Here is a 1131882-nt window from a genome sequence, read left to right as displayed (position 1 = left end):
TCATGCACTATGCAGCATTAAATATCAGTTTGGGGAGTTAAGCAAGTCTGTTGTGAAGTACATGCAGACCGTATCTTCTGTGTCACGAGACTTTTATCACTGATCCAGGTGTTATATCCTAAATCGTCCACAAAAGCAAGGATGAGAGAAACTGAAAATAATCCATCCCATTTCAAATCTGCTTGCTTTTTGTCCTCCACACCTGGAGATGTTTTTATATTCTTGTCTTCCCTAACATACTGAAAATTTCACATAGAGTTAGTCACAGTTATGCTACTCTTACAGGTAAGTACTGAGTACCCCACATGCCATCGGTGTGGGCTGCATTGCAGCAGGTACGACATGAGAACAGAACAAACAGACAGTGTCTGCCCCAAAGATCATACATCTGTTATCTCAGACATCTCTAGTCGGCAACATCCCAACATTTGAGGTATCAGGCCATTGAGAGAGAGAGAGACTCTTGGGGGGGGGGGGGGTGTCCCGAGACACATTGAACAGTCAGAGAGAGCCTGTGGCACTGCGCAGCACCTGGAGAATGTGGTTTGAGGTGACGGGTTGTCCCGTGCAGCACTGCTGCCCTCCTACAGCTCTTGCCAGGGGGAACAGAAAAAACTGACCCTTCCGATGCCTTAAAGACCTTAATTATGACTCCTGCTAATCTGTCTCAAGGAACATGCACTTAAAAGTTGGTGTTAGACTTTATAAACTAGGTATTAATTACAAATCATACTCTCATTTACCTTACTTCATCCCGTCACACCATGTTAACATAAATTATAAACGCTACTTCACACTGATCGGCCAATCTGTTCCTGCAGTATGCTTGGGAACTATTCCATCTTTCCAGAAATTATGAAGTTGGAAGGTATTCAAGTAATTGTGTAAATCACAACTAATCAATCATCCCACAGGGCTCTCCTCCCACTGGAATTAATTTGATATTGCACTACAATGCAGTACGCAAAGCATGCCATTTCAGGTTTAATTAATTTATGTAGTAGCTATGCCAACAGCATGAAATACCACATTTCTGTCACCATTTTACTGACTAATTTTCTATGAGTTTCATAAATGTCTACATCTTTTCATCACATTTATTTTATTTGTATATTTATGGATAATCTTTGGTTACATTTTATAACCTCAGTTCTTAACTGGTATTCCTATCACCTCTTCTATTATGTGTACTCAAGGTAGTTTTGCAAAAAAACCAAAAAAGTCATCTAACCCTATATTTTTCCCAATGAATACCAATAGTCCATCCTCTATTTCTATGGCCAAATCATTGTAGAATCTACCACTGATTAGTGTGTCCCTAAAATCTCAAAAAAATACATCCAGTTTTTATTTTAGAGAAGTGAAATTAGGAGAGATGCAACTCACTTAAGGAAACAAGTAACAAAACAGCAACAACTGAACTCCACACTCCTTAACTCCCTTTTCAATACCTGCATAGAATCATAGAATAGTTTGGGTTGGAAGGGACCTTTAAAGGTCATCTAGTCCACCCCCCCTGCAATGAGCAGGGACATCTTCAACTAGATCAGGAATCTTCAGCTTCCTCTATGATTTTACTCCAAAGCATATTTCATCATGCCATGCATGGTACTTCAATTCTTGGGGGTGTATATTGACATGTAGTTTAAGTGGAAACAAGAAAAACAAAGTTTTCATCTTCAGGGTAATGGCATCAAAAGTTGGCCCTAGACTTTCTGTTGTCTTATTAAACAGTACCAATCTACATTACAGAAATATAAGTGAATAACCTTACTGAAATTGTGAACAGCTGCTCTCATGAAATAACTCCAGAGACCAATATATTGTAGCAAACAGGAAAAACACAAAGGTAACACAGAGTGGTTTCCGTATTAGTTATTGCATCCCTTATACTACATTTTAATCACTAGAAATGGTGCTACCTCTTTATGTTTCCTCATGCTAAAAAATAGGCTTGAGAATACTTCTTTAACTATTAAAATTGCATGAAGACTTGATCACCCTGTTTATGTTGGGTTGTCCCTGATCTTTTCAGGATTATTAAAAGAAGCTGCCAGGAGGCTAAGGAGGACATTGCCTGTTGAAACAAGACACTTCCTCTAATTGTCTCTCTCTGGCATTGCTTTTCATCATCCTGTTTGTCTGCCCTTCTGCAGCTGCATGTTTGTCTGACCATTTTTCGCTACAACAGCTTGTTTTAGGAAAAACAACACATTTTAATATTAAGCCCGAGTCATACCTTCCAGTACAACTATTATTCCATCACAGTTGGGGACCTACCTATGAAAGAACAGACCACTGCCAAAGGGACTAACTTTAACACGCAAGCACACTGAAATGTAACTCGTTTGACTATTCACTGATAACTGATAGCAAACACCAGATTTAGGCAAGAAGGGCTCTTCCCACCCGCCTCACTAAATTCCTGTCTGATCTCTTTCATCTCAAGTCCACTAAGTGTTACAAAGCTTATTTCCCCTTGCTGAACCGTAACATTAAAAGATCCTCTTTGTTTCGTGTTTTGCTGAAGTTAGCATTCTTCACTATTTACAGCTGGCATGACAAATTTGAAATCACACAAAATAGTGCTCTCTTGGCTACATTAGTCTCTATTGGTTCCTATTTCATCCAGTGATGGAGGTACAGTCACTTAAAAAGAAATGTAATGTAATACAATCTGTACTGCAAAGTTCACAAAGAAATATCAATTGAGCCCCTAGATGTAAAATCTATCCAGTTTGAAGTGTGAACTCATAGTGGCAACCTTTTAATTAGCAAACTTACCCAAATCATTATATTAATTTTAGCAGGATTAGCAGCATGCATGGATATTAGTTGTGTTGTCATGTTCACACTATGGTTACACAAAACTTCCACAGAAACAGGTTTAGCCATATGTTTCCTTTTGATTAGCATGTTATCTCTCCACAGTAACTGCATATAGAGCTAGCTAAAGAGTTAAAGCGTTTTCTCATGGAGTTCTGTCATCTTTTCCTCTGCTTGGTTGGAACCCAGATAGCTTTACTTCCCCCAGGTATTAAAAAAACACCACCCCAGCTCCATAGTCTAGTTCAGAAAGGAAAAACAGAAAACATGAAAAGAAAAATATACTGCCATCCATCTGTTCGGAAATGCTGTCGCCTTGTTGTCTGCAGGAAAACGCTGAGTCAAAACATCCAGCTGTTACACCACTTAAACAGTTCGTAAGCTATTTACCCAGCTCACTAAATAATAGCTACGTTTACTTACAATTATCAAATGTTAATAATAGATGTTACCAAGCTTGTTATTCCCCAGCACAAGCAATAACACGGTACACACCTGACAGAGCTTCCTCCTAAGTTTAGCAGCTCCTGAGAGCCACTGTTACTCACTTGAGAACATTTTCGGCCATGGACCAGAAACCCCAACATGCTTCTACCAAGGAAACGATTTGGGCTCATACTTAAATCCCAGCAGGCAAGAAGGTTGTGATAGGATTCCCTGTTCTGTCTTAGCCATGACATGGACCATAGGCCTCCATGTATTAGAGAAAGAGAAACCTTCTAAAACAGTTTCATCAGCTCAGAATAAAAATTATAATTAGCACTTACCACTTAGAAAATTAATCATGTCCTTCCTTTACTTTCTGGATCACCAGGATTTATTTTCTGTGCCACAGGGATAGCAACCTCCCCTAATTAGGCACAAACTTTTGAGCTGTGCATAGCATGGAAAGCATTTACTTTGCCATGACCCCAAACCAAAAACATTCAGAGAGCTTATATTCACAAACTCCAGTATAAGGAATGAGCTTTCTCTACTGGTTGTTTTTTCTTTTTAAATATTGAAAATGAAATTTACTTTCTTGTATCTTCTCTTATCTACTGGGATTAACCAACCACCTGGTAGACAAGGCTTCTAAAACATCTGACAAAGCCTTAAGAACTTAGGTAACACATGTTGATATGGAAGCAACAATACTGTTCTACAAACCTCCAAATATTAAAAGGGGGAAAAAAAATTGTCTACATACAATTCAATTTATACTTAAACTCCCATAGAACACCTACTTTAAAAAAAAAAAAAATTTTTTTTACCCTCCTCAGTCTAAAAACCCACCTTTTATAGCATTGCAGGTGATTTAAAGGAAAACAGGTACTTCCTTTTATAATCAGGTTAATTGATTTTTCATTAAAGGTTGAGTTTTTGCAGCTGCTTGAAGTTTGCAGGTAGAAATGAGTTTATTCTTAAGGAATGATTTGTAACCTTACAGATAGCCAGGAAATACTTAAGTAATGATATATTGATTTAAGATTCTTTGTTTTGTTGTTTGAATGAATTTGGTATCTCTTTTCCTTCTGAAAAATCTTTTGTTTTCCTTGTTAGACATTCAGAAAAGGGCACTAATCAAGGCTTTTTCCTGAGTGAGATTTCTGTCACAGTTTTCCTGCTAGCTTTTAAAACAGAGAAAACTATGTCAGTACATCTGAAACTGTTTATTATGAGGACTGGAGTAGAAAGCCATGGCTCCATGATTTTAAGAAAGAAGGGGGAGGAGCAGCAGCAGTTAATATTTAGCTCTGCTTCAATTCCTTCTCCCTTCTAAGGATTTGCATAAATGTATACTATCTGAGATACATTCTTATATTTCTATATACGTATTCACACTCTTTTTTTTACTAGGGCGCTAAAGCACTTCTGGGATGGATAAAAAGACTTTCAACAGAAAAGCACTTACAATCCGTATCTCTACACTGAAACAATTTGCAGTACTGAAATTTTACCCATCTGCTTGGTGATTCTTCTTAGTGCTAGAAAATGCAGGGCGAGGGAACTTTATTTATGGGAGCTTGAATATACATGGAATACAGATATCTCCTGAGCTAGTTTTGGTACTGAGGAAGTAAATTTTGACTTACTTAGGCATCCAAAGTGGAGGAAAGATACTTCAATATGGATTCAGTAGAAACGAAGGCTCACTTTTGCCTCTGCTGATGCTCTGTGGAAGAACATGCCTGAAGGAATACCTGGAGGACCCAAAATGATAGATAGCCACCAGGCTAGAAATGATCGTAGAACTGCAATTTATCATCCTATAATCTCTGTGCCGTTCACGAGGTGCAACACAGTTTAGTGTCAGTGCAACAGAACAAATGTTGGTGGCAGGCATGCCACCTGAGGGTTTTCCCTTTGATCAAGGTAGCCCCAAATACTATCTTCTTATAGTTTGGGATTAACATCTCCAGCCACCAAAATGTCTACAGTATAGAAAATCCTATATTGATAATTTTTACTTTAACAAATAACTGTAAAAGTCTGCATCCTTGTAAAACTAGCAAAGTAATCGGGATTTTTCCAAATTACTGCTGCCCTCTAGTTGAGACCTGAAGAAGTGTTCACGTGTGCAAAATGGTGTCCATTTTTTTGCAGCTTTATCTGCAGATCGAAGTTACAACTTCTAGTAACATCTTTCCTCTTATATATATCTTTTTAGACCACTTGGCCACAGACACCACAGCTAAATATACAAAAAGGTAGTAATAAACATAACAAGCGCAACACTTTCTGCTTCTTAAGTATCTAGCCTTGGCATGCTTGGTGCAGTATTTCTTAGAATAAAGTCTTTAAAAGGTATAGTGCAATCAACAGTCTTGAGAAATATGAGGAAAGATTTTCTATTTAATAGAGAAGATCTGAGGCACAGTGGAGCTTTTGTCAATATGGATCTGAAAATTGTCAAAACTCTAGATGCTTCCAATTTAAATTTTGGCCTTTGAGCCATCTTACAATGCCATTTACAGACTTTTGATTAAGTGAAATATACTTTCCCTTGCCATCACTGACAATAATGATGTTAAGGTGTGAATGTGTAGGAGCATGCTGTAAAAAGATTCTCAATACATTTAAGAGTACGCAACTAAAAAGAAAAATTATAATAAGCATTAATACATTCTTGGCTCACTCCACTAAATGTCATATCCATTCATTATATTCAGTAGTATTTTTTCCACTTTTTCCCATGTTTGGAAGAAAAATATTATGTTTCCATTCCTCCTTATTTTCTAGTTGACATCTGTGCATATGTTACCCACAAATATCACCTAAAAACTTTAAGTTATCTTTTAAGTAGGCTTGGCCCAGGACATTACATACAGACTGAGATCTTCACCTTGTATCGTTAAGCCTGGAAAGCAATACTTTGATAGTACAAGGCAGCTTTGATGCAGCTGAGGACATACGCAGAAGTATTCGGTCACAGCTGCATTTTTCTAGGGACTGATGTCTGCGAGCCCAGGTATGTTCCCTGGCAGGGTGTTCCAAAAGCTTCTGTAAACTGTCATGTATCTTACCAGGCAAAGCCTCACTTACAGATGATGCTACGTGAGAATTTTATCACCCAGGAAGAGTCTAAATTCTGCTAGCACGATGCTGTATTTTTTTTTTTACATAAGAACAGTGTTAGAGATGCAATGTAGGATAAGCAACAGGAAATCGGCATACATCAGCCTGTACTGCAAAACAGAGTTAAATTGACTCGGGGCCAAAGGATTGTACTATCTTCTACTTCAAGTGAGAAGCTGTAGCTTCACATAAAGAGTAGTTTTCCAAGGAGTCACATTTGCAAGAGATCACAATATGCTTAATAAGCATTAACCTCTCTGCAACAGGCACAAAAGGGACAGTATTATACTTCTCGCTTGTTTACTAGAGAAAGCACAACATTATTTACATGTTTCCAGTTAGGAGTACTGATATCACTGGTAACACAGGCTGCGTAACATTGCACTGAAATCCTTGCAAGCTTCATCTGCCATTCTCAAATTAAAATTAAATTTTTGGCAGTGTTTTTGCAAGTGTAGTGACTTTCCTATTATTCATGCTTTGTCTTGGGTCTTCCCCAAACCAGCCTTTGCATTTGTATTTCTGCACATTTCATTGCTGTAACCTGGGTGCTTGTCATTCTTGTGTATAAATTATATATTGATGCTAATCATTACCTGCTAGTCTTCCTGTCATATGCAGCAGCCTGCGATATTAAAATTTATTTGTTCTGACCAACTTTCCAAAAGCTGACTGCTGACATGAGAGAACAGTCCTTGATTGTCTCACTGTAACAAAGATTTCTTTCATGCTCAGCCATTGTTCCCTTTGATGTTATTTCATTCTTTCTGTTTTCAAAGTTTGCCTGGGAGTTTTATTTGACCTACTGATCATAATGCATTTAGGTTTGTAATGGGTAATTGATGTCTAAGTTATAACTGCTGATGCAATATTTATAGTCTGCCCACGGTGTGAGAGGAGCTTTGCATAGAAGTTGCTACAGACATCTTGATAGTGCGATGCAGACATCTCAATATAGTGCTACGTTATTATTTCATTACAGCTGCTTCACGCTAATTCATTATTTATAAACATGTGTACTTCTGGCTCAGTGAATAGCTGGGAATTTATTTCCATACCAAGAATCTCATTTTAAGATCCCAGCCTGTTATTCTTCTGAAACTTTAGACCTGACTTATATTTTATTTACTATCAATGTTGTATTAATACAACAAACACAGTAAGATGGTAGAGAGGTAACTACTGTCACAGGCACAAACAAGTTACAAACACAAGCATGGCTTATTTTGGCAACTGTCCCAGAAGCAGTAATTCCCTGATATAGTAGCTTTAATTTCAAAAAAGTCGTAACTTACTTAGGTTTGGGATTAGACATGAAATTAGACAAGTTCAGGTCTAGTTACAGGACTATAACCCAGCCAAAGTAGCAGAGTCCTGAATTCCTGAGAGATGCATGACTCAAAAAAAAAAAAAAAAAAGAGTTTTTAACACAGCTGTTTAGGAAGGTTTCTTCACACAAAAGAGAATCAGTAAAAAGCAAAAGCGGGGTCATGACAGCATGTCATGCCAGGTTCTTAGTCTTCTGTGATACAAAATAATTGCTAGTTTTTGAAGTAATAGGAAGATGACACATTTCTGGAAATTTATAGAACACATTTGAGGGTTAATTTGTCATTTAAAGCATAAGCACTTCAAAATAAATTACTGTAAATTGTAAGATTACTTTTTGTCTTCCAGAAGATATAATAGTTGTCAAAAGACAGCAGCTTGGAGTGAATATAAGCCTAATAATTAGGTTTCGGGTTAAAAAGTAAAGAAATACCAAAGTTTCTTAGGAGCTTAAGCTCAGTTTTCAGGGCTACCTAATAGGATTTAAAGGCATGAAATACAGAGATGCACAGTAGGATTTACAAAAGGGTATCTAATTTATGTGAGTTTTTTCTGATTTTTTTTTCCCATGAGATATCCATTCAGGAAATTTTTAGAAGAATTTTTAGAATAGTATAGCTGGCATAAACTGACTAATTGTTCTTTTAAGTTTCAGTCCAAGTTGCTATTTGACCTGAATATCTTGTGATACTATGTCAGCTTTGAACATGAAGCCAAGGGCCAACTTCATCAAGTTAAACAGCTACTTGAATTCGTGGTCTATATTCTGGATTAGCATGTAAATCACTTCTGGCAACTGGATGGATGATGGTTTTTTCATAAGTATTTTTTTTTGCTGAAGAGACAAAGGTTCTGCTTCATTCCCAGTTCAGAAGTTCTAGTTCCTCTCCCTCTTGCTGGAGCCTCTGTCACTGAGACACTTTTAAAATGTGACCCCTTCCAAACTCAATTGGCAATGACCTAAAAAGCTTTGCAGACAAACAATCAAATAAAAGTAATAATTTTATTGTGCTGGAAACCCATGGCCTAGCCATTGTTGGAAAGTTCAGAAATATTAGAAACAATCCTTTTTGCTTGCTTCAGCTGAACTTTTTCAAGAAAAGCACTAAATAAAAATATTGTATGACAACTTTGCTGTGCAACTGAATTTTAAAATACCAGTATTATTAATTGAATATTACTCCAGTTGGATTCCCTGAATTTTGAAGGTAATAAAAGGAAAAAAAAAAAAAGAAAGGGAAATACTTTTTGATGTGGTTAACTTCACTTAAATACACAGGGGGAAAAAATAAACAACTTTCTGGCTGCTTGAGCCACACCAACTTCTGCAAGAATGTATTTTTTGTCAGTCCATAAATCTGCAGTATACTTAACATACAGAAGCACACAGTCAAGTGTAATGCTAATATCTATTAATGAATATACACTATATTGATCTGTTTTCGTTTACATTTAAAGTGCTTACTCTTTTTTCCCTTACATGAAGCTATATTCCCTTACTTGTCGAGGAAAGGTACATGAAGATATATTCCCTTACTTCATAAGGATGCATTTCTGATAACTGGGATGGTTAGGTATTCAATAGTTAGTGAAGATTTTTTTTTTCCAATACAGCTAATGTAATAGAGCAAGATATGTGAATGTACTTAAGAAACACATACAGTTTAAATACACAGGGACAGTAAAATGCAATATAAGTTTTCCATAACACTGTCCAAGTAACATTAGTGGAGAAATATTAGAAAATATTTGTGTACTAAAAAGTAAACTTTTTTGCCTCGCATGGGGTTTTCTAAGCTCTTCCAAAAAACAATGATGCTCTTAAAAGAATTCAGGATGACATTGAGGATGTGGAGGAAGAAGCAGGATCATCAGGATTGCCAAGTGCCAATTCAGTGCCAATGATGGAAGGGGTGCAAAGTGCTGACAGTTTAGAGGCTGACTTTTCAGCCTTCTTTTCAGTGGCTGGAGAAGCTGATTGCTTTTAAAAATGAAAATCAAGAGAGGACTGCCTACTAGCCTGAGATTTGGATTGGTAACAAGAGACTGAATCCTACAGTGCCCAGATGAGTGTGTCTGCCCATTCTCAGGACGGATCATTGTCCTGACAGATCTCAGCTGTTCCACCTGCGAGACTGGATGCTCGGTTTAAGTCGTTCAGTGTAAACCTTCTTGCCAACTCTTTCTGGATAGTTTCACTTTGCCTGTGAAGCCAACAATTCCACCACACTTTTGCAATCAACCCTTTCAAAGGCAACTTCCTTAGCAATAGAGACGCTGTCTTTCTGGAGAGCAAGGATAGCATCAAATCCAGCAGAATTCAGAATAAACTCTGGCAGCAATTTTTGCCATAGACCACTCATACACTGAAATGTGACCTCTTCCCAAGTAATGCTAGTGTCATCTATGCCATCCATGATATTAAACTATCTCCAAAAGTCATTCAGGCAGGGCTTATCCTTGCCTGTTGTCTCTTGGATAAGCTTGGAGAAGATCTATTTTAGACAGTAGGCCTTGAAAGTGGTGATTACTCCCCGGTTCATTGGTTGGAGTAATGGGGTCTTACCAGTGGCAGAACATGACTTTTCTGTTGGGTCATGGGGTCTCCTAATTAAGCTTGTGGCAGATGGCATTCTCCTAAATGAGGAGAATTTTGAAGTCCATGACCTGTTTCTCACAGTGTTCCCTAAAGTCTGGCACCATGTAGGCACTTTGAGTCTTTGTGTAGTAACCTGGGCCTTTCAGTTGTTTCTACGACTGGTAGAGAGAACTTACAAAATCCTCTTGTGGCCCTGGGGTTCTCACTGCAATGAATAAGCAAAGGCTTTAGTGTGCAGCCTCCTTCTGCACTGCTGCCCAGCAGAAGGGTCAAACTATTTTTTCGCAGCCTTAAAGCCCAAGGCAGTTTCCTCTTCATTACATCCAATATGGATTGCACACCCACTGCCTTCAATAAAATAAGTTATGTCTTATTTAGCTTTTAAAGCAACACTTCTGCATAGCCACAGGCGTACTAGCATCATTCAAAGATTGCCTTGAACTCATGATGGTTATTATACACAAAGATAGTTCATGATTAAAAATACAAATTGGGCTGATGCTGGAGGCCAGATCTCATTGGCATGAATGCAGAACAGACAAGATGGATGCTGCTGCATAGCCACAACTGAGATGCTCTACGCATTTCTACTAGTGCGATACATAACATACACACATGGATACTCATGCATCATCTGCATCTCAGTGAAGTTCTGCAAGGCCAGCTGCAACTCAGCTGGCATGCTTCAGTACAGATGGGCAGCTCAGGAGAGCTTTCAATGGAAAATGGGTGGTAGAAAATTGCAGGATGGAAAACAGGTAATAAAACCACTTAGCAAAATGTGGTGTTAAACAATCAATGATGCAACTCCAAACCAAATGACAGAAAGAGACAGATAGCAGTGTGGTACTGAAGTTACAAGTCGACAGTTTTAAGGAATGACTAAGTAGAGTAGGAGTGAAGAGTGGAATCTGATAGAGCTGTATAAATTCATTAGTGACACAGAGAAGGTGAATAGGGAATGATACGTTTGCTATCTCTTCTACTACAAGAACAAGCGGGCATCAAATAAAGACAGCAAATAGCAAGTTCAAAACAAAAGCAGGTGTTTCTTTGCATCACACGTAGTTCAGCCGTGAAATTCCTTGCACGGGATGCTGTAGTTGCTTGAAGTGTGCATGGGTTCAAACAACAACCGGACAAGATAATGGAAGAAAATCCATGGAAGGTTCTTCAACACAAAGAACACACATCTGGCTCAGGAAATCCCCTCAGCAGATATCCACTGCTGGTGACTGTCAGAAACGGGGAACTGGATTGGATTGTTTGATCCCGTATGGCTGCTCTGACTGTGGGTCCACATTCTTCCCAATGGCAGTGATTATCTCCAGGGGCTCTCAATTCGTATCAGTCGAACGACATGGGAGCCAAACCGTGCTGCTATACTTAACACAGAGCCGAGGATCCCAACTCCCTATCAAATCATGACACGTAGGCACTGCTACAGAGCTCATCTCGCTTCAGTTACGGGTGTAGGATGGGAAAGTTGTGCAGGTTTTAATGGTTACAACTGTTAACTAAACTTTAACTTTTAGATAACCGCTGGTGGAAAAGACCACAATAAGCATGCTGATATAAATGCAAGTCTTGTCTTCACACCCCTATTTCCTCCTGCTGTTACTGTAACTCCAAGCTGCCCAGAACCCAGCCTGAAGTCAGCATCAGAGGAGCTGTGCAATACAGCACGCTTATGTAACTACAGCTGGCTCCTTCTGGGTTTGTTAAAACAGATGTTTTGGGTTTTCTTAAAACATTATTTCTTCCAGAACGATAGTAGGTTTTCAGATTGATGAAATACTGCATAAGCTGGCTTTAACAAAACACTGCGTGTCCTTGTACTTTCAAATATGAAGCATCAGTGAGAGTTCACCTGCTCCCGAAAGCACTGCCTTCCCCTCCTGAACAACTGGACTTGCTGCCAAACATCTGTGCGGCGCAGCGCTGCCGGGAGTCTAGGCAGAGCCGAGGAACAATGCAAACATCCTCATCGTCATTCCCTGGGCGTTTTGGGGACACGCTAAAGCACCTGTGCACCCATTTGCTTTGCTCGGGCATCACAGAAACCGAGCACCAGTAGGGCAGGAAAATGCAGACCTCACCCACGGAGCACAGGGGGGCTGGATGGAGAGCCAAGGGTGAGAACAAGGGCTCTGGCAGAAACGGCGGGGAAGTTTCTGCTAGTGGAGGGCGGTCGGCGGGGGGGGGGGGGGGGGGGGTTGCAGCAGCTCTGCCCGCAGAAGCGGCGGGGCCGGAGCCTTCCCCCCGGCCGCAGCAAGGCACGGAGGGGGATGTAGTCCGCGGGCGGCGGCGCGGGGCGGCGGGGAGCTGCCTACACTTCCCAAGGTGCCCGCCGCACCGCGCCGGGGCTGTGGGAGCGCGGCACCTGCCGGGGACGGGGACTGGGGACGGGGGGGGGGGGGGCGGAGCGCGGCGCCGCCTGCCCCGCTGCGGGCTGCGCGGCGGCGGCGGCGGCGGCGGGCGGGGATGGTGCCGCCCGCGGGGGCGCGGTGACGGGCGGCGGGGAGCGGCGGCGGCGGGGAGCGGCGGCGGCGGGCGCGGCCCCAGCCCCAGCCCCAGCCCCTCCTGCGCGCCATGAGCACCGGCACAGGTAGGCGAGCGCGGGGGGCAGCCGAGCCCCCTCCTTTGTATTTTGAAACGGGGGGGCGGGGGGGGATTGTGGCTGCCCCGCGGGGGTCCGTCGCGTCGCGGTGCGGCCGCTCGCCGGGGTGCGGGCAGGGGGAGCCGGCTGAAAATTACTAACGTAAAAAAAAAAAAAAAACCAACAAAAAAACCCCCGCAGAAAATAACGCGTGTGTGTATCGCGGAGGGGAGCTGCCGCAGCCGCGGGCGCTGGCGGGCGGGAGGAGCTGCGGCTGCTGCCGGGGCGGCGGGACCCTGCGCGGGGGCTCCGGCGGTGCCGCCCCCGCCCCGGGCGTCGGCCGCAGCCCCGGCGGGGAGCCCCGCGGGACGGGCTTGGCCGGCCGCCGCGGGAGACGCCCCGGGTCTGTGTACCCCCGCCGCCGGTACCCCGCGGCACGGATCGGATCGGATCGGATCGGATCGGATCGGATCGGGGCGGGGGCGGTGGTGGGGGTTTGTCTCGCCCCGGCTCCGCAGCCGAGGTGTGGGTGAGGGCGGCTGGCAGGCTGCTGCCCCCCCTCCCCGCCCGGCATCCCAGGGGGTGGGAGCACGCGGCTCCTCAGACGGCGATATTTAGGTTAAAAGCTCGGCCTGTTCTGCTGGCCGAGGTACCTTGGGGATAGAGAAGGTGGGAATCACGGAGGTTTCATGGAGCCCTGGCTAGGATTGCCAGCCGGAGGGGTCCGGTTGCCCAGGGCCATACAAAAGTAATTTATCCTGCAGTACATGCTGAATTTGAGAACTGACTTGGAATTGTGTTTTCCAGCGATTCAGCGTTCATCTGCGTCGTGCGGCAGCGGGGGGTGGTTACTTCAGAGCGCAGCTCATCACAAAATATTACAGGCTTTAAGGCAAATACGGGGTTGTGCATAGGGCGAAGGGGGAGGCTTTGAGAGTTGATTGTGTATTTCATTTCTGAGGGTAACTGTAGTTGCTAAATATACCCTCTGCCACAACAACAGGGAGACGTTGAATAGCTACAATTACGTGGTGACTCTGTATGTCAACATGCTTAATCATACCACATCCTCACAGCGAGCCAAATGAGAGCCTAGTGCAAACAAAGAGGAAAATGAACTCCCTGTTAGAACACTGTGTGACCTGAGGTCAGGCACCTGCCAGAGACTTCGGCTAAAAACCCAGTTTGGCATTTCCTCCTGTCTGTTGAAGGTGTAGACATTTCCATGTGTGCTGATCATCCGTGTTCCCGCGTGGTCTGTGGATGAAACATGCACTGCCAGCGTGCTGGTCCTCTCTGGGGAAGTGTCCAGGCCAAGGCAGGTGTCCAGGAGTGCAGGTGAGAGCAGAGGTTCAGGGTGAATTGAATCGTGCGCTAGAAATCCCGAGTCTGTTCTCTGTCTCTAAAGGGAATTGAGATGGTTAATGCAGATAGTGACATCTGCTCTGGAGATGATTAAACTCCGGCACAGAATCCTATCCTCAGTTACTCCTCTGTAATTTTGAACTGAAGAACATGAAATACTGTGAAACATATAAATTCTGTAGTGGTAGAACTGGGGCTGGTAGAGGGAATATTAAAGTCCAAAGTTGTATCTCTATAATGCTTAAAACACCAATTAAATAGATTGTAAAGTTATAAACCCAGTAGAAAAGTTAATGTGTAACAGTTAAGTGCAGAGGAGTCTTAACATGATTCTATCTCGGTAATTGCACCAAACATGGTGTAAATGAAATAGCAAAAATGAACGGTGCCAAGATAAAAATAACATCCTGGGAAAAAAGAGAGTGGAAAAAACCCCTGACAGTTCTTAGCTCTCATTTGAAAGTTTAACTGGCAGTTTTAGGAGTATTGGTTTTAAGTATAGGTTTAGCTTTGATGTTTCCAGATTTTGATTGTGCATGTCTACGCGGACTATGTAAACAACTTACAATCAATTTTCTTGGTAAATGTGAGAAGCCCACATCTACTCTGCAAAATCAATGGAAATTTTCCATTAACATAATGGGGCAAGTATTGTACAGCAAATTTAATGCCACAATTTGACTAAAATCAGTTTCCGAAAGATTTCCACCAAAATTACTATGCAAAGGCTATAATTCAAAGTTTGGTGTTTACTGTAACAGAAGGATGTTTCTGGTTCTGCAAAGAAAATAAGGGTGCAATGTGGTATTAAAATCAGCCCCACATAAGTTTCAAGGAATTGCTGCACTGTTTGGTAATTCAGGAGAAATCCCCGCTCCTCCTGTTACTCTTGAGATGGAGTAAACTGTGGATCTGTGCTTGTTACTCCAGAAACCTTTGCTCAGTCTGCGTCCCCCCTTGTGCCGATGCAACACATCATTAGCTATCTGTATCAAGAGGGTTTCAAGTAACCCTGTGACCCTGCCTTGCCATTTTAACCATAAGATTTGGCATTAGATATAGAAATGTTTATATTTGGTAAACTTGATTTAGTTCATAATAAGTACAGGTACAGGTAATATGATTTCAAGTGGCTCAATAATACATACTTGGAGCCATCATTCTCCATTAATGGACTGCAGACTCATGCTATAATTTTAAATCTAGAAAGCATATGATCGTGTGGCATAGTAAAACACAGCTCATGCATTATTACACACGTTGTAATTAGATATTTCCACATGTGATTTTTCTCAGCTGCCTTCCATATTATTTACCATTGGTCTTGGCTGAAATTATTGCTAAGGAAGAGCCCATTCACTGCTTTTTATACCTAGGAGATTAACATGGCATGGCTGTGCTTTTAGGACTCTAAATGTACTTTTAAGAGTTTATAATATCGTTATCAGTCTAATATCTCAGTTCTTTGCCATCTTGAAATCATAGCAAGAAGAACAGAGTAGGTTAAAAATTTGAGATTGCGAAAATTAGGTTCCCATCAATTCCCAGAAATAGGGTAACATGGTGTCTATTATTTAAGTGCAAAAAAAGGAATCACAGAGCTAATTACATACTAGGTGAATTATCTTAGATTAGATTAAATTAAATGTCATGACACAAATTCACCCAGCTATTTAATCTTTAAACTATTATATTGGAGGGAAAATTAGATTGCGTGGATCAGAGAACAGCTAATGGAGTGTCACTAGCCAAATGGAGCAGGAACATGGTGATTCTGGTTACAAAAGAGGTTACGCAGGCTGGTCATGCAGGGTCCTGCTCTGCTTGGGACATGCTTAATTCCTTTTCAAAGTTCACATGCAAATAGGCCGATAGGAATCCTCTCTAGAGACAATAGTCTGACTGTTTCAGACTGTGGTATATTTTATAGGTAGATACAGTGCTTTACTTTCAGCCCTTCATTTTGAACACTAGTAGAAGAGAGCATTGAATTACTAGATTGGAGCAGCAAGAGGTCAACTTGCTTTGGAGTTCTCCAACTAATGAATGTGTGCAGATTATAACGTGCAATCCTCCAAGTTTTGTAATTAAACAGAAGTAGAACTACGTCATTTCATTGCCATTGCAGCCATGTTTCTCTGAAAAAATAAGCAATGACACTTATTTCCTGATGGTATTTTCTTCCTCTGAAGTTGAGTTGCATAGAGTATATATGATTTCTTAGATTATAAAAAATAGGAAGCCATATCTTAGGATTCTTTAAGGATTTTGGTTGAAGATTCTTCTTTACAGCTCTTTAGAAAAGGATTTCGGCTCAGTGTATGGCATCTGTTAAATGGCATCATGTTCTTGGATTGTAAGAACGTACAGCACAGCTACGGGAGGATGAAGTGGGTCAGAAGAGGTTATCAGGTGATGGTACATCAGCTGGTAACTCCTGGCTGCCATGGGCCTTCACGTGCTGCCCCAGCGCTGCAGCAGGTCTCTGGAAAGGTGGCTAGTTATGCTTTAAAAATCCCAGATGTTTGGCTTTGTGAGCAAGATCTATTTCTTGCCAATTTGCCTGTTTGCAGTGCAGCATCTGTACAGTAATGAGCATTCTCCACGGCTGGTATCTGTACGCATCTTACTGACATTTCAGTGTGACGTTAAAGACAGTATACTTTCAGTTTTGCTTCTCAGGACATTAATAGCTTATGTACTTAACGCCCAATAGTCAACTTTGTCATAAAAACATAGAGGGCTAAGAAATGTGAAGAAAATTGAAAAATTAATTAAAGCATGGCTGCTGAGGGAACATTTTCCCTCTCTTACCTTCTTCTATGCAGTGGACTGGCTAACATTCAAGGAGAAGTGAGGAAACCCTGATTTTAGTTCTGCCTAATTTGGCAAATCATTCCCCCTCTACACTACAGAAATTCAGGCTTTTAGCAGTGGAAACGCATCTCTCCTGACTATTGTTAACTTCAAGCTCACCGCTGCATTTTCTGGTCCTGCTAGGGGATTACTGGGGCCATTAACTCACCTTCGGACCTTGGGTTCTCAAACCAAGCACCCAGCACTCACAATAATGAATTAAAACATTTTTGTGTGGAAGTGGGCTGTGCTGCTTGGGGCTTTTTGAAGCAGAGCTCAGTAAGTGCCCGGATGAGGGGGGGCACAGCTGGCAGAGCTGTGTCTCTGCACAAGCCCGGCGTCAGATGCAGGGCAGCGGATGGGCCTTTGGGATTATTGGACAATTTGCTGGCTCGCTGTCTGCATCCTTAAATATAACCTTAAGGCAAATATTTCTGAATTTAGATTATTCCCTGTGTCAAGATCCATTAGCAGTGTGTCAAGGTCCTTAACTGTTACCATCTGAAATGTTGGAATGTTTTTTTCACAGCTTATTAGTTGATGTTCGTGCACTGAAATCTAGATGGAGTATTGTTTTGCACAAAGCACGGTTATTTATTTTTCCATTTCAGAAGAGGAATGTGAGAGGAATATAAACTCCATTCAGTGAATATTTCTGTCTGCCTTAGGAGCCCTTTTTCACCCTTTCTTTGTAAAAGCAAATCATTCTTCTACTGGCATTAGTCAAACTGATCAATAACTCTATTTTGGAGATTCTCCTGATCCTACACGACAAGCTGTTTGACCTGTAGTTGAAGGAAAGCAAAGTCTAAATGCACTTGGCCGTGAAAAATAAACATTCCTGAATTGTAAGATATCACTAGTGATATTTTAAAAAGACTTCAATGTTCTTGTAATATGGATTTTTTTTGCTATTTAGAAACTGTTATTTTTAGATCTGAGTAATACTGTCATTGTACAACAGTAGCAGACCACAATTGCTCCTCAGTGTGGATATGAGGAACAAGTGTGGTATCTCGGTTGTTACTCTGTAGTAGCTGCTTACAAATACAGCATCCAGTTCCTTGGAAGTTTTCAAGTACCTCTTCTGTCATTTCATTTTTAGTGTGGGGCACACTCTGATACTTCAGAAGAGGATGCAATGTGATTGTCCCACGTTCTTCCTCTTCCTTCTTGCCAAGCTCATTTGAGCTTCAGGGGGAAAAAAAATTAAATTCCTCACCCGTACTGGTTTATGGAGTGAAATAACTGGACGTAGTATAAATGTGGAGCACTGAGCATACAGTAGTTGTGTTCCTGCAAGTCTGTTTCAGAGGATGACAAAGTAAAATCGAATCCCTGTGACATTGTTCGTATGTTGAAATCCTTGGTGAAGTAGAAGGAGTTAAAAGTTTGATACATATCATACAAAGAAGCCACAGAACCTGTCATGCAAGAGCTTTTGTCACTTTAGAAAATAGGTCATATACCTCCTTCCCCTCACAGGTACGTGAGTTGAGGATTCATGGACTGCAGGGCATTTCAGAAGTAATACATAAGGCAGTTTACTACTTGATGTGTAAATATATGCTGGGATCTTCTCTGCTGAGCAATGCTAAGTGGGACTAAATGAATAGGCAGCCTTATATGCAGTGATTAGTTTGGAGAGTTCTTGATCACAGACCACTTCAGTTTTGCTTGACTTATTTTTACCGCTGTGAAGAGAGTTTATTGAGGTACATTTATAAGTCTCAGATTGCTGCAAACATTGCTGTTTAAAAGGATGCGAATGCTCTAGAAGTCATGAAAAATATTTTTACAGTTTCATCTTTATTTTCATCTCAGTTAGTTTCATTTGCTTTGCTCTGTTTACAAATTCTCTACCTCTCTTTTCCTGTTGATGTTCTCAGTATTGCAGACTTAGCTGGGATCTGCCAGTCAAACAGGTATTTCTGCTCTTTACCTCGTAACAGACTGGTGAGGATTTTTGATAGAGTTCAGCCGACAAGTTTGGATTTACAGAGTCTTGTAGGGTTTGCCTTGCTCCGGTGTTTCTTTTGGCTTTGCAATACCAGCAGCATTAAAACAATCACTCGGTTACAATTGTAGATGCAACACAGATCCAGAGGATCTGATCTTTAAGGTTGCATATATAATTGTCTAGGGCACAGGGACCAAAGGAAACCATAGAAACGGGCCGTGTTGCCGCTCTTACCCTTGATGACAGGAAGATGGGAATGGAAAAGAGGTTGCAGCCAGATCCCATAGTGGTGATACAAGGCAATCAGGAACAGCTGGGACTGCGTATGTCTGCACCGTGAGTTGCAGTGAGTGTCTGGCAGTGACTCCAACACCTCACCCCTGTGACTCGCACATATGCTCTCCGTTCTGCTATCTGTGAACCTGGCTGTAAGTCAGGCTCAAAGAGTGCCAATTGCAGGGTTTCTGCTTGCGGTCTGATCCTCGGTGTGCTCGGCTGCCCCTGCCCTGCTCAGACTAAATAAAACCTGCGCCCTGCTGCTGGCTTTGGAGCAGCGACAGAAGTATGCCTTAGCACAGGCGGTAGGTAAATACTGGTGATCAGAGAGCAGCGTTGGTTTGCGTGCAATCTTGAACCTCTCCTTGACTAATAGTGTATACGTAGGTAGAGCGTTCCCACCTGCTTGGTCAACAGAGCCCAGCCCCACGTCCTACCGGGGTTCCTGCAGCGAGTGTGAGGAGGGGAGCTGCTGTGTGCATCCCGTGAGTGTGTGGTGTGCAAGGAGAGGTGGAGAGGTCTGCTTTTGTTCCACCTGGGGAAGAGAAGGCCAAGGGGAATTGAATTGCGGTCTTCAGTGCCCTAATGGGTGCGTAGAGGGAAGATGGAGCCAAGCGCCTCTCACAGGTGCATGGAAAAAGGGCAAGAGGCAACAGTCAGGGGGTGTAGCAAGGGAAATTGCCGCTGGTTGTAAGGAAAAGAAAAATCACAATGAGAGTGCCTGAACCCTGGAGTAGGGTGCCCAGAGACGCTGTGAAGTCTCCAGCCTCAGAGATTTTCAAAATTTGATTGGCAAATGCCTGAGCAACCTGACCTAACTTTGAAGGTTGCCCTGCTGTGAGCTGGACCTCTGGGCATCTGGTCCAAAATTTTCTGTGGGTATCTGAAGCCATCCTTAAGCGTGACTGCAGAGCTCCCATTGAGCTGCTACAGAGATCTACCGGTGGATTAATCTCAAATGTTTTGCATGGCCATTTACCAACCAGTCTTCCTGGCTGTGTGTTGATGGCTCATTCCTGCCTTGGAAAATTGGAGAAAAACTAGTGTCAGCCTCATGTGTGAACATTTGTGAGCTCTCCTGCACCAGGCCCCGTGGAGAAACAGGGTTTATGTACCACAAATCTGTTGAACAGTTGCCTAAATATGCAGACCTGTCCCATGGGTTATGTATGTGCAGCTGCGGAGCCCCTCCTCAACTGGATGGAGAGTTTGGTGTGAACATCTGGCTGCTTCATCATTGCTGGGACTTTGAGAAGTGCTACGCATCCATCACCCATGGGTGAAATTGCTGTGAACTGCAGAGTGTTTTGTTACTCTGAAACCAGGGCATTTATTTATGTGCCTTAGTACAGAATTAGACGTGAACATTTTAACATCCTTATTCTAATAGCCACAGCTTTTCATGGTACAAAACTAAGATAACAAGCATCTCAGAGACTGTCTTAATGGGTTGTTGGCTGTGAGAACAACCAGAGCTTCACTAGCATCTTCTTTAAGGCTTCTGTCCTTACGAACTGTAAGACCTTTAGTAGTAAGCATTTGTGCTTCAATTTGCTGTATGCCACTTTTATTGTCATTATTTAAGATCATCACTGTCTGTAACAGCTCAGATTAAATGTCTGTTTGGCCCAGTAGCCTGTGTCCAGCTGTGCCCCTCGTCCTGACCTGGGAAGTAATGGTAACAGTGGCTAATTGTGTCTGTCTTGGTCTTGAATGTTTTTCAAGATGATACTAAGTGATGCATCATCTTGAATGCTGAATTTTAGCTTGGTTTTGGTGGCGTGGCCTAAATTTCATTGTCTGCAGAAAGCCAGCCTAACAACAAACTTCTATTCATATATTAATAGAGCTTAATATCTTAATTGAGCTATCCAGTTACATTGCTGTAGCTTTGATTGTGTCTATTTTATTAATTGGATTTGACCTAAGACTGAAACCTAGGTTGTGCTGAGGACCCTTAAATCCCGTTATTTCTAAACTTTGAGGTTAAATAATGTTTCTGGACTGAAGTGATATGCTACATTTTCAGGAGAACTACTGAAGCGATAGACACCCATTTCATATTTCTTTCCATAGATCTATAATTTTAACTTGTGATATGCCTAAGGTTTTTCCAAGGTCAAGGCTGATTTTCCGTGGGAACAACACAGTCTGTGTCCTGCAAAGAATATGAGACTGACGTTAGGGTGATTCTGCCAGCTCTGAAGAAACGCTCAGCTGGGTTTTCTGCATCTTGTCTCTGAAGCACACAAGGTCTACATAGATCTAGAAGTGTGCCATAGTCATGCCTATTTTAGAAGGCAGCAAACAGCACAAGCTGCAAATTTAAGTTGGCAGAAGAAGCCTGGCTGTTAATCTAAAGCTGTCAGAAACTGCCATAACGTTGGTTAGATACTTGCTTGATTTACCCATCCTGTTATGAATTAGAAAAAGGCAGCTTCTTAGAGCCTTTCTAAATGCAAAGATACTTAATATTTTTGGAAATATATAGAAATGCTATACATTGGAGGCAGTCCCAGCTTCAATCCTGGTAATTTTGTTCTCATACATGTGTTTCCTAAGGTCAGTAATGAGGTATTTAATAGAGTGATGGATGCTTTCAGTATAGCTGTTTGCACTGTGGACATCAAAAAGCTCACCGATTTCAGTTCTGAAATTCATCTTTAATTCTAGTGATTTGCTTAAACTATTTTTATGACGTTGTCTAGGTTATAGGTCAAATTCAGTTGCTAAACTGTCTAATCTTCTACTAGTACTCTGTACAACTGGTTGTTTTCTGTCACGTATCCCAATACTGAGTTTTTGGCAAAAGCAGAGCTGTCTTCCTTCAAGACGATAAAGGGTAATGAACCTATTGCTTCTCCTGATTCTGTACTAATCACTCTGCTTGCTTAGAAAATGCTGTACTGGTTTATAATTTTTTAAATAAAAAAATAATTTTCCATTTTCTCTAATTAAAAGTCTTCTCCCTAAGTGAACCTGTGAATGTATTTTAAGGAGTTGTGCATGCAGTTTTGCTTACAGAGAGCTTAACAGTGGGTACATAGCAAACCTTGATGTGTTAAAGCAAGCTTCCTACTCAGCCTGCCCTGTGGCTCCGTACTGTGGATCTGGGAGGCCCGTGATAACGCTTGTGCTGGAAGGCAAAGGACTGAAGTTTAACAGGTAGCCGCTATGAATTTTCTAGCGAAATTATGGTAATTATGCTATGGAAAAAAAATTATGATATGGAGAGTATTTCCACTGCATTGATATTGTGGTACTATGAAGAACTAACAGTTACCAAAGCACCTATACTCGTCACAGGCTATTTGGCATTTCAACTTGACAGCTCTGTACAGCACTTGAGCAGTAGGGAGGGAGGACTTTGGATGGACAGTAAGAGCTACGCATTCAGGAGAGCTGTTGTACTGACCCGTAAACAAGTCACCCTATGTGTTTCACTCTCTTTTGTCTCTAGGCTGCAATCTCTTCTGCTGCTTCTGAGATGACCGTTGCATCTTGCTGTCAGTGTTAAAGTCTTTTTTTATCAATTTATTTAGACTTTTTTTGTACTTTGTGTACTATATAAATGGCCGTACTGTTTTTAGTCCCAAGCTGAAAGACAACCTCTCTTTAGGAAAATTCTGCCATATTTGCAGGAACTCCTTCCTTTTTTGGTAGGATGTATCACTCTTTAAATTTATGTTCTCTGATTTCTTTTAGATAGAATTTCGTTATGGAACTGTTGGTGCTGCATATTTTTATAAATATATTTAGCTTTTTAATAGTATTTTTGGTCAATTGACTGCAAAGCTCTCACAAGAGAAGGGAATTTGCTTGTACACACTGGACAACTGAGAAGAGATTTGTGACTTGTATTTGGTAGGATTAGTCAAGAGGAAAAGAATCTGAAATACCGAAGTCTGAATTGAATGTTGCATCCATTAGGTCGCTCTGACTTCACATTATCAGGCTTAATACATTTGGGGTTATTTTTGGCGTTGGCATGAGTGGCTGACATTTGTCTACAGAAGTAAGAAGGAATACGAAAGCTTAATTTGTTTGCCATCTTCTCCTGAGTTTTGAAAAATAATATCTGGTCCGCAGCATGTCCAACGGCTCAAGGAAGGAAGGAGGGAGGGAAGAGTTGGGCTTGTAAAAACCAACTGCAACAAAGCCAGTTCCTGCTGCTAGCTCCATGCCCCAGGCAGCTTAAATATTCCCCCCCTTACTTTTTGTTTCTCTCTGGATCATATCCATGAGGAGATTTCATTCCAAAAAGAAATCAAGATTGCAACTGATGTCACCCATCAGATAAGACTGTACATGTAAAGTACTTAAAAAAAAAAATCCCAGAAGAACCTATCCCTGGAAAGTGTTTTTTTTTAATTTATTTTTACATGGTAGGAAAAGGCTGCACGCGCTGGCACCCGAGCTGCAAGCGTGCAGCCCCACCAAGGAATCTGTGCAGCCCACAGTGACGCCTGTCCCAGCAGACCCCTGCCAGCAGCTGCCACTGTCACTTGCCAGTTGCTTAAAGCTCTTTAACGTGGCAAAGAGATAACATGCAGCTCTTTCCTCTAGAGGCAGGCTTAAGTTAATATTTCCCCAAAGGCCAATCATATAGATAGAGGCAGAAAAGTGGAAAAGCCCCTGCTTTTCTCTCTCCTCGCCCATCTCCCTTTCCCAGCCGGGTAAAGAATCTGGGGATGGAGGCAACGTTCCAATTTTTCAATTTCTGCAGCTTTCATCAGTCACAATACATGAATACAATAGGTAATTTGGAAAATATTTATGATCCATTCCAGATCAGATCGATAATGCATGTCAACTTTTGTGTCCCCTGGTGACCTGAAAGCTCAGTTATTAGTGTGAAGATTATTTCAGTCCTGAGGCCTTGTACTGAGTCAGGCTTGTTTTCTGGGTACATTTGTCAGGATAAAGTGGACCTACTCCAAGCCACGCATAGCATTTCTGTTCAAAAGACATCAAAAACCCCAAGTTCATCTTAAGAAGAATCCGACCAAAGTGCACCACACTGGTTGTTCCCCAATGCTCTCTGTGTGGCAGCATCAAGTTCCTATCTTCTTGTGTTCGTCATCAGGTTTTGATCATTTCATCGCTCCAGAAGAGTGTTACCACTGGTTTAATTTAATACTGGGGGAAAGAGCACCTGCATAACGAGAACCGTTCAAATGAGACGTGGAGGAGACAGGTCACACCAGGGGATGTCCACTGGGGACCAGCGCAGCACCAGCACAGGCTGGTTATGAAAAACTGCATTGCTGAACAAACTCATTTCAGCTTTTGTGTTGTTTGAAGCCTTTTTTCCGACGGTTGGCCTTCGTTCCAGAGGTGGCTCACAGTGGGTTGTGCCTACACCTGTGGTGCACGTGGGTCGTTGCAGTCTTGTTGGTGAGGAGTGGGCGTTTGACCACCATCGAGTTGAATGGGCCTGGTGAAAACAAAATGCAGACAGGTATTTCTTTGCAGGAAATCCTCAATATTGTACAATAATGGGCTTTAACTGGGCTTCAAACCACAGAAACATATGTTTCAGAAGCTATATTTTGAAAAGTGTGCTCCAAAACTTGTTCAAATTTATAGTTTAAGAAATTCATGAGGGTTATTTTCAGAGCTGTCGACGTGAAGCCACTGATGAAACGGCAGCCAGCCCTGAAGTCTACGGCCCCCATAGGGAATGCCTGTCAAAATGCGCCGTGGCAGAGCATCAGGGTAAGGCGCTGGCAAGTTAAATTTGTCTTACGTGTGCCCAGAGAGTCTCAAGAAACCAGAAGTGCTAATGCTAGGGACGCTGACTTATCAAAGGAGTGCAGCTACATGCAAGAGGATTAATTTTACTAATACAGGCTTATAGTTTGGCAAGCTAACAAGGCTCGGTAACATCTGATGCAAATCCACAAAAGAGTTAAATTTAGTAGGCATTATTTTGTGCCTTTAGTTTGAAATGGACGTTATTCATGTTTACGGCTTGGAATTCCTCATTTGTAGTGCTCATCATAACGTTTTAGAAGTTATTCTAAAATTGATTCCTTAAATGTTTTTGAGATGAGTAATTTTCAAATTCAAGACCACATACGCTCTTTGTCATGTATAGTCCCATTGAAGCATAAGGAACTATGTATTAATATAAGAAATAAAACTTCATGCTGCAGCTATTAAAGGCTGCCCCTTACCTAAGAAGAATCTTTTTTTGAAAAAGTTTGATTCAAATAAGAATATTTTAGATTTCAGAGATTTTTATTGATAATATTACTCAGAGGCCAATTCCAGATATAGCTTTAGTCAGCTTTCTCGTGCAGATATAGATACTAAAATGTTATTCCTTAAAGTTGTACCCCCAGAGCCCCCTCATCTATGAGCTATTGTGCTGCAAATTATTAATGGAATACATTATTCTGGAAATTCACATCTGTTTTATGTCATTTAATGCAAACGAACTGTAGATAAAATATGCTAGGACATTAAATGTTTATTTGAGATAATAGTTCTGTTTATTCAGCTTGAGGAAACTAAAGGTGAAGTTAAGAGTACACTTAAAAAATGTAGGTAGGAAGCAAGAAAACAGGTTTTAATTAAGATTTAAAATAAAATCAATAAGCAAATAGGCCTAGAATAAAATTGTAAAAGATTGCTGTGGGTTGCTGCAGTGGTACATTAACATACTAAACTATTTGGAGTGTGACACATTTTCCACATTAGAATTAAACAAATAGCTGCTTAATGCGTTAAGTCATTTCAGTGACATCTGCTCTGTCAGTTGACTATGGGCTGGAAAATTAAGCATTATGGCAAAAGATATGCGGATGGATCCAGCAGCTCAGGATTTGCTCCAAGTGGTGGATGGCTGGGGGACAGTTTTGGGTCCCTTGATACTAGTCACATTGGGGAGATGCTTTTGGCCCCTGCCTTGGTTTGGTAGGAGATGATCAGCTGCGGGCATTGTCGCCGCCATCCTATTTCCCCCACCACAGCAGTAAAATTGGTGAGTGGAATGAAGGGCCTGTTTCTGGTGTTTCCAAGAGGAATATCACTTGCTGTGGGAGTATTTTTTTTCTTTTTTTCCTCTAATATTTTTCCCTGTCACTGGGGCTACGCTGGTGAGTGGGTCTACCCTGCTTGCTTCGGCCGCTTCTCCCAACACGCTGGGAAGGCAACTTCACGACAAAACTTGTGTGATTGGTTTTCTTGCTCCAAAGCAAGATATTGTAGTATATCTCTAGGACTTTCAATCTTATAATTTTTTTTTAATTACTGTAGTATCATTATTTTACTAGATAGTATACAAGCAGAAGCAAAAACCTTATGCATATCCCTGAGATCTATCAATTAGGCCATGTACACACACAAGACACTTAAGGGAGAAATAATGAACAGTAGCATCTGTATTTATAAACCACAATACAGTTTGGAGCCTCTTTTTTACTGTTTGGATTTTGTTTATGTTGTTCACACAGGAAAGGGATGAGGAGACTTTCAAAAATGTTCAAAACCTTTAACCTTTTTTTGCAACTATGACAGCTAGAACCAAATTAAAATAATAAAAAAATAAAGAACAGATTGCTGCATAATCACTTATGTCCCAGTGATGGTACTTAATTTAAAACGTCAAGTATTTAAAGGCTGTGATAAAATGGTGAGACTTCACAGTACTTCTTATATTGGAGTCAAAACTCGCGGAACTCCCATGTCGAAGACTCAGCTAAAATTCAAAAAGCAGCCATATTAGCAGTGTTAATCACATTGCCTGTTCTTTAAATTGCAAGGAACCTGTGCAGGGTGTAGAGGCTGGAAACTGGATACCTGTGCAATAATGCCTGTGACCTATAGGTTATGTGGTTAGGTGGGGTTGGTATTTACTGTCACAACAAAATCCCAGCTTTGCAAATTGCCACTTCAGATGTGTGACTTTGTAAATCAGGTTGGTTTCTTTGTATGTTTGGTGTATGCATAGATTTAAAAAGACAGCTTGGCTTCTTTGCTTCACTGTGACTTTTTGGTGGTGGGATCACCAAGGTCATTGTATGTCTAATATTTGGTTTGTAGGATTATAATGAATTCCCCCTGAATTCTCAGGGTCAGTCCTCGGGCCAGGCTACTACAAATCTGAAGGCAGGCAGTGTAAATGGAAATAGATATATTCGTTGTGATTGATAGCACTATGGGACAAGAAATTTATTCTGACATTTATATCTGGGGGAAAAAAAAAAAAAGTCATTCATTTAGCCATTTATAGATGAGTGTGCCTAAAATTAGCTTCTATTCTGTTAGAATCGAATGGTCTAAAGCTACATGTTCAGATCAGAAATGTTGACCCCCCAGGACATCCCAAGTTCCCTGTGGCAGATCCGGAGAGAAAAGTTTTGCTTGATTACTTATGGTATGTACTATGATACTATGATGGAAGGTGGCCTTGTAAAAAAACCTGGTTGGGCAAAGATGCTGCAAGTTAAAGGTGTTCAGCAGCACTGAACGCCAGTTCACTTTTCGATAGATGCTAAGTATGAGTTTGGAAGGCTAATTTTAATCACCCTGCTTTAAAACGTGTGTCCTCACTCGCTTGTGATGATGTTTGTGTGAGAGAGGGATTTTAGACAGGTCTGTTTTGCCATCATGCCAGGGTCCTGCCACTGGGATGAAGTGGAGCAGGTCCATGGACAGGCTGGCTGCCTGGATGGTCAGAGGCTGGGCGTACGAGGAGGGGCTGCGGGAGCCAGGCTTCTTCAGGAGGCTGAGGGAGAAAATCACTGTCATCTTGTCCCTCCTGGGGGCTGTAGAGAAGATGGACCCAGACTCTTCTCAGAGGTGCAAGAGTCAACAAGGTGCAAGAGTCTCAAAGGACAAGAGTCAACACTGTGACAGCTTGCGACACGGCAAGTTCTGATTAGATAGAAGGGGAAACAGAACTCCCAAGAAGGTGGTAAAGCCCTGGAGCAGGTTGTCCAGGGAAGTGGTGGCCTTCCATCCTTGGGGTTTTTCAGGTCGGGATGGGACAAGGCCCTGAGCAACCTGATCTGGTGGCATCTGTGCTGAGCAGGAGGCTGGACTGGATGACCTCCAGAGGTGCCTTCCAACCTAAATTATTCTGTGGTTCTAAATATAGCGTGTGGGAGTGCTAAATTTGACTTTGGCATGATTAAAATTACATTTGAAGCTAGAGCAGGACAGACAAGCAATGCTTCTGGGACTCTAATGCAGCACTTCCAAAAAATACAGACACACCTACATTTTCAGTGGAAACTTGGCTATTCTGTAGCATTATGATATATACCACAGTTACAGGACTGTTTCAAAATCATAGCTATGTCTCAGGGTGTGCGTGATGCTTAGATGTACTTTGTAAGGGGTCAGATTTAATTCTCCAGGTCATATACTGAACAGCTGAATGGATTCAAGGCTTCTATTTCCCATTCTGTGACAGATAATTAAAAGATCTAGTCTCTTTTACAGCTGACCTGAGAATAAAGACAATACATTTCCAATATTCTGTAGGTTTTCTGCATAGTAGAGTAGCCAGCTTCTCATTTTTAATTTAATGTCATTATTACAACTAGGCCAGTTTTAAGATAGTGTCTTGATTTAAAGTTGAATCTTGGGACCGTTATTTTCTTGTAGACTGAATGTAAAATATATAGTGAATTCCTAGTTAGGAGAGGTAGAATCTCATTAGTATAAAACTGTCTCTAAAATGACTGTAGAAGATATTGAAGAAAATGAACTTTTTTAAAGATTAGAGCAATCTGAAGTTTAAAAAAGCAAAATTTATTTTATTACATTTTCTAGTTATGTCCATACCTCATCATACAACTAATAAATGGATTGATACATACCAGAGTTTAGGATTAGCATATAAGCACTAAAGCCTTTCAGTAGGTCTAAGTGTGTTTGAAAGGTTTTTGAGCAGTGCTTTAAGTAAAATAATTAAATCTTACTGTGTGAGTAGAAGAATACACTTTAAAGTGATTGTTGTAATTCCACCTTTGTACAAATGTAATCTCACTGGTTGAAAAGGGAACTTACAGAATGAATGAAAAACTCTTGTCTCAGTAGCTTTCAGATTGATTATAATTAGTTTATGTTCTGCCTTTTCCCAGTTTCTGATAACTGTTAACAGACCAAATATGGAAGTGGAAAATCTGACAGTCTGCTGGAGGATCCTTGGGGACTGCTCTTACAGTCCTACAGCATTGGGCACGTAGGCTGCCTATCTGGAGGACAAAGAGATGATGTACAGCAATTTTTCTTTACCATTCTCTGCTGCTAAGTGGAACTCACAATTGGAATTGGCTTAATCAGTTTGTAAATAATTGTTGATTACATCTATATAGGTATAACCATGCTAGCAGACTGTCAGTAATTGGTCTGATGACGTGAATTACATGATGGATTTGACCTGCAGTTAGAAAGAAAGTTAAATGGAGGCTTAAAAGAAGCAAATTATAAAGCACAGCAGAAAATGTTCTTGAACTAGCGGTGCAGGGATTCTGCTGCTTTGTCAAGTGCCATACTGAATGGCACTGTATTAGTGGTGTATTTATTAATCGAGATAATAACATTACTATGTGTACAGAAAACCTCCATGACACCATCTTGACCAAAGAATATTTTATCAAAAAATCTTAGATTTTTAGATAATAGATAGTAATCATAGAATGACACAGTATTGCTCCTTTTTTTGCAAATGGTTAGCTAGCATTTTGGGCACTTTTTATTATTTTGGTTAAGAGGAAGAACGACAATAAATGTAGGTATTCCTTCCAAAATTACACTTTCTTAAGAAAAAGAACATGAAGATGGGCCATTTTTGTTGTGAATAGCAGGCCCAAAGAACAGGAGGCAATCTCCTGATTCAGAAACACCCCTTTCAGCTGTTTCTCCACTCCAGAGAACCTCTTGCTCTTCTCTTCCCTTCCCATTGGGATCAGTAATCAGTGGGGTTTGCCTTTCCCCAGTCCTTTGCTCTCCTCAGGACAGTACCTGTGTTTGCCAGCAGTTCCCAGGTGTTTATATGCAGAGGTTTTCTATTGTTTTACAAACCTTCCTCTAAAAGAGGCAGCTTTCTGTTTCTTTCTTTCTTTTTTATTTAATCTGTAAAGTTTTTATATGAGTCTACATGCATGTATATTTAATATTTGGTTATATCCTGAACTTGCGTAATCAGCATCTGGAAATAAGAGTTTGTAACATTGTGGGAATACTTGTTCAGAAAGAGACTTTCTTCTTCCATTGCCTAATTTTAAAGCTTAGAGATAAAAGATGTTTCATTTTTATTATACAATGCCACATATTGTTAATTCTTGCCCAAGAGCAGTGCTTAAACCCTTATATATAATAGCTTTGCTTGAATAAAATATATTAGCACATTGTTTCATACACAATGTTCTCGCTAAGTGATTTTGTTTGGAAATTACTAACACTCTTCTGATTAAACTTGCATTGCTATTGGCAGTAGCATTTCAGCAAACAAAAGCTGGCATCCTGTAGACATACAAAGTAATTATGATCCTTCCTCCAAAAAGTTTACAGTGTCACCTGCCAAAGACATCAAGATAAATATCTATGAAGGTCTTTGACTCTATACATAGGAGTATTTCAGTTGACTTCAATACAGCTAATATTTTTCAGTCTTTGTTGATGTTCATATTAGTATACACTCTACTAGTATGAGCATCCAAAATATGAAAGACTGTTAATGGATTCATGTGTGCAGAGGAAAATCAAAGAAAGAGGCTAGAAAAAAGACTAAATAGCCAATAATTGGGATAATTCACAATTAAAAGTTCAGAATTATGTAGAAGTACTTGAAGGGGGGAAGTAGCACAAAAATGAAGAAAATGGCACAGTGCATTGCTGAAGTAAGGGATTGATACTTGATACTGAAGTGTTACTAGCCTCCCCAAATTTTTAGAAAATCTAACTTCCAAAACCCATTATATTTGTTTAAAATTATTATACACAATTCTCAAGTAATTTGGGGGGGGGGGTAGAAAGCTATATTTTTCTTTTCCTAATGAAGGATAAGATTTTCACACGTTTAGAGGGCTCCCACACTGGAGTCACAAGAAGCTTTAATGAGAAGGATCAGGATAGCTGGCAGCTAAGTGACAGTGAGATCCAGGAGATTCAGACATGGTTTGCATACGAAATAATGAAACTCACAATCCCAACAAGAATTTTAAACAAGCACAGAAAACAGGGAGCAGTTATGCACTTAGGTTTGGATTTCTTTCATCTGCCTTTAGATCTGTCAACGTTAGGTGTCTGGCCTGAGCTAGTCCAACATGGAGTGGAAAGGAGGCACTTCCAGAGGACATTCTGTGTCCAGCCATTCTGTGGTGGTGGTAGACTTCATGGTGGGAAGTTTCTCTCTCTTTTATGACGGTGGGAACCTACTTTAACTACGTTCCTAATTTCTGGATGCCTGGAGTTAGGTGAGATGTCTCCCACCCTAGCAAACAAGGGAAGGCCGAAGTTTTACCCGATCTCTGTATTTGTATAAAGCTCATGTCTGAAGAACTGAAATCTTGTTCCTTTGGTGATTACAATTGCCGTTGGAAAAGATGCCTTGGTAGTCTTCCTCACAGTGCTTTGGAAATATAAAGCTGTCTAAAAGCATTGTCGTTATGAAATCAGTGATACAATGCATGGTGTTAAAGCCTGTCTGCCTTGAGTTGTCAGCGTGGTGTCAGACAGTGAAACTGTGACATGATGAGGGTCATCAAGCTGTATGGTTTGGGGCATAAGTGCGTGTCATTCCCATCTTCCAGACTGAAATTCAGACCAGACTTTTCAACTCTGTTTCAGCTCAGTGTTAGAAGAGGGACTAAAATTGAGATAGTGGTGGAATTTCTAATGTTTAGTGATACAGGAAAGTATTACTAGTAGAATAGCTTAAAGAGATGGGACTGATTTGTGATTGACAGTATGAAAAATGTTGTTAGAATGACTGAGTCTGCAATCTAGGTCAAATTAAGGGTTTCTGCAAGTCACGGTGGCTAATTTAGAGATTTATGCTTTTGACACCTAACGTCTCACTGGCTTGTGTAAGCAAGTTGGTTAATCAGCAGAGAGAAGCACTTCTAGAAGATGTCTCATTTTGCACAGCCCCAATGACAGTTGTAGCTAAAATTATTACAAATGTAAGGATTGGATTGCATTAAGGAATTGCTCCTAGTTCTCTTCTTATTTAATGTGTTAGCCCTTACTGTGTCCTTTTTCTAGTTCTTATGTAAGAAACTGTATTGCTGAGATAATTCAATTGCATCCTATCATTTTTCATACCCTGAGGACCTCATCAGTCTTTTCACAGAGTTGGATATCATGCTTTGAATATGAAATTGATACTCACTTCTTCCAGCTTGATCAGATTAACTTTAGTAGACTATGTTTTTCTTAGCTAGCTTGCTCGGTGCTACGTTCATGTCCATGTTTTAAGAGAGTACCCAGAAAAGCAAAATAACTTTTTGAAATTCAGGCCTGTTCCTACAGAAACACTATTAAAAACAAAAGGTTTTGAAGTACAGATACTGATAGTGCTTAGCAGTGCAGAAAAATGAGTCCTGCTAGAGCGAACGTTGATTTCATTCATTACAAAGCAGAATTGTCCTTTTTTAATTCAGTGAGAGCAGGGCTGTCACTCTAAATGATAGAGAGAAATGGGATGCCATAGAAAGGGTATTTACCATCTGAGTCAGCATTTACTTTATGAGTATTTTGGCTGGGAGGAGAATTATCTTTGCTTATATTCTGTTTTAGGAATAAACACTGGAAATGTGCTGGTGTAGCATGGATCTTTCTGTGTGTCGCATTGAACTGAAGTTGGGCTTTTCTCTCATTAAAACCAGTATTTTTGTGTGATACTTTGGGAGTAGAGCAGAGCCAGATTGTGCCCTGGTGCTCCTTTGGTATATGGTCTGCAGTGGGGAAGAGGAAAAAGAGGTCCCACGTTCTGCAGCCCTGCAAAACAGTAAGGGAGACTTGCTGCCTCCTGCTCCACGGGGAGCCCCAGGGCTGGTGGAAGGAAAGCGTGAAGAGGCTGTGCGCCCAGGAGAAGGGAGATGTCCAGGAGGAGGATCGAAAGGGAAGGGGAAAGGAGTCATCAAGGTGGGTCAGGGAGGAGCATTTGTGGGAGAATGGAGAGAAATTAGGGATAAACAGGGCTGGTTGCAAGTAAGTTGGCTGCCAGGCAGTGTCCTTCTCTGGCTGAGCCCAGCACCCGATGGCCACAGTCTGTCCTGTCCTCTTCTTAAACGGTGTGTGGGTTTGGTAGGGGTGTGTGTGCTTATTGGGGACTGGCAACCAGCCTCCCCGCTGGCTGCATGTGGGAGGCGTCCCCGCATCCTGTGGTGCCCCGGATTTGGCTATACTTAATTTATCTTGCTTCTACATAATGCCAACTGGTCAAACAGCGGTCATCAATGCATAGATATAAGTGGTCATCCCTTGTGGGGAAGCAGAAGGGAGCTTGAAGTGGTTAAGGAGGAACGACTGTGAATACAAACAGCCCGAGAGCCACGTGTACAGCAAGAAGGGGATGCGGTAAAACATGTAGTGTCACGAGCTCAGTCCATGAACCAGGACGGCTGTGTCACTGATGGCCCAACAGACCGAGTCTTGCTTCAGCGGCATATAGGTCATGGAATAGGATCCTACGTAATTGTCGTCTTAGTAGGTTGTTACTAAAGACTTGAATCAGTAGGATTACGGGCAATTGGAGCAGCTTGCAGCCAGATGAAACTCCCCGTTTCCTTCCCCTTGTGTGGAGGAGGAGTGACCTACATCTGCCTGGTGGGGCGTGCAGTGGGGCTGCCAACCTCCACGTCACAGCAACTCACTAGGCTTTTTTGTGTTAGGGAAGAGATAAAGGCCTCTCTTGAGACAGAGGAAAATAAAGATTTCTCTAATGCTCTTGCAAAGGTAGCTGGTGTTCACCTGGCCTTGGCTACAATTTTGGATTAATTGTATTTTTTGCATGGAATGTGAGGACTTACCAGGTTCAGTCCTGGTGAAGCTAAAAGCCAATTTAGATTAAGTAAGCACATCAAAATGGTTTCTTCTGCTTTCTCTTGTTTTGACTTGAAAAGCATTCTTTGGTGCTTTCCTTCAACCGTATTTTACAGTTTCCCCCCTTGGTGAACAGAAACGAATTTCTGAATCACACTTTTCATCATGCAGGGCTGCATTTATTCACAGAATCATACAACAACTCGGGTTGGAAGGGACCTCGAAAGATCACCTGGTCCAACCTTTTGTGGGAAAGGGAGCCTAGATGAGATCATCTAGCGCCCTTTCCAATCACATCTTGAACACCTCCAGCAATGGAGACTCCAGCACAACCCTGGGGAGGTTGTTCCAGGGCATGATTGTTCTCACTGTGAGACATTTCTTTCTTATGTCAAGATGAAGCCTCTCCCAGTGCAATTTGTACCCATTGTCCCTTGTCTTCTTCATGCGGCTCCTTGTGAAGAGAGAGTCTCCATCCTCTTTGTAGCAGCTCTTTAAATACTGTAGTACTGTGATGAGGTCCCCCCGAGCCTGTTCTTTGTCCTTCTTTTCCAGTGAGTTGTACTAAGTAAATACAGGCAATGTGAAGACTGTGGCAACTCCTGTTTGTGCTCACCACAGCCTCACCCTGACACAAGACTGGGACCAGACCTTAGCCACCAGTTTCCCTCACCTCCTCTAAACTAAGGTCACCATGCAACAGCAACCTGGGTGCAGAGGCTGGATGGGGACTAGCGGGCTCCAGCATGCCCTGTCCCCAGACCGCAAATATCCCACTATTGTTCTCTCGGCACAATGAACATACTTCGTCTGTGTTTCAACCCTGTTGAAATCAGGGGAGTGAGGCTAACGTGGGATTTGGCATTGCATTGTCATCCGTCCTTTACTGTACTGCATTTCTGTACATCTGGGAAAAATGGTGTGTGATATCTTTCTTTTATAAGTACGACACAATTTTATCAGATGATGTTGCTTCTTCCCCTTCTGTCTGCAAAAGGCAAATATAAAGCTTCAGTCCAAAATACTCAATTTGACATAAAACTCATTTGCTGTCTGAATAAGGTGTCAGGTTGCAAATCAAGCAACCCAAAACTCAGTCAAAAAGCATGTTGTATAGATAGCTCAAAAATGTATCCGTCGACAGTAGAACTGTTAGTTGCAGAACTGTGCAAGAAGTAGCACAGTGGCTGTAGGCTCCGGGCTTGAGTTTGTGTGAATGTAACACATTTCTCCTATGAATGCAGTGTTGAAAGATAATTAATTGCAGAAATTACATAGCCTGAATGTGAAAAGGGAGGCAACGTGCTGATGTATCTGATGGGGAGGAAGCACAATTAGGTTTGTATGTGTGTAATCGGATCGAAGAAGAAATTTTCACGCTGTGAGAACTTCACCAAAGTTAACTAATTTGCACCTGTGTAAGGTAGTGTGACTTTAGCGCCAGCACTTCAATAATGTCAATACCTATATATATTTGAAATAACTGTATGATTGCAATAAACCAGCAGCTAATCCCTTCTTAGTGCCAAATTAAGCAGAGCAAATGAAACCAGGAGATCAGTTTTATATTGCAGAGTAATTATTTAAGACGTTTTTATATGCTGTAGAATACAACATGGAAAGAACCTTTTAAAACGTCATTAAATTATTGTTTGTAATCCTTTTAGGAACACCATTTCATATAGCATTAGTGGAAAGTTAATAAATTAAAATTTAATTAATGATTGGGGGTGATTCATTGTGGCTTGGCTAGCAAAATGAACTATTGTTTTCTACGTTATTTTATCTTGCTTTTGCTTTTTAGTGTTGCTATAACAAGCAGACATTGTTATTATTATTCTGTTTGTACCGGGGAATGGAAAGAGAAATGAGCCATGGAAATTCCTTCTAAACTGTTTTTCCCCAGTTCCAAACATTTGCTCATTTCCGAGCCAGGGAGTGTGCTTGTTCCCCTCCTCCATTTGATGACACGGAGCAAATATCAGTGTGAAGAGTGATGCCGAGCAGGGGTGCTGCCTGGTCGGTGCTACAGCCCTGGGGGGAGGAAGTAACACTGAAACGCAAAATTCTGATCGAGTGTCATGGCCCTCTATAGCTTAATGCCCTAAAGATGGGGGGACTGGCAGGAGTATGGCTTGAGTAACTGGTGGAGGTGCTAGAAGTGATTATCAGGCAGCCAGGGAGCTGCAGAGCAGTAATAAGACATAGAGTCCAGTGATTTTTTAATTGATTCTTAAAATTTCAGAGCTACTTATGCTGGAACTGAGCAATAAAGCATATAAATTAATTTAGACATACTCCAAGAAAAAAAAATCCTTCTGCGTTGTTTCTCGGTATTAAAGTGAGCTCGGAGACATAATTTCATTTCAGATGTTACTGAAGAGAAATTGTAACCTTAGGCAAACAGAGGAAAGGCTGAACTTCTGGTAGTGATGAGTAAATTGCTAAGATCAAAACTTGGTGGAATTCAGATCAGAAATTAATGCTGTTACAAGTCTTCCACCCAAATCAATAATAGTTTTACTGGTGGGCTTCACTGGGAACAGGGTGAAGTCCAACAGCATCACATTTCCAATGATGACTTCTTTTTTATCTTTTTTGCTTTCAAAACAGCACTCCACGTTGTTGACAAATTCCTCAGTGATCACCAACCAAAATGAATGTATTTAAGTAGGCTTTGGATCTGACCTGCTGCTTTGCAGCTACATCCCTTTATAGAGAATGGGATTTGGAAAGCAGGCAGAAAAATGTTTTCTGGCATGGTCACCGTGGGCTAAATGCAAGGATTAAAGCGCTGGGCGTCAGGCGCGTGCGCACAGGACGCGGAGAGCTGAAGATGAGGACGTGTCTGAAATCCCCTCTGCCCACTGGGGCAGGTTTCTTGTTCAGGGCTTTACACTTGGGATTCCCAGTCCGGATCCTGAACGTAATTTCCTATCCTCGCCTTTGTAAACCCGAGCAGAGCTGTCTGCGCAAAAGCTGGGGTCAGACTCGCAGCCACTTGAGCCCCTGAGTAAGTGGAATTTGCGGCTGTGGTTCCCTGTTGGATCTGTTGGGGTTGAACTCTCCACTTTTTCAGATTGCCCTAATTTGGAGACTATAGCCAGCTTTTTGCAAAGCGTGGTTTCTGCATGTGTGTTTGGTCACGCATGCCCGTCGTGGCAGTGCCACGCATCGGAGACGGACTGAGCTGCACAGCCTTGCGGCAAGGCAGCCCGCGCTCGGGGGGGCAGTTTCTCTCCAGGTTTCCTCCAACAAATGTGCCAAGGATCCAGAAAGGTCTCATTAGTCATATTTTCTTGGAAAACAAGGAAGGTAGCTCTTCAAATGGAAGATTCTCAGATCTGCTGGGTGACACCGAGTAAAGCTCTCGGTACCCCACACTCGCACAAAGGATATAAGCTACAAACAAGCACATACAGCTGCTTTACCATCCTCTACATATGGAAAAGGGGGGGAAGCTGAAGGCACTTTCTTGGAGTCCTCCACGGACAGCTGGGAAATGGGAAGTGAAAAATCAGATCGCTCTGCCTTTGGATGCACCGAGGAGCAGGTGTGAGAAGGGGGTTTTCAGCCTTGCAGCTTTGGACTTAACGTGTGTGGCATTTCAGGCACATGAGTCTTTCCTTAGACCTAGTCCCAGGCCTCTTAACTCTCAAAATCTTCCATTTTTTCGGGGGGTTTGTGTGCATTCATTTCTTTTTCTTTATAAGACACCTCCAAAGTTAAATTTCTGGATTCTAATTAAAACACAGGAGAGGTTGAATCTTTTTTCTAAACAGCACCCAACCCACATTATCATTTAATGTATGATAGCTAGCTGGTGATTGCAGAATTATGGCAATGTCTGTGTACCTTTTCAGAGGAGTGCAAAGCAGTGAAGATTCTTAAAGTCTATCCAATTACTTAGCTAATACTTCAGTTTATTCTCTATTTTAAGCACTCAAAATTTCCATTGATTAGAACTCCATACAATTTAAATGGTAATTTTGTTTGTAAAATAATGATAAATTAACATTTAGTGATCTCTTTCTCTCTTTGTGTGCATGTAGCATCAACCCACACAGAAAAATCCATCCTTAAAAACCTGCTCCATGCATTAATTTACTCCCAGAAGAAATACCCAAAAACGATCTTGGCGTCTTTGCAATGCCTGTCATCTTTCTTGCACCATTCACAATCCCCTAAATGTCAAATTCGTATTGTAGTTTAATTCCTCCTGTATTAAAGGATATAAATGAGCTTTTCTAACTTTCATGCCTACTACGTGCAATTTTTGGCCGCACCAACTGACATTTATTGCCTCGTTCTGCTTCTTCGATTTCCCTCCCATAAAATGCCGGGCTAGGATTCTAGGTTTTATTTCGGCAGTTCTTGTTACAGTACCATTTCTGTTGCAGCTGGGATGCCTTCCCTTAATACAATACATCCCATTATCCTGTTCACTTTCACAGCTTACCACTAGGTATTCAGCAGACAGTTTAAGTTTCCCTCTTGCACTCTGAAGTCCTTTCTCCAGTTAGTCCCCTTGTAGTGCCTGACCTTTTAGAAATTAATACCTTTTGTTAATTGCTTGCCTTATCCTTATTACATGGCAGTTTTTTCTGCACTAAATGGTCGCCTATGACCTCTACTTAAGCAGATCTTTTCTTATCTGATATCTACTCCATTTATTACTGGCTATCCCTATCAGTTTCATAAGGTCAGCAGATTCCCTGTGCGGCAGGTTCATTTCTGAAGGCGTGTGACTTGCAGTACCATCGCTGTGGCTCTCATCACCCCTTCGCTGCTAACGAGACCGTATCCCTTTACCCTCTGACCTGTGTCACATTGCTTTCTGGATGTGCCAGTACTCTGTCACCTCATTATGAGACAGGGGTGGGTTTTTTTTCAGTCCTCTAAGGATTTTCTTGCACCCTATTTATGGGTTTGATATACTACTTTTTCCCATTATAAAATCTCTGCTAAAGGCTTTGCAGGCTTTACGTTTGATTTCTGCTCACTATTTCATGTGTACAGTTTTCTGAAGAATACTAGATGGAGCTTTTATTCTAGCTGAGGGAGTAAAAGGGGATAACGCACCCTTCGGTCTGGGTCTAGGTCTGCTGTAGAGAGGTCCCCCCTGGGAGAAAGGAGCTGGAAGTGGGAGAAGTTCTGGTTTCATTCATCCAACTTGCTGGACAGCAGACAAGGGCTGTCATCACGAATTTCAGGGCTGAAGGAAGCTCTTTATTCTCAAGAGATAGCAGGGAGCAAAGAAAGACTCATGACCCAGTTACCTCTGGAGCAAGCACAGCTGCCTGCTCTCCGTTATGCAGAGCTCAGAGTGGATTCTCAGCCTGATCTCACCTTTTAAGTTTTCCTGCTTCATAAATATGCAGCGTTGTCAGCGTGTTATACTTCAGCGCCTTGTACTACAAGAGCCCACAAATTGTTGTTTTTCTCTGGCTTGCTTGTGCGTGTGTTTCAATTAAAGATGCCCGTGTATACAGCTCAGTGCTGTGCAGGCAATGAGAAATGTTTTCTCAAGCGTTGACTTGAGGGTGGAGGTGTTTGAGAGCCAGAAGTTTAAATTCAGGCTGTTTCTGAGCGGGACAGGTTTTGGTAGGGTGCAACTGGTCACCGAGGGCATGGTTGGGTGACTTGCAAGTCCATTCCCAGCAGGAATGGGATTGATGCAAGAGAGGCTGGGCAGGAAGTTGGAAGACATGGGTTTAGTTGTAGAGACACCATTTATCCAACTCCATCTAGTTAAACCTTTACCCTTTTACTGTTCATTTTCACTTCTACCATGGGTTTGTCCTCTTTATTTGGATCATAAGTGCTTGAGGGCAAGGACCATTCAGCAGTAGAGCCAACTTTGAACACAACCACTAAGGAATATATCAGTTCAATTAATAAATTATGACAGTTAAAAGGAAACAACTGTTTCTTAATTTTATTTTTGTCCTAGTGATAAAGCATTGCCAAAATCTGTATCATTGCATACAGAGGCATACTTAATTTTACTGCATTTTTGTTTGTTTGGGATCATATTGTCCCTGATAGAGAATTCAAATAACCAGTAGCCTGGATCGAAACCACTGTAAGGCAAAAAGAACATGAAGCAGCACTACAGCCAGTTTTTGCAACCTAGAAGGAAAGATACCTTAAAGCATACTGAGAAAAAAACTGTGAAATATGATGATTTCTTGTATTTTCCAGCATTTTCAAAGTAAAATTCATTAATTATAGATTGTTTATGAAAAGTAGATTTCTCAGCCTGTATTGAGACTGGACTCTGTAGTTAAACAGACTTGCTGTTAAACAAGTCATATATGCGATTGGTTAGAAACTTAGTGAACGACTTAAAGTCCAGGGACATAGATTCATAAAATCATAGAAGAGCCTGAGATGGAAAGGGCTCATGAGGATCATTGAGTCCCAACTCCTGACTCCACATAGGGCAACCTAAAATTTAAACCAATATGCAGATCCCAAGCAGCATAAGAATTGCTGTATCTAAACAGGTACATACACGTAGTATATTACGAACGCTCTAAATCTCAGGTGTTGTTTTAGCTCTGAATTTTAAAAAATTCTTGATTAGAAAGTACTTCATATTTTACAGTGAAGAAAAACATCTACAGTCTTCCATATTTAACAAAATTAGTAATTCTTTCTAAACATTTTCAAAGACGGGCTATGGAGGAAGCCCAAAATGGGTCTAGTGAGGTGCTGTGAGCATGGAAGAACAGGAACAGGGTTAGACTACATACTGTCACCTTCAGTTACTATTGACATTCACTTTTACTGAGAAGAGGGAAGCGAGTACAGTAAAAAAAACGAGTTAATTAGGAACAGATCTGAAATCTTTTAAAAATGCCCTTTCCAACCAATGGTACCATAAGCTATAAAGAGTTTGCAGCCAACTAATCCATTTCAGAGTGGCCTAAATTCGTTGCTAAGCTGTCTGGCTGCTGTTTGCAAAGACATCAGTGAAGGCATTGACCTCGGTAATGTAACCTTGGTGAAAGGAAACCTGAAACAGAGGTTGGGCGAGGGCATTGCTGTGGCTACCAGGACTTCACTTGGAAGTTGTAAGAGGAGCCAAGTGCCTCATCCATTTCTATAGCAAGGGCAGTATACTGTTACTACCTTTAAAACAGAGGAGTTACAGGTGTTTGGCTTTGTGTTGATTTGAGAAATCGGGTTAAAACCATGCTGCTTTCTGGATCATTTGCAGCGGGAGTGTCAGCAGGCGGTGGTCTGAGCTGTCTTGCCTGCGCTGCTGGCACTGCCATCCCTTGTCACGCTCCCTCAAATCAGCTCATCGCGCTAATGAAGTGCAACGGTCTTGCGCTTTGTGCCCGTGAAGCCCATGAGTGGTGCTGGAGTTTCACAGAAACACCATCAAAACCCTCTGAGCTCTTTGAGTGTGATTTCTCCTTTGCTGTAGCCAAGCGGTGAGACCACAGGGGAGGCTCAAGGATTACACCTAGAATTGTAAATACAAATTAGTATGCTATGTGACTGCATTATGAGCATGTAAGGTCAAAATATGAGTTTTATAGCATGTAGCCCTGAAAAGGAGAAAGCCTGGTGAGCAGAGGGAAAGACTGTGTGAGAGTGAAAGCGCTTTCACTTTTCCTGCCTATTAATTTACGTTCCTTCAGAGCGTTGCTATTTAGCAAAGTGCCTTCTGTGCTTCTGCCAAGCTGAAGTAGCCGCTGGGAAAAACTAAGTAGGCCAAATCCTGCAAATATCTGGAGAGCTCAGCCAGGGTGGCTGATGATCCAAAAGAGTGCAGGGACAGATTTGGCCTCACACAGACAGCACAACAGTATTGAACAAAATAAAATATTGCCATAAGGTTTTAATACCAAAAATCAGTTGCTGCAAGATAGTGCATATATAAGGAAATTTAAAAAATGGAATAATTCATAGTTTTGATTCAATGTGCGGAACCTGGGTTCATCAGGTCTGCTCTTTGGGTCTCAGGCCATGTCAGTTGGGGGCCGTTTAAAGTTACGGACTATGTCTGGCATGGCCCAGGACAGTGGTGTACTGACCATACAGATTTCTGAAGTCAGAGCTCCTCAACTGTTGCCATAGAAATGCTCGTTCTGTTCCCAGTAGTCAATACTGGACAAACAAGGTTTTGTTTCATATCCATTACAAAATGTAAAGACGTTTTCTGTAAGTAAAAAACCAAAGGGAAACATTCTGAAACTCGGGGGAGTTCTTGATTTCTGCTTTAGGTGGTGGGCATTTCTGTAAGATCTACAAACTATCAGCTGTTTCTGGCTTCTCATCACGAAATACTTTCAAACTTGATCATAATTGCATGTAGATGCTTTTGAAGCATAGATGCTTTTTGTTTTCAAAAAAAATGAATAAAGAGCCTCCACCCCCTCTTTATATAGTTTTTATAACCATTCATCCATAGTGAGCTGATAAGAGTGTAAAAAAATTAATAACATCACTAAGCCATAAAACTTGCACTTTATTCTACACAAATAAGGCCTTTTTTTCCCTTTTTTTTTTTTTCAAATAAGGAAAACCAGTATTTCAAGTTTTAAACAACAGTTTGTCTTTTGATGGAGATTGGAAGGTATTGAACTTTCTGTGAAATGATTTGGCATCGACTGTTGAGGTCGATGGAGACTCACCCTTCAACACATGCAGATTGGATCGGTTCAATAGATTTTAAAATGATTCAGTGCAAACTATTCTTCAACCTGCATAGCAGAGTGAACTTACTGTGCTTTTTGTGCACAGTGCTGCACAAGCTGTGTTGCTTTCACAGCCCTCCATCAGCAGCACCGGAAGCAGCAGAGACCTGTTTTCACATTTACACCCCTGACTAGCTTCTGTTTGCTGAAGGAGAGGAAAAGCTGTTTCTTTGCTGCTTTGCAACCAAGTAGGTAATGACTGGATAAAGGATGGTGAGCAATGGAGGGTCAAGAGTGTTTTGGATTCTGTGAAGCCTGCAGGGAAAAAAATGATCTGCATTGTGGAAAAGGAAGGTGCAATCCTGTTCCTATCCCAGCACTTTACTCCAGGTTTAGCCAGTTTGTTCTCCAAGCCATCACTCTCCTTTCCAATGCATAAGTCACGTTACTGCCTTCATACAAATTTAGTCCAAAGCAACTAAGAGCTACAGATTTTAATCCTCGTGGAGTATTCACATGATAGCTGGGCAAGCACATATTGCTTTAAATAGCTCAACACATCGCTGTCATTCCAGTGATATGCAGTCCAACTCTGTATGAGCAGTCAAGGGAGAGATTTTTGCCTGCCAGGTATCTCGCTGACCACCTGTGTGAGAGAGACGAGCTTACAGCATCTTCTCCCATCCGTGCTGTGCCCTCCTGCACCGGGGGGACAGGACTGCTTGGACTGGGCGGATGGCTAGAGGGGTTTCCCAGCAACCTCACCCCGTATTTTTAATTTGCGGCCAGGCAGGTTGCAGGTTTTCCTTCTTTAAGCCTTTTTCCCCAGGTGCCCAGCACCACCCTTCCAGTGGCTATGGAAGGTGGCATCACCTGATGCAGACAGCCATCCCCGGCACGTCCTGCCTGCGGTCCCTCCGCGACCCTGCCAGCGGTGGCCTGCCCCGCGGACGTGACAATATTTAGGCTTCTGCAGGACGCTATTTTTACGCGGCGGTGGTGGCGAGGGGTTGGCTTGCCTCCAGCCTGTGCGTGGGTGCCGCAGGAGTTATCTGACCCCTGGGCGCGTTGGTGTCGGAGCGGCTGCCGTGAGGGCACAGCTCCCGCTCCCCCGCCACGCCGGCGGTGCTTGGCCACGCAGCAGCCCTGCTTCTAGAAGGGAATTAACGCGGGAATGCCGGAAGATACAGGTACCGTGTGATGACTCCGCTTTTTGGAGAGCCTAGACCTGAAATGACTTGGTTTTCATCCAGAGCCGCGGTAACAAAATCACCGATACTGTCGTGAGAATAATTATTCTGTGTTTATGTGGCAACACAGCAGAGTGGAGGAAGATGGTTAAACACTGATTTTAAATTATGCTTCATATTCTTTTAATTATATGAATGATGATTTGGAAATTATAATGATACTGGCACTTAGCTGACAGCTCAATTTGAAAACTTTCTTCATTTTATTTATTTAAAATTGATTTTAGAGTTTATATGAGATTGTAATGAGAAAAATACCTATTGCTTTATCTAGATATATTGGAGTGCTGTTCCTATATCCCTTCTCATTGTAATCTTGCTAAACCCCTATAAAAATAGCCTTTACGTTGCTGCAGTAAAGGTTCCTAAAATTCAGCAGAGATTTTTACTCACTGCCTTTGGATTTGGTAAATATTTTATTATAATAATGAGGGCAGGAGGTTAGCTCATGCTAGGCTTGTTTATGCGATGTGAATGTTGCACTGAGCATATGGTGAGATTTGGAGCTCCCGTGTGCTGAGTACTTGTGCTGTGTTGCATCTCTTATGCATGATTATATTCACATTCTGCTGGGTAACACCTCTCATTCACCTCTGATCCCATAAACTCTGTAATTAGCAGTAAAAGCAGAGGTTGCTTCAGTTGTGCTGTCTGCCTGCTGTCCCGTATCAGCTGTAGGTTTCTGTTTTGATTATGATCCATAGGAAGTGCTGGAAAAGGCATGCAATCCTTTCCTCAGTGCCAGTGGAAAAGCACTGTAAAAGCTGTTTATAAGTAGTAGAAGCAGGTATACATTTCAAAAAGGAACATGATTCTTGAACCGTGTTGTTCTGTATTTTTGGACTATGTGAATGCATGCAATTAAATGGAGACACACTGACATAAAGATTTATTGAATTTGCTGACTTGCCTGTCTTATGGTATAGGAACTACAGAGGGAAGCAGTAATAGTGCTTTGCTGTAGGAGCCACAGCAGAGGTCTTGGAAAGAGCAGCGAGCATTTCTGGGGGAGCGGCTGGAGCCACTCGGTGCAGAAAATCCCCGTTGGGGAAGTGAGCGAGCTCATGTGCGCTGGCGTGGGGACGGTTCAGCCCTCAGTATGGCCAGCTGGAGGGCTCAAGGGACAATTCCACAATTGCTCTTTTTCTCATCCTTTCTGTGGAAAGGACCATCGAGTTCTCAGGGCCCCACAAGGCTCCGTAATGAATCACCAGTTCTTAGGAAAAAAACCCAACCCTTATCTAAAGTAAATTTATAGCTCACACCCATGTAGTTCTCTGAACACCGCACATATTACCGCATTACTTATTACTGTGTTAGATTACCCTTACCCCCACGCCAGCACTGGAAGAACTCCTAGTCATTGTATTTTAAACACAGACACAAGACAGGGAGGGAACAGGGGCCAGGTTCAGGCACTTAAAACCAGGAATAATGCTTCACGGGATATTTAGTGGCACTTAAATGCTTGTTTCCTTTGCTTTCATCTGGGTGTTTTTTAAACCCAACCCTGAGTGTTTTGACTGCGGTGACACAAGAAGGGTTTGGCAGAAAAACAACTTGAACTCCAATCTCTAATTCCAGTCGGGTGCTGCTGCGCTCATCTGCTTCTCCTTTAATCCTGCTCAGAGAAGACTGCAAATTTAATTCCCCTCCAGGCTGCTGTGAACCACACCCTCCCCAAATTGCTTGATACAGCATTTCAGCAATCAATACCTCTGTCCTGTTTCTCAAATACTTAGTGAGTAAATGGCATTTGGGTCTCATATTTGGTTTTTTTTGATTTTCAGCAACCACCTCTAGCTATAGAGATGAAAGGTTTCAGTGTCAACACAGAGATAATTTTCTGCTAATTCCTTCATGCAGAATAATATCCATTATCAGAGCTGTGCATTTTTGGTTCAAAGTTGGAATGTGGCCTTTGCCTTTGTTGAAACCGATAATTTTAGATATTAATGTCTTGCTAAATATTTTTTTTCCTCAAACAAAATGTTTTAATCTCATGAAGTGAATGTAATGGGTTGTGAAGAAGTGATGTTCCTTGTGAATTAATAGAGGAGTCGGTACTGCTGATAGTTGCTAAAGAAAATTGATGCAGCTCTTCTGCTGATGGAGGGTTGCTCTTGAAGGCATATGATACTGTTTGTATGAGCCTGAAATGAAAGGCTTGCACTTTTTTAACCCAAGCAACCTCCAGAACAGGATAAAAAACAAAACAAAAAAAACCCCAACGCACAAAAAGAACGAGGGATGTTAGGACCCCTCCTAACCCTTTTGGTTTTTTTTTTACTGTTGCCTTCAGGCTCTGGTTCTGCACCATCAATCCAGGAACATTGGTGAGGAATTGGCACTTTCCCTGCATTGGGAGGTAATTGTTGGGATTACAACAACTTGTTCTTTAGGAATAAAATATTTAATCACATAAATGTTGTCTCTCCATTCAAATTATATCTTGTTTTAGTTCACAGTACTCTTTAAAATGTCCATGTGAAATATCGCAGAAGGCCAGGTTGGATGGGGCTTTGGGCAACCTGGTCTAGTGGAAGGAGTCCCTGCCCATGGCAGGGGGCTTGGAGCTAGATGATCTTTAAGGTCCCTTCCAACCCAAACCATTCTAGGATTCTGTAATTCTAATCTTAAATTGTGTCGTTTGGCCCTTTGTCATTTCAGCCTTCTGTGATCACCAAGAGCAGTAAATCTAATACACTGGTGTTTCAGAACAGGGTGAAATAATGTGGAGTACATGGAATATGTGGCCTTATTTGTGTCCGTATATCGAACAAAGCAGGTGAAAGTCTTTAATAATAAACTTCATATTTGAGGTTTGATCCAAGATTGAATGTATATTCTTAAGCATGACAGTTCTTAACTTTTCAGTACTTGATTTCTAAGCTCAGCTATGGGTTCTATGCTGAGTTAAAACAAAATGCACCAAATGGGAAAAAGCATTAAGACTGTGTCAAATCCTGCAGTTTCTGGACATATGTTTCTTCATCATGTCTGTAATGTACCATGAAGATTCCTCTCATTTGGCTGTCATAGAGCCTGATAGCAAAGGGGTTTGTCATCCTCTGCGTGGATCGGTCCTAGACAGGATCTTTTGCAGGGTTTGATTTCCCTCAGCGGTTTGCTCACGGCAGAGAGAAGGTGACATTTTCCATCCCAGACTCCAGAGTGGAGCATGACCAGGGACTTGGCAAATCTTCTTCCTTCTGCCACTGCCATCAGCTTGTCTTGTGCTGCTTCCAAAACACTCCTGTCTCAGCCAGATCTTGTCCTCATCTCTGGCACTTCATCCTGGTCCCCACTGTTGTTAAATCCTACTTAGTCTAGCAATGCCGAAAGAGCTATGCTTATTCAAAGAAGGGGGGGGGGCTTGACCACATATTGTGCATTTTCATGGATCCAGTGTACCTGTCCCAAAGTCCATCTCTGTCAGGCTTCAGCCTTTACTCCAAGTACATCCAAAACCAAGGTGCTATGCTTTCTTTTTAACATTGAAAAACAATATATTGTATCCTGTCCTTTTTTTCACCTTTATAAAAAGCTTAAACAGTTTGTCTGAAATCTTCCCTGAAGAAATGAGCTGAAGAACACCAAATGTGAATAATGTCTATGTAGACAGTTGAAGTTTGGCAAAGTTATAAGCACACTGAAAACGTCACTTTAACAGTTGCCATAAGGTGTGTAATGCAGCTTTAATAACGAGTGATACCACTGTCCCATCTTCCCCGTGGTACTTGCAGCAAGTGTGTGTCTCGAGCAAGCAGTATAGAAGCAAATCCGAGGAATGTATCTTATTTGACAATTTTTTAACAAACCACTGCTAATTCAATAAGCCCAACTTTATCCAGAGCTGCAGAATTAGGTACTGCATAGCCTGTCGGAGGGAGGCTGAGTCTCGACATCAGAAATATGTGAGCACTGGACATCTGGCAAGATTATTGGCAGTGATGTCCCCAGCAGACAGGTCTTGCACACCAAAGAAGTGCTGTGGAAAGTGCTTGCTTGTTCATTTCTTGCCAGTTTTTGTCCTTGTTGAAAAGTAAGTGTAGTCAGATCTTTTTAGGGTTTAAGGACTGGTGGAGATACCTCTGCTAGAGCAGAATGCAGTGTGGGAGAAAGGGAAATTTGGAGAGTCAGGCATTCATTTGTATTTCCATTTAGAAAAAGTCATTTAAAGTTAAGAAGGAAATTTCTAGTTTCATTAAATTCTATGAATCAGGGTATAATGTAAGCATTTAATTTTTAATGAGCTCTTTAGTTAGTTATGATCTGATGAGTAGTCTCAGATCATTACATTCCATCAGTAATTCACTGTTTCACTCATTAAATATGTTGATTGTATCTTCTGCTGCTTCAAAGAGTGATTTCGATACATAAAGGCATAAAAGTAGAATGCTGAAAATTACCGTGTAAACATATTTCCTTAAATATGATTTGAAACATAAGTTAAAATGTTAAGTTCACTAATACAGTTAGTTTCTCAAAATTGTCAGCAGTTGCAATTTCAACATGAAGCACAATAAATTTTAAAATATAGAAATTTAAACTAATATATCATTAATTATGTCATTTTGTTGCGCTAGATGAAAGAATAAGTATTTAAAACTGTCTTCAGAAGCACAGTTTTATAATGAGCCGAAAGGCGCTGTATTCCCACTGGGGTTTTGTGTGAAATACTGAGTAGCTTAGTTCTGAACTGAGAGAAAAGCAAAATAATTATTCATCTGTCTACCACGCATATTTTAAATATGATTTGTGTTACTTCAAGATTAATGGAAGAATTCCAACAGAAATGCTACATCTTCTCCTTTTAAATTTATTTTTAATGTTTTTTTTGCATGCTAAACCTTGATCCAGAGACCTGAAGAGAAGCAAATGTGTGAAGTCATGCTGCCCTGTAGCTCTGGACACTGAACACCACATGCATCGTGGAAAGCAAAACTTTCTGTTTTCTGCCACTTTGCAACTATTTTCAGTTTGCAACAATTTTCACAATTCAAAAAACAAATCTACAACAATTTTTGATTTTCTGCTGCTTTGCAATAAGCACAGCATTGAACTCCCAGGTGCAAGAAAACAAACAGAAAAATGAAGTTTTCTCTGGAAATGTTCCAGAGAAATGTGAATATTTTCACTTCAGGGAAAGAGAGTATGTTTGGCGTGGAGGGCTGCCCTTGGGGCTCTCCGGCGGTGCATCCGGGTCCCTCCAGCACATGCTCTGTGCTGCGGCTGGGACTCCTCGGCCAGGTTACTGCCCTGCCCATGGGACACACCACGGCACGAGATCGCAGCTCTCTGCGTGCCTCCGCACCGACCAGGTGCTGGTGCCTCTGGAAAGGTGCTGTTCAGAAAGCCTTAGCTATGGGAAGAGTCAAGTGTGAAAAAAAGCCAAATGTTTAATAGTTGCAATCAGAATTTTATATTTCAAATGTAACTTTTTAGGCCAAAACGTTCTGTGTGTGGTGAGCTCTGTTTAAGTCAAGTCTTCCATGAATTAAATGCTACAAATTTGATGCTTGTTAGTAATTCTGGAGGGTGCAAACCTTCTTTATCTGTAGTTATAAACTTTTAACTCTAACAAGTAACTCAGAAAAATACTCTGTTTTGGTTTCTTACAGGGTTGATTATTCTTCAGGGTGGGTAGTTTGTTTTGGGCAGGTTACAGTAAAGAGAAATTCTCATGTCAAAAGTTAAGTATTGCAAAGTTCAGAGTTTCCTCCCTTTTCATTTGAGGAGTAAGTCAGACCCTCTTATTAACTTGAACCATGTGCGCTATTTCCTGTGTGTAAATTTGGGCATCTGCCTTTCTGTAATCTTCTAATTGCCTGTCGTGCTGTGTTGTTTTTACTGGAGATGTACTTAATTATAACCAGGGCTTCAGTAATAGCTCCAAAGTTCACATTGCCTTGAGCAGGACTTTTATGACAATCCCAGAATGCAGCAGACAAGGCAGAATGCTAATGGGTGGTGAATAATGCTACGGGCAGCTCAATCCCATGTATCTCCTTGGGAAAAAAAACCCTTTACTTACAGGAGTAGAAGGTGCCGGTTTGGGCAAAACTTGCAGGAACTCCCCTGGAAGACTGGGTGGGAGGCTCAGCATCTCACTGAAATACTGACTCCTTAAAGTCAGTGGATGTGGAAAGGCCTTTTACGTATCACCACAAGGTGCCAGCGGAATGAGGTGAGAATAGAGGAGGAAGAGCAGCAGGGCCAGATATTAGAGAACAAGAGCTGAATGACTCTCACTTACTGATGTTGGTATCGTCTGTTATCATATACGTTCATAGTGACAGTACCATCGCTACCTCTCTATATTGTCCCTACCTATGGTGAAGGTATAGACATTACTGTTGTTCTGTTGTTGTTGGTTTTTTAATTAAAATAAATTTTGTGGGGTTTTTTCCCCTCTTTTTTTTTTTTTTTTCTTTCAGAAGCCTTTTTTCTGAAGTAGCAACTCTGATATTACAATAGGAATAGAAACTAAAGATCTTGGCCAGTCTGAGTTTAACCCAGCCTCTTACAAATTTATTAATCGTTTTGCAGCAGTCTCATACAAAAAGTTACTTCCTGATTTTTTTTTGTTGTTTTTTTTTAATATTGATGAAAGAAAAGTAGTGGCACACAGCAGTGTCATTATCCCTCAACTAAACCCTGAAGGGAAACACATCTGATTCCCATTCATATGTAGTGTATTGGCCTGAGAGGTTGCTCCATCCTGACTGGTTGGTTGGTAAGTTTATTTTGAAGCTAAAATTTAAAAAAATTCCATCACTTGGAAATAAGTAATCCAACCTTAGAATAAGCATGCCACATTACAGAAGAAGAATGTCATTAAATATGTAATTTACTTAAAACACTTAATATATTTTCCTGTTATTAGTTCTTCTTCACAAAGGAAAAAAGCCAAGTCTACTGAGTTATAGTACAGCCCCTTTATAATTAACTGCCTTGGTATTTGCTCTCTAGACTCCTGAGTACACTGTGATAAAAAAATTGATGCAAGTACTGCAGCAGAATTGCAAGAATAAGGTCATATCTCACCTGTTCTACATAACACATTGGGATGCCAATTTATATTGTTATTATCAACAGCCCAATAAATGCAATTTCTAATTTACATCACAAGATGGCAGCAAATTTTTAATTCACTTAATTGTTTACTAACCTAGATAAGCCTAATCTCTTGAAATCATGGTTTTCTTACAGAATGACGGCAATCTTTGTTTAATGATCAGATGTACGTGGTATTTACAGAGATGTCAATGCTTCAGAAGTATGAACTCAAAACATCTACAGAAGTGTATTTCTATCTTAAAATCAGCTAAAAAGGCATTTACCCTGAATTTAAAGATCAGCAGCTCACAGTGTAACAGTTAAATCCAATTAAAGGTATTTTGGATAAAAACAACAGCTTTTATCTGTAGTCTTTGACTTCTTGAAGAGAAAATGCGAAAAAGCATTTTTTGAATTTCAGGCGGAGGTTCTCAAGACTTGACCATCTGTATTCTTTCCTCTATAAGCAATTCTGATTTATGTTTGAAATGTTACCTAGTTTTGAAAGTTATGAAATGGGAAGCTTGGCTCAGCTGCTTTAGCAGATCTCTTCTCCTTTGCTGGCCAATACTAGAAGTTAAAACTTTTATCTGCTTGACTGGTTTTGTCCCAGCTGTTAATTGTCATTATTTGTAGGTCTTATAGAAGATGCATCTGATGGCCTTTAAAATGCTCTACGTTTTGTTTTCCCTTGCAGTTTCACAACCGCAGGCTGTACATAGCCAACTGGAGAAGCCATCAACTACTGCAATTCTCTGCAATAACTGTGGAAACCCATGCAAAGGAGAAGTTTTGAGAGTTCAGAACAAATACTTCCATATTAAGTGCTTTGTTTGTAAAGGTAAGTGTTTGTGACAGCTCTTCCTATGAGTAGGGCCATTAGCACTGGGTGTGTGACTTCACAGTCCTGGAAACTTCACAAACATATTTTACAATCCAATCCATGCCTGAAAGGATTTGCTGTAAACTCAGTGACTGCTTACTGTAAGGTTATAAACATCCTAAATCCTAAAAGTGGAGTATGTTTGGAGTGGATATAAACCCATGGAATTTACTATAGAGTTGGGACCTGCAGAAGAACAGTTTGGGAGGGCTGGTAGTGAAACACGGTGCAGGGTTAGGAGAGAATTAGCATTTACAAAGAAACTCGGAGGTTGTCCCTCTCCCAGCTTTCTAATGCATGCCATGGGGTAGGCTATCGCCATGTCTGTTCAGACTCTCTTGTGTTGGAGTGTGATGTTTGAATCCCAGTGTGACCCTCTGTGCTTTTCCATTTTTGGGGGGGGAACTACTTGGTTTGCTCCAGGTTGGTGCCTGGCTGTGATCTAATATTGGCACATTGTGAATGGCAGAAGGATGGTCAAAGAAACAGGGAATTAACTGATACAACACCCCTTCTGTAGACACTTGGTTGTTTGAAAGATTATCTGGAAGTTGAAAAGATCTCATTTGTTTTGAATTTACAAATGAGGAAATGTTAACTGAAGTTTACTGGACAACCTGTTTACTTCATTAAGCAGTACTTCAAATGACATTTATTAATCCTTGTAGGACAGCCTAGAAACGTGAGCATGGCTCTGGTCCCAGCTGGGTTAGAGTGACTATTTCCATTTCTGTTTAGAGGAAACTATCAGAAAGAAAACTGTCATCATCTGTCAGCTACACTGATATTTTTATACATCCCATGGGATTAAGTATATAGTATTCAATAACTCAATAATTGTGTTCTTTGCAAAATTGCAGAAAAATAAGCATAATGCGCTACCCTAAATAGCAAAAATATTTTGCTCACCTATTCAGAACCAGAGTGGTATTCAGAACAGAACACAGCCCCAACATACATCTGTCAAACTCTTTTAAAGCCACCTGTTCTTATGGCAAATTTTATTATCAAATTAGTTTTTCAGACCTAACTCAGGAAGAGAACAGCTAATTTGTTATTCAGGAGTCTTGTCTCCTACATGAAGTCTCAGTAACATACTGGTATGTGCTCCATTTAATTATCTTGTTGAAATCCAAGCCCCCTTTATACAGATCTGCTCTGAGAAAACATTGACAAGTCCTACGGAAGGAACAAGACACAATTATACATCCATGTTTTCATTTCGTAGGACATCTCCTTTTAGAGGTTGCCAGCTCACCCGCAAATGCAGCAAGCGGATTCTGAAACTATTCACTGATGCCAAATTTAGGCAGTGTGGAGGCTTTTTTCCCCACCCCCATGCAGAAGAAGACGATGAATATACTGTAGAAGCTGCATTGCCCCTACCTGTCTGTAAGAGATAAGAAGGAGTTTGTTCGCTTCAGGCAGATCTTGGATAAAATGAGGAAAAAATCACTATGTTAAAAAGGAAGAAGCAGGGTAGCATCTGTCAGCCACCCATCAGACTCTCAGCTGGCACAGGAGATAGTGTCAGAGATACATGGTTAAACTGCTTCTTGGTGTCAGGGCTCTTGGAATACTTATATTCCTCCTTACTAATCATTTTGCTAAGTGCTAAGTTTGCACACATGGCTGGTGTTTTTTTCCCCTCATTATTTAAATGCCTTAATTCTTTTTATCACTTTCATGGGTTTCCATCAATTTGCTGGCATCCTTCTGGTATCTGTTTTTGTTTTGTTTCCGAGTTTTATTTGTTACTTGCGAAGCATAAGTTGCTTTCTAGTGTGGATTTACCATGTTGTTACGTGAGAAGAGCTTAGGAACAGAACAGAGCACTGAACATACATTTCACTGGCTAACATAAAGGGGAAAAAGAAATCAGGTTAGGCAAATGTGATTTGGGTTTTTAATCATGTGCTCAAATCAAAGGATGAAAAACTATAGTTAATGTGTTAGGATTTAGCAAAAAAATGGTACTCGGTTCTCCTGGTCAGTTGACCACTTACCTCCTTTCAGCCTTGGAGGAGAGGTTTGTGCCATGGCCCCTTTTCTGAACCCCTTTTCTTGTCATGCTTCTGGACTGTTGTGCATGGGCAGGGTGATGATCCTGGGAATATATTTCCTTTACAGTTGACTCCTCCCTGCGGTGCATTTATTTTGATGGTACTCAGCGATGCAATTTGCCCCCTCTCACCTCATCCGCCAAAGATAGCACCTTGAAGGAGGCTGTGTGTCCAGCATCCAGTGAGCTGCAGGACAGTCCCAGGACAGATAATCCCACGTGTGGGCTAGCTGCATTGCCCCACTAAGCTGCCTGCAGGCTTAAGTTGACTGCTTCTGTATTAAATCATCTCATAGCCTTCATCAGAAAACCTTAGATATTTGTAAAACTGCAGAAGATTTTGTTCTTTCTCACAGTATTTACAGATGTACGATGATGGAGACCACAAACTGACAAAGAGTCCGTGAAGAATGACAAATGCCCATGTCTTGAGAGGGTGTCTAGAGGTATTTGAGGTCTGTTTGAATGTCTTGATCAGTGACAGATGATACTACACTGGAAGAAGTCACACTTACCTTTTTGAATATGTGTGAAATGTGAAAACATTTCTTTGATAGTGTTGGATAAATTATGAGGTTTTGGGGGGTGGCAGAGGCATTTAATTGTTTCATTTTTTTAGGGTAGAAAGGTAGTTTTGCATACTGCCATCCTGCAATCTGATTACTCCTATGGGGACTGTGAGTTTCAGAATGCTAACAGCAAGTATGGAGGTGCCTTTTGTATTTAAATTAAATTATATAATGAAGGAAGGTTAGTATAATGTCACTCCTTCCCATCCAGTTCTTCTTAGATTCTCCAGACAATGATTCTAAACAATTCAAAGAAAAGTTTTAAAAATTGAACAATTCTTCTTATTATTCAAGATTGAGATACACATCCAGATTAAAAATTTTAGTAGCAATACTGTGAACATCTGGTAGTTTTGCTCAGTATCAAAGTTTAATAGGACTTATGGAGGTAAATAGGCCTTATAAGTAAGGTTTATACTCATATCTATTTGTATATATTATTTCTTGTTAAGATGCACATCTAATCTTCTAGTAAAAGGCTGTAGGGAACATGCCATCTAACCTCAGTTCAAATTTTTACTCAATATTTACTTTAAAATATCTACCATTTTAATTGGGTTTAATAAAAATGCAGTTACAAAAGAAGCAGCTGCCTTTGAAATAATAAGGCAAACATTTTATTCGTTAGACTTCAAGGGCTTTGGTTCCCATGTTTGCAAATTCTTACTGTCTCTTACCGCTGTAATGAAAGCACCAAGGAAAATGACAAAAGGTGATAAAATATTGATGACTCAGACTATCAAGGTAAAACAAATTGTGTTGTCTCGTTCATTCTGACGGTGTCTGTCAGGTCAGGACTGCTTCTCAAACAGGCAAATACTCACTTGGAGCTCGATTACAACAACGTAATTTAGTGAGCCAGTGAAGACACACTAATGTAGAATTGTAGATAGGAGAGATGTAGATGCTGCGATCATGTTATCCTGGGCAGCCTCTTTGATCTTTCACAAAGATAGAAATTACCTTGGTTTAGGAGTGTTTGTCAAGTATTTCTTTTTCTGTGATGTGATAGCATCCTGGCATTTCCAAAGCAGCAGTAACCTATGTCAAATACAGTATCTAGGAAATATTGGAAGTGTGAATCAAAGCCCCATGTTTCTAGGGGGTCTGAATAATCTAATTACTATAGCTTTATATAAAAGCAGAAAGTACACTTTGCAATATTTTATGTAGTCACTCTAACAGACTAAATAATGTACAATCCATAGTGCATTTGCAAATCTCTTTGCATGCAGAAATCCTGCAGCCTCCACCCTAGTTAAATTGGAAAATCCATGCAATCCTGCAAAAAGCCATTCTTTGTACAAGATTGCTTGTATGTGAGAAGAATCATAACTCGCGTCTTTGTCCTTTACTGGTTTGGTCTTGATGAAATGAAGCAGGCTTGCAGTCCGGGCCACAGATGTAAAAACATGACCATTGTGCTATATCAGTTTCGCTATGTATATGTCTGTCTTGTTTTATCCCTAATCAAAATTCCCTGGATTGCTGTCTTGCTATGGATGCAGCACATGCTGTCTTCCATGCTGGCACGGCTAGCAGTTTCAAGTATACTTTTTTTTCCCATGAATTTTCATCTATTTGTTTAATTAACCTGTTAGAACATATCACATCTTCAGCTTAGAGTTGGGAATGTGGTTCTGTGGGTCAGCGTTTCTGATTCTTGTGGCATTACAGTTTCCTGGGAATTGTGAAAAAGCCCTGGGCTGGATATACCACTTCTATACCATTTTTTCAGTGGAACGTACAGCACAACCCAGAGTTACATCGTTTATTGTGAAGCAATATTAATGGGAATGGCTAAGATGGAATATTCAGTGAAAAGGTTAAAAACATCGAGTAACTTGGTAATAGGAGTGATTTGTTTGTTAGATCGAATGCATCTGCTAGGATATAAATATGTTAAAAGCTACACTGAGTAATCAGAGGGACTTGCGTTTGAACATAGCTACAGGGTTTCATATTTCAGAATGGGAGTCATTTATGGGAAGCTCACTAGTTAGATTTCTGTGTCCCAACTTTTGGCCAAGCAGTACTGGCTGATGGCATGTGTGGTATCTTAGGCACTGGGGATGAGCGTAGGGGTCTCTTGTTCATCAAGCACTCTCAGCAGCGTGCCCATCGCTTCCCAAGTACTTTAGGAGTTTGCAGTCCCGGATCATATTAACTCAGTATAATAGGAAAAACTATGCTTCCGACGCAACGCTTACAGAGTCTAGCTTGGACAGTATGGTAGCTTTGCGGCTGACTTACCAAGGTCACGTTAGCTTAATATTTTATTTCACTAAAATAATGATGATAATAATAATAATCACATTTGCCTGTGCAAAAGTAATTTAATGCAGTGGCCAATGGTTCTGTGTTATGGTTTTGAGATTTTTAAACTTAAACTTTAAAAATAACTAATCACTAACTTTCTAAAAGCAACTCAATAATTAAAGCATGAAAAAAAATTTTGGTCAGTTAGTGAACTCTCACAATCACAAAGTAATTGTTAATTTTTCTTCTGTTTTAATCACATTCTTGTTGCAACCTTTCTTTGTGTTCATAAAGAACTTTCTGCAGCCCCTCATGTCTTGGTCATATACCAATCACATCAGCATTTTAGTGAAAGCTTTATTTCATGGCATATATTTCATCCAGAGTCTGATGAATTTTTTTAAGAGTATCTTTCATTAATTCACATAATATTAGTGAAGTGTGGTGAAAGGGACAGGGGAGGAATCACGGTTATGAGTACTGGTAAAGGAATATCTTCCTAACATTTCAATAAAGGTTAGCTAACTATCCACCATGGGAAGCCAAGCTTCTGTTACTTCTGGTTTCCAACTTGATTTATTTCATTTAAAGACACAAAGTTTCTGGGGTTTAGATTTTTAGATCATGGTAAAGCTATACATGCTTACTCTTGTCTTTATATCCAGGATGTTACATAATACCCCTACTTTATTTTCTTACTAATTATATTTTTCTTTACTCTTTTCATTGCCTTGCTTTTCTCCCTATTTACATTCTTCTAGTCCAAAGATGAGAAGTTGCACTGGAAAGTTAAGTGCTCATTAAAAAGATGGATAGGATTTTAAAAGAAGTAATTACTGAAATTTCTTCGGGACGATCCAAACTGCAGATACAGCCATGTGCAGAAGACGTTTGCATTGCAGAGGGCTGGTTCCTAACTGGGAAGAGAGAGGCACCTAGGAGAGGTGCTTAACTGTGCTGGAAAGCTGAGGTAGATTTAGACAAAGACACCAAACACATGGAGAGTAGTAAAACTCATCCTGGTTGAAATCAAAGTAGAACCGGGGCAAAACTGAATGCATTTAAAAATTATGCCTGATGTTCATTAAATAAAGTTTTGGGTGGTAACATAAGCTTTGCAAGCAGTAAAGATACTATTCACATAAAGAAGTTTTGAGCATATATAATGTCAGCCCACATTAGATAATGTCACGCCTGTGAAGAGCCTGTAATTCTTTTGAATTACTCAAGTTCTCTTCTTAGGGTAAAATTTGTCCCCATGCAAAAAATGTCAGTGCAAGGATGCCTTTATGCAGGGGGACTTTCTATCTGTATCATGCTCTTTCACATGGGGATACAGCAGGGATACAGCCAGCACGCTGAAGTAGTTAGTGGTGTTCCAATGCACTAAGGTGATGTGAAGCCTGCATGGAGAGCCAGAGAGAGTTGTGGCATAAAATTCATCACTGCCACAGTGGTGTTACTCCACCTCCCGCTTTCTGCGACTAATTAACACGAGACCATCTGCCATATCTGTGCATAGTCAGAGCAAGCACTTAATTTGCAAACCTGTAACTGGCACCCAAAGCATCATTATGAAAAATCAGAAAATATTTAATGTTGTTGCTTTACATATTTAAAAAAAAAAACAACAAAGCTCAAACTGTTTTAATTAGTGTGGCAAATGACAGCAGTATTTTATCATAAACACTTAAGATGCTATTAGGTTGAAAATGGATTAAAGTGCATTATTTCTTAAATCTCTTCAGCATGCTTGTAAATTTTAAATAACCATATTGATTCCTTAAAATAATAAATCAATATAAACCAGACAACTTTTCCAGTTTTCCTGGGGGTTGTTTTGGTAGCTTGGAACAGCCACGTACACAGTGCTGTGAGGATCTCTCTCACCCTTAACGCTATAGGAGACCTTTTAAAGGGCAGTAACATTGTCTTTAAGCTACTGGGAAATTCTACTTTCCAGAAGGGAAATGGAAAATGGAAATGCACTTTCTAATGCGAAAATTACTAGATGTGTAGTTCCCATAAATTATTGGAGTCAAGTTACATAGTGCACAGGAAACTCCCCAAACTCTCCTTCAATTTAATTAGTACACCTGAGTCATTAATGTTTTGTCATCTCATAAGAACATTCTGAATCTCTAAGGGTTTTCCTGCACTGAAGTATGTACTCCACAAATTAATTTGTGGGTATCATGGCCAGTCTAGCCTGAGAGCTTGTGTAGATGTGCTATACGCTGTATCCTTTATAGCTTTGTCAATGCTACACATGCATGGTGAAGTGTTATAAGATGGGTAAGATATAGCCCACAGTTCTCTGTATCTTACCCACTCCAGAAAGCTAGTCTGGTTTTCCTCTGGCAGAACTGTCTACCTTCCTGCAGTTCCTGGTTGTGAGATGGGGAAGGGGCCAACAGCTCTGCCCCAGACTTTCCTGGTGCTGCATACTTCTATTTTTGTTTACCCCGGACTGTAACAAAATGAGGTGAGATTCCAGTCCTTGAAATTATAGCTGGTTATTTCAGATATTATAGCTAAAACGCTGCCAGTGACTGACAGGCTTGAGTATCCTTGATTTCACAGACATCTGCTTGGAAAGACTTAGATATAATCACTCCTGCCTATGAAGAGTGATTGGATTATATGGATTATATACCATTGCAAGTTTCCTTCTGTCTTGCTTGCCTCACCTATAGACAGAAGTTTCAGGTGTGAATTGTCCAAGATGGTGAGTGAGATGATATTCCCATGCAGACTGTGAGTGGTCAGCAAACTTCCAGCTGGGGAAGACTTCCCCAAAACCTTTGTGGAAAAGCTTACCGGGACTCATCTGCACCTGAGCACACAACAGAAAGAGTATCACAGTGACAGTTATCTTCTGGAAACGGGCTTAGACTGCTTCAAATTAATTGCAGGTCAGTTTGAAGTTAACTCAAAGCTATAGCGGTGGAAGACTGCCAGGTGGTTGCTATTGCTTCTCACAGGCATAATGGCCAGGAGGAATGTTCCAGGTATAATCATGGGCTTTTGGAGAATGGGCTCCCAGACTGCATCAATGGTGTACGAAGACATGCAGTTTAGCTGCCAAAAGAGAATTATGTCAACAACATACTACATGTCATTCTTGGGATCTTAGTCAGCCACTAATGTCCATCTCGGAGATGGAGGAAAATACTAGAAATGGACATAAAGCTGCAGTGCTGAGGAAGAAAACTTTCATTTAGCTCTGAACAAGCAGAGATCTTTTTCTTGTTTTCTCTGTAATGACATTATGAATGGGTCTTTGTTCCTTCTTTAATTTTCTGGGTCATTGCGTCTTTCTCTCTCTCCTGTGTTGGATTCACGCCTGGTTGCTTACATCAGGCAACAAATGGGAGGAAAAAAAATAGACTTCATACATGCAGTTGCAGGTTGATAAGCAAAATGCTTGATTGTCTGGCAGGCTGAAAGCAAAATGGCACTGTCCGCATGACAAGAAGACCAGTACATTTTACTGTTACAACCTGCTGTAGTGTACAGCGGCACAGTGAGCATAGCATCCTCCGAGCCTTTCAGTACACAGCTGATTTTAAGGTCCAGCACACAGCCAAAAAATTAATGTACTTTCAGTAGGCTCATTTGCCAGCAAGGAAAATAGAGATGCATTTTATATTCGTACAGTGCAAGTGGAATACTGATGACATACAACAGTGGGCTAGCAACGTGCTTAAAGTGCATTCATTAATTGCTATTGCTGCTATTTATTTTTATAGGCTGTAGGCAGTAAAGAATTATGGAGTTAGATTGACTGTGAAATCACACAGCATAAATGACAGTGCTCCAGGTGCTGTTACAGACCGTAGCCTGTTTCTAAGCAAGTAGAGGAAATCCTCAGATCTATATGAGGTATTTTGGCATCAGATAACTGCAAACCATCTTAATGAGTGGAATTACTGAGTTGTCAGAGAAGCCATCCTGAGGTAGCCTCCTCAGAAATGGTGTGGATATCTTCCACCTCAAGTCCCACAGCCTGTCGAGGTACTGGCTTGCTGCCAAATACCGTAAGAGGAGACAAACACATATTTATTCACTACTTAAAAATTACTCCTACAGCTTGTAACTGTTCAGGATAGGGCATTGCCTTTGTATGCGGGGTAATACCAAGAGAAGCAGCTGAGTTACTCAGTATTAGTCTCTTCATTATCATAAGCGCTATGTTTGCAGCGCTTTTCTTGTTTCACTAAGATGAACGTCGGTAGTGGTTGGAAACTGTTTCTAGGTTTTAAATAACCCTAACTTCAGATACTCATTTTGGATGACAGGCATTGGGTAGGAACGGATCTGTGACACAATGCTGATTTCCTATCCTAGGAGAGTGAGATCTGGTAGTTGCCTTCAAACATGCTCCCTAGCATTCCTCCAGCTTTCCTTTCCCTGATTTCTTGTCTCTGCAGGTGTGCAGGATCATCTCAGCTGGGCAGTGTCTCTGTCCGCCTAAGTAGCAGGCAAGGGGCACAGCATCTTGCCCGAGGGATGGCTAAGGGGTCTGTTTTCAGAGCTACTCTTCTCAGCTTTAAATTGGGACTATTTTAATATCCAAGCCAGTATTTAACTGGAATGCCTGTGTTCTCCTCTGGTCAGCTGGGCGTCGAGTTAAATCCTATCAGATGGTTCAAAGAGTGCAGGAGCGCGCGAGGGTTCGTGACTCGAGCTGCGGCTGGTGGAGCATAGCTGGTGGTGGAGGGATGTGTGAAGAGCAGGGGAGGAGTATTTGGCTTGTGGAAAAGCTGTGACTTCCCCCATCCTACAGAGTCAGTGGGTAAGAGGGAGAGTATAACCATGAAAACTCCCTCCTGTGCTCCAGATTCCCTTATGAGCTAGATTTTTCTTCATTCATGGATAAATATAAAGACTTCGCAGAGGCTAGCACCTCTGGGAACTGTAACGGACGTCGTCTCTGTTACGGGCATGTGCCAAAACAAGATGGAAAGAAAGGGCCAAAAGCCCACCCTGCTCAGTTTTCTGTGCCAAAAAGTACATTAATGGACTCTCTCTCTTAGGAGTTTTGCTTGTAGCTAATCAGTTTGGAGGGAACTCTAAAAGAACTGCTGACCATTGACAAGAATTGAGATTAAGGGGCCGAATGTGGCATCGAGGTTTGATACAAATGATTTTCAAAACCTCTTGGAATGCTAAAACACTGAAAACCTGTATGAAAAGCAGTATCACTGATACAGGTAAAAACTTGCGTGATGGCTATGCCTGTTTGAAATCTTTTCATCCCAGCTTTTTCCTCTGAAGAAATATTTTACAGTGTACCTGTTTTCATTTAAAAGCTGTGATGGAAAAAATATTTTTCTTTAATATGGCATATGTAAGATTGCTTCAGCTGAAATCTTCAGAAGTTACGTTTTAGTGACATAAAAGTGGCTGGCTTTATAAAAGAAATATTCAAGAAAATTATAGTCCTCTGCCAGAAAAAAGTTCTTGCACTAAACTGAATCAGTAATCTCCTGATGTACATCAGGAGATTTAATAGCCTTGCTGAGCAGAAGAGGTTATCAAATCTCTGAAGAAGAATAAGCACATTGGCCACTAGTCTCAATTCAATTTGTTATGAATCTAATTGGTTCCAAATAAATTTATACTATAACCTATTTATATGTCAGTTTATTTTTACTACTGTATTATACAGAAAGTAGTACTGTCAGTGGAAAAGAAAGGCCTTCTTTCCATATTTCCCATGCATTTCGTTCTGTAACCAGAGAATTCAAGGACTTGAAATTTGGTGCAGTATCAAGAAACAGCTGAATAAAACTGTTTAGGTATTTGTTATATTGTAATTTTTGCTGAGTACTGATTTTATGGAGAATGACAGATGCATCTGCTTAATTAAGCAGAAGTATTAAACAGAACTTTGTTTTTGAATGTTGATATTTATATTTTATGGATGGTATTGGGTTTAAGGTACCCAAACCCTAAGAAATTTAAAAAGACAACAAGGTTTTTTTTCTAATTTCATCCAAGCTTGTCTCACATTTGATGCTTTTTATGGTTCTAGGATCTCTCTCTCATTATCCTTTAAAAGATAGTCTCTTCAGGCTAATATTTTAACCATATCTCATAATGCCTTTTTAATATTGCTCAGGCTTCATTCCAGAGCTGTAGAGCTCTGAGGTCTTTTTTTTTGTATCTTTTTCATTCTTACTGGGATGCTGTTCCACAGCCTCTTTCCTGTGATGGTTAGAAACATTTCTATTAATTTGCAGCCTCCATTTATTCATGGCCAGGGTTTTCTCAGTTGTTCTTGTGACAACATTCTCATTGTATTTAAATAGCTCTTCATCTTTTCTTTAACTCGCTCTGTTTAAGCTTCAGATGTATGTTGAGATATTAGTTGTTTCCTAAGGTTGGGGTTTTTTTAGGCTAAAAGCCAAGTTCTGCTTGTCTCTTGAAATAAGCTTTCATTCTATAGGTCATCCTGATAGCCTTGCTCTGCTGTGAATCAGTCTTCTGTGGAAATAACTGAGCAAGTTATACCCTGTGCACTAGATGAGGGCTCACAGGGTTTGACATCTTTAGTACTAGCTAGCTCTGTGGGACCTGCTTGGCCCAGTGCATCCTTCCTTGTTACTTCAAAACATTAATGACTTGTAGTTGTCCTGTGATTGCCAATATTTGCAAGTCTTTCTTTCCTTCTGCCACTCAGAAGGGAATTTTTTCATTGCTCCTGTTTGAACGGAAGACGTTTCACCTTGTGCATTTTAAGTAAATCCCTTCTCCATGTCTCAAGGTATCCAGCTCCCCTTCTATCCAGATCCCCCTCTGCACTGATAGTGCCTATGGGCTTTGGGTCATTAGCGCACTTCATTGCCATGGGTCTGCTTTTTTGTGGCAAGAACATTATTGCTATTGGTGTTTCCCTTTGTCATTAATCAGCTGTAGTAATAGCCTTCCTTGGGGCTGTGCTTCTCCCTTCTTCACAAACCACTGTCATCTCCCCCTTGGCCAATTACCTAATTACAATCCTATCCTGTTATTTTTTTCTATTGTATTTATTGCTCTAGAGCTACAGGTAGGTGAGATTTACAGCACTTTCTTTATCTAGAAAGTCATGTATCTTGAAATAGCTCTTTGCAGGAATGAAATCATTGTATTGTGGAGCAAGTATGTTGGTAAGTTGTTTTTCCTTCTTACCGTCCACTTAATTTCTTGCATTTCTTGTATGAATGCCACCGTAGTGTGGTGTGTAGCAAAAGCCACTTGAAGAACCTGTTATCTCCACATGCGGTTCACTTGCAGCGTACCTGTTACAGCTGTCAGGTTGTTGACATTAATTGGAAAGTACAGTAACTTGGGTAGAAAACAATTCATAATCTTCATTCTGCTGTTCAAATGAACATGGAGCAATTTGTGTTCCTCCTTACTGAATTCTGCCGCTCTTTGCATAGAGGGAGGCTGAAGTGATAGCAATGCAGAAAGGGGCCCGATTAGAGATGCCAAGCTCAGCTTTTACTTACTTTGAAGTCCAAATTCCTCGTTTTTCTGTCTCTCTTGGGGTGAACAGTTTCACTGCAGGGTTTCCTCAGAAGCCGGGATTAAGTGCATTAGCGCACACTGCTTTGGAGTAATACACAGCAAGCCGTAGTAGTTGTGACCTCGGTGAGAGCAGAGAGAAAGGCAGATACCTTCAGGGTGAGACAGTGCCATCAGACGCCAGGGTCGGGGCTGTCCCCGCGCCCACCTGCCCTGAACCTCGCGCTGGGGCCCTGTTCGCAGCAGGGAGACAGGGCCGGCCGGGCCGCCCGTAAGGGCCCACGTCAGCAGTAACAACACAGAGATTTCCTTGTCTTACCGCTCATTTAGCAGCGGAGTAGTGGCAGGCGTGCACGACGGAGCAGTGGCAGATAATTTGTGGGTACACTATCGACTCCTCATCCTCCCCTTGTTGTGGAAGCCCAGCTCCAGGTCCCTCGTGGATGGCACAGACCAAAATGTGTAGGTCAGTGCCTGCCCTATAGCTCGAAGCAGTTCTTGGTGGCTTTGTTCAGCTGCACTGCAGTCAGATGTGCCACGACTGGCATAAAGAAATATTCTATAGGGATGTAACCCCTCCTGCTCACTTCAGAAACCCAATAACGTCCTTTAACTTTTTTCTCTGTGATCCACTCTGGAGGTTTAAACACTGTATGATACAATTTAGAACTGCTCTAGTGCATCATTAGTATCAGCTCAGCATGCTGTTCAGCATCGTCTTAAATCCGTAGCTGATTTGTGCTTCTGTCACACCAGTACGTACCTAGGTGAAATATATAGACTGAAAGAAACTCGTAATATTCAGCAAGTCATGCCATATTTTTGAAAAGTGTTCAAAAATCATGTCCTTCGTAAAAATTAGAGCAAGGATGAGAAAGAAGAATGTTAAAGCGAATGTGTTAAGCCTGTGAAATAAAGCACGTAAACAATGTATTGCAAGATAAATCATCTAATCCAGCGTTGTTGTCTGTGACAAATGCAATATAATTGGAATTATTTTGACTTATGAGAAAGGTTAATTAACCCATGGTTCTTCAGTTCTTGATCACATACTAATAGAGTTTCACCATGATTGTTGTTTTCTGTCACTTTGTGGTTGGGGCCATCTCCAGGCAGAAAGATCAGGGTTTGAAGGCCCACTCGGGGTTTAAAGAGGGCCTTGAGCCCAGGCCTCCTGTGCTGCGGTCTCTAACTACTAAGAAAGATGATAAAAAAAGGGCAGGTGATTGGGTGTGTTTTTGAATGAATGTTCAAAATGCTTGCTTGGGGTTTCTGTGCTGTGAGTATGTGTTATTTTGTGCCTTGAGCATGCCTGCTGGACTCATTTTGCATAGGTTAGATGCAGTATGACTGATTCTGGCATTGCAGACAGGCTTTGGTGTGAGCTGGGAGGCTTTACTTTACTTTTTAGTTTTTACTTTAAAAACTGAAGTGCCTGTGGACTCTCAGGTACCTAAACAGAAATCTCAGGTTTGAACTTTAAATGTTTAGGTACCTCTGCTATTTTGGGACCAAGGCTCTGAGCAGCTCTGCAGCGTTTTGTACATGCAACCCAAATTTGATAAGCAACATTCCCACTCGTCTTCTGTGTGCTGTATGTGAGTAGTGACACTGCTGTGGTTGTCTGTTCAGCCTTGTTTGACTAAGCACTGTTTGCTGCTGGAAGCGCTTCCCTAAAAGCACGTCCCCAGGAGCAGAAGTACGTAGTAACAAGTGTGCTGCTGTGACTTAGAGTAAAGTAGTAGTCAGCACAGCAACAGAATCACCATTTTGAATTCCAGTTCTCCTTAGAAATCAATTCAAGCCTGTTTTCAAAGATCCTGGTCAATATGGATGAGGATCATCTTCTACATCTCTGTCTACTTCTCTATGACTTCAGCCAGACTGTTGTACATCTCCTTTCCCATCTTGTATGTTCTCAAAATGCCAGCCTAGCTTCATCCCTGGTGCAATGGAGAAAGCCCCTGAAAAGTCTCACAAGCCTTTGGTCAATCAACTTTAACTCTTTCCTACAGATTTTGCTTAAAAAATAGAAATTGACAGATAGGATTAAAAACTCTACTTTTGCCAGGAGCAGGTGGTTCTGGAGATCCCTCCAATTCATGCTTTGTGAGTGATGTTTATCAGGTAAATGTAAGATCTGATTTAAAAAAATTATCTTGTAAACTTGTGGAAGTTTACAGCTGTTGCCATGCTCATCAGACCCTGTGTTTAGAGGGAGCAGTATTTTAACCACTTGTGTGTCCAGGAGGAATATCAGACATTGTAATCTGTCAGAGATGTTTCTTTGTAACTTTGGTGCTTTAGATTTTGAAGGTTTGTATCCTTTATGGATTTCCTTTAACCTATTAAATGTGATGGGTGTTGTATATGCTAGCCCTGAACTCAACTCCTAAAGACTTAACTCCGTACTAGCAGCCTCTGCACTGAGGTTAATATTTTTTCATGGAATAAATCCAAACTGTTAGTGTACAAAATACATCACTGATGTAATTTGCTATAAAAGTAGTGTTTTTCAGATGCACAACTGTTCTGTGATCATAAGCCCATATATTGAAGTGCCTAAATACTCCACTAGGAACTGTACTGATCATAGGTGAAAAATCAGCATCATCTCAGAGAGCAAGCTTTGCTTTTCCAGCCTTCTGAGTCTGCCTTTTCTCTTCCTGCAGCTTGTGGATGTGACCTGGCTCAAGGAGGATTTTTTGTGAGACAGGGAGACTACATCTGTACTTTGGACTACCAGAGACTCTATGGCACACGGTGCTTCAGTTGTGATGAATTCATTGAGGGAGAAGTGGTCTCAGCACTGGGCAAAACCTATCACCCAGACTGTTTTGTGTGTGCTGTCTGCAGGTATGTTTTCTACATGAAGTTGTGTCTCATTTAAAAACTAAATTTTGAAAGACCAATGCCAGGCATTCAAACTTACAGCCTATAGCTGGAAAAAAAAAAATAGTTCTGTTTTCTATTATCCACTTCTTAAAGAGTAACAGAATTTAAAAAAAAATGCAAATTCATAGTGCCTCTTTTCTTCCCAAATGCTTTTTCTGTTTTATGGTATCTCATGTGTGAGGTTTTCAAAGTGCTTTAGAAACTGCCAGTGCCTCTACTGTCAGGCCTTTTGCCCCAAATGTTGCTTTATTTCCCTGGTGTCTGCTAATTTGTCTTTTGTTGGCTGAAGTTACAAAGGATTCCAATGCCAGTGGCTGAGTCTTCGGTGAGCCAAGTGGATACTGTATTAATAGATCTAAATGGAAGTTTCAAAGTGCTGCTTCCAAGAAACTCCAATATTAATTTAAAATAGGACAGAAGGGTCGTGGACTCACAAACACTTACGTACATGTTGGATGTCACCGAGGATCTCCAGCAGCCATGGAGGTGACAAGTGACACAGCACACAAGATTGTCCCCCGCTACAGCCCAGTGTAGTTCAGTGAGATCATTTCCCATGTGGGTACGTGCAATGTTGCGACCCAGTGTTGGTGGGGATGTTTGCAGACTCTGCAGTAAAACAGATTGATGTCTGTTTGACCTCCATCTTAATCCTCTTCTGTGGAAATAACACAAACAAATCTGTTGAAGACTTCAGGAAGAAACTTTAAGTCCACCAAACCTTCAGGAAATGCACTGTTACAGCAGTTTGGAGCAAATGGAAATGCTGTAATAATTTCTCTGGCTAAACCTGAGCCTGTAGCAGTACAAGAAAAGTAACCCCACGTTCAAAGGGAAAGCACAACGGGGCACTGATGCACCACATTGTAGATGCTGTATGTGCTGGTGCCTCTGGCCGTCTGCCAGCCCAATCTGCCCAGCTTGTAGGGCTGCTGAGCTCAGATGTCCTCCTGTGCTGATGCAGAAGAAGGACTTCAAATTCCAGAACAGCCATGGTTCATGGCAGGATCTCGATTTAATATATCAATTGCAGGAGTAATTAAATAGCCATGTTAAGGGGAAGACTCTGAGACTGACAAGTCTTTATTATATTAAATTCTGTCTGTTCAAGTTTTGCTATATTTAATAGGAGATTTTTTCCTTTTGGATACTATAAACAAACATGAAGAGTAAAGGTAACAAAAAAGCCTAAAATATTTTTTTTTTTTTAATAGGAGGAAAAATTATTTAATTGGGTAATTATGGATTTCATGAGTGAACTGCTGGCTGTACATGCTCTTGGCCTGTAGCCTGTCAGCATTACAGCTCTTCTGCAGATAAGCACAGCTAATTCTTGGTATCTTTCTTCTTAGCACTAGTACCATCTATAAAGTGAGGTACTTCTTCAAGAGAAAAAGAAAAACTGGTTGATTCAGTTTTCCTGCTAAATGTGTTTGTATCCTCAGCCACACCATTAGGGTTTATCATTCAGGCATAAATTATTTACCTGTGTGTTACTGTACTTAGTAGCTTGGTACCTAACCTAGGTTGCAGTCAGGCTGTTGGATATACTAACATCCTGCTGTATTTACTAAGTCCTTCCGCTGATAGTTTGGAGCTTGGCAGTACAATTTGTCTCGTCTCCCTGGAAATTCAGAATAATTTTCTGTATGACTAAACTACTTATTCTTAAGTATCTAACTATTCAGGTGAGCTGAATTGCAATACAGGGAAATACTACCTGGAACGTGATACAAATATGTGTATTGAAGACATGCTGAGGCTTTTAAAAATTAAGTTCCTGATACAACAGTGTTTCATATAAAAAAAAAAAAATCAGAGATGTTCCCTAACTTTCTTTATAACTAAATAGTTGGATTAAAAGGTATTTCACTGATGAAGTTTCTAATTGCTGCTGTCTAAAACTTCAGTAGGACGGCCTGGATCTGCTTCTGTTGCTTTCCTTAGAAGGACACGCAAATTCATGTTGTCTTCATCAGAGCCAATTAATGCCCTGCTGACTAGCAGGATTCAATTAGTGTCTCCCAGGGGGGTTGTAACACTGACTTGTGGTGCAGAGCAACAGAAGAATCCTGTAATCTGTTTATAGGAAAAAAAAAACTGGACCAGGTTCTCAACTGCTTTAAATCAGCATTGCTTCAATTACCCTACTCTCTGGAAGCCAGGCATGATTTATGTTTTTTCTATGGGAAAGTGTCTTAACTAAACATCATCAGCATTTATTTTTTTGAGTGATATCCTCAGTAAAAGTAAGATGGGTAGACTGCAAATACATGTGGTTTAAGCAGAAAAAAACCCTTTCTTTTGTTTTGTTTAAAAAAAAATAAAGGGCAAAAAAATAGAGCCATTTGATTTGACGTACAGGATTATAAAGCACTCCACCTTGGCACTTTCTTTGGTGGTAGGAGTCAAGAGTACCATTTGTGTTTTCATTTCTTACAGATGGGCAGAAACCTTAAATAACAGGCCAAAAGCATGCTGTCTGAGGTAGTTGGCTGATCACACAAACTGCATCTGATGTTGCCTTTTACAGCTGGACTTTAGTGTGGGTGCTCTATTAGAAATCTGATTTCCAGAATGGTGTGAACTTGAGAGGTGATGACAGCCTGACAGTGGGGCTGATCCTGCTCTAATGGAAACCAAGCAAGGCTCTTACCAACTTCAGCAGGAAAACATTGGCAGCAGAAGGTGCTTTGCACTCATGACACAGGTCTCCAGAGTGGTGCGGGATCATTAAGTGCTTCAAATGAGCACTTTTATAACCTGTATTTCTGTAGCTTTGAAGTAACACTTTTAAACTGTTCCTGCGTTGAATAGTAAACCAGTCACAGTAGCAATTCCCTTTTTTTCTTATTTTCAGAGAAGATAAGATGAGAATAGAAACTGGTGGGAAGTGTATATTGCTTCAGATGGTAAAATCAGTGAGAAAATCTAATGTGCATACAGCTAGCTGGGGCAGTGGGAAAAAGCTAGTAATGCAAGCCCATTCGTTTTCTGGAGCTCGTGGTATTACTACTTTTGAATGCCACGTGGCCCAGTGGCACAGAAAAGAGCTGTGTTGCCTGGTGCCCTCTGCACTGTGTTCATAAGCTTCTGCCCTCTTCCGTGAAAAAGCTTGTGTGTCAGAAACCCAACTCATCCCTGGGCGTGCATCCCTTGGGACTCAGATGCTATTGCCCAGGGCTGCCACAGGTCACCGTGTGAGAAAAATGAATTAGTATTCAGAGAAAAACTACTTAAAGTACAGTATAATGTATCGTCCCGTGTGATTGTTTCTCTGTATCTTGCATTGACCAGTTGGCTCCTAAACAAATTCAAGTTTTAACTGCATGTTTGCTCTGATGGCATAAAGATTGAGGGTTTGGCCCCCTCTTCTTCAAGCACTGTTTATAGTCTGGTGAAATGGTTTTCTGCCGTTGTGTTTCATGATGATAATGCCTAAAACTAGGAATGAGTAGAATAACAACATAGATTGGAAAATGTTGCGGATTAACTGTTTACTCTGAATTCCCAGGAAGTGGGTGAGCAGTCCTACAGCTTCATTAATTGGAAGGGGCTGTGTCCTCCAGAGGGCTGCCAAAGACATTTTCTCCAAAAGGTTCACATGTTTGTAAAAGTGAAATAGAAAGAGGGAGAAAAGTAAGGCTATCTGTATCAACAGAAGCTGAGTTTTATTAAAATCGTGCATGCAGCTCTTACATGGGTGTCAGAGGCAGGACTGTATGGCTCCCAGGAATATCTTACGCAGGATGGGAAGGGGCAGGAAATGGAGTCTTTCAAAAAGCAATGGGTAATCATACCTGTAATAATACATCTGAAAATGGAATTTTTGGGAGAAGTCTTAGTGTGATAATAAGTTAGATAAATGTATTAATACATCTATGCAGAGCATCCATACATAAGATGTATGGTCTGCATAAGGCTGTACTATACGTAGACTCTGTATTTGATTTCAGTGTTACTGATGTGCTGTGTGTGCATAGGATATCAAAAAATCTGGGTTTTGGTTTTAAGCGTTAATGTAATTGGTAAAATTGGGGATGTTGTTTATTCACCCAGTTGGAGGAATGTATATAATAGTTATCCCTTTAATTTCAGTATTCTTTTAATTAAAGGTTGGAAAAATACAGCTTTTTGTGCCATGTAAATGATGAAGAGAGGACAGTTTAACTCTTACTTAGCTGGGGGGATAAATTAGCATATATGTGCCAGGTTAATAACCAAACAGGTACATGTTTGCTTTACAGAGTTTGGATATCTAAGTTCAGTATTTTGTCTGAATTTAGGAAGCTTTGCCTTGAAACAGCATATTGACAGAAGGTATGAGCCATGCAGAGATGAATAATGTGTGGAGGGTCAAAAGGCAATTACATATTCTTCAAGGGGTTTTGTGCCAGATCCAGATCTAAAACTTCTCTCAATCCATTTGTATTTCTGTTATCTTCAATAAGGTAATTCACTGTGGCCAGGCAGTTGAATATAAAAATTCAGAAAACTAAAAATTTTTTTTTTTTTAACAGAGAGTTTTATACTCCTACATACAATACTGCTGTTTCTAGAAAGAAGCTGAGGGCTTTTGTGTATGTAGTCTTAAGAAATTAAGACAATACTGAAAATTAGAAGTTAAAATTCAGTTTGTTCTGGAACGTAGAAATTACGTCAGACTTTTTGAATATGCTAAACCTTTTTAATTGCTCACTTTTTTTAGTGCTGCTGAATTTTGAAAGAGTTTGGTTCCCACTCAAGCAGTACTGGGTACTTCTTAAAGCATCTCATGATGCAGGCTTCTTCATCTGGATGTTGAGGCCAAAGTTTTGAAATCAAACTGAGTGTTGTTCTTGGCATTTTGATTCTAAACCAAATACATTTATCAATGTATGGTGCTTCCTGAACAAAGGAGTCTTGCTGTGCTGCTCTTCAGGTTTACGCATGGAGCATACCTGTTGCCCTAGAGTCATGTAAGATGGAAGGGATCTGTGGAGGTCCAGTGGTCCAGCCCCTGGCTCAGGGCAAGTCCAGTTCGAGCAGGCTGCTGAGGTCATTGTCCCATCACATTTTAAATATCTCCAAGGATGGAGATCCCACAGACTTTCTGGACAGCCTGTTCCAGCATTTGAGCATGGTCATGGTAGGGTTTTCTTTCCTCTTCATAGTGAGTTGGCATTTCCCATGTTCCAGTGGATGTCTGCTGCCTCTAGTTCTTTCACTCTGTACCTCTGGCCAGAGCCTGGCTCCAACTTCATATACACGTCATCAGGTAGTTTTAGACAGCAATAAGATCTCCCCTGAGCATTTTAAGGCTGAACCAGTCCATCTCCTTCAGCCCCTGATCATGCGTTCTGTGCTGCAGCTCTGGACCTAGCCACCTCCACTGGTCTCCCTCCAGTAAAAGGTGTCCTGAGGAGCCCAAAGTGGTACACACTGCTCCAGATGCAGTCTCTCAAATGATGAACAGAGGGAAAGATCATTTCCCTGGACCTGCTGACTACACTAATGCAGCCCAGTGTGCTGTTGGCTGCCTTTGCCGCAGGGACACTCTGCTGACTCATGTTCAACTTGGTGTCCACCAGGACCCCACGGCTTGTTATGCTCTCCAGCTGATTGACCCCTGAGTTGTACTGGTGCATGGGGTTATTCTTCCCTGGGTGCAGGACTTAGCATTTGCCCTTGTTGATACTTGTGAAGGCAGTAGATAGCAAGTAATGTCCACTTTGTCTCATCAGGTTTAATGCTCTGGGTCAAATTCGTCTCTATGGAGCAACCCTGAGGGATGTGATTGTACCAGGTACAAATTAGAGCAGAATTTGATCCTCTAGGTCCTTAAGTTACAGTCTGACATTACACTTGACCCAGTGTAACTGCAGTCTGCTACTGAAATGAATAGCTTTGCTCTCCCCACAACCCTGACCATATGCTTCTGTTAATTTCCTTACATCAGATTTAGTTGACTGTTTAGCCACAGAGTCAGATCAGACCTTTCTGTGTCAGCACACAGTTACCCTGGATTAGGCTGATGGTGGTATGATGTTTTACAATATAATTTTGTTGGTGAGCTCCAGTCGTTTCTGGGTTTACAAATATTGTAGGCAGGTGTATAAAACAAAATTCATGGGGAAATGAATCATAGAAGATATCTTAAAATCCTACAAGTCATTTCAGAGAGCTGCTTTAAAGATGCTCTTAATTCTCATTTTAAAAATAGATTATCCAACTGTGAAAATCACACTGAATATTTTTAAAAGGATAAGTAGCTAATTAAAACCCATACCTAGCAATGTTCAGTGGGTTACTGGTGGTAAGATGTCATTGTATTTGAAGGCAGATATGCTGCTCTTAACCTACAATGCTATATATAGTCCTGCTCACAAGTTAAAGAGCTCAGAAACTGAAACCTTGTTAATTGAGTGTTACCACCTTCTGTTGCGCCTTCACTCGTACCGGCGCCTTGAGCAGGGCTGCTCGTGAAAGGGAGAGGTCAGATGTTACAGAAATACTGGCAAATGTGTTGTGTACGAAGTCTGGATTCCCAATGAACAAGATAGTGAAGCAAACTCTTGAGACTTAATTACGGGTTTAGAAGACCGATGAGGGAAGGCAATGTCTGCCTGTACCTTTGGGCGGATAACTTCCAGGGAGGATTTATCTGGTTTTTTTAGAACAAGGTGTCTTACAGATGTGGAGAACTTAATAGAGAAGTGAAATTGTTGCCCTGTCCCGTCCAAATGGAAGGGCACTGTGATTAGTTACTAAACTCTTAGAAAATAAACCAAGATATGTTATGGGCTAGGAAAGCCCCCACATGCCCTCCCCTCTAAGGAGGCTCTGTGGCATGCTGTGGTGCCTGTGAGCTTTGGCATGTTTTGTGGGATGTCACCTACCTGGCTCTGTCTTTGTGCCATAGGACGTCAATTTTCCTATTCTTCTCTTCTAGTTTTAACTTACTTTCTTTCAAATTGTCTAATTGCCTAACGTAGATGAGCCAACTCAAAGTGATCAGTTCCTGCTTCTAGTTTACTTGATGCTTGGTGCATCTGTTTGAGACGGGCTTCTGTGTTCAGCTGGAAATTCAGCTGAATTTTTGTTAGGTAAATCACTGAGTCAAAAAACCATATTAACCTTCCCTCTGGCTACTGCTCCTAATATACTAGATACAAGAATGCTGAGTAGTCACGGTCATTCTTCAGAGTAGTGAATCATTCATGGCTTCCAGTACATCACCATCTCCAGGATTATTAATGGTGCAAAGCCTGCCACTTTACTGAGGCATCTCATGGGAGTTCAGTTGCGTCATTAGCTGAGTCCCAGTCTTGGTCCCCATAAAGACTATGGCAAAACATGCTTGATGGTAATATCCTGCTCAGGGCATGCAACTGTGCATATGAATGAAGGATGTTGGGGTGGTTGTATGGAAGTGCAGTTTTGTGATTGTATCTGTGGAGCAGGTTGCCATCTTTGTAGGGGTTTAATTAGAAGCAGATTACCAGTGGTCATAATAAGTCTATGCATAGCTGTAAATCAAGATGAGTTGTCTTCCTAAAAACATGTAGGAGGTTGATTATAAATTCTTGACTCAGTTCTGGAACAGTTGAAATTCCTTGGCTTGTGCCTTTCCAGGGCAATCAATAGTGCTAAGTTCTAGACTTGATTTTGTAATATTTTGTTAAAATGAAAACATGATTAAATGGTTTCTTTCACATTGTCAGTAGAGTACTAGGACAGCATTTGAATTATATCACTCCATTTTTGAGACAGTTTTTGGTAATTAGTCATTAATTTTTATTATCTACATAGAAGTGTATCAGATTTACTAATTTTTATTCAAATGTATGTATGTTCATTTCAGTAAACTTCTAGGTTGGACCAGATGACCTCCAGAGGTCTTTTCCAACCTCAACTGTTCTGTGATATTCATGAAACCCTTTTATTATTCCATATATTAGAAGGCTCTGTGACTTTAAGCAGTATAAAAATCTGTTGCAAATAAGAGTTAATGACCTAACCCCCCCCCCCTTTTTTTTTTATTATACGTAACACGGGAGCTTGGTGCTGCTGGATTGCTGCAAGACAGGACAGACTTGCTGCTCGCCGGAGCAGTGTGGCTCCATCACATCCTGCTGTTGTACTAGAGAGAGTGTTGGCTTCTTCTGATCAGGTTATTGAGTGAAATTGATGGTAGAAAATCCACTCTTGAACGGGTGGAAATTTAAGACTCCTGGATCGGTACTAACATGGTGTTGGGCCTGTTTGTACCGGAATCACACATGGAGCATTTAGTTGTGTCAAAGAGCAAGACAATTTTAAAGGCTATTTCCATAAAATATTTTTCCTTATCTTAACTTCAGGTAAATAAGAAGGTAGCAAGTATTTGGCGTATAAAGTCATTAGTAAAGGAAAAAACAAAAAATGAAAATCAGAATTCATTATCAGGTATCCAAAGATATAACAATATTTAAACTCTGTGTGTCCTCACGATTTTTGAAGTATTGCCTATGGTCCAAAATGGATGACAGTGTTGAACACTTATTTAGCTGGTTTAAAGTAGATGTTAGTAACATTATTTAGAAACAAAGGACAGCATTGCTTTTGTTCTTTTTTTAAGTAATAAAAATTTTCTTTTAAATGCAACACAAATGTAGAATAAGCCACTCGGGTGCTTTAGGGAGCAAAATAATGTTTATGCTTAGCAAAAGTATCTGTGTAGCTTTTGTAGTGAAGACAACCTCTCAATTGGTATGAATTTGATAGCGTTTGTGCGGTAATGTAATGCAGAATTTTAATGAAATGTTAATGAAATAATCTGATCAGATGGACTTCACCATGAGGCAGAAGGCCTGTGTTGTTTGTGCCCCACTTAAACCATATTTTGATAGCTCTCTTGCGATTTAGTTGGACATGAGCTTTGGGTGGAGTGAAATGTGTTTCTAAATCCTCACCATCCTTTGCTGCATTATGAAGTGATTTGTCCATCTGGTCATCTTAGAGAAAAAACCTCAGCAGTTTCTGTGCCCAGAAAAAGCTCATGGTGGAAAGCTTTTTGTTTTAAGGGCATTGATAAAAAGGAAGGATTTAATTAAATGTAAGGAGAGCTGTTGTTGAGTAAAGCAAACAAGTAATGTAGACACTTTGGGTTTTATAACTGGGATAGATTTTCTCCTATGAGAATTCACCAACATTTGCTTTCTAAACATACAGATTAAGAGAAGGACCTTGATATGATCAAAGTTGGGAGGACAAGTGCTGTTTTTTTAATGTATAGAAGTCATCACTCTCATGCAGCATTTTAACATAAAAGCAGCTTCCTTTGCCTGTACTTACTCCCTGTAATGCCAATTTTATTTTCATTCTGTAACTGATCCTGTTAGTGATCAACCCTTGCTGATACTACATTTCTTAGATACACAAGGATTTGGACTTGAGCACTCAGTGTGGTTTTGTATCTTTAGCTATTATTTTTTTTCTAAGTAGCTGTAACATCTGCATTTGCAATTGTCTGTTTGATATGTCCCTTTGATACTTTAGCCTCCAAGTGGCTGAAAAATCATGAATGAGAACTGGGCAAGCAGAGAAAAAGAAACAGAGTAATAATCAGTTCCTTTATGGAAAGATATTTCATTTCGATAAAGGCGTGAGACTGTAACCTGTTTGCTTTTGTTTCCTCTGTTGTAGGCTGCCTTTCCCCGCGGGTGACCGGGTAACTTTTAACGGGAAGGAGTGCATCTGCCAGAAATGTTCCCTGCCCCCTTCCAGCAGCACCGGCTCTTTCCCTGTACAGAACCTGCGAAGTAAGTAGGGGTTTCTGCTCTTTTCTGTTGGTACTTCTTAGTCTGAGCAGGTTTAAAGACCAAAATTTTACACCAATATGTGTAACTGGAACTTCTACCACTATGCTGGATAAAAGGTGTCAAGAATACAGTGTAGTCATGTGAAAAAGTATTTGGTAGTTTTTTGAGAAAGTCTGATAGTAAAAAGAAACACAAATGGTGCCATTATAGGGTTAACAATACACAGAACCTCTCAAAACATTTGATTAAAACTGGGGTAAATCAAATTACTTGGAGAAAGGTGAAATATAGATGTTAATATTTTTGAGGATTTAGTCCAACTCCAGCTAAAATAAAATCCAATGTGAGATTTAATAATTTGTGAGAGTTCCAGTATTGCTTCAGAAAATTATCAGTGACAGGTCTGCATGGCTAAATACTATACAGGAAGGGTTGATGTATGCAATGTGACCAGAGGGACATTTGCCTTGACCTCAGTACTATCAGAAGATACAAACACTGCAGAGAAGAAACGTGGTCTTTTCATACCACCTTTTTTGCAGCAGATCATAGAATGGCACTGTTGCTCTGAACTCTGTTCCTCTGCTGATTTGTTCAGGAGAAGCTGCCACGCTTTTAAGAGCAACCACTGCTTTTATGTAATTAAACCGCAACAGCAATTCATTTAAACAGCAAAGACAAAAATATTTTTAATGACTATCACATCGCAGCGAGCTGGATTCGGCGTGGTTGAGGAAAGACCCCATAGATTGGTCTCCTTTGTATATAAGGAATCCAGCCCACTTCACGGAGGGATTTATCCTTTTTTTTCTTTTTTCTTTGTTTTTCCCCGCATCTGTCTTTTTACAGAAGTTTTCACCATCTTCTTTCTCCAGTTTGTCAGCAAAGGCTGCTTTGTGAATGCAGTGAGATATGCAATGTTGATTCCTCTCTTGCTAATGCCGTTCTCTTTTGGGGAGGGGATGGCCCTCTCTCTTAAGTGCTTTCTCTTGTCACTTGTTCCAGAGACGGATCATCCTCAGCCATCTTGGCTGGCTGCATTTGCAGATCCATACTTTAATGGCCTATCATCTGTTTGGCTCCTTTTCATATGGGAAAAGTGGCTTTGACTTTAATGGAAATTTTTTGCCTGGTTGAGTACTGACAGAACAAGTTCATTTGATTATCTGTGATACAGAATCCTTTAATATGCTTACATTGCCTTTCTCTGTACACACACGCACCCCATGGAGAGTTTTTCTTGCATTGCATTTCCCCAGCTCTCTCAGGTTGCTGCACCGAGTTTCCCCAGTGCGCAGGTACCTGCAAACCTCAACAAACTGCTTGCCTCAAAGGGAGACAGCACTGGAAGCATATCCTTGTGGCAAAACCTGACCTTGGAAAACAAAAGTTTAGCTTTTCTCCAAATAAAATCTCAAACATACGTATTTAAACCTCAAATACAGGTCTGCTTTAAATCTCATTAGAAATGGATGAAGTCTTTCCATAAGTTTCAGTGGAATTGGTTAAGAGTCTTGGTTCAAACTTGGATGATATCTGCCACACTGTAGACTGGACTTCTAAAGGAATTTGATCTCATCTTCACCTGAGACTAACCAGCTCTGCTTTTCAAACGATGTACTGATGGGGGTGAGCTGATAGATACAATGACTTCTCAAAGGGCAAACTGAAGTCCATATCTGGCCTGCAAGTAAATTGTGCCATGATGTTGCCAGGATCCCAGACAAATATCATCCTTACCTGTGTAGGCTATATCCTTTCTTAACCCCTCCTTACTTCATTTCCTCAGTTTCTTGCAGTGCAGGTGCAGGCCAGCATCTTCTGATTTCGTGATGATGTGCAGCACCCAGCTGAACCAGGAGCTGTGGAGCTCATGGGACTCAAGAAATTGGATTGCAATGGTATAATCCCTCCTTGGTGTGGGGAATAGAGCTTTGATGGGTCAATGGGAAGCACTGCAGCCACAAATACATGGAGGTGCATGCATGTATGTGTTGCAGGATATGTAAGAGCCTGACAATACACAGAAAATTAACAAAATACCTAAAAAGATAATAAGGAATTTGGGAAACATTCAGATTAATATGTGATATGTGAAAGAGCAATATGTAATACCAGCTGTTTTCCAAGCACCTAATCCTTAGGCTAGACCCAGTGTTTCAGGAATAAACAAGCAGCATCAGAGACATCTTGGTTGGACTGGAAAACTGAAATTCCAGAGTGGCTGTCTGTAGCTATGCTACATATTACACAAAGCAATAAATGGCATGTCTCCTTGTTTTAACAACAGTCTTCTTGGAAAAGACCTTACTGTTTTAAATGAACAATTCATTTATAAAAGAACAGTAGTGCACAAAAACATGTGACTTCAAGCAGGCTGAGTCAAGGACCAAGTAATATGTTGACGCACTGTTACGTTGGTTTTGCTCCTGGCCCAGAACTGCCTGATATGTACTATGTATGTTATTTGTCAGCCTATTTATCTCTGACTTGAGCTCAAGAATGTTTTCAGGAGATGTCTTGGGACTCACTGAGCTCCCAACATCACTGTCCCTTCTGACCAGTCTTTCTATTTTCATCCTCCCACTTTGGTTTTGACCTCCTTTATGCGTTACATTTGGAAGAAATGAAGAATGTCAAATATTTGCTTTTTGCCAGAGTCCTTGATTTTTTTATTATTGTATTAATACCTACCTACCTGTTCTGTTTCATTTATAAAACACTAGCTGTGAAAACCTCTTGTGGCAGTATTGATGTTGAAACAGTACTCAGGGAAGAATATGAACATGTAGCAGCAAACTGATGTTTTCTGCAGAGTTATTGGTTGAAATTAGGTGAGTCACCAAAGGATGCTGCATCCAAGACAGGAAGACAAGGATGTCACATCAGTAGGCACTGTTGTCATAGCAACCACAATATTTGTTTTTAATTATCCAGAACTTAACAGAGAAGACAGCAGTTGGGAATAAAAAAGTAGCTCACAAAATGCTGCGTTTCTGCCCACCCAAGCTTAAACCAGATGAAAGGTGAATGACATCTGAGCACACAGTGTTGTATTAAGTTTGTGAAATAAACCCTCAACCAGTGAGATTAAGTTAGATTACCAGATGAACCCAGGGGAGATCACAAACAAATCTCTGATTGCAGTTAAAGAATAGATACTGCAGAATACTGCAGTATTTATTCTCTTGTGGGACTAAATCCAGGCACACACCCAAATGTTCTCTTTTATTAGCAAAACTCAAATGTTCTGATCTGCGGTGCACACGTTTTTGTGCTGGGCTTGCTTCCACATATTGGTGCTCTACAGGGTGACATTAGAGAGAAATATTATTACTCCCTTAATCCCTTCCAAATCCACTGAAGGAAAGTAAGAACTATCCTTTATTGTTGTTGCGCTCAGAAATGAAACATTTACAATTGCACTAACAGAGTGTCTCATTAGGGTCACGTAACCAAATAAATAGAATCTTAAATCAGAAAGTTTTTAAGAGGACTGTTTAAATCTTTTAATGAGAACCTATGATTGGAGTACTTTCTTAATAACTAGATAAATCTTTTTTAATGCTTTTGTCTATCTTTCTCTTCTGTGCAAGACATTGTTGTGGTTTTTTTCCTCTTCTGGCATCTCTAAATGCCTCTTCAAGTGTCTTTCAGGGTTTGTCTTTTCTCTAGCAAATTGTTGGTATACATGAAGAATTCCTAAAAAAAAAAAAGTATATATGGTTTCACATAAGATGGAAGATATAATAATACAGAGAATTAGAAGTGTTACTGAGATACTGGCACTAGAATCTGTTTATTACTAATATTTATCCCTATTTTTCCACATATTCTAACATTTTGTAAGAAAATTATACATAGATAGGATCTACAGAGTGAAGAGTGAATGAGAGCTGGACCCTGTAGGGTATTAGAGGATTCATTTAGGATATAGAGAACCAGATTGACATCCCATGTCTATGTAGCATCTCGAAACAGGGCACTCACTGGTGGACTGTTGGTGTGAAAACTGAGAGTAGATTTGGCTTTTACTAGCACAATCAAAAGCATGCATTGTTTAAAAAAAAAAAAGCAACCAAACCCCCCAAAAAGTCTTGTCCTCACTTACTTTTTCTAGGGAGTGTAACTAGTTCATGTATAGTCTGTTTAACCAACATAGCCTAGCCTATGTTATCCAGTTATGACATGTTCTGCATTTAATTTTCATTACCGCTTTTTGGAGCTTTATATAAGTGAATTACTATAAATAATAAATATATAGCCAGCCATCACTTTCATACATTGCAATGCCACTTGCGATGCCTCTTAAGTGTTGGTGTTTTTTCCTGGTTACAGAATTTCACATCAGAACTTCAGCTTAGGTTTTTTCCATGGTTGCAAAAAGAATTTTGAAATAATAAATAAAGCTTTCAGACCCAGAAGCAAAGTCTAATATGAAGAATCAATTATTTGTTTTAATCTCATCAGTTTTAGGTCCTTTTTATTAATTTTATTGGCCTGATTTGCAATGTTGAAAATTTAATCAGCAAAACTTTGTATCTTTTAAACACAGTATAAATAAAATAAAACCTAAGTCACTAGAAAACCTAAGAAGTCAGTATTTTTTTTCTTTGAATGATTCATGTCTTCTAGCAATATTAGGGCAGCACCACTTGACATCCCTCAGTGAGCAGCCAGCAGCAAGCTTTGGAGCCTGCACAAGCTGTTACTAGGACACTGATGGATGCTCGTACTGCAGTAACCAGTATTGTTGCGTGACCATCTAAAGAGTGTGATTCACTCATATTGGATTTTTCTCTTGCAGATTGTGGGGGCTGTGGTTCAGAAATAAAAAATGGGCAGTCATTGGTTGCCTTGGACAAACACTGGCATTTGGGCTGTTTTAAGTGCAATACATGCGGCAAGCTACTGAATGCAGAGTACATCAGCAAGTAAGTTAAGTAGAGGAGCATTTTCACTCGTTTTCAGCATTCTTTTAATACCTAATAATTAATTTAGCATTGCATATCCTTTAGGTTTTGTTCATGTATCTTTGGAGATATATAAACGATGAGAGATTATTATCTAAATTATTATCTAAATTGTATTAAAAGCAGAAAAAATTCAGTGAAGAAAAGTAGAAGTCAAATTTGTCCATTTACCTGGAATGGGGCTTCACAGAGCAGCTATGTTATAGAAAGGCAATGGGTGGAGTATGCTTCAAAGCCCCATAAATACGCCTTTAGTTATCTGTGTTTGACTTTGCTCTGTGTGATGCTGTAATGTGAACAAGCAGATAATATCCTTTCCATGTGTTTCACATAAGCAAAAATATTCTCAAAAAGTTCATTAAGGAGGTACATATTATGCTTTTGCACTGGTCCAGACCATCATGCTGTCACATTTGGACTGAATGTGATGACGGCTATGAGAGGCAGCACAAAGCACACATGCAGACCGAGTCCCATGTCAACACTCTCATCAGTCCAGTGAGATACAGGGCTTTCACTGGCCAAAGCACTTGGGATTAATTTCTGCTTCAGAGAAGTGTGTTGATATGATGAAATTTTCCTAAACAGCTAAGTAACTCTTTCACCAGTGCCCAGAGATGATGGAGTTTCAGAGCCAGTATCGCACTGACTTTCAACAATTCTTTGGATTTAGATTAATAACAAGTATAACATTTAATTTCACAGCTTGCTCTGGAGAAACAATATTTAATAAAAGGGTGTTCTTAAATAAGGTTTTGCACTATCTCAAGTTGCTGTATTTTGGTACAGTGCTTTTTTTGCTTGTTATTTAATAATAAAAATCCCCATAAATTTTAAAGATATAGTTATTGTGAAATCCTCTTTTTAAAAAAGATAAATGCCAAGCAAAATAACTCAAGAGAAGAAAGATCCTCGCTTCAATTAATTCAATTAATTATTGTGATAACTTATAGGTTAGTCTCTAAGCAATCCAACTTGTATGCTATAAAATTAATTTTTATGTTTCTCCAGGGAAATGTCCAATAAAATCATGCCTCTGCTAATAAATCTGTCTGATCATGGGCTGTTTTAGCATAACACACTAAACATAGTTAACTATGTTTAACTTGCACTTTGAAACAGGAGAAGAGTCTCCAGTTTATTCTAGAGCAATTTGTTTTCATTCATCAGTTTAATGGTCTAAGTGTAGAACTTGGTAAAATTGTGATCCAAATGTAAAATTAACAAATAGGTTCATTTCAGAGCAATAGCCAAGTGTTCTGGTTCTGACTTTTTAGAATAAAAGCTAAGACTCATGTTTTTATTCTTCATGTTTTTAAATTGTACATTATCGTAAATCGCTTGTGGTGGTGAAATAACTGTTCACATCATGCATGAACGTACTGCAAGATCTCTTCTGCTGCTCAGGTTGAATTCTCATAGTCATTACTGGCTTCCATGGAACAGGTTCCCAAGATGGTTAATTCATGACTGTCTTTAAGCAAGTCAAGTCAAGAATGTCAGTAGACTGAAATGTTAATCAAAACTTGGTTTATAGTCAAGATACTCAGTTTAGAAATTACTCTGTCCAGTCTAAGCTAAAAGATTAGATGATATATATATATTAGATGATAAGTAAAGAGGGAAAGAATAATACGTAGAAGTAACTATTTTTTCCAAAGAGGGGGAAACACGTGGAAGAAGTTAATGCGTAACACTATCAAAACAAGTGGCGTGAGGGTCTCAGAGACTGAGTGTTGTGACAAGGGGAGAGGCGATGGCTGAATTCAGCGACGAAGCGGAAAGTGGGATCACAGTAGACTTGAAAGGCCAGAATAGTTCATTAACTATTCAATTCTTTACAAAATGAATAAATACAAGTATTTGGGAGGTGGGAAATCCATAAACACCATATGATGTGTTGAAACATTAACAAATTTTAGCTTTATAATCTCCCAGTAAGCCTGTAAACCTACGTAAAGCAGTCTCTGTATGGCCTGTTGTTCTTCCGTAGAGATGGTGTTCCATACTGCGAAATGGACTATCATGCAAAGTTTGGTATCAGATGTGACAATTGTGAGAAGTATATCACAGGAAGAGTGCTCGAGGTAAGGAGAACCTGTCATTCAAACACATCTCAAAGTGTACAAAGAGACTTGCTCTTTTGGGTGTAGTCATACACTCACAACTGAGTGTTAATGCAACAGTTTAATGTTACTTATATGAAATACTAGGAACTTTTTCTGTAATTCTTGTTTCTTCTGTTAATGATTTGATAATACACACACTCCCTAAATGGGTATTTGTAGTACTGGAGAATGTTCAAGTAGCAGAAATAATAAGTGAATGGGTTATTGGGCACATTTTAATACTTACACTAAATTACTTTGTAATTTCAACCTTTTGATTCTGTTTTATGTTCCTCAGAGTTAGGATGAAGCTGTTGAAAAACTAAAATCAATAATTTGAAATGTATTTTTGCACCCAGAAAGGAGCTGTGTTGCAGGGATTTTTTTGAGTTTGTTGTTCTAAAAAGCAAGGAGGTTGTTTAGTGTAGGTGCATGTTTATGCTTTACGCAAAGAGATTTCCACATAGCTGACCCAGGGTCAGAAATGAATATATTCCTTTGACGTGAATAGAATTTATCATTGCATCTAAGTGTATTGTTATCCTATCAATGTCATCAATTATCGACTTTTTCCTTCTGCCCTTTCCCTGTATCTTGTGAAGCCTTAGCAGTACTGGAGTTAAGAAGAGGTCCCCCAGGTTGCTCAGTTCACTCCTTTCTCTTCATCACTTACGAAAGCCTGGAGAAGTCCCAAAGGACTTCCACCAGAGAAAGATCTGCTCAGTCATACAAAGACTTAACTACCCCAATGGTGGACAATTATAGCTAGGTAAGAACTGAGAAGCAAGTGGAAGGAAACTTAAGTCCCTACTAGGTGGTGTGATATGGTGTTAGGGTTAGGCATGGGAGGCTTTTTCATTGTCAAATGTTTTTACAGACATCTCAGACAACAGACTTCTAACAAGGGATTTGAAAGAGTATAAAGACAGCTTACTCCCTTTTTACAGACAGCTTTCTCAAGTGGGAGAAACAAAGCAGAAGAAAACATTAAAAAACCTTCAGAAATATAAGAGGTGACCAGTGGAAGCTGGTACATGTTTTCAGAGATGTCAGCCTTTGACACTGAATGAAAGGTAGTAAGAGGGGGTGGGCTTTGAAGATGAAGCTAATTAACTTACATTTGATGTGATAAAGGAGAGGTGAATGTAGAGACAAGAGTGTCATGGTCAAAGCTATAGCAAATTTGGGGTGCACTTACTCATAGCAGGTTACAGGGAGTGATTAATACTAAGATGGGAGAAGAGCAGAAGCTTCAGTTTCTGTACTGACTCCTGGCTTCACAATGTTGTCTTTTTCTGTCCTGGTTCTTGCCTTAAAATATCTGTACAAAAATACTCTTTTTATTTGGTGATATTTTACCTGCAGTATGGTTAAACAATAGCATGTGGTGTGATGTGATTAAGAACTGGGTCCTTACTGTCTCTGTGGATGAGGAAAAGGAAAAAAAAGTTAAAAAAATTTGCGTAGTAACAGTACTGAATTGGATTTGTGGGACCTGGGGGCATGTGTGGCTGTATCTGTTTCTTCTAACTGCTTGGTGAGAGCATACTGAACAGGAGGAGAGTTCCTCGTTTTTATTATAGAGGGACCAATAACAAACTTGAGAAAAGTTAATTCTTTAAAGCTGTTGTAGGAATTTTACCATGACTGATTATGTATGTCATTGTAGTTCTAGGTGTGATGTTTTCGGTTAGTGCATGTGTGCCCCGCATCTCTCCCCTTCTCCGATGTTGCTCTGATGGCAGTGCTGTAACACTGATTCTCTTCTTACTTTGGTACTGGTGCAGGCTGGGAGTGACTTCTATTGAAGTCTGTGGCATTTAACTGTGGAATAAAATACTGATGCAAGATTCTGAAACTTTTTTTAAAAAAAGACGAGGAGAAAGGACTTTCACAATCTGTAAAAGCACAGCGGTGTCAGATAGTGTCACTGTCAAATAGGAAAGATAGGATGAAGTTAGTATGAAGCAGGCAATACATTTGAACATGTACAATGATATTTAATGCCTGGAGGCTTGTTACAACAACCTGAAAACTTTATGGTCTATAACCTTCTTTCCATAAGATTATATAAAACAATTTGTTGGTTTGTGTGCAACAAAACTAGTGAAGCTTCAATATGGGTGCATGTCCTATATCCTAGCATTCTGCTGTCACAATAGGTCCTGTTCATCATGACGTCTCCCAAAATACCTGCTCCCATCCCCTCTGTTTCCCCATGAAATATCTCGAGAGCTTTCTTTACATTTCCACTGCCTGTTTACTTGGTCAAGAGGTGACACACAGTGTGAGGCTCCTTCCATGATGATCAGCCTGTGATTTCCATGAGCCTTTGGGCCTCTGTAAGGGATCACTTTAAGTGGCTGTTGAGTTTCAGTGTTGACTGTGGAGAGCAGTCAGATGAGGAGGTAGCATGCACACCTCGTTTCATTAGGAAGCTAGACTAAAAGTCACGACCTAAGCAAACAGATCTGAAAGAACGCAGAGACCGTATTTGTAGGTAACGCGGTTAAATCATTTGTTGTTCGTCTGCAGCAGATGGACTTGTCCGAAAGGCTTGGAATTGGGGCTGATCTCTTCCGTCTGTCTGGTATCGAACTCAGTGTGTGTTTGTTACCAGCCAGCTTGTTGATATGTTTGTATATCTCCTGATCAGGAGAACAGAAAAAAAAAAAAAGTAGCCATGGCTGGGTTTTGTTGTAGGCTGTATTTTTTGTGGAATTGTCTGGAGTCCTGAAACATTTTTCAAAACTTCAGTATTTCTTTTTCCCATCTCGAATATAATCTGGAGATAAACAGAAATAATAGGGCAAATTGCTACTAAAGTGGGGGAAAATCTTGACAGCAATACTTATTAGGCAGAGGAATAGTCTCCCAAGGGAGGTGCTGGAAGCTATCACTTAGATAGTATTAAAACAAGATTGGACAAGGCACTGGAAAATCTGTTAGGGAACAGTCCTGCAATGACAAAGGGAGGGACTGTATGACCTAATAGGATTTTTTCCATCTCTGATTTCTGTGATAATGTCAGGAGGACAGCTGCTTCCACAATTATTCTGTGCCCAGATTTTATAATATTGTCTCCCTTTCCAGCACTTGTTCGTTTTAAATGTTTATTCAGCAGAGGAGGAAGGGAGAGTCAACTAGTGTGAGTTACTGATAACTTATAAAAATACGTCTGTTTTTGTAGGTTGCCAGCCAAAACCAATGATGATTTAGTTACTTAAATTCTTCCTTCAGCCCATTTTCTGAGGACCAGATTCATTCCATGTAGTAAATGGGCTTAAACACAGGATAGCTGTGTTTATAATTCCTTTCTTCTCCAATCCCCTTGGCTTGCCCCCAGTCTTCCAGGGAACTTGTACTGGAAAAGCTACAAAAGGGGCTGAGCAGCTAATTTACGGAGACCGTAAATTCTTCTATTGCTTTTAAAGGCAACAGTTTTGCTGTTCTTTTTACAAAACCCCTGCCCACCAGTGCTTTTATGAGCAAGGTTTGCTTTGCTAGTGAAGCATACAGAGCACTGTTTAATGCAACATCAGTTGTCTCCTAGAGATTGCTATGTTTTAACCCTGACCATATGTATTGATAAACCTACCATCTTAAATGGGGAGCAAGAGGTGGCTGGAGTTTACTTTATAGTTTGACTTAAAATGCAGTGCAACTGAAAACCTTTAGAGAGAAAAAAGGCTTTATTTTAGTGCCTATGCTATAGCTTTGTTGCTAATCCAGCAATAGCTGAAATCATGTAACAACGCAGAAAATAAACACATTTTAAAATAACAAGCTGTTGATTTTTATAACCAGCCATTTCCCTTTGGTCGTGTTGCAATCTATTTCTCTGCATTTGGCACTAAAAATATCTCTTTCTCTCTTTTTCTATCACAAGCAGTTATTTATTAATTAAAATCTCAACTTGTGCTAATGAGCATACCATAAAAATAGACAAAATAAGTGTAATTGCCTTTTCTCTAAAAATATACTATATTTTGCATGATAATCCAGAGCCTGATACAAACCCCTTTCAATCAAGAAAACACTTTCTATTTGCTTCATGATTTTTTAATCAGTCTTCTAGCTGTGTTTTGCTCGGAGGAAGCGGAGGTGGGTTGCCTGCCTCCAGTCCTTCCCACACGACAGGCCATGCAGAGGCTTGGAAGGCTGTTGAGGTGCTTGGAGGAGCTGTGTGACCGCCAGTGACTCTTCCTCGTCCCCTCCTGGGGAACATGCCTGGGTTTCCTTAACACCTGATACTTAGAAACTTTATCTCAATTCCAGCACCTCTCTATTTTAAAGTGGTCTGTGTACAGTTACTAATTCTTTGGATACAGATTGATTTTTAGCCTTTTTTATCTTCTCCCCTTTAATTGATGAACTCGACGGAGAATTTATAGAGAACATTCTTACTTCCTCTCAACTTTTATTTTGCAAAACTGAATTAACTGAATTCTCCTCTGCTCTTAAGGTCAGCTCCAGGCTCTTCTGGTGATGCTGGTGGACCTTCTCACTGTCTATTCCTAGCTGGAACCACCTTCTCTCACATGGATGGGCATTGTATGCCAGATGATGCCTCACCACTACCTTGTGCAGTGATAGTAACCCCTTCCACTGTATTCTAAAGAAAGTACTTCCCCTGGTATATCTCGCACTGAGTGTGTTGGTTTTTTCTGTGGCTTTGTTAACATTGACAACCATAGTGAGATACGACTTGGGGGGTTTCTCTTCATCTGCTGTTTCAGCTAATGGTTTCCTACATTGTTAGAGGAAGTCTTCATACCCAAAGATAACCTCCTGGGGCTGTTTTGATGGCAAACGCAGTATAGGCTGCGAGGAGGTCAGGTGTGATTGCTTGGATAGGTAACTGTAGCCCAGTGATGGCCAGGCTGAGCTGCCTCGTAGCAGGCCTCCACCACCAACTGTACTGGTAGCTGATGGACAAGCTGGATCTCCACCGCTACTAGCTGATGTTTTGAATTTCGTGTGAATAAAAGTTGACAGTGTAGCACATTGGATATTATGCTTTTGGAAAGGTCTCTTGGGGCTGATTTACATGCAACCCAACTGCTTCTGTAAGCACCGAGGGGTATTTTCAGCATTTGACTAGACTTCTGTCTACAACGGGCCCGTGATTTACAGCTGTATGGCTGTGGTGTAAATGTGTCCTTCAAGTGCTGCTGAAAATGGCTGTATCACTAACCAAACTTAAAGATGGGTCCAGCTGCTGTATATGACATCCTAACATGGCAGTGTGGCACTCAGTATATGTGGGGGAAGAAAGGGTTAACATTTTTCTGGTTTACATGTATGTGTAAATGTCTAGAAAAGCATAATCAATATATTTTTTTTAAATCTATTAATCGCAACCATATGTTACTTTAAAATAAGGGAACAAATGCAGTAGGCACTACACTAGGCAGAAATGAGACTAGAAATGTCAATAATTTATATGTCAGTTAAATGCCACTTATACCTCAGTGACTTATTAATTAAAACATGAATCTTATTTTTTGTAGTTTGTTTTTTGCCCTGCCCTAGGGCTGAGCTGCTTTTGTTTGCAGCCACATCTACTTTGTAAATCAATTGCCTTTCCCTTTGCAAAAGTCTCGGTATAGCAGAGAGACGAGACTAATTCTTTACAGCAGGGTGTACAAATTTCTGCCTGCAGTGTGGAAAATGGTTCATTCTGAAATGTCTGTTGCCCTGCTGTTTCACTAACAAGGAAACCTAGTGATGTGTGAAAGGTACTTGAGCAGCTTATAATATAGGCATTAATACTGAAACGTGCAATAAAAGTGGATCCGTCTATACGAATGAAGGGTTTCCTGTAGCATGGGCAGCTTTGCAAAGGCTGTCAGAGCAGCAAAAAGATCCAAGTGTCAGTACTAATCTTCGATTAGAAACTGCTCTCTACGCCAGTTTTCTCCCATCACGAGAGAAGAAGGAAAACTGTTGGAAAAGATACATCTAAATAAATCAGCATTAGCTCTTGCAAAAGGAAACCATCTAAGGTAGGAAACATTAACTAGCACTTTCAATGCATAGCGTTTGCTGAGATGCAAGGCATTTTGCAGCTTGAGAACAGTCTCTGTTTTGGTGCCACTTGCGTTTGTCTGGGGCTGCTGGTCTGCAAAGGCAGGTTAATCATCAGTGTATAGTATCTGCACTTGGCTGGGTAAGTGTTAATTGACAGTTGACTTAGGCTTTCTGCTTTAAAACAGGCATTTTAAAAAATATTATCAACAAGCATATAAATAGTAATGCAAATGTTCTTGACCTTAGCTTTTAGCCTTTTCTGTAGCCCAGTTGTATTGTTTTAGATACATTCGCCTTCTCTTTCTCCCACCCTCATCCTTTCATTTTTTCAACCACCTCTTCTCTCCAGAAAGAGATACAGAGCTACACCTATCCATATTTATTATCTGAACTTTTAAAAACTCACAATTGTTGACATGTCAGGAAAAAGCAGTACATATTAAAAGGAACTGTTTGCATAGTTTTTACCCTGTAAATCAGGTTTTAGGTTTATTGAGGAAGAGTACTGAGTAGCATTTGGTGATAGCTTAAGCCTGTTACATTTTAACCAAAGTAAGGGGTTCTGCAAACTATTTCTGAATAACACAAAAGAGAAGTTCAGAAATTGAGGTAAACTGGTTGATAGAGAAGAAAGAATGACTATTGCAGGTTTTGTGGTTTTTTTCAGTTGCTTGCTTGCTTTTCTGTTGAGGATTTCTCTCGTATGTATGGAAGAAGTCCCCGGTAGTGCTGCTGTGCATTTGTGTTTGTGTGGGTTTGTATGTGTTAGAGTTTTAGTGCATAGTTTGACTCTTGAGCCTGGCAGGTAGGTGAATGGTGTCCACTGCCTTTTCCCATTACGCAAAAATGTAGTACCAGTTAGATATCCTAAACTGCCTTAATTGATTAATTAAAGCATCACAGCAGTGATTCCAGTAGTCACCTTGATACCTTTTAAGCCTCAGACACAAACGGCATGCAGTATGCCAGTTACAATGCCTTTCTAAGCGGTGTTGCTGTGGTGATGCATTATTATCTGGTACTATCTGCCAGCATTTTAATATTTTGTCTGTGAAACGTTGCACTTTTTGCATGTCTTCAGTTCCTCATCCTATTACTTTGCACAATTCTTTCATTTCTGGTGGTCTTCTGACTCATGCTTGGGGCACGCTGCGGTCGGCCAGACCACTGCTTTGCAGTGCCCTGTACCTACTCATGATCCAGCCAACAGCACAAGCACCTCCCTCCAGCTCTCTCCCGTAACCATGACAGTGGTGCAGCAGTAAGTGCACTTAGTGACAATTGGCTTTGTTGATGAAGTATCTCCAGGATGCTCTGGCCCATGTGACAACGGTTCAGTGTATCTGCTAATAGCAGGAAAGCAGCCTATGTGACTCATTTCTTGTATCTTTAAGATTTTTCATCCTCCCAACCTTCAGCATTTTTTCTGCTTCTTCAGATTTCTTTTTTCCCCTCAAAGTAAGAACTTCTGAATGGTACCTTGAACTGGAAATGTGTGGATGGGTGTGAAAGTAGCAACTTCCTGCTTCCAGGAGGGACTATTCATGTCAGTTCTGCACATGACAGCAGCATTTCCAGTCCCAGCTAAATTTGGGCATCCAAAATACCGGTCCTTATTCAGGCACAGAATGAGAGACACCTTCTGTCCTCAGATGTTTGCAGCCTGGATCACCGCGACCAGCGTGAAAAGAGCTGTGCTGGCTTCATCTGATAAAACACGCTGCCTCTCCAGGGCTGTTCGATGCTGGTTGCAGCTTCATTCTTCCCATATGAAATGGGTGGGTAAATGCACAGCTGCAAAGTCGAAAAGGAAGGGGGGAATATGTCTGCAAGTCATCTTTCTCCTTCTTCGCTCCCTCTCCCCTGTCAAGGGATGGCAGAAGTGAGAGCCAGCTGCAGCTTGTCTTGGCCCATAAGTGGGTTTTAATGAGTGGGAGAGGAAAGTGGAAAAGAAATGAAGGAGGCTGTTGAGCAAACGGAAAACAGAAGCCTCTTCCAGTCTCAGTGGGTGGCAAGAAAAATTTGCAAAGCTGAGAAGAAAAAGGCAAAAGGGGCAGATCACTCATTGCATAACAAAAGCAACTGAGTGCAAAACCAGTGATTTTAGGCATGACAGACCATTTTGGTTTACAAGATCATGTACCAAATTCTGTAGAAAAAATGCATCATTGGCCTTTTCCAGCTTTTGCCTGACTGCACAGGGCTGAATTTGGTCCTGAGTCAGAACTTGTTTGCAGATGTCACAGAATGAGATTACAGTTACAATAGTGCTGATTTTTCTTTCTATTCTTTCTTTTTCTTAATTATTCTCTTTAGGCATTTTTAATTTTTTTATTATTATTACTATTTTTTATTTCTCCCACAAGCATTACAAACTTCTTATTCTGAGAGTCCAGTATATAGCAAGTAACTATCATTCTGAGATAAATGTCCCTGTTGGTACATTTGATCTGCACTTTATACCTGGAAGAATAAAGAGTGTGTGGGAGGCAGTAAAAATGACTCAAATGTGGGTGGGAAGTCTCAAGGCTCTGCGAAGTACAGCGGGATGATCCAGAACCAAGACAATATGAAATAACTGTACATGTGAGACAGCTAAAGCTGTAAGTAATGCTGCAGGTGCATGTATTGAACGTTTCACATGACTGTTTCTTGGCATCTAGTGGGATGATAAATGAATCCAGTAAGGAGAAGATGAGGAGAAGGTTTGATTCAAAACATTACACTACATTTACACTGGTGTAAACCCCATTGAAAATGGTTCATTTGCCCTGGCACGTTGCTGAAGTGACTCAGTGGTGAGTCAGGTCCACTGTGACTAACAGAATTAGTAAGAGTTTTCCTCCACATAATTCTCTTTGTCTCCTGGCTCTCTCACTTTTCTCTCCTCAGCACTGTTGTATAACATAAGCAATAGATATTTTGCGAAATACCTCTGCCTTGATAATGTTGCTGTCCCTTCACACCCAGTAGATGACATGACAGCTGTTTACTAACTTAACCATTACTGTATACAACTATTACTGAGTAATCCTCCAAGTTCTTCTGTAGGATGTGCAAAACTCTGACTTTGCTAGAAGTGTGAATGGAGATTTTATGTGGTTATACTTAAAGCTGGTAACTGAGCACAGTATTCTACTCCAAGCAGCAAAGGTTATCTGATTTTCTGAATATCATCGCTCTAATTTGAAAATATCCCATAGAATCCAGTTTATGGAGCCAGTGTAGTCCACATAATATGCCACTATGTTGATGCAATGGCAGAGTTACGAGTGTGTGGCCGTTGAACACGCTTGATGGTGTGGTGCTGTGCACCTTCTCTATGGTACTCTTGAGATAAAGACAGAAGGACAAACACCTGAGCCCTAGATTTTACATGGCCTTTAGGATTAAACCCACATTGCACAATCCCATGTTGAAGTGCTGGCCAAGAACAAGAGGGTTGTATTACCAGGTGGGAATAAGCAAGAACAATCCCTGATTTCAGCCTAGTAGATGGAATAACTTGATAGGAAGATTTTCTGGGCCAGTTCTGTGCTGTTAGGTCAGAGAGCTATTAAATAATAACTAATTTATTTCTGGGAGCAGGTACTAAAACCTTAGCTCAGCCAAAGTCAGGGAACTGCATTTACTTACAGAAGTTGTGAATTTGCCTCCATAAATCAATGCAGTGACTAGTTAGGCCATTTAATGTCAAAATGCTGTATCTTGTTGAAAAACTTTGTTAAATTTCATAAAGATAAATGACTGGAGTTTCTTTTTATACCTGTATTTCATTATCAGTTTCCTGTACATTTCTGGCACCTAAGAAAAAGAACAGTTCATTCACATAATAGTTTACTATCCCAGTAAAACCAGTCATTTGGGGAATGAATGAGGAAGGATGAATTAAATATCCACTAAAGGGGTTCAGTGGTTTTCCACCTTTTTTGATTTGCACACTCTGAAAAAAATATCCCAGTGAAGGTACATACTCCTCAATGTTGAATTTAAAATGATAATGAACTTTCCTTACCCAGTGTTTAGATGTTTTTCTCCCCAGATCTACTCATATGAATCCATGTACATAAGCTGAAAGCGGTAGAAGATTCATTTATCAAGGAGTTATATCTTGATTCTATGTTCTGTTTCAGTATGACGTATGTACATCAAGCACATCTTGATTTATTTTGATACCTTACGCACAATTGTGAGTGCTTGGAAATGCATATGGGATATGGTGGACAGTCGGCTAAACCTGAGAGCAGTGTGCCCTGGCAGTGATGAAGGCCACCAGCCTAGAGGGCAATTTCAACAGGAGCACAACCAGTAGATTGAAGATATCCCTCTTTTATTCAGCATTCACTAGACCACGTGTAGGATACCGTGTCCATCTTTGTGCCGTCCCATACCAAAAGAAGCTGATTAACTGAAGTGAGTTTGGTGGAGGACCACCATGGTAGTTGAGGGGCTGGAGTACATATCCTGTGAGGAGATGCTCAGGGAGCTGGAATTGTTCAGCTTGGGGAAGGGATGGCTTTAGGGGGACCTAGTAGCAGTGTTCCTGTACCTATGAGGAGGCCCTCAAGGACGTGGAGACGAGCTCCTTACTGAGGTGCATGGTGGGAGAGCAGGAGACAACTGTCACAAATTGAAAGAGGGGAAGTTCTGACTTGATAAACAAACAAAAAATCATTGTAAGGATAACTAAGCATTGGGGCAGGCTCCTCAGAGGTTTTGTAGTCTCCGTCCTTGGATGTTTTCAATATCTGATGGGACAAATTCCTGAGCAGACTGATCTGAGTTGAGCATCAACCCTGCTTTGAGCAGAAGGTGGAATTAGATGACCTCCTGAGGGCCTTCCCAGCCTGAATTATTCTATCATTCTGTGGTGCACTCGCATACTTCCTGACTTTAAACTGAATTATATTTCTACTATTAGCTGTATTACAAAGTGCACTTGAAGAAATCTCAGTGCCCTTCAATGAATGAATGTGAATGTCCGTGTGAATGAAAATTATTCAGGAAATGGAGGCAGAGTATAGAAAAGAGAATAATTTATTGTCTAATTGAAGTTTTAAACTTCTACCCCTTACTACAGTTCCTAAGTATTTTTCCCCTTCCCATTCCAAACAAATAGTAATTCCGTTCCACTTACACAGCAGCAGTCAGGTCATATGTCTTTCATAAGAGCTTTAGTCCTTCATTTCAGGGTGAGAAGCTGCCTGATGGAAAGGCTTATTTATTGTCAGTGGGTTTGCGCTTTATTCTGTTTCCCGTCGCTTGAACAGGTGGTTGTCTGGTGATGACCCAACTCTCAACAAATTTGTTCCATGTGAAAAGCTTTTAACTAAGAATGCTTTATAACCAGTCTTCTGTGGGTTTTGTTTCTGGATCATGCAACTGCACCATGCCTTGGCACACTAGCAGGCTCAGCGTTTTGCAGGCTGACTTCCATTATCTGTGTTCAGGATAGGATACAGTTAGGACTTCATCTGGAGATTTTAGAGCAGGAGGATGGCAGGCTTTGGACCTACCTCAATAGATAACACTTGCTGGTAATAATGCACTATTACAGCAACCTATATTGTATTATACATTTAAAATGGAAAATATACTTTGATGTGATTGAGTCATTGTGGCAGTCTAACCTTTTCTCACTTCTACAAACTCTTTACTCCCAGCAGTAAAAGATGTCAGTTACCACTGTGCATTTTGATAACAGGATAGATTTTTTAAATTATTATTATTTTTTATTTTTACAGGAAAAAGTTTACTGAAAACTTTTCATTCTCAGGAAAGGAACCAAATAGTTATGAGTTTATTTAACACATTAAATGATTTTGTCTACTTTCTTTCTTCCCTTTACTAGCTGCTTTACCGAGTAGTGCAATCAGATAGGATGTGCTTAGACTATACTGGTGAGAGAGTCATCAGAAATCTTGAGTCGTCTTTCCAGGAGTCAGCCTGCACTTTGAGCTTTAGGCTGCTCTGGTTCAATCCCTCGTGTCAATCCATAAGTAGTTGTCGCTCATCAACTGCAGTGAAAAATTACATCAATCGCACTCCTGGCAATGGCATGAGAGGCCAGATGAGCAATGTCATTGTGATAGAGTTACATTTATTATACATATTATCTTTTATATATTCTACCGCTTCATCAGTTATTGCAGTCATAGCCAGAGAATGAGCAGAGGTTTTTGCTGAGCTGTCTGCTATAATGTAGTATCTTTTTCCTGAGTGATGACAGCTAATTTAAAATCCAACCTTAAGTAGTTAAGGTTATTCTTTCTGGTATGAATTACTCCAGTTTTGCTGGCGTTGCATGTTTCCCAGGCCTGGTGTTCATACTGCTCTGCAGACTTTAGGATAAAACCCCTTACTGTCTTCAAATTGTACTTTAAATGATGTGATTCATATTTGTTGCATCAGGTTCGTTCTTTTGTCTGGTTCAAGAAGTTATGAGAAATGAGAAAAGGCAGTTCTATGTACTCTGTTGCAGAGCTTTCTGGTCCTGTTTTAAGTGAAGCATGGGTTTACTTGTCGATGTGCTGTGGGATGGGTAGCAACACTGCGGTGCCCCCCATGCTTAGGGCAGGGAGTGCGGGGAGGTCCTCGGCTCCCGTGGGAGAACATTCCCCACGCTGACCCAGCCCAGAAGGCTCTGTCTGCTGTGCAGAGGAGATTTACCATTCAAAGCAGCCCCTCATATCTAAGGGGAATGAAGTAATTCGTAATACTTTGTCTCGGAGTGTTAAGGACTGTTTTGACTCCACCTTAAATTACACACCAACACTTTGACTCGGTGATTGTGGAAAGCTGGTGTAGTCAACTGAAGAGAAATTAAACTGTTGGTAGCGTACTGTCTTGCTAAGGACATGCTTTGCTATTCAGGTTTGAGGAAATCTCAGTTGAGAATTAATCTTTAAATTGATCTTCATAATAATACTATCTTCACATCTGGATGCATGGGCACAAAGACCTGGTGCAGTCTTGAAGCAAATGTAGGATATTGAGAAGGTTTCGTGCAATCTACCACTTGAACCATGAGAGAGATCTGAGAGATGAATGTTGCTTCTTCTGTGTGATGTGTGTGTTGATATTTTATTAAACACTGAGACAACAATCTGTCAAACTAAGCTTTCAAACTGTGCAAAGAAGTAACCATATGGTTAGGAATTTGTTTGCTGCATTGAACTCCCTCACATCAATATAACCAAGAAAAGAAAAAATAACGAGGCCATCATTACAACTAAACTGAAAACATGAAACAGTTGCTGCCCTAAGCTTACAAAATTTCTGGGTTCTGCTGGGGCCGATTGTTCATCTATGAGATGAAGCCACTGAAATAGTCTGAAGAGAAAGGAGAAAGGGGCACTGATGAAAGCCTCTTTGGCATGTACCCAGGTGAGGTTATGATTTACATTCAGACCCAACACAACCAGGTCCTGGGTTTGAATATAATTTATGTTATCTAATCAGGCTAACTGTATAAACATATCAGGGAACATTATTAGTTAATTCCTGCATCAAGTCACTAGCCTCAGATTCAGCTATTGCCTCTCATTTAGAAAGATGATGTGATCTGTTTTAAATACTTAAATTGATGAAGAGTCTGCCATATCTTGTCTTCTGTGCTTTGGTTAGAAGAGGGACAAAATAAAAAATTTTTAAACAGGGGAAACAAAAACCACTGTTGGCACTTAAAGTTATATGGAAAGTTCGAGTATGTCCCATTTTAATTCAGAGGTAGTTATGCAGAATCCATTGGAGTTATCCTGGTGTCAGCATCAGCAAAAGTTTCATTATACCTTTCTCCCCTGATTTCTCTGTTATAATTGTATCTAAGTTATAAAAGAGGTCTCTCTGTGCAATTCTACAGCTAGTTGATATTACTTACTACATGGAGTGAATTAAAATTATGTATTTGGTTGTACTGTTAAATTTGGGGAAATAGATTTTATTCTGCGATGCGTCCAGGAGATTTTATTCTGCGATGCATCCAGGTTATCTGAGAATGTGTTCTGACAGTGTATTTTAGCAGAGGAGTAATTGAATTCCCCTAGAGGGTGTTAGCCTGGGAATTGTATCAGCTGTGCTAAATCAATTGAATTATTGAGACTATGCATTGCATTAGCAATGCTTGTGCAGTACAAATCTTCCAAGGGAAATGATACTTCTTTTCAGCTTGATATTCCAAACCTAAGTTTATCTGGTGATAGTTGAATACCCTTCTGTGCTTAAACACTTGCAATCCGGCAAGCAATTTTAAACCTGAGGTTTAAGCCCAATACTGATACTTTATGGTCTGATACCTGAAGGTGTCAACACAGTAGTGACCATCTTCCATGTCTCAAGTTGCAAAAATCGCTCAGTGGTCTGCACAGATGACACCATAAAAAGGAGAGTGAACTGGAACAAAGCTTTTTTCAAAATGGCAGTTTTGATGTGATGCGTTGCTCTTCCTCATTGCTGATTTAAAATGCAGCAACAGCTTCTCAGGGGTGGATCAAGTTAACACTGATGAAGTAAAATCAGAGATTCTTTAACCTAGATTACCACACTCGTATGTTTGATATTGTGAATGGCAAAATAGCCCCCAGACACAGATAATGTTCTTTAGTATAAATACCTCTGAAAGCTTTGTCATTCAGTCAATGAAAAAGAGTAAGACAAGTCATTCCTGTAGTAACAGTGTTGAATTTCTAGAATTTCTATATTAATAGAAGGGGGTTTTACAGTGCAATGCTGTGAGAGCATATTTACATGCTGAAGACAGTGGGGCAATATTTGATAGTAATTTTTTAAAGGCACACACAATCATAGTAGCACTTTCAACCTTTTTCAGATAAGCAGGGTATGAGACATTCTACATGGACCAAAATTTGCTTATTTTTAACTGCAGGAGAATTCCTACTGAAGTCAGACTTAGCTTTAAGTTAAACGTAGTTTAATTTAGCTCTAAGCTTTAGAATTACTTGGTCCCCTGGCTTTCGTTCATAATGGAAGTGGCATTGACCTTAAGCCACTTAAACCATGGGCCATTCTGTCTAGCACAGAAGAGTATGAGGTCAAAGAGGAGGAAGGAGATGCCAAGATGTGGCTTTCAGCTCTGTAGGGGTTTGAAAGAATGAGGAGTGTTGGGAGCATGCACAAGTGCTGGCTTTGGGTTGTTGAACTCTTTTGTGAGTATCATCTGAAAGACGGGGTAAGGGTGCAGTTTGGAGGGACTGGCCTGTGTTGTTCACTCAGAAGAACACAACTCCCTGAATGCTATTTTTGTCCCTGGCTCAAACCAACATTGCCTTGTGGTGCTGCTGTCCTTGCCTGTGGGAACCAGAGTGAACAAGTTCGCCCACAGTCAGCCATAGAACTGAATTTTGGCCAAGCTACCAAAATTGAGTCCTGCATAAATCCCTTGATCCAAGATTCTTGGCTTTTTTTTCTGATAGTCATTTGAGGTTAACTTCACCCTTGCCTGTGTTACACATTGATGTTCTGACATAGACAAGCCCTTGCTCCTTTATAGCAGGTAGATGTCTTCTCTTGAAAAACCCACTGAGGTCAATGGTGAAACAGTTTAAATTAATGGGGTTATAAGGTATTTGGAAATCTAAATTTATGAAAATTTATGAGTTACTAAGCTGTTCTGAGCAAATTTAGGGTTCAGTACTATTCTTATTCCCATCAATGAAAATGGTGGCATTAAATTATGTGGATTAATCTCAGAACAATTGGCAAAGCTCCTGGCTTGTCTGAGTGAGAGAGTTAGTGCACAGTACCCAAAAGCATCAGCTCTGAACTCAAGAGACCTATAGGCATGCCACACACATTCTTCATGGAAACCCTTTAGTACCCATTACCTGCAAGACAGTTTCAAAGCAGATACAAACATTCCTTGCACAAGATGGTTCTTACTGTGCATTAAGATTATATATTCAGTGGGATCATGACAAACATACAGTTAAGTTGCAAATCCATGCTCAAGGTTATGACCTCCCAACTTCCTTGTGCAGGTAAGTCCTAAGCTACCTTGCACTTGGTGCACGGTATGGTTGTTTACAGGGAAAATGTGTTCACTATACAAAATTGTTTCCATTCTGTAAATTCAGAGATTTAACTATTGAACATTAACTTTTTTGCGTAGGCGAGACCATAATTACATTTTAAATCATGAGTTGTCTATAATCAAAAATTGGCATTATGGTTGTAGGAGGTTATTGAACTTATAGGCATTAACTAATTTTACTCTAATTAGTCATTTTCTAGAGGATGAAAGAAAAACTCCACATAGCGAAGCTGCTGAATTGATCAGTGTACTTAATCATCTGTACCTTTTTTCCCAAACAGGCAGGAGAAAAACATTATCACCCAACGTGCGCACGATGTGTCAGGTGCAGTCAGATGTTTGCAGAAGGAGAAGAAATGTATCTTCAAGGTAAAAACAAAAGCAAACAACCAAAAAACAAAACCCCAAACAGTTACACTTGGCAACATGCCCCTCTTGCCCATACCTGCTAGCATGGGTGAGGTGTTTTGCACATATTCTCACTTTGTAACTACCAAAGAAAACGAAGAATGCAATGTGTAGGCTAACAAAGAGCAAAAAAACCCTCCTTGTTGCTTCTTACTCACCTATTACTTCTCTCTCAGTTCAAATCCAATAGCAAGTGTGAATCACAGAAAGGATGAGCGGTAGCAGTTACTTCCTGCAGATGGAAGTACTTGACAGTAAAGATTATAAAATTTTCCATTTATTAAAAAATGTGATTTTTCTGCAATGATAAATGGTCCAGATGAAAGTTAACATGCATGCGGGGCAGCAGGTTCCCCAAAGCTGCTGTTGCAGTCCTAAGACCAGTTCTGTACCCATTGCCCATTTGGGTATGAGGAGAAAATCTGCAGGTCCGTACCTGAATTCCCCTCATTCAGACCTAAGTGCCCTCAGAGGGTGAAGAAGAGGATGCCTTGGAGCTGAAGCCCTTACCACAGAATATGCCTATACCTTACGCAGCCATAAGCTTGCACAAGAGAAATTCAGTGTTTCTTGTCAGGGAATTTCAGTGGTAATAGAGAAGGACTTGCACAATAATTTATTCAATGAAAAAAAAAAAGTTATTTAACATAGATATGAGCTAAAATCTGTATTTCATATGTACCAACTTTTAGCTGTACTACACTGATCGAAGAAAACAATGTCTACACAGTTAAATACAGGGTCAGACACCAGAGAAAATGAAGGCTTTTGCCTATGTCTTTGACTGACTGTATCTTTTCAAAGGAAGACAGAAAAGAGAAACTCAGTGAGATGTGGGAACTGCAAGGCTGGTGTATTATCCTAAAATCACATGCTTGCCCACATCTGTATTATAACTTTGCAATTGTCCACAGTTTTCTAGAAGCGTACTTTGAAATCATTCATTAAGCTGGAAAAGTTAGACTTTATTTAAAACACAACAGTGGTCTCAGTAAGATCTAATTATAATTTAGTACGTTATTTAAAATGACAATTTTATTGTCACTTTGGTTTCCAACAAGAACTAGCTCATTAAAGGACATAATGATCCTTTTCTGTTCTCATGGATTCTCCCTCAGGAGCCAGAAAATGCTGTGTTTCTTCCAATTGCAAAGTAGTGTAGCGGTACTAAAATCCCCTGGGAAATCAATAGTTTAAAAAAAAGGTATCAAACCACAAATTTGTTTCTAGATTTCAAACCTTCTGAAACTGGGTTGCAAGTGAATCTTCTTTTTAAGTTCAGTTTGTTATAAGGGTGGATATTTGTTAGGTTTTGAGCTAATTTTTAGTTCAAATAATCACAAAGTATGCTTGGGTCCTGTTATTTTGGACCCATCTTACTCACTTTATTTTCTGATGCACGAAACATTCGTACCAGCTTACTGTCGTACGCTTTTTGTCTTCACATGAAAAGCAGTTTCCATTAGAAACTGATGTTAACTTCATGAAAGATCTGTGGTTAGGTATTTGGACTATCTCACCTGATGTGGTAGATAATAAAAAATGTCAGAGCCCAGGATTTTATAACTTGTTCTTCATCCTCTTAATAAACTATTGTAAAGTTCCTTTAGGTGTTGCGTGTTCCTTAGCAGAAATTGAGTCATCAGCATGCACTTTGGGTGGACTTTTGGGTGAAAGGATTCTTTCTTCTGTGTCAAAAAGTTTCCCAGCCAGTTTTGCTTGACCACAGATAAAAAAAAGTTGATCTAAATACTTCTTAAAACCATTGGGAAGATTTACATCAACTTACGCAGCTGTTGGGACAAACGCTTTCAGTGGGCAAGCTCAGACCCACTTGTCATTGGAAGATAAGTTAGTATTGAATTTAAAGGTGCTATAAAGATGTTGCTTAGTGGTTCAGTCCCAAGAAACTTCAGTAACTTGGTAAATATAATTTATCCAGTCTGTACTTATAGATAGTCTTTTACTGCTTGAGTCTGGGTTCATCGGGGTTATTTTTGTGAAATAAATTATAATGATCTCCATCTGTCTTCTGGGAAATAGACTTTCTGTTTCTATCTTGTTTCCAAAATCCACTGGTTAGAAAACTATCAAACTGCTGTGAAAACAAAGCATTTCCAATAACTCTTCTTGGTGCTCTCCACCCAGTATAAACATTAAATATTTATAACACAAAGGATCTCAACTTCCCATTTAGTCAGGCAGAAGTTGCAGTGCACTCACATTATTTAACTCTGCGGAGCTTTAGTTTGTGGCTTGTCCGAGCTCAGACTGGCATAAACAAAGGTTCCTTTTTACTATTAAAATTTACAAATAATTATTTTATTTTATATAGTTACACACATTCCACTTCCATTGAACACCGAGTATTGAACATTGTGTTCAACCATTTAAAAGATTTTTTTTTTTTTTTTAACTTTGTGACTAATGCAAAACTATTAAGTTTCTTTCTCACTCTTGATGTTTACTTATATCTCTGGAGTTCATAATCCTCTCTTCAATACTTACATGCAGTAGAGAACTGGTTCATTCTCTATTTCCCGCTTCCTCCAGGATGGATTTTCTCTTGAATTTATGCAGTTCCTTAGTATTTGGCTTATTAGAGACAAATATACAGGAAGTGCAAGATCAGTACAGTGAATAATTCTGAAAGAAAGACTGAATTTTCAGGTAGTGTTAAATGCCACAATGCTATTCCATCCCATCTCAGTGTGCTACTTAGTATGACCTGGGCCAGGCTATTACAAGAATACATATAATAAGAGTACAGGAAATACTAACTACATATAAGGAAAAAAAAAAATTTACCATGAGAATGGAACAGGTTGCCCAGAGATCCTGTGGGATCTCCATCCTTGGAGATATTCAGAACCCAACTGGGCACAGCCCTGAGCTGCCTACTGTAATGGGACCTGCTCTGAGCAGGAGGTTGGGCTGGAGGAGCTCCAGAGATCCCATATCACACTTCGTAGGACTCAGGTTTTGGTGTTGATCTCACATATTGAAGTACACGTAGCTTTCTGAAGTGTACCTAGTCTTTAAAATGTATGTGATCAGGCTTACTGATACTGAGAAGTTGCCAGTTTTAGCTTTGAAAGTATCCATGAAATAGTGACTGCAGTGGAATCAGTCAGAATGCTGTGTCTTATAAAACCTTATAGGAAGGTTTAATAAGGTTCTTATTTTAAACCTTTTAAGGTTCTTATTGGGGAACTGAATTAAGCAGAACTTTAAATTTACTTTACAGGTACATCCATCTGGCATCCAGTTTGTAGACAGGCTGCAAAGGCTGAAGAAAAAAACAAGGTAAAAAGACCATATTTTTACCCAGTGTTATTCTATTGTCATATTATTCTCTATCCCTTTCTTTACAGTGGGCTTGGAGGGAAGGATTTGGAATTTTTTCAATACTGTAATTTTAAATTTTAAATTACAGAAATCTAGTAGGTTAATGTAATGTAATAATGTAATATAAATATTCTGCTTTTACTTAGTGATTAAAGCTACAGCTTCAGGAGAATGCTGACCTAAGAGTTACATGTATAAGCTGAATAAAGAAAAATGTGAAAATACGAATGAGAAAAAAAAATAAATTTTTAAGTTCTGTCTGATTTTGATGTGATCAGTGCATGACCTCTTCTCTTTTTATGTGGCTCTGCACTTAAAAGATCAGAGGACTTTCGCTTTATTTGTTTTTACAAAAAAAATCTCTCCTTGGAATTTCTTTTTTATTATTTGTTTATAAAATGTTGGCAAGCCAGCCCCAACTTAATTTAATCTCTGGCTTTAAGTACCTCCTTAAGTTGGATCATTTGTGCATCTGTCTGTGTGCAAGGGGAAAAGGGGGAGTTCTGGCAACTTTAATAATTACAAGGTTAGCAGATGAATAAGCTGCCCCTAGGAAATGAAGAATTAATCTGTGGCTGGGGAAATGATCCCTCTGAAGTGGTGGGACTGAGATACAACTATCTCATTAAGGCACAGGCCAAATATGGGGTTTTTCAGTTCTGATGTTTCCTGATGCTCCAAGTAGTACTCTTGGTATCCTTGTTCGAAGAAGCTTTGCTTTGATTCATCAAGGCTTGGACGGAAGGCACATCGGACAAGTCAGAACAGCAGGCAGCAGCTATAAAAAGAGTGTTTACAAATCTGGTGTGTTAGCAAGTGCAACTTTGACTAAATTACAGTTTTGAAAAAAATTGGTTTGGGCTTTACCCTGAAGGATCGTGGCTGTATTTTTTGTACCCATGTGTTTGGGAAGCGATTGCTCTGGTATTCTTCATGGCGAGATCTGAATATCAAATAAGTAGCATTTCAGTATAAAATGTATTGTTTAATACATGTATATTTAAAATTGTCAAAATACTTTAATAAGTGCTGCTGATTCAGCCTAATACTAATAAGCAGTATTTCAGGCTTCCTAAGGATTTTATTCTGGCTGAGTAACTGAAATTGCAAGGCTAAAACCCCATGTAATTTATTGAAAATGTAGTAGAGTTTTGGGTTTTTTCCCCTCCTTCAAAGACAGACAGCGAACTTGGTTGTACTGTGTTCCTACTTGGCTGCCTTTTCCTCACAAAGGCAAAGAAAGTGTACTTGCAAGATATTGCGTAAAGGCTGATTCATTTATAACACATCTCTTCTGAGCACTGGGAGTTTGCCCCTTCCCCAGCAGAGAGGAAGACATCTGTATCTGAAAGACAGTGGGAGTTTTGCATGAGTAGGGAAAAAACCCAGGATGGAGCTCAAAGGATTTTCCCAAGTCTAGTTATTTTTCCTTTTCTTCGGGTTTTTCCTCTTTTTTTGGTCCTTACACTCATTTTTGAAAAAATAAATCAAGAAGAAAGGATGCCGTTTCAAAGAGGGTAGTAATGGACTTTTCAAGGTAACTTGTGAAGTTGGGAATGGGATATACTGGTTGAGAAATTTTCTCGTCAACCTTTGCAGTTTGTTGTTTTTAAAAGTTATCTTTCTGTATATTTATAGAGATATATGCACAGCATGTAAAGTAGGTGACAAAGGCAGAAGGAGTAAGTGGCAGCACACTCCAAAACTTTGGAGATGGAGTGGAAGGGAAAAAGAAGTTGTGAAAGAGAGTGACAGCAAAAAGAAAAATGATGGGAGAGTGAGATTGTAAGCAGAAGGGATGAAGCAGGAAAAGACAGAAGAAATCAAAGTAGCAAGAGAAAAAATAAGGATTATCAAAAGGCAAAAAGGAAGAAGAGGTAGGTGGAGGAAGAATAAAAATGTGTAGTACGGTGAAAAGAACTGAACAGAGGCAATGGAGCCAACTGAGATGTAAGTTTTTACTGCAAACGCTAGGAGGTTATGTGCAGCAGGCATGGACTGGGGATGCTAAAAGGTGTAATGGATCATGCAGAGAATAAAAAGCATGAGTGAGATGTGGAATGACTGGGTTTTAATCACCAGGAGGAGAAATGGGAAAATTTGTGGGAGTAACTGAATAGCGTAAGGAAGCACAGAAGTCTGCAGAAGTACCTTATAAAGATGAGACTCTACACTTTGATTGCAAAAATTAGAAATTCTAACAAATTGTAGTTCTTCTTAAAAACAAGGTGGCACCTCTGAATTGAGGAACGCCCATGAAAAAACTCCAGGAATTTATTAAGAGTTATTAAATGTATTCAGCCAGGTATGTTATGCGCTTTAAGGTCATGCTACAGTGGGTGATCTTAAAGCACACTCCACTGATGCACATGACACAGAAAGAAGCTCTGAAGCTCTATCTAGAGAATCCTGAGCTTAATCCAAAACTGTCATTTGACTTTAACAGGGTTCAAAATGTTGGAATAGTGCAGTTTTCTTCAGTTTTTTTTTCTCTACCACATTGGGCCTCCTGTAGGGACATGATGAAAGAGAAGTATGGTTTGCACATGACATCAGTGCATTGATGACACTTTCATGTCATTTACACAAGTTCTGGAAAACTACAGCGTGCTTTAACTACGTAGAAGAACAGTGCAATTACACTGTCCGTGTTAAATGATCATCTCAATGGCAGCCACAAGTATCTCTCAGATAATACTCTATTTCTGTGCTTGTCCCCTTGGACCTTCTGAGTGTTTACAGAGCCTCAGTGTGAGACAACTGAAAATGAGAGGGAGAAAATTCCAAAATCCCAGTCAGACATGCCAAAACAATTAAACTGAATCTTTTTTGTATGGATAAGTATCTCCACATATAGTCTCAGAGAAGCCACAGGACTATTTGGACTAAAGAAGGTCACCGGAAGGATAGTTGTGATCATTTAGTTTGTTTGCTCTGCTGACACAGTACAGTACAGTACAGATATATTCACATATTGCTTCTAAAAGCTAGTAAATACTTCAAGTAAAGACTGGAGTAGTAGGGAGGATGCTGCCTTGACCTGACAGCTTAATAGTGCTAAAATCCTTTTAAGGGTTTGAACAGTTGTAACCTCCAGGTGAGAAGTGTCAGCCTTTCGTGAGACAGTAAATGATGGTAATTCTGAGCGCATGGAAAAATACATACTTTTTGCAATCAGGGACAGGTTTCTCCATAGATGGGAAAGAATATTTACCCAGAATTAACATATCTGGGTTAAAGAGGGTATAAACCCATTGATTTCATAGCAAGATTTGTTTAAACTTCAATTATGAATGTGAGGTCTGTTCACTTATGGTTAATATCATTGTGTCTCACAACCCTTTGTTATTTAAAAGTAATTATATTTTTCATGATAAAGGAATCTACCAAACAGGAAGCAATAAAAGTCTGTCACTGAATGCCAGAGTGATTGAAAACAGGGCAAAACCAGTTGAGTATTAAAATTAATCTGGTAGCCTTACGGTCAGAGAGGGGGAAGCTAACTTGTTGGGTGTCTGATTCAGGATGCTCTGCAGGATGTCGTGCTGTTTGCTATGAGTGAATGGCACAGTAGCATGACACGTTCCAGAAGCAATGCAGATTGGTTTGATGGTATAACCTCAGAGTAAAAATGCTGCCACTGTTTCATGTTGTAACTTGACCTGTCCCTGATAGTGCCCAAAGGCTGTCCTGACAGCCCAGAAGTGCTCCAGGCCATTTCATTCTGAAGGGAAGGGAAAAGAAAGTCATATGTAAAGTAATTTTTGCATTTTCAAAAGGTTAATTTGACTGACTGAAAGTGTTCTTTTATTTTTAACCCTTCGGTATGCCTGTATGTTCTGAGCTCGCTGTAATATGCCACTTTGGAGTGGTAAAGGTTAAATTAAATGAAATGTCTCGCACACTCTTTTTGAAGTAACCGTTACATTTTCTCTCCATCTCCTCTATTTCTTATCTGTTTCACTTCTCTTCTCCTGCCATAGGAAACGAGGACTTCCTCTGAGAGTATTATTTCTGTACCTGCTTCAAGTACATCAGGTTCCCCAAGCCGTGTGATCTATGTGAGTATTTCACAGCGAAGGTCATTCTGTGGGATGGGGAAAACCCCGTGCTTCCTCCTACAGTTTAGTGCGTTGTGTGGAAAGTTAGTGTCTCCAAACCACTGCAGTTAGTGATTCCTCTAAAATGGAATTTACTTTCTCATGGTTAAAATGGTTGAGTACTGCATTTGCCATAATACAATTCTGGCAGTTTCCTCTTATTTTTTGTGGTGGATTTATAGCATTTGCATTATGACTAGAGCTGGCTTATACCAAAGCATGCAAAATACTGCAGTGCTTTCTAAAAAGAAAAGTTTAAGTAAACAGTACAGCCCACAGGTAGATTACAAGCATAGATTTGAACGCAACTTGTCTAAATCGAGCTCTTGAGCCCGCATCTGATGGCTTATGAAAACACTCGTGCATGAGATTGCAGGACTCGGGCCTTGACAAATGCCAGTCCCTAACCTCAGAAGACCTTTGATGTGTTTATCATTTAAGAAGTGCTAGCTCTGGAAAGCTCATAGAGAGAATTTAAAATAACAAGTATAATAAAAGCTTATGCTGAGTATTTTTTCAGTACTGGGTGTACCTTGCTTGTCATAATTGCTGTAGCTGATGTTCATGGCCAAATTCTCAAGGCTACCACCAATAGCTAAAAAATATCTACAAATGTGGCATGATCCATACAAACATCTCTTGCAGAGCTTCAGTATTCCCAGGGCTATTCTTTGTCCTGTCCAGGTATCCCTCACGTAGGCAGGTTGTTCTCATCGGATAGGACCACATGCAGAGGAGATTGCTGGAGATGTGATTGACTGCTGGAGAGATTATTATACAAAGATTAAGGGCTTTTATCTACTACACTGAGACAAGCAAAAGAGTGCCTTGGAATCAAAACTGTCTTTTTTCTTCAAGTAAAAATTATCTTGAATGCAGTATACCCTTTATCTGAGTAAGACAAGTAGAAGTGGAAGAACTGCCCCTTACCTAAATGCGCATCGGTGTTTCTGAGTTCTTCTTACAGTAGAGCTCCATGCTGGTGGATACCAGTGGTATATTCCCAGTAAAAAAAAAGTTGTTGCCTCAACTCCTGTGAAGACAATTATTGTGCTAGGAGCCTGTTACCATGTAAGAACTTTCTTTGGCCCAGATGGTCTCAATCTCTCCAGCCATGCACCACTTCATTGTTTTTATAAGCATGAGCATTCTTCTAAGATTTATATGCTTTTAGTGACATTTATCTAACTGTTGGATGGTACTGTTTTTCTTGATGCTTGTGATTACAGCTTTAAATATGCTTCACAGGCTGTTGAAAGTCAAGGACAAACTTCCATTCTCTTTTTCTGTTTTTTTTCCAAAGGATATTGTTTAAATCAGCACACAACTGTAATGTTCGTTACTGTAATATACTTTAGAGGCAGCTGGGACTGTGAAAAAATAAAGTTGTCTAGCAAATATGAGTCAATTAGGAAAAAAGATTCCCCAGAGGTGTGCAAGTTCTTGCTATATCTGTCTCATCTCTGACTGCTTAATTGTCAAAGCTGTGAGATTGATTAAATCCTATTTTGGCTTTCACGAACAGGAAAGTAAAAAGAATTAAAAACATGTTACTGGACTTCTATATTATCAAAATGATTCTTTGTCTCTCTTTTGCATCTGTTTTCTATTACAGGAGTGTTATGACATACAGACATGCTCAAGATTTGTCTTGGGTGCTTTTGTGATTGGTTTTACCAAACCTAAATTCACGCTGCCACTGAAAGGAAGGTCCCACCCGCATGTAGCCCTGTCCCTCTCTGGCCACATCTTCCCGTATCCTCTTTGGTGCTAGTACTAGTGGGTACACAGAGGTATGATCGGTCAGCTTTGAGACCAGATTCAGCTAAAAAATAACCCAGGAAAAACCTCCAGCTAACCAAAGAGGCAAAAAAAGACCCAGCTGTCTACATGTCTTCTAAGGCTAACGTAGAAGGCAGAGCAGAGTGGGAAGGCGCACACAGTACAGCCGCTTTTGGCAGCAGCATGGATTCAGATCGTTAAAAACAGTAGTAAAACTGTGCCTTAACAACTGGTGAGCTCTATGAAGTATCATGTTGGACAAGAGAATTTAGAGAAAATGGTTAAAGCTTAGGAACCGTGAATTTGTGGTGTTCATACTTCCGAAGGCATCGAATCAGAGCAATGCAATCATTCTGAACAATGTGGCATCTCATGGGAGACGTGTTTCTGGGTCATGGGTGAACGGTCAGCTGGGGAAAGGTGAAGAAAGTGTGTTTTGACTAAACCTGAATGTGGTTCATACATTTGGTTTATTAAGCCATACCACTTTTTCTTCATCTGTTGATACCAGACTTTGATGTCTTCTTGCATTGAGAGAGGGCACAGGCCAATGCCCTTTGAAGTTAATGGGCATCTTTTCATGATCTTTAGTGATGACTTCATTATATCCAGACTGAAATTTACCTTAGTGCTGATGTCCCCTCAGAGTCCCTGAATTCCACTTAAAAATCAGTTGATTTCTAAATTATGTCATTAAATAAGGCTTAAATAAAAGTCCTTTATACTTAGCTAAATTTTAAGAAGAGAGAATTAGGTGCTCTGACCTAATATATCCAGCTGGAAGGTTTAGGTTAGGTTACACAGCTGTGTTGTATGTTCTCATACTAGGAATAGAAATCACATTGTATTTTTATACAGATCATATTTGCAATTATACAATTGTAAAATTACATATTCCAAGTGAAATGGATACTCTAAACTTAGAGTACGGTTTTAACAGAACCCAAAATACCAGATTATTGAAGAAATGGCCTAAAGCCTTTTAGCTGTAATTTGAGCCTTCCCTAACATATTTGAATTCTGCTCACGTATTTGATAGTAGGTGAAACAAATAAAATAAAAACCAATGTAGGCTGAATGTTTGTAGAATTAAGTGTTTAGAAAGCAGCTGTATCTCTAAGGTGTTTTTTCATCCAAACTTGCCTATATTTTGATATTTAAACTGAAAGGAATTATGTAACTAGGTAAGTTTGACTCCTGACAGTTCTGAAGTCTAGTGGGAGGATCTCAAGTTGCACATCTATGTGAAAAGATAGGGGCTAAAATTACTGTCATTCACATTTAACTATTCCCGATTCTGAACTTCTTTGGGTTCACTAGAATAATATCCACAACCTGGATACCTTAAAAAAGAAATTATCACAGCCTCCTTGGCCTTCCTTGTAGGTACAATGCTGCCCAAAGTCTTCCTGGAACAGACCTGATGGACAGACTCCTCCTTACCTTTCCATGACCTGTGTCTGCATCAGAGCTTGCCACTTGCGTCTCAGTAGGGAGGGATTTATTTTCATTAAGGGGCTATTTCATTGCTCTTTAGCTTCTTCAAGTAGCTGCAAGGAAGGTGAGATCTGTAGATTGCTGAAGAATCACATATTTGATTAAAACACATTTCTTAGGTAAGAGGAATCTTCCTCCTTTCCCTGTTGCTTACACCTGCACAAATTCATACATTGTTTTAGAAAAAGGGATAACTGGAAGTTGTCACACTAAATTTTTCCTGTATGATTAACTAATAGAAAACTTCCTTGGAAAATCTATTGAGCTTTTGTTAGCTCATGCTAAGAAAAAATAATTACTGCACACATAAATCCTGGATACTTTCATATTTTTGCATGTGGAAAACATTATTACAGTTTTATAGCTGATCATACTGAGATTTTCGGAGAACAGCAAGATTCGCTCATCATTTTGTTGCCAACAAAGAGCTTATAATTCTGCAAAGCCTGAACTGGGAATGAGACAATTAGGCTGCCCGTTTCTCCACTCTCAATGTGGCCAACTTGTCATATCTACGAGACAGTACGTGCTGGATACATCTTTGGTGCAAGTTACCATTATCCTAAAGATAATCTGTGCAAATGTGGCATTCTGGTAATTATACTTTTGGAATAAGCATAGTAAGAGGAGAATGGGGAGCGACACAGCCCAGCCCTTTCCTTCTGTTGGCTGTGTGAGTCTCATGAGAGGATTTGAACTTTACTTAAGTGGCATCTATGATCTTCCAACTAATCCACCATGGTGCAGATCTATCATCTGCTGGTTTGTGACCCATAATTAAGGGCTACTCAGACATAATCAGGAAAGGAGGTGTAGCTGTGGGACACAGCTGAATGGGAAAATTTAAAGACCTGAGTAATGTTTTTCAGTATCTGGAGAGTATATGTTGGAAATACATATTTGATTATTCACTACTGCTTATAGTAGGGGAACCCTGCACACCAAAACCCCTTTAAAATGAAGGGTGTTTTGCCTGAAGAGACTACAATATCTGTCCCCCATGTCTCTGCACAGCTAGCAGTAAGTGGGATATAACCAGGGGAACTGGAATGATGCCATGCTACTCCTAATAACCAAATGTAAGTGACAAAGAAAAGTAGAAAGCACCATAAGAAGAAAACAGCAGTAATATTTAGCATTGTGTAGTAAATATGAGAGGTTTAAATGTGCACAAACAGAAAAAGTTGTTTATTGTTATGATGATGACTTTTCTACTTACATCTGCCTGTCCTTTTCGTTTGCATCCTGATCATATTCTTTCTTATTCTCACTGCTTTCTTTCCTCCTTTTCTTAGGCAAAGCTTGGAGATGAAATTCTTGACTACAGGGATTTGGCTGCTCTTCCTAAAAATAAAGCCATCTATAACATTGACCGCCCAGATATGATCTCCTATTCTCCATATATCAGTTACTCTTCAGATGACAGGCATAGTTACGGGGAGGTACTGAAACATGGGTATTTTTTTACTATGAATTTGAGATTTTATGTGCATCATTAAACATGTTGCTGAACATTCTTAAATATGTGCATAATTTAAAAAAAAACCCAAACCTAACTTGTGTAACTTCAGTTGAGTCATGTCCTCCATTCATTCACAAGGCCTTCCAAAAAGCAAGGAAGATGTTAATTTCACTTTTTAGTTTGTGAAAATTAAATAATTGCTTTCTGTGATCATTTTTTAAACAGATGACATGTAATTAAAATACGTTTTTCTATGAGAGGAGTTCTACATGCATGCAGTGGGAAACAGGAGCCATTGCTAATTATAATGCAAAAATCAGAAGCAAAGCCAAATGTCTTTCATGATTTTTTTATTTTTTTTTTAAAGTGTACCATGTTATTTTGGTGACACAACAATGGTATCACTTTCCTATGTACAAGTTTCTTTCAACTGTCCCTTACTAAAGTTCATCCTCATGTCATGCATGCATTTCAACCTATTCATACGCAGAGCTAATATTACGCAGTTTGTGCTACTGAAATCTAATTTAACATAATCTTACTAATACCAATTCTGGGGTTTGTGAAGCATATTTGTATATAACTCCTGTCATGCAAGTTAGCTTTTCATTCCTAACCATATCTATCTTTCGTTTGAATTTCTGATTTCTTTTATAATTTTAGGTAAGTTTTTACAAAGCAAACCTCTTAGATATACTAGATATGTTAGCAAGATATACGTGGTCTAGAATGAAGTCTGCTTTGTTCTCTGTAGGTGTAAGTGAATGGGTAGAATTAAATGCTATAAATAATAGCCCTAGTCCTACTATCACTTACACCTTTTACACTTAATCAGTACCACTAAGGTCTCAGTACTACTCTCAGGGAAAGTGCAGCACATATGTTAGGTTTTGCAAACTCTTTCAAACCCTCCCTGTACAACGTTGAACGACAGTAGCTCCATTATAATGCATTCTAAAAGAATTGAGATTGTATCTAGTAGAGGGTTTAAATGGTATTTAGGTTTCTGATTTCACAAAACTGAAAGCTGCTGCCTAGCCCTGAACCTATGGAGTATAAACACTTCCCTTCTGTGTCAAAACTCGTGGGTGCCGAAAATGTTTGTGGCCCTCCTCAACTGCCTGTTTACATCTAGACTTGGCAGAGGTGCATAGTCTAAACAACCTTCTGCCCAGCTCCTGTGAGGACTCAGTCATTGCACCTGCTCCAAGGTGATTTTGGGCTGTGCTCGCAATCCAACATGCACATTTTCATGGTGCTCCACATATTTATATCCTTGATATTGCCAGGGGAAAAAAAAAAATCCTGCCTTCCAGATTTCAGCATCCTGGCTACTACCTGCATCCACAGTAGTTTCAGTAGATTTGCTCAACTAACCAAACGTAGCGTTTAATTTTGAAAGGAAAGTGAGTGAACAGCAAATGGTCGAATTACATGATGTTTAATTAAAAATTAAATAGTACAGGTATTTTGCTTTCCCTTAAACCAGCCAGCTCTGAACAACAGAGTTCTAGTCCAGATTTTGGAGGTGCTTCAATGCAGATTTAACTAGGGCTTGTGTGTAGTTTCAGGCAGTTGCTTTAAATGGGAGTTTGCCTGCTAGCAGCATCTCTGTGGCACAGGACTGGCCTCACCAGACCCCAGGACTTTGTAGCAGAGAAATCAACAAAAGCTTCATGTGAAATTATTCATATCTTATTCCTTATTTAAAAACAAATAAAAAGAAAAATTGCCCTAACTTAATTGACAGGTGTTTTTCCTAACTGTATCGTGTTATACATGGATATGGATATTGATATTTTAAGAGTAGTTCTTCTCACAAGTAACATAATGCATGAATCTGTATCACTAATTTGTTGTGTGTTGCTGTTTGCAGTCACCTCAGTTGCTCTCTCCAGCACCTACTGAGGTAATCCCCAATGCCTTTGTTCTCCTGTTCTGACCCATTTTGTGATGCATAAACCTGGTCATATTGATAACCAGCAGTGTCTGAAATGTGGGGTTTGCCTCCTGCCTCTACAGTGCATGGGGTTTTATAATTTATGTTTTTCACGGTGTTACTTGTGTTGAATATGTGCTCTGCTTCTGGATTGTCATCTGTATGCATCTACCTCCACTGTCATCCACATTTCTGCTTTCCAAAATAAAGGTTGTATGGTGGTCACTTCTTCGAGATCTACTAAATAAATTACATTGGGAAATGTGTTTTATGTTTACATTTAAAGCTACCAGCGTGAGTTGACTTGAATTAATGCTTGGCATAGCTGTCTCTTCTTCTTTTCTTTTTATTTTTTTATTCCACAAATAGTTAAACTACTTCTACCATTTGTGCATACGTACTGTTAAATCATTTGTACATACCTGAACTTCTAGGTCTGTGTATTTTGGTGTGCATTAATGATCAAAGCCAGTCATTGTTTCAAGAAACATCACTTTGGAAGCAGTGATAGCATTTCACATAGTTTCCCAGATAGTAACTCAATTACATACCACAGGCCTGGCTAATTTCTCCGTTATCCCAATTTATGTATTGCAAAATTTGGTAATAGTGGAGAATTACGAATTTCCATTAAGGATTGTAAATCAGAAACTGTCACTATAAGCACTGGTTAAACAGAGAAGTTAACCAACAGAGATGTAATTTAACTGATAGTTTAAAAATAAAAACATACTTTATTTAATACCAGATTTCATGAACTTGATTGACTGTTCCTTACAGAGACACAAAGTACACAAAAGGTAAGGTTTGAAACAATCAATATGAAATCTTGGTGTTTTGGAAGATTATAATAATTTCCTTTAGATTAGCTACCAGTTATCAACCCGTCAATACTATTAAATTCCGAAAGTGACAATGGTATGGAGGTTGGTGCTGCCGTGATTTGTGTTACGGGAATACTCCCATGTTATCCAGCTTTGCTGTGCTTGCTGTCTTTCTCTAAAGAGTCTATGATCAGGTGCTCAGGCGCTCAGGCATTATCATCTGCAAACTTGTCACCAGGTTTTTTTGCAGGGATTTTTATTAGAGAAAAATTCCACTTTATCATACAATTGGACACGTCATAGACAATTAGCTAACACTCATGATATTTAAATATCATCACAAGACTTTCTAGAGACATTGCTATATTGCTTGTAACTCTTCGCAAGGGTTAGAGTGGGTGTTAAATAATGTAGCTACTTCAGGAGGGAAGCATCTCAAACTGGGCATAGAGGTGTTGGTGGCAGAATGCCTACAGAGCGCTGCATGCTTGGGAAGGCATCAGTTTTTCTTCCTTTTTTGTATAATTTCTTCTGAAATGGATATTAAAGCAATAATGCTACTTACCACTATACAAAACTGATTTTCCATTTTTGAAAATGCAGTTAGTGAGTCTGGGGTGAGGTGGAAGGGATGGAGCACACCTGAACCAGAGGAGAAAAACTGATGATGGGAGAATGTTGTAAATGTCTGTGGAGTCAAGGATAATCCCAGAGAAGCCGAATAGGAAACTGCATTAGTCTGAAGATGGATGGATCCTGATAGGAATCTGGGAGATGGTGATGGGGCTAAGTGGGATCTCCTGTGTGTTTAAATGATGAATGATCCAGTGGGAGTTACACAGATGCCTAAAGATGTCCCAGTATTCATGACAAGTGACTGACACCTGCTATGGTATAGTCTATCTTAATTCACTCCTACTAGAATAGGAGAGGGAAGCATTTTTTGGAGTATGACTTTCCATAAGGGAGCATCTGCAGATTAGATTGATCTGTTGTAATCTGAAGTTAACTCAAGCCAATTCTTGCTTGTCTTAAACAAGAAATTTGAATTTGCTTTTATAGCTAGTTTACAAAAAGTCATTTCCACATCAAATTCACTCAGTAATGCTTTTACTGTTAAGAAGACACTACATGCAAATCGTAATTTAACTAGCTATAGTGGGTGAGGGGTTTGGAATGGGTGTATGTGATTTTAAGTGGTTGAAGCCAAGGGTTTAGTGGGAAGTGGGTTGTATGAATTGCTTTGCGCAATGCTGCAGTATTAATGCTAATTCTATATATGAGCGTTTATATCTGTTACTTAGCTAGTAATGACGGTGTTGTAATACGGTATGCCGGGCAATTTATACAGCACACACAGTTGTTTCTGTGATGTAATGAAGCCAACAAATGCTGATTTTTGTGTTGCCTGTAACCATTAAGCATCCGTTCGTATGGGTACAAAGTGACCGTGGTACTATCACGCTAACCTCATGTCATCTTCCACCACCTGTGTATGTTCAGTGAATTATATTGTCCTGAAACAACACTTCTACAGTGTTATGTTCTTTTCAAATTATATTGTCATTTTAAATTCATGTATGTGCTTACTTTCCTGGGAACATAACCATTCTCTGATACTTGGCAGAGCTCTTTTGGTCACACTGCCGTGGAGGTGCTTACAGCTGAAAGCCACCTCATTTCATTGGGATTGCATGGAGCGTTACGACAGCATCGACTTCCATCTGCGTGGCACAGACATGCAGAATGGCACATTCTTCCTGTTTTGGAAGTTATTTCTCTTCCCTAATGACGTATATTTCCTCTCTTCCTCTCAGGGTGACCAAGATGACAGATCTTTCAAGCAGTACAGGACGTCAAGTCCTAGCTCTGCTGGCTCACTGGGCTATGGTCGCTACACTCCAACCTCCCATTCTCCTCAGCATTACAGCAGACCAGGTAATTGAAAAGCAGCCTTATTTGTTCTCTAGATTTTTCCACTACTTTGTCTTATGTTGTAAGTAGGGTAGACTCCAGTAGGCAGGGTTTTAAGGTGGAGTAGCAGTTCATTGCAGTGATTTATTTACTGTGGACAGAGTCCCATGGGAAGGAAGGAAACAAGCGCTTCAGGAATGAGCATCTAAGAAAACAAAAACAGGCATCTAGAAGGATTGATTTTATGTATCTGTAAACAGAAGATAGAACAGTTTAAAGGACTTAATCCTGGTCCCATCCTGCCTGAAGCTACACATTCAATCCACAGCTCTTTCAAGGTGCGGCATGGTAGCAGTGAATGCACACAATGCCAAGAGGGTGATCGAGTGACTTCGTATCCCTTCTTGTACCACAGGGTTATGGTCCATGTCTCTTCTCCACAGTGCGAGAGCTGGAGGAGTGACTAGTGTTGTAATGGCTGGATTTTGAAGGCCATGTTGCTTTAGTTGAGAAGCTTACAGCAATGTTTATTGCAGCTTTGGGCTGTAGTAACAGCTGTGTTGGTGCTTCTGTCACACAGAGAGGGGATCGCCTCCTTTTGATCTTTGTGTGGAAGTCCCTGACAAAAGTCCATTCATATTTGGGCACTGTACAGAGCTTTATACTTGGAAATAGTCAACTAAATTACTCAAAATTCATTCTGATTTTTCTCCAGTTCATCATTTGGGTGGGGAACACAGAGCATTTATATTATTTTCTTGGGGTCTTTTAATTTAATTGGGGATACATTATAATTATTAACTAGTTTGGAAAATTGGGAGTTCTTAATCTTTTCAGTGGAAATGAAAATTTCATGGGTAACAGAAAGAGTTTTTACAGGAATTGAATATTTGTACTACATAAACTCTTTGACGAGTGGAAATGAGATTGAGTATCAAAGATCTATTAAAGAGATGAAAGATTAGTCTCTGCTGAAGGTCTGGCAGCTGTGTCATGCTTAAGCTTAGCTGCACACTGTTAAAGCAAGGAGGAAAGACAAAAGAAATTCCAAATTAATTCTGATGTTTTACAGCTTCATTGAAAATTTAGAAGATAGTCATCATAATTGCCACTTCTAATAATTGCCATTAGTCCTCTGAAATATGTTATCAGGACATTATTACAATAAAGCAAACAAAGATGACATTTGAGAACGTTTTTCAAAGTACTTAATCACATGTCTAACTTTCAGAGCTCAAATAACTTCAGGATGTTTCTTCAAATGCTTAAATTAGCCATGCACTTGAGTGCCCTGGTGCGTTGTGAACTAAATCCTACCAGTGTGCACCGACGGCAGTGAGAACTGGACCCACTCGTAGCACAGTTCTCAGCAGAGAAAAGACTCTCCCCATTTCATTTCATTAGATCCATTATGAGCATATATCATCCCCTCCTGCAGCTTTTGAATATGCAGATTTTTCCCTGAGTGCAGCTCTGCTTTTTGTGGTGCCTTTTTTGGAATATTTTCTGATGCGTTACATTATCAGCATTTTATATGATACTCTTCCTGTCTGCAGAAAGCCTGTGTCCCTTGGCCAACTGCATAGTATGGCCACTGTGATGTTTTTAGCAATAACCAGAGAAGGGTGAAGTCTTAAATATAAACTATATGTTTTCTAAGCATCAGGAGGAAAATGTTCCTGAAAAAAAGGATGGCGTTGTAATTTGTGGCTTTCAGTAAGTGAACTAAATAGTTTATTTTCACTTACTCTCTGTTGCCCCCAGCTGGTACTCAGAGTCTTGGTACCAGTAGCTGCATCTCCCTGCCCCAACACCCAAGCCCTACATCTACATTCAGACATCATTACATCCCTTTCTTCAAAGGTAAGGTCCAGGAATGCAAAACCGTGCTGTGATACTGTAGACTTATTCAGATGTGTTTCACTTTTATGTCTGTGCAAGCATGGCTTCCACTTGGATAAAATTTGTCTTAATTTTGTGCAAGTGCTTTATTGATGTACTGTGTAAGTTTTAAGAACTGAGTGGGTATGGGTTGTTTTATTTTTGCTTTTTTTCAGTGAGTGTTAAGTGTCTTTCAAAGGGTGGAGGGAAGGAATTAGCTTTTATAATGAAAATGAGGGAGGGAATAATTTAAAAGTCTGTTTATTCTAAATTACGGTGTTTACTTTTACCCTATTTTGGTGATGCTAAATAAATATACATTGGATCCAACACGGGATGATCAGTTATCTAACCTTCTAACCTACATTTAGATATTCTTCCTATTATTTGTATCATTACCAAAACTTATGCCAGATAAGCTGGTTAAATCAATATAGCTGCACTGATTAGCAAATAATCTGTGCTATGTATTATAAAACAGAGTAACTGAATATATTCTCCTTGCCTTTAATTTTTTTTGCAGTGGATATTAAAGTTTAATGACCTCCATGTTGCAGATGTGAGACAGTACCGAGAAATGCCAAGAACCTTTGAGGCAAAGGCTATTTTTTATTAGCTGGTTAGTTAAATGTCAGAAAAAGAAGACATTCAGCTACCACATCTGTCTTACCCTGAGTCTGTCCTCCCTAGTAACAATATGAACAGGGAGGAGACATGAATGGCAAACATTTTCAATGCCTGTTCCTTGACTCACATGTAGTGTTTGGTTTAATGAAACAAAACTGTTCTTGCCATCATAACCATTACAGAAAAGGAAGTGACCCTCTGCAGGAGCCAGACTCGCAAACTCAAGTGAATAGCAGGCACTCACTGCCTTTGGAAAAATAACTAATGCATCTTCATTGGGCCCTTCCAGAAACAGTTCTGTCCAAAGACAGCTAAATTTCACTGGTATAAACAGGAACAGAATCAGGCTTGAGTCTTCTAAATACGATGCCCAAGAGAAAACTTTGGAGGGAAAAGCTGATGAGATTAAACTGGGTTTTGCCATTTTAAAGTCTGCCTGCAAAGCCCCTTCCCGCAACCACAAGCAGGCACCCCCCGCCCGCCACGTTTCTTGGAAGGCTGGCACACACCCTCGTATTCTCTGAGGCACTGCCTGAACAGTTTTTTGATCTGTCCTCTAAATTTGGATGATATTATCCAACCTGATATACTGAGTAAGGAAAACCTCTTTCGTGTGCTGCAGTGCATGATTTCACTGTATGGAAAGCTCTTGTTTGAAAGCCCGCCTGCAGTTGCTTAGCAGCACTCCTGTTAAAATGAGTTTGTGTTCAGTGTTACCTGCTGTTGCTCAGAGCAGCAGCAATTACTTAGTGCTGCTGTTTGGAGGAAGAAATCCTCAAGTGGCAGCTCCTTATGCCCAAACAGTTATTAGTAGTGTGATCAAAATTATAATACTTTGCAATTCTGCAGCACTTTTTATCAAGGAGCTAAAATATTTTGCAAGCAGTAGCTTACAGTGCCTCACAGTGCTCCTGTGAGGCAGGCAAGTCTGTTTATAATTTTCCTATATAGGTAATCTTGAGCCCTGCAGAGGTTGTATAGATTATCCACTGTTTTACACTGAGTTAACGTCTCAGTCCAAAAGGAGTCAGATTTGTGTGATCCTCTTCAAGGTCTCTGAATTCTTTTCTCTGAGTTGCAGACTGTATTTTTTTCCTTATCTGGAGAAGCCTTTTGAGGGTGTCAATGTGCTATTTTTTTGTCTTCAAAGTGGTTAGTGTGGGAAGAGTAGGATTGTACCAACAGCTGCTTTGTATCCAGACCGAGGTTAATGTTGCCACTTCAGTTTTAGCAAGGTGAAATCAAACTAATTTAAAAAATTTTGATTAAATCCAAAAGTAATACACTGCTTAATAATACTAGAATTAATCTTTGTAAAACCAGCACTGCACAATCGTCATAAAAAATATTTCTTTAAGCTTCCAGGAGACAGAAATGTTACTACCCTAGGGAAATTAAAACAGAATCTTCCTTTTGACTTCACTGAGTTAGCATCACATTCTTCCTGAGAATGACATGGTTCATCATTTTTCCAGCAAAAAATATAATTACTGAGTTCCTGTCCTTTCTTCAGTATATTGCAGTCTAGCTCCCATGAAGTGCAAGAGGATGAGCTGTTCTTTATCATGCAGACAAATGATTTGGTTGTGCTCTTTTAAGGATTTTTGTCTTCAGAATAAATTCTGTGACAGCCTCACTTCAAGAAAGCTTCACAGTTCATGTCCTTGCGAATCATAGGGTGTGATATTCCAAGTACCTACGCTTGGTGTAACTCTCCCTCTTGAGGTGATGGGGTCAGTGAGCATACCGGCCGTGCTGAGTCCTGCTCAAAAATGCTTACTTAAAACGTGGTGGAAAGTATCTTGCCTTTTTAGTGCAGGAGCACAGCTTACAAAGCCCATTTATTTGGCTTTGAAAGCTTGAAAAGAATTAGTCATCAAACTTCAAAAAACTTTGCCTAGCTTAATGCACCATGTGCAGAGATATTAAAGGATCCAGTTTCGGGAGTAGGCTCTGACATCTCTCTCATGCGGCCAGTGGCATCTCTTTGTTGTTCGCTCCTGAACTTAGACAGCTCTTACTGTAACTTGTTATCAAATTTCCCATCCTCCTAGATAAGATAAAAGTTGACTAGGAAGGAGGTATAAACAGTATTTTACTTTTCCTGCCAATACCTTGGAAAGGGAGCATGGTCTGAGCTCTGGTCAGTTGGCTTTACACAAACAAGGTTAAAAGAGCAGCCTACCCTGTCAGCAGCCAAAAGACACAAGGAAGTTTTTGTGGTTGACACTCAAGTTCAAAGTAAACCTTTCCAGATTCTTTCCAAGTTAAACAAAATCCAGGGAAGAGTTCATGATTCTGGTTTTTTGGTTTGCACTGACCAGTAGAGCAGACCACAGCTTGCAGCTGCCTATGGCAGAAGACAAAACCAAAAGTTTGAGAAATCGTTTTCTCTGGTAGCTGTATTTTCTCTTGAGACCTTATTTGAAGTTCCTCTTCAGTGTATACCAGGCAAAACTTGAAAGAGACAAATTCCTGGCAAAGTCTCATTTTAGAGATTTTAATTATAGGCTAGATTAAATGACTGTCTGTAGTTCCTACACATGAACTTTCTGCATGGGTCTTCAGGTTGCTTTATTATTAAATATTTATTTTTGTATGCAAAATATGAAATATACTTACTCTTGTGTTTGTCCAAATCAGTGGCAGAATTAAAGTTTGAGTGTGCATCAGCTTGTACAAATGGGCTGCAAGAAGAACCTTTTCCCTCATTTCATCCTTAATTCTTCCCTTTTAAGCAAGTTAGTGGTGATGGCTTTGCAAACTGATCCACACAGATGATCCTTGCATCGAGCAGTTTGCAGATTTGCTGTCCCCTGGTACTTGTGCTTGCATCCTGTTTTCTTACATGTTATTCCTCTTAATCAATGCTTCCTCCTGATTCGACTGACACTCTACTCTATCCCTGAAGAATGACTCTCTATGTGTGTACAATATCAGCACCCTGGGGTCACTGCTCAGTGAAATTATTATTCTTGCAGGTCATATATGAATGTATGTTTTTAATAATTTTTAAGTAAATGAGGAGTTAATACACTGTGAAAATCACTTGAAAACTTTCCTTTTCATTTTAAATTAAAAAATTCCAATATTAACATCACATTTGAATGAATGACATTACAAGATTATTAAGGTTTTTGGACTTGTAAGGGACCTTACTTAAATAAGTATCTACCACTACTCTTTGCATTCAAACTGGGAGTGACATTGAGGATTCTTCCATTTAGTAGGGATGGCCAAGCATCTGGGCAGCAAGCAGTAAAGAAAGAGGGAATTAATAAATGTGCAGTGAAAACCTGTCACCGCTTCTTCCCTTCCAAGAGCAAAGCGGGAATCAAGAAACTGCATAACCATCTGGTTCCTTGTTTGAGGACAACTTGAGGGCAAGCTGGTGGTGATGCACCAGAATTTTAGTAATTCCATAATTCTTCCCTTACTTTTTGGAAGGACCATAGGCTATTAGCACATGAGGTTGTGAATTCAATTTCTCAACTGCTCAGATTACATTTTTTCAACGAGAAATCACTGTTATTGAGTGCACAGTGGTAAGAGCTAAATAGTTCTTGAGTTTTAATGTTTCACCAACTGTGAAAATAACAGACAAAAAATTTAGAACGGATTAGTTAGTGTATCGTCATGAGATACACAGCACGCTCTGCTGACTTCGTCTGGCCTGTTTCTGCTCTTGTTGAACTCAGTGGCACTACCCAGTTGACTTCAGTGGTGCATTGTCAAGGCTGACTTTGGTGACAGACCGATGACTATGCATCCGCTGCTTGTCAACGGAGGCAGAGACCACCTCCGTGGGCAAGGCCTAGACAGCTACGGTAATCCAGTAGTTTTATGGTTATAAAACTTCCCCTACCTGAAGGCAGAACTCTGTTACAGATCTAGTGCTCTGAGCTCCTGCACTTTCCTTACCCCCAAAAAACTTGCTGTAATTTCATTGTTACTAGCCATTAAATATGTGCTCCATCCACACTAAAACAATAACAGCGAATTAACAACCATTTTATGTCAGGATAAATGTCATGTTTGGCTTCCAGTTGCTTAACAGTGCTGTAAATTAATAGGATTTTACAAGTCCCAAAAAAGTAGAGCTTTACTTTTTTGTTTGCCAAGCAGCCCTATAATGCCATAGAGTGTGCTTCAGGGAAATAAGCTAAGAGGAAATGAATGGTACCTAATGATCATTTGACAAAACAAGTGGAAAAATGAATACGGATCAATCCTATGTATATCTTGAAATTGGTGAAGTGACTATGGCATTATAGATCCATGACTTGATAATCCAACCTTGTTTGCATAAATAAAAAATGCTGTGGCATGTTACCTGTGGGAAAAGTTTGCAATTAAGAACCAAATTTCCACATCTGGTTTTGTCACTGATATATACAGGAATATTTGACTTAACCATAACATCTGTTTTTTGGTCTAGTCCTGCTTTGAGATAATTGAAACACTACTGAACAATTTCATTACTGGTTTCAGGGGCAGGCCATCAGCCATAGCATTAAACTTTTAAAAAACTTGATTGATAGATTATTCAGTTAAGGCTATGCAAAACACATTACAAGATTGTGGATGTTCTTATCCTTGCATTTTCTTGATTAAAGTATTGTTAAAACAGAAGCTTTCGTTTCAAAGTGGGGCAGTTTAATCTGATATTATCTATCAGATATTCATTATTGATGAGGTGTTTGGAGACTAAGCCAATACACTGTGCTGAAAAATAATGGGTTTTACAAGAACCATATATTTAAACTGTTGGATTAACAAGTCATTCTGAACAAGCTTTTATGCTTGAAATACTCTACTTTGCTTTCCATTTTTTCTTTTATCTGCTTTCTTTGCTCTTCCCCTTGGAGGCAGTGAAAGTGGTCGGAGCACTCCAAGCTTATCCATGTACTCAGACAGCAAATCTTCACCTTCTGTCTATCAGCAGGCTCCTAGGCATTTCCATATTCCAGGTAGGCATTCACTGCTTAGCTTTTGATCTTCAATTGCTGGCACCTGTTTGTACTCTTCTGAATGTATTTTTTTTTTTTGCATTGATTTGTGAATTTTGAACTGCAAGAGAAGAAAATGATAAGTGAAAATCTGTTACCTGTTAAACTTTGTCTCAGAAATAAAGGAGTTGTTAGAGCGCTGTGTGCTTATGTATAATTAGAGGAGGCACACGGTGACAAGTGTTATTAAGCCTACAAAGATACAATTATGTATAGTGCCGTGGCTGCATAGGTCTGTTCAATTTGTGTGCAGGAGGGAAGGCTGAAGGGGTTTTTGGTTTTGGTTTTTTCCTTATCCATCTACTCTCTGAATTAAAGAGTCATATTAACATAGACTTTAAAAATACCTGGAAGACTTTAGAACTCTGGGAAGCTCACTGTGGCTGTGTCTTTGCATATGTACTATCCTGTTTTCAAGTTCACATTCAGTCAACAAGTGCATTAAATTTATGTCCACCCTGTTTAGCTTTTTGACTGCTAAGCACATCTACCTGCTCAGTGGAATAGTTTGTTTATTTATGTTTAGCTTCTGGGGTTAATGTTTCTGTAAACACACTGTAATTAGGAATTGTATCTGCTCAGGTCTGCAGTACTAAGTAAATCTGATGTCTGTACAACATGATATGGGAACCCTGGACTGTGGCTCTGGGGGCTTTCAAAAAATGCCTGGAAGGCCAAGCTAGCTATACAATTGTCGTGGTTTAACCCCAGCCAGCAACTAAGCACCACGCAGCCGCTGACTCACTTCCCCCCACCCAGTGGGATGGGGGAGAGAATTGGAAGGAAGAAGGTAAAACTCGTGGGTTGAGATAAGAACAGTTTAATAGAACAGAAAGGAAGAAACTAATAATGATAGTAACAATAATAACATGACAATAATAATGAAAGGATTGGAATATACAAAACAAGTGATGCACAATGCAATTGCTCACCACTCGCTGACTGATGCCCAGTTAGTTCCCGAGCAGCGATCCCCCCAGGCCAAGTCCCCCCAGTTTATATACTGGGCATGACATCACATGGTATGGAATACCCCTTTGGCCAGTTTGGGTCAGCTGTCCTGGCTGTGTCCCCTCCCAACTTCTTGTGCCCCTCCAGCCTTCTTGCTGGCTGGGCATGAGAAGCTGAAAAATCCTTGACTTAGTCTAAACACTACTTAGCAACCACTGGAAACATCAGTGTGTTATCAACATTCTTCTCATACTGAATCCAAGACATAACACTGTACCAGCTACTAGAAAGAAAATTAACTCTATCCCAGCCAAAACCAGGATAACAATTCAAAATATAGAGAAACTATAGGATTTCCTATAAGAATATTGGGCATTTCCAGTATAAACATCTATATCTGAACATGTACACTTTCTTCATAATTAATAGAGAAAGTCCCTTTTCAAGTGTGACTATTACAGTAGTCTGTTGTACATGTATACGAATTTTATTTTAAGTAGTAACAAGTGTAGCCAGTTTCTCTTTGTTGTCTATGAAGTATACATTGGTAGTGCAGATGTAACCACCTACTTTTCAGCAAATGGATGCCATTCAAGGTGTTTTAAAGTGTTTTGAGGAACTTAGAGGGGATTATGCTGCATCCATAGGTATAGCCAATGTTTTAAATATATAAATATGATGGATAAAGCTTCATTCTCTTGTAATAACCAGTGAATGACAAACCACTGAATGAATGCATTGTCTTTGCTGATGTGTTTGCATTTTTAGTGTTGTTGAGAGGAGACAAGAGCAGCATGGTCTGAACTGCTTGCTTACTCTTTTATTCTTTCCTTTCTCTTTCCTCTTCCTCAGACACTGGCGTAAAAGATAACATCTATAGGAAACCTCCTATCTACAAACAGCATGGTACAGTCTGCTTTTCTCTGTTGCAGTTTTCTCTACCTGTCTTTGTAAAGAAATGCATATTGACTGCCAAAGTAGTTTGCTGTAGTCTTTGCATTTCATTATGTCTCTATAATCTCAAATAGAAAAGGAAAAACAGTAACGTGAAAATTAAATAGCATTTTGTATAACATGCTGTCCAAGGATTCAGTAACTTCTTTAAAACTGGGATAATGATATTTTGATTTACCTTGGTAAGTCAGAGCTGATACTAACTTCAAAGCAGTTTTCTTATTTGTGGAATGATATAAAACATGTAAATGTTGAAGGTTGCTCTCCTGTGTTCAGACCATGCCTTGGGATATCTAGTTTTTGTAAACAGTTCTGACTTCTACATTGCTGGGGAAAAAATTATACATTGATAAGTGGTGTATATGAAATATCTACTTTTCATCTGCAAGTTCTTCAAGCTGTAAAATATCAAGAACAAGTGTAGTCACACCATGGCAGTGACGAACAAATTCAGTAGCTGATAATATCGGCAAGATGTGATTGGAAAACCTTTGGTAGACCCAGAAACAAGATTGCTGTCTGAGTTTCTAAACAACAGAAAGAAACATGTGATGTTTTATGCCACTGAGAATTGGACTTAAGACCCTAGTAAATATGAAAAATAGAAATACAAAGTCTGCATTCTTCTATTATTATTTTTGCTCTATATTTCACTAATTAATATCAGTGCAATTTCCATGTTGGTGTCAGTGCCTACTGTGTTCTCAGTGATGTTTGACAATGATCTTTGTTCACGATACAGGATTAGTAATAGGGAATTCATTTTTCTAAACTGAATTCCGCTATTAATCTTTGGAAACAAATATGTGGGGATTCTACTGCAATAAAGGTGCCTAAAAAATGCAGAAGTACATTTCTGATTAAGAGAGTCATGACTGGGGTACTCCTGTGTTCAGAAGCGAAGGGCGAAAATAAAATACGTGCTATAAATCTGCCCCACACCAAAAACTTTACTTTAATCATGATTGCACCCCTCCTTGGGAACGAATGAGTGAATAAAATAAACCTGAGAGGTGTTCATCACGTTGTGAGCTAAGGCACTTTGGGGATGAAAGCATGCATCTTCGGAGGTACGGGTGGGAGAACGAAGCTACACCACTCTTGGTGGCCAGGGAAGGTCCAGGCTGTGCCTGTGAGCAGTGTCTCTGTTGGAGCAGCTCCTCGCGTCCTGTTGCCTTCTGCAGCACTGTCCACACAGAGACAGCTTCCCAGGTTGTATGTGAGAGTGAGAAAGGTCTGTGTGTCTGTTCTCCCATATGTTGGCTTTAGCTGATAGCTGATAACTTTCCCTGAATGAAAGGTTAGGGAATTGCAGATACATCACTGCCTTCGTGGTCAGAACAAGGAAAATGCATTTTACATTTTTTTCTTTTGTGGTAACAGGGGGCTTTAATTGATTTTAAAATACCCAGTTAACATTTTAAAAATGATGCTTTTATGTAGTTATCATTTTTATACTACCTCTCATGGAAAACGACAGTTATTTCTGTTTTGGATGAAGTTCTAGTTTGGATCTGATACAGTAATAGGAGAAAGAAAATTGTCAACTGATGTCTCCTAACTGAGTGAGTCAGCCTGGTACTTCATGCTAAAGTAACTGCACATTCAGATCATCCAGAATTTAGATAACCTCTGTGGGTTTTCTGGGTATGGTTTTGAGCAAAGTCATACTTGCTGATGTTTCAGTGCACTTTAGGTGTTGGTCTTTGGTAGACATTTTCTGCTCACAATATCCTAATCTTGGACAAACTAATGTTACCTCTCAGGCAAAAAGATAGTATCTGTTTGGTTTAGTGCTTGATTTAATGTAATCTGCCAACTTTATAGTCTGCCCAAGCTCTCTAATTCCTTCTTGTCCTTAGATATACAAATCATTTGAGGCAACTACTCAGGCTGACCGAAAAAAGCCACTGACAAAGGAAAATGTTGAATATTGTAGTGGTATTTGGAAAGATCATGAGCAAATGCAAAGTTACAATCATCTGGTGTAAATCAGCATAGCTTCACTGATTTACACAAGCTGATGATATGGCTCCAATGTCGTGTATGCTGGCTGTGTCATTTAATTGTATAGATATTCTTGGTTTGCAATAGAGGATTCTAAGCAGCAGCTTTTTTTCTTCCAGGCCAGGCATTTTTATATCAGTTTGCCATCTGTCAGATATGCAGTCGAAGTCTGGATTATGTCAATTTTGCAATGCTGTATGGAGTTGTTCCTTGTAATCACTGGAGTGAGCGGAGAATTAAATTACCAAGTCAGCAATCTCTATAGGTTAACAAAGATATATGTTTTAAACTTTCTTTTATAGATTATAGATGTTCTGAAAGGTTGTGTTGAAAATACATGCTCGTTGTTTTTCTGCTGAAGAGCAAAACATAATTTACTCTAACTCAAAAAAAACAACGCACTTTCTTTCCAATTAAAAAAAATAAAATAAATAAAATTTACCTTTTGTTCTGGAAGAACTCCCGGCTAAAGCGTGAACACATGAGCAGCTGATGATTCAGCTCCTCAAGCTAACAGGACACTGAACTAATGCATGCTGAAAAGGAGCCAGAGAACATTCCTTCGTTGAAGAGACCAAGTTTGAACAAACAAGTACAAAAATGTTCTTTAAAACAAAAAGTGCAAGAAGCTCTTCCAAAACATTTGGCTTTAAAAGGTTTCAGTTACAGCAGTGCCCAACAGATTTGCTGTAGCTACAGCTTCTGTGTTTCTATTATAAACACCCAACTTCAGAATGAAAAAAAGGTGGTGGAAAAATGGGACATACAAGAGATTAGGCTGAGAGCTGGGGTCGGAAAGTGAAGAGTGCGGGAGCCTGCATGGTCATTCTTTTGTGTGTGTTCATGTTTCAGAAATACTTGAACATCATTCAAAGTTTCAAAAAAAAATTTTTTTAAGAGGTTTGCTCTTCAGCAATATCAGCGCTGATCTGTGTGAAACATGCAGTTCACATTGGGGTTCACAGCAGAACCGAGTATCCCTTGTAGTGGTGAAGCTAACACTCAGTACTGATAAAATTCAGGCCACTTGGATTTATTTGCCAAAGATGTGTTGTATAAAGCCTTCTCAGGAACTTGGGAGGGGCAGGCCTTCATGGCCCTATTGATTTTAGTTGTACTCCTCTGCATCTCTTTGAAGTCGGATGCTTTCAAGATCCCACGGAACGTTTGAAATCTCTGAATAATGCTTTGGATTAAACCTGTATTTTTCCTTTGAAAACATCAACATCTTGAAACAAAAACAATTTCCAAAAATGCATCAGATTCTCTATATGGATTTCTAGTTTAGTGAGAGCAAGATCCATACATATAACCTGGAACAACTTGTTGACTGGTGATTTAGGGTATGCTCCCAAAATATCAGTGAACCAGGTTTAAGTCCTTCTTGCGATGTAGGGGTTTTATTCTTCATCTGTCATATATGGATATTTCTTTCTATTTATTTCTCGGAGAAGCAGCTTGCCATCTTGGGAAAATGCCCTCATTGGCATGCTATTAGCTAACTGTGAAAACTTTGAGTTTTTTCATTTTATGACCCAGCTTTGTTTTGCCACATGAAATTGAGGGAAAAAACCTCTACAGTGACAGATTTTCACCTCTAAACCAAAGATTTTTTCCTTACTGCAATTTGTCCATTTTTTAAGTATCACCTTCTCAACAAAACTAGTTAAGGGCTGGATGTGAGCTGTGTGATGGCACCAGAAAGTGAGACAGAATAGCACTGGAATGCTAATGGTGGTGGCCTTTTGCCCGTGTTGTTTAGATGCTGGGCAGATCTTCTGCAAACATGCTGGCTGGGGTAACTGAGAGGGCAGAGTTGTTCCCAACTTTCTGGGAGAGTTGCAGCACTTCTAACGGTGCAACTTAATCTCCTCTCCACCTCTGTCTCTGAGAATCTAATCCGAGCCTTAACTTTTGTATTGTCATACTATTTTTATTATTAATATATGTTTTCTAGCTATATCGCGTTGCATGGGGTTCTTGTGTTGCCCTTTTACTCAGGCATTGCAGACAACCCCCTTGTTATGATGACTTCTCATGCGCTTAAATTACGCTAGATCATTGCATTACTTTAGTTTTGTACCATTAAAACTCTCCCCAAAACAACATAGAGTGTTACAGAGGCAAGTAGGACTCAAATTTTGGGAATTTATCCAAAACGATGTGAAATTTGGCACAGAATCTTTCTGTAAGATTCTGAGGTGTAACTCAGTGTCTGGAACAATACTCGGGGACATAAAAGACAAGGAAAAACACATTTGATGGTTAGGAACTACCTAATGAATAGCTTTTAGGTTTTCAGATGTAATCTGTTCTAATTTTTAAAATCAACTTAATCTTCCAGCAGCAAGAAGATCAGAAGGGGAGGATGGAAGCTTGGATCAGGACAGTAAGAAGGTAATGATCAGAAAGAACAAAAGGGAGTAATTTACTGATCTTTCTTGAAGCAGCTGTTTTTTAAAACATGTTCATACATAAAGGTATTCTTTCATATAAGTGGAATAATCATTACTACTTTTAGGTCTTTCCAAGAAGATACAGAAAAGCTTTAATCTCTCACCCAGACGGTTTAGAATCTACATTCTACAGTAAAAGAAGAAGTAGGGATATTGAGATTAAGAGTAATAAGCTTACAGATTTTCGCTCAGTCTCAATATATACATTGGTGATACAGCTAAGCCTGCAGACTTTTACTTAGGGTGCATGTTAACAGACAAGAAAAATGTTAACAGCAGATTAATTACTAGAAAATGACATAGTGCATCTTCTAAAGTGGAGCACAGTGGGCAGCTTAATTAACAGAGAAACTATCCTTAGCCCAGCTGAAAGTTAGAAGGTTTTGGTAGCTGTGATGTCTAAGTCATGATATAGTGAACTTTTATAATTTGATAAAGGCTGGTACAAGTTGCAATGAGCATAAACATACCATCAGTTCACAAGACTTCCTAGACAGGTGAAGTAGGAGAACTGCATTCGGATGTTAAATCCCGAGTCTTGTAACAGGCTTTTACTCTCTCCAGCTAAAGACCAGTTGGCTTATTCTGAAAGGGGATATGGACACCAGAACTAATTCTCCGGATTCGGACACGCGATCCCTGTCTCTTACTGCCGGAACCGACAGAGAAAACTTCCCAAGGGCGCAGGAGGGCACGACTGCCGGCTACTCCCGTGAGTACTGCATCCCCTGGCCCGCCGGCCCTGTTGAGTAGGAATGTGGCAAGGGAAGGTGGCCCTGCTGCAGCCTCGTCCACATAGCTCTCTAGTTGGCTTTATGCTTCATTTCTCTATCGCGATTATACCTGTTTGTCGGTTTGGTTTGCTATGGCTTGTAAGCATTCAGTGCCTTCAGACTTCGATAGTGAAACTATTTATAGTTTCATATTAGTGAAAGAAGAAGCATTGCTTGTATAAAGAAACTATGTTGTCTCTTTGGAGAGCAGAGGTTCCTTGCCACAAAACCTGCCCCTCATTAATACATAAAAGTGCCTGTTTATTATATACTATCTATTTTCAATAGACAAGATGGTAGTATCAGGCAGATTGTTGACTTGTGGTAATTACTCCTTGATACAAATGATGTATTTTGAATATTGGTAGAGCCATTTCTTCGGTATTGTGATAATGAGCATAAAGAACACTTTGCTCCAAAGATTAACTTCCAATAGGCATTTTTTGTTACCGCTCACAGTTGTACCTGTAGGTTCACAGAAATGTTCCAGGTGGAATAATGGGGTAATTTTTTTTATTGGTCTGAAGACTATATGCCCATGCTAGCTGTCAGTACCAAAAGTGTGTTCTACACATTTCTTACTCCACGTTTCAGCAAGTCAGGAGGTGAAGGAAATGGTCATCAGAATCAGGTCTGAATTTTACTTTTAGATTACATAAATGACAAAAAATAGGTTAAATGAATTTTAACAGATAACTGGGCCATTCTTCCCCCTGGCTCTTCTGCTTTACACCGTACTGCAGTAGCAGGTCATCTGGGGTAAACAAGCTGGGGAAGCAGTTTTCCAAAAGAATGCATCCAATGCGAGGCATGTCTGGCAGCAGGGCTAGGATGTCAGTCTTGTGGGCATTTTGGTAAAGTGATAGCTGGTTCCATCAACTTATATTAAGGAAATTATGGCTTAGCTATGCAAGGAAGAGGAAAAACATGCTACAAAGTCTGTCACAAGGCTGTAACAAGATAAAGAAGAAAAGTTATTTTGGATCATTAGTCTCACTGGTCTAACTTGAAGAGACTCGATTCCTTAGTCCTTACCAGACATCGCATACATGTGCACAAGGTGTATTGTAGGATTCCCTGTGCAGGGGAAACCAAGTCTGACCACCTCACACACCTAACTTCAATAAGTCATTGCCCAGAAATGAACACCTAAACCTTTCATGGTAATACACATGGTGGGTATGTTCGGAAGCTTTCTGGAGTTTTCTATGTAGGTATTGAGAGAATAGTCCTTGCTTGCAAATTTTAAGTAGGGAGAAGTATGTAGCACACCCAGAACTGCGTTATACAGGAACAACATACGGTGTCATTTTTTTTTCATGAGAATATTGCTATACCTGTCACTCTTCTGTACCAGCATTTCTTTTATGGTTTGGTTTTTTTTTTTATTATCTTGGGAATGTGGAGCTATTAAAACTAGAAATGCAAAATATGGTTCACAGCTCTGTCAGGGTCAATATCACCTCTGTACCAATGCAGTATAGGTTATGTAGTTCATTTTCCATTGCTTTTTGTCAGCGTTTCTCTGTCCCTCGTGAAAGTTGGCCCTGCTACCCAATTAGCAGCTACACAGAATTGACATTGAGGAAGTTTTATTTTCCTGACATTGACACTTCTTTCTTCCTTTCTTTATGATTTTATTCAGCCACCTGACGGTTTTAATACCCATGGACATCCTAAGCAATTCCTTCTCTACTCAGTGTTTCCCTGTTTAGTTCTGAATATTTGTAGTCTGTCACATGCCCCATTGGCCATGGAAGAGTAGCTTCTCTGCCTCTTGCACTTACGGTTAAGAACTCTGACATTCAGCCCCATCTCTGTGGCATAGTCAGTGAGTATCAGAGAAAATAAACTTTTCGGGTATAGGTTTGGTGCCAAGTGGTTACATGCAGAGTGGAGGGGGTTAGCAGGCATCAGACTGTGAATCTCTGGTGATGTGTCCAAACATACTGTGCAAAGAGCCCTGCCTTCATCTGTCCAGCCTCTGAGCAAACCAGAGAAGGGTTATTCCGCTCTAGAAGATATTTAGCCATGTTACGTTGGCTATATGCCCAGAAGAATACATCTAACAACAAAGCACATCAGTATGAGGCTTGTGTAATTAGCGGACATCTAGAGTGGAGCTTGCATCTCCTTACATCCATGTGTGTAAATGTGTCTTGTTTCTGTATATGTTGATGTTTAATCATTTACCATAATTCATTATTTTAAGTGTCACATATTTAGGAAAGCACACATCTAGCGAGCTGTGTAACCCTTGCCGTTCATGTGTCCCTGATGTGCTGAGAAGCAACCTCAGAATATCCAGGTTAGAGTGAATGTCGTACTGGAAAAAGCAGGAGACGTATCCATGCAGAGAGTAGCTAATGTTCAGATAGTGCCTAATTAGAGAGAAAGATTGCTTTATCTTGGCCAGTTACTCCAGAAAATTTTCTGTAGCGGTACAACTGCAGTTGGATGTGATAATGGGCAGTATGTGTTTCTTGGCTTTTAATGGTATATTTTTCCTTTATATTAAAAAGAAAGAAGCAAAATAAAAAGCGTTTAACGTTGTAACTAAGCCCATGGGAAACAGAAGCTAAGTGAAATAGAGTTCCCACTGGAGTCAGTGGGTGTTGCTAGCTTGTTTGGGGCTATTTTGGCTTTATACGCCTCTTGGATTTTTTCCAGCTGGCCACACGATGTCGCTTGTGCCCGCGGATGTGGCTCAGTCCTGGCAGCCTGGGCGGCAGCTCCTCAACTGCTGCCTGCTCACGTGAATTGTGTGTGTTTTCAAACTGGTCTTTACCTTAGTGCATTTTTCTTTGGTAACTGAGTCGTAGTATTTGGCGATAGAACAAAACTGTCTCACCCATCTTCTCTGTAGCCAAGAAGCCAAGAAACTGATGTTCAACACCAGCATCTTTTTCCAGGCAGGAGCAGAGACAATAGTTTTGTTGCAGATACATTCATTCTATCTCACAGGTATGATACTCTTCGCCCTCTGGTGTTGCTACCTTTCAGATAACAGACGATGATAAGTTTCTAGTTTCCAAACTGGAATAGCTAAGTGATCCACCTAATTCAGTATTCATCACTACGTCCCTGTATCAGATGTGGAAACCCCCTGCGGGGCTGAAAACAAAAGTTCTGCTCGTAGTTTATACCACTTCTCAGATGGTGGTTGATTATGTTTCTAAAACATCTCTTGCTTTTATAGATCATCTTCATTTTACTAGCGTAAATAAGTCAAATTTATCAAGCCTTCTTTCCTGCGATGAGCTTTCATTGCCCCAGTTATCCTGTAGGCTACTGGTCTGGTGGAGTTAATTTAACCCACTTGAACACTGATGAACAAGAACAGCACAAATGATTCATCCAGGATCTCCTGTCACTGCCTGAAAATACTATTATTTCCATATCTTCTGTGTATCAGGACAGTCATTTCCAACTTCTGCTTTCTTTTACACTTACATTAGTAACTCAAGGTCATCCTGTGATTGAGCTGTATATCTAAGACTGTCTCCTTCCCCATCATTTCCGAATTATGAGCTCTCAGCTTAAACAGTAGAAGTTTGGGGTATTTAGTCCCCAAGTGCATGACTTTTCCCATGAATTATTAAATTTTATCGCATTTCTATTTCTCTAATGTTCAAGGTTATCCCAGTTCTTTATAATATCCCAATCCTCCTCTGTATTGGCAGTGCTTTATAACTTTGTGTAGACAGCAAAGTTTATTAGCCCATTACTATTTTTGGTGTCCAGATTATTAGTGAAAACATGAGGCAATTTCAGCTCAACACTGGCCCATGCTGACAGTTTTCTCTATCAGTCAGCTCTGCTCAGTTCTCACTACCCATTTCTTACATTTCATTATTTCCTTACTGACTCTGTAATTCCTCTGATAAACTCCATCTTCTCTACATTTGCATTTAATTCCATGTGCAGCCAAATACCAAACACTGTAATGATATCACATTAGAAGAGATCCAACAAAACTGATGTTGTGCAGAAGTCATTTCTCTTAGCAAAGAAAGCTACCAAGCAAGTCTGGCACCGTGTCTTTAATTTATGTCAAACCAATTAAAATCTATATGAATATAATTGATTTTCTGTTTATTTTGATGTTTTTGTTCAGTCTTTCCTTAAAGTTTTCTGTTGGAAGCAAACTGGTAGCTCCTCGTTATCTTTTTCCCCTCTTAAATATAAAAACTATAGTTGCTGTTCTCCAATGGTAAGAGGTATTGGACTTCCAATTCGATGTGAGCTTATCGCTCCCTAAGTACATTAAGTGCTTTGAATTATGTTTCCGTCATGACTGTGATTCATTGGTGTACCCTTATTCTGTTAGCTTTCCCTCCTTGCTCAGTGTTCCACCTTTTGTTCTTAAAAACAGAGGTGAAATACTCCTTCAGCATTGGAGCCCTACCTAGGCTACCTTTCACCTCTGCTGTGTACTGATACAGCATAACTCCCAGTGATCCCATTTCTTCTTGCCTTGTTCTCTTTTTATTTGGATAGCTGGAGAACCTTTTGCTATTTGTTTTAATATAATTTTCAGTGTTTAACTCAGCTTGACTTCTGGCAGTTCTCACTTTATCTGAGCACATCGTGAGCTCTTTGCTGATCCATCTTTTGTTTTTTCTTTCTGTATGCTTATTCCTAATCATCTCCTTGGGGTATTTATTAATCCAGTGGGTCTGGATTCCCATCCTGCATTCCCCTTTGGACACAGATTGCTAATATTTTTGACAGAAGTGTTACACATTCAGTTCTTTGAGCTAACTGACTTACAGAAGTCTTTGCATCAATTTATCAAAGTTTCCTGTACTGGAATCAGTAATGTTTATTACACACATGTTTGTTAATCTTCTGTTTAATTTAAACTAATTCAGCTTGTCACTTCTATACAGCATTATTTTTACTAACCAAAAACTAATCTGAAACACATTTTTTTCCTTTCACTGACAAACTTCCAAACTTTCTTATTAGACTGTCAACATTAAAAGTAAGGCTCTTCAGTTGTTTCATAGTGACTGCATACAGTTTCATCACCATATTACATCCAGTTTGTTCGTGGCAACACCACTTTGCCAATTTTGTCTATCTTAAAACTTTTTTTCTCTTGAGTGTTTATACTCACTGGTTTACTTTAACCATTACCATATCTTCATTTATGCTTTTTTCCATTTGAAGCAGTAGAAGAAGTTTTAAAGAAAGCAAAAGAAAATTTCGTGGTTTTTTTTAAGTGGTAGGATACCAACCCTTTTTTAAGAAACAAAACCAAAACCAGACTACATAAAACATGATCAGAAGTGATGTAACTCTAAAATGATGGTACCTTTAATCCCATTTTCAAGTCATGGCGGGCAGAGATTTCACAAGCTCTCAAATCTGCTTTGCATCATGTAGCTGCATAAGGCTTCCATAACATGTGTCCCACAACTCTCTTCATGTCAGGCCCGGTAGGTAAGTGCATCCTGCCATGCTGTTATTTATAGACATAGTTACACATGTTCATGTACATGAAATATGGAGAAAAGGTGAGCATTGCTCAGTTATATTTCATCCCATTAATAGAATGTACATATTGATCTTGTAATTGCTGCTTTTGGATGTTTTCTGGAATTCTGTGTTTTAGCAGGCTGTAAAGGATTTACAAAAAATATAGCTGTATGTTACGTCTTTTACAGGATTTCCATATTCTAAATCTGCTTCTCTACCTGGCTATGGAAAGAATGGTTTACATCAGGTAGGTATACATTTAAATGCATTCTCCAGGCAATAGTGTATCATAAATAAGCAGCTTAGTAACTAGTTGAAAATCTACAAAGTAATAACACTTCAAAGGTGTTTTGGCTGCCAGCCCTGTCTGACAGATTTATACCCTATGTGGGTTACAGTTTGTCTGTCTGCAAGAGTAAGACAGACTGAGGCTTCTGCTTTTAATTGTGTGCATCGTGAGCATTAGGAATCTTGATTTTCCTCCCAGAACAAATGAAGGTCCAAAATGTACAGGCTGCATATATTAATAGATCACAGTATAGCTTGAATTAATGATAGAGGGGTTAGGCCTATAATTAGGCAAGTAATGATTTTAGAGCAAAGGTGGAGCAGCCCACATCCATTGCATTTCTTGAGCCATCTGTTCTGGTTTTTTCCAGTATGCATGTGTGTGTATATATATGTTGTCGTGGTTTAACCCCAGCCAGCAGCTAAGTACCATGCAGCCGTTCACTCACTTCCCCCCACCCAGTGGGATGGGGGGCGAGAATCAGGAAAAAAGATAAAACTCATGGGTTGAGATAAGAACAGTTTAATAGAACAGAAAGGAAGAAACTAATAATGATAGTAACAATAATAACATGACAATAATAATGAAAGGATTGGAATATACAAAACAAGTGATGCACAATGCAATTGCTCACCACTCGCTGACTGATGCCCAGTTAGTTCCCGAGCAGCGATCCCCCCAGGCCAAGTCCCCCCAGTTTATATACTGGGCATGATGTCACATGGTGCTGAATATTCCTTTAGCCAGTTTGGGTCAGCTGTCCTGGCTGTGTCCCCTCCCAACTTCTTGTGCCCCTCCAGCCTTCTTGCTGGCTGGGCATGAGAAGCTGAAAAATCCTTGACTTAGTCTAAACACTGCTTTGCAACAACTGAAAACATCAGTGTGTTATCAACATTCTTCTCATGCTGAATCCAAAACATAGCACTGTACCAGCTACTAGAAAGAAAATTAACTCTATCCCAGCCCAAACCAGGACATATGTGTATACACACACAGTCATCGTACTTTTAAGGTGGGGAGGGAGCAATACAGAGAGAATGGAAGGCAGCAATCTAGAAAAAAAATGCATAACAAAATTATGATCAGGTTTTCTAATCCTTTTTTATAATTTTTATAAGTCTTTAGGAAAAAGGCATCTTTGACACTGTGGTCTCTTTCTCTCAGGCATCTAGCATTATGGGTTCTCAGTTCACAGCTTACATCTTTAGGTACAAACCCATTATGGTTAATAGTGATAAGCTGGCAATAGATAGGTGCATGTGCACTTAACATTTTGAAGATTGATTTGTGTCTAAATTACATGGACAAGACCTCATGCAAATTCCCTCCTTTTTCCAAAGGAAGATGTGAAAGCTACTGAAGTATATGAGCAGGATTAAACTTCCCCAGTGATAAGGTCATTGGAAGGAGCTACAAGAAATCAACTGTCGGAGAGTAGCTAAATAAATTTTTCAGTAGCTACTGAAATGTTCATCCCTTTGAGTTAATATTACGAGACTAATTGTGCCTGCATTGCTTCAGTGCCTGACTGCTTGAATTCCTCTCTCAAGAAACCAGTGGCACTGCAACTTGATCGAAGGAGATTTAGGAATTTTAAAGGGTCTAGATAAACCCGTCCCCACCTATGAGTCAACAGCTTTTTTCTGACTTTTCAGAATAACTGTTACCAGTAACCTGAAGCGAGCAAGGGACCGACTTGCGCCCAACCGCTGTGCTGGTGAGGCACCAAAGCCATCAGAAGGCTTCACACAGAGGAGGCCAAAGCAAACTCCATCAGCCGTGGAGTTGGCAGCTCTTGTAGGCTGAAGCCATGCAATGTGATAGGAAGGCAGCAGATGGCAGCATTTGTCCCACCTAAAGGGTCCAACCTCCCAGCTGAAAACTGTAGGAAAGTTGAAAAGGTTGCTCATGGTCAAATCCTTGAGGCCAAAATTCTTCCCAGAATGCTTGTCCTCTGTTTGGATTGCAGGTTCATACCAGCTTTTGTGGTTTGTTATTTTTAATCAGCCGTCCCAATGCTGCGTAACAAAATAAACCAAACAAAACAATAAGGAGCCTTGCAGGTTATTGTGAGCATAGCTGTGCACACTGATGGTACCCTAACAGGCAAAAATGAGACTCGGGGGAAAAAAAAAAATCAGATAATAGTGCTTTTCTGATCTCCTGTAATGTTTTTCATCATAGCATTTGCCAGCAAAGGAAAAAGACAGTGGGTCAAACAAAGCTATGGCACATGCGCACGGTTCTCCCTGGTCTTAGTGGCATCAGCAGTGTGAAGCAGAAAGCAGAATGAGACAAGTTTCAGTGCAGCATAAGTGATTTGTGCCGACGGCAGTAGGACGTCTGCATCACAGGGAAAGGCATGTGACAATTTCAGTCTTACCTTACTGCCAGCTCTTCAAATTGTGGTGGCTGGTGGCTTTCTGACACCTTTCTGCCTTATTGAAAGCTGCAAGGAATCAGAGCTCGAAAACGTCCAAAGAGCTTAGGGGTGAGGTGGGTTGACAGGACACTGCAGTTGCCTCTCTGAGTGACATCCAAGCGCCAGCTTTCGCTGGTCTGTGGGAGTTCACAGCGTAGGCAGCAAACGGCACCTGCAGTGCCTCTGAGGACCCAGGCACTCACTTGACACTCCATCCTCTTCTACGGGCAGAGCTCCATCTCTATGGTTGTAGATCGATGGGTGTTGTGAGAGCTCGGGATGCCTGCTTTGAACCGTTAGGTCAAGTTCGAATGAGATTTTATTCTCATTCTTTCTCTCAAGGATCTGTATTTTGATTGCGTGGTACCAGCTGGTTTTCTTTTGTCTCTTGATAATGTGCAGAGTGGTTTTCTGGCGTATTTTGCTGCTACATTGCTTCCTTCTTTCTCTTTCAGCCTGAAAATATGGGCCAATACGAAACGGACCAGGAGGCGAGCTGGGGGATGAAAGGTACGTTGCAATATCATTTCCACTCCGCTTCATGTTTTCTTCCTTTGAGGATGCTGGTTAACATATTGCCATAAAGGTTACTGTTCTGAGATCTTCTCATAGTTCATGGAATAAAGACTAGGCAGAGACCCAGCTCAGTATCACGTTTGTCACAGAGAATCTTCTTTTTATCTAACTGAAGAGAAAGGCCTGACTGAAGTCCTGCATCATAAAGTGGTGCAACCAGGCTAAGTCAATCCCAACATCCTCAGTATGCGGCAACAGCCTCTGTGGTGGTGGTGCTCATATCAAAGAGAGGAGAAAATTTAAGATACTCACTCCTTCAAGACATATCTAATTTAAAAAAAAAATGTCCATTGTGCTTCTTGTTTGTGCTACAGTGTGGTTAAAACGTACAGAATTCAAAAAGCAGAATTTATTTGCATTCATTTTTTTTATTACAGTTTTAGTGGACCCTGAACTTAATATGGAACTTGGGTTGGAATTTTCAAAAGAGCTGAGCAATTTAGGAACGTGCATCTACTCATGGGGAAGAGTAGGATTTTGTTTCCAAGACACACAATCTTGTTTTAAAAATCTTACTCTAATGCTTCACTTCATGCCTCTGTGTTGATACAAATCTTTGTCTCTATGTTTGAATAGTTTAAAGAACAGATTTTGAAAAGTAGACTTATCTCTGATTTCATTTCAGACCATAAAAAGGTCTATGAAAACATACTGGCCATCCTGGTTGCATTTAATCATTGTTGTGAATAGGTGACCTTGTGGTAGTCATATCATATATAGTCATATACTGACTTAACTAGAATACTCTTGTGTTAGTTTAGATCCAGGAGTCGTTCTCCCCACACTCCCAAATCATCTTTTCTTCACTATTGTTATTCCCACTGCAGTCAGCCAAAGTGCAGGGCGTTGGCATCTTAGAATACTGTATTAAATCAATGGTTTTCATATATGTTCCCAAACTGACATGCCTGTAATAATCCATATATTTTAACTATTTTCAGTAAAGAACAATAAGGGCAGGACTTTTGGATGACAGACTGACTTAACTCTGCACAAAAGCCTCCTGTAAAAAGAAATTCCCTATTTTGCCAGACATACTCACTGTGTAACCCAATGGCATCGGGAGATGGATTTTCTGTAATAAGCCTTTGATTTCAAGGACTATTGCTTCGGTAATAGGCAGCGTTATAGGCATTCAGAGCATGGGGGTCAAATGATTACTACGCATGCAGTTGCTCAACAACTATTGAGAAGAGAGAAATGTAGTAGCATAACAAATTGCTGATGTACCTAAATGTTCATTGCAGTGACTCCAAAAGCCTATAAATTCTAAACTATGAACCTGTTCTCATTCTCTTGCAGAATACAAGGTAAGAAGGGCTTTTCCAACACTGGAAGAACAATCAGATTCAGCACTTCCTAGCAAGGTTACATGTGTTCCTTTTTTATTTTATTTTGTTAATTTTTGTCCCAGTGAAATATTTGTCAAATCAGGATGCAAGTATGTACCATTTAAATTAGTAAGTTCCCCACACTGTCATTTCCACACATCAGAATCAGATTTGGCTGGAGTTCATTTGCTCTTGTCTTTTTAACAGATTTATCCTTATGAAACACTTATTGTAACAAACCGAGTTCGTGTGAAATTGCCTAAGGATGTGGACAGGACCAGGCTGGAGGTAGGAATGATACTTGCTTGATGGCTTTGCAAGTCTTTGTCCTGTTTGTTTACCACCTTAGATATTCGTGTGCCTAAGTAATGGCAATGAAAGAAGAGAGAAGAGAGGAATAACATTATATATTACATTTTATTTCAGAACACTAGTATGTAGGCAATTTAACTAAAAAAGAATAGCCAAAAACCTGGCAAATGTCTGACCAAATGGTGTTTTACAAAGATACTGATGAAAGCCATTAGTTTTGGATGATTATACAGGATACTGAAAGTTGGAACAGGGCGGGTGGAAACTTGGTTTCTTATTGCCTATAAAAACCACCCTCCTAGAATAACCTGAGTATTCTAAAAAAGCTCCATTTATCCTGCAAATACATGGACCTATGTTTCTGGTCCATCGTCTTACTTAGCCTCTCCTTTGGCTGTGTGATCCATGATCACTGTGCTACAGATTTGCTGTAGCATCCACCTCTCTCAAAGAGTAGTAATATAAGCTGGAGAAATGCAGATATAATTTATCATAAAGGAAAGCTTAGTTTCCAAAGGCCAAATCTTGAAGTTGATGTTCAGGCAAAATTCATGAGGTTGATTTTTTTGACTGAGTAATGACAGGACTGAATAAAGACTCACCTGAATTATTAAACTGATGTATTTTTGTGTGAATTACTATTAAGAAGAAGAGATAGATCAATAAAAATTATGGGATAACAATTCTGGAATTTTGGGAAGATTTATATTTAAATAAATTTAGTGTATTTTTAACTTGATAATGTGACAAGAAAAGAAGAAACTTTAATCTTAAAGCACAAAAAAGAAGAAAAACTTCATAAAGTAGCAGAAAGTTCCTCATTAAAGATCAATTTTTTAAAAAAAATTAATTTACCACATTCTTATACATGTAGTATATTTTGGAAATGATGTTATGTTGTTAAATACTTCAGTGTGCTTGTTGCTGGATTACCCAGCAAGTGGTATGGATTTGACTATAAGGAAAAAAGAGCCTCAAACGTGTGCTGTTTTAAGCCTGGGGTATAGCAAGGCATGACAGCAATAATAAAAAGCATAGTAAGTCCAGAAAAAGGAGCAGGGAGTTGGAGGGATGCTCATCTGGATACATCCTATAAGGGATTCTTTTATATATATACATATATATATGTGTGTGTGTGTGTATATTAAAGAATAGAGTCTTTGTTTAAACACGTCAGACTGGTCTGAATAGCAAATGCAGCTCCAAATTGCTTTTTTAAGACAACGTACAGTTTGCTTTGGATGGATCATGCCTGTCCTGGCTGCCATTATCTGTAACTCATACACTGTCCTCAGCTGGGATCGCTGTTTGTTTAACATTGGAGTTGCTCAGTCTGCCTCGCACCAGGTGCAGCCCAGTGCCTGATGGCTCAAGGAGCCCAACCACTTCAAAGATCTCACAGAGGTTTGCAAAAAAGAACAATAAACAAGTTCTTCTTCAAACCTGCACCAGAAAAGCGATAAGGGGACCAGGCTGATCCTGCTGATTGCTACACTATGTTAAACATGTGTGTCTGCAGGAAGGACTCCTTTGTAGACCATCTTACATTTATTAGGGATTGGTAGTTTTTTAAACAATTAAATTAGCAGCGTTTTAATAGGATTATAGCTACTGGAAGAACAGAGGCAGCAGCTCATCTACACATTCAAACCATATGCAGAGCTGAGTGACAGGCACAAACTGCTGCTTGCCCTGCCAGCCTCTTCCCCTCCTCCCCGTCCCTTCCTTCTGCAGTACAGGATTGCTGGAAATAAGTAGCTTTGCATTAAAAAGTAGTTTATCATTATTTCCTCTTGTGGCAGAAGAAGAAGTAGTTTGTAACTTAGTCACTGACTTGGGCATTCAGCAGATTTCAAGCTTGGGCAAGACCCAGGACTCAGGACACCCAAGACTACGTGGGTTTATAGGTTTGCACAGGAGCAGCCCAGGATTAGACACACAGACACACACATACACCCCCCATCTGTTAGTAGAGGACCCACTTAGCATACCTTGGTATCTTCAAGCTTTTGGGGGCAACACTAGGGAGACTGGAAGCAAGTACTAAGGTTAGATTTCACCTTTTCTTGAGCTCCATTTCACATTCGCTAGATGGTGTGATTCGATGCTCACAGATATCTAGGAGGCAAATACTCTCTCCGAGCAGAATTGGTTGCCAGGTGATCTTCTGTTTTCATCCTGTGTAGCCAATGTCACTTGTGAAAGGGCTGGATTGTGCCTACAGAAATGGTGAAGGTGATAGCACTGCTAAGCCCATGTATTATCCAAACTGTAGAGTGATTTATCTAGGAAAATCTTTTAAGAAAACATCCATGTTCTAATACTCTAGTTTTATTCTGATCAGTGTTGCGGGCTGAAGCCTCACCATGCTCTCGCTGCTGCAAATCAGAACAAGCTCCTGGGTGTGATGGCTGTGGACAGGGTACAGGTGGTGTCAGTGAAAGGAGACCTAGAACTGTTGCATTTTATATCAACTATCAAACCTGGAAATGGTCTTACCATGTCCAGTATGATTAGAATATCTCACACGTGATGTTTCTGATTTCCTGGTCTACTTAGGAGCAATAAGGTGACTAAATCTGCATGAGCTAGATTTATTTAACAGCCCTCCTGCAAGTTGACTTGAAGCGGGCTTCTGTTTGTACAACAGAGTTATTGTGAACTTTGAATGATCCGGCATAGATGTCATGGAAAAGGCACTGTTGTTTGTCTCTGATTCCCTCTTCCAAGGGAAGTCTCCTATATTGAGTGTTCCTGTCATGAAAAGTGAACTCAAGTAAATCGTATTAGCTCCTTGGGTCAAATTAAGGGAGGCTGCAATGAAGGCCCCAGCTAATGGTCAAGGACCGCAAGAGGGTGTGGTTTTAATGGGTGGTAGTGTTTTCCTAACTTTGCTCCCATTGTGAGTATTTTTTAGATTACACTGTTGTGTAAGAAATTTATTTTAAGGATTATAAAAAATATTTTCTCGTAAAAATGCATATTTTTCTAAGCCCAAGAGGTATCTAGAGATCAGGAAGGCTCAACAAGGCTCAACTGGTAATAAATGTATTCAAATAATAGGAATTCTTTCTTCAAAAGCACATATATCTAAGTGTAGAAACACTCGGCATGTTTTTGTTTGCTTGTTCTAACTGAGCAGTGAGGCAGAACTACCCAGTTCCTTGTGCTCCTCCAGGAGATGTTTATGCCAACAGTGAACTAATACATGCAGCATTGAGAACTAGTTAAAATAAACGACCTGCTGATTTTTAAGTACATTACTGGCACTCTGGCTTTTGAATGAATAGCCTGGATCTTCATTTATTATAAGCTGACTAGAAGAGCGAGGAGCTTACACAAGATAAGGATTTGGCCCAGGAATTTTTTTTAGAAGTTTCTTTCTACCACACTGCTGTTTATTCTAATGTTAGATGAATAGAGCAGCATTCCCGTGAGCGATTCTAACAGGAAATGGTGAAGAACAAGTTAGTTCAGATAATGTTGCAGAACAAAGCAGTAGCACAGGGTTGGATTATACAATTGAAGGGTGAAGAAGAGGAATTGCACTGTCGCTGCATCTGCGCTGTCATCTGCAGATGACACAGACTTGAGGGAACAGCAGTGAGGGAACTCAGGTGAGCAGAGCCTCCGTTCAGAGGGACCTGGCCAGGCTAGAGAAATGGGTCAACAGGGTCTTCATGAAGTTCGGTGAAGGTGAATCCGGATTCCTGCACTTGTGACAGAATAACGCCATTCATCAGCACAAGAAGGGGGTAACAGCTCTGCAGAAAAGTACCTAATGGAAAACAAGCTGAACATGAGTCAGCAGCTCACCTTTGCAGTAAAGGGGTTATAGAGGAAAATATACCCTTCTCAGAAGTAGACACTGGAAGGCCGAGAGGCAACAGTCACAAGTTGCAGGAAGGGAAATTACAGTTACATGTAAAGGAAAAGTTCCTCACTGGGAGAGTAGTTCACTGGAACGGGTTGCCCAAGAGCCTATGGAGTCTCCATCCCTTGAGGCATGCAAAACTCAGCTGGACAAGGCCTTGAGGAACGTGGTCTAATTTTAAAGTTGGCCCTACTTTGAAGACCTCCATAAGTCCCTAATTTGCTTAGATTGGTATATTCTGTGAAGACAAAGCCTTGACATAATGGTGCTCTTGCTGCAATAGCACTTGAAAAAATATATAATTTGGTCTGTCTTGGAACATCTTATCCAAAAGATCATTTTATTATGCAGGGGCTTAAATATTACTGTCCTGCAGCAAAATTCCCTATTTTGGACAACTTAAGTCCCGAGTTTCCAAGGGCTATGACATCACCTTTGGATGGTACACATTAGCGCATTCCTTACCTGCTGGTTTCCTAGTGGTGTTCCACGTGGCCTGTTTGGTTTTTTTCCAAAGGAAGTTGGGAAGATTTTGAAAATGTTGATACCTCTTTTAAGTACTTTAATACCTTTTATGATTTACGCCTTGGGCTCCTAAAAGCATGCACTTGATACTTTTATCTTAGAGTGGATATTGTTTGCCCGTTGTTCAGTCACAGCAATGTGGTTCAGTGCTTGTACATCCAGATTGATGGTTCATGCCCAGCTGCATAGATTTATTTTCTTTTGTTCCTCCTGAAGTTGCGTTTATCACAGAGTATAAGATTTCTTTTGTGGTCACAGGCTGGTAGTTTTGAAAGCCAACATAGTTAGTCTTCCATTTGGAAACCATCTTTTAGTGTTTTCTTTTGATTTTCTTATCTTAATGTATCTTAGTTTCTTTAGCCTTTTCTTTTGAATGTCAGAGAGTTAAAAGCATTATTCATTCATGCCTATCAAATACAGTAGAAAGTAAATTTTTCCACTTTCGTTTGAGCCTGTTCATTCTTTGTTTAACAAGGATACACTGAAACACTTGCTAAGGAAAAAAATATTCTGGAATGTCAAGTAGCAAACCTTCATCTGCCACCTTGTTCTCTTGTAAACAGAAATGAGAGATTAAACATGGGTGCGGTCTTGTTTGAACAGAGCACTCACATTAATTCAAACATGCTTTTCCTCCTGAAACTGCTTGTCTGGATTTGTTTTAGGGATGACATTTTTTCCACTAGTTTTTATTCAACAATCACCCTGGGTTCTAGCCATTTGGGCTGCAACCATTTTAAGACTGGTTTCCAGTAATTGAGCCTGAATTTATAACAGGCCCAGCTCCTAGATGTCATTCATACAAGTAATGTTGTCTGTCTCACCTCCTCTGGAGCTCAGATAGGGAAAATCAGAGCAAAACTGAAATGCTGTGTGTTTTAACATAGAGAAGTGCAGTTTGTAGTTTGGGGCTGGATTTGAGGTTACAGGCTCACTTTGTGATGAAGCTTATAACCTGGAGTGAGAAAGTGCAGGTCACTGAATTCAGTGGAACTTCACACTGTTTAACATGAAAAACGTTTGTGTGGTGTTTCTTATTCTAGGCATATGGTCGTGTTGTGATCAGTGCTGGATGTCTATATCGGTTTTCAAAGCCCTTAGGAAAGGAGCCCTTATAAAATGAAAATATGCATTAGAAATTATGTGGTATGTATGAAAGCTAATTCCTATCAGAGTGGAAACTCTGTGGGAGTGAACAGAGATTAGATGTGGAGCATTCATATTACAGATGCACTAAAGCCCAAACTAAGGGAAACCGGAAAAACTGCTTTAAGAATAAAGTATTTTGTACCTAAATCAAATGAAGTTTTTTAAACTCAAAATATACTATATGTTTTCATAATTCATTATGGACTCATAGTTTTAGTTTTATTTATGAATTAATTTCTTAATTATATAGTATTTTTTATCAGTCTGCTGAAGGCAATTACTTATGTCAATGTCAGTATGAAAAAGCTCATTTGGTTGAATGACAGAATGATGGCACGAGTTATCCTCAGAGATGTTCTATGTGTACCGCTGTGTAGGTGGTATACTGATATCCCTGGGAGAAATACTTGTATCTGTTCAGCTTCTTGCATATTTATGCATGACTCAGCTGGGGAGAATATTGGATGTACAATGCTACTGCAGAATACTTTGTGTGTGCCTTGTGATATTTCACAAGAGGTTAGACTGTGAGTACCCCACAGTAGTAGTGCTGAGTGGAATGCAGCTTCTCTGTGAAGTTTCATGATACCGTGAGATAATAAACGAGATATATCCACAGATCTAGGAGCCTTGAATAGATGCTTGAGGTGTCATCGGCACAGGCAAGGGTTTCAGACTTTTTTCCTCGTTGCTTCTGTTACATTGCTGTTCCTGGGCGCCTTTTTGGGGACCCACACTGCTGTATGGAAGCAGAGGAGAGAGGGGGACCTACACCTCCTGCCAAGGCTCAGTTGCACAAGTGCTCCCACTCTTCAGTGTTGTGACTAAGTGCCCTCATCTAGCGTAACCGCATTATAGCACCTACTCCCTCATCCCTTCATCAGTGGAGCTGCCGTAGTTATCTTTTGATACCTTTTGAAGTTCATTAGGTAGCAACTTATGCCATTTCTTGACTTTCCCTCCCTTATCGCATAATTACTTAATAGTTTGAAATATTTATTGAGCGTGAAGCTTAATTACTCCGTAGATGAGCATAACATTCAATACTCTCTTGGGAACGTGGCACATGGCTAATTACAGCTTTGTAATTAGCCATGCAGTAGGCTTAGAAGAAACCTCTGAAAAGCCTGCTGAGCCCCATCAGTGCAACAGAAAGAAGGGTGAAGAGTGCAAACCTTGTGAAAGCAAAACGAGGATTTGAAATTCAATAGATAAAAAAGAAGTTTTTCCAGAAAATTATGCTTGGGCATCTGAAAGTAATATTTGGGCTAACTTTGAGAGGCATAGGAGATGGGAATGGAAGGGGAGGGGAGAGAAGAAAAACTGGAGAAGGGAGGAGGCTATTATTGTTCCAAATCTTGAGATACCTCTAACTTCCTAAATCTTAATACAGGAAAAGACTTAGGTCCCACCAGCAAAGCCTCTGCCCTACCCTAAAGAGCTAAGATTTGGTTATTTACATGAATGCTGGCTTACCTGTGAATAAACCTTTCCCAGTAAATGCCTGTTTAGTTTGAGTATTTTGCATTTTGAAAACTCTGGAAAAGATCTTGTAGCTTTTACTTCTGGATTTTGTGGATCAGAGGTTGGAACTGTTACAAGGACTCTGAACAAAAATGAATTGAAGTGGACAACTATTTAAAATTACACTCTATAAAATAGAGTGCACAGTAGTGCTTCAGAGAGAGACTAGCTGAAATATTCACTATGGATTCAAGCAAAGGCAATGTAATGCTCAGCTGTCACTTCCTATGAACATAACAAAAAGCAAAAGAGAAACAAACCTGAGGTTTTAAATGACCTCTAGGAATTAGGTCTTTGATTTTTCTAGTCTTCAACTCATCACCTCCTGCCATCCACTGTGTTGGTTCATTGGTTCAGTATTGACTCAAGAGGAAGTATGATATTCTCTGAATTTCCTACATCAGCAGGTTTTCACATGAGGACTCCCATCCAATTACTGACACAGAATAAACATGCTTGTGCAGCATGACCTGGTCGCAGCTTACTGCAGTATGGCTGAAGCTTAATTGCAATTTTCCCTTCCTGTGACTTATTCACACTAATGGCATGTTCCCAAGTATTATTTTTGAAGAACTCCGAATTTCATTAAAAGCACAATTATTCTCAGGGAAAAGAAATCTCATTGAATTAAATAAACATTATAACTCTACTCAGAATGATTAGTGGCTTTTTAGCAGGCCACAGAAAAATAGAGACAAGCCTCATTAATTTACAGCGAAAAGCATCACTTCTTTCTGAGATAGTACCGTGGAACAAGGATTTGAATGTGCAGTTAATTATTTTTGTTCTGAGAGACTCAAAAATGAGCGCGTATCTGTACTGCTCGTTTTGATGATCAAGTTTCGTAGAGCACGAGGATTTTCCATTAGAGTGGTTGGATTGCAGTAGAGAGGTTTAGCTCAGCCCTTGCTTAGTTCTGTGTATCTTAATAAGAAACATTTGCATTTTAATTCTTCTGTCGTGCATTTGCATGTTTTAGGGAGAGCTAGCTACATAATTACAGCAGGGTGTGGTGACCCTTCGTACACAGTGCTGTGCCCTTTAAGTGACATCCAGGTGAGGAATTACAGCAGCAACATTCAGTTCCCAAGCTGCAGGCCTCCTTCAGGCTTCCCAAAGTGGCATCCTAAGGTTGTGATCCCATATCTCTAATCCAAAATGCTGTCAGTGCAGGTGAGAGATTGTGCTTCTGGCGACGTGACTCTCCTCTTCCATACAAAGCCACTGCTGTGGCCCATGGACACATGTGGTGGATCCTCAGCGCTTTACTGAACTTGAGTCTCACTGTCTTTTTCTGATTTCCCATGCAAGCTGACACAAAATGCTATCCAGAACAAAAGATTGAGCACTATTGACTTTACAAGCCTCAGATTAATAATTTTATCAAAACAATATGAGGCAGTAGTCCTTTCTAGTGTGGCAGTTTTACACTTAAATATATCCAAAATGCTGATGTTCTCATGCTGCAAGCTCCAGTATAGCAGCCTTTTTAGTGAAGAACCATCTTTAAACTGTTTACCTTATCTTTTAGCAAGGTTTTCAGGTAGTATCACGTTAACATCACTATGCAGGTTCCAAACTGAGCTCACTTAAATATGGTCAGTTCAGCGTGTGGGCAGAACGGGATCGTAATCTGGTCCTCTGTACTCTCTTCGGTGTCTGCAGCATGCCCAGCTTTGCTGTTGATGCAGAGCAGAGAAGTAGATTGTGTTAAGCTGCCTGAATATGGCCAAATTGTCACAAAGGGAATTAAGAATCGGTTACTAGCACACTGTAAAACACCCAGACTTCCTATGTAAACAAGGCCAACCCTAGTAAAAAAAAGGAATCAATGTTACTTTTACTAATAAGTTTGGCCATTCCTTTAATGGCCCAATGATGAACTATTAACATAGCTGGATATTTTAAGCTGATCCAATCCTAAAAAAAAAAAAAAGAAACCATGTTCTTGGCCTTGTAAAGCATAGCTTTACATACACATCTTCTCTCATACCTCAAAATGAATATCCTCCCTATTCCCTATGCATAATTTTCAATTTCCTTTCTTTGTTTGACTAATGAGACAAGGTAACGCTTCATTTAAGACAAACTAATATTCAGATAGCTGAGAAGAAAGATAAATCAATCTAAGACTTCTTAGTGGTGCATTTTCTCTGCCTTTGGGAAGAGCCCTAGGTCTTAAAGCTATAAGGTTTAGGAAAGTCCCAGCAATAGTGCAGACAAAATTTAACATCGCACATACAAAGTATGATCATAAACTTCCCACACTGGTCTATTCCCATGGTGTTTAGACCCTTCAAATACTTGGAGACATTTACCATATTTTCCCTTAGTCATCATTTGGCTAAGCTTATACATACTTAGGCCTTTTAGTCTTTCCTCATAAATCAAACTCTGCAACCCATGATTACTTTTGTTACTTTTATCTGAAGCTTTGCCAGTTTGATGACATCTTTCTGGGATCAAAGTTTATTCCAAAATTTGCAGACAGAACTTTAATCACTGCTGCTTCTAGGGCCAGTCCCAAAGCTAGAGCCCTTGATGCCTAAGAAAGGGATGGTGAAAGTTTCTGAGATGCAGGGAAAACACTGGGAATTATGCTACACTGGGCACAGACTGGTGTCCTCAGAGAGGGTTCAGACCAAAGGGGAAGTGTTCCCTTCTACTAGAATTAATTTTGCTTGTGGATAATGCATTGATGGAGTAAGAAGCTTTACTAATATTGCAGTCTGGTTGTTAGTCCTTGAGATGAGGGACAGTATGTGGAGGAGAATTAAAAGCAAAGAAACTGCCTAGTGGAATGAGAGGTGGAAATAAGTGAGCTCGTCCTTTCCCCATCTCAATCTCTGCTACTGCATCCCTGGGCTGGAAACTCTCAGCTGTTTTTGGACCAGGCAGCACCAACTGAGAACTTCTGCGAGGAAAAAAAATGGTGCTGGTGTAAAACAAAACTTCAGTATAATTAGAAAATGCGTGCATGCGAGGAATGAAGGTGATGTCATCTGGATACAAGCAGAGGAGCAGAGCGCACATGCAGTTCATACAGGCTTGGATAGATGCATGTGGACTGAAAGCTCGCTAAGCCTGAAGGCAAAGCAAAATGATAAACGGCAAAGTACAGCCTTGGAGAGGAAAGGGGAAATTGCAGAGCTTTTACTGAGATTGGTGGCAAGCTTCGTTGGAAGGTGAACATGTAGCGAGTATTTGGCACCCTGCAGAAAAGGCCTGCGGCCTGACGTAGGGCTTGCTGAGTCTCCCTCCATTGACCTTCAGTACTGAAACAGATTTGATGAGACCACAGCAATTTCTAGGAAGACATGGTGTAATTTACCTCAAGAAAAAAAATGGTGAAAACATTCCTTTTAAAGTTTTACATTTCCTATGGTTTTGGATGATTGGCAAAGTGGATTTACCTGCAGGGTATGGGCTTTCTGATTTTCTCTTTGAGTATGAACTACAGTTTGTCACTGCTTTCTCCTGAGTGAGGGGATATCTCCAGTCTCATCCACAATCTAGAAAGTAAGATAAAACAAAATATGATACACTTTGCTCATCCATACTTCTTTTCAATCCCACAACTTATAGACATGTTCCTTGCTGTGAGAAATTGCTGAAGTTAAGCTTGCTCACATTTGTCTGCTGGATTACCAGGAAAATATTAAAAAAAATCAATGCAGTGAGAAGTTACTTTTTCTTTCCAAACCCAGTAGAATTAAATTCTGTCAGTGAGAGATTGTTTCTAAAATATATTGTCAGATGTTGCTCATTTCCATGCAAAACAGGATCTCCTTTGCCAAATATGCATGCCGTGTTTGTTCCATGCTATGCGTAGTGCTTATGGTGGGTTCCTATCATTGGTCAAATGAAAAATGAAGGCTCAGTTCCAAACTCTTAGTCACTGTTCTGAATATGTGGAATCTCAAGGGAAAAAAAAAACAAGGCTGTCCTTTTTTAAGAAACCACAAGGGCCCATGATGACCATTCAAGGTAATTAAATGTAGTGATTTCTTACAAACAATTTCATTAGTTTTCCTTGAGTAATTTACATTACAAAAATAAACTCATTGTTAATAAGTGGGAAAAAAATTTTGCTTTCAAATTTGTCTAAAAAAATAGCTTTGTGAGGTAGGGCTGCGTCCATCCTGGTCAGGTAAACCATCGTGGGATTACCAGGGCATGTTAGCATGCTCTGTGCCACAATTTTGGCTAATAGAAGCAAGCGCTCTTCCAGACGATGCTGGGAGCTGATTCAAGTGATAGACAACCCTGGGCTATTTGAATGACCGGTAAAAACATAGTCGAAAGGACCCAGTGGCTCCCCTTCCCCTGGGCAGTGCTGTGTCCCCCCTGCCTTCAGCATCTTGCACTCAGTGTTTGCTGGTAGCGTTATACACATTGGTGAGGACTGCATCTCCTTTAAAATTGCTCTCCTGGCTGGCTTGCCAGCATGCGTCTTGAGAGTGAGTAATGTAGACTAGATGGTGGTTTTGAGCCTCCTCCAAACGATGAGGACATCGAACTCAGATTTCTCACCTCCTGGGAAGTCCTGCAACCAGGAGGCAGTGAGATGAAAGGAAAGGGCCGATATCCTCCCCTTGAAATAACACAGTTGTCTAATGTGTGATGAGCCTGATTCTGCTGCGTGAGGCACGTCCGAGCGTTTCTTGTGCTTAGCAGCTTTGGGGGACCTAATTTTTGGATGCGGGTGGTGCTTCAGCAGGTGCCGAGGTGCTCAGGCTGGGGCTGCCCAGGTGTGCCTGGAAGGAGAGCTGCGTCTGCGGAGCTTCAAGTCAAAAGCTCGGTTGGGGAAGAGAAGGTTAGATTGCAGTGCTGGTCCCAGGTTTCAGGGAAGTCTATGTGGAAGAGGAGAGTCCATGTTTAAAAATTGCAATTTGTAATTCTCATGGCACTGAATCTGTCCCTTTTAGACGGTGTGTGCTTAACAGATCAGAAACAGAGAGCCGTAACTGATACCACTGAAATGCTTGAGCAAGAGTTAGTCCAAAATTATCAGAAGAATTTTATATGATATTCTTTTCTAATTCACACATTTATCTTTTCTGCCTTTTTCTGTGTGTATACTAATAATTGTTAGGCAATTGTTATCCTACCTCCTTCCAATTCTTTATGTTGGTATTCTCCCCTTTTTCTCTCTCTCTTTTTTTTTTTTAATATTGAATCATGAAAACATCAAATAGAAGCGTAGTTCTTGGCATTTAAAAAAAAAACCACTTTATCCAACTTGGACTTCTGATAGGAGTTTATCCCCATGGATAAGCACATTTTGGATTTAAGAATTTAGCAATGTGCTCTCTCCTTTGTTACAAGGCTGCTATTAGTGGACCAGTGTGGTGTCCACTGCTCTCATTAAAGATAAAGGCAAAACAAATCCAACTCTGAAATTACATTGTTATCAATCTCTTTAAAGTTTTGGAATAGCTTAAATTAGTCTCAGCGTGCTCTGTCATCAAGCACCATGTATAAACACTTCTTTTTCCCAAAACCCATAACTTCTGCTCAGTTGGAACTATATTGAAAAGATTACTTTTTTTTTCAAAAGTCACTACTGCCATCAATAATTTCATTTCCCAGCTACTCTGAGCTCCTTTGGTTTTGATGCAGTCTTTTCCAGAACCAGTTTGGGAATTTAAATGCAAATCCTAATGCATTATTTTGCGGTGTGTTTTAAAACTTAGGAAGGGCAGAAATCTTCCTGTATGCACAGACGAGCTTAACGGTACTTTTTGTGTTTTCATTTTCAAGAGGCATTTGTCCCCTGAAGAGTTCCAGGAAGTCTTCAAAATGAGCATTGAGGAATTTGATCGTCTGGCACTTTGGAAGCGGAATGACCTGAAGAAAAAGGCCCTGCTTTTCTAGCCCCTCCCGGATAAAATATGTGCTTAATCAAAACAAAAATAGTCTTGCCAGAACTATCACATGCACTTGCTGTTGAACCATTGTCCAGCTTCATTGTGTTAGTATGTGTCAGGGGAAACAGGACAGATTAGATGGCAATGCGTTGGAATACAGAGAATTTGCTAATCTTGCATGACCAGCTGGTTTTGTCAGTAACTCCTGGTCCTACCCAGTTTACAACGTGCAAAAAATCTAGCTTTAAATTTATTGTTGCTTGCAGTTATTGCTTGATGCAAACGGAAGTTCTGAAGGGAAGAGAAAAAAGTGTAGCTGTGACAAAGGAAATGCATCCAACATTTTGTTCTATTAAGTTTTACAACACAACTTTTACAAATTCAAGTAATGAATATAAAATTCTCCAAGGGGGGATCACATGCTATTAAAAAATACGGTAAAAGCCAAAGAAAAGCATGTTCACAAGCAATTATTGCAATTGTTTATGTGTGGTACTTTTTAAAAATGAAAGCAAAAATATGGAAGCACCTTAATTCTACTTCTTATATTTAGACACAGCCTACTCTCTGAAAGGTCATATTTGTCTAGAAGGTAACTAGCTATCTTTAATTACAACACAAGAGTTTTTATTTTATTAAGAATATATTGTGACATAAAACAGTTATAATGACTAAAATGTATACAGACCTACTTAAAAATTTAGTCCCATTCATCAGGAAAACTGAAGCCTTATACAAAACTGGTTTAAGAGTGTATTGTGCCAGTTAACTGTGTTTTCCTACTAGTTTGGGGTGTTTGGAGAACTTTTTTTTTACATTTCATGCTGAAAAAAATACCATGTAATCTTAATTATATGTAGATAGATATATCTATCTATAAAAGAATTATTTTCATTAATATGTGTCCTAAGTAAAGACATTCTTACTTTTTCCACTTTCTGGCTTTACATATAAGCCATGAGAACGGTGATGGCAATTGGTAGGTGTGGAAATGGAACAGTTCAGCATAAAATGTAACAAAAAAAGCTTGGTGTGCTCTATCAATAATACATCCAATTATAATCAAATATATAAAACCCTCATGCATTACTATTTGCATGTTTCTGTACAAATCAATTCAAAAAAAACAAACCTATGTGATACTGGTGCAGTACCTTGAAACTATCTTAAATAACAAGCAAAGCTAACAAAATCTAAGTGTTTGATATGAGCGTTAGACCTTAATATCTCTTCCAGCTGAAAGACTGTATTAAATTTAATAATTTCATATGGTCAGAAGTATGGTTGCTGACAAAGAATGTTCTAAAGTGAGTTGCTAGTTTTTTGTGATACTAAAAGAGCGTTACAAAAAGTACATTTTTCAGCCATGTGTCAGTATTCTCCATTTTTACTGCCTTGAATGTTTGTACTCACTTCCTACTTCACTATGTATTTTTGCATTTCCTTAAAGTAACTGGTTAATATATGCACTACAACACACTATTTCAACTGACCCAGCATTGGAAAAATCATAGCATTGAACATGCCTTCTTCCAACTAACTTTCAAAGTCCATGCTGTTGGAAATAAATATTTTCTCATGACCTAAATGTTTTGTCTGATGATACAAATGTTTAAAAAATTCATTAAAACGAAGACATAACTGAATGACTTTGCTAATGTGTGTATAATTTTTAGATTGTACTGCTGCTCTGGATAGGGTCTTCCCATGATATTAGTGTAAATAGTATGTAATTTGCATTAGATTTGCTCACCGAGATCAAGTGTACCTCTGAATGTCAAGTTACTGTAAAGTTGGTCATGATTTAAACAATCCATCTAGCAACTGTCACATCTCACCAAGCAAAAGTTGCTTCACTGGTGATGTTCAGTGTACAGACCATTAGCCAGTCTTAACTGAGAGCTCCTGATCACCTGTAGGCTGCATCCATAATGCTCTTCAACCTCAGAATAGCTTACATCTTGCCTACATGTGAAAACTGGCAGCGCACTGAAATGGGCCATTCCGAAACATGATCAGCAACATCCATTGGTACTATGAAAATCTAAATCCAGGAGAACAATTGGCTGGAGAATGATGATGAATAAGTTTGACGTTGGTGAAGACCACTCTTCTCATCTATACCTTCCTGGGACATCAGATTGATTACAGGCATCTTCTCAGTGAGTCAAAAAATTGCAGGTCAATCAAAGAAATCTGTATACCGGTGCAGATCAGGTTCAGTGTGGATCTCCATAAATAATTTGAAAATTGCTTAACCACAGCAGCTATTGTACTGGTGTAGGATTCGACCTATGCTATAAGGAACATGTGCATTACTAAGCAACGCATGTGATCAACAGCTCCATGCTGCTGTACTGTATTATGTTCCGTTTTATGGTCAGTGAAGAGAAAAAATCACATCCTAATGTTCAAAACTAGTTATATGAATTGCACCTCTCATATTTCTGTCCACTGAATATAAAGAAAGCCAGTCCAACTGCGGAAGTATACATTGTAAGCTATCTAATCTTAGATGAAATTAATTCTATGCCTGCAGTCTGTCAGTGAAAATAGTAAGCCAGATTTTACCAAGTTGGTGGAATACCAGTCTTAGGACCATAGGCAGTTCCTAGACCATGTTACCAAATCACTTCCAAGCCATTAGGGTGGTACTTTGAATTGCACAGATCTCACAAAATGCCTTAAGACAGTAATTCTTTGTGTTCATTATACTATTCACCAAAAAAGGCACATATTCGATGCCAAACACGCAAAAATGTTTTAGAAGACAGTCAGTTTATCAACTTACGTTCCTACTACCAGCCAAAACCAAAAAGGAATTTTGGCTTCCATACACAAAACCTTTGCTGACGTTAGATGAACAAGTACTCTTGTGTGTCCTTCTTACTTCATTTTCCTGAAAGTTTGAAATGGTCTGTAGATGTCTGTTCTGTGCCAAGGTAGCATAACTCAATAAGCTGTTCTGTTTTTCAGATGATACATGTCGGTGTATCACTCTATATTTAAAGCATCTACTGTCATATAGTGTAGTGACCTATTTAGTTATGCTTTCTAGCCTAACTAAATTCTCATTTACAGTATGATATTGTATGCTGGGTTTGGCACCAGCCAAATATATCAGTGTAAAAGGGCCATGAAGTGAGTAGTGTTGTAATTCACTTCGCTGCTAAGTTTTCTGTACACCACCTAAACTCTGTAAACCAGAACATGGCATACCAGAGAATACAACATTTCTGTTTCTAAAAGTTATCATATTTTGCCCATTTAAAAACTGCAAATTGGAATTTTAGTCATGTAGTCTTCTTTCAGGAACTTAGTGTGTCTTATTAAATGTGAATAGACTAACATGTGCATAATCAATATTCTGGTTTATGTCTAGAGTTCCGTATGCTAATCTTAAATAGCATTATGAAATGGAAAATACATTTCAGAGTAATGAGATAAATCTTTGCCAGAATATTCCATCTGATAGTGCGGTCCAGCCTTGGCACTAATAAACGGAGAGTCTCGACAAATCATCGACTGTTTTTTAGATAATGTTCTTTAGAGTTATTAAGATACCGTTCCGTAGTCTTGTTTTCAAGGAAATGCTGTCTTTCAGCATTTTGCTAAGCATGGATATGGCTATGCAGCTCAAAAGGGTCAGTATAGCTCTTGATGGAACCTATTTTGATACGTATACAAGAAGCAAGGGAATTCTGTCAAGAGATTTCATTTTCAGACTTGGGTCTGAAGTGTATGTCTCAGCTGTTCATGACAACCCTGATGTATGACCTAATTCTCACCTCATGTATTTTAAAGAAGGCATGTCTTAAACACAGCAATGAAAGAGCCAACTTCTTTCATCATCATAGTCTTTGAGACAAAGAAACACATGGATTTTTGTGGTTGCTGAGGAATATCTGACCAACAATTCCAGATAGGAAACCAGGCATGCCAGATTACCATTATAGCTGTCTGAGAAGGCTGGACATTTTTGTCTGACCTTCTCCTATTTCTTTTCCTTGTGGTTCAGGGGAGAGCTCTGAAAACTGGAATTGCAGAAACAAGAAAATACATAGTTGTGAGAATCTACCTGGAATGTCATAACCCTCTGAGACAAGGCTAGTTTTACATGAACAAAAGAGATATAGTTCAGACCAAGAGAGATGCCTTGTCTTACATTGCTCATTTTGATGAGGAACCATCTATTTGCCATTTCCCAAGCATGACCAAGCCAGACCATTAATTTTTTTAGGCTCTTCACAGATCTGCAGGAAAATGCTGTTCTGCTATTTGCAGGTAAGCTACGTGACATCCCAGGCACTGTCATCTGTATGGCACGTGGGCTTCAGAGTGTCCTTATATTCTCCTGGCCCTTTGACTTGTGTGTGAGGAAAAGTGTCATGTTCTTCCAAGCTTCCTAAGGTCTAGACTGACCCTTGACCAATGTGATTACTTGATTGGTCACAGGCGTGGCTCCCATTTTTCAGGTATCTTGAGTATCTGAAAAAAAAAGATGACTGGTTTTAATATCACAATGATGGACTGCAACCCTCTTGTACATGTAAAATTATACTGGAAGCTTCCATTTCTTCTTCATATCCAGGCCGCCTCTGAGGTATGGCCAAATCCTCACAGGCTCTTGGGAGGTGCTGGCTCAGGCTTTTTGAGTCTTTCTATCCCTTCTCACTTTTTCTATTTTGTGAAAAGCCATGTTAGAAAAGGTGGTACTCAGTAAGAATGCATGCCTTTGAAACATTTGATCTCAGTAGTTTACTTCTCTGGTAATGAAGCACACTTGTTGGGTTACTGCAGCTGGTTATTATTCCCTCCTCACAACCACTGTCACTGTGAGTTACAGCTAAGAGAAGTAAGTAGTTCTGTGTTTTTCTAAGTGCTCTTACTTTCATGATTCAGCATATTTTCTTCCCACCACTTGGTGTTTGATGTCTTGACTACTATGCATGCAGGTATTTGTAAATAGGTATGTTCCACTTTTTTTTTAAGTGGTTGAACAAATCTGTGCAGCACTCAAGCAGTTGGGACCGGCCAGTAGTCCTTCTGTGCCAGACTGCCCAACAGCAGCAGCTCCAGGGTGATCGGTAGGAAACCAAAACCAGACAAAAGCAGTGTGTCCCACATATCCAAATGTATAACGATTCAAGGCTTTAAGGAAGATTTTTACTGTCTCAGCTATGATGTGTTTACCATTTGTTAGAAGAAGCCTGGATATCCTTGATTTCTGTTTCTGCATCTTGTTACACTGGTGTCCTTAATGATTTGCTGTTGACCTGTTTTCTCCACTTGCTATGATGCACTCCTTTATTACATCCTCTAACTCATCTCTCCATTAAAAATTACAATGTTTTCAATTTCTTTGGAGATTAAAACCTTTCTTTGCCCTTGATAATTCTTCTACAAGCTCCTCTCAGCCCGTTGTACCTTGTATTCAGGAGGTGGTCTGACAGAATAAAGGCGTTAAGGTATTTGCTTTATATTAACGACGTTATGTCAAATGTTATAACATCTTTTTTTACAGGGGAAGAAGAAAGGTAAGAATGACTTTGACTTTTTTTACTACAAATATACATTACGCTGAAGCCTTGCTTAAGCTAGTCTCACTATTGCCAGTTGTTGGGTTTTTTCCCACCCTCAGCGGACATGCTTCTGAACTCTGACATAAGAGTCATCATAATTTTTTACACTACTATCTATAATTTTTTTCTATTAACTGATAATTAAATAGGTACCATGATTGACAGCAGATTAAACAATTGAGGTTGTTAATGGTCTGTCTGAATTTTCTTACAGTTCTCTGGCCTGGAATAATTCAGTTGGGGATCCAGGTTAATACTCTTCATGTCACTTGACAATTTTGCTAGTCAGGCTTTAAAAAAAATCTCTCAAGTTAAGGATGTGGAGTATAGACACTTGGGGCTTCCCAGTTTTTGCCAGTTTTATACTAGGCATTTTTCATCTCCCAGCCAGTTTTTGATAGATGGAAGTGCCTGCAGGAATTTATGAGTCACCATATAAGCATCAAATTGTTCAAATTGCATTTTTTTCCTTAATCCTTTTTTCAGTGTAATAACTGGTTATTTTTATAGTGCAATAAAAATAACATAATCATCAAAAGCTACTGAAATACTTTATTCAATTTTAAATGGCACAGAAGAGAATATAAATACAGAATAGAAGCTGAAATGTATCTTTTTGGGTTTGGGTTTTTTTTTGAGTAGGGGCTAAAATTAAAGGGTTCTACAGAAGAATGTTCTCCTGTTGTCATCAGTGGGAGGACTCTGCTGCTGTAGGTTTTTATGAGGTGCTGAATTTCAAGGCAGACACCTTCCTCCAGGATGTATAAATGTTTTTGAAAATATTCTATAAAAATATAAATATCATTATGTGCTTTCACATTTCCTTTGCCTTTGTACCTCTGAAATAGGCTTACATATAAATTAGCATACTTTGGGCCTTCTACACTCATGAGATGGCTAAAATTAGGATTTCTATACTAATATCAGTTTGGCAACACTGCTATTATTCTGAAATTAGAAATATTTATGAAAATTTTCTTGAACCCTATCTTGCTTACTAAAAAATGGTGAAACATCTACTGTAAGAAATTCAGTAAGAAATAAAGAGGCCTAATACTTGCAAAACAAATCTTACAAAGATCCTTACTCTACATCATCAGACCTTCATTTCCAAACACTGTACAGAAGGTAAGCATTAAAGTAGCAGGTGCTCAACCATAAATAAGGTCTTTTTCTTTCAAAATCCTTCTAATGCATCGGCTTAAATGGAAAAATTGGAAAGGGGTTTTGGAGCAGAAGAAGTATGGCTGTGTTACTTGTGAAAGTATCATTAAAAGCAAACCTGGCCAAGCTTCTTGAAGGAATAAGAAAATTACTCATGTAAAAAAGAGGCATTGTATCACAGTGAGTCAACTCAAGAGTAAATAAGGTGTAAATAAGGAGTAACTTAAATTAGCTTTTCCAGTGCTTACAAAAGTGTTCTTCTTTAGGAAAAAAGTGTGAAATAATGGTATCGTAAAACAACACAGTGGGTTTATCTGAATAGTTGAGATTTTCAACAGAATTACACAGGCATTATTTTGACAGATGATAAGTTTGAGAACTGGCTGTTCCCTGATCTTGATGATAAAGGAGAAGGAAGGTATAGAGTTTCATACCTTGTTGAACAATGCAGGGGGGACAGAGGCAGGGAAGGGCCGAGATTCCATTTTTGGCCCAATCTTGCTTGAATTCAAAGAAAGCAGGGGCAAGGAGGCGAGATTTAGAGGAAATCCCCCAGTGTGTTCAAGCTTAATATAAAAATAAAAATAACGAGACTTGGATTTTAATTTTTTTTTAAAAAGTTTGTACTACCCAAAGGTAGAGCTACTTCTCAGTGATGCTGAGGGTTTAATATGAAACTAATAAAAGGATGTTAACATAGCATTTTGAAAATGTCAGGTGCTAAATGCTAAGCCCACTGAAATCACTGGCAATCTTACCTGCACAAGACCGTAAAGGTCAGGTTATATAGAATTTCTTCTAAAATGGAAATCAGAAGGAGGGATTGTTTGTTTGTATTTAGCTCAAACAGAACAATATGAATGGGAAGTAATCATTTTTAGCTACATTAAGATTCTATAAAGTATATATTATTCTTTTCTATGTATTCCCTCCTTCACCCTGATTCAAAATCAATTTGTAGTAGAATGAAGAAGCTAATTTAAGTTATTGTACATCTCTGTGAAGAGAAGATAGTTGTAAATAGTTTTGTTATACAGGAGAAGGCCTATCTGTGTAGAAAGTAAGGAGAGACACATGCATTATATAAAAGCTGCATAATCCCTCTTCTTGAAGTTTCTATGATGCACACTTTTTCAAATTTGCTTTCTGCAGAAAGGTGAATGGCATTTCTATAAAAGTAAGTTTTACCTGTAGAAGCAGCCCTTTTGGGACACATGTATATTCAGCACTGTGAGATTCCTGAAACAAATTTTAAAAGTATATGCAAAATATAATATTTGTTTTCCACAGTGAATGTGGAAAGTACACGGGACCCAGGAAAAAATGACTTGTTAAAGAGATCCTTCAAAAAGATACTATTTAAAAAAAATCAGAAAGATGCTGAGAGAGTATTAATAACAATAGATTCTGCCGTAACAGGATCACAGTATATGATAAAAAAGGAAAAAAAAACCCCTTTATCAAGAGCTTTCTGCTGTGGGTAAAAGACATTTATTCCTAGTTTGTAAATGCCTCAAGCATCTGAGACAGCTGTAGAAACACTGATGTTTTCTTTACAGAAGAATCACAGTTTCAAGGTAACAGAAGATTTTTGTTCTAAAGAGCCGTAACTTGCCTTCTGGTTTTGAAATCCTGCCATCATTATGTTTTACTGAAGAGAGTGGCAATTACTGTAATGTCACTCCATCTCTTGACAGCCCAGATTGCGCAGTATTTTTGCCGGCTTTTCACTGTTCCCCGAGACCATCCGTTCTCCCGTGCCAACTGGATGTGAGGGCAGGAGGTCGGAGGCGGCGGGAGGCAGCCGCAGCACGGCTCGCTCCGGGGAGCCCTCATCTCCCAGCCCGACACGCCAGTGTCTTCTGCATGAGGCAGCGGCTGGTCTCTACGTGAAGTCAATGTTTTACCAATTATAGGTTTTTTATGTCTGCTCAAACAACAAAAATCCCTCAACCAACCCCCCCCTCCCAAAAAAACCCTACCCCAAAGAGGCAGATTGTTTTGACAGCCTTTCTGGTACCAAATGACAAGAACATACAGGCTCTTTCCTACAGCTATGATTTCACTATAAGACACTGAAAAAAACCCTCATATTCTTGTAGAGACGCCTTGAAAGGTCTTACTGAAAGTACTGTGCAGACTTTCAGGGATACCAGTCGTCACTTACATCATCCAATAGCTTTTCTTGTTTTCTCACCAGGATGTTGCTGAGGTTTTGGGGCCTCTTAAACTAGTGAGTTGTCCGCTTATGGACTCAGTCCAAGGCAGATTTGAAGTGGAATGGAGTGTATCTTTAAAAACTGACCCATACTTCTAAATGCTTCAAGTACTGTTTTCCTGCCTTTTTACATTATTTAAGTGAGCCAAATCCAAATTGCTTGGAGTTCCGTACAAGACATAAATCACAACAAATGGTTGGAGGTTTTTTTCTCATGCCTGTGTTTCTCAGATTTCATTCAATGTTGATTTTCCAAGGGAAAAAAAATAATATCTTAAAACATGCATAATAACTCTTCTAAGCACATCCTAAAGATAATAAATATGGCCTGTCATTGTCATGACTTTTCTCCTTCAACACACTAGGGATTATCTGATGGTTAAAGTCCCAATCTTGTAAACAACTATATTTGGATACCTTACTGCTGGGACTACTTGACTATTTTCCTTTTCTCTGCTCTATTTTCTTTTATGTGATAACCAGTGCTGAGAAGATTACAGGAAGATAAGGGCATCCCTATGACTAAGCTTCACCACGTCATGCCTAAAGCTTGTGAAAACTATTTCTGCAGTAATGAAGTTACCCTCCATAGAGTGGAAGTGTATTGTGAATTATTGAGAACAAAGAGTATTTGGAACATTGCATGGATGTTTGGTCTTAAAGCTAGAAGGTGCTTTTTCAGGCATGGAGAATGTGTGTTTCACATAAGGAGATTTATACGAATTTGCCTTCTACTACTTTGTGTTAGAAGATGTGTAGTTTAAGAAGTTTATTGGGTGCAAAGTATGACGTACAGTTACTGTGAACCACAGATTTCCTATTAATGACATGACTTCAGTTTCCATGCAAGAAACTCCATAGTAATCAATTGATTTATTTTGATGATACTGCGTTTGAGGTGAGTTATATGCTGTTCCTTTTAATTCTGTAAAATAGAATTTGTATTTAAATAGTGTCATTAGACACTCATGGGAAAGAAATTCACTGAATCACTAAGGTCTATTCTGCAGCTGAATTAGCTTATGGAATGCATATGGCCAAACTCATAATTGTGAGCGGGGGGGAATGCCATTTAAAAATGCATCATTGTGGAAACTAAGAATTCAAATAAGAAAAAAGCTCTTTTGACCCCTTCAGCTTTAGAGAGAGTTTGTCTTCGAGAGGAACTGTTTGTGCTGTCTGATATTTGTCTCTGTGATAGATGTCCCATTCTTTAATCCCTATGGAGTTACCACCAGCAGACAAGAAGTCCTTACCTATCTCTCCAAGAGCCTAAGGATAAACCCCTTGTTATCTCACTTTCTCATCTGGCATAGGGCATAAAGTGCTTATTTTCTTGTCGGTCTTGTGATGACTATTTCTCATCTTTGTTTCTTTGCTGATCAGCTTCCTAACATCTTCAGGACATTTCTGTAGAAGAAATACTCTGCAGTGTTGCCAGAGCCAGGCACCCTGCTTACAGACTGCAGAGGTGCCACACAATGTCTTAGGGCAAGTGGAGGCTATACACTGAAGTGTTACTTAATGTAATGTGTGCATTAAAATTTATCAAACAGTGGCAGTAAAGCCACGAAATCCTGGAAGTGCTCACTGCAAGCATACAAATCAGTGGTACTATGCACGGATTACACTGCACGCGCCAGAGCAGCCAAGGGCTGTGCTTTTACAGCAAGCTTTTGGATTGGTCTCTCTAGCGATCCTGTTTTACAGGTCATGATACAAATCAAGTAGCTCTAAGACAGCAATAGCTGAAAGCAACTGAACTGTGGAGAAGTGGAGCTACGGTTTAATTTTTCAAGGCCGACTAAGCCCTTTAATATTGCCAGAAAAATCCCTACTTCGAAGTACTCCAAACCCCGCTCCTGCCAGCTCTCAACAAGCGGAATGAAAAAAGGCAGGTAGGAGCAGGCTGCTGCTGTCTGAAGAGCTCATCCAGTAGGCAAGTCCTTCCCTGCCCATACCCAAAGGCATACAAGAAAGAGAACAGCTGAAAGTGAGATTTTAGCCTAAACAATTTTTTCTGACAAGGTTGGGGTGTGAATTCAGCACTCCTGGTTTAGGCTACAGAGATCCCATGCATATCCTAGCTGGCCATGCAGTGTAAATGCTGAATAAATAGAATTTTCCCTGGTTGAACCTGTTACTTTGGGTATCACCATATTGGAATGACCGAGGATGATGAAACGGGACAGAAGATCCCATTAAACTTGGCCAGATCAAACCAAATTTTATTGACCAAAATTAAAGATGCTTAATGAGTTGTATACTCTTAAAATGCACAACAGAAGCTACAAGCTTGTACAGAATGATGAACTTGCATGTAGAATGCTCCACAAGCGCTTCTCACAAGAGATCATTTGTGCATCCGGCTGTTAGAGTTGAAGTAAACGAAAAGATGCTCTAACACCCAGCTGGACTAAAGATGAAGAAAAATTGTTGCCTTAACTAATGTTCTTCCTTTAGTAACATTCCTCTGTGACCTCAGTTTTACAATTTCTTTCTGGACAGAGAAGAAAATAAATACGTGAACTTGTCAAAGTTGGAACATGTTTACCCACCTTGTCCATATGCAAGTTTGCACTGGTTCGCCCTGTGATTTTGTTAAAAACTGAAGCCTGCTTTAAGCTCTTGGAGGGAATTTTTAATCAATACAAACTTTAATAAACATCGACTGTCTCACCTTGCACTCTTGATCTGCATCTGGCTTGTATCAAGCTAAGCGAAGATGACAGAGCCCAGTTTTAAATCCCGGTTGGGTCTGTGCATGGCTTTACACCATTTTAACAAACGGGCTTAAATTGTGACTTCAGATAAACGGCACCATGCTGGGTGGGCTCCAGTTCCAGGCTTTGGGTTATTCCCCCCACCCCCCCCGAACGCCAGACTGACAGCGTCTCCTGGCCATAAATACGGGAAGGGGGTGGACTGCGCTGAAGCTCCACTTCACGATTTCGCACTATTTCTGCATTTACTGGGCGGAAAAAAAAGCCTCCATCCACCAAGGACGCCTCTGCCCGGGGGCGGGAAGCCCCCGTCGGAACTGCCAGCATCTGCCTCGCAAGGTGTCGGAGGAGGGGGGGGCACTTCGGCTCACCTGCCCCTGCCCGGGGGGAAGCTGCCCCCCCCAACCCCTGCCCGTGGGCTGCCGCACCCCACCCCCCCATCCCTCCCCCCCCGCCTTTGTTCCGCTGGCTCCGCCTCCCCCCTGTCCCCTCCCCGCGGGGCGGGGGCCGGGCGGGCCGGGGGCGGTGGGAGCGGGCGGGCGGGCCGGCGCCCCGTCCTCCCCGCCCCGTCCCCGCCCCTGGCGCGGCGCGGTGCGGCGCGGTGCTGGGCTGCGCCGAGCTCCGCGGCCGGAGCTGCGCCCGCCCCCGCTGCTGCGCGGAGCCCGCTTTGTGCCGGCAGCCGCGGCAGGACGGCCGGAAAGGTAGGAGGGCTGCCGCGGTCCCCGCTCGCTCCCGGCAGCATCGCTCTCCCGAGCTCGGCGGGCGGGGAGGGAGGGAGGGAGGAAGAGGAGGAAAAAAGAGGGAGGGGAAGGGCTGGATTCGGAAAGGGGCTTTTTTCTGCCGAGGCTCCGCTGCCGCCCCGGGCAGCCCCGTGCGAGGAAGGCCGTGGGCTGGCTGGAGAAAAGCCTGAAAAATAAAAAAGTCCCGCTCGTTTTCTTGGCCGGGAGAAGCACATGGAAAAAGCGGCGAGGGAGCCCGAGCATCAGGCGGCGGCTGCCGCCCCCCTCGGCTCCCCGCCGGGCCCCGGCATCGCTGCGGGACGCGGCCCGCGCCCGGACTTCGGACGAGCCCAAAATCCGGCCGAGATCCCGCGGAATGAAAGCCTCCGTTTGCCATCCCCGAGCTCGCATCCCTTCCCAGGGAGAGGCACCAAGCCTGGCAGCCGCGCCGCTGCTTTGTACGGCTGAGAGTTTCGTGATTTTCTGCCTTTCAGGGTGGGAAGAGGTGGTCTCTCTCCAGACCTTGCCATTTGAACCCGTTTCATCATAGCCGAGAGATTGCATCATGTTACAGTCCTGGATTCAGTAAGGGCAAAGGCGAAAAGAACCATCCTTCCAGATCTATCCCATTGGCTTCCCCATTCGACCCCCTCCTTTTTATTTCCTGTTTAACAGAGAGGTTAAAACTAAAAAGCAGCCTGCGATTGGTAGGCGGCGGTTCAGTTCACAGCGACGTATTTTGATTTCTTCCACTGAGGGTTTTTTGGAAACTCAGTTTTAACTTTGTCGGCTCTAGGCGCGTATGTGTCTTGTGTGGGGAGGGTAGGGGAAACTTGCCAAAGATTTAGCCGGTAGGAAAATAATAGGCGGCAAAAGAGCAAGAGAAACAGCCAAAAGCAGACGTCGCTTTATAAACTCCGAGCTCTGGAGTCGCAGGAGGTGAATGGATTCAGGCAGGCATCCCTCGGAAACCGAGGTGTTCACCTGCCCCAAAAGGCAGTGCAGTTGAATGGATGCACGCTTCTGAAAGGCAAGACGAGACAGATGTCGGGAACAGAGAAGTATTGAGCTAATCTCCCCTCTGGATCCTATAGGACCAGTTTGATGCCAACACTTGGTGTGTCCTTGCCTGTTGTGTTTATCGTACCTTTGCCGTGACTGAGCTTTTCAGCTGAGATCTGACTATAAAATAATACATCTCGAAGCCAGAGAGATCTAATTAAATATTGTACTGCAGTCCAGGGCTTCCTAAGCCGACGGATTCTGCTGTTCTTTGTGCGGTTCTTTGTTTTGTTCCACGGGGAAAAAATGTCATAGCACGGCTTGGGTTGGCTCTCGGAGTATGTTCCGTAACTAGTATCTCGTGCTCGCAGGTGCTCTGTCACTGTTTGCTCCGAGTGTTACAGGGCCACTTTGTTCTTTCAGGAAAATAGCAGTATTATGAAATTCTTTCTCTCTGCTTCTCCGGGAAGGGTCAGTGCAGGGGGACAAGGGAACAGCTTGGCAGCCGGATGGATCCATCCATCAGCGCTCTCCTATATGGGCACATGGTGCCCTTCAGTCATCCCTTATGCCTCCTGGTGGTTTCTATAGGAAGAGCTGCACAATTACTTTCTCCTTTTGAACAATCCGTTTTTCCATTTGGAACTGGGGTGGAAGAGGAGCAAGTCCTGCATTAAAGCCCGAGGGAGAGCAGTCCTGTCCTTCTGGGGCTATAGGGCATCAGATGGGTTTAAGAAGAATTTGAAATGGCTTCTGAAAAGAAGCATCCACAGTTTTCTTTGTGTGTCTGGATACCCAGTGATCACAGTGACAAGCCTGCGCGCAGAACAATGAGCAGATATTCACTGCCTTGGGGATATGTGGCACTGTTTGGTGTTTCCCAGGAAGTATGTCAGCAAAATTCAAAGTGTTATGTGGTGTTCCTGGGTCTCAGGTAGATTTTTAGATGAAGAGATTTGGAAGATCTGTGGGGTTGAAACTGCAGTGTTTCTTGAAGCGGTGGCAACAAAGAGGGGTAAAATGCAAAGACACATTAATAGGTCAGCCACTCACACTATTTTAAAAATCTTACAATCTTAGTGGAAAGGTTTTTCATTTTCATCTCCTGAACCTCCCAAAATTGAAGGGATATTGTCAGAGACATAAAAAAAAAAAAAATTGAAATCTCAGTGGGGGCAGGCTGTATTTGGTACACATATGACTAATTGTCCTATTCGTTTCAGTGGTGCAAAGAGAACCTGCTGTAAGGTCAGATCAGGAATTGTCTTGCCCTGCTGCTCGCTGCAGACTTCCTTGAGACATTGCCCCAGGACAAAGAGCCAGCGGTTCAGGGCTGGTTTATGCAATCTGGAGTCAACCGATTTAATTTCCGTCCATTTTCACAAGTTTCGTATCTGATACATCAGTCAATGGGAGTGTGGTGTCCAGGAGCTTGCCTGGTTAACTGCATTGTTCAAAGCTGTGCTCTTTGTTTTGCGAGGAGGGGGCGAGGGGGAGGAATGGATGTGCTTTATATTCATTTGCAAGAGATCTCTTGCTGAAGTGGGAGGGTGGAATGCAAGGACTTACGCTTGCAAACTCCTGTACAGTTTAGTTCACTCTATGTTATTATGGTTTTAGTCACACTAAACCCTACTGTGTCAACTTTTCAAAAAATTTATGCATCCCTTCCAGTTACGCAATTCAGCTTGTTTTAGATGTGAATCACACCTAGCTACTGGTATGACCCTGAATTTCCTCTGATTCATCAGTTTATTGACAAATACAGTGTTTCATCTAGCACAGGAACTGTCTGTCTGGGCTGAGCAGGTGAGTGTGTTACACTCTCAGTAGATACTATTCCAGGTTAATATACCCTAATATAAAATGTTCCGAGGCTCCCAGTTGACCTCTAATAGTAAACCCCAACAAAAGTAATAGAAAAATGGAAGTCAACCAAAGGAATACAGGGCTACTGTGAACTCTGGACCAGGACTGAAAAAGCTAAGTTTTGAATGTACTCCTTTTCTACATCTATTAAGGTTATCTGTTGAAATTTAGGAGCAGTTAGCTTTTCTACTATGAAGCATCCTAAGCTGGACTTACAGCAAATTTAAGTTTTTGATATCATACCAGATGTCTTTTGGGGGAGTGTCTGTATAAAGCAATACTGAGAATAGTCTGTCAACACTATGAGCAGGTAGGAAAACATGTAGCTGCAATTGCACGGAGGTGACTGAGTGCAGTGTGCAGGGGTTACACCGGCGTGACTGTCGGACGGCACCTACCCATCTACGTATATGTGAAGGTCTTGTATTTGTATTGCATATGCAACAGCACTGTAAAATACTATGTATAGATTAAATTGCTCTCACTCCCTGATTAAAAGTTAACTCTTGACTCTCCAGGTCATGAAACACGTGCTGATGCTAGTAATGCTAATGAATAGAATCTCAGGAACATAATTGGGGTTTGTGGGAAGGGGGATATCTCATAGCGGATAACAAATGAACCTGTTGGGACATAAGCCCTATTTTCCAGAGATACAGTAAGAAATGAAAAGCTGAATAGCAGAAAAATAGAGTTGTCTGCCTTCCATTACCCCTCTGCCACCTTAACAGAAAGTTGGTCATGACGTAAGGTTTGACTGCTCAAGGTGCTGAGCACCCTTAACACACAGCAATGTCCACATGAGCTGGTGGTGATCACTTCTCTTAAGAGTAGCCCTGGGGAGAATACACTAGGCTGTGAAAAGGTTGAATCGATATCTGTTGTATATTTTACCAGTGTCCATCAAGACGTCTAAGAAAGAAACTCTTAAAAGAAGAAGTTTTTTTTATAGGTTTGATTTTGTATAGATACTGCTCTTTACATGTAGTGTCTCTTAAAAGTTGATGATGTATGTTTGGCAGTAAAATAAGCAAAACTGCATAGGACTGTCTTCTTTAAATCTCTTTCCTAAACTGAAAAAGAAATAAACATTTTAAAAAATCAGTTCATTATTCCTTTCATGGTGACATAGTGGTGGGATTTTTTTGACTGTCTGGGGGATTTCTGCTGCCAGCATCTCTCTGCCATCATGTATTTTTAAGCTGAGTGATAAAGGCTGTCTTTCTCTAGGACAGATGTTGGTAATGGCCTTATTGTGCCAAAATCCTTATGAGTACAAAATGCTGAATAAAAATATTTCCATCCATTAATAATAAGTGCCAGAAAAGAGTACACAAGTGGTTTCAAATTTGATCTGTAATGTAGCTGATGTCTCAAAGATAACAGCGTTTTACCCCCAAGAAATATAGCACTTTGTGTATGTGAGCTAATTGGTATGAGTTGCACTAAATATATATTATTCATTAGGGGACTGTGATTATATCATGTTTGTGAATTCCCCAAAGTCTCTTATCACTGTCCTAATCACATCTAAACATTTATGGAAAACAAGATTTTGGTGTCCAACTTGACTGACTGATGTTCTGGCTTGCTGAGTTTATCCTGAGCTGGTAGCCACTTTTAATGAGCATGCTTGCTTGGTTTATTTAAAATGAATGGTCTTTGGGAAAGGAGCTTTATTCATGTATTCACATTATCAGAGATAGCACTCCTTCACAGAGAATACACAGTGGTATGTTATCTCAGTTTTGCAGAGAAGCAAATAGTAAAAACTCTTTAATATGCCACTTTCATGCTGAACTCCTATGCACTGTCTTCAAATGTATAAAAGCTCAATATTTGGCCAGTTGCTGTGGATGGATATTTTTTTGTCCATTAAAGTATGTTTAAGTGTCTCTTTGAAACTTATCTGCTCTCTCATCGGTTACACATGCTTATGGCATTCCTGTTGTTCAAAAGTGGAAGAGAAGAGAAGAGAAGGCAAGGTAAGGAGGGAATTTCCCTGTTATTAGCAATTAGCGGATCCAGATTTTTTTTTGCTGTATCGTTTCTTACCAGGAGCAGCTGCAAAGAGAGAATTACCGTGTGACCTTCACAGCATTTCCTAGCGCCGTCATCAATCAGATCTGACAGGAGCTTTATCGCATCTATCAGTGTGGCTCATAAGCCACATGCTGTCTAGTCTAGGGGGAAAAACAAACAAACAATGGGGGCTACTGTAGGTTTTGTTGAAAATAAAACAACCAAGACTGAGCTTTTCCCATATGTGGCGGCTTTGTAGGCAGATTTCAATTTTTACCGTGTGCTGTTGGGCTGATTAGTAAAAGATGATGATTGCAAAGCAGTGGAAGAGACTTCCGCTACATCTCAATGGCATTGGCAAATCATTCATAAGCTGTTGCAGCTTCAGCCTTTCGCAGTCGATGCTCTCCAGTCTCATTCTAATGCTCAGCATTATTTTTACTGAGGAATTGATGCAGTTAGATTAATCCAGGTGTTTTCTGCACACGTAAATATTAGGGAATAAAGAAGTGTTTTCCGACTTCTCTGATTCTTACATGAAATAACATAGCTTTCTCAGATTAAGAGGTTTACTGTTTTTTGTGGGAACGTGCGTGCCGTCGCAGGCTATTCTAGGGCTCTTTCAGAGACAAGTTTACAATGTAGTGGCCAAGGTCAGCCGATCAGCTGCAACATCCCACTTGTAAGCATGGAAAACTTTATTAGCACCCTGTAAGTGGTTGGTTTGTTTGTTTGTTTGTTTGTTTGATTTTCCCTACTGACCTTGGTCTGCTTTGGAATTTTACTGAAATTTACAACATTTTGTGTTCTTAGATTTGTTTCGCTGTTACACCAAGTTCACTGCTGTTTTCAAATTCCTTTGCTCTCCTTTTCTTGCCAGCTGCTCTAAGTACAACTTTCTTGCCTTCCTTTCCAGGGCTCACTACAGTGACAGGTTGTCACTTCATGCCTGGCTTCCTTGCAGGCAAAGTCCTAGCTAACAGGTAGACAGGAAAGCAAGAAGCAATGGGGACAGGCAGAATTGCTAGTGTGTAATTCTAACTTCCTTCATGGGCAAATATTTCTGTGTATATGTGATATATACAGATACATATGTGGATGTATACAGGCAGGTACATACATAGAGAGTGTGTATATGTATAGGTGATAAATATTAGAGCTGCCTTTGTCACACAGGTTTTCCGAGAAAAATGGCTGATTGCTAATAAATATATATATATTTACTGTTACACCATCAAGTAAAAGGTTAAGGCCCTGACCTTCAGAGTGGTAATGTTGATGGCCAACAGCAGGGTATGATCTATAGTTTTATGTGGTTTTTAACCAGCCAATTCTTGGTAGAAGCTACCTTGGTACCAGATTTGGGCAAGGAAGCTTGAAATGCCGTAAGAAATGTGCAATAGCAGGTGCAATGAAAATGCTCATAAAACGTGAAATACGTTCAGCAAAATGGTTATCTACTCTGTCAGGAAAAAAATCACGAGTTGGCTAGCTGGCTATGGAAAGAATGACTTTTGTGGTTTTCCTCTGTGTGTGCTGTGTCAGTTTGACAGGTTTTATGGCCCCAGCTGCTGAACGGGCACTAGGCAGGGCAGCGGCTGCAGCTCTCAGCTTCAGGCCCAGAGACCAGCAAACCTGAGTTTAAAAGGAACCTGCCCAAAACGATGCTGTGCGTCGTCCGTCTTCAAACGCTGGGGCCATCCCTGAGGATTTTGGCAGCTGAGGGGAAGGGTTTGACAAACAGATGCCCTTGGGTGGTTTCAGACGGTGCTGTCAGCCGCTGCGTGCTGGCAGTGCTCGTCCTCACTGTTGAGCCGGCATCAGCCCCAGCATCTCTGCCCGAGCAAGGGATGGGGCCGGGAGAGGCTGGAACTCTGGACTACGAGGTCCAGCAGCCAGGCACTGCGGCTGCACAACCACTTGGTAGAGAGGTTTTAAGAGACCAGAGCCGTAAGAGGTCCGGTTCCAGCAGGAGGATGAGGAGGAGAGCAGAAGCTGCCAGCAGGAATCGGCCTTGGGAGCGAGTCCTGTGTCATCGTCCGGGGGCTCCTGCTTCATGAGCATGCAGCGAACCAGCCAGCTGCCTGCTGCTGGCGTAGACCGTATGAAAAGACATCCTTTCAGCCCTGCAAGCACGGTGGGCCGCAATGAGGAAATGATAAAATGGCAGGAGTTGAAAATAAGATAGATAATGTAAAAGGCAAAAGCATTAGATAAGAAGCAGGGCTGCCAAGTGTCACCAGGGCAGTGGTGGCCGGGAGCCGAGCTGCAGAGGGGCCACTCTCTGATGCTGTTCTACTGCTGGGGGTTAGCATAGATCAAACCGAAAGAAAATGCCCTTGTGGAGAGTGGGATTTATTCTTGTAAGCCAAGACCGTGCTAGGGAATAGACTGCAATACTTAACTGGATGTTGTCACTGGCTGTAGGAGATACAGACGGAAGAAAATACATACCTGAAAATGTTAGGAGCTAGCTGATTTTCAACTCTGTTAACACACAGCATTATCAAAGAATACCCTTTGGAAGATGAAAAGATTTGTTTCTTGGAGGGGGGGGGAAATATTCAGGCTGAGGAGCTTCTGTGAATATACAGAGCTCTTCTCCTTGCCTGATCCCTCTATCTGCACCATGTGTTTGCCATTAGGACCATGAAAAGCCATGAGTCTCCTTGGACAGGGGATGATGGGTGCACGGTGGTCCTTGAGGAAGAACCAGGAGAGCTGAAAGGAGAGAGAGGCTAGGTCAGGCCACGGCATTTTGTTTTGAGCTTAACAGGAATGAGATCCACCCTGAAGAGTCTTGGGGAGAATTCTGGATGAGGGCCAGTGTGAATAATGCTGAGTGCAGATGGGTGGGACCCCACCTGGATACAAAAACAATCCTATTTCCAAGGTTGGTTAGTTCTGCTGGAAAAAGGGATATTTAACAAGTAAGGTCTCATTTAAAAGGAAAAAAAAACAGTTGGAGACCTTAAAAAAAAAAAAAGCAAAGCTAAAAACCCTAGTCTCTCACTTCAGAAATTAATGAAAACAAGCCCCCAAACATGCAGACAGCTGAAAGCACACACCAAAACCCTCAGCTAAACAAAACAAGTGTTCTCTGGGGAAAGGAAGAGCTGTTCTCTCTCTGGGAAAGTTTGTCTGTTCCTGTGACTTGTGAACTTTTCATCTTCTCTGGGACTTTCTGCTGTCCTTGCTTCACTTTTTGCAGCTTCTTGGTCTCCTGCACTTCTTTCCCTGGAGCTCAGAGAAGTGTTTATGCAAGTGCTCAGCTTTAAATAAATGAATCATCTTATTTGATGTCGGTGAGATTACTGCTTGGGTTTGCATGCGTGTTTACGCTGGTCTGCTGAACGGGAGCCCTGCGGAGAGGAGTCAGCTCGGGAGGTGTGTAAGGTGTGCCAACCCCACATCCACCTTTCTGTCCCCAAAAGGAGCCTTCCCACCGACCTCCACTGCTGTGGCTTGGAGCCACCAAGACACCTTTCCCCTTGTGACAACCACATCCTGAGCCTGATCCCAAAGCCGATCTGGATCAAACTGTATCCAACAAGCCAAAAAGACACAACAGTTAATTTTAACCTGACTCAAGTCCCAATTAGTCTCTTGGTGACTGCTCTTCCCGTCTGTCTGTCTGCAATGACTGAGCCTCACAGCCTCTCAACGCTGCAATTTCCTTCAGGTCGCTTTGGATCTTCTTTATTATTGTTTACAAAACGCCGAGTCTAGATTTTGCATATGTGGAAAATCTTGCTGGTAGCTGTCACCCCTTGAACCTCATCTTCTCCAGATCTCTCATTCTTCTGTCCTCTTGCTTATAGTCCAATTATGTAACTTTTGAAAGTAATCTGAGCTTAAAAAATAAGCTATACTGAAGGCTTCCCTGTAAACAGTCGCTCTCTCTACATCCTAAGGGCAATTACAGGTATGTGTAGAAGGCCCACGTGACTGTCTCCCCCAAAGAAAGAACTGAAATACTGATTAAATTACAAGGAAAGCAAAAGCTGTCTTGAAGAGCTATGATGTTTGGGGATTTTTAGACTTCTTCAACCCTTTACAACTTCTTTTTCTTACCACAGTAATATCTTTTTAAGCATTATGGGACTAGCTCTGCTGTACTTGCACTTGGGGATTCCTTTCTGGTTTATGGTCAGCTCATCTACAGGCTCCAAGATCTAAGTGCAAACTCACATTGCCCTGAAGTTTATTGTACTTTGTGAGAGCAAAGGGTGAAATCCGTCTTTGAGACTTGGGGTCATTTGGGCTAGGTTTCCTGACATACCAGCCCTTACAAAAAAACAGCTGTTCTGGAGTTGTCACTCTGCTAGCTTTAAAGAAAAACAACCAAATAAATTAAAAATATTCGGCCAAATAGGGATCAAACCTTAGCTTGGTTTGAGTGTGCTTTAAGTAGTCTCAGTCTTTGCATTTGCACTAGTTAAGTTCTTCTTTGCCTTCAGGGAGGTGCCTTGGAAGCAGTATTTATGAAAGAGTCCAGCCCTTTCCCTGTACATCACCATAGGGAAGGGCTGCTTCCTACTGAGGTTGAAGTGCTTTCCTCTGTGAGTCAGAATCTGGACAACCCAGAGCAACATCTAAATGTAAATATCCGAAAGTAAAGATACATGAAATGAAGGTACGCAGCTTGCCTAGGTGTGACTGCAAAGCTGTTCTTGGCCAGGAGGCATCACGTGGATGGTCCTGTCACCCAGCAGAGCCAGGACCAAAGTGGCCCAGAGACAACATAGCTGGAATGTGCCCTTGCTCAAGCTATAGCTTGAGCTACATATATAGCCAAAGGAGTGTGTGCCCTTCTAGGAAGTTGTCATCAGGGATTTACAGACCACATGGTACCCTAGGGCAGCTCTTTACATGTTAATAACTCATAAAAAACTAATGGCTTCATGAGATGGGACAGGGAGTAGGAAGTGAAAATGGCAGGTGCTCAGGGTGCAGAGGGAAGGAGAGAACTGGCTTAGCCTGCCTGAATGCTTGAAAGGAATGCATAATAAAGTTGTAAGGATTTTGGTACACTGGTCATCTCTCTCATCAGCCCTGCTAGTGCCTCAGCACTCCCAAGATTTCAGTACAAAACCGTAATCTTCACTTTAATGAAGTGCATAGGAGAGAGAGAAGTGTGTAAGAATCCTGTAGCATCTTTTCCCTTTTTTGCTATAGTCATCCCGGTTTATAAGCTTTGATCTTAACTCCTGCAATTCAGGTAAGTTTAGGAACACTCCTTAAATCTGGGATAAGCAAGCATTTATCTACTTTACCTGGGAAACTTAATTTTTAGAATAATGCTAGGTGTTATATCCGTAAGACCATTTGCCACACCACTTTTTAACTGCAGTTTGTAGGGGTTAGCTCACCTGCCCCTTCTGTCAAGCAGTCTATCGAGCAAACATCTCACCTGCGGTTTTACCGCCCTGTACTCCTTATGTGAGCAGTGTCATGTAATGCTATTTGCTATTAAAATTACAGACTGCGCTCTTCTCCCAGCGAGCCAGTGGAGAAGAGCCGTGCAAGTTACCTCACTGATGTGAGGCGTGCTGGGACTTTGCAGACATAGGTGCACTTTTCTTTGATTGCATTCACTAGGGCCAGCTATAGGGGGTCGTGACCATCCCAGATCAGTTCACTTCATTACAGCAGTCTGCCAAAATAATCCTTCCCCTATTCATTTCAGCTGCACCCAGTGCAATGAAGCAACTAGAAGTATGTGTATAATTCTAGAAGGCTCTTATCAGCTCTGGGAGGGGTGGAATGAAGCACAGCTCTATGTGTACCGTAGCACTTCACAGGGTAGTTTTGCTGCAGTCAATAATAAAGAGCATTTTTTGCATGGTTCAGAAAGGCACAAAGTAATATTAGGCAACTGTACCTTCTGATAATAGAGTCAGTCAGGGTGTCACTACATGAAAGCTGACGAAGGACATGACAAGGTTTTTCCTTGGATTGGAGAAATCATTACTAGTGGCATAATTCTCCCAAATTGTAATTATTGGACATTTTCTGGTAAGCCTACCTAGGAAAATGTTAAATCCCTTTTGTCATTGTTTCTTTTATTAAAGTGAGAATTTCTTCCCAATTCTTGTAAGGAGGAAACAGATACTCCACATTCTCCAGTGGAAGTTGTCCAAAGCAGAAGGGAAAAATGCCATTTCAAACAGTTAAGAACAGAATGATAAAAGCCACCTGGAAAAATAAATGTTCAGTGGTTGCTGATTTCACATGTAAAGTGCATTTTCCTATGGAATTATTATTTTTACTGTAGTAAACCTAATACAGCATTTAATAATTTTATTCATTTTTTTTAATTTGGCATTACAATCAGAGTGATGTCTCCTTCTTCCTGTTCTTAAGAAATAGCATCCGTGCCTACAATGACTCCTCCTCTGCCTGTAGGCAAGTGAATTTTTGTCATTGACTAATAAGAGAAGGATCAGGGACTTGGGACCCTAATAATAGGACTGCTGGGAAATCACTGAACGCCAGCAGAGAGCCCTTTGAGTGAGAATTTTCATTGTCTGCTGCCATTATCTTGTTTTACATTCAGCTTGTCTGCCGGCTTGCGCCTAGTAGCGAAGATTACTAGAATCTGGGCTTTTGAGGATACCATTATTTGCCTTTCTTTATCTGATCGCACCATGGAATTATGTCACTGAATTAAAATTGTGATGGTGGTAGACTGTGTGTCCTGGATGATTAAAAACTTCATCAGCATAAAGTTGCATGTTCTTTAATTTAACGATCAGAGGGCTGCATCCCATCTGTTCCAAGTGTGAGGGCTAAGAAATGGCATTATTAAGCTAGCTAAACAATGTAAAATGTATATTAAGACTAGCAAAGGGAATGATTTGGGTAGTTTTGTATTGCCCTAGCTTCTTTATCTTCCCAGAGGTTTTTTCCTACCTTCTTCATATGTGTAACCATTTTCAGAATCTTTCAAGGCAAAAACTGTGTATTCTGTAAGATAAGTAAATAGTGTGTCACCACTCTTTCGGTGTATTGGTATTGTACGATTTTTACTAAGATACTTGTTAGGCCAGATTGCTATCAGTTTCCAGATTAAAAATAGTAACTTCTGAAGGGAAAATTTAAAGTGGTGTATTGATCGTGACTGATAGCTTCTTTTCCAAACACATTTCCAAATGATCATCTATCAGCATCTACTCATACAGGGCACTTGGCAATGTAGGATGAGCTCAATCTAACTACGTCATCCAAAGATGACAATATTTCTGCTGGACTTGGTAAACATTCAACTGGTTTGTCTCCACAGTGAAATCATTTCACTTGTAAATATTGTACCCCAAAATATTAATATTAATTATTATTTATGTTTATGCTTGTTCTTAAGCAAAAGCCTACCCCATACTGGAGATTTTTTGGACTTGGCATACATTCGTGACTGAAGGTACCCTATCCTCTATACGATTTCTGCCATCCTTTTTCTTTGCCTTGCCTTCCTCTGTATTTGATTGAGTACCTGCATCTGTTGTGAATTTTCATGTGAGAGGAGATTATGATAGAGTCAGTATCCTGACAAATTGCTTTAGAAGACAAATGGTGAGAAAGTCCCCCCTTGTAAGAAATGACACCAAGGTGCTCCAGCATGGTGATTTGCAGTCCCACAGTACAGAGTCGTGGCAATGGGAATTTTTTGGGTCTGCTTTTTTATCGGAAGACCATGGGTAGAAATTATGTAGGGGATTCATTTCAGATTATTTTCAATCACTGTCCTTCAAGGACAGAATGCAACTTGACATGTGCAACGAAAGGCAAAGTGAAGCAGAGGGCAACCAACTTGGACATTGATGGAAGAGGAGAATGATTTCAAATAGTAACAGTAATAGTAATAGCAAAGATTTGTGACATAAATGCATCAATGCTTATCTACATCAGATGTAGATGAGTAGTAATGGGATGTAGAAGAGTAGTGATGGGATATATAACTGCATTATTCAGTGTACTGCGGGGGCTGGTGCTAAATCGACACGGCTGAACTGGTGTTGGTAGGTTAGGAAAAGCAAAGGTACTGAATGCAGTGCAAACCCTTACCCTGCTTGTCAGTGGGATTTGAGGGAATAGGCATGCTGTTTGCTAAAACAATTTTCATTATGTTTGCAGTGACTTGTCACATTGGCTGTTCTTGATACAAGGATGACAGCTACGAGCCAGAAGTGGTCTTTCCCTCCTCCCTTCTCTTGGGACAGTGGGATGAAATCTTTCATTCGTATGTCAAATCTGTTATGGTTTTCACACGAGAGTTTTGAGGCTGGGAGAAAAAGACCCATGATGAGGCTGTGACAGGAGGAAGCCAAAGTTAGAGTGAAATGAGAATGCATTTTTATGAAGTAATGTTGCATTTACTAATCTTGAAGATTAGCATTTGGAAATGTGCTTTCTAGCTGAGGAGAAACAGTATGTTTTAATCTATTCACTTCTAAATTAGGACTCAACTATTGGTACTTGCAAGGCACTAAGAAAAGCAGTCACTCGGACCATCTGTATTGAAAAAATGGGAATATGAAGCTAAGCGTCATCGTATGTTCACAAGTCCTGCCTGTCCCTGGTGCTTTTAACAGCAGCCTCCTGTGCATGCTGAGAGAGTCAGAAACTGAGGAGACTATGTGAGCTCCACTGTGGCTCCCAATGGTGCCAGTTAATAGGTATCTGAGAAAATGTAAGTCTAGATATTTCTCTTACTTCTGTTCTCAGTAAAACCAGTTAAGCACAGGAAAAAGATGACATAAAAATGGTAAGTAACAATAGCACTATTAAATATGTGTGTGAATATAACATACGCCTTTTTGAACAGCTTTCTAACTATATTTAAATAGCTTTACTGTAATGAGAAGGGTCTTCTTCACTTTCATTTTATTAAAGGTAGGATCAGATTTTCACATTAAAGGCGTGTGAAAGCTGATAAGCACTTAGAGTGGGATACATCCTGCTAGACTCGAGCCACACACGGGAGAGCAGGTCTGCAGCTGAGCTCCTTCCTTGTAGACTTCCTTTACAATCAGGGGGTAGAAATCTGCTTCTCTAGGATGTAATTAATCTGATCTGTTCTAGATGTCTATTTTAGGAAGCCTAAATTTCTCCATTGTCTGTGCATTGAGCCTAGGGCAGCTAGCCGAGATACAGATGACTACATTGTAAGCATTGGCATTTAGTCAGAGGAACGTCACCTCTAAAGCTCAAATGGTCTGCCTCCCTGCTTTCAACCCTGTAAAATGAGTAATTCTGCAGTAAAAGAATTGCTTGAGGAGGCTTAAAACAAGATGATCATTCTTTGGATTTGCATAGATAGGTGGGTTAGTTGTACTCTTAATTTGGGTTTTCTCACTGCTTACAAAAAACGTCTGTCAGGACATCTTTGCATGGCTACTTCAATGCTTTGAAGGCTCATGGGACTCAGTGAAAACATCCTCGAAAAGAGATTGAAAATGCAGGAATGATGACTGAGATTCTTGGAAAATGAGTTTTATGAGGCAAAATCCTTAGTGGTGTATTTCTGAGCATTGCTGTATAATTTTAGTTCTCTGCTTAATGAGTAATTTGCCGTATTGGTCTCATGTAAGATCATTCGTATACCAAATGTCAGTTCATTCAGCTGTGAGATTTTTATTTAGACTGCTGTGCTCAGTGCTTTACTAATTAAGGTGTCTTGCATTTGGGTGACTAAGGTTCTTAATCTTAAATAAACCAAAATTATCAGTTTTATTACCACTGTTTAAAAAAGAAAAAAAAGTGCTGTCAAATCACAGAAAAACATGTTCTGAAGACATAAGAAAGTGAAAAAGAAACTGATTGTGTAGTCATTGGGAGTCATCACATGGGAAACTACAGCTAGAATTTGGGAAAATTTTGCTGCTTGTGTCCTTGGAAAAGGTGCACATTAGAGGCCAATAATTTACTAATCCATTTAAAAACGAATCCTACGTCTGAGTAATATCAGGGATTTGGGATTTTGAAAGGAAGTCCAGGGAGAACCAGTGACTTGAATTTATTACCAAACCCTGATTTTTTTGTAAGTATACTTAAGATTTGGACAGGAAGTATAGATATAGATAATTGAGAAATACAGCTTTCTTCAGCAGAAATCCATCTATAAACCATTGTATTGCAAGCTGATCTCCTTAAAGGCTGTTTTTTAACCAAACTTTTATTTGGTTTTGTTTTTATTATATACTCTATTATATATATTACATATTAAATACATTATATATTATATATTTATCCTTCTCAGGTAGTTTAGTAGAGCAATAATTTCCATAGCATTTAGTGAAGAGATTTACATAGAGATGGCTGGAAACTGTAAACATGCAACAGCACTGAAATGACTCCAGTAGGAAATGAGCACCCATAAAAATAGGGTTTTGCCCACAAGACCCAATCAAGCAAAGTTCTTTATACGTGTGTGTGTTTGCATTGAAGCCAATGGGAATATTCAGAGATTTAAATATGTCTATTAATGCACCAGAAGGTCAAATAAAACTGCAGACCTAGAAGATGCAGAGCACCTTGTGAAGCTCCTTCGTCCCAGGGTTAACATGACCCCTAAGGCAGACAGTGTACATAACCCATGTTCTGTATTTCTTTTCCTGTTGACATTTGTTTACTGGTATCAGCCTTTGTCTGACTTTTTGTTGCTGTTTAAGTCCTAAAAATAGTTCAAAGGCTTAAAAATATTTTAAGCTATTTTTATAAAGAATATAGTTGTTATCACTGCTTCAGGCTGAATAATTGCTGTCTGGCTACATCTTGCTTATATTACCTATTGTAGGTGACTTCCCAGAAAGGTTCATTATTGTTTGAAACGTGATGATTATTGCTGTATTGTTTTACCTAAATAATTTTTGTTGAATGAAAGAGGTAAGTTAAATATTATTAAGAGCTGGAGAGGTATAGCATTTATTAGAAACTGCTATTGATAAACACATCACATTCATTCAAGTGTAGACCACCACATGGTTGCTGTTCAGTTTAGGCAAGCGTGCATTTACATGTTCTTTACAAGGGCTTGTGATATGCTGAGCAGCTGGAGTTTACGTTAACATTCTGTATTAACCAGAAAGGCAAGACAGAGCTAAATGAGGGCATCAAGCCTTGGTAGATATTTCTGCGCTTTCCCCAAAACTATCCGGATCCCTAGCAAAACACCACAACTTGTTACAGATGTTGGTGGGAAGAGATCTGTTGTAGATATTCACACAACGCTCCTTACCTTACTGTCCAGAGAACTGCTGATATCTCTTACAGATAAAGACCTTAGATACAATAAAATTTAAAGGACTGGGCAGGGATTAGGAATTTAAATGCAAGGAACAACCTTCTGGAGATGCCTCCTTTTCGCTATTGACATTGATTTGGAAGAAACCGGTTTGTACCTGCAACCATATAGTAAGTACATAGGTGCTTATACTCTTCACTTCATAAGGATATTAATAAATACTACCTTCCCTAGGATTTCTTGACTTAAAAGTAATTTGCAACTAGTCTTCTCCCTGGGAAATAGTGAGGTCTGACCTAGTAATCTAGTAAAGTGTATTACAGGTGCAGTTCTGGAATAAAACCATATGCTGTTCAGCAAGCCTACAGCAAGAAAGCACAGGCTCTCAGTTTCAAAAGGGTGGAAACATCTAAATTTTTTTCTTCAGGCAGCCTCATTTGCTGACCGTAAATATATTTGGGGACAATTGGCCCCAACTTCTTAATAGATGACTAGCTGGTACCCATCACTCCTCCCCTTTCTGATGCTATTCTACTACCAATGTCCTACAGATGATGTGTATATATGTATATGTGTGTGTATATATATAAAAAAAATATACATACTCCAGGTGCTCTTCTTGGGTCAGTGGAGGATGGCTGAGAGAAGCCATGCTGTGAAATGACACTCAAATCTATGTCTACCCTTGCACTGCACTGCCTCGTCCCTGGCAGAGATTCCCGAGTAACATATAGCTCCTGGGTCTTTGCAGTGGACCCGATTCTTTTCCTCTTAATTTAGGCAAGCTTGCCCACTTTTCATGAGTCCGTGATGGAGCTGTGGGATTTTGCTGCAGAAACAGGAGCGCAAAGTAAAGCTAGATAGTGCTTCTAGCTGATGAATTGGTTTATCTGTGGGATAGCTGTGGGATAGGAAAGACACAGTGGCTTAAACTGTGTTATGAACAGCTGGTCTTGTATATGAATGCGTGTGTGTAGGCTCTTGCATTAACACTTCTGCATGCATTTACACTGTGTAACAGACATCCATAGATAAGCAACTAGAAATAAGATATTTCCCCTGCCATTGCAGGGGAATTCTGAAAGTCTTCAGGAGAGATTTCTTCCTATCATTTCAGATACATTTCCATTTCCTCTCATACTGGAAGCACCAAAGCTTTCCACTTTTCCATACTACATCCTTAAAGGCTATGGGTTCATTTTCCTTGTTTGGGTGTTGGGTTTCCCTTCCCTTCCCTTCCCTTCCCTTCCCTTCCCTTCCCTTCCCTTCCCTTCCCTTCCCTTCCCTTCCCTTCCCTTCCCTTCCCTTTCCTCTTTTTTTTTTTTATTTACTGCATTCATTTGCCATGGTGCTTGTGGATTCCAAAAACTTGCCAGGAGGTACTTTAAAAATTACTGACTTCTCTTGGTTGTTACATGTCAGCACAAATCAAAATACTTGTCAACTATTTTTCCAATAAATAGTTTTATTAAATTCATCTTACAGTGTAAGAATATGTATGTACTTTCTATTATTACTACTGCTTCTGTAAGGGTTGAATAATATGGTTGAACCATACTTCTAGGAAAAAAGAGTGTGGAAGGAACTGTATTGTACTCAATTTCACCTGGAGAACAATGTCCTGAGAGTTAAAATACATCAAAAAATTAAATAAGTCCCCTTGAAATGTAAGATGTGAATAACTGTGTGCATTCCTCCACTATAACATTTGCTTATCCAGTTTCAGTCTGTTCTGTTTAATTATCAGGTAGAAGCACAAAGTAAAAAGGGTAAAAAGTAAAGGGTAGGTGTAGTAGCCCACTGGTTCATTATTTTTGTTAAAAAAAAAATAAATCTCTACTGATGTTGTATTTATTGACCTTAAGCCAAATTTCAGAAGGGAAAATAAATAATGTCCCTAATGTAAAACATGAAATACTACTGGACTGTTTAATTCTCACAGAAATATTCAGAATGAACTTTACTACTCTTTGCGTGGTTACTTTGTAGTCTTTAAAAGCACAGAGCTGCATTGTTATCAGAGCAGCTAATGCTTTCCACAGAGATGCAGGATAACACCCCTGCTAGGAATGCTCTGCCCCAGGGAGGAGAAAGCTAAATGTGAGCCTACTTGCAGCTATTGCTTTCATTTGAAAATAATTATAACATTTAGGCTATTGGTGACATTGCCTCCGGTAATTTCAGCAGTTTAGAGTGCCTGCGTGTATTTCACATAAAATACTCAGAAGAATTTTGCATATGTGTTTAATATACACCATTTTTTACCTTCAGGTGTTTTGTTACAGTATGGTCTACGCAGCCCAGAATTTCTATGTCCGAGTCACGCGTGCTCCAAGAAACTGAGTATACTGCATAATAAAAACATCCTTATTTTTGCTTCCACATAGCTACTGAGTCCGACACATAAACAAATGAAACCCCACAGGAATAGGGACTCTTCTCTGAGGAGCTCAGGATGAGCTGCAGCCTTCCTGCTGTACCTCAAGTGCCTGACCCAGCAGACAGAGATGTTTTCTCCCACCACTCGCCTCCTGAAAGCTGTCATGCTTCCACCCACAGCAACATAAGGAAAGTCTCGTATGTACATGTATATTTGTGTGTGCGTATGTATATATACTCACACATATGTATGCACATATATAGGACTTGACCATGTGCAGAGGTCCCTTCCAACATTAACCGTCGTGTGACATCTACACCAGAGACTATTGTTGCACAATAGCTTTATATCTAAATATAGGCTGCTACTAAAAGAGACGATCCAACTCATCCTCCCTTCCTTGCTCTTGCCCTGCCTGGGCACCAGCAGAAGCTCCTGCAGGCACACAGTGGGCTGGGTCTGTGCCCTCCTCTGGCTCACCCGGTGGCCCAGAAATGCTAGTGTTGGCCCAAAGGCAGGCATGAAAATGAGGGATCAGAGGTGAGATCAGCCCCTCTCAGCAGCTGCCCAGACATAGGTTAACTTAAAGTTGTTGTAAAACTACAGCTTGCAGGAAAGACAGGGAGAAAAAAAAGCAGAAATAACCATCTAATTTGAAGTACAAACATATTTACACATTTGCACATGCTTCCTTCACTTCTACAGACTGTGCTGAATGTCATCTCGGTATCTCAGAAAGTGACTCTCCAGTTACTGTTTTCTCAGAGCACTGGTAACTCATTTTAACGAGAACATCCAGCCTGGCCTAAGCATCGCTAAATTCTCTAATTAGGAAATAGTTAAGCTGAAAGCACCCCTTGAGCATCTTGGAAGGGAAGAAGGGAAGTGGAGAGAGCATTAACAGGAGTTTTTTTATTTATGTTCAATTGTACATGTCATCCTCTCGCAGAGTATATTATTTATATGATGCCAGTCTGAAGAGAAGTAGACTAATACCTTTTGAATTTAAACTCTTAGCAATGTCAAGGTTATCTTTTTCTGACTTTTCCTGGTATATTATTTGAATGCTATGTTACAGCTAATGTCTAAATAACTGCTACTTCTTGACAAGCATCAGACAGATTCCTTAAGAACTTGATTTCTTCCTACTTAAACAGCACTCAGCATGATTATATCTAAATCATTAATGAGAACCACTTATTTCCTGTGAAAATTATATCATGTCATAAACTAACAAGAAAGAAGAGGAGGGTGTTAGGAAAAGATCAGTTACTTGAAGCTCTGTGCAGGCTTCTTTACTGGCAAGCCTTTCAAACCCTACTTGGTTAAGAGCTCTGGCATAGCCTTCATGGCCAACTGAAGTTAATACTACGCGTGCATGGCTGAACTACTTGCGATTCAGCTGCTGAACTGCTGTGGCATTTAAATACTAACTAGAAATGGGGATCTTTTGCATTAACGTGACTTTTCAGCCACAGTGGCTCATCAGCTGAAATAAGACCTGTGCAGCTTCCACGCATGGGGAAGAGGGAGAGCAATATCCTTGGCAACTGTGCCAAGGTACCTCCAAGCCCTACGAGATCCATGTCATTCTTTTGAGATGAGCTTATTTTGAAAGGCTTGTATAGTGCCTCATCCTGTAAATATTCTGCCTCTTTTTCTTCCTGCTGGTACTTTTGTAACAATTCAGGACAGACAGAAAGGAGCCTATACCCTATTATCTGCACTCCGTAATTAGGCTTTGTCATGTGTCCGCTTCTTTACAACCTACCAATTTGTCATATTAGCAAAGCAACGTTTCCTCATCATAACCTTTTTTATCATGAAAGGATAAGGTCAGCTGGGCTATGTATATATTGTCACTGTTAATACTTCAGACAGACACAGGCTGTTTCTCTGGTTAAAATGATGTGCAGTAATATCAGGAGGTGACAGATTATGTCACGTTCTTTCCCCCAGTGCTGACACTGTTACTCAAACATTGCTTAAGCAGGAAAGTAGCAAGTCCAGGCTGAAGGCTGTGCCTGGACTCCTGAGCACCTCATTAGTGTCATCCATTTGCAATCCTTCCTCTTCCCATCATTCTGGTTCTCATAAAACTGACTTTTATAACATGGAGGAGGAGTTAGCAGGTCTTCTCCAAAATCTTGGCATGTGGGAAGGGGTCTCTCAACCTGGAGCAAAGCGGTTTCTTCAGACAGCTACCAGCTGGGATGTTTGCAGCTCTTTTATCATCTTGTCTCATGCCCAGATAACAAAAAGATTTAATGTTCTAGACAATTAGGGTGAGTTTCCCCCACTCATTTTTCATCTTTGGTATGATAAATTTGGTGATGAAACCCTGAAGACTTTTTCATGTTGCTTGTGCAGAGGCTGAAGGCCAGTATCATTATAAGATGTCATCCCTGCCCCTCCCCTCCCTGTGTTTAAGTAATAGAAACAATTTAAGGTAAAAGTAAGTGGTATCTTTCATTTTGTTGCATTATCTATAGCAAGAATAAAACAACTGTATGCACTGCAAGATGTGCAGATGTGACAGCCACATCTTGGCCAAGTCTGAAGGACTGATGTCATGCCTTTGCCAGAAAAACAGACAAACATTTTACTGGGAGTGTTGTCTGGAAGAGATGTGAAATAATCCCCCAGGCCCAAATAACCTTAGGAAGGCCTCAGCTGGAGTGTGTCATGTGGGGTGCTGTATGTGAGGGGTAATACGGACTGTTGGAGAGATTTCAGAAGAAAGTAACAGGAATAATCAGAAGGCTGGAAGATGCAACCTGTGAGAGATTGGTGATGGGATTTCAGTTGTTTAGCAAAAAGAAAACTAAGGAGAGGCATGATAATTGTCTTCAAATATGTTAAGGCTGCTACAAAGAGAAAGGGAATGTGTTCCCCATGTCTTCTGTGGACAGAACCAGAAAAAATGGGCTTAAAACTCAGCAAAGGAGATTGATAGTGCACATTAGAAACACTCTTTCTTATGTTAACAATGACTGAAGGTTGGATTTGATTGCCAGCGGAGGTCAAAGGTTGGACTGACTTCCATGAGGAATGAGATAGGTATAGCTGAACTTGCCTTGGATGAGAATGATGAACATCACCACTTCCTCAATGTTCTTTCAGCCATATTCTTTGATTGAACAAGAACTATTTATGTTGTGTGCATTCTCACATTTTTCTAATCCTCTCCCACCCAAAAGATTGATTTTTCCTCTGTCTTTTGGTAATGGCTTTCCTCAGGCTAATGCTTAATGATGTCTTAACAAAGTAAACTTAAACATAGTAAAGAACATTTTTCACGAGGGCAGCTTGGATTTCCTGGCTGCTCTCTTCAGACAATGACCTGTCAGCTTCTGTTTCTCCATCTTAAATAGAGTATGATGGCCACACAGTAACTAACTAATGCAAAATGGTTTTGAAATCTTGGAGGAAGCTTTAGCTGCTAAATACCATTGGTTCACTTTCATATCCTTAGTTCTGTCTTCTCAGATCACAGTTTCATGTTGACCCAAAGCTTTTCCATATAACTTTATATTTGGAATTATTCTGTCCTTTTTTTCTCTTCTTTTATTGTGTTGAAATTGAGTTCTGCAATTCTTAGCAAAACGGACATGGACTCTTCACCTTTGATAGCAGCTGCAGGATTAGTTGCTTTGTCACCTTTTCTTGACAGCAATACCTTCCCTTTCTCTCCCTCCCATTTGCCTCTGAAATAGGCAGAAGAAAACCATCTGATGAAGCTGCAGTCAGGCTGGGACACGCTTGCTGTCCCCTTCTTTCAGTTTTTAGTGGCTGGCACTTCTTACTCCCTGATGAGAGTACATCATTGTACTGAGTCAGCCCACCACTCATCCTTAGAAGATGCAGCCTTTGAGAGATACGACTTGCAAAAGACAGTCCGCTCAAAGTAACATAGAAGTCTGTGATTACTAAAGCCTAACTTTTTAGGAAGAAAATATCCAACTGAGCATTTAATGAACGAACGTTGGGAGAGGCTCCGACTAAGGGGACATCTCATTCCGGTGTTGCGGTCTGTCCTTCCTCCCCCCGCCTCTGTTGTCTCATCCTGCTTCCTTTGATTGCTGCCACTTTAGAAGTGGCTTTAGTACTAAAAAGGTTTTCTTTGAAGTATTGTAGAAATACCATTTCTAAGAAAACATGACCAGCAAATGTCCAACTTTCTTTTTCAGCTGTCTTGTTAGAATACAGCACCGATATCTGTTTCTCCCCCTCTGGTGTAACATGAAAACTTTCAGTGACTGTTACGGTTCAATTACTTTTGGCAGACTTTGGTTCTCCATGTTAGACCCATGCACTTGTATAAACAACTGGCTTCAAGCTGTGTTAAATATAATCACTTAGCTACAAAAACAAAAAAACCCCAGAGATAATGACTAAGATTCCACTTTTTAGAAACATTTTTGGGCTGAAAGCAATGGTTTGGAGTGGCAATCACACCCTGCTTGCTAGTGTTTTTCCCCTTTTTGGTTCTTTAGCTCTTGCATCTTTCCCGATTGTCGTACTCTTTGTCTTTGCTAAAAGTGCATTTTTCCTACTCTGAACCCCACAGAAATAGATTCTGCCTAAATTGTATCTTAAAAAAACCATGGAGACACAAGACAACGGGAAATATAAAGCAAAAGCTGAAATACGACACCATGACTCCTTAGGGAGAGGAATACTGAATATTAAGTGAAGTCCTGAAGTTCCTTGTGCTGCTGCCTAAAACCAGCTTGATACGGGTGGCGAGCACTGAAAAACAAAATAAGTTGTGGAACGGACACAATCAGCAAAACAATTCAAATAATACATTTGCTTTATGTTGATGTTTGAGAGGAAATATTTGTTCTACAGTAGAGTCAAATAAGAAAAAAAGAAACCAAAAAATAATTTAAAGAAATTCAGTGTGCAGGCAAAATACCCCTTAAGTGATGGGACAGAAGAGATTGCAGGTTTCATTTCTCAAGAGGCTCTTGGGATGTTTGTTAAAAACACCTCCCTTCCACAGAGTCCTCCAAAGCAATGGATCACTTTAGTCTTTATTTGAAAGTTAAAAAAAATACCCAAAAGAAAAAAAGCCTCTGCTTTTTTGAAAACTGACACTAAGAGCATGGAAATATTCTTGCTTACAAATGAGGTCAAACCAGCCTCATCACTCCCCTGGCACTGCCCAGACTTGAACTCTTAGTCTAAAAGACACTTCCTGAAATTCAGAAAACCCAGTTGCACATTACACAAACATCACAACCCGTAATAAGAATTTAACTTGCTTTATATCTGTCTTTGTAATTCCAGCCTTTAATTTACACAAAAAAACCCCTGTGCCAAACAGTAATATTAAGTCTTGTGTTACCTCCCATTAAGCTGCAGCTCTGGGACTGCTCAGACTCCAGGAAGGACTGATGGAGATGAATTAGCTGCTGCTTCTTCTGCAGACTTCACTCCTACACTTGCCCAGGTGTGAAGCTGTCTAGTTCACTTCCCAAACACACTTTAAAACCTCTGAACGGAGCTTGGTGCTGCTTTCAGTATAGGCGAGCAGGTCGACATGAGCAGATCAGCTAATAGCTGAGTGGGTCGTTGATGCAGGCTGCTATTCTTGCCGCTTCCCAGTGAGGATGGGCCCAAGCTACAGAGGAGTTGTTACTCTTCCTGTGTGTTCCCAGATTTCCTATATGTGCCTGGAAGGACGTGCTGAACCTATGGAGATATGCTCCCAGAAGCTCTTGCAAAACCCATCTGGAAAGGCAAGAGGTATCTTAAGTATACTTGATAGACCTCCCACACCTGAACCGGGTTAGTCCATTGAGCAGTAAAGCAGATGTTCTTGCAGCAAAAGACATGTTTTAGCATTTAAGGATGAGTTTCATGATGATTGGTTAGTTGATTATATGGAAAGTATTAACTACTGAACAGCCTCTAAAGGTTTGTTTAAACTGTAAAACTCATAGAGATCTTCACGGAAACATTCTGAAGAAGAATTAAAAAAAAAAAAAAATACCTAAGGGTCCTTTCTAGCTGTTTGTACAACCTGGGTATAAATTCAGTTGTAAGTTACGTTATTGTCTTCTCAAAAGATAAAAATACTCCAAATTTCATAGTAATATAGCTGAATTTTTGAGAAGTCCAAAGGGTCATTTTCTCTGTGGTCTAATTTGCCCTGTTGACGAAGAGGAAAGCGTGTGGTTAATATTACTAGAGAAAGTACACACTTTTATTGATGGCACTGCTTTAGCTTACTTGGTTTTGGAAGACATGGATTTACTTAGGGAAAATCCAGATGCAGATGATTAGATGAAAGGGAAAGCTACCAAAAACAATAGGATAAGACTAAATCTGTGGAGCCACCATAATATATCTGCGTATCTGGATCGCTGTTTTCTCATAATTAGTAACAGGACCCGGAAACCCTTTAACATATGTTACTTTCACAGTGAATCAATCCACGGTTTTACTCATATCCTTTTTATACTTTTATAAAACGAAATTTGGATCTGCTTCTAGCAATTTAGAAATGTTTTATGGCAACTGAGTCAAAGAATTTGGCAGGTTTCGCAGTTTGGAAGGCCACTGGAATGTTTTGCAAAAGCCGTGCTAATGTCTTAGTAATAATGAGGTAAGAGTAGTAAATTTTTCTGCATTGCAAAAAGCAGGATTCTTTCTAATTTTTATTTGAATATTTACAGACTATTCACTCTCTAGGAGATTGCTGTAGTTTTTCCCTTTCAAATGATAGATGCTCTGTAAGGGTAATGCTGGAGGAGTCCGTGGGGACCCTTCTTACTTTTTCTTATATTTACATGGAGATGGATAGTTTGATTTGATTTGGCAGAGATGGACTGCACTGTTTTGTTAATATCTTTGTTTAGAAAAGTTTGTTTAGCAAGTATCGCAAAAATTTTTGGTCTCTTTACTTACAAAATTAGAAAAAATAATAAGTATGTACTGGTTTTCTAATCCCAAACTTAGTTTTTCAGGGAAGTAACTGAGAGACAGTGCAAGATAGACTTTGTATGTTTAATACAAGGGTCAAGAAGGTATGTAATGCTCGCTGGAACTTGTGAGACAGTAATAACATCAAAAAAATTTCACTATTCTTCCTTAAATATTTAAATGTCAATGTGAACCACCATATCCAAATGTTTAATGTGGTCTACATGATTTTGGCATAAATAACATGATGTTTTTTCTATTAAATTTGCTCCCTAGCTTTTTTCGTTGTGTGTGTTTTTTGGCAGTAAGTATTAACAATTCCCGACAAGCAGAATCTGTCACTGATGCTGCACTTTTCCAGAAGCGCTGAGATGAGGAATGAAAGAACACACAAATGCAAAGGGACAAGGAACTGGTTTCTTACTGCCACTGTATTGTGCTAAGGATTTTAGGAATATAGCAGGATCTTCTCATAGATGGGAGTAAAGCACGGAGTAAATGCATCAATGTTAACAAAGTATTATGTGTTTAAAATCTGTGTGTTAAAAGAGTTCGTTCATTTACTCCATGATATCAGCTAATGTGGCGTGAGGGCCTATTTGTACAGGAGCTGCTGGATAATTTCGTATCTGAGAAGTTATGTTATCAGTAGGTTGGCTCCGGTGTCCTTTCTGAGAAGCAGACTGTGTTAAATGTTTGATGTGATGGTTCAAAGGTGCATGTAGGCAATCTGACCACTACTGTCGCTTTAATCAGAGGACTTCAACTTATTGCAGCACTTGTGAAAGGAAGGTAGCAATGTGTTAGTGTTTTCAGAGACCTTAAATAATGTCAGGGTAGGCTGTACTGGAAGACTGTGAAGAACCTGAGACTAAAATGTTGCAATCTAAATTTCCAGCCTCCCCTATCTGATCATTGAAACTGCTGGTTCCTGATTCATAGAGGAATGAATCTTGAAAACCACCAGGAACACAGCAGTGTTATTCCATCCTTAGATCAGCTTAAGGAGAGCTGGGGTTACACGGGATTCTTGTCTTTCACCCACCCCGAGGGTCACTCCTTACCCTAAGACTCAACAAAACCCTTGAGGTTTTCATTTCCTTGTTATCCGGTATCTGTCTGATATGTATGCCACTGGGACACGTACACGATGTCTTTGGGGTTTACTGTACCTTCCTGAATACTACTGTGATTAAAATACACTTGTGGCATTCTGGTGCGCAGAGCAGGCATCCTGTCTGCCGGGGACAACGAAGGTGGGCAACAGGGACTTGCGTTTCATAAGCAGCAAATGTGCATGAACACAACTATGTAATAAGGAGGAGTGGTTTCTCCTTTGTGTTTCTTCAGAACTTTAGGGAAAACCAATGTTTACTCAGCATATTCATATTTTGTCATAAATTGTTAACTCCTTTAGTCCAGTTATGATGATAAGTGATTAATTTGTCACTTTTTTGTATTCTTCTGTATCTTCACAGGTTGTGTTTATTTGCAGGATAGGAAGCACATTCTCACTGGAGCATTAAGAAGGGAATAGTTCCGGTAATAGCAACAGACTTTCATAAATTTGAAACAAAGAAGTTAGGGAAAACAGAAGAGCAAGCAGTCTTAGACTAATGTTTAGTGTTTAGAGAAAGCTGTATTTACTTCAAAACCTATAATTTAAAATATATAATAGTAGATCATCATCTCTTTGTTTTTGTTGTATTTTTAGTTTGATTACTCTGTTTCTGGTGCCATATAATCTGCAGTTATTTTAACTAGCACTCACATCATAAACAATCTCTACAGGTTTTTCATTCTTGCAATTCATATTTACCAAATACTGCTTTTTCTGTTAAAGCAGAAATTTTGCTCATAAATTATTTACTTGTATCAAAACAGAATGTGAAATAGTCTGTGTACTTTTTCAGTAGATGCTCAAGAATGAGAAAGGAAAGTTGGACCACACAGCCACCACTGGGAACTGTTATGATTATTATCCTGTCTTACAACTTGCTTTTACTGAGTATCTTTTTGATTGGCCACCAAGTCTTTCCTGGACTTTAAAGATTTGAAAATTGAGTGAGGCATGTCATTTGAAAGATTATAGTCAAAATTTGGAATAAGATTACAACTTTATGTCTGTTTGACTTCATGGCAATTCTAATTTTTAGACTATTCTTTAAACTGATATATCTACTACTTAGTTCAGAAAGTTGCCAAATAAATGGTTTCTGCCAGCCTGGCTAAGAATTTTTTCCTTTCTTCTCTCTGAATACAAAGATGAGTATCCAGTTAGTGTCCATTTGAGGGGACTCAGTTTAGTAATTGGATACGTAGGATTGTTCATCTTTAGGTTATTAGTTGAAATCCAGCCAACCTCAAAGTCATTAACATGGCTGAGACTGTTTCTAGCTAATGTGAAATGAAGTGGAAGTCTCATCCAGTTATTGATAGGCAGCTATAGTAAAATGCTTTTGCTGCAACTGGTGCAGAACATGTATTTCTAGTGGGTGTAATTAAATACATAAATAACAAAATAATGCAACTTCCTAGGATGTGAAAAGTCTTTTACCTAGAAAAACTTTTCTCCATATCATGTTTGAGGTCTGTTAGTGGAGCATCCTCTGGAGTTTTCCATTATGTTATCATGCTATACCTGCTGGGCTTTTAGAAAGAAGCCGTCAGTTTTCATGACTGAGGTATATTTCAGACACAGTAGAATAGCCCTCACTGTAATTACTGTGTCTGTGTCTGAATGGAACCTTGAGATGAATGTAACCTTAATCGAGAATGGAAAGGATATAAGAACTGACCGTCTCCTAACACTAAAATAAATACTAGTGGCAGATGAGATTATATGTGGAAAAACCAACCTGAGCATCCAGTCCTGCGAGTAGTGGTACTGTCATCTTAGCTGTAATAAAACCTCAGTTAATTTCACCCTATTTTGCAATCTTCTGGGTATTAGCATCATGAAATACGCTAATAAAAGTATTGTCAATATGCTGTAGCTGTCAGTGAACGTTACTGAGGCCTGTGGCTCTTCATCAAAAGGCTTGTTCTGAGGACATGAACCTTCTGCAGAAAGATCTCTGTGTGTAATTCACAGCCCATCACTACCATTCAGTTAAATGAACTTAAAAAGATTAAACTGAAAAAAAAACCCCAGGCATTTGCCATTGTTGTTGCAAAAATGTAGAATTAAATGTCTTTTGAAGTTTAGACCAATTAACAGGATGGGCTTTTTTACAGCCATAGATGGTAGAGGGAAAATTGATTTACGAATTGGATGTGTCTTTCATTCAACTTACAGAGAAATTTTTACATATAGATGTAGTCTAATAGCAGTGATGTAGAGAGAGTGTATTAAGCCTGAGGACAGTCTGTGGCATGGGAGGGGAGGACTGAACCATGTGAAAGAGTCTTGCAGCAGTTTTCAACCACCAAGACTAGAGTAGATGGAAAAACCTGTAGCATCAAGCACTGCCTCCTTCCTTGACTGAGCAGGAGCAGTGCTGGGACAGCGGAGAAAGGCTTCAGCTCCCCACCTTCACCATTTTCCTGAAGTGTGAGTGAGGGGGAGTCCATGTGCTGGTCTCTTCTGTCAAGTAACTAGTGATAGGATGAGAGGAAATGGCCTCAAGTTGTGCCAGGGGAGGTTTAGGTTGGATATTAGGAAGAAATTCTTTACTGAAAGGGTTGCCAGGCATTGGAGCAGGCTGCCCAGGGAAGTGGTGGAGTCACCATCCCTGGAGGTCTTCAAAAACCACATAGACGTGGCACTTCAGGACATGGTTTAGCAGGCATGGTGGTGGTGGGTTGACAGTTGGACTCCATGATCTTAAAAGTCTTTTCCAACCTAAACAATTCTATGATTCTATGTAGCCCAGTGCGGTTTAGTCCTGGGCTGGGGAGGGGAGGATGGGGAGTTTTACCCGGCTCCAACTCCGGGCAGCATCTGATGGCCTCAGGCTCGCTGGGCTAGCATTTCCCTCTTCTGGGGGGAGAGGTGCAGATGTGACGGATTTGCTTAAGATATGTGTTCTATGCCAATTAGCTGTCCTGCGGAGGGGACGGTGTGATTACAGAAAAGAATGGGAACAAATGAATCTCTTGTCAGTGTGTGTCCTGCTGCACTTGAATGAAAGGATGCCTTCCTGCCAGAGTACGTGCCATCCCTCTGAGGACCCAAGAGAAGGGTTTAATCTCTGAGTAACTGAGTCCAGAAGGAGCATGTGTGGAAACAAGTAACTGGTCCCATGAATTCAGATAATTATGCATGTGTCTGGTGCATTTTGTTTCATATATTGCAGGAGCAAACCTTAACAGAGAGTAAAGATGGAGGTTCCCCAGCTGCCATCCACCCTCTAGCAGTTCTCCCCAAAACATCTGAGGTCTAATGCTAGTTCTAATTTGAAACTATGTCTTTAACTTTTAGAAACCTTTTTTTTTTCCCCTTTTTCCTTAACTACTTCAGCACTAGGAAAAAAGCAAGCCCTGGCCCTGCAGCATGAAGGGTGGTTTCAAGGCATGGCTTTGTCTCCGGCCGCATGTGCTCGGAGGGGTCTGTAGGAGAGAGGCTCAGACCCTGGCAGAGCTGTTTGTGCCTCAGGCTATGCAACCTGTACCAGGATCAGGCGTGTAGTTTCCAACAGACAGTGGCCTAATATAAAACCGCTAGCAGGAAATATTTAGTAAAAAATTAGAAATCGTTTCCATGAAGACAGCTCCTAATTTTCTGTATCTCCGTGTTAGCAAAACATTCTCTTAAAATAAGAGTGACCTGCTGAACTGCTTCTGGGACAAAATTTAAATGCCCTCTGTCTTAAATTATCTAACGAAATTCAGGGCAGTACAACCGAGCAAATATTGGAGGAATGCACTTTTTAAATATAAATGGGTTTTGTGATTAAACTTGGCTATCAAAAGATTGCATTCTTGACTTCAGAGTAAGACATTAGCAGGCAGAACAAAAAGCAGTTGGAAATTGAGTAGCTGCAGAGTCATTGTAAAATTAAAGTCAGAAGCCCTGAAGATCACGGCACCTGACTGGATTGCTTTACCAGTGACTTGGTTGGATTCGTGATGGATGCACCAGATCTAACAGTTGTGCAGCTGTAGGGTGAGATGGTTCTTACTCAAAGAAAAGGAATCCTTCCTTTTGCACTGAACTGAGGCACTCTGCAACTGCTCAGGCTAGTCCTCGATGCAGGGAAAAGCCACAAACCCGCAGCAGAAAGTGGGGGGCAGAGCAGCTCTGTCCTTTCCCAGCAGCCCACAATCACCCTGGAGTAGGAGAAACAAGGAATTGTGTTTCTAGCTAGATGTGCCATAGGAAGATGATTCAAGTTAACTTTTGGGTTTGCTGTAGGTTCTGCAGATCTGTTCAGAGCGACATTTCCCACATGCCTGAAAGAAAGAGAAGGCTTTTTACCACTATATCTTTTATTCTAATTGTCTCTTTGATGTAATGGGGATTTTTTTTTCACATTAAACCATATTAAATTAGTACATTATGGTATTGGCACTAATACTATGTCCAAATCAATGTTTTTATTTTATTTAGAAAATGTTCCAAGCCAAAGGCAAAATGCCCAAATTAGCTTAAAAAAAAAATACAACCCAAACCAAAAATTGTCCCCTGGATAAAGCCCAGCTCTGGGAACAGAGAGAATTAGATTATCTTCCTAACTGGCACCAGCTCCTGCACAGCACTTAGCTCAGACTTTAGCTGTAGTGTTCATGATTAAGTGTAGAGGCTCTGGTTTCCAAACAGGTTAAAATATAACGATGTTTTAACTGATATTAGGGCCCAGTTCTTAAAAGTGCTGAAAACTTTGAACTTTTGGGGAATTTCAAAATGAATCAGTGAGATTCGTTTTTAAAAAGATATATAAACTAGTGATGTAAAGACACAGACTTCAGTATCTTTCTATTTACAAAATTACCTAAAGGTATTGTAATGCCAAAAATTAATAGGCATTTGAAAAGAATGAAATGCATTGCTGTTAAAAAGGCACAAATCAGCCAAAAATAATACCCGAATGTTCATTTTTTACCCTCCAAAAATAAATAACTTCTGTTCATTGTAAACACTACAATTAGGGAGGTGGTGCAAGTTAAAAAATCTTTTATTTACTTTGTTTTGAAGTACAATTGAAATTGATTTCTGCTTCAGAACAAAAGTTTAGAGGAGAAAAAAAGAATCTTCTTATGACAGACTATTTTAATTTACTTCTAATGAATCTGACTTGTGGCACACTCATTCTTCTGAGCTCTTATTGGAAACTGCCTGAGCAGAAAGTTCATTTTTCCTGAAAAGTCACACTTCCTTCTGGATGTGAGTAATAACAAGTGTATGTTTATTTAGTAAAAAATTCTTTTTTTTTTTTTTTAAACTAAATAAAAGACCTCTCCAAATACACAAGGCTGCCAAGTGGATATTTGCTGGTAACCTACATGGTAAGTTTCCAGAGCATCTTTTTCTAACATTTAATACTGTATTATTCTGAGGTGAATAAAATGTTCTAGTGCCTTGAAGGCATGAAGAATTCTGGAGCACTGGCTATAAATAAGGTGACCTTCTGACTCTATCTCAGCACCTCAGGTTGGTGGGGCCTTGTATTTTGTCCTGATAAAAAACTTCTCAACATGTCTTTGGTTCTTGGAGGAGGCCTCTCGCCACCCCGCGTGATCTTGCCTTTTATGCTTGGCATGTTGCAAATCTCTCCTCTTGGTGTGGCAACTTCTCATGCTCTTGAGGAGAAAAGAGAAGGATGGTCGAGGAAGTGCAAAAGATCACCTGCTCCTTGCCACAGCATGCAGTTCCCACTGAGAAGATGGTCACGTAACCCTTCACAACCTCCTCCTTCTAGTACACCAAGACATACCTCCATCAGAGTGGGATGTGAGGCTGAATTCAAGTGATTCTGAAGCTCCTAAAGACCCTTGGCAGTGATGTAACATGTATGTGCTTATATACAACTGTCTTTTGCTGGAGGGTCTCACAACTGCTCCGTTAACAGGAACGTGATGTTACAAACTGGGAAACTTTGTATTTCTGGGATGGGGCTCCTTTTCTTCCATCCCTCTTGCTGCCACAGTGAAGCTGGTAGCTATCGCCTGCAGTTCAGCACTTCTTTTTGTGCTGAGCATAGCTGAACAGCTGCACTCCCACCAGGCTACTGCATAAAAGTTCATCAAAATTATACTTTACCTGCTTTAATATACCTAAATCTTACTGTAGAGGAGACTTCTGTTTTCAAGAACACAGCATATTCTTTTACGATGCCAAAATAAATAGGGGCTAGGAGACAGGGATGAAACAGAGCTAACGAGGATTTTCTGCTGAGTGAGTGTTTGGATTGTAAACTCTGTGGGGGTTTGGACTGTGTCCACACTTGTGTTCTGAAGAGGCTGATCTCACTACCAGTGTCCAACAATAAATGAGGTTTTGCAAAGAGAATAAATAAAGTTTTGCAAAGAGAGATAAGGCTGCAGCCTGTCCAAAGCCAAAAGGCAGCCAGGAGGCTCTTTAAGAGGTGCAGAATCTATAAGAAAACACAAAGAGGCAATGCCCTTGGAAAAAATGTGCAAATTAGAAAAAAATTTCATAGAATTGAGTGAAACACAAAATAATACACAAATAAACTATGACCCAGACTATTCCTTGCACTCAGCTTCCCCCTTGTCTTCTCTGCTGATTCACTGGCGCCAGGGCATGCTCCAAGCATAGGGGCAGAAACAGGGACAATTAGTGATGATGGAATCAAATATTGCTAAGATGCTCCCAAAGCAAATGCAACATTTTCCTCCTATCTGCCCTTGTCTGAGTGCACTATTGCCAGAGATCTACCTCATCTAACAAATGCACAGAAAGAGGATACCTCGCCCCATCTGTTTGGTGATCTTGGCATAACCTGCCCTTCTGGGAAGTTTCTTCTTACCCCCTGAGAAATAGATAACCCTGTTTTGTCTTTGTGCTACCCAGTGGTCCAGAACAATGAGCAAAAAATACATTCTTTGCATCCCTGCTGATATTTTATATTCATACTTTTCACATGACAATTTTGTATAATTTCATCTGTTTGTTGTCTTTCAGTTTTGCTATCTTCTTGCTGTTTAATTATTAAGATGAGTAAATAGAAACCCGGTGCCCTGTTTTACATCGTTATTTTTACACTTTTTCCTTTCCTAAGGCGAATGGGTTATGTTTTGGGTTTTTTTCTCTAAAGCAAGTCCACCTGACCTTTCAGGCATTTTAATCATCTATACATGGGTTTTGTGAGCAGCATGTAGCATTATAACAATTACTGTGTTTCTGTCCCCCCACTGTTTATATACGTTCCCTGTTCTGTTGCTGGTTGTGGTACATGAAGTAGATGTGTTCACTCCATTTTCTTTTTTTTCACATGGGATGGAGTGTGGAATCAAGATGGCAGGGACAGACAGAGACTGGGGAGGTGCCGTAGGGCACATCGGGAGTTGCTGGGGTGTCATTAAGAAGTGACATGATGCTCTCTTCTCCATGTGGGCCATGCTGGGGAAGAGCAGGAGGGAATGGCGGGGGAGCCCGCAGCCCGGCAGAGCTGGTGGGAATGGGCATTTCTTGGTTTCTTTGTCAGCTCGTGGGTGAATGATGGCAGTGACCTTTCCCAGCAGCATCAGGCAAGCCCACAGTTAAGGCACCCTGTATGAAAATGCGGTGTAGAGAGCAGCTTTTCTAAGCTCTTCCCTAAACTTTCTTCCCAATTTTCCCCTTCCCAGACTTTGCATTTTTCAGGTTTCAACCGTCTGTATTGCCTCAGTCTTTTTCTTTGGTTTGTTTTTACTCTGCTTAAAGTTCTTATGTTACTTAGCTTCATATTGTTTACTTCTAAGTGGGAAAGGCTTGGAGATATATATTTATTTGTTCATTTGGAAAAACTTCACCATTACATAGACCACCTAGAAGATTAAACCCTGCCAGGGTACCAATGACCCTGTGTCCTTTACTCAAAGGAATATCCTGTAAATGAGGGTAAATAGCAACTGCTTCTAATGCAGGGAAGGTTAGAAATGGCTGAACAAGTAAGAAAGGTTTGGTTGCTTGCTGGCAGACCTTTGGGATCACACTGTGGTTACAGTTGCAGCACTTTTTCTTCTTGTCACGCTTTCAGATTTGTATAGTTACAAAACCATTAAACTGTTAGATGGCATACGCATGAATTCTTGTTTTGCTTTCATACGTGTGTTTTAAAAAGCATGATATAATGATATCTAACTCTAATGTAGTGTCTTTCTTTAGTGGGTATCAAGGCTCAAAACAAAAAGGATTAAAACTATTATCTTTATTTGCAATGATGGGGAACCTGGAGGATAGAGAAGAGGTATCAGTTGCTTCAGTGCATCTCTCGGGTCCATGAAGAACCAGAAGTAGGTCTACTGAGTCCTCTAGTATCTTCCTTTTAGTCCTCTGGTTTTTTTGGAAGGAAAGCTGTTGGGGCACAGCATATCATTTGACTACTTCCTAGGCTTTCCACACAGACTTTGCAGCCAGGATTGTTTCTTTTCTAAATAGTTTTTTGAGATGTTATTGAAGCTTCTTGAAGCAAAACTGTTTGCCCCAGCGTTCGTCTGAAAGATGCGGATGCGGATTCTCTAACTTACACTTAAATAGGTGCCCATCTCTAACTTACACTCGGGGAGGTGTTTGCCGTGGTAGTTCTCAACTGCAAATCAGAATATATGGGGCTTACAAGAAACTCCCTGACAAAATGTTATTTTTCCAAACCTGAGATATTTTCTGAAAAATGCCATCTGACTCTGATAATTGCCAAAGAAAGAGCAGTGTTTCTCAGGCACTGTTGCTGAACCTAAAACTTATGTCAAGAGCTCAGTGAACCCTTTTCTTTTAGCTTTTAATTTGAAGCTCTGCTGACAGCACTGCTCCACTGATCAGCTGCATGGATCATTGAACTGTGGCCTTACAGAGCAGGCTTTGGGAAACTGCTACCAGAGCTCCAAAGAGTGATATTATTAGCTCATGATTTGCTACACTTAAGTAGTGTTCCCAAAGGGCCAGGGTACTGGACTGAGTTTTCAGAGCTCTGAATTCATCTCTGGCTTTGCCATTTATTTTTGTAGTGGTCTTAGGCAATTGCGTTTCTCCACAGTCACTTGTTGCTCTTTTTACCTTAAAGATAATTGGTAAAAGAGTTGATGAGGCTATGGAGAAACTACAATCCTCAAGTTCCACTTAGCTGTCTGAAGCTGGGCTTTTACGCCTTGTTTTTTCTTCCATAAAGGGAAGATATCAACACTCCAATCTGAAACCTCCTAAGCTGGAAGGCTTAAGGAATGTTCATGCAGTGCTCTGAAGAATAAGTGCATAAGAATTTTCCAAATAATAATCACACCTGCTGACTTTTATTCCAAGCCCCCTTCCACCCGTGCTCTTTCATTATTTCAAAATATAGTCTCTCTGTGCCGCAGAACTGAGACCATTGCTTGGAATTTTATAATGAACATTTCAGAGTTGTGCATGTGGTTTGCTTGAATATGATGAGAATTTTCACCTCTTGCTTTACTTGTCCGTGTTCTTCTTGTTTCAGACTTGTAGGCCAAGCTGATACAGTGGGATACAGTTTCACCATAGCCTGTGAAATATTTTTGTCAGTATCATTGTGTCAGAGAATTCCACTAGCCACATATGGTGAGGCTGCACCCTGGAGCGAGCAGCAATCACTTGGTGGTGTTGCTGGGGGAGATGTGTTGGCGTGGTTGAGCATTTTTATTCTGAAGCATTTATTCTTTCTCAGTATGGGAGCGTAAAAAGTGAAATCAGAGTAGTTTTAATTGATCCATGCTGCAAATAACCTCTGTTTTGACTTGAAATCCAGTCTTCTTCCTCACTACTCCTGGATTTAGGTAGACCATTTGCCTGTAGATTAATGCAAGCCCAGAATGTAGATCCAAGGGCCCAACATGGCCTGTGATGGTCCTCCCAGGCCAGACTCCTTGGGTTCGGTGCGGAGCATCATGTGCTGAAATTGGGTGTCCCCCTGAGCCCACACCTCCCTGTTTGGCAGCGGCACAGCATCCTTCTGCTCCATGTCAGGCTAATTAGGTGAGGGACCCCGGGGGCTGAGAGCGCTGCCAGGATGGCTGTCAGCATCTGATGTTTCGCCAGCCAGCTGAGGCAGTTTGGTGTTACAGTTCGAGGAGAGGCTGGGAACTAGAAAATCATGAACGGTTACATGGTTCTGCCATCATCATCATCATTATTATTATTTATTAGCATCTGCACATCTGGTCAAGCCATGCTGCAGCATGCGCAGAGGCAGCTCCTGCCAGCGGGGTCTGCCCCGTTCGCGGGGCTGTGGCCCTGGGACAGCTCTGCAACATCAGGGAAACCTGCAAAGTGCTGTAGAGATTTATTAATAAAATTAAATATTATTACAGTTATGAATAGCGTAATAGTAAACTCTGTATGCTTTGAATGCTTTTTTTAATTCTCTAATACAAATACCGAGTCATTTACTATATAGGGGTTTGGGCTTTTTTAAGGTTTACGGAAAACTTATCTCTTCTTCAAAAAGTCCTTAAGGACTTTCCACTGCATCCAGGTCATATGATTTAGATCCACATTTTAATTACAAAAGCCAAAGACAAAAATAGACAACACTGTCAAGAAAGGATAAAATTAGTCAGATTATCTTGAGAGGGCCACAGCTTGATTTGGATTTTCAGATGTGCTAAGGGTTAGATTATCTCAGCAGCCGTTGACGTTGGGAGAACTTTGCCATTAATGGGAATCGTTAGACAAATGCTGTTTGGATCTGAGATTTTGCCTCAGACATTCAGTGTTACACATTCAATGTGGATATATTTGGTCTCTAGGGCTAATTTGAGGTTATGGCACAGAAATGATGTTGACACCAAATTTGTGGATTTTGAGAACTGCAGTACGTGCAATTTTCCCCATCTTTTGCTGGTGTCCCCAGGAGCGATATATCAGGTATTCCTTCTTTAGGAAGTGCACAGAACTGCTCCAGCTGCAGTGTGGATGGGACAGCAGCCCTCCATGTGTCCTATCTCTCCTTGTGATATGTCAGGAGAGTGGACACAGAGGAGCACCTGATTCTTTCATACTGAGATCCCCTGCTATTGCCTGATCCTAGGATAAAAGGGATTTCTAAACAGCCTGAGTTTGGGACTACAGCCCCATGGAGCTCCATGGGGCATTAATTTAGGTACAAGTAGATCCACAGTGGTGGTCTGCCATAAAGTTACTCTAGCATAACTAGGTATTGCACCTAAAAACTGTACCAGTCCTCTGCTCCAGTCCATGCTGTGGCTGCACAGGGACGCGTGCCAGCCCAGAGAAGGGGCAGGAATGGCAGCCTGGGTTTGGGAAGGGTACGAGCGGCAGCTCCTTCTGGTGGCAGCGCTGAGTTACGCTCTGTGAAGGTCTTTGGGGTACTAAGCCTGCCTCAGTTTCCCAGCTGTAAACCAGAGAGAGTGCTACTTTGTAACCCAAAAGGGTGGTAGGAAAAATGAAATAGTTAATGGGTCTACAGTGCCTTGAGAATGGAAATTACTTCCTAAAAGTTATGCGATGATATTTGCTCTCCTGCTTCTCTCACTTGAAAAATTGCGAAGTTTTTTTTAGAATCCATGCCTTCATCATAATTCATTTCTTGATTTGGCTATTAGTCAGTTTTCATCAGTTTGCCATCTGGTATCAAAAGAAAGCATAAGCTGATTTTGCCTTTCTTTGTATGTCTCCTAAGAAAAATTGGGGGCAAAAAAGTGTAAGCGTGGCAAAACAGATTAAAGCAGCATAGAAGAGAAAAAAACTTCTTTGCCACAAGTGCATGTTTGCATCTTTCCTATAAACAAACTATTTAACTGAGAGAAACGTTTTTGTTTTTCTTCAAGGAATACTTTTAAGGTTCATGATCTCCAAATGACCCATCTCCCTCTTGTTTTTCTTCTCATGCTCCTTCCTATTCACAGGACAACCTGGCCTTTCTGAAGCACCTTTCTGCCATTCTCAAATGCCCCAAAACAGAGACTTATTTAACTAGTTTCCATTTTTCCACTGGCCTTTTTTGCCATTTGCCAATTGTCTGTTGTTGTCTTGCTGCTAGGAGGTGAAGGAGGTTATCTTGCATTATTTTACTGCTAATGTGTATATATGTCGGGAGCCTCTGCAAATAGGGGGAAAGAACTGGAAAGGACTAGGACATGATGGAGCATTTTTTCCTTTCTTATATTTTTTTTAGTTTTAGCAGCTTACTTGCTATAACCACGGTGCTCAAACTATAGCTTATGAAAAAAATGGTTGCAAACTTTCTTCTTAGAAGTTTCTTCACTGCATTTTCAAATTGCTTTGGACAGGAGGGAAGGGGTTTTTCTGGTTTTTTTTAGATATATCCATTTCTTTAGAATTCCCCTAAAAACTATCAAAGTGGATTTGACTGCTCGCTTTCTTATTGTAAATAATTTCTAACTTGAATGATGAAAAGTACATGTAGGGTAAAATCATTTTTACTAGGAGGCTTTTAAAAATACTCAGTTTGATAATGTTCCTATAAGTAGTTTCCAGCATGTCTTACATGGGAAAGAAGAGAACAGATTTCTGTCTCAGAGTTTTCCCCCTGAAGCCTGTGAATTTAGTCCTTCTCTAAAACCAGTATGTTGCAGTTTATATATAGGGAATATCTCTTTGACACTTTCTCTGGATTAAAGGCCACAGAATTAAGATTTGTATGAGTATGCTAACCTCAAGGACTTTATGGCAGTATATACTTGATTCGTCTCTTATTTCTGCTTTTCTTCATGCAGTGCAAATCAGATGCAAATAGGAAACTGTTAAGAGTAAATGATTGAGATGATAAAATGCGATTTTAATTGTTTCCTTAATGTCCATGATTGGTGAACAGCCCCTAGAAATTGGGCTAGGAGATGTAATTTATACAAGCAAGACCAGCCCTGAGTTTTCCATACATTTGCTTGTGAAAGACCTTTTTATGTTCATTGAAAGAGATTTACACTTTATTAATTTACTTTTTAGCTCTGTTGAAAGCGTACGGGGGAAGAAGAAGAAGAAGGGAAAGTAAGGGAACACAGACTAGGAGGAGGCAGATTCAGTCCAATTTGTTTCGGGGTCTGCAATTGCAAATGAAGCATTTTGGTCTCTCTTGACAAAGGACAGATCCTGTCAGATGAGAGGCCACCGTCGCCCCGTTTGAGTTGCAAAAAGGGTTGCATCCGTAGTCTAATAATTATCTGTAATGCTAAGGAAGACAGATGTAGCATTAGCTTCTGATTCAAACAACGACCATATTAATTTTCAAGTGAGCAGCAGCAGAAGCAGATGGTGAGATGAGGCAAGGATGCAAATGCTTGCCATCGATAGCTTTTACCTTTGTGTAATAGCTGTGGCTGGTGCTGGGCTGAGCCGGCGGGGCCCGATCGCTGCCCATCCGCACCAGCTGGTCCTTCCCCAGCCTGGCTGCGGAGGGAGGCTGCACGGGGCTCATCTGCGCACGGCTACAGGCGTGACACGGGTTGTTTGTGCTATGATGCAATGGGCTAACTTTTATACAGAGTCAGCACATTTTTGATAATAACTGAGACCAACAGATGCAGCAGTCTGTGGTTTCATAGTTAGGCTATGAGTCTGTGAAAAACAAAGCACATAAACCCAGGAAAATATGCAAACTTGCTATAAACTGAGATCCTTGCTGCTTTTTTTTTTTTCTTGGGGGAGGGTGCTGGGGTTTTGCCTTTGAGATCTCAGTGGGAGGACATTTGGCAGCGCATCTTCTTTGTTACTCAGGAATACAGGAAGAACTGGGAAGCACCTTTTGGCAAATATTGTTAAACAAGCCATCCGGGACCTTATCCAGTGATACAAGGCATGAGATTGATGGCACACCCAACCCTTGGTGAAGCTCATGTTGATCAGGATATTCCCTCAGCTGTGACAGAAGTCTGGTGAGGAAAAATGGAGTCACAGTGATCCTCCTAGTCATAAAATGTGGCTTCTTTGCCTAAGTGATATTGCTGAAGTATGCTCAGAGGTAGCTGTGTAATTTGAATAGAGGGTTTTGTTCTGGATCCAATGGTCCATTTTTATCTTTATGGTATCCATCAGCTGCCACAAGTGGGCAGTCATGGGGAGAACATGCTGAGGGTATGTGTAAAGTGCATTTTTTTTCTCTCCCGTGGCCAGATAGGAAGTTTTTAGATGCCATAACAGTGAGAAGCTGGTGTTGCTTGTGCTGTTCGGTTCTGTGGCAGCACATTTTACAAACGGTAAATTAGCTTATTGACCTTAAAAATGCACCCGGACTGAGGGTGAGTGAGAGCCTCTGGTAACGGTAACCTTTTGGACATACATCCTCACAGCTCTGAAATACTCTTGTATGGAAAAATAAATTTTTTTTTAAAATATCACCTCCCTGTTGGAGAGGGCCAGCTGTGAGGGGGGAGGATGGAGCAGGCACAGCCAGCCGGGCAGTGCCGGTGCTGGTGCCAGGGTACGTCCCAGCAGCTGCCCTGTTCTCCCGTCCTCAGCGCCGCATCCTCCCGCTGCTGGCAGGAGGAACAGACATCCGACTGTTTGTCTACTTTGCTCCTGTTGCACAGGAATGAAATTACTGCCTTTTAGATGTTAATAACTAAACACGGATTTTTTTATTTTTTTTTCTCTGAACTCATCCTGTTGTTGTGGTGAGTGAAACCAATCAGAAGGATTGGGACTTTTTTTTTTTTACCATGGGAAAATGTTTGCAAGAGCTGGCCTAAAGGTAGATAAAAAAACCAGCTGCATGACGAGACATGGCGCAACTGTTAGGTGAGGGGGAATGTGAGGATTATTGTTGAAGGGACTGCTGAAAGAAAGAGGGATTTCATGGGAGAGAGGGAGGTTGCTTGGCAGGGAGAAGGAAGGCTGTTCCAAACATATGGGGCAGCCTAAGCAGATGTAGAAAAACTGGATAATGTGCAGAAAACAGAAAGCGGCCAAGGGGAGTGAAAACCATGGAGGTAAATTTTCCCTGAGATCTTGTAAGTAAGTCTGTCTAACACAGTCTGTATTCCAAAGAGGTGTGAGGGTGATCAGATAGAAGAGGAAAGGTGGCTGGAGCAGCCTGAAAGAAAGGTGTTAGCAGCAGTTTATTACTGTTTGTTAAACATATGTTTTCTGATTTCATGATTCAAATTCAAAGCACAACTATAATTAAAATTAAGTCTCTGTCACATACAAGTATTAGCTGTATATCCTAGGTTGCAATGAATTAGTTGAGCATCACTGAAACCATGAGAACTACACCAGATAAGGACCCAAAGTTTTTAGTAAGGTTTTTTTGTTCTATTTTGTTGTGAGGGGAATTTGCTTATTTTTTTATTTTAATCTGTATCCTTAGAATTGAGATTAGTGTTTATTTTGTTTGATGAGGGAAATTCAATTTTAAGTCCAAGTTTTGTATTCAGGTAGATTGTATATTAAAAAACAAACAAACAAACAAACAAACCCAGAAACAGTAGTTAAATAAATTTGTCAGAATCTGCATTTTTTCAGGCAAAGTTTCCTGCTAGAATTTTGTACTCTAAAGAAACAGCAAACAGAACTAAGAGCACTGTGGTCCACTTCAGTGTCCAGCCTTGCACTTCATCTTTCTGCAGATCCAGTTCATCATAAGTCTTCAGAATAACTGTTGGTAGTATGAGAAAGATGGAGTTTTGTTTGAAAGCTTGTGCAGTATCCAGTATTTAATGTTTCAGGGATCTGACTGTGCATTTTGAAGGCTACCATGAAGAAGTATCTTCACTAATTTCAGTGTTTCTGTCCATCTTATGGCACACTATACAGTCAGTAATTAAAATGATGTATGAGTTACTGATTTTTAAAGAAGGAGTTGATGGTTTTCATGCCATGAAATGCTCAAGTCTTTTGAAATATAATGGTCTGATACCTTGTTTTCAGCCTGATCAGTGCTGGAGACAAAACCCACCATGTATCAGTACTCTGGTTATTGAAAATACTTGGCTTTGCACTTAGTGTATTTCATATGGTTCACTGGGTGGCTGTTGGTGACATGGTGACAACTTCTTACATCAGATTTGTGGGGTTGAAATCCATTCATGAAAATTGTTCCAGAGCGTTTGTGATCCTTCCTCTACAGCATGCTCGGTTTCAGGTCCTGTCATGATAATAACTGCCCGTGTTTTGCCAGGGCAGTGAACCTTACCTGCATACAGCTGCATTTCTTTAAAACTCTCATAGGCACCTCCAGCATTGTGCTAGAATATTTAAATGAGGAAGTTTCTGCATGTTTTTAAAGGCAGCGGTATGAGATTTTGTGACAAAATAGCATTTTGAATTCCAGCAGAGTCCTTAGCTCAACTGGCAAAATTTCTGTTAACTTATTGAACCAGCTTATTACTAGTGTATTCTTTAGCACATCTTCTTTTCTAACAAGTATGTAAAAAATGCACTTTTTTGGCTTCTAATTCTCCTATTTTAAGGAAATATAACTTAGTTTCTGGGACTTAAATTTTCACAGATTTCTAAAAGGTACTTGCTAACTTTATCTGCTTTTAGAGAGAAAGTGTAACCTTCACTTATAAACACAGTTATGGAAGCAAAAAAGGGGCCTTGAAAGTTGCTCTGTGGAGCTCCGTTAGCAAGTGCGAATTCCACTCTTGGCTGATCCCTTACCTCTACTTAGTGTGTTTGCTGTGGCCTTCCTTTGGAGCAGTCTCTGTCCAAGCCCAGAGGCACCTGGACCAAATCCAGGCTCCCAGCACCGACTGCCAGAGTTACATAGGGAACCTTTGGTCAGTCGTGTTTTGCATGCTGTAGAGGTGGGCTGAGTGAAGGAACTGAAAGGAATAATTTGCCTCTGGGTGGCTGAGCTTGACCTTTCTTTTGGTCAGAAACTATAAAATTAAAAGTTTATTTAATTTTCCTGTCTACGTAGTAATCATGAAGGAGAACCAGAAAGAGGAGAAATCAGAGAGACATTGATGTGTTTCAGAGAATTAACTTGAGGGCTACAAGAGGTAAAGGGAATTGAAATTCCCCATTTTAGAATTACAACTTTCCTACAGCTAGCTGAATCCACTGTTGCAATGGATATATTGCTGTTTTCAATAGAGAATATATTTCGTAGTTACAAATCATGTGTGTCAGAGACAGGTCCAAGTGAATGGTGCACCAAAGAAGTTCAGCAAAATGATATAACTTGTGTGTGTGCATGCTGGAGAAAGCGCTTTGAAGGCATAGCTTAGGAGGAGAGCTGTTCCCTGTCACCCACTGATGGATTTAGCATATAGGCTCTGCCGCCAGCCCTACCTGTGTGTCACCAAACAGTAGGTCCTCATTTTCATTACCTGCCCACTGCCTCAAACCCTGCTTTCTATTTTCCACTGCAGACTGGTTTCAGATCTGGTACAGAAAAGTTTCTCCACTGGTACCACACAATTACAGTGCAAGGGGCTACATACCAAATACTGTATTATTATCATTATCATTATTATTACATTATATATGCTTCTTTGTGAACACTTCATTTACTATTATCATCTTGACTGTGTCTTGGTTTATGAACTGGTTTCAACATGTTGATTTTCAGTTCTCCATAAAACCATGAACGTCCTGGGACAACATGTCTAAGACGTTCCTTTTTGAGCATCAGACTGTAAAAAGCTGGTTTGGATGGGTGCTTGTGTGGGAGGGCCAGTGTTATGAAAGAAGATGCTTATTGCAGGTATTCTCCCTTAAGGTCCCATACATTTGCAACTGCTTCTCCCTTTGGTCTCTAAATGTCTGTGTTGGCGATGTAGCAAAGCTCGCTTTCTTTCTGACCTGGAAAATATGTCTAAGGGTACATACTAATTGACTGAGAAGTTTTATGGTGATATTTATCACAATGGTGGGATTTTATGGAATTTCAGTTGCATTTACATCCTTATTCAGAACAGAGGTCTAGGAGTGAGTCAACTTGCATAGTGGGAGAAGGTGTTGGTTTTAGGGCACCTGTTTAGGTGTCCTCCAGATTTTTGAATGAAGCAAAGAATTGCAGCAGAGAAAGGATACTCTCGTTTTTCTGGCAGTCTAGCATTGCCTTAGAGCACTGGATCCTCTGTCTTCAGAGTTGCATGATGAGCCCAGCGTCTTAGACTTGACTTCCCAGGAGGCTGACAGTGACCACATATTCCTCATTCCCTAAGCGTGGAAATCAAGGTCCTGTGAGCCACCTGACAAAAGTGCAGAGCACTCCTGATCAGCTGGTGTCCAGGAGAGCTGTACTTGCAGAAGTCAAGTTCTGCGTGGTTCTGAGCACTTTGAAAAATTGGTTAATTTCAAACACATCCAGAATCAGGAGCTCCTTCCATCTCTACTCTTTCTTTATCTTAGTTCCTTATCTAAAATGAGGTGGTACTGCCTGTGCAATTGTGCTTTGTAGCAAACTTCATTTGTGAATCACTTGGATAATCCAAGGGTGAATGCCATCAAAAAGCTCCTAAGAAAACTAATATTTCTGCATTTCATGGAACACATAAAAGAATGTGAAGTCCCTAAGGCCCAGAGCCACCCCTGGATAAGGAACAGAGCAACAAGATATTAAATAACTGATATATATGTATCTATATATCTATATATAGATACATGATATTCACAGAGTTTAAGTATTTTTTACTATGAAGGATTTGTTGAAAATTTGTGGAGCATTCTCTACAGAGTTTTTTTCTTTTTTTAAATAAGATTTCCATTTTTACATTAATGTTTTTTTACCTATGGGGCTTGAGTTTCAAAGCTACCTTAAGCTCTAATATTTTTTTTTTCTCTTGACTATGATCTACCTCTCACATAATGAAATTCTCCAAAATAAGAAGAAGGGGTAACACTAAAGGAGACAGAAGTTTCTTGGGGCACTGGTGTAAGGTGGGAAATGATGTATTTTCCACGAAGAGAGATTTCAGCTCTCACCATTCTACTCTCTATCAGTGTAAAGTATGTATCTTTGATCTTATTTTCTTAACATAAATCTGTATCAATGTGTACATCTATTTAAAGAAATTTCCAAAAGCCTGACAGAAAAAGCAGAACATGCCTCTCTGCTTGGGAAGAGCATAAGACAATAAGCAATGTATGGTAGAAGTTACTCGTTGCATAATGGACCCAGCAGTGAGAACTGTGGTATAAAAAAGTGTTGTAGGATACAAAAAAAATTTCTTTTTTTCTATCTTCACATATAAATGTGAGGACTTCTGGATCTGTTCATAGAAAAAGCAGTATTATCTCATTTCTGGCTTTAAATTAGCTGCAAACTAGAAGGCTAGAGCACCAGATTCACAGAGTGCAAACTATTCTTGGATTGTACTGCACATATGGCTGACATGATCAGATGCAGGACTTCTTGAACAATTTTTAAGCTTGGTATTTGACATGTATAATAAAAATTGTATTGCTGAATACACAAAATACCAAATGATAATATGCAGTTCCTACCATTGCCATATTTGTATTTCTTTGTCATTGTTTTGCTATTCTGTTTCTCCATTCCATTAACTTCATGAATTTACTGTCTCACATTTCTGCTGGATATGTAATTATTCATAACTTTGAAAGAAATCCTAACCTAAAAGGGATCTGTGTGCAGCTGAGGACCTGAGTGAAGAACTCACAAGGTGTACTGCAAAGCTTCTCTTTCTTTTTACTACCGCCGGTTATCTGCTTCCATGTGTCGCAGCCTTAACTGAGCCCCATCTCCCCCTGGGACTTGGGGTCTGGGGCAGACTTTCACTTCCTACCACAGATTTTCTGTCTCCTTTTTGCATCATGAGGGAACTGCTTTTCTTTTGTGAAATCGGAGCCCGTTTATTAATTCTGTAGTGGCTGCTTATCTTTTGTGGTTTGGAGTAACGGAGGAGCTGAGTTAATGCAGGAGCCAGCGAGCAAGACCTGGAATGTCTTGTCCTGACGAGATGATGTCAGCTGATACATTTGGAGATGGTTAAATGCAAGAAATTTCTATTTTCTGCCCTAGTAGGGTAATGGGAGTCTGAAAAGAAAACTCAACCTGAATGCCCACAGTGAGCACAGAGGCGGGAGGGCGAGACTCTTGCCCAGCCTGCTGGGCGTGCAGTTGGAGTGAGATCCATGTTCATTTGCTTTACAAGGTATGTTACATTTATTTGGGGAACAAAAGAAGCCTCATGTGGAAAATATACTTTTAGAGAAAGTCTTCAGCCACTCGATAAAGTCCACTGTAAGTTTCTGTAGTTAGTTATCAGGAGGGTTTGGGGGTTTTTTTGGCTAACATATTATGAGTTCAATGTAGATAATTAGTACTTAAATAAAAATAAATGCCTGTAATACTAATTTTTTTCATTTTTCTTTTTCTTTTCTTCCTTCTTTGTTCTTCTGTTTCTTCTTTCTTTCTTTCTTCTTTCTTTTTTCTTTCTTCTTTTTCATTATTTTTTCTTTTTTATTTTTTCTCTTTCATCTCTTTTTTCTTCCTTTTTTCTGCCTTTTTTTCTTTCTTTTTTTATTTTTTTCTTTTTTTCTATGAGTCTGTGAACTTGCTTAAAAGGAGGCATTCCTCTCCAAAGTCTGTGGCAGTGCTTAAACAGTGGTCTGGACTTTAAAAAATAAACTCTTTATCCATCTACCTTATGCTAATGGATTACACTCCTGCATTGCTGTCACTCATTGCATGGCTGTAGCTGACTGAGTAAGATTTTTGGCAGCTTGTTTCTTGTCCAAACATTCCTTAGTGCTTTCCCACCTCTTGTTTTATCACCCAACTATTGCAACAGCAGCATTTGGAGCTCTGATAGCTTTTTTGGAAAGCTGATTTTGTAAAAGCCAATTCCTTGAAAACTGAAGCAGAGGGAAGAAAGAAAAAGAGGAATACATGTGGGTTGTGGCTGAAATGATCCCTTGACACTCATTGAGGTTGATCATAAATATGCATGAGACAGGAGGAGTTTGTAGTAGCTGTGTTTTGCCTCTCTTGCCCCAAGCTGCCTGGAAAGAGAGTTTGTGACAGTAGGGCGAGCTCCAATTTTTAAACAAAAGATGATTGCTATGAGCTTTTAGAGAGACTTAAATGTCATTATTTTTACATTAAAACACTCTGATGACAATCCTTTTATGTGTTTTACTTGCTCCGTGCTAATTCTTCATCTTTAGGGCTTCAGCTACTATTTAGGGTTCACCCTTTTCCATACACTTTTACCGTTCTTTCCCGTAATGCCATGTACCCCCAAGATGATCATCTCTACTTTCTGGAGCAGGTTTTTAGCATACTTAACAGGTAGAGTTCATCACACCTTGTCCACTATTATTATTAGGGCAACAAAGAAGGGTCAATGCAACCAAGAGAAAACTCTCCTAGTGAAAAGTCTTGTCTTTTCATTCTGTGTTCTTTGAACAGCATGCCTTTTCAGTTCTTGGTGGATAGGATTTTGATACAGTTTTCAAATATGTCATCTAGTTTCTGGTAGCATATTGAAAAAAGTAAAAATTTTTTCTAGTGCTAAATGCGCTATCACTGCCTGCTTCCAGAATTTGTGTATTTCTGTGTGAAATTCTTTTCCTGGATAATGGCAATGTAGTCATGAAAGGAACTTTTTCATTAATTACTGGATTTTTGTAACTGCATTATAGGATTGAGTGGAAGCGAGTCAAAGTGATTTTGTGTTTTTCTTCATGAAGATTTTTGTCTCCTTGTGGCTCTATATTCTTCACAGTGTTTCTGATATTTTTATCTTTATGAAAAACAGACATGGTTTCCCCAGCAATATTCTGTTATGAGCTTTTTAATAAAATATTCAAATGATGACATCCAAAACTAAGGATGATGACACTATTTTAATAGAAATGGGTATAAACAGGCAGTTCACACTCTGGTTTTGATTCAAAACTAGATCATATGTCTGGTTTCTCCACTGTTGCTTGTGTACCGAAATGCCAACGAGGCTTTTTTGGCAGGGTGGGAGAGTCTGTATGTTTCAAGAAGTTTTTACAGATTGGATCTTAGTGGGCTTTAATCAGATTTTGAAAGAGAATCATTTTTAATCATTCAGCCAGCCAGCCATCACCAGCTTTAACTTTTTTCTGGAGGAAGTCCCAAAGTATCATACTGCTAACACAATATGGAGGCTTAGATTTTTAAGAGGTGAGAACACAGATGCATTGAAATTGGCCCATGTGGTGTACGAGTTAGAGAACATCTTCTTTATGTAGTACAGAACTGCAGCATGAACATTTTTCAGAGAATAAATACTATTATAGGATTAGGTATGTATTTCTTTTTCTATAGCCTTGCAATAAACGACCGTAAAGGCAAGGTTAACGCTGAGACACCCACTTTGAAAATCTCTTAGTGGTTACTAAATGTAGTGCTTTTGTGTGTGTGTGTGCACGTTGGATTGAAGCACACCTATTCTCAATGCCTGATTTTCATATATAGGTTGAAGATTGGCATCAATGTTATCCATAAATCCAATCAAATTTGTTTCAGGAAGTTAAATGGGATCTCCCCCCCATGAAAGTAGGGCTCAAAATGCTGACATAGATTTTTGGCTTTCCTGGAAGGTGTGCTTTAGGTAAATACAAGTCTCTCCACTAACAGAGGAGTAGCTAGATGAAAGTCTCTGGCCTGTATTGTACAGAAAGTCAGATCAGGTGATTTCTTCTAGTGGATCTCATTGACATGGTCTGTTCTGGCCTTTAACATCTGTAAATGACAAACTAAGCAGAGAATAGAAGATTTAAGACCAGAGAAATTAGATTCAGCAATGCGCAAGGAACGAATCAAGAGGATCTTCTAAAAACTTGAAGTTCAATTTTAGTTCATATTTCTATGATAGATTTGTATACTGGCATATTTATATACGTGCATTTATAATAGACACGCAAGCATGGAAGTGCATTTACTTTGTGTGGGGTTTGTATTGTATGGACAAGACAATAATCAATAAAAATACTTGTCATCCTTCCTGGATTTGGTGGGGTTTTTTTTCTTTAAGTCCTTCAGCATATATTAGTCAACTGGAAAACACTGTTGGGTCATTTGTGGTATGGCAAGGTTAAGAGATACTGTAGTTGCTGTGAGTGACCAAAAAACAGTCTGACCATTCTTTTAATGAGCTCATCCTTGTCTTTTCTTCTGGTTTAAGCAACCTTGAAATAATGTATGTGATATAGTACTGCTTGTATGATTTTTTTTTTAATCAATTGGAAGTGAAAACTTCATATTCTTTAAAAAATGGTTATAGGCTAGTACCCATAAATGCAGATTTGGAATAATTGCATCATCATACTCTTTCAATCCCAGTTGGTTTTAGTTCTGGTTTGGAACAAAAACTACAGTATGATGTAATTGCCTTCCTCTGATTATTTTTACCTTGGTGTATTCCGTGGCTGGCTTGTGTATATAGTTTTTATGTGCTGTCATTTGAAAAACTTTAAAACTCTTGAGAGCCAGTCTTGGAAACCCTTCTGGATGTATCATTGTTTTTTTATTTGTACATGGCAATTGCAGCAGCCCATTAGGGGCCTATAATTCCTATTGAGCATAGAATGGACTTCTCATCATTTAATATGGAATGTGATTTTGCTCCTCGGTGGAGCTAAAATCTGCTTACTGTTGTGATTACCATCCCTGGGCTCCACCCTGCCTTTCACCACCTGCCACTTAGAAGTAATTCCTTTGGCAATGAGAATACAGCCAAAACTGTCAAATAAATTGGCCCCTTTTTGAGAGCCTTCTGATTATTATTCTTATTTTGTGGTGATGTCAGATTTCCAAGGGTAATCTCTCACTGGAGGAGTATGTTTTTCTTTGAGACTTGCATCACCCTCTCATTTTTAGTCTCCATTTCAGAAGTAATGATTGCTTACTGAAAATATGCGTTATGTGGATTTTCTATTATTCAGATCCATTACTTTTGTGAGCACATCATTACATTTCTAGGAAGGAGAAAAGAAGATTCTCTAATCCAGAAAATAAGCCAATGATTGACAACAGGTAAACTTCTTTTTTCCTGAGTACATACAAGTTTATTTGTTGCCATCTTAGAAAAAAGAGTTTCCAGTTCCTTATTTTAAATACTTCAAATGCACTCCATGGCAGTATTTCTGTTCTCTGCTTAAGCAGCAAAAGTATTAAAAAAGCAACGTGCACTTTTAAGATAGGTGGAAAGAGTGTTTCTTACTAGCTGGGAACAGTGTTTCCCTTCTTTCTTTTTGGATGTTTGACATCACTGCGTATATATATAAAGTGAAATTCAGAACTTCCTTCCTTTACACATTGATGTTTGTGATGCTGTTAAATCCCACAAAAGAAAATACAACCCCAAGTTAATCCTGGTAGAAAAATAAGAGAAGCAATGTCTGAAGTCTTCATGCCTAGCATTTTACAACAGCTGCTAACAATTTTATTCTGTTGTCATACTAAAATTTTAAACTAGCATTTACGACTGCTTGCTTGAAGTCAGTGTCATATACCTTTAAGTTTGCAAAGGCAGGAAGAGAAGTCTTGGCACGCTCTGTATTCCTTTATGATAGACTATTAGATATTTGAACCACAGTGCTGGACACCAGGCCAAATGTAAACACGGTTACGGTGAATGTGTTACTAAGGCAGTGGTTTTGAGATTTTTTAAGCATTGTCTTACTGGTATCAGCTTCATCGTGTCATCCTTTGTTGGTCCTAACCAAGGCTTTTTTTTTAAATCTTCTGCTGGGGGCAGTTAAACTGCTTCCAGTAACTTAGGTGGCTTGGTCATCGTAGGTCAATGGACTGTGGTCACCAGTGACTGCAATGCAGATTTCCTCCAAAGACATAGAGGAAGGCCACACATTTATGGCATGAGGCCTCAGGAGAGATTTGGGCTGATGCCAGCTCCCAGGAGTCTCTCCAGCAGCGGTTTCCTATCTCCTCTTCTCTTGCTTCCCTGTCTCTTTGCTTCACGACTCCCGCTTGCTCTGTTTTCATTTCTCATTTTACAATCTATCTGTTTATGTTAGATTATAAGCTCCCGAGTACAAGGATCTTAGAATTTTTAATAACTGAAAATAGATATGCACACCATGCACATCAATGGTATCTGATGCTTTCACCCTTTTCCCTCTTCCTTCCCAGAAGTGAAGGTTCTCAGCAAAGAAATGGCACACGATATTCGCTGGTGAAGAGGAGAAGGGAGAGCTCCCTTTCAGCCTATTTACAGTCCTTTGCCTTAAAGAATCCAGAAAACATGCCATTGCAAAGAAATTTTAGTGCAGTAATATGTGCAATTACTGACAGTAATTTATATGGCTGTAGAACTACTTGAAAAATACACATTTCTTGTACTGTATACGGGTTAGATTTCACAAGACTGCCTAGATTCTATGGTTGGTAATGATAGCTTTTGAAATGCATGTATTATAATAAATAAGTAAATATTAAAAGATTCATATATTCCATAACTAAAATAAAGCTCATAACAACAATAGTAATACAGCTTATATTCAAAGCATACTTCAAAGCAAGAGACCACTATACACTTAATGGAATATACACCTTATTTCTAAAGTGTACCATTTAATAAAAAAACAACAGAGAGCTGATTATTTGGGTATTACTATTTTTTTTAGGTCATAGGTCCTCTTTCTTTTTTCCTCCTTGAGTCTTGTGATCACTTACCGCTTCGCAAATCAGAACATATACCTTTTCACTTCAGAAAGCTGTATGCTGTAGGTGTATATGTTGTTGTTCCATAATGTGAACAACACTGGAAGTAATAGGGTTGTTGTGAAATACTTTGGATTTCTGACGGACTTCTAGACGGCTTAGATGGCTACAAGCGTGATGGCAAAAAAAAAGACCTGTAGTCATGGGATGTTTTTCATGAGCTACATTGTGAAGTGATGTAGACAGTTTTGCTGTCATTTTGGACACCCTCTTTCTGCCTGTGTATTGTAAAAATCTTTGAGAAACATATTTCCTGAAAGTGTGGACAGTTTACATAATGGCAGTACTACTGGACAGTTGAATAGAAGAACATATTCACCAAGAAAAAACTTGGGCAGAATGAATGTATATGTGCAAATTAATGGTGTCTTTCAGAAAATATTTGCCAAAGCGTACTTCTTCAGGGATTTCTTTGTTAAGACGTTATCGTGCCTTGGTATGGTAGACTGGCATGTCTTCTGTGCCTGCTAGGAGTATGGTAGGTTTGCCAGAGCAGCCTGAGCCTACTTGCAGGTACAGTCTGCAAATAAATGGGTGAACCTGCACCCCCTGGAGACAAGAAGGGGCCAACACCTTGTAGGGGTGTAGCTGACATCTGCACGTTTCCCTGCATGGTGCAGTTTTCAAGTGTAGGATAAAACAAATGCATCTTGACCAAGGGTTGTTTAAACATCCAGACACATTCTCAGAAATGGAAAAAAGGGATTCCAGGTTCACTTGGGTAAATGACTGTCTCAGAAAAGGTTTTAGGAGTAGGGAAGAGCTGGTAAGGGATTAAGCAGCAAAGAATGTACTTTTTAGAGGTCTGAAGAGGCTTAGCAGCGGTCGCCCTGTTAGGCCGTGAAAATACTATAAAAACAAATGTGATTAAGTAGAGAAAAATTTAAGTAGAGACATTTTGGAATGAGGATAGGACTGAGATTAATCCTAGGTGTGGCCCTGAAATGAAATGGATGTTTCTCCTTGTCTTTTAATGAGGATAATGTCATTAGATGCAGAAAGTATGAAAATGTGAACTATTCTATCCAAGATGAAACCAAAACTAAAAATAGTGAGTTCACTTAAGCGAAGGAACCAGAGAATCTCAGAATTATGAGAAAATTGAAGCACGAAAATGACGTTCAATATCATGGGCTTCTCATAAACCTGCTGAATAGGTATCATATGATTAGGCTGTAACAAATGTGTTTGTATGTATGGTCTGAGCTTCTGCAGGTATTAAGACAATGCAAGACTTCAGAGGTAATTTGAAAGGTAAAAAGTGGAAATGTGCTTATAAAGTTTGTTGATAAAAAAATTGAGAAGCATTGGGAATACAGAAAAGGAGTGTCATTTTTTCTAGAGTGAATTGGAAAGCCTTGAGATCTGGAAAAATAGAAATAGGATGAAATATGAAGTGCATCATCAGGAATCTGGCGAGTAAATAAGAAATTACACGACAAGTTGGGAGCTTGTCTTTGGAAATTGTAAGAAAGACAATCACTGTAAAAAAGGAATACCTGTGATTTTTTACCCCAGCAAACAGAAGAAATAAGATGAGGGAAAGAGAGACTTTCCCTAAAGATTGATGAAAATATCAATGTGTCTAGAAGCTTTACCAAACTTTAATTTTTTTCTCTTTTTTTGTCTTTCAGCCATGGAAGAGTTAATAGTTGAGCTGCGCCTGTTTCTTGAACTTCTGGACCATGAATATCTAACTTCCACTGTCAGGGAGAAGAAGGCAGTAATAACTAACATTCTCCTGAGGATACAGTCATCAAAAGGTCAGTGTCAGGGGTGGGTTTTCTCACTTGCAGAATGCACAGAATAAGTCTGTGCTCAGTGAAATGGCTTTAAGAGCTAAAGACAAGCCCTAAATTGAAGGAAGACAGAAAGACAGGGTGAAACCAAAGTGTAACTTTCCTGAATGCTCTCCTTCATGTTCAGCAGTAAAATATAGCAAAAGGCATACTGGAAGTATCTTGGGTGCATGTGGGTGAATCCAGCCACAAAATTACGTGCTAGATAGAATGTTTTCTCTTCTGCTGGGAGAGTGGTTACTTCATTTTATTTGTGGCAGCAATGCTATTTATGAGTTTTAATGGAAAAGTAATACTGTATGAGGGAGTGCTGGCCACAGCACCATTTTATAGATGCGTGGGTGCTGCATGCTGCATCTCTGTCAAATGACCCAAATCCATCAAAAGGCTTGATATTGAGGTTGACTCTGGTGCACGGCTGGTACAGCAGTGCTGAGCCAGAGCTAGGAAATGGCTGTCAGCATGTTTGGTTTGCATTTTGCAATTAAAAGTTATATTCACTTTCCACTTTTCTTCTTATCTAAAGCCATTTTGATTGCACAGTCGCTTTTGTCTCCATCAAGATTATGGAACTGAATGCAATATAAATGATTCACTGTGTACAGCAACCTTTCCACAGAGCTTATACGAAGAATATTCCTCAATATTTTTTCTAACAGTACTCTCATATTTTCTTACAGCACCTTTCTGTGTGAAGTGCCATCTGGGCTATAAGACCTCTGTCACTCCCGCATTTGACAGAAATACTGTCAGTGTAAACCCTCAGTGTTTAGATTTTAGAAAAATACCAGTGTGTTGAAGAAAAATGCCACATTGTGAGCAGCTGCATTTCTCATGATTTGTTTCTTCTCCAGTGCTAAAAAAATATGGTCTTGTTTGATGCAGTGCTTCCCCCCCTTCAGTAAAGAAATCATTTTTGCCACAGGATTCAAGTCCAAGGAGATCAACTTGAAAAAAATGATTGTCTTCTTTCCATTTTGACATTCTTAAAGACCCATTGCTATTTTTACTCTACTGCTGACAGAAGGAGGCAGTTACCAATTTCACATATTTTGGAAGGAGGCTTCATGCTCCAAAAGCTGATCAAAATACTCCAAACTTACCAAAACCAAAATCTGTAGGTGAGAACCTGCAATTTGATATATTTAGAAATAGCTGTATTTTACAGGAGTTCAAAATAACCTCAACAGTGCTGATCTGACACTGCATGTTCTTGTAATCTTTTCAGCTAGATTTATTAAGAAAAATGTTTGACTTCCTCAAGAAGTCAGATTACGTTCTGTTGCCAACTTTGCAAACACAGGGAAGGGTTGTCATATCCTTTCCTTCTGGATTGTGGATAGTGTTTCAGGACACAAAAGCTACAGCTCTACTAGTAAATTAAACAGTGCTGGGTATGTTTCTGGACCCTAGAACTCAATTATTTATGCTGTTAAATTATGGAGTGGTCCTTGGCATGGGTTTGGCCTGAGCTGACTCATCTCTTCCATCAGTTCCTAGGCATGATTTGGGAGTTAGCACGGGCAAAGACCTGTTACCAACAGACAGTTCAAAATCATCACCCTCCACCTTGGTTTTGACAGGTGAGAGATTTTAACCATATGGATATTGATTTCTCCATACTGGAGCACCTTCCTAGGCGTGTTTAATTTATGACTCTTGATGTGCCAAGGATAAAAAGACCCAAGGACCATAGCTTTCTACCTTTCAGCACTTCCCATTTAGGCTTTAAAGCCTATTACGGGATCTGTAACAAGATCCATTACATCCTATTACAGGCTCCATCCATTAGCACGAGATCCATATATTAAGTGGTAGGGCTTAGCTCAGTGCAGTTGTTACTGGAACATTTTACCCACTTGTAGTGCCTACATTCAAGGAAGTAAAATTTAGACATTTCAAAGAAAAGTTGTAAAAGTGATTAAGGGATCCGGAAATATGTCTTCAAATTATCCAAAATGAGGTGTCATAATTAATCTTAATGTAGAAAAGGAAGGACTGAGAATGAGCTCTTAGACTTACACAACAGTAAATGCAATGGCTGAATGTTTGTTTCAAAGTGGAAATAACGCACATGTTTTGAGCATCGAAGCTATGAACTAATGGAAGAACTTCGTAAGATCTGCGTGCCATTGCTGGCATTTTATCAAGATGGAATATTTTGCTAAAAGATATGCTCTCGTTCAAACAAGAATTAATTCAAGGAAATCCCATGGTTCAGTTAAGCAAGAGGTCATAGGACTATGCTTTATATGTCTATAAACTCTAGTTTATGGAACTGCAGTTTAAATAGAGTTTAAGCCAGCATGGCCTTTAAAAAAAGCATCCTGTTTCTCTCCCCGGGCTACTCATTCCTGCTCATCATGTAATGCATCTTCCTTTCTGCTAGCACAGGAACTATTTGGGGGTTTTTTGCTGGTTTAGTCCTAACCAGTGTCACTTCCCCGGTCTGGTTCAACCTGAGGCCACACACATGCTTACGCTGGCACAAAGGAGAGGCTGGTACAGGGACACGAACAAGGCAGGGAAGGAGAGGAGCTGCCTCCCTGGGAGCTCTGCCATCCCGCACTGGCTTCAAGTGTGTGTGAAACTACCCGGGGAGTCATGTTCTTTACTGGAGCTGACCCTGCTGCTTTTTTTATCAGTTATAACATTCAGTACTCCCATCCCTTTGAAACTATTCATCTCTTCATTAAAATTAATAGCAATAAAAGATGCATAAGCCCACAGTACTCTGTAACTAAGCTGAACTGTCATTTGGAGTCTGTTTTTCAAAATGTTGTTTTACTCCACCCACATAACTCCACGAGAGCTCTTGGGTCACTGGCACAGTTTAAGAGGCCTCAGTACTACGCTGAGTTCACACTCTTTATATACATTTGCAAAAATCAACTGTGTGAATCCAACAGGATATTTCGAATGCTGGAGCAAGCCATTTAAGAACAATGGGGAATGGCGATGAAGGATCTGGGCAACTGGGAACTGGCTGGGTTCTTTATAACATCTGGAAATGGACAATTATGGTTTTCTTTGTAAAGGTGTGGAAATTATTATAATGGGCTGGTTGGCTTTTAGTAAAACACTTTAAACTCACTAAGTTCTTACTTGGGGAATTCTTTAGAAATCTTTGCCCTTGTTTTGTTCCATCTTCCAAATACACACTGTTTTCTTCATTTAATATCTATCAGGCAGAGAGAACTGGGCTGGGCAGATGTGTTCTTCAGGTCATAGCTGCCTGGCCTTGACCTGCCCCACGTTCCAGACCAGTGGTTACTCTGAATAGCTGGCAAAACTATAAACTTTATTTTTCTTCCTGAGCCTTGGCATGCCCAATGGATTGTAGGTCTGAAGAAAACACTTGGCATTTCCTTCTGAAACTCAGACTTTCTTCTAAAAAACAAAGACACAAACAGTTTATTTTGGAGTAAGAACTGTTACTGGATTTAGTCATTTAATATGACTGTCAACATTGCCTGTTTTCCTTAAAGGGACCTGATGCTGTAAACCTATAATGCTCACTTTGCTGTGTAAAATGGTAGAAGAAAATAAATTTTAGAGCAGGTTCTTGCTTAAATACACATAGTTTAAAACTGGGGAAAAACTAGTTTTACAGAGTCAATAGCATTCACTTGTTATACTTTTTTTTTTTTTTTTTTTCAGTAAAAAGCCCTTCATAGTTGACTTCTGGTTGTTACAGAAAGCATGGGAGACTTGGATATGGATAGCAGTCATAATATGGATTCATCCTACATAAAGAGGAACAAGTGAAAGTGTATAACTTTTTGTGAAAAAAACCCCAACAACTGGAATGTTTCCCAAGACTAATCCCCCACTTGATTTGTAGGAAGAAAGAAGAATCTGTGGTCCTCCCAGCCAGTTTATTTTATCAGTGTTGTTTTTCAATCCATGACTTCACAGCCAGTGGGACTGGGGTATTATGACAAGAAACATTTCATCATTGATTACTTTTTGAGAATTATATGATCTTGACCAAAAGACATCCATTTGACTATGTAAATATATATTTTAAAAACTAAACTAAACACTAGAAGCTAAATTCAGTCTAGGGGTAAGCAGGGTACAATCCATTGACTGAATTTTTGCCAGAACATTGAGGAGATGCACCGTAATCTCCCTTTTGATATTTAGAAAAATAAACGATATCATGTTCCTGTGAAGTGAGTTCAAGTGTGATTTAAATTATTGTGCCAAAAACTCAGAACGAGTGGGTCACTCCTCTTTTCCCCTGGGAGGGAGATGCTGTAGCGATACAAAGGACCCTCAAAGCAGCTTTTACATTCTGCTCCTTTTCCCTTTTCAAATGCACCTGTAAAACTATGGGACTATTTAAAAAAAAAGAGAGGAAGAAGGAAGTGGTGGGAAAACACGCTCAGTGCGCGGTTCTGTTCATGGTGAGTTGGTTGGGGCAACGTCCCCCCAGCAGCAGTGTGCTCCGGGTTGGAGTGTCGCAGCATCCTGCATCTCCCAGGACTTGTGCAGACTCGTGCCACGGCTCCGTGATCGGGGATGGTGGTGGCAGCAGGGAGCCCAGGGAACGCGGTTGCTGTGGGCTTGGCCAAAGAGCTGTCACCGTTGCTGCCAGGAAGGGAGTTGGGCAGGGTCTCTTCTGCTGCCCTCTTCCCCACTCTTTTGGCATGAAAGGTGGTTTTGGACTCGTTTCTGCACGATGGCCTTGCCCATCCAAAATGTGCCATGGGAACAACTGTTGGTCGTCTCTGCTGGTAAACGTCAGCCAGCCACATACTGCCCATAGGCAGAGCGTGTTTTATTCACTGTACGGTGCCATTGAGATGTTCACAAGTGTGGTATCCTCCCCCTATAAATGGTTTTATCTGTATGGTAGATGCCTGGCAACATGTTTGAATTTTAGCTGTTTAAGTCTTTCAGTTCCAGATGGATAGGCAGTTCAGAATGATTTCCTGTAAATTTTTTCTATGTCTGGTATTTGTTGATCCAAATAGCGCATATGTCATTATCATATAGAGTAAGTATGTGTTTGTTCTGCTTGATTAAATTCCTGAATTCCCAGCATTCTTCCAGTCCTGCCTCAGTAACCATGCTTGGGAGGTAGGCTGTGAGCAGCCCTGTGTGCCAGATTTTGGTGTGACAGTCAGACATGGTGTCCACATGTGGAAAAAATGTCCCGTTTGCATCTACTGAAGTGTTAAGTGATGTCTGTTGCTCTTCCACAGGTTTTGAAATAAAAGAACATGTACAGAAGCAAGAAGTCGCCAACAGTTTGCCGGCACCTCCTCAAATGCCTCTGCCAGAAATACCTCAGCAGTGGCTGGTGAGTGTTAATTTAGATCTATAAATATATATAAGAGAGAATATATTTGTGATAAGCACTAACAGAAGTGGTTACAGGGGTAAGGAGCCTGCAGGTCCAGGGAAATGATTATTCCTCTCACCTCCGCTCTGGTTGAAGGAATTGGGTTCAACTTGCAGAAGAGAGGGCAAAAAAATCCCTATGGTGAAATAAGCCCAGGAACAGATCACTTGCAAAGGCTGTGCAATCACAGTCTTCAGTGATTTTCAAAATTCAAGCGGCAAACGCCTGAGCAACTTAATCTTAATGTCAAAGGTTGACCTGCATTGTGTTGGAGGTTGGCCTGGCCAAGCCCACAGGTCCCAGCCAGTTTCTTACAATTTTAATGATCTGCTTTTCCTGGAGAAAGCCTTACGAGAAGGCTCCCTCTTGATAGCTGAAAAATGAAGGAAGAATACTTCCTTTTTTTATAAAGTCTTTAGTGCCCTTCTGTGCTCAGTCTCTGGGTAGGAAATTCCCTGCAGAACAAGTAGAAGTGCATGTTCTTGAAAGTGTTTATAGCAAAGGTAGTGATTGAGATCTGTAATTCAATTCCTCCAGTTGGGAGCAGCTGTCTTGTTATAGAATAAACTATGAACAAGTTTCAATGCTTCTCTGTTACTGACTTTACAGTAGATTTGAAGGAAACATTTTCAGTATTTCTTTTAAAGAACCGTAAGCAAATCATGGTTTAGCCTGTTGAAAGGCGAACATGGTCTTAGCCCTAATATTGATAAATTATCCATATTTTTATTCATTTGTGGAAAATTTTGTGCATGGTGCTAAGGACAATCCGTGGACACCCATGTTCATTGGCTGAAGCAAGAAGTACAGATGCAGATTATGGGGGCAGAACAACTGGACAACTGATGTTCTGCTTCATTTTAGCGTGTTACTCTGTTACCACATTTATGCCCCGTTCTAAGAGATATATAAGCCACTAGCATCTTACTAGTGGCTAAGATAAGATAAGAACTAATTTGTCAGATCAAACTCTTGGCCAGCCTTTCGTAATAACCTTTATTTGATGGTGAGTAATGCTGAATAATGCTATGTACTGCAGAACAAAGTAAAAAAACCCCAACAAACATGTATTATGAACGATACCTTAATCGTAGTTTCTCCCTAAGCACCTCCAGCTTTTGGTTTGTGACCTGAGCAAGATTATTTTTTTTTCCAATTTTAATTCTACCTAATGTAATGAGATATGCTGAAATCATTATTGGAAGGGAATGTTTATGCTAGAAACATTCATATCCAGAGTTGTTATATTTACTGTAGCAAAATTCAACTAAAAGGGATGCTGTAAAATAATTATGTATAGATTTGAATGGATGCAAAAGTGGTCTTATTAATATGCAGTGAAACCTGAAGAATCCATTTTATGGTTAACAGTGCCTGAAAATGATTATTTTTCTTTAATTCAAGATGCATATAGCATAAATTACAAGGGAAGGGGTTGATGAGAGGCAGGAAGATTATGCAAAATGCACATGCCTTTGAAATGTAGACTTCAGGTGCTAGCTTCATAAACTGAAGCCAGTTGAGATCCTCGTTCTTTCATATTTATGTAGGTTCAGTTTAATAAATTGGCTCTGAAGATTCAAGTTGTTTTTCTAAAGACAACTGACCTACTTCTCCTTTCTCATACACTAATGTGTAAATTCCCTTAAAGTTGGTACAGCTGCAGTGAGTGAAATGGTGTGAAGTATGAATTAGGTCCAGGAGGTCAACATTGTTTTTTGCAGTAGTTCAGTTTGGGTTTTGTGTAACAAAAATATTTCTCTGAGATACAGTGGGAATTACTGTGGAAGTTGACACAGTTAGAGCTGGCTGGTCTGGAGCACGGTCTTGCCATGTTGAGCCTGGCAAAGTGCAGTCTGAACGTGGCCCTCCCCTCTGACCTGCCCGTAACGCTGCAGACACTTTCATCTCGGTGAAGTCACCAAGCTGAGCTGGTTTTTCCACAGTGACGGAAGCTGATTTTTGACAGTTTTTCTGCAATTCTGTTGCTGCTGTCAGGCAGTGGTGGTTTTCACGTCCCTTTCTGGTGTCGGTGCCAGTCTGAGATCAGCCGGGAAATGTCCCAAGCTTCTCGTTGTCTTGCATTATCCCATTACAGGTTACAAGTGGTGCTATTTTAAGATGGTAGCACTTCGTAATTTGTGAAAAAGATGACAGACTGCTGCTGTCCTGCAAAAGACCAGGTGGAATCAGAAGGGAAGGACAAAACCATCAGCTCTTTGACCTTTGAGCACTGGGGCAAGCTCAGACCCCAGTCTGACTGTTTAAAAACTTCTCCTGAAGTCATGTTGAACTAATGGAATTGATCATTAGCTGGTTTTTGGAACCTTCTGTATTAGATGCCTCTTTGTTAGTCCCTCATTATTACTAGATATGATCAGAGACTGTCATATTATCTTTCTTTTTATACCAGGCTGGACATCAGCAACAGTGGCCAAGATCTAATTTTCCCTTCCATTCATGCTCCTACACGGTGATTTTCAACCTACCCTGAATCAATGGCATCCTAAAAATTTGTAGCTGATGATGCCAATCTCTATAAAACCCGTACATAATTACATTGCTCAGTGACACAAATACTGAGCTAACTTCCCTAGCCACTTTTCATAGCCCAGCAGAAGAAATCCCTGCGGCCCACCAGAAACTAGGAAATTCTGCTCCAGGTTGCCCTTTTTCACATGGCAAGTTGGAAGTCATGTTGTATGGCACTTCTGTTTGCCAGCCGTTCAGGACAGAAACTTTTTGCCACTTGCTGAATAACATCCAGTGGTGGTCTCAGCCTCCAGTGGAAACACAGTGTGCTGCTGGAACATAGGAATTTACTGGAAGTGGGAATCAATAACTTTAAATAAACTCTGCACTGTTTTAAAAGCTATGTTTTTAGCACATCAGTTATTGAGTGTGATGGAAATTAAAGTTTCATTTACACCACTGTTTCTTTTTGTGGCACTCAGGGGATTCTGCATTCAAAAATGTTTAGTCTGAATTGATGTTTAAGCTTTTACTTATGTAAAGATGTGTGGGTGGGAAGGAATTCAATACTCCTTAAAGTAGTGCCAGGAGCCAGAATTATGTGTGGGCAGGTGCTGTGCAAGGTTTCCTTTGTAAATCTGTAAATAGACCTGCATATTTGCTCAGGCCAAATCTTGTATCAGTTTTGTTGTTCATCAGGCCATGAACAAAGAGTATAAAATTCATTTTATTTAGAGACATACTGTTTAAATGTTTTAGTTTAAATGAAGTCTCCAGTTATTAAAACACATTAAAGCCCAGAGAGTTTTCCTGGACTCAGTGGGCTTTGGAACAGGTCTTAAAATTGAGGGACAAAGTTGGACCTTGCATATACTTGAATGAAGCGAATCACTAAGCATGCAGTCTTTTAGTAATTCTCTTTTTCTGTATACATTCCCTTGCCTACATCTGGTGTAGCAGACTTTCTGTCAGGCTTAGAAAGCACAAATCCTCTCTTGCTTTAGCCTGTGCATACAGCTCCTTCAGACTGCCAGCAAAGTAAAAGTTGCAGATAAAGGATGTGAGCTTAAGGGCAGCTCAGAGTCCTGCTGCAGAACTGAAACACCGCTTGCCCGGGTGCATTAGTCTGTGCTTGCTAGCATGAATACAGTGCTAGCAGGTAGGGAAGCTTTGCCTGGGTCAGCAGCAGAGGAGGAGATCACCGTGTTTGAAATAGAGTCATACTGGTTCTCCCCTCTTGAATCTGCTTACTGCGAAGGCTTCTGTCTTTTAGCCTGCTTTCTCCAGATACTTTTAGGGTATTTCCCTGCTCTTGAGAGGCAAGAAGCAGTGCTAGATGATGGGTTTGGAGGAATAACAGCCAATGCTCTGTGCATGCCTCAAAGTGCTGCTGGTGGTTTAACACCTGGGATCCCATCATTGCAGTATCACCAAGTTGCCTTGAAGTACATTTTCCACTGAGGCAGTAGGATAACATCCGGTGTGTCCCGCTGCTCAGATGCGCCTGAGGATTACTGGCATAAATTATCCACAGCATGACAGTGACAGAATACTTCTAGCCTCCCAGCATTTGGTTGTCATATTACATCTGACAGTCGGTGATTTCAGTGCACTGTGCAATCCAACAAAATCAAATACAAACAGCACACAGCTATTTTGCATGATTTTCACAGTAAAATTGAGTATACGTTTTGTTTTTCTTGGAATAGGGACAATTTAATAATTACTTAACCACAACAAGTGTCCAGCAAGATGCCAGAACCCCTGTAGACATAAATCAAAAGGATAGGTCATCTTCCTCCAACCCTTTCCTGCAATGTACACAGTCACCCTGTAGGAGTGTTTCATATAAATGGGTTTCCTATTGTGGAGAAGTGATTTGACAGCCTCCCTTTATCTGGCTGCCTGTCAGGTATACTTTTAGATATTTATTAGAAAATGCTGAATGGAGACAGAGTCCTTGGAGAAGAAAAAAATTATCCTGAAATCAAAAGGATTTTTGAGGTGATATATCACCAATTACATTAATCATTCTTTGAAAAACAGCCAAAAGAGTGCCAGTCTTAAAGGTTCTAAAATGAGCAGTGGGACTAATGCCATGAAAAAAAGCAAGGGGCTCATGTGCCAGATGGGTACTTAATGAATCTTTATTTCATCTTGCTTTTTCTTCTTACACTGAAAAGCAGTTGTTATTCTCTGTTCTTCTTCAAAGATAATCTTAAGATAGTATTAGCCTTGGAGCTTTTTCCTTGCAGAAAATTTTTAAAAGCCACAAAAATAAACTCCACAAAAATTCAGTTTTTTCATTCAGAGCTGGCTAATAGGTTCAGTTTGAACAGATCTCAACAAGTTCTTCTGTAACGAACAAGTAAAGGGGCCTGTTTGATTATTCAGTGCAGCCACTCTTACCGTGCAGGCAATTGTAAAATACTAACCCTTTCAGAAACTTAGCAAAAGCTATTTACTAGCATTTAGGTTTCTTTAACCCACTAGTTCAATTTGAAAGGCTGTTCCACCGTCCCAGTGTTCATTGCCAGCCTCTGTCCTTGTGTTTAAGTAGCTTTTTTGCCTCACCTCAGTACCTGTGCCTCAGATATCCTTTGAAATTGTAATCGTATTCCTCCAAGGTTTCATTTCACTCTATTGCATATAAGAAAGGTTCCATCAGTTTCATTTTGAGCTAAAGTTTAATTCTAGTGAGCTATATCAGTATTTCTCCCATGCATCTGCTGTAAGGTTCATGTTCTAGTTTGATCATGAGTGACCAGAACAGAAGAGTCTTCTGGACATAGAATCACAGAATCATTTAAGTTGGAAAAGACCCTTAGGATCATTGAGTCCAACCGTTAACCTAACACTTCCAAGTCCACCACGAAGCCATGTCCTTAAACGCCACCCACACGTCTTTATATACCTCCAGGGATGGCGACTCCACCACTTCCCTGGGTAGCCTGTTCCAATACCTGACAACCCTTTCAGTAAAGAAATTTTTCCTAATATCCAACCTAAACCTCCCCTGGCACAACTTGAGGCCATTTCCTCTCGTCCTATCACTAGTTACTTGATAGAAGAGACCAGCACCCACCTCACTACAACCTCCTTTCAGGTAGTTGTAGAGAGCAATAAGGTCTCCCCTCAGCCTCCTTTTCTCCAGGCTAAACAGCCCCAGTTCCCTCAGCTGCTTCTCATTAAGACTTGCTCTCTAGACCCTTCACCACCTTGGTTGCCCTTCTCTGGACACGCTCCAGCACCTCAATGTCTTTCCTGTAGTGAGGGGCCCAAAACTGAACACAGTACTCGAGGTGCGGCCTCACCAGTGCCGAGTACAGGGGGACAACCACCTCCCTGTTCCTGCTGGCCACACTGTTCCTGATACAGGCCAGGATGCGATTGGCCTTCTTGGCCACCTGGGCACACTGCGGTTGTGGAATACTTTTGGTCATCATATGTGATTGCATAAGGAATAAAGATAAAGAAATGTTTGCAGCCTCTTTTTTGTGTTGGTCGTGTCTTGCAGGACACTGTAGTTGCCATTCCCATTTCCCCTGGGTGCATTATTGTTAATGATTTATTTCACATTTGCAAATGGTATCACAGAAAAGTTTTAGTTGAAGTAATTTCCTTCTCAGTTCATTTATAGTATACCTTTATAACAATGCACATCACCACATTTCAAAGCTTTCTTCATGTCTAAGCTGCCAGAATGAGCTGTTCCTGACTGCCTTTAACTGGAATTTGCATTTAAACTGGATGAGCTCAGATCAGGTTTACAGTAGGATTGAACTGCTTTACCAGATTCTTTCTATGATCATTGTGAAGCTATATGCCCTCTTTTCTATCTTTACTAGATACTGATGATCTTTGTACCTTCTTATAAGAAAGCTATTAAATTACTCATGCCACAGATTTGATAGGATATTGTCCCACCATTTTTCATAACACGCTCACTCTTCTGGCCTCAGGTTTTTCATTTCCCGTTTCTATGCTATACGTGTCCATAAACAACCTCCCTGTGCTGATAGCTAGGGACCAGCTTATTTTCTTTCCTAACCATGCTCATTAATGTTCTGTGCACAAACACATGGGAAAGGAATTAGGCCAGTAAGTACCAAGTCTTCTCTTGTTTTTGTTAGATGCAGTGCTCAGGCCCTTAGAGAATATTGTTCCAGTGGAAATGGTGTTGCCCACACTTTTCTCACTGTGCTGTCTTGTCTTGTCCCCACTGTCATGTCACATACCTGGATGAGCTTATTAACTCCTGGAAGAGGAAGGTAATTTTGTCTTTGCTGGGGAGTACAGACACTCTTTGAGCACAGTTACAATAAACACCTCTGACTGAGGGTCCCATGCTGCTTAAAATTCAGGTTTGGCTTTCTCATGTAATATGCATGAAAGTGTTCCCTAGTATTAATTAAAGCCCATTTCTTTTCTTGGTCCACCTAGACCCTTTGCTTAATATGAGTCAACTCCATTGTTTTGTATGAGTGATGCATCCAGCTGGCCATGTAATAATCTTTTGTTATAAAATCTGAATGATACAGAAATACCGTGGTTTTGTTTCTGGCTCATTCTTTTTCACTTTTGAATTATGTCGTTAGATCTTCTGTTATTTCCATGGAGTCTGGAGTTTATTTCCACTCCTGTCTTCCACAGAGTTTGGGTGTAACTCCTTCCAGCTATCTGTCCTTTCCGTGGTGTGTTCTGTGCTCCAGTCTTTTCAGTTTTACTTAATACCTCAAATGTTAATAGAATGTAGACGTGGCGCTTAGGGACATGGTTTAGTGGTGGACTTGGCAGTGGTAGGTTAACGGTTACTCGGTGATCTTAAAGTCTTTTCCAACCTAAATGATTCTATGATTCTAAATACAATGGCAAGAACTGAGACTTAAACTTATGCCTGGGTTCTGCTGCAGGCTGACGTTGCCATCGGAGAGATGCAAGAATCAACTGGGTTCTCTGTTCAGTCGATATACTTTGTTGGTTTCTTACTGTTTCCATTTGGTCCTCTTCATTGCCATCTTTACCTTGCTGTTGCTTAGGTAAAGGGGTTATCGAGTTATCTAAGCAGAAGTCAGATGTGTTGTGTTTTGTGAAATGGTAACTCAGTTCCTGGTGAGGTTCCTGTGTAAACTCTCTCCGGACAATCTTCAGATCAAAGTGTGGAGCCATGGTATGCGCTGATTCAGTCTTTAAATGCGAGCAAGTCTGTCCAGATCCCTTTCCCATCATCAGGCTGTGCTTTCTGAGGCTGTGATCTGTCCATAGTCACTATACTCTACTTACTAAGCACTTTTTCAGAGATATCTTTAATTAGGCATTCACCCCTGAGTCAGCAGACACACTCTTAGGCTGTGTCAGATGTACCTCCACTCCCTGGAGGACAGTGTGCAAAGCGTGTACCTTCTTTTGTTCTGTCTTAAACCTGCTCAAGTCACTCTTCAGGATCACCCTAAGGAAAAGCTTCGCTTGTGCTTATACTCATCCTCCAGCTGGTAATCACTTCCACTAGCGTTTCCTCCTTGCCCTCAACTGTTCAGCACTGCAGTAGGAGCTGGTGGGTTACCAGTTCAGCTCTGGGTTACCAGTTCAGCCCTTCGTAGGATTGCTTGGGTTGCTGGGCCTCCCACCATGTCTGACTCTGGCTCTTGATTTCTTGGGCAGTTCCTTTTGTTTTTTTTTCCTGGTAGCACCGGTGTCCCAGAGGCGTGTGCTGTAATTGCGTGGTGGTTGGTAGGACTATACCAACAGCCTGTCGTGCAGCCATGTTCCCCACCTCGTGGTGGGACTGACAGGGTTACTCTGTTCCAAAAAGCTGAGTTTGGTGTCTGTCTGGCTGGTATGCTGTCTTTTGTCAGATGTTCTCAGAAGCTGAAAAGAGAAGTTGTTAGACTTCTTTCATGTTATTTGGCTCCCGGTTTTGTAGGGTCCAGCTGACAAGCTGAGAAATTAAGAACCTTAGAATATGGAGCTGAGGTCAAATGAAGAATTCTTCTCAGCTTCTACTTGTCTATGTTCAGGCTAGTATTTCCCTCCTGCACAGCTCAGTATGGTCTTAACATCCCATATAGTCAGCGCTTTTGTCCTGAATAAATCCAAGGTCCATCCAGGTCCTCAGCTGCTGGCAATAAACGGTGATTTCTCTTTAGTGCCTTAGCGATTCTGAGTTTATATAAAGGCTTTCTTAACAAGTGCGTGGCAAGTACTAATGCCCAATTTCCAGCCTTTACAGTAGTATGACGAAGCCTGGTTGAAATGTGCGGTCAGTAATTTTGCCAATTGTATTGATACTCAGTTTGTTGATTCATCTTGCTTTCTGGACATCCATTTTTTTACATGTGGGGAGAGGGATCATAAGTGTGTGAGCACTGTTCCCCCTCCAGGCTGAGGATGCGGTGGGGTTGTACAGAGGTCACGTTTAAGCTTGCTCCAAAGCAAATGGCATGTGCATGTGTCAAGGTTTCTTCTTGACAGCCCACATTTGCCTTCTGGCTTCTGAATAGCTTTATTATGCATCACCAGTGTGTGACCACTTTTCCAGTCTCATGTTGCTTCTTTCAGTGTTGAGGGGTTACGTAGCAGCTGGCTCCACAGTCCGGCTGGATCCGAATTGGTGGTTGATCTAATAACACACATGCGAGCATGGCCCTTGAATTGCTGGCAGCCTTTGCCTGCAGCACGGGTGTACTGACAGTCTCTGCTAAAGTCACTGCTTTGCACTGGAAATCTCCACGTCCTAAATCATTGCATAAAGGGAGGTGTTTCTTTCTGTTTCCTACAAAGTGTAAGTCTGCATTGGGGTGTAAAGTGATTTTATATCCTCAGGCCCCTATACAATGACATTTATTTTCCTCTGTCTTTCATACTGCTTTCCACACTGTATACTTCCATATCGTCAGCGGATATCAGCCAGACTACCCCTAAAAAAAAAGCTACTGTCTATCTTGCTAGGTACCCTTGGACAGGAGGGGGAAACAAAGTAATTTATCTCCTAGGATAAAGAAGGAAAGAGTTTATTTGTGGTCTGTGGAACACAGAGGAGCAGGTGAAGGGGAAGACCATAATATGACATAAAATTAATATTTCCCCTAAGTCTATTTCATGGTGTCCAGTAGAATAATGTGTTTTATTATCCAGGTAAATATTGCTTATTATTTGGAGATACTTTTTTCTTTCTCTCAACAATCCTTCCTGTAAACTGGAGTTGGGCATCCCGTGCACAGTCCAGTCTTTAACGTCTTCAGAGATCTCAACTCTGTAGTGTAATTATCATCCCCTCCTCTTCTTGGTTTCACGTAAAGCATCTCTCCTTTTGCTTCAGACCCAGCACCTGACAAACGCCTTCATCAGTATTGTTTCAGTATTACTGGTATTACTCTGCGCAACAATATCTCACTCCTCTTTGTCCCTTTTCCTCCAATGACATAAAAATAATGGTAATTTTTTTCTAACAACTCAGTTCTTATTCCTGTGATTGAGCAAGGTTATTTGTCTTGAAAGGCAGCATTCTCTAGTTTTCTTCCCTGTTGCCTGTCTTAAAAAAAAAAAAAGTAGAAATGCGTGCTAATGCCTTCTTTGCAGGTTGCCAGGTCTTTCCTCCTGATACCACTCAAACTACAGATGTTCTAGGGGTTTTTTGAGGTTTAATCCTTTTACAGAATATGTAAATAGTTCTGTGGGTTTTATGGCCTTTTTATTTTTCAGGCAAACTAATGAAAAGTTATTGAATCAAGAATTACTTCAGTTCATAATTCATAACTTCACCAAAATTCCTCCACTAAAAATTGCCAGGTTGAAAGAATTAAACAATACAACTAGCAATAGTAAAAAAAAATTAAAGCACTGTAAATATTAGTATGTAATGCCAGAATCCTCAGCTGTACTTTTTGCATTTCTTGATGCTCAAACTCTGACATATTCCATAGCTCCCAAAAGATGTAGTTGTTTGTGGTACAGATTTGAGTGAGATATTTATATTTTGTATTTAAACAGATTTATTTTGTATTTAAATAATTGTTGTTGGATTTTCTTTCAATATTAAAGCAGCCTTGCTCTAATCAGAAAGTATTTAATGTCGGATGTTTCTGTTTCTCCTAACTTTTTTTTTAAATCTTTTTTGTAATTGTTTTCAACTTTGTTATGGCAAGCACTGCAAAATGCATTTCAGAGAGGAGGGCCTGGTTAATTCAGCAATGGATTCCATCTGTGTTGACGTTGGCTGCACAGCCCAGCCTGCCCCAGCTGTATGAAGTAACTGGTGCTCCAGCAGGGTCGAATTCAGACAAGCACCATTTGTGTTTCATTTCCTTTTTTCTTTCTTTCTGAATAACATTTTGTCTAAAAACAAGGATTCCCCCCCCCCGATCTTTATTGGAACCTCTTACTTGTTTCTGGATAAAAGATAGCTTTGAAACCTCGGTGCTGTGTCAAGTCAAAATTGGCATGACCCTTGGGACAGGTATTTCCTGGGTGAATTAGGTTTAATAACGATAGGAATTTCATATATTGTGTATACACCTGACGGGAAAAGTAGTTTAAGGCTAGACCAAGATATTAATATATCTGTCTAATGAAAGGGGTGGTATGAATCTACACTGCCCCAGGAACAAACCTTGACCCCAACTCACTTGAGCAAGGCTCTGCCCACCTGCGTGAAGGGAGAAAATACAAACTCTTTGGAGGCAGTTCCCCCTATTGTGTCTAGCAGTACAGGCCACACAAAGCTCATGTGTGCAGGTGTGTAGGGCAAAATTCATAATTGCTGTCAATTTTCCAACATTAACAAACATATAATATTTTTTAATGTCCCTTATGCCTGTTGCACAGCAGCAGCTAACCTTGAAAGACTCATTTATTTTGTGATGATGTGCAGATTTGCAATTTGGGGCTTTTTTCAGCAGAATTACAGGGATACTATGCTAAAAGTCATATTTTTTCATTATTTTGCTTCTTTGACAGATAATTTCTCCAGCAAAACTGGTCTGTGAGGAAAACTCATTTGGTTCACATTGTAGATAACACTAATTGCCATCTCTTATCTGTAATTGAGTGTGACATATGAAGTTGGCTATATCATTTGATATAGAAGTAATATTAGTGTAAATCTCAATCTGACCAAGAATTTCTGTGTTCAGGCACGAATCGGTTCATTGTTCGTGAGGAAGTTTCTGATTTTACTTGGCGCACAAAGGGAATTCAGCGCTGGATGAGCTGAAGGGCAGGTTTAGTCACTAGCTCCTTGCCTTCCTGCACATTGGGAATACACAAGCACTTGCCTGCAAGGCAGAATACCCTACTCGATATGAATTTAACTACAGAGCGCACTAAGGGTGGGACTCGTCTTGCCGATGTTGTTAAGAATTAGGTATCTGGCGTAGGTGTGTAATCAGTAATGAGATTTGGAGATGTCTACCTTTGAAATATGCAAAGATGAATCCAGCCCTGAAAGTGCCCACAGAAGTAATTTCATTACAGCTAATGCCACTTATGTTATTAAAGCTGGGGTTCCTGCCAGGTAACTTCAGGTCTATAGCAAAAGAGAAGTATAGTCACTGTGGCTTCAGCTGTATTATGTGGAAGAAGACTCTATGCCTCTGCTAGACTGTTCAGCCCACCTGAGTTGCAGTCCAGAAGTGTCTGTATCTGACCATGAGCAAAGCCCACCCTGACTAGTTTCTTACTTCAGTATCTCTGTTCCCCAAGTTTAGACTGGATCAGTCCGAAGCAGACAAACACCGTTACATCTCTTTCATTACCTGAAAAAAGAGAAAGAGGTATTGAAAAAATGTTACTGCAGAAATGAGACTCTGCTTACAAGTTACATTTTCGTAATCATACAATAAACCACTAGTGTTGGAAAAAGACTTCAGTATTTTCTCTAATATGAAAATATGGAACTAAAAACCTGCGGCCAGTATGAATGAATTCTATAAAATACAGTTGTTTTGGTACTTGTTAAAGAAATAGAATAGTAAAGTCATATGGAAGAAGTCACCGAGTACGAAATTTACTTTGTTGATATAGTAACATACCAGCAGTTGATCAGTTTTAAATTTAAAACAGGTTTATATTTAGAAAAGAAGCATTCTAGAATTTGACCTGGTATTTGAAATATTTATTTTATCATATAATAGTTTCTTGATGTTCCAAACTTTTCATTGGTTGTAGCTCAGTTTTCACTATGTAGAAATAGCATTTTAAAAATTAATGTCTGATTAAGAATTGATTTGAAAACCAAAATGCATCATGAAAATATGGTCTAAATTATCTGTCCTTGATCTCTGCCATCCCAGGCTATTTAACTTTTCTAACTTGTCCAACCAAACTGTTGTTTCCTGCTGTAATAGGAATTATTTTAGGTATAAAATACTAATAAATAAGCCTTAACTCTGTAAAATGGTCTACGCACAGAAATCTCTTTCCTACATAGACTCTTTAGATTTCTAGTTCTTAAATAGAGAACTATATCTTTTCAACGTTTTTACCACTTAATGCTGTTGTAGAAAGAACTTTTAATGTAGCTGTTATGTTGATTTTGCGTCCTTAACAATGGCAAGTAGGATCCTACTGTGTTTATATCCCCAAAGGACTCAGCTGAAGGACATGCAAGGTTCTACTTCCTTATCATGAATGGAGGTAAAGTTCTTGACAATAATGGTACATTTAAAAATTTATCATTATGTTATGAAGCATAATTAAGTGACTGTATTGCTTCAAATCCCAACCTCTACTTATTATTGTTTAATTATAACAACATATGAGGAACTTGAGATTTAGGCTTGTTTCCCTTCTAAAAGATGCTAACCTGCAGAACACACCTTATTCAAAGGACAACATCCTAATTCACCCCTCCAGAGCCTTACCTTTAGAGATGGTTAACATAAGAAATAGTCACAGGAGCAGCCATTGGGTTTATAAGGCTGGTAACATTAGCACTGATGATGAGCAGATGTTCTGACCATGTTTAATTTAACACCTTGTTGGTATGTAATCACTTTTTCTTTTTTTCTCTATTTAGCCACCAGATAATGGGCCTCCACCATTACCAACATCTTCCCTTCCTGAAGGCTATTACGAAGAGGCAGTGCCACTTAGTCCTGGGAAGGCTCCTGAGTATATCACTTCCAGTAAGTAATATATTTCCAGATCAGTTTCTGAGCAATTGGTAATTCCAGTGTCCTTCAACTTTTTTAGTATTTGACAGCTACATCTCTATTAGTGCTGTGTTGTAAGCATGGCTTTGACCATTTGGGTCTGGCTTTGGTTATCCCCACTTCCCATGCATTGGTTTGGTTTGCAGAACTGTTTTGGTGTGCACAAACCAGGCTCCCTTTACAGGAAACTAAACCTGGAGCTCAAGTTAGGTGCGCATAAACGTGTTTCAGCTGCTATTGAAGATAGACGGTCCAAATCAGCCTCTGGTCTTTTGGACAGCTTTGAACCACGAACATGGTGGGGCATTGGACCAGGAGTCCAGAGTTAAGTATCATCCAGAGTAAACCCCTCTAAACTGGCGATACTGTAAATGTAGAGGTCTTAGAAACTGGTGCTGATCTGCAGATCTACTGGTATGCTTCTACTGCACTGAATTACTTGCTAAAGTAGACAAAAGAAAAAAGGAATTATTGAAAAGGTGTGGTTTGCAGCATTTTGGTGACGCATTATGGAAAGGGATAAATCAGTCATACTGGCTCCCAAAAGCCATGTTTGATGCACATGACAGTATTTTTGTGACTACTTGTTTAGTGCAAAAGGCAGAGGGCTGCCTCCTAACTGACCACCAGAACGTCCTTCTGCAACACACAAATGCTCTTTCTCATGTCCAAATACTTATCCAAAGACCTATTCACTTAAGTGGAGCTATGCTGAGAGCACGCTGATGAAACGCTGAAATGACTGCTGTGAGCATTTACACAGGTTCAGTCAACAGGACATTATGCACCAAAAAATTGCAAAGGTTTTGCTTTTTGCTGCTTTTTTTATTGGCTGGGGTAATTTATTACTTGTGTGTGGCTGATTTATCACTAATCATTATTTTCTATGGCCCAAAGATTAAAGGCATGTCTTCCCCCATTTTATAGCCATTTTTATTATTTGAACCAGAACAAATGAATAAAATATCTCTGTTCTTAAAACATGCACAGGAGTCACCTTAGAACATTAATTATGCATTTGTACACTGCACGAACTGAGGTTATCTGGCAGCTCTTAATTTACCTAAGAAATTCAAGGTAAGAGTTTCATATACTGTAAAGCAAATGAAGGAACATAGTCTTAGCAGAGTAGCAGAATCAATCCTCTCTTCATTTCCTCCCTTGAAATGCTGCAGGGTGGTCCTGCTCCACCCTGTAATCCAGTGAACCGCGATTTGTGTTTTGTCATTAAACAAGAGCCATGCTCAGGCAGAAAAATATTAATAATACAAATATTAATAGCACTGCTAAAGGATCGCCTAGGGAAAAAGAAGACAAAATATGAAACTGATTTCTTACTGTACTTAACCACCCAAATCCACAAAAATATTTAGGATATAAGCCTTAAAAGTTCATTAATAATTCCATGATTTAATTATATATATATCCAGACATTTAAAGCTCTGTTAGTGTAACTTATCATGTCACTTGCTGTGATTTTGCTGTATTTTCTTATGTCCTGAACTCCTTATCATCTCTTTTAATTTGTCTTAAAAGATTCCGCGCTTCATTGGTAATAAAGTTGCTTTTAAATTCAATATGACATTAGTAATATATCTCCACTCAAGCAAAACTTCCACTAAATCCAGTTGTGTGGTAATTAAAATAAGCCACCAAAGCAGTGTATTAACCAAAGATGTAACCTTAGCTGTTCAAACTGTTTGAGATGGAGAAGACCATAACAAAGAAGCGCTAAAAGTATAAGAAGTGCAAGAATAAACTGTTAAACAACTGTTGGGCTAGATATCATTATCTTAAGTAAATATTCCTATGGAATATTTTTGTGATATCATTAATAGCAAGTAGGCTTGCATATCATGTGTCCTACCTGCAAAGGCAAAGAGGAACTGAAGAAAATTGCAGAATAGAGGTCATGAAAATGAAATATCCGTAACTTTCCCAAGTCCCTGTTATCTGTTTGTAAACAAACAAACACTTGCATATAGATGAAAACAAGATGGTATACGCCTTGTCTGAGAACTCTCTCTTTATTAAAAGCTACTGATCTGTACAATATGCCTAAATTATTACAGGCTAATCTTTGGAATACATTATTACAAATACTGTGAAAGTCCATTGTGATTTTCACCCCTTAACAGTGGAAAATTTTGGTAAAGATAAGGGTGAAAAGCCAATGTCAAAAGAAGCTAGAATAATCAGAAAATGCAGAAGATGCAAAAAAAGGCAGATTAGCAGCTTTGGAACATGTTGTATCAGTGCGTCCTAAGTCTCTGAGACTTTAGTAGACTTAATAAACCCACTTTATTTTGGAGAGACATTTTCCACTTTTTCTGCACATGCTAGTTTGTGTCTCAGAGCCTGAAAGCCTTGTTCTGGATGTGATACAGCAGTTTGGAGAAACAAAGAATAGAAGCGAGATGTGGCAAGGAGCAGCAAAGTTTCGGCCCAGATGATATGAGTAGTACTCCAAGGTGGTCATCCTTCCTGGTGTGAGTCACATAGCAAACTCTTCTTCTGGCCAAGAGTCCCACAAACCAAGGAGAAGAAAACCATGAGGAGTAGTTCGTGGGCAGGATATGGCAACAGGTCCCCAGAGATCCCATTAGCCTGTGTGAGGGTGGGAGCCTCAGAAGCTCCTGTTGGCTTTCAGCCTCCTGTAAACTGAGATTTGGATGAAGCTGCAACTGCTGTGCAGAGTCTCTCTGCTGATCATACAACTTACGGCTAATATGGAGTCTGCACTTGGACTGCTTGTGAGCCACATAGAAAGTACCTGTAGGATATTTAACATGCAGAATTTCAGTCTCTACTTTGAAGTCTCAATCAGCACTTCCTACAGTAATTTTTTTTAGAAACCGGTAAAACTTGCTGTAAGAAAAAAAATCATAAGACTCATTGTTGTGAGGAAAAAGCAATGATTTAACCCAGTAACTTTGCTGAAAGGAATGCGAGATTGCTGCATGGGGTTTATGGTAAGAACAAAACCAGCTTTTTGATATATGGCAAAGAGACGAGCGATAATTTTATCCAAGGTGAAACCTTCTTTTCTGCAATATGAAAAAGTTAAATCATGTCCTAAAGAGGAAGGAAAAACAATGTGTTAAAACGCATTTAGTTTTTGCATCCTTTTGACTGATGCACTTAAAAATGCAGATGGGGAAGGCATATTTGATAGACCATCCTCTGATAGAAAAGTCTTTGACTCTGTCATGCAAACATCCCTTCTTCAGTATGTATTCAGAGTGTAGAAAAATGACTCAGCTCCACGCTCTTGGGAGGACTGTATTTAAGGAGTGTCCCTCCTGTACAGTCACGCTTCAAGTTGATCTGATGAAAATTAACCCCCAGACACTCCTACATTGAAAAAGTGGTTTCTTAATTTTGGAGGAAAAATCTCATTAGTAATTAAACAGAAAAATGCTACCAGAGTAGTATTTCCATATCTCAATATATGAGCAGTGACTTCTTGCTTCTGCTTCTTACCTCAAAAAAATGTAAGTTTCAGGGTAATATTATTGCCAAAACTAGAACAAAATCACAAATGAGGTTAAGGAGTTTTGTAGAAAGGCAGCAAACATCAAGGTGAACATTATGACAGTGGCGTAGTTGCAACAAAGATCACTACTAAATTCAAAGAAGGGATGAGGAGGTTACGGGCACCTAAGTATTACTGTTTTGAAAAGGGAAAGGCAGGAGTTAAAGATGAAGTTCCCAGAGAGATAGCAACTTTAGGTTATGGCAGCTTGTCCCTTAACCTGTGCCTTTGGGAGAAGGCCTTCTTGAAAATGCTGGTTTCACAACTAGACCTTACATCTTCATATTCGGTAACACCACATGAATCATTCTGCCTTTGCTTTGAACAGGCTGGCATGCTACTGTGTGTTTGAGACTGGTCGATGATCTCTCAAGCACTTCTTGACGTTTCTATGTGAAAGTTTGTGGATAGCCACTCCAAAAGGAGGTCAGGGCTGGGGAATGTTTTGTTTTCGTTCTGGTTTTGGTGGGTTTTTGTTTAGGCTTTTTTCCTGCTTCATGGGGAGGAAGGAGGAAGAGATGGATGAAGCGGCAAGTTCTACCAGATCTTACACATTCTTTTAAACAAATATGCAAAAATAAATACTCTGGAATAAATGTTTCCAAATCTGTCAGTTTAAACATCTACCCTAAGTTCTTCCATCTGTCTCTTGATTTTTGTAAAGCAAGTGAAAAATTGTAGTGTTTTCCCATTGATAATCATCTGAGGCTTTTACCACTTGCCCATATGGAGCTGCCCCAAACCAAACACTCCGTAGCAGAATTGACCAGAAGATGGGAATTCAATTAAAAAAAAAAAAAAGTTTCCAGAGCTTCAAATTTTACCTTCATTTCACTTTGGAATGAAGATACACTGTTTTGTACACTTCTGTGAAAACACAAATCAAATCAGAGTATCTAGTCTTGATTCAGAGATGTGAGGTCAGGGTATATCCCATTCTGACTATGCACATAGGGAGAAACTGATGTAGAATGAGCTTTCCAGCAATCCATTCCCTTGTCCTCTTCCCAGTTGTCCCAGGTCTCCTTCCTACATCCCAACTGTGTCCTAAATACCTAGCTAAGGCAAATGAGAGATTTTCTTCCACCTTCTGGCCTAAAAATGTATCAAAGTCTACTTGAAATGTTTAGATGAAATTTCAGCTGTTAAAAATATTCCCATCAATTTTCCTCCATGGGAGCATATGCCAGTGGATAACAGGCATGCCTTCAGGTGTTGTTATCTGAAGGGCTTTATATATATATAAAAATATATATATATATATATACCCACCTAAACAAATAAACATGGATGGTGGAAGAGAGGGTTCTGTGATAATGGCAAATTAGTTTTGTAGTTGAGGGGACTGCTAGAGCGGACTGCATTGTTGAAAATGAAAGGCCTGAACAAAGATTGTTTAATTAAAAAGGAATCTTGCCATTCCATCACCAAACTTGGAGCAAGATTAAGCTGTTCAGGCTAAAAGCACATAACAAAACATTTTTTTTGCAGAATGCCTTTAACTCCAGCTGAATCTGTAGTTCAAGGAACAGCATTGTCTATTCAATGTTAATTGTATCGGTGCAGGTGCTGTATTTGAGAATTATATGAAGTGTTACGATAGGTAGGTAGTGCCCCATAATTTACTCTTGTGTCCTTTGTCATATTCAGTGTTTGTTTCTTGATATGCTGTACTAATATTGACATTTCTGTGCCTACATTTTGCATTATGCAATAGGACAAGATGAAGATGTTTCTCTGTAAAAGAATTACAAAAGATGAAGGTATCTGCCAAATAATATTTTGAAGATAATAAAACACTACTTCTAGCTATGTATTCCCAGCTTATTCTTTCCATTAAAATTCCCAAGGTGTCAGTATGGGTCTTCTATAAAGTTTTATAATGGAACAGCATCTCTTCTTCAATTAACTTAATGTATTGATACTACTAAGCAATGAAACAGTAATTTGTTCATGGCTGACTTTCAAAAGCCTTAACTTAAAAATGAACCCTGTTGAGATTTTCAGTTATTTCAGTGTGCTTCATGGCTAAATGTTTTAACTTGACACTTTTACGCTTTTCTTAAAGATTATGACTCAGATGCTATGAGCAGCTCTTATGAATCCTATGATGAAGAGGAGGAGGATGGAAAGGGGAAGAAAATGAGACATCAGTGGCCTTCCGAGGAAGCCTCTATGGATCTGGTGAAGGATGCCAAAATCTGTGCCTTCCTTCTTAGGAAAAAACGATTTGGGCAATGGACCAAACTACTGTGTGTTATCAAAGAAAACAAACTACTGGTAATTTTTATTTTTATCTAGCTATATTTTCTTTGTACCTTTTAGATGATACATTTATTTTTACAGGAATCTGGTTTTTGGAATATGTTCTGCAGACAGTGGCCAAGTCTACAGTAACCTTACCAAAGAGTTCAGTCATGATTTACCCAAGAAGCAGAGAAGCACTGAAATTATAAGTGTGTTGTCATTTAGCCACTTCGAACTTTGATTTTTATTGCACTTACAGTTAAACCTAGGCAGTTCCCTGATATTGGAAAGAAAGTCTGGCCTATTATCTTCTAACATATTTCATTTGGAAAAAAAAATTGCTGAAACTGTAAATCAAATCTTTCATTCCCTGCGGACAAAAAATCTCATAGGGAGCTTTGTGTATGAACTGTTGGATCAGACTGCTGGAGAGAAAAGTCCCTTATTAGACTGAGAATTCACTTGGCAGCATATGCCGTGGTAATGTATACACTTTAAACTAAACCTTTGCCATCTGTTCTGCGGTAATTACAGATGCAGTATTCACATGATGCACAGCTGCATTATAGAAAGGAAAGAAACAAGTGGATGTATTTGTTCCTTAAGCAAATCTGTTATGTTTCTTTCTGATTGGAGGCACCAGTAAAAGATCTGATAAGTTAATAAATTATCTGCTCATAGATGTCTTTTTAGTTTCTGAAAAGAGAGCCTAATTGAGGGAAATGCTTATTTCTGTGTCATTATAAGCGAACTAATGCTTACAGTAATAAATAAGTTGGGCACTCCCTGCCTTCCTGTCTGGTGCTTCCAACAGTTGTAACTAATTACGTGACTAATAATTACTGCAATATCCCAAATGTTAAAAGCTGATTAACAGGTGATAGAACATTTTCTGTAGAACCTCGTTATTCTACACTGGTACATGTAGCTTAGGTGTGTTCACTTTCCAAGTACATTTGTGCTTATGGCAGTATAGGAAATAACAGGCTATGAAACAGAAGTACATGAAATAGAGGTAAGAGGTTTCTGAAAATATAGTTGGGATGAATTTGCTAGTTTTCAGTGGTTACTGAAGATTTAATTTTTGTATCCTCCTCTATTTAAATGTTGAAAAGAATGTTGATTCTGATTCAGCTTCTATTATATTGTTACAGTGCCATTATCCTTAGTCCACATTTTTATCACCATATATCAGGATCATATCAGATTTCAGGACCGTCTGGTAACAGCTTGAAGAAAAGAAAGAAAGAGGGAAAGACAGATTTTTCTCTGAAGTCACACAATATGTCTTCTACAATTATGTTTGTTGTTCTGTATAGAAATATGTTATTTTTTCTATTTTCATTTCCTTTAGCCACATGTGTGGTCTGAAAAGCTGCTTTTTTTTTCCTTATAGGGATTGCCTTTCAGTAATTCTGTAATGGGGATTAAGAAAATAAAAATCACAATAGGAGTCTAACGACCAAGTTACACAAGATTGGTTTATTGTTTGAAGGAGGACTTAGACATTTAACATATGAGATATGCAAGTAAAACAAATCTACGTTCTTAGGGATTCGTAATTGCTTGTATTATAAATGCAGCTGTCATCATAAACCCAAAATATTTTACTTAGACATTAGAAATAACTTTTAATAGGGAATTGTTTTTCACTTAAAGTCCTTTAATATGTTAATACTTCAGTTTTAGTAATGTCTAATTATATATGAAATATTTAAATTAATATAATAGGAATTATATGCTGTTTATGGCTTCTTGAAGAGACTAATGTTGTATGTTTTCAAGATTTCATAGCATGAAAACTTAATATTTTTTTAATGTTACAAACTTAAAATGTGTGACAAAGCTAGAGAAACTTTGAGTTAATGGGCTTTGGAGAGGGAGGGAGGATCATGAGTGATTTGCAGAGGCTGGTTTAGAGTGGCCATATTTGCTCAGCCTAAGTTGTGGTGTTTATAACATATTGTTAACAGCTACTGTCTTCCTGACAGTTGCATCATGACATGAATACTGCTGCAGACATGCAAAAGTTCACATGCTTTTCTCTGTTCATATTTATACTCAGCTATTCTATGTATGCATATACTAATTAGTCGTCTTTATTAGCAGATACATTCTTCATCATCAGATGCCTTTTTAGCCTTCATGCTTATTTGTATGAGTGAAAGCCCAATTTACATAAGTATATAAAATAACTGGACATTCATATGCGCAGTTAAACCTTGTTCTGTAGTATGGCACTACGACAGCTTTAGGAACCTCAGCTGTACCGATGTCTTGGAAGGTGGGAATAGGGACTGGGACTATAGGACAAGTGATGTAATGTGGAACCCTTCATCTTTAGATCACCAATTCAAACATAGAGCAGGTCATCAGTGATCCAGCATGAAATGGCTCTTCATTGACAGCATTTAATAATGAGGGGAAAAAACATCGCATATGTCATATAGTTTTAGCCAGGAGCTTACAAAGTAAACTAACACGGAGATTAATGCAGTTTTGTGCAGTGATTATTAAACTGCATTAGCTGAAAAAGTGAGACTTTGCCCCCTTTCCGCACTGTGACAATTTTTTTTACTTACTCAGCTGTTCTTTTTCTTGAGGTAAGGTGTGTGCCAGTGTCTTTGCAACTGCAGGCTGTAGGCACTGATGTTTAGATTTGTCTTGATATGCTAGGCTATTGCTGGAGGGCAGGGTAAATATCTGGGCTTTAAAGTCATTAACTGTACAAGTTTATTCTGCTGCTACAGGTGAACAGATATCCTAAATCACCCTCTTCCTACCTGGTTAAGGTCAAGGTTGAGTCATAAGGATGAAGAAGCTTAATGCTCTCCATATGTTGTACCTGTCCTGCAATAAAAGATGTCTATTAATGTCAGTCTGGAAGTAATTTTGCTTTACAGAGGGGATGAGAGGGAGAAATGCAAAGTTGGCATTGGCTGAACTCTGTGGTATGTGGTAAAGGGGTGCTTGAAAAATACTAAAAATTTAAAAATAGCATTTCTATATAACAGCAGCTGTCCCCCAATGTTCAGAAAGGTGATATCTAACTTTTGAACTTTCCTTCCATTTATTTAGTGTTACAAAAGTTCCAAGGACCAGCAGCCCCAGATGGAGCTGCTCCTGAACGACTGCAGTATCACGTACATTCCCAAAGACAGCAAAAAGAAGAAGCATGAGCTGAAAATCTCGCACCAAGGAGCGGATGCCCTGGTTCTGGCAGTGCAGAGCAAAGAGCAGGCGGAACAGTGGCTAAAGGTAAGGGAGGGATTTCTGACCAGGAACTTTTCCACCCACAAAGTGCTTCCATTGCCTGCTCCGTTGCTGTTAAAAACTGAGATACAGGCAGCAACTTTCAGGCAAATCCAGACCACTGAAATCCCATCTAATTTGGTGCTGCAGAAATACAGACGTAATGTTCAGGCCTCAGAGCAACAACTTGAGCAACCAGCAGCTCAGTATTGCACAGCTGCTGCTGCTGCTGTGTATGGTTTTCACTGCTAATTGCACAATAATCTGGCACCGAGAGGAGAGGTAGCAAATTCCCTTCCATCTTCATCTCTAGCTCATTTTCCAGAAAGCTTTGGTGGTTATGGCACACTGGTAGTGAGCTGAAGATTAAAATTCCATAAGGTGGAGGGGGCTGGCACCCAGGTTGCTTTTTGGAGGGGTGTATATGCATAGCTGCCATAGGCTACCCTGCAAAAATTGGGTTACCAACATCACAATCACCTTTTTAAAAAGAAGGATCTCTGAGGAGATACCTGTTTGAATCACTCTGGATGGAGGAAAATCCTTCATCTTCCTGAAGTCAATTCAAGTTTGCTAATCCTGGTTTAGCAGTGTATCATCCGTTATGGTTTGTTCTGGGAATGCAGACTTCTGAGAAAGGGGATTTTGTCATCTTCCACTCCTTTCTGTTCAGTGTCTGCAAATGCGGAAAATCCCAACACAAGGGCTGCAGTTTCAGATCCTAACCAGATTACTAGTATTTATGTTGGACTTCGCCAGTCTCAAATGTGGACGTCAGTGAAGTAGTGTGGGAAACTATCACTGCAGTTTCAGTAGCTTGTTTTAAGACCTTGAAATCCAGCCTTTTAAATGCATGTAAAAGTCTGAATACATAAGACTCGTCAGGCATTCTCCATGCTGTGCTCTGATCTAACCTTATATGGTACTTATTCTTCTAAGAATTGTATTTTTCCAAATACAATAGAATTAAACACGTAGGAATTTCCTAATGCAGATAGTTTTTCTGCAGAAGAGAGAGACATAAAATGCAGCTTAAGAGGTATGAGTTCTGCTGTGGGCTAATTTACTAAATGGAAAATTAATCTGTAATTTCCTATTTTGCAACATATGAATATACCTTTTGGGGGTTTGTGGCTTGTGTGTGTATGTTTGGTTTTCACTGCGAGTTTGTATCTTAGCTTAGAAAACACACTCTCTATTGTCTTTTTAATAGAAACTAATCACAACCATGTATTTGTTAGGCTTCTTCTAACACCAGTATCTTGTTTTAATTTTTGAAATCTAGCACCATCTAATTGTCCCACTAACTCACCTAGAGTTTCAAAAACACTGATTGGATTGGAATGAAAAGAAATTCATAAGTCATATTCTTTTCCAAGGGAATTCCGCTGTAATTAGATCATAGTAACTGCACCATTATTTCCTGTGTTGTTCTGAACTGGAGTTTAGTAATGCTGAATTCACTGGCATTTATTAGACTTTCTTTCATAAAAATTGTGGGGTTTTTTTAAACTGTACATAAAGCATTCCCTACACAGGCAGACAGGGCAGTGCTAGATTTTTCCATATCCCAGATGCATTCCTGTTACTTTAAAAAAAAAAAAAGATTTTGTACGATTGCATGTTAACAAAGTTGTGTGTGCTGAGGGTGAATGGCCGTACAGTATGTTATCTGCAAAGCATTTGGAGACAGCCTGACAGCACTTTAGTTACTTCCTTCAGGCTGCAAAACTCTCAATTAATAAAAACTCTTTCAAGTACATGGCAGCGCTACTGTACGCTCAACTTCCATGTCCTCAGCGCTGCTGCAGCACTCTGCTCTGTGCAGTACAAATTGCCTATCCAACAGCTAACCAAAAATGGTCTGTGCAGCTCTTGCAACAGCTCCAATGTTTTCAAGAAGTATAGCTTTTTGAGGAAAAAAAGCATTGGGTTTTGTTTTTTTAAAAATGTAGCAAAATTTAAGGGGTTTTTTTATTATTATGAAAATAATTATTTTTTGCTCATTCAAGCTTTAAATGAGCTTCTGAAAATCATTTGTGGCTTTGTGTAGGAAGTTCATATACTAAGAAAGAGATCACTGCTTTGTCCTGGGAGAAGCGGTTTCAGCTTTCCCTGCCTGTCACTTAGAGGGCCAGGGTCTTCCCCAAGCGCACTGTCACCTACGTGTGATTTCTATAGTTAATAAATTGGACAGATTCAGAGACTGACAATGAGAAAGGTCTCTGCAACGACATTTTTAAATCATAAGATGCCTTCTTTGTCAAAGATACGGTACCAATACATGCCAGTGGAGCCAGGTTATCGCTCAGGAACAATGGGTTCTCATGAATTCATATTAAGTGTCAAATTAAACCTTTACTCTTGAGCCTGAAAAACTCAAAATGGCTTTGGAGGCCAGATTTTCCCATGAAAGCTAAACCAGATGATTTTTTTTTAAGTCAGATGTAATCAGTATAAAATATGTTTACTTAAGCAAATAATTTTAAAATATCTATTGCAAGACAAGTTCGAAATAAATGCGGAATATTTTAGACCTTTTTTGTAAAGATGACACCAAAAAAACCCAGCTGATAAACCTAGTGCAAATTGAAGTCTAGACTGGAAACCACAAAGGGAGTTTCAGTTTTACCAGCTAACAAATGCTTGATGAAAAAAAGATAGCTGATGTCACCAAAGAGCCTGTCAAGATTTCAGAGCAAGGAGTGTAACTAGTATAAATTCAGGCTAGAGCTGAGATCATAGCAGTAATATGGTGGGCAACATAAAGTGGTGGAATTTTCCAGACTTGAGTCCTAAAATGTTCCCACAAAAATGTACATGAAAAAATGTGTGCAGTTACACACTCTGACCCAAAAATGAGCTTTTTCCATGCGCGCTTGAGTGTATGTGCATCTGTGTGCACTTTTGTGCATTTGTGGTCAAGTAAGGTCTTAAATCTGCCTGTTTGTCTCAGCACATCCAGCTGACTGGTGAAACTACACTTATTTGTCAGCATCCCTGGGAAATGCTATGTTAAAAATAAAAGGACTACTAAGAACATGACATTACAAGAAGATGCTTGTTTAGTGGCTTCATTCATACAGATGAATGTGTTCTGTGTGCAGGACCTTCAGACTTGGCCACAGAAAACCACTCTTAATATTAGAAATACATGGATGCCAAAGACATTAAGTTCTGAAGTAGCTTCTCGTAGAAGACCAGTAGAAGAAGGAAATGGTCATGGTGTCTGGTCCCAAGGCTTTCTCTTTTTCTTAGCATTGCCTCCTGCAAAAATGTATTTCTGATTTATCATGCATGAGAGGTAATCTATCATTTTGGAGTAATGGCCTTGATTTTCATTTTTCTCTAACATTAGGCACCCTTTGTTAACTTTTCTTCATTTTATGGTGTGCAGCCATTTTGCAGCAATCTCTTCAGTTGAGGGTCTGTAATTGAGCAGTGAATCTTTCAGGCATAAGTAGACATTTCTGCGTCTATCATTTTGACAATGTTCAGTCAGTTCTAAACTTGTTGTAGTAAGAGGGATTTTTTGCCCTGAAGAGAGAAGAAAATCAAGGCTGTGACTGTATCCAGTCATCCAAAGACCCTGCAACACTCCTCGTAGGGCTGTTAATCTGGTTGTCCTACCCAGTTTCCATCTCTGATAACTGCATGTTGTCTCTTTTAAAATTTTTTGAAAACATCTTTTTTTTCACTGCCCTGAGCTTAGCAAGGGGAGTCAAGTAACTTCTGGGCTCTGGTCTTAATGTTTTACTGAAGTTTTACTGAAGAATAAACTACTGACGGAGCTCTCCTTTGACCAGTTTAAATCAGCACAAAACTGAACTTGTAACTGTAAATATTGTGTGGCTGGTTTTACTTTCTATGGGAATTTCCAACTAGAGGTCTCAAAACGCTTCAAACATTACTTTCTTGGCTTAAGTGATGTTCCCCAAAGAGGTTATTATCTCCATTTTGTAGCTGAGTAGAGTCAAGTGCTGAATGATCGTGCCTTAAAACTGACTGTAAAAAGTGTGTTTGGGGATGCATATCCAGTACAAGTGATTTCTGTATAGCATTTGTTAGTTTATAAGTAACTTCAGCAATGTACTGTGTCCCAAGGTATTTGGGCTGGGTTCTTTCTCCACTACACATCAGCAGCAGCAGCGAAGGCTTTGCAAACTAAATTAAACCTCCCAGGACTTACATCCCTATTGTCTCAAAGAGACGGGTTTAGATGCCTCGGTTCAAATCACAGCAAGGTCGGTTTGTTTGCATAAAAGCTATTTAGGGCCTAACCTGCAGACGTGATGGACTGGGCTGCACAGGAGAGCTGTGACCCTCCTGCCGGACTGCTGCCGGTGTGCTTCCACACAGCCAGAGGACCCCAGCTTGGCTGTGAACCAGAGTGTGCGTGTGACCAGCACCACGGAAAACAATACGTTACTTAAAACAACAGATGCATATGTAAATTTAAAAAACAAACAAACAACACCCACCCCACCACCCCCAATGAATACAGAACCACAAACATCCTATTTGCTTGTTTTCCGAGGGATATGTTTTCGTTAGGTTCCTGGCTAAAATCACAAATACAAGCTGTAGCAGATCTCAGAGCAGAACCCAGGAGGGCTGAGGTGCCCTGCTTTCACCACTAGGTAGTATTCCTCCTCTCTCCTGCTCACAGCTTTGGATGGAAAATTATTTAAATCATACCTAGCTCAGATTTACAGCCCAAAGCGTGGTCTGCATCTCTGCGCTGCCTGGGCTGGGGATGCAGCTCCCCTTGCACAGAGTAACTCTGCCCTCGCAGCAGCAATGCCTCCAGCCACCCTCCCCAGTGCCTCCTTCCCCAGGCTCTGCCCGATCCAGTGGCTATATATAGCAATAGACTTCGTGGTAATAACACAGGAGAAATGATACAGGGGTTGTGTTGGTTGAATATGTCAGAAAAGTATTTCTAAGGGGATATACAGGCAGTAAAGATAGGCTTGCTGGCTGCAAGTCTGGTAGAATGTCGTCCCCACTTTGCTCAGACAAACGGCAATAAGGCAGAAAGATGGATCTTTTCAGGCTAGGGGATGCTTGAGAATGATGTTTTCCAGTACAGAAGGTAAAGGTGGTTTCTTTTTGAAACTTAAAGCATAGGCTATGATGTGAATAATTTCTGCTGTTCCTCTAATTTATGTAGGTAAACTCCTTGGGGCATGCCTTCTCTGCAAAATGCTGAGAGAGTTTTGGTGCTCTCTTAAGGAGGAGGAGATTGACACTAACGTATGTAGTGTGTAAGGGTCCAAAAGAGAGAGAAAATGAGAATTTAGTCATGCCAAAATGATGAAGAGTCCCAGAAAGCAAGTACTCCTCCAGCACTGAAAAAGGAGTGTTTCGGGAATGAGAAATTCTGAGTTACGCCTGGAGCCAAACCTTTTTCCCTCTGCTGTGTTGTGCATAAGCAGATTTCAGCTTTACCATATTCCTATCTTCAGAGTTAAGCAGCAGAGACAGAGCAGACACAGCCCGTCCCATTTCTAGCAATTCCTGTGTTTCTGTCCCACGTGGGTAGATGGGGACAAGGGGGTGGGTCGGCCGGATGGATTTCTAGCCTGGTTACATATGGAAGTGAAGCAAATGTGCAGTCAGGCTGTCAGCTTTCTCCCTAATCGCTTTTGAACTCGATCATATTAAAAGTGTGAGCTTCTCCTGTGAGTTTCATGAAAACACGAGACGAGAGGAGATGCTGTAATCACATCCCTGTGGTGAGCACAGCCTGTAGCCTGAACTCATCCCACGGTATCCACCAGGAGAGAGGTCTGCAAGCTCCTCAAATGCAGGACAACTTTCAGTCTTACTCCTTATCAGGTCCCAAAGAGATCGACCACAAAGAACCATCTACAAATTTAGTTCCTTTACTCGGAATTTGTTGGGTTTCTGTGTGGCAGGGTCTGGCTGGCAAGCAGCTGGCTTTCTGGTTTTACTGCATAGCCTGTGCTTTTTATCTGGAGCCTGGCTCTTTGAAGGTAGCCGGAGAAATCTAATTTGATTTTTTTCTGACTTTGCATGTAGAAAGAATAAATGTAGGGCAAGTATTTTGCTTCCCGTCCTGGTGTGTCATTTAAAATAAGATACAAGAATTACAGAAATTTGTAGGTGAGTGCAGGTATGAACATTTTATAGTCAATGCTTGTGTAGTAAGATAGTTTTAGAGAGAAATATTCCAGACACACCATGTGGCAGAAATTCCACTGACTTCACCCGTCATTGTCAATGGCTCAGGGCAGGGAATCTTTCCAGCTTTCTACCTGCAAATATTTTCCCCTCTATTCCTCATGTCATCGCACTCAATGTGATACACTGGCATATATCCCGATTCAGCTGGGGATTCAAGACCTTTCTGTAACATAAATAAAGAATAATGATATAGTTCAGGCTGCACAAGCTTTTTCCATGTCTGCATTTGAAAGAGGCAGTTCTGAAGTCTGCTAATTGTAACATTTTAGTGGTAATTGTATTTAAAATTCTTGTGATGGAATAATAGAAGATTATTTTAAATGTATTTAGTTTTGAGGCTATCCAAAGAAATGAAAAGTCTTCAGTTTTCTCATTACAGTTGCTCATGCATTTTAAATATTTGAATACATAGTCTGTTTATGATCTCAGTTTGATTTTCCTAGCAGATCACCCTGTGTGTGTGTATATGTAATGTACAAAGGCATTTGTGGTGAGAAAAAGAGAATGATTTCCCTTTTCTAATGTGTAAGAATACTTAAACTATTAATGGAGTATGTGCCATTACAAAGTATTCTCAGTACTGGCTTCCAGATTATGCCATTTTATTAAAAATAACACATTTGGGGATTCCTTTTATTTGCTTTCTAGTTTTGGAGCCATTGAGATACATTTACTCATATTTTCACACATTTCATTGCAATGGATAAAAGTTTGCTGACCTCCTTTCCCCATTCTCACTCACAGCTATTTTTTAATGAAAATAGGGATCTTTTGTTTTCATATGACTCCAGGAGATGGAACATAGAAAAAATTGACAAGAACTCTGAGTCTTGTGATTGAAATTATGCAAGTTGGCAACACTGGTGGAATGTTTTATCCTTAAAATTTTGAGTTAAAGCTATAAGCATGAGAAAACCACATTTATAATGGCAGCTGTCTGCAAACATAATTATAGAGAGTGCATCCAGGCAACCATTATACATTAAAGGCATTTCATCGTGGTGAGCTGTAGAAGTATGAGTTTTATGCTGTGCATCGAACACAATTATATTGCACATAGAAGGTGATGAGCAAGTCTTTGCCAGTGAACCCCCTGAACCCAAATGAAGTGTTGGATCCTTGAATATGCATTTACTTTAGATCTTGCCACGAACTTCCATTTGATAGTGTGTCATTTTTTAAATCAAAATTTAATTACAACCCAATTAAACACTTTAACTTCTCCTTAAATATGTGAGGTATGATAAGAACCGGATTTACTTGAGTGCATGACTTTGCACATACTCTTCAGTTAGTGCTGCCAAATCATTTCCCTCTGTTCTGTCTGTAACTCCCATTACTATCTGCCTTTGCCAAAATTAACTAACTGTGTGGTGTGAGCAGATGCTGAAAACATGAGCCATTGAATCAGGGTCATGCAGGAGACAGAAATGAATGTTCCCAGAAACTGTACGGTCACATTTCTCTAGGAAGAAAACAGCGGTGTATTTACACCATACTGAGGACCAGCAGTTGAAAATAAACCAACACACATTAAAAAAACATGGAAATTTAGGGCTACGTTTAACTCTGAGGTGCAAATGCTCTGCAACAGATATATCTAAATTTTCTGTTATAAAGGACACCAAGTGCCATGAAATAATGTGCTTATGTTTCTGGGACAAGACACAGAGAAGTTCAGACAGTCAAGAAAGGATACTGAAGTGTTTTAAGATACTCGCTCAGAAATAAAAGTGTAGGTTCATTTCCCTGCTCTGCTTAGATTTTTTTATGTGACATTGAATGAGCGATTTCATCTTTCTTTTGTTCCTGAGTTGTCCGTCTGTAAAATGGGGCTGGTGCTCTTTACGGCATATAATGACTGTAATTTATGATGTGCTCATGAGTTGTAGCAATAGGGTCTTTGTAAGCCCATAAACATTTGATTTGTTTAGCTTCACCCTTAAAGGGAACTTCAGTGCTGTGAAAGGACTGTCTGGTGCCATCTTTAGCTCTTTAATACTTTCCACATCAAAGTTGTTCAGTTCGAAACTAAAAAGATGGTGTTTGTTGTTTTGCTTTTCCTCTCCTTGAAAGAAACCTGGATTTTGACAGTTAGCTAATTGCTGTTTTCCCTGGAACTAGGAGTTCTCAGGCCAGATCCTCCTCTCTGCCAGCCAGGCTTGCTGTAAACAGTGTAAAGGGGGGAGCTGGATATGTAAACACGTACATGTACATGTAAAGCAGAAAGCTTGGATGTCTAGCAGTAATGCTTCCAGCAAAGTAGGATGCCTTTCTTTCTTAGCTCACTTGGCTCTGCAGTCCTTGCATGGCTGTAATCAGTGGCGTTGAGCTCAGCACCCCCTTGGCATGAGTCTGGAGGGAGAGCTGGGACCTGTTCTCATCAGCACAAGCAATTTCAGATTGATAATAGGCTGGTGGTAACCTCACAAAAGATAAAAAAACTTAATTATGCCCATGGGGAATCATCAAATGTCTTCACTCATCATTTATTTTTACATTTATATCATTTCAGGTTTTTAAGTTCTTCAAATTCTATCAAAATCTCAGTGAATTCCAGGTTCTGGATTTTTCTTTAACTTTCTAAAAGCAAACAATGCCATTCCCATTTCCTACAAACACATTTACAATTACTTTGACCTATACCTTTGTGTCAATGTGCAAGTATAATACAAAAATGCCAGGTAATACCACTGTGCAGTATTAACTCTTAAGTCGATCAGCATTTCATCAGTTCTCCAATAGCAAAAAAGAGCAGCTGGGTAGTGTATTATGCAAAACTCTTGTCCTTTGACTTGCGGGACCTTGGATTTAATCCCACTTTTTCATCATCGTAATGAAAATAATTTGGTGGTGTCAGCTCAGTTCATATTGCTAAACTAGCACATGGAAATCAGCAGCGCTGTTGGTTTCTTTACTCAGGAGAGCCTTGGAGCTTAGCTTGTCTAGAAGCTGAAACCTTCCACCTCTAGACATGATGTCTCCTCCAGGTTGTACTTAGGGAGGCAGCGTGGAGAAGTTGGTGTAGTGGCAGCCTGCCTGACACCTGCCAGCCTAGTAAATGTCTGTGTGATTCTCCTTCCCATTTCTCTTCACATTCATATATATTTTCTCTGAATTGTATTTTATTCATAATTAATAAGTTTTGCCTTGTCTCCTAAGGTTATAAAAGATGTGTGCAGCAACTGTACGGGAGCTGTAGACTCTGATGGGCCATTGTCTAGTTCTCCAGTACACAAGACAGAGCTGGAAAAGGTAAAGTTATCAAAATGAGGAATGCAAAATTCTTTATGGTTGCTTATTAAAGAGGCACCACTAGACACTGGATGTAGATACTTGCTGACTTGTGCTACTATTTTAGGCTACTAGTCCCTGCATTGTTTTTGCTTGTCGGGGTATGTGCACACACCCTACAGAGTTAAGACTTCTGCCACGTCTGCTCGTTTGGTCACGAGCAACCAGCAGACGGGCTCGTATCCATTAGCAGCTTCTCTTTAGCCATTTAGAAGGGTGCAGACTAAGCAGGTCTGATACGTGCGCTGTGATGCAGAGACACTTTCCGTCAAGTGCAAAGAGCAAGCAGAGATGTGAGTCTCAGGGAAGAACAGCTGAAGGTTATACAAAAGTTTTAAGGCAAAGTCTTTTATTTTGGGGCATTTAGTTTTTGAAGGGCTCCCTGGGCATGCTGTGGTCACCGTTTTGGCAGGCCCTTTCAAGCATTCGCGCCTCAGTACAGAAGCTTGGCTATTTACATGTGGTTGTCTCTGCTGCCTTGACTCAGCAGGGTATGAGAGCAAGAATGAGGAAAGAGAGCAGCTGGGCATTGAATGATCAGTACATTACCGGCACCAATTTAAGCCCTTGCTCCGTTAAGGCATCCATGTGAGCAGACCCCTTTGCAGGCCCTGCTTAAAAGTCCCACTGACAAAAGTTTTGTCACCAAATTCCTGATGGCAAGTTCTACAGTAGTGGCTTTGCACGTGGGAAACGAAGAGCAAAGCGTGTTCCATGACAGCTCAGACCTCCTGATTTCACAAGGCAAAAGCTGTTGTGTTTGCACCCTTGCAGACGCCTGCACAGTATTAACAAAATAAAATGTCATAAAACAGTGGTTTTCTAAAATGCATGCCATAGGAAATTGTAGGAAAACTTCTCATTCATTTCTTTTTGTGATAATCTGTACATCATCTTCATGCCTGCACCACTCATGAGTAATGTGGTTACCAAAACTGTGCTGTCATAAGCTCTATACTGCTTCATCCCATATCTCCTACACAACCATTACAGAATAATCAGTGCTAAAAATATATTTCAAAAGCCTCTTTTTTGCACATATTGAAAGTATTGAAGCACCTTATAGGTATGCACTGTTTTTTGATAAGTTGTAATTGTAAATGCATATATGAAGCATTATTTACAGAAATAATTTAAAAATTATTCTTATCATCTGATCCCTGTAATTGTTCATTGCTTAGAAGATTTAATAAACAGCAACATTTGGAGTCTAGAAATTCATTAAAAATATATTGCGTAATAAGAGGTATTGAATTATTATTTTACTGTTTTGACTACGCTTTCAAATACAGACCTATTTTGTGGTTTCTATACTTTTCTAAAGCCTCTAAAACCGGATTTTTTACTGTCTTCTACTTGTCTTCCAAGTGGATGAGAGCTTGAAATGTGTTTTATTCCATAGTAAGCATACTTTTAAATTGACTCATGACAGTTCATTTGGCGAAGGTGCCAACATTGTGTGTCAACTAATCTCTTTGCCCTGCAGAAGCTGTCATTTGAGAGGCCAAGCTCAGATGGGGAGGGTGCTGTGGAAAATGGCATCACGACCGTGTGCAATGGGAAAGAACAAGGTACGTCTCGGATCCAGAGATGCTTGTGTAAATAATATGTGCATATAGGGAGTGATAGGTAGTGAAATACCTGGCCTTTGTCTTTTAAAAATAGGTAGTAAAGTTTTTGAATATTTTTATTAGGATTCAATTTAACTTGAAAGCTGAATTATGTCAAGAGTAAATCCTTAAAATTTTGCAGTAACAGAAGGCATTTGACGTTATTGTGCAGGTAAAATCAATATAATTAGCATAAGGAAACAGAATATAGAAATTTTGACTTGGCCTTTTGTGTGTTCAAAAGTACAGCTTTTCAGAGCTTGGGCGATCACTATAGGCAACTAAGAGTTGCTTTTAGTAACCATAACTGTATAGTGGCAACATAAATACTGGGTGTATAGCTTCTAAGCGAAAAAAGCTATCATTGAATGCTAGAAGGAGAGAATCATGTGTATTTTATATATATATGTGTGTATACATGCATATGTATGTATACACATATATACACAGTTTATATATATGTGTGTATGAACAGATACATATACATAAACTCTTATGTATGATTATTTATATTAACATACTAAAATGTATGTAATCAGGTAATATCAGTGGGTTTGTAAGTATGTATGTATATTATTTTACATATGCTACTTTGGAGCCATGCATGTTTTGTAGTCCTTATAATCTAACAAAGGCAAATCCCAAACCCAGAAGGAATTTTGTTTGATCGTTTGATCGTTTAGATAAGACATTTTTCTGCAGCTGTCAAGATGAAGGGTAATGTGAGCTGCAGTGAGCACAATGTCAATACCGGCCTTGGTGCCAGCGCTGTCTCGCCTTTTGATTCATTTCCTTTATCTTCTCCCTGGGTTGTTTTCCAACATTTCCTGACTGTACAGATCTCTGACATACCCAACAGTATGGAACAACGTCAGGTTTTGTGGTTTCTAAAAGTTGTGGTTCATGGTTAGATTTCACCCTATAAAATCTTCCATTAAGCTTTCAAAAAGCATGGTACTGTTTTAGTCTCAGAAACCTGCTGAGAAAAATCTGTGACCCAAAAGCTGTGTTGTCCATGATGTCCAAAAGTGCCTGGTGGCTCAGGTGCCCCACAGGAGGCATGCTGATGGAGCATGCGCTGCTGGAAAACCAGTCCAGCTTAAATGTCTCAAGGAGCCTAATTAAAAATACCAGTTGCTTTTGAAAATTGTGACCTTCAATATGTAGTAATAAAAATAATAGGCATTAATGACTGCAAGGAGATTAAAATACCCCATGAATCATTTTAAAGGTTTCTGGATGAAGTTACACTATTTTTTAAGAAATGGATAGGAAACGCTTAAGGGAGTACATGAGAAGGGAGACTCCGGAGAGCGGTCATCTCCAGCCGTCACCCACTGGCCAGCCTCTACTCTGCTCTTAACCGACTGCTCATGTTGCTGTGGGGAAGGAAATGAGAAGAAAAAGCTTTTGTGAAAAAAGTCAGTGACAGTCAGGCAATCGGTGTATTCTTTGGACTCGAAAAGATTAAGTCATGAAGGCCTTATTTCTGCTGCTTCTCAGTTCTGCAGGAGAATAAAACAGCAGTGTGAAGGGAAGATAGGACAGAAAAACAAAAGGGACCCACTGAAATGGGCTTATTCCCCTGTCTGTTCATGCTCATGAGAATGATTCCTTTGGACTTCTGTCTCAGAGAGATGAGTTTTTCTCAGTCTCTGGCTTTCTTCAATGCTTTCCATCTCCTCCCCACTCGACAGCCCCAGTCGGTCATGAGCTGCCGCTGGGTGGGGTGGAAAGCTGTCTGCAGGCAGGGGCTGCCTTCAGGTCCTCCCTCGGGCAGGGGCTGACATGAGCAGACCGGGCGGGTGGCCTTCCTCCCTCGAACACGGGAGCTCGTTGCATGTTTAGAGAGCACCAGATAAGTTGTGAACACCCTTCCCTTAGGAAGAGAGAATTAGAAAGTTGCTTGCACATGCATGTCGCTCTATTGGAGTTTGCTGGTGAACAGCTACCCGCACCTGAAAAGCTGCTCTTCCCCCTCAGCACCGCATGCAGCAGGTGACAGATTTGTACAGTCTTGGCTACAGATACAATTTCTAAATAATGGTCCATGATTCCCAACAATTAAGCTAAATATGATATATTATCCCATTGTGAGTCCCTAACTGCTGCTCTATTTTCCGTGCCTTTGTCTTCCCGGTTCATCAATTCATATAGTCATTGCTCATATGAACATTTTGTCCTTTTTTCCCTCAGTTTACACAAGTCCATAACCACTAAATGTTCCCTGTTGCAAAGGGAATTGATATGTCGGGGATAAAGTTACAGCAGCTCAATCAGTAACTGTCCTAAATGTATTTTTCATCAAAATCATGTATCAGGGCAAGTTGATAGATATTTTTCCTGCCCTGTCAGTTAGCAGAGAGACTTCTGCTCTGTTGATGGAATTCAAATTAGGCCACTGAATGCAATTTCTGAAAGTTTATTTCAGTTGTTCTGTTTTGCAAATAAAAGGTCTTTTTTTCTGATCCTGTTTAATCTTAGAAAGTTTTTTTTAATTCGTTAGGATTTTAGTCAGGTAGGCACTTTTAAAAATTACATCCATAGTCCTTGTCATATTACATTCAGCAGCTCAACATGTCTCAGTGCACAGAGCCGTAATATTACTAGTATCATATTAAGTTAATGGAGGCATAGACTGGATGTTAGCAAAATACCTCTTTTCAGCAGAGCTTTTTCTTTCCACACCCTCATGATCACAAAAAGTACCAACTCCTAACCACTGAGTGCTTATACTGCTCCCACTAATTTCATTGTTAGTAGTTAATTTATAAGCCTTGTCTTTCTAAAAGGTCCATTGTGATAAGATACCTTAACCTAATTGTACGTGGCACGTGTATTTTGCTAGGCAAGCATATTCTGTTTTTGTTGTGTACTTAATTGTTGAAGTATTTTGAGGTAAATGTTTAGGAACAACGAAGGATCATCTGACTGGATTTTTATTCGTGTGTATATGAGCTAAATTTATACACAGGTACCTAGTCATACTGATAAATTAGATGATGACTGCTGTGGAAAGAGACTTTCAGCTTGATTAGATTAAATCAAATTAGAAGCTTGATTTTTGTTTTTCTTATCCTTCTGAATGCCACGATTTTTATAGCACAGAGGTTATTTATAGGTATCTGCATTAGAGAGGGCATATAATGTTTATGTCATTGCAGTCTGCAACTTTTGTACAAATGTTCATCTTGCATAGGATTGTTTGTCTGAACTACTATTTTTATTCAGGTTCTCTCTATTCATTGGTTAATTCAAACACACTAAAATACACACTTTCGATGTCTTAATAGTGAAGAGGAAAAAAAGTTCAAAATCAGAAGCCAAGGGCACCGTGACTAAAGTAACAGGGAAAAAAATAACGAAGATCATTGGTTTAGGAAAGAAAAAGCCATCAACAGATGAACAGACCTCATCAGCTGAAGAAGATGTTCCAACGTGCGGTAAGTGATTTTTCTCCTTGAGTCTTACATGCACATTGCAACTAAAACTTTATAAAATTCTAGCCTAGAAATTCCTCTAAAATTGCTTTTACTGCTGGAATTCTTCCCTCAACACCAGAAGGATGCACTCAGACTGAAAGAGGAGTAATCAGGAGCTCATCATTTGGAAAGAGACTAAAAGAACTTGACTTTTTAAATGAAATGGTAGCACAGGCTCAGAAGGAATATCATTGCTCTTTGCAAAGGTGAGGGGGAAGAGAAGTGTGGACAAAAAGCAGAAAGAAACGAGCTGTTTTCAAACAAATTAATGTAAAAGGAGTATAGGCTGAACTATGAAATAAATTTAGGCTAGGAATTAGAAGAAGGTTCTTGGGAAGGGATCAAGTCTTTTATGATGGATCATGGTGAGGTTTTGTGGGATAGCAATCAAGACAGCAGTAGACTGGCCTCAGCCAAAGTGATTTGAGTTTAATTGTGGGTTCCTAAAGTGGTACGTATTGGGCAAAACTTGAATGAAGTAACAAATTTCTAGTAAGCTATTTTTTCCTAGTGTTGATCACTCCATATGACAGCTGTAGTGCTTGGCAGCACAAAGGAAATATAGAAAAAGGCATGCAGAAAATGCTTAACTTTTGTATCTTAGCTGTTACTGTTTGCTCACAATTTAGGACTTTGTGCAATGCACTTAGCTGATGTCCTCACAGCTCTGGTATTTTCAAACAATGCAATGTATTTACATTCTCCTGTTTGCCTTTTGGTGCTCCAGTATTAAGTAACACTTCCATACGTGAATAAGGTTGAATCCACCCTTCTCCCAATCCCTTCCAAAAAAAAAAAAGAAATTCCATAGAAAGAAAGCTGTGAAGCAGTTGCGCCAGATTCTGAATTTGGATTTGCCTTTTCCCCTTAAATTGACTAGGACTGCTTTGGGAAACCCAGAAATCTGTGATTAGGCAGCAGATGGCAGAACTCGTCGGTGCGTGAAGTGTGGTAGATGCTTGCCCAATGTGGAAGAAGCAGAGCCATGGACCACCAGTGAGAACTTCATAGATCACAGGTGGCTCTCAAGCCACACTTTGGGAATCATTCACATAAGCAGTCTTTGATTAAATAAGTGTGTGTGTATATATATCTATATATCAGCTAAGTACAGATGTGATTTATCAACCAAAAGAGCAGCTGGAAAAAAGTTCTGTCTAGCCAGATGCAATGTCCGAAGCATCTGGCTTCCATAAAAGCTCAAACTTCCGGGGTCTCATACTCCATTGATTATTCTCTATTATGTGAGACGTTAACCACAGCTGTACAATCTAATTCCTAGTATTTCTGTCATTATTTCGGATATGGACATAAATATAGTCATTACTATTGCTGCATTTGGCTCTACTCAACACCGCTTGCAGATTTTATAGGAAAATATGTAAGTGTCTAGGCTTTGGTCATTTCAGGAAGTCTTTGCAGAAGTTTCTCACCACCAGAAATTTGGCTCAGTTCAATGCCCTCTGGGAGGCTGCTCCATAGTTGAAGGCTTTTACACTTGAGAAGGCTCTGCCTCCCATGAACAAAGGGGAAAGCCCAGTGGGGCTGCAGGGGACACCCAGCTAGAGTGGAAACTAAAACCCACCTGCGCTTGGAGTCACGGCAAAGCTCTTCCCTACAGCATCACTGGTCTTTGACCACCTGGGCTAAGCTGAAGTGCTAATGCCCCAACTGGGAACACACTCAAGACATTTTGGTCATGTCAACTGTAGAAGGTTTAAGTAGGGATATGTGGGAGGAAAAGCGTGGGATCCTGCTTAGTTCAACTGAAGGAGGCTGGTTTGGAAGAGCTTTTCGGAGAGGTGCATTGGGAGCAGAGGGGAAAAACAAGTACTGTCTGAAAAAAAGGACTCTCACTCCAAAACAAGCCAGCTGGCTTGCATGTGAAGGGATTTTCCATTTCTAGGGATTATAGTATAAGGCACAGCTATACGGGGTTTTGTTACAGGAGGAGGGAGAAGAGCTGGAGAGTGTGATCGTCACAAGGAGCCAAAATCAGAGGATTGTGCACATCCTCCTTTTTTTATGGCACCTTCCAAGATGTGTGCAATTCTGATGTGCTATATCCTGTTGGATCAAGCTGTGACATTGGAACCATAATTTTGGAAGGGAAATCCAGAAAAATTAATGATAAGTCATAGTTTTAATGAAAACCAAAGAGATTGCTATCCAACAGGATTAAATGAAAATCAGACCTGAGATAGAAGACAATTTTTTTACATAAATTCTGGCCTGTGCAAGTTACCATTTGTTTCCCTCCTCATAGCCTGTTTGGAAGCAGCAACATGCTGAATTCATGTACTGTTCGTAACGTAGAAGCAAAAGATACTTTTTTTTTTTCCATTCCCAAACTAAATAAGGCAGAAAAAATTGGGCATTGGCTTGATTTTAAGGTTTGAGTTTGGAATAATTGTTGCTATTGGACAGAGAAGGAAAAATACAAAATACTGCCCATTTAATGATATTATATGCCTAGACACTGTATCCGACATAGAGCGTGATAAGAAAAGTGGGGGGTTTTTTAAAAGGCAATTTGTTAATGAAATTTTTATTTGTTGTAAGAGTACTGTATTATCCGTGGAAAAAAAATACCTTTGTCTAAACTTTTGTCTTAAAGTTTAGCTAAATTTCATATACATTTACTTCTTGAATTTTAAACCAATATTAGTTTTGTTTTTATTGGCATCAGTAGCAATCTTTTAAATTCTGCTTTAAAAGTGTGGCAAACCAAACATGCGTTCTTCTTTCTAAATGAAATCAGAACATATAACATCAATCCTTAGTAGGTCTTTAAAACACTGATTTTGGATGTTAGAGAAGGTAGCTCATCACCTAATTGTATAATATGAGCTGCGATTTTCACAGAAAATTTTGGTCAGCCACATTTATCAAAGCCATTATGCGTGGAGAAGGTGGGTCTTTTGTGTGAGCACATCAGCTGTGTACATACCTTTTCATTACTGTCCCTCTCCCATTCTTACTCAAGTCTTGGGGATCTGTGTGCTTCTGCTTATCCAGCTGCTGCAGTGACTAACACAGAACAGCCATTTGCACGTGAGCAGGATCACATCTTTATATGCTTTTTTCTAGGTTATTGGCACAGTGAAAGTTTTCATTAAAAGAAGTGGGGCAGGGTCATTTACTTGTCTTCCTAAAATCCATCTGGACTTTCTATTGTAAGAGGAATAAGTTGTTTAAGTGCTAGCATTACATTGAAAAGTAAGTTTCTTTTTTTTTTTGCTTTTCAAAAAAAGTCAGGAGTAAGATATCTCATGTTTCATTTTATTGCAGGATATCTCAACGTGCTCTCAAATAACCGTTGGCGTGAGCGCTGGTGCAGAGTGAAAGATAATAAACTCATTTTCCACAAGGACAGGACAGATCTGAAGACGCATATTGTTTCTATCCCTCTCCGTGGCTGCGAAGTCATCCTGGGACTGGATTCAAAGCATCCCCTGACCTTCCGCCTGCTCCGAAATGGGCAGGAGGTCGCTGTGCTCGAGGTGCGGTGGTTGCTAATGGTTATGACTTGTAGGAACACCCACAAGCTAAATTAGAGAAGCACTTTCATACAACCTGGCCATTCAAAAAAAAAATCTTTGGAATAATATTATTGCAGAGCTGGATAATAAATACTGGAAGGAGAAAAGAAATATTAAGTGTTGTAGGCAAAGAGAGAACTGAGATTTAATGCAGTTCAGAAATCTTCTCAGTAAGATGCTTTTCTCTACACTGACCTTCCCTTGACCTGCTACTAAAATATCCCTGCTCCTTCTCTAGGCACACTTTTACATCAGGGAGATAATTACTTTGGGTAAATAACTTAGTAATAATTAAAGAATGGATCACTGTTGATGGGAACTCTAGAGCTCTTAACTCTCATTTGTCTGCTACTTATGTGAATTCCTTTTGCTCAGTCTGCATCAATATTAAGGTAATTCTGCAGTAAGAAAATACCACGTGCCAGCAACCTGGTGAGCCTCTTGACACACCACACGTACACGCTGGCACACTGCTCACGCTACGAAGGGCATACCTTCATCAGTGTTAGGTGGGTCAGAATTTTCTGAGGGGCTTTATTCATTGTATTTTGGAAGCGGAAATGAGAAGACACTTAAAGCCAAGTATAATGAAGGTATAGGAGGAGGCAACCTTTTGCTTTCAGTGGCAGGACGAACACTTTGACCACTTTGGGTTTCCGACTGCAGGTCACGTTAATCTCCTGTCCTTGCAACCAGCCCTGGTATATGTGAGCAGTTCAGAAAAGTTGAAAAAGTAAAAAGCAGCTCAAGGAACTGTGAAAGGCAACGAAATATTTAAAAAGAACAAGAAATTTAGAAACTGCACAGTTTCCTTCCCCACCCCTTTTTTTTCCATTATTTATTTTGCTACTGTTTAACTTTGCAATTGGTGACTTGAAGCAAAATATGAAAAATTTATGATTATTTTAATAGTATTCATGTTTGTACTTGTGCCATTAGGAAAATGAATGCCATCATCTGCACAAATGTAGAGGAATTTTTCAAAATACAACATTAAAATTTCTTCTACTATTTCATTTCCTCCCCCCCGCCTCATTTCTACTTAGCACTAACATTTTCTTCTCAGGAGTCATGCTAACTAAAATCCCCCGGCCTAGCATAGGGAAATAATTCTGTTATAGCTTTCAATTTTCTGAAGTCTAAAATAAGCGTGACTTGAATCTAAATCCACTAGCCTTAAATGATTATTTTTTCTTCTTTTTTGGAGATTGCCCACTTTGTATTACATCATAACTGATGAGCACATAGCTTGCTTACAATGCACTCCTTCTAGTAAAGCGGATTTAATAAGAAATCCTGGGGTTTTTAGGAGTTCAGCAGAGAGAAACCAGAGCCTCTCATACAATGTGGTAGCAATTTGTCAGCCAAGAAGAATGCACCGTTTTGCAGTAATGCTCAGCTCAGTGGCAGAGTAAAGACCTGACCTATGTTCTTGCCCTCTCCTCACAGGCATCCTCCTCCGAAGACATGGGCAGATGGATAGGAATTTTGCTGGCGGAAACAGGGTCTTCAACAGACCCCGGAGCTCTGCACTATGACTACATTGACGTGGAAATGACGGCAAGTGTCATCCAGGCTGCAAAACAGACCTTCTGGTGAGAGGCGCTCAGCTACCCAGTGTTTCCAGTACTCTGAGAATTTATATCCGTATGTTAACTCTGGTGCCAAGACAGCTTATCAAAATCCACCTCCCCCTTTGCCAGATATTGAACTCCTGAAGTGCTTCAGCATAGCAGCATGTTAGATGTGTTTATGATTATCGTGTTGGCATCCTGCTAAGTTCTGTAAAAGATGCAGACACTATCCAACTTTACTCAAATCTTTACTCATTTTTTCAGTAAGTGTCCATATCAAATGCTATATTTTAATCTTTTATTTTGCCTGAAGACTTAGAACTATCCCTGGAAAAGGACAAATACGCTGAAATATGCAGCTCTGTAGTTCACGTTTATCTATTGGCTGTATTTGCTGTCCATATCGCCAATACATACAGCATATATTGGCTGATAATGCTGTACACTAAGAATATCTAGCAAATTTAAGTCTTGGATAGTCACATTCTCAGTGTTTCCTTCTCAAGTTCTTTATGATTAATTAAAAACTTCACCAAGCTCACACCAGTCCAATTAATTTCTGGGTTTTAATTTAGGAGGTGGAAATTGGGAAGGTGTCTAGGGCGCAGCTCAGAAACTCTGTTTAAATTGCAAATCACTACAGTGAATTCCCCATTACTGATCCTGTGCTAAGAAAAGTAATGCATACTTAGCATATATAGTGATTTACATGTTCAAATCAGTTTAGGCATTAAAACAGTCTTTGGTGGGAAAAGACTGTAATTTTTCCTTGAGTAGATGAGGTGGTTTAGAAACGGGAGTGAAGGAACAGTTGGGACAGGCAGGATGCCCTGCTGCAGACGTTCCCCGTGGTTTCCTGTGGTCAGAAAGTGGGTGGCCTGAGAAGACAGCTGGCAAAGGCGTCATACCTCATCTTGCTGCAAAATGAGACTCCCCACACAAATTGGGAATTTGTGTGACTTAATACATTAGAGAATCACACCCCATCTGCCCATCATAACTTTAAACAGACTGAAAATGCAAAAAAAAAAAAAAAAGGCAAAAGCTTCAGAGTTTTCCAAAAGAAGATTCTCCTGCCATTAGCTAGGTGTTAAGAGAGCTTTAACAAGGGAAAATGTGCAGCTTCATTCAGGATCTGGTTTGAATGACTTCTGATAGAAATCAAAGTGAGTCAGTGTTACCACAAGCCCAGTTTTGTGAAAACCTGATAATTTTGATAGAATCAAAATGCACTTAGCTTACAGACTTATGTTAATATTTGTTTTGAAGTTAATAGGGCTCAGAAATTTATCCTGTGTTGACATGTATTTTTGCTTCAGTCAGCATCTAGCAATAACCACATTTAAGAAAGAAATAGAATGAAAACCTTTTCCCTCTGAATACTGCATGGCTTTCCTTTTCTGAACAAATGTGATATTAATTGGAGCCAAGTGAAAAAACATATGCAACTAGACCACATGTTAGAAAGGAATGTCAAACAACTTGCAAAATAGCAGAATTCCCCTATTAAGAATTAGTTAAAATTCATTGGGTGTCTTTGAAAGACTGTAAGAGCTTGTTGATAAGCAACTCAAGTAGTTGTCTGCTGATTTTCAACTACTCCTAGAAAATGAGGAGAAATTACAGTCATACTTATGTGTTAATAAAGTACTATTGTTGCCCTTTCTAGAATGAATATCAGTGTTCCAAATTAACTGCAGTTATCATTAAAGCTTTGATTATTGCACAGTCCCTTCAGGATTATTGGTTATTTGTTTCCTGAGACTGATGCTTTGCAGAACGATCGGCTCTTCATTAATAGTCCAATCGATTTTCTTCATCTAACTCATTAGGCATCTAGGAAAGGCTGAAGAAAAAATGCTTCCAAGCAGGTTTTCTCCATTTCCTTCCTCATCTAGCAGTTTCAGAATACAGCTAACTCACATGGATGCATCTGTAAACAGGATTTATAAGGCTTAGTGAAATAATGCTTATGAAGTGTTTGCAGACACTTAGATAAATCTTAGCTTCCTTTGGTGGTGGAAATAGTTACTACAGGTGCATCAGTTGTCACTGATGAATATCCTAGTTTTCAGACATGGTTGTTACGCACCACTCTCATTGGAGCTACTTAAATAGAAAGAAATACAAGAACGACTCCAAATGCAGTCCTTCAGACTAACCAGAAACACTTGAGTAATGCTCTTCATTAAGAGGAACAGTAAACAAATGCAGTCCTTTAATAATGGCTAATAAAGTATGAGATACGATAAAGTTAAAAACATTTTTATCATGGAATTTATCTTGGGCTTTTTGTTGTTTGTTTGAAGTAAGAAAAGCTTCTGTCTAATGATTATTCCGCCCCCGCACTCCCCTGAAAGGTTCACACCGAATTGGGCAGGTTCGTCTCTCCTGTGAGCCCGTGTCTCTCGCGGCTCAGGTGAGCCGCAGTTGGATGAGGTCCGTCTCCCTCTGAATGAGAAATTCAATGGACTCCATGTTATTCCAAAGCCAAAAGAAAGCAACTGTTGAAACCACAGCATTCTTGAGCTCCGGCCAGTGCTACAGAAGACCCTCTCTGCTTTAGTAGGGCTTTATCATATTTTATGAATGTCAGCACAGAGTCTGAATAGTTCCATTGTTTGGGATGGAAAGCTTTGTTTTCCTATTCACGTACACCTGAAGCTATAGGAATTATTTGGGATCTCACTCTATACCTCATTCAATTTCAGCGGTTGCTACGAAGGAAAACTTGCACTTGGGCATGATTCTGCCACTTTCTGCATTGTTAGATCTTTGCAAGCCTGTTGTAGTCTATGGTATCTTGCACGTGTTCTGCAGAACTCCAGAAAAACAAGTTACAATGTTGATTGGGGGGCGGGGGGGGGGGGGGGAATATATATATATACACACACACCCCTTTTGAAGTTTCCAGAGGACTCGGATCCATCATGTGACACAGAGCAAGAATGAGCATGTAGAGTATTTGCATGCACAATTACCCAGACAGAGTTAGGAAGCGTAGTGCCATTGTGCACACTCTACCCAGCCGAAAGTTCTGATATGGAAAAGAAAAATTCCCAGATTTTGAAGAAGTAATTATTCAGCAAATTTTGATAGATAAGTTAACTAAGATTTCAGCGAAGTTCCACTTTTTTTTTCAGTTTTTGCTGGATTTGATTCTTGTTTCTCCCAATTCCTAAGTTTGCATACCCCCTGAGCATGCATGCACCCAGAAACACCTGCTTCTTCCCAATGCAGACAACAAGGGAGCTTTTATGGGACACTGGCAAGCTGGTTTATAACATAGATCAGCAGGTTCCCATGTAAACATGCCACTGAGCAGTTACAGCTGTTGCCCTCCTGCCTTTCACACAGGCCTATCCCCAGCGTAAGAATGGAATACAGGAACATATGTTGTAATATTGGCTGCTAGCAGCAACATGTGAGTAGCAAAAGAAGAAAAACTGTCCTGCAGAAAGTGAGAAGCTATATGCTTCCAGGCTACATAATCAGATACAAGGAACATACCACTGAATCATCATTTAGACTTAGGTTCAAGCACTGGGTTTTATTATTTTTATTTTGCTTTATTCAGTTTCATGAACAGGCGAGTTATATCTACAAATCCGTATCGGGGAAGCACTGCCAATGGCTACGCCTGTCCGAGTGGAATGGCACTTCATTACGATGATGTTCCCTGCATAAATGGATCGGTAAGAATTGAATTTGCACAGAACAAATGGTTTGCATGTGTTGAATGCATGGACATCTGAAAATTATATTACCTAAAAAGTCCCACTGGGCAGTTTCAAAATGAACTCTCTTTTTTTGATTGGGGGTTGCAAACTTCTCTCACACCTTCAGAGTATTAGGGGTGTGGGACATACTGTTTACATTAACCTGCCTGTAAGCCAACGTGCATTTAGAAAGCAGTTGCCTGTTGACGATTTGTTGCCAAGTCCTTGAATATAATACTCACTTGAGGGGGTATTTTTTAGATCACACCAGGCCTGGCAAAACTGAGGACTCAGTTACACCACTTTGTGGTGTCTGTTGAAAAAAAAAACCAAACCCCAAACACTTCTCAGTCCACGGGGCTGCATTCCTCATGACAGCAGGTACTGCTCATCCCAAAGGAGAACCACAGTGGTCACTTCCACCTTCATAAATTGCAGAGCTGATCGTAGGCAGATGTGTAATAGGTTTTAACACATAGTGGATGTTAACCCATAGCAATATGTGGTCCTCCAGAAGATTTACAGCGGAGCTATAGCCCGTGTCAGCTTTTAATTTGGGCTGCTTCATAAAGGCCCCCACTAAGGCCAAACGCAAGAGAAATTCAGAGTTTTGAAGTGTGAAGTGGACTGCAAATTCAGTTCTCCATCATGTCTTACTAATGTCAGAAAGATGGCAGAAAGCCCCTCCTGGGAGCACCACGCGACCACATGTGTGGTGAGTAGTCTGTATGTGTAGTTCTTGGATGTGCTCGTGCCTTTGTATGAGTAGCGTACTGCCACAGCCAGGATGGATTAAGGAAGGCTATTTGGCAATGAGGTTGGTTTCTTTTAAGATTAATTGAATGAATCACTGGAGTATTGTTGTTGAGCTTTCCATTTTTCTGAAAAAAAAAAAAAAAAAAAAGGAATGGCCTGTAGCTATTTTAAATGGTTAGCTCAGAATAATAATTCTCCAACAAATAAAATGTAATGCTAGCATACCAGCAGCTGGTATTCACTGGAAAGACATATAGCCTGAAGAAAGAAAGAAAAAAAAAGAAAAGAAAAAACCCTCTTGGCTTCTGCTAACTGTTAGGCCATATTGCTTTTAACAACTCATGTACCAGATGTAATCCCGGAGATTCATCTGTGTAGCCTGTGAATATCCATCCCCCTGTTAACACAGTCTGTTTGTGCCCCCTCAGTGCTAGAGCTAACAACTGAAGGTGCAGTCTATGAAACAGCAAGGGTGATAGGATAGTACTGGTTTGCTCATGCTATGGAAAATGCACAGGACTGAGGCTATAAGCCATATAATGCAGTGCTTCCTTTCCACACTGTGTCGACCCTGCCTTTCTAAACAGTTTGTCTCAAGTGTAAGCAATAAGAACATGCTTGCTAAACACCGAGGGCTTGCTACAGTCAAAAGAATTACTAATGTTTTAATTTCACTTAGGAGGTTCTGCATGGTGTATTGTTTACTAACTGCCAAAGTGTATGTGTTGCAGTGGGAACCAGAAGATGGCTTTCCTTCTCGTAGCAGGAACATTGGAGAAGAAATGCTTTATGATAACGCAGGCCTGTACGATAACTTGCCGTCTCCAAAAATCTTTGCGCGCTATCCACCAGCTGACAGAAAACCCAATAGGTTATCTACTGACAAACCCTCCTCTAACCATTACAAATACCCTGTCTCATCCAATCTGTCTTCTGCTCAATCTGTCACTAATACCTCTGCTGTGGGGAGGGGATCTGGCTCGCAGGTACTGTACTATTTAACAAAGCTTTTTATTTTTTGGCTGTTCTGTTTATCTGGTTGTTATCTTAAGGGCCTTGGGTTATTTCAGTCCCTTAGTGTTAGCGCTGAAATGCTTGGGCTTTAGTCATGAGGCCACTGCGAATGAAACAGGTTTGCTGGGTTGTAAATTCTGCTGTGAAGTGTTGGCACCTGTGAAAGGCTTTCCCCACAAGTTCTTGATGATTTACAGATTGTGGATAGTAATAAAAAAAATAGATGTGACCTTCCAAACTTAACCTGAATGCATATCTAGCCACCTTCTGTCTCCTTAGGCAGTGATGACTTTTAAAAAAAAAAAAAAAAAAAGAAAAGTGAAATATGACCTGGCTGTGACAGCAAATTTGCCTCTCTAGAATTTTACTAATCTGTATATTGTATATACTATGCTTGTATATATTGTGAATATACATGTATATCATAACATATATTATATTATATATATACTAAATGATGTTGTATATAGTGTGTATATACCACATTTAAATTACTGCCTGTTCTTTTCTTCCCCTGAAAAAAACCTAAGCCTATGTCTATGCTGCTTTCTGAGGGTGGCCTCAGGCTTCTGGACCTCAGCTGAAATGCGAAGCTACAGAGCAGATGGAATCCCGTGTACTCAGCCTCAGTGGCAGACAGGCAGACCCCAGCAGCGGGGAAGAGCAAGCCTTGCTCACAGCCACGCCAGGGACCATCTCCAGAGCCCGTAGCCAGTCTCCGAAAGCTGGTCATTGGCATAAGCCTGCGAATGTATCACAGAGATGGGTGGTTTTCAGTCTAATCTGACATGGAACAGTTAGATAAGTGTTTCCCTTGTATAGGGTACCTGTCCTATTGCTTGTTAACTCACTTAACCCTTAGAAAAACTTCATATTGGAATATTAGAATTCAGTGAAGTTGCAGAATCAGAGGTGGACCCAAGCAGTAAGTTGCCCCTATCCCTGGCTGCAGCAGCAGGCTTCTCGTTGCACTCCCAGTTTGGTCCTCAAAAGCTTTTGGAAGCACGTGAAGAAAGCGTGGCACACATATGCCCTGTGCTCGGCTAAGGCACCCCTCCCATGGAAAAACTACGATTAGTCGGGACAGTGTTGCTCTTCCCAGGGTTCAGTTCATTGCAGGGGAGCCCTCTAAATGGAAACCTCTTGGACATGAAATGTGCTGTTTCTGGTAATCTTGTGAGCTTGTCTGGCCATTATGAGAGGGGTTTTTTAAGTAAGAAAAACTTTTAATTAGTAGCTAGAGGTTGTGTAAGAGGAAATTGATATGTTAACTCCTAACATTAAAAAATGTGAAATAATTCTATTGTTTTAAAAAAATATTAATCCATGCACCACAAGGATGGCAAGGTCATACAGTAAATAAGAAATGGTGTTGAATTTTTGTGTGGCAAGCCCGGTTGGTTTTCTGTATGAAGTTAACCCTGACAAATCTGTGTTTCAAGAATCTTTACTGTATAAAATTATTCAAAGGTTCAACTTTTCTGCCTTTCAATGGCTACTCCCAATACACTAAATGCCAGAGTATTAAATAACTTGGAGACCATGATGCCAGCAGAGAAGGGGAGTTAGTTCATCCCCTCGTTATCCTGTGATTGCTGGTGTGGCTCCTGCTGAGCAGGCAGCTCTCAGAAACGACATCTCTGGAGGAAGCGCCATCTCCAGCTCAATCAATGCGTTCTATTAAGGCTCTCCGAGCAGGCGGCTTTTTGTCAAGCTTTGCCCTTGATGAAAAGGTGACTGTAATGTCAGTGGCACAGGAATAGCTAGAGCCCATTTGTACTTTTGTTTTCAAACAGTTTAAAGGCAAGAAGCCTCCTGCGACTGCTAATGGGATCACCGGGAAGGGGAGAACTTTAAATAGCCAGCCGAAGAAATCTGAATCAGTATCATGTGTGAAGCGCACTGCGTCCAGTAAGTATCTCTCCTCACTGCTGCCTCACTTGTGAGTGGAGTCATGAGGATACCCAAAATAGCTGTCGTCTTAGCAAACAAGATAAAGAACCACTGTGGTTCTTCTGTTGCTGAGAGGCTGAGCAGGAGATGCCCACCAAGACTTTGAATAGGAGATATTGTGTTCATTGGTGACTCATTAGTACTCCAGCCATGCCATAAGATAAAAGGTTGTCATGGAGAGTGATAAATATGAAATGTGGACCTGTGGCTGCAAAGTCATGAGGGCAGCAGGGGGGAAAAAAAAGGGGTAATGAATCTTCATTTGGGGCAGAGAGCAATTCTGTATTCCTGTTGGAAGAAGAGGATGAGAAACTGGGAAAGACATGAGAACATTATGTTGCTCAAAAGTGGACTTACTCTGACCACTAATGAAAAAGAAAAAGGTATAACAAAATAATGAAGACAACCACACGTCTCAAAACCTTCCTCAGAGAGAGGAGATTTCAATTGGTGACTGGCACGTTCAGAAAGAGGGTTCTTCTGGGCAGGTGGGTTGCCTCTAGAAAATCCCTAACCGGGGTTGCTTTGTGTAAAGAAGAAAAGGCAAAAAAGAGCTATAATCATACTTTTTAAATATGGAGTCAAAAGCATGGCTTCTTCTAGAGAAGGAATGAATGTGGTTTTTTAATCCCATGATAAATTTTTAAGAAGTCATGGATTTAATGGCAACAAGAGAAATTTGGGTTAGACTTTAGGAAAAAAGTATGTATCTTTCTAGCCATGCAGGTCAATTGGTGCTGGAATAGATAGTTGTGGGAGTAAAGGCATCTTGGTTACTAAAGACCAACTAAAACTGGTTTGACAACTATTTGTCAGGAATTTTAGTGTCCTTGAGTTTGCCTTTAGATATGCAGACAAAGTGATCTGTTAGCTGACCTATTTTCTTTGAGTCTGCAACTGGAGCAGAGGCATAGAGGGGGCTGTGATATAAATTAGACCACAGATACCTGTGAGCCATGAAATGAAAGCATTTATATGGGAAATTAAGAAAAGAAAATGAAAGCTCTCAAGCATCAGAAAAGTGAGAACATCTTTGTATTCTCTTATGTTACGGGAGAAAAGACATGTGCTTTAAGCACTTGAAGTAGGAATGGAAGCCAAGCAAAAGGGCAAACAGGTAGATTTTTCCTCTGACTCCTTCCAATTAAAAATCAAGTGTTCAGAGCTAAAGAGGAGCCTCCTTTCTGTCCTCTGAACGACATACAAAGGCAAGGCCATTTTTCAAAACAGATGTACCATAAGGTAACTGGTATTTCTCATCTTCCCCTTATATATGTAGAGAACAAACTATCTATCCCATATAATTTCTGTAGCTGTGCTGCAGAACTCAGCGGGAATCATGGACCTTGAGAAAAAGCCAGTGGAGGAGGGATGGCAAACCAGTTTCTCAAACCATGACATGCTTCCTGTGATGTTCAGTCTCAGGGATCAGTTTAGAGTTTTACGGTTAATTTTAACCATAAATAACTACAATCCACTACATACAGATGCGGAGCAGTACAAATATGGCAAGAATCGTGTGGAGGCAGATGCAAAGAGGTTACAAAGCAAAGAGGAGGAGCTGCTAAAGAGGAAAGAAGCACTCCGGAATAGGCTGGCCCAGCTTCGAAAAGAAAGAAAAGATCTACGCGCTGCTATTGAAGTCAATGCTGGTATGAGGTGCTTTTTTGTGCTGAATTCCACCCTGGGTAGGCTTCATTATCCAAATAGCTTTGTATTCTGTGCTGAAGACATGCCACTACATGAGGTTTGGTTTTGATGTTAAACAATGCTCTGCAATGTCTATATTTGCTTTCTATGTAGATATAAAATATGTATGTATAGGTGTATATACTCATTTTATATATATGTGTGTGTGTATATATACATAAACACACACCTATGAAATGACACTGATGGGGACTTCAGACAAGCAGGAATAATTTTGTTGTGACTGGCTGATTATATTTTCATGACATGGAAAATAACAAAACAAATACTAGAAACCTAGGGAAGGCACCTGAAAGAAAGCAGTTGATATCTGTTGCTAAATTTTTTACATGAAAAAAGTGGATTTTGCAATGTACGTAACTTTTTTGTGATGTCACTGATTTTTAGAGACCTTGTTCCTTGTTTTTTTAAAAATAATTTCTGTAAGTGTCAATTTAAGCTTCTCATTGAAATAATAACATTGCTGTGGATGACAGGCAGGAAGACCCAAGTGATTCTTGAAGACAAGTTAAAGAAGTTGGAAGAGGAGTGTAAGCAGAAGGAGACTGAGCGTGTAAACCTGGAGCTAGAACTGACCGAGGTGAAGGAGAGCCTTAAGAAAGCCTTGGCTGGTGGCATCACACTGGGCTTGGCTATCGAGCCCAAGTCAGGAACATCAAGCCCACAGGTATGCAAAGTCATTAAACACGCAAATCCCAGTACCACGGGCTGCGAGTGCTCTGCCTTCTCAGCTCCAGTAAAACGAGTGGGAACTGAGAGTTTTCAAAAGGTTTATTAAGTGCAGGAAAGAAAAGCAGAACTAAATGCCTTTCTGCGTTATTTGCATTCTTCACCTGTATCTGGTGTACTTTCTACAGCAACAGGGAGCAGGTAGACATGGGAGTCACAGGCAGTATGTGTTAGGGTAATATGCAAAAGCTGACAACTCATTGTCCTCAGTGATTGTAAAAGTGCATGAACTGAGACGGTGCTCCATCCCAGGGAGACTTAAATGCACGAAGTCATTGTGCAGTGATGGAGACCTACTTGTGCCGGTCCCCTGTCAGTCACTGTCACCCTTTGCAAGGGCTGCATCTCACATGTTCACGATGGAGCATGGCAGTCCTGGCTTATGCTATAGATGGGTGTCAGAAGCAGCCATCAGAAGGACCAGAGAAGGATGTGTCAATTCCTCCAGATGACCCAATGTTGTTTAATCACAGAAAACGAACTTTAATTTTCATCACAGAACACATACTTTGTTTTGTTTTCTTTTGTTCTAACCTCTTTTTCATGTATCCATCATTATTATGAACATGGTTTCTTTAAAAAAAAAATCTGCAGTTCTAAGTCTAGATAGAAAATATTGCCCATGTGACTACTTGGAGGAAACTCAGTGTAGGCTTTTCACTCTTCATTAGTCTCCAATTTTCAAGCACCGAACTTTGGAAAACTCTCCAATCTCCAGCTGTGATACCAGTGATACTGAATGCTCAATACCTGTGAACAGCGCAGCAGCTCTGAAGCGACCTCCCTCGTCAAATAGTTCACCATGTCGAGGCCATGTCCTTCGAAAAGCAAAGGTGAGAAGACTTATGTCTAGTTTTCTTTTTCTGTCCTTTTTCTTACTTTCTTAAAAAATCTTATTTGCTTGTGGAGAGACAGAGACAGAAAAGGAGAGAGGGAAAGATTGGTTCCTGCTGCTTCTGTGGGTGAAATTTATCCTTAAGAAGAGAATATGCCATGTATAAATTATTTGTATTACTACATAAACATTGCTGGTTTGGGGGAACCTTTTGCAGAAGAATTGGTAAGTAGTTTGGGAGACAGATTTGACCCTACTCTCTCATTCTGTGTTTTTCTCTGTTCCTTTATAGATTTAATGTGCAAGGGTGCAAGGTAAGTGGTCTGTGGTGTAGACAATCCATCTAAAATTCATAAAGTTACACTGATCTGTGTAGCAGAGAAGTGGTTAAAAGAGCACTGTTATAGTAAATGGTCTGAAACAACACAAGATGGGGTCTGATCTTTGCAAGAACAAAATAGTTGTACATTATAATAACAATGTGTTGTGCAAGTATCCACTCTTAATGTACACTTAAAGTAGAAATTGAATTAATTTAATTTAGTCTCGCAGGTACCAGGCCGAAGTTTGTGGTCCTCTTGTATTGTTACAGTTTTCTAATTTTTGCACTTTAGTTTAAATGGAATTTGCATGATCATTCCTCTGGGCTAAATTTGCTAACAACGTAAGTGTGTGGGCAGCACGTAACCAAGGGTGACAGTAATAGCACTGGCCCAAGCTTTTGTTGATTTAGTAGTTCACTGCTAATTGTAATTATAAACAATAATAATCATAGACATTTGTCTTTCATGCAGTCCATTTCTTTTCTTAAAACAATGAGGTATACTATATAGGGATTTTTTTAAGTAACTTGTTACATGTCTTCATTGATTATATACAGTTACAGTGACTGAGCATGAGCCTGGCACCTAAATGTGGCAGATACTGAAAAATCATCATCTCAACAAATGATTTGGTTTCCTGGCCCATCCTACTCTCTCTGTTTCCTCCCCCCGCAGCCCCTTTAACCTCTCTACCTTGCCCAGGCCATGAATTACTTCTCCTGCTATACCTCATGTGAGAGCTTTCCTGCCCTCCTTCTGCCACTATTTCCTCCCTCCTTTCCATGGACATCAACTGCTTTTTCTGCCGGTTAGCCTGATTCATTTAAATTCAACTAAGAATAATTAAACTCAGCATAATGGGTTTCAGTTCTATTTAACTTACTTTGAAGTTTGCTGCTTGTGTTTCAAACCTGAAGAAGGATTCATGTGTTCTAAAGCTTATCTGTGTATTCCAGTTATACCCAAATTTGTCTCATAAAGAAAGATACCATCTCTAACTATACACTTTGTCTTAGATTTGCTTGTTAGCACAGCGTTACTCAGGGAATGTGGTCTAGCAGAGCACAGTTCTTACAAAAGGGAGCGTGGATTTGTGCTACGGACTGGACAGGCACATTAAAGCCAGCCATTTAATCTTTACAGCTGGAGAAACCAGGGCACTATAAAAACCTAAACATTTTTGGTGTAAAGAATACCTTCCAGCTGTAGTACATTTTTTATGCTTAGCATGTACCATACAGGAAAAACCCTGCTGTGTTTTTTGCTATCGCTGTGCTTTGGATGGCACGATAGGTTGGTCAAGCTCTTTTGTAGAGGAATCTTGGATATAAGATTAGGCTAATCAAATAGGATATGGAGCTACTAAGCATATTTCTCATCCTGGGAAAAACAACTCAAAGTATCCAATTCAGCTTTAACAGCTTTTTCCTAAAACCTCACGCACTAAATATTTAGTGAAATTTTGCTGAATTAGATAGTGCAACCCAAGCTGTACTCAGCCTATTCGCAAGGAGCTGCAGCCAAAGTCTGCCATCAGGTATGCATCTGCAGCACAGCCCGCTTTCAGGGGGAGTTAACTGTACATGTGCGGGGGTGGAATTTGGCTCTCAATTCTTTTGGCCTTTTGCAGTTACGAGTGAGCCCAGGCCTTATAGATGTGGCTAAGGAAAGGGCGTCACACGTGAGTATCCCAGAGCAGAACTGACTTGGCTCTCCACGCATGGATGTCAGTGCAGTATGTGGGAGGGAAACAGATTTCACGTCTGCGCTTGCACTTGCATCTTCAGCAGCTGGCAAATCTCCCAACGTTACGAGGGAGTTGTATAAGTGCTCAAAATGTCAAGATTTTTTTTTTTCCCCCCAGTATGTGTTCGAATGCACTGAATGCCTCCCTTCTTGCTCTTTCCTTGCCCGAAGGATGCTGAGGCTCTCACCAGCCGGCCTCATGTTTGCAGCCACCCTCACGTCACCGTTGTGCTAATACGCCTGCAGCACTGGGCCGCTCTTTGCTAGGGCAGCTGCTGCTGTGAAATGGGCGCTCCGTGCAGCCTGCGCCGTTAGGGCCGGGTGGCACAGCCATGCCTCCGAGGGGAGGCAAGGCACCTCAGACGGCAGGTTTGGAAGCTGCTCCACCAAAATCTCTCTCCTCTCAGATGCACTGGCTGAGAAGGAAGTAGAGCAAGAAGCAAAAGGATGGATCTAGTGTTAAATCTAAGAACTAGCAGCAATTTGGGGATTGGCTGTTTGGGACGTACACTATACATATACACACATATGCATGCATATTTTTGGATTTTTTTTTAACTTTTCTGTTTGTAACATATGCTTTTAATTTGTTTTAGAAAGTAATAACACGTATTTTTAAGAAATCGGAAGGCATTCTAATTGCGATTTTGTTAATCTCTGCCTGGAAATGGAGACTGTATTGAAATGTGAAAAACAGTATTCTGCATTAGCACTCCTGGAGAAGTAAAATGGTCCAAATATCCATGCTGTACAAGAAAAACAATTATTTAAACATTTCACATTTCAGATGAATTTCTAAAACTTAACTGTTACGTGTAGCAAGGAAACTGCAGTGATTATTTCTGATTTGTTTTCAAAACTGGTGGACTGGTGAATGTCAGCAGCTTACATTTTGCTTATGTTCAGGGACTGGAGAAGAAAAGGAGCTCTCCCGGTTTCCCAGCTCCCAGTCAGGCTGTCAGTGTTGACTTAAACATTCTTTCATTGGCGTGAACCTGCTGGAGACATGGAAACAAAGAAAAAGTTCCTTCTGCACCTGCAAAAGAAGCTACTGCTTTCAAGGCTTATTTAACACTTTAAAAAAATTCTCCTCCCAGTTGCTTAGCCAAGGATTTCCTTTAGAGCTTTGGTAGCATACACGTAGGGAATATATATTTAATAGCCTTTTTAAAGTATTCTAGTTTTTACCAATACTGTGTTTTAAGTTTAGGTTTACCATAATTTGAAGTGTAAAACTGAATATTTAAAATATATTGTATTTTAATAAAAGTATCATTCAAATGAAGGAAAAAAAACCCCAAGATGTAAAAAAAGGTATATTATTGTCTACCTGCTTTAAACCCAAGATTTTTTTCTTACATTGCTAAAGCAGCCACTAACTGTGACCTTTACTGTTGCTTTACAATGGTTGAAGAGGTGTCATGGTCATGCAGCTGTTTAGCCAAACTAATGCTATTACTGCTTTCAGCAGCAGAAACAGGTATTTACATGCATAAGTAACGGTTTTCAGTCAGTGCTGTTAAATGTTGTGGAATGAGTGTTAAATTCAGGAATTCAGGTTGGGAGCCAAGTCAACAGGCTGCCTGCAGAGCATCTCTGCAGAATAGATGGGTGGGAGAGGAATCTGTAGACCCCAGCGCCTGGCCAGGAACAGCTGGGCGGTTGCTCCACAGGGAGTACTTCAGTGAGAGGCCAACTCCTTCGTATCTTCATTAGTTCCTGATTGCTGTTAAGGATGCGATTCGGGGAGTAGGTACAGTGTGGATGTCCTAAGCTGAGCCCATCCCTCTTCAGCTCTTCTGCTTCTATGTACTGTTAGGAAATAGTGTAGGTATCACTGAATAGCCACAACTTTGATTTAACTGGGTGTTTAGCTATAGCAATCTTATGGTTTTCACTTACGTGGCAGAAGAAATGGCAATACCTTGCTCTGAGACATATAGATGAGAGTGTTATAGATCACGTGCTTTGCTGTGGATGGTAGGTGTCATTGTCCTCAGCTAACAGGTGGCGAAACAGAGGCACAGAAAGGCAAAGTGATTTCTTTAACTTGCCGAGCAATAGCTCAACTTCGATTACATATAAGGGAAACAAATGCATGTAAACAAACTTGGTTTTCTTTACCCTGCCTGGAATCCTCTCTGCCTCAGTAAGTTGCCCTTTTTAGCCATGGAAACGTGTCTGTCGTGAGCTTTATAATAAAAAATTGAAGTGTAGTAAAGCAGTCACTTGGTGTCAGCTGTGAGAGATACTGAGTGTTTTCTACTGTCCCATGCAAGTAAGTTAGAAAGCCCTATATGCTAAATCGGCCTCTCCCTTATTCAGCTCCAGCTGAGTGCTTTACACCAACTGTGGTGTGCAAATTTGCTCTGTAAGTACCCTTTGCAGAAAACAAACATGGCTTATTTGCACTGCACTAGAAAAAAAAGTTGCCGTATATAGTTGCGGAGGGGTGGAAGCTGCACACGGACGCTATCAGGACATACTTGTTAGCATTCCCTAACTAATTTGTGGGCAGAAGACTGGATCCAGTGAAGTTAATGGAAAAACTGTTACTGACCTCAGCTGGCTTTGGCTTAGCAGATCTGATGACATCAGTGAAATATTCTGATTTCTCTAACATTTTCCGTATCTTTTTTTTTCCCCTTCCAGGAATGGGAGATGAAAAATGGAACATAAATATAGCAAAAGCACTCACTTTCCATAAAGGCCTTACCTATTATGGACCAAGACATAGGCTGCAAAAGACTCATCTGAAAGGTGGTATCAAGCGATACAACATAAGAGGTTTTATAATTCTGTTAAGTTAATGGTAGCTTGGCGCTAATTTGCCTGTATTCCCTCTACTGTATTGCTGTGTAACTATGTGTGCCCCTTTTTGTTAGCTGTAAATCTTTATTTCCAACTTCACTGGTAAAGAAAATGAAAACCAAAAAACCCAAACCAACCATAGTAATTAAAAAGGAGCATAAAGTTGCAGTTGAAAGTTTACTTTGCTGAAACAGCATAGACCAGCAATTGTATTGCATCAGATGGCCTGAACACCACTGAAGACTGGTGCATTAAGACCGATGTGAAATCGTAACTCTTACAGGTTAAAACTGACTCTCGAGGTCTGCCACAGAGGTGGCTGAGCGAAGTCTTGCTCGTTAGCAGTCGCTTTGCTGTTAGCTGTTCGTGTGGCAAAAGCAAACTGAAGAAATGTATTCACAGAAATGGTGTGGCTTGCTTGGCCGGGAAGGCAGGAGCTCTTCAGTGCCACTGTCCTCTACGCTGGTGTGAGACTGTGGGATGAACACAGCTCAGCTGTGAAGCATTTTTTTGATACTTTTTAGACAGATGCTTTTGTCGTTGGGAGATAAAAAGCTGCCATACTTTGAAAAAAATGCATTTTAGTACATTCTCTTTATTGCTGTTCTGAAGTACCAGTCGTTTTCAAAGGTCATGTTGTTGAACTATGACTTGTTCCTGATTTTTTTAAAAGGCAAACAGGTGTTTTTAGATACTGCTTCTTTTCTATACTTTTTGAAAAAGAAAAGGAAAACATTATTGAAATTAATCTTCAACAGATAATGGCAACTCAGAATAGCTTATGCAGTCAGTCTTGTTTTGTTTTTTATAATATAGTATTGTTAAACTTGAGTTATAGAACACTGCTGTACTTAGTTTCCTTCGTCTTTTCAGACCTCAGCTATTATTTTTGAGGAAGACAGACTGAAAAGATGATAATTTCCAGACTCTTCTATAAATAATTTTACAAAGAATTGGGGATTTTCTCAGACAGGAGTCCATTTCTGTTTACTAGGAAACAGTGTCTTGCATTTTAGTCTGTAAAATTATAGAAATCTGTTCTTCTTTGTCTCCATCCATGTCACTCCTGAGAACTTACATGCAGTAAATTGCCAACTAAAGTCCTTCAAAATCTCAAGATTGGCTTTAAAAAGTCAGAAGAGAGCGAGGGGAAAAAAGGTATCATGAGTTGGGTTCTTTTAATTTTTTTCTCTGTGTTTTTTTTAAGCCTTTGGAGAGCCTTCAATCACATTCTCAAGATTTTTTTCCTCCTCAACTGGGAGGACTAGCAAATTACTTTAATTAAAAAAATTAAACTACTACTTAGATTTTGAGATAATCACAGATGTTAGGGCTGGAGTCTTGATAATTAGTTAAGACTTGCAATTAAAACCACAGAAGTTGGCAAGACAGCAGTTATCAAGGATCACATCCCTTTATGGCCCAGCCTATAGTTTGTCTCTTACCTTTAGGAATAGGTGTGTGTAACTCCGGAGGGGTACACCGAGATTCCCAGCTGAGCTGGATGCCAGAGAACTTTCTGCAGGAGCTGGTGGGATTTGAAGGCACAGAGCTATCAGAAAGACCTGATAGCTGCCAGGACACAAGGCTGTGTCCTGTTCCCAAATGCAATCAGTGCCAGGGATCCCATTGACCGTAGCACAGTAGAAATGGGGCCCAACAGGAGAAAAGGCTCTTTGCTTCTTGGGACTGTGCTTTGTACAAAGTGCCGCAAGAATGCAGATACAGTAGGGAAGCAAGTGTCAGTGTGGTTTTCACTGAAAACAGGATTTTTTTATATTGTTTTAGGTCATCTGCTTACTTACTAACTCTATAAGTGGAGGGCACATTCTATGCTGTATGACTATGGACTAAACAATATCAAGTTCCCACAAATATTAGCAGAAACAAATTTGAAGCAAAAGTTCATTTAGGCTTTTTATTTCAAATTAAGTTATTTATTTGTATATTTCAATAAATATTTAATTTATATCTGTACATATTTATGATGCAAATTAGGCTTCTAGTCAACGTTTGCAATGATGTAACAGTTGCCATTAAGAAGTGGTCCCGCATCAAGTAATGCAGAGTAGTTAAAAGCCAAATCACCTGTCCTGTTTACCCAATATTGGCATTGTATCTTCCACCCCCTGTATCCCATGAAAAAAAAAAAAATATGTGGCAAAGGCAGGTTTTAATCCATGCCTGAGATGGAAGTGTGCAAACTTCTGTCCGAGCAAACAGAAATGGCGTGGTGCTGGGGCCGTGCACACAACCCCAGCCTCGGTGCCGCAGCCTTCTGCTCTGCCGTAGACGCTGGTCACCCTCGGCACCTATAGCACCCGGCTGCAGCAGGGGCTGCCGGCAAAATAAAGCATCTTTTGCCTTTCCTCCAGCAAAGGCTCCATAAAGCCGCCACCGCCCCCTCACCCCCAACCCAGCATGGACTGTAATTGTATGTCTCTAATGTATAAGAAGTACATTGGTGCCATCACAATTTGCCTTAGTAACATGTGCAGTCTATATAATGGCCAAGGTTTTGAAAGGAGGAAAACAAAAAAACCCTCGGGAAATAACCTCTCTATAGACCACATTTGGTGCTGTGAAATGTACTCTGTTTTCTTGAATAGTACTATTGCTGCACAATTTTTTATAAAAAGCAACACAGCTTGTATTTTCACCATTTTTAGATTTCAGGATCACCAGGCAAAGTCAGCGATAGAGCAGCATGACTTTCATTTTAAAGGAAAACTCTTGTATTTTAAACCATTTCTATGTCTTTTAAGAAAATGTTACACTTGTGCTTCCTCAACAAACTCCTGTTACTGTACCAGGTGCTTTTTTTTATTGTTTTTTTATGGGTGATGCTTTTTTTAGAAAAAAAACCAGATCATAACTTTGGGGGATCAAAGATGTTTTTTTTATGAGATGATTGTGGCAATTTGATTTTTCAAATGGAGAATACTTAATTTAGTATCAATTTTTGTTAAAGACACTTTCAAATTAATTGGCCCAGGCTGTATGTTGTAAGATAATGTTCTCATATTAAGAATGTAATTATTTCCTTACTGTATTTTTTAAAAAACAAAATCATATTTAAAAAAACTCTGTGAAAAAAGCATGAAAGAAACATGAAAATTTTTTTGTTTTATTTTTTTTATTGGATATGTTGGCAGTGCCCATTATAATTGACTGTAAATATAGTCTTTCTACTGTATTTCTCAATGTATTTAAGTTTTTTGACACACATTCATGGAAACTTCTGTAAAAAAAAAAAGGTCCAAAATAGACCCACCTTCAACTGTGTGTCTTAGTAGCTTCAACTAACTTTATGCCTTTCTAGTTTATTCTTCAGAAAGTCTTACAGAGTGTGAAAAAAGACTGGCATCTGGTAGGTGCGACAGATCCAAGACCATTATTAATAAAGTTACCTGTCAAAGAAAGAAGTGTCTGCATTGTTTTTTCTTGGTATTTGTCAGTATAAGTAGGTGGCACCTTAGCAGGACACCTGCAATCGTCACCCTCAACCAAGTACCGTTCTCCGGTGCCAGTCGGTTGAAAAATACTTGGACGGGTTATAATTAGTATTTTTTTGGTATCAGTTCTGTCCCCATTTAACTGTGCGATGACCACCTGCAACGTGAACGCAGTCTATCTAAGGGCTCGCCCGGCAATGGGAAATGGAAGTTCAATGGATTTCGAGCTCATACCAGAAGTTGCCACTTATCTAGCGTTACTGTATCAGTTTGCTTAGATGTCAACCCCATTAATAAATAATGTAAAATGTAAAACATCAAAAATTACCCCTAAGAAATTGAAGTGGATCAAAATCAAACTGAGCTAATTATCAGGCTACTTAATGATGAATAGAGCAACTCCTTATAGATGACTGACAGATGAGATATTGAAAAGTGATAAGCCATAATTACTCCTTGTTGCTTTTCTTGGATTTAGCTTTTGCTCCCATTACACTAAAATTATTACCAAATGTCATGCTTAAGTAGAAAATACATTTCATTTTACCAAACTCAGGGAAGCAGTATTATAAAGTAGTCTGATTTGTTTCCTTTCTGTACTCACAGCCTCCTTGACCTCAGGAGAAAAAGGTGGTCAGCATTTTTAAAACATGTCATGGTGGTATAACTAATAAGAATTGTCTCTCAAGTAGACACAGCTTTTTGTCCGCTTAATCAAAGCTTATAACCCCTCATTGCCTTTTGTCAATTAAAAAGCCTTCAAAGCAAATTATTAGTATTTCTCTAGAGAAAGAAAGAATGTCTGTAGAAAAGATATCTATAGGACAAGTTGTATAAAAATGTTACATATAAAATATATATTTAGAACAATATAATATATACTATTATTACAGTATAATAGTATATATGCAAAAATTAGAAAATTAGTACCTTAAGTTACTCAGGCTCGTGGCCTAAAAAAGCCTTAAAGAGGATCTTAGTGTTTTTCTGTAAGCTACATTTAATATTTGGTCTACACTTACATCCCAAAGGCATTTAATATGAAAGACCCCACCAACACCTACTTCTTGTGGTTTATTCCTGCAGGTGGGCAGCCACATTGTAAGCATTGCAGTGCTTTAATGTTAAGTTCTTCTTTTTTATATATTTTTTTTAATTTGTGCCTAAAAGTCGCGCACCGTCAGACCGCTTATTACAGTACTTAAGCACAGGGCTTTATAAAGAAGGGCTCCTGGCTAGAGAATGAATGATGGCAAATGTGACACCATTTTTTGAATGGAGAGGGAAAAAATCAGGAATCACAGACTTTTACAGCTGTACTGAGCAAATTGACAGATGGTATAATAAAGTGAAGAATTAGTGAACAGACTGAGAAATCACTGTACTGGGCTAGAGTCAACACAGGTTTTATACTGGAGTGTCATTGCTCATGAAGTGCTGAGAGGTGTGTGAGGCTGTTAGTGAGCATCTGGGAAAAGAACATACTCTGCTTGGATTTCTTCAACACACTTTTGACAAGATGCATCACTAAAGAGGTTTAAGTAGCTACTGGAGAAAATTAAAAGGCCCAATAGGATAAATAACTGGTTGGTAAACAAACAAAAAAATAGGGCATAAATTCTCTATTTCCAGTGGCTTTGGCCTTTCCATTCAGCCTTGGGATTCCACAGGGCTGGGGTCTGAGCCTTGTGCATATCAGAATATTCAGAAATAATTGAAAAAAAACCCCAGACAAATTTGTTGTTACTAATATATTCAAGATAGTAACACTAAAAGCCAACTACAAGGAGTTGCAGAAATACCATTCACAACTTCACAGGTGATTAAAATGTCAGAAGAAATTCAATGTAGAGAAATATAGAAAGAGCTGCCTGTGGTAAGAAAAGAAGAAAAAAAGAACCTCAAAAAACCCCCAATCTAGACAATTATGAGTGCCAAAATACCACTACACCCTAGATGATCATGGCGTTTTAATAGTTAGGTCCATGTAGTGCATAGTAACAATAATTAGAAAAAAAGAAACAAAACAAAAAAACCCCCAAAACACAACAAAAAAACCCTGGCAAATATCATGTGGTCTAAAATCAGCACATAGCTCTAGAGCCTGTCTGACTCGCACAAACAAGTGTTAAAAAAAGAAAACCACTCACCTAGCATCTCTGATACCTCCATCATCTGCTTTAGGATGTACAGAACATTATCCAAAGTCTGGGCACTGATAAACTCATATGGGTGATGGTACAAGATCAAGAAAGAAATCCAAAAGCATAGCCCTCTCCCTACAAGGAAAATTTTGCTAGTACAATGAAATTCAAGGGGAAAAGAAAGGTCTTTTCAGTGTGGAAAAAAAAAAAACTTGAGGAGGGGAGGGAATATGTTAAAAGGTTATAAAAATCAGCAGCAGAGTGGGGAATGAAATAATAGTCCCTGTCACTAACAGTACAAACTCTGAGGGTATCAGAATTAATGGGACAGGTTCAAAACAACTACACAGAGGTGCTTTCACTCACTGCCGAATTCAGCTACGGAACTTGTTGCCACAGAATTTTACAGATGCTAAAAGCTTATACGGGTCTGTAAACAATAAACAAAATTCGTGGCAGAAAAGAATTACTTAAGGCTATCAAACAGAAAGCTACCAGCTCCAAAGTGGAAATGTCCAGCTCTGGGGTGGATGGAGGCTGGAAGCGCATACTGGGTAAGTGTCCTCATGTGCTTCCCCTGTTCCCCTGCCATATTGCTATTAATAAGTGAAGCTGGTTTCTTTCATAGAAGACTATTTAATTTTTCCCACCAGCAATTACAAAAGCATTCCCTCCTATAAAATAATGTATCATGTTCTTTTCAATTTGATTTTTAAAGCAAGGATCTGTCTTAAGATCAAGACAATGCGTTATTATTCCTTCACAATATATTAGATAACTGAAAATTAAATTACAGCAAGGATATTCCTCTTCAATAGTCTCTCCTGATGACAAGGAAATAATTTTACTATTAGATTTTGTAGAATTACAGCTCAGTAGAATTACAGCTACATGTCCCGAGTTGAACTCAAGCGAAAAGCTTCATTCCTTGTTTCATTATTGATTTTTAAATAGACTTGATAATTGCTGTCACTGAATTATTCCTTGTAACTATTACTTTTTTAACCTGTTTTTTTTTAGCATGTACTGCTGCTTCTGATTTTTTTGGAGGTCAGCTTTTGGTGTGATGCTGTCATGGCAAGAATGGATCCTTTTATCAGGTTAAAAATACACTGAGCAGCATTTGTAGCATTTTGCTTCAGCTTTTGAAAACCATGAGGGTCAGAATACAATAACATTTTCACCACAGCAGCTGGATTCATATGAAAGCAAAGCATCTTTCAGGGCGCAAATCACAAAAAGAAAAAAAATGGAAAAGAAATCAGTGTCTTTTAATGGAAAACAGGAAAAAATATTGGCTGGTATTTATGACTCAGAAGTTTTATTATAGAGACATAATTTATGATGATGTTGCAACCAGTTAGGCTTCAAAATAGTGTAGCAATTAATGGCTTTGATGAGGACAGCAAAGGAAACAGAAGTGAAGTGATTATCTTATTCTTTTTTCCATGGAAATTGGTTTCTGAAGTTAAATAGCCCTTTAGGTTAAGTATTAGCAAGTTTCATTTGGTGTCTCATGGGAACAGCTTGTCCATGTCTGTTCTCACTCCTGCCCTTCCAACTCAGGAGCTTTTCTCAGAACTATTGGAACATCATTAAAAATAAGAGACTTCAGGGTTTCTTTTCATTTTGCTTTTATTTATATCGGAGCACTAAATTTGGAAAATGAAACGCAGTCACTTGAGATTGAACAGGCTGCTTTTTTAGTGATAAATTGCAGTTTAAAGTCCCAGCTAGTCACAATATAGGATTAAAGAACCTAAAATGACAACCATCAAAATGTTTTCTAGCTGAATTACACAAGTAGGGAAAGCTTCAAGCTTCATTTCTGAACCCAGCCTCACATTTAGCATGATGTGCCACAGAGTAGGATCATCTAGCCCATACTGCGGGGTTCCTCTGGCTGCAGAGTCTTTCAGCAGGGACTATGAGAAAGTGCTGAACTAGGGCAGACTGAGAAAATGAAGTTTAAACTTGCATTTTGGAAATTTTTTCATTCTACTTGCCCATCTTCTGAGCTTCAAAATATACCCACTCCATGAATAAATAATCCATTCATTGTCCCATTAAAACTTCATTGTATTCTATAAATTTTCTATGGCTAATTAAAAAATTGGTAAGTAATAGTTTATGTTGCTGCTTTGTCCCAGTATGAGGTTTAACAGGACTTCACATTGCACATCCACAACCACAACACTTAGCAACACCTCTGCTCTTCCCTGTTGTGGGCGTAAGGCATGAAAAGAACGGTCAAGTTTTTCTTTTACCAGCGTCAGGCTTTCCCTGGGAAGGCCAAGCTGCACAGCAGCAACTACCTGTCAGCAAACCATAAACTGTATTCCAACCCTAAATCTGAGCTAAGCCAGTAGCAGCTCACCTCAAAACTTTGAAGCAGGGAAGAATGTCCAAATTGCAGGGATGCATGACATATTCTGACTTTAGCAATTCAGTGACCTTTGCAAAGATAAGAGAGCACTCGCCAGGATCAGTAACAGCAACACCACTTTGAGAGCCAGAGTTTTGATTTGCAGACCCTCAATATTGCAAGGAGGATGCAGCTTCTATACAGCACAGGCAACTCTTCAGGAACACAGTGGGATAAAGGAAAGACAATGCAGTTAGTAAAGAAAAAAGAATAAATAAGGAGCAAGTAGTGTGTGAAGCCAATGAAAATGGAAGAGTTTGGAATAAAGACATGGGAAAGGCAGAAAAACACACACAGCTTTGTTCTGTTCATGGCTCTCTATTACAGGGAGATCAAGGCTGAAACCTGCTGAATTCTTTAGCTAGACAGAAATATTCAGCCTTTGATTCAGTGGAGTTCTAGAAGAACATTTATTTTTCTTCACCTGCAGTTGCATGGCTTCAGTCTCACCACAGAGCGTCACCCTGCACCAATTATACTGCAGCAACTCCACTCCGGAGGAAAAAGGGAAAAGGACTTTTCCCTTTTTCCTCCGGAGTGCAGTTGAGCTGCAGTATAGGAGGATGAAGTGGAGTAGCTAAAGTGGAGGAGGATGAAGCTTTGCTGCAGCCTTTGAGTTCAGTGCTGCTGAAGTTGAGTAGTTTGCTGCTAATTACTGACAAATCAAAACACACACACAAATTCTGGGGACTGGTTAAACCATTTTCCCTCAACAAATCCCATGAAATGCTTCACAAAAAAAAAAAAAAAAAGCAACCAATAGTTTAGAACCAAATTTTATTAAAGAAAAACCTGTAGTGCAGGTTCTCAGGACAAATGCATACCTTTGGATGCAGTGGAGTACACAGGTACGTATACAGTAGTTTGTCTGCTACATGTTTGGAAGCTGAAAGAGACTGTGATAATCTGTACTGCACAGTTCATCACCATCATTAAAAGTTGCCAAAAACTTGGTTGTGATCACTAACAGATACTTGGTTATGTGTGTGCACTACATATTGCACAAGACTTTTGATTAAGCTATTAATTGTGCAATTGAATCACAGTTAAGTGTTACATTAAGCATATTCAAACATATATTTGTTTTTGGTTTTTTTTCTCAAAAACAGCACGTCACTACAAAACTGCCATTAAATGTTACATATTTACAAAAATATACAAATAACACTTTTCCCCATTTATGACAATGCACCAGTTATGGATTAATTTCATTCTTCCCTTGAGCCCTGGTATTGTATACAAAGAAACCTGCTCAAAGTCAAGGTCTCCTGAAACAAAATTAGGAAAAGGCATGTACTGTTTTCACAAATACTAGAATGTGTGCAAGGGCAAAAGGAGAGGACTGCGTAGTCATGTATGTTAAAGGTATGGACTATAGCATACTTACGGCAACTAAGAGCCTTTACACAGATTGGAGGGGCCCCTTTGTCAGAAATATGGTTAGAAACACAGTGTTAAGCATTTGCTGATCATATTCTGGAAAAGCAGTTGCAAGTAGTTCAAAAACTAAAAGTTCTGCCTTGGTTGTAATTAGCTTACATCTACCCAAAATACTCTTGTGCTAACCATGAGAATAAGAATTACAAGTGAAAATCAGCCAGTCACCTGTGTGAGTACAGATGCAGTGAGATAACTGATTTTAGCCTGCAGCTGCATTTCAAATTCACCGTGGGTGAGTGCCTTTCTTCTGTAACAGAAAGCTGAACTGACAAAGTCTGTGGAACTGCACAGTCATAAATTAGGGTAGAATTTGGCCCTGTAATGCCGAATAAACAATGCTCCGCATGAACAACAGGGTAGCCAGAAATGCTTTGTGAATCTTCACAAGAAGTATGTCAAGTCTAGTTTTTATTTTATTGACTTTCATATCTTTACCAAGAGCTGTAGCTCTAATTAGCCAAAAAATATGATTTGGGCTACGTTTAATTACCAATTTTTTCTCCTTTTGTTCATAAGAGTAGCGCCAGCAAAATCTGTATGATTTATCTGTCCAAGTCTGGAATGTGAGATTTTGGACCCACCTGTGCTGCAAACAGCCACAGATGCACTGTAAATATGCCAGCATTCATCCTTTACTCTTAAAATGGAAAATTCTCCCATTCCAACTCTCATTATCTCTCCAAGTCTTCCTCCACTACTTAATCCAGGGTGAATTGATATTCCTAGTGCAGCTTCATAAATACAGAGCAATGATACTATGATAATTTCATTTGGGTGAGGAAGGGCAATAGCTGATGTCTCCTAAGACCACACTTGCAATGCATCACTAGTGTGATGTTCTTTAGAACCACCTCCCCTTTTGCAAAGAAACATATCTATGGTTAATGGAAAGGTAAATCACAGAAGTTGTACATATTTGTAAAAATAAGTGGTAAGTAAAGCACAAAAGTGAAAGCTTCCCAAAGTGCCCTGACAGCTGATGTTCCCCACCTCTTCCAATCTGCTATTCCTCTGCAAATTTTTTCTTGTATTTTTTTCTCAGCTACACAGAAGAGTATAAAAATGAGTTAATCCCCTTTTGACATCACCCCATCTTACTGGCAGAACCACAATCGGAGAAAAGCAACTCAGAAGAGGCTGGGATCAAAGGGAGAATTCAAGTATATGTCTCCATTTGATTACATTTTTCCCTCCAGAGCCTTCTGCATGGCACTAAGCGCAGCCCATGACTTACACCCATGAGGAAATAAATCATAGCTTGTCAGTGACAAATAAAAAAAGGAGCTGTACTCAAATGCCTGGTGTGTATATGAAATGGAGGAACTCTGTCTTCCTAAAATTAAAATTTCTAGTCATATGTTCAGTAAACTCCAGTGGCTGGTGTTTACCCGCAGGAATACTATACCAACTCATCCTCTCTAAACGTTATAAAATTACAGCTCATAGAGGGATTCCAGCAAATTACATTTAAGCGGTATAAATCCAAGACACAGACCCGATAAAATAATTCTCCTCCCTTGCTTCCTAGCTCAGTGCTGTGCTAAGAAGGAACACCATCAGCAAATGCCCTACAATCATCTCAGAAGTAAACTTACATTGGAGCTACCTCTGGAGTACACATGCATACATCCTGGCTCCTGGGAAGCAACCTCTTTTCCATGCACCTCAAGTAGGATGTTGCTGTAAGTCTTAAATTATAGGTAGAAATGTTGATGATTTTGCATGCTCCTGGTGCTGCATCAGTTTAGACTCATCGTTTAAAGTCTCTGTATGCAACCAGCAAAACTGAAAACAGTTACCATTATGAATTAAACTAAGCTCCAAGGCTTAAGCAAAACAAAATCAAAAACTCAGGGCAAAATCATACACACTGGTAACACTGACTTTCTCCCTACTCTTCCTTGTCCTGTTTAGTCTTGTGCTCTGCTCCCTCCTGCATCTCTCTCACATACGCTCCCTCTCTAACACAGGCTCTACCCTTCAAAGATACCACTGAGCTTTTCCATTATTGTATTCCCATTGACTTTTCCAAGCTCCTCCAACAAGAAGATTCTCCCAAACCTATCTGGTGACATTGCTTAAACTTGGATTTTATGGAACTTGAAAGCAAGCCATTTGCCTCTGCCTCTAGGTAAGGCTGCATACACACCCATCCCACAAACCTGACAAGTCAAATTGCTCCCAAGAGGAATGATTCCCAGTCCTGCTCCTCCATTAGCAATGGACCCTCTTCACCTCACCTATTCTTCAGCTTCAGGTTGTAACAAATCATCTAAAAGGTTACATACTACCTTGGGCCTCAATATTTCCCATACTGAAATACAAATGCAGCCCAATGGCCTGGCAAAGTGTCTTTTGCCCAACCTTGCTGCAGTTCTGTACCTGCCAGATTGAAGGGCTGGCAAAGCAAGCCAGCCCTTGCTGTGCTCCAGGAAACTCATGCAAACACTATGTCTCATCCCCATAACCCAAAATGAGGCAGAAGGAGGTATTTGGGAGATAATGGGTATAGCTGTCTGTCAATTAAATATATATTTTCCACTACAGACCAACAGCAAGCTCAATGTATACATGGATGAGGGAGGAAAAATGCTAGTTATTTATTCTTCAGGGAGGATAACACTCATTGATGTCTCAGACTAGAAGTATGTGCTCTCTGGGACAAGCAGCTGAGAGTAGTCCTGGAAAGGCAAAAGGGAAGAGTTCCAGAAAGATTCAGAGAAAATGAAAGACATAATTAAAAGTGAAAGGATTAAAAGAACCAAAAGTGGGAAAGAAACAGGAAGGATGGACTGCAGTAGAAAAGCACAGGGGAACTACATCAACCCAGAAAATAGCACAGAGCTCAGAGGAGAGACAGGGATAGGAAAGAGATCGTGATTCTTCTTGTTACCACTCAGGACACAGTAGGGTGCATATCCAAATAAAAACATGGATAGAAACAGAACATAAAGCAAAACAAAAACCAAGGAAGAAAAAAGTGGACTGTAAAGAACTGTCATCAAGAGAGGGAGGCAGGCAAGGCAGAGCAACGAACAGCAGCAGTAATGCAAAAGAATAAAAGGACAAAAAAAGGAGGGGGGAAGAAATGAGGAGAAACAAAAGAGAATGGAAATTCAGACAATCTTTTCTATAAAGTGTCACCAATTACTTAGCAAAAACTTGGAAGCATTAAACAATGCAGGTCACTTCTCTTCAGAGTTCAGCATCTCAAAAGATTAACCCCAAAGAGAGCAGTGTATTTCCAAGCAAACAGAGCCAGTGAATTGGGCATCTTCCTATGTTTGTGATGATATTCTGTAATCATAACCATTTAAATGCCCTTCTGTGAATCTGGGACTTATAAGTAAGTGATGTATTAAAATATTCTCCTTTAGACTAGCTTTATCATTTGCAAACTGCCTATGTGGATGTTACTGATGTTTGGGGTTTACACTTCTCCTTCTGCATAGTCCTGCCTATTCATAATCTGTGACAAGAATGTCTCAAAAACTGTATGGATACAAGTCTGTTGTTTCCCTATATGAGCTGTTCTCATTAAAACGCATCTCTTTCACCATTTCAGAAAGATTTTCTTTTCAAACTGTTTTAATTAATAAGCAAATGGTGTGAATTAATACTTTTTTAAAAAACAGAATAAGCCAATTCTTGCCCTTTGATCTGCAAGAGCAGACACTGTCAGTAAGAACTAAACGTAAGTATCAAAAGCTGGCTAAAATTAGCAACAAATAACATAGAAATGTAAGACATGCTAAGAAAGTTATTTGGAATGCCTGGCCTTCCTGGTGATTCATATACTCATTATACCATTAAAAATATGTGCAACAAAGGCATATTATTTAAGTAGTGCCATGTACTGCTGCATGTGTTATTGCTGCCCAGCGGGGCTTTATGTCCACTGTACCGCAACAAATCAGTGTAAAGATGCAAATTCTACAGAAACTCAGAAATCAAGTCCAATCAATAAAGCTCAAGTTTGTGTACTGCTTTCAAGTCAAGTGTTGCGAGGAAATAATTTTAAACAGAATTACTTGTGTAAGGGAAAGAATCCACTTTTCTCAGGGCTAGTAAATGTCACTCCTAAAAGAAAATCAATCTGGAAGGAGAGAGAGACAAAGAGTATGCAATTAAGAACATGTATTTTTAGAGATACTATTAAAAAAAGTATTTTAATACAAACCATAACAGCTCTTTGATAAGGATTTTGTTCACATAGCTATATTGTTGCACTTCAGAGTACATATTTCTAAGCCTTCCAGTATTTCTTTTCTTAGATACTGTCTTCCAGAAGATCTTCTCAGCTACCAGCACATAAACTAGCTGAAAATAGTAATTCTGACAAGCTTCACATAAGGAAAAAAAAAGAGATGAAAAGAATGAAAATCCTTCATTCGGTCATACATGGCTCCACAATTCATATTTTAAGTAATTTGCTACTCCATTTAACAGGAGGAAAAAGGCCAGGACTGAAGACTTAAAGAAATGAGATCTCACATATTAAAAATCATGAAATGAACTTGCTGTATGTATCAATTTCAGGGAAAAAAAAAGACATTTCTAAGATGAATGCATTCTTTAGTCTTCATACTATCCTTATGTACCATTACAGGGCCTTATTTCCCCAATAGTATGTATAATCCTCTCTACTCTATGCAACATACTTGAAAAGAAAGGAAAAATAAAAACTTTGTCCACATGACATTCCCATTCAGATCTGGGACATGAGCTGTTCTAGTCCATCTCAACATTGAGAAACTCTTCTGCACTCCCTCCAGCTTGAGTTTACAACAAGAATTGGAGGAAAATCTGCTGAGGTGATCAATCGGGTAGAAGGGACTAGTTTCCTGACTTAGGAAAGAAGATTAAAAAATTAAGAGTGCACAGCTTGACATTTCCCAAAGGCTGCGGGGTTAGGCTTTTAATTGCAAAAGCTAACTGGGGGTCTAAGTTATTTCAAAATTTGTCACTTTGATGATTATAATCTGAAAATAAGTGAAAAACATTACATATATATCCATGACAGGAATAAACATACATTTAAATGGCACTGAGAGGGCTAATACTGAAATACTGAAAGGAAATAAAGAACATGAAAATGCAGATTTAACATTAGGAAAATGGTCTGAGCAGATCCTGGAACTACTTCTGGGCAATTAAATGCTATTCTAATGGAAGTTTTAGAAAGACTTTCTCAGACTAGTAAGATTAGGCTATATGCCAATCTCGTAAAGAAAGTTGTAGAAGCAATGTGCAATTGGGACTAGAACAGAGAACATGAGCCAGGAAGCAGCTTTTTGGATGGACTTAGAAGACACAACAAAATTTTTCATCTCTAAAATCAATATTTGTAAAGGTAAATGCTTATAAATTTCTTTCTGGTGGAAAGCCAATATTTTGAGAGAAATGTGCAGTTACTTCCATCTAAAAGTCTGAAATAAAAATGAAGATAGAAACAATACAGCGGTATCAATCAATATACAATAACAACTCCAACTGTCAGGGATTGTGCAATGAAATAAAAATTTCAGTCTCTCTTTTCCTCTCAATGTTTCATTAATGAAAAATTACAAAATATTGTTTTATAGGAAACATAGGAAAACTCTGTGACTGAAATTGTCATCGATTCTGTCATCAGCTTAGCAACATTGTATTCAACTTGAAATAACACTAGAAATTCAAAGCTTATCAGAACCACTGGTTCATCATCAAAAAGTTACTGCAAACAAATGCATGTATTTAATTTCTTAAAAATAATACACACCCCCCCCCCCCATTTCTTTGAGCATGTATTTGTGTAAGAGGGATGGAAACCACTGCAGTTCCATTCTACTGACCTCTGTTAAAGAGACAGCATACAGTAGTAGAGTATTCCCACTAAAGTGATGTCTCATTGAACCTAAACCACAGCTAACCATCATAATCATGTCAGATGAAATCTGCTTTGCACTAGGAACTACTAATGGCAAAGTGCTGATTTGGCCCTGTCTGTCCAGAGGACAGTCATTTAACAAATCATCTACTTTATATGAATAAACACTTTACTCCTCTTTAAACTGGTCATTGAAAGCAGAAAACTCATCAGGAAGAATATAATTCAATGAGAATATCCAAAAAGAGTTCAAGGAAATTGGATGTGAATTGGAGATAACAACATCTTGCCTCAGGCTGGTACCTTCTATTTCTTCACAGCCATTTCCACCACTCTCTTCTACAGGGTATAAAAACATACATTGATTTATATTGCTTTTATTTTTGAGAAATTAATTTACACTATGTGTGGATTTTCCCTAAAGGTCTTCTGAGCATTTCTGAGCACTTTATATGGATAGACCACTCCAAAGCCATATAAAACATTCAATATCAAAAGGGAAAGCAAAGATACCAGCTGTAAATCTTGATGGCTCTGTTAGAATGGTTCAAATCAGTACAGCTTGGAGCACTCTGAAAAGTACAGGGTGTTTTTGAAAATGCAAATACATCAGAGTTTAAGATCAAAAGGTGTGAATGAGGCCAATACACTGCCAGTTTTGTTGGTTTCAGTATAGTTCAATATCAATGTTGGTAAGTATCACTGTACCCATTATTATAAGGCTTTTGACCAAATAACACTGCAGAAAAGTAAATTTAAGATACTAGTGTATAACAGCAAAATTACGGCCAATGTTGCAATGCTACCACATAACAGTACGTTCCAATAACAGTTTTAAAATAAAGTTACCTTTTTTTTTAACAGTGATGTACCTTTTTCAGATTATGCATTTTTTACATTGTACATAATTGCATCTGGTTTCAGCAGACTACCTTTAATAACAGCAATAATTACATGTGAAACAAAGAAAGCGAAACTATTAATAATTTATGCTCAGAAAATTCTTTCACTCTGAAGATCCTGAACAAACAGTGATTAATTGAGCCTCACAATACCCCTGTGAGGTAGGTAATTACTATCAGCCCCATTTTACAGGTGGGGAAACTGAGGCACATACAGGTTAAGTAACTTGCCCAGAGTGCGTACAGAATACAGGTACCTGACAGCCATCTTGTTTCTTAGCCATCAAATCACCCTTCCCCACTAACAAATTTAACTGGAATATGTACAAATACTGCACGTCTGTGTGCATGCATGCGTGACTAGCGTTTGTGCATAGAAACAACTCTGTTTCTGTATAAGAATGCATCAGGATCTTAGATACATATAAAGGATAAAATGCTAAGATGTCATGGATGTAGTTCAAGAGATTCAAAATGTAGCCCTAGTGAGACATTTCATTTAAAGATAAACCAAGACACCATGAATGGGAAAATGGTAATGGTATTTTCTCAGTTTTAAAATAATTCGTTTTAAAGTTATTCTTGCCAGGGAATCAAAGGCTTCCTTTATTATCTGCTGGGTATTATTAATACAGTTATGGCAATACCGACAACTCATTAGAAAACAATGTTTTTAAGACATGACAAACCAACCTCACAGGAGTGCTGCATGAATCAAATTAATAAGCATCGAAAAACATTATTACAGGCACTATATTGTGCTAAGTGTTAATTAGAGTACCAAGCGGTTAAATATTCTACGGTGTTCCAAAAGATTCCTGTTATCAGAGACACAAATCACCCTGTATTAAATGTATAAAAATAGCTGTGAAAGCATAAATTAGATGTGTGACCTAGCTGCAACAGTGTCCTTTGCCAACCCGACAAACCGTGGGAAAACAACTCCGAGCTAGAACTTCCATCCCATCCCTTGTCCATGAGGCTAATCTGCTACTCACCTGCCCTATACAAATAACCCACTTCAGATTTATTTCACAGGAACAAGTAAGCTGTTTGCAATACTATTTTATTCTCTGTTCCAGCTCATTTCCACTAGAAAAAGCATAAAGAGCTGGTGAGAACAGAAAGACCTCTGGTGCAACGATCCCGAGAGTTTCCAATGCACAGCACATTTTGTATTTACGCTTCGCTTCAGGGAACCCAGACTCAGATACACGTAACACCTTGGATTTCTACACAGTCTGGCATACAACAGTCAGCAAGAGCATTGCTTCTCCGTAAATTGGTTTACATGGCACTCTATAACTACATAGGCAGAAATTTTAGAACAATTTTTGTAATTATTTTCCTGAGCAGTTTGCAAGCGCTTTTCAGAATCTTCACTTAAACTTTTTCACCTAGTTCCTTACAGTAAGTTTATAATCTAGATTTTCTTGTGCTTTACACATACATCCTGCGGGGTTAGTGAGAGCCTACTACACTGAATTATTACATCCCAGTCCATTGCATTTGATGACAATATGCTCTAGGATATCCACAGCTACATGGAAGAATGACTTCAATGCATACGATAATTTTAAGACAGTCCTTTTCTGTCTTACCAGCATTATTTTCTGTTTGTTTATTCAGAAAGATGTAGTTAGCTATCTGTATCCTCCTTAAGCAAGGTGGTGTGCGAGCTTGCCACTACATCAGTATGACATTCAGTGAGTAAAGAGCTATTTATTCTCTATCGAAGGCAAAAAGTGAAGAGATTATATAGGTTTCTGAGAGAAGCATCCTAATCCCAGGCAGCTGTGACACATAGGATGCCAGATGTTTAAACTCATCACACCACAGTCCGTTTCCTACACGGCTCCATAAACCTCAGGGAAACGACCAGCGGGGTGTGGATTCACCGCACAGCCATTCCCAAGGGATGCAGGGGTCAGGACTAGGAAACTCTGACCCAACTCACAAAATTGGGATTAGGAAACTCTGACCTGATTCACAAGCCTTTCTGCAGGCAGCTCCTTCAGAAGCCCCACTGCCCGCCCTGCAGAAATGGGGGCCGGCGGTGGTAGGGACTGAGTGACACCCTGTGGTGACGGAAAGGAAATACGAACCCCTAAATCACAGCCCATCCTCCCTCCCCATGACCCTCTGGATTGTCAAACCAACCCGAGCGGCAAAGGTCAGCTCAGAGTTTGCCCACCCCTGTCTGCCAGGGCAAACAGCCAGGGAAAATCCCAAAGGATGCAAGTGGGAAGGGGACAGTGGTGAGCTACCCAGTCCTGCCCGGAGGAGAGCTCCGACCTACCTGGCACCTCTGCCCTAATAGGAAGTTTTAAAAAAATAACCATACTAAGAAAGCGACTTAAAAGAGGTATTTACACTCTCTGCAAATTTAAAAAGAGATGGGCCACCAGCATGGGGTTTTACAGGGTAACTCATCCGGCAGCTGCCATCGTCCTAAAGGTGCTCGCTTATGAGACAAGAAGGGAGCAACTGAAATGACTGTCCGCAAGTGAAGGCACCTGGTCTGGAAATAGCATCAAGCTGGTGTTTTTCTTTCACATGGGGTGGGACTGGGAAAGATACTGGTGCTGATGGTTTGTCAGGACTTGCTGAACTTACAAGAGCATTATCCTATATTATGAGATATCTTAATTAACACTTTACTTCCTTTAATCCACAGAAGGGCCTAAGCCTAAATTCATTAGATTGTCTGACACATGTTTAAGTTAAGAGCTTGTATCGACTAGAAGTGCATTTGTCTCCTCGCTCAGTCCTCTCCCAGTACAGAAACACTTGGCCTCCTAAAAAAACGTCATCATGATCAACCAACCATCTGTTCTGGTCTAGTCGCTTGTGTAAAAATCACCTTTTCCGGCTGATGAGTCCCAGCCTTCCGCTGAATACCTCAATTAAAAATATAATTAAAAAGTTACAGTCAATCCTTCTAAAAATAAACCTAAAGAACTAGAGCATATACAGAAAAGAAACAAGGTGGCATTGAAGGTGCCTAGGGCTACAAATTTGCTACCATAGTTTGAGTTTCAATTGGAACGAGTTCCCAGGCCATAGAGTCAACACAATGCGTATTATCCTTCTCCCTTGGTAACTGATGAAGGATGCTTTTTTCCACGGGACTGATAAGAAACCTCCTCTCCACCAGCATTTACAGCCATATTTGCAATTTTGTGACATCACCAGGGAAAAATAAAACGATACAGAGAAGAGTCTTTCGGTTTTTGTGTTCAGCTGTAAATATCAGCTAACCAGGTAACTGTGCATCTCTCTGGAGTTGATGCTCAAAACCACGCCTGAGTGATTGCCTACAAAAATAAAGAAACAAAAGGCCAGCATTAGTGTATTTCAGGCACTTCACAATAAATCCCCCTTTTATGGCAGGGACAAGTCAATCGCATAAAGAGAGTGGCTTTATCAAACAACAGGTCAGGTGAAGGTTGGTGCAACAGCTCCATGTACCTACAGCATACTTTCGCGCAAAGCTTTTGCTCATGGTGGTGGATTTGTGGCAAATTCCTAGGGTTTCTATCCTAGCGACAGCATAAGTTGGTTCTCTTTGTGGCTTAAAAAGCTGTAGTTGTCTCGAGGGGTGCAGGTGAGGGAGGAGAATGGAACCTGAGGCGTCCATTCGACATGCCACTGACCTGGGACTGGACACTGACCGGCATCAGCAATAAGGGAACTCTGTAGCTGTTCAAGTTGCCACTTCTCCCAGAAGGAGTCACTGCAAGGTAATGATGTTGAGGAGTCCCAAGGTGGGGGTTGCGATAAAGTAGGCAACATAAAATATATAGAAAACAAAAAAAGTGGATGGGTGAGTCTGGAAATACTGTACTGTGGAAATTCAAAAGTTATGAGAAGAGAGAGAACAAACAGAAACCCAGGCCTGTAACTCCCTGCTGTGCATGGAGCGGAGGCTGCTACTGACATCTCCCAACAGGGAGGGAGAAAGCTCACCAGAACTAGAAGGGATCTCCATAGCATAGGAACCTTCGGCAAATAATGTCGTAAAACAGAATTTAGTATAAAGCAGGGATTATAACATGCTTCATACTCTAGCCAGATAAAACAGACGAGTACCATTAACAGGAATATTTTCTTGGCAGTACTGAGCAATACCGGAGCTAGTGCAAAGTACTGCAAGTAACAAAACAGTACAGCGAGCAGAAGTATAGTTTTATGTCCTAAATAAAGTCTTGTGTCTAAAAGCTGTACAGTAGCTGACAAATATGGATGATTATGATCCACAGAAATGAACTCTTTATGCTCCGCTGGAAATGCTACTGGTGTTGACAACCTGCAGAAGCACAAATCACTTCGAGATCTGCATTTGCTAACTGTCTTAAGTTTCACATCAAAACATCATGATCTTGCACTCTTTAACCCTAATAATGCTCTGCCCAGATAGAAGAATTTTTTTTTTTTCTCTGAGTAAGGAGTGCAGGGCAAGTAGAGATTATTTCTGAATGCGTTACAAATGAGGGTAGCACTTCTTTATTCCAGCATCTCAAGCTGCCTTATATAAATAGGCCATAAGGGATTTTTCTACCATTAAAAGAAGTTACGCTTCTGTACATTGCTAGAGGTGTTTGAACGCTCCACTTTAATTGGCATGCCTGCAAGGACTTTGTTAGCATTCAGCCTTCTCTTCTAAAGACCCGGGAGATGAGTCGATCAGACAATTTTAACACAGACTTTGTTTTTCCAGGGTTGTTTTTAGAACTAACTCCAGTAAAATCAGGAGTGCAATCAAGGTTGTCTTGCAAAATCTGAATGGAAACACAGTGATACTCATACACAAAGGTTGTCAAAGAAAAGATAGAAATACACAAAGCAAAGCAGGAGGCTGGATTCTTCCCTCGTGCTCAAAGCTAACACTTCCAAGAACCTAGAAGCGCCACACAGTTCAGCAAATAAAAATAAAGACATCGAGAACAAACGATAAAGGTGAAACCCAAGATAAAGAAATCTCTCCTCCGCCAAAGTTCTGTCCTTCCCCAGGCTACCTGTGGTGCAGCTAAAACACATCTTCTTCTGTGGGTTCATGAAGACATTACAGTTGCCTGTTACACCATGAGTCTGCTGCTACAAATCTCAAAGGCTTTGGGTTACCTGATTTATTTTCACAAAATGTGTAGGAATGGAACTGGGGAGTTTTTTCCATAGTCCTACACTTTTCAGACTGTGACCTGAAAGCAGTCTGAACACAATGGTAAATTTTACAAGAAATAAATTTTACAGATCAGCACTCCATGTTACAGTAAAAACAACCACAGGGTGCCTGGATATGCTCTTCCACCTGACACTGAAATCATTTGCACTGAGAGATATTCACAGAAAGTTTCCTTCTTGGGTTCCTTATGACCACCCCATAAATACTAGAAAGTTATCAGCTAAATTAGGGAAGACTTACGATACTTTTTATACAGGAATAAATTTAATGTTTCTAATCATGAAAACTTTAAATGCCACTGGAATATGATGGCAAATATAGCAATGGATCTAGGTACAATCCATCTGAAATCATGGAAACATTGACTCTACAAATCCTTCTGATCTAAACTCCATTTTCCACCAATTCATGGGGTTATTGAGTTAATTCAACTGTTACCTATTATATCCTGTTCTACCAAATATAATTTCTCTCTAAAATTGTCCCAGGAAGTCTCCTGACATTAAACTGTCCTATCTCTGTACTCATGCTCTATATAGCATGTCATCCATGCATTAGCCTGTATCAAAAGCAAGCCAAAAGAAGATAACTGAGATAATCCTTTGTTAGTGGTGTACTATTTGCTTCTTCCTGAGACTGAGCAGAAAATGAAAAAAGCTAAAATGAAAACAAACATCAATTAAAAATCAATTACTTATGAAAATTCATAAACTAAAAATGAAGTTACCTCTTGCGTTACCTAGTGTTTGAGAGTCCAGATCATCATCAATAAACTCCTCACCCTGGATGATGTTCTGGGTGTCCTCACTATGATTAACAGGGCTTGTCATCTCCTGCTCTTTTTCGTTGTGCATCTGGGCATAGACATTTCTGCCTGGCAGTTTCCTAAATCAGACAAGGACAAAAAGTCTTGTGATGGAGTTCCTTCATGTTGCGCTCATGCTGGCATCAGAGCAGAGCTCCAGCATAGCAAAGTCATTCCAGAATCACAAAACAGCACCAATCCCACCCTTCCTTACTTTTGTATTCACAACCTAAACTTAGCAACTCCTTATTCTCAGTCACAGTTTTATGTAACTGCCTTATCATGATGTTCATACCAATGTAATAATTAAGCATCAATTTCTGACTAAGATTGACAGACAATAAACAATACTGAAAAAAAACCAACCTAAAAACACAGAAAAGCTATTTTAAGAACTCAAGCAATAAAAAGTCCCAACAAGCATTCATTCTTGTTTCCAGGTGCCTTCACAAACATTAAGCTGGGTCACAATCATCATCACATCTCCCTGGTGAGGTGGGCTGACACTGAAGTGTAATAGTATTGAATGGCAGTCTGACATTCCATCAGGGTTGAGGAGAAAGAAGTGGGAGAAATCCAGGAGACAGGGAATGGAGAGGGAGCAGAGATTAAAGAACCAGGAGGCCAGGACCAAGGGGTAAGGAGTAAGGAGGTAAACAGGCATCGATAAGGGCAAATGTGAAGACAGGGGAGGTTGCTGAAGTTAAGCAGGCAGCACTGAAGGAGACAGAGTGTAAAGCTTGGCCTAGGACTACTGGGAACTGCTGAATTAGACAAAACTCTCTATGGCAGACAGCATTTAATTCATTCATTCTGATTTGAGACTAGAAAAACAAAAAGCTTGTTATTAAATGGCTCTATCAGTTCTAGTGGACAATTAACACCATGGCTGGGACTGAGAGGCTTAAGGCTTAGTATTGGTAAAGAATTCTTAACTAGATTAATTTAAATTAGACTTTGTAAAATCAAAGGGAATAATCAGGGACTTCTAACTTTGCAACAGAATTTGTGGTCTGAACATTTCTCAAAAGCCATACCCTTTGCTGTAGCTGCATTCACCTGCAATCTGCCTGGGGACATAAGAACATCTTTTCCTGGGCACCAAGCAGACACTTTTGATTAGGGAGTTGCAGTTTGTGAGCTCCATTTCCTACACTGCAAGAAACAGCTTGACAGCTTGATCAGCATGACAGCAGATCATGGCTGTCAAAGTCTGTGCTTAAACACAGATTATTGCAATGGGCAGACAACGAGAAGAAAAGAGAAAACAGGGTTGAACGGCTGAGGTTAAGCTGCGGTTTCTGCTGAGCTCATTTAGACAGTGAGAAGACAGAAAAAGTGACACTAATTTTTAGATATCTCTTTAAAAATGACCATCTTCTGCTCCACATTCTGGCAGCAGTTTGAAAGTTCTGTTTTCTCTAGGCTTCTGAAGATGACCTGCCTTTAAACGTCATTTCAGAAGAAAGGTTCTTTACTAGGTGGCACCATCTTAGTTTGAGATAAAAGTTACTGCAGCAAACTATTTTGAACAGCACCTTCCATTGCATCAAAGTAATTAGAATAAATGGAAATTGCTAAACAATGAAAGACAACTGAAAAGGCTCTCCTCCCTTTAACTTGAACTATCCAAGAGATGAATTGCATCCTATACACCTATATATGTACACACACACACACACATCTCTATAGGTATGTCTATACACACACACACAGAGACAAAAAATTATATACAGAAATCAGGTATTTTATCCCATTATTTATAAGCAGCACAAAGAAAGAAATCTGATTGCTTTTGCTCTTTTCTGTATCTCAGTGAGCATGGAGTAAATGAAGCACAGGACTAACCAAATGCAAAGGACAAGGGTGGAAGGAAGGTCTGATAGCACAACAGTGTGCTGTTATGACCACTCGAACAGGTCCGAGGGCTCCTTCAACACAAACATACACACAGAGGCAAGCCCTGCATCACTCTCCTCCCATTAACTGGATGAAAGAAGCCACGTTGAAAGGGGGAAGGACATTCCTCATCACCAAAACAAATACATTAGGTAATTAATTTTTATTTTTTTCTCTAGGGCCAGTAACTCCAGACTGTTTTTAATGTGTCTGCTAATGGAACTGGTCATGTGGAAAACAATATCCCTCTCAATCAGACCTGCATCAAACCTGTCAAGTTGCTCACTTTCAGTCCACCACCAAATGCCTAATGGAAACAAGACCCAGAAGAATGTCTTTGCAACACATCCGCAGAATTAGCACATATGTTTCTGCAATAATTAGGGGACCTTCTCAAAACTGTATTTCTGACAGACTGTAGAGGCATCAATGGCATTATCAAAATATTTTTGACATAATAAAAATGTTATCTATCTCGAACCCATATGGCACATCAGACCTTTGCAGCTAAGTAAAGGGAGCAGAGCTGCTAGTCTAACTGTTGTCTGCCCAAGCTGAAGGACCTGTCTGAAACCAGGTCAACACGGTGTGTCCTTTGGTGTAAATCCTGAGGCTGAACTCATGTCTCTGATAAGACTTACTAGTTAGAGATCACCACAATCACAACACATACTATTAAACATATTAAGGGGTGCCTGAATGAAGAAACCTCATAAGTTCACAAATAACCATTAAACGTATTGTTGTTAAGAGCACTTCTATATGGGTTACAGAGAAAAGGAGAAAAGGCGTAAGCTGTTACTTCTCACTCACCTAAACCCCATGAGCCCAATCCTGCTAAGTACAGATCCTTCACGGAAGGTATAAAGTTCAGGTACTCAGTGACTCTTCTGTACTTTCCTTTGCTCCTCACGCTTGCAGAGGAAAGCATCTTAGATTGTAACACGGAGTATGGATGGGAGGAAGGAGAATATTACAGGTCTTGTGAACACATACATTGCAGGCATTTACCTTTTACACATTCTAGAGATCTCTACGTGTTTCGTATTGGTTCAGTTTAACAAGGAGGAGACTCAACCAGGCTGAAGAAAATGATAGTCCAAGCCTTTTCAAGAGGCATTTTTAACACGTGACAGATGTTCTCTTTATAAGGGACAACCACAGTGTGGGATGAAACAGGATGTGGATACTGAATCCTTGCTAAAGATGGGCCTGATTCTGGCAATTTTCCAGTCGCTCTTCACTGCTCTAATATGTAGGAAGGAAGCTACTATCCCTAATTATACAGAGAGAAACTCTTGTGTACCCTGATGTGCTTTGCTCTTCTTAAGGAAGCAATTTGTGTTGAGTCCAATGTAACTGTTTGAAGTAGGCAAAGCTGAAATGCTTGGGCCTACATAAAAGACTACTGTGAAAACATGACAAGACACGCAATTTGACCCAGGAGATTTATATCAGCAATATGAAAATTGAAAGCACATTTATAAGGACAAAGAAAAAGATTATGCAATAGTTTCTTTTTTGGGGTTTACTCTTCAGCTGCAAAATGCATGTGCTTCGTATCCATCACTGGAGACAATTACCTCTGCTGAGCAGCACTTCATGGTTTACATTTTTAATTCCTTTTGTTTTCTCTGTAGCATTTTATTTCAGTCATGAAGAAGAAGAAATATTCATGCCTGCTTTGAGGACCATAAAAATATAAACTGGAGACTTAAATCTGCACAGAACTACTAACGAACATCACAGCACATGGCTTTCACCAAGCTCTCCAGGTCCCACACCTTTTAGAAGATATTCCCGAAAGTATTTTTTTTCCTCCCTATATTCACAAATTCTAACCAGTTCATACCCGAAACTGTTTGCACTTAAAAATGTTCAGCAGTAAGGAACAGCAGGAGGGGGGTGAGATATTGATTCTCACTCATTTAAACTCTCTACTTTATTTGGCTTTCAATTTCTTCCTTGTGGAGCCAATATTCATTGGTCTTTATGCAACTTTATTCATTTTCCAGAGGCTTGATTAAGATTCTGTTTAGTATAAAAAATAGGAATATATTCACATGGCAAAGGATATGGAATAATGTAGCATTCTCTTGGAACTTAAATAAAACTAACAACAATAATAATCCATTAAACAGAATACTTTATTGTGGTGTTGGCTTTATTATGTTTGGATAAATGTTCAGATGACTGACTTTTTGCTTTAAGGCAATCCTGATTTACTTGCCTCTTTCATTTCAGAAATCTTTTCTACATGCCATTACTTTGATTTCTGAGGAAGTTTTTCTGAAATATTATGGATCATTAAATTAGTGCCTGTTTTTTTATAACTAAATGGCGTGGATTGGGACTAAACTCACTCTCATGGAACATAAAAGTAGCATAAGCAAGGTGGGGAAAAAAGATAGCTTTTCTTCAGAGACTTAAAATGAGATAGTAAGTCAATGAGGCAGAAAGATAACACAGTTCTCCTCCTGATTGTGGAAATGACCCAGATGGGGGCCAAAAGTGGCACTTGATAGTAGTGGGGAAAAAAGGAATACACACAAAATGGTATAAATTTGGCTGAAGGAGATTCACAGCGATTTGTGAAAACAACGAATGCAGCTTTAAGTACACTGGCAGTAGTTTGCATACAAATTAAAAGATGAAGATTTTCATACTCTTTTAGAGAGCTGTATTTGCTACTATTAACCAGGTAAAATACGTAAGCAGAAAAGCCAACTATTTGCTCTGGTTTGGCTACTCTAATACCCTGTTGTTATAAAGAAGTAAAAAATAAGAAAAGGATGATTTCAGATCTTCCACTAGTAACATGATGATTACATGGCAGCTTTGATGTGGCTAAAATATAATTTTCCTTTCCTCCACTTTGCCTAGTGCAGACAGTGCTATTTGCCTTCTCTCTACTGTTGCCCAGGACCCCACAGCATAAAAGTTTGCTCTGAAAGCATGAAGAAATCTTTTCTGGATGGCAACCTGAAACCCACAAAAAATATAAACATTGTTCCAAAGGCAATGGAAGAAGTGTATTTTTACTGAACTAAATTTAGTATAGATGGTATGGTATGGTATGGTATGGTATAGAAAAAAATACATGCAGATCTCAGGTCTGCATTAAAAAATAGACCTGATTTCTCAGAAATATTTTTCAGCTGCTTCATACTGTTCTGGTCAAAAGAAGCAGCTGTAGTCCATTTTATCTGGATGCTTAAACAACTGAAGCATACTAGTGAGTATTGTAACATATTGTTTACTTGAGGCATCAGATTGGTGATTTCCACACTCAGAAAGTAAGAGCAAAGACAAGGCAAATTATTCTTGGCTTGCCCGCCATCAGTGTTCATTGTCTGCACTGCCTCTTGTGCCACAGCCACAGGCAGGTTGAGCAGCTGGGGTATTACCTTTCGTTCCTTGCTGCCATGCTGAAAAATTCCCCCCCTCCAAACTACCTAAACCAATCTTTGTTCATTTGTGGGATACGACTAGAATTAGTTTTTAAAATCTTCAGCATTTATCATTTAAAATTTACTTTTCATTTACTGGGTAAAATTAGCCCTAATCTGAATTGTTTACCTACTCTGATCACAAAGGATCAAAACCCTGCAGGTCTCAAGACTTTTTGGCTTTTTATTTTTTTTGTCTAAAGCATCTAAGCACTCTCCGGATTGCCAGGAGTCGCTCCATGAGCTCTGGGGACTCCAGCACCAGTTTTTCGAGCACATGTTCCTGGCAAGAAGTGGCTGGATGCACAAACAGGCCATCAGATAAAGGGAGGGGCAGGGGGGGGAGCAGAGAGGGAGATGAAATGATAAATGCTCGCAGTTGTACTGCATGTAAGAACAGAGGGCAGCAGTCTTCCTCGTCAGTGTTTAAGTATTTGGGATTAGGGCATATCAGAACTGATGTAACCTACAATCACCTAATCATTAGCTAGACAGCCGTGACAGCGGTGATTATCCAGCAGACCCTACAATTTTAGTTTTGATTAGAGTAGTGGGAAATTACACAATTTTAATCTTTTCTTTTTAATGGGCATTCCTTCAGGAGTGATGAGACGGCATTGGTTTTTACAGTGCGTATAACTAATCAGTCCAAATCCCACTACCTCTATATCAATCTACCTCTGTTTTTCATCTACCCCCCTACTTAATTAGATAAAATACTCTCTTCATTTTCTGCATATGAGGCATCTGACACAGGATCTTATGCAGGATTGTTATTTTTAGATTACTGCTCTCCCCCAAACCAATTTTGTGAGATTCACTTCTTGTGAGGGACAACAATTTTTAGCGCTGGGTATTGCATTTTTCAGGAAAAGAGAAATTAAACAGGAGCAGCAAGTTTCATCATAGCTGTCCTGATTGCTCTGAAAGATTCATAAAAAGAGGTATTAGATTAGTTCTTGATGTCTTGTCAACACCATCTTTCATCTCGCAATTCTGCCTGACAAAAATCAGTGTAAATTAAGACCCAAGTTCTTACAACATGAACTTCAGAAATAATCCAAGCAGGGAGGGCAGGTGACCAGGCTTTGGGACAAGGGGCCTTGGCACTCAGGAACCATTGGGCAGTTTGGGCAGGTTTCTCCATTTTCTATCGAAGCTGTACTACGTTCTACACAGAAGCCTGCTGTTTTCTCTTTACTTTTCATCCCAAGTCCTGAACAGTGCCTCTGCTCATTGCAAATGGATGAAATGCTCTCACGTGTGAAGCTGTAACCCCCCTGCCAATCCAGTCATCATCTTATCTGCAAGCCAGTATTTCCATCTTGCATCTTTCCAGGTATCAAACTTAATCTTAAGCAAAGAACTGTCTTTGGGCCGGCAAAGAGAGAGAGAATAGTCCAAGGCATGTCCATGTAATCTTTTGCAGACCACCTGCTTTGCCTGTGCCCTAATGCCAACTGCAAGTCCTATAGACCCAACTAGTGTTGTGATAAAACTAAGATTAATAAACATTTCTCTGACCTGGGGAAAAAAGGAGTTTTAACCCTTTTATGAAGGGACCATCTGACTATCAACTTACATAAGTGAAAGGATGGCACCACCAAATGTCTTCCATCTCCTCCTTAATTTTGTGAATCATACATAAAAATTATGGACAGTATTAACATTTCAACAGCTTATACATGTCTGTAATTTCTATGTTGAAATAATTCATGTTTATATTTGTATGTGTTGTCTGAGTTACTATAGGGCCCAGTAAGTGTTATTCTGCTGAAATTATCTCCTAAAATTGAACAATTTTTGTTGCCTATGGCATTCTTTCAGCAGATTAATTTTTAATATACAGGCATATAATATTGACAAGCTGCCTTTGTGCATTGCAACTTGCAACCTTTATAAAGGACATGCATTTTTATAGCCTCAGTCCCTATGGACCAGTTTGTAAACTTACATACTCACTGTACTGAATTTAGAGGGACAATACTCACAGGTAAGTACTCCATGGGGATCCAGCAATTCACTATCAGTCTTTATAAACACAAGAAAGACTTTTTTAAAGGGATTAAAGATTTGGGGTAGAAAGGAGTTCACAGGGAGCACATGGGGAAAAAGTAATTTTTCAAACGTAGCGCCGATTAGGTGCTCAGTAGTCTTTGAAGACCAAATTGCAAATGAAGGATGCAACCAGAAAAAATTGTCATCTTAGAAAAACTTAGCAGGAATATTTAAAAATAATTCTGTCAAATATCTCAGTAACAGGTATGATACGGACCAAAATTGAATACTACTGCATGGTCATTCATCAATGCCAACAGCAATTTTCAGGCTACTGAGAAACATTTGAATATACCTCACAATTCTGCTCACTCGCACCTAAATTAAATGCCCACAAAATTTAAATGCAAATTATTTTCACAAATTATATACAGAAGTGTGAGAGACATTAAAGCTTGCAATTTGCAAATTGTACTACAGTTTCCTCCTTAATAAAAGCTCTATTTATAAAGCGATGGTTCATTGGGCATTTTAGAAAGAAGTCAAGGAAAATAATTTTTTTCTTCCTTTCTTGAATATTTTATACTTCTTTTGCCATGCAGTTATTGTCTCTGTTACTTAATTGCTCTCATTTAAGAGCTACTAAAAGATACAAATCATAGAGCTTTCGAAAGATATCACAAGCAAGTTTTATGATCCCACACTACAAACAGCAAATCCTCCATGAATTGCTGCTGAAATAATATAATTACATCACATCAACCATTTTTATGCTTTTCCTTGCTGCAGGCACCTAAAATAGTGAAATCGATTTTTATTCAGTTGTAGACAGTGTGATACAGCATTCTGTGCTTTGTCCTTTAGAGCAATCAGCCACTATGAGCTCTAAGAAACTTAGGTGCTGCAGTGAGGAAATGAAGAGATTCTTGTAAAAAAGAGTTTTTCTCTATTGCCTTAAAAAATCTTTTCTAAACAAACTCTTAAATGCTATCTACGCTTATTGCTATCACATACTCAGTGCCGCACTCACTTCTATAAACTTACATTTACTTCAAATAAAAACCACTCTTTAAAGAATGAGACAAATCAATAGGAATCCTCACTGAGTGAGGACATCAGGATTTGATGATGATGAAGGCTTCCAGTATGATCAAACCCAATAGCTTCTAAATGCCCCAGTAATACAAAAATAACAAGAGCACAGCCAATGATTACACAAACTCGTCAACAAGAACAAAATTCTTTAAGTTGCACAGCACCCTAGTAGCTACAATTAAAATAAATTGCAGACTAAAGACCTATCAGACTGTCAAAGGCTGGCATGGTATCCCCCGTCAATTTTGAGAAGATGTCTCTCATAAAGCCCACTTACAGAATTACTTCTCCCCTCAACATACTCCAGTGTCAAATTAATGCTAATCTACTTCCATCACTCATTCTATGTGGCATTGCCCCAGCAATTAAAATGTAATGTGTACACAGAGAAACTCCAGAGCTACATATTTTGATAAAAGTGCTTTTTTTAAGCAAATCAGCACTCATTGTCCCGATAGCTTTAGTTTATTCATAACTGCTAGGAGTAATGAGGTAGGAATTAATCAGGAATAATATTTTAGTTCAGCTCTCTTTCTTGATGATATTATTTAGACAAGCTGAACAAACTCTCCGTACTTCCCATATTGCTGCTATTTATCTTGGAACACTGCAAGTGAAAGCAAGCATCAGTGCCCTACCTTGATGTCTGAAAAGTTCAGAAAAACACGATTTTCAAAGCGGTGGACTTTTTGCAATTCTTCAAGAAATCTCCTTTTCAAATAACAAACTCTGTTTTGCTGATCTGTGGATAAATCCAATTCTTAAAATGTGTATGTTGTTGATTAAGGTTTACTTGCCTTTTGAACTTGTAGAGGATGAAAGCCCCAACTGCAGCTAGACAGATAACAAAGAGAACCACAATAGCCCAGTAGCCACTGCCTCCTCCAATCCTCTGAGAGTCTGAAATATGAAATAAAAGAACAGCTTAGCACGTCGTCTTTCAGATTAGGCACATTCTTGGGCTTTCTTTTCTATCTAATTGTCAGGTCAAAACCATTTTTTGTTATTTGTGTAACCTCTTCACTCCACCTGTAGCTTCTTCAAAAAGGCAACACAAAATTAATCGGTGACTTGTGACTGAAGGACAGAGGACCAATTTAAAAAAAAACAAAACCAACCAAACCCCTGAAGATTTAATTATTTGCATACTCACTGTTTTGTTTTTTTTTCTGGGAATCTAAAGTTATCTGTCACAGGAAATGTCCACATACTCTTAAGTACATGCATTGCAAAAGCAGGGCTGTATTAATTTCACAGATGGAGAAACTAAGGCGCTGAACAAATGAACTCATCAAGGTCGTACGTTGGTAGAGGCTGGAATGAACATGAGGCTTCTTTCAATCCCAGCCTTTTGTGCTGGCTAACAAATGTTAGCCCTTTAAACCAGATGAGGTACCACAGCAGAACTGTAACATGATTCTACGTTAGAGACTAGATAAAAGAGCTTTGTCTCCTACATAGAGCTGACAGATAAAATATCACACCTGTACTTACATAAATTGATTGTGGTCAGCTAAGCTGTTCTCTAAGAACGCATTGAAATAAGAAAGCAGAATATACTATGGGATACGATACACAAAAATTACAGGACATTCTAATACAAGTTTCATGTCAAAGCTCAACTTTCTGGTTAAAACATCATTTTAACATCTCTCTGTTCAAAATACACACACATGTAGGCACACATACGCTCTTCAACCGGTTTCCAGGTACATAGCGAAGCTAGAGATGCAGCAAATGCACGCAAAAAACCCTATTTCCATTTATTTTAAACACAGAAAAAGCATATAATTTATGTCAGGACAGGATTAGCAATGTGGAGACCTTACTGAAGATCAGAGATACAAGGCAGAGATGCAAGGCTATGTCCCAGATCCCTGGAGTTACATCTGCAGACTTAATGGCTGCAGTAAAGAAACTCTGCTTTCTCGGCAGCCAGTGCAGCCAAAGTGCTTCACCAGATGGGTTTTTTTGAAGCCTGGTTGGCTCTTCCTTCAGGGCACTGTTTTGTATAATATAGGTGTTTAGTTAATGTCATGGTTACACAGAAAAAAGCAAGAACCTTCTGAAACAAATCATGAGGTGTGACAAAATGGAAATATGTAAGAAGTATTTATTTGGTGGTGATTGTTAACAAGTACCAAATGAAAATATATCCATATATACATGTTTGTGTCTCTGTGTATATATATTCATATACATACATATGTACACACATATATATTTATGTGTGTATCTATATGTAACAAGTACCAAGTAAGTATATACATATGTGTGTATATGTACACATCTATATTGGTATCAAGATTTTCTCCTTAACTTATCAGAACTCAGACAGGCTTGGTGTGTTGGGAGCTTTGTTTATATATTTACCTGAACTGGAGTCAGCTAAAGTCACTAGGACCCAGTATCCTCCCCTCAGAAAGAAACTGATGTTGTGTGCATTCAAGGCTTGCTTGATAGCTGCGATTCTCTGAAAATACAACAGGGAGAATGTCAAACACCTGGCACTCTGTTCCACTTTGAGAGACTCAATGCTCTAAAAAGGAAAATCTCTGGTTCATTAAATGGTGAGAAACTCAGAAAGCATTTGTCAATGATGAGCTGAAATGTTAAAGAAATTCCATATTTAAAAATCATGCAAAACTCCACAAGCCATAAAAGCTGAAAATGTCAAATCTTTATAGCCAAATATTTCTCCTTACCAAAGCTTTTACGTTTACCCGGTATATGACAGACAGCATGTCATTTACACGCGCTATTGGGTTTACCTTGGTCATAACTCACACAATGCATAATCCATATTAAAAACTCCCCATTCTTCTTCTAACCTATCAGAAGAAAACCTGTGATGTCACTTTAGATTTCTTGCTATGAAAAGTAACTGCTATTTGATAATGAACTGCATGTTGTAATTTACCTCATCTCCTTACCTATAATGGGATAGATTCCTTTTATACCTAATTTTTAACAATACTCTGTAGAAATACATCCATCCATCCATGTGGAAAAAATCAGGATTCCTCCTATTTTTTTTTCAGTGGGTAGAGCACAGTAAAATATGGCCTCTCACATTTTTATGGAGCAGAACCATTAAATATACCATCATATCCTAACCCCAGATGACAAACTGTCTGAATTTTCCCTTCTACTTGCTTGTGTCTTCAACATGAGTAATTTTCTAAAAGATCAAAGCTAGTTTTATACTCTCTGCCTTATATAATTTAGGATATGACTTCCCACAGGATGCCAAATTAGAAATATGCTTTATATCCATGAAACCTTCACAAGTAACTCCTTTTATGACATTATCAATTATGGTGCTCATTTTTGACAAGCCTTTGCAGTATAATAGATAGAAATCTCTGTAGTCTCTCCCAAGTTATGGACAGAGACTACACAAAAGTTCAAATTCAAATATCCTCACTCATATTAAGGAATATCTAACTTCTGAAGCCATTCCACTGACTTTATTACATTTTTTGTGGGGGAATGACTCAACAGAAGAGTGATGTGAGCATGGCCTCAGTTATTTTACAACACAATTACTCCAGATAGTGCCTAAGTATTTATCTTTTTGTCCAAAGTCTGAAAAGAGAATGGATATGACAACTATATTGATTAGCAGCCTTTAAAGTGATGCTGGCACCACTGAAATAGAGTTACTTAGTGTCAGTCCAGGTTCATTCACATGTTCATGGTATACAATGCAAGTGGGACCAGTAAGTACTTCAGGCTAATCTGACTTTCAGCCAGTAAATGAAATTACTGAGCCCTATAACTTTGCATACATCATATTTTCCTGGCAGCTGTTTGAGGAATCCAACATTTGCTCTGGTTTTTGCTTAAGTGACTAACACTTGACTAACATTTGTTCATTATTTCTCTCCCCACGCCTGGGTTCCCACCCAAGCCTATAGGAACTACACTTCCACAGGTCAAAAATTTGAATCTTCTATGAATCCAGCCAAAGGTTCTGTCTTATTTATTTCACTGTTAGATTGATGGTTGTTTCAGTACTCGCAGGCTTTTTTTCTGCCCCAAGGTATTTATTGAGCACAGTGCTGCCACCTCTCCAACTTTTTAAAAAACAAATCTAGTGTTTGGAGCGCCTCCCTAGACTCTCTAAGTTAAGGTTCTCACACCACCATTTGAATTTTTTATCTTCTTTTTCTACATCCTTTCCAATGAGAATATTTGAACATGTGAATGCAATGGCTCCTGCACTGTGGTATAAGGATGCAAAAACAACACTATTCAAACTCTTACCCACTTACTTATATATCTGGGAGTCTGCCTTACCCTTTTTGCCAAAGCAACTCACTGAGAAGTTTCATGTAGTAGTTTGTCTAGATAGAGCCCCAAATCTTCCTCAGAGCCACTGCTTTCCAGGCACAGTTTAAACGCACTTTAATTGACTCTTTCAGCTGGATTCATCTCACCTGACATTAGACATGTAACAGATGTGCATAAATTAAGCAACCTAGTCTTCCTCTAGAGTCAATGATTGGAATTAAATACTTTTGAAATCGCTGTGTACTTAAAACCATGTTAAATCACACTCAGCTTTTATTTCTACATACATAAATTTGAAAGAAAAAGGGCTTTTCTCAGAATGGAACCAAACTTGAGAATTATCCAAAGGCTCCTGCTACTACACTGCTAACTTATGTATGATCTTTGTTAATGCTGGCTACTTTTATCAGTAATGACTCCTATTCTAGACCAGTAACTTAATAAATAGCATCACATCACAACACCCCATGTAAAACACCAATAGAAACTCCACCAAGTACGTGTTCTCTGCCTGACCAAGAAATTATTGCCTTTAACAATCCTTCTGAAAGCACATAATATCCCAAATCTAAAAGGTTTTCAGCCAAGAACAAATAGGTTCTCTTTAAGGGAAGACATTTCATAACTATGTCTAAGTTAAGGATTTCAGGGACACCTCCTCCAAATGTGCAGAAAACATTCTGCATTGGTGAGTCCTCACAACAGTGTCACAACACCGAGAACTGGCACTAGCAGCATGACAAAGGACATCCTTCCAGTGGAACATGATGAAGACCTTCAAGATTCTTTTCTGGTAACAGAAGGGAATGTAATGAATCTTTAAACAAGTGACACCATGAGTATTTTCCTGTTGACTTAACCAGTTACTGCTTCTAAGTTTATTTACATAGGGTATATTTTCAGGATATTCCTTGAGTCACAATGGATTCTGATACAACACATATTTTATCAAAATTTGTGCCATTCAGTTCTGCATCAACAAATTTATATGCACATATCAATAGCTAAAGTAGTATCCCTTAGCAATAATACAAAAACAGAAATTTAGGCAGCTGGCTCTAGAAGGCTGGCTCTACAGCGTTGTACTCCATAAAATAATCGGTGCTGAAATGTGATACTAGTGTACCTGATTTTTTATCATTGGATAGCATAGGTTGCTGTAATTGCTCCTGTCTCCCTTTGTTCCTGCTCCAACCAAATGTAGGTTGTACCATATTTGGTATTTCCATACATGTAATCCCCAGCCACCACTGGTCTGACCTGGTCCATCCTAACAATGTCAGAAATGTATATCTATTCTCCAGATTATACAATTACTTTCACCTTTCAGTGCTCCTCCAACTTCAGAAAACCTTTGCAAGGTCTTACCGGAGGACTACTTGTTACAGAAACTGTGCCCTGCTAAACTACTGTAATTTCCCCATAGTCCCACTAAACAGAAGTTTTCCCAAATCATTTGCAACATGTGATTGCTCTTCTTTATGCTTTGGAGTAACTCACTTGATATTTCATACACAAACATGAAAAGAACCTTGAGACAGCATTGATTATAATTGATAATATTCTTTAAGCTGCCTTGAAGCACAGCACTAATACAACAGTTGAGATTTAAAGGGAACTAATATGCATCACACTTTGCACTGAAATAAAATGTTTGCACAAGCTATGAATCTATCACTATCAGTTTCCTTAAATTATTAAAGACGCCTGTTCCATATATGCTGAGAATAAAGAGAAAGAATTTCCTCTAGAAGCTGCACCTTGCTTCTTCAAGAAGTGGAAAGATGCAAGTAATTTTGAAGTGGTAATACTCACCTAGCTGAAAGCCATAGTACGTGAATGGCTCTCTACTAATCAAACAACACGTTAAAATTAACCATTTCCTGCAACATAATCAGGATTTAAGATGCTAGGAATTCTCACTGTGATTACAGAGGGAGAACAGTGAGAGTCGGGGGTTGCCACAAAGCAGAAAATTTTGTGCATTCACACTGTACTCTGTGCAACTTAAAGTCAGACACCTGTTCAAGTACTTTGACAACATCAACATACTCCTTTAGACCTTCCAAAGTGCACCCCATCAATTCCAAACACAATCTACTGGTTTTGAGTTAATATGAAGAGCTTCATCTTACCTACTTCTCCAGCAATTTGGATACCGTGACCTTGTCTCAAAAAGTTGTAAAATGCCCTTTAAAATTAACAATACCTTACATTGAGATTCTTTGTAACTGGCAGGACTTGAACTGCAAGATACAGGCACAGTGTTGGGATCTGTTCCTTCTCTATCACAGCAAAAGGACAAATACCATAAACTGTAAGTGCCAGTCTTCCGATTTTCAACTGGTATACGGCCTTTTATTATGGAAGAAATATTGTTTGGAAATAAGTAGGGAGAAACTAATGTCTGATTTTCATTCCTGTGTTCACTATATTTGTTTCTTGCCAATTGAAAAGGGCATTTGCTCATAAAGGCAGAAACTACCTGCTTGATGCTCTTTACATTATAGGTCAACTATTAAGGTTCTGTTTCTGTTTGACCTGAAATCTGCTTCTGAAGACAGTGCAGAGATGGTTCATCCCCCTTTAGAAATATCAGTGTCCTAAATACACTCTTTGCTCTACCGGATCTTCACAGACTGACATGCCATCACTGTTGTTTCTGTTTAAAAAACAGATGGTTATTAGTTATTCTTGAGAAATACACTAATACCAGTAAGCACTAGATTATGCTGGTCTATACACTGTCGAATGCAGCAGTCATAGCTGTTGCTAGCTTTTACATGACTCTTGTCAGGTAGGAGTGAGATCTTTACATAGTTAGGGAGCACCCTTTAATTTCCCATAAAGACAATGACAGTACAGCCACTGACTGCAAAACAGGATGAAGACTGTCCTAACCAGACATACATTGCTCTGGTTACCTTATCACTAGTCACACTTCTTTTCCTTTTTGGTTGGTTTGCTGGTAGTAGCACATGCAAGTCAGCAGTTGTGGGCAGACCGGGTTTCACGACTGTCATGAGAGTTTCTTCAGGTATATTGGTTTCCTGTGAAGACAAAGGCATATGGCAAATTACAGGACAGCATGCTTTATATTTTATAGAAAACATGTAAGTAACTCCACATATGTCTTTTAGTCTTTGGTGTTTAGATCCCTAATATTTAGAGGGGATTCCACCAGAAACTAAAACATGAACAAAGCCAAACATAAATTAACAGAAATGTGAACTGCTCTTTGAAGATTGGAAGAGCTAAGCATTGTTATTGCATTAAAGCGATTTAGTGGCATCGTGGAAAGAAGAAAAATGAAGTGGTATGCAGTTTTAGCAAAACTCTGCAATGGCTGTGCATTTCTATGGTAACGTAAAAAAAAAATTCCTAAGTGATTTAGGGTTCTTTGTGGGCTATTCAGACACTTAGTAGACTTAGAAGGGCATATTCATTACAGATAACTTTAGCTTAGGGAGGCTACTTTTCCATCTGTGTTTGATGGACAGAGAGAAGTCTTCCAGGGTGAGACCAAGAGCACCTAGGTTCAGTTCCTGAAGTTGTGATGAATACCTGCATCCCCCACTGAAAGTGAAGTGCATCCCTTTTCAAAATAGTTTGTGCAAATTTTGCTTTTAGTCCCAAATTCCTCCATGTCTTGTATAATACAGCCACACAATTCTAATGACAACACCCTGGGCACTTCTCGTAGCCTTTCTCAAACAGATTCTGAAATTCCATTATATCATTCATATTCTTACGCAAATGATTTAGTAATTATTAAAATGCAAGGGCTATTTTATAAGGGAGTAAAATATTTGTTTGACTGACACTGGGTATGGAATGGGTTTAAGTCGATAAAAGTGGGAAATTACTTCAATTTGACATTTGATGTGAACCTTAAAAAAAAGGCAGGAAACGGTATAAAGTCAAAATTCCAAAACCTGATTTGCACTACTGCAAAACCAGGAAAAGTCAAGTGATTTCAAATGCAAGTATTTTAAAAACATTATCAAATTGCACCTCAGTGCTATTGCCCTCACAAAAGTCAGTGTGTGCACACTCAGTTGTTGGCAGTGCGTGTACCTGAGGAGCACAGCTCTAGAGCTCACAGTTTTCACGGGGTGCTCTTTATTTATCTCACAGTACTGCTGCATGGCTTTGTACTTGATTTAACCTACAGGATTCAGCTGCTCCCAATCCACACTTCTTTTGTGAACATGATCCAAAAAACCAGCTGTATGAACTGCGTGCCTACATATGATATGTAATTTTCAAAGTTACACAACTGGCATTGTAAATTCTTTCTTTCTGCTGTGTTTTTACACAAAGATTATGTCTTTTATATTACACAGCATCCTCTACTTAACTTCTAAATATATCACATTTAAGCTACTCTTCCTGTTTTGGAGTCAGCAGTATTTGCCAATATGTCTATCCCTAATCCCAGAGAGCAATATTTAGCATTAATTGCCAATTAGGCTGTGTTAGACCTAAACTGTCTATGTTACAATATCATCGTCTACAGCCTGCACATAAAAGCGACACTAGGCTCAAACTTGTTTGAAATGTGGCTCATGAGGTTCACTTTATTATTTTGCTCTGCCTCCTTTTTTCTAAATGAGAAGGCATTAACTTAACCTCCAAGCTTTATAACTGGCAAGGGAACATTTTACGAGCAATCTGAAAGAGCACCTTTGCAAGAAGTCGTGTTACTACCCGCCCTATGTCCTCCCTCCACTCCGGTATGTCGGGGTTATACATGTCCAGGTGCTTAGTAAACTTCAGAGGAAGAACATGGAAATGATCTAGAAAAACAAAAAGAAACATTTTTGAACAAGTAACAAACCAGGCTGCAAAAACAGTTTTGTAGAAATAGAAGCTGAAAATATGTATTTGGCATTATTTGCTGTGCAGCGCTGCAGTATCTGGGATCACTGCTCTGTGTTGTGTACTCTTTCATGGAGCAAGAGTACGCTCCTGTCAGGCACTCAATTTCTTTCTCTATTTTCATCAATGTCATCAAATATGTGCCTAAACATAAAAAAGCAGGATGAAAAAATATAAACAAAGCAGATTTACATACATGCTCTGGGGCCATACCTTCCCAGTATTTTTTTCTTAGGACAATACACCACACAGAGGTGGTTGGTTTCTTTTATTTGTAATGGGAATGCGCCAATGGATTTTATTCTCACTGAATCATAAACATGTGGTTTTTGTCCACTACATGTTCCGGTTTTTCATGTAAAATAAATACTTTACATACTCCATAAACTAGCTATGAAAATAAGAACAGAAATTATATGACAAAGGCTAACTATGTCTCTCTTTGAAAAAACAAAAACAAGGTACACCCACAAAATTTCTCTGGATATTGTCAAAAATATCTGAAATACTACAAATGGGCTGTTCCTCAGTAAACAGTCTCTAAAATCTTCCCTTTCTCCATATAGGCTCCTTGGATGAACACCTGGGGAACTTAATGCAAACCAGAGAAAGAGATCCTCTGGAATGCATGAGTCAAGCCTGGCCTCCCCAACACTTCCAACAGAATTGTATTTTAATGTGGTTTTCTTTTCCAAAGGTTTCTTTATTTCCCTCATGGCCAGTACTTTCTTGCTCTTGGTATCAGGATTGGCCAACATGAAGAACAGAAGCCATTTGGAAAGCCAAAGTCATTGATCTAGTCACACTAAGAGTGTTATACTTCTAAAGATTTCTTAAAAAGTGGATGCACTTATAAGTGGTAGCATAACCGTTAAATCCATTTATCTTAGGAAAGAAGGTTCATAAAAGCTCCATTTAGCATGAGTGTGGTTTTTACCATTATTTTAAATTAATAAGTACACTAAAAGCAAAAATAACTTCTTCAGACAACAGAGATGTATCATCTTGTGTATTTCATGATATCTGAAGGCTTTTAGCTCTGCATTAAAAAGAAGTTTTTTCACTTATCACAATTCCCACATGTGACAGCATAAATACAAATGTAAATAATTTGTTGGCACTACATTTTTCACAGTATATTATGCCTTGTCACCACATTATAAGAAACAACAAAACACACCAAAGCACAATGTGAAACAAGAGCTGAAGGGTTATTTAATAATTTACAGTGTAGCTATACTTGATCCAAACTCTCAGGTAAACATCAAAGGAACAGTGATATACTGTGATAAAAGGCAATTACTTCACATCGTTTTTAATGCTGAGAGCACATACACAACTAAATTTTCTTTATTTCGGAGGTATTTAAACTACTTTATTTAGAAATTCTAAGAAACTTTCTAGCCATAGGCCAAAATACTACTTAAACACTATTGCTACATATAGCGTTTGGGAACCACGGTAACATTTAAAATAAGCAAATTCAGATGAAACCTTTCCACACAATCCCACTGTTCTAACTTCATGGAGTTACCTAGTTACCTCTAAGTTTAAGAATTAAATGTGGCATTAGATATAATTTTACAACAGGTTCAGTTGTGTCGGGGCTGGTCTAAGAGGTATAAGAAACAAGTACACATGAAACAAAAAAAAATCAACGAGAGTAATGTCTCACCAAAAACGTGGACAACTTTTGAGTCCTGAAGCATGGAGCTCCCACAGGAAGCTTGCACTGTAACTCTGATGTCACCTGTCTCAGCAAACTTTGTCACCAGAAAACTCTCCAACGTAAGGAGCGGCTTTAAAAAGCAAAGAAAAGTTGAACATAGAATTTCAGCAAGAACCATGAGACCAGTGTCTGAAGAGACTGTCATTAAAAATATTAGCAAAAAAGGTTTCACACCAATTATTCAATTAATAATTTTATCAAATTGTTCAATCAAAATTTTCAATACAGGATGTTTCTTTCCCTAAATGGATCCTTTATAAACAGAATAGCTGCCAGATGGGCCAATTATTCTTTCAGAATAATTGGTAGAGTATTAGGTTCTCATTCAGATCCCACTGAAATAAATAGATTTTGAGGCAGGCTCAACAATCTCTACAAGATCATATGTAGCAGGTCATTTGCCTCAAAAAAAGTAGGGTATGTCAGAGTCAAAAGGATTAATTCTGTCGACTTAGACCACGACCCATGGAAGTGCACCAGTCCACCATAACCTCCAAGGCGGAGCTGAGATCCTCTGTTCCCTGACCACATTCGTACGAATTACAAAACCCTTCACAAGACTACATCGATCTGCAGTGTCTGTTGTAGCAATAGCAAAGTCAATAATAATGAACAGATACAGGCTGGGATTATGGTAGACAGCACATTTACAAAACGAAAGTTCGTTGCGCTTATCTGAAGCATTTCTCTGTCATGCTTAGTCTGCCTCATAAAGAAAATATTTTACTTATCTGTTATTGAAAGAATTACCTTTAAAGAAATTAACCCAGCTAGACAAGAAATATTCCTACATAGAAAGAGTTGGATATTTATTGCTCTAGGATATGTTTATCTAGACTTTCTATCCCCAAATGAATATCACTAGATTGTTTGAGTGCTCTCACTCTTTTGATATCCTTTTAGATATCCCAGTTGTTTTTGATATGCCACTTTATTTTAGATTCCCAGAAAATATTTATCTTTACAATGAATATATATATATACACTTCTGTACAGCACTTAAATTTACAGTACTCACATTATCAACATGGAAGTGCATAAATCCAAGCTTCATCATTCACCAATGCTATGATCCCAAATGCATCGCCCCCCAAAGTTTTTTTAATAGGCAATGAAATAGAATAAATTGTTGCTTCTCCCAAAAAGAAAATAGTTTAGAAAGTCAAACCAATTCTAGAAGAGAAATTCCCATTTCCACGTAAGTAGCAAAAAAAGGGAAATTAACATCTTAAATGTATGTGATAAAACAGGGGAAGATACTGCTTGCCACCAGACATAACTGGCTATTTGGAATGAAAGATGGTCTAAAAGAAGTCGTGCAACGTGGTAGTATTTGTATTAAAGTAAAAGGTGTGACTCAACCTTTACTGGAAAGAGATTGAAAATAATCTCAGTCAAAACCATTCATGTACCTGAAGATTGTTTCCTATCCACCAGTAGAAGACTGTCAAATTAGGGTTCTTAGGCAGTATGATGGCTGACAGGTTCACCTCCTGGTTTCTCCCAATGACTGGAACCACTTCTAAATTTAAAGCCTGCAGTGGAGCTAAACAAAGTTCCCAAAATATCATTGAACAAGAATCCATCAATTTATTTATGCCTCTTTCCCCAAAAGCCTCTCACCTGCACGCTATAAGGTCCTGAATTTATTTTTCCCTCCCTTCTACTTTTACATCTGTGTTGAAAGCTATGAGAATAATTGTAAGGACCTAATTTCAACCAAAAAAACCCACCAAACAAAATCCTAGAGCAATGAGACAGATCACCAAAATGCATGTCTCTGATGCACTTTTTTTGGTGCATATGTTTTTTTTTCTAGAAAACATAAGCAAATATCCCAGTTAAAAAGTGGAAAAGGCAATCGCAGCTTTTCTTTTTTTTTTTTTAAGTAATAAAAGATCAAATGAATAGAAATCTAACACATCTCAAACTGCTAAGGGAAAAGCAGAAAACTGAAAAAGAATGTTGCTGACTACTCATTTTCATCATGAAATATCAGCTGTTATGCTCACACCATACATAAATTCTCATTAATGCATGCTTTAAAATAGATGTGTACATCAGGGGAGCATTTATTTGCAAATCAAAATAGACAACCTCTGTACTCCAAAACGTGCCTTAGAGTAAGTTTATTCCTTTCTGAACTTTTGCCTACAAAGGCTGTAAACATTATTATTTGTATAAAAGAAATGCATCATTACAATGATTTCATCTGCTTCTTAATGTTGCATTTTGCTTCATAGTAAAATAACTTTATTGAAAGAAAATCTTTTCCCTTGGAGGTTTCCGAGTATATCTTTTTCAGAATGTCTGAAGCTAAAAGCTTTATAATAGCATAATGTGATAACCAGCATTTCTTAACTTTAGCTACACCACCTATCCAGGATGACAAACTGCTGTATGGTCCAAAATGCATTCATTACACAGAATGAATAATAACCCACCCATTTTTGTTCCATTCTAAGTATCTTTTAATTCATTCAGAGGTCTTTCATCTCAGTGCTAACTTAAAGGTAATCAACACCAGTCCAAAGTCTTTCTCTTACTCTCTTTCATGAACTGAATCATTGCCCACTCACTTCTAATTCACTTTGAACTTCTCTGTCTGAGCTGTGCACACCCTCCTTTTCCACCTCACTTCAACCAGCCTGTGTGCTGCTTCATCCAAAGGTAAGGCTCTACTTTCACTCAGCATTTTCTCTGATGTCTCTCTAACCATCTACATGAATTCAAGATATGTTGGGTGCTCAAACAAATGTTTTCTTCAATAGTTTCTTTACCAAAACAGAGTTAAAATGCTCTTCCTATTGCTGGTGTCTTGAAAAAAATTCAGAAGTTGTAGGAATTCCATTACATTTTTTCCTCCTAGAAACTGATTTTCCTTCTGATGAGGCAAATTAAAGAGGTCTGGAGGGATCTGCGTCACTGTTTTGATTTTGCCATAAATTTACATTTTCCCAGACGAAACAGATCATTTTGAGATATGGTTTTGCTCCTGAAGAAGGTTACTTTCTTTTCCAAAATTTTTAGAAGGGAAGTTGTTTGGTCCTTGAATGATGACTGGGATTTCAAGTTTGCCATTCCTATATATTAACAAGCTAAAAATAATTATTGTGAGTCGTTCTGCTTGTCTCAGTCACACAACTCCATAATGCATTTGGACAAGCTTCACAGCACCCTTAAGTGTGTACAATGAGGAAAGAAGTTGACTTACATGATTTCTGTTTAAGGAAGCTACAATTTCAGTACAGTTTTCAAAGCTCTCCAATTATTTGCACACTATAGAGATCATGGTTTCATGAAAAAGAAAATGTATACCTAGTTCTTCTTCAGTTCCTTTTATTCTGGGTTACCTACTCACATTTATACTATCAGACTTACTCTAATTTCTCTTACAGTTCATTAACAAGTTGTAGATTGTGTGATCTGGATCAGAAAGCATAACCTGGATGACAGGCCAAAGTTCATATAATTGTCCTGCATTACAGGGCATCCCATAGCAACAGAACTTGGCAGGAGTAAAAAATATTCCCTTTACCATTTGTCCCTGAAAAAATTCCCTGGGAATATATCAGAGATAGAGTGAAAAAAGGACTCTAGGGACATTTATGCTTTCATGGTATTTGATAGGGAAAAATGTCCCTGAATGGCTATTAGTGTTTCTCTAGAACGTAGAAATTGCAGTTTAATTAGTGCCAGCTAATTTCCTCAAATCTTGTAATTTACCTAAAGAATTAAATGGAGCAAATTGCACAGAAAGCATTTATTCAAGCAGGCTGGGTAACATGGTTCCGTGAGTCTTCCAGACCATGCGCAGCATCCACGGAAAAGCTCAGGAATGGACAACATCTGCTTCCCTGCTCTGCTGCCTCTGCACTACAGCACCAAAGTCCTCTCAGCGCACCAGCCATTTTACTTGTGAAAAATACCTCTGGCTTCTGCAATTGGTAAATCCACTGCATAAAACACAATCGACATCTTTTATTTTTACTGTTTATCCTGATGTAGGTCACCCCAGAAGCACATTTTCAGAAAACGGTTGTTCAGCTTTCCATCAGGGCTTGCTACTGCTCATCATTCTCTGAACGGTAAGAAGTTGTTCTCCCTGGAGAGAAGGATGTTACAGAGTTTTTCACTGTTCATCGCTTGTACAGATCTACTGTTCCTGTGCTTAATCTACTTCTCAGCACCTAGAAGCTCCGGAAAAGTAACGGTGAAGCCCTAAGTAATTTATCTGAGCTCTCTGGAGTTGTCCAATGATTTAAAAACCAACCACAACAATGAAACAGATAATGAAACTGAGGCAGAGACTTTGATTCTGATCCTTTCCATTTGATTTTAATAGGAGTTTGACCATTAGCATTAATGTGTTTGGCTCCATCTGCTAATCAAAGCAGAACTGGAAACTCTGGACTCAAGGACTCTGACTAACAAAATACATAAATATCAGCAGTCACTAGACAGGCTGAGATAAAGCACATGGATCTGTGCACAGCCTTGTATGTGGTTTCAGCGGTTTCCATTGCTTTGGGATTAGGGTGGAGGACACTCCATTCACAACAGAGGGAAACAGACACCTGGAGAATGCAAGATGAGTATCTTTTCTTTTGATGTTACTTGTTTCTGAGTTTTTGACACATCTGAAAACGGCAAAGTAGTAGCTGTCTTGAATCTCGAACAAAGAGGAAAATTCAGTTCCAGTTATGAGTTTCCTTCTTCATTTCATTTATGAGATAACTGAGGTACATTAAGCTTGCGATGGTGCATGATATTCCCTGTGCCATGCTATTCTTTTCTTTTAAATCTATTTGATGGGGTTTTTTAGGTCTTAATTAAGGAGAGGGAGAGAAGTCTAAGTCATGTAATACTGCCTGCCAACCTCAAGTTATACCCAAGTGCCACTTTAAAACTTTGTGAGAATTAACTACCTAAAATCCAGATTCTAGTACTTTAATAACTAACCTGACTTTCAGAAACACTGAGATTTTGATTCTTTTTTAAAATCATACAAGAGCTCAAACGTTTCTCAACATGTCTGTTCACTTGCTTCACACAGCACCTAGAAGCTCCTAAAAAGACATAGCTTGAAGTATTACATTTTAGCTGCTAAGACTGCCAACAGGGTCTTGAGTCAGGAAGATGGATCAAACCTGAGACTGGAATTGAGGCATCCTTGTTATTTAAAAGATTAATATAGCATCCTTCTCCCAAATCCAAACAAAACTAACTCTGACTTCCTAATACATTAGGTTTACAAGCCTCTGCATTAACAACATACAGCACTGCAAGACCGTGTGAGGTTGTTGAAAAAATATGCATTTTTCCTAATTATGACTAGTAATTTTCTTTACTACTTCATTGTCATGAGGTTTTTACACAGCAGCAAAAGTAAGAAAACCAAAGAGCTGATTTACAGTTGACTTGGATGAACACCACAGCCTCATCATGCCCAGCCACATTTTCAGCCTTCACCGAGACACGGTAAATCCCAGGATTCTCATAGCGGTGACGAATGGGTTCTCCAGTCATCGTAAGGTTCACATATATTGCCTTAAAGCCATCTCCAAGATCTACCTGGTATTTGGTATTCAATGTATCACCCTAAAAGGAAAATATATGAAAAATATTTTAAATGGCCAGAACTGAAATAGACAGGACGTGATTATAACCATTTCCTGAATCACAACAGCATTTCCAGCCCCAGCCAGATATTTTGACTCAGTTGCAATAGTTGCAGTAAAACCACTACACCCATGGCAGATATCTTAGTGCAACAGATGTTGTGTGCATTAATAGAGACAATTACCAAATTCCCACAGTAAGGTACTACCTTAAAATAAAACACCCAGACCACTAAGCAAGTTGTATGACATAGAAACCATCACTCTTGTCTTAACACAGCTGGACATTAACTAGCATAACAGCGCAGGGCAGCCCCAAGCTCTGGAGTGATACTCATATGATTGCAAACAACTGAATATTGTTATTTTAGCGAATTACGACTCATTCAGTGAACTTCTAGCCTATGCAATTATAAAGTAAAATTAATTGGTTTAGACCCACTTCACAGCACCTTCTAATCACACCTGCTCAGTGTCAACCATATATAGCCTTCGAGATCCAAGCTAGGGTCTTCACACAGAGTTGTACTGCATTATACAGAGCTACCAGCATGTCTAGAACTAACATGCTCTGCTGCAAAATTAGATGCATGCCTAATGAACCAGATTATTGAGCTGAATTTGGGAAAGGGTTTAAAAGTCCAGCCAAATAACTCTGTCATGTCAAACATCTCGCAGAATTTATAACACATTGCACTTCTGCTAAGTGCTCCTTTAAATGACACTGTCTTCCTAAACTCAGGCCTAAAATACTGCAAGATTGATACTACTGTCAGAGGACAAACCTGTGCCTATCACTCATGTTGTCATGGTGTGGCTGCTCAGGAAAGAAGTCAGGCCTATGCTATGTGGACTGGTGATGTGGGTGGAGTCAAAGGAAAATTCATTTTAGCTGTGAGCAGCAACACTTTCTCAATACTACTGGCAGCACTGCCTTAGTGAGCTGCCCCGCTCCCTTGGTCTTCAGCAATATGTTCCTGCTCGCTTGCCACAGTACACAGCCATCACAGTCATGCAGTTAAAACAGGTTGCAGGGCCAGGCTTGGTAGAAAATCCTCTGTATTGTGAAAAAACAGTGTTGGTTTAAAAATCTTCATTGCCTCTAGGAAAGGAACTTATACATCCATATGCTAGTCAGGTGACCTGAATGGCCATCAGAGCAGACAAGGATTGACATTCATCAAAGTATTAACAAATCACTTCACTCTCCCATAAGCCACTCTCTGAAATAGGTTTATATCAAAATCTAATCCCAAAAGGCAGCACTAATGTAAAATCAAAGGAGGCAACAAAGCCTAGAACTTGCCTACCCTGGCATTACAAAGGGAAGGAAAACATACTATTATTACCTCCTTTTATTATTTTGCAGTTTGGTTGATTTTCTTCCGTGTTTTATCAGATGAAAGAGCATTGCTTATAATGTAAAAGAATACCCATAATAAGGAACCTGTAGGGTTAGCAAATACCTAAACACCATATTTCAACACACATGAAGGACCTTGAAAGCTTCTTCACTGTGAATATTTTTTTCCAAATAACATTTTTCTTTTGACAACAGATGGGTAGAATTTAGCAGAGGAGATAATATGTTATTAAAGTTTAAAGCAAAAGAGATGTCTTCTTGCCAGCAATGTGCCAGTAAGTGGAATCTCTTTAGATGACATTAGCTTGCAAACAGCTCTTGTTCACTCTTTCTTATGCTAACAAGTATACATGCATATTTTTTCCAGGTAAGACAGAAACCAGTGTTGAAAGCCAGTAGATGCAGGCTTCTCTTAACGTTTTATTCTAATAGTTTCCCTAGTGTAAAGATGAGAGTGCTGTCTTCAAAACATCAAGGCACTTCAGTTTCCCTGACCAGGAAAGACAGAGAGCAGTGGACAGATAACAAAAGTCATATAGGGAAAAGGCAGCTAAACTTAAAAGGAATTGGGGCTTCCACTCCCATGCAAAATAGATGATCATCATGACACTATTTATTCATACACTCAGCCAACAGAATTTGGGAAAAAAAATTACAATTATAAACTATTATTATCTCTAAGGCCACTTGCAAACTGCCCAAACCTACCCGAAGCCCACTTTCTTTACTGCCTGATGTCTGGCATTCCTGCACCTAGTAACAGGCATTCACTAAACTACTGAATTAATTTTGTTCAGCACAGTAAGTGGTATGTTTTGGTTTATCCTAGTAGAGCTGTTTCGTAAACTCAGTAATTGTTATGAATTCTCATTAGACTTTGTTGTACAGATTAAATCCTAAGCAACGCTCAGGACATTTGAACATAAATATTATTCTTAGCCATAGGGGGCAGCAAACTGCTACATTTCTTCCAATCTGCCTTCCACTTCGATGTACCAAGCAAAGACTTCATCAGAAACAGCATGGGATTCCCTTCAAGATCCCTCACTTCTGAAGGTTTTTGAATAGTTTTAAATATTTAAGTATTGCCACAGAGATTCGTAAAAGCTTCAGTAAGAAAAAAATTCAAACTGCCAATCAAAATCATTAGAGTCCAAATTGCAACCAAATGCTCTATTCTTACAATAAACATTTCCAAACAAATTATAAAAAGAGAAGGCAGCATAACTTGCCACACAAACTGTTGGGGCACTGCAAGCATTGGGATGCAGAGCCTGTGAAGCGTTAAGCAGTCCGGTGTTCTGCACGTAACCTTCTTGATTCTATTACAGAAATAAATCCCAAGTGCCCGATTTACATCGCTCAGGTTTGCCAAAACGTGTAAACCTTCTTCAAGTTCTTGCAAATCAGTGGGGTTAGCCAGGAAGTACAATACGCCCATAACCTGAGCACAGCAGTTACAGCCTAATGCTAAAAACCAAGCATTAGGAAACATACCCATGGCAAACAATACATCCAAAAGTTACTCACTGCTGTTGGTCAGGGCCTTAGGGCATTGTCTCTCTCAATAAACAGAAAAAAACATATCCTTGGCAACACAACTAATATATAATAAATGTTCTTATGCTGTGCTATTTGTTGATTTCTGTAAAGCTTTGCCTCATTCCTTTCTGAAAGGCAGATTCTCAAAAACACTTAAACCAGAATATTAAATGTTCTTTGCATTTCTGTTCTTCTCTGATACAGCAGTTGAAATTTTCAGGCCAAGGAGACTTTGGTAATTTAGTTCCTTTGATTTTCCAAGAAGCCATTGCCTTTAAGGAATCATAACTGGCTACGCTGAGGAGACAAATCCTGTTCTGTGGACAGAACTTGGTGGTTCACTGAGCTTACTGGATTGTCTGATGCACTTGAAAACAGAAGTTTCAATAGTTAAAGAGTCATTTCTCTTTGTCTCAAGCACGAATTAACCTTCATTCAGCAGCAAAGCAGGTAGGAGGGAAATGAACCCTAAAAATAGTGAGGAAACTTTCATACAGCCAATGTTCATTACTACCTGCTCTTGTCTGACGACGAAGGTGATGTCTTCGCCAGGCTTAACAGCCAGGCTTTCTTCTCTGATGCTGACCTGAAGCCCCTTGGGAGCAATCGATGGACACATATGCTGTGCTAAGTTCTGCTGCAGGTCTACGCCACCTTCACACACATTAGAAACAACTTTCCTGTACCTGCAAAAAACAGTAGGCAGCGAGCACAGTGAATTGGAGGTAAGCAGGAGAATGCCATCAGAGGCACCAAATGTGAGTGTGATGGTAGCTAATGAATATTCCTTGGGTTCACAAACAGACAAGATTGCAGATCATCAAAACCAACTCATGATGCAAATACTTTGATGAGCGACATTGCCTTTACCGAATAAAACCTGTTGAAGAAACAGGGTGTGGAGCACGATGAGGATTTCACTTGCATGCATTGGAAGAATCTGCCTTTTCAAATTTAGAAACATGCCTGACCAGCCCTCCAGGAGCTAGACAGTCTGCTGTCCTCTCTGCCATACCCCTTCCCAGCATTCAACAGTCTTCAGTGCTCTAGAGGTCTTCATTCAAACCCCAAAGATCAGAAAGAAATTAGACCAAGCAGCTTCTGCATTAACCCAGAACCAATTGCTTAACTGCGGCTCTCAAATCTATGCATTTCTTAAAACACATAAAGCATTTATTTAACATAACATATAGTATAAAAGGTAAAAGTATAAAAGAGTGAAAAGCCTAACACTTTTAAAGAACTAATAATAAAATACTTGGATGCGTACAGTAATTATTTACAGATAGGTTTCACTCAGGTATGTTATTTTTAAACATCCTTTAAAATCGGAGTCAGATTTCACTCTTTTGAATTCCTATTCTGTATATCGCAGCTGTCAGCCGCAACCCAAAAGGCATCATTTTCCTCAGTAAGGCAAATATACACAGAGACCGTGATTCTATTGCCAGATTTGACATTTCATCATTTGGTTCTCATCTCCACAACCGACAGTGATGATGTTATGATAAGCCAGAATAGATGCCAGCTGCAAGTTATTCTCAGCACAGACGTCAGACTACATTGTAGTATATATTCTATGCGGTATTGTTTACAGTTAATAAAGCTTTCCTTTGATTCTGAGCGTCCCATATGGTCAGGAAAAGAATCTATTCTCCACAGAACTCCTTACCCCTATGGAAGTGAGAGACTGGGAAGTTCTGGGAGATGTTACTGGCTCCTCAGATTAATTCACCGGATTCAAACTGAAAATTGGTCTGAACCCAAGCAATGGGCTAAAAGAAAAGGCTGTGAATGGACATTCCTATCATCACAAGTGTAACAGTGGCTACAAAACATTATCAAAAATAAAAAATATACTGAGAACAAGACAGCTCTCCTTCTTCTCAAATTGATTAATTTCTGAACTGCTGGGAACATGTAACATTTCTCTTTCACTAGTCTGTAGGAAGCTTCTGCACATGCTCTAAGTGAGAGTCAGAACTTTTGCATTTCCCAGTTTTTACAGTTTGCCTTATTTACATTTCCTTCAAATCATTTTTCTGGCCCTTGGTCAGAATGTTCTCTTCCTCTCTGGAAGCCTCTGCAAGCCAGTCGAACACAAAATCAGCTTACCCAGTGCTGCTGGTGTATGCCTGCCCCAGCACGCAGTCTTCAGGAGGTGCTTCAGGGTTAAACCAAAAGTCAGCAAAGCATTTGCTAGACTCCGACTTCAGAGGTGCAGAACGCTCAAACCCATAATCACTGAAAAACATCAACACCAAGTGTGTTACTATCCCCACTTCATTCAGCAGTCTAATTTGGGGTGGATGAGACTACTTTTTTAACAGTAAAAAGATTTTTTTAGTATTATTCTACCAGCTGAACATACAAGTTGATGAAGCCAGTTCTGTTCTAAGTCTAATTTCAATGGGAGTTGTGTACACTTTGGGGAAAAACTGGTTGTAATTACTTTGTCAGTTCTGAAAAATTAACTCTCTTGGTAGTTCTGAGTTTTGAAAGGTTTCCTTTGCCTCTCAGACCAACACATTTCCTCTTTTTTTTTTTCCTTCATTTGCAAATAGAAAGGGTTTGCTTGCCTTATAATCAATCCAATGGTCATTTTTCAAGTCTTGATCAATAGAGAAAAACATCAGGATTTGTTCAGTCAAGAGAAACAAATACTTAAAACATGGCAATCTTTTTAAACAAAGGCAAATACAAAAGCAACCTGTTATTCAAATAACAGCTTGCCTATTTGTTTATACATGGCTATGTGGGGAGAGGGGCAAAAGGAGGAAAATAAACCCATCTCAAACTCTAAGTAACTATTTACTAGCAATAAATCAAAAGGTCCACAGAAAGACTCACCATAAGAAATCAGAGTTCACACATTCACAAACTTTGGATGTAAGAGCTGATGTGAAACTTCTCCCTTTAATGCACCATGATGAAATCTTCCTCTTTCGAAAGCTCCTCTGCTGGCCCATGATGCAACGATCACCCTGAACATCAAAGCACCAGACTTATTGCACACTGTAACCTACACCACACAGACATGACCTTACTCTGTCCTGAGAAAGGCTGGTCTTGCTGCCAAGACTATAAACTTGTATCAACTCTCTCATATTCAAATGTATAGGCATAGAAAGCTCTCACATCCCCTCTGTCCAGCAATGGGCCATTACAGACTTGTAACATATTTCAGGGCACAAATCCAAAGATGTACATGAAAATTCAAGTGCAATTTAACCCATGCTTCACGTGTGCACAATCTAGGGACTACCCTACAATTGGCCATTTAAAAATTCAGCATGGATGCAGATGGCTGAAGTTCTATCTAAATCACCACGTCTTGTGTTGACAGTCAACATGAAGCACCAACCTTGTGGACACAGGCAGAATGAAGACTATCTGAACACACTCCATTGGTAATTGGGCAGCTGCAAGTACTCAAAGTCATTTTAGTAGTTTCTAATTTCTGAAAGACATTTCAATGCCAATATGCCAAGATACTCTTACTCTTTGGGCTCAGATCTGCATAACATTCTTTGTAACACACAGCATTCCCAAACAAGAAGTGTAAAATTAGGCATGAGAACTAGCAAATAAGAGCTGGAGTAACACAGAGTAGTATGCAAAAAAACCCCCACCCTGCAGAGAGCGAGAGAACAAATGTACTGGAAGAAGCAAAACATAACAATCAGAATGATTATGTATAAATATGACATATTCCATTTAATGTAAACCCCCCCTCACCCTGGTTTCTTTAATCAATACATTGTATAGAGAACATAGCTTCCCAAAATTGGATTTGGCGCGAGCACCAGGATTAGCACAGCCTTAACGCATTACTGCAGAGATGGTATTGCCCAAAACAACTGCACTCCATGACATGATTGGTCCACTGAGATCCTAAATTACTTCTGGAATGGGCTTTACTTATGGCAATTTATATATGAGTACAGTATGTGGTCAGGAAGTTGGCAGAACACGACTGCATGTTGAAATTGCTTCAATCAATATTACACACTTTATGGTGTATGCTTCACAATCCAGCAGGACCACCTATTATTATGGCAGACCACCAGATATACTTCCGCCTTTCCCAGGACAAAGATCACACAACCAAATGGAACACAAAATCCTCTCTCATTTTAAACCATTGTAAAATCAGCAAATACCAGCATAAGGAGATCAAAACTGGGGATGTAGCATCCAAATTGTATTTGAAAACGTTTTCCTAGCACACAGTTCTATATGAATCCGAAAGCTACTGCAGAGATGTGGCAGTTAACATAAGACCATGAATACCTGTAGATTTGTGAGCTCCCAAGACTCATAGTCATCATCAGTGCACTCCCTGGGGAAGGACGGTCTGAAGTCCACCTTCACCAGTTCCCAGTCCGAACGGTAGCTAATATGTCCAAAGACTCTGAACAAAAAGTTCAAAAGTAGAATCTTACTGCAAAGAAATACCATACATCTGAGATTCAAATTTTCAGTTCTATGTTTTCCTTTCCATGGTCATGGTTCCCTACTAAAAGATCCCTGGTGAATTTTTCTTCCACTTTTATTCCTCTTCATATACAATGTGTCTAGTTAGAAAACACTTGCCAATCGTCTATGAAACTTCACAATGAAAAAATATAGCTCCTAGATTAGAGATTTTTTTTTCCCCAGCAAAGTATCCAGAAATTTAATTGAAAATATACTACTTTTTCTAATTTGGAACCCAACATTTTTGTCTATTATGTTGTTATATGAAACATACAGAGCTCTCAGATTTTGACAGGGAGCTCAGATGAGGGAGAAGAACCCAGGATCACCGGGTTCAATTTCCAGCTCTGTCACTCATTCCTTTTGATTATGGTGCAACTTCTTCAGTTGTTTTTGTTGGTTTTTTTTTTAACTTCTGCAGATTTTAGATGGCAATTTGCTATTGTTTAAACTCACAGCAGTGTCATGAAATTGCATTCATTTCTAAGGAATACACTGAATCTACATATTGTACTGAGGAACTCTCAGACTCCTCTTCATTTCAGATAGTCCAATGTATAACAAAAACCAGCCACAAACTGTAAATTTCTTTTTGGAAAAAAAAAAAAAAAAAGAAAAACCAACAAACTGAAATCTCATTGCTTTAGAAACCAAGCTGTACTTTCAAAGCAGCCAACATTTTCAAAGTCAGAATATTTATTTCCAAAACAAAAAGGGTAAGTATGACATCCAGCAACAAATTAGAAAGGATAAAGACTCTATTTGGGCAAAAGTCAAACGTATTTGTGGTTTGTATCAGGCTTATGTGGCTTACTTGCCAAAGAATTTAAGGTTGATTCCGGAGCCAACAATTTCTGTGCAGTTCATACTGCACAGAGTTCATATTCCAAGCTTTAGTAGTATTCTCCAAACTAATTAATTCCTTTTGTTTTGCCCTCAGTTTTGTTCAAATCCAGACACAGCAGGAATAGTACAGCTCTGCTAAAAGCATTCTGCTGCGCACAGTCATTTCTCTTGTCCTGAATACCAGGTTCAAAGTGGAACTAGGGTAGACCATAAGTGAGGAAATGGTGGATTCTCTGCAGCACAGAGGCATCATCACACTAAGCTCCTCCCTGGTAGATGGATGTAGAGATCTGAAGTCTACCAGAGAGGCTGAAAAATAGTCACAAAGACTAAAGATGTACGGTGATTTCCCCCTTTCCTTTCTGGCGTCTTTGCTTCTCAGCCGTAGCACAGAGATGTAGGTGTCTATTGATTACTGCCCATACTGCCCACATTATAATGACCAGACAATCCATGCTCACAGGAAACTTCACCATCAGAAGTGCACTTAATTAAACAGAAACATGTGCATTTAGTTTGTGTGTCTTACTCTTTTCTTAGTAAGGCTCTGAGATCAAAGGACTTGGATCATCTACTTTCTTTCCTTCTAAGTGTACCCATGGCTCAGAAGTAGAAACAATACACAAAAACTAAAAAAATGTGGCTCGGTCCACTGGCTTTATGTGCACATAGGTGTGTGGTCCCACTTCTCTCATCGAGACCTACAGGTTTGGTTCCTTTTTCTGGTTCAGCTGGATCCTGAGAGCTGCTGTCACCATATAATCTTATTCACTTGTAGTTACATACTCAATAAAGTTACTACTTAGGTGGTCTCATGCTTTTCCACAATGCCTGCTTCAGTATGACTGGCTTTGCTGACAGGCACAAAGTGTCTTTTGCAGGCTAAATACCTGTACCTCTTTTTTGTTTTTAAAACTTTTTTTCTCCATACAAGGTACTAACATAAGGCAGACTTCACCATGTGCATATACAGCTACCTACCTACCTCAGCAAATGCTTCTTTAGGCACCACAAAACTTTACAAATTGGTTACATTTCTTTTATTAACACATTTATCAACAAATACGTTGAAGTGCAAGGAACTAAGTCCTGTCAAAGCTTCACTCCTGCCTCAAGAAAAGTATTTTCTATGGAATAGATGAAATTTTTTTCATCCATGTTACCTATTTCAGGCAGATTACTGAGGAAAAAAGAAAGGAGATGGTTGTTTGAATTCAATGCAGAACAGAATAATGAAATTCCCCTGAAAATATAAAACAAAATCTCTGAACTATTAATAATCATCTTTAAGACCTCACAGAGGATGACTATGGAAAAGGAAACATTTCGCCTATACACACACACACACACACAAATATATGTGTGTATATGGATATATAACCATATATATAAATCAAGAAAATAGAGCCCAGAGAGTTACAGAATTGATTTTGATATTCACAAAGATACCAAACAAATTATTAAGCTATCCTTTTCGAAGCACCTTGGAGATAATTAAAATGATAGCAAACAGCCACCATGGATTTGTCAAAAACAAATCATGTCAAACGAATGCAATTTCCTTCTTTTACAGGGTAACTGGCTTAGTGGAAAAAGGAAAGGAGAACATGTCGCATATTTTGACCTTTGTTAAAACTGTTACGCATTTCTAGCTGACACTGTCTCAACTTAAAAAGGAAAAAACATCAGTGCAGATAAAATCGTTGTAATGAGGAATGGGAGTATATATCCAATTAGAAGAATCCATTTTCAAAAAGTAGTTATCAAACAGGGAAATATTTTGAGATATGTACCACAAAGATTTGATGGGTGCACAGTCAATATTTTCATTAACACCCATGTGGTCAAATAACAAACACACACAAAATTTTGCAGATAACACAGAAGGAAGGGAGCGGACACTGACTGGTGGAAGCAATGGTCAGAAAAAATACTCCTAGAAAAAACACACCAACAAAGGTACAGAGCCAAAATGGAGAATAACTTTCAAACACTGAAGAAAAGGCTTGGGCAATTCTGAGGAATTAAAACAGGAATGTAATGTTGCTGCAAAAGACAACAGACTAATTCTAGGTTGTATTCAGAACTGGAAAACAGAAGACATGGAGGCAATTATTTTGATAAACTTGGCACTGGTGGAGCCTCTGAAAGAATATGGTGTCTAATTTTGGATGTTATATGCATATTTACACACCCACTAAAAATGAATTTGAAGAGGGGCAAGGATGACTCAAGCTGCTAGCTGCTTAGAAAATGTAACCAATGAAGAAAGACTGAAAGAATTGGGTTTTTCTCTGGAAAAGATAAAACTGAAAAGTACAACAAAATGTCTTCAAAGAGTCTTGCTATGGATTGAAGACTTTTCTTCAAAGAGACCCGGAGAAGGGGCAAATAGGAAGAAAGACAAGGATCAATAAACTTAAAAGATACAGATACGCAATTCTCTAATTCTTTCTCCTCAGCACTGGAGGGCCACACCTGGAGTACTGTGTCCAGTTCTGGGATCCTCAGTATAAGAGAGACATGGACAGACTGGAGAGAGTCCAACGAAGCGCCATGAAGATGATGAAGGGACTGGAGCATCTCTCCTGTGAGGAAAGGCTGAGAGAGCTGGGACTGTCTAGCCTGGAGAAGAGAAGGCTCAGGGGGATCTTATTGATGTATATAAATACCTGGAGGGAGGGTGCACAGAGGGCAGATCCAGGTTCTTTTCAGTGGTGCCCAGTGACAGGACCAGAGGCAATGGACACAAATTGAAACACAGGAGGTTCCCTCTGAACATCAGGAAACACTTTTTTACTGTGAGGGTGACCGAGCACTGGCACAGGTTGCCCAGAGAGATTGTGGAGTCTCCATCCTTGGAGAATTCAAAAGCCATCTGGACACAGTCCTGGGTGACTGGCTCTAGGTGGCCCTCCTTGAGCAGGGGGGTTGGACCAGATGACCTTCAGAGGTCCCTTCCAACCTCAGCCATTTTGTGACTCTGATTCTGTAATGGTAATGATACAAGCTATTGAGGCTGTTTATTCCCCCCCATTGGAGCAAGAAATTACTGAAACATCAGGATTAGATTTAGAGATTAGATAACCTTTTGAGATATTGCCCAGTCCCGCATCCTATGATGTTATAAAAATTACAGAAATTACTCTAGAAATTATGCAAATTCAACTAGAGTAATATGGAAGCTCTGTGCTAACTGTATGTGTATACAGCAAAGGCACTGCTTCAATATAAGCCTCTCCTCTGTGGATTTTTAGCAAAAGACAGAAATAACTTTTCTGCCTGTTGGTCCAGCCTCTTGCAAAAAAAATACTCATTTCCATTATGGCTATTCTGATTCTATGGACTGAAAACCATGTTCTGACAGAGCATAGTAACTGCACCACTGATTCCACCATTCTCTGGCTTAATTAAAATTCCAGAGATTCAAGGAATTGTTCCAGCACAGCCACCAACCCTGTCAAAAATGCAGCCATACAGCTTTGTAATTCCTGGGGTAAATGTCCTAAGGAATCCAGCACCTTACATGCACCCAGCTTAGCAAACTGTTTGAAAAAATAAGCCTTAATGGTTATTAATGCTGTTGTTGCAGTACACTTGTTGCCCTATTGAGGACAGGGTTTTGCAGACACATCAGAAGAGCCCATTTAAATGTATTGCCAAATATCACTAGAATAAAAAAGTATTTTTCCAAAGTAAGAAAGAAAGGCATGTATTAAGTAGGATTCAATGGATTAGACAAAAATATGAGCTACAATAAAGCAATATGTAACAGCAATCACAATCTAATTGCTCAGGTGCAAAATATATATGTCCAATAAAATCATATTTATGGAAAAAACTGGAATGGTGCGGCAAGTGTAACTGATGATTAGAAGTTAAATATCAAGATGATAGTAATTCATAAGCTACTAAAACCTTCCTCTTGATTAATTATACTTCATTAGAAAGCAATCAAATCAATTCTGTTGAAACTATGAAAGATGATGCCGTGATAAATAATTTTTGAAAGAAATTCCAATTACCTTGGAAATTAATTTACTTTTATTTGCAAGAATTTGGGATCCATAATTTTAACTTCAGTGTTTCAGTTGCCATAACAACTTTGTACATTTGTTCCTAGTTCATTTATGAGCACATCATTTTTTAATTTGATTGTATCATTTGATAGATAAGACAGTTTAATGCAGTTTTTAAGCTAACTCATTTAAACTATTTGCTGGAGGATTGCTGGTTATTTCTGTTCCTGATAAAGCTCATAATCAGGGGGAGCTAATTTAACAGAAATTATATGCAATGATAATCTTTTCCAGTAAATTCTTGTTTCTATTCAATAGAAAAGAGCATCTATTCAATAGATGTTCCTAGTTCACATGAGCAGTAATAGCTGTGTCGCTTGCTGCCCGTGTCACCTGCAAACTACCCGACTGCAGCTCTGATGGTGCTGATGCTGGAGACTCCCAAAGACTTATCACGTAAACATTCAGCTTCCATGACTTCATTCAGGAAAAATGAGCCTGATTTTGACAACACACTGCTCATCTTGGATGTCACAGACATAGCTTTTTACAACCACTGCACCTGCCTTCCTCCTTAGCTTTTCTGCTGTGTTCTTCAGGATTTTGTTCATAGGCTTTCACAGCATCAAAACCAGAGCAGATGGATTTTAGCTACAGTGTCCCATATCATGGATCTCATGCCATATGCATTAAGACACTCCTTGAGCAACTTTTTGTAGTATTATGGTGGTTTACCTTTGAGCTGTTAGCCATATTGTCTCTGGACAAAGAAAATGGCTTTGATCAGTCTCATGTCTTGATCCTCAGATCAGCACAGCTGACCCTGCAACAGTTTTGCTTTACTGATGAATATCTGAGAGCACTCAAAGACCTCAGAGTGGCGGCAGTGATCCTGCTGTACTACCCCACCAAGGTCACAAAGACAACACATGTGGAATTTATTCAGATGTTTAACGTAGCAACTTCAGTTTTGCAGTCGTACTGAAGGCTAGTGATGACAACTGCGTGATGCACAGCTCCTTTTGTTTGAAATCAGATGCCTCTCTCATTCTAGACACGCTGCTTTAATCTCCCAAGTGCTGTGTTGGCTTTTGCTCTCCTCTATATGACTTTGTCATCAACCGTGATGTTGAAAACAGCATGCTGCCTAGGTAGCAGAATTTGTCTGCACAGTCCTGTACTGCCCTGTTGACACACTCTGCTAACTTGACATGCCAGTTGGGGGTGGAACCAGGACCTCTAGTTTTTTGGGAGAGCCTTCAAATGTATAAAACTACTGACAATAAAACCTAGGGTTTGAATCAGAGTCAACCGAGGACCCCACATACAGGTGATACGGGCAATCTCAATGGCTCTATCTTGGATAACATGTCTAAATTCCTCTGGGCAGCACCTAAGCAAAGATGTCCAAGCATGTGCAAAAAGGCAGGTACCTGAAATTCTTTATGGATCTAAACCTCAATATCCAACAGTGAGTATGGGAAAGGAAACGGTTAATTATTTTAAGGAAAAGGTTAATTATTTTAACAAGTCTCAGCCTGTCTCTTGGGAAGTATTTGTTTAAATGGAAGCAGTCACAGAGCTATGCTAAAAAGTGGTATTTAGATCTTGTTCCCCATATAAGGTTACCTTTCCTGTAGTAAATCATATTAGTAGGAAATACAATTGTCAGTGAACTTACTGTACTGTTAAAATATTTTAACTGTCACACTTCCTGATTATTTTTATAACAGAATTGCAATTTCAGATAGAATACTTAATCCACTTTACCGTTCACTAGGTATCAGAGGCCATTTATATTAAAACAGCAGCTGCTTTCTCAGTTGTCTTTTACATAAAAAGAATAGTGTGTTAGAAGTTTCTTGTCAGTTTATGGTGAGCTTCAAGAGCCGAGTCCTTTGCTTCACTTAGACCTTTACTACAAATGATGACAATATAACTGAAAAAGCAAATAAATATGACAATCTTCTTTTTGTTTTGCGTGTTGTAGTTCATATTATTACAGTGCCTTTGAACATAGAGCAAGACACGTGACCTCCCCATGTCAAAATCTGTAAAGAAATTACTAAATTGAGGGAGTAAAGTGATGAGGTTGTGGCATGGAAAGATGCACTGTATCTCTAGTGTAAGCACCACCAATAGGTAGTGTTCTTCTTAACTCACAGAAGCAGTAACATTATTAATGAAAGATTTTCCAAGGGGATATGGGTTGGAAGAGCAGGTTAGCCATGACTATGTCCTACAGTGCTATTTAAAGCCTACCATTTTCAAAAAGAATATGACAGATGAATCTTTATAGACATGCTTTCCTTCTAACAGTTGTCTCTGCTTCCTTTACACTATTGTAAAGTCAACAAAAACTAGGTAAGTCAAAGGGTTCATACTACTAAAATGGATGAAAGTAATGCAGAATTCAAGCTGCAATCTGTTACACATCAAGATTATAATTCAACATATTTTTCTAATCCCCCCAAAGAAGGTAACAGAGGTCACATTTTCAGTGGCCTTCCTAAATTGCAACTACAGAAATGATGAATGCTTCCATGTGCAAAAGCAGACACCTGCCTACATAAAACAACTGCACATAAACAGTGCTTGTGTACACAACAGATCATGTGCAAATATGCTGAGACTCTTATGATTTAAGTGCCTTAAACTACAAACACATGCATACAGTTAATGCACTAAAGAGTAGGTTGGTGGTTTGGGGTTTTGTTTTTTTTTTGGTTTGGCTGCCAAAGTGAAAAATGAGGGGAGGAAACAATTTAGTTGAAATTGAACCAAAATATGTTTTTTCATTGTTTCCTGCCCCCAAAAAATAATAATTGCCATTCATTCTTTATGCCAAAACATCTTGGTTTCAGCTCTTTTGGGGAAAAAGAACGGAAATGAATGCTGAGGTTCTGAGAAGTGCTGGGGAGGAGCAGGATGAGTGTGTTCCCGTTTTATCCAGAAGCTCAGTGGCTCCATGATGTTTGTGGATTACCTCCAACATTTTTTTCCATCCATTTGGTAAATTCCTGTCCAAGAACAACCTTTTAACATGTAAGCTGTTTGGAAAAAATTGCAGATTTAATGCCTAGCCTGATGCTCTATGCAGAAGTAAATACAAGGTGGATAGTGAGCAAAATGGATTAATTTAAAAGACAAACATATGACATTGTAGAGGACAGCTTTACATCATTCACATCATTCAGCTCTCCGCTGTCATCCTACTTAAAGATTGAATTAATTTGGGATACTTACAAAATTTTAGAATTAATTCTTTAGCTAATACTTTTTTTTTTTTCCTACTCACATATTTAAAAATAGGGTCTCTTTTGCCACAGGTAGGAAATTCTTCATTCAGACTTCACTTGGCAGAGCCAGAGCAAATAGCCTATGGTCACCTAAACTGTGGCTCCTTCATTTTGAGAGCAAGATATAGCAAAACGGAGTTCAAGGCCTCACCCAAAATTAAGTATAATGTTTCAACAATTTTATTGTTGGCCTAAGTTTCTAATGTCTACCTCATCATCAGCATTTATTAGAATTAGAAACTAAAATGGAACCGAGAGAAGAGAAGTTAGAGCACCGTAGCTGCAGGTGCTCACTCTGTGACAGGGGCTCAAAATGACACAAAGACTCTATCTGAATGAAAAAGTCACGTGTCACCCTTTTTCTGTCCTTCTCTCCTCCTTTAAATAGGGACAAGGTGATAAAAGATTCTTACAGGACCTGGATTCCTAACCTTTCAGTTCCTCTTATTCAGATATATTTCCAGGTCTGCCCTCCAAATGTACTAAATATGGTCTTTAGCAAGACACTGAAAGCATCATGTTCACATGCTTCTGAATATGTTATGAAAACTTTAGGGAACTAAAGAAAAGAAAAAACCCAAAGCTTTACCCACTGAACTTCTTTTGAGCAGAGGGAGAGACAGAGGCAGTCCCATGGTCTTGGCTCCAAGATCGCGGGTTGGGAGTGACACTAGAACGCATTGACTTGCTCTGCTAACGTCTGTGTCCACAGTGATGCCAGCAAAAGCATTAGACTTGCCACTAAACAGACATCTGTACATCTGGATCACTGGTATCTAGACTAGATTGAAACAGATTAACCAGTTTGCTCTTTCAATGCTTTTTTCACCATTCTTTTCCTGTCTTTCTGTATGTTTCCTCCACCTATTGACAGACAGATATGTTCCTCGTTATGCAGAGAGCAGAACAACCATTTCATAACTGAGCAATGCTTCTCAAACAAAAGATTAACTAACTCTGCAAATAAAACCTAGAATTTGCCTTGGGAAATCAGCTATTCTCTTACATAATGAGGCTTTATCTACCATTTATCTACCTTTCTTAAGGGTCACAGTATGAGAAAGTTAGTAGTGAAGAATTCACAACAGAAAGGACCTCCACCCAGTAAGATCCTCAAAGACAACAGAAAAGGTAGTGTGCTGCCATGTGTGGCACAACAATAAGCCCCACAAACTACATGTAATGTTGACTGTTGCTGATGTTGTTAAAGGTGAGGCTGACATTCCTAGCAGAATCGACAGTTGCAAAAATCCAGATGGTTCTCCCTAATATCTAACACCTGTTAATATCATATCCACCTTGTTTTGATTAAGTTTAAACTAGACTATTTTCTTGCTTCCATTATCACCTAGGAACCCAACAGGAACACAACAACAGACTTTCAAAACAGCAAAATGCACATGCAGGAGTTCTGCGGTTCAGAGATGTCATAAAATTCCCAGCAGAATCTTAAACTGTTACTCTATGAGACCTTAGAAAAAAAATCCCTCTGGAAAAAAATACAATTACCCACAAGGAAGATTTTGATTCTACCACCTGACAAAAAGAAAAGCAGTTCTTTTATGTAACCTCTTATTGGCCTTTTAAAAGGGGCCATGGTCTGAGGTACCACGGTTATTGCGCCTGCTGGGTTTACACTGCAATCTAAATAACCCGGTTTGGGAAACACTCCCAGGAGCTGAACTGTGATTTAGAAGTCATTTTAACAGGTTTGAAACTTTCATTATATGAACTACTTCCTCTGAAGAGGAACATCAATATTTCAGACACACAAAAATTCTTCCTTTTTCCACTGAGTTAGGCCATTACTCAATCCAGCGTTATTAAGTAATTTTTCCCAAATATAATATATGAAGTATAACACTGGGCTGCAGTAACTTTCATTCTTAAAGAATTTAGAACAAAATAGAGCCTACTAGACCATGCACTATTTTGATGAATATATATCAAATAGCTGTGAAAATTTCTTAGCAAACCTTACTTATTCATTTAGCAATAAATGGTGGATTTGAGCTCTTCATTTAGAAATTGATTTTTAAACAGATCGAGTTTCCTAAACTTCATGAATACTTTACTGCTTATCTTTCCTAAAACTCTTAACTAGGTCTATTTAGAAATTGATTTTTACACAGAATGAGTTTCCTGGAGTTTTTCAGTACTTTACCACTTAAACTCCTAAAAATCTTAAGTAGGTCTATTGCAGAGTGCAATGGAATAAAATATATTTTCCTTGGCATTTGAGTGTACATGTTTTGAATACTACAGGGGATTTAGATGAATGATTTAGATTAATGTTGACTGGCAGATGACAAGTCAGTTTTATGAAAACTTTTGACAAGTCAACATTTGTTTTTTCTCCGTTTTAGAGAAAACGCAAAACTTTCTGAAATGAAGACTTGAGGGAACCAGGTTCACATTCCCCTGCTTCTTCAGTGAAGCTTACCAGACCAATTCATTTTTGAGAAGTTAAGACAGAATAGGAATTCAAATGGAAGCCCCTTAAAAGTCAGGTCAACGTCCCAGTCACCATGCTGCAGAATGAGAAATCTCTCTTACACACAGTGTTACCAGGTCCCTTAATGTCTTTCCCAGATAATCTTTTTGTGGTTTGTTTTTTTTTTCTTTTTCAATACAAATTAAAAACCGTGATGGAAGTCCCCAAGCTGACTTCAGTGGAACCAGGATTTTAGCCTACAGTATTAGCCACTTTCTGTACAAGTAAAATACTCTTTGACTCTGTGAGTTTATTCTAGAAGCTCTAAATGAAATAATGCTTGTTCCACAATTTTGCTGTACACTTTTTCAGTTATTACCTTCCTACTTCAGAATTGTGCTATCTCTCCTAATTTATGCAGATTTTGACATTGGACTCTATTCAAAGTCCTTATTCAAACAAACTCCATACGAAAGGGAGAAAATTAAATTGCTGTACAAGTAAAAAATGTCAGACTAGGTCCTTAGTAATGGATTTGGGGATTCCTTGGGGTGAAAGACACTACTAATTTATTTCCATTACCATACACAAGTTCATCTTACCACATTCTACCCAGAAGAAAAAACACTTTTTATCTAATAAAATGGAAAAGATGGCACAGTTGATTTTTTTTTTCCAGGGAGTGTGTATCAGTGGATGACATTTCTCAAAAGCAGCAGATCACTGTAGATTGTCATGCACAGCAACTCAGTACAAGCATGAAATTTTGAAAGAAAATGACCTAAGCCAGACAGAACAACAAAAGGTCTTGATGTAAACTCAGACAGCATCATGGGGCAGACAACGTCACCCTAAAAGTAAAACCCAATCAAAAGCAGTAGGAGAGACAAGGAAGCTGATACAACGGCAACAAGGAAACACATACTTCAGGTTTATTCTTCTCATTATCTTTAGAGTCTGGGAGGAAGGCTGCTTGTCTTTTCAAGGCCAGTCTGTGATAGAATGTGTTTGATGTCTTCCATGTTCAGCAGAACTAGCTGCAAAGTAAGATCCTATAAGCCTGGCACTGAGGTGCTGGAGTCAAATTCTTGTTCTGCCGTTAGAAACACACAAGTCACATGATGCTTTTTTGTCAATCTGGGCTCACGTACCAAATCTAGCTACAGTTTTGTGTATTTCAGATGGATGATTTCAAAAAGGCATCATGTTTTACAAGAGCTCTTTAGCCCATTCAGCCAGATATTTAAATACATCTTCACAAAATCACTGTTTTTAATGATATGTAATAAGAAAAAAAAAAAAAACAGAGCATATAGTAATCACATATCATTTTATCTGCCAGTAAGTACAGTTTAGGGTAAGCTTTTGATCCCTCTACTTCCACTGAAATCAATGGAAATCCTTCATTCAGAAGCGTAAGTATCTCCGTGTGGCATATATTATATGATAAAAAAACCCCTATACTTGAGAGAAGGGGAAGATGGTGGGATAATACTGTTCTTCCCAGGTCATATATGTATAATGGAGGATAAATGGGACAGTGGAGAAAGAAAGATATAACTAACAGAACAAATTCACCTCTGCGCAGTACAGTGTTATGAACTTGGCGCAATGCTTTTAAGTACATTGAGTAGGATTTCTGTTTTGATGAGGATCCTTTACACAACTCCATGCTGGGCTATGGGCTGTTTGGGTTTTTTTCCCCCCTGGGGAAAATGTTACCGGTACATGTCAAAGGCAGCTCTATTTGTAACTCCTAGGAGAAAAAGCTTGTCATGAACACACTGAGCTCCAATATAAAGGATTGCACAAGCTGTTCTGATAGGAACACAGGTAACAACCTGCACATCCCTGAATGCACTCCCCTTTCCTGCTGCAGTCAGCATGTGCCTTTCTCCCTAATTGGACAGGTGTTTTTTACTCTCAGACACTTCTAAAATATTAGCATTTATTCTAGAGATGGAGCAAAACCTGCAGCTCAGATCCAGATGTCCTTGGCCCTTTGGAAAAAGACAGATAAACAGGGGCCTGAGATGCAGAATTTGGTTATTTTTAACTCTATTCACAGCATCTGCCTCAGTCACTGCACAGAATAAAAACGTGTATTTGTTAGCACAGTGTTTGGTTACACAAAGTACTGCAATGCTTGTTACCAGGACAACAATATAGTTGTTTAGACTGTGAAGACAATCTTTACAAGAAGAAAGGACAGATATTTAACATTTTTTAAGTCTGCCTGAGAATCTATAGAAAACAGAAAAAATGCAGTAATTTTAGTTATTTTTTTACCTATGTTTCTCTGATTTGTATTTGCAGTCCTATTATTCCACTCTCCCTGGTGGTAACTTTGCGAAATTTCATCTGGACATAACACTTCATCTTTACAATCTGAAATACTGCACTCAAATAATTTCAAAGACAGGTTGCATACTGGGGCTGTTCGGACATCAGTGTAAGAGCCTCTGTGACTGCAAGAAGCAAAAGCCACTGACTCAAGAACTATCTCAAACATCCACAATTAAAAATATGCTCAACTGCATAAGCAGAGAGAGCCCTGAAAAAAGAGATAAAACCAGAAACTTACGTCATGACCAGTGTCTCATCTCCAGGTTCACTAAGTAATCCATCTACAAAGACTGAAGTGCTGGTAAAATTATGTGTACTCCAAGTCTGGCCTTCATCTATGCTGAACCTGTAAAAAAGCAGAAATGGTTTTCATTTACAACTGTTATTATACAAAACAGAATTGATTCATTAAAAAAAAAAATCCCCTCACTACTAAAGCCCAGGACTTATAATCACCAAAATACAATATGCCTGGACAGTATATCATATTGTGATCTTTTTCTCAGCCATGTATCCAGGGGCTCACATCTTTAGAAGGTGTATAATAAATTTGCCACAACAATGGAAATTCTCAGGCAGATAAAAACTGAGGTCTGTCAACAAACTATGTTGCTACCTTGTAGGTTCAAGAACAAGTTAATCTACACTTCATTCTTTCTAGTAGTCTCTGAGCTAGAGACCTGTTAAGCAGAGGTCAGTGAAGCATGGGAGCCAAACAGCCCAATTGCTAAAATATGTGGGAGGTGCGGTGACTGCAGGCACCAAGATGATGGCCCTTCACAGCTGCTACCATCCACTTAAAAATTTGCAAAAGATGCTGATGAATTGGCAAAACATATTTCAAATACTCTGTGCACCCAAAATTTATGAATCAAATTTTCTTCTCTACATTCGCTCCAGGTCTTTTGGATAGTAGGTTTATGATGGCTTTCATCCTAGCTAACCAAGTACATAGCCTAGTTCCTACTAGTATATACAGTATTATGCAAAAATGAACCTAGTCACAAGTGACGAAGATCTCTTACGTTTTTTATGCCGAAGATGATAGTTCTGTATGCCACTATGTAAGATTACCATATTTTGCTTCAGTATTATGCAGTTTAAAACTTGGTATTTTATAACAAAATGCTTTGCAGGAAACCTTTCCTGCCAAACAAGATGAGAAGGCTATTTGCTGCATTATCACTATAGGACAGTATCTATGCATACTACAGTTAATTTGTGCATAAATGTCTCAGATGAACTGAGCTTTTTGCATACTGTGTAACACACAGCACACAAGGACACGTAAGTCCTTTCCCCATTGGCTCCCAAAGTCTACATTATGTTGCTCTTGCGAGAGCAACTCAGGAATATTCTCCAACATCTTCATTCACTGTGGCCCTTGGAAGGGACAGAGCTTTATGAATGAACAGTATGAATAGTATGAGTGAACTATCCTGACTGGGTACCTAAGCCACATATGCATCTTAGGTTGAGCATCATTGCCATATACTGCTGGTGCGACCAGTAGCAGATAACAATCACGCTGAACATGGCTTGTACTGTAGAGTTCCAGGATAGCCTTTTAAGCAAAAATACCTACATTGATGCCAGAAAATTTTATTATTATTAATACGTTATACCACGGTACCTTCAGCACCATGAAGTAATCTTTAAGAAAACATCCACCTGCATTTTGTTGACTTAATGAATGATAAATTAAGCTGACTCCACCTGCATTTCATACATGATGACACTAAAATGCTCATCTTAAATTCTGAACTTTGCCTTAAGTCTTGAATACACAATAGCTCTACTCTAATTGACTGTAGGATTACTTGAGTATTTTCAGAGGGATAGAGGTGTCTTTGATGGCCACAATAACTCCACCATGGTCCAGGTACAAGATGTGGTGCTCTTCTTCAAAGACCTACAAGTCAGACAAAAAAAGGCCAGCTAAGGAAATGTACAAACCAGCAGAAATAAAATGTATGAGCAAACCAGGATTAAAAGACTTCTATGTTTTATAATGTCCGCACTTCAAATTGAAAAGGACATAAAAGTCAGTTTAACTCTTATATTTCTCGCAGCTGTAAAAGAAAAGAAAGTTAAGCAGGTCAATCAGAAAATGTTCAGGTTCAAATCACAGTCAGATTAAACTGTCTGAAGTGATTTTAGCCCAAGCTTATATTTCTCACAGTATGCATTCTGCATTCCTTCCTATTATATATCACCAAGTGACCTATCACCTTACTTTGGTATTTGCCATATTCTGTGTATCTTGCAGAATAAAATGTTTTGTAGTCTAATTCTAAGAAAAATAGGAAAAGTACTGTTGTCCGTGACTTTCTCACGTGTTCTCCAGACTCTACAGAATTTGAAATAATTGGTGCAAGCATGTTTTCTGCATTTCCGCTGTCAATGATTTATTTAAATTCAAACTTTATGTGATCTCACACAGAGGCCACTCTGAGTTCAGAACCAAAATACACGTAATATTGATTTAATGGTATAAAGGATTCAAAATTTCCTAAATTATTTTCATTCATTTTCTAGAGGTCATCAGCAGTACTAAAATAAATGAACAGGTAGATATCTTCCCTTTTTTACATGTGAAATCTGTTTTAAGGCAGTGTTTACTCACGTTATTAACCTGTGAAAGTTCATTTAACATAAGAGCAGGTGATAAAGTGAGAGTTACTACACACACTTAGCAGTTAATAGATGAACATGCAGCCATCTACAGGCTTTGACAAAGCAAAGGTGAAAAACATAAAGGTTAGCTTTACTTTGCCTTGTGAATGAAAAAACCTGGCAATACTAAATGCTTCTGTTTTTGACAATACTTAATGCTACATTTAGAGGATTTATCAGTAAGACTGAACCAGAGGTGGGAGGAAAGTATCTTACAGCACATTCACAATTACTTCAAAAATAATAAGCATTTAATTTGGGTTCAGAATTTAGTCTTCCTCTCATCTAGCGAGAGCCTATTTTACAGGAATCCTAGGGCTTCAAGTGTCTGATCAGCTTTTCAGTGTTGCCAATTTACAGGCGAAACCCTGATATGAGGCATTTACAGTCCTATCTTCTTGTTCCACACAGCTGCGTATTTTAGAAGAGAATTCAGTAAAGGATAGACATTAATTTAGATGCACTTCAAAAGGATGAGATTAGCTGGAGTCAGATAAGCAAGCAGAGTTTTGATCCTCCTCTAAACTTTGTTTGAACTTTTGCTCAAATCAAAATGAAATGATATATGCTGGGACACAAAGTCTCCAAAAGCTTCACCATCATACTGAAGATAAAGGAAGCTGGTATGTGCATCACTTTATCCAAATTAGGTTTTCCCAGAAAAGCACCATGGCACTTCCTCATGCACCATTTCAGTACCCCAGCTTTACCCTACATCCACTTGGCACACTATGAAGCACAGAGGATACATTACAGGCACATTAATGCCATCTTTATATCATGTTCTTCTTGTACATGTTTCAAACATTTAAGAATGAAAAATGTATGACATTCCTGATGAAAGTAAATCTTCATCTTCAGTACATTGAAAAGAATTAACGATTTCATGCCTGTGGAATTCAGCACAAAAGTAAATATTTCTGTCTACTTTCTAGAAACAAAACCAAGACAATCAGTTTGCAAAGGATTTAGGCAAAGGTGGTCCTGGTGTCAGAGCTGAAGTTCGAGCCCAGGATCAAGTGATATGTATGTTCACAGTCAGCCACGAATTCTGATATATGTCTCTCCACTAGCTAAAGTCAGGTAATAACGTCATTACAATCCTTACTGGTAGCCAGCAACTACAGAAGTAGATTCTTATACCCTATTTCTATGTTTTTTCTTTCTGTAATTTTTGGAGCATGTTATATGCTTTACAATTGTAATGTCAACCTCTTTTCTCTCCCTCTCTCCCCTCCATCTGCTCTCCATGTTTTTTCCTGTGTCTGTCCTAACAACTTCAGCAGCTATTTCAGGCCAGGATATCTGTTGGGAGAAATTAGGAGAGCTCCATGAATTCAGTGAAAACATGTTTAAATGACCCTAGAGAAATACACTCCACACAATTTTACTCTGAGATACATAAGTTTCAAAAGTAACCAAAAATGCCCAAAGTCACTTGCTTCTCTCACAAAGTGACATCCATTTGTAAATTCAAATCTGGAAACAGTTTTCCTACACAGAATAAGCCAGTTGGACCTTCCCAGGGGTGAGGCTGGGATTGCAGCCTTTCCTGTTGTGCTTAAAGGTGTTACCATCCATCTCTTAAAGATGTCTGCAGAAAAACAAGTAGTCTTGCTTAAACAAATGTTTTCCATATTGCTTTGATACAAAAGGATTTGACATAGAGAAATAATATTCCAATGAACAAAGCACTGGACTAAAGCTCCAGAGATCTGGATTCTGTCCCTAGACATACAACAGACTTTCTGTGTAACCTTATTAGCTTAATTGGGCATTTTGTTGTTACGCTAGCTACTTTGGTAGCAGATCAAATATGAAAGGTTTTTTGTTGTTTCTCCTTTTATTTAAGCCTTTTCTTTTGAAAGCCAGACCTTTCTCTTACTCTGTTTGCCCTATTTCAAGCACAGTGTTGTAACAGATGCTGTTGAAATAGCAATGGCAATCATAACCGTGAACAGAAATCAGTTTGTACAGTATCTATCTGACTGCTATCATGTTCATTAACATATTTTATGATATTGTTTTCCTCGTGTAATAGAGAAATCTTCTAAATAGACATATCTGTCCCACAAGTTCACCTCAGGCTACATCTTCATCGTTCCCTTAAGATGATCTAAGCCCACATAGTTCATGATAATGTCAAGGTGAGACTATCTTCTACAGGCCAGATCGCTGCTGTTGCATGGACATTCAAGCTACTTGTCAATCAGCTCCTAAACTACTGCTATTTACAGTGCAATGTTGTACAATACATAGTCACAAATTTCAGTTTGCCTTAAAATGGTACGCAGTGGAGTGATGGTTTCAAGAGATACTAACAAGTAGCTCAGGCATTGTGCAACTGAAAGGCAGAAGAACAACTGGAGCAAGCCCAAGTGGTATTGTGGCTACTTATAATCACAATCCTTATGTTTACTTTTCTATTTATCACTAGGATTTACTTAATTTCACAAAACTCTCATTTGGTCATTTTTATTTCTACCTATAAACACTGGCTGTATATCCTACCATAGTAAGTCTTCCTGAACTCTCATATGACCTTACCATATGCAAGCTATGGAAATAAGGGTTCAGTTGAAATCATTTAAGTGTATACAGCCAGTTAAGAAATTATGGAATGAAAATGATCAGTAGATTGTTGTTAAATTGAGAATGTATTGCACATTCAGGAACTCAGGGACTGGTCCCAGTTATGAATCACAAACTGAATCTGAGTCAACAACGTGATGCCAGTGTAAAGAACAGAAATCTGAAATGAGGTGCCAGTAATGTCAAGACATCAAGGGCAATCATTTAAATCTGTTTAGTGCTGATAAAATTTGTAATTTTGCATTCAGTTTTACCATGCTTCAGGAGAGGGATGTCATATTAGATAGTCCAATCAATGAGCAACAAAAAGGAAAAGCGCTTTAGAAATTTGATGCATTAGGAAAATCAGTGGATTTGAGTTTGCTGTTTTCCAAGGAGAAAAACCCTATACTCTGGGTAGACATGATAATCACCTTTCAACATCTGAAAAGTTATTGAAAGGTGACAGAAAACCACTCCTCTCCAAAGACAAGAAGAAATCAACTTACCTTGCAGAATTTGTGAAACTGCGAGAACAACAGCAAAAAGCATAGTAGGCTTACATTAAATATTCAGAAAACTCTATGAAGAATGGTGAAACACCAGGTAGCCAGACTGCAGAATCTCCTACAGTGAACGATTAACAAATAGGTCTGGCAAACCTGTGTCAGAGATGTTCCTAGTACGTTTGATATTGTCTCAGAGCACACAGTTGAACTACATGATCTTTCACCTTCCTCCCAGTCCTATATTCCTATGAACCAATACTGCTATTATGTCAGGAAAGCTTTTAATTAATTCCTTGAACTGCCTTTTCTCCTAAGTCTTTTATATTTACTTTTCTGCCTTGCTCTTTCACTCTATGCAAGCACAGACTGCTCATCTTCTAGTCTGTAGACAGCTCTGCAACATCATGTGTGGCATGTGAGAAAGGTGACAGGCACTCAGTAATGACAACTGCAAAGTTTCCAAGTCAGTGACTTAAACCCACCCGAACACGAGCTTTGCTCTGCTTCTGCCAGCTCATGAGATCTGTAATTAACTGTCTAAATAATTCCTGTATCATCTAACTGAAGCCTTGTCTTTTGTTGCATGAGCTCCAACAGAGAAAGGAAATGTACCGCTGTCCTCCGGAAGAACTGTTCGATCATGAACAGTGAGGCCATAAAATAATCTACATTTTCATTCTGATCACAAATATTAAGATTGAGTAAGCTCTTTCAAAGGCTTTGTAGCAGTTTTAATTAAAGCAAAGCTAGCAAAGGTGTTTTTCATTTTGACTGTCATAACGAGGGATCAGTTTGTGGTTGGTTTTGCAGCATGAATAGTCATCTTAAGGTCAAGTTTCATCACATATCATTTGTGTGAGTGTCTCACGAATAAAAAGCAGCAAAAATATGAATTTGATCCCCTTTGCTCTTTTCTTCTTACTTTTCACACCAGAAAAAAATATAGAACTTTGGCAAATGCTGACAATAAATTATTAGAGAGGCCTCTATGACGTATTAGACAACACAGTACCCACTGTAAATCCTGGAAGGCTTTTGCATTTAAACACTTATTTATCATATGCTAGATTTCAAGAAGGCATTTGGCATAAAATTTTATCTTTTAAACCTCAAAGGACATTATCATGACAAAAATAATGTATTTCTTTTAAAAAGTCCTTCTGTGGAGTATTAATGGCACCCCGCAATAGCAACAGAAGAAACTGTCTGTATTTTCCTCTTTTAATCTCAAACTCCCCAAGCTCAGTAACACTAGTGAGAACATTTTCACACTTGTTCTCTAGAAAATAACACAATTTTATTTTAGATGAACACTAAACCAGTATTTTAACTGAAATTAAATTATTTTTTGACACACTTTGGTCCTTTGAGGGTGGTTTTTTTTCCTCCTGGATATACTTTATAAGTAGATTCCAGATCATATTGTGTGTTGTTGCTATATACACACAGAAGGAAAATATCCCCATGATTAAGCATTGCTGAGATAGAGCAATTTAGGAAAAATACATAATAAATGTGCAATGCTTAAATTGACACTAGGCATTGGAAGCAAAAGACATCCAGAATTCAAATGGCATTACAGCTACTACATGACTGTTCTTTATTTAATACTTCGGTGTTTGTAGTCCCAGAATTGATTAAATCATACTAACAGACATTCAAAAATGTATTGTTTTTTTAAAAAATCTCTTTTTGCTTTCTCAGTTTCAATGAAGAACAAAGTTTAAGCTTAAATATCAGTTTTCAGACTATGAAGCAGAAGAATTTCTGCCTTTCTACCTAAACCATGTCTTCTAGCTTGGAATATTTGCAAGATCTAGGCCAGGTCCACTTCATCATTAGCATAAGCATATTACTTAAATTATTAAAAACCTAAACAGACTCTGGTTTTTATGCAAGATATTTATAAGACCTTTAAAGACACCAAAATACTGGAATTTCAGCAGAACCTGACAGCCCGGCCAATCTGAGTTTTGCAAATCACTTTCTTAATCTCTCCCAGTTTCCAAGTGAAATACGGATAATAATAGCCACCTCTCTCAAAAGAGTGAGTATATAAAGATTAGTTAAGCATTATAAAATTCATCCCATTTGGTACATTAAAATTATTTCCATGTGCCTTTGATGATTTCTGTTTCCTACCTGACGCCACGTCTTCCCACAGTCAGATGTTATGTACATCTCTTCTTTATACTCAACCAGCTGGGACCCCAGGTTACCTGCCACGAAACAGGAGGAAACAAGGGTTGCATCCATATGAACAAGAGAGATTGGATCTAGTCCTGATGCCAGTCAAAGTAAGTTTCCAGGTCAGAGCAAGAACTAAACGCAGATGATCAGCAGGCTTACTTTATTTCTGGTAGCACCAGATAAATCCTTTTAAAAATATATATGTACACTTCTAGCTTCTTCCTTTATGTTGCTAGCTATCCATAAGTGGGAGCAATGAGGCTTAATTCTAATACCAAAATGCAGAGGCCAAACCAACATTTCAGTTCTGTTGCTGCATGCTGAAAAATTATTATAAAAGAACACATATTTAAGATGTAAGTCTGAAACATCCATAAACTCAGAAGCCATATTATTTAACCCTACATACGGCCTAGACAGGATTAGAATATTTACGTTGAATCAGGGAATTTATAGGCGTCAGTTCATTTCTTTCAACTGCATCTAACATTTCAGAAGATGCTACTGCCTCTCTTGGGTTTTCATCTTTCCAACCCACTTCATGCTCTCTTGTCTATCAAATAATTCAGCACAGATTTAGTTGGCCATTTTGAAAGTAAGACCCTATTCCTGTAGGCAATGAGGAGATTTGTTAAGGTCAGCACAGTGTGGATGAAAGTGATGTGGACTGAACACACACTTAAGAACCAGGCTTGTATGGATGAAGTAGATATAAGACCTGTAAGACTAAAAATGTGCCAAAACCAACTTAGAATCAAAGTGCAGGGATGACCCTCATAACTACTATTGGATGTGACAGCAGTTGTGCCAAGCAGGAAGGAAAGAGAAATGGGTAACTGTGGAGTGAACAGCCCCTATTCTTTCCCTGAAAGCATCTTCCTCTTCGAAAACCAGCCCACCCCGAAGTCAGGACGGAGGCTGAGGGTGCTTGCCTGGCACACACGTGGCATCACCTTCCCACCCCTCTGCCTGCTGACTTGCTCTATGCAGCTGGGGTAGCCAGGGCCATCACATGGCTTCACAAAAGGGTTATCATTTTTATATAAGGCTGTCTAGCTTTAAGAAACAAAGGCTCTACTGATACCAGCAATCAAAATGAACACTCCATGACGGAAATGACAGAAAGTTACAACCACATCATAAGTGTTAAGGACAAAGGACCATAAGCCTAACAAAAGTTTCAGTTTTTTTTAAGAACAGATTCAACTTTTGGTTTTATTCTGTCCAATAGTCCTTGGAAAATTACATCTTTTGGTTGTAGCCATGTTGCATTCATTTAGGCAGATCTTCCAGTATAAGAGAAAAAACCCCAACAATTAAACATGAATAAATCGTGAATATTACCTAATGAAACAGTTCCAAAATGAAAGCTTCACACCTGAATTTAGTTGCATTTTCTCCCCAAATACAGTTTTATTTAAATCTATTTGGTTAATGGCCATTTTGAACTTATTATCACTTTGAATCCTAAAACCCTATGTGAGCAAAGATCAGGAAAAATGATCTTATTTTCCCGCATCTCACAGATTGCATCAGGAAGTAGGGCCAGGTCCCATCAGCTTTGTGTAGCAAAGATTCATCTGGTCACAAGAAGGAGGTATGAATGAGAAATCACCTTCTCACAACTGAAGGAATGGAAAGATTTGATTTGCTGTTAATACAAAACATATTTATTTTGCTATTCTTACTTTCCTCTGTATAGTTGTAAGACACTGAATTGTTATCTTGAACCATTTGCCTCAAAGATTGTTAGGTGTGAGGGACTGGGCTGTCATCTGGAGGAACTGTGAACTGCTTATCTCTAGCCCTTTGTCTCTAAGATGGCCTGTTTAAGCAGGACACTCCTCTGACCATAAGGACGATTACCAGGCCATTGAGGCATCCAGGGGAGGAAACGGGGCTGGAGCTAATAAGATACTGGTTTCTGGTGTCAACCACACGAAGGTCGTGTGATAGACGAAACCTGCAGCACATGACATCATCGAAATATACCCTATAAAAACCCGTAGAGACAAGCTGTGGTGCCCCTTTTTCACCACCAAAGAATTGAAGATTGAGGACCAACGGGACGCCACTGGATCCGTGGTGGTGATCGTCCTTGCAACTCCCACCACCGACTGCTTGCCTGAGGACCAACGGGATGCCGCTGGATCCATGGTGGTGACTATCCTAGCAATCCTATCCTGACTGCTTGCTTAATTTCTACCTTTTCTTCCATTCTATCCTATTGCCACCATTTTCCACTTTTGATACTTTTGATAATAAAAGCTCTTTTGACTATACGGCATTTGACCTCGTTTGTGTCTTAATCTCGCTCTTGGGATCATATTGAAACCTTCCCCAACATTGGATCAGGACAATAGTTTTTACTGGTACATATTTCTGCGAATAGGTATATTTTTGTGCTTCTGCAGTTACTCACAGAACATTTCTTTGGGATAGCTGTGGATAGAAATATTTATTTGCTTGCTAGAATCTAAAATATTGCTGTCAGTCTACAACCTTCTTTGCACAGATACCTTTAATGAATGCATTGTTAGTTTTGCTCTTGGATAAATGCTGTTTATTCTACCTCTTTCTACCACTTACTGAAATCTACTTGCATGAGTAGGTCTTTATTTTGAGAATTGCTATGGATCTGCACTTTAAAAAGTGCAGTGGCAAATTGCCTTAGCTAATGGAGAATTAGTCTGTAAACTAAACAGCATCAACTTGTGCTTCATTAGAAAGCCTTTTATATCCAGCTGATATGGTAATGACTGAAAGATATCAGCAACTGCTTTGTAATTGCAGGTGTGTAACAAGACAGACAGGACTTCTCCTAGTTTTGGTTTTACCTTTATTGCCTTTTCTTGGTAAATGAGCAAAAGGAGTTGGTGGACTCCACTATAATTACAGAGAAATGCCATTCTGTCAAAAAACACAACTGATGACAAACTTGGGATAGAGTGTACTGCTTTGGGAAAAAGGACTTCACTGCTCTTTGATCTTTGAAAGTGGTCCATCCCCAGGCCAAGAGTGAAAACCCAGAAGTGACGCATGCAGGAATTTCTCATTGCTGACATAATGTTCTGCGCATTAATGAAGGCTGTAATTTCCACTACTTCCAGATTTTTTAGAAGATGCAATTATATTACCTAATTTTGCATACTTTATACAGTCAAGTCTTCAAGTACATAAGAGAACCCTTTCTGTAAGTGAGGGTAAAACTTTTCAATTTAGTTTCAGTTTCCTCTGTGGGTATGGCAGACAATGTCTTGCTGAAAAACAGCGTCAGTGGATTCGGAAAGAAAAAGCAGGTGAGGGAGCAAGCAGGAAACCTGCATCACCAATGGAGACAGGGAGGCTCCTGCACAGCACAGGGGGTTATTTGCAGTGGGAAGCAGCCATGCAGCCAAATCTCAGAGGTGACAGGCAGAAGGAAATTTCCGTAGGAACACATAGGGGTGTGTGAAGTGTTTGTTAAGCCAAGGATATCTTTGAAAGCTGTTAGCCTGAAAAAGTAGAACTGGAATAAAACTAAGTCCTTCAAAGAACTTAGTGGACTCACCACAATTTTATTTGCAAACCTTTCTATTTAACATGTGTCACACAAGAGTTATGACTTTTCTCTGAAGAGTTACATTGTTTTAACTTTATTTTTTATGCTCTAATAAAAAATAACTTCAAAGATTTGGGACATTCTGTTCTTTTTGAGATTTAAAATAAAGCGCATAATTTTAGGCTCTAGCTACCTCGCAGTGTGTCATGTTACTGGATTAAGCCAGCTAACTAAACAAAGCACATGTAATAGCACCCTGTAAACCCCTTTATAACAGGTCCAATTCACATCAAATGAAATGTAAAAAATCCTGACATTAGTAACATTACAAACAAACAACTGCAAAGTCACAGGAGCACTCAAAGTAGAGCTAAGACACTCTGAAAGTTTCTGTGCTGTATCTGAGGAGAATTATGAACTGTATTTGTTCTAAGTGTGGCAGCCAATTACACATGTGCACAACTGACATCACGATCAAGTGATACAGAAGGTGGGAAACAGCCAAATTACGCTCAGCCCCAAGACTGGAAGCTAACACTTACAGTGTGTAGGTACCATTCCCACCACATCCTGAATTGTTCGGACGGTACTGCACAGCCACAAACATCAGTGTGATGTTTGCCTGGTGAATCACACTAAAATCTGTGCTCCTTATTACAGCTGTAAATATCTGCAGTAACTCCTCAGGTGTGCCACTACAACATGGAAACTTTTCTACCATTTTAGTGGGTCTGTATTACATCTCAAAATCCATCTGTGGTAACAAGTAAAGGTAATCTAATACACTGAAGGCAATTCAGGTTCATACTGAAAAAGTTACTGCATCTCAAATGGGTAATCAACTGCAGGCTTGTGCTGCAGGTTTTGGCTGGCATAGAGTTAATTTTCTTCATAGTAGCGAGTATGAGGCTATGTTTTGGATTTGTGCTGAAAACAGTGTTGATAATCCAGAGATGTTTTCATGATCGCTGAGAAGTGCTTATACAGAGTCAAGGCCTTTTCTGCTTCTCACACCTCCCCACCAGCGAGGAGGCTGGGGGAGCACAAGGAGTTGGGAGGGGACACAGCCAGGACAGCTGACCCCAACTGATCAAAGGGATATTCCCGACCATAGGACGTCATGCTCAGCAGATAAACTAGGGGGGAGGTTGGCTGGGGGGGGCTGCTGCTCAGGGACTGGCGGGGCATCCATCAGTCAGTTGGTGGTAAGCAACTGTTTTCATTTGCATCACTTGTCTTTCTTGGGTTTTATTTCTCTCTCTTTGTTATTTTCCTTTTCCTTACATTTTTATTTATTATTGTTATTATTGTCATTATTATTTAATTTAAATTATTAAACTGTTGTTATCTCAACCCATGAGTTTTCTCACTTTTACTCTTCTTATTCTCTCCCCCATCCCACCCAGGGCAGGGAGTGAGTGAGCGGCTGTGTGGTGCTTAGCTGCCAGCTGGGGTTAAACCATGACAAGGCAATATTAGCTAGAGCTATAAATGGTATCATTTTAACATCACTTTTTTTAACATCACTTTTTTTATCTAAATGGCCTGAAAACTCCTTTGACATGACACAGAGTATTTTGCCATCTAGTTTCAAGAAGTTTTCCATCTAGTTTCAAGAAGTTTTGTTTGTAATACAGAAGCTCCTCAAGTTTGTCTTATATTATTTTATATTCTTTTTGTAGCTAAATGACAGGAACAGGAAAGAACAGGAAAGAAGACCCTTCAATTACTGCTTCAACTTTGCTTTCTACATTTCTCATCCAATTTTAAATATATTGCTGTTGAATGCATTTTCAGAGGTTCATACTTTGTCCCTAATAAAGGGATGGTATTATTGCAAACACCACACATAAATGAAATAAGGGAAGGCCAGAGACTGTCCTGCAGCCGAGGCCAGTTGGCATGACCTGACCATGTTCACACCACATAGTGCTCAGCCCTGTCTCTCCCCAGGTGGTGCTGCCATGGCCAGAAGATGTATTTTTGTGAGGTGTCGTGTCGTGTCACTCCCCCCCCCCCCCCCCCCCCAGTTCAAATTACCTGAAATAACACAAGGGTTATGTTATAGGCCATGAAAATGGTGTTTTCATGTGATGAAACTGAGGATGTGTGTGGCATGCCCCTGGTCATGATGGATGTGTGTGAGGGTAGAAGGCCAAGGTACGATTGTTTCCTTGAGCTCTGTAGGTTAGGAGAGGTAAACCTGGTGCTGTCTTGACCATAGCACTTATCATAAACAGTCTCATATGTGATATGTGTGCCTTGCCCCTAAACATGGCATGGGGGACCATATATACCTGAATTGTTCTTAAATGCTTCCCCAAAGGCTTTTGTGACCAACAGAACCAGGATACTGTGCTAGATGGACTCTTGGCCTGAGTCAGTATGACTCTGCTGTTGTTATGTTCTGATACCTTGCTTCTTCAATTTAGGAAACAAAAGGAAACATTTTGGCCTGCATTTTGGATTTTTTGACTAAGCATAGTCATTTTTCTATTTCTGTTATTTGCATCCTTATAAACCTTTTCAAACTGTGCTTTGGGATACAGGAATTCCTCTTTTGCTTTTTTACTTGTCCTGAGTAAAGGCTAACTTTAAAGTCACTGGGTAAAATTACATGTTCCATCCCCGCAGCGGTGGCAGTCCCGAAAACTAGAATACAGGGGTACTAACTACTGTTCAGCATAGTTCTCCAAGCTATTTGTAACTTTGCACATGCCAGTTTAGCAGTTGGTAGCACAGGGATGTGAAAGAGAGCAATGTATTTTAGTGATGACTGGTGGCCAGCCAAGCTCTCTGGAAATGTGGTATAGCTGTGAAAAACACATACAGGTCTCAAGAGTAATTGTAAGTTTGTCTTAGCTCAGGCATTTTGGCAGGTTCCTACTGGGTCACACAAATATGGGAGATTAGTTTCAGTTACAGTTTACTATTAATTTACATGTTTTAAGTGCTACTTATCACTACATTTACCCATATTTTTATACATGACTTTAGACATGCTTACTGTGAGAAGAAACAATCTCCATATGCAATACTTTGATAATGCTTCTAATATGGAAAATCTTTTCCAGCCACTTAGATTAAGCATACAGGCAGACACCTACTCCAAAAAGAGAGATGTGCCTTGCCTAGATTACTGGTAATAAATACAGTCATAACATCCCTTCAGTCAATGCACAATAAGCTAAAATTTCATGGTTTGTAAAGTTGTAGTTACAGTGTTGAACAAACATACAACCAATTTGTGTTTAAATGTCCCAGATCGACAGTTTTTGCCTGGCAAGCTGAAGATGTGTTCAGCTGAGGGCTAGGGGAGTCATTCATCCCATCAGAATGGGGGAACATGTTGACATAAGAAAAATCCAAGGGAATTGCAGGATCTTCGCTCCAAAATGCCCTGGGAAATGTTCAATCATCTCCCTGTTCCCTCATCCTTTTTATAGTGGCATCCTGGTATGCTACTTTTGTGAAAAATGATAGAAATTTATCACAATGTACGCAATGTATTTGGGCCTGATATGACAAAAAGTAAACTGAACTTTTCCAGCACTTCCTCAATTCGTGTGAATGTGCAGAATTTACTGCTTGCTTGATTTGCCATCTGGATTGGAAGCTAAGCAGACGATTATTGTAAACTAGCACCTGAGAAATCTACACTTCTCTAAACATTTTTCATAGAAAAGTCCTTTACAAGTTTATAGTAAAAATTTACACATCAATTGACACACATTTCATAGCTGATGCTGTGAGAAATAGAAGCTGCTGCCAAGATTAAAATGCACGAAAATCAAATGTAAATGTAAAATCCTATTACATTTCTTAAATGGAGCAAAGCAGTTATTTAAAAGAACACTTTAATATGCAGCTATAAAATTTAATATTCTGTCTGAACAATTTATATATATATATAAGCTAAAAATATGCATTCCTCAGAACTATTTATGCAACTTTAATAGAGTGGAATTTTTATTTGTAAATATGAGTTTTAAAAGATGCAATTTTAACATCCTATTATTGCATTTTTCCCAAATGCTCTAGGAGTTAATGCTGTTCACCATTCAATTATTTTTTAAATTAAAACAATATTCAATAGTCTCTGTGCTCTGAGTTTCAACTATCCTTAAGTCACAGGTTAGGTTTTTCATTACCACAAGCAGCTGTGTTGTATAAGCTTCCTATAAAGTAGCCAAACTCCATGTTAAAGGGAATTTTTTTTTTTCTTTTTGATTGATAGCCACACTGCTTTTATTGAGGGGATGAACTTCATGGGTCTATGGTTGGAAACTGTTTTCTAATTTCTAGTTCTTATCCATTTGTTTACATCACTTGTTTCTACCCCACAGTTACACTTTCAGGAAAAATATCATATTCTTTATTGCCCTTTCTTTTTCTCAGCTAATGAGGTTCCTCTTGTAAATGTTCTCTAGTTCCATCAACTGCCAAGTAGTCCTTCTTAGCACCTGCTCACTGGTCCTGAAAATTGATGATCAGAATTGTACACATTCTTATTAAAAAGGTCGCTGTACAGTACTTTGCCAGAGTATTAATATTTCCCTCTCTCCATTGGCAATTATTTACCTACTTTGCCCTCAGAATACATTTCCTTTTTCACAGCACAAGGCACTGATGGTTCCTAGACACACTGTGATCAACTGACATTCACAGATCTTTATCATCTTCAGTCATTTCCAGAAGATGTGCTCTCCCTAAATCTAGCAGTAAAATTCCAATAGTGTGTGATGTGGCCTAAATAATCTGATTTCTGTATGTGCTAAGAGTGTAGTACTTCTGTTGATTTGCATAGGATTATCTGTTTCAAGGATCACGCCAGAAGAAATTCAAACTCATTGTATGTAAAGTATTTCTGATAAGAAGTGTAAGTTTACAAGGATATCAGGTTTGCCAGATAAGACTGAGCACGTGCACTGAATCCAGATGACCTGAGCATCCAAATAACGTAAATGTAAGTCAAAATCAGAGTTGATTCAGGTCATCTCTTGGCAAGGGGATGCAGTTGCTCTTCAAGATTTTTAAGACTCCAAAATAAGACCCTTGGGTCTGTTTGGAACTACATGACCTTCTGCCAGAGAAAGGATGTACTGCACTACTCTTGGGCAAATTTTTCCCACTTTCACACCATTCCTCCAAGTTTTTTAGCCAGCTGCTATTAGTGAGCATGCCTCTCTACCATTTCCATTACATTATAGGTTGCTCCACCATCCAGTCAGTTTTAACATATTAGTTCATTGTTAATGATACCTGGATGTCATGAAAGACTCCCTCATGTTCATGTTGAGGAAAGCTCTTGACAAGTTTACCTACCTGGCATGGTAAAACAATGTCACAGCGATAAAATCTCACCCTATTCTAGGAAGGAATTAAGGGCAAAATATTCTTCAATCTGCCATCCCTAATATGATCTCAGAGAACAGTGCACTTAAAAAGCCTCCACAAAACCCAACCAAAAGAAAACAACCCAACATCTCAACGAATATTGGTTCACCACATCAGATTATAATGCAAGGACAGAGAAAAATGAAATAGAAGTAATGGACTAATTAATTAAACTTCATTGCTTAATTTGCTACCAGAAGGCATTCAGGTACAATATGATGAGGCTAAAATTAAGAACCCACATTAGAATAGGACTACCTTTATGTAAAAAGAAGATCCCTGAGATGGAAGTTATTTTTTGAAATATTGGAATTCATAGAATATGAATTAAAGACCTAATAGAAATGTTTCTACAAGGGCACTGTATAAATTCTTATTCTCATTTGTGTCAATAAAAACACAGCAGCATTTCACCAGGTAGGTGTGCCTCCAGTAAAATACTTTAAGGTCCATTTACAGTAGGGGGAAACTTGAAATCTTCAGTTATATTGAAGTAATGGCAGCTGTCATTCTCTTTAAACACCAAATATGCTCACCTTGATATTCTCAGGAAATTTTCAGTTTAGTAAGCTGTTTGTTTATAAGAGACTAGTGTAAGCTAAGGCAGAAACCATTATTGATTAAAAACAGCTACACTTTTACCAAAAGGGAGGCAGTACATGTGTGTATTTCACCTAAACATAATCCATAACATAAAAATAAAATAATGCCATTTAAAAAAGCTCTTGGAACACTCAACATTTCAATAATTTTGAAACAAAGAAACAGAAAATTAGATTAAATGAACAGATGAATCACAAGGATACAAAGTAAAACAGAGTTATGTGAATATTTTTCTTGATGAGTAGTCAACACTGCAATGGAATTTCTTTTATTAAATGCCACTTCACAGAACCATGGCTCCATATGTATGTTATAATGGAGAAGCCACAAGCAGCATTGTTCCCAACACAGAGACACATTTGCCTCTTTCACTTCATCTCTTTCAGGCAGAAAGGAATTAATAAAAATTACGAGACAAATTATCTGTATCTAAGCTTAAAGAACAAAGGCTTGGCCACTGTTGACATCAGTTTATTGGATTTGCTGGGCTATTCATGAAGCTGGAGGCCCTACACCCCACTTCCAGAGAAAAAGAATGCAGGACAAGTCCTTCAGCCACTGTCACTCCTCCACACCACACTAATGGGGAAGGAGATATTACTACACAGCACAGAGAAGCATAATGTATCCAGGCGACTGTTACAGGTCTGTCCTAGAAGACACAGCTCTGGGACTTGAATTAACTTTTATTAAATTGTTTGAACAAGAGATCCCATAAAGGACTATTCTGCAGGGAAAGTCTTATTTTGGCAATGTTTGTAGCATGGTATTGTTATAAACCAAAAGACTAGATCTACAAAGAACTGCTGCCACATTTCAGGCCTTAAAAAATAATGTCATGCATTTACCTGCCCCCATTATGAGCCCTGGTGCAGTGTCCTTCGTGTGGACTGTTCCTGACACATAGGGATTGTCTGCCCAGCGGAGATGGAGGTGAAGGTAGCAATCAGGCTTGTGGGGGAAGAAGAAGAAGAAGACGACAGGTTTGAAAAATAACTGGTAACAGTTACGCTCCTACAATAATGAAAGCCCAGTCAGAGAGCAGCTTCAGCAATGTATGTCTTTGTAGAGAAAGAGAATGGCTGTTTCCCATGGAGCCACATTCCACTCTGAAAAACCAACCTTAGCCTTCTAACAAGAATCCCTGGTGATGTCTGCATAGTGTGCCACCATCTCAACAAAAAGATCTCCAAACTCAAAGAAGTCAGGATGAAATTATTGTATAAAAAAACCCTCTGACAGAATAATTGCTTAAAAATGCTAACTAACAGCAACAGCAACAAGTATTGCATGTTTGTTCGTTCAAGGTAATTGGTAAAATGATGATTAAAACCAACTGTTTGTACTGAAATTTCTTTTTTAGAAAAAAAATGGTATGAAAAACAGCATAATGACTTTTGGACACATCTGATCATCTCTCCGTGCTAAGCAACTTACTGCTTCTTGCTCTTTCTGAAGCAGCACTCAAAGCTCATGCAGCTCACAGCAATCTGGCCGTGAGCTTTACCAGGAGCGGGTGCCAGCACCACCCGGGAGCTGCTGCCACTGCGATCTTTCCACTCGTCTCAGAGAGCTCTGGATTAGGCCCTGCAAGCTTGAACCATGTAGCATGGTCTTGAACTCTTCAAAAGGGAGCCAGCAGCTCCAGCCCTCCCCTTCTGCTACATGGAAAGGGATCAAAGCTATGGCAGTGGCAGGAATAAAAGCATTTATTTTGCCCAGCAATGCAGAGCTTGGAGTCCCCAGGAGCAGAGAGTCAGTGAGAAAAATACAAGGTTTTCAGTACAGCCTCGCAGGTAGCAAAATATTATGGGTAGCTGGGGCACCTAAACAAACTGAAATCACATCATCTCACAAAAAGAAAGGACTTTTTCAGGCAGTTAACTGTGGTGTTTATTTGCAAGCAACTGTCAAGAGTTCCCTTTAACAGGGAACCAAGGGTTACCTTGGTTTAAGATGAAACGAAACTATGAAAGATGGAAAAGGAAAAGGCATTGGTATGCTCTATTTGACTGATGATGTGCCCCTTATATCCAGACATAAATGACTGTTGTCATGATTATTCTGAACTGGGTTCTGTGGTTGACACACAAGAAAAAATGTCCTCTTTGTGTCAAAGTGATCTAAAATACAAAATGCAGTGCAAGAGAGAGTCCTGACTACTCACTCTACAAGATGACTGGACTAACAGCTTGTGAAACCACTGCTCATGCAATGCAAATGTATTTGCCTAGTAGTTTGGTTGATAAACTCGGCACAAAGCTCTTGGGCTGTTGGAACTACTGCACATCCTACCATACAAATAATTCTCGTGCACTTTAGAGAAAGAATAGGCTAAAAAGAGCCACTTACAGGTTTGCAGTTTGTCGGTTTGCCATTCATATCAATGTCTGGAGGGTTTAGAAAATCCCAGTCACGGCCTTTGTTGTAGGTTATCAGAGTTGTAACTTTCCCATCAATTTTCTGGTTGGCCAGAAAGACTCCTTTGACACCTCTGACCTGAAGCATACAGGAGGGAGTTAATGACCAGCACATACACATTTTTTTCAACAAGGATTATCCCTGATTAGCTGCTCTTTTGTGGCTCCTCAGGTAGTTTCTCCACTAGAAAAGTGAATGATACCTTAAAAAAAATAAGGAAGGCAAAAGGATAAGAGGAAAGGGAGAAAGGCAGAAGGGGAGGACAATTACTAACCTATTTGTATTTCTAAATGTATTTTAAAAGGACATACAGTTCTCTCAATGTCAAATTACATATAGTTTATACAGCAAAATACAAAAATTACGATAGCATGGCCTTACTGTACACTACTGTTAAAATTACAGCTCTGCATTTTTTAAAATATGGACAGCTCTAAAATGTTATTCTACAAATGATGTAAGCAATTTATAACAGCAACCTGACTTTGACACTGAAGTCATGTGACCCATATCATATAAATAGTACACATATAGGTTACAATAACAAAATACAATATAATATCTTTTAAAATAACACTGAATTAGCAAGCACAATTGCCTTTTGTAGGAAATAAATGCAGACAGATCATCCAGGGAAGAAACTGTGAGGGCTGAATCAACCTCTCAAGCATCCAAAATGCTTCCACACTCAGTCCACCTCCACACATTTAGCCTCCCTTCACCTGTTTAACCTTGGGGGAAAAAGAAAAAAAAAAGTTTACAGGCTCTCTCTTCTCTTGGGCAAACTTAGTTCTTTTATTTCAAAACAATCTGTATTAGAAAATTATTACAACTTAGACTGTCAAAGTTAATGGGGATAATTTTTAGAAGCAACCTGACAGTAATCGCACTTTAATATGTTTAGTCCTAGCCCCAACTTTTACTTTATGTGTTAATATTCCACCCAATGGCATGAGATAAGATCTTGTATTAAATTTGAAGGTTTCCTTAAGAGTGTTCTTGTCTCCCTTGTGATTATTTATGAGGCTTCTTGAATTTTTGAAAAATTCTTGACAATGTATATCAACACATATACCATTTCCAGCATAGTACAGCTCTCTAATCTGCTTATGTGCTGACATTTAACAAAACTGAAGCATTCATTACAACTAAATGCACAAGAGAGCCAGCTCTTTGCATGATCAGGAATATTTGCCTCTTGCTGATATGATTTGTTCCTGGACTTACTATTTATTTTGTATTTGAAATACTGTTTCCTTTTTTTCCAACTAGCAGGTACTAACGCCCTTTGACATTCATTTAACAAAAGTCTGCATTTAGAGTGAAGAGAAGGCATCCCTTCCAGCAGAATACAGATTTGATACTTATTGTTTATAAAATATATGCTTTTTTCCTAAGGAACTGACCCAAATCTACAGAAAATAAGGATTTTCTGCTGGTTATGGTAACAGTCTAGAACTTGGAAATATATTTAAGTTTAGATAGCCAAATTCTGTACAGACATTTTAATACCCCGCTCTCTCATGAGCTCCTTCTTCCTTAAAACCCCATGCATGTGTGGTTGGCTTGCTTATCCAGGATGCTGGAAGCTCAGAATCACCTCCAAGTCAAACATACTATAAAAGTCAACTACTTTGCAGTGCAGGTGAGAAAAGGAAGGGAAGGAAAGAAATGAGGAACCTGCTTTCTTTACTTTCAAAGCATTTTCAACTTGCTGAGGCTTTATTATATATTCTACCTTCCAGAGACAGCACAACCATGAATATGAACAAAAAAACTGGCAGTTCAAACATTTACGTGGGAAGGTAGACTTGGGGTTCAATTTCTGTACATGCCTTTCTTCCAGTGAACACAATATTAAATATTTAAACAATAATTAGATCAGGGACTGCAGCTGAGGTTTCCCTCTTCATTTGTGGATGGCAAAACCAGCGCTGCATCATGAATATTTTTGTTTCCTCTCTCTCTTTTTTTCTCTCATTCTTGTTTAATGAATATTTAATCATTCCATATAATCATTCAATGGGAGTCAGGCTAAAATTTTTCTCCATTCCCACTCCCATCTCCAACCTAACCCAGCACTAGGGTAACCTCTCCTCTCTAGAATATGGGACATAAGTGTTTGAATCTACCAGACCCATAAAGGTTATGAAAAAAATTTCTTCCAGTGTCTCAGTTAACTTCTCTCACTACTGCTCTAAGTTCTCTCACTACTGCTCTAAAAGATAAAAGCCGACCAGCACTTCAGCAGTTGTATTTTGAATGAAAGGCATAAACCCTGCTTGAAATAATAAATAAGTTTCAGGCATCTATCTTCAAAGCAAGTTCAGAAGTATGATGTTCAGAGTGGTGCATTAGCCTAAAAAATAATAACTAATATAAAATTACAGTGTGTAAAAAATGGCAGCTTTAAAACTCCCCACACCCTCTGTAGCATTTTCTATTGTATTTGTCTTGTGACCTATGTAAATATACACCTGACTCTTTCTGTAAATACTGTAAATGCTGTATGTCAAATCTACCTTCTGGATTCGACTGGGATGCTGAGGCACCCAAATTCTTCTGTACTTTCTTTTCCTTGACTCAGTTCCCTAATCTAAAATTGGAGATTAGTATCATTCTACCAAGAAGGGAAGAGATTCACATTAATAATAAGGTGCTATGGAAAAGAAGGCATTTCAACATTGTGGGGTGTTCAGTTACTCTGATAAACAGTCCAGTAGCTACCCAAGACAGACGAACACAAGGAAATTCAAAAGTACCTTTCCTTTGATTTTCTTTGGACTTTCAGATTAGTTCTTGGAGCACCTATTTTCCAAAACAGTTCAGGGGTTACTAGTTCCCCAGTACTGTTAGAAAAGCACTTTGTACCTTATAAACCTATTTTCTAAATGAATTTTCTGCTATGACTATGTATTCTGTGACACATTAATTGCTGCATTGTTAACATTACTGATTTTACAGCCAAACAATATTCTATACTAGTCGGTAGCAAAAAGCACAGTTCCGATGGCCCCACGGTGTTTATTAGCAGCAGTTACTGAAATACAAAAAATACTGCTATATAATATAAGTTTGTGCTTAAACTTTAAATAAAAGTGATTTGTTGTTTGGGAAGAAAAGTGTGAAGAATGTGTACTGCAACTTGTGTAACTCTTACCTATATGAGAAGTCACAACAAGATCCAATCTAGAAGTACTGCATTAGTATGCCCACTTTGCAGATATGCCTATGTCAAATTTGTGGCTGGTTCACACTGGCAGCACCTGATACAATTTCAAGGACATGCTCCTTTTGTACAGTCACAAATTTCAAGGGCATGCTCCTTTTGGACAGTCACTTAATACTTTACCTTTCTTTGTCTTTCCTTCTTTGAACAAGTATTTGGGAATTATACCCCTTTAACACACACAACATGAAAAGAAATACAGTACAAAAAAAAAAAGATAAAGCATATAAAAGAAAATGAATGCAGGCAGGTAGAAACCTATAAAATATTTTATAGCAGATGTATAACTAAAAGATGAAGTGAGGTCAGCATAAGAGAATGAAGATGAACAGCACAAATTTTAAGGAGAATTATGCACTGGTGGAAAGAGAAATTGTCAACCATTGAGGACTGTCTCTGTGTTGCACTGAAGATTCCTCTTCCCAAGATTGGATGCTTGCATTAAAATGCCCAGAGAGAAAACCCAGACTAGACCAAATGCATTATATTTATTAGCTATTTTGTACTGTGCAAATAACCCATACATTACTCGTACATAGGAGTAGTTGATCACATTCTAGTAAAGATGATGAACACTAATTATTTATCACACAAGCTATCTGGAAGCTGTAGGTTTTCTTATTCTAAGCAAATAACAGCGTTCTCCTATAATGCAACTCTATTCCAAAAATAGCTCTAAAAAATTGAATTGTATGGCTCCATGTGTATTGTCTTTCAATTACTCTTTATCATCTGCACATTTTCTTTTTAATGCAACCGTACAAATTAATCCAGCACACACAATAATCTAGGAATTCTCTCTCTCGTGCATTATCAAATATGCCCTCAGTAACATTGTGAAATTCTGAAATCATCAGTGAAACCGAACTGAGTAAATAACTCTCGTAGACAAAAGGACAGCCAGGGGTGGCATCTCTGTACAACTTATCTGAAATTACATGGTACAGGTGAGGCAGGGAGTAGAGATTGCACCTGACTCCCTTTTAGCTTTGCATCCCACAGGAGTGACCAGGAGCAAAGAGCTGCAAACTAATGCTCTCAATAAATCACCCTGTGGGAACGTGGCTACACACAATGTATAGCTTCACTCATTAGGAAGCCTCATTTCTAAAAATGTAGAGTCTAGAAAATAATCATTGGTAGTGATAGACCTTTTTGTTTTACTACAGCCATTTGGAAAGAAAAACCTAAACAAAGATGGAGGAGGTAAGGGGGAAAAAACTACTATCATTTTTCCCCACCAGGAAGAGCCTAATTACAGCCTTTTAACAGCTCTGTAAGTGTACGGTTTGTATCCAGAATTACTACAAACCAAAGAAGTCTGGCACACTTATAAAGATTTTTTTTTTTTTTTTTAAACTAACGCCGGGTAGATTAGAGTGTAACAGTGGCCAAACTGGGTCAGACCAAAGGTCCATTAGTTTAATACGTTAATAACGGCCAGTCCTACGTGCTACAAGAAAGAACAGAACAAGAGCAAATGTACACCTTATTACATTTAAATGTTGTCATCAGCAGAAATGGAATTAATAACAGTTTGTGCTACTCTTCTAAAACACTATATTCTTCAGTCTTTATTTTGCCGAGTGCACTGATGTTAAAATCCAAGATAGATTTGTTTACAGGAGAGTTTGTCTCATAGCAAATGCTGTTGGCACAAGAGATGTACAGAAGGCAAGTGGATTTGCTGTCCAATACCTAATTTTGTTGGTTCTTTGCTTGTCAGAGCTGACACAACGTAGCACAAGGCTCGCAGGATTACTATTTAAGGCCCTGCTGGCTAAAAGATGTCCTGCTCTAAGTCCAGAAGTATATCACTGAGTCACCTAGAAGAAAAAAGCTGTACGTAGGCAGCTGCATAACTTCTTACATCAATAATAAACTGTGCTGCCAGCTTCACTTGTCAGTACCTTAAAAAAATAAACCCTTAGCCAGTTCAGGTTTTGCACATCCATGGAACACCATACCAAGAATCTAGCTCTTAGAGCACACAGCACATTAGCAGGGTAAGAGGGAAACATGTAAGTAGTAACAATGCACTATCAATAAGAAAGAAATTCTAGTCTTTTTACATTAAAGGTAACTGTGAAAATATATTAATGTAAAATTAATGATACTCGGTCAAAATAAAAAAAAAATTAAAACTCCACACAGACTACACACATTGGAAGAGATAAAGGCCTACCTCCAGAATATCTATCAGGACGTTCTCTTCTGGCTGCTTTGTGCTCCGGACATTCTCCAGCAGGATAGAGTAGTAAACACCTTGCGGGTCAGACTGGTACAGGTTGTATGTGTCTGTCTGGTACCACTCCTGAACAGCCACAAATACCTGATTTTCATCTGTACTGATTATCTGTAAATCCTGTAGAAAAATAAGATACAAAATGACTAAATTTTCCATCATTTCTATTTTACAAACAATAAGTTGGCCAAGAGAGTTTAATACCGGGAGTGGGGAGGAATGCATCTGAAAGTTCACTAACAGTAATCTATCAACAGAATACTAATCAACATGCTGTATCCCACAACTCCGAGGTGGTCAGTCACTGCCTTTTGGTACAGGTTATCAGAGCGCAAACCAGCTTAGTGAAGATCAAAATCATGAATGTGCAAAAGCTGTGATCTGCTTTGACTTTTATGGGAAATGACTTCTTGAAAAGAAGGAAAAAAAAAGGAAAGGAAAAAAGAAACAAAAGATTTTCCAAGACCTGCATGAGAGTCAATGAAAGACTGAAGCAACATAAACAAAACTAATCTAAAAAATAATCCTCAGGTACCTAGAGAATTAAGAACTGTTTTGTCCAGTGTGCTGGACAAAGCATAACACAGCACAAAGAGGATCAGATATAATTTAGAGCAGTTACATAGGAAGTAGTACCATCATGCACAAAGCTCATGTCTATTATAGTACATAACACTAATTTATCTATGTGGACAGATCCACTTAAATATTCAACAGTAATAACATGAGACTCAACATTCTGCATTCATCTCAGGAATTTCAGGCATCTATACTGCAACAGCTTGCTTTCAGTTTCCTTGGCTTTTTCACTCCAAACTTCTCAGACAAAAAATGCACAGCTGGGGAAAACAATTTAACACTAATATTAAACAGAAGAAATAAATCAGGAAGTAGCAACACTGAACTAAGTTTAGCAAACAGAAAAAAAGGACATGAGTTTGCAATAGGATATGGGAGCATAAAGGCAGATGTTGGGACTACATATGAAATGAAACCTAGTCACGGAGACTGAAAACTTGTAAACTCTTTATGACCTTGGTACTTAACTGGGAGACTGTATCCAGTTCTGGTCACCTTATTACTGGAAAAATAACTAAGGCAATGGAGTGAATATTAAATAAAGCTACCAAAATGTCAAGAAAACATGAGTTTGGGGAAAATCGGCTTTAAAAAAAAAATTAAGAAAAAAATAAAGAAAATAACTTGTAGAACTCTAAGAAAGAAATAAAACAAATTCTGTAAGAATCCAGTTAAGACTGAAGAAAATGTGAGTAAAACAGAGCAACACTGAATACTTGGTAAAGCATGGTAGTTATGCTGTAGGCAACATGCATGATGTGACTGAGGCACTTTTAAGATTAAAAAAAAAGACATGAATAGAAATAAAATAATACAATGGAAAGATTTTTAATATGAACAAAAGATGGTTCTTAAATAACAAATAATTTAGTAAAATTTAAACTATTTTTACATATGTGACACATCTCAACACAAAAGAACCTAAGTGAAGTTTCCTATCAATGACAGCTCAGTGTTGTTTCCAAAGACTCTCATGTTGAACTATGTACGAAAGTAGATTTTTGTTTAGCATCCCATGAATAGTTCTCTTTTTTCTTGTACTCAAAAATTACTTGGAAGCAGAGACTCTGGCAGAAATGCCAGCAAAACACAGCAACTGATCCCAACAGGTTCTTTAAAAAGCCTCTTAGATGTACAGAACGCTTCATCTCCTGCCTTAAACCAGGGCAATATGAGGCTGGGTAGCCCACGTTACACCACATCTAAAACTGAATTCACCTATTCTTTTGCAGTGTGAGAAAAGCTCCCCTGATTATTCAATAAGTAAGGATGGAAGTGAAGCAGAGAGTCAAAAGAAGGAATAAAGAAAGAGTTCTTTTTTCATGTGAAAACCTCTAAAAAACCCTTACTCTCCTCTGATGCCAGGAGCTTTCAGCAAAATTATCATCTACATTATCATAATAAAACATTTATACAGTGCCATAAACAAATGCAAAACTCCAGTGAACGTAGGTAAGGCCCTTGCCTTGCCCCAAGTGCTGGTGGGGTGGCAGTGGTTGCACGGGTGGCCCATGGTGGCAGAGGTGAGAGGTGGGAGGACGGGCACAGTGGCGGTTCTCCTATCTCAGGGTGGGGTGGGAGCTGCTGAGCCAGCAGGAGCAACGCACAAAGAGCCACCACGTGTGGTGCAGAAGGACAGGAAGATTAATTTGGGGCAGACTGGAGGGATCAGGTGAAAAAAAGAGGGATTGGACCGCAGAAGTTTACTGCAGCAAATGAGAGTTTACTTTTCTCTTGACAGTGACTGTTACCAGGAAAGAGGTTTGTACACTCAGACTGCTGGATGCCAATTTTTTCTGAGGCAACTTAACAGATCTCGTTTTAGCAAGTGAAATTCCCCTTGCACTGCCTTGAACTTTGTTCCTCCCATTCAGAATTTACATTTTCATATTTCCAGTTCAGCCTTACTGCTATTTTCCTTTCACAGTGATTTCTTTTCCCTCAAGAAGCAAACGGATCCTTCAGTTATACTACCTTGCAACAATCCTGCACACCACTTTCTGCACAGTCATGATATAATCTTCTGGGAAAATTAATTGACAAAGTAAGGAAAACTACAAATTTCATGCCTGATTCTTAAATTAATCTTCTAAAATCCTGGATGACACAGTTTAAAACAAAGCTAACCTGTCATGTCACTCATATTATTCCTATCCTTGGAAGGTGAATTTAAGAAGAAGAAGAAGAAGAAATTGATTGACAAATACAGAGGGTGGGTCTTCAGTGTGCCACGTCCAACCCCGCAGCCCAGCTACCTGCTTCTCAACAGATGACAAGCACATGAAGACGGGATGCCAGCAATTATTGCTAGACAGAACTTACTGTCACTAAAGAGTTAACTAGTAAGGACATCCGAGGAAAAAGAAATATCTTGATGGAGGGAATGCAAGTTTTTATTGCTTTATCATCTAATTCATGGCCACAGATACTACCTTAGGCTGTAATCTCAGCAGATCCTATAAGGAAAGCATTTATTCTTTGATGATTTCATGCTTGGACTACTCCAATTGCCTTCTTGCTGGACCTCCTGCTTCCTCTCTCCACATTCTGCAGGCTACTCAAAGTCCCACTGATCATCTAATTTTTCTGTAATTATGCTATTCACACATGATTTATTCAAATTCATTTATAAAGGTCGTCTTTACTGATGTTAGAGATCTTTATGATTTGGAACACTCCTTAGTCTCACTACTCAGATTTTTGTTTATCTCCAGGCTGCTTTTTTTGTATACATTCAGTATTTGAGCTCTTGTGCTTTCCTTTAATTTCCATGCTCAAATGAGAGAATCCACGCACTTTCAGGTGTCCCAAGAATCTTTTTCCAGATTTGCCATACCAACCATGTTGTTTCCTCTGTGGCATGCCCATTCCTCCATGGACATCCTTTCTCTCATATCTATACTTTACTTTTGCTCTGTCCAGTCTGCCATGTCTGCTTTGTTCCATGTCTTGCTGACCCAAGCATCCATGCTCTCGCCATTCTCACTTCTCTCTCTCTTTTTTGTTTTTGCAAAGCTCAGCAATGGCAATTTGTATCAGCACTAGACTGTGATTCCCAAATACAGGTATTCTCCATTTAGTTTATCTCATCTTCTTAGTTTGTAAGCTTTTGTGCAGTTCTGAGATGCTACTAGCTGTATTGTCCAAAAATCCTTTTTTAACCTTACAACCCCATGAGATTTCTCTGTTCTGTTTGCTAACATGCTTCTTGTGCACTATATTCTGCAAATTCCTTTGTCACAACGTTTCCTTCATGCTCCTCTCTTTACTGGGTAATGTTACTAAGCACGGATATCTGTATGTTCATCACTAAAAGTCTGTGGAACTACTCATAGGTCCAAGACAGTGGACCAGCCCAGGGCCAGGGATAGGACTACCTATAGGTGCAACCAAAGAAGCCTGAAAAGTGCTCTAAAATCCACTACGCAATCAAGTCCCTATGGGTGGGTGAGAGTAGACAGAAAACAGTCTTCAAATAATGTAAACAGCCACCCCAAGGAAAATGGAGTAAACTGTTTAAGTCTACTTGGAGTTAAATACTAGGTATAAATCACAGCTAAGGAGATTTAGGTTAGACATGAGAATATCCTTCTACAGTAGGGCCCGGTCATACACACTGAGGATAAAATGCTTAGGGAAGTAAAGTAATCTTCATCCTCAGGAGTTGTTATGAGTAGACTAGAGAAATATCTGTCAGGACAGGTTTAGGCAGATGACCATGCTTTGGAAAAGGACCTCTCAAGATACCTTCCATGTCTATTGTCTATGATCCTGTGAAAACAGGGGAAAATAAAAACGTACCTTATTGAGATTACTTGAAATGTTACACATACAATGAGAAATATCATATAAAAAGACAGGATTTGGTTTTGGGGGTTTTGCTTTGGGTTTTCTTTTATTTGGGGGTTTTTTGGTTGCTTTTTTTGTTGTGGAGGGTTTTTTTCTGTTTGTTCGTTTGTTTGGTTTTTGGTTTTTTTTTAATTCAAGAGCTATAATTTCAAGACTATGCTAAAGAAAGTAAACAATTTCCAGACAAATAAGTATTTCAACTTGATCATGGAATTAGAATTAAGGGCCGCTGGAAATCTGTTGCATCAGAATTAATTTTCTACAAAAATGCTAAATGAATCCTGAAGGTGATCAAAGACTGCGTATTAAAAACTGGTATGATTAAACAAGGCATCCAGTGACAGGTCACACCACTCTTGGTCTCCCAGGGACTTGTAAGCTCCTATATTTGTACCTTACATCAGCAGAATAGAACATAATTTCTCAAATAAACACAAAGACAGTTTCTCAGTGATACTAGAAACAATTAGACATGTATAGAAAGCCAAATTGTGCCAAAAGATGAGCACCACTTCAAAGAAACTTTATATCCCATGGACAGACTTCATCTGTTAAACAAAATAAATAAATAAGTTTGAGGGTGTGCACGTGACACTGAAAGAACTGTGCATGTTCAGCCATGACATGGAGAAAAAGCACCCAAGAGCTCTTCCAGCAAATACAGAGTAACAATCAAATATTACTTTTTAAAAACATCCACACTGCTTGGGAATTATTTCTTTAACACAGAGATACCAACGTGATCAGTCTAATATTCTTCCAAAATTACCTGCTTTTAATGCACTTGAGTCTGTTTTGACAGAAGGCTGAACAAACACCAAATTGAAAATGAAAAATCAGTCAAGAAGCCCAAAAGCATTAAACAATTAAGAGAGTTGGGTTTTGGGGGAGCTGAGGATAGGAGGGAGGAAGGAAAGAGGTTTAGAGCAGGAAGGGAAGAGAAACACATTGTTTTCACTGCATACAGCCCCATACCATCTACATTTAGTAACTCACCAGCCTGTAAGTCTGCTAATACTTTATAGAATTTTATATTCAAGAAACGCTCAATATGGTTTACTATATTACTAACTGTGATAAGAAACCCTATGATACAAATAAATACAATTACACCCTGAAGACAGAAGGATATAAAAGATGACAAGAATCGTACAGCAAGCCAGCGCTCCTTTGTGTAGCAAAATGTGCTGATGACACAGGAAATATCATTAAGTGAAAACACTGTAGGCAAGGTTCAGCACAGCCGGTATAATGCTATGCAGGCAAGACTGTGGTGCTTTAGTCAATAAGGCAAATAAAAAGGAGCCTCAAAATTCCTGGTTTTGAAATCTTACAATTTGCTGTCCAATGTCAGGATTTTGCCCTTTTGCAATCTTTTAATGCTGTGGTTGGGCAATACATTAACCTGCAGCAAGTGATAAATTGAACAGAGAATCACAAGGAGTAAATGTATCATAAGTACAACAGATGTAAGCACTCAAGGCTGTGTAGTCTCAGCCTTGACCTCCAGGTGAACCACATTTATACCCCTATAATCTCTTAAGCACAATCAAGGTAACTGGATGGCACATAAAGATAATCTTCCTAATCTTCCTTGCCTGGCCAAGTAAAAGGGTGCAAGGAGAGAAATCAATAACAAGTTACACTGTGAAGAAAAGAACAGTTCCTTGAATCCACCTTGGATGGATTTGCACAACCAGGGAGCCAGACAGCTGCTACGGCTCAGGTTCGCTGGCTACTGCCGTGACACCGACCGGGAAAGGAATACTTCCCCTGCATCAAATGTCACTGCTACCTGTATTTCTATTTTGTTCCCCTTTATTCTTTGTTCAACAGACATTCCAATGGACTTTCAGAAGAATGGATAAGTAGTCCTGCTGCAGCTGCAACCTGCTCTTCTGCCTGGCACAGAGGAACAACCTCAGCCAAAGCCTCCTAGGGTGGCAGATGGCAGAGGTGGTGAAGGGGCTACCCAAGCAAAGAAACAATTCTTGGGAGACTAAGAGCCTTGCTAAATGAGCTCTCATAGACTCAGTACTTTGTAATCCAACCATCACGCAGCCAGAGCCTCAGGAGTACTTTGCTAACAAAAGGGCTGCAGGAATCTCTCCTGCCATTTCTGCTGTTAACGAAGGGACCCATTTAAGGAATCCTTGAAAAAGTTATGGTGAGAGGGAGCTTGATAGAGAAGGGAATACATGCTTCAAAAGATGATTACTATTTAGAGAGAAAGAGGAAAACTGCTCAAAATATTTTACTTTTGATACTGTTATATCTATTATTGAATGATACAGAAAAGTTTGGAAGAAAACTTGTGGTTAAAACAGTGCTGTGTATCTCAGACTGAGGCAAGGAAGAGGTGGGCCTGTTTCAAGCCCCTCGGAAGGGCACTAGGTGATAATCAAATAAAAAGAATATATGGAGTTGATAAAAGGCATGTATAGGAGATTCATATTACCATGAGTACATTAAAGACTTTAACTTACTTTTATGGCAATAGGATTTTTTTCTTCTTTTATTTTTGTTTATTTTTCCCCTGTACTCTCTTTTATCTTGGTTACCTGAAAAATTTTACGTTATTGCCTATTTCACAAGATTGAAGAGATGTATAGAGATCAAAATAGATGAAAGAAGCTTTTTCCACACCATATGTTTTCAGAACTAAGCCTTCTGAATTGCAGTAGGATATAACAGACAACAGAGCTCTCACATTATTAAGATTTTGTAGCTGGCATGAACAAATGCAGAATCAATTAATGCCTTGTATCAGTTCATAAAAGGAGATCATTATCAATGGAGTTTATTTACCAGGGGTCGGAAGGGGACTCAGAATAATTACATTTTTCCAAATTGCAACAGTAAAACTACCATGATTTGTAGCAGATTCCTGGGTTTGGTCAGCAATTTTGTTAACAAATTTTTTGCTTAAAATCTCAGAATGAACTAGTTCCCAGTTTTATTGTTAGTCACTTTAGAGCATGACTCATAATCTCAAATAAGGACCAGAACCCACTGTACTCCTCCTTCTCCACACCACACTTCTCTAGGCAAGGGCAATCAGAGCTGCAGGAACTTTTGTGCAATACAAGCCATATATACCCCCCATAATCCAGGAGGAAATAGTTAGTGACCTACTACACCGTCTGGACACTCACAAATCTATGGGACCAGATGGGATCCATCCCAGAGTACTGAGGGAGCTGGCGGAGGTGCTTGCCAAGCCACTCTCCATCATTTATCAGCAGTCCTGGTCAACGGGGGAGGTCCCAGAGGACTGGAGGCTTGCCAATCTGACGCCCATTTACAAGAAGGGTCAGAGGGATGATCTGGGGAACGACAGGCCTGTCAGCCTGACCTCGGTACCGGGGAAGATTATGGAACGGTTCATCTTGAGCGTGCTCACATGGCATGTGCAGGACAACCAGGGGATCAGGCCCAGCCAGCATGGGTTCATGAAAGGCAGGTTCTGCTTGACCAACCTGATCTCCTTCTATGACCAGGTGACCCGCCTAGTGGATGAGGGGAAGGCTGTGGATGTTATCTTCCTTGACTTCAGCAAGGCCTTTGACACTGTCTCTCATGGCATACTCCTTGAGAAGCTGGCGGCTCATGGCTTAGACATGTGTACTCTTTGCTGGGTAAAAAACTGCTGAGCCCAAAGGGTGGTGGTGAATGGAGTTAAATCCAGTTGGCAACTGGTCACAAGTGGTGTTCCTCAGGGCTCAGTATTGGGGCCAGTTCTGTTTAATATCTTTATCAATGATCTGGATGAGGGGATCGAGTGCACCCTCAGTAAGTTTGCAGATGACACCAAGTTGGGCAGGAGTGTTGATCTGCTTGAGGGCAGAAAGTCCCTACAGAGGGGTCTGGACAGGCTGGATCAATTGGCCAAGGCCAGCTGTATGAGGTTCAACAAGGCCAAGTGCCAGGTCCTGTACTTGGGTCACAACAACCCCATGCAGCGCTACAGGCGTGGGGAAGAGTGGCTGGAAAGCTGCCCGGCAGAGAAAGACCTGGGGGTGCTGGTCAACAGCAGGCTGGATACGAGCCAGCAGTGTGCCCAGGTGGCCAAGAAGGCCAACGGCATCCTGGCCTGTATCAGAAATAGTGTGGCCAGCAGGAGCAGGGAGGTGGTTGTTCCCCTGTCCTTGGCACTGGTGAGGCAGCAGCTCGAGTACTGTGTTCAGTTTTGGGCCCCTCACTACAGGAAAGACATTGAGGTGCTGGAGCGTGTCCAGAGAAGGGCGACGAAGCTGGTGAGGGGCCTGGAGCACAAGTCTTATGAGGAGCGGCTGAGGGAGCTGGGGCTGTTTAGTCTGGAGAAAAGGAGGCTGAGGGGAGAACTTACTGCTCTCTACAACTACCTGAAAGGAGGTTGTAGTGAGGTGGATGTTGATCTCTTTTCCCAATTAACAAGTGATAGGACGGGAGGAAACAGCCTCAAGTTGTGCCAGGGGAGGTTTAGATTGGACATTAGGAAAAAATTTTTCACCAAAAGGGTTTTCAGGCATTGGAGCAGGCTGCCCAGGGAAGTGGTGGAGTCACCATCCCTGGAGGTATTCAAAAAGCACATAGACAAGGCACTTCAGGACATGGTTTAGCGGGCATGGTTGATGGTTGGACTCAATGATCTTAAGGTCTTTTCCAACCTAAATGATTCTATGATTCTAAGCGCGATGACTCTCTGGATGGGCTGCAGCCTGTGCCACTTGGCAGACCTGCTCTCCCAGCAGTGGCAGCTGAACCCCTGCTCCAGGCTGAACACAGCCCAAGGGGGATTGCTGGATCTCCCTGGAACACTCCTGCATGCCTAGCCGGCCATCTCGACACACAAATGCAATCCTGCTGCTCTCGGCTTGATTTTGGTATTCCCTTCCTACAAGTTATTAACTTCTCATCTAGTTTTAGCAACAAAGAACAAGCAATCTTGGTAAAATGGAATATAGTATAAAAACCAATTCATCTTTAAAAGAACAGCTCCAAAATTACTCTTCTCTTTTGGGGAGCATACAGGCAGCCTTTAATATGGTCTCACCAACCTCTGCTACCACCCTGCCTGGCAGCAGCCAGCACTTGACTCCTGTCACATGCAGGAGACAGCTGTGTGAGTCAATGTCCTGTCAGTATCAAACACACTACTAAAAAAAAAAAAAATCTCTCAACAGCACAGGAAAAAGCTAAAAAAAAAAAAAAAATCTGAATTCTGTTCATTAGATGGCCCCCAACGGCTCTGCTCTCTGTACATATACGGAGCTACGATGTGTTACAAAAAGGTGATCTAAGGGGCACTGTGGAGCTGGAGCCTAGAAACTTAGCACATGTAAAGCTTGGTTGGAAGCTACTTTTACCAGCCTTTGACTCACAAGTAAGGAGGCCTTGAAATATGTCCAAAGACAAACATTTATCCTCTTCTAGGTTTCTCTTTGCTAATACATTTGGACAAATACAAACACAAATGCAAATACAAACAATATAAAACAATTGAATCATTTTTTTGCAAATTTTCAGCCTCGTTATATTGAAAGGAAAATGAGACATCAATAACATTTTCTAATTACTCAGTCTGAAAATGTTCATTCTATCTCCACATGTAAAATCACCGTGAAATGCATCCGTGCAGCAAAAGAATAATATCTGAAGAGCCCAGCACTGTTCCCTCAGGCTAGAGCCTGGTGTTCCAGCACAGCTCTCCTAAGGTTGTTAGACACATCCTTGACCAGCCTGTAGTGTCTTCTGACTTGGCTACATGTTACATGAAGCATTTTACAGAGACCACTTGGAAAGAGATTTTTTTGAAGCCTCATTCAATTCTTTTGAGAAAAATGAAATACAGCCTATTTCAGACCTGCTTCATCTCCTGGTTAGGCAGACTCTAATACTTAAAAAACCCTGAAACTCAGTTCTTTCAAAAGCTATTGTTTTTAATCAATCTTAAAAAAAAATATAAATCTTTGTAAATTCTTTCATTCTGTTTATCTCCTACCACCAAAAAAGTAGCAACTCCACAGTCATGTGTTCTAGATGTACTCTTAATATGCCAGTGTCTTTGCTGATATCCCGCTTCTCTGAAAAATTTAATCAGTAGTTTGCTCGTATGAATTCTTTCTCTTCTGTTCAAATCAGATTGCAAGATACATTTCAACTGCACTCAGATGATTCTCACTGAAATATGGTGTGATGAAAAATTTCAGAGCTGTGTTCTTATTTACCTCAGTATCTAAAATTTCTGCTGTAATGTGAAGGTACCAAATAGCTTTAAAAAAAAGTATCTTTTACAGAAGAGGTTAAAATCTTTCATGTTCACCACTGTTCTAATGGATGTCTAGCTTCCAGGCCCTCTTAGTGAAATTTTCAGCTCTATTGTGTGCAGATACCAAAGAAACTTCTCTTGGAGGCATCATCAAAATGCTAAAGAGATATAGTTTATTTCGTTCCACTCACTGGGTACTGCCTGAACTACGAAGAACACAAAAACATCCCTTTCCAAATGACACAGTCATCCTGTTCCTAGCTAGCTATTGACTATCTAAAATGAAACCATTAACTTCTAATTTATTTATTCAGTCAAGTCTGGAGTTAATCTGCTTAGCAAGAGAAAAAAAAAAGACAAATAAACAAAAAACATATTTTCAAAGACAAAGAATTCAGCATGCAGCACTATTTCAAACAATCCAGACTACATCTGACAGAAATATTAGGGAGTTATGACTGACACTTTTTGAATATGTCAGAAATTCACTCAGTAAGAGCATATGCCCAGTAAACTATACACCCTTTGCAGATTAATGGATTTTAAGGCTAAAAGTGATGATTAGATCCTCTAGTTTGCTCTCTGCTATCTTTCCAACCAGAGAATTTCCAACAATTATTTCTGCATATTTTGAAAGATGCACAAGGAGCAAATAACTTCTATATGGTTAGAGCAAATCTCCCAGAAAGGCACTCAGTTATGATTTGAAAAGTTCAAAACCTAGAATATCTGTCACTTTCCTTGGCAATTTTTCAAATCCTTAATCACCAACACCATTAAGAAGTCAAGCTCAGTTTCTAATTTCGATTCAGCTCCCAGCTATAGTGGGTCTTTCTCTACTAAAGCGCTTTTAAGTATTTTCTCCCTATGAGGAGGCTTCTTCACTACAATCAAGTCGCCTCTTGATCTGCATTTCTGAACAAGAAATTATACTTTTTTCAGGGTTATTTTCCACTGAGATTGCTACACTGATCTTATTTATAGTGTGGTCCCACAAACACAACAGAGGTCATCGTGGACTGCAGAAGAGTAGTAGAAATAAGTGACTGTGGAGGACTTCTTAAACTGATTTTGCTGCCAAGGAAAGCTCCATGGGACAGAGATCTAGGTCACCTACTGTGTGCTGTTTTCTCCAGCCCTCCTGTAACATTTGCTGCTTTTCTTCATAACTGATGCAAGCTCACCTATTACAAACATGGATGTCTACAAGACAATAGTCTAATACAGTTCTTGAGTTCTGACAACCTCCACCAATTTATTCAGTTCTGTCAGATAGCGAGATCTGAACCCAAATAACATGCCCTTCATTAATATAGTGTACTACAATATTGATATTTAAATGAGAGCCATGTGTCATTAAGGAGGTATAGTACACACCCAACTTGTTAAAAATAATTCACTTTCCTGAATGCTTGAAGTAATCATACCCACATGGAATATGAACTACCGTCTATAATCATAACACTCTGTACAACTTTTAAAAAATTGAGTTAGTATGTCCATCTTCTATGCGACGGCAGTATCAGGAAAGACAAACAGTGCTGCCTTGGCCAAAGGCAGCAGATTACTGGGCATGAGAGGGAAACTGCAATGGAAAGGTACAGATTCCTCCTGCACAGGCCATCCAGAAGCAGAAGGAAGCAATGCCCTGGTCTCTCTTAGAAGATTTCTGCCCTTCTGTTTCCCAACGCACAACGTTTTCCCACAGAAGTTAGCATAGTCAACACTTGCACCAACGTGCTGACACTTCTTCAGGAAATTTGCCATGGGCAAAACATTCGCAGCTTGGGTAATGTTACCTGATTTAATTTATTGCCAGCTAACACACACTTTAAATTACTGATTTGGATATTGACAAAAAAACCCCACATAAACAAACACTTAGGGAAACATCCTTCCTCCCCTTTCTCTAGGCTCAGCTACCTTTTCTCCCCCTTCCTACTCTCAACTCCCTTGTTTCTACCCTGTGTAAAGTTGGTTCCTCCCAACTCCTTCAGTGAGGCAATGGGCTGAGCAGGAGATTGGGGTCATCTGTGGAAGTGTTTCTTTCTGCCGCTCCTTGCTTATTCTTTGCTTTCCTCCCTTGCTCCTTACTTGTTTTCTTATACCCTGGCATGGGTCATCCATGGGCTGCAGTCCCTCGGGGTGTCCATATCTGGCATGTTTTAACATTTAAAACTGAATATTCTCCTGCTGTTTTCCTAATTACAAATTCCCTCAAGAAAGCATAAAGGCTATTTTGAAGGCCATAAAAACACTGAAATAATTCTGTGGAAGGGTTGATCTATTTACCTGTCCTTAGCTATACATTTCTTGTCAAAATAGACAGATAGATAAATAAATATATAGCTATTTCTATAGTTCTACTAGGAGTATATTCAAGTTTCAGATTCTTGTTCAACTAATATCTGAGGATATGATTTGAGGATTTTGTTAATATGTTGTACATTTAAAACCAGAAGACTTCAGACCACCACTTAGACTAAAATAAAAAATTAAAAATATCAAAGATGAAAAACCTGACATTAAACACATTCTTTGGTTTATAACAATGACAGAAGGAAATACATTATACTCCAGTGTTCTTCATAAGATGAGCAATGAATTAAACCTGTGCAGTTCAACACATGCAAAGATAACATGTCTCAGGTCTCTGCTAAGTAAGTGACAGAATCACATGGAATCACGTGAAAAGGCAGGAACCTCGGGTCGTCTCCAGACCAGCCTCCTGTTGGGAGCAGGGTGCGCTGTGAGACCAGACCAGGTTACTGAGGGCTTTATCCAGCTGGGTCTTTAAAACTTCCAAGTCATTTTTCTTCAGGATTGCAGAAGCCTTCTAACTATAAATAAAGTTAGGAAACACACTGTGTGCAGCACAAAAATCCAATTGCATCAGTTAGACCATATGTAAATATGTCTGTGCTTTATTGCTAATTTACTATGCAAATACAGAAACCCTGTCACTATAAAAATATGCTAGACTGAAGTAACCTCTCAACAAGCCTTGTGATTTTGTTAAGTAATTAAAGTCCATATTGGGATTCTTTAATAGAGCACCATCAACTGGTAAAATTCTCTTATATTATTATTCATGCTTATACCAAAAGCACCATGTGGAATTAAACTGTAATTGATTCTTGAAAGAACACTTGCTCAATATCATTACATTGCCATTGAGTGTGTAGCACTGCTTCATGGAAGCAAAGGTCAAAAACTGTTGTAGTAACTGATGACAAATAAGCTATCGTATGTTCTTGCCCTCTATGGTTAATGAGCTACTATATTCCTAGAATAAAAATAAAAACAGTAGGGTAAGAATATGCCTCAAATGGGATTCAGAAACATTTACAAGGAGAAATTGAGATCTCAGAATAATGAGGTTTAAAAAAGAAAAGAACAAAACTAGTTTAGGTAGAAAGAGAAGAAGACAAATATATAAACTGAAAGAAAAATGTAAATACTTACTTTTGGCAATGCATATTTTGGCAACTTCATCTGTACAAAACCATTTCGACGGTAAGACACATAATACTTGGTCCGATTTGCTGATGTTGTCTATACAAAGCAAAAACAAAACCTTGTGATAGTTTATTTTAAGTCTAAAGAGTCTGAGATGGAAGACATTTTTTTTTCTTTCTAACCTGCAACTGAAATACATAGCTATCACTTTTATAGCACGTGATTAATTTGCATGGTGTACTCCTGAAAGAATAAATCAAAAGTTATGACAAAACAGACTCCAAATAGACTCAAACTCTTTTGCTCTCCTCCTCTTTATGAAGAAAAAAGTGATTTACTTCCCTCTTTTGCCATTTCAGCTGTCTTGGTGATACCTGAGACTTCAGCATCTCACTGTCCCCAGTCCTTACTGGTATCTCTGTACCCACTGGCATCCCACATCTTTGCCCTTTCACAGGATTCCAGGCAGCAGTACCCTCCAGGTAAGAGGTAGGGAGGAGGTACACTGGCCATGAACACCAGGTACCTCAAGACAAGTGGAACTCCAACACCACAATTCAAAGCAGAGCACAAAAGGCTGAATAAATCACGCTAACATAATTAAAGCATTCACTATATTTGACTAATATTTTCTATACAGGATAAAACATTTCCCAGTGCAAGATGCTGACATGCCACATAGAAGATAATGATGCAATTCTGAATCCATTGGTCAGTCAGTTTGAAAGTCAGTGATATATCCTAAAGACACAATTATATGCTTAAATAGAGAGGTAAACACGTATTTCAACTGCTTGCATGTGTGGAACTGAAGGCAGATTAGGTTTTATGTAAAATACATGGGGGCTTATGAAGATTTTCACTAAAGAAAGCCAACAGAAACACTCATTGAAAGGAACACCACTGTATGACTATTACCATTAGTCCCTTTCTCCTCTTTGTAATAGCAGATACACTGGTAATTTTAAGACTTTATTCACAAAAAACCCCAATGCAAATACTGTTCCAAAGTACGAAAAGGAAGATTCTAAATAAACATTGATGAAAATACTCAACTAACAGCCTCCCCAGGTTTTTCTAGTTAGAAATGTAATACCAAAATCTGTGCTGATATATAAATTGGCACATTTACCAACTAAGCCTCTTGAGCACCATCAGATGAGATTAGCAAAGGTTTTAGGCTTTGGTAGATAATATTTCACACTTTTTCACATGTCCATCCGTCGTGTCCGTCCCCCCCCCCGAAGATCAGCTAGGTAATGGGTATTCAGTCATTTTCACTAAGTTTATAAAGGGTGGCTGCTTTACAGGAATGGACTGGTCGAAAAAGAAAATGGAAGAAGTGAAATGTCCAAAATTTTTCTCTGGTTGTCCATGAGAAATCAGATTGTGGAACAGAAGCACAAACAGACTCATCTTTTCTCTTTGACGCAGGGAATCCATTTAAAACCCTACCCCAATCTCACTGCTTTTCTCCTCAACTTTTGTGTTTAAAAAGGGAACCTGATTTGGAAGACAGTCTAACCTGAAGCATGCAAACTTGGCTTGGCAAAAATAGAGTTGATGCATGACAGCAGGTCCACCTGCCTGAATATTTTAAAGATATTAAGTATTTAATATTGTAATAATTTTCACTCTTTCTTGAAACCAATTTCCTTTTCTTTTGTGGTAGAAAAATGTGATGCCCTTTAGGAATCTGATTTGTTAAACGATGGATTAAACCAAAACCCTCACAATTTATTTAATTAGTGTTAAATAGCAGTCTTATCCATCTTTTCATAGCCGCCTTGTTCATTATGGAATATTTTGTCACTCATTTTAAATGACTGAAGATGATGCAAGGCAGCAGAGAATTGGAGTTGAAGCAGCTAGTGGTGTCAAGCCTCACTGACATTAAAGGCTGGTCTGTGCTTAAAAACAGTGTTGAATCTTTAATCCTCCTACTAAAATCACCTCTGAAACTGTCTGACTGTTGGTGCAAACTAGAAAAGAAATGAGTATTAGAAAGTTCCTGATCTTTGTGGATATAGACATATTAAAGAAATGGGGTTGAGATCTTCCTCTAAGATGGTAAAAGTCTGAGATTTGGGTGAGGATTAGCAGTGCAGACCTGCAATGCTCTGATTCACAGCTGCACAGCTCAGGGGATGTGAGTGATGCCAGGGGCAATAAGACAGTTTCAAACTCTCCTCTTTTTGCACAGATGATTCTGTCCCATCCTCTTTCTGACAGATATTGCTGTGATATTAAGAGGAGTCCCTGGTCTGATTCTAACTTATATAGCAATATTTTAACTTATATAGCAATATTTTAGTCTAATGATAAAAGAATTTCCACGTGGTTTCAAAAATATGCTGTTTCTCAGGTGTGCAGCTGCTCTGTGGTTTCACTGGAGCAGGTAAATAGTGTCCTGCATTACACCTTAGGGGTGGATGTGCTTCAGATGTGACTGTAGGATCCCAGAGTTATATTCTATCCTGCAGTAATATAGATAGGGCTAACTGTAAACCAATGTAGCAGAAAGCGAGATTTATATTACATACTGTGATTTACTGCAGGTAAGTCTGAAAGGAAAAGACTAGAGATATTTCCCCTTTTTTTTGGAACACATGCACATCTCACCTACTGGCATTGACATGTCTCAAAACTACAGAGACTACATTACCAATGCCATCATTTTGCTATTAGCAACTGTCTACTACTTTATGTGCATATTTCCAGGTTGCACTTCCATTTTGTGTCTGCCCATGCCTGGCATGAGACAGAATAACAACAGCTCGAGATGCAATCATACAAGACGTCCGGCAAAACAAAATGCTTGAAGAGGGAGCAGCCAGTGTTTTGCTGAGCAGAGCAGTCTGGAAGTTCACATGGTGAGAAGCACTTCTCACTGTCTACACACTGTGAAATGGATTTTAGAGTGTGCCTGGGGGGGAGCCACAGAAAATAATACCTTTGAGCAAAATGAGTCCCATGAGTACTAGACCTGAGCTGAAAAATATCTACTTTAATTCAAAAATTCTTTCCCAAATCCATTTTGCTGTTTCTTTGTGGTGCTAAATGTTCTAAGCCATGTGCGCCCTTGAATCCTCTGTGCCAAACAAGAGGAGGACAGATCTTTTGTGTCTCTATTAATTTACAGATCCTTTTGGAAGAAACAGCCACAAGGGGTGAAAGCTGCAAAGAAGCCAATCAGATGTATCCAGAGGCAGCGGTGGGGAGACCTATCCATTGCCGTGATATTGCTTTCCTGCAAAAGTCAATAAATAGACAAGCCTTGCAACAGGCAAATCATATCAAAGTAAGGGAAAAATGACAGCCAACCACTGAGGAAAGCACAAGCAACTTCCTTAGTAAAATCTTAAAAAAGAGGGAGGACATAGCTGTTCTTTGAGAATTTTGCAGCTCTGATGATAGATTCAAATCACAACCAGTCCTGAGCACATAAAACGAAATTTTCAAGTGTGCCTGAGCTGTACTGGTGCCATAAGGCTAACGGAGTTCCAGCCCAGGTTTCTGCATGCAGGTCTTGTAGTTTGGGAATGAAATAACCCCAATGTAATTTGTACCATCACAAGTTGTAGACATGGCATTTAGGGACATGGGTTAGTGGTGGACTTGGCAGTGTTAGGTTTACAGTTGGACTCAGTAATCTTAAGGGTCTTTTCGAACCTAACTGATTCTGTGATTCTATTCCAAGTTGCTCCAAACTCCCCAGCTATGGCCATTTCACCCTTTCACTTCCTAAACACAGTCATATAAGTTCTTTCCTGGCAAAACCTCTTCAGAGAAGAATCCATATGAAGAAGCTGAGCCACTACTCTCTCAGTGGCATTCCTTGGATGCTCTTCTCAGGGAACCTTTTTGTGCTATGGAGGTACCAGAAAGGACCCAGAAGAGGTTGTAAGTGTAAGAACAAAAGGGTTGCATTTTGCCTAATACACAAAACTATTCATAAAAAGTAACTTTGAACCACACAATCCACTTGAAAATTTTCATATCGTTAAAGCTAGGTCAGTGATAAATTAAAATCAACCATATAGACAACTGGTTGCACAAATTAAAGATGCATTGGTTTTTTTGACTGATAAAGGAATGCTTTGTTCCATGTAAAAACTCTTAAATCATCATTCACAGTCTGGAACAGCTTTCTCCATCCTTCTAAATTACAATGTTGCTGCACTGTTCAAAATTTTATTTTTGAATTTGAAAATGCGCTGTCTCTCCAGAAAGTGGCAGTACCTGAAGAAATATGTAGTCATCCTGCACGGTCAGGGAATCCCGATCAGTGCCACCAGCAAACTGGACTGTCATTATCTTTTCAGAGCAATTTTGAATCTGGCAAGTGATGTAGCGATAACCTGAGGGAAGAGAGACAGAAACATATGACAGGGCTATCAAGGGAAAAAGAAGCAAGCAGTATAAAATGTTATTCATGTAGGGAAAGCACTGCCTTTGCCAAGTGAGTTAGTTGTAACCCTCATACAAGAGTTTTTCAATCTCCAATGTACTGAGAATATATTAACTGCTTACAGTTCAGATCATTCCCGGGAGGCAGCCTGTTATTATCCAAATTTTGCTGGTCCAGAGAGATTAGGGGTTAGATGAATGAGACAGTCATGGGTGGGGATAATAGAAGGAGCCACTTTTCTCACTTAACCTATGCACAGAGCCAAATTATTCACTTGGACAAATGGCAGCCTGACACAACATAACTGAAATCAATAGATCAACCCTAGTATAAAATTGTGATGAGTGAGAGGAGAATCAGACTCCATTTAATAGGCAGCATGCAGAATTTTAAAGACTATTTTCAAAGCTCTGTAGGAAAGTTAAGATACACTATTAACACACTATTGGAACTGCTCTGTTGGGGCAGGACTTCTGTAGTCAGAGTTAATATCTTGCTGAGAAAGCCTGGACTGATTTGTATCAGTGGAGGCTATGGCCTCTCTCTTCCTCTCCAGTTAGCAATGGGCAAGGAATATTCTCTCTGCCTGGGCTGTTAGAACAGTATCCCTGCATCTTTGATGCAATCTGCTCTAATCAGAGAGAGCAGAGCCAATAATCATATCTTATACCAGCTGTGGCCCAAAGACCTTCTCCTAGATTCAAGCCCTTGTACACCTCGCCCTTCGTCACAAGCTTCTGAGCACGAAGTACTTGAGTGACTTTCCCAAAAGAAGTGAGAAAAAATGTTATACACACAATCCTGTGTGCAGATCACTAATTTTCCCCACACTCCAGATACAGTATGAAAGAGCAAATAATGCACTCCTATGTCCTTCGTTACTTTTGCAGTGTGATAGGAAATGCATTCCACACTTTGTGACTTTTAATTAGAAAATGCCAAAACAGTACACTAGATGATACAAATATTTGTTTTAAAATCTGAATCTGTTTAAGAGGCAGCTAGAGTCAATCCAAGTTCTCCTGCTTATGTCCAAATCATCACCACAAGGATATTCGAGCAAGCGCAGCAGTGGGCCACTGAAAAGTCTTGCAGCTATTCTTAATTCACATGGCAAGCATTACAGTTCTTCATCAGATAGGTAGCACAAAGATGCTGTTTCCACTAGAATCAATGCTGATGCTTGTACTGACTGTAAGTGCACAAAGTCAGTTTGTTGAGAACCCAGCCAGAAGATATTTCATGAGAGTTTTTCTTTTTCTGCTGTTTCTGTTAAACAAAAAAAATTATTTCCATCCAGCTCCTGAAGAATCCACACTGTGTCTAAACAGAGCAGCTGATAGGGCTGCGTAGGGGTCACCACATCTCAGAAATCTCACTGCTAAAAGATTTAGAAACTTTGTCATCCGGATTTTAACATGGTAACTTTATAGGGCTGAAAGGAAGAAAAGCTACTGGATCAGGGGAAGTAAAACCATGCATTCTTTACAGCTCATTTTTAAGACTGCACAGGAACTTAGATGATGTGATTCAAGGAATTAAATTATCTTTCAAGAGTACAATTGGTAACAAGAAACTATACAAGCTTTTGGAATCATGGTGAGTCTTTAGTACAGCACATCCTGACTGCTAATCTGCTTTTTCATTTATTTTCCTTTTGAAGTCTCAAAGTATGCTGGATACTGTAACATGAGGAAATTCCGGGAGACAGTGGTTAGTGCAGCAGGACTGACATACGCAATGATTCACTTTAACAGACACTTACCCAGCACTAACACTGCATTGCCAGTTTCATTTGCAAATCAGGAAAAAATGTTCAATGTTTAACTGCCAGAATAAATTGCACTATTAATGGACATTTTCAACGGAGCATAGCATCTTGACGTCAATTCATCTTAGAGTGGAAAACAAGTAAATTTTAAATTATACTATATTTTTATACAACAGGACAGCTTTGCTGACTACAGATAAACAGAAAAAGAATCTGACTTGCACAATTTCTCTTCTGGCTAGTTTTAAAAACAATCCAAAAAGTACACTCTAAAACAAAGAGAAATGACTGTACACTAGGGTATCAATTGATAACATTTTCATTTGCATACCTCCACTGGGGTCCTGGATTTCCATATGAACTAAATCAGGGTCTCTGTCAACTCCAGCAACGGCCCTGAGAACATAATATAATCAAGTTATGCAGAGCCAGCTATAGAATAGTAATTATGTGGATGGAAGAAAAGAGAGGATTTCATACTAAACAGCTTTAACATTCTAGCTGGGAAATTAAAATAAACCCCATTTATAATGTCCTATTACTAACATCTAGAAGGAAACTATTTTTTCTGTACTTGACACTATGTTTTTCTTAAATGTCTTTAGAATCTCTTTCACTAAAATATGCATACAAATAGGATCAATTGGAGAAAAGAACAGAAATAGATGTGAAATTGGAAACAAAACTTCATAATCATAAATTGATATATACATACACACACACAGATATGCACACATTCACATGCACTGGCAAGCGCTAGAGCATCTTTTTACAATTACGTTTGACATTTGAGACTACAAGGCAGATTTAGTGCTAAAAAAGACTTAGATTCCATTCTTATTAGAAATATCTTAAACTTGACACACAGCTTCCAAAACAAATTGATATATCTTTGGTTAGTATATTCAAGAGAAGAGTAGATTCTGCCTTGACAAAGGAAGAAGGTGAAGAATAATTTTGAGAAGAATATCCCGAGAAGGAAATTCAGTCAGAATTGATCAAGGTGCAGTTTAACTGTGAAAAGGTGTAGTGGGAATACAGGCTGATTTTCTCTTAATAACTCCCATGTCAAATACACTCAGCCAAAAGATGAGTTTTCTATCCTCAGGGCTTCCATCGCAACCTGGGAACGGCAGCCCCAGCTGTGTTTTTTTCTGGTCCTTCCATTGTGATTAGTCAGGCAGATTCTGCAGAGAAAGTTTTGAGATGACAGTTGTGCCGTCACTAAACAAAGCAGAATCCGGCCCCACTAGCATAGCTACATTGCTCTTCACAAGGCTCTTCACTGGTGCGTGTGCTGGTTTTGGCTGGGGTAGAGTTAATTTTCTTCATAGTAGCGAGTATGAGGCTATGTTTTGGATTTGTGCTGAAAACAGTGTTGATAATCCAGAGATGTTTTCATGATCGCTGAGAAGTGCTTATACAGAGCCATGGCCTTTTCTGCTTCTCTCACCTCCCCGCCATGGAGCAGGCTGGGGAAGCACAAGGAGTTGGGAGGGGACACAGCCGGGACAGCTGACCCCAACTGACCAAAAGGATATTCCAGACCATAGGACGTCATGCTCAGCATAGAAAGCTGGGGAAAGAAGAAGGAAGGGGGGGACATTGGGAGTGATGGCGTTTGTCTTCCCAAGTCACCGTTAGGCGTGATGGAGCCCTGCTTTCCTGGAGATGGCTGAACACCTGCCTGCCGATGGGAAGCAGGGAATGAATTCCTTGTTTTGCTTTGCTTGCGTGCGTGGCTTTTGCTTTGCCTATTAAACTGTCTTTATCTCAACCCATGAATTTTCTCACTTTTACTCCTTTGATTCTCTCCCCCATCCCACCGGGGGGGAGCGAGTGAGCAGCTGCGTGGGGCTTAGTTGCCGGCTGGGGTTAAACTATGACAGCACAGTAAGAGTCCATCGAGTCAGCAGATGTGAGTTGAAGACACGCAAAGGAGATACATTGAGTGATAAAGTGCAGCTGGATGCAGATATTTTAAAAGTCCATTAAAATACTTAAGAGAAAATTATCATTTTGATACAATTATTAATAATCAAATGCAATAAAGCTATACTTTGGACTGAAATTACATCATTGTTTAATGATTTTAATAGCATTGATTTATGAGGAGCGGTTAAAACTCAGACTCGGTAATTCGTGGCTCCTTGGGAACGCAGGCCAGGGGGAAGAGACTGGATGATTTCCACTGCTGCATAACAACCAGAAATAATCACATATGCTGTTTTTCCCTAATAAGATAAATGATCAGTCCAAAGAAGGAAGGGGAGGGGGAAGGATGAGCCCCTGCCAAGCCATGAGATGTGAAGGAAACTTCTAGTGGGAATTTTTTAGTAAATGCATGGAAAAATCTTGCATTTACTAAGAAATTGGTCTCTCAAACACAAACTATTCTAGCATTTTGGAGGCAGCACATTTAAGTCAGAGAAGATGTTATATTCACTGAGGTCTGATAAGAATATATATGAGCAGAGGGAAGGGATCTGTGAACATTTTTGCTGTGTGCACTGTATCTATTTTTCTAGATATTCACAACACCAAATCAAATCTGCTATCAACTCTGCAGTCAGGTTTTTGAGGGAAGAAAATGATGTTTACTGAATATTTTACTTTTTGTGCTGGACCTCATGCAGCTGAAGTACAAACTAACAGAAACTTTAGGGTTGAAATTTTCTGAGGCTCATCCTGACATGCTGATCAGCATCAATAATGTAAAGATAGTTTTTAGGTACTTTTGAAACAACCTCTTGTATCTATAATTTATCACACATGATTTCATAAGCACAGTTTGAGGTATTTGTCAATATCTTTACCTTCTCATATTTCTTTCAACAGCTCAGAAGTGACAACGATCTCAGGTCTACCATGTTCCTCCTAACAGTGGCAGCTGGCACAAGTAGCCTCTAATCTTGTTTCCAGTGTAATCTTTCAGTGCAAGAGGTTGTAACTGATCTGCTTTAATGAACACTGCATGGACACAGAAAATGAAAGTTTCCAATCCAGGCTACTTTTCTCCCTTAGACTTTTATTTGAGTAGATGTGAATAAATCACAAGGAAGGGGTTTTTTTAACCCAGCCAGGAAAATGTAATATCTTTTTCCCCCTGAAGTTCAGACATTTCCCTTACCCCTCCTTTTAAAACTACCTTTTATTAACCAGGAGAACAGTTACTTCCAAAAGGTAAGTAAGTCCTCTATTCCTAAACTAGCTGGATCACGTCCCACGGTGTCCACTGACTATCAGGAAGGTTTAGGACGACAGCTCCATGCAGCAGTTTGACAAGCATTTCTTCTCATTGCTCTACCAGATTAAGCCACCCCATTCTGTCTCTCCAGTCTTGCCTCTCCTTCACTGCCTCAGCCATCCCATTCAACTTGCCAGGTCCCAGTGTTGGGAATTGTCTAATTTAAAGGTGACCCTACAAAGGTATAAGCCACAAGGCTGCCAAAAGAAATGATCATTAAGCTATACCTGTAGATCTCCAACTTTAGACAAGTCTAACAGGCCAGATGTACCCTTTAAGTGCAGAGTTTATCCATTCTGAAAGGCATGAATTAAGTAAGCAGAATATTTCAAAAATATGTTTTGTCTTTTTCATTACTTTAATTGTACAGATGAGCTATAACAGCAGAGACTGTTTATTCACTGATGACGTTACACCCTCAAAGTCTACTTTTGAATGTCAGCTACAGAGCAGAGTTTCCAAACTCCGAAGTCCCTTTACCTAGCTTTACAAACACTTAGGAATAGTCCTTCCTTCTTTTATTGAAAAAAAGACCCCATCTATTACGGTTGCTAAGAAAATCTTCAGAACAGAGTATAACTAATGCAAAGAACTTGAAGCTATATCCCTGAAGAATAAACTAATCTCCTCATTTCACTGGACTCCTCTGCCAACAGTACTTTTAAAAGCAATACTTTTATTTCACTTGTGCTTAAATCATGAACCAAAGGAAAAGTCGTATGACACTATGCAGGCTAAACACAGTCTAGGTCCCTCTGCCCACACAATAAATCTTTCTTAAAATGGTGGGCAAACAATGCACATACAGGAACACATACAGAAAATGATCCAGTTTAAAAGAAGGTTCAGTTATATGTTTTTTCATATTGAGGGAGAAATGTAAGACTATTTTTTTTTCATTTTCATTTACAAACTTACTACTACCACAACATAAATGCATTGTACCAGTGTGAGGATTGTGTCCACACATCCATGCACAAGCACAAGTTTACTGTTCCGCAGCTGGCTTTAGGATAGGACCTGTTCTGTCTTATAAAACACAGAGGCAATGGACCCGGATAATCGCAACAGCTTCTTCCTTTTTAGTTGACATTTCAGCATCAATTTTTAATTCTTTTTCCCCAAATAGAACAAGCAGTTTCTCAGGAACTATCTATTTTTCTCAATTTCAGCAGGGTTTTTGGTTTGGTTTGGTTAGAATTCCCCCACTTTTCTTCTCACAGTAGTTTGCAATGAAAATGTTCGTATCTCAGCAATCTGGAACTATTTCTTTGTTTATTTGTTTTACTTGGGTAAAGGAGGACTCTCAACTGAATTTAGGGTTTTCTGGTTTGGGTTGTTGTAGTGTTTTACATTCAACCATTAAAATCTCCAGTGAAATTCAGACTAACTTTAATTTTAGATGAGACAATTCTTCCTCTAGGAAAAGAAATATCTTCTGACCAAGTATACCATGCTGGATAACGCAAGTGCAACACGCCAGCACTTCAGATCACGTAACAGTGTGGTTACACCACTTCAGAATTAAAATAGGCCAACTTGATTGTAGGGTGGTGTCAATATAGGCAGCCTCAATATGCTTCTTCCCCTTGCTGTGAACACAAGTTCCCATTATCTCCCTTGTGTTTGTCTGACACCATGTTGAGCCTCTTGGGAAAACTAGTCCTGCAGACTGTAATTTTAGAACTTTTTGGAGGTGTTAGTTTTCTGTTTCTTAAAGCACTGGATCATGCCAGCAGTTGAGCACCAATCCTGTGGAAGAAAAGTGGCAAGATAGCCCCTTTTGATGGTGCAGAGGTGCAATTGCCTCAGCTCTGCTGCAGCCTTTCTGCAGGTCTAACCTCATTCATGTCATAAAGCTGCATCTAATAAAACATGATGAGAAGCAGAGGGAAATCAGGGCACCTTTGTTTCCATTCAGGCCTGAATTTGGTCTCCTGAGGGACACTAGAGCCCTTTTTTCTGGATATGGTTTTTTTAGACTTTAGGGACATTCTCCTGAAAGATTAGCTGTTGTATGACCTAATTCTTCATGTCTCTGCATTAGTGCTCTGCCAGGTAATTCTACTGACCTTAACAGCATTACATCAGCATGAAAATGGTGCAATGGAGGGGACTAAAAAGCCCTCTGCATCGGCCTTGGTCTGTGTATAAATGTATACTCGATGATACAACCAGTAGGTATTTTATACTTTTAAATAACCACACTAAAATTCTAAGAATTTAGAATTTTCTGTTAAGAATTCCAGTTATGAGACCTTTGGCATTATTTTAATAATAATTTCTCTTTTATTCAGCTACCTCTCTTGTTCACAAACTGCCCCAGTATTTTCTCACTCTAGTTGAATGCAGTATTAGAAAAACTTCAATACTCACCTGAAATTTGGTATTTGTAATATACATGAACAAAAATCACCACTGACATGTAACACTATGTATCTCAAAATGTGAATCGTAAGCATCAATCCCTTCTATGATAATTATGATTTGTATTTTACTTCAAGCAGGAAACACTTCTTTGTTTCCAATAGTCCAGGTTCATTTTGTAGGGGAGCCGTTGACTGCAAACACTAATCAAGTGGAGTCTGCTATGGACATATATCTTCTCTATCTCCAGTGGATCCTTTCATTGTTAAATATTTGATGCAGCTCCCTTGGGTGCATATTAATGAAGAGACATCTTCAAACAGGACATCTGAAAACAAAACCAAATGAAAACAAACCTGCTCGCTGATGTGCAGGAGCCTCCAATCAAAGGCCATCTGAAAATGTGCCGGTCTCCTCAATCAGCCCCTCTCATAATCTCTGAATATGAAGTTTATCCAAAAGGTAACAAGTTCCTAGTTTATAGTGACTGATTTCTAGCAATTGGCTACGGGCACTGCTTAGAAAGCAAGTCAAAAGCATGCAAATGTTTTCACTGAGTAGCTTCAAATGGTATTGACTCTTGGCAACCTGGTTACTCAGGGAGACAAAACTATGATTTGAATCATACAAGCTAAAAATACATTTGATTATGACTGATTTGTGTTTCAGGCCTTGATGCCTTCGCATCTGCTTTGAAAGATGCACCTTCAATGATTCAGTCAATGCTCTACACAGCCAGTGTCTGCTGCTACTTATTTACTCCCTATGCTTAAATGCTTTTTAACAAAACCATTTTTCCCGTCACCTTTATCCAAACAGCGGAGCTGGAGTGGTTTGTCCTTGCTGTGGGTTGACCTTGGCTGGCCACCAGGTGCCAGCAAGCCGCTCTATTACTCCCCCTTCTTAACATGACAGTACAGGGGGAAAAAATAAGATGAAAAGCTTGTGGGTTGAGATAAAGACAGGGAGATTGCTCACCAGTTACCATCACAGGTGAAACAGACTTGACTTGGGGAAGATTAATTTAATTTATCACCAATTAATAACAGAGTAGGGTAGTGAGAAACAAAAACCAAGCTAAAAAGTCACCTTCTCCCCACCCCTCCCTTCTTCCCAGGCTCAGCTTCACTCCTGATTTCTCTACCTCCTCCCTGCCAGCAGCGCAGGGGGACAGGGAATGGGGGTTGGGGTCAGTTCATCACACGTTGTCTCTGCCGCTCCTTCCTCCTCAGGGGCAGGACTCCTCACTCTTCCCCTGCTCCAGCATGGGGTCCCTCCCATGGGAGACAGTCCTCCATGAACTTCTCCAATGTGAGTCATTCCCACAGGCTGCAGTTCTTCATGAAATGCTCCAACGTGGGTCCCTTCCATGGCTGCAGTCCTTCAGGCACAGACTGCTCCAGCGTGGGTCCCCCACGGGGTCACAAGTCCTGCCAACAAACCTGCTCCAGCGTGGGCTCCTCTCTCCATGGAGCCACAGGTCCTCCCAGGAGCCTGCTCCGGCGTGGGCTTCCCACAGGGTCACAGTCTCCTTCGGGCACCCACCTGCTCTGGCGTGGGGTCCTCCCTAGGCTGCAGGTGGATATCTGCTCCACCGTGGACCTTCACGGGCTGCAGGGGGACAGCCTGCCTCACCATGATCTTCCCCACAGGCTGCAGGGGAATCTCTGCTCCGGCGCCTGGAGCACCTCCTCCCCCTCCTTCTGCACTGACCTGGGGGTCTGCAGGGCTGTTTCTCTCACGTTTTTCTCACTCCTCTCTCACAGATGCTGTTGCACAGCTTTTTTACCCTTTCTTAAATATGCTGTCACAGAGGCACCACCAGCATCACTCATGGGCTCAGCTTTGGCTAGCGGTGGGTCTGCCTTGGAGCCGTCTGGAACTGGCTCTGTCCGACACAGGGACAGCTCCCGGTCTTTTCTCACAGAAGCCCTGAATGCTCCTGCTACCAAACCTCGCCACATAAACGCAATACAGTGATACACATCACCACACTGATAGAAATAGAAACAAATACCATCCCAAGTGATTAAAAGTCAAACATAAGAATGACTGCCCACACAGATTCTTGGCTTCCCACACAAGAGCCTTTCACACGAACTTCAGTGTTAAAGGCTCAATGAAATCCTCTTTGCATTTCTCTCTCCTTCAAGGCATAACATCACTGAAATCCCCTCTTTCACCAGACACTTGAATAGCTAGGAACCCATTAATGGGTATGGCTGTGATTGATTACTCGTATGGGATTTCATGATGAGAATAGAAGTTTGGTCCCCTGAGAACAACTGCTCTGCCCAAATAAACTCATCATTTTTTATTTTTATGTTCTCACCTCTCATGAAAATGGAGAACCTATAGCTAAAAATAAGAGTAACAGATACCCATAGCATAGGACCACATATCCAAGTGAGTCAAGGATAAAGCATTTCTAAGGCTCTAGACAGAGTCATAAAGGAAATGTGCTGGGCCTAATTCTCTGGTAATTACTGATTCATGAGTTACTGTCCTGGGGTATATTTGTGCTGGTATAGACAGCTGATTTACAATCTATTCTTCGCTTATGTATTACTAAGCTCTATTTTGAGAAATCAAAAGGAACTTAACTGGTGCATAACCCTTGGGGACTGAGAAGAATAGCAGCAGAGCCAGAGGAATCCCAAACTGCACTACTCTTTCTTGTTCTCAAGGATTACCACATAATATACCTTTTTTTTTTTTTTTTTTAATGGGCTTGATATATATAAAACCAATTACATACCATGTGATGTGTGGGTGTTTAATGTTTGGCTGGGATAGGTCATATCTCTTTGCATTCTTTCTTATGAATACATCAAGAACTGGAAAAAGTACTTATAAAAGATGGGTACTGTAACATCCCTTAAACAGAAATCATCACATTGGGGCAATACTGCATGGCCAATTGCAGTTTATATGCAGCAGTAAAACTGGTCATGGTAATCAAAGTTTCTTAATTTTAAAGCACAAGAATTTGCCCAAAATTATAACTTTTCACATTAAAAAATGGGGGGGATTTGAATCTTCCTAGCTGGTATTTATACAGAAATAAAAGATTTATTTTCTAAATGTTGATACAAAATGAATTTTTTTGTTTTGAATTACAGTGTGACTTAGTATTTAATTTTATAAATTTTAAAACTGCATTTCATGATTTTGCTTTGAAAATTAAAAAAAGCTTTTTAACAATGTCAGACCATTTATTTTCAGTATTTCCGTATTTTCTGAACAGTTTTTTTTCTATATTTTGATTTTTTCATTTCAACTTAAATGAGAAAACAATCGAAGAAAAATAAATACATTTCTAGAATTCACCTGTTTTGCAACCATCTTTACATATACCTGCAGCCTTACAGCTCTTTTGTTTTAGAATAGAATAGTTTCAGTTGGAAGGGACCTACCACGATCATCTAGTCCAACTGCCTGATCACTTCAGGGCTGACCAAAAGTTAACGCATGTTATGAAGGGCATTGTCCAAATGCCTCTTAAACACTGACAGGCTGGGGGCATCAACCACCTTTCTAGGAAGCCTGTTTTGCTTCCTAAGATGCTAGGAGAAGACAAACTGCTATGAAGGATTAGTCAACTTTCCTTTCCAAAACAATAAATGAAACAAATTGGGAAAATGGCTGGGAGGGGGTAAGAAAATGCCACACTATATCACAGAGGGGAAGAAAACATTCTGTGCTCCTAAAACAGAGATGGTAGTATACACTTTCTACTGATACCAATAATCTTTCCATTAGTTCCACTGTCATGAAAGACCAAATTCCATCCATTAAATCTGCAAAGATACTTAAGGGGTGGTCCAGAACACTTGAAAAGCAAATAAAGCCTGGAAGATTATTTTAATATATTGCTTATAAACCTACAGTATAAGATCTGAACATAAATGGTTTAAAATATGCGGTCCCTACTGACCTTCCCTTAATATAAATACATAAGACATCCCACTAAATTGATTGCATTTAGATTTTCATTGAGTAAAAAAAAAAAATGCTTCTTCAGGAAATGCATGAAGATCTGACTGCTGCTGGAGGCACAGGAAAAAATTGTTTTTACAAAGCACAGGAAAATATTATGACTGATAATATTTGTAGTTACCAGGCTGAAATAAAAATCTTAGGCTATGTTATCAACCTCAGTGGCAAAACTTGACTGAAATCAAAGAAGAAACATCTGCTAAAGATCTGCCCAGTGAAATGTTCTTGGCACAACTAGCCAGTATCAGCAAGACACATGCCCTCATTTATAGTGAGATGTACAATTAGTCTGAATTCATTTCACCTATCTTTAACACATGAGATGTTCTATATTGCCAAGAAAACAATACTGGACTTAGTGTCCTAATAGTGAAGGTATGACAAAGCCCATATTCTTACATCTGTTGAAAACTACACAAATACTTCTTTCTATCTAGCATTCGGATAACTCAGGTGATGAAGGCCATAAAGTAGTGGAAAGTTTCACATAATGACAGACAAACTCCCACTGGACAGCCGTCATGTCCAACCCTCCACTTGAAGCAGATTCTTTATATATTGCAATGTCCCTTATGATATTAGAAGTAAAATATATTTATATATCTTTATTTCTAAGGAAGTTTAAGGGAAGGATCATTTGGTACTTATGAGGCACTAAATGTCTGCTCCCAAATCCTTACTGTTGCTGGCTGATAAAGTTCTCGAAAGAAATCAGAATGGTCTATATACAGAAAAGGGGAAAACAAAAACCTAGGAAATATTTCTAATGGTTATAAATGTACAGACTCTTAGAATTTATTATTCTTGTCTGAGAGGAATGTGATGTTTATGAACAACCATGACTTTGAAGTACTACACGGGAGTTATTCCTATCGAAGTTCCAGGACACCTCCCTGATTGTGTCTGAATGATATAAGGAAACATAAAGATTCTGAAACACAGCAAAATACAGACTTAATATTAAACATGCACTTGCTGGCTTTAATTCTTACATACAAAAACCATTGACAGATTGCTTGAGTCAGAGCAAAACTGACACATATTTCAGTGGTATGCTATGTTTTTTCACAATTTAAGTGTGCTAAATATACCTAGACTCAGATAAGAAAAACGCCATTAAACAAGTCTGCAAGAGGGAGGCTTCCACTGTCCTTTCTTACCTGTTAGTGACTTTGATGGTTTTCAGACCTAATATATTTGAAATTTTTTTTTGATTAAAGACAGAGAATCACATGCCCTCCTGATTTACACCCTATACAATCTTGCTAAGGAAAAATTGGTTATAAGGCAGGCATGACATTTCTGACCCACTGTGTTACTTCTAAATGATTATACCCTTTCACATGGTAGTTAAGAGACCTGTAAAGTGCCTATGAAACTCCAGCTGCTGTGGAGAAATAATTTCTTCAATAGGGCTATATTTTGCAGAGGCAAATAAGCAGAGTCAGGCTGACTCAAGTATTTCAGCAGAAAAGCTTGAGACGAACTGGAGTAAATCAGATGGGTGTTACTACAAACCAACCGCAGGCTGGTTTTCTAAAAGTATGGACAGTAAGTAGGTTGCAGATTGAAAAAGAGGCCCTTGGAAGTGTGAAAAAGCTCCCTTGATATGTCCAGGGATAGTTACACCAACAGGGCAGCAGGGCAGGTTAGGCCTTGTGCTCCCAGCTCTTTCACGCAGGGTTTAACCTGTCCACGAGTCCCTGCCCTGTGTCACAACCTCCCCCCTGCTCAGCTTCAGCAGCAGCACACGCGCCAGTACACCTTTAGACTCGCCAAGTTATGTTTTGGGCCAGTGGCCAATGTATCTGTAGGTGCTGTAACAGCTCTGCGTGCTTTGTAACCTCTACACCAGCAGTTTAAGCAGGTTGGGGGTTTGTTTCTCCCCCCCCTCCCCGAGTATGGCCATTTCAACTCAGGAGAAAAGCAACTGCCTGAAGAACGAGGAGGATCACAGCATGAATGCCAAACACATAGCAAATCTTGCAACCAAGATCAGGTATATCCATTTCAATACTGGCAACACCACTAGCAAACCACAAAATATTGCTGAAAGCCAGATATGGCTTCATAGCCGTATAGATAATTACACTTTATGCAACTGACACGGATCAGAGTCCATCTAGAATTAAAATCAGAAGCCATTTAGGGAATGGAAGTGTCTAGCACATTATGACTAATCCTGTAATAAAAAATACCACTTATTGGTAATGATTCAGTTATGCACAGTCCATACTTACACACTGAAGTAAAATGTGAAGGGGGAAATTCTCTGGCTTTTTCAATAGAAATCAGGTAAAAGTTGAGTGTGCAAACTGTCGATTTTTAAATATGAGATTAATTAAAATACTATCAAAAGGTTAATTTTGGTGTAAAAGAAGTTATACACTTTTCAAATTAATTTTGTTTGTATATAAAACAGGCATTGACTTATTCTTCAAACATTTTGTCAACCTGCTTAAATCACTTCTTAAACATTTTGAGAGACTGCAAAATATTTGAGCTGAAAATGAAATCATTTGATAAATGTGTACTCGATAAAGTCATATTTTTTCACCAGTTTCCTTAATAGTGTAAGTTTATATATGACTCCAGTTAATAGGTCTGATTCAACCTCTCCTAAAAAAATGTTATAGATTTTTCATTGCAAAAAGACTGCTCTCCTTTCTAAAGATCAATTTCACCAGTAGAACAAAGAGCAATTTCATTGGACATTACAGCTCTCTTTAAATCTTGGGCTCCATAGATCCAGACCTATAACCCTTATATGTGCTGACACCGTATGATCACTGGTGTGAGTATGAATTTGCAATAGTGGATGCAGCAACACTGACATACTCAATCTGCAAAAGACACCAAGGCTCGTACTGTCCCCATCAGTACCCCTGGAAACATATATCTTGATTAGAATGAAATACTTTTTCTGTTCATTTTTTATTTGGAAAATAACGGACTTCTTACCAAAAAATATGATCTTTTGAAACTCGTTCCTGCAGAAGGATCCATTTTTTCCCCAAGTCAATGGATACATAAACCTCCAAAAGAAAAAAAAAAAAAAGGAGAAAAAAAAAATTAGATGATAGGAAACTGTTAATTTTGTACATCTTCAAAGACAGGTCCTATGTCACTATTAAAATGACAGATTGCACACCAATTAAAAAAAAAAAAATCATTACCAGGAACTCTCTACAATGTTTTTCAGAGTAATAAACTTTCATAGAAAAAATCTTTTAAAATATAATCTGTAATGAACAAAACTCAGTGACAATGTCTTTTTGTTTACCATGAAAACAATTCACAGTTCATTTTGGGTCAGATTCTTTTTTACCTCAGCATGGTTACACAAGAGGAATGGTAAAAGGACATTTTTCTTCTTCTTCCCATTCATTGGCTAAAAAAGCACAAATGTTCCCTTTATGCTTCAGGCCTTAATTCCATCAAAAATACTTAAGCCAGGAAGTCAATGGATTTAAATCTCTGCTAAAATAGGACCAAAAGGTATTAGAGAAATGCTTAAGAGATTTGATGAGGAGAGATGCACTTAAGGGCTTCCTTCATGGCTAGCAATTTGTGACCCATGAGAAATGGTCACTCAGCAGAGAGGCAGAAGATGGCCTGGAGGAGGAGGACTCCAGCTCCACCTTCCCTCTGAACAGTTCACCCCTGGTAAAAAAACCAAATGCTAATGATATGGATGGATATCAAGAGTGCAGATGAAAGCTGTTTTCCCCCAGAATAAAGTGGGATATAAAATACTACTCAAAAATCTCCCTCCTTCAGCATTTGCCTTCGTAATGTGTTTCCTCTAGTTAAAAAAGGAAATATCTATCAGACTTCTAAAAAGGCAGATTTAAAGCCCCCTGCTGTCTGCATGCATTTCTTATTTGATCCAATTTACATATGATGGGTTTTCTCTTAATATCTCAAATAGGGAAAAAAAGGCAAGTAAAACTGTTCTTCTCTGTTGTGGGAATAAGTCACCAGTTCAGTTGCTCATTGTTCTGGGGGAAAGTGTCTTATGAGGACTATTAAGGAATGTTTTTGTTTTAAAATGACAGCTTCAATGACAAATGAAAAACCCCCCCCACAATTATGTATTATGTTTTACTACAGAAAACCAGCAATATTAATATGTAAAGATAAAGGCTGAGGTAACTTATCTCAGCATAAACTCTATGGGTAAATTTAATAAAATTTGAATTAGAGATAAAAGAGTATTTCCCAGTTACTCTGCACTTCACAATGACTGGGCTTTGTTCCACTGCATACTCAATTAAGGTAGGCAGATCACAGTTCGGGTAAGGAACTACAATTGGGGCTCAAACTGCTTACTTTAGCATTCACCCAGTCAGTGCCTAGACAGAAATAATCAGGGATCAAAAAGTCTTCACTCTCAGAGCTAAATGCCTTAACGACAGGGCTGCAGAGCCAGGCTCCTGATTTGCCTGCTAACTTTCTCATCTTAGTTTTATTATGTGGGTTAGGGTTTGCTGCAACCGGTGTATTTTATAGCATATAGCTTAGAGCAACCTCTTGGGAGGGAGGCATGTGGCTTTGAATGGGCTAGACTGTGCAGGATGGAGAACCTAAGCTTCTTATTTCTTCAAACATTTGTCACCGCAGTCATTACAGAAAAGATAACCATTGGTTTGACCATCTTTCTAAAAGGGTGGACACTGCTCAGTTAGTTACCTGCCTCAGCAGACTGCTATAAATCTGGAAGAGATGATCATTTAATGTGTTGCCCTAGCCCTGGTGTCCAAGATGCAAAGAAAGCCAAGAATTCAGAGGTTCCTAGCAAGAGGGAGAAGAGCTATTTAGGAAAAGGGGCAACACTGGCACATGAACAAAGGGATGTAATTTTGTCATGGATGAATTTCAGAAAATGAGAAAAGATTCTCGTCATTAGAACAGTGATGCCTGTGCAGTAGGCGCCAAAAAAGACCAAACCAAACCCAAACCCCTACCACCAAACCCAAACTACCTCCCCTCATGCACATTTAAGACTGAAGTCTGGGAGCTTATGGATGAACAGTTTGGCTTAGTGTAGGGGGAAGCCCTTGCAGTCTTACTGTAAGGGAGAGTGAAGTAGGACGAATAAGGCATATTCAAACTAAGAGGAATTTTTGACTGATGCGGTATTTCAAATAAATAAAAAATAATGTGTAACTAACTTATGCACACATTTAACTTCCTTTAATTAAAAAAATGACCCATATGTGATTGGTTTTTAACAAGTACATATGATAAAACTACTACATGAGATTAGATATGAGGTGAAAACAGTTATATTAGTGGACAAGTAAAATCTCTGGCTTCAGCAAACACATCTAATAGATCTTATAATTCTGTTTATTACCACCCATGTAATAAAGATGTGGAATCACTTTTAAAAAAAATTGAAAATGCTTTTCTCAGCTTTGCCATTTTTTCATCCTTTCAGCTTCCAAATGAACAAATAAAATCTACTGCATCCCTGTCGAGTTTTAGAAAAATCTAGAAGCATTTATACAGCCTCAGTGAATAGCTGATTGTTATTCCTTATAACTGAGGTAGCCAGAAAAAGAGAGTATAGATTTGAGGCAGTAAATAGATTAATCCAACCACATTGACTAGATTTGCATTCATTTATAGTGTCAGCTAGAGGCTAGAGCTTTATTTAAACAAAATCTAGGGTTCTGAATGAAAGAACAACGCATATTTTGCAATATAAAATAAGCCCTAAATCACATCAGAAGTTGTCAGAAAGGCCTTGATGCTCCAGTAGACAGAGAAGCCTTGCTGATTGCTATTTATGAAGGAAGTCATCCTGTATTCCTTGTATTCTCAAAAGTGCCTTTGTAAGAAATCATTTGAGTTACAGGAGGTAACGGCTTCTCCTGAGTTTTAGATTGTGTTACATCCTGATACTACTTTCTTTCAGTGAAGGTAAAGTTACTTAACTCAAAAGTCTAGAGTATACCATCTCCCTAGGCCAAATTCAGATCAACGCTATCTCTCAAGACCGTTGATTTTAGTACAGTGACCTTTTCTTATGTCAAGTTGCAATTCTGATTTTCAACTCCTCCTTTGCCAACATCACTTCATCTTCCTCTCCCTTCTAGGCCCAATATATCAGACCTTATACAAAATGTAAGCAGGTTACTGACCCAGTTATAGTTAAAGGCATCCTTCATTCCTGCATATTTTAGGTAAAGATGTAGGACTTGTCCAGTAAGTCTTTATGGTTGACTCTTTTTAGTGTCATATTGAAAGCCTGAGAAAAGTCCATCAGATTACCTAACCCTTCCTGCTACTCCTGCAGAACTATTCTTTCCTGAATATTTTGTACGGCTTTTTGTCCAGTCACATTTTAAGTGTGGCAAATAATAGCATTGCTCCTTTTGGAAGATTATCCACGTATAAAATGCCTGAATATCTCCCTATCATGCATTATTCATCAAAACACAAAGCAAATGCTTCACTTTATGCTTCTGCCTCTTTCTCTCTCCTGGCAAATATTTTTACCCACTTGTTGTGGGCTGGTTAACTCCTTCAATACACTTCTTTGGACTCTTGCACTTAAAGATTCTGCCATTCTGTAACTGTACAGAATTCAGGAATTTTATCTATAGTCAGAAACAAAAGTCAAACTGAAAAAAGAGGTTTTCATAACATAGGCTTGTCATAACTTCAGGCTTCCCTGAAGTATTTTGTTTACATAACATGCATTCAACATATTTGTAATTGTGTTAGGATTTCAAATTGAAGCCGCTAAGTAAAATATTTAATGTAATTTGTGACTGAGTTTGGTTTGATATGTTTTTTATTCTAGTTCTATCCTTATTTGCACATGCCTATAAACATGAATTGTTTTGGGATCAGCTATTAACATATATCCCAGAAAATATCCCAAAGGATGACTTGATAGAACATCACTGAAATCACTGCAGTATTTGGCTGCAGCATGAGCAACTTTCTCTGACTAATCTCACCACCTAAATATACACCTTCTTTGAAGTCTGACAAGGATTAAAATGGACTAGAGTTTACTAATTTCAGTTTAAAAGAGGAGTAATGATGGAAGTGAGTCAAGATGACTACCAGGACCAGAATCACAGTGACTTTACAGCTGTAGTTTCGGCACTGTGAAAAAGAGATGAACCACACACACACACCGTGTGCGCACTCATCAGTGCTTAGCCTAACCCATCCAGAAAAATGACTATAATTTAACCAGAAGAAAACTGAAAGATGGTCAAAATTTACAAACATGATACAACTCCTGAATCTGAAAGTGGTATAATTACATCATAAGAGAGAGAATTATTCTGCATTTCTGCAGATTCACTGATTCCCCAAATCCTCTTCTGCTATATGACTATGCAGTTTATGTTATATTACTTTATTTTACATCCCATGAACGGCCTTTGGAGGCACTGTTTCAGCTTCATTAACTTTCTACTACACTATAAATTACAGAGCAATTGCTTATGGTCACTTTCTAGGGAGGAGCACATTTCAGAGGTACTATTTAACTATATTATGCAGGAGGATAAATATTACCAATATCCATATCAGCTGAAAATGCCAGGATTTAAATTACAGTAAAAACAAAGATTTGGACATGAAGACAATAAACTTTTAAATAAACCTCAAAACCAGATTATGATTTGCTTCTGGGCAACTGGTATTTCATAAAACCCAACACTAATCAGCATATCAGAACTGGTTTATATCTCCTTAACAAAGTAATTCCTAAATTTCAAACAAATGCAGTATCTTCAAGCTTTACCTTGCCTTCCTTGGTGTATGCAAGTACTTTATCTTCTTCTTTTGGGTGAAAAAGGAGAGTTTCCACAAAGAAAGTAATGGGTTGTTTCTGGAATGTGGCTCCTTCATCCATGCTTATGAAAAGGCTTTGGTCACGGTCATTATGGGAAGAACTTACAAGAATTATCTAAGAGACAAAAACAACAACATATATTCAGAAGACTGTTTTCTCTATAACAGACAACACAGCCTTATTTTTCTTGTGTAAATGTCACATTTTGTACATACCTTACCTATCAAAATTCTGTGGACAAGAAACTCAAAAGCATCTAAGAGATAAGGACTGCAAGGTCCTATTAATCTTCCCTGACCAAATCTGTGAATATTAAATTCTATAACTTCTCTTGCAAATCACACCAAATTGATCACGCTCCTCATCTCTTCTCAAAACAACTGCCTTAGATTTTCGTCCTTGTGCAAGGTTCATGAGGCCACATGAGAAAATCTCCAGTCTAACCAAAAAAGAATTAATACTAGTAATGACTCATTTTAACATGTCCATATAAATACATCACTTTATTTAGTGAGGATGCCTTTATAAATACTAAATGTAAAAATCACTGCTATAGTTATATCAGAAGAATGACCCAGGAGAAAGAACTAGTTTATAACATCTCTCCATTGCTTCACCATTCTTCTCCTGCTGCAACATTTTGGATAAAAAGGCAATTCACTTTAATGCAGAAAAATATGCTGATCAATTATTTGCATTTCCTTCTCAGCTCCGAATAATACCTTGACTCAAACATAGTAATAGCTTGAGCTGTCTCCTTGTGTGAACTTCATATCAGGCTTTCAGCAACAAAGAAATTCTTCCCACATAATTTAATGAGAATTTCACTCTTCTGAGAATTTTCAACTTCTTCACCTTTTGCAGTTGGCCAGCATGTTATAGGGTGGTTCTAAAAATGCCAATGTGAGGATGCATTTTTATTGTCTTTCCAGGTCAAATGGGTCCAGTTTGCATTCAAAAAGGTGCTTTTATCAACTGATAGCCTACAAACAAAACAGATTTTCAAAGCCCAGCTGGGCTGTATTTGGCTTACACTTCAAAAACAATTAAAAAAATAAAAACCCCGAATTCAAAATGTATTTAGAATATTTAGCAGATGATGTAGATGACACCACAGAATACTGATCACTGTGATGCAGTGACTGCAAATCACTTACAGAGATAAATGGCAACGAGTTATGCAAACAGAATTACAATAATGTGAATACAGAGGAAGAAATATATTGGACAAAGCAGTACAATTTTTATGTAGTCACTTTTTTAAACTAAAGCTGAAAAAAATTCAAAATTTCTAATGAATTACACAGATGTGACAGCTGGACTGAGCTTTTCCTGCAGTTGGTCTTGGGGGAAAAACTATAAATACAACATTTGTTGATGTTCTAATTTGACAGGTTACTTAAGCATGTGCACTTGTACTTGAAGCACATACACAGTAGCACTAATTTCTGCATAGCTTTCATACACCTAAAACGGGGCACGTACTGAAGTACACTGTTGAATGAGAGAGAGAGTTGCACGTACTTCAAGGTCCATGGTCCACCACTGAAACCCCACACTAAAGCATATATTAAGCCAAAGGTACTTCTATTAACTGTGTGACTAGGTCAGTAAGAGCAAGATAATAGCCCATAGCCTTGCTATGATCTTTTATTTTTTAAATTACATACTTTACTCAAGAGTAGGAAACTGTGTCATTTTTATTGGAAAGCCTCTATAAATGACACCTTCGCAAATGCCATCTCTTATTCCTATGTCTCTTGGTAAACTCTTCAGACAGTATCTGTTTAATTTATTAGCGTATACACTCCAAGTATGCTGCTGGTGGCCTAGATATAGCATTCAAAGGATCCTGTAACACACTCATTTGGCAGGTTTTCTGCAGAGGGCACGGCACCAATCTAAAATTGAATGTGACTGTCATGTGCTGCCCTGTCCCTTTGCTTGCATCGCAAGGTGGAGTGAAGAAGCGTTTATGCCCAGCATGGAGATTTGTACTTTCCTTGCCACACTACCATCTGCAACTCAGCCTCAAAATATCTAGTTTTTCTTGGAAATAAATGAATTCAAACTATCTGCATGCTGAGCAAGCTATATAGTGCTTATTCCTGTTGGTTCCCGACCAGATCACAGAAAGAAGGACCCAGTCCTGTGCTAAAGTAAACTCCACAAGCAAAGCTGCAATGTGAGCGCCACAATTCCTGATGAAGCTTGTGTCCAGGCACGCCCTCACATTTTAACACATGCACAAGGCTGGTCCTGACACCTATGCTTAGCTTGCAGTGTGTACAAGTCCTTCCATGCTGTATCACTAGAAGCAGTAAGGTAGTAATTCCATATGGAAAGCTTAATATCTTTGGATACAGTATTCTAGTCCAAACAACACTTTCTGTAATTATCATTATCTTCATTCTCTCCTGTTAATGTTTTTAAAAATGTATACGACTAAGACAACAAATCAGTATGGCATATACTCCAGAAAAGGTTTAAACTGCCCTTGTACAGAATGGCAATCTTGGGACTACAAGCACTATTGTCTTGCTTGCTTTTTCTGGCCCAATAAAACTTATGTTTCCAAAAATACCAAAATATTGGCTTCAAAATAATAAAGGAATGAGGTTTATAAATTTGGGAGTGTTTTTCACTGTTAATGAGCCTTGAGTGTAGGCACGTCTAAGTTTCATAATGAGGACCCAAGAGCAGCTTGCAGAGACCATCATTCTAGAAACTGAAGTCATAAGAAAAATGCTAGCTATAATGAAATGCAAACACACTGTGATATTTGCTAATGCTGTCCTTCAAAAATATTATGTATCTTTCAGAGTTCAATCTATCAGCTAATGCTGTCCTTCAAAAATATTATGTATCTTTCAGAGTTCAATCTATCAGAAAAAAACCAGCCTAAAGATTGTAGACATCTAAGCATATATGGCAAAGTCCCTAACTATATTTTTATTCACACACACATCATAGTTCATTTAATGAAATATTTTTGAATTTCACTCAGTGTTCTGATTTATATTTCAATGGTTTAAACTGATCATTATGTGCCAGGCATACAGATTTGCTTTCCACAGCTAACACACTGGGTGCTCAGACTTGCCTGCTGGCTAACACTACTTATTGAGGAAAATATTCCAGAGTAAATATTGTACCCACATTAAATGCTTTCCATAACAAGTTTTGTTTACTTTGTAACTGGAACAAATAGCAAAACCTTCCTGCTAGCAACTGATGAAGGGATGCAACTGGGACATACTATCTGGAGAGCCGACTAACAGTGATTGCTGAGGGTTTTAACTCAAAATAAACAACTACTTGCTTGAATAATTGTGTATCCAAAAACCAGAACAGATTTTAATCACATCTAAATTTCACTTAAGCTTCTTTTAAACATCATTTTACAGAGCATTTCTCCCTCCTGTGAGACTCTTCTAATATTTTTTTAGTAAATTGTAACTTTATATTTTTCTGTTTATCCCTGACCTCTCTTCCTAATCTCCCATCAGCTAAATAAACCACAATAAAACATGTGTATACATTCAGATCAGGTCTAAATCTACAACTTCCAATAGTTAAGCAGAGGTAAAAGAATATTTCAAGGAGATAAACTATCCCATGGACTGTAAAGAAAATGAGTAAAAATAGGATATGTTATAGATCAACAGGAGGAAAGCAAAAAAGATTTCTAATAAAAATGAAGAATACTACACCATGCCAACATATGAATTAAAGCATTCAAAAAATAAAGAAAAGCTATGCTTTTCCTCATTTCAGGAAAAGTTAGTGAGGCAGGTGGTAATATAAAAGCCAAATAAATCTGAAAATAACATAATTAAATCCATTTATTTAATCTCTCTTTCAGGACTGATTGGCCAATGTGCATGTCTAACCATTCCCTCTACTGGGTGGAACCACAATCTGAGCCCTAAAGGATAAAAAGACTCTGACAGTTTAGGCTACAGTAGCTTGCGTATCATACTTCTTCTGCTGCTATTACCATGAAGACTTGGAATAATCATAGTGATTAGTAGGGAGTCTTAACTGTAGATTTGGCAGCAATTCAAAGCTATGCTGTAATTTCAAGTGGCAATAAACACAGGATATTAACATGCATCATTTGCACTGGGTCTGAAATACAACCCCCCTCCCCTCAGTTTAGGTCCAATCAAAATGTAAACTCAAGATAAATTTGATCTTAATCAGCACTTTCTCTAAAACAAGGCAATCTTCTAACCTATTACAATTGTGCTGTCTCTTTCAGCTTCAGCAACTGATCTTAATTTTAATTCTAGCTTTTATTTTCCTTTCTGTTTCTTTAATATTAAAAAAAGAAAAAATAAAAAGTCAAAATGTCCATCGTGAAGAAATTTCTAGACTCACAGCATCTGGCTTGCCACAGGAGATTTCTGCAGTAAGTGGTGAGAGAGATGAGACATACGATTTTTTAATTCTATAATCTTGCATATGGTCAGAAATCAAGACACTTCATATTCCCCAGCACTCTAAACTGACCTTGAAGGAAGAAACCTCCTTTGGGCTGAGTAAGAAATCAAAATACAGAAACTCTTCATTTCAGCACACAGCAGCCATGCACTGAGAGGCCAAGCGTGCCCAGGAAGCACCTACGCTTCTTCAGTCGCCTCCAGGAGACTGAACTCCCACTGGAGTGAATTCTATCTGGATTTGGCTATGGGGATTCAATCCTAAAGAGTTCATTCCAGCAAAAACCTTAACAATGCAAACTTATGAGCCATCCCTACTAAGGTCAAATAATTTCCATTAAGAACATGTAATGTCAACACCTAGATGAAGGTTCTGAGCTAAACTGGAGACAAGGCTGCTGGGCACAGGGCAGCACCAAACTCCTAGTGATACCATCACATAAACCTGCATGCCTACGTGTGTTCTGAAGAGCAATATTCTTTGTGGCAGTACTGCCAATCTCGGGGCAGTATTCATAGAGCTTTGCAGCACTGCAGTCACACCCTCAACATTTTTCAGATTAAGTAACTAACTCATCTATTTTTCTTGTTCGTACAGTTTACATTATTTATGTGTTATTAGATATGCTTGGCTGATACAGAAATTACTCTAGCTCCTGGTCCCAATTGTAAATGAGATGTTGCTTCTCAGATGGCATTCATAAAACACACAAAGTGGACTGCCAAGGGTTATGATTTTTATCCTGGATGGTATGAAAGACCTGATAACTCAAAAGTTGCAAAGCTGCAGAGTGAAATATAGTCCCTTTACTCTCATATTGGTAAAAACAATATCTAAAGAATCAACCCAGGGTAATTCCAAGCAGAGTGAAATAAAATGCCTTCCAGATAGCAGTTTAATCTTGTAGATTTTTCCTGGAAGTTGCACCCAAAATCACTCCTCACAGATGTCAGTTATTAGTGAATCTAATCACTAATGAATCACTGAAAATTAAGAGCTAGAAAATCAGCTTCTGTGCGCAACCCAATTGCGTAAATGCACATTGATGGAATACATACATACATGAATGTACATACATCCCAGAACAGTATATTACTTTTCATGGTAAGCATTCACAGCTTCCTCTAGAATTTGTACATACTTTCTCTTGAAGAGCCCATTTCAAGCTGTCACACAGATGCATTTCAAAACAGCACCTAGTCTCTATGAGAACCGCCATAAGGGAAGGGAAGGTGGGGATGTTAAGGATGGCTCCTGAGAAATATCCACTACACTGATCACATAATCTGAGGACACAGTCAAAGGCCATCTGAAGCAATCCTGGTGGGGCGAATGGAAAGCACGTAGTACAGTTTCGTCTCCCCTATGTTGTGGTCAGCTCATTCATCATCTGCAATATCACAACTGAAGCTGTAATATTATTTATCTAGTACCAGCAACATATTAGGCACTTTAGGATGTGGAGTGAATATTACGAGGTTAGGATCTTAAAATGGGCTGGTTACCAACTGGAGCAGTTGGTAACACAAGAGACATGGTGAAGAAGGAATGAATACCAGAGTTAGCACCTTAAAAGTAAAATGTGATCAGAGTAACTGGATAGAAAACAACTGGCTCACACTGCAACTAGGCAAGCCTGAAATGATATAATCTGATCATAAAAGGAAAGTTTTGAAATAGTTGTTTTTTCTCTAGGGATTCACTATAGTGGAAGCAAGTTTAAGGGTGGTTACATATCATAATAATGAATGCCCACAGAGAAACACCTACAAAAGTCCTGACTGATATTGATGACCAGCCTGAAAATCCTGCCCTATTGCACTTTGTTGGCAACCTGTATACATCTAAATCTGCCAGATCTCTATAACTGAACACCTCAAAGATGCTGACTACACCAACTCTCCAGGGGATACCGATTACAGCTCAATTCTTCAGTCTTCTTATTTAGAGAAGTGTTGGGTAGGATAAGCAAGGTGATCATTACCTCTTCCTCCATGGGAAGAAATCTCATCCATCTGTAACCTGCTGGAACCAAAAAACTGTTGTCAGTTTACTAGCATGGCAGGCCAAATTTTCATGAGGAATGCTCTGTTCAAAAACATTTCAGAGCAATAACTCGTGCCGCTAGCCCTAGAATTCTAAAAAACTGGCACATATTAAGCAAATTTGGTATTCCTGCAATATACTGAGGTGTGAATATGCTGAAGGTCACAGCAGAGGGAGAGGAGAAACTGCACTGAACATCTTCATAGACAGCCCTTCCTTTAATAGCTATTTTTTCTAGTGTTATTTGCACCTATCTTGCAGAGCTAAGGTACACATACATTGTTTATCATCTTCTGCAAAATACATTGGCACTGTTATGAGCAAGTAGTAATTAAAAAGGAATATCTTTACTATATCCAGTGGATCTCTTGGCACAGGCTGAACTTACACTGAGAGGAAAAGAAGCTTGATTAGGTACATAAGATTGACATAAAGGAGCCTAATACTATTTGTTACGGATACTACTTTTTTGTCTCTGTTTAAAGTGAAAACAGAAGAGTTCTTTGGTCTTCCTGCATGGTCCAATGTTAGCTTGGCTATTGCTAATTCTTCAGCAAAAGTGATCATTTAATGTATCCTTTGTGCAGTTCCTACGTCTAAAAAGAGCAAAACTGAATGTTGAGATTTTTTGTGGGATGATCATCATATTTGATATCTTTGCATATTCAAATGGTTTCATTTAAAACTATGCACTCCAGTATAACTGGAACTAAATCAGATAGTCTTTCCCAGTATGCTCTAAATCAGCAGTCTGAGTGGGGAACAGCACTGGGGGAGGCATAGTGCCAATTCTTGTCACAGCAGGGGAATGTTCCCTAACCAGGTTTTATAATGCCCATAAAATAAGGACATTTTGCGTGTCTTGGAGAAAAAAAAGGGAGTTGGATTGCACTACAGAAATGGGCAAGTTTGACTCTTTCTCACCAACATCTCCACAAACATCAGTATTTCCCAGAAAGAACAGGCACACACTGATCTATTTAGCTTGGGCATTCACAGACTAATCTAATTCAAGAAGTTATTTTGCAACCTCCAATAAACCTGCAAATATTTTCTGCCTGAAGACATCACAGAGAAAAATAAACAATGCTTCCCAAACAGGATAATGGATGCACAGCAAACGACTGCATATGTGTGTTGATCTAATTTAATGAAGAAACAGGTCAAACAGTTCCTAGTTGCCAGCCATTAATTTGTCAGCAGCAAAAACTGGACTAAACTGAAAGACAAATTACTTGGATGGTAATTAGTGGATGGGAAGAAAATATGAAGGAAAGAAAGGCAGTTGTGGTGGTTAAAAATATGAGTCATATGGGATTGATCAGGACCTCATCATCTTGTGTAATAGGTAAACACTTGTCTGCCTTAAAAATAGTACAGGTGTGCCTTTTGGTCTTTTATTATGAAACTCAGTTCTATTATAAGGCTACATAATAATTTTCTAGGAAAACTGGAAAAGGCAGCTCTCAAAACATTATTCTGGGGAATCTCACTTTGCACAAATTGCCCCCTCCAATCCCAAATACTCAACAGGTTGCTGGTGTTCTTGCAGCCAAAGGCCTTCCCATAATGTTGCCAAGATATCCCTAACACCAGTTGAGGCATCAACTTCAAGTACCTATATTCCTCTCTCTCCCAATTCTATGGAACACTTGTTATGGAGATCAATGTACTTAACGACTCTGTTACAAATCATAAAGAATAAGTAGCATTTTCCAAACTTGGAGATGTGTGCGTGTGTGCGCACACACATGTACATCTGCAAATACCCGCAGGTTTACGCAAACGGATGGGCTGCATCCAAAGTTGCTGAAGCAGCTGGCTGAAATCACTGAGAGCTCTGAAAGGCTCCAGTGACTGGGAGAGGTTCCTGAAGAATGGAAAACAATAAACATCATGCCCATCTTAGCATCATTTACAAAGTCTCTCAGATGTGTCTCACACTGTATTTTGAATGTGTCCATTCCCATACCTAAAGGGGTAGCTGGCACTATGAAGTGAGTTGTTAAAAGTCCTTACCCTTCAGGAAGCACCTGCTTCCTTTTGAGAACTGTAGGCTCTCTCCTTAAGGGAGGTCTAGGTATAGTTAAAGATTGAACAGCTTTTCTCTCCTAGACCACAGAGGAAAATACAAACCTGGGGGAAAGAGCTGTGTTGAGCAAGTCTTTCATATGTAAGGCACAAGTGATTATGTGGTTTTGAAGGGGAAAATGGAAGGGGGAGTAGAAAGGGAGGCAGAGCAGCAGAAGCAAATGCTAGAAAAACAGTAATTACTTTTCACTTGAATTTGGCCATATCTCCATTATGTAGGCTACAAAGCTTAATTATAAAAGCTCTTGCTATTGAAATATTTCCCCTTATCTTTGATATCCAGTCCAAATGGACTGGAAAAAAGCCCTTGAAAAGCAGAAAGGAAATGTCTTTTAAAGTAATTTTTGGTCCCATTAGGGTGAATCTCATTAATAGAAAAAGGACTTCACCGAAGAATAGAGGGTTTATATTCAGAAGCATACAGTACCGCTGTGCCTTATTCTAGCAGCACTCTAGATAATAAACCTTCCTCCATCACGGCTTAGATTTCTGCAGTTGTAAAGTACCCATTTTATATTGAGGTAGCGTTTTAGTAAATGCACATGCCTGGCACTCATTGCACTAGTTTTTCTCCAGGTGTACTTGGGATGGGTGCTGACTGGAGCTTTTGAAAGATAATGTGTAAAACATTTTTTTTATTGAAAAGCATCATTTTGCCATAACTGAAATGTACTGCTGAAAACTTACATCAGAAGATTTACCAGCATGATTCCTAAGGCCCATGAACAAATTAGGGGGACAGGGTATTCCTTCTGGGGCTCTTCCACCTTACGCTCATAGATAGAAAATATTTATTGGGACAGAGACACTGACTTTGTGGATCAGCTGTTAGAGTACTTGTATGTGTCGCTGCAGGAACAAGTCTTGGTATCTTCCCTGTTGAATGCTGTGATTACTAAACCTTAGGCAATTCTGTACATATTCTTATATGTATGAGAGAGAAAAGGCTGCATGTCATCAAAACCAAGACAGAAACAATGTTCTTTTGCTCATTTGCTAGACTGGTAAAATTCAGGGGCAAGGGTTATTGTTTCTATGTTTGTTCCCAAGCATGTTATTTTGGCTCTTTTTCAGTACATTTTAATGAAAAGTTGAAAAGTGAATAGGAAAGAAAATTAAATGAATGCACAAACATTTCTACTAATCCCCTTTCTCTCACTTTTACTCACATTTAATCCTCATGAAAAGTTTGTAATTAATCCAGGGGATTTTTTTTTTTTTTTTAACATAATACTTTACTGAAAATGAGAAGTTGGAGAGCTTGGATCCTGGCAGTGTGTTTACAGACACAGAAGGCAGCTAGTAAGATTTCAGGAGCTTTCTCTCTTGGCAAGAATATTGTTAGAGATTCAGCTACGAATTATGGCTGATACTGAAAAAGAAAATCCAGGTGATATCGTTATTTTTCCTTCTAAGACAGACAGCTACACAGAGCCCTAAAAACATCAGAACAAGATTAGTCTTGGGATACCAATTCTGTTCTCAGAATTCTGTTCTCAGAATTCTGGGTGCCAATTCTGTTCTCAGTCAGCAGGAACTTTGCAAACTGACCATTTTGCAGACCTTGGGACTGACCCCATCCAAAGCAGAATCGAAATAAAACATTGGTCTTACCACCACATTGGCACTTACAAGATTTTGCAGTCTTGAGGCTGTAACACCAATGTCTTATGAGACTTTACATATATCACAGTTTCTCTACATTTCACATCAATACCAACAAGATGGGAATAAAAATACATATGTGCTTACAGGTGCTGTTAAAAGGGAAATGGAGGAACTACAAAACCAGAGAAATTCAGGAATGGGAACAAAATATTGAAGAAGATATATTGGCAGGAACAATTGCATTTCAACAAAGAAAGGAGGGAAAAAAAACTCTCTGCCATTCTCCTCAGGATGGCCATATTGTTCATATTTTGATTTCATTAGCAGAACATACCAAATACAACACAAGTCACTGGTTTGTCTCAAGCATATTGGAAGTAAATATGGGACTATTGGAAGCAGCCCCATATTAACAAAATGAATTTTAAGACTAAATAAAAAAGCAACTCTTGCTTCTTACACACCACCCTCCCCCCCCATGCTGTCAATGAAATAAGTATCAATCACGAAAAAATGTTCATATTAATACCAGTTGTTCTTATGGAAAAAAAAACCACCAAAACCCTACTGCAATGCAACTTCAACCTTTCAGTTTAAAGTACCATCTACTTCCAATGACTGAATAATAAATTTCAGCCCTTTACTGTACATTAAGACCACACTATACTGATGCTTCCAGTGGTCTCACTATCCTAGAGTTAACTTCCATGAGGGAAGAACACCTTACTGCTCCAGAGCCAATTTCTAATCTCAGCTGTGCAGATATGTATGTTTTTGATTAAATCTACTGGTCAACTGGTGTGCACATACACAGCAAACAGAACACAGACCTGTACATCTTTGGATTTGAACAGGCAGTCTTAAATAACCTGGGTTAGACAGAAAGGATAAAAGCAATTAATCTCAGTTGGTAATTAGGTATCATTCTGGGAGATGCAGTTCCAGTGTGTGATAGACCCAGATGGATACTGCCCAGGTGTTGCATTAGAATATAGCTTTTTTACTTGGAAGTTGCATGTTTTTACAGTCTTCCCCTTTCTTTCTTTCCTTTCAAATGAACATGTTCTTATTCCTAGATAACAACTTCAGCTCATCTCACTGTCTTTCCCTCTCCTTTGCCTATGCTCCTCAGATCATCTGTTGTGCTAAGGGACAGGCTATGCGGCTACTGGGAGTTATTTGTCCAGTGTAACTCCTAGAATGCTGAAAGGAAGGGAATAATACACACATATAGGTACGAAGAGACTTCTGGAGGTCATCTAATCCAACCTCCTCCTCCAAGCAAGGCCAAGTAGAGGACATAGTTCAGGACCATGTCTCCTCCAGTCCTGAATATCTCTAAGGATGGAGATCCCACAGTCTGGATTGTCTGTTTCAGTGTTCAACCACCCTCATCATAAAAATTTGTTTTATTGTAAGGTGTTGGGAGTTTCCCATGTTACAGCTGGTGTTGTTGGCTCTACCTCCAGTCTAGCTGAGAAGACTCTGACTCCAGCTTCATGCACACCCTGTTTTAGACAGCAATAAGATCTCCCCTGAGCCTTGTTGAGGCTGAACAAGCCCAGCTCCCTCAGCCTCACCTCGTTTCTCTTGTGCCCTAGCTCTGGATCTAGCTGTTCCTCGACTGGGCTCCCTATGGTATGTCAGTGCCTTTCTTGTCCGGAGGAACCCAAAACTGAAGGACCTATTCTAGATGCAGTCTCAAGATTCCTAAACAGAAGGGAAGGATCACTTCCCTGGACCTGCTGGCTACACTCTTTCCAGAGCGTGTGGCTGGGTTTCTTTGCTGCAAAGGCACACTGCTCCACTCTTGGGAGGTCAACGAGGAACCCCAGATCTTTCCTGCAAAGCTGCTTTCTAGCCAGCCAGCCCTATATATACAGTTGCTGGAGTTACTCCATCACAGGTGGAGGATTTTTTTTGTATTTGACTTTGTTGAACTTCACGTTTCCTACCAGTTCATTTCTCCAGCCTGCACAGTGAATGTGGCTCTGAAAGTACCATCCTAAAAAAACAATGTGTGTAGATGGAAGCACCTAACAACTGCTGTTTTCTCAACAACGACCACCACATTGTCCCCCACAAATGCTGCTCCCTGTTGTTGTGGTTTAATCCCAGCCAGCAACTAAGCACCACGCAGCCGCTCATTCACTTCCCCATAACCCAGTGGGGTGGGGGAGAGAATCGGGGGAAAAAAAAAAAGTAAAACTTGTGGGTTGAGATAAGAACAGTTTAATAGAACAGAAAAGAAGAAAATAATAATGATAATAATAACAATAATAAAAAGACCATAATAATAATAAAAGAATTGGGATATAGAAAACAAGTGATGCACAAGTTGTACAACCTATAGTGAAGGGCAAGCACTGAAGCTACAAAGACTAGATTGTCCTCTGGGGTTTTCAGAGGTTTCTATCTATCTTGTTGGAGAAAGCTAGATGCCTAGGTAAAGTGGGGTTGATTGTCCCCCATAGTCCAAGCCCCTAACATTTTGGTGAGTCAGAATCTCAGATTCCTAAATTAGAAGGATGAGATTCCACTCTTGATTTTCTAGCATCAGTTATAATTAGGAATGTTTAATTGCTCATCTCTGTTCTAGAATACATTCAAATGACCTTTTCTGGTCCCCAGATTTGTTTCAAAATTTGCTTTTTGTTCTGGGTTTTTTTTTTTCCTGTTGGTATTAGCCCTGCAAACAACATAGTGTACTTTCTTATGTTTATAAAATCATTGCCAGTATAACTTTCCAGGACACCTTGTCCTTCACCTCTTTTGTTTTAATCCATTGTAGCCCTGGACCATAGCTAGTGACTGATAAAAAGCATAAGATTTATGGTCTTTTATATCAATTGTATTTGAGGCAATGCTCAAAAAAACTTGTAAGCACCAACACAACTAACTGGGTGGAGGCTGAGTGGTGTGAGTTAGCCATAAAGGATGAGACATAAAAAAAGAAACACTAGGAGATATGAAGAGCCTCTATCACATAATTAAAAGTTAATTAAAAACTCTCAGTATAATCTATATCCAGAAAAAATGGTCCTTTGTCATTTCTACAAGTGAGTTTCCTGAAAGAAGCACTCATCTGAGACTGCAGCCCATTCCAGAAAAGTAAACAGAAATCACACAATAATCAACACCCCATCCCAGGTGGCATACTAATTTACTAACAGTTCTTGACAATTTATTGCAAGTTAAACAGTTCAGTGATGCAGGGGGGCAGGGAACAGGGGGAAGAGAGGGTTATTTACTCTCTTGCCTGACAGTGTCTCACAGTCAAATCTACCTCACTTCATCAGCTTGCTCCTAGGCATTTCTTTGACAGAATTAATAAGGAGACAAGAAAAAGTTTGTAGAGGAATAGGCTATAACTCATTTATTGCTACTGAAACAAAAGGGCCTATGGGACTTAAAAGACATCAAAGATGCTACATTTACAGAAAAAAAAAAAAAAACAAAATACCCCCCCCAAAAAACCCAAAACCAAGAGAAAAAATAAGCCTCATTCAAGAAGAAAGATTGCCCAGGTGGACGGCTAGTCTTCCCAAATTGCTGCCAAACAGACTTTTGTGGTCTGTGAAATAATTTGTCTTTGATAACTAAACAATATTGCATGATTATACAGAACCAAAGGATCCTAAATCAGAATGTTTCAGAAAGTAATAACCAAAATTTCTGTGAGTTTTAGCTGTATAAATCAAGGTGGTGACTGGGGACGCAGAAATAATACTGAAGTTAGAATTCGTAAACAAAGCAGCAAGAGGATCCCACCATCTAAAATGCAGTCAGCATGCCTATAGTCCTAGCTAAGTTTTCAAATGGCTTCAGCACATCCATTTCTCTGTGTGCCTGATTACACGTTGCCCAGGGCAAGACTGTCTCTCTGTTTCACATCTGGACAGTGCCGAGCTCAATCATACCTTTGCCTGTAGGTGCAACCGTGATAAAAGTAAATAAATACAGCTGCACAAACCAGACTGGTCACACCAAGTGCTGAGAGCTGCTGAGTGTTTTTTGAACTCAATTCTATTTTTTTAACCCCTAAATAAGAACCTGGCAATTTTTGAAGAGACATCAAATATTTTTGGCACATTAATTCATATGAGCAACACACTGCCTTCATTTCCATTGTCAGATACTGAAAGCAGCTCCATTAATTTCATTCATTGTACTACTGCTGATACACTAGTGGTGTGATCTGCAAACTGCTCGGCATCAGAAATTCCCAATTATATCATCTTCTTTCATGCTTTCCACAATTTTCAGAGATTTTAAATCTATGCCTACGGAGAAGCCTGAGTCTGCTTAGCCTCCTATTCTGAGCATCTTTTCCAAGGTTTATCACTAGGAAGAGTTTTCAGTATCATGGAGCTATGAATGTGATTTTGCAAACAATCATGGCAGTGGGTATTAATGAAAGGTTAGATGTGATTCATCCTGTTATAATCACTGCAGCCAAGGAGGAAGAGAATAAAAGAGAACAATGCAGATTGGTGCCCAAACAACCTGTTGTGGCACCATGCTAACTGAGAGTAATCACTGCAAGCCATTGAGAAGCTGAACTGTTCCCCTGGAAAACAAACTCTGACTAAGAAATATCAGATTGCCAACAGTTAGTTGAAACAGGATGAAAGAAGAAGTTGAAGCTGTTTTTTTGGAGTGGCCTATATCAATTCTGGGGAATGGTAAATCCCTGCAAACTCTCAACAACAACATACCCAACCTGTCAAGCCTCAGGGAAGACCTGCTTATCTGGTTCCCATCTCTCTCTCTCTCTCTCTGTGACATCAGGGGAATCTCTGGTTCCCTTGCTGAACAGGGCACAGGTCATCAGTACAAGTTTTTATGGAAATCCAACCAGGTAGGGCAGCTGCAGCATGGTGCCAATATTTTTCTAATACAAAACAATTGTTGACATCTTTCTTATTCACATTCAAATTTACAGTTAGTATGTTTAGTCTTTGGTTTTTGAGAGAATTTGTGAATTCAGATTTAGGCCACAGTTTCTTATGGAGTATGGAACCTACATCAGCTACAGAGAAACATTTTTCAGTGAACTGGGGCCATACGGCTCAACATAGTGCAGATTTGGTTTCCAGCTAAAATCAGTTCTACAATAAAACAATCCCACTGAAAAAAGTCTGCCTCATATTGAGACATTTCTTGGAAAGAAACGAAACAGCTAAATTTTGCAGCCTACCTACATGTTCACATCATAACCTATTAACCAGAGGTTATCTCTGTTTTCTCACCAGTAAAATGAATAGGGACAAAGTCTTTACATGTCTGCAAGGCTTTGGAAACATTAAGGGGATACAGATCATGTTACAATATGCATTTCAAGTTTGTATTGTCATTAGTGTCCAAGTTTTACCATGCTTAGGCTGGGAATTTCTGTATTTTGTTCCTCCAGAGCCCAGGTACATCTTTTGACTTCTCTCAGTTATTCATGTCTAAGTGAAACTGCAAGTTGACAAACTATCACTGAAGTAGAAGGAGAATGAGCAGTGTAGGTTATAGGTAATTTAAACATTCATATAAGCATCTCCATCAAAAGTTGCAGTTAAAGTGATTTCTGTGCTGCCCTGTATCTTTATCAGATCTGGGCCCCCCAGGAAAGCATTTGATGGTCTGTAGTTCCCATTATCTAGCACGATAGCAACAGCTGATCCTGTGATACTCTAAATTCTCATATAATGAAAAATGGTTTGGTTTTATGTCAGTATTTTGTCTACATTTGCCTTCAGAACTTAGGAATGCATTATATTTTTTTGTATCTATTCCCAAATCTATCTATTGTATTTTTAGGCAAAATAATCAGCTATGACCTTTATTAATCCATACTGACTTTGTTAAATATAAAGAGAAAAAAAAAACCACCTTCAGAAGTTTCATTCACTGAAGAGTACTTTTTGCAATATAGTGATGGTAACAAAACAATTTGCTGTGAATGCTGTAACATAATGCAAGCTGACAAGGTACAGTAACCGTTCCCAAAGCACACTGCACTCCACAAACATATATCACGCCTGCAAAAACCACACAGCCTTTTCTCAGCAGAAGATTTGTAATAAAATTACATGCTCACAATACCTTCCCCATCAACACAAGACCCTACAGCTATGCCAACTCTGCTGTATTTTGAGATGGGTGTCTGTAAACTCTCTGCTGAAGGTTACACTCTAAAAAAGGAACAGCAAAAATTCCCACCCTGGTCATAGACCAGTACATTATGACAAACTGCTACATTGATAGTTTAAACAAGATCCACTAGAACATGACTCTTGGATCCCAACAAGGATGTGGCTGTGATGGGCAGGCAGCAAAAGCAGGCATGAGAGAGTCGGGATCCCAAGCTGTATTTAAGATTTTCTTAGCAATTCACTCTAAGACTTGGGGGACTGTTTACCTCACCTGTCTGTGCTTTATAATACCCATCAACATAGTGGAGATAATACTTATGTGCACTGTAGGGCTAAGATGATGGAATTAAAATATGACTTAATATTAAACTGTCCTCTGCTGTAAGTTACTTCAGAATATCCCTACTTACACTTCTCCAAAAAAGCACACAGGTTTCATCCTGTGTGGGTTTCTTCTCATTTTACACACTGGCATTTTGACCATATAATGTAAAATTGTTGTTGCAATGGGCATAATGAAGATCAAAATACTAGCCACTGATGAACAAGGAAACAAACAGTATGGTGAAGAAAAATAAACATCATCTGTGCTGTCAAAAGAAGTCTCAAAAGCAGATTTTCCATAAAGTAAGTATAACCTCCACCCATTGAACTCCATAGCTCCCTCTAGAAATGACAGAGCCAAATATGAAGACCATTAAATCTGTTGAAGCTCAGTCTAACAGATACAAATCTTTACCCTGAGAAACAAAAACCCTTGCTACAAAATCTGGTTCAATCACATTTGCCAGTGTAAAAATTGTGGCTAAATCTATGAAGTCCAGATCTATTTTGACCTTTCAAAAAAATAGAGTTGGAGGTAGGGGTCTATAGAGTCCTTCTTCACTTTAACATATATGGTGTTCTAGTGAAGTAAGTAATCCTTTCTTATGTAAGAGGAGGCTGCAGAATTGGGTTTTCTGTGACCATCTATTGAAGTAAAACAATTTGTGATGACTGTCGTGGTTTTCAGAGGTGTAAGAATTTAGGCCTTGGAGCTGGTTTACCCTCTATAGCACACCAGTACTCGGTGACGTTCATATTATCAAGAGGTGCTCAATTCAGTGTGAAAAGTTAACACTTGTATTAGCACTCCATTTCCCCCCTCCTATTTCTGATTTGAACGTTAGCTAATATATCTATTTTTAGATCCAGTAATTACCACTAGCAGTCTCAGCACTGTGAAGAAAAAGCAGAATCACAGCATTCACCATTATATTACAAATTCTGAATGGACCATACTTGAATTACTCAGTAAAAAGGAATCAGAAGTCACATCATGTTAAATCACGCTGACTACAAGTCAGTATAAACCATTCTTTGCCTCAGGAAAAAAGGTCACTCCATCAGCATTATGAGTTATTGGTGTTTCTGGATGTTGAGTTCTGTAACAGTTTAGTTGAATTAATGGAACGATACAGTCTGATCACAGAGAGATCCTTAAAAATATTTTTCAAGAGGCACTTGTGCACAGTCTCAATCTGAAGTTTTATTAAAATAAATACACACACTTCTGTACTCTGGAGAATACAAGATCAAGAGTGCCCTTTGCAGATGGAAGAGAAGATACAGAGGTTGCTGGAGGTTCTTAGCGTTCCCTCAGACCAAATCCCAAGAAAGCTTTGTCTTCTGCAAAGACAAGCTTTCCCAGTGGGCTAGGGAGTAATATGATAAAGCAGGACGTTAATACCCATGGAGTCCCACTGCAAATAAATTAATACACAGTTTGGAAATACTGCTGAATTATCAGAATTTTTGTCTCCCTCACTCCCCAATATCTATTCTGAATTCAACCCATTCCATTCTGAATAGCAATTTGGAAAGCATTAAGTGTGTACCATAGCCTTCCTCCTTGAAATGGTCACCTTGTGAAAGACAAATTACTAAAATGAAGGAAAATCAAGTATGATTCTTACTTCAAAGCAGTACTAGTGTGTTGCAATAGAAGTGGGAATATATACCATGGCAGCAAAATATGGCAGAGAATTACAGCAGTGCAAATCATTCTAAGATTTAAGTTATTTTGGTTTTATCTACATACAAAATATATTTACTAGAGTAATTTTAAGAACCTTTGAGGAGCAGTATTTGGCTGCTTGAGAAATATTATATCCCAGAGTGGCTTTTGTACAATTCGCGTAGACAAAAATTGCAGGGAACCTTACAAGTACTGCTGGCTTCTGAGTAATCACGGGGGATATCATCATTACTCACAACACACAGCCAGCTTCTCCCAAGTCATAAACAACTGTAATTAAGGAATGATTGGCAAGCGTCAAAATTTATCTTCAGACAGGACTACAAAAATGATTTTCTTAATCACCTCAAGAGAAGTATAAAAACACATTGCCCGTAATAGAAAAGATTTTTCTTCACAATTCTTACTCTATACGTAAGTAATTCAATTTTCACCAAACTGGATCGCTATGTGCCTTGTCTTTTGTAAAAAATACAGATACAAAACGAATCTCAGTCTTACCTGAGAACAATACAGGTGCTTTTTTCCTCCTTCATCATGTCTTTACTATCTGCCAGTCTTGCTTATATAATTACATCCAGAACAGAACTTCCTACATTTTGCAGAGACAAACCTTTTTTATGTTTCAAAAGTAGCTCTTAGTAGTTCAACCCTGGCTCTTAGTAGTTCAACCCTGGCTCTTAGTAATTCAACCCAGCTCCCTGTTATTCAGACACATTTATTTCTTTATTTTCATTACCATGTTGAATTAACACATCTCCCAACATTCAGCAAGGAGCGGCACTGTAGGTGGCTTGGTTCAACATGGCTGAATTATTGACATGACAGTTGCTTCCTGAATCACTTGTCAAAAGCAATCTCCAGCTCCTACAACCTTCTGCTCCTGCTCTTCCTTTCTCTCCTTGCTCTTGCACCTTTCTTGATTGCCCTTCGAGGGAAAGTCTTCCTTTTTTAACCCACCCTGGCTTGGTTCTTCCCCTGTTAGAAGCAAATCTAACACTCCCGCTCCTCTTAACTTTGAGTGGCACATGTACTGGTTGTCTTCTCAGAAATCCCCAACAGTTAAAAGCAGTGTGATCCTGCCCCAGAAGGCTAAAATACAACAGATGGATCTGAAGGACTTCCGAATACTTCAATGACTCTGTACCAATCACAGCAGATAAGAAATGTGAGCACAGAGAAGGGAAGACAGATCTTGACCATCACTTGTAATATAAAAAAGAAAATAGATTGAAGTACAAGGGAAAAACATTACCATTGCTCTCCATGTTGTAAATTCATGGAGAAAAAAAAAGACCAGCTTTCAAAAAACCTTACCTTCTATTGAAGCATTTAAATAAAGATGTGGTTTTCAAAAATGCTGAGCATACAGCAACTCCTGTTTTGACCTCATGAGTACATTTTCCAATTATGTCAGAACTCGGTACTCTCAGCTCTTGAAAATCTGATCTTAATCATAGGCACTAAGCAATTTTGATCCTTTCTCTCCTCTCCCACCATCCCCCAAATCTGCTCCCAAAAGGATTCTGTAAATGTGAAGTCTGTTGCAGAGTTGGGTATTAACGCAGTGCATTTTCTCTTTCACTCAAGAGCTTAATACCACACGTCTTCATTACATATATATTGTTCTGGTTTTTTTTTTAATATTTATGGCAGTTAAATACCTGTTCTCAACATGTGCCATTAATACCAAGCACCTGCAGTCTGGAGACATCACTTCAGAACATCACACTATTCTTATGAGTAACAACTCATCCCTTCCATCAGATGAAAGAGAAATAATAGTTTCTGATCTCAGATTACAGCTGTGATGTTGCTGATGGAAGAATATTCTGTTTAATAGAATGACCTGTGTTACCTTTTGTTAGGGAAGTGACAATTGTGAAAGGCTTCATTAAAAAGAGAGAACGAATGAGCAAGACAGAAAAGCCCTTTAAGAAAGTTGGGCTGTCAGGTTTTCTCCGAGGGAAGTAACAGTTCTTTTCACACTGCTGTGTGAACTGAATTATATTTGACATTTATTCCAACTCAAACCTACCTAAAAGTTACACAGTCAATCAACATTCATTAGAGTCAGGAGTTAGGATTTATTAAAGTGTTTTTCTCCTCTGAATTTCACCCCCCTTTACAGATCCTCCGTCAGTAACTTTCCAACTCAGCATCATACAAGGCAGTCAACTTTTTACTGAGCTCTGTGCATGGAATATCCTTGTTTAGTCTGTTTTATGAAGGTGGTATGTACCCATGAAACTTCAGAGGTAAGTATAATTGAGGGGCAGGTATCACTGCTGATACACAGCTGACACAGATGTGCACCACTGCACTTTACTGGACCTGTTCAAGCCTTTGCAATAGCAACCTACTTCTATCAGCTATTTGCCACTGGAGTATCCAAGTGAGAGTTCAAAAGGTGTAGCATTTGAGATTCCTATCCTGCCTCCCCAGTTTCTACCTCTTAATCAAGTTTTGATAAGCTATCACTTGTACAGCAGGTTGTGAGTTTACAGATTAGACAACAGAATCAACTCAGCTGTGCTCAAATTATGACAGTGTCGGGTTTAGTGCAATGAACTTGGATTGCAATAAGATAGCATTAAGCAGTGTTCCTGTTCAAATGCGGGGCATACTTGAGAAAGTCAAGTAACTGAAAAACCTGAAGGATAGAACCCTTCATCTCTGCTTCTGTGATATAAAAAAGACAATGAAGCCCCGTAAGAAAGTCATAACAGGTTTTGCTGTGTGCATTAATATTAACCCTGAGCACCAGATAGCGCTCAAATATATCTATTATGAGGCTTCCATTTGTTGGAGGAATTGATCTAAAAGGCAGACTGCAACCCATATGTAAACAGCTGAGTCAGTTATGCATTAAATTACTGACACCAAACAATTTTTAGAAGTACTTATTTACCATAAAAATACAGAGCAATTGCTGTATTTTCCCTAACTATAAAAAAACCCTCACAGATTCATACCTTTTAGGGCTAGAAGAGGCCATTACAACAGTCTCTTATGAGTGCAACACTGCTGAAAGTGCATGTGATAGTACTGTAGATTTCTAACACCACTTTTAAACTGGCATAATTTTGCTGGCTTGCTGGATTTTCCTCAGATCTCTACTAATTATCTCTTTAATATTATGCTGCCTATACTTATTACATAAAAACACCGTGATGTAGAGTAAAACTTCAAAATGGTGCAACTTTGTTTCCTAGATTAGGAACATTTCCTGCATGTGTTCTGCTTTTGCTGTAAAATGTAGTTCATCTCATGAAGCACAGCAATCCAAAGATCAAGAGGGGCTGGTGAGAGTCATACTAACACCATCCTACTCGACATCATAGCAAATGAATCCCCTATGGGGGGATGTAGGAATACTTCAGGTCTTATCAGGAGATATTGGGACACCATTTGTATCCAAGTAACCTCAATGCATCTCTACATTAATGGAATCATATTCCAACTGAAGAAAGGTCTGCAGCTGTCAAGGAAGAGCATTACCCACGTTAGGAATTGCAGAGGTAGCCGTGGCAAATAAACGGTGCTCCTGAAGTACGCTCTATTTTTTGCCCGAGGCCTATTTCCAAGCAATTTTTCAGTGCCATTAATGACATCAAGAAAATGAAATACTTTTGTTTATACCAGACTTGAAATTCCCTGTCTTTAAAACAAAAAAACCCAAAATTCCATTTTACGTAGGTCCTTTCTTTAATCTGTGTTTCAGTTAATGACCTCTGCATAATCACCCCAAAACATTCTCTCTGGCTTCAGGAGAACACCTGGGAAAAAAAAAAAATTATACAGTAAGATGCCAGATACATATGGCTGTCAGTTTGGCATCTGAACTGTTCACTAAACACCTTATTTTGGTTGAAATCCAAAGACATTCCATTAATTTTAATGGAGTGACTTTGGAATTAAACTAGCATGAGAGCACAACTCGCCCCTTAATGACAGTTATTTGCAAAAGGGAAGCTGTTTTATGTAATCAGTCTGAACACCTGCTTTTGTAATCAGCCTATGTAATCAGACAGATGACATGATTACTACCAAATATTGTGCAGATACATTCTAAGAGAAGAATTCATTGCCATTTCACATTTTTAATCAAGGTTGCAGGAAAAAAAAACACTGAAGAAATAAAAATAAGATTCCATCTCAGCAGGTATTCATAAAATGAGGATGGTTGAGAAGCATAAAGTTTGGCTGATGTGCGCTTTTGGAATAGATTTAATACCTTTAAACCTAATTTTTCCCCCAATATTCCAGAGAAAAATTCATCACTTGATACATAGAAGCTACACACCGGGCCTGAAATCAATGAGCAATCTACTGAGCACATCCTTAACTTTAACACCATTTTAGAATAGCAAGGGAAAAAAATTGGCAGTGGGCAGGATGTTCCCTCAGACTCACAGTAGGATATGAAGGACTTACGTGAATGGTGGAAATTAAGACACCAAGCTTCTCCCAGGGAGCTCTGTTATGAGAATTCACCATTGAATAGAAACACTTGCTAGAAAACCTCATGAAATGTATAAGTTTGTCCCACCCTCCACCGAGTTACTAGGCATTAGTATAATTTTTGTTGTTCTTTTTAATTTCTAATTCTGTTGTAAAAACAACTTCCCGCAAAGGCCACACTCATTAATATCTGGGAAAAGTATCTGACATCAAACAAGTTGAGAAATAGCACCAATTCAAAAACTTCACAGATAGTGAGCTTCACGAACAGGACGGGCAAACAGGGCGTGGCGCATCAGAAAGGGCGTGGCGCGGCAGTTTGCGCGGCAGTTCGTGCAGGTAGGGCGCAGCCCCCCCTGTTCCCAGCTCGAGCAGGCTGCTCAAGTGGTGGGTGTCAGCCCAGAGGGAGACCCAGGTATGGTTGCCACTCGGGGGAAAGCCATTGTTAGGAAAAATATGGCAACGCAGACAGAGGTCCCGCATAAACATGCAGCTGTCCAGGTCTCTGGCTGCAGGGAGTGCCTGAGTCTGTTAGAAATGATGGAGGTCAGCGGGGACACCTCTTGTGTGAGGTGTGACCAGGTGAGTGATTTGCTCAGCCTGGTGGTAGAGCTGAAGGAGGCAGTGGAAAGGTTGAGGACTATCAGGGAGTGTGAGAGGGAGATAGATTGGTGGGCCCACACCCTACACACCACACCCTACCATCCCTGAGGCAGGGGCAGCAGATGGAGGCTCTGCAAGAAGCGGAGGTTCCCCTGCCCTCCTGCCACCAGGCAGGAGGGGACCTAAGAGATGGAGGGGAATGGATACAGGTCCCTGCTCAGGGAGGCAGGCGAATCCACTCCCGGTCTCCCTCACCTTCCCACTTGCCCCTACTCAACAGGTATGGGGCTCTGGAACTCGAGGACCAGGCCAGTGAAGATCAGGGTGTAGATGAAGCCCTATCTAGGGAGGTGCCTAAGCCCAGTCGGGCAGCCCCACGCATTCTCACATCCTCTGAAAAAAGAAAAAGGAGGGTAATTGTCGTAGGTGACTCCCTCTTAAGGGGGACAGAGGGCCCGATATGCAGACCTGACCCATCCCACAGGGAAGTCTGCTGCCTCCCTGGGGCCCGGGTAAAAGACCAGGAAACTCCCTGGTCTGGTTCGGACCTCTGATTATTACCCATTGCTGGTTGTGCAGGTTGGCAGTGATGAGATTGCAGAGAGGAATCCAAAGGCAATCAAAAGGGATTTCAGGGCACTGGGACGATTAGTAGAAAGATCGGGAGCACAGGTAGTGTTTTCCTCAATCCCTTCAGTGGCAGCGAAATACACTGAAAGGAACAGGAAAACACACCTGGTTAATACGTGGCTCAGAGGCTGGTGCCGTCGGTGGCATTTTGGGTTTTTTGATCATGGGGAGGCTTACACAGCACCGGGCTTGCTAGCGATAGATGGTGTCCAGCTGTCTCAAAGGGGTAAGAGAATCCTTGCTCATGAGATGGCAGGGCTCATAGAAAGGGCTTTAAACTAGGTTCGAAGGGGGTAAGGGATAAAACTAGGTGCACCAGAGATAAGCCTGGGGGCAGCGTGCCGATGTTAGGGGTGGATTCAATGACCCAGCTCAAATGCATCTATGCCAACGCACGCAGCATGGGCAATAAACAGCAGGAGCTGGAAGCCATTGTGCAGCAGGATAGATATGACTTAGTCACCATCACGGAAACATGGTGGGATGACTCGCATGACTGGAGTGCTGCAATGGATGGCCACAAGCTATTCAGAAGGGATAGGCAAGGTAGAAGAGCTGGTGGGGTGGCTCTTTATGTTAGGGAATGTTTTGACTGTTCAGAGCTACACGATTCTGATGACAAGGTGGAGTGCTTATGGGTGAGGATGAGAGGGAAAGCCAATAAGACAGATATTGTGCTGGGAGTCTGTTATAGACCGCCTGACCATGTTGAAGAGATGGATGAATCGTTATACAAGCGGCTGGCAGTAGTCTCAGATTCGTGTGCCCTTGTCCTTGTGGGGGACTTTAACTTTCCAGACATCTGCTGGAAATACAACACAGCAGTGAGTAAACAATCTAGGAAGTTCCTGGAGTGTGTGGAAGATAACTTCTTGACACAGCTGGTGGGTGAGCCAACCAGGGGAGGAGCCTTGCCAGATCTGTTGTATACGAACAGGGAAGGATTGGAGGGAGGTGTGATGGTTGGAGGCCGTCTTGGGCTTAGTGACCATGAAATGATAGAATTTTCAATTCTTGGTGAGGCAAAGAAGGTGGTCAGCAAAACCACCACTATGGACTTCCGGAGGGCTAACTTTGGCTTCTTCAAGGCACTGGTTGAGAGAGTCCCTTGGGAGACGGTCCTGAAGGGCAAAGGGGTCCAGGAGGGATGGACATTCTTTAAAAAGGAAATCTTAATGGCTCAGGACCAGGCTATTCCCATGTGCCGCAAGTCGAACCGCCGAGGAAAACGACCAGCCTGGCTGAATGGGGAGCTTTTGCTAGGACTTAAGAAAAAAAGGAGAGTTTATCATCTCTGGAGGAAAGGGCGGGCAACTTGGGAGGAGTACAGGGATCTTGTTAGATCATACAGAGAGAAAATTAGAAAAGCGAAAGCTCAGCTAGAACTAAATCTGGCCACTGTCGTAAGGGACAACAAAAAATGTTTTTACAAATATGTTAACAGTAAAAAGAATCCCAAGGAGAATATCTATCCTTTAATGGATACAGAAGGGAACGTAGCAACCAGTGATGAGGAAAAGGCCAAGGTACTTAATGCCTTCTTTGCCTCAGTCTTTAATAGTGAGTCCAGTCATCCTCAGAGTACTCCACCCCATGAGCTGGAAGGTAAGGATGAAGAGCATAACATACCCCCCCTTAATCCAGGAGGAATTAGTTAGGGACCTGCTACACCATCTGGACACTCACAAATCTATGGGACCTGATGGGATCCATCCAAGAGTACTGAGGGAACTGGCAGAGGTCCTTGCCAAGCCACTCTCTATCATCTATCAGTGTTCCTGGTCAACAGGGGAGGTCCCAGAGGACTGGAGGCTTGCCAATGTGACTCCCATTTATAAGAAGGGTTGGAGGGAGGATCCAGGGAACTACAGGCCTGTCAGCCCGACCTCGGTACCGGGAAAGATTATGGAATGGTTTGTCTTGAGAGCACTCGCACGGCAGCTCCAGGGTAAGAGGGGGATCAGGCCCAGTCAGCATGGGTTTACGAAAGGCAGGTCCTGCTTGACCCACCTGATCTCCTTCTATGACCAGGTGACCCGCCTAGTGGATGAGGGAAAGGCTGTCGATGTTATTTTCCTAGACTTCAGCAAGGCCTTTGACACTGTCTCTCATGGCATACTCCTTGAGAAGCTGGCGTCTTGTGGCCTGGATAAGTGCACTATTCACTGGGTAAAAAACTGGCTGGATGGCCGAGCCCAGAGGGTTGTGGTGAATGGGGTGAAATCCAGATGGCGGCGGGTCACAAGTGGTGTTCCCCAGGGCTCGGTGTTGGGCCCTATTCTGTTTAATATCTTTATTGATGATTTGGATGAGGGGATTGAGTGCACCCTCAGCAAGTTTGCAGACGACACCAAGTTGGGAGGCAGGGTCGATCTGCTTGAGGGTAGGGAGGCTCTACAAAGAGATCTGGACATGCTGGATCGATGGGCTGAGGCCAATCGTATGAAGTTTAACAAGGCCAAGTGCCGGGTCCTGCACTTGGGTCACGGCAACCCCATGCAGCGCTACAGGCGTGGGGAAGAGTGGCTGGAAAGCTGCCCGGCAGAGAAAGACCTGGGGGTGCTGGTCGACAGCCGGCTGAATATGAGCCAGCAGTGTGCCCAGGTGGGCAAGAAGGCCAACGGCATCCTGGCCTGTATCAGAAATAGTGTGGCCAGCAGGAACAGGGAGGTGGTTGTTCCCCTGTACTTGGCACTGGTGAGGCCGCACCTCGAGTACTGTGTTCAGTTTTGGGCCCCTCACTACAGGAAAGACGTTGAGCTGCTTGAGCGTGTCCAGAGGAGAGCAACCAAGTTGGTGAGGGGCCTGGAGCACAAGTCTGATGAGGAGCGGCTGAGGGATCTGGGGTTGTTCAGTCTAGAAAAGAGGAGGCTGAGGGGAGACCTTATCACTCTCTACAACTACCTGAAAGGGGGTTGTAGTGAGGTGGGTGTTGGTCTCTTCTGTCTGGAGATAGGACAAGAGGAAATGGCCTCAAGTTGAGGCAAGGGAGATTTAGGTTAGATATTAGGAAAAATTTTTTTACTGACAAGGTTGTCAAACATTGGAACGGGCTGCCCAGGGAAGTGGTTGATTCACCATCCCTGGAGGTATTCAAAAAGCGAGTGGACAGGGTACTCCAGGGCATGGTTTAGGGGGCATGGTTAATGGTTGGACTCAATGATCTTGAAGGTCTTTTCCAACCGAAATGATTCTATGATTCTATGATTCACATTAGATTTGTATAATAATTAGTTCAACAGTAAGGAATTACACTATGTAACATGTAAAATGCTTCAGCATATTCATAAACAGACTGGAAAATTACTGAAGGAAAAATAAATCTGCAATCTATTATCCTGATACACAGCAGCAATACAGAGAATCAACTAAGATATCTGATTGTATGCAACTCAGTTGCAATAACACTGTTATGAACATTTTGATTATGAGGAGCTTTAACACTGAACTCAATACCATATATATAATAGAAACCTTTTCAGTATAAGAATATTAGTGTCTTGAAGGTATAGTATGATTCAAATCTTGAAAATTATATTATGAGCTTCTCTTAGCATTTTGAAAATATCTTTGTGTGATGTTTGAGCCAAATTACTTTGCTCAGAAAATTCAGCAAAATGCGAGTCTTGGAGCTTGTTGATTTGTTGCAGACAAAAGTCTTGCAGTAAAGAAAGATTCTTTCAAAAATATTTGTTATTTTAAGCCTTTTAACAAAGAAAACATGAGAGGATTCTAGCCGCCTTTTTTTCAGCTTGGTTATGGACTATGGCACGGAAATGCTACTTCTCTGCACCTTTTCCATGAAAAAAACCCCCAAACCCCAAACCCCAAACCCAAGCAAATGATGGTTCTTCAAAGAACTGGTCCCCAAAGGACAGATATGCTTCCAACAGCTGAGTTCAGCACACAAAAACTTAGGTGCTCATGCTTTCGAAGTGCTGCCTGCACTATCTACAATTCGTCAGTTTTCCCAACTATCTGGGGACCAAAGTGGTTTTGCAATCATAAACTTGCTAACTGTATTATACATATGGACATACTGTCAAGCATGCTCTAGAAACATTAAGATGAATGACCATTTTGTCAGTGGCAGAGTAACCATAATTATGATGACTTAATTTTTAAAAAGTCACATGCATATTTATACATGCAAGTAGATGCAGATATGTAACTAAATGTTTATAGGAGCAACTGCTGAATTTTCATCATCACTATGAACATAGGTTAGAGTTTTTGTGCTCGCAGAGATCTATACGCTTTTATGCATACATGTGCCAAAAATATGAATAAAGTCACTGAAGACTGCTACTGAAAACAAAATATAATCTTCTGGTTTCATCTATGTTTGGAAGAAAAAAGAAATCAAGTTACAAGACTAGAAAATTCTAAGATTAAGATTAAATGACAATGCATAGTGGATCGGATAGTGATTTGAGGTTTATAAACCGAAACCTGTTTCACCTGACAAAAATGCATGCACAAACATCAAGCCGAAATACAGCTACAGTATATTTTCCTTAGTATTTACAACAGAACCACTTGATTTCTTCTACCAAAAGCATTTCTAGGTTGATTACTGGCCCATGCAACGTGGCATGATGAAACCACACATCGTGTCTTGCTGGAAAGGAACATGTCATGTGTCACCATTGCATCAGGTTGACCGAGCACAATTATATTTGTTTGGTCAACCATAACTGCTCACATCAGTTCTGCGTTGCTATATTTGCAGTGTGCTGAGCTATTAGCATCAGAATATCTTTTTTCCCCTTACCAAGAGAGGCCAAATCTTGATATGCTACCTCAGTATTTATTCCCTCCACTCCTACTAGCTTTAACAGAACTTGCTAGAAGTCAAAATTAGAATGAAATAATGAAGACCTTTATCTTTTTTTTCTTGCCAGATCTTCTGTCCGGTCCAGAGCTACAGTACCACTTCTCTACATTTACTCATGGTGAGAGACTTCTTGCTCGATAAGCAGACCCAATGAATCCAGTAGGGCTACTTCTGGAGCTAGATGCTAATGTGCATGAGTAAAGTCATTGAAATTGGGCTCCAACATGTCATTTGTTGACAATAAAACCACACTTGTTTTCACTTATAATTCATGGGAAAGATTAAAGAGGTAACATGTCTACCACATAATTGTCATCCTGTGTCAAAAGGATAAACGGTTCAGCAAGGGACATATTCTTCAGAAAATAGCCTAAAATAACATTAGAATCAATTCTCCAATTTTGGGAGTGGGAGGAAGGAGGGGGAAGGCAAACCAAATACTTCTATTGCCACATGTGCACGGGAGGGTGAAGCAAATGCAGCACATGAGGAAAGATCCATGGGATTCAGCACTGCCTTCTCTGGCACTCCAAGAACAGCGAATGCCTCTTGGTTATCCCAGGCACAGCGTTGCACTTGAGCTGATTGGGGCCTCCAGGATTCACTTGTTTAGTGAACAAGGCACAGAACACTGATTCAGAGCTAAATTCACATGGGCCCGCACAGATGTGTTTATTTAACTCTTAATATTCCAGCACTCCTGTCCCAGAGACATGGACCAGAAATGCTGGAGCTGTAATTGCCAAAACTTACACTGACGTTGCTTGTGCAACCTTGGCTCAGCTTCTTAGGTATATATTACAAATGAGTCTTTGAGCATATGTTCCTTTCCTTCTTGCACATAGTGCCACATACTGCCTTCATTCACTGGCAAAAGATGTATACCTAATCTTCAAAGGCCATTTGCTGCCTAATATTACAAAAAAAATATGCTGGCACTTTCACAGTTAATTAAAACAGTCACATAACAGATACATAACATAAAAATTCTGTCTAAATTTTTACCTAACTAAAGCCAGGCAGAGTTATAAGCAACTGAAAAGTAAGTCCTGTATTAGGAAATACTAGACAACTTTAATGACAACCACAAATACTTGGATCATCCCTTTGACAACACACGCAGCATGATCCCATGGTTTTGGTATCCATGCATTTTATTTTCTAATGCCACGGTATCTGCTGGCAATAATGTATTGCCATTAATGGGTTATGAAAAATGTCTGGTATAATTTGTTTCAAACCCTTGCTATCTAGTCTGTACCTGATATTAACCGGAGGTTTGCTTCGGATGCTGTTGCTTGGTGTTTTGTACAATGAGCCAACTCCTAGCTCCATCAGCTCAGAAGGAACCCAGAGAGAGGACTCTTACTTTACACCATTAAAATACTTTACCAACTTCTTCACTTCCACTTAAGGTAGAAGTAAATTTTTAGCTGCTGTTCCCAACTTTACAGACTGCAACATATTTCTCCTTTTACATGGAGTGGCTTTATTTCAGCCTTATTTTATATCTTCCTTACTGGCCCTTTTACAGACATGTTAGGGCCAGATCACATTTTGGCTAGCAAGAGCTTGCATTTAATTTATTGCTATCATGCTGAAAAAAATCTTTATCTACCATTGCTATGGATATGATGCCATCACTGGTTTTTGTTTGATTGCTGAGTATATGACCCAGTGCATACTCTGTACATAACAAGCTACATTTGGTAAAGCTGAAGTTTGAGAGGACTCATGCTTTTGTTCCTGTTTGAATGCTCCTGTCCTAGGGTATGTCCATAAGGAGGAGGATGTTTCTGCCCTCTGGTTGTATTTGCTCTTTATCATGCTCTTGTTTCAGAGCTGGAGGTTTAGGCAGGGAACACTCCGCTTTTTTGTGGGCATTTTTTATTTTAATGGATTTCAGCTATTCTTCTGTTTCAAGTCACCAGAAGCCTTTAAGTTACAAGCCTTCCGTAATCCAGTTAAACATTGGGAAAGTGCTACATAAGCATTAAATGCAATTGTTAATATCTCCTGGGGGCTGCAAGCAGCTCAGATCACTCTGAACTGGCCCCTCTGGCTGCCACACAGGGCTGCATTATTCATCTCTGTGGGGAGATGTGTCCAGCCGACTTTATGCACAGCCAAATATGTTTATTTATTACAGCACTGCAGTATGTTCTCTAAGCTTTTCTGCTCAATTCTCAGGCATTTCTGGTGTAAGAGGCAGGATTAAAAAAATGCTTCTCAGCATCTTTGGTTATCTTTAAATTTTTCTGCAAAGACGTGTATAGAGACAGAAGCTATCCTGTGGCTCTTAGTAGCACAGATGATAAGTGATCCTCCTTGGCTGTAAAACATACCTTGCAGCTGTCCCTGATTTTTACCTCAAAAGTTGACTATCCTCCTTGATCTCAATTGTACTTTACTGAAAATTGAGGCAAAGAAATGTCAGGTAATAAACTGGGAAAAAAAGAGGGACTGCTCTACAATATTTTCAAAGGTATCTAAGCACACCATTTTCATTGCCACATGTTCTAGTAAGTCATTTAGTCACTTCAATAGCCCATAATACCGCTGTTTTCACTATTCCAAACACAACTTCACCACGTGAAAGCAGAGGTTTCCTCTGAATAGTCTCAAAGTTCAGCCCTCTCCCATCTTCATCACTCTCCCTTCCTGGCTTCCTCCCCCAAAGGGAATCCTTCAGATTCAAAGGTGGCATATTATGACTGGGAACCCAAATACAATGGGGCTGTATTTATTTGACTTATGGAATAAACTGTGTTTACAAGAGTTAACATGAAAGTATCTCACTCCATGATATCACCTTATTCTTGCAGCTGGTCTTTGGACATGCTTGCAAATAATCAAATCTTCTGCCTGTCTAGAATATCTTAGGCAAGACAAAATCCACATGCTAGCATTACTAGTTAGCCTAGAAGCAGATAACAAAGCCTCAAAATAGAAGCATTCACCTCGAATCCCTAACATTTAGCATAATCCAACAATATCTTATCTATATGTTTGTTCAAAGAGAGTCATTTTTTTTCCCAAAGAAAGAGTTCATTCTTATTAAAGAACAGTAAAACCATACTCATGGGTACAAGGAGCGTGAAACGGTTGTCTTCTCAGAGGTTGCCGTTCATTAAGTTTTTTGGAAGGCTTATTTCAGTTAGGATAGATTTATTGGATAAGGAAGATTAAAGAGGCTATAGCTCCTCAATTATCACTAGACACAGTGGTATATATTCCTGAATCACATGACATGGTCACGGTTGTGTAGATACGTAGCTTGCCTCAACCTTTCACCCTCCCTTCTCTCCATCTATACCTGGACTACAGCCACTTATAAATTCAACATATTCACTGAGTAGGGATTACCTTACATTTTCTATGCGATGCACAAACATTAACTTATTAACTTTCATAATAACCATGGGAGATTCATCTGAAACCTATTCAAAACCCAGTGGAGGATATGGGAAGATTCAGCTTCGAATCAGGCTCTCATATGAGTAAAGCAAAACATAAGATTCTGTTTAACTTAAGACCACATAGTAACCCAAACTTCAGTCAAGGTCAATTCCATTCTCTCGATTATTTACGGATGTTCCAACTCCTCTGTCTGTTTAAAACATTCCTGTTACTTCTGGTTCTGCTTACAACTGACACAGAGCATTACAGCAAATCTCATAGAGAGTACAAAACGGTCAACGCTCCTTCTGGTTTCATCAACCCATTTTTAATATTTTTAATATTTTTAATATTTTTAATATTTTTAATATTTTTAATATTTTTAAAGCAATACTTATGCTCTGAAAATGAAGATTTTATCAAAATCATTACTGAATGCATCAGAATGCTCGATTTGATTGTAGCATGTTTTGCACTATGCGTTTGTAAAGTTCATCATTATCACAGATTACAGTAAACACAGGATACAATATTTTCAAAGGTATCTAAGCACACCATTTTCATTGCCACATGTTCTAGTAAGTCAGTCACTTCAAAAAATTCTCCTTGTTATGGTTAAGATGAGCAATAAAAAAATCAGAGTGACTCAGTGCTATATCTACTGTCATTACTTAATGAAGTTTTTAAAACTCAAACTGAACCTAATATTTAAAGTAATTAAATCCTAATTTAACGGCCTTTTCTCGCTTTTTCCTTGGTTCTGTTTGGGTTTGGGGTTTTTTTTGCAAACAACCAAGAGTAGGAATCCTTAAACTAAAAAGCATGTCACTAAACTAAAAACCCAGGTAAACCACGGCCTTATCTTAAAAGGCACAAAGAGACACATTGATTCTGCTTGGTAAGGCATATCACTTTGTGCCAAACATAGGTAAATTCTTCAGGTTCAATATGAAAATTCAACATTTATTTCCCAAATGACCAAACAGCTGCCACAAACTCCAAAAATTATGTAATACTAAGGAAACCAGCCCATCATGAAAGGGGCCACTGCGCCTCTTTCTTTTAAATGTTAATACATAGGAAAAGGAAAACTTCAATGAATACGTATCATTAAACTAAGTAGCTTTGTACTTGCGTATTTCCCCAATGCTTTGTTCAGAATTCACAAACCAAAATGATTGGACTGAGATAACCTGAGCCCAGGTTCAAACTGAAAAAGTTCTCTTGAAAACTCATACAGCTGTCTGGTAGTTGAAAGGCTTTAAAATGTTCTAGCAGGACTTACTCTCAGAGAAGAACAGATGCCTGTAGTATACATTAGACGTCATCTAGGGTTTCCCTGCCAAAAAAATCAATTATGTAAAACAAACTTTCAACTAGAGGCCAGATTTGAAAAGGATACAAACATTTGGAGGAAAATAAAACACCTTTGCAAGAAGAGCAAAAGAAAAGCTCATCTGCTTCTGCACGGTCTTTCCACTACTCTCCATTACTGCAACAATTTTTCATTCCCTTCTCTTTCAGTGATGATTATTTCAGGAAATGTTGGAATTTCTTCAGAAGACAGTTGTACAATAGATAAGTGGCTCAGGCAGGAAAACACTGCTGTAAAAATCCTTCTGTTGGAAGATCTGTATTTCTGATTCATTGGGAAAGAATGTGCCTATTAGAACAAGAACACAAGGCTGAATATAAAGTATAATAGAAGAGGAGTTACTGAAAAACTTCTACATGTCTTCTGCAAGTTAAACACTATCACAAACACAGATAAACGCAAGCTACAACCCTGAGCAGCTGGTAAAAACAAATATGATCAGTACTTGAATAAAAATACTGGTACCCCTCTGTAGATCCTGGATTAAGATTTTATTTTCACAACCAGTCATGAAACAAATTATTCATTAGACTATAAAAGAAATTTGGCAGATTGGATGACCTTGACCCACAGCATGAGATGCTATCCTGGCACAAACCCATGGCCACAATTTTAGGCATCTCTGTTTTGACCTCAAACTACAGAACTACGGAACCTCCTAGGGTAGGAGGTTCTACTCTATTTAATCTACTTTATTTCATCACTTTACTTTTCACAAACATCCAAGCTTGTCAAAGACTCAACTAGTTGGGTGCTGTATTATCTGACAACTACAGCTACATGGTATATGGGGATTGGGAAGAATTTCAGCTGGGTAATTTTTTTGATGATAAAATTTCACTATACAAGTCCTTAGGACTTTTCATCTACAGGAATCCAAAACACCGTGCACAACTTCATATTCCCCTTCAGCTTTTCTCTTTTAATATGGTACACACTTGAGAAGCTTATCTTTTACAGAAAGGTACCTTATGTAGCTTCAAGAAATTTGCTAATACTTTTATGTCATGTTGGTCAAACTATGATGAGACATAAATGTGTCAGACACTAATAATACAGGATCTCAAAGTAATAGGCTAAATGGGAAGCATTTATGCTAAGCTATCATTATACACAATATAGTTTTTCTTTATAAGTAGTGTAGTTGATATAAAGTAAGATGCTATATTAATGGCAAAACAATGGGATTTCCTAAGGAAAAGGTTGTGAAAGATTACTAGTTTCTGACACTATTATTTATGATGCTTTTGTCACAATGACTGAAAATGCAAACTGATCCTTTGGGGTTGGTCATCTTTTTCTTAGTCTGGGCTCGATTTCTGCTGAGACTACAAAGAGGACATCAGTTCTGTATTCTGCTTTTGCTTTCATGTTCAATGATGCTCACATCATTGAGGTTTTTTTCCTCATCTGGTTTTAGCTGGAAATACAAAATCACAAAGAAACACAAATTACACCAGATGAGCCCAAGGCACGGTACATGTGCTTCACATTTCAAATGTTAAAGAATTTAGATACTAAAACTAATGAGGAAAAACTTCTGTAAACTGGACAGGTGCGCTAAAGTGGGCTTAAGTCTGAAAAGAGACAAGACAACAGAAAAGACAGTAAATGAACATGAGCTATTAAGGCTACAGTCCTCAGAAGGGTGAAGGAGAAGATGGAATAGTACTACTTTCAGAGACAATTGTTCTATATTAGTGACACAATAAAAAGTACTCATTTCTATAGCTGGGATGAGGTAAAACAAATTCTTCAGAACGAACGTAGCAAAGATTTAAATAGGAGATCTGCAGACAGTAAAGGGAAATGAGTCCATTTCATGACCCATGTCTTGAGAAAAGGAATTTCATACTTTCATAGTCCAAAATCCACAACTGTACAATCCCTATAGTCACACTTGTTTTCACCTATCCTTCCCCTACACACATGAACAGACAAAAACCAAAATGTGCCATACCCAAAATGCAGAAGGCAGGAAGAGACAAACATTTACTTTTCAACCCAACATCTAGTGCTTGATTTCTATGTATCATTAGTCTTCAGTTCTTTGTTTCTTCACATATCAGTAACAAAAATACTCACTGTAACACAACAACTGACCGAAGGCTAGCGTGAATTGGAAGAAATCTCCTCAAGCAGGACTTCATTGGAGTCACAATATACATGTTTGATGTGCAACCAGATTTCTTATGTAAAAAGTGGGTCTTGCTACCACTGAAACAAAACCATTTCTGAAAAATCTAACTAGAAACTTGTCACCTACTGGGTGGATTCAAAGCAGGAAAATAGGACTAGCAGAATGAGGAATGACAGAAAACTTATGGCTATGCTTGATGCAGACCCTGCATAAGACAACAGAATAGGAGAGGGAAGCTGTCTTGCAACTAAAAATGGCCATTCTATTCACAGAGATTTAGCTCCAAACTGATTGCATAGTCCCTTAACTGGATAGGAACAATTAGAAATCTGGCTGAATATTTATGCTTTCATTTCTCTGGCAAGGAAATACAATAGCTATATGCATCTTGCAATAAATATTGCCTCATTTCCTAATGTAGCTGCCACTGGCCACCTAGCAGTTCTTATTAAATCCTTTCTTACCTCTCCTTCCAGCAAGGCAACATGGTTCAGTAGTCAGAATTGCACCCTAGTGACCACCCGCTCTGCTCCAGGTGTTGTCATTATCTGGGGCTGACTCTCTGCTAGTGACTCATGATAAAGAAGCCTCTTTGCTTTTCTGTCTGTTAGACTTTTCTGTAAAGATGATGACGATAATACCTTTCTCCTCACCACAATGAAAGGGAAATGACAAGGACTGTTAATGATTTGTACAACACACTGATAATGTGGAGCACCATTTAAGCGTAAAGTGTATTTGAGTGATGTCAGCTATGAAACAGAGATCACAAAAGCATATTGAGGCATGGAGTAACATTTTATGCTAATTATTGGTGGAGAGAGAATGAAGAAACTGGCCTTCCTATATCCAGCACTAATGAGACTCAATTTATGCCTGCTTTTACATAATCTACTTATGAGAGCAAAGAAAATCCCCACCCTATCTGCTAGATGTATGCTGGAATAAATCTCCTCCCACAGAGATTTGCCTCAATCATAGAAGCAATCAGAATGTTTAGACTTTGATGTGAAGATGGAGGCCAAAGAGGAAAATCACTCTACAAATTAAAAACCATGCCTTCTAAAATAACAGCTGGAAAAATTTCTATAATCAACACAGTATGAATGATCGGTAATGATGTCCCAGACCACAAGCTAGCCAACGTTTTTCCTGGGCACAACTGTTTTGCTTTTGAAAGTGCTTACATGCTTTGAATAAACTTCATTTGAAGTTAACACATTAGTTTGTCCTTTTTTTCTCCCAAACAATTACACACATAAGGTTGTACATTGACAACTGTGGTTAATGAAATCACTCCTTCATGTGCATGTATTGGAAGAAATTTAAGAGTGTGCTATAAAATATTCTCTTGCAGCATCAATACCATTCCTAGTCAGATTTTACTTAACCATTTTTTACAGAATCCAACTCATTAGCTCCATCAAGCTCATAGTCAAGCTACTGCTCTTACCTCGTTATTTAAAAGCATAAATTGCTTTTCAGCCTCAGAGCAAAAATACCAAAATACAGAAATTCATAAAGTAGCTACAATGTAATGCTAAAAAACACTGAAAAAGCAGGTGGACGCAACATCCTATACACTTGCAGAATGCGTATTCAAGGAAAGACCAGTAAATACTGGACAAAAACTTGCCACAGTTTACCAAAGTATATCCAGCAAAGACAGTTGATCACATATTTGTTGAAAGATTAAGCCAAAGGCAAACTGGGTGTAGTCAATGACAGGTTTTCTCCAAAGGATTTTTCCAACCAGAAATCAAAACAAGTACATACAATAAGAATAGCTAATACAAAACCCTTGATCTTCACTGGCACCATTCCACACACTAATCTTTTTGCCAAGGTATATTCCCTTCAGGTACATACCTAATGGCGATGTTCTCTGAAGTGGGACTCAAAGTTGTCAGGGACGGAAGCTGCAGGATTCCTTGGCCAAACATCTGATCACTCTCAGAGATTAACAAATTTCTTCTCTTATATGACCCCAATACAATTTTGAGATTCGTATGTATATAAATATATATGTGGATATATACATATTCATATACATACACACACACATAATATGTCAATAGTATTTACTGACATTTATGCTACCAACATCAGTGCTAGATAGGCAACTTAATGAAAACAACAGCGTTGTAAGTTCATACCTGGAGCATAAAAGTTGACTCATTACATACATCTAAGTGATTTAAAGGCACTTGCTTGCATCTACTAACACATCTGCTACTCCTACTTGCATCTACGACTTCTACATGCATCTACTACTGATTTAAAAACATGCAAATGGTTGTGTTAGTGTCTAACATGGCAACCAAATTTGAAATCATATAAAATTTACCTGATTTGTAAACACAAAATTTATCTATTATTTTCAGCAAATCAAACAAATCTGAAATACATAAGTCAATTATCCCTACGCATTATAAATTCCAAATAGAAGATGATGTGTTACATCACACGCTAAGATTTAGAAAATCTTTGTTCCTGAAATAACCTGAGTGGAGTCGACCTCAGTGATTTTTCTCTAAAATCACTTGAAGTATGTATTTCATTGCAAACTCAGGTAATTTGAGCAGTTTTGAGCTTTACTATAAGGATTTATGGGTTTTATTTACTGGAATATTGAGTGAAAATTGTTTATTGTTACCCTTCAGATCCAAAATTTGGGAGAAAGTCTTTAAACAGCTGTAGAAGAAATAAAATTGCTGAACTTTGCTCAGCTATAGTTGCTAAGCAATTGATATGTTATCTCATTTGTAAAGTGTTATCTCTTTTGTGCATCTTTTTTGCATGCCATCCCTGGATGTCCTTGCATATCATCCTGTACCCTTTGCTTTCACCAGTTAGTTCTGCCTATGGAAATCAACAGGGTGAAAACTTACTGACCAACACTTCCACAGTAAAGCAAAAAGACCAAAGTAAATTTTAGTTATTTTCTAATAAAGTTTTAGTTGATGAAGATTTGGCCTCCCATTAAGAAATGTGAGCAAGTGTTTCTTTGCAGTCAAATTATCAATAACATTTTAATTAAAGTTTGATTGAGCCAAAGCAATTATCACATGGCAGCAGGTAGCAAGCAGCGAAGTGCTTGGGGTATCATTCTTCCCCTGCAAGGGCTGGAGGAAGAGGGAGTAATTACTATTGACAAGGCTAATCTTCCAGTCTTCCAACGTCAGGCATGCTCAGACAAGACAAATCCCACTCAGCCTTCCTTGTCTACAAATTGGTCATTTACATAAACATGTTTTCTCGCCAACATATGCTATTGTAGTAGATTACCCAAAGACGGCAGCAGGCCAGCCACTTACTTAGCAGCCAACGTTCATGTCTTTTGTGTAAACATATGTGCTTTTCTAGCTTTTACATACAAGTCTGGAGACTAAACCTTACTAAGGGCAAGTGGAGATTTGGGTCAAAACCTACTGATGAGGGTCCCTGCCTTTGAAGTCACTCTTTATCATCATAACAGCATACAGCTATGCTGCTTTTTTTTCTGCTGGACATATCCCGTCCCCCCAAGGAAACTTTGAAAGTTTTTGGAAATAAAATTACTGTTAGACAGACCATACACAAATTCTTACATACTGGTTTAGCTGTCCAAAAGCATTACTTCAACACTGCATCAACATTACCCACACAAAGCAGTAACCCATGGCATGCCTTCCCCACATTTGTTTCAATGCAGTTTTACATTTGTTTTCCAGATACCAAACTAAAACTGGGGAAGGGCATAATTTCATTCACACATTTCTTCAGATGCAGATGCTATATTTATTACTATTTACCTCCTTGTCCCCACAAAGATCAGATTGACTCTGTTCTGTGCAAAGGGACAAGGTATTGGGAAAAATAAAATAAATAAAAAAAATCCCTGTATCTACCTCTTAGTAATTCTCTGCCTTTCTTTTCTTTCCTTCTTTCTTTTGAGACTAAACAAACTCAAATGCTGTAGTATAAATGAAGTGGCTACACAAAAACGCTGACAGAACTTAGATAGATTTTTTAAAAAGTGACCTCCGTCATGTCCTTCAAACACATTGCAAGCTATCCCTGCTTATGGCTGCTATCACGTCTCACAAGGCTTCAATCACACTAGAAACAGGATATCTAACTATTCTGGATCCATCACTGAAATGATCTAAGCTTAGACTAAGAAATAAGCACCAAGCCATCTCATTTCATAGTAGATAAATTTAAAAGACTGATCTCTATAAAACAGATTTACTTGTATAAAAACCCCCGAAAAATCAAACATTTCTGTGCATCAAATTTAAACATTCTGGATCTTCTCGATTATCTCCACAAGGAAATTTGCAAATGCATTTGCAAATTGTGATTACATTCTTCCAAAGTCTAAAATTTCAGTTGTCTTATATGAGGTATTTTCTACTTTGCAGAGTAAATTTCTCTGACCAAGTGTCCCTGACTTCTCACTGCAGGTCAGATGAAATTTTGTTAGTATTTATCACTTGCACAGTGTCAGAAAGAAACAGTAATGTACTTCTTGCAGACAGATAGATGCTATTCTGAAGGGCATAAAATCAAACTAGGTAAAGAAAAAAAAACAGAATGGATAAAAACATGGCTAAGCTCAGTACACATTTTGTTGGTTCAACTATATTTGCTTTTCCTTCCACATCTGCACACATTTCTTCGTAAATAAAGTCACTGCCTGATAAAAGGTAGGCAGCAATGTGTACGAATGCTGCAATATGCACTCCTCACTGGTATCATCCATGCTGGGACCAAATGGTAGAATAGTATCCCAGTGCCTCGCCTGAACACATTCCCAGGCTGCCTATTACCACAAAACCCCCCTGTGTTTTGTTCAAGTTACATTACTAAGGATTTTACCTTCATTTTACAATATGAAAGCAAAAAATCACTGAATCAGTCTTTGCTTTCAGAAGTGAATTATAGAAATTCAATATGGTGACCAGTGTAACAAAGATACTAGGTATCTTTGGATATAGGTAGTATCAAGGGTACAGGTAGTCCTGCAAGGAGCGGGGATTTGGACTCGATGATCCTTATGGGTCCCTTTCAACTCGAGATATTCTATGATTCTATGATGCTCAACAAGTGAAACTGGAAAAAGTAATTAACTGAAATTTCACATGTATTTATTAAACTTCACCTGACGATTCAATCCATTTTGTCCTTGAAAAGTTTAGTTACAACTTAAAGATGACAGCTGTACATTTCCCTCCATGGTGTTTCAGAGGAGTTTTCTCTCAATATATTCATCACACATTGATACCTTTTTAGGGCTAATGTGGAGATTACACTTTCTCATATCTGTTGTCAGATACCAATAAAATGGATTCTAGTAGGTCTGTAAGGATTTGGTCTGAAACTTTTCACTCTGTGTACCAGTTCTTTACAGACTCTTGGTGATGGGGTCAAACAAGGTGGAAGCAATAACGCACTGGCTGCTCATAAACCCCGGGCTGCTACCTTCTTGTTCATCTGTTTTCAGTAATAGTTATTAGTTTTGACATTACATTTCTGCACTAATGAAACCAGAGAAAACCTTCACAAAATACCCAGTTAGAAGTGAAAAACTTCTGCTGTCAGGTTCCCAAGCTGTCCAAGGGAAATACCCCGTAAGGTGCTTCAGAGACACCGGCTGCCTGCAGCCCTGCGGGACCAGATGTCGGTGGGGCAGCCCCCCTGGTCTGTGTCCTTAGTCCGAATCTGATCAAAATAACACTGATAAAAGTTGTTCCACCCTGACTGTTGTAAAAGGTGTTGCTTCATGGGGTGCATAATTCAAAAATGTAGGGAATGATATGCTCTCCTAAACCAAGCATCGCCTCAGTGGCAGGCACAGGTAGATGAGATTAGTCACCACGCAGCTCCTGGAGCTCTTCATTTACCAACATGACTGTAATTAACCTTTCAGTGAACACATTGCTGTTGCCATGGGAATCCACCCTGGACATAAAGACAGTTTCATTATGTACTGCATACGCCGAGGAAAAGTTACGCTTCTGACAACCGCATTGTCACGAAAGGGTGTCAAAGCAGTTGTGAGCATCATCACTTTGGGGAGAGACGGGATGACAGCGCAATAGGAAAGTCATGACCAATCTAGAGAAATTAAGGCCACAAGAGGTGCCAGGGAACCCAGAAAACCATGTCACACCAGTTCAAATCACCTTTCCTTCCACTTCTCTAGAGTAAACAGTCACTGCAGAAAATAAAAATTTCAGAGCAGGAGGAAAGAGCAAAGGCGGCACTCTTCTGTATCTCCACATATAAATGGAATCATATTAAACAACCCCACAAATTAAAAAAAAAAGAATTAGTGCTTTATCCTAATGTACAATAGGCATGGAAACTCCATAACACTAGTTATTTTTAAAATGAATGTAGTAGGTTTATCTATCAGAGAAAATAAGAACCATAAAATCTAAACAGAATAGCACCTTACTAGCTAATATTTAGTTTGCATTCCACAATTTGCATTATAATCACCGTCTACCTTCTTCTCAGAAAGGATTTCTAAAGACCGACATAATGAGATTTGCTATTTACTGTACATTACCGTAAGAATCTCAAGCTTTACTGAAATTTATCAAATAATATCTATTAGTATTCTAGGAAGCCTTTAATTCAATATTAATCTGCATTTGTCAAATAAAGAACTAAAATACACTGAGTTGCATTATCTTTTCTTTCCTGAAAAAAATTGAATTTGTATACTCACTAATTTGCAAAATTCAGTGCCTATTACATCTTTACATCATTAGCTCCTATTGGATCCTAGTGCACTTTTAACGAAAAGGAAGGTAAAAAAAAAAAAATCCATCTGTAGATTTGAGAACTAATTTCTAACATAAAACATTCTATAGCAATGTAAATGTACTATTTATGTGTGCCTCAATTTTGCCCAAGACAGACTTTATCTGTCCATATTTAGGGGGACAAAAAAGCACTCAGGCATTCAAAATTCAAATCAGGCAAAATTTAGGCATAGTCCAATGTGAGAGCTACAAAATAATTTTCATCGTTAACACCTTCCATACCTAACGGTCCCTGAGCACTTCTGTTTTCCCCAGACAAATTACTGGGATGCTTTGAGTTTGCTGTTATGCGTTTGCTATCTTTCCTCAGCTGTGTGTGTAAATGCATGCCAACTCCAGCTCAGATTCATAAATTCAGGCACCCGTGGGCCTAAAATTTGTGTCTACTAATCTTGGAGATGCACTTAGCACAGGCCCATGAGCATGGACAGCACCAAGCTCAAAAAGGAGGAAAACGAAGAGCAGAAGACAGCAGTGGTGCTTACATTTTCCCAATAGCGTGCGGTGGCTGGGTCCCCTGCCCAGGAAATATGAGACCTGGCTTCTAGACCTTGGCCTGAAAACTACTTACTCATTTCTCATTGAAGAGTGAAAATATAAAATGCATAAACCACAGTCAGACAGAAGCTGCAGCCTGATTTCTTCACTGCCCTCTCTCCTGCCAGCCGGCCCAGCTTTCGCAGGGAGGCAGGGCTGTGCTGCCGAGACAGGAGATGCAACGGAGCCCGCTGCCTGCTCGCAGGGAGGGCGTGCGGTCATGAGGCCATTGCATAAATAGCAGAATCCTCTTTCTTTCCACCCCAACAAATTAAGAAAACAGAGACAATTTAATTATGTATTAAATTCCTAAAATGTGAAACAATGAATGCCTACCCCAGAAACACTCCAGTCGGGCCACAGACACATTTTTGCACCCTCTCTTTGTTCACCTTTTCCTGTCAAATGACTCGCAGGTGATTCCAGGCTTCAATATTGTTAGCACGACTCAGTTTTGCACTGGCAACGCAGTGGGTTAAGAACCACAGAAGAGGCAGAAGCAGTCATCAGCATCCCAAGGGCTAGAGGGGCTGGTGGGGCTTGTGCAGGAAAGACTGACAGCAGGATGCAGGAAGAGTACTGGGATCTGCCTCACTGGGAGGAACTGGGTTTGAGGGACAAGGGATCATAGTTATTCAAGCCACAGAGGGGTGCAGATCTTTTTCTCGTCCCCCAAACCATGTCCCTTCTGGGACCTCACTCTCTCCTCACTTCTTCGTGATACAGCTGACAGCCTGCAGTTGCTGCTGAGACACATTTGCATTACCTCCTGCAGCCCCAGGCAACTGGCTACAGCTTTTAGCTGGCTTAGACAGCCCTGCACAGTTCACGTGCTTGGACACCTGACAGTCTCCATGTGCTTTATAAAGAGCAGGTGCTGGAAGGTGGGCTTGTGGGCTCCATTCCTGGAGCTGGATATTCAAAAAACAACTGTGATGATGTTCAGCAATACTACAAGTCCTCTCCCAGGTCATCTGCAGACCTGCTGGGTGATATGATGTCCTTTGAGGGAATGAAGGTGAGGATGCCTCACTGTCCCTTTAGGGGATTCAAGACTTCAAGGTCCTTATTCCAAACTTGTTTAAGTCGAGATGAAAATTGTTTTTCTGCTCTTTTTGCTTTTCTTCTGCTAGGGACCTGCTCCCATTTTCATGGGGTTGGTCCAAAATTCACAGAGGTCAATAGGAAGACCTGTAGTGACAACAGTTTCTTTGAGCAGGCTATTTGCTATTGACGTCAACAGTGGTGGCATCAGGCCTCCCCCACACACTTTTTGTGCCTCCCAGTACAATGAAAAAACAGCCCCAACAAAGAGTTAAAGTTGCTCTCCATGCCAAAATGAAACTGAAAGGAAATATATGCTATTGCCTTCATTACTTCACAAATACATAAAACACCCAAAACCATGGGATTATTCTGACATGTAAAAAGAAAAAACTGAGAACATGGTTCATTTGCATATTAGCAGAATTTACTGTGTGGTAATCTGGATTATTTACTCATGAGAAGCAAATCAGCAACAATCAATCCCTCTCAAGGCTTTTTGAAGTCCACTCTGCTCAATGGCTGCCTGGTTCAGACCAAAAGCATTGCAGAGGTTTTTTTGTCCAGCACAGACACCGTTCATGCTTAAGAACAGTTACTACAGAGAAGGCATCAAAGCAGTCCTACCATCGCTACTGGTCCTACCACCTAAAAGATATCCTTTACATTTAATTACTTTCATGCTTTCTTGAAGGCCTGAGTACATCCAATGGTTGAAGGCAACCAATGGCTGTCATAGTTGAGTTTTTCATAGTTGGAAGCATTTAAATATATCCACTGTGTTTATGTGTTAAGCACAGTTAATGTACTCTACCACTAAACAACTTCTTCAGTTTAAGATCAAAACGTGATAATAAATTTTGCTTTCTTCAAGGCACCGTTGCAACGATAATCCAAGAGGGGAGGCAGAGTAAACATACTTCACCTACCCTCCACTATGTCACTGCTTGAAAGGCACTTAGCTATGTCATACAATAGCTTTTATCACTTTGAGTATTGAGTAATCATTTTTTAATTATCAGTTATATCCTCCTGAAATGAAATTGCTGGAAAGAACTGCATCTCTATTTAATATTAAAGCTTACCATTTGGCTAGCGTAACTTACCAAATTGCAGCCGTTGTTTTTGATAGGATTTCTATATGTTCTTGCTTCTGGTTCATTTTTAATGAGACCATGCAATGAGGTACTTAAATCAGAAGATAAAAAGCCTAGGGAAAATTAGGCACTGAACCATGAACTTTACTGGGTGACCTTAGACAACTTTTCCCTGTGATTCATTCAATTTTTCAGGGGGGGGTGGAGAAAGAAAAAAAAAAGGATCTGTGTAAAAAAACCTCAGGTCTTGCAGAAAATTGGAGGTGGCATGTCAGCTGAGCTCACCTTCCAACACCATTGTACTGTGGGGCTGAGCACATTCCTGGAATTTCAATTTTATAAGTTATGTGTACTGTAAACTGCAAGAACATGCACGTGCAATCCTGAGAAGTCAGGAGTGCCAGCTTGCTAAATCACTGTATTTCTTTAACTTTACATTCTGAACTTAGAAATCACTGTGATAATTCCAATCGGTTCAAACTATGGTGTACTAAAAAAGCTGAGTACAAGTAAATATCCTCCTAGTTTGCAGTTTTGATGTAACAAATTCATGAGCTCACCAGTGAAACACAAATAATGTTGTAGTAATGGATAGAGATGCTTATCAAAGACAAATCAAACTAATAAAGAATTTACTCAGTTAACACTGCAGTGCCTTTTCTGAAGCCATGTGTGCAATGTCTCTTTAAAAGGTGCAGCAAGCATTTAGGACATCATAACATGACCCATCGTTTCCAATCCATGACTTGAAAAGGTGTCCTATTTCTGGAAATATTTTTGCTGCTATTTCTTTCCCTGTGTGTCCCCACTTCTTGTTCACTTGGGTTTTAAAAATTTATTGCTTATCCTCTATTCCTCTAAATGCCATTTTCTGTCACTCCCTGCTGTCTTCCTCTGCACTTGTCTGGAGCTCTGAGTTGAAATGGATTATCTGAACTCAGCACTATCTCCAGAGGAGTCACCACAATGACAAAATTCAAGGAAATAAAAACATCTCAGTCACTGATTACCAGGAGAAAAGGGTCAGACAGGGCAGGTGGGGAGGAAAGGGAGATGATGACAGATTATTATAAACCTCCCAAGTAAGTCACGATGAAAAGAACCCTGCGCCCGGCTGAGAACTAGGACTTTAGGAATCATGGATGACATACTTTAGCAAACTGATTTATAGTGTTTCCTGTACAAATATTTCTCCTTGAAGCACAGCAGAGTTGCAAAGGGAGCATTTCTGAATTGCATTTTAGAATATCTCACTGACAAGTATACAGCAACACACCTTCACAATTCATCTGTTTGCCTTAATTTACCAAGAAAATCCACGACATGAAGGAATGCTGGGTTCTACTGCTGTGTAAAAATGATGGAGCTCATTTCCAAAAACAACTGCAATTAGGTGGCAACAGACTCCTCGGCCTTGTTGAGAATGACAAGCAGTTGGAAAGAAAGCTTATGGATGAAATCACAGACTGCATCCCTTTGCTCTAAATGGGAGTCAATACTGCGCTCTGCAAAGGGTGAGAGGAAAAAAAGAAAAACCAAGAAGTTGTCAGGGACTGACAGGGAGCAGCAGTCATTCAGTATGAATTTAAAAAGCAAACAAACAAAACACAAAAGTAAATGCCTTTGTACAGATGTATAGCTTGGTGTTGGATTTTGTCCCAAAACAGACAATTTCAGATATAACAGCCTAGCAGTACCAGGAAATCACTTTTATGAGAACTTTCTTGTTTGGTTATTACTGTTTGGGTTTTTTTTCTATTGAAATTATAGATGTTCTGAGTTACAGAAACCTCTATAATAAAATTATATTTGAACATAAAAATAAATTATCTTAAAACCTAAATAAATGCCTGCAATGAGCAGGAAATGTCTCTTACTGAAGAATAGCTATTATTACTGTTATTGTCTCATGCTATAGCAGACACTTTATAACCCTTATGTATATTATCTAAAGTACTTCTGCATTTCAGGTATTATATACCTTATAAATCAGAATATTTTAGTAAGACTTTTCTGACTTAATAATCTAATATTTTAATAATACTCAAGGCATCTTATAAACAAACTGCTTTGCCTACAGACTCCAGACAAGCTCTTCAGCTCATCACACTGGTGACATTCTGTGATCTGTATTACACAAAGAAGTTCAATAGATCTTCAGGCCTAAGATTTATTAATCTGTGCATTTCCCTTAAAAAGCAACACAACAGCAGCAGCAGTTACAGCTTCCTCACAAACTGTTTCGGGTCTTATATTCTTCACCGATCATAAGTAACTCCCTCTACCCCAAAAAGGTCTGAGTTTGACCTAGTAACTTGGTGAATTCTAGTGGTCAAAAGTTATCTTCCTGCAAAAAAGAAGAGATAGCTCTGACACACTTCACTAGTTTTTTTAATACACAGCATGAGAATGGTGGAGAACCCTCCTCTCCTTCTCTTGATGTCTTTATCGAATGATCGTCACTTCATTTCATTTCTTGGATAGCTTTTTCTGTTAGACACAAGCATTTTCTTATGAAATTTCCTCTACATCTGTTATCTACTGGGATATTCTGCTCTTACCATTCATTTAATATCACTTTCCTTAACCTTTACAAATCCCCAAAAATCCTCCCAATGGTGTGATGAGCAGGAGATAGGGATGGTGGGAAAGGTATTCAATACCATTCACAAATTACCAGGCAACTAATAAATCACAACATTATTACAATAGTTTGCAGGAGAAGTATACTTGTTTAGGGTGATCAATAAGAAGAAACACCAATAAATGGCAAAAAGTGATCAAAACTTGATGGATTGACAGGCCTATTCTAGCAGCTGCAACTCAAGCAATATTACCCTTGTAAAGCTGATAACATCTGCATGAATAAGGAAAAACAAAAAGAAAAAGAAAAAGAAAAAGAAAGTTAAACCCTGAGGAAGAGATCAGGTCCAACATCTAGTGATGAGAGTGACAGCCATGCTATTACAGGAGCAAGTCTTAACATTATTATTCGCTCAATGAAGATTGAGAAGAACATAATTTCTAAATGAGATAATTTGGACAAATTTGCAACCATCCATTTCAGCCAGAGTTGGTCAAGTATGACAGAAAACAAATGAAGAGTAAGAGATAGCTCACCACTAGACTTGGGAAATTTAAAACTGAAAACAAAATGTTCAGTCAGTTCTAAAGAACTGGACACAAAGTTTGGGATAGAGTCCACTAACAGCGACACAGATGGCTCCACTTACTGTAACAATATGATGTGCCAGCTTCTTATTCTGGTTGGGATGTAGGAATGTAGAACAAGCCAGACGTAACTGCCAAGTTCTCATGAAAAGCTTATGACTTTCAAGTCCCTTATTTTTCCAGATCTACTGAAGAAAGGTTTTCATTCTGCAAATGAAGCTTAGTTTCAATATTTGGTCTAACTTTGCCAATTTATTCTGAATAAGAATTTCAGAGGTCAGTGTTAGCTTAGTTTTGCCAGAGCTTTTTTATTACTTGGGAATCATTGATTCACAGGTTTCTAAGTGAAGGGATCATCAGAACTAGCCTGAAATCAGCTTATGCAATACCTCTTACCATTCTCAAGTTCAACTAGTATTTGCCTACATTCTATTTTATATTATAGAGTAAGTCACTAGTTTCAAGCCGGGAACCTCAAGAGGTGAAAGTCACAACTCATTAAAATTTGCATGCAGTATGAAGTTTAAATTGTCTGTCTTAGTGTTTCTTGAACACTGTCTCCTGTTACCATACTCATAAATCATAGTCATGTCATATCTTGGTATCTGTTTTGATAAACTAATGAGATTGCACTACTTGAAAATGTTTAAATATATATATATATAAAATTCCCCTAAATATGCAGCTTTCTCGCAGCAAAACCATCACCTAATTTGTGACAATCTGGAATTTTTTACTATTCTGCAAAAGATTCCACCTCTGCATGAACTCATGATCTGCAAGGTGAACCACAGGTAACGGAAAACTGTCATCTAACTCCCAAGTCCATTGAATAGTACTGGAGGTTACTAGTGATTTTTACTCATTTGAGAGGATTACCTCTACAGTTTAAAAAAAATTTGCACGCATTCAATCTAGGTGCCCCTCTTATCTTACTTTCCAAGCCAAATAAAACAAAGATAGGCAAATCTTTCCCTGATGCCAAATCAAAAAGGAATTGATTTGAAGCCATCACCAGGATGGATAACTGCAGCTGTGAGAGAGACTGTGAATGAGGGTGGACATTTAGAGATCCCAATAACACATAAAATCCACTTGAAAGATACACCGGAAAGGTTTATTGTTAACCTGCCAGGACTGAAGAAGTGCTGCATCCCCAACCACATTCTCAGCTGGTGTTGAACATTGAAAGCTTACACGCGGTACATCTCTAGCACCTTTCCTCCTCTCTGCAGCTCCTGCGGCCTCAGAGCTGCAGCTGTTGCACACCCGCCACCCAGTTGCCTAATCCATTCTTATTTCTCTGACAAATCATTTGGCTATGCTCAGGTTCTGACTCCTCCTGCAATTTCCAGCTGCCTTCTCTCTTACCCCTCTGCAACCTTCCCTTACCAAATGTCCAACAGAAAACCCATCAAATACCAAGTACAAAAATATCCCTCCAGCGTAGTGATAATTTTTTCCATTCTTCTAATCCAGCTGTAAATATGGTCAATGTTCAGTGTGATGTGCCTTGAACCCAGCTGAAGATCTAAAGGTTAATATTCTGTCATCATGCACCCAGATCCCCCAAAACCAAGCCACATAGCATCCAAATTCCTGCATATACTTTGCAGATGTGATGTCATATAACCTGTGATACTCTCATGCCCATAAGGAATTGTAGCTCCTTTTGACTTCTCTCCAACACACTCCTTTTAATTGAAGCTGTACCTTAGGCCAGTAGCAAAGAGTTGTTAAGACAGGAGAAGAAATAAAATACCTGCCAATATGTCTGACAGAAGAAAACATTAAGATAAGCCATTAGCACAAGACTGCACTTTGGCATTTTTGTTGAGTACATGCCACAAAAGGATTGTTTAAAATATGCTGCTCTCAGAATGCTGCCTTTTTTACTTATTAATTTTTTAAAAGCAATGAGACGCAGAAGTCTCAGTAAAAAATTCTTCAGGTTGAAGAGATTCTATCTTCCCACCAGTAACATTGCTCACATAAGGCAAAGTCATGATAAAGCATTAATTAGTTTTTATCCAGTCTGCAGAAAAATTTCCTTAATGTTCTTATGAAGAACCTGACCAAGCTATATTTAGTTAGTTTTTATGCTTAACTGCCACATATCAAGTACTCAAAACTGAATTCTGCATCTTTATTAAAAAGTATTAAAGAAGAGAGGAAACACTACATTAAGGATAACTTTATAAAATTCTCAAAAGACTATGCATACATATTTCTCAATAATACTGCCAATTAAAAAGAGATTTTATTTCTTCTGTAGTAATGAGCCACCAAGCTCCTCTTTATCTACAATTTAATTTTTATGACAAAACTTTTAGAATATCTTCTATTATTTACCCTAAGAACACTGACAGCAAGAATGGAGAGAGATGTCATATGTCCTCTAAAATAACCACACGTAAACACACACAAAGCCAGATGAGAGAGCAGCACATACTTTTATCAGAAATCCATCATGCATGTACAGAATACAATGGGGACTCAAGTGTCAAATCTCACAGTGGTGGACTTCATCAAAGAAAGAATTACAGCTTTGTGTCTTCTTTGAATAGTAGACCAGGATTTTCTTCAAAGCTTTCCGTGAAATCCACTTCTAACACCACCATAAGTCACCTTTAATCTTTAAAGTCAGAACCAAAAAAGGTGCAATTTTGGAGATGTTACAGATACAAGAGTAAATTCTTTAACCAATTGACCATTTTTACTAACACAATTGAATTTTAACATAACTTCCTCTAAACCTAAGCAATAATCAGATCTAAGAATTCAAGCCTTCTCATTAAAAGGAGAATCTCTCAAGGCTTCACCTTGAAAACAATACACTGAATGACATCTGCTACTGCAAGCGCATTTGTTCTCCAGAAGAAAACAAAATCTGATGTCATTGTAATGTGATTGATAATACCTTGTTACCACCAAAGAAAACCTGTGATAAGATAAAGGGATTTCCCTGTAGCATAGGATAAATCTGTCTGAACAGGGGAAGAACACTCCTGCTTACCCTAAAGTACATGTTTAGCGCAATTTGCATTATAAATATAATTGCAAAATTTTGTAATAGAAGACATTCTCTTTCAGAGATTTTTACAACTATTTACTGGTCCTCCACTCCAAACGCCATCTGGGATCTCAAAGTCAAGCTGAATTGTTCAGAAGTTTGTCATCACCAGAAATACAGCTTCATGTATTAAATTATGATTATATCTATTCAAACACATAGTACTCAACCCTGACTTTACTAATATGTCAAACCAACTGCTTTCAATGGATTTTTAAAGGTACAACTGCTTTCAGGTCAGTAAATAATCTGACTGACATATAAACAGAAACTTTAATGAGTTTTCATGATGATAGTAAAGTTTAGAATGATACAGTATAAGAGTGGTATTAGAAATGGGACTCTTCAGCCTGGAGAAGGGAAGGCTCAGGAGGGGGATCTTACCAATGTATATAAATACCTGAATGGAGGGTGCAAACTAGATGGAGCCAGGCTCTTTTCAGTGGTGCCCAGTGACAGGACCAGTGGCAATGGACACAAACTGAAACACAGGAGGTTCCCTCTGAACATCAGAAAACACTTTCTTACTGTGAGAGTGACCAAGCACTGGCACAGGCTGCCCAGAGAGGTTGTGGAGCCCTCCTCAGAGATATTAAAAAACTGTCTGGACATCATCCTGGGCAACCAGCTTGAGCAGGGGGCTTGGACCAGATGACTGCCGGAGGTCCTATCCAACCTCAACCATTCTGTGATCACTACCAAGAGTAGCTGTAACCCTGAACTAGTGCTGGGCATGAAAGCTTTCATTACACATCTGACTACTCAAGATCTTCCCAAAGTTAAAGCCTCATCAAGGCAGACCAGCCAACACACAGAGGTTAGGGCACTCATCTGCTGTATGGGAAGCAAACACTCATATCTCAGTTCTATGTGCAGAGAAAAACTTGGATCTCAGTCTCTCAGATTACATACATTCCAACTTTATGTTTTTACATGTGCTTTATCATATGTGAGATGCGAAATATATTTCTGTTAAAGGCCTGAACAACATAATTCCGGATTTCCTTATCCAGTGAACAGGAGCTCTTAATTCTGAGATTAAACAGAATTTTGCGTAATAATGAAAAGCCCTATCTTTAAAAGCAAAGTTTATTCTGGAATTTAGAAAAACTAGAGAGCCGCAGATGGTCACAAAGTCTCAAATGAACAGTGTCAGCAAAGAATCGAAGTTTGTCATATTTTCTGAAAAAAACAACAGGCCAATTTCAGTGAAAGACCCAATGTTAAATACAGAAAAAAATATTTCCCACTACTGCTCTCACCTTCCCTGAGCAAAGAAAGTTTATATTTGCCAAAAGACTCGATGTATTTATCCTAGACTAATTCCAGTACCTTGAAATGTCACCACCAGAGGATATTGCAGTAGCGGTTCAGCTACATACTAGGGATCAGTTCAAAATCAGAAACTCAGTGAAGCAGCACCCATCTGCCGCCTTCTTGCCTTTGAGTCACTTCTGAACAGCCCAGGTTGTACTAGCAATTCTGTCACAGCTTACAATGCATACAGCACTAGCTAAGCTAGTGACAAATTGAATTTTGACGTAAGTAAGTATTTAGAAGATAAGAAATGTGAGAAATTCATTCTGGGTTTTAAAATTAAGTCTGTTTTGGATTAGAAGAAAAACCCTTATATTTTGGGTTTATAATATACTAATATACTATACTAATATTTAAGTAGGCTAATAGTGAATATTTTAGCTAATACTGAAATTAGTGAGGTTTTCCTATTGCAATGCTTTTTTTTTATTCACTGCATTAAGATGTTTTACAAATATGCTGAAACTACCGTTTTGAATGGCTTTAATAACACAGGAGCTATCGATTTTTGCACCCAATTCCAAGAGCTGATGAATGTCCTTTTTCCACTTAAGGAGAAGAGAGATGACAGCTCTTTCATCTGTTGGGACTGAGAACTTTTGTGACTGAAAAACAGCTAGGTCTTCTTTCCTCCTGAGGGGGGAAAACAAGAGAAAATTGGTCCTGTAGATGTTCTTTAATAGGCAGTGCTTAAATTGAGAGTCTATAGCAACATGAACTGCTTTCTATAGCTGGTTTGTTTGTGTCTCAGGCACAGGAGCCAAGGGAAATGGCTGCATTATTTGCTGGATGTTGCTGTTACTGCAAGATAAATACAGCATTCTTCTTTTTATCTCTGAAGTGCCTTTCAGATAAACAGTCTGACCTGAAGTGAAGTCCTTTGCTGTTTAAAAAGAAAACCAGAAGAGATCTATTTTTGCAACAAAAGCAGGACCAAGCAGAGAGGTGGCTTTGGACCTGATGTTTAAAAACACCATTTGATACGATCCCAACCAGGATTACACAAGCAAGAGGGGTGGGGGGGTGGGGGGAGAATCTCAGTGCACGCTAAATAAGTTATGAGACAGAAACAAGACTATAACAAGGCTGGAATATGCAGGACCTTTGCTGTCAGGTTCTGCAAAATCACAGTCAATAACAAGAACTGGCTGAGAAGCATTGGGCCCTGTGGGGCCATTAGGATGGGGTTAGGACAGAACTACAGCTCTCCAGTGGAAATGTCGTGCTCTGAGCTGCCAAGTGCTGAACCAGCATTTTAGGAGGAAAAGATCTGTAAGAAAAGCAGTTCAGATTTGTTGTCTACTTCACCTTTGAAAGACTAACAGGTAGAGACCATAGAATCACAGAATGGTTTGGGTTGGAAGGGACCTTAAAGATCATCTAGTTCCAAGACCCCTGCCATGGACAGGGACACCTTCCACTAGACCAGGTTGCTCAAAGCCCCAGCCAACCTGGCCTTGAGCACTTCCAGGGATGGGGCATCCACAGCCTCTCTGGGCAACCTCTTCCAGTGCCTCAGGACCCTCACAGTGAAGAACTTCTTCCTTATATCTAATCTAAATCTGCCCTCTTTCAGTTTAAAACCATTACCCCTCATCCTATCACTATACTCCCTGATAAATAGTCCCTCCCCGTCTTTGCTGTAGGTGCCCTTTAAGTACTGGAAGGCTGCTACAAGGTCTCCCTAGAACCTTCTGTTCTCCAGGCTGAACAACCCCAACTCTCTCAGCCTGTCTTCATAGGAGAAATGCTCCAGCCCTCCGATCATCTTCGTGGCCCTCCTCTGGACTCGCTCCAAATGTCCATGTCATTCTTATGTTGGGGGCCACAGAGCTGAACACAGTACTCCAGGTGGGGTCTCATGAGAGCGCAGTAGACGGGAAGAATCACCTCCCTCGACCTGCTAGCCACACTTTTTTTGATACAGCCCAGAGTGCGATTGGCTTTCTGGGCCGCAAGCACACATTGCTGGCTCATATTCACTTTTTCATCCACTAATACCCCCAAGTCCTTCTCCTCAGGGCTGCCCTCAATCCACTCATTGCCCAGCCCGAATTTATGCTTGGGATTGCCCCAACCCATTGTTGAACTTCATGAGGTTCGCACAGGCCCACCTCTCAAGCCTGTCAAGGTCCCTCTGGATGGCATCCCTTCCCGCCAGCGTGTCGACCGCACCACACAGCGTGGTGTCATCAGCAAACTTGCTGAGGGTGCACTCATCCTACTGTCCATGTCACCGACAAAGATGTTAACAGCGCTGGTCCCAATACCAACCCCTGAGGAACACCGCTCATCACTGCTCTCCACTTGGACATCGAGGCGTTGACTGCAACTCTTTGAGTGCGACCATCCAGCCAATTCCTTATCCACCTACTGCTCCATTCATCAAATCCATGTCTCTCCAATTTAGGGACAAGGATGTCATGTGGGTGTCGTGATTTAACCCCAGCCAGCAACTAAGCACCACGCAGCCGCTCACTCACTTCCCCCCCACCCAGTGGGATGGGGGAGAAAATCTGGAAAAAGAAGCAAAACCCGCGGGTTTGGATAAGAACGGTTTAATAGAACAGAAAAGAAGAAACTAATAATGAGAATGATAACACTAATAAAATGACAACAGCAATAATGAAAGGATTGGAATGTACAAATGATGCGCAGTGCAATTGCTCACCACCCGCCGACCGACACCCAGCCAGTCCCCGAGCGGCGATTCCCCGCCCCCCCTTCCACATTCCTATACTAGATGGGACATCACATGGTATGGAATACACCGTTGGCCAGTTTGGGTCAGCTGCCCTGGCTGTGTCCTGTGCTAACTTCTTGTGCCCCTCCAGCTTTCTCGCTGCCTGGGCATGAGAAGCTGAAAAATCCTTGACTTTAGTCTAAACACTACTTAGCAACAACTGAAAACATCAGTGTTATCAACATTCTTCACATACTGAACTCAAAACATAGCACTGTACCAGCTACTAGGAAGACAGTTAACTCTATCCCAGCTGAAACTAGGACAGTGGGACAGTGTCAAATGCTTTGCACAAGTCCAGGTAGATGCCTTTGCACAGAAGAATGAGAGAGCAAGGGAATAAGTTATGCTCCTCTTTTCAGGTTCAGCGCATATTTGACTGCTTTACATCCTAGTATTTTCCTGTATCAGTATCATACAACAAACATTCAATTACAAACACGTTTTTTCTAAGAATTGAACATAAAGCTAATAGCTGTTACTCGATGCCTCAGATTCATATGCATCTATTACCTAGGTCAAAGAGCTCCCCGTGCTCCTGCTGTATTGCCTTAATAGCAAGTACAGATACTTGTTCTTGAAACCTCAAATAACGGAAACCACACATTCTCTCTATGCTGCCTGTTTCAAAGCTTCACCATCCTTATTGTTAGAAGGTTTTTTTCTGATGTGTAACCTAAATCTTCCTTGCTGCAATTCAAGTCTGTTTCTCACTGATCTCCCTGTGAAAGATCATGAATGTATTCTCTACCTCTTTGCAACAGTCTTTTATATATTTGAAAGCTGTTATCATGACACCTTAGTCTTACCTTCTGTGTATTAAAAAAATCCAGTTCCTTCAACCTTTTCTTATTAGTCTTTCTATTTTTTTTTTAAACAGACTTCTGAGGACTCTGGTTATTTTTCTCTGAACTCTCTTAAATTGGTCCAAATCCTTTTTGACCTTAGGACGTTCAAGGAGGGCTAAAGAATTCCTTCTGCTCTTTAACACAATGTTCCTGTCACACACTCCAGATGGTGTTTGACATCATTAACAAGACGTTGTTTACCTAAGTTCAAGTTAAAATCAACTATTAACCCACATTTCTTCTTGTATTGCTGATGCCTAAGGAGTCATTATCCATTCTGTGCTTGTACAGCTAATTATTCCTATCTAAATACAGAAGTTTAAATCTGTCCTTTCTACATAGCAACCCAGCTAAGCTTATTTTATTTTTCCCATAGTGTTTCAGTAACAGAACGACTAGAATGATTTTATATCCACAGAATTCAGACCTTTCCTCCCAAACATCCTTGTACATTTTCTAATGTTGTTGTCACCTGAAGACTGAATAAGCAGTCTCTATCCTTCATTCAAAGTATTTAATGAAAATACAGAATAATAATTGGGCTGAAGTAAGGTTCCTGAAAAGTCCCATTTGATGTATCTGTGCATTCTGACAGATTTTCTAATGTGTATGTATACAGATATCTACGGCTTCTCTTCTATCTATCAGATCTGTTAAGCTGTCAGAATAGAGAATTAAATTCATATGACACATTTTTTTCTTGATTAATCTTGATTTCTTGATTACAGTTATTACACATCATTGTAATCTTCTAGTTGCTTACAAAGAATTTATTTACTTTTTCCAATACTTTTCTAAAGAAATAAGTTAAACTGACAACCTTGTAATGCCAAGATTCTTCCTCCTTCCCTTGTTTTACAGATGGCATTATGTTTGCCCTTTCCACTCAGGTTTTGGTGAAAAACTATTGTGGCACTGAAGACCAGCCAGTTTCAAAAAAACTAGATTATTTCTTGTCTATATGCCTCTGGAGCCTCAGTCTGGTAAGTGTTCTCGAAGCACTAGTAACATTTACCACCAGCATAAAAACCTGCACAAAATGCAGTTGTGACACAGTAGAAGACTGAAGTCCAACGTCTTCCTCTACCTGAAAGGATTCAAATCCATGTCTCCTATCAACGTGGCTATAACTATGACATTACCTCTGGGGAGGATGGAGCAGGGAGGAACAGGAGTTATGAAGCCTTGCATCCCTGCTTACAAGACCACTCGTGTATTTTATAGTAACCAGTCGTTGCTTAATACAGAAGCTGAGTCACAAGGATTCATAACACCCCTGTGTTTTCTTTCCTCCTCACTTGCTTTCTTCTCTCTTGCTTCTTGTGCCCTGCACTCTGTGCAACAGGACAGTTTCGGCAGGAGTGGAGGGTCACAGAGACATTGTGCTGATGACAGCACTGAACCGGTGGTCTCTTTCATCTCCTAAGCAAATATTCCACTAACATAAGACAGGGGTATCTTCAGAAGATTGCTCCAAACTACAGTTAGAAGACCACTGTCTGATTTAAGGCTTATTTTCCTCACTTTTCTCCTACTGATTATGCAAAGGAACTGACAACTGAACGTGTACTTCAGCATCTCCTCCTGCCCAACATGCTCGATATTTCATTTGGGACATTTAGCTCTTTCTAATTCCTTAGTCTTCCTATGGTGCACCCAGCAGTATGGCTTCTATGCCAGAGACAAGGAGCTTAAACGCTAGGTGCTGGAGCTCAGCTCTCATCCTCAACCTTTCTGCACTCATCCTCAACTTTTCTGCACCTGGCCCCATTTCTATTGAGTGGGCTGCTCCAGCAACCACTGCAGTGTTATTTCAGGCTAGGCAAAAAATCCAGGCGTGTGGTTATTGTACTGGCTAAACTCAATGAGTGCAAATACTGCAACATATAGCAGCCTGCTTAAGTACTTTCCTAGCAATCTTGGTATTGGTTCTTGCCATGATTCATGACAATTCTTTCATTTACAATTATGGAGACCACATACTTAAAGGATCCTGAAAGCTGAAGTTCTTCCTATAGTGTGGGTATCTAATAAGGTTTCACATGTTATGTGGTCTGTCTGAATTATTATAATTGACAATATTTAAAAATATCAATTATTATACATATATATTCTTAAAGTTAATGCTAATATTTAGCAAATCACTTTAGAGAAGTATTTTCTATTTCACTCCAGGGTATTAGATTCATTTATGTCAGGAGAACTGAAATCACCTTGCTAGAAAAACACTGAGGCCATACACTTAAAAGTAAATAGTTACTCTATATGCCTAAAAGCATCGCTGCAAGAATGCTTACTCACTCCTTAGATAAACCACAAGAACAAAGACTATATTAATTTCATAATACATAAAAATACCTAGCTCAATGCACCCATATACACAGAGCAGTGATCATATTCAACAAGCATAGCCTGCAAAGCAGTTAAATGATCAAAAAAACCAACAACCCCTACCCCCAACAAAATCACCTTTTAATGGTATCTGTCTATGGTATTTTTAATTTGCTTCACAATGGTGACAAAAACCCCCTACATTTAACATAACACAGCAATTTTCTGAACACCATAGTCATCCTCCATGCTGGATTGCTTTAAACCTTAAAAAAAACCCCAACCAAAACCAGAAGATTGCACCTATTAAAACAAAAGTATGTGGAAACTATTCAAGATTCCTTACTTCATGATGGACAGAATTAGTACAGGCAGAGGAAGGAAAGCAGGTAACTTAAGCATAGAAAGCTACTGTAACTAAGTTAGAAAACAATAAAAATGGCTGTATTATAAGGTACAAAGCATCAGTAATTGCTTAGAAAAGACACTTGCAAAAGACACAATCCTTATGGTCACAGAACCACATTACAGGGGAATGCCTGTGGGTGTTCCCCTTATACCTCTGTGATTTAGCAGCAATAAAAATGAATACACAAAATAAAGCAATAAGAATCCCCTTCAGACTTTGGTTTAGCCCTGCATGGCTTGTCTCTGTCACTTGACCTGACCAATTGGTTGTTAGTGTTAGCGTAAGGTTATCTTGGATTGTATTTGCATGTTTGCAGGCTTATTCAAACTGTACCACAGCAGAAACTGTCAGCACCTTTGAAGCAAGAAGTTGACAAGCTTTTTGGAAGTAACCACAAGTTATATATAGCTACATAGTTTATAAATCCAGGCCAATTATTAGTTCTTCAGACTGTTTTATCTATTCCTCTTTGAAGTCTATTCTAAAAACCTTTAGCTCCAATTTAACAAAAGTAAATGTAAGTTTCCTCTTAAATTAATGGCTCAGACTGAGAACATCTTCAACACACAACGGCACAGGAGCAAGTCTTGTCTTTGAATTCCACATGCACAGCAACACTTCTGAGCGCAGCAAGAAAGGCCCAAACCTGAGGAGAACATTGTCTCCATAATGCAATGGAAGAAGAAAAAAACACATTTTTTCTGCAGAATATAGAAGTGTATATATTGCCATATACACACATTGGTTCCCCTACTTTGCTGCAGTTCCTTTAAAATGCTGAAGTTAGCTCAGGTTCACCACCATTTCATTAATAACATAAAGTTCTTTGGGGTAAAAAAAGAAAAGAACTTGGGAGTAGCAAAGTCAACAAATCCCAGTTTATGTACGGCCTGATCCTATGCAGCACACTCAGTGCTGCAACTGGAAGGCTGGCAGTAGCCCCATTTAACTCAAGTGAACTGATAGCACAGCTGGATTTGAGCTGATGACTATGTATTAAGATGGAGTGAGGCCTTCATCCCTCAAAGTGTTACTAAAATCCATTAGCTATAAGTAGAACCAAGGGTAGCTCTTGCCTCAGGGTAGACCCTGACGAAGTGGGTTTGTACCCACTTGTCTCCTTCCAGTCTGTAATACAACAGAGTCTAAAATTCACTAATTTTTCCATAAGTTTTACGCAAACACCTACAAGACTTGCATCAACTTTATATTGAAATGGAGCTCCAGCTGCACAAAATGATCGAAGAGAAGCCTTCCACTTGACGACTTTAAGTTCTCTGCTAACAGAAATACTGTCCATGAAACAACAGGCTACGTGCCAGAGGATACACACCTCCGACTACAACTTTCACTGAGTGGGAAGAGTCACTGACTTCAGTTAAGTGCAGTAACCCACTGGAGGTCAACAAAAAGTCTCTGGTATAAATGTTGAGTACCTGTGAGCAGATAAAACCCACTGTCAGATTTCCTAAATTTACACAGAGGAATTAGCATAGAAGTCACTTTCTTTTGAAAGGACAGTTTACATTTCTACAGTCTTGACCTCTTTCTCCGTGGAGAGAGCAACTCAGCCTTTTCCACTCCATCCCACAAGTACCAAACTACCTTCTCCCAAATGGTCTAGCTGATATCAACATAACTAAACCCTGGCAAATTGTTCTTTTGGAAAAAAATTCTGTTTTGAACTGGAAGGCCCAAAGGCTTGTCCACTTTTTCCCAATTCCATGGTCAGTGCAACAAAAGGTAACCCAGATAAGCTCTTTTCACAGAGCATCCACTCCTGCCATGAGAGCTGGAATGTACAGCTTTTTCATGGAGTTCACATGCAAACTCAGGGCATGTTTAATTTATCATCTGAAGACTGATGGCTGACAATATTAAATCAACCACCAAGATATTCACGCTATCTCCTTTGTAAGTCTTGGACAGAATAGACAGAAGGCTAGGTCTATAGTTTACCAAGGTAGGTTTTCAAGTTTTAAGTAGAACTCCTGTTTCCATACGCAGACAATGTCAGTTCTGCACCTCAGATCTTTGAAGTATCAATGCAAAAACTGTCGCAGTAGCTCATTAACCAATTGAAGAGTGAATTAGTGCTTTAAAAAAAAACCACAAAAAAACAACACTCCCCCCAAAAACCAAGCGATCCCCACCCAAACCAACAACAAAAACACACCACACAAAAAAAAAAAAGGAAAAAAAAACCCCAAACCACCAGTTGAGTACAACACAAACATTCTGACAGGTAGATAAATAGATAAAATTTGCAATTTTGTTAATTTCTGCTAGGAAATTAGAACACAAGGTATAATAACTGAGGCTTCACCAGAGCTTAAAAGAATCAGTTTCTCTAGCAATACAAAGTTTACACTGTCTCATAAATGTATCAAAGAGGAAAAATCATCTATAGTCTGACTAACCAGAATTTTTCCTTTCTTCTTCTTGTGAATAATGTTGAAAATGCTACAATAAATTCAAATACCAGGATCTATCAAAAACTCCTTGCTGGAAGAGGCTTGATTTTTAGAGGAAAGAAATCCACAGAGATCTGACTTAATAATGGTTTATTAAAAATTAATTCATGCCAAGAGCACATTAAATGTTCATCTTATTAAAGAAAATATAATTATTTCAGTGAAGATAAAACAATCTTACTAAGAAAAAGATGGTAAAACATATTAAAGGGATTAATATTAAAAATGCACCGTCTAGAAACACAACAAATGAAATGTTAACATGGTAACCAAACAGCAGATTTATATAGTAAATAAAAATATTCTCCATAGTTATTTTGAAGTTAAACAAATTCTGGAAGCATTTATTTTGCTGAGACTTGATCACTTAAGTCAAATAATTTTGATACTATGAAAAGAAACTGTTCAGCAATCCTTTACTTAACCCCACAATACTCCTACACTTAACAGAATTTCTTTAAAGAGGTTAACACAATGCTATTAAGGGAATTGGGATTTGAATTCCAGTCCTTCCATATTTCTTTTGTGAATGTAAGTAAATAATTTTCTTAAAATTGTAGTAGCTTCCTAAAGGAGGGTTTAAGGGTAGACTTTTGCAAAACTTAAGGCTTTCAGGTATAATTAACATGCACATAGAGGTCCATGTATAGACACTATATTAAGATGTATATACAGATGTTAATATACTTCTATCAGAAGCAATATATGATAAGAAGACAAAGTAAAAAAGTGGATAACACCCTTTTAACAGCAATATTCAGATATGACACTAAACTACTTCTACCAGGGATATTTCTTTTCTTATTGTTACAGAGAGATGAAAATTGCCTCCTTACAGAACTTCTATTCTGCTATTTTCAAATGATCAAATAGATTGTATTTTGCCCACTTAAATGATAAAACATCAGTTAATACAAGAAAAGATGATGGCTGGATAGAGTGGAGGTGTTAGCTGCAATGCTGAAATTGAAGTTTTGGGCAGTTGTGATATAAAACAGCTTTAAAGTTCGATATCAAATATTTGCACTTTTCTCAAACAGATATTATGTCCCTTTTCATTTGCATGGGCTCTTTCACCCAAATCATTAGATAGAAATATTACACCTTAAGTACTAACATGAATACTGAAAATCAAATCTTTTTCAATTGTGATCATCAAGAAAAATAGCAAATGTAACGATCTGCCATGCTTTTTATTCAGCCACAATTTATTTTAAACTTTAGCAAAACTGAGGCATTCCCTACTTATTGTAACATCATTACATTTCCCAGGTACCTCTCCCTATGTAATCACATTATAACTTTTTTTCCTGATCTTCTGCTTCACTATTTTCCAAGTACTTACTTACAGTACTACTCAGGTTGGTGTCATCTACAGATTTAATAAGCACATTCTTGACACACGCTTCTTTTTGACAGTGAAATATTAATAACACTCCCCTATTATAGCTTTTTCAACAGTTTTCTATCCACCTAAAATAATTTCGTCTGCTGAAGTCAAAATATATGACATTTGCTGCCTGTCCTTTACCCACAAGACCTGTTATTTTATGAGACATGAAAATTAAATTGGTTTGACACATTTTGTTCTTAGCAAATGTATGTTTACCATCCTGCAAGTCCTTTCTTTTTCTGGGTGCTTACAGGTGCTTTTAGTGACTTCTTCCAGTATTTTTCCAGGAATTGAAGTCAAGTATGTAATAAATTACACTGAATTGCTGAAGTCCTGTGTAGAATGGATATATCGGCTATTAATTTAAAATGAAGGACATTTTTAAATACTTAGTGGATTCAATTTTTATGCAACCTAAAATACCTAGGCTTCTTAATCCCAAACTATTTTCTTAGAAATACAGTTGTGACACGTGAAGAGCTGGAGAAAATGATCCTCAAATATTTCACTTATTTAAGCATAATAAAAACATAACGCTCAAAAACCTACCCAATTTTCAGTGACACAGGTTTCAGCATGCTGCAGCCAATTATTTGTTGAACTTTTTAATGGAATGATTTTATTAAGTTCTAAATTATTATAACTTTTACTAAACTCAAGACAGGCTTTGAAAGTACTAGTAATAAAGACATGTGAGATGGTATGCATATTTTCTGCCCTACAGCAGACCAAACAGCTGTTATCACACCATGGCTTTGAACAGAGGTGTAATTAGCACAAAAAGTACCTCAGGAGGTATGTTTTACATCGGTTGTAACCCTTCATCTTTCATGGGAGAGACAATGCTCACCTTGCTTTATCTACAAGATCTGTAAAAAAGCTGTACTAAGAAGACGTCAGCAGAATTGTGTTACTACAAAATACAGTGAGGCAGATCAGTTCTTCCCCATTATTTAAAAACAAAACAACACACCAAAACCCCCAAAACACCCGCTTCCTTAGAAGTTTAAGATACTAAACTAGGGACATCACAAGAAGGAACAGACAGTTTTTCGTTTCCTATTTTAGGACCTCCTTCCTCAGCAAGCCACCTAACTCATGTTTGACAGAGAATGTTTTAACATGCACTCCAATTTACAGCAAGGCACTTCATACTACATTGGCCAAAATGCTACTGTAACATCTTCTGATATTATTATATCATCACTTCTTCAGCTGAAGAAAAAAAATAATTCTGGAGAACCTGTACTATTAGATTGTTCACAAATCCAGCAAGTTTTAACAGTATTAAATGGCATAACTGCATATCAACAATTGACATTTCACTCTTCAATGCTTACAGTGAGAGGAAAAAAGATCATGCAAACATGATCATTCTGTTCACTTGAGTAACGTTTTTACATGTGCAAAGACCTGGCTTATTTTCAGTTGACCTTGACATGTATTGCATTGATATGTAACACGCTTAAGTCACACAGTTTACTACAGACTTACAACTGCACATAAAAGCAGCTAGGTGACTGTCTTCAGTGTAAAATTGGGGAAAGGAGACTGTTTCTAAAAGAAATATCCCTATTCGCAACTAAATTGTGTCTTCCAGGCTAAGAGCTTTAAGAAGATGCATATGCCTTTTCACATCACCAGGATTTGATGCTGTGATGGGTATATTAATAGCAAGCTGCCAGAAGTGATTAGTAATCTCCTATGGGTGTAATCAGCCGTGCTAACACTCACTTCATCCAGACTGGGAAGGAGGAGCAAAAAGAGTATTACCCCTTATCCTGCACAGCAGGAGAGAACAGCTTTAGCAGAAGAGCTGAAGACCAGAAGGGGTCTAGAATGTGTAGGAAACCTGCCTACTCTGGCTAAGTCTGTGACTGTGAATGTTGCTGCTATGTAAGCCAGTTCATAGACTCAGGCAGTAACATACACGTGTTCTTGTTTTACTTTTAACTAAGGACACTGTAGCCCCTTAAGAAAAAAAAAAAAAGGCACCAGCAGCAAAAGCTTCCAAAGAATGACCTAGAAAGCCCTAAAGTTAGCAAGGAGAAACCTACAGCTAGATATCAGGGGTGTCTCCAGAGCAGAGCACTCCTGCCACGCTCTGAAGCAAAGGCACCTGAGTAAGGGCTTAGTGGCTTCCTCCACTTGATATCCAGGTACAACACCTGCAGGTAGGACTTATATCTATAAGCCACATCCAATGGTGGGTGCCAATAATTGTTTACACAGTGCCCTGTAGGTTAGCATATATAACCAGGAACGGAAGAGGTGGGATCTGGATCTTCCCTTGGGTACAAGAAACTCAAACCCACTTGTCATGCATCTCAGAGAGGCAAGTCTTCCTCCATCTAATTCTAGGTGCTTTCCTAAACTTGGAAAGAATTTGTTGTGGGTCTCTCTAGGTTGAGAGAGCACATATGTGTGTACAGCCCATGGGCAATTTACCTGTAAATATATTTGATGGAGAACTGCTTCTCTCTTTCCATTCATTATTGACAGGCTGAGATGGTTGGGGTTGTTCAGCCTGGAGAACAGAAGGTTCTAGGGAGACCTTGTAGCAGCCTTCCAGTACTTAAAGGGCACCTACAGCAAAGACGGGGAGGGACTATTTATCAGGGAGTATAGTGATAGGATGAGGGGTAATGGTTTTAAACTGAAAGAGGGTAGATTTAGATTAGATATAAGGAAGAAGTTCTTCACTGTGAGGGTGCTGAGGCACTGGAAGAGGTTGCCCAGAGAGGCTGTGGATGCCCCATTCCTGGAAGTGCTCAAGGCCAGGTTGGCTGGGGCTTTGAGCAACCTGGTCTAGTGGAAGGTGTCCCTGTCCATGGCAGGGGTCTTGGAACTAGATGATCTTTAAGGTCCCTTCCAACCCTAACCATTCTGTGATTGAGGTAAGGTCCTGAACTCCTTTTAACATTTCAATTAAGTGCCTAGAATTTAGTGGGAGGAATACAAGTCAGAGTGCCTGTCCACCAGGCTATAGGAGAGGCTGGTGAAGATGCGTTTCATAGCTGCACATTAGAGCGGTGAAGGTATTTGCAGGCAGAGTGAGCTGTTTCTCTGGCCTTGTACTCACGGTACTCAGTGGGAATCGGGAGAAACTAGGTTATACTGTCTACTTAGTTTGTGTTGTACATTACACAGCCAACATATGAAAAACAGAAATAATCCCAGGAGCAGGGCTCCGAAGTCAGGTCTGAGTCCCCCGACATTTGACTACGGAGCAGCTTGCGAAGGTGATGTGAGTCGCACTGTATTTCTGTTACATATTTGTGACTGAGGTGCATGAAGCAGAACAGAGTGAAAGAATTACATTTCATCCCTCACCTTTTATTAAAGGATAACAAACCCCCCAAACAAACAAACAAACAAACAAATCTGTCTCACACTTTGTATTGCAGTCTGCCAAACATTTCATTTTTGGAATACTGTTTGTCCAAGGAAAAAACAGAAATCCATTACATAAATGTACTCATTTCATGGCTGCAAATGCTAAATGCATATTTTTCTGGGAATTGTTACACTAAGTGCCGCAGATCATCCTCATCTGTTTCCAGCTGTGGTCTAATGCTTTAGAGGAATGCATAAAAACTCATGCACCTGGAGATTAGGAGATTTCTCTTACTCCAGTTTATCAGCTTGCAAACCCAAAGCTTGACAGTTTATATAATTTGTACTTTATATTAACAAGATTACATGATGATTTCACATTCAGTAAATTTTACTGTACTCATTTTTGCACTAAAAACAATATTACGAGTTACAAATTATACCTTTCTAAGGGGTGGAGAGGGTGAGAGGAATCTTGCAAAACAAGCCTGGTATTGTTGCTATCATGGAAGGGTTCCCCCCCTCCCCCAGTCTATTTAATCAGTTAAGGCTCTCTATTGAGACTAGAGAGTACCATAACAATATTAATGACTTTTAAGAGAGGTCTGAAAGATCCAAATGGCTTGCAAATAAAAAAAAAAAGGAAAAAAAAAAAGGAAAAAAAGGAAAGCTATTTTTACTGATGTATTCACACTTACACACTTACTTTATCCTCATTTTTAATGCACTCTTGGTGAAATATTGCCTTACAGAAGCTGATGGCAAAACTCTTTTGATGAGAAATATGTTGGAGGGGAGGTAAAAAAAAAAAAAGGGAAAAAAATAGCTGCATTTCTCTAAGCCTGGTTTCTGCTACTGGAATGTTGTGGTGGAATGAGGTTATGCAGAAATAAACTGGGATGTGTTAGCGTTAAATGCAGTGCTCAGAAAACACAAAAGAAACTGGAATGTTAATGAACCAGAGAGCACAGTTAGAATGCAGAATTAATTTGTAGTCAAGTGAAGCCTGAAATTTGCTATTGGATTCTGCTACTTGTTGACTGTGGTTTGTGTCAGGTTCTGAGGCTTGCTTGCTTTTTTCCTCACTCTAGTGGGATTTAGCATCAAAGAATAAACAAAACTTAAGTATGTGAGTCACACAAATGACCAAGGAGCAAGAGGCTTTAAAATTGCTGTTTCTTGGCCAGCTGAGGTTGATTAGACTCTCAATCCTTTGGTAATAAATAAATAAACAAACAGAAAGAGAAGACAGAAAGTCCTTTAAATCAAGAAAGCATACGGTGGACATGATGGATGACAAGAAGCTCCACATAGTTCCAGGCACACCAACACACTTGTACTTGTTTGCAGTTCCTCACAAAACTGTAATTTTCATCACACTTTTAGCATAGGTAGCAATACCAGACATACCAGTGCATATGTTATGCTTCTGCATATGACCTCCTCAAGCACAGCATTCAAAAGCACCTGTCTCATTTCTGCAGTGGCACTACTGGACTACTTGCTTATGCTAATTTATTCACCCTTTTTTAGCAGTACTAGCATCTTATCTATTATCAGCCCCAATTCCCCATTTCACCACCCTGGACTCACTCATAGATGCTCATTCCACAAACAAAAGGTACTAGAGATTCTGAATTAAAAAATATACACCAGCTGCTGCAGGACCTTGTGGCCCTTGGAAGCATCAGTAACTATTTTACACCACTCCCTCTTAGTTCTGCAACTAGATAGATGTAGCACCCTGAATGCATGGGGGTAGGTCCTCTCCTTGTGGAATTAATTTGCAATTCCTGAACACAATGAAGCATTGCCCTCCAGTCCCCTTATTGCACATGTCCTGAAGGTTATTCTCTGTTCTCCTGGTAAGCTGCATGGCACATCTCTGCAGCTCATTTACAGGATTGGCCGTTGATATGCAAAACAAACACTGCTTGCTGCCTAGTGTTTAGCTGCCCCATGCTTCTGTTGCAGCCCTTCAACCACTGCCAGGTTCTGCTAGGTATGCAGATCCATTTATTTTGTGACTAGGTCTCCAAGAAGACAGATTTCATCTTGTGTCTTAACCATTCAAGGACATGCTGTGATGTCCTTGCTGAACTTGTGCAGTCAGATTGTCTGAAGTTTCATAACCTGCTAACCTTAGCTTTTCATCTCAATTCTCAATTATTTCAATTCATGGTGTCAATGTTTGCTGTCAAATATGGTTCACGTTTAAATTAATGGAATCACCAAAAGAAAAATATAGCCATTAATTTTTATGGGTTGTTCATGTTGAATGGTACTTGATCATAAAACTCATTCCCACCACTCACTCATACTGATTGGCAACGACAGGAAGACAAATCAACTAAAAAATTTGGGAACTGACCTCAGTGTGGAGAACTGAGCTGGCATTGAGACTAGTGAAAATGATCTGGCAATGAAAGAAAACCCTTCACAGATTACTCAGGACTACAGGTACTCTTGATTTCACTAATAGGTCCTGTTTTAAATTCTTAGCAGAGGACTACGTGACAATTACTAGGTGAAGTAGAGAAGCTAAGAATGGGAACAGGATAATTTAAGATAATTTTTCATAATGACTTCTTCCATATTTTAATATACTTTTCCAAGAATAAATATTAGAAAATGTTGGCAACAACATCTTTCAGCTAAATATTTTAAGTAATGCATATTGCTTTTGGAACAGAAAAGAAATAATGGGAAACTTAAGTCCTGTGCTGGGCCTCTTTTATCTGTAAACATTTATTGAATTTCCATGTTTGCAAACAATAAATAATAATAATAAAACTGAGCATTTTTATAGCTGTTTTTATCCATAAACTCTGAGGTACTCTTTAATACGCTTGTCTAACTATAGCCAATAATTTTCCCCTGTTGACTGGTGTGGAATGCTAAATGCAAGTGTAGTCCATTAAAAGGGAAATGAGGAGAAAGATTGTCTTGTGGCTAGTGCCTGTGACTGGGAGTAATAATTCTTCAGTTTTATTTCCAGCTCTGCCATTGACTCACAGAGTGACCCTGGGCAAGTCACTGAGGCCAAGAGATGAAAAGAGAACAGAGTTAAGTTCCTACATTTGATTTAACCATCAATAAGAAGTTTAATTTTCATAACTGCCAACTACCTGGAAATTCTCTTTGTAGAAAAACTTTGCCCTAATCTCCTGTTCCAGTAGTTGACCCATCTGAAATTCAATCTTCATGAGAAATTGAACTGGTTTAACTTTAATCAATTTTAAATTGATCACATTAATTTGTTATAAATCTCAACTGTATACATGCTTAAACCAACTAAGCTCTCTCTTAAGTAACAGGCTTATTGGGCTAAATACATGTTTTATTAAACAAAACTCAGCAAAGTTCAGCAATTTGAGAGCTTCTGGATTAGTAGATGGCACCATTTTATCCTGGTTCAGACCCAACTTTCCACTCAGGCACCTTTTTATCATGCACCTACATTTTGCAGGAATTGTGTGTCAAATCTAAGATATGACTTTCCTTTCATATTATTCAGTCTTGTTCAGTATATTACACTGGCAAACTATTACTGCAGATTCCTTTTTCCTGGCGTTTGCAAATGCAGTCTTCTCCCACTGATACTAATCTAAACAATTTTCTTATCCTCCTCTTTGCTTCCCTCTCTGCCTCCTTTTTTCCTGTCCCTGTGAACTACAGCATTCTTGGCTTTGCTTTCAAGACTTTTAACTACCTTTAGCTCAACTTTGACCATTCAGTGACTGCTGAGACATCTGCTCCCAATTCCAACTAGCTGATCTTCCTCTGCAATTGTCTTCAGGAAAAAAAAAAAAATCATACCATCACACCTGGAAAAGATTCTAACTGGTAACACCAGTCTGACAAGACTTCTCTTGATTAATTTACTCTCAGTCATAAGAATAGTCAGGACCTGTAAACAACTTAAGGGTTTTAGATTAAAATGGGAACTATTTGTTTTCTCAATAAATGGAAAACCAAAACAAAACCATGTGCTAATATAAGTGACGTTGCTGCCAACCTTTTCTATTGATTACCAGTAAAACACGACAGAATATCAATGGCACCTTATTGCAATTATCTCTACCTGCTCTGAGATATAGTAGAGTGCCTCGTGTGTTTAACACATTTAAAAGGAAATTATCATTAGTGAGTGCATACATTTTAGAATCAAATTATCCACAAATAGAACCTTCCTGATTTTCATAGTTTAACCAAAATTAAGTCACATTTATTAACATTTCAACACAGTGAAATATTGTCTGCAGCAGAATGAATTCCTCTCCTTCCTTGCAATGTACTGCAGTTGGGAGAAAAAGTTCATGCACTGAATGCAATGGGTATCACTACAGACCCTGATTTGAGAAAGAAATTACCAACTTCAATTTTTCTAGATGCCTTTCAGAACTTCTCACTCTCCTCAAATCATATATATATCAAAGTAATTTGTTTGTTAATTGACATGGCACTATCCCCACTAAAATCAATAGTCTTTACTTCATTAATTCTGAGGTGGGCAGAGCCTTCCAAAACATTTAATTTCTTCATTTTGAATTCTTGAGAGTCAATTTGTCACATTGCAGAACACAAAATAAATAATACAGAAATCATATCCTAGAATCATAGAATGGTTAGGGTTGGAAGGGACCTTAAAGATCACCTAGTTCCAAGACCCCTGCCATGGACAGGGACACCTTCCACTAGACCAGGTTGCTCAAAGCCCCAGCCAACCTGGCCTTGAGCACTTCCAGGGATGGGGCATCCACAGCCTCTCTGGGCAACCTCTTCCAGTGCCTCAGCACTCTCACAGTGAAGAACTTCTTCCTTATATCTAATCTAAATCTGCCCTCTTTCAGTTTAAAGCCATTACCCCTTGTCCTATCACTACATGCCCTTGTAAAAAGTCCCTCTCTGACTTTCTTGTAGGTGCCCTTTAAGTACTGGAAGGCTGCTACAAGGTCTCCCTGGAGCCTTCTGTTCTCCAGGCTGAACAACCCCAACTCTCTCAGCCTGTCTTCATAGGAGAAATGCTCCAGCCCTCCGATCATCTTCGTGGCCCTCCTCTGGACTCGCTCCAAATGTCCATGTCATTCTTATGTTGGGGGCCACAGAGCTGAACACAGTACTCCAGGTGGGGTCTCATGAGAGCGCAGTAGACGGGAAGAATCACCTCCCTCGACCTGCTAGCCACACTTTTTTTGATACAGCCCAGAGTGCGATTGGCTTTCTGGGCCGTGAGCAGACATTGCTGGCTCATATTCACTTTTTCATCCACTAATACCCCCAAGTCCTTCTCCTCAGAGCTGCCCTCAATCCACTCATTGCCCAGCCTGTATTTGTGCTTGGGATTGCCCCAACCCATGTGCAGGACCTTGCACTTGGCCTTGCTGAACTTCATGAGGTTCGCATGGGCCCACCTCTCAAGCCTGTCGAGGTCCCTCTAGATGGCATCCCTTCCCTCCAGCGTATCAACTGCACCACACAGCTTGGTGTCACTGGCAAACTTGCTGAGGGTGCACTCAATCCTGCTGTCCATGTCGCTCACAAAGATGTTAAACAGCACCGGTCCCAATACCAACCACTCGTCACTGAGGAACACCACACGCTCTCCACTTGGACATCAAACCGTTGATTGCAACTCTTTGAGTGCGACCATCCAGCCAATTCCTTATCCACCTACTGCTCCATCCATCAAAACCATGTCTCTCCAATTTAGAGATAAGGCTGTCATGCAGGACAGTGTCAAATGCTTTGCAAAAGTCCAGGTAGATGACGTCCATTGCTCTTCCCTTATCTACCAACACTGTAACCCCATCGTAAAAGGCCACCAAATTTGTCAGGCATGATTTGCCCTTGGTGAAGCCATGTTGGCTGTCACCAATCACCTCCTTATTTTACCATGTGCCTTACCATGGTTTCCATGGTCTTGCTGAGCACAGAGGTGAGACTGACTGTCTGTATGAATCATTTACCTTTTTCTAGAGAGAACACAGGGCTGAACGTCTAACTACTCAGCAGATGGGTGAAGAGGGAATATCTGCCAATATGTTAAGTGGAGAACAGGAATTTTACTTCTACTTCCCTCCGTTGTAGTGGGTGCAAATTTGCCATTTTTCTGTAAATTCATGACTCCAAATAGAATGTGAAAACTATGAGTAGGCTGTGGAAGATTAGGATGTTTTTACAGGAATGGAAATTCTGTAGACAGAAAAGAGGATGAATAGTGGAGGACAGAAGTTGATGGTCAGAAAGGTATGGGCACCACACAACAGAAGCAGTAGCGGTAAGGACGGATGGGAGAAGAAGAGAGACTTGAGATAAAAGAACTGAAATACTGAACAGAATTCTGTGGCACAAACCCAACAGCCTTCTTAAGCTTTAATTTGCTCATTGAGCGGTTTTACAATGGGATGCAAGGTAGCATGTAAATTATTGAACACCTTTGTGAATAAAAAGATTGAAACTATACCCATCTGTTAAGCTTTCTACAGAAAAAACATGTGCTTATAACATTGCAATAGCATGTTGACATTAGAACTTCACCAGGAAGAAAAGCATTGCTTTATAATACTTCTTAACATTCATAAGATCACAGAGTAATTCAGCCTTTCCGATACATAAATATAGCAGTTTCAAAAATTGTAACTACCAATATCTTATATATCATTATCGAAAATGAGTGAACTCTTTTCACCAAATTTGAACCCTCTTCATCATGATGGTTTGATCTTAAACATCGCAGCACTTACCTGCTCTGTAAAAGAGAGGAGGAAAGATGAAAGGAAATATCTGAAACATTACGAGTTACACTAGGCAATAATATAAAAGAAGAAAAATGAAGTTCGGTGCTACTCTTCTAGCTAGGTTTAACATCAAAACAGGCACAGAAGCTACAGACATTTTTTAATGGCAAACAGATGACAAGGGTATCTAGGGTCTATATTACATTACCACTACGTTACTATTACTACTGACATCACACAAAACCTATGGTAATTATACTTAATTTGCATTTTTTCAATATGTTGCAGGTTTCCCAGGTAAGTACCAGTCTTTTCCTGTGGCTTGTGTGGCATAAAGTTTAAAGACTATGAATGGTACCATAAGAATTTAAAACTCTAATACAAGTAAGCATGTGGAGAGAACTGAGTCTTGGCTCCTCCCCCCTAGCACTCATTCTTTTCTGAGCACTTCCAGTGATCTGCATGCAGCTATGGACTGTAAATGACAATAATAAAAAAAAAAATCCCCCAAAGTACACATTTATTGGAGGTTTTAGCTCCTGTAGTCAGATTTATGAAGATACTGAAAGCACTCAAATATAAATATGTGCTTAGAATGAGCTACAGCAGTGCCCACAATGGTTTAGCTAAACTTTGGTTTTAATCACCAAATTGTTTATGCATTTATGCAAATACTGCAAGAAGTCCATCTGCTTCCTTTGGTCCCTTAATCTCTTTATAAACCTTAACCAGAATCTCCAGTTCTATTCACATGGCCTTAAAACTTCATGAAATCCTAAACAGATCAACACATCAATGCAGAAGGGAGCCAAATCTGATTCCAGAATCTCTATTAAACTATTTATTTGATTCTCTATGTAAGGCATAATATTAAAAAAAAAAAAAAAAAAAAAAGAAAAGAAAAGGAATGGCCTGTGGTTTGTCCCTACAACATTATCCCAACTTTGTTCAAGACTGACAAGACACCTCATTATACAAAACAGCATGTGTACAAACTGCGTATGGACACAGAGATGACATTTATAAGCTCTGCATGAAATTTTCAGTGGAAAGCCCAAGGGACAAGCCCATGTTATTTGCTATGGTTTGGAATGAATTTAGTTCATTTTTAAGCAAGTATTGGGTCATGTTGCATGGCAGATTACCTTTTCCCTTCTAATCTAGGTAGCATCTGGTTAATGAACAATTCAAATACACTGGGGATATGCTAAATCACTGAGAAAGCATGGAGATAGGAGTGCTCTAATTTCTTTAGAAAAAGTTCTATTAAGGTGAGAAAATGGTAATTACCCTTACAGCACAGAATCATCAGCATCTATGCTTGAGTAGCTGTAAAAAATTCAGTCTAAAAAGTGGTTGGACTTAAATAGCCAAGACAATACCTACTGCACAGCTCTCTGGGGTTCAGACCTAAGTGGGACAAGTGAAAGCAAACAAACAAACATAAGAGTGTAGTATTCCAGTTATAACAGCATGTCTTATTTAACCACTTCCAAACAGCCTTTTCCCCTGCCCCTTCCCTACATAGCACTAATTCCAAAGCCAGGCTGATTTAGAACATTCCCGATATGCCACTTGACTTATACCTGCTATGAGATATCCATCACCATTTCACACTACTTTTTTTTTTCCCCTGGTTTTTTTTTTCCTTCTTCTTTTTTCTGTTTTAAAATAAGCTGCAATTTGGTACTTACATTGGAATTAATCTGACTTCACCCTAGTGATCTAAAAAGACAAACACCTAGTTTCTCTCTAATGTCATGGCAGAGAGGTAGGCACCTTGAAAGAGGGACTTCTGCTAGTCATCTTAGACATCTATTTTAGGACAGAACAAATCATCCTCCATCCTCCTCTGTCCATTGACTAGACAGAAACACTAGAAAATCAGCTCTAGCTAAATGCATAACATTTATACTGCTAATGCTAAGTCTGATACTTTCCAACCTTTAATGTTTGATGTTGAGAATTCTGATGTTTATGGACTATTAGTTCTAGTAACAGATGTTAAACCCCTAATTGATATTAAACTCAAGCTTGCTTTTTTTTTTTTTTTTTTTTTAACCTGAAGAGATAAAGCTCTTCTACCATTTTTGTAGATATCCAGATGGCTGGAAATATTCTCAAAGGCCATCCAATTAATTGCAGTATATGGTTCATAATGGAGAGCAGATAGTCACTTTAAGCATGTACATCTAATTTTGAATGCCTTGAAACACCATCATATTCTCATTTAATAAACCTCTCTCCTAATGTTGACAGTTTGAGGTGTCTCCCTTTGGAAAGCGATGAAAAAAGAATCATCTCTCTTGCAAGCAAAGACAAAGGTGATAAAGGAAAGCTTTGGTCACCATTTCAAAGAGAGATAACAATAATTTTGAAGTTTTCATTAGTGGCACCATGAACATATCTATGACTATTGCTGCTGATTGTCAAGACTCAGCCATTAATGAAAGCAAATTTTTTGATGGCATTTCCATTCCCAAGCCCAAACCTTTTTTTTTAATTTTATTATTAATATTGTTTTTTTAAAGGAAATAAATACAAATTTAGGGCTACAGTCACTGCTACTCCATTGGTGACAACAATGACATAGGAATAGGTTTCATTTTATTTAAACTCACTTTAAACCAGACTTCCATTCAGTTTGCATCATTGGAGCATGCCAGGCACTAAGAAGATACAGAGATATTCTGCTTTCTCATCAAATTTACATCAATACCATTTATGTTTTAAAATAGTGTCAAAAAAAGGAATTAAATCCAGCTATTTGGAAATCAACCTTCATTCTGCACCAGCCATATGTTTTTATTGCTCCCAGTTTACTTCTGAAGCCACACTGACATTTTTTCCTGGTTTTGTCCACATTTTCTGTGACCACGTTGTGTGCTCTGCAAATCTGATCATAGTTGAACCGGCAGCAAAAGAATACTTAAACACAGTCATGAAGGAGGCTTATAGATAGCATCAAAAAGCTTCAATATTAAGTGGTTCAAAAAACCCTCTGAAAAACTCTATGCCATGGTTCGATTCAACACCAATTAGCAACAAGCATTATTTGAAAAAGACAGACAGATGCTTTGCTGGCTCAACAGACCAAGTGGATATGCTCTGTGGCCTGTCAGTCACTATGATACACAGAGGAGCACTAACAATTTAAGATAACCATGCTACTCATCATCTTCTAATACTTAACACTTTCCACGACACACTTCTCTCTCAGCCCACCTGTGGCAAAGCACAGGTTATTACACAGGGTCGTTCTTTTATTTTACTCTAACTCAACTCTTTTTTAAATGCATGCGTCCTAAATCTTCATTCTGAAACATTTCTTCTGCTACAGATGTAAAGCTTTCATTTATATATATATATACACACACACATACTGATTACAGACAACTTCTGGTTGCCTGTTAGGCAGAATAGATTTACTATGATTAATACATGGCTATACTAAAGTATATGTATGGAAAAACTTGGCCAAGTATCCTCATTAGTTTCAGAGTTTGGGTTTCGCGCAGTTATAATCCTACAAACTCTCTCCCTCCTTCATCTAAACACACTTTCTCCTCAACAACTGTAATAAAACCAGCTGCAATGAATCTAGCTGTCTATGTTCAGTGCTTGCAGAATTCAAACCAAGTTCAGTTTAAATACACATCCACTCTTCTTTCATCTGGCAGCTACCAAGTAAATATAATGTCTTATATCATGATTGTATTTAAATCTCCATCACTTAGGACCTGAATGCAGAAATATTTACAATTTTTGCATTTTGTTTACTTACATTCTTATCACTCTTCACTTAATAATGACATAGATATAGTACTTAGTAATGGAGCATAATAGACAAAAGTACATTAAACATATTTTGCTGTGAGAATTAAATAGTTCAGAAGAAACTGTTATTATTTTTAGAAATGATGCATCTGGCAGCAAGAAGGTTAAACGTCAAGCGGAAACTCCCACTAAGTCTTACACATTTGCATTAAGGCCTGGAAACATAAGGAGTGATTTTCATGGGAGATAACCAGCCTTACATCCCATGGAAGTCCTAAGAAACAAGACCTCTTCAGGACCCTTGCAAATCCGGGCCTTATTTGCTGTGTACCCAGCCCCCAAGAAGATTTAAGAGATTTAATGTAAGTTCCCAAGACAGGTTCATGATGCACAAAGATAAAGAGCTATTGTGCTGGATCATTTTGCCCTGGCAGGTGTCATTACACCTGTACCAACAGTATGAAGACATGTAAGAAAGAGATATAGCCAGAATGGCTGGAGACACCCTATAAAAGCAGCTGGGAGGGGCTGTGACAAGGAGGAAACCAGAATCACTCAGGCAAAAATTCTGTAATACTACAGCATTTGTTGTTCTTCTTGTGTTTTAAATTTAAGATTAAGAGAGAACACCAAGAAATACATATGGACTCTGGTCCACAGTGCTATCGAAAAGGGCACTAACTGTTGCCCAGCCACATGGAAATGCTTTTTGGGTTGGTTTAACAGAGCATAATTATATCGCTTATTCCAATGCCACAATAAAAAAGAATGCTAAAAATATTAACACACTTCATCAGTGAATATCTGACAGTTTGCAAGCTCTTCGTTTTAAATCTCTTTTATGAAAAAAGAAGTGAATAGAAAGTTCATCATTGAAGTTGGGGGCGGGGGGGGAAGAAAAAGAAAAATTCATTTCAGCGAATGGTTCCTAAGACGTTCGAGGCACAGCTACCCATGGTACACACACACAGTATCCAGCACAATCTTTACAGGTGCTCTCCAGTTTTTACTGCAAGTCTGTGAAAAATAATAGTCCTCTCAATGACATCCATTTTCCCAGGGTTTAACAAAATAAATCTAAAAGATTAATGGCCTTCCTTTTTCAAACCATTCTCAAAATTACAGGGATTCACCAGTACAGCAGTCTCTTCGGAAGTAACAGAAAGCAGCCGTAAACCTAGTTTAATCTCCTGATTTGATGATGTTTTCATACCCTTCACATCAAAACAGAGCAGCTGGTATACACTAATGAATACAGGTTCATTGCTCCCAGTTTTAAACTCCTTCTTGCTCATTCCAAGTCACATTCTAACCCAATTTGACAATCACAGCAGCAGCAGCTTCATGGAAATTTTTGGTTAGTAACAACATGAAGGGTTGTACCACAGCAAACTACACTGAGAAAGGGGGGAGAAGTGCACACAGCCAGAATATCATTCCAGATTAGGAAGCAAAAACCCCCATGGTTCACTTCCAAGCAGCTCCTTTTTTGTTGCTTCCTACCACCTCTAACCAGTGTGCTACCTCATACGTATTTGTCATACCCTTCTGGAAATGGTCTCTCCATACTTTTTCCCCATGGACCACAAAATGACTGGGAAGCTGCTGTGTTGCTTTCTCACACCAATCCCATACAGCCCAAACCCCATCCCAGCTTGAGGTGAGAATCAGGGAATTGCACAGCACAATGCAATGCCACCAAGAGGAGGGGGCAATGAGACTAAGACAGAAATTCCAGATCTCCTTGGCCAAAAAAAGGCACGGAGGCACTTAACAGAGGGTTCAAGGAGCACCTTGATGGCAGGTCCCGGTTAAAACAATCTTTGGGCTTTCAGAAAACAGTTCTTCTTAACTCAGGGAAACAGGACTTCATATAATCCTTGTGGAACAGACCAAAGCAGACACACAACTGGACTGCATTGCTACATTTCATCCCACAACTGCAGCAATCAACAAGAGAACACATTTTTGCTAGCTGCTTAAGTAAAAAAAACACCGATATTTGCAACAGATATTTAATGATCTTCAAACAGAACAAAATCTAAAACATTACATTGACCACTAGACACAAGATTGAAATGAGTGAAATCGGTTTGATAAATCTAGACTTTAGGAAGAAAAAGTATATCTCCCTTTAATTCACTTCCTCTTCCTTCGGTTATTCATATAAAGAATAATGAATTCTCATTCTCTTCCTTAGAGGCTCTATCAATAACATTGCAGACAAACCCAATTAGCATTTAAAGGCTGCAACCTGCTTGAATTGCTTTGAGATTCCTTTGAGCTCATCTCCCAGCCAGACAATATACTGAAACTGATTTAGCCCACTCTTTTTGAAATATTGCTGCTATTTTGCCCTTAATATATCACAAACAAAAATATGCCTTCATTCTGATAGAGGGCCACAACGGATTTTGCATAAAGTTGAATAAATGAGAGCAGATGATAACCAAGCAATATCCAACCTGATGATTTCAAACAGTACATTTATTTTGCATAAACAAATTAACTATTGCAAAAAATTCCTCAAAACCATTTACTTTCTACTTGGTTCAGAAGTGTGAAATCTGAAATCATCCCAAAGTCATGCTGTTCTAGGAGCATTGAAATTTCTTTGTAAACAGTCAAAGCTCCTCTCTTATTTTTGAGGGGAGATGTTGCATATTATCATCACTGTAGATGTTTTGCTTGCTCCCATATATATATTTCCAGTCCCCTTTTTCCCAAGGCTAGTAAAACACTAATGTCAATGCTATCTTAGGGAAATGACTGCCATGGGTTAATTATGCAATGTGTGAATAAAATCTTTTCTTCCATCAGTTTTCAATTTCCCCCTTCCAGTTTCAATCAGTGTTTCCTTGTTCTTCTATTCAAGCTTTAAAAATAAAATACAAATTCCCATCCTGCTTTTCTTTACTGTAATCATTACTTTGGCTAGTTTTGCTGTTTCCCTCTTATTCACCTCTCCCTAAATAGTCCAAGTCTTTTCAATCTTTTTTCATATGAGAACATTTTCTCCATATCCCCATCATTCTCATCTTCTGTCTCAACCACTCTGTTTCTCCAGTGTTTCTTTCTGGTGCAGCAGTTGGAACCAAACACAATATGCCAGGTGAGGGCACAGCACTGACTTTTCTTGTTTTTTTAATAAAATCATAGCCATAGTGTTCTCAGTATTTTATATGCCAGGTGAGGGCACAGCACTGACTTTTCTTGGTTTTTAATAAAATCATAGCCATAGTGTTCTCAGTATTTTTCTCTCTCCCATTCTTTTAACTTTTGAATATTTGTTTATTCTTTGGCAGCTGTTGCACAATACACAGAAGACTGAATTCAGCTGTCTGCACTGATGCCAAGGTCTATATTTTACTAGATGCTATCAAGTTAGAGCACAAAATTAATTTCTAAATTCAGACATCTACATAAATACCTAGAGCTGAGTTAGTTATCCAAGCTTCTCTAGGCAACGAAGAGAAATAGGCACTTCTAAAGGTACAAATTCAGACATCCATTCTATGAATTGAACTGCATCCTAGAAGTGCAGTTCCTTCCACCCAATAATAACTAACTGAGATGTTGACATCTACACCTCAGGCCTGAGGAATCCTACCCAAAAAGTTAACCAACTTTAATTTTTACAATTCCATCCATTCGTATTTCTAAAAACGTAAAAAATTGAAGTAACAAAAAAGCATGTGAAAAACAAAAATCACAATAATAATTTTAGGGGACTCTCCTCCCAGGCTTGAAGGCAGAGTTTTGCAAAGGGGTCATTACCAAACCAAAGAAAAAGAGGATTAGCAGAATGGGTCAACAATGTTTATTTTCATGACAACATTTCAAAATAAATGTTGTTCTATTCACAAATTTTCACAGTTTTGTCACATTTTTCTGATGAATTGTTCAAACAATTTTTTTCTTTCCTTAGAAAAAAAGCTTCCATTTCAGTTTGACAATTTCCAGCTTGAATTACGGAGTTGAATTCTCTGCTACTTTGTTGAGTCGGTAACACCTTCTGAGTGCAGGAAGGCACACAGATACAACACTCAAAATGCAAACCAAAGACATCAAGAGTTTCTCTGAGATGATGTCCTTTAAGAATACTTCTCCACTTCTTGGCAATCTGGTTGCCATTTATGTCATTGTAAAGAAGTGGAGTTGGGGATAGAAGCGCAGGAAGAAAAGAGGGAAGAGAACAAGAAGATAGAACCTAATATAAGAAAAAAAAAAAACAAAACCAAACAGTAAAGCCTTTCCAAGTAGAAGTTACTGTACTGGTACAGCACATATGAGAATATGTGATTTATATTCCACAAAAATAATAGGCTATGCATTCCGTAAAAAAAAATTTCTAAAGAGAAGTCAAATTTAATGTAAAACTCCAACGGCATCGCTGCCCTTTTGTGCAAATGCCAAAAGTTGGAGAAAGATTTCATTTCCCAATGGCAATGCAGAAAGCTGTGCTCAGGAGCTTTCCGTGCTTTTCATTTTGCTTGTTTGTCTTCCAATAAAGTACTATTGATTCCCAGTCAGGTGGTACAAAAGGGCTGTATAAAATAGTTTCTGCAAAAATAACAATGTCTTTACTCACCTCCCGCCCTCTCCTTCCACTGACTTAAACAAAGGAGACTTAATGATTCTCCTGCCTGATGCTTTGGAGAATAGGAAACTGCACTTAAAACAGCAACTGCTGTTTGCTTACCAACTCTTTTATCTTAAATGCAGGCCCTTTAAGAATATGTTGAGCTGATTTTAAAAACTACAGAAAAATTTTAGAAGCTCTTTCTTTATAATCAGACATCAAAGTTTGATGTGGAATATGGTTTTGCAATAACATTTTGTCCTTCCTCATTTGCATTTCAAATAAACCATTAATATCTTACAAAAGGACTGAGAACTGAGATAAAACATACTTTACACTTTGATATGTCAGCTGTTGTTCACCCCTGTGGCTTCAACTTTTTTCTGCTACTAGAGTTACTACAACTTCCCACCACTTTTTTTTTTTTTTACATTTAACCTTATGCCATCACCAGTATTTGAAGCTGAAAAAGCTGCCCTGACATGGGTTTCTGAACACTGCAAAAACCTATGATAAGAGATGGATTATGGCTTCAAAAGCTTTCAAAATGGACTTGCAGCTTATTTTTCTCTTTATCCCCATTTAGTGTCCTCAAACTCCCTTCCAGCCCCCTTTTGTAGCAGGCAGCATCTGCTGCTGGACTCGGCATCCACCTCCTGCTGCAACCTTCTGTCATTTGAACACAAATTTAACAGAAAGATTAAAAAAAATCCCATAAACAACCTAAATTATTAGTCCGAGTTGCTTCAGCCAATGTTGCCAAGTCTGCTGCTGCATGTAATTTAGGAATGCCACCAGAAAGGAGAGGAAAGGAGAGGTCAGGTCATCGTGGTGGTGCTCATTCCCACTGTCACCACACGCTGTCTGAAATACAAGCGAGTTCCTATCAGCAAGGTCCCAAAGCAGCAGCTGTAAGTTCACATCTCTAACTTACACCTGATTATGCACACCACATCAAGGAGGGGAGAGCAGGAAAGACAACACATAATGATCCAGAAAAGATCTGTTTCTTGCCTACCTGACTTGTTTTAAAAAAAGCATTTTTAGGGATAAAGACTGTGATGATTCTGGAGATAGCCTGCCTTTGATTCACTGAAAGGTCATTTCTGTGCATGGATAGTGTCTTGTGGGAGAGATGCACATCATAGAAACACTAACAGAAGGATGCTTGCAATGCATTAGGAAAACAAACAAACAAAAAGGACAAATATAGTCACACCTCATCCACGTTTCCCAGGTGAATGACCTCTGCCGTCCCCACTAAACAACCACAACCTGACTCTCACCACCACAAATTGAGATCGTTACCATCACCAACACAACTTCTGCCAGCAGACCTCTATCCAAAGCCTGTATTATCAGAAATGCATCAGCCACATTGAGGATGCGGACTGCATAGTGTCTTGGCATGCCAGCCATTAGGTTAAAACAAGACTTTCCAAAGTGAAAACCACCAGAGCTATTTACAGAGCATCTTCTGGGGATGGATGTTAAAGATCAAGTTGAAACAGCATTTTTCACTTCTACCTGGGTCTTTTCCATCATGTATACCTCCTCAAAAAGCATACGTCTGGGATGATCTTTCTCCTGCCTGGTCTTGGTTCCAAAAGAAAATACTTTGTAAAGGTTACCATGAGATCATTTTTGCCAGTTTTGAGTTATTTAAGCACGGGGAGAAAGCAGTTGTGTCTTTAAAAAAAAAAAAAAATTATTCTGTACTTTTCTGCACACTGATAAATCTAAGCCTGATATTTTATATGTAGTTAGTCCTTATTGTCCGTTTAGAGTGCTGATGATACGCTCTGCACCATCATGGATGAGAAGTAATCCCTGCCCCAGAGAATTAGGGTGATGTGCAGTCTTAAACTCACAGGTAGTCCCCACTGAATTAAAAGAGATTACTCATGTGTGTGAAGTTACCATCTATATCAAAGGGAACAGATATTCAAAGCTTAAAGGCTGGCAAAAAACCCAAACCAAACAACCAAAAAAAGCCACTGGAAAAGGCAGAGGATGGAGTGAAAGAGGGGAAAATCAGAAAGAACTTCCTGCTCCTAAAGAAACCCTCCAAGAACATGAGCCTGCGCCACTGTTCAGTTATTCTGTAGCATAATTAGCCACAAACCTTGATGTTAATAGGACTGTTCACACAGATATGGTTTCCCCAGCTGAGCCCAGGTATTTTCAGCAAAACATACAGAAAGAATTATGGTTGGGAAGTATGTTTTATTTAAAATAAGAATAAAAATTGTTCTTTAAGTGAGCACTTTCATATTGTTGGCATTGCACATAATCTAACTCCTGATGCTTGTATTTGTGGAAAGAGTGAACTGGATATTATTATCCTTACCTATACAAATAGACCCACTTGAGACACACCTCACGAGTCAAGTACAGGATTAGGCCTTAATATGTTGTGTTTGGAAACCAACTATTTCTCTGCATTAGGAAGGTGTTATATCACCTTCTCACATGAAACTCCCACATGAACTAAGATGCATTCAACTTCATCCCTCAGGATAATACAGGACAGCTATGTGGTTTTCTGCACACCAAAAAAATTCAAAATATTACAAGTTGTGCATACATATTAAACAAATTAGTCTGAGATCACAAAGGCCATCTTTGGATCAATATTATCTCATATCAGTTATGCATTTTGGATAAAAGGTTTGCATTTGATTTTGAGAATTGCCTCTCCACCAACTCAAATACATACTGTATCTACACAAAAATTCAGAGTGCTTCTCTGTCATATTTCCAGATGAAAACTGATTATGTGTCTGCTCTCCAGTTCCAATGTAGTTTGTATCTACGTGATGCTATTAATTCCTAATTCCTGATCATGAATTTCTAAATCTCTAAATCAGGGAGATTTAGAAATTGCTATGAAAAGAAAATGGTTCTAAGACACATTGCCTTTATTCCCGAATATTTAAAGTAAAAAAGAGATTAAAAACTGTGCATAACATAATCACCTACCTTAATGCTTCCCCCACCCCCACCCCCCCCAGTTAGGACAGCTAAAAAATGAAACTCAATTTAAAAAAAAATAAACCAGTACCTCACAATATCATAACCACTTTTTTCAACCTCTTATGTAATAATGATATTAATTCAACACAAATTTAAAAGTGGTTTTATTAAGAAAAGTTCCACATTTTTCACTGGATGCAACTATTATAGGCAACATAATGCCTCCCAACTCTACTAAAGAGTCATAAGAGACCTTGCAGAGGGGCTGACATGATTTAGGCATCATACAAGGAGGCTCTTAGAACTATAGTTCCATCTGTACCCAAACAGAGGGTTTGAATAGCCAGCACTGTCAACCTGAAGAGATGCTGCTAAATTCAAGTAAAGGGAAAAAATGAAAATCAATATTATTATAAATTATATGTTTTCTTGAAATTTGAAGTCATTGAGAGACATTTCTAGGGAGCCAGATATCCATTCGTTTGTAGCACAGGCCCTTGCACAACAAGGGTGATACTAATAAAACATATACATGTGTCAATACTTGAATGAGTACTTACTAAAAAGGTTACAAGTGCAACAATTCTAATCCAATTATAAAAGCAAAAAAAGTCTATAAAATCTATATCAAAAGCTGAGGTATTAGTCTAAAACTTATTTTCATTCCACAGTGACAGATGAATGTGGTATCGTCCTTAGCAGTATCTACTGAGTGATGCATTTTTTGCTATCATTTAATAGTCTAGTTATATAAAATCAATACTCCCACACATGCTGTCATTCTTCTCCTTCTGTCCCATTCAGGACTGTGGAAGCAAAGAATCCCCATATGTAATTATAAATCTATTTAAAACAAAATATTGAACCATGTCTTCAAATCTTCTTCATACTATATTGCATTTTCAATGTAATTACTTCTGAAACTTCCACAGCTTCAGTTACTTTCCTTATGGAAAAGGCTTAGGAATGCTTTAGAAATGCAGAAGGGGGTGAAAACACATACTGGAATTCAACACAGGTATCAGCATGGTCCTTTGGTCATGTCTGCAAGGGGAGTCAAGACACCGACATGACAAAGCAGAATTAACAACCCTGCTTTTTAGAAGCATAAAAGTTTGTCTAACTAACTGTCCTGACAGGGCTTCCTGAGCCAGCCCTTTAAGCAGAACCATGATGCAAAGACACTTGAGTTGACACTCCTACCTATCATGCAAACACAGACATATTGATTCTAGGCATGTATATTGTGTCTGGACATTTGGGTTAACCTTGTGCCTGTGTTAATTTTTGATTTCTTTTTTTTTTTTTTTTTTAAAACCCACTCTATTCTGAATGCAGAGACTGAGGCATCTAGACTGGAATTCAACTACTGTTAATACACTGAAAAGGGCAGAGGATCAAGAGTGCACCTAAAGTAAGTGAGATAAAATGGTGAAAAATAGCACTTCTTTCTAGAGATTGTATACTAAGCAAAAGCCTCCAGCTTGATACTGGTAGAAGACTGGGATTATCAGCTTTCCCCTAAATTGAATGTTTCACTTGTTATAGACAGAAGTGGCATATGCTTTTCCTTTTAAGTTGGAGGAAGGGGTGTAAGAATTGTTATTTACTTTACTATATGGTAAGCTACTCACAAAGTTAAAGAGCATGCCACCTATCAGCTTTCAGCCATGCTGGACAAGGGCACATGTTAATGCTTGGCCATTGGGTCAGCAAGAAGAGAAGATTTAGGGAGGCAGGAAGGGGGGAGTAGCAGGATCCTGTCTCTAGGTCCCCTCTTTTGGGAATCATCTGGGAAGGCAAAGTCCTGGATTTGGCCCTAGCTTTCAGAAGCACATTTTATATTCACTGATCACTTAATATAAAACAGAAACTCTCCTAGGAGAATGGAATTTTAGGGGACACCTCTGAGAAGTGCAACCTCCGGCTTGATTTCCCTTTAGCTAAAGCAGTCCTAAGATCCTGGTTTTCCATTCCCTGGACAGATGCTCTTCTCACCTACTTACAGGTATAACCACCACTTGTAGCAGTTACAGTAGCCATAGCTTTGCAACACTTTCAGTATAGGTTAGATGTGCTGAATATACCTACTACACTATTTGCTTGGGGGATTAAGCAGTGAGATGCTGGCTGTGTGAACCGCACACCGCCTCAGGCACCAGGCAGGTGCCAAGACATTCAGCTCAGCGGAGACTGAGGCAGCTCTGGGCTTGCACGGCAGTAAAAGCCTAGGCACTTTAATAACTCCACTAGTGGACTTCCAGGGTTTGTAACTCACCCAGTGACATTCTCAGGATTATTCTCCTGCACTTCAATTCCATCAAAATCGTATTTAGATGCTAAATTTTGAGCTAGGCTTAAGAGAAAGATGATGAGTGTGCTATAAGAAGCAACAAAGAAACGAGTAACTGGGGAGAGGTGTATGTCATATTCACATAGAAGACTGTATCCATATCTATCTGCTGAAAGAAATGAGAAGATTTAGAAAGTGATGAGAAAGTTTAGCACCCAATATCATGTTCATCTATTGAATCCATCACTTAACAAAGACAATATATAGAAAACATTACATGATAAAGCTATAAGGGAATTCCATTCAGAATATTGAGAAAGAGTATGTTGAATCATTTCAGGAGCATTTGGGTGTATTCTGGTACATCCTCTTCTGAACAGAATCATATACTCTGTGATACATCTTTCACACTACTGGAATGATTTTAAATTAAGTATGTATTTTCAGTTAGAGGAGAGTAAACATTCAGTAATAATCTATTCAGAGAACAACTATAATATTTAACCTAAAAAATATATTAGGTGCATTTCTCATTTCACATTAAAAAAAAATATAGCCACAGGGAGCATTGGCCAGTGGAAGATGCAGATGCTACGCAGGGACTTTTGCAGTTTTATACTCTTCAAATATCCACGAGATTAGCCACTCTGGTGCTGACAGAGGGTTCACATCAATGTCTTCTCTCTAGGTCTGGAGAGGAATATATTTCTGAGAAAAAAATACTATAGGAAAGTAAATCTTTGGCCAACACTTTTTGCCTTACAGTTTTTCTACACTGTCATCTTCCACCAACTCACTGTTCAGTAGTTTCCAAGACAAGAGTGGCAGCTTTGTGTTTAACAGTCTACATGTACTTTTCTTCCATGAATTTCTTAATCCCTTTTTAAACCATTGCAAATGTTTAGCATCCACAGACTCCTGTGCCAATACTGAGACACACAAAGCAGCTGGAGAAGGAGGAAAGTAGGACCATTAGAATATCCAATTAGACTATCAAACAAATCTTTCTGGTTCAAATATTGGCTGGTTCCGCAAAAAAACCTCTAACATTTTTGAGACATTCAGATTCGTACAGAATCCCTTTGGTAAGAATTTATTTATGATTTTTATTTTTTAAAAGCATTTCTAATGATTAATTATGGGTATTGGGCTTACTGGGTAGTTCCACAGATCACACATCCTCCCTTTTCTTCCCCCTCCAATTTTGAGGTATCTTTGACACCTTCTAGTCCTCTGGTGGCACATCAGATCTCAGCAACAGGTACAAGGCAGAGCTATTTCATCCCTAAGTTCCTTTCACCTCCTGGGTTATTACCATCAGCTCCTGGCAATTTAATACCTCCACTACTGGCACTTCAGTTTCATCCTATTGGATGTCCCCTGTGAACAAGGATGATGGTGGGAGGACCTCTCGACTCATTTCAGGCAATACAAGTTTCTTCTATTCTCTTGATTATTTCAAAGTTTACACCTGACACAATAGACACAATCAAACCAATTGATTATCTTCAACGTACATCTGTGAAGTAGGGAACAACATGATGCTTACCTTCCCATTGATGGTTATAATTTAAAATCAGAGTAATTGTTATTAAGTGTTCTTACTCTAAGATGCTCTTTTACTGCAAGAAGGACATTGTGTATTACAGTACAGCAGAAAACAAGTAATTATCCTGAAATTAAGTTCTTTCACAAGGTCAAGTTAAAAATCTATTTCATCCATGCTATGTTAAAAGCATTGAGGAAATTGGTCCAAACCAAATGGGAAGGGAGAGATGAATTTTCTTATTCCTTGCTGTCGAGGAGTATAGGGGACACTACAACACCCACAGACACACTATAGCAGCTTTCTCTCCTGAACTACTACTTGCACCATATGTTTGGATAAAGCAATTACACTAACTGCACTCTCACTCTGGTTCCATATATTCAAAATGATTGAAGAAGGACATTAAACCAGTTACTCAGATGTAAAACTGGAGACAGTCCTGAACTGAGTAGCTTGGTTTGGAAACATCGGTAGCTTTGATGGCTTAAATACAAAGTTTCATACCAACCAAAATATCAAACAACTGGATTTGACCTTTGTAAAGGTATTTTCCATAAAGAATCACATTTAAGCCAATATTTCATGTTTAATTTAGGGAAAAAAATTTGAAAAACCAGAAGGTGTTTTGGTTTGGTTTTTTAATCACACAATTTAACCTTTCTTCTATTAGAATACTTCTGGAGTTTCAGGATTTGGCCTAGATAGCCAATTGCCTATGGAATCCTTTAGTTTCTTCAGCAGATTTAACTATATAAATTTCTCTAACAATATTACTGTAAAGCCATGTCATTTTATGGAGGGGAGTTTGTTTGCTTTATGTTTTCGTAAAGCCGAACACTTTCCCTTGGCAAGACTGCAGCTCCCCATATAAAATGTTTTTTTCCCATTAAAAAACACTTTATCACATTAGTAAACTTAAATTGGAGCTGTCAGATTTCTTCAAAGCATCCTGAGGAATCTGTCAGCAGTGTGACCAAGTGCATAAATTCTGGCATTTCTTTTCACAGTAGATCAAAAACTAGATGGATGAATGATCTGAAACTGTTATATGTATGCTGCTGTCTGAAAGAGTTGAGCTGTTTGGCTTAATGCCAGACAAATGTTCTTCCAGCTGCATTTAATGACATAATCGTGATGTACAGTCAATGGTCAGATTTACGGCCTGCGATATACCACCTTTAGCTATGTGAAAGCACCAGGCACCACGCTGCCCATTCAAGTTTCTAGTTCTAAAAGGCAGCCTTTAGTCAAATACTTCTCACAACAGACACAGCTCTTTTCAAACTCAAAGGTCTGCATCAGCCATCAGCAAGCAGATGGTTAGAAGACTTAGTTTGGACATTGAGAGGTTGGTCCTGCCATTAGCCCTTGCTGCCAAATGGTGATTTCAGGGAACCATGCCTGCATTTACTTCTAGAGTAGAACAAATAGCAAAACGTGTCCAGTATAATGCACTCGAATACAACAAATTTCTACTGCAATCATGAATAGCTTGTTGACCAAGTTCAGCAGCAGGAATGCCTTCAAGTGCATCAGCTTGACCATCAGAAGCGTATGGCAATGCAACCAAAAAGGAATTGCAAAAAGACTAGAAAGGGGAAAGGCAAGCTACCAAATGCTATCAATCATTTTTAAGTATATTTGCTCTTCTTACAGAGAATTTTGACAAAGAAATCAATACTTCATATAAACAGGAGATACATAAGTAGAGTAACACACAACAGCAACCTTTTGTGGGGTTAGCAAGTATTATTCACTTTAAACCCTGGGTTTAGGCTTCTGCTACTCAAATTGTACTGTGATCTGGTCTCTCTTCATCTGGCCTCTGCTAAAAGAAACTGATTCAGTCACTTTAAAATTGTCCAGCCATGGAGGAAAGCACTCCAAGCTGAACTAATTGCTGTTGCCTTTCTTCTTTTTCTTTTAAAAAAGTTCTCTATTTTCTCCCTGTATGAGAATTCAAAAAATTATTACCAAAGTTTCAATTCTTGTAGCTGCTGGTTAACAGTGGAGAAGTCTTAGAAAAGAAGAAAGAAAAGAAAAGAGAAAAAAATATAACTGAGAATTACATTCTTAGATATCTTAACTACTATCATACTCAAGTATATCAAATATATTATACTTTATTATAGAATAAGAACTATTCTAAAGTCTCTTACTACCAATGCTTCTCGAGCATTTCAATACAGCTTCAGCATCTTTTAAATCATTAAGTAACTGAGTAATTGCTAGAAGAACTGTTCAAAATCTCAGACTATCTTGGAAAACATTTGAAGTTGCAATGATTTCTCTAACACTAAAAGGAGATACTACCCATGAGAAGCTCCAGCGTTATCCTTGGGATCTTTATAGCAATTATTGCTCATATCTTTAGATGGCAGAAATGGAACATTGATCCTTCAATTTAAATGCTACATCATCCTAAGTCCTGGGCCCAAATACGTGAACCAGTATGGAAGCAGACTGCTATGGTTTCTTTCCCAAATAAAGGATAGCTGCATAATGACTATGGATTAATGTAACTGTACAATTGTGTGTACTGAATAACTAATATAATATCAATGAGCAAGGAAGTGCAAGATTCAGTAAAGGAATCTTTTCTAAGTTTAAGTTAAATAGAGAATATGCAAAACTGGCATTTATTCAGCCTTTATATATAAAATGGAGGACATCCTTTTTGCATTTTCCCGTCAAACTAGCTTTGATTGTGTTTTTATTTTCACTGACAGAAGAGAAAGTCTTCTAGTTATCCTTCAAGAATTATTTTCTTGCAGCAAGATAATACTACTAAATATAACCATGATGAAAAGTCTACAAAAATGCATATTAAAAGTTGATTTATATTTATAGAAAACAAGTTTGAACATGGTCTAATTTGCACTCATTTTACCTGAATTTCCCTGACCTAATACAAAATTCAAGCAACCTCTACTGTTATTCTAGAGCAGCAACAGCAATCCATTGCAGATTACGGTGGGAATGTATCCTCAAAGACATGATTAGTAAAGATTAAGTCCTTCTTTGCTCTCTTCTTTACTATGTAAAGACTCCTCAAACATGGTATGTGCAGTCCCTGGTGCATGCAGCCATGGTCTGGCAGCATAGACAGTAGTCACAAAGGATATTTCCCTTGTAGCATCTCCTGACTCCCTGACAAACAATAAAAAGCAGTATATAGGCAGATGTACCAACAACTTTTGACTTGCCCCTGGGCTGGTCATGAGTTGCCTCTTTCTGACCTATCTTTTCATAACAGTTACCAGATTTTGACTAAGACTTCATTACACAGAATTTGATGATCAGAAGCAATTTTTTAAATGAATGCTGATATATGGAAAAAACCTGCTCCTATCAAACTTGTCTTTTCAATTTTTATATGGAAAGTGTTTCATCAAGTAGTCAGACAGCTCAGATCTATCTCCCAAACCGAAAGCCAAGTTTTGAGATGTACTTAAATCTAATAATTTTCCAGGATGTAATAATTGTTAGGCCACAATTCTGCAAGGACTCAGCAAGTTTATGTTTAATTTTATACTCCATAATTAATTCCAATGACTTTATTTGTATTGTAAAACAAGTCATCTATCGCTATGCAAGAAATATGTTAAGCTGTAAAACCTGATTTAAAATGACTATAATGCCTTGGTCCTTTCAGACTATCATTGTGCCTGTGCAACAGCAAACTAAACCAATCTTATGATTTGAAGAACATCCTGATATGCATTCTAATGCTCTTGAATGCTTTTTCTCATCTGTAATAATAAATTGAGTGCTAGTGCTCAAGTAAAAAAAAAACTTATCTAAAAGACCACCCTTGGCATAAGAGACTTCTAATTGAAATATTAAAGTTTTGAGATGTGAAAAAAGTCTGAGGTTTTTACAGAGGAGCCACTTTTCTGTTCAAATTCCTGATATATATACCCTCATCCACCTTCAAGGTCACATAGCTCTCGCTGCTCATTACATAGAAGACTTGGGTTCTAACTCCAGTGCTCTGATTCCTACCTCAATATACCAAAAAAGTAGCCTAAGGCAAACATTACTAGGGGTATTCATACCATCTCAGAGCATGATGCGATCATTAGGTAACATAAATTTTTTAAAAACTAAAATGTTTAAGTATGAAAAAAGATGTCTAGACAACATGGATGAGGGTGACTTCACCAGTATTAATTAAGAAAAAGATGACAGATAAAAAGGGATGCTATAATTGGAAGAGGCAACTGAGACGGCAAAAAGAAGTAGTCCAAACATTGTCCTTATTTATTCTCATAAATATGTAGAGTATCTTTGTTCCTCCAGTGACTGCATTGCCTGGTATATGCTTCCCTTTGTTACCCATTTCTAACACAGCGCTGACGAACTGGGCACTCCAACAACTCCATTCAAAAACCCAAATACACAAATTTCAGATTTTACAGGAAACATGTTGCACTTTCCCTCTCCTCCAAAACATGAGATAGATTTTCTCATACTAACTCCAGCTATCTTCAGTCTAAAGGTAGCAGCATCAGGTCAATGAACAGAAAGGGCATTATTTTCTGAGACCATCTTTTCCCACAATGCTTTGTTATAATAGTTACAATAGTAATGTTACATTTATCAAAGAGTTTGTGTCTGGAACATACTTTTAAGATTAGCCATATTTTTAGGAATTCTTTGTAAACAGAGCTTCTTCCTTTGAAGTAGGATTTGAAAACACTGATAGTGTTTATCCCAGAAGGGAAATAAACAAGATGAAGCATAATTAATGTATCAAAAATAATGAGTTATATTGAAAAGGAGCTTTAGTTCTTGGTCTCATGACAGGAGAGTAAGGGTCACTCAACAAAATTGACTGGTGGTATATTTAAAAAAAAAAAAAAAGGATAGGAAACATTAACTCTTTCCCCTTCACTCCTTGTTTGTGAGATATTGATGCTTTTCCCAAACAAATTTCTCTTGGAGACAGGATATTAAACTAAGCAGATCACATCTATCTACCTTAGATCACATCTATTAATGTAATTCTTGGTTTCTTAGCACACAGATACTCTAATAAAGAAGTTCAATAACAACAATACTCTTCATGCACACATTCAGCCTAGGATTAGATTCCAAATCGAGTTACTATAATTTATTCAGCTACCAAATATCACCAGACCCATGGCAACTATCAGTGTGCATAGTCTTAGACCATAATAAATGCAAATTAATGCACTATAACTTAATACACAGTGAGAGACTGTTAAAGATAACTTGCATGAGTTTGTCGGAGGCAATTTGTTAGCACAATAACTTGATTGTGTGTTTGAGCTGTTAACACCAAATTCATCCCACCTAATTGTAGACAACCAAGGGTAATACTTAATCTACATGTATGAAATGGCATGTGGTCCTTCTACAGTGAGTGAAAAGATGAAGCACAGGAGTATTCACATCCTAGGTGGATGGAAATGCACCCTCAAAATGCCAGTCCTTCTCTACAGGGGAAGACTAAGATGGCAGTTACGCAGTTTTGGAATGAATCTGGACCCCATTGTACAAATCTCATCCTCCCCAACTTCTCCAAGATTAAAATAAACTAAGAAACACTGATGGCTGTCATCTCTAATGGCTACATATTTCTACAAGGTGTAAGCCTTTCCCTTGTATAAGGTCTTTGCTAACTCTTTGGCTGGAGACTACCCCTCCTACTGCTGATTGAGGAGCCGAATGTATAAAAATCCCTCCTCTTCTTCAGCACAGACTCAGATGGCTTGACTTGGATAACTAGTGAGACCTGATTAAACAAAGAGAATTCATTTTTCATGAAAGCTGCTGAACAGTGCTTGGACGATTTGTTCTGCTACCTCACCTGTCCTCCAGTCCAACCTCCGGTGCAAAGGATGAACAGTTCAGGGATGGTACCATCTCAGCCCACTACAGCTGTTTCTTGAAGGTCATTTGACCCCAGCTGAAATCCCACTGGTTTCACAGAACAAAGTACTATTCCTTCAAGGAGGACAGCATCCGACCGTGGATTACAGGCACACTGTGAACTGGCAGCATCTCTGTTAAAAACTGCTAATAATTCATTATCACCATTTTATACCAGTCAGCCCCTGGAGAAGAAAAAATTTAAAATGCTGCTTGAAATATCATCCTTATCGGCAATACTGGGGAAAAAAATGCAACTCCTTTTCCCTACTCACTGCATGCAAACACACAAACAAAATGGCCTTCTTTAAAAGAAAACAGTTGCTGACATTTTACATTTCTGTTTTTACTTTATTTACAGAGGAGTCTGTCTACTGGGAAATGACATTTTCGTCAACTAAGAAAATTAAAATATATAGAAAAATGGTAGAGCTGGCATTTACAGGAAATACAGCCAGAAAATTACAGGGGACAAATAACTACCTATGTTTTCCATAATTACACAGAAATATGAATTAGAATTCATATTATTGTGGTATATTTATGATTCTATTTATGACCCCCAGAAAGCAAGAATGGAATCCTTTTCATAATCTACCTTTTATAGCACCAGTCAACACTGACTACCACAAAGAACGTTTCTTGAAATTACAGTCTTAGAGTGCAATTATAAGTTTTTGTAAAATGGTGACAAAAATATTATATTGCATAATGATGAATACACATGAGTATAGATTTAACATTTGATCAAATTACAAATGAATTCTTATCTCTTATCCAGGAATTACCATAGATTTTTATTGTAAGATAATGTCGAAATGATCACATGAATTTATTTATGGCCTTGAAAATGCAGGCAGAAAGATGAAATACTAAACTCAAAACAGAATTATTCAATCAAATTATTATATTCCACCCAGAAATAGGATATCATACTAACAGCATACTGGGGTTAGGCAGCACAATGTGACTAAAAATGTGTATTTTTATTCATGAGTTCTACAAACTGTCAGCAGCTGTAGGAATACAGACTTTATGTTGCCAATGATAGCTGACAGCACAAGTGAAGTAACCAGCTTTCCCTTCTCTACATGCTTGAAGAATTGTAATATCATTTATCCACTGCAAAGTTTTACAAAGGCCTGGCAGAGTGAGATTAATATGCTTCTTTATAAAGCAAGCAGCAATGTTTACATCCTTCCTTCTCCCCAAGTAGCATCTGACTGCAAACCCTTTGTATAATCAGGCTTGATGGGTGCTGCTGAAGGCTCAAAGTAAAATAAATGCAAAAATCACACTTTAAGACAAATGAGAGAATACTAACTCTTTGTGGAAGAACTACAGAATTCAAGCAGGATCAGCTATGTTTCTGGCTTTCAATTTACCTTACATTGTACAGCCAGCTTTTCCAGCAGAACAGCAGCAGAGCATTGCAGGCATCCGCATGCATTTGCACTGCAAGACCAATGATACCCACCCTGAAAAGCCGAAAGACTGTATTCCAAAGTCCTTCACCTCAAATGCACGAGAAAAATTTTTCCGTGCACTTGCCAGATAGACTCTGAAAATGGAAAGCAACCAACAGGTGACATGCTCTGTCTCCTAGGAGGAAAAAAATTAAATGCCTTTTGCCCACAGAAACTTGGCTACCTCATTCCCAAGTGACATTTTCCTACGATGCTGCAGCCAGGGATGCAGCAAGAGGGAGATGCACTACTAGCAGTCACAAGTCAGCAACTGCTTGAGTGCTGAACCTTGTTAATCCACCCACAAGTGAAGCAAGCAGTAGGACACCATAGGTTGTATCCTGCTCTCACATAAGTGCACCATGAAGTTAGCACGGATTTGGTAAATTTAGTGGACCTGATCGGGATCGACTCCAGTCTAAGTGCTGAACACAACATGGTCATGTGTCTATTGCTCTACTTACAAAGAAGCACCTCAGATTCCTTCTGAAAATCCAACTTTTTCTGCAGTTCTGCTGAAAACGATTCACTTGCTCGTATCAACGGTCTCACTATTTTATAAACTGTAACTAAAGGATTTCCAACAACTTAGCTAACAATAGTCTTAATGAATTGCAGTACTTTGGGTATTACATAACAACAACAACAACAACAACAACAACAACAAATGTAAAAAGGATTCTGAAGAAGACAGTAATACAGATTCTCAAATGAACATTTCTAATTCATTCCAAGGACGGCAAAAATTGACAGTTTCTGTGTATACATCCAGAGCACAGAGGCACATGCTTACATGCACATGTTCTCTTTCCAAAGCATCCAGCACTTATTTCTCAGCTCTGAAGATCCAGAAACGACAGGCCTACAACTATGTCTTTGTGGAGGCATAAAAGAGCTCCTCTAAGTTATTTTTAGGTTGAATTTCCCCTCCTCCGCCCCCCCAAATCATCTTCAGAGTCCTACAGAATCAAACTCCCAGTGGGTGGCTTAGCTTTAAAAAAAGAAACCAGAGACAACCACTTGCTAGAAAATTATTTTTGGTTGTAATTGTAGGGTGGGATTTTCTAAAGCTCTCATTGCCTGCCTAACTTTGCTCCCACTGCCTAGAAAGAGAAAGTTTACTATGGTCTCCAGCAGGAGCAGAACTAGGCCAGCAAGAAAACCTTTGAAAAGCCAACCTCACAATTACAATTACATATTTTGTAAGGAACTCAAGAAATAGTCAGCTGCCCCTGTTGTAGAATATATAGTTAAGCAGCATTCACTGATAATATAGATTCTTATATAGATTCTTTGCTGGTACCATTTGTAGGTGACAAAAAAAACAATACAGAGTATTAGATAGGTAGGGGAGGGTATAGTTAGCAAATAAATTTGCTCAAATGTAAAATGTGATAATGCCACAGAACTGTAAGAAAAAAAAAAAAGCCACAGAAATGTTCTAAGGGTGGAAAAGTCAGCTTTACCATGTAAGGCCTCCAGAGCTCAATCTGTTCAGCAAGAGCAAACTGTTGGTACTGAGACAGAAAAAAGATGTAATGAAAGAGAAATGCTCAGTTTCGTTGATGTATGTATGTTAGGATATAACGGCTGAAAACAAAAATAAAAAGACATGATATTGTGGCAGTGAAAATAAACCATTTTTAAAGTTCATGGTTTCATCTCCTCCATGTTCACATGAGATTTAGGATTGGGAAGGAGCCTGAGCCTCCTGTTTGCTTGTAGCATGCAGTGCTTTGGGGCAGAACTGGTTTGAGCAAATCTCTTGGGCTTAGTACAACGCTACTCAACACAATTTAATAGCCAGTCTGAACTTTGCATGATTTCATTCTCCCCTTTCTGGTCTCAGACACTGTGAAATAAAGATGAGTCTACAGTCAGTCCCTGTGCAGTATGCAGCCCTGTGCTTCCCGTGCTAACAGCATCAGTACTCTGGTTCTTCTCTTTACACATCTAGCCTTGCTTTTTTCCACCTCCTTTCAACTGCAATTTTACTCATTTCTAAACACAGAGATGAACTTTTTGCCTATGGCTTCCTGCCAAGTGCTCTTTCTTTCATGTTCTTGAGCCCTGGCTTTATTAGCCTTTTCTATCAGCATGCCCAGAAGATGCTCTCACCAATGCACCTGACAGGCTGTTCCTAACATTTCCTAAAGTACCACCAGCAATGAATTGTCTTGCTTCTTACTCTGAAGGAATTTTAAATTTCTCCTCTCTCCTTTAGCCTGTCAGTGTGAAGCATTCCCTCCCTGGCATTAGGCATTCTGATCCAGTGCAATAAGAAGAATTACAAGTGTTTGGAAACTGAGTTACTTAAAAGTTCAGTAATTTTAGAGTATGAAAATTTGCCTACAGTAATTCTTTAAAATTTTCTCTAAAGATGTTAATGCCATCTGCAGCTGTTGCTTTCATTAAGATTATGATTAATACATTTGTATTTTGGTGCAGATTTGTATAGCGGTCCAGATGCAATCAGGGTTCCCCTCTGCCAGGCATTCAGTCAAAATTTGACACTGGTGACCACTGAATCCAACATGGTCATGCATTAACATGCAAAATCACTGCTTTCCAATAGATTTGCCATCCCAACTTGTGCTCCTGAAGCTCTAAGGAGGATTTTCTGAAGGGTGAGGCTGGGTTACTGATTTGAGAAGTGAGAGGTTCTGGCCACTTACAGGTGATCTGGGAAAGGGATATACTGGGTTACCTGCTGCACACCATAGACAGCAAGGATGGTACACTGCCTGCTTCGCTGTGCCCCCATTTGTTCTTGTTGCCCAGCAAAAGGATTTTTTTAAAATTTTTTCTCACATGGAAACTTCAGTAGGTTGAATTGTATTCTGCCTACAATTTTTAATCCAAGAGGAAATGCCCACCAAATACCCCACCATGCAACCCTCTCCATGCCTCCTGAAGTGACACAAGCCTTTTACTGGCATCTCTGACACCAATAAATCCTAGCACTCTTATTTACATTAGGCTTTTTCCTTGCTGCCTAATTCTTCATTTCTGCACATTGGCTTTTATCTAACATGACAAGAATTTCTATAACCATTCAGATAAGCACTCACAATTCTCCTTAAGAGGTACTCTCCTTCTACATTGGATATAACATTGTATAGCAGCAGATCTGAGGTCAGTTTAATCCAGCCTTTTCTTTTTTCCTTTATCAGATACCTGAATACATCTGGAAAAAGAAGCTTAAGATAAAGACATTAGAATATTGGTATACACCTGTCTTCTCCTCTTCCTATAAGATGAGCTGGGATGCATCCATGCATACAGCAAAGACCCTGCACTGGTCCCTCTTTCTAGTTTTTATCAAATTTTTAGATTTAGATCCCTTCCAATTTCTTTCATAAGCAGTCAGTACCAATTTGTGGTACCTGTCTTCTCCTTAAAGCCTTTACTCCTTCCTCCTTCCAGGAGCTCGGGTGGCTCAACACATGAATCACAGGACAGACACGTGGCAGAACCATGGGGTGCTGCTCCCACAGATCCAGAGGGACACCAGCGATGGGCTCGGCCACCTCACGGAAGACAGCACCGAAAAGATTAGCCTTTTCACTCTCAGGAGGAATAACAGTTCTGTGTTTTTGTCATCAGCACTACCAGTAGTCAGGCTTTACCATGGAAACTGCTGATCCAATTACCAGACTGAATTAACTGAATCTCAGTCATATGAACATTTGTTGAAGAGAGAAGAATTAATGTCTTTCAAGCTACAAAGTTCATTCTTTCATATCACTGTTGTGGTAGAAATTCACATCTTTGCCTGATTTATTACTGAGTAACCTCTTGAATGTCCAAGAATATCACTCACTCACTTCCCAGTATAAGCCTTGAAGCCTTCTGAAATCCCTATTGATCCAGTGCTAACTCCCCTGAATTCGTAAGTCAACAGCAGCAGCGGAAACTATAGCTTGCAGGCCTTACTGCGGAAATCCATCTGTCAAAAGTCTGGTAGCACACACAACTGTTTTCTCAAAGAATTGTTAATTTGCCTCCCTGCCATCTGTGACACTTTGAAGAGTCAAAAGCCAATGTTGCTCATCTCAATACCCAAATCTCTATTGCTGCTGCTCTTCACAAAGCTTCACCACATAGATCTGCACATTCTGCAGATCTGAATTTCCCAGGATAATGTGTCTTTTGGTATTTACATTTTTATTAGCAATACTTTAACACAGCAGTTCTGCTCACCCCAGAAGGCTTCAAAGTCATGTACCAATGAAAAGCTCCAGCTTCTGCAACAGAGTGACAGCTGACAGCTAAAGAATGTGCCTAACAATTACAGATTTCAGCAGATTACAATCTTAATGACAGAAAAAAATCCACCTTTACTAAAAGAGCCATGGAATCTAAATATCCTTATCAAGCAGGTAGCACTCTGATATTTCACCTTCAGTGGAAAATACCTATGTGTTAAATTGAACGACTGACAATTAACTTGCTTCAGAAAGGAGATGATAATCACACCTGCTGCCAAATCTGGCATGTACCACACTGAAGTAGTCCACCGAATACGTATTTTAGAAAGCATGTATTGGTATGCAACTGAGGAAGACACTCAAGTTCTACAAATACATCACAGTACTTTTCAGTACATCTTAAGTGTTAATACTATTAACATATAACCTTTATGAAGAATCTCCTTTCTTCATTAATCACATTGAGACTTTCATTAAAGGTTAATTCTAAAGGAATTTAATTACTTCAATCATACCTTATTGAGCATAGTTTCTTGGTAGAACTAGCAACGTACCATTATACTCTAGTAAAACAATGCCCACTGCAAAACGGGTCTACAAATACAGAGTTACCTTTATCAAGAGACCACCAGCCTATTCATTTTTAACATCTATCTCTGATTAGCATTAGACAAAAAACTGTTATTGTCCTCTATTTGCCATGTCTGCAGGAAAACCTGCTTAATATTAATACCACTGTGGTCTTGAAAAAGAGGCAGACTGTACTTCAACAAAGCCCTTCTGAGGGGAACATGCAGCAAACACTTTTATGCCCTTGTAATCAATAGCAAATGGCCATGGACAACGAAGACTATTTAAAATGGTGTCACATCATCTAGCTGTGTATTTTCTATTAAATTTTCAAAAAAACCCCCAACCAAATTACTGTTAGTAGGAGTGAAAAGTCACTTCAGTAGAGATGGAGCTCAAGTCTAATCTGCCGTGTGTGTACATAATTCTGATTCTTTTCAGGTAATTTCTTCCTGAAGGTTAACAGTGCACACACAATTGAGAAAGAACACAGCATTTCCAAAGACAAAAGGCTTGGATTGTAGGGAGATCAGCTACTAACAAACTAAAAGAACAGATATCCCCAGTTCACTTTGTTCATCTCCAGGCATGCTATGACCTTGCCAAACACAGGGACCCTTCTAGTTTTACTATTTTTTCTGTACTGTCGCACCCTCATTACACTGATTTGCAATCTGTATCACAGTTCCCCAGGTTCAGAAGTCATATTTTACTGCTTTGGGAGGTGTTCAAGATGCCTCTTGGTGCAAGGAGAAGTACCAACAGCAACAGACACCCACATGCCCACCTATTTTTAAGAGTAATAACAGCAATTTATACCAGAAGACACGAATGACTGAGCCACCAATAGCATTGACCTATGATTTCAAGCCAATTTATGACGCACAGTAGAAATGCAGATGGAAATTAGGAATTCCTCATTATTAGTTTTCGTTTGTCAGACATAGAATAAACTCTGTAAGCAAAATTCTCCTTTGGTAGCATTGATTTAGAAATGCAAACTTAACACAAGATTAGATGCTTAAGATTTTAACAGCGAACACACACACAAAAAGAAGTCAATAATGACAATGAAAGGCCAGTTTCTAAATCTTCTTCACTGCTTATTTCTAAAAACCTGACTCTCAGTGAAGATCTCCTCGTTCTCTAGCAAAGCTGGTCACCTCTGTAATTTCCATATTCAATGATGTATTTCAACTCTCTCTCACTCCAATTCTATGACATGTCATGTTGAGATGCCATTGGCTTTTTATTAATTTTGACAACTAAGATGTACTAAATGCCTAACTTTTTGGATTGCTACAGTTGAAGGAAGCAAGTCCCTCCTCTCTCCTAAATTACTAGTACATAATTAATATCAACATTTGTATCACTTCTGGATCTGGCCTACTGTATACAAGACTATAGAACTACAGCAGCAATAATTTTATTCTTTCTTTTTTACAAGTCACTGAATCAAAGAATTATGGGGGGGAAAATGCCAGTCTTTATTAAAAAAAAAAATACAGTTGAAGAATTTCTTCTTTTCCTAAATTATGAAGAACTAGAGTTGCAGTTTAAGAAGCACCTGTTCCTTTTTCCCCACTCATCTTTTCTTTAATATTTTGCAAGCTACTTATCCGTCCAATACACTTGATCAGACGGGACCACTGAGTCCTTGCAGTGATTACAAATAAAGGACAGAGGAGTATCAATAACCGTGTTTAAAAACTGCAAAGTTAAATGAGCCATAACCACTGGACTGTTATATACCAGCCCTCGAGTTCAACCTGAGGATAACACAGCACACAGATTTTAATACAATAAATGGTCTAGCAGGAAACCAGATGAGCAATACTCATTACTGTGGCTATAAAACCAAATACAGGAGTGTCATGGTTTAAGCCCAGCTGGCAACAAAGCACAACAAAGCTGCTCACTCTCTCCTCCCCCACCATGGGATGATGAGGAGAAAATATAAAGAAAAGCTCCTGGGTCGAGACAAGGACAGGGAAGGATCACTCACCAGTTATGGTCACGGGCAAAAACCAGACTCAACTTGGGGAAAAAAAAAAATCAATTTAATTTACTACCAATCAAATCAAAGCAAGAATAATGGGAAGTAAAACCCAAATCTTAAAACACCTTTCCCCCACCCCTCCCTTCTTCCCGGGCCCAACTTCACTCCCAAATTCTCTACCTCCTCCCTGCCAGTGGCACAGGGGAAGGGGGAATGGGGGTTGGGGTCAGTTCATCACATGTTGTCTCTGCTGCTCCTTCTTCCTCAGGGGCAGGACTCCTCACTCTTCCCCTGCTCCAGTGTGGGGTCCCTCCCACAGGAGGCAGTCCTTAACAAACTTCTGCAGTGTGAGCCCTTCCCACGGGCTGCAGTTCTTCCCAAACTGCTCCAGCGCGGGTCCCTTCCATGGGCTGCAGTCCTTCAGGGACAGACTACTCCAGCGTGGGCTTCCCATGGAGTCACGGCCATCTTCGGGGACATCCCCCTGCTCCAGCGTGGGCTTCTCCCTGGGCTGCAGGTGGGCATCTGCTCCCCCGCTCCCCTCCATGGGCTGGGGGGGGACAGCCTGCCTCACCAGGGGCTGCAGGGGCATCCCCTCCTCCCCCGCTCCTCCTCCCCCTCCTTCTTCACTGACCTCAGTATCTTCAGAGGTGTTTCTCTCATATTCCACTCCCCCCTCCACTGCAGGTTTTCCCCTTCTTAAATACGTTATCCCAGAGGTGCTACTACCGTTGCTGATGGGCTCAGCCTTGGGCAGAGGCAGGGCCAACTTGGAGCTGGGGAAGCTTCTAGCAGCTTCTCGCAAGAGCCGCCCCTGTAGCCCCTCCCCCGCTACCAAAACCCCACCACGAGGAGCAAGCTGGAAACACTGGACACACACCGCTGATGGGGACAGCACCTCCCAATGGACAAGAGCAGTGCCAGCAGACCCAAGTTATAATTTCTATCTCCACAACCCAGCTCCTGTCTGACTTCAGGAAGATCACTTCAGTCTCAGCTTCAAAAGTAAACACTGCAATGTTAGAGAGGGGGGTAAAAAACATCCCTAAAATGGTTTGATTCCTGTTTAATAGAAAGGTTTGGAGTTTTGTTTTAAGTGAAGGGACAGCTGAACCTGTGAGTCAATGTCTGAAGTCAGTGAATGCATGGGAGGGTGACAAACATGAACCACTTTGAGTAGTGCTTGCCTTGCACTTCATGCAGGGAAGGTAAGAGCCACCAAGGTCAGGTCTGCTTTCCCCTGATTGCCATGAAGGTGGAAGCTGTCAGGTTTTCACTGGTTGTACATATGTATTTAAGTGAGTTTACAGTGATAATGGCTGAAACATCAGTCCCAGTTCCTGCCCATTTAAGTAGCTGTTTGCTAACTGAAAGCTTAAAAATCCAATGACCTTTTATAGTTGCAGCAACGGCTGTGTTATCCTGCCAATATCTACTCTCTCATGAACACCACGCTCATTAGTTGACATTAAGTGTGATTGCCATAAAGGTGATGTAGCTGAGCTTTAAATGGTACCTGCATTGTCCTATGGATACTTATTCCACAGCTACTCTGTAATTAAAGGCTTTATGAAGCCCTCTGAGAAATTCATTTACAAATAGAGTTAAAGAAATGTGAGTTGTTCTAAATTACTGTATTTTCACCCAGCAATTCAGCAGACTGCCAGAAAACACAGCCAAAAATCCAAACACTTTTTAGACCAGGAAATGAGATTAGCAACAATCAGATCACACAACTACTATGTTATTTTCAGAGACCATTCAAGGTACTGACCTAAACATCAATTACCCTTCTGCCTCACATGCATACAAATAAGTGTCTTGAATCCCACAATTTGGAAAACATGGCTGGTGATTCTGATTGTTGAACAATATATTATGTTCAAGAAAAACCTCCAGAATACACTTCCTTGCAGCAAAACAGAATGAAGTCTACAGTTCCCACTTAACCAAAATGTTGCCACTCCGATAGCTAAGAGACAGAGCTGAGCTCAGTCAATAACTCTTTCTGATATGTTATCTGGGTAACAGCTAAGCCCACTTCCTACCCTTTTATAGCTAATTCTTGCCATTTTAAGTGTGGCTAAAATAAATCCAGAGCAAATCAACCCAACATAAACATGAGATATCACATAAAGACAGGTCACCTGAAGTCTACAAAGCTCTCCTCTACACATCAACTCATTGTCCCAACCCTTGATTTTAAAAGTAGTGACAGACAGATTAAATGTGAGTGCTGAAGGATGCAGAAACACAGAACATTATATCTCCATTTTAACCTTTCTTAAAGGTAGTCTTAGGAAGGGCAGTAAAGTCATTTATTTCAGTGAAGTATGCTATACAGATTTAAAAGATTTATTTCTTTCGACATCCATCGACATTCATTTTTAGTGTAATTATACTGCTCTCATGGATTGATGAGCACAGATAACAACTGAAAATAGAGCAAGAGCATCCACCAGCAATCTTCTTCATTAAGTACATAACCAAATATTATTTGTTAGGCTGAACCACAAAATGCATCTAAAGGATCTCATTTTGTTCAAAACCTGAGGGACAGCCAGAACATGTGACCTTCTGAGAGATGAGGACGTACAACCGAAGCATTCAGGAGCAAACAAGTCAGTCCTTATTAGTGCTATGAGGTTTAAATCTAATTTCTACAGTTCAGGTTCATGAAAATATAAACCTAATAAAAATGGCAGCTGTTAGAATTAGGCCCTTAGCAATAATATAATAAAAAAATAAAATAAATCCAAAACCTTTAACAAAAGAAATATAAATATTCTGGATGTGCATAAGCAAATCCAATTGTAAAGTTTTGTCAAGTTGACAGTTCTTTAAAATCATTTTATAATCAGGAAATTCAGTAGGAAGTATCATTTAGGAAGCAGAGGAAGAGTAATGAGAGAGAGTACAGGGAAAGTAATGTTTGGGTTTTTTAATCCAGCCCCTTGACATGTTATTTTTTTCTGTGTGTTGCTTAAAATATTATCAGCACAAGTTGCAACACAAAAAAATCTGCTTCTATACTAAAAACAACAACAAAAAACCCCACCAAAACAACAACAAAAAAATTACTTCTAAATACCTAGGACACAAATTTTTTTCTCAGGGAAACAAGGACATCTTTAAGTTAGTTCACCTACCAAATTTTTCAGCCTTTAGAAAGCCTGAATTTGGACTTTGGCATTCTCTTCCGACTCTGTCCAGTATTAAGTATTAACCAAACAGCCTTTATACCTGGGATAGCAACAGTGGAATCAGCAGAGAAAGCACAAAACATCACAGCTACACAGTACATAGACCGGTGAGTGATGATGTCCATTTAGTAAAGCTTATGACTCCTCTATTTCTTCATAAAAACAAAAGCCATTTCACTAAATTCTAGAACAGCAATATTTCAGTTTTCAGACAATCCTGGCCAAAAAGATACATATTTTAGATGAACTTGCATATTTTTTACATTTGAGTACTAGCAGAATTTAAAAACATTAGTACCATGGGTATTAACAGACTTTACATGCTTAAATCCACAAAGAGAAGTGGGACTATTTCTCTTAGCTTCCATTATTCAACACTTAAACTGCTAAAAATGTCCCTGTTCCATTGCCCCTGCAAGAATAACTGTACTAGGCAAGAGACTATTCGAGTTTCAGAAATCTCAAAAAGAGACATCCTATTCAGTTACATCATCCGAAGATATTTACACTTCACCTTTGAATGACACAGAGGCCAAGAAAAGGTTAGGACAATGATCTACCATCTCATTAATGGCCCTACATCACATCTGCAAGACTGCTCTCAACATGCAGTGGCAGAAATGATTATTCAATTTTTCAGGATGATTGGAAGCTTCATTTTCCAGGTGTAAAAAGAGACTCTCAGTCCTCAGTATATCTTACGTTTCTAATTATCATAAAAATATTCTTCTGCTTTTCTGAAAAGGAGAACTATAGCTGACAGGGTAATCCCAATGAGCAATACAATTACTTGTGTTGGTCCTCTCTTCCTTAGCAGTTGCTCATTAAGAGCCTTGATGCTAGTGAAAATTGTGTCAACATTTTCCTTTAATACAAAGCAGTAGCTCTCCAGTCCCTGACTATTTTGACATTTCTAGCTGAAAGAAAAAACATTTCAAAGTCTGTATTGTGTGTAAGGGATACAGAGAGTGGACAATCTGTTTATTCTTGCACATTTGCTTTCAAGGTTTATCACTTGGTCCATGTATGAAGAGGGAAAAAAGCAAAACATGCAAGGAAATCACAAAGGCAATACAAGAGAGGAGCTTATCTGCTTACATACGCTGTGAGCAAGCTCTACAGTTGGAGCAAAGGGGGATACAGACAATATGGGGCATTGACCACATTGCCTTCCTCACATCGAAAGCAGGAGCCAATCTGGACAGAAAATTGCCACTGTTAGGTGGGCTGAAGATCTGGCTCTGCTCCTTTTGTATATTGTATACAGATTACACAGTATCTCCCACAGGGTAACATGCATTGGTGGTCTCCATAACACCCCTGCAAAGGTAACCTACAGGACACATTTTGTGACTCTACACTGACCAATCTTCTGCAATCAAAAGAATACATGCAACCCAAAAGCAAAGATGCTGTGGCAAAAGCAAAGATGCTGTGGTTCCCACCACAAGGCTGCCGCACTGAGCCATGCAGGGGAAGACAGAAGAAAGCCTCCCACAGGCTGGGTTCTGCATCTGCTTCACACCCCTGGACAGCCCCAGACAACTCTCTTAACCTGTCTGGGTGACAGCTTCTCTGTATAATGCTTGAAAATTGCACCAAAATTGTACCAAAATGCTTGGATGGGAAGTGCCACAGACAAGCTGATAGTGGCAGTCAGCAACAAGTGCATCAGGTTTCCTGCCACAGGACTTCACACGCTAGCTTAACCCTTGAATGTGGGGATTTATGGAGAAGGCAACAAAAGGCTATCCAAAGCTTAGCTTCTTTGCACTAATGTATTTTCATTTTTTACCATCTTTTTCAGCATTTCTGTCTCCTACTGTTACCCTGGCCTGTTCATTTGTGCTGCCCTTGATACTTTCACAGACTTATCCAAGGAAATATATATATTTCTCTCAAATATATAAAGCTGTTTTCTGCCACTATTACTAATACTAAACAATACCATATAACATATAATTCTTCCTCTATAGCCTCATTCAGTATGAACAAAGAAAATAAAACCCCATCCACAGAATTTAGTAGAGTAGTTTCTTTCAAAATAGTTTTCAAGCTTATCTATACAATTTTATACAAGAGAGAGAATTTATCTAATACAGTACAATTACACCACAGAGAGACACCAAAGTGTAAGGAAAAGCAAGAAAGTAAACAAAATAACCCTGGCAGGATACACTTAGATCTCACCCTGCAACTCCTCCCACACATAAAAATCACATAGCCACAGAAGTCAACATATACTGTACAATATTTATGAACAGCTTATTGATACAAATATAAAACTATTCATTTTAAGAAAGCATGTATATGTAAGTTTTGCTTTTATGACCAGTTAACATCCAACTGAACTTAATTTTAATAGAAAAATCAGTGATTTCTAGAGGGTTACAGTCTTGCAGTGACTGTTGTGTTTATTATTAGGTATCCTAATCTTACTTTCCTAACCATGATGTCTCTCTCAGATTAGTCAGTGGTGAATGTCAGCTACTCCACACCTCCGAGCCCACAGAAGTCTCAATAAGGCAGCTGACCCCTTGAGACAAAAATCTCAAATGTGGTGAGTCACCACAGCTCCGCTGACTCCATCAATGCCACCAAAAAGGGGTCTGGTTCTCCAGACACAGATATATTTGACACATAACTCTGCTACAACAGTGGCCTTATTAAGCCCTACAGTATGGCTGCCCTCCCCATCCTCACCAGCATCACCTCCTCTGCACAGATGTTTCTCTCATTGCCACCACTCTTTTCTTGACTTTCTGAAGTCACCAGATCAGCTTGGAGATGGACCTACTTTATTTTGCTGAACAGTAGTGCAGACATGGGTGTCTTTTGTACATCATCTGCTGACAGAGATGTACCACGCTCCTTCCTTCTAATTAACTTCGGCTAAACAATAGGCTACTTCTGAAAAAAGATTCAGTGTGGGAATGACTACTAACGTGTGTCATGGTTTAACCCCAGCCAGCAACTAAGCACCATGCAGCCACTCACTCACTTCCCCCCCCACCCAGTGGGATGGGGGAGAGAATCAGAAGGAAAAAGGTAAAACTCATGGGTTGAAATAAGAACAGTATAATAGAACAGAAAGGACGAAACTAATAATGATAATAATAACAATGATAAAATGACAATAACAATAAAAGGATTGGAATATACAAAACAAGTGATGCACAATTCAATTGCTCACCACTCGCTGACTGATGCCCAGTTAGTTCCTGAGCAGCAATCCCCCCCAGGCCAACTCCCCCCAGTTTATATACTGGGCATGACATCACGTGGTATGGAATACCTCTTTGGCCAGTTTGGGTCAGCTGTCCTGGCTGTGTCCCCTCCCAACTTCTTGGGCCCCTCCTGCCTTCTTGCTGGCTGGGCATGAGAAGCTGAAAAATCCTTGACTTAGTCTAAACACTACTTAGCAACAACTGAAAACATCAGTGTGTTATCAACATTCTTCTCATACTGAATCCAAGACATAACACTGTACCAGCTACTAGAAAGAAAATTAACTCTATCCCAGCTGAAACCAGGACAATGTGTAACAAGGAACTGAATATCTGTACCCATATTCTTAAAATTAGTCTCACTTTTAACAATCAGTTTTTATTTCAAATACTAAGCATCTGTTCTTAAAGAAGAAAAGATGCAGCTCCAACTATGACAATGAAGGTATTGTGCCTATTCACCAGTTAATGGGCTGCAAAGACCTACACACAGATATTTTATCTTCTTTAGCAAAACAACTAGCTGTTCCACCTATTCATTCAAACTCCAGTTTAGCATCATTGCCTCTCTAAGATTTCTAGCACTGAATTAACCGACCTCTTTAGTCCTCACAAATGCATTAGCAAAGCTTCCCATCAAAGTATCACCCAAAGTACTATTATTAGCTTAGCTTTAATATAGCACAGAAATTAAGAATGGCTGCAGCTAGAAAAAGCCTATGTAGATGTTACTCATCTGACAGCTTCAGGCTTATTCTCAGCATTTTAAATAACTCAAAAATGACTCAGCCAGCTATTCACTGACATCAACCCCTGCACAGCTGAGTAAGTAATGTTAAGGCCCTGTAAATGGAAGGAAATCTTATTATGAATGCCAGGAGGGGCATCAGTCTTTTCTTCCAAGCCACTGCTCCCTATGAAAGAGGGGAACAGCACTAAGAACCAAACACAAAGCCTGATCTCCAGCAGCTACAGTAAAGCCACACATTCTTCCAAGATGGGGACACCCGGGGAAAAGCTCCAAAAGACTCTGGAGCTGCTGAAATACTGACGGTTTCAGAGGCAATTCTTAAACATTAAAATTTCTACAGTAATAGAAACTTCACAGAGACTATACTGGGTAAACAACACCTGGCTGTTCAAGCTTCTTGCAGTTTTGGACTTTTTTAATTTGCTTTTGCCATTTTCTTCCCCCAGGTCCTAACAACCCCAATGCCATCAGCCAGCCCACGGCCGGGCAGGCAGGGGGAGGCTGGGGTCTACAGCCCTTGGTCTGCAGCTGAACCATCTACACTGCAAGTTATCTTTTATAAAGAAAAGTAAATTGCATTTCTGGCATGTCTCCATCTGCAATGCCTTCTTCTGCTGGATAGAACATGTCCAGAAACCCAGCAGATACCTTACATGTCTCCAAATAGACCAAAAAAAAAAAAGGGAGTAAATGGATACACAAAGAGAAACTTTCAGTCACCACAAAATGTCCTGCCAGGGAATGTTTGGCAAATACTGTTATTGAGGTGCATGTAAGCGTAAGCAGATCCTTTCTGTCACTTCAGTGACTGAGGAGAGGGAGGAAAAAGGGGATGAAGGAGGTTTTACAGAAGGGAGTATCCTTGCAGAAATGGCAGCTAGTCTGGGCTAACCCGAAAACGCTAACTCAACCTTAAAGCCAAAGTCTAGCTCACCATTCAGAACGAGGGAATCGAATTCCATTCTGGTTTTACCTTGGCACAGATCCTTTGGCTCAACCTCTGAATTACACCATTTTCTGTGATTAGGACTCAGGGCCATTATTTCTGTCCTTTAAAAAAAGGACTGAACTAAGCTGAGAGTAACTGTATCTAGTATTAATACAAGTTGGGCAATGGGTAAGTTTTAACTCAGATATATTTACCAAAGAAAATTAAAGCAATGTAAAATCATCTGACAATACACAAATTAGTAAGACTAAATGTCTCACTTCTCACACTAATTGCTTCTGGGGTTAATGAAGGAGCTTGTTCTCCTCTCAACTGTCCTGAAAGGTTTGCATTTTCCTCCCTTCTTTGAAACCCTCTAAGGTATTGCTATAATGAACATTTGCAATAGAGACTGCTGGACAGATTCAGCATGTTTTGGCTACCATTTCCATGTGACAACTACTAAATTTCATCAGGAGAGCTCATGTGAGCACCACTGCAACACTTGCTGGCCTGGACCACAGTACAGTGATGTGTTAAAAATGGGAATGTTGCAGCTCATCCCCTCTGCAGCTCCTGCCTTCTCAGGAGGGTAAAGATCAGCCCTGTAACACAGCACTTACCTGTAGGCCACCAAACTGGCCTTTATATTATTTTCCTCATTAACTGTAGAAAGAGAGAGCTGCCCATATAGCCCAGAGAGAGCCGTATCTCTTTGTAGATTCACTTGGAAAAGAAAAAAATAAGTATCTTCAGAGGATTACGTGTTTTATAATGACATCTATTTCTCTGTCACAAGCAGCCTGACAGAGGTTTTTCCTCTTCACAGAAATTATAAAATACTGACTGCATATTCCTTTAAAATAATTCTACCTTTGGCTCTCGTTACTAGAATTTAACTCTTTCAGTGCTTGCACACAGCTTGAGCTTTATTTACACCAGTAAAAATGAAGAGTATTTCATTTCAAGATTATCTGAATCATACTGAAAATAATTCACGTAACTGAAACTAAATCACCACCATGGTCTCAGTCATACTTCAAATTTTGGTGTAACTTACATGAAGTAACATCAGAAGACATCATCTCTGAGCAAGAGATACTCAGACTCTCAGATTACTCCCAATTTACCACTAGAGGCCAGCAGTTCACCTGCTGCTGCTACACCAAGGAGTACCTGGCCACCTGAAGGTAATTCTGCTCCGTCTTCCACCTGCTAAACCATATTAAAATAGGCTAGAAATACATACACTCCTGTCTCACACATAAGGAATAGCTCCCTTTGGTCATAATGGATGCTATATATTGGGAGAGAGAAGTAACTTAGGCAATCATAGATGTAAAGGAGGTACACACACACACAAAAACCTCTAAAGAAAAATACAAAAGTATTGCAATGGCAGGGGGTGGTGGGAGTTCTTGTTTTGGTTTTGTTTGTTTGTTTTTTCCACTGAAAGCTATCAGTCCAAGGAAGGGTACTAATTTTTCTGAATTTTAATGCTGTCTCTGAAACTAGTATCTATGGCCTATGACACATCATTTAACATTTGGCTGCCCTTCCCTCTAGCTGTAACAGGCTGCATAAGAATCAAAGACAAAATGGATTTGATATCTCATTCCAGCACATCCACTTGGAGACAATCCCTACTTTAGAAAATGGCAAGAAGTAATCATCTGAAAAAATGTCTCAGTTTAGACATCCAAAAAAGTAAAGATGTTCAAAACGTCTTTAGCTTATATTTAACTACCTTTATTTCTTTTGAAGACTTTTAGTTCTACATATAGGAGTAAGCAAGGGCTACTAAATAGCACCTATATCATAGAGCCATTACTTCACAGTGCCAAAGTAACAAGGCAAAAACCTCAGCTTCCCACAGACGTTGCAGTACTGCAGACAGATACTGAAAAATGCAGGTTTGGACGAAAGCAGCTTAGCTTTTTTTTCAGGTCCCTCTGGACTTAGATAGCACCCATCTCCTAGGGATTTTTTAATTTAAGAGCACTACCAGAAAGCTACTTAAAAAGAATAAGCTATTCATCAAAAACTTTATCTGATATTAAAAAACAACCAACCACCTACTTGATACCTAGAAGAGACAAATCTGTCTAAAGGAGAAAGCTTTAATTATAGTTTACCTGAGAAGCAGGCAACCTGGAAAAGATGAGCCCACAAATTTCTTCCCCTTATTTCCACCTACCTGCCAACCAGGGGCTAAGACTACAATGCAGATATTGCTCACGTTTAGGTATCTTCAACATGTTACAATACAGTTTGTCCTTGAAAATGGGACCTCCTTTTAAGTGCTTTTACATTATGAAGTGAAATAACATATCGCATGTATTTATGCCTACCTCAGGGAGGTTCCATATCCGTGACCGGCTGGTGCACTTCCAGCCAGGCAAGCAGTTGGCACGCTGTGCTCTTCAAGAGCCAGGAAGCATTAGAGATGGCAAAAGGTCAAATTCAGGAGATTCTTCAAAAGCCAAGAGAGGAATCTCTAAGACTAAACTTAGATATTTGCACCATCTCACAGTAAGCAAAACTGCACAGCACGTGGGGAAAATAGCAGTCATGTGCTGCACATCAGCCTCAGAAAGCCCCAAATACCAGACTCTCGGGTTCACATAACGAGTGGAGGTCCCCTGAACGCAATGTAATTGCATCAATTTATACTAGCTGCGAACCTAGTGCATGTTTTTTTCTAACTTTCTATTAACAGCTGGTATAATTCTGTTAAAGCTGTGTCTTAGCACAGTTCAGCTGCAGGTCAGCCTGTTTCAAAGAAAGCAAAGATGATAATTTTGGTGAAATGGTTGCCTGAAATGCAATAAAATACTCATTAGGAAACTCAGTCTGTTTCCACCCTTGAGAACATTTATTAACCCTTTTATTAGGATCCTCAAATGCTTTCTGTTTGCTGTGTAAAACCAGCCCTGTTTCTCTGCTGCCTCCATTTTCTATTGTCACAGAGTTGACAGAGTACTTGTGTGCTTGAAGCTTCTCCTTACAGTCTTAGAATTCACTAAGCAGGTTTCAGGACAGTGGAGAATCAAGCCCCGGACTATCAAAATTATTTAGAAAAAAAGACATAACCCCTAAGAGAAGGCAATTCCAGCCGCTCAGTGTCATTGAATCCTTCCCTTCTTTTCCCATGGATTTTCCAGGGATATCAGGTTTGCACACCCAGTAAGAGGGATGGCCAAGCTATTACATTTACCAAAACAAATTATGCAAGCTGATGAGAAGAGTTTCTTGCAGCAGTAACAACTGAAGTGCAGGAGAGGGCATAGCAAAGAAAGGGCTCAAAATCGAGTGTTGTTATCAGTGAAGCTTTGTCTGTTCATGTCAACGGAGAATCTGTGCTCCAGAAGAAAGGAAACGAAGGGAATGGCTGTAATTCCCTACCAGGCAGCAAAATTAAAGAAGGACATACCTCTAACAGAGCTACTTAGGAAGTACTTCAGTAAGCACACCTTAGTCCAGTAATTGCAGCATTCTTACAGCAGTAAATAGATTACTAAAAAGCAACAGCAATTCTAGGGAAAATGTGATTACGGGAATGGAAGTTCTCATCTAACTGTTTAGTGTTATTTAGCACGTATTTTCCATGTCGTACATGACCTGCATTTTCAAAGAGGAGAATGACTGCTTTACCAAACCCAGGGAGAAAAAGGCAGTTTGAGAGACTTGCCCATTAACATGTAGCATAGTGGTTTGCAGATATCCAGATAGGCTTGATTAAATTAATTAATTACCCTCAGCTCCAAGACTTCAACTATCAGTTTTTCTTGACTGGCATTTAGTTTGCACAAGAGGCCCAACACTTACACTAAGCCCAGAGTTTTTATGTGTACTGGAGACTTAAGACTCCCAAAACATAAGACAGATGTGTCTGCCAACGTACAGGAAAAAAAGAGCAGGTATACAGCTGTAGAGGTAACAACACATAATGTATCTCACAGTTCCTAGCATAGTCTTGTAAACAGCAAAAATTATATTTTTATTCAGAAATAAAATTAAAATCAGGGATAGTGTAGGTCAGTTGGATGTACTATAGTAACTTAATTTGTTATTATTAATTTGTAGGATTAGTATGCTATATTGAGACAGTCTATCACTTTTTTAAGGTAGCACATTCAGCCGTCACAATCTACCCTTTTAAAATCTAAACACATTTGTTTCATGTTATGGTCGCTGCTCTGAAGACTGCAGTGACAGGCTCAGATTGTAAAAAGCATGTTTCTCCTTTTCTGCTGAAGAAAGTCCACCAGCTTACAGCAGTATGGGAGAAGAAAGAGGTCTGAAGCGATCTGAATCCGGTCTTGTGACACATGCAAACTGACAGGTGTGGCTGGATATAGCTGCTAGAAAATATAGTACACTGAGCAATTACAAACTTGCTGTTTGTCTTGGGAAAAGAGAATAGTGTAATCAGTAAATCTAACTGAGTTTTATCAATCGAGCCAGCAGTGTTGCCTCTTCAGAAACCTGATGAAAATGCCAACACAAAGTCCATCAATAGGTGCTCTACTGTTTAGGGGAGAGCTGAAAGGGGTCACCAAATGTGCTGTACGGAACGTACTTTGCCTATAGGTACACTGCAGATTCTCACAGCTTGCCTGCTTTGAACAGACTTCAGAAAAAAAAGAAGAAAAGTCTATACCAGTCTACCTTCAATACCCTGTGTGAACAGCCAAAGACCCAGCAGTTCATACACTAACAGTGAGGATATACGCCTAAGAAACTAAAGGTTGAGAACATGGTCTATTAATTGGCATGCAATCAGCACTCTGCAAGTGATCCCTGATGCTGTCACACATGGGGTGTGACCCACCTCCATTTCTCTGTCTCTTTCTCCATGAAAAATTGCATTCCAGCACCTCACACTCAGTTTTGCCTTGGGTTAGACAAATCTGTAGCATGCTTTGATGTCTTTGAATGAACAACCTGAAGTGAAAAGTATAAACCAGTTTACTCAGATAGCCATATTCGAAACTAAATTAGGTGAAAGGTGAAAAAAAATCCATCAATAAACAGCAAAGTATGTAATACATAGAAAAAGAAAGAAATCTGCAGAAGAGGGGACCGCTCTGGAAGGGGGTGAATACTCCATGTGCACACTACGTCCTTCTCTTTTACCAATGAACTTGGTACAAAGGCGCTTGCAAACCTTTCGTTTAAAGGGAAACCATAACTAATGGCATCTGCCACAGGAACTGATCAGCATTCACTGAATTGCAAACCACAGCTTCAGACACCCTTAACTCCCACACAATAGATCACCAGTGCCTCTCGGGTTCCACTGGTCTCCAGCATGCCACTAGACTTCAAAACAGGAAGGTTGTTAAGTGACAAGTCAGCCAAGTGACAAAAGAACCAATATCAATACACATAATGCAAAAAAACCCAGTGAACTTGGGTCATCTTGCTTACAACAGCATGGCTTTTTATCCCTGGGGAATTTGGGATGCTCTCAGCCTAACGAGGCACTGATTCTTGTCTCACTCGGGGGGCACAACAGGAGCAATCTTTTGTCCCATCAGGGGAAGGGGAGGAAGGAAATGCTACAATCTTGAAAAGTCTAGTTCAGATACTTACAAAAGGGAAAGGATATCAAGGAAATGAGAAATAAATGTTTAAAATGGGGTCTGTGGCCAACTGGAGGTTTGAACCAATACGTTTTTGTACACTGAGCAGTGAAAAATTGGTGACTTCAAGACTCAGAGGAGCTATTTCAAGGATTTATACTGCATGCTTCATAGCATTTTCCTTTCCCATGGTGTCTTTAACTCCACAATATATAACCAGATTGTATACATAAATGGCCCAATTCATACTGCTCATCTTATCCAAAGAAGAGTCTTAAGCAGTTTTGAATTTAAGTTAAACAACTGGACATGTAAAATAAAAACACATTAAGTAAATCATAACCTCTGACTGGAAGAACCATGAAACTGAATTTGGAACGCATGTGGCACTCGGTAACCCCAGAAGCCCAGCAGACCTCAGGAGTCTCCACTCCAGCCTCCTGCTCAAGCAGACCAGCCTGGGGGCTGACTGATGGGATTAGCAGAGCAGCTAACGTGGGTTGAAAACATTTGTGAAAACCTTGGGGTGGGAGGGAAGAAGAGGCTCCCAGATGACCTGTGGGGGGGCCACAGCTGGGGCCGACCCCCTTGACCGTGGCCTCATCACCATGGATGTGCCTGGCAATCTCTGTCCCTGCCCCACTGGCCGCAGGATCCCCCTCAGCTCCCAGCTCCCCATCCCAGAGGGAGCAGCCACCCCGTGCTGTGCCCTGACACTGAACATTGAAGCTGGAATAAATTGCATAGACTTCCTTAAGCCAAGGCTATCACTCTGTGGTAGAAATAAAAACCAAATAGCACTCTGCAGAATTTAAGTATCAATAGGGGGGTTAAAAAAATTACAGTATAACTACAACAAGTAATCAAGTGGCTTCCCCAAACCTGTGTGCAAAGGTGATAGCAAGGTCTATTGCTTAAGATCTAAGAAAAGTTTCAAAGTGAAAGAATTGCTTTTTAAAAAATAATTTTTAAAATATATTGTAAAAGATGTTACTAGTTCATAGGAAGTATTTTAAATAATGCAAAGAACTTAAAGCAACTTGAGTCTGGTTCATCAACTTTAGACAATACATGCTGTGGTGTAGAACCACATCTCTACTTACGGATTCACATCAGTAATTTACCCAAAGGTAATAAAATATGCCTTTATTTTGCAGGTTGGTTAGATTACCAGACCAGTAAAAAGCAGGTAGCTGTGTTCCAGGCTTTCCAGGGCAAGGTATCTAGTCTATTTATAAATGGCATTTATGAATTACATAACCAAAAAAAAAAAAAAAAAGAAAACTGACAGTATATTTCTTTTTAAGAAACTTATTTCAATTATTGAACAAATATCACGTTCATAGAAAAGCAGTTGCACTTCTATAACTGGCAGTTTTAATGAGTCTATTTCCATAAAAATGCTTGATTTTCAGCTTCAAACCACTCCATTGCCCTCCCTCAACTTCCTTGTTAGGCATCTTATTAAAAAGAAGTATTATGAAAAATATTCACTGTTTTATTCATTTAAGTTTTATTCCAGGACTATTCCCTGATATCAGCCTTACCTGTTTCCCATGAAATATTCTAGGGCATCTATTGCTGATAAACAGACACATGCACCCCCACCCCCACCTCCATTTCAAAGAACATGTGTTGATTTATGGACTGCAAAATCGTCTAATATTGCTTACAAAATGTCCTACCTTCTATTGCAATGAAAGTAAACAGTCAGCTTCACAATAGAGACAATATTTGCCACTTCCACAACAGGTGGAGGTTTCATTTCTCTACTCCCTGGCTTTCAATTCAGCCATTCACAGCTATGCAAAGCTAAATACACACTACCCTACCCTGTCACCAAAAACTGCTGGATCCCTACCGAGCTCCTACAGTGTCAGCAGAGCAGCCAGCCTCATCCACACCGTCCCAGGGACAAGCACCAACCGCCTCTTGCAGGAAGGCTGCTGCATCAGGCTTTATTTCAAAGCCAAACAGAAGAAACACCAGGACTCACTCCATTTAACGCCCCTTGGGTCTGCAACTTTCCCCTTCAGTCATTTGGGGGATATATCTTTCTCTTTGTGAGAAGAGCTCCTTCAAGCCCAGCCTGCTGCTCCCCCTTTTTAGGAGGGAGGGAGAAGGAGAAGAGCCTTTTCTGGAGCTCTGCGCTGGCCTAAAACCATATTTAAACTCACTGACTGGGAAACGAGGCCCTGGGACGGATCCTCAGCACATACGTGTCACTTCATTAAAGAGCAGCTGCAGAACCTCTGCATAGTCCAAACCCAGTCCTCTTCCCTATTTCGGTGGTGCTTCTCGTAACAGTAGCTTAAAGCCAGCCCTTACTATTGGCAGCATTTCAGACCCCTTCACATTAGACTTGCCTGAGTTTAAACAGCACTGACCCATGCAGTGAAGATACAGTCCAAAATTCAAGCTCTTCCAGAAGAGCCCCCAACGAACAGCCAACCAGGAATGTAACAACATTACGATACTCCTTAAATTCCTCAATAAAAAATAAGACAACGCTTTTTCTCAATCATTACTATGGTCATTACCTATACTACTGTATTTTAAGATTTAACATTGCCCTGATTCACAAGCAATACAGGAGGGACAGAGAAAAGCAAGACCTCTGCCAGGTCTGCTCTGGTCTAGTTTGGGTTCTTTTCTGGAGCATGCAGTTGCTTTCAGAGCGATGAACTGCCCATGGCTGCTGAAGATGTTGCTTCAGGAAAAACCACAGTGGTTTTAGTCCTTTTATCTCAGCAGAGGTCACCCTGAAAGCTGCATTGAAGAAACAAAACAAAAGCACATCTGATGTAATAAGCCTGGCTACTGAGAAGGAAAAGCCCCAGAAGCTTGAAACAAAGCCTCCAGCAAAAGATTTTTGTGTGCCCTGTGGCACACGCAGCCATCAGCAATTTATGTCTTTAAAAAAAGAGCCAAGGGAAGGCTTCAGATAAACTGCATTTTGCTATAAAACAGTGACTTCATTTGCTTGGAAAAAAGCTACTCTTCTCATTTATAAATTAAGATGTGGAGAGATTACTGTCCCGCTCCTTTGGTAAAGACTAATTTTTGTGCATTCCATTTTATTCCCCAGTTCCCAAATGCAGTAGTGCAAATGCTTAACCTTATGCACTGAAGTCAATAGCATCATCCACACGCTTAATGCCAAACACGAACAGTTTAAACTTCTGCCGAAGCAGAACACAGAAACCAACCTGAAATTCAGGTTCTCCATTCTTCAGTTTTGATGAAACTCCAACTGATGCTGAACACTGCAGGACGAGGGGACTGTTAAGACTGTCCTTAATACCCATCTTGGAGACAGAAAATGACACAGCAGCAGAACAGAGAAAGGAGCCCAGGATTTGTAGCTCCTCCTCATTTCAGACTGAGTCTTTAATTTCTCAGACCTATATGCTAATGGAGAAGTTTGTTAAGCTGTTTCAGTCCTGATCCAGACATGTGAATGTGTATCTTACTGCAAACCTTTGCTGAAGCTGCTTGAATTAAGCTTGATGCAAGCGGCATGAAAAGCAGAGAGTAACAAAAATGTATCATAGGTTCCTTAAGTCAAATTTTTACTGATTTTACAGGACACTTGAAAAGCTGAAAATCTAATTAAGAAAAATCACACATGGATGCTATATAAGTAGTATATGTTTAATAACTGAAATCTCTTAAAAATTTGTATTAGCCTAATTTTACAATTTGAGTGTGTGAAAATACATAGTGCAGTCTGTGTGTACATGCTGTATAAAGCTAACTGACACACAAATACAACTTTCTGAGGCAATGAACAGCAATCATTTCCAGAGGAGCCAATGTGAAGAGATGCTGCCCAGCACCTGTGGGAGATGAGGCTCACGATCCACAGGATCATCTCCCTGGAGCACCAAGAGCCTCACACCCCTTTTTCCATGGTTTTCTAACTCAAGCCTAGAGTAAGGATATGTCTTTTCTAAATAGTGAAGCCTGGTCTGAGAAGGCAATGGGCAAGGGGTGCTAGCAGTAGTAATAAGGCAGAACACTGTTACATAATGCAATGATGTATCACAGCAACAGTATACAAGCAGGCTTGAAATGTCCAAATATAAAGCAAGTTTACATTATAGATGAGCTATTATTCCTAAGCAAGCAAAGATTTTGAAAATTAAGTCTATAGCAGTTTCAAAATATTGTTTTCCAATAGACAGGCCAAAACTTTCAACCTTAGCACAAGCAAAAAATTACCGCATTTTAGTACAAATACTTGTTCGTAACTAACCAAATACTAGCAGCTCTTCTCCCCTTCTTTTACTGAAAAATCAATTGTTTGCTGAGGAACAACACGTGCAAGGAAAACATTTGAATCTCTATTAAGAAAAGTGCAGAGCATTTCACTTTCATAGAAAAATGTGGAAAAATTTGGCTATTCCTTGTAAAGATTTATAAATCAGCTAGAGATTGTTGTCACAGCAGGCCTAAAACAATTTTACCACACTTAGAGACTCAGGAATGCTTTTGTTTGAGCACAGAACTTTTCTAAACACACTGCAGCTCTGCTAACAGCCACCAGGCCTCAAGTGGAAGCCCTTGGGGAGGTGTTACCCTGAAAGCCGTTTATTTTTTACTTCAATTTGCAAGCAAACATCAACACAGAGAGCCATTAGAGAACAAGTGCTCTCTGGATGTTGAAAATCAATGGAGGAAAATTAAAAATCAACAAAGCACTCACATACAGCCTCCTAAATGAAATGGCCTGTGATCCAGTCAATCCTTGTTAAGAGGAGAGTAAAATAAATTCTTAATCAAGGATGAGCTCTAGTGACACTTCTTATCATATTTGCATATCATACATCTCTAGCTATATTCTGTGTCATAAGGATATAATCTGATAATAAAAATACTCATAGTCCATAGAACAACTAAGAAACTATTTTCAGCACTCAAGTTCTAGTGGCAGACAAAAGGTTTAGGCTCCAAGAAGGGTGATGACATGTGAATGAAGTGACACAAGTAAACATAGCAGAAGTTCTGGACAATATTGTGACAAATGCCCCTTCACTTACATCCTGAAGAGTAAATCCACCTAATTAATTTACATCTTTTTTTCTTTTTTTTTTTTTTTACAGTATTCAGCTAGTTACCAATCTCTTTAGGTCAGCTTGCAAAGCAGCAGTGGGAGCAACACACTGCCTGTGATGCTCTTGAATGTTGCTTACAGCCATGGAAAAGCCAAAAAAGAAAAAAGTAAAAATATTTAAAAGACTTGTCTATACTGCCTTACCTACTAATCACTGTCACCCATGAACCAGTTGAGCCACTGCTCCTGAGAACGTGATCAAGTATTGATAAAAGGATGTCAACAGAATGCAATGTCACATGAACGAACCACTCCATTACCTTGATAATTGCAATAATCATGCAACAGCATGAGGTATGCTAACAAAACAGGCGATCATTCATCAAGGCAATTATTAGCCATCCTAATGTAGCAATTTCCCCATGATGTAATAGGTATGGCACAACTAAGTAGTTTTGTCCAACATGTATTGAAATAATCTGTACTGATTGAATTAATTTTCTGTATTATTTCTGAATGAGGAAAAGGTCAGTGTTTCCACTGTTGGTGATAATTCCTCAACATGGCAAGAAGACAGAAGATGAAAGGATTTCCTTAAAGCCTTCTTAATTTCCATTATAAATATGACTTCTGTGAAGAAAAAGGAATTCTGAGGTGAAAAATCATCAGAAATGAGAGGCCTCACACCTAAGGCATTTCCTCCCATTTGCCTACACCCTGTTCAGCAAATAGTACTAGTACTGCTAAATTAATGCAAAGTGTAGGGTAGGAAACTAAGCACAACAGTTTTGATTGAGATCAAGCAAAATGTAAACAGGATCAGGTCTCTAAGTTATCTACCTTTTTACCTGTTGCTGCAATTGCTTCTAAGTGGATGTGCAAGCGTATTGCATGGCACCATGGTAAGAACTGATTGGTTCATAATAGTACCAGGTGGACATATTCAAGCAATGAAGCTGTTAATTACTTCCGAAGACGAGAACAGTCTGAGCCTTTGATATCAACATGGTAATGGATTTCTCTATTAATTAATGTGTCATAGTCCCAGCTGAGGCTCTTCCAGTCAATAATCCACAGTTAGGTGTTGTAGAACCAACCTCAGCTTCCAACCTCAGCCAGCCAAATCTGGGCAGAATATGGTTTCTCTTTCCCTGTGCTTCCAGATAAGAATCAGTGCTTCAGGCTCTGCTGTGAAACTCCTTTACCACATACCTTTTACTCAGAGAGCATAATGAAATTACAGATTCAACCAAAGCACAGAACCCCTCCACACACTTGACTTACCTCTTTTGACCAGGCTGTTTTCATCACCAGCAAATGAAGTCCCTCATCTTTGCCTAGCACTGGTGATGAAATTGCTCGACCTTCTAGAAACATACGGACTTTGAAAACCATTTCACACACCTTTCATCTTTATCTTGTACAAGGACTGGCTATTTTCCACAGTGTTTGCAAGCTGCTGGGCATAAAATGTCTCTAATGATTACCATCTTTTCTTCTTTACTAGTGTGAGGGTGCTAAAAATGTGGGCATCATTGATACCTTCTACCACAAAATACAAATTCTAAGCTACCCAAATGGCTACACGTAATAGATTTCTTATAATCATAAAGACAGATGGCATGGCATATCTGAACACAAACACAACAAATTTAGGACTACGTACATCTGCAGAACTGACTCTTCAGGACATTTGTTTGGCAGTCAAAGTGTTCTTCAAAATGATAAAAAATAAAAATTGACAATTTGCTTTTTCCAGAATAAAGACAGGTTCCACAGGTCTCCCCTCTGGTGACTAACTCAGTAAATCTTAAGTGACAAACTTAGTGATTTTTAATAGGTAAGAGAATAGAAGCTAAAATACAAACTGTATTTTAACTTTCTATTTTCACTTCTAAGGTTAAAGTTTCAGGATGGTTGAGTGAGAGAGAGAATAGCTCAGGGCATCTTTCTTTATTGTAAAGCTCAAGAAAACTTGTGAGAAATCACAGTAGATTTTCTCTGATTAAAGAAGGCAAAGGTAAAATGGCAGTTGCCAAAATCTTGAATATGTTGCTTGCTCTTCCCTAGCAAGGCTCATTTGATTGCAACTTGGCTCATCAGATGTTCTTTTAACACCTCTTGAGATGCACGAAGTTGATGCCTATGCTCCCCTGAAGACAAGAACATATTTTTCAAGACTCTAGGCTGCCAGCCACACTGCAGTGAAACATATGCTGTCCTGTTACTTCAGATAACAAATGCCTTCTCTTTTGTTCAGCGATTCAGCCACACAAATAACTTATTTTGTCTCCTGAGACTTTTGAAATGAGTGAGGTCTCTTCAAATAGGCATCAACTGCATTGTGTTTTCTGGGTAATATACTTCTAATGCAGGGCTAGATTATTCCAACCAAGGTATGGTAACTGAGCTCGCTTTTGTAAGTAGCAGCTGAGGCAATCGGTTGTGACTCCGCTATTCCCAATGGTAATCCTTACGGAAATAATATAAATATTGCATACCCACGATTACATGTGATGAACAAATATTGACAATATAATGCATTCTGAAACAGTCAGTAGGTAACTCTCTCATTCACATGAGAGAACCTCATTTACAAAGAGTTTTTTAGATCGAGTAAATGTATCCAAGACTACAAAGACATCTGGTGACATAGCTTTAGAAACCTGGAGTACTGACATTCATTGGTCACCAGCTCAACCCCATGAGGCACCACGGCTCCCCGTACCGTCATTCCTTTGGCATGGAGAGCATTTAGTCTGGATCATAGGTTCTTCACATAGGACTTGTCTCATATAAAGAGGATCATGAGGGGATTAAGAACACCACAGCAACCATCATCACACTTTTTGTCTTTGGTATTTGGAAGCCACCCATCACCATGGTGCACTTGATCCCCTCATCCAGATCATTAATATCTTTATCAATGATCTGGATGAGGGGATCGAGTGCACCCTCAGTAAGTTTGAAGATGACACCAAGTTGGGAGGCAGGGTCGATCTGCTTGAGGGCAGAAAGTCTCCACAGAGGGATCTGGACACGCTGGATCGATGGGCCAAGGCTAGTTGTATGAGGTTCAACAAGGCCAAGTGCCGGGTCCTGCTCTTGGGTCACAACAACCCCATGCAGCGCTACAGACGTGGGGAAGAGTGGCTGGAAAGCTGCCCGGCAGAGAAAGACCTGGGGGTGCTGGTCACCAGCCGGCTGGATATGAGCCAGCAGTGTGCCCAGGTGGCCAAGAAGGCCAACGGCATCCTGGCCTGTATCAGAAATCGTGTGGCCAGCAGGAACAGGGAGGTGGTTGTTCCCCTGTACTCGGCACTGGTGAGGCCACAGCTTGAATACCGTGTTCAGTTTTGGGCCCCTCACTACAAGAAAGACATTGAGGTGCTGGAGCGTGTCCAGAGAAGGGCAAGGAAACTGGTGAAAGGTCTAGAGCACAAGTCCTATAAGAAGCGGCTGAGGGAACTGGGGTTGTTTAGCCTGGAGAAAGGGAGGCTGAGGGCAGACCTTATCGCTCTCTACGACTGCCTGAAAGGAGGTTGTAGCGAGGTGGGTGTCAGTCTCTTTTCCCAAGTAACAAGTGACAGGACGAGAGGAAATGGCCTCAAGCTGTGCCAGGGGAGGTTTAGATTGGGTATTAGGAAAAATTTCTTCACCAAAAGGGTTATCAAGCATTGGAACAGGCTGCCCAGGGAAGTGGGGGAGTCATCATCCCTGGAGGTATTTAAAAGACGTGTAGACATGGCACTTACTTAGGGACATGGTTTAGCAGTGGACTTGGCAGTGTTAGGTTTATGATTGGACTCAATGATCTTAAAGGTCTTTTCTGACCTCAATTATTCTATGATTCTGTGGTACCCCAAGTGTGAATGGGATTCATTCTTTAGAGCTTTAGAAAGAGAGGAAGTGAATTTACACAGAGATTTGAAGGAGATGATGCCAGCACATTTCTTTATCTGAAGGAAAGAAACAATACATTATGAAAGCAGAGCACCATTTTGAGGTGATTCTTGACCAAAATTGCATCTGATAGGCAATTTTGCATCTGATGTTCAACTGCCTCAGCTCCCAATGATGCAGCTGCTAGCAGTGCCAGTGCAAGGCTGCCCAGCAATACAGGCTGAGCTGAATGTTGCTGCTCCTGGATTGAGGGTGCCAGGAAAAGTCCCCTCCAGGCTGATCTGCAGCTGGAAGGGTGGGAGGAGAAGAAGAGAAGTGGAATGGAAATAAGCTGGAAAGGAAAGCAGGAGGGAGAGCCAGTCACACCACGGAAACATTTTTTCAGGGCTTTCACACAAGCAAAGTGGGCAGAGACATGCCATTTCCAGCAGCCCACTGCTCTCGGGGACTGACTGCTTTGCCTAGAGCCGTGAGGAATAAAAGCAAACCAGGTCACAGCGATGCCAGACCTCCCCAGGTTATTATTGCAGTTCTCCCTATCTGGAAAATCAATACTCAAAACACATGAAAGCCCAGATTGCAGCACTGTACACTGTTAAACAACAGCCCTAGATGAAAGGTCATCAAGCTGGAGTACCCCGATTACCATATAATATACTACAACAGAGCTGGGCAAGCCTAAATTGGATGTTTCCTCCTGGTTTTTGTGGTTCCTTAAGAAATCAAAATAAGCTGGAAACTCAAATCCTTCAGGTGAAAAGCGCAACATCTTACTGTGCAGCCATCAACATATAGTTACTGGATAAAAAGTGGACTGAAAATTTATTGTGCATTCTTATGTTATTCTTCACCCTTCTAAGATCTACTAAAAATGGCTACAGCCTTGAGAATAGACCTTTTTTTGAGATTTCTGGTAAAAGCCTGTAGCCCCTACCACAATATATGTCATTGCCAGTTTACAACCACAGTGTTCTCTGAGGATAATTTTGTTAGCTGAAGCTTATAAATTGACTTGCAGAGAAGGCAGAAAGGGGGACTCTTGGGTTCTGCCATCGCATCACTTGGTGATTTTTAAATAAACTTATTTGTTAGCATGAACATTTAGAGATTTAGCCTTTCTCTGTTTTTTACCTGGGTGATATTTAGCTTACATTTGTGAACATGGCTTAAATGTAGTGGCAGGTGACACAGTAGTATTAAGGAACAGCGAAGTGTCCAACCTCAGCCACTGACAAGCTGCAGTAGTTCCTCCAGTCAAAGAGAGCAGAAAAGAGAGAGGGTGAAAAGCCACCATAAACAAAACCCAGTGTGCTACCAAAATGTTCAAAAAAGACAAATAACTGGCAAGTACCTAAATCATGGGCCAGTGAATACAGGAAAAAAGAAAAACACAGCAGTGTCACCTGCAGACTATAAGCATCAGCCTAATGAATTTGCCTCTTAACTTCTTAGTTAAAAAAAACAAGGGGAAGAGGATAATCCCCTTATTAATGAATCAAAGAATCCCACGGAGAGAAAAATATATAAGCAAAGGAGAATACATTATAGCTTTGAGATAAAGTCAAGAGTTATAAATATTATGTAAGTCAAAAATTTACCAGCTATCAGAGAAAAAAATGTATAAGATTCTGGCACTTTACTGGCTATTAAAATGCCAGGGCAGTTTCAGAAAGTGCTGAAGTGGCAAAGGCAATGTTTTCCAGTGCACATTTTAATTTTGACAAGTTTCCCAATTCAAATATTAATTTTAATTAGGAGTATTTATTATTTTTATAAGTAAACCTTGACATACTTTTAAAACACTACATTTAAGAGGGCCACAATTTAAACAAAATATTTCACTTATTCTTATCTGTTTTTCCTTATCTTGGCTCCATCAACTCTTTTCCAAGTTTTTTATTTTCATCTGTAAGTCAGGATATAATTTTTTTGGAAATTTTCAGACTACTGATAAACATTTCTGACCTTATTTTAACCCACCCATGTTTTAAATGGTAACTGCTTTGTAGTAGATAAGTGTTAATAAAAAGTGAATTCTAAGCAGAAACACAGGGCCAATGTTTTCCAACAGAGAATCTAAAATTAAGGTCCTGGATGTAAATTCAGCTCCCTTCTTTGTTTCCAAGTATAACTTTTTTAAAGATATAGTTCAAATTGCCTCTAACATTTTAGAAAAACTTTAAAACTTCTTTCATTATCATCACAGATTAGCGTTCCATGAAGTTATTAAGAAATTTGGCTCAGAAGTCTCATCTTTAGTCTTAGAAGAGCTATTGCTGAATATTTCATCAAATTCTGTGTATTCATCTATTTAATCTTTCAATATGGTAACACAAAAAAAGTGTAAAAATCTATTTGGTCCTTGCTTAAAGCTAATTATGATCTTACTGTTGAAAATACGTCCCAAATTTCAGTCCTTCATTCTGGAAATATTAAACATTCTGATTTTTTTTGTTGGTTTTTGTTGGGTTTTTTGTTGTTTTGTTTTGTTTTGTTTTCCCCAAAATAAGCTTTTGTATATTTGACCACTGATAATATATATGGTATTGATAGACCTTCCACAAGCCCATACTCTCCCTTGAACTGGTAAAAATACATTTGATTTAATTCATCTAATATTTTATTGAGGGGCAAAAGGGTAGTTTTGTGCTTCAAGCTGAGAGGCTGGCTTAGATGTGTGGCATATTATTAAATTTCTCTCATTTCTTTCCCAGCAAAGTCATTTACATCTTTCTGTTTCCACATCTGTAAAAGGGAAATCCTATAACATCTTCAGAATTCCCAAAGTTATTAACAGGATACACCAAATCATCTATGCGCATATAAAATTTTTAGATCTTATGGCAGGCACAACTCACGAGTGGTTTTAATATGGCCTTACAATATACCAAGCAACATTAGAATGGACCATTACTACCTTCTGAATGGCATTTTATTCTGGAAAGGACAGTTTTATAGACTTTGTCTGCTTAAGTCAAGTGAAAAGTTATGGCTGGACCTTGCAATAATATAGAATGTGGGAGAGTTTCAGAGGAGCCTTTGGGCATCACAATCCCAAAGACCAGCAGAAGCCCTGTATCCCTGAGCTCTACATAGCAAAGATCTAAGAAATGGAGGCCCAGATCTCCTGCTCCTGTGTTACAGCAACTTGCAGAGCAGAAAAGCATTTCTCAAATCTTCAGGTGCAGCAAGTAAGAGAACCATTGTCTTTGCTGGACCCCACAGAAAGAAAAAAGTGCGGGACACTATTCTTCTCATGGACAGACTGGAACCTTTAGCCAAACCCTCACTAATTTGTGCCTGCCTGCACTGCATCACAAACAAACTGTAAAAGCACTTAAATACAGAAAATCCTATAAAGTCATGCAATGTGTAAAAAAATTAGTTCACAGGTATGGCTGAATGAAACAAACAGAACATGTATCAGTGCATTTAATATCTTAAATTGACATGAGATGTTTGCTTATTCCCAGGGATCTCAGTCCAATTCCTGTAGTCATAGTTACACCGAAAGCACAGCTTTTTATGCAACTAGCAGTTGTCCAGTTTGGGCACCAAGCCTTACAAGATAAACACTCCACAATCCCTCAGTGCTACCTGAGGTACTTCCCTCACCAGACCTTTCCACCAGATCTCTGTGTTTACACTTAGTGTCTTCTAGAAAAGAACAAGAGCACTTTAAAGTCAAATCTGAAAGCCATTTCAATGTCCAGACTGATAATATTGTTTAGAGAACTAAGAATAAGATTGTAAACCTGTAAATTGTAGATCCAGCAACTGCAGCAGAAATGAAATGTGTTCCATTTGGGTCAAGTAGCTTAATTTCCTCATTTATCTGAGAGTAGAAGTACTATCATCATATTCAAATTATTACCTATGTCCTGAAGCAGCCATGCCTGATAAATGCTAAACAATCTTGAGAATCATAGGAACATATTTATAACAATTATTTTCAGCATGCTGCAAATCTTAAAATGCTGTTCAGTACTGCAGGGATGTGACACAAAAAATACTTTATAAATATGCATTCCTCTAAATGGGATCGTAAAAATACTTAGCGTTTATTTAGGGATCGCAGGTGCTCTGCAGACTTCGGTATTATTGTCTTAAGTTTATAAATAAGGAAACTAAACCAGACTAATTCTGTACTTTTTGCAAAACCTTGTAATTTAACCTCAGGGTAGACTGTCAAATCATGTCATGTCACAGTGTTTTTGCACAAGGCAAATGATATTACAAGGTGCAAGGCAATGGGAAGTCAGGCTTCAGGGAGGCTCAGGCTTGCTCAAGGTCATAGAAACTGAAGTCAGGTCTCCTGGCTAACAGCTCCCTGATTGAATCATCCTACTACCGCTGTTGAAGAGATTCATTTTATGAATTATAGTTAGGGATGTGTCAGCAGTTTTATAATTATCCCAAGAAAATTGTGATTTTTTAATAGAAACATAGACCATCAGCTACAGTCTTCTAAATAATACTTTTCTTTAGTAATTGTAATTATGAAAGAAAAAGGTCTAATTCGGTCCAGAATCTACATGTGAGGTGTAGAAAGGAGTAATGGTCAGAAATGAAGAAAGAAAAGCAGGAAACCAAGAAAGTGTTGGAAAGAGATTAAGAGACAGAAGGGTAGAAAGAGGTGATGAAAGGTTGCAAAAAATTATTATGAAAAAAAGAGGGAAGAAAGAAATACCAGTTAGACACAAAACAAAACAAGCTTGCAGAAGATCTCTCCTCAAAACCAAATCAGGAATTATGAAGAATCACCATTCATTTGACAGCAATCTTATGCTATGAAGGGATGACAGCAACCTAGTGCGTTACTCCCACAGAAGGAAAAAATCTGTCTCTAGCACTAGCCTGAAAGAGGCCACCATCAAGAAGGCTTCAGAGGTGACTTAGTTAAACACAGGAGATTTCAGTTTCCAGGAGTAAGAATCTTTTTCTGCCTGACAGAAACACTTAGTGTGAAATGAAAAAAAAAAAAAGAAAAAAAAAGAAAAATCCTGGTTTATGTTTGCATGAATTTTTGTTGACTATATTCAAATATATGGGCACCGGCTGCATGAGAAGGCTATGATTAAAACATATGTATCACACAGGTCCTGCCTTTTCAGTAGAAGTTTGCTGCTGCTGGGGGCTGGGTCTACTGGGAATCAGGGCTCATTTCAGGATTAGAAACACGTAAGAGAACAGTTACATTCCTCCCTTCTACTAAATGCCACAAAGTGGGTAGACTAAACAAAATCACTGGAATACTTAGTTTTCACAGTAGTTTAGGAGTCCTGTACAAATATTTGTGGCATGACAGCAAGATTGCAGCAGCTGACTGGTTTAAGCAGCAGTTTTACTCCTGGCAGTGTAGGGGGGCTGCAGCCACGGGGATTCTCGGTGGGGTGAGCACGCTGCCAGCCCTGCAAAATGGCCGTGGCAGCAATTTAAACCCTGCTCATTTCTACTGTGCTTCCATGCCAACCCCTGGGAAAAAAACGCTGCTGCATGTCTGATCCTGAGAGAGCCAGAGCAGTTTGTGTGGTCAGCACGAGTGGAGGGAAGTTGAACAGCTGCAGTGAAGAGAAGCAGAATTTGACACATCAGTAGATTGGAAAATGCTAGCAGAGCATGAAGCGTGGAAGCTGGGACTTGTGCTGCCGTTCCATCATTGGGGAAATGAGGAGGAAATGCACAGGTCTCCAGGAGATACAGAAGATCCATCAGCAAGCATGATGAATATGTTTCAAACACACTACACCATTATTTTTGGGCTGTCTGGGGAATATGCCTACCGTACGTTGTCCTTGCAGACCTCCTGAACAGTAATACTCATCTTTCTTCAAATACTGTTTAGAAGTTTTCATAAAATCTCCTTAACATTGTCCTATTGGTTAGTTGTTGCTGTGGTTAGACTTTGAGTTAAGATGAAAGAGATGCCAATTTCCTCCCTTCTGTAACGCAGGAACCTTGATACATGCCTGTAGGCATGTTGTGACGTTCAGTAAATAATTAGATGAATCTCAACACACAGGATAATTGCAATAGCTATAAATAATCTAAATTAATCACAGAAAAACCTCATCTTGTGTATGCCAGTTTAGCAGAAACCTGACTCTGTTCTATAGACTGACCTGTACCCATTTCTTCCTAGCATACTGGGCAACCAATTAAATACTTACTAAGTACCATAAGATGCTTGCTACTAATCCTTTACCATTTCCTCTTTACAATTAGCTTCTCTCTCTCCTCTTTCCTTTTGCAATGATTCAGCACTGCTAATATAACCACCTTTTCCTTTCTGGTTTTATCTGTCACAGATTTCACGCAACCCTGAATTGGTAACTCTCTATTCACTCTTCATATGGACACTTTCTCCTTTGGACACTATCCCATACATCATAATTTGCCTCCTTGTTATATTTAATTCTGTGAGGTCCATATTGTATCAGAAAATCTTCCGGGATGATATTCTTAAGGGAATGTACCTCCTTAAAAAAAGATGTGCATGATCCTCATAGCTATTAATTAGAAAACATTTGTAGCTCTAGCTAGGACACAAGAAAGTCTCTGCCATGCTGGAGAAAAGCCTAGGTCTCACTCAGGTCTAGAGACCAACCACAGACAATTTTGGTTGATTAATTGATTTTGGTTTACCCCCTAGTTCTTATCTCAAGCAGAGGAGGAATTGAGAAGTACTTTCAGGTCAATGAGCCCATGGGCAAGCTGGACAAGGCAAACACACAACTTGCCTAGTGTCCTGCACAGCAAATCTACCACCACCGCTCTAGATTCTTCTCTGGCGTATGGCTCAGATTTAGATTTGGACCTCAGTATAACAATCTGCATTTTAAAATAAAGAGCTTTGAAATGACAGCCCAGTCTAAATTTTGCAAAATTGCCCTTATTTTCAGACATACCAAATCAAAATCCCAGATCTTAAAACCCCTCTGGTGTGGAACATTACAGTTTCCCGTTTACAGCTCCTCTCTGACCAGCCACCCACTCAGCAGCACACATCGCCTCAGGTGCTGAGGGTAGCTTCAGACCTGCTTTCTACTATATGTTCTTGATTGACTATAACTATTTCTCCAAGCAATGACCCCTGCTCATCATGATAGGAAATAAAATCTTGCTGAAAATATGATGCTTGGATTCCTTCTCTTCCCAGAATTACCGGGAGGGAAATGGATGTCTCTCAAGTGCAGAATCATATGCACAATGGTCTCTTAACACTTGCTCACAGGTCTTTTCCATTATCACATAAATCTTTTTTATGTTGTACTCCCACCAACTAGTCTTTTTAGTTTTGGCTTCACTACAGTAAACTTAATTTAACATTACGGCTTTTGGTAGTTGTTGGTCTGCTTTTATGATTTATGAGTTTTAGACAGGAAATTCATAAAAACAGAACAAAAGAATCTATAATAAGCATGCAGTAAAGACAGGACAATTTTTTCTTAGAATAATTGTATGCCTGAGCACAAAAGAATGGAAAAGTTGCACATTAGGCTACAAAATCACAGCAGAAGGTCAATCTCAAAAACTTCAATTGAGATCTCTACATTAAGCACCAAATAAATTATAGGATAGAATAATAACACAGAATGTCTGTTCAAGTGTGCACTCATTTAGCCCACACACCCTCCTTCTACCTTGATGAGTAATTATCCTACATACTACAGCAAACCTACACACTAGTCATGGCAGTCTACTGTTCATGTGTATTGTTAGCCAGGTTTCTTGATTTGGGTTTTTTTGTGGATATTTTTTTTTCTTTTCTTAAATGAGGTGCAGCCTTTGACCACAGCCTACTCCAGCTGCTGGACTATAAAACATTTGTAGGTCAAACAGAGCAGAACTGAAACAAAAAGGTTTAGAGGCAGCTTCAGAATGCACGGTTCAATGTTTTGGTAGATATGCATGCAAAAAGGTATCCAAAGACAACAATGCATCTAATCAACAAGAGCTGCGGATTCCTTTCTAGCTCCGTATGTAAAAGTCCAGGATGGAGAAATGCACAGAAAGTGCAAAATTTTTATGGAAATCAACCAAACATATATAAAAAAATGCATTCATAGTCTACTGCTTAAGAGAGAGGGTATACTTAAACAAAACAGTAACACTGCTACTACTTTGACTTATTGGAGGTGTTACAAGGAGTTAGAATATGAAAATCACGTAAGAGTTACACATTTCCGATGCAGCCCTGTTTACATACGAAGTGTGAAAAAAGCCGTTTTCTCAAACATAGCAGGAATCAGTTAGACAGGGAAAGCTGTAGCTCCTAGTCTCCATTTAGCCAGTAAATAGCTCAAATACTTTCCTAATAGCCAGATTCCTAGTGATTGTTCCATACATATTTTTAATTTTCAACTGTTCCATTCTCTGTTTCTCAAAGCTTCATCATACTTTCTCCACATATACATACTCACACCCCATCAAATAGCATCCATTAAATCTTCCCCCTGTATGGCTTGGTTTTGGTGGTGCTACATGAACCTCTGCCATGGATGGTGACTCCTAGCTAAGAGCTCAGTGAAAGCTCTGACTGTTTTAACCTATTGAGTTCCACTTGCATTTAATAGCTTCCTGGCTGTCAACTAGGCAACTGCTCATCAGTTGTGTGTGAATAAAATCTGGGATTTCTGTATAGGACTGCCTCTCACAGCAATCCACTTACAAAGCACACTGTGGGTGGAAAAAAAATTCAATTACTGGGCATACTTATGGAAGCATTTGGAAAATCTGAAGATGAACTGAACAGTCCTGGACAGAAGTCTTAAAGCAAAATGATGCAGTCAGGTTACCTCAGTGCCCTGGTGGTGCATCACTAGAATAAAACTGAATGGTAACACTGTTTATAAGAAAAGAATGCATCACGGTAGAGAGATGATGCATCACAACATACAGACTCATATTGTGCAATTTCACAGTGAAACTTTCCTGAAGTAACTACTCAGGTTATTGAAAGGAATATTCCATAGTTGACAACTTCTACTAATAAAAGTGTAAGATAATTCTGCTCTCTATGTTTGCGGATGTTCTGGTATGGTCTCTAAGGAAATTGATTCTTGAGTAGAATTATTCCTTAAAAGTAAATGTAGTCATACTGCATTTTGACAACTTCCACTATCAATTGTTTTGCTCTGAAAGACAAATGTCAAAATGCTGTAGGGCTGCATTTACCTGTAAGTGCTTACAAACGTTGCTCAAGCCAGTTGCATCTTGGGAAATGCTTTTATAGCTGTGGCAAATACCTTTTTGCGATCATGTGTAATTTATACTATTTTAAAGTATCAGGAGTTAAAATATGGTACAGGATAGCCTATATCCTTATTACTATCTTAAGTGTTCTGTGTGGTTTGTCAAGCAAGAATACACATTTGTCATCTTGCCTTTTAGAACGGAAAACCAGCTATTGGTTATTGTGACAGCTGGGAAATGTAAGTGTTCAATCCATTTAACTAATAAGTCAGTGTATGCACAATCAACATTTATTTTCTCTTAATATGAAAAGCCTGAATATGCGCTGCTTAGCTGCCTCTTTTCCAGAAGCATATAAACAGAAGGATGGATGCATCAGTTGCATTAGCACCAATGAAAATTAAGATATGTGCTGAATGTGGGAAAAAAATCAGTATGTTCATTCAACTCCTCCCCAGCAACATTACATACACAGAATTAAAGCAAATACATAACTTCTACATGCAACCGCATATATGCTCTATAAAAAAGTTAAATATTTGGTCGATAATTTAGCTTAGTGAAGCTGAGTTCTGCTACTTCTGTCTTCTGTAGAAAGAATTTACTTTGTTCAGCTGACTCCAGATTGACACTATGGAAAGCATAATCCCATACTCCATGAATCATGTGCATCACTTCCAAATCACAATTATAATGCTGTTTTGGAAAACACAGGATACAAATCAAATTATTTCCCCTACATGGTACGTTATGGGATGCCTGCACTATTTGATGCTATCGGCATAGAGTAATTACTGAAAAGGAGATGACTACATAAGTTCCATTGTTTAAAGTGCAGGAACATCCCTTATTAATGCACAGCACTTCAAGGCCTGCATAGAGTAATTTTTACGTCACAGATCAATGAAAAAGTGCTTCAAATGGAGAAGTTAGCATCAGAGAGCTTACATAGGAGAACTCACCTTCATTACTCTACATCTTTCTAAACCATATCAGAGTAAGTCTCAGTGTCTTTAGTTGCAGGTTTATAATACACTAAAAACCAGCCAGAATGCAAAGCAAATATTAATGCATCCTTAGGACATGTGAACTCTTAATTACAGTGTTACCTCCCCTATTACTCTATTGTTTCACAGCATTTAGGGTGAGTCTTTTGTGGGTAGGTGCAAATGTCTTCTACTTGTGCTGCTGGCTGACTGCAGTTCAGCTCTGAAACACAAACAATACAGCCACGGTTCACGCCTCCATCCCATGATTTCATCAGAAAGGCCCATTCAGAGCAATACACAAAGCCCTCTAAAGCTCTACCCTCAGAGGTTTGTCATAATTTCTTGTCAAAACTGGGTTTCATAGCTTGAGTCCTATGGTAACCCCAGCAACACAATTTCTGCATCAGAGTTCTGCTGCGTTCAGCCAGAAAAAGACACAGACTGAGTGAATTTACCTCAATCGTCAAAAGATTGTGTAGACATGACATTGACACAACAACTCCTTCCTGATTCTTCTCTTAGACCTATGAACAGTACTCATTGCAACTTGTTTATCGAAGGGTAAGAGAGAAAAGGAATGTTCCACTTCTTTGCACAGATTTAGTGGGTTTTACAAATTATTTCTATCTTTCCACCATCTAATTCAAAGCCCCCAGCATTCCTATATTTTACCTTGTAATCTTACTCTTTTTTTATATAATCCCTTTTCCTTGTAGCACTATGTGAAAAGGATGCTGTTGTACCTTCTTCATCTGCTAATGTACTTCTTCATGAGCAATATTATAATTCTTTTGAATTTTAACTTCCTAAACGATGGGGTAGGGAAGATAAGAAGTATAAACTTTTGTGAGTGAAACTCTAAGTCACTCCAGGAGCTGGTATACCGGCAGAGATAAACTGAAGAAATAATGTCAGTCCAAGAAGTAGACTGGAGCCTTCTAGAAAATATTTCATCTAATTGCATTCCAAAACAAAACAAAAAATTTTCCATCTTGTGCTGGTTTTGGTTGGCATAGAGTTAATGTTCTTCATAGTAGCTAGTATGGCGCTATGTTTTGGATTTGTGCTGGAAACAGTGTTGATAATGCAGGGATGTTTTCATTACTGCTGAGCAGTGCTTGCATAGAGCCAAGGCATTTTCTGCTCCTCACACCTTCCCACCAGTGAGTAGGCTGGGGGGGCGCAAGAAGTTGGGAGGGGACACAGCAGGGACAGCTGACCCCAACTGACCAAAGGGATATTCCAGACCATAGGACATCATGCTCAGTGATAAAACTAGGGGGGAGTTGGCCGGGGGGGGCCGCTGCTCAGGGACTGGCTGGGCATCGGTTGGTTGGTGGTGAGCAATTGTTTTCATTTGCATCACTTGTCTTTCTTGGGTTTTATTTCTCTCTGTTATTTTCCTTTTCATTACGATTTTCATTATTATTATTATTATTATTATATTTCAATTATTAAACTGTTCTTATCTCAACCGATGAGTTTTCTCACTTCTACCCTTCTAATTCTCTTCCCCCCATCCCGCTGCAGTGGGAGTGAGTGAGCAGCTGCGTGCTGCTTAGTTGCTGGCTGGGGTTAAACCATGACATCTCTTTGTACGTCTTTGCAGTGAGACTCTGTTCAGACCCACAATAGTCACAAAGCCATTTATAGCAACCTCCACAAGATCATTCAATCTTATTCTCATAAGTACAAAGAACTATGATTTTAACAGGATGAACTGCCTGGAGGTACCCACGTTCCTCCTTTGACTGTAGAGGGAGAGGGCTTGACTAGACACCTAAATTCCACAGAGCTAAAATCAGGTGAGGTTAATGCTCTGATGACATTGAGGTGGAAATTATGAGCATTAAATTTGCAGTATCAGTTCTTTCACAGATGAGGTCTACAATGGGTAAATGGAATGAAAGCACAGGATAATGCTTAATATGCAAAGTATTCAAAAAATCCCCATCAGTGTCTTTTATCTTTGCCTTCATGCATATTCCCAGTCCCTAATGCTAAGTTGTAGCATGGGACTACTTATGCTTTAAATTTAAAGTGCATGCTCAGTTCCAGTATGCACGGTCAGCACTCCAGTTCCCATTTTCAGCACATTTCAAAAGATGTGAACTTGCTGAAGAAAACCTACACCATAATGATCTGAAGTCTGGTAACACCAGGAACGAGTGAAACCCCGAGACTTCTGCTCAGCTCAGAAAAGGGGGTCAGAGCTCTAAATGTTCTATTCCACCCTAGTGCGATTGTGCTGAAATGTGTGGATAGGGAGACATGTTCTTCCATCTTTCTAAATAACTTTTGTGAAATCAGCCGGTAGTCTTAGTGTCCTAATCAAATGTCCAGCACCAGAAAAGTTCCCATGATGACTGACGAAGTCGACATGGAGACTTCCCCCTTACCTGCCACATGTGGCTGCAACACCTCCAAGACCACTCTGAAGCTGTTGGCTACAGCATTTAACCCCAATGCTTTCACATTTTTGTACCATGTATCCATATATGTATGTACATTTGCATGTAAAAATATCTCCCTCTGGCATCATTTACAGGCCCCAGAAATCCTTTCTGCTCTTCTGTTTTTGTTGTTTGTATACTATTGAACAACATCCCTGTAGAAGCAAATCTCAGCATAAAAATAGCGTATTTAATGACTCAAAGGGACTTTCTGTAACAGAAGGATTCCAGTATGATATTAGTTTAGTAAGCAGGGTTTGTATCTCTAAGAACTTCAACTTGTCTTGAGCAGAACATAGATTTTTCTAAGATAGGGTTAACATGAGATTTTTTGTGAACATTGGTGAGTCCTTCAAGCTTGAAATTCAGCAGTGATCTTACCACTGTTTATTTTGCCAGACAACTGGCACAACCACATTGTCACTGACTCCCCCTGTGCTTGTGCAGGCTTTTACATTGTAGCTGGGTGAGCTCGGAAAAATCCTCCACAGGGCTCTCATCCATCTCATACATTTAGCCTTTATTCCAGAAACTGAGATGGGTAAAGATTTTTGGTTTTATTCTTTAGGACTTGAAATCATCAGTAGATCTTATCTCTGAGACACACAATCTACAGAAACTTTGTGCTTGGTGGTAGTTCCACTTCAAGAAACAAAAAAATCATTTCTGACTTTGCAGCAGATTAAAAATATATTACCGAGCTCAGGTGTAGCATAGCTTTGGCAAAAAAACTCCAGTGACCGTTGCAAGAGAAATAAAATATGTACTTAATCATCCAGGCAGTCTCGCCGAGTTCCACTGATTTTTGATTAAGCAGAACAGACAGATAAACACAACTAACAGTGTCCTTCCAATCAGTGGTCTCTGCATGAAATCAATGCTTCTGTATTACACTGGAGTTAAAAGGCCCTTATCAAGAGAAAATTCTTATTTCATGAAAGACCTACTGTGCTTGTGTTATTCACAATGCATTTCACAATTCTTGCCATTTAAATCACGGGCATTTTACAGACATAGAAGGGTTGTTATTGGGTTTTTTTTCTCATAATCGCTCTTCCTGTTGATTCTAATATAACATCCATTGTAAATACACTCAATGGGTCGATTTCGCTTGCACTTATAAAGTCCACTTAATCTTCCTAGGCTCCATGAAAAGCTTTTTGGTTCAGTAATGATGCAGGAACATTTTTTAAGAAAGAGTCTCAAGGAGAGGGTGTTTTTATTTTTTAATTAAGGTTTTACACAGGATAAACATCATTTGCAATGACAGCCTGCCCAATCCCTGTGCTTTATATTAAGGAACGTGCAAAGGAGTTTGAAATTGTGCATAAAGGTTGAAGAGGTTGAATGTTAGTCCCAGAATTTGTGTGGATGTGTGAAAACCTACAGGAGGTCCTTTTCTTTTCCATGGAAAACTCCACAGAAGCTCAACTGCCAGAAGTCAGTGGCCTCAGAAGTTTTCAGAGTCCATCAAGGCATTTTTTCCTTTCTAAATTATACAGGAAGAAATAAATATCCTAATTCCATATGTCACAAAATGCACCTGAGGTAACCTGCAACTTTGTGAAAATCACTTCCCTATATTTTGAAAACCTGTAAAACACACTTCACATAGTTGCAGAATCTTAGCTGCACTATAAAAAGTCATTTTTTTTGCCACATACCTTTTTTTTGTTGGTAGGACAAATGTAGAAATTGTCAATAACAGTGGCAATTCCAGGCTGTAGATTCAACTTTGTGTATAACGTCCCAAAATCTGAGGACCTGAAAGAAATCAAACATCTGTAAGTGCTCTCTTCTAAAGGCTTCAGCATTGAAACTCTGAAAAAACACCCACTTTGTAGCACTAACTATCCATTTTCAATGCTTCTCTGCCATCCTTTTGTTCTTTTTGGTGCTCATTAGCTACTAAAAGAAACCTGCCACTACTAAAAATATTTTTGTAGGTTTGAAAAAACATGGCTAGTTCTGTCTGTTCTGTGTGATGCTAGTTTTCATTCTGACACTGCACCGTGCAGTGACAGAAGCCCAACAATTATACCTTTCCATCACCACCCACAAGGTGGGAAAAAAAAGTGGTAAGTAGCGCAAAGGCTCATCAGCAAGTACTAACAACACCTCCTCAGCTATGCAGAAAAAGAAGAGCTGACTTCAGAGCCTGGTGTTGCATAAGAGAACAATTTGGCCTGACATCTGGAAGACTCACAATGGACCACTACCAGAATTTGTACTTGATAAAAGTATCCATCCACTCCTCCAGCTCTTTTTCAGAGGATCACTAAATTTTGAATGAATAAAACCAAAGTCAGTACTTGGTCATCAGTATGTCATACACACAAATCCATGAATATTTCAAATGTGTGCACTCTGCAGAAATTGTTTCGTATTCCTGAAAAATCTACAATGAAAAATGGCATCTGTGCTACATGCCTCTATTGGCAATGTCTAGTATAAAAAGAATGCACAAGTAAAATGTTAGTATAGGAAAACATTAGTTAGTGAAACTCAAAGCAAGTCACATCCAAAATTAAATCACTTTGGATGAAGTCTCTCTTGTTCTATATAGGATCAAATTGCACCATATGGTCTCTCCATATTTACAGTTTTGCCTTTCACATTTGGAAGGGGACTCAGACACATCTAAGGCACCTATCCCTTCTTCACCAAGAAGCCCTCCCTAGGACAGATGGTTGGTGGGAGGACTTCCACTCTATACTCCTGTTTTTTTCACTGGAATAACAATCTCCTTTAACAAACAGGGCTGAAGGTGCCCTGCCTGGTACCTCTGCATCATTCAAACATTTGGGAACATGCAACAGCTCTCATGTCCAACAGAACCAGGATGAGACCTTTGTCCTTCCCAGTGTGACACTGAGGACTGCCTATGCACTGATTTCTGCCCTATAGCCCATTCCACCATGTTCATTGCTCCCCGGTGGGCTCTGTTGTCTCATACTCCTCACCCAGAGGAGTCACTGCTGAAATTCATAGGAACATGACTGAGTACAGCGAGACAGAAAAGCGAGAAACCAAATCCCTGGCTGAGGTGGCCCACAGCCTGAGGTCTCCTCCAAGCCATGGGAGGCAGAACGGTCCCCAAGGGACGGGTGCCCACAGGGGGCTGCCACGAGCACTGAGTGCCCACCCTCTGCCTGCCCGTGTCCCAGTCCCATTGAGGATGTCATTAAGTCAGAGGGCACGTGGTACAAAGCCAGAGGCGGCTGCTTTGCTTTCACACATTCAGCTTTCCACATGATATGAGAACTTTTACCGTGGTTGTGGAACAGCTTTCTATGTCTTTGGCATCACCAAGCATATTGGGCACAGAATGATATGCCTGGATCAGGTCCTAAGGGACACCAAGTAAAGAAGGGTTCATATTTACCTTGCTGTCCTTCTCTCTCTACCGGTCAAAAAATGATAGGGCATAAGCCTATGACACACAGACCACACTCACAGACTAAAGTTGAGATTTTATCTATTTTATAATGACACCTGAATCACTTGATCAGGTTTTTTCCCCCATAATGTTGCTTCGCCTGCAGATATACAGCAATGCATTACAAAAGTTGGAATCATAGCAATTCAGTTTTGACAAATTGTGTAGTAATCAAATACATACAACTGCACTGTACTGGGTATTCAGCACCGAGCTAATTAAAATTCTAAGGGGAATAGTATGGACAGTGTGAAACCTAATTTGCTGGAGGTGTTTGACAAAAAAAATTAAAGTGAAGACTAAAATACTGACTTCAGCCAGATGTACTGAAATCATGCAGAACAAGTATGTATGATGGAAACAGAACCTAGTCTATTCTCTCTGAGGAAAGAATATCAGGTCAGTGACTTGCCCAGTAATAACATCCTGAAATAATTCTCTGAACCTTAAAGATGATCCAATTTACTTTGAAGAGGCAGTTCCAGGATTAATACAATGGGACCACTGGAGAGTGACACTGCAGGAGGGATGGTGGCAGCAACTGTATCAAGGTATGAAAAGAGTACAGGCAGAAAGCCCAAAGAGGATAGGCCATTTCAAAGATAAAAAGTTCCAGTCTAAAATTACTCTTCGAATTCTCATGACTTATAAAAAGTACTGCCAGAAAAGAATAAAGTTGTAACAAAAAGAGTACACTAAGGTAACTAAGGTATTTTCAGACAAAGGTAGAAGAACTATATACTCAAAAATCTTTTATTTTCTGGTACAAATTAGCTATCTCAAGTGGAAAAAAAAAATCCTGTTCCAACCTGAGACAACAGGCTAATGCATATCCATAAAGGTAGGTACACCATGCCTAAGCAGGAAGACATGGATTGGCAGAAGATCTGTGGATCTATGGAGAAATTTATTCAGACTCCTAAATCTTTTTTACTATAACCCAGCCTCGAGGGAGCCCAGGAATGTCAGCTACCCTTTGAGACATTTACATACAAAAGGACATAGTTCAAGGACATCATTCAAGGGAAGCACTGTCCAAAATAACTGGTTTACCAAAACTGCTATAATCCAGAGAAAACAGGTCACCACAACTTTTTTACTTGAGATATAAATTCCAAGTTCCTGACTCTGCATATATAAAGAATTAACATTTTGTGGCGCACAGCTAGAACAGAATTCCCTGTAATTGCACTACTGGGCTACAGACAGGATTGTGGAAGAATAAATTCTGGGATCTCAGTGCACGCCTATTTCAAGAACATATTAAGAAGAAGCACAAAATGTGTTTTGTACAAATTCAGGAGAGGAGGAGCCCTCTATGCTGTTGCAGTCATAAAGAGATTTTTTTGTGTGTGTGTTAAAATCCAAACTTGTGCTTTGTTAAAAGTGTTAAGGAAAGGGGAAAAAAAACACAGAAATGAACCATCTGTGTTTATCAGGATAAATACATTCTCTTTCCTCCGTAAAAATTCATGAAAAGATATTTCAAGGTATAATTGAAAAAGGCTACACATGTATTTGATAAGAACAGTAAAACATTCTTCTATAGCATGGTTTATTTGCAGTGGTAGCACAACAGCAGAACTCCATAAACCAGAGCAAGAAATGTAGTCTGCTATCTTAAAGATGGGCCTGATCTGCAGTTCTGAGTGATCTGCATGCAGTTAGTGAACATTTTGGCTTCCTGTGAGACATTCCAGGGGATACAGCAAGCTATGCACAGGCTGCTTTCTGCTGCTGCTTATGCACCTGTGTGCTACACGCTATAGATTGTATGGATGTTTCTTAGTAGAGCAAAACTCGGGGGAGGACTCATAGGAAACACATCTTCCAGCATTCAGGTGATGGGCCATTCAAGAGCGGTAGGACCATCAGATGCTGGAATGACATGATTACTCATGTACTGATGCAGACATCACACAACCTGTGTTTGACAGGGCTTGCAGCTGGGTAATAGCTTCTTTGAGAGTGTGTACATCTGCCGAAATATGTGCCATTCTTTTTTGTTTAAGGAATGTTCAAATAGCAACCATCAAAACCATACAATGATATTACGGCCCAGACAGAATTATGTCTTTTTAGCTTTTTTTAATACTGTGAGCTCAAACGATAGTTGGAAAACTTCCAAGTGGTATAGAAATGTACCCTGATGAAACAAACTTCCAAAGCCCCTAAACTTTGAGGAAATTTGGGTCTCCTCCTTAAAAACGTAACTTTTTTATATTGGAGCTAAAATAAATCTAACATAATTTGGAACTGTACCTAAACGCTAAGTCTGGACATTATCCAACAGAAATATTGAGAAAGAAGAAGAAATTTAACAGATACCAAAAGAGACATGAACCAAATGTTTGCCAGTCTGAACTTCATTACCATTATACAGCTCTTCACTGATGACTCACACCTATGATTCAGTATTCCTCACTGTTAGTTGTTTTTCCAGATTATATTTACAAGTATATATTAAAATATATATATAAGAAACATTAAAATGTATATAGTAAGATGTTAATGAAAATTTTGAGACAGATGAAAATTACATTCTCAAGTCAAATTTAATACTCAAAGAAATGTCAACTGCAAATGCTTCCTTTCCATTTTCTTTTATTTTTAATGAATTGAAGAGACGCACTGGAAAGAGAATGGTTGGAACACTTAACACACATGTTCATCAGATTTCCTCTACCTTTTCTTCTTGAAGATTAACTCAAGCTCCATTCTAGCCAAATGAGCCATACTGTACGAGCCCTATTAACTGAAAATCCTAGAAGACAACAATGAAGAGATTTCAAATGACACATGGATTACTTAACTAGCGAAACAAAAAGAAAGCCTTTGGAAAAAAAACCATACAAAAGATCTGCTGGTTTAGATTATTGATAAGTTGATGAAAAAAATAAAAGACTCAATTGAGAATCACATTGCAGACTCAAGGAAGAGTGGATCTGTGTGTAGCACTCACTGGACTTCTTCCCACTTAATTTTCTCCAGACTGTATTGCAAATGTCATCTTCTTGCCTTCCCCTCCTTTTGGTCAGAAGAACAATCCAGTATTTACACCATGAACTTTAAAGTGCAGGAGAAATTAATTCAGGTTCTTGCTCTGTCACAGACTTATGTCTAACACCAGGATTTCCTTTGTGTTCTGGTCCCTCACCTGAAAAATAGAGACAACACTATCTCCTATACCTCAAATGTCTGTAAGGAAAATAGGTACCTATAGGACAGTAGAGTAACGAAGAATTGGCTGATGGAGTATCTAAAACAGATACATCAGAAGTTCCAACAACAAATGCCAGGACAAACCGACTGAAAGTGAAGTAACCAGAGGAATATCATTTAAGAAGTGGTACACTAAGGTATCTTCTTTACTTAAACAGCACAGAAGCCTTCAAGGGCTCTTACATGTACAATGTGGAAATTGCAGAGTTTGGTTAGCCTCCTAAAATCTTTTTAAACAGCAACAAAAAAACTCCAAAACCCTAAAGCCTTTCTTCAGAGTAGAAACACATTGTAACATTAGGTTCCAATATCTGACTCATGTATTGAGGAATTTGTGCAGATGAAAGTTTCTTCAAAGGCTGTAGAAGAGTGTGACTCCTAGCAATCCAATTAACAGATTACTCATCAGCTATCAACTCTGCTGGAGAACTTTCTGAAAATACCTCTCTCTCTGCTTTCCAGAAAAGTTGAACCTTTTTGAAGTTACGTATTTTTCCTCTCAAAAACAGAAATATAGAAATGTTTCTTCCTTAATCCAGTTTTACACTAAAGAATCAATGGTGTAGGCAAGAGCTAACAGATAAACAGTTTAGCAACTTCACATTTAGGCAATAGAGTTTACCTTTTTTTCCAAAAGCACTACGAAGACCAGTGTATCCTGTTTTTACTTACCAATCCATTACTGATAACATATATTGATCACATGTGCTGATAACATAGATATTTTTAAGAACTGTGGACTATCACAACAGCCCTTTTAGCTGAAGTGACCTGCCCTGTAATGCTCTGATGAGTACAGAACATGGTGCAACTCTGCATTTATATAGGTATAGAGATTCCTTCCCATTTTTACAGGTATTATGTGCACATGAAGAGCCCTACAGTCTTGGTCACTCCATGGGAGCACAATAAAGGACAGGTGGCCATTCATAGTAGCTTTTTAGTGACCTGTAAATATATAGTTGCTTGTAAAATACTGACCTAAATAAATCCACAGAAAAAAACTCAAATGAAACCAAAACACTGAACAGCCACATTCATATCAAGTGAGAACTCAAGGAGGATCAAAACATCACAAATTCTAGAACTGGACTTTTATTAAATGCATTACATATACCCAATTCAACTGGCTGCACTAAGAGGGAAAACCAGTCCTCTGTAGCTGATAATAAAAACAAAGATTACCCTGCTAGGTGATTTAAGGGAGTCAGATCCTTCCTCAGGAGCTATGGTTACTAGCTTCACAGTGAGGAATAGAACACTGCCTTATTTTGCAATGTATGTAAAAATCACAGAAGACAAATGCTAAATGATGCTACACGTTGGCTTCTCCCCTGAGGGTCTGACAACTGGTTCCCCTGATGCTACATGGTACCTGGGCTGACTTCCCCATACTGGCATGCCAGGCTACAACTTTCTATTCCGACGTTGCAGTTACCTTTGCAGAAAGGGTTTCGAAGCCCACATTTTCCAGGAATTACCCTGTCCCAGAGCTGTCCGGTCACAAAGCGTCGCACGGTACAGGAATTCATGTTTTCTTATGAGGGACCATGGAAGGTGACAAACAGAGCTCTGTGTATGAATGGGGGTGTTGCTTGGTGCAGAAATTCAAGCTATATAATACGTACTTACGTACTGTATCATGTTTTCCCTTACTGGTATCTGTTGTCACGTATTTATTGTGTACCATTTTTGGCTAATTACTTAATCTGTACAATATATACACACACACTTAAACTCCAATAGTTAGCAGCATTGTGTCTTTAGTGTACACTATGTATCTTTCAGTGCTGTATTTATACATTCCTACTCTGCGTAGTCTCACTGTACACCACCACAGTTATCTTTTGCAGCCCTTCATTAGTCCTTCAGTATACCACAAACATCCTGCTCGTTAGCCTATAATCACGCTGCTTATCGGTTACATTTTCAAGCTCCTCATTACTTTGCTGCACAGTTCCAATAATTAGCCTTCATATTTTACAGGCCCGCAAAACATCGCATTAGCTTCTATTAGCTGCAGCCATCACCTTCTCTCCCAGAACTGTTAGTTTAGGTAAGACACCTATTCTGAAACTGCTGCCTTCGTGCATTAATTCCATCAGCAACACAGAGCGCTCGCTGATGGCACGTTTTGGAAGGCACAGCCTGTAGCCACACTTGCAGTACACAGATATTTGTGATGAATCCGTTCAACCATGAAACAAGCAGTGTCACAGTGACAAAGCAGACAAGACACTGCCAGGGTTACGTCTTACTTCTCTAAAAAGTAAAAGCTCTGTGTTATTTCTTCCTTCTTAGCTTTGCAACCCAGATGGGGCTGGGGCAGGCAGCGGAGCACGCAGCCCTCGAGGTGCAGTCACTGGACACAGCCAGGCCTGGGGGCACCTGAAAAATTCCCCACCATCATTCTACTCCAGCCATTTGCTCCTGTTAAAAACAAAATGACTGAAATGATCCACGTTCCAATTAATGGGTTTGAAGATTTGCTTTTAACCTGGATCATTTCAGTAATCCTGTTTATAACTCAGTCCCACAAACAGTTGTAGTGACCTAAATAAGGGAGTAGAAAACAAGAATGAAATTGTGGAAAATAGGGAAAGATCAATTTCTTACCACACTTTCTTCACTGAATTCAGTGTATCATGTAACTAAACATTAGTGTGCATTTATCCTAAGAAACAGTCCTGTGTAGATTTAATTTCAGCAGCTGCAAATCCAGCATTGCATTAGTAGGTCTCAGCAAGGAATGGAGTATATCATGGAGCGTTTGAGGGGTTTGCTACTGAGAGACAGCTCTGGCATATTAGAAACATAAATAAAATACCAGAACTGATAACTCACACAGTGCTACAAAAATGAGTAATATTAATTTGGGGGTTTTGTACCATAAAAATGCTAGCTGAATTAGAGTACAGGAATAATTTTACTGTTAGGTGTATATTTTTTAGTAAAAAGGCTTTCCTCCACAAGCTCAGTTTATTATTTCTGAAAGTACTGTATTGGGAAAAAACCCCAGTGGCTTCACTTAACTACTTAATTACTACCTACAAAAGAAATTAATACTTCACTTCCTATATTAGGAAGTGTTAACTTCCTTCCACCAATTTGAACAACCAACCACCTTTGAAAAAAAGGTGTGCTGGTTGAAAATTTAGGGAAAAGAAAAAAGAAAGAAAAGCCTTTGTTGCTAAAGTGCAATTTTCCAAAATTATGCTTACTAACTGTCTTGCCAGAAGCGGAAACATCCTTATATCACCTCCAGTACAATTCCTCTTTTATGAGTGCTGTGATTGGAAATGAGTAATTACAAAGGAAAATTTCTCATCTCACATACTTGTGTTCTTTGGGGAAAGAGGATGGTTTAAGAACATTTTCTTGAGGTTTGCAAGGAACATTAAAATCCTCCACCATGGAAAAATGCTAGGTATTTCCCACAGCCCAAGCTTTTTATTTAAACCACTACACACTGCTGAAATATTTCTGAAACAACTTTATTGTCAGTCAGGCAGCTCCTTGGAAGGCAAGAAGGATGTTGGGATGTATGAGAATAGAGAATTTGGCCTTGTGCTTTCTGACAAGAACAGCAAGTTTTCTTGTAATTGCTGGATAGATGTGGCTGCAACAAGAACATTTACAAAACTAAAAAAGCACTGATAACAATTTAATAAATTGTATGTGCACATTCACATGCGATTATGTATTCCTCTAGTAAGGGGCTCTGCCAACTACAACAGTCAGCTACTTGCTCTTCAGTAAATGGAACTCTTCTTTAACTCCATTTGCAGAAGTTTTTGCATTTGCTGCTGAAGTGCTGACCTCAACTTTGTGATTGCTCTGGGGGAGGTGGGAGGAGTGAATTATATGGCCAGGTTGTAGCACTTTATAAAAAGGTAAATGAAGTCAATGTTTGGTCAGTAATTTCACTGTGGTACTCTGCACCTGAAGCCAAACGCTTGGCAGAACTAAGGGAGGAACTGGACATTTTTGTAAAGAATGAAAATATCCTAAACAGTAAGTAAATACAGATAAATAGACTGGTATCGGGTGGAGGCTGGGCAGTGTTCAGATGCAGCGCAAGTTCAACCAGGATGTTGGTTCCCTTGTCCCCAGTGTCAAAGGAGTGATTATTCTAAGTTATTACAATTGCATCAGGAACAAAATCTTTGCAAGGAATTTTAAGGCACATCATTTTGAATTCCTCTCCTGCAACAGGAGTTCACTGTCCACATCAAAAACACTCCCTGTCTCACTCATGTCTGCCCATGAACGAGGTTGCCACGATGTTCCTGAAGTCATGAAAACATTCAGAGAGTTAACCAAGATTAGGTTTTCCTAACAGCCTTTAAAACCACCCTGCGTCTGTGCCACCTGAACTGGCGGTCTGCAGGACAGGGTGGGAAAGCCTGCGCAGGCCAGGATGGGAGGAGGCACACCTGAGGGTGCTGCAGTACCAGGGTGACTGGGGGAATTCAGGTGCTCACAACCACTTCAGCAGGATTTGGTTTTGTACTTGCTAATGACCCCAGTCGCTACCTCCTAATAGCCTTCTACAATCGCTGAAGCTTTTTTTTTTTTTTTTTTAAATTTATTTTGTTTAGAGCTTTCAGCAGCCAAATTTCTCTTGCAGTCGTTCTCCTGTAACTGCAGTGACACCCGGGGAGGGCCGAGCCCATCAGCTGTATTTTGGCCTGCTGTTGAACCTGGCAAGCCAGCAGCACATAAAGCCCCAGCAGATGTTTCTGCTTTTATAGCAGCTCTTCCAAACCCTTGGCCAGACATAAATCCAAAATAGATCCAGAAAAGAGACAAACAGTGCCACCATCACGGCTCTTAAAATTAGGAGGCAGAACCGGCCTTTTCTGCAGGACTCCGAGAGACCATTAGCAGCAGAAGGTGCCGTGAAGTGTTCCCATAAATTATGCTGACAGATTACGAGGGCCAGCCACAGCAAATGCAGCACATTTTGCACTGCACCACAGTTTGCTAGGAAACAGAATCCTAAGACAAATACACGCATTTACATAGGAGTTTCCAAACTGAGAAGATCATACTTCATAGCAACAAGTACAGGAAGCAGGCGGTTTTATGGCCATTAACACTTTCACATGGATCTACGGTGGTTCCACGCCATGGTAATGAATGTTCTAAAAATAAATCAGTAAGGAGATGATCCTTGGTAGAAGAAGTCTTCTGAATACATGCCATGCTGGATCTATTTCGTAAAAGGAAAGTCGCACTAAGAGTGTGTTCACAGCTGACACTGTGCTTTATAGGAGAGAGGGTTGATATATACCAGGGTGACATGCTAATACATTCGGTCACTTGATGATGACTAACTGCTCTTAACGGAAGCTTGGTCCACTATAAATTGTTGCCATGTAATTTCAAATGCAAGTGAAAACAACCCCCACAGAATAAGAATAGTTCTCTACATTGAAAATAACACAAAACACTCAAGGAGCCAAAAATTCAATCACATTCTTGTCTGGCATGAAGAGAGACTAGGAAGAGAAAAAAGCGACCCAGCATCTAAAAAGGAGTTCTTTTTGTAGGAGTGAAGGTTATTATGTGTTCTCCTGCTTCCCCTAGCATCTACCATTCAAGCTCAGATGGAGCTGCCAGCAGAGGATGTAGCTCTGCAGGTCTGGGGCTGCTGGGTTGTCTGGGGTCCCTCTCCTTCCTTGCAGGAGCCTTGTGGTGGTGGAAGATCTGCATCACCAAGTGAAGAGCTACTGAAGGAGGTCAGCAGACTTCACAGCTTCTGAGATGATGGGAAAAAGATCCATGGGATGATGACAGCAAGTTTATAGATGATGCAAAAGTGTGAGGAGTGGCTGATACATAAGTGGTACATCTTGTGGAGATACGGGCAAACAGGAATCTCATGAAGCTCCACAAAGGGAGGTGCAAAGTCCTGCACCTGGGGAGTAATAACTTCATGCACCAGTACATACTGGAGGCCAACAGGTTGGAAAGCAGCTTTGCAGAAAAGGCCCTGGGGGTCCTGGTGCACATCAAGTTGAACGCAGACCAGCAATGTGCCCTTGCAGCAAAGGCGGCCAACAATGTCTCAAGCTGCATCAGGAAGAGCATTGCCAGCAGGCCAAGGGAGGTGACCCTTCCCACTCAGCACTGGTGAGACACATCTGCAGTCCTGTGGCCCCTCAGTATGAAAGAGGCATGGACATACTGGAGTAAGCCCAGCAAAGAGCCACAAAGATGACTAGAGACTGGAGCATCTACCCCATAGGGCAAGGTTGAGAGAGCTGGGACTGTTCAGCCTGGAGAAGAGAAGGCTCGGGAAACCTTATCAATGTGTATAAATACCTAATAGGAGGGAGAAAAAATTGAGCCAGACTCTTGGCAGTGCCCAGTGACAAGACAAGCGGCAATGGGCACAAATTGATGTACATTAAACTCCATTTAAACATAAGAAAAAAATATTTTTAACCATGACGGTGGTTGAACACTGGCACAGGTTGCCCTGAAGGCTGTGGAATCTCCATCCTGGGAGATACTCAAAACTCAATTGGACAAGGTCTAGAGCACCGTGCTTTGAGCAAGGGGGCTGGATTCAATAATGTTAAGAGTTCCCTTCCAACCTCAATCAATTTGTGATTCTGCAGCTACTGAAAATTACACCGTGATTTGTCTTTGTTGAAGATACTGTGTAACAAAAACCATTTTCTGTAGACAACCAACACAATTAGAGCATCACAAGGTCACAGAAGGAACATAGCTGAATTTTTTCTGGGAAATCCACAACTTCACATGAAGTCTTGACCATACTAAAACCAAAAGCTTTGCCATTTTTTTTTGTCTTTAAGTTCAGTGGAATCAGAAGTCTGCCTGGAGTCTGCTTGTGCCAAAGTGCCCAACTGTGCAGCAGTGTTGGTTAAGCCAACAAAAGATACCCTCACATTTACTGATAAGCAAAGTACCTACAACATAGGTCCTGCACAATTTTTGGATATGAAGTCTGAAATTATAATCATATCCCAAACTTTACATTTGAAGCTTGAAAGGTGGCACAGAAGTGTTTTATCTACCTTTCTTTTTGCAGTCATATAACTAAAACTTATTTAACTGCCCAAAGCAGTCAAGCTTACAGGAAAAAAAATGTGGGTTTGCCTAATGAAAGCTTTTTTTTTTTCCCTGCTGTTGTTGATTCCACTCAAAACCACCACTTTGGGGAATTTAACCTACAAAGGCTTTGGCAAACCTTTTGGCATATGTGGTCAAACCTCAGGTTCATAGTGAAAGTTCAGCACAACACCACTACTCTACAAATAAATGTACAGATCCCAAATGCTAGCCACTAGTCCCACCGGGCATATTTTACTAATACATACTTTCATACATGACTCGGAAACCAATATGCCAGTGTTTGAGAAGAGACTAAGGTACGTTTGCTGTTCTTACTTCCAAATCATATCCAATCCAAGGCAGTCTTTTTCAAAGAAATCAAGACTCCAGCTATTATTGGAGAAAGCAAAAGGAGGGTGGTTAGGAGGAGTCACTCAATGCAATGCCTATTGCCCCACATTTGTGGGTAATCCCATGGAATGCAAAAGACTGCAGTCTGCCCTCCTTATCTCAGCTTCATATAGTAAAGTAAATTTACATGTAAATGTATCATGTTCAGACTGGATCAGACTGGATCTCCAGATATGAACTGACTTTTGTTTTCTTTTTACTGAGACAAACTCTCATTATCATCATGAGATAATGACCAAGTGAAAAGGTCTCCCAATATATCTTAAAGACACATGTAATATCTTGACTGTTGAATGCATCTGAAGTCCTTTCACATGTAGGCATTTTACATTTTCTCTAATTTTTAATATCCTGTGCTAATAAAAATGAGACCTCTGAGTCATAATTTTGTTGTTCCTATATATTTACTTAGTAGATAAAGGGAATTCCTTCTTCCAGAACCATCTGTCTAACTTTAGACCATGTCCTACTATTAAACTGGTAGACTGGCTGTATTTAACATTGCCGCTAATTAACCTGTCTGTAACATCTAACCCTGAGAATAAATGCCGCAGACAATTTAAGGAAATGAAACACAGTGGCACCACAGGGCAGGCTAAAAAGTTCCAAAAACTTTAATCAGAAAGTTAGAGGAAAATGACCTAGCTTCTGAGCTGTGTATTTGTGGAATGCATTGACGGTGAAGCTTGCACACTCATACAAAAGAGTACTTAATAATGGAAATAAAATTGTTTTTAATGGCTGCAAATGATCATCCTTGAGTTATCAATACTAAAACCTGGCAATTCTTAATTGAAATTTAACCATCTTGCTTATTTTAGTTACTTTAATATATCTTGTTGAGAAAGTTTTTGCATAATAGATTTTTTCAATTTTTGAATTTCAATAGTTTTAAACTGTAGAAGAGGTTCTCCTACAGGAGACTACCGTAGTTCCAGACCATATATAATAGTTCTTCATCATTAACTACTAGTCCAAGGATACCACAATGGACGTAATGCACATATATTTTCCAAGATGTTCTGATCTCTTTTCTTTATTAGGAAGTTGCTAGTAAAACTGATTGATGGGTAGTCTTATTGTACCAGGAGGACTTGTCATTCAACTCTTTGACCTTGTCTTCACACTAACAGTCGAGTGCCTTTGAAATCTGTTTACTTCAGAATTTACAAGAGTATTAATGACAGGATGTCAGCACTTCTCAGGTTTGAAAAGATCTAATAATACTAAATGATTTTGGACAGTAGGGTCATCTGTAATGTACTTGAAGAAAGAGAGACAAATGTCATTATTCCACCTTACGATTAAAGACAAGTAAAACAATTCTTAAACCACTTTTTATTCTTTGGTGGGATTTTTTTATTGAAGAACATTCTTTATTTTTTTGAGGTCAACATAGACCACATTACATGTGAACAAGAAAAAAGCTATACTGTCAAATAAAGGACTTAACTTGACAGATGCAACACCCTTTCCAGAAAGAGCTACAGAACCTAAAAAGCTTAGTCACCTCTTACTGAGCAAGCCTTGGGCAAGTTTGAGAAGTAGCCTACATGACTTAAAGCTGGTTTACTCTTTCATCATTATGTACAATGTATAAAAACTGGCTATTTGTCCCTCAGTCATTAACATGGGGCCTGCATTCCTGCACTTCAGATACATGAAAATGAGACATCTAGATTTAAGGAGGGGGATGGAGGAAGGAAATCTTTTCCGGTGGTAATACTTTCCTTCCTTCATTAGTAATATTACATGAAAAATTACATATGGCAATAATTTTCTCTTGTGTTTGCTGAAGACCCTTTGCTTTGCTGCATAACTGTCTCAGGAGGAAAAGTGATCTTTTGTTCCAACTCCTTCCAATATAGTTGCACTCTCCTTATATACCTGCTCACAAATTCATCTATTCTACAGCATGAGATTAGTAAGAATAATACAAAATATGATAATCAGATGACCCATCAAATCCGAGAGAAATTGTCCTCCAACATTAGTGCTGTGTCTTCAGGAACTGGCTAATCTAGCAGAACAACGAACAGTCACGTCACACCTGTATTATTTGCATTGGCCACATATGGCCTATTCGGCAGCTGTGTGGACAGCATTTTGATTAGCACTTAAAGTTTCTAATTTTTTTTTTTTTTGTTATAGCTTTTGGATCTGCCTCAGATTCTCCTAACAACTTGCATATTTTACATAGATAAATAAATATACATTCAACACAACTGAGCTTCAGATTCCTCAAATTTCTTCAAATACTAGAAGAGGACAGAGAAACTTCTGTTTTGCCTCAATAAAGCATAAAAATAGAACAAAGTTGATACCTGTTGCCTCTAAGACACTGAAGGATGTAAAAGTGAAGGATATTACCATATGATCAAAGGAAGCTGTAAACGATTATAAAAAGAAATAAAATAAGAAGTAGCTTTGAGTCACTTGTCCTGTTAAGAATACAAATTATAAGTAAGGGATATTAGCTGATAGATTGATAAGAAATTTCAAGTGATTCCAAACCATTACGTTACTCACACTGATATTCAAAATGTAATTACTTTCAAACCAAACAACAGAGTTAGAGTAATGGAACAAATACTTTATGAGCAACCCATGAGTCATGCCTACTTATTATTATGAAGTTTCGGTTACTTATAATTTCAGCTCTGTGGCTTTACTAAGTAACAACAACAATAATAATAAATAATACCTCGTTTGGACTCTCACACCCTTACGCACATACTGTCAAGTGAAAGAAGAAAGAAAAGAACATTTATGTCATATTTTCAATGGAATATCTTAAAGAAAATGCAGCTTGGCTTATGCATACTGTATGTAGATTTTTAGGCTTCAATTACATGCTTTGCAGTTGCCTCTTCAAATCTTTAGGTATAGATTTTGGGGAAAAAATAAGTTGTCTTTGTTACTAAATGTCTCAAATGGCATAGAAGAATGTGGGAGGGAATTTGTTCTGCTGTTCCCCCATCCCTCGAGCAGCAGATACACAAACGCAGAGGTATAATGAAACAGGAATGGAGCGGGGTCATCCATGCATTGAAGCTGTAGTGAATATGCAAACTGTCAGGTATATGACAACTAGAGATTTATGTGATTTCACCATTAGAAAATCTAAGGTCCTGAGGAGGAGAAGATGATCTGCTATCCTCTGCTGCCCACCCCATCCCTACTTGTTACTTCCTGTAAGCCTCTCCCCCCGCAGCTTACAAGTCCACGAGCAGCAGAGCAAAATTTGCCTTTGGAGATGGCTGACCTTTAGTAATTGCATTTCAAATTATTATCATAGCACCAACTGCACATACAATCTTTCCTTTATACCTATCTTTTCTTAGCCTTCCTCATCAGAACAGCATTGTTTCTTGCTACTTTTTCTTCCCATTCCATTCTTATCTTTTGGCATTGATTACACAAGACCCTGTGTGTAGCATCAGCAAGGAGAGAGAAATGCATTATTCCTTATTTTGAAAGCTGGACATGCTAGGCACAGATTTCATCTAAATTACAGGTAGAGCATCAGTAACAATACTGATAGCAACGTCAGGCATCCTTGGCACACAGACGAGAAGGCCTATTTGTATTTGCTTTGGAATTTTCTATTACGTTCTCTTTTAGCATAACAGTGCTCAGTGTCAATTTACTGTCCCATCTCAGAGAAGAGAAAACAAATACCTTAAATATCAGGTATGCTGTTGGCAGGCAACTGGTTCCAAAAATTTTGGATAAGTGGACCTCTGTCAGAATATTTCAAATATCACTATACTTTATACTTCCAATTGAAAACAACATACCTACAATGTAATTCCACAGCTCAGCTGTGAAGCATTGGCCCATGAACTTGCAGACCACCAGTGGTCCATACCAACTATTTGTGAACCACTATATAGGGAGCTTACAGATACCTCTAACAGCTATTGCTAACTATTCAACAGTTTTGATACTCTGCCATGAATTCTGGAGAGAAAAATAGTACAGATGGCTGGAAAAACAGTTCATCTAAACGTACAGTAGTCTGCTTATTTAACTGCATCATCTCCATGTACTTCCTCTGGATTTGGCCTGTCCTTTCTGAATTCACTTTCCACCCTCACCACCCTAGTTTCCATTACAATAGAGAAAAGGTGAAGCTCTGAGAATGGTGAGACAAATTGCATTTCCTGAAAATGGTAAATATTCTGCAAAGATGTATACAGGAAAGGAAGAGATGCTGAGAGGCAGAGCACAGTCCATCCTCTAAGTCCCCAATAAAAAGGCACCTAAGTAAATCACTTGGAATCAAGCCCTGTGCTTTCTATGTATATGAGCACTAAATTCATCTCAATACATAAGAATATCACAGAACATTGCATTACATTATTTATTCAGACAAATGACTCCTCTGTTTGTAAATTATCTGAAAAATCAACAATAGTTGTCTCAGATTATTTGTAAAGTAATTCTTGACCTGTAGCTTGTTATCTATAAAATACTTGAGCTCTGACAGGGCATAAAGTAACATGTTAAGTTTGTTTTTGCGTGATCAACTTGCAACTTGTAGAATCAGACTTCTGTCCTAAGCATTTGTGATTCTAAATTCCAATTGCCATCCTCAAGTATTCTGTATTGTATAGTTAAAATGTATTGATTTGGCAAATCCTGCCATTTGCTGAAGTCTATTTGTAGAAAATGAACACAGGACGGGTCTAGACAGGATTGAAATAAATTAATTCTCAAATATGAGCTAATATTCACAGAAAACTTGCAATATTCTGTTGCTTGACTCAAGCAGAACAAGAGTTTCAATTACTCACGTGGCTTCTTTGGGTCTGTGTCCTAGCAAAGTCTCAGCTCCCCAGCCCATTGCCATATGCTTTCTGTCTGAAACCAAACTCAATCGCAACTGTAAACACACTCAGATATAGGGAAGACTTCCAAGAGAAAATTAATGGCCATAGTCACTCCTCTGGGTTTCACCCTCACTGGTTCCACAACGGTATCTTTTGGCTTGTCAATTAATCCTCAGTGTGAGAGGAATGCTACCGTTCTTGCTGTTGGTTTTGCTAACAGGCTCTGTGTTGCAGGGAATATTGTCCATCAAATCACACCATCCACAGAACAAAATGATGCCAGCTCCTAACCTCAGAATAAGCACCTGCAGACAGAAAGCAAAGTACCAATGCTTGGTCCCGTCTGCTCCTAGAAAACACTCCATTTCGAAAAACAGTGATATGAAAAACAGAATTGGCTCTACATGCCATAACATATGTGGTAACAACTACTATTGGTGCTGATTCTGTTTAAATGCCACACTGTGAATCCTAAGCACACACAGGAGCTTGGCAGAACTCGCAGGAGGCAAGATCTATGACAGTTGCCCTTGTCAGTCACAGAGGTTTGTCGTAGGAGCCAGAGCTCCTCGACACTTGGTGCTCCAGAGTAAAGCCACTTGCTCATCCAGGGCTGAGTAAATATTCCAGCGTTATCCTTCCACTTCTCTACCAGCTACCACTATCCCTGCTGATGTGGAACAGTAATGCTTTTTAACTTAACAATTAATTCTCTAAAGAGTGCTTCAAAATGTAAATGTTATTTTCCTATTCTCATTCAATATATAGAGACATTTATAAATATATGATTTCATCCTGAAATCTGCTTATCCACGTGGTTAAGAATCATTTCAATTGAGAACATATTCCCATTCAAAGCAAAAAGTTATTTCCATAATCAAAAATCATTGTTTCTTCTCCCCAACAACCTGAGTCCAACTCAACAGGAGCATGCAGGGGGAGCAGTTTAAAAGGTTTCTTAGTTCACCTGATGAACCACTTGCAACCGAGCTTTCTACAAGGCCTCTCGATTAATCCTCACACACTGCATACGCACTAAATAATGCACACCTTTTTGCCTAAGTACTCCCCAAACACACTGCTCCTATCTCTGAAACTAATAGTGACTGAACAGAACTACAAGCGATAACAAGACTGAACAGAACTGTAAGACACACAAGTGGTGTGTGCTGCATTTATTGGAGATGCAAAACTGTCACCACACCTGTCCCAACAAACTTAACCACAGAATGAGTGCTTCTTCACCTGGTCTACACTTGTGCCTTTTTGGCAATGTTTTGCCACTTGGAAACATCCCAAATTAAATCTTAACCGTGGAATTACTTGTTCTAATGTATTTTGGAATGCTCTAGCTTTCACAAAAATTTCACTTCACTAAAGAAAATTACAAATGTCATCAGTCAGTACCACAAACACTTCTTGGCTCCTCTTCTTCACATACATTTGGAGAGTGTCCACGTTTGTCTGAAAATGTTTTCAAGTGGTAATGGTTGTACAACATAACATTCATATAAACCAAGCTCCAACTGGTCCTGCAAGTACTTCCATGCACAATGCTCACAACCTCCAGTAATTGCAGTGGGGCACTGTTAATACTAAAGCCACTGATAGCTTTTCTTCTTTTTAAATTACACTGAATGTTAAGCTTAGTGATAGAGGGATCTGATTTCAGTGTTCTACCTTTATAATGGAGCTGACATCTGTGTACAATATCAAATTCATTTACAACTTTACATGGGGATCCAGGAGAGCTAACAGAGCTAAGTGTTTACTATATTTGATGGGATAAAACTATGAGGTAATGCTGCAGCTTGGAACAAATGAGCCTGGTGGAAATTGTCCATTCTTCCAAATCTAAAATATGTAGGATATTTAAGGTAACAAAAGGAATTAAAAATGCATTAAGGCAGAAATGCAAACATATGCAAAGCATGAAAAATCTAAAAGAAGCTTCTTGATTTGAGCAGAAATCACAATTAGCAGTCAGGATTCCAGTTTCCTGTCACTGTGCCAATAAATATTTATCTCTTGTATACCAAATGACTTTCTTCTCAGCAAAAGTGTTTCAGTCCTCGATCCTTCCATTACTGAACTGTGGATCTAAACACACTTTTCCAGCATACCTGTAATCCACAAAAAGGAAGCACCTCACAGGATCAAAAACTTGCTTTCTCTATGAAAAATGAAAGGTCTGGGGACAGGCAGAATGGCTGCCAACTGTTGGTGAACTGCTCACCTCTGCAGAGGATTAATTCAGGTGTCTGATCCACCTCAAACACCAGAGGGTGCCCTGCCTGCTCTGCCATGCCCATCTCCACCGTGGGTAAGGCAGTTACATGGACAAAAGAAACCAAATCCTTTGCTTCTCCCAAATTTCCAGCAGATCCTGCTGTAGGTTTTTCCTCTCCGATAAAGATTTCACATTACTTTCCAATCTGAGCTTATACTACTTTACACATGTCCTGGTTTCAGCTGGGATAGAGTTAATTTTCTTTCTAGTAGCTGGTATAGTGCTATGTTTTGGATTCAGTATGAGAAGAATGTTGATAACACACTGATGTTTTCAGTTGTTGTTAAGTAGTGTTTAGACTAAGTCAAGGATTTTTCAGCTTCTCATGCCCAGCCAGCAAGAAGGTTGGAGGGGCACGAGAAGTTGGGAGGGGACACAGCCAGGACAGCTGACCCAAACTGGCCAAAGGGGTATTCCATACCACGTGATGTCATGCCCAGTATATAAACTGGGGGGAGTTGGCCCAGGGGGGACTGCTGCTCAGGAACTAACTGGGCATCAGTCGGCGAGGGGTGAGCAATTGAATTGTGTATCACTTGTTTTGTATATTCCAATCTTTTTATTATTATTGTGTATTATTATTATTATTATTATTATCATCATCATCATCATCATTATTAGTTTCTTCCTTTCTGTTCTATTACACTGTTCTTATCTCAGCCCATGAGTTTTACCTTTTTCCTTCTGATTCTCTCCCCCGTCCCATTGGGTGGGGGTGAGTGAGTGAGCAGCTGCATGGTGCTTAGTCGCTGGCTGGGGTTAAATCACAACAACACAGAAGTATCATGCCACATAAAACAGCACATCAGTATGAATCAGACCAAAGGCACAGAGGCAAATTCTGCTTTACTGTACAAACTTCTACTGAAGTTAGAAATAAACTCTAATGCCATGTAGGCTAATGTGCCTGTGGAGCCTATTAACATTCTTACTGTGTTTTCCAAATTACCACTTGCAGGAGGTCACAAGAGTAATCAGAATAAATCTGACACTTAAAAAAGACCCATAATACTAACAATATATTTTATTTACCATCAAGATGTCAGAGCAGATAAAAGTGTTTATTTTAGGCATGGTCATAAAAGGAAGTTCTCCAGAAGGAAGATACAATAAGGATAATAAGATCTGATTTAAATTTATGACAGATATATTAAATAATTATTGATCAGCATACCAGTATTGATCTGCCTAATTTAAGAAACCCTCTTATCAGTTAGACGTAAGCAATATTACCTGTAGGTGTGAAATTTTTCAGGCTTTAAGTACATAAAGCAGTAATAGTCCTAAACCCCAAAATTTATTGTCTGTTAATATCAATTTGCCATTAGAATCACAACAAACAGACAAACAAATCAACCAACACAGAAATCCAGAAAAAAGGGCTGCAAGTTTCTTCAAAAGAAGTCTACTTTATTTCCACCACTGCCAAGGCAGGTGAATTATACCTCTGTTGTCCCTAATGGATATTTGTTTATATATTTATGAACCTCTAGTAATGAAGATTTTATAACCTCCTTAGGCACATAATCATAGAATCATAGGATCATAGAATGGTTTGGGTTGGAAGGGACCTTAAAGATCATCTAGTTCCAAGCCCCCTGCCATGGACGGGGACACCTTCCACTAGACCAGGTTACTCAAAACCCCATCAAATCTGGCCTTGAACATTTCCAGGGATGGGGCAACCTCTTCCAGTGCCTCACCAACCTCACAGTCAAGAACTTCTTCCTAATATCCAATCTAAATCTGCCCTCTTTCAGTTTAAAGCCATTACCCCTTATCCTATCACTATACTCCCTGATAAATAGTCCCTCCCCAGCTTTCCTGTAGGCCCCCTTTAAGGACTGGAAGGCCGCTATATGGTCTCCCTGGAGCCTTCTCTTCTCCAGGTTAAATAACCTCAACTCTCTCAGCCTATCCTCATAAGGGAGATACTCCAGCCCCCTGATCATCCTTGTGGTCCTCCTCTGGACTCGCTCCAACAGGTCCATGTAGTTCTTATGTTGGGGGCCCCAGAGCTGAACGCAGTACTCCAGGTGGGGTCTCATGAGAGCGCAGTAGACGGGAAGAATCACCTCCCTTGACTTGCTGGTCATGCTTCTTTTGATGCAGCCCAGGATATGGTTGGCTTTCTGGGCCGCAAGCACATATTGCTGGCTCATATTCACTTTTTCATCCACTAGTACCCCCAAGTCCCTCTCCTCAGGGCTGCCCTCAATCCACTCATTGCCCAGCCTGTATTTGTGCTTGGGATTGCCCCAACCCATGTGCAGGACCTTGCACTTGGCCTTGCTGAACTTCATGAGGTTCGCATGGGCCCACCTCTCAAGCCTGTCGAGGTCCCTCTGGATGGCATCCCTTCCCTCCAGCGTATCAACTGCACCACACAGCTTGGTGTCATTGGCAAACTTGCTGAAGGTGCACTCAATCCTGCTGTCCATGTCACTGACAAAGATGTTAAACAGCACCGGTCCCAATACCGACCCCTGAGGAACCCCACTTGTCGCTGGTCTCCACTAGGACATCAAGCCATTGACCACAACTCTTTCAGTGCGACCATCCAGCCAATTCCTTATCCACCAAGTGGTCCATCCTTCAAATCCATGTCTCCCGAAGTTAGAGACAAGGTTGTCATGCAGGACAGTGTCAGGTGCTTTGCACAAGTCCAGGTAGATGACATCTATTGCTCTTCCCTTATCCACCAGTGCTGCAACCCCTTCATAGAAGGCCACCAAATTTGTCAGGCACGATTTGCCCTTAGTGAAGCCATGTTGGCTGTCACCAATCACCTCATTTTCCATGTGCCTTAGCACAATTTCCAGGAGAATCCACTCCATGATCTTGCTGAGCACAGAGGTGAGACTGACTGGCCTGTAGTTCCCCAGGACTTCTTTTTTTCCCTTTTTAAAAATGGAGGTTATGTCTCCCCTCTTCCAGTCAGTGGGAACTTCCCCAGACTGCCACAACTTCTCAAATACGATGGATAGTGGCTTAGCCACTTCATCTGCCAGTTCCTTCAGGACCTGCAGATGCATCTCATCAGGTTCCATGGACTTGTGTACCTTCAGGTTCCTCAGATGGTCTTGAACATGATCTTCTCCTATAGTGGGCGGTTCTTCATTCTCCCAGTCCCTGCCTTTGCCTCCTGCGTCTCAGGCAGTGTAGCTGGAGCATTTGCCGCTGAAGACTGAGGCAAAAAAGTCATTGAGTACCTCAGCCTTCTCTATATCCTGGGTAACCAGGTCTCCTGTTTCCTTCCAGAGAGGGCCCACATTTGCCCTAGCCTTCCATCACCAACCTACCTATAGAAGCTTTTCTTGCTGCCCTTGATGTCACTGGCCAGATTTAATTACATTTAATTCCAAATGGCATACAATTTTATAAAGTTTTCCCTAATTTCTAACTTGTGTTTTCTTTGCTAACATGTAAGCCTGTTTTTCATCATCTGGCACTATGCATTTGGAGACTGTATCCTCTTTGCTGACATTTTTTAATATATTTGAAGACTGTTAACACATTGCCCATTGACTGCTTTTCTCTAAAATAAATAACCCACGTTCTTCTGGTCTTTGCCATAGGTCACATGCTAGACCTTCCTTCATCCCTGATGCTCTTCTCTAGTCTCGCTCCCATCTGATGCCCTACAAAGTTGAATTGACCAGAATGAGTAATTTGTATCTTTTGCATGTAAACTCATATATATATATATATATATATATATATATATATATATATTCCAGTGTGAGGTTTGGCTTTTCTGCATCACCAAGTCAGGACTGAAGTTCAGTTTGTGGTCCATTTTAACACTGAAATTTTACTTCTGTAAAATTTCCACTTAATCAGTAGCTGTGAAGCTGTCAATTCCTGTTGAAGCACAATAGTTTGCACTTATACCTACTAATTGATCTCCTCTCTCTTTCCAATCATTTCCTCAGTTTGCCAAGATCATTTTGAATTCCAATTTTGTCTTCCAACATGCTTACAACCCCTTCAGTGTCCACGACATCTACAAATTTAATATATACACTGCCTACACCATCAACCAGATCTCTAATAAAAATTGATTTACCCCGAACACACAGATCTCTAGAGAATCCCATTCGTTTCACTTTTCTGTTTTCCCAGTGAAGCAGTAATAACTCTTTCTGAGAAAGTCTTCAGACCAGCTCTCCACCCCCTCTGTAGTAAGCTTCATTTGATTATCAACCCCTCAATGTTGGGGTTTTTTCAGCAGGCCATCAAAATCTTTGGACAAAAATAAAGAACTGGATACTCCAATATTACTTCATGGAAAATGACTGAATAAAGCCATAAAACGTACGTGCCTTTTACTGAACTCATACTGATAATCCCATCATCCTACATGCCAAGTTTCCATTGATTTCAGTGCTCAGCATTGGAATATTAACAATTCACATTATAATTCTGGCATCGTACTTACAAGAGAGATGTGGTACACAACAGCAAAGGAGATGATTTACTGTAGTCCTTTGCATGCTAACCACAGAAAGAGAAATTAAAACTGCAGCAACCATGGAGAAAATATGCTTTCTAGACACTAACTCAAGTAGGCCTTGTGACTAGAACTATTTTTAGTGGAGAAACCTGATAGCGGATTATAGAGTTGTCACTTGTAACAAGTATAATCCCTTGTAGTGCGAGCTCAGGAGATTTCAGATTTGGGACTGCAGAGCAATCCACCTCCATATGCATGAGAGCCTTGTGCCCCTGGCCAAAAGAATTGTAGTCTTGGACATTCAGAAGCCAGTTCTGAATACGATCAGGCTGCATTAGAGTATCTACATGAGCTAAACTTCCACAGTTCACGTTTCAAATGCATCACTTTTCTTCCACTGGCTTTATTCAAAAGAATTATTCACATTAATTTGTCTATGTCAATGCTTGTAGGATGCATAAAAGAAGAAATACCAAGACATTTGGAAAAAAAAACAGACAGCAGATGTAGTTCATCCTAAAACTAAACAGAACAACCTAATATGAAGGCAGGCCTGAAGAGCTGAATCCAGATAGCTTGGGAAACAATGAGTTGCAGAGGATTTTGACAGAGCAAATACAACAATGCCAGCCAGTATAGTGTGCCAACTATTTAACAAAAGCAAACAGCCTCCAGTATTGACATATTTAGGCCTCATTAAATCAAAAATACCAAAGCTTCTCCATATTTAAAGCAGAGGTGGTTTATTCAGCATTGAAAAGGCATCTTTTCTCACTTTATCTTTACTGGGAGAGCGTTTCCCAGGTTTCCACCAGCATATGCTCAAACTAGAAAGCTTAATTCTAAATACCTCTCCAGCTTTCATCTTTCTGTACATCTGGGCAGCGGGGGGGTATTTGTCTCAGAACTAAAGGGAAAGGAAGGACTTCTTCATATGACATGATGGAAATTTAAAAATTATTTCTAAGAAGGTGCTTCATAATACAAATTCAGGAAAAAGCAACATTCTTTTTCCTTCCTGTCTAATACTTTAAGGGTGTGTCTGTGATGATGCAAACCTAATACTTGTCTGAACAACACAATTGCATTATACTTGATAATGTTCCACCATATCCAGAAATCCAAACTAATAGAAAGCATGAATAAAAAACAAATTTAATAAGGGAGAGAACACTGCAAGGAAGTATTTCTGTAGCACATCTCGTGCTTACGTTCTCATATGACAGAACACTGCACAGAGCAACACTTTTTGGCAAATAAAAGATCATATAGATATATTAATGGATGTAATTACGTCATCTCTGGCTATGACCTGAGAGGAAACAGCTGAAAACAGGTGACAACTACCAAGAACATATGAACGAATGACAGAACAATGACAACTGCATTTCTGAAATAAAACAAACCCAGAGCTATCACATGGCAATAGAGGCACAGTTTTAAATTCTTGATCACCCCTGTAATTAAGCTTGCCCACTATACCTATACACCAGTGGATGCTTGATCTATAATGTGCAATACAAGTCTTCTTAGATACACATCTTTAATCTGGCTCCCTAAGGAAACAAGACTTACATGATCATTTGTTTTCTCTCCCAGTTCCTTTCCCCATCCAAAATAGCTTTTGGACCCAGATTTCAGAGGAAGAAAGACCTCAAAAATCCTGAACTCCTACAAGTTTTATGAAGAGCAATAGCTGGATAAAGGATACAGACTCAATTAGCATCTCCACTGAGGTAAAGGCAAATGGAAGAGGCTATCTGGGGATCTGGCAGGCAGCAGCCGGCTGTCTCGCTAGCAGTCACACAGCTCATCATCAGCCACAGCAAGTCCTGCCTCTTGCCTTTCCAAGAAGCACATGGAGATGACCATGGGATATTGCAGGAGTCGAAGAGGAAGACCAGGGGAACATAGCAAAGAAGTTGGTTATTACAGTGGATAGGAGAAAAACCCATAAGCAAAGTGGGGTGTGACTCTACTACCAGAGCTACTCCCATGTGAATATGGTGTAAATTACTACACAGTGCAGAGGTTTACTAGAATAAAAAGTAGAATGCCTTAAGATATGGGGAGAAACTTCCATGGGCTTTCTGTGCAGTGAGTGAGGTTATCTGATGTCGTACTCGTACACAGCAGTCTATAACCACAAATAGTAGAAGCTGGGTATTCTCTTCTTATTTGTTTATGATCTCTCCCTTAATAAACAGTTGCAAAAGTAGCTATAGCAAAATCCAGAAAAAAGTAGTTTGCCTGTGTTTAGTCATCTCTTTCAAAAAGTAGTTATTTCACCTAATATTAAAAATACCCTCTTAAAACAAAACATTCATACACTATTAAGTACCATTTACAATCCCATGAGAAAACAAAAAAACAAAGAAACAGAAAATTACTTATGAACAATTTCTAAAAGATGAATTTTCTTTTTTTTTTTTTAATCCAGTCCAGAGTACCACAGTATGATGGGTCTTCTGTACATGTTACTTAGTGTAGTTCATTGAATATACTAAGCTCCTTTAGGCTAATTCAGTGCTATATCACATATCTAAGTAGTTCTTCTTGATCAGATCTCACAGCAAGGTAGTCTACATTTTTACTACTGATTTGGAAATTGGGTCAACTTACCCATACACACATAAATTACTGAGACTGTATCATTTCCTTTACTAACATTTCATAATCTTTCTCACCTTACAATGATGCCTCTCACAGCTAGGCAGGAAACCATTTTCTTGTCATATGAAAGTTTTGAGACTCCATAAATTGCCATGGTTTGAATTAGGATAAAAATAGGGATGGAATAAGACTTGCCTATGTTCTTTTCAAAAAAATTGCAAACCAACAAAACTCAGAGACAGAGCAACATCCCAGAAGAGAAATAAGCCTTATGGTGAAGATACCCACTAGTCCTGTGGGAACCTCTGGTTCAACTTCTTGATCCTACACTGCCTATGGGACCACCCTGCTTTTTCTGAGATAGGTGTTTGCCTGTCTATATGCAGCTCCCTCTCCTTTCAGGGTGGAATTTCCAGTCATAAAGTAGAAATGCTGGTAAAAGCATTCTTGGTGAAACCAGTACATTTCTGTAAAAAGCTTTCATTTCAGTAAAAGTAAAGGTACATTCTAAAAAAAAGACCATCTGCTACTTCCAGACTGACCCTCGATTTATGTTCTTACTAAAAGCTAGTAAAAGCACAGAACGAAGAAGAGAGTACACACACATTTTCCCAGAGTAACTGTTGGCATGGTACTAGTAAATTCAAATGGCAAAAAATTCTCGGTTTAAGTCTGTAACTCATTTTGTTTTAAACCTATTCACAGCAACTGATTGACAATAAGGAAACAAATATGAGTTTAGTTCAATTACTAAAATATTTGAGTTTTAATATACTGCTTTTTAACCCATTTATTTATTGTTAGCTTCCAAACCTATAAAATCTTTATTTGTGAGCTTTTCTATTTTAATCACCCTAGCCATCTGCAGCACATCTGTTACTTGCTAGTATACAGTAATTAACTTAAATGTGGACTGGGTACTATTCTGCATCAACAGATATCAAAGCACCTGCTTTGATAAAAGATCAACACCTCAGCTCAACACCTATCAGTTATAATAGCTGGTCAGGTTAGAGTTAGATTTACTATCCATCCCCTAAACTTATGTGATATATCTCAACATAGTAATTGAAAGCAAAGTCTGGGGTTTTTTGTTCTCCATTCCAGTGGCAAAATGCTGTTTCTTGAGAAAGAGATCTCACACATTAAAAGACAGATACTGTGATTTGGTTTTAAACACAAAAAGTGAATGTTTCACATTCACTCAATTAGAAATCTTGTGTCATTGCAGTTTTTCTGCTGAGTGTGGAGAAAGGGATACACCTATCTTTGTGATCTCTGCTGGAGAGAGAACATTTAATCAATCCATTACAAAAGTTCTCAGAATCATAACCAATTCATTAGGTTTTGAAAATCTCCTTGGGATCATGCTGAATCCACATAACTACCACCTCCTGGGAACTTTGTAGGCAGCCTTGAACTGGCCACACGACTGCAGCCATTAGACTTCCAGGCCAACTGGATCTGCCTTTAATTGCATACTTAGTACAAGTCAGTTTTGACAACCCGGTTACATTTTAAACAAGACATAACTGAATCCATCATGAATCCCTGGATAATTGCATTTTGTTACCTTAGAGGTCTGCAGTTCCTATAATTAATTGCATTCTTTTTAAAGTCAGCCCAGCAAAGAATGGCTTTCTGCCAAGAAAGTTTTTAGAATGTTCAAAGACTCATTCTGAGGAACAGCAGGTGCTCTTTGTTTTTATTTCTCAGTGTGCTAATGCCAGAGAAGCAGGGCATTCAATTGCCATGTGTCCACAACCTAATGCTCTCTCTATCTGCATAAAAGAGAGGGATTATTGTACCATTCAGAGCAACACCCCAATAAACACAGTAAGGATTGGACTATTAGGTAGGCTGTTTCAGGAAGTTGTTCTCTTGGGGAAACACAGTTCATAGGTGCATGTGAAGAAAGTCTGCTACAGTATTTGTGCATCAAACCTTTCATCGCATGTGTTACATCCTTAGTGAGGGTGCTCAGCCTGCTAGTTCTCAGAACACAAAGCATTTCAGTCTTCCTTCCCTGGGCAGCAGGGAGCTCATTAGTATCACCAGCTCACCATCTGTCTCTGAAGGAGGAAGAGATGGAATTAATTTATGATGGAAGGGAAAAAAAAAAAGGGGGGGGAGCAAACAAAAAAAAATGGTTGGGAAGCAGCAGGATGTCATCCAGAAAGGAACAGAATGTTTCCTTTGAAATCACCTCTCCTCGTCTGCACAAAACATGGAGAATGGCTTGGGCATGGCTATGAAATGTTCACAGAAGTGTTTGTAAAGACTGAATTATGATAATTTTAACTACAGGATCTTCCAAAATCCACAAAAGAGCATCATTAAATACAGCTGTCCACAGATGAGTCCTGTGAAACCTTCCCGGTTCTATACTGCCTGAACCACAGGAGCAGACAGCAGCTGAAACAATGCCTTTCTTGCTTCAAGGCATAACAAGAGAAAAGGTAATGAAAGAGAGCAGCTCCTGGTAAGGACCAAGCAGCTGTCCTGCAGCACAGACCACGTGTGGGGTGGGTGACAGAGGGGAAAACTGATCTACAACGGGGAAGTGTCATGTCTGGTCTGCACACCTGAAATGAAAGCTATGATCGCCCAAATGCAGAACAGTCTCCTTCCCAACTCAAGCCCTTACAAGTGATTGGGAGAGCAAGACAAGGCCACAGGAGAAAGCCAGGGTGGGACAGAGTCACTGAGGACAATGACAGGAAGGAAAGGACTGCAGAGGAAGAGGGCTCCACGGGGCAAATGCAAGGCAGAGCACAAAGCTCTGAGATAAAGGACCAACCTTCTGAATATTGAATTAATCTCAGAGTTCCTAAAACATCTTTCATTAGATGTTAGCCATTTTAATAATACAAATATCTTTGTAAGAATATTTTATATATACACATAATACAATACAAAACAATGCAACCTCTAGAATACCCAGCTAATAGGACAACGTATCTCTGTGTACCTGAGAATTAAAAAAATTGTATTTAAAAAAACTAATCTCAACTTATTTGGAGAAGTATTTCAAGTACTAGCAATTATGTTCATATATATATATATATAAACTGGGGAGAGTTGGGCTGGGAGGAATCACTGCTCGGGAACTAACTGGGCATCGGTCAGCAGGTGGTGAGCAATTGCGTTGTGCATCACTTGTTTTGTATATTCCAATCCTTTTATTAGTATTGTCATTTTATTATTGTTACTATTATCATTATTAGTTTCTTCCTTTCTGTTCTATTACACTGTTCTTATCTCAACCCATGAGTTTTACTTTTTTTTTTCCCCGATTCTCTCCCCCATCCCACTAGGTGGGGGGGGGGAGCGAGCGGCTGTGTGGTGCTTAGTTACTGGCTGGGGTTAAACCACGACAACTATATATCTACTTGTGTCTTAAAACTCTAAAGAACAATGTAGACTTCAAATCTGAAACATACTAAAACTAACCTACTTTGTTAATATGGTCATAAATGGTCATAGCTAAACCAGAATTGAAATCACAAATTATAAAGTCCAGGACAGCCTGAAAGTCAGTCACTGAGTGAATCTGAGTGAATCCTCTACCACCTGGTCCTTCAGGAATCTCAATATAAATATTCAGAAAGAGAATACATCTTACTGAAAATCAGGAGTGGTTGCACAAGGCATTTAGGTCTTTTTAAAAACTGTGACAAAAATATCAGCCTTTCAGCAGATCCCACAGACCTTTGGGTCAATGCAGCAACTTCACAGACGAAGATGAACAGCTCAGATATTAAATGTCCAAAATCCGAGACTCCTTCACTTTTTTGGTGATTTATACTTGGACACTCAGATGTGAGTCTGTTTTCTTTGGTTGTTAACTTCTGTATGAGAGAAAAGACCCTCCAAGGCATGAAGAAATTATGGAAAAAAAAATACAAATAACAGAATCCTTAAGTCAGATGGTGGCATTTTGTGATGGGTTAACCCTGGCTGGACGCCAGGTGCCCACCAGAGCCGTTCTATCACTCCCCCTCCTTCTCAGCTGGACAGGGGAGAGAAAATATAACAAAGAGCTTGTGGGTTGAGATAAGGATAGGAGAGATCACTCACCAATTACCGTCACGGGCAAAACAGACTCAGTTTGGGGAAATTAAATCGATTTATTACAAATCAACTGGAGTAGGGTAATGAGAAATAAAACCAAATCTCAGAACACCTTCCCTCCACCCCTCCCTTCTTTCCGGGCACAACTTCACTCCTGGATTCTCTACCAACCCCCCAGCAGCACAGGGGGACGGGGATGCGGTTTACGGTCAGTTCATCACACATTATTTTCTGCCGCTTCATCCTCCTCAGGGGGAGGACTCATCACACTCTTCCCCTGCTCCAGCGTGGGGTCCCACCCACGGGAGACAGTCCTCCACGAACTTCTCCAACGTGGGTCCTTCCCACGGGCTGCAGTTCTTCACGAACTGCTCCAGCATGGGTCCTTTCCACGGGCTGCAGTCCTTCAGGCACAGACTGCTCCAGCGTGGGTCCCCCACGGGGTCACAAGTCCTGCCAGAAAACCTGCTCCAGCGTGGGCTCCTCTCTCCACAGATCCGCAGGTCCTGCCAGGAGCCTGCTCCAGCGCGGGGTTCCCACGGGGTCACAGCCTCCTTCGGGAACCCACCTGCTCCGGCGTGGGGTCCTCCACGGGCTGCAGGTGGATATCTGCTCCACCGTGGACCTCCATGGACTGCAGGGGGACAGCCTGCCTCACCATGGTCTTCCCCAAGGGCTGCAGGGGAATCTCTGCTCCGGCGCCTGGAGCATCTCCTCCCCCTCCTTCTTCACTGACCTTGGTGTCCGCAGGGTTGTTTCTCTTACATGTTCTCACTCCTCTCTCCGGCTGCCGAATACCGCCGTCCCAACTTTTTTTTTCCTTCTTAAAAATGTTATCACAGAGGCGTTACCACTATCGCTGATTGGCTCGGCCTTGGCTGGCGGTGGGTCCGTCTTAGAGCCGGCTGGTATGGGCTCTCTCAAACACAGGGGAAGCTTCCAGCAGCTTCTTACAGAAGCCACCCCTGTAACTCCCCCTGCTACCAAAACCTTGCCACACAAAGCCAATACACATTTACACTCATGTACCTAAGCAGATGCCTTGATTTTCAGAATGGCTGAGCAGCTGCCAACAGGTATTGTCAGGCACCACCATTTTTTGGAAAACCAAGTCGTTGACCTACAAGGTACCACAATTGGCTTTAGGGTTGTTTAATTTATTTATTTCGAAGCCGTGGTCTGTTAAAAGGGGAAAAAAATGTGTCTAGCTATGAATGCCAAAAAAATGTTAATGGTATGACCTCAGTTTTCTGCTGATCATGAACTATGTGGAACTTGTCCAATAAACATAATGGAGTGGGAAAATGAGTAACTGAGTTCTTGAAAAAACAAAGTGACTATGTCATCAGCACACAGAGTAAATGCGCTTCTGTGCTACTTTCTGGGTCACAGACACTCTCACAGCCCACAATATCCTCCTCTTGACTATCTCATACACCTCTGTGAGTCTGACCTACCTTGACAGTACTTCATTGTCATGTATGCAACTTCAAAGAAACGAATGCAGTTACAAAAGCAGCACACCACAGTAGCCCATCGTCGAAATCAAATCTTACATCTGAAGAAAAACATGTTAATGAGCCAAGTTCAGCTCTGTTTTACTAAGCTGTATAGCTGGAGTAGCTCCCTGAATTTCACTGGAACTGCCCCAGAAATGCAACCGCAGAACCCTTTTAACATCAGTGTAACAAAGAGGTGAGTCCAGTTCACAGCACAAGTGCCCTTACATTTCCTTAAGAAAAGGCTATCCAGGTTAGTTATGGAAAAAAATATTTTCATTTCTGAAGTTCTACTGTCAGTGATGAGCAGATTATTTGGTTGCATTACATTATTTTCTGCTTCTCATGGCAGAATGTATAGCAATGGGATAGAGGTATTTGATGCAAATCCCCTGCCACAGAAGAGAATAAAGATATACTAATCCCAAGACAGTAAGACAAGACACAACTGTTCATACTGGTTTTGTATCAAGAAATGGAGTGGCTACAGTGGCTACAGCACACACAGCATATGTTCACAGGGTGAGATATATAAAATTGGAGATCACAGGAATCATAAATATTTGTAAATAGGGAGACACAAGGCAGGTCAGGACAGGAAATATGATTGTGCTTGTTACAAACAGGTATTTGCTTCTTCTGAAGATATTAACATGAGGTTTATTTATATCACTGCTGTACAGTCCACTTTCATTGTTTCAGTGTTGATGAACTTCACTGTTGCTGTTGTTTGTCACTCTGAGGGTGGTGAGGCACTGGCACAGGTTGCCCAGAGAGATGTGGATGCCCCATCCCTGGAAGTATTCAAGGTCAGGTTGGATGGGGCTTTGAGCAACCTGGTCTAGTGGAAGGTGTCCTTGCCCATGGCAGGGGGGGTGAATCTAGATGATCTTTAAGTTCACTTCCAACCCAAACCATTCTATGATTCTATGATTCTCTGTCTGTTCATTAAAAAAAAAAAAAAAGAATACTGGCCTTCATGATATGTTCAACAAGTCTCTCAAGGTCTGAAATCAATAATCTTAGTGCTATCCAACTAAATTGCCACACTGCCTGCCTCTAACACAGAACAGTTAAGATTCTCTAAATACAGTAGTTGACCATAACAGCTACTAAGCACCTAAATCTCTTGTATCTATTGGCATACAAAAAGCAGCTCTGTAGTAATTTATGACAACTGATGTGCCCAGCATTAGTATTTTGGTTCTGCTCAGTAAGTAGTCTGTTAGGAAACAAATGCAACATGGAAAATGATGTCTGAAAATAAACCTTCCCGTTTTGGTTAACTATGACAGATGGTAATTTTGAAGAAGGTGGTTGCATTTTTTGAGTAGGGAGTTTGACTAGATAGATGACCTCCAGAGATCCCTGTATGGGCCTGGAAAGCATCCATCCTCCTGAAAAAGAAGAGCATGTGCCAACCCAGAACCAACTTCCCAGAGTAATCACTGCTCTTGCACAATTTTATCTGCTGAGTAGCATAGACAGGTGCCCCAAAGGTGGAAATACAATCAGACACACAAGAAAGAGGACAGAACTACTGCCTGTCCTGAAGGCAGAAGATGTTCAGAAGATTCATATACAAGTTCATAACATGTTTTGCTTTGATGAACGTCTAGCAAGCAAAAAACTGTATATACACTTGTAGACCATTAACATACTGCTAAGGTACCTGACATAATTTTTCAAAAGGGGAAGGTACTCTCCACTTCACTGGCATAGTCTCAAAGTAGAGTCCCTTCTTCTTGTTTGCTGAGCTCTTGCCTTGAAGCATTTTTCAAGGTTTTTTATTCATTTATAATCATGCTAGGCCTCCTAAAGGTTTGGAATCTTGTTTGGTCTAACAAATTGCACTCATAATTAATAAATGTGCTAAACCTGCTGTCAACCTAACTGATGAGGAAAATTTGACCGGGTCTTAGCAGGGAAGGATTTTTCCCTGTTGTGACTTTTTTAAAAGAAAAAAATCTACTTCTGATTGAAGACGGAGGTATTAAAATAAGAGAAATTATGTAGAAACATTTTAAAGCCCCAAAGAAGTTGGAAATGGATAGGATTTTAAAGTCAAACTTAAGGCAAAATTTAAGTCATGACTGGAATCAAATTATACCCTTGGAAAGCATTAAAATGGCAAGCTCAAAACAGGAGATGATTGTCCTGTTTTACGTATTGCCTCTCCAAGAAGCAAACTTCTGCCGTAAACCCAATGGTAGATTAGGTGCTAGCAGGTGCTAGCAGGCTAACACACAGTTGTGCAGAAGTGCCTTGCAAAGGAAAAAATCCTAGTGGTAAATCGATGTAAACCAGTTTTTCAGTGTTAAAGGGAGTGAACTGCAAAGTCCTCAAAGAAAAAATGACAGGTTAATATGGGTGGTCTCACCATCAATGATTTTAGTAGAATCATGCCAGCCCAACCATTTGTCAGTTCAAAATGCAATGCAAAGCTTGAAAGAGAAGTAGCACCAAGCACTTCGGGGGTAAGGAGACACATCATACAAATTTTCTACCCTCATAATAACAATTACTCTCATTTCTAGGGTGAAGAATAAGGAAAATAAAAGGGAAAAGGAGATATAACATGAAAATCCTAAACTCCTTATCAGGTGTCAAAAATCCCATGTGCTGAAAGCCCAACACCACCATTCTTGGCTGTTAAACTTGTTAGGATTTTCACCAAACATAGTGCAATAACTAGTCATCAATAGATAACTATGCTGAACACTGAGGATTCTAAAATACAAGGACAGCATACATGTGTTAAATACTAACTTTTCCATTATTAATATATTATTTAATTGGTAAATAACTTAATTACATTAATTAGGTGGGCTTTAGACCAGGGTTCCTGTGGTAATTGCATTTATCTGGACAAAGAAAGCCATACTCCACAATTTCAGTATAATATTCTTCTGAAGAATGGGTATTGATTCAATCTAACTGTGGTTATCTAATTATGGCTATAGAAATTACGGTGCAGTTTTCAGTATAGACTGTACGTAAATGAAGAATATGCCTGTGATAAAAAAATAAAAACAATAATGCTATTAGGTTACATGCGATGCTTTAGAAGCTTGCCTGGAGAATTCCCTCAAGTGAAGTTGGGGATAATATTAAAACCAGTGAATCATAACAGTTGCCATAGAGGAATTATCTGGTACACTATACTGTTCCGGTAACCTTGCACCCCATGGACAACTAGGTACATGAAACCACCCTCTGGGGAAAAATACTGTCTATTTCTTTTATGTGGTACTTTGTAAAAGCCTGAGGTGACAATTTACTCTTTGCTGTTCTACCTTTTTTCCCCCTTCTTAACCACTAAGCCTCTCTGATTCCACTTGCTATTGACAATGCTTAGCTCAGGGCCATAGGAATAAAATTCTTGAAGGACTCCCTTCACCTGGAATTTCAGTAGTTAACGGTATGCCTTTGCTGGGAAAGTCAGTGCAAGTTTCTGACTTTCTAGTCATGCTACTATACACATACTATTTGCATCTCCACAAGCTCCATAGCAATACCTTGAGGCAAAATAAACTATTGGGTCTGACAGCAGTGTTTAGATATCAATATAAGTATTGCCCGACTCCACATGGAAGGTATAGGGTCCCCAGCTCCAAAGCATCTGAGTTTCTAAACACAAAGGTGGCTGAGTAATGTGCTATCTTCATACACCCCAGAAGATGTATTTTAAACCAGTGTTAAGCAGAAAGGTTACGCTGTATTTCTACTGGTGTTATTCAGTACAGTCTATCCCTGCTAAGAATAACTCTCCGCTCCAGTAACCCAGAAAGTGGAGTAACATACTCCATACTCTGCTTTAGCCCTACAGCTAGTTATCCCATACAGCTTTTACACAGGCTTGTATTTAATCTCTTTGCTCGTATACTATATTCACAAATGAAACAGAGTAGTGAAAGCAAGACAGATGTGACAGGAGATAGCAAAAAATGGAAAAAACCCTAGTATTTTCCCCATAAAAGCAGGGAGCATATATAGCAACTATATGTAAGACAGGAAAAAAAATTTTAAGAAAAAATTACTCCACTGTACAGAAGTTGTAAAAGTTGCTGCAGACTGGTGAGAATCCACTTGGAAATTCCTTCTTTTACTAACTTTCTCAGCAGCTTTAAACATTTTTCCAGTATAAATTTATGGCTAATAAATTATCATTATTTTGAATTGCCTGAAAATGATGAATCAATTTATTCACAAAGCAGATCTGTTCGATTTAATGTTCTTGCTACTTACTGCCTCAGTGTTGCAATTTTCCCCCTTTGCTTCCTTTATTTCTCTGCCTCTGCTCACATCACCCTGTTGTAATGCCTTTAAAATAAAAGATGGCCTTCATTCTCATGTACTATTTAAATTCATCATGTCTGACCTCTTCAAATGCAATGAATGCATAATTAATTTTCATTATAAATTTAGAATACTTCCTCTCTTCTTGCCACTTCAAGCTTCCTTTAGCTTTCCACAGCTATCCTGTTTTATTTTATGTTCCTTAAGAAATTTTTACTTGTTGTCTTCTTTTCAAATTTCACTTTACATACAGTTTCACTCTTTGGTACACACACACCGCAGGAACCTGCCCACAACCTGATGCAATAATCACTGGTAGAAGAATGGGTGTTTGGTCCATCACTCAAAAGAGAGATTGTACTCATATGGCTGGAAAAAACAGCTGGCATAGCAATATCTGTGTGCATCATCTTCCCAGTAAAGAGAGGTTTTAGGATTAATATGCAGAGACCTTACTATTAATACCAAGTATTTAAGAAACAGTTACAGCACAGAGCTAAAAGTATACATTTACTTCTCTCTTTAAATTGATTCATTACTTCAGTATTTTTTCTTTTTCACAGTCATTAGGAATGCTCTTACTTCATACTCATACACATTTTCAAAATCCTGGTACACAGCCTTTATTTGGATATAGGTTCTCTTGTTAAAATAAGTTAACAATTCTATTTCTCTAAGATGCTGCCAATTGCATCTTCAGCATAACAATGGGTGAATAACACAAATTCATGGAGACAGGGTTATCAGCCAGACACTATAGGAAAGGAAAGCAGCTTGCTCAGTTTTGATTTCAGCACCTTCCATGTCATGGGGACTACTGCTTAAGGGAACTTCCTTGCAACTTTATAGCACTAAAAATTAAGACCTTTGCTGAGCAGCATCAGGCTTATCTAATTGACCAGAACAGTTTTGAAATGTGCTTCAAGCTGAACAAACAGACTTGTGGAACTGCAGCACTCAAAACATTTTCCCATGAAGGACACAGAGGTGGAAGACTTGGTTAGTACACATTTATTTCTGTTCAGTATTCCCAGTTTGTAGGATAAGCATAACGGTACACTCCATGAAGTTTTAAGATTTGACTAAACCAACATATTTCTTTTATGACAACTGCATTAACTTCAGTTCCTGGATTTCTTTTTTCCTGCAAAACAGTCTTCAAAAAAGTCTTCTAGAACATCTAAAACAATTGCCAAAGGAAAAATAAAAATAAAAAACCTTAAAAAGTGGTGACTAGTTGTCACTAACAGATCAGGAGACCTCCAGAAACACTGGTCAATTTAGCTGCCTTCCACTCAGTAAAACACACCATTTTAAGACTGATGCTTTAGTTGATGCATCAGGTCTAGTGTAACTGCACTGGAAAGCTTTCTATATGCAAATTAAACTACACTTTAATTACTTTGCAGTTTAGTTGTACTGCTTTTTCAGGACACCACTCCATCATACCCCTCCATCTCTACTAGCTCACTGACTTGAAGAGAGCCCTGTTTCAGACTAGTAAAGCATGAGTTGTCCTTGAAGTCTGTCCAGGCTTGTTTCATTAAGCCAGTTTTTGTGGAAAATATGTAATTTTGCTGGCATTTCCATCCTACTGTCCAAACATATCAAATTTTAACCTATAGGCAAATTCTTGCCAAACAAGGTCTCAATGACAGGACATGAAGGTAGAAATGTCACACACTGAGAATGCAATAGCAGCTGCATCGTAATTGTTGTTTTGATGGACTGTCTTAGGAGTGGTTTTGTTAAGGCACGAAGTGTTGAATTTTCCTGTTTATCCATAAAAAAAAAAGAAAGCAAAGAGACTGCACAAATACTAAGAACTTTGCCTTCTGAGTATAATTCGGATAAACTGATAATTTCCTAATGGAAAGCCACCTGTTATGCGCACTATATTGCTGTTCCTATCTACTTTGCTTGGATTTAAAAAAACTGTAATACAGAACTGAACGATGTTAAAAGCAAGTGAACCGTACAAAGTCCAGAGATTTAGCTTATGCAATGGAGATTACTGGAAAAATGGAAAGGCAGTTATTTCATACATAGTATCTGATATAATGAACAGATATAATCCCCTCAAAAAACACCCTAAATGAAAGAGCCCTTAAAAAAGTTATCCCAGTCTCTTAGACACAGTCTTGACAAAACACTAACACACTGCATAGACTACAAGCCTGGAAGCTATGACTATGTGCCAGGAGTACACCTGTATCATTTTCCTGGCCCTATAGAGAGATGGTGAAGTGCTTCATATGGAAAATGGCGCTTTTGTATTGTTAGATATTGACACAACCACCCTGGAAAATATCCTGGGGAGAAGGAGGAGAAAGAAGGGAAATCCTTGAGTGGCAAGAAGATTTATTGGATAATTTAGTAGGATTTTCTCATCACTAAATTCTATTTTTCTTCTGTCCCTAATCACCTTTCTTCTACCTCATTAAATCCAATTTCACTTCATCATATCTTTCTTTCCTCTCTAATTTAATAGATCATCAAGTAATTTCTCTCTCGCCAAACAGCATACCTTCTTTTTGCATCATTCTTTCCACATGTCTTCTTTTCCACCTTTTCATTTTGCTGGCTCATTTCCTGCTCATTACCTCTCTTGCCATGAACTGGTCACTCCTATAATGCTGTCCACCCTGTCTTTCTGCAGCATTGTGAAAACACTGTGCATCTCTACTTTGCTTAATTTCTTCTTTACTTTTAGCCAATTTGATGACTGAGCCATTTTGAATTTCTTAATTTTTCTTATTTCTAGAAACATATACATATAGAAATGATAAAACCAAGCTGTACAACCATTAAATCTTATTATAGGGAGTTGCATCCTTGCTCCTGCACACATTGTTAACTATATTGCAGGTTCACTGCACAAAAGTAAAAATAAATTTAGTACTTCTACGTAGTTTGGACTGATCTGCATTTTATTCATGCCCCTAAATTACGCTTTATGTTTCAGCAATGAACATTTCAGCAATTCTGCACATTTTCTGATTTTACTTAGAGAACGAGACTAGTTGAACATAATGTCATCTTGGGAAGATTCAATGACATACCTGAAGTAGCATTCAATCTTGCCTGCATTGGAAAGACTGAATCCTGTCAAATAATGTCTCAATACCATGTTTTTTAATATGTCCCCATATATTCTTAATGAAAGTGAAATTGTCTCTGTACATACACACAAAACCCCCCTTCTTAGGCCCTGTTCCACATCTCTCAAGTTTGTAAAGGAAAATATGACAACAGAGAGTAACTATCAGCACAAATAATTGTTTTTATCACCTTTGAAAGAGTCCCTAGTCTATCATTTTAGTAGATCCTTTAAATAAGCCAATTATCATCTAAGGCAAGGAAGGGGGCTGGCACATTCTCAAGAAGGGCAAAGCCCTAAATGATCAGGCACTGTAGGAGGTTTGACTTGTTCCTGTAATAAATACACCTGTCTGTAGGAAGCCAGCTTGGCTTGGGTATTTGCATTACATTACCATAGGCACAGTATCACAAAAGAGAGCAAATGAAAATCCTCCTAGAAATGGGAGCATGGGAATGTATGCAGAGACACCCCAGCAGGACCTGGATACGCATCAGCTTCGTGACGTTTGGCTCACGCATGGCAAAAGGAGGGCTTATAAACTGCAAGATGAAGCCCTACCAAAGGCCCCCAGATCAGGGGTGTGGGGCAGAGGCAAGGGCTTCATCTGTTCAGTGTGGTCAGGATCGAGGTGGGGTTTGCAACCTATCTTTGACCCAAGCTGGTGATAGACTACACAGCGTCAGTTTGAAGCCAGGTGTCCCACCCCCCCAAAAAGTATAGATGCATTTGTGCAATATGCTCCTGAGGTCCTCAACTTTGATTGCTCTGAGCTATCGCCGCACAAAACCAGTTCCCAGGAGATAACACCAATCACCAACCAGTCTGCCAGCTCTCTAGAAAACTGTGCATTCAATCAATCGCCCCCAGTGGTATGGGCAACTATATTTAATGCAAGAGGGAAAAGATGTTCAGGGGATAACATTACCAGCAATTATTAATTAGGGATGACAAATGAATAAGAGACAGTGAGTGTCTTCTGTTTTAAAACCAAAAAGGACCTAGGGATGTCCTATCATCAGATGACCAACAGAATATTTTCAGTAGGACAAGCAGTATTGTCTGGAACTGGGCCTATTCTCAGTTTGTCTTTGGCAACAGGCTAAAATGTAAAATACTAATAGCCAGATATTGTCAATGTGTTTGGATGTTCACATAGGACAGTTTAAACTATAGCTCTCTGTATTTACTAACAGAAGTTGGCATGAAATGTTTAAGCAAACCAGTCTCAAAATAAACACTGCACACCTTTTGCAAAAAGCCCCCAAGAAACCCTAACTCCTCTTAGATGATTCTGATGAATCTGCTTTGTATACAGAGGACTGACTGGACATGGCTACAGAAGGATGCAAGTCCAAAGCATCTGCAGAGATGTAAAATGGTTTCAAGAATGTGATAGGTGAAAACAGTATAAACTTCAGTCAAATTCGTAGGTTCAAAAATGCAGTACATGAATAAATGGGGTTCTGGGGCAAGCATGTCATTCCCACTGTTCTTTCTTCCTCCTGAAAGTAATCCATCTGTTTATGTTATTATTTCTTAACTATCAGACAATATTTTACTATTATTACAATCCTTGTTAACATACCATCTCCTTCAAATCAATGCTCAAATTCCCTGGTTCTCAAGGATAGTGTTAGAACCTTGATGAAGAGACAACTAATGACCATTAGAAGGGCTTGCTGCACAGTACATACAATTAATTCACTTTACCATTCTTTTTCCCTTGAGTTTTCTGCAAGGACATTTTAAAGAATGACACTTCAGTATGACTTGTTACTTGTATGTTCCCAGTTGTTTCTGAATAGGATACCTTCAACCAGTAACAAATCTGATAAAGTGACACTGCAGAAATGCAAGCTAGCCAGCTGTCCGGCAAAGGCTGTACCTGCATGCAGCGGATCCAGAGGTAAACGCTTTATTTAAGTAAGAAATAACACCACCAATGCTAAATATACTGTTGATATTGATTAAAATCAATGATGACATGTAAAAAAAGTTACACTGTGACACTGCACTGGGAATCCCAAATATGTAAATTTACCAAGTCAGGTTTCTCAAAAGTAGGATTTTATACGACTGTTTTTAATAATGAATTTGGGGCCTAGCTTGTTTAATTCTTTAGTTTATTTTTGTTGCATTTAAAGTGTTTCACCTTTTCAAGCTTCCACCACAACCACAATGCCTATCAATTCATTAAGACTCTATGATAATAATAATAATAATAATAATACAGTGTAAAAGTGGGGAGTATTGGGATATGTTTGACCGAAAACAAACTCCAAAACCAAGATCACAAAGTAAGACCACCAGTGAACCAAAAGAAGGCAGGATAATGGAAGCAGGACAGGGTGCCAGATATCAAAATAGTGAAAAAATTCTTTTTAAAAAGTCTAATTTACTACTGTGCGTTTAGTGTCTGTCTGCTGGCTAGGCGATGTGGTTATAAGCAGGCTTAGTATGACCATCGGCTAAGGAGACTGATTTATCTCATAGTTGTATTTGCACTTAAAAGAAAAACTGGGGCAAAATTCATATTTTTGTAATATCTCTGTAAGATTTTAAGATAATGCATGTAAAATCATGCTGATCATGTGTAAAATGTGGGTGCAGAAAAAAACCACAAAACATATCAGTTGCAGTTTGTTCTGTACTGTGTTTTCCAGTCAAGGGTCTAATGTTATGTTTTATCATATTTAACAACGTACAACTCTATTGGAATCAACTTAACTAATGAGATGTCAAAAATATACTTTGTTGCATTTATCCAAGCTAGTAGGAAATTCAAAATTCCTTTAATGACACGCTAATATATTTTCATTTTGCTGTCAAAAAGTCTTTGAGGTTCTACTATAAGTGAATGCATCTGTTGCATTAAAATTCTTGTGTAAAGCTCCATTCATCATTTGCTTTAGAAAAAAACCTCTCAACCATAAAACTGCTTAATCTGGACATATAAATGTAGAACACTAAGGACAGAAATAGGAAGAAGAAATCATTTAGATATAAAGATACAATAGTAAAACCTGATGCACTGCTACATTAAAACATACTGGTGCTCAACTTTATTTTTGAGTTCACTATACCAGTAGCTAGTGATTAAGAAGCAAAAAAGTAGATTCATTACACTTGAATACTATACACCAAGAAAAGCAATATAATTCCACATATCTCTGCTCCTGATTTTATCTATGTAATAAAGAAAACTTTCATATTTCAGGGCATCTTATGTGAAAATCAACATAAAGATGGCATCAGTCAATTCAGAGCCAGTACAACGACAGCTTCTCTGAAGAATGGATTTTGTCTGGAGACAGATACTGGATTCAACAGTCTCAGAGATATTCTTATACAGGACTGAGAAGATGGAAACCCACCCCATGGGACTTTGAATTGCACTTGTACAGAGGAAATAAAAATTCAGTTAAATGAATGCAACATCTGTGCTTCAACCTTGGAAAATATTTTGGATTTAGGTCCTTATAGTACCAATCCATATTCAAACATCATACAAAAACCCTCTAGCCTACTGGGTGTGGGAACTGACAGTCAATATTGTGGCAACTACTGAATGAAATGAGTGAAAATACAGAAGCAAATGGCTTCTCATTTGTCACAAGCATAAGACAATAGAATTTAAACACCACCATTTTAATATTTTACCATGCAATTTAGATTTCCTCAAGAATGCAGAAATTTTGAAGTCTACCATAGAGAAAATGTTAATTGGTGTAAAGCATTAACTTGCCACTGCTGTTTTCTAAAAGCATGCGAGCAAAATATCAGTGGGGAGAAGGTGAGGGATGCAATTTTCATTCTGCAAGAGGTACGTTAAATCTACTGTCCTTTCAGGTCATCTTCTTTGTACTTTTAAAGGTTCATTCATAGTTGTCTATATTTTGCTTTCCTTTCAAAGCCTTTTTTTCAGCCAAAACTTTATATGCCTCTGGTGCATCAACATTTTAGTAACAGCATAGGGCTGGCATTTGCTATTTTCATTCATTCTGTGTGATATCTTATTATTCAAACACAGTCATGAATCCCTTTGGGCCTGCTCACAGTCTTAACTGAGAGTAGGGCTGTAAGTATTTCAATCTCTGAAACTGTCAATTTATTTGGAGAAAACTGATGATAAAACATGCAATTTATGCCATTTGAGGCTCCTTATTTTCCATAAAGAATTTACAGGAGCACTTTAAAAACAAGCCGATCTTCCCTAAATCAAGGGTAATTAAAAACACAAAATCCGTAAGGAGTACCAATCTTATATTAAAGACAAGTTTAGATTAATCAAGTCATTGAAGAGATAGGAGGCAAGATGACAACGCTGAGGATGATGTTGTTTCCTAAAAGTTGAAGTATTTTGTGATGTGAATCTTAATAGCCCTATAGCTATTGTCCATGTGCCTCATGGACAAGATTAGTCCAAGGCTTGTAATTCTACAAGGAGAGAGCGGGAGGAATGGCAGCAATAACACTCCTGCTATGGAGGGAAGTTCTGGGCTCAGAAGGTCCTCGTTCTGTCACCAGAGATTAGTTCTGTGGCCTCAAATTGCTCAATTTCTCTGTTCTTCAGCTTTGCAGCAATAAATGGGGATAAAATTTTGGTTTTTCCCAATCACAACTCCTCTTGCCTGATAAGAATACAAAGTCAGATTTGCTCACAGACACACACTCAGTACTTGCACACACCTACACACTCTGGCAGAGAGGATTCCCTCTCCCATAGAGAAACACTTGATGTCAATGTATACTAAGAAATATTAACTAACAGGCATCAACTTCGTAGTACAGCACATGGTAATCAACATTCTTTTCACAGCTAACAAAACTATTTTTCTCAGAGTATAGCTCTACTCTGCTATGAAAACAATAGAATATTAAATGAATTAATTGCATATGGCCATATTTCTTCCTCTTGAGATGAGTGTCTAGTTTGGTGACTGTATTGGCGTTTGTTTTGTGTTTGTGTGGTGGGGTTTTGGTAGCGGGGGAGGAGCTACAGGGGCAGCTCCTGTGAGATGCTGCTAGAAGCTTCCCCAGCTCTAAGTCGGACCCAACACTGGCCAAGGCTGAGCCCATCAGCGATGGTGGTAGCGCCTCTGGCATAACAGATTTAAGAAAGGGAACCTACAGCAAGGAAGGAGATTAGAATGTGAAAGAAAACCCTCTGCAGATACCGAGGTCAGCGAAGAAGGAGGGGGAGGAGGAGTGGGGGAGGAGGGGATGCCCCTGCAGCCCGTGGTAAGATGGCAGGCTGTCCCCCCCCAGCCCATGGAGGGGAGTGGGGGAGCAGATACCCACCTGCAGCCTGGGGAGGAGCCCACGCCGGAGCAGGGGGATGTCCCTGAAGATGGCCGTGACTCCATGGGAGAGCCTGCGCTGGAGCAGTCTGTGCCTGAAGGACTGCAGCCCATGGAGGGGACCCATGCTGGAGCAGTTCATGAAGAACTGCAGCCCATGGGAAGGATTCATGCTGAAGAGGTTCATGGAGGACTGCCCACACTGGAGCAGGGGAAGAGTGAGGAGTCCTGCCCCTGAAGAGGAAGGAGCGGCAGAGACAACGTGTGATGAACTGACCCCAACCCGCATTCCCGATTCCTCTGGACTGCTGGTGGGGATGAGGTAGAGAATTTGGGAGTGAAGTTGAGCCTAGGAAGGAGGGAGGGGTGAGGGGAAAGTGTTTTAAGATTTCTCCTGTTACATAGCCTATTTTCATCTACCCTTACACACTAATCTCCTAAATCTTCCTTCTTTTTCTCTGTTTCACCTCTACAGTTGAAAGAACGTCACCTCTTGGAATAGTGCGTGTGTTAAACTACACTTTGTATGGAGTGCTGCTGTCTCCCTCTGTAATTGCATTCTTTCACTTCACCTGTACAGAAAATGGTATGTTTGCTTATAGATAGACAATATTTTGGTTTACCACAATAGCAAAATATAATTAAAATATTACATACTGTACACAAAAAGAAAAATAAACGTTAAAATTAAAAAGGCCAAGATGCTTTTTGCATATTCATATTGTAGATGTAATTTTCTCAGAACTATTCTAATCAGTGGATTTCAAGAAGAGTGGCATTTCTGCTTATTCTTGTGTCAATTTTATGCCCTTTTCCTTTCTTCACGACCAATTAGTTTATGTAACAAAGTTCTTTGCCCCTGCAGAGACTAAGACTTCGGCATAAAGTCTTACAGAATGGAGAACTGCACAAATATTCAGATGACAAGTATTATTTAAAGTTGTAACATTAAGAATCTTGCTAACATTTTCAAGAGACCAGACTTCATAACTCTTCAGCAATAACTAGAATATATTTTCAGCTTCCTAGGAAAATGCTATCTTTATCACCATTTAACTTATTTTAATGTCATAAGTTGTATTACTCCATTAATCAAATTGATAGTGGTGGCTTGAATTTCACATTAAAATCAAAAGTAATAACTATACAACTGTGAAGAAACTCTAGATTGCATGTCAGTCATTCTCTGAAGCAAACACAGCATATAATTCACTACATTTCATTTAGAAATTATTGAAAATGTCTGTTCTAAAATCTTATAAATCAAGATTCAGGAGTCATGCCAACAGTACATTTTATGTAAAATGCTTCTGCTGACAAAATACCTTGTTTGTTTCCATTGGGCTGTGGATAAAAGTAGCTGTAAGATATTTTTTAAATAGTTAAAATAGGGAATCACTTTTCACACAGGTTCGGATTAAGAAAACAGAGAAGTAAAACACCCCATCTATTAGTCAATAACAACATGACTTGTTTAGTGACAATAACATGCTCAGAGCTGCATGCAAAAGAAACAAAGACAGGAACCCTGCCCCAAGGCAGCTGTAATCACATACAAGAAAGACACACAAGATATTACAGAGCTGAAGATGACTTTATCTCAAACTGTAAATCATTTTAAGAATACCTAAAATAATTTGCATGGCTTATCGGTATCAATCATACACAGGAGATGAGTTCTCAGAAAGGGTATGAATGAAGAGCTTATTCCCCCACTGAATGGGGAAAATCTTCCAGGTGTAAATAAGAGATCAAAGTTCAGAGCGAAAAAATAAAACAAAGAGAAATTATTTAATATGAAGAGCATGCTGTGGAAATAGAAAGTGAGAAAATCAGAAATGTAAACAGCAGCAGAGAGCAGAATATAAATGGATGACAATAGTTTTGCTAGCAAAGAGATCTAGGGAAAAAGAAAGTGAGCAGTTGTGAGGGCAGGAGGAGGGATGAAGAACGGAGAGAGGCCAAGGGCACATCATCAGAAATGAAGATAAGGAAAAGAAGTTCTAGTTTTGGGGACAGAAACACAATTCCATGCAAGAAATTACAGTTGAAAAAATGCAAAAAATCACAGACCCTGAAAGAAGACAACTTAAAAAGAAACTCGTCTTGTATATAGGACCTTTCCCTTAGTATTTATTGCCACAACAGGAGACTCATCTGTAGATATTGATCCATAAGTATGTTGGGTAATTGAAACTTAAATTTACAATCATTGTTCCTTTTATTAGAAAGGTCACTTAATCTATGTCAGCTTCTGCTTTCTCCAACATTATTTACACTTGTTTTCAACAGCTGGAGAATATTTTCTGTACGTAGCAAACAGAGAAGATTAAGGTTTGTTGTACGTGGGCCTAATACATTAAAAACTTTCTACTATGGAGGACTCTGTAGGTCCTATATTTGCATTTTTATCAAAATTTTATATTTCATATGGCAATTTATATGAGTCTAGAGAGAAAATTAATAAGCACCTATTATGCTTTAGCATAAAACAGAGCTAATGACTGTGTAAGCCTGCTAAAACCATGGAAAAGACAACAAATTAATGTATTTTAAAGCTTCTTTTCAATGCCTTGTTTTTAATATTCCTCCATAAGGTACTGATCTTTCCTGGAGAAAGGAAACTGGGCTGGCAGGACCCCTGCTCTGACCAGAGCAGCAGTTCTTATGTTCCTTCCTGAGCAAAATAAGGACATTCTGAGCAAAAAAAGGTGACACATTCTGGAGAGAAAGGCTGCTTACAGGCTGTTAAACTTCAGATTTATTGAAAAGGGAAGGAGGAACTGGCCAATGCCCTTGCTAGTGATCTTGCAGTTTTACTGAAATGGGTCAGCATATTTATAAATCTTTAAAAAGTGGAGGTATTCCAAAGAAAAGCAAACCTGAGGCCAAGAGAAACAGATACCAAGTCCTATCCCAGTTTACTGCTAACGAGTGCACACAAATTCTCCAGCTATAAAAGGAAGCTCAAGAAAACAAACAGTATATGCCACAGAATCATCCAAGCTGGAAATTGAAAAAAACCCACAAATTAAGAAGTCATTTGTATTTCCAATACAGTTTTCTAAAACATGTTTTCTGATATTTCAGTGCTGTATCAAGTTCAGACTTTGAACATGCCCTATCCAGGTTTATCCCTTCCCTTTTGGCATCACTGGTAAGTGTTAAGCCTAGAGAAACTAGTGAAGGGACTAACAGAAGAGTTGAGCAGGGGTGCTTTAAACATTTTTCCCCTTCCCAAAGGAAAAGGATTACAAAAGCTATGGATTGGTTTTGACAGTCACCCGGGGGCTGCATGTAAATTTTCCTAATTACAGCAGAGTTATCCTGTGTCTTTCAGAATGAATGGTATCCTAAAGCCTAAAATGAAAGCACAGCCTTCTGATTAAAATCGTAAGGGTAGGAAAAAAATATTGAACAGCCAACTTAAATTAGAAAAAGTCAAACCTTCCCAAAACCAAAAACCTGGCTGAAGTTCATTAATAAAGTGGAAAGAATTTCATGTATCTGACAGGATAGTGGTTTCACTTGAATTTTAAAAGAGGGGATGAAAATTTACTGTTGGCTGACATCAGATGCCTCAGGTTAGGGCTTTATCAGTTTTAAGAAAAAGTAAGATAGTCTCTAGGTATAGAATATAGCAACTGGTATTACATGACTAACTGGCTGTAGTAAAGCAAGGAAAATATATCAGTAATTCATATTATAAAGGTCAGCCAGAACCTCCTCTGCATCTCGGTTTTACCCACAACTTCGTTCTCCATTTTAGAAATTCCAGCTGCAGTTGAATTTCATGCAGTTGAATCCCATTTCTGTTTTGAATGGGTATGACCAGCATTTCCGAAAGGAGACTCTAACTGTTCAAGTCTTCCTGTTACTTTGAGTTTTGACAGCTTTCCTTGATTTGCTGCAGGTAATGGTCCTTGTAGATACGGGCCTAAGAAGCTCTTACTCATGCGGCACTGCGGTCAGTGGCTTTCGCATCGTAGCTGCTTTGATGACTTCTTGCGCAGACGTGATTCCCCACTGGTTTAGAGCCTTAATAACTGAACTCAAAGTTACTCTTCTGTAAAACGTGTTATGAGATGCATGCAGCCCATTTCAACACAAGTGCAATGTGTCACTTCAATAAATTACTTGGCAATTTGTATTCTACGTGGCCTTTATATACCCTTCTCAGCTGAGAAGTGAGCTTGCATATTAAAATCAGCAATCAGATAAGGTTTGGGGGTTTCTGATTTTGCCATGCCAATGGTGGGACTCATCTTGCCAAACATTATACTTCTACAATGTAAATGCCAACATCTGAGCCAGTCACCTGTGCTCGCTTTATCACCAATGAGGAGAAACAGGCATATGAGGGCTCAGGTTTGGAAAGCTGCTTTAGGATTATGTTAATAGCACACAGACAATCTTTATACAAACATATATAAAACAGAAATCCAGACAACAAACATGGACATCTACATCGTTGACATTTAGATTAGATCATGAATTATCTGATGGCAACACCCTTACACCAAAAAGCAGGTTTTCGCCAATACTGCCAACTTATTCCTATTTATTTAAATTACTTAGTTGGAGTAAAAATACCAAAACATGGCCTTGAATAACTTTGACCATTTTATGTTTAGAAACTTCCTGTGCCTGCAGTGCTTTCCTATACTACTACAACCCATAAGATATTTTCCCATTCTGAAAATCGGGTGGGAGCTGTTGCCTGGGTGTTGACAGTGAGCCCTAGAAACATGGTATGCATTCGCAATCTCTCCACACATCAATCCACAGACACTTTTTTCTCATAAGCATTTGCAAGGAAGATCACTCTGAAGGACTGGATAATTTTACAATTACAATTCTTAGCCATTTGTGAGCTGCCTGCTTTGGTTACACTGAGAGCATTTTGCTTATTAAAGCAACTGTATGAAGTGCAGTGTAAGAAGCTTAACTCTCATTTCATTTCCATCACACTGTATTGCGTGAACTCTATGGACCTTGCAGTTAATCACGCCCAGATCCTCAAAGGGATGCAGTTGAAAAAATCTGGACCTTAGAGGTTTTAGTAAAAGGCAGATTACTTAAAATGCTGTTAATTAACCCAGAGTATGGAATAAACTTAAATAAATATGCTTCACAACTAAAATTATGTAACAAAAAGATAGGAGAATTATTCCAATATTTGTAAGGACACTTCAGTAAGTGAAAATAGTAAGAGAAGGCTGCCAAATAACCAAGGTACTGAATATTTGTTTGATCTCTAAAACTGGTAAAAAAGTAAATCTATGCCTTAAAAGACCCTACAAGGAGGGCGTTGAAAATGAAATAAAGGTTGTCTTAAAAAATGTGTACTATGCTGAGATGTGTAATTAGAATTTTTAATGCTAGGAAGACTTACATCACCAGATGGCTTAAAACCTTAATCCTTTTATCATTTCATGGCATCTATTACAGACATCTGGAAGAACCAATGGAGGTGGGAAAAGAGAGAGACGGAGAGTTCAGTGAAGAATAAAGCCTTTCTCCATCATAGTAAGACACAACAGCAGGAAGGTGTTAAATTATTACTAGTGTACATACACATATTTAACTAAGTTATAACTGAAGGTATGTCCAGAAGAAGGTAATTCTTCTCTGAATGGCAATCCCATGACAGTAAAATTATTTTCTAAGACCTTTTCCCATCTGGGATTATAAACATTTATCCCCTAAAATCATGACCTCTGTATAAATTAGAGCTCTCGTCTGTTGCACAGACTTTTGACCACCCACATTTCATGGACTTTTCCCTTCTCTCCAAGACAGAACTAATGTAATTTATACTTTCATTGTTTAAAAGATAGATATGATTTTAGTTCAATTTATGGATTCATTTGAAACTTGAGTGTTGTGACTCTAAGCCTGTGTATAGATTACATTAGGGCAAGCAGAATCCTGTAGAGCACAACTGTTTTTCCATTCAGAAACTATAAAGGCAGAAGTCGGTATTCTGTTTATAGATTTTAAAAAGAACCCAAAATTTTAAATGCCTACACCCTGGCCCTCCCCTAACACTCTCCATCTGTCTTCTCAGTTCTTTGTTTTCTATCTCATAATTTTAGGAATCCCATGGTTATCTTTCCTTCCTTCAGAAGAAATAAAAATTAAATAGAACAAACAATATTAACTGCAACGGTTGATCATGACAAAGTCAAAATGTCTTCATAGGTGACAAATGAGTCTCCTCAGACAGAAAGAAATTCTTCTTACTAAGAGCTGAAAGGCAGAATTCCTGTCTCCCAACCACACAATGCTTAGAGCTTCTCTCTCCAAATAATGTGGTTTTGTAATGAGAGAAGTAAGGAAAAAAATGCACAACACACAATATGCGCTGGTAAAAAAAAAATTAGAAACAAATCTTAAAGCCAAATAATTTTTGCATCAACCCAATTCCTATTGAAATTAATGAGGAATCTCTCCACTGGCTTCTAAAGAGGACAGACATGTTATAGACTTCAAGGCATTTTAGCAACAAATTGCATCTCACTGCAGTTTTGGCAGTCAAACAAATGGAAACATCCATAAAGAACAAGTCTAACTGGAAACAAATTAATCAGTTATCAATGTCTTAGCAATACTCCAGCTGATGGCTCTTTTGAAATTACAGCCAAATTAATGGGAAATATTACTGTTTCTTACTAAATTATAATAGCCATGTCCTTATAACTTTTATTCATAATGGACCATTTGGGGGATTATGAATGAGGGCCATACACCTCTACCCATGCTCATGGATTACAGGTACTAAAACTGGTTTGCAGGGAGGAAAGCTTCCACTGGTTTATTTTCTTCTCAAATTTCCACTTCTCCCATCTTTTCTTAAAGTTGAAACTCTGGAAAATTCTATTTAATAGCCATTTAAATCAGAAGAAAAGAAAACTAAATATTTTATGACAACTGTCTCTGTTGGCTTCAATAAGCTTCCACAAACATGAAATTTTGGCCTCCCTGAAAGCAATGGGGCTTTTGCAATTGCCATCATCTCCTATGGCAAACTCAAAGTAGAAGAGGAAAGGAGATAAATACCTTAGTTATATTTTTTTAGATACATATCAGACTAACAACACCAAGTAAAACCAAAACTGGTTTAAGGGTATATTTTATAACACATGACATAAAAATAAGTGAAGTTATCCTTAAAAAATACAAATGAAAGGAAGTGGTCTTTTCCCATAACCACCGTGTTTGGAATGCAGACTGCACAGCCATCAGGGTTGGGCATTGTCATTTCTTCTTTAATTTGATGCCTAATAGTGTAGTTCACAAAACAAAAGAAACCTTCACAAATATTATTAGGTACTGACATAATTATAATGTGACTTCTTAACAGCAGAGATATAGAGCTGAAGATGCTTCATCTGTACATTAGGTTACACTATTGAGATTTACTTTACCAATATCATTGTTACTGAAAATGGCTGCATTTTTAACAGACAATAAATGACACATTAGTAGACATAAGCATAAGTAAGTCAGTGTGAAGAGAAAATCAGAAAAAGTTCTGTCTGTCCAGATTAGTAGGACTGGAAAGTTTCTGCCTAACAGTACAATGAAGACACAATGAGTTCATATTTAAATCCTCTGCAATTTCAATTTCAAGACCATTTTTCAAAAAATCCTCCATAAATGCCTCACGTTTTTGAAGCTTGTTGGGATAACTATGGGTTCTGAAGCAAGTTTTTAGTGCATGTTTCTGATCTTTGATAGTGTTTCCTCATAATATCCTAATACAATGGCACTTCCTTTGAGCGCTTCTCCCATATTCTTCAAGTAAAGTTATTCCTAATACCACATTTCCAATGTCTGCATTGGGGCAATTTCATTTTCATAACGAGGGATCTGAGAATTCAGAACTCTGAATTATGCCTGTAAATTTACATTCATCTTAACTTCTTTTTTACATCTGATTCAAGGTGAATATCTTATTAATCATAGGACTATAGTGGAAAAAAAAACAGTTGAAGGACAGGAGTGGTTCTTCGTACTTTTGCATACATAGAGTGAGGAAAAAGTGGTGCAATTACCTGACTTGAGACAGGTGTCTTCCTAATAATAGGCCTTGAGATGCTTCATAGGGAGCCTCTGTTGAAAAGCTTCATCAGGATGCTATACACGAGCTTCTACAAAGGGCATCTCTTGTTATTGTTCTAAATACTTCTAATAAAAATCCCTAAAACTGCCCAATGGTAATGAGACATGAGATCCTATTGTACCCTTGCCGATATTAAACAGGGAACCTCCTGGAGCTGTGAAAAAAGCATTATGCTTCACTTTATCCCACAAGACTAGGGTCTGAAATTAAAGGTCAGACCCATTATTTCACATCAGTGCTAAAGGCAGGAGAATTTATTCACTACAGAATTAAAGATTAACCAGATGCTGTACCAGGCATATGACTGTTCATAACTTAGCAGACAGTAAGAGAAAGTAGAAATTTGAGAGCACCCTGTAAAAGCTGATGCTGTCTCCAATCTTTTGCTGGACTACAGAAAGAGGCTGGGGGAGCTATAGCAGCAAAGCAGTTATTTGCATTTTCAAAGCCAATCTTTTTAACATCGCCCAACTCTGGCTGCGGTTTGTGCAGTACATCAACCATCAGGACAATGAGGGCTCATCTGCATATTTTGACAAGTGGCAAAATGGCACAAAATCTGAAATGACTTGCATTACCTGTATATGTTATATGGTTAAACAAAATGAACTCCCATGTTTTCCCTCCCTCTCTCACCTGCAAGACGAGCAAATAGAGCAGTAAAATATTCCATGTTGTCTAAAAATGCTATACTTCAGGTGTTGCTTCCCTCTCTTTCTTTTGTTTTTCTTCGCCTACTAGATCCCTATGGTCTAAATAGTTTCGAATCTAACTAGTCTGCCACATAGCTTTTGCCCAAACTTTCCATAATATTTCTGTCTCTAGGTCCCTGTAGCCTAGATACTGAATCACTGGGATCAATGTGATCAGATTTAGGCCAAAAACCAGTAATATAATTCTCTACAGAGTCACCTCAGCCTGTTTTCAGCTGGGTTGATTTCTTCATCTTCCCATTTACCTAGCCTATAAAATTCAGTCCCATGCTAGCCTTCGCTTGGGTTAAAGGCCAGAATTTTAGAAAACTTAATCTAATGCAATTTTATAAATTTAGAAGGATGACCTCCTTCCTGTTAACATTCTTGTTCTCATGCTCTGACAAGAGCATCATTTCACACAACTGCCCTCTTCTGCATTCAAATGTATAGCATCCATAGAGGCCAGATATTGCTTCAGTTGCCTTACTAGAAATGGCAAGTAACTCTATTGAACTAAACAGATTGATGCTAAATTTGCATCAGGTTAACTGAAAGCATAATCGAGGCATACAAGATTTTACCAAAACAAATGCTACAACTTATATTTTGGGAAATGCGTACAAAAGGACTCAATGCCAAGGCCGTAGCACAGGAGAGCTTTACGCAGTATGTAACTCTTATTTGCTTCAGTTCTTGTTGCACCTGTCTTCTCTTGCTCTTGAAAAGTGATGTATTTGCTTTCTGCTCCAATGGATGAGCAGAGCGGCTCCATCCATAACCGTGTCATTACATTTCCAGCTCCTAGATGCTTCTTAGATAGCCCCTCAGGCATCACATATTGTTGCAGAGCATGACCCATTTCCATAATCTGCTTTTTTCCGCTGTTGTCTCTCCAAATGGGACATGTTCTCCTTTTGTCTGAGAACCTGCAGTAGATCTCCCATGCATATCCAAAATGTTCTTCTTACTTACAAGTTTCATCACTGGCTCACTCATAATGACGTACCAGCACTATTACTGACAAACAAAAGGAAGTTTGTGACAGTCAAAGGTTTCCCTAGTGATCTAAGGCTGACTTAGCCTTAGTCCTCAAAGTGTAGATTGCAAAATGATGACAAAGTGATTCAGTACCAATGCATATACGTCATGCATACAATCTTAATAGTCTGTTTTCAAAAGCAATTGCTTAGGTATTCCATTCATTTTTACAGATAAACTTTTAAATCAATTAAGAAAGCATTTTTTCCCCTTAAAAGCATGTCAGAAAACATTACAGTTTCCCATCTGCTCAAGAGAAGTAAAGTACGTGCATCCAAACGTAATTTAACAGAGCACACTATTGGTAACTCTCCTCATTTTAGGGCCCAGTTCTGCCTTTCTCCCATGTAACACCATCACAGTGTCATTATCCATTCACTATGGCAGGTCTTGAAACCACTGCGAGCAGGCAGGACTACACCCGTGCAGCGCAACGCACCCCAACCTGCTCCACCACCAGATGTGATTACAGAACACAATTTGGTGTGGAAATCAGGAGCATGAGGATTTAAGGTGGAAGTTTTACTCACAGCTTCTTCACTTACAGGGAACTGGACATCAGTCTTTGTGACACTAAAGGCAGGGTCTATCTGCTGTTTAATTTTTCCTCTCGATTTATCTTCCAGCTCATTAATCCGTTTCCCAGCAACCTGTCCCCACTTTCTATTCTTACATGCAATTCTTCTCTGAGCTCCTGCTGGGAGGCATCCATCTTTCAAAGCAGCCAAGCTTTAATTTCTTCTTGTCTAGCTTGAGCTACATCAATCCTCCTCCTTTTTTTCTGTCCTGCAAATTCAAGACTTGTTCTCGGATTAAGAAAATGGTGCTGGAATCGGGACAACTAGCCTGAGTAATGGACACCCTTCCTTAGAGGATAAGCTTCCAAGTAGCTAGAAAAGGAAAGCCCCATTTTCTAGTAGAAAAATGATAACACATCAATAAATACAGCCTCATTTAGCATAGCAATTCTTCAGAGAACAGAGCAAGTTTCTTCAGCAGCAAAGCACCTTCTAGAACACAATATATAAAAAAATTTTAAATTATCCCATCTAAAAAGCTAATATATATACTATCAGGTTCCTACATTCGACTCTTTTCATGTATCCAAAAAACAACTAAACAATTCAGACATTACTAGTTTCAATTCCCACTACACTGATAGCAGTGTATATAAATAAATTAAAACTTCTTTTTAGAGCATTTGCATATACTGCCAATGCACATTAGCGTCTTGACTGCTGTGCTATGTTGTTTGCTATGCTTATGCTAACAGTGGAAAATATTTCTAACACAAAATGCTCCAGGTCACTCCTCGTACCTGATGCAGAGAGAGATAATAAAAGGTGTTCTCATAAAGACTCCTTCACTTTCAGTCCCAGCTCAATTAAGAGATGTGTTTTCTTCGCACACAGTTTTCCCCTCTGTCCCCATATCTCATTTTGCACACTTAGGGACAGCTGTCAGACTAACCAAGCCAGTCCTACTGCTATCATAATGATCGTAGGGAAGGTAATGGGGCTCCTGGTTGCTTCAGTGAAAGATACTGCTACTGCAACATTTTGCTATCTCACATTTGTGCTACTATTTATATTGTACTGTTTAGGCAAACACATGCCATATATTTGGAGATAATTTTATCAGCAAAAAAAGGGGGTTGCTTTTTTTTAAAATTTAGGGGTTTTTTTTCTTGCTGGCAATAACTCCTATGTAAGGCTATGCCTACAAACAAAAGATGGTTTGGAGAAGAGTTAACATATATGATTAAGGGAGAAGATTGATTTCCCTTCCCAGTACTCCTTTTTATTACTATTTTAGGTTTTGAGCCATGAAGTAATTCCCTTATCTGGACTGATATATTTGACCAGAAGTAGCTCCAATAATAGAAGCAGCAAGGAAAGCTACACAAAAGAATACAGAGCGAAACTATTGGAGACAATACACCTGGGGAGGCTCTACAAAGGCAGAGAGATGGTGGATGTGGAAATCCACAGGAGACAGCAGATTGAAAATGAAAAAAAATGAGAGAAGAGGAATAAGAAGCAATAACCTAGCTTGAACCTTTTTGTATTTCCTCTATACTCCAAGGCCTGGATGGCACACAGCCTCTCACCACCAATTCCTTCTTTATTTTTGTTGTTTCTATTTCATCAAAGATTCTGGTCCCACTAGAGGTGCTCTGGCCATGCCTATACCTAGGCTTGCATCATCCTTCCACATTTTCTTTGTGGACAGCGTGAACTTCTGCTATCGCAGAAATCCATCTATATTTTTGGCACATAAACTTGGTGGCCATTTAAGAAGTACTGCATGTATGTCTGTTACACGTGTGCCAGAGCCACAGGAGACTGCCAGCATACAAATAAATACACGCTTGAGTGTGCACTGAAACAGGAGTTCCCAGAAACACTGCTGGGTTACCTCAGAGGCAACCCTGAAGGCACTGGAGAAAATGAAGTATATAGGTGATGAATTTGGCCTCAAGTCTGGCCTCGAGGCTTCTCCTGCACAGCAAGAAGGATGCAACCTGCATGTACAAATGCTTCCTGCTGTAGAAGTGGTATCACACACTTCTAAAGCAAAATTTTTTGCAACCCCAGGCACTATAAAGGGATGCAGTGTCTTTCAATACTGGACAGCTTAGTCAGCCTCCAATGTTAGGTGACAGTGTTAACCATGACTAATATGAAGACAGGAATATGACTTAGATGGAACTTTTTTTCCCCGTGTATCTAAGCTAAATGGTAATTCACAGAGGATAATGGGCATTTAACACCATGTTTACAGATATAAACTATTAAGATTCTAACAGCATCTACATTAGAGAATACTTCTTTCCACAGCTAACTAGCATTAGATGATTCGCTGACCTTGTGTTATGAACAGTTCACTGCCAGTTTCATTTGGAATGTCGTTACTATGAATGAGCAGTTTCTGGGGAATTTTTGAGCAAGAAATCCCCCCAATACTTCTTAAAAGTTGCAAGGTCATAATTATAACTAAGATGGATGTCCTGGTTTCTATTCATTCATCACTACAGTCCTCTGGAGAAGACTTCTTTGCTGTGAACAACAACGAAAAAATGAACAGACGAGCCAAAGACCTGGGAAGTATGACAGAGTACAGGATTCAGCAGCCTGAAACAGTATAGACTGAGCAGGCACACTGGAGAAGAACAAGTCTATTTCAGTGCTTGATGGAGTGACTCTCACAAGCTCTGTATCTTAATTTTTCCTTTTTTCCTGCTTGTCTTCCTTTTACTGTTTGTTATAGACCTTTTTGTACTCGATATTCAGTATCTCTCTCTTCTCCTCCAAAGCCATTTTTTTGTACAATGTGCAATCAACCTACCCTCATATAATCTGTAAAGGAAACAACAAAAAAAAGCCCATGATTCAAGCTATGAGGCTTTGAAAAAACACAGAATCAAATATTTGTAACACAGCTGTATACCTACATCTATATAATTCATCCTATGATAGCATTGTAAGTTTATTATAGAGCAACTATCACTCCACAGTAGCAGTTGAGACTGGCTTTCAGCTGTAAGCCCCATAAAATATTTCTTACAGAAATGAAAGTTGAAGAACTCATCTACCTCTCTACTACAATGTAACAAGTCGTTTGCTTTGCACAGACATTACGTCTCCTCAAAACGGCAAAATATATGTGCCAACTTCAGTAGAGCTAATTACTAGATCACAAATAAATATACTTCCAATTGAAGGGTAAAATATACTGGAGGCATGAAACATTTCTATCAATAACTTATGTAAGCCTGGAAGGACACTATGTGGCCACTAAACCACACGTTAGTCAAATATCTATTTGCTTACATGCAATCAATGTATTTCTAAGCACCATCAGCTGAACTACTGCCATTTCATTAATCAAAACCTGTTTCTGGCCCATGTGAAAACCTGTGGCTCATAAATGTAAAACATATCTTGGGACTACGTCCCTTTCAAACTTTTTAAAGTTTATTTGGGATTGAGTCCCAGACCTTATTGAATTCTTGGAAAGATTCTTATCTAGTTTTACGGTGCTCATTTAAGCCATTGGGCAGTACGTGCTGGTCCAGTCCATGGCTGCTACAGCTGAAGACCCCGGCTCAAGCTCAAGACAAGAGTGTGAAGATTTTCATTACCATCTCCTGCACAAGCCAACGGGGAGCCATCACACTTCGATCAGACTCATAAGAAACTCTCCACGCTATGTTCTGAAGTGTAACTATATATTTAAAAGAAAAGAGGGTGAAAGGTAACCCTTGACAGACGATGTATTTCATTGGCATAAAGTGTAATGTAAGAGCACGTAATAATGAAAAACTGGCGGGAACCCTCAAAGGCCAGACATCTCTAGAATAAGTTTATTCCATCTGATTTTTACAATTAAAAAAATAAATTGGGGGGAAAAGAACCAGAGCATTATCCACCTCAAAATACAAGTACACTGAACTAGCAGAAGCCAAGAGCTTATTGTTAGTGGCTGATAATGAGCTAACCATCACCTTAGGCAGAGAGCAAGAGAGGGAGAATCTTTCTATATATTACAAACTCTGAACTAGTTTAAAGACTATAAATGCATTTTGTCTTTGGCTCAGAGAACTGAGATATTGCTTCACCTTCTCAGATCATAAGGCAAACCAAAGAACAAGAATACTGTTATCTTTAGTATCATCAAACCCACCTTGAGTTTCAGAACAAACCATGGAAAGTTATTCTCAAACTGTCATGGGCTCTCAGATTGTGGTCTCAAGCCTGCTCATGGGTCGGTCACAGAAACATGGCAAGCTTCCATAGCTGATTCAGAAAGCCATATTAAATGGTCGTTTCTAATTTAAAAAAAAATGTGTTCATAAGGCAGACCAAGTCAGATGAAAAAGAAAACACCTTGGAAATATAATTTCATGCATTACATACAGCAAGATTCGAACAATGTTATACTGATTGGTGTCTTACTCTCTTAAATAGCCCCAGTGAAAGCAACAGGATGACTTAACATAAGGTGCAAGCAGTATGGTCTTCAGGTTAATAAAAGACACATATTCTTCTAGGTATTCTCTTACAATGATGAAGCTCAAAAAGAGATTAAGTGATTCTGAAACGCTTTTTTTCCCTCTTCCAAAATTCATATTCCTCTTTTCAATTTCACTTCAAGTTAGACACTTCATACATTCGATTTATGAATATGAATGTGGTCTTACACTATGGATCACGGCCCCCCTGGAGGGGGGGCAAAGGAGCTGAAAGAACATTGAGAATTGTTAAGCAGCAGTAATCTGCAAAAACTCAGTTCTTCCAAGGTGGAGAAATGAGAGCAGGCTCTGACTGCACGTGGTTTCACTAGCAGGCGAAGTGCTCACCTAATGCAATTGTTTACAACAGCTCAGATCCTCCAAAATATTTGAGCAAGCCAGTAATTACGGCTGCACCTCAGTCTTCACATTGTAGAGGAAATAAGTCATTGTCGACTCAGGGGGTCACATGAAGACAGATAAGCCAAAAAGAGGTCAGGTATTTCAGTCTGAAAACACCAAGTAGTCAGATCAAATATGCTGGAAGTCTACAACAGGAATTATCACTGGGCCATACACAATGATTCAGATTTCCATAAGCACAAGTGACGGGCTGAAAATTAACGGGAGCTAGGCTGCAATTACACATTCCCCAGCAGTACTGCCTATAGCAGCTTAAGTAATCACCCCCTCAGTCCCAGCCACTTATTCCTGCCCTTGCACAGCTTGCAGCACTGTGCTTGAGGAGGTGTTCGTGTGCCCATCTCGTAACTAGAATGGGGGAACTGGTCAAGCTGTAGAACAATTCCATTAGAAAAATAAGTGAGTATTATTAGTAGGGCAGTGGCAGCACACAGAGAGAATCAAGGAGACAGCCCAGAGAAGGAACTGATTAAGTGATGCTGCTACCACAACGTTGTTCAGCAGCTACATCCATTGAAGTAGAGCTGCCACATCTCCCTGAAAAGCTCTACCACATCATGTGCCAGCATCCTAGATGCTGAATTTCCCATTCTTAGTTTAACAGGAATATAAGAATAATGAGTAAAAACAAGGACCACACCGAAGATGCCTGCAGCTCAATATATTGGTCTTTACATATTCACCTATAAAAATCTCCAAGGATTAGGCTACGAATTTATCAGTATTTACCTGGATTAGAAAGCATGCTGTATATTCTACTATAACTCAGCCTAAATTGGCATGATGAATGTACAGTTTCTCTTGCAAAACTGCTTAATTATTTGCTTTTCTTTCATAACAGAAACCTCTTTGAGTTTGTTTGGGGGTTTTTGTGTTTGGTTGTTTGGATTGGTTTTTTTTTTTCAGAAAAATCAAAGCCAACATCCCACTGGGTTTACAGAGTCACACAACAACATAACAGAAAAATTATAGAGGCAAAATACCCTGTAAAGAAAAAAGTTCAACTATCCCTGGCACTGTATTTACGTTAACAGATGCAATTTTGTACTTACTGCAGTTTCAATATTGGAAAACAAGTCTTTGACTATGATCTCCTGAAACTTTTCAGCCCAGTGTATTCTGTCTCCCCGGATGGGTTGATCTCTCTTCATTCTCAGGTTTGTGTTCTAGAAACCAACAGGACACATGGCACTTTTCCCAGCAGGAAGTTAATTACCAGTATAAGGAAAAGTGGTTTTTCAGATCTCCATTGTCAGATAGGACATTCCCTTTAAATTGTTTTGAAGAAGCAGGCAACCGAGCGTGTAGTTTGTGTTCTTAATGTCCATCTAATCTGGAGGATTCAATATGCTTTGCTTTTAGAATATATTATATTTTAGAAATAACAAAAGGATATAGGTGTTTTCCTACAGAAGATGCTACTATTTGTTATTCTCAATTCATGATTACATAACGAGTACAAAATTTCAAAGACTTTGTTGTGAAAATAACCCACATACCATCAGATCTTTAAAAGATAATCGTAGGGTATTAAATAAATATTATCTTTAATTGCGAAGAAGTCTTGCATAATTGTCATTCCACAGTTGAAAGTCCATGTTTAACTGCTATTAAAAGATTTTCCAAATGACACTGAATCAGTAGCACTCTACAGGGACTACAGAATTGGGTCCAATGGGCAAAAAGCAGCAAGTAACTTTGCCACAAGTATGTTAGCCAATTTTCTGTCACCTACTTATACCAGTTTGCCAAATAATCTTGCTCACAAATCGATGCATTAACAGGAAGTATTTTTATCATCATCAAACACAAAGAATTCCAAAAAAGCTGAGTTCTAGTGTGCTGGGAGCTGCATGCTGCCACAGATATGCTAAAGCAAATCTTTGAAGTGCTTTTTTTTAAATCTCAAATAACTGTAAAAGGATTCAAATGTTGCTCTCTGTTTTACTTCTGCCATTTCTGAATACTTTAAAGTTTCACCTTTTTTCTCCTGCAATTTTCTTTGCTTTTCTCTATTTGTCAAATCATAATAAAGCCAAGCTACATTTTTTTACTAAAATTCAGTGCGACATGCTTGGTTTTCATTACACCGACCTGAAGCTTCTCAGAAGCCATTTGTAGAACAGGTCTCAGTTATTTAACCCCTCCTGGTCCAAACGTGAGTACCTCTTTATACTCCATCCCACATCTTCCTTTTGATGTGGTTTCTCATCTTTATGCCTTAGAACAGACTTGCCAACACTTTTTCAAGTTTTTAAGCTATCCATACCTCCTTCAGGCACAATGATTGAGACACAAGGTACTTCTTGGGACATTTAACCTTTGTTGACAATCGATTCCACAGAAATGACTTGTACTCACTTTATTGCTGTCATAAAAAAAAATTAAATGTGATAGACATATGGCTATTTTGAAGCAATGTGGTTTAAATGAACTCTAAAGAAGTAATAAGCTGTACACTAGCCAATCAAATACCTTGATATAACTCCCGATATTCTATTAATTCTGAATTATAGTCCTCCTTACTAAATCTTCTTTCAGATCTCATGTCCTTAATATACAATAGAAAAGCACTTATGGGAATTGGAAATAGAGAGTTCATAGTTATGGCTGCAATTCATTTTTTTACTAGAAGTCAAAATCAGCCCATCAGTCAAGAAACACCATCTCCTATAACTGTTCGTGAGGGATGGAACAGAATTTTTCTACTACTTTTGAAATGCATTATAAAATGGCCTCCTTAATTGAGAAATCCTAAAATCAGAGGTAGTAACCAAGACCAGAATGATGTTTCAATTTGCAGATAGAGGAATTACAACTGATTTGCCTAGCTGATATCTAACATTCAGGATCAACGTCTGTTGAATTTTCCCTTCAGAGTATAGTATCAGAGACACTTCACCTCTAAATTCAGACATATTACATGCTGCAAGACTGTTTTAAATCTACAGTTTGATATTTTGAATTTTTATTTAGAGTAGCTGAATTAAAAAATACAAATTATCTATAGAGCTAAGCTAAGACAGAATTTCAGTACTACTATGTATCTGTATCACTACGTTATCTGTATCACCCATCCTAAGGCAGACAGCTAAGTGTAGAAGAGGAAAATGGTCTTGACACAACGTCTTACAGTCTAGGCAATTAAGCCATTGAATATGAAGTCAAAATAACAAATTGCTTGTTAAATAATTTTAAGTGATACTTTCCTCAGAATATTCTTGTAACAGCTTGTTACAAGATTCAATGTCCCTGTCAAAATTCAACGTCTCCAGTCCCACAGACTGCAGAAAGCAGATTAATAACAGAAAATGTAATGCACTGTTATCCTTCATTGACTCACTGACAAATGATGAGGTCCCAGCTACATCTCTTTTTAAACCTTGTATTTTAAAAATGATATAATCATGAATGAAACCACTCCAAATTTTACTCTTGACACTCTGTGAAAGACTGTCCTTATGTTATTAGATGTCACTTCAGCTTTAATTCTTGGAACAGGATTCATATTACGATTATTGGAACAGATAAAGGATTCTGGTGATAACTCCTGCATTTGCCTGTTTTAGTAGGCCTGCCTTGGTTTCTTTTCACTGGCACTCTATAATCCCATTTTCTTGCACTGACAAATTTCACTCTTGCAATCCTGGCACACAGACAGGACTGGATTGCAGAATTGTGTTGCACTTCTGCAAGGTGTTTGTATCTGCTCTCATTTCAGCTTAAACCATGTGTTTATTTCAATTTAGCTGAAGTTGCTTAGGAACACATTTAGGGTAAATTAAGGTTAGACATGCAACCAAGAATACAGATGTATGTGCTGAAAACTCATGAGCAGTAACAGCTGTACTCAGGGTCTTAGATTAAACCTGTTTTTCTGAAAGAGAGGCAAAAATCTCATCGCACATTTGTGATGGACTAACAGCATAGATTCTATTGATGAAAATGAGCTGATGAGCTGAACTTGTAACACTACTAATACTCAAGAGCACGTTAAAGTCCTCTTAATACATAAGTCCTTTGCACGAATTTAACTAAGGAAAACTGTGGTAAGACAAGACCTTAAGTTAATAGTCATATACCACCAAAATCAAACAGCTGAACTATTCAAGATCACATCACCTGAAATTTGTTTGCACAAACAATTTGGCACATACTTACGAACAATGGCTGCTTCTGTGGAGGCAGGATCAGTTCATTAACAGAGTATGGACTGAATTATTCATAGAAAATAAATTATTTAGCACCTGTGCTTTAAAGTACTGCATGCCATTTTGGGCACTTATTACAAAAAGGACATTAATAAATTAGAGAGAATCTAAAGCAGGCAAGCAAAACAATGAAAGGGTTGTAAAGATAAAACCCAGAGGAGAGGGAATGAGAAAGCTTCATTTATACCTGGCAGGAAAGGTGAGAGTACACCTTTTAAGAATAATTCCTTCTGGTAAGGGATTATTTAAAATAGTAGAAGAGAGAACTAAAGGAGTAATAGCTTGAATCTAAAAGTGGTCAGTATTAAAGCTGATCAAAGACTCGGAGGCTAAATAGGTTAAAAAAATTACTGATAATATAAACCTAGAGTTAATAGAAACAGAAGCAATAATAAAATTGTTAATGACTTAGAAATATAGACACATGGCGAGATCAGTATTTCAGATATTCTACTGTACTCTACAGAGAAATGCAAGCTACAAAGCCTAGGTTACAATTAAAAAAAAAACCAAACCCAAAACATGGAAGAATAACCTTAATAATCATCTGCCACAAGACACTGGGAAGAAGAATCTAAGTGACAAAAGTCTGAAAGGCACAGATCAGACAGCCTGATTCAGTATCATACTCAATAAAAGGAGATATGTTGTGACAGGAGGGGGAAAGCTGCCCACAAAAGCATTAGAGGTATTCATTCTACACAAATACTTGTCTGTACAACATATAGAACAGGCTGTCAGGTAGCTATAGGATCTCATATAGGGGGTTTAAAACATAGTATCAGAAAATATACTGGGGCATAAAACTAGTAATACAGCTCAATCAGGGAGGGGAGCAAACCATCAGATTCACTTCTTTCGTAATAAACCTTTTGTTCTGCACACTTTCCCAGTGGGTCTGGCATCTAGTGAGAGGTGACAAAACCCTCCTCTCTCTTACAAACTGTACCCCCCTTTACTTGACTATAATAATTACTTTCATCAAAAGCTTTAGGACACAAATAAGTGTGTATTTATAAAACAGATTTGAATTCTTGAGATGACTTTTTATTGCAAGTTCAATACCTCTATTAATGCTCTAGCATTAACAGTAAAATATCACTTTCAACAGTGTTACCTTACCCCATCCTTACCATCTGACAATAAAGTTTTGTTTGGGTTGGCCAGAGTGCTTTCATTTTCGTCGTTCAGATAGAAATTGTGCTACTTTGAGTTTGTATTGTTCTAACATTAACACAGCCCAATTAAAAAGCAGCAACAACGTTCTGTTGTCCCCTCATAGAATGGGACTTGAAACTTGTTCTTCCCACTGAACTCTACATCAGGAGAAACTCTGTCCCACCACCACAGAGCACTTTGCATTCTGAGTAGTATAAAGAATGAATGAGTCATTTAATCATTTAATGCACCCAAAATTTGATAGAGCAGATCAAGAAATATAATATTATACAGTAAGTCTGTTCAGTTGGGTGTTTTGTTACAAAGTAGGTAGAGCTGAAAAATCATTAGAAACACTTAGCTAATTCTCAGTTTGGCTCAAATTTTCCAGTTGGGGAAAGGTCTTGCCCTATTAAAAAGGCCCTGGCTATGCATTAGAGCACTGGAGTTGTGAAATGAAATTCCCTGCTGCTCCCAGAGCTTCACAGCAGCAATGTATGCCGGTACTTAAGAATGGTCCAGATACATCAGCTTGGTGATAACTGTTCGAGCCCCTTGCCTAGCAGGATGAATTGCTATTGCCAGAGAGAATTACAAAAGAAATTTCCGAAATATACCAAACCATTCTGTACCAGCCAATTAAGCAACAGGGGAACTTTCTAAAGAAGACATAAAGAAAGGCTGGAAGTGAGATAGAAATCACTATTCCTAGCAGATGCTGAAAATGTTAACACTGAAATTTGTATCATGCTCTACATTTCTAACACCTGAGCTTGCATTCAGTGAAATCGATAGCAATTATTTCACTAACACCCAAAATTTTACAATTCTGTTGTTGCTTTCTGTGGGTGGACTGTTCAACATCCTCAAGTCTTTGAACCAAATGTCTGCTGTGGTATATATCAATAGCAAGTCACCCTGTTCTTGGGAAATATGAGATTACAGCAGCAACTCGCAGAGTAAGCACTCTGACACGGGCAGGGGAAGAAAAAGACTTTCTAACTGTTCCAGCTCCAGACAAATAATCCCAGAAGCTGCATCCAAGCCAGGGACTGTAATGTAGACATTTTGCAAAGGCCTAAACACAATTTGGTCAACTCACAAAGCCACAAACATGCCCACTCCCAATTAGTTCCAAGTTATTTCAATACAAGAGCCAAAGCAAGATTTTCTTTGGTGCAAGTTGGGAACCTCATCAACTGCTAATTCAGCAGACTGTACTTTTGTCCCAGGAAAAGTATATAGAGCCATATCAAAGGGAAGTGCAAAGTGACAGTGACTGTGAGAAGCCCTGCAACAACATTTTTATACTCTGTCCTCTGGCAGTAATAGTGCTTTTCCACCTTCTCATGCTTCGTCATCCACAGGTGAAAAGTACTTAATGGGATGAGTCCATAGTGGATATGCAGAGGCATTGCCCCAATGACTTGAAGTTTTAGCTATCATGACTCATTTATTATTTTAGTGCATTTTTCTGTTGTAAAAACATTTCAGAAAGTTACTCTCCCTATCATCAGAATGATCAATTCAGCTTCCTGCTGTACAGAAATTTCACACACGTTTCTGCTTTTCACTGCATTTGAAAAAAGGTAAATGCAAAGAAGTAGCATTAACAGCTGCAGCCTTTAACTACCTCTTAGGGTTTTTTAAAGGCTTATTATCTTGAATATTGCGGCCTGATAAAAGAAAAAAAAAAGTATTCTGAGCCTTTGTTCATTAATAGGAAGAAAGAAACTCTACAGATCTTTAAACAGAATTCTACAAAACCACAAAGTCTTATTAAAAATCTCACATTAAACCTGCTCTACTGACAAACATCATTTGACAAGCAACAAGTTCAGCTCATTTAAAGACTATCATTGCCTAGAGCTTGCTGTCAACCCTGACTCAAGCACCAGAGCAATCCTTCCATTTGTTACAGACTGATCATAGCATAATTTACCTAAAGTAAAAAATCAGAAAATTACATTTCAATTTCATACATTTTCAAAGTAAGTAACAGGTAAAACCAGAATGATACATTTTCCCATTTTTAATGCTTTCAGTCAATGAGACTGCAGATCCAAGAAGTGCTGATTGCATAACACCTTTCTACACACATTATAATTCCCGGCAGCAATGCCTCTTGCTCCCAGTATAGCAATAGTGTAACCAATTTCATGCCAGTGTTGGAAGAATCGGTATGCATGAAGTGTTAGTTTCCTACTGAAAAATTAATTAGTTCTATTTGTATGCATCACTCAACTTTTTGTAACAGTGAACAAGAACTCCACAGCGATTTCCTAAATTCTGCTCTAACTTTTTTGCGCTGTTTTAAAATTCAATAAGCACAAATCACTGCTGTTTTATACAGCTAAACAACAAATTGCTTTGCTATGACTCCTACATCTATTTACTTAATGGAGACACTTATAATGGAAAGCCTTTTGAATACCAATGCTTGTTTCCATAGATGCTCCGTCCTAATTATAAAGGTTGTGAAAGAAGTATTACAAAAGAAAAATATAAATTACACTGTACCCTAAATTCCTCTACACTTTCCACATATTGTGCCTGTAATTTCAGTATTCACACTTCAAGCATGGATACGGTTCAACGCCTCACAAAAAACACAAGACACCATGTCGAGATGTTGAAACAATTGATGTCCATGTCTCTAAGTAGGATTTGGATCTGGGATCATCTGGCACGAAGAGAAGAGTGCTGCTGACACTGACTGATGACACTCTGCACAAAGCAGCAGTATTTTTATTTTACAGGTATTAAAAAATAATTCCTGCCTCACTTAGCATTATTAACATTCACAGCATTATAAGTAGTGCAATAAAATACTGGAGAGCCAAAGTAAGCAGCCTTCCCAAGTTTTTCAGCAAGCAGACAAAACTCCCAGCAGTGAGAGGCATTTCAATAATGAAATTTAGATACCATACCTAGAAGTACTACGTATGACTGATTGTTATGTTAACACAACTATAAGACATGAGTTATTTATTTAAGCCTTTAGTAATCCTGTATCATATCACTGATGGCCTTATTGCATTCAGGATCAATCTCAAACACTTAAACCTTTCAGATGGGTGAATGTTGCTTCTCAGTCTTCATTACGGTGGGAATGAAGGGCAAACTAAATGATTAATGGAGCATTTCATTAGTTTTTTCATCACAAACTGTGAATAGGAGTTTCCATTTGACTGCCCAATTTCAGCCCATTTGGAAAAAGGAGGCGATATTGGCTAGATCGGTTGGGACACATGGTGAGTAGCGATTCACGTGCAATGTGTTTATGAAGACAGAAACTCAGTGAACCAAGACAAAGCCATCGACCAGAAGAGTAACAACGATCATTCTTCTACCACCCATTACCTGAAGGCCAAAGTGGCAGAATTTCTGCGAGGACTATTAATGTATGGCTAGTCAAGGATTGCCAGTATTCCATTTTTTCAGATATACTATTATGAGAAAATGCTGCTAACACATTCACACTCAAAGCAGGTTTAACTCTCTAGACACAGACTAGTGCAGATTTCTAAAGCAATCTCTAGTCTGAAATATATCCACCCAAGCAACACAAAAATTAAAACCCCTGACTTAGCAAGTCATAAAATTTGTGACATTCTGAATATACCAGCTGCAACTTTTGTCCATGAAGGCAATTGGCAAAGCAAGTACAGTTGAAGTTAAATATTTGCTTAACTCTACATTAGTAATATGTAAATGGCTGAGCTGATAACAGTATTTTGTAACAAAAGAATTCATTGCCTGATAATATCATGTCTCTTTTCTGAATCTCAAGTTCAGCAAAGCTTCTGGAAGCTAAAAAATTAAGAGTTAAGGCAAACTTCTGAAAATTTAAATTCTACTCCTGTTAGAGCGGAATACTAGGAATAATCTGACCACATGTAAACACCCGCTTCCTTTTTTGTATGCAGTTTAAATCATGCTGTCCCTCCATAAAACACATTGGTATGTGCTGCTTGCTTTCAGTACAGCCATTTGGTACTGGCTGGCACCTGTCTGTTGGATGTTAGGTGCTTCTCTCCATAATCCCTTAAGTTTTACCCAAAAAGAAGGCTACTGGCATGAATTCACTTCACCTCAGGCTTGGCCACTTTGTCTCCATAAACCACTTTTAAAATTCCCAGAACAGAGGAACAAGCAAGCTGACCACACAGCACAGCACTGTCTTGTGTCTTGCAAGGAAACCTCTCATACTGCCCATATTGCCTTGTGATTCCTCACTTGTCCCCTATCCAGATCCAGCTGAACACTGGAAGCTCTCACAGTTCCAACTTCTTCCTTTCATCTGCAAAACTTCCCCTTACCTCCATGGGACATCTCATCACCCCAGAGTGGTGACGTTTTCACCAGTGCTTTCAGATTTTAGGACCGGAGACCAAAAGCCAGCCTTTGTGCAATTCTGAAACACTCCACTCAGATATGTGGTGGGTTAAAGCAGGGCTCTCTGCAGTGAGGTTCGTTATCACAGGACCCTGAAAGCATTACGTTTTCCCTTCTTCCTTCATGCCAAGTAAAGATTTGAAACACAAGAAGAAAGCAAACTGATCCTCAGCTGAGTTGGCTGCAAACAGAGTGCCTAACCAGCGTGACCACCGGTCTGCCATATCTCCCTTCATGCTGGTTACACACTTCCACTCTATTTCCCCTTGCTTCTGGTCCATACTGGCCAACTGCAAAATTGCAGATCTGCTGTTTTGAGGACTTATGCCCCAAACTCCTCCCCATCCGCTGCCAGTCATTCCAAATATCAGTATTAAAACCTGGGAGAACATCTGGAACAGAATTATGGACAGAAATACCTAATGAGTATCTCTAGCACTATAGCAACCTTTGTTGGATTCATTTTCAAAGTGACTTTTATCAGCAAAGACTAGGGACTGCTAATTAAGAAATATTAATTCAGGCTTATTATTTTGTTCACAAAAAAGGGCTAAGCAAACCCAACTATATTCAGCTGAGCCGTAAAGCATGTTTAAAATCTATACAGAGGACAAAAGCAACTAGAACAAGGTGATACTTTCTCCTTCTGGAATATGAACTAGCAGAGCATCATTACAATTTTGAAAAAGGCTCAGATGAAACACTCTTACCTGATCAAGAATGTATCTATCTGCTGAGGGGTACAGAAATACTTTCTAAAGAGATCAAAAGAAGTTGCACGAAACTCGAGCAAATAGCTATAAAACAGTCCCAAATCAGAGGGGATCCATGCCACTTTCCAGTCAAATACACCAGAGGAGATGTAGGAACAAGAATATCAAAATTGTCAAAGCAGTATTTCACTTTTTTTCTGTCAACCAATATATTAAAATACCACTCTAGCAAACCATGCATCAATCTTGATTAGTAGCTAAATTCGTTAGCACTAATAGCATCCTAAACATCCTATGTTGTCCGTCCTTTCCGCTGCCTTTGACAAACCGCAACACTATCCTACTTCTCTAAATAAAGTACTGCTTGCTGATGCCTTCAGAGGTAGATACGCAGGCTGTCTGTAGCCCCGCTTCCCTGCCACAGGCCACCGCTCCCACCTTCGTACCAAAACCCCAGGCGAGAGAAGTGAGCTAGAGCGAGAAACTGCTGCAAAAAAACCTGGCTGCAAACTGCTCCCCTCCGCAAAGCCGTCGGCCAGCCCCACGCTCAGACCTGCTCGCTCCGCAGCTGCACGAGCATCAGCACCCGCAGAGGGGATGATGCGGGTACCAGTGGCCCGTAGCTGGGAAAGGAGAAGGAAACGAGCTGCCCCTTTCTGTGCCAGGGGAATTTCTCATTATTAAAATGCCTGTGCAACCCCAGCCCTAAGATACCAGCAGCAAGCACATGGGATGTAATGAGGACTAAAAAATCAAACACAGCACCTAAAGCATACCCCAACTTTGCACTTGCAGCCCACTTACAAGTAATTTGAGGGCATTCATAGTAGTGTTTTTTATCTTTTTCAAAAAACGTGCAGCAACATGAAGGCAGTGCTGCTGTGTGGAATGTGTCCATGCAGATGCTCCACTGTCTTCTAGAAGGGAAGCTGTGTAACATATTACACTCAGAGACAACTGATTGCACATTCATCTAATCCACATGACTACCCTTTCATATGCGGCTCCCCCAAATATATATGCATATAACAAAGCAAAATGTCCACATTCATCACGCAAGCAAGATTATATTCAAAGTCAGACTTCTTTTTTCAGAAAGATTAATTTTAATGAACTTACAAATAAAACCAACGAAGGCCAGACAAATTGAAGAGATTAAAGTGTAAGACCAAGATGGGCTAGAGAAATTGTGCTGTGAATAATTAATCACAAATCCAAAGTCTTCTGAAGCCAATTATTTTCCTAGGGTTCTTTCAATTGTGAATACCCGCTACTGAATGACCTATGCCTTTCCCATTTATGCTTCTCTGAAACACTTTACAGGTACCACTAGCTATATCAAAGATCCCCTGAGTCAGGACAAAAATCCCTGTGCTAGCAGGGGTGAGGGGGGCAGGGGGGTGTCGCTGACTGATAATTCTTACAATTAACTCCTTTGGAGAGATTTTGTGCCATGAAAAATCTGTGAGTTTTTAAAAACCTACAGAGCACAATAAATCTCGGGATATCCCATCAGTTCTCAATGACAGGATGGGCAGAGGCTGAATAAAATAATTTTATCCAAGTAGAACGATGCTGCAAGGCTCCTAATTTCAGCAGTACAAAGGCGTATTACACACTGCCATGCAAGTGCACGGATTTCTAATCCAAACATGCACAACCGTACTCAGGTTCTCAACGGCAAATTGGGAATGCTGACCTTTTTTGTATTGCTCACTTTTTTTTTACAACACGCATTTGCTTAAGCAATTACTATCTGCTATCTTCTGTGTACTAAGCATTTGGACTAGCCTGCTTTTTTACCTCTCCAGTACATCTTCAAAAACAAGGTCTCAGCAGAATCTTCTCTCTTTTAATTGCCTAGTCCGACTCTTTAGTCTTTTCAAAGTGCTCCCTGTGTTCTTTAAATATTTAAGGAGGATAGAAACCCCTTCATCTTTTGAAAAGGCCAGACTGTCATCCAAAATTCTTCGTTCCACTTTGAAGCTCCATTGAACTTGGAGCAGAAAGTCCAGGAAACCGTCCTGACGTCTCATGAAGTTGCTCCCCAACCTCCCTCCTCCGCCAACAACGCGACTTCCCTCCCTCCTTCCCATGCCCCTTACACATGAGAAGCTCTCTTAAATGATTCCTCTACGGATTTCTCATTGCTCGCATCCCTCCTGAAGACCCACTACTACCATTTACAGTGTAAAAACAAATCTTCCTTTTCTAGTAGGGGCTTTTTTTGTCCAACATACTGTGCTTGTAACCTCTTTAACCAATTGCTTTCTCCAGTGGTGCTTTTCAGCCTGTAAGTTCTCCAAGGAAGTGTCTCTACCGTATGAGCAAAGTACACAAGTCCCAACAAAACAACACGGGCTAAATACTGAAATTCAGAAGGGTACATTTATCATTCAGTTGGGCTCTTTCTTTTGTTGTTTTGTTTAATTTCTGACATTAGGGGATCTCAGAGGAGGATTGCTCCTGAAAGGCTTTACAGAGTCAGGGTAAGGGTGCAGGTGAGGCTCGCTCATGCTGAAAGAGAATAAAGGAATTAAAATTAGAAAGGACAGGGAAAAAAGACAGAGCAAAAGGCACAAGGACATACAGAAAAGATATATTTGGGAAGGAAATATGAAGGCTGAGCAGGCAGGGAGATGAGAACAGGAAATGCAAATAGTAATCTTAGCAAACCACTGAACGTTAGAAGAAAATGTTCATAATGTAAGAGCCTGTCCAAACACTTCGAAACATAAGTACAAATTGGGTCATCACATTTTAGCTATAGGACAAAGCTCGCATCCTATTTGTACAGGTTATCTGACCACTTTTTCCTAAGCTGAAAACATGCAGGTGAAATCAAATGTTGTTGCACAACATGTGAACAAACCCCACTCACTGAATCACTGGACATACGTAGAAAAATATCTGCTGCTGAATGCATGATTAGGAAAGGATGCATATGAAAAATATTTGCTTTATGTTTAAAATATTGATGTAGGATCTACTGTTGCTTTCTTTATTTTTCTGTTATTAAAGTACCTCAGTTTTGAGTGATCAATAACTCGGATCCACTCTTGGTTTGTGAAGAAGTTTACAGCAGCGGTGAGTAAGCTTTAAATAAATACATAAAGTGGAGTTGGTTTTGCCTTACAGATATAGGGCAAGTATAGGGGAACCTGATGATTTCACAGCATGGCAACACTTCTCTCTCAGCAATTCACGAAGCATCAAATCAAAAAACTGCAGACTTCACAGGTTTCTTTGTTTGCTTTCCTGTAATTAAAACACACATTGCCTGATATGTTTTCCACACTGTGGAAAATTTTCACTTTTACCCTAGTATCACTTCTGAAGGTTTATTTCATTGTCAAAGCTGGTTTTTTCAAGTGTTTACTGAGGAAAAAGAAAACAATTCTCACCTTTCAGCCTTCTACATGGTTCCCCTGTGAAAACCTTTCACAGCCAGCAAGCCCAGCTTGCACCCGCTCCCCTTAACAGCAGCTCTTGGGAGGTAGCTCGGGAGGGAAGGCAGAGGGCAGACACGGGAAACAAGGTAGAAAGAAAAAGGAAAACCAGGGGGAAAAGAGCAGGTTCAGAAAACTGAAGACCTGGCTCCATGCACAGCCAATTGAGACCATCAGCCCAGTGGGAAGCAGGTTCAGGAGGGCACCGTACCGCTTCTGGGAGCGCTCCTGGGCACTGGCTGAGCGAGGGAAGGCCAGAAGCAAAGGGTGTCCCCGCTGTCCCCCCAGCACATCACGTGGCCAGCATCCCTACTGACAGTACCCTCAACAAGCAGCTCTTTGGTAAGTATAAATAGAATGACATGCGGGGGCAAAATGAAGGGTAAAGGAGGACAAAAGAATAAAAGCGAACGCGATGGATTTACTGAATGGTATTTTTAAAAGAATATATTATGTTTACAACCTGTCAGTCCTTGGCCAAAGGAATTACACACACACAAAAAAAACACTACAGAGAGAGAGAGAGAAAATTCATCATGAGCTGTACAAGCCTTCACAGGTGCTGGAAAGCAATTTTTTTTGCAATGACCGCACCCAGACTTTAACTCTCCCCCACCCTTTTTTCACCCCTCTCCCTTAGCATTTTTTGCAAAACTCTTAAGCCTGGTTATTATTGCTCATCCCTGTGCACTGAGTGACATGAACTGCCCAGGAATTGAGGCACCCTGTATATGTGCTAGTTCATTGCTGACTATGAGTAGCAGAACAGATTGCCAAGAGTTTCTCCTAAAATTGCATCATTTAGCATTGACAGTGGCTGAGAAGTTGCTAACACTTTTAGAAGGTTTCGGATCCTATTGCCAAGCCTCATGGTGACAGGTCTGGGGGATGGAGACTGACTGCTACACACTAGTTTTCAGCAACCACCTCCTCTGGAGATGTTCAAGACAAAAACAATTAGAATTAATAACAGAGACAGATAGGGAAACATTGAGGAAGAAATCTCTTGGAGTGAAGGTTTTGCTTGAGCTAAACCCAGATGAAACAAATCAGTGAGGGATATGCTTGCAGTTAGTTATTGTTGTGATTAATATTGAAGTTAAGTCTGACATCATATTGTCTTTTGCCTCCCTAGTGTGCTCAGAAACCATAAACTGGAATAGAAACACATACAATGTCCTGCCTATCCCATATACACAGAATTTTAAAATACGTGACAATGCTGTGTGGTATTTATATGGTAGTATTGGCAAAAAGAATGAGATACTGACCCCCAAAAATCCCTTTAATGAAGTGTTTTGATTAAAACAGACCTCCTCTCAATGGAAAGAGGCTACCAAGACATGAGGCCATTTTTTAAAAATGGATTAAAATGAGAAATATGAAAAGTCATCAGACATAATAAGGGAATCCATTAATCCAATCATAGAGATCCCGTTCTTCAGAGGCATTGCCAAAACAGAGTACCCCACCCGAGGATGCAAGAGAAGCCAGAAGCACAGAGTATTGACTCAGAAGGCTGACCAACCCTTACAACAGGGATCTTGAAGATCTCCAAATACATTTGTCAGCATTACTCTTTTTGTCACTCATTAATGAGTGACTCAGCTGGAGAAAAAAAAAAATAAAAAAGAAGAGTGCAGATGGGCAATGCTCAGTATTTGAATAATGGATCATTTCCATTAAGTTGTAAAAAGAATGTAAAAAGAATGTAAAATTGTATGGTGATCTATTAATCTGATTTAGTGATGGATAACTAAAATGATGAATATGTATTATATATTTTTAATGACTGTTACGTTTAACGAGCATGAACATTGGTGAGTGTGAACATTAGTGAATGAATAGCAAGGCTTATAAAGTTTTGGATCTGACAAATCTGACTAGAGCTTTTTTTAGAATGCATATTATTAGTATCTTGAGATTAAACAGTACCTATTGGAGTACGGAATTGTTGACAGATAGATCTTAAGTCATGTAAGCAGTATGTTTGCTCTTGTTTGGCGAATATAGTTTAGTGCCCATGTTGCACTGCAGGGAAATATTTTTCTCTCAGCTAAACCGTACTTCCTGTCATTTACCAGGCTGGCAATGAAAAGAAGAATGAAAAATACAGGGGTTGCTCAAATATTAGTATAAGCCAATTAACAGGTATGAAAGGAAAGCTCAGGAGAGGCAACGAAGTTGAGGCTCTGAGTTTCATTAGAAGACAACCAGATGTCAGGTTGTCCATGCTCCAAGTAAACAAGTCCTGGAACAGAGACCCCCCTGCACCAATCCAGCCACCCTTCCAGCTGCCAAGCTTGCCTACAGCTGTTGATTACTGCATCTCACGTCCTCCACAATCTCCCGAGCTGCTCATATCCAAACTCAAGCATGTTATTTTTCATCTATTCATGCACAGTGCAATAAGGATCCTTCTTAATAGAGCTCCACTAGTTCTCTATCCACATTTGTAGCAAACAAAAAATTCACTTTTTATCACCTATTAACTGCTTCACTTTGTGGAATCACTCTTTCTAGAAGAGCCTAAATTTGAGCTTGTTCAACACTGTCCTCTTTCCTTTTTTATCCCTTTTGCATTCTTAAGTAGCTGCTACAGTAGTGTCAGCAGGTGAAACACAACGTTGTCCTCCTCCTCAAAGCACCAATGACCCCTTCTGAAGCTCTATCAAATAAATAACATGTTTTCTAGACAGCTTGATGGCAATAAATTGCAAAGAATCCGAAACATAGCCCCATACTAGCTACTACGAAGAAAATTAACTCTACCCCAGCCAAAACCAGCACAACTTCCTACACTTACAGTTACTGTTTCACTTCAGATATTTACCCTTCACTAGTCCTTTACTCTGTTACTCTCACTACTTTTTTGGTATCATGATGGTTGCATGCTACAAGACGGAGACATGAAAGCAATGATATGAAGTTATACAATGGAAAATAATTCTTTAAAAGAGAGAGAGAAGAGAACTTCAGGCAAAAGGTGGAAAAATATTCCTTCTTTGCAGACAGAGCACACCAGAAACAAGGCATGACAGGTCCTCAGAGGAGCCTAAGATGGAAATCTCTGGCTTTTGGTAACAGGATCTCATCACTCGACCTCCTTGCGCAGTACCTTTACATTGCAGCTGATGTGTTTGGGGCTACTTCTCTGCTTTGTTACTACGCAGCTCTTTAGCCTCTCAACTTCCTCTCAACTTTTCCCATGTATTTTGATCTTAGGTCCCTTTTCTTCCCATCAGCTACCTCAGTCTGCCTAAAAAGTTAGTTACAAAAAGCGGTAAGACTTGGCTAAATACCACAACAGCTCTGACTTTGCTTAGTTCCCCAATTTTGTTAATTCAGCCACAGAGCCCACTATGCAATGATAACTACGATGCAGTTCTTTGTTTCATGTATCAGCGAATACTCTTTTCAAGAAGGTGATTTTCATTTTCTTTAGCACCACTGAGGTTTGTTTCTTTTTCGTTTTCCCACCCTAGGAAGAACAGTCTGCCCTGAACCTCACTGGTAAGCAATTAAAATCTGGAAGCTTGCCAGCCTCTGTGGTACTGTGAATTCATTTCCCAAGTAGACATGTAATTCTTGGAGCTGAAGTCGAGACAATAAAATGTGTAAAACTTGACTATAATATGACTCCTCACTAAACGACAAAGCCCCTTTCATATAAAGAAATTGGAGCAAACCAGCTGATAACGAGAAAGTGCAGGCACTAATTATTTTATTACAAATGTGGAAATGATGCATAATTTAATTTTCGGAAATTAAATGTTCTACTGATAGAATAATCATTTTTTCAGGCCTGACGTCATTAGGACTCCAGTTGTCTTTAATATCTCTCAGTAACATACTTATTCTCACCACTAAAGCCAAGCAATATTCCAAATGTCTGGACTTCAAAAGCTTGTACTCAGTTTGCAACTATCAGTTTGATACTCTCCAGATACTGCAGGAAAGGGGAAAAAAACAGTGGATGAGGGGAAAGGACATTGTAAAAGCAATGTTTTAAAGGTAGCATAGCCCAGCAAATGCAATTAGTGAATCTTTGCCACATATATTGAATGAATGCAGAAAAACAGCAATAGAGGGTTCATAGGAAGGTCACAGCCACAGATGTCGGTGCCCCAGACCAGCCACGTTTCCCTGGAAGGCTAACTGACTCCCAGCAACTTATCCCTGTGGATTGGACGTGGATTTGGGAAAGCTTCAGGTTTCGGGCTGGGAACTGAAGAAAAAGGGGGAGGGAGCGGGGGAGCGAACAAGACCCATCAGCCAAACAGTATTACATTTCCCACTGCACTCCCACTGCACCGCCAGCTCAGGCCTTGAAAGAAGGTAATCCTAACAAATCCACATTATAAAACTTTTTTTCACCTAATTCATACAATCATTTTATTGTCTCTGTATGCGTACCTATCCCTCGCAAAGATTTAAACTGTGGTGTGCCTTACATATATTGGAAGATTAACAAAGCTGCTACAGCATGCGGCTTGTTGGAACCAAAGGGAACAGATTTGTTCCAATGTCCTAAAATGTTTTAACATAAATTAAGTTATTTCACCTGAAATCCTATATGGTGTTCTATGCTATATGGTCAGGATTATGACATTATAGTTAAAGGTCAGTGAAGGTTTCTTTTATAGCCTTTGATAAGTGGAGGATTTATTTTCTCAAACTCTTTATATGCCAAAATTTAGCACTGTATGATTTCGGCACTATACTAAACCAAGTTTGTTTCTGAAATGTGTTGATCCATTAAAAAGCAAAAGAAAACTCAAGATCTGAAAAAACTTTCACATACTTAGCTGGCAGTGTACAAGAGTAAAAATATTAAAAATAGTCCTTTATGAAATGCTTGGTAATTTTATTAACTTAATCCAAAAATAGCTAATAAGAAATTAATATTCATTCACCAGTGTCTGCATACTAATTAAGAAACACTCCTGATTTAACCAATGTATTCATTTAGGCCAAGGTTCAGCAAAACATTAAAGTACAAGTTTAAATCCATTTCTAGCTGCAGAATTAGTCTGCTTTATGCTTAATCCAAATGGCTAAATCCATTTATTAAAGAGCTGAAGGGAGTTCGGGGGGGGGGGTTATAAGATTAATTGAAGCGTGATAGCAGCACTCCCTCAAAAAGAGTGACTTAAAAGACTGAAAGATTATTTTACAAAGATAAAATTAGAGGAAACATGATAAGCGTGCTGTATAACAAAAGCAAAGGCTACAGAGGGCTGATCTGACACTTTTTTTAGTGCAGCACCATGACAAAGGTATACTGAACAAAACAAAGAACGTATCAAATCAAACCTGATTAAGCCAAACAATCTTTCTGAAGCAACCAATCCATGGATCTCCTTCTCACATAGTAAAGAAATCAAGCAGAGAAAGACTAAGAATGATATTTAGGTCATGGCATGATATTTAGAGAAATAACAATTTCTAGAGCTGCTGGCAAGTGTTCCAGCACATTTTGGAAACCTTATTGAACCCAATTCTTCAGGGTCTCAACCAGTTTAGATACCAAAGAAACCTCTTACCATGTTCTCCACTTTTCCTTAAGCATTTGGTATTCATGTTACACACTGGACTAGCTGGATCACTGATCACCTAGTAATCATGAGCTGCTGGAAGATCAACATACAGATTTTCTTGTACCAGCAAGAAAAAGTAATTTGGTTACTTGAAAGTGTAACTGCACCATTGCAAAATTCTCCCCTTCTCCCTTTCTCTTTCTCTTCTTATGCTTATCCACAATCCTGTATCTGTTGCTCTTGAATACTTGACTTCTCTTCCAAGGTATATCTCTAAAAGGGAAAATTTTTTGTTGCTGATGTTTTATTCTTTTGACTATAGAAGAATAGCTGCTATTCAGACATGGACCACAAACATACAACAGTCTCCAAACGAGATGCTTACAAAGATCAGTGGTCACTAGATCAGGTATATTCAACTTAACATTTGGATTTTGTCATGACGACAGCATGCTTTGCAACTAGCATTAATTATTTCTCCTGAAGTAGATCTGACAGCTTTATTCATAATATATTCAATCTATAATGTTCCATGCAGCACTGCAGACTGAATACTGATTTTGAAAATCTGAATACCAACAACCCATTTCTCATAAGCCAGTCAGCACAGAACCAGTTATAGTGCGTTTCACAGAGAGTTTCTTTTCAGTAAGGTGCCCAACCCCACAGAAAGAGACCAAAGCCATCACTGAGTGTATTTTTCTTTTTCTATTTATTTTTAAAATTCAGTATTTTTCCTTTTACAAAGCATCACAGTAGTGTGAAGTAATAGCATTTTTCCAAAATCACTAGCAGCAGAAAAAAGATAAGTGTTAGCACAGGTCCAAGGACCTGAGAGGCAGAGCACCCTCCTAGGCTATTTTCTCCATGGGGGCTATAAAATAGTCTTCGTTTCCTGCTGTATCACTACAGCAGAGTAATGCAATGAAATTGTGCAAAATTTACATTAGAAACCAATACAGCACCAAACACCTTTCCTTCAACAGCAAAGGCAGAAGAGCGTAAGTGCAGTTGGGTTGCACCTTTCTTACCTTCCAAAAGGCAAAAGCCATCAATATTATTTCAATATAGTGCAGACCATGGAAAGGTTTGGAATCACATCTCTTTGCTGAGTAGAAACTGAGAATAAAATGCCCTGTGCTAGATGAAGAAAGGAAACTTCAGACACATAAACTCTTGATGATAGTTATTTCCTTTTTAATATAGAATTGCTTTTTTGTGATGTGAAGCTTAATTTTTAAGTTGTATGCTTCTTGAGAAACTGATATAATATAAAAACATCAAACTAAGCTATACACTTGATTTACAGCAGAATGTTATTAAAACCATAACACTAATTTGAACTTTCACATTTTTATAGCTCTAAATACAGAAAACTTCTCACATACAGGAAAAAAATGCTACTGTAGCATAATTTTGGTTATGTAAATAAAGCATTTTTATATTCAAGGACTAAGCTTGACTCAATTAAAAGTGTCTATTCTCATATGGCTGATATCTGTTCAAATATACTTTATTCTACACAGGCTAATGATTTGAATCTCCTCAGAGATGCAAAAATTGCATTGTTCTATATTTCCATATCACTTGTGTCAGCCCTGGTTGGTAGTGCTTGATAGCATTACAGCTGAACAGTTAAATACTAATCTACAATTCAAATGCTCACAAAAGCACTGCATGTGCTTTTATTTTTTGTAATGCCGTAGTGAAAAAAGAATACAGAAGATAACCATTGTTATATAGCCCTATTAGCAAATTTTACTTCTAGTCTTTCAAAAAGAACTTAAAAAAAAAAATTATGAGAAGGAGTTCAAGAAAATCAGTACATAATTCCATAAGCACTCACTCATAAAACCTACCCCCTGTTCACATAAAGGAATTCTCATGCAGTGAAAAAAAGTTCGCCTGTGTTAAACGATTTATTTCACTTCTCAGAGATCAGAGCCCATAGGTTATATTTTCACTCTGCCACTGGCTTGTTCTGTAACCTAGGGCAAATGTGGCGGCCTTTGAGCAATCTGGTGTAGTGGAAGGTGTCCCTGCCCATGGGACTAGATGATCTTTAAGGTCCCTTCCAACCCAAACCATTCTACAACTCTATGAAATGACTCAATGTCTCCGTCTTCTTTTATATGGAAACTGGGTCTATGACTATTTCCATTAAGAGGGCAATTGCAAGGATTATTAATGCTTTGTGAAATGCTTTAAGCTCTTCCAATTAAAAACACTGAATAAATATTATCCAGAGCATACTGTTATAGTATAACAATTGCACACTAGTATTATAAATGGAAATTACTATTATTTTGAGAACTAACAAGCATAGTATCATGAAGATTTAAATTACATCTTTAAAAGAGCTTTGTGAATAGCTTTATTTAAGAAACTAAGCAACTATCGTTTATGATCACTTGGCTTCCTAGGTTGCTTTAAGGCTAAATTGTCTCAAACAATTAGTCAATAATTGACTGTTCTCAATCCAAGCTCAAATCACAGAATCAAAGCAAACAACATCCCAGACCCCCGCCAATGCCAACCAAAAATCAAAGCTCTGTATTAGGAAAACACATACTGGGCCAATGCAAAGTATGCTTTTGTTATGATCTTCTTTGGGGCATTTTTTGGTATTAATTTTGTCCATTAGGCAAATTACTAAGGAGATCAGAAGGGGGTTGCCCTTAGTGAACTGTAAGAACTCACCACATTTTGGAAATTTTGTAAAGCTCAATAAAATTTCTAGGAAACCTATGATCCTAGAGTCACAGTCTTCAGATGTAATGTCTTCTTGTCCTACAGAGGTTATTCGAACATCCCTCGCCAGTCCCTTCTTAAGGGTCCACAGGAACAGAGATGTTTCAGAGCCCACCTTGTCCCCTGTTCTTCAAGGACCACCCTTGCACTGATGCCCTGCTGCCACAGGACCACTCAGAAGAACATTTCTAAGGAGAAACACGCCTAGGTCCTGAGCAGAAGGCATGGTCGGAGAACTGGACACACAGCAGCTAGATTACCCTGCACTCAGGCAAACAGCCAAGCAAAGGTCTTAATTTTTTTTTCCCTGGTCTGAGAAAAACACCCTCTATATGCGTAACAAACAATATGACTAGGAGTAAGTACATCACAAAACAGGCAAGCTTCATAACGCATGGAAAATGATACTCAAGCATGTATAATTGATCCAGATTTCACTAGGAACTTTGACATATGAGGGTAAAAAGAGCTGTATTAGTCAACACAAAAATGAACATTTTCTCACTGCTGAACCTAATCAAAACACCGCACTGTCCTTTCCAAGGGAAGGATTTTTTAATCCCAAAGTTTAGCTTTGCCTCATTTTTTATTTAGGCTTTTTAAATTTGTCTAATTCTGTATAATGACAACTAGGACAATTGTTTTATTTAGTTTTCTCATGTCTCTGTATAATGACTAAACCATTTTGGCTTGAGTTTAAAAACAAAAGCGGACAGATCCCCCCCTCACAGCAACAAAACCCTCGCTCTTGGGCAGAGACCAAGCACAGACAATTAGAGCCTTTGTAGAGTAAGTCTTGGAAAGGACGAATCAGAATATAAATACTTTGCAACCACTAGTAGAACTTTCTTCTCTGCTCTCTGCATAACTACTTTACATCTTCCATCAAGTAACTTAGCAGGTAGTGCAGTTGCACTAAAATATTATCTTCTCTTGCAGTAATGTATGGAAAATTAAGATCTTCCGAAGGTGCTTTAACCAATACATTGCACAATTCAAAAGCCAGTAAAGTAACTGCAAAATAACTGATCCAGAAGCCGTATCAGACTATCTCTGTACCAGGAGTGATATAATGAAACATAACAACTGATACAGGCCCATGATAAATCAATTCATAATCATGCACTACAACACAGCACTAGAAACATATTCCATATAGCACCAGTGAGAATTCACTAGAGCCCTTGCAGATGACGGAACATATTTCACCTCCAGAGACCTTTATTACCCATCTCCACTGACACACAATGGTCATTACAGGTTCCAGAGCCTGACCTCAACCACATGCACCAGAAGTAACAAATGGTCATACCTGAACAAGACACACTGCTTTCATTCTCTTGACTGCAGAGCTTCAGAGAAACCTAGTGTGTAATGCTGGAATAAACACAGTCAGCAATTTGATAATTCACAGTCAAATGCATTGTTTAGTATCTGGATTAAGTTCTGCTTTGACCTATCACCACACTCTGATGTTCAGTTATCAAAATCACATATCAAATTTTGCCTAAAAGCCACACGTACAGAAAGACATTTTTTCGGGGAAACTACATGTAATTCAATAACCTTTTAAATTACTTTACAAGTCTGCTCTGACCTTTCATATCTATAGAAGTTTTTGCGTTATCTTTTCTCATAGAGGACAGGGAATGAAGGGAATAATTTGTGGTTTTTTATATTATTGATAAGGAGGACACTCCACTGCCTTGACTTCAAATCCAGACAAGGAAACATTTGTCCACACTGGAAAAAAACACCCTTAAAAACTTAGTGTGATCAGCAGTTGGAAAGACTCAAGAACTAATAGAAATTATGAAAACAAACAATTATAGCAGTCCCCTACTGTGGCTTAGTCACCTACAGCAGCTGCAGTCACTCCCTGTCACAATGTGTGTGTTTTCAAGGTTTTAGTTCTTAGCAGACACGAGCATTTGTACATCCTGTTGGTGGGAGTTCAGACCACTCACACTTACATGAATTAGGCATTCTCCTCTTTAAACATTATATCTACAAAATAAAATCTGCCAGATCCATTTAATACCATGTGCATTATGAGAATGATTAAATGCATCAAAAATAAGTATTCACTGATCAATAGCTTTTTTTTCCCCAAAAAATATCTTCAGCACTTTCCAGTCCAAGTTTGAGCTACCTACTCTACATCTCTATAAGCTGCATGTCAGATAATGGCTTATCCATCTACATCACCAGAGACAATAGTAGCCAGCATAAAAACCGTCATCTAATTCAACAATCACCATTAAATTCTGCAGCAAGTCATGCTTTTTCTAGATAATGAGATCAAAAGTTACTTTGATGTAACTTAAGCCTAATTTACTGAAGATTTGTAAAGCATTTATGAAGTTTTCCCTGCAGAGCTCTCAACCTGCCAAGACCAAAATCAGGAGCAAAGATGCAAAAAAAGATACGTGGTTTAGCACTTATACAAGTCAGTCTACACCAGCTCTCCATTTCTTAGCAAAACAGTATTTGCACTACTTTGAAGGTACAAAACAACTTTTAAAATAAGGTATCCAGTAAATATTTTCTTTTCCTATTGAACTAGACCCAGAGAAGAACTGGAAATATGTTATTATGAAAACCTGTGTTTTGTACTTACATACAAAATCCTTTGATTATCTAATGAGGGATTAAAACTTCATGCTCCTGGCATTAACAGACACTAATAGGGAGGTCAGATGAACCAATGGACTTAGGGAGATGCAGCAAAAATATAGAAAATGAAACAGTATTGCAGGAGGGAAGGAAAAGGAGAAGAGGTGCCATCAAATAATTGTGACTAGTTATTATAATAAATTGCTGTTAAAGCATATCAGTTTGTTATTATTTACACTTCTGGCCCCATGAATCAATAAGCACAGTATAGTAGAGACATTATAAGTTACTGCACCAGCTTTTTCACTCTGAAGGTCAACAATTAAAACATTTCCCAGTTTTTTTCACGGAGAACTTGAAAACAGAGGCTGTTCAGTTCAGCGTAGTTCAGTCCCGAGCTGGCACAGAGAAACTGGCACAGCGAAACTGGCACAGCAGCAGCTTTTCACTATTCCTGACTACATTGTTTGCTGCATTTAAACTCAGTGTTATCATTTAAGGAATACAGTATCATTTAAAAAAAAAAACAAAAACCAAAAAACAAACAGATTAGACTAGGAGAGGGTAGGATTGGATAGAATGCATGATTTATAATAATGCAAAGAGAAACAATACAATTTTGACTTATTTACCACAACAGTACATTTATTTTTAGTATAGTTGTTTTTCAGTTAATTTATACCACAACAGAGGATAAATATCCATTTAAATATAGCCAGACAAGTGAGTAATCTTTCTTTCTGCTGTAATGTTCTACATTTTCCCAATCTTCCACAAAATGTTGCCATCATAAAAAAGAATCATCCTGTGAGGCAGGAGGTGGAAGCAGCAGTGGCTATAAGGAGATAACATCCTTTCCACATTTCAGATGAGGGAGAATGGATTCCTACAGGAACCTTACAGCATGATAGAGGTTTTTCTTATTATGTTTCAGCAGTTAATTTTAGAAGCATTTGCTCAGCATCGCCCACATGCAAGTAGCCACTTATGCCAGTTAATGTGAATAATTTTCCCTGTGCATCACAAGCACACACCCATTTTAGTGTGTGCTTTACACCAGAAGAAAACATGATGACAACCAGCCTCTTGCACGATACTTCAACTTGGAAATAAATGCAATAAGTCACTATTTCTCTGACATGGTACAAGGCAAAAACATAGTTTGGCTCTTTCAACAGTTTCTAGAAGAGCTGGAATCAGCAAACTGACTTTGGCATGCCAGGTTAGGTAAGCAGGCAAATATGGACAGTGCAAGCTGGTGGAACCAAAGGGCTTTTTACATTTTAAGAATGAGAGCAAAGCCTGAAAGAAAAGGGGGTTAACACATCACAGGAAAAATTAGAGCATATTTAACCATCATTCCACAGCAGTCAAGTTCTTTGCAAGTACATATATGACATAAAGAACTTCTATTTACTTCTACTAAAAAAAAAATCCACAATGAAGTGTTGTTTAAGAAAAAAGCTCAACATATTTCAGATGTGTATTTCTGAAATGCCACACAGAGCTATTCAGCTGTGTACTGAATTTTCACCACTAGGTAAATTTAAGCTGGCTCCCAAGCAATATCTCATGATCTCACTGTACTATAAGCTTTATTCACTGTCCAGTTCATGAATAAAATATTGTGATATAGTGTGGACCAAATAGTGCAGTATCTTTAAAAATTAAAAAACTTCAAACTCATCTCTATAGAAAAATAATATTACCTCTGTTTCCACAAAGTGGATAAACAGTCTTGTCTAAAATTAAAGCAAATCATTGGCAGAGTTGGGAATGAAGTACTTGGGACACACACTGCACAAACCAAACCTTTGTCTTTAAAGAAAAGATAAATCCTCTTGAAAAATATGATTTGGAAGATGAGGTTTCACAGGAGTATTATAGCAAAATTTGTATGCGTGAAAGAGGGATTATAACAAAGTAGGTTATAGAAAAAGGTGGACAGCTTTCCAAAAGATGTGCTCATAGCAGAGGCAGCAGATTCTTATTCCTGGAAGTGCACAGGACAGACTTCACCCTTACTGGTTCATTTGTAGGTTTTCTTGCTCTGTATTGCATCAGCAAAGGAGGATTCATGAATGGCTGCAGTAGCTGCACTAATCCTGATGCAACCTCCAGTTCAGCGAGTGTAAAACGTTGATTGTTGGCAGAGGCAGGAGGCGTCTCTGAATGTGTAACCTATGTTTGTTTTCATCCTGTTTCCTAAGCATCCACTGTCGGTCATTGTTAGTGAGAGGACACTGGGCTTCAAAAATCCTTGTGCTGAACATTTTCCAATTTTTTTACAAGGATTTAGGTTTCTTAAATCACTTAAAATTGTGTTGCCTTAGTTTGGTAAAAGTGAACTTCCCATGAAATTGAGCACAATGCAAAGATTGTAATTCTCTTGCACACTGTTGGCATAAAAGTGTACCCATCTCAATTTCTGCTATATAATCCCATTTAGGTATCAAGACCATTTAGGGACAGTATCATGAGAATACCAATTCCGTTATAAGGAACAAGAGTATGATCCAGGAAAACTGCTGAGAAGAATTTAAGACACCTTTTCATATCAAAATTGACAGGGCTGTAATCACATCTGCAATTATTCAACGTTACCTTCTGCAAGAGTAACACTAGATATACAGCAAACTGACTCTGAGAAAGACACATCTCCTGGTTATGAAATGTCTTTTTCCTGGGAAAAAGGTTATCTTGAGATGTAACAGCAATTGCTGGAGCACGGAAAGTATTTGCTCCACGGATATCATCATCTGCATCAAGACTGCGGCATATAAACAGCCTTAACTGTCGAAAGATGCAAATATGATGCTAAGTGCTATGTGTTTGTATGAAGACATTAAATAACAGGCCAAGACCTCCATCTAAAAACAACTATTCAAGATCATCATCTGACTCCTGTTCAACTTAACACCTGGCTGAATTTTCTAACTGATGGTATTAACACACTGCCTTCCCACAGAACATGCCGCACAGCAAAGCCAACAGCTGTACGTGGGTACCACTGAAACAATACCATTTGTGCAAATCTATGAGACATAACAACATCTGTCCACAACCTAGACGATCTTGTGCTCTCGCATGCCCAGCTCCACCTATAGGCAATATCAGCCTGGAATTCGGTGCCACCATCCTCCCATCTTCCTCATGTTCTGCTTGCTTCAACAGCTGCTACCAAAGGCTGCTACTTGTGAGCTATGCGAAACACACATAGTTTTTGTTTCATTATCATTTTTTTGTGGAAGGCTGCACTGAGTGGCAGCCTACCCCAATGTGCATACTACACCACAGCATTTCATCTTCCACTCCCAGGGATGCATTCAGCCACCGACACCCAACTACTTCAACAATTGTGTTCTGGCTTCGTAGAAAGCGATTTCACAGACCGCGAGTTATCTTACCATTGTCTCCTAGACCGATCTGTTAAGGATATGCATAGTCTGTCCACTTTGTTAGAGTAGCCACTGTATTCATAAGTGTAAGTGCTGGAAAAGAAAGCAACTCCACAAGCTTGAATACGTTAGCTTTGTGGGCTACCATGTTCCCACTATGCATGGGCCTCCTTCAGTCCTCCCTGCTCTAACAGAAACAGGAATGACATACTAAGAGTTAAATGAGCAGAACATTTGGGCAATGGGTGGTGTTAAAGTCTGTGAAATACAAAACATCATTTGTGTCTGGGCTGTGCGTTAAAACCCAAAGTTTTCCATTAAATGCTTGGCTTCAATAAAAGTTTGGTTAGACTTAATTCTGTAAAAGTGAATTCACCAGCACTCACATGCAGGTTGTGGAATACACTGGAAGGTATTTTTAGCCATTGTATAGTCCATTTACCATGACTAGGACACTTACTGAAAGAATAATGCTGATCCCTTCATCAACTGAATTAGACTCCAGTTAATTTTGTCACCTAAACTATTCCAAAACCATATAAACAGACCTCAAAGAAATCAAAATAAACGGGAACTACCATTTAGGGCCCCTTGTTTGCAGACAAGCGTGTGCACTTCAGAATTCTGCCCAGAATTCAGATACACAAATTTCTGCTTAAACTGTGTCCAATTCACATTTTATTACAGAGAATATGCGTGCATTGACCAGATCTTTCATATCTTTCCAACCCACAAACCTAAGATCAAAAAAAATAATGGATGACCCTCAGCTAGATAGGGGGCTTGCATGTAAGTTGTTGGCATGGCATTAATAGAAAAATAGAGGAACTGGGCGAGTTTGCTCAAAGTGAACTCATTTTTACATAGTTGCATTTTTTCAAAACCAGCTGTGTATAGCACATTGACCATTTCTTTCCATTATAAGCAGGCTTTATATGAAGGGGAGGAGGCAGAGAAAAGAGCAGAGAAAAAAAGCAGCAAATCACAGGTCATCATTAGAACAGGTTTTATTCCCAGATTTGAGCAAAAGTGAGTATCAGCACCAATTTTAAAAGATTAGTTGAATCAGAGGGAGGCCTCAGAAGGCAGTCTTTTTTCAGATACATACCTCCTATTTGTAAGATATCAAAGGACAAAGCGCAACTTTTGTCTTTCTATTTTCACCTTTACTTTTATTTCCTTTTTAACCAAAAGCTCTCAGTGACACTTCTGGAACATCAGAAAGTTTTGCTCATAACAAAAATCTATACTTATATCCATATATGGATATAGATAATGATAATGTGCAAGGGTATGATACTATCTTCATCCTTTAGGGTCTGAATTCCAAGAACATGAATTTATTTTTATTAATGGAATAGGAAGGAAAAAAGGAAGGCAGTATCAGAAAAATGACAGGAAAGAAAATGTGTCAGCTTTAATCAGTAAACTTATTTACATAAGCATATGTAAATAATGCTATACAATAATGCCCAAATAAGGCAAAAAATGCTGAGCTAAGGAAGACAAACTTTTGACAAGGATTTGCTTAGGGCAAAAGTATACATGTAGAAGACCATTTCCCTTTTTCATCATTACTGCTGTCTTACACAGGGTTTTCAAAAAACGCAAGCTTTCTGACTTCCTAACATTCCCTCTTTTCCTTGTCTCATTAGTTCAAAGCCAGGTAAAGTTCCCACAGAGACAACATATTTTGGGTGCAGTATTTGGACAATGGTTTCTGCACCAGGAGTTGAAGGTGGAGCAGCTCACTTCTCTGAGCTGCAAACGCTCTGAACTCGGGGCAGGGGCTCCTGCCTGCACCGTCTGTAAAGCAGGAACCTCAGACAAGTGAACCAAAGTAAGAAACTCCAAGAAGACTGGATTTTAAACAAAAAAAGGCAGTTTTTTCCAGGAAATCACAGATAGGTAGGAGCCTGACCTATGCTAGGAAACCACAATGTTTTAGGAGAAGGCTTCCCACTAAGTCTGCGTGCCCGAGCATCCCTTGCATTGGATGCACACCCTGCAACCCCGCTCCCTCCCTCCTACAGCTGCTTCCTGGGGGGGACCTGCAAAAGGATTTTTCTTCTGCTTGCTTGGTCTCCTCACCTTGCTGAAGTGAGTCACAACAGACTTTATTGGTTTCACCAGCAGAAGAAGATTTATAAAGGCGTTAAGAGGAACTGGCAGCTTGCCCCAAATTAGTTTGGGATTCTGACTGCCCTGCCCCGGCGTGGGGACCTCGTGGTCTCAGTGCAGGGTTTCTGTTACACCCTGGCACCACACACCAGCTGTGGGTACCACAGAGGACCTGTGGTCCCTATAGAGCCCATCTGCAGCCCCCTGCTGCTATACAGCCTCCCAGAGGCTCTCCCGTCCCCCAGAGTACTGGCTTTTACCTGACTCCCTGACTCTCTCACATCATACCAACTCTCCAAGGTTAACCTGAACATCACTTCAAATTTTCATGTTAAAATAATCAGTAATTACTAATGCATTCCAAACATTAAATATAATTTGTTATATTAAATATTCATACCAGTTAGGGTTTTAGTTGTAAGAAATGAATGCTATTTTAAAGGCCCTAAGTCTGCAGAATGTAAGTTTCAAGAATGTAAAAATTTCACAGACTGACTAGTTTTCTCTTGTCTATGAATGAAATTTTATATTGCCCTCAAAGCCTGTGATAAATGTATGATATATCTGACAATCTTAACTTTTTACAGCACGATCAATTTTATTATATGATAAGTAGTCAATGCTACAAAGTGACACATTATCTTACTGCAGACACAACTTAGGTCAAATTAGAGTTGGATATTCAAGTTTTAGTTTCAGCTTCTTGATGTTTGTGTATGCTCTTTTTCACTCCTACTGAACAGAAGTCGTGAGTGTGCGACTTCCTTATATAACAGTATTGTGAGTGCACAGAAGTGAGAAAAACCTAGAGAAAATAAAATAAAAAAAAAAAACCACAAGCAAACACATTAGGAAATAAAAGGTGAAAAGAAGTCTTAAGCTGCTCTTCTTGCAGAATGAACAAACTACACTGGCCTCCACAGGCAGGAGATATAAATGTCTTGAGCTAGAACATTCAGACTTGAGGAACTTATAAGACCCTTGAACCAGAACTATTCAGTTTGCAGCAATTTAAGCTAAGCCATCCTGAACTGAACTTGTAACTTCCATGACACAATATACTCACTTGACAATATATATAGAGCTCATGGTACACAGAAGCATAATGAGACAAACTCTTTGAAGAAATCACAGCCTCTCTGTATTAAATCTAATCCTATTTCATACTTGTAATATAGCTATAAAATATAGTAATGCTTCTTTTAGAAAATTCAAGACAGTTTGGTAGAGATATATTCTTTCTTTAATTTCAAGAAGATTTCCCTCTTTTTTAAATTAAGATTAGTCAAAGCCATACAACATCGCTCCTGGTTTTTCCAATAGCCAGGCATATCCAAAGCAGCCAGGAGGAGCATGAAGGCATTTTCTGATTGGAGATTCAGCTGTACTGAATGAGCTTATTTGCCACTCAATGCAGCACTTGCAGTAACAGCAGTAGCCCTGTGCTATTCATAAAGGAGAGGAGGAATCAAAAGTTTTTAGGAAGAAAATGTCCTGTACCCCCCTCAAAGATATATCTTTTATATCTGATCTATAAAGTACATCCGTTAAAGATGCCAGAGTGAGATAATAACAACCCTGTTTAGGGCTAGAAGTGAACTGCACCTCACATGAGAGAGTGGTCATTGCTGCCCACACCAGCCCCGCGCATGGGGAATGACCTTGCTGCAGGCAAGCACCGCGTACTGTGGGGAAATGCCTCAATTCAAAGATAAGAGTCTAGCATTTATTGCAATGTAAGGGAAAATCTTGTGGCACACTGAAAAATAAAATTTTAAAGTGAACTAAATATTAAATGATTGGGTCTGCATTTACTCCCTTATTTAATTTTATACTACATTTGATTAACTTGGGTGGCTTTGAAGATTTAAATGGCAACATGGAGAAAGTTTTGCCCTGAAAACACACAAGGACATTATAAATCCTATCAGGAAAGGCTATAGGGAAAGCAGAAATTTTGACAGATGGAGAGGAAATACTGGAAGGCTTAGATACCTGACAAAGCCGTCTGAGTTTGGAAATCAAGCATATTATTTAGTTAATTATTTCACTGCCTGATGTAGGCAATGAAATAATTAACTAAACTTGAAAGAGCTACTATTCACACTGGTACAATTTGATTTTTTTCAAAGTTTGGCATCTCAGTGAAATAAATGCTTACACCCCTTAAAGACTAGTCTTACAGTCAGGCTTTAAAATCAGACAAGCAAAGAGGTTTTGGTTTACACTTCAAACAACTGAAAGAAATTACTGAAGAGGAGCTTGATTGGTTTGGGGTTTTTTGGTTGTTGGTTTGGTTTGGGGCTTTTTGTTCGTTGCTGGTGGTGGTGGTGGTTTGGCGGTTGGGTTTTTTTTAAGTAAAAGCTTAGCTACAGGACCAGATTTAACCCAAGGAATCAACTGCGGCATATTTTGTGTTGCACAAAGAGTTGTAGAAAGTGACTGAATTATCCATACATGCACACACACTCTGACTCCAAAGCAGGAGGTCAAAAAAACCTTTTTGTCATTCCTGGGGAGGAAGCGGGGCGCAAGGGCAAAAGGTTCTCCTGAACTCCAACATATGAAGAAGGAGATAAAATCAATGAGATTTAGAATCATGTGGCTGATGTCTTGCAGCTCCTTTCCATTTCACTCCCATGTCTCAGGCCCTGAATTTTACCACTGACTTTGACTCTCAGCCTTACTTCAAATATATGCATTGAGGCAAGAAATGAAACAGCACAGGAGATTTTCTGTGCTTGGGGCTGCGAGAAGAACAAAAACCACTGGTGAATACACTTAACATTCAAGCTGCCAGGACTCTAGTTTCAATTTTCTTCTTCTACCTTACTTGTATTGCAAAAACGCTGCAAAGTGAGCCCCTCTGGCAAATCAGAAACTCCCTCTTAATAAAATGAGAAACAGTATATAAAGCTATTTTGCCTATATCTGTAGGTTTCCACACAACCGAGGCAGGCATTGTTTCCTGAAATAGTTTTTTACTGAGTTAATTAGAATAAATAGGTTTTCCATTTTTTCCTTACCTCTTTTGTGCCCACAAGCACTTTAGTGAATTCTTAGCCAGATTTTATCAATTAGTTGATCAATCATTTTTCTACTAGAGACACAAGCATTGAAGATGTGATTGAAGTACAAGGTTATTTAGTCTCCACGCATTCAGTGACAGCCAGGAAACAAAGTCCGTCTGTCAGCAGCCAGCAGCTCAGGGAAGGGAAGTGATTAAAGTCATTAAAAAGGGTCAAAAAACCCATAAACAACATTTGTAATTGTGTTCATAATAAAGTCATCTTTACCACAGCAGTCAGAGCAGTCGAGGATGCACCGATATCTGCAGGAGTACTAATGAGCAAGGGAAGAAAGCACAGGACTTGGAGCCAAAATCTGAAGAGGTGGATGAGATGTATAGAAAATGTTGTGGTAAAAACATGTCAGATTTTGAAGGAGACAGTTACGCTTAGGGCATCAAGTCTGCACTGTCTTAAGTCTCTAAATTTCATCCCCAGCTGTTCTCTTGGGGCTCAGAGCAACATACAGCTATGTGAGCCACTTCTGCATGAAACAGGTATTAAAGATACGTACCCACAACTCAGATATTGGAAGCAATCCAGTCGGAGTTACAGGAAGATTTGTGAGACCAAGCTGCTGCGTGCACATGAGCTTCCCCAGTTCAGATGTGCCCTCTACCTTCAACTATCAGCCCCTGTTCTCCTGCTCCTCTCTGCTTCCTAAAAAAAAATCTCAAGAGATGTCCTTTTTCTGAGGAGCAGATTTCCTAATCAGCCCCACAAAACCTCCCTGCACACAATCCTTTCTCACTGCAGCAGCATCCTGAGCCTACCTGGACTTATTGAACAACGGAGGAGACGGAAAGAAGAGTGATCGGAGCCCCATCAGGAACAGACTCTGCCGCAGGGTGGTCGTGCCATATATCTTGGGTTCACACTGGCCATCAACCGCCTCAGGGTAGTTGCTCTCCCACTATAGCATTTCCTAAATGTAAATCTAAACCTGTGGGGCTACAGAGCTCTTTGCTGCCAAACAAGACTAAACATTGCTGAGGGCAGAAGTGGGTACCAGAGCGGCACATGGAAGATGCCACAGGGAGCAAATACAGCTTAGTAAGACCCAAAAGCACGCCTCCTCAAACACGGGCAGGGTAGGAAATAATATTAATATCATTGCAGTTGTACCATAGAAGGGACGGCAAGCAGGAGATCTAGTATGCTGCATTAACAGCTCACACACGAGGGCCTGAATGAACAGTTTTCACTGTAATATTGTGTAAATACCACTGAGTATCATTAAAAGGATGTCATATTAGCAGGTACCAGCTGCTGGAATTTGCTGATGGCATGGAGCCTCCGCGCTGGCACAGCGGCACAGCTCTCCGTGGGCTCTGCACTAGCTGATTTGCTCAGCTCCGCTGAGAAAAGTAAAGGAAATTCTAGCAAAGACAAATATTTGCCCTTATCCATTGACAAAATCAACATGTCAGAACCCCCAAAACTCCAGGTTCATCACCCACGATCTGTTTCAGATATCTGAGTGTGAAACACTTAAAAAAAAAATGTGCTCAACATCAGACGGCGATACTCATGATCATGACTTCACTGCACTTACCTTGTGTAAAACACCTCCATACAGAAAAACAAATTCTATCTAAAAACACAAGCACATATTTTACAGGAAATTTGAAAAGTCTGGAGAATCATTTTTCCAAAATTTAAAGCAACAGTTGGCACAAAAACTAAACACCAACAAAATAAATTTAAGTTGTAAGTTTTCACAAAATATGAGGGTGTCTTTACAAATATCCTTCTAAATTCCCAAGAAGTCATCATTACCCAGATGCACACGAAAAAAGGCCAGGAAGGTATCCTGCTCAAAATGAGACATGGAATTAACAATGAAAACAGAAAAGAAACTAGAACATATAGAACACACATAGGAAGGAGAGAGTGTGGACATATAAAGCTGAAGAAAGGTAAGTGAATGACAATGCATAAAAGATAATAGTAGGAAGAAAAGATACAGGAGATCTCCAAGAGGGGAGCAGTAAAGCTGTAAAGGGTGATGTAAAGTACACAGAGATGCTCAAATAGGTTTTTATCTGTTCTGTATTCAGAACGAAGCAGGAGGAGGCATTCACCTCATGCAAAGTTGTGGATGGATTAGAAAGTTTGCCATATGTGATAAAGAAGGATGTTAGGCAACATCTGCTAAAATTAAACAATGTTCAAATCAGCAGCCTGGATAGCACATACCCCTGAGTGTTAAAAGGACATGCTGAGGAGCTTCCCTGAACTGCTAATATTAATTTTTAAACAAACCTTTGAAAACTGGGAAAATTCCAAAGAAATAAAGGACTGCCAAAGGAGATCCAATATTTAAGTAAGGATAAAAGCAATGGGCCACAGACCTCTAGAATAGTTATTTAACATTCAGTAAAAGAAGTGATTAATTTGGAATTTCATCAACAAAGAATTAGAGGCTAAAAATCTAATTAATGTCAATCAGTTTAATGGAAAGTTGGTCTTGTAAAACAAACCTATTGTCTTTTTGTGAAGAGATAACAGGTCTGGTTGACAAAGGCAATTGTATGCTATAGTGCACTTGATTTCTCCATGGCATTTGACTTAGTACAACATGACATCTCAATTAAAAAATGATGATGTGGAATTAACAGAGTGTACTTCAGTTGGATTCAATTGTAGTATACTCACAGGTCTCAAAATGTTCTTGATACCGACAACTCCTCATTTAGTGGAGCCATAAGGGATTCATTCTTCATCTGAAGTTATTTTTATCAAAAATATAAGATCTCATGTGGTAACAGCGATAGCTGAGACAGCATCTCAAAGGTTAGGGAAGAAAATGTGGTGTCTGAGAAGCAATCTGAGTTGCTGCCTACAAGGAAAATCTAACGAAATTCATTTTAATAGAACCAAATGCACAGCAACACAAGGGGAATTAAGAATGGAGTTTTTATGTGCCTAATGGGAACTTCAGGATTGTACTTGACTTGCCTACTTAAGGAATGTAGTTTAGATGCTTGTCAAAGTTTTTAAAATAAGAACCTATGTTTTCTACAGAATTAGAGAAAAAGAAATAGATACTTCTGGAGTTGGATGCCTGAAGGCTATCAGTTGGGCACTGCCATGGCAGCCACCCACTTTGGGAACCTGGATGAGAGCTTTGGTGGAAGTGAGATAAAAAAAAAGAGAAGCTGGAGGAAAGAGAAGGATGAGAACTTCAGGATAAACTCTTGAAAGACCTTCTTTGTGAAAATCATCTATGCCATTCGGGGGGAGGGGGGTGTCAAGTAAAGGTTAGGCAAATAGAAATCACCTCACTTTTTTTTAGATTACTTGTGAGACTTCTGACAGAATACCAGCATAGTGTCCACAATTTAAGAAACATGTAGAAATACTGGCAAACGTTCAAAGGAGAGCCACAAAACTGAGTCAAGCCTAGAAAACATGATTCATGATGTGAGACTTAAGAAGCGCAACATATTCAGATCATCAAAGAGAATGTTATAGGCTGACTTCATCACCACACACAGGTATTTTCACACATAAAAGCTACCTGATAACAGGATAGAAATAGTGAATCATGCAGGCAATGGCATAACTAACTTCCAGTCACTGGATCTCATTAGCAAGTTAAACCTTGAAAGAAGCTTTTGATTACCTTCACAGCTGGGAAAATCAAATCAAAATATTTTACCAGGGGACTCTGCATTGCTTGAAGTCTTTAAAAGAAAATTATGCTATCCTTCTAGAATATATTTCTCCTCTTCTTTTTCATTTTTTTCCCACAGGTTCTTGGAGAAATTCTCTGCAGTTAACATGCTTTGTTGGACTGGACAGGCAATATCATGTTTTGACTTTCAGGGACAGAAAGAGTATAAAGGTAAACAGACTCCAAATACCTCTGCTCATCTCTCTTCCTTCACAGGTCACAGGAAAACAGTTTCTTGCCTTTCTCTCGAAAGAGTCAGAATGACTTCTGTTCTCCATTAAGAAAATTGTTTTATTGAAATGTCATATTTTAGGGCTTCCAGAATCACCCACTGAGATCAGAAACAACACCTTCTCCCTCCCATGCAGCTATCTAGATATACTCCAAAGGCAGAAAAGGAAAGAACTCTATTTAGCTTCTTCTGCAGCATCAGAGATTAAGAACAAGCAAAAGATAAAATTAGAAAAATGGTGCTATGAACTCTTTCTTTTCTGATAGACTCATGTAATCATACCTAATAAATATTCCTTGTCATTCCAAGAGTATGAAGTATTGGAGGCTTCATGATCTCTCCTGCAATCTGGCACAAAGAATTTAGTCTCCTGAAGACAAAAATTCTTTAGTCTTCATAAAGGAGTACATGGGTATAACAAAAAATTATCTTTTTCTATTATTTTCTCTGGAGAAAATTAAAACTAAATCCTCTACTGGTTCCTTTGGGCCTGAAACCCTATGAAGTACAGCTCATATCCTCATAGCAGATCTGCTGCTTCCATGGTTATTGTATCAAGTTTCAGTATGTCAAAATATAACGTGACAGATAGGTAACATTTTCTGAGTAGCCCTGGTAGAGGCCATAATTGTACTGAGACTGTAACAATTATAAACCAAGAATAGTGCCCCAAAAAGATAGGATTGCACAAAAGTGAGCACTTTGCATGGGCCTTGAGAAATGCAGTATCCGTGTACGACTTAACCTGTCAGTGATGAGAGTTGTGTACCCAGCTCAGGGAATCACTTTCCCAGAGCCATGATTGACCTTGAAGCCTCATGTTTCCTAAACGCACAAAATTGGCCATTGAGATCCTCTGTAGATGCCTAGAGAACGCTCTTTGAACAGCCTCTGAGAGTACCATGTATGAAATTTATAGCAGAGCCAAACCCAGGATTTATGCCTGAACTCGAAGATTATCCATCTATTCTATCTCCCAGAATACAAGGCAAGAAACAGACTGCATTTTGTTCTCATCCGATTAGTTTTCATTATTCAGGACTAGGTACAATCCTGTGATATATCTCTTAACTTAGCAGACTGTTTTTGCAGACTATTTGGCAACGTTTAGTGTCTTTAAAAGCAGTAAAGAAAAAAAAAAAAAAACCTCAATGAAAACTCCAAGCAAAGAAAACATTAATCACCACTTGCAAAGAAATCTTTCAAAAGAAACAACAAAGAAAATGTGTGCCTCATTTCTAAGACTAATAAACCATCGTTACTAGCAAAGACTAGCATATACAACAGGTACTTAATGCCTTCATTTGGTGGTTTCCAGAACCATCTGCTTACTCAACAGGATGCTAATGCTCTGAGTTACAGGGAGACACTTTTCATTACATTTGCACTAGAAAATTATATAGCATCTGTTATTGAAGGTCTCCATTATAGCTGGACCTCCACAAGTCTTAGTCATAGTCCCTGTCATCTGCCCGCAATATCGTATCACCCATCTGGCATCTTCTAATATTTTCACCACGCCACCAAAATGTGCATAACACACTCCGAACTGTGAAGTTATCCCAGTGTTTCAAACACTGACAATGTTTCAAAGAAAGGAAAGCCTACTGCTAAGTACTCACTCCTGAAAACCGATCACCTAATCTTGTACTCCCTTTAAAAACAAAAGACATCACAAGGCATAAGGATCCCCGAGAACCTGCTACACCCTGTCTGGGCTGTGAGGCCCTGCTCCGTGTGTCCCCAGGGAACATTGTGTCATAAGGAAAACACTCCCACCTCTTAAACTTGCCGAAATTGTTGCACTGCAATTTAAATTCATATACACCAGAAAATGTCTTTTTTTTTTTTCCTCAACTAAATCATTTCCTTAGGTTCAAAAAAGCACCAGAATGATTTTATCTTTATCACAGTTATAAAATATGGTGCAGCTGCCATGGCCATTCTTCTCTCTGTAAATGTTTGGATACTCCACACACACTGTTTCTTCAAGTCAGTAAGTGTTTGTATGCCAGGAAAAGACACTTGACTTATCTGTTTTGTCACCAAGACACCAAAAAGCATAAGGTTTCTTGCAAAACGCACTGTGTCTTGATCTAGTCCTATTTTAGAAAAAAAATTGGGTGGAGAAAGGCAGGGAAGGAGCATGAACTCAGGCAGCAAAACCTTCCAAAAGCAAATAAAGCCATCTGTGTTGTTGTTACTGGGAAGTGTCTATATAGCTGCCAGCCAAATGTTGGTGCAAGAAAAGATTCTTTTTAATATCAGAACTGTTTCTAAGAGAATGTATATTCCCATGATCAAATCTAATGCAACACCATCAGGATTTGGCTCCAGACAACATCCATGACATTTTATAGTACTTATCAGCACCACAGTTAAGTGTTGCTGACAGGGCCTGTGGAAAGTGAGCTGGGCAGTCAAGTTACACTGGAAACTTTTAGGCTCCCAGGGTCTGTTTCTGCCGGGATCTATGTCCATCTCCAGAGCACCACAACGTCATCTGCAATGGCTTTAATGCTCTGTCCTGCCACGAGCTGACAGACTTCCCTCATTGGGGCGGAGGGGAAAGGAAAGCAAGCAGCTAAATCACATGGACACTTTGAAAACAACAGAAGTTGCTGCACAAACCATACATCCTTACACTTAGCAGCAACACATGGTGGGAATTTGCAGCTCCCATATGCTGAGGATTTTAAGTCCTATTTAACTTAAGAAAACAACAAAAACCACCCCAGATCATCCAGATGTTTTTGAAAAGTCCAAGATTGTTTCCCATTTCACTGCATGTATTATTTCATCATCCAGAAGTTTTACAATACATTTCACATTACCTTTTCAGATCAGCAGTTTTTTCTAGCTTAGATCAGTGAGCCACAGGTTTGTGGGCTCAGAGCCTTTAACACCTCTGCAAGTTTTCCAGTTTGGCTTCCTCCCATGATTGGCCACCACCCAAACCCCCAACTTCTAGCTCAGGGCTGCCCTCCCACCCCTGGTTTCCATTCCTCAGTTCTGATTCTGTCCCATGTCGCGCCAAGTGGGGGGGGGGGGGGGGAGGTCAAGGTTTAAGTTAAATATTCAAAACGGATTCTGTGGTTTCTTTAAAGTTTAATTTAATTTTGCAATTTTCCTAAAGGAAGTATATTCATTTAAGAGTGTTCTGGCAGGACAGATAATTCACTCCAACACCTATGAGAGGACAAAAGGACTGAGTCTCAGGAATGAGCACCAGAGTCACTACATTAAAGGTGAGCTTTTACTTTAACAGGACAAATGTGCCACCAGTTCCAATACAATGCTCTGGACCATTAATTCCCACCAGGCATGACTGAAAGCATCCCGCTTCCTCCACTGGCATTAGGATCGGCTCTATCACGCCTGCAGAGCAGCTCACAGGAGAAGGAGGTTCCCAATAAAAACATCCTGCTATTCTAAACAGCACTGACCCTTCCATCTTCAACTCCTACGGAGGAAGACGTGAAAGATGGCCAGCCTTCTCCATAACCAACTACGTATTTTTTGCCAGTGACATTTCATAAGTAAGATAATATAACCCTTCTGGTTTTACCATGTGCCCGACCCCAGCCCATGCATCAGACAGTCATTCTGTCAGAATAGAGAGAAACAAATGTATTAGCAATTGTTAATGATTAGTGCAATCTATTTGTCCGTTTCCTACTATTATGAGATCAAACAGAAACCTCAGCCTGGATACATTAGAGTCTCATTAAGCCTTAAAGCCAGAATGGAACAAACCATTGCTCACAAATTCATTTGCTCCTGAAATTCAAACCAGTCAGTCAGCACGGGATGGGAAGGACAAGCAAATTAACAGGCTTTCATAGTCAGTAAATTACGGACAAATGGGTTTACAGGGCAGAAGATCTCTGTTTTTAAAACCTAGACTCAACAAAAGCAACTCATGCTAAATACTAGAAAAAGAGGTTTCATTTTTCCCTTTTAGAGCATGGAACATACAATTGCTCACATACACAAGTAAACTAAAATGTGTTATTATAACATTAGAATAAAAAAGGCCTCCAAGTCCTCTCCTGCATACAAACCAAGCAAACAAGAAGACGGCATTTAGGAAAAAATGCAAACCGAGCAAGTAATTGCAGATATTCTTTTACTATAGATTACATAGATCAGTACGAAACTGCACAACAGAAGAGGATTTAGAAGGATGTCTTCAATAGTCTACTCCCATTTGGGGTTTAAGCAGATTGTATAAAATCTAATATTAAAGTTCATTAGTATAAGAATGCATAGTTTTGCAAGCTCAGACCAGTCTAGGAAGGAGAGCTGCTTAGCACCCACCACAAACATAAAAACATAACTAGTATTTCTGCAACAAATATTACTTCTTTAAATCAAAAAAGCCAAAAGATGCAAACAATTAGAAAGTGCTGCTGGTGAATTAACGCTATTCCATTCCACCACTTCCCATTCAGCTTTTGGAAGTAAGAATTCAAGTACCACTGCATGAGATCAGTAACAAACAATGAGAAGTAAGTTAAATCTTCTTCAGAGGCCTCATTTTTAATAAATAACATACAATGTATTAATACATGATGTTCTAATACACTATTGAGTACAAACATGGTAATTTGTCTTTAAAAACGAATTAATTTCAAACTTCATTTTTATTCTATGAAAAGAACATACATACATATATATGTAATGTATACATATAAAGTCTGTTTTAAAATAACATCAGCTGACAAAGAATATGTATTAAAAATGACATATTCTATTCTGATTTGCATTTTTTAAACATTTGGAATAATCTATCCTTATAAACACAGACTTAAACATACAACACATTATACTGTATATGGGAATGCATCTAAAAATACTGTCCTTTATAACCTTGCTGAGTTCTGGATTTAGGATTACAAGCCTTATGTACATGCAACTCATCAGCCATTGCATGGAACTGCAGTGTGCTGAACCGAGAACATCACACCTGCCAGGTGAATGAAGGAAAACAAGATTTTGCCCCAGATCCACTTGAGCAAAACCCTACCCATGTGATACCTAACAAAGTTTACAGGAAATCCAACAGCATGAATCCAATTGCTTGCTCCTAATCTAGGGGGGTTTTGCATGTTTAAAAATATATGCACTAGTGAATTCATACTTGTATTCTAAAAACACAGTTTTACCTCTGGCACTCAATAATTTCAGATGTTACATGCTTCAGTCGCATTCTTACAGGTTAGCATAGATATTGCTTTTCTAATGTTAAAACGGTTTGAGAAGAGACAATTTAAACTCACTGTGGCATTTCCTTTGCTCCTAAGTGCCCTGTATTGATTACCCAAAAAACCTTCAGGGTTTGTTGTTTGGGGTTTTTTTTTTTTTCTTCTGATGCAACACATGGATCCTGAATCATTTTTCAATTTGTCATTTGCTTCCTATAGTGGGAACCAATAACGCAGGGGGAACTCCACATGTCCATGCAGAATATAAAAAGCTAGACTTCTTGCATGATGGAAGAACCATCACACCAATACTGTATTTCTGCAGAAACGCTCGGTGACACAATCCATATGTAGCCATCACTGTTTAAAACTTGCAAGTCCTTACTGCCTCTGCACATATGACAGCCCCATACCAGGACACATTACAAGGCCAGAGCTATTTGGGGTAGGGAGGGAGGATGGCGGCAGGTGAAGCAACCTGGAGCATGAGTTACAGCTGGATTCTGAACGTCTTCCTAGAGTCCTGCTGCATAAGAACCCATCGGAATAGGAAACACCTGCACCATGACTCGGCTGCACTAGGCATGGGGCATTATGGAGAGAGAAGGGAACCCTGTCCTGGGAACAGGCAAGACACAGGTCTAGCCCTGGGAATTATCTTCTGCTTCATACTGTGTTACCTTATAGGAAATCTGAGTATCATCCTGAGACTTAGGGTAATTTATTTTTTTTCCTTGAAATGACCTCTTTCCTTTCAGGGAGATACATAATCACCCAAAAATCCCAGCTTTTTTTTTCCTTTTCTTTTTTTTTTTTTTGTTTTGGTTTGGTTTTTTTAAGCATTGCAAAATAAAATTTCTGTTCTTTGTCAAAGTAGAAAAGAAACTTCAAAATATAGGTCCTAAGGGTAAAAATGCCAGAAGACAAGCAAAAAGAATTCAAAATTGATTAACTCAAGCTTGTTTCTGACTTCTGAATGCATCAGATTGACAACATTGCTGAGAGTCCTGTATGACCCCAAAGATTTAGGTCATGTTGCATTATATATAAATATAATTAATTAAAAAAATATATACTTCACTAGTAAGTCGGGAAATATTTCAACCGTCACTTATTTCTATGTCACTTTAATTATTATTCTTCACTCTTGAAAACTGTTTCTCAATCTAATTCACATGTCAACTCAAACAACTGGTCTTTCTAAATAGTCCAGACTTTCACTAACAAAAGTGATGAGAATCCCATATTGCATATAATAAGGCCGTTTTGCATATTTATGATGTTAAAATTACCTCAGGAAAAGTGGAATCTGAAGTTTCATTGAAAACTAACGCAATATGCACTGCTCTACCTCAAATAAAATTTGCATTATGACCTGACATTGCTTGGTGTCTACCTGCTGTTCTGGTATCTCATAAGGGAATGGGAAGCACTCACCAAAATTTGCTATTTAATGAGCACAGAACACAGGTTCCCAGTGATGATTAATATCCAAATTTTCATTACATTTGAGCGCATCATTAAATTCAGGGATTTGTTCTGATCCTCTAGAGAGAGGAGATCCAAAAGCAAAGTCTGAATCTAGATTTGCTCCATTTCCTTCCTTAAATCCCACCTCGGGGAAATATTACCAAGGAAAGTACAAATAGACTGCAAGCTACCAGAAAAGTCATTGCGAAGGAAGAACTGCCTACATTAAGACACATGCTCCAACTGTAAATTAATCAACACAGGTATATTCAGCTAACCAAGATGCCCATGCAACATTATAATAAAACATAATAATCAAATGAAAAATAACTAAACTCAGTAGTGGAATTCTGGATTACAATACGTGTTCTCTGTGTCTAAACAGGCATTAGAAGTTCTTTAAAGGGGTAAGAGGAAAGAAATTGAGAATATTGCAAATGTAGACTTGAAATGAAAAATCTACAGAGAATTACGCATGGACACACACGAAAAAATTGTGCAGGCCTTGCACATGCCTTCTTTAGTTTTAAAGGCAGTTTAGTTAATAGCAAGAGATTTTTATATTTTCCAGGGAGGCTTTAAAAGTAATTATTGTCCGTATGTTCTTTGTCCATAAGTCTTAAGCAGCAGCCAGCACAATTTCATTTTCTTCCCTTATTTCAGCCATAAATTTCCTTAAAGAAACTCTCTTGTGCCCTGACAGCAAAAAGCAGCATTCATAAATGCAAAGGAAAAAAAAAAAAAAAAAAAAGGGAAAAAAGGAAAGAAGAAAAGAAAATTTCCCCAGCTGAGTCATTTCCACAAAATAAGCCTAAGGAGTAGAAGCACTGCTGAGAAAAAGGCAAAACCCTAGAATTTTTAAAGGTTCTCAAATCTGACAATAGAGGAGAGAGATCTCTGGGCTCCAGCCCACATTCTGAACATGCCCTCAGTCCTTAAACACTATCTCTTTAAGGACTCAATATAAGGTCCATGGCTTTTTGCAGTAAGAAAGGATGTTCGCAGACTGCATTTGGATCCAGGGTTAAATTTTTCATTTTGGATAGATCATTAATAAGAAAGAACAAGTGTAATGGGAACTTCTAGTTCATCTAAAAAACATGTTCAAACAAGAAACTTTATACACTTTCTAGCGCCTTTATTCATTTTTAAATTATGCATAAGTAAAATGCCAATGGATATTTATATTTCTGTGATATCTTCCCTCAAAGATCAACTAAACAGCCTTTTTGCCTCTTGCTGTAACAACTTTCTATGGAACAAGAATTTTACGCTTGGTTCTGTAAAGGACATAAAGCCAGAATATATCGAGTTCTGAATACACAGGGAGTTAATCTATGGAGCATAAAGGTTCACCACTTCCTAAAGCGAAATAACATTTTTCTTTCCATCCAGCACTGTATAGCCAAATAAAGGGTGGGAAATATTTAATTCTGCTTATGACTTGCAATGCTGAGAGTCTGGGTTACTTGTGACTGGCAGTGCTGTGTACCTAGGTTACTGCATGGCTTAGGACAATAGGTACTGCTGGAAAGAATAGTATGGAAAGAAAGAGGTAGAAATAATCTCCCCTGCTGTAGCAGGAAAGAGGAAACAGGTGATCCCCTGGGGTTTCTTTCAGTGTGGGAACATCCTGCAGCTTTAAAACATTGATTTGAAAAATTAGTATTACTTTGCAGATTAGACTCAAATGAAAGTTAGTAAATGGCAACATGCCAAAGCACTCAGCTGAGTGCTCCTGTCAATGTGGGGATTCCTCCAATAACCAAGAAAAATCTTGAACTATATTAAGAAGCAGAGGACTAACAGCTTGCACCCTCCCCCCTGCCCCGAGATCTCACTTTTACATCCTGGAAATTCTCAGCCCTAGTCCCTACTCCAGTACGTACAGAAACACAGACACTCCCTTACACCACTCCCAGACAAATCCTTAGATAACATCAATTAAAGTAAAACTCATCAGAGCCGATGGAGGCAAACTCACATTTTCAAAGACATAGCCCATCATCTATCTCTAGTTGCTTATGATACCAGCTTATTTGAGTTGGTGGGCAAATGCTGGAAGAGCAGATGGGTTTGTTAATACCTGCAAGTGTCATCTGTGTGCAAATGCCCGCAACTAAAAATGACAAAACCAAATTATTATTCCTAGATGTTGTCAGTGTTTATTTCCATCCAGGTATTCCTAAGCCACAAGCATCAGTTTTCAACAAGGTATAGCGATTAAACCATCTAATTTGGCACCAGTGCAACCTAAGCATAAATGTCTTCTCACAGACTGTGGGTAACAAATAATCCAGAAAGACCAAGGAAAGCAATATGAATGGCTTGAAAAAGTTAAGTCTCACAAAAACTACAAACACAGTTAGCGCTAATTGACAGCCTTGTTGGCAATCACACACTAGATGTTAGTGGTTCAACAGGCAACAGCAACAGAGGCTGCATCCTCCCTCTGCTAGAGGTGGTCCTTCCAAACAGTGTTGAGCTGAGAAACGGTTCCTACCATGACCTTCAGTGAACCAGTTCTGCAGATAAAAGGTGGCCTTTACTTCCCAACACTACGATTCTCTCATATTTCAGAACCGCTAGGTGTTTCTTAAATATTTATCCTTCAGATACCATAAGATATTTCAGAAACAGGGCAAGAGGGAGTTCTCAGCTATTATCTATCTTCAAAATAACATTAAGGGATAAATGTATATGATATATAATAAATCCTGGTGTGCCCTGTGAGTATGCAAGCCTGATTTCCACTTCCATATTATTTCCCTTATCACTTCATATATGCACTTCTATTTCTTATATGGACAGATTAAAACCAGTCTGTCTTCACCTAACGTGTTGGTGAAATATTGCCATTGTCCCTCCCAAAATCCAGCTTCATTCAAAGCCAAATGTCTGGAGCCAAGTCCTGAAATTCTTGTTTAGAGCAGTGTTGTAAGCAACAAAGGTGGAAGGATGCAAACATCCAAGGGTTCTTACTTATATAAGTACACCTCAGTGGCTTGATCCCTCTCATAAGACCTTTATAAGGTACCTTTATTACGAGGAAAAGAAACAGTACTAAAATAAGAAAATGGTAAAACATATGCATAAATATAAGCTGAATACCCAGCCCCACAGATACGTTAGCAGTAATCCCTCACCTCAGTTTGCACAGCTGCTGATAGTGAAATTGCCCAATGCAAAGATCTCAGGAGGCTGCACTACATAATCTCCAAAAGTCACTTCCAGCCAGCATGCCTGTGATTTCTATGATCTTGCTTCTACAGCTCACTTACCCCTTCCTGTGGGCTTTAAACTGTGGTTAATGAAGTCTCAGAGACTAGACCACACACAAACAAATCTGTTTCCGCTCCCTACAAAGGGAATTTGTGTTCATCTGCTGTCAAGAGACTTCTTGCACTACCTCTGTGCCATGCCATCTCTCCTTAAAGCACCATCACTGGGTCAGGGGCCGTTCGAAGATGTCCGTGGAGATGCCTTTAGCTCAGCTTCATCCGGACACCTGCTGCCTCCACTACACTCTGTAGTACGTGGACATAGAAGTCTCTCTCATCTGGTAGGATGTCCAGGTCCCCAGGATCCCCAGGCTAATGATATAATAACAATAGTTTCAAACATACTTCTTCCAAGGAAAGACAGCAGTAAGACAAGAAACTCGAGCATTGTACACTCAGTTCTGGCACTGAATGGAGGAAGAAATTCAGCAGCATAAAGGACCCTTGGGAACGCTCCTTTTCTTCCCTGTCACATCTCTATTTACATCAGCTCCACAACTTAGCCATGCAACACAGTGATCCTCTGGTGACTTCTCATTCTCAGAGCTGAGTCTTCATTCTAGTCACCATTTCCAAAAGTGGGAAATCCTGCCTCTGGCCTGCTCAGCCAAGATGACACCAGATATCATGCAAGTGGGCAATTCTAGCTGCAATTCTGATTTGGGGTAGATCTTGCCCTTCAGAGGAGTTTACAAAAAGCACCTGGTATATGGTATATGAAATATGGTTAGCCTCTTTTAGACATCACCAGAAGTCTATATCCTCATTTGAAATAAATGCAAGACAAAGGAAAAATATCTTCAGTGCTATCACCCCTGTAGGAAGGACCTGCTAGAGAGATATGGGTCATTTGTTCAAATAATCTATGGCTTGGAGAATGGCTTAAGAGTTCAAAAGCCTGAGGGGTATCACAAGAATGAATTTTACTTTCCAGGAAAGACATCAAACCCAGATATTTCTGTGGCAGACATAGCAGCATATCCTTTCAGATCCATTTGAATATATTTTCTGCTCTTTGGATTTGAAATCTTGGAGCAATAGAACAAGCTCTCATTTTTTAATTAAGTTTCCTGTAGGCAAAGTTGAAGAAGGAATATCAGTGAGTGCCTCTGAAGTGCGAGCTAGCACAAAGCCCCACTCATAGGCCCATTGACCCAACATTCACAGGCTTTATCATTGCTAAAATATTTTCCACCAATCCAGGCAGCAACAAATAACAGGTTTTGAAGTTCTTAGTAGTGGTATGTTATCAGGGAATACACAATCAACTGCTATATGAAAAGGTTGCCTGTAATTACTCTTCAAAGTGCATTTATGTATTTTACTCTCTTGCTTGCAGTACCAGGGTACATACTGCATATTCTAATAGGACAAAATGGAAATGTTGCGCAGCTGGTGCTGGTTATTCAAACTCTGTTTGGGATGAATTTTTTTTAAGATAGAAATGGTCTCAATCAAAGGTGTGCTTACTGGGAGGAAATATTTGTCATGAAGGCAAAACTACCTCCTTTCACAGGAGAGAAACTCAAATGGGGTGAAAGGATGTATATCAGACAACCACTTCATGAAAAGTGCAATTCCTTTTGGTACTGGATATATATTCTTGCCAGTCACAGTTTACAAACTGGCAAAGACTGGACAGAAAAACTTACCTAAGGATAACCAGCTCTTAAGGAATGAATAGCTGATCAGGTTTACACCAAATCCTTCCCATATCCTGCTGCTTTTGGTACCCACAGCTAATACACTGAAAACTAAGCATCAGTGACTTCAAGTCCAAACATTTAACATTTCCTTATTGGATGAAGGTTTTGTATTCTAGTTACACTAAACTATTAACGTTGCATGTTGCAATTACATAATACTAACAACATTGTCTGCCACTCTGGAAGAGAAGGAGCATAAAGCAAAGCACGAGGTTTATTTTCAATTTACACCCACCACAATAACTTTTTAATTTGCTCCTTACTTACAGTTAGCAACAGTTTGGCCTATACCTCAAACATTTTCCAAAATACTAAAACACTCATTCTGTTTTGTTTTGGTTTGATTTTTTTCAATTTACCCCTCTAGTAAAAAAATAATAATAATTACATTAATTCTGTCCTCAATTGTGTGGTTAATATATGTTGCCTATGTTTGAAGCCCGCTGGACTCTCACGGTTTTCAAATCAATGGATTCAGGAAAGATGAAGCCACACTGTTTTTCCATCAAAAAGTCACTATGATATCCAGGTGCAAAACCATGACCCTAAACAGAGACGTCAGAAGATAATGACAGTAATTACTCTTGTATCACTTTGATTTTCTTTTCATTGAAATGTGCACCTGAGAAATTCATGCCTCTCTCTACCTCTCTATGTAGTTACATATATGCATGCATAAAAAAAAACAAACCCCAACACGTTTGAATAAAGGGATAGATTGATATCAAGGTAATCGTATTCCCTGGAAATAAGGGAAGGAGGGTACTTATAGAAGCTTTACCCTTTTTTGCTTTGAATATAGCTTAAAACAACAGCAGGGAAACTATATCAGTTTAATGTCATGCTGAAGATCCAAATGCTAAACTTCAGGAACATGCTTGCCATAGACACACACACACGTATAAATTTAAATATATGTAAATATGCACCTTTTAATGATTGAACTCCAAAGTTACAGATCATGACTTCATTAATACATTACTTTAGTGAAGTCAACCTGCCAAGAAAATTTGCCAGCTGGTAGAGCTCACCTCTACCCTTTTTAAGGTTTCTACTTTGCTCCAGGAAAGTCTTGAATGTGCACCTCTATTATTTGGGCACAGAAGAAATCCCTTTGCCCTGAAGGTTGCCAGCATGCCACTCAGACTATTTTATGTACTGAAGTCTGAAAAGGAAAATACCTAAGTTCCTCTTCTAAGCACATTTCAAATGATGAAGTGTAGCAACAGTAAGTGAATACTTCAATGACAACCAGTTTAAAAATGAGAACGTCCTCTGCTCTGTACAGAACAGAAAATATTTAATAGAAGTACTTAGGTAATACATTTTTTCAGGTGGGTTGAACATTTGCATTAGCAATTAAGTAATTTTACACCCTAAGGATAACAATGAAATTATCAAACCCCTTGTTAGAAACTAAACACACAGAGTTTATAAAACATACAATTCATATAATTGCTTTACACATAATTGAATTTTAAAACAAACCATGCTACCTTCTCCAAATAAAGATGCCTATTTTACCATATTTTCAGTAGCATAGATATATTGATATTCCTGTATCAGTCAAGTTATATTCCACAGTAATATCTTATGCAATTAATCAAACAATATGTAATTATATCCCTGCCACGAAAATAGAAAAGATTATTGAAATCATCCAAGGTAAGGCTGTAATTTTAAGTATCTTGTTGATTAAACTTCATTTTTCAGTAAGGGTTAAAGCGTATATTATGCTTTCTACTTTCCTACTTGTATTTTCCAGTGTGTTAATTCTCTTTCTTCTGAAATCAGTTCTGATACTCCTGTTGCCAATCTGCTCAACCAGCAGGATGGAGATGGCACACTAACCTGTATCTTTCCATAAGAAACGGAACTCTCCCTACCCAGACAGAAACAGCCAGGAATTTGTTGGGGAGGACTGCAATGTCCATTTTTTTTGGATACTTCTCGGAAAGAAAAATCTAGCAACTCACTGAACAAGGCAGAAAGCAATGGCAGCAACATCCCTGTTGCATCAAAAAGACTACAGTCGTGGTTATCATCACCTACCTAGCAAGTCTACAATATACAATCCTCAAATCTCTCCCTACTCAAGAAATGTCCTGCATGGACTAAGTGATGGGAGTGAACCAGACATGAGCATCATCTGAAAGGTATTCTGAAAAGATGAATTTGATCTGCTAGTGTTTTTCTCACTCCATGACTGAGTCATTCTCCTATTGTATCCCTCCCACCTTCTTTACTGTTTCTTGCTCAACAAGGCACCAAGCTGAACTTCAAGGATTGCACCTCCCCAGAATTGTTCATGCTGTATTTTTGTCTCCTCCTTTCCCCTAAATGTATCTTAGATCACCATCTTTGATTCCAAAACAAGAGAATTGGAGAGCTGGTACCTACTGACTCCTCCTTTCCCAGTGGAACTAATGGTCCAGGTCCATCCCACTTAACATTCACCTTGCAGAAATCAGTGGACAGAGAAAGGCAACTGCCATGGTGAGATCATCACTCCTATCTTCCTAATCATCCTCGGGAGGCCTCTACTCATCTCCATTAGCCATACATATGACCTTAGGTGACTACCTACCTAATTCAGGCATTTAAGTTAATAGGAATGTCTGGGGCTCACAGTCACTTGATGCATTTAGAGGAGAGCTCTTCCTTTAAAAAATAAAACCTACATGAAGAGGAGAAAAGGGAAATGGAGTTAGTTACAACTCTGCTCATTAAAGCTTAAGTATCTGTATTTTCCTTGCCTTCCTCCTTGTTTCTAGTAGCACTGCTAAATATTTTACATAGTTTCTGCTGGGCAGAACAAATGTATTCAAGCCTCTACTAATAAGTTCCCCAACTCCAAATTACTCTTTGACTGTAAGAAAAGTAGCAAAAAGGGCAATTTAAAATTTATAACTTCCTCAATATTGTGTACAGTGTTCACAAAAACACACAGACAAACCTAAAAAGCAGTTAAGTAATTGTTGTCCGTCTGCCATACACAGTAAAGGCACTTCCAGAGAATGATTATTTCTGTTTAGCTGCAGATGTCTGTAGTTTGTGGGGCTTTTCTGACACAGGCAAAGAGGAATTCAGCCAGAAATCTGAAACCTGTTACATTTAGGAACACATTTATGCATAGTAACTAGGTGACTGATGACTTCATAGGAAGCTTCCAAACCTATTTAAAATTTGGGAAAGCAGCTGGAAGGGTATTTTTACTTCCTGTGTAATCTCTATAACACAGAAAAAAAGAGGAAAAGAAAAAAAAAGAAGAGACAGAAACAGACACCCCCTTAAGAGATCCTATACATTTCATAGTCTCCCAGAGTACCACGTACATAAAAGCTTGCATACTGTTGTACTAGGAGCTATATGATATCTTCCTGTAGCTTTGACGAAATGCATTCAAAAGCTAATTTTTGAAATTAAGAAGATAGATGGCAACAGCAGCTTTGGGTGGTTGAGTTACTACATCTGCTCAAGGTTGATCATGTCTGTATAATCTCAAGGCAGGATTCCTCCTCCCCCTCCAGGGGATGCCAGCAGTCCCTAGCTGCCAGTATACTGTCAGACAGAACAGTGAGTGTTAGAAGAAGGAACAGAAAAACAGTTAAAAATGCCTGTTCAAACCTTATTCCCCTTCATTCCCCCAAGACATACAAACAGAGTCAAAGTTTGCTAGAATAAAAGGACAATCATTACAATTCCCTTGGAGACTGGCACAGTGCAGTTCTTCCAGCATTCCCCCATCCCCACTTTGCTGGCATGCTGCTTTTTCCTTCCAACGTTAAGGCTAATGGAGCAACAACCGGTGTAGGAAATGGATAAGCTGCCTCCTCCAATGTAAGACCACTGGAAATTTCTCAAACACTTTGTCTGATTTTCTGCTCCAAGCTTCCATATGATAAAGAAGCCACAAACTAATGTCAAATAGAATGATACAGCCCCCACAACACAACAGAAAAAGCACTGAGAAAAATATTCCTACATCTACGTGTGAAAAGGGTCAAATGTGCCAAAAACAGGAAGGAAAAGAAATTCTGTTTTAAATTGCTGCTCCTTCCTCTTCATTGGAAAATGAAAGCACCTTAGTATCCCCCAATCCAACCAAGGACAAAAGTACATTAAGAAAAGCAGTTAGGTCCCAACTTATAAAGCTGTTCTAGGTTCAAATTCTTTGCCAACACTGGTAAAGAACATGCCCATGAGAAGGAAAATAAAAAACCCCAAACCTAAAAATCATACTACAAACAGCTAGAAATTAGGAATTTAAACTAGGAATTTAACATGAGCCTTCCTTCAACACTTGCCCCTCTACATTTTAATAAGGTTGCTGTTTTCCAGTTTTAGATACATCTGTCTCGCAGCAATACTGTTAGTATTTAGATTCACTTAGTTTTAATCTGGAAAGAAGCATTAAAGCCTCTAGCCTGACCTGCTGCATAAAACTGGCCAGAGCATTTCACTCAAGTACAGCTACACAAGAGGACAGTAACTCTTCTCTGACCAATGCACGTCCTTCTAAATGCCAGTCTTGACTAGAGGAATCTATCACTTACTCTGGTTGGTTTGTTTCAGCATATAATTATGCTTCCACTTAAAAATGTGTGCCTGATTTCTAATTTTAATTTCTCTTGCTTCAATTCTTACCCATTGATTCTATTCATGCCTTTTTCTGTTAGAGTGTAAAGCTCTTCAGTACTTGGTATTTCCTCTGTTTGAGAGTACATTTAATTTCTTTTAAATGGTATACGTCTAAATACAGAAACGCACATATACAAACACAGAGTATCACATCACCATTACCTCTGATCAACATCTTTACAAAGTCTGAAAAATGTGCATGTAGCAGTTGAAGTGCGTCCAGGATAACAGGGTTAACTCCTCTCCTTTTACAATGACTGGCTTGCTAATAACAAAAGATAAAGATTTTATTTAGTGCTTTATCAAAGAGACAGCACTAGCATCAATTTTCGCCACTCAGAGGGGCAGTATCAGTTACTCGGTGCCCTCCTCTTCTCCCTGCTACACTTAGCACATCGCTCGGGGTTTGATATAGCAGTAGGGAAGCCTGGCCTAGGCCTGCTCGCTTGGTGATGGGGTCCAACAAGATCACAGCTTGAAGTGATTACAGCTCCACTGCGGAATGACAGAACAGATTTCCACCTCATGGCAGACAAGTTCATCTTCTGTAAATACCTGGCACATCCTAAGTCCCAACCTAAACCACTGACAGTGGCAGTAAAAGCCCATTAAAAAGCATTTAGAGGAGAGCTTTTTTTGGTCCTGACGATGAGGAACAGTGCAAAATCCCAAAGGAAGGACAATCAGTCCTTGCTTACAAAGCACTTCACATTCCCAAGTAGGCTCTTCGTGCAGCCCTATACCCCCCCCCTAAATACACACAGTTGAGATGACATACACAAGCTGACAATCTAATAAGCCTTAATACACTGTTTAGGTGGCATGCAGCTCTTATTTATATTTTGTATATTAGTATTTTCTGGGGAGAAAGAGAGAAAGTATGAAATAGCCTCCTAGTAATTCCTCCCACCTCTCTTCCCCCCCCCCAAAGTTTTCAGCTCCTGCTATCCTCTCCTCTTCCTCAGACATAGCATACACCTGATGAAAGATATGCAGGGGCAAGGGGCCAAGGCTTCCTCCTTTTCTTTTCCTGACAGGTCTGATACAAAGACTTGTTCTTGTAATGGGCTCCTTAGCAAGAAAAGGACCTTCCACTGTACAGGAAGGTCATGGACAGAGTTTTACTACTGGGGGTGGTGGTGGGGGAAGCCCTTTTCTTAAAGATATATGAACTATATTTGGAAACACATGAAAACCTTACAAAATTTCTAGGAAATTTGATCCACAATTACCCTCTTAAAAACAACCAAGAATTGTATTTATTCTTAGAAATGTTGATCTCCTGTTATTAACACTTCTGCTTACGTTTTAAAATACCCTGAAAAAAATGGGTGGGGGAAGATGGGGAGAGATCTCTTCTCAAGTGAAAGAACATAAGAAATGTCTCCCTATAAAGGGGAAGGCAGAAGCAAGAGGCACAGATGGCAAGGAAAGGACTACCAAACATCACTGCTCAAATCACAGACAGGCAGGATCTATTACAGGCACAAGTGGTAGTGAGATAAACTACAATCCAGATGACTAAGCTGTTTTTTAGCTGTAAAAATTAACAAATAATAATATTCTGGAGGTGATGTCTATGAGGTATTAAACAGCAGTTTTATTTTAAATGATGCAAATCTGTCCCTATGCATAGAGCTTTAATTGAAAAGCCAACAGAAAGTGTTGGCTGCTAGATGGAAGGAGTGTGGGAAGCTGCTGCAGACACGCAAAGTCTGTTTTATTCATGTGCACTATCTTTGTTTTTATTCACCAGAGAAGTCAAAGCCTCTGAATTCTGGTTAGTTTCAACTTGGTTTTATACCAAATATGTATAACTAAAAGAAAAAAAGAAAGGAAAGAAAAAAGAAAAAAGGAAAAGGCCAGATGACAAATGTACACAAAACACATGGCCAAGAATTTTACAAAGGCTTCCTCGCTCTTAGTGAGAATTTTCCCAGGGAAGCCACTGGAGTGAGGGAGAAAGGCAGGAATGCTTTTGAGTTAAGGATCCTCTTCCCTAAAAAAGAAATGTAGTGCTGCTTCTTTTTTGACATCTCCAATGTGTAAACTCACAGTCATAGGAAAAAGAAAAAATAAAAGAGCCCCCAAAAATACATTGATAATGAAAAAAATTTAATACATGTGATAATATTTAGCATCACTTGCTTTTTTTTTTTTAACCAAAAAAATAATGCAGATTTTTTCCTCTCCTCTTTCTATTTACTAGTAGATTTGAAGTCAATAATGTTGATAGGCACATGACAGAAAAGCAAATTAAGAAAAGACATATAGAAAAAGAATGCTGAAAGGTGGGGAAGGACACACAGTTTGGGACAATGTGTCTTTTTGAGAAGGGAGTCAAACACTGTATTCTTAAGCAAAGAACAGGAGAGATGTTGGCAAATCTGAAACAGCAGATGTTTAAAAGCATTCACATAAAAGAAAGTTCCTTTTAAGCAAGCATGAAAAAAATAGAAAATCAGACCAGAGGATAAAGTAAGTAAATGTCCTTCTATATACATGTTAGATATCCAAGAAAGTAGTAAATTGCTTAAATACTGGGCAGGGGTTAGGGAATACAGAAAAAACAGAATAGCTAGCAATGGTACCATCCACCTGGAAAAGCATAAAGCTAAAACCAGTAAGTTAGTTAACTGTAGGAAGTAACACGCAATCCCTGTGGACTGGAAGTTCAGTCCCACACGGGGCTGGGAGCGCAGTATGCAGTATTTAGCATACCACCACAGGGCTGGCCTGGATGGGAGCAGTGACTCTGATTTACTTCGTGAACTCAACAACTGCAAGATCAGGAAACACAGCAGTAATGGGAGATTTCAATAACCCCACGTAGATTGCTTAAATGTTATTTTGGGGCACGATGCCAAGAGCAAATTTGCAGACCCTTCTTCATGAGCAGCTAGCCAGGAAACTCCAAGGGGAAGCAACTCTTCACCACATCTCAGCAGGGCTGTCAGTGAGTCACTCTGCAATCATGATCAGCATGGACGTAGAGTCAACATCTGTGCATAAGCAAGGAAGCCAAAATATCCATAATGGGAGTGGGTTCAACAGGATTCTTGCACAAAAAGGAGGAAGCTTGGTTAAAAAAAGAGAGCTAAAAGAAGCAATGATATAGGTAAAATATCAGAAATGTCTTTTTAAAGGCATGAGATTGAATTTCAGTGCAAGTGCATACTACCTGAAGTGGACCAAAGAAAAAAAAGGCATGATTAAAAAGAAACATTACTTGAAGACAGACAGACAACTTTAACAAGTTGAATTTTTGTCCAGGTGAAGATAACGGGGGGGGGGGGGGGGGAGGAATAATGCTCAGAAGGATAACACTGTAATGCAATAGGCCAAAATAAAAACCTTTGAAACATAACTTGAAAAAGTTTACACTCTAATAATAAATCTTCTATCAACCTACCAAAAGATGTGAAGCCTGTCACAGCAATCTGTGGAGCCAACACATGAGCAAGGTGAGAAAAGAGCATCCAGAGATGAAGCCACAGCAGAGAAAGCAAACCAACATTTTGCATCTTTGTTCATCCTGGAGCTGCTTTGAAAGGTTCCCATGTCAGAGCTCTTTGCTGTCACTGTATTAAGATATGTCTCATATTAAAGTGTCAGTGAAAGACATTTTACACAATACAACACTACTCATCTGCCCAAACCAGATGGTATTCATCCAAATGTTCTAAAGGAACTCAGGGATGAAATCACTAAGCCATTAATTGCAGTGTCTTCTCATTTAAAATAATGTTTGCATTAGAGAAATCGACATTGCAAATATGGATTCCAATTTTTTAAAGGTCTCCAAGAGCAATTTAGAGAGGTCCTTCAGGGCAGTAAAGTTTGATGTCAGCACTAGGCAAATTAGTAAAAACTATTCCAATTCTGTAATTTGACACACGGAGAAATAAGAGGTACCAAGTGAGAGTCCACACGACTTTGGAGAGGGAATGCATGACTCATTAATGTCTTCAGTTTTGACAGAATCAATGAATATATAAAAAGGAAAATTCAACCAAATAGCCTACTCTAAAAATCCTTCTGAAAGAGACCCCACAAAATGCGTTCAAGAAACTATTGCTACAAGATAAGAGGACAAGATGACAGGTCTTCATTTGGAGAAATAATTATTCTAAAAATGGGAAACATAAGGTTTGATTCATTTTTGCTGTTGAGAAAAGTCATCACAGGAGTCCCACAAGATACGTCGGTCAGTCCTATTTAACGTATTCATAATTATAGAAACAGGGGCAGACGGTGACAAAAGTCAGTGAATAACACAACATCATTCAAAGGAGTAAAATGAAGACAAATAAATATCAGGTAAGATAGTATGAAAAGTTGTAAATGAACCTCATGATACTGAGCGACTGGTCATTAAAATGGCAAAATAAATTCATAGTAGATAAATTTAAAGGGCTGTTTTAACATTACATACAAAATGAAGGCTTTTGCACAAACTACTACCGTTCTGTAAAGGTACCTGAGTGGTATGATGCAGAGTACCATAAAAACATCAATCTGCCATTCAACAGCAATTGAAAAAACAAATAAATTCAGAAATTTTTAGGAAGATAACAGGGAACTAAATGGAAAATGCCAGTATAGCACTGTATTAGCCCCTTCATTCTGCCCTTACCTTTAACACTGTGTTCAATACTGCTCTACTTACCTCAAACAGCACACAAGGGAAGCACAAGAAATACACATACGACAGACAAGGGCAAGCAAAAGAATGAAACGACTTCTCTTCAAGGACCAAAAACTGTAGTGTTCATAAAATCAAAAGCTTACAGGATAAAGTGGAGGATGTGTTTCATCATAACCCACAGTTGCGGTAAAAAAATGTGCCCAAATTATATAAAAAAAAAAAAGAACCACAGAGTTGGGGGGGGGGGGGGGGCGGAATCTATGAAGGGGTATTAAACAAAGGGATTGCACCTCAGGCTCAGTAACTGCCTGAGTCAAAAATTGTTAGAGGCTTGAAGAGTGTTCATGGAAGAATGAATGTTCCTCCTACCTTCAAGAAGGGCAGGAAGGAGGATCTGGGGAACTACAGGGATGTCCATCTCATCTTCATCCCTGGGAAGGATGGAGCAAATAATCCTGAAACCCATTTCTACATATAGGAACAAGAAGGTTTGGGAGTAGTCAGTATGGATATATGAAGGGGAAAATCTTGCTTAGCCAAACTGATAACCTTCTAGGTAGCTCACAGGATGAGGGGAGAGCAGTAGATATTGTTTATTTTGACTTTAGCAAGGCTTTTGACACCATCTTCCATAACACTCTAATTGACAAACTGATGAAGTATGGGCTAGATAAATGGATAGTGAGGTAGGCTGAAATGCTAGGCCCAGCAGGTTGTGATCAGCAGCATAAAGTTCGGGTGGAGGTGAGGCACTGGCAATGTACCCCATGGGCTGACACTGGGGCCAATACTGCTCAATATACTCATTGATGACCTAGATGATGGCACAGATTGTAACCTCAGCAAGTTTGCAGATGATATAAAACTGGTAGGAGTGACTGACACATCAGATGGCTGTGCTGCTGTTCAGAGAGACCTCCACAGGCTGGAGAAATGGGCTGACAGGAATCTCATGAAACTCAACAAGGGTGGACAACATGTTGAACATGAGCCAGCAATGTGCCCTTTCAGCAAAGAACAGCAGTAGCCTCCTGGGCTGCATTAGGAAGAGCACGGCCAGCATGTTGAGAGAGGTGATCCTTCCCACTCAGGACTGGTGAGTCGGTCTGGAGTCCTAGGTCCAAGTCTGGTCCCCCCAGTATGAGACAGACATACTGAAGCAAGTCAGCTAAGGACCTCAAGGATGGTTAAGGGACTGGAGCATCTGACACATGAGGAGAAACTGAGAGAGCTGGGAATGTTTATCCTGGTGAAAAAAGACTCAAGGAGAAGCTTATTAATGTGTATAAATGCCTGATGGGGAGGTTGCAAAGAAAACTGAGCCAGACTCTACTCTGTGATGCCCAGTGACAGGATAAGAGGCAATGGGTATGCACTGGAACACAGAAATTTGCATTTAAACATCAGAAAAAGACATTCTAATGTGAAGAGGGTCAAACACTGGCACAGGTTGCCCAGAGAGGTTTTGGAGTCTCCATCCTTGGAGATATTCAAAACCCAGCTGAGCATGGTCCTGGGCAACCTGCTATAGTCAACCGTACTTTGAGCAGGGGGCTTGGACTAGATGATCTTGAGAGGTTCCTTCCACCCCCAATCATTACGTGATTCTATGAAACTCCACTATAGACTTGTGTCCTTTTCTTACAGTTCATAAGTATTTGGTATGAGCTACTGGCAGAGATGAAGGACTGTCCAGCTCAGTACTCTGTTGTGACCTGCTATGGTCACTCTCATTTTCTAGATGATAATTTTCAGTAAACTATTTTAATTTAAATTCTGTAAAATGTATCATTTTAGCTGAAATCAGTTTATGTTAATGAAGAGCATGCAATTTGATTAATATTTTCCAAAGCTTTCCAGGTTAAAAAAAAAAGAAAAAAAAAAAAAAAAAGAACAAAACATAACATACCTTTCTTCTTGCACGGAAGAATTAACAGTAGAGCAAATCACAAATTAAAGCATAAACCTAATGTTTGCTTTGTTTCACCTCATCTGATTAGAGCCATTAAATTTGCATCATCCTTAGCTGTGCAATTATTATCACGGAAAGCTTAGCCTGTTAAATTCAATTCTCACATTGCAAAAGCTTTCCAGGGAGTGATTCTCCCTTTAATATAACTTCCACAGGACTTAAATGGAGGTTATGTTATTTGAAGAATCTATTTTTCTTCCTTATCTTCCTCCTAAAGGAGAAGGTGCTTGGAGCTGACTCATAACGACCCAATGGCTCTTTATCCCAATTCAAAGAATACAGGGCTGAAAATGATGAATGTGTAGCTGAGAAGGACTCTAATACTGCTTTGCACTACATCATTCTGACTCTCACCATACTCAATGAGTTTATTCTCACCCTCACTCACTCCTCATCTGATAGCAATAAGGAAAAAAAAAAGAATCGCAAGAAAGGGGAAAATGTAAAAGTTTTTACTAAAACAATAATCTCCTAAAAAGCTTTCTCTGCGTGTACGAGGTGTTTTGGAGGGTATTTATAGTATATATAGGTTTTCAAAACCATATCCTCCAACAGAGAATTCATCTTGATTTATTTTTCCCCTTCCTGCCCATTCATTTTAAATTATAATAATTTTCAATCCATCTAAATGTAACAGTGCAATTCAGAACAAAACTTAAATAATTTTTTCAAATTAGAGACGACTGCTTAGCCGGCGTGGATGCTACTCAAATTGACCATTAAAATCTACCAAAAACATACATTCTCCACTCAGAGAAATGCCCCACATCCAAGCTGTCTAACATCATTTCATAACATCTCTATTTAAACCTAAAAATATCCATGTTTACCAATTTATAGTGTTTCTGAACCATGTAAGTTCTCCCTCCAAGTACCAACCCCTTCTCCTAACAAGTACGTGGGTAATTAGAGTATTTCAACTTGTTAAATGCCACCAATATAAGCCATTGGGAATTTTGTCTCTTTCTTGGGAGTTCCTATAAGCAGCAGTGACAGAGAAGACATGCGGGAGATTCACTCATTTAATGTTTTCATTCATGCAGCATTTGCTGATAACCTTTCAATTTGAAATATCTTGTTTCCTTTCAGTTAACGGTCTCTTGGGGAAATATTCCTATTCAAAGTGACAGAATACGTGGATGAGAAGCAAACAAAACAGGAATAATATCCTTGCCTCTACTCTCAGAAGGAAATCCCAAAGCCTGAGAGTACATAGGCACCTGAGGGCACACAGAAGTGTGTACACATTGCACTTTGCTAAGACACCTTAGTTACATAGGCTCTCAGTGAACATTACCCATGCTTGAGTCTGGATTCCCTCCTGTCTCTCTATTGCACAGACGTAGTGATACTTTCTTACTTCACATGGTCTTTAAAAGGATCGACTAACTAGGTTTCAGGGTTTCAAAACCGAATATTGATGAAACTAAACAGACAAGAAAATAAAACCAATCACTGTGCTAATGGCCGAAGCTCTGATCTGAATCATCCACATCCAAGAAGAGCATATTTCACTGCTACGCTTGTATCAGTTCCCTGGTCCTTCTGCTGCCGCTGCCTACAGGAACATAGATCAGCACTGACTCTGGTGGGGCTCCTGATCATTTTAACAACTTTGCTGTGAGCAATCAGACCAAGATTACCAACTCTTCCAATGCACAATTGGTGCTATGTACTGTTAATTTGTAAGTGGGATGACATTTATAAACTAAGTTAATGTTGTTTAAAAAGCATCTTTGGCATGTCAAAATGTTAGAAAGCTTTTTGTGAAGGATAGTGATGACTTCTTCCACGTAGTTATTTTCTTTCTTGCTGCTTTCTACTCTTTGGCCTTCCTTCCCTCTGTTCCATCCCTGCAAAAACAATCAGAGAACGAATATGCCCATCCAACAGAGCAGTTACTGCCTGCCTTTCTTTTTTAAGGAAAGTTTACAGAGAAATCTGTTTGGCTAAGGAGCAAGAACTCAGAAAGGCATTTTTGGTCAAAACAGGTAAGATGGGGGATATCAGAAAGAGAAAACAAATGAATAGACAGAGCTGTCATTTGCCTGCAGCCTACTGGCTACATCCAGGGTCACCTAGGGTTGAGCAGAGCAATCATCAAGCCCTGTTGTAAACTTAACCATTAGATTAAAGAGCCCTTTACATTCCTTTGGTAAGCTGAAAGACTGAACTCTGTGCATCTCTTGCAGCAGGCCATTTTCTCAAGCTTTCAGGTGCTCCTGTGACTCTCTTCCATTTTCTACATGCATCTGAATGTATGGACAAGAGGCCCTGATGTATTTCAGCATCACCCTTGCAGCATTGTACACAGAAAGCAAGATAATACTCTTCTCTCTACTCATGAGTGCAGTTTACACGAAGTTCGTAATTACTGAAGACACAACCATGGAGGTTGCCTCTCTGATCCCCTGAGCCTTTTCACCATCGCGACTTTCCACCATATGCCAACATATTTTGTACATCATATCCCACATTTCTTGTTCGCAGATAAATAGCATTCCATTAAGCTGAACTTAGTTTTAATGGGCCAACTTAAAGCTCTTCTGTCAGTCCAGTCCTCATAACTCTGTCAATTCTTTTTTGTCACCCATAAGTGTAATCAGCAATGATTTGTATTTACTGCCAAATAAGTGCTTAAAATGTTGACTAGAAGCAAGACTGATACTGATCACTGCTAAACTCTAGGTAGTTACAAATACTCAATGTTAATTTAATTTAAAAGATCTGTGAATTAACCAGTTTTTAATATATTTAACCTGTGCCTTATCAATACTGCACAGTGCTTTCCCCCCACCCCATCAAACAGAGAACAAGTATCAGGAAATTCCAATTTTAAAAGATAGCAAACTCCCAGAACGTGATACAGAAAAGAATCAGTGAAGCAGAATATATCAGTTCAAAAACTCCCAAACTAATTTCTAAAGAAAAAAGCTTAAGCAGAATTTTGGTAAAGATGTGGAAAACCAAAGTGGAAATCAACAAAACCGGTTCAACTTCAAATTTCTTTCCGGTGATACTTCTTGTTCTATTGCATAAACAAAACAGTTGTCATCCTTACTGGATCCCAAGAGTTCTGGGTGCTCAGTAACTAAAACACAAAACTTTATCAATAGTACATTTTCTTTGTTTGTTTATCAAATGTTTTTTCTCATGGACATCTCACCATTTAATTTCAAAGATGATAAAAATTTGGGGTAACTCCCATTCTGAGTACTCAGAAGGAAGAAATTGGTAACTGGAAATTACTGAACATCGACTTTCTGAAAATTAGGTGAGTTATCAGTAATGACTTCTTATTTATGGAAATATTGTGTTAATTTATTTAGCATGTGAAAAATACAGTGACCAACTTAAGGCACATGATAACAGCTTTGGTGAGTCTTACAAGAATCTGGGTAAGTCATGTGCTGAGTTTTAAATAAAGTATGAGAGCACCAGATGCCACACCAAGTGTGCACCCTACCACTGACCAAATTCTGAGCAGTAGCCCCAGACAGCTGGAGGCAATCAGATCTCTTATGCTTACATTTTGATATTCATATCTTTAAGCAGAGATGGGGCTGATCCATTCACTTGTTTTCAATACAGAGCTAAGCCAGGTGTTGTGAGCAAACTATGACAGACAGAAACTATTGCCTTTCTGCAACCAGCTGTCTTGCTGCCATTCAGCTGCCTAGGCAGGATTGAGTTAAGCCTGGCTGGGGGAGAAGGACTTGATTCAACACTGGGACTCTTGCCATTTGCTATTAAATGCAGAAGGAAACCAGGAGCCAAGAATCTACTCCAGAGCCACTTTGCCTCCAGTGTGCCTCCTCGAAATCTTCTGCCCATTACACTAAGTGACAAAATGAATGATAAGGGATGACACCCAACAAAGATCCTTGCTTGTGACAGAGCAAAGAATAGGTCAGGGAGCTGAGAACAAATGGATGAGGAGACTTCGTTCTAACACGCTAATTCTCTCCACTTTAATGTCCAAACCAACACAATCATCATCAGATGCATGGAGGAAGCCCGAGGCCTTTCAAGCCTACAGTTTTTACTCAGAATATTCTAACCTGTACACAATTTTGACACTGCCATCTTCCTACTCTCCCACCCCAAGTAAGATCACCCAGTTTCTGCCTAGATGAAAATGCTTTGTGATGCAAAAAAAATTGCTGTGCGAACTGTCAAGATGAGAAAGTTCCTGCTATTGAGCTCAAGTTTAACCCCTTTTCTGCTGCAGGGCTTCATCTGTGGAACAGATACTCCAGTGATTAAAGGAATGCCTCCTCAGAGGCTAGCAAGCAGAGGGAAAACAGAATGGGAACAGATGAGTACTACTTCCATAATAAGTAACACTGCACTCCACAAATGTTTGCTTTAAAATATCCACAATTGGTACAAACTGCAGTTAAAGTCTATTGTTTAGTTTTAGGACCTGACTTGTAACCTGTGCAAATCATTACAGCCCCACTGCTTGCAAAAGCACTAGCACTCTTTACACCAATTACGCCAATTTATTGCCTTGTCCCTCAGTAGGGCACATGCATTTGTGCCCTAAAATATGGTTTGTTGTCAAGGAGAGAAGGCGGAGGGCCATGCGGGTTAGCTTGTCCTCAAGGGTGACACCACACAGTTCACCACTTCTGGAGTGACTGTTTTCTGGTAGAAAAAACACTCTGTGACTTGCTGTTGGCGAAATCCAGCTCACTGTGAGCATGGCAGCAACAACAGCTGCTACTTCTCATGGGAATTTTATAGAGAGGGTGCAAAGGAAAAATAAATACTGAATATGCAGCACTCTGTGGAGCAAAACAAAAACTGGAATAACCCCTGTCTGGTCTGAGGCTCTGCCTCAGTGTCATCCCAACACTTGCTTTGTAATGTGTGACACCGTAATTCACTTTGCATTGCCACCCGCGAGAGAACACACTAGAGCCTCTTCATAAACACCATTCCCCATTAGCCAGTGAAACTGAACATATAGATTCAGAACAGGACAGAATCATAAACGAGAAAAGCTTTGGCCCTTCATTCTTTAATTTCTCTCCTAACAAAACACTATGGCAAAATAACATGTTCAAGGGAACAACCTTCAACGGAACAAATGCCATTTGGCTCCCTTTTTTTCCCCATCCCCAGCCCTGACTGTTCTCATGGCAAAGACTGTTTTACAAGCTTGCTGCACTCAGTGAGGCAAATCCATTAGCTTCTCATAGATTTTGGGGTGGCTACTGTATATTCCGATTTTCAGAGCTAATGCTGAATCTCAACCCTTTTCCTTTGTATTGTTTCCAGTTAACTTGTATCCATCACATACTCCACAAAAGAACCCAGCTTTGATGGGAAGATGCCAAAAGACAAGAAAACCACCAACCTGTGCCTCTTACAAGTTCTTCTCAGTTCATAATCACTTTTTAAAGCAATCAGTTGTTTTTACTCCAGCAATTTCAGGTGTCTGCATTTGACCCTTGAAACCCTGTCAATCAAGAATATACATGTACAAAAGTACAGGTCAAGCTAAAGATGACTCAAAATTGTCCAAAACTTCGTAAATCCAATAGCAGTAAAAACTGCTGTATGAAGTCCACTCTTTGAATAAGACTTTAGCTTTACCCACATCCCAGGATTAGTACATGAATTCTTGCCTTCAAAAACACTGCTTTGCACATTTCAATATTCTCACTTAAAAGAACTCTCTAAGTAAAGGATTATTAAAAAAAAAAAAAAAAACCACACATAATTCTCCTTCCTTTCCTGGCAAAATTAATCTTCCAAACTTTAATCTGTCATTCAGTCTGATTAATGCTATATTTAGAAGAGCCCATGTTACAACCAATTACAGCACATCCTGCCTAATTACCTGGGAGTTGTTCTACAACAAACTACAATTCTATGACTAGAAACAATAGGCTTGGCTTTGGTTCGTGGATTACAGCAGCTGCAGCCAAGAGTTGTCATAAATAATGTACCAGCAACTAAATCAAAACCTATCAAGAATTCATACTGCATAACAAAAGTGAGGACAAAAAGTTAATGCTGGCATGCCCGCTGTTCTTATGCTGAGAGGTTCAGTGCAAACAAGACCAATGTTATCTTTTTCAAGAGGTGAAGTGACTTGGGTGTCTAAGAAATTTTTACAGAACTGAATTTCCCCTGTTAATGATGTCAGCATTTAGTGATTTTCACACCTATTTGTATATTCAAATAAATTAGGTAACTATTCTAAACCATTCACCCAAGCACAGTCTATTTTATGTGGGGACAGCAGCAGAGAGGGACCCCCAGAGGACAGATCATCCCACTTCTACAAACAGGATAAAATAATTTTGTGTCACTTCATGGAAGAGAGAGATCAGCAACCTGGAGTGAGTCCATAGGAGGGTCACTAAGATGGTGAGGGAAGTGGAGCACATGATGTACAAGGAATGGCTGAGAGAGCTGGGGTAGGTTAGTCTGGGAAACAAGGCTAATGGGGAATCTGATTTCAGTCTTCCAGTATCTAAAGGGAGGTTATAAATAAGATAGGACCAGGGTATATAGTGAAAAGGCAATAGATGGCAAGCACAAGCTGCAAGGTGAGAAATTCCAGCTGACATAACCCCTCGCAACGAGAGCAGCAAAGCATGGGCAGAGGTTGCCCAGCAAAGCTGTGGGATCTCCAACCTGGAAGATTTTCAGAACTGGACAGGATGAGACCATGAGTGACCTGATTAACTTCTGCAGAGAGCCCTGCTTTGAGCAGGGGTTGTACTTGATGACTACCAGAGCTCCTTTGCAACCAAAATCATTCTCGGAATGTATGCAATATGGAAAAACTTCCCAGTAAAGCAGTTATGTAAGTGATCGACTGGGAATCAGAAAACTTATGTCTTATTCCCAGCCCTGCCAAACATGGTAAAGAAAAAAGAAATAATAATGTTTATTATAATAACATCAACGTGTATCAAATCCCAAGATGAAATCTCAAAATTTTTTATAAAAACTCAAGCATTTGGAAGTACCAAGACTTGCAGTTAACATGGAAATCAAATATAATTTGATACTTAAATATTTACTCATATTTACTTATTGAAGTACTCTACAAATGTTAACATGCGTTTTGAAAAGCTAAGTCCTATTACCACTGTGAAGTTCTTGGAAATCCAACCCTGCATTTCACATGCCACTGCATGTTAAGAGATGTTGTACCTGAGGTATATTAAGCAAGGAGTCAAGGTCTCCTCTAACTGTGACCTATTAAGGTAATGCTGTTATAGGTCATGGTGCTTTATGCAGCATATTTGTAACATACTTTTCTGATCTTTAAATAATTAACTTTCTTTCCTTCTTTAATTTTATTTAAATATGCACGTCTTGGACGCTTTCCACTCTGGAACACTGACAGATTCATATATTCACTTGAGGTCATATGGAAAGCCGAGGCATGAGAGTTTTCACTCTGGGCTTCTGCCTTTGCCAGAAAGCGCTGCCCTCTTGCAGCACAGAGGAATAATATTTTACTCATGTGTCCTTCCCATTAGCACAAAGCAGTCTGAGCTAAGGTGAAAATTGCACCAAAATAGCACCAGGAGCTTAAGTATTACGCACCTGAAATCATCACACATACCAAACTCCATCACATGTATATTTTGCTTCCAATTATTTTTAAATGAGGCTAAAACGTAAAATATTGCTATTTTTCTAATTTTATGTGTCAGGCTGAAGAAAAAGCAAATTAAAAACTACTGAAACCTGAGAGTCCAGTATTTAGTACCGACACTGCCTACGGGTAGGGTAAATGGAGAGAAATCTCAAACTCCAGCCACTGTACTTCAGAACAGCACAACTTTATTTTTAAATTCTATCCCAAAGAGACATTACAAAATTAAGGACTGGGCAGCATATGGTAAGAATTAAGATAAAGCAGTGATAAGTCTCCAAATTCTTGTAAGAGAGTAAAATTTAAAATCATTTTCTCTCCCATGTGTTACCATTTTATGTTGAAGTCTTCAGAACAGCCAACGATCCTAAGGACAGATCAGCGTTACAGAAAACCATCTGAATCATACAGAAAGCACGACCATACATCCTCTTCCTGCCAGAAAGGAAAGCTTGAAAAAACTGGATATCAAAAGGTTGAATGATGTAGATGCTTTTGAGCTGAACTGTTAGTCTTTCTGATATTAAGAAAGCACACTTTACTGCGTGTCTGCTTTACTTGTTTCCCTGGCTTTTGCCCAGAGGTGGCTGTATTTCACTGATACTGCAATGCCTTTTTATCAAGGGGCGTAATTCAAACTGCATGCACCCTCTTCAAGAAAAACAATATCCATTTGGCAAAAAAAGTACATATCAGATGTGAAAAAAATAAATTAACACAGACAGGTGCTTTTCAACAAATAGATGATAGCAGGTATTTCCCCCCACCCCCAGACTGAAATTACAATTTCAGATCCTATGATAGAAAATTGGCATCGAGTGTGCTCACAGGTCATGGAAATACCTACAGTCTGTCAAAGCAAGTACAGGGGAAAAGCCCTGCCATCAGAAGGACGTCAGCTCTGGAACAGCTTCAACAGCCAGCCTTGGAGCTGACATGTAAGGCAAAAATGCAAAAACTTTTGGTAGGCACTTAACCCCTCATCCAAAAAGCAACTTCTCCAGTCTGGTCTGGAGAAGCCAGGCCTGGAAGAGACAGAAACTCAGTCCTATGAAAGAGGGAGGGTAATAGCTAGTAAGAAAAGGCCACTAGGAGAGAAAACTGGTAAGAAAATGAAATATCTTTTTTGAAAGTTAGCTCAAGAATGGCTATTTGTTGAAGCAAAATAAGTTGTTATCCCTGCTCTATACGCAATAGGAGGAAATGATGCCAAGAGGAAAAAGAGGGGGAGCAGAAGTAGGAAGGGACAAACCCAAATATCATATGAAAACAAAAAAACCCAAACAAACAAACAATCCCCCAAAAGTAGCTGGAACAGAAATTCAATTGACTAATTATCAATCATCTGTTCAATGACAGGTTGCAAGGAGAAGAATGAAAAACTCTCAGCTAACCTTCCATATTTCAGAACACCAAAAATAAATCAGGACATTTAAGTCTTACTGTAAAATGGGTTTAATTTTTGTAAACTACCCACACCCCCAAATTCTTCAGCACATAAGATTATATTTACATTTTTAAAACTGGCCTGTATGGAGTTTTTAATTGTCCCAATCCCTACTAAATTAAAGCAGAGAAAGCTGCCTAACAATACAGAGTTCCTAATAAATAAGTTATGTGGGAAATACTGCCTTTGTTATTTTCACACTGAAAAATATATTCCATACCGCAGAGATAATGAGAGTATAAAACGTTAACACTACATTTTTCTATACCATTCTGCATAATTAACTATGCAGCTGTTCATTCATTCAGTCCCAACAACCAAATTAATTTGCAACCAGTTCACAGGGGATGCACAAGAGCAGACCGCACACACTACAGAAGCAAGCAAAGCTGCTCGCATGCCACATACCACATCAGTGACACAAGGTGCCCAACACTAAGAGAAGCAACAGGGGGTTGCAAAACAGTATTTTCAAAACAGCAGCTGAGAAAAGGCACTTCATCATTAGCTGCCTTATAGTGAAACTACAAGCAAGTGTTTTCAGATGAGTCTTGTGTCAGTGCTCTCCGATGGTCTTCTGTCCTTCACGGCTCAAGCTGAAAACTTTAAGGAGACAAACATTAAACATTCCTAAACATTACAGCTCCTTCGTACAGCCCCAGCACTGACGGGTGTCCCACTGCGCTTGTACAATCAGTTCTCCAAATTACTTACATTCCAAAGAAACAAATTGGGCAAAGACCAAGTGGAGGAAAGCACTGGAACAGTAGGTTCTTCAAACAAGGTCACACAGCAGGCTGAAGGTGGAACCAGCAGCATCACTAGTTGGTGAGTGCATTGTCATTTCTACCTTACCATATGCTCCCCTAAGCCATGACTTTGCCCTTTTCAGTTTTAAAAGTATATCCTATTCAGGTTTTCATACCTCATTCATCATCATAAAAATGTGATGAGCAATGAAACTAGCTGCTTTGATTGTGGTTTCTTATTTATTCCATTTTGCAGAGTGGCAAAGGAAACATTGCTTAATATATATATGGTGTCATTCCATCTGCCCCTCGGTTACGGGCCCAGCACCTCCCTGCTGTGCTGGCCTGCTGACAGTGGGAGTTAATGGATGACAATGCAGCAGAGTACTTCTGATTAGCTAAAAGCTGATGGCTCAACTGTTTTTATATGAATTTAGTACAGAGGAATCATGCCACAATAAAAGCTCTTAGATTGCAGTTCTTGGTTTGATCATATAGAAGCGGATCGTGGGCAGTGCCAACGCAAGCTTCCCTCTTTTATGCTGGGAGGGAGGGGAAAAGCAACACACACAAAACTACAAACCCCACAGACAACTAATGCATAGAAGGACATTGTTTATCTACTCCTCACCTTAAACCTGTCTGCTGAGGCTAGCAAGAAAGACGATAATTTCTTGTAGGCAGGCTTATGCAATAAGATACCATGACAGATCTGAGGAAATGCCAGTGAAGTGGCTTTCCTGAACTTCCTACTGCTACCAGCCTGGATGGGTTTTGGGTAGGAAAGATTGCTTACTCTATTACCATCAGTCCCAGCCAAAAGGAATCTACTTAAAACAAGAACCTGTGGTACAATTCCCACACACTCTGTGCCTGTAAAAAATGTTTATGATACCAGTTCCAGTTAAAGCAATCAGAAATTCTATGACTTGGGTTCAAGTTACTCAAATAATAGGACAGGATTCTTAAACCATTTAAAATAAATGCTTATTCTTTCTTAATAAGTTGACTCGCTCGTAATGAGTTACATCTCACAATGATTTAATTCCTTTTCCAGAAGGAGGGTTAGGGAAAGGGAAAGAAAAAAAGAAATCAACCTGTAATGTAGCAAAATTCCCATGCTGCGAGATATATTTAACATGCTCAGCAGCCATGCTGCAACCAGCTCCAATAAACCCAAGTGTACTGCAAGCAAGAGGCTTTTCTTAACTATATAAATCACAGCTTTCCAACTGGATCTTAATCTATATGTCATATATTCTTTGTGTATTCACAAACTAGTGTAGAAATGTGTAAACACTTGAAATCATCATCGCCACTCCAGGCTGTCAAAGACTTGGAAAAGTAGTTATGACACAGCGCTCTCATCTGTGTGCAACAGATATTCAGTAAAGAATTTTGGATAGACTTTTTTGGTAGCTTTTACTTGCTTGCAGGGATTTATTTTTTTCAGTTACATACATACTAGATGTAAAAATATTTTTTAAATGCTATTATGGTAACACAGACATAAAAGGACCTCCTTAAGCTAAGTCCCATGCCCTGGAGAGCCATTTAAAAGACACATGTCCTTCAGAGGGGTCTACAGGTCACAACTCAGAGAATGTTCCCAACATCCATGACCAAAGTTCATTCCTTTATTTAATGGCCAAAAGCTACAGGCAAAGCATGTGACAGGATGAGTGCAGCACCAAGGTAACAGTAAGGTTATTGCCAATGTGATGGGTCTCGGTCTTAGGAAAGACTATGGTGGGTTGTGTGTCCATTAGAGCACGCACTAGAGAAGCACACCGCAACATCGGCACCCTTTAGGTCCCTAAATCAGTACCACCAGCTGTTAAAAACATGAATAATCATCTCCTCAATATCTTGCACATTCCAAGGTTTGTCAAGACATGTTCCTTTCATTTCCTTTGTCTTTATGTATTTTTCTTACCTGACACCCATGATAAAACATTGCTGATAGGCTCAAATCCACTACATTCACTTTCTAACTGTGGTTTTATGGCTCATTTTAAATGTCCAAAATAAATCTAAAATAGACTTTCCTGCACAATTCAACTCATAACAATGCACTGTAGAACATTAGCAAGAGAGAAATTGCAGCAAAGATAATGAAAGTCTTTGTAATGCTATTAGGTGAATATGGAAATATGATCAAAGAGAACATAACAATCTGTTGTTCAGTAAGAGAAATAAAGTTCTAATTGTAGGACTCCCTTTTCAACATTACTGCCCAAAACCTTTTCACAGTGGAACAGATGTAAATAAGGATATAACAGGAGGACAAAAGAGCTGCACAGGTATAACTGAGGGCAGTCTATTTTGATTGCAGAACCTGCATTATTCAGGACGATGCATTAGCCAGAGGAAGCACAGCTAGATATTAGATCCCAAGCTGAGTTCACTGGGCTACTAATTAGAAAGCCATTTCTTTCTTTGTTTTCACTTGGAAAGAGAGCAAATTTGATATGGAAATCACAGACTCAATAACTCCATCCCTTGGGGCCATTTCTACAAAGTTACTTTTCAAAGCAGAACCACAATATAAGACCATCTGGAAGTGCAAGTTGCTGCAGAATATAGTTGCTCACTTATTAAGCAGCACTTCACACCAAGAAAGAATTTTACTGGGGCACCAGACTCTATATTGGGGTTTTTTTTGTTTTGCTTTTTAAATTAATTTCAGGACACAGGTGAAATGAGTTTCACCTACAAGTCCAAAGAGTTTGGAAACGAATGCCCATACTCATTTTCTCGCACTCTGTGAGCCACACAGGGTCTGGAAATTTTACTTTCCTGAGTGGTATGTTGTTCACCGCATCTACCTGCTCCTGCTCTTTGTAACCTGGATTTTAACCTTAGTGTAGGCATGCACCTTTGTGTAAATGCCCAAAGCACCATGAGGTCACTGTGCATTGATCGCTACTGACGGCCAGTGGGCTTGTACAAACAGGTCTTGCCCTGAATATGTGGCTTTTTGTGGATGCAGACAGAAACAGCTGTGCTGCTAAAGATAGGATTTTCCTGACTCCTTGAGGTTTGCCAAGTCTCATGCTGTCCGTGAGGCTCACCTAATTGCTCTCACCTCCAGCTGCCCAGCCGCTATCCTGGACTCACAACCTCCTTGCACAGCGCTGCGACTTCGCTCCCTCCTCAGGCTCCATCTGGAGTAAGGAGTCCCAGGAAGTTCAGCTAGCATATCCAACCATATTTAAGCAGGTGGGGAAGTCTGTTTCTTCATTTAATGGTTCATTATTGACAACATGGGGCAAATTATCCCAAAATCTCTGGAAATAGACCTACCTAGGGTTCAGCATGCAATGCTAACAGGAGTTAACCGTGCAGTTAACATCAAATAATGCCGTTTGTTTTGCTGTGGTGAAGCAGTAACAACATGGTGATGCCATTGGGAACAATGGCAATTACACAGCAAGTTGCTTTAGCACTACCATATCATTACAGCTTGATACTATGCAATCAAAACTTTATTAGCAATCATCAGTAGCATCTATTATTCATTGCTTAGATCAAGCTAAGATGGGGAAGCCTGCGTGCATACCAGAAACAGGACTCTGAGCCAGTCTAAGCACAAGGTTGGAAGCCAATTCCATGGCCATACAGTGCTGAGTCACTGCATAACCTTCAGCAATCACTTACCATCTCAGTTGTCCCGTGTATAAAATGGAATAACAATAAATATTTCTAAGAGACATTATTAGGATTAAATCAGGTGTACAGATAAGTATTAGCATTAATTTCTTAGTGGCTACCAATTCAAAATTAAAACATTTGATTGCAAGTTTCAAGTACATACACCTAAAGCTGCAGGCATGCAACGTATGCAAGCAGGCACCTGAGGTTGTAAAGTATGTACAATTATATATTTATGCACAAACTGGTCCATAAAGCATATGAAAACACATACTCAAGTATCTATTATCCTAAATGGTCTGTTTGATTCAGGTTCTTCATACTGTAAACATCCTGGATGAAGATGTATATGGAGTCTGACAGGAACAGAGCTAGTATGCAAAGTATCTTCAATATATGCACAATTTCTGGAGAAAATTTTATTACCTGAATTTTAAGTTTTAGTCACAGTATCAGTTTTTTCATTATGCTAACGCAGCCTAACACAACCACCAACCTGTATTCCCAATATGTAATGCAGTTTAGAAACTCTAAAAATAGACCTGAAAAAAATCCTCTGTTCCTTCTCAATAAGTTATTTTAATTTATATTCAAGAGGCAGCTAATATCATCTCTGTTTATTTCCCTACCTTATTTTGAGTCAAATAACTATACAATTTACCCCAACCTTAACACTTACTTAATAAGCAAATTAGCAAAGTATCAGAAATAGCTGACTAGAGAAGCACACCCTGGTGTTTTCTAACTACATGCTTCCACCGAGATTTATGCCTCCACCTCCTCAGTGTAACCAGACATGGCTGCTACTAGTAAAAAGTTAAGACTTTCATTATCCAGCACCATTTCCCCTGTTTATTCAACGATGAAAAAATTCCAAGGTAATTAAAATTTAGGCCTCCCAATCCTGTAACCTGACTTGTGTGGACAGGCATAAATTACCTACACAAATTAACAATGCTCTGCAGAGGCATAGAAATTCATCACCTAGATCCACTTCCAAAAAAAAAAAAAAAAATCAAAAAAAAAAAATCTATCTTCTTCGTGTAAAGCCCCCGCCAGGCACGTACCTCCGACTGGTGTTTTCCCCCACCATTTGCATTACTCTTAAAAGTCTGACTGCAACTTCAAGACAGCTAAGAACAAATAAGCATCACTGGACTACTGAGTCACCCTTCCTTTCTCAATCCCTGTTCCACTACGGAAGGAAAAAAAAAAAATATATTCTTTTGAGTGATAGGAGAAAAAGATAGAGATGAAGACGAAATATGTTTTAGAGGAAGAAAAGAAAGAACTGATAAATGCCAAGCTAGGATAATATTTACTGATTGGCAAGATAAAAGTGGGAGATTAACAACATTAAAAAATTTACATGGTGGGGATTGATCAGGTTATAAAACAAGTTTATTTGCACCTAGAGACTTAGAGAATATCAAGTGTCTGGTATGATCTAGCTGGGCAAGATAGGAAGAAGAAAAAACACTGGACTGATTGAGGAAACAACCGGACAGGATCCATTCCCACTAGGGCACAGAAACCTCACAAAGATTAATGGCTTTTGTCTGCTGGCAAAAAACCCTATACCATTTTTCACACCTGTTTTACTGTATATGTGTTCTGATGCAAATGAGAGGAATGCAAAAGAGAATCAAATAAAAAAGTTTAAAAATATGTACACTGTGCATTCTGGGCAGGCTGCCAATGTGAGTACAACACTCTGGCTCCATCAACAAACATGGAGCTTCATCAATTTACACCCAACGATTTTACACAGAGAAAAAACACAAAAGTTCCCTGACTTCACGGACAGCTTCATTCAGTATTTATTTTTATTTTATTTAGTACAAATAACGAGCTACATCTCAACAGAGAGAGGCACTATTTGATAAATAAATTTGATTTATTTTATCTAATTTGATAGATAAATAAATTTGATTTTTTTTGCACCAGTTGGTCTCATTTGTGCTTTTCCAGATCCAGGCACCTTGTAACTCCCCCAGACGACCGCATGTGCCGCTTTTACGCCACAGTGGGTGGAGGCAGAGGAACGAGGTGAGCCCAGAGCAGAACGTATCTAGGGATGGATCAGCTACCACCCCTGGCCCAAGTGCTAATCTTAAGCACTTGCTTCCTTTCAGCATTTCCATCCTAGTTTTATAAACAACCAAAGCATCTGGTACATCTATTAGTTGTAAGTAAAAGGGCCTGATTTCCCTATGATGCACGCTAGCATCAATTTTATTTGAATGCAGTTCACACCAGTTCTTCTTTACACCAGCTGTCAGCAAGGTCTGAATGACCTTGTTTAAAGTGTTTATGTTCTCAAAAGAAGGCAAGATTATCTGAAGCCTGTTTTATGTTTATTTTGAAAGAGCAGAGAGTTTATTTTGAAGAGTCCAACTGAATAAGTTAAAAAGACTTCTATGATAGATTACACTGAAGCGTGGATAGCAAAACTTGAAACATATTGCACATGTTGTATAGGCCAGGGGCATATAACAGGAAAGCAATGTGTGCTTACACCATTATGGGAGTATCCAAATTGCCATTTGGTTGTCGTCTTTGCACAAGATGTTGGACAAAAATTAAAACAGAAACAAATGTGCAGTTAATTTCGCATCTTAAAAGTTTAAAGGATAGTTACAAATGAACCATCACAGCCCTAAAAATGCCAATCCTGAGCCAATACTAAGCAGTCTCCATTTGATCTTACTCTCTTTCCTGAACACACCCTTTTTATGACTAAAAGTTTCTTTTTTACTTGAAAATACCCTTGTGCTGCATGGACCACTGCCCCTGGCCAGACTGAACTACTCAGCCACTAGTATTAAAACAAGGTATTGCAAAGATGCGCTGTCATTATGAGAAATCCCACAAGGTTAAAACAATGCAGCCTCCTTCAAAACAAGTGACAAAGCTGTTGTGCAGCACGTCCTGGTCACAGGCTTTTCTCACTCCGTATGCCCTTGCCCACTCTTTTTCTTGGATTCTTTCTGTAAAGCTCCCTACACACACAGATGAAGTTTGAGTCCCCATACAAGCTCTCGGGACAGTATGAAGTTTAGAGGTGCCTAAGCCACAAGGTATTAGATAACCCATTTGTTTCTAGACCTGAAGCTTATGGGTTATGTAAGAATTTCACGTAATACTCCTCAAAGAAGTCTCCTGTCATATATAACAATTATTTAGATATCCCAGCAGAATATTTCAAGAATATTTTTACTGCTACAGATAACCCAGCAAAACTAGCATAGCAAACATTGGAGCAATATTATATTTATTGATACCAGTGAAATACTTTCACTTCTGAAGTGTACATACTGGGTCTAGCAAAAATTTGTGCTGGAAGATTTATATAGATACACAGAAAATTAGCGCACAAAAAGCCCACTTAGCAAAACCAAATTAACACATGAGAAGATAACCAGTATGACTAGTATAACATAGGCTTACCCTAGCCCTGGTTTTGTGCTGACATATACCTGAGTGTGCAATTGCAACACAGGCAACAAGCATACTCGTATCTTAATTCACAAATGTTAAGGGAATGAGAATCAATTTAAAATTTATTGGGATTACTACATATTCCCAGTTGTCATAAAACACAATATAACCTGCACTGGTGTTACATTTCATCCAGAGAATCGTGATGAATAATCCAAATCAGGATTATTTACTAACCTCAATATAGTACTCAATAGCAGCAAGAACTCCCAACAGACACATCCCAACACAGTAAGTATTTCAAAGTTTTTAAGTAACTTTGATGCAAAAATACTAAGAAAAGAATGGCACCTTTCAAAGTGGCATTACGGAAAGCTTCTTATACTCCATCATTGTTTGTCTCTACTGTTAAAACTAATTTCAAACTCTTTGTTATTGAACTGCAGGAACTTCATTTAAGGAAGAGAAGGAGTAAAAGTTGATGACAATCTGTATAATCTTGCTATATTAGCAACAATCAGCTACCAACTCAACTCAGCAGCAGTTTGGACAAGGAAAAGAGACAGATCTGTTCTAAGAGTGGGGTGGGGGAGGTGGTCATAGAAAAAGCAGAGAACTTACCTCCACAAAGAGCTCTCCAGCACTTTCCCCATGTCAGTATGATAATACTTGGTAAGGATCAGGATCACCTAAGAAGAAAACAAGAATAAATACATTTATACATGTAAACTGATATAGGAAACACAAGTAGATCATGGGCAGCATTATTCTGGTAAATGCAAAAGTGAGGCTCCTGAAAATCTGAATTGTATTTCACTTTATTTTAACCTCTTACCAGTTTTGCTTTCAGACTGGGTTTTTTCCTTCCTCTTTCTGAGAAGAGTGATTTCAGCACTCAAAGTTTTCTGCAAACCTGGTGACTTCATGAAAGATTGTCCATTTCACATGAGCAGTGGAGTTGGAATAGTCACATAAATCCCCCCACCACATGACAGCCCCCAAGCAATTTGTATGACTTTCTCAGCAGGAAGAACCAATCTGGTTCCTAGTTTAAATTTAGGAGGCAACTCTCTTGGACATCTACAGAAAAAAAATCTGAAGTGTTAAACAATGGTAATTAACTGATTATCCGGATAACAAATTCAGGCAGAAAATGAGCTCTGGTCTTCCCTGCAAGATCAGGAATGCAACTTCCATGTCTGTCATTTTTCGTTCCTAGAAGTATCATCTTTTCTTCCCTCAAGAACCAGCTCTGTGCTCTGTAAATTACTCATCTACATCACCAACAGCCAACAAAATACACAAAAAAATTTCATCCGCAAAACATCTCAGCCTATGAGAAGAGTCAGCAAGAAACACTTTCCATTCACTCAACATCCGACAAATTCACTGGTCAAACAATATAAAGCACTAGTCCATGACTGCTGTATCAAGCTGAGTGCTATGGTTTAAGTTCAGATCATTTAAACCAGATTTCCTTCACTTGCTGCCAGTCCATAGTAGTGGTTCTTACACCCACGTTCCCATAGCAACCCCATAGAGGTAGAACAGAAAGAACCTCTGGTTCCTTGCACAGCTGTTGGCTTTCTTTAATGCGGGGTCAACATCAGTCTCCAACAGTTTGAGGCATGCTGTTGCTGAGCTGGCACTTCCTCTGCTCCTGACCACTAGATGAAATCTCCAGCAAACAGCAACTGTAGGCATTCACTTTGATAATTCAGATAATTAATATGCTGATGATATATTTATGCTGCAGTCTCTGTACACTGGAGCTTGTGAGAGAACAGAATTCCAGACCATGGGTGTTAGGTACATGGCGCTTTGGAAATAACACAATGTTTTACAGAACTGAGCTATAATACCAGTCTCGTTCAGGGTTATCTAAACCTAATAAATTCACAACATGTATTCCTGGATGTATATTGATATAATTAAAAGCAGAAGCAATCCATAACTCACAAATAGTATTATTCTCTCCTATTCTCAAAAGAGTCACAATCTACCAGATCACTTTGCTGGAATTTGATGATTTTTAAAAATAAAGGCCTGGTTTAAAATAAAGCAAGCAAGAAAAAAAAACAAAACAACAAACTTTTACTTTTAAATAGGTTCCTACAAAGACTTACAAAGCCAAGAGGAAGAACCATTTCCCAAAGGAGAGAGTATCTACTGATGAGATTCCTGGCTACGGCCCAAGCACACTCCATCAGGTCAGCTATTTATTCTTTTGTCAGTGTCTTAACTACAGCTTTCTGCTGGTGCTTGCAATTAAGGAGAAAAAGAAAGAAACTTCACTACTGGGAGCATCTATTGGCTCCAATTATTAAGGAAAAAGTTTCAGACTGTGTTTTTCTGAGCAATTGAAATTCCTCTTAGGCCACAAAAATCAATCTGGGAGGTTTTTTTAAGACATACAAGAATGCATATTTGGTGCATGAAAATAAAGAAGAAAGTATCAAACGATATAAGAGATTACACTTTGTTTCCTTACATTCACACAGAACCAGAGACTGAATCCTGAACTTAGCCAACTTTTTTTCATCCCTGTGCATCCTAAAGCCGTAACTTTTAAAATTCAGATGATTTTCAGCAATGTATGTTGGAGCCACCTTGCCACAGGGTAAACCCAATATTTCATTCCTGAATTAAACCGGTTACTATCATACACAGAAGATCCTATTGGGTTACCTTCAATCCATCTGCTTTGGAAGTTAACCTCTATGGAAGCATCAACAAAGCACCTTTCAGATAAGCCATTTCTGTAACTCAGCACCTGTCCTAAGTGTTAAAGACTTTCAGGATCAAGGGGTAGGCTCACTGTACTGCTTGCTAGCTGTAGTTCATCTAGGGGATGCACACACCAAATCAGAAAGCTACTGTTGTTCCACACACTTCAAATGAATGGCTTCCAGGTAATTGCAAACTGCATTGGGGAGCAGCCATAAGCAGTAAAATGGCTTATTTACGCTGCAGGATTGGTGCCTTAATTTGAGTCACAGCTCTGAAAAACAGAGGTCAGTATTTTCCAATCTGACTGGTAAATGCATTTAAAAATTAAAAGACCTTATTTTGCATTTCAGAAGCAGGGAGAATGACTTAGTAAGAAAAACAAAGCCATAATGAGCTATCTTTGAATTCTTAAACACTGTTAGGAGAGTCCTGTTGCAACTTAAGAAGTAGGAGGCTGCCAGGGGGCTGACTGCTGTTTCAACTATGCCAGTGGATTTCGTCCCAATATCTGAAAAATGTAGGTCAGCTATTTAACAGATTTTACAGCATTGTCTTGTGGATTGTGGGCATCTTTTCAGGCTAAATAGTGATCCTGCTAACCATAACGGTGTTTTTCCTCAATTAACAAACAGATGCAAAGAACAGGAGGAATCATTTCACAATAAAAACATAAAGGTCTTCAGTATCTCTGGATTCTGTGCATCATTTCTAAGAGCAGAGACCTGTTTTACTGATTTCATTTCAATGGGACTCCATAATTACAAGCATTTTACAGGTTGGATCGAAGCCAATGGTTCATACACGCAGCTGTCCTAGGGAAAGCGCCTGGGTGGCCCATAGATGGGGAGAGGCTTGAAGCACAACAGCAATTGAGCAATGATCAAGGGTATGATTCTTAACCAGCTCATACTACTACCATCAGTCATGGATAGCTAAAATAAATTTAGCTTTTTTGTGTTATTATTTTAGAACTAAAATAAATGCAGGCAATGGGGGAGAATTGGATTTACCAGATTCTTTATTTAAAGATGGATTTATAGGGTTACCTAGAGATTCTCCTAGTCCATCCAGTCTCCTGTTTTATGAGGAGACTTGTGAAACCCTTTTAAACCATTTCATCTTCAATTCAGCCACGGTTCTTTGAGTTAGTCCCCAGTGTATGTCAATGGAGGTGGCAACACTAATTCTCTGTTGTGTGCTAGGGATCTATGAACACCTGATGGTGCTTCTGGACAAATATACCTAAGAAATGTATCCCTTCTGCTTTCATTGCCCTGAAACAAAAGTCCCTAGGCATTCCTTCTTCACAGAATTTTAGTTGTTTGGAGGTTTTAAGTAAATACAAGTAAAAATACATACATATTTTGGTCCAAAATAGAGATATAGATGTCTAGTACAGATTCCCTTGCTCAGTATTTGAGCATCACGGACTTCTCTTAAGAGCAGTCCTTACTGTACCTCACAGCTTTCTGATTACCTTTCTACTACTTGTTCTGATCCCAGCACCTTCTGCCCCTTTGCAGCAAGATGGCAGACCACTGCAGTTTCACCTCCCTTCAGGAACATTAGAATAAACAGAGCATCGTATCTCCAATTCCCTGCCAGGTTCCCTGCGTAGAATTCAGGAGACAATATTTTCACCCTTTTCTTTCCAAAAAATTGTTTTATTTGGATACTACATGACAGGCATACACCAACCATGTCACACCATACAGATTTAAAATAAAAAAGGGAGAAAGGAAATGAAAACTTCCAGCTTTTGTCACAAAATCAATGCTCTATTACCTGCTTCTTTACTAAAGCCCTTGACCCCTCCATAAAGCCAAAGGTGGCCAGTATTTCTCCATATGGGACAAGGTATGGAAGTTAAATCCCTTAGGATTCCAAAAGTTATATGCAATGTGCATTGGAAGTAAGTAAGTTTTCAGTGGAAGTAATAACTGTAATTTTGGTCAATTTGTCTAGGCTGGAAGACCTTGAAATTCAGAAATTTCTTTACCTATACTTTTTCATACTCCATACTTTTTTTTTTTTTCCATACTCCACCTTTGGGGGGGGGGGGGGGGGGGGAGGGGGGGAAGGTGCACAGAAAGAATTTTGATTCCCCCATGCCATTCCCCTGCTTCCATAACTTAGTTCCTGCCTGGGTGGATTTTCACTTTTATGGTAGTTACAGCTCAAACCTGTTCTTCAAACAAGAGTTGTAGCAGTTTCTGACCCAAAAATCCTTTCTGGATGTAGACCTATCTTCAGAAGTGCACTGGGTTTTTGGTGGATGACGGACAGGGAAAACAAATGGAAAATTCCACAGATACATGTATAATTAAAGTTAGAATGATCTTCATTTTTCCCCTCTCCTTTTCTCTTGCTCTCTTCTGAAAATGCTTTGTAGCAAGGCTGGACCAAACGAGCAAAACTTCACTTTAAGAGATACAATGTGCTTTTAATCATTTCCTAATAAAATTTTGGCTTTAAAGAAACCCATTTTAATCCTCTCTTTTCATCACCATGTCAGCTAAGAGGGGCGAGAAAGGAAAAAGGAACGAATTCTAGATCAATCACTTTCCCTGGTGTTTATATTTTATCTTTGGGTTTTTTCCCTTTTCTTTGAAGGATTTGCTAAGATCCTTCACTTTTTGATAAACATTGACTTATGGAAAAAAATATTCCCCCCCCCCCCCCCTTCTCCCTCCCTGATGTTTTCTTTCATGGACCATTCTTAACAGAGATCTCTCTTTTTCTATCTACATGGAGGCTCTTACGGATTAAGCTTTATTTGACCCCTGCCATTTGTGATTTGAAGTAATTATTTTTTTTGGCATCGATTCGGAAATTTAATAGCAAAAGACTCATACTTTCAAACGCATAATTGCAAGTATGATTGCAAGTTTTTGTGTTTTCCCAAGTTTATTAGAAGGTGAGGGCACACTATAAATACTTCTGGGCAGCCAGAGCTAGCAGGAAAACATACTGCTTAGACAGACTCCAGTTTCTGCAAACTTTTTAGCATCTGCTTAATTTAATCCATGTGAATGAACCCACTGAAATCAAGAGAAGTGTTTATGAGAGTCACTTGAACAGGCACTTAATACTCTGTATGACTGGAACGGAAGCTGCTGTTTTGTTCGAGAACACAGCCTAACTCACCTTTTCAGCTATTAAACTATTTCACTATAAACTGTAACTATTTCAGGGAGATCAAGGTGTTCTAGGCACAGCCTACTAATTCGTCACCACCACCCCCTGTACTTCCAAAACTTTATTGACAACTAATAATCAAAATACTCCCTAACAAATTATAGGCAACCACCTACTGCTCCAATCCCTCGAGCCATGTCCACTTTTGCAGCAGCAGGCTCTTCAATCATCACGCTAAGGTCGACATCAGTTTTTACATTCATTATTTAAAACAAAGACTCTTAAGAGAAAAGTAAAAACCAAGAAATTATTAACATGAAGGTATATTACCACAAGTCTATTATATGGACCAACTGCCATAATACTATTAATAACTTCATAATAATTTGATTACGCTGGGAGAACTGTAAACGGAAAAAGAGCATTTAGGTTTACTCTGTTGCAGGGTTATGATGAAAGGTGAAAAAGACAACATTTATACCATTACTAAAGCTATTAAGAATTCACTGTATAAGCTTCTACTCCTCTCTGGTGATAAAGTTCATAAAACCAATCCCTGACTTAACATGAAAGACTTAAAGAATTAGATTTATAGTTCTTCCAAATAAATTGTATTGGGAGAAGAGAGAACTTACCGTGTCTGAAGTCACTGACTGGACCAGTACACTTGTCTTAAGCATTAGTAATAATTCTGTACAGTGGATTTATTCATAATTCAAGGCAAGACACAGTAATGGGTCAATTCCTATTCTCTAAGAGGTATTTCTATCTACAAGAGCTGAATAAGTGCATAGTCTTGAAAGTGATTGCTTCCTGATTCAAAACTATTTTAAATATAGTACTATACACACTGACCCTGCAAACATTTATACAGAAGAGTAACTTTAAGATATCCAATATATTTAATCCACTATATAGCACAGAACAGGATTATATTCTGTTAGCACTCTACAAACACAGAACAAAAAGAATACCTACTGCCTTCAGGAGCCTACAGTCCAAGTTCAGAAAGAGACAAGTCTTCACATCATCAACTGATGTCAGATTTTCAGTGCAAGCTCTTAAGAAAATTATGTTTATGTGATGGCACTGCATGTGCACTGTATATATATATATATATGGTTTTGGCTGCTCATCCCTACCTTATAATTCTAAATCCACTGACTGATTTCAATTGTATTTAACAGAGAGATAGATAGCCATATGGCTGAAGTAGCCATACCATTTCATACCACAGGTCCATCTAGAACGGTGGCAAACAAAAAATACAAAAGTATAAGAATGGCGGAAGCATATAAATAAAGATGCTTCCCAAATATATTTTCCAGCCTTCAGTAGTTTGCAACTCAGGCAGCTGGGCTGTTGTTACTCCAGTTTTTAGCAGTTGGCTGCTTGGATAAGCTCAGGCTTCTAGGTGGTACTGGCTGACCCATCAGCACAACAATAGAGACTATTGTGTTTGTAACTTTTAATGGGCAGTCCTCAAAAATCAAAGCATATGTAAAATTGGTCAACCAATTTGTGAACTGCTGCTACTCTAACATATTCATGTTGCTGCTCATTTCTATAATTATTAGATGCAGCTCTGAGATTTCTGGGCAAGCTGCAGATACAGAGCTTGCTCAAGCAAACAGGAACTCAGTTTGAAGGTCACGGGATTAAAGGATCCAAAATTCTAGATTGAATCTGCAGCTTGGGAAACAGTGTCTAACATTTTAACTACTTGTTCAATTAAACTTCCTGTTCTTTTTCAAAGAGCCCAAAACAATGTCATCTCTGACACAAAAATCTCCAGTTTTCTGCCATTGCCTTTTTCTACACAAGCAGAGTATTTTTAGGTTTAAATATTTAACATAGCATTTAATAAGCTCTTAAAACCACATCAGTGAACATGCCAAGAGAATACATTTCTAAAGCATGAAGCAAGAATATTTTTTTCCTAGTCTGGCTTGAATCCTAATTGTAAATTTTTTTGAAATATAGACTAGCTTTACTTATCTCCTCTAATAATGTATTCTAAATTGAATTAACAATCCTTCCTGCAGAACGAAACCTATTGTCTGAATATTCTTTTCCGTTCCAATGAAAATTCAAGAGGAAGCAGAGCTGACATCCATAGAAGACATATGTAAAACATCTTTACCTTCTTCCAGATATTTCAGGAATCCAATATTACAGAGAGGCAGTTCACCTTGGTCATCAATGTTATACAGCTATTTACTACCAGAAAAGAAAGATCAAACTTCAAGTGCTGTTTGTGAAATACTCCTAGTCTGTCATGCAGTGTTACTGCCCAACAGTAAAATATAAAAATTGAAAGTAAGCTTCCAATCTGCATCACTAAATCCTTTTTCAAAGCCAGAGCTTTTTTTTTTTTAACATTACCATATAAAAATAATTACACTCTCTATTTCAAAAAAGAAATTATTATGCAAGACATATGGAAACATCTGTAGAGGATACCACAAGCTGGGAAGACTGTTCATTTGACGCAGGGCTGTTGGCAGATATGTTCATACCGCTTACTCCCCCTCACAGCTGCTCTGTCTTCACCCAAACCACAGGATTAAATATCATTGTACCAGATAACATCATATTTATCAGAGGTTGCATCAACCTACACTGACCTCAAAATTACATTTAATTATCTCTGCGAATGGCTTACGGTGTTCAAATAGGACCTAATTGCCTATCATAAAGAGACTTTATAAGGCTGTATATGGGAGCAAGGACTATGACACTGCATCAAGATCAGCCATAGAGTCACTGTTTAATACCCTTCTTATCATGAATAAGGACTGGACTTTTTATTTCCTGAATATTGTAGGTACCTGAACTTGTTCTTTACAAATGAGAAAGATAAACATGGCCACAGGATCTACAGAAGGGGACAACAGCACACTCCAACCTGAAAGGCATGCTGCCAGGACAAATACGCTAAAGATCAAGGCAGTTCTATTCTAGTGACAGAGGGATGCTGATTAATATTTTAGTCAGAAGACCAGAGACATAGCAGAGGCAGATGCAAAACTGGTTTTGCACCTTTTGTGATCTGGAGCATGCGTGTTGCATTGAACAGCATTAACATGCTCAGGGGTACTTGAACACCCCGTATTCCAAAGACAAAATCAGGCCTGGACAATGACACAAAAACAGAGTGAGAGAAAAAAAGGAAAAACAAACAAACAAACAAAACAAAAAACCCAGCAAGAGTCAGGAGGTTGCCTAGCAAAACAGGAATAACACAAAACAGATCTGGGCATGTTACTTCAAGTGCTGTCTAAAAAAGCCCTCTGGTCTCCCAGCATGATCACCCTCCCGGTGGGGTGGGCCTGGGTGCCTCTCCGAACAAGGACCATTTGCTCTGCAGCTTCGCACTGGGCCAGACTAGGCCCAATGCAACCCCGGCGTTGTCCTTTTACTGGGCGGAAATTGGTCTCTCTCCGTCTGCCTTTCATTTTAACTGTTTCATTCCTACTTATCTTGCTAAAATAATTAATTTCAGCAGAAGTACCAACACAGTGCCCCTAGTATGGCGTGAAAGGGGACCATTCCCACTCAAATGCGAAGCCCGCCTGCTCCCAGTGGCCACATTCAGAATCAATTCGGAACACCTCAAATGACATTAACAGAATTCAGCTACTGTAAAATACTGGGAATGACCCCCTTTGAGAGGAAGAAGGATGAAAGCACATCTATCTTCAGCATTATCCCTGAAGCAGCAGAACTTCATACCTGTGCCAATGGAAAGGGCATAAAGGAGCTGAGGGAACATCCAACTGGGTTAGGAGACTATTAGAAAGGACTTAGGAGCAGTTGGGAAAATTGGTCAGGGGCCAAATATGTCAGAGAAAACATTGGAAGGGGCCGGGGGAGTGCTGGAGAGTTCTCCACATTCAGTCCAAATCCAGACCAGGACGTTTCCAATCTGTGAGCACTGAGTTTTCGCCAGCTCTTTGTATTTCCTCACCCAGCCTCTGCCCTAGGTGTTCATTACTTTAAGAGTCATGGGGCCATTAAATTTAAGTGGAATTATACAGCATTATCTGTGAAAAGAAACAGCTATTTCACCAGGCAATGCCACACCATTTTGGATCCCTAGCTAATGGTGTCCTGTCACACAGACACTAAGCTTTAGTTTAACCAAACTAAAGAATAGTTTATGAAGAATATTAACACAATCGGTCATCTTAGAGCCAGGTTTCAAATTAGCCTCGCATTCCAATCTTAAACCTCTAATACTTTTTAAATGACCTTCAGATCAAGTAGATACAAGCAGGAAAAGATTGTAGGCCCTGATAAATGAGGTCTGTATTTCTTTATTTTACTCCAGCAAAGACTTAGGCATTCAACAGATTCTTTGGAGACAGTTTTTGTATGTCAGCATTTAGCAGGCTGTAGCTAGGGCTACAAAGCAGTTTCAGTAACTATTAATGTGAAATTCTCCCCCTTAGAGACTGATGTTTTTCACGCTTGGTGTCTCCCCTGTGATCCCAGATTGTTTTAGAAATATGTTAAGAACTTCTTTCTTCGTGTTACGAGAATTACTCTTTTCTGTCTTCATAGATATAAGGACAGGTACAACAGTTAAGCAGCACAAGACTTAGAAGGAAAATACTTTTAATTCATGCCTAGAACACTTCTAACAGTTATCTCTAACACTTACATATTCTCATGGCTCTTTTCTGTAGAAATGCAGTAATTTCAGGTTTCTCGCATCCCCTTAACATAAGGTAGTAGTACTGTCTATTTTACTGTTGGGAAATGGAGGCAGAGATGTATCACTCTGATTTATCCCACCTAACTTTAGGATGTACCGGCCAATAGGGTCAGAGACAGATACCTCTGGAGATCAGTTTTGCCCATCTAGATCTGAATAGTCCTTTGGAAGTACTCTTTTTTTTTAATATTGATTTATCATGCTGAGGACTTACACTTCCAGCTTGACCCTCTCAGAAAGACTGGATGAATCCATGCTTAAACAAGTTGCAGGAGAAGTCCAGGCAGAACAGAAGCCAGCATATAAAAAGAAGACAAACCGAGAAGCACGATCAACACACACAACAAATTCTGTGTGCCACTAACCTTAAGGATCTTTTTTTCCCATGCATGATGCTCCCAGACTCAAGTCTTGCATTCATTCAAGACCACTTACCCTAACACAGGTACCCATGACTTAGAGCAATGCACCAGCACTTGGCAGAGCTAGGAGGTCTCACGTACAGTTACGTGCTTCTATACCACAGATATCCTAACTGACACATAATATGAACTGTGCCAAAAAGTCAACATTTTCAATATGGGGGAAAAGTTAATTTTTCCCCTTACCTGCCTTTCTGCCAAGAAATAAATGGAAGTCTGAGGAAAGAGTTAGAAGAAACTTATGCAATTATATACCATCTCAGAAGGTACAGCAGACTAGTTTTTGTAACTACTAAAAAAACCACAATTCATTTCTTCAAAACGGCATGTATGACTATGATGTGTTTCATACCAAGGTACTTTAATACAGAACTTAATACTATTAAACAGTTAAAACTTCTGTACAGTGTACATAACATTCACTCTTGTCCTTCATGATATTGAGCATCTCTCTAGAACTGCTATTTATTTTCCAGTCTTTTTTTCTAATGAGTTTGTTCTATATTTGTATTGTAAATGACTGTCTCTATTCATATTCTATTTCTGAAACTTACAGCATAGCCTTCTCTGTTTACAAGTCAATAGTCTTCTCCTTATGGAAATTACCTTATCCCAAAACAAAGAAAAAAAATCTGAACCTTTTAATTCTTGCAAATTGTTTTTCTTGAGTTTGGAGTTTGGGGTTTAACTGATGCTATGACCGAAAGGCACTAATAACCAGAGTGCAGAGGATACAGCCCAAACCCAATGGCAATTTTTCAGCTCGATGATGTTAGCAAACAGATGTTTTTCTTGATCCCTCCTCACCTTTCCATACCCATGCATTTATTTTGAGTCTGATCCAAAGTCTGTTTAAACCAATGGGAATCTGGATTAAGCCCATTCTAAACATATTAAAAGCAAATCAGATCTTGAAGTTTCCTTCATGAAGGGAAGGATCCAATTTTGATAAAACCAGTATTTGCAAAAGTTTTATACATTCTATGCACAGCAGAAACAACCACACTGTATTTTCCACAAAATGCACAGTTGTACAAATTTGTTACTTTCAAAGTCAAGTTACAAGGGACATGAGACTACTCAAAGAGAACAGCCAGGGTTATACTTAATGATGCAAGCTTTTTTATGCTATAGTGGGAACTTACAGTTCTGAAGATCTCTCTAAGCAGACATTTCTTAAAGTAAAATTTCACTCACAATGTAGAGGAGAAAGTGAGCAGAGGTAGACTACTGGAAATTACCTCAGACCTATTAAGTCAATCCATGATCACCTATGTATATTTGTTTTTTTAAAAATACTGTATTTTGCAGGAATTTTACAAGATGAAAGGCCACAGGAAAAATATGTCACCCATACATCCAAAACAACATTCAACTCCTTCAATTTCCCCACTTTGGAACAAAAAATATCTTTTCGTCAGCACAGAAAGAATATTCCAAACTCTCCCAATCACATTATCTTTTTAGATAGGGCAGTAGGCCTGTATTTTTCAATAGCAAGTAGAAGGCAAAAGATGCTTTCAATCCAGCCCAACAAATAGCTTGTAGAAGTTTAATTTGTAGACACAATAAAATGAATAAAACATCCGTTCAAGATTACTCAGCAACCTCCTGAAGACAGAAGCATGTCAAGAGCTGATCAAGTTTTAGGCAAAAAAGCCAAACCAAAACAAAAAACAAACAACAACAAAACCCACAAAAAAACCCCTGACAACAAACCACCAACCAACCAACCAAACAAAACCTTCTATTTTACTTTCCAATTCTTCAACTGAGAAGAGAACAGTGACATTTCTTCAGGAAGAACAGTGTCAAAAATAAGGAAACAAAAGTTTTTTTCAGCTAAAATTTTACTTTCAACAATCAAAAGTACGAATGGTATCCCAATGAAAACTCTTATGCACAATATAGGAAAAATACAGATCAAAATGGCTCAGGCTTTCTTTCAAAGACTTAAAATGAGCACGCATAACACATTACAGAATTAGTTAATTAATAGAGCATCATTATTACTGCTATATGAAGAAAGAAATTATAAATAATAAAGTTCAGTGCTGGGAGTCATTAACTCAGTCCAGATATTTCCTACCTATATTCACAAACCTCCCAGCACAGGAAGCTACCCACAGAAACCTATGCAATTTCAAGGGCATTGATTGCCTATCAGCAGGGAAAGAAATCAAGCCCCCTCCATATTCCCTGCTCCAGAGAAGGTGAAAGCATCCTTTAATCTCTGTGACAACACATAGACAGCAATTTACCTGAAGTGGTATTTTTTGTAGCTTCCCTCTCCCTTCCCCAAGTCATGACACAAGCAGCCTGAAGCGCATTTCTCAGGAAGGAGACATAACACATACTGCTCTTAATCAGCTGTACTAATTAACTAAGGCACAACAGGACAATGATAAAAAAATTTTTGGAACAAAAGAAGGAAGAGGTCCACAGTATGGATGTAAAGGACATAGAGGACTACAGTGAAAAAAATAGGAATCATCAGATATCTAGAAATAACGTGAATTCCCTATGAATAAAATGAAAAGGCAGTAAATGTGCTACTAGAGAAATGTATCAATGAGGAAGGGGGAAACGGATGCTCAAACACGTCAATTCAGTTCTCTGGTTTGTATCCAACTCAAGCACTGTCCATTTTCTCAGCGGGTTAAGCTGTTTAGAGAACTGTCAGTCCCTAAAAAATATTGACTCCTCAGTGCCTTAAGAGAAATAGCTTAGGGAAATGTGCAGGGTCTCTGATCACAGCTCAGGCAAGTCTTTGTTTTGGTTTTAGTACCCTGGTACCTAGGATTGTCCTTCCTTTTTCCTTTTATTTTCTCAGAGCAAAGAATACTAATGGTCTGTGGCTGTGTGTGACCGGCTAATATTAACAAGGACTGAGAGATCTGCAAACCGAATACCTAACTCACCGTACCTAGGAGCAGCGTTATTTCTAAGAAGAAGCTTAGTCTGAAGTTTGTAAAATGGATCTGTGTCTAAAATAAAGACGAGCTGCTAAGCCTTTCTTTTCTTTAAAAAAAAGAAAAAGCAACTTATGTACTCCTCCCCCCCCAAATCAATGCATTATAGATACATTCCTCTGGATCGCTCTTTAATTATTAATTACCATTCAGCTTTGCAGTGACTCTCATGGTTATTTCACACAGACAGACTAGAGGAAAGGGTCCATCCCACTTCAGCTACGTGAGGGGTAGGGAAACGGACAAAAGCAAATGGGGGGGAAAAATCAGTAAGTCTCCAAGACAATCTGTTTATTTTAGTTTCAGAAGATTATGCTTTTTAAAATTTTATTTTTGACACCAAAGGAAAAGGACAGAAATAAAAAAATTAAATAACTGCCTGTAGCTAAATGTTTCCTATCCAGAATGGTTAGAATTGAGCTACAAATTCATGGAAATAGATATTTCTTAAAGGAATTGCAACTGCAACCTTAATTCCAGTAAAGTTCAATACAATAAAGTATAACAGTCCTCATAGCAGGTAATGGAAGATAATGATCACAAAAGCGAAATGCTTTCTGCTTAAATTCATAATGAATCGAAGTGGATAAAGGCTACAAGGTAAATGTTTACTAGGGTGGTAGACCAGGTAATTCTTTCCTGAACTAAAAAGAAATTGAAGAAAATTAAAAAACCAAAACACAAGAATACCTGGTTTTATAAAAATAAAACATTTTGCTTCCCAGTGGTGGTTTATTTTTACTGTAAAGTGTATGATTTCTGTACTTAGGCATCTCGGCTTGTAAGGCATTTTGTAGTCTAGCTTTTAGATTTACTGAAATGTATGTTCTAGCTCCTAAGATGTACCTGTGGTCTAACTTACCCTAATATTATTTGTATTTTGTGTAAGATCCTGATTGTTCCTGAAGGTTTATGCATCAGAAACAGCATGATATTCTGATTTATTCTAAATTATTAATTTGTTGTTTTGCTCTTATGTTGGGAAGGGGGGACAGGAACAAAATTCCCAGAGTCAAGACTGTTTGCCTGTGACACAGGGGCAAGGAGAACATGGTCTCTTGATGGAGCAATGAGGCAGCAACAATACTGGGCAGTAGAAACGGCCCTCGTAAAGCACAAAACACAATCATATTTCCTAAAAAGGCTCTCTTTATAAAGAGGTGGTAAGCCAAAGATCTAAGTTCTTTGCATCCATTATCTCAGGCACTGTCTCATCCCGGGCTGTGGCTCTCCTCCACTCCCTGAAGGAACGTACGCTGGCTGGGGGGTGAACTTGGGCAGGGGGGACTGCAACTAGAGCCAAGGATGTGTCAAGGAGGAAAAGGGATCTCTCCTGACCTCCTGCAGATTGATGCTCTGAAGTGTCAGATAATTATTATCTTGCTTGAGATTTGCAGCCATTATGAACACTCAAACAAAAACAATTAAATGGCCTTCAATTGAAAGGAATAAACTGAAGGCATCTCAGACACAAAGTCTAAAGCTAGAAGGGATCGCTTGGTCCTTCCTGTCCAGCTTCCTCTCCTCCTTCGCTTCCAGACCTAAATACAGATAACTCAGAAACATGCTTAAAGCACATTGCTCAAAATACAGCTACCTACATTTCAAAAAACATACAGCTCCTACATCTTCCTCTAGTAAAGAGTCCCAGTATTTATTTATGCAGACAGCCAGGTAATGACGACTTATTTCTAGACTAAATTTGTCTACCTTCGATCTTTAGCTATGGGATCTTGCCGCGTCCTTGTATAAGAGATTAAAAGGCCCCTGCTGACAAATATATTCTCCATATGTAAGTACTTACACACAGCAATCACATTACCTCTTGACCTTTTCTCTTTGATAAGATTAACGACTGGCCTGCCTACAACTCACCTCATAAAGCTTATTTTCCAGCATCTGGATCATTTTTTATGGGTCCTCTCCCCACGCCTCACTCCTTATCTTCAGAGTATGTCCTCTAGAATTGAGGACACTTCTGAGTTGAGGGTACCAGGTCTGAACAACAGCAGCTATCAGAGGCAAAGGCAAGTTAATTTTCCAACTTATACTCAATATACCCTTTACGGACAGCCCACAATCAGCTTACAGGAGCCTCATCACAGGTTTCCATGAACAGTGATTCTGGGATAAGCCAGCATAGTGCTGCTGTTGGAGACCTATGTTAAAAATTTTGTTCTTCTTTCCCTAAAAGTGAAAAATCACTTGGCAAACACACCTAATAAAATCAGGGCATGCAGAAGGGGGATTAAATGAATGCAGATACATACAAAAATAATCAGCATTTTTTCATCCACGCCACCAGGTTCTCCCCAAGAATCCAAGAACTTTCCAAGCCAGACATTATTCATCTCTCAGACTCCAAAGAGCTGTTTCTAATCTATCTCCTCTTGTTTAGCCTTAGGCTTTGTAGACCTCCACCTACACCTCCAGCAATAATTATTCTAATTAGTCTCTGCTTCCCTGGGCTAATTGCCAGTAGAACCTAACTGATTTTCTGCAGAAGACAGACCAAGTTTGTCAAGAAAAATTCTGCAGCTGGAGACAAGGAGGGGAGGGGGGAAAGAAAGGGGAAAAAAAAGGGAAAAAAAAAAAAAAACGAACAATCTTCCAAGTTCAGTTCACAAATACAGATAGGAATTCCAGCATCAAGAACAAACATCATGAGCCCTCTTTGCCATACCAATTCAGTTTAAGTACATGTTGAGCAAGTTGCTCTCCCAATAACCTTACATTGACTTTGGGCTTGCTACTTCCCAAAGCAGCCTTTCACCCTGAGAGTCTTATATCCTCTTTTTTTTTTTTTTTTTTTTTTTTTACTTCCTGACGTACAGCTTTTCATCTGGCTGTATTAAAATGAATTTTGCTGGAAGTTCATCATCTAATCAGCCATTTCAGATAATCTTTGCAACAACCTTCATTATTTTAGCAATTTTTGTGCCATCTACAAACTTAACAGCAAAACTCACATCAGTGTCCATATCAGTGATTGAAAATATGGAAATACTATCACTGGATTCAGAACTAAAGCCTAGAAAAGAAGGTAATGAGTTTTCACAAAATTATGAATTAAGTCCCCACTGCTTCCCCGAGGGAGATTTTTTTTTTTTTTTTTTTTTCCCCTGGCATTTACCCCAAATGGACTATTCTAGCTGGTGGAAAACACGCTCTGACTTCTGCAGCTGACAGACCTGCCTTGGATTGTAAACACCCAAGATAATTTTTCAACACTAAGCCATCATTTGAATTCACAGCTTTTAAGGAAACACCATGTGTTCTGACTGTCATATTTACCCAACACTAAAAAGCCTACCAGGAAAAATAAATTTTATTCTCATAACGCAATGGGTTACATTCCTACTTGCAGAACTGGAAACAGTTAAAGGAAACTGTTCACTGCATTACATCATCCTTAGCACTAAAGTGGCTCCAATGTTTCAGTTAGATTGAGGGCTTGCGATGTGCTTGCTCCAATCAAAAGACAGACTCTCACTCATCTCTCCATAACTCGCTGCTCCGTCATCTCACCAGGAAAATGAAGCTTTAGAATTTGTACTTAATATCACCATTATAACCAAGCACTCTCTATCCTCCTCTCTTCTTTCAAACTGGGTTTCTATCCTATCCCTTTTTTCTCAGAACTGGAATACAAGTGCAAAGGCAAAGATTTATGTAACTCATCCTTCCAGGTTGCATTCAGCTTGTCATGGCAAGTTTGGCACATAAACTAAGTCCCCTTACATCCAGGTAGTTGTAGGGATCCCACCATTCCTATTTATCATTCAGCAACTCCCCATCTACAACTACATACAAAATCTGGATACTGTGTCCATTTTGGGGATCCTGCTGCAACAAAGATTGACAGACTGGAGTGAGTCCAGTAGAGGATCATGGTTAGAGAGCTGAAGCACATGACAGATAAGGAAAAGTAAGGGAGCTCCATTTGTCTAGTGAAGAAGAGAAGACTAAGGCAGCATCTTCCACTACCTGAAGAGAAGAAAGAGATAGACTCTTCGCAGAGTCTGAGAACAAGAGAAGAAAACCCACAAGCTGGAGGGTAAATTCCAGTGGGATATTAAAGGAAAAATATTTTCACCATGAGAGTAGTTAAGTACTAGGACAGGTCGCCCAGCGAGGCTGAGGAATCTCTATCCTTAGAGATCTCAAAATGTGCCTGGACCAGGCCCTTAACAACTTCATCTCACGTTTGATATAAGCCCTGCTTTGAGCAGGAAGGTGGGCCAGATGACCTTCGGATGTCCCTTCCAACCTCACTTATTCTGCAGTTCTATGTCACATGAACTGCTTTTAAATTAATCTCATGTGTCTTAATATCTCGTGTGAATATCATATTTTAAGACAAAAGATTTCTTGGTCAAATTTCTGAGTCCAAAAACTTTAGAGGAAACCAAGTATATTTTAATACCGTAACCATTTTCACCACTTTGTGAAGAAAACAATTTTTTTTCTCTCCTTTTAATAATGACTTCATAAAAATATATTTGAACAATTTATAATGTACCAGCTCTACTACTGCTATTGCAGTTAGCTCTTCTCACTATAAGCAGACAGTAAAAAGTCTTGTTTTTCCTGAGATAAAGCAAGTTCAGAGATAGCATTTCTACTCAGACTTTACAATCTCTAAGTCAGTTTCATGGCATAATTCATGGGCAGAGTACTGCTAGGTTAACATTGCTAGGTTTCAGCTCTTTTCTACCTTTGCTGTTTCCATATCCTTTCCCATTATCACAGTATCACAACAGAAACCCTATAGCTACAATAACTATAGCTTAACCTAAGCCCCTTGAAAAATATTTAATATGAATATACTTACTTACTAATGAGTATGACTAAAACCAGTCTCTTCCTCCCCCAAAATCACTTTCATTAGTACACCAATAGCTGTACGCAGCGATTTGGTCCCAGTCATCAAGCAGGTTAGTGGCAGAGCTGGGACCAGAGCCAAGGCCTTATAAGTACGCCACCTTTACCCCTAGACCATCCTGCCTTCTCACATCTCAACCATTTTTTCCAGTAAGATACTATAATTCATTTGTATATATAGTTAAATAAATCAGTAAATATCAACAACAGGCTTTAATAATTTGTGATATCAAACATTATGAATTTAGGGGTATTTGTTATAGACTAGCAAGGATATTTTTAATTGTGATGCTTAAGAGTTGAGCCAATAATTTTCCCCAGAGGAGGAGCAAGAAATACTCTTGCTTGTTTTCCTAAGCACTGTTATATACACGCTTTACAAAGGGGGGGCACTATATACCAGTGATAAACAAATGATCTTCCAATACACAGTCTATAAAATGTTTTGAAATATTTTGGATGAAACGTTACATTGAAATACAATGCCACATCATATGCTGTCACTTGAGAGGTAAAACTGTATGCTATTGCAATATGCCTTTCACTCAAATTCATATAACTGAAAAGCAAGGGGAGAAAGGTAGTGGCAGGACAGCTCATTTTGACAAAGTACCCTGTAGCAACCATATCAATTAGGTTTGCATAGATCTCCAAGTGTGAGGCAGTTAATGAAACACTGATCATTTTCCCCAACTCTAACTTAGACATGTTAATTAAAAATTAGAGGAAATCATCATCATATAAAATGAGTTCACTGAGAGAGAGTATAAAAATACCTACCAGGCAGTGCTCTGTACACGAGACTTCTTTTCAACACTAATTAAAATGGATATTTCTGCACATGCAAGTCTACCCAACGAAACGCAAATAATAGTGTGAGTTTAACATTTAATGATTTCCCTGTTAAAGAGAAGACTTTCATTCAGGAATGCTGTAATTTACTCTGAGTAAGATCCACTTAATCATCATGTTTACTGCCTCCTTTTTCTTCCCACATTTCCTTTTTCTAGCCAGCCATGCAATTGGCAATTTAAGATTTAAATTCTGACCACTTAAGCCTTTATCTATTGCATTTCCCAACCCCCATCTTTATTTTCCTCCTTGTACCACTGATGATCTAACTGAAAATCTCCCATAGCTGACAAAGTGAGCTGGTTCCACTGGCGAATAAAACACTGATGACTACAGCTTCACCCCACAGCGGAGGAATTCCCCACGGCAGCATGGTGAGTTCAGTTCAGCTGCACAAGTGAAAAGAAGGCGGGTTACAGAGAGCTTTGTAGAGGGAGGGGGAAGAAGCCAGGTCAAAGGGAATAAGGAGAAGAGGGGAACTGGACTGGAAACTCACATCCTGAACACGGAAAATTCAGATCGAGTTCCTCTGATGGTAAATTTTCAGCCTCTTAAGGAAGTCTCCGTCACCTTAACTCCCCATGAGCCAAGTAAAGATACAGTAATTCTTTGTTTTCCTCACATAGTCCTTGGTCTGCTAAAACTTTATGGTCTTTGAGACAAAAGCTCTCTCTCATACATGTGTAAAGCATTTAGTGGGATGAAATTCTGACCTTGACTGAGATCTTAAGAAAATACACAGTGGTTAGCAAAATTAAAGGATGCGACATCAACCACTTCATAGACTGGCAATGCTAGGATTAAAACCACTATGTCTTTGTCATCTCTGTCTTTCTCCTGTCTGTCTCTTCCCAGATAGCCCTGGTTCCCAGTCTACCATGGGAATCTCTTATTACCCAAATCAGCTTCTCATGTCTGTGTATTCACAAGCAAAGCTGCTAACTTAGAGGAGACTATTTTTAGCTAGGGTGCCTGGTTTCCCAGAGCGACCAGGGCTATAGCTGCAAAGCATGTCTTTCACATCTCCTACCGCAATGAGGTGGGGCAGCCAGACCGGGCAGCAGGGCTGCTACAGCAGGATGAGTGAGCTGGATCTGCCCTGAGCACTCACTTGGCTCTAAGATAACATTTTGAACACATTCGCTTCAGTGAAAAAATTAACAGACTGCAAAGACAAGACTGAATCTATACCCTACATTCATAACAAAATGATTAAACAAACTTCTTTTTACTAAGATGTACATGAGTGGATGAGCAAGAGGAGATGAGTCACTTTTCTTTTTGAGCCCGGAGAGATTTCTGTTAAATCCACCCTGCTGCTGCAGCAGAAGTGGAAGGAGTCTGGGCTAGTAGCCCGCTATGAAGAAGAAAGAAAATAATGGTGTATTGTGAAAACCACAATGGAGGCTAATGGCCAAAAAAGTCATGAATCGCTGTCTCAATCAACGCTGCTAATAAAAAAAAAAAAAACAAAAGCCACTGACAAAGTATTTTTATTGTTAAACTGCACACAAACACACAGAGAAACCTCAGAACGTTTCAGAGCAAAAGGACTCATAGCTTAAGAAAAAAAAAAAAACCTAAAGAAAAGCAACACAGCTGCAGCAAGTGGCCACAGCTCACTGCTACAAGCATTGACTTGTTCAGCTGCGTGAGCAACATTTTCCAAGCCTGAATGGTGACTTTCTCAAATGCTCATCATCAACTTAAAATGACCCTTCCTTACCACTCTCTGCAGGGTGCTCAAAGGGGCCAGAAATCATGACCTTTAGGAAGCATGGAAACACAGGCTTCTATTTAACAAAAGCAGTTTAATATATTAGTTGTGCCACAGAAGGAACAGGCAAGTTCACATAGTTCCCTACTGCACAAGACATTCCCTCAACAAAAAAGTTCAGTCTAAGTGTGCAGGGTTCCCAGAATCGGAATCCCATCCAGCCAACACTCTGTGACAGCCCAAAGGGGAGTCAATTAGGAGCCAAGCCTGTACTTCCAGCACAGAAACCATGATTCAGCAAAGCACCCAGGCACATACCAAGTATTCATCAAGTTAGGGCCCAACTCCTAAAGCTCGTTTTCTAAATCACAACTGTGTTGCTGACCTAGACATCAGCAATTCGTTCCAAACCAACTTTTATTCTATTCATACCATGGGCTAGCAAACGTCATTGATCAGGTGCAATTTAGAATTAAAGAAAGAATGCATTACAACAAGTTTTTTTTTAATTCTGATATTCCTACTGCAGGAGTCAATTCTTCAAACATGACTGAATTTTAATGTAATAAAGAAGAGTGCCATTTAATTGATGCTCAACTAAGATTTCTTTTATAACACACAGAAGGTTTTTTTAAATTATCTCCTACATGCCTGTAGCACCTTGGAAGCACCCCATGTTTCAAATCTATTTATAGTATTAAAGTGTAATTGGATAAGCTGTGAGGTCACGCTTCTGTAAATAAAATATCAGAGGTGTCATGGGCTATTTTTTATTTAAAAAAAAAAAACAAACCCAAAAACCAAACAACAGACACTTCATTTCAGCATCTAATTCTCGCCTCCACAATGATGACTGTATGTTCATTACACTGATGAATTTCTGCTTTTAAGAATGTCTCAGTGTGAAAGAATAAGACTGGCAGCTGCAGTTAGGATAAAATTCTTCCCACAAAACCAAAATTGGCTGGTCTGATTCTCTTTTCTTCTCTACAGACTCAGTCAGTGTTATATGAATATCTCCTGTTACATGAATGTGATCACTTATACAGTCCATTGTGATTCATCAGAATAAGTCCCATTAGATTCTACATGAACATATCAAAAACCCTCTACCTTGTTAAAGCTGCATCTCCTTTTCTGAACCAGATCATTTCACTTTAAACAGAAAGCATTGCTGGCTTCAGAAAAAAACTTTTAAGATGTTATCTGTCCACAAGCCATTCAGCATACCTATAGATTATATTTTAAAAGAATCTCATATATGATATATTCTACTGCTGTAACATCTGGTAACTACAAAGTGCTGTAAGTCACATTAGAAAAAAAGCTAACAACAGCCTGTCTCCGAGAGGATAATGCCAGATACATTAAAGCAAGAAGTCTCCCCTTAATGGTTATAACTCTGCAATAGTACACTGCACCATGAGAAGGAGTCCTTCCACTAGTCATCCTTTAAGACCAATTTATATCATTAAGACAACATTCTGATAGCCCCTGTAGTTTCAGCCTAGAAAATGAACTAATTTTGTAAAGCATAAGCCTTAAAATTTACACAAATTATCTGCACCGGTGAGATCCTGCTATGGACATCTCTCTCACAGAGATTACTTTCTAGCAACTTCTTCTGCAGACTGTAAAATTATAATCTGTTGAAATGATGCTTCATTGCAGCTGATCAGGATTTGGAAGTGAGAGTGTTGGCTAGCTGTAAATTATCAAACAGTTCTTAAAATTGTGCAAATAATTTGCACCAATTTACAGCCAGATTTTCCTCACAAAAGTCAGTATAATATGCACTTCTGCTATTTTTTCTTTTGGTGAAAAGCCGTATTTCCAAGCATTCTGTTCTTTTGTGAACGTATCTAACGTTGCTAGACTACAAACATTGCCCTTAAAATGGCAAATCGTGTTGCTGATCATGTGAAGGAGAAACTCACTTTACTGTAATCCTCTTCTCCCACTGTGGAAAAGAAGAAAGAAATAGGAAAAAGCTCAAAATAATAGTAAAATTTCCTAAAAAAATTAAAGCTAAGAGAGAAAAACAAAGTATTCTGCAATGAGCCTAGTTGTGCTTCAACTGTAGTTGGTTTCATTTAATGGCATTGCATACAGGTGGCATATCAGGCTTAGACTGCTTACTTTAAAGTCAAGATGAGCTGACTCCAATTGCTGGTTAGGAAGAGCTACAGCGCTCACTGTGTGCAAACCTCTCTCATGGTAAGGTTTCAAAAGCAGTCAAGGACTTTTAACCTAAAGTTTCACCACCAGCTTTACATAAACAGCTGTTGAATCGGAGTTAGGCTGTAGTTTGATACCACAGCAGAGCTATCCCTCAGGCTCCTAAAAAAAAAAACACCAAAGCACCGCTTCAGTATTAACTCACCCTGACAGTTCAAATCTGACAAGCAAACGCTGAAAAGTTAATTTTCCATTGTCAAGCTTTATGTTGGCTCAGGTATTATCTGCCTGCACCATTCCAATCACCCCTATGGATCAGGTAACATCTGTCTTCCAGCATCAGGCACGGAGCCAGCACAGATTTCACGCTGTGCTGCCTGGCTAATTTGACAGCACTGCTCCAGATCACACTTGGGCTGCTGGATGATGAAGGAGCGCCTGGTCTGGGATTAACGATCATGGAGCCGGACTCTTATTTCTGATTCACACCAACCTGAGAGAAGCAACAGGCTCCCAGAGAGGACAGAGAAACAGCGTGCTGGCCAATGCGCTCCTGTCCTGCGAGATTGCCCAGCCCAGGGACTAAGGGGAAGAGAGCACGCAGGGCCATGCCCAGAGCCTGCAGGAAAACCTTCCCCCAGGACTGCGTGCCAAGGCGACCCTGGTCACGGGCATTCCAAGGTGCTCAAAGCCTGTTCGCTGCTCCAGCAGTCAAACTTCTCATACCTAAAGTGGGTACTGGGACAGAGCAACAGCCTCACAGCAATCTGCTCTCACTGCGGAGCCACAAGTGCGGGTGGATTCACTCCCCAGCCACCCTCAATTGAGCAGAGTTGTACAGGTGTAATTCTGACCAGACCAGTCTGGACCTTGTGGTGTTACAAAACCCAGCCATGTATTTCAGATGCCATCCAGGTTATTTGCCGTTCAGTGGAAAATGTCAAGACACACTGTCAATCTGGGACCCCATTACTGGATCCAACTTAACGGTGTTGTAAGCTGATAACAAAGATCCCTGGCATTTAAATTTCTTTTTTTCTTAAAACCTCCAAGGTAGGAATTGCAGCACTCTGGGTCGATAACAAACTTATGTAAACCATGAATGTGTGTAAGGGGAGAGAGCATAACCTCCATAGGGAATGTAGGAAGCAACAGTTTGGTATAACTATGTTGTCATTCTTGTTTTCCCCAAGGACCTTCCATTGCAAAATTTATTTTATGTTACCAATAAGCAGAAGGTTTATAACAACTGAAATGTAAATTATTCCTTTTTACAGAATATTTTGAGTAAAATCAGTTCCACAACAATTCCCCTGTGCCTCACTGCTAAGGTGACTGACCATGACTTGTTCTCCAAAACCACAAGTTTCTGTATCCAGCTGGTTTCCATGGCACAGCAAGAATGAAGGTGACTGAGTCACATCACTTAATCCAGTGATGAGCTAAGGCTTGTTAATATAAAGACAGTCTTACTCCTACTATGGAGTTTTTCATGTTAGGATCACAGACATTTTTTGCTAGTAAGTAAATAAGCTTCACCAAAACCTTCCCTAGTTACTATGCATCATGATTAGAAAAAAATCCTAAAGTTCTTCCTTCAACTGTGACTGCCAGACTCAAATCCGCCCTGTTTCAGAGACGTACATGAACTAAAGGAGCATCTCCATTCTTGATAAGATACCAAAATATTGCCTCAGGCTATACACTGTTACAGAGTCCTGCAATACGCACACACTGTCTGATGTTTATATATTTTTTTTAATTCTTGTAAAGAGTGGGGAGAAATTTTTTTACCAGGGTTGGTTTGTTGTGGTTTTTGATGACCCACACATTTGGGTTTCTGACAAACCTAAACAGGAAGCACAACTCTCAATGCTATTAAGTGGATGAGATGAGGTGATTAAGCAGATGAGATACTAACATAATAAACTGTAAATATCAAGAGATCTAAAAAGATGTACAAAATACATACAAAATACAAACAAAAACTGTAAGATAGGCTCTAGAATCATTTAGACACAACCCAGAAAATAACAAACTGTTAAGAAAATTTGAAAGCTTTTCTTACTGTTTACTAAGTGTGGCGGTGTGCTGCCCCACCACCACCTTTTCAGCTTAAGCATTAGCCATCAGTGGCAGTCATAATGGCTGTATCTGGCTTAAGTTGGACTCTGGGGAGACAGATAACAACATAATAGCTAAGGGCTATAAATCTTGCTCAACAGCTGAGGGCTAGTTGAGCATGCGCCAACCGAAATACGTCTGGTATGCAAATATGACTATAAGCCAATCATCTTACTCCATAAATAGTGGACAGCCCAGGGCCCATTGAGCTTTCCTGCACGGCAGCGGGCTGCATGCCAGGATCTCCCCTTGAGTAAGGACGCCTCTCAAGGTTACTTTTCAAGGCTGAGAGAATCCTTATTGCGTCAGATACTCGGTAAGTGAATTGGGAATAAGCATGCTGAAACTTTGAAATATTAGCTAAGTGATATAAAGGACTGATAGCGCATATAGACATAAACTTTTGACCAAGTCTAGGACTAAGTCTGGATCCAGCCACACCTAGACTCCTCTCTGAGAAGGAATTTAGAACGCAAGGGGGTTCTGAACCTCATGACTCAACAGGAGGGTCTCCCTGACAGTTTTGTCTGACCATGTCCTCTATGCAGTAAATAATCAAGTGTACCTTGCCATCAAATCTTGTTAAACCGCTGTCGCATTTACCATTGAACTCTGTTAACTCACTGTCTTGTATCAATAAAATATATTGTTGCTTCTCTCTTGCAAGTGAAGTTCATGACTCCATTCGCAACACTAAGAAAGATACGTGTATCAGAAATCTTTATACTACTGTTAGATAAAAAGAGATGTTCTTATGTCCATTGTCAGAGCACTACTCAACATGCTGCAAAACAAGCAAATTGAGATATTACTTGGGGTGGGTTTCTTCATGTACTACTAATGGATCATGGTGCTTTTAAAGCAACATAGTTAGGAACAGATGTATTAAGTGTCCGGGGATGTTAATACCAGGTAGTGTAGGTGACTTGACATTTATGCATTTGTGACAGCACCATAACTGAGCCTACATTTCAGCAGCGCTCTCTCTAAACCCAGCCTGGCATATTATCATTGCCCCTCTGCTTTAAAAGCTAAGGGCAGCAGAAAAGAACTCCCCTGCAAAGTACCACAGTTACCTAAAGAGATACCACCATAACACCACACAAACAGTCAGATTTACATTTAGCATGATGCTTGAGAAATATAACTGTCTGCAGTCTGTATCCAGCACAACGGCCTTTGACAGACACCAGGACTTTACACACTGAGGCAAAAGATAACCCTACGCACAGGAACTGCTGCAGTAGGGTCAGGACAATTCATAGAGGTAGTGACAACCAACTGCTGGACACTGAAGGCTGGGACAACGTGACAAAGGTGCAAAATGCTGGCAAATCCATCAGTTAAGCCCAGAAGTGGTCAAATTATTCAAACTGCCAATTAACTGTACAGGGTTATGGATGTAGCTCTCTGCAGAGCATGCTAAGGTTTATTATCTCAGGTGCAGCAACAACTCATTTTTGCTGCTTCTTGCCCAGGTTTTGTCTAGAAGCAGAACAGAGGTATTTTATGTTCACAACCTCAGCTAATTAGCCTTTCCGGAAACCTGGGGAGCCCAGTACAGCGATTCAAGGGTCTTTAAATTGCACTCCAAGCATATCCTGGATGAGGTACGTTATCCAAAGTCTACGCCAACCTCCCAATACCCTGGATAATGGAGAAATGACTACAACCATGATCAGTTATAATGCAAGGATCTAATCACTATACCAAGTGACGAGAAAGGCTACCTAAGGCCTTTATATTGCTACAGATTCTCAGAAGAGTAAATTAAATCAAACACAGGCACAAATACAACATACGCAACAATCCTGAGCTTTGCATGAAGAATCCATTTGCACCGTCCATTTAAACATAGGCAAGAATACTGATCAGACATAGCTTTTAAAAAAAACAAAACAAATTTGTTTCTTCTCAATGCCAAGGCTTTGCTTTCATTACCAAGGCACTTCATACAGCTACAATCAGTGTTTAACCCTCTGTTGTCTCTTTCGCTCTGGTTTTAATTCATATTATCCGAAGGTGCCACCTGATCTTGCTAAATTACCTACTTGCTGCTTAAGTACGTTTTATTTGATTCTCATTCTGTTTACTCAACACAGGCATCTTATACCACATTCCTGAAAACCGTATCTGAGCACATTACAGAAGTATATTAAACTGTGATTAAAACCTGTTGTGTATGAGCCTTCTCTGAGCTTCCTCCAGTCAGAATTCTGCATGCCACCAAGAATTTTATTTGAGAGCTTTAAAAAAATAACACAAGACTAGGCTGCTATGTGTTTGCTTTTAAAAAGGCAAGCAGAAAAAGTATGCCTTGTACAGGGAAAAGAAGTTGATGAACTTTGCAATGGACCAATATTACACAGAAAGATACATATTTCCACAGCCTACCACATTACCCTGTACAAGTAAATAGGAATAGCCATCCCATACCGCACAAGTCCAACAAACTCCTTTAGCCAAAGGATTTCCCCCAATAATATGATGGGGGGATGCTTCTGTGTTGACCCTCCTTGGTCAAACCCCTCTAGGGTATTGCCTTTATTTGAAGTCTGAGGCAATTGATGTTAAAGTTCCTTAGTGCTGAGACATGTGACTTCATCACATCCTCTACAATGGATTCATTTGCCTTCTTGCACCTGAGATATGTCACCCAATCCACTGAAACCCACCTAGCAGATAAATAAAATTTACTCTGGTGTTACCTTTCCCCTTTATAACTATTCTGTTTTGCTTGGAAGCCTGGTAACCCTAGCAATGAAAGCCATCATACTGATGCAGTTAAAGAAGGAAGAAAACAACTAAGTTTCTGTGCATGATTCAGCGATTGAGAATCCAATGTAAGTTATAAAAATCCTTTTCTCCTTCTCCCCCCACCCCAAATGCAACAAATAAAGTCCCTGGCCTCAGGATTTTTTCCTGGGGGGATAAAACTTTAAAGTAATTTCAGAATACAGTCAAGTCTCAACTGGGAAACAGCATCACTCATCTATGACAACATGACAATTCAGGACGTTTCCATCAAGTTGACAAAGATGCATAACTTAAATAAAAATTCATGTTCAAATTATCAACAAATGAAAGTTAATGATGGATCAAATTTGGCAGAACTATTCTAACATGTAACACAATTTGGTCCCCAGCTATAAGATGTGAAATTTAAGTGATAAATGGTTGCTGGAGACCTTTTCAAGATAATTGACATGCTACGGTGCATTAATATTTCTTTCATTAGTATCAATCTGGAGCGCTCATCTGTTGGCAGAAGGCCAACTGCATTGTGTAAAAAATACCCCTACCACAAGAGTCTTCTACTTGAAAGACAAATTAGTCAGGAAACCAAATATTTTTACCATTAGCCAGATAGTACTAAGAATCTGATTTTTGACCTTGGTTCTTCATTGTCATCTCCTTTTGCATCCATATCTTTTATGGAAATTATAATGACAGCAATTTAAATTACTTATTATTTTAAGTACTTGATTTCTGTCTGAAATCAGGTATTTTGATATAAATATGACCTGAGTATCACCTGCAGTTCCTTTCACAGATCAAAAGCACAAAAAGATTTTAGAAAGCCAGGCTTTTGCAGCAAGTGTGATGTAAGTCCATTGATTATGTTCAGAGTAATTCAGTTATAATTATCATCTTTTTTAGCTGTTCCAAGAAATATACTTGTCCTCTTCCATTACCAGGCTCCTCTACTATACGAGCCTTCGTAAGAGACGGCATGAACTGGAATCATAGGTCCCTGTGGGCTTCATCCAGCCCGCTGTTGCAATGATATCTCCTCTCCATTTTTTCTCATAATTGCTCCATTTGAAAGCCAGCTCACTCATCACGAGCTCTTTGTGCTCATTCTCAACATAGTCAGCACCATCCACCTTTCAGCTCCACTGGGCACTTCTAACTTGTCACAGTGACTTTGGCCATAAGAATCTCCCAGTAAATGGGAGAAAGAAAGTTAAATTTGTCAGGGTCCCAAGAGCACCAATAGGCCTTACTTGCCCTAGGCAGCCTCACCTTGGACCCCAACCCATGCACCCTCTTGTCCACAGCCTGGGATCTTCATTTCAGCTTCAGGGTCCTGGCCTGAGCTATGGCATAGGGGTGCCTGTTCCCACTCCCGTTCCCTGATGTTCCTGAATAGTTGCTTGGACCTCCTGGCCTAACCTCAGACCTGACTTGTTACCTTGCCTGCAAAAATATTCATTTTAGATCATTTTTAATCTAGGTTTGCTATTCCCACATCAAATTTAAAAAGCAAGAAAAAATGAAAAGTTCAAAAATTTTCAGACACTGGTTGACCTGCTCTTCCTAGCTTGTTCTACAATATTCTTCCAGGTTCAGAGAGGGGGTTACAGCATACACTGGCAGCTGAGGCGGGTAGATAGCACCACAATTCAATTAATGTTAAAAGCTAATAAAAATACTTTTAAACCAATCATTGGTATGAATTCAAATAAGTACAAAACAAAGAGAGAAAAGATAAATCCCGTGGATTCCGCTGAGCCAGACAAGCCTTGAATTCCCAGCATCAATAAAAGGAACAGAAAAAGAAGAAGGAAATGCAGTTGTCCCTTGTGTCATCATATAGAAGTTAAAAAGCATAAGACCCTTTTCACCCTGAACAATCACAGTTCAGTTCACTTTGAAAAGATCTGAAGATCTTTTGAGAGATAAAAATACATCTATTTTCTGCTATTACAACCACAGTAGAGTGATCCTTGCATGGGTTTTATGCCCACACACAGGCAGCTAAAAACAGATAGTGAAGCGAGCAGCTGCTACCCGAGAACAGCAATACAAATAAAAAAAGACAACACCATAGGGTAAGTTTCTGGCTGCCAAAGCAAATAGCTGCTAATGGTGTGGTGCAGGTACTGCTTTGGGACCCACCTGCTGCCAACCAGTTCAGCCACAGAAACTTCCATTGCCTGGAAAAGGAGCTTGAGAAGCCAAGTTTTTTCTATCACCAATCCATAGCATCACATATGAATTCCAAGGGAATGATACTAGAGTAAATCTGGAGTATCCTGGAGAAGACTATTTTAGTGTAGGACACTTAATTACTTCTACCACAGAATGAAATTTTTTTCCCCACAAAAAGACAGAACTGAACTAATGGCCTGGGAGAAAAAGCCAAACAAGCAGGCAGCAAGTGGAAATGCAAATGAAGATTATGCTAAATGCATGTGGGACAGAATTCAGAAAAGTAGGAATGTTGCCAAACAAACAGCATAAATCCACCATGCTAGGCAGCCACTCAAGGGACAGAAATCATAAGAGAGCCTAAATTAGAAAGAAAATGGGGTAGAATCGTATATATAGAGATGAGAAAGACATTAATATTGTGCATTCCTTCTCAGTTATACAAACATCATTGCCACCCTGCTTAATTGGTGTGTCATTCCATGGGATATGAATTCATCCCGGGATCCACACTCATCCATCTTCTTCATTTCCCATTTCTCCTTCAGTTTTAGCATGTATTACCCACTAGAATACAAACACATCCCTTGCTTCCAGCCACACTGATCCCTTCCTTTTCCTGACTTTCCTGAATGTTTTCTATATGCACCTTCCCCCACGCAGTTTCTGTCCATTTGGAAATCCAGTAATCCCACCTGGAATCTTTTCCTTTTTACCTTATTGAGTAATGATTTTTTCCTGCTGCTTAGAAACTCTAGCAGCCTGTCTGATTCCACAGAGTTTTCAGAATGTGATCTTTATCGGAAACAGCATCATTCATCTGTACGAGTGATTCCTGAGCAGAAAGGCATTTAGCAATACAGACCTTTGAACTGAGCCTGCTTAGGGCTACACATCTCACAAAACATACTAAATTCCACATATGCTGATGATTGAGGTTATGGTGGCAATGCTGTACTGTGGGAAGGAGAACAAAATGCAGAGGGAATTAGACCACATAATGAATGGGAATATTGCCTCAAAAGACTAACAGGCCAAACGCACACCCATCTCTGATGAGAGCAGCCCTCAAAGGGATGTACAGAGACAGCGGGAAGCATTACAGAGATGCCCATCACAGTGACAACCCCACAGAAACAGCTTGATCCTTACAGAAAATTCAACTGCCACGCGAATGTCATCATATGTAGAGAAATGAAAGGAACATTGATCAGCTAATACTGCTTTATGGTTTCTTTCTATTACATATATCACAGAAACAGCAAACTATCTCAGTCAGGGTTCAATACCCATTAAGTTGCATTATGGAGGCTTGGCCCAACTGGACTTCTCATTGGATTTCAGTAGCATCTCGCTTAACGTAACGTCTATCATGGCTGACAAGCTGCTCTTCCTAAGTGTGTAAATTCCACTTGGTTGGGTACAGATGCTCTTGATTTGGGCAAGGTGAACAGCCTGTGCTTCTCTAGCTTAGTGACCCATAACAAAACTAAATATAAGTTTTGTAAGGCTTTGATATAGATCAATGTTCAGCGAGGGTACCAATAAAGCAGCAGGATCTTCATTAGTCCTGTGGGGGAAAGGTATATATTTATTCTGGTTTCCATCAGATAGTGGAAAAAATAGACCAACAATATAGGAATTCCAGTCCTTGAGTAACAGCATCTGTAAAATCAAAGACTGAAATGGGAAAGAGGAAAAAAAAAAAAAAAAAGATTAAAAGACCTCATGTACCTCTGAAGTACAATAATTTGAGACAGGAAATTGGTATCACTATAGCAACGAATGTAGTGTCATGAATGACTGAAAGGAATTTTTTAAGTCTACAGGGGTAGGAAACTATGGATGCCCAGGACATGAGAGGAACATTTTATTTACAGTTAAGCAATAAAAACAACCAGCCATATATTACATCGTATTTCTAATAAATTTTTCCTCAAACTTGGCATTATGCAGCTTTGTTATATCTAATTAGTAAGAAGTCTAATTATAGATCACAGATGGTGAATACTTCAACTGGAATATAAAAACACTACTTTTAATCAGTCAGCATCTTACTCTGGTAAGTCTGCATGAACATATCCAAATGTAAATAAAATTTAAGGTGCCAAAACATCTCCCGTGAAGGAATGACTTGCAGGAAACTAAAGCTTGCAGTAATAAGACCAAATTTATATGGAACCCCAGTACATACAGGTATTACCCTTGCGCAATAGGTTGGAAATTTCTCTTCCAAACCACTGGCAAGAGAGACAAGAAAAAGATTACAATTTCACCTGTCAGTCAAATTCCTGGTTAGCAATGAAAGTCCAATCAAGGGTAAGGAAAATTGTCCTAAACCCAAGAAAACAACGATGGGCCTCTAACAACGGGTTGGGAATTCAGAAGTGTTGTGACAAAAAAACCGAAATAACTGATTTTCAAACTGATGGGGAAGGATGAAAGCAATCTGAAAGCATGTGAAAATAAATAGGAATGACAGGGAAGGCAGTCAGGATGGCTAGCCTGGCGTGTAGTATGGAGCCCTGTGTCTCCTTTATAATTGTTCTGTATATTCTGCTTTTGATTTATCTGGAGCTATTAAAATGCAAAGATCTTCTGAGAAGACAGTGAACCTAAAGTTTGGTAAATGACAGGTAAAGAGAAAGATCTATTTTTTTTTTTTTTACTTAAGCTGTCCCCTGAACTTTAACAGGCCATTATTTTTCATGATGATACTGCGCATTAGCTCTCTAATTAAACCCACTGTGCTAGATGCTGCACAAACACTGAGCCCAAAAGATCCCTGCCCCAAAAGAACTTACAAGTCTAGATAATACTATATAAAGTGTATATACAGCATATTTAACAATATTGCAGAACCCTAAAGCCAGTGTGCCTAACCCATGAACTGAGCGGCATGAAGAGGAGGGAAGAAGAAATTTATTTTACGTGTACAGAAATAACTTTGGGTTACTCAGCCTTTGCTTAGTCAAAAAATGTGCTTTTTCAGACAAAGCAACCTCTCTAGCTGAAAAGCCAAGCCAACCTTTCCATACTGGCCATGAAATAGGCACCCAACGGACAGCAGCTCTCATCAACCATCTGTATGGGCCCAGGGAAGCCACCAAACCTGTACATCCCCATGCAGGAAAAATAGCTCTACCTGTATGGATCCAATTGGAAAAATGAGCCAGAAACTCCCAAAGACTGAGTACAGGTTTCTTTCTCGTTCCATAAGCAATTATTTCAGCATGCTAAGAGCCTGAACAAAACACAACACCCCTCTGGAAGGGTAACCTCAAGATCAAATATTGTGCCCAGTGGTGAGATGGAAAAGCAGCGTTCACCAGGTCTTCTCAGAAGTTTGACCAGTCAAAGAGAGTGCATAATTACAGAAAAAAAAAGAAGATCCTCAAAGACTGTAAACACTGTAAACACCAGAACGGGGAGCTGGAAGGGAAATCTCTCCAAAACCAAGGAGTAATGGAGATTCTTGATAGCAAAGAACCAAACGCAGTGGCTTAAAAATCCCAGTTTATCTAGAATTTTGCAAACTGTACTTCTCCACATTTACCAAATGTAGACAGCCAACAGGATCAGGCAACAGCAGAATTCACCACTACAGAAAATATGGTTTTAGTAACAGAAAAGACAGGTTTACAACTGACAGATAGAAACTAATTTATTTGTATGCAACCCCTACAATATAAACAGAAGGGAGCCTTTAATTACTGTAGTAGGAGTTTAAAATGAAACAAACAAACAAACAAACAAAAAAACCCAAAACCCAGGACAGACATTTCTGCTACAGCCAGGAAGATTCTGCATGATGCATTCAGATGAGATGCTTGTGTGCTAGGTTTTGTAGCAATTAAGAAAGTCTGAAATGGAGAGAAAAAAAGAAGATGGAGACACTGTCTAAGATGAAAAGCTGGGAAAGAATCTGTGAGACAAAGTGGGTTTGCAAATATTGCAGTCATGAGATGGGTCACATCGTTAAGCTTGCAAAGCCCAAGACAGCACTGAAATCATAGTCTACTCTCTTGCTTATGATATTTTCTTAGAGCACCAAATATCTTTCATTATCATTATGGCTTACATGATTGCAGCTTGAAAATAATTGGGATCAGAACAGAGGATTCCTGGCAGGAGAATATAGAATGCTGTAGAAACTACTGAGAATCCATTTTTAAATGTGCATTTCTTGGCTAAGATGTGGTGAGAAGTATTTGTACTGTTTTACTGTCCGAGTTAGCAGAAAGATCATAACAGCAATACAAAATTAAGTGCTTCTATTTTATAGTGCTCTTTCGATAAGAAAAGTAGCAGAAGTACCTGAAAACTCAGTATTTTGATCACTACATATTTACCACACCCGATGCTATGCATACTACATCTGATAGTATCATCACATATTTTATGGTTACCATAAATATTCCTAATCCCTAATGACTTTAGGTTATGCAAAATTATATTTAAATTGCAAGACACATAACCCCAGACATAACCAAAACTGCTCCAGCAGGAGCCTGCTACAAGACTAGATTTCCCAGCTATTCTTTCTCCTGATCTCCATTTGTTTTAATGGTACTCTGCATTTCCACTACAGGTAACTGTTAACCTTAATGACAAATCAAACTATAACGAGTTTTTTTAAGAAAAAGACTCAAAAAAATTATTTTTCAAATTTAATCATTGTGCATCCGTTTTCACTTCAAATGTCTAAGTCACATTACATTCCTGAAATGAGAATTTTAATAAGGTTACTATTTTTCTTCTGTCTCATTAGTGTTATTACTAATTGCAATGATTGATATCTATTGTAAATATTAATATAAGACACTTACTTCAGGGTTACATTCAGGCCAAACTGCGATTCAAATTACATTTAATTGTGTTTCTCTGATACACAGTTCAGCTAGCAGATCTACATGGGATGTGCTATGTCTTGAATTACTTAGAGCTGCTAAAGAATTTAAGTAAATTCAAGATTCTGCTTTCCCATGGAAACAGATATTTGCTCTTAAGGTAAAATCAGTACCAAGTGCTTACTCTGTATTGTGAGGTGCAGAGGGAGATGTAGAATCCAAATAACATGTTAGAGATGCTGTAAGAAAAGACTTTCATCCTTTTTTTCAGAAGGAAGAGAAAAATGAGGGGAAATTAGCTCAGGTTCTGTGTCCCTGCAACACCCTTTGTTCAGAATTTCACAGCTGAAAGTTCACCACCCATGCAACAAGTTTGGCAGAAATACTGTAAGCTCCAAAAGTTAAGAATTCACTACAACTGCATTTAAAAAGGGAATTAGGGAAAAAGGCTAGCCTTAGCAGGATACTTATCAACAGCATAGACTCTAAGAAGTTCAAGTCAATCCTTCCAACCCATAGATCCTGACTAACCACAATATAGTATTTTCCTCTGCAAATAAAAAGCTCCATGCTGTAAGATGACAAAGCTACTTTGGTTTGTCCTTGGCATGACTATCCTTCATTTGCCAGCAACTGAACTTCTTTGCCCACAAAAATCCTCAAGAGGCGTGTGTCTTCTATATAAAAAAATATCAAAGCATGTCTGTGGTCACAGCACAGCCTGCCTGCATCCAGCTCACAGCAGCCACGCACATCCACAGGGGCTATAAAGCGTGCAACACTGGAGTGGGATTGAGGGAGAGGGGAAGAACATTACCCACGACAACTTAGTACTGCAAGAGAACTGGGAGTATCAGGTTTTTTATAGCATAATGCAGGGAGGTTAGCTTCAATAGAAACACTGAGGTTTCTGACATTTCTCTCCCAATGAAACATATTACCATTGTTTGTCAAAAAAAAAAAAAAAAAAAAAAGCTGGAGCATACAGCGAATTTAAACTCTAAACACCCCGAAATGACTCTGAACTGCATGGCAATTTCCCCAGATATGCTCAGAATATGAAAGCTCTACAGCTTTAAATAAAAATGTGAAGAAGCCAGCAACAGGTAATACCTCTTGTAGTGATGTATCTAGTAGATTTCTTTTTTAAAATACAGCCTATTCCTTAGAGGGATATGTACATTGAAAACAAAACAAAACAAAACAAAAAAAACAACAAACACACCAACAACACAGCATGCCAGCAACATTTTCCTAGAGTATGTTTAACGCTTTTGAAATATATCTCTGTTCAACCTTTATGCCCATTTCAAGCATTTCTTTCACTATGACTGCTGCTGTGCAAATTGCTCTTTTACTTCATGGAACATGAGGCCCAATAAAATCCTCTAGTTAAAGTTTTGCCTCCCAATTAAAAATAGGGATTAGTTCCCTCAAGGGAAATCCAAGGAACATTTTCTTTGAGTTCTAGATCATGAGAGTTATTTTCCATCTCAAAGGCAGTGGATGTCAATAACCTTGACTCCAGTCGATGAGGACTTGAGAGGAACTTGCATTAAAGATATTCCCATCAGAGCACCTTACTTCACAGCTGAAATGGGAAGCACTGGAGCCCGGCAGGAAAAGCCGTCTCTCCTGGGGAAAAGGGTTTGATCATGACCATTTGGGATGAGATGAGTGATCAATGTGCACTAGCTGTTCTGTATGATTTCAAGTACTTCTCATTCAAAGGGTTTGAGATTTTCATCCCCTGTGCAGACACTGAGTGCACTCAGTGTCTAAAATAAAATGAAACAGTAGGAGGAGGTCTCATCGCATCTGCGGGAAACACTGTTCAGCCAAGCAGCGAGACAGAATAGAGTTCTCTTTACACTTCCAAAAAAAAAAAAAAAGGGGGGGGGAAGCTTTCTCTCTGCCACCCATTTCACCTAAGTTCTTGTAAATATTACAGTTCCACATCAATAAAATGCAAATCAGAGAGAAGTCTTAAGTGACCTTTCCAAACGGAAACGAATTCAGCATCAGTAATTTAGAACTACTATTTTTAACTTTTAGGATTTTATTGCAATTAAACAGTTATTACAGAAAATGATTCATTTTTTAAATTCTAGCTGGTTGTGACATAATATTTAAGCTCAAAGAAAAGTTCAAAAGACTTCAGCAAGTAAACTCTAGCTGTTCAGAAGTCAGAAAGTAAACACTGATAGAAATATCATATACACTGATTATATGTTTATGTTTACACTGTTTGTATATAATATACTGATCACACAGAGAGAATACATACACATATGTATGCACTCAGTAATATGCTTACTGATTTCTGAATAAGTTTAATCTTCTCATTTTTGATCACCTGCAGTTTGCAGAATACTGCAACATCTCCGCTTTCACATCACTCCTCTACCTATGTGGTGATCCTGTTGTGCTCATTATGAACATTTGCTGCTGTTGAGAGACTGCATTCATGCTTGCATTTTAGCATGCCAGGCTGGAGACATTGTTACCTGGAAGAATAGCTTTCTTTTAGACCTTGTCCTCTCTATAGAAATAGTGCACTGTGTTATTACAAGAAAAACTGATTTACAACTGATTTACAAGACTCTGGGGTTTTTTTTTTTCCTTCTTCTTCAATATTAAGTGTCTGACTTAGAATGGGATTCTGAGCTAAAGCTAAAGGACTGATAATTCCAGCCTTCATTCTCATTACTGTAAAAATAAAGACCAAAATAAAAATCAGGGCTAATTGTCAACATGGATTTTCAGCCTTAATTCTGAATTTCCTTGAATTTTGAGCTGAAGCCAGACTCTTCACTATTACTTAAATGTTGGTTTATATTCCTTAGTGGAATTTCCTTTTTTTTGTTGGTTTTGGGTTTTTTTTCTCCTTCAGCAGTGGGGGGGTGTGTGTATATATACATATATATATAAAGCCTTACAAGTAAAAAATGCCTTCCAAATTCTACACGTTTAACAGCGTCTTAACTACCTAATTACTCTGTAGGAATATGTAACAGCTCCAGGCAATGCAATACTAAGAAATGTGTTTAAGTGTGTTGTTTTAATGAATAAAAATATAATTAGCACTTAAAGCATGTGATGAGTTAAAAAAAAAAACCCTGAACAGTTCCTTCACATCTGTATGCAAGCAGGCTCTTCAGACACTGTCCTGTGCTCCTGTACCTTGTGACAGATTCAAGTCACCAGCCCCTGTGTGCACTAAAAATCTAGCAGTTGAAAGAGAACATTTCAAGCAAATTGTAAATCAGTGGGTATGGACAACAATGGGTTCTTCTCACCGTATGAGCCAAGTCCCCTTGTGAACATGTTGGCAAACTACGTCAAGAGAAAACTTCTGTCACAGGAGTTTGGTTTGTGTCTCTGCTAATTCCTGCTGCACATCCTTCCCCCAGTGCTAACCACCCTAAGTGGAGCTACCAGCTGAGCTTAGAAGAAGAGGAATTTCACCAAGATGCACAGTGTTGAAACCATGCTCACATTTGGGGTTTTTTTTCCTCTGTATATTATGAAGTACGCACAGCATCTCGCACACAGGAAAACTAAGCTAAGTCCAAGGCCGTGTGCGCTAGCAACGCATCCTGAACCAATGAGACCTTCTGCTCTCTAAAGCTGAACAACTGCTTGCAGGATGCACAGCTTTTCAAAGCTAAATTGTTTCAGAAGAGCTGGGTCATATTTCAGCTTCTGGGAGGCGTAGACTAAATTGCATTTGGCCGAGCCCACAGAGGAACCCCCAGCCTTTCTCATAGTCAGTGCCTGCCTTCACCCCCAGCTTCCACCAGCGCTGGGAGCACGTGCCCACCCTGCCTTCCCAGCCCAGGCTACACCACTCGCCAAGCTGGCTCCAGCCCCGTGCTCCTCTCCAGCATGGTGGGCAGCCTCCGTCCACCAGGCTCTGCCCACTGTGGCAGCAAGGAGATGCTGGCAGGCTGTGCAGACAAGCTGGGTCCTTAAGCAGCAGGAGACACAGTTATGCGGGGGGATATGGGGCCAGGAAGCTCGTTCAGGCTTGGCCCTGAGCCACATTAGGATGGCACCTAGCAGAACATCGCAGTGATTTTGTTACCTCCATCAGCCTGCTCTCCAAACACCTACTCTGCTTTTGCCGAGGCGCAGAAATCTGTCCGCCTTTCAGGTTCAGTACAACCCACAAGCATATGGTGCAATTTTCCCAGACTACAAGCCATCCTTGGCTAGTTAGTTTTTAGGAGACTAAAAGGTGCTGTCTTTCTTATTACAAAACTGCTTTATGCATCTCATCTGCCTCACACAAGAACTCTATCCTAATGGCTGGGCAATTAGGATTACTGCTAATGATGCAACTACCACCAACACCCAGATTTCTGTCCTCTCCTTTCTTGGCTTATTTCACTCATTGCTAAATCCAGTTTTCTAAAGTGCAGGGTTTCCAACGCTATATGGTTATACGTGTCTAGTATAAGGATGCAACTTGGTTGCGAACTCTTCATATAACGGGAAAATGCTGTTATTCTGACACGGAATTATACTAACAGAAGCCCCAAGCTGACTTGGCCCTTTGCAATACAAAGCATACACAGATCACATTTTAGAGTAAACAGTAACCTTCTATAAAAATTACTCATCTTCCCTCTTACTCTTTTTACATTCTGAATTCTTTGCTTTTTCCATACCATATTGGCTGTGATTACCAGCATAATCTGCTGTTACTTCTGGGTGAACTAAAACATCAAGCCAGCTGCATTTGCCAAGTAAAACCATACCTACCCAGACAAAAAAAATGTGTGGACCTGTATCTTAGTGTTGAAGCTGGATAAGACAGTAGTTATCTATTACAGTAGATAACACATAGTTGCATCCTACCTATGTCTGCTGAAATCGTAAATTTTTTATCTTTCAAATTAATAAGAAGTGCTGCCAGCAGATTCAGATGGCAAAAGCATTTCCACATGAGATTAAATTTACTGATCAGGTTGATCAAACCAAGCATGTCTGTACTTGAATTTTGGAGTTACTGCTTTTTGTATATGAAAACGCTAAAGAAAAAGCTGCATTGTATCAATCAGAATTTTCAACAGTAATAGCAAAACCTCTTGCTTGCAATTTCTCAGTGGGTCTTAGAGATAGCTGTGCAAGCTTACAGCACTTCCAAGCAGGGGAGGAGGCAGGAAAGACCAGCTTTCTGAAACATCGAAAGGGATGGCAAGCCAGAAGGCAGACAGGAGGAGCAATTCTGTATGCCTATTTGTATGCACTGCAGATACTTTCATGCAGTTTTCTTTGTGCCAGTTGTCTTAAGAGACAGCTCAAGTGAAGCAAAGCCAGCTGTGCCAGACCTGGCAAGGGCATCCCAGCCAGACTTCTGTGCCCAGATGTAAGACATAAGAGATCATCTGTGAAAAGTCAGTTTGCAAACAATTAGCAAGGGAGCTTCCTAATGCACTGGTAAGCAATGCAAACACACTGTACAAACCTACAGACCAAGTTGTATGCAGACTTATAAAGTAGACGCTGAAGCTGAAGTTTTCTTAAAGATATTGGCTCTAATTCTTAGCCTCAGGGCAACTACTTCACACCAGATGTAACAATTCAAGAAACGACTGCTAGGGAAGGGGATAAAAAAATTGGAAAAGGTCCATGTGCAAGGTAGTCACTGGTATCCTGAGGATCAGACGAGAAAGATCATTTACAGGGCAAGTCCCCAACCAGCTGACGTTTAGAGATAACGTGAAGTCAAAGAACACCGGAGATTGAACTGCAGAGTCAAGTCATGCCAGGGAACTGAGAAGTGGCTGATGCAGAAGGGTAACCAGCAGCAATTAATAGAGCAGCCTGCATGAGGAGTTGCCCAGATACCTGTTGCTAGACACAGGGACACGCTGAGGGCGGCAAAACCACAGTGTGGTCTGCCATGAGACTCTGAAGCAAGTCTACGCATGGGGTAAAACTCCTGAACTGGGAATGAATTGAGATTTTTTTCTTTACTTTTCCAAAAGTTAACAATTAGTCATAACTCCTCACCAGTGTCCTGGTTTCAGCTGGGGTAGAATTAATTTTCTTCTTAGTAGCTGGTCCAGTGTGTTTTGGGTTTAGTGCAAGAATAATGTTGATAACACACTGATGTTTTAGTTGTTGCTAAGTAGTGCTTATCCCAAGTTAAGGATTTCTCAGTTTCCCATGAATTTTTCCCCCCGATTCTCTTTCCCCATGCCACTGGTGGGGAGGGGAGTGAGCAAGCAGCTGCATGGTGCCTAGTTGCTGGCTGGGCTTAAACCATGACAACCAGCCTCTGCAATGAAAAAGAAAAATTTACTTTCAGTAGAACCAGAAGTCTCTGCTCACTGTATATATATACATATACACATTTAAAAACCAATATTTCTAACACTGCTATCCTAAAAAGAAATTTCACCCCTTGATGACAGCATCATAAGAATTCCTAGCATATTAACAGAACAAACTTACTTTTGGGTGATGTTTAAGGTGATCCCATTAGATGCCCCTCCAAACCAGTCCTCTTTCATTCTCAGGCTTTTTAGCATGCTTACTAAGTGATCAATTCCTCTCTTTGGTGGTTCAGACAAGCTCCATATAGCATAATCAAGTCATGTCCCTAAGGATATTGTTGCAGTGAACCTGGAAGAGTGTTTTTAAGCTAAGAAGTTCCAGCTGAGACTGCTGTAGCTACCAATTTTTGATGCCAGGTGGACAAAGATAAAGGGTGGGTAAGGGAAACTAGTGTGAGTGATCAGTAGGTACATCTGGGGGAGATTGAAACACTAGTATTTGGCTAGTTTCAGCTGCTGTCCATATTTTTCAGTGTAATACTAACTTGGAAAGAAACAAGTAGTTTAGTATTCTCTCAGACATCTCAAGGGAGTGAAAAAAAAACATTAGACTGGACTTCTGACAACACGAAGCATAAACAGCTGGAGGAATTAGCGTTGGCTCATCAATATATCTACCAAAGGAACCTAAGGCTGCTGAGCCTGGAGTAGTTCAATAGCAGTTCAGTCTACTGATCTAGTCAACCATTTGCTTCTGTTTGCAGTTTTTACAGGACTGTGTTCTCGGTAAGGTCACCCAAAACAGTATGGGGAAGTTTCCATAATACAACAGAGGTTTTTTCTTGGGGAGAGTACCATGCAGATATTCAGTGCAGATCTCAGTATCTTCAGCTATTCAGATGTGGCTACCAGGTGGTTCCTGTTGTTGTTTTGGGCTTTTGGGGAATGTTTGTTTTGGTTTTTTAAGAAAAATACCTTTTCTGAGGCCCTATCAGTTCATATAAGCTGATTTGAAAGGCCTGCTATCTTCTCCAAGCATGCAGTGGAACAGATGCACTAGAATAAATGGACTAAAACAATTACAGATACAGCAGTGAAACATGTAATACTTCAGACTGGTCCACTAAAATAACAATAAATGAAGAATTTGAACTACTATATGAAGAGTGCCTGTCCAATAACCAGAGTCAGGACTAGAACTGCCCTCAGTGCAAGTAGCTTGGGATGGAAGATGATAAACCATTTATTCCAGGCTTTGAGTCTGAATGACACCAATAAGATGTTAACAGAGAGACTTTTGCCATCTCTTCCAGGCACCAGCCAGTACAGCACAGGCTGCCCCCCACCTCATAGATTAGTTTTGGCCTCTCTAAATATGTGTTCCACTGTGATTTAACTACTCAGGCAACAAGGGTGGGAAAGGTCCTTTCTGCTCACAGGCAAATAATACAACAGTGCCTTGTGGCTTAAAGACAGCACTCCTGAATATGAAAAAACAGAAGTGTTAGAGAAAAGAAAGAAATGCATACCTTACCAGGAAGAAGAGGTGGTCCTGCAACTGAACAAGTAAGTAACCAGAGGGGAAAAAAATGGAATATACTCTTTTTTTTTTTTTAAGAAAGCTTTCACACAGTCATTAAGAAGCTACTTAGATTATCCTTGGTGATTAAAAACATGGAGGAGTTCATACATCAAAAACCATCTCTGGATTCTATGAAAGGAAGGGGAAGATGAACCATCCCACAGGGACACAGGGAGGAAAGCATGGTAACACCCCAGCATGCTTCACTACACAGCAGTGGGGTATCAGTTCTGAAGAACTGGCAAAATAAACCCAGAGACTCAACTCACAGAAGTCCTCAAAAAACCTTTCTGCTGCCTAACCATGATCTCTTTGCTATTCCTCATAGTAATGGGCAGGTATGCACACCTTCTGCATACATGATAGACTAAAGTAGTTGGATTCCTGTAAGTAATAAAAATAATAGGACTTGTAGTTTTGCTTTCAAACTCTTACTAAACAAATGCAGATATATGACCTGGTGAAAACAGTCTCTGCACTATTAGATGCTACTGCTCCTTTATCTTCAGGGTCTTTGATGCTATAGCATTATGGATGAGGATCAAGGATTTAAAGAATGTTAATTACTGCTGATATATAGCAGCAATTGCTGCTTCTTGAATTCCAATAAACCCTTTGATATCAATTTATGAATATTATAGGAAACATTTACCCATCGAAATGACTAAAAAGACTGGCAAAAGAGGAAAGCATGTGGAGATCAGCAGGCAAGTAGGATGAATAAGCTGAAGGGGAAGCTACCATAACTCCTGTCAACTCTGTCCCTTTTGATCTAGGTCGCTTAGGAAATGCGGAGGCACATCCTCACATCCCCAGCAAGTGGGGGAAAAGAGTGGAAATTCTTCAGGGGGAAAAACAACTGAGGAAGTCATCTGGCACACAGGGACATAGCTACATCATGGCTGGCTGTTCAGAAGCAAATGGAACTTCAGATGCGGGAGAAAAATTTGGGAGCTATTTATAAAACTTATTTCAGCAGCAGCTGGGAAAGCAGAAAGAAATTCATATCTATATTGACCTGGGAGGATGGCAGGGCAGAAGAACCTGACTGAGGCATGTCACCTCTTTATTCTCAGTAAAAAGGGAACTAAAGAGAGCATCCCAGATGTTAAAAATGAAGAGGCTGAAGTCTCCATTGCAAAGATAGAGCAATCAGTTTCCACTTTGATAACTGTTTCAACCACTACATCCACAATGTCTGCAGTTTTTGTCTTTCTTGCCAGCTCTATTAAGATATTTTTTCATTTTAAGCATGTGTCTAACTGCTTACTGGTACTTAAGCAGGACCCTGTCTTTGGGGCCACTTACCTGGAGAAACCTGGTGGACTGCTCACTTGTCAGAAGAGAGGTCCTCCATCACTCCTCAGCCCAGACCAGTTCTGACCCATAGTTCAAGTCTCGCTAAGCATGGCAAGTGCATGGCAAGAACTTCAAGCCACCATCACCACTGCAGAAAGGGCAGTCAGGGACCTCCCCTCCAGCTGCCTAATGCTTACTAGCAGAAGCCACAGGGACATGGAAGCACCACCATCGGGTTGAGGGTCTACTGTGCTGACTTAGCAGTCTCAGTCTCATGTTCTTCCAAATCCAGCTGTACCACACACCCCTCAAGCACCCAGTACCCTTTTTTCTAAGCACTTACTTGCTCTTCCATCCAAAGTAGCCCAAATCTCCATTATTTATGTGTTCTTCCAGTAGGAGCTCCTCCATTTCCACGAACACCCAGCTGTCAAATACCCACACAACCTATATGATCTCAATACACACAACCAATCTCAGAAACCCATTTTCAGTGCCACCCACCTCCTGGTGACTAAGTAGTTCATCCACATACAGCTTTCCTGTCAGATGCCTCAGGCACCCCCCTTGCCTGCAGGAGATCGCAGTCAGGGGTTGTATTTCTTGTATACTTCCACAGGGTCTGATGTCTCCAGTCCCTCCCCTACACGTACAATATTTTGAGCAAGATTCACTAATGAAAATCTGGATTTTTATTGTAAATTCACTTACAAATAGATAGATTTAACTTCATAAACCCTGACAAAACAACCTGCATGACATTTGACAGTAATGTTTTGGCTTTTCCTAGCTAAAAAATCATCTTTTTTACTGTGAGTGGATGTGGACATGTGTTGAAGTGATATTTTCCCAAAGAAATCTTAACAAGTATAGCATTACAGCTATTTATAAAATTAAATTCTATTGTTGACAGTTTTTCTGCAAGCTCAATGTTTTCTATGATTAAGATAGCTATGCTGAAGTCAGAAGTTCTATACTAACAAAGTCACAGATGGAAACCAAAGTATAGCACTAAAAAGTATTGATATTAGCTCAGATTAAAACAGCTAACATGTTTTCCCAAAGGTGGACATGTTACCAACTGTGGGAGTGAATAAAAAAACAAAATTGCATATACTTCAAGATACAATCACAGGAGTCCCCAGTTCCAGCAACAAAAAAACCCATGCCCAGGTTGAAGTTTGGTACATAAACCACCATGATCGCTTTTAATAGAAGCTATGTTTCTGCCAACAGACTCTGTTGAAATTAAGATTCTGGAAATTCAGGTATCATCATAATTGATGTGTATTTGCATCAGAAACTGAGGCCGTGCTCATGTCAAACTCTCAACCTTCCACTTCGTTATTGGTCAGCAGGACATGGGCATTCTTGTCTTTTACTAAAAATTCATGGAATTATTTAAGCTAGGCTAAAGGAGATTTATATCTGTTCAGAGGTTTTTTAGTTTGCTTGTTTGTTATTTTTATTTATTGATTGATTTACAACCGGATATGGGGGGCAGGGGAACACTTTTCCCTGTTATTTGTCAGCATCTGGTTTTGGTCAAGATGCAAGTCTGCTGTTGTAAAGCTCCGGGTCCATCAGTAGTGCAGCCCTGGAAGCCCTGCCCTTCGTACTGCATATCGTCCTGTATAAATTTTGCTGACTCTGGGTTTCTAATGGCTGTCATTCCTTAGTAAGGGCACAAGGACAAAGCTGAAGATGATAATGACAGCAAAGAAATTAGAAAGATTCTATGGTTTTCAATGAAAGGAAAAAACCCCCACAGTAACATTAAGCAAAAGTCCATAAAAACAAAGTTATGTCCTTATATAAAAGGATAAAAGATCATTCACCTATAAATACCTTCAGTATCTACAATATTTAAAGCATTTGCTATAGTACATATCTGCATGCACAAAGGAATAAGAGATTCTTAAGACAGCTTTATTGTTTTACTTAACGTAAAACTGGTAAGATAGAGGACAACAAATCTTCATGTTCAGTCATTTATGATCAGATGTTGTTCCTAGTAATTTACAGGCTACTGTTTTCATTAGCACATGCCCAATGTCCCTTCTAAATATGCAAGTCAGACACTTTATAGACACCTCTCTCTCTAGCCAAATCATATTCAACATAATCCAAACTGGGAGACTAGTAAAAGCCTATTCTGTCATTTAACCAACAAACAGCCTGATTTCAAAATGCGGTAAATAATCTCCCACTGAATTCAGTAGGAAGTGCAAGTTATCAGCATTCGAGAGATCTAAGTGGTTTCTGTTTAGCAACCTAAATTAATTTGAAAACGTTTACCTGCTGGGCCCAAACCTTGAGTAAATGACTTGTGACTTGAACAACTCTTCCAGAACATAATTAAGAACATTGACTGGTAACGGAGCACTTAACAAGGCACCAGGGGGCCTATATGTAGCCAACAAATGGGGGAATTTCAATTATTAAGTTGTAACTTCATGCAACCTACAAGCAAATAGCTGTTGGACAGGAAGAATAGCCAAAAAAAGGAAGAGGGCAGGAAGAAGAGTTGCTGCAAAGGAAGGTATTTGGATAGATTCTGTTATTTATAAATGGATCATTATTTTAAGCTTAGGACATCTCTCCTCCATCCTCTGAGCTCTCCTCTGTTAGGCTTCACTATAACCAAGCCTTCGTACCACGTTCTTTTCTATACAAAGAAGCAGCAGCCAAAACAGTACCAGCACCAACAAAGCACACTTACAACAGAACATGAACTGCTGGACTTTGTGGTTTGCAGAGGAAAAGTGTCAAAGAAAGAAATGCACCTGGCGATGAAAACTTCTGCTACTGATTAACAAATAGATCAGCGTGGCCTCCCCTCCAGAGATCGGTGGAAACTTCCAAAAAGGCTTTCAGAAAGCTGAAAAACTCACTTCAAGGCATACAGCAAAAATCAGACCTGTGCCTGGCTCCTCAAACATTTCAGTCTCAGCTGGAGTCCTCTCCACTCCCACCGATGCAATGCATCAGTGATTCTCAATACTGTCATAAATAGCATATGTTGAAATTGTGCTAGAACTGGAGGAGGGGATGAAACCATTGTTTTAGATTTCCAACAGAAAGCAGAAAAACCTTAACTCACAGAAAAAAAAGGCATTTCTAAGGATATACAGTCAAATCTGTAATGTTATGAAACTTATGCCTGCTTTGCAGACAGATTGTTATAGTTTGTTCTCACACACAATGTGAAAACAAGTCAATAATTATTCTACATAGTACACTACAAATGCCAGTCATGGACAATATAATTGGGCAACCAGAAAAGACAACTGTACATCTAGGACAAATCCTACCAGGACCCAGCATCTAGCACAGACATGCTGAATGCCCTTGGTTCTCACTGACACAATTCCTTAAGGGTCCTTTTGCAAAGCACAGAAGCAAGTCTTCGATCTGTATTTTTTCTTCCAAACTAACAAGAAGTGTTTCCTACACAGAAATACAATACAGGAAAAGTATGTACTACTTAACATCTTTACTTCAGTTTTCCATCATGCACCTCTTTTTAATGGTTAAATAGTGCTCCAAGAGTTTGTTAACTAATACCTGTAAAAAGTTTTGACGATGAATGTTAGTAGATAAGGACAACTGTTATTATCCAAGGACAGAGCAGGGGTGATCAAGTGTCTAGCAGATTTGTGCTGCGTGATAAAAGCTTTACTAATTCTTTTTCCTCTCTTTACAAATTCTTTCATTTCATGAAAAGATGTTGCAGCAAGGACATACTACTTGTCAAGCTCTTCTAATGCTATTTACTGACACCAAAACATAATACCAAAGAAGGCTGGGGGGGAAAAAAAGTTTTAAAAATAAGAAGGTATTCTTCCATTTAAATCTAGCACCAAACTTCTACAGAAAATGTACATTTTGAAATTGTTGATGGATAGAAACACATCAATCTTATCTGTGACTGAGGTTGTACCTGTCTGGTTCTACCAGTCTGGTAATTCTGTTCACTGGTGACATGCATACACATCTCTCTACCTGTATAACAAAACTGAATTGAAACAGATCTGCAGTAGTTGTCACTTTAATTTATTACAACATAAAACTCAACAATAAAGCAATACATCTGTTGAGAAAACAGATAGGGAAATGTTAACGTTGCCGCAAAGAACCATACCATCCAAGTGCAGGATGATTTCTCACTGCAGCAAGACCACATGGACATGCAAAGAACATACTAATTTCAGCTGATCAGTAGGCAGCTAGCTCCTCTACAACAGCAAGGACTCAGGACTTATCACAATTCCCTCAGCCTGTTCTTTAAACAGAGAGAAAAATGGTACAGGAACCTGAAAATGCACCTCCTAACAATTGCAGCTAATTACCATTCAGGCTCCTGCTCCTATCCCAGCTGCTCAAGGATAATTACCCTTAATGAAAGTGGTGGTTGCAGGCTTCTTGGCTCTGCTAAGTTGCCTTATAATAACAGACTGCCGAACACATTTGGCATTCTGTACACCTTGCCACAGAGGAACAGTATTGATCCACGCACCATGGCATCACATTCAGACTAAGAAATTCATTTGTGAAAAACATATGATACACTCAAAAGCAGAGGAAAACATCACTCCCTGAGACCAGACAGCTTCTCTGTGCCAAGATGCTGTCTGAAATGCAGCTTGCCCACAGGACAGCACAGTTCTTAACATGAAGCCATTTCACATGATGGAAAAGTAATGCTCTTGTTTGCAGAGCAGCTAGGACAGGTGAGAGTGCTAACAGACACAGCAAGCTTTAGGCAGGGTTACAGCAGAGCCTGGCCTCTTTGGCCACATCTGTATAGGGAAAGTTTTGCCACTACAGCTATACTGCTGTATTACAGCAAAAAATTGCTCGTGGCGAAGATGTGGTTCAAAGGGACCCGAGTTTTTTGTCAACAGAGGTTATTCCAGCTCAAATTTCCCTTCAGCTCTATATTGGCTCTTTCAGCAAAAACACTTTGTGCTCCTTACCCAGGTTGTTACTGGCATAGCTACCTTAGCTGCCAACCTTACCTCTGTCCAGCAGTACTTTGTCCCAGAGACCTTGCCTGCGGACACGCTGTCGATGGCCACGGACAGCTGTCCAAAGGGGATGTAAACCTATCATTCACCTGATGATAGTCACAGCCCACACACATCATTATTTTGTACTGTGGAAACAGAGAATAATCACAAGAAACACTTAAATTCATTCTGCTCGCGTTCAATTCTGAAAGTACTTCCAAAGACTTCAATCAAACTAAAAAGCAAAACAGGATTCAACAGCACTGTTTTGGTGCAAGAGATATCAGTGATGTGCTGTATTAAAGTTTCAGCTCTAGAAAAATGCTATCAGTATTTCCTGATCAAGATATTTTCCTGTGATGGCTTTTCCTTACATGTGCTACACAGCAAATGGCTGCATAATACTTATGGCTTTGAGAAGGAATGATTCTCATTTGGTCTAAAAGAAATAGTAGAAAAATAAGGCTGCTCGCTCTCCCTTTCTACATAACCATAATCAACACAGATAAGTCAACCTCAAGATGCAGTTTTGCATGACAGAGCTGGGAACCGATAGGGAACATTTCCAGAAAATGAGCCTCATTTTTGCAGGGAGAGAAGCAGCCTGGGGAATTAATGGAAAAAAGCAAATACTATACAAATTCATCTTACACTGAACTCTTCAAACAAACTGTGCCCTTATTGTTTTCTACCTTGAAATTATACAAGTAATGACTGTAATACCAAGACAGAGCAGAATGACAAAGAAATGAAGATACAGACAGGGACAAGGGAGAAAGATATGTTCTTAGATGAAATATGAAGCACAAGGGACAGTCAATAAGGTGAGCTGATGAGGTGGAGAGATGTGAAGAAATTGTTCCAAATAATAGAAGCCAGAAATAAGGAGTTTCTCTGACAGCAGGAAGACTTGTTGATTTGCCAAGGAAGTGGTCATCAAGATGCAGGTACAGGAGGCTGGGGAAAGTGATACAGAAAAATATGAATCGAGAATGTAGAGGATTTGGGGAACCTCTCAGGCTTTTCTATTTTTTATGAATGCAAAAATCAAGTCCTATTGTTATTGAGATGAAATGACATTTTTGCCTCAAAGGATGAAAAAGAAAAGGAACGAGGAAAGGAGTAAGTACTTTGATGAACAGCTAAGAACATAAAGTCAATAAAAACACTGGTTGAGAGGATATCCAATCAATACACCACCTAATGTTATAAATAATGTTTTTGAGAGAATACTATTCTGCTTTTTTTTGGTTTGCGTATGATAAGCCTCAGTAATGTTGAAATTTATATTTATTTGGCAGTTACTTATTACTGGCCATTTTCTATCCTAGCCTTTGGAAAAATCAAGTACTACCTGGCAATAGAGACTACAGGAATCACACAGTTGTTTTGATGCAAAATTGCAAGGTTTGCATTCTCCTTGACTGTGTTCGGTTTACAGTCATGTTCAGAGTTTTGCCTAAAGAGATGCCTAGGTGGATGGTCCCTAATTCCACAGAATTTGAATACCACATTGCTAACTTTTGCTTACTCTCCCCAAACACGGAGAATTATAATCTGAGGCCCCAGAGACGGTAGATTCCTACCACAGCTAAATTGTAGCATCCTAAGTTATGACTACACATTGTCAACTATAGGATTAAAGAACACATAAGCGATTTGTAATTAAAGTTAAATACAAGCCTTTTGAGATAAGATCGTACCTATAAGGCCCATGACAAAAATGGAAAGAAATTCAAAATCAATGCTAGGAATCCATTCTTGATGCTGCTTCCAGTGTTTGGATAATAAGTGGTCTCAATGCATTGGATCACCTCAGTAAGAAGCAGCATGGTTAAATTGCAGATCATTTCCATTTTTGCAACATTATACATAGAGCATCTGCAGACAATGTAGTACAACAGAAACTAATTTAAGTCTGAATTTTGTAGTTCCCTTATATGGTAGACTTATATTTGTCTTTGCTGGAATTTAGGAAATTATTTGAATGCTATTCCAAATCCCAGCCCTGTGCTTCAGACAAACACCTTGTGCTTAGAGCATTTAAGGATGCACATGCACAAACACACCCACCACTATTTAGAAATAACTTACCCTGCTCTGATAGTACTCACACTTAAATCTTTTTCTTTCTCTGAACAAAGCTGTCGACTGACTGATAAAACTTTTTTTGCTGTCCCTTGGAGATTAACAGTTTATCTCAGATTCTCCTCAATTACAGGCATAAAAATACTCCCCAAGTCCTCTCACATTCGCTCCATCCATCTAGTGTGACAACCATCCCCTGCTCCAGTTAGGAAGGAAAGAGGATCTTTACACTTGCCAGGTTCTGCACAGAGGGTGATATGTGACATTGCCACCTAGTCCTCAATAAAGATCACCCACTCCACTGCACTCAATTTGCTTCCCATCAGCCGTAACAAACGTCACTACTTTTCTCGTGATTTCTCTTCTCTAGGGGAGAAAATAACAACCTTAACTAAATTGGGGCTGCTGGTAGGAAGCCATGAAGTCCAAACAACAAGGATCTTTCTTTTAACCTTATTCCCTCCTACAGCCCTACCACAAAGCCCGGTGATCTGAAAAGTGAGATGTAACCTGCAGATCTCTGCACTATTCAGTTGGCAGTGAATTATCCCTCGAAGCCGTTACGTAGGTACTTACTGCTTCAGTCACAGCCTCGTCTGATCTGAATGGCATGGGATGAAAATTAAAGGATCGACAGCATTCAAAATTACAGTCTTCTGTGTCAGCTAAGTGTAAGGCAAGGCAATAGCTCCAGTCCACTCATCTGTTCTTCAATTAGTTTAATTCTCATTTGGAGAGCACCCATGGCTCTCTGCCAGACTACTTGGCCTTCTTACGTGATGATCACATGGAGAAGGGTGATTTCTAGGATATGAACCACAAGCTACCCAGTTTCTTTTACTGCAAAAAAATCACGGCTTTGTCAAGGACTCTGAGCTCCCCCACACAAGTAGGTTTGTCCTGTTCATGACACTACCTGAGCCTAATTTAACACATCATTTTAATTATTGCTAAAAATCAAACAAGCAGCATACTATCTCTGTCTCCTGGGAGAGATGGCAATTTACATCTCCAAAAATAATATAATTCAAAGCAAAATTAAAGCCCCAATGTGTATAATAATTTTCTAAAATATACCCACTGCTGTCAATCAACCAAAGCCTATCTAAACCATTCTCTAATGCACCAGATAATTTAAACACTAAAATATCCTTTAAAATCCCATAGAATAAATACAATACCTCATCCAAGACAAAGTGATTATCATTTTCATTTCACTTCTTAGACAGTTCCTAATAGCGTCTATTCTCCTAATATATGTGGTGCAACATCCATTAAGGATAATGAGAACAATGTGCATGAATCAAATGGGAGACTACAATTCATGTTTACTGGTAGGGACCAGACTGTGATCTCCTTTGCCACACAAGTCTAGAATAAGTCAGCTGAGCACAGTTACTCCAGACCTTGGCAAATGAAAATAGACCAGGATCTTGCCCTAGATTTCTAGTATTTACATAAGCCTAACTAGAGCAAATATTTAAGGAAATAGCTTGAAAGGAACCTCAGAAATCTGTGTGCAATACAGAGAAATAAAGGAAAATATCGTGACCAGCTGAAGACAAGAGAATACAAATCTACTGCAAGTTTACATCCTAATAGACAGGTTTATTTCCAGATAACCTACAAAGCAGGTATGAGTTATTCGTGTTATTTTTATATGAATGATAATACCATTTACATATAAATATTTTAATATTTTTTCATATCATTTTCACTGGACAGCAAAGGGCCAACAATGGCCTTGATCAAGGAACTGAATGGCTATTAGGCACTCAGAAAAGGAGTATTACACCAGTAATTGGACTTGTCCTTTCACAGCTGCAGTAGAGTTACTCTAGGCACCTGAAAAGGTCTACAAAATCATATTAAATTCTCTGAATTAACACAAAGATCTCATTCATTAGGATTCCGTGTCGAGCTTTTGTTTTGTTATTTTTAACAATAGCATGAAGGTCAGTTTTTATAAAGCTCCACGTCTGCTGGTCGTGTCATTCTCCTTAGTGTTCTGAGTTGCAGTATCAATTTAAGTCAGTCTCGTCTTTTGTAATAGATGCTGGTGCCCAAGTCAAATCATACAGCCCCCTGCAACACACACACTACAAAAATGCTACCCTCAAGTAGCAGACTCTCCAATACGATTATAACAACAGTGCCTGGTGCTGTGTCATTATTATAGTCCATTCATATTCCACAGATACCAAGCAGGAATGCACTAGTCTATTTGACAAGCTACTCTTTCTACTGGGGAGATGGCTTATACAGAGTCCCATAACACTCAGTGCAGGGAAATGATATAAGGAGGAAGAAATCTTGCTGTGGTATGGGGGAAATTATTCTTTTTTGCAGGCTGAGCTCAGCACCAAATCTACTCACGTCACCTTTTATTCACTTAACAAAAAACTGATGCCAGAACTAGCAGATTGTGATGCAACGTTTCATTTGTGGAGCCATGGTGTTAGCAATGGTTCATTGAGACTATTTCTCATAAACTATCGCTAAAGTACCTTTGCAATTATGTTGAACAATTAAGCATAAATTAAGTTACCAAAACCGACAATGGGCAAAAACATTTGCATGGATTAACTCTGCTGACCCCCATGACTTTACACAGGAAAGAATTTGGAGCTAACAAAAAAAATGACTTGATGGGCAATTTGGAGCTAGGCAGAAAAAATAAATTAATATTTCAATCCTATTTAATTTAAAATACATTTATTAAAGGCATTCATCCTAATCCAGACTCTTTTAAATTATTTACTGAATATCAAAATATCCTGAACTAGAAAAGCCATTTCAAAACAGTCACCTTCTCAAAGTGAAACAAAGGCATTACTACATATCTGGCAAAATTCTGCTAGAATTGCTGTTGTCCCATTGCAAACACAGCCCTTTCTGCTGAATAACAGGGAAGAGAATTTGATCTTTTTAAAAAAACCCTCTAAAGATTATAAGAAGGTTGATTTTGTTCCCAAATGTTAATGGTTTACATACACATGCCCCTACCATAGATTAATATATGCTCTAAACCATCTGTAGAAAATTGAACACCAAAAGAATCTTTCATGTCTTTCAGTGTAAAAACTAAATGAATACTTGGAATCATTTCCCTGTCTTCCTTGTCTACATTTCCCATTTTCAAAAGAGATGGGCACCATAAATCTGAAATGCAGACACAGCATTTAAGAAATAAAGAACATATTTTTTCTAAAAATTTATGTAAATTAAGTATTTCTAATACTTTAAGATTGCATGAAAATACCATACTTAATATAAGCTTCCTCTTCAAGAGAGCAGACAAAACTAAAACTCCATTTAGTTTGAGCAAAAAACAGCACAAGATAAACAATAAACATTTAAAAAGTGGAAAGCAAAAGTATTTCTAGTAACTTAAACATCATAAGCACCAGAGAAAAAGCCAAAGTATTTTCCCACTAAAACAGGGAAACATTTTCTGGGCCTATTTCACCAAAGTCAATGGAAGTCAGAGCCAGGTTATACTAAACCTACTGTCTTTATAGTCTCCAGAACAATAAAAATACCTATCATCAGTCATCTGCATTTTGTTTAGATCCACAAGTGAACTGGTACTTTGGTACAGTTGAAAGCATTTGTCAATTAATTAATATAATCACGAATTATCCTTTTAACAAATTGTCCTGTATCAACAGGAAGCCTTTTCCCTTCTCCTGTATGACTAGCTCCTTGTGCCCTGATCAAGTTACAGGAATCACATGTAAGTGCTCCACAGATCTTACTGTTCCAGGGAGCAATCTACAAAATCCTAACTTTCATTAGTAGGTTTCATGAAATACTTTCATGTCTTTAGACTCTCTATTACTCCCATTTTGATTACAGTTACTGATATGTTAGTGTATTAAATGTACATGCCCCTGAAAAGAAAACAGTAGTATGAACTTTGCTTTGTTCAACAAGTGTTTGTTGTGAGCCACTGAGATTTTCACTTAGGGCTTTATCTTGTGAAAATTCTGTGTGTTTCACAAAAGCTGGGTTATAGCTTAATAACAGTGTGCAATGCCAATTTGATGACTGATGAGAAAAAATATTGTGTGTTCAGAATCAAATACCATCCCTGGAGACTTCCCAGATAGCGTGTAGAGTCATTTGGGACATGCATTATGATTTCTTCAGCTATTTTCCATCCACTCCAAAAAGAGCAGGATTGACAGATGTGAACATTTAACACACATCAGTTTTTTCTCATGACCTCTGATACGGCCACCCCCATTCTTTATTATTCTAGTATGTGCAGAAACTGTGCATTGACTGAAAACCATTTGCGGTGACTTAATTCATGGATGGATTCTATTCCATCCTGCTCTGATCTGTCCCACATCCACAAATAGCTGAAGACATTCAACACCTTTTACCTCTCACTGATTCACCTCCAAGGAGAAGCTACTCAGTGAGGTATTCAGGAACTGCCAATATAAGACTCTAGCTTTTCTCTGATTTATTCACTTGCTATAAAAGCATATCAAGTTTCTAAACACTCAAACACAGGAGTTCCAGCAACACAGAGAAAATAAATTCCATCTTTGACCTTTTTAAACTGCTCTTATAGCATCATTCTGTAAGACTGAATTTATTTTTCTACTCAATATATTCCATTCAATGGCTGCAAGACATTAGCTAGGATTAAAATCTGGTCAACAGCACTAAGAATAAATAGCACTTTAACCTGAAGAATACAAAGGCACCAAAACACCCCAAAATGGCCATAACTGATCTGTTTACTCTAAGATTCAATATTCTCAGTGGTAAGTCAATGTTCCTCTTGCAGTCTTCATGAAGAGTAACAATGAACACCATTGAAAAGGTAGATATTTCATAAAAGAACATGACGAGGTCATCACAGGCTTTAAAGGTGGAAATGACATCACTGTTATTCATGACATGATAATGCCCGGGGGCTCTGCTCACAACATGGGCACCACTGTTCTAGTTATTTTACAAAGAATGGGATATTAATGGAGCTATCACATAAAAAAATATATTAAATATATAGATAGCAGAGAACTGGTCAAGGCCTCAGGGCCACAGTGTCTCATATGAGAATTCGGGTCCATACTGTCAATCAATTCATTTACTGACCTCCCCACAACCAAACACCGCTTTTAAATTAGTTCCTCCCTTGCAGGTAGTATGTCTGTATGTTAGATATACATGACAACACAATGGCAAGTAGGCATGTCACAGAGAACAGCTGCACCTAAAATCTTAATCAATGAGGACAGAAGTATAGCATCTCCAGTTAGGTCCATCTCTGATCAAGGTGGCTAAACTACACAAGATATGTAGCACTTTTCCCCCTTCCCCACCTAATCTCTAAATATGGATATTAGCTATCCATATATGGATAGGACCAAGGGATAATGGCTTTAAACTGAAAGAGGATAGATTTAGATTAGATATAAGGAAGAAGGTTGGATGGGGCTTTGAGCAACCTGGTCTAGTGGAAGGTGTCCCTGCCCATGGCAGAGGGGTGGAACCAGATGATCTTTAAGGTCCCTTCCAACCCAAACCATTCTATCATTCTATGATGCTTCTATGATGTGGATATCCCAATTATGGATGCATGGATATCCCAACTCATTATCTGCAAACATTATTTGCTATTTCAGCAGAAAATCCTCTATCACAAGAACTATCATTCTGGTTGTCAATGGAGTTAGATGAAGACCTCCTGACCTAAAGCATGAGGTCTACAACACATGCTGAATAACTAAATCCAGTTGCTGGTAGCTCAAGCAGACCTAAACTATGGGTGGATAAAGCACTGTGGGGAGAAATGCAACATATTCTTGGCAGTGAGTCACACCAAGTTGTGTGTTACTATTTGGGTTCTTACGGAAAGTGAATTCATAGCTCTGTACTATATAGACATCTACCAGTGCCCTCTACTGGCTGTCATCACAAAAAGTAAACAGAAATTAATATGAGGTTGAGTCAGATCTCTTCTCACGTATGTTAGTTTATGCTGACTTGTCAGGTAGAGGTCTGTCATTTTAGTATTGAAGAACTTAGATAATGTTCTTCATGGTGCATATCTGTGGTTATCCAGTGTCAGACATATTAGCTTGTGATTGACCATAGATAATCACATGCTTTTTTGGGTGAGCTATGCATGCACTATGCTTCTAAATCTAATAACTATTATGCTGGCTCTGTTTTCAGCAAATGCATGACTGCTTCTCTGTGGCATTTTCCTCGGACATCAATATAATGTCAATGATGAAAACCAACACTAGGGAGGCAGTCCGGTCTAGTGGCTAGGAAAACATACCCTGGAGCCTGGATTCTGTTCCCTCTGCCCCTGATTCATCAGGTTCCCTGCTGATATGCATTATTTACATTACAGTACCTTCTGGAGACCTCAGGACCAGGGCAGGGTGGGGGCATTACTATGGTATGAACCGTTAAAAAAAACAAGCTTGGTCTTCCTAGGTAACAAGATACAAAAGAAAGATGCAATGAATGTTTTGTAACAGGGAGCCAGAATCACTACGTCATTAATCTGTGCTCCAGTTTCCTCACCTAAAAAGCACTTTGGGATGCTCACATGAAAGGTGAACATGGATTTTTAAACATTGGCATGACAGTGGCGGGGTGGGAGGGGGGGTTGACACATTTTCCTACATTAGGTTTTTCCACTGGAACAGGTAAGATGGAAACTTTCTGTAAACTGTGTTTCCACGATGACAAGATACAGGACTGCACAATACATTAATTAAATGTTTGCTTTATGACTAGCAGTTAAAAACACATCTGATACCTTCACCCTTGGTACTTTGCTCATCCATAGTTGCAAATGTTCACTTATAAGTGAGATTCAGGGACAGGACTTCCACACAAGGGTTTTGCTACTTAAAGAGATGCCCATTGAGCTGACAGGAGAGTGGAAACCTCAGAAGTTTAAAAAATAAAAATCAAAAAAAATCACAGCAGGTTTTCTTTCAGTTTTACCCCCTGCAGTGGCTGCTTTCTAGGCATGTGTGTACACAGTTCCCTTCTCTTGCCTGCACACACAAAAAACTAGCTTTAACACAAAAATTCAATCCTCAGTATCAGGCTGTCATCGCACTAAAATGAAACTGCTCGTTTTTAACCAAAGGAAGCTTTTTTATGACCCGTTCCCCCAATAAAGCCATCATCCCATCCTAATGAGGTGCCGTGAGATAGCTCACATGGTCAAGCCAAAGCACTGCTTCGGCTGAGCAGGAGGAGCATGAGGAGGCTCAGCGCAGCTCGACCTGCCTGCTCCCTCATACGCAAGGAGAAGTCACCTCCTCCTGACCCCATTCTTTGAGCAAAATTAAGAGCCCTTCCACTGGAACGCAGTGCTACAGGCAAACATGCCCTAAGGAAATAAGAAGAGCTATTCAAATGAGTAAAGCCTTGCAAGACGAGGCACTGTCTTTATCCTTCCCTGATACTTTATTTCCAGTTCTCAAAAGCTGTGTCACTGCCAAACCTCAAAACTGCAGCTTCCACATCACTGATGTTCAAATGAAGGGGCTTGTGGGTTTCATTAACTAAAATGAATACACTTTAAGCTAAATTTTAATTTGCCACTTATTTGCAATTTCTTAACGTGTTCCTAAACACAGGTTGAAAAAAACTCTGCTGCAGTTTAATATTATTTAATTTTTAAAAAATTCTCTCAATAAGATTCCTAAAGGGTAGCTAGACCAGAAAAGGATAAAATCCTACATTTACCAAAACCACAAAGAACAGAATTAAGGGGAGTTACTCAGTTAGGTAGAATGGCAGCTCTGGTTTTTTTTAGCTGGTGGAGCTCTCTGCAGAAGACTTTGTGTCTTCTGCAAAGCATGTGTATGCATACATACATAACGCAAGGGAGTTTTAAGAGAACAGTATCATACCAAACAAGGTCAAATTTCATCACTGTTATGAAGATAATATTATTAAAAAAATAGAATATTTGGATGTAAGGTGGTGGAAAACATAAAATATGGCAATGACCTTTAACAGACCTTATAACAGTTTCCCACGTGCTACTTCGGCACAGCCTGCATGTTCTCTGTCTCTGTGAGCTTGGGAATAGCCACCAAAATCCCCACCAAGGGCTAGCATCATTGTAGTATATATGCTATCCATGTTTAGCACAGCAGGGAAATAAGACTCAAAGATTTTACCAAGGGTTATAAAGGTCTAGTAAGGATAGACCCCACTTTTTCCAAGATAAGAGCCACACCAATGAGGAAGTTAATCCATCTAGCTTGATTGACCATGTCTTGTAATCAACCACAAGAAATACTGCTGCCCTGTCCACCATTCAGTTGCAGAACTACTACCACTGCTGAGCTTGAATTTTGTCATTCCAACAAACACATCGGAAATAGGACAGGTATGAAATGCCATAAGTCTGGACTGAAAGGTTGCTGCTGTAAAGCCAAGGCTCCTTAAAATGCCCCTACCCATCCCCTGAACTCTTGGAGGACTGAGTCCATAATTTAGTACAGTACATACTGCTTTGATCATCCAACATGCCCTGGAAACGTCTTCTCTCAAATAGGCATGTTGAACTGCTTAAACCTGACCTGCATGTGACTGCAAAGATGCACCTGAGACCTACTGATTTATGAAGCTAACTGAAGAACTACTCCACTTCTATTACAACCAGCAACCACAACTCTAGATATATGTGCTCCAAGGAAACCTTCTCAAGTAGGTAAGTATCTCACATACACCACCTCCAACCCAACAGTTTGTGGTCCCCACTGTCCCTTGTTTTATTTGGGACCCAAAACTGCAACATGTAAACATACTTTATATGCCTGGGATGTCCCAATCTATTTAATGGGAAACACCAAATTCAGCTGGCAAGATTAGGAGCTGGCAATCCATAACACAGCCTACGACAACAAATCACCTTCTATCATGTAATGAAGGTCAACTGACTTGGGTTCTGCGGGACTGAGGGTGGCAGCAAGTTTTTAGACATAGATATTTGTGTGATGTCTAATACAGAGCCTATGCTTTGTGCCTGTTAATAAATGTGTCCTTGTAAAATCCCTGTGAAGTAGGAAAGTAGTGTTATCCTGATTTTCACAGATGGAGAATGGAGACACAGAGAAATTAAAGGGGAGAGGCTGTCTCTAGGGTAAGCATGACGCAAACCAGCCAAATCTTTATAGGTCAAAACTGCCACTTTGAATTGCACCTAGCAACAGATGGGAAGCCACATTCATTCCATTATGTGTTCTTTTCAGTAAAGAGACAGAAAATAACCAGTGTAAAAAATACACCTTATTTTTGCTGTTATTGTTTGTTAGGTACTGCTAGAACAGAATGTGCTGTGGAGGAGATGGAGGGGAAATGGCGATTACTGCAAAGGTAACATTTACCTACAGATCTTGTAATCAAGGAGTTGCTTTTTGCTCCAGTTTATTCCCAGCAGCTCTGAAATCTCCCAGATGAGTAAAGACATTTGGTCTCTAGCCCAGTGTTCACTCAAAGGCAGTATAAACAGAAAGCCGGCAAAAAGGGAAAAACCATGCTTATCGGGCTGTTGCTGCTCTATCTCTTGCTGCCTTCCACAGTTTGCAGGGCACATGAAAAGTAAAATAAATACCCAGTTACATTTTGCTTATCATCTGACACATTTCACAAAAAAATAAAGGCATCCACTGAGGGTTTTCTCTTTTTAATTCTGTCTGCTGCTGACAGAAGGGGTGCTTAGAATTAGACAGAGAAGATAAAATGGGTTTAAATATGTATATATTTAAGAGGTTATCTCAAAGGAAAAAATATTTTTCTGCTGTGGTTGGCTGCTGTCTTAGCTCTGCTTTAAACATTTATCTGAGGAAATCATTGCATTCCTCAAAAGAGACGGTTCATGAATCCTCAGATTCTTATGGCTAACAAATAATTAAATAGCCCAAACTCTACACTTACAACAGTAAACTGTCTGACTCATGATGCCTAGTTAAAAACCCAGCAGGTTCCGCATGCCACCCCAGCCCGGCTGGGGTAAAGCACCCTCATGCAGCAGACAGCAGGATGGGGTTTTGGCCAGCCACCGCAGCTCAGGAATCCCACACCATTTCAACCAGCCACTGCTAATAGCATATAGGCAGATTCATTGTGGAGCCACACCGACAGCCAGGAAAAGACGCATTGACATTGCAGAAATTACAGTGAGATGAATTAAGGACATCAGCTTTTGTTTGGGATTATCTGGCTTTATAGACCTTGGGAGAAGTGTCAGCTTTTTAAAACTACTTCTCATTTGAGATTGCACGGTTTGAGAGTCTGTTTTTATAGCTACGGTGGTGACCCCAGTTCAGACACCAGCACAAATGCTCTAAGAATTAGAATAGTATTTGCTAATATTTATAGTTCTTTGGCATCCAGGTGTCTCACAGCATTTTAGAGACATTCATGAGAGGAATTTCTAGAAACTGTAAATCACACGGGTGATGGCAAACAAGAGACAAACAGGTACAGAGAAGTTAAATGACTTCCATGAGGTTGGCTGAACATCTGAAAGTCTAAGTCAAGTCCTTTACACTCCAATTCCATGTGGTTTTATTTCATAGTAATTTAAAAGTCATGTCCATTTAATTGGTGGTACAGCAGTGTCAAACACAATGTGCTGGCAACTGCTGCTATTGTTTCACTGGCATTTTTATTTTAGCATCTTGTATAACATAACCCGTCAAACTGCAGGGGAGGCAGGAATGCACCCAGTACTTTCTAAGAGGAATCGCAAGTAATTAGATCATTTCTACATGTACCCAAAAGTAGGAGGGAAAATTACTTTTAAAATTATTACATTAGATTAATTGAATCTGGAACAACCCATGTAAGGGACAATAATATGACTTGTCATCACTTTACAAACATTCTCAACAATAAGCTAAGGACAGCTGTCAGACTGATGGAAAACCAGAAGGATTAACATGAGATGACTGCAATGACATTTTCTATCCAAAGAAACCTCTGACGTCAACCAATTTACAGTCACTCTAACGTATTTAAAAATCTTCACATTTATACACATAACGGTCTGCATGTGTTAGAAACACCAGCTGTTGACTTGAGATGCTAGTAGTCTTCCACGGTGCCTCTTTTCTCTGACAGTGTGAAAAGAGGTGGCTGGTACAACAGCCGCAACTTCAATTACCTGTGAGGACATAATTCTAGATGCACGCTGTCTTCAGAGTGAAAAACGTATGCCAGGCACCAACCAATCCTAGTTTTAACATGACAAGAGAAGGCTAAAAATTCTGCAAGCTGATCTTAGTGAGATACAAGCTCAGGTATCTGTCAGAAATTGGTAGGAGGAGGGGAAGATCTTGAACTAGATTAATTTAATTAAAAATAACCTGCTAGTATGCCATTGATGGAGGTGAGCACTAATAAGACCCATAAGAATTAAAAAGGCTTGAAGTCAAGGATCATAGTTTATTGGACATGGCAGAACGCTTGCCTGCCTGCTCTAGAAGGAGCTTGGCCAAATCTGTACATCCAATTCAATTTCCTAACAGGTACTACAGAGAACCTTACAAATTAATTAGAAGATAATAACAATTTTAGCTCCATGAAGGAGATCATGCCTTAGATGGTATCAAGATCTCTTACAACCAACATCAGTTCAGTGTAGCAGCCAGGAAGGGATCTGCAGGAAGACACAGAAGAGAAATTGGGGAAAACTTCTTGCAGCATCTGGACTTTTAAAGTTACGAGCCCAACTCTGCTACATCTCACCACGTGGAAATGACCTAGCACCTTTCCATGTGCCTCTGCCTTGCTTCCCTAAGTGTGGCAGCAGCAGCAATCTGAGGGATGGGGCGTGTAGCAGTGCCCCTGAAGTTGCCAAAAGGTCCATAAAGGGCAACTCAAGCTTTGAACACTACAAGTAGTTCAGTGGTTTCCATGGGGTAAGAGGTATCACCCGGGATGAAAAGGAGGGATTCTGTGTTCTGCACTTTGGACATGCCAACAGCTCACCACCAACCTTTAGACCGATGATTAATAAGAAGAAAAGCTACAACTGTTGACATTATTCATATCCAAGCCGCACTTGTTCCAAGGTCATAAAAAACTCTCACTTGCTGCAAAATGTTCATTATCAGATATGTATGATATGGCAATAGCACAGGAGTGGAGTTTGGACTCCTGCTCCTGTAGCTCAGCCCAGGCAGGGTGGGCTCTGCACGGCTCCAATCCTGCTTGGAAGGAGCTGAAGATGAGCCATGGCAGGTGAGGAATGGACAAAGCAAGTCTCTATCAGTCTTTCTTTCCGCAAAACCATCCTCACTAGCAGAAAACATTAAAAGCAGTTGCACAACATGGAGCCAGAGCCAGGTAGTTCTGGATATTCACGAGTCTGAAAATCTCTCATACTTTGAGCATATCTCCGTAACAGTAATTCTCAATACACCAAGGCCATCACAGTGTATGTCTTCTGCCTGACTGTCATTTTGAATACAGTTCACTTATCAAGAATTAACTTGAAAACCATGCCTTTAGGTTAATTTGTCCAGTTCTGATCCATCTGCAGTGCCTGAAAGTTGTTCAAAATTATACACTACGTATCTTGAAGCTCTAAATTTGTCCAATCTAATGGAAAAGTTTTATAGTCCACTTTTAAAAATTGTAACATCCCAAACAAATTTTAATCATTCTTCCCTTGTATGAGCTCTCCTTCCTCGTAGCTAATTAAAAAATAGGGTCCCAGATTGCCTGCCCTTGTAATACCATCCTAGGGAAAAAGCGAAAAAAAAAAGAATGATAAAATTGGTCAAACACTTCCGGAAATTACCTCTCCAAATGTTGCCCCTGAGTGCAAATATGGACAGAACAGAAATAAAGTCAATTCAAAATAGACAAGCCAGGTCACTGGGAAATACCTTTTCTCCTTACATTACTATGTAAACATATAACGGTGGGAATCTAACACCTGGAGATCACAGTGAAAAGCCTAACAGAGGTGGAGTACAGCCAATGATTCCCAGAATCTGTGTCAAAGAAAGAATACAACATTTGTTTCCATCCCAAGTGAACAGATTCTGGAGTTGTCCCTACTTCAGTCCATTAAAAAACTTGTAATAAAAATACATTTAAGACTACTAAAATGCTTTAATGAATCTATACAAGAGTGGAATTTTTTCCATGTTTGCTCTTATTTAATGAAGTGAAAAATTTCATTTCACTAGGGTTTACTCTGTATGATTTCATCAATGCACGGCAGTAGCAAGTAACTTAAGCATATGTGTTTCATAGATCTTAATCTTTACAATGTAGTTTTTAAATCTGCCACTTTCCTATTTTGAGGGTCCTAACAACAGAGCGCATTCATTCAGTCCTTTCCCAACCAAGCAAAACACTCACTGGGATTTCCTTTTCAAGCCTGCTAATTGAAAACATTCTGCAGCTTATTAGTCACTATACAGATTATCTGCTGACATGCAAACTCTCACTCATTCCAGACTTGTTAATTAACACGTAATTACTGATCCCACAGAGACTGGACTGCAGGTGTGATGCTCTGGGTCCTGCTCTAATAACCATTCCTCTCAGATGCCGGCACAGATGGAATACATGGCAATTGCATTTTCCCAGAACACCATCCCACCCTCCCCTAAAGTGCTCAGGCTCTGTTCTGGTTTTAGTACATTTTTCTGTGGTTTGGGGCGGTTTTTTTGTCTGGGTTCATTATGTCCAACATCCACCCACAACCTATCACAGAAAGCAACAAAAATCTGCGCTCTCTCATCAGCCTGGCTCAGCAGGAGCTGGCCCAGGGCACCTGTTCTGCATGGTGAATTTGAATAGGAAGACGTAGAGGAAAAGAATGGCAGAGAATGAAAGAGAGAATAACACGGAGACAGATATGTCCAGTCATGTCTGTGACTACCTAAATGATGATCTCACCTACTGGTTTATTCAATGCAAGGCAATACTCAGTCAAGTCTTTTATACAGCATAAATCTTACCATTAAAATACTACCTTCCCTTCAATTACTCTCATATGAAGCCTCATGGTACCATAACTATTCCCTCTATGTATTCTTTGGATAATGGGATGTTCAAGAAGAAACCTTTTTCAATTCTCTTTACACCGAATTTCCTTTAAGACTTGAAATGTTTTAAAGGAGTCTTTGCTCAAGTAAGGCAAAAATGTTATCAAATAGGGAGAGTATAAAAGCACTGCCATGGAAAGTTAGGTCAGACAAAATCACTTACAAGTTTATAATTCCTTATTAGCAAGGGTATACTGGTCATGCAATATGGTCAAGAACCAAGTCCAGAAGGAACTTTGTTAAGCAAAGTACATTTGCCAGGGATAAGTGTATCCAAATTTAAAACAGCTAGGGAACTGGACTGTTAAAAGCATGTAGAGCAGGCACGTAATTCTATTCTCACTGAAGTCAGCGGTAAAACTACCTTTGATGCCCCAATGGGAGTAGACTATACTAGACAGTTTTGAAAACTCCATCCTACAAATATAGGGATTGACAACAATCAAATTCCATATCCCTGATGACCAATTGTCATGAAAATTACCACCTCAGATGGAAACCCAAAATTTGTTGCACTACGGTTCATTATGAACCACTGAATATGACAAATGAGCATTCTATACTCTTTCACTACCATATTAGAAGAAGCAACGGAGTAAACTGCTCTAGGTAGCAGCCACATTCAGTTTGAAAGCTCCAGTTTCATCTACTGGATTTCAACAACAACTAAACCTTTGTAACAAGAACACTGTGCTACTATTAGGACCTTCCAGACCTACATCGACTCATCTTTCTAAACATTCGCTGTCAATTCACTGTCAACTATACTGTTAGTTTATGAACCTATTTAGAAGGAAATGGATAAGAAAGGTGGTGCCAGTACAAATTGGTTAAAGACAGTCACTAATTCAATCTGGAAAGGGATTTCTGGAATTAATAAAACTTTTTTATGGGATAGAGGTACTACCTGGGAAGTGGCTGTACATTTGCATCAGAGAGGAGAGCAACTCTGTCTGGAACAAAGGTGCAGAACCTGCCAACAGGAGGACATGGGAAACTCCTGTGTGATAGACAATTCTGAGATTGTCAGATCTGGGTCAAGGCATTAAACTGGAATGGAAGTAGTTACTTTTATTAAGCATGGCACATTAATGACATTAAAGACCAACAATGCCTCAACAGCCATGGAATAGGTAAAGAAAGCTGTAGCAATGTCAGCCTTTCTGTATCAGAGCAGCAGTATGTTTCAACCTGGTCTTGCATATGAACATTATGGGACATACCTTTTCAAGTCACTGGCTTCAAAAGACTTGGCATGCAAAGACTAAGCAATAATACAGGTCACTGCTCGGTTATCACATGGCAGCAACCTTCTGAAACTTTGAAGATTCTCGGCAAAATCTGGGTTCAGCCAAGCATTGGGTCCATGGTCACTACCCTCACCTTGTCAACTGCTCTCTCTACTTGAGATTTGAGACACGCCTGTTGACCAACCTCCCATCAGTAAAGGTTTTAGAACAGACTCCATGCCATGTACTTCACACAACTGAATTTGCTGATATCAATGAACACGTGATGCACTGTAGGAAAGTTTAGGCACTGGAATTTTATAATTCCTACTTTGGCTACAAGAAAGACTTTTTATGTAATTCAGTAACTAAAGTGAACCAAAAAGAAAACTAAAATTCTGAAGAAGGGAAATGTAAGATGGTTGTTCAGGAAGTGATGATAGGTGGGAAAAGACAGATTTATATAATCAGTGATGAAGCTGATGTATTCAGCTTGACAGTAGACACTTTCTCTCAACTGTTCCACAGAAGTCAGCTGAAAATACTGCCTACAGAGTAGAAGCTGGAGCAAAATCCAGCTCTTCAAGGGTTAACATTATTCTATGATAATGAAGCAAGTTCTGCTTCTGACCCTGTCTGTGATACATCAGTCTTCATCATCTTTAAGTGGCCTGACCTCTTCCTCCTAGCAGAATGATGAAAGACAGCTACTAAAGCTACTCAATTTCAGATCTCAGCTTCTAGGAAAGAGGCAGTTGTCACCCTTTCTGAATAAGAAAACATGGAAAAGAATTACCAGAAAAAGTCACACTCAACCACATCTATAAAAGGGTTCAAAGGCTTTTTCATACCCAGATAACATTGGAACAGGCTTGTCAGGAGAGCAACAGCACCACCGTACAGTGCCACTGAGCAGCTTCCAGCCTCTAGTTTGCTGCTGAAAAACTAGGACAAGAAATGGTGAAAGTAAACAAGTCAGGTGCAGTCCTATTTCTTTTTACTTTGCTGACATCATTATTCACAGGCACTGGCCTGAAAGGGCTCCTCTACACTTCCAACTCCAACATTTGCATGGGTTTTTATAACCATTCTCCTACCTTAATTTAGTTTCAAATAATACCAAAATAAGCCCATCAGCCTTTTGGAAGGATGACGAAAAGACTGTCTGCCAACAAACAGAATCACATAATGACATTTGCAGCACAAATGCTTAAACCTGCGCTTTCAGGTAATGTCTTGGACCCTTTCTCCTGCAGATTGTAATGCTGATATAAAAAGTATCACTTGGAAGAGGAGAAAAACAGGTGACCCCAAAAAGAAAATGCAAGCACATTTCTGTCTTCAAAAATAAGGGCAGAGAAGACCTGAGCTGGAAGTGAAATACATATGGAGGCTCCTCAAGTCAAAATTACTTTTATAAGTTAAAAGAGGAAAAACCTGAGTAAAGGGTTGATTAGAAACTATTAGTTCTTTAATATTCTATGACCTCTTCCTTATTTGTTAACCTCAGAAAAAGAAATGTGTTATATTGTTTAGGTATGTGGATTATTTTTTTCCTGAGATGATATTCACCTCTGGAAAAGTTACAGTGAAGCTTGGTCAGTCTGGTATTTCTGCTCAATAATTAATGGAAGTAAGTGAAATCTGGAAAGAAAACAAAACAAAACAAAACAAAACAAAATCTCTCCTTTACCCAGGCTGGGGTTGTTACCTAAACTGTTGTTCATAAGACAGAGAGGCTTGCCTTAATTAGCTACTGTTTCAGTCTAAATATTTACAGATCACTACAGTATCACAGAAATCTTTCAATATTAATACACAATTGTGACTCATTCCAAGACACTTCCCAACTGTGCATGCTCACTCAATGCATTCCATGGCAGTTATCCTTTTGAACTAGCGCAGCACACAGACATTATTACAGAGTCTACAAACACAGTGACAGTAATAACGAATTGAAATTTACATCAAATGTAATCTCATTAATTCTCTGATCATATCTGAGTTTGACTATTTAAATGCAGTCATAAAAAATATTCTATTACATGAAAGTAAAGATCCTATCTTGGTTAATTTCCTAAAAAATATCATTCCAGCTTACTACTTCATCTTGATTCTATACAGCTTAATTTTAAAACACACAGTACTTAGATCTGGAAAGAAGTTTAATCAAAGAAACAGAAAACCTGAGCATTGCCCTAAATTGTTGAAGTCTCAAAAGAGTGCTCTAGATTTCTACTTACTTGCTTCCCTATACGGTCTGATAGACAGGACACCAGAGACCCAGATGGACAGAGATGACAGCGTGAAGCCTGCCATCCTCAGGCTATCAACAGAGCAGGTCCAGCACACCCAACCGCGAGCCTCTGAGATCACCTGAAGGGTCTTCAACAGAAGAGAGCTTGGTTTGGTTCCCGCAGCTGGTGTGGCCATCAGATTGCCACGGCTTTGTAAGGCAAGATAAATGCATGTGCAGGAAGAATTACAGTAAGGTCTTAATGCCTGCTTCATACAACCTAGACAACTGGGAAAATAACAATACTCCACACCAGCTTGGGCTGTATTAACTAAAATGACTGGATTCAAGTCAATGGGAGGATGCCTGCAGTCCTGAGGACCTCATTTCTTTTCCTTTTTCAAATTAAGCACTATGTGAACAAACATACTTTAGACTACTTTTTGACATGCTGGGAAACAGAATGTGAGTTGGGACCACTGTTTCACCTTGCAGAGAGGAGCCCAAGTCAAAATATTGGTTTTTAACATCTTTTACCTTTTAGAAGAATTCAGAGGAGACATTACATCTGTAAATAACAGAAACGCTACCAATTACACAGAGTCTGCATTTTCACCTGCTGACCTGTATCGCACAGACTTCAGTCCCTGAACAATTCTTTCTAACCTGAGTCACTGGTTTGTTTTGTACAGCTACACAGAGTTGATCGCTGTATGTGAATACGTCTCCAGAATCCCTTCCATTGCAGTATGAGGTATTCTGAAAAAAAGGTTTTTTTAAATATGCAGCAATAGCTCAGAATCAATTACAGATTGAGTTAATATCTTTAAGATAAATGGAAGGTATCTTATTAATGTTATAGACTTTGGACCATATCCTGAGGGTGCTAAAACTAGGCTCACACATTATTAAGAACCTAAACACATGGCTTGTTTTTAAAAAGTGCTCAACCTGTAGCACCTTCAAATTATTTAGAATTTTAGCATTTTTGAAAACATCAAAGTATATAATTTAAATTTCTAAACACAGGCTTAATGGAATTTGCAAAGAAAATTCAAATAAATACCTATGTAATTAATTTACGGGCTTTGGAGAGTACCACAGGAAGAATTCTACTACAGATTCTTCATTTACAAACTGATGGCTGTAATCCACTGAGGTTTTTTAATGCGCTAGGAAAAACACAGAAACACCACTTATCCCTACGCGCTATTCATTATTGTCTCAAATTCACATTACCACAACTCTGTCATCCTTATGCACACTATTAGCCCACAGCCAGGTAATCCCGTGTAGCTCAAACCTCTTACACTGAGATTTAAGGTAGATTATGTTGCTGGGCTTTCACTGCTGCGCCTCAGATGATGCATGGTAATTTATTAAGCTGTAATAAACTGATTACAAACCTGAGTCCTAAGTTTCTCCTGATGATATAGGCACTTCACTGAGAGTCATGGAGTTACAATCACTTAAGAAGTTACCACTTACCAACCATACTGTGTGGATACTTATATTAAGCATCACTACAGGCGGTTTAAATCAATTTGCTTTACCTTCCAATTAGAGTCATTCCATACTCAGTTGTGTCCGTATCATAAACAATGTAATTTCAAACTGCATTACTGAACCCCATGTGGTTGCCCTCAAAAAATAAATCTGACTCGGGTAGGTTCAATTTCCATAAGTAAACATTGAAATGCAAATTAAATTGATGTAACTAGTTTTAAAACAATATACAGTTGTGAATGGAAGAATATGCATCCATTTAAATACAACCCTTTCTTTTTACCCATTCTTAAATAAAAGTAAATCTCAAACTAAATTTAGAAGTACTTAAACTGTTAGATAAACATAGCAGAGCTCTAAAATACTCAATTAGTTTCACATAGCTTCTTGGATCTTTAAGGATTAAAAACCATAATAATTATCAAAGAGTCAAACAGCAACTATCCACATTATTCTTTAAATCATATTATTTTATATCCAACTTTACAGGGGATCCTTCATTATACTAACTTAAGAGATGAAAGCTAATCCAGCCAAGACATGTTGAATTAAATTTAAAAATCCTTCAGGAACTGCCTGGTAGCGATTTGCTATAAGGTTTGCATATAACATGCCGTTTCACGATTTCACAGAATCATAGAATCGTTTAGGTTGGAAAAGACCTTTAAGATCATGAAGTCCAACCATCAACCCACCACCACCATGCCCACTAAACCATGTCCTGAAGTGCCACGTCTATGTGGCTTTTGAAGACCTGCAGGGATGGTGACTCCACCACTTCTCTGGGCAGCCTGCTCCAATGCCTGGCAACCCTTTCAGTAAAGAAATTTTTTTCTAATATCCAACCTAAACCTCCCCTGGTGCAACTTGAGGCCATTTCCTCTTGTCCTATCTCCAGCCACCTGACAGAAGAGACCAACACCCACCTCACTACAACCCCCTTTCAGGTAGCTGTAGAGAGCGATAAGGTCTCCCCTCAGCCTCCTCTTTTCTAGACTGAACAACCCCAGATCCCTCAGCCGCTCCTCATAAGACTTGTGCTCCAGGCCCCTCACCAACTTGGTTGCCCTTCTCTGGACACCCTCCAGAACCTCAATGTCTTTCCTGTAGCGAGGAGCCCAAAACTGAACACAGTACTCGAGGTGCAGCCTCACCAGTGCCGAGTACAGGGGGACAACCACCTCCCTGCTCCTGCTGGCCACACGATTTCTGATACAGGCCAGGATGCCGTTGGCCTTCTTGCCCACCTGGGCACACTGCTGGCTCATATTCAGCCGGCTGTCGACCAGCACCCCCAGGTCTTTCTCTGCCGGGCAGCTTTCCAGCCACTCTTCCCCACGCCTGTAGCGCTGCATGGGGTTGCCGTGACCCAAGTGCAGGACCCGGCACTTGGCCTTATTGAACCTCATACAACTAGCCTTGGCCCATCGATCCAGCCTGTCCAGACCCCTCTGTAGAGCCTTTCTGCCCTCAAGCAGAGCAACGCTCCTGCCCAACCTGGTGTCATCTGCAAACTTACTGAGGGTGTCCTCGATCCCCTCGTCCAGATCATTGACAAAGATATTAATTTCAATAGTACAAGCAGCAAATCTACAATTTTAAATAGGTACACCTGCAAATAAACCAGGAAAGCTACACATTTGTACAAGAGTCTGTGGATTTCTGCTCCACAAGTACTGACAATCACAAAAAGTGATTGGTACCAGAGTTACCTGTCCGTCAATTTACATTTGTTATCATTCCAGAAAGGAAAAGACTAAACCTAGAGAAAGTGTAGGCAAATCCATGACTTTCACAAGAAATGTGAACATCTGCTCTTTTCTAGAATGGCTTTTATCAGCTGAAGAACTGGAACCATGAAGAGAACTTGAAACCAAGATATCTCTAATGTTTCTATATAAACTATCAAAATACCATGCCAATGGTACCTGGCAGCACTTCTCAACCGGATGCTGCAGTCAGCACTGGTAAAAAAAGGTCCATAAGGGAGAAGTTGGAAAATAAAATGTTTGTTATTTATTTAGCACCTGTGTAAACAGCAACTGATGCTTTTTCAACACGAATGTCCAGACTCAAAGCTGAATTTATCTGGTAGCATCCAAATGCTGCAAAAGGGTATGTACCAGATTGTCTTAGGTATATTACAAACAATTATGAAACAAAAATCATTGTCCTTTAAAAACCTTCCTCGGGTGGAGAGGAAGAATGACAGAAGTCTGCACACAATGTAACTAATATCTGGCTAATTCTTTTCAGAATCAAGGCATAAAGTTACAGATTTAGAAAGTATTCAGATTTTATAATATTTAAACAAGGTTTTGAGCTGTTAATCTGTTGTACCTAATCTTGTCTCTCTGTAAGACAAGGACCATAATGATGAACTGCAACTGAGCTTACCATTTGGAAATTACTTTAAATGTTATCCAATCACTTAAGCTTATAATAGAGCAGCACATATTTCATTACGCTAGTCTAGATCCTGGTTGACAGGATTCCAAGGAAAGACTGCCTGCTTTATCAGAAAAAGCAGGAGAGTATCTCCTGGATTTTGGCAGAAGATCAGTCCAGAGTTCTTGGAGTATAAAACTATCTGCAAAGCATCTGCAAGAATCCTACAGACTGCAAATTAAAAACCCTGACTTTCTCAGCACTCCAGGATTCAATAAAAAATTGCATGCTAGTAAAAGCAGAACCAAAACATGTATCTTATCTAAATCATTTCTTTCTCTCCTCAAGCTGTGTGGACATTTCAATCCATGGTTTGGGTCAATATTTCATTATTCTATGAAATTAGAACCACAAAGGGTTAACCCAAAATTAGAGGAATTCTAGAATCCAGGTGGAATCTTGCCTGAATCCTGAAAATATAATAATGGTGAGGATATGACACAGAGCACGTAGAAAAGGAACAGTTTTCTTTGTACCTGCACAGTCTGTACCTGTCACTCCAGTGTACGGAGACCTATGAAAAATGTTATTTTTAAGAATTATTCAGGAGCCTTGTTTCAGCCCTGTTGGAGTTTGCAAAGTAGATGTCCCAAATTTCTGAACTCCTAAATGCAGTTATATGGCATTATAAAACAGAATCTGTGAGAAGAGCGTAGAGACTGCAGTGGCATCAGCAGCAGGGAGCTGTTATTCCCCCCGTCTGCTGCAGAAAACACGTCAGGTAGTCAAGGCGCAGTAAAATGAGTATTGATGAATCTATGTAACACTTCCTTGAAGTGATGGCAAGTTAACACACAGGTCCAATCAAAGCTTTCAGCATGCAAAAACAAAACCGAAGCAGGGCCCTTGGGGTACTAAATATAGCTCCAACTCTAAACTTTCTGAGAAATGTTACTGTATAAGAAAATTGATTTATCCTACTACAGAGTCTGGAGCTACATCTGATCTTTGGACACCTGCCTATGAAGCCACATTTTAACCAATTGCCTCCAGTGCTTTAGTTCAGGCCCTTCTCCTTAAAATGGTTATTACAAGTATCATACATTTGAATCTGGCAGTACAACCCACAGTCTGGTGCTATTAAAAAAATACATTAAACGGGATTATGTACTAGATCACGCTATACACCCTGAAAGCATTTGCTGAGAAACTATGGCATTACAGCTTTGAAAACACTGTAGCACGTGCATTCTCACAGACCTATACATTCATGAGCTCATATGCATGCACACACTTCACAATGGCTCATGTATATAAAAATGTACGAGTATTCACACTGTAGGAGAAAAGGACAGCATGAAACAGTGTTTGATCTGTGAGTAAAATAGCTTGACTGTGATTTTTTTAGCAACAGATCAAGTCAAGGAAAAGTGAATGAAGAAAAGAACTACATCAAATCTGCAGTGCAGGCACAGCAATTTACACATGGAAAGCACTACGTTAGGCTGCAACTTCATTTTTAAAAAAAAGTAGGAGCAGGTAGAACAGCTCAGCAGCCTTGTGGCAGAACCCACCCTGTTGTCCCAGCTCTGGCTGCAGCACAGTGCGGTTGATTGTTACTCCCAGCTGAGTGCCTTCCCTCGCTTAATTTCACAACCCTCACCTCCTGGACCGCGTGCCTGCTGGGTTGGTGATAGGTTTGGTTTGGCATTTCTTCTGCCAGGCTTGCTCTATTCCAATAGGCACTGAACTTTTGCTACAGCTGTAGTTGAAGTCTCAAGGCATTATGCACATATGATCAGACTGATGATTACAACTGTAAGAGGAAGTTGGAGAAGGAAGGGAATAGAAATCAATGACTTACTGTACCAAGAAAGAACCAATTATTCAGCAAATCTGCTTTTGCTAATTCCGTCACACAACCTCATCTATTAAAGTTCCATCATTATTTGAATTAACTGTTGCTGTCACAGCAATAATATTCACAATCAGCCACTCACATTCTGCAACTACCTAGCTTATATTAGAACCAATCTAGTGATACTGCCTGCATTTAATGAACTGGTTTGTAGTTTAATTATAGTGCTTACCAGATAATTTATTAGACAGCAATAAAGTTTAGATTTACTCCTCACACAATACTGCTGCATTATTAGATGTATACATGAAGCTGCATTTTGCTCTCAATTACACAAGTATAAATCTTGAGAAACTCTACTAAGTAAGTCAATAGTTATTTTAAATTGACATGCAGCTACTTTGCATTCAAAAATCTGTAATAAAGAGCAGAGTTTTGTTCCATGTATTTGCATTACTTATAGCACTCCAGGTGGTTACTTTGATAATGATACAGAACATTTTTGTACTGTTGAAATAAATGGCAATCCTGTTACAGAAAATGGTTTTATAACAAGGAAGGAAATGAACTAAATGTTTAGTGCAAGAAGCAGCATTCAGACAATTCCTGGTATACAGTCAAAGATGATTAACTAAAATGGAAAACCGCTCTCAAAAAGGTAGACTTCATTTGCCTTAAAACCAACTCAGTGAAATATTAGCAAGGAGAAGCTGTTGTATAAAAATCTGACTTTGAGATCAATTAAAGTATTAACAAAGCTAATAAAAGAAAGGATTGATTTTTGCATACAGATAGGAATAAATACAAACAATTAAATAGAAAGATAAATTATAATAAAAAATATAATATTATTTATCAGATTACAATACTATGTGATTCAGTTCCAAGGCTATGCAGGATCCAAACTCCAATGTTTTCATAGTCTGAACATGGACAAACCCAACACTAACGGATACGACTTCATTTTTTTATTTAGAATAGTGGTGGAATTTTATAGCTGCTTTGATCATCTATAAGCATATAGCAGCTTGCAGTCTTTCATATACCTGCCTTCTAACTGAGCAGTGGCATTTAATACTGAAGACTGATTCTGATCGTATCTCAGTGGTGAAAGTTGAGCAGGGAACTACTGCGAAAGCAAGAGAATTCCTGCATTCTGGGGGGGGGGAATGGCTTGGGAATGGCATAGAAAGCCTGATTCACTTCTCTGTCAGTTCTCCTTTCAGTAAAATGGGGGTTAGAATACCAACAGTTAACTTACATTGCGGGTATTTGGGGAGACTACTTTCTGCATGGTTTTTAAATCATTCTGACCTGTTCAATGGCAGACCCAGTCATATCTTCAGAGATTTGGCAAAATGTGGGCCCTGTTCCTGGGGATTCAGGCCTTGAGCAGATGCAGAATACGTAAGTCCAAATCATTGAATTTCCCCATGCCTATACCCCTATCTGCAAAAGGCAGATACTAATATTTCCTTCGCCTACTGCTAATACTTGTATATTTAGGCTGCAAACCTATTCAATCACAATGGTTTCTCTGTCTGTTTCTGTAACAGACAAGGTACTAATTTATGGTGGAACAGGTAGATGCCACCAGCATAAAAATAGTAAAATGGGTTCTTCCGAATGCTGCATGGCATTTTTTAACATTGGGAAAACACAATAAAATGCACTAATTTTAAAAATTTAGGAAGCATGAAATGCCTAGACTTTTCAAAAACATTACACATTCCTTCCCATGGCTTGCTTTTAACTCTCCACTTCAAATTTTAATGAACAAGAGCCTTTTGGCTACAATACCCCACGAGATCTCAAAGCCCACAGCAGCTTCCATCGTATCAGTGACTTCAGCCCAAGCTGTGAAACTTGTGCAGGCAGAATGACTTTGAAGTAGCTGGAGTTCTGCAAGAAACATGGTTTTGACCTAAAATTTGAAATTTTAGAAAGGATAAGCTGAAGAAAAATCTAAATGGCATCCAACCTCTGCCCCAGTCCTTGAAAGCGTGAGTTTTATTTCTCAAACACTTTCTTTCCTCTGAAGCTGGCTTTCTCCTCAAACTAGAGTGCCTTCAAATGGTCTGTGCATCTGCCCACATGGCAGGTAAAGAGCAGACTGCTGGTTTAAGGTGCTTACCTCTACATGGATTTTTATTCCATAGCATCCTGTATACGTTGGAAATGGCAGAAAGGCCTCAGACAAAATAGAAGGAAAGAAAAATTACAGAAAAGAGAATTCTAAAATACTTGGTTGGTGGGGGAAGGAAGCATGTAGGTATGCACACATTCACACACACACACAAAATCAGTACTAACTTATTTACATTTCAAAGCTGTAGCTGATAGGAAACCAGGAAGATTTCTGTCCTGAGATTTGAAGTCAGCCTACTCCAGAGTTAGGGGCTCTTTGCCAAGTCAGATCTGAGTTTGGATTTCTGATATACACAAAAGCTCAGGAGCTGGGCTTACCAGCAGAAGAAGAAACGTCTGCCACATGCACAGCTTCTGTCTGCATATTCACCATGTCGGACTCCCTACCTCTTTAACCAAATTCCCAAAAGCCTTCAATGTAAATGCCATTCCTTGGTGTCATATAGCAATGAAAGGAGAATTAATAAAAGGAAAATAGATTAATTAATAAAACTACAATAGATGAGAAAGAAAAGAGAGATAGAAGAAAGTGGGGGGGGGAGATGAAACAGTTCATTTTCACCTCTCAGCATCACTCACTCACATACGCACACTGAAAAAATGGCAAGGATGGCACTCGCAATCCACTAAATACAGAATAAATCTAATGGAGGGAGTCAAAAAGAACTGGAAGTGGTTAATTCTGTCTATCCTCCTATCTCCCACCACTGATGAGCTAGAAGTATACCAGCCCTGGTGAGACTGCAGTTGGTACTTGCTAGTACAGCTAACCTTGCTGGACCTTCACTAAAGAAGAATTATTAAATTGGATTTTATCATTGTAGCTTAAGCTCCCACACATGAGACCACAAAAATTATGTTCATCCATCAATCCCTAAGAGCCACCTATATATTGCACTTGGCAAGAAGCAGCCAAGTATTCAAGAAAACCAGTTATTCATGCCATTCTTGTCTGCCTTGTATTTATACAGATTGTCCGTGTGAAGTGACCACATGGCTTTAGCATGCTCCAGTCACCAATGATCTGTGTCAAATCATTTACAAAAATGTAACGATCAAAGGTATTATTGATCTTTCTCTCCACACTGAAGGCAAATTCTTATCTTTTCTTTACCAAACTCCCCCACTTCCTGCTACCTCTCCCTTTAGGCTGCCACCTCCCGGCATTTGTCACAGACAGAAAGCATACATTTAGAAGTAAGATATCTAGAGGAAGCTGAAGAAAGTCTTAAAAAGCTGAAAAGAGTTGCTCAATCATATCAAATGCAAAATAAATGTAACCTCATACTGATACCAACAAATGAAGTAGGGCAAATTAGAAGTGCATAAAAGAAAGCAAAAGCTTCCCCCACTGGCCTATTGGCAAGTCCTTTACCAAGTCCATCTCTGTGTTGGTCTCTGAGCTCTTTCAAACCTCTCCTGAGTGTGCAAGAAAGATTTCAACAATGATGTCTGTCATCCCTGATGCTGCACTGAGCCCAGTTCCACTTTCCTGCGGCAAACCAGCAGACCTCAGAAATATTACTCCCTTCTGCCTTTGGCTAAAACAAAATACAGAATCTCTTGGTTTGAGTTTCCTATTCCACCACAAGCCCCAGGAGCCACAGCTGTCAGTGGACTCCCCAGTAATATCCATATGCAAAGTTAATGTTAATGGACTGTTAATACCCTTTCATTCATTTTTTACCTATCTGCAGTTTAGGCTTCACCCGAAGTGGCAAAGCCAAGAAATACATACAGTCAAGTTCCACAAATCAAGTTAGAACTTGTTACCTGAAATATTTTGGTACTACAGAGATATTAATGACAAAAATATGTCAGCCTTCAAGATAGGAAAACAATTCAAGTAAGAAACTAAAATAAGGCTTGTGCAACTTTGGTTTTTTTGGCACCAGTCTGTTCTGCACACATACAACCTGTATTTGAGTTACTTAAATACAAGATGTTGGTCACTTTTAATATGTCATATCCGTAGCTTTTGTATTTCTACAAGCTTTTTTGGTCAGAATAGTTGGATTTGTTGTCATCTAAAATATAAAGCTATTTAGTCATAAATACTTACAGCAGCAGAGACTCTCTGTGTGACTATTGCATAAAGCCTCTGTCTTGATTTGAGCCATACTGAATTTAACTATTTTAATGATAACCACTTTCACCAGGACATCATGCAATAACGTTTCTCAGTCTGTAGGGAGAGACTGCAGCCTAAATGAGACAACAGCACCAATACAGTTTTCTGCTTCTCTGCTTCATACTTTAAGGAGGCATCTTCTTTCACATAGTTTACCTGTTAAATATCATGCAAAGATGCCACTCATTTGACTGAAAAAATACACAGCATAAGGCAGGCCTACACTACAAATTTACTAATTTTAATTTAAGTTACTGAAGACCTCTTCAGAGGTTTGATTGTTTTAATTCAGCCACTAGCTTTTACTCTCTCAAAAAACAGAATGAGTCAAGCACAAAGCTACTACATAGCACCCCGTATTCTGCAAGTACAATTATCTGTAAATTCAGTGAGTTCAATAAAAGGACTGTGGCAATAAAACCTACCAATACCTCAGAAAACCTGGAAGACCACCACTGAAGTCAGCACCCCTTTTTCTTCACCAGTTTTGTACATGAGTGCAATGTCATCAATCCAGTAGATGTGCATGAGCTTAAGAGAGACACAAGGCAATGGGTGGACCACTGTAAGCAAGATGAGGATTGGGTTCGTGGTCCCAGCCTATGCACATTTTTAGTTTCTTATTTTGACAAGTATCCCATCTTGCCAATAAAGCAAGAACATCTCCTCTGAAATTTAAAACAAACAAGTGTACTTTTGCAACTATTCTGTATACCACAATGTAATAAAATAAACATTAAGAAACTCAGCACATTACTTACTGCCAAACTAACACTGAACAAACACAGAAACAATGACAGTAGAGATGCAATAATTGTTATTTTCTACTCAGACCCTTCATACTAGACTTCTGCCAAAAGTTAAGTTAATTTTCAAAGCTTAAAATTCTTGAAAAGCCAGAAGCACTTTGGAGAGTTTTCCTACTCCTCCGAATACTGCATTATGCTATGTGCATGCAACTGAGCCTGACAACTGAAAAAAAAGTATTATTTATGCTTGAGTAAGACCAAAAGTGTATACAGTAAACAATTCTGACAAGATCAGGACTATTCCTGAATAAGCATCCCATGGAATTGGAGTGGAAAGGGAGAGCTCATCTTCAGCTCTTGTACAGAGGCTAGTAACTCTAATCCTTCCCAGAGCAGAGGAAAGCATGAGGACTAGAAAGATCTGGATTCAAATGCTGGCCCCAATGATTTCAGATGAGTCAACATTTCATCCGACACTGAATATGGGAGATTTATTTTGCAAGCAAACATAAGGAAGCACAAAGCAAGTAAACAAATGCAGCTTCAGAATGTGATTGCTGATGAACAACCTCCCAAGTCTGCAGGACTCTCCAGAGAAGGTGTTTTATTAGCCTTGATCATCAAGCACCTAATACCTAGAGGGGCCCCAGACTGTCCTACATACAGCACTGGTATAACACAGGTCACTTCTCAGTGATAAACAGCCCAGCAAATTGCCAGAAGCAATAATGAGTTTATAGTATGTTGCTATAAACTCAACAGTTAGAGCCACCAAAAAGGGATTCTGAGCTGGGCATCATCAGCCAGCAGAGCTAAGACTGTTATCAGGTTAAGAAGATTTTGTAACTCTTTCCTTCCAGCAGCTACAGTGGTATAACCCGACGCAGGATGCACGGCTTGTGGTGAAACAGAGACACTGGCTGCAGCAGAAAGGCACAAATGTTACAGGCTGGCTCCCGTTTCCTATACAGCAAGTGTTTGGGTTTTTAATCCTCATTAATGCTATTCTCATTTAAAATCCCTCTGGGAGGAAGAAGTAGACTTCCCTTTAGGTCTCTACTTTCTGCATTGTGAATGGAAGCACATAAAAACTTTTACTTATACTTTTAATTTCTAATGGTCCTGCATTACCGCTTTTATCTCAGTCTTAATAAAAGATGCCGTGCAATCTGCATCAACATGCCAAGGCCCTGCCCATCTCAGCACACCACAGATCTGTCCCAGACGTACTTACTGTGGGCAGCAATTTATTTCAAAACGTATTAAGTAACCACATTTCCTTGCTTGTCCTCATAACCTTTACTTCTGTCCTACTCGTTCCTGGTGAATTAATCTCACACTGAGTAACCACATACCTGGTTCTTTGGGCACACATGGAACTACACATACAAGGCAGGGGTGCTAAGCCGTGACTTCAACAGCTGATTTAATTTCTTTAACGTACACACTGTGCAGACCTAGATTTGAAAAGAGGAATGAGATGGCACAAATAAGGTTGATCATAGCAAAAGTTGAAAATTATTCCAAGTGAGGGTATCTTGAGTTAGGTGCCAGCACAAAGTTCAGACCTCATGCTGTCACTAGCCCTGGGTCACCACTTTGCCTCGCTATGTGTCGATGCAGCGAATAGCTTAAATGAATTGCATGTAAGAGGACACACAGCTGTGGAAATCTGCACCCTCCAGGCATATAGTGCTTACAGCAGTAAATACCTGGAATAAAATATAGGTGCCCAGAGTACACATGGGGAATGAGCTATACCCTTGTTTGACCTGAGATACTACTCAGTGCAACTGAAGATCTCAGAGTTCAGGTTTTACCAAGCAAGGAACACATTTGACTTTGAGAGCATTATTCAGCATGTCATGGTAGTTAAGTGTAAATCTACAGTAATTCTATTAGAGATGCTGGAATAACACCAGTTTAAAAAAAGGTGAGATATAGAAGAGAATTAGGCAATCTTGCTTTGTTTTGCATGGACTAATTAACAGTAACTGCAAACTGCACTAATGAGGCAGGCTTTATCTAAGTGTAAGCAGCAAAAACCAACCTCCTAAGCAATTCCCTGTCTAAACATTAGGTCTTCCTCAAACTTAAAAATGCATTCCATACCAATTTATTTTAATTACCCATAAGCAACAGGGGGGGAAACCACTCACATCTTAGTCATTTAAGCTCAAATTTCACTGGTACACAGATGAGTTACAAAGACCTCCATAACATGGCTCAGGATGGAAATGCTGACAAGCTGTTGAATCTAATGATGCAACAGAGAGATTAAATTTACCTCACAAACCATTTGAATCCGGACAGAGACAGATGGAGAAAGTATATCATATGTCAGTATTTCAGGGGGAAAATTTGAAATAGTGAAAACACAATTACAAAATCAATTTAGGAAACATAAAATCTACTAAGGTCTGAATCCTCTAGTCCACAGAGGTCTCAATGCAACTGCTGAAGGATCAATGCTACAACTTAATTGTGCAGATATTCTGAATATGTATATCACAAATAATAGATGTTTCTACCCAGCTACTCCGTACCCCATGAAAAGAGAGCCGAGGCTCATTGTCCAACCACAGGACCTGGCTTCAAATGCTGGCTTCAAATCCTGGCTCTGATTCCATTCCTTTCTGAGATTCTGGGAAAATAATTTCACTCCTAATGACCCAGTATTAATGCTGACTAATCCCGCACAAACCCTCTGATGTATCAAGATTTAACTAATGAATTCTTTTGGAGCATGCAATTTAACCTGATGCTACTTTCCTCTTGTCCACTGGGATAGCAAAAATTCACCCACTAAAAGGTCTCCTGTCTCCTCCCAAGAGCAAATCTTGAGCAGGCACAAAGCCACCATCTCAGCCCTACCCAGCTGCCCTTCCCCTGCCCTTGGGAAGATTTGGACCCTGGCAGACAGCACGTTACCCTGGCTGCTCCATCACGCAGGGACAAGTTTGGGCAAACCAGGAACCGGAGCCACCTGCAGCTGACCCTAGCATAAGACAGGCTCCTCTCTTCATGAAATATTGTACTGAGAAAAATTCAGATAAATTTCAGTTGCCTCAATCTCGCCCCTTTACAATGTGAACCTAAAATTACTTTTCTTTATCAACTAGACAAGTATGAAGCCATGTTATTTAATGAATGGGAACTGCGTATCATAATCCACAAACCTGTAATACTACACTGGTTCTTACCACTGCATTCGAAGTGATAGAGAACTAAGAAAAAGTGAGCAAAATTCTTCTCCCATTGCACTCCTTCAGCTACTATGAATATTAGCCCTGCATATCCTTAAATAATTTTTCAACTCTTCAGTCATCTTCATATGATTAAAGTAAAACCTTCCAGTTCACATGCAACAGCCTCTTTTACTCAGGGGATGTTCACCCTCTGCTCAATATCTTTATTTTCACACTGCTTATAACTCAGTAACTAATGATGGCAGCTAAGTCTGACTCTTCCACCTATTCTTTGCCTCAAATTACAGATTGTGACCTGCACAGTATATTTCTGTAGGGACAGAAGTGCTAGTGACACCACATCTAACCCCATGCAACATTAAAACCAGGTGAAAAATGTACCTCCTCCAGTGCTGACCTCGGCTCTCAGCAAGACACCTTTTACTCATCAGTAAAGAGCTGCCCACCTCACAGAAATGACCCCCCTCTTCCTCCCCCTGGCTTTGCAGTTAGCATCCTTGGTAACAGCTACAGAAGACAGCAGATGCTGTTGGTCTCAAAAATTCCTTTTCCCAAATGAAGGTTTCTTCAAGAAGTGGGCTGCAGCAACACATAAGCAATATGTTCTTCATGTGACAGAGGGGACATGAAGATACTGCTGTGTGTTTACCAGCTGGTTGGGGATGAGGTGGGAATTAGAATAAAGAGGAGAGAAGCACATGCAGAGGAGCAATGAGGGTGTCCCAGCTGTATGCATTTACAAGCCAACACACACAGATGTCAAGTGGTTCACAGATGACATGGCAGCCCTGACTGTACCACATACTGTACTGGATTATGCGGGTCTTCTGAACTGTCCCCTTGAAAAGGTCAGATAAGCCTTTCCCCGCAATGCTTCTGGTTCCTCCAGCTCAGCATGCAGGATGAATCTCACAGCCATAGAGGAGAGACTTATAAAGCTGCGTGAAAATGTTTCATAGATTCTGACTTTAAGACCAGCAGGACTGCTGTGATATCTCATCTGACTTTGCCCCTGACAGAATGGAGCGTATGAATCCCAGAAATCCCTCAATTCCTTCCAGTACATCTTTTAGAAAGCCTTCCTACCAACGTGAGATGTTGAGTGATGGAGATAGAGCAGCATTCCCTGATGAGACGTTCCTATGGATAACACCCACACACTCCCCTGTTAAAAACCTCTGCTTTTATCTTCTGCTTGAATTTGTCTAGCTTTGGTTTCCAGCCACTTGATCTTGCCATGTCTTTGACACCTGGATTGAAGATCCCCCTACTCTCAAAAATTATTCCCTGTGCGGGTAATTATAGTTGACACACCATTCAGAAACATGCTAGATGTTCTCACTTCTACCATAATAATTTAACAAATATAACTAGTCAATTTTTTTTAAAGTAGGTATTTGTAGACAAAAATGGACTTCTCCATAATTTAAAATACGGAAAAAAAAAAAATTTGGAAGAGAGGTTTGGAGATTTTGTTTAATTACTTTGACAAAACTTGTAGGTCTCCTTTTTTTTCTTCTCCACACTTGGGGTTTTTTTCTCCTTTTCCCAAATCTTTCCACATCCTCTCATTTCTCAGTAGTGAAATAAAAAAGAGGGAGGCAGCTAGATGGAAATGGCATTTAAAATTCAAACACTTAATTATAAACCCACAAAATTTAAAACTTTCTGTTTAAATTTTCAAACTTAAAATAGTGTAAAAACTGAAAGCACAGGTTTCCTTTTCTCCTTCTTTAGGCAACTCTGTATCTTGACAGGTTACAGTCTCCCATTAAAATTATATTCTTGAAATTAAAATATGTAAAAATATATTTTTGAAGGAGCATTCTCCTCTGCTACCCATCCTCTGCAATGCTCTCTGCCTCCTTTCTTTTCTTAGATTTTCCTTCTGTCTTCATTGTTTCTGAGCTTTTACAGTAAGTTCTTTTGTTGTTTTAAGACACAAAGAAAAAAATTCAAATGCCACTGAAGGATAACTGTATATAGAAAAACAATCATGAGCAGTATAAATTTACTACTTCTAGCTGTATGACAAGATGACCTTATTTGCAATATATCATATTCGTTGCTGTTACACAGTGTATTTTTGAAATCTGTTAATTCTGCAATAATGTCTTAATAGTATCAAACTGTGTGTATTGTATAGCATATATATTATCTCACGTATTGGAATAACTTCTCATTACAGCATTTCCTAACTCCTCCATCCCCATTTGACAAACATTTAAACAATTTTTACCTTGTATTTTAAAGTATGGTTGACAAATGCAGAAGATGAATACTTCCAGGAAAATAGGGGAATACTAATGAGTATACTTTTTATCTGTGACATTGCATTTTTCTGTTTTCATTGTTCACAGTGCTAATACAGCCTGGGGAAGACAGCGCTGGTTCAAAATGCAGCTACTGATAGAAGCAAATCATTAATAATGGCTCGTTCTTTTTTCCAAGTATCTGCTCCCTTAAATCTGAGTATTTTTAAAGCTAAATTATATTTTAAATATGGGTAGTAACAGAAAGATGATCAAGAGAAAAGAGCTAGGCTTTATTTTTCCTGTTTCCTCACCCAGCAAAATTGCCGTTTGGTTTCTATCAGAAAAAAATCACCTTCCTGCTAACAGTAATAGGAAGAAGAGAGCTTGATTTTCCAATCCAAAATTAAATTTTAAGACCAGAAAGTAGAGGGAGGAAATAAATATGAAGCCCCACAAGTCATTTTCACAGTCACCTTCTGAACCACACCCCCAATTTTCTGACAACAAACCTACTGTAATCTAGAATAGAGGTTGACAATGATGTTCCTGTGGTCACAACACTCCATTATATCAGGCAAATAAGTGTTTCTTTTATTCATAATGTACTCGTATTTTGCTATCCAAAGTCACTCAGGAGAATTTACTGAATATATTTTCACAACAGTAGATCAATTGGAAAAGCTTAGGAACACATAATTATTCCATATCATTGCATTTTACTCCTGTGATGGGATAAAGTTATCCAATGGGGGAAAAAAAAATTAAAAAAAAACATTCCAGAGCACAGAGGGTTTATTTCTTTCTCTTTCCCTTTTTTTTTTTTTTTTTTAACAAATGTCCCTAGCTCTTACACTTTCGTAAGCAAAATGATTCACTGCAGGAAATGAAGCGTTAATGCAGCTTCACGACATTTTGAAGCTACAGCTGTTTCAATAGACAAGATTTTTAGCCCTGAATGTACTAGTAGCACTTGGAGCTGAAAGCATCTATTGAGTGAAGAAGGGCTTGACCCTTTGCTCAGTGACTTCAAAGTTGTGAGTCATGTGGCCCAGAAAGAATCCTTGAAGTCTTCAGAAATAAAAGTGCAACATAACCATTGTGCTACAAATGGCTTCTGTAAAAAAGCATACTTATCATTATGCACCAAACTGCATAAATGAGTCTGAAAATTTTAATTGCACTTTTCAAAGGATAAATGCAAAGAAATAGGAAGCTGCAGCCCTGGACAGCTAGGTCACTCTGCAGCACAGGTTGGCTCTGGGCTGTGCTCTCCTCACCTCCCACAAGCAAATCCAGGCCAGGATTAGACGGTACATGCATGGAAGATCTCCGTAACTCCAAGAAGGCCAATGTTCCTAGAACACCACTTGATAACATCTGCATAAATTGCTTTGTCAAAGAAGAACGGGTAGAAATCACAACTGCCAACAACTCTACTGTCTTCAATCTTCTTCAGCAAAGATAGCTTCATTTAACCAATTGCAGAATACTCTTTTCTTTGACTCTTAACAAAACTTTTTTAAGAGCTTCAGTGAGACCTCCCATCTATCAGAGCCTCAGACAGCACCAATAGGCAACGGATGAGTCTCTAAAAAGGAAGGAAATACCTGCAGGTATTCCTGAACAACTGTAGAAGAGGTAACAGCGACTACAAGCACCATCCAATATAATCAAGGTAGAACAGGGAAATATATTTGAATTACCTACATAAAATATAACCAAGATGGAGGAAAGAACCTCTCAATAAACAAAAGAATGAGAGCATGAAAAAAAATAAGGGGACTAGTAAAAAAGCTGAGGAAATTAACTATCTAGGAAAAACTGAGTAATTATTCATTCCAATAAAGGAAGGGGGAAATAGCTGGAAAGGAGGCAAACCAAAGGAGAAAAATACTGCAGGCAATAATACCAAAGAAGACAAGAAAACTGGTAGGAAACAAAATTAAAGGAGAAACTGTGGAAGAAAGGATGGAAGTGAATGTTTATTCACCCAAGAGCTGTGAACACTAGGTATTGGTCTAAACAGTCAGTACTGATGTTTAGAAAAGCATTTTTTATAAGAAATATATAAAGCGTTTATATAAGAAATTAAAATCAACAGACATGCTTCCATACTCTTAGTAACTTTGGGCTTATGTTAAATAGTTAAAACAGATGTCTGTGGGTGACAAGGCATCATTTAGGTTGGACTCTGGAACAACCTGGGGAAACCTACTAAAACCAAGCAAAGCAAAGTGTTCCAGCAATGTAACAAAGGAAAGCCACCATAATGAAAGGCACTTTGGAAAGACTCAATGAAGTCAAAATCAGCCTTGAGTCCCCAAGGAAAAGAGATCTTTTTACAGTCATATGGGCAGCTCGATTAAAATCTTTTGCTCACTATTATGGGAAAGATGCACTTTGACCTATCAACCAACCTCCTTTCCAGTGAAGAGGCATTGGTTAACTGTCTCACAAAGTACTTTAGTTACAACAGACCCTGAGTAATTCATGATTCTTCTAAGACATAACAAGAAGAATGAACACTAAAGGAAAAAAAACTTTGTCTTCCTTTAGATGGGTCTTTTAATTCAAGAAATCTACACAAAAAAGTGATAAACAAAGCTGAATCTGACATGAAAAGAAATATTTTGCAGATAGACCACAAATAAAAAGTTCCCCAAAGGGACTGGCTTGCCAGACATGCAAGGGCCTGATTAACCTGTCTGGTGACAGCCCATCCTTAATTTTCCTACCTACAGCTGGTGTGACACTTCACCGTGTCTGCAGACTCTAAAGGGTTAACTACATAAGGGTTTTTTCCTATTCAAAACTCTGTGCATCCTATTTCCTTACCCAGAACATCTCGTGCATTGTGCTAGCACACAATGAAAGTATTCAGGAATTCTTATGATTCAATCTTTTTCTGTCATTGCTTTTAAGCTTCTGGCTAGGAAAGTGTTACTGTGGAATAACACGAGTGCTCTGCTTAAAATTACTTTGGGTTTTTAATTCATCTCTTCCGGACTTTGAGTGGCACAAGCCGAAGCAGAATGAGTCCCCTTCTATTTCTCACATCCTTAAAATAAATTCATGAAACGTGGCTTCATTACTCTCTTCCTTAGGTATAGGAACAATACTGGGTGAGATCATTAATGTCAGAGGGTCGCTAAAGCCCAAAGCAATACAATGATTTTGGCCAGCTGAGGGAGCAGGTCTATTGTTCCTTAACGATTCAATAGGTGATAAATCTTTTCATTCTGGAAGGATGCTACTATCAAAAGTGCATCAGCTTCTTCTGATTTAAACATCCATTTGCATCTGAAAAGATACTCTTCCTAAATTATATGTGTGCTCCACATGTAATGCTTCACAGTAATCAAATAACAGGGCTAAGAATGACATTGATGTTTGAATGCTACACATCAGTGCTTATGGCTACTGATACCACAAAGTTAACCCATCTGTAATTAAAGACGATAAAGAAAACCACTGCAAGCCTCTATGCCCCCAGAAAAGCTTAGAGAATAAGCTAATACAACAGCATGGGCAGGGAAGTGTCTCACAGAAAGGCAGTTTGTGGCTCCATCTCAGCCTGCCAGGCCTCTAATTATGGCCTACACGATCTTGCTCCTGGGTCAGGTATCCACACTAAAGAATAATCTGAACTGCAAGGGTCTGGTTTGTTTTATTTAGAATATGCCAGGAAAAAAAAAGAAACTCTCTATGAAAACAAAACTACAGAGGGTGGACTTAATTCTTTCCAGGTTTGGATCCAGGCTGATCCGACAAGCCTAGCTTTGTCCCACATCTGTTGGAAAGACGGAAAATTTGCTTACACTTGCTCTCAGGAAGGGCGAATTGAGTAGCAAAATGTTGGTGGCTGAGCAAAAAAAGGGGCTTGTGTCCAACTTGTTTCTCAGACTGCTGAAGCCAAAGCTCTAAAAGATTACGGTATCTCCTTGCTGGAAGACAAAAACAATGTTCTTTAATAAAAGGTGCTGTATCACCAAGGATTTGCCACCACATACACACATCCTTCCAATTTGATGAAAGTCTCATAAATAAAATTAACAAAACTGTCTCTCTCCCTGGCAGGTCATTTTTTATCGTAGCCAAATTTCTTAACAAGTAGCAATTACCAAGCCACGTTGCCTGTAAGTGCACCCAACAGTCACAGACTACTGGGTGACATATTATATCCATGAGTACCTCACAACTGAAATACATTTTCCCTATGGGACTACATCACTGCTTGATTTAATTTTTCCTGACATTTGGCCTGGAGCTTCTATAAAGAAATGAACTTAGGATGGCTTTGCTGACAGTAAAGGACAAACCATGGCTATATACTCAAATCCTACTTAAATCATGCACACTACCCTTTTAAAATACTAATCCTGCATAAATTGTAGGATAGTCACTGAGATCTATTAGTCAATGTTCATCTTCTACTGTTTGAGGATGAGCTATAGGTCCACATATGCAGTACAAAAGGTCCAGCATAAATCATACAACTGCAAAGGGATAAACACTTTCACCAGTGACAAATTTATCGATGTGGAAGGAGATATGCCAACTCGTCGGAATCCCTACCAGGTTTTTTACAGCCTCAATAGTTCTTACTATGAATCATCCATACTTTGGTTTGGATTGGTTACTTCTTCCTTTTCCTCCACAATGTTCTCTAAAAAACAGGTACATAAAAAGATGCCATTTCAAGAGTACTCCTAAGAGAGAGAGGCAAATGGAGTGACTTAATGTAAACTGGGTGAGAGGAGATGGATTAGGAATTAGAGTACTACGGTGCTTCTAATAAGTCTCCTGCCTGAAGAGCAGCCAAAGAAGTCTACATTCATTCTCCAGTTAGGTTATATCTTTCTCTTTAACATTATGAAGCTGTTATTAATATTATGAAGTTGTGTGTCTCTCCAAATATTAAATTTAATGCCTATTATAAGTGACACATTCACAAGTTCATAGAGGGAAGTGCTCTGGCTATGATACAGGCATAACACCACCACCTATGCAGTATTTCCAATGGTTTCCTGAGAGCGTATCTCAGTCCTGTGCCTGAGGACCACCCTACAGCTGTACAATCTCCAGTTCTGTTTGAATCCTTGGTTTCAGTATTGAGGGGAGCTGAAAATACCATAAGGAGGAGAACTGCATAGTTTTAACTGTGTAAAGCTCTAAGAAATTACTTGTAATTTCATTACCTTATTTTCACAAAAACAGATAGAAATGGTTCCTGAACTCTTTAGAAAAGGAAAATTACAGAAAAATTAAAATTAGGACCAAATTAGGCCTGGCCCCAGTCTCATTCCTCTGAGAACAGTTCTCTCTGAGCTCCGCATCTTCGCCGCCAGGTTGTCTAACAGTAAATGCTCCCCAACACAAACTGATCTGAGGTTGGCGTTCAGTCAAGACAGCAAGTAAATGCCTACATCCCAACAGCAGTGGAAAGTCCTTCATCCACGGGAAGACTGGTCCACAAGAAGACTGGCCACCCAGGAACCAGTGAAACATCATGACAAGTCAAAGCAGGACAAACATCAACTGTTTGTGGTTACCATTACGCTAGATGCACCCTAGATCTTGTGACCCTCCTTTGACATTTGGAAGTACCTCATTCAAATACACAAGTTTTCCAGGCATTGTATAATCTGTTCCATACAAGTATCTCTCAACTATTTCTCGTGTTCTTTTATTGTCCTCCCAAACCTCTTTTCTTCCTACCTTCTAGAGCAACTTGACCCCCCACAGCAGGTATGAACACATGCATGGAATAACCCATTTCTGGGTTAAAACCAGTCAGTTCAGGATTAAAATCGGCTATGTTGACCAGTCTTTGAATATATTAAACTTCGAATAAATAGCAGAATTCTTAAAAGCAGGTTAGATCTGCCCCATGAATACCAAAACAGAGAAATTAGGCCTAAGTTTACCACACTTTCAAATGCCCACTATTCCTATTCTCCACTCTTTCAAATGCACAGCCTTCTTGTTTGTGGAAACGATGGGACAATATGCTCCAGGTTTATGCCTCTTTCCTTTTTGATGCATCTGCAGGTTTACTTTTGTACCTGTTATCAGGGTATCTTCTGTGCCCTGAGGAGTGTTTAAGAATGTGGAGAAACGATCACAAGCAATTGACTTCCTGTTTATCACACGAACCTTGGTCTCTAACCGATCAAATGTTGTCACTGAAAATGTGAAGTGAAATGCACTTAAACTACCACAAAGTAAAGAAATAGAAAGGTTTTGTAGATAGAAAGATTGCCTACATGAGCCATGTTTCATACAGCGTTGGTGAAATTTGTATGTTTTAGAACAAAAAATTTCTCCCCACCTTCAAAGCAAAGTGAAAAAGTCTCAATTCAATCTTTGAAAATACTTCATTTTGGAAAGGCCAAAAATGCCTTTTAAGACTTTAGGTTTGCACAAAGAGAATAGTCTGAATCATACCTCTCAAGAACAAACAACAGCTCTTTCCGGTTAAATTGAACTGAGTTCTTTTTCCAAAAATCAATTCTTTTTCCTGAGCTCTTACTCTCTGTTCTGTCCCTCTAGTATACCTCATCCAGATCTCCCTTTGCCCATGTTACTCTCAATAATAATGATTTTCACTCTCCAATACTGTAACTCAAGCTCCTAGTCTTGTCCTAGGTTTCTTTTGCTTGAGGCAGTCAGAACTAAAAGACACATATCTGTCTTAAGACCCGCATTTTTTCCTAGGTATGTAGCATATCCTTGGTGTGACCAAAGCAAGTCATTTAGCTCTCTGCTTCCGTCTCATATATTTAGGGGAGGACATCATCAGGTAGGGAAAGTCCCTCCATCACAACTCTTCACATTCAGTGGAACCATGACTTCATTAACGGACCCAAACTGTAATGTTTCTGTGTCAGATTTTAAATTCAAACATGTCTTGGTTTGCAAAATGGTAAGTAAATTTGTTTCTTAACAACACTGTAAACCTTTTAAATCATGTATAAGCAGCAGAACAAAACCTCTACATTGCTAGGGCAGAGTAAGATATTTTAGTGCCAACTCTGGTCCATTAGATTTTAATTGGCTCCAGCTGGCAGTCCCATAAACTATAACATTTTTTACCTGCAGCGGAGCAGCTGTCCACACAAAGAGAAGAAAAAAAATTCCTACTGAGGAAAAAGAAGAAAATATGTTGCCTGTAACTTCTTCCTTACAGTCTAATACAGAACTAAGTATAGTCAGTGTACCAGATTAAACAGCTCTTTCAGAGTTCCTTTTTATCCAAAATCCAGATAACCTCAAAACCTTACATTCTGCAGTACATTTACACAAGGAGAATCAGTCATTCAAACACACTTCTCCAAGGAATCTGTGTAACGCTCTACTAGTGAGAGTTAAGTTTAACTCAGAAACTTAATAGAAACTCAGAAACGGTAGTGATCAGGATTTTTCCAAATCTCTGCCTCTGCTTTACCTGCCTGGCTGGATGCACTACGGGACAAAGCACCTCACCGCTGCTCACTGGCAAACTGAACAGGCGCTATGGCTCAGACTGCACAACTCCTTAAAGTTTTGCCACTCGAGTAAAAAGGATTTAGTCACAGAAACTGCAGAACTGAATTAGTTCTGCCACTTCAGCAATGAAGTACAATTTTAGTCAAGTACAGGCAACTGCCCATGTATCACCTATGTATGTGTAGATAGGTAGAAAGACAGATAGATATCAATTACAGTTCACAAAAATTATAGCAGCTTGATCAAATTCTAATCTCAACGTAGTAACTCCAGAGTAACTAGCAAACCAAAGAGAGATTCCAGATTTTCACTGGAAGACAAAGATTACAATTTGGTCTGCTAGATTTCAATTGTAGTGCTACCTTTTCCTTTCATTTATTCCTCTTTGAGAATGAACAAGAAGGAAAAAACCCAGAATTTCAGCCTGACCTGCAGATCAGTCTTTTCAACTAAACAGTCTCACCTGTATTACTGCTAGCAGTGGTAGTAACAGACATGACGCTGTCTCCTGCAATGACATGGAAAAACATCTTCCATCCCTCTGAGGAGAGGATACTTCAGAGGAGCTGGACAAGAGCTTGCTCTCCCCCACGAGCAGTGCCAGGACGACCCCACTGAATTCTGCAGGCACTGCCAAATGATCAGCACACAAAGAGCTGCAAAAATCCCCCTTCGCTAATTGGTATGTGCAACACCTGTCAGGAGAGGGATGGCACAGACTCCCCTTCAGAATCGTGAAACGGGTGTCATGTTGCCTCCCCGCTGAGCATGCAAGCCCCATTCTCCCGCCTCCCCTGCCCTGCTCTTCTCCTGCTGTCACAAAGGTCTTTCGAGGAACTAGAAAAACCACACTGAAACACGTACGCCTACGGTGGTGTGCAGGCCTTCAGAGCTTGAAGCCTCGAAGATTTTCTCTGCTCGGGGAGCGCCTGGGAGGACGCAAGGCTCAGCTTTCAGCTCCGCTCAGAAACGAGCGGCGCTCGCGCTCTGGCATCCCTCTTCCCAACACGCGTGCCGGCAATAAAGCAAGCAGACAGGGCTATTTAAAAAATGACCCTAATGATGTAAATTAGACAAACATTAATAAACTCAGCAGGTTATTTCCCTACTGGAAAAACCACCATAGATCAGAACAGCTCTCACATCGGTGATTCATATTGTTATACAAGGCCTGTGTCTGAAAATAAAGGTTCCACCTGAGACTTGCATTGAAAACACCTTATCCACCAGGATCGCCTTTATTATTTCTGAACTACAAAGAGGCCAATAAAAGAGCTGTATTAAAACAGGCCCCCTGTTACCTGAATGCTGTGATTAAATGTTTGACTTACAGTTTGCTTTATTAAGCAAAGCAAACACCGGCAGCTTTCCAGATTTCTGAACTTTTGAGTCATTTGGGCTGACCCAAACCTGCTCACATCCTACAAGCCTGGAAACTGCACATAATACAAACCTGCAGGTTATATTTTATCCTACCGTGAAGTGTTAGATGCCTGATTATATAAGGGTTAATTTCTCATTACAGGGATCTCTTAAAGCTACCCAACAGAGAGACTAAAGAATCACAGGTTTTGCTCTTGATGGCAGAAGGCTTATGCCAGCCAGCCACAACTTCTCAGTTTAAAAGAAACATGTAATCTTATATTAAAATCTAGTGTAAGAATACTCATATTCCTAATATTTTTGGTTAATTATGTCATTTCTACATGTGCAATAATACATGACACTGAAAGAAGAAAAGGGACTACAGATTAACAGCCAAAAGACTGGAAACACCAAAGCTAAGAGTAAGCACTCTTTTCCTACCTCCATACTGGAGTAAAACAGTGGTGGATGAGGCCCCCAAGCACCTACCAGCCAAGCTCCACCCTTCCAAGGCCTTCTCCAAATATACTGGCACAGCTGATCCTGACTTTGGAGATATGATGGCCATTTTAACACTTGAGATCTCTCCCGGCACTGTCTTCTGCGATACCCTAGTATGAATGATTAATATCATACAACACAACTATTTAATTCTATGCTAGCAATAAAAAATACGGAAGTGGACCAAACTACCACTCCAAACCTTGTTTTTAAATATGTCAGCAACCAGTGCACAATGCCAAGCCCCAAATCCTCAAAGATATTTAGACATCAACCTCCATTTCAGTACCTACATTTATTGTAGAGGTCTTATGACAGTCTCAAAATCCTACAGTTCAGCTGTTCCTTCAGTGCTTCAGGGGTAAGAATGTTAAAGCCTGCACAAGTCTGTATGCAGAAAACAACCCACCTTTGACACTGGGTTCGCCCAACCCTGACAGCTCTATCTTAATAAGCCAAACCTTCCTCATCTGTTGTGCTGCAATGGTCCGCTTTGTTCCATGGATTATGAGAAGGCATACTCATCTCACTGTAAACTGCACAAAGAGAGGCTTGGATCTAGCTCACAGATGGACACCTAAATGTATGTGCCACACACAGGCGTTCACACGTGAAGAAGTCACCTGAGCACCCATTACAGTCAAGGTAAAGAGTCTATGTCAGCTGCTCAGCTCATCCTAAAATAGGCACTTAAATTTGGTTAGCTGAACAGCCCTGGACTGCATTGCTTTAGAAGCTGAATAGCCTTAGACTCTTACAATGAGATCTTTACTGACTTTGTAATAGGAGCTTAGACTCCTGCTTCACATGTAGACAACTCTATTCAGATATTTAAATTCACAAACAGAATCTTACCCTGAAGTCTAAAGAGATGATGCAGGTTCAGGTTTTACTGAATATGTTGTCATCCAGTCTTTTCCACCCCAAAGGGATGAGTGCCTTCATGAGGAGTGTGGGAAAGCTTACACCAGAGACAGATTCTACAATATATCAGTTTGTTAGTTACAGATGAAAATAGTGCGTGCTGTTCCTTCTGCCTGCAGCTTATAAACTAAATTTTAGATGTGTAACTTAGCCATTGTTCCTCACTTAAGGTATAGCTGTTCTGTTCCACTGTATCACTCAGTACCATCAAACCTGTGACGCCACAAAGGATTTAAGCTTGTCATTTAATCATTCTCCAAAAGGCAAGCTGAACAATGTCACATCTTTATCATTGCATATGGCATCGCTTACCCAGATAGCTGTAAAAGCAAGAATCACTGTTAAGCATTTAATCCTGTCAGACAAGGATATTAACCTGCTATTTTAGAAGCCATTGCCATCTGATCTGTGCACTACTGACAATGATGGCTTCCCAAGGAACAATTCTTTCTGCCAAAAGAAAGAATGGTACAAATAGCTTTGATGGAGACGGAACTCTAGACCTGGTGGAGAAAACTTTTGATGGAAGTTATTTCAGTAAAGACAGTGTGGGGAAAAAAATGAGTTCTTTAAAACATTCATTGACTTCTTGTAATGCGTAACAAATTCATCTCTTTCCCTCATTTGTACGTACACACGTATATATTATTCACTTATCTGTGCTTACATGAATAAAATCAAAGAATGACCTCATGCCATAGTGGATGTGCTAGCAAGGATCTCAACCCTAAAGTACGCTTCAAGGGGAAGAAAGTGAATAAACAGAAGATTTCAAATCATGGATTAGACATTTGCTTGAACAAGTACTTTGCTGAGACTAAACACAACAACTGAAGGAAGCAACTGGACTCTGGATTCTGGGCAGAATACAGCCATACCAGCTGGACTCAGTTGACAATGACTCTTTCAGACATGAGATGTTTCATTCATATTTCACACAATGGCTACATGAGTAATGAACAGATGGTTTTGCTATTCACACCACTTAGTGGAGCATGAAATGATGCACTGACAGGTAGGAGAGAGAAGAACTTGAAGCAGGTGTTGTAGTAATACTATGGCAGCATACAGTATGTCAAAATCCAGGGTGCAAAATACTTAACCAAAACATATTCAGAGGTTCCAAAATTAGAGGTATTAATAGCTAATTTTTTTAATTTTCTTTTTTAAGCTCAGAGGACAAAAATTATAATAAGCAAGGACATTTTAGAGTGAACTTGATAACTAATCCATTCACGCCTGTATGTTCTCCTGTACTAATAGAAGAGAGACAAGGATCATCCATATATATATGACCTCCAAGCCTGACTACTGCAGTGCACAGTGCATGGGACTGAAAGCTAGAGGTCTAAACAAACTCCAGCTGGTGTAACAGGCAGCTGCCCAATTAGTAATGGATTCACTGTCCCACAGACACATTGATGCTCTGGTCGCAGTACTCACTGATGAGAATAAAGTTTTAAAAAATTAAAAAAAAAAAAAAAAGCCAAGTTTTTATTTTCAAATCTAGCCTCCTATTTGACCCTGAACTGGAAACTTCAGCACTGAGTTTCTGCCATCATATGATGGTATCTGGGCCTGGAAGTTGACCTGCCTCCTCAAGCTAACATGCAGACAACCCAAAGCAGTGTTTAAAAGCACCCCTGGTTTCTCTTGGAGTAAGTGAAACCATGCAGAACCTCACTCAGAAGCCAAAAAACCCCAACTACAAAATACATTTTGGATTCTTTTTAAGTCTCATGAATAACTTTTTAAGTCTAATTCATTAATTTAGGACTAAAAGTTTTCAATATTTTAACAAGAAATCTAGCAATGCATACTAAATTTCATTTCTTCCTAAAATATTTTAAGAAAATATTAACCATTAAATTAAATATTAGTAACAAAACACAAAGTAAATTATTTTTGCTGTTGTACTAAACATAGTGCAGGTTTTTGCTGCAACTATCGTAATGTGAATGAAATAAAAAAAGAGATTCTATTCCTTGAGGACATCTGTCTCTGTGTGAGAAACTGCACTTGGGAGCAGCACACCTCCTCAGATGTTATTTGTCATTAGGGTTTTACCCATATTACTTACCTTCATGGGCCTTTTCTCACATGTTTGGACAAACACCTTGCTAAAGACAACATGTTGGGATCAACCCCCCTTCCACTTCCATACGTGAATGAAGAGCAGCTCCACTGCTCAACACTCATGTAAAGCTAGCTTTAGTGAGACAAGGCTTGGATCTCATGTCTGTATTGTTTCCAAACTTTATGGTATAATAAAAATAGCAACTGTTAACTTGGAAAGATGAAAGGTAATTATGAGAGCTGTAGCCTACTGGGGTGGAACACACCTACTTGCCTGAAATCTGCAGAGCAATCCTGACTGACCCCAGTTCACCAGGGTGTGGGCTTTATATCTTCTCCCAAAGAGGGCATCTGCAGAACCGCCTTGCAGCTCCGGCTCACTGCCTCTCTGCGCTGACTCGGAGGAAAGAGACTGCCATCTACTGAGTTAACCCCTCTATTAGCAAAAACGGAGCTAAAGCAATGAAGAGGAGGTTCATGGTTAAGGCAAGGAGGTTAGAGAGTTTCCACAGACATCAGTTGTTCACACTAACAAGAATTCAACAAGGAACAACAATTTTAAGTAAGCCTGTTTCTTCTCTTCCCTTCCTCCCCAGCTACTTTCCCTTAGTCAACAAACTGATTTTCTAATGGGAATTATTCATTCGATGTATACTTTTACAACATCTAACCCCTGTAATCCTTTTGCTTTGAAGGACAGAGATTGCTGTGCCTGCTGTTTTGCCGCACTGAAGAAGCAAAGCAAAAAGGTGGAGTATCAGAAAAGGAAAACAGAGAAAAGGATAGTGGAGAGTTGCAAGAAGGAAGGCTTTTGAGCACCTACAGAGTTCATCAAAACATTTATATGAAGCAGTCAGTGGAAAAGATCAGAGAAAAAGCAGTAAAACATACCATGAATAAAAGAACATTGCTACAAACAGCTAGTCCCCACTGACAGTGCAGTGGGTTGCTAGCATTAAGATAGAGCTTAATAAGCCTAGCACTTGAATAGCATCTCAAAGCAGTCACAAATATTAAGATCCCTTCTTGCACCAGGTGCTCTGCATGCTCATCTATTAATATCCATCAGAGCCAATGATGTTCTTTATCCCAACTCTAATTGATTAAAAGCCTCAAAACAATGCGATGAGATATGAATTATTGCCTCCAGGCAATTTAACCAGGAAGAAACTAAGAAATAAAAGAAATTATTTCAGAAGATGCCACATGCCTCTAGGTTCCACTAATTTTCCTTGCAACCCAGGGAGTTCCTACAGCAAAAATAAAGCTGAAACGTTCAGTCCCGAGTGCCTGTATCAATATACAGTTAATTTCCCAAATAGCAAGTGCGGGAACGTTGGGTGTCCAGAATGAAAAGCAGAGTTGTGGGTTTACTTTAAGAAACTAGGTGGCTTATATAAGCACCTGGTTGTAGAACAAGTAAACTCAGAATTTTGTCCATATGACTTTTCAAATGTCATGCAGCAAGCTGATATCAAGGCTGAGATGAGAATATATGACTTTTATTCCTAGCTGAAAATACCATCCCATTCTTTCATGATGAAAAGCAAGCCAAAACCAAGAGGGTAATTATTTTATCCCAGGATATCTCAATTCCATTTAGCCAACTCTGCGCTGAAGGAAATAAAACTTTTCCGCTTTACTTCTTCCCAGTGCTGTTACAACAAGCATTACCACATAATTTCAGCTGGCTGCACCTGTTCTTGACAATGTCACTTTCCAACTGTGCAGAGATTTGGAAAAGGTTATTAAACACTCATCAAAGAATAAACCCAAAATTGAATCTAAATGGACTGTGCTACACTCCATGGAAGAGAGACAGCTGGCAGAGCTACACCACACCGAGGCATCCCATCAGGCTCCACAAGGAATGCCATCCGGATCCACTGGTGGCATCATGGCCGTACTGGCAGACTCCCACATTCCAGGCTATTGGCTCAAATCAATTCTCCATACATAGTAAGAGATGTCTTGCTTGGTTTCTTTCTAACAGGCTGCTGAATATGGCCATACTCAGAAGCACCTGAACAGAATTAATTGAGCTGAAAAAAAAATATATATTGGTATCGCCGTTCATTTTTTATCTTAGTCTCTTTCAAGTAGAATCACCCATTCTCACTCATCATTCAAAGCAGAAATGCCTGGAATAAAAGTAATTTCCTATACTATATACCCTCTGGAGAAGAGGAATTAGGCTAATGGGAAAGTCCACTATTTGCTTATTACAGACAACATTATTTTTATTGAAACAAATCATGTATTGCATAGACTCAGAGATGCCACTCTCCCATCTCCCAGGGAGGTCATGTCATGGGCTAGGTGCTCTAAAGAGCAGTCTGTGAAGTGGCTACAAACACGATGCACCCTGTTCCCACCTGCAAACTGCCTTGCAGGCAAGTTAGAGCAGGCTCCAGCACCCGGCAGGTTCAAGAAGATGCACTCTGATGAGACCTGTGCTTCCACGTGCCAGCTTGCTGTTGGTACTGCCTACAACTTTGGTTTGAAAGGCAGCTTCTGGGTTGCCTTTAGCAACGCACTGGAACCATAACCCCTGTCTCAGAGCAGAAAATACTAAGATAAAGAGAATTACTCCGCTTTTTTAAATTGATCAGATTTCTAGCTGTTACAGCCAGTTCTGAAGCTAGTCCCACTCAGCTCTGCACTAACAAACCTCGGCAGCACCTGCCAGTAGTAAAAAGGGTTACACAACTAGTGATTGTAACACTGTGGGAACTGCAAAGGATAGACCCAAGCAGCCAAATTTTTTTTCCTCACTCTAATAAAACCTGCAAGAAGAATCCGGCCTAGAAGTAGCAAAAATACTGCTCTCAAAATAGGAGAGGTGCAAATATTAGGAAATATTCATATAGTCATCTCGACTTGGTTGCAAAGCTGTTAGCTACAATTTTTCTGCTTGCTGCAGTTATGCATATTTCCAGGCATTTCAAAGCAGTCTTGCATGATTTGGAGTTAAAGACTATATTAGAGAGATGTTGTGACATTTTTCTGCTCAACTACTGTAAAATGTTAGTAAATAACTGATTTCTTCACTATCCAAACTGTCAAGCTACAAGGGGAGAGGGTGAGGGAGGAAACCTCGAGGGAATGGGTCTGATCTCTTTTCTTATCAACAGCTCACTTCTGCCAAACGCAGCCATCAGAGAAAATGCAGCAATCCTTAAACAGTTAAAATTGGAAAGACTGAACATCCCCCGGAGAATAGCTAATGGGATACAGAGCTTTTCACCTCTGGGTCACTGGCTCAAATCTGGCTCCTCTCAGGAGCAATGAGACTGCCGGGCAAGCTCCTCAGCTAGGTAGAAGGATGCTCTTAAACCAGCCGAGGGCTTGATGCTAGTCAGCGAGTTTTGAGAAATAATCCATTGCACACCAGTCCTACTCTTAGAAAAGGCTGTAACTTCTGCATGCAGAATGTTTCACTATCACAGCCGAGGCATATTAGCATTGAGGATGAGGTAGAACTACACTGCCCAGGATGCTTATTTAAATTTCAACACTTTCATCTTCTGTCATGGTCGACAGTTCCCAATCCAGTGTTAAGTACTAAGCTCTTTTATTCAAGATGGGTTTTTTACTGTTTTGGCTCCATATAAACGGTCTGACAAACACGTATCAAACCGCAGAGGGAAGGCAATGGGAAGGAATGCAAATAAAAAAAGTAGATAAACTTTTAGGCTACGGAATGGTGGTTTTTTTCATACAGTGATACTGTGGAACTGCCTCCCACACACTGTTATAGATGTCACATGTATAAATGGATTACAGAAATTAGAGAAATGAATTAGCATCATAAAAGGTCTGATTTAATGGGCACTGGAACAGGACTACAGAGACTCAGAACATGTACTAATTCCAGCTGAAGTCAAAATTAACATCTCCACCTGCTGTAATGGCATGCGGATGGATCTTTTAGATATTTTAGTGAAGTTAGTGGAAAAACAAGTGATAAATTCACCTCCAAGTATCCAGATGTGTATTTAGAATCACAGAATGAGGGAAAGGATCTCTGGAGGTCATCAGGTCCAATGCTCTGCTGAAAGCAGGGTCAACTTCCTGGTTAGAGCAGGCTGCTGAGGGTTGTACCTGCCCAAACAGTGGGGATCCCACAACTTGTCTGGGCACCTGTTCTAATCCTTAACCACCAATGGTTTTCATGGTGAAAAAGTTTTTACTAGTTTCTAACATAATTTTTATGTTCTTTATAGCAGCAAAGCATCAAGAATGTCCCTGAACTGTTGCTAGTCCCATTTCAATAGCACAGAGGTTTCCTGATCAGATCTGATGACATACTGTATTCTCTCCTCTTTTGTTTTTCTCTTCAACAGGAAAAAATGCAGCTGAAAAAGGGAAAAGTCTGGTTATTTGGCATCTCAGAATCCATGACATGCTGTGATTCTTCCCAACACCCAAAAGCAAAGTCTGTGTAAGCAGTCAACAATACCAGCATCAGATTTAAAGATGGTGAAACTGTCTCTAGGTATCCTCTTCTCAGAGGCATGATATATATATCTAATCCCATTAATATCTATCCTATAGTTTTAGAAATTCCATTCTGAAGTTCCACTCCTGTTATTCAAGAAACCACAGAAATTATGCCTCAAGAGGTTATTTCCACAATGGCAGCATGTTTTTGGTGACAAGACAGCTTGCTGCAGGTGATGTTGTAAGACATAAAATCTCTGCTATATTAACTTCATCACAGTAGTCCCTTGGGATACATTACTGGAGTGCCTTCTTACAATAAAACTCAATTTTTAAAATAAAAATGACCAGAGCTATATTTAGTCCTCTTGTTGTAACTGAGCAGCTTAAGATGCTGTTAGAACTATGCCTCCAATGTTTTCAGGAATTTGGTACTTAGCAGTAATACACAGCAGAGCATGCACATGACAAAATACAGCTCTCACAAAGCATTTGATGGAATAAAAAGTAGCATCATTTTCCTCAATCTAGAATCTGTTACAGTATTAATGATTTAGATATTCAAAAGCTTTCAACTAACACTCAGGCAACACAGTGGAACATAATGTTAATATTTATATATATATGAATACATTAAGATAATAGCAATGAGAATTCTCTCCTACTAATTGACTCCTTTCCAATAAAGACAGCATGAACTGCAGTTCTCCCTGATTCTTCTCTGACAGAAAGATACACATATTCTCAGGGAAATTCAGCATTACTGGGGGGGAAGGGGAGATTTTGTCAAAAAGGGAGTGGGGTTTTTTTGGTAAATGCATTGAAATTTACCAGTGAACAAAACCGATGAGAAATTGTTGAGTTTCTGCTGAAAGCTTAATTTTTCCAAAATAACTGGTGATTTCACATGCTTAATTTAACAAGAAATACTGAAAGGACTTGATTTTCGGTAAGTGTTGAGGATGTGCTCTCTCAGAACTGGATGTTTTTATGGGGTGACAAGATAGACATATAAAATCATTAGTGATTTTTCAAAGGATAAATCAGCAATCAGCTCCTAGAATCACACGCCCAGGAGACTGAGCAACTAATACTACGCACTCATGTAGGAGAGGACTTGAATACAATACCTTACCCAGTGGAAGCCACTGACAGAAGTCGGCAAGACAGCACATAATTACCCAAACTGCAATTTTGCCCAGATACCCAAGTTAACAACCTAGAACGTACATACCATGGATCTTTAATTACCTCCAGTGTTCATGACCTGAGTTTTATGCACCATCTGAAGTCTGCCCCAGGAAATAAGCAATGCCTCCAGTATATATGATTGAGTGAAAAACAGTAAAGATTTTGGTGACTCCTAGGGAAAAAGGGAAAGCATTGGTCAGATCTGCAAAGATCTCTCTAGGAAGGTAATATGGATGCAGAATCTGATTTTTGTCTCAAATGACTTACAGCTAGCAAGATCTCCTGGAGAAAAAAAAAGGATTGGGCTCAGACAACCACCCCTTTTCTTTCATCAGTCAAAGCAAGTTTGATGATGCTGTCTCTTGATTTAATGTTGCTCTACCCAGGTATGAAAGGGAATTTCAAAGCTACTCCACTATTTAAAGAAATTCTTACTGCCTTAAAGCTTTTAGAGAATATATTGATTGCATTACCAAGAGACAAGAAACACTGGCTTTTAAAGAACTTCTGTTGTTACCATCTTCATCTGACTCTGATTTTCTTCTATATTTTTCATTTTCTTGTGTGTTGTGATACTTAAGAACAGTGAAGTGTTAGATGTACTTCCCATTGTCAAAAAAGGTTTTATTTGTTCATCTCTCTTAAAAAACACGTTGAGGCACTCTTTTTAATATGAGTTAAACTGTTTTATGCAAAACACGGTTTAGAAAAGAGCTCTACCAGAGAGATTATGAAAGGCAGAACAAAACCAGGTTTTTCTGTAATTCTTCAGTGAGCTGGCTACTCTTTAATCAGATAGGACCCTCTTGTCACTGCCTGTCTGTTCATACCATCCCACTGCAACAGTACCCATACATCCCGAATTTACTCTCACATGAGAGTAGGGATCAATGGGCAGGAAAAAAAATCAATGGCTTTAACCCAGTTTAAAACATTTTATTTGGCTTCCAATTTTTTAAATTCATTTTAGCCAGGAAATTGAAAGAATCATTATTATTCATTCAGACTTACTTATAAGACCTAGCCAAGGTCTTTGGCCAGAAGACCATCCATCTTATGCATGCGGGAGTTAAGGAGGTAGCAAACCGGGCACCAGTATGACCACATGCACCTGTGTCAGTCTGACGCCCTTCTCTGACACTGTGCTGAATTACACAGGCTACAAGGTAAAACAATGTGTTCATTTCCTTACCTTTTCCTTGTTAATTTGTAGCTCTCCAGTTATTTTTCTCAGTATATTTTGGCTACAGCACAGATGACCCATTGTAATTTGCCTGCGACATCTCACTTTGAAGGTCTCAGATGTTAGTTTTACTCAGAAATGTGACTGCATAAAGATTTCACATTTTTATTGCTATTTTTCTTTTACTCTACTGCCCATATAGAGTCTGAGTGAAATCTGTTCAGTGGATTAAATCTGTTCAGTGGAATACCACGAGCAGGGCATGCTGCTTTCTGCTTCTGCTCATCCTGCAAATCTAACTTGGCGAACAGAGGAGGAACTGGATTTTATTCTGGCTCACACTTCATCAGCAGGACTGTTAATGAAGTCCCAGCATTTTCACCTGGACCACCACATTAACAGAAACTTGTTTAGCATTGCAGCAACAAAGAGCAAAAGTACAGTAGAAACCTGCAGTGCTGCTCTGGCATTCACTTTATCCTCCAGTTCTCTTTGAAGGAAGGATTAAATCCACAGCTGAAATAAACATCTCTTTTAAAAAAAAAAAAAAAAAAAAGCCAAAAAAACCCGACACACTGAATCCCTCTTAACTGCCTGTGTTAAATCCAGCTTTTCAATAGCATTACGCTGTGCTGTAAAATCAAATAGGAACTGCAAATCGCAGTAATTCCTCAAAAGAGGAGATTTGTTAGTTGTTAGTTGTTTATAATTTGTGTTACAATTCAGAAATACACCCTGTTAAAATAAGAAGTTGACGGTTTTGACACTGCAAAGTTTTTTTCAGTTTCTGGTTTTGCAAACAAATAATAAATCACAAGGTGGCACATACTATGACTATCTTCAGGCAAGAGACATTTTAGTAGGGTCTTGGGTTTTGCGGAGGGTGTCAGGTTTTTGGTTTGGGTTGTTTGTTTGGGTTTCTTTAGGATATCCTATAGTAAACCATCGTATCAGTAACAGAGCTATTTTGTTACTTCAAGGGAATAAAAGCAGGTCAAACTTTGATCTTAATTAAGATGCAAGAACACCATTAATGTTCAAGAAGATACTCAGGATTTAAAAGACAAATGCAGGTCTAAAAGCAAGCAAATTGATGAAATTCTCTTACGTATGGGCAAAAGGACAGGAAAAAAAAATCTGGGAACTATAAAATTAAGTCACCTATCACCAAATGCATTTAAGTGCTTGTACGGGCAATTAGAGATCTAGCAAGCAACCAATAGCAACTGAATTAATACCATAATTCTGATACCCTCTTTGGCTTTTAGGCACATATTAGAAGCTTAAAGTTTTTGTGAGGGTTTTTCCTACAATAAGCCTTAACATCTGCAAGCTGTGTTCAAAATCCTATTCATTACCAATGCCAAGAATATGAAAGGACATTACCCAGCACACACAGGCAGGAGCCAATTCATCTAAACTCAGCATGAAAATGTGCTGTTACTATTCAAATCAGAGGGCACAACAGGCAATGAGGCACTGGCTGGCTTTTGTTGCTGCAGCATTGATCAAATTATCAAGTAATATACATTCTGATTTAAAAAAAAAAAAGAGACAGTAAACTGAATCTTAAGATGAACAATAAACAAGCTTTCTCCAGGACTAGCAACTGATTTAAAACTTCAAGCATATTTCTGACTTTGGAGTACTAATACATTATTGAAAAACAAAGAGAGCAGATAGCAAGCTAGTGCGGTCAGTTAAATCACTGAGATCTGACTGGAGATCTCTGTGAAGCAGTTAGGGCATACTTAAGGGCTGAGACTCATGAACAAGCACTCCCAGAAAGTCACCACGGCTCAGCTGATTTACAGTAACTAGTTAAGCAATGATACCTGTGGTGAGTTCGAGCCCTCTGAAGAACTATGGTGCAAAGAAAAATAAGACTCAATTCCCATAAAGCCCAAATCTGGAAAGTCATCAGTTAAATATCAGCAAAAGTGCCTGGAATAGCTAGAGCAGGTACCTATCTTTCCCTCATCTTGAAGCAAGACTCCTGGGGAGACATTCACAAAGTAAATTATGGCCTGGGGAGAAAAGACAACTTTGAACACATTCATGGATGGTAAAGTCTTCAGAAGAGAAAGGAAGCCTCCAGAAGGTAATTCAGAATCACAACCTGTTTCTCTTTGAAAGAGCTGGACAAGTATGTAATCTGGGTCCTCAGGATCAAATTAGCTCACGAATACATCTTTAATACCATTTGCTGACTGCTATCTAACCACAGGGCCACAGACGTGCAGAGAGATGTCACAGCAAGGAGGCCAGAGAAAGTCCCCTGCCTCAGGCACCCCACGCTCCAGATACACACCAGAACAACTGAAACAGAAAACGGTGAAAAAAACCTCCAGCAATCAGGTTATTTTCAACCTTAATTGACCAGAACATTGTATGCAATCTGTAATTTTATCCTGATGAATGTTGCATGTAGGGACCCTCCGTCCCCAGCTCTGCTATTGGCACAGACGGACACCGCAGTGCCTCATTCTAACGTTACTGAAAGTTAATCTCAGCTCCACGACTGGCCCAGTAGCTACAGCACATCATTTAACCTTTCTGCAATTCAGATAATTCACCTATGCATTACTTAAAATACCAAAATATATCTTGTATATAATCTTTAACGAACGTATCTGAAGCGCTGTTACCTCCTTAGAAGTAGGATGATTATCATATAATTTACATTTACATCACACTTACATACATCATATATACTCCTCTCATTGCGCTTTCATTAGATAATTCAAGTATAAACCCACAGTGTAGCTGGGCAGTGATTTTAACCTCTCTCTTTAGCATTTCACTCCCTCCTGTAAGCATCTTTTACCCTGCAGTTTGCTGGGGATTTTTTTCTTCTTTTTTTCCTTTTTTTGCTGCTCCTCATTACCCTGGCAGCCCAAGGGAAGTAGGGTTTGGATTAACTTTCAGAGACTCCATGGAGGAAGTAAAAAATATTAGAACTCATCCAACCCAATATCAATTTCATTTAATGTTCACTGGAATATTTATAGGTCACGGCACTTTGTTAAGTGTGAGACTGTATGCAAGGGCACTTTATCTTGAAAATAAATCTGCTCAGGATAAGGACGTGAGTTCGGATACACTATACTTACGGGGGGGGGGGGTGGTGTTCATAACATTAACATATTTATCTCCTACAAGCAATTACTTCAATGGCCAAAGAATACACAAAAGTAGAGAGAGAACTTAGAAAGCGAATCTCATTTTGTTTTGCAAATCCTTATCAAAAAGTCACTCTTGAAAAATAAAAGAAATAGCAGGAAAAGAGGTCAGGTATAATGTAACTTAGCTGCTCAGGAGGAAAATTCCCATGTTGAGTGCAATGTTAAATCAATGAAGCTTAGCAAATTTTAAAGAGGAACGTTTACAGTTACTTCTTCATAAAGTAATTGAAACATGTTTTTGCAGCACCCTTTTCCCTTGCCTTCACTTTCTCTTTGTTCCTCTCAGAGAAGGCTGTGGAAGATGATTTGGTATAAACAGGGGATTAGCTTCCTCTCTCACTGCTCACTCCCCATTTGCTCTGTTTTGACAGTGCAGCCCATTATTAAAGCAGTAACACAAATACAATTCTGCTTGCTTCACAGTACACAGGGGCCACAGGTACTTCTACTTACAGAAATTGAAGTAGAAAGGGATGATCAGCAAGCCAGGTCATTCCCAGGTTCTGTTTGGATTCTCAAAAGCCAGAAGAGGGTATGAAGATGATGAATCTTTTTATGTACTGCTCTCCTCCTCTGCACAGTGGGGCTGGGCCAGATCAGCATCGCCCACCGTGCCAAAGCCCCAGGGGTAGGAAGGAAAGAAAAGAGTCATGGCACTGTTCTCCTTTCTGTGGACCCTCACACAGGGAATGCAACCACCACGTGCCCGTTCTTGGAAGCAGGCTGCCTGTTAATGCTCCCTTTGAAAGTTTCTAACTTCACATTACAGCTCCAGCTGAGCTGTAATGCTACTGCTAAGTCCTAGGAATTCAGAAAATTAATACATTTTCATAAATCATGTCAAGTTTTCAAATTCTCCCTCCTGCACTCAGCCTGGTCTTGAAAACAATGATCAGTTCCATTTCCTAGGTTTGGTGCAGTTGTTTGTGACAGCTACATAAATCTGGAAGATGTCCACATCACTCTAGATTTACACCACTAGAAACGAGAGCAGAATTCAGCCCTATGGTTTCACCCTTTGAAGTGTTTCCTGGCATGTTTCATTTTGGTGAACTGCATTTGATTTTGGATTTCCGGTGCCACAAAGACTCAGACAAACAAAAAGAGGATTTAGCAAAATTTAAATCATAGCAAAATTTCTAATTATTTTGGGTTTCATATAGCCTTCTTTTCCTTTCACCCCTACTTGCTGAACAATGCCTACATTTATGACACAGATGGAAGTGAAGAATACTACTGATACCAAAAACTATTTTCACATGAGCAAGGTGAACAGGATTTGGCCCAGAATCCCAAAGCGAGGGGGAGAGGCTGAAGGCAAAGAAACCGAAAATGAGAAATTGAATTCCCCAAGGCTCAGTGTCGCCATGTCAGCATCAATGTGGGCATTGCTCCATTTTATTTTACACAGAGACATGAACTTTAGCTACATTAAAAGCCAGCCCTATCTACAGCTGTTCTTTGATGTCTAAGGCCAGATGGTTTCCAAAAAAGACTTATTCAAGTCATTGTAATCCACACCAAAATGGAAGCCAGTAATGCTAATAGTAGGATAATGTGAGTGAACGCGCAGTGAGAAATGGGAAAGAAAAAACAAAGCTGACCAGAATCAGTTGCTCTGCTCCATCTATTTGATGTACGGCTGCTGCTTAGCCATCACAAGTTCTGTTATAACATGGTCCCTTAGTGTAATTCCTATTTTTTTTCCTTTCTTTTTTTTTTTTAATCATTTAGGCTGTGAAGGCCCAACTTAATTGTTTCTCTGCAGTAAGTACCATTTTGTCTGATTATCGCTGATGTTCTGACAACAAAAAAGAAAAAGACATTAACTCCTGACAGCATTGCACTTACAGACTTGGCCTCAGTATTTGTTTTCAGCTTCCCTCTTGTCCTTTCCATTTCAGTTTTTATTCTCTTGCATATTCAGCAACATGCTTTACATTGTGTTGTGTCCCCCCACTCGCTTTCTAACCAAGCTTTGACACTGTTCATTGCTAATCCAACAGTTTGCACAAGTCCATAGCACAAGGTCAAGTCTAATTATCTTCTCCACTGTTCCCCCACTCCCTCAAGGCAATAATAGCTTTAGGGAATTAAATACAGGATCAAAAATGAGAACTCTGCTCCTATTAATTGACCTGCATTTTCAGCAGCACTAGAAGGGGAATGTCAGGGTCTCAGGTGCAGGAGAATAAAGATATTAGCACCTGCTGTCACATGTTAGGCCTCCTTACTCCATTCATAATGTTTGGAGCTCAAACAAACTGCCCAGACAGTATTTTTCTAGTTTTGTAGCAGAGGCTGCAAGAAGTTTAGGCTACATACCAGATGCAGAGTTATGCTTAAGCGAGCTTTCATTTGATAAGAATTTTTCAGTCCAACTTTGTTCCAGCTACTCTGTTCCATCTTTCTCCACATACGTGCAATTCCTCATCTTCCTTGCCCATACCGTTCTCCTTACACAGACAATTACAAGGCATCCAAAGTTCACTGAGTACCTTAAAGAAGGCAGAAAGACAAAGCTAACAATCTTAGTCTCTCATGTTTTAAATAAAGAGAAGACTACAGGAGAAACACTTACTGAGAACAAGTAAGAAGAAATTAAGCAAAGGTCAGATTTTCAAGATTATGAGTTTCCTTGTTTGCTCTGGAGGCAAGTCATGTTCTGCCAGAAGCATGCTATAATCTATTTCACAGTGTTAGGATTAGAATTCGTGTTTAAAGAGTAGTAGCCTGTATTAAAGACAGCAAGTAGTTCTTTTTATTAAAAATTAAGAGACAGAAAAAACCCTAAAAAGAGCCAGCAAGCTGAAATTTAGAAAAGTGTCTCCTATCTTATCTACAACCATGGAATGAGGTCTCTAGGATATCTCCTCATAGATATCAGCAAATCAGTTAAACTTATCAAATTTTCTCCAGATCTTCTGCTGCCATATTCCGCCACAGATTGCATCCTCCTCCTAACGGGGGAGAAGTATGCATCCAGCATGCACACTTGCCATTTTCCTAACACCCAGGTCATCTCCATGAGGACCATCATAAAGCCCCAACACATCATTCTTATCATTGGAAGTCCCTCCATTTGCTCTCATTCAAGGAAACCTCCCTTGTCCCCTGCAGTAAGCTTTTGCACAGCCTATGTTTCCACTACTTGTCTCACTCCAATATGCTCCACCATACCAATAATAGCACCTCAAATAGCCATTGGTCCTCTGTCACCTCAAACTCTCTCTCTGACACATATAGCCCTAGGAATCCTGTCTCAGGACCAGCTGAAAAGGTTGCTTTCTAAAATCTATTTCTCTTAGAAGTTAACAGTTAACTGTGGCCAGATGCAATCTCCTTCTGCTTACCCTTGTAGGGACTGATTTTGACCTAGCCAGCCCTGGGCCATATCATGGTTGCCATCACCAGTTTCCATCCTTTCATATGCTTTGAAACATCTTATTTTGATCAAGATCAAAAGCTTCCTGGAACATAATTTCTTGTTTACGTGTGTTTGCAAAGTTCTCAGAACACCATGGACCAGATCTGACTAAGAGTGCCCAGTGCAACTAGAATATAAATACAACAGCAACAACAGCTTTCAATTCCTGTTTATATTAAGAGTACCAGAGAACACAAATGCCATAGACAGTCTTCTTTTTAATCAGCAATTTAACATGTTTTTTCTATTATCCTCAATTCTCATGTAACCACTCTGAATGACTCCATCCGTGCTGAAGACAGAATTCCTGCTATCTTACTCTTCTCTGCTTTGGGAGGTTTGTCTCATGTTGGTTTAGGACAAGCAGCACTCCCCTCTCTGTTCCATAAGTAAAAAGAGACCCACCACTGCCCTCTCTGATCTCTTGGTAGAGCCTCGACCCAGGTGTCAGGGAGGAAAGAGACAATACTAAAATCTCTGTTGACAAGAGCAGACACAAAAAGCTGCTGTAGAGGGAATGGAGCCGCAGAGAGCTGGGATACAGGAGATGAGTGCTCTTCTCCCACCAACACTAACACCACCATACCAGAACAGAAGAGACTTTTGTTCTGTGGACGCAGACTCAGCTGATGCCTCTATCCCCAAACTATTCATCTGCAAGACAGAGTAATTGCTGGACCAAGTCTGCCACAACCTGCACAGCCGGGAGCCCGCAGAAGTGGCTGCAGAGGGAAGCCCAGACATCAGTGTTGTCGTCAGCATCTGTTTTGCACAGCTTTTACTCACAACGTGCTTTGCCTGGGATGGGCTGTTAGCCCCTTCGCTCTGCAGCCCCCAGAGGACACCCAGGGCACTGGTGTGGAAGGAGTTAAGATAAGGAAAGCCATCAAAGCTACAGGGGACTCTTTCAAATTGCTTCTTGTGGGGCAAAACACAAATGTTAAAATACACATTAATTTTCTTCCCCATAGCAGGAGCTTTGCAGATATTGACAACTCTCTCAGGATGAAGCTTACGGCAGCTGCATTAATTTATACTATTGAGCTATAATGCTTTTAATTTATTTTCTAATTTGCTTCACATCCCCAAATTCCCTAAACTGCTTCTGTCTGTTCAATATGAAGGTTAGCCAAGGCTCCACCAGATAAATCCACCTTAAGGCTATCAGAAACCTTTTGTGAAGCAAGAGCATTCTCCTTCCAAAGAGGCCTTTCTTCTGTTCATGAAAAGACTATTAATAACACAATTATTCCTGTTGAAAGAAAAGGCCATAATTAATAGACTCAAGAGCAAAACATCCATCCTACAGGAAAACAGACTTTCTGCTCCTGGAGGCAATATTTTAAATCCAGACTATTCCTTTGGATTTAGAAGCAGCTAATTCTAGAGAATAATGGAAAATAATAGAGACTGAAAAGAAAAAAAAAAGTTGCAGATTCCATGAATAGCTCAGCACTGAAAGCAGAAAATGAGAGGCTACACTTCCTATTTCCCAGCAGTCAACCAGAATTACCTTTCACACCATGGCTTGAGCTAAATGATCTGCAAATATATTTTACACATGTTATACCAAGGCTTAGCATTTTAAGTATATAGGTATATATTTTTAAGGATGCAGCTACTTCAGGAGAATTATATTTCCCTTATTTGCAATCTCATTCTGTTAGCTGGTAGCTGAACAAAATATTAACAAGATTTCTGTACAGGGCTAGAGGAAAAGGGGCATGGAAAAGAAGGTCAAGACAAATGAAGAGCAGAAAGCAGAGAGATACCAGAATTTTTTGAAAGCTAGTGGTCTCCAAACTTTTGTAGCTATTAGCTGATCAGCATTGCACTTGTACCAGTGATAACCTACCCAATCTCAGCCGTGCTTGAGGAGAATATTTCGAGTCTGCTCCATACCTCACCACCTTATAAAACACAGGCTTGCAGAAACTGAGCCCCATTTTGATTTAAAGTGAACCTAATTAAATGGGATGCATGCAGGGAGACAGAGAGACTCATCGACTAGGTACAGAGTAGGAGCCTGGAGCAGCAGTGATAAAAGGGAAGTACGAGGGGTGGCACCCCAACCAGCTGTAAGTTCATTTCAATTCTGTAATATTTCATTGGCATGACAGCTGCTCATCTGTGGTGCTTCTAATCAGCTGCAAATGTCTGGGGGGCTGTCACATGTCCATTTGTCACCACTGTCTTCTGATTCACATACAGGAATGCCAGCATCTCTGCTTTTTTGCCATGTTAATCACAGTGTGGATTTTTGTTGGGTTTTTTTCTTTCGGGCTTTTTCCCCATGTTCCCTTATAGCTTTGGTACTGGAGAAAAGATCTGTTTCATTTTCTCTCCTATCGTGATTTACCATTATTATCTTACCCTGCGCAGTGTTTTGGCTATCCCACTTTCCACCATTACTGTATGCTTATGCTAGTAGACACTAAAAAAAAAGAAAGTGAACAGTTGAGAAGTTATTGTCATTTAATCTTAACTGTGTTGCTGGAGGAGATTTCTTCAGAGCAGAAAGTGATTCAGCATCTTTCTTTATCAAAACCACACCAGGGTGTTTTGCACCTCTGCCTGAGCCCCTGTTGGCTGTAGCGTACGTCACCCAACACTTACCAAATTGAAACGGTGCGAAGTCACATCACAAGTGCCACAACTCACCCCTCAGAGTAAAATGCATAAACCAGGACAAAACACTTCACTTGTGTTGCAAAAATAAAGCTGCTGTTCTTGACAAGCGTGACCTTTAAGTGTTCAGTGTACAGATCAGAAAAAGGATATTTTGCCACCACCTTTACAATAAAAGATTCCTATTATGTTCTACCAGAGCTTTCAGTGGTGAAACTGCTGTGTCAGTACTGTTAATTGTACAGAGACACATGCCCACATACAGACTTATAAACAAATATACTGAAGTATGCTGTAGCATATAATCCTTTAAAATAAATTAGGTAGGTAGTTACCTATTTGATTCCTATACTACAATTTTATCAGGTACTATACCATCAAAAACAAATCAACATGAAGCACTGCATGAATTACTTTGAGATGACAGGAACTGAGAAACAATCTGAGAGGTGAGGAGAGGCCTTGGGACAAGTTTGTCTTTGAGTATATATTTTGTGAGTATTTATAAAGTGTTTTTCATATAAAAACCCAAAACCATAGATATTTTCAGTATTTTTCTACAGCAAAAAGTCAAAAAGCAGTGACAGTACTGCTGGGTCTGCTCTTGGTTTGGTTGCACCAAAAATGCATGCTTCACTTGCAAAATCTCATATGACAACAGCTATCATTAAAATCTGCTTATTCTTTATAATGAAGTGTTGTTTCAGGCTTAGCGCATATCCTCCGAAGTGACAGGCTACACAGCCACCCTTCAGGGAAAAATCTGCAGAGTATTATTACGTTTGGATAGCCAGGCTTAAGAAGAAAACACTTATCAGTATAAGCTTGTTAGCTTATAAATCTGCTACCGTTTGCAATGAGGCTAAAACAACTCCTTAGAGGAGTTCAAAAGATGTACGCTGAACTCAGAGGACAGCATCTATCATAGCAAAAGGTAGGTGAAAAACGTTTTGCATTAATTCAGCACACAGTCCCCACAGACTTCCCTGGCAGGAGCTATTCTGCCATCGCCCCAGGGGGCAAAACGGCAAAACAGGCCTCCCAGGCTTGCCCTGTGCCCTCCATCTCTCAGGCAGAGACACACATCTGCCATTAACCTCACCATGCAACTCAACGCCCAGTTGCTACAACACAAATCTGTGGGACAAAGCAGCAAACCGGCGTTAAGGAGAGACGTGGAGGTTGTCCGTGCCTTACCTCTGGCAATTCCAACCTTTGCATTTCCAAATGCAAACCTTTTAGCCCTCTCCCTACAGCTCCTGGCTATCCCTATGCTGAGGGATATGACATCCACGTTTTCCACACGCAAGTACATGCAAGCCAATCTTTTATAGCTCGTGAGCTTTCTTTCACAGGTCTTTTCAGAATTCTATCTTTTATTAGAAGTCTGTCAAATACTTCATTTGCCACGAGGAGGAAAAGGAGGAAAAAAACCCCATCTGTCCCTGCTAGATTAACTCCTGTAGATTTCTCCTTTCATGGACCTTTAGTGAATTTATATACATATAAATCAAGAGACCGCTGTTGTTAACCCTGTATAAAAGAATGAGCCTCTTTTATCTTTCACCCATGGATTGGCAAGACATTCTGATGTCGCTAGTTTTCCCACTTCCAATGTGAGTGCAACCGACTGCATTGAGGTCAGAGCTTAGCTCACCTCAGCTACATCTAAGACAAGAGCGCTCCTTCGACTGGCAAAAAAAGATGGAAAGCAGCACGCAGGAGAACGAAAAAAATCTTTCATTTTGTATTCTGATTTTTGGTCACTGGAAGCTGCTTCTCTATGGTGATGCTAATTTGTTTTTTAAAAATGAGACTCCCCCCTGGGATGAAAATCTCCTTAGAGGGCTCTGGCCTTTTGTTTCAAATTCCTTGTGAAGTCCTTAGGGTTGAAAATGCGGCTGCCACTTAATACATTCAATTTTCCATGCATTAGGGTCAGTAATCCAGTCCCGTGCAGAGCAGGATCTCCCAGTTGGCTCCAAGCTTCCATGACGACAGTGAGCAGGGAGATAAACATGATGGAGACACACAGAGCCCCCATCAGCAGTACCTCACAAAAACACTACCCAGCCTGCCTATTCTTCTCTTCTGTTTTCTTTAAATAAACCATCAGTGATTATCTGTCTTGTGATTATGCCCCTATGAGAAGCCATCTGACAAACCATAATTAAAAACCATACGAAAAATCATTCACCGCATTTTTTAACATCTGCTTATAAATCCCCTTTCAGACTTTCCTACCTATTTTGGGTGCACAGTGTATGTAAAACCCAGCGCTAAGGGAGAAGCGTTCATCTCACACCACTTTATCTTTGAAGTGCTGATAAGAGGACCTAAAAATGCTAATACATTTGGAAATTCCCCACAGAGCCATAATGAACAGATTTATATAAACCTCAGTATTCTGCCAGTGTCTCCGGTGTGAGTATTCTTCACTAAAAGCAGTTTTCTTCCTCATCCATGCTGCAAGCCTCAGACAACAAGCAAGTAGAAGAGCAATGCTTTACAAAATCCACATTTACTCTCCCTTTCTGCATGTATATATTAAGAGGTTATACATTTAAATTCATGCAGCCCACCTCGAACTGTCCAGTTGCCATACTACTGGGAGGGAGAGGAAAAAAGCAAGAGCTAAATCAACTTTAGCTCAGTCCAGAGCAGTGGTCCCAACAAGTACAAATGTGAGAGAAAGTGGATCAGCCTAACCTGAGGGCAGCATGCAACTCCCTAGCAACCACAAGCAGCAGATGGCTTTTTCATCCCTCTCTCTCTCTTACAGAGGGTAGCAAAGTTCTCTAGTGATTAAAGCTGCTGAGAGACAGGAACCTGGACCACTGAGCAAGATGTATAATCCCCAAGAAGGATCTTACTCTTTATAGATTCTCCATTGCTGCATCTGTAAAACAGAGATAATGTTATCCCCCAATCTTTCTAAAGTACTAGAAGGTTCCTGGACATAAGGTATATATACAAAAATTTTTTGAAGGAAAAAAAGGAGAACAGGTTGGAGAAGGGCTTAATGTTCTCAAAGAAAGAGTATATTAATGACCACACTTGGATGATAACAAAAACTTGAAAATGGCACAGCATTTTTCGTCGAGAGATGTCAAAGCATTGTGCAATGGATCTCTCCGTCCTTATCTTATAAATGAGGACAAGACACAGAAAAGATTTGCCAAGGTCATCCAGTAAGTCAAAACTAAGACTAGAGAACCAGGCTCTGTTATTAGCTACCAACCATTCTAGGAGAAAAAACTTTGTCCAAGAGAACAAACCTGACCTGGACTTAAGTATATCTAATTGCCTTCTTAAAATTCTGGTCTGCATAAGGCACTATTTCAGAGCGGAATGGAAGCTGATAATATAGTAAAAGAGTTTTAAATGCACACGCCTTTTTGTCCCAAAGCATTTCCTAGTTTTTAATATGCCTGTCCTGGTTTCAGCTGGGATAGAGTTAATTTTCTTCCTAGTAGCTGGTATAGTGTTATGTTTTGGATTTAGTATGAGAATAATGTTGATAACACACTGACATTTTCAGTTGTTGCCAAGTAGTGTTTAGACTAGAAGTCAAGGATTTTTCAGCTTCTCATGCCCAGCCAGCAAGAAGGCTGGAGGGGCACAAGAAGTTGAGAGGGGACACAGCCAGGACAGCTGACCCAAACTGGCCAAAGGGATATTCCATACCATGTGACATCATGCCCAGTATATAAAATGGGGGGAGCTGGCCTGGGGGGATTGCTGCTCAGGAGCTAACTGGGCGTCTGTCGGCGAGTGGTGAGCAATTGCATTATGCATCCCTTGTTTTGTGTATTCCAATTCATTATTATTATTATGTTGTTGTTGTTGTTATGTTATTAATATTAAAATCAGTATCATTATCATTACTTTCTTCCTTTCTGTCCTATTAAACTGTCTTTATCTCAACCCACAGGTTTTACTTTTTTTTGATTCTCTCCCCCATCCCACTGGCTGGGTGGGAGTGAGCAAGCAGCTGCGTGGTGTTTAGTTGCTGGCTGGGGTTAAACCATGACAATGCCTTACTGCAACATCAAGGAAATGAGGTGGCAGAGGGATATAGCACCAATGTAACTCCTGAAAAAATGTTTGAAAGTGTTACAGGTTTGTTTAATTATTTTTCCAAGTAAAGGATTTGGAGAAATCAGTATTAAACATAAAATCCGACACATTTACGGGAGACTATTTTCCACAAACACTGAAGCACTGAGACACTGAAAAAAGGATTCTCGGTTCCAGCCTCTGAGCCAGGCATCACCTCTGCAGTTAGCATGGAGTTCAACAGCCTTTCCTACAGAATTGCTTGGATTGGTATCGTCTAAGCTCTACTTTGTTTGGGGATGCAGAATAGGGGGTAAGGAGAAGTAAATAACATTTAAACACTAAAATTTAAGTGCTGACTATGACAACATTGACTAACTCCCACTCATGGATGTTCCAAAGCACAACACACTGACCATTTCTACTATGACAGATACAGCATTTAAGTAGCAACAAGATCAAGGTGTGCTTAGCACTTGAAAATCTCTAGCCCTAAATTCCTGCCCCTCTGGTGCAGGTCACTGACAGGGATAGATACAGCAAGGATCTACCCAGAAGTCATTCGGCTGCATAAGAGAAAAGAACAGTTCTTAAAAAGGCAGAATAAACAAATCCATTTGTTTAAACTTCTCTTAATTCATTTTAGGTTTATTCTCAGATGATATAGTTATAAATGCCTGAGCAAGGAGATAGATGCATGGGCTGTCTGCTGATTCAGGCTTCTGCAGAGTGAAACTGCATTATCTCTACTGCATTAAGGCCTTACACAACTGCCCAAATGGCCTTGGGATTAGATCCTATGGGAAGCGAAAACAAAAGTAAAATACTTGAGTGCAAAACTAAATCAATAATCCTGAAGCTTTTTATTCCTCTCAGTCAAGAGTCAAATGAAAGACAATCAATACAATTATTGTAACTTCTTCCTGAAAAAGCAACAGATAATCTATTCTGTGGAGTCGGAGGAACCCAAAGCGCAGTGCAAAAGATCAGTCCTCTTCATCATGAGAATAGCAAAGGATGCTCAGTGCTTTTCTAGCCTGTTCTGCCAAACTTACAGGAAATAGAAACAAATTCCAGGTTAGTGCTATTATCATCAATGGCTGCGTTCTAAAAGAGATTGCATTTCTCCACATCATTTAAATCTGTATGCGGAATGGAAAAGCTCGTGTGCACAAAGCTCAAAACAGATTTTCTGCAGAGTAAAACTTTCATCAATAATTATTTTATGCTGCAGGATAAGAAATGTTCAACAATCCAATTTCTGTGCTCACATTCACAACATCTTCGATTTCTTCACCACATCCCCATTTTTTTCAATTCACACCTACAGCCACCCATGCAGAGTTCCCTTCACACAGATGGCAGCTGCACTAACAAGAACTGAGCATCTGACATTATTAGACCTTTTTCTGCTACAGGTCCTCTATAGACTAAATAGCCTACAAGCAATACACAGCAACGAAATGTAAACAACCTTGGCAGAGAAGGGGAAAAAACAAAGCACCAAAAAAGGAACTGAAGAGGAAGTCTGGGAGGTTTGAGCAGAGTCTGTAAAACTGGTGACAAGCATAGTGGCTTTGTAGAAGGGATGTCTCTTTTTTGAAGGCAGTTTTCACAGTAGTAGTTTCCCAAGTATAAGAACCACACGTATTTCCCCTACAAAGATCTGTCCTGTTAGTCCTAGCCTAGCCAACCTCCCCAACAGCTCTGCAGTATTCGGAGCTGACAAGCACAAGAGGCTCAGGTGCATGCACACACTTGCCAACTAGGAAAGCTGCACCTCCACTGCAGTGGGGAATTAGCCTAAAATCTGAGCATTCTGTTTCTCTGACGACTGGCTCTAGCAACAACCTGTGTGGAGGACGTAACAGGAGTGTTTCCCAACCACCCAGACACATCTCTACTCTGCCACTGCCATATATACTGAGCCTCCTCTCACCTTACATAGCTACAATATTGGCTTAGCATCTAAATTTAGAAACGTCAACTATGATGTCTCTGCCAGATTTGCACCTTTTTGTCTTCCTCGCAGGTGACTCGATTTTAGTCCTTCATCTCTCTGTCTAGTACATACAATCATCATGGCAGCAAGAGAACAATTCTTCTGACAGGTTGCCCCAGTGTCTTGTACTTCAGTCCTCCTGCATTACCTTCCAAAAATGTCTTTCTGTTTGCTTGCAACATTACTGCTGTCGTTATGGCCCCTCTAAGGTTTCTTTTTGGCTCTATTAATAGGCAGATTTCCCAAAAGCATTTTCCCAAGGACTCTGAGGAGAGGACTCCATCCCAATAGCAAAGGCTCCCATTCAAACCAGTTTCTCTTCCTCTTTTCACTAATAGTTGTACATAAAAAGTTTTATTTGGTAAATTTAAATCACTGAAAGCAACAAGGAAAATGCAAAGCTTCCCGGCAGAGGAGTTAATTCTGCATTCAGTTATGCACTTACATTAATTATTCTCAGCTTTTTTACTGTCATTCACTACTCTCAGTTATTCACAATTCTGTGTATTAATACAGAGGAGAAAAGATTTATCCAGTAGATATTGGTCCTGCACTGAAACCTGCATCTGTTGCTTTGGTAGAAGGTCCTTTAACCACCAGGTCATTAAAAAGACTGGAACAGAGATATTTTCCAACACTTCTACTGCCCATGTAAGAGACTGCTTAGGTATTTTACAATTAAAAAAGAAAAAAAATAAAGGGGAGACGGGAAATAAACAGCACAAGAAGCAAGTACTAGGACCCAAGTCCTTTTATGAGCCTAAAACACTTGCACACAGTTGCACAAAAGAACTGTGGAAGAGAAAGAAATTGAGTCTCAGTCTCTCAAGTTTCATAGGCACAAGGTAGTCTTTCTTACCTTTCTATGAACAGCACAGCTTTTGTATTTTCAGCAACAAACAACTATTGTGATGATTGATATTCTGTGTTAATGTATTAAGCCACCACCTTTAAAAACAGCCTGGAGATCTACACTGGTTCGAAGAGCAGTGTAGTTAGTTAGAAACTACTGTATTACGTTGGACAGGAGTTAAAATACGGTGGTATATACTCAAATCCACCAAAACAAAGAGAAGGCGTGCATGAGAGTATTCAGGAAGACTTCACTGCCTTCTTGATACACAGACATTTTCCATTTGCTCACTATTTTCACACCAAGATCAGAAGCTTGTAGCATCTCTAATGCTCCAGGATATCATTATAAGAGCTAGTCCAGGCCTTGTCTTCATCCTTGTACTATTCTTAAAAGAATATTATTAATGAGGAACAACGTGTAATCTTGTGCTTGGAAGCAGATGAAATCAGAAGTGTGTGTCCCTATGCTTTAATGTGCAATTGGAACAGACCTGTGAGTTAGTCACATACAATGCAGCATCAGCTGTTACATTTACTGTAAGAGTCTTTCTCCCAGGAATTTAACTGGCTATTTGATTATGGATATGTAACTAAACGGGGTTTATCATGGCCCAAAATCTTGACTGAGAACCACACCTCAAAGTCTCCTCTTCTCCAATGCCAGAAGGTTTATTTCTGACATACTGACAGCTTTTTTAAAAAAAAAAAAGTTAATCCCAGGAGACTTACTTGTAGAAACACTTCAGTAATAATGAATAAAATATAAGAAACAATAGGCTGCAAGCTCACTAAATATAGGGATAGAATTGTGTGTGGAATTTTTTCTTGGGTTCAGAGTCAAATTCCACAGATTTTCTTTGCTGTACAGTTTCATGGACTATACCAATATATCTGAACTTCCCTGAAATACAAGAAGAGAGGGAATATAAGGAGAATGTAGATATCAATCTCAGGTCTACACATCAGACTCAAACGTTTTCCTTTATTTTAAAGCAAAAATGAGTTATGCCTCATGCTATCTTGCTTAATTAATGAAAACACATTTTAAGACAATGAAAAGACCCACAATGTCAGTTTGTATTCAAACAAAATACAATTAAGTAATTAATTAATGCAATTATAATTCTTATCAGAAACCAATTCATTGTCATCTCTCAAAAAACTTCACTATCTGTGAAGGTCTCAATGTGGATAGGGCTTTCTCCACCATAAAGTCCTCTTATGCTTTTCTGAAACAGATGTAAGAATTCATCCAGAATGTCAAAAGTGAATAGCACTCCCTTAAAGTCACAGCTGAAATAGGAAGAGAATATACAGAAGTCTGTGTAATACAGAAATGTATTTGCCAATATAGTACTGATCCAATTTACCTGTATTAACATATTAACACAACTGAAAACATTTAAATCACTTATTAACAGGCTGTATTAACACAGATTTAGTTGGCTAACCAGCATTTCTATGCATAGTATTACTTCAAAGATGTAGATAAACTGAAGAGCTCTAACAGAGGGTAACAAAACATGATCAGAGCTGGAGGGACTCACCTACAATGAAATAACAAAGCAAGCTAAACCTATGCAGGTTGAGCTGAAGGAAAGAGAAGGAAACATGAATGTAGCTGATGATTATGTGAAAATTAAAAAGGAAAGGGAAGGATTTAGTACACCTAAAATTGAGTGCAAAAGGAGAAACTGTTTGAATAGCTAGCAAGTGTATAATGATCTTCCCATAAAAAATGACAGCAGACATGACTTTTTAGATACTCGAAAGTATTGTTCTGTTCTGAAGAGCTTCAAAATAAAATGACACCTTCTTTTCCATGGCATCTGCTCCTTGCAGAGACATACCTGAACAAAACGAAGTATTACTGCCTTCGTTCCTCATAACCTTGTTCTCACTGCACGGTCCCACCGCCTTCAGCGGGTGAGGTCACTGAAGGCATAATCTGAAAAAAGTGCATTTTTTTTTTCTGATGACAGTCAATGAACCTTCCACCTGAAGAAGCTTATCTCTTACTAGAGGTAAATTTAAGCACACACACAGAAAAAGGAGGAACTTAACTCAATTCTCACGTTTCAAATTGAGTTTATGGCTCTGGCAGAAGAAAAAAATAGAGTTTTTCACTAGTAAATTTGATACCTAAAACATTGAGAACTTGCAGGTATAGAACCCCAGGACGTACTGACAAAGGCATTATTTGAGAGAGGAATTTAGGACTAAACAAAACTCAAAGTATCATACAACGTTAGAGCAAAAATTCACAAGAAATCACAGTGCTCGGATGATACACTCAATGGTATGAAAGCAGTTACAGCAAGGAGCATACAATAAACCAAAAAAGGTCCACATTCATGACAACGGTTCCTTTCAGTGCAGTAACAGCAATTCACAGGCATGCTACACCTATACGTAAGTAAGATGACAGTATTATTATATAATCTCTTTTTAAAACCATTCCAAAACCATTTGCTTAGGTAGCCATAAGATATTTGTTTGTGCCTGAAACCAAAAATACCAAAGTATTAAATAATTTTCAGAATAGTATTTTAAGCAGAGTATTAATTTATAAAACAGATTTATGGCCTGTGGCAGATAATCACAGAAGAACAGTTTCTTCCCATACTAAGAGTTTGCAGCAGAGTTTGTGCTGTTGTAAATTTACAAGGTTAAGGATATAAGTAAAATCTAAATTTCTTTTAATTGGGACTCCTACTGAAGGAAGTTTATTAATATCAATTTAATAGTCTGGATTTATATCAAGTACGTATCAGACCACATTCCACAACTAATGCTCTGTTCAAAAACGCCAGTTAGAGTCATATTTTCTGAATTGGAGAGTCTCCATTTTGAGTGCCATAAATGTCACTTAAAAAACTAAGAGAAGAAGAAAAAAAAAAACCACAAAAAAACCAACCAAAAACAACCACGCAGAAATGCTGGGATCCTAACCACTCATAGTATTGATTCTCTTGCCACATTTTACAAGAAATTAAGTGGGAGAAGATATTGCTGATGATGTTGACACACTTGAAAATCTAGTCTCAATGCCACTAACAGCAAAACCATCAGTATACACCAAAGTGTGCATTTTTATTAAGTTATTATTAAGTGGAGTCAGGGCTTTCCCAAAGATTCTGCTGATTTTATAGTAGAATATGGGAATTCATAAATGAAATATGAAGTTACTGCTATTTGGTTTTGCAACCAAAACTGACAAGGGATCATTTCTATGAATTTTCTTTTTTTATTCTTGTTGCTTGTGATTATTGCTACTGATTATTTGATCCCCAAAGGGGAAACATGTAGAGAGGAGAATGAAAAGAAATGAATGGGTAGACAATTATGCTCCATCAGATGTACTTGAAATCAATCATGATGCAGTTTACTCAGGCTGTTTTCCTGAGCTGCTTGTCTCTGTGAACTGTTCAAGGGAAAACCTCAGTAATGATCCGTCTTTCTGCACATTGACTTTTAACAGCGTTGTCATTTCGGCCAATAGAACCCAGCTAAAGACTAAGTGAAAGTGTGTTCTTTTATTGGGGAACTAACACGTTCATGTAGGAATTTCCCCAGAAAATACAAAAGGGAAAGAAACCAAAAGGGGTACTCGCAAAATTACTGGGCAGCGCTGCAACATAAAAATAAGTGAAGGGGTAAGACTATTAGTGAAAAAGAAAAAGGAGTATTTCTGGTTTTATTAATAAGGTGTTTAAATGTTGCAATTTTTTTGTATATATGAAGCATTCTCTAGATAGACAGTAATTAGAAATGTCTTCAGTCAGAATATTTTCATGTCTGTTTACCAGCTGCACAAAGTTCATCCATTGGGTTCCAATGGGGGACTATAGTATGGTTCAGTTAATGGCTCATCCATAAGTTAAAATTTGGTGACATCAGGAAGCTTCACTAAATTGAAAATCAGTAGAAAATAATTTAGCATTTATTTTGTCATGAAATAAAGACTTTTTGTAAAAATCTCTAATTACTCACTAGCCATTGGGACAAGAGAATCACACAGCGGTGAATAATATGTGTAATAATTGACCCACCTTTTGTTGTTTATATAAAACAAATTCTAATATAAAGTATGAACAGTAGTAAGCAAACTTAATTTTTTAAAACATTTTCCAGTTTAATAACGTAAGTTACAGACTTCAAACCAAAAGAAAATGTTATTTTTAAACCACCTATCTCTTTAACACCAAAGCAATCACTTTGGGAGAGGAAGATGTTTACTTCATCAACTGATTTAGTTTTATCATTTTAATAAGCAGTAAACTCAAATTACCTTACATGCCAATCCATCAAGTAAAACTGTTCAGGAAGCTGCACGCTCCAGTGAGAGTGTTGGCAGTGCGGTGAGTTATACTCTCCCAGTTTTCTGAGTCTGAAGTTCCACTAATTACAAAACAGATTCTATACCCGGAAGGCTTTCAGGATCAGATCTTCACTTCCAAGTGCAAACGTTCAGAAACTCTGCACATTTTACTTGTAAAGATTATTGAACTCAACAGTAATATGATTACTAGAGAACACTTGTTATATTGGCAGTGTATGAGAGTGACTTTATATTTGAAGGGTCGAATATCAGGATGATTGATGTAACGTATGTAACCTAAATCTAAACAATACATTTACTTCATTTTGAGTGCTCAAATTAAATTAATTTTGTTCTTACACAGCACTACTAGCATCTAGGCATTTCAAGTTCTAATCTGGTGATTCTTCTTCCATCTCAGTTTCTCCATCTGTAAAACAGGGATAAAACTTACTTTCCCCACTCAGCGGATGTGTGGATTAGCTAGAGAGGCTGAAAACCCTTTGAAGATGAGAAGTGCTCATCATTATTATCCAACGGCAGCATTCCAATTACAGGCTCTTGTCCTTTTTCCTTTAGAAGCTGTCAAACATAATATACCACTCCATGCGTCACAAAGATTAAATATGTCTAATATGACAGGTTTAAGATGGACAGGATACTATCTTAACAAGGTTACATGCAAATATAATTACTTGTTTGCAAATTCATTTCATTTAACCTACAAATGCTGTCAGTCTGCTTTCTGCAAAGAAGGACCCCAGAGTTCAGCCATTAAAGGGGACATTGTTTCTTTAAAGGGTTTGTGGAACAACCTCTTCTTCCTTACTACCTCCACCATGCCAGACCTATGTACTTGATATTGTTCTTACAAAGGCACTATGAGAATTTCACATTTCTTGGATTTCTTGGATTCTTGGAAGTTACTTTTTGTCCTCAGCACACTGTCCAACTGCCGCACATTTTCCATTAGCAAATTAATCCTGATTATCTTTTCATTTTAGTGAAGGAATACCTAGAGTAGAGAAGCCCCAGGGCAGATTTTAAAGGCAGTTAAGCACCTGTAGTAACTGCAGGCTAAGAACAGGTTGTTTTTTAAAATTTCACGAGGTCTCTGCCTGAATATTTAAGTACCTACACACTCTAAAAGCCTTCTTTTCTTGAAGTCAGAGAAAAAACATCTAAACAAGAACTACAATTCACATGTTTTGATATCAGCAGGATGCATCTTCTGAAGAGTCCTACAGACAGCTGATTCATTAAACTGACTTCCAGAGCCACAAGTATTACTTCATGACAGCCAAGAAAGGTAGTGTCACCAGCAAAGTATATATAGTCCCAAAAAGTCCTTCAGCGCAAAGGTGCTCCTTTCAGGTGGACAGGTTTTCTGTCCTAACAAGCATGCACTTGGTGTCTTGTTTCCGCACAAGCCAGGCAAAGCCACTGTGCCCAGGGCTCAGCTCCATGGAGTTAACACCACTTCTGGCCCGGCCACTTCGCTCCCTCCCTTGCTACCGGCTGCTCCTGCTCTGCTGGATGCACCCAACGCACGCACGAGCAGCCACAATCTCTTCAGCACGGTAGTCAATACCCTCATTAGCACCAGAACAAGGCCACAGGGCCAGGTGCCCTGCACTGCTAAATGACAGACAGTTAAGCTCGATTTTGCAATGTAGCGAAGGAAGTGAAGTAAATGAGAAGAGCTCAAAAGGCATGTGAATAGAATAAAGAGAACACAGAATTTTTTCTTTGCTTTCTCAAAATTTTCATGTCAGCCTGTCGAGATGAAGGCACCAGCTGACAATCCTCAGTTAACCTGCTGGAAGTTGAGTTTTACAGGTTAAATTCAATGAGTGTTTTAGAAACCCACTGGATTCCTTATAGCAATCCAAGTTTATTAAAGAGTTTCCAAACATACTATAGTTTTGAAAAAACAGGTGACAGCACCTCTAGCTTCTGACCTAGATACTTACCTTTACAGAACTGGATTTACAAAAAGCCCTGCAAAAGGTGCTGGTCTTCTAATCAGTTTAAGCAATAAAGAACGGGATCTTTAAGGCTCACTTTGCCATGAAACTACAACCATGGCCTTTTATGTGGATCTGTAGCTCAGTCCTACAGCAAGTGCACGGGCAGCAAGACACACAAACTCACAGCAGCCTGTTGCCCTTTCAAAAATGGCGAGCAATACTGCATTTTGACCTTTTCTGGACACCCCTGCTACACTGTCAAGCAAATCAATTCCACGGAAACTTTTTTCCCATTGATAAAGACGAATTGCTAGAGAAACGTGGGTGACAAAGAGGTTTGGGGTCTTAAGGGGGTGGTTGCATTTTTTGTAGAGAAGCCCACTTAAGAGCCATCCTTCTCTGTTAACAATCGTTAATTTTTAAAAACCAAGCTTAATTCTTGTTCGTGACTTCATAAAGACACAAAGTGTTATGGGTGAAGGAGAGTGCTCACTAGAATTAGAATTTCCAAGCCATTTGAAACCTATTTTTGCAGAGAAGCACAAACACACACTTGAAAGTTTGATGTACAGACCTACAATTAATTTGCTATTATCTCATGACAGCAAAGAAAGAGGCTGAGAAATGATTCATAGATGATGCTTCAGAGAAACAGAGGGATGTCTGTTTGAGCAACTTACCATCATCTTGTTGGTTACTTTGCAAGAGATTGACCTTTTTAATTCCCATATGAACCTGAAGCTAACTTAGAGCAGAAAAGGCCTGCTACACACACTGCACTGACAGCTAGAAACATTTTTTCTTCTTCAGACTAGAACACACATTGCTTTATCTTAAATCCTTCAAGGGTGAGGTAGTTAGGCTTCAGCCAAAAGAGAGACCGCTGGGATGGCAGCAGCAGCCCTGGGGCTACAGCTGGAGTGGAGTGCCAAACCAGAGCATAATTCCTCTACCTGCATCCTTCACACTCCAGTGTGGCTCAGTGAGGCTGGAGATCAAATTTCACAGCCATCCATCTTGATCTGATTGATGATGGTAGAGTCCCCTAAAACTGCAAGCCTCAACAGGCAATACTGCATTCTGATTTAAAAGTAACTTCCAACTCTGACCAACTGTCTCAGTGGCCACCTCTCTATATTAAAGACAGCAAATAAAGACTACAACTCCAAGGGCTGTATCTGGCAGAAGACCAAATACAATAATGCTGTATCTATATGGGCTTATTTCTATCATTATGTTTTCATTTCCTTAACGGCTTAAATATCTTCTTTATCTCAGATAAATGTGCAAGCTAGACTCCTTGTTTGCATAAACTACAAGTTTCTTTATTGCTATGCACACATCCAAAGTAATCTTTGCAAATGTCTACAATAAAAAAAGCAACAAAGCACAAAGTAATCTGAAATCTTTGCTGTTCCCTTGAAATACAGAATGTCTAATTTTCTTTAACCATCTGCTCTGTCCGCCTTAAACTAATCCTAATCCCCCATCTCATCTGAAGACAAACTTCTGTGGTATCCAAAGCTCTGCTACACTAAGCAATAAGTGTAACTGATTTTCATTACCACGCTAGCTGCCACCATTAAGACCCATTTACTTGGACTGCTCAGATAGAGCAGCTGTCTTGATTTAAGATCTCTGCTCCAGCTCAGCCCTGATCAGAGGAGCCTAAGAAAACTGGCAGTATGTTTAAAGTTATTCACTGTAATGAAGCCATACCACACGCTTTAGAAGTCTATTGTCAAAGCATAATTGCCACTGCTGCTACACCTTAGGACCTCCAGACTGGATTACTGTATTGATTTTCACATGGAGCAGCTGTGGATCACTTAAGAGTTGCAAGCAGTGGAGAAAGCAGGTATCCACAAGAAACACAACATAACAATTTTTCAGACCATATGACTGCCCTGTTAACCCTAATACAGTTCAAGATGTTGATGCTGATCTATGAAAATCTTTATATGGGTTAGGTCCAAGCTATTTTTAAGATCACCTTTCTTCCTCTGAGTGCCATAACTGTTAAGGGAAGCCTCCTAGTTTTAATTAATTATGCCAACAGCAAGACATTTTTATTGAAGCAAATTTGACAGTGGACTATTGTTCCCATACAGATCTGATACAGCCCTATCTGTCTACATTTAGTGCAAGGTATATGACTGTGAAGACACACATGGCTAACAGGAGTCCACACAAACACACCTCACCGGTACACGAATGCTTCTTTTTATTTCAGAAATATTTTAAAGCCTTGTCTTAAGTTTGCAAAGCCTTTAACCAAGCTGCCTCTACAATCCCATCATTTTCCATGATCTTGCATGATAGCTCTACTCTCAAGGAACAATGCAGCTTTGAGCAAAGCAGCAAGGATTGTGTATTTTCAATGGCTGGATGCCAAATATTAAAGTCCTTGTCAAAAGAAATTTGCCAAAGCCTGCTGTTTAACTCCAAATGCAAACTACATTTTGGGGAAAACTTTTTCTAGGTGAAGCATGGATAAAAATCATCACCACAAGCAGAAAAATGAATGTTTCATTCATTAGCTTGTGAATGCAAAGAAATAATGATCTTGATGGGAATATATACTGATATTCTTACTTTTTTTAAAATAAAGCTTAATAAACATCCTGAGCTTCATACTTCATTGGAAACTAAATTGGATTTCTAAATCTCTACCTATAAATCTTTGAAAGTACTCAGCATCTGATGTCAGGAGATCCAGTATTCAGTGCCTTTGAAAATGAAACTATGTGTATTTCAAAGCCCAGAGAGGATTTAAGAAGTTAAAAAAAAAAACACCCACCCCAAAAACCAAACAAACTTGAAAATCTACCCTTCAAATCATATATGCCTAAAGAAAGGAAGAGTTGCATGGTGTCTGTATGTCTTAATCCTGGCATGTGTGTATCTATTTCTACTGCCTTTGATCAATAACCAGTAGAAATCCATGCACCTGGGAAGTTAAAACAGAAATGACAGCCTGACTCTGCAGGTTCTGCACCACACAAAGTAAGTTGCACTTCCAGAGAGGGTCCTGCTGAGCCAGGATTATGCGCAAGGAAGGACTGTTCAACACGGGAGAAGGCTACGGGATCAGGAACAATATATCACTCGGGAAAGATGAAGGCAAACAGTAGCATCCACTATAGCACGGGAGGCCCGTGGTTTATGTGTGTTTCCATGGGTGGCTCAGATTAACTACTTACAGCACCGTAAAAAAATATGAACCATGAAAACTGTAATGGACTGGTATCATTTCTGGCCACTTAGTGGCTTTATGCTCTCAGCCTTTTCCCCACACACTGGAAAATAAACAAGTATAGGTGCTAGCTCCTTGTAAATGGGAACAAGCAAAGCTTCCCTAAACAGCTGCTTTATCTGCTGTCTCTGAGATAATATTGCAAGCCGAAGCCCTAACTAATCCAACTGCTGTGATAAAAAGGCTGATGCCATCATTTTTCTGATCACTTCAACAAGCTGCATATACACGAAGTGATTATTACATACACTATGCTCCCTTTGCCTGCAGAAAACTGATCATCCTATTGATTGCAGCTTTACATTCAGATTCCAACAATGCAAGTATCTTAAGCTAAGAAAGCAACAGCCTGGCCTTCTGGTTGGGTAGTTCCCTATCAGATAATTAGTAGAGACAGCCAGAAAAAAAAATCAGTATCTACATTAATATCTATGACTCACTAGAAAATTCACCCATTTAAAGATTTCCATTCTGGACAGCTATGCAGCATCTCCACTAAGAAGTACAATTTCTTTCTTCTCCACCCAAGACAGAAGAAGCTGTATTTCCAACCACAACCCTTACAGATACACCAGCCCTGTCAGCAAACCCAGCAGGAGCATTATGGCAATTGAATAATTCTGTCCCTTGAAGAAGAAAAGGGTTATTCTGAATGAACAGGCACCACTGAAAGTCCTCAATGTTACTGGAGAAAAAGAAAAGAGAGAACTCGTGCTTATGGTCTGAAACTGGTATTTTAAATATTGTTTCATCTTTAGCCATATGTCTTTGCATTTGGATGGTACCAGATCCCGAATGCCACAAACCACAGACCTGAAATGGTGTGGGAAACAGCTGCAGGCTTGCCTCAAGTGCAGCCAGCACTCCCAACCAACCAATATGAGAGGAAGCAATATGAGATGTCCCAAAGAGCTATTTTGGTAGAAATCAATCATTTTTTCTTCCAAAATGTTATTTTATTTATTTGAGGGTGTTGGCAAAATGCATAAGACAGGAATGTGTTAGAGAACAAGCACCCTGTAAAACTCTTGGTGTAACTACCAGGAAGTTTATATTCTACTCTTTTATATTCTACTATTTTCTATGATGTTCCTCCCAAATAACAGCTATTACGTGAAGTTGACATTGCAGGTGTGCAGCACAGGCCTCTGCGTTATCAAGGCATTATGGAATTACATAAACTGAATAATTTAATTGAAATAATCAAAAATTACTTACTAGAATTGAAGCCAAATATGAGCAGAGCTTGGCTTTCCTCCAGTATGTGCTAGCAACAATATCCCAACCTTGTTAACATATTGCAAGCTTTTGTATAGGCATGAGATCACAAGATAAATCAGTTCCTCTCTTTCTGCAGTACACAAATCATGTACGCATTCAATACATACCAAATACTCCACAGACATCTTGAAGTTTTCTTTCTAAGAATACACCAGGCTGCCTAATAAATTAAAAGTGTCTTCCCTAAATGGACCAGATTCCCAGTGAGTCTTATAGAGTTCAGGTACATCACAAAGCAGATCCTTTTAATGAGTTAAGCAAAGCTAGAGAAAACCATCAACACTCAGTGAAAGAAATTGAACTGTTTTGCAAAGTTCACGCAGAATTAGATTAATATTTGAAATATTCCTTTTTTGGTAATGAGCATGAAAGAGCTAGTCCTCTAAATTATTTGTTCAAACTATTAACATTTCATATCAATTCAATTTTTTCAACTTATCATGTCAGCTTGCATATCAACATATAAAAAGATAAGGAAGTAGACAATATTTAGCATTAGCACATACAAAGAACACAAGAAATCTGCTACTTCAATGAATCAGGCCAGGCCTGCACTGTTACTTGTACAACACAAATGCTGGGTTAACAAATATACATATAAAACCCCTGTGCTCTCCGCCTTAAAAGGCTGAACCATCTAAGTTGTGTATGGAAAGGTGTTCGTGCAAACAGAAATCCCCACAGTATCAAAAACACTGTTAATCATGCAAGCCATCTACGTGGCAAGGAGCAAGAGCATACAACAAAGACATCACTGTATTCTGAAGCTTAAAAATGAACAGTACTTCAATATAATGGCCTCAGCTTCTAACACAGGCAGAGGCACAATAGCGTGGAGCTGCTGGAACTCTGGAAGACAGTGATACACGCTTCTAACTGCACCTACACATGGATGTTCACATCATCCCTGCTCTTCGAGGCAGCTCTGGATAACAGAATAAAATATTGGGGTAGAGAGGAATCATGGTTATGCGTTCATTCAGCTCTATTCACTATGGCTGACTCAGATGAGTGCAAGAGCAGCAGCTGTAACTGCTTAGGGGATTGTACATGGGATAGGAGAAGGAGGGAGGGAAGGTAAGAGCAGCCGAAGAGATAATGCATCTAAAAGACTATTCCAGAAAACTGCACTGAAGCCTATGATCAAGTCATTGAAATAAAGGCTAAAATACTGAAAGCTCCATCCTAAAGCTGGAAAACATTTATCTAGTAACTTGTTTCCAAATGATGAACACCATGAATCTTATAAAAGTTATCAGAGGCTATGGGTGCTTAGCACTGATATAGATCAGGTCACTTAGTTATTTAAGAGGGAGTGATAAAACCTCATATATAAGACAGACTACACACCCCAGATTTGGGGGTCTTCTCATAGGCCAGGCTGATGCAGGATGACATATCTGAGTGCCTTTCCATGTACAGGAGGAGCTCATACCCATCTCCTCTGATTCCTCTTGGGGAAACAGAAAGCAAGCAGTAGAAGTAGTCCAAAGACTACCAATTAGATTATGCTGATTTATGGATGTACCTTTAGATGTGCCTGGGATTTGAAAATTTTGTTTGCATGCATGAGCAAAAGCACTCCTCTTTCCAACCCCTCAGGATAGAAAAAAACCCTAGTAAATCAATAGCTGCCATTAAACATGAAACTACTTCTGAATCCTCACGGTAAATAAAGAACCCATGTCTTATCTAGCCCTCAATAGAAAAGGATATCAAATTCTCGAGGTCATATTTTACACTCCCCTGATAGCACACGGTACAACTTATTAGCTTGTGGACAGCAAAGAATATCTTATGATACATTAGTGTAGGCAAAGAATAACCCACCTCTGCCGGTTAGACCCAGAAGGCACTCAGAAGTTTAGTTTCCTCTAGTGTCTTCCATTCTGAAGACCTGAGAAAATGTGAGTCCAGCTGATTCCACTGACTAGTCTTCTCCATGTAAATAGCAATTTAGAAGAAAGAAATGTTAAAAGGCTCCTGTCTGTTGAGCTCAATATATTATATCTGGAGAGAAGGCCATTATTGACCTGATAAATTGAAACTGATAAATCTTAGGTTGTATCCATATCATGAGAAAAAATCAATCATGTGGACTGAAAAGAAAACCGTAATGTTATATTACATTTGCCTCATCTCCAGGAATATACCTAGAAATGTACATTTCAGGAATTAAATGTGAACTATACAGCAACCCTTATATTGTGACTGGAAAGGACTACTCTGCTTCAAAAAATGACTATAATGTGTACATCAAAAGAGGAATGAAAGCTCAGAGAGTTTATGCAGTATTTAAATACTGCTGAACTACAAAGGTAATGGCTAATTCAAGACAAAAGAGTCATCTATTTCTTCAAGACCGAGCAGTCATAAGGGTCTTGACTGGTTCAAATTATCAAAAACTACAATGGAAGTGTGTCTCTTGAACTGTACAGTTAACACAACATCTGCTTTGCAGAGTAACAAGCTACAGGCTATATTACCTGGGGAAAATGTCCTCTTACATGTTCTCTAATTCTCTTTGCATTTTTTATTAACAGATTTGTACCATACAGATTTTTCCACCCTTTATTTCACATCCATTAACATAGAAGAGTGTTCTTAGGAATGAAAGTGTTCTCTTTCTTTAACTCATTAAAAAAATAGGTATGATAGACAATAATTTAGTCATGGAGGGCAACCACATTGTGTAACACATTCAGCATTTAAAAATTCAAAATATCAACTATAAATACAGTCAATAAGCAAACCCTACGAATTTGCAAGTTGGATAAAATCTCATTCCCAGAACTAAAATGCAGAGCTGACATGCTTAACACTTACAGTGTAGAAGTACTACCAGGTCAAAGCCAGCTGAAGACTATTAAGTCAATAAACTCCAAAGACTGTACCATAGTAAAATCAGTATATGTTTAGAAGAGCTGGACAGAGCATTTGGAAAGGCTTCTCAGCACTAGCTGGCACTCTTCTGGCACAAAAATCTTAGTTTAACAGAGACTGATGTAAACATAAATCATTTAACTGAACTATATTCATCCAGGAAGGAAGCTTATTATTCTTGATGGGGACACCCATGAAATAGCACTTCTTTCCTGCAAGATGGACAGAAGGTTACAACTTCCAGATAGCACTGCCCCTATTCACCTCAAACTGTCTCAAGTAATTTAATTAAGAGAGAGAGCACAGAATCAGGACTGGAATTACTCTACCACATTAACTTCCAATTATAGATGGATATAAATTTTGGGAAATAAGCCTAGTCAGATCCACAAGATAACCGCCAGGACAAAGACTGTCATTAATCAAAGAAAGAGATGAGCTGGCCAGCCATTTGTGTTCTCTCTCCCTCATTCAACAACAATTTAATACAGTTTGTTTGGGTTTGTTTTTTTTTAATCTAGAAGTGTCTCTACTACCTCCAAACAAATTTGTTGAGGTAGAGAACAACATAAGGCATACAGTTGCAAGAGCCAGCAACTGAAGAATAGTCACTGCGGTATCTTCCCAGTGTAGTTTTTAATACTCTCTTCATCCTGCTGTTTTTCAGGAATAGAAAAAACCTCAAACTATAATTATCACAACAAATGAAAGAATATCCGCCAACTCTTCATACGGGCGCCCAACCTTGCTACGCCTGCAATGCCTTCCTGCTCACAAGCAGCCATGAATCTCTTTTCCGACGCCATCAAGAGCTCTATTATCAAAATAAATACTATGGGGGGGAAAAAGGACTCCATGATGGTCATCTCATCGTAACCCCTCTTCTGACCCTTGTTCTGAGTTCAGCTTCAAGTGCCTTCATCCATATCAAGAAAAGCATAAAGAAGCCAAAAAGCCTCATAAAACATTTGACTCATCATGTTATTAAATCATTTTAAAGCACCAAGTTGAAAACAGAATCCTATGCCTTTTTTGAGAATTCAACAAAGCGGAGAATATTACATGGCTGACAGGTGTTTGACAAACTACATCCCATAAGGATTCTCAGACTGACTACAGATCACTATGCAAAGAATCAAGAAGTATCCTTCCTTTTTAGAAACATTTGTACCCGTGCTAGTGAGGAGAATAGGAAAACACCAAATTCATTCTAGAAAGTTCATCACCCTGCTGGAGACTGGAAGGGACACCAGCCTCAGTTTCTGGCACAATCATTCAAATCCCAAAACAGGTAAAAAATGGTTCATTCTGAACATTTGCATTCTCTCAAAATAATCAATTTATGCTCCCGTTCAAAAAAAAAAAGCACTTCAGATGTCTGCTTCAGTGAGCAAACTCTCCAAATGGAAAACACACAGGAAGATGGGTCCTCCCCTTCACTGCTTTACATCATTGTAATTAATTTGGGTACTGAATCTCACCAGCTGAGAATCTGGTATATCAAATAATTTCATTTCATGGATGGCCCTACATGGTGTAGTTAGATGTAGCTGCCACTGATACGCAAACGTTTGTGGGTTTAACAAAGCCTGATGCTTTCTGGATTGCAGATTGGTGCCACGGAGCAGCAGGGTACTCGGTGCCCCTCTCTTCACACGTCCATCAGCGCAGGGACGGCCACAGCTTTCCGCAAGTGCATGAGAGCGCCAGGGCAGCGTCCGGGAGGCAACTACAGGACTTGAAGTCCAAACTGAGATCTCCTGTGCAAAGCAAAGCAGAGTTGCTGGTTGAACTTCAACATGTGCAAGCCTCCCTGCTTGGTTCGTTCCAATAAAAACCTCCTTACTGCTCTACGAAGGTCATGTAATTAGAGATTCTGTCTCAAAAGAGACAAAGGTTTTGACTATTAAGAAATTTGTTGCTGTGGTGATGTTGATGATTCACCCTTAGTCTGTGGCTTTATACCTAACTACCATGGCACAAACGTCACACGCACGACACTACCAGACTCTTGCACTTACGTGTGGCATAGACTCCAAGTCAGCAAAGCACATACGCCCATGCTCACCTCTCATGGTAATGCAGTGGGACTTAGTCACGCGCTTAAGTGACTTGTTGACTAAAAATGGATGAAACCTGTGTCTGTAGTTAAGCGCGTGCTGAAGTGTTGGGCTGAAGAGGGACACAAATCTGCCTTGAGTTTAACTTGCTTTGCTTCCTTCATCTGTGTAGATTTGTGGTGGTTGTAGTTTTTACAGGTTCATAGACAGAGGGATAAAGATTCTTCTACTGTTATAACATCTCCCAGGACTAGCTGGGAGACCTCAGGCTGGAAAAGAGTGTGTCAGTAACACAAACCATAGTTCATAAGCAGAGTTTCGCAAAGTGCATTAAAATTAGCTTGCACAATTTTGTTTTCAAAATAAAACTGTTCAAAGATAGGAAAGACTCCCAAACCATGAAGCAATACTTACTCTGGCTCCCTTGAAATTTTTCAAGCAGCTGAGTATCATTAGATAGGTTCTAGTAAAGAAAAAAGAAAAAATAGGGCTCCAAACACCAATGACCTGACTCTGATCTTAGTTATTCAGGTGTAAATGGAAAGGAACTCCACTGAAGCCACTCGAATAAGAGCATTGTCATATCCCTAATCTCAGTATAGTACACAAACCACATTCAATATTTGTCAAAGATCAAAGCCCTAAGACTTATCTAGAAGAGTGCAGAGCTTGGCCTGGAGAATCCAAATTGAAGATTATTAAACAAATATGCAAACAAAAGTGCAATAATTACAGTACTGCCCAGCACAACCATTATTTTGTAGACCATTACAATGGCAAGCAATGGCCTGATGCTTGCATATTTAGAATCCCAATGGAGCAACTCTAAGAAAGTTGATGTTAAGGTGACAGGGTCATTATATTCTACTGCCCACATCCCCAAATAGATGCATGTTGTCATTCTTAGTCAGTACATAGTGAGACATGATCCATTCCATCAACTGCAACAGGAACATTTTTGACACACACCCCACAGAAAAGTAGGCAAAGTATTCAGCAATCACTCTGCACATAAATTCCCAGTGAAAATAGTTGGTTTGTTTTGCGTGGCCTCTAATACGTCCACTATGAGAAGAGTTTGGCAGCATCCTCTATAAACTATCTGGAAGAGCCTGCTCTCAAGCAAAGATTTAAAGGATCTTACGAAGGAAACAGGCAGACACATACAAACCATAACAGTTTTGATTCTGGACTGTTGCCAGTGTTCAGCACAGCTTTAATGTTAAGATACACAAAATTTTTCTGCATGTAGATTTTATAATATGTTTCTTACTCATGGGATCCATATATCTCACTCAGACATATATAATACAAACAAACATGTATATTACATTTTCCAGGAATGAAATGCAAATTGCATTTCATCCATAACAAATTCCCTGATTATACACAGATCTATTGCACAGGACATTTGTGTTTCAGTCACATCATCTGAAAACATCCAGAGGAGAGAGGGGTTTGCATGTGTGTACTTTCTTTTGTTCCCAAGCAGCTAGTTCACTGCTAAGAAATGCTGATGAAATAGATTTTTATTGATCAGCTTCATGCTTCATCTAACATACTAGGCTGTTTGGTGCCTGATCCACAGTAATTGAATAATCAATTTCTTGCTTCCTTAATAAATTAATTTATTAAATGCAAAATATGTACAGCTGATATTTCAAGGAGCTAATCTGCAAACTAAGGCAATGGTGAAATTCTTTAAGAAGATGACCTCTGTGTTTCAAAAGTCTAGGGATATATAGTAAAAAAGGAAGCCAACAAAGTAATAAAATATTTTAAATATAGTTGTTTGAATTTAGGTAACATAATTTTATTATCTGCCTTAGAAAAATTAGCCTGAAAGAAACATACTCACTAATAAAGAATGTAATTTTTTTCATCTATTTATTTTTTTATTTCAATATGTATGCTAGCCAAGCCTCCCCTGCATTCTCAGAACTGTCGGCAGTTTTATTTTTAACCATAAATCACAGAACAAAAGGATAATACAACACTCACTACATAACAAAAGTAAACCCATCAACCGTTATCATCATCACCTCTGGGTTAGTGTTCATCTTTCTGAAAATGGAACAGAAAATGCCAACATCCAAGTTGTTTTAAATTGGGGAGGAGAAGCGAGGTTAGTGCAATTGTCTTTTTTTCGTTTTTAAACTCTTGCCAAGACATTCCACCTACAGCTCTCCATGACAGATCTCAAAAGCACTGTCATGTCTAACACTTTCTGGAATGATGCCAGGAGGTATATGTCCTCCAAAAAAACCCCAGCTTCTCATCAGTGGAGAACCCCACACAGAAATGGGCTGACTGGAGGGTAGGGGAGAGGGATGACATTTAGAGCCCTCCCTTCCCTTCCTCTCCTCTCCGAAATTGCCTCCCCTGTTGCAGAGCAGGTAGTCCCAAGTCAGACGAGGCAGCGAGGGGCCGCTGGCCATGCGGGCACCAACCAGCCTCGCTGCAGTTGCGGCAGGGTCTGCTGAAGTTAGCACAGCCTCATTGCTTCCAGCATACGCAAACACTAGCTTCTGCAGGTACCACATCCTTTTAAAGGTTTAGATACAAAGCCTGTATCTGAAAGAAAAAGTTCTTATGGTGCTAGTTGCCACAGGCACTAAAATGTCATTGCAAATTGAGCTGTTAGAGAACAGATAAATATCTTCAGGGCAAGCAGTGGTTATATTCCTTGCAATAACTTGCTGGTAATCTTCTATTTAAATGGTCTCTGCTCCTCATCTATGTCAGGCCAAAACCACCTAGCCCCTATCTGAACTCCAGTATCAACCCATTTTGAGGAAGAAACTTAGTCACATCAGCTACGCTAGAAGAATGTCACACGCATGCCTTGATGCCAGTGGTGCTTAAATCAGACCAAAACATAAGAGCCCTCACATCAGCAGGAAGAGTACCAGCCCCACCAGAGTGATACTGTGAAGATGCTGCCTTGCTTTCGGCAGAGAAAGTAGCCTTCCCCTATCTATCTTATCTTCTGTGTCAGCTCCAAGCCTCAACATAATGATGATAACTTCAGTCTATGCTTCTTCCCAACAACTATGCAGTTATCATCAGGAGGGATGAGATTAAAACTTGAGGAATGCCATGTGCAAAAAAATACCTTTGCTGTTTGCAAGGTCTTGTAAAAGAAGTGACAGTTATGAAAATCTGTTTCTGCTACCTGCTCTTGTTTTCACGGAGACTCCTGGACAAATCTTCACCACAGCATGAGCAGGTAGCAGTGACGAAGACAAACAGGAGATGTACTGCAATACAACTGGTGGTTAATCTACAATCTGTATCTGCCAAGAGAAACAGTGTGTCTTCACACGGTATCAGACTAACAAGCATGACAGGAAACCTATAGCACCTAGATACTGTAAGCTGCTGCAAGCATCCAAACAATCTTAGCCCAAGATAGAGTATTAGTGATTTAATGGACAGTGGACATTTTTAATGATCACATGTGATTGACTTAGCACTCTCAGTCGAGCATGGTAGCTCACAATGTACACTCCTAGACCTTTGCAATGCAAAATAAAACAGGGACATTTAAAGCACCTTCACAGCAAGTTTTTAAAATACGGCCACCTGATTGCTTGCAAGTAGTTCTTCATGTGGGGATGCTTACTCTGGAATCAGAGGAGAATATTTCAATTTAGTCACAAATTTGATTTGTCAGTCTAGGAAAAAAGGGAAAAAAAAAAAAAAAAAAGATCATCGTAGAATAAGGATATCCCCATAGGGACATATACCAGTAAAACTGCAAAATCACACTTTAATTTTTCCAGTAAAGCTTTTTACAAGCTGTATCATTAACTGGCCATGTACAAGACACTGACTGGCCAGACTGTGAGAAACAAATTATAAGACCTTGAAATATGGTCATAATAAATTAATATACCCACTGCTCAATTAACCATGATTCACATTTTTTTATAAAAGGAGAGTAATTTCAAAAAACATGGGTAAACACTGATGATCACAAGAGCTGTGAGCTATCCCAAGGCATTAACCAGCCAGGAAAAACAAAAGCTTGGAAGAAAATTCTTCCAACATTCCTGGTGTATATTTGTGCAACAATACTGGAGTTCATGGAGATACTCTTTATTCACATGTCCCATTAAAATGTCATCCTAATATCATGGAACCAGAGTAATTTTGACCAAACTCAAAGAAAAAAGAAGTCAGGTTTTCTGAGGATGGGAAAAACTTGAATTACCCATGCAAGGCAGACAAATTAGATCAATCAGTTGGTATGGCACCCAAATAAATCTGCTGAGCAAAAGTTTGCAGGAGGTTTTCTATGGGCAAACAAATTGTTTCCAACCCCACCCTTTCTTCTTCTTGTCCATTTATATCAAGAACTCTCACGTTCTATTTTGTAGAAAACAAAAATGTCAAATTATTCTTAAAAATGCTGAAACAGGACTTTGCAAGTATATTTAGGAATAAATCTCAGAAGACTTGCACTGTCTCAGCATTTTTATGTCAATTTTATTGTATTTGTACTGATATCATTAAGCATTCTATCTGGCAGAATTTAAATGTAAGCAATTCATAACAGAATATTTTGAATAAAGTAATGTAACACATTAACTAGAACTTTCAGTTACACCGTACAATTTGTCAAATTGCCAACAGAACAACTCATTTGAAAAGACAGATTGTTGCTTATTCTTTAGCTGTCACTTGTGTTACTTCACTTCAGCTACTTTTGCCTGACACTTGGCGCGGAGTTAGTCAATCATACTGACGGCTGCCTGATGATCTCTGATAAAACGCACAAACAAAACAGAGATTCTAGTGACTCATCCATCAGCCCAGAGAGTAACTTGATACCCCAGATAGTGGCTCCAGGGAAGAAACCCCTGCCAGCCACACATGCCAGTAGATATTATTGACACAATCTAGTCATGGCATCCTTCCCAAGACTGGGAAATTACTGGGATAAATTACTTGGACTTGCTGGATTAAAAAATATCTTGAGATTCTGAATCTGTACACCTTCTAAGTATTTTTGCAAACTCTGCGTGCTAAGGGCTTCTTTTGAAGTTAAGGCATTTAAAACAGCTACCCGATATGAAAAAAAACAAACTAAACCAAACCAAAAAACTTTGCAGAGCATGTAGAGATTCTCTGGGCTTGGTCCAAACACCTCTGGAGATCCGACCAGACATCTTCCACCGGGGACTCCACTGAGACCACCACCAACTTTTGTATTAGCCACCCAACAGTCACTATGCAACGTGAGCATCCTGCCACCCTCCCTTCTGAGAGGCTCAATTTTCCTTTCATGTGTTTAACTCATCCATATATTTTTATCTCCTGCCTAGCGTTCCACAGGTGGAGCACAAATAAGACCTTATAAAATGATGCCGTTACAGAAATAATGAGTATGTCCACTGTCTGCCACTTTCCCTCTCCCATTCATATGCACATAGACAGCAATAACCTTCATGCATCTTAAAAGCTGCAACTGCTCACTCGTGTGTGAAAATGAACCTTAGATTTCTACCAGTGATGAGGACAGAAGCCTAATGGTTTCGTCCAAATTAGCTCTTGAACCGGGTCATATATATTTTAATGAAGTAGAAGCTAATGTGGGGGCTGGAGTCAGGAAGCTGGATGCTAGATGAGCCCCCGTGATTGCTTTTGTCCTTGGTTTGATTAGTTTGGCAATCACAATCATTTACATAAATTGTGAATATCTTACAAAGGGGGAATCACATCACAAGGGGGTGGGAGAAAGGAATGTACAGTCTATTCATAAAAAGATTTTGATGTGCAAATAAATGCCAGGTAATTTTATTCTCTACCTATGTCTTCCCCATGGACAAAGCAACTCAGGTGGCTCAGGCAGCACTGCACCAGGACTGCCTCATGGGGCTAAGCACAGATTACCATGAGAAACACAATGAACATCAGGTAAAAAGAGATGGAGAGTTTTCCCTCTCATCCCAGTGAATGGGTATGCATGTTCTAGCAACAATTATAATCTCCACCAAACACACCACTAAACAAACATTTAAAATTTGCCCTAGTTTGTCAACACGGCCTTGTCTCAGTGGATTCACCCTTCTTGAGCAGCACTGCAGTTCACTGACTTGGTCACAAAGCACAGATGTGCACAGAAAATGATGGTATCCAGTCATCCAGTTTATAATCAAGCATGAATCCCAATGGAATTAGACAAGCATTAGGATGTAAAGAACTTTCATTTGCCCACAAAACTGAGGCAAGCTGCAAGCTTTTCCACTGGCTGGTGTGCTTTCAGATATGAACTCAACCCATCCACCTCAGAGGAGAACACATAATGTGCATCCTGATGCTCCTTCCTAGTCATTTTGGCTGAGCACACCGAGAACTTCATTACCCTTCACTGGCTTATGGAAAGGGTCCTTTCACATCTTTATTTCACATACTGGACTGAGACAACCAAAACATTTCATCTTTGCTGAGCAGTAGCTAGCAGGTGTTACCAACTTCATGATACTTCCAATCCTTCAAGGAAGCCTTTTCTCCCATACTTTTATCTGTTGCACAGGTGACTCAACATTATGTAAAAAGATATATTAATAAAAATAAAGACAATAGGTCACAGATGACTGCACTGGGCATTAAACCTGACTCGGTGGTGTCATGGAGGAAATTACCCATTTAAGCACACTAAATAAGCACTATCATCTCCTCTAGGAAATTATCATCTTCCTGAAACACTCAGAGGTTAAAAATGCTGATCTAGGAATATCCCAATGATATTAGGGAAACACACGTTTCACTGAAGGCATCACTTCTGCATCTCCTTCTGTAAATTAAAGAGTGCCAGGGAACACCCCCGAGCACTGGAATTCACCTGTCCATGCTGGGAGCTGTTGAGGGGCCCCACACTCCCAAGAGGAGGAGCAGTTGGAGCTACCCTGGTTTGGAGGGCACACTCCTCGGGCAGAGGTGTGACAGTCCTGGGCTGTCCCCACAACTGTCACCCTCCAGGCCAGTGTGGTCCCAGGCCCGTTCATGTTGGTACTATAGGTCTGTCCTGCCTATGGACTTTGTGATTATCCCAAGTAGGGAAACTGTGGGATTCCTTGCCAAAAGATGTCATGAACACCACAATTTTACATGGCCTTCAGGGGAGTACTTCAGTTGGACAAGTACTTCAGAGATCCATTGAGAGTTACTGTGTAAATGAACCCTATCAGGTTCAAGAAGTCCCCTGAGCTAAACATTGTTTGAGACTGAGAGAACATTCACGAAGTATCAGACACGCTTGTCCCCTTCTTACCCCCTGGGTCTGCTTATTATGGCCGCTGTTGGAGACAGGATATTGGGCTAGATGAAGTCTTTGTCTGAACCAGTACAGCTGTTATGTTATTATGCAGAAGCGGTAACATCCATAAGAGTTTACTGTGACAGAGCAGATGTGAGGAAATGTTCAAGAAAACAGAGGAGCTGAGAAGTAATTTGGCAAGTAAGTTTTGGCAGCAGTGCTGGCTTAAATAGCCTCCCTTCTCCCTGACCTCACCCACTTATTCCCACCACTCCCTTCTTTGTGCTTGTACAGCTGTTTGCGTAGCCACGCTGTGAACCAGGCTAGAAAAACGATTTGGACGAGACACCTCTCTTCTTTTCTTTTTTTCCCCCTTTCTCTGGGTTATTTTTCAGCCAGATCAGTATCCAGATTTAGGTGCTGCACAGCTGAACAAATAGTTTGCCAGGACAACACAAGAAGCAGCACAAATCAGGAACACGTGTCCAGGGCCAGGAGGTGTTTACGTTCAGCATAACCAAAGCTTAACCAGGACCGTCACCATCATCACCACCACCAGCCCACAGCCTGAGAATCCTCGGGCTAATGGAAGTGACTCTGCCCAGAGTGGGAGCAGGACTTGTTACCCAGCCACAGCAATGACTGAGAGGGCATTCTGCCTACCTGGTCTAGAAAAGACGGACCTTCAATACATATCAGGCAGTGAAGTGAGAGGAAGTTGTTCGTACAGACATTCCCTGCATCATAATTCAGAAAAAAGTAAGAGCTCTCCTAGGAGAAACCAGGCCACGTTCAGTTTAAAAATGGGATGGGGCCCAGGTACCTGTAAATCACCTGAGGATGTTCCTGCTAAGCAGAATTGCTGTGTCTCTTAAACAGTAGTTATTGAGTACATTTGGCTTTATTAGTTCTCTGGGCAATTTCCCGATTAGGAACATCCTGATTAAGTGGAAAATGATACACTGCCTTTGCATTCTCTATAAACAACATATGGTAGTTTACTACCTAGGCGCACACAGGCTGAGCAGAACACAAAGCAGAGGGACAACTTGGGTACTACTAATGTCTGCTTTCTGAACATGGACGGTAAATGACAACTTGGCCTCCATCTCCTTACACAATCCAGTCTGACACCTTTGCCTCACAGGGAAACGGGAATAATGCATTAGGGAACCGCAAGATGCCATAAAAAGCACACACCTTTTCTTTCTCATGTATGCCACACTTAAAGGCAGGCACCACTGTTCACACTGCTTTCCTAACAGGCTGACAGAAGCAGGAACCAGCTCCTGCCAGAGGTTGTGTTACTTTGATACAGGTGGGCCAACAGAGCAAAGTGCAGTATTCAACAGAATACCTTTACTGCCTTACAATAACAGTAGCAGCCACTAAACAGTGGCATGAGTGCTGGCAGCCAGATTATACAGCCTGAATGACTTGAGGGCTCTGACTGCATATACTAAACTCCTCTCAAACAACATACTACCACACCTTCCTGGATACTATTTCCCAGGTCAGCTAGAGGAAACCAGCAGAGGCTGCATGTGGATAAATTAACAAATGAACTGGGACACTACAGACAGCTTGAACTCTGGACTTCATTATGTTCAAAACACAAACGCAAGTCAAACACATACAAAACAAGCATCAATCAAAGTATTGATGTTGTCACTCTAGACTGTGTCCTTCTGATAAACTCTTTGAAGGTGGAGGAATTAGGTGAATTCCAACAGAAAGGTCATATAATATGACTGTACAGAACCACAAGAGAAGAAACAGAATTCAGACACAAAAGCTGATTTCTAAGAACCCCCCAAACTAAATTCACTTCACCTCTCTCAACCCTTGAGATGCAACTGTCTCTGGCAGATTCTCCCAATACATACAGACCAGCTAAAATTAGGCTCATGATTGTGACTCATCCAAGTGGCTGTCAATCTCTTAGTTAAAAAAAGAAACAATTCCAGCCGTTGTGTACTGCACATAGCCTTGTGCTGCACAGGATGCTTGAATCCAAATTGGTGCAAAGCAGCTTCATGGCTTCAGAGTGAAAAAACAACACAGGCAATGCATTTCTTAAAAGTCAAGATCCTTTCTGATACATTATTTAAAACCACAGAAAACACAATTGCCTGTGCTGATTCTGCTCAACAGCTGGATTTTGAGAGATTGACCAAGTATCTGATAAGCCCATTTGCTTGAAGAACATTTTTCTGGCAGTCAAAATGATTCTGTGTCTGTACTGGTACTCTACCTGTTAAAGAAAAACTACACAGTGTTAATCAAAATAGACAACGCTTTCAGTGTTAACCCAATTACCTGAAAAGCACTGTCACACCTCTGTATCAAAGCACACCAAACCAAACCAAGCCTGACTTAAGACAGTCTCATCAGGAGCCAAGGGAAAAATTGCTTCTGAGCAATTATGTCTGTCTGTTTAAACTGGAATCTCCTGCAGCAAAGAACCCCACCTTCCAAGGGTGATAAGCAGTCAGCTCATGTTTAAGTCACTGGAAGCAAGAGGCAGTCAGTACTTCTGGACATAAACTCCCTAAAGAATAAATTATAACAGAAGGAATCCAGCGGGCCTGCCACTACATTTAAAGACAAAATTCCCATTGAATTCAGCAAGACAAAAGTAGGCTTTGATATACATTCCACACAAAGTTGCAGCAGACTTTGGTCTGTCCCCAAAAGGGACAGAGTTGTCACAGCACTCACGAAATGGAAGGGAGAGGGATACTAGAATTGAAGATGCTTCTGCCTGCAAACAATATTATATTCACTGGGAACTTCTTTTTTACCACGCAAGCTCTGGAGTTTAACTCTGTTACAAACTGAAAGCCGCAATTGCACTTACTACCATCAAATCTAGTCCTTTAATGTATGCCACGGAACTCACTCCCTTTATATTGCAAAGCAAGATTAACGTGTCCTTGCCACAGTAAATCTGGGCCAGAGGAATTTAAAAGGAGAGCTCTATGCTTTGGTCCTCATGTGATGAAAGGGAAGTTAGCCCCCAGTTTAGCTGTAAGCTCCTCTGTTCTCTATGCCCTCTATATGTGATGAAAATGAGATTGGAATGTGGCCCCAAAACTTTACCAAAACAGTGGAATTTTTTTTTTTTAATAAAATGCTCAAACATTCTGCCCCAGCCCATGGAGCCAGCATGCTTATGAATCCAGAGTACCACAAAGGAGCCCTTATCTCATCAGTACGATATTGCACATGTCTCTAAGAAGCTATCAAACTGCTCACTAAGAAACTGCAGTTCATCTGTTTTGGTGGGGGGTGGATCAAACCAGGCTGTGTTTAACAGCACAGTCTTGATATTCAGAAATGTATTAGATATTGTTACATTTGCACTTGACAACTGCACTATGTTTGGGCAACAGGTCTGAAGAAATCTCCCTCCTTATATTGTAACAATAACTGTCTTTATTCATAAACCAGAAAATATCAGCTACTGGTTGATCAAAACACTCTCTTAACCAGAAAACTCACTGTCCAGCAGTCCTCCTGGTATCCTCTTCAGTCAGGTAAGACTTATTAGGTTAGCTTAACAGAGGGACAAAAAATTAAGCTTGTGTAGGTCAAGGCTGACATTCTCAAACTTGGCTGTCTCACGTTATGCTCCTAAATCCACATTTAGTTTTCAGTAATGCTGCAAACCCCCACACAATATAACACATAAAGACACTGTGGGAGTCAGTGTCTATAAAAATCAGAGCAGTCCTATTTACATGCTTAACTACAAATTTGGATGTCTAACTTCAGATATCAACATTCAAAAAATGTTGGCCTAAGTGATTTATTTAAGGCTGCAAAGACAGTCAGGGTTAAGGACTGGACATGAAACCAGATGACCTCACTTATGGTGCTTCTGCCTAACCAAAGCCTTCTCAGCGTGCAAATGCAGTTATCTGTGAGCTTCTAGCACAGAACTAAGAGTTGGAAAAGACAGACAGCTGTGGAGAGAGATCTGCATGAAAAGGGCCATGAATGGAAAGCTCTCTTTCCTTCCATATGGAAGCTTAATAAGCAGGGTCCTGAAATGAATATATCCACTTCTCAAAGGCAATTACATTCAGTTCCTCCAGCAATGAACTTCCAGAGGACACTTCACTCACTCTACGCTCCTACAGTGTGCAACTTACATTAGGAGATGCACCCAACTCCAGCACCCAAAAGAAAAGAAACCACAGTTGCTGTTCAGTATATTTTTCACTCTGTATTTTATCAACATCCAGAAGGACAATTAATAACAACTAATATATCTGTGATCTGGGTGCTCTGCAGAAGAGGTGGCCAGGAATAGCTGCTGGAAGAGCAGCTGCTTGCCTGCCCTGCCCTGCTCTCTGGGAGGCCAGAGCCATGTGGGGCATCAGGGAAGCCCTGGTGCCTTCCCTCTCAGCACACGTAATATGCACATGTGAATCAGCACCGACACACAGTTACGCTCCATCCATCGCAAAACCATGGAAAATGCAAATTTAAGGCCATAACTCTGCCCACCCCTGTGCCACCGTGCTTAGCTGAGGTAGTGCGTGTTGTGTGTCATGTTTGATCACTGTGCTCTCAAGGACATCAGCAAGAGCCAGGCATGAGGAAGTGGGTTAGAAGCCGTGCATTTCTGATACACCACAGAAAGTCCTTGCTTCTCGGACTTCAAATTGGATCCACATTGTTTCCCTAGCACAGTCTATTATTTCCCAGGCTCCAGAAGGTAGGGTGGGGCCCCGCCCCCTGGCAAGCTATCCGAATTTCCCACCCTCTGAAGGACTCCCAGCTTAATGTTAGGATTCAACAGGGATTCCAGCAAACAAAGGAGGGGAGATCTGCAGATAAAAACAACAGCACGATGCTTAGTTTGGCTGAATGGTGTTTAACACCGCCTATTTCTCATAAGTATATCCATATTAATTAAAGATATTTCATAAACTAGTCATGTTTTGCTTGACCAGCTTCTGGCAAGCACTGTGATATGCTTGAGTTTTTAGGGGATAAGGCAATGAAAAATATTGCACATATCGGGTTCAGTACTGAAAGGGACAGACATAAAAACAGCCAAACATCACAGCTTAAAGAGGCAAGATGGGAGGAATGTAGTAAGAAGAATCAAGTACTTTTCATATTATTTTAAGGTGGTAACATGAGGTTTATTTCTTCAAGAGATGGGATTGTTTCTCAAGGAACTGAGCCAAATCCAACAAAAAGCTAACAAGACACAGACAATAAAGTACTGCCAGCAAGTACAACAGCTGTTTTTCAGCTCACTTAGTTTAACCTGTCCTTGCCTTTGGCAGAAGACTTTTGATTTTAGCAAGACAACTAGGATTTCATAGCAATACTGAACAAACATTTTATAGAGAACATAGAGAAAAAAGTGTTTCTGCATTCTCTGTGCATTGTTTATCCAAGATGGACACTGGGTGTTTCCCTCACCTTCCTCCATTTGAAGTAAAGTGTAAAATTCACAGGGCAGAGTTAAGCCACTGCAAAGTGCTTCTGAAAATCTCACCCTCAGTATGTTCCAGTGTTTCCCTTTACACTCCCCTGAGGTGGTAATTTATTTTATTAAACAAATAGTCTACACTGGAACTAAAACAACTTATTACAGGTATTGCTTAATCAGCTTCATCAAGCTCAACTGAAAAAATATTTAGCTTGTTTTTTAAAGAGTTCCAATATTTGCATGTAGAGGATTATTAAGTAGGAATTAAGTCATGTTCCTGACATATCTGGGATTTGATTAATAAGTAATAAAAATGTCTACATTACATCTTAACAAAATCCAGAGTTGTTGCCTTAATAAAATACTATCATGCAATTTAAGCTTGCAGAGTATTTTGCTGATTTTAAAATACCATACCCAGTCCTTGTGCTGGGTATGCATTAAATCACAAGATATATATTGCTTCTCTCCTGAAAGGAAGAGGAAAGGGGCAGCTGGGCTAACGTAAGGGTCGCCTGGTCAGAGCAGCAGAAAAGCAGAACATTCTCCTGGAAGTTCGGAGTTCCTCCACTGCTAAATGTTTCTTCTGGTGCCAATAAAGGGAGGATGTGTCACAAGGGGAATATCTGCCACTTCAGCTGTAATTAAACTTGTTGCTCAGTAAGATCCACGTAAAAGTAATTCTTGATCCACTTCAGCTGGTGATTATTTCCCCATGGAAAAATGAAGGACTTTTAGCAGGCAGTGATGAAGGCATGGGGTTGAATACAAGCACAAAAGAGCCACTTGGATGGGAACAGGCATGTTGGAGGTTTTAATATTTGCAAGTGTTTTAAAGCAGGGTACAAGAACCTGCCTCCTTGTAAGACTACTTTCAAAACAAGTCAATTGCACCTCCTCACCAGGGGTCAAAATTGCATCTTTCCTATGGCTTTTCCCCCGATAACTGGTATTTACCACATTACTTATTACAGCAAAATCCCTCCTTCATGTACAAATTTCTGCATTTAATCTCTAAATGTGCTTCATAAAAGGCTAGTGAGCTTGGTATCTTTCCCAAGCACAGGTGTGCAGCCAGGTGTGAGCTAACCGTCCATAGATGGAGCCAGCGGAGTTCAAGGCATTACAACTGGAATTAAACTAAGTATTTAGTGCGATTTCAGATGCCTTAGTGTACCCCACCTGGCTGATCTAAAAAGGCATGTATTTTTCCCAGGTCCAGTATTCTGCCAATTTCATGTATATTCATAGGATATTGGCCTTTCAGCCAGCCAAAGTGGCACTGGGTCAGTATGTTAAACGCCTGAATTGCCCCGCAGTGTTTAGACACCCCATTTATTTGTCTGCGCCCTCATGCTGGGCTCCACCTCCCTCTGCCCCAGCCCTGACAGCAAGGAGGAGGCCAAGGGGAGGTGGGGTGGGATGGGGCGACGAGGGGCTGCGATGTGACCGCAGCCCCAGGCGAGAGGCTGTCCCCACACTGACAGGAGCAACAGTGCGCTGTCCGTCTTGGCCATTTTCCTCATAGGCCTGAGTTGCCATCTGTCCCACCGCATTTGAGTAAATCTGACAAGAAACAGCACTTCTTCCCCGGCAGCCGAGGGCTGGGCCTTTTATCAGCCCCTGGCACCCCCCTCCCACCGGTTCTATAGCGGCTCTGTCACGGCAGGCAGAATGCGGGCAGGGGCCCTGTCACAGGGCGGCCGGTGACACGGCTGGCCCAGAGAGGGTATAAAAAGGGCTGCGGGATGAGCCAGCCTAGGCTGGAGGAGAGCCCGTGGATGAGCAAAGGCTGAGGTGAGAGGACAGGGAAGAGGGCAGGGAAGGGGACGGCTGGGCCACAGGCAGGGAGGCAGAGGTTGCCTGTGGTACAACAGTTGGTGGCTGCTCTTCCTTTGCCTTCTGGGTCCTGGAAGAGGACGTGACCGGACCATGGCGCGCGCCTGTCTTCAGCTGCTCAGCTGGAGAGAGTTGTGACTTTCTATAAGGACATCGACAGAAAGGAGTCAAAATAACACCTGGCCGGTGCCATTTTTGGGCTATCTGCTCTTGGCACCAGCCCCAACAATGTAGTGGCCATGTCACAGAGTGGGCAGCAGGCTGGTGGGGGGGCTGGTGACACGGCCATCCCAGGACGGGTGTCTCCGGGCTGCTGGGGAGATGTGGGACTGACAGCCTTGGCCTGAGGCTGGGAGAGCCCTGGGCTGGGGCTGCCCATGCTAAGCGAGGGTGGCTGCTCTCGTTGTTTGTACAAGTTGTCTTGTTTTTCACAGCTTCAGGCCCAGACAGGGACACAGCTAGACCCTGGCACACTGCTGTCCCCTTCCTCCTCAGCCACTCAGCTGGAGGTTTCTGCAAAGCTCGTGACCTGAGGACAAGGAAGCACACACAGCCCCAGTCTGCACCGTGCCATGGTCTCGCAGGCAGCTGGAAGCTCCCCACAGCCATGGACAAGGGTTCCTCTGCGACACCCACCTTCTCTGTCTGAAACTTATGTCAAAATAAAGTTTCTGATTTATGGGGGAAAAAAAAAAACACAAAAAAACCACAGAACATTTGTAGTGAATGGGGCTACATCTGGCTGGTGACCCGTCACCAGCGGTGTTCCTCAGGGTTCAATTCTAGGGCTGGTTCTGTTCAATATATTTGTCAACTATCTGGACGCAGGAGTTGCATGCACCATTAGCAAGTTTGATGATGATACCAAACTGGAAGGTGCTGTTGACTCTTGAGAGACAGGAGACCTTGCAGAGGGACCTAGATAGATTGAAGCATTGGGCAATGATTAGTAGGATGAAATCTAACAAGTCGAAACACCAGATTCTGCACCTAGGACGGAGTAACGCCAGGCACAAGTACAAATTGGGAGAGGAGTGGCTGGAGAGCAGCCCTGCAGAAAGGGATCTGGGGGTGCTGACAGCAGTGTGCCCTGGCAGCCAAGAGGGCAAACCCCATCCTGGGGTGCATCAAACACTGTATATATAACCAGCTGGTCAAAAGAGGTGATTGTCCCGCTGTATTCAGCATTGGTGAGGCCTCACCTCGAGTGCTGCATGCTGTTCTGGGCTCCGCAATATAAGAAGGGTGTGAAGGTCCTTGAATGCATCCAGAGAAGGGCAACAAAGCTAGTGAAAGGGCTGGAAGGAATGTCCTATGAGGAGCGGCTAAGGACTTTGGGCTTGTTTGGAGAAAAGGAGGCTGAGGGGTGACCTCATTGCTCTCTACAGCTTCCGGAGGAGGGGAAGAGGAGAGGGAGGTGCTGATCTCTTCTCCCTGGTATCCAGTGATAGGACGAATGGGAATGGTTCAAAGCTGTGGCAGGGGAGGTTTAGACTGGACATTAGGAAGCATTTCTTTACCGAGAGGGTGGTCAAACACTGGAACAGGCTTCCTAGAGAGGTGGTCGATGTCCCAAGCTTGTCAGTGTTTAAAAGGCATTTGGACAATGCCATTAGTAACATGCTTTACATTTTGGTCAGGCAGTTGGACTAGATGGTCATTGTCAGCCCCTTCCAACAGAAATAGCCTATTCTATTCTAGTCTAGTCTATTGTAGGTGGTAAGTCTCTTTTTGGTTGGTTTGATGGGTTTTTTTGAATAATCAACATATTTTGCTTAATAAACAAACAAAATGCAGTTCATGTTCATACTTCCACTAAAATGAAACCGTCATCTTGCAATAATCTTGTGGTAGATACATTAACCACAGCCAGATATGAGAAAGGAAAGGAGAAGCACTGGCAACTAACCTCCTCTCAGCTAGCAGGATTAAACCAGAAATAATTCCACCGACATCAATACAGACTCACTGCTATAAAAAAACACTGGCAAACCTTTAGACTATCTCTTTCTTTAGAAAAGCAACAGTTAATGCAGGCTGTGGAAATCGGCTCTGGTTTAAAACATGCCATTGCTGACAGGCTACTCTCAACATCACCTGAGGGTCAGGTGTCATCAACCTACAGGTTTAAAAGCTAATTTATTCTTACAGATATTTTCTTAGAGAACATGAGTTCACTAGGGCTCATAAAAGACACATTAGCCAAAGGTGAGGAATAGTACATCACTAGAAGACATCAACATACTTCTGTGGTCCCACATTCCCACTGCCTAGTGGGCATCTTCCCTAATCTGACCCTTTTTCCAGAAAACTACTGAAGACATTTCATCTCTCGCTGTGCTGTTCAAGCATATGGTATAACTTCAAGCCTAGCTTAAACAATCTCCTAACTAGTGTATCACTATCACACTTTTATTAATCCTCTCCTACTTTAAACAGAGAAGACTAAATATTTATGGGAAAAGTGACTCTCTGGTAATGGCACTAGCATAGGACTTCAGCTCAAGCCCTTGTTCTGTAGACTTCCTGTGGAAATCCCCGCATCTTCCTGTTCGTGAGTTAGGTCTATCGGTACTTCTGTAAGGGCACAGTGAAAAATAACGTATGCTAAAAAGCAGAGACTATGGTAACTGGGGCCATGCAAGTACCCATGATACACAAATACAAGATGTTAGAGATGATGCACAAAGCATATGAGAAATAGCTGGCTTCTAATCATACATTGCTTTTTCTGGCACAATAGCTCAGATGATAGGCATTTGGGAAATGAAAAGGCAAGGTGCATAAAACTTATATTTGGAATTGTTTTGACTGCTGTTGCTTGTGCTAATTGCTTTAAAAAGGATTTTGTTTAATTGTTTAGATAGCATTTTAGGAAAGTAAAATCCACCACTAAGACAGGTCTTTGAGCACTTAAAACATTTCTAGAGGGATTTACGGACAAAATCTTTGGTGATCAAGAACAATCAAACACAATCCAAGTCCTGAATCAAAGCTTTAGCCTACTTAGGGCTTTTCATCTCCCTTGAGAAACCATGGTCCCTTGAAAGACTTTGGCAGACCTGGCTGGATACTTTGGTACTTAATATGCAACAGCAAGAGCGAACAAGCTTGTGAACAGCTATTAAATCACAATCAAGGATAGAGTCTAATCAAGTCTAAAAAGAGCAACATTACGTTTGAGCATGCAGTTTGTTATCAGCTGAACACATTAAACCATTAAAAGCATTCACACAGGAATCTGATGAATAATTTCATAGATAGATGATACCAAAATTTGAATATGAATACAAGGCACAAACTCACTCCGGGTTGAAACGCCTGCACCTCTCAGCTATACAGCAGCACCAGATATAATCCAGGACAGAAATGTGATGTTAATAAGAATATTTTACAAAGTAGGCATCAAAATGAGAGAGGGAAACAGCTTAAAATTTCAGCTTAAGGGAACAGCAGTGTGGCAGAGGGAACTCTTAAGCTACAAAACCTGCGAAGGGGGAGCTCATCAGAATTTCCTACCTCCATCGATTGGTTTCCATTCCCACAGGAAAAATATAGATTAATACCAAATAATACCATTGTGCTCGTTTCACAGAGATATAGATACAGAATGGCAAAGTATGTCTCCACCAGGGGCACAATAATAAATAAATTAATACTTTAGAAGTGTAATTTATAAAGTATTGAGAGTCTTTCAAAAGTATTAACTCCAACAGCAACATGATGAGGTGTATCTCTTTTAGACCCCTGTACAGAGGGATTAAATGAAGCTAGGGGAAAAAAAAAAAGGAATCAGTGTTTCCAAACAGGGACCTCAAATTAGGCTCCTCAACATTAGATAGATGTAGATTTTCAAAAGTGAGTGGTGAGCTGACTCACACTCATCTCCTTATTAGGCAACCTTAACTGGACCTAATTTTCAGAAAGTACAGTTTTCTCAGTCCTTTCAAATGATCCTTTTAAAAAAACCCTCAAAATGGGTATCCAAAAATCTTAAATATTTTAAATAATTAAATAGCTATAAATATATTATTATAATTAATCACTTTTAAAACTCTTTGGTTTGCTATCTTAATTTATTTCCATAAGAGCTAGGCCCTTGGTCTTTGTAAGGGTAAAAAAGCAGCATATCACTTCTGGGAAAAAAAACAGCCATGTTCATCTAAATACTTGAGCATAAATTTTAGAAAAGTAATTTTATTCATACAAGTTTGTAAAGTGTTCCCCAAACCACATTTTGTGTTCTGTGTACAGAGCACATAGAACAAAGATGTTCAGCTCTCTGCCTGCGATGCTTAGATGCTGTGGTAACACAATAAGAAACAGCAACAACAAATGAGGACAGCCAGCACCAGCATCCCAAAGTCTGCACTCCCAGCATCTTACAGATCTGCCTGGAAAACCAAACCCAGGAGTGCCAGCCCCTGCTCCATGATAGAGCGCTTTACATCATTCCACACTAAATGTAAAAGTTAAGTAAGTTAGGTATGGCACTTAAAGCTGCCTCTGTTTTGGAGTATGTCAGCAGACAGAACAGCAGCAGTGTGCACGTGACGGCACACCAGGGATGTATGTAGTTTCACTGAACTGTCAGCGTTCACCAGCTTAACTGATCACCAACTCAATCCACTCTTACTAAATAAAACTTAATGAAGCAGGACCAGTGCATTTCAAGGCCCTAAATAAAAAAAAAATTAAAAAAATGCACAAACAGTGACTGCTAAAGGGAAATGTACTAGGGATGGGACAAAGGGTGAGTCTCATACGCTCTGACATGTAAGCTGCTAGACACTGAATCAGTGCACCATTAAAAATTCATTTGGCTGCAGAAAGTCTTCTTGGCCTACCAGATCTTCACAGAATGGAAGTTTCTACTCCTACATAGAAGGCTCCCCATTAGGGAATAAAAAGTAGACAGGTAGTGGAAAACTTTATTAACAACCTAGAATCAGTTATGGACCGGAGAATATTCAGAGCCCACAGCCAGACGAAGAGAACAGATAACAATGAAGAGAGAGGTAAAGAAAAAACAGTAAAATGAAAATAAAAATAATTGAGCACTGCAATGTATTTCAGCTTGGTTACATGGTCCTAAAGAGCACGTTGAACACTCTGAGCCATGGCAAGGGCACTGAGAACCGGCAGGAGTGTCCGGCACACCACAGGACTGAGCTCTCTAACACAAACCAGAGCTATTACCATTACATGCATTTTATAACATAATCAAGGTGAAGGCATGTATCCAATGCATGTCCAATGCCTATTGGGAGACAATGGAAAACATTATTTCACTTTTGTTTTAACTTGGACCGTGGTTGGAAAGAACAAAGTCTCAGGTTCCAAAGGAAGAGTCACATGAACTGATACTCTTGAAAAAAACAAGAACTTCAGATTCCACTTTTGCCCTCATCTCAGTGGAGTCCATAGTACCAAACTTCAGAAATCCTAAAAAATATCACTACGTATCCCATGGAATCCAATTGGATATAGTATGTATGTAACCATACCTGATACCAACACTCCCACCACATATTTGTCGGCCTCCCATTACCAGCAACTGGATGTTAATGAATTAATTCTCAGGATACCTATACACACATAAGGAACCATCGTTATTCCCATTTTACAGATTCAAAGCAGAAGCTCAAGATCCCAGAGACTGGCCACTTTGATCTGGCTTCTGTTGATCTAAAACTATGACAACCATAATCAAACACAAAGGATTGCTATTACTATGACTTAAAGGATTCCATTTAAGTCAAGCTTCTAACCAAAATTCTCAAGAAATTCCATACAAACACTTCAGGAAAAAATGGATACACTTCATGGCACAGTCTAAACTTAGACTATTCTGCAGTTTTTCCACAGGATGGTTAAACTCATCCCTAATATGTGGTTTAATTCTCCTTATAGAAGGTGCAGTCCTAAAACATCCACAGTGTGGATCAATGAATGTAGTCACTCCCTGTGATCCCAGGACTAAAGAAGCTTCATCTTAAATTCATACTTACTTCTTAATTCATTGTTGGGGGGGGGGTGGTATTTTTTTGGTGTTTATAAACCTCACAAGACAGGAGGCCACTGCAATGACAGATAAACGACAAAAAAAGTAACTAATATTTAGGCTAGCAACAAAGACAACATGGATGCATCCAAAACCACCACTTCTAAAAATTCTGTCCTACAATCCTTAGCCAGGGAGATAGTGGGTCATTTCATTTGAGACAAGTATCAACACCACAACTGTAGACACTAAATCCACTTCTTTAATCACCATTTATGCACTTTAACCAATGATCCTTTAAGGAAAAAGGTATAAATAATGCCTACAACAAGCAGCTGAAGCATCCTCCACACTCCCAGCATCCATGCTCCTATAGCATCCTGCCTCCTCTTGCTTATTCTGCATCTAGCCCACTTAAACCTCTTTACCCAGCAGCAGAAGCTCAACCAAAGGATGCTAAGCAGCCTCCTCCCAGCCTCATCTATTACTTGATTAGGAAGTAGCTGGCACTGAACAGAGCTGGATACTTGTCAAAGAGCAAGTACGCTGAATGCATGCAATACAGTAAATTACAGGCATATTTACTTTAATTTAATCCTTATGCATCTCCTTAAATCAGGAGGTGGGAAGCATAACCGTTTCTGTATTCAAAGTATTCATACTGGTTCCTAAACATCATTCTAATAAAGTAATAACAGTGAGCTTGTGGAAGGTATTTCTTGCAGGTTTTGTGCGCTCAACCACTCTTTTGGTCACCATTCCCCCTTTTCTCCCTTAAGCTCGGGCCACATAAAATCTAAAGTTTATTGTATTTTCATAGGTAGCACAGACAAATATGTCGTGTTACTTTTGCACATAAACACTTTTTTTATTCATGCTATGCAATATAAAAGAAAAGACAATCAGCTGGCTACTGAACCTAAAATAGTTATTGGGCTTTCTCTGTGAAATGATGCAAGGATAGAAAAATGGAGTTAGATGGCAAAAGCAAGAGCCAGACCATCTCGTCTAATTAACGTCACACTAGCTTTCTGGTTTCCTGGCAACTTTGGAGTTTCAGCCTTGTCAGATGGAAAGTATTTGCTTGATAAAATTTTCAGAAATTCTCATCACTCTAATTTGCCAGTAAAACAGATTTTTACAGGGAGGACGAAGGGAAATTAAATTAGATCCTGTTTTCTTCTTAATCAAACTGATGAAAACAAGAAAAAAAAAGCTGATAAAGTTATGACAATTCTATCATTTATCTAAAACCTACTCTTTGTTTCACATCAAAGACCCAGTGGTTCGACCTGGGTGTATGCAACCCCCTTGGACATACTGTAATAAAACCTTAATCTGCATGAGCGAATCTGACTCATTGGTTTTGCCAAAAATCTGTACACTCATTTGTGAACATAACAACAAGCATTTAATGTCTCGGCCATTGGTACAATAATGAGAAATGCCCTTTCCACTTGGCTGTTAGAAAGCTTGTAAACTTCTGAGCAACAACAGTAATATAACCCCACACAGATGGTCCAAATTTAGAGTACCACAATCAGAAAAGATGACAAGAGGCCAACCTCGTAATATGGCCAGAGACTTTGTTGTCATATAGAAGAAATTAATTCTGTCCAGTTCAGATTACTATACTGCACTTCTCAGTACAGCATCTGTGCATGTCCGTACCGTAAAATGGTAATAACTCCACTGTAGTCACAGAAAGAGAGTTGGATCCCTGGAGAAAACCTTTCACAATCCCCCTGTTCTGCTTCTGTGCCATATGGCCCAACTCACATCGCAATTTAATAAATGCAAGACTATGCGATCCCTTTGGTCTCTGAATCAGGCTCTGCATGCAAAAGTTTCCATCTTGCAATAGGATAAAAACAAATCTGCTTGAAAACCTTTTGGAAAGAGCATGACAGTTCTCAATTTCTATTTTTCTTATTCAGCTTGCCCAGGCTCACCCCAGTGGAAGCACGGCATGCCTGGGCCAAATCCCATGAAAAGGTGCTCCTGGAATCATGTCAAAACTCATTTTGTGGTAATCCAGGCACAAATCATGCTGTTAAAAATATGGTGCTCCTAAGATGACTTTGCTAAATACCTCTTCTACCAGTATCTATGTACTGCTAAGAGACCTTGAATGTTAGCTTGATACCATTATATGGAGCCTTGGTTGTAATCAAAGTCCTTTATTTTTCAGAATTGCATGATTCAATGGTCAGAATATCCTGCAGATGCTTTTGAAGCTTTACATCCATTAGCCCAGCATATACTGTCAATGGTAAAAATATTAACTATCCTTCCACCAGACACAGAATGATGGGTTATTCTCATTTCAATTATCCCAAGGGCCAAATCTTTACTTTGTTTTGTTCTGTCTCCCAGCTACAAAGAGCAAAACATGTCCTTTCAGTCTGGCTGACTTTCATCAGTGATTAAGGGGAGAAAGCAGAAAACCTATCAAATCTAAGGGACACTCAGCAACGGCCAAAATGTTCGTTCCTTAGTGCCATGCTCAGACTAGATGAGCACTCAGTGCCATGGCAGACCACCAGCTTTCATACCACACTGTCCAGGAGCACTGCCACAAGCTGAACGACGCCAGGAATTCAGGGAGGGCAGACAGAGTCGGAGGATCACTTACTCCTGGCAAGGCAGCAGCTCCTGCTCTTACAGGCACTGTTTGGTGCAGAAAGCCACTATCTTCCCAAAGGTGAGATAAGACTAAGTGAGACTGCAGCAGAAGGCAGCTTGCTCTGAAGAGAGATTTCTGTCTTTCTGCAATTTCTCTTTCAGCTCCCATTGAGTTCACATGCCAATGCTCCACATTTTTATTTTGCAGCTTTGAGCATCGCCCAACTATGAGCGATCTTTCTGGGGAGAAATACAAGTGTGGAAACTGTTATTTAACATGTAGAATATACAAAGTGGAATCATACAGAAATCACTTTCCAGCTGGCCTTGTTCTCCCATTCATGTGATAGTTTTCATATTCTTCTGGATTTCTGCTTATTCAAACTGCTGGAATATGGATGCTAGCCACTTTAACAGAGCAGCAAACTCAGCATCCATCACTGACCTGCAGAAAAGCCATCCTCTGATAAAAACAAAGTTACTTTGAAAAATCCATCACATGTAACGAGATTCAAAGCATCACTTCTCCTGTGATTTTTCATTTTCCACTAGTTTGTTTGCTTTAATTTCTTTACTGCAGAAAACTGGGTCCTGCAGGAAAATAGTTAGGAAAATAGCAGCTTTTCCTTTTACTTTATCCCACACACCACAGACGTTCAAACTCGTGGTTCAGCACAAAGGAGGTCAATGTACTAATGGAATCAATAAACTTAAGTGTGATGAAGTAACTGCCACTTCAATTACTGTATAAATCGTAAATCATTTTCAAACTCAAGAAATGTCCTTCTATCAATAAACTATCTGTTTAAGCAATTGTTTAAAAATCAAAGTGTGATCTTGTAAACATTTGGGGGCTCAGTTACACTGTACGTCTTACTCCTAACTTCTGCTTATGCCTCATTGCTTATTCCTTATTGACTCTGATTCAGAACAGCGTGAAGACAAACTGAAGGAGTATTTACAATTAGAAATTATGAAAATGGCCTCCTGCTCCCCACTTGTTCCCTCTACTTCTTAGTTAGTCACAACAGGATGCTGTGCTGTAAACATTTCTCCCAAGAAAACTGGGAGCATGGAGCCATACCTGTGCCCACTCCAAGCCACTGGTGCTGTCCAGATGCAGAGAGCACCATCTTCAAACAAGCTCTCTGCAAGCCACAGTCAAGTTACCAGAAACTCTACAGGCTGATCTGGTGCATGCTGATATGGACCAATGGCTAAATACTCCTGTTAAGCTCTATATGCTGCATTGCCCTGGATGACACGTCTCTAACTCAGGAAGTAAACGCACAGGCATTTTTTCCCACCCTGGAAGTTTAAAATATGCTCCCTAGGTGACAGGAAGTCTTGTCTGCCCAAGTTAAAGATAAAGAAATACTCTAGCATGATATAGCATGACCTCCTCTTAACAGTCCTCATTCCCCAGTGAAGTGTATCACCCACTCACTCTCTCTCTCTCAAACACTGAAAGATGCTCACTGGCACAGAAAAGCAAAAGCAAGAAAGGCCAGAGACATTATTACTGTTTAAGTAGTATATATACAGTGGCATGAGGATGCACAGCCAGCCTTAGATGGAACAAAAGCTTATCATCCTCCAGTCCAGGACAGATACGAGTTATTACACAGGAAGTGATAACCACTGGGAACACTAATTATCTAGTCTGAAGCAGAACATATGTGGGATCACAAACTACTGAAGCCTAGGTTATTAGACAAGTGGAGCCAATGCTCTCTCTGTAAACTTTTCCTAAAGATCTCCTACAGCTCAGCAGGCAAAATAATTTGCACTAGCTCTGCTTTTGGTGAACTCCTCTCTCCGCATTGTAGAACTTCAAAACTCTGTTCAAATTTGGGATTACTCTGTGCTTTATGCTGCAGAAATGCATGGTAAGAAACTGCCTTTTCACTGACGTTTTATCTGAATAGACAAAAAGGATCAAAAAGAAAATAAAAGGTAGATTATCAAGGTCAAGGAAAAGATTGATTATGGGACTTGTTCAAAAATCAAATCTGGCTCTAGTAAAGCCAAAGTGAAAAATTGAGCCTGATGGCCATAACACAGTATCACTTTTCCCCATCACAAAACTCCCAAATCTCTAATATACTCAGACTTTCAACATGATCCCACACTATCTCAGAGCTCAACTTCCTGGCTCTCAGAGAGATGGTGGACTTGCCAATCGCAATGGAAACTCCCACTGGCACAATCTCCTCTGTTCTTTGTTTCCAAAGTTCTCCCAAATTATTTTCAGAGCCTTTGTTACATATTTACAAACTTCACCTTTGTTTCTTCCTGCAGCAAGAACACCATGAGCTCCAAAAACTCACTGACTGTATTAAAAAACAGTCCAAGCAGTAACAATGTCAAATTCAGAGCCTTCTCTAATATTCAGTGAAACTACCTGACACCAAGTATTTTAAGATGTCTTTTGAAGACCCAAGACCGCTCTCTTCTGGCATGCTAAGCCTTCCTTCAGCACTCTCCTAAAGAGCACTGGCTTTGCATAGCCCTCAGCTAGTGAAGTCTTTGGATCCTACCAGTGGTAACTCTCATATTATAGGTCTTAGCACTTCTTTACAACACAGGTCTCCTAGGACAGTGTACACAACTGCTAATAAAGCTTCACTGACCTCTATAGTAATACATGGGAAATACACAGTTCCATACCTTCAGCATTTCAGTTTCCTCATGCTTAGTGGCAAGCCCTGCCCATTTTCAGTCTTCCTCTACCTACATAAATGCCATTAGTAGTCTATGAAACTTACTCAACTTGCAATGTAAAGCACACAAGACAGTGACGCATTTTGCTACACATGAACTGCACCAGAAACAGCCACCTAACACGTGTAATTACCACAGCATTCCTGTGTGCACAGCAGACACACTTTGCTGACTAGTACCCCCTGTACCACTGGTTACTCTTCAACTTTCCTCAACAGCTTCATCACACTGTCTGTAGCGACAGCTTGGTATAAGCACAGGCAATGTTTCTTCTTTGTTCTGTTCAGCAAGCTATACACTTCTGTTTATCTGAAAAATCAGTTTAATTCTTGTAGACATAAAGCTCATTAACATTCTGGTATTTTTCTTCTGTTGTCTGAATGTCTCTGTCAGAAATTCTGCAGCTCTGAGGGTTTAACCAAACGCTTGGTTTTACTGTAACTTGCAGTGGCTGGCATTGGTCCTAACTTAATTTCATATTGCTCTCAAAAGTTGTTTTGAATTCACCAGCAAGAAGGGAATCGTGTAATTGTCAATGTTATCAAATCACATTTGTCACTTCTTCCTGTAAACACCCAGAAGGAATTTACTCCACTCAATAAATTCCAGATATCTGCCTAGGAAGACACAGGGACACTTAAACACTGTGTGGTAATAATCATAAAAGTGAGAAGCCTGCCTCTGAACTCCTATGTTTAATGCATTAACATCTGCTGAATATTATTACCTGCTTTACCGTAGCACCTATATGCCCTACTCCAAGATCACAATCAAAATCATACTAAGTGACATATAAGGTACTGTTCCAGAAGCACAGATTTCATATTGGCCACATGGGTAAAGGGACAGTGAAAAGTAAACGTACAAGCAAGGCAACAGAGGTCATTATTTGTAAACATTTCAATGATTTTCTGGGGAGAACATAAATGAGAGGTTAAACTACAAAGTATTTCAAGTGAGACATAAATAAGTACATATACATGCACACAAAGCTTCTGATACTTTGCTGATTTTAGTAGAACTTATTTTTACCAGCTGTTTATTTTGCTTATACAAAATTTACCTATGTCTATAATCCAGCAACGTATTATGAAGCTCATGCAGGTTGAAGAATTAAGGATGCAGAGGGAGAGAGAAAGAAAATGCCAGCAGTGTCAGGAGAATAAAAAGAAGAAATAAAGAAAAAACAAATTACAGAAGACCAAAAGAATGCTCAGCAGTAAAAGTGCAGTGAAGCAGAGGTGGGAGGAGGTGTGGGAGGCCATATGCTGTGTGCCCATATTCCAGTATGGAAGAACATCCAGGCAATGGCATGCAAAACCCAATGACACTATGCAGGCCTTGAAGCAGATGCACTAATTCAAAGCAGAGTTTGCCATGTGACGTAAAAGTCAGAGAAGTCTAGAAATTCATATTTTTCTAAAAGATTCCTGTCTTTGTACATTATTTTGGTCAGCAAGAAAAATAATTCAACTCACAGAGTTTACCAATGAAGTGAACAAAGCTACCCAGAAGACATTTTGGAAAAGGAACGCAGCAGAACGCCACCTCTGCCAAAATTTCCTGCTGGTCACTTCTGGATACAGACTTCTCCACATGTCATTCCCCCAACATGGTGGGGGGGTTAAGGGCTGGGGGGGGTGTCATGCAAAGCATGAAAAGGGAAGACCTTGTGGAGAATGACCACAGAGCTAGTAGATTACCCAAATCAGTTCACGCCTCTGCTTTACCACAAGGTTGCACAAAGAGCTGTGGTGGCAAAGCTAGGTGAAATGGATTGAAAAGTAACAGGTGTCTGGAGACGGAGAAGGGTGAAAGAAGAATTTAGGTGGTATTTTAACAAAGAACAAGGCAACAGAAGCATACTAGTAGGTAAGGTGGAGATGAACCTCATCCTCAGATTCTCAGACACTGCCATAACTTTTGAGATTGTTTCACTCACTTGTTAAAGAAGGAATGGAAATTGGGGTGCATACCAGATGACCAGAAAAGGACAGACATTGAACTTATTTTTATAAAAAGAGGAGAAGGGGTAGGAGGAGTCTGGAAAGCACCACCGAGTCAGTGCAGCTTCAATTCCCAGAAAAATTCTAGAAGCTATCACTAAATAAACTGTGTGCAATCAATGAGTGAAGTCCAATTTGAAATTCTCAAAAGCAAATACTATCAGAATTATCTAATTCCCTCATATAGCACAGTAACAGGCTTTAGAGATACAGAGAGGCAACAGATACCCTCTCCATCAAGTGGGTTTGCAAGGAAACATGTCCTGAGTCTGGTATTTAACATCTGCTTGAAGTGGCTATGCTTATTAATTCTGAGGATGACACCAAGCTGAAACATACAAACTGAGGTACAAGATGAGAACTCAAAGTGATCTTCACAAATTGGAAAAATGATCAAAAATGGCTGGGTGCCATTCAGCAGGAACGGCAGCAGTCAATGAGCATAAATACTAAAGTACGCATAATCAGAATAGGCAAGAGCAAAGTACACTCAGCAAAAGAGCTGGGAGTGTTAATGAATCGTAAGACAATAATGTCTGCGTTTTTTGTAGCAGCATGGCACTATAAGGTAATTGATAAAAAGGCTGCAAGACACATGCAGACTGTGAGTCTCGGAAAGGAAACTTCTACTCCAGCCTGAAGACCTTGAGTTGGAAGAGTGTGTTCATGCCAGAGCATCACAGGACTAATGTGAATTTATTGGAGAGAGCCTGGAAGAATGCAATAAAAATGATGAGAGGTCTAGAAAATCAGCACCAAGTGAGCAACAAGGAAAGGATGACAAAGCTGAGGTTATTAAATCTAAAGAATGCAAGACACAGGAGAAGCATAATAAAGGCTTTCAGATATATTAAGGCTTGATGAAAAGAGGCAAGGAATAAACTTTCCTCCATATCCCTAGTGGATATGGAAAGAAGTAAACCGAAGCAAGGCAGATCTAAATCAGACATTAAAGAAAATAGCCTAACCCAGCTGTCCAGGTTCTTCTTATCATGATCAATTCTCCAGTTCAGTTCTCCACAAACAACTACACTGACACCTACCAAGAGAGTTTGTACGGGCCTGGAAATACTCTGTGGCTGCTTAAGACAGCACTGCTACCCAGAGAAACAGGTAGCAAACTACACGTTGAGGAATCTGTTTCACAACACACTGATTCAGCAGTGAAGCTACTTCCCGAAGTTCCCGTTTCCCTACTGCTCTGGCCACTTGTTCTCAGCCCCTTGCCTATGTCTGATGCCCTGTCTGTTGTGTCAGTGCAATTGTTGCAGAGCTGCACCATGCACCAGTACAGTGAAATGAGCCAACTTAAAAACAACCCTGGTTTTGGAGGGTTTGTTTTAAGAGGGTTATAACCTGGGAGAATGCAAAATCAGCATACTGCAAAGCATATAAAACCCATACAATAGACAGGTGAACCTGGGTCGCTCACATAAATGAGGCAAGCATACTACTTTTTATACTCAAAACTTGCTTACATCCAAAACCTAGACAACAAGCTCTCATCGTGCAAAACTGAGCTGGGGATGATACACCCCCCACCAGCTTCCACATTTTCTTACGGCTTTGTACCAATGTAGTCATATGTTTGAGTTATGGCCTAACTGTGGTGTTACTGCTCAATTTAGGGTTAAACACGATGCATTGTCCTTTAAGGAGGACCATTACTCAATAGTTTCACTAGGTAGGCCTAGTTACTTTGTATAAACAATGCAGGCTTTGCCAGCCACTATACCCTTGAAAAAGGAACCAAAGACTGATAAAAAGGAAACATCCTGCTCCAGAAGGCACCCAAGGCCGGATGATTGCCAAAGAAGCATGAAGTAGGGGAAGGGTAAAGGTGGCAGGGGGAGATCACGACCACCGAATCAATTCAAGACCTAAAAGACTTACCCCCCCACACACACACTCCTTGAGCATGCACTGTAGAATAAAAGAACACTGTACTTTTAATTCGAAGCAGAGAAAACCTTAGCCCAATAGAAATGGTGGCAGATAAGCTACTACCAATAATGATTTTGGGGAAGGACTTTGGAAAATAAGTGGGTGAATCTAAATCTGTATAAATTGCTTGCTTGTTTAACTGCAGGCTGTGCTGGCTTTGTGGAATTACCACCTAGCACCCATCTTTGCACAAATATGAAATAAATAATGTCTCTCCTGAGTGTGTGGTTCTTGGCTCGTTGCACACCAGGTGATGAATCCGCTTTTCGGACAACACCACGATACTTACAGGACTGTTTCACATCCTGTACATCTCAGCTGAGACCAAACAACTGGCACTTCAGTAATGGAAGGAGAACACTACGATGACATATTCTAAAATTAAAACATTAACATGACTTTCTCCTAGACACTCACAAATGAATGGTGTCACTTCCACTATTCTGCAGTAAATTTCAAAGCATGTATCCTTTGAAACTAAACACATTATGACCATTAGCAATGCTAATGCAATGCCTATTAAATAAATGCATTTTCTACAGATCATAAACAAAAATCCCTTTCAAAAATAGAAAGATATCAAGACAAATATTAAGGTTTATTAGAGCTATAATTATAAGCAGAAGGTTAGCGAACACTGTCTAACTATTTAACCTTTTGGAGCTCATTGCTGGAGTACAATGATCGATGTTGTACAACACGCATGTAGATCCCAGGCCTTCCAGAGTACCGATTACAGCGATTACGAAGCAGGTAGGTTAAATCTGTTGTCTAAGTAGCTTAGCAATTGACCCTGAAAGTAACTAAATATGAAGGCACAGTTAATTTTAAAGACACACAGATTATGTTCTAATACAGCTCTAACAACTGGAACAGGAACAAAGAGCATTGCCCCAAATTACAATGACAGTCATGTGAAAGAAAAACACAGTCCTACTACATCGAGTTTTAAGCTCACTTTGCTAGACCACAGATATCCCTCATTATATCTTGAAGACCTCATACAGCAATTATTTTAGCCCAAAGAAAAATCCTGCAGCACTCCACTGATTTGTAATTCTTCTGCTCTGGAGGAATAGTCATATTCCTTCGCAAACAGTTTAAATACTAATTATTTCTTTGCTGAACCCTGCAGTGAAACTCCTATCTAGAAGGGGCCATGTAAAAGCACTTCTAATATTTCTGCTGCTCAAAGAGCAATACTCTTCATCCGCTTCAGTGGTTTTCTACCCAACAGGTACAACACTGAAGTAATGAGCATTATAAAACTTAATACAGTGCCATATATATTTTATGGCTCTGTAGATCCAGATCAGAGAACATCCAGATTGTTTTTACAGAACGAATGCCAGACACATTTCAAATTATTATGTATGCAATCATCCTAAGAAATTTATAACTCTTACCAAATTAAAATTAAAAAAACATATAGTTGAGAAAAAGAATTTAAAAAATCCCAAACATTCTTTAAGGAAGGTAAAATTTCCCAAAGATTTTTTAAGTAGATGTTATTAAGAAAGAAAATAATATATATCAAAATAAGAAGCAGCATATTTCACTAATGCAACTATCAGGCATTAAAAATATATGTAAATAAAAAATCATTCATAATGCTCTACTGTTTTTACAGGGCAGCATTTAATAAGCAATATCATGTAGGATGTAAAGCCACATGAAAGCTCTGGATAAGGGACTGTAAAATGAGATTTCCTTTATCAGACTAACATCAGAAAAATAACTTTCCTGTGTAGCTTGCCCCTCTTTTTCCTTCTGTTTACCTATGGTAACATGATCACACAAATTTCCAAAGTATCTAAACACTTCATGATCTTTGATGTTGCCCTTATAACTGAAGAGGTGGAACAAGATTTCCATATGTGACATTTAGATACAGAAAGATTCAAGTTACCTGCTCAAGTTTGAACAGAAAGCCTCTGGCAGCCCCGCAAAGCAGAAGTGGTTCTCCTGAAGCCCAAGAGATGCAAAAACAACCGGACCCACCTTGTTTGCCATTTCTGCAGGAACTGCATCATGTTGCAACCACTAACAGAGAAATCACAACTCACCTGGAGCCTGTCTTTGAACTGACACAGAAACTATGGAAACGGAGGCTTACACTGTTGGTAATCTGAGCAAAAGGGTCCTACTTTAGGAATTCGCTCAGGAGAAGGACTTGCTTTGGATCAGTTCCAGACCAAGTGGTTTGAAAAAAGTACCCAATGCCCAAATATCTTGATTAGAAAGCTGTTCAAAGTTTGTTCAACACTGTTCATGTCCATCAAACATTATGGTTTTTTCTTTATTCAAATTCTCTTCCTTAAAGTTACAGTCTGGTGTAATCACGGAGCATTAGCTCAGTATTGGCCAAGTATAGCAAGAAGAGTCTGCATGAGCACAGTTCTCTGACAGTAGTGCCATTGTTAAAGCTGACATAAGTGGACAGGTTTCCCCCAGCTCCTGGGGAGGAGTCGTCCAGGGACTGCCCATCCCGGCCTCACTTAGAAAGTTTTACAAAAGAACACACTCTACTTTATTTATATTTATCTGTGTTTTCAAAGAACAGCAGCTCAAACTTCTGCATGAAATCTAAAAACTATACAGGCAGAGTAAGTGCCTGAAACCACCTGCATATACAGTTTCACATACAGCACATACACAAAACCAAAATTCTGTGCGAACACAAAGTTAAGAACATACAGACTTGGAAAGCACAAATTTCATCAGAACTTTTTCTAAATCTACTGTAAAGTAGTTTCATACAAAATCACTCATCTGAAGTCCAGCTTAGAATGAGTGCACAGCTCTTCAGGAAGAGAGAGCAGGATACTGCCCGCTAGTGCTATTACATGTGGCTTTTCTGACCCATGTTTGACAGAATAAGCCTGCATGCCACCACCACCACCCCGAAGTATCACTAGGCCAGCCTAAGACTAAATTGCATCATGAAATCCAGAAACACCTCACTTGAAGAGCAAATCTATGATTTAATTATTCTGTGCTTGGACAAACAAATTTTCCATTGAGTCTATTTCTACAGAAGCATAAATCTACTATTTCCACAGAAAAAGCTGCAGCCTTCAGTTCTTGCCAGAATATCCCTTCACATTTAAGAAACCCAATCAACATTCTCTAAGGATCTGATTTCAGTGCAGGTTACATGACTTAATTTTATTTAAAATTACTGAACATCCTCTCCTTCAGTTTCTTACAGTATGTCTCAGGCATACATGGGGAACTGCCCAGGAATACATTGCAATACCAAATATAGTTCTGGTTCGGTTTAGTTGTTAACAAAGCACAGCCATCCCAGCTGAATTTGCCTTGTAGATAACATATAAGCAGCACTGCTTAGTATGCTTCACAATTGCCTCTAACAAGGTTTGAATGAAGGACTGAACAAATATAAACAAAATTATCTTACTTCCTATTGCACTTAAGTTTTGACAGACTGGAAACTTTCCAAATTCTCCTACTATTTTGTGGTTAAAATAGGAAAATCCAGTCTGCTACAAATGGAGAATGGTCCAATTAAACATGTTAGCTACTGAAGAATTGTCATCTCTTGAGCTGCCTTGAAGCATGATGAATCAACAAATTTGCCTGCTTAGGAAGCATCATGTATATAATGACTAAAGTTTCTGACATTAGCAAAGACCCTTCAAGAATGAAAAGTGATACAAAATGCTGCAAGCTTTGCTTCCTAAACTTCTGATTGTTCCTAAATTTGACGCAAATAAAATCAGTCTAAACCTACTCATTTTTCCAACATCCTTTAAAGTCTCTTAAAAAGTCTATCCTTAGGGACAATTTGTCACATCACAAAATGATGACATTTGCACCACGACATGCTGACATTATACTATCCCATCAACAAGTAAATGTCACAATTTGTGACATAAACACTGCCCTGTGACAACCTTTTGTTAGCCTCAATGATACCATATACAAATATTTGACCATGTAATGCAAATAGAATCAATGACACCTTTGGGACCAAAGCAGAGCAAGTCTGTTCCCTTATGTAAGCCAATGTCAGCTTATTTACTCCTAATTCTATGGTATCAGAAAAGCCACAGGTGCTACATGCTCTGATCCAGTGACACAAAAACCCTACTTCATATCCCAATACGAATAGTCTGACACACAAGGAGTTAGGTCATCGCTATAGTCAAGCTAAATGAAGCAGTAACAGAACTCTACAGTCAACATCTTTAAGTGGTAATAGGGAAGAGTGAATCCACATTACCCTTCTAATTATTTTCTCTTTAACTTGACCATTTAATCCATTACCTAAGTTACACAGTATAGCGCCCTGAAAATTTTTATTATAGAACAGACCTGCTTTGCTGCACTACTGTTCCTTCACCAAAAAAGTGAGAGAGGAGAACGAAAGCACCATGTTTTTTTCCCCATGTAGATATAATAATGATGCCTACTAAAACTGTGTGTCATTCTTCAGAATTACTAGCATATGTGTGATTCAGAAACAACAAAAAGCAGCTGGGTATACTAAAAAATTACAAATAAAATTGATCCTGCTTTGTTATCAGGACGAGCCTCATGCTGTTAGCAATGAGAAAGGACAGATCCCTCCTAATACTTTTGGGGGCTTAAATACTTCTTAACTAATACGGTGACTAGTATGGTTGCAGCACTAGCCCAAGGATCTGATCCAAAACACACTGAAGCCTGCTGTTGCCTTTTACAGGCTTCGGGTTCAGTAATACTGTATGGAGTACCATTGCTCTCATAGCTAAGTGATAGCAGAGTGCATCAGTGAATTCAGAAGAATGAGAGTCCAATATAGGGAGCCTTCTACAACAGGAAAGTGATGAGGACTCAAGTCTCGTTTCTCTCTGTTGAATTGATTGCCTGTGCAAGGAGATTGATGCAGAAATCAATTCACTCATGCCAGCTGGTTTCCCTCTATCTGCAGTGATGGTAAGTTGATCGGGATATTAGTTTCCTTCAGGTGATGTGCCTTCCATATGTAACATGCTGACCCTAGCGATGCTGAACAAACCAATACAGCAGCTAGAAAGATTAAATTAACCAATCCATAGAAAGGAAGGTAGAGGACTAAGAGCGAGTAAGAAGACAAAGAAAGGCAAAAATCAACAAACCTCTGCTTGAACTAACAAGCTGGGGTTTTCTGGATAAACTTGATAATATAAAAATGCTTAGGGAAAAAATTGAAAAGGAAAAACAGTAAGAAAGAATAGCATGGAATTCAACAATTAAAATGTAATTCTTGTGATATTACCTGTTTCTGTTTACTTTTCCCCATTTTGTAGGCTCCTGCACCTCTTCTTTTCCATTATTGTGAACGTTCCACTAACTGTGAGACAAATCGAACATAAGAATCCTTCCATAATGGGTGAAATTTAAGTCAATTAAATGGTGCTGCTTTACTCTAGCTGAGAAACCTAATCACGGCACAGGTTCCCATGGAGCCTGTAGACAGTCCGCTATAATTGAATGTTTTTATTGATATCCTCCAATCCAATATTAAAAATCAAAAGAGAGCACTAGAAATCTTTATTTAAAAATCATGAACTATTTGTAAATAAGAATGAGCAAGATTTTCAAAACTCACCTTCAGCACTTCTTAAAACCTAAGAAACTTGATCATGCCTGTCTTATAATTGGCCTTAAAGTAACTTAAGAGAAAAGGATTGACTTTTGCTGTTACGGAATCACCAATTTTTACTGAACAAAAACCTAGCTTAATTATGCCATGCAAACTTGGAACGAACAAGCAGAATTTCTTGTATGTATCGTAACAACTTTATTATACAGCACAGCAGAAGATCATCTGCTTTAAAGTCAAACGCTGAGATATCAAACGCATTTTTTAATACTTGGAAAGGGTGAGACATTTGAATACTCTCAGGTAAACTTTCATAAATTAAAAATGAGACTCACTTGTTGGTAAGAACATATACTGTACTGGTTATGTGCCAAGAGAATAATGGCTTGAATTTAAAATTAATCCTTCCTTAGATGAGGTTGTCCATTTAACGAACATTTACTCAACTTTAAACATTCAGGACACTTAGTACTTTTTCCATATGATAGTACCATCATCCAACACTTCTAAAAGGATGCTTTAATAAATTCCATATAAACAAAAAGACATCTAAAACCTACTTTTGCCATGCATCTTTCTTTCTAGAAACAACATTCACTCAAGAGAAATAGTACCCTTTAAACTTCCCAAATCAGTGAGACACTTACAGTAGAAAAGAAGTACTTTGTAAATTATGTGTTGATAGGTCTACCTGTTATTTTATAAAATTTGTTGGAATTTAAATACTATTTAAATCAATATAGTAAGAAATGGTTTTGAAATTCTAAAATGTAGCTACGGATCCACAAAATTTAAATCGCTTGGAGAACACACCCCAAAATTTGAACTCATTTAGCTTTCAGAAAAGGATGATGTAATCAATAGAAATTCAGTACTAGCAATTTTGGCTAGCTGCTGCATTTAAGTATATAAGCTCATCTTCCTTCTCATTTTCATGTTTATAAACAAGGTATGTTTCTTGCACCTGAAAAGCTTTTACAATTACCCCTGAGCCACAAATTGCTGTTGGCCAGAAAAGCTGTCTGGTGAAGGATCACAAAATATTCATCGGAGTCTGATGCTCTTCCCTAGACATCCACGGGTCTAGCCTGGTACAGACATTCTTATATTCTTCTTAGAAGTCATTCCCATAAGACAGTATCAACTTCATGTTAGATAAAAGCGCTCTCAATCTGTTCATCTTCCTGCAGTCCATGAACTGTAGTGACTGCACAGCAAGTGCACTTGCATCACACAAACAAGCTATGCCAGAAACCAGGACCTTAGCACTTTCCTGCTTTTGACTCCCATGTTTTCAAGGCTCAGTGAAAGCCACAAAGCTTGTATATATGAGCTGCAGAGTTTCCCTTCTACAACAGCTTTACACTCATTTGCTGTCTTTGCTTTCCTCAGCTTGCGTTTTTTTTCAAAAGAAGCTTCATTCATTTAAATTCCTGCAATAAGTAACAGCTTGTAAATATTTCATTTCATTTAAAGGAAAAAGAATTCATTGCCTATAGGTTGGTTGCAAAAAGTAATCATGAGGCATACTTGGCAAAGTCACATACCAGAACGACATCACCCAAATATCAGAATGACACGCACCAATATCTGAACTTAATCCAGACAATAAAGTCCATGGTAATAGATGTTTCAGAAGTTGTGTTTTTCTCACAGTACCTCATTTATGCATTAAATCTAACACTGAATAGATTATGATTATTTTTCAATTAAACTTGGATGAGCAGCACAGTAACTCCAGTGATAGGTAATACACAAATTCTTATTAAATGGCATCTGCAGATTACAGAACTGGATGACTGGAAATGGGATTTTGAGTCTTTCATTTCTAATTATGATCATTTAAACTCACCCAGAAGCTTGACACAGAAGCAGTGTATTTCACTTCATGTCCCCAATCTAAAACTCACCGTAGGTGAGTTTAAGAGATCACTTCACAGCTTTCGGCTGGGGGCATGAGGTGAAATACACTGCTCCTGGGCCAGTTTCAATTTAGATGATGTATTTTGGGGACAATGGTTTTTTTAAACATCTGCTATTGCTATGCTCTAGGGCTACAGATACTGCCATGAATGCAAGATTTCCTTAAGCAGTGCCGCGCTATCTGTCCAAGCCTGCAGACATGTGACCAAGTATGAACATCTATATTCACTGGAATGGCAACTCCCAAACTGATGACATGCCTGTGTCATTACTAACCATGTCTTTGAAGATTTTTTTTTTTCCAGATGGAACCAGGAAGATGATGCTATTTAAGCCCTCAGGGGTGAGAAAGGTGATTTAATACAGAGAAGGAAATGAAGGGAGAATAACAAAGGAGACACACAGAGACAGTGAAAAGAAAGGAGGGAGGAGGAATGAGAGACATACAAAAAAGCAGACAGAAAAGTAACAGAAACAAAGGACAGACACAGAAGTTGCCTAAAGGGGAGCAGAGTTTCTCACTGAGGGATAGTGACTGTGACAATCAGGTTCAGTTAATAAATACGAGTCTATTTAGTTGCTACAAAAAATAAAAAGCTTGCATATTTTGTGCAAACCCTCCACATACAACAGACTGTGGATCAAAGGCTATGAACTCTTTATATTATTTCCTGGCACACAGTCTATGCCTAAATGTGAATTTCAGTGCTCTCATCTGAATGGGCTTGACTTCTGAGCTACCGACCCCTGTGAAACATCATGCTGGACTGCGTCCTGCTCCCTCAGGGAGCCTCAATATACTTCACAAAATACAGCAATGCAATAACCAGACTTGCTGGCAGTTTCTGCAAACGAGATAAAGACTATATCCTTCTCTAGCCTTACATTCCTATCTTCAGGAACAGTCTCTTCGCAGTCACGAACATTAGAGGCAAGATGTAATCCCTCAAAATAATATGGACATTGATTCAAACAGGAAGTGGAGGGTCTTCTTTTCGTGCAGCTCCAGTGTTCATGAAACATCTCTTGCCTCAGTAGCACACACAAAGGCAGCTCAAACATTCCTGCGTGCTTGCAGACTGACCAAGCCGAACCAAGTCCACCCACTGACAAAGAAGCTTGGCTTTCATTCAATTCTTAAGTTGTGCCAGTTCGTGCCAGTTTAAGAAGTGCCTTTTCTGCAGTTAGCTAAACTAAAAAAAAAATTATATTGATAATTTACCAGCTAACAACCTAGCTCTCACACTGATTATATATGGTAGCCTGATATCAGTCATCTCCCTCCTCTCCCCCAAGGATTTTTTAAATAAAGAAATGAAACATAGGGCACAAGGTACTTAAACAATGAATTTAAAAAAACGCTGTCTCTTAGAGTTCTCCAGGACCAATGAGATTATTAAAAGGAATACCAAGGTTCAAAGCCCTCCAAATGTAGCCCACTTTATAAAAAAAAATACTGTTTTAAAGCAGTTGGAAGAGGAGGAAGGAAGGAAAAGGAGATCTTGTTAGCGGCCCTCAGTGCTCTGCACAGTAGCCCTTGAGAGATGCTGCATGAAGATGAACATATGTATTTCATTATGAACTGAAAACATGTTCGCTGAGCTACATCTTAGAATTTTTAAGCAGAGGTGCCTGATTCAGCCTATATGCAGGGGAATGCATTCCTTCTGCATCTTCCTTCGCAGAAGCTGGTGGGAGCCAAGAGCTTATACCAACAGTGAATCACGAAGTGGGTTTCATGGAGCTACAAAAATGCTGTTCAGCTGATGTGCAACATACTTTCTTGCTTCTCTTTAGAGTGGTTTTAGACAGAGTTTAATAATAACATCTGTGACCCAAGAGAAATTTAAAACATATAGTGGCCTGCTTGCTCCAAAAATACTGGCACTTTTGCTCCATCCACACATCCTCCTCCCTCCTGCATGTGCTCAGCAGCACCTCAGTGGATGACACAAACAAGAGAGGAAAAAAAGCGTCTGGATTCTTTCATATTTGTTTTTCCTATCAGGCTGAGAAACCTCCAGAAGAACAGGATCAGGTCTCAGCTGACTCTGCCAGTATTGACCTCCCTCTTCCAGGGAGAAAGAAAAGCTCATAACCACCAATAGTAACACCTTCCCAATTCTCTAACCCTAGCACCAGCATAGCCAAGAGCCACCAGAGTTCACTGTCAGTCCTCTATAGTCTGTCACAGGTGCTCAGAACACACAGGTCCCACTCCGAAGCTACTGTACTCCCAACATAGATGTTTTGCATAGGTTCTGTTCAGTTTGTACTTCTCACTCAGGGCAAAGAACATGATTCAAGACTGCTCTCAAGGCAGCTGAGACCTTTTGACATGCTTGCCATTATGTGGTTGGGTAACAGACAGGGAAACATAGGAAACCACTGATTAAAAGCCAAACAAATTAGCAAAATAAGAAATGGCCCTCTAAATCAAAAGCTACAATTCTGCTGAAGTCCTAGTGCCTGTGTGGGGGCATCTGAGCCTGGGAGAGGAAAGCTTTTTAGTTCATATGCCTGCTTGCTTCTATGCTCTAACCACATGAAATACTATAATACGCAAGACTCTGAGGTCCTATACATACCAATTAAACTTTGTGGTTTACAAGACTAACATAAGAGAGGCCAGAAGGAATGATGTTCACACAGCATATCCGCAAACCAATATGTAGCAGTCAAATCTAATGCGAACCCTTACTATCCTCAGGAGGGCCCCATAAAGTGCTCAGAAAGAGCACAGTGGGACCACTCTAAAAACCAGCTGGGAACTTAGAGACAGAAGTATGTTAATACCAACCTGTCATGGAGTAGGATACCGGGGTTTATTTAGTTAAGAATCATCGAGATTAAAGCCTGTAAGTACAAACACACAAACACATAGCAGATCCCAATCGTTCGATTTCAACTTCCTTTCCCACTGGGGAGATCACTGCAGGCTGAGGTGAGTTGGGCAAAAGAGCATTAGCGTTTCTGTGCTACCCAGCTGTGTGTGGTTACAGGTCTCCAGCATCACCAGCCAGGTCCCTGGGCCCTGGACATCTCCAGGCATTTGCTGCTACAAATCCGTCCGCAGTTCCCCTCAAAAGTTCTGTAACAGGCTGAATGCTGGAGCACTGTGTATGTGCACTACATCCCAATGGGTCCCCACTGCCTTGTGGCAGTAATTGATTGGCAAAGATATCTCTATGCACCCAGAAAGTAATCCACCTGTTGCTGGCACGTGTTGCTTTTGTTTGGTTTATTTCTGGTTTTATGCCTCATCCATGGAGCACCTCCAAAAGCATGCATAAAAAAGAGCTTCCCATACAATAGGGGTTCACAAGTTCCCTCAGGGTTATACTCTTACCTCTATCTATGTTAACACTGATGTCTATTTATGCTGAACACCCAACACAATACCTAGGAGCATAAAAGAAGAACTGAGAAGAATATTCTGCTTTCCGTAAATGGCAAGATTTAATGAGTACTGCTCCAGATTTAGATGCCTTAGACTCACAGGCAGTTCCAATCCTCTGAAAAGAGCAAGTTACAAGGTATTTTTCTGCTAGCAAATACAGGAAAAATATCTTATTAAACTTAGACCCGGGAGGATTTTATGGCAACCTACCATCCCCTGGTACAACTGTGTTTTCAATGAAGAAACAACTATTTCTTGAGAATCAGTCACATTTAACACTGTGAAACACTGCCCAAAGCTCAAAGAGTGATTCCAACATATTCCTCTAACCTTCCAGTTCCATCCCCTTGGGCATCTGTCTTGCAGTGACAATTGCTGGTGGAGGCAAGCATGGGAATGCATTAACCATAAACAGGCTGCTCTTCAATACCTGAGAAAAGCAACTGTTCCTTATGGTAGCTCAGTTAGGGAGGCCAGGCTATGCACCGCTAGAATTTACAAGTGGAAGAGCTCAATCTTCAGTCATCGTCATTATTATTTATTGGTATTACAGAAGGACCTAAATGCCATCAACTCAGAGCAGAGCCCCAGTATACCACATCTTGTTCATACACGTGCGGGGGGAAGACTGCTCTTCCCCGTTGCACTTTCAGTCTGGGGAGCACAGAAGAGACAGTAACACTGATAAAAAATGTGTTTTCACAGAGCATAGCTTGCCATCTGCTAAAACTGAACACGCTGGCCAGTAAACACGGGCCTACTGCTCAGTAGGAGTAAGGGCACATCACAGTAGTTGGTGCTTGCAAATACACTTCTACGACACTTCATGCAGTTTTACCATACCTCCAATGAGCTTCTAAAGACCATGAAAGAAACAAATTTCATAAAGTGAATGGGGAAAAAAAACATAAAATACATCTAGTTCATCTACCAGAACAAACAGAAACCACAGAAATTAGCTTTTTTGCTAATGACCAAATTATTTAAGTGTTTTTATGACTTATCTTTTTTAATTAAAAAAAACCCCAACTATTTACTGTTCTGTGGTTTTCTTTTTAGAAAACACAGGTAATCACAAGGACATTAAAGAGATTACAGGGAAGCCAGAAATGAACAATAATCTCTGTGTGTATGTACATTTCTAAAAAATGTGCCAGTCAAATACATGGTAGGTAGGTACTATTTTATGTAGGTACTGTCCTATCCAGATGGTGCAATTAAAGAGCTAGCAAAAGTGAGTTATAAAAGAAAATTTTAAAGGCCAAAATAAATGTTATTCAGAGAAATAATTACTAGTCTACAAGAGTAGGAAAGGTACAAACACTGAGAAAGAAGCACAGTTATTTCAGTATACTGGTAAACGAGGGCAGAAAATGTCATGTTAAATACAAGTTAAGTTTCACTGAAAATGTTTTTAGACACATAATCTTCAGTCTGTTCAATGACCTTGAAGTGCCAGAGTCTACACATTAAAAGGAGCCCTGATCAAAACAAACGTCAGAACAAGCAGAGAAGTTTGCATGACCTGTGAGAGCCTTTTCTTCTCTAATTCCTAGATTGTACTGTGTAACAGTCAAAGGAACAAAGAAACCACAGATGTGATTTTCTATGGTCCTGCCTCTTTAAGTGTTATGACGATAACCATTACTTTAATATCAAAGTGCACAGGTTGTTTAGAGCAACAGCAATCCTAAGAGATAGGGAAGTACCGTTATTCTCACATTGCAGGTATGCAACTGAGGCACAAAATCACCTATGTAATGCAAGTGCTATTTCAGAGGATACTGGTGAGGTAACTGGCAAAGTTCCTCAGTACTCCTATTCAGCTTCAATTTAACCCAACAGCCAGCCGTTCATTTGGAACCTCACGCTCTACCTCTTGCCAAGCCTCAAATGTCCCTGAGGTATCACCATGAATACTGCAGCACTGCTTCTGAGCTCGCAGACGTGGTGACGGGGCTGTGTGGAGCATCACCAGCTCTGCCAAGGGTGGCACGCACATTCTCAGTCCTGCAAGAAAACAGCATCTCAGCATCTCTCCTCTTTCCACAACAGCCTCACCAAGGGCTGATGAAATTCAAAAGGATCCGTAAACACAGCACTTCTCCACTCATCTTACTGAAGCCAGCGAGTCTAGCAGATGTGCCAGCACACACCTACGACACTGAGCATTTCACAGTGCACAGTGGCAACTCCCTGTGAAACATGGCTTCTCATGGGAGGTGACACTGCCCTCCTCATGCTTGCACAACAGCACCGGGGTTAGAGTGCTTGCCCAGCAGAAGGGTCTAATAGTTGAAATACACTTCTCCTGCCAGAACAGACTCACAACCCTTACTGCTAAAACTGTTCCACTTTTTCTTGATGCATTGCATATCTGCTGGTTTGGACAAAAGAGAGAGAGACAGAAAAACATAACCTACATACATACACACAGAGCAGACACATTTCTAAAGTCCTGATTAATTCTCAACTCAGAGGGGAAATTTTAGGCCTTGCCCCAGTGACTGCTTATGTATGAATATTCCAAGTCATTAGAAAAAAAAAAAGACTTAAACAGCTGTTGGAGCAGCCCTTGGACTGAAACTTAGACCTTTGTGTAATTTCTGTCAATGTACATCCTTTAAGCGTATAATTCTGTTCTCAGGGATGTATGCAGGTAGAACTGTAATTCTAAATTCTTTAGAGCCGCACCTGTATTTTTGCATTGGGGTTGTGCAATAAACTCAAGATATTTGGGTTAGGGATAACTTCAAATAAATTCTGTTTTATCAAAGTTTGCCATCTAGGCCCCTCTACAATAAGGAGGGAGTGATACATGCTTTCAGAAGTCAACTCATCCAAGCTTTCTCAAGTACAGATGATAAGATTGTCAGGGAAGAGATCAAGCCAGTGACCATCTCCACCTCCTTCCTACTGCAGAAGTCCAAGCTTAGACTTGAAGGCTGAAGTTAGGCACGACAAAGGATCCCATCCATTATTTCTTCCAAAAGTGGTGTTGTCATTGGTGATTTGTTAGGATTTAAAATTATTATTACTGGGGCAGGGGGTTGGAGATAGGAATGTTTGGTAAATTTGTGAGACTATGGGAATAAAAATGCCAAAGGAATATTGCAGGTCATCAAGTTTCATCCTGAGCTACAGCGAGCAGCCATATACTGCAGACTACTTTCAACCCCCACTTTCAGCTTTTGCTTCAATGAATTTGTGCTTTCAGGAACTAGAAGGATCTCACTTGCATTGTACAGCAGATTATCTCTCCTTATGCTAACATCCTTTGTTCCTAATTAACATAACCATGGTGGACTTGGCAGTGTTGGTGGACTTGGCAGTGTTAGGTTTACGGTTGGACTGGATGATCTTAAAGCTTTTTTCCAACCTAAATGATTCTATGAAAATATTTTATTTGGACATACAAAGGACTTGGCATATAAGCTTCTGTAACCTGGGCAGTTTCATGTTTTAAATTCGTAAAGGGGTACATACCTTACAGAACTTCCCAGTTTAGCAGAACAATTACTGTTTTTCTGAAAAGCTCATAATTTTCCCCTTCTGTTCTTTCAAAAACTACTAGTCTATTGAATTTTAATAAAATCAAAAGGGATGTCCTCATATCTTTCTCCAAAGATCTGCATCAGTAGATTCCTAACACTGTCAAGCTTGGGAAGAATGCATTATGTTCCCACTGTGATATGTGAACCTGCTATCAACAACCTAAACATGTATCTAATGACTGTTATTAAGCCAGATTTGGTTTATCATGCACATGTAACATCAGCAGTATCAGAGATAGGATTTCAATCCGGTGTCTGTCTTTAGTGTTCATTGCTAAATTTCCCTCCTAGATTTAAACTCTCTGAGCTTGTCCCAACGCCGGCACAGTAGTACCTACTCAAGCTAAGGCTGCTAATAGCTTGCTCCTAAGCAAACCAGGTAATGCCAGTTAAACCAGCAAACCAGGTAAAACCAGGTATGGCTGCAGGTGTGGAGGGCTGCGTGTGGAAGAGGACTTTCAAGCATGTTTGAAACACATACTTACTAATTAAAGTATGTATCAATTTTAAGTGTCTACTTAGGGGATGAGAAGAGGTGCTCTCTCCTTTAGCAGCTGGAATTTGCTGAAACATGGAGGGAGCTCAGCAGGCAGCAACATGACTAGCATGGTGTAGGGCTGGAAGAGAGGGAAAACAGAGGCTGGTAAAAGCAAATAAATGAAGTAAGCCATAAACTTTATATCATGGGGGAAAAAAAGGAAAAAAAGATGTTAAACTCCTGAATTAGTTCAGTCAGATTAAAATCATTCTGCTTTCCATGTGGGATTCTGCTGTTCCATTCAAATATAGCCATCGGGTTTGGTTTCTGTTTGTTTTTTATCGCACTATCATCTCAAGGAATTTAAAAAAAAACACCTCCCTATGGGAAGTCTGCCTTTCACTTTGCAATATATCTGCCATTTATCAAAGGCCTGAGCCGTCAGGATTTTTGACCTCATGCTCCCTTTAGTTTCATAAAAAGTAGTCTGGCTACTCTGGAGAAGCAGCACCAAAACCTTACCACAAATGGACTTTTGCCCAGTTTGGATAGATAATTACATTTACCGTTATAGATACTGCTACAGTAATATTGAAGTCAATGTTTTTTATAGATCCCCTCAGCACAATTTATTGCAAACTGAACAAAACAGAAAACCAATTAAATAAAATAACTGCCAGAAGAATACATTTCGTGATCACTGGGCTCCACAAATCATATATGGTGAAACTGTATCACAAAGGGTAATAATTTTTAAATTAAACAAAGTATCTGTATATCAAATACAGAAAAGTCTGAATCAGCTGAAGTTTTTGTGCGTAGCAATTTCTGTAGATGTGCGATAAACCTTCCTTTCTGATAAGGTGCTGCTAAATACTAAGTCTGGAAAAAATTGTGTGTATAATTATGTTTATTTTCCATAACAAAGAGCTACATGTTTACGAGGGATCATGACATCAACTTACTGGACAAATAAGTGCCTGCATGAACTTAATATTTTGACAACAAACAAAAAATGGAAATACTGGCACCATGACACTGCAGTCTTAGAACTAGTTGGCGGAAGTCCTGTTCACAACACTTTAGCAGTCTGCACACAGCATGAAGAGCAGCCCATGAATCAAAATCAATTGTGAATACAAGTCTCACTCTCCCCGTATTTCTGTTTTGGCTTTGATTTTTTTGTTTTAATCAGCTAGTATTAATGCACAATGGGAATTCTCCAAGAGGGTCAAAAAGAATACAGTTTTGCAAAGAAAGCTGTTTGTTTACCTAGCACAAAAAAGCTCCTGGGATGACTATAAGGTGTCTTCTAAGGAAAAGTAGGGTTTTTACAAGCTGTCATCAATTGACTATTTTTCCCCAAATTAGAAAGGGTAGTGTATTTTTAGAAAATCTAGGAACATACATATTCAGCTTAACACAGTAAGAGGCTATCCTTGAAGCATGCTACCTGTATATATTCCTATGCACGACTCCATGTTATTTATCAGTTACACAAATGCCAGTCACTAGCCCTTACCAGAGTAAATGGTGCGCTGCACCACCCACCTGTCATGTCTTCAGTTTATGATATTTCAAGACTGCAAAGGAAATTAGTTCCACTTGCATGAGCCTTTGTTTGAAAGTAATAGTGCACAACATATTTCTGTGGGCATAGGGGACAGAGAGCAGAAATACTAATTGTAGGAATTCACTAACCAGTGAATGTTACAAGGACTAGCTTTGCAAGACTTGCATCACTAGTAATGGTTTTAACTATGCATCCCACTGTCAAGAAAGGTCAGGGACAGGCTTATCATTTATGGAATTTATATTAGAGTACAAAATAAAAGTAATGAGGACACAAAACCGGAAGCAATTTGCATACCCCCCTGCACAGCTCTCTCTTGACAAAGCAAGGGAGCCTACAGTGATCTTCCCAGTTATTCAAGCTCACTTTACAATCAGGGCAACCATATACTCTGCTGTGCTATCAAATCCACCATTTCTCTAATTCACAAAACTAATGGCATTACGAGAGGATAACAAAGTACACGTCAGACTTCTACAGTGCAGAAAAGAAGGCGAAGGAGAGAGGATTGATTTAATTTATAGCCTCCTTAGTTTCTTTCAAGACATTTCATGCAACCAAAAATCACATGCTCCTATTATTGTGGCACAGGAGGATTTACAAGATGTAAATAATTTTTTTAAAGCTCCACGTGCACATCAACCTAACCTCTGCCCCTTTCAAATTTATTTATTTTACCTTGATCCACACACATGAGTACTCCATGGTAGCACTTTCAATGAACTATTCATGCGGGTGAACATCCCTCAGAGAAGCAGCTGCCCCCTCAGCTTTTACGGTTATTTGTCTCTCTATCATGGAGCTCAAAGGAATAATCCTACTGCATATTTCTTCTTCATTTATTTTACTAGGTGAGGTGTTTAAGAGGATATATGGTCATCTGGAGCTCATCACTGCCAAATTTTCAGCCACACAGCTGTAAAGGGTAAAGGAACTAGTTTAGGTCCTTGGTTTACAAAGTGCTGAGTACCTCCAATGAGGTGTCAAATGTGCGTCCTGACACTTTAAGATTGCTTAGTGCCTCCTGAGGTTCACAGGGCCTGATCCAAAACCCCACTGTTATGAATGACAGTCCTCCCCTTGACTGCAATGCGCTTGGGACAGAACAGCGCTTCACGGCTCAAGCCTGTGCTTCTGAGGCAAGGCAAGATTTGCCGTAGATTTAAGAATGCAGGGTAAGGTGCCAGGTTTGAGAAGCACTGGATCTTAGCGTTCCTACCTCCCAACACTTAACCCAGAGTGAAATAAATACATACATAGATAGCTATACAAACAAACATTCAAGACTACCTTAAATAGGTTTTGGATCAGGTACTTATTTTCAATTGTTTTAACGTCACATACATACATACAGGCAGCAAAATTCTCTCCAAACCCTTTAAGCCCATCCTGCTTCCACTGGGCTGACGTGCGGAATGTATTTCTACATTCAGGGCCTAATGTATTTCTTCCACTTCTGTTCCAAAAAAAAAAAAAAAAAAGATTCTACAGACTGTCTTTACAAATCATTTTTCTCTGGAAGCCTTTGTTAAAATCAGCTCTTCTACTGGAAGCATGCAATAAAACAAAGCTAACAAGAAAAGAAGGTGCAAAAAAATGCTGACAGTCATACCGTAAAACATCCAGTGCAAAAAGACTGGCTGCTCTCATTGGGGTTAAGGCGGCAAAGAGTCTTTCATTACCAGGTCGCTCGTTCAAATCCAGTCTTGCCTGACGATAATCACCTGATGGCAGGCAGAGCAAGCAGCATACTTTTTAAGTAACTCTGCAAAAGTATTTTTAATTGAATGTGTAAATACTGTACAGAATGTCTGCAGGCATTCATGATGAGAGTATCGTCCTGCAAGACTGAATTAGTAGATAGTAATTAAGCAAACAAAAAAGAACTAACTTGCAGAAAAGACTGTAACCACTTTCATTTGCTCTGACAGTTGCCATTTATCTTTGCTTTTGAAGAGACTACTTGGTAGTATTCTAGTAAGTGAACTGTAGCATACTGTGAAAAAATAATAACATTTTAGCAATACAAGCCCTCACTGCAGCATCTGTTATTAGATCTTTGCAGACAGGCGAGGAGAGACCACTAGTCATAAATGTGGATTAGCAAGGTTCTACTATATTCGTTTTAGAGACTTCAGAGCGCTTTGCATGAAAGCTGTTACTTGCCTTTTATGTCGAAAAATGAACTTATGCCAACTTTTTAATATTGAATTGATTCTATTCTATTCTAATTCTTCAAGGAAGTAGTCCTAACAGCCTGCAAGCACTGTCCACAAAAACGGCAGCAGTCTAACAGCAGAGAAATGGAGGAAGGACAGAATCAGAATAGCTGACGCTGCTGATTTGCAACATTTTCTTTTCACAGAAAACGGCCATCATCTTACACTTCTTTCCTGAGCAAATCAAAAACTGGCTTTGAAAGTGTCAAGCTTTATGATGTTGACTCCAACTCTGACACCTGATTATACAAGAGGGTTAACACAAGCGCTGCGCGTGCTCAAGGGAATCACTGCATCCTCTCCAGCGGAGCCTTAGCAGCTCCACATCCTGGGTGACTCCCTAGCAAAACAGGCAAAAACCAGGACTTGAGATCCTAGAGAAAGGATGATAATTCACATACTTACAAGAAGTACAACACGAGCTCTCTGAACTGAGCCAAGTTTAAGTAAAGTTTATGCTAAATTCATGAAGTTCAAGCAGAGTCGGAGCTTAGCTGAACTGTAGTAAAAACACTCGAGAGTTTTCCAGAAACACTAAAATCCTCCAGGAGAAAGTTGATCTTGAGCCTTCATAAGAATATTTTCCTGTCTATGAAGTTACACAGGCAGTGCAAGGTGCCATGTAATATTTACCTATGACGCCCACTGTTATGATATAATGTTTCAGTAAAGGATAAATTAGAAGCAGCAAATCCCCAAAACCACCCGTGCAAATACACAGCCGTTAGTGGGTCAACACACAAAGAAATGAAGACTAGTTGAAATTGAAAATGAGTTAAAAACAGATTATGGGCGCTCACCGTGAGAGTCGCTGTCTGAAACAGGTAATTAAATAATAAAGGCGACGCACACTGCCTTAACTGCGAAAAGTTGGGAACGCTGATGCTCTAATGCAGTAACACCGGCCGCGGCACGCGGTTTTTATCCATCGACGAGGCTGTAAAAATCCTCGGAGAGATGCTGCTATTCCCGGACCTTTATGGAACACCCCCCCACGCCGCGCAGCCGGCCCGGCGGGGTGAAGCCCGGGCCGTGGGGCGGGGGATGGACGGACGGACCCCTCCCGGCCCCAGCCCTCGCCGCGCACCGCCCGCTCCTGCCGCTCACATCCACCTCAAGCCCGGGGCTGGGTTTTTACTTGATTTTTGTTTTGGTTTGGGTTTTTCTTTCCCTGGCGCTTGAGGAGGCAGAGCGCGGCGCGGGGAAGCTTACACGGGGATGACTGAATCGAGGTGAATCGATTAAGCCTCGATAATTTAATCTGGGATTTTACGCGGGGCTGGAGAGGATAATCCCCGCGCCGCCGCTCGCCCCCTGCCTCTCCTTTACCCGGAGACCCTCGCACGGCCCCGGGGGCACGCCGATCGCACCCGGACACCACCTCGCCGCTCCGGGGCCAAGCCCTCCTCCTCCTCCTCTTCCTCCTCGCAGCGCGGCGCACACCGCGCACCCGGCCCCTCTGCAAGATGCGCGCTCGTAAACTTTCCAAACTTCTGGCGAAGTGGCGGAGGCTGCGCGGGGTCGGCCCGACCCCGGCGGCGCTTCGCCTCCCGCCGGCATCTCACCAGCCGCCGGGGCGCTGCTCGCCCACAGCGCGGCCCGCGGGGACCCCCCGCGCCCCCGGCCGGGCGGCGGGCGGGGCGGGAGCGGCGCGCTCCGGCCGCACCGAGCCCGGCGGAGCGCAGGCGGCAGCGGCGGGCTGCGCCCCGCAAGTTGGGGGAGCAAAGCGATGCTAAGGGCAGGGGTAAGAGCAGGGACCCCCCCCCCCCCACGCCGCCCCTCGCACTCACGCTGCTGTTCTCGCCCGTCCAGTGCACCATCGCCTGGTTGTGAGACGCGTCCCCTTTGAGCACGAAGGAGGTGCTGATGAGGGAGACCTGCTCCCGGCCCGCCGCCGAGGATGCTCTCCTGGGGCGGCCGCTCTCTGCCGCCGCCGCCCCCCCACCGCCGCCGCGCCGCGCCTCCGGCGGGCTGCGCGCCCCGCGGGTCAGGGCTCCGGGGCGCGGGCGGCCGCGGGGCTCCGCGCAGCCCAACGCGGCGGCGGCGGCGCCCAGCAGCGGCGGCGGCGGCGGCAGCGGCAGCAGCAGGAGCAGCAGCAGCAGTAGGGGCGGCAGGCGGGCGGCCCCGCGCGGAGCGGCAGCGGCGGACACGCGTGGCCCGCCGTGCGCCATGGTGGCTCTCCGGCGTGGTAGTGACAGGCGGGGAGGTGGCGGGGAGGGAGACACCGCCGCGGAGGGCGGGGGCGGGGGAGGGTTGTAACCGGAGCGGGGCTCGCGCGGCAGCGGCGTGCGCGGGGCTGCGCGCCCAGCCGGGGCGGCGCCGCCATCTGCTGGCCCGCGCCGAAACGCCGGGCGGCGGGGCGAGAGGGGAGGGGAGGGGAGGGGGAGCGCTCTCGCGCGCACGGACACGGGCGGGCTGGCGGGCACGCCCGCCCGCGCCCCCCGGTGAGGTGAGGTGAGGTGAGGTGAGGTGAGGCGAGGCGAGGCGAGGCGAGGCGAGGCGGGGAGGGGAGGTCCCCGCCGGCGAGGCGGGAACGTCCCGGCATCGGCCGAGCCCGCCGGCTGTGAAGTTTCACGCTGAAGCTCCGGGGAAAGGCGTTTGGAGAGCGCGGCGAGAAAGATCCGCCGGCCCCGCGGGGCGAGCGCGCCACGGGCCGAGGGTGGCTTGGGGCCAGCACGCAAGCCCTGCCTCTGCCGGCACAGGGGATGGCCCTGGTCGGGCCGTGAGTCCCAGGAGGATGCCGTGAAGAAAGTCAGAAGGGCTCTGTTTGCCAGCGGCTGGAAGCCGAGGAGCAAATGGAGCAGGTGCAAAAACAGGATTCTTGTGATTAAGACGAGAAGTGCTGCCGTGGAGGACGGGAGCCTGCCCTTTCTTCGGCCCCTCAGCTCCCCGGAGGGAGGCACCAGGCTCTCACCCGCACTGTCCACGGCCGGTTGCTAATCCAGGATTGCCCACTGTGGGGACGTGCGACGCGTAACTTGCGACCGATCCATGGAAGCACCGGGGAATAAATGCTCGGGGCAGCGTGGGCACGGCCAGGAGGGGCAACGGCTGGGGCTGTGCAGCGTGGCGTGACTCAGAACAGACAGGTGAAGCGATGGAAGAAGACTGAGGCATCACAGACTGGATGCTCTTCCTGCTCCACTGCAGCGTGCTGCACACCGGTGAATACATTGGGGCTTGTGAAGCGGTTTGATGCTGTGAGAGGCAGCAGGGTAGAATCACAGGGTAATTGAGGTTGGCAGGGACCTCCGGAGCATTCCCAGTCCAACCTGCTGCGCGGTCCAGGACCAGCTCTGAAGCCGAATCTAACTTCACAGTGAGATAAGGTTGCTCAGGCCTAAATGCAGAAAACACGCTTGAATGACCACCAAGGGAAGTAATGACTCCAGCTACAGGCAGACACGTTAGATGACACCTAACAGAAGAGATCTGGGCTGGGCAAAACCAAGGTGAGTGAAGTTAGTAAACCAGCTTTAGTTGTAATCTGCCTTTACCCTAATGGCCTAGAAAATGAGGATTACAAAGGCTTTTCTAGGAAGATTAATAGAAAAAATAGTATCCACTGGTTTAACTATACCGTTTACAGGTCTGGGATGACTACCGTAATGACCTAAAGTAACCCGGGCATCCCAAATGCATGTAAAAATGACTTTCAGCAAGCTATATGATTACATATTAGCTGTACGCCTTCAGTGCTAGGAGTCTTCTGGTAACCTGCCCTGTTATTACTGTAGTGGCTCAAACTATAAGGCAGCTTCAAATTCAGGATGACTCTCACATTTCAAAAAGAATAAAGATTAAAAATAAAAATAATTTAAACAAATAATCCCATGTGCTTTTTCCACAGCTCCCAATAAATTCCTCTTTCAGAGTCCCAAGCGCAGCCCCACAGCCTCAAAACAGCCTCTGCGCAGCCTTCCCCTCATTCCTCCAGCACGGTATCTGAATTAAAAGAAGGAATTGCACCTCCTCTGGGAATCTCCAGCTGCCAATTTCGGAGATTCTGCCCCGAACACCCTGCCAGCAGGAGCCCGGGCAGCCCGCAGGAACTCAGGCAGGCAGCACCACCTGGCCCAGGTCACCAGAAGCTGCCCCTGGGACTCTTGAAGGGGCCATACATTAAATTCATTCCTGAAGCACTTTACATCTTGTGTAAAAAGCAAGTCGATTTGGTTTTTTCCAAATCTTGGTTTCTGGAGGCAATACTGAAAGCTCAGAAGGACTAGGAGAAGCTATAGGGAGCTGTCTAAAGGAAGTGAAACACGAGCATGAGATGACAATGATCTCTGCATGCAGTTGGTTTCCTCACAGTGTCTTATCCCTCTGAACCACAACCCTTGTAGGGGGAAAAGCACCTGGTTTTAAGTGGGCAGAAAGTTAGTTTTCTATACGAAACCCCCTTGACTCTTGCAAACTGGTCTCAGTGACAGCTGGTGGTCAAATGCTTGTTTGAATCATTGCTGTTTGGACATGTTCTTTAGGGGCGCAGAAATTAGGCAGTGATTCAACAGTTCACAGAAGACACACGAGTGGAAAGTTATTCCTGCTGGGGTAACACTTGCATGTTGAGCGTGTCACCTTCCATCTTTTGCACCTCTGCACAAAAAGGAACAAGGGAAAAAACGCAATGCTGAATTGTTAAGAAAACACTGATTGACCACAATCGTATCAACTAACATGAAGGGGTGATTTCTCCATTATTAGGAATTCAATAATTTTGATCCTGACATCATGGCCTATCTATCTCGTGTGAAATTGTAAAGATTACTCAACATTTGTAGAATAACCTAAAAATACTCAGAATAGATGGAAGGGCCTGAGTACCTACACGTTAAAACTGGCATACAAACCCTAATACTGCATCTGAATGAATACAGTTGGACTTTGTCATGCTTATCCATTCTGTATTCACCACAGTGTTTGACAGGTAGGGCTCCCAGTGAGCAGCACATAAGATATTATAACATCCACATTCCTAAGAGTCAGGCTCTTTGTATCTGTCAGTAACTGGCATTTCCCACAATGAGACCTAAAAAGAAAAAGAAAACTAAGCAGTAGTTCTAGAACTAATGAAGCCTCGTTTCCTCCAGCCTTGCATCTTATGGTCAACTGCAAGATCTGCTTGAATCTTTTCCCACTGTCAGAATACCTTTGCCATGTATCTTCACAGGAACATAACAAATCCACTAATAAAGTCCTCCTTGTCTGCCCAGTCACAAAACTTGCCATTTATTTTTGTGACTTCCCCCTGTTTGCCAATTTAGTTGAAATTGTCTTACAAGTTTAGAAGATGTTGACCAAGGTTGATGGACACACAGCCCAACTGATTGCTCACTGAGAAAGAATAATTGCACAGGCCTTTTATTATTAGGCAAGTCAATTAAAAATCTCACCTGAAGGATGCTAAAGCAGAGAGAAATGGATGTAGTTCTTATTTCTCTGTATGAATTTTGAGATTTGAGTACCTAGGGAGGAATCACTCAACCTACCACTCCGCTTAACACTAATTGAATCCTTTAGTATCAGGCTCTTAAGAGGTCGAGGATTAAATGGAACCGAAAGTAACTTCTCTGTTTTCTCTCCTTTAGAGATTATCATAACCAAGACAGATGTGTGGGCAATCCTATGAAAATCTTTGCACCACCTCTTGTCTCTGCAATAGACATTCTCAGGATAAATAAAGAGAACTTCTGCCACTAAGTGAAAGGCTTTTACCTGGCCACTTCTTCAATGGCTGTTGAAGCTGGTTTTACATCAGCCTGATTAATACACATCTACTGAATCTTCCAATCTAATAAATAATGCATATTTAATATATCAGTAATTCACAATAATAAAATGTTGTAACTCTAGACTAGGGATATGGTAGCAACAATACCTGTATCGCATTATATCACTACTATGTACACTTAACGACAGCATAGTTTCAAAATATGAGTATTGAGCAGATTGGATGAGAAGCCTGAGGTCTGCAAAACTGGAAAGGAAGTTTCATTATGTAACTCTGTCGTGGTTTAACCCCAGCCAGCAACTAAACACCACGCAGCCGCTCACTCACTCCCCCCCCACCCAGTGGGTTGGGGGAGAAAATTGGGAAAAGAAGCAAAACTCGTGGGTTGAGATAAGAACGGTTTAATAGAACAGAAAAGAAGAAACTAATAATGAGAATGATAACACTAATAAAATGACAACAGCAATAATGAAAGGATTGGAATGTACAAATGATGCGCAGTGCAATTGCTCACCACCTGCCGACCGACACCCAGCTAGTCCCCAAGCGGCGACTCCCCCGCCCCCCCTTCCACATTCCTATACTAGATGGGACGTCACATGGTATGGAATACCCCGTTGGCCAGTTTGGGTCAGGTGCCCTGGCTGTGTCCTGTGCTAACTTCTTGTGCCCCTCCAGCTTTCTCGCTGGCTGGGCATGAGAAGCTGAAAAATCCTTGACTTTAGTCTAAACACTACTGAGCAACAACTGAAAACATCAGTGTTATCAACATTCTTCGCATACTGAACTCAAACCATAGCACTGTACCAGCTACTAGGAAGACAGTTAACTCTATCCCAGCTGAAACCAGGACAAACTCCCATTAATGTCATTCAAAGTCCTGTAGCTAAATCACTTAAGAGGTAAAACCATATATTTGTTTTGTCCAAAGTCAGGGGACCACATCACAGATCAGCGTCCAATTGCATTAGGTAGATACCGTACAAAAAGAGAAAACAAAGGTTGATCCAGCTTCATAAAAATGTTTGGTTATGCAAAGGATGATCAAAATAACACACTTCTAGTCCAAAGCATGACCAGAATATTTAATTACTTCGAATTCTGTTGTGACTATTCCAGCTGAAACGCAAACAGAAGAGAAGAGAATTGCTGCTGATTTTTTATAGGTTTGTTAACATCAAGTATGTTAATAAAGGAAGGAAGCTAATTTACAGACCAGTGAGTGTAATTTTGTCTAGAAAGCTCAAGCAAGCTAAGCAATGTAAGAGACCAACTCTGAGAAGCGAAGGGCTTCCCAGTTTCAAAGCTTGTTCAACTGGAACTTCTTAAGGGTTGCCAAAAAGCTAGTTTAGATTGAGTTTAAGGATCCTAAAACAAAGAGGCTTCCCTAAATTTGTCACCTTTTATGTCTCCTATAAACTTTGGCTCAGCAAATACACACAGGCAGACAAAAAGACAAATAACCTAGTATCAGACACCTCTGAGCTCCTCTAGTCCCAGAATAGCAATAGAAAAAGCTTGAAAAAGAATTAGTGTGTTGTAAATCCAAGGCAAGTTTCTTCCTGTTAATGGCAGAATTATTAGTGCTATACTAATAAAGTCTACTCACATTTTTATTGACTGTCAGATTAGATTAAGATTAAAAAGGCTTCAATTAACCTGCTTTATTTTTACCATTTCTGATCAAACACTGAAAGTATTACAGAAAGCCACAAGTTCTGCTTGAGCAGAAACCAAGATGCAATGCTAATATTCCTTTTGCTGCTGGACATAAGAAGTACCTTTGCAAATAAAAATATTTATAACAATTTGTTATATGTTTCATACTCACAGCCTTCTTAGGCTGGTAACGCAAGATGACTGCAGATGCACAATATGGTAGAAAATCACAGAAGAATTACCCAATTAAGCATGCTCCTTATAGATTGTTTACCTCTTTTAAAGGTTGGTTTAAATTAATGTATCAAGATGCATTTTGGATACCTTATTCTATTCATGAGATAGAAAACAATTTCCATTTACATTGTGTTTATGTTAACAACATCACTAAAAGCACAGTGACATGCAGGGTTTTCGACAAAATGCTCAGGCATAAAACAACTTAATCTCATGTGTCTTATCAAAATGCCTGACTCCAAATCAGCCTTATTACTCACTCTGACCACATTCTAAGGTAACAAATTAATAAAGGGCAAAGCTTTATTGCCTTTTTACCCAATTAACAAAAAACAAATGCTTTCTTCTATGTTAAATGCAATTATACATAATGCCATACCCTCATTTCCTTTATGCCAAACAGCAGAGTTTTTATTTAGCTAAGCCTCTCAGGGTCCAAATAATTTCTATTTGCATTACTACAATTACAAAAAAAAAAAAATCTTTCTATAGCCAACAAATCTAGGTGTCTTAACACTTTTCTCAATAGTTGTTCCATTTGAGAGAATAAAAAAATCAAGCAGTTGTCAGATTATTTTGCTCGCATTAATTCACTGATACGTTGCTGACAGCAGCTAGCCCAGATGCCCACAGAAGAAAGCCTAATTAATAGGAAGCAATACTTGTCACTAGAGAAACAAAACTCTACTTCTGTGGGAAGTTCTGAAGTCAAAAAAGTGAGTAGCTGCCTTTGTTCTATGAAGGACTGACTAAGCTACAAAGTACACGTTCAATTATCCTATTCAAATTTGAACAATATAAAAGAGAGGGGATTTCAGTATAGTGTATTATCTCTGATTATTACAGAGAGCTGTGTTCAGGTATGAGTACACTAACTGACATACACCTATGAGAAAAAATTTGGAAGAGCTGTAAATGATTTGAGGGAAGGCTAAATAGCTTCTAATTTTATCAGTATCAAGCTAGTAAACAGTAAGTATGCAGAAAAAACTGACACAACCACCCATGTTTATATAGGCCAGTAGCCCATAAACAAGAAGTCACTGAGGTAGACTAGAAACCTCATCCTTTGAGCGTCTTCAGCTCTCATCTAATTCAATGAAAGTTACTGAACAGCTCAGCACCTTGCAGGATTTTTACTCAGAAGTATACACTATAATTTTCTCTAGTTTTAGCTCATAAAATCAAAGAGAAAAAAGTTGTAAAATTACTGTCACTTACAAAACAGGCTGACAATGAATACAAGCTGAGCCCCTAAAGTTTTATCTTCCATCAATCAGAAAAAAAAAAAAGAGATACAGCTAACCTGTATAAATTTGTTATGCCACAGAGCCTGAAACAATGGCTTAGTCCGAAATAGAAAACATATGGTGAAGCATAATGTTGTGGTGTAAGATTATCTGTCTTGAGCCTTCATAATTTCTCACCAACAATTAATGAGGAGAGTTCTGAAAACATGAGAGTTGGATTAATTGCACCTTAAGAGCTCACAAAAGAACAAGAACTTTTATGTGGCTGCCTAGACTGTGGGAATTTGTTTTTCACTGAGTAGCTTTGCACTCATGCTTTTTCTGTCCTAAAATTTCATAAGCTTATTTGAGAAAATATGGAAAGCTGGAAAAGATTTGGATATTTAAGTAAGTAAAATGTGGTGTAAAGGATGTAATTCTCAGGTTTACATTCATCTTCATACAGGTACAGATATGCAGTTCCTTTTATTTAAAAAAATACTGTTAATGTCTTACCAACCACTTAGATTCTGATCTAATCTTATGAGTATTTTTACCAGTGTCATTTGATTAATCAGTTTGCTAATATGGTTGCATTTCTGAGAAAATAGTATCAGAACAATAAATAAATATTAAGCTCAACTAAAACCAATTCCTTCTAAATGAGTCTTTTTGGTCTTTTGCAAATGATCCCTGAAGGCACCATTTTTCTAATAGGAGATCTTCCCATCTGGTAAATGTTTAGCTGGAAGTCAGTATGACATGTTTACAGCTACCTCGATCCTCTTGAACTCTTCATGGAGAGAGCTCAGTGAGGAATGCAGATGTTGAGTAGGCTCCAATTTATGGTTAATGGGTTTTGACCAACAGAGCAAATCCTTTCCATTGCAAGCAATCAAGCTTAAGTCAGCGTGGGATGGGGTACTAAATGTGTGGTCTTGTGTGACTATTTGAAGGGGTAGGGAAGGATTTTGCTATAAGTTTACCAGGGAGTTTGCTAAATTTTGTCTCATGGCTGAGGTCTGCAGATATAGCAGTGGCTGGTTCAAAGCCAAACCAACAAAAATGAGTTTTTTGTAGAAGACATATTCAACTAAAACATCATAGAAGACTACACTATTTTAAACCTGTGAAACAGATTTACTTAAAGTAAGAACCTTCAGGAATAGATGCTTTAAATAATCAACAGAATAGTACATGAATTTTGTTTAGGTAGCACTTTTTTCTGAGCTGGCTTATTCTTCCTCATGTCTTTTTTTTTTTCCTTGTTTGTTTGCAATATAGATTTGCATGGTCTAGATGAATGGATAAAGATAAGTCTTCCTCCCCTGTCCCCCCAAAAAACGGGTTACTGAAAGTAATGCAGCACTGTGAAAAATGTGTACTATTAGATGCCAGGGAACCTGACCATCACACATTTTGGAGAAGACCATTTTCAAAAAAAAGCTGTATGAGTAATAGTGAAAATTAAAGTAATAGAAACATAAAAGCCAACTGGCACCAATTCCTCTCCTACAAGCTATTGTTCCTGAAAAATGGAACAGCTGAAGGCAGATGTTTTGTGTAATAGGCTGGAGGGCGTTGGAATCACAAGCTGGAGAAACACAAAGGACTTCACACTTCCCAAGGCTCCTCTTATCAATTCTGTTTCTACATTTAAACATTAATTTGTTTTAAATGATTCTTGCTCTGCATTTGAGCTAGTAAAATAACAAAAAACCCCCCATATTTTGTAACATCTTAAAGTCTTGTTTTATGCACCAAGCCAGGTTACTTACATCAAGAAAATATACCACTTTTCCCAAAGAAAAGGTACCTTTTAGTATTGTCCTATGAATATAGGATGACCTAACTAACTTGAAAAAAACAAACTGATGCATAAATATCAAACTGTTTTGAACAGCCCTCTATAAATTCCATTATCAGTACCTCTTATAAACACACAGGATGAAAAAATATCCAGAAGAAAAGCTTTTATCTATCTTTTTTTCTTTCCTATGCAATATTTTCTCTCCGATCCCAAACAATTGCAGCCTAGCCTGAAGTTCCCTTTGATCCAGAATCTTGAAAGAGCCTAAATCTGTAAAGATGCAGGTAGGCATTTTCAATGCTCTTGGCTCCTAACTTCTACAAAGATCAATGGGAGCTAAGAGCCCAAATGCTTTAGAAAATGAATTTGCCTTTAGAAATCTGGCATGAGTGGCTGTTTCAATTTTCTTTGGGATCATCAAAAAGCAGGGAAGTCTGGGAAACTTGTATGTTTTTCCATATGCCTGCTATATCATTCACTTGGAAACTGGGAATAAGTACGGTGTGAGAGGTAAATAAGAGCAAATGTGTATCCGTAGGAAACAATATATAAAGCTTATACAGCAGCTTATAGATTCACAGTACTTTTCTTAGAGCTCCAGCTGTTGGAATCACGAGACTGCATAAAAATCTCAGTGCTGGCATTTAGGAAGTGTGACAGTCCTCATGTTTTCAAAGAAAGACCAAAACCACTGAATAAATTAATCCTCTAGACTCAGGATATTGGAAGACAAAGAAAGTGGAGTCAAGAATTTAATTTTAATGTCACATTCTGTAAGACATTCTCATGATTTTTCAACATTTTAGTTTTTCCTTTGCAGTGCTGTGGTAGAAAGGTCTAGCATGATTTTCTCACCATCTTCTCCTGCCTGACTAAACTTGCAAAAGTTTTTAGTGGTTATTACATTACAGGACCTGAACTGATTTCTTCTGGTTTTTAAATGATACTTGGGAAATAATTTTTAAGAAAAAAGGACCTTAACTAGGATTTTTTTTTTTCCATCTTTAGTTGGTAATTCTGTATCCCTGATCCACAGAAGGAACCAGAAATCTTGGAAAGACGGACATTAGAAACACCTAACAAAACAAATCTGCTTAGGGCTTACGAAAGAGCATATGAAATCTGAATTTGCATCACCTAAACTGTAAAAATTGACAAAGAAACAGAGAATGACTTTTATATATATTTTAGTGACAAAACTACTGCTAAATTCCCATACTTCACTCTAATTTCATCATATATGATTCAGAGTGTAGCATCCAGAAAAGTAGTGCATTTATCCACTGAAATACTTAAAATAAATACAACTGGGGGAAAAAAATCAATCAAATAGAATTATCAGATCTTTTCTCCCAAGACAACTTCCTGAAGAAAAATACAGTAGGGATGTAGATTTGTTTCTGCTATTGTAAAGATTCTGCAATTTTAGTCTGCTGTAATCATATAAATTCATCCATCAATAAACATAACTACTCTAAGTCTTATTCAAGAAAAGCCATTAAAAATACCTGAATGGTAGAGCAAAGATAGCAGTCTGAAAAGCAAACATACCATCCATAGCTATTTTTATAAGACCTGAACCACCTACAAAAATTACTTTTTCCCATGAATTTTAAAACTGTTTCATGTGGCAAAAATAATCACCCTTTGTGCCTATAGTGCAGTGTTTATGTGTTTTCCCTTGTTCAGCTTTCAACCCAGGAATAAATCATTGTTCCCGTAATTTTCCAGCAGTGCTCTTGTAGTTTTAGCCTGCATAGAACTGCATCACAGGACACAAATCTTCTGTTTTGGGAAGAAAAAAAAAAAAAAAAAAAGACTTCTCATGGGGTCTCTGTTGTCAGCAGAACAAAATATTAGTGAAGATATTCAGTTGTAGCTGGCTTGATGCAGAATTTTTCTCAACCTTAGCTCATTTCTACCACTTTATTTTCAAAGCACCTTCATTTTCCAGGTTTCCCGCCTTAGCTGTATTAGTAGTTATTCCTAGGGATATGAGTATTACTGTGAATAGGGTGCATACTTGATCTTTTTTAATATTGGCTGAGTCTCCCCCCATCTCCAACCACAGTCTGATTCTTTGTCAAGCTGTTCAATATTGCACATGGCCCCTGGACTTCATTAATTCAATCAGTCATTACAGCAGCATTTGATACAGTGCTTGTCACTGTTGGGTTATAAATTATGGAAAATATGTTGAATACATTACTGACTTTGCAATGACAAAAAAGAGCAATAAAGGAAGGTCCTATGCCAAGGCTCACAAATCAGTAGAGACCTTGAGCATACATTTAACTTAAGTCATGCATGTGAATCCACTGATTTCACTAGGAATCATACTTTGCATCCCTTGAAACAAAACATCTTTGTGCATTTTTAAAAATGGTTAAATATGGAGAAAATCCCGACTTCATGCCCATTGCATTCACTAAGCATTAGCATTTCAAAGAAGGATTGACTTCATAGTAGTATTTCCTATATTAATGATGTCCCAATGTAAGCTGTCATATTTGTCATGTGGACTTTTTATTTCCAGCTTACCCTAAAGTCTTATTCATGCTATGACCCCTAACCTAGGTTGGAAACCCATTTGCAGCACAGTTGAAAGGAGTGGCCACTTAGGAATCTGAGGTTTGTAGGTCTTGCAGGGCTGAAACCTTAGAGATACCTGGATTCCAGGAGTGCCATCAGGTCAACAGACCAGCCAAATTTCTGTGTGTGGGTTATACAGAGGATGGTAATCTAGGACAGGTCATGCAATACCACAGAAATACGGCTGCTAGTTCTGGTCACCAAACACCTACCAGAGAATAAAAGTAGCCTCTAGCCATTCAGAAGTTAACCAACTCTGACATATGCATCAAATATAACCATGTCTTAACAGCTATTGCCATTCACTTATTTATTCTCCTACTATAAATGTTGTTTCTGAACCTTGGATGAACTTAATACCATGCAAACCAAGCCTATAGTGATCTTTTTAGGTGGATGTATGCCTTAAATGAGCTCAAGTGTAAAAAAATGCTACTCCATTAGAGCCACAATGCAAATGAGATATGTTTCCTAACAGTTTTGCTTTGACTCAGTTCCATTATTTCCAGTTATTTAGATATCCTTTCAATGTCTCTGAAAAGTTTAATTCTTTCCCTTCGTGATGTTTATTCACTTTAAATAGTTCTGCCAATATTCCCCATCACCATCTTGTAATTTTGGCTTCCCCAAGTTTTACACATTAAGCCAGATTCACATCTACTGTTGAAAGAGATAACCAAACTAGCTCTAAACAAGTTCAGTCATGCTTTCCCCAGCTGTTACCAAGGTTGCTGTGCTTATGCTAACTTAAACAGCTGAAACTCTAACAGGAACTGCACTAACCTTCCTGAATCACTTGTCTTACTGGACACCAGGAAGATAGTCACACACACACACACTTGCTTTTTCCTTTGGGAGCTCCCTGGAGGGGTGAGTCAGGATCCGACTTCTCTTCGTAAAAGGTTTATTAATTATGAATGTTCCATACTACTTTTGATCTTCTTATCTCCTCCTTGACATCCAGAAGATACGTATTAGGCATCTGTGTACCCTGTACTACAAGAGGACCTTGCTTTTCAGCAGCAGAGCTTTCATGAGGGTCTGTGCAACTTTCAGGGAATAATATCCCTTGTGTGATCGATTCTTTTCACAAATACGCTTTACCAAATCTCTATTTCATTCTGAACTAATGTCTTCAAAAATAGTGTAACAAGCAGTGTTCAAAGTAGGTTTTCTTACAAAAACTGAAATTATTAATACCAGATTTTGCATTTTGCCAGGTTTTGCCATGCAAATTGTAAAGTATGCAATTATAACTTCACTGAAATCAGTAGGATAACATACCACTTACTCCTGTAGTTATCTTGACCCTGTAATTTTGAGTGTTAAAAAAAATATGAACCTACAATAAGATAACAAAAAAATGCAGAAGGCAAGTGAAAATGTTTAAGTATCTCCCTTAAAACTAACAAGTAAGAAAGGAGATATTTGCAAAGATTTTAACTGGAAGCTCATGTATGTGAACTACAATCTAATGAAATATTGCCAAGAAATGACCCACTAATGACAACAAGATGAGAACACTGTCATTGACTTCAGAGGGAGCAAGATGAGGCTTTTTATATAATCATATACCAGTCTACTGAGCCAGGGCCAGACTCTGCAGGTAATCAAATGCCTCCTACAAGCTGCTGTTCTGGTGAGCATGCGTAGATCACATCAACTTCTGTGCAATACGCATGCTTTACACTTCTCAGAATAGCATCTGCTTCTTTTATATATGTGTGCATGTCTTGCAAATGTTTGGGTAGGGAACCCTTGGACAATAATATTTTAGAAGAGCTTTTGTTGACTATATTTATTTTCCAAACATGTGCAGGTGTGAGAGGCAGAAACGTTTGGCTTTTAAAGCCAAAACATTCCTCATTTGCACACCTGCACTTCTGGCTAAAGATCAGAATGCCGAGAGCCTGTAAGTGGCACTGCTGTATGATTAATATTAATGTTTAACATTTACTAGCCCTGTGCATTGACTAAGCTAATCAAAACTAAATAATGTGTGGCACTACCCAACTGGCTAAAAACAGAGCAAATTGCATCAAATTCTTATCCCTTTTGAAGGCAACAGTGTTAATTGTTCCGAACACCACATGTGTGGAGAAGCTTAGGCTTGGTTATAGACCAAGTACAGCTGTAGCACTGACCAGTACAGAAAAGGCATTCATCTGCAATGTTGTGTAAACACCCTTCCTTCCAAATCCTCAGGGAACCACGCTGGATGAGATACTTAAAAACAGTCTTCTCCTCAATCAAAATTTCAGCATAGCATCTGCTGTTTTACTGTATTCAACAGCAGCCAGATCATCAATACACACCAAACCTATAAAATCCCCACAGGATTCCCCTGTGATACACGTGATATACTAATTTACTTGCGATACTTTGTCACGTGGCTGGACTATGGTAGTAAGCTTTCTTTTTAGAGCACTTTTTATTGCTAAAGAAACCTATGAACGCTTGTGTAGTTCTAGAAAAGCCCTGGGAACAACTTTCTCAGTGATTGTTCTATATGAGAACTGAAATTGCCACTCTGCTATTTTTATTATGTATTTCTCAAATAACTATCAGTAAGAACTCCATTGTCAGAACACTTTAGACTAAACACATTCAAACTAGAATTCACCAGCTATGAATGTTTCCCCCCCCAGGTTGTATTCCCATGGATTTCTCTAAGATGTGTTCTCCTTTTCAAGCCAAGATTTTCTTCCAGGCTTAATATGGAGGATTCATACATTTGTGATTGGCTGCTACATATCCAGGGTATCAGCCAAAACGTAGCTACCAGGAGCTATCAGGCCAATGTCCAAATATTTCTGTGCAGAATACCTTAGACAGAAACATGGCACCTGTGCCATTTTGACAATGACCTGAGTTCCCTGTCTACAGAAGGTGAGCTGGTGACTGCAGATCCCCATGCAGGTTTTTAAGGACCCGTAGAACAAGGCTTTGTAAGAATGGCTGAGGTACAGCTGATCCTGGTTTGGAGCCAAGAGGTTCACCAGATGACCGTTACCAGCCATATTTTGTATCTGTATAGCCCTTATTTTAAATCAAAACACCACAAATGGGAATTTAGCCCTCAGCTGCATGGATGCCATGCATCCAGAGCAAAAGCACTCAGTAACACCTTTGGCTCAGCCCTTCCTTGACCCCTTTTCAACCAGATATTCCCTTTACTCCTTTCAAGCTACAGTCCTTCATGTATACATTAGTTTCCTGGCCCATTTGCATAGAGTTTTTCAAAGCTCTTCTACGCTTTAGGCTTATATTATCATTTAGTTTTCCAGTCACTCTGCTTGCCAGCTTCTTTACCCTCCATTACCTTGTCTGATAGAATTTAGATTGCTGTTCCAGTATCTACTTCACCAAACCATTTAAAAGTCATTCTTAAGCATTCTTGTATTATTTCTATAGCAACTTTCATTTATTATTCTCAAAAACCCTTACATGTTGTACATACAGGTCTAAGATTATGAGGAGAAAGTATATCTTAAGTAGAAGTTTGTTAGTAGTGCAATATTTTGTAGCTTTTTTTAAGCAGACAATTCATTTATTAATAATAACTTTTTATCATGTCATGGGTACAAAAGACTTCCTGTGCATAAAACCATGAAAACAATGCTATGATAGGGAGTGCTTGTTATTAACCTTACATTGTATTTAGTGGTTTTGCTTAGTATTTTTATTGCTGCAGAGACTTTTTTTTTTTAAGTCTTCACTTGAACATGGGCCTGAGGCACAAGAAAATATTGTCTCCATTTTAACAGTCTCTTACCTTAGTGCTTAGTGGTATCTGAATCAAAGGTTTGATTCTGGCTATTATAAACACAAAGACTATTTCTTCCAAACCACATTCCAGTACTATAGGACTCCAAGTTAGACTCAGACATATGTTGACTCGTAGTGCCATTGTGACTACCTCTAGTTTTTACAGTTCACTGCTCTGCTCCATTTCCCTTGTCATAGCCCCCCATTACCTTTAACTTATATAGTAAGCTCTTACGAACTAAGATTACCTTTTCTGTGAAGTTTGTATGCTGCTTGACAAAATGGACCACAGACCTCCAACCTCCCATCACATTAAATGCTTCACCATTGATTTCTAAAAATATGAGAAGGGGAAAAATAATACAAGCAAAGTAACGTAGAAGTGGAAGACCCTGAAAGGGGAGCAGGTAGTAAAGGAAGAACATGGCACTCCATGCATGTGAAAGCAGTAGGAGGAGCCAGATAAAGCAAGCAACAGAGAAGGAGAGACTACTGGCATGTGTAAGCTGGGAAGAACCTTTGCATACTTAACATGGGGAGCAGCAGTTACACCAAGCAAGCAGCCAGCAGTAGCTGTTTGTGAGGCTCAGAAGTGAAAGCACTAAAGGAAGTACTGGTCAAAGAAGTATCTGCTCCAGAGCCAGTCATATCCAGTGAAGAGAATCTGGCCACTTGGGAGTTCTGAAACTCTTTAAGACCAGGAAAGGGTGCATTAGAAGAGATCGAAGGGGTAAGGTCTGGTCTTCCTGGATGAACTGCGCAGCTGATTGTAATGTAAATGCCCTGTGAAGACCTTGTAAATGGCATGACAAGGTATTCAAACATTCTCTTTCCCCTACGATGGCCACATTTTTAGAAAAGAAATTGAGAACAGATGTAAAGACAGTTTTCACTATTGTACATATATATGGTGTGCCTACACTTTAAATACTGTGTGGAGTGCTGACCTACCCATCTCAGAAAGGATGTAACAGAACTAGAAGAAGGAAATGTGCAGCAATGATGATTGGAAGTATGAGCAACATCTGTATAAGAAGAGGCTAGTCAGACTCCGGCTTGGATGAAGGATGACTGAAGTACAGTATAGTTATATGAAATAATTGTTAGGGATAAAGTAGCTCATTAATTCAGCATGCAGCAGGTCTAAAACATAGAAAATGAAACACTTCTTAACATAATTAAATTCCACATGAGGTGTTGTGGAAGCCAGAAGTATAAAGAGACATTAGAGAGAGGTAATGGCACATCAAGGCTTTTGAGCACCATGGTACAGATGAAACATCCACGTCTGAAAGTCCCTAAATTGCCATTTGCAGAAAGGTTGGATGGCACCAGGGAAAGATTATTCAGTATTTGCCCTGTTTCGTTTATTTTTCCCAAAACATCTGTTACTGGATATTGAGAGACGGTGCTCTATTTATATCTCTTTGCTCTGTTTGTATCACGTTTTTAACTTTTTTAATGCAAAGTAACTTAACTACAAAAGGAGAGAGCAGCAGCAATCACACCTTTCTATCTCTATGAAGCTACACTCAGATATGGAGCAATAATAGAATAACAACACAAGCATGTGAAATTCAATTATTTACATGTCATTGTCCACTACTTTCAGATGGCATTATCAAACTAGCCAGACAACTACCAGAATTATGTCCTAGTCCCATTAATTTCATGAAAGAGAATTCACTTTCGCAAGACATTAAGCAAGTCAGCCACGTGAACATCTGGTTCCCAAGAAACTTGGTGCAAAACCACCAAGCTTAGTTAAAGTCTCCCTCTTACTGAATATGTTACTTCAGTGAGGGAAATGGTGCAAGATTACTGAGTTGCAAGAATTCATCATCTAGTCACAGAGGGATTTAGAGAAATGAAATGATTCAGTGTCTCAGAAATTGCAAGGGTGGACTGGAGTATGTGTTCTGGACAAATAGGATTAAAGACATAATGGCAAAAACAGAACTGCAGAAAGAAAGTCTGTATCTGTTGGATAGATCACTATTAGTTACTGGACATTTTCAGCAACAATTTTGGTTAAAATGTATTGAACTTTTCCTAGTGCATAGTGATGGTAAACTTCTAGTAATGCTTACCAAGGAAAAGGACCTGCAAACTATTAACTTTCTGAACTATGAGTTCTAGCCCCAAGCAGGGTGACAACTTCAGTTTTAGGGTTTTTGCTGTGCACCAATCTTCTCTATATTGCCTACTGTTCTAAAACATCACATGGTCCCTACCTGCTCCTTTGCTTTATAGTAAGGTGCAAAGTCTGTTCCAGATTGATTTGGGCAAAGTCTTGTCACCAACTGATAATACCAGAAATTATGGTGTCTACCATATAATTAATACCCGCCTGAATAGAAGTAAGGTGTAGTTGCTACTTGTTAAAAAACCTAGATCTAAAACATGAAAAACATGTATAATTAATTTCATAGAAAGAAAGCACATTCTTCTAAAATCAAGTGCCCTCTCATTAGAGTGGTGGTGAATGTTCTGTTACTTATGGTCTGCATATGACTTCATTTAATTGATCCTCATTACTGAAGCTTTTATTACCCTAATTTACAAACTCAACATAGAAAAAGTGTTGGAAGCTTTGATTTTACTCTATTTAATGACTAGTCCTTATTAAATGTTCTGAGAAATATCTGCTTTGTTGTTTGAATTACAGCTTCTGTGTATGAAGTTCAGACTTCTTCTCTTCATTCACATTTAGACTCTTAGCTTACCTGCTGAAAGACTGAACGGTAAGTTATGGAGTGCAGTCTGTTTCAATAATGAAACAAACCACACAGTGTTTCAATGAGGAGACAGAAAGAGGCTGAGAAACTGAGTTACATAAATTACAGTCCTACTGATCTGGAGTTTAGTCAGGTCATTCAGCATAACTGGAAAGAGAACTCAAAAAACCACAAAGGATAGCTTCAAATTTCAGTTAGACAAATGATGAAGTTGTAAAGATTAAGAACACAGGATCAATATGGTTCCATCGCCTGGAAGAAGTCTATATTAAATATTTACATTCTGAAAGCTTCATGGTGTACCTGATTTCTATGAGTTTGAAAAATGGATCAAACATAAGAATCTGAGTACTATATCTGCTCTTAAAATACATGAGAGGTGATAAACACAGGATTCGTAGGGAGACTGAGATATGTGCCTTAAGCTCCTGCAATGTAAACCTTCTTTACAGATAAATAAATTAGAATTAGAATTTTCAATATTTTTTAAGGCAATTAAGAATCTTTACAATTTCGCCAATTATTTCTTGTGCCATATTTAGAAGCTGTATTCAAAAGGCCATCCAGTTTAGAAAGAAGTAATTAAGGAAACAGTGACAGAGAATCCAGTTATCCCCAGACACAGCCTTCCAATGACAAATTACTATAAAACTAAACCACCATTTAGTGAGTCTCCCTGTTTTAAAACATGTACTTCTATAATAACTAGCATTAAGAAAACCTAATACTCAAGATGGATTGACACTGATGCCTGAACACATCTGAATCAAAGCTATTCAAACACTAACAGGTTACACCTCCTTCACCAGCCAATCTGTTCTCACAAAACATGCAGGAATGTAATACTTCTGATAGCTCTACTCCCTTTCAATTCAGATGATTTAAACATTACTATTGGTGAAACCAGACCTGACTGTGTCATTTCCCTAGGAAAGCAGGCTGCTATTATTTCTTGTCACTAAATGACTCCAACAAATTTCTTGATGCTGCTCTGAGGACAAAGGAAGCTTAAATCACAAGTGGTACGTCCATCTGCAAAAACACATCATTGTCTAGCTAAACTGAATATATGTAGCTGCAGGAAAAAAAAAGGGAGGGGGGGAGGAATATTCCTAATAGCTCAGCATCTGACCCTAAAGGAAGGAGCTTCTTGTCATTGTGAGACTGGTTGTGGAGGAAAGTCAGGACATGGTACTTCGCTCCTTTCTCGCTCCCTACACTTCACAAAGGTAGATCCACTACTGTGGCTATGGGGAAAGCAGTGGACCAAGACAAGCACGTGGTATTAGTCAGATGACACAGAAGCAGTCATCCGGCAACATCTCTTCTTTCATGTTATGGCTGCATCTGGTACTAGCTTTCTTCTTAGGTCTACTTATAGCATTCTCTTGTCCTTTCAAATCTTGAATAAGAGCAAATTATTTTCAGCAGTTTTAAAATCAGAGAGACAATTCTCATGACAATGGTACCTACTGAAATCAAAAGCAACTTTACTGGAGGTACACTAGGTCCATGTAGGAAAAAAAGTGGAAATACAGCTTTGTAACACCTTGAGAACCTCACACTCCGTGATAAGGAAAAGAGGAAAGTAATAAATAACTCATATCCTACAGAAAAACTGAAAATGCATTTAAAATGGAAAAATCATTAAAACCTTTTCCTATAAACTTCAGATGAACATTATTTTAAAAACCCTGTTCCTCGATATAAGGAATAGTATCTTCTGTATTTTATAATCACAACAGAAAACATAATAAATGAAACAGAAATAAAAAAAACAAATTTCTCCTGAGATTTTATTTTCTTCTTATAAAAACACAGATAAATCCTGAGTTCTATGCAGAATGTATGTAAGCAAAAACAAGTAGTTTGAAAAGATGAAAGCTGCTCAAGTGCTGCAACATGTTGGCCTTATGCAGAAGACCGCCGAGTGATGAGAATGCTATGATCAATTTGACAGTTTGCAGACATACTGAGCAGTAGCAAGACTGAATTAGAATTTTTAAATATATCACTAGAAACTGTGGCTATGGCATTTGCTGTGCAGTGAGTCAATCTAAAGATGAACTCGTAAAAATGAAGACAAAACTGTAATAGCTGACTGATACCACACCAGCTACAGAAACAATGCAAGGAGCAGGAGAGACGGAGAAAGAGAGCTGCATTTTGCTTATTCAGTCTGCTAAATCAATCTTTCAGCATCATGAAAAACTACCAGTTTGGGCACCTACGCTTCGCAAATTAAGATGAACAGAGTACATGAAGTTAAGAGCAATAAAAGAATGAATCTCTATTTGTATGAGGACTGTCAATATAGCCAGGTCCCTCTGTGGATTCAAACCCAGAGAAGACTGGGACAAGGGAATGACACTGATAACCCCTGAAGGTCTCTTTCAATATGTGTTCAATCTCTTTCAATCGTGTTTTACGATTCTTGAATTTGTCTATCTAACACAGAGATTTAAATTCCCACCAGGTTAGAGCACCAGCACCTGGATCATCCCTTTTTTACCATTACCCAGCTCTGCCATGATGCCTAGAAGAAATGAGATAACATGCTAACTAAACTAAATGGTTGGTTTCTCTACTTAAACTAGCAAAAATGTGTGCCCTGATGCATGCATGTGTGTGCTCTACACATCTAATGGTAATTTGGGTATTTATATGCTTCTCCACTTCTCCCTTGGCAATTTAAACCTTAGGCTGTAGAAGCCAGACACTATCCTACCAGTCTTATGCAGCATTAAACACAGAAAAGCCCTGGTCCTCTTCAGGTCCTCTGAATGAGACAGACATTATTAATAATGGTGATCAGTGGCAGAGTTCTGAACAACTCCAGTACCAAGACAGAGTAATGTCTTTCTAATGCCGTATGTCTAGGATGAGTCTTGCATGCACTGATTACTGTAAGGAGGGAACACTGGGGATGAATGCTGAACTTGTAATAGTTGATCTCTGGTAAGACTTATCATGACAGGTCAACTCATGCAATAGCTGAAGATTCTTTTATAATCACAGAAAATACATCATAAACCCCCAGATTCTTTATTGCTTTGCACTCGAAACTTCTGGAAGGAATAAATTCTTTTTCCATCACACATAGTGCTGTCTAGATAAAATTTGTGCAATTAATAAGATGTCAGACATATACTAGGCAACATATTTTTTGTTTTATTCCTGCATCTAATATATATGTACATGTACTAGATACATCAATCTACTACATATCTACTATTTATATCGATTTAAAATGATAGGTAACTACTCACATATTGATAATTCATGTACCCAGTGTGTTACATCTGTTTCACTCTTTGAACACACTGTGTACATTCTTGCCATGAAATGAGATTTCCATATCTATATGCACATCAGGACTCAACCAGGTAATAGGCTGTATTGCTCCTGTACGGACATATATTTATTGTCCATTTTAAGTGTTTTGAGGCAATGGGATGTAAGGGGTAATTTTCTTCAGATTTTTCTCATCCTGCGCTCCTGGGCATATTCCAGCTTGTTGCATATTCATGCTAATTGCAGCTAATGAAGCTATAATCCTCAGGCATAGGTGCCTCCTAATCAGAATGTATTATTACTGCTGGATCCTTTGGCCATGGCCACAGTCCCCAGCACATCTTTAGGCTGAGTTTGGTTAGGTTATTAAAGGAATGATATAATATAATTGTCTGACCCAAGGAGCAAAAGACAGTCAGGACACCACTTTGGGGAGGGCAGAAATATCATTTAAGTCCCTGACTGACAAAAAAAAATACTTCCCTGCCCTTCACCAGGGCCTGCTTAGAATTAATAATGCAGAGCAAGCAGCAGTGTCAGCTTTTTCACTCTGGTCCACCTTTAAGAGACACCTGCACAGGCTCTACTTCATGCCAGCCTTGGCCTCTTGGTGAAGATTTCCTAAAAACATACTAATTATGAAAAAAGTGCCAAGATGATACCACCACAAACTCCATTCCCATTGGTGAAAATTTTTGGTCACTACCATATCAAACTGCCTTAGAACTGAAAGGCATTGCATGCAGTCCGCTCAGCAATCCAACACATGAGGATTTTAATCCAGACACAGTTCACTATACAGTAATCCTGTCTGAATTACTTAGACACTGATAAATTCTAAATTAATTAGGACCTTTCAGGAAAGAGGCAGGAGCACTACTGTAAACAGATTGAATACAAAAGCTTCTGATCAACACACAACTGCAAATAAAGCGGCAAACAATGTGTTAGGATTATGGAAGAAGGAGGGGAAAAGATGATTTCTTGAGATTCTCAGCCTTATTTTCTGTAATGGAATGATACAGAAAAGAGTAAACATAATGTTAGCATGTCATTTTATTCTAGTCATTAGTATGCCTTCAGCTAAAATAGTGCATTTAATTCTAGGCATCATATTTTCAAAGATAATGGAGGAAACTAAGTGCTTCAGCAAGATGCCAACAAGAAGACATATGATGGAGATATATAAAATAATCAATGGTATAGCCACAGTCAGTCAGGGTTTAGTATAACTTCACTCAGTGAAGCAGTGAAGGTAAAAAGCAGAAATATTTAAAATATAAAAATTGTCAGGTTAACCTCTGAAACTCATCACTATAAGGCATTAAAAGCAAAACTTGAATTATAAACAGGATGAACACACAAGTTATATATCAGGAGTAAAAAAAATTAAACCTTATGTTTGGGTGGATTTCTGACAGCCATTACAAAAATGTCTCCTCCAGAGGAAGGTCACTGTGCAATGATTCAGAAAAGAGTTTCTTAAACCTCAGTCTGGGACAGGACATTGTCAAACCTAGAATACTACACTAGACACATAATATTTTGACCTACATGGCAATTCTGGTGTTCATATACTTCATTGTTCACTAAACTGATACTTCATTCAGGTGAAGGCATTATTTCTCTTCAGTAACCTGGTAAAAGATAAAAGAAGTATCGGCAATTTTATCTTTTTTACCCATTGTCAAGCAGTAAGAGGTACAGAGCTGCATCAGTCTGTTAAAGGGATTATATGATCAAATTGCCTGCAAGACCAGGGGACGTGATTCACTGATGAGCTAGGACCCTTCTGGTCCTAAATTACTAAATGCATCTTGGAGTGGAAAAGCAAAGAGTTTCAGGATTTTTACATTAGGACCACAATCACCATTCAAGAAAATCAACATCAGTTATGCGTGAATATCAACCAGTTTGATTCTGCATGCAAGGCACATACATAGAAAGAACTCAATACCTTTATGTTTGAGCCCACAAAAAGTGATGCAGTGATGCTTGACAGAGCCTGAGCCACTGGCAAGACATCTGTGCTTATTAAAGGCAAGAAAATATGAAATTCATATTAATTTTCTGTTTGATCAGAATTTGAATTTCAGATTAGTTATGTTTGTTCAGATTTAGAAGCATCTGTCATCCGAAACCACCAATCAATATTTTATTCAACACATACCATTTAAATCCATTGAGAAACAACCAGAAATAACAGCATGGAATTTGAAAGTGTTACAATTAAAAATATAGCTCAGCCTTTTCAGTCAAAATTAATGGTCTTCTGAGGGCTTTTGTTGTTTTTTCTCCATTAAGTTCATATCCAAAGGTAAACTGCTTTTGTTGGCTCAATTTCCTTATGGTTGTCAGTTTATTTTTACCTACTTACAATTAAAAATACAGATAAAGTGTTACCAGCAGTAAGAAAGAAACTAAAGAAGCAAAAGACCATCTGTAGTCTTAGAATGACTAACCACCACATTACTGAACAAGACACTGCAATGAATGTGATTTCCTGTAGAGTAAGTTAGCATTTCAATATATGTAAGAACATTTCAATTCAGCTTTAACTGCTGAATAAGCATTTTACCACTGAGGAATTACTGAAAACATAATTGTCAGTCTCATTCCACAGAATCTTTCTTCTATTTCCCACCTTGCCACAGAAATTTCTATCTTTGAATATTGAGACTCTCTGAAGAGTAAAGACAGTTCTGCTGCTGCCTTTGAATTACTGATAATTTGTAGCTATGCCGATAGTCACAGATTTTAATGATAATTTGAATTACCAAGGAGAAAACCTTAAATAATCATTACTTTTGTTTTGCAATTATATTCTTTACTTAGTTAATTTTCATTGGTGGCATGCATTGTTATTTTCTCTTTGCTGACAAAAATAAATTAATTTAAGACCTTACTTGAGTAATACACAATTATTTTGACTCTTCAGGGTCTTAGAGTCAGACTCTTGTGAATAGCATCTGTCTTGTTTATTAAATGCCTGCTTTTGTGTAACTTCTGTCAAACCAAATTAGATTAAAATTCTAATTCACCCCAAATGCATAACACAGCATTTGAAGCTACTTTATAAGTAAAAATTTTCAATCATCTGCTGTATACCTGAAGAAAAATGTTTGTCAACTCACATTTTCTTTTCAAAATTTTCTAATTCATAAAGAAAGCTTTACTAATCTAAAATTAACAAACAAATCCAATTGTCTTTTATAGCTATTGTCTCCAAGTGTTTAATTAGTAGATCTGATCATCCTATCCTATCAACAGTTTGGGAGAGAAAAACAAGTTTTTCTGCTTTTTCAGCACAGGTCAGTTTCTCAGCTTGGAGTTAAATAATTATTGAGCTGAACTATTTGAAAAGGCCAAAATAAGGGAGCATTTTTCATGTCTGTGGAAAAAAACTAATCCTGTATTATAGCCGCGGTAACCTATGGTTTCAAACACATACTCAGTGACTGCAGGGGTTTGACTACTGAAAATACTGACAACAATATAATAAACTTTTAATGCATAAAAATAACTAAGTCTTTTTTACTAAAGTCAATGCTTAGTATATACTCATGTTTTAAAGGTATTTTTTAAAAGATCTATTTTCAATAGAAAATACGTTTCATTTAAATTTTAAAAATAATCTTAAATTACCTGGGTTTTATTCTACTTTATCATTACAAGCAAGTTTGATAAATAACTCATCAGAATTGTTTGTTCATTATCACACAGGCCAAGAAAGAGGAAGAAAACAAGCCAAGTCTTAATTATGGCTAGTCACCTAAAATACACACATAGTTTATGTACTAACATTAAGATTGGTACTGTTCTCATGGTTTGTCTTCATTAGAATGAAGTTGAAATTCAGGGTAAAATATTAATGGAGACAGAAAACTTTGTAGTGTTCTAATGTAATAGCAGATCAAGATAAACCCTTGGCTTGATTTCTGAAACAAATGCAGCCTGCACTTGTCCTTGTTTTCATGGGGAGGAGGTGGGATCCTTAGCGCTGCTGTGCAGACCTATGCTTACCTAAAATGAAAACACTCAATTTGGCACAGGGGACTGTCGATACTGGCCACAGCAGAGAGTGGGTAAAAGAAATACCCCTTAATGTTGACAGTTTTTCACAGGAGTCATTTGTGGGATTCAGCTTTCCCTGGAGTGGCATTAGAGGCTGAGTTCTCCTCCAGGACCCCTGCATGATGATCCCAGGACCCAGGGCACAAGCATCCAAGTAGACAGCAGCATCAGAGGTCTGGTCCCACCTGAAGAGCTGTTCAGATCTCCTTAGCAGGGTTACATCCACTGTGTCTCCCCAGAAGTGTAGTTATTGTTACCAAGAGAACCTTCATCTTCCAGCACTTTGTACACCACTGACTGCCAGCCCCCTTGCACCCAGAAGCTATCCTGAGGTTAGCAAGCTCTTTGTTCTGCCACCTGGTTATTCTGCCACCGGAGAAATTTTCAGCTTTCTTACAGTACAAGATAATAAACATGATTATATTCCGGGGGCCACAGCATGTACCTTGTTGGATCTTCTGGGATGCTGAAGCAGCAAGACATTTCCACCTGAAAAGACAGCAGGGAGTGGGCCAAAATAATAAGAAGATGGGAAAAAAAGAGAGATCCTGTAAAAGAGATCAAGGTTCTGTTCAGAACTAGGTTCAGCAAAGACAGACTGCAACACAAGATAGTGCTTACAAAGAAAGAAAAGAATATGGAGGTAGGAATTGTCCCAGAAAAAAAAAAAGGAGCAAATTTCAAGGTGGTCGACAGCAGCAAACATCAAGGCATACTTGCCATATGGGCCTTTATATAGCACTAGAAGTACTTTCTGGGTGCTGCACAAACTCTCAAATGTCCAAGAGCCTTTTCTTCGTGTGCATTCGATTCATGCTGGAGAACGTCATGGTGTTGAGGGCAATTAATGGTTTTAGCCCTCATTAATTAGGGACTGGGGCATATTTGGTACATACCCGCAGTGGATCTTGTTTAATTTCCTCTGAAAGCAATCTAGCTCATCCAAAATGCAAATGCTCTACGATGCAAAGAAATGCACAGTAAGTGTTGACAACTGGGAGATCTACTTCAAAAATACTCTCCTGCTTTGAAGTGGGCTAACAGTGAATCTACCAAATGACATGTCACTGAGCCTGGATCTTCCTTCCACCCATACCGTCATGCTGATCCTGCCACATGGTAGGATGTCAGGGCACAGGAGGAACAGGAGCAACACTGCTTCATGTACAACATCCCACAGAGGCTTAAATCCCAATTTCATATGCTATGAGATGGGAGTCCTTCACAGCAGGCTTGCATGTGCCTCTTTTGGGACAGGTAACATTCATTTTGGCATTTCCTGAACTGATCTTTTGGAAGCCATTCATAATATTTGTGTGTGTAATTAAACATGTGCACAATTCCACAGTATCATGGGGATAATCTAAAGAAAATCCTCTTTTCTTACATACAGGCAGATGGGGGAATACAAGGAAGCAATAAGACAATATGGATCTGGACAATAAGCGGCATGCTGCAGAATGGAAACCAAAGACACAAAATAGGGGCTACACTTATAATAAGGTTCCATTTATAAATATTTTATAAAGGTTAAATGATTATAACATGTTATAAGGACAGTATAGTTATAAGATTTACATATTACAGCTGACAATATCATTAGAAGGTTTAATGGATAGTTAAAGGCAATGATCATAAGCAACCTACTGGACTGTAATTGCTGATTTGCCTTTTATTCAAATATCTGTTAAGTCTTTTATTAACCCTCTGTATGACCCTCACTATAAGTTATGATCATAACAAGGATTTCTGGTTTTTTGGGTCCTATCCAGTTGACAATTTCCCTAGGTTAGAAAATCCATTTTAGACAGTGCTTGTAAGTATGTGTTATCAATACACTGTTATGCCATTGGAAGAAAACCTAAGTTTATTGCAGTTCTTCCCAATAGTTAAACTCTTTGGCACTTGAGAGGACAACATGGCTTACAGAAAGCATGTTTCAAAGCAGTTTAAAATTAGTTCCTTCTTTCTGCTATTATAGTTTACTGGCACTCTCTCCTTTCTCTTTTCCTTTCTTTATGTTCCCCTTGGGATAGATGGAGTGAGTAACAGTGAATAAAATGATACAATTAAATTAAATGCAGCAAGCTTCGGCAGGCACAATTCCTGATCCTGCAAGATGCCAAGTACTCTCAAGTCAAGATCAGGTACTTAGAGCTCTACTATAAACGAAACGAGCATAAAAGACTAAGTATGAAACTCATTAATATGGAACAGGCACCAAAGAAGGGCACCTCTTCCCTTACCTACAGGACAACTACCAAATCACTTAAATGGTCAATTACCCAGGACATCACTGCAATATCAATTTCCATTTTTGACTCCCACAGTCCTATGAAAATCAATGACTGTACCATTGGTGCATATTGGCTTTCATATACTTTGATGCTCGCATTTCCCAAAACTGCTGAAGCCAGTAATTGATATTACAGTATGTTCTTTATGGGACGCTTAATAACAAAATATGTTTTTAATGAGCCCAGTCATACCCCATTGTTTTATTTATTTTTTCATAAAGCCAAGTAATGATAAGGGAGTGACTGAAGATAACTCCATGGGCCACATTCAAAGCAATGCCTGTTTCTCCTGGCATTGCCAAAGAACAGCTTTTCACTTTTACGACACCATTCATACATGGATTTCAAAGCACTTCACAAACACCAATAACACCTCCCATTTGTTAATCAAACAATTAAAGGGAGACACAGGAATCACAAGCAAACACATGGAGTAGGGGACAGCAGCTGATTAACAGCATACAGCTATGCTATGTTAAAGCTTAGAACAGTATTCATGTCAAACTGCATAAGGAAGTTAAGTGGTTTGCACTATTTTAGAATCAATCTAAAAGCCCTTAAATTCTTGAGTCTTGTGACAAGTTCCACTGAAATTAATTAGACCACTTGTAAAAAAACAGGAGTAAGGAGTTACCCTTATAGAGTGTGAATATGTCAAGGACACTAAGGTTAGAATCTGTTCTCAAATCCAACTTTTTTCAACACAAATTTCAATGAACTAGAAGGACAGGCATTTAAAGGTACCAGAATTATAAGCTTAAGGAAAAAATTTTACTCAGCCTTTTCTATGCTACAAGTCAATCCATTAGCCCTATATAGTTTTAAGAAAAGTACAAAATCCTTAAAAATACAGAAACTTTAAAGGCTTATTTAAAAGTCATCATACCAACGAAAATGTATTCAGGAATCAGAATTCTCCATACTGCAGTTAAATGGACCTGTGACTCCAGCATACAGTTTGAGATCATTACAGTTCAACTGATCTTTCTGGCTCTCTTTATCACTTTATCTCCCTGTTTTTATCACATAAAAATACACTACTCATAAAAGTCCAACTAAATTTTACAGAATTATATGCACAGGTATTTCTTTTTCAGCCAACATAACAGTAAGCTACGTTATCACAAATGTGTTTCAACAAAAAAGGAAAAATTATAGATTATGCTCTATAATAGTCTCTCTTTGCTTAGCTATTTCCCAGGTGTTACCATGCACAGCAGTTATCATAGTCTACAACAGAATGAACCAACCAAAAAAATCATTAATCAATAGGAATGTTGTCGTTGATAAAGACATCAGGTTACTTCTGGCCATCTATTAATCTATTCTGTGTGCAGGACTAAGCGTAGATCAGTTTTCCCATGATTAGCACAGGTCAAGAATTTTTTTGTAAGAAAATTTGCTATTGGAAGAGACCTCTTCTCAACTATGTATTTAGTCAAAGTACTCAGATTATAGCCTATTAATTTCAGAAGGATTTAAGTTCCTTTTCTGAAGCTACACTATAATACTGACCATCATAAAAACAGTTATTGTTACTACAGATACCAGTGTTGCTACAACATAAAGGCAGAAGCAGCATTATGCCACATCTCTTCATAGACTTCAGGCATTATTGCTATTTTTCCTCCCTTGCATGCACTTTAATCTAGTTTCCAAACAACAGAACTAAGAGCAGCAATGTTTTCACCAGAAACATCCTATGTGGGTGAGTGCTAAATTTTGGGTTGAGACTTACAAAATCATATTATTAACTTTCATGTGACAGTCCATTAAAAGTTCACCAAATCTGTATAAATATTGAGTCTCTGTTGTACTTGACAGGGCTTCTGAGCCCACTTAAGCAGATAGGTACTGTGAGACACCAAAATCCAATGACTTGCTGGAGGCCACAAAGGTAATGAAGCTGAAAGAACCTACACCTCCTGCCATCAAGTCCTGTGATTTCTCTGCAAGACCAGCATTACCTTTCTAGTTCATATAATTACAAATTACTCATAGATCACATCCTGGAACTTCATGAGGAATAATGAGGCAAGCAGGGGCAGTAACAAAATAAAATTCAAAGCTTTCTGAGTCACTTGCCATATGTTCATAGTAGCTCTATCAAAGCAAAACTGAGCAAAGGACAAGTTAATATAAACCTAAGACTAGTATTTATTTTAGAAATACCATCTCCAGAGTAATTTAAATCACAGCTTTATATTCTCAGTAAAGAATCCTTTAAAAAAAAAAAAAAAAAAAGAAAAGAAAAGGGTGAATTCTGACAAATAATTGCTAGGAACAAATATTTTTAAAAGCTTCAGCCCCATCTGAGCTGCCTCAGATGGAGGCTTTCAGTTTGGGAAAGGTAAGGAAATCAGCAAACGTGGTTCACAGTTCCCTTATCCAATGGCCAGAAATTAGCTTGGCAGATGTTGTATGTGGGAGCAAAGGGGGCCTATTCAGGCATTTAACACTGCTGAAACACCGTATCATGTCCCAGTCATACCCACAGTTGCATGGCCCACAAGAAACTAATAACACAGCACTCTTCCCCAAGTGAGTTAATTTGCCCCTGGCCATGGAGTGGGCTTTATGGTTACTCTTCTATTGCCTCATGGGTGGCAACACAACTAGAACTATTCACTGGGTCTCTGAACTCTTCATTTCAACAGTTGTTCCAGCTGCCTTTGTAAGAAGATGCAGGGAACACATGCACACGGTTATATCAGACATTTCCTTCCATTTTGGAAAAGGAAAGAAAGGCAGCTGCAGTGCTTTGCCAGAAACAATTCCAGTGGCAGCAAAAGTGGCTACAAGAGAATCTCAAGAGCCTATGACAGCAGTCCCATCTGTTATTTTTCTTAATTCTGGCTCATAAATCCTGTGAGCACTTTACATCAACATTGATTGGAAGTCAAGGGTTCACAGTTCCCTCCAGGAACTATCACTACAGAATGAACAGAAAGTCTTCCACCAAGTCACATAAGGATTTCAGCCCCAAATAAAGCCCTGTGGTTTTATTTTTATTTTAAGAGAAGGGAAGAGAAGGGAGCCAAGGGACAAGCAGAGTCTTATGAGCAAATACAGATTCTTCTCCCCTGTCTTGCCCCATTAACTGTAACAAGACTTCAGTCTTTCTCCTCCAGATAACTCTAGTTCAATCCCAGTCTCCAGTCACCACTGCTAATATTTCCATTTATAATATGAGTTTAGTTAAGTCTCTCACTGGGAGCAGTACCACATTGAGGACTTTCATTTTCTCCCAGTGTTACATGACAAATGTAGTCTGAGAGAAATTCCAGCTATAACACTTTGCATTTTCACAGCATTGTTCACCTCAGATGGTGTTTTACAAAAAAATAGTACTTAAGGCCTACCCAATATGAGGTCCTGGCATGTTGTATGCTAAACAACTAGTAAAAATTCACTTCCTGGTCCAAAAAGTTTGCAGTCTACATAGGGAAGGAATGGGAGTGGAAAACAAACTAGCGACTTGTACATTATCAAGGCAGCAGCACGGTCAAGTCCAGAAGCCAACTCAGTCTTGTGTCCCACATGCTGGACCATGCTGCTATTCAGGCATTACCTGAGCTCTGTGATAATTCTAAGAATTGATACACCCATGGAAATCAGGAGGAGAGCTGACTCAAGGACAAACCTAAGATCTAAAAAATCTTCTACGAAAGCACACAGAGTAACTTTCAAACCTCAAGCTTCTTTCCCATCTCCTCGCTACAGCTCTCCTACATTTCAGAAGGATGTCATGTCCAGAGGTGAAGTCTTATTATAGAATGGGATAATTATAGAATAGTTAGGTTGGAAAAGACCTCTGAAGATCAACAAGCCCAACCTCCTCCTCAAAACATGGTGAGCTCCGAAGTGAAATTGGGTTGCTCAGGAACTTAACAAGTTACAATATCTGCAAGGATGGAAACCCCACAATGTCTCTGGGCAACCTGATCCAGTACTTAAGCACCCTCCCTGTGAAATAAAACTACCTTGTATCTAACAGATTTTCCTAATGCCTTTGAATTTTCTATGTAGCAACTTGTATCCATTGCATCTTGGCCTTTTGCTGTGCAGTTCTAGTTCCATCTTCTCTATATCCTTCCTCGAGGTAGTGGAAGACTGCAGTTAGATCCTACCTTAGCCTTAACTTACCCAGGATAAACAAGCACAGTGCTCTCAACTTTTCCTTGCACTGCCTCAAATTTCCTTAATTTTCCTATACTGCAGCTCCCTAACCATCTTACCCAATCCCTGCTGGACTTGCTCCAGTTTATTCATCTCTCTCTTGCACAGGAGGTCAAAACTGAACCCTTCTCTGCATGGGGTCTTGTAAGTAATGAATAGAGGGGGAATAACCACTTGACCTCCTGGCTACAGTCTCGACAAGGCAGCCCAGTATGCAATTGGCTTTCATTGCTCTGAGGGTGTTCCTGCTGACTCATGATCACCTCGTTGCCCACCAGGACCCCCCAGGTCTTTCTGCAGAGCTGCTTTCTAGCCAGTTGGCCCCCAGCCTGTACTAATCTGTCTTGGCAGAACAGTGCATTTGCATTGTGAACATTACAAGGCTCCTACCAGCCCACTCCTCCTACTTGCTGAGGTCCCTCTGTTATCAAATAATATGCATAATATGATTGAAATAACCAAGGAGTTGCTAAAGTCCTGTGTACAGCCTCCCCCCGCCATCAGTTAATATTTAAAATAGGGAAACAATAACTACACATGATTTAGGGTTTAGGAATAAACTACTAGACAATGGGGCTTTGTAAAGAGGTAGAATGCTTATGTCAGAAAAGGTAATGGATTGTGGTCTGGTCAACAAACCTTGAAGAACCACTTGGAACTGCCAAGAGAGAGTAAGAATTAGGTAAAAGGTAATGCCTACAGGGGGAGATCGCGACCACTGACTCAATGACCACCTACTCAAATGATACCACCTACTCAAGACAATGAAGGAAGAAGACAGAGTCTGTGCACTAGTTTACATGAGATGTGAAGAAGAAAGAACCAATCATTAAGGAAAATAATAATGAATATGTATTAGTTAAGTATATAAATGTGAGAATTTTTGAGGCAAGGGTGTGCTGTCGAGACAGGCACCCATTCATGCGCATCAATGAAATTAATTGGAAAATACCTCAACTCTGTGTGTTATTGGCTTGCACACCAGGTAAACAAACCCCATTTGTGGGACAACACCTCTGTATGGAAGCTCTGCTCCAATCTAGCATATCAACTGCTCCCCTCCCGCACACACAATTTGGCATCATTCATGAATTTGCTGAGGGTGCATGTTGCCCCTTCATGCTGATGAAGGTCTTCAACACTATCAGCCCCAGTACTGATCGCTGAGGAAGATCACTTGTAGCTGCCTGCCAGTTTTATTCCAAACCATTGATCACTCCTCTTTGAGACAACAGTCTGATTTTTCATCCACTACCTGATCCATGTCTCACCAGTTTAGCTACAAAGATGGTATGAGAGACCATGTCAGAAACCTTGTCAAGGTAAACAACATCCACAGCTGTTCCTTCAACCACATTTCATTCTAGAGGGTAATGAATTGGTCAGGTATCATTTGTCCCGATAAATCTGTGCTGTTCTCAATTATCTTCTTGCTCTTCAAATGTCTGGGAAGTAGCTTCCAACATGACTTGCTCCATAATCTCTTCAGGGACTGAGGTGACGCTACCAAGCCTGCAGGTCACATAGTCCTCCTTCTTGCATTTCTGTAGAACCTCAGTCATATAAGAAACTTGTGGAAGGTGAGATTGGAGGTAAAATAGGAATAACAAGAATGAAAAACAGCACAGTGGAACATGAAACCTCAAAATCGTTACGATGTTTCCTGTGCCTGATTTGGTAGCAGAGGGAGGAAGAATTCTGAGTATCCTGAGCTGACACCTGCTGTATCAATTTTCCACATGGAATGCTATTTACAGCCTGTCTTGGTTTCAGCTGAGATAGAGTTAATTTTCTTTCTAGTAGCTGGTACAGTGTTATGTCTTGGATTCAGTATGAGAAGAATGTTGATAACACACTGATGTTTTCTGTTGTTGCTAAGTAGTGTTTAGACTAAGTCAAGGATTTTTCAGCTTCTCACACCCAGCCAGCAAGAAGGCTGGAGGGGCCCAAGAAGTTGGGAGGGGACACAGCCAGGACAGCTGACCCAAACTGGGCAAAGGGATATTCCATACCATGTGGTATCATGCCCAGTATATAAACTGGGGGGAGTTAGCCGGGGGGTGCGGATCACTGCTCGGGAACTGACTGGGCATTGGTCAGTGAGTGGTGAGTAACTGCACTGTGCATCACTTGTTTTGTGTATTCTAATTCTTTTATTATTATTATTTTTATTTTATTATTATTATCATTATTATTATTTTCTTCCTTTCTGTCCTGTTAAACTGTCTTTATCTCAACCCACAGGTTTTACTTTTTTTTGATTCTCTCCCCCATCCCACTGGCTGGGTGGGAGTGAGCAAGCAGCTGCGTGGTGTTTAGTTGCTGGCTGGGGTTAAACCACAACACAGCCAAAGTTCACAGCTTTTGAAACAGTTATTAACTGCCAGATCTCTTCTGTGGTGTCATACAGGAGAACACTATAATCAAGCATGTATCTGGGTTAGAACAGAAACAAGACAAAATACTTCTGCTTCTTCAACTGCTGTTGCAGACTTAAAGACGGTTCTCTAAAATCTCTCTCATGTTCACAAAAAGTCAGGAAAGATACTTAAAATTGTAGAAAGGAAACTGGATGCCAGAATCTGATCTCAGAGGATCATTTTCTTTTTCTTTGAGAAGTCCAACTTCTATTAATTAACAGAATACCTCCTACTGCTTTCAGTATGTTATAGACTGAGCCACTGATTGCACTGAGTACAAGACTAACTTAAACGAAGAGTAGAGACCAGCACATATAGAATCTGATGTTGTTTGCTCTGACAGAACCAGAAAAACAACTTTCCTTTAGAAAACAACCTGGAATTCAAAGTTAACAACTATTTGGCAATCAAAACCATCTGTGTTAGTTTGAGGACACTTAAGCAGAGTTTAGAGAAAAGAAAAACTGGAAAACACTATAGTATTCAGGGCAGTAAATTAAAGATGTATGTTTAGCATAAATACAACTTCAGTGAAATATTTCCTGAAAAATCGTAAGTACATATGAAACCCTCTTTCAGACCTGAACTACACTTAAGAGCTGCATGTCTGCCTCTGTATGTAACATTCCTGTCTCAGAATTCATATGGCATTTGACACCTTTGGTTTCTTTGCCATAGATCTTTGCTAGGCATTCAGGTCACCTTTAGTTCATGAGCCATTTTTTTCTTAGACCCCTTGCAGGGCTATCAATATTTAAAGAATCAAAAAATCAGAAATGGATGGCCAGGGAGTGACTGCCCCTTTCACAGGCGTTACTTTAACCTAGATCATTTCCCAAGAAGATTCAGTAACATGTACAAAATGAGTCACTATTTAGTACAGAGCATGACATTTAAAATAACATGTGTTACCCAGGAGCCAAGTCTTACTGACTTTCCATGACATTTATTCTTTCCAATGCCTGAGTTGATTTAGACAGTGGGGCTTAGTAATTTTTGTAATGTAGTGCCCTTTTTTTCCCCCAAATCTCTCTGTGACTTGCATGGGCTTAATGAATTATATTTTGAAGTATTATGCATTAATATTATGACATTTTTGCGTTACATCTAATCTGGCTTACACCTGTGTAGTCTGCATCTGCTTCTTTGAGCTTATGAGAGTTTATATCTATATTTTGATGGTATAAAACTAACAAATATAAACTAGATTTTTAGCAGCTGTCTGGAGCAGTCACTGGCCTAAAGCTGCATGTTGCCATCCGTTGGCTGGAAGTTACTCCCCTTGCATTAGAGCCAAGAAGCCAAAATGTCTGAGTCATCCTCATTTCTTCAGGGCAAGGTCAAAGCTCACCTTAAATCATGCCAGTCATGGCTGGAGCTACACTGGCTGATTTTGTACCATGTTGCACACTTACCAATCTGATGCTCTGCATCAGGTGTGCTAACCTCTAGCTGAAGAGTGCATCTGTCCCTTTACCCACCTTCTGGATAGCAGGTCTACCCACACTTCATCACCTATACAGACTCCAGCACTGATTCAAATACTGGTTCAATAGTGCCCTTTTAAGTCAAACCAAAATTGACAAAGGAGGTAGACCAGTTCTTGTGCAGAAGCTAACATTCCAAAAAGCACGATGATAATTACTTGTAAATGCTACCTTAAAAACAAACAAAATTATGTCTGCTATAGAAAAACAGGCTGTGTACATACCATATAACCATTAGGGTTTTTACATGTTAGTTATCACACAGTGAGCACAAATCCCTCTACCTACTGTGGAAAGACCCCAAAGCCCCATAGTCCATAGCTCTGCGTAATTTCCAGCAATTTAAAATAAGGCAGAAGTGTTCAGTATTATTAACTCACAATAAAAGTGTTTTGTATTCACATTGCACTAGTACAGACAACCTGCATCACAACCCACACTACAAATTAAAAATGAGCATATTCGTAATGCTAGAAGTTGTTCTTCTATTTCAAAATAAGACTGAAGTATCATTGAACAAGTGAGATGGAAGTCCAGATCAAGATTCACATTCATGTTGCAAGGAAGCATGTATCAGGTATCAATAATTTACAGTGGCTTGTTGCTATCCCTTGCCTTAGGCTATTGCCCCCAAACCTTTGCTAGTAAAAGAAACAAGTAAATGCTTCTCCTTCCCTTCAATGCAAAGCTGGCTGTCTCAGTTGACTTTACCAGGACATGGTTTGAGAGCATCTGCATAATGCAGAGCATAGGACACAGTGCTGCCATTTCCAGGGGCTGTGGTGATGACTTTAACTAATGCAGCTTGATCCAGATGACCATGCCTATCTAGCAATAGCACTACATTCTTCTTGTCTATGCTATATCTGTCCTGAGAATAAACACAGAATTTTGCCTACAAGGTTGCCAACTTTTATAAATACTGATTTCATTAAGGAAAGATTCCTAAATTAAATATGTGACTAAAATTTCTGTGGAGAAAGAAAGCCTGTAAAACACTTAAAATGGGAACAAAGCTATTAAAGCAATTTCACATTAGAACTCAAGTTAAGTGAAAGAAATAATAAGCTGAATAAGCCATTCCATTCTCTGCAATGTCTGAAATGCTTTCAGGTGAACTCTTCATGACAGCATTTGACATAATTAGGAAGTTCTACATTTTAATTCAACATTCAGGGCTTGAAAAAATATAAAAAGGTATCTATCTATTTATTTTATATAATTGCTAGAATTTAAATGAAAGTGGTAGAATACCAATTTAGATCCCAGCTTGGTTACTGTAAAAGTGCTGAGAGACTCTGCTGCCATTTTACAATCAAGAAGTAATTCCACATGGAGATACTGACATTGAGCACAATAATGTTTCTGGATTTGTTGTTGTTACATAATATGCTAGGAGAGACCTCCATTTTTATTAAGCAGGTAGGGAATTCTGCTCACTGAAATTTTTCCATTCCATTTCCAAAATGGAACGCTTACAGTCTAATTTACATATAAAAATAAATGTTGTCACTAGACTTCACAAATTGCGTGCTGTTTTACAATTTCTTTATTCAGAAATAGGATAAGGAGAGGAATTTGACAGAGAAAGTGACCTTTGCCTATATCTATAATTCATGTTTTTAGAGTTTATTTCTTTAAGTGCATTTATTGATTTGTGGACTACAAAGAGCACAACACTACTAGGTCGCATATAACATTCTTCTGTCATAAGATATCACTGGAACCATTAACGAAATCAATTAACACAAAGCTAGATTGGAACCTTGTGAAAACCTAAATGTGGGTCTGTTAGAAGTCAAGTCACTTAGGACATAATTTTTGTGTATTGACAAAAGAAGAATGTGAAATGATGTCACTTCTTATCAAATACATTCTACAGAAATGAAAGAAACTTACTGGGTTTGTGAAATGTTTTAAGACAAGAAATCAACCAGCATCACATAGCCAAAATTAGCTTTAGTTCTAGATACGCAGTAAGTCAGAACACATAAAAGGTGAATCTGCAAAACTAACCATCTCAGTTGGGAATGCACAGAACCAACAGAAAGACCTGGGCTTTTGGGAGCCACCTCAAAAGCGCAGAACACTAATAGTAAAGGTTATATTTCAACAGGTTACAAATCATCAAAATCTAAGTGGCTTTTCATGAGAGTAGCAGAAAGGAAGCCTTCTTACCTTTGAAATCACTACTGAAACACATCAAAGAGAAAAGCATACAGTACAGTGAACAGAATATGGAGGAGAGAGATGCACCCAAATCCAGCTTTCCTAAATCCTGTTCTTGTGCATGGGTTATAAGATTTCAGTCTACAAAGAATCTGAGAGGACAATTGCTTTTTAACATCTCAGCTGAAAGAACCAGGGATGCTGAACTATTTGAACTGTTTAACTGTATTAAAAAAAAAAAAAAAAAAAAGCTCCACATGATTCAAACCAAGGAATTAACAATCTGAAAGTGTCAAATCTAATGCTGCAATCACTAAGGTGTGCTGTATGGCAACATTTGTGACAGATTTGGAGTCTTAGTAGTGTCCAAGGTGAAATGGAGTTGAGAGTTCTTTTATTTTCATAAAATAATGTAGTTACTAAGTTCTGTTTCCTTTTAATATAAGGAACTTCCATCCTTTAAACAGAAGGGATCAGAAAGTTTTCTTTGAAAGTATGAAGCTTTACTAGTCTCCTGTCATTCTGCTAGAAGCATTGTTCTAGCAAAGGGTGAATAGAGCTGTTAAATCAGTGTATATATACATGTGACCTTCAGTATGGAGTGTTTTTTCCAGCAACCATGAAGTGTCTACAGTGGTGACAAGTTATTTTCTGAGTAATCTTGTGTGTATATATATCACAAGATGATATAAGATTTCATGTAGTAATCTTACTCTGCTCAGTGGAGTTAGCGTGACATATGCTGCTTTGTGATATAGAACAGAGTAAAATTGAGTTTTATAATGTAAGTCCTGACAAAAATAGTAAGTAAAATACCAGTAGTGCAATGAAGACGGGGCAAACAGAGCCACCATTATGGGCTTTGTAATATCTCAGACACAGTCCTTGATTTTTAGAATTAATTTTACTGGGAAATGGAATGTCTGACAAGACACAGAAGTGATTTTTAAGAGGGCCATTGACAGAAGCGACCTCAATTTAACATGTCAGCTGAAAGATAGCACCTCTCATCATGTAGCTTCTTCTAAAATCACTCTTCAGTGACAGCATCAAATACGAGTCAAAGTCCCAGGGCAAGACAACAAACAACCTCATAACTTTCTGCTCCAAAAGTGAATCCACAGTGAAAAATTAACACTCTGTCATAACACCAGGGACTTCATGGATGAATAGAAATTCATCAAGAATCACAGGTTATGCATAAAAAAATTTTCCATTGGACAAAACTACCACCTATCAAAAAAATATTTCTGTTTCTTCACCTCCCAAGAAAGAAAGCAGTATCAGACTCATTTCACAAACAATCTAACAGAGGCTGAAGGACATGAGTTTTAGAGATATGCTATGTCTAGAGAGGTGAATTTTCAAGAACTTCCACTGTCAGGTAACTCCCATTGAGCTCAATGAAATTTGGGTAACTGGGAGTTTTCAAAAATCTGCCTAAAATTACTTGTTTAGCACAGCAAGTTAGATGTAAAGTCACAAATGAAACCTCAGGAGGCCAGCCCTGTACCCCTCCCTGCCTTGAAGCTGACCATGTCTGTTCACACTCTCTTTTTTATATTGGATTCAGCTGAGCCAATTGGTCATACTCTGATGGAAAGAACTGTCTGCAAATGGTCCAGAAATGTAAGGAAGGAGTTTAAAACTTGAACCTTGGTTCCATGTCATCTCTAGTATTAACCTTCACCAGCTTATGTCTGACCTCCTATTGTCTTTGCTTCACAGTCCAAATATCCTACATTTCTGTGCCCTTAGGCTGCTGTACTATCACTACAGGACCTCCTTCCCAAGACATGTTGCTTTTCACATTTTTAACCGCATATATAATTTCTATCACCTCAGGAGCAGGAAAATCTCCAAAGCGGTGTTAACATCTCAGTTACCAACTTCTCATGTTTTAAATTAATACTAACAATGTTAATAAAAAATTCATATTTACCATGGCAACCTGTATCATACATATGCTACTGATGAGAGTGAGAGAATCTATTAAAAATAAATAAAAATAAGCAGGCACAGAAATGAACCATATACATTTCTGGACACATGATACTTCAAGGGAAGAGGAAAAAAATTAATTAGCTCTATTAAAAATCCAGATTTCCACATCAATACAAGAGAGACTGGAACATGAAATGTTGGGAGTGAATTATGAATCTTCAGTTTACAGGGAACTTACTCAGTTTGGGTCTGTACAGCCTAATACGGAGAAAATGAATAATCTCAGAATAGCAACTGGATGTCAAATCTTAGTTTGGTCCTACTTCTGTGTAAACCTTATATTCCTCTATTCCTGTCTGACACATTCAGTCATTAAAATAGAAGCTTTGGAAAAACTCCCATCAGCCTATTTTCTTTTGTACCACCTGTTTTTTTCTTTTATAACCACAAAATATTCTGATACAACACTAGAAACTTATTTATTAAAAAAATCAAAGCTCTCCCCTTCTCCCTTGATTTCTGGATACTCTGTAGAAAATACCAAGCCCAAACATCTCACAAGTAGTAACCCTAATTTGTTTCTAAAGAAGGCTTCTGCCTAATCAGGTATGTGGTGAAGCATTTCAGATGAAGTACATGATACAGAACAGCATCCTTCCTCTGAAACAACAAAAGCTTACCTCGTGCACCTGAAAGCCACAGATTCAAGTTACTGTGCTCTTCTATCTGCGCTGGCTATAATCATACAAGCAGTTGCAGAGGTAAACACAATTTACATGTACGCGTGTATTCAACTGAAGGGAAGAAACTCTGCTCAAGTGTAGTCTCTCCTAGAACAGCAGTACAATCAGAGCAGGTCACTCTCATGCCTAGCAGAAGTAACTCTGCTGATTTCAGAAAAAATTACAGCAAGGATAAATTTAGCTCTGCACAATAAAAATGAGAACTTTACTGCAGCTGAACAATTGTCTGTACCCTATCTTCTCTGAGTAGACATAAAACATCAGAGGAGGAATACTCAGTATGGCTTATATTTTTTTTATTGTTATTCTTGATGCCAGTTACTGTCAAAAAATAGAAATATCTTCACAGCAGTAAAAAACAATCATTCCTATACTTCCTACTCTTCTTTAACCAGGGGAAAAAGATATTAAAACATCATGAATTACTATTTTTAATATAGGATTTTTATGTGCAATGACTTTTTTCCAAACATTAATAAATCAGGGGGAAAGGCTTGCCCTCCTTGCAAAACAGAATACATTAGGTACAATTTGTTTTTATTGATTTTCAGAGGCATTTACAGAACACAAGGTACAGTATAAGAAGAATATATTACTTAAATATTTTCACAGGCATGTTCTTTTCACTTCAGAACTTTAGAAAAATAATAGAAGATCTTTCCAATCTGCTGTATGCTGGCTGCCACTTCTGTGTGGCATATGGGGCAGCATTTCTTGTTAAATACAATGGGATTTATTTTCAGTATGGTCCAAGCACCAGGTAAGTATTTATGATTAACTCCCATAAATCAACATTATCTTTTTTTAACAAGTAGGAACAAATGCACCAATTTTGACATGACTGAAAAGAGATATTTGTAATGCCGCTACTAGCACTACATGCTTTCTAAACAAGGAAACAAATTTTAAGTGTTCAGTTCAGTCTGTGATACACATCAACATGGTAGTATCCTGACACTGTGTTAACCTGACCATTACACATATTTCTGTATGCACTATACACACACTTCAACTCTGGCACCAATGTATGTTAGAGAGCCCAAGAAACATCAAGGATAAGCAATGAGCATTTGGCTCATCACAAATCTTGTGGAAGAAAGAAGATCTGACATGGAAATAACAAATTCAGCTTTTGCTAAGGTTTATGAAGTCCTTCCTGAGGTTAAAACACTTTTTCACTCATCCCAAACATTTGATCTTCATTCCTATTCACTTAGAAAGAACTAGTTATCCAAAGCTACAGGAGGCTCTTAAGGAGCATCCCAAGCCTTATCAGGCCAATAGTTTGGTTTAAAAACCTGTCTCCTGAGGTTGTCTTAGGATTCAAAGCAAGAAGAACATGCTAGTAAATAGTTAGGAATTCAACATGAGATAGGGATGCACTCAGGTAACTCAAACCAAGGTTATGGTGACCCTCACATTTCTGGCCAGCTCACAAGACAGAGCACAAAATGCAAGAGTCAAAAGACAGGACATCTCCTGCCATAGCTGGGTGAACCACTGACAAGAGTCATAGTCATAAGAAATACTGAGTGAAGCAGATGAGAGAAGAGCCAGGGAAAACAGACTGAAGACCAGAAGACTAAGCCAAACAAAGGCCTCAGGACGATTCTGGAAGGCTGACTGGAAAGGGCATAAATAATTTTGCCAAGAGCCAAGCAGACACAAAAACACAGGGGATGCACAGGCAGACGAGCCCCAATGATGTAAAGCTGCATACTGACTACAAGATAGAAAGCAACTTGCTGAGCCTTAAATATCTTTGAGAGGCTCTTCTCTTGACATGCACAGAGGAGCTTGTACACCAGCTGCGATGGTACAGGTGATAAACTAGGTGTAGAACTGTGGCTTACAGGATTTTTGTAGACATATTTGCTAGAACTGATGTTTGAAGAGTGATTCAGGGGCCTAAAAATAGGTATCTCAAAACATTTTAAATGAAATATCAGTATGGGGCCGGTGGAAACAAAACAAGACTTACTAAGGCTTGTGCACTTCTGGAACAGCTGCTGGAGGCCAGGTGGGGTATGTGAGGTGTCTACAATGGAACTGCACACATTTAGCACCTGAATCGCTCGCTTTGTAACTTACACGGTGGAAAAACCAAAGAACTCTGCTGCCAGCCCAAATGATAGATACAAAAGTTCCACAGTGGTATCACTAGCCAAACAAAATGAAGCCTGATGCTCAACTTATCCCTTGACCCTGTGTAGATCAAAACACTGCTTGGTTTTAATAATGTATTACATTGTTATGTACATTGTATTACAATGTATGTTTCCAGCCTACTACCACCTCCATCTCACATTACACTTCATCTCAGCTCCTCTGCTCCAAGTGATCTTCCACTCTAGAAATAAATGTAACAAATTTCACATAAAAACAGGGGCTCAGGTAAAGTAGGAGTACTTACAGGGCAAATGGAGGAATGCTAGAAATGGCATTCCAGAAAGTCCCTAAACAGTGAGATTTCACCATAGGGCACAGACTTTTCTAGAAGAAAAGACACAGTTCTACAGGAACAAGTTTCTCTAAACCAGGGTTTTATATTTATCTAGGTTACAGACTTATCTGAACTAGAATTCCACCTAAATATACAATGAAAATGTATCACAAAATGCAAGAAAAAACTGATGAATATACAACCCCTGTAAAATGAAACCTACAGATTTTCTGGAACTGCAAGTGAAGAACATGTCTGAAGACCAAAATATCAAAATATTTATGTGCATAAAGAGAGATCAGATGCACAATTTCAGCCATTCCATTTGAAAATTTTGCTTCTAGCTTTCATAAAATTTATTAGGAGTTTAAGATACTGGTATTTCTCTATGCCAACTGGATACATGTCATGAACATGAGCTAAAGAAAGTAAGAAGAGAAGATAAAAATGCAGTCAAGTTGTATTTATAGCTAGCACAGCATTTATCCCACTGCAGGGTCAGGCCTATCTATTTTATGTACTGGCTTTGGCTGGGATGTGGATAATTTTCTTCACAGCAACCTGTATGATGCTGTGTTTTAGATTTATGACTAACAGTGTTGATAACACACCGATGTTTTAGCTATTGCTGAACAGTGCTTACAAAGTGCCAAGGCCGCCTCTGATTTTCACTCTGCCCCCCCAGCAAACAGGCTGGGGGCAGACAGGAGGTTGGGAGGAGACATGGCTGGGACAGCTGAGCCAAATCAACCAAAGGGTTACTCCATGCCATATGTCATGCTCAGCAATAAAACTGGGGAGGGAGTCTCTCAAGGCAGTCATTGCTCAGAGGCTGGCTGGGCATCAGTCTGTTGGTGAGAGGTGGTGATTGCCTTTGCATCACTTGGTGAGGTTTATTCATTTTTTCCTTTCCTTATTAAACTGTCTTTATCTTGACCCAAGAGTTTTTTCTTGCTTTTGCCCTTCCAATTCTCTCCCCTATTCCTGCTGGGGGGGGACATAAGCGAGCGGCTGGTGGATGCTTTGTTGCTGGCCGGGGCTACCCATAACATTGTGCCAACTGAGGAAGATAAATGCATCCCGTCTCTCCCGTTCAGTGACTCTGCCTGAAAAGCTGAGACTGCCTTAAGTCATCAACTAATTTTATCAGCATTTTGCACTTAGTGATCTGCAGAGCCAGTACAAAGGCAGGCAATATCTGAAATGTAAAAAGCTGGGTAAATTTGCTTGTTGCCTCAGAATTGCCCCCAACTGGGAATTTATTCCTTACAAACCATGAGCTGCAACAAAGAAATTGACATTAGCGCATAAATATTTCCTGTGCTGTGCTCTTGCTTGACCTTGCTTGTAGCTGCACTGGCCAACTGCTTACACAGTCTACATAGTTTAGCTGGAGTTTACTGGAAAGCTGGCTCTGAAACACACTTATTTGCAATGTGGAGAACCATGAGAACAGATCCTCTGAGTCTGTCATGCCGTCTTATGGCAGAGGAGTACAGCATCTACCTTACAGCTCTCAGAGTTATCTCTGAAGCCTCAGCTTCTTGTTTGTACATCTGTTATTCACTTGGTGTTGTACCAAGGTATTAACAATTCTTACTGAAAAACAACCACCAGCAGTCCAAAACAGCTCATTCTGTTCTAAGTAACAGAAAAGCTGTCAAATCAATGTGTAGACAGTCGCTAATGTGTGTGCAGAGCAGTATAGAGCTGTATGAGATACAAGCTGCCTCAGACACTAGTTGCTTTCCAGAATCACAACCAGCTCAGAGCTAATTAGCATGACAATGTACCGTCACACTCAAGCAGGTTTTCTAGCACATACAGAATTCTTTGGTATTTCAAAACTACTGTCAGCGTTCAACTTCTACAAGGTTAGCCCGGGTAAATCTGCCCTACAAAGCAAACATCACTGTAATAATAGTACAGATACACCATTTGGTTTATGTGCATAATGTAGAATTAGGAAGATCAACACTTTAACAGTTCATAACTGCAAAATAATTTAACAAATATTTTTCCTTTGTATTTATCCTATTTTACTTAAAATAACTCCAAGATAACTGTACTTCTCATTTGCCGCAGCTTCTTCAAACTTGCACGTCCCATTCCAAGGAGGGAGTGGATTTTTATAGCTATAACATGACAGTAATTTTATTCATTAAGACTTTGCCAGCCAAGGTACTTGGGGAGTCACAGAAAAGTAATAAACACATATCTAAAAAGACACAATAGAAGTATCATTTTAAAAATAGACTAAAATACAAATTAAGCAAGCAGAAAAAGGTGGTCTAATAAACTACAGACACTAGTCATAAAAAAGCTATAAGCTCTTTGAAATGGAAGAGTCTGCTTTGTTCAGTAATAAATATGAATTAAAAGAGAAGCCACAGCAGGGCAGGGATTCTCCACCTTAATGGTTTACCACACAGCACAAGCATAATTATCAACCAACACTAATAACGTGAACCAGAGCAGGGGGTACCAGTCACACCACCTCTAGAAATGAACACAGTGCTGTTGAAACAATGTTTAGTATCAAAAAGGTGAAGGTGTTCTTGATCACAAATCATGATGAGATCTTAAGCAAGGATAGCTTCAGCAAAACCCGAGAACAAGTGAGTAAGCAGAGATGGAAGTACTGTGTTAAGAGGCTCTTACACTCTAAACAGAGCAGACGTGGTGATGGAAAGTGAAGAGCGGAAGGTGGAAGAGGAAGAAGGAGAAAGGACAGCATAAGCCTGGGCAAAATCCAAGGACCAACAATGTGTTATAAAGGCAATGAGAAGCAGCTTCTCCAGTCAGATCAGAGAACAGTGCAGAGATCAGGAGCTCGTAATGGAGTCAGTGGGAAAGACCATGCGGTTTCAGCTATAGCAACAGAATTCCTACTTAACACATAGCATGGAAGTACAGATTCCCTTCCTGGTATTTTATTTTATAAATATCTAGCACAGGAGCATTCACAGTGCTGAACCAGTAATTTTCAACCAGTTTCTGATTGATTAATAACACATTAACCTGAGGTGATTCATAAATCTGAGGTGACCTTTAAAACAGCAGTGAAAGTACTTTGGGTAACAGCTATTAGAAAACATAAAGCAGCCATGCTCTTGCTTTCTGAACAAGGTGCAAGTACTGTGGATGTAAAACAAGGGCTTTAATTCAGTTCAGTCTGTACCTGCCTGGCACAGGTTTTACATTCAAATAAACTCCAGAAACTGGAATTATACCACAGATATCAGTAACAGAACCCAACTGATTTTGAGGAAAATCTGACAGAAACTCACACATGCCTTAAATTTCACCAGTCTAACTTTAATGATGATACGAGCTCCTATAACAGGGTTGAAGTTGTGCCCTCACAGATGCTTGTGGAAAGGGAACAAAGGGTAAAGCTTTCATTTTAGGGTTTGGAGTCCAGGGGGTTTAAGTCCAGGTTCAGAGACTGTGACGGCCACATAAAGCACCAAAAAGGTGTTAGTTAGAATTTATATATGTGGCAATCAGATATTTGGAAGCTTTTTATTCCCTCCCACTCCAGCTAGTTTTAGCTGAACTCTTTGTCCCCTTTCTGGCCAGACTCACCTAGCCAGATTAGGATTGAATGGAGCACAGCAATGTTCCCACAGGAGCGTTCACCCACTCACTAATTACGCATAGAAACACAATTAAAAGCTCTTGCTGCTTTCTAGAGGAGTTGAATAAAAGTGCAAGATAACCTTTTTAAATTTTGCTTTATGCTTCGTTCATTCGTAGCTTTTCAATACCCTTGCACAACATCAGCAATGAGCATTCCTCCTTTGTTTGCCAGCTGGGTGCACGAAGAACAGCTTACCTATGAGACTGAACTGTGAATCAGAGCACTAAAACACCATGCCTAAACAGAGCTCCATGCACTGGCCCAACCAACCATGCCATTCAACATCCTGTCAGTCATCAGAAAAAATATTTAAAAAGCAAGGAAGAAACATTTGCACAAGTCACACTTGAGCAATAAATAGCCAGGCCTCAGGCTTTTACAGCGCTACTGGCCTATTTGCCTAGCACCTGGCTTGGCAGTCCTTCACCGTACAACATTCCCTTTGACTAATACAAATCACTTGTACACAAGGGCAGCAGAAATGGGCCCACAGCAACCAATTCATCAAATCTTAAAGAAAAATTAAGAAAGAAAGATGTAGATCTGAATGTCAAAATACCATTCCATTAACAGCACTTCCATTGTGAGCCTTCGTACAGGAATGGATACCAACAACTGCTGTCTTCTTGGCAAATCCGAATGTGACAAAAGAGAGCTGATCTCTTCTATCAACTTGTTCTGATAAGTTGAAAGGCAACAATTTATTTTTACAAAAAATATTAAGAAAATCCATGACCCCACACTAAGAGAAGCACAATTGATTTGAAAACACTTCTCTCAAAGCTCAATAAATTTGTCTCAAGGTGGAAACCCACATCAGCATGATAGAAGATTGTTTCTGTGCATTTGAACAGCTTGGTTCTGACTGGTAACTAGACTAAAGTAAGATAGACAATGCTTGATTGACAGAGTTTTTCCATTTTTATATCTCCAGGAATGTTACAAGACATACACAAGTACCCCGATAACATGAGGGCTAAACTGTAATAGATAGCCAGATTTGTAAATCCTTGGGATACCAGATGACTTATGCAGGAATATTCCAATAAATTGTCTCTGAAATTGTGGCATGCTGCTTTGGGGAAGGATCTCATCAGTGTCCTCCCAGGAACAGAACTTTTGTTAATTCTAAATTGCTCTAATTAGCTCTCTTCAGAGCCCTGTGGCTATAGCTATAGCTATTACATTTTCAACACAGCAACAACATTCTCCAGGCAACAAGATAGTTACAATATGTACCTTTCAAACTAGTTAGCAAAAAGCTATGGGAACTCAAAGGGTACTCTTTATAATCAGAGCAAGATGTATGATTCTGTATTTTCAGCCTAAGGAGAAACTAGGCAGAAAGTAGGTATTACACATTCTCTCCTGGGAGAGATTTCTTAAAATGTTTGCATTAAAAATTATAAATTCTGAATGTACAGATTAACTATTTTAGTACTGTTCTAATTAAAAGAAAATAAGGTTATCTCCCACACACATCCCAACCTGCATTTCAGGATTTAAAGTTTCTGGATTCAAGTAATGACTTAATCTTTATTGTCCTCTGTCTGAAATGGATCCAGGGTGTAGCTGATCCTCAGTCTCAATAATCCTTATGGAGGAAATTTTTTTATTATTTTATACACAAGGATCAGTCCCTTAATTTTACACTAGACATCTTCCCACAATGGACTATGGAATACTATGGCTAAGTGGTCTTATCTGTGATCTTTTCTAAAGGGCACAGGCATGAATAACAAGTTTGTCTTCACTGCTATATAATTCAGTAACAGTCCTACAGCTAAATTAACATTTTTAATTCGATTTAGGTATTTCCTGGTAACTGGCCCAAAAGGTCACTGCTGGAATATTTACAAAGGTATTTTTTGGTATTTTTTTTCCCCACTTGCTCCCACCATAGCTCAATATTAGGTTCTGATTAGGATGACATATAACATATCTAATCGGAGAAAATACAACACCCTTTTGCTTTTACCCTCAAAACACTAATAATACAGTTCATATTGAAACACAAATGTAATGGCATTCTGTTTGCTGGTTGAATACCAGTAGACTACATCTTAGCATTAGGAGACAGAGCTACCTTTTTTATTTTAGAGAAACAGAAATGCCTTAATTTTTCATTTAACTTTTCAAGCACAACTCTTGCATTCATGGCATTTTTCATCTTGAAGGATTACAAGTCTCTTTACTACAAGTGCAATGTTAATAATAAAAAAAGACACTTATTGTTCAGTTGACATTTTGAATTTTCAAAATATCACAGAAATTCCCTTGTGCTCTCTAAACAACCTTCTTGTAAGGTACTGAAAGATTACTACCCTTAATTTGTAGTTGTAGAAATGTGGAAATGAGGTTAAATAACTGCACAAGACCACAAAGTGAATCACTAGAGGAACCAGAAATTATATCCAGACTACCTGATTCTATCACTAGTCCACAGAAATTAGAGGTTAGAGTCACTTTCAACCACATCAAGTTGAAAAGTAGCAGCTGGTTAATGTTTTAGAATTCAGGATAAGCGTTACTTATCATCAAATCATATTCAAACCCGGTATTTATGTGAAGAGCAAAAGACCGCCTGATATGGAGAGGACTGCTCAAGAACAAAACTATGCTTGTTATTGAACATCTGTGACTGCCAACCAGGTCAAGCAACAGATGCTGAACACTCATTAGTTGAGTTTAAAAAGAAAACAACCCACTAGGTGGCACTACAATTAGAACAGACTGCAATAGTGTAAGTCAGAAGCATGAAAAAGTCTTTTTTTTTTTTTTTTGTCAAAGTGGGACAGTACTTGCAGCAAACATCCGTCATGATGCAAACAAGCTCCACATAAACTTGCATCCCCTTCTTTTGTGCTGCATATGCTGTTTAGTCTTGACCCATCAGCATCTGTGCTACCTGGGGGGTTTCTTGACAGCAGTTCCAAGTTAAGAAATTCACAGCAAAATTCATTTTCAGTGTGGAGTATCTTTAAAATTTGCTTGCAAAAGGCCTATGAACTGTCATTTGGGGTAAATGGGTCCCAATACAAGAAGAAACTTGTTTCAGAAATCTTGAGTCCAGTGTATTTTACTCAGTTATTAATGAGACAAGCTGGCAATGGGCTTTTCTCAACCTTTTGTTATCAGTTCTGTGATTTTGTGATCGATCATTAATCAAGCACAACTTCCAAAGATGGTAGGCAGCAGAGAACGAAGAAAGGCTGAAATAGGAAGCTCCATCCTAAGGGTGTCAGGGCAAAACAACAGACAAGAAAGATGAGACAGACAGACTGCTTGTCTAGGTTTTGTAAGGAACCAATTATCCTTCCAGGAAACATTTTAATAACATCAGACCTAAATATCCCCTTACCTTTCCTGTCTCATTTCTTCATGCCTTTCTGTGGGTATCATCCTTTATGGCTATTCAATATCTAATTTTTCTCCTTGTTCTCTCTGATCTTTCCTCAGGATTATCAGCATCTTTAACAGATTTCCTCAATGACTTCTTTCAGTATTTCTGAGGATGAAGCTTGGAATTTGTGGCTTACCTACTTTCCAGAAAGCCGATACTGACAGCACTACAGCCACTCCGTGTATGGACAGCACATGGCATACACCCTTTTTCTTTGCTGTACTCTGTATAGGCAAGCCATTGGACTGTACCGGTGTCACATCACAAAACAGCAATCACCAAAACATAAAAACCACAGACTGCAAACCCATTTGGTTTTTATCTTAGAGCTGTTGCCTGTTGTCACCCAAGAATGTTTATTGGCACGCTTCTAGCTCTTCCAAGCTTTTCACAGGAGGAGAAATCCACATCCATGTAACTGTAGCAGACAGCCAGACTTCTTGGGATCTAACAGTTGTCACAGTATGAGGCCACTGGCCTCATTATACCATTTATCCTGCTTTCTGCAGAGGCCATGAAGCAACACATCATAGACAAGCAAACCTGCCAAATAAAAGCCACGCTGAAAACTTAGTGCGCTCTGCCAAAGTTTGAACTTAGCAAGGTCCTAACTTCTGCAGGATTCTCATGTGGCAAGCCAAAAATGTCGTCTGCAGCTTCTTTTTTAGTAATACTTTAATTATACACTTGAATATAACATTTACTGAATTTGGCTTATGGAATCTGCATCTTCTCTATCCTTCAAATTGCATTTGGAAAGTGCATAAATGCATGCAAAAATCAGGTTAACAGCTGTTGTTCAGGCATCTGTGAATAATCTAGCACTCACTTTGGGACTGTACAATAAATGCGTGACCTTGATTTTTTTTTCCCTTTAAACAGGGTAATGACAAACTAATTGACAACACTGCTCAAGTTAGGTCAACCAAGAATCACTGAGCAGGGTTTCCGTAACCTGCAGTTACATGGGACACTTACACAAACAGGCTGCACAAGCAGGTGGCCAAATTTGGAAGCCATGGATTAGAAATGTTATCCCTTTTAATGAAAGCTCAGGATTTTAGATCACAATTATCCAGCAAGATTGCATACAGCAGTTAGTGAGCACGTATAGATGCACGTGATGAAAACCTCTATGTGGAGGTTTGCAGCCAAACTGTTGACAGAGTACAAGGTACTACTGATAACAGGGTTTTTCAGCAGTTTTAAAAAAAATGAGCTGCAATCTTCAAACTTTTTCAGTCACAACTTGCACAGGAAAGACATGGATCGTTAGACTGGACCACCTGCAGCCACCAAACTGCCTCCTCCAGCTTGCATTGACCAGTTTTGACAGGGACATACCAACCCCTGACCTTAGCCAGTGCCCTGCTAGCTCCCGCAGGCTCTCGTTCCCGACGTTACGTCTTAACACCCCGCAGAAGGGCAGCGAGCACCCGAGCGGACCCTGCCCCGCCCGCTCCCTCACAACACAAAATGGCCCCCCCCCGGCGCGAGCACCGCCCCCTCCCTCGCCTCGCCCGCGGCCACGCCCACCCGCGCGTCACCTTCCGCCACGAAGGGGAGGCGAGGAGAGAGCTCCTCACGGGAGCGCTCCGCAGCGCACCGGAAGAGCTGTAGGCTCTACCCCTCACCTCGCCTGTTTGGCCTGAGGCGTGCATCCGCCTTGCGGATTGGTCGTCGGCCGCGTCACTCTTAGCCTGCCCGCTCGCTGATTGGCGGCGGTCTCGCGAAGGCCCGGAGGGGCGGGCTGAGGCGGTCGGTGGGCAGGAAGGCGCTATGGCGGCGGTGGCCCAGTGCGTGCGGGCCGCGCTGCGCCCGCGGTACCCGCTGCTGAGCTTCTCCCTGAGGTGAGGGTCGCGCCGCGCCGCCCGGCCTGGATCGGGCGCCTCGGGACGGGTCCGCGTCCGGGTCCGCACTCACCGCCTCGCCACCGCCCGCCCGGGCCGGGCCAGGAGGAGAGCGGGGCCCAGCGCCGCCGCGCCGGGGTGCTCCACCTGCCGAGCCCCGGCCCTCCGGCTCTGCGCCGGGGAGCCCCTTCCTACGGCCGGGGCGGGCTGGTACCGGCCCCCCACCCCCCGCCGCCCTTTGCTGGCTTCTCTTACCCTCCCCCGGGAGAGGGGCCCGGCCAGGCGTGGCGGGGCCCTCCTGGCCCCGTCCTGAGCCCGAAGGCCTCCAGGCCTGAAGTCCTGATGTGGCCTGCAGGGATCCGAGGCCTTTTGTCATTGCGGCACCGATCCACCCGCCTCATCCGCGAACCGGTTTGCTCAGGTGGCTCGGCTAGTTCAGCCCAAGAAGCGTTAGGAAGGGATAAATAGTCGTCTTCATGGAGACTGGGCCCTTCTTGACGTGATATTTGCGATGGATACAGCAGTGACACAGAAGGCGCTTTTCTGTTGCTCGCTAGCAGTCAGCGGCAAACCGCTGTTCTCGCTGGTATGTTTTCTGGGAGACTGTTGCAGGTGATTGCATCACGTAAACTGTATTTGCTTCTTGATGGAGTACGGTGCTGAGAACGAGCTCATATTCCCCGTAAAAGTGCTGCAATTTTATAAACAGAATATAATGGACACTTAGAAGCTGCTGCCCAGCAGTTGGAATCTTGCAGCAAAGTTATTTTTTGCAGCCGTTTAGATGGGCTAAGTTCAGTTACTTCTGATGAAACATTCTGCAAGCAGTTTTCATAGACCTAGAATCGTTGTATTAATTTGTGCTTTAATGTGAGAATTTTGTAGACATTGATGTGTCAAATAAAGTGTCCAGTATGTCCAGAAAAGGCTAATATCTTACAAAGTAAGCAACTGATGAATATTGTCCACATGTTTTTGCCTTAGGACTTCTCCACGACTGCTTTGTGTAGCAACACAACAGAAAAATACTGGCCAGAACTTGGAAGAGGACCAGAGTCAGAGCCAAAATGAGCAGAAGGTTGAACCCAGCTCTGCTGAAAAAATTTTAACTGAAGAAAAGGCCAAACTGGAAGAACAACTAAAAGAAGTCACTGTAAGTGTCTTTTGGTCGTCAGGTTGCATACCTTACAAACTGCATACCTAAGAGCGTTCATTACGGGTTATTGGTGCACAATCTGGATACAGTTGTGTGACTACTGTTTAGTTGTTGAATAAAAACCTACAATTCAATAATTTCTTTAAACTTAAGAGTAGATGTACTACAAGACCCGAGATGCATCCCTGGTCCAAAATTAAAATTTTGGATAGTTTCTTTCTGATTTCTGGATGGAATTGAACCTTGTCCAGCCTGAACATTTGTTACTGAGTTTTGCTGGCTTCAGTTCACTTAGGTTTTGCTCAGTGGAAAAATAATTTTTGGAAGCCCATGGAAGGGTTTGAGTGTGTCTTTGATGTGTGTATTTGTGTGTCCTAAGAGTAGGTAGGCTTTCTGAAAACAGCTGCTGACTTTTCAAAGGTCGGGGTTAATGATGCTTAGCTTTTATATAATAGTGTACTTATTACATACTTAGGAAGTTTCCAACCTCTCTTGGAGAGCCCTTCAAACCTTCTATAGAAGCAGCACCTATGGATCATAAGTGGATTGAGTTTCCTTTCTGTTGCCTTTCCCAAAGCACTGAAGAACAAAGCTGAGGTGTCACTTAACATCTCTGTTGACAGCATTTGCTATTGGCTACCTAATGTGGCTCTTCAGTCAACTCGTTGACTATTTTCATTCTGTTTTGAGATTCTTCACTAACATGTGAAGGTCAAGCATATTCAGAGTGGAAGGCCAACATGGAGTTCTGGGTTAGGTGGTGAAGCACTCAACCTCAAGTGCCTAAGTTTATTGAATTTCATTCTTGGCACATCTGCTGCTAGATGGCCATATTGCTAGGAATAGACCAAAACTTAACCTGAACAATAGAGGAGTTAGACTTCATAGTTCTTGAAGTCTGAAAAAACTGGAGGACCCTCTGTGGTATGTATGGAGAGGGAAGAGATGGTTTGAAAGTCATGGCTGGGCTGAATCTTGTTTGCCATAGTATCAGAATACCTTATGACTGATGAAGGCTTTCTGTGAACATACATCAGAAAAAGCAGAAATCTTTGATATTATGAAAACTTGATATATACATAGAGTTAAAAATTTCTTCCAGGTAATCTGTTGACAAATACTGAGAGTCTGGAAACCCATCTTATTTCCTTTTCCTCACTTCTGGCTGCAGTAAAGTGAAGCAAACACCTGCCTTGGTAGGAAGGATGCTGTGATAATTCACATGTTGTCTTCAGATTACTCTTCAGATGGTGGGTTTAGGCAATGTAACTGTTTAAAATGCTGTTTTATACTGAATATGCTGTTTTGAATTATTGTCAACTACCCAACCACCAGGAATGAAATATCTTCTGTTACTGGTTTTTCTTCTTTAGGACAAGTACAAGCGTGCCTTGGCAGATGCAGAAAATGTGAGGCAAAGAAGCCAGAAACTGGTAGAAGAGGCAAAGTTATACGGTCAGTGGAGGCTCCTTTTGTGTGTACTCATAAAACCCAGGAAATGCAAAGCCTGAAAAATTGAGCGAACTGGCTCACGGTTTTGAAAAGTTGTCCTTCCCAGTGATTCTGAATACTTGGTTAAAAAATGTATTTGAGGCAGAGAGGTTTGAACAGTTCCTCACTTTGAAGTGTGCTAGAAACACATCTTTCAGGAGCCAGGCTGCTGACATCTGATTTAGCTTTTTGACAGTTCAAACACAAATCTGTAAAACAGAAATTGTATGCAAATACTGCAGCAGAAGAGTGCTCTATCATCTTAGTGTTTGACTGTCACTCTGGCTTGAAAAATGAGTTGGCCTTTTTTGCCACACACTATCCACAGCTGTATAGTTTAATTCTGAATATAGAAGTTTTAATTTCTGAATACAGGGTCTTCAGTTAATGTGTACTGTAAGAAAAAGCATTTCTCAGTTAGATACTATTCTTGTACCTTTTCGTGGATGTTTGAATGCTTCATCCTGAAGTTGATTTTCAATAAGCATTGTTTCACTAATACGCTACTTAGTGCAGAAGGACTTTGAGTCATATCTGACCTCAGAGGTGCTACAATAGAAATAAGTATTAAAATACAATTTCTCCTGAAAACTAAATTATAGATAATCTGCATGATTGTAAGTTTTATCATTTGTATATGACTGCTTTTTCTGTTGAAGGAAGAGAAACTCATTAATGAGACTTGCATAAATTCACAGAGATGCAGTCACAGATATTTGCAGAGATAAGTTACACCAAAAAAAAACCAACCCCAAACCACCTTCTGAAGAGTTTGGTTATTTGGTTTTATCCAGATCACTAGACAACTGGTTAATCTATGTTTGGGACACTTCAGCCCTAACCACAGTTTTAGTTTTAATTTAAAACCTTCATTCATTTGTTCATATTTTTGGAACTACTTGGACACTGTTAGTTACTGTTCTATAAAGACCTTGAGTCTCTACAGAGGTGTGTGGTTGTTAAAGTGACCCTTTCCTGAGAACTACCTGATCCCTATAGATTTTGGAAGGTGCTTCCACAGGTGTTTTTTTGTTTAAACCGAGGACTTGTCCTCTGGTAATGCGCATATTGCTTCTTGGTAAGGAAAAAAACAACATCTAAAATGTGAGCTAGAATTAAAAAGGCTGGCTGTGGGGAAAAAAAAAAAAAAAAAAAAAAAAAGGCTATCAAAATGCAGTGCAGTTTGTCATTGGTTTACCTCTACATAGAAATGTGCTACTCTACTGAATCATTTTGATTTTTCATTATTTCTAGAGACAGTTTGCCTTAAGTGAGATTAGTCCGGATTCTTTTAGTGTGAGCCAGAGAACAGCTTCAGGATACGTACTATTGTTAGCTTAGGAATTGCTTGGTCTTTACAAGGCACAGCTGCTGACTCTGTAAAAGTGGTTTGTAGTGGGAGGGAGAGGTGTGAGTTCTTTTCATTCAAGGAAGAATCCCTGTTCATCTCTTGGACTCCTTATCAGTCTGACTACATGCTTTTTCTTCTGTAAATATTTTTAGCACATCAGATTAAAGGGTAGGAATAGGGCAACATAATGCTTTGAACTTTAGGTGAATCCCAGGATGAGAGACAAGAGGAAATTACATTAAGCCATCTGAAAGTTTTGGTAACTTCAGTTAGAATTTTAACTGTTAATGTCAGGTCATGAGCATAGCTTTAGCTCTTTTTTAGCTCTTCCATAGAACTAGAGGAGGTGATCTGGATTTCAAGGTCTCTAATAGTTCTGGATTATAAAGTAAAATTGGAAAGGACATTTTACCCCAAATGTGTACAGTATCATATACCTTGTTAAAAATGTAAAAGAGTATACATTATTGCTGTAGGTTTTGGGGTTGTGTTTTGTTTTGTTTGGTTGGTTGGTTTTTAATGCTTGCTTCCCTCAGTGGACTAATCCCATTCCTTTCTCTTTTATTTCTTTTTAGGGATTCAGAGCTTCTGTAAGGACTTACTAGAAGTTGCAGACATTCTGGAGAAAGCAACAGAAAGTGTTCCAAAAGAAGAAATTAAGGATGAAAATCCTCACTTGAAGAGCTTATATGAAGGTCTTGTTATGACAGAACTACAGATTCAAAAGGTGTTTAAAAAACATGGCCTGCTCAGACTGGATCCTGTCGGAGCCAAGTTCGATCCCTATGAACATGAAGCATTGTTCCATGCTCCCATGGAAGGGAAGGAGCCTGGCACTATTGCATTAGTATCCAAGATTGGCTATAAGCTGCATGGGCGTACACTGCGGCCTGCCTTGGTGGGTGTTGTGAAAGATGCTTAGCTGCTTAATCTGAGAGTTTAAAATGCCATACAACTATTAAACAGCTTGATGGTTTTTCTCTTACCCCGTGCTTTCCTCATTCCTCTGGCCCCTGAGAGGTTTAAATGAATTGGTTGAATTCTCTCAGTGAAAATGAAGCAACTGATGAAATTCTCCTGCTTAGTGGCCTTCAACATCACTGTTCTGTAAGCTCTCTTCTGAAGTGTGAAATACAAGAGCCATTAAGGCCTCTAATGCTTTAGGTTAGATAGCATTTTCTACAACTGTTACTACTGAAGGTGCATTGAATTGAAAGGAACAAAATGCTCACAAGAATTTTACGATCTCACGTTTATCACTGTGTGTACATTGAAAATCCAAATAGTGGTTCAAACACTTCCTTTGTTTTGCAGGATCTAACATTGCAGAAGTGGGTGAAGTAGCACAATAACCCATTTCCTGCAAGCGTCCATCAGCTTTTACACATTGATATGATAAATGCCCTTTTTTATCTATTCAGAAATAATCTCTCTCAACAACTGAAATTGAAACCTTTGTGAATTCTGACCTGTAAATAAAAGGCAATGAAGAGTAGACATCTTTTGTAATTGTTCAACCTTTTTTGTTCTGTAGTAACATTGACTCAAGAAAACCATCTAATACTTGTATGGCATTGAAGAACCAATGGAATTTATCCTATCTCTGGATTTTTAATTTAATATTGTATAAATTGGTTTAAACAATTTTGATAGTCTTGTAACTTCCAAGCTTTACAATCAGTTTGTTATGCAAACTGTAGTTACAACCCTGCTGAAAGCCCGAATACCCGAAGAAGTGAGTAGCTGAGAGTTTGGTGTGTATATATATATATATATATATATACTGTCTTTTAGAATTACATAAATAATTGCATGTAAGTAAGTAAGTGGCTTAAACAAGAATGTGAACTTAGTTTCATCTTCATTTCTTGCATTTACTCAGGTTGGCTCTTAAGTTGCAATAGAACTTTTCCCATAGGCAGCTCTTGCCATGTCTAACTCCACCTGCTGCTCCCAATCCTGCAGAGTCAGGCTAAAATACAGTACATGATTAACTGAATGCTTTGTCCTACATTTGTCTGGTCACCTGGATAGGAGCGGATGGAACTTGTCAAATTACACAACTGACAAAGCATCTGTCCTCTTGTATCCTCAAAGCCCATACATTTAACACACAGGACAGAAACTTCAAATTTATGCATGTTATTAGCACCAGGTAAACAGTAAGTACTTCTGAATTTCTCACCCTTGTTTCTAGTTGTCTTGGTATTAAGGAGCTTCTTACCTTAAGCTCAAGCATTGATTATTTTTTTTGGTTCAGATGCAGAGTTGCCAAAAGCTTACTGAACACTAGACCTACTACTCATGGTGAGAAGTGGTTATTTTCTTCCCAGTACTGGTTTGCCTCATGGGAATCAGACAGTTAACTAGAACAACCTAAATGCATACTACTGTTAGGGGGTTAGTCATGTTTAAGGATTCATTCATTCTTTCTTAACTCCAAGAAAGAAAATCAATGCTTTGACTGGGCAGGAGAGGCAGAATAGTTTTTGGTGTGTGTGAGAAGACAACAACAGTGTTAATTTTTTTAAACTAATCAAGTACAGGGATCAAAATGCAAAGATTGAGTGTAAAAGTACAGAAAAAAGGCGGATTCCATATACTTAAGTTGAATTTGGAAGGAACTTCCTTCTGAGTGAGTTAGAGCACGCTGTAGCTGTGTGAAGTTGGATTGAGTTGCACTTTGATTGGAACCCATCCTCAACTGATAATGCTGTAAAGGGACCAGGGTTGATTTATCTACCTTTTTAAGAACTGTCATCTGTTGTTCTGCCTGCTTCCAACCCCTCTGGATCTAAACTAAATCTAACAACTTCATTAGTATAGAAGTTTCTCCAGTAGGGCAATTAAAACAAAGGGACAGCTTCTTCTCTAGCAGATGAAGATTTTGTTAATGAGCTTCCCAATGCCTCACACAAACTGTCTTTTTTGGACTACATTACTTCATTCAGGGTGTTCTTAAAACACAAGTTACTGTTAAATGTTCAGCACAAGACTCAAACTAGTATCTTTAAAGCTGATTGATAACTGAGTATCTATCATCTCATTTAAGCGGTTCCTTTTTCTTGGCCTGCCCTTTCAGAGAGGCTTTCAGCATGGAGAGCTTCAGTCTTACACTGAGAGCTCAAACCACCTCTGCGCTCTGCCATATGACAGAAGAAGTAATGAAGAAATCAAAGAAGAGAGGGAGGTAGTTCTGAAATTTAAGCGTAAGAGCAGCCAACAAAGCTACCACCAGTACCTCTGGTTTAGCTATTTCATAAAGACCACTTCTCCACCCATCCTTTAGCTAAAATGCATCTTCATTTGTTATTGCAAAGACTTCAGCGATTTTCCTCATTACACAAGATACACTACCATTAAATCAATAATGGAAAGAAACTTTAATACAAGTTTATTTACCAATATACAATGCAAAAACCTAGTAAAATGCTGAGTGTGCACAACATCAGTTAGGCTTTACATGATTTCAGCACAGGCATTTGCGTGTCTGGCACAGCTACACCAGTACACAATTCAAATGAGTGCAACATTCCCTTTAAGGAAGAAGCTGATGAGCTGAACATGCTCACCAGGTACCTTCCTTCACAGTATTTAATGTGTCATCACTTAAGAGCAACTGGGGCACATGCAAAAACCTTTTGCAAGAAGAGATAGTAAACTGAAAGGCTAGTGAAGTCCGTTACAGTCGCAAAGAAATTTGATGCAGCCGCCGCACAAGAGAATAATGGCAGTGCTTAGTTTGTGATTTACAAGGCAGTTTATGGTCAAAGACTCGTGCAAACCTACTAACGCTGTTCTTAATGCTTGCTGGGACTGCAATGGAACACAGGGCAGGAGGGTCTGCATCCAGAATACTCTGTAACAAGCCCTTCTGCACTGGGTAGTACACACAGAATGGGGATTAATGCTCCCTTGTTACCTAGTGAGCAAATATTACTGCAAGACATCACTGGGACTGGACTGATTGAAGTAAACATACAGCATTAAAACAGACATATTGTTGCCTCTAATCAGTAGCAGAAGATCAGTATTTTGAACAGCTTATGGAGTGTCACTTTTTCATAGGCTTACATCAATGCTGTTAGGACAGATACTGTAATTAGTAATATCTTTAATTAGAAAAGTCAAGAGCATTAAGCATATAAAACACCTTTTCATTAGCAACATGAAGGCTAGGTTATTTGTACAGTACAGGAATCACTTCCAGATCAACACAAGATACAAGTTGAAGAGCGCTTTCCTATGTTTTTTCTCAGCCCCTTCACCACAGAAGAGAAGCAGCGTAGCTCTAGTAAGTTGCTGGATTAACATAACTGCATCTCAACTTAAAAACAAACAAACAAACACAAAACAGCAGCTCATAACAAAGGAATGCTTAGACTAAATCAGTTCCATGTGAAAATATGGAACAGCAGCATCCTCTAGTGCAAGTCACCTTTAAAATTAAAAGCATAGCTGACAATGAGACATTGCTTCTAGGGAAGCCCTTTCCAAGGGACTAGTATTTGCTAAAGCAAACATTTACCACCTTGAATTTGCTTGCAAGTATAAAATAAATATTGATATCCATATTTCATACATTAAAAATACTTTATTTTACATTCATTTTGATGTTCAATAAGTTACGTCTAGCACCAAAGAAACATTTTGGTGGGGCTGAGGAATTGAGAAACTACAAAGTGTAAATGCAGAATTCACTTCAACATGTAAATGACTCATTGGTGCCTAGATTATTTTTTTTTAAAGTTATTGTTCAGATGGGCTTTCGACTATTGCTTCAGTTAGACTTAAATGTGCCAACAGTGTAGAAATATAAAAATCACAGATTTGAAAAAAAAATTAAAAAAACAAAAAACCAAAAAGCAATTCTTTTAACCTCCCAGCTACATGCAGAGTTGAGGCTCCAGAACACTATCATTAATGGTATGTTATGGCAGTTAGGTAACAAGTTACAGGAAGAACCAAATTGCATAACTGGAATACTGGAAAGAAAGGCTGAGCTTCCTTTCCACAGGAGTAGGACACAGAAAATAACTGTTTATACCTTATGAACTTGTGTGCTGTTTGTACATGCATATAGGGTGGAAGTGGTTCTTAAAGCTACTCAGCACATCGCAGTTAGTTCCACTGCTGCCAAGGAGAGACAGTTTTGTCTCAAGTATTTCACAACAAGCCACTTACGGGTAAGCCAAACAAAGTATTACATCTGAGAGGACATAGCCCTTACCTTTTTGAAAGGACATAACATCACAAGCTCAAAAGAAAAAGGCACTACAGTTTTGGTTTTTTCTTCCTTAGAAATGCTGGCTTTGTAAATTGTACCCCTTTTATTCTAAACTCACTGGTAACACTATTTTGGTAATGCTGGATATGTTAACTAAAACCCAGTTCTAATCAGTATACCTCTGCCAAGTTGCAGAATTAACACTGTTTCAAGATTTTGTGGTATCCTCACTGACTACAGCCCAAAGCATCAAACCAAGATGACATTTCCAGTGCTTGCACTTGTTCTGAAGCCAGTCAAGTTCCATGTTTTGGCACACCTGCGCTCCAGAAGACCTGCCCAACTGGCCTCCGGTCACAGCTTACGGCTCTGGACATGACCAGTAGAGAGGCTTAGGCACGAGTAACACTGTGCCGCCTTCCACGTGGCAACCACCATTTTTTATTCATTTGGTTAAATACCAGCACAGGAGTTTAAGGATGAAATGAGCATAAAAATCCTTTTCTAGTCCTCCTTCAAATCTTTCCCTTAATCGGTAGATCTTAGTAAAACAGTACCATGGATCAGCACTTCTGTTACATGCCATGTTACATCACCAGCTGGTGCTTGTCGCAAGCATCCAGCTCAGACTGTAGTCGTTAGAGTTGTGACAAGTTACCTCTCAAGGGGCACTGTCCTCACTGCAGTGGGCTGCATTCACAGTTCTACCATGTCAGTAATTTCAATTTCAGCACGTTTAGTCTGGTACGTTTCAAGGTATGTGCAATTAGAACCCTGTAATGGCTTGATTTACAGCTCCGTACTTTAGGAGCACATTAGCTGTGCATTTTGACCTGATCTGCATCACTTCTCATTTTTGTTTTTAAGAACTAATCTCAGTGATCACACTCTGTTTGAGAATCTCGCTCCCTTTCCCTGTCCCTCCCAATCACATTCAGGAAGAGGCAGCTACACCTCCTCAGCCCATACAAGCTCAGAAGTTACAGATACCAAAAAAAGGAGGAATGGGCTCCTCCAACAAGAGGAAACGGCGATTTTGCTGCCTGGGCTCCCAACCACTGCAGGACAACTCACTGCCTATTTTCCCAAACCCCACTTCTGGCCCAAATCAGCCACCTCACAGTAGTGCTGACCCCTCCTCCAGACAGAGCACCACAGCTGCCCTGTACTCCTGCAACTTTGCTACCAGTTAGTTAACATCAAAGCTTCAGTGGGGTCTGTTTCAGCAAAAACTCAAGTCAAAACTATGTCCAGATCAGCTGGGTGTGAAGGTAGCTCTTCAAGAACCCTTTCCACAGCACAAGTACCTGAAGGCATCTCACCTACCGCATTTCTTTCCTTCCACTCCCTGCTATGGCTCATCCCTGCTGTACTCTCAACAGAAACTCTCACCCTGCTGTCCCAGCGCCTTGGCTGTAGTTACTAAGGAGAATGTTCTGAAAGCTTAGCAGTGGTCACAAAAATCCCTGCTCGCCATGCTCCTGAGCTCAGGACTTTTGTAAGCTCCACTTTGCTGCCAGCATTACACCAAAAAAACAAAACAAAGGGAGAAGAAAGTTTCCAGCAAATGAAACCATCTCCCACCTTCAAAGAAAAGCAAGGATTACACGGATACTCATTTGTCCAGTAGTAAGGAGTAAAGTAACTACTCTGGGACTACTGGACTTGAGTAAGTTCACATGAAAGAAATCCATTCTAATAATGTACCAAAAGCAGTGACATCCAATGTAGAAGTTTCACAATTAAGTATTTTCCACGATCCAAAGCAAAAGTCTATTTGAACCATGGATCATGAATACTGTGGGGGTTTATGTATTTGCTTTTTTTGTTTGTTTCTAAGTGACATAATTTCTGTATCTCTGGGGAGGGAAGGAAAAAATAACAGAGTCCTTGAGGCTACAATGGGCCTCTGCTGTGTTTTCTCAGATCAGCTGAGTTTCATGAAGCATCCCTGGATATCCAACCACTTTCTGTTAGAAAGTTTAAAATCCTTTTCTTCAGTACCTTATCTAAGTAACTGGGAAGACGACTCTTTGAGGGAATTCCTTGTCTTTTCTGGAGATGGTCTTTAATGATTATAGTTTTTACTGTCACGTAACGTGCAGGACTCAAATTTAGAGAGCTGCAGAGCACCTTTTCCCTGTCCGATAAGAGTTCAAAGCCAGGCAGGTTTTCAATGGCAGCAAATTCACCTTCTTTACCATCTTCCTTCCCTCTCTTGGAACTAGCTATGTTTTTGTTCTCCTTCCTCTTTTCCCGTTTATGCCTGGCTGCCTCATATTCTGCCGACTCTTCCATTTTGGTGATTCCGTTTCGACGATACCGCTGCAGCTCCCGAATCTTTGCTCGAAGTATCCTCTCCTTGTGCATGTTCTCAAAGAAGTCTTCAAACTCCTTACAAGACATGAACTGGTACAGAGGCCTCAGTTTCAGCCTCAACTCCTTCTCTTCTTTTGTGATCTTTCGCTTGGGAGCTTTCTCCTTGTCCTTTTTATCCTTCCCCAGAAAGGCCGGTACCAAGTTATAGTCTCGTGCAATGTTCTTCCGCCGTTGCCTCTCCTTGAGTTTCCTTACGTACATGTCTACATGAGCTCTTTTTAACTCTATTTCCACGTCATCATCGTCATAGTTCACCGAAAGGCCACTGATCAGAGTCTCTGCGTCTTGATCATATTCGATCTCGTAGTCATCCCGAAGCGGCATGTATCCCAACTGCTGCTGTTCGGCCACAGATATATCCAACGGTGGGAGCGGCGTGGTCAAGCTAGGAGAAAGCGGGCCGCCACTGGGACACGTGTGATCCGTTACTCTGTTCGGAATGGTGTCAGGGATGCAGGCTTTTCCCAGGTTGCCATGGATATACATGCTCACATAGTGTTCCATGACCTCCTGAGGCGTTCGGGATGCTCCCACGTGAGCAGCCATGTCCTCCTAAACAGAAAACAAGGAGGAGTGATAAAATGATTCCCGTTACATCTCCAACATAACATGCAGTCAGGTAAGAGCATGGCTTTTTCCTCCCTGCTCCTCAAAGGCCAACTCGCAATACCTAAACTCTTCCAAGCAGATCTGCGTTTTTGGGTCCAGATAAGTATTTGCAAGCGCACAGGGGCAGGCAAGCCATGAAAACAGCACCGGGAACATCACTAAGGCAAGCTGCGTCAGATCCTCTGGGTACAGGAACACCATCGAGACACCGGGTCCACATGGTGATTCCTGAGCATCCACCGCTCTCTCAAGAAGTCAGCTTACCACCAGCAGGAAGCTTTCCAAGTCCCAAGCCAGCACTGAGATCACTACATCGTTTGGATTTTTCTCATTTACACTGCATTGCTGAAGTACTTTTAGAGCAATACGGAAATACAGACAGACAGCATTCACTCATTTCTAGTTCTTTAAGAACTGAAACGAGCTACAGTCATCATAAGCTTTAAAATGGTGAACAAGTCTTTACTTTTAATGAAGCAAAACACAATCAGGTAACAGCTAACGAATCAAACGGCGATGCTTTTTACTGCTGTTTTTTAAAAACGAGCCTGACTCGTCTACTGACGCAGAAGGCAAGCAGCAAGTTTACAGCCGTGACACGCCGAAGGAAAAGACCAAACACCGCGAGGCAGAGGGTAGCAGATCCCCAGCACAAACGGGCCGGGGGCAGAGGCTGGAACTTCAGGCAGCGACGCGGGACACGGACACGGCTCTGCCGAGCGGGGCGGGGCACCGGGGCCCTCCTGTCAGGCCCACCCGCCTCCCCCGCTGCTGCCGGGCCCGCCGGCTCCCCGCGGCCCAGGCCGGTGGTCAGCGGCGGCCCCGCGCACCCGTGGCCGCCGCCCCGAGCGGGGACGACGTGCCCTCGGCACGGGGGAGCGCCCGCCGCAGGCGGCAGGAGGAGGAGGAGGAGGAAGGGGACGACGGGGAGGACGGGGACGAAGGGGGGACCGGGCCCGCCCGCCCGCCGCCTGAGGGACGCCGCTCCCCCGCTGCCCGGCGGGCCGCGGACCCCGCCGGCGGCAGCCCGCCCCGCCGCCCTTGGCCCTTACCCAGTTGCCGAAGCCGAACTGCTCGATGGCGTCCAGCAGCAGCTGCTCCTCCCGGCTGCTCCAGCCGCCCTCGGCCTCGGCGCCCCAGAGGGTGAAGCGGCCGCCGTCGACGAGCTGGTAGCCGTGCCATCGGCGGTGCGGGCCGATCTCGGCGCCCGCCGAGAAGCAGTCGGGGCAGAGCTCGATGTCGGCGCACTCGGTGCAGCGGAAGCGCAGGGAGCTCACCTCGGCCAGGCAGTACACGCAGTACTTCTTCCCCAGTTCCGCCATCTTACCCCGCCCGCCGACAGGCCGCGCGCACGCGCAGGCACGCCCCCGCGCCGGCACCGCCAATGGCAGCGCGCCCGGCGGGCGGAGCCCCGCGGCGGGCGGCCAGTCGACGCGGAGGGCTCGGCCCTTCTCTCGTGCCCCCTGCCAATGGGGCCAAGGCGCCCGGGCGCGGGGGGTATTAAACGGAATGAACGGCTAGCATTGGCCTACCGGGATCCGTCTATCCTTTCCAGCGGCCAATCGGAGAGGCGACTCGGAGCGACCCCGCCGCTGAGTGGTAGTCCGCGGCGAGGGGGCGCGGCCGAGCCGGCGCCACGGGGAGAGGGCGGGGCCGGGCCGGGCCGTCCGCCGGCGCCGAGTCCCGTTGCCCGGGCAACGGGGGAAGCGGGGAGCGGCCCGGCCATGGAGGCGGCGGCGGCGGCGGGGCCGGAGCCGGAGCCCACCGAGGGGCCGGCGGGGCTCGGGGAGCCGAGCCCGGGTGCCCCGGGGGAGTCGCCGGGGCCCGAGGTGCTGGACGGGCCCTGCGAGCCCGCGGAACCGAGGCCTGAGGAGCCGCCGGAGCCCTGCGAGCCGGAGGAGCCGGGGTCGGAGGACCCGGGGCCCTGCGGGCCGGAGGGGCCGGGGCCGGAAGAGCTGGGGTCCCGCGAGCCGGAGCCCTGCGGGCCGGAGGAGCCGGGGCCGGAGAAGCCGGAGCCCTGCGAGCCGGAGGGACCGGAGAAGCCGGAGCCCTGCGAGCCGGAGGGGCCGGGGCCGGAGAAGCCGGAGCCCTGCGAGCCGGAGGGACCGGAGAAGCCGGGGCCCCGCGAGCCGGAGCCCTGCGAGCCGGAGGGGCCGGGGCCGTCGGAGCCGTCCGACCCGGGGCCCTCGGCGGCCGCGCCAGCCGCCGGCGGTGCCGGGCAGGCGGAGGCGGGCGGCCGGGGCGGCCCCGCGGGCGAGGCGCGGGAGGCGGCGGAGGAGGGCGAGGAGGAGCGGCGGGAGCGGGCGGCGCTGCTGGAGCAGCACGGCGGGCTGGCGGCCGAGCGGGAGCGGCTGCGGCGGGCCGGCGCCCGGCTGCAGCTGCGGCTGGGCGAGCTGCTGCGGCTGCGGCGGGGCGAGAGGCGGCCGCGGGCGGAGCTGGGCGCGGGCGGGCCGCAGCTGTACGCCCAGCGCCTGCTGCGGCTGCGGGAGCTGCGGGAGGAGCGGGAGCGGGCGGCCGCCGCCTGCCGGGAGCGGGTGGCGGCCCGCCGGCGGGACGGCGAGGAGCGGCAGGCCCGGGCCCGGGCCGAGTGGGCCGCCTTCCAGGCCCGCAAGAAGGAGGCGGCCGTCTCCAGCCTGGGCCGGCGGCTGGGCGGCAGGGAGGCGGCGGCGGCGGCGGTGGCCCGCATCCAGGCCGGGGAAGGGGACAAAGAACGGCAAGTGCGCGAGGTGAGGCTCCGCCGGTCTGGCCAAAAAGGTCTCTGAAGAGGCCGGCGTTGTCCTCTCCTTACAGATGGGGTACTCGCCCCCCACCCCGCCCCAACACCTGCCGCCCGCTACTGAGCAACGGAAGACGTCCCTTGCTTTTCTCCCCGTGGAGCTTTGCTCTTGCCATGACGCACTTTAAACTTCTTGCCTGGCAAGGCAAGGATTAAAGAAATAGAGCAATTCTTTTATTTCTGCTCCTCTAGGCCCGTGTGGAAAACATCAAGCTGAAGCATGAAATCCAAAACCTTGAAACCATCTTGAAAGCTCAGGGAGAACTGGTAGAGGGTCAACGTTTTCTGGACTTTGAGCACATGAAGAAAGAGAATCAGAAACACGGCAAAAAGATTGACGACCTCAGTGATGAAATCCTGAAGCTCAAGAAGAAGGTATCGAACACAGTACATGTTCTCAGCCAGTTCAGGGAAAAGCTACAGTTTGTGGAAGCTGAAAATCAAGGCAGAAAGGCTGAACTGATGGACATTGAGACCGTCTTGTCACAGAAGAGAGACATTCTGACCAAAACAAAACAGGCCAGAGACAGACTGCGGAGAAACAATTTGAAACTGCAGCAGAAATGCGGATTGCTTGGAAATGAGGCACTGCTTCGGGACTTTGAGGAAAAGGTGGATGCTGCAGAGCTACTAAGTCAGCGATTGGAAACACTGAAACGCCACCATGCTGCTCTGATCCTTACTTGTAGGGCAATTCAGAAAAAAATCAAGGAAGCCAACTCCTCTTTCCTTGCTGAGGATGACTGAAGAAAAGGAAGCATGGAAATGAAATAAACAAAGGAGTTTTCCATAATTCTGATTTTTAACGTGCTTTTTTCAGCAAATCTTGGGGAATACGTTACACCATACTGCTAAAAAAGCCTTTTCTAAGTGATGTGTCAGTATTACGCATTCAATGAAGAGATTACAGTAGTTACTCATTTTGAATGAAACCATATACAAGTGCCCATCTTAAACCAACAAAAAAAGTGTAGACTTTTGACTGAGGCTATAATTAACAAGCACGTATAAATTATACATGTCTCTCTTCCAAGTTAAGTAAAGGTGGCCTGTCCACCTGTGTCAAGACCGGTAATAAGATTTCCAAGTTGGTAAAATGTTGGCAATTCCAATTAAACTTTTGTCCAAACTTAGAGTAAGTGATGTGACATGACCATGAGTTCCTTAATACTCTCCCAACTTTTCCAATGCCAAGGTTGATCCTTCCAAGAAATTTACCAGAGGGACTTCCCTATCTCTAAACATCATGAGTCAGCTATACCCCCAATGATGTAGCAGGCGGGGTAGGGTTAACTTTATTAAAAGATATAAATGGCAATACAGCAGAACATCAAATACTTAAGTTCTTACAACAGTTCTTGACTGACTCACAAAAATACGCATAATATCAACAGAAGTAAATAATGCTTTCTTTGACATATAATATGCAATCTATTCTTGCCGGGAACTTGAAATTCCCAATGCTTTTAACACTTTGTAATTGCCAGAATACCATTTTCCTTGTGCACCCACAGGGAATCCCTTAAGTTTGATATTTTTAGCATTCGTTAGATCTTGAATTTGGTCTTTAAGGTGGCAATATTTTACTTTTTCTGCCACCGCATCCGCCAGTGATGTCAATTTACTTTCATACTGAATTGTCACATCAATAACTATCGCCTGACCTCCCTTTACAAATACCAGATCAGGCTTGTATATTTCATTTTGTTCATCTTTTAATATGGGCTCCTGGAATACAATCCAGTCCTTTTGGGCTTCATTATTTCAATATTTTGTGTAATTGATTATGCCTTTTAATGCTAGCACCTTGTACCGTGGGGCAATACCCAATGGTATAAGCACACATTTTGTTTTCCACTTTACAGTGTCGACAGGATTTTATTTGCGAATCCTGTCTCCCCCTTGCCAGGAATTCCCTAGTGGGATACAGGTTAGCTCTTAACTGAAGCGTGGTGAGGAGTTTTCTGTGAGGGATACCCCTATAATGTTCAATCCAATTGTTGCTGATTTTATCTTTCTCAAAGTTGGTAATACCATGGCCCTGGGACTGCAACTTGGTCCAATTTATAAATTCCTGTTTTCGCCAGCCACGTGGTTTAGGAAAAATAATTTGGGGGGCTGATAGCTCCCATTCTGAAGCTGGTTCCTCATCGCCCAGTTCCTCAGACGTTACCCTAATCGCACTCAGGTCTCAAATGGTTGGAATTTTATTCTTATCACCTCCAGCTGTTACCCATAATTTTTCAAGTTCTTTTTCAATCCCCTCTTGTTTTACTATTGATCTTATTAGTTCATCCAAAGACTGCGCAATCCTATGCAGTCTTCGAGCTCGTATACTGGGGATCAGACCCAAGAGTCTCGTGATGCCTAAACCTCCACCACGCATACTGGAATAGAGAATGGCATCACATGTACCTGGAGGTAGATGTAACCACTCCTTGACTGTAGTTCGAATCATCAGGTCAAGTGTTTCTAGGTACGTTGCTTTTACATCTGCTTGGTCTGCTAAATAGATCAATTGCAGGCTAGTATATCCCTTCAAGATGTCAACCTTCTGAAATGGTTTCAATGGTGTATCACCAATCCGTTGTAGCCAGTCTTTGATCTTCACCAGTAGTTCAGGTTTAGATATTCCGATCCATGGGTCTATTCTTAGTCCCAGGTACTTTTCCAAACTACCAGGTTCAATCACATTAATTGGGTACCATTAATTTGCCATGGAAGATAATCGTTGATCGTATACCAGTCCTTAATAGGTTGTATATAAAAGCCACGGCATTTCTCCCCATGTCCTGAGGCCTGTTAGATTACAAAAGGCCTCTAGGATCTTGATATTCCTTTGCATTCCTTCCCATGATAAGAAAAAAAAGCACCGACAAAAAAAGTGTAGACTTTTGACTGAGGCTAAGAGAAAACCTTCAAATTCAGTCCTTTAGGGCCATGGCAATAGTGTTTAAGCAGAGCACTCACCATACCCTAACTCAAATCCTGATCCTGCCACCCTCTGTATGGATTTCATAATTCAGTATCTGTTGACGCGGAAGTCACAGACACTGCACACAATCAATATGATCAAGCAGATGCCACTTTATTGCCAAAATAGCTCGGTTTATATACTCATTCTGGTTCCCGTTCATGCATAAGCTGATTAAAGATTGGTTAGCATGTGCTGTCCATGCGCCTAGTTACACCTAATGATTGGTTATTATCAACACTGTACACGCGCATAAACATAAGACATAATTGGTTATATTAACTAAAACATGCAAAACTTGTCTCAGTCTAATTGGTCAAGATAAACTGCCCAATTGAGGTTTTTTGTGCCAAGTTCCCTTTATCGTGGAACGCGCACCTGTGTTCTTCTAATTGGTATCTTTCTTTTTTTTGTCTTCTTGTTTATTCTGTTCAAGGCCTTCTAAAGGCGTCTGGAATGCTCTTGTGACCGTTAGCTAAATATGTGTCCACAACAAGTATCAACTTCATCTTTACAATAAATACACCTGCCTTCTGGGCACATCGCAAGGGGTAACTTTTATAGATGTGGCTAAGAATGGGAGAGAAGCTTACTGTCAATACCTGACATGGCTTGCATACTGCCAATATACTACAGAAGCACTAAATCATACACCCATTCTGTAAATATACTTGACTGCCCGAGTTTGCCTTGGTGGTGCACAAGAAGAAAGGTTTATTACTTTAAGAACTGCTTTCATAGTATGAATATATACATAAATCTTCTAACTCAAAACTAGAGGTTTGGATTTTTTTGGTCTTTCAGCTTTTACAGTTTTAGGGGGTACTCAGCCTTGTCCTCCTCATTCACGGTGTGTGCAGAACTAGAGAGTAAGCCCATCCCTGTTTCAGGCTCCTCTGCACTGCTCAACTAGACCCGAATTCCAGAAAAGACGACTGAAGGAAAAGGGGAGGGAGCGACAAACATTTACACATTTATGTCTGTACAGCCCACAGAGCTTTAGTTACAGGAAGCAGCTTCCCCTTTCAAAATAATATATTCTTTAAACTCCAGTTCCCCCATGGCAAGCAGTGACTGAGACTTATCTATATCCCGCAGTTCTTGCTGCTGCTATTGTAACATTATTTTTGATTTAAGGCATGGGATGGATGTCAAGAATATAGAAACATCTTGGGCCAGTAAAATGTTGGAGCTCTGACATACTATCTTCTCATTACTGAAGGAACTGCAACTTTGGTAGGCTCCCTATAGGCCATCACTGGCTGATGTGCCCAATTATTGAATCAGTCTTTCCTAGTTTATTGTTAATTTTTATGCGTGATACCACTACTTTGCTTAGACAGACCAGCAATCTTTAGTCCCATTTTTGGTAGTCAGAGTTGGGTATTAAAGGCCCAGATTTAAGTGTTCAACAGCTGTGAATTTTGCAGGAAAGAAGGCACATCCCAGTGGGAAAGAGTAGGAATGGAGTCTTTTGGTTTTCCACGGTGGGTTGGAATTACACCCCATAGGCCCAGTATTGCTGAGCTGTATTTGAGCTGCTGGTTTTAGTTCCAAGATAAGTTGCATACGCATTTAAGCAAAGTACACAAGTCACTGAATGCACTTATATGGGGATAAAAAGTAGATAAGCTTACATAAAGACATTTTTAGGAATGGCTTACACCTCTTTTAAATAATCTCTGAACTAGATTTTCTGAATTGCCTGGACATTTAAAAGACAAAACATAATTAAAGTGGTTATTATGCTACTGAAGGTTTAAATCTTATTCTTTTGTCATAGTGAAATGAGAGAAGAGATCAGTAATTTCTTACTCTTACTGCAATCATGCAGTAGCAATTTGCTTATAGTCTTCTAAGGTCCTTACAGTTCTGCAGAACTATTGCATAAACACACGGGAACAGTGCAGGCTTTTGTTCTGCAAACAACTGAAGTACCCTGTATCTTCAGTAGCTCAAACACTCTTATTCGTGAAGAGACATTACACAACTAATACTCAAAAGCTTTCCACAAAGTACCAGGAGATCCACCCGTCTGTTGTTGCTGGACAGTAAAAGGAGACAAGTGTAACCGCCAACCACTTATCTTAAAAAAACAAAACAACCCCCCCCCCCAAAAAAAAACCCCAAATCAGTACCTTTCATCTTAAGCCTTGTTACCAAAAGTGAGCTCTTCTCCTGCTGAAAGAGTGGCTGTCACACAAGTTGAGCAGCCTCCTGGTGTTCCACGAAAACTGTTTTCATAAATAATTAAGGATGACCAGCAGTCATCTCCCTAAGAGAAGTTACTTTTACCTGTTTTGACTTCTTACAGATTCCTGCCAGAAAAATTCTTACGCTTCTTGCTGCTTTTGGCTTAAGACGTATAAACCTTCCTTTAACTTCTTAAACACCATTAAGCAACAAACGTAGACAGTTAAAGGGAAAAGCAGAAGAATCTTAAATGCTTTTCACTGCTGCATGTTTGACACCTGGAGAAGGCAAGAATTTAGGGTACAAATGAGGTTGATAGTATATTCCCTGAACTGAATTATTTCTAGTGAAACAAATACTACTCAGACATTTGCTTAAACTTCACACACTGTCTCCAGGACTTTTTTTCTTAGTGCTGTTATTGAGACAACCCACTGCTACTGCTGCCTTCCAAAGCACCCTGAGGGTGAAGATCAAAGATTCCTCCATTTTCCTCCTATAAATATAGGAAGATGTTCCATCAGGAAGCAGTAAAGACAAATGCCTTTTTATTTCCTAATCTCATGTGCTGGCATGCAAGAAAGTATTTCACTTCTCTTAAAACAGACTGGCATTAGTACTGGGAAAACAGGTGAGGAAAAGTAAATCTAGTTTTGAGTTATGCAACTTCTGTAATGTATACAATATAAAGCTTTATCAATATCAAATTGGTATAGTGCCAGCAAATCAAACAGTAAGATACTTAGTACAAGGAAGTGAGACTTTACTGGAGAAACTAGAATCATGGCAGCCAAGTCTTTGACTGCGTTCCCCACATAGTCTTGTTGCACAGGTACTGCTTTCTCTCCCCTGCTTTTATTTGGTGCTTTAACCTCTTTTCTGTCAAGTAAGCAACAGGAAGCTTCTCCACTTCAATCTCTGAAGTTATGCCTATGTAAGAATTAATACTGCCTTAAGTTGAGCACAAACATGCCTTGTGATTATGAAACTTGCAATAAACCAAGATTTCTGCTTTTAAAACAAAAAAAGGATGATTTACATCTATTTTTCATAACAAATTTTTCAGATCTCAGACCTAGTCCAGAGGAGAGCATATGAAATGGATTAAACCATGGGCACCATAAGTATCAAATCTCCTAAATGTCATATGTAATATAAGAGGTATTTTAACATGAGAACTTGGAAAGCATCACCAAAAAATCCTCCACCTGCAATACTTAAATGTCCCAAAGTCCTGATTTTGGACAGACAAAAACTGCTAAAGAAGCCTGTGAAGAAACAGACAAGTAGTTGAATTTTTAATTTCTGAATTACACTGACAATAGGTGATTAAGATAACTTTACACAACTTTATTTAACAAAACCATATATTTACATTTGAAAAAAGTTCCAGTTTGATACACATATCTAAACAAAACAAACTTGCTAACTGCATAAAACCAATTTAAACATGATGTACAGGGGATGTATCTCTACATGTCACTCTAGTTTTTAAAACAGTCAAAAATAAGCTGTTACAAGGTACCTTCTTTCCCCAAATGAAATTCTTTACTAAATGAAAAAACGTTAATGACTGATTGCTGACTGAAGTTGCAAAACGGCTTTATTATAAAGTGCAGGTCATATAGAATTCCAAACCTGGTTGAAGTGTTCTGGTTTCTCTAATTTGCTGCATGTAGAGTGGTAGTGGTAGACTTCTGATGTATTGCAGCATTTCTATTTTTCCTTAAACCCATGAAGAAAAGGAAGTTTGCTTGATGGGACACATTCGCTCAATGAAAGAAAATCTCATGCATGTTGTTACAGATACTCTCAAGCACCTGAACAATAAAATTGTCAAAATTTTTTATGCAATCCCTGAATTTATTACAGAAATCTTCCTTAATAGCTAATTAAGAGATTTGGTATGCTGGAAGAAACTTAAAAAGCTCAGTGGCAAGTAATTCTATGCCCTTACTACTCATCTCCGTTTTTATCAAAATTCAAACATTACCTTCAAATCAAGTTACTGAGAAGTTGAAACAATTGCATCTTTAGGCAGGTGATTTTTTTTTTTTCAAATGTATTTCATTTGAAAACAAACTGTGCAAAGCTCCTTATTGCATTGCTTTTCTTCATTAAAGAACATACCTTATATACACAAAGAAATCATTTAGAAAATATATACATCTTCTAAGAACAGAAAGATCAAATCACAGAACAAAATAATTACATTTGCAAGTAACAAACAGTGCACAAGTGTTGCTGCAGCAGGCCTTTTTCCCACAACTATGCTCATTTTCTCTGTTACATTCAACATCTTATTGAGAAGAGAAGGAGAACAGGCTGTCCTGGCTGCAAAGATACGTAGTAGCTAAAGAATGCATTTTAACCAGACAAATGAGCCACACTTGTAGACTTGGTTTAAAAGGAAAGAGAAATCTAGTTGCAATGAAGACTTAAATCACAAAGCCAGTTACAGTATCACCTGAAAATTTATACTGAGGAAACAGTTGTCTCTGTGTTTAATAAACCATTTAAAAGCATAGTGCAAATGTTTCAGATGGTAGGCCTCTCATATCCTTCATGGAAAGGCATATTTGTTGTAGTAACAGAAAAAGTAATATTAAAAAACACTTACTGACCTTCCAGCTTTCTATTGCACTTCAAACCAATGTAGCATACAAGTACCGGTCATTGAAGGACCAAGGCTATACAAATTCTGGGAGAATTAACAAGTGTTTGATATCAACATCTTGATGTCTATTTTCAGTAAGTGATGACCTAGAAGAAGTCTTATGGAGGAATTAAGATGGCCAACAGAAAAACACATCCATTACACCAGGTACACAAAGTGGACAGGAAAAGAGGCCAATGAGGTATCAGACTTGCAAGCTGCATTTGCATTACATGTCTTCCAAAGTGATTATGAGTCCTCACTTACCAGGGAATCTTGCTCTCACTCTTTTTAATATTACAAACTATCCCTTGCAGAAACGATGTTTGTACTAAAGGACAGTATTTTGATTGTGTCCCACAGTCCTTTACATTCTATGTTAAGTTGAGCAGTGTGCAACTATTATTCTCTTTTTTTTTTTATTCAGACAATGCCAAAATAATCAGCATAAGACAGACTGAAGAGCATTGGGAAACCGCTGACCATATAGCTAGAGGATTTAGTAATATAGCTAGAGGATTTAGTAATGCCTGTTTACAGTTAACACAAATATTGCTTCAGTTAGTTTCCCTTTTCAATGATCATCATTATTTATAAAATAGATTTTACACTATGCAATAAACATTCTTGTAAATCAGAGGCACTCACGATTTACAGTTCAACATTCATCTGAATGCAGAGGGGATCTAAGCTGTATAACAGAATTAGGCAACCACAGTTTGCTGCCTCTGTAACTTGCTCCCATGTATTAGAAGCTGGATAAAACGCTAGGAAATGACAGCATGTACTTGTCCTGATAGTATTTGTCTGGCACATTCCCCAATAAACTTCTTTCACTTGTCACTACTTACATATCAGCTCCACATAATGCTTTCTCACTGTGGCAGCAGCAGCTGCTTCAGGAGATCCCACAGAACCTTTTCTTCTCAGCAGCAAGGGTGGTTTATGTAACTTGTCCCCCACACTCTTCCTCCTCAGTTTTGCCAGTGAGCAGAGCTGGGTTTAAAGTAACTATAAAAATTGCTTTTAACCATTTCTCAATTCATCTGCTCAGCCCACAGTTTTATCAGCATGACTGGACAGATGGCACAGGAATAAGCAGCTGGTAGGCAAGAACACCCCGAAACAGCACTGCCCCAGAAGAGGGAGATGTGGAAACATACATATAGTAGTACGTGACCCCGGCTTTAAACAGAGGAAAGAGTACAACTGGGAAATGGTGCCAGCTTAATACTAGAAACCCCCCAGTGAGTTTGGAATCTAGTCTGATTAATGGAACTTCTCCCATATGCATCCAGATTGGAAACACAGATTTCCAAGGCATCTTGAAGAATAATTGGTTTTGCACTGCTAGCGTGACTTCTCTTCCAAGTTTACTTTCTACTTAACTTTCTTATTAAATAATGGAATGTAGTTCTATGTCTACATGATTTCTTTGGTAAATGGGACCCACAGCCTATAAAACAAGAAGCATTTCTAAAGAAATGGTCCTTACATCATTTAACTATAAATTCCAGCACCAGTTATTTAAAATCCAGATCCAGCTACTACTATAGGTATGGGAAATACATCCTGCCTAAGAATGAAACTGGGGAATAGCTTTCAAAGCAACCGACATTGCTGAATGCCCAGTCTTTTAAAACATCAAAGGAAAAAAAAAACGCCTTAAAAAAACCCCTTAATTTTACTTAGTTTCACTGCCCTCATCAGAAGTACAGAATGTGTAACGCTGTCCACAGCAAATGCTCATTCTGCTAAAAGTTTAAGGCTAAGCCTAGGTTTAATGTATAAGGGGTTTATCCCCTGATTTCCTTCCTTCTTTTTTATCTCCCCTTCCTTCTCTTTTCCTCTCTCCCCTTTAAGGCTATCCTACTACTAAACAAAATTCTGAAATAACACTTTGATTTGCAGGCTCATACATGTCAAACAGTACTCGATACTTTTGCACTTTAGCTCTTTCCCCATGAGTCACTGGAGGCAACCATAATGTTAACGTCTGAGTGAAGGACTTCCTTTTTCCATTTCTCGGTTATCTTTCTGCAGAGCAGCCAGTATCTAGACATTTCAAGGAATGAGAGAGAAAAAAGTATTAGATTTAAAATGTGACTCAATAAATCACTGTCTGAAGAGTCTCCCATTTAATTATGTTTGAGCAATACTATTTTAACTATTAAATGTAATCAAATTTAAAGAACCTCTCCACTGATGGAGACCTGTCCCGTAAGTCCTTGTGGCATGGTAGATACAAATGGATTTAACAAAGGTTTAAACTCAACCTCCCCTCAACACACACTTTTGAAGCCTGGAGATGAGATTCTTACCCAGATTACACAGGTCTAGCACTATTAAAGGATGCTGTCTGATGGGAAGTTGTAATTTTTAATAAATGGAATGTCTAAAAACATAGCAAGTGAGTAGCCTGAGCAATATCACATTACCTAAGAGCTCAGGACAGAATTACCTTAGTGCTTGTCTAGAGCACACCGCTGTCTCCAGATCTGCTTACATCTTTTTCTGAAGCAAAAAGTCCGCATTTGCATCCATACCAAAAATTTGTATTTCCTAATATCCAATGCACAATTTTGTTTTGTTAGCCCTCGTGTAGAAGGCATAGTAATAGCCAGTTTCTCATGCTGCTTAACGTGCTCCCTGCCCCATAGTTAGTCTCTGCTGAAGAAGTCCAGCAGCATCCTCAAGAATCACCCTGGAAGTGAATGTACCATGGGACATTTCATCTCAAAGAATTGCAGTTATGAGAAAGGAACCTTCTTTTCTCCCTCTGACTGACTTCAAACAAACCTCTGCACCATCAGAATTAACAGGAGGTGGGGCTAAATCACTCACAGAGCAATCACACACCACCACCTATACTTCAATGCAGAAGCACCCATAGCTGTTGCAACAAAAGAGTTCAACATGAGTCTGAACAGAGCCACAGCTGGCTGGCTGTTCAGCAATTTCTAGAACTGGAGAGAGATTTCAGCGAGGTCCTCTTAATAGAGATTCAGGGTAAATCAACAGCTACTCAGAGAGTTTTAAGTGCCATAGTAACAATGTCCTTGGTGGAAGAAAGTTACCCTTTTTAAAGAATACAAGAATGACACCAAAATACTGACCCAAAAAAGCAGAAAAGCATAGACCTTAAGCCAATTAACAAAGCTCAAATTCTTTAGTTATTTGGAAAACTTTACAGAGCTAAGATTTGAAGCACAGAGATTACAGAAATGCTAAGCCCACAGTCCAGTCTGTTCTACCATCTCTATTCCTCTGCTGTTGATGACAAAGTGGTAGGTGTAACAACATCCACTTACATTTCAGGCTAAGGCTGTATTGGCACAAGGCCCTGGAGTTCTTTGTAGGTTATTTCAGAAGAAAAACAGAGCTTGCAGTTTCCTATGAGTCCTTGTTACTAGAAGTGCTGTGTCCATGATTTACCAGGACTCCTTTCAGTCTTTAGTTTCCTCATCACATTGTCAGTGACCAAGGGAAAATGGAGTGAGATGGAAAACACACACCAGCCCCATCCGATGAGGGAAGCAGGACTGTGGAAACCAGCTTCATAAGCCCCCCCTTTAGCATTTTAGATGAGGTCCTACATACATCACCTCTAGACAGCATCAGGTCAGAATGTGACCCACAGGATAACAGGACCATAATTAACCATGGTACAGCAAGGTGAAAGGTTCAGTAAGCGGGTGTTTTTCTGAGTGCCAAGTACACCTACTGCTGAGATGTGCAGCTGAATTTGACTCCTGAATTCTACAGTCAAATATACTCCTACAAAGAAGTAGTACCTCAAGCTCTGCTGCTTGCTTATGCAGCACAGTTACTGTAAGCAAATGAGATGATGCCAGAGATGAGAACGCAAAGCCCGCTTTTCTAAGCTCAAGAGCATTCTGCATCTTCTGGCAACTAGTGTCCCTGGTCAGTCAGTCCACCTAAGAGTTTATCTTGAAAGTGGTGTATCCATCACTCTTGACATTCATTTTGCTAATTTGAAAAGGTATTTCCCTACAGAAAATACATGGATACTACAACAAAGCATCTGACTTGTACAGCAATAGTCACAGTCAGAAAACTATTTAGCAAGGAAGCATCCCAACTGCAGACAGACTTCTCAAGTGTACTGTGTGGGACTCATACCCAGCACTGTTATGAGTCCATCTGTGCAACCAAGTCACATACTACCAAAAGCCTGTCTGTTCTAGAAAAGCAAAGTTCAGGTTTCGGAGTTCAAACTCTTCCTGGTGAACTTTAAAGACCAAAGAGAGGTAAGAAGCCACCCCAGGCAGCATCTTAGTAATAGAAAACAAAATCCCATACCCTCTTTGTATTGTTGACGTTTCTAGGTCAGTTCCAATAGTGGTACCTCAGCAACTGAGCAGTCCCAGTAAGTGCATGACATGAGCAAACTCGTAGCCCCTACCCCCTTCTGGCTTGGAAAAGGATGTCAGGCTAGGGAGTGAACAGGCTTTCCTGATGGAAACTTACTGAGCAATGGAACTACCTGGTGAAGAAAGCCAGTTGGCACAGAAGTCAAGATAGGTAAGAGGTCAGCCAACACCAACCCTACAGCATGCTAACTCTGTCTGAGACCTATTTGCACCATGGTTCAGCAACATTTTTTTCTCCAGTTTGCCACAAGTGAAAACAATCTGGCAAATTCCAGTGCAGTCAGAACGAAGCTGATGAGGAGACTGAGGAAGATTGCTTGGGCTAGGTTACTTAGAAGTCCTCCTCCTGTTGTGATAATCACCACTAAACCTTCACATGTGTCACAGACTGAAAACCACTGGCTAAGAAAGCCTGTTACTTGGGGTAATTGGCAGGATAGGACACCTACCTCTCCTTCTCTGCAAGGGAAGCAGCAGTAGGCTGAGAATTTATTTGGTATGTGATCCTCCTCCACACACGACATGTTCAAAGAAAGTGAGCCAAACGAATGAGGAGCAAGACTGGGAGTTTACTTGTAGAGATATTACTGGCTGAAAAATGTTCTTGAGGATAGAAACAAAGCTGGATCTGTACTAGCAACTTATGGCCAAGACCAGAAGGGAAATGCAAACTAAGTGGTGAGGAAAGCTGTGTCAGGGAGGAAATTCTGGCAGTGTGCTGCTCTTAGCTGGGCAGCGCAGGTTGTATTCCCCCTCACACAGGAGATAAGGCTCAGAAGGCCGCAATCTATTCCTACTGTGAAGGTTAGAAATTCTCATCTCAAATAGCAAGCAGGCAGTCCCCAGCATCTACAGGCAGACTATCACTCCAGGAAAGAACCATAACTCCCATTTGCAGCTGAACTGCCATAACCACTACGTTTAACATCACCTTTCAGTTTCACTGCAAAAAAGAATTTGGATAAAATGGGCAGAGCTCTATTACAGCATGACTCATTAAGCATGATGTATTACTGCTCTGAAGAAAGAAAAAAAGCAGGGGTGGGGGAAGTTTCCACTCCAAACACTACGAAGTACATTTGACCTAACTCTCCAGCATGAATGGCTGTTACAGCCACTTAACGATTTCCATATTCAGTTGACACACTTCCATCTTTTTTCTTTAAACTGGAATTTAGTTGAAATTACAGTGATGAGACACAATTTCTGAAATAAAGGCTTCAGTGCTAAATTCCAATAAAGAAGTCAGAGATGCAATCACTTCTGTACGGCCCAGAATTAGGCAAAATAGATCCTCAAGAATATTAAGATGATGACTGTATGATAATGTGTCCTGACAAATTGTCATGTTCTCCCAAAGAGTGAATATCTGCTTTTAAAAAACAAGTTGTAATGTTGCCAGCAGCCTTTGTAATGAATACACTTAAGAAGTTGTATGATACTTTACTTCATCAACTCCACTCAACATTTCAATTTTGAATGTTGACTGAGCTCTCCCTTTCCAGAGCAGAGTAAGCTCAGGAATCTACTCACCAGAATGTATACTAAAAGAACGGAGTGAGCTACATAGTCCTACCTACCTGTAAAATCAAACACTAGCTCTGCTAAAACATTCTTCCAGGTGTTGCCAAACTCTATTTTCACGAATGAAGTACAATCATCTGTTATCAAAGATTAACATCCTCTTTACCTGAGCCCACTTTTTGTTTCTACTTTGCATCTGAATGGCAGCAATAGATGTGAAGAATTCTTCCGAAGGCAAGTCCTCTGGTAGCTTTGTTAAAAACTGGGCTATATGAATGAAGTCCATTTTGGTCAAAATATCTTCAAAAAGTTTTAATATTCCCAGGGCTGTACGGAATAAGAACTCTTCTCCGTCACGGCAGAACACATCCCAGACACGACACGCCAAGTCTAGCGGCAAAGATTTGCTGTACAATGTGAATATCCTGAAAAACAGAGTAAAATTTTCAGAGTTACTGGACAAGAAAAATGTCTTAGATACTCACAAAAGTACACAGACTGATCATCGGTAAGTTTGAGGCTTCTCAGATATTTATAACTGAATATTCCTTTTTTTATTTCAAAAGTACTTCTATTAGTTGCAGCATACCAGTACATGAAACAATATAAAATTGTACAACCATTAAGGCATCTGGCTATCAATCCGCATCTCCAAGTTCAATTTCCTTCGATCACACCAGAAGAAACAATATACATGGTTTCATGATGGACATGCACTGGCCACAAGTATAATCAAAGGCATATTTAATCATCATTTCAGAGTTGAGGACAGATGCAGTTTTAGCTGTGAGAACACAAAAAGCTGAACCTTAAGACATACCGCAAAGGAAATTTTGTGGATCAGATGAAGGAGATGTGTAAAATTAACTCTGTGTTCCAGGCCTGATTGACTGGCAAAGCAATAATACCATGAGTTTTGGAGGAAAGATCAGTTTAAACTCTAATAAGTTGAGAGAAACAGGCAAGATGTCCAGGGAGAATGTGTAGATAGCTGTGATAAGATGGTGGCTCAGCATGCTTGAATGGATGTGATCGCCAAAGAGTAAAGGAAACAGCAGAAGCAAGAACCTCCTCCCAGTTCCTAAAACTGTATTTTCATTAACTGCCAAGAGCACATTTCTTCGTTCATCAAAATGCTGACAGCCTTGCAGCCAGGAACACGAAGATGCTCCCTACTTCCTCCTCTATCCAACACTTCACTACAAGGCAGAGCAGTTTTCATTGCCACTAACAACGTCATAACAGCAAGTGAAGAGAAGTAAGTTTCCTGGAATCACGTTATAGTATGTAAGAGAAAAGAGTTACAGTGATTTTTTTTCCTTCAGAATTCAGAGAGAGAACATTTCTTCACAGATGCACTGCATAGAAGATCTCCGTTAAACTGCACATAATTCTTTCTCCGGCAGAGGTCAGCAAAGCCTCAAATTTAAATAAAACCTTTCCACATCTTTTAACACAGAATTTCTTTTCAAGTATGCTGAATTAAACAGTAGCTCTCTTGTGTTTAAGACTCCCCCCTATCCCCTTCAATTTTTTATTTAGAAATTCGGGATTACATTAAAAAAATACAATGGAACAGATATCTACACACACATATATATATAGGTATAGAATATGAATGGATATATTTTCACAGCAAATTCTAATAATCAAAGGTTTTCTGCAATATCTGCTTTTTACTACACAAGATTATTTGATTGATGTGTCATCAAATATCCAGCTTCTCTGTGAATCAGTGCACTTTAGGAAAATGGGAAAATATATTAATGTTACAAGCAGCAAGACGAAACTAAACCATTTGCACAAATTCAGGTGACAAGTAAATTGCAGGTTTAGGATCCTTGGGATTTTACTTTTTTCTATTTCTACATCTCATTGCAATGTTTTTGTAACAAGCGGAAATCATTTAAATTCTGTTCTCCAAAAAGCTAAAATAGAAGTATAAAAATAAGCAAATAAGAGGTAGAGTCTGGCATGAAAAAAACCACTATTCATATATGTCTTTTACATACATACATGAACGTATAAGCATAGCATGATACAAGCCCCTTCTTTGGGTTATTGGCTGATCATGCATTGCAGACTTTGTATACTCTTTCAGCTTTTTTGTACAGTCAAACACCATATAAAAATGTCTTGCTACAGAATACCTACACAGTAGAATTAAGACTTTTTGTCTATACACACACAGAGGCAGAGGAAAGAGTAATGGCTTTTCCATTTAAAAAGAGCAGTGTAATAGGAAGCAATTCAACTGAGTCCTTTCCTGGTCACCAAATAGCAGGCCAGAAACTCAGCCAGAAACTAGTCCTGGTTAAAGATAAGTAACAATGCCTATTTTTTTAATCTGTTTTTATTCACAAAAGCTATTATTCTGTCATGATTCAGACCTAACCTGAATAACCCATGTGTATTAAATCTGCAACTATACAGAAAATTAACTGTCAGAAGAAATAGTGAGAACTATTTATTAGAACACTACTTTTTGTAGGAAAAGATTTACTCAAAGCAAAAAAGCTGTCACATCAAATAAGGTACTTGACATTGATCTCTTCACAATTTGGAAAGAAGTGCAATTTGCAGGAAATTCGCAAGGATATTAACTTTCGTTAATACTAGCATGGAATTAAATGCATCAAGCCCTAAGAACCAAGACTCAGCCCTCTAGAATAAGCAATGAAACAACAGTAGGAATCATTACTGCTAAGAATGGATACAGCATTTGCTCCCTTCAAACATTTCCGACTGAAAGACATTTTTTATTAGACATCTGAGCTACCGGTCTGAAACCCAGCTGAAATTTATTATAGTAATAAAGCAGCTGCTAGACTAAAAGTTACAGCAGCAGCTCTTAGCAGCGCTAGCACACTACTTGCACATGATCTGCTTTTGCTGTACTGCAGGATGATTTTGTCTGCAGCTCTCTTCCAAGTCACTAGAAGTCCCAGGTGCAGACAATACAGCTAACTAGCACAGAGATGTCCAGTGTCAGAGTAAAGTAAATGCAGACTACTGGCCACTAGCTGTTTGGAAGAGGGAAAAAACCCCAAGTTACCAGATGTTCCTGCTCCTCCCAGCCCTGCTTATGATGAAAGCGAACTTTGAAGTGGATGCCTGAAATCCTGGCTGGTTTGCTACTCACAGGGAAAGCATATGACCACGATGTTATCGAGAAAGCAAAGCACTGTTACCATGATAAACATAGGCTCCGTGTTTTCTTTCCTTTGTTCCTTCTTCCCCCCCCCCCCCCCATTTTTTTTTCCTCCTTTCTTTTTTAATTAAAAAGTCTTCACAAGATATTGTTATCAACAGGTATGCCAGATCTTGGATTGACAACTCATGCACAACAACACTGATGCAAATCCTATCTTATATATTCTTGCACTACACATTTTTTTCCCATGTCTGTAACAGCACAAAAATATTTCTGCAACTTCCGAGTTCAGTTGTGGAAACTGACAAACTAATTCACCTTTTAAACTTATTCTTGGATCCTCCCTCCTTCATCCTGATATGAATTTTTAGTTACATTTTGTACCAATTTCAACTACACCTGCTTTGAGACAAAGACCGCATCTTTCTAAGTGTTCATGCATTACTTTATTGTATAGTGGCATCTCTGTTCTCGTAAGTGCCTTTAGAGTTACTGCAATAAGCTTGTTGGTAACAGTTTATTTAGTACAATTTTAATATGATTACAGTTGAAAAAAAAGTGGAAGTATTTACTTTGTTCCATATTAGGAAAAGAAAACTTAAATATTATGTACTATACAATACTGACTGCAACAGAGCAACTTCTTAGCACTCAGCAAATCTGACAGCATTGTAAAATGTATCGATGTAATACAAATACTGTGTTTTTGAGCAATTTCCAACCAGTCAGATGCACTCAAAAAGCCCTGCTCTCTCACCTAGGAGTACTATACACAGCAGTGCGATATTTCACTTGATTCCACCCTAACCTGCAGTGACATAAGGATGAGCACACTGTAAACTGGGCTGAAGACTGTGATCTTCTGGAGTCCAGTAACAGCTCCAATTTAAAAAATCAGGATGTCACCAGAAACCTTTGGACAGAATTACACTCCATTTTTTCTTTGAAAATGAGGCATGCATTTAAAGCATCATATTAAGCTTCATTTTTTGGTGGGGCGGAGAGTTAATAGCATGACATGGACTATGTTTTTCTTAATGTAAAAGCTTATAAATACTTCCTTGGAAGTGCCCACTACAAATATCCACACAAAGTGGCTTGGACCTTTATCATAAGAAGCAAGTGGTGTCAATAGAAAGTTAGTGTGCACAGAGCACAATCACAGTCAATGTAATACTAAAGAACCACTGATCAATCCATCAGCACAAACAAAGCCCTTGGCTGTAACTATTGCCAAAATAATTTTTCTGAGTAGGGATAAAGAGGTGTTTGTACAGCAGCAGCAGGCCATAAATAGACAGCATGTGTCCTTTGCAAATCCACATTCTGCTCTGCTTACAAGAGCCTGTGGTACATCAGCTGACAGAGCCGAGAGGCCAAAACTGGGCTATTCAGACACAGTATTTCCCCTTTCTTCTCTGTGAACCTGACTGCATGTTGCTCTTTACAGCGCTCTCACACTTGATTCCCTTTATATTCTTCAAAAAAAGTAAAAACCTGTCTTGCTTTTGAATTCGTTCCATGAGATTCATCAGTTGGGAGTTTGAGCTTGAAGCACATGGGTCCTTTTTAAAACGGATGCCTTACTTCTGGCAGGTATCTGCTGGTAATCATGCCACTGTACCTTTTAATTAAATTCTTAAGTCCTTGGCGTTTTCCCATCACAGAAGGCAGAGGTGGAATTGAACTGGCAGGAGGGCTCCCCTCCCTAAATCCTCTACCAGCCCCAAGAAAACCCAAAGCAGCATTGCATCACCTGAAAGGCTGGGCCCATCTATATGCAAAGCACTTCTTTTTCTTGGAACATATCACTTCAAAAATGATTTAAGCATACCAATTTTACTGCTGTTCCCTGCAGCACTGGTTACAGGAAACAGCATAAAGGAGACTAGTTGATTCCACTGTAATTGCAGCAGGAGCCGGAGGGTTTCCCAGCAACTGGTCTGTGCAGCATTGGCTACTGGAGCCCTCCCAGAGCTGGCACCAACTGAGATTTACTGCACACGTCTGCACAGTAACCATGCCAGCCACCGGAACAGCAGCAGGCATCCCTTTGGAGCTCAGAACAAAGGCACATTTAAATAAAAGTAATGTTGTTAAAGCAAGGCTGTTTCATAGAGATTTTTACCTACAACCAAAAGGTCTGTCTATTCAGAGTGACACCGTACCGTATTCTTCTCTGACTTTAAACACACTGAAATCACAGCCTTATCTTTCTGGAAACAGTTCTGTTTTTAATAGAGCAGTATCTGTACTACAGCAAATTCACTGTCAGTCATGAGCCACAGGCAACCTTATAAACAACATTTTCCAAAGTCCTTAGCTTTAACAATTACTCAGTTGTGAGAACACAGACCCACCATATTTTTCCTTACATCTTTACTTCCTGGAAGTAATGGAAGGACAGTGCATAAAAAGTCCAATTTGCTAAGTTTCCAGTGGCCATTAAAAAAAAAAAATTAAAACTGCTTCCTACAGGATCAAAGTATTTTAAAGTAGAAAGTATATATATGTATGCACACACACATATGTATACATATACTTACATACACAGACACACATATATATTTTAATATTATACCTAAATCTTACACAGTTAAATACCAACTCTACTGTCTAACAAAATTAAAGACATAGTGGGACAAGCTGTCTAGCTCAAGTCAAGTGAGAAAAAAATTTAATATAGGATGGGGCAGGACTACCTCAACTAGTCTACATTCCTGTGCAAGATCATAGTGTTGTGACTCTCCAGGGATGGGGAGGAACACAGTAAATTGTCCTTGCGATTAAAATAAACAGCTTTAATATGGATGCAGGAAGTCAGCAAGAAATGCTAAGGGTTGTCAGTCCATTTGTACAAAGACCTTGAGAAGCACCATCCACAAGCACTCCTGACACAAGTTTCCTTCAAATGCTCTTAATACCCATAGAAAAAGGAACACAAGGGAGGCCTGATATGCCCCACACACCTAGACTTCAACACTTCAGTTCTTTGCTCGTAAGTCAGTAATTTTTTTCTTTTTTTATTTAATGTATAAATGTGCTCAGAAAGAACAACTGATCACATAAGTGTTTACTCAAGAAAATCCAATAAAGACTAGTCTATCAAGGCAAAATTGCTGAGGGGAATGTAAACCTTCAACTTTTCATCAAAACAATCTTTTTCTAAATCTCCAATTTCTGGTGCTGTTCCTCAGGATTTCTTCTGTACAATGTAAAGCTCAAAGTTAGACAACAGAGTGATATTAACATGCCTGCACCATGAAGACACTCATTGTTAGTCTCTCCTACATAAAAAAATCACCTTATTTACAACAGCATCGTATTAAACTAGTAATCCGTTAAAAAGATGATAACCTGGTGATTTTAATGTTGTTTATCCAGTTATCGTCCAGCATGTTTACAGTCTTCATATTCTGATATCCCTTTTTTTCAATTGCTTCCTTCACACACAGGCTTTTCACAACATTGTCTGAGACAATATAATTTCAACATCTTTCCTCTTAGCATTGAACGTACCAGCCTCTGCCCTATTCCTTCCCTTCTATCCTATTCCAGTATTTTTTCTAGCATCTTCCTGCTCTGTGCATAGATCTAGTTCAGTTTAATATTCTCAGCCTGCAGTCATAAAAATCCTTCCAATAGTATTTCTCCCATCAAATGCTGGGAGAAATGAGCCTATCCATTACACATCCCCTCATTCCTCTACACATGTTGCATTAAAATTTAATCCCAGTGTAAAAGCCAAGTCAAACAAAGCCTGTGTTACACTATCCTCTGTGCAAGAGGCATATGAAAATCAAGGAACTCAAGCAAAGGCATCAGGAGGCCTGTATGGATGAGCAAGAACCTCCTGACAAAACTCAAATATAAAAAGGAAGCACACAAGAGGCTGAAGGAGGGAAGGATGACCCTGGAGAAATAGAGACACACTGTCTGAGTATGCAGGGAAGGGGCTAGAAAAGTCAAAGCCCATCTGGAGTTGAATCTGGCAATGGATGTTAAGGACAATGAGAAGGGCTTTCCACAGGTACATCAGCAGAAAAAAAAGACTCAGGAAAATGCGAGCCCATTGCTGAATGGGGCAGGAAACCTGGTGACAAAGTACATGCAGAAGGCTGTGGTACTCACTGCCTTCTTCATTTCAGCCTTTACTGAGAAGACTTACCTTCAGGAATCCCAGGTCCTCCAGACCAGTGGGAAAGCCTAGTGCAAGGAGGATCACATTAGGGAACGTTTAAACAAATCAGGCATATACAAGTGCATGTGATCTGGTGAGATACACACGTGAGTGCTGAGGCCACTCTCAATTATCTTTGAAAGGTCCTAGTGATCAGGGGAGGTTTCTGAGGACTAGGAGAAAACAAATGTCACTCCTATCTTCAAGAAGTAGGATCCAGGGAACTACAGGCTGGTCAGCCTCACCTCCCATCCCTGGGAAAATAATGGAAGAAAAATTCCTGGAGATCATTTCAAAACATATGATGGACAAAAAGGTGATTGAGAGAAGTCAGTATGGATTTCTGAAAGCAAAATCATGCCTGACCAACCTGATAGCCTTCTACAATGAGAAGGCTGGCCTGGTGGATGAGCGGAGAAAAATGAATGTTGTTTACCTTGATGTTAGCAAGGTTTCCAATGCTGTATCCTGTAAAACCCTTGTTGATGAACTGATGAAGTATGGACCAGATAAATGGACAGTGGACTGCAAACTGGCTGGAACTGCCAAGCTCAGAAGGTTGTCATTAGCGGTATGAAGTACAGCTTCAAGCCAATCCACTGGTAGAGTACTCCAGGGTTTGACACTCATCCAATACTTTTAAACATCTTCATTAAGGACCTAGATGATGGGTCAGACTGTACCCTCAGCAAGTTTGCAGGTGATACAAAACTAGGAGGAGCGGTTGATACACCACTCCATAGGGACCTTGAGACACTGGAGAAATGAGCCTACGTGATTCTCATGGAGTTCAACAAAGGGAAACGCCATGTCCTGCACCTGGGGAGGAAATAAGCCCAGGCACCAATACATGTGGGAAGCCAACAGGCTGCCAAGCAGGTTTGCAGAAAAGGACATGGAGGTCCTTGTGGACAACAAGTTGAATGTAAGTCAGCAACGTGCCTTTGCAACAAAGAATGCCCACAAACTCCTGGGCTGCATTAGGAACAGCACTGCCAGGAGGCCAAGGCAGGTCATCCCTCCTCTCTACTCAGCACTGGTGAGGCAGCTCTGGGCTTCCCAGTCCAAGAGAGACATGGATATACTGGACCAAGTCCAGCTTGCCATGAATACAATTAAAGGCTTGGAGCATCTGATACACAGGGAGAGGCTGAGAAAGCTGGTACTGTTTAGCTGGGAGAAGAGATGGCTTGGACCTAAAAGTGTAAAAATGCTTGATAGGAGGGCGCAAAGAAGACAAAGCCAGACTCTTCTCGGCTGTATCCAGTGAAAGGACAAGAGCCAATGGGCACAAACTGAAATACAGGAAATTCCATTTAAATATAAGAAAATTAGAAACTTGTTCACTGTGAGGGTGGTTGAACACTGGAACAGAGTTGCCTAGAGAGACTGTGGAGTCTCCTTCCTTGGAGATACTCAAAACCCAACAGGACAAGGTTCTGAACAACCTGCTCTACTTGACCCTGCTTTGAGCAGTGGGCTTAGACCAGATGATCTCCAGGGGTCCCCTCCAATGCCCCAGCAACTCTATGATCCTGTGAAAACTCATGTATTCAGGTTGGATTGGACTGAATTACTTTAAATGGATTTCTGTCTAATGGATCAGCAACATGTTCAGTGCTAACAACTAGGTCTTAAAGGTTACCAGGGTATCAAGAGCTTGGTTCAGGTAGGATTGCATTAACAGTACAAATGTTTTCCAAAATAACAACTTATGAATCTCAGAAAAAAATGCTGTTATTACTGGGAATTTAATTTTTACTGAAGGTATTTAGTCAGATACCTGAGAACAGAAGAAGTTGTCAACAATTTAAGGGCAAACCTATTTTTCACAAAAAAGATTTCATATTATCCCCAAACTGACAACAAAGTCTTGCTTGCTGAGAAGAGACATTTTAGCTGCCCCAAACCAAAGTCTGATAGGCACAAATGCAAATACTCAATTTGGAGTGCCTTATACCACACTGAAATTTGGCAGGAGTGCAAGTAAGATCTTTGCCTTTTTTCTTCTCTAAGGAAAAAGGTTCTAACTACACTAGAACTAAAAGGGATCCTCTAAACAGAATCTGGGACCACTTAACATATGAGTGAGATGCTGCCCAGGAGCCATAGTTCATCCTGCCAAAAGCCTAGCTGTTTGCTTTTCTGCAGCTTCTAGGTTTTTGTTGTATGGACAGAAACAGTTTTAACTACTCTTTTCCTGTTCTGTGCAAGAGGACAAACTATAACTTTCAAATGCAAGACTAGCAATACCGTCTCGATATACACCCCTGGTACACACCTGCACATAAAGTAGAAAAACTAACAGATTTTCTCAGAAGATCAATCCAAATACACACTAAATATGGATAAACACTGTTATACAGCTGGATTTCAAAATAAGCTTCAAACTCAACAGAAGTATAATAATAAAGGTTAGACAAACGTTAAACATCATGGAAGTATGTGGGAAAGATTTGGATTGACAAAATCAAGTACTGAACAAAATAGAAAGCCTTTATCTTAAAAGAATACTAAATCAGGTAAGAGCACTCCAGCTTCTGTCATAAATACTGACATGGAGCTGTATGCTAGTATGCACATTAATTATACTTTCAATGCCTTACCAATCAATAAGATAGATGTCTGGAGTTAAATTATTTTTTTTGAAGTGAGCAAATAGCTTTGGCAGATTCTCTTCAAAGAATACCTCAAATGCGGCAAAGTAAGTCAACATCTGGGAAAATACAATGGGGAGAAAAAAGCAGTTAGCTGTATTAATGGGTTTAAATGTATTATCTGTTGTTGGATTAATGCTCTTCAAAAACAGGATCATATGAGTTACATGATACAATAAAGAGCTAAACATTTATATTAAGGACAGCATCTGCAAGCACATAGAGTTTAAGATCCACCCTATATACTGTTCTCATACTAAACAATAAAATTATTGGTTTGGGTCTTGGCCAGCTGCCTTTGGAAAGAAAAATACCAGCAGGAGATAAGTTATTTGCTGATTTCTCAAAAGAATTATGATAACAGAATGGTGCTTTAAGCTTGTGGCAGTAATTTAATATTACACTGAATAAAATCCAAGGCCTAATGGATTATAAAATGAAATAAGAAACTAAAATAATTTAATAGTCCATAGCAAGAGTGAAGCATCCAGTTGGCTCCAATCATAAATCATATGTTAATACCAAAGCTTCTTTTATACCGTATGTTTTAAAATAGGGTAATAGCCTTTCTATTGCAAAGAGGGAGAGACAAAGTTCACACAGAAAAGCCAAAGATCAAGACAAAACACCTGTGGAAGGGAAACAGATGGTAACTCCCATCTGATACCCTTGACTGTACTGCTTTTAACACAAAGACTTTCATATTATTTTAAAATTTGAATATTTAGGTCAAATTTCATAACAGAGGGCACAGAAAAGGAAAATCTTCCAATCCAAGTAAGAGTTAAAAACAAAAGGCTTTTTAGCTCCCCTTCTCCCCGTCCTCTTAATATTATAGGGAGAAAAGTTAAGCAGAGTCCTTGAATGACTCAGTAATTTTAATTACAATATCCCAATAAAAACAATAAAGAGTGGCTGTGATTTCCTCAAAGCATGAGTTGTATCAGCATGCTTCTCCCCAAAACACCATGACAGTAAAGGGAAAAGAGAAGCCTTTTGTATGAAATCCTTTTAAAAGATGACAGATTTGTTTCCCAGGTTTTTTAATGTCCTTACAGAAATTTTTCCCATTTCATCTGAATAAAGTGACAAGATGGTGGACTACCTTCATTAGCAGCAGCAAATAAAAAACTGACCCTGGTAGTCAGTAAGAGTATAAGGCTTAAAAGCCAATCAGAGATGGGTATATGCTACAGAAATAGCCATACAAAGTTATGTAAAATCTCTGAACCATCAGTTACTGAAAAACAGCTTCGTGGCAAACATGACATCAGAAATCTAGAAAGCCACTTCAGAGAACTGTACAACTGAAACAGCTTCCCAACACAGTTTTTTAAATGCATGAAATCCAAGCAACACATGAAATCTGTGAGTATAAAGAACGAAGCAGGTAATGCAACAGACAGTCCTACTTCCACAATGATTTGTTTACATGCTAGCACCATGGTAAGAGTTCTACTAAAGTGTTTCAAAAGTACATTAGAGAAGGGATCTTACAAATAACTGCTACAATCACATCTACTGATAGTAATGCAGGCAGCTCTATTAGAAATGCAATAGCAGTTCAGGTATTTATCTTGATCAAATCAACATTCAACAAGACATTTACTTTGTAGTAATTAAAAAAAAAATCTAGTTTAATGAAACTGTAACCAACAAAAAAAAAATCAAGATTAAATTACTATCACTTCAACAACTAATTTATGCCAGGTTTTTTTAATTTATTATATGTTAAGACAAATCAGCATTTGGTTATTAATATTGGCTATTACTGACACAAAAAGATGACAGTAGACTGCAGATCAGTGTATTAACCACAGGAAGCCCAAACTCTCACTTTATGCCTCACCACTTTGTTTGAAATATTAGGTAAAAAGTTTTCCTTGTGCTGTGAATCATGGCTTTGTAATTTCACAATAAGTTAATATTCTTTCATGTATCACCATCTCTACTCTTCTGCAAGCATTCCTTTATCATGTAGCATCTATTTAGCAGGGCTAACAGAACTAAATGGCACTATCCAAGAGCATACCAAACCCCACTATTTCAGCTTAAAAAAAAAAAACAATCTTATTATAGCAAATTTAATTCCAAAATCTTCTTCACAAGAACCATATTTACACACTGAATGCATGAGCATGTCTTCTTTTTTGAAGTACCGTAATAGAGATGACTGATACTGCTTCTAGCAATGCTGTCTGCGCTGTGGTACACCTCCCTATGGGCGTTTACAACTGATGAGATTCAGGGACTGCAACAGGAAATTACACACTGCTTTTCCAGCAGGAAATACCGATAGGATCCCTAGTGTCCTACTGTTTAAGCAACAAAAGTGATTGCTGTTGATGTCATCCATTCCCTTTCTTTATTTCTCCCATTTGAACTCTTGAGAAGCAGATTCTATTTTCATAGTGTTAGAAGGTAAGTAAGTGAGAGAGAAATACAGAATGCCATCTATTTTACAAAAAAGAAAAAAAAACCTTTTAAAGTAAATTAAAAACGCATTTCAGGAGACGTGTCTTATTTTGCTATGGTACACAAGTAGTCCAGTGTACATGCTAACATGGAATTTTAGAGACTTTAGAGAGAATTGGGCAACCAGCTCCCACTGAAAATTGGAGGGGTCTGCTCATGTGATTCCCCCAGGCTCCTTTTCAAACCCAGCTGCTACAGTAAGAGATTGGAAACCTGGTTCTCCCTGCAACAGTCTATTTTTAGCAACCTATCAGTGTGGGATAAAAAGCACCTTCAAGACACTTCTTCCAACATTAAGGTGTTTTCAGCTTTCAACTGCAGCACTCAATTCAAAAAACACCTACAATAACATTCTCTTAACTATTCTCTGAGCATCATAAAACAGCAGCTGAACAATTTCATTCACCTGCCGGTTCAAAAAGGTTAGAGGGGTGGGTTTTGGCTTGGTTTGGTTTTTTGAGGGGGTGTGCGCATGCGCATATGTGTGTGTTGGGGTTTTCTTGTTTATCAAGCATGCTGCTTTGAAATAAATTCTGACTGACTTTCCAAGCTACTGAGCCCATCAATATTTTTTTTAAAACTTTCCCCACACATATCTACAACACGTAGATTACAGTTTTCTTGCATACTTACAAGGCCATGGTCCACACGGAAAAATGCCATCTGACAGGGTTTATTTAAAAGGTTAGAAAAAGCAATGAAGGCATCTGCAGTATCCAAGTTCAAGATCAATACTGCTGCTATGAATGACATGCCCTGTACCTAAAGAAAGAAGAAATGTTACCATTCAGCAATAACTGTATTCTTCCAAGAATACTGCCTCATTTTGTCTTCATAATCACTAGTGTTTAATGCACTTGCTGAGCTGTTGAATTTTGCAAAACGTTCAGAAAGGCAGGATTTTTTAACCCACATGACCCTTTGGTATTGAATGTTCAGAGCATAGAAGCTAATAATCCCCATGTCGCCTCCTTTCAAAGACTCTACGTAAAACTCCTAAGACAGGCTAGGATGACAGCACTTTCAAATATGCAGAAGATTTTTTTGAAGAATAAGCTATTTGTAAGCTATTCCTCTTCTCCTAGGGATGGGTCACAGACACCCTTATTTGTGGAAAGCTGGACTACAACCCGAGAGACAAAGCCTGCTCTTTCCTTTTTCAGTCAATTACCGGCAGCTACAGACAACTGCAAACTGCAACGACTCATTTGACAAGCAGTAGCATTTTAAGATTAAGCTCATTTCATTTACCATAAGCTCATGATGATGTTGCATTTTTCTACAAAGTATGCTATAGAATCAATGCTGAATCTAGGCAAAGCTCGCTCACTCAGAGGGTGTAGCACTGCCATTGCAGAGTCACACGGACCAAGGTGTGACAGTCCTTCCTGCAAACCTGAGGAACAAGCTCCTTCCCAACACAACAACAGGTTCCATGCCAAATAAAGCACACCACCTGATCTGCCCTTCTTCTAGTTTCCCAGCAGTCACACTCAGCAGTTTTTGCCAAGCATCGCATACTACTCAGAGAATAGGAACATTATCTTTCTACATTTGCCTTCTCTAAAACAACTGCTCCCAAATAAAGAATAAGCTCCTATATATATCCCTGCTCTGGGAAAAAAGACTAAATTAAGTATCTGAAATCCAGTCAGTCCTCTCATAATCACTACTTCAAATACTTTGAGAGCGCTCATGTAGCCTCGATGGGCATTGCTTTAAAAACTGTTCCAGAAGCTCACAGTGCTAAGGCACAGAAATGCCTATCAAGAGGAGTAAGAGACTCAACAGGAGAGTCTCAGTAAGACTGCTGTTAAGAACAGTATGTACTTCAAAGGACCAATTTAACCACATCTTCTATTTTGACTCCCATTTTCAAGCACCACAAATATGTACTTTTGAGTATTCCAATTACTTAACCTGTTTAAAAGCTTAAATGTAGCAACAGAACCATTATATACACTTCTCAAGCATGTACTGGAATAGATGAAAGCACACAGAAACCCCACAAGTATCCACAAAATCATTTAATAGTGGTCTACAAAGGACTGATTAACACAATCCTCCCTCCCTCTACTTCTCCCTCCCCACCCCTGAAAAAAAAAATTCTTCACTTACATAGCCCACATCAGGTCTGTAACAAGTATAGGCTCCTAAAATACTGTGCAACGTGTCATGGTAAGGACCACCCTATAATTAAACAAAAACAAGACAATACATCTCAGTATATAACAAACATGTTAAAAACCTTTCAGTACTACAGACAGTATCTATTACTTCTGATGAAGAACACATTATTTCCCTATGCAGCTTTGAACAGCCCCAAGTCTTTCAATGTAATTTTGCCTTTAAAAGCATGAAACAGCCTTCCATACCCTATTTATTACAAATGCATACAGTTCATCCAATACATCAATTACAAATTAAATCCTCATACAAGAGGAATGTAAGCCTAAGACATTCCTTATAGCTTAGCAGCACTTTGACAGTAGTGCCAAGAAAGCAGGAAATAGTTAAAACAACAACAATATGCCATAACACACAGAGAATATCAAGAATGACACGTATAGCTAAAAAGAATTTCACACTGTTGGCTATTAACAGCTGCCACATCTTACACTAAGTACTGTAATTGGCTGACAAGTGCCAAAGGGAAAAGTTTTTCACCCAAAAATGTTGATTTATCACAATCTAAATTTTTTACAGGGCTGCTGCAATTTGTGTATAGAAGGACAAAACAACCGGTTAAAATGAGTTGTTAGAGCACACCAAAAACATACAAGTTAAATTGGTTGTGCATGGAACCAAAAAAAGGCCACCAAATCTTGCTTGCTTGCTTGAGTTGTGCTCTCTCTCACTTACCGTGTATTTGCAACCCAGCAGTGTTGATTCACTGACTTGGAAACACTCACCGGCATCACTTCATCAGACAGAAACCAGCATGAACTAGGCTAGATGAATGATGATTATTAGCCAACAGATTGGGTTTTTGCCTCTTCCAAATGTGTAGTACCTTGAGCTTACTCTTTTCTAGATTACTTCTAGTTTTCCAAAATCTTTAGGAACTTTTTCCTCTCAAGATGTCTACTCCTTCAGACTTGAACTCAATGGGCTGTTTCAACCAAGGAACAGGCAAGATTATGTAAACTTAATTTCTCTGAGAAGTCAAGACAAAAGTTAACATTGCTTACTTGCTGGAATATACAGAGATTAGGAAACGTTCTTGAGATATCCAGTTTTATTAACTCCAAGCTTGCTTCTCTGTCAGCTGCAGAAAATCCAGCATCTACAAAAGCCAGAGTTACTGCTTTTATTACATGGATCAGTGTACACTCTTTCCCCCCCCCCAGTGACTTTTGCATAGTTCATTTATTTCGACACAAACGCTAGGGAATAAGGGCACAGACAGGACAATTCCCTGAATTCAGCACACAGGCTAAGAAGCAAGTATGTCCTGACTCAAAGCAACCCTACAGTGCACATTGACCCTCAATATGTTTTGAAGTGATGGGGGGAAAGATGCAGGGCAAGGCAGGCCAGGCGCTTTACTGGTATCTGCTGACAAATCATTAGACAGACACAAGCCTGTTAACCTGTGACCCCTCAGCCTCAACAAGGCTTCCCAGTGGCTCCTGAAGTAGCTGCCTCTGTGGAAAGGTTGTGGTGGGAGAGAGAAGTCCTAAAGCAGCAGCATTTGATGGATGCCACCTATCTCTACTACTGTCAGGCCTCCTTCCAGAATCATGTTTATTTACTCTTTGTATGTGTTCTTAAAGATCATGGACACGGCAATACATTCTCCATAACTGAAACAGATCTCACACAAAGTAAATTTCTAAAGTAATAGTTTTCTTTCTGATATCAAAAAATTTTATTTTTATTTTGTCTGTTCTGGTAAGTACAGTTGGGAATTACCTATGGCTACTTATTGAACAATCAAAAAACAAGAGTTGTCACTAGCCAATGCTTACACCAGTCACATGAGCATCTATGCTCCAGAAAACAAAGTGCAAGAGGAAGCTGGAAACATACTAGATGTCATCTTATTTAAGATGCAGACAATCTTAAGAGAACAAAGTAGGGGATTTCCAATCAAAAATATTTTTCTGTTGATAAATGCCAGTATGTTCGTTCTCCTTTTTCTGGTGAGCATAGTTACTTACCAAAGGCAATTTCAAGCATCTGCATGTAGTTTTATACTCTCTCAAAAACAGACAACTCCTCCAATCAATTAGTACATCTCTAACCACTTTGCAAAAATAAATTGCTGCTCTCTGAAACATACCCAAGAGATGGGCTCAAAGCTGCAATAAGGTACTAAAATGCAATCTTCTGCTGTAATTTGAGTTTCAATCCCAAAACTACAGATGCAGCAAAGTATTTTAGTGTTGCAATTCAAATTATAATCCCCAAACTTTCCTAGTTTTCCTGCAAATTGGCATCAAATAAGAACTGTACCTAGAGAGAGTTTATAAAGAAAAATGAACAAGTGTGTTTTATAAGAGAACAGAGATTCATTGAGAAGAAAGAATACAGCTATTTCTTGCTTCCACAAAAAGTTTTCTTTTTACCAGACACATCTTTATAGATGAATTTTTTGTTTAAAGTTTGTGATTTCATTTGAAGGAACAATTTTACAAAATCTCTTATTCTATAACACAGCATAAATCATTCATGAAAAGCATACCTTCACACTCTACTTCAGCCCCTCCCGTGCTAAGTGATCGCCATTTCTCTTTGGCACGAGCCAAGCAAATATCATACAGTTCTGGAAAATGAAAAATGGAGAAAACGAAGTCCACTATTTGTATATGCTCCTGTCCACTGTAAGGTACTAAATACCTACCATACGAGCAATGCTGCCCCAGTCATTACAAGTAACAGTATCTCTAACATAGTAGTTGAACTTCTAAGTAGGTTATGGTTCTGAAAGACTTGTTCCACTGACCTGTAACTTGAGATTAAGTGAAAAGGAAAGGCAATCTAGGCACAAGTTGCATTTTATGTTCAACCATTTACTTTTCTTACAGACCACTGATGTTCAAAATTATAGTCTGATTGGATAATTGGGATAAGTCTAGAAAATTCCATGTAAGAACTACACCCAAGGTAACTAAGCCAAGCACAGAAAAGCAGCACAATACAGCAGGAGTACAGGCAGCCTACCACATTTCCATGTTGGAATTAATTACATATGTTAGTCTTTCAGAGCTGTGTTTTTCTGTACTCCAAAGTAGCACAGTATTTCTATTTTCACACACACATATAAACAAAAGTACAAATTTTCCCAAGGGTCTTTTAGTCTCTCACAAACCTAACATCTTTCTCTAAATCAAAGGAAGCACACTATATGTGTACTCATAGGCATTATGAAATTAACAACAATCCTAAATTTCAAAAAGAAAAAAAAAATCTTGAGTCATTAATTCTAACCATTTCCATCTAACATCAAAGCAAGACACAGTGACAGCAATAATCAGAAACAACTCACAGCAGCAATCCCAGAGCAGCTACAAGATTAAAAGAGACTCTATTTTTGAACAAAATACGTCAAAGCACCACAAAAAAAGAGTATAACTAGATAACATCTCCTCACACCCACACATCAGGTTCTGATACCCTAATAAATACAAGGCTATCCCCTTACTATTTCTCTTTGTAAGACAATGTAGACAAAACAACAGTCTCACCATGGGTAATGTTTAACTCGTTGCCAATTGCCAAGCTCCAGACTTTGCCTCTCACACTTGGTGGAATGCCCTGCCACCATAGCTCTCGAACTTTACGGGAACAACACCTGTTTAAAGTAAAACAGATTATTCTAAGAAATATTTCATTGCCAGCTGAATTGCAAATGTGTCCTCCTACCACTGCTGAAGGGATCCAAACCAAAATGAACATGAACAGGCCAGGCAGTCAAACACGATTTGCACATGCCCATTCTTTAGTACTATTTTGCTTTGAACTGTAAAGGAAAGCTTACTTCCTTCCAAGTTAATGGCTTATTTTGACAGAAGCACTGCAATCACAGTATCTGTAATCTGCAACCACACTTGACCAGCAAGATTCATAGGGGACTGAAATAAACAAACGAAAAGGAAATCCCTATCTATGCCACTGCCTATGCTAAAGGCTGGATATCTCCATGTAAGATATACAGCAACAAGTCATGGAAGTCTATCCTCTCCCCTCTGTCATCATCCTGCTGTGCAAATGAAACATGCAGTTTCCCACCCAGCTTTGCAGCTTTAACCATCCAGAAAAATGCATGAAGATGTAACAAGTAATAACTTTTAGGTGGGAGCATGAAAGACATTTTAACAGAACACAGGCTTTGAAATGGCTGGAGCTAATGTTCATCAATCTGAGAGCCCAGAAGGAGGAACAGAATAGCACCTAAGCACCAACGAAAGTTTGTGGTAGTGACAAAACCCACAACAATCCATTTATCTAAAAGCAGATTCTGAACTGAAATGTAAAATAGTGAATACATTGGGGAACTTCTGGATTTATAAACCAGTACAGGAGAAGGTGTCCTTATTTTTACAGCAGCCATAACAGATGCATCTTCAAATACTAAAGACAGACATATAAATCTACAATTTGCTTATACTTAATTTATTACTTCAGTTCTCCATCAAATTCTGTCCATGTTTTTAGCATATATTCTCAGGACAACTGAGTTCCATGATTAAGCACATTGCAATTGTGAGTGCTGTGGAGGTTGGTTTATGTTGTTGTTGTGCGGGTTGGGGGGGGGTTGGTTTTTTTAAGATGACTAGCAAAGTCCATGAAAAACCTGACAGCGAAGGTAGCTTACCAACTGCCTGTGCTGTGTCTTTGTAGGAAATCTTTTAGCACCTAATTTTTTTCTTTAAATAACTTTTTCCCTACTTCTCTTTTCCATCACTTGATTACCCCAGCAGGTATACCACTCTGTAATTAAAGAGTCTTCATAATACCATACACGTACTTCAATCTACATCTGATATTATAAGATCAACAGCTCAAGTAGCCAAGGAAAGCTCATTTCTGATAAATGCATGGTGATCAAGCATTATGCTTTCTGCTTTTACATTCTTTACCACAGACCACTTCTCAGTGTTTCACAGTTTCTGACTATCCTGAACCTCCATTGAAGACAAATAATAAGAATTAGAACTGCATCACTTCCAGCCACCCTGTAGAAATAATGAAATGTATGTTGCTTATTTTCTTCATAGCTGTCCAAAAGTGACTTTCAAACAAAAGCTTCCAAGACCTTTTAAAATTATACTTGCTAACTTTGTAACTTCTTTTCAGAATACAGACTCAGCAATTTTAATTAAAACTCAGTATAACATACTGTCTTACATAGTTTCCCAGTTGGGCAAGATTTCATTGTTCCAAGTTAAAACAGCATTGCCGATGCTGTCTTCCAGTTTACAGCGTTCTTCCAGTTGTTTCTTTCTCTTCTGGGCTTCCTTAAGCTCTGCAGAAAAGCAATTTCCTTTTTAAGTTAATAAAACCAGAAACCAAATATTCAGAGTTAGCTAGTCATGGCTATTCAGCCATGTAAAAGCACACTATATTCACCTAAATGTACAGTGGACTGTTCAAATTCTAAAAATTTCCCAGACACACAGCAAGCTAAGCACTGATGCCAATGTGAATAAAGAACGAAGTGGAACTATGCACAAGGCTCATTTTCGATGGATGGGACAAAGGGATTTGGATAATATAGGGCTCCTTTGACCCTTCAAATCTAACCACATTAGTAACTTTGAATTAGCATCTCTGACAGCCAACAGTCCCACCTAGTAGGCCAGGTCAGAGTATTTCCTAATAAAGCCTCACCCCCTTTTTTATGGCAGACTCAAAAATACAGGCTAGAATAGCACAAATTTTGTATTTTGTTTTCACTCTTATGTGTTGTCTTTGTAAATTATGATTTAGATATATTGTCAGGAAATCACAAGAGCCACATTTTTGATGCTTCTTAGCATACGGTTAATCTAGATGTCATACATCACAAATATATATCTGCTGAAAACCTTCAGTTCATTAAAAAGAAAATATTTTTCAGGTTTAGTTTAAACACATTTTACATTTTTGCATTATCACTTAGTATTTTTGCTTGCATCATTAACTACTATTTCTTCCGCCAGCAAATTTGTTATATATGAAATTTAACAAATGCAGGCAGACACTCTTTATAGCAGCACAGTGGAAATACAGGATGCGTGCATGCGTGCGCGCACACACTGTTTACAATATGAGAAGGTACTGATCTGGCAAGGAAAACTAACTGAAGAACAGCAGTACCATGAAGAACGTCTTTGGAATGAACACACACAACCTGAAGGGTCTGCTTTAAAGCCCAACAGAAGCTGTGCCTGAGCAGAACCATACCGACTGTCTTATAATATTTTCAGTTTTGATACAAACTCTTTGTAAGCCTGCCTAAATGCAGGCTTTGAATTTTTCTCTAAACAAGAAGAGGGTGTTTACACTCTGATTTCCTGACCTCTACACAATACATCACTCTTCAAAGCTGTTCATCTGGAGTGGCTTTCGGGAAAATGGGTTTGTCAGGGTATTTATCTGGACAGAATGACATACTCTAGTCCAGTGAAGACAGCACAACGACCTGGCCCATAGCCCAACCTGAGCATCATCCCATTTCTCCCAAACCATCTACCCTGTGTGCAAAGAAAGAACAGAGAAACTCCTTTGGAATACTACACATTAAGTAGATATACTAACATGGGAGTCACATGAAGTTAGAACTTCACTGGTAGGTGTATGATGTTCCAAACCACAAGAGGATATTTTTATTAACATGTCAACTGCAGAAAGCAAGCAACTCCTCTGTTCATATCACATTTCCACTGTTTCATATGGCTCAGGGGTCTGCCAGCTGGAAAAAAAATATTTCCAGTAGCTCTCACTGGACACAAAACTTCTATGAGTCCAAATTTCCTATTATTGCAATGCTTGTTTTTAATTAGAAAACCTAGATGGTCAAAAAACATCAGCAGAAGGAAACCACTACTGTCAGCTCTACCTGATATGCATGGTACAGCGTTACTGAGACACTTCTGTGAACAATGTCAGACGAGAAATTATGAGCAAAACCTTGGGGAAGCTGTAAATTTTAAGTGGGAGACAGATTATCAAATACATGTAACTACACGCATTTTCCTATGTGGAAAATTATGTATTTATGTACTACAGCCTGAACAAGTTGTTCCCAACCTGAAACTATCAAATATCCTGTAGTTAGCTAAATAAACCTAGTCTTCACTAATTTCACTGATAATCTACTTCAGTATATTAGTAAATTTTTAAACCAACAGATGCCACTCAGTTATTTAAGGGTTACAAATTAAAAAATTCTTTCCTGCTGGATTCTAGGATTGTTTTCTTTTTCAGCTTGGGGTGGGGCTTTTTAATGAAACTACCTTCACTCCTCTCTCTTCTCTGGATTGATTCTTCTTTGGGGGGGAGGTACAGATCCCTCACGTTACAGTGCAACAAGACTGACACAAGTGCATTTCAGGTTTAGAAATACCCCTTAACTTTACTTCTCTCCTCTGAAGACAAGTGTCCTGGTTTCAGCTGGGATAGAGTTAACTGTCTTCCTAGTAGCTGGTACAGTGCTATGGTTTGAGTTCAGCATGCGAAGAATGCTGATAACACTGATGTTTTCAGTTGTTGCTCAGTAGTCTTTAGTCTAAAGTCAAGGATTTTTCAGCTTCTCATGCCCAGCCAGCGAGAAAGCTGGAGGGGCACAAGAAGTTGGCACAAAACACAGCCAGGGCACCTGACCCAAACTGGCCAACGGGGTATTCCATACCATGTGACGTCCCATCTAGTATAGGAACTGGGGGGAGTGGGGGCAGGGGAATCACTGCTCAGGGACTGGCTGGGTGTCGGTCAGCGGGCGGTGAGCAATTGCACTGCGCATCATTTGTACATTCCAATCCTTTTATTATTACTGTTGTCATTTTATTAGTGTTATCATTCTCATTATTAGTTTCTTCTTTTCTGTTCTATTAAACCGTTTTTATCTCAACCCACGAGTTTTACTTCTTTTCCCAATTTTCTCCCCCAACCCACTGGGTGGGGGGGGAGTGAGTGAGCGGCTGGATGGTGCTTAGTTGCTGGCTGGGGTTAAACCACGACAACAAGAAATTCCATCACCTCTTTTTTTTGCTTGAACCACCATTTCTTCGTACTGTTGTCTGTGTTTCTGAGCTTCTTCTGCTGGTTTTGCAGGGAGGTTCCTCAAATTAAAAAAAAAAAATAATTAAAAAAATCAGTATTTAAAGTTGGCATGCCTGTCTAAAGAAAATTCTAGACACTTCTAAAAGAAAAGCATATACTGCTTCTTGTCAAAATATTTGATCAAAGAGTAGAGCACCAAATCCTTGGAAAGAATTTTTTTTTGCCAGAGTCAGCAGAAGAGAAGGAAATAACACTGACCAGCTACAACTACTTTTATACACAAAATATGCTGAGTAATTTCCTTATGTTTGGTAATTTCAGCATTTTTACTATTAAACCAACTGAACCCACAGGCTGATCTTCATAAATAAAGGGAATATACTGGTATATACCAAGCTGGTAGTTTTGATTTAAACTGATCTCTACAAATAAGATGCAAGACTGTACTTTCTCTTACTGTGCACCTCGTTTAAGACTTACATGCACAACTTTCTTTACCCATGCAGTAATGACTCCCTACACCAGCTTACTTTTCCCCTCTGCTCTGTGAGGCCCCATTTCTATTTTAAAGGCTTAACTCCTCCCCCTCGCTTCTACAGCAACAAGTGGCATTGGAGTCATCCTCTATATATTCTCCAGTTATCAATACCAACACAGCCATTTTGATTTGTGATTAAAGCCTGGACTGGTAACATCTCTGCCATACAAATACACATGCTTATATGTCAGACCACATTAACTTTAAGCTAATTATATTGTAATTAACATAACCACTAGGTATCTCATACAACTACAGGATCACCAAAACATCAGAACAAGAAATGACGGTAAGTATTTTGTTCTTCTGTATTGTAGAACACTGTATTGTACTCCTAGGACAGTTTATATCTTTGGTTAATAAAAAAGATATGCAAAAATTCACTTTCACATTCCTGTAAGGTGTCACACATAAGGCAGCTGCTAGCCATCAACACAGTCACCATTAATAGTGGTATGCTTTACTATTTACATCATCATATTACCTGTACAGTATGCATAGCCATGTGATACATGCCTATGAATATTTTTTAGAATCAGGATTTTTACAAGAACAAGAAAAGTGGATTTTCACATTAATGTCATTGTTAACCACAGAGGACAACCTACTCTTTTCCAATTTCATTTCTGTAAATTGACCAGCATCTTTTTTAAATCCAAGTCTTTAGAAATGGTGTAAGTTGAGTAAAGTTTGGAAAAGAAAACCAGATGAAGCAATGAAAGTTCTCCTAGCTTAAATTCCATCACTTAGATTATTTGTCCTGTCTCTTAACGACATCACCATACATGTGAGATGATGTTTAGTATCTATTAAGATTCAACTAACACTCTTTCCAGTTAAAGCTAGAGGGACTATGGAATACTTACTGATTTTTGCTACAAGTTTTATCTAAACCTTACAAGTGAGTGCAAAATCAAAAGCAGCCATTTTGGAAAAAATCTCACTGCACTTTTCTTCTGGAAGTCTTAAATCTTTTTGTCATAGGAAATCAAAAAGAAATTACTTAAAGCCTAATAGGTAAAAAAAAAAAATAGCATGCAAACTGTAAGTAAACAATTAAAAAAGATTCTCTAGAAAGATTCATCAGATGACAGCACTGTTGTCCAGAGCAGTTTTCCCTACCAGACAAAAGAAATGATGATTCAGTTGTTTAGAATCTTAAAAATACCTTTTCTGCTAGAAGTTCCTCAGTCTATCAACAGTAGGAAAGAAAGCAAAATCTGACTGTTATCCTGTAATGTATAACTAATTCAATCTATCTGAACACTGTACTTCTCAGTTTGTCTCACATAAGGAATGATTTTCAACAGACAGGTTTTAAATACAACAAATAAGCTAGTACGTATTGTTTCCAGCTGTACACAAAAAAACCTGCTCTAACAAACAATCACTCTTACATTGTTCTAGATGTCCCAAGAAGTCGTTACATAGTCTACCAGTCAAGCCAAAAAGTGTCTTAAATAACCCTACAACTAGACTACTTTGATATGAGCATTCTTCACACAGATTTGTTGATGAAAACACAGACCTATGTTATGCCAGCTCTTTACATCAATGCACAGCTATATTAAAAATGCAGACACCATGCCTGTAAAGCTGGGTACCATTCATAATTGACTAAGCATGACTGAATTTGTGTAATTCAAGAGCAAACCATGGTAAAGCAGTTGTCAGTAAATTGTTACTGACTTAGCCTGCATATGCAAGAATCTCCTTGCAGTAACAGAAGCATGAAACAACTTATCAAGTACTTGACAACCTTTAAAATGGGATGCTGAACCCACTGCAGAACAATCATTTTATTGTTTCATTATTTACGGAGGTGTGGTCTTTCTCTGTGTAAACAGGACACTGTATCCTTGCTTCTCAATTTCTTTAACATATACCAGCTTCACTTTTATGCTTATGTTCTGTCTGGGAAAATAAAAATCCCTTATTTGTGTTTAGGAGGTAGAATTACTCAAAACTAGAGCTCTGCTCTTCTAATTACCTCCTTTCACACAAAGCCATTGTTTTTATTATAAAACAGTTACTTTTGTTTGAATAATTTTTCTCATAATCATCCCACTTTCATATTCACTTGCCTGAAAAAAAAAAACCTACTTTAAATTTTAAATCATCTGTTTACATTAGAGTAATCAAATACACACAGTAAGAAAAGCTTTGCTAGCCTAATTTTAAAGAGATCCTCACTGTGGTACTTCCAAAAACTTACGCTGGTCTGTCCTCTAAAATAAGTGCTGTAGTGGAGAGTGGTTCAAAATCAAGATTCTTCCTCACATTCTGTTTAGGAGAGAGTGGTCTGTGAGCTCTTCCAGTTTTTTCTTCATATTCCTAGAGAAGAAAAAGACAGGGCAAGTTACAAGAGTGGAGAACACCAAGGTGATGCACATAAGAATTTAAAAAGGGTCTACAAAAGTCTTCAAGATAATGCTTTCACATCTCTGCCCAACTGCAGTCCCTTTAAAGCTTTTCAACTGGAGGAAGCTCAGAACTGAAAACTGTTAAAATTTATGTTCAGGAGTGAATTTTGATGGTATTTGTAGAAGCATTTTTTCCATTCCATTTGTAGAAGCATCTTAGCTTCCTCTGACTGACAGCCTGCTTTTACAAAGTCCTGCTAAGAATCAGCTTACAAGCAGCAGATACTAGCTCAGGTACAAAATAAGCCCTATTTAAAATATTTTTGATTTACATGGTTTTGAAACTGAAGCCAAAACCAGCCACAAGCTCCTTGTCTTAAAATCTCATGGTAAGATTTCTCGTACCCAAGCTATTTTCAGATGCAAGAGTTCAATGATGGCAAAAAAAAAAAAAGGTTAAAGTCACGGTTAGACAGAAACCCCACACTTGTTACGGTGCCCTGAAGTACAACAAGCCTAAATCATAACAGAGCATAATGTATTAACTTGTGTTTGTAATATAGACACTGACACACCAGAGCAAGACTAGCAAAGAGGCACCAAGATGACTGGGGTCTGGAGCAAGTGACGTGCAAAGAGAAGCTGAGAGAACTGGGCTTGTTCAGCCTTCACAGGAGAAGGCTTTGTTGGATCTTCGGTAGCTGTGGACAGTAGTAATCACGGCAACCCCATGCAGCGCTACAGGCTTGGGGAAGAGAGGCTGGAAAGCTGCCCGGCAGAGAAAGACCTGGGGGTGCTGGTTGACAGCCGGCTGAATAGGAGCCAGCAGTGTGGCCAAGAAGGCCAATGGCATCCTGGCCTGTATCAGAAATCGTGTGGCCAGCAGGAACAGGGAGGTGGTTGTTCCCCTGTACTCGGCACTGGTGAGGCCGCACCTCGAGTACTGTGTTCAGTTTTGGGCCCCTCACTACAGGAAAGACATTGAGCTGCTTGAGCGTGTCCAGAGAAGGGCAACCAAGTTGGTGAGGGGCCTGGAGCACAAGTCTTATGAGGAGCGGCTGAGGGATCTGGGGTTGTTCAGTCTAGAAAAGAGGAGGCTGAGGGGAGACCTTATCGCTCTCTACAACTACCTGAAAGGGGGTTGTAGTGAGGTGGGTGTTGGTCTCTTCTGTCAGGTGGCTGGAGATAGGACAAGAAGAAATGGCCTCAAGTTGAGGCAAGGGAGATTTAGGTTAGATATTAGGAAAAATTTTTTTACTGAGAGGGTTGTCAAACTTTGGAATGGGCTGCCCAGGGAAGTGGTTGAGTCACCATCCCTGGAGGTATTCAAAAAGCGAGTGGACAGGGTACTCCAGGGCATGGTTTAGTGGGCATGGTTAATGGTTGGACTTGATGATCTTGAAGGTCTTTTCCAACCGAAATGATTCTATGATTCTATGAATACAAGTCTCTGAGGCGCTTGTATAAAGAACACGAAGACAACAGGCATAAACTGCTACAAGGGGAATTCTGGTCTTAGGAAAAAAACCCAACCATCACTAGGAGGGTAGTGAAACACTGGGACAAGTTTCCCAAGATGTGGTAGAACCTCCGACCTTGAAGGCATTCAAAGCTCAGGTAGATGAGCCCTGGGAACCTGGTCTAAGCCGACTCTGCTCTGAGAGGAGAGTAAGCCCCTCAGAGGTCCTACCACCCTTAATTACTGTTTCACTATGATCTACATTAGAGGATTTGGCATTACATGTACCGTACTATTTTTATTTTTCCTACAAACATTGTTTTGGAAGACAATGTACCAAAACCACGACCTACTGGGATAAAACAACCTTTACACAACTTCCATCTACTCCAAAGCTTGAAGTACTATAGCAAACATGAAGTATTCGAAGTGTCAGTGATATAAAAACAACAAACACAATTAAACAGTCCTACAGAAAAACCAAATCCATATTACAGATACTTTTACATTCAACCTTATTATGAATTTTGCCACTTCCAAAAACCTGCTTTCACGTGTAGCTTGTTTATGCCGTTTCTATTAAAATTAAAAAAAGTAAACTATACTGTGAAAACTAATCATTGCAAATGAGCACTATGAACAGTGTTCCAGCCATAGACTTTTTCCCATTAGCACAAACAGCTCCTCAAATGGTACCAATTTCTTTCTCTCAACCTAACCTGTCAATTATGTCAAAACTTCCTTGGGCAATAGAGCCAGCCTTTCCAACACAATCAGAACAGCCTGGATCATTCAGAAACTAAAACAGGATCCCTACCACTTGCAGAAAGGCCTTCTCCAACCCCACCTTAAAAAAAAGGATGGATGAAAAACACACATGAATGCAGAGCAACATGGATGTGGTTTTCTACTCTTGTCTCGTACAATTCAATTCTAGTTCAAGCTAGTTCTGTGGGACTCATAGATGCGGGACTGTGAAGGTCTCGGGAGATAGAAAACCCCTCTTTTTCCTTGCTAACTGGGCACTGTCTCAACAATCAATCCTATGATGCCAGCATTGCTGACAGGAAACATTGTCATGAATTTGGAATGTCTGGCTCATTAATACCAGTTAATACAGCTATGCATTACATCAGTTTGAAAGCAAGGAAAAGAATCAAGAAAAACGTATTTCAACCACTGAATAGTACCTAGCTTTGTTTAGTAAAGGGATAGCGCTCATGCTGACAAAGCTATTCACTAAAAAAACCCCCAAACCTCCAGTGAGAAAATAAGCAAAGAAATCTAGTAAAAAAGGTATTGTGATTGACAGCTAAGACATTATTCTTGCATTAATAATTCCTTGCAAGCAGCTGATGGTCACCAGTGTATGAGTGCACCATCATAATGTGCTTCAGCTGCACCATCAACTGCAGACTATATCCACTGTGCTGACAGGAAAGAAGCAAATGGCTATACTTTTTCCCAGTTTCTATTAGAAGACTTATTTTTTTTTATTAGCTATTTTTCACAAATTAACACCATCAAATATTAACCTCTATTACTGCTTCCACGGACAAGGTGAACCTTGACCCTAAATCTAACATTTTTACTCCTTTGAGACACTACTAGTGAAAGAAAAACCATTTTGCATCCACAAGCAACTGCTAATATGCAGACATCATCATATCGATCTCCCTAAAGCATCACAGAACTTGACATTAAAACACATGCACCCAATGCTTATTACAGTAGAAGTTACTGCTTAATTTTAGCTTACGAAAATTATTTTCAGGGTCTTCTTTCACTGAAAGCCAACTGCAGAGCAAAATTGCTTTTGGAAGGCGAGAAAAACTGTACACACTGGGCTGCAATGGGGATTTTATTATGTACAGTAGAATTAACTTGGAAATCTCATTCAGCTAAGCACAAAGTCTTCCACACCAGCACTAAGCATATCATTCTTCCAAGAATTTCTTGGTTAAGGAATGCTTTATTTTGGAATATGGGTGGCTAGTTACAGTATTGGCACACTAGTACAGTTATTCAAACCTCTTAAAAGAGCAAAAGCCCACCCTGCATTTCAGCAAGCATTCACTGACATGTTCTACTCAGCACTACCCTACAGTAAAGAAGCCAGACCAGCACAAAAATGGGAGTGGCACATTTTATCAGATTACAAGTATGAGTCCTTTGTAGTAATTTCATCCTTTTCAGTGGTAGCCAAAAAAGAATAAAAATGTCTGTTGGTGACAGTCGTTATCTACAAGACTGTTTTTTAATCAGGGAAAATTAAAAAATAAACAAAAAAAACCCATGAGCCCCAACACCCCCAAAAAACCCCAACACAACAAAACCAAAAACCACCCAAAATTCACAGAAGACAAAAGCTTGTGAAAATGATCTTTTATTCCAGTAAGAAGAGAATGCAATTTCAAACAGAGTACAATGTATGATACTAGGCAATGAAGCAGATTGAAGCCTCCACAAACTCATATTAAGAGCATCTGCTGACTGAGCAAGTAGAAGTATTTGCACGTACAGGCATACTGCAATAGGCTGAACCACACAATAGCTCATTTTAAGCTTTTTCTTTCTTTCTTTCTTTTTTTTTAACCAGACTCAAATCTCTCACAGGTACAAATAATTCAGCATCTATTTAAATCCTGTACTGTAATTAGGGGTTACTAACCTGATGTAGCTGCAAGTTAATTTTAGGATCAATTTAGGATGAGCTGATCATTTACAATTTAGAATAAATCCTTATCGCTGAGATCACTTAGGCTTTCTTCCAGGTTTCGTCTTAACCTATTCAACATTCAGCCACAATAGCTGAACTAGTGTTTGAAGATGTTCTAAGAGAGCATGCTGTAGATTAAAGCACCGATTTAAAAAAAAAAAAAACAAACAAAAAAGCCCAAACCAACCAAACAAAAAATCCCACAGAAGCACACACCCCCGAAACCAAGTTTAATTCTGGGTGGAACCTGGCAGCTTTGCAGTTGAGACGCAAGAAGCTCGAGTTGTGGTGATCCACCGCAATTCTTCAAGCAGCTAACCTGCAAAGGGATCCTAAACCATCTCTGCAGAGGCACACAAGTAACCCTCCAGAACACAGGGCAAGCGTTAAAAAGATCAACCGCGCTAAGCGGGAGAGGGCTGTGTGACTTCTCACACGCACCGAGCCTCCCCGGGGACCAGCGAGCAGCACGGCATGGCCGAACCTGCAGGAACACCAACTGCTCTATCAAGGTCATCTTGTTTTGGTGCTGTTTGTGGACGGTAACGACCCTCCGACGAAGTCGAATACGAAATATTCGTGCCAGGTGCCAGAGTGGCAGACACCAGACCGCTGGGCTCTCGCTCCGCCACTAGCCGCTTTGCGCGGGATGGGATGGGAGGCGGCCGGCCGTGAGCGCGGCCGCCCGTCGGTTCCCAGGAGCAGCCTCCCCGCTCAAACGGCCCGAGCCCCGGCCGGCCTGGGCCGCCGCCTTCCACCCCCGCAGGGGTCTCGCCGCCCCGCCCCGCCCCGCCTCGCACAAAGGAGATTCCTTTCCCGCGAAGTTGGTTCTCTGCCGGACCGGGCAAGGCGATCTACAAGCGGACAAGGCCGGCTTTACCCCATTCGCGCTGAAGTCCGCGCCCACCCACCCCGTCTGCCCCCGACCCAAGCGCCCAGCAGCCAGCCAGCCGCCCGCCCTGCCCTGCCCGCACCCACACCCGCACCGCGGCCTGGCTCACCATGAAAGCTGCGGTCCTTCACAGGCAGCGGCGCCGGAGCCCCATGCCCCCCCCCCCCCGCACCGCGGGCCTGGCTCCCCGCCGCGGCGCCGCCCGGGCCCGCACGGCCTCGCGGGCCGCCCGCCCCGGCCCTGCCCTGCCCGGGCCGCCCTCCGCGGGCGCAGCGCCTCCGCTCTGCCCCGCCCCGCCAGCCCCGCTAATCACCCGCGGAGCCGGCGCGCCCGATCGGTTCTCTCCGTCTCGCCCAGCGCTGCCTGAGCACGCACGGCGGCGGCCCCAAGGGGAGAGGCGGCCCCGAGCCCTCCTCGCTGCGCGGGGGAACCGGCCGCGGCCGCGGCCGCCCCGGGGAGGCAAGTGCTTGCCCTGCCAGGCGCCCCGCTCCACCTGGCACAAGCCTTCCGCCTCTTGGGCCGCCCCAGCAGCTCTTCCCGGCCCGTTTCAGCTCTGGGTCCGAGGTGGGTAACAGCGACCTTGCACCAGCTCACGTGCAACAGCTGCCACGCTCGTCTTCACCGTGGCCTGCAACAGCGCGGAACTGCGTGCGCTGCTTCGGGAGGCAGCCGCGCTCCCGACGCACGGCCAGCTCGCTCGCTCGCTCTCCGCTGGTTTCCCGCACCCGCGCTCCCCGGCCCCGCGTCGGGCCTTGCGAGGCTGTGCCCTGCTGAGACTGCCCCCGTCACCGTGCCGAACAGCTCCGTCACCGCTAAAACTCACCAGCCCTTACGTCAGCCCCGAAGAAAAAGCAGCAGTGCTGCGCTGACATACCTCCTACAGCATAAGCACCTTTTCAGTACAACTCGCGCCCTGTCCTCTTCAGACAGCTCTAGAAGATAGATATGTAAACCTCTTCCGCGGTTTGGACAACTTCCACGTCACGTCTTGTCAAGTATTTTGCCTCAATCCAGATGAATTAAGTTTGCCATTTTCCCTTTGGCCCAAAGCTCTGTTACCTAACTCAGGGGAGATACCCAAGTCGCTCTGGCACCGCCTTTGGTAAACCCACGTCTTATCCTATTATCTATTCATCTGCAACTGTCAGTTGTCCTTTTCTCAGCACTGTACTAAGGATTTCATACTCCTTGACCTCATTGACTACGGTTTGCAGCTGCCAGGCTGCATTGCTCATGGCCTTTGTCAAGCCCTGATCCTGAATCACAAAATGAGAGCGGCACGGACAGACCTGAAAACAACCGAAGTCACTTAAGTATTCTGCTTTCAAGAGGTGGCTTTGCAAAAGCTGAGATAACTTGTTTTCTCAAAATGGCTAGCTGTTACATCAGCTGTTGCGTTCAACCTGTGACTTCTCATCTAGCTCATGGATGCAGCAATATTATACCAAACGAGGAACAGCTCAGTCTTTAAAAGTACTTCAGCTTCATTCCTGCCACCGCCAATTAACCACAGATATCTGCCATCCAAGCATCTAGTGTCAGAGCACTAATAACTACCACAACCGCAAGTCAACGTAGCTCATGAAAAGCACTACAGACTCCGATGCCAACGCTTTTTCTCATTAGCTATCTGAAGCAGCAAATTATCACACATATCAAAAAACATATATGTAAAATTACAGCTGTTAACACAGAAGAAACTTAAGATCATGAGGAAGAGCAACCTCTAGGTAGACAACAGTATTCCTGTGGTAAATCTCTGTGGTTTTACAGGCTGAAAGTAGAAAGATATTGCAGCTCTCCTGGACACAGGAAACAGCCATATGTTGATCCACAAAAAGAGGAGCTCAACCAACTATGCATTCTGCAACACACTGATTGGGAGAGAGTGATGCCTGGTGACATGGGAAGATAATTCTGTGGGGTAAAAAGCTAAGCATGCTCTGTAACTCAAACCATAGCTAGCCACACATTACACAGACAGTTGGTAGCAGTCATTATTTTTGGGCTGCCGCAACGTATAAGAGTACCTGAGGCTACTCGAACAAGTTACGCACAAGCTTTAGTTACACGAGATTTTTCCCACCTCATTCAGTATGTGAGATAGGAACTGGACCAGGATTGCACAAGCAAACAGAAAATTGTTTTTTCCTGGGTTTTGAGTCTGACTGCTACCTAAATATTGCTTCAACGTTCCCTTCTGTTCCTTCATAGCTTTCTACTGCATGTCCATCTCTCCATCTGCAATCTCCTGCTTTTTATTTATAAAGTGGTTTACCAGATAAATTTATGGTGGTACGCAGCCAGGACTTCACTGCCCTCCCTTGCCCTTCTGGCCCCTCGCAGCAATTTTTTTGTGCCACCATTAAGTAGTTGTGTGACTGTACAATACACTAGACTGGGGAAATGATACTGCTAAAAACTAACCTTTTGTTTTGTTGGATTAGTTTGGTTACTCTGGCAATGTCTGCTGTGGGGCAGTGTAAATGTGGAAGGAAAAGGAGCAAGCAGCAGGACTGTTTCTTTCAGAAGCTTGATTGAAACCAGCAGATCATGAAACTTGTGACAATCTTCAGGTTGAGAAACTAGGATCTCATTCTTGACATGGCACCAGGCCATAAAAAAGTCATTTTAATGGAGGCTCTTACATACACAGTAATCAAAAGAGAACTTAAGGAGACTGTCACCTCAGGCAAAGATCAGATTATGAAAATACCCTTCAAAACTTAACAGAAAGAGAATACAAACTGCTGAGCTCAGATATTAAATTTTCAAACAACTCCTTAAGGGATATATATGAGGGCTTTTTATGTAACTCCAAAACCAGTACAGAACTATTCTGAAATGCAATTAGTTTATCAGTTACTGATCTAACAACCTGAGAAATCCAAGTTGCATGCTCACCCTGCACACTTTGCCAAAGTGATCTGGCAAGTTCTACAATTAATTAATGGTTCAAGAACTGTCAGCCCTACTTGCTTTACCCATTTAATCCTCTTACATTATAGAAAGGATACCAGAGCAGAAGACAGCAATGTGATGACAGAATTTGATTGAAATAATGTTAAGTGCGTGAAGTTTTATCTTCCACCAGGACATCCTTCTCATCTGTTAGTACCACAGTATTCTCCTGTTCCATACTTAACAAACTAGGAATGCATAAGCAATGTAAGGGTAAGAGGCTATAGCCAGTTCACATGAGGAAAAACTCACACTACCTATTTTTAGGCATCATTTCAAGTGCTCTGAAATTTCCCCCTTTTCCCTCGAGAAGTGTCTACTTCTCTCTTCTGATTACAGGTGATACGGAACTTGGGCTTGCAACTGTGGTCCCATGCAATCACACTGAAGTTAAATGAATAAAATAATGCACACATCTTCCAAAAGGTTAACAGTAAAGAGAGAACCAGAAGCCACATACCCTGCTTTGCAGTCCTGTGCTCCAGCCACTGGACTATTTTAACAGTTTTTACACATACGTATTTTTATAGCATCATATTTTGAGCAACGGAGGCATCAAATTAAGGAACATTTAAAACCTAGGCCTAGATAAGGCCAAGTTAGGTCTTCCAAGAAAAAGCAACAGTTTGCTGTTTTGGAGTCTCACCTCTAACCATGCAACGTGCTACATATCAGATGGTTCTCACCCTCAGGGTTCATGTTTCATTTGTGGTATATGTAAATAATTTAAGTGCTTTTTGGTTCACACAGAGTGACATGCTTTATTAAAAAAAAAAAAAAGGAAGGAACCTAGAATAGTTCCCTATATTTGAAGTAGAGACAAAACATACCTATGAACCATGTGGCTTAAGAATAGCTCTTCATTGTCAAATGCAGGATGTTTAATCAGATTGTAACAGCATACTGTTACAAGTGACTCCAATGTGAGTCACAGTAACAAAAAACCCCCCTACTACTAAGAACACTGAAAAGGATGTAACTTGATCTGCATATACAAACATGTGTACAGCTTCCCTATATACTGATACTATCTGATACACTGCAGTATCAAACAAGTGGAAACATCTACAAGAAAGGCTTCTGGTAGGGCAAGCTGCTCGAATGCTTGAGCAAGAGAATACAAGCTAAATGGGTCTTTTACTTTTTTTTTTTTTTTAATGAACATCTACCAGAATAAAACACTACCAACACCTGCTTTCAGCATATCCCTTAAATGTCACTTCCAGGCACTGGGAGTACACTAGATATGGACTTCATGTAAAAACATAATTTTACATAAACTGTATGTGCACTCACTGATCTCTCCGCCTCAATTTTCTGTATAGCCTCAGCACCATACCCTTCCAAATAATCTCTCAGCAACTTTTTCTTCCAACATTTCACATTAGTGCTGATGTTGCAGAAGAAAACTTATCCTTCCTATCTAGTCTCAAATAACATGCTCTTCAATCTGGCTGAAGAGCATGTCAGAACTGTCCCCCTCGCCCTGAGTGAGACACAGAAATAAAAAGACTCTCTATGCCACGTCAGCTTCATGCTGACACCATTCTGAAATGGCCAAGGCACCAGGTTAACTCCAGGATATAGGAAAGGAGTCACAGGAATATGGCATTTTATCTTGCAAGTTCTCAAATCAGTTGCAAATACCACCTCAAGTACTTGCAGTCTTTAAGGCAGCGTAAAAGTCACCCAGGAATACCATCTACTTTGCAATGCACAACAACTCGTATTATTATGCTGTTCAGATACCCAGCACAGCACACAGTTACTATCTTTGTTTGCAAACGGCTGTCAATGTAGGTAAGTACATGCAGGCTTGTATAGCTACATGACTTCAGTACATACACCAAACTAGTGCGAGAAAAGGTACTTCACTTGATACTTTTAACCATATTTCACTTCCCCCTCTTTTTTCAAATCCCTCTGCTAATTTCTATTCTGCTTCCTCATCAAGATTTGTGCATCCCTAAGGATCTCTGACCTTTTCAAGTTTGATACTTGTTTGCCCTTAGAAATGATAGAAAAGCAAGGCGATAAGTCTATTGCACTAAAGCCTCCTTGAGTGGTTTTCTAGATCCATGTTTGCTTTTGTGATCCCCAAAATTACCCTTGAAGTGGTTACTGGTGCCAATTTTTAATGTGTCTAATGAAAGCTTCTTTTGTACTCATACTGATAGTGTGCTTCATATTATCTCTCATCATCTGTTTGGACTGGTGGACTTTTGTGCATTCTGGTTTTAGTTTTACAAAAAACTGTATCAACATGTACATTTTCCTGAATATAATTTTCTTTATAACTTAAGGTTCAGTCTTGAGGAGAAAAGAGTGTAGCTTTTTAAAGCTACACACAAATATGAATAAAATATATGAAGAAAGGCAACATACCTTCATAGTCTAGCTTAAAGCAATAACTATTTCCATGCTTTAATCTTAATGAAACTGTTTCACTGAACTTTGTCATGCTAAAGAGACAACTTTGCAATAGAGCAAAAGAAAATTTTTATGTGAAAATTACTAACTGGCACAAAAAACATGTAATAAAATCACATTGAAAAATGAGATCAAGTGTCCTCTGAGAGAGGGAGACTGAGAACATAAAATTTGAAGAAATATTTTCCCAATCTTTCTTCTGAAAGACACTTATGGAAAAAGTACCAGTCTGGCTTTTTAAAATCCTTATATCCAGATCCTCAGGGTTTCCAGTAACACACATACAGTAACTCCTTTCATTTTGCAGAGTCAAAGAACATCAGCTTTGTCTGTTGTTGCTAGTGAGCATAGTAAGAGTTAGCTTTTCAAAACCTTCACCTCCCCCCCATTCTTTAATTTTAGATGAAGTTTGAGATGTATAAACTGGAAGACAGACAAAGAAAACCTTTGGGTCAGATTTTTTGGGAGCTTACTTCTCTTTAACACAAAAATAACATATTGAAATCTAGCAAAGCTTTCTCAATTTTACATTTTAGCAATGCAAGTTCTAGTCTCCTGTTAGGATAGGCAGTTCCACCACAATATTTAGAGGCTAACACACCTGCCTTTATGGATTTATCTCCAGCTTTGTTTCACAGTAACATTTTGCCAAGTATTTGTGCGATGCAACATTCAGAAGCATTTGTCGGTATTTCCAGGCTCTCTACAGACTTCTATTTTCATTCAAAAACCCAAGGGGAAAAGAAAAAAAAAAAATCTGAAAGCCTCCTGTGTGTTGCTTATCAGCATGCACGGTAGAAGGTTACTACACTGAAAAAACTTAGTGGCTACACAAAGATGTAGGTGTTTAAGTATCTATCTATAAGCACTAGCAGACACGCAAATGCCAGCTGCACGTTGGATTCTCATTTAACAACAAATAAGAACAAACTTCCAGCGATGCATCAGGTCTTCTGAAAAGTTGTCTTCCCTGGCCTTGAAATTTTGGGGGTAGGAAGAGCTGTGTACTTCATCCTCAAAAGTCAGGCATTTTCCCATGAATTTGTGGCTTCCTGCATTTAAAAATAATCTTGTGCCATGTGAATTTATGTTCCACCTAACACTAAGCATCAGCTTGGGCTACAAAGTAACTGTTTCAATTAAGACAGACAAACTTTAGGATCTCACTGGACAACTTTAGACTTACTGCATTTCCCCTAAAACATACCACTGGCATTGAAACAGACTCTTCAGTAGAGACTAGCAGCTACCATTTTAACTGCAATAATGACTAACAATTTAAACACTGCCTGTTACACCTGTTTAGGACCCCTCCAGCTTCCACAGCTTTTGACCCAGACAATTTATAAGGTGATGAAAGTAAAATAGAAGCTTTAACTTCCTAAAGATAAAGCTTTTTAACTGGAAAAGGAGGGAAAAAACCCTCATTTCCTTTCAAAAAAACTTTGTAGCTTGTCATAACTGTTAAAACTGATACTCAAATCTTATTATTTTCTATTAGCCTGATGTTCGTAACATAAGGGAAGAAGTTCCAATAACATCAAAAGCAGCACTTGGCAGCTAGACTCTGCTAGATTATAATACCTGGGTGGGTCATATTACATTCTTTTATTATTAAAATACTCAAGAACAATCCTTCTGCCATAGTATTAAATTACCCTTTCATTTACTGTGGATGGAAGCTATTACTCTTGCTTTATCTGTTTAAATATGATAGTAGTTTTGTTTGAGGCAGGTAATTTTCAAGTCAGGACAAGGGCAACACACTCTTTGTAGAGTAATACAGCCTACCGCAATTGCTGAATCATCTATTTAGTACAGTTCTTGTTCAAAAAAAGATATTTTAGGACTTCAGTGACAAAACATGTTTCCTTTCTTATTTTTATTTTCTTTCACAAAAATTAGATGCCCTTTACATATGATTACAATAAAATATTTTTAATTGCATCAGAAGGAAAGACATGAAATAGCAGTGCATTAAGGCAACTTGCATGCTTTGGGTTTAATATTCTTAAGTGGGAAAATTAGTTACACCTTTATTTCTAGAGATTGCAACAAGAATAAGCATAGGTTAGTTTTAGACTAACCACAGTAACTATGCCTTCTTGCACTGCAACTCCACTTCTGTTTCTTTATTCTTAAAAAAAGGAACTTGGGCACACCATGACAGATCTAAATCCTGCCTTTTTGAAGGCTGACAAGTAGAAATGAACCCAGAGGAGGAGAACACAGGAAGTGACTCATTTACACCCTCGGACTTCTACTGCAGAACACAAACAATGCACTAGACAGTTTATAACCTAGAAAGCTTTAAAGTATGAACGAAGTCTACATGTGAACACTGAGCCCACCATTAACAGCTATAGCCATTAGTCACAATGATTTATTCAGTGATCTATCCAAAGACAAACTCAGTATGTGCAGAAGACAATGCTCTATCCAAAATGGTAGATCTAGCTCCTGCCAGAATCAGCAGCCAGCTTGAGCTAACCACTTCCTCTTCAAAATGCCCTGAATGGACCATCTGAATACAGCGTAAAGCATGGTTAAGACAAATGCTTAGAAAAGCTCAGTATTTTTAGACAACTGCCACCCAGCAGCAGAGGGCTGCAGATGTAGAAGCGGAACACATGGCAGCAGCTAGCCACGCTGCACAGCTTCCATCTGGAGTGCTCTTGCACATGGAGCTGCACAAGAACCTCCCCACATCAGTGGTCAGTGGACTTTTCTCTGGTCGTTTTGGGTTTTTTTGCGGGGGGGGGGGGGGGGGGGGGGGCGGGTTTTTTGTGTGGTGGTTTTATTTTTTTTTCCCCTGGGTAAAACACACTGCTCTCAACAGGAGCTCCTATCTGTCTGCCTAAAGCATGGGTTGTAGTAATTTCTTTGAGTATTTCTTGCTGGGTGCTGTTGCTATGCAACTCTCCCACCTAATAGGTTCAAGCCAAAAAACCAGACTTTGAGTAAAGTGATTTTATTAATCAACTAGGATTATAGCTTAAAAAAAAAGGAAAATCAAGTGAAGATCGACTTGAATAACTGACCCAAATAAACTTACAAAGGTTTTTCCTAGAGTACTGTTAGAAGCTTAACTCTTCATCCCATAAAAAAGCATCACCTATGAGCCAAGCAATGTATTTAGCTGTTTCAAGAGCTCATTTTCACTTTATCATATGCTGCAGAGTAAGCCTCTTAAGTACAATTCATTTTAATTGACTGCAATGTTGATTCCACATATAGTCATGATCTAATTATTACAGAAAAACATAATTGGTAAATCATGTTGATTTATTTCCTGGTAGTGCATCACTCCTAAAAGAAATCCTATTGTGTCTCCAGCCGAAGACAGCCCAGTTGGGAAATTTTATCAGTAGTACCAAAAAAGAATGAGACTTTTCCATCTCCCCCTCTCCTCTAAAGAAACAAATACAGGAACAATTGAAAAAAAAAAAATCAAAACAGTTTGGTAGGAGGGGGCGGGAACACACTGCTGGCAGCTTGTATGATAGAAGCAATATTGTATTAATGTGATCATCAAGGCTGAACAATCTGACTCAAATGACTTTGTTGTAGCGGTAAGGGCAGAACAAGCAAGTTGTACTGAAAAGCCTGGCTATAAGCTCTTACACTGCCACTCCACCTACTGCACACCTGCAATCTGCTCCTGGGGCCTCGCACAGACAAACTTGTTACCCACAGCTGCACATAAACCCCTCTAGTTTTACACTGCAGCTGAGGTGGGCAGACTGTTTTCATCATTGGTGACTTCAGGGCAGGAATCCAACTCCCCAGCAATTCATCTATTTAAAACCTTATCCTTATGGGGAAGAAAAAAAGAAAGAAAAAAAAAAAACCAAACCACGGTCTCCCCTACCCCCCCGCGAGAGCATATTATGGCTTTCAGAACAGGAATCCTTGTACATTTGGGAAGATGACAATCCCCAGGTTAAAAATCATAGCTACTCATTATTAAGGAACTGCCATTAGAAATTCTAAATATTCTGATATGGAATGTCAGCAAATGAGATCATAGAATATTTAGACATTAATTTATGAGCAAACATTGTTATTGAAAGGCCTCAAGTGTTCTATGTGCTGAATTTTACTGGTGTTGAAACTCAAAGAAAATTAAGACATTCCATTGAACTCTTATTTGAATTCATACAGTTAAAAGTTAAATTGAACAGTCTTCATAGGGTCACAGCACATTTGGAAGGGAAAAAAAATTACACGCTGATTAAAAAAATGGATTTTCCTATTACAGAAAAAAAAGGTACTTACACTACAGAAAAAAAAAATTTTCATTTAAGACACTCCTTTGGGGAAGATAGCTGTAATGCATCTGTAGGATATAGCTAAAAATCTGACTTTCCTCTATACACATTAGCCTCTTAATACACAAGATCTTGACTGGCCATTTGCAAACAAGTTCTGTGAAGACTGATCACATGAGAAGACAACCAAATGATATGCTGAGAACAATGTTGCCTCTTCTTGAATTTTTAAAGGCATTTCTTTTTCAAGAGCATTCACTAACAAAACCACTGGGGGGAGGAAAAAAAAAAAGTTGCAAACATATGGTATTTACATCTGCTGTTCTTGTCAATCTTGAGAAGAGTTCCTGAAAGAAACAGTGGCCACAAAGCCTAGCTCAGCTCTACAGTCTATTGGAAGGGAAGAGAATTTAACTTTGGTAGTTATTCTCAGTGAAGTACTGTCATCTGACTTTTAGTGCATTTTCACACATCAATTACAAAAGCAACTAGCATAACCAGTTCTGCTCGAGCAGGATTCCTGAAGATAATTGATACAAAAAATGATTCATGCAAGCCTCCATTGTAAATGCACTTGCAGCTTCTCAGACGAAATTACTTATTCTGACAGCTTTTAAGCTTTAAAACATTTAACTGGATAAAAATCATACAAAAGCTCTTGGTGACCATGCAAAGCAATCCAACCTTAGCATATGCTAACATTGATTCTTCATCAAAAGACTAATATTCATGCATATTGTCAGCATTAAAGGTAGGACAAACAGCAATTTAGCTGGATTGATTTTAATTCCCACATTGTTGAAACAGAGTATGATACTATGTTGTATATACGCTAGTTAAACAAGTGAGTGCTGTCAGAAGAGTTTTTATAGGACTTGAGAAGAGGCTTATGTGCTCAAAAACCTGTCCATTCTTTTGGTCAGAGGGGAAAAAAATGCTACTTCTCACATATTGTGCCTGGCTTACTTGTATATGTACAGCCATCTTCAGTCATGGTATAACAACATTCAACTTGTCAATGGCAACTGAAGGTTGAGAGTCTGGAGTTTTCATCATTTATTTACTTATTTTACAAGTAGAAAGCAGGAAGGAAATAAGAACTCGTACATCTAAGATCAATTTTTAACCACTTCACAGTTCAATTACTTTTTTTTTCCTCTTCTGTACTTTACATAAGCACATATCTTAAAATTGCATTCTTTATTGCAAATTTCTTTCAATCCCAGACAGGATTATTATGGGGAAAGTATCAGAATAATGTACAATAAAAATGTATTTTAAAGATTGTTCCCTTTATATAAGTTTAAAAATGTGCACACAAACACATCATCCTTATCTTTCAGAAGACTATTTAAGTTTGCAGTCAACTTTGTTCATCTCATTCTGGAAAAAAAAAATTTTCATCCATATAATAAAGGTATCAGAAGATGGAACCACGAACATACCAACAAACTCCCTACAGGAATCTACAGCCAAATTAGTGCGATAGTCACAGGGCTCTAATTAGTTACCTGGCACAAAGGAGTTCTTTGATATCTGTCCAGAAGCAAAAGAAGCTGACCTGAAAAAGGATTGTTTGGTGGCTCAGTCACCTTAGTTCCTGTGCACAAATAGCTTCATAGCAAGCAAGTACGATCAAATGGATTTCCCTAGGTATGTGAAATTTGTGGACTGCTACAAACAGAAATTGATAACCATAGCTACTACTACAGTCAGGCTATTTTGTGGCATCTTAGATAATCCAAAGAACTTTTGATAGTCTAAACAAGTTACACGCAACTTGAATTTTATTTTTTCCTTTTTTCAAGATGGGAAACCATAATCAAGTAAAAATCACAATGAAGAATTTATCACCTTTCCTCTAAGTTGCCTTTCAGAATTAACTTAGACCAAGATTTTGCTAATAGAAACGCTACTCAAGAGCCTCTGTAGTTAGGCAGATTGAGTCTCCTGCAATCTATAGGCTAATGAGTATTTCACCACATAGACAATAACATGACTGTAAGCACACAATTTGCAGGAAGACCTGGACTCCATGGTATGAATAATTTGGGGTTTTTTTCCTTGAAAAGAAACAGTAAGTCAAGCCTAGGCAGACAGAGAATGAAAAGCCTCTTGCTCAATAAATAACCCGTTTCAAGTACCAGCACCAACAGAGGCAGGAACTGGAACAGGTGGGAAAGCAAGCTCAAAAGGATGGCACAGTCTACATCTCCACCCCTTCCCAGACTTGAGGCATCTCAAGTAACAGACTTTCAGAAGCCTGTCAGTTTTCTGCCACCAGTAAAAAGGCATGAAACCCTTTAACAGGGTGCTGAGTATCTCTTCAGTACAAATCCACATGAATACCCAAAAGGGCAGACTGATGAAAAGTTAGTTACAAGGGCACACCAACACACAATTCTTTTGTACATCATGTCAGCAGCACGAAACATTAGAAAGAAGTCTGTCAGAGCACTGAGTCCTATGAATGAAGTCAGATAATCCTGCACATAAAGAAGACAGAAGGAATAAAGTGTACTATGGGATGGCAAGGAAGCAATACTCATGATAACTGTGCCCAGCAGCACATGAGCAATGTCTAACTCTTTCTCACCAAGTCTGCACAAGCCCAGTTGTGTAATATAATCAGAAATTCATGGCATGGAGTGACAGGTGACTTGCTGCTACAAATCACTATGTTAGCTCAAGAGATCAGACAGTAGGGTTCAAAACCCTGCTGATTTCCCATAATGTCTGAAAAACTGACTCTCTCTTCTCCCCCTCCAGTTTGGTTTTCTTGAAGTGTATAGAAAGTTACACAAAATGCCATGTTAAAAGAATACTTAGATTTTTAATTAGTCCCTTCTGTCTAGGTGGCATTTTCCAATTGGACTGTGTGCTCTACACACTTCACTCAATACATAGAGCTGACACTGTTCAGTTAACAATTATGATGTTGCCATCATTGTTCAGCGCCTCGCAGCTCCCTGCACAGTCCTCAAGAAATCTTTTACATGAAGACAAGTTCATGTAAAGAGTGTTCCACAATGTTTTCCACATGTCTTTGTGTAAGTCAGTGTAGTAGTCAAGTCGTGAAACACTGGTGATCAAGATACGAAGTCTCAAGCTCAAAAACAGTCACCAACTTTGCATCTCCAAACAATTGGCTTCTCAGGGCACCTAGTGTTTATAGTGGATTTCACATAATGCAAGTGTAACTCCCATTGCACTGAGCTTTAAGGAAGGCCCCAGCACTTGTGGAAAGAAAAATAAATTAAAAAAAAAAAAAAATCAAGCCCAATTTCAAGTAAAGCATACATAAAGAGCTGACAATTAGCAGCCACCCATAAAAGAAATAGTTTAGGCACCTTGTTTAATGCCCCACAGGAAAAAGTGCAGACACTGAAATAATTTACTAGGACACTAACCATTTACCTTGATCACAGCCATCTTCCGCAACCCCCACGTTTCATCGCATACCTCCAAATTCTTCAATACATGAGATAAGGATCTTTCCAGCACCTACTCTTCTGGCCATGGAAATAAAATACATACCTCAAGGTAGAAATAGAGTCACAGCATTTATTCCTCTGGCCTAGCACCCTTTTTTCCAGAAAGAAGAAAGCACTGGTGTTGGCCAGCAGGCATCATCCCAATAGCCACATGCTGTCACCTCCTCCACTTACACATATGCAACTTCTTTAGGCACAAATCAAAGGGCTAAAAGCATGCCTCTAAATGGGAAAAAAACTGCAACACAAGTGCTACTTCATCATTGTCAAAGCAACCTGTGAGGGATAACCTAAATCAGGATGTGCTTTGGGGTGAGGCTTGATTAGTTATTTACAGGGTTACTCATGTCTCAGAAAGTCTACATGTCAAAAATAACTTCAGGAAAGTGTCAAACAAATTAGAAAGGATTAGTTATTGTCATCCAAGAGGCATTGGAGACAATTGTTTCAGACTTGCAATCTTTCCAGAAACTCACTAATGGTTGGAAGCCATACCACATAATTCTTTAATAGCTACTTTTTTCTAACAAATTTAATACAACCATTTAAAAGCTGTACTGTTCCAGGAATACTGAATACTCACGACATAAGGTAGTTTGGATCTAAAGGAAAAATATTCACAGTACCAGCAGCAACATGTTAATAAAGTATTTACCCACTTTTCAAAGAACAGATGACTACAATAAAATACACTGCTAAGTGTCAGAGTACTGCAATTATTAAGCCTCTTCAATTGTGTCATCAAAAATCTTTGGTGAACACTTCAGAACTGTTAATTGTATCAAGACTAGCTGCAGATAAAGCCTGAATGGTTGATCATAGTGACAACTTCAAAAAGCTACTTGAACTTCACTTAAATTAATAGCCTAGCTACAGCTAAGAAGAGTCACATGACACACCTGGATTTCCAGAGCACTTTGCTGATTTGAAGGACTGTGCTGCTTAATTTAGGGTATTCTCATTTCACATACAGCACCTGGTTTTGAAGTTCTTACTATGTGGTCTCTCTCTATGCAAACCTTCCTATTCCCACAGGATGTTTTCTTCTCCCCAAAAGAGCAGCTCATAAATTACTGACCACGTAACTGGATTTCACAAGATCTTTCCCCATTGGGAAGGCAGGTTATTTGATTCACTAGCAATGTGCTTGGGTTCATCTGTAGTAGAACCAGTCCTCTGAAAAGTTATGTTTTCAACAATGTTATAATGCTATAGCTTGAGAAGTGATATGCAAAGAAAGAGAAAAGGGGTTTTCACTGTGGTTTTTTACTCTCTTATGACACACTAAGGAAGGCCTGAAAAGGTTTTTGTATAACCTCTTCACCCCCCTTCCCCAGCCCCCAAAAACAGCTGCTAAAGTTTGACAAATCATGGATCTAACTACTGGCAAATATAAGCAACAGACACACACATAAAAACCAGCGTCAAAACTATTTAAGCAGCAATGAAGACAGAGAAAAACCTAAATTCTTTGGTGTGTCTGGTACTTTTAAAGTTTTTCTCTATTCAGGGAACCACTTCAATAAACAATTTCAATAGACACTCCCTCTTGGACTGTACTGTACAAGGAAAAACAAATTATTCCATTCACTTATCCTGAACTGTATTATATTGTTCCAACATTTCAAGTCAAGAAACAAATTTTAATCAAGGCTCACACATGGAAAATTTCAACTCCAAACAGCAAATACTTCAGAAAACAAGGAATAGGTGAAACTAGCATTCCAACACAAGTTTCTGGCACTCTACCACATTCACTCTATTTTGAATTTATGTATTTTTAATTACTATTTAAGCATAAATAAGCCAAGGCCCAGCAGAACACAATTTCCCTTCAAACAGCATCTTATAGATGGGTCCATGACACAAAGGCCACAAACCAGTGAAAGCCAGACCAAGACAAAGGAATTTGAAAGATTTGCAAAATACCTACTAAGCTTGATTATAAAAAACAAATACACTTTCACATACTTTGAATCTTCACATGAAATGCTTTATACCAAACTGGTATGTGTTTTCATGGAGTACTCAATGTAATGACCACGTAGAACACATTCTTTTGAACGGCACTGTTATAATGGAAGTAAAATTTCAATGAAGAACCTTCTTTGATACTGTCCAAGAAATTGTGCGCAACTCATCAAACAAACAGGCTTCACAGTCGTTCATACAGATCATAAACTTAACTGGCTTCTACATTCACCACTAATCCTAACACAGAATTAAACAAATACCTTTTGCGTTTTCTTTGGATCTTTCTGTGAGTTTTCTCTGAGGGGTACTTTTCCAAACAACTTCCATCCCACATCATTTTGTTTTTCAAATCTTGCACTTGGCTTTCTGATAAACAAATTCCTACAAAAAAAAGTTTGATTAAGAAAAAGTGTTGATTAATTATAATAAACAGAAGGATAGACAATTTGCTAACCTTATGTATCCCAATCACATAGTCCGATTCCTCTTGTGGTTGTGCTGGTAGGCACTGTTTCCCATCCTCAAGAGGTACATCATGCAGTATTATCACCATACTAGGCAACAGACTTGGTTAAGTAAGAATTTTTAGTAGATAAAAAAAGTTCATTTGTAACTTCCTAAAAGTGGCCTTCTTTTTTACCCTCCCTCTAGATCATTCAGCCTCACTCTTTTACAGTAAGACTACGACACTAAATCTCTTTTTTATAAACATTCTCCACCCACCCGTTACAACACCCTACTACCAAAAATCACAAAAGTTGTAGACATAGCAGCCTTCTACTGTATTTGATCTGCTTTCGTAAAGGATTATTTTTCCTGAATAACCTTAAAAGCAGCTATCAAAACACATTAATTCTGAAGTCTCTCTGAAATGTCTCAAATCAACCTGCTTAAACACCATAGTAACGGTCATAAAGCTAGACAAAGCCACTGAAAATTACATTACTTTTATTGATGTTACTAGTTTTTAATCATAAAGCCATATGCCAGACCTGCATCTTCTCACCACAACTATGTTTATCCGAAACTGGACATACGGTACAGACCAGTCTTCATGCTTTTGGTAGCAGTCAGCTTCTCCAAGAGCAAAACAGATGTTCTACACCCACAGCATGTCTGGATTATTGAAGTAACAGATTTTCTTTTGTCCTACTGTCTAGTTCAGTGAATATTCAGATACCTCCAAGTTAGCTCAATTATTTACACACCTTGTGGTAGGTTTTTCTGGGAACTTGACTATAGGCTTTCGATCCCTCATTTAAAAGGAAAAAAATTTCACTGACACAAAAGCATTTTTGCTCCTTCAATCAGCAGGCAGCTATAGCACCTTCATACTATGGATGCTTCCGGAATGGCATTACTGTTTTTCCATACTGTTACTACTTTAATGCCCAGTGGGTTGACCCACTAAGTACAGATTGTTTCTTATTCATAGTGTGGCAGTTTGGGAAATAAAACTATATTGAGCTTCACATTCTAAAAGGGCTGCTGAATACACATCTGCAATAGGAACAATCTGGACACTAAAAAGTTGTTTTTCCTGGCCACTTTGGATCAGCTAACATGAGCAATATCATAAATACATCAACAGAGATAGTACTGTCTGGAATGCAAGAGAAATGTTTAATACGAGAAAAACAATTGAGGCACACACATCAGAGTGCACTCGAATGTATTATAAGGTTAATAGGGAGCACTGCCATCCTTAAATATGCATATATTTACATAAATGATCACATGCTTCTATATCACAAGGGTACAGTTACCTTGAAACCCAAACCAGAAACTTTATCATATTAAAAGATAAGAACAAAGTGTTTAAGTACAGAAATCACACAAGTCAATAACAACTGATGTCAAAGCTAAACAGTAACTGTACTTCTACAAACCCCTTTCAGCCTTCCCCTACCCCACCTCACACAAAATAAAAATTAGTATAAAGATGTACAGGAAACAATTGTAGGGAAAGCACTAAAGAAGAACAGCATGGAAAACGTAGAAATGTACTGCCATGTTTTCCATCTTTGCACTTTTTTCAAAGCGTTAAATTATAATTCTACAGGTAAACTACTTGATCAAAACAAAAGATTTGCTTTGTCTCTGTAACTAGCATACTCCATTTCAGTGTTATGAAGCTCTCCTGTAGCTCATCGTTACAGCTGTAATGCTACTTAGAGATTTATAAGCTAACTAGAGCATTAGTCAACAAGTTTGACTACACTGCTACCACTACAACTGCTAGTGCTGGGAAAAAGAGACCATCAAAAACAACTTCCAATAAAGATATCTCAGTTGAATTTGCTTTCTTTTCACCAGCAATTCCTTCACTTTGGCAATATAAAGAATCCATTCTGTTTGAGCATTTAGTACCCTGAAGGGCTTCTGCATGTAATTATCTTCTTACCCCTGCCCAAGTTTGTAACATGTACGTAAAACAGCCTGAGATGATGAATTTATAGGATCATTTGAGACAGCTACCAGGGAAATAAAATGTAAACAGAGACAGACATGACTTTTTTTCTTTTTATACACGTTTAGTTAATTTAAAATAGAGAAATACCAAGCAAGTTCTGAAATATATCTAAGAATAAAAAGGAAAACATGACAGGAATAACATCATCAAAACCACTGCAGGTAAATAGGATACACAATGCAAGACAGGCTGGCTGTTCTTGCAGAAGGTTTTCTTTCAGACTGTTACTACTTCAGAAGCAAGCAAACTAAATTCCAGACTACATACTGTCTTCAGAGAAAACAAGAACTTCGAGCCTCAGGGACACCTGAGAGAGCCCCATAAGGAGGCACACCTGCATGACGGTTCTGTGCACATTCAAATCCTCTTTTGCAAGTAAAAGGCTTTCACCACAGTTCATTAGCACTGCAATAACATGAAAATTAAAGGACTAACAGGCAATTTTCTCTCCCTATCTATCCATATTAGAAGTTGCTAGCACAGGTATACACAAGCAACAATCTTCTCTGAGGGATTTTAAGAGCGGCAGTAGGTCTTTATCCTCAGAGCAAAAATAAAGATGAATTGGAATGATAAAGTATAATAGCTCCCTGCTGCAAGTGCCTGCGTAAGATGAACTAAACCTGAAAAGTCAATCTCACATATTTGCCTTCAATTCAATTCCGCAATCCTAACTATCTGTTTTGCCTTTAGAGGGAGCTTCATAATAAGTAATCTGTTCTCCAGCTTATCTAGCAGATGGCACAGGACTTGCTCAGCTCACTCTCCTCTTATGTCTGTGTGATTTCCACTGTACACTCTAGGGCACCAGGCTTCTCTTCCTCCCTTTGTACTATGTCAGGGATTTCCAGTTCACTTTTTTTTTTTTTATAATTTAAAATTCATATTGAACTGAAAGCATCAGGCACAGTCAATATACAATTCCCATTCTGTACAGAGCAACTTACTCTCCTTTTCCTCTTTTTCCCTGCTCTCTGTCTGTGCCTAAGTCCTGGTGTTTTGCTGGTGTCCACACTCTTTATCCACTCCAAAAAGTCTCAAAACTCCCAAAAGGCATAACCTTATCAGAAGCCACAAACTGGCACAATCAGATGTAGAACCGCAGACTACAACCTGTTCTTGCTTTGGATGAGGACACACAGCATTGTTAAACCCTGATTTGCCTCAGACTGGAACAAGCCAAAGGTAAACCACGTTTGGGCTGGCATGGAAGAAGCAGAAGAGGTGCTGCTCCCTTTGCACCTAATTTTAGAAAACTTAAGGAAAAAAAATACTATGGAATGTTCTCTGGCCCGATTTCTGCAGAGCTTTGCAGTACATCAAGACAACACCACAGGGTCCTAATAAAACCACTACTTGAGACTTCTGGACTGAAAGTAGACCCTTAAAATATGCAACTCCCTTGGAAGGAAGTAATGAGCAAATAATTCATAGCAAAAGCTTTCATTTTTCTGCTGCCACAGTACAAAAAGGAATTCCTTTCCTCCCATGCTTACACAGCTCCCTAGGATTTTCAAAAAAAGTACTAAGCAGTCTCACTTCTGAGCAAATATAATTCACAAAAAAAAAATTCCACTCTAAAAGGTAACTTAAGGAGATCTTACCTAATGGAAAACACAGGTTAACAAGGAACAAAAATTCTCTATTTGAAAAAACAGCAAACAGTTCTTCACTCCAAAGACGAGCTCAGAAATCCTAGGGTAAAAGGTCTCAAAGTTTAATTACAAGTGTTTTAAGATACAAAAATTGAGATCTTGAATGTAAAAAGGGTTGACACACCTTAAAAGAAAAGATCACATGCTGATCATTGTCTCAGTCTCATTGTCCTCTTCACAACCATTAGAGGACATCATGCTGATTTACAACAGGGATATTAACAGGAATATCTGACATGATACATCATGTCTGCAGTATCATTAGTATGGAGCCATTAAAGTGTCATGGATTACATTTGCATTCCTATTGAACACATTAACTATTTTACACTAAGTGTCTGCAGCTGCTTATTTTAAGAAAACTAAGCACAGAAATTAAATTGAGATCACATTTCAAAGAGAAAATTACTTTTGCACAGTCCCCTAAAAACAGTACTAGGCACCAGACAGCTGTTTAACCTTGTTATTTTAATTGAGCTGTGGAGAGGAATTACCTGCCTGAAGAGAATTTAATTCTAACTCCAGAGTTAATGTTTACATACATACAAATAGCATCCTGTGATACAGGAGAAAGACCGAACAATCTTTTGCTTGAACATATGCATACTGCACCATTACTGTATACTGATCTGCCCAACTGCCTTTTTTGTGGGGAAGAGAGGAAGTCAATACCAATAGATAATTTCAGCAGTGTCAGGAAAACCTTATTTTTTAACAAAAACTTAAGAACCACTTCATTTTGGTTCTATAAGCACTGCTAAGATAAACTTACTGAATAGTTGCCATACATACATACTGCACATTCATATATTGCCAGGATTTATGTAGCCTTGTGTACTGCCATTGTTAGGCTGAAGCCTCAATCAAATAATAAAAAAAAAATATATAAAAAATATTAGAACCACATCAATAACAAGTAATGAAGCCAAAACTATCTGTACAGCATCTATTACAGCTTTTTCAAGTTTATCCTTTTAAACAAAGTCCTGCACCACCACCGAAGCAGAAAGCTTATCTAGTTCAGTCTGACCCCCTTTCTAAAAAGACAGGAAGCCTGTAACACAACTGCCAGCAACTACTGCCAGGCGACGAGTTCATAGTGCTGCTCCACAACCATTCAAGTATTCACTTTTTCCACATTTCAGCTGTGGTTTGTCCCAAACAAGGTTAGTCACTTACATCAAGTCACCTCTCAAAAGGTCATCCCTCCCAACCACTCCCCCCAGTTCAGTATACAAACTTATCTACTAAAAGGTGCAGAGACAGTGCTGTCATTGTTCCTGCTGCCCATCTACTCCGGATATTAAAGTCAGCTGTAAACCTCCTTCCTGAAAAGTCTCAAAGTCTTCTCTAGCCAGGCAGACTCAATACTGTGCCCCTCAAGATACCTCTAAAGTTCAGCACCATGGGAGTCAAGGACAGGTGGAAACAAGAAAAAAAGGACGGGCTCCAACACAGTACCTGTCATTAGGGTGGAGCTGTATGAGGCAGACACACATACATACACCCACTGATGCCTCTCAGCATCAACACCCCCCCCTACACCTGGGCTTCCAGGCAATGCACAGTATTTTTCTTCCCCAGAACTCCCAAGATATACCAGTTGCCTAACACAAAAGGGTACAGAAGCTTAGGACTTAGGAGTTTTCATGATTAGAGTATTTGGGTTCTTCAGAAAAAATCTGAAATTGATGATTTTAAACTATTTTGCTGTTGCTATTTTGACGTGGCTCCTTAGACAAAGTTCCACAGTACACGAACTACTGGAAAGCAGCACGAAATGACAGTTTCAAACAAAAGAAAAGTGAGATGGCATATGCTGCTCTGTGGTAGACTACTTTAACACTGACCTAGCATAGAGATTGTATTTGCAAATAAATGGGTTCCTTACTCTTAAAAGAGACAGTTGCTGTAAAGAAACATGCATGAGAATTAACTAGACACTGACCCAACTCATGCACAGACTGATCCAATTTTTTATCTGCATTTCCCAAAACAAATTTGTAATTGCAAGTAAATTTGTTACAAGTGTTAAAAACACATACAACATTTCCTGCTCTCAAGATGCATGCTCACATCCAAATTTTAATTAGTCTTTCAATTAAGAAGGTTATTTTCAGAAGACAAAACAATTGGAATAGTCATGCCAATTAAATGGAAGGACTTATGAGTCCAGTCTCATGAGTAGAGCGGATGAAAAACAAGGACAGTGATGAAAGTTCAAAATGTTCAGATTTTGTAGGACAAAATTATCTTGAAAAACAATTTCAAATGAGTATCAGACTCGCATGCATTCTTAAGAAGCAGGAAGCAAACAGACGCAAGTCAAAGTTCATTTCAGCTACTTCTGGAGGAAGATCCTGAAATTTCCTGGTAACTCTAAATTACATGAGGAAAGAGCACTAAGGTCTTAAGCCCCTCAGCCTATGCAAAGGCAGTCGTACTGTGTATAATGGACTTTAAAGAGTTTGACAGTAAGCAGATACTAATCATAAGAACTAGGTAAACCCATGTCAAGCACATAAGCACAGTGCTACAAGGCATCCAGAAACCTACATTGAAACATTTTAAGTAATGTACAGCACCTATTAAGCAAAAAATACATTAAGATAAATTTTATTAAATATTTGCTGCATTGTGAGCAAAAGTGTCCAGCCACCTTACCTGGCATGGCACAAATTCAATTAACACTATCTAAGAAACATTCTCAAACTATTACAGAGTTCAGCCAAAAGGTGTAACAACATTGTTTTCTTCTCATCCTTCAATGACCTTTTGTATGCTGTACTAACCACAACCTTCAGAACTTACCCTCAACAAACTAGAAAGATTCTCACCTCTAGATGTTCCAAATTTGCACTCTGGCCACTTAAACAACTTGCAGAGGCACAGAAAGTAAACCCTGAAAAGTCAGTAACAGGAATTTTGGTTACCTGATTAGTGGAAGAACAATACTCTTGACACATGAATCATGATGACTAGGGAACTGATGGACTTGACAAGAAATTCTTGTCAGGAGACCTACCAAAATCTCCTGCAAAGCCCTAAATATACATTCTCCATAGGTAGAAGCTAACAGTTAGTACCCATGACCAGGTAACATGGGTTTCTAGAAATAATTCACTAGATGCAGTGATTGCCAGTTCTTGCATTCTCCCCTCCCAACCCCAGATCACCTCTCAGTCAACCTACACTTTTATTAAAAAAAAACAAAAACAAACCCAAAACAACCAACAGAACAAAATATCATCAAAGAAGTCCAAGTATTTTGGCTATGGCAAAGAATCTTCATCAACAGGTAGAAAGTTAAGCTTTGAATAAGATTGCAAAATCACATACAAAAGCAGGATTTGCAGAATTTCTCTGGGCGATTGACAAAGGTCAGGGTAAAGGAAGAACAATGCTTGGTTTATGGATAAACAAATCCAACAGAAGTAGAGCCAGACAGCCTAGAATTTGACCTACCCATGAAAGAGGTAACTAATGACAAATCATGTTTTGTAAATCCCTATCACATTTTATAAACAAAGTTTTCCAACCGCTGACATTCCAGTACATTCAGTAAGAACTAAGAATAATCACACTTTACAGGGTAACAGATACCTGCAGGTCTGAAAAAAGATTTCTACAGTTGAGGGAGACAGTAATACAAGTTAGCAGTACAGGATACCTGATATTTTGCAACAGGGTAACTTGGAAATCTCTCTTTAGATTTCTGGGGGAAAAAAGCAGGATTTAATAAACTACTTATCAAGACTACGGTGTTCTGCACTTACTTTTTTTCTTAGAGGGTAGCTGTCATTTTAGGGGAGAACAAAGCAGAGCTGCCTCCACTGAAGTGTCAAAGACATGAAAAGATAAATCAGACAGTAATCCTGCATGTGTAGGAGTTAGGAATGGTTGTAGCAAACCAAGAACTATTTTGTATGTGGATGATGAGCTCTGCTAGCCTACCATGTGAATGCTGCCAAGTTCTCAGAAACAGGAGTTTCAGCAAGTTAGGACTCTCATACAAAGGCAACATTTGGGTCCAAGTTCAAACTATTAGAGTCAACCAGCTATACATAATGGTTCTTTTCTGGCTGGCAAAATTCCCAGTTATCCCAATGTTATCAGAATAACCCAAAATTCTATTCTCAAAGTCTGAAAGCAGATTTCTTCATTGATCTGAAGTACTATTACCACACAAATCAAACATGGAATGAATACATGAAATATCACCCTATGCAAAAAGCTGAACCCGAGTCAGCAGTAAGACCTTGCAGCAATACAGATTAAACATGGACTGGGTTATATTAGCAAGATCAAGAGGAAAAAATGATTAAAAGCTCTAGCTGGTACCCATGAGACTCTACCTGTATCCAGTTTGGGGTCCCTGGATGGAAATAAAGAGATCAAAAACTGGAGGAAGTCCAATGGATGACCATTAGGATGGCTGGGTGCTGAGGCCTATGACATACAAGCGGGGATGCTGAGAGGTGGTTTCATTTAGCATGGATGACCATTCTCCAAGATGTAAACAGAAAAAACAAGAGTCAAAGCAGCAAGCTGCTGCAAGGTAAATTCCAACTGGATAAAAAAAAAAAAAATCACAGTGGTAGTAGATAAATCCTGGACCATGTAGCCTATAGCGTTTGTGGCAATTCTAACCTTGGATACACTCACAATTGACTGGACAAGGTCCTGAGGAGCATGATCTCGTGCTGAAGTCAGCCCTGCACCGAGCAGGAGGTTACACCAGCTGGCTCCAGAAGTCACTTCCGACCTAAACTGGTTTGCAATTCTGTACTTGCAAAAGGCTGCAGCTCACAAAGGGGAGTCCAAGCACTAAGTAAATATCATGTCTTACCTCATGATTGTTACCAAGTTCTTGTGTTTATTCTGTTAGTTGTCAATGTAAGGTGTGAATGACTCCTTATTTACCATAGGGGTTTTTCTTTATTATTCTTACAGTATGGCTCGAAAACTTTTGACGCACTTAATGACTACAAAGAGATGCTTAATGTGGATAGCCCCTTAAAACAGCAATGTAACTAATGCCCAAATTGAGATTAACAGTTCATAAAGAAGAATTCAGAGATTTTTTTTTTCCTGCCAGTAAACTGAACATTTAACAGAACTCTGAATATCCAGAGCAAGGCATAAAAACACATATTCCTGCTCCAGAAAACCCGTTGTCTCCATATAGTATTTCTGTTAAACAAGTATTCATCCATACATAGAATTTTATTAACAGACCACTTCTTGTTTGAGCCTTTATAAAGATGTTTAAAAACAAAACTTAACGCTGATGCCAACTTCTCCACAGATTACATAACACAGGAAGGGAGACAGTATTAAAAAAAACCCAAGGAGAAAGAATTGGTATTTATTCCATCTAATTTCACCTTGCTTACTGCATGTTTCAGAATCTCTAAGCATACATAACATTCCCTCACAATGTTGACCCTGAATTAAGTATCCTTTACAGAGTGATTTTTTTTTTTTAACCATTTCTATACTTGCAATAACTTACAACAGTTGATATTGCTGATAAGGAAGGGAGGGAACAAAATCAGCTGAACATTAAATGGTATTTTGATTAGATAGAGTGTCACATGGCAGCGATCGTGCTGATATTCTCCCTCTTCCCCAGTGCCCATCCAATTCTTCTCACAGCTCCTTTTAACAAAGGGAAAAGTCAGGAAAGTTCTTGTGAATTAACTGAAGATACAAAGACCATCTGACCCACTAATTCACTAAACCTTCATATAGACAATGAATCAGAATGAAAACAGACCTTAATTTAATTCATCTGAATTAGTTCCTGGAGTTTTGTATATATCTATCACACTGTATGTAATTCTTACTGTTTCTATTCAAAAGCAAGCATGTAGAATGCGTAGAACTGAACAACCCTAAGTTTTCCAAAAGGCAGCCTCACACAGGAGATAAAGGAATGGGGGGTGGGGGGGTGGGTAGGCAAAGCATTATAGCTGAATGCTGCAAGCAAAATACAACACCCATCCGGGCTACAAATCTCACTCACTAGCCAGTGCAAGACTTTTGTAATGCTTCCCACCAGCCACTACAAGAGAAAAATACACATTTGACTTTATTTCAAATAATAACTGGACTATATCAAGTCCTCACTTACCGCATAATTTTGCACCAAAACTCAAACTCAAAGTACTGCTGAGCAAATTTTCATTAGCTTCCATAATGAACAAATAACTTCAACAAGCCTCTTAGTTTTGCTGTTGAGTGACTGAAAACAGTCTCACACAAACAGGACTTTATTTAAAGCAAATTTTATCTGCAAAGGCAACTTCCCTTCATTCTGAAGACCCGCATCTCAAATAAGATTTAGTGCAAAATTTAAGGAAGAACTAACAGAACAGTAATTCTAAACAAAAGTTACATTATTCCACACATAAAGGGAAAATAGGGATTAAAATTAATGTGGACAGTTTCAGTTCAACACCTAGTAGAGAACAGGCCACACTTCAAAGTTTGAAACTTCACACACTGAATTAGAGGACGGGAATTCTGAAAACTGTATCATACAATTTTCAACCTTTATCAAAAGAAAAGGCTATTATCTTCGTAGAACTCGAATTTTGTACCTATGGAAGATTTGCTTTGACAGAGAATATTTATTTCAGAAAAATTCTGCAACTTTTCTTTTGTTCTACACAGAGACGTGATAGTATGTACAGATGAGGGGAGAGCCACTAGTCTTTCGTGTCAAGTAGACAGAAAGTGGCTTTCAAATTAGTAGTATCCAAAACCATATTGTGAAGACTGAAGCAACCATCCGATGAGTATACCTGAACACCTCATGGGCTGCTGAAATACTGTTTCCATCTGTTAATACAGATCCTCAGTGCCTATGCTGCTTTCCACACCACTGAAACGTAAGCTTGGTTGCCTTCCTCTCTCCCCAACCCTGTTGGATACCCATTATTGGCAACGATTAGCTCAAAATGCACCCAGCCAGAGCAGTGGGGAGGAAGTACTGCAGCCAAACTCCTCTTTTCCCTCCAACAGTAGAGTGAATCCTGGGGGGTCAGGCAACTGCAGCACTGGGGAGTCCAGCCTGCCCGCAGGGCAGTGAAGCAGCCTGCGTTGGGCATCCATGCGGCTTCCCTCTGTCCCAGGCTGGGTTTCTGGAGCCCCTCCTCCCACCTTCTGGACAACTCCACCTGCAGCTCAGCTAGGGTTTGTTCATTTGTGGTTAAAAGCAGTGTACTCATATCCTCCCCCACAGCGCATCCAGCTCTTTCTGTCCCTCCTCCTACACACTTCAGTCCTGTTCTCAGCCTGTCTCCTCCTGAACAGCCTATACTCGATCTAATAGGCCTCATTTAACATAAAACATGCACAGGAGACAACATCATATATAAAATTTAATATCTCAGATGACTCAATCATAATTATTTTCATCCTTTCTCTTCCCTTCTGTGGTCAGTGAATTCCCTTTTTGGGGAGATGAAAGTAGGGAATCAACACTATAATGTTCCTTGTTATTCTACCTTCCTTTTAACACCAAAATGAGAGTGTACAATAAGCTGTACTCTCATTAAAAGCAACAGGACATTATGAAAGGACCCTATTCATTAACACAGGTGACTTATCTATGCTATCGATGGACCTAATTCCCAAGTTCAGAACTCCGAATTATGTGTGACCAGCCACCTCAGAACATATGTGTGTGTATCTGTGATATATCAAATTCACATCATTTCAGACTCAATGCTGAAACCAGTAGCTATTATTTTGAAACTTAAGCCCTTTTTCTTATCAGACTACAAGTAAGGCCACAGTCTGGACTAGTTTTGTGTTTCTATGTGTGGTATAGGATGCCAATCCTGCTCAAGAAGCTTTCTCTCAGAAATAGAGAGACTCTTTGGAAACAGTAAAATGAAATATTCTTCTTAAAGCCCTTTATTTCATGTGTTGTTCCTATTCTCTGTAGAGGTTTCCTGAGATCCTGCTACTTAGAACATTTGGATCAAAAACTTCTAGGAGCAGCCTGAAAAGAAAGAGGATCCAGATTCCTGGAAAAATACACAATATCCACAGCAGCGGACTATGTAAAGATTCTTAGGATTCTCCTAGTCCATTAAAAAGGAAGGTAACTGCATGGCTTATTATTTAACTGAACATAGTTCTAGTCCTTTTCATGGTCATGTTGCATGTAACCATAAAAAGCCTCATCCTCAGTCTCCAAAACGATAAATGAAAAGTACAGCTTCTACAGTGAGATCACAATGGTCCTGATTCAGCAAAGCTGTTTAAAACCTGAACATTTAAAAAGTCTGTGTTTCAGCAGTACTATATGGAAGCAAAGTCCAAAGGTGAAACTCACTAACCTACGCTACTCTGGGTCACTAGGGCAAAGGGACAGACAAGCCATCACTCTTTAGTCTCCCAGCCAATTGTTTGCTCATATTATTTCTCAAACCAAGTTCCTGCGTATATTCGAATGAAGGAAATTAATTCAAACTCATGCTTTATGTGAAAGACCTCCAGCCTTTTAGAACTGATACAAGTACACATGACACTTGAAAACAACCAACATGTCAGGTTTCTTTGTCAGCAGTCAGCTTTACAGCTGCTTTCAGAAGCAATAATCCATTTTCATGTGCTAACCTGGAGCCTAATGAGAGCACTAGTACTCCACCTTGCACTGTACCTGTGGTGCCTTAAGCTCTTCCAAGACGAAAGCTATGCATAATCAAGCAGGAAAGCGGTCTCTTTTTCTCACTTTGGATCTTCCTGCCACACCCAAAGAGGCATGTAACAGCCTGAGGAAACAACCAGACCTTTCAGAGCCTCAAACTGCTGAAGAGACAGCAACTGAGCCAGAGCAGTAGTCCAGGAAACTTTCTTCACCATAGTGCTCAAGAAGGCAGGGCAGGAGCACTCCATTCCCAAGTGCCCTTGAAGGTGCCGGGACTGACAGGCACCGAGCCAACAGGGTTCTCCTGTCTTCGATCCCCTCTACAACTCAATTTTCAACTGCAGCCCCAAGCCAACACCAACCCTTTGTAACACACCACAGATATTGCCACAACTAATATGGAACACACAACCATGCATAGGGCACGTGCACACATACATACGATCTCGCAAGGAAAAATAAATCTAGAGAGCGCTAAGAAATAATTTCACACTCCAAAGCAGGTGCTTCTCTAAGCATTTTCTTGATTCTGTAGAAGATATACCCTTAACTGATAACGTAAGCAGCTTAGGTGCATGTGACCAAGCACTGCATGCATCTAATTTTTGTCAGTATTATCTGTCCAGGCAGCCACAAATCTTAAGTGACATATCCAGAGCAAACTCTGTCTTGACAAGTTCGGAGAAACTAACACATTCTCAGATGACAGACGGGGTTCAATACAAGCACAGCTGCTGTTTCAAGCAGTAAGGTTTCTCCTTTTACCAAATGTCAACAACTTAGGCAAAAACTAAGCTGATTCATCTTCACTCTCAGTGGTTCAAAACCCATATCCCATTACTCAGAGGAGCCCTTAAAGAGCTAAACCTGCAGATTAAGGCTGAGAGCCCCTGCACTGCAGCCCTACTCCATGACCATCAGGCTGCTGGAAGACAGAAAGGCTGTGTACAAACCACTCAAGTGCTTGTTCTGCCACGTTGTACACAAGTGTGCCAGCCACTGGCCAAAGCAATTTGGCTTTCTCCTGCCATAGTTCATCCTTGGTTTTCAAAAGGGAAGGTTTACGCATTTAACCTGCAAGACTGTGAATCTCAAGTGAAACTCCTTTCAACACAGTGAAGTGCTAAGAACATGCTCCTCTCTGGGACTTTGTTTATACCTACCACTGCAGCACTTTTTACAAACTACTTTAAGAAGCTCCCTTCTCAGCAAGCTGGTCTTCAAAGATACTATTCCAAATGCCGCTTCCTTGTCTAACACTGTGCACAAACCCCGGCACACAACGCAGGGTGAGCTAGGTAGCAAGGCCCCTAGAAGTCAGTTACTTCCAAACAAAACACTGCAAGGCCCAAGTTCATTTACTGAAGTACTCATTTAAGCCCTGGGAATCCAAGGAGCCCATAGGAACTCCAGGGAACCCGGACTGTATGGGATCATTAGAAGAAGCAATTACAATCCCATGGATGGCAGATTGCAAATATCATCAAAAACTAGCAACAGCATGTTTTGATCCTTAACAATGTTGACAGCATAAATACAGACAGTATTTCCTGTGGCACAGAAGGACCTTCAGAAGCTCCCTGCTTGTCCAATACCTGTGAAACTCACCACCAGGCCGTACAACATAAGAGAAAGGATGCATAAAATATGGGTGTGAGGTGTGCAAGTACAAACAAAAAGTGAGCAACTCTTGTTTTCAAAACAGAGCAGAAAGTGGATGTTAAAGGGAAGGATATTAAAGGCCAGGTTACAGACAGAGGACCTGGAACTTCAAGGCCAATCACCTAGTTTGAACTTAATCCTCTTATTCTCATGATGACATCACGTGGTTACCAAGATTACCTGTTCCCCATTTAAAAGGGGGTAAGGACAGCCTTTGTTCTGTGGAATTCAATGTACCTGAAAAGATTCAGGTTAAAAGGCTCAGTCTAGTGAGTACCACCGTTTCTGTAACACTGGCAAAACCACTAGAACTACTAGAACAGAATTTGGACAGATGGCTTTATTTTGTTGGATGAGGAAAGTTGAGAAGCGGTTAAACATCCTACTTTGAGCAGGGTCTAAATGCGCCTGTTTCACTGTGCTCCCTCCAGGCTGAAGGACAGCATTTGTTTGAGTTAGCATTTGTGCTACCAGAATGGGTAACAAAAGTTCATGCTTTGAAGTGCTGAGAAGCCTCCTGCTTCAGAATTAAGCCTGGTTCCTTGGCAACAAACAGACAGAGGTCCACAAAAGCTTCAGCACCTCAAACAGGACTGATGACAGAAGTTCTGCTGCACAGTACTCTACTTTAACCTAAGAATAAAAACCAATGAAGGCTTCAGCCAGTTTAGTAGATCTAAAGAAACTGCTTCTCTTAAGCTTTGCAAATAAGGCAGCCTTTCAAAGAATGTTGTTTGCCAATTCTCTAAGTATTTTATCAGTCTATGCATATCAGCCTATTCATCTCATGCAAAAAAAAAAAAATTTACATGAGGAAGAGATTAGGTCTTCAAAACAGGTTAGATACAGCCAACTTTGCTTGGTGTCTAAAGTTTACTTCTAGAACTGTTTCTTCAAAATATATCATACTTCAGATGTTATATCCTAAAAATAAGAGACATTATGAAGGCCTTAAATAAATAAAAACAAAAAAACACCAACAACCCAAACCCCAAGAAGTAGACTAGTCCTCTTCCTCATTCACCACTGTCACTGGGTAACTGCATTTAGAACACCTTATCGTTCATACAAGGGCCATGTTTAGAAGAGGTCACATAACTGCTTTGAGTGGCCAATGCTTTCATTTCAACAACTGAGAGACAAAATGTCAGATGTTCTCATTCCATACGAAAATGAAGAAAAAAAGGTATTAACAAAACTATAACTGAGATTCGGAAAAATAATAGTAGTCATGCAAGTGTTTGCCAAGTATTTGTATTTTAAGCTTCATACACTTACATGGATCAATAAAATACTCCATCACGACTAGACCACTTATGAATCCTCAAATGTCAAAGTGCAGCCATATGTTTGAGTTAATGCCTAGGCTGTGGTGATACTCCTTAATTTAGGGTTAAACCTGATGCATTGTCCTTTAAGGAGGACCATCACTCAATAGTTTCACTATGCAGGCCTGTTTACTTTGTATCACACCTTACTAACCACTATGCCCTTGAAGAACTAAAAGGCTGATAAAAAGGGAACATCCTGCTCCAGAAGGCCCCGTAGGCGGGATGACTGCCAAAGAAACATGAAGTCAGAAAAACTGCAGTAACTAGGGGAAAGGTAAAGGCAGCAGGGGGAGATTGCAACCACTGACTCAATTCAAGACCAAGAAGACTTGCCTCCCCACACTTGCAAGGAGCATGCCTGCTAATTTACATCGCAAGCGAGGCTAATTTAAATATAACTAACCAATAGTAGATGAGATGGTGACTACTAACCAACGAACATAAATTTAGGCAGGTTTTTACTAATCATGTAACAGGATAAATATATTGTAGTTCTTTGGTGCGACGTGCTAGCTTTGTGGAATTATCACCTAGCACCCATATTTGCACAAACAGGAAATAAATATTTCAGCTCTGTGTGTAAGATTGGCTTATTGCACACCAGGTATTGAACCCCGCTTGTGGGACAACAAAAGCTCTTCAATACAAGTATGGATCTTACCTATATTTACCTATTTATGCGACACATATTAAGATTAAGGACCTTGGCCAAAATCACAAAAGGCATCACTGGAGAAGCCAGGAAGAAAACCCTTGTTCAAAGGAAAAACACCTTGTTCAGAACTCCTTTTACTGTAATGTAGAGGGAATCTTTTAAGAAGATTTAAGATGCTTCCATATATCACAAAGATAATACAAAGTAGGATTCAGAGGCCTTAGTCCCTAACAGTATTTGCCTACTTAGTTGGAACAGAAAAAAATATGTTGTTAATACCAATTTAAATTAAAATAGCAAGCTATTATCTCTTTCAAAGTAAAATATCACACAATACCTTTCTCCTATGATCTTACTGGATCTCGCTGTTAAAATACAAATATATTTTATGGAAACATTACCTGGCAAAGAAGTTCGTAAAAGGTCCCAATATTTTTCGTTTACTGTCCACGTCTGTCTCTTGACAACACTCCTGCTGGCTCTGATCATTGGTCTCTTTAGTGGAATTCAGGGTAACATCCGAGAAGTGCGCCTCATCAGTCTCAAGATTCACAATTGCACTTGAACTGCTTGTGACCACAAAGTCCAAAATGTCTTCATTGCTAACCGATAAAGTTGTTGACAGTTCTGTGCTAAGACTAGAAACACTACAGACAGAGATATCATCACTTCGATTCAGAGTTTTTGAAGTTGGACTATAAAGTTTGACAGTGTCATACCCAGTTCTTGGGAAAGTAGAGGATTTTCGCACAGCATGGTCATGTTCAGAAGTCAGAGAATGTGGAGGCACATAGGACGGCAGTGTGCACGCGCTCTGAAAAGCCCTGTCAGGCACAATTTCAGGTTCTGACTGCTTTCTCTTCACATTTAGCACACTGCAGTGAACAGGCTCTGGATTTCCTATTTCTAGAGTTGGAATACCAGAATCCACTGATTTAAGGCTATGACAATCTTCTAAAGCACTGGACAGCTGACCAGGCCCATACTCAGGCAATGAGAGAGATCTTGGGGTCCCAGAGTTCAAGTTTTGAAGGCCCTGGATTCCGCTGCCCACTCTTGCATCCAGAATTCCCAGAAAGCTCAAACCATTTAAGGAGTTGGATAAATTTACATCAGTTGTCTTGGCCCAACTGGTAACTGGTTAAAAAGAAAGAAAAGACGAGATTATGAATTTGCAGGAAAGTTGCAGTTTGTTCTTGGCTGTTTGTTGTTTGGGTTTGGTTTTTTTTAAGTACACTCAGTCCTGTCATAATTTAGGCTTTTAATTAAAAGTTATTCATCTTCTTTTGCACATGATTACTATCCCTTCCCCCTGCTTGAACAAGCAGGACAGTGGCAACTTAAATTAGGCTTCCAGAAAATGTCAAGCATGAAAGGCTTTTCATAAGCAGTTTGTGTGCCAGTGTTTGCTTCATATACATCTCTGGAGAGTGAAATTACATACTATAAAAACTGCAGTACTTTAATGTTCCATGTCAATATTAAGACAAATATTTGAAATTTATTTTTATACAGTCATAAATGCATATTTACTGATGTTGGGGAGCTACAAAACTTGTTTCCATACACTTGGACCAAAATTCTGAGGTGTTCATTTAAACAGAATTTCTTAGCGCTCTTCTGGAAACCATAAAACCGATAATAAATTTGTCACTGAAATAGAATGCATAATATATCAGTTTTGCATTAAGACATGCAAAATCTGAAGAGCTTTAAAGCTATTCATGTAGCCAACGTTTTGACAATACGCATGATGCACTTCATCAGTGCACGTACAGTAAAACTGACACTTGCAAATGCATTGTATTTACTGCACTCAGGGGTCGCTATCCTTCATATTTGCAATATACATTCACACTGTCTCCCCAGGGGCTGCCAGCAGGTTAGTTAATCCAGTCAGTGCCCGACTTCCAGTCTAAATCTGAGCGACTCTCAAAGACAGGGCAGTCGAGTACAAGCTGCAGATTAGATGCACTGTCCTCGTGGGCAACTGCAGCCGTTCATAAACCTGGAACACCATCAGGACTGCTGCCCTGGGTGCCAGAACCACTATCAACGCTTTAAAACTTGACATGGTTATTACTGTGACATTACATACATCCTCTCTTTCTATATGAATGGTTAAATTATCTACAGCTCTGCTGAAGTTTGCAAGGTAATTACTCTGCAGCAGTTGGCAGAACAAATATGCACATATTGCTTCAGTTTCTTCACTCTGAAACATTCTGGGCTAAGTGTGAAGGAGTGAAGAATGCTCCTTCCATCTTGCAAACAGCTTGCTTTCTAGACAGATTTTTTTCCAGTTCCTGAAGCCTGGTCTCCTGCCTCTGGTCTCCTATTCTCTCTCAAGTGTAGCACTTAATTAAAGCTGCCAATTGTCCTCTAGGAGGTCCTCCCTGCATTCTACTTCTAAAAAACAAACAAAAAAAACCCAACCTCCCCTCCCCCTCAAAACAAAACAAAACCCAAACATATCATTTGGGAAAACTGGTTCCTCCCAGCAATTCCAAACCACTGGCTAATGGCACCTAAGCCCTGCCAAACACCAGGGTTTGATGCACTGTCCGTTCTTACATCTGAGCCCATCAATACACTTTGGCATTGTGATACTGACAGGCAGTAAGTGACAGAAAACACATTTCAAACATATTCCACTGGTCCAAACTGTAACAATTTCTTCCACAAGCTTTCAGTCACATGAAAAGTTAATGAATCTAAATGTACTTTGTATACTATACCAACTCTTTAGCTTACTACACAAGTGCTATTCACTAGTTGATCTGATGGTCCAGTTCAATCCACTCCTAAGCGTAGGGAAAAGTCAAGCAGAAACAACCCTGGATCTTTTAGACCTTTTCAGAACTTTCTAACAGCCAACTATGTAACCCACCCAAATCAATCAATGCATCAACTGTCTAATCCTTTGGATAAGCAAGGTTTCAAATGTATTGTTTTGACTAAAAATCTTGTGAAGATATACACTTTTCTCACTGAGTTGCTATAGCAACTTTTCTTTTTTCACATTACCGTGGTTTGAAAAGTTTACATCCCCTGCAATTTAAAGAAGTGATGTCTTGAGATAGTTAGCATACCAACTGTGTACATTACAAACCTCTCTGTTCACTAAATTAAAATTGTAAGGGCCAGCAAAAAAACAAACAAAACCCCTTCAACGACGATCCTTGAATACAGGCAACAAACTATTCTACTTCATGAAGTCAACTGTGACAGTCAAAGTGTACAAATACGACATAACATGGAGCATTAGACATCATTAGTGTTGCATATACTTGGATCTCTTGCTCTCAGACCTTCTTGCTTGGATTCACTTATTTTTCTAACACAAGTCTGACTGTTTTCTCTTCCCCATGCTCACCCACCCCTTCATACACATTACGTTGCTCTTTAAATCACCAGCCCACCCAGCCCCAATGTTAGTCTAAAGCACATACACACACACTATGGAACTGTATAAGCAAGGGTGCAGGCGTTTGCTTTACCACAATTCATACTTCTTAAAGCATCCAGAAAACAAAGTACAGAAATGTAATCAGCCAGGAACAACTTTGATGATGTTTGGGTAAATAGCACAAGCATGTTCCCATAATGAATTCCTCCAGTGACTGCCTTCACTTCTGCTCAGTGATTTTCTGAAGTAGCAGCCAGTCCTTAGTTTAATTGCATGCCTCTTCTTGACTAAGCTTACAAATGTAAGCATTCAAGCAGCCTTGGAAGAGCCAGTAAATACAGCAGCTCAAGAGGCCAAACAATTCTGTAAACAAGAGAGTTCTAAGAGAAGTGAAAATAAATTTCCATGCAGGGTACTGAAGCTATTTTAACTTGGTTTGGTATTTTTTTAAGCAAGAAATTTAACAGGAAGATATCCTTTAAACGGGCAGCCAGCAAATGCAGAAGCACGTAACAGCTATAGCTTGCTGGAGCAAATTATGCAATAACAAGCTACAAGGGTTTTACACAGTTCAGCAAAACTATGGGAAGTTTTGAAGTATACCCATCAAGGGCTTTAAATGAAAACTTGAAATGTAATCAGCTGTCAAAAACATACATGAGAACTCCTTGATTCATTTTGCATTAGGTTGTTGTAGGATTGTTTTTAAGGATGTAGTGAAGTGATATTTATACTCCTTATTTTAGCTGCCTCACTTGTAAGTGCAAAATCTGGCAATTGATGTCAAACATTCTAAGCGTCATGTGCTCCAATATTAACTTCTTTCCATAAATCATTTATTAACATAACATTATTGCAACATTATCATAATAAACATAGCATTATTAAAGTATTAGTAGTATAATAAACTGAGAAAGAATAAGCATTTTTGTCTGCAAAACATTCATAATCCCCATGGGTTACTGAAATATATTATCATCTAAATAAAATTGGTATCTGTAAAGTCTTAATATCCTATGTCTTACAGGAACCATGGTGTGAATATCCCAGAAGAGAAATAACAAGGGAAAGGGAGATAGGAAAACACAGCAGAGGTCACAAGTGGCAATGAGAGGGTAGGTACAAATTATTTACTCATTAACTCTTCCAACATAAGTGCTAAGGGGCACCAGATAGTTTTGTAGCCAGGTTCAAAATTAACATCAGGACATAGCTATTCATGCAAAGGGTAGCTGACCTGCATAACTCCTTGCCACAGTACACTGTGGATGCCAGAAATTTACATGTAAGCTCAGGGAATTAAAAATGACTGAGGATTCCTAAACAAACTCAGGAAGCCCCTGAACTGCAAGTGTCAGAACTTCATAGAAACATCAACATATATTAGCCCCGCTTTTAGGCCCTCTCCCAGGTAAATTCTTCAGTCTGACAGGTGGAGGTTTGGTCCATCCCAGTATAGCTGTCCATACAGCCTTACATTCCCCAGATTCTGATCATGGCATGCAAGAAGGCATGTTCTGACAATTACCAGAGGCTTTAAAACAGATTTTGACTTTGCGTATCACTCAACCACACAGAGGGAGCAAGTCATATTTGATTATAATTTCTAAGATCTAGAATAAAATGGCTTTTTAACCCATTTTAATGTAAAATTTAAAGAAAGTTAACAGCAATGCCAAACCACTAGAGTAAAACAAAGATCAGAAAGATGCCAATTCAAACCACATTCTTCCAAGTTTGCTGTGACTTGCAATGCAATTTAGGCAACGAACTTGTTTAGAAGGAAGCACAAGACAACTATCTACAAAACAGGCTTTATACTTGCTTGCCTCACAGGAATGAGAAGAGGAATGGTTTATATATACTGCTCAGTTCTCAAAGAGTTAACATCTCAATTTTTATCACATGCCTTGTCTCTTCAACACTTATCTCTGCCAGCAATTTTTTTTTGTTATTAAGTGCTTAAGAGCAAGGAATTTCCTCAATTACAGAGTTGCAGCTGTTTTTCTCTTCTTCAAGGAAAAATATTTTTTAAAAAATTAACATTTACACTCTCCATGCATTTGACTATTTTTGTTGCATGTACCAAGAAACACATTGCTGCTATGAAGCGCAACTGCAGATGACCTCAGTGCACAAGAGCACCAAACTCCGTTTTGTTTATTAAACATTTCTTGGTTCAGATTGTTTATGTTCACGCTCTAACAGCCACAGCATTGCCAACAGTGAAGAATTCCTGAGGCTACAGAAGTCTAGCTTTTGTCAAAGCAGCACGAAATACAGTGATTAAGGCTACATACGTAAGCACTACCAAAACTTTAATGGCAAAAAGAAAAGAAACAAGTTGGGATTTTTTTTTTTTTTTTTTAATTAAGAAGTCTTCTACCTAACTGCTTGCCAGCACCCTTCACAAAGTGTGAGCTTCACGAACCTGGCTTCTGAGCAGAGTGCTTGCAGAATGATCATAAGGAAACCATTCACCGCTTTTCCACTTTTTTGCTATGTCAGGCAGGCAATATAAATGACTCACAGCGTTCTTCTAAAGCCTCTGCTCCTGAGGCAGTTTACAGGGCTTTCCCCCCCACACACCCCAATATTACTGAAAAATCCGAGGCCACGTTAAATTAACAGCAGCGTCACGAGAACTTCAGCTAATGTTAGTTGTATTTTGTTTGGTCTTTGGGAATCGCCTAGGAGACTTCGACTAGAAAGAGAAGCAGCGAGAGAGACAAAAGTTGCTTGCTTTTCACGGGCTTTGAGGCTGACCCGACACTGCGAAGGTTTCCTAGCTGCCGGCCTTCCCTTAAAAAAAAAAACAGCAAAAGAAACAAGAAACCCACAACCGATGCCTTTCCCCAGCGGCTCGAGGAAGCAACGCTCACCCTCCTCTGCGGTCTTTAAACCGCTCGGGGAAGACTCCGGCGGAGCCCAGCTGCTCCTCCTAACTTTTTAAGGCGGCCACGGAGGGGCAACGCAAGCGGCCGCCCACCCCTCCGCAGCCCGGCCGGCCCCCGGCGAGCCCCTCACCGCCGCGGTGGGGTGGGGGTGGGGTGGGGTGCGGTGGGGTGGGGGGCCGCTCCCGCCCGCCCCGGGCTCTGCCCCTCACCCCAACAGGTGCCAGCAAACACCCCCCACACACACCGCCCCGGCCCCAAGCGGGGGCCGAGCCCCGGCAGGAGCGCAAGCCGCCGCCCGGCCGGGTCTGCCGCCCGAGGAGGAAGAGCCACGCAGAAACTTTGACGCCTCACCAGGGTAGCGCTGCCCTCCGTCGCTCTCCGCGCGCTGGGCCATGCCCACCCCGCCCCGCTGCTGCTGCTGCTGCTGCGGGACTAGGAGGCGGCTGGCGGCTGCGGCGGGCGGTCCATCTCGCTCTCCGGTGCCCGCGGAGGAGCGGCGGGTTCAGCGGAGGTGAGGCGGCGCAGCCCCCGCCCGCCGAGCGCCGTCTCCGCGAGGCGCAGGGCCTCCCATGGCGCCCGCCCCCGCGGCGGACGCGGCGCGGCGCACACCTGGCTGCGGGCGCAGCGGCGGGCTCTGCCGGCGGGACAGGTGCCGGGCTCCTCCCGGGACGCTCCGGTCCCCGCGGCTCGGCCTCCGCCTCCTCCTCCTCCTCCTCCCGCCCCACCGCCGCCGCCGCCGCTCCCCCTCCCCAGCGCGGCGGTGCGAAGCGCCGCCCGCCGGGGAAGGAAACGCCTGCGCGGTGGGGGGGCGGGGAGGCGGCCGCCGGGGCTGCGCGCCGGCCGCCATTTTGAATCGCCTCAGCGCGGCCGAGGTGGGGGGCAGCGGGGAGGGCGGGGAGTGCGCGCCCGGCCCAGGCGCGGCGGAGGCGGTGGGGTGGTCCCGGGGAGCGGAGCGGGCTGGAGAGCGATGGGCTTTAACTGAGGGCGGGCGTTCAGAGGAGAGCAGCAGCTCTTTCGCTACCGGGCGGCTGCAGCCCGTCCTGCGTTACTGCCAGTGGTAGCGCTGGGGGCCGGGCCGGGCCGGGCCGGGCCGGGCCGGGGCGGCCGGGCCTGCGAGGTGGCGGCTCCCGGGGGGAGCAGGTCTGCGGCGGGGCTCCCCTTCTGTTCCTGGCTGCGTTTACGAGGAAAACAGAATTTGGTGGGTTTGGAAAGTTTGGACTGCGGAAGGTCTGGGGCATCAAGCGAAGGTGTATCCATAGCTCTGTGGAACTGACCTGTAGTGCCAAAAGTGGAGGCTCTAGGGTGGTGATTGCTATTCGAGCATGTTTGATGAATCTTTCCATTCTCTTATCTTTACCTTCCATCTTCTGGCGTTTGCATAGTGAACCTATCGTGCACACCCCTTCTCTCTGCCCCCACGTGGAAATCGAAGGAGTTACGAGCAGTCAGTACCTTACAGGAGCAGAGCTGTCGTGCTTCCTTATCATCTTTGAAACTCGTTACTGCTTTTTTCTGCAAAGGTCATATGCGCGTTGCACCTAGACTCAGTGATCATGTCTCTGGAGTGGTAGTAAGATAAAGTTGTCCCTCATCTTAACTGAGGATGTAAGTACTTGCCTCTCATCACCTCACATCTCTTATGTCTACCCTGAAGCTGGAAATGTTGAGTGCAGCAAATGCAGAAATATCTGAACTTGTGTTAATGTAATTAGCTCAGTATCAAGAAGAGCAAAGCCACAATTATTCAAGCTTTGATACAGGCAAGTTACACCTGAATAGACTGTGAGAGGCTGAGGTAAACTTGTACGGAAGTACTTGGCACCATGACCCCACTGACACCAGTTCCATGCTGTCAAGATGAGAATTAGGTCCTTATCAAGATGAGAACTAGGCACTGAACACTTACCATCAACCAAAAATTGCACCTCTGCAGATATTTTCTGTGACGGGGTCAGAGACTGATAAATATCAGCGCTTATTCTGCTGGATTTCTCAGATGGGTATCACTGTAAAACAATTAAGATTGGCACCAGTTTCTCCTTACCTTTGTTTGAAAATCACTGCTACCTCTGCAAGACAGCTTGCATATTACTATTAAAGTAAATAAAAGCAAAATGGCTTTGAAGCATTATGAACTTGTTTATATGCAAGAGACATACTATTTTGGAGCATATGCTGTCACTAATTCCTTTTTCAGTACGAACATTTGCCTTCTGGTTTTGAGAGTGGGAATCAATTCTTCCGCTGGAGTGAGCAGAAGAGTGTATTGTCATCGTGGTATTATCAAACTTGGGTCAAAGTTGTTGGGTTCCTACGGTAAACAACAGAACGGAAATACACGGTCGTGAATTCTGTAAGTCTGCAGAGTGTGTCCAAAGGAAATAATGATGCTCCCATCTTCGTAATATTATTTAGGCTGAAGAAACTATTAGAAAAATATGCTGCAGGAAATCTTTCAGCAGTAGCAGAGCGTAGAGTACAGCTGAAAGTTTCAAATCACACAAGGAGTTAGGCGCTTAAACACTTTTTGAGTCAGCACTTATTTAAGGATAGAATTTTGCCTAACAATCATATTACCTTTGAGATCCCATTCTAAGTAAGTGATTTGTTTTAGTGGATATTTTCCATTTCCAACCCACAGATGACTCTTCAGCTGGTAGGTTTTTTGTTACCCACTCACAACAAAATTCTTACTGTTCTTTGCACTGAAGAAACACAGAACAACCAAGGTCCCAATGTGCTAGGCAGCATAAAAATAGCAGGGTCAGCCACAAAATGTTTACAGAAAATCACAGCCTAGTCAATATTAAAAGAACCCACTCGTTATTGCATGTGAATGACTGTATAACTCATGGAAAAGGGTAAACAGCATTCCTGGTTGTTGTAAGCTATTAGCAAAAGCTGAGTTTTTGCATTAGCAGTTAACATCAATTCTGTTAAAGCCACCTCCATCCAAGATAATGTTTCTGTCTGGAAGTATTGTGTATTACTATTCCTCTGTATTGGTAGAAGCCAAAGGGCTGACATTATGTGACTAAATACAGCATCACACCATTACCTCTCATGAAAGCATGGCATGTCCTAATTATTGAAAGGAAACAGAACAGGTACTGCCAGGTACGGGAAGGATAAATGCATAACTAAGTGCAAAGGGGACCTTTAGTGCCTTTGTTTTTCAGCTGGGCGAAATTTAAAGTTCATCCAGAAGGGGACACTGAGAAATCAAGTCTTCCTGGTTTAACAGATGGGTTGTCAGTAAATCCTCAAAAGTGTGGTAAGAAGTTAGTTGTGGCACTTACTCAGCGTGGTTATCATCAGTCCTCTGCCATCGAGAGTCAGGTAAACCTGTAAAATACTTAATTTTGTAAAAATTCTTGGGACAAAATCCTGATGTTTTGTTCAAGAGTGTCTTCCCGTGGCTGGTGTGTAGAAATGAAGCACTACATAGAGCAGCTTCAAATTGGCAACTGATGTTCACCCAGTGGGCAAAAAAACATCTATGTGGTCTAATAATAGATTAATGCTAGAGAATTTAATTTTTTAAAAACATTTAATTCAAAAGCTCTTGTCATACAAACTTATAGTCATGCCAGCAGAATTTGATACCCGTTTTACGGTTACTCTGCAAGAAAGCATGAAGAGTTTGTGCTATGTTCTGCCTCACTGATTTCTCGAAATATACTACACATGAAAAAAGTATGCAAAGTAATAGTCCTTCCTTTGTTCCTTTAGAACAAGGTACAGTTAAGAAACAGAAATGCAAGCTTCCTTCCTGCTTCTTATCCCTGTAGACGTGAGTAATCATTCTCTGCTTAGGCTTTCAGTTCTGTTTTGAAGCTTCAGCAATTTTGCAATTGATACAACTTTCAGGTTTTTTTAAGAACTAGATGGGAACATCTAGACTGAATTTTCATTCATCAGAAGCCAAGTATGATGCAAGCAGAGACAGCCAAACAGCTTCATTTGAATCAGCTGTGCAGCTCCCTATCCATCTTGAGGTCAGTAATTCTCCGTCATAAAACTAGGAGGCATTTCAATATATTTTTTTCTCTAGTTAACCAAGGATTTGCATATTGTGAAGGTACAACAGTTGCACATCTTTGAATACTAGCTGACCAAGAGCTCCTGCTTTCATTTCCCATTACTGTCATTTAAGGTAGTTTTAGCTCGCGCAAGCAAGAGTGCAAGCGTACTAAGTGTAGCAAGTGATGGATAATCTCTGTTACCGTCCATCAGGGTAAGAGACAGAAAAATTCTCCCTTGAAGGTAAGTGTTAGAATGGAGATAAGACATTGATCTTTTTCCTCCTTGCTTTATGGAATTACTTGTATGTATGGTAAAGTAACTAATGCATGTTTTATGGTACAGGAAAAGAGAACAATGAATAAATTCAAGTTTCTACTGACTTGTAGCAATGAGCAGGATGATGACTTGATCAAAAATATCGATACCTCACAAGTGAATGATGATGTTTTTGACAAATGAAGAATACTATGCTCTTCTATTTCAAATTAATCACAAATTAATTTTGTTCACACAAAACTAATCTTTGTCTATCTTTTGCACATCTGGGTTTGATAGCAGTCCATTCCCAGCACAGCCACCATCTGCCCAGGCGTTCCTACTAGCAGTGGAACATCTGTGCACCAAACCATTTTAAGAGGTTTGGGATGAATCAAGAATAGCTGGAGAATGTGCTATTTCGCTCTCCCAGAAGGCTGCCTCCTCCTGTAGGAACTTAAGCTTGATAAAGGATGAGGAAAATGAGGCCAGCTCTATAACTACCATTACTGTTAACCCTTCTGTTACCACTGGGTAAGAATAGACTTACATGGTTTAAAGTTCCCCTCCATGAGACAGCAAGAAAATGAAGAGCAGGAAAGGTACAGGAAGATAGTTGTGAGACTTTCCAGCACGTTTGAATTGATATTACTGAAACATGACGCGTATGACTGGGTTGTTTCTATCGCCGTCTACAAGCTGTTTAGGAAAGACAAAATGAGTAATAAGGTGTGAAGGAGTAAGACTATACAAACTAAAAATATTGCTACTTGTATCTCAGAATTGCAGAATCTTAACTGCCCATAAATAATTGCTAACAAAGCCTCCATGGTACTTCTGTTATGGATCTTCACTCATCACTAAGTCATACCAGAGAAGGAAACAAGGTTTTTATTATGCACAGCTGCATAATGAAAAGTTGGGATGCTACAGCAGATTTATTCTCTTAAGCAAGCACAATTTAAATTACATTTCCAAAAGCAAATATATTAATTCTGTAACACAACAGGCATTGCACCCAACATGTGGTAACTTTTTGTTGGAACTCACTAGGAAAAAAAAATACTGGACTAAAAATTAGTTGTTGTCTAGAACTAATAATGAGTGAAACCAAGTAACATTCAATTTGGGCAGATAACAGACCCGTTATTATTTCTCTATGGATCTGCAGTGCTTCAAAGAATTTAATGTTTTTGTATTGAATAAAATTATAGGAAAAATGGAGGAAAAATATTTAAAAAGCATAAAGAAGACTTCGTTGTCAAATAGACGAGTGTTCCAGAGTCAAAAGACTATGGGCTAAAACCCCATCGCAAAGTGAAGACAATTAAAAGCCAAACATCAATAGAAAAATCAGAAGTTATGAAATGTAAAAAAAGAAAAAAAAAAGGAAAAGCGAAAAATCCTACCAAAAGGGTATTAGGAACAAAAAGGATGATAACAGTCCTTAACATCATTATTACATGAATAAAGTAACTGTGCAAAAAAGAAAAATTCAATAGCAATTTCTGTCCTATATCTGGAAGGGATCAGGGTGGCCTACCAGAGCAGGTGGGGATTAATGAAGCAAATTACTCTTTGGACGGTTGGCTTAAACCACAAACAAGTACTTTTTTCAAATACAAGTTGGGGATCGATAAAGGAAAAACTGCACAAGTTTTGATGTCCCATAGGCAATCGAATGGTTCTTTTTTCTCTGTAAACTCTGAATCAATTTAATAGCCCTTCTGGATATAAGCTGTTCCTCTATGGAAAACAGGATTCAGAGAAATCTGGAGATCACTTACTTCCTTGTTTTTCCCAGGCAGGATGTATGTATACCTACATACATAATTTCTGACACATTTGTCTAATCTGTTCCTAAAAATCTCCAATGGTAGAAGTAGCGTCCCTTTTTTAGGCAGTCTGTTCTAGTGCTTATGTATTTGCTTTCAGTACTGCTACTGTACTGTAGTGCCCTTTGCTCGGGCATTTCCATGGCTACAAACAAGAAAAGCACTGAAACGAATATGAAAATATACTCATGTATTCTTTTTAACAGGCTTGATTGTTTAGACTGACTTTAAAAGAAATACAAGAATTTGAGACTGCTCAGTTCTGTAATATAAGGAGAGTTGCTACATCTCACTGTGCCTCTGCTTCCTTGTAGTGAGGAAAACAAGGTCTACACAGAAATGATGGGCAGTCAAGCCTTCTTCATTAACAATTTCTAAAATCTTTATGTGAAAAGCAGTTGTAGCAATGTTATATAGCTGTTACTGCTGTTAATAAAAGTGACACTGTATTGTACTGAGAGGGAAACAGAGACCGACTACTGCTTTTGCACCTCCTCGTGTTCTTCGATTTACTGGGTTCTACAGTTGCAAATACATTACAGTAACAGACACAGTTCTTCAGAAGCACTTCCCTGCAGGAAGGCTGTCAGGTAGGAGAAGGCAGCGTACTTGCAAGTCTCTCATCTCCATCTCTGTCCTCAGTGCTTTCTCTATAGGTGAAGCTATACGCAACCATGAAGCAGGGCAGGGAAACCAATGTTTTGCCACCCAGTCACTTGTTCTCGGCAGCATGCTGACCCACTGCCAGCTCTGTCAGCTTTGTTTTTCCTTTTAATCCCATTATCATCACATCAGAGCATAGAGGTAGCTCATAAAATTTATAAGCACTTGTATGTTGTAATACATTTGAAAAGCAGCTTGAAGAAGGGAAAAGGGATCTTACTGTAGAAAGCTAAAATGTATCAAAGTCTCATTTGTCCCAAACCTCTGGAGTCTTGTTGCTACTAGTTTCATAGGTCATAAAATAAAATTATGTGAGATGCTGTATGTGAAAGGTAGATGACAAATTCATTAGGGATAATACTTAAATATGCTGGTGCTGGCAGGAAAAGAATGAGTTACTGTCAAGGGAAGACCGGCTCCCCAGGAGCTGCAGCACCTTTCCGTGGATTTTCACTGCGGACAGCACTCCCATGAAGCCATAGTCGGACACGCATTTAAAGCCTGCCCTACCACTGGCAGATGCAATTGCTGCCTAGGACTATACAGTGGGTTTTGCATGATAGAAGCATCGTTTACACAGGAAACTAATTCTTTAGGATATATGGAGTTAATATTAATTCAAATACAATAATTGAAAGGCCTGGCTGCTTAATTCTTTTATCAAGCATCTTCTATAAACACAATAAAAATAACACAATGAAAATATACTTCTTCTGCTGTATTTAAGAAAATTAAAAATAATTTATGCCTTTGAAAGTTTTAACTACCAAGTTTAAAGCATGCTAGATACTAATGAACAGAAGTATTCACCCAAGGACCTTAGACAGCAACTACTTTCCATTATTTCCCAAGTGTGTATTTATGTGTTATCTTCATTGCACTTCTAATTCAGGAGAGTCGGAATCATTCTGCACGGAATCCCAACTCACTATGGCTGTAAACTTGCAGCAACACAACGTGCATGTCTCCACCAAGCTGAATGTGAGCTGCTGAAAACTGGGTCTTTTTTTCCTTTTTATAAAGGGGTCCGGCCATGGAGTTAGGAATATGCATTTTCTTGTCACAGATGCAGTTTTTCTAAATGTAGAAGTGAGATACTGGCAATTTGATGGCTGAACACATGTTGAAAGCAGAAATAAAAGCCTGCTATTTTAGATCCTGTACTACATAAAAGTTCTTTAACTGTTTTCTGAGAGAGGGTCTGGGTTTGCTTGGGTTTTAATTTTTTTTTTTGAAAGAGGTCTCGTTCTCTAAATGTGAAGTTGTAATTACAAATTAATTTTTGTAATGAGATTATGATATTTTTCTACAGAAATAATTAAAGTGGGGACTAAGCTTATTTTGTTTGCTTGTCTTTTTTTTTAAGAATATATGCAGTGTATTTCATTTTCCTGCCTCGTATTGAAAAAGAAGAAAAAATAGGTTAAAAAATTACAGCAATGAAAAGCACTCCCAAATTAGATACCTCATGCTATCTCTCCAGAATCTTTAATGCTTAACTGCCGTGTTGTAGCTAAGTTATATGTTAGCCAAAGAAAATGAACACACACACGCACACACCATCCAATTGTCCTTTTATATTTTTATTCGGTGTTAAGTAACTCCACAAGAAAACAAAATCAGTTACTCTGGTGTACGTGAAATCAGAACAATACAACCACTTGAAGCAAAAAGTAGAAACAAATTTCAGCCCAGGAATGGAAAACTGATACTTCAGTGCTATGGATATGCAATGCGCTTCATACCACAGTGCGGTTCAGCGTATGCCAACCTTTAATGCTTTTGTTGTTGTTGTTGTTGTGTGTGTTTCTATCCATACAGAAAAACTAAAAACCACGCTTCAACTCTCATTGAAAGCTTTAGAGCTTTAGCCATTAAACTATGAAAACAAGTAAAGACAATTCGTTATTGCCCAAGCTCAATATACGATTTTATTTTCCCCAAAGGTGCTGGAATTATTACATGCCACAATGTAACTATAAGCAACACCTTTGTTATTTTTGAGCCCTTTCTTACCAAAGAAGCAGCTCTAGCCAAAATTAACTGAGCTGAAGTTTGTGTTTGAAATATGTCCATTTGGTCATTTCTTGTTCTCAAATGAAGTTCTATTCCATTCTTCACTGTAGTGATTTCAAGAATTTGTGTGAAGTTCTTTTTTACTTTCATGTTACAGTTAACTAGTTCTCAGTGCAGGTGCTAAACAACCTCTCAAGGAAGCTCCAGAAGAAAGTAAAATATATAAAAAAAAAAAATCTATCCAAAGTCTGCAAATAAATTAAGAAAAGAAACTGTAAAGTGTCAAAAGAGTTGTTGTATGAATACAAACCCCAAAACATAGTCTAAGAGGAGGACCAAAAGAAAGTCCCTGGGTAAGGACAAACCAATCCCATTTTAAGTAAGGATCTCAACAAAAGCGTTGCACAAAGAATGGCATGGTTTTCCAACCATGTATTTAAATTCTTACATTATCAATTGAACAAAGGCAACAAAACCCAGTTACTCAGAAAACCTTTCTAGCACAGAACATATTTCAAAGGCAGTTCAGCTCACATTTCAAACAGCCATAGTTCTCATGAGGTTTATTGCCTGTCAAAATTAATGGTTAAGCTTTTCAAGTCAGTATTGGACTTTCTGCACTTCCTGATGTTATAGACATGCTGCTATTGTATAGACTAGTTAGTTGTTGTTGTTTTTTAAACTATGAGTTGGTGAAAACTTAGAATGTTTAGTTTTGCAAATATTGCTCCTCCTGGCTTATACATTTTGCATAATGTGTTAAAAGCACAAGGAGTTGATAGTCTTGTACAGATGCGACTCGACAATGTATTGACTTTCTAAGTTAACAAAATAAAATTTAAAAGCAAGTCACATAAAGCAACAATCACTACTGCACTCACACATGTATGTTGTAAGTCATCGCTTTCCCTACCCCCACCCACCACACACAGAACTTGCCCCACACATTCTCTCAGAAACACAAAATGAACTACAAGATTTACTAAATTACAGCCACAACAGCAGCTAACTGCAGCAGCCACAGGATTTCTTTCAAGTGAAGCACTGACCCTTTGCATTTAAAACATTGAACGCTCTGAGCATTTTAGATAGTTTCAGTCATTCAGGCTCAAGTTCAGTACAGGATGCTTTTGCAGGTTACATGAATGCCATCATCTGCAACAAGACAACATTCTCATTACTCGTTACAAAATTCACAACAATCCACACATCACCCCAGTGGTTTATTATTTTTGGTGTTACTTTTTAAACTTCTGCCCCACATTGGCAAGTTGCTAAAAAGGACAAAAAAAAAAAAAAAAGAAAAAAAGAAAAGGAAAAAAACCCCACATTGCCTCCATACCTACAAAAAATCCTTGGCTTCTCCAGTTAGCAAAAATACAAACCATGGTATCCTCAGTGTTGGTTTGCGGGAGGGGGAATCATAGGATAGAAAACACAGTTTCTGTAAGTCTCTAAAGCACAACCCTGTTGTTCCTACTTCAAAGTTATGAGATTTACTGAATGAAGACTGGACAAGTCATTCATGCTTTTCTCCTGCATTCAGAAAGGCACTGATAGATTACAGTGTTAAGTATTTATCTCCCAGTTCTTAAAGAACAAAGCCTAATGTGCAGAAAGCTGAAGTCTCTGAATAGCAGAAGTAGTTGTAGACACTGCGATGCTAAGAAGATAGTAATAGTGGTAGGGCTACAGTTACGAATGAAAATAACTGCAATTAAGATGCAAAAAAGCAGTGGTACTACTAAGACAAGCACATGCACATCCATTCTTGATTTGACAACACAATCTAGTCTAGTTCAAATAGCCAAGAATTTAACAGGTTTTTTTGGGGGGGGAAAAAAAAAAATCTTCAACAGGACAGCTGTGTCCTCATCTATAAAATAAGCAAGAAGAGAAAGATAAATACACATCTGAATCCATTAACTGAAGAGGAAACTCAAGTTGTTGTTTTAGAGCTACAGACCCTCAAGAAGGATAGTTTTCCATCTCATGTTACTTTTAAATCATCTGTTCTACTCTGCAGTTTTTATAGTTGAGTTCGAGAAAAAAGCTCCTCCTCACACGGATCAGCCCATTCACTTCCACCTTCTGAAGCTGTGTCTTCAGAGCTGGAGCTATCACTGGAGTAGATCTTCTTCCTGAAGCCATTTGGTTTTGCCTCAGCATTTATATCATCTGCACATCTTGCTTCATAAACAGAAGAAACCTAAGGATTTAAACTGACAGTGTTGATGGGGAACAATAAAGAACATGCTTGCTTTTTTCCGGGCTGGGAGGTTATATAATTCTGTAGTTGTTCAAGAGAGATGTCACAATTACAGGGCAAGTCCTCCTCTTTCCTGACTTAGTCCACTATGTAGAAAGGACTGTAGAACAGCAGGAAAAAAAGGTGGGGTTTTTATTATTTTTTTCCTATTCCTTAATTTTAGGTTTTGCGCAAAACAGCAAGAGAATCAAAAGTGAACTCAGTTAGAATGCATCATTACCACAGGTCATGTTAGAAAATTACTGTAAAAGTTATCTCCAAAATTTGGTAGTAAGTATTAAATATCAAGAAAACACAGGCAAATCTGACTAAATTTCAGGCAAACCCAATATATTTTCAGTTGAATCAGTAAAGCTATAGCAAGCATGTCACACTGTAAATTTAAGTGCTATCATCACTATAAAGTTTAAAAGTGTATCAGTAAGTACACAGAATTTTCTCCCTACAGAAAAAAACCAGGGTTTTTTTGCTTGTAAGCAGGACAGAATTCAGCATACATTATGTTTACGCCTTTCATTACTGGTCCTTTCTGCCTTCATAGTGCACATCAGCCCACTCTATGCTTACTGAAACTAGAAGTTGAGGAAAAGACGACTCATGTTTAACACATGACAAGCAAAAGCCAAGTGTTCCCAAAGGAAACTGAGTTTGCTTAACTACTAGAAGTACAACTGTTTCTACAAAGGGTTGTACTCCCCAAAGTACAACGCTTGGAGGCATTTTCACAAGAATGCTCAAGACGCAGAGAAGATTAAAAAACAAAGTAAGGCAAGAAAAGCTTTTGAAGGTTTTTGCAGGAATTTCATTTGAGGCCAGACTGAAAACTGTGATGAAAGGAAAGACGTAGTAGCACAGCCTTATAAAATAAAAAAACTCCTCCCCCAAACCAATGACACACTTACCATATTAAAATCTAAAAGATGTTCATCATCATTGGGTACTTCCTTTACATCTGCAAATTCTCCTACACCATTCTCTCCCTTGGCATTTGTATAACACTCTTACATTGTGTTTGTGGGGGTGTTTCAGAGGAAAAAGGAAGAAAAAAACAGAATTGAGGAACACTGTTATTTACATTTAGCCAAAATGAAAGCATCTAGAGAAGTATTCTTGAAATTCACACTCTAAGCCTTGTAAACTCTGTGCTTGTGGGGGATTTTATAGTCTGACATCCTTAAAGAGATAAGCATAATACCTTATGGAAGCTTCATCACATCTTACCTGGATAACCAAATAATAATAATAAAAAAGAAGCTACTTAGTTAATGAAAACATCTAAAATAGTAAGGTACAAAGAGCAAGAATTACTTCTTTATTATAAGTGTTTCAGTACATTTTTCAGTTCTGATACCGCATGGTGTTCTAGATCATTCGTATTTCTATACCCATACAAAATATACTGCAGCAGCAGCCTGATCCTGACTGAAGCTCAAAAAAAAAAAAGTTGACGTGAATGGCTGTGGTTTCTACTTACCAGAGTAAACTTCCATATATAATATCAACGTATATCATACAGATATATATGGATCACATGCATCAATATCCATATACAAAAAATAGCCATACAGAAAACTGGATACAGCTAAAGATCTGTGAAATAACAGCATTATCTCTGAGGATAAAGCTCTGGTTTTGTTAAACTTAGTCTAAAAGAGGAAATCCTGGAACTATTCTACTTCACAGAAATTCTGCCACTGTATCAAGCAGGCTCTGGACTTCCTAGTATATTATACTGCATATTCTGTCTCCCTCTGATGAAATAATGTGGTGAAACACTTGCATGGTTATGCAGGTTCACCAGCAGATGTCAGCAAAAAAATGACACAATTCACTCACAGATATTCAAGGACTACTCTGTACAAAATAAGTACTCAAGAGTGCGAGTCACTGCATTTGCTATTAGACCAACAATACCTCTGCAATTATCACCGTGCAAAAAAACCCCCACAACTTTACAAAAGAACACTAAATATCTTTACTTTGTAAATACTGAGTATTTTTCTAATATGGGAGGTTCTGTGACCAGTCCAGGAGGCAAATCACAGTCCTGTAGGTATCAATCTATTCTCTCTCACTGTGCAAACACAATTCTATAGTTGGGAGTGAAGTAAGTTAAGGTGTTCTTGAAAGTAACCCAAACTGTCCTGAACACCAAAGTAAGGGCATTTAGGCACCGAGAACAGAGTTTAGTTGGCTGCACTTTAAGGTGCACTCCAAAAATAGTTCAGTAATAATTACTGGCTAATCTACTTCCAGCTTATTACGGAACCAGGTCTCTGATCAAGAGTTTCTTGCACTGAGCCTCTACCAACAGAAAGCATCAGACAGCCTGTCAATTCGGTATACAGGATGTTCTTATTTAACTTCTTGCCTTCTCCCCAGCAAAGGTAAATTGGTATGCAGGCAAAAAAAAAGGTGTCTGGATTCTTGCCTGTCCACTGAAAAACTGGGCTTGGGCCAGCTGTCAGATGCTACGAATTCTTGGGAGGCAACAGGGAGTGCTGGAAGCACACCTGCTTCCGCTTGCGAGCAGCCTGCCTACCAAAACTGGACTTAATCTCTGTGCAGGACAGAGAAATTCCCAGATTGTCACTGTGAAGGGAGCAGCCGAGAGGCAAATCCCCCTCCTTCTCAGCTTGAGAGAAGGTCCACACATTCACTGAGTAACTGGTGTGTTATTTATGCGAACCCATAAAGGTAATTATCATGTTTTCACATTCTTATAAAATTAGCTACCTAGTAAGTATTATTCAGGTTGAAACATACTAAAAAATGCAGTAAAGTATTTTCAGAGTCAGAGATTAATATTCTATTTACTTAATTCCAGCACCTGGAATTAAGTAAATTTGCATAAATGTTAAGACTATTTTAAAAGCACTTTCATTTAAAAACTATTTAGAAGCACGCTAGAGATCTATTACGAATGTAACTGAAGCATCCCAGTTTTCTCTCAGATAAAGACAATTTATTGTGGAAGTTTACTGGTTTTTGGTACTTCCAATTCATCTGCAGCAATTCCAATCCGTAAGAAAGAGCATTTCATTCTAACACAGGTGCAACAGCAAGGTAGTTCAAACAGCCATAGCTTCTTACCTTCACACTGTGATGCAGGAAAAAGGGGAGAATAGAGCGCCTTTTCCCACCAGCATTGCTTTTCCTGGCTGCCACTCATTCTCTGCAGATTAGTATTCAATATAGGAAAGTGTTTAGACAATAATCACACTTCATTATGCCATAAATAATATACTTACATGTAAAGGAGGACACTCGGGTATTACAACCAATTTGCTAGGTCTTACAGGTCACACTGTTCAATTTCTAATGGGAAAGGACTGTCAAACTACAATAGAACATCCGTTATGTGAACTCTTGTAGCCAATATGAACTCCATGCTCGTGCTTCGCCCATATAGAGTTGTGCAAATCCGGAACAAAAAGATGAATTCCAGCCCTACACTTTATAATCTAAGTACAAAACAAGGGAGAACAGACAGCTACCCAAGAGATGAAAATACAATGAAACAACGTTAGTCAACATGACAAATAGTTCAGTGTAAAACGAAACAGAAAAGAAAGCAAACAGAAAGCGGCAAAATTTAATGTTTAAAGTCTGGAAGCGTGAATTAGCAGTACCATTACCAACAGTGGGATAACATAAAATTAAACTAGATAATTAATGTGTCAACATGAGGAAGATCTTAGAAAGTTAAACTATAGTTTAAAAAAAAAAGCAAAAAGAAAGAAAGAAAGGGAAAAAAAGCAAGCTCAAGGGTATTTGAAGCAGGACTTAATAAGAAATATGTGCATTTACAAATAAATTCAATCATGGAAGCCTCGCTCTGCTGCTGACTATAGATAGAGGCATCTAAACTCCAAGGCGCAATACTTAATCAACTTCAAAGTCTCCCACATTGCTGGCGTCACACCTGCACTCGTGATAAGCTGGATGAACCACCACTGGTCACAAGCAGAGCCAGCTTGAGTCTGGCAGGGTGTAACAAGCTACAGCAGTCTTGCTTCCTGGGCTAAGTCACCATCAGAGCCTACGCACCTGCTTCAGGATGGCTTGGTGACTGAACTGATGCTGGCTGCAGGCTGCCTCAGCTCCCGTGTCCTTCCATCACTGCCTCAATACCAGAAGATTTAGAGAAAGCCAGAGACACATCTCCTGGCTCAATGCAGAAGCAGCCCAGCAAGACTTCAGTTTGAGCTCAGACCTGGCCCTCTTGCCCTCACACTGACCCTCGTGGAATGACTTGTGTTCATTTCTAAACCAGCATCAAGGTCAGATGTATAAAGCAAAAGGACGGCTGTAGAAAGACCCACTATCCATACTGAAGCAATTTGGGGGTTTTGTTTGGGAAGGGATGGAGGGCACAAGCTGATGTCCATTTTATACATTCACTGAAGAAAACCATTTTTTCCTACAGCTGCTTAGATGTTTACTATAATTGCACAGTCTATCGTCATGAAAATTTCTGTGAATTAAAGAAATACTCGCAATTAGTAAATACGAAATACCAACTCCAGAATAGTACCATGACTCTACCTTCTTTTGTTGGCATTCTCTCCCTTTTAAAACAGCATTTTCAATTTTTGCTTCCTCCCTCTCTCTCACACATACTCACATACACTTCCAGCGTTCTGTGAGAAGTTTTATTAAATTTTCCAGCTACCCATCTAAATAGCTATGATTCTCAGTGGTACTGGTATTAGAAATTGCAAGGGGAAGTCTTTCCTTTGAAACTATTCATATTTATTTTACTTTATTCTCAAGCAGAGCTCAAAGACAACAAGGCAAACCCAACTGCAATGCTGTTTCACTCCCAGTCTTGCTGCAAGTCTGAGAGAAGACTGATGGGTTTCCTTTCTTGTTCTACAGCTAGATGTATGGTAACTGAGGCTTCTCTGAGAGCCTCTGTTTCAGGCAATGTAAAAATCACTTGAGGACTTCAGCATTCACAAGCACAAACACTACCATAATGTTATAGCTATGCAAGATTCTCCTGCCCCAAGTCCCAGCTGATTTCAACCACAACTGTCTATGAATTTTCAACAGATTTGGGTCAGAATTGCGCAGTTACATGCAAAAACCAAAAGTCAAATTATGCTTCTGTCCCCCTGTTCCCTCTCCTATACTGAGAGTTAAGCCAACAGCAGAAAAAAATAATTTTAATGTTTGCATCAGAGTTTGAAAGAGTAAAATAGTTTCAAACTTTAAATAGCAGTTATATGTGTTTCACTGGCATCTAACTCACATGTGTTCCCTCCAACATCATTTTATGTCTGTCTTCTCAAATGAACATTCCTAAGAACTTCATACAACAGCAGGGCTGTCCACATAGGTCTTTTATCCAAAATTTCAAATGAAACCTCTGGTATACAAAAGAACAGTCATTCCTGGCAAACATCAGTACAAATACTTTCTAAAGGAACAAAAGCAAGTATTAGGTTTTTTTCAACTAAAAGATCAAATTACAGTGAAATGACTCTGTAATCTAGCTAAAGTAGCTACATGAAGGAGAGATTTTGTGAGCTTAAGTGGGCAACAACCATTTTAAACAGTGTATTTGATCTCCAGCATCACAATGGAAAAGCAATTCAGTGTTTTAAGGATACAACTGAAAAGGGAAAACAAGCATAAAAGTGAAAGATTGTTTCCTGCACCATGAATGCCATTTCCTATAACCGATGAGAGTTTTCCTCACCTCTTCCACTCACACACTTATCTGAAATACAGCAGCCAAGGAAGATTACTGTTCTACACAGTTTTATTGTATTGCTGCTTTCTTCACCAGACTGCTATGGACAGCAATACGTAATTCATTAGCTGATGAAGCTGTATTGTGAGTATGCAACAGAATATCATATTATATTAATCTGGGGAAAAGGACAAGCTGCTTTGGTGAACACATTTCAGACTGGGGAGCTGGGCCTGCCAGAACGAATGCCCAGGAGGAGCATTTTACTCTTTTGCTTATTTTGCTTGTGTAAAGTGTCCCGTACTCACTACAGCAAGGGATGTATCCAACGCCACGGTTTTCAACTGTGACCAGCAGGCAGCCTGATAAACAGGACATTTGAGTGGTACTGTTGGCTTGCTGACAGAGCTGAAATTTAACTGTAGTTTCTATCTAAACCAACTTTTAGGAATATCTTTGACAGGGGCATTTAGGCAGGTGAGGAAACAACAACTACCAAAGTTGGGAAGGATCAGGTGTCTTTCCCTGCAATTACAGACAAAAGTCCACAAGTTCATATGGCAGATTAGTCATTTGCTAGTCAGAAAAGGTACATCTGTCAGAACTTTATTCTTCAAGCAAAATTTATGCAAAGCATCTTCTCAGAGCTGGGGTCTACAGTTTTAAGGACCATCTGCCTGAAGGTCTTGAAAAAACAGGTACTTACAGTATTTTATGAAAAGTTTTATTAAATTTTCCAGCTACTCATCTAAATAGCTATTATTTTTTCATCTAAATTGATATGCCTTTCAGGATAGACTGTTTGGGCTTTAGATACTAATTTGAAAACACCAACATTGAATATTTCTGCTCTTTCAAAATGCATGCTGACAAGGATCGAGGCAGTGAAGAGTTTTGCACAATCTGAACAGAATAAGCACTAAAGCCTCATCATGATCTGAATATTATCTGAAGTGTTACGACTGAGTTTCATAACCAACCACAGAAAAAGTCATATTAATCTGTAAGTACAAACTGCCTTGAACCTGCTCTGCAGCCCCTTGTTATCAAAGAATACAAGAAACACATGAATAATTTAGAAGTCAAAGCAGCACTGAACCCATTGAGTCCCATTCCAAAAGATCAGATCCTAATTTTAGTTCATCAGCTACCCAGGGAAGATACAACTAGCTCAAGAAGCTGGTCACAAATGAATAAAGGGAGCTGAGTCTAGACTTTATATTCTTAAAACCTATTTGGCAGTCACCTAATTCTCTAATTTCACTGAAAATATATGTGCAAGGAACCCTATGAGATCATCTGGCCCCTACTCTTGCACAAAGCCAGAATCAACTATAATGCACTATTCCTACACTCTAAATCTCTTCAAGACAGAATTTCCACCGCTTCCCTAAAAATAATTGAGCCTTACAGTAAGCTCATTTTCTGGTTAGAATTCTTTTAGTTCAATTTCCCTTGCTGTGATTCAAGGTCATCACATCAACTTCCTTCATGTTTACCAGAGCCTAGAGAACAAGCACAGCTTTTTCCTTATCTCCTGTAACTGTGAACATGGCTTCTGCAAAACTGCTGGGTTCTTCTTCAAGTTTCTCTTTTTTTGAGATAAAATAACCCCAATTCCTTCACTTTGTTTGCACAAGTAGTGATCTTTGTGTTGCTCTCCTCAGGACATCTTTCTTGATACAAGGGAGCTGAGCCCAGTACTCCAGCAGAAGGCTTTCCAGTTCCAGCTACAGAGGAGCAATTACTTCCCCTCTTACAGAAAGGCATTCCTATTTATAACAATGTTGCTGTCTTTCGCAGTGTGTCATTCCTGACTTATGCTCAGCTTATGACCTACTTGAAGATGCTTTTCTGTTTCACATCATTTCCTCGCCTGTCACTCCTCACACTGTGTTTGTGAAGAGGATTATTTTCTTCAGAAGTTTGTATTTGTCCCTGCTGGACTGCGTTTTATTTTTCAGACCACTTCTCCAATTTAACAACCTTTTGATTCTGATCCTGGTTTCCAATGTAACTGCAGACTTTCCCAGTTTGGTGTCATCAGGAATTTTCATAAACATGCATTTTATGCCCTAGACCAGAGAAATTAATCATCTCCCTTGTCCTCTAGTAAGCCACTGACTGTTATTTTGAGAGTACAACCTTTTGGCCAAACCAATACTTAGACATTTTCTCAGTTTCTCATGCATCCGTGCCATTTACAGTTTAAAACATTTCTTTAGGGAATTTAATAGTCATTGGTAACATCCCAAGTTCCATTTTCCTCTTTTAAAAGACAAAAAAATATATAAAAGGCAAACACATTTCCATCTTCTGTGTGTTCTCAAACAAGTATTCTACTATGCTTTTTTCAAATTAGTTGCTGCTCCTCATGATATTTAGCCAAATATTCCTATGACTAGCTGAAACAGTGTAATTTATCTTACTACTGCTTTGCTTAATTATCTTTTCACCAACAATTCAAACAGTGACAAAAATGCAATAAACAATACCTTTTTGACATTATCTTTCCATAGCTTTCAAAGCCTGTTACTTCTGTCTCTCAGAAACATCCTTCAGTCATTTTTCTGTTTCTGATTTACTTCCAGGACTTTCAGGTATACCAAATCTTTATTTTATTGGCTTACTTTAAACCTTGGTTTTTTCCTTGTAATTTTTATACTGTCATTGTGAACTCTATCTTTTTAAGGACCCTCTCGTATATATATACAAGATACCTTCACCCTTCAAAATCTCAGCAAATTAATGTCTTATTAATTAGAAAGTTAGAGCTCAGACTCTTTGTACGTGTTTTCATCATCTGCCATGATCAGCATATACCACGAACTACCTGGACCAACCCTTTCTCAGCCCCCAAATTACTCTCTCTTTTACAGTGAAGTCCTCTGCTTTCTATGTGGATGACTCTATGCGCTCTTTAATGTTTTTCCCACTTGATTCTCCTGATTTTAAGGCACAAAGCAGACCTCTGAATTTTGTCTCCCTCTTATCACTACTTAGGTTTATGGAATGTTATCTCCTACACTATTGATCTCTGTAAGGCACCCTTCTTCCCTTCCTCTCTTGCCAGCCCTTCCTAAAGGAGTTATACACTTACATTGCATTACTCCAGTCAAGCAAAGTACCTCACCAAAACTAATAGGCCAATTAAGTTATGAGATCCATAAACACTTACGGCTTTTGCCAGTAAAATTTCCTCATCCCCAAATGCATAGTCCTAGGCATGTTCAGACCTTAAAAGTTTGGTACCGATCCCAACAAACCCCACAAGTCCCTTTATCTATCTCAAGGACTTGATAGTATAAGCACTATTAGGGCACACCTACTAGATCAGAGCCCATATAACCTTTGTTGATAACAGATTCAGCGCTGTTACATGCAGAGACCATTAACTGGACCAGATTGTGTACTTACCCATGACTCCACACCTAAGTGGTAAGAGCATTTTCTTGGAAGAAAAGGGACTGTACTTCAGGGGGTATTTTTTGTGGGTTTTGTTGTTGTTGTTTAGAGGTTGTTGGTGGGGGGGTTGGGGTCTTGTTTGTTTGGGTTTTGGGGGTATTTTTTAATCTTAAGGCTAGGTATATAATTATCAATCACTTTTGAAGAACTTCTGCAGGAGCTATCAAGCAAATTCCTGCTGCAAAATATGCTATAATTCTAAAAGAAGTGCTCTAATATACAAGGTAAGAGGGACGAAACTGAACCAGATTCTCCTACGGTCCGATGAATAGGTATTCAAAGACATGTGTTTGCACAGCACATATATAATTCAAGTTTATGTGATGCAAAACAGAATGTGTTACTATTACACTGTGGTCTACATTAGTATTTTCACATCCATTATTTATGCAAAAATATTGGAGGTACCTCAGAACACAACTCAAACTTTATGTTAGACAACAGTGACTTAAAGAATAACTTTAATTTTTGTCATAATTCAATAAAAGTAAGCACAGAAGTTTCATTTTAAAAAATTCTTTACAAATATTGATCTATACTAATCAGTCAATTCCACAGCCCCTTCTCAAGTTAAAACTCTTTTTCCCATGCATGTACATGTGGGGTGTCCAAGAGGAATGCTTCTCCTAAACTGTTCTACTTCTAGGTATTTTATATTGATTTTGTTTAATGTTCATGAAAATAAATAATATCACTCTTAAAAAGAAAAAAGCTCACACACACAAGACATTTGCACCCCTTCCTACACACAATATAGTCATCATCTTTACTGATTAAAGTTTACTTCATAACCAACGTATTAAAATTGCTTTAATGCTTAAAAATCCCCTCTTCCTTTACAGATAGACTTAACTACAATAATAAATTTAGATAAATGGTCTCAAGCCAAAAAGCCAATTATCTTCAGATGCACATTAATGGCTCTCAGAAAAGCCCACAGTGTGCATACATCCTCTTGAGACACACTAGATGCAGGAGAGCTAGTTAACCCAGTCCTTCTGAGTCTAGGTTGTAATCAGGCTCCTCAAGCCCCCCAGGAAGAGCTTAATTGCAAACCAGACTGGAGTCTAGACTGCTGAGATGGTTGTTGGCCCTTTGTACTTCTCAGTGGCTTATAATTTTGAAGCTATGAAAATGCCTACAAAATCACATGACCTGAGCAAGAGAAGCAGTTAGGTTTCCTCTTGCACTAAGGAACTTAAAGAAAATAAAATACCAGAGCTTTTTGAGCACCATTCAGTACCAATGTTTTTTTCAAGCCTCATAGCTATCATAAACTATGGAATCACTGTAAACTTATACCAGACACTTTCTACTTTCTTGAGTGGATAAGTGGTTGAAGCAAAGATGAGAATAAACACCCTCATGGAGCACTACACATCCAGAAAGGAGATCTGGAAGGGGCTGAAAGGAACTTTAGACTCTTGGTGTCACAAACAACTGTATTATACCATTTGTTCATTCATTATGTCCTACTGCATGATGAAGTTAGATTCTGCTTACTCCTGGTAAAAGGTAATTCTAGAATCTGTTCTGACTTACAGTCTAAGTTTATTAATATTTTTGGTGACTCTTTTTGCAAGGCCTGGCACAAACGCAGAAGCTTCCCAGACTCCAGAAAAGACTTTTGGAGCCACTTCATCTCCGTTAACTTAACAGAGCAGCAGGAACCAAGATGTCTAGAAAGGGTATGGAAAAGTCACAAATTTGATTCTCTTGTGCAAGCAGCAGAGATCAACTTATTAACACTGGGAAAAGAAGCTGCAATAGCAATGAATTTAAAGGAGGATGAGAGGAGAAACAAATAGGGAAGAAGGAAAATAAGGAACTCTGATTTTGTTCAACAAAAAGGTTAGCTTTAGTTTTAGCAAGAGAAAAGTTAGCTTTCCCTGCATGAATTAGTGTTTCAAACTAATAATTGAGGAGTATACAATAGCACAACACAAGCTGGGTGCACCTCTTCAGTTGAAAATGAAAAAAAAAATCCCTCCTAATGTAGATACTACAACTGCTGAGTATGTGGAAGAGGAGGCTTAAGAAGAAAAGAAAATGTAAGATGCAACTTATAACTATCCAGACAATATCTCTGGGCTGGGCGCACAACTAAATTATTTTGTTGGTCAAATATTTCTTCTCAAGAGCAGAGGGAGCTCATCGCAAGTAAAACTTGGATATTTTTGGCTGGAAAGGATTTTGCTCTTGACCATTACTTAACCTATAGCTACAAGTACCTGAAAGAAAACTCTGAGCTTAACTCGTAGTTATAGTTAGGCCTCCTGACGGTACTGTGGTAGTGATGGATATTTTGCATCCATGTTTTATTTCTTTTTGTGTCTATGCTGACAAGAGAACATTTTAATTTTCAGACAATTAAGCCTTTCTACAAACCTTTCTTTGCTGAAGTTTACATTCAATAATTCAACTCCAAATTATTCTACTTGGAAGCAACTATATTGAAAAAACTGACTTCAGATCTTCCTCTTCAAAATTTTAAAATAGGTTTGAATCAAAATCAGTAATATCTCATTATTCAAACTTTATGCACATTTTAACATATTATATGTAAATCAAATAAGCTAAAAACCTAAGGTAAACAGATTGTAAAGTTACATGAGTGTACACATGCATATATTTCTACAGGTATGCAAGATGACACCATAATGCCTGAAGATGGTTAATTTTTCAGAGAATCACAGAATGACTGAGGTTCGAAAGGAACTCTGGAGGTCATCGTGTCCAACTACCCCTGCTCAAGCTGGGCCACCCACAGCAGGTTGCCCAGGACCGCATCCAGATGTCTTTTGAGTATCTCCAAGGATGGAGACTCTACAACCTTCCTGGGCAACCTGTGCCAGCACTAGGTCACCCTTACAGCAAAAAAGTTTTTTCTTATATTCAGATGGAACCTCCAGTGTTTCTACAAAACTGTACTTTCTAGAGAGCTATACAATTACAAGCATTAAAATTGAACTGTCACATGACAAATTGCTGGTTATCAGCTGCCAGCTGCAAATTCTGTAATTTTATATATCCACATACCTCTTCAAGCTCTCCTGAAGAAACAGGATTATCCTCGTACGTGGGGAAATGGCACCCTGCTTTACAACTGCAAAACCTGCTAGTCTCCTCACGTGGCTCCACTATTCTGCAGTTTACTTTGGAGCTCTCCATTGCCCTCCCATCTAGAGATTCTTTCATACTGCATTCTAAACAGGGATCTTGGTTTCCTACTGGCAACATCCCAGCCGACTCTTCTTGGGAATCCAGTGATGTTTGTGCACTCTTCTCCATTCCAGACTTTTTTAATCTGGGAAGGAATTTTCCAGATTCAAGCTCTGATTTTCCATAATAATGCCCTTCTTTTTCTGCATCTTCTTCCAGAGGTTTGAGATCTGCTTGTGGATCCTCAAATACATCTACTTGAGAAGGGACAGCAATACTTCCCTCATCTTTTTCTGACTCAAATTCTGACTCACTTCCACCACCTGGAGAAAGTTCAGATGCAGAAATTGGGCGAAAGTGAGTCCTTGGAGAAATCCGTATAGCCCTGTACTGCGTTCGATCAACACCACATATCCTGGGGTGTAAAACCTCACTGTCTGAATCAGAGCACAGAATTGACTTAGGTTTAAAACTAGGGCTGAAAGATGCAATTCCTTCTGGCTCAAACGAACACTCTACATGAAGAACTTGTGAAAATGGATTGTTCAGGTCAAAGGAAGAGAATGAGTATTCAAGCCCTGGTTCTTCAACTTGAAAGTTACCACAAGCTCCCAGTAAGTCTTCATGGAAGATAAAAGAAAAACCCTTATTTAATCCATTATCGCCACTCTTTGATTGCTCATTCTGTTCAAATGATACAAATGGCCTCCATAATTGCCTATGACCAGGGGCAAAGCTATTACCTGGAGTCATAAAAACATCTGTACCAGCTATTGTCACTACATCAGAAGCTGCACATTGTAATAAGCTCCCTTTTGAGTGACTAGGTGGCACCACTGCCCATTCTCCATCACTATTAAATGTTTTGAGCTCCCCATACACACCACCAAGTATAAATGAGTTTTCTTTATCCTGGTTAACATCCCAAGGTTTTGATGGTGTAGTATAGTCACCACCATCTACTTTTGATAAATCATTTGAGACAAAGGCTCTCTTCTCTAAATTCTCCTTTTGACCTTCCCAAAGATGATACTCTGATCTCTGCACTGCTTTATTGGGCTCCTGGAGGGTTTCAACTTTTGCTTCTGTATCCAAACAGCAGCAATAGTTATTTACATCAGTTGAAAACAATTCATCTTCTATTCCTTCTATTTCTACCATTGCTGCAGAATTTCTGTCTGTCATATTTGTCCAAATATCTTTAATAACCCCTGAGCTGTAGCCATCTCCATGTGGACTGTTTTCACTACACCCTTGTGTAGTTTCATAGTCTTTACTTTCTGCTTTTTGTTCTAGCTGAATACCACAGACAGATTCTAGCTTAGATTTTTTTTTGAAAATCAAAGTGGGCATTTCTCCTAAAGTTCTAGCTTGTTGCTGGCAGGTTTCTTCTGGCAAAAAATCTAGAATTTCTTCATCTACATAACTCGAAGACACTCTAGGAACTACATAATTAATATCTTCTGCATTAAATTGCGTGGATTCTTCATATGGAATATTTAAAGTCTCATTGTCTGAACGTGTTTCTTCCGAGTGTGACCATGGACTACAAGTTCTTGTTGAAAGATTGGAACAGTGTTCATTTTCATCAAAGGCACTATTTTTGGTCCATATTAGCAATCTAGACTGTGTTTTCCCAAGAATATTAGCAGTGCTACTAGAATCTGCATTTTCATTTCCCAAGTTGAGTGTTTCAAAAGAAAATGGTAAAACAGAATTACTGCATTGCACTTCAAACACTGAAAAACAAGAGTTTATACCAGACCCTTCATTAATATCTGAAAAGAGCTCTTGATTGCCAGCAAGCATGTGTGAATTAAGCATTGTGCTGTCTAAGATGGGGGAGAATCTGATCGGAGAATCTCCTCCAAAACTTTCCCCATCTGCATCACCAGAACTAGAAGATGAACAGCACTCCCAAAATTGAGCTAAATTACTAAGGTCTTGCAAGAACCACCCTTCAGCACCAACAGAGCTGGTCGAATCTGTCCATATTGCACTTTCCCCTTGCAACTCCATTCCATCTAACACTATGCAACATTCTGCCTCAAAATCAGTTTTTTCTTTACTCTTTTGTCGAATCATATTTAAAATCCGACTCTCCCCTTGCATCGTATCTGAGGCACCAGGATCCAACATGGATTGATCAATATCCACTTCATAGAAGTGTGTTAGTTCTGACAGATGAACATCATCTAAATATTTGTCGTCCTCTGGTTGAGAACATATTGAGGTCCCAGCGAGGTCAATATCCTCATTTAGAACTGCAGGCATTTCTACAAAGTGACCATCGATGAAAGTACCTGCTGCGAGGTATGTTTTATGAATATTATTGTTGCTAATACAAAGACCATGCACTGATTCAGACAACTCTTCTACAGCCTCTGATGTTACGCCACATATATCTTCTCTGTTGCGGTACGTAGTCTCCAGCTTGCTTTTTCTGCTAAGAGGAACAAAGTACTCTGTAATCGGCTCAGTATACCACAAGGGTTCTTCTTTATATTCCTTTTCATTTCTGCTGTCTAAATACAAATCTTTTCCATCACTACCGCCAGCTTCTTTTCTTCCAATTTCTTTTAATGGCCTTTTACCTCTTTTGCACAGCTGTTTGATGGAACCGCTGCTACTGCTGCTACTGCTTCCACTGTGGACTTTTCTATCAGCCTTTTCACCAGATTTCACTGAAAGCCTGCTTTGCCCATTACGCCCTTTTTTATTTCGAACCTCTCTTGTTTTGTGTCTTACTTTAATACATTTCATTGATGCCTTGTATTCACCTTGATTACCACTAGAACTTGACCCAGCCTCACTGGATCCAGATGACCAGGAGCGAGGACGCATCTTTCCCTCAGACTTATGTCGGACTTGCTTTTTGTACAAAACAGGCTTCTCTTCAACACTGTTGTTACTAAATTTGTTTTCTTTCTCATTTTTACTTTTCTTCTGCTGGGTTCTTTCCTGTACAGTGGCAGATGCTTTATTACTTCTGTCTTTAGTTACTTCACTTTCACTATTGCAGTCCTTTGGAGAAGATGTATCCGTGCTAGTTGGTGGAGCAGTGGATGAAGATGAGGAGCTAGAGTAAGAGCATGCTTTGGATTTATTCCATACAGTCATAATTTCCTGCAGGCAAACTGGCTTTTCAGAAAGAGGAGGAAATGCTTCATAGTACCTGAAATCAAAACAAAAAGGTGACATTCAGATAGGCATTAAGATTAGAAGGTATTACTAAACCACATCAAAACACTACCAATCTAATTGCCAAAAAATCTAGTTTGTTCTACATATGCACATGCCACTCATTGCACTGTTTATTTGAATGATAACAAAGGGGAGATTAAGATAAGCTTTAAAAGTGCTTATATTAATATATGTTTAAAAGCATACTGCCAAGTAAAACAATCCCATTTTTAGGGAGTACTAAACTTCACTGTAGACAGAAATTGTGGATGCTTGAAACAGTGAAGGCCTACCTCCAGATTTATTAGATAATGTAGCAATTCACTACAGTCATCTTAAACATGTTTGATTTAGAGTATAAATGAGGAAGTCCTGAATTTCAGTCAGTTCAGTCCTGAATTTCTGTTTTTTAAATTCCCCTCGGTGAACTGAGACACTATCTGTTAAGTTCTACACAGTTTGATTGGCCAGTTATGAAGAAAAAGCTGTTGCAAAAAAAGATTAGTTCTTGAGTATTTTAAGATGCTTAACAGCTTTGTGCAACAGGGACAAGATTAATATATGGTCTTCTGCAATATTTAAAGTAGTATGTGTTTGACAGCAAAGAGATTTATACTGAATCACATATATTTCAATGAAAACCTATTAACCAACATTCAGAAGTCAGTTAAGTTAAATGCACATTAGCACAATCAGTTCCCTGAAGAAGTATCATCCATTTAGCAACACTTTCTGCCACCAATGGTTACTATTAAGAGATACAGAAGCAGTCATATCTCCAAGAAAAGTCAATGAGAAAACTCCTGGGTACTTCAGTAACACTGGACTCAGGTACTTGGTAACTAGCAGACCACTTCAGTTATAAAGAGTTTAAAGGTTAGAAAAGAGTTTGTTTCCCATTTCTGCAACAGAAGACAAAGAGTTCTGAACCCAGGAAACTGATTCTCTCCCTGCAAGTCTAACGTGTCAATTAATGCTGTTTTAAAGATGTTTAATTTGTCTAGTTGACTTGGCCTTAAAGAAACTAAAATGCAGTATGGCTTGAGTTCTGCACACAGTCAAAAGAAAGCAGTCAGGACTTTGCCAGAAATTAAACTAGCCCATGGTACCAAATGCTCATATTTAAATATATGAAATTAACAAAAGAAGGTGGCAGGAAAAAAAATGTATTTCTTAATATCCACAAAGTCCAGATTCCCCACTGAGTTAACTTCACTGTGTTAAAACATGGGAGTAAAAGGAGAAAAGAAAAAAGCATCTCAGATAAAAATAATAATAAAAAAATGCATACATTTCTACTTGATCCTTTGCTGTGGGAGATAAATCAGTCTCAGGAGACAAAGAGCCTTCTAACTTTTTGTGAATCTTCTCCTCTGTTTTGGAAGAAAATTCCAAATGCTTAACAGAAAAATTCAAAAAGCCAGTGTATATTATAACAGTATTTAACGAAGAACATCAGGATGTATACCTGTAATAGTAGTAAATTTCCATAAACACTGTAAATAACAGAACAATTTATAGTCTGATTATTATACATAAAGAAGTTTCAAGTTACCACCCAAAATTCAAGTTTTCCACAGTCGTCTTGTTATGTCCTGCAAATTTCACCAAACATGACTGGCTAGCAGCTGCATGCAACTTCATGGTTAGCAATGCCCCCATTAGGAGACTTCCTATTGAATTTTTAGTTATTTCACATACAAATCCTTAACTTCTTGCATCGCTACAGATATATATAAAAAAATCAACTATTTAACTAAATATTTTTATGAATGGTTGCATCTAACTTCTCACCTATTGCACTACAAGGAAGTACCCCTGCAGTAGTTGCTGTGCTTTGGGTGGATGTAAAGGCATATTTCCTGTGTGAGAGGTGACTCTAAAGATTTCTAATTCTTTTTATTAAAATATGTAAAATACCATAAAAATGCTGTAAGATAGACATTAATGTTACTTTTTTTCAAAATAAATGGTCAACATCACCTTGGCTCAGTAATAAAGTGCCACAGCATAGCACTATGAAATACTAGGAGCTGACTAGTAATTACTATTTAAAAACAGAAAAAGAGAATGAAAACAGCTAAAATCATGCTTTAAGCAGGTAAATATTTATCCCTTATTTATTGCTATTTATACTACACGATAAGCATATTAATTTTACTGTAAGTGTCAAAGGCTGCTGCTATGCACCTGAACAAACATTTATGGGCGATGACCTTTCATTGGACACACCACAATTCTATATTATGCTCCCTGCCCTAAGCTTGACAACATAAAGTCCCCATTATCATTTCCCTAAAGCCCGGAAATTTTAAGCACACCTCTCTGTGATGGCTACTTGGATGCTTTTCACAGGAATAGCTAGTATATAATGATTTTGAGGCCAATCTACTCTACTGTTTGCAAGTTAGCAATACACAATAGGAACAGAATCAAGCCTACTTTATTTTTATTTCTTTTGGTGGGGAAGGAGGGTGCTGAATACAGAATATTTACTAAAAAAGCAGGCATAGCTGGATATGAACAGTTATAGCTTTTCATGCGGAAAACTCCCTTTGTGAATGGCTATTTCTTAGGTAAACAAAGCATACTAGTACAGAATTGCTTCAATTATTTGAATGGAATTACTCAAATGTATTTTAAAATTGCATGGCCTGTATTAAAAGCTAGTGAATTAGCAGCCTGCTCCCCCAGCCCCACATCTCAGAATGTTACACAGTTGATAAATACGATATATGGCCTCAGAAGTTTAGCGATTTATTCCTCACCTTGCTTACTCTGAAGGTCTTTCAGTCTGGAGCAAAGCTCCTCCACTAACGTTTCAATCCCAGAGCTCTGCACAACAACAACAAAACCGCAGGGTGGGGGAAGAAAAAAAGAAAACACAACTTAATAAAAAGAATATTCATTTTATAGAAAGACATTAATACAGTAAACATATCTTAGCAGACATGTATTTTTATTTTTGCATGGTAACTACACATTAAAAAGGAACAAAAATTATTACTAGATATAAATCCATTCCTAAAAATACATTAATTAGAGGTCAAAATGATTCCACTAAACATGTAGATACATTCACACAAAGGTTTCAAACTACAAGTCACATTGTTGCACCATTGCATATCCAAGGTTTTACAAACTCTGCACTGTCACATTTACTGCACTGTATTACTATATCACTTAGGATTTAGCCCAGAGTCTCAGGATAAAAGTTCAAGAATCAACCGATCACTAAGATGCATTTTAAAAAGCTAAGCCTAACCCTTTTGGTTGCACAACTTATACCTGTGAGAAAGGGACTGTTAAAAGGACACAAAGTCAGGAGTGAAGGTGAAAAGGAAAACAGTATGAAGACATATATGTGTAGGTGGCAGAGAAGAAGAGGAAACGCTTCCACGGTATCTTCATGCAAAACTTATCGCATAGTTTTGCCAGTTTACAATGCCTAGTTTTTTTCTTTTTAAACATTGTGTTTGCTCAGGAAAGCACAGGGAAAAATAAACACCTTATTCATTTTCCCTATAAGCCTGTATTTTCCTCCTTTATTCCTCCACATAAACCTTCTATACACTCAAGCTTCCTTTTAAATCCCATTTCAGTGTTATTCTCACAGGCTTCTGCTTTTACTATCTGCCTAGACTTGCAAGCAGTTCCAGATAAAGCAACAGCACCAGAAGAGCAAAATACTGAAAAATAAACACACACGCACAAAATGGTACAATATACTACTAACTGTCCCACAGGAGAAAACCCCATGCTATTCGTTGAATTCTAGTCAGAAAATACTAAATACCAACCTACAGCCTGAAATGACTGCTCTTGTTGGAAGGAAAACTAGGCAAGGTGGGTACTGCGTAGATATTCGTGTTCGTAGTATTTTGATGCTCAGGGATCATGGTTGGAGATTACACTTTGCACTTTCCATAACTGCAAACAGAAGGCTGGAATCACAGCTAAACGCAGCAATCCGAAACAAGTGAGGAGGATGCAAGGAGTCCCCTGCACATCACCATACAGCTGGGAATGGTAACGAGGGAGAACCGTGCAGCTTCTTGTATCCTGTGCACAGTTTCCTCAATAACAGCTCCAGCATCTTGTCCCCATTGTACTTGGAGATTCTGAGACTTATACAAACCTCCTGCAAAATTGTCTCACCACCTGAATTTGACGTGATCTTGCGTGCATACAGTCATGGACTATGCATTCTCTCCAAAGGTAATGCAGGTCAAATATCAAGTTACGGAAATGCATAAAAAAGAGTTTGATTTGCTGTGTCACCATGGCGGTATAAAGGTTTCATTTTTCCAAGATCTAAGAGTTTCTCCTCTCTCTTGATCACCAGCTAGAAATTGCTGAGAAATGTGAATATATGTTGCTAAAGCACAAGAAAATATTATGGAAAAGGGAATACTAATTTATACAGTGAAACTAGCTTGTTTAATTCTCTGTCAGAAACACACACTTGAAAAATCACATACTGAAGCAATGACTTATATGCTAACTTCTAAATTTTAATTATTTGCAGTCAAGTGAGAAAGCAATTTTCTATTCCTAACTGCATTGCTGCACTGAAGTGCTAAATATAAACCTTTATGCCACACACTTAACTGAGGATGACTTAGCAATATGAAAGTTTAGAAGGCATCTTCTGTATCAGTAAATTTACCAACATAAATTAAATTGTTTAGAAATAACCAAGTAGCACAGTAATACAGACAAACCTATGTAGTTGTAATAATCGTCACTTTATGCCTACACCACTTCTAACTCCCCCCTCCTCCCCCCAAAAGGGCAACAGAGGAGGAGCTGGCCTTGGTTTTGCCTAGCCCTCCAAACTGTCTAATCGAAAGGACACCTGTAGCAAATAGTCAAAATCTAATGAATACAGATTCACTTCCTTAACTTAATTATAACACCATGTACAAAAAAAACCCCCAAATTCCCCCAAACCAGCAACAATATGCTCACCATTACACCGAAGAAGTGAAAACTTTTGGAATCAAATGCTTCATTTCCTCCTGTACCATGAACCTAATACTTGAGTCAGCTGACAGACTGCACGCTGTCCTGCATAGCACACTGATGTAGTTAGCGCTAGCTTTAAAAAAAAAAAAAAGCAGGGGGGAAGCCACTGTGCAGAATGCCAAGTCTCTAGAGACCACTTGCTCAACCTCTTACTGCAGTATATAAAAACAAGCCGCAGGCTTAATGTAACAAATGCCTCAGCAATTATTTTGCGTATGACAGTGTTGATCTCTAATCATGAGGTTTTGTTACTGTATTTTTTCATTGTTTAAGTTAATGCATTGTAGTTGCAGAAAACCCATTGCCACAAAGTAAGGCATTCCAGGCACTGGCTTGGTTCAATAGGACACAATCAGTTAATAAAATTAGGTGATCTGCCTGAACTGCTTTGCTTACGTTCAAATTTAAAGACAGTCCCCAAATAGTACAAATACCAGAGTACCTTAAAAACATTTTTCAACATGGAAGTGCCCAATTATGATTGCTTTTGTAATTCCAACACAAAAGGCTTAAATCTCATTATTATCTATAAGATTATTTAAACCACTGACCCAAATTTCTACCCATCCTTTTCTCTCATTCAAACTACAAAGGGCAGCACATCATTTTTTTAATTCATATTTTTCATTTTGCGTAACAAAACTTCCTCCACAATGAAAATGTTTCCAACATATTTCTGTTTCCTTCCCCTGCTTTAACTTACATCCAGTTCCATCAAAAGTTGGTCTTTTGGGCTTTTCATCAGCTCGCTGAAGCAAGGGAAGGATTACATAAAGGATAGGTGTTATGTTACTGGCATAGGAGTGACCAGATAAATTAAGCTTCTGAACTCACCCAGCATGAACAAGAACAGTCAATCTTACTGCTGGAGTTACAGGACTCTAATAGCCAGTGTCTTCCTTACTCACCAACATGACTCCATTCAGAGCCAAATTAATGTAGTTCTGCATAACGAGGAATGAGAGCAATTAAAAAAAAAAAATAAAGCTCTCACATTTTTACATAAATGTAAATGTATGTTTGTTGGGTAAAAATGTTTGTTGGGTTTTGGTTTTGTTTGTTAACACACATGCGCATATATAGATATATATATGTAATATCAAATCTTAAATCAAAGATCTTTTTAACATGCTCTACTTTGGAAATAGAGCAGTCAGAGATGACAAGTGGTAACTCATTAGCTTAAAGCAACCCAGTCGCTTTTATACGTATGTTCACACCCCTGTATAGCTGCAGAAAATGTTCCCAGAAGATATTAAATCTATAAATTTAGTTACTTCTGAAATATTTTTATAAATTTAAAATAATCGGTTTAATTGTGAACCATGAAAACAAAACAATATTATGTACACCAATTCAAATCCACTAAAAACTCTTGCCTATGTTAACAGTGGGCACCGACTTCTATGTCCTGAGAGTTTTTAGTAAGAAGCTGTGAAACATTAGCTCCTCTCAGATTCTTGACGAATCACTTTAATTCTTGTCGACATTCATCTCTGCTAGTAGATTACTTGTGAATGTTGCAAACAAGCACTGCACAGTCACCATCCAGGAGACTGAGCAAGTTTTTCCTGAATTTGATCACAAATGTTCATGCACCACTATTATTTCACATTGTTATTCTATGGAACTGAGGACAGCACTGGTCAGCAATTTTTTTCATTTTCACTGAGCTTTCACCCCTTGATGTCACCCAGTAATGATGTCTGGCTATGGCGCTCATACTTCCATACAAAGAATGCCATGCAAATGTATACTTTGTTCTGCAGATCTGTACATATGCAATAGCCAAAAATTCTGGACAAAAAAAGGAAAACAAGTTCTGATAGCCAATATTTAGCATGAGCTTTCCACATCTGATGTACCATAAATAAATACATAGAAACTGAAAAATTCCATCAGATGATACAACTCAATGGGAAGGGTTGTTTGGGGGGGGGGTTGTTTTAGTTTGGGTTTTGGGGGGGATGTTTTTTTGCTTCTAGCCTAACATAAGTTAATAGCTTCCTCCAGAAGCTTTGAACTGTGTAGTGTAAATATTTACTAAATACGGCTTGTTACTTCAGGCCTGTAAGGTATGAAGAAAGTTCCTTGTTCCTCTTTAAGCTTTTTGAAACGACAGAAGCATTACACTTCATTTTACTTTAACAATTAAAATAATCACTCATTTGCTTTTAGTTTTTAAGAGCTTTCTAGCTTACACTTTTAAAAGAAATCCTCATTTCACTTTCCCAGACATACAGAATTGTTTAGGTTGGAAAGGACCTCTGCAGATCATCTAGTCTAAACCCCTGCTGAAGCAGGATCAGCTAGAGCAGAATACAGATGCTCCTTTCACAGAATACAAGTTCAAACAATCTAGAAATTAAAGTAAATGAAAATATTCATTGTTTTGAATCATTCTTTTAACAGGTCACAGGACTCTCCAGACAGAGATGGTACTCTTAGTGTACCAGGACTGTTTTCTTGGCATGTAGCCTGTCACCAAGAGCAGGATTAGGTAGCTGTTCTATATGAATCAGCTGTTAAGCCATGTGAACTGAATAAGGCACAAAATGTGATTCATTGCAACCACACATCTATTTCTATATTTTGTAGGATGATGAGAGCTAGATAAAAGTCTACGTTTTCATTTTCTAACATTGTGATACAGTATAAGTCATCTGATTACAAGTACTCTCAAAAGAGGTGCTCAAGAGACGGAAAACTAAAAAAGCACTAAAAACAAAATAAATTAAAAAAAATCCCTAACCCCAAGATCACCACTACATAAATAAATGAATAAATAAATCAATCCACCAAAACAGCAGCCTCCCTGGGGTGTTAAATCCAGGTAGAGTTAAAAGGAATAAAACAAGGTTCCAGTATACATTATGGGATTTTCCTCCAGCATAGTAAGGTGGATGACACTAAGAAACATTTAAGAGTATTTATTTGTACAACACTTTTTTGATCCTACAGTAGTGAGAACACAATTAAATCTTTATCTTTTCATTTGACTACATAATGATTTACAACAAAGACACTGGATTCTATTTATTAACTTCTCATTTGGGGCTCATGAATACTTGATCTAAGTAATCTTCAATAGATGCGTGACCTTAGAATATCGATTTCCAAGCAGATAAACTGACTTAACATCACAAAACCCCAAGCAATCTCAAGCAATACAAGAGCAATAGCTATCCAACAAGGAGATAAAAATACATTCTTGCAACTCTCTTAGTCCTGTCTTCTGTATCAAAACAGCATTAGGAAAGGTAAATCACATAACTAAGATCAGGCTCAGATTTCAGAGCTGTAATTCACCACTTCACACCACACATTCTAAGACAGAGAGATAATAGTACATGTTATTTACCAGTTCTAGATAAACGAGGTCAACTACCAGCTCAAATTAACTTAAAATGAACACGCTATCCCTAAATGTAGGTTACTAGAGCAGCTAATCTGACTTCCATTATTTAAAACTTAATTCTTGTAGCTCCCTCCCAGAGCGGGCTACACTGAGATAAAAGTTATCCCAAGAAAGGATAATTCCTCTCTAGAAACTCTTCTTCTTGATTATTATTCATTGCTTATAAACAAACATGCTGACTTCAAAGCCAGAAAAGACTTACTATCCTTGTAAGCAGTGCTGCTGTGAGACTTCACTTAATCACAGTACTTCAGCTTGCGGATGCTGAAATGTTCTTATCTATATTATCAATGAAACAGGAGAAACTTTTGAAGTGTGTTCCCAACAATTATGCAAAAGTTATTTTCTGCATCAAGTGAAATGCAGAAAGGACACTAGAAATTTCCTCAGTAGGTACTCTGCCATATTCATTGAAGTTTGCTTGTACCTATGGTAAGAATTCATAATGGACCCCAATTCAAATCTTTGGTGAAAATGATTGTTCTATATTAAGGAAAATTATCTAATAACATTGTTCTGTAATGAAACACAAGGCACTATTCAGGAGAGCTCTGTAACCAACTTCTCTGGCATCTTTATGGCCATGCTTGTGTATCTGAAAGACTGTCCTGCCTTCTCCCTCCAAGACGCGCATATGCAAACTTTCTTTCAGTCCCAGACTTATCAGAGAAGCTGCTGGCGAGAAAATTGCCTTGCCCCATTTTGCTCCCGTTATCATTGGGAGTACACACTAGATGAAATAACTTTCAGTCATACCAAACACCTACTTTCAGTCTCCAAGACAAAATGATCTAAACTATGGGAGATACTTAAATACAAGAAATACAAGAGAAGCTTTAATTTACTTCTGCTGGCTTGATGTAAACTGAGAAACAAATGCCCCCCAAAATGCTACAAAGCAACTTCTGTGTAGACTAAGCTCCCACAAAGAACTTTTCCAGTTCAATATATACTTCTTCAATATCAAGAAAACAATACAAAAATTGGAATAATTAAAACTTCTGTCAATTTCCATTAAAGTTATTATTATACTCAGGGTAGCAGCTTCAGCTTCACGTGTCTGACAAATCAGATATGCAGTACTATAAATATCTATTTAAATGCCAAAGTCATAGGGAAAAAGGAACTGGTTTATTCTAATTATTTTATTCTGTGATGGTTACCTTGGCAAGACAATCCACTTCAGTTTTCTATATGGTATCTGAAGTTATAAAACACAGGCTAACATAGTCTGCCAAATTCAATACCACATAGCTTGCTTAGTAAATGAATGGAGAAAGAAGTAAAACTTCTGAAGCCACTGGATTTGATAATACAGAGCCAATACAAATTTTCTTAAACCAATACAAATTAAATTATCATAGAAAAACAATGACTGGTTGGAAACAATAAAACCCTATGGTGCCTTCTTGCAGAAGAAGCTAAGTGACATCAGTACTAGCTTCGTTATTTTTCAAAACATAAATCTCGTTTAAAATTCTTCTTAGCTCCTGAAAAATTTTAAAATCCTTTCCTAAATAATGCTGTGTGTTCTAGAAACAGCTAGTATATCCCCTTCCAGAACTCCAACTGGATACAACCCAGAAGAAAGATAATATTCACTGGTTTTGTGAAGTGTTTTGGCATTCCTGGAAAAAAATTCTGAACAATCATCCTCAGACATACAGAAATGCTTACTACTGAACTAGTCAGGATACACGCTTCAAGAAGCATTATGGTTGTTTTGGAACCTGATCTTCATTTTTTTGCTTTAATAAACTCAAACTTTTCAATAGCAACTACAGCATTTCATCCTTCTGATTCATTAAGATGGCTTTTACACAACTTGCTTCATTCTTGTGTTGTCCTTTACATTAACAGTGTTCATCCTAGCACTTCGTTACTCTCCTTACAGGGCTTTTTGACTAATGTTTTTCACTTATTTTTAAAAATAAGTGAAAAGAATATCAGGCACTTTCCTTACACATCTCTTGTTCATGTCAATTCTAGTTATATGAAGATGTGTAAGTTAAAACACTTAACAAACCATCTAATGTTTACTACCTGATTCCCTGGTACCCCAGCATAGTGGTCAGAGCGTATTATCTAATTAATATTGGCTTACATCAGAGGAGCAGAGAACAACAGAAATAAATCAGTGATTAAAATTAATTTTAAATAATCTAGTTAATCTGGCACCCTACATAAGAAGAAAAGAAACATAGTCCCTGTGCTACAGGCTCCACAAGTCCTTTTACCTCAGTCCTTGCACATCACTATTGCGAAGTGCAAGACAGATCATGCAATAGTGCCTTGGTCTAACTGGCACACAGATACCATAATCTTTGGAGACTACAATAGTTGGCCAGAGTAACCCATCAATAAAAACATGCTCAGACATGGAATCATAACCAATTGATTAATTTGGCCTGATTAGGAACTTATTTCTTCAAATAAGGTTTATGTGTAGAACTGTAGTAACTGCATGGAAAGTCTGACAGTTCTGCACTGAGAGTAAGAAAGATGACAAATGCTAAAAAAATTTCAACAGAATCTTATTTTAGACACCTCTCAAAATTGTGCTGAAAGCAAGGTACATTTGAGAATAAGATTATCTTTTCAAATTTTTAACAACACTGTTCACTAGAGCCACACTTGTTCCTCTCTAACTGCTCCCATATAACACAGCTATCGGAAGGGTCGTATTCCCCTCTCATAATTCAAAGCAAGCAAAGCCAATGCTCCAAGTAACAGCATGTCCACACCTGACTACATTTCAAAGAAATTACTGTTACGAAGTTTCACCAACTATGTCTCAGTGTTACCCCCAAGCAGTAACTTCCTAGAACAGTGGGATGGAAGGCACTGTTTTCTTTTGTCAAATATATTAGAGCAGTGCTCTTTCAAAACCCATTATGGAATCTATCAACCAAGACTAATTCTTACTTTAACATGTTGTATACTGTTTCATGTAGCAGTTAGCAGATTTTGAGAGCCTGGTTAGTTCAGAAATGGACCACATTGCCTCAACCCCATTAGGACATGCCTTGCGAGATCAGCCACATTAGACACCAGCACAGTGTCTCAGTATGCGCTGTGGAACAGCTTAGGTGAAGTGGCCATCTATAGGCAGAGAAGGAAAGAGTCTGGGAGATCTGGTTTCATCAGTGCAGAAAGCAAGATATATATGAAGTAGTCTCCTTTGCTCATTCCTAAAATGTCCTCATACAGTTCAGCAGAATAAAGACACCGATTGCTTTAACTGAAATTCTAGCACCATCTTGGGGTGGAATTTCACATGTAATACTACAAGGGTTCAGTGAATGAACTGTATTATATAGGAACTGCAATAACAGCTGAAAACCTGCTTACTCTATTGAGCAACACAACTTTTAGCAGAAAACTAGTCAGTTAAAAGGTAATTACGCTTGGATTTATGACCAGTGGACAGGCAACATGAGTAATTTCAATATTATTACTAGGAAATATACCTACTGAAAAGTCTTACACATATCAGTCTCAACAAGTAACCTCTAATTCCCATCTTGCTCATACAGTATCCACCTTGCAAAAATACAACACAGGTGAATTTCTAAACTCTTAATTTTTAATAACCTTTTGAGTCTCAAAGATATTTTCTCTTGTTAATGGCAAGTTTCATTATTCACATCTAAAATAATTTACAGACTTTCAGAATTAGGAGGCTTAAAGAAAGAAAAGAAAAAAAAAAAAGCCTCTTGGAAACTAAACATGAACAAATTGACCTTCTCAATTTTAGGTGTACCACACAGGAATTAAAAAAACCACCACCAACAACAAACCTAACCAAAGAAGTAATTTAATGCTGACAGAAACAGCTGTTTTTACTTAAAATTTGAGGCAGTAATTTCAGGATAAAATTTCTTATTTTCCTCAAAGGACTTTTACATAAATACTCCCCAGTCCTAAACAGTTGGGGTTTTTTTTAACCCAACATTTCATTAGAAGGGATACCCTTACTTTGCCAGTTAATTGCAAAACAATATTTTAAAATTTCTTCTACAATTCAGCAGGATAACAATTAAGATAAAATCTCTACTCAAGGTCAGGAAGTATTGGGTTTGCGTGGCAAGGTTTTGGTAGCTGAGCGGGGCGGGGGCTACAGGGGTGGCTTCTGTGAGAAGCTGCTGGAAGCTTCCCCTCTGTCTGACAGAGCCAATACCAGCCGGCTCTAAGACGGACCCGCCGCTGGCCAATACCACAGCAACTGTGGTAACGCCTCTGGGATAACAAGATTTAAGAAGAGGGAAAAAGGTTGCAGGGGGCACAGAAACGGCAGCCAGAGACAGGAGTGAGAATATGTGGGAGAAACAGCCCTGCAGACCCCCAGGTCAGTGAAGAAGGAGGGGGAAGAGATGCTCCAGGCGCCAGAGCAGAGATTGCCCTGCAGCCCGTGGGGAAGACCATGGTGAGGCAGGCTGTCCCCCTGCAGCCCGGGGAGAGAGGACCCCACGCCGGAGCAGGGGGATGCCCGAAAGAGGCTGTGACCCTGTGGGAAGCCTGTGCTGGAGCAGGCTCCTGGGAGGACCTGTGGCCCCGTGGAGACAGGAGCCCACGCTGGAGAAGGTTTTCTGGCAGGACTTGTGACCCTGTGGGGGACCCACGCTGGAGCAGTCTGTGCCTGAAGGACTGCAGCCCAGGGAAGGGATCCACACTGGAGCAGTTTGTGAAGAACTGCAGCCCATGGGAAGGACCCACGTTGGAGAAGTTCATGGAGGACTGTCTCCCGTGGGAGGGACCCCACAGTGGAGCAGGGCAAGAGCGAGGAGTCCTGCCCCTGAGGAGGAAGGAGCGGCAGAGACAATGTGTGATGAACTGACCCCAACCCCCATTCCCCGTCCCCCTGCGCCAGTTGCGGGAAAAGGTAGAGAAAATTGGGAGGGAAGCTGTGCCTGGGAAGAAGGCAGGTGTGGGGGGAAGGTGTTTTAAGATTTGGTTTTATTTCTCATTATCCTACTCTGGTTTGATTGGGAATAAATTAAGTTCATTTTCCCCAAGACAAGTCTGTTTTGCCTGTGACAGTAGTTGGTGAATGATCTCTCCCTGTCCTCATCTCAACCCATAAGCTTTTCATTATATTTTCTCTCCCCTGTCCAGCTGAGGAGGGGGGAGTGATAGAGCGGCTTTGGTGGGCACCTGGCATCCAGCCAGGGTCACCACACACCACAGGTCAATGTTAACAAGCTTTTTAAAATTTGAACAATTCTTCAGCACGTCTTTGAACTGCTATTTATACTCCATTCAAATGTTTTGGAAAAAATAAACTTTAGAACTGTGGTAAGAATAGCAACTGATTGCTACATTAAAGTACTTGTCTTAAAAGTTCTTCTCACCATCATTCTGTCTTCATTTTCTGGCAAGTTGCAATATACTTAGATTTTCTCTGCTTCTGAATGCATCAAGAGCATCTGCAGCCAAAGATTCATATGAATATAGACAATTTGAGACACCAAAATGCTCGTCACACAAAAAATACTGTCCTCAGAACATACATACATACATAAACAATTTGCATTCTTACATATACCAGATAGTATCTGTCAAAATCAGGCCTCCTCTCAGAAAAGCACTTAGTCCACAACATGCTTTGCCACTGCAAGACACAGTGATGCAGAGTGGTCAAAAGACTGCGGCTTCTCTGACTTGTCATACTCCATAACTCAGGAAATGTTTTAGAAATAAACACCAAACTGTAGGCTTTTTGAAGTCAAATGTTTGTTTTCTGCACCACAAAATTATAACTAGAATCTTGGATTTCTGTCAGACTAGTGTTTTACAGCATTACTCTTTTTAATAAGAGATAAAAAACTGAATTCAAACAAAACTGAGCTACCAAATAAAGTACTCCCCAAGAATGAATACTATGTAATTGAAAATCCACAAGAGACAAGATTTCAAAATATTTATTTCAACCATTAAATGAAGGACTGACAAAACAGTGTTTACTGTTATCAAGTCAATTTTCATCTAATCTATTTTATGACTTCCTCTCCCCATCAAGTATCTTTTTGAAATGATCACCCAGTTTTAGGGCCTTTGATTACTGGTAGGGGGGAGGAGGCAAACTTTCTGCAATTTCTCAACACATTACTGGTTTAAGTAATTAAATATAAACACCAAAATTATGGTACCTGGATCTCTGTCATTTCCTAAGAGAGTTAGAAAAGTTATTATTAACCCTCAATACCTTTTCATCCTCTGCACATTTTCCCCCCTAAAATAGATCAGGCTGCAGAGTCCTGAAGTCTTCATTTAATTGTCTCCCTATTTTGCTTTTTTTTTTTTTTTTTTTGCCTGTGTGAGTGTACACACATGTGTGTGTATATATATTCTCTCTACAGACACACACAGGGTTAACATTCTAACCATTTCACTTCAATACAATTTTATTTAAATATACTTAAGTTTAAATACACTGAGACTTCTTTTGATTACTCCCAATAATGGAGCTACCTCAACCTTTCTTGCTTTGCTCCAATGCTAAGGTTGAAAGAAGAGGTTAGGCTGGAAAAGAAAGTGTTCCATATCCATGTGAGGATATTGCTATTTCTGCATCTACCTACTTTGAAAAAAGGATCGCAGAAGGATAGCAAAACTATAAGCAAGCTCCGGAACTGCCCATGTGGACTATTGCCAGACCCCTTGCAAGAAGAAAAAACTGTGAGAACAAAGCTACCAATTGACATATTTATGAAGTTCCTAATGAACACATCTACCTATTTGACAAAAAAAAAAAAAATCTCCACAGGTAAACATTTTCAGATGATTCAGAAAACAATTTAAAAAAATTCAAGTGGTATTAGAAACAAAGTATTTATTTGTATCTCAATAGTTTTTATAAATGGTCCTCACACACACCACTAATCATCAATTTTGGCTACAGTTTACAGAGTATTTTTATCTTTTTGTGGAGATGAAATCATGAAGATTCCATGGAGCAGCTTGAATGCGTCAGCAGAAATAGAATTTTAACATTATGTTTCACAGTCCAAAAACTACTGATTATTCCCATCAGATTAGCGTACAAACATAAGTACAGAAACCAGCCAACATAGGAAATGCGTTTGAAAAGCAGAAAGAAAAGATACAAGTTACTTTAAAATATCACTAGCATCAAAGCAGGATCACCCTTCCTCCCAACTTCAGCATAAAAAAATAAATAAAACAAGTAATCTATATTTCTCTCTTATGCAATACACAAGAAAAACCACCTACAGAACAGCTTTAAGTAACAACTTTTTTTTTTTTAAAGGTTTAAAGTTCCACCCTGTGTTTGAAAATACATTAAAAAAGATTATGACCTACAATTTCATTAGACAACAAATGTGCAAGCTTAATTGTTTGAGCATGCAACAGAAGTCAAAACAGCCCTGAAATAACAGAAGTCTACAGGTTGTAGATTATAGGTTAATGTTGAACAATTAAAATCTGACTAGGTGGCAGGAGTCAAAGGAGGAAGTTACTTGTTCAATCTTTCAGATCACACATCTTTTTATTCTTTCAAAACTCTAGTTGAAGGGTTTCTTCCCTTCTTCTGTTTTAGATTATACAAACTTTCAAGTGGAGGCAGACCAGGGATTATTAATAAATTTACCTCCTTCCTTTTTCTTTTCAACAAGATTTCTCTATATCATATAAATTTAGCTCTAAGTGATGCTCCTTGATTTTCAGCTTTGTGAAGATGCATCAAGAGAGTAATTTCTAAAGCTAAAAAATCAATCATCAGTATTCCTGTGGTCTATGTATGAGACTACTACTTCTTGTTGTTAATGTGTATACAAAGATAGTCATATCCTCAAGAAAGACATTACTTCTTGCAATTATTTCTTCTTACTTGCTCTATATTTTACATTAACTTTTATGGTAGTCAGAGTGCTGACCTCAATATTCTGTAACTATGAGAGCAGAGCAAATTACCAACAAAATTATATTTTGCATCACTTCATTAGGATAAGTAATGGGAAAATGGGAGTTCAGAAATCACCCAATTAGTCAATTAGCACTTTAGTAACCAAACAAATGCTCAAGTAGCTTCACAAACAGTAAGCCAGTATATGATGGCAATGCTGCTGAAGGTGGTGGTGGTGGGAATAACCACACAAATCAACCCCACTTCCTTCATTGTTCTTGGCCACATACCTTCCCCACTCTTGCTGGCACAAGTAACTGTGCTACAAATCTGACCAAGAAACCTCTCTGGGTTAACATTTCCTCCACCCAAACCAGGTGAATCTCCAGAAACTGATTCACTTTCCCAATCCAGTTCTCCACACAACCACACAAATGCTTGCGCAAGCACAAACTGTGACCAGGTAGCTGCATGGAGCAGCAACGCAACCAGGCTGCATAGGCGGGGTAGAGTTTCTCCTTACAGGTCAGAGTATTTGTAGTTCTGTAAACTAAAAGATAGACTTTGTCATTTCTGCTGTCTGAAAAATCTCCCTGGAGAGCTTTCATTGACCTGTGCTACAGATTATTTTTGCTTTTTAAACATTTCTTTCGATGGTCTCTCCCTTTCTCCACTTTTCCATTGAGCTACATGGTATCTGCTGCCTCTGGTATCTTCATTCAACCTGTTGCCTTCACCTCTCCTCACCTTCTCCAGTCAGTGCACTTCAACTCCACTTCCACTCAATGATGTAATCTGGAAAGTGAACATTTGCTACTATACATTGCAGCTTATTTAGCAAATCTGGATTACACATACAGCATGCACAAAACAAGATGGCTTTCTGCCCAAATATTCCATTCCTTGCTGCTCACACACAACACAAAGTAAGTTCAGAATTTTAAGAAATACCTTTATGCAAAGCTTTGTGGTAATTTCAACACAAACTGGTGCATTGCAACTGTCCCTGACAAGAATAGGTGAGGGCTTACAGAAAGGAAAGCATGACACTACAGAATCTTTTGTGAAATCCTGCTGCCATACACAGGTTTCATAATTTCCTAAAGAAAAATGAAGAACTCTCTTGAGAACTCTCGTCAAACTTGCATTTTGAGAAGCCACAAATTAAAAGATGAGCATCACAAGCTAAATATATCTAACACAAAGAAGGGCATAAAGTCTTAAGAATCTATTAAATAGTCCAAACTTACTTCATCAGAAGCAGAGCGAAGACACTGGACAGCAGCCTGTTTTTTCATTTCCTCTAGTGTTAGATCAGAGCACTTTTTCTTACTCTTTCCCCATTTCTTGTAAGCTCCCTTTTCCCAGCCCAGGAAGATGTCATTCTCCTAAAATCAAAATAAAGAAATTACATTATTTAAAATACATGAATATCTCAGTACATAGCAGAACAGGACTACAAATAACATACTGTTCAAAATAAAAACAACCTCATCCTATATACTAAAAACTACTTTTTGCCAAATTAAAGATAAGTTTGATTACAGAAAACTTGCACTTACTATTCAGAAAAGCACGCATATTTTTCACAGGACATGGAGGCTACTCACACTTCATGGCAATATTTTCCAATTGCAAAGCATATACATAAAGATCATTTTACAGCCAACTTATGGTTGAATGTATTACTGTAATTTACACAAAATATGTTAGAGAGTTTCACTGATCTCTGAAATAATAAGGATGAAAAGCAAGTAGTTCAGAGTTAGGATCAAACTTAAGAGAAAGCTAAACAAGCCAAAAGAAGAAAATGCAACGTTAGATCCCAAAGCCTTCAACTCAGTCTCACAATGAACATCATTAAGACTAGAGATAGCAGTGCCTATCTTAAAAGGAACCTGAACTAATTTCAGAAGAAAATTAGACATGGGGCGGGGGGTTTCCCATACATGTGAGAACATTTAATTAAGAACAATAAAATCAAAGAATGCTACTGTATTATATGTAATCATCTGAAGATATGTAGTATCCATTTTATATCGCTTTTCAGAATTTACAAGATTTATTATCAGACTTGCGTATTCTTCACTGTCCGTTCACATATATACAGAATTTCCCATATTAATCTCATCAAAGAAATATTTTGGCTACCAGGAAAATAATCTTTAACGTCTTTCAATGTACGCTGGTCTAAATCATCTTCTTCAGAGAGATCCACAAACACCTGATGCTTTTCAACATACCTGTTTCAACCTTTTCAACATATCTTTTATTACTGCTAATGAAGTCCTGGCTAAGGCCTACCCTCATTTAAAACAACTCCCAATTCCCCATGGCTTCAAAATGAAGTAAAATCAAGTTGTCAGTGAAACTAGTTGTCTCTGTGCAAAGAATAAGATGGGGAAAAAAGGGGGTGGAGAAAGACCAATCACCTTCAGAAGCAGCCATTGAAATGGCTGCTGTTTGTGATTTTACATGACCAAGTCCTTCAGGAAAGAGTACAACAATTTGTTGAATTTATTTCTTACAGTCTTATTTGATCACCAAAAACTGGAGAAATGGCTTTAGTTCTGAAAGAACAAAAAGCTACCAGTCGCTCTTTTTTTCCTTATACTTGTGCAAGATGCCAGTGATTCATTTAAAACAAGAAATTTAAACAGGCTACTGTTCTTAGAAGGAGTAATAGAAATATGTAATAGGAAAAAAAAAAAAGAAAAAATAAAATCTCAGAAAATAGGTTCAATAGAATGTGTACATGTACACTCCATTTTTTTAAAAATAAATTTAAGTCTTTTCCAAAATTGTAGTTTATATATTTTTTTTATACACAATGAGGCTGTGGAGCACTCAAAATTCTTCCCAATATTCACGTGAAAGTATACAAACTGATGAGACCCACCTGCGTCTACCAGCTTCCAAAGCCTGTCCTGCTCATCCACATGGGCACAATTACAAATTAAAAAATACAAACCCACTTGCAACACGTTACTCAAAATGAAAATCCAGGCACACCAGCAAACGTGCACTGGGTTAACTTAATTTATTCTGCTTTTAGATGGAAAGCTGATTAAGGCAACATCTACACTAGGAAAACATTGCCAAAACGCTATATATTAAAGTATTTTGTTTTATCTACACCAACAAAGCTTTGCTTTGTACTAGTACATTAAAGCTAACCTCCGCAAGAGTAGCTTTACTAGCCGTATACGCTAGCAGTCTGTCAGCAGAGCAGTAAGAACCTTCATGCTTACAGAGATTTATAAAGCATTTCATTCAGTTCTCCACATACATAATTTGAAAGGTATCTGACACTTGTCCACAAGCTTTGACACTTTTCAATTTTTAAAAATTTAATCCTTGCAACAAATACCCATTTTTAAATGGGGTAAGGGAGGTCAAGTGGAATTCTCCTTCAGGCCCCCACCACAGAGCTGCATGTATCACAGTCTCATCCCTCCTTCCAGACTAAACACGTTGTTCATGCACTCTGCGAACAACACGGCTCATCTTGTAGGATGCAGCAGTTGAGGACAGAGCTCCAGTAGAATCCTCTCCTCCTTTCTAGCTCTTTATACAATACACAGAAAATTTGTTTCTGAACATATAGTTTTCAGTCACACCTGGCTGCCAGTGCTTCATGCCACCATTTTAGGTTTTATAGGAAAAAGCCTGAACTTGAGTTTTTGAATTTTTTTTCCTGGACAAACTTGCTAGTTTTTTAGCCTCAGATTTTAAAAGATTAGCAAACACCATGGATTACAGCTATGCCACATAAAATTTTGAAGTTTAAAATCTTCATGTAAACTTCAATATTTATCAGGACTATATATGAATTTGATATAGTCTAAATTTATTGAGGACCTTGCACTTTCTGCATACAAATCAAACACCACAGCCATAGAGCACTATAGAACAGTGAAGAAAAAAAATCCTTACATGTAATTCTTGTGTTATAATCTATCAGAATTACCCTAAATCAATTTTAAAAAAAGGAAAGAAAAAAAGCATTACAGTGGAACAGCTAAGAAACAAGACAATGTCACATACCCTAGAGAGTGAGTTTGTAGAACTTGAGGTGTTACACAGAAACCAAGTGGAATTCTGCTTTTATGATGACTAAATTGATTTAAAAAAAAAAAAAAAAAGACAATCCAGTAGTTTCAAATGGTTTAAATTAATCTCTTGCTTTTTTCCCCGCTTTTTTTTTTTTCCCCTTTGTCTCCAGTGGTCAGAAGCCCATCAGTAGGTTTACTTCTTAGACAGGAAAATATTAAGCCCATGACAAACAGGAAAGCAAGCTGTTCAACAAAACATTCTGTATGCACGAAGGCAAATAAACTAGCTACTTCACATGGAAAGAATCACTAAGGACTTCTGTTCTCTTCAGCTACTAGATGCCTTTGTTTACCTTGGTTTCCTAACAGAACTAGAGATTCTATTATAATGCTTGTTTTAATGCAAGAGCTCTACCATAAGCTTAGAGTTTTCACAATTCTGTTCAGTGGTCGCTGAATATTTCCTAACAGCAATGCCACCCCAAACTTAGAGATTTAAAAAGCATGCATACACACAGAAGAAAAACTGAAATTTGGCTTACAAGATTCTAATACTTAAAACAGACTACCACTACTTAAATTTTTAAGGGACAACCACCCAATATTAAATATCAACAGTAAGCCAGGGCCATCTGGATATTGGAAAAATTCAAGTTTGAATACCTAAACTGTTATTTAAACATATATTCTTCAGAGTCCTACTGTACCTATCTACTACACAACTAGATAATCTCATATTAGAGATTTTTAATTGTAAAGACAGTGAAAGTGCGAAGTTTCATGACAAAAATAACTTAAGAACCATAAATGTGGCTAAAGAAATTTTGAAGTATCTGTATTCTTTATGCTAATGCTGCCTCAAGAAATCCAGTATTTGCAGTGCTTAATTCAATCATGAATTAATGTACAGGTGTAAATTCTAGAAAAAGATTTCTAAATTGTTTCTCCTGCTCAACTACGCAAAAGCAGGAATTCCACTGCTTCTCTCCACACTACCAAGAAATTGGAGAAGCAAAAGAAAAGCAAGTCTGGTAGTGATTCTTACTTTTGTTAGAAAGATAATAGAGAGATATCTATTATCAGTAAGAGAACAGATATGACGCCTTGTGATAAGATTGAAAATTGTTCTGAAGTTCATAGTCTACATAAACAAAAAATCAAGTGTTAAAACATACTTCAAGAATCTGCCAGGAACTACCCATATTTCATAAAAGCTGGAGTCAAGTTCACTGATGCAGAAACACTAGATGACTCAAGGTCCCAGTTTCTGTTCAGGTAAGTAAACAGGCTTAAATTTTGCCTTATCAGCAGAATACACAGGAAAGAAATCAGATCATCAAACTCCCCAAATGGGGAAATCCATGTTTTTAAAAAAATCAGACTTTTTTTCTTCAAGTAAGTTCAGGGAAACTGATTCCCTAAGATTCTCCCTGTGTAAATGCACTACAGATTTAATTAGATACACACTAAGATGATGAACAAATATAGCGTATATTAAGTTTTCAGATAATGTATTGAACAGCCTTAATTATCTATGTGGTCGACATTTCTATTTCAAATTATATACAAGAGACTTGAGGGCAAGAATTTCCATTCTCTTAGAGGAGAGAATAAAATACTGAGTTAAAAAAAAAAGTCTGAATCAGTGAATTTTGAAGAACTCCTCTTTTTTGAGTGTTTTAATTTCAGCACAAACCAGTTGCTAATCAAGCATATTACCAGCTTGGTGTTTCTTACTCTCATAGAAGTTATTGCTGGCCAGACAAAACGTGCTGCTTCAACAAGCAAGTTCTAGTAACGACAAGTTCATACAAAAAAAGTAAGCAGCATTCAATATCGTAATTTCTCAAATACAAAATAATCACACACGCAGAGTCTCTCCCTTTAAGGATCCAACTCAAAGAATACCATCAAAATAAGTAACCTAAACGTCCAGACAAGATCATCTAATGTGAAAAAGAATTCCCAAAATTTTTTACGGTGTGCAAGCAGAGTCCTGCAAGACTAACATGTGAACAATCTTTCCTTCTTATAATTCTCAGTTAACAGATTAAGATATATCTCCAAGGAAGGGGGAAAAAATTACCCACAGTTTTTTTAAAAGGGCCAAACATTTGCCAAAGACTCAGCAGAACAGTTGATCTGTATTTTTGCCATGAACACTTTGGGGTTGTATGTCTACTGAATGTCTGCCCTGTTCTGTCCAGCGTAGTACATAACTATTAAGTTTTGCCTGCTTGTTCCAAAATGGGGCATTAGTATGCAGACTCCTCTACTAAGCTGTATGAGAAACCTTTCTTACAAAACTTTTTAAAAGATGCTCAAATGCAATTAAAATAGATCATCAAATTACTGGACAGGCCAAAAGGAAAAACAGAACGAATGCTTATATGGACAGAGTGAACAGTGAATGCATATGCCATCATTCCTTATAAAGAAGCTCAAAACCAGGAAAAGACAGGTCACCCAAACCAAATGCTATACTGTGGTCATGGATTGTACAAGATGCCACAAACTCCAAAATGTTTTGATGGAACTACAGAATTTGCAGACCTTTACTCTGCCTATGAGACAGAACAGTCTCAACTCAAGCCAGCAGCATTCTCCAAAGGCATTCACATTCTCCTCTCCACAAACACACCCAAAATATTTCCTGAATACCAATATGCAGTCCACAAAATTTCCCTGCTAAAGTTAGTACAACTTAAGTCAGTGACAGCTATCAAGGTCTGTAGTGAATAAATGAAAACAAAGACTATATAACCTGGCATAATGAAAACCCAGGTAGTCCAGCAGTCCCGGTCTCTTCTGGCAACAACAGTTTTTACAGCATTGATGTTTAATTAAATGCAGTGTTCACGTAGACAGGTGCGAACCATTGTGCTCTGCAAGAAAGCTTTTCCAAAAACTTACTCAAAGAACTCCAAAAATCAACTCTTGAGATGTTTGGATAGGCAGGGAATGGAAGAAAATAGCCATAATTTATATCCAAAATGGAATAGGTCCTCACTACCTCTAGGAGGATCTCATAGTGGAGAAACTGCAACAGATCACACATGTATTTCACCTTTAAGATTATTCAAGAGCTAGACTGTATAAATAATTTAAGTGATCTTCCCTGAAAAAATACTTCCCCTAAACTGAGATTCAAGAAAAACTCTCGTAGATTGCTTAAAGCCACAGGGATATATACCTTTTCATAATGGCTTCTGCAAAAATTTTTAAGAGACATTGCATCTCATTATAACTAATGAAAAAGGTCTATAATGGGCCAGGATCAGCTCAGACATTCCTCATAGGCTGCCTCAGACTGAGACAAAGATAATGAGATAATACATACGCAAGACAATTCAGAATAAAACAGAAGAACAGTAGCACAAGCTCAGCTTATATTCTCCAAAAGACGTGCAACAAGAGGTTCAACAGACAAACAGCAGATAAGGACACTGTCAGAGAGCAGCACAAGTTTTCTCCATGTCAAAAGCCATGCTACAATGGAATGGAGAAGACCGGAAAACGTTCTTTAATGTTAGACAATTACTCCAAATCCAGATATTACCAGAGAAAGAATTCATCTTGGGCTTTTTGTGAAAAGCCAGAGAACCATCCAGCCACTAGTCACCTCTTTCCTGGTTGCTGTAACTGGAACATTATAATCCTATGCAGTTGGAGTGCAACAGAACAGCTGATAATATATCAGACCACATCACACACTGCTACGACTTCAAGGTCCTCAAGGCATTCAGGACTGATGATTCCACTATCTGCAGGCAGGGAAGAACTCTACCTATCAAAACCAATCAATCCAAGTATAAAATCCTGTAATTCAAGTTTCTGTCAATTATAAACTCTTGCTTATAATGCTACCAACTCAAAAGGGCAGTCTATGTGTTCTTCACTAATTAGATGCTACTCTAGGCTGAAACCAAGCAGAAGAAATTTGATCACACCTACTCCAAAGAGCGAGAGAACATGCAAATGCTGCATCTGTTGAAATCCTACGTTTGTTGAACAGGCTGCCTTTAGAGTTTTCCCATTAAAGTAAAAGCAGAAAAGAAGAAAATTTAGCAAGGCTATAGCTACAGCTACAAAGACACAATTTTACTTGCACGTCTTACCTACCTGGTAGAAAAGAAAGCCAAGAACTCAACAGAAACTGCCAGTACAGAGTGCAGATACCTGAAAGGGACATGTTATGACTGGAGAAGTTATTCCACAGAATTTATGGTAGCTGTCTTGAACTTAGGGATAAAGTTGTGTGGCAAGCATCACAGACCACTGTAACCATCTGATTTCAGAGAATATAGGCAGTGCACACCTATGCTTGGAGACGCGTGCTGAGTGTACTGTCACACAATGGTCTACTGTACAAAGAACACTAAGGAGGTATCTCAGCTAGCCCCAGAATCCAAAACAATACAATTACATCAGCACAGAGATGGCTGCAAATAAATCCTGACTCTTAGGAGGACTAACCAGCTTGGCACTTGAGCTTATATCTCTGCTTTGCACTATGTAAGCCTTTGTGAGAATACATCAGTAGTCATAACAATAAAAAAGTGATTCTGTTATTCTTTTTGCATGACTGTTAGATGGATGCTATTTAGAAAGTCACAGAAGGCAATATAGTACCATTTTAAAAGATAGGTTTGATTACTCAGAGCAGAAGCTAATGATAACATTTTAACTATATTACACGGATGTGCCTACTTCAATAGGATAGTACATAAGATAGGCACTGCAGACCCTACGTAAGTTTAATGTCCTGAAAGTTATGTTTCACATATTAGAACAAATATGTTTGCAAAGGAATCAGCATTTCAACATAATCACTCACATCGGTACAAAGGCAGAAGACAGTTTGAAAGAAAAACTTTCTCAGATAACCACAGTCTTTAAGAATAAATGCTTTTCTTTTGCACTAACATATCAGCTGAAGCTGACTACCCTGAAACCTGTATGGTTTGCATAAATACAATGACCCTGAGAGCCTACTGCTGAGCTCCAACCCCTGCCACCATAATTCCTATCCCTGAAATGGAATAAAGAATATAAATGCCTAGTCCATGATACTCCAAATCTACCCCACATCTAACAGTCACCAAGACAGAAATACAGAACAGAGCAGTTCTAATTAACAAGTCAAATGCCAACTACAAATTAATAAATTTTTAAAAAAGAAAAGAAAAAAAAAAGATTAAGTCCCCCAGAGACACTGCACCAGTGAGAACTTGAGTTGCATTGGTCAGAACTGTTACATGAGCTTTGGCTGGTGTCCTGGTTTCAGCTGGGACAGAGTTAATTTTCTTTCTAGTCGCTGGTACAGTGTTGTCTTGGGTTCAGTATGAGAAGAATGTTGATAACACACTGATGTTTTCTGTTGTTGCTAAATCATGTTTAGACTAAGTCAAGGATTTTTCAGCTTCTCATGCCCAGCCAGCAAGAAGGCTGGAGGGGCCCAGGAAGTTGGGAGGGGACACAGCCAGGACAGCTGACCCAAACTGGCCAAAGGAATATTCCATACCATGTGGTATCATGCCCAGTATATAAACTGGGGGGAGTTGGCCAGGGCAGGGGTGGATTGCTGCTCGGGAACTAACTGGGCATCAGTCAGTGAGTGGTGAGCAATTGCACTATGCATCACTTGTTTTGTATATTCCAATTCTTTCATTATTATGATTATTATTATTATTGTAATTTTATTATTGTTATTATCGTTATTATTATTTTCTTCCTTTCTGTTCTATTAAACTGTTCTTATCTCAACACACGAGTTTTACTTTTTTTTCCCCATCCCACTGGATGGGGGGGAAGTGAGTTGAGTGACTGCATGGTGCTTAGTTGATGGCTGGGGTTAAACCACGACAGCTGGAAGCTCTTGTACTGACAGCACTTGCAAAGGAACCCAACTGAAATGACTTCAACACCTGCAAACAACTATAGGTGCAGCTGTTTTTCACAAGCCTATCTACAGGTGCTTTCACAGGACAAAGCCTATTGTGCTGGGGGAATCACAAGTGTGCTCTAAGACCGAAAACAAGAGGCCATACCCTGCTGCAGACGCAGCAGTTCAGAGAGAATATCTGGGAGTTTTCTGAGGCACATGCCTTTACAGTAAAGCCATTTCAGTCATCTTCCACTGCTTAACTGAAGAGGAATCCACCACCCCCCCCCCCAATTTTTCTCACCAAGTTAATATTGTATACAAAAGATTTATTTTCCAAAGTTTAAAGGAAGCACAGCTAAGTTTTCCTCTGTGAACTTAACTTAGTTGTCTGAGCTTTTACAAAAGATAAACTATTTTCTATTAATAAATAAGCTTTATGGGCATATTAACTTGAGGCTATAATACTGTTTCCTAAATATGATAAACCTACTCTTTCTTCAGTTTACATATTAATGTATGAGAAAAAGAGGGGTTTTATTCCCAACCCTGCAAACACGTACACATTTGAATACTCTAAGGACTTCAAATTAATCATATAAAAAAGTACAGGCAGAAGTCTTGGTCTCACAGTTCCCTTTCCTACCTAACTGTTCTTTTCTTCATTCACAAATTTCCACAACTTGAATTTTACATACTTAGTTTGGGTAATGATTAAAAAACTAACGTCAGAATATTTTCAAAATTGCTGCAATGGGAATGCTGCACAGCTTAATAAGCAGTAACACAAATAAAAACTAAACTGAAAATGTTCTGCATTCAAGAAATTTACTTCTACATGTTGCTGGTGAATTTTGGAACTTAATGACGCTTGTGTGCAGCAGTCACATGGCATTACTCTACTGTAACTGAACTATACTCTGCATATTTTAAAGCATTTAAAAAAAATGGGTTTGAATGACCCACAGTTATTTCTTAGGGATGATAGAAGAGCACTTGTACTTATATGAGAACCTGCATTGTCATCTTTTGTTAATCTGGCTGGTATGCCTATTTAACATTTAACACAGGGTTAGTGTAGTACAGAGGACCAAATCCTTATTTCTCCTCCTATCTTTAGATTATGGATGAGATTTTCACTTCAAAACAAACACAACAAAACACATCCTCTTCCCCCTAAAATATACATGTGAAAAACTAAATATCTATTACTAGAATATAAATCTAGACATCAGGTCCCTCTACTGGGTTAACATGAGATGGCAGGGAGAACAAACGCCCCACATTTGACTGTATCTTGGAACGGCACAGGTGCTGTCAGCAAAGTGTCCCATGTCACCAGCCCACACCAGCCAAATGCAGAAGAGTTGGCAATGATACCCCCACCCCAGTTCAGAGTGAAAGGCCAAAAGCATTTGCAGAGATAAAACCACACAGGAAAGACCTAAAATTTATCATATGTGGGCTGAGGCCTCTTTTCCACTGCTCTGTTCTTCTCAATACAAAAAAAGAAAACTACATTTTGGACTTTAAATATGTATGTGCTAATGATGAAAAAGCAAGAATAAAAACTATGATCAGCAGAAGTGTAGCTATCATTCTGAAGACTTTTCCCAACCCTCCATGTAAAAGATTACCCGAATGGAACTATTTCAAATCAGTCTACAAATAATCAGTCTTCCAGAATGAAACCGTCCCTCTTACAGACTGAAAAATCAAAAGGAAAAATCTCATGTGCTCACAGAAGAACACAGTTTGCCGTACAATAGCTACTTAATTCTGAGAGTTAGGAAAATATCTTTTAAAAAACCCACTTTTTTAGGATTTTTACTTTTGAGGGTCAGAAAAAAATGTCAACTTCCAAAAATGAGTTGAAAGAAGTAGATCAAAAGCAACAGAAGACACTTGATATGGAAAGTATGCATAACAAATGCATTTAGACCTTCATGCTGCATGACCAAAGGCTTACAAACAAAGCCTTTATCTCACAGAGTGTCTAGCTGTTGGGTTTGGGTTTTGTTTTGTTTTTTTTAAATAAAGGCTCTATCTCTTCAAAAGGGAGAACAGTCTGCAGGCAAAAAACCATGAACTTGTTATATTCAGAATACAGAACACTGATTTTAATACTGTACAAATAAAGATCAATGAAATAATGTTTCACACAAAATATATTTTAAGGCAATGCCTTCCGCTTCACACAGATTATACTATCTTAATGCAATATTTACTGTATCACAAACTGGTTTGAAAACACATGTATCTATAAATGTACTTTTAATTAGCATTTAAATAACAATCAGAAATCTTAAAAGCACCTAGTTGGTTTAACATTAGGAAACTAAGAACAAGGCATTCTGATAAAAACCAGTCTAGTCTGAAGTCAAATGACTGTCTCACAATGTTCAGATCTCCCCCAACAGCAATTCTGCGGGTCCCCAAAAGTTAAAGATTTGTCAGTAATTTTATGGGTTCTTCTCCTTAATTTATCTTTTATTCCAAAATAAGAAAAAATCAGTAATAAAATGCAAATTATGAAAGCAAATATACTTTACAGAAACATTCTGCACTTTAGTTACCATCACAGTCTTCAAATCCATACTGATTTTATGAAGTTTTCCTTAACAGACCAAAACCACCTAAAAGGTCATCTACCTCAGAACAAAAGAGTGCTTTCCAAACATTTTGAACAGAGACCATTGATAGGCCTCAAATCTTAAAAAAAAAAAACCAAAACAAACAAAAAAACCCTAACATACCTAAATAATGAATATAATATGTTATAAAACATGGTTCAACAGATTCCTTTAGTAATTTTGACCATTAGACATCTAATTTATGTGTAAATCAATTTGAGAATCGTGTTGTCTAGAAAGTTTGTAAGCAAGAAACATCGTTGTTTCTAGGAGGGAAAAAAAAAAAAAGGCAAATCTACCACTGAAGTCCTTACTTGTCTTCTGCTATCACAGACCTAAACTAACTATCCACCAAAACCCAAACCCAAACTAATTCTATGAACATCCTGCTGTGTCACAGTAATCAAGGAAAATGTGCAAACCCAATTCATATTGTCTTTGTATTCTCTCCTCCATCAGTCAACACTGGGGAAAAATCCCAAAGAGCCTCCTTCCTTCCACCCTCTTAAACCCTCCCACCAGCAATATCATTGCTGCAAAAAAAGAAGGGGGGGATAAAAAAAGTGCACACACTAAGAATGAAGGATTGCTTAAGAACTTTTACGTCTTAAGCTTTTAGACTCATTTCCAAAAGTAGGGAGTATGGCTTGAATAAGAATTGTGCTATAAATGCCAAAGATAAGTTCACTTCAGTACTTGAGTATTTTTTAAAAAACATTTAAAGCGTGTATATTTCAGAGGTGTTACAGTAATTCTTGACAGGTATGTATAACATATGCATAACCATAGCAGCTCTGGAAGATCTTGGTACCAGAGTGCAATTTACCATTAACAAGATTCTTTTCTTGAAAGCTCTCTAGTACTTTGAAACACAGCTGGGCAAAACATACCTGCTTATCAATTTTCCCAATATTTTAACAGATATTTCAATTTAAGCCAATGAGTCATCACTAAAAACTGCAAACATTCCAGTAAAATTTGGTTGCAGTGTATTAGGGTTTTACTTTCATCTATGTTTTCTGTACTGTGCCTCCCTCCTCGGCCCCCCCGACAAGTACTTGCAAAAAGCCCCTATCAACTCTCTGAAAACTCATGACTTACTGATCTATCATTTTGTGATATTGAGTCTGACTCCATATAATGACACCCAACAGAAACCACTCTAATTGGGCAAGGCATAGAATTAACAGTAATAATAAAAGCAAAAAAAAAAAAAACCCAAACAACCAAAAACTCAACTCACAAAAAAACCCCAAACCAAACAAAAACAAAACAAAGAAGAAAAAAACCAACAACCCCCCACACCAAACCCTTAAACGCATTTTATCTTCTATCTACATATCAAACTACCTCTCTGTACAGAGACAGATAGTATTGGAGGAAGAGAGGTCAAGTGACCCAAGCCACAGAAGTCTGCAGCAGAATCAAGACCAGAAACCACATATTATATATTACTAACAAACCAAATGGAACATTCCTGCTTATTCTCAAAAATAACCCTGAAGACCTAGTCAATCAAGACTCACATATTCTTTTGAAATACTTATTTTAAATGTAAGCAGAAGTGACTGATAACACACTAACACTGATATCTTAAATAGCTGGGTATGCCTAGTAAGGTTGGGGATATTTTTTCATACATTTTTTATTTTAAATCTTTCTGTACTTACCTGACAGAACCTCAGTCCAGGACTTCAGAGTTCCATTTCCCTGCTACAGTTGATGACACCAGAATACTATAAAGAAAGCATGGAAGGAGGCTCCCTGAAGCGACTAAAACAGTGCTAATGATGTCATCAACACTGTGAGGTGGAAAGATCTTAATGACCATCTTAACTTCAGTTTGTAACATTTCTAATGAAGATGATTTATACCGTATCCATAAGATTAAGACTTCCTAAATTGTTCCTCTTTACCACCTGCCCACCTGTGCTCCCCGCCCCCCAAAAACCACATTGCAATGGATTGTTCATATGTGTAATCCCATTTTGGGTGTTCAGAGACCACACATTCCTTCTAACCTGTTCGAAACAGAAGCAATTGCTGTATTTTGTGGAAGAAGTGATGGCTAATCACTCCCCACAGAAACAGAGTTCTAGAACCAAAGAATCATAGAATCATAGAACAGCCCAGGTTGGAAGGGACCTCAAAAGATCACGTGGTCCCCCCTTTCGAGGGAAAGGGAGCCTAGATAGATTTTCAAACACCCTGTCCTACTGCATCTTGAAAACCTCCAGCAACAGGGGGCTCTATCACATTCCTGAGGAGGTTGTTCCAGTGAATGATTGTTCTTACTACAAAAAATAAACAAATTTCTGTCTCACACTGAAGTGAAACTTCCCCCAGCACAACTTGTACGCATTTTCCTTTGTCTTCTCCATGTGGCTCCTTGTGAAAAGACAGCCTCCATCCTATTTGTAGCTGTCCTCTCAGTTGGGGAGAAATCACTGCAATAAACCCACAACTTAGAACAGTTCTTTCCCTGGAAATTCTGTCATCTTTCTCAAGAATCAAAGCAATCGTATGGGAGAAAATCCCTGAGACGCCAAGAACCAACTCTTCCATGGGAATTAATCTGAATTACAGGAGCTCAGCAACTCTCAGTACTTTACTTCTAAATTATTTCTCATTTAGATGTTGAATTGCTGCACTCTTCCCTGATTTCTATTTGTAACAACACTAGTATTTGTTTTTCCCCTTTGTCAATGTTGTACGCATCACCAAAATCGGATTGAAACTGCTTATACGCAAACATATGCTTTAGAGTACAGATTTTCTTGCTTCTCAATGCCTTAACTAAACCAAAATTAATTTTAAAATGCGAGGTTATACAAATAACCAGTAACCAATAGTAAATTAAAAAAAAAATAATAAAATAAATAAAAGGACAAGCACATGTGGTTTAAGATTTCCTCAATTCTCCACATAAGATATTTGTATTTGCAGTCTTTAAAGACTAAGCTATTTGAGAAAGCAATTAGGTAGCAGTATGTTTCACAACATATGCATCCAATCATTATTATATAATATCATCCCAAAACTAAATCGATATTAGGTCTCAAAACTTCGAAAATGGTTATTTGAAGTAGAGGGAACAAATCCAATAAGGTATGTTATAAGCAGGATCAAATTGGAGGAGGTGAAAAAGAAACTTCCAGCTTCTTCAAATCATGATGTTGTTCAGAAGACATCCTGTACGTTTGTACTACAGCACCCGCTCAGCAACAGAGGTTTTGGCTACCCTGTCAGCATGTGGTATTCTTCTCTCTTTGGCTCATTAGGTTCAGATAATCAGCTTGGAAAAAGAACAGACACATTCCTTAAAGATCTACTATCAACCCGCAAAGCACCCAGTTAAAGTATCAAAACAAGAAATAAACTGAATGAGGTTTTCATAATATAGTTACCCTGCTTCTTGCAAAGTCTGATAAAAAGAAAACTAATTTTGGCACTCCAGTCATTTCAAATAATCACAGTAGTGACTTCACAGTTATGACTAAAATGGACTGAAAAGAAACAAGTCTTCATTCTTCCCCAAGGCCACAGGACTATCTATAAGGCTCCTCAAATTCTGGTGTGGTTTAACTTGGTTTCTTTTTTCTGTCCTCACCCCACACCCTCCTTTCAAGCAGGTTTTGGAACTTTATTCTGTCCCCTTCTAAAATACAGCTATTCATGTCTGACCAAGACCTAAGTAAATTCACTGTTAAGGTACATTCCAAAGAGTGCTTATGGTGTTGGTTTTGGGTCTTTTTTTAAATTATTATTATTATTAGTCAGGAGGTTGCTCCTGGCGACTTCCACTGCTGCCAGATAAACTTTCGAACAAAAATTACTTTTGCTCATAAAGTTTTCTGTTTTGCACAATGGAAGCATGAAGGCTTTTATGCACAGTAATTGTTGCTAAGAGTTCAGAATCTGGCAGCATCTGACATGAATTTTCTTCTGCTTCAGCTCCATTTACATCTCTTCTGCAATACCCTGCCCTGCTTTTGCTGGATTTTTAAAAAGGTAAGCCAGAAAACAATGAAAAAAGGTAAGCCAGAAAACAATGAAAAAAGGTAAGCCAGAAAACAATGAAAAAAGGTAAGCCAGAAAACAATGAAAAAAGGTAAGCCAGAAAACAATGAAAAAAGGTAAGCCAGAAAACAATGAAAAAAGGTAAGCCAGAAAACAATGAAAAAAGGTAAGCCAGAAAACAATGAAAAAAGGTAAGCCAGAAAACAATGAAAAAAGGTAAGCCAGAAAACAATGAAAAAAGGTAAGCCAGAAAACAATGAAAAAAGGTAAGCCAGAAAACAATGAAAAAAGGTAAGCCAGAAAACAATGAAAAAAGGTAAGCCAGAAAACAATGAAAAAAGGTAAGCCAGAAAACAATGAAAAAAGGTAAGCCAGAAAACAATGAAAAAAGGTAAGCCAGAAAACAATGAAAAAAGGTAAGCCAGAAAACAATGAAAAAAGGTAAGCCAGAAAACAATGAAAAAAGGTAAGCCAGAAAACAATGAAAAAAGGTAAGCCAGAAAACAATGAAAAAAGGTAAGCCAGAAAACAATGAAAAAAGGTAAGCCAGAAAACAATGAAAGTTCTGAAGCAGTTAGATAGCAATGTGTGAAGTACAACCAAACCAGCAGCAACAAAAAACAACTAATAAAGCCACCAAATAAGAGGCATTTGCTTTCCTTCCTTCCCACTGTAAATCACAGCCATCTTATGAGACAAAGTCTACGATCAACAGCAACCTCATCCCTTCTTGAAAACATCAGAACTTCCCTGAGTCCTATATCCAGAAAACTCCAGTATTAAAAGTATTTTGATACAGGTTGATGATACAGAGAAATTAAAATAAAAAAAAAAAAGAAAAATAAAAACCAGGTGAAATCAGGACTGAAAAGTATCTTCGATGGACATATGAAATCCATAGCAATAAAGGCACATGGAAACAGTAATAAAGTTGTGCCTATCTGATACATAGCTTCACTTTTCTCCCCCTATTACAGCCATGTCAGCGACTCACTGTTCCACAACTCTTTTGCATACCTTTTATCAGGATTCAGCACTAACATTCTTTTAGAAGAGATGAATAATGCATGTGCAATAATTTATTTTAAATACCTGAATACTACAAAAAAAAAAAAAAAAGTGGGTTTTCTTTTCTTTACTGAAAATAGCACAAGAAGAAATCCATGAGAAGTGATGGGGAGTCTACAAACTACTGTGAGGCAGGCCAATTTGACACACAGTTTACAAGAATTACATTAGTTTACTAATGTTCCAAAATTAAATTAACCTTATAATCACGAGTACTGATGGTCTGCATTTACGATACAGAACATCCCAGTGATATCAATTGTAGCAATGTGAAAATATTGTTTAATGTAATTGCTCAAACAACAAACTAACTACATCAATCTCAGTTCACCCATCAAATCTGATTCCCATGTGGGTTATACCCCCCTTCCACCCACACACTGAAAGACAACCGCCTCCCCATCTGAGCCACACCCATGTATAATACACAAAACATAACTGATACAAAAACTCACTTTCACTGGACAACATCTAAAATATGTAAATACCTGTTCCTGCAGGTCGTAGTCATAGCTATCATGCAGCAGAAGACTGAGGACATACCGAGTATAAATCATGGCATCAATGCCACACTTCTCTAGCTCTTGTCCCAGCCAGGTCTGCACTGGACCCAAAGCATGTAGCAGAGACATTTCAGAAACAAATACAGGGCCTGGATAAGAGCTTGAGGAGCTTTCAGATGGCAAACCATCCACAACAACTGTACAGATAGGGCGCATGAATCTAGGTGGTTGGCATCCTTATAACGTGAAGCATTTTCTGTAGTTGATATTCCGTCGATATCTGGAGGTGATTTTCACTCCAGTAAATAGGAGAGAGGCTTGACTTCTAGGACAATCATTTATATTTCCTGGCAGTTAGCCGTCTAGAGACGAACATCACTCTTCAGGCATGGCCAGTGAATAAACTAAATCCTAATAGCAAACACATATGTAGATGTGTTTTTCTACCTTAATTTCACATTGAGGCCAGATGCAAGTCCCCAGCAGGACCTATAAAGAGGAAAAAATGATAAGTTGTGATAATATGTATCCATACATGAATAATATTAAACAGTGAAAAAACCACCCAATGTAGAAAGCAGTCATTTACATACTGCTTACTCCACATATATAGTACACCTATTCAGTGTCATTTTGAAGAGTAACAGGAATTATTCCAAGTTTAAAGGTGACTTTTAGAAAAGGTACTTTTTAACGCAGGAAGAGAGACTCTTTCATCAAAGACTTCACAACTAATCCATTGATTGAAATGTATGTTTGACCTAGCTTTATGAGAAAGTTGAGACTTTATTACTTTCACTATCAGCTGAAAGAAACCCACTTTGATAAAAACAAAAAAAACACCCAATCTATGTTAGTTTGCATAAAGACTGACTGTATATTTTGCATCACTAGAAGACAAGATAATCCTACTGTTCTACAGTGATTTCTGTTTCTGGGATAGAAAAAAGTGTCTTGTTTATAAAACACTGAATTTATGAAATTCATCTGGCCAGGAGTTTCAAAAATCCTACTACTAAATAGTTACTATCTTCAAGCTTGGGTTTTGAGTGCTTTTTTTAGTTTCAGTATTTGCCTTGCCTCAGGACAGCAAAGCATTTTATCATACAAAATCTGTCCTCATAAAAACATAAATCTCTGGAATAACTTAAAAAAATTGAGCGGAACATAACTTATCAGTGCCAGAATTAACATTTAACCGTCTTTACAGAAAGCATACACCAGTCTTACCTGAGAGCTTACACACTATACCATATCCTAAAATAGACAAACCATCCTAAGACTTATACCACCCACAATCCCAAATCAATCTCAATAAGTTAGGGGCAGAAGGTGCAAGCACCACACCCGTAGGCATTCTGCCCTCTAACCCAGAAGCAGCTAGTCCAAAAAAAGGCATTTTTGACTGGTCTGCCAATCAACCACATGCCAATCTGGCATTTGTGTAGGCCTTCTCTCTCCTCTCCAGCTTCTCAGCAGAGAAAACAAAGCTCAAATCCTAGCAGAAAATATCCCTTCACTGAAAGGAAACAAAGACTAAAGGATCTAAGCAAAATCTACTGTTTTGTGTCAACCCCACTGCAAGATGACCAACACACTCAAAACAGACATCACCTAATATATCTAAACTATATACTGTGGGCAGCATGTTTTGTGGCCAAACAAAATTGAAAGGTGACCTTACAGTTGATACCTATGCCCACACAACAAATGATCATAGTTTTTAGGAGCTTTCTTTGCATCACCACCCAGGTACAACTGTATATTCCAGATCTTTACTGAGTCAGCTGTGACATCATCAAAAAGAAACTCATTATAATCAGTTACTACAAAGCTGACAAAACCCTACACTACACTAAAGCCACCTTACTTCTCTGATGACAATGTTCATTTTGAGAAAGTAAGTAATGCAAGAGTATTCGATCTTTGTCAGCAGTATGTTTGTATTAGTCAGAATCTCATAAGTAAGCACAAATAACAGTAGGTAGAAACATCCTGCAAAGGGCCTGGAGGTTACTGCTTCATCACATAATTAAGAGAACACAGAGTATGAGAAAAGTCTAATATTGTGACCAAGATACTCCAAATCAAGAGCCACAAGTCCAAACTCTTAAGCATTCCATATTCTCTTAATTGTTGAAGAGCAACATTCCACTCAAAAGTCTATTTTGTCCTTCTCCCGTTGGTACTCCACATCACAGCATGTGATGAACACTCTTGCCAAGTCAATGCCACAATCCCAGTCAGCCCCCCAAGCCCCATGTTTCAAAGATCGGGGAAAACAGACACTTGTGATTTGTCTTTTTTGAGACATGGAGCAGAACTACCTGAATGGTCAGGAAATCAACAACTTTTTGACAGAGTTGACAAAGTTCCACTGGAAAGGGGAATTATGAAAAGGTAGACAGTGAGGAAAGTCAGGGGGAAAAAAAAAGAGAAATTGACCAAATGAGAAATTAATTTATTCTAATTCAGCAGGTCTCCCACCTACCCATAATCTTTTCTTATATAAAGTGTACAGAGAATGGAGAGGGACCACAAACACACATTTCAAGTAGTCTCTGGTTTGCAAAGATACCACCAAAAACAGTCAAGAGGGGCAGAATGGAGAGAGCTTGGTTAAGGTGATCACATTTTTCATTGAAGGTTTTGAGTACCCAATATAGCAAAGCAATGTGCTTCTGGAAATTGAGTTACTTCAATCAGAAGTGACTGCATCAGTGGACAACAGAAGACCTAGACTTCTCTAAGGCCTTTGACATGGTCCCACACAACATCCTTGCTGCTAAATTGGATTTGATGGATGCACTATTAGATGGATAAGGAATTGGCTGGATGGCTGTGTCCAAAGAGTTACAGTTAATGGCTCAATGTCCAAGTGGAAACCAGTAATGAGTGGTGTCCATCTAAGGTCCATATTGGGACCAATACTACTTAATATCTTCCATCAATTAAATAGATAGTGCAATTGAGTGCACCCTCAGCAAGTTCACAGGTGACACCAAGCTGAGTGGTGCAACTGATTGGCTTGAGGGAAGAGATGCCATCCAGAGGGACCTTGATAGGCTTGAGGAGAGTGCCCATGTGAACCTCATTAAGTTCAACAAGGCCAAGTGCAAGGTCCTGCACATTGGTCGGGGCAATCCTCAGTATCAATACAGGCTGGGGGATGAAGGGATTGAGAGCAGCTCTGCAGAGAAGGATTTGGGGATACTGGTAGATGAAAAACTGGACATAAGCCAGAGTTTGCAGCCCAGAAAGCCAGCTGTATCCTGGGCTGCATCAAAAGAAGTGTGGACAGCAGGTCAAGGGAAGAGATTCACCCCCTCTGCTCCACTCTTGTGAAACCCTACCTGGAGTACTGCATCCAGCTCTGGGGTCCCCAGTACAAGAAAGACACAGACCTGTTAGAGCAGATTCAGTGGAGGACCACAAAAATCATCAGATGGATGGAATACCTCTCCTATGAAAAAAGGTTGAGAGAGCTGGCACTGTTCAGCCTGGAGAAGAGAAGGCTCTGGGAAGACCTTATTGCAGCCTTTCAGTACTTAAAGGGGGCTTATAAGAAAGATGGGGACAGACTTTTTACAAGGGCCTGTCATGAGAGGACATGGGGCAATGGTTTTAAACCGAAAGAGGATAGATTTAGATTGGACATAAGGAAGACATTTTTTACAATGAGGGTGGTGAGACACTGGAACAGCTTATCTAGAGAAGTTGTGGATGACCTATTTGAAGTGTTCAAGGTAAGGCTGGGCAGGGCTTTGAGCAACCTGACCTAGTGAAAGATGTCCCTGCCCACAGTAGGCGTAGGTTGGACTAGATGATCTTTAAAGGTTCCTTCCAACCCAAACCATTCTGATTCTACAATATAGAAAAGCAAAGAGCTTCTGGATACTGAGTCACTTCAAGCAAAACTTACTTAGACACATGGTTTAGATCCTTAGCACCTAGTAAGGACTGAGTTTATGCTTCAGCTTTTCCCTGAATGAGGTGATAATGATAATGTGGCCTCTCTATCTTAACACTTATTTTCATGAGGCATTTGAGAAATTCAGTTGTTGAGATCCAGGCTAACAAAATCTGATTGACTTTGGCTGACCAGTTAAAGCATGTCTTCCTTTTTTTAGATGGGGAGGGGAGAGACAGCAAAAGAGAGACAGGTTATCACGGGATTTAAGAAATGAGACAACAAAAAAATTTCTATGATGTTCAAATATTATAGTCCATCTTTTTTAAGCATCATATTCAATTACATATTTTAACAGTATTTTAAGTTTCAAAATATATACATTATATAAAAACTGGAAATTAAACAAAATTCTGAAATAATATTTGAGAGTTCTCATTTTAAAATTGTCTCAAGTACTTTGTTTTACAGAGTCTTAAATGTATTTCCATTATGTTTTAGAACTAACAAAATTTCATGCAAACTGAGTATTTTCCCATCCCAGTGCTAGAGAAGCTTTCCATATCAAATTAATACAAGTCACTCAGAGAGTGAACATTTCTGCTAACAGATGTGAAGCTCAATTTTAGAGACAACATTTTCTAAGTTATCACCCCTTTTAAATCTTTTTCACAATGTCTTGTTAAAAATAACTTTCTCCATGCTCACAATGACCATGGCTAATCTGAACAGGAAGACTACAATACAGCCTAAGTAATTAGTGCAAGGCTAGTTATTTGAACTACCAAGTTGGAAAGAATTTTCCATTTACAGCTACAAAATATGATGGAGGGACATGCCCTATAATGAGAATTACCAAGTAAAAATTTACACATCTCTCAATAGTTTGTAAAAACTACTGATTACTTACAAATCCTAAAGTAAAAAAATATATGATGAAATTCTTTCAAAAGAATTTCTGCTTACTCCACTTCCTAGCAGAATTTTTCCTTTTAAGTAACCTTCAGTTTTTGTAACATTAATCAATGACCTTAAGGTCACTGTTAGGTAAGTTGTCAACAGCTTAACAACTAGAGGCACAAGAGCCAACTTATGAAGTGTCTTGTAAAGGAATGAGAATAGATAATTGTGTAAACACTCGGACTTTACAACTTAGATAATCTTAGAATAGATACTCTTTCTCAAAATTCTACTCAGTGTGATAGTTACTAAACATTCTTTTGACCTAAAATAGACAGCAGAAGACAATAACTGAGTTTTAGTCTCCTGAGATCTAGTTACAGAAAAGCAACAACTTTAAGTAATCAATAGCAAGAAGCAAGAAGGAGGATCAACGCTCCAGGAACACTCCAGGGCCATTCCCTAGAATAGAGTTGTTCTTTCATGGTAAATAATCTTTTCTGAAAACTAAATAATCCTGGGCTTCCCTGTAAGTGACCCTGAATACAGGTATTGTCATAACAAATACATAAAATAAGTGCCTTGGTACTACAGTATAATGAGAGCCACACAAACACCTTCTTGTGATAGTTATATCTACAGGAATACAGCATGATAGTATAAAATTACACTAAGATTACCAAAGCTTGCAGTAAAAGAACAGTGTAATTAAATCACTCTTCAATGAAGTTTGATACAAGCCCACCAAGAAAGTGCTAGCATATGCAACTGTTCATATCAGACTATCAACCAAAAGAGTAAATTGGCTAAAAGCTCATGCCAGGCAAGCCATTTCCATGTCTTCAACAGCTTTTTTTCTCCATAATTCCCTTTCATACAAAAAAATAAGTTATTTTAAGGAGCTTGATAGCTTACTTAGCTTACTTTTAAGTAAGGCCTTTTTTTCCAACTGTTTCTAATCTTAGAAAACAGTGACCAAAGCCAAACCACAAAATCCACTGAATTAATCTAAGGTAGCCTCACCTGTATTTTATCAGCACCAAGAGGCCTCTGAAAATTACGTATCTACACAGTAAGGTTACAAAAAAATGTTTGTTCAGAAACGAAAAAAATAAGTAGGCTTAACCCTTTAACAAGCTTTCAAGCTTTCTTAAAGATACTTTAAGAGTTGATAGTAGGTGCAACAGAAAATATTAGAATAGGAGAGTAAAAACCATACCCCTTACTATTGTCCTTTCAGGTAAACTAAAGGTCCACAAACTATTTCTTGGAGATCATAAAAAGGTAACTTAAAAACGAAGCAAATTCTCTGCAGGCTTAAATTCACTACGCTGGGGTCTACACTCTCAGTGGAAAAAAAGTTACAGGATCTACATATTGAAGGAAGTTGAAAACTAAAATATTATTTATTTGTATATTCTACAAATAAAGTCTCTCAAGCCTAAAAGTTACTCCTTACACATTCTGATACATCTATTACAGAGAAGTCAATCTCTTGGATAAAGCTACAGATGCTACCTTTTTCCTTCCTTCCATTCCCAAAAGGGATAAAATCTGTGTTTTCAGTGCTTCATTCTGCCTACTGCTATATGTTAACAATTAGACCGAACGCATTCTCACACAATAGCTGTCATAGCTGCTGTTTTATACAAAGTTTCCTCTATTATTCTTTGAAATATGCCAGTACATTACAAAGTTTACAATTAACAGCTCTCATTTTCAGAAGTTTTTTTCCCCACTGTGGTCTTTGTCAATGTATGACAATTTTTCAAGGCATCAAGAAAAAAAAATTATAGAATTCTTTCTTACTTTTTTTTTTAATGTGGATGTAAGTGTCCACATTTTTTAACCAGGACAAAGTTTTTTTAGAAGTAGTATTTTTTCCCCAGAATGGTTGTATCAAAAGCAAACAATCCTTCCTCTCCGTGGCAACTACATGTACCAAAAACAATGCAAACCCTAATTACTATAAATCAAAGTGAAAATTTTATCAAGTTTGGTCAATAACATACTAAAATCACATACTTGCTTCAGTAAATTTCAGTTCCCTCTAGAAAACTGATAATCAAAAGCATGGTCACATCATATGATGGTACCAGAAGCCCAAAACTGTTCTTATATATTATGGAGAAATTAGCAATTTTACCATCATTTCTTTTGCTTCTTTCAGTGAAAAATCTAAACAAATCCTTAACATACAAACCAAACGGCCACATACTGGGGAGGGCACTGTCAAAGCCCAGAAACAAAGCCTATTTAAAATCTAGCAAACAATGGAAACTGTGTCCTTAATAAATTTCACATGGCATTTAAAAGACATGTGAATTCAGAAGTAAAAGAAGTTGTTATTTTTTAATCACATTCCTCGATAATCTATGAAACTTGGCTGTATAGTCTTCAGAGCAAGGACAGCTTTTTTATGTGTTGGTGATGTTTGATGTTATTGTACAATAAACAGCAAAGCAGGGACTTGATTCATGACCAAGGCACTGAAACACTATTGTAAAACAAAAAAATTTATAATGCCTATGGTATAAACAAACCTCTACCTCAGTTCAGACAATTTCTGCCACAAAGCTTCAGAAGCATTGCCATGCCATGAGAAACACAGATTAAAACACCTGGCTGGAATCAACACAAGGAACACTAAAAGTGGTTGGAAGCATAAAAGCAGCTCTGTGAATTAACTTTTAGATATACATGTAATTTCCTTTTTTAAGAAGTATTATTGGGAAGTGCAAGAGTGATACGATCTCATTTGTAATGGATATATGTTTTATGGTTGACTGATGTCTAACGAGGCTGGGCTTATGCTATGGTTCTAGTGTAACTCAAGTCAGAGAACCCACAGAGGACACAGAAACCAGTGTGTGGGTGTTACTGCAGGATTTTTTTTCTTCTAAATCTGCAAGCTTATTTTCATAACACTTATCCAAATGAAAATCTGAAGCTGCTAATCCTGTATAAAAGCTTAATGGAATTACTCAAAGGGTTCAAGAGCTACCATATAAGCCTCATTTACTTAGGTTAGCAAAGAAGATGAACAGAGATGTAACCAAGATGACACCAGCGGAGTTACCAGTGCAGCTCTGTAGGATTCTGCACTGGGACCTGCATTGCTTAACAAATTTGTAAGTGACCTGGAAGATGAGATGGGTGACAGCTGAGAAGCTACCAAACAACAGCAAGCTATCAGGAATAGTGAACACAATGTAACTGAAAAAATGCAGAAGGACTTTATGAAACTGGACTGGGCAATCAAAAGGCAAACAAAATTCAGCATAGGTAAACTTGAAATGAGACATAGCGGGAGTAATAACCTCATGCTATTAATACATAGAACAACAAGTTGTGAGCTGACTATTAATCCCAGGATCTATTTCCTAAGTAGTATGTTAGATACTTCATGAAACTGTAAGCTCAAACCCAGCAGCAGTCAAAAGAGCAAATCACAGAACAAAACTAAAGTCATACTTGTGCCACTGAATTAATGTTTTGCACGCATATTGTACGTAACGTGCAACCCTGGTCCTGTAATATCAAAGACAACATGCCTCTCCATGGATAGAGATTGACTGGTCAATGTCTTTTTTTAATAGAAAGTACCAACAAGTTAGTAAGAGCTATGTACAAAACTTCACAAAACAGCTACTAGAAATTCCTTGCCAAAAGACACTGAGGACTCAAAAAAAAAAATTAGATGGGCTTCAAAGGAAATTGAACAAGAGAGATCCCTTGAGAGTTTCCAGCTAGACAAACCACATCAGGCTGAGGAAATCCCCTAGACTGAAAATGGTGTGAGGCTGAGGGAGTATTCAGGAGAGGTATCACATATACTCTCCCTGTTCTTTTTCGTCCCTAACAGCTCACTTACAGATGCTGTTGCAGACAAGTACCAGATTTGAGAAAGCCTTTGTCTGAACCAGTACAGCTGTTCTTATAAAACATTCATGTTCACCATAATACAAGAACAACAATTAAAAAAACAGTAGCTGGAAGAGTTCAATTAGCTGATCCACTCACAGGGCTGCACATTATTAACATATATGAACTTTGTTACAAGATGTCAGAATATCAATCCTGTCACAGAGCAAAAACTGAGCTATGGGAAACAATTGTTAATGGACTGCAGAATTAGCAGGTGAGGCACCTGCACTAGGGGTTCAACTGCATATCGAAGACTGCAAATTCTCCGTAATCTGAATATTCTCCACTTCCTCAAAACAAACATGTAATATAAGCTGGAAAAAGTACAATTTGTAAGTTAGGAAAAAAAGGCAAGATGGAAAGAGGAAAAAGCATGACCTAGCAGCAAAACCTACAAACACTGTGAAGAACACTCACAGCATACTATGTCCACCACATACCAAAATGTCATCGCTTTATAGAATTGTAAGAAGGTCTGAAAGTAGCTTCATAAACAGACTCTTTTGAAAGGGTTCCTATTACATATAGCAGACTTGTAAAGAAGCATCTCTGCATAATGGAGACCTAGGAAGTGGTCCTTCGCTACATGTAATATGACTTAAAAATTTAATTAATAAGCCCTAATAGTTGGCAAGTTTTGCATATCATGGTTCAATAGCTGTCCTGATAATTTAGGAAGCAAATTTTACCTTCAAGACAGAAGTATTGTTATTTCATAGCATCACTCAGGAAACTGTTTCCTGAGGTCAAGACTCAATATTAAAGATGCATTAAAAAAATCAAAAGCAAGCACTTCATTATGCAGCACATAGCCACCACTTCCATTTCAACAAACATAAGGGAGCCCAGAACATTTCTGACAAAATAGAACCTGACAAATAAAACAACTTCTGGTACCACAGTTTGTTGTGCAGTTGTACCAGGTAAGTCTAAGTACAGCACATCTGTAACCTGCATCCCTCCAACCCAAAGCACTATGTCTCCAAAAATTTCAGTATTAATTTTAAGAAGGGCTTACAACTCTTAAAAACGCCTTCAAACATTGATCAGATTTAATAAATCAAAAGGTATTTATAGACTGTCTGAATCTAAAGGAGTGAAACACTGCTTCACTAATTTCAAATGCCCATCTGCCATTAACAATGGCAACATTTACCTTATTTTAGTATGAATTCGTCCAAACGAGGTTATCCAGCCACCATTACAGTCCTAATAATTCTATTCTATTCTTAAAAAATGATGAACATGAACTGCTATGAGAGATTTTTTTTTCCAGTTTACTGTCCAGAATGGATTTTGAACTAAATTCCAAGCTTGCTTAAAATTGGTGTTTGAACTAAATTTTACTCCTTTGTTTAAACAAGACTACATTTTTTTTAAAATCCTATCTGAAAAAAATAAAAATGTACACATATCATGTAACTTCAAAATGATAATTTTTAGTAAGTTTAAAAATACAAATCAGCATCTAATGACAAGGATTAAGTAAATATTTTTCACATTAAAAATGAACTTAAAAAAATGCTGCATGTAACTGACAAAATTTGAATTGCTGGTATTGCCGGCACAAGTACCAGTTTGTAAAAAACAGAAGTGATGGTTTTTTTATACCAGCAGTACCTAACTTTCAAGAGAACGACACCACCAGCAGCATCTTGACAGAGGAACCTGTGTGGCTGACTCAAAGGCTAGTTAGCATAACACAAACTGCACCGCAACTGCATACTGCCACCAAGAGAGGATGTTCTACTGTTTCTCCCATTGTCCCTTCCTGGCATTCTCACCCTTTTGTCCTTGTACTTAACCCGTCCACTGTGTGGTTGCAGGGATGAACTGGATCAGCCTGTTCCAAATGCAAAAAATTCATTTTTGGTGGGCCAGTCTTCAAAAAAATACAAATAAGCTATCAACTCACTCCCTTGCCACAATATTTCTACATCTGGCATACAAGAGGAAGTGGGGTTGTCCCTTTCAGAAGCAACCTACTGTTAGATCCAGTTAAGTATAACAAGAAAACATTAGGAAGGCAGAGTTCAGAAACTACATTTTAGCTAATTCAGATACAAGTCTTTCAGACCACCATTATTCTTTGGAACACGAAGCGTGGAAGCCAATACAGGTATTTCAGCAGGTATGATATGTACTTCCAACATTTTTACAGAAATTCCCTACTGACCCATGCAACTGTATCCCATGCTCATATAATTCAGCAGATTCAGCCTCAAAACAAACAGAATCCCACCACAACAGTAGCCTGGAGATGACAAAGAAATTACTGGTTGCTTCAAGTTTGGTCACAGAGAGGCAGGTGTTGCACTGTAACTAGCCTAGAATATTATGGGTCACCAAAGTGTGGAGAACCCAAGAGTAAGTGTGAGTGCTAATGCAGAAGGCGGCACGTGTACACCTCAAAAACATAGACGTTGCCTCGGCTCCTACTTTACAGCACTCCCCAACCATTGGTCTAATTTCAGTATGACCGACATCAGGTTTCAGACTGTTCTGTTACGTTCTTTTTACCGTTGAAGACATTGGTATGATTTAAGTTTTTCAATTTAAAATTGCAGATCTTATCAGCATACCAGAGCAAAGCCAGTGACAAACATCTCACCCTCCCCCGTTTACCTCAAGTCTATTACACATTGGGATTGCCTGGATGGACTGCTACTGGGCCTGAGAGGTCTTGGGGAGAAATACTTGTCTAGCTGTAACTTCAAGGAGGAGACAGGTAGTCTTTCTTGTTCAGTCCCATGAGAATCTTCACAGGGACACTATTTATCAAAAGCTGTATCTTTTACTATGTACACAAGCAGCAGACCACACATCGTTGATTACCATCATCATACTTCAATAACTCTTTCTCAGACTTATGGAAACGTAAACGGAGTTAATAAAAACCAAAACCAAATATAACTAAGATCACAAAGGATGCACACATTTTAAGCTCACTGAGACATTTATCCTCAGGACTTTTGGCATGTAATATCTGTAAGCTTTCTACTACCTGTGTCTCACTGTATTTACTAGCCTTTCTATCACCTAGAATATATGTGGGGCTTAAAAACGCAACAGAGGATGCAGTCAAGTAATGGGAAGATCAGATATATGCTCTTGACTACTTTGATCACTCTCCTTCCTGCCCTCGTGATGTCTTCTATTTACCTGACTTTTAGAGCAGTTCAAACTACCTGTTACTAACAGCTATTTACCTGTGTTTGAACTCCCTTCCCAAGCGGGACGGTAATGGCTTGGAGGCCTGAGCAATGTGCATCCATTAAAACAGACTTGCCTCCAGTTTCATAACCTCTCAGTGCGTAGACACAGAAACCAGTGTGCCCCAAGAGGCGTTGCCAGCCTCCTCCGAGGCACAGGCAGCCACCAGAAGGAGTCATCCCATCCCCCAGGCCACCAGTGGGGCCACCCTGATAAAATATTCAGTGCTCTTCACATGAGCTGGAACGCTACTGTGGCACCAAGTAGCCCAGTGGCCACTCTTTTAGTGCAACCATATAGGATTTATTTCAATTAATATACAATTTTTTCTTAGACATACGTTGCATCTTTCAGCTGGGGAGGGAAAAGGAGAATGAATTATGATTTCCAAAGATCAAATAACCACTGCCCATTTAAAGGCTATGGTATTTCTCCAGCTATTTATACTTCCAAAGTTAATAATCCAGCTGTATATAAACATCTAACCAGTTAATGACCATACTATATATTTTACTTTGCTTTATTAACTTCTTTAATTTCTATGAAGGTCTTCTCTGAATGCTTACTATTGAAGTTTTCTATACTTGGTCTGCGATTCAAGGAGTTAATGACTACCTTTTGGAAAAGCTTAAAATAGCCTCATGAAGGGTTTGAAAACAAATAGAACTATTGCCTAACTACATAGTCTTTTCAACAGCTCTTTTCATTAAAAAAAAGATGTTAGCATAAATTCAGTTGGAAGTCACATATAGACAATGATTTCATTAAGAACTGTGTAAAAATGTATAGTATGTGTCAGCCACAAGAAGCTCAGTAATGGCAAGGAGTTATGACAAGTTGAATTTGCAAGCTCTATGACTTAGCCAGCAGAGAAGGTACTGACTTTGCAGCAAAGAAAATATGGCAGACCAACAAAGGAAATTGTTTCAAACGCTTTTCTCCTGCACTGCTACCACCTCTAATTTTTAATCCAAAATGTGATGTGAGTAAATGAAATTCTATATATTTATGAAATTGAGATCAGAAGTAGGAGACTCCGCAATTTTGAACTGAATAACAATTCACATGAAGGAATACATATTTTAGCATTTGAGTGCATTTGCGTAGGCATTGTTTGTTCAGTTTATGTTGTAAGACCACCAGGAAAACAACTTTTTCTTCTCTTTTTCCATAAAAACAGTGGTGATATTTGTTGCCTTATCACATCTCCACTTTTATGATTAAGTATGTTGCTGAAAAATGCTATTGCTTATTTAAAAAAAAAAAAGTTTACAGACTGAACAGGTAGGACAGGTTAATATTGCTCTTAAAATAATAACTTTGCTGTTTGCTACTTCAAATGACAACTGAAAATCTTATTTTACATAAAATGCAAAATATTTAACTATCACCACCAGAAAACCTCTTACAAAAACAGCAGGTCAGCATTATATTACTTCTCTTCAAGGAAGTTACTATACTGTTAACCAAGGCACTTCTTTCACAACTCAAGAACAAAGTTACTAAAAACTGGAACTCTGAGGTTTCTCTCAAGCTGATAAGATATCCTGTTCAGAGAAGCTGCTGAAAAAGTGATCTACATAAATATGAAAATTAAACTAATATCTGGACTTACAGAAACATTTTAAAACTCTTATGTCACCCCACACAATTCAACATGACTTCCCAGCAAAGCAGCTATAAAAACTTCAATAAAACAAAAATTGCTATAGGTAATTCAGTTTCACTGTTAAGTGCAATAGTCAAGCAAGCAGCAGAGTGAACTTCTACCCCAGAAGACAGAACCAGGAGAATAGGAATTAACTCAACAGCAACCTTTAGCTAATTAGTAACAGTCATCAGCTCAAAATCTTCAGCCAGAATTAAAATACCATGAAACAGTAAAAGTTTTTCCTGAAGTTTCATAAGCTAAGTTATCAATCAGACAAATCACTGGAAGCTGGCTCTGTTTCTTTAAAGACACTCTAGTGTCCTAAATTCAATGCAGTGTTTTAATGTTGCACTCCCACTCAGCCACAGTCTTCAAATTTGTTTCAAGTTTGTAATAACAGATTACAGTGTCACAAGGATTTAGTGAGAATTAATTACTCATCCAATGGCAGCAATACGCATTACTGATTTCTTCATTAGTGATGCTTCAAGCAGCCTTTTTTCTTTAGGCTAATAAAACACTTTATTTTCTTAACAAGCACATATGACACATACTAAATGACCAAAATAATTTCCTTAATCACTCTGTGTATGTTTTAGCACGTTTTCCCACTTTACTGTTGAAGATTATTATCTCAACCTAAGTCCTGACTAAGCTAACACTACCTGGAATAACCTTGCAGAGTATACGTATCTTGCAACTCAACTCTGGTGTTCTGATGTTAAAACTACACAATCTTATGAAAAGTTGCTTTATTTTCTCTGGCCTTCAGCTTCCCCTAGTCTTGTACCTCTTATCTCTCTCTGTACTTTCTTCTGCAGTCTATATGTGCAAAACCTCACCTGCAATGCAACTATGGCTCCCTTCAGAATTCTTCTATAACCAAGCTAGTTCATCTAACCAAACCATAAAAACAACAAAAAACCCACACTCACACTATTTAATAACACACAAAAGGCATAACAGCTCCTCCTTTCCACACAGCATCTTAAACATAGGCACATTAAGATGAAACAATTTGCTTGAATTCACTCAGTGACACAGCTGATAGAAAACTGCAGGTCTCTTCAATCCTAGTCCAGCGTTCCATCCAGCAGACCTTGTTCCTTATATAAATTTAACAGTAATCAGGGGAAGACTTTTAAAAGCTACAAAAAGAACACAAAACTATTCAGATTTCATCCCCGTTACAATTTATTTTTATTTATTAACAAGTTTTTTGCACAGACTATAAATTTTCAGATGCAATCCTTTCTAGAATAAGGCCTAGAAAGTTACAGACAAAAGTAAAATTAGCATGGACCGCATATTTGCAACTTCTTCCTCAACACAGTAAAAAAGAGAAATTTAAACATTCCCCAAATTATATTAAAAGTTAAAATTGTTATAGCAAGCCTGAGCACAGACTATGCACAAACCTAGCAGGATATAATTCGTCTACTACGTTTAATATCACAACAGTGAAAAATGAATTTAAATCCTTTATAATTGAAATTTCCACACTACTGCCCTAGAAATAAACCTCTTGGAAAGACAGATACCAAAGTGGACATACAGAAGCCAAGTTATGAACAGAACCTAGATGATGTAGAAATAATAAATGGACAGTTTTATGCAGGTAAATCCAAACACTTGCATATAAAATTATAAAGGAAACAGCAGATTAAAAATATTCAGTAGCTTCCAATAAAGCTAGAGAAATAACTTCTAGTAAGAAGTCTGTGAAAAAATAATTTCTGCACTGAATGTTCAAACTACTCAATCCTTCCTCCCACCCCACCAACTGCCACCGTGGCCCAATAAAATACACATTCAGTCCCTCAGCATCCATCACAAATGCACCCAACCAACTTTCAGGAAAGTAGCACAAGATGCTTTTAGTAAAAACATTATAACTAGCTCATCTAGGTCTTTTTCTACTAAACCACTCTGCCAGTCCTGCAGTTACCCAGTATTTCTGCCTAGAAAATTCTGGTAGATTATTTCCAAATTATGAAAACAACATACTTTTCCCTCCTATAAGCCAATTTTCTTTTTGTCTGTGTACTGAAATGCAACTGAGCATTCAAATATTCATTTGAACATTTTTATTTTGTATCATGAAATTGACTTTACTCAGAAAAAATTTCTTGGGGCAGGGTTAGGGGAATGGACACGACACAACACAACAACTTGTTTCTATAATTACATTTACAAATTACCTAACCAGCCTGTCACTGTTCTTGGACTACAATGAAGGATTCCAATCTCTGTTCCGCTATACAGAAGAAACTATCCCAATAAACAGAGCATATTAAATAGCTTCTAGAAGATCATTTGTATTCCAAGCTCCACTAGCAGCGCAGATAACTAGACTTGTTCCTGCTACCTCTTGTAGCCTACAGGAATTCTGAGTCTTGCTCTCTTCATCACGTTCTGTTTTAGCAGACGTTGTTACTCATCTTATTATAGTAATAAGTTATTACTTTTAGTAATTAGCTATCAGTTGCTGTTACCATTATACAATTTATGGGCTTCGCATTATCAGTCTATCAGACAGGTATGAAACCTACGCTATAAATGCATGTGTTAAGAAAAGGTAGAAGGAAAAACAAGCTGCAATGGAATAACAAGAAATAAGGGTCCTTTACTCTCACGAGCTAAAAAAAAAAAAATTAAAAAAAAAAGAACCAGCTCAAACTTCTTTCTTTGAACACATTAACTTGTAGATGGCTTTAAAGGAAGTATTTAACACTACTTTCAGCATCCATCAGTACAAATTCTGTATACTGCTTCATGCAAAGCTTAAAGAAGCAGCAAACTGATAAATGATTTTGCTAGGATTCTAAGTAGACAGAAAGTCTATTCTGACTCTACAGCACTACGCCTAAAACCCAATAAAATTCCACAGCAAATTCACCCATGCTAAGTATAAAATGTACCTCTTGGCTTCCTTCATTCCCCCTATTCACCTAGAAACAAGATGCTCAAGAAGGACAAATAATGAAGTTGTGAGCAGTATCTAGATCTTCCTCTGTCCCTGTTCCTGCTAGAATGCACAGCAAATGAGCAAAGGAAAATGCTGACATCATTTTACCCCTATGGAATTTCTCTTACTTGGAAGATTAACAAATAGCAACAACAACAACAAAAGCAGTGGGGAATGCAGACTATGAAATCAGCATATTAACAAGAGAAGTTTAAGGCCTCCAATTTTTCCTCTTGAGTCACATATAGATCTGCTTGCCCCTTCCTTTCCTTCCGATTCCCTCGCTGATGAGCAGAAAAGCTAGAGGGTCATGGATTCAATCAAAATTTGCAGAATCTGTCATCTCAGAGGATCATTACCCCCACAGTGCATGAGACAAATGAACTGATAAAGTTCTGTGACTGTACGTGTGCGAATATCTGCTAAGCAGAATATGGCGGGGATATAAACTGCTGACGCTTTCAATGGAGTGTACAAATCAGGATTTCCCCTTTAATTCTTAGCCTTTGAAAATGAAGAACATTATAAATATATAGTGTACTACTCACTTTATTCAAGTTACCTACATCCCCTCTTATATCTCAATGATCAAAGTAGAAGATTTTGATACCTATACAATATGCTTTATTGATTGGGAGGGGTTGTACACTACCATTTTAGCATATCCATACTGGCAAGAAACAGCAGATGGAGGATTAGTACAAAATAAAATCTGCACAGTTACATGTCAAGTAACGATCAAGTTCCATGTCATTTATAAGACGTATTTTTGTGTTAAATAATAAAGAAAAATGTCAATTTCAGGCTCCCATGGATTGTGAGAAGCCCGCAATACTTGGGCTTTAAGCACTGCAGTGAAGTAGTTTGTTTTACACAATTATCTACTGAATCATCACAAGCTCACTTTTGACAGCTTAGAAACCAAATTTGATCTGCAATTCCCAGCTCATCCCAGAAGCACAGAAGTAATACACAGTGTGCAACAGAAGGGTAAAAACCTAAACACTTAAAAGGGTTGGTATGAGGAAAATCAACTACCTGCACCACAGTGTCCTCTGATCCCAGGCCTGTAAACTACAACCCGAATTACTTATACACAGAAAACATCGGAATACAGGAATGCCTTTTATTTGAAAGGACAAGCAAATCGTACTATTTTCACCCTTCAGATCAGTATCAGGTACTGCAATGAGTAATTAAAACAAAGACAAAACAGAAAAAAGGCACCGCACTTTCGCTTTTCTCAAAGTTTCCTAACGCGACTTAATAAATGTAGGCTTTTAATCGAGACGACACGAGGAGAAGATGGAAATGAGTTTGCTGGAACGAAGCGTCAGTTTGTGTCACTTCTGCATTCAGCTGTAACCTTCGCCAAACCTTGTCCCCCCCCCCCACCCGCCCACCCCGCCCGTTGCCTACGAGCGGCTGCGGCCCTGCCGGGCCCGCCCCGGCGGCGCGCAGCTCCGAGCGGCCATAGGATGCGGCTCCCATCAGTCTCCCATCAGCCCAGCTCCTCCTCCTCCTGAAACAGCAGCAGCCCTAGCCTTTCTATCCGCCTTTTCCCTTCAATAGGCCCTAAAGGACAATGCTGTCGGAAAGAAAAAAAAAAAAAGAAAAAAAAAAAGTAGGAAAACCCCAGGAGGGGAGCCAGTCCCACCAGATCGGCCCCCGGGGTAACCCTGTAACGCCTCAGCCAAGCCAGCGGTGGTTTCCATCTGCCCCGGTGCGAGGCATTTGGACCCGTCTCCCAGCTCCTCCTCACCGGCGGGTCAGCAGCCGCTGCCTGCGCTTTGTACAATTACGCACAGGATGAAAGGTCACGGCGTGAGCCATAGCCGCACGCCAGCCGGGCCCGGCAGCACGGGGGGGGGGGGGGGGGGAGGAGGGCGCGGAAAGCCCTGTCACTTCAGCCTCACCGTCAGGCTGGGCAGGGAAGGGGCTGCCCGGCTCGGGCTCTCGCTACCCTGACCCGAAGCGCCGCATCCTCCGGTTTCCCGTCCGCTGCGGCGGGTGACATGGGCGCAGGCCGGCACCCACGACGGGTGGGTGCTGGGTGCCGCCTTCCTCTCCCTCCTCCTCTCCTCCCGGGCGTGACCCGGCCCGCAGGCACGGAGCCCCGGCTCCCGCTCCAGGCCGGCACCTCCCTCCCTCCCGCCGCCGCAAGGGGCTCACCTGACGCCGAGACCCCAGGGGCCGGGCCGGGCCGGGCCGGAGGAGCGCCGGGGAGGGCTCGGCTCCCAGGCAGGCGCTCGGACCGGGGCACCCCGGCCGGGCCCCCGGCCCCGCCCCCGAGCCCTGCCTCGCCGCCGGCCTGCAGCCAGCCCCCCCGCCCGGCCCCTCACGCTCCCTGTCACCCCCTGCCCGGCCCCTCTCCTCCCGTCGCCGCGCTTCCTCCCCTCTCCCCCCCCGGCCCTGCCCCCGGCCTCCCCGGCACGCTCCCGCCGCGCTGCGGCAGGCGCAGCCCAGAAGCGGGACACGCCGTCCCGGGAAACCGTCCTCCCGGCGCCGGCCGGGCCCGGCCCGGCCCGGCCCCGCAACTCCTCCTCTTCCCGGGCTCTTAGCGGGGAGGGGAGAGCGGGGAGAGCGGGCCGGCGCGGGCCTCCGAGCCGCCGGGCCCCGAGCCGCCGGCCCGGCGCTCCCCGGGGGCCGAGCCCGCCCGTCCCTCAGCGCAGCGGCGGGAAAGAAGGGGGGGGGGCGGCGGAGGGGGGGGGGGGGAGAGGGGGGCGCTCGCCGCCGCCTCCCGGCTCCGTCTTCCCGTTGCCACGGGGAGGGCGGCAGCCGCCGTCCCTCCAGCCCTACCCCTCCCTCCGCTCCCCGCGCCCGCGGCGGGTATTTACCTGCCGTGGCGGCGCAGAGCGGGGCCCCGGGGCCTCTGGCAGCCGGAGGAGGCGGCGGACTCCGTCCCGCTGCTGCCGTCCCCGAGTGAGGCGGGCGGGACGGAGCCGGGACCTGCCCTGGGAGGCGTTACGTAAACCGGCGGCGGCAGCGGCGGCTCCCAGCGCCACGGGGAGGGAGGGGGGGCCGGCCGCTCCGTCACCCGGCAACAGGACTCAGCGCCCCGGCGGACCGCGCCGCAGGCTCCTCCCCGTATCCTTCCGCCCAGAGGGCGGCCCGGATCCCGCCGCCCGGGCGCGCGGGCCGGGCCCTGGGGCCGCGCCGGGCTGCCTGCGCGCGCGCAGCGGGGCGGCGAGGAGGGCGCCGAGCTCTCCGCCGCGCCGGCGGGGCGGGGACCGGGACGGGGACGGGGATCCGGGCCCCTCCGTCGCCGGCCAGTAGTGCCCGGGCGCCAGCGAGCCGGCTCCATGGCGGGCGGCCGCGCAGGAAGGGCGGGGGAGAAGGGGAAGTATCTCTTTACCCTGGTTGCACGGCCTCGGCCCGGGCCCCGCCCGCCGGGGGAGCGCCGCGCTGTCCGCCGGGCGCCTGAGGAGAAAAGGGGCGGGCGAGGCGTTTGAAAGTCACCGGCCGGCCGGCGGGGAGAGCGCCTCCGAGGGCCGCCGGGGCGGCGGGCGAGGCGAGGGGAGCGGCGCGGCGCCGCGCCGCGCCGCGCCGTCCCTCCTGCGGCGGGGTGGCCGTCACCCGGGCGGGGAGGCGGGCGGCGGCCCCTCGCCTGGGCTGGGCTCCCTCAGCGAGCTGCCGGCGGGAGCCACCCTCGCCCCCTCGGGAGGGCTGGCTGCGTGGTAACGACGGAGAGGGAAACACCCAGGGCCGGGGCAGGAATGCGAAGGAGGAAACCGGGGGATAATGATGGAGTGTGGCGGTGTTTGTAATGGGAGGTCCTTTTGAAATCCTTAACGACTCTTGAGGGCAAGGTTAGCAAATAAAGTTTATTCTGCTGCTAAATGAAAGCCTGTCTGGGAGGAAAGTCGTCTTTTAGAAGATTGATGCCATTGAAAGTCGGTGTTGGTAGCAGAGCTCCTCAGGAGCCGGGAAGATTTTATTCCAGTTTTTTAAATGCCGGCTTAATCGGAACTGTTTACACAACTGTGGAGTAATGAAAGAGCAACATTTTTAGCATAGTAGATGGGTGAAAATGGGCCGCTGTAAGACTGAAAATATGACAAAGACGACACACCAAAGTACTAATTAAGCTCCTTAATTGCGAAAATAATAATGCCCTTTTCAGGTGTACAGTAGCACCTCTCATTTCTCAAAGACGTGAACACATACGGGTCTAAGGAAAGTCAATATTATGTAAGATGTCAGAGTAAGTCTTCTGTCTGCGCGTAATCCTAAGGGTTTTCTTCCTTTTATTTACTGCTAAGTGTGTGGCTCCTAGAGTTCCAAAACGTGGTACGTCATCCACGTTGGTTAACACTGTTTCTTTTGTGCAAACATCATCTTTGGTCACTGGAACCAAGCTCATCTTTGAAAAGATGATCTCCCCCCACCCTGAGTGTAGTCCTGTTTAGGCCTTTTGACAAGTTAAGCTTGTATATAAAAATATGTCTCTTAAGAAACATGAATGCAAGCCAAGATAGTAACCACTGCCTCCCAGCCTATGTACTCATTTCCTGATACATGAGCAGCATTGCTCTTTTTTTTTTTTTTTTTTTTTTTTTTAGCTAGGGTTCACCTTTTTTGAACATCCTTAGCACCTAATTTAGTCATAAATTTGATTTAGGCTAGCCAAAAGTTAAATATGCAGGATTATATAGCTACACGAGCTACCGACATTGTCTTAAATGCTGCCGAGGCAGTAATTGATGTCATACGAACGTGCAGTTCATCAGTTCGGCTTTCTCCAAACCTTGAAGGAGTATTATGGGAAAGCTCTAAAGAGAAAGTAGCGCTTTAAACACTGTGATAGAAGGACAGCGTCGTTCTCTGAACCATTTAATTACTGTTCCAAGTTATTTTCTTGTTATGAAAAGCTGAAACTGAAAAGCTTTGGGGGAAAAATCCTGCTGACTGTTTTCTGCTGAGTCATTCCACTGGTTTATCAGAAGCATTTCACCAACACTGTAATACGACTTGCGCCAATTGCAATCAAATCTTCTTTTGTTCACAAGCTCAGAATCTGAATTCCCCTTTTCAAGGTAGAAATAAAATATAGTAAAATATGGGACACCTGGGATTTGTCTGTAATAACAGTTGGCACCAATTTTAATCAATCTCCATTCAGTCTTCTGAACGTATTTGCAATGTATTAGTAGTGTATATCACTAATATGAATCCACTTACCTTATTTCACCCTTTCTATAATTATTTTTTCTCTGAAAGCTCTGTAGAAGGGACAGATGCTCAGAACATCAGTGTTCCTCTAATAGAGCAAGTCAGAGCATGCAAGCCAATGATAGATTATTCTGAATAGTCACGTAGTTGCTGTGTGACATTTCAAATTGACAGTTCTGGTTTTGTGGTCAGATCTCAGGAATCCCGACAGTGGGATTTTTTGTTTGCTTGTTGGTTTTTGTTGGGTTTTATTTTCCTAACAGCCAACCCGATTCTGATCTCCGTTTGGCAAGCATTTCAGAAACAGCTGGTACATGACCATATGCCGTGCTGGCACTGCTGTGAGCTTATTTCCCACTTGTCCTCCTGGTCAATCAGAGCTGCTCCGTGTGCTGAAGGACAGCTGGTCCCTTGGCATGCGAAGCAGCTAATGAACTTTTTCTCCAAAAAGCTGTAGGGATACAGCATGCTGACTCCAATCCGTGGCTTTTTCTTTCTGAACTGCAAAGATGGAAGTTCTCTATGGGAACCCTGTTTGTTGCCCCTGTGTGACAGCCTACACACAGCGAGAACAACTAGGTGGGTGTGTATTGTAGGAGACAGCAGTTGTTTGGAAAATCAAGGCTAAATGATCTGTGTTGAATGCTAAACCACATCTGAGTGACTGATGGTCTTGTGCTTTTAGCTGTCAGCCTCAGCAAGTACCATTGTTTCCCTCTTTCATTCTGACCTCTGCTGGAAAGGCTCTCCAGTAAATTTCTAAAAGTTTATCAATTTCACCATATAATATTTTTTCCTATTAAGGAACATACCGAAGGAGGAATTGCACAGCAGTTCAGTATTACATACATAGCCACGGCTTGTAAGCATTTTACTGTCAGCCATCCATCTTACTTCCTTAAAATTGGCCAGTTTATAATATTCCCTAAAATTTCCTGCTAGGTGCAATAAAAAACCCTGATTCTCCCTGAGCAGGGGTTCTGTATCAGTTAACTTTGAAAGTCATGATAACCAATCATTAGACAGTCCTCTATTGTTCACACTCCATAAACTGTTCATATGAAATGCTTGATAGAAACAATCTGCCCATTCAGCGTTTTAGAAATGGAGATAGAGCAACATTCATGAGGGAATAAATGTAGTTTAAGAACAAAAAAGATCATCTAAGTGTGCAGGATCTAAATATATACATAAATTCATAGATATTTTTAAAATCCGGAAAATGGATGGACCTTAATGTAAGGTGAAACAAGGAACATCCAACAAATACATGATGCGTTTTATTGGGTATCTTGATGTACAGCTTCAGGAGTATATAATTACCTCTTTGAAACTACTTTGCTTAATTGCATGAAGGCTTGTGTAACTTTTTTACTACTTTCACGGTCCATTTCAGGTTTTGAGCAAAGACGTTCACACCTCCCAGAAGTAATAACTAGGTTCAAATGACACATTCAAAAGGCATTCCTCAGCACTAGATCAGGTTTCAGATTCCTTTTTACTGATCCCTTTTTCCTAATAATATCCCGGCACAGTGAAAAAGCAAGCTGTAGATACCCACCACATCGGAGGGCCACTTTGTTGTCAGCATCAAGGACCCCATCTACCACCGTGAATGGAAAGTAACATTAAATTTTAGTAGGATCTGCATTAGGCCACAGTTCAACCTTTTTTTCTTTCAGACTTTTCTCTGACAGGTTTCAGTATATTTAGTAGGAACGCACTAACATGGTGAGTTTGGAAGATCTGAGTCACTTGAAAAATCAATTACAAAATTCAAATTAAAATTGTTTTCTGTTTAATACGACCCTATCACTATAACCTCAAAATGTATTTTTGCTTTCTTTGAACACAAACCACACATATGAAACTGTCACAGAAATTGCAGGTCAGGCAGTGCTGTTCTGTAACAAGAATGGCTGGGCTTGGTGTTGGTATTTCTTTGGGACCCTACATTTTTTTTAAAGTTATTCTGCTTCAGTGTACTCTTACCCTTTTTCATCCTGCAGTACTAACAATTGAGAAACCCTAATAATACCTTGAGAAACCTTTGGGAAGTCCAAAATAATACATGAACAGGACTCTGTCTCAACATGCTGTGTGCATAAAACAGACCACCTGAAGTCTACTGTAAGAAATACTCAGAGAAGATGTGAAAGAACAGCGATAATTGCCTACACCACTTTGGACAAGCAGCCAAGCAGCACAAAAGATAAAGAAAATGAAAGCTTTATGCTACATAATGAATGTAAAAGTCCAAGTACCTAGATAGAGCATTGGAAACAGTAAAGCAAGGAACAGCTTTCACTAGTGGTGTAATGAAAAGAGTACAGAAAGTACAGTGCTATAAAAATGAGATAATTTTCACAAGTGATGAAACACAATACAAATTGCATTTTAAGGACAGTTAGTCACTGTAAAGTATACCAATGTCTCAAAATCTGATCTTTTTTTTTGTAATGCATATGTAGAAGAATTTGATGTCATAATGAGGTACTAATTTAATTGCATTATATTTGTTGCTACATCAGCTATTGTCAAGCCATTAAGTTAATTACATGTTAAGTTTTAAACTAGATGAAACACATTATGACATCTGTTTTTTCCTATTTACTACAGCATTCCAGAATTACCATGTTGGAAATGTCTGAGGTTTTGGCAGCTTGCTGTCTTACAAATAGTTCATGAATACAATTAACCATCCTTGAGTAGCCTGCAGCATCAGCATCCAATCCTTGCCTTATTCGTCAGAAATACAATTATTGTTCCACACTAATTCCACCAAACGTTTTTTTCAGATATTGGCCATATTCTCAGTCAGTGAAAATGCTGAAAACAGAGTTGATTGCATTATACTAGCTGACGATCTGGCCACAGATTTTGGAATGAATATACTAAAAGAGTCATTCCATCTTTATTAATGATCTATATGAAACAAAAAATGAAAGAAACATGAAAATGTATCAAGTTCTTAAAGTAGTTGTGTCGAAGGTATTATCCTTTTCATCCAATACATCAGCATTTTCTTAACATGATACTCTGTTGCAGACCCCAGTAAAAGAAAAGATTCTTTGTGTATTAATGGCTTACTGTCTTGGCACTCTGACATTATGTTTTGACTGATCAAAAAAGCTCTCTTATCTGATCCCATGGTAAAAACTGCAAAGCAAAAAGAGTGCATGTTTTCAGATGCTTTAAAAAAAAAATACATGCTTTGAAAGCTGTGGCAGGTAAGGAAATCTGTATGCGTGGCTTATAGGCTGTAATAATCTTATGTTTGTTCTATATATTTTTGTGTGCGTGAACTAACTGTTTTATCTGTGTGGGAGCAGAAGGAAAAATGGCCATTGCTGCTTTCTGATAGAACTGATAAGCTGGGAAGTGCTGCCAATAAAAATAACTAATTCCATAGATATCAAAGAACCATTAAGAGTGGCTGATTAATGCCAGCAGCTATTACAAAGAGTTCATATAGGATAGGGAAAAAAGTCAAGTTTGACAAAAGCAGCATTTAAAAAAGGGTATTGAATCCCAACCAAAAAAATTACTATTTTGATCTTAGAAAAAAATTGTTTGGAAATACATGCTGAGATCTAGTACCTGCATTTCCAAACCTGTAACTGCACTAAGGAGAGATTTCTAGCTACTGTGATTGACTACAGGGCTGTCAGCCTGAAATAGAAAGCACTGAGCAGCACAAGAGAGGGAAACGGTATTTTTCTGTCAAGAAGTAGCTAATATTTCAATACTTTGCAACTACACTGATAAGCTCTCTAAAATATCTTTCATGATATTTTGGCTTGTAATTCCAACTGAATGATATTTAGGCGCTCATTTGAAGAGTTACTCACCGGAACTTGTTAATGGGAAAAAAAACTATATCTCGCTTTCCAAGGCCAATTTATGTATTTATATTACAAAGGTGTTTTCTCTCAAGGAAGTTATCTCTGTTGACATGAATATTACTTGTTTTCTGGTTTCATTAGGATTTTGTGTTGAAATAGGTGTGTCTCTTGAGTTTGATAACATTTCAATATAAACTGCCAAGGGACAAAAAAGCAGGCATAGCTTTAACTGGCTGAATGAAAATTTCTGTCTTGATGTTGAAAAACTTCACATGCTTCGACAGTTGAAGAGGTTATGAAATAAAGGAATGGTTAAATGTCTAGACCCAGCCAGCTTTTCCAGGTGTAGGGAAGCCAGAGGTCATTTCCCCTAAGAAAGCAACATTTTTCTCTCTCTGAGGCTGATTGTAGGCCCAGATAGAGCTAAATCCTGAACCTACTGTGATCAGATAACACAAGGAGGAGGCACTAAAGACCAAGCTAATCCAGTGGTGGTGTATCAGAGGAGAGTATTAGATGCCAGGTTTGGGCCAAAACTACAGATCACAGATGGAAGTAGAATCCTATGAGATGGATCTCTTGGACTTTAGTTGTTAAAGGGGTAAAATGAATGCAGTATCATTAAATAAAAGAGTAGTTTATTTCTCAGAACACGTATTTTCTTCCTAAATGTCAATGTCAATATTCACAGCAGTGAATAAGAATTGGCAGCCAAGGGCATTTCTTTCTGGCTTGTTGCAATATTTTGATTTTACAGATTTTTATTCCTGGGAGCATACTTTCACAGATGCATGTGTTTCTTTACACCAAACAGTACTTCATAGCAAAGTTTTTCAGGTAGGAAATTATACCCTTAAGAAACAAGCTGAAAATTCCATGCTTCACTGTTGTGCATAGAAGTGATTTCCATATCTGGAACTGAAGCATGGCTGTGCCAAAAAATATTGAGGCAATGTTTCTTACGCAGTCGGTGAAAAACTATAAGCCCCTGTAAAAAGGGATTCAGGGCACCTGTATGTGGCACAGGCTTCTCTGCTTTGGCTGGTTTCAGGTGGGATAGAGTTAATTTTCTTTCTAGTAGCTGGTACAGTGTTATGTCTTGGATTCAGTATGAGAAGAATGTTGATAACACACTGATGTTTTCTGTTGTTGCTAAGTAGTATTTAGACTAAGTCAAGGATTTTTCAGCTTCTCATGCCCAGCCAGCAAGAAGGCTGGAGGGGCCCAAGGAGTTGGGAGGGGACACAGCCAGGGCAGCTGACCCAAACTGGCCGAAGGAATATTCCATACCATGTGGTATCATGCCCAGTATAGGAACTGGGGGGAGTTGGCTGGGGAGGGGTGGATTGCTGCTCGGAACTAACTGGGCATCTGTTGGTATGTGATGAGCAATTGCATTGTGCATCACTTGTTTTGTATATTCCAATCCTTTTATTAGTATTGTCATTTTATTATTGTTATTATTATCATTATTAGTTTCATCCTTTCCGTTCTATTAAACTGTTCTTATCTCAACCCATGAGTTTTACCTTTTTCCTTCCGATTCTCTCCCCCATCCCACTGGGTGGGGGGGAAGTGAGTGAGTGGCTGTGTGGTGCTTAGTTGCTGGCTGGGGTTAAACCACGACATGTCCCCCAACTGCTTAGGGCTGCCAGGTGATCCAGGACTCATACTGAAATGGAGAACTGCTTAGAGCTCATCAGTAGAAAACACTATTGAAAACCTTCTGAAAAGACAGCACGTTTGGCTTTGCCAGAAATAACTCTAGACAACAAGACATTTTTACAAGTAAGTAGGGGTCGTGAGAGGCCCCCACTTCACATCCACATGACTGCACTTTCTTCTCTCCTCACTCCCCCAAACCAGTGTGGCTACATCCAGGTTTCCTATGGGGTTGGTTCTTGGCATGTGCTACTCCACATGATGCTAGACAGTGGTTATTGGCCAACTATGCTAACAGTTAAGTAAAGTACTACGTAGTCCTGTGTTCAAGTCCATACCCTGGTCTTGGTTTATATGCCACTGTAGACATAACTTCAGAGTTCAAAATACTGTTTTGTATCTTCAGAGCAGGCAGGTACCAGTGGAGGACATAGCTGTGGCAGCCCTGTGCACAGGAATCTGTTGATTTGTGCATTTGTCTTAGAAGACAGAAATGTTTCTTCTAGGACCTTTTCAGTCTTGAGTAAGCTGAACCCACCAATTCTGATTTTCCAAAGGAATGAGCAAATGGTAGAATGCCCTAGGATACAGGCCACTCTCCATCCCTCTTGTTGCAATTAGGTTATTGTTCAGAAAGGAAAGGCAGAACCAAGAAGGGTATAAAACCAGACCCAAACTCCCTATATCTTGTTGCTGAAGATACTCCTTTAAAATGAAAAGTCTAAAAGTCTTGGAATTCAAACTCTATTTCTGTTTGTATGTATGCAGTTTACCTAACTCTGTAATGCAAAATGTAAATACCATCTCTATCTCATGAGTGAGTTACTGAGAGTTAAAAGGAGGGAGGATATGGACCTCATCCTAAGCTATTCTCTACACTGCTGCTTAGAGCAGTCTTCTGGAAGAGCTCGCTCCACAGGCGGGATAAGAGTGCTTAATGTCAGCTGGGAGTACTAAATGGATTTTGAGCTAAATTCAGTGCTATTCATGGATGCTAGGTGTGGGAATGGGCTCTCTAGGGATGAGTTTAGGCACTTCTTTCTCAATTACAGCTTTAAGAGTTCAGTTTGGGATACTTTTAAGTGTGTGTGTGTCTTTGTAGAAAATTTTGCAGTCTGACATGGAAACTCTAGTAAATTTTAAGCTCTTCCATGGATAATACGTGACCTGAATAGCTCTCAGATTTTAGGCACCATGCAGACTGGAGCTATTACAAAGCTGGTAGGAAGACCAATGAGCAGAGATAGGCTCTTATAACTGAAATGTGTTATTTGCTCTCTCATCTTCATACATGCAGATTTGGAAAAGTGAAGAAGGCAGCCTCCCCGCTTACAGTCACCAACTTTTGAATGAGGGGGTAAATTCCAATAGTTTGGCTTCAGCTCCTTCAGATATTTGATACATTTTCTGTGTGTCTGTACAGTATTTCTTCTGTGAATGAGGTTAACAATATATATGATACTAGTCTTCATGTTCCTTGTTTCATAGATTTACCACCAACTGTCTGGTAATGTATTGTGCAGTGAAAGTGAGGTATTCAGCTGCAGTTTCTTTTCAGCAAACTCATTAACTGACTTTTCTAGACAGCCACTGCTTGTCACTATTTGTGACAAGGGAGTTCTGAAAACTGTTACATGAGCTTGTGGTAGAAAGAAGTACTTCCAATGTACGGTAAAAGTACTGCCCCATTTGCTTTACAAAGAAAACCTTAGCAATAGCTCATCTGAAATTTAATGACTGCCTGGCTTCACTGCTGTTAGTGGTCTCATCCAAAGTCAATGATAAGTGCTTACATTTTTCTGTGATTGGTCTCAAATTTTGAGCATGTGATTGTTTGCACCAACTATTCTGCTTTCTATAGTTACATGGGATGATAACAAGCTTCCATGATTTGTTAATTTTTTTTTAGCCATAGATGCAGAGAACACTTTAACTGCATACCTTTTTCTGGCTCACCATCCCATTTCAGGGGTTCACTTGAGGCATGTCTCAACTGGGGCAGCCAGGTTTTGAGTTTATGCAGTGACATTTTAAATCAGCATGCTTCTTTGCTTGTGATGTCGATTTTGGGGGGAGTTTCTTTTAATTCTGTAATGATTAGGTTCTCCAGTGCACTTCTCTTATTTTTTCATGGTGGTAGGTTTTGTAATGTCAGCTGATATTATATTCCTTTGGCACACCTATCATTTGCATGCACATAAGGCACTGAAGGTGCTCATTATTTTCAGCTAACAAGTAATCTTGTTCCCACTTAATTTGAAATACATTGTTCTCTGTATCCTAATTTTGGCTTTTACAGTTACTTGCCTCATTGCATTTGGATTGCACTGCACCATGTTTTAATACATCATATTTAAAACCTGCAAGATAAAACATCACAATAAATAGATACATAGATATAATTACAACAGAAACATTATGGCAGCTAAGGAAGTTGACATGATTTATCACCTGTCAAGAGTGCAGCATCATAGGTACAGTGGACAGCATGGTGCTGCTCCACTGAGTAGAAGCTCAGTCTTCCCACTGGTCTCACCAGGTTCTCAGCCTTCCCAGGGCTGAAGAGAGAGGTTGTACCAACATGTTTCTGCACTCACACACAACAGCGGCAGAAGTCTCTACAGACAGGCTCTTGTGATAACATTATTGCAGCAGCAACCCATTCCCAGAAGGAGCTGAGAAGGTTTATCAGAGGTTCATGCACCTGCACTCTCCACTTTTTTAACCCTCGAGCTGCTGCTGGACAAATACGCCAGTCTCTGCTTGCCGAGCAGTGGCAAACCACTCCTTCATTTGGAAGCAGCAACTTCTGCTGAGATTCATGCACCTCCTGAATTAGTCACTTCCTTTCATCTCCACTCCAAGATTGTACAAGATGGTAGTGATAGTACGAGAGGAATTGTCTTGTGAGCTATATTTAGCTTTCACAACACCCACATAGTGTATCATATTTGCAGACAATATCAGTTACTGTTTGCAGTCACTAAATGTCTCAGTAAGAAATTAATGTAATGCCAATGAAAAAAATAAGTTTCATAATTTAAGTAAGTTGTCTCTTTGAGAAAGGTTTACCACATACAACTATGAATACTCCTTTCATCTTGCATAAGGGTTTTTTCTTCCACTTTCGGTCCCTTTTCCATGTGACATCAGAAAATCAAAAAAGCCATTTGTACACTATAATATAAGGGAGTCCACAGGAAGTCACAGCAGAATATTTATATTTACATTGTATTGGAAAACCTGCTTCTGAAGATAAAGCATTAGTTAAACAAAATGGGGTACATGTGGTTTTCCAGAAGGGAACATAACCTTTAAGCCCCAATGCCTGGAAGGGATCTGGGGAAGGACCATACGAGCGCTGCCACACTTTGACAGGGTATAGCACATATGTAAGGTTCTAATGGTTTCTCACCTCCAGCATGCTGACAGTTCAGTTGTGGACTTCTGGAAAGCACAGAATAACAATGATGCAGCCAATTTTTCAGTTTAGCAAAATGTCAGAGAAGACACTATACAGAGATGAATCTATGTTTACCTGGTTAATATACACAAATTCCTTATCCCCCTGGGAAGAAAAAAATAATGGTGTTGCAAAGTTTGTTGCACAGGTTCATAAAAGTAAAAGCAGAAATCCATAAATGTACATGTATATGCTAGTATATATTCATGCCTATAAATTATACTGGTTTTTCAGATAGGAGTGCTGAAGAGTATGTTGCTGTGTTTCTCAGTATACGCATACATCATTTCCATGCATGTTTCGAGAGATTGACTGAATTCTTGACGGTGAATGATAAGGGAGTGTGGGTTGTGGAGCACTGAGATAATGCCAAGAGTCACCTGCAGGGTATGAAAAGGGTGGAGCTACCAAACTTACTATGTCAGACCTCACAGAAGTTAAATATTTAAGTTGTCTCAGTGTTATTTAATAAATTTTTCAGTGTCTCATGATCTCTTAGATCTCTTTTGGTGGATTGCCTGGAGACTGTGTCCCAATCACAGGGAAATACTGGTTTACCATGATAAATATTCCTTCAGGAACGCATGTTGTTAAACTGCTCTTTTAAACACTGAAGTGTAGGCTAAGCCTTAAATGTGTGCTGAGATCTTGATTTCACTGGGTTTTAATCACACATTAAAGTGGTTTCCTAAGTTAGGGCCAGAAAGATATACAATTTACAACTAATTGAACAGGAAGAACACAACCTGTTAAGATCCTAGACTCCTCTCATCATCCATATATATATGTTTACAATATAATTTTAATACAAATCTGGGCAAAATTAGAGCTTTTAAAAAAGCGTTCATAATTTGCGCAGGGTTTTCAGATAACTGCATGGCACAAGATGAAGGGACACAGGCAGGAAATTTGTTAGAGAAGGGAGTACTTCAGAGCCTGCCTCTGAACTTCCTTGACCTGAGACGTCATTGAATTCAGAGAATTAATTCAAACCCATCTCGAGCAAACATGATTTGGAATGGCCAGAAGATGCTGGGATGATATCCAAAAGACAATTAATAGAACAAAAGCTATTCATGTATTTCATGATATGCACCCTGGCAAACAGCTCAGTAAAATTGATATTGATAAAGCCAGCGGGGCCTGGGTCACCGGTATTCAAGACTATACCTTTAAATATTGGAAAGGTTTACCAGGAATTGCAGAACGAACTATTTTCATAACTAGGAAGTTTCTGTCTTACAGAAAATCATGTATCATCATCATTCAAAGATTCAGTGTCATATAAAGATAATTTCTTACGTATACCAAGAATACAGGAAATAATACAAAAAAATTAAAGGAGTAGTCCATCATGAAATAGATTAAATAATTTGACAAATAATGTTGAAATATATGCTTTAGATTATTTTCTGTGCTATATCAAGAAAAATATTATAATATAAACGTTTCAAATATAAAACATGTAATTAAATAAGTTTAGCTAGCATATACAAAAGAAAGGCAACTGTAAAACAGAAATAGAGACAATTTCAATTAAGCAAGAGTAGCTATTCTCCCACACCTAGTACACAAACAGCTGAGACTAGCTTCTGTTTATTCCAGTTTATACCTGTATTTGATCCTTTACAGAACTAAAGCAGTAAAACTGACACCAAGTGCGATCTTGCAGTGACAGAACATGCTGCCTGGAACTTACATACGGGAACACCTGACAATATCCAAGGGCAAGTCCTGCCTGACCAGCCTAGTGGCCTTCTATGATGGAATGACCACATCAGTTGACAAGGGAAGAGCTATGGATGTCATCTGTCTGGACTTCTGTAAGGCCTTTGACATGGTGCCCCACAACATCCTTCTCTCTAAATTGGAGAGATACGGATTTGATGGATGGACTGTTGGGTGGATGAGGAATTGGCTGGATGGTCGCATCCAGAGAGTAGTGGCCAACAGCTCAATGTCCAGTTGGAGATCAGTGACGAGTGGTGTCCCTCAGGGGTCCGTACTGGGACTAGTACTGTTTAATATTTCCATCAATGACATAGATGGTGGGATTGAGTGCACCCTCAGTAAATTTGCAGATGACACCAAGCTGAGCGGTGCAGTTGACATGCCTAAAGGAAGGGATGCCATCCAGAGGGACCCGGACAAGCTTGAGAAGTGTGCCCATGTGAACCTCATGAGGCTCAAAAAGGCCAAGTGCAAGGTCCTGCACAAGACAGCCTGGGGGATGAAGGGATTGAGAGCAGCCCTGCGGAAAAGGACTTGGGGATACTGGTGGATGAAAAATTGGACATGACCTGGCAAAGTGCGCTCGCAACCCAGAAGGCCAACCGTATCCTGGGCTGCATGAAAAGAAGCTTGGCTAGCAGGTCAAGGGAGGTGATTCTGCCCCTCTACTCCACTCTGGCGAGACCCCACCTGGAGTACTCTGTCCAGCTCTGAAGTCCTCAGTAGAAGAAAGACATGGACCTGTTGGTTTTAAACTAAAGGAATGTGGATTCAGACTAGATATAAGGAAGAAATTTTTTATGATGAGGGTGGTGAAACACTGGAACAGGTTGCACAGAGAGGTGGTAGATGCCCCATCCCTGGAAACATTCAAGGTCAGGTTGGATGGGGCTTTGAGCAACCTGATCTAGTTGAAGATGTCCCTGATTATTGCAGGGGGGTTGGACTAGATGACCTCTAACTGTCACTTCCAACCCAAACCGTTCTATGATTCGATGATATTGGTTCTGATGCTGAAAATATTTTGCCATGTGAATAGTTTTATTTCCATATTCGAGACTTTAGGTAAAAGATGTGCCACATGCTAGGTAATTATGCAAATCAAAACTTCCCCCCTCACCCCCCCAGTTTAATTTTAGTAAGTTTGCTAGTAAGATACAGCAAGGAACAATGGGCTCCAAATCCTGTCTCAGTTTTACATCCCATGTCTGTGTACTATTTTCTCTTTTCCTAACTTTCAGTATATTCTTCTCAGCAGCCTCCCAGTGCATGATGCATTCAGTTCACAACTTCATGTGATATATCTGGTTATAGTGTCAGAAACAAGGTTACTCGGTGATTCAGCCTAATGGAATTACTGGTAGCAATTGGTAATGGAATTACTTGTAGCAATTTCTCTATAAATACCTAATGAGGGGAATCTTCAAAAAGAGGTAGCGTTGCTGAGCAGATTGATTGTGTCCATTTGGATACTCAAAATAATAAATAGGAACAAAATGTGTTTTATTGAAGTATTCTATATGAAAATTTGCATTTTCTGTAACATGAAACTGAAAAATCACATTCAATTGTTTGAAGCTTTGAATTTCATTTGAAATCTGAATTCAGATTTGAATCCAAAATTAGTAAATTATCTAATAAACAATCAAAGCTGAAATATCTGTCTTTATTGGTGGCTATTGCACAAGAAAAGAAGGTATAGAAGCTAATAAGTCCACCCAACTAATATATAGCACTTGTAATCGTTATTTCTCAAAAAGTGCTTTGCAAATTGACCTTCTCTCATTTTGTAAAGGAAGAAACTGCGACGCAGAGAGAGAAGGTGATTTACCAAAGGTGTTACAGCAGGCCAGAGGTAGGGTCCCAAGCAGAAGCCCAGAGTTTGCCGCCTGGTCCTGCTGTCTGTCCACCCGCGCTGTGGTGCTCATCAGTGATCAATGGAAAACAAAAATCTTCTTCAGAGAGTATTAACCAGCTTCCACCATAACACAGTGCGCTGCTTATTCATATATATGCATTACTTTCCCTGACTGGAAGAACAAGGAAAAAATCCCTTCTATTTTCAAGATGAGAAACTGGAACTTTATAGTAAAATTAATGCTGGCAGAAACATTTATCCTTCTGTGACCTTTTACTGTTTTGTTAAATGAGCAGCTTCTCTCCCTCCAGCCATAGTGATTCCCTCTTCGTTCCTATTCAAAGAATCAGTTCAGACTGATTCAAGTACTTTTAGAGGCGGCTGCCAAATGAATACATTGCATTTCACTGAGTTGCAAATGCTGGTTAGGTCACAAGATGCTCAGGCATAAAAGGCTTTATCCTAAACACTGGGCATTTTCACTTCTCTCTTCTCCCCCTTCTTGCAGGCAAGAGGGCTGAGAATCATTGATTCACATTTATTTGTGAAATAGAGAGTCTGGTCTCTTCATGCATCATGTACAAATTTAACTGTTATCTATCTATCTGAGCTGTCTGAATTTTTACAACCGATTTAATTGTACTATTTAAAATGATGCATGCTTATACTGGTACAAATGTGTTTTACACTGCCCCTGGTTTTCTGCTAAGGAAAAATAAGCTATTCTGATACAGCTTCTCCTAAACGGGAGATGTACAGCTTTAACTGTAGTAATATAGTTAGGTCAGCACAACTTTCTATTGTAAACAAGGCCTATATTGCATGGCTAAGGCTAGATTACTCAGTTTTTCAAAAGGCCTGCCTACAGAATATGCACAACCAGTGTAACTAGTTGGGTTTTAATAAATACTAATAATATGTGTCTAATTGCGACAGTTCGTCTTGGCATTTCCTGCGTGCCTCTCACAGAATGACTAAGCGCTTCTCGTCTCACCACCGAGCCAATTACTGACTATAGGCTGTTATTAGGGGCAGTCCTATATAATTTTCACAATTATAATATATGTCATTTCATAGTTGTGGACTGCCGACGAGTGAGCACTGTCCATCTAGAAGAAAAATATTGCCTGCAATTGCTTTCAAGGGCTGAGAGAGGCAAATGTTTACTCACAGGCACAGCTTTTCTGACTATGAATAGTCCTCCTGATTCAAGGGGATTAAGCCTGGTAGTAAGTATTTGCAGAATCAATGCCTTAATCAGCATGCTTAAATGTTTAATTTTGCTTTCTCCAAACGTGTTTGCAAGATGCTAAAGTAGTCTTATGAGTCTACACATGCAGGTTAGCTCCTCTTTCGGAATTGCACTTCAATTTTAAAGAAGCTCAGGCAAGCAAAACCCACTGTTACACTTACTCCAAGGTGTGTTTTATGATGGATGTAGTGGTCAGAATGTCACACAGACAAATAATTCAGTAGAAATGTGCAAATAATCAGATAGAAATGTGCAAATAATCAAATGACAATGTTCTGAAATCTTGTTAAATAGTGGGATCTAGAAACTGTGGGTTAGATTTATTGCTAGAATGAACAGATGCCATTCACTGACGTCAAAGGCTAAGGTAAAATGGAAACAATCAAGTAGAAAATAGGGCTTTTATGGAAAGCAAATTGACATTAATATCTCTTTTGCCTTCTTTTCCGTCTCCTCTTAACAGGCAGCCAGCTCCTACTCTCTGTTTTTGCCCTGTTGTCTTGGTGTCATCTTTTCCTGTCTACACCCTTTTCATACTTCTGTGCAGCACTAGATCCAAGAAATCAGTTTTGCCTGCTACTACCAAATCTGTGGGGGTTTTTGAGTGCTCCTCTGCCAAAAATCAATTACAGAACTTTGGCTCTTCTTGTTTCCCCCTAATGCTTAATCCTTTATAGATCACTAAGGAGTTTAGCTGTGAAGGTGCTCACTCTCTCTCTTGTAAGAGGAAATGTCCTTGAAGGTGTCTTGAGCCCTTTCCAAGGAGCTCTGGGAAGATAAATACCATGTCTGTGCTGTCTGCTGTGAGTTTTGCACCTACTTCTTATCTTCACTCGTCCACAAAGCCTGCCTCTGACTGTGCACTTGCAAGTTCAGTCTGGCACCTGATAGCTGGCTCTGTAGATGAGAAATTCAGATGTAGACGATAGCTGTGTCCATACCTGAGCTCCACCTCTTTGCGAGCATGGCTGATGCCCCTGCACTCCAAAAAGGTCTTGAGACCTCCACACTGAAGATGTCCTTGGTGTGCAGCACCTGAATTACGAACACAGTTTTATATTTTGGCAGTGTGATTAAAACCAGAGTCACTTCATAGAGAACCGGTTCTCTAGAAAATGTTGCAAAGAAGGTAAAGTTATCCTATAGCAGTTGTATGTCACGTGAAATTAATTATGTCTTTGTTCTACAAACTGTAATAATTAAAATCTAATCCACGGTGCAATCAATACATGTTGCTTTCACTAATGTATGCACATAAATAAGTGTAGAGGGAGAAGCTGTAAGTATATGTGATGAGGTTAATGAAGCCTTTGATAATACTTCACTTGGTATTTTCATAGTTAAGGTACATTTAGGTACTGACAAACATCATTTAATGTTAATAAATTAAAATTAATTAATTAAAAATGGGAACTGCTTACTTGCAGCAGTTCGGTAGAAAAATATTTGAAGATTATAGAAGAAAAAAAAGCACTTATGAGTCAACAATGTCATACTGCTGCACAAAAGTAAAAATCCTATGAGGATATCTTAGGAGGAGTGTTGCATGTGAATAAAATCAAGCAATCCTTCCACACTACTTAGCTTTTTGAAGGTCTGAACTCAAAAATTACTCACGTTCTTTTTTGCAGATCAGTGACAGCAAGAGTCCAAGGAAAAGCAATGATTGATTGATTCCCTTCCCTGACAGTTCAGGACCAGAACTGCTAACTGAGATGCTGCAGAGAAACTCACTGTGCACATTTTTGGATCTACATCATGTGCATAAGTGTTGCATGTTCATAAACTAAGCAGGGAGTGGGGTATTATTGACCTGCATGCCACTGAAAGCATTTACACTTGGTGAAAAATATAATGATCTCCTGGTTAACAAAGCAGCATATGACTTGCATAAACTGGGCCTGAAAATTTAAGGGTCTGCATAACAAGAGCAACTTAAAAAGAGATTATTTGGGACAATATTGAAATAATAAGGCACCTCTCTCCTGGCCAAGATTGTCAGAGGTGCAGCATACAACAGAAGATTAGACTAGGAGCCAACAGACTGAGTTCAAATCCTTCTGTTCTTGATCTGCTCAGCAGTTGTGGGGAGGTCGGTGTATCTCTCTGTTTCCCTTCACACTGTAGTTCTTGGTTTCTCCTTTATGTGTTTTGACCTTTTTGCTGCCTTTGACTTTTATCTCTTTGGAGCCAGACCATCTTCCCCAGTGTTTCTGTAAAGTTTAGTACAATGTGTCTCTGGATCTTTGCACGAGCCTTTAGACACTACCACAATAGTAATTTAGCGGGGAGGAAATTAATTTCTTTCTTAGACAGAGAAAGGATCCCAAAGACACGTTAACATCTGAGACTTGAATTTTAACAAATGGCTCTTAGGTTCTGTGGCATCTACTTAAGCATGCCATTGACTTCACAGTAAGTATGCTGCGGACTGAAGCTATACATATGCTACAGACAACTTTCCTTTGGCTACAGACTACAGAAAGCTAGACTGGCATTAACAGCTGCCTGAAGCACAGGTTACAGTAAAGTATATCATGTTCATATCATCATTACATACCTTGGATTCCACTGTAAGCCTCAAGTCTGGGAGTGAGGAGAGCTTTTCGGACCATAAATACATTAGCTTGGCATGATGAACTATGCAGCTCTGTCCTTCAGCTAAGAGAAGAAAAATACTTTTATTCCACAGACATATTCTTGAGACTGCTGAAGAGCAAATGAAGATAGGATTTTCTCCCCTGTTACAGAAAACTTGGAGACATTTCTATCTGTCACAGATATTACTGATATTCTCAACGCATGTGTGTATCTGAGGCAAGGTTAAGTGTAAATATTCATTCACAAACTTAGATAATTCATGAGTGTGCTTACAGCTAAGTGTGCAATAAAATACTTCATTATTATTCATTATGCAGTTTGTAGAGTGTTGGCAATTTTCTTAAAGGGAATAGGAGAGAGACTGTAGAAACAAGTAAGAGATAATTATCAGAAACCTAGGGAAAAGAGAATTGCAGCTTTTATGATGCTTGAAAACTGCAGAGAAGAAATGGACCAAAGGGACAGAGAATCAAGGATGAGGAAAAAAAAAGACATGCTGCTTTTACAAGGAGAGGACTTTGCAGCAAAAGAAATGTTTCACTTTCCTTAATACTGAATCCTTCATAAGGTCCAAATGAACATGAGGAAAAAATAAACCCAGAGGTAGAAATCCATCTGACTGAGAACAGACTCAAGAGAATCTTTTTTAAAGATTTTAGAGATAAAAAAAAACGGTTTTTAAAAAGAATACATATTTGAAACTAGTATCCACAGCTACCAGGAGTAAGTTCAGCATAAACAGAAATGCTTCAGTGCCTTCCCTAATAAGGGAAAAAGGGCATGATGCAATGTCTCTGATTGAAAACAAGTTCTCTTTTTTCTCTTGTTTGCTGTCAAAGTTTAACAAACTTATTTGCATTCACTTCTCCCAAATTTTCTGATAGTTTTGTCACTTGCAGCCAAACCTCTGTGCCATGAAATGCAGCGTTGTCAGCTCATCCAAACAAGCTCTGAGCTGCACCGTTTACTGTACAAAAATTGAGATTAAATAAACAAATTCTGAATATAGGGCATTCGGGTGTTTGTTTGTACTTGGAAATCATCATCATTTTTGAGTCTTACTAGAGAAATTGCCCCGCAAAGCGATTTCCGACCCTTGATTCAGCATGCTGCTTCTGCATCGTTCCCAATCCCTGTTAATCCTGGGCATAAAAACCACCCGAGGCTACTGCGTGCCGCTGCAGAGCACTACGCTGTGGGTCAGAGGGACAGCCCTTTTCACCTTTCTTTATTGCCCTCTATCAAACAAATAACTTACAGGCATTAAAAACATTCCGAGTTAATCGAAGAGACCCTACTACCACATGCAAAGTGTTTTGCAGCAAATGGGAGGGGGCTGTGCGGGTTTCACCTGCGTATTAGCTCATCAGCGTGCAGTTCCAGCAAGGCTAAGGACGTGAGGCCCCTCTAGCAGGGCTTGCAAAAGCTAATCCACAAAGTGTTCCTGCTAATTGCTTAATGTACTTGAACGTGTGGAAATTAGAAAGTAGCTCAACTTTTTTATCTAATTGCTAAGTTCAGCTTTGTGTACTTCAACCGAAAGTAGCTGAGGGGACCATCCACCTGAGCAATGTAGTTGTTGGACTGTTACGTGGGCTGAACAGGCAAGTTAAAACCAGGTATTTATTTAGTGTATTTCTTTGATAGACTATATTTAGTGTATTTCTTTTCTTTAATTCTCATACTGTGTTTCTCTCATATATCTCTATATATATTTGTGCATGTTTCAATGTTTTCGCATGAGCATCTTGAGGATATTTTTATACAAATGCAGGAGCATTCATATTCACAGATTTGAATGTTTGAAAATAGGAGATACTAATGGAATTTATTTCTGTAAATACAAGTCATTTACAGAAAGATCCTCTGTAAATGTTATCAGTTTATGCTACTGGAACTATCACTATCAAATTAAGTATGTGCATTGGAGTAGCTCCTGAAGGCACTGGTCATAAATCAGGTTTGCGCTGCAAGAATATCAGTGGCTCTGGAAAAATGTGTTCTGCTGGGGGACGGGGGAGGACGCCAGAGATAGCCGCTTGCTCTTTCTGGTTGATTAGACGTCCAGACCCCTACTAGTACAGCTGGCCTTGTCATATGCAACATGCCAAAGCCAAACATGGCTGAGCATGGAGAGCTGTTCTTAACTCATGAAGTATGGTCCTAGTCCTGCAAGGGATCTGCCAGCACAAGCTTTCTGATCTCTACAAGGGTATATGAGCAACTTCTAAGTAAGTCATCTATTAGTAGACAAAGAGCTGGATTAAACATTTAGGTGCCCCCGTGCAATTTTTCTATCTGTTAACAAATCTCTCAAATTTGAGCAGGAATTAAGGCGTTAAAAGTGGAAACCCTTTTATAAGCAAAAAAGAAGGCATCGACATAGTATGAAATAGAGCTTGGAAAGCAGATGTGCCACATTGCTACCCAGAGCCCTGCCGAAGCGGCTGGTGGGGCTCAGGCTCAACAATCAGCCCAAGCACAGATGAAACTACACAGCGAAGCCCCACACACTTTCATAGTGAGTTATCACTGTGCTGCGGCGTTACAACTGCAGACAAAAATAGCCACTCTACAGTGAGTATAAGGTGAGTGAAGCAACGCAGTTATTGATGTAGTCTTGGAAGTGCCAGCAGTGCCCGAGGTTTTCCTTTTGGTTTCTCTGTGCAGAATCTGGGTCTGAGAGATCCAGTCATTTAATTCTGAAAATCCCCCTGTGATATTCACGTACTTCCCTAAACTGGAGATTCACACAAATTGAAACAAGCGCCTCTGCTTCACTGATCATTCTGTGGGAAAATGTCTGATAAAAAAAGTTTACTTCCTTTTTCTCCCCTCAGTTCTTTCTGTTTTTACCAGATTTTGCAAAAGCAAAATCTCAAACACTACATTCCCTTGAAAATACGTTTCCCCCCCCGACTCAGACCTTAAATTTCTACTCATGGTCACTGTTTCCTTTTTAAATATTCTATGAAGAATTAAATATCTTAAAAGTTGAAGCCGAGAAAGCCAGACTCCAAAACACTGACAGTTTTCGCAGCTGTTTTCGCAGCATGAGCCTGCGTCCTTTCTGTGTTTATGAAAACACACTTTATCCTGTTTTATTATGACTAAACTCCTGCAGATTGTCCGCTTCAGAGAAATATTGCCCTGTGACCTGGCAGGAGTCCCTGCCGGCGATAACCCCGTCCCCACCGGGGGCCCCGGCTAATCGCACCTCCCCAGCCTGCCTGCCTTCCCCAAGCCTCCTACAAAACCCGCCCTGCGCAACCATGACATCTGTATTTGCTATTTAACGGAGTTATTCTTAACAGCAGCTCGTTTTCAATAGCTCCTTACAGTTTTGCTCGAGTATGAAGGTTGTCGCAGCTTTCCGTGGTTACTTCGCATTAAGTCAGAACTGTTTCTGTAAATACGTAGACTGAAAAAACTTGGTTACAAACTCACGTCTGTGCAAAGCTGTGACCAGATTTGCA

General features: G+C 39.6%; 8 protein-coding genes and 3 long non-coding RNA genes across 36 annotated transcripts; 6 read left to right on the top strand and 5 right to left on the bottom strand.

Moving 5' to 3' along the window:
* Window positions 1–12359: 12359 nt before the first annotated feature.
* Window positions 12360–157401, top strand: ABLIM2 (actin binding LIM protein family member 2). 11 transcript variants are annotated; one of them, XM_052780573.1, is made up of 22 exons: window positions 12360–12447; window positions 52038–52181; window positions 67301–67484; window positions 77190–77305; window positions 82113–82239; window positions 84272–84365; window positions 100749–100836; window positions 104123–104181; window positions 108207–108284; window positions 112898–113044; window positions 114941–114973; window positions 117645–117765; window positions 119506–119604; window positions 125118–125219; window positions 127062–127115; window positions 131515–131567; window positions 132191–132338; window positions 138072–138130; window positions 141050–141104; window positions 142473–142537; window positions 142709–142789; window positions 155649–157401. In XM_052780573.1, exons 1-22 carry the CDS (start codon window positions 12399–12401, stop codon window positions 155760–155762), a joined length of 2070 nt encoding a protein of 689 aa, XP_052636533.1. In that variant the 5' UTR covers window positions 12360–12398; the 3' UTR covers window positions 155763–157401. The 11 variants fall into 11 exon arrangements, with proteins under 11 accessions (XP_052636533.1, XP_052636523.1, XP_052636522.1 ...); XM_052780563.1 differs by lacking the exon at window positions 114941–114973 and having other exon boundaries at window positions 12384–12447; window positions 131518–131567; XM_052780562.1 differs by lacking the exon at window positions 114941–114973 and having other exon boundaries at window positions 12384–12447.
* Window positions 157402–168028: 10627 nt separating this feature from the next.
* AFAP1 (actin filament associated protein 1) lies at window positions 168029–287611 on the top strand. 2 transcript variants are annotated; one of them, XM_052780559.1, is made up of 18 exons: window positions 168029–168143; window positions 221973–222101; window positions 227351–227448; window positions 240977–241085; window positions 246716–246927; window positions 249973–250152; window positions 259519–259611; window positions 261137–261221; window positions 264554–264703; window positions 268034–268245; window positions 269734–269879; window positions 273436–273553; window positions 275065–275319; window positions 277144–277258; window positions 278788–278952; window positions 279487–279677; window positions 280411–280572; window positions 285296–287611. In XM_052780559.1, the coding sequence occupies exons 2-18, from the start codon at window positions 221975–221977 to the stop codon at window positions 285320–285322; spliced, it is 2445 nt and encodes an 814-aa protein (XP_052636519.1). In that variant the 5' UTR covers window positions 168029–168143; window positions 221973–221974; the 3' UTR covers window positions 285323–287611. The 2 variants fall into 2 exon arrangements, with proteins under 2 accessions (XP_052636519.1, XP_052636520.1); XM_052780560.1 differs by lacking the exon at window positions 275065–275319.
* A 6627-nt stretch (window positions 287612–294238) lies between these two features.
* SORCS2 (sortilin related VPS10 domain containing receptor 2) lies at window positions 294239–880414 on the bottom strand. 6 transcript variants are annotated; one of them, XM_052780552.1, is made up of 28 exons: window positions 880027–880414; window positions 693588–693655; window positions 555523–555622; window positions 416064–416228; window positions 411251–411324; window positions 399008–399072; window positions 396737–396855; window positions 392501–392590; window positions 378298–378477; window positions 372815–372961; window positions 371311–371413; window positions 360874–360950; window positions 354796–354887; window positions 353214–353321; window positions 339846–339966; window positions 338403–338536; window positions 337668–337796; window positions 336067–336238; window positions 332441–332627; window positions 328439–328572; window positions 326973–327096; window positions 325103–325215; window positions 323341–323466; window positions 318494–318593; window positions 316918–317020; window positions 307602–307759; window positions 305346–305425; window positions 294239–305006 (listed from the first exon to the last, which is right to left on the bottom strand). In XM_052780552.1, the coding sequence occupies exons 1-28, from the start codon at window positions 880405–880407 to the stop codon at window positions 304983–304985; spliced, it is 3474 nt and encodes a 1157-aa protein (XP_052636512.1). In that variant the 5' UTR covers window positions 880408–880414; the 3' UTR covers window positions 294239–304982. The 6 variants fall into 6 exon arrangements, with proteins under 6 accessions (XP_052636512.1, XP_052636513.1, XP_052636517.1 ...); XM_052780553.1 differs by having other exon boundaries at window positions 307614–307759; XM_052780557.1 differs by having other exon boundaries at window positions 307656–307759.
* A 326-nt stretch (window positions 880415–880740) lies between these two features.
* Window positions 880741–883460, top strand: LOC128152648 (uncharacterized). The gene is made up of 2 exons (XR_008238722.1): window positions 880741–881688; window positions 882087–883460. It is a non-coding gene; the product is annotated as an uncharacterized LOC128152648 (long non-coding RNA).
* A 48357-nt stretch (window positions 883461–931817) lies between these two features.
* On the top strand, window positions 931818–937946 carry GRPEL1 (GrpE like 1, mitochondrial). The gene is made up of 4 exons (XM_052780551.1): window positions 931818–931949; window positions 932934–933102; window positions 934479–934560; window positions 936523–937946. Exons 1-4 carry the CDS (start codon window positions 931879–931881, stop codon window positions 936867–936869), a joined length of 669 nt encoding a protein of 222 aa, XP_052636511.1. The 5' UTR covers window positions 931818–931878; the 3' UTR covers window positions 936870–937946.
* A 1360-nt stretch (window positions 937947–939306) lies between these two features.
* On the bottom strand, window positions 939307–945527 carry TADA2B (transcriptional adaptor 2B). Of its 2 annotated transcripts, XR_008234179.1 has the most exons (3): window positions 945215–945527; window positions 941550–944105; window positions 939307–941509 (listed from the first exon to the last, which is right to left on the bottom strand). XR_008234179.1 is itself a non-coding variant. In XM_052780550.1 (2 exons), exons 1-2 carry the CDS (start codon window positions 945482–945484, stop codon window positions 943113–943115), a joined length of 1263 nt encoding a protein of 420 aa, XP_052636510.1. In that variant the 5' UTR covers window positions 945485–945527; the 3' UTR covers window positions 939307–943112. The 2 variants fall into 2 exon arrangements, 1 of the variants encoding a protein (XP_052636510.1); XM_052780550.1 differs by having other exon boundaries at window positions 939307–944105.
* Window positions 945528–945631: 104 nt separating this feature from the next.
* On the top strand, window positions 945632–947731 carry CCDC96 (coiled-coil domain containing 96). The gene is made up of 2 exons (XM_052781020.1): window positions 945632–946888; window positions 947131–947731. Exons 1-2 carry the CDS (start codon window positions 945632–945634, stop codon window positions 947683–947685), a joined length of 1812 nt encoding a protein of 603 aa, XP_052636980.1. The 3' UTR covers window positions 947686–947731.
* A 5703-nt stretch (window positions 947732–953434) lies between these two features.
* TBC1D14 (TBC1 domain family member 14) lies at window positions 953435–1029904 on the bottom strand. 5 transcript variants are annotated; one of them, XM_052780547.1, is made up of 14 exons: window positions 1029554–1029904; window positions 1023298–1024033; window positions 1006716–1006836; window positions 986108–986226; window positions 983331–983413; window positions 980499–980616; window positions 978836–978942; window positions 977833–977913; window positions 976337–976431; window positions 975264–975335; window positions 973779–973907; window positions 970620–970729; window positions 960846–961104; window positions 953435–956816 (listed from the first exon to the last, which is right to left on the bottom strand). In XM_052780547.1, the coding sequence occupies exons 1-14, from the start codon at window positions 1029594–1029596 to the stop codon at window positions 956751–956753; spliced, it is 2139 nt and encodes a 712-aa protein (XP_052636507.1). In that variant the 5' UTR covers window positions 1029597–1029904; the 3' UTR covers window positions 953435–956750. The 5 variants fall into 5 exon arrangements, 4 of the variants coding, with proteins under 4 accessions (XP_052636507.1, XP_052636506.1, XP_052636509.1 ...); XM_052780546.1 differs by lacking the exon at window positions 1029554–1029904 and adding an exon at window positions 1026409–1026660; XR_008234178.1 differs by lacking the exons at window positions 970620–970729; window positions 1029554–1029904 and adding an exon at window positions 1026409–1026666.
* Window positions 1029905–1030029: 125 nt separating this feature from the next.
* LOC128138879 (uncharacterized) lies at window positions 1030030–1031333 on the top strand. Its single transcript, XR_008234177.1, has 2 exons — window positions 1030030–1030074; window positions 1030585–1031333. It is a non-coding gene; the product is annotated as an uncharacterized LOC128138879 (long non-coding RNA).
* A 6210-nt stretch (window positions 1031334–1037543) lies between these two features.
* KIAA0232 (KIAA0232 ortholog) lies at window positions 1037544–1109827 on the bottom strand. Of its 4 annotated transcripts, none has more exons than XM_052780543.1 (9): window positions 1109660–1109827; window positions 1090239–1090742; window positions 1073341–1073478; window positions 1058546–1058612; window positions 1057069–1057150; window positions 1052472–1055769; window positions 1043360–1043441; window positions 1041169–1041266; window positions 1037544–1039152 (listed from the first exon to the last, which is right to left on the bottom strand). In XM_052780543.1, exons 2-9 carry the CDS (start codon window positions 1090467–1090469, stop codon window positions 1039135–1039137), a joined length of 4014 nt encoding a protein of 1337 aa, XP_052636503.1. In that variant the 5' UTR covers window positions 1090470–1090742; window positions 1109660–1109827; the 3' UTR covers window positions 1037544–1039134. The 4 variants fall into 4 exon arrangements, with proteins under 4 accessions (XP_052636503.1, XP_052636501.1, XP_052636502.1 ...); XM_052780541.1 differs by having other exon boundaries at window positions 1037544–1040206; window positions 1109660–1109826; XM_052780542.1 differs by lacking the exon at window positions 1109660–1109827 and adding an exon at window positions 1108995–1109082 and having other exon boundaries at window positions 1037544–1040206.
* A 14069-nt stretch (window positions 1109828–1123896) lies between these two features.
* On the bottom strand, window positions 1123897–1131484 carry LOC128138875 (uncharacterized). Of its 2 annotated transcripts, none has more exons than XR_008234176.1 (3): window positions 1130983–1131484; window positions 1128366–1128466; window positions 1123897–1124725 (listed from the first exon to the last, which is right to left on the bottom strand). It is a non-coding gene; the product is annotated as an uncharacterized LOC128138875 (long non-coding RNA). The 2 variants fall into 2 exon arrangements; XR_008234175.1 differs by lacking the exon at window positions 1123897–1124725 and adding an exon at window positions 1127697–1128018.
* Window positions 1131485–1131882: the final 398 nt, after the last annotated feature.

Source organism: Harpia harpyja, chromosome 2 (genome assembly GCF_026419915.1).
Source record: "Harpia harpyja isolate bHarHar1 chromosome 2, bHarHar1 primary haplotype, whole genome shotgun sequence".
NCBI classification, from domain to species: Eukaryota; Metazoa; Chordata; class Aves; order Accipitriformes; family Accipitridae; genus Harpia; species Harpia harpyja.
The sequence above is the reverse complement of the archived record's forward strand: the minus strand, read 5'-3'. Positions and strand labels throughout refer to the sequence as shown.

Coding starts and splice junctions, on each gene's coding strand:
- ABLIM2 (XM_052780573.1), top strand. CDS start 12,399: ATGCAGACCTCACCCACGGAGCACAGGGGGGCTGGATGGAGAGCCAAG. Junction 12,448..52,037: donor GGCTGGATGGAGAGCCAAGG/GTGAGAACAAGG, acceptor TTTCCCTTGCAG/TTTCACAACCGCAGGCTGTA. Junction 142,538..142,708: donor ATTCAGCACTTCCTAGCAAG/GTTACATGTGTT, acceptor TCTTTTTAACAG/ATTTATCCTTATGAAACACT.
- AFAP1 (XM_052780559.1), top strand. CDS start 221,975: ATGGAAGAGTTAATAGTTGAGCTGCGCCTGTTTCTTGAACTTCTGGAC. Junction 222,102..227,350: donor GAGGATACAGTCATCAAAAG/GTCAGTGTCAGG, acceptor GCTCTTCCACAG/GTTTTGAAATAAAAGAACAT. Junction 241,086..246,715: donor TCCTGAGTATATCACTTCCA/GTAAGTAATATA, acceptor CTTTTCTTAAAG/ATTATGACTCAGATGCTATG.
- SORCS2 (XM_052780552.1), bottom strand. CDS start 880,407: ATGGCGCACGGCGGGCCACGCGTGTCCGCCGCTGCCGCTCCGCGCGGG. Junction 416,229..555,522: donor GTCCTACCAACAAAAAAAAG/GTATGTGGCAAA, acceptor TTTGTCTCTTAG/ATAATTCTTGTAAGTTCTTC. Junction 378,478..392,500: donor CAAAATATGCATTGCCAAAA/GTAAGTATTTAC, acceptor ATTTTTCTACAG/GATTTACAGATAATCAGTAC.
- GRPEL1 (XM_052780551.1), top strand. CDS start 931,879: ATGGCGGCGGTGGCCCAGTGCGTGCGGGCCGCGCTGCGCCCGCGGTAC. Junction 931,950..932,933: donor CTGCTGAGCTTCTCCCTGAG/GTGAGGGTCGCG, acceptor TTTTTGCCTTAG/GACTTCTCCACGACTGCTTT. Junction 933,103..934,478: donor AACAACTAAAAGAAGTCACT/GTAAGTGTCTTT, acceptor TTTCTTCTTTAG/GACAAGTACAAGCGTGCCTT.
- TADA2B (XM_052780550.1), bottom strand. CDS start 945,484: ATGGCGGAACTGGGGAAGAAGTACTGCGTGTACTGCCTGGCCGAGGTG. Junction 944,106..945,214: donor AGTTCGGCTTCGGCAACTGG/GTAAGGGCCAAG, acceptor TTTTCTGTTTAG/GAGGACATGGCTGCTCACGT.
- CCDC96 (XM_052781020.1), top strand. CDS start 945,632: ATGGGGCCAAGGCGCCCGGGCGCGGGGGGTATTAAACGGAATGAACGG. Junction 946,889..947,130: donor AAGAACGGCAAGTGCGCGAG/GTGAGGCTCCGC, acceptor CTGCTCCTCTAG/GCCCGTGTGGAAAACATCAA.
- TBC1D14 (XM_052780546.1), bottom strand. CDS start 1,026,493: ATGCTTGTGCTATTTACCCAAACATCATCAAAGTTGTTCCTGGCTGAT. Junction 1,024,034..1,026,408: donor TTTTCTGGATGCTTTAAGAA/GTATGAATTGTG, acceptor CTTTTTAACCAG/TTACCAGTTGGGCCAAGACA. Junction 975,336..976,336: donor ATCTCTGTATATTCCAGCAA/GTAAGCAATGTT, acceptor GTTTAATTATAG/GGTGGTCCTTACCATGACAC.
- KIAA0232 (XM_052780541.1), bottom strand. CDS start 1,090,469: ATGCGCCCTATCTGTACAGTTGTTGTGGATGGTTTGCCATCTGAAAGC. Junction 1,058,613..1,073,340: donor TTCGCTCTGCTTCTGATGAA/GTAAGTTTGGAC, acceptor GTTGTTGTGCAG/AGCTCTGGGATTGAAACGTT. Junction 1,040,207..1,041,168: donor ATCTTTTAGATTTTAATATG/GTAAGTGTGTCA, acceptor TTAAATCCTTAG/GTTTCTTCTGTTTATGAAGC.